Source organism: Antechinus flavipes, chromosome 4, assembly GCF_016432865.1.
Source record: "Antechinus flavipes isolate AdamAnt ecotype Samford, QLD, Australia chromosome 4, AdamAnt_v2, whole genome shotgun sequence".
In the NCBI taxonomy this organism is placed as follows: Eukaryota; Metazoa; Chordata; class Mammalia; order Dasyuromorphia; family Dasyuridae; genus Antechinus; species Antechinus flavipes.
In genome coordinates this window covers 226,365,744-227,519,176 of record NC_067401.1, presented here as the reverse complement: position 1 = coordinate 227,519,176, position 1,153,433 = coordinate 226,365,744, and the positions used below count along the sequence as shown (strand labels likewise).

General features: G+C 33.0%; 1 protein-coding gene across 2 annotated transcripts; it reads left to right on the top strand.

Annotated features, from left to right (window-relative positions):
- The first annotated feature begins 225,561 nt into the window (after positions 1-225,561).
- On the top strand, positions 225,562-1,129,236 carry KHDRBS2 (KH RNA binding domain containing, signal transduction associated 2). 2 transcript variants are annotated; one of them, XR_007953562.1, is made up of 10 exons: positions 225,562-226,020; positions 436,532-436,659; positions 577,509-577,625; positions 780,530-780,676; positions 881,006-881,133; positions 905,426-905,624; positions 1,070,490-1,070,572; positions 1,103,892-1,103,950; positions 1,120,236-1,120,409; positions 1,122,350-1,129,236. XR_007953562.1 is itself a non-coding variant. In XM_051997202.1 (9 exons), exons 1-9 carry the CDS (start codon positions 225,930-225,932, stop codon positions 1,120,331-1,120,333), a joined length of 1,050 nt encoding a protein of 349 aa, XP_051853162.1. In that variant the 5' UTR covers positions 225,562-225,929; the 3' UTR covers positions 1,120,334-1,121,324. The 2 variants fall into 2 exon arrangements, 1 of the variants encoding a protein (XP_051853162.1); XM_051997202.1 differs by lacking the exon at positions 1,122,350-1,129,236 and having other exon boundaries at positions 1,120,236-1,121,324.
- Positions 1,129,237-1,153,433: the final 24,197 nt, after the last annotated feature.

Genomic DNA, 1,153,433 nt, shown 5'->3' with positions numbered 1-1,153,433 from the left:
GAAAAATGTGAAATATCTTCTGGGGAAGACAACAGACCTGGAAAACAGATCCAGGAGAGACAATCTGAGAATCATTGGACTTCCAGAAAAACATGATGAAAAAAAAGAGCCTGGACATTATTTTCCAGGAAATTATCAAAAAGAACTGCCCAGAAGTCATAGGAACAGAGGAAAAAATAAACATTGAAAGGATTCATCGATCACCCACTGAAAGGGATCCTAAAATCAAAACACCAAGGAATATAGTGGCCAAATGCCAGAACCCTCAGATGAAGGAAAAAATATTGCAAGCGGCTAGAAAAACCCAATTCAAGTATCAAGGAGCCACAATAAGGATCACCCAGGATCTGGCAACATCCACATTAAAAGATCGAAGGGCCTGGAATATGATATTCCGAAAGGCTAAGGAACTTGGTATGCAACCAAAAATAACTTACCCAGCAAGAATGAGCATCTTTTTCCAGGGAAGAAGATGGACATTCAACGAAGTAAGCGAATTTCATCTATTTCTGATGAAAAAACCAGAACTCAACAAAAAGTTTGATCTACAAATATAGAACTCAAGAGAAATCTAAAAAGGTAAAGATTAATCTTGGGAACTATATTTTGACTATATAGATGTATAAAGAATACATGTATACCTTGTTCTAGAAATTGATGTGGAAAGGACATTGTATCAGAAAAAGGGTAAAGTGGGGGTAGTACATCTCATGAAGAGGCATAGGAAACCTATTATATCTGAGAGAAAGAATGGAGGGGGATGAATATACTGGGTATCTTACTGCCTTCAGAATTGGCTTTAAGTGAAAAATCTTAAGACATATTCAATCTATGGTGAAACTTCTCCTACCTCATTGAAAAGTGAGAAGGGAAAAGTGAAGAGGGAAGGAATAAGCTAAGCGAAAGGGAATACGGGAACTGGGAGGGAAAGGGGTAAGATAGGGGGAGGAACTCTAAGGCGGGGGGGAGGGTTAATAAAAAGGGAGGGCCGTGAGAAGCAAGTGGTGCTCACAAGCTTAATACTGGGAAGGGGGGGAAAGGGGAAAGAAGGGAGAAAAGCATAAACCGGGGTTAACAAGATGGCAAGTAATACAGAATTGGTCATTCTAACCATAAACGTGAATGGGGTAAACTCCCCCATAAAGAGGAAGCAATTAGCAGAATGGATTAAAAGCCAGAATCCTACAATATGTTGTTTACAGGAAACACACCTGAAGCGGGGAGATACATGCAGGTTAAAGGTAAAAGGTTGGAGCAAAATCTACTATGCTTCAGGTGAAATCAAAAAAGCAGGGGTAGCCATCCTGATCTCAGATCAAGCTAAAGCAAAAATTGATCTAATTAAAAGAGATAAGGAAGGGCACTATATCTTGCTAAAGGGTAGCATGGATAATGAAGCACGATCTATATTAAACATATATGCACCAAGTGGGGTAGCATCTAAATTTTTAAAAGAGAAACTAAGAGAGCTGCAAGAAGAAATAGACAGTAAAACTATAATAGTGGGAGATCTTAACCTTGCACTCTCAGAATTAGATAAATCAAACCACAAAATAAATAAGAAAGAAGTCAAAGAGGTAAATAGAATACTAGAAAAGTTAGATATGATAGATCTCTGGAGAAAATGTAATGGAGACAGAAAGGAATACACTTTCTTTTCAGCAGTTCATGGAACCTATACAAAAATTGACCATATATTAGGACATAAAAACCTCAAACTCAAATGCAGTAAGGCAGAAATAGTAAATGCATCCTTTTCAGACCACGATGCAATGAAAATTACATTCAACAAAAAAGCAGGGGGAAGTAGACCAAAAAATAATTGGAAACTAAATAATCTCATACTAAAGAATGATTGGGTGAAACAGCAAATCATAGACATAATTAATAACTTCACCCAAGAAAACGATAATAATGAGACATCATACCAAAACGTATGGGATGCAGCCAAAGCGGTAATAAGGGGAAATTTCATATCTCTAGAGGCCTATTTGTATAAAATAGAGAAAGAGAAGGTCAATGAATTGGGTTTGTAACTAAAAATGCTAGAAAAGGAACAAATTAAAAACCCCCAGTCAAACACTAAACTTGAAATTCTAAAAATAAAAGGTGAGATCAATAAAATTGAAAGTAAAAAAAAAACTATTGAATTGATTAATAAAACTAAGAGTTGGTTCTATGAAAAAACCAACAAAATAGACAAACCCTTAGTAAATCTGATTAAAAAAAGGAAAGAGGAAAATCAAATTGTTAGTCTTAAAAATGAAAAGGGAGAACTCACCACTAATGAAGAGGAAATTAGAGCAATAATTAGGAGTTACTTTGCCCAACTTTATGCCAATAAATTCGACAACTTAAATGAAATAGAAAAATACCTCCAAAAATATAGCTTGCCCAAACTAACAGAGGAAGAAGTAAATATCCTAAACAGTCCCATCTCAGAAAAAGAAATAGAACAAACTATCAATCAACTCCCTAAGAAAAAAACCCCAGGACCAGATGGATTTACAGGTGAATTCTACCAAACATTTAAAGAACAATTAACTCCAATGTTATATAAACTATTTGAAAAAATAGGGATTGAAGGAGTCCTACCAAACTCCTTTTATGACACAGACATGGTACTGATACCTAAACCAGGTAGGCTGAAAACAGAGAAACAAAATTATAGACCAATCTCCCTAATGAATATTGATGCTAAAATCTTAAATAAAATATTAGCAAAAAGATTACAGAAAATCGTCACCAGGATAATACACTATGACCAAGTAGGATTTATACCAGGAATGCCGGGCTGGTTCAATATTAGGAAAACTATTAGCATAATTGACTATATCAATAACCAAACAAACAAAAACCATATGATCATCTCAATAGATGCAGAAAAAGCATTTGATAAAATCCAACATCCATTCCTAATAAAAACACGAGAGCATAGGAATAAATGGATTTTTCCTTAAAATAGTCAGGAGCATATATTTAAAACCACCAGTAAGCATCATATGCAATGGGGAAAAACTGGAACCTTTCCCAGTAAGATCTGGAGTGAAGCAAGGATGCCCACTATCACCATTATTATTTAATATCGTATTAGAAACACTAGCCTCGGAAATAAGAGTCGAGAAAGATATTAAAGGAATTAGAGTAGGCAATGAGGAAACCAAACTATCACTCTTTGCAGATGATATGATGGTATACCTAGAGAACCCCAGAGATTCTACTAAAAAGCTATTGGAAATAATTCATAATTTTAGCAAAGTAGCTGGCTACAAAATAAATCCCCATAAATCCTCAGCATTTTTATACATCACCAACAAAACCCAACAGCAAGAGATACAAAGAGAAATTCCATTCAGAATAACTGTTGATACCATAAAATATTTGGGAATCTATCTACCAAAGGAAAGTCAGGAATTATATGAGCAAAATTATAAAAATGTCTCCACACAAATAAAGTCAGACTTAAATAATTGGAAAAATATTAAGTGCTCTTGGATCGGCCGAGCGAACATAATAAAGATGACAATACTCCCTAAACTAATCTATTTATTTAGTGCTATACCAATCAGACTTCCAAGAAAATATTTTATTGATCTAGAAAAAATAACAACAAAATTCATATGGAACAATAAAAAGTCGAGAATCTCAAGGGAATTAATGAAAAAAAAATCAAATGAAGGTGGCCTACCTGTACCTGATCTAAAATTATATTATAAAGCAGCAGTCACCAAAACCATTTGGTATTGGCTAAGAAATAGATTAGTGGATCAGTGGAAAAGGCTAGGTTCACAAGACAGAATAGTCAACTATAGCAATCTAGTGTTTGACAAACCCAAAGCCCCTAACTTCTGGGAAAAGAATTCATTATTTGATAAAAACTGCTGGGATAATTGGAAATTAGTATGGCAGAAATTAGGCATGGACCCACACTTAACACCATATACCAAGATAAGATCAAAATGGGTCTATGACCTAGGCATAAAGAACGAGATTATAAATAAATTAGAGGAACATAGAATAGTTTATCTCTCAGACTTGTGGAGGAGAAAGAAATTTGTGACCAAAGATGAACTAGAGACCATTACTGATCACAAAATAGAAAATTTTGATTACATCAAATTAAAAAGCCTTTGTACAAATAAAACTAATGCAAACAAGATTAGAAGGGAAGCAACAAACTGGGAAAACATTTTCACAGTTAAAGGTTCTGATAAAGGCCTCATTTCCAAAATATATAGAGAACTGACTCAAATTTATAAGAAATCAAGCCATTCTCCAATTGATAAATGGTCAAAGGATATGAACAGACAATTTTCAGAGGATGAAATTGAAACTATTACCACTCATATTAAAGAGTGTTCCAAATCATTATTGATCAGAGAAATGCAAATTAAGACAACTCTGAGATACCACGACACACCTGTCAGATTGGCTAAGATGACAGGAAAAAATAATGATGAATGTTGGAGGGGATGCGGGAAAACTGGGACACTAATGCATTGTTGGTGGAGTTGTGAACGAATCCAACCATTCTGGAGAGCAATCTGGAATTATGCCCAAAAAATTACAAATTGTGCATACCCTTTGATCCAGCAGTGTTTCTATTGGGCTTATATCCCAAAGAAATACTAAAGAAGGGAAAGGGACCTGTATGTGCCAAAATGTTTGTAGCAGCCCTGTTTGTAGTGGCTAGAAACTGGAAAATGAATGGGATGCCCATCAATTGGAGAATGGCTGGGTAAATTGTGGTCTATGAATGTTATGGAATATTATTGTTCTGTAAGAAATGACCAGCAGGATGAATACAGAGAGGACTGGCGAGATTTACATGAACTGATGCTAAGTGAAATGAGCAGAACCAGGAGATCATTATACACTTCGACAACGATATTGTATGAGGACATATTTTGATGGAAGTGGATTTCTTTGACAAAGAGACCTGAGTTTCAATTGATAAATGACGGACAAAAGCAGCTACACCCAAAGAAAGAACGCTGGGAAACGAATGTGAACTATCTGCATTTTTGTTTTTCTTCCCAGGTTATTTATACCTTCTGAATCCAATTCTCCCTATGCAACAAGAGAACTGTTCGGTTCTGCAAACATATATTGTATCTAGGATATACTGCAACATATCCAACATATAAAGGACTGCTTGCCATCTAGGGGAGGGGGTGGAGGGAGGGAGGGAAAAAAAAATCAGAACAGAAACGAGTGTCAATATAAAGTAATTATTAAATAAAAATTTAAAAAAAATGCAGCAACCAAAAGTGAGCAAAAAAAAAAAAAAAAAGTATTTAAAAGTGGAGTAACAATGGGGGTTATTAAATACAGTAACCAGGAACACTACCTAGAGGAAGACATCATGAATATCTCGCATCCATACAGTTCAATGCTCAAGTGGCTTAGGTGCAAGCACCATAATGTTTAAGTATTGGATAGAATGGATAACTGGCAGAGTGAAAATGATAATCTTAAGTGCCTCACACCACAGCTTGGGTTATTTGAGAAATCAGTGTCACTGTGTAAAGAGCTGGGCAAGTCAAAATGAGATATCATCTCATTTAGGAAAATCTCTGAGCCTTTTCAGTCTTGCAAAAGAAGGCTTTTTATCCTATTACTAAAAGTGTCAATAGAAAACAACAATAGTTTGAAGTGCCTGCAAGGCGGTATATGTATTTCTCCTAGCTTTCGATAAGTGAAAATAGGTTTCACAAGGGGTTGGAAGGCCTTTTCCCAATTCGAATGCTCTGTTGAGGGCAATGAGTTTGACCCTCTGAGCAAAAGTCCCAGGGAGAGTGGTTTAGTGTCCAAAGTGCTATGAGACTTACCACAGAGTAATCAGACTTTCTGTCCTAATATTCAAGAAAACTGGATTCATCAGTAAACCATCCACTGTCTAGATTGTGAGAACAGGGTGGAAGGGTTGAGAGTGTGGCGTTTGAAGAATAAAATAGGGAGTGTCTTAACAGAACAGCCTGGTACCTGATAAGCTTCCTATTAGCAAACCCCTGAAGATCTTGGCTTTGGAAATGTTTTGAACTAGGTAAGAAGATAAAATCAACCAATCATTAATTGGTTGGCCTAAGGTGAGTTTGGAGGATTCCTCAATTAGAAGAACTTTGATAGCCATTGGTTTAAGGCAGGAGGGTGACCCCAAGGACAATTATTTAAAAAAACCTTGGCCTGATCAGGGTCCCAATGAAAGGAAAGTGTGTCAGGCTCTGGAATAGCTATAATATCCAGCCATGCCCAGGAAACAGTTGTTTCTTTGAGGTAGATTCGGGGAGTAGCAAGATCTAAATCATGGGGGAGGTATTTTAGATTTTGTTTCAATAATCAATAGAATAACAGTTAGATCCCATAGACAGTGTATTAATTTAGGGACCTAATTTCATAGGTATATATCTAGTAATTTACCTCATACATGACAAGATAAAGCATCCTTAGTTCTGTTTAACAACCAGTCATGCAGTGTGATGTTCTATCTAGCTTTCTGGAGGTCTCAGGACTAGCCTGAGTTCTTGGTCTTAGTGGAGAAGTGATAAAGGCAGGAGAACCACCATGAGTCTGGTCAAGTCTTCTCCCCTTTTACTAATCACAGTTTAGGACTAGAAACATTATTTTTAAGTTTGCCAGGACTGACACACATAAGAGATTTTGTTTAACATCTTTTATATGTTTAAACTCATCCCGGTACAAAGGATCAATCGTTAAACAAGCTCATAGATTATTAGTAAACACACTCCTTGTTTGGGAATAATTTATTCCATACAATCTCATTTTTCAGGACTATTGATCTTGCTTGCCCTCCTGATTTCAAGAAAACTGATGAGCTTAGAAAATAAGGGGAGTTCACAGAGATCACAGAGAAGAGATTGACCTTGCTGTTGCCCACCCCCAACTATCAGCTTCTATGGGCTGTGCTATTTGATACCTGCCCCCTTCACTCTGTGAAGGAGAAAAATGGTGCTGCACACCCTCATACATGAAAGGAAACTCATCCCTCTTATTCCATACACAATGATTATCAATTTGGGGTTTAACCTGATGACAGCAACTCCAAATAACTTAGCTAACAATTTTAGAATTTCACAAATAATAACCAAATAGTCTTAGTTGTAATTTCTTAATTTTCTAGCAAAGGTGGAAATACCTAATTAGGTTAGCAAGGCTAAATAAACTTTCCACATTCTTTTAGTTGTTCAGTTTATTCTATCCCCAAGCTATTTCAGTCTTGGAAGTTTTCAGGAAGAGTCCAGCTTTCCCCTTCCCTTAAATAAATTTCCCTTATGTTTTAGGGAGAAAACAAGACAATTCTTAAACTTCAGATAGGATAGAATTTTCAAATTGACAACTTTAGTTTATGAGATTTCCTAAATTCTAATTAAATTTTCCAAACAAATTCAATTGTTATTTGGTTATTTCCAATTCACAAGAAACTTTTCTTTTTTTGTGAGCCAGGAAAGGATTAAGTGCCAGTTTTTGTTGAGAAGGCCAATCTGACTCCAGATTACAAAAAAGCAGGTGGTTTGCTACCAGAGTTTTTGAAGTAACAATGAACTGCTTTTCTGTTTACTTAAAATTCTCAAACTCTTAAATCTTCTGTTAACACTATCAGTGCGAATAGATTACAATTTACATATCCCTTTAGTGACTTTGATTAAATCTTCTTTAAAACTTCTTTTACTGCCATATTGCAAATAACGAATTTTATTGAACTGAGTATATTTCCTTTTTTTTTCTCTCTCTCTCACCCCTCTATCCATGTAATCAAGAAAAGAGGGAAGAGGAAGGAAGAGAAAGAGACTCTCTTTCCTCAATGCACAACCTCCTGGTCCTGGAAATCTAGGCATAGTAACCTTAATTTAATTGAATTTACTTTCAAATTACTTTACACTCTTATTTTATTGAGAAAAAATAATTTATCTCAATATTGGCATTGTAAGTTGGTCACATCTAAATACTCATATAAAGTTATGAAATGTGAAGCAATCCATATCCAATAAAACAATGAATATTAACATAGCATTTGTTTTATGCTAAGCACTTTTGCAATCATGATCTTCAAATCAACAACCATTATTATTTCTCTTTACAAATCACAAAACTGTGCAGAGATAAAATAATTTGCCATAAATTACAGAGTTAATACATTTCTGCAACTGAAACAGAAAATAATGGTCTTACCAAATGCAGAGAGTGACTGGCTTTCCCATCTCACACTGCAATGCTTAGTGCTTCCAGGGACATCTGGATTCTTCCCAGGCAGTTGCTGAACAGAAGCTGTTGAAGGCTGGGGTTCCTGGTCCCAGAATCTCATTTTGATGGTAGTTTCAGATACCATGACTGAGAAAATGCTGACCACATGGCCTTAACCCCACTGCATTCTCCCCAAGCTAGATTGGAGGGGCACTTGCACAAGGTATGTGGGGTCCCCACCGATGTTGCTGCTTCTCCAATTTCTACAGGTGGGGCAGAATTTGAGTTTCCCTACAGTTCTTCAGCATTCTCTTTTCTTAATTTGATCTAGACATGCAAAATGCTAAGAGAGGTCATGGGTTTTATCAATTGTTAACAATCCCCACAACTGAAATATACTCAGATCCCCAGGGAGAAGAGCATGCTGAGTGACCAAGAGTGTGAAGAGAGCTCCTTATTTCTTCTGGGGTGCTACCTTAGCTTCTGGGGTAGCTTAGCTACCATATTTTTCTTTCCCAATGGGGAAGAAAGGGACTCCAGACAAGGTAAGAATAAAGGAAGGGTTAGCAATAAGTTGCTATTTACCTAGGGATTTTTTTCTTTATTTTCTTATTTCAGAATGGGGTAAATTCCTGGAATTTAAAAGCTCAGGGATTTTTTCTTGCAATCTTAAAATGACTACCAAACTCCTCAAAATATTGAGAATCTGCTTAGATATTTTGTTAATGGTTCTATAAATTTAATTAGTTAATTTTATTTCTGTAGCCTCCAGTTTGGCCAGACCTAGGGCCCACAAGAAAGTCAGGCTTTTTTAAGGTGGAACTCAAGGCTATTAAGGAATATTTTCCAAAATTCTAACTACAGTATAGAAATTGTTTTTTTTTTCCCTTGCTGGCTGCATTTTTAATGGATTACATTTAAATGTTACCTGGAAAGCCAGGTAACAAAATCTAGCTCACAGAATATGACATAAACATTCTACACAAAGGCATAGAGATAGACAAAAATAACATGGATGAGCACTTTCCCTTCTTTGCCAAAAGCCATAAAATTTCTATTGCATCTCTTCCAGAATGAAAAAGGTAGCAAGGTTTGTCCTTTTCCAAAAGATATCCTATAGTGCCTTGCCTCCTTCAGGGGCCCAGGGATAATGAAAAGCTGGCAAAAATGCCCTAGGAATATTGTTGAAAATTGCAAGAATTTCCAAATTTGGACATCCCCAGACAAGTAAAGTTTGCTCAGTGTGAAAATCAAGACTGCCCAGACAAACTTTAATCCCAGGGGTTTACAGTGCTTCAGCTATAGTATCAAGTAGGCTTGCCTTAAAAAGGAGGGGACAAGGTATGGAGTACTAGACCTATACAGGACCACTAAATATAGAGGTTCAAAGGAGAACCAAAAAGGTTGGAGTTTCAGACCAGTGTCAAGAGGTATTTCAAAAGAATTTGCAGTTTTGAATCCATCTCCAAAGCAAAGGGCAAAGTTTATTATAATTCCAAGGCCAAATGATGTGGGCTAAGTTTCAAAAGAATTTAACAAAAAACTCAGAAGAAAGGAGATAAATTTATAGGAAAAGGTTACAGAGATCAGGAACTTCAAGTTACTTATTTGCTTATTTTATGGCTTATGTGTAGGTTTGAGGGGTGATCTATTTCATGTAGTCTCAGGAATTTTGTTATTATTGACCAATAGATTGTTTACCTGCAGTCAGAAATGTTTGTAGGACTATAGTACTAAAGCCAAGGGACCTCACAGTAATCACCACTCAAAGGCCAGAAGACTTTAGGGTTATTGATAAACAAATTTTTAGAGCAAGAGCACATCTAAGGTTAGGGTTCTCAGAATTACTGCTATGTTTCTCCTAGAAGCCACACCCTATTAATAATAATTATTATTTTATGCTGTATGCTAGAACCACCAAAAAAGTTGCTATGTGAGTCCATGGCTTTGTTCATAGTTTTTGAAAGAAGATCTATTTTGTGGCTATCATAAAATCTGCTTGTTTTCAAGAACTTACTGAAAATTCAGGATTTACTTATTGTTACTTATTTTTCATGATTCATTAACTACCACTAGTGAAGTAAAACCAGATGGTTTAATGGACCCATTTTTCTTTACTTCATATAACAGTAAACTCAAAATAGAGAATCCAGATATATGTTATAGGACATGTTTCATTCTTTCTAAGGAATCCCTTCCTCACATTTTGTCAACATGATGGCTATGGTAGGAATAATATGAGTATTTTTAACTTATAGATCATCATTTTTTAAAATATTTACTAAAAGGCAAATAGACTATGTCTAAGACTCGATTGCCCTAGGTACTTGAATTTGAGTTTGATAGAGTTTTCTGGTCACCCATAAACAAAAAGAAGTACAGCCCCTAAGAATTTACTATCATTAAGTAGAACTCCAGTTGTAATATGAGCCATTGATCTCTGTTGGCTATAATTTCTGTAAGAAAATAAACGGAAAGGAAGGAAGTGAAGGAAGGGTACATCTACTTAATAAAGAACTGTATCAATTTTGAGTATCTTTCCATGTTATAGTTTAGTGAAGGTCCTTGATCAATATTAGATAGTTAATGAATGTTTCATTTCATTTCAGTTGTTAACTGAACTTCTAGACTGAGCTGAGTCAAGCCTGGTGTATAAACAAATTATTCATATTCCATTGTTATTCACTTAAAAGCAACCATATTACTTGTAATGCTTTCCTGCTTTCTCATATTATTTCCTTCTTGTTTATATATTTCTCAAAATTTTTAGATTTTTCTTTAACTATTGGAGTCCTTGTTTTGTTTCCTTAAATCTCTCTGGGATGTTTGGGCCCTGATTGCCTCAGAGTGAATATAAATAGCAATCGTTTGTTTCTGTTTTGGACAGAAACCTTGAGAGTCTTTCCCTCACAGATTAATGTTTTTATTTTCTCTGACTAGATAGATGAAGCCATTCTCTGTCTCTTTTCTTAACTAATCTAAATTAATGATTGTACTGCATTCAGTCTCCTTAGTTTTTTAGTTTTTTTTTTTGTTGTTGTTGTTTGTTTGTTTGTTTGTTTTTCCTGGATGAAGATGGCATTTTCTGTCCAAAGTCTACTGTGTTGTTTTGGGTCATTGAAGTACTGAGAAAAATGAAACCTTTTATTATCATAGCACATTCTTGCTGTTATTGTATACAATGTATTCCTGGTTTTGCTTGTTTTGTTTTGCTCAGCATCTTCTCATGCAATTCTTTTCATTGCTTTCTTTTTTATTACAGCTTTTTATTTTCAAAACGTATGCACTATAATTTTTTAACATTGATCCTTGTAAAACTTCTTGTTCCAAATGTTTCTCTCACATTTCCCCCCATCCCCTCTCCTAGATGGGAAGTAATCCAATATAAGTTAAACATGTTAAAATATAATTAAATCCAATTTATGTATACATATTTATACAATTATCATTCTGCACAAGAAAAAATAAAGCAGATCAAAAAGTGTAATGATCGTGTATTTAAAATCAGCTGGAGTCAGGAACTCAGATTAAGGGAAAAATCTTCAGTCTTTATTCAAGTGAAGAGGTGAAAAAAGATTGCGATAGCAATATGGGCAAGAAGGATTGCGATAGCAATATGGGCAGCTGCGACAGGAAGCCAGCTAGCAGAGCAAGTGGGGGCCGGAGCTCTCCTCCCCTTCCTTTTTCACTCCCCTGCCTCCACCCACCAGAATCGTCATTTCCTATACAACACATCAGGACTTGCACAAAGAGTGGGCGGGGGCCATTCTTTCTCCAAGCTTATATATTAATAGAGTATAGTCCAATTACTATTTAGCCTCATGTGCTTGGGACCTCAGTGCATCAACTCAAGCCTCAGCCCATTATAAACAAGGAAAAAAAAATGAGAAAGAAAACAAAATGCAAGCAAACTACAAAAAGAGTGAAAATGCTATATTGTTATCCACACTCAGTTCCCACAGTTCTCTCTCTGAGTGTAGATGGCTCTCTTCATCAAAAGATCACTAGAACTGTCCTGAACTATCTCATTATTGGAAAGAATCACATCCATCAGAATTGATCATCATATAATATTGCTGTTGCCATGTATAATGATCTCCTGGTTCTGCTGAATTCACTTAGCATCTATTTATGTAAATCTCTCCAGTCCTTTCTGAAATCATTCTGTTGATCATTTCTTATAGAACAATAATATTACAGAACACTGATATCCCATCTTATTCAGCCATTTTCCAACTGATGAACATCCACTCAGTTTCCAGTTTCTTGCCAGTATGAAAAGGGTTGCTAGAAACATTTTTGCATATGTGGGTCCTTTTCCCTCCCTTACGATTGCCTTGGGATACAGAATCAGTAATGTCTCTGCTGCATCAAAGGGTATGCACAGTTTGATAGACCTTTGGGCATAGTTCCAGATTGCTCTCCATAATGGTTGGATCATTTCCCAACTCCACCAACAATACATTATTGTACAATTTTCCTACATCCCCTCTAACATTTATCATTATCTTTCCCTGTCACCTTAGTCAAATTGTGAGGTGGTACGTCAGAGTTATTTTAATTTGTATTTCTTAAACAAATAGTGATTTAGAGCATTTTTTTCACATTAATATAAATTACTTTAATTTTTTGATATTAAAATTATCTGTTCATATCCTTTTGTAGTGTCCAGAGTAGCTCTCAGGAGGATCTCTGGACAAGCTTTGGTCTTAGGTGGAGGAGTGAAGAAGGTAGGAGAGCCACCAGGAGGATCTTGGTGTCTGTCTCCATCTTCTGTGTCTCCTCTGTGTCTGTATCTGTGCCTGAGTCTGAGTCTGAGAACTGAGTTTGAGATATGAGATATCTTCTCCAGTTCTCTGTGCCTTTAAATACCGCAGTATGATTAAACCATTACATCATACTAAGTATATGCCAATTAGAGTGATTACATCATTATATCACACTAAGTATGTGTGAATTAGAGAATCATTATCTCATCAATCACACTAAGTAAACACCCTGCTGTAAGTAACCTTGCTTCAAGTAGAACACAAGTGGTCAAATTCCATAGGGAAAATGGGGAGCTAAACCAGATATTTTTAGCAGGTTCTCTCTAGGCTGAAAGGTCTTATACTTCATTCAGAGTTCCCCCACTATCTGTGGCCCCATACATTTGTTGACCATTTATCAAATGGGGAATGACTTATATCCTTATTAACTTGATACAGTTCTTTATATATTTTAGAAATGAAATCTTGATAAAAATACTGCTCTTGATTTTATTGTCTTTTGCACCTCTTCATGTGAACTAATGGTTCCATTATACCTCTCATTTCCTTTTTTTTCCAGTACAGAGTTTTTCTACCCCTCAATGTCTTTTTTTTTTAATTCTTATTCCTGTTTTATTCATTAAAGTAGGCTCCTCAAAGTCTACTTGACAATATTTTTTCTGACTTCTTTTTTTTTTATAGCTTTTTATTTACAAATATATACAAATATATACAAAATATATGTAGAGGTAATTTTTCAGCTTTGACAACTTGCAAATCCTTTTGTTCCAACTTTATTCCCTCATTCCCCGCCTTCCCCCAGATGGCAGTTTGACCAATACATGTTAAATATGTAAAAGTATAAGTAAAATACAATATATGTATAGATGTCCAAACAGTTATTTTGCTGGATATAAAGAGTTGGACTTTGAAATAGTGTACAGTTAGCCTGTGAAGGAAATAAAAATGCAAACGAACAAAAATAGAAAGATTGGGAATTCTATGTAGTGGTTCATAGTCAACTTCCAGAGTTCTTTCCCTGGGTGTAACTGGTTCAGTTCATTATTGCTCTATTGGAGCTGATTTGCTTCATCTCATTGTTGAAGAGGGCCATGTACATCAGAAGTGATCATCATATAGTATTGTTGTTGAAGTATATAATGATCTTCTAGTACTACCCATTTCACTCAGCATCAGTTCATGTAAGTATCTCCAATCCTTTCTAAAATCATGCTGCTGGTCATTTCTTACAGAACAATAATATTCCATAATATTCATATACCACAAATTATTCATTCTCCAATTGATGGGCACCCACTGAATTTCCAGTTTCTGGCCAATAGGAAGAGGACTGCCACAAACATTCTTGCACATAAAGTTCTTTTTTCCCTTCTTTAAAAACTCTTTGTGATATAAGCCCAGCAGTAACACTGCTGGGTCAAAGGGTATGCACAGTTTGATAGCTTTTTGAGCATAGTTCCAAAATGCTCTCCAGAATGGCTGGATGTATTCACAATTCCACCAACAGTGTATCAGTGTCCCAGTTTTCCAAAATCCTTTTCAACATTCCACATTATTTTTCCCTATCATTCTAGCCAATCTGACAGGTGTGTAATGGTATCTCAGAGTTGTCTTAATTTGCATTTCTCTGATCAATAATGATTTGGAACACATTTTCATATGGGTAGAAATAGTTTCAATTTCAACATCTGAAAATTGTGTTTATATCCTTTGACCATTTATCCATTGAAGAATGGCTTGATTTCTTATAAATTAGAGTCAATTGTCTATATATTTTGGAACTGAGGCCTTTATCAGAACCTTTAACTATAAAAATCTTTTCCCAGTTTTTTCTTTCCCTTCTAATCTTGTCTAGATTAGTTTTGTTTGTAACAAAGGCTTTTTAATTTGATATGATCAAAATTTTCTCTTTTGTGATTAATAATGATCTCTAGTTCTTCTTTGGTTACAAATTCTTTTCTCCTCCACAAGTCTGTGAGGTAAACTAACCTATGTTCTTCTAATTTATTTATAATCTCATTTTTTATGCCTAGATCATGAATCCATTTTGATCTGATCTTGTGTACTGTGTTAAGTATGGGTCCATGCTTAGTTTCTGCCATACTAATTTCCATTTTTCAGAGCAGTTTTTGTCAAATAGTGCTTTCTTATGCCAAATGTTGGAGTGTTTGGGTTTGTCAAATACTAGATTGCTTATAGTTATTGACTATTTGTCCTTTGAACCTAACACATTGCAATGATCATCTAATCTATTCCTTAGCCAATATCAAATGATTTTGGTGACAGCAGCTTTATAATATAATTTTAGATTAGGTACAGCTAGGCCAGCTTCATTTGTTTTTTGTTGTTGTTTTTATTTTTTTCATTAGTTCCCTTGAAATTCTTGATCTTTTGTTCTTCTATATGAATTTTGTTCTTATTTTGTTATTTTTCTAGGTCATTAAAATAGTTTCTTGGGTGTCCCATTGGTATAGCACTAAATAAATCAATTAGTTTAGGGAGTATTGTTATCTTTATTATATTTGTTCAACCTATCCAAGAAGACTTAATATTTTTCCAATTGTTTAGATTTCACTTTATTTGTGTGGAAAGTGTTTTGTAGTTTTTTTTTTTTTTTTTTCAAATAGTTCCTGACTTTCCTTTGGCATATAGATTCCCCAATATTTTATACTGTCAACAGTTATTTTAAATGGAATTTTTCTTTGTATCTCTTGTTGTTAGATTTTGTTAGTGATGTATAAAAATGTTGATTATTTCTGTGGACTTATTTTGTATCCTGAAACTTTGCTGATGTCATGGATTATTTCTAATAGCTTGTTAGTAGAGTTTCTGGGGTTCCCTAAGTATACCATCTTATCATCTGTAAAGAGTGATAATCTGGTTTCCTCATAACCTATTCTAATTTCTTTAATCTCTTTTTCATCTCTTATTGGGGAATCTAGCATTTCTACCTCTATATTAAATAGTAATGTTGATAGTGGGCAACTTTGTTTCACTCCTGATCTTATTGGGAATGGCTCCAGTTTATTACATATGATGCTTATTCATAGTTTTAAATCGATGCTCCTGACTACTTTACAGAAAAGTCCATTTATTCCTATACTCTAGTTTTTAATAGGAATGGGTGTTGGATTTTACCAAATGCTTTTCTTTTGCATCTCTTGAGATAATCATATGTTGTTTGTCAATTTGCTTATTGATATAGTCAATAGTCAATTGTGTTAATAGTTTTCCTAATATTGAACCAGCCCTGCATTCATGGTATAAATCCTACTTGGCCGAGATTTATTATCCTGGGGATGATTTTGTGTAATTTTTCCTAATATTTTATTTACAATTTTTGCATCAATGCTCATGAGTGTGAATGGCCTATAATTTTCTTTGTTTTTGTCCTACCTGGTTTAGGTATCAGTACCATGTCTATATTACAAAAGGAATTTGGTAGGACTCCTTCATTCTCTATTTTTTCAAATAGTTTATATAGTATTAGAGTTAATTGTTCTTTAGATATTTGGTAGAATTCACATGTAAATCTATCTGGTCCTATAGATTTTTTTCTTACATAATTGATTAATAGGTTGTTCTATTTCTTTTTCTAAAATGGGACTATTTAACCAATTTATTTCTTCCTCTGTTAATCTGGGCAACCTATATATTTGAAGGTATCCATCCATTTCATGTAAGTAATCAAATTTATTGGCATAAAGTTGGCTAAAGTAGCTCCTAATTATTGTTCTAATTTCCTCTTTATTAGTAGAAAATTGTCCCTTTTCATTTTTAAGATTAATAATTTAATTTTCTTCTTTCTTTTTTCTAATCAAATTTACCATGAGTTTAGCTATTTTGTTAGTTTTTTCATAGAACCAACTCTTAGTTTTATTTATTAATTCAATAGTTTTTTTTTAAATTTCATTTTTATTAATACTTTTATTTTTAGAATTTTAAATTTAGTGTTTGAGGGTTTTTAATTTGCTCTTTTTTTTTCTAGTTTTTTTTTTTAGTTGCAACCCTAATTCATTGATTTTCCTCTTTATTTTATGTAAGTAGACCTCTAGAAATATAAAATTTCCCCTTATTACCACTTTTGTCTGCATTCCCACACATTTTGGTATGTCATCTCATTATTTTCATTCTTTTGAGTGAAATTATTAATTATATCTATGATTTGCTGTTTCACTCATTCATTCTTTAGGATGAAATTATTTAGTTTCCAATGACTTCTTAGTCTATTTTCCCCTGATTTTTTATTGTATGTATTTTTTATTGCATCATGAACTGAAAAGATGCATTTACTCTTTCTGGCTTTTGCATTTCAATTTGAGGTCTTTATGTCCTAATTAATATATGTTCAATTTTTTATAGGTTCCTCTCACTCCAGTGAAGAAAGTGTACTTTTTTCAGTCTCTATTCAATTTTCTCCAAAGATCTATCATACTTAACTCTTCTAGTGTTCTATTTTCCTCTTTAACTTATTTTCTATTTATTTTGTGGTTTGATTTATCTAGTTCTGAGAATGCAAGTTTGAGATCTTCCACTATTATAATTTTGCTGTCTCTTTCTTCTTGCAGCTCTCTTAATTTCTTCTTTAGGAATTTGGACGCTATACCACTTGGTGCATATATGTTTAGTACTGATTTGCTTCATTATCTATGCTGCCATTTAGTAAGTTATAGTGCCCTCCCCTATCTCTTTTAATTAGATCAATTTTTGCTTTTGTTTTCTCTGAGATCATCATGGCTACCCCTGCTTTGCTGACTTCACCTGATGCATAGTAGAGTCTGCTCCAGACTTTTATCTTTACTCTGTTTGTATCACTGTTCTTCAAGTGTTTTTCCTGTATACAGCATATTATAGGATTCTGTCTTGTAATCTAATCTGCTAACAGCTTCTGCTTTATGGGGTAGTTTACCCCATTCACATTTATGGTTAAGATAACTAATTCTGTATTACTGGCCATATTGTTAACCTCAGATTATGCTTTTCTCTTTTCTTTTCCCCTTACCCCCCTTTCCAGTATTAAACTTGTGAGCACCACTTGCCTCATGCAGCCCTCTCATTTTATTATCTCTTCCTCCCCCTTAGAGGCCCTCCCCTTTTCTTAAACCTTTCCCTTTCAATTTCTGTATTCCCTTCTATTTATCCTACCCCTTGCCTTTTTGCTTTTTTCCTCCCACTTTTCAGTTAGGTGGGAAAAAATTTCTTTATAAACTGAATATGTCTAATATTTTGTCTTTGAGCCAATTCTGATGAGAGTAAGATTCACACTATGATCATCCCCTTCCCTTCTTTCCCTCAGATATAATAGATTTCCCTTGACTCTTTGTGAGATAGTCCCTCTTTTTACTTCCACTTTTCCCGTTTTCTGTTACAATTATCTTTCCATCTCTAGATCTCTTTTATATTATAACAGTAACAATAACCAAATTTTATATATATATATATATATATATATATGTGTGTGTGTGTGTGTGTGTGTGTGTGTGTGTGTGTGTGTGTGTGTATGCATATGGAGGTCAAACTTTTTGTTTAGCTTGTTTTTTTTTTTTGTTTGTTTTTTTGTTTTTTTGTCAGAAATATATGGAATTCACCTATTTCATTGAATGTCCATCTTCTTCCCTAGATTTCTTTGCCTTTTGGAATATCAGATTCCAGTCCCTTTGATCCTTTAATATGGAAGCTGCTAGATCCTGAGTGATCCTTATTGAGGCTGCTTGATTTTTTTTTTTCTGGATGCTTATTTTCTCCTTGGTCTGATTGTTCTGGAATTTAGCCATAATGTTTCTTGGAATTTTAATTTTGGGATCTTTTTAATGTAGGTTATCAATGAATTCTTTCAGTGTCTCTTTTACCTTCTATCTCTATGACTTCTGGTGAGTTCACTTTGATGATTTCCTAAAAAAAGATAGTGTCTAAGCTCTTTTTTTTTCATCATGTATTTCAGGGAGTCCAATAACATTAGATTGTCTCTCCTAGATCTATTTTCCAGGTTGGTTGTTTTTCCCATTAGGTATTTTTTTCTATTTTTTTTTTTCATTTTTTGATTTTGCTTGACTGATTCTTGTTGCCTTATTTAGTCATTCACTTCCATTCATTCAATACTGAATTTTAGTGTCTTATTTTCTTCATTTACTTTTTTTAAACTTCTTTTTGTATTAGTCCAATTGAATTTTTGAATGTGTTGTTTTGTTCTACGTAATTTTTTTTTCCATTTCACAAATTCTGTTTTTAGGGAGTTATTTTCTTTTTTCTGTTTCACAAATTCAGTTTTTAATGAGTTATATGCTTTTTCCATTTCACTTTGTCTATTCTGTGTTGCCTTTTCCAGACAATCTTGCAAGGCATTCATTTCCTTTCCACATTTTTCCTCTAGTTATCTTTTAATATCCTTTCTAAGTTCTTCTAGGAGAGCCTTTGTGTGATGGGGACCAGATTATAGCTTTTGGAGCTTCTTCTGGAGACAATCTGCCTTTAATCTCCTCATGGTTTGAAATCTGCTCTTCTCTTTCCCCATAAAAGCTGTCAATCATTAGAGTCCTCTATTTTTTTACTCATTTTGAGCTGCACTAGGTCATTGCTGATTCACTTCTGGTGCTGGCTCTGCCATGTGGAGTCATCAGCGATGCCCCAGGGCTCTGTGCTATTTGCCCTGCTTCTTTTGGTCAGAGTGTGCTCAAGCACCCTGAGACTGCACTGCTCCTGGATTCTTATCTGTCTGTGCTGGCATTTGTGATCAGCTGCCCAGGCCTCCCTGTCCCTCTCCCACTTCTGATTGAAACAGACCTTCTCTGGTCTGCTTCTTCCTGCAAACTCTCTGCCCTGTAGAAATCACAGCATCACACTGAGACTGTTCTCCTCTGGTGCCCTACTTTGTCTACATTTTCATTTGTGGTCAGCTGTTTGTGCTTCACTGCCTCTCTCCATTTCTGATTGAAACAGATCTTTTCTGGTCTGGTTCCTCCCTCAAATTTTCTATCCCGGGACACTGAGCTATCTGCACTGGCATTTGTCCTGGTTGCACTGGCTGCTTCCCTCCCATTTCCAAATGAAATAGACCTTTTTTGGTGATCTTTGAAATTATCTTCTGCTGATAATTCATTGCACTTCCAATATTTGTGGGTTCTGTCCATTCAGAGCTAAGTCAGAGGCTAAATTTTGTAATTATTGTGAGGGTTGTAAAGAAGCTCAGAGAAAAATGTGTGTCATCTCTGCCATCTTGGCTCCACCACCTAAATAATTTTTAAATTCCCATCAACAAAAATGCAGGAGTATTCAGATCTACAACTGCAAAACCCTTTTCAAGTGTGAAGCCAAGATGGTAGAGAATAGACAGGTCTTTGTCTGAGTTCTTCCTGGCATCCCTCAGAACAACATTAGATTAAGCCTCTAACCTGATTTTGAAATGACAGAACCCACAGATATTTGGAGTGTAACAAATTTTCAGCAAAAAATATTTTGGGAGAACTTCAGGAAAGGTCTGTTCCAATTGGTAAGGAGGAGATGGTGTCTGCATGCCAGAGAATCTACTGGGAGACTCAGCCAAAATACAGCAGCATTGACTACTTTGTCCTGGTTCACAAGCCAGTGGGTCAGCAAATTAGTTGTGAGACATCTAACACAAATACCAAAAGCAAATAATGAGCCTCTGAACCTTGAAATAATACTGGACTTGACCAACCCCAGCACCAGAAGGAAATCAGCAGTACTCACTCAGGACAGTGTAAAGAGGAATCTTGGGACAATCTCCTCTGTAGCTTAGGAGTAGACCTCAATCTTTTAAAAATGAGTAAAAAGAAAACAGAAATCTGACCATAGTCTTTTATGGAAACAGAGAAGAACAGATCTCAAACCCTGAAGACACTAAAGGCAAATAGTCTCCATATGAAGCCCCAAAAAGTGATATATAAGTTGATCTCCATCTCACAAGACTATTTTGGAAATGACTTTGCAGGAGGATTTAGTAAAGGAAACAGAAACTGTCTGAAGAAAACTCCTTAAAATAGGTTTACTGAAATTGGAAAATCATATAACTCCCTACAGGATAAATTTGACAAAATGGAGGCGGGGGGAAGCATATAATTCCTTACAAAATAGATTTGAAAAGGAAACTTACACATTGAAAACAGAATTTATGAAATGGGGAAAAAATTCAGTAAATAAAAACAACTCATTTAAAAGTTCAAATGGCCAAGTGCAAAAGGAGTTAAGAAAGCTAACTGAAAAAAAAAATTCACTTACATAAGAATTGAACAAATGGAAATGACTCAATGAGAAATCAAGAATAAGTCAAATAAAATTTAAAAAATGAAAAACAGAGAAGAAAATGTAAAATACCTCATTGGACAAATAACTGACCTAGAAAATAAATCCAGGAGAGAGAATCTAAGAATTATTGGATCACCTGAAAACTATGATGATAAAAACAGCCTAGATATCATCTTTCAGGAAATCATCAAGGAAACTGCTCTGATAAACTAGAACCAGAGGGTAAAATAACAATTGAAATAATTCATTAATCATTTCCTGGAAAAAACTCCAAAATAAAAAAGTCCAAGACATATTATAGCTAAATTTCAGAATTATCAGATCAAGGAGAAAATATTTCAAGCAATCAGAAAGAAACAATTTAAATATCTAGGAGCAACTATCTAGGAGGATTATTCAGGACCTATCAGCTTCCACATTAAATAATTCAAGGGTCTGAAGCTGATATTCTGAAAGGCAAAGGAACTTGTATTGAAATGAAAAAAAAATCAACTATCCATGGGGGCAGCTAGTTCTTTTTTTAAAAAAAAGAACTATCCAGCAAAATTAACCATTTTATTTCAGGGGAAAAGCTGGACATTCAATGAAACAGGTGAGTTTCATTTATTTCTGATGAAAAGACCAGAGCTGAACAGAAAATTTGTTCTTCAAATACAGAACTCAAAAGAAGCATAAAAATGTAAAAAGAAAAGAAAAATCATAATTGTTTCTTTTAAAAGTTAAAAAGTTTACACTCCTATATGGGAAAATGATATGTTTAAATTTTGAGAATGGTATCTGTTAGGAATATACTTAGAGGGTGCAGGTATAATTTGATTTTACTGTGATATCAAAAAGTAACTAGGTATGGAAAAAGATTGTAATGGAAAAAAAGAAAAAGGAAGATAAAATGGGGTAAACTAAATCTCATGAAAAAGGCAAAAACAGCTATTACAATTGAGGGAAAGAAAGGAGGTAAGCATTGTGTGTATCTTACTTTCATCAGATTTGGCTCAAAGAGAGACTAATAGATATACTTGACTTCACAGAGAAACTTGTCTCACCCTAAAGGGAAGTGGGGGGAGGGGGAAGGAAAGGAAAGGATAGTCTAATAGAAGGGAGAACAGAAATTGGAGGGAAAAGGTATAAGAAAGGGAGAGGGGCTGTAAAAGGAAAGGAAGGTGGTGGTCAGAAGCAAAATACTGGGAAGGAGGAAAAGGGGGAAAGGAAAGAGAAAAGCATAACTAGGAGCAAATAAGATGGTGGAATTAGTAATTTTAACTGTGAATGTGAATAGGATGAACTCTCCCACAAAATGGAAGTGGATAGTAGTTTAGATTAAAAGCCAGTATGTTTACAAGAAACACATTTATAGTATAGTGATACATACAGACTCAATAAAGATAAAAGGCTGAAAAAAAAATCTATTATGCTTCAGCTGAAGTAAAAAAAAAAAAAAGCAGCAATAGCAATACTGATTTCAGATCAAATAAAAGCAAAAATACATATAATTAAAAGAGTTAAGGAAAAAAATCATATCTTGCTAAAAGGTACCATAGATAATGAAGTAATATCAACACTAAACATATTAGTTTAGCATCCAGATTCCTAGAGAACAACTTAAGAGAGCTGTAATAAGAAATATATAGCAAAACTACACTAGTGGCTGATCTCAACCTTGCTCCCTCAGAACCACAAAATAAATAAGCTGTAGCTAAGAAAGCAAATAGAATTTTAGAAAATTTAGGTCTGATTGACTTTTAGAGAAAATTGAATGGAAACAGAAATAAGTACCCTTTTTTCTCAGTGGTACATGGAACCTATACAAAAATAGACTATGTATTAAGGCAAAAAAAAATCCTTAAAATCATAATGCAATAAAAAAATTACATGCAATAAAAGACCAAGGGAAAATAGATCAAAATTAAGTGGAAATTAAATAATCTAATCCTAAAGAAGAGTGGATGAAACAACAACAAACCATAGATTCTATCAATAATTTCATCCAAGAGAATAACGATAATGAGATAACATACTAAATTTTTTGGAATGCAGCCAAAACAGTTATTAGGATAAGTTGTGTATCTTTAGATGCTTGCATGCATAAAATAGAGAAAGAGAAAATCAAAGAATTGGGCATGCAACTAAAAAAATAGAAAAAAAATTAAAATATGAATTAAATACCAAATTTAAAATTTTGAAATTCAAAGGGTAGATTAATAAAATTGAAAGTAAGAAAATGAACTAATAAATAAAATTAAGAGTTGGTTTTATGAGCAAACCAACAAAATAGACATACTTTTAGTTAATTTGATTAGAAAAAGTAAAGAAGAAACTAATTGTTAGTATCAAAAATGAAAAGAGAAAACCTTCCACCAATGAATAGAACATTAGAACGATAATTAGGAGTCATTTTGCTCAATTATATGTCAATAAATCTGATGAGATGGATGAATAACTTAAAAATATAGTTTGCCCAGATTAATAGAAAAGGAAATAAATTATTTAAATAGTCCCATTTAAAAAAAAATAAAACAAGCTATTAACTGGCTAAGAAAAAAAATCTCCAGGGCCAGATGGATTTATATGTTTATTCTACCAAAATTTAAAGAAAAAAATAATTCCAATTGTGTGCAATATTTTGAAAGTAGGGAAAAATAGGAATCCTACCAAATTCCTTTCATAATACCAATACGATGCTAATCCTGAACTAAGTAGGCTCAAAACAGAAAAAAGAAAATTATAAACCAATTTTCCTAATGAATATTAATACAAAATCTAAAGTAAAATATTAGCAATGAAATTATAGCAAGTTATCCCCAGGATAATACACTATGATCAAATAATACTTATATCAAGGCTGATTCAATGTTAGGAAAACTATTAGCATAATTTACTATCTCATTAACCAAAGTAACAAAAATCATATGATTATCTCAATAGATGCAGAAAAAAACACTGGACAATATCTAACACCCATTTCTATTAAAAACACTAGAGAGCCCAAGAATAAATGCTGTTTTCCTTAACATGATCAGTAGCAACTATTTTAAACCATTAGCAAGCAACATATGTCATGGGGATAAAATAAAACTATTACCAATAAGATCGGGGTGAAAAAAGTTTACCCATTGTCACCATAAATATTCAATATTTTATTAGAAAAATTAGCTTAGGCAAGAATAGAAGAAAAAGAAATTAAAGATATGAGGAAACTAAGTTATCACTCTTTGCAGATGATATGATGGTATACGTAATAAATCCTAGACAATCAATTAAAAAACTACTAGAAACAATTCACATCTTTGGTAAAGTTGCAAGATACAAAATAAATCCACATAAGTTATTAGCATTTTTATGTAACTAACAAAGTCCAGTAGAAAGAGATAAAAATTAAAATTTCCACTTAAAATAACTATTGATAATATAAAATATTTGGGGGCATAACTGCCAAGGAAAAATCAGGAACCATATGAACACACTTACAAAACACTTTCCACACAAATAAAGTCAAATCTAATCAATTGAAAAAAATCAATTGCTCATGGGTAGGTGGAGTTAATATAATAAAAATTACAATACTACCTAAATTAGTCTACTTATTCAGTGTTATACCAATCAAATTCCCAATAAAGTGTCTTACAGAGCTAGAAAAAATAATAACAAAGTCAATGAAGACCAAAAGTTCAAAAACTTCAAGTGAATTAATGAAAAATTCAAATGAAGGTGGCTTTGGTATTCCAGATCTAAAACTATATTAAATAGCAGTGGTCATCAAAACCATTTGGTACTAATTAAGAAATAGAGTACTTGATCAGTAAAATAGGTTAGATTTACAGGACAAAATGGTCAATGACTATAACAATCTAGTGTTTAATAAACCCAAAGATCCCTGCTTCTGGAATAATAACTCATTATTTGATAAGAATTGCTGGGAAAATTGGAAATTAGTGGAAAAACTATACACTGACCCACACCTAAAACCCTACACCAATGTAAGGTAAAAATGACTTCATGATTTAGACATAAAGAATGATAATTTAAGCAAATTAGAAAAACAAAGGATAGTCCACTTCTCAGATCTGTGCAGAAGGAAGGAATTTGTGGCCAAAGAAATTTAGAGTACATTATAGAATGCAAAATGGATAATTTGGATTATATTTAGTTTAAAAGTTTTTGTAAAAAATAATGCCGATTAGAAGGGAAGCAATAAACCGAGGAAAAATTTTATGTTCAAAGGTTCTGATAAAGGTCTCATTTCTAAAATACATAGAGAACTGACTCCAATTTAAAAAGATTCACACCATTTTCCAATTGATAAATGGTCAAAGTGTATCAATAGACAATTTTCAGATGAAGAAATTGAAATCATATCTAGTCATATGAAAAGGTACTCTAAATCACCATTGATCAGAGCAATGCAAATTAAGACAACTCTGAGGTACAACTAAACATCTTTCACATTGGTTGAGTTACTAGGAAAAGATAATGGTGAATGTTGGAGGGGATGTGGGAAAACTGGGACACTAATAGATTGCTGGTGAAGTTGTGAACTGATCTAACCATTCTTAAGAGCAATTTGGAACTATGCCCAAATGTCTATCAAACTGTGCATATTCTTTCATTCAGCAGCATCTCTCCTGGGCCTGTATCCTGAAGAGATCATAAAGGAGGGGAAATGACCATATGTGGAAAAAATATTTGTGGCAACTCTTTTTGTAGTGCAAGATACTGGAAATTGAGTGGATACCCATCAGTTGAAGATGGTTCAATATGTTATTATATGAATATTGTGAGATATTATTCTTCAATTAAAAAAAATCATCAGCAATATGATTTCAGAGATGCTTGGAATGACTTGTATGAACTGATATTAAATGAAGCGCATAGAATTAGGAGTTCATTGTACATGACAACAGTAAGATTATACAATAATCAATTCTGATGGACATGGCTCTTTTCAACAATGAGATTAATTAAGACATTTTCAATGGTCTTGTGATGAAGAAAACCAATTGCACCCACACCTAAGACTGTGGGGACTGAGCATGAATCACAACATAATATTTTCATTCTTTTTGTTGTTGCTCATTTGCTTTATGTTTTCTCTCTCATTTTTTTCCTTTTTTATCTGATTTTTCTTGTGCAATATGTTAATTGTGGAAATATGTTTCAAAAATTGCACTTTTGACATATATTGGATTATTTGTCATTTAGGGGTGGGGGTTGGGGAAGTGAGAGAAAAATTTGGAACACAAGGTTTTGCAGAGGTTAATGTTAAGAATTATCTGTACATGTCTTCTTGAAAATAAAATGCTTTAATAATACAAAAATATGCCCAAAAAACCCTTTTCAGATCACATAAAGTTCCTGGCTGGGGTGCTAATTTATATAGGAGTCAATATAAAATATGTAATTAGTGCCAAATAGGCAAGGGAATGTAGGTAGCAGGAATGAAACATGTTAGCTCTCTTCTTCTACATTCTTACCTTTATTATGTGAAGCTGTTAGCAATAAACTCATTGCCATTTGCTAAGAATTCCAGCTAGGTTTAAAAAGAAAAACAAACCTTGTTGCTATTTCTATACATATCTCAAATATTACAATGTCTTTTTTACTTTAACTAGGCAGATTTAGAGCTACAATACCTTCAACAAATAGAGGAAGGGTTGGGTGGAGAAGTGAGTGATTTTCTAATAAGCTTGTTATAGCTCCTATTTTGAATTTGTCTTATCATATATAACCTAATTATTTATATTGTTATTTTTTCATAAACACTTTATCTCATGTCAAATGAGATCATTTTAGAAAGTGCCTAGATCATTTGACTGCTTAATGAAAGGTCCTTTTCCCCAGTCCCCATTCTAATGGACTATACATTCCCAAATGGCAATAACTTGTTATAATTCTTCTTTTTCACTTATTGAATCTAATGTACCACAGTCCCTAAGGTATCAAGATTATCTAGAATCTTTTCAAGCATTGATTGAAGGATACACGGTGAACTCCTGAGCTCACAAAATTTACTTAACTAATAAAAAGCATATTTAAAAGTTTCTCTTTTTCTATTTTCCTACAAGATCTCTCTGCAAGCAGGTGTTCTATGTTTAAGAACTATTTTGTTTATAACATATAGATGGGCTACAACACAATAAATGAGAAGAACAATAGTCAGAATGCAATAAGTACTGAATGTTGTATAAGTAAAAAGAACATGTTTGACCCTCAAGAAGAGCTATAATAGACACTACTTCCCCCTCCCTTGCATAAGTCAGAATCAATGGATATGGAATGGTGTAGCTTATGATATCAGATCTTTTAAAATAGAATCATTGATTTTATTTTTTTTCCTTTCTACTTTTTTTTTCTTTAAATAAATATCATAAGAAATAGATTTTTGTGGGAGGAAGATGGAGGAAAATCTAGATAATATAATAATTCTAAATGTTATTAAAATTTTCTTATAAAAATAGAAGTGATATTTATTATTACTACTTTTTAAAATACTATGACAGCAACAACTCTGGGTAGTGACATCAATTTAATCAGAAACTTTGCATCATCTTTTGTCAGTAACCTAGGTATAATGGAAACCTCTAGAGCAGTTGCCAATGACCAGTTGTACCTATACTTCACCTTGTTCTATAACCCATTATGCTTCCTCACTTCCAATATAAATATTTTTTCTTTGCATATTTCAAAATGAATTTTATTCAATCTGTTGAATAATTAAATTAAGAAACAGGTTCTTAATAACAATAACTAGAGATGGACAGAGTTGAATGAAATTATTAGTCTGCTTAAAAGATAATCAGTATTTATAGGGCAAAAGGAATAAAGAGATAGTCTATAAATGTCTTCAAATCCAATTTCTGCTTTTCCTTGACTATTTGATGCTGAGCAAGTTACTTAACATTCCAATGTCCCAAGCTAGTCTCTATGACTCTAAGCTGCAAAGAGTGGATGCACGGTTATTTGGTACTTGGATTTTCCCTTCAAGTGTTCTCCATTCCTCCAAAGCCAAGCCCCAGTGTATCATTGTTTGGGCGCATTTTGCTCAGGGTAAATGACAATAGCAATCATTTCCATTTTAAACAAAATCTCTGAGAGTCTTCTCAAAGATTGATATTTTTATGCTCTTTGATTAGGTAAAAAAGGCCATTTTTACCTAATCTTAAGTAATCACTGATCGGGCATTTCTTCAGTCAAAGTTAAAGATCTTAGCTTAAAAAGTCCAAGGTCTCCCACTACATCCAGGGCCATTTCTAATCATCCTATTCTAGATCTTGCCATTGGACACAGAGGGCTCTGGAGCAAATACTGAAGCTGGCAATTTGGAATAGTCCACCCACACTTAAATCCAATTCATTTGTTTATCGTGGCATTCCCTAATGTTATATCACAGTCACTTTGAAAATGCAGAACAAACATCAGCCTTTGTGATTAAGAATAGAAGCTGAGTTGACTGAAACTGGCCACTTGGTCAACACAGTTCCCTTTTTCCTTTCCTCTTCTTTTCTTTTCTTTTTTACTTTCTCTTCCCCTTATTTATATAGGTTGTCACACCCTTATCTGCCTTCTGAAGAAGAAATTGAGGGGAGTGATTTTGCACAGCCCTTCACCACTTAAATCTAACTTATTTGCATGCCATGATATCACATCCTTGCTATCATGTAACTCATAGAATGAAAAACAAAACCAACAATATTTTCTACTACAAAGTTGTGGCTAGCTCCTTCAAAACAAAACTACAACAAAAGAAAACAAACTATGCTATGTAGTAATTTAATTAACTAGCTTTCCATTTTCTGATTTCATTATTGATTTGGGAGGGCACATTGAAAAAGTTTAATAAGTGCCATGAAAATAAACATATTTTGAAATAGAAACTATATACAAAGGTAAGTCAGAATAACTTTTCCCCTTTTGTAGTGAAAGAGCAGCCTATTTCTGGTTATTATTTTTCCATCTATTTAATTTATGGTCTCATGTTCATGCAAGAGATGTTTCCTATAAAGTAACCTGTATTAGAAGAAGATAGTAAGTAGTTGATTCATATACTAATTCATATCAGGCTACTGGCCATATGAAGTTAATCTTCCAAGGTAAAGATTCACCCCAGCATTGTTACCTACACAGGAGAATAATATGACTTCTATCTATATGCATGCTTAGATAGTGAGAGTACATCCATATTGATTTGCAACCATCAAAACCATGGTAACATATGAATGCTCACTCTTTTGTATAAAACAATTACATTTAGAAATAATCTTTTGAGAAAACTGGAAGGCATTCAGTTGAATGCTTCTCTGAGTGTAATGTTCTGTGGTAATGAAAAAAGTAAGTGACCGATGCTTATGAGTTTCCAAAATCTTTTGTGTGGAAAAATTAGAGATTTCTTCAATATGCTGGTATTTGCTTACCGATTGGATGAAAGTGTAGCATATATTATTCAACTCAAAATCAAAAGCAGTTGGAAATGACAGTTTCCACGATGAAAACTCAAGCAGGTTAAGCTCAAGGAGATTTTATCATCCAAAGGCTTCTCACAAATTTAATAGAGGTTGAAGAAAGTAGAGTAACTAAGGAGAATTATCTTTCAAGTTTTGAGAATAAAAAGATAGCAATAACTATGACAATACCAACAAAAATCAATAAGCTAATTTAAAAATTATTGTTTGTTTACAATTAATATGTTGGTTAACATATTAGTTGTTTGCACTGGGCTTGGCATTTGCAATTCAAATTTTCACTAAATGAAGACAGAAAAATGTTTTAGCATGAACTGTTATAAATGGGAAATTATATTTTAAAATCACTGCTATGCCTTATTGATTAAAGGAGAATTGTAAGTATAATAGATAATAAGAGAGAGTAGTCTAAAGTTACTTTTACATATGAGCAGCCAAGTTAATAATCCTTACAACATACTAGCCTCATCATTGTTTAAACTTGATCTCTTCAGCTCAGCAACCTTCTTCATTCTGTTTCCCTTTCTCACAAGTACAATCTAGGTTTCATTATTACTCAGAATGTTTTTGTTATTTGTCCTTTGATTTCAAAGAGGCCATGACATCAGAGAGGTGGTGCCATGATGTGAAAGCAAATTGGATTTAAATATAGTAGGGCTGAGTTTTGGGTCCACGATGGTAGATGAAGCCAGGTAGTTTCTCGAGCTTTCTCAATTCCCCTAGAAAACCACATGAAATCAAGCCTGTGAACAAATCTGATGGGAAAAAAAAAAAGCATCCTCCACTCAAAATAAATTAGAAGGACTTCAAGAAATGTCAGTTTCACTGGGAAGAAAGAAGTGTTCAGCCCTGCTCAGAAAGACAGTGAAATGTTCTTAGTCATAGCAGATCAGCGACAGATGCCTTCTTTCCTGGCTCAATAGCAGAGCTGATTAGTGTGGCAGCCTTCAGTCTCATTACAGAAGACAAATTCCCAGCCTAGGAAATCAGGCTTTTCCCTGGAAAGTACACATAGAGATACTCCATGTTGTGAGCAAACCATCAAATATAAGGGTGCCTTCTATTCAAAGCCAAGGCTCAGAGTTGCACAAAAAGCTTGGAACAATTACTTCTTCCCCAAAAGGGGCAGAGTTCAACCATAACAGTTACAAAATTAAAAAAAAATGAAAGAGAATGAGCAAGAAACAAAAAAGAACCTTAAGCACAGAAAGCTGCTATAATGTCAGAGAAGACCAAGACTTCAAATCAGACAAGGACAAAATGGCCATATCTATAAACTATTGTCTTTCCCATACATCTTTAACATTTCACCAATCCATTTAATAAATTCATTAAGTCTATATTGTCCCCAATTTATTTCTCTAAACTTGTTCACTAAAAATGATGGGAGAAATGTTAAATTTGGAATCAGGAATGTCTTGTCTTGAATTCCACTTCTCATGCTTATTTACTGAATGACCAGGGAACTGTTACTTCATCTCTAAATCTCAGATACTTCATCTGTAAAAGTTAAGTTGATGACATCTATAATATCTCCCTCATTGGTTGTCGAAAGCCTCAAATGAGATTTCACAGACACACACACACACACACACACACACACACACAAAGTATTTTATAAAATTGAGAAGTGTCTCTCGGAGATAGTGTGCTGTAGTGAATAGAAGATGGAATTCAGAACACCAACTCAATCTTGTCTCCGATACTTTCTAGCTGTGTGATCTGGAGCAAGTCACTTAAACTCTTTATCAGGTTTCTAATCTATAATATTAGATGCTTATGCTATATGATGATCTCTGAAGTCTCTACTAGTTCCAAATCTATAATCCCATGACTTGAATTTGAAGGTCAACTCAAATGAACACAACTTCTCAGTGCTTCTCGCAACTAGCTAAGACTATATAAATTGGAGATTAGCTATATCACTAATGGAAGTCCCTCATCAATAGCTTCATACAACAATGAAAGCATTGTCTTATTGCTGAGGTTTGGTTTTTTTTTTCAGTGCTCTATAAATATCAACTATTTACTTCACTTTAATCTGTCTCCCTTTCATTTCTTATTACGTCAACTCATGTACTTTCTAACTCTTCAAAATGAGAATGGGCAGAATGTTTAAAACCCTTTTTTTCCCCCAACCTCAAGCGTTTTGCTTATATTTTTCATTCCATATCAAATTACTTTTCCCTCATTTATACCATTTATCGCATCTACTCTAGGATACTATTTTTCACTAACCTCAGTCACCATGAAGTCTTTTTATTTCCTCATCTATGAGCAATTTCTATTAAAATAGCACTTTGTTGATTTTTTTTCAGGGACATTGATATAATATTTGTCTTGATGTAATACTACAAATCTTTCTCCTATGTCTCTTACTGAAACTGACATGAGTATAAAAAAAAACAAAAAAAAAAAAAACAAAAAAAAAAAAAAAAACAATTTTTGGCAAATTCTTTTGCCACAAGAAAGAAGTTGAGCAAAGAAGTAACTAGAAATTATATCATTAGGCTTAGTATTCAGTTAAGAGGAGTGATGGAGATTCTTTTTTTTTAAATAACTTTTTATTGCCAGAACCCATGCCAGGGTAATTTTTACAGCATTATTCCTTGCACTCACTTCTGTTCCGATTTTTCCCCTCCCTCCCTCCACCCTCTCCCCCAGATGACAAGCAGTCCTTTACATGTTAAATAGATTACAATATATCCTAGATACAATATATGTGTGCAGAACTGAATAGTTCTCTTGTTGCACAGGGAGAATTGGCTTCAGAAGGTACAAATAACCTGGGAAGAAAAAAAAAAATGCAAGCAGTTTATATTCATTTCCAATGTTCTTTCTTTGGGTGTAGCTGTTTCTGTCCATCCTTGATCAATTGAAACTGAATTAGCTCTCTTTATTGAAGAGATCCACTTCCATCAGAATACATCCTCAAACAGTATCGTTGTTGAGGTATATAATGATCTCCTGGTTCTGCTCATTTCACTTAGCATCAGTTCATGTAAGTCTCGCCAGTCTTCTCTGTATTCATCCTGCTGGTCATTTCTTACAGAACAATAATATTCTATAACGTTCATAAACCACAATTTATTCAACCATTCTCCAACTGATGGGCATCCATTCATTTTCCAGCTTCTAGCCACTACAAACAGGGCTGCCACAAACATTTTGGCACATACAGGTCCCTTCCCCTTCTTTAGTATCTCTTTGGGATATAAGCCCAGTAGAAACACTGCTGGATCAAAGGGCATACCTTTTGATAACTTTTTGAGCATAGTTCCAAATTGGTCTCCAGAATGGCTGGATGTCTTCACAATTCCACCAACAACGTATCAGTGTCCCTGTTTTCCCACATCCCCTCCAACATTCCGCACAATCTTTCCCTGCCATTCTAGCCAATCTGACAGGTGTATAGTGGTATTTCAGAGTTGTCTTAATTTGCATTTCTCTGATTAATAATGATTTGGAACATATTTTCATATGTTTATAAATGGTTTTAATTTCTTCATCTGAGAATTGTTTGTTCATATCCATTGACCATTTATCAATGAAAGAATGGCTTGATTTCTTATAAATTAGAGTTAATTCTCTATATATTTTGGAAATGAGGCCTTTATCAGAACCTTTGACTGTAAAAATGTTTTCCCAGTTTATTGTTTCCCTTCAAATCTTGTCTGCATTTGTTTTATTTGCACAAAAACTTTTCAATTTGATATAATCAAAATTTTCTATTTTGTGGTCAATAGTGATCTCTAGTTCTTTTTTGGTCATAAATTCATCCCTCTTCCACAGATCTGAAAGGTAAACTATCCTATGCTCTTCCAATTTATTTATAATCTCATTTTTTATGCCTAGGTCATGAACCCATTTTGACCTTATCTTGGTGTAATGGTGTTAAGTGTGGGTCAATGCCTAGTTTCTGCCATACTAATTTCCAACTTTCTCAGCAATTTTTGTCAAATAATGCATTCTTATCCCCAAAACTGGGGTCTTTGGGTTTGTCAAACACTATATTATTAAAGTTATTGGCTGTTTTGTCCTTTGAACCTAACTTATTCCATTGATCAATTAGTCTATTTCTTAGGCAATACCAGACGGTTTTAGTAACTGCTGCTTTATAATATAATTTTAGAGCTGGTACAGCTAGGCCACCTTCATTTGATTTTTTTTTCATTAATTCCCTTGAAATTCTTGACCTTTTGTTTTTCCATATGAACTTTGTTGTTATTTTTTTCTAGGTCATCAAAATAGTTTTTTTGGGAGTCTGATGGGTATAGCCTTAAATAAATAGATTAGTTTAGGTAGTATTGTCATCTTTATGATATTTGCTCACCTTAACCAAGAAAGAACATTTAATATTTTTCCAATTGGTTAGATCTGACATTATTTGTGTAGAAAGTTTGTTGTTTTGCTTATAAAGTTTCTGATTTTCCCTTGGCAGATAGATTCCTAAGTATTTCATACTATCAGTAGTTACTTTAAATGGAATTTCTCTTTGTAACTCTGACTGTTGGATTTTGTTAGTGATATATAAGAATGCTAATGACTTATGTGGGTTTATTTTGTATCCTGCAACTTTGCTAAAGGTGTGGATTATTTCTAATAACTTTTTAGTAGAGTCTCTGGGGTTCTCTAAGTATACCATCATATCATCAGCAACGAGTGGTAATTTGGTTTCCTCATTACTTGCTCTAATTTTTAAAATCTCTTTCTCAACTCTTATTGCCAAAGCTAGCATTTCTAATACAATACTGAATAGTAATAGTGATAGCGGGCAACCTTGTTTCACTCCTGATCTTATTGGGAATGGTTGCAGTTTTTCCCCATTACATATGATGCTTACTGATGGTTTTACATAGATGCTGCTGATTATTTTAAGGAAAAGTCCATTTATTCCTATACTCTCAAGTGTTTTTAATAAGAATGGATGTTGAATTTTATCAAATACTTTTTCTGCATCTATTGAGATTTTGTCAATTTGGTCATTAATGTGGCCAATTATACTGGTGTTTTTCCTAATATTGAACCAGCCCTGCATTCCTGGTGTAAATCCTACTTGATTGTGGTGTATTATCCTGGGGATCATTTTCTGTAATCTTTTTGCTAATATCTTATTTAAGATTTTAGCATCAATATTCATTAGGGAGATTGTTCTATAATTTTCTTTCTCTGTCTTCAACCTACCTGGTTTAGGTATCAGTACCATGTATGTGTCATAAAAGGAATTTGGTAGGATGACTTCATTCCCTACTTTTTCAAATAGTTTATAAAGCATTGGGGCTAATTGTTCTTTGAATGTTTGGTAGAATTCATATGTAAATCCATCTGGTCCCAGGGATTTTTTTTTAGGGAGTTGATTAATAGCTTGTTCTATTTCTTTTTCTGAAATGGGACTATTTAAGCAATTTACTTCCTCCTCTGATAATCTGGGATGCCTATATTTTTGAAGGTAGTCATCCATTTCACTTAGGTTATCAAACTTATGGGCATAAAGTTGGGCAAAGTAACTCTTTATTATTTCTTTAATTTCCTCTTCATTAGTGGAAAGTTCTCCCTTTTCATTTTTAAGACTACTAATCTGATTTTCCTCTCTCCTTTGTCTAATCAGATTTACAAAAGGTTTATCAATTTTATTGTATTTTTTCATAGAATCAATTCTTAGTTTTATTTATTAGTTCAATAGTTTTTTTTTTTTTTTACTTTCTATATTATTAATTTTTCCTTTTAATTTTAGAATTTCAAGTTTGGTAATAGATTGGGGGGTTTTAATTTGGTCTTTTTCTAGCTTTTTAAGTTGCAGGCCCAATTCATTGATGTTCTCTTTCTCTATTTTATTCAAGTAAGCCTCTAAGGATATAAAATTTCCCCTTATCACCACTTTGGCTGCATCCCACAGATTTTGGTATGATGTCTCACCATTGTCATTATCTTGAGTGAAATTATTGTGTCTCTCTTTTTTGTGTGTCTATTGTGTCTATAATTTGCTGTTTCACCCAATTATTCTTTAAGATGAGATTATTTAATTTCCAATTACTTTTTGGTCTATTTATGCCTAACCTTTTGTTGAATGTAGTTTTTAATTGCATTGTGATGTGAAAAGAGAGCATTTACTATTTCTGCCTTCCTGCATTTAATTTTGAGGTCTTTATGTCCTAATATATGGTCAGTTTTTCTGTAGGTTCCATGAATTGCTGAGAAGAAATTATACTCCTTTCTGTCACCATTCAGTTTTCTCCAGAGATCTATCATATCTAATTTTTCTAGTATTCTATTTACCTCTTTAATTTCTTTCTTATTTGTTTTGTGATTTGATTTATCTAAATCTGAGAGTGCAAGGTTGAGATCTCCCACTATTATAGTTTTCCTGTCTATTTCTTCTCACAACTCTCTTAACTTCTCCTTTAGAAAGTTAGATGCTATACCACTTGGTGCATATATGTTTAATATTGATATTGCTTCATTGTCTATGCTACCTTTTAGCAAGATATAGTTTCCTTCCTTATCTCTTTTGATTAGATCAATTTTTGCTTTTGCTTGATCTGAGATAAGGATGGCTATGCCTGCTTTTTTGACTTCACCTGAAGCATAATAGATTCTGCTCCAGCCTTTTACCTTTATTCTGTATGTATCTCCCTATTTTAAATGTGTTTCCTGTAAAGAACATATTGTAGGGTTCTGACTTTTGATCCAGTCTACTATCTGCCTCCTTTTTATGGGAGAGCTCATCCCATTCACATTTACGGTTAAAATTACTAATCATCCCATTCACATTTATGGTTAAAATTACTAATTCTGTATTTCCTGCCATCCTAATATCCCCAGATTATACTTTTCTTTTTCTTGCCCTCCTTCCCTTCTTCCCTAGTATTAAACTTATTGGTCCCACTTGCATCACGTAGCTCTTTAGTATCCCTCCCTCCTCCCTTTGAATCCTTTCCCCTTTCTTGTATACTTCCCTTATTACTTTTTTTTTTCCTTTTCCCTTTTCTTCTTCCACTTTTTAATGAAGTGAGAGAAGAATCTTTGTAAAACAAATATGTCAATTATTTCCTCTTTGAGCCAACTTTGATAAGATTAGGGTTCACACAATGTTCCTCCCCTTCTCTAAGTTTCCTCAGATATGTTAGGTTTCCTTTGCCTCATTGTCGCATGTAGTTTCCCTCTTTTTATTTCCCCTTTTCTCTTTTTCTGACATTATCCCCTTTCCATTTCTACTTCCCTTTTTTATGTTATATCGGTAAAATCAAATTATACATATGGTTTTTATTTATATCCACAACAGAAATACAGTTCTCAAGACTTCCTTTTACCTTTTTCTATTTCTCTTGAGTCCTGTTGTTGGAGATGAAATTTTTTGTTTAAGTCTGGTTTTTTCCTTAGAAACAAATGGAATTCATCTGTTTCATTAAATGTCCGTCTTTTTCCCTGGGAAAAAATGCTCAGTTTGGCTGGGTAGTTTATTCTTGGCTGCATTCCAAGCTCTTTTGCCTGTTGGAATATCTGATTCCAGGCCCTTTGATCTGTCAATGTTGAGGCAGCCAGATCTTGCATGACCCTTATTGTGGCATCTTGGTATTTGAACTGTTTTGTCCTGGCTGGTTGTATAATTTTTTCTTTAGTCTGAAAATTCTGAAGTTTGGCCACAGTATTGCTTGGAGTCTTTATTTTAGGGTCTTTTTTCAGAAGGTGTTCGGTGAATTCTTTCAATGCCTATTTTACCTTCCAGTTCTATTACTTCGGGGCAGTTTTCTTTGATAATTTCCTGTAAAATAATATCTAGGCTCTTTTTTTTTTCTTCATAATTTTCAGGTAGTCCAATGATCCTCAGGTTATCTCTCCTAAATCTGTTTTCCAGGTCTGTTGTTTTTCCAAGTAAATATTTCACTTTTTTTTTTCCAATCTTTCATTTTTTTTTTTTTTTTGGTTTTGCTTGACTGATTCTTGATGTCTCAATGAATCAGTCATTTCTGTTTGTTCAGTTCTGATTTTTAGTGAGTTATTTCCTTCATTAGCTTTTTTACTTCATTTTGTATAGGTCCAATTGAGTTTTTAAATGAGTTGTTTTGCTCTAAGGAATTTTTTTTCCATTTCACTATTTTTTTTAGTAAGTTATTTTCTTTTTCCAATTCACAAATTCTATGTCCCTGCACTTCTTGGGATTTTTTACCTTTTCCAATTTACGTTTCAGGAAGTTATTTTCTTTTTCTACTTCATCAAATTTTTCTTTTAGTGAGTTATATGCCTTTTCTGTACTCTCTTACATAGCTTCTTTTTCCATTCCCCATTTTTCTTCTAGTTCTCTTTTAAGGTTTTTAATAGTCTCTTTTAGAAGAGCTTTTTGTATTTGGGACCAACAATTGTCTGGAGACTGTCTGCTATTAGTCTCTTCAGGGTTGAAAAGCTGTTCTCTTTCTGTATAGTCATCCTTTTGATTTTTTTAAAGCCTGTAGGGTCTGTCTTCAGGGCCAGGAGGGTACCAGCTTGCTCTGCAGAGCTGTCCTGCTAGCTACTGGAGTGCTCTGCAAAATAGTTCCCCACCGGGAAATAACTCAGGCCTGCAGGGCTGAGCTGGGAAAGTGCCTTGCAAAGAACCCCGGCTGTGTGAGATAACGACTGCCCTGGGGCTAGAAGCTGAGCAGTGAGAGTTTCATTCCCCCCAAGCCAAAGCCTGCCCTGGGCTATGGGTATTAGCAGTTGAGCTGTGAATGGATTTGCAGGGACTGGAAATGTCTCTAAGCACAGTCTCCTGGGGAAGCTCTATTGCCCCATGCTGAGCCCCCCAGTGCCAATTAGAGGCTGCCCAGGCTATGCCCCCCTGCCATGCAGATTTGTAACTGCCCCTGCAAAAGCCCCAAACTGCAGGATGTAGCTGCAGGGCTATGTTAAAGTCAGCCTGAGTCACTTCCGGGTTTGAGTGGTTACAGCCAGATCTCGTTAGGTTCTGGCGTTTTTTAGAGGACCCTCTCTTTTAGGCATTAATTTCTCTGCCGGTTTACTGCTTTGTAGTCAAGGCAGAGCAGTTAGCTTATAGTAGAGTCATCTCCATAACTTCTCTAGCCACAGAGATCACCCCTGGCCCTGGTCTGCTCAGGACGCTAGTCTCCTGCTGCCTATGCTAGTCTGTTCCTGACACCTCAGGACAAACCTTTCCTGGAAATCCTCCAGATTGACTTTGGCTGGTAAATTGTAATGCTTCCAATCTTCATGAATTTAAGCAGTGAAGAGCTATTTTTAAGGCTGAATTAAACAGTTGGTTATGAGGGGAATGAGAGGAGCTTAGAGAGTCATGTGTGCCTTCTCCACCATCTTGGCTCCGCCCCCAGTGATGGAGATTCTTAGAAATAAACCAAAAAAATTGTCTCAGAGGAATCTGATATCTACTATCATCACCATTTATCTTGTATACCACAGATGATATGAATCTCTAAGTCTGGTGACTCAATGTAACCATCTATCTAGTTTTTTTTGCAAATGCATGACCAAAGAGAAGTAAGAGAAGGGGTCAATTGAGTAGTAATAGATTGGGTGAAGTTAAAGAACAAGTATATCATGCTTGTATATTTGTAGGACACATACATGTATACACATATACACACATATATAACATAAATACATATATAGAATACATATAGATGTTTTCCGTATATATGTTCTATTTTATATGAATAATTCCTTCAGTAATTACCTAAATTGATATCTATCTACTATAGTGTTACATTGTTACATATATATATACACACATACACATACATATGCATATGTATTATATATGTGTGTATAACATGTATATATTATATAAATATTTGTGAATGAGGCATTTTATATGCATGTGTGCTCTATATAAATTATGCACTTTGCACATAATAGATGGGCATTAAATGTTTAGTAGGTTAATGATTGAGTGAACTCATCAGCATCTAGCTTAAAGTAAGAGTGGAAGAAAAATGTTCAAAGTAAGCAATGGATTTGAATGGATTAATAAGGAATGTTCATATGTAGGGGTACTCTCCTTGTACACTTTAATATGTAGTTTATATAATTGTTTCATTTATATGTCTTTTTTGGTTAACATTTTGAGTTCCTTCTAAGGGTTGACAGGTGTTAGGAACAAAGCAACAATGAAAACAAATGCACTCCAAAATTAATTTATTAACTTAAACCACATAATATTATATAACATGTAGCTGGGTCACATAGTAAACCAATAAGTAAATAGATATCCATTCATGTCTAATTATTGCTATTTTCTAGTACTAGCTTAGAAATCTTTATCATGATATTGATACTCACAAAATAATCTGATCAGCATTGTATGATTTTACCAAATCTTGTTATAGAATTTTCCTTCTTTTTCTTTGTTTCATTAAAGTTAACATTATGAAACTAATTGTTTTCATCCAATTTCACCATAATTTTCTCTTTCAATGCTATTTTCTGTTTCCTTAGATAATTCAATAATGTCTCTCCAAAAATAATCTCAGAAATTCTACAAAAACGTTTGGTTTCATAATCCTTTCTTTCTCTCTTGCTCTCTTTATAAGTCCTGCCTTCATGATGTATTTACTTGGCTAAAATATGGCTGTTGATTTATGGCAAATTCATGCAGGAAAATGTGTAGTCTGACTTTATAAATATTTAAACCATGGTAATAATAAGAAGAAATATAGGGGATACTTTTCATCTTATTATTGGACAATGGTTCTTTTTATATTATGCCATGGATTAAATACCTCACAGTCAACACAGAGAAGAAGAAAACCATTTTTCTTTCAAGATATATGAAATGGTACCTCACTTTTTTTTTTCATTTCTATAGATTTATACTGGTGCCAAAGCATTTTTCAGTACTTCTTTTAAGTAAATGATTTGTAACTTTGTTGGTAACTAAGTCTGATAGGATTTTTTTTTGAATTTCTAGGTCTCAGAAGCTATGTACTGCATTGTAGTGAGTTACTTACATATGCATAAATTTCTTAATTTATATTATAAAATTGGAAACAAAGGTTACCAACTATCTTAGCTTCTCGATCTTATAACTTTGCTATAACATTATTTTGTATTGTGTATAAAACCATTCTGTCTTGAAGTCTATGCAAAGGCCTTCATTTCTGAGTAACCAAAAAGATCTCACTATTGGATAACACATTGGCATCGATCTTAAATTCTGCCAGAGAATCAATTTTTTTTATATTTTACAGTGATATGAATCAAATTGCAATTTTTCTGGGGGTTAGAGATGGGAGAGATTTTGTACTTCAGAATGGGATGAATTTTGTTTCTATGGGTGGTTCTGTGATTTTATCATTGTAAGAAACTCTGAGTTTCCTCAGTAACACAATTTTAGAGCATTGTTTTGGAGTTAAATGACTTGCCTAATGACTTATATACTGATACAATATATAACAGAAAAGGTATTTGAAATCAGATTCTCCTGACCCTGAGATCAGGTTTCTATCATCTGTGCTAAAGTTATTGATATTGCTTACTGGGATATGGTGGAAAGGACTCATATATGACTTGGCAATCCTTATCTCATTTATATACTGTATTCTGTTTATAGCTTAGTTTCATCTCTTCATGAGAATAAGATAAGTTTAGGTTACTTGCAAGCCAAATTGGATTATAGGAAAGCAACAGAACAAAATCAGAAAGAAGTAAAATTTCATTTTTCTTTCTTTTTCATTTTGTCAGAATAGTTTCTATTGATATTTTCCTGGGATTCCAATGGAAAATGAAGACATCAGCTTGCTCTTGGATTAAGGCAACTATTGTCTTCCCCAGAACAATGGCAGGCATATTCCAAAAATAATTTATTTCCACAAGAAGATTACTAGAAAGACTAATTTATATTGTGCAAGGAAAGGAAGAATGACTAGTCACTACAGTGATGTATATGGGATTCCCATACAGGTTTTATATATATATATATATATATATATATATATATATATATATATATATTATATATATATATATATATTTATATATATATATTTATATATATATATATTTCCACAGGAAGATTACTAGAAAGACTAATTTATATTATAAAAGGAAAGGAAGAATGACTAGTCACTACAGTGATGTATATGGGATTCCTGTACAGGTTTTATATATATATTTCATAGCTTTTTATTTACAAGTTATATGTATGGGCAACTTTACAACGTTGACAATTGCCAAACCTTTTGTTCCAATTTTCCCCTCCTTCCCCACACCCCCTCCCTTAGATGGCAGGACAACCAGTAGATATTAAATATATTAGAGTATACATTAGATACACAATAAGTATACATGATCGAACACTTATTTTACTGCTGTACAAAAAGAATCGGATTCTGAAATATTGTACAATTAGCCTGTGAGGGAAATCCAAAATGCAGGCAGGCAAAAATATAGGGATTGGGAATTCAATGTAATGGTTCTTAGTCATCTCCCAGAGTTCTTTCACTGGGCGTAGCTGGATCAGTTTATTACTGCTCCATTGGAACTGATATGGTTCATCTCATTGCTGAAGATGGCCAGGTCCATCAGAATTGATCATCATATAGTATCGTTGTTGAAGTATATAAGGATCTACTGTCCCTGCTTGTTTCACTCAGCATCAGTTCATGTAAGTCTCCAGGCCTTTCTGAAATCATTCTGCTGCTCATTTCTTATTGAACAATAATATTCCATAATATTCATATACCACAATTTATTCAGCCATTCTCCAATTGATGCACATCTATTCAGTTTCCAGTTTCTGGCCACTACAAAGAGGGCTACCACAAACATTCGTGCACATACAGATCCCTTTCCCTTCTTTATGATCTCTTTGGGATATAAGCACAGTAGTAACACTGCTGGATCAAAGGATATTCACAGTTTGATAACTTTTGGAGCATAGTTCCAAATTGCTCTCCAGAATGGTTTGGATGTATTCACAGTTCGACCAATGATGTATTAGTGTCCCTGTTTTCCCACAACCCCTCAAACATTCCGCATTTTCTTTCACTGTCATTCTAGACAGTCTGGCAGGTGTGTAGTGATATCTCAGAGTTGTCTTAATTTGCATTTCTCTGATTAATAGTGACTTGGAGCATCTTTTCATATGGCTAGAAAAAGTTTCAATTTCTTCATCTGAGAATTGTCTGTTCATATCCTTTGACCATTTATCAATTGGAGAATGGCTTGATTTCTTATAAATTAGAGTCAATTCTCTATATATTTTGGAAATGAGGCCTTCATCAGAAGCTTTGAGTGTAAAAATGTTTTCCCAATTTATTGCTTCCCTTCTAATCTAGTCTCCATTAGTTTTGTTTCTATAAAAACTTTTCAGTTTGATGTAATCAAAATTTTCTATTTTGTGATCAGTAATGATCTCTAGTTCTTCTTTGATGATAAATCCCTTCCTCTTCCACAGGACAGAGAGGTAAACTATCCTGTGTTCCTCTAATTTATTTATAATCTCATTCTTTATGCCTATGCCATGAACCCATTTTGACCTTATCTTGGAATACAGTGTTAAGTGTGGATCAATGTCTAGTTTCTGCCATACTAGTTTCTACTTTTCCCAGAAATTTTTGTCAAATAGTGAGTTCTTATCCCAAAAATGGGGTCTTTGTGTTTGTCAAACACTAGAATATTAAAGTTATTGACTGTTTTTTTTCTTTGAACCTAATCTATTCCACTACTCAACTAATCTATTTTTTTAGCCAATGACAAATGGTTTTGGTAACTGCTGCTTTATAACATAATTTTAGATCTAGTACAGCTAGGCTACGTTCATTTGATTTTTTTTTCATTAATTCCCTTGAAATTCTTGACCTTTTGTTTTTCCTTATGAAATTTGTTGTTATTTTTTTCTATGTCATTAAAATAGTTTTTTGGGAGTCTGATGGGTATAGCACTAAATAAATAGATTAGTTTAGGTAGTATTGTCATCTTTATGATATTTGCTCACCATAACCAAGAAAGAACATTTAATATTTTTCCAATTGGTTAGATCTGACATTATTTGTGTAGAAAGTTTGTTGTTTTGCTTATAAAGTTTCTGATTTTCCCTTGGCAGATAGATTCCTAAGTATTTCATACTATCAGTAGTTACTTTAAATGGAATTTCTCTTTGTAACTCTGACTGTTGGATTTTGTTAGTGATATATAAGAATGCTAATGACTTATGTGGGTTTATTTTGTATCCTGCAACTTTGCTAAAGGTGTGGATTATTTCTAATAACTTTTTAGTAGCGTCTCTGGGGTTCTCTAAGTATACCATCATATCATCAGCAACGAGTGGTAATTTGGTTTCCTCATTACTTGCTCTAATTTTTAAAATCTCTTTCTCAACTCTTATTGCCAAAGCTAGCATTTCTAATACAATACTGAATAGTAATGGTGATAGCGGGCAACCTTGTTTCACTCCTGATCTTATTGGGAATGGTTGCAGTTTTTCCCCATTATATATGATGCTTACTGATGGTTTTATATAGATGCTGCTGATTATTTTAAGGAAAAGTCCATTTATTCCTATACTCTCAAGTGTTTTTAATAGGAATGGATGTTGAATTTTATCAAATACTTTTTCTGCATTGATTGAGATGATCATATGGTTTTTGTCAATTTGGTCATTAATGTGGCCAATTATACTGGTGCTTTTCCTAATATTGAACCAGCCCTGCATTCCTGGTGTAAATCCTACTTGATTGTGGTGTATTATCCTGGGGATCATTTTCTGTAATCTTTTTGCTAATATCTTATTTAAGATTTTAGCATCAATATTCATTAGGGAGATTGTTCTATAATTTTCTTTCTCTGTCTTCAACCTACCTGGTTTAGGTATCAGTACCATGTATGTGTCATAAAAGGAATTTGGTAGGATGACTTCATTCCCTATTTTTTCAAATAGTTTATAAAGCATTGGGGCTAATTGTTCTTTGAATGTTTGGTAGAATTCATATGTAAATCCATCTGGTCCCAGGGATTTTTTTTTAGGGAGTTGATTAATAGCTTGTTCTATTTCTTTTTCTGAAATGGGACTATTTAAGCAATTTACTTCCTTTTCTGTTAATCTGGGAAGCCTATATTTTTGGAGGTAGTCATCCATATCACTTAGGTTATCAAATTTATTGGCATAAAGTTGGCCAATATAACTCCTTATTATTTCTCTAATTTCCTCTTAATTGGTGGAAAGTTCTCCCTTTTCATTTTTAAGACTACTAATTTGATTTTCCTCCCTCCTTTTTCTGATCAGATTTACCAAAATCTTATCGATTTTATTGTTTTTTTCATAGAACTAACTCAGTTTTTTTATTAGTTCATTTTTTTTTTTACTTTCAATATTATTAATTTCTCATTTTAATTTTAGAATTTCAAATTTAGTATTTGATTGGAAGTTTTTAAGTTGGTCTTTTTCTAGCTTTTTTAGTTGCAAGCCCAATTCATTGATCTCTTTCTCTATTTTATTCAAATAATCCTCTAAGGATATAGAATTTCCTCTTATTACCACTTTGGCTGCATCCCACAAATTTTGGCATTAGGTTTCATTGTTGTCATTATCTTGAATGAAATTATTAATTGTGTCTATAATTTGCTGTTTCACCCATTCATTCTTTAAGATGAGATTATTTTGTTTCCAATTTTTTGGTCTATTTACCCCTAACTTTTTGTTGAATGTAGTTTTTATTGCATTGTATTCTGAAAAGAAAGCATTTACTATTTCTGCCTTCCTGCATTTAATTTTGAGCTCTTTGTGTCCTAATATATGGTCAATTTGTGAATAGATTCCATGGACTGCTGAGAAGAAAGTATATTCCTTTCTGTCTCCATTCAGTTTTCTCCAACGATATATCATACCTAATTTTTCTAATATTCTATTTACTTCTTTAATTTCTTTCTTATTTGTTTTGTGGTTTGATTTGTCTAATTCTGAGAATGCAAGGTTGAGATCTCCCATTATTACAGTTTTGTTGTCTATTTCTTCTTGCAACTCTCTTAACTTCTCCTTTAGGAAGTTAGATGCTACACCACTTGGTGCATATATGTTTAGGATTGATATTGCTTCATTGTCTATACTACCTTTTAGCAAGATATAGTTTCCTTCCTTATCTCTTTTGATTAGATCAATTTTTGCTTTTGCTTGATCTGAGATAAGGATGGCTACCCCTGCTTTTTCACTTCACCTGAAGCATAATACATTCTGTTCTAGCCTTTTACCTTTACTCTGTATGTATCTCCCTGCTTTAAAGGTGTTTCCTGTAAACAATATATTGTAGGGTTCTGACTTTTGATCTAGTCTGCTATCTGCCTACTTTTTATGGGAGAGTTCATCCCATTCACATTTACAGTTAAAATGACTAATTCTGTATTTCCTGCCATCCTAATGTCCCCCGATTATGTTTTTCTTTTACTTGCCCCCCCAATCCTCTTTCCCAGTTTTAAACTTATGCACCCCACTTGCACTCACCCTCTTTAGGATCCCTCCCTCTCCCCCTTTGAATCTTCTTCCCTTTTCTTGTACCCTTCCCTTATTACTCTTTTTCTTTTCCCTTTTCCTTCCCCCTTTTTAATGAGGCAAGAGAGGATTTTCTGTAAAACAAGTATGTCAATTATTTTCTCTTTGAGCCAACTCTGATGAGAGTAAGATTCATACAATGTTCCTCCCACTCTCTGAGTTCCCTGAGATATGATAAGTTTCCTTTGCCTCTTCATGGGATGTAGTTTTCCCCTTTTTATCCCCACTTTCCCCCTTTTTTAACATTATCCCTTTTCCATTTCTACTTCCCTTTTTTATGTTATATCAATAAAATCAAATTATACATGTAGTCTTTTTTCATATCCATAACAGAAATACAATTCTCACGAGTTCCTTTTACTTTTTCTGCATCTCTTGAGTCCTATGGTTGGAGATCAATTTTTTTTTGTTTGTTTGTTTAGTTCTGTTTTTTTCCTTAGAAACAAATGGAATTCATCTGTTTGTTTAAATGTCCGTCTTCTTCCCTGGAAGAAAATCCTCACCTTAGCTGGGTAGTTTATTTTTGGCTGCATTACAAATTATTTTGCCTTTCGGAATATCAGATTTCAGGCCCTTCGATCCTTTAGTGTGGAGGCAGCCCGATCTTGGGTGATCCTTATTATGGCACCTCGGTATTTAAATTTTTTTTTTTCTGGCTGATTGTAATATTTTTTCCTTAATCTGATAGTTCTGAAATTTGAGCACAATATTCCTTGGAGTTTTTATTTTAGGGTCTTTTCCAGAAGGTGTTCAATGAATTCTTTCGATGCCTATTTTGCCTTCTGATTCTATTACCTCTGGACAGTTCTCTTTGATAATTTCCAATAAAATAGTATCTAGGCTCTTTTTTTTCATCATAATTTTCAGAAAGTCCAATAATCCTCATATTATCTCTCCTAGATCTATTTTCCAGGTCTTTCATTTTTCCAAGTAGATATTTCATGTTATTTTTTTTCCAATTTATCATTTTTTTGGTTTTGCTTGACTGATTCTTGCTGTCTCAATGAATCATTAGTTTCTATTTGCTCAGTTCTGATTTTTAATGAATTATTTTCATTAGCTTTTTGTACTTCTTTCTGTATATGTCCAATTGAGTTTTTAAATGAATTGTTTTGCTTTATGGAATTTTTTTTCCATTTCACTAACTTTTTTTTTTAGCAAATTATTTTCTTTTTCCAATTCACACATCCTACTTTCTTGCAAGTTCTTTGTCTTTTCCAATCCACAAATGTTACTTTCTTGTTCACAGATCTTACTTTCCAGAGATTTTTTTTTTTACCTTTTCCAATTCATATTTCAAAGCTTCTCTTTCCTTTCCCCATTTTTCTCCTAATTCTCTTTTGAGACTTTTAATGGTCTATTCTATGAGAGTATTATGTAAAAGGGGACAGGTAACATTCCCCTTTGGGGTATTATCTGGTGACTGTTTGCTATTAGTCTCTTTGGGATTGCAGACCTGCTCTTTTTCTGTATAGAAGCTATCAATGGTTCCTTTTCATTTTTTTATTCATTTTTTAAAGCCTTTAGGGTATGCCTTCAGGGCAAGGGGGGTACCAGCTTCCTCTGCAGAGCAGGAAGAGATGTAAACCAGCTTCCAGAGAGTTCTCTGTGAAAGTTTCCCCCTCCCCCAACTGGAGGTGATTTAGCATGGGTGATTTAGCCCAGTGGTGAACTGCTGTGTGCTTTATAGACTACCCTAAAGCTAGAGACTAAGTGGTGAAATTGTCACTGCCTCAGGCCATAGCCCCTTGTGTGGCTGTGGGTATTAGCAACTGACCAGCAAACTGCCTGGCTCCCACTGGAAGTCTCTGCCCAGAAGCAAATCACCCTTCAAAAGGTGATTGCCCCAAGCCAAGCCCCTCACTGTGCAGATTAGAGGTTGCCCTTGGCTGTGCCCCTCTGCCATGCAGGTTCTCAACTGCCCCAAGGAAAAGCTCTGTACTGCAGATTGGAGCTGTGGGCTTGTACTGTGATCTGTGCTCTCACTTCCGGTTTGGGGTTTCACTGCCCATGCTGATCTTTTCCCAAGCCCCTCAGAACAAACTTTTCTGCTGTCATTTCAGATAATCTTTGGCTAGTGAGTTGTTGTACTTCTAATCTTTATGAGTTGTAGCAGTCAAGCCCTATTTTTGAGGCTGGATATAATATTGATAATGAGTATTAATAATTAGAAAGTCATGTGTGCTTTTTCTGCCATCTTGGCTCCTTGTTTGCCACCCTTCCCCCTTACAGGTTATATTTAAATTATTTAAAATAGATGGACCCTAAGGACTCTTCAAAATTTAACAAGAATATTTAAAGAAAAATAAACCCCATTTTTACAGTTATTTATTTGAATTCTTCATTTCCTCAAAATGTAAAAAGGGAAGGATTATATAAATACCCTAAATTCAGTCATGTTGTCTAGTCAAACTGATGAGGGCAAGGATACTGAAGAAGAAGTTAGTAATGGGTAAGGTTTCCTTGTTCTCTAAGGCATAAGATCACAGCAAAGGAATTTCCCTAAAGTCAAAGACTATGGTAAAAAAGCTTTTGTTGTTAAAGAAAACACCAAAAGAGACTTTCTTGGTGGGCATATTATTCTCAAGAGAGAAGTGATCTGCAAAGAAAAATTTTCTAAAGACCCATTTTATGCATGAGTCTAAGAGAATCCTGTCTCCAGAGGATGCAAGACCATTTGGGTTTGTACATGCATTTTGTTGGTGATTTTACATAACTTTACAGGGCTGTCTCAGATCAAGCAGAGTTTTACTCTCATCAAAACCTACTATGTAGACTCAGGCAGGGGTCCTCAAACTATGGCCCTAGGACCAGATGCGGCAGCTGAGGACTTTTATCCCCCTCACCCAGGGCTATGAAGTTTCTTTATTTAAAGGCCCACAAAACAAAGTTTTTGTTTTTACTATAGTCGACTCAGTGCTCCAACAGTCTGAGGGACAGTGAACTGGCCCCCTATTTAAAAATTTTGAAGATCCCTGGTTGGGGATCCCATTGTTACTGTTTCAGTATCTCCTTTAGAACAGTCTGACATGACAACCAGAATAATCAAGTCATTCAGGAATTTTAATATGAAAGCAGTTTCCATATCCACTCAATCACTTTTTGTGTGGTATACTACTCTTATTCAGAGGATATTAAATTGATTTGGAACAATTGGCCTGTTTGGTATCACATCTTATCAGCCAGATACTCTTAGACTGTGTTGGCTTTCTTTATTAGATTCCCACCTATTTGGAAAACAGGCTGCTTAATAATATATATCCAAGATAAAAATTCAGTAGGCTCCTGTTCATTAACTCTAATGAAGATATTCTGGTGTATCTGAGTTATTTCTGGGCTATGGCTTGGTCACTCCCCTCAGAACACATTTAAACAGTAATTGTTGTGAGTTAACCTCCTTAAAATGTATATGAGGAGAATATTGATATGACAGCTTTAAAACGGGAAAGAGCCTTGAGAGGTAATTTAATTTAACCCTCTCATTTACAGAGCAAGAAATAGAGCACTGAGAATTATGTGAATTTCATATATATATTGCATATATACGCACATTTTATAACTAAATAGTGAACTCCATGAGGGAAAAGAAGTGTTCCAGTGTATTGTCTTCATATCCTCAAGGACTAAATGCAGACTCTGGAATACAATAGTGCTTAATAAGTGCTTTTTGATTAATTCATTGTCAATAGTCATATTGCCATCACCAGTAGGAAAATGATATTCAAAACTAAGTCCTCTGACAGGAAACAGTATCATTTTTTTGTTTTAAATAATGTTTCAAAATATGTGCAAAGGTACTTTTAACACTCACACTTGCAAAACTTTATGTTCCACATTTTTTTTCTCTCTCCCTTCTCCACACCTCCTCCCCTAAACTGCAAGTAATCCAATATATGGTAAACATATGAAATTCTTCTTTACATATTTACACAATCATCATGATGCAGAAAAAAAATCAGCTATAAAAAGGAAAAATTGAGAAAGAACAAAAAGCAAGCAAACAACAACAAAAATGTGGAAATACTATGTTCTGATGTACATTCAGTCCCCACAGTCCTCCTGTTGGATTCAGGTTGCTATCTCCATTACAAGTTCATTGGAATTGGCCTGAATCATCTCATTGTTTGAAAGAGAAATGTCCATCAGTATTGATCATCACATAATTTTGTTATTGCTGTGTACAATGTTCTCTTGTTTCTGCTTACTTTAATTTGATCAATTCATGTAAATCTCTCCAGTCCTCTCTGAAGTAAGTCTGCTGATCATTTCTAATAAAAAAATAATATTCCATAACATTCATATACCATAACTTTTTGAGCCATTCTCTAATTGATGGGCATCCACTTAGTTTCCAGTTCCTTGCTGTTACAAACATTTTTGAACATGTGGGTCCTTTTCCCTTTTTTATGATCTCTTTGGGATTCAGATCCAGTAGAGACACTGTTGGATCAAAGGATATACACAGTTTTATAGCCCATTGCACGTAATTACAAATTGCTCTCCAGAATGGTTGAATCAGTTCACAACTACACCAATAATGCATTAGTGTCCCCATGTCTCCACATTCCCTCCAACATCTATTGTCATCTTTTCTTATCATTTTAGCCATTCTGAGAATTGTGTAATGATACCTCAGAGATGTCTTATTTTGCATTTCTCTGGTCAAAGCAATTTAGAATATTTTTTCATATGACTGGAAGTGATTTTAATTTCTTCATCTGAAAATTGTCTGTTCATATCATTTGACCATTTATCAATTGGAGAATGGCTTGTAGTCATAAACTTGAGTCAATTCTCTTTATATTTTTATAAATGAGGCCTTTATTAGAACTTCTGGATAACATTATCATTCTTTGTATCATAATAGGTTACCTGTTCACCCAACACAAATGTATTTAAAGATTTTTACAAATACAGTATCTTAAACACCATTTTTATATGTAATATTTTGCCTTTTTATTTTATTTTAAAAAATGTGTTGAATGTCAGTTGGTAGCAGAACATAAAGAATAGGAAAAAAAACAAAAGGAAATAAACAATGTTGATATCACAAATTAACAGAACCTAAACAAACTAGGGAAAGAAAAAGAGGCTGATCAGTAAACTACTGACTCAATATTAAATTATTTTAACCTTTTATTGAGTGAATATATATTCAAATATGCTTTCACATAAATTTACACACATATTTGTTCAAAAACAACACATTCACAAACTTGCACACATACACACATTTTATAAAACAGTGTTACATGGTGTAAACACCATGATTGTGAAAAGAAAAGATTTTTCTCTATGCTGAAATTTGACAATGGCTTCTAGTCAACTATGTATTCAGTCCCTTAGGATTGCAATTCAATACAGTATATGGACAATGTGACAGGGTTTTGTACCCTGTGCTAGTAAAATGTTTCCTTTAATCTTCTGATGAGCTTTATTTTTATTTTATGTTTAAATTGTAATTTCCATGTTTACTTTTATAATAGTAATTTTTTTTATTTTTCAAAATGCATGTAATGATAATTTTCAACATTCACTCTTGCAAAAGCATGAGTTCCATATTTTTCCCTCCACCCCACCCCCCATTCATCTTACCCTAGACAGCATGTAATCCAAACAAACAACTGCAATTCTTCTAAACATGTTTACATTTATTATGCTGCACAAGAAAAATCAGATCAAAAAGGGAAAAATGAGAAGGAAAAAAGCAATTAAACAACAATGACAACACCACCTGTAATGGGCTGAGGCTTGAATTGATGCACTGAGGTCCCAAGCACATGAGGCTAAATAGTAATTGGACCATACTCTATTAATATATAAGCTTGGAGAAAGAATGGCCCCCACCCACTCTTTGTGCAAGTCCTGATGTGTTGTATAGGAAATGATGATTTTAGTGGGTGGAGGCAGGGGAGTGGAAAAGGAAGGGGAAGGAGAGACTGTTTTGCTTTTGCCATTGGGAGACCTTTCAATGACAAAAGAGCTAGCAGAGAGAGAGGTCTGAGCTCTCCTCCCCTTCCAAAAAAAAAAAAAAAAGGGGGAGGAGATGGCTCAGTGAATAGAGCACCAGCCTTGAAGTCAAGAGGACCTGAGTTCAAATCCAGCCTCGAACACTTAACAATTCCTGCTTGTATGACCATGGGCAAGTCACTTAACCCCAATTGCCTCAGCAAAAAGCAAAAAGAAGAAGAAAAACAAACAGAAAGGTCGTCGCAATGGCAAAAGCAAAACAGTCTCTCCTTCCCCTTCCTTTTCCACTCCCCTGCCTCCACCCACCAAAATCATCATTTCCTATACAACACATCAGGACTTGCACAAAGAGTGGGTGGGGGCCATTCTTTCTCCAAGCTTATATATTAATAGAGTATGGTTTAATTACTATTTAGCCTCATGTGCTTGGGACCTCAGTGCATCAACTCAAGCCTCAGCCCATTACAACCACCAAAGGTGAAAATGCTTTTAAGTTCCCATAGTAGTCTCTTTGGATACAAATGAATCTCTCCATCACAATTCTATTGGAATGAACCTGAATCACCTCATTGTTGAAAAGAGCCAAATCCATCACAGTTGATCATCACATGATATTATTGTTTCTGTTTACAATATTCTCTTAGTCCTCACTTCACTTAGCATCAGTTCCTGTAAGTCTCTCCAGGCCTTTCTGAAATCATTCTGCTTACTGTTTCTTATAGAACTATAATATTGCATAATATTCACATACCATAACTTATTCAGCCATTTCCTATCTGATTTCCAGTTCCTTACCACCACAAAAAAGGCTGCTAATTTTTTTTTTTTTTTTTTGCACATGAGATTCCTTTTACCTTTTTTATGATCTCTTTTGGATACAGACACAGTAGAGATTTTGCTGGATCAAAAGGAATGCAGTTTGATAGCCCTTTAAGCATAATTATTATTATGTTATTATGTTATTAAGCATAACACAATGTATTACTGTTCCAGTTTTTCCACACCCCCTCCAACATTTGTTAAGAAAATACAGTTTGTTATATATTTTAGATATATATTTTACCCATTTGGCTTCATTTTGATATAGGATATGAGCTGTAGGTCTATGTTGAGTTTCTGACATATTATTTTCAAGTTTTCTAAGTAATTTGTCAAATTTACTTTTGTCAAATAGTGAGTTCTTATTCCAGAAGCTGGACTTATATTTAATCTGTTCCAGCAAATTACCACTACATGCTTTTTTTTTTTTTTTTACTGAAGCTTTTTTATTTTGAAAACATATGCAAGGATAATTTTTTTTTATCATTGATCCTTTATCAGAATACTGTCTGGAAAGAGTTTTCCCCAGCTTTGTACTTCCTTTTTAAAGTTGTTTCTGTTGGTTTTGTTTGTGCAAAATCTTTTTAATTTAAGGTAATCAAAATTGTCCATTTTTCATAATGTTCTCTAGTTCTTTGGTCATAATTTCCTTCCTTCTCCAAAGATCTGATAGATAAGTTATCTCTTGCTCTCTTAATTGGTTTATGGCATCATCCTTTATGCCCAAATATATACCCATTTGGCTTCATTTTGATATAGGATATGAGCTGTAGGTCTATGTTGAGTTTCTGACATATTATTTTCAAGTTTTCTAAGTAATTTGTCAAATTTACTTTTGTCAAATAGTGAGTTCTTATTCCAGAAGCTGGACTTATATTTAATCTGTTCCAGCAAACTACCACTACATGCTTTTTTTTTTTTTTTTTTTTTTTTTTTACTGAAGCTTTTTTATTTTGAAAACATATGCAAGGATAATTTTTTTTTATCATTGATCCTTGCAAAACTTTGTGTTTTAGTTTCCCCCCTTTTCCCAATCCCTCTCCTAGATGGCAAGTAATCAAATATATGTTAAATATAATGAAAATATATATAAATCCAATATAGACATACTGTATTTATCCAATTATCTTGCTGCAGAAAAAGAATCAGATCAAAAAGGGAAAAAAAAAAACGAGAAAGAAAATAAAATTCAAGTAAACAACAACAAAAGAAATAAGATACTATGCTGTGACCTACACTCAGTTCCCACACTCCTCTCTCTGGATGTAAATGGTACTCATCATAACAAGATTATTGGAACTAGCTTGAATTGTCTCATTGTAGAGAAGATCCACATTCATCAGAATTGATCATGGTATAATCTTACCATTGCCATGTACAATGAAATCCTAGTTCTGCTCATTTCACTTAGCATCAATTATGTAACTTTGTCCAGGTCTCTTTAAAATCATCTTACTCATTGTTTCTTCTAGACACTATAATATTCAGGACAGCTAGGTGTGCAGTGGATAGAGTACCAGCCCTGAAGTCAGGAGGACCCGAGTTCAAGTGTGGCCTGAGACACTTAACATTTCCTAGCTGTCTGAATCTGGGCAAGTCACTTAACTCAATTGCCTCAGCAAACACACACACACACACACACACACGTATGTGTGTGTATATATATATATATATATATATATATATATATATATATATAGAGAGAGAGAGAGAGAGAGAGAGAGAGATACAGACAAGTATATCAATTTAGACAGAATTATCATTTTTATTATATTATTATATTTTTATTTATTATATTTTATTATATTAGTTTAGCAACTGATATGTTTTCCTCATTGTTTACTTCTGATTTTATTTGTGTGAAGTGCTTTATAATTGTTTCTATACAATTCCTGAGTTTGTCTTAGTAGGTTGATATGCAAGAATTTTTTTTTGCCTATGTTTATTTAAAATGGAATTTCTCTTTCTATTTCTATGCTATTGATTTGTGTAGGTTTATTTTATATGCTAAAACTTTGCTAAAGCTTTTAATAATTTCCAGTAGATTTTTGTATGATTTTCTAGGATTCTTTAAGTACACCATCATATTATCTGCAAAGAGTGATGATTTTGTTTTCTCATTATTTACTCTAATTTCTTCAATTTCTTTTTCTTCTTATTGCTAAAGTTAATATTTCAAATACAATATTGAATAGCAATGGTGATAGTAGGCAACATTTTTGCACCCCTGATATTATTAGGAATTCTTTTAGTTTATCTCCATTCCACATGTTGCTTGCTTTTGGTTTTAGATACATGCTACTTTTTTATTTTAAGGAAAATTCTAATTATACCTATGCTCTCAAGTGTTTTTAATAGGAATGAGTGTTAGATTTTGTCAAATGCTCTTTCTACATCTATTGATATAATAATATTATTTATTTTCATTTGTCTATTAATATAGTCAATTAAGCTAATGGTTTTCCTGTTATTGAACTATCCATACATTCCTGATATAAATTTTACTTGGTCATAATGTATCATCCTAGAAATAAGTTGTTGCAATCTCCTTGCTAATATATTATTCAAGACTTTTTTGCCTCATTAGTCATTTGTGAAATTGGTCTGTAATTTCCTTTCTCTTTTTTGACACACTGATTTAAATATCAGCATCATATTTATGTCATAAAAGAATCTTTATATGACTCATTTTTTTTCAAATAGTTTGTTTAGTATTGAAATTAATTGTTCCTTAAATGTTTGATAGAATTCATCTGTAAACCCATCTGATCCTGAAGATTTTTTCTTAGGGAGTTCATTAATAGCTTGTTCAATTTTTTTTTTTAAAAAAGTAGGAATATTTAAGTAATTTATTTCCTCCTCTATTAATCTGGACAGTGTATTTAGTTTTAAGTATTCATTCATTTCTCTTAAATTGTCAGATTTATTGGCATACAGTTGGTCAAAATAACTCCTAATTATTGCTTTAATTTCCTCTTCATTGGTGATAAGTTCACCCTTTTTATTTTTGATACTAATTATCTCTCACTCCAAAATCCATTCAGAGCCTTAATCTAATATTGCTTCATAAGGATACTAGGCAGAGGTTGGGAAAAGCCCTGTATACTGTGCCATCTTGGCTTTGTCCCACTCTACCCCATCTCATTGATGAGTTTTTTTAACCTCCTACTACTGTGGCTTCTGAAGTTCCTACTGCCATTTATGTAGTTACCTCCATCAAATACTTCTGGCTTGCCATGCTGTAACCTATTCTGCATTGTGTTCCAGCCCTGCTCATGCTAGGGAAACAGAACTTTCTTGCTGACTCTCTAACTTTGATTGGGGAATTGTTTAATATTGATCTTTTGATAGTTCTGTGGCTCTAGATTTTGATTTAAAGTGTAATTTTAAAGTTGTTTGTAGAGAAATTTTGGGTCATTAAGGTGAGTTTATGCCTTTGTTACCATTCCATATTTGATTGTTTTTAAACTATATGCAAAATTGCATCTTTTCTCCAGTTCTTCCTCTTATTATATTGAGATTATTATTCCAGCCAACAAATATCTTTCAATATTATTTATTCTGTTACTCAACATTGAGGTCATCAATTTCCCATAAATTTATATAATAAAACTAGGTCATCAATTCTAGTCATCATTTGTGAATAGAATAGTATCGAGAAATCTCTGTTTGCAAAGAAACAAGGTATTTCACTGTAGTGGCTAGCAAAATATTAAAGCTGTATTTAACAGAGTCAAACAGGATGGATACAAATAAATTCAGTATTAGACAATTGTTTAATAGAATTAGAATGAAGTATAAGAAATACAAATTTTGCATTAAATGATTGGAATACTGGAAAGATAGGAAGTTTTAGATATAGTTGCAAGGCTTAAGGTAAGAGGACACATTCAATCACATCAATGATTTGCTTTAAGAAATAGAAGATATATATGGGACCTTTAGTGGATTGCAGTGTTTAAAATTATTCAACAATATGACATCATAATATAATCCTAAACTGATTTTAAAATATTAGGAGTCCAAAAAAAAAAAAAAAAAGAGAGAGAGAGAGATCATACTATTGTCATTCTTTGTGCTATCAAGATTACCAATAGAATTGTCTTCAGCTTCTACATTCTTATTTTAGGAAAGGATTGTTAAAAAACCTAGTGACCATATTGAACAAGGATAATACAAATCATCATCATTTTTAAAGAAATTTTAATTTTATAGGAGCTTTACACATATATCATTTGATTCTTGAATCAAATCTCTAGGTAAGATGTTATAATTATTGTAGAAACAAATTTAACTATACATAAAAAAAACTTATGGTTTTTAGATGTTAGTCGAAATCTTTAAAAAACAGAAAATTAAAAAAAATTGTTATTTGTGTCTCATAATTATGAGTAGAATTTGATCCTCTAATTTAAAATATAGAACATCACATAATTAATCACAAAATGCTTGCTTACTACATATTGTAAGTATAATTTCTGGCTCTAAATTGTACATTTTGGAAGTCTTATTAATACATCTTTCATGGTATCTCCCCTCCAAACCAATTGGTTATGCCCTAGGCATGAGTAAAAATTTACCCTTCACTTTTCCATGAACAACTTCAGAAAACAACATAAACCAAAATTGCTGATCTAAGAAAAGAAAAACGTGCTAAAAGTCAAGTATACTCACTCTGCTGGCTAGTGATCAGGAACTGTGACCTGAACCTGTAGTGATGAAATTGATTTTACCCCTTTATGCATGTGTCATCAAGATCAGCATATATTTGAAACCATTACTTAAGATTTTGTTATGAAATGTTGAGGCTGCAGTCTGTAAGAATGATTGGTTTTTTGTAAGGCTACTCTGTTCATTTACATGAAGACAAAGGGCACATGCAAGCAGCTCCACAAAGCTATAAAACTGGCACTAGGTGAGTTATACAAGGGAGAAAATGTAAAAATCTATTTAAAACTGTGATTGAAAATATGCATTGAAATAATAAAGATGAGATTGATTCATAGTCCATGAGTTAACAAGATTGCAATTGAGGAGAATATTGTCCCATATGTGAACAAATTTTAACAATCTCAAAAAATAAAGAATTTGCTGCTCGCAATTTGGAAACATTATAACAAGGATCATCAAATTCATGCTTTATATTTTTTCTACAAAGGAAATCCTTTTAAAAATATATATTAAACTTTAGTAAAGTTTCTCAAAGATTTACATATACCTTGGTTTATATTATTTAGCCAGGATACACCTATCTTTAAGGATTCTATTTTATTGTTCCTTTGTTATCTAGCATTGGACTTTCATCTCTATACATGACAAGACTACTTCAGTAGTGTTCCAGCATTCCAATATATTGTTATATTTGGATTAGCCATATATTGGGACTAAGCTCTACCCAAAAATATCTTCTGCTTTTTCTAATAATAGGTATCCTTGCATGGGATGTTGGTGATATTAAAATCTACTAACAGGTGCCTCAGGGTTCCAAAAATATATCAGTGAATCTTTAAAACATTTCACAGATATTACTAGAATTAGGTGATTGCAGGTTTCCCCAAGATGTTGAATTTAAGTGATGTTGAAATAAGAGGTCATTAATAGAATTTGTGAGCTTTCAATCATAGAGAAACAAGTTAATTTAACAACTACCTAGAAAGAATATTTACTTCACACTGGAAACCACTACTGGCATCTATCCTTATACCACATAAATAAAAGTGAGTTTATGCTCACTTATACTTACTTTGAATGTGGTTTGTGGCAAGACTTTTATCACATACTACAATGTATATATCCTTTTACAACACTCTGAAAAAAAGTCTACATGAGATCCTATTTTTGTTTGCTCAATCTATTTAAAGACAAATTTGGAAGAATGAATGGATAAAAGGATTTAGTATGAGTTACTCTGAAAAGTTATTTTGAATACTGCTCATGAAAGGCATTTAGGAGTACAATTGCATTTCATTTTAAATTAACACTTGTCAGGGCCTTTTAAGTAAGTGGCCAGTGGAATACTGAAATGATAGTAGACCAAACTATATTCAGCAACAGAGAATATTTTTCTCAGAAGACAATGGCATCTTTAATGAATTCTTAGCTCAAAAATAATATACAAATGTACCAAAATGGCTTCTACAAATTGAAGATATAATTCTTCACACTAACTATAAAGATAAAGGATACATGCAGAGTAGTATCTTCATTTTTATTGGTTACTTTTTTTATTCTCTTATTTTTCCCCTTTGATCTGATTTTTCTTATGCAGTATGATGAATATATGTTTAAAAGAATTGTACATGTTTAAGTTATATTGGATTACTTGCTGTCTAGGAGAGGGAGGAGGGAAAGGGAAAAAAAACAAACTTGTAAACAAGGTTTTTCAAAGGTAAATGTTGGAAACTGTTTTGCATGTACTTGGAAAAATTAAAAGCTATTATAAAAAGACAGTGAACAAAAGCATTTTTCCAAATAAAAAGGATTCAATATTGCACATGTATTTAATTGTGGTGTCTTTGATATAACAACAGCAATCAAAGACAGAAAACCAGGAGAGAGAGAGAGAGAGAGAGAGAGAGAGAGAGAGAGAGAGAGAGAGAATAAGTGAGGGAAAGTATGCTCTCCTGGGTGCTTCTCTGCCTGTTAGATAAAGACTAGAAAAGAATAAGTCAAGAGACAGTGAAAATTCTGTGTTCCATTAAATCATTTTCTAGTAATCACAATTTCCACTCTTGAAGTCATGACTCATTGCCTCCTTATGCATGTATTCTCCCTAGTCCATTTGAAACTCTCCCTGAGAGTTAGAAACAAAATACCCTCACTGACTTCTAAGTATTATGCCAGATATGAGAGTTGAAGAGCCCCAACCTTTTGTTTTTTTAAAGAAAAGACCACTCTCTTACCTTTCTGACAAGGACTGAAGGGGAGAGAAAAATGTACTATTATAATCTTCCTTCCAGATAGCTAGAATCTATTGAGGAGGTCAATTGATAATGAAGCAAGAACTCTGATATTTTCAAGTATAGTCAAACAGTAAGTTTTGTTTTAAAAATCTAATATGTTAGAATAATTTTGAGATGTTACCAATTATCTAACTCAAGTTTTCTTTAACATTTTTCATGTTATATATAGGATTGCTTGCCATCTTGGGGAGGGGGTGGAGAGAGGGAGGGGAAAAATTGAAACATAAGCGAGTGCAAGGGATAATGTTGTAAAAAAAATTACCCTGGCATGGATTCTGTCAATATAAAGTTATTATTAAATAAAATAAAATTTAAAAAAATAACATTTTTCATGTTAGATCATACACAGTGGTTTTAAAAATGCCTACATGATCTCTTCAAAAAACTTATTCAGATCTAAATCACATAAAGATTCATGCCCCTTTTGTAGCAGCGAGGATTGGTGCTACTACTTCTAAACTCAATGTGTGTATAATTCAAAAATCCCTGAAGTTATCCTTATATATCTGTGTGTACTGTGTTTATGTAAATGTTTGATAGGTGCTAACAATTAAAATCTAAGCTTAAAATACAAGTTGTAAATTAGCATCCCAGATTTTATTGAGCTTTTTACCTAAGCTAAATACTTTTAAAACCTAAAATATTTACTTATGCACAAGTCACAAAAATTCCCCTACACCTCAAAAACAATAATACTAATAATAATGAAAATTAATTTGTTTTAATTTTGGCAAGTGATAAATCAGTTTTAAGAATAGAATTTCCTTCCAATTAATGTTTTTCTTAGGGTAATATTAACACTCACTTCTTATGTTTGAATATACATTGTCTAATGATGTGAAAAAGGAGCCCAAAAGCACAAAGAGTATCAGGAATGAGGTGGCTTTTGATTCCTGTCTCATTATGGATCATTCATTAATGAGATCAATTGCACCCAGATATATTGGTATTTTATATATAATGGTATTTGATTCCATCTTCTCCTTATAGATATCAGTGTGGAAGAATGGAGACATTTCTTATAAAATAGGAATGCCCTACAATAATGGTCACCTTTTGGTTTATTCACTAAATAATATTTTCTTTTTAAAAATTGTATTTTTTTTCTGTTTATATATGTACATTAATGAAAAACACATTACTTTATGAATTATATTGGAACAGTCAGAACAAAAGGGAAAAAATCACAAGAGGAAAAAAAAAAAAACAGAAAAAGAGAAAAATGTAAACATAGCATGTGTTGATTTTCATTCAGTTTACAAATGATGTTTTCTATCCAAAGTTTACTGGTATTCACTGAACTGCTGAGAAGAACCAAGTCTTTCATAGTAAATTATCAGACAGTCTTGGTGTTTCTGTGTATAATATATTCCTGTTCTGCTTGTTTCACTCAGAATCAGTTCATATAAATCTTCCTAGACTTTTAAAAATTCTGTTTATTCATCATTTTTAAAAGAACAACAATATTCCGTTATTTTCATATACCACAACTTACCCCAATTGGTGGACGTTACTCATTTTCTATGTTAGAAAATATGTTGTGTTTTTGACAACACAAAATGAGCTGCTACAAACTTTTTTTTCAGATGTATGTTTTTCCCTCTTTTATGATTTCCTTGGGGGTACAGACTAGTGCCATTCTTTGTATTTTTCTTCATTCTTTCTCTTGAAATTGTTGCCCTTTTGTTTTTTCAGATGAATTTTGTTATTATTTTTCTAGTTAAATAAAATAATATGTTGTCAGTTTTATTGGTATGGCACTGTACAAGTAGACCAATTTAGGTAGAGGTCTCTTTTTTATTATATTAACAGCCTACACACAAGCAATTCATATTTTTCTAATTGTTTAGATTTGGCTTTATTTGTGTGTGAATTGTGTTCATATAGTTCCTGGGTTTGAATATGTAGATACCCAAATATTTTATTTTATTTACAGTTATTTTAAATGAGATTCTTCTTTCTATCTCTTGATGCTGGGCTTTGTAAGTAATAAATAGAAATGCTGATGATTTGTGTGTGTTTATTTTATATCTTGCAACATTGCTAAAACTATTAAGTGTTTTAATGGTTTTTGCATGGTTTCCTAGGTTTCTTCTCATTGCCTATTCTAATTCATTTATTACTTACTTTTCTTATTGCTAAACAATAATACTGAATAATAGTGTGATAATGAGCATCCTTGTTTTAACCCTGACATTTTTGGGAATGTGTCCAATTTCCTCCATTACAAATAGTGTCTGCTAATGGTTTTAGATAGAGGCTGCTTATTATAAAAAACTCCCTTTATTTCTATGCTCTATAATTTTTTAAATAGGAATGAGTGCTTTATTTTATCAAAAGCTTTTCCCTCTATCAATTGAGATTATCAAATCATATTGGTTTTGTTTTTGATATGGTTGACTATAGCAATGGTTTTCCTGATATGAAACAAGCCCTGCATTCCTGGTGATCTCATTTGATCATAGTATATTAACCTGTTGATAAGTTTTTAAATCTTTTTGCTATTATTTTTGCATAAATATTCACTAGGGAGACTGGCCTATAATTTTTATTTTTCTGTTTTGGCTCTTCTTGTTTAAGTATCAGTACCATATTTGTGTAACAGAAGGAATTTGGCAGGACTCCTTGTTTTACCCATTAGCTAAGATGGTACTGAAATTAATTAATGTTTAAATGTTTGGTAGAATTCACTTGTAAATCCATCTAGCCCTGGAGATATTTTCTTAGAGATTTTATTGATGAGTTATTCAATTTTTTTTTTCTAAAATGGGACTAGAAAAGTAATTCATATCCTCTTTTATTAATCTGGGAAATTTATATTTTTTTAAATATTCAGTCATTTCAATTAGATTGTCAGATTTTCTACAATGCAGGGTGGCAAAACTACTCCTAATTATTACTTGATATTTGAAATATTTTTGTCTTGGCACCTTGCAGTGTTTTTTCCTTGATATTAGTTTTGGAGTTTTCCAACAGAATTAATTGTTTTCCTTGTGGGATCTCTTTCCAGAGGTGATCAATGGAGTTTTTTTATATATACATGCAGATATTATTTTATTTTAAAAAATCATATGATTAGTAAAATACAAATCCATTGGACAATGTTACTGAATTCATATTAACTTTTTGTTTTTAATAAGTTTTGCCTTTATCAGGACCTTTAACTGTAAAAATGTTTTCCTTTTTTATTGCTTCCTTTTTAAACTTGCTTGCATTAGTTTTGTTTGTACAAAAAACTTTTTAACTTAATATAATCAAAATTATCTATTTTGTGATCAATAATGATCTCTAGTTCTTCTTTGGTCATAAATTCCTTCCTCCTCCACAGGTCTGAGAGGTAAACTATCCTATGTTCTTCTAATTTATTTATAATCTTATTCTTTGTGTCTAGATCATGAATCCATTTTGACCTTATCTTGTAAAGTGATGATTTAATGCATTAAATGTGGGTCAATGCCTAATTTCTGCCATACTAATTTCCAATATTCCTAGCAGACTTTATCAAATAGTGAATTCTTGTCCCAAAATCTGGGGTCTTTGGGTTTGTCAAACAGTAGATTATTAATGTTATTGACTGTTTTGTCAATATTATGTGAAATTAACCTATTCCACTGATCAACTAGTATATTTCTTAGCCGATACCAAATTTTTGAATTGTCTATTCTGGATCTATTTCCCAGCTGTTTTTCCAATGAAGTATTTCACAATTTCTTCCATTTTTAAAATTATTTTTAGTTTGATTCTTGCTCTATCACAAAGTCGTTAGCTTTCATTGGCTCTGTTTTCCTCATAATGAGTGATTTTCTTCATGAAGCTTTTGTATATCTTTTTGCTTTTGTTTAATTCTACCATTTAAGGTGGTGTTTTCTTCAGACATTTTTTCTTTCATTTTCCAAACTGTTACCTCTCTCATTTCCTTTCTCATTTTTTCCTGTCTGTCTTATTTGTTTTTAAAAACCTTTTATGAGCACTTCCAACTTCACTGGGCTTGAGATCAATTCAAATTACTGTGAGATTTCCGTTGTGAACATTCTGTCCTTGTCTGACTTTTTATTTTGGTCTTCCCTGTCAGCATAGTAGCTTTTTTTGGTTAAGTTTCTTTTCTGTTTCTTGCTCATTTATGTTTCTTTTCTTTTGATATTTCCTCTTTTTTTACTTTTATGGTTGAACTCTGCTCCTGAGGTAAAGGTGGCACTGTCCCAATTTTCTGTGCTTTGAGCACAGAGACCCCTTGAGTTTGCTATATAGGTTTTCCTGAGCTCTTCAGGAAAGCAGCCTGTTTTCGAAGCATTTTCCTTCTGAACTGGGACTGGAAATTACCCTTGTGTTTTGCTCCTCTATTGAACCAGAACAAAGGATCTTAGGTCTTCATTCGCTGTGATTAAGACCCTCTCACTGGCTTTCACATAATGTATCTAAACTGGGCTGAAAACACTTTTCATCCTGGTGAGACAGATACTTCTTGAAGTTTTTTCAATGTCTTGAGCTGGGATTTCATTCTATCAGACTCTGATCAGAGGTTTGGTTTCATGTGGTTTTTGAGGGAAACTGGAAGAACTCTAGCAGTTTCCTGGCCTTACTCTGTCATCTTTACTCCACCTGTCTGAAATGATTAATAAAAATTTTTAACAAATTAGCTTTCTTAATTAATAGAAGCTATTCATTTTTTCATTAAACCTGGAAATTAAAAGGCTTAGAAAATAGAGTGAACATTTCTCTTTCCTTGGAAAGTAGAAGGAATTAGAGGCATTATGGTAGAGTGGAAGAAGTTTCTGATTTGGATTCAGAGCATGTAGATTTAAATTGCTAGGCTCTGTCATTAATTGTATAGTCTTGGGCAAACTAATAAATTTTTTTAGATTTTTATTTACCTTTTCTTATCTTTAGAAATAATGTTTTGTACTAGAAGTGCTTCAAGAAGCCCTTCAACTTTATATCTCTAATTTTGTATCTATATCTACATACAGATGTAATAGGACTCTTTTCATCTTCCTCCTCCAAATCTGAGATCATCCAGGCCCAAGTAACAGAAAAAATATAATATATATATTTTTTTATCATGGAACTTACCAACTTACCTCCCAGCCTTTAGAGTATTTATATTCTCTGTACTATTCTGGTGGATTATGTAGTTCTTGTGAATTGGATTCCATGTATATGTAACTCATTTTTCAGTTGAGTAACCTGTTTGACTATCCAGTTGAAAATGAATGGGACTGCTAAAGATTGATCTGATCCTTAGTACTATTTTCCCTTCCTGTTTCAGAGTGTCTCTGAGCTGTTAAAATAGTCAGGCAAGAGATAAGACTTTTGTTTAATATGCTTCTAAGGCATTAGACCATGTATTGCCTATGTAAATGGATGATTAGAATAAGACTCCATTTTTTTCTTTTCTTTTTTTTTTTCTTTCCTTTATTACAGGGCCATGTGAAAAATTGTAAGGTCTGAAGGCCTGGGGTCATGGCAGTCACATTTACTACCAACAATGTTGGAAATAAAACAGTCATATTGTATATGACATTTGTATAGTGGCAAAAGGTGATATTAGAAGCAAGTATATGCACTGAACAGAGGCCAAGCAGCTGCAGCAGAGGCTTGGTGACAAAGCAGAAGTTAGGATCAGATAGCGATCACTAGAAAGATAAAGCTCACTGTGCTGATGTGACATTTGGGTCTGTCAATGTAACATATCTAATGAGAATCAAATATCAAACATTTATTTAATGCCTACTTTGTTCAGGCATTGTGTTAAGCCTTGGCTTAAATTTTGTTATTTTATCTGACTCGTAGTAATAACATTGTTTCTCCTCTGGAGCCATCTGATAAGATACAGGTCAAGAAAATGAGTCATTTTTACACTACAGTTTTACATTTTTACATTTTTTTAACAGGTCTTGGTTTGACTGAGGGAATGCCTAATCAATAATTAAGACTAAATAAGAAATATGGCAGAGAATGGGCTCTTTTACTTTCTTTCTCTGTCTTCCTCTTTTTTCAAATGAGTATATCTATTTCTAAATTTGGCAAATAGATGTGACCCAGTATAAATCTTTTGGTCATTTGTCTTTTATCCATGTTGTAGTAGATACATCTTCTGGATTTACTTTTGCAATACTAGCATCAAAAGAGGTAGTTCAAGTGGTTACTGAATTTCTTTTACAAGCTTTTGCAATTATAAGTGTGCCCCAATCAATAAAAACAGATAATGGACAAGCATTTACTTCTAAACATTTTGCATACTTTTGTGCACTGTATCTTCAGGAATCATTGCATTCCCTGACATATGAAAAGATTGTTGCAGGACTTTAAAATCTACGGGAATCATTGGATCCCCTGAAGCATGAAGTAAGGGACAATAGATTGGTTTTGGACTTTCTCTTGGCTGCTGAAGGAATGTATGTGTTATTGTTATTTATATACCCTCCTTCTAGGACATGTATGATTCCTCATGTTGATTCATATTGGTTGTTACATCACTACTAGCCTGTGTTATGTTATTATGTGCTTGTGTAATACCTCCCATGTTGATGGAGACAGACTGTTAAGGAGACAATAAAGACTTTGGAATCTATTTCTGTCCATCCTCGTGATGATTGTCCTGCTGAGACCAAGGCCCATACAGAAGACCTCCAAAAGGCTAGCCTGGACATTACATACATGTATACATACATGAATATACATATACACAAATACACACATATGGGAAGGGAAAGACCCTCAGGATTTCTAGCAAAAATAGGGAAAAAATGCTATTTACATTTACTCTGAACCAATCAGGATATAATCATCTCATAGGTCTTGGCCTGGTACCCATTTTTTTCCCCTCTTTGGCAAGAGGTACATTTATTTAGGAAATAGGTTACAGATAAAATGAAGGGATATAATAGACACCACAAAGGGTAAATATGAAAGATAGTGGAAGAACATATGAAAGACAAATTCCTCAGTGGAACTAACAATTACACAGCAGAAAGGAAGCACTCCATGAAGTTGGGGCATGCCCTTATCTGGCAGGCTAAAGCCTGAAAGGCACTTAGCACACTAAAAAGGTTAATTAGCTATAAGAAGGAGAAGTGGGGTTGGGAAGTACAGTAGAGTTAAGGGAGATACCAGGTGACATGGGGGAAGGGAAAAGATACTAGAAAGCAGAGAGTTGTAGTGAGTTGTCCCAAAAAAAAGGCAGCAGAGAAAATGTAACCTCAGGGACATGATTGGAAGTTGTTTGACATAACTTGGATTTCAGACTGGACCACCTCCCCAAAGGGTAGGATGATGGAGCAAAATTGATTTCTATCAGAGCTTTCTGCTTATTTGCCTCAGGGATCAGTTCTCTTGGTGCAAAACAATATTCAAGACTGCATCATTTCTCAGTCTTTTAATTTGTTAAAGAAATCTTTTGAACAGTGAGTTGGGGTCCCAAAAAAGAAAGGGATCTGTCAGGATGGTATTGAAATTTTAGGGGTCAAATCCTGGAACACTCATTAAATAGTGTTCAGAAACTCAAGAAATACAGTGAAATATGGTGGTCTATGGGGTTGGAGTGTTACAGAGATAAACTGAAGCCAAAGTTAGTAATATCACAGGGCTACAAAGTTGGTTACTGAGGCACAATAACAGAGATTAACTCACTTACTGGGGGCTCACTCAGACCCTGGGTGATATGTTGCTGGAATCTATTCACCCCAATAGTCAGTTTCCCTCCAAATAAATAGAGCCTAAAGTACTTTGGAATATGGGTGATGATCTCAACTTCTGAAACTATTTCCTACTGGGAATGGACATAGAACTCATTTAGAGGGATGGGCCAGAAGGTTATTGGAGTGAATTATTTAGTGAATTCTGAGTCAGATCCCTGAAGTTGGTCAATATATCTCTCAAATGTTGGTTATATGAAGGGGACCAAAGCCTAAAAGAAACCTAAGAAACAGAAGTTAGTAGTGTTGTAAAGGAGGCACTTGGGTGGCCAAGGACACATGCCAAAGTGTTCAAAAGGACTTAGGCTTTGGATAGAGAGGATAATGAATTAAGAGCAAGCTGTCCTAGCCTGACTGAAAGTTCTATTATCCTGAATTGACAGACCACAGGGTGGGTCAGGGATAGCTTGAGAGAGCACTAATTGCAGAGCTCTTATCCCTCAGAGATGTGTTTAGAGGAAGAGATTATTCTCCACCTTTTCTGAAGATAGAGTCTGCTAGACAGAGTAAAGATAATAATTAATTTTAAGTGCCTTAGCCACAATTTGGGTGTCCTGAAAGCTAGTTACTCTGGAAAGAGCAGGGCAGAGAAAAACAAAGTATAATCTTTTTCAGTACAGAAGTTGCTGTTCTTTTTGCTGGCCTGGCTGTAACTCCTGAGGAATTTTCTCTGCATTAGGAGTAGAAACAGGCTTAATTGGAGAGATATAGCATCAACAGAGAAATATAATCTTGGGGGGGTTGATATTATAATATGGCTTTCTATTTGGATGCAATAGAGGTGGAGTTTCCAGATCTCCCCTCTTGGAATGCCTTTAATGAAAAGTCCATTGCTTGGAGAACTATGGGAGTAAGAGAATTCAAATCATAGCAACCTCTTTTGTGGTTGTGTAACAAACCATTTTTATATGACTTGGTCTGTGGCATATCATATAATTTGTAAAAATCTATGTTTGTGTCACAGACACAGAATAAACAGATGTTATTCCCCCATTAACTTAAATAGAATTGACTTTTTACATGGATGAAACAAAAACTTTAAGCTACATTAAAAAAAAAAACTGAACTAAAATTCTCTGCTCTGTCTTATTGCATGACTATAGCAGCTGGGTCTTACAAAGGATTGCATCAATAATTAGATGTTCTTATAGTTTGAAAGATTTAAAGAATTTCTAGAAACATTTGTAAGAAGATATATTTCTAGGGGCATCTAGGTGGCACAGTGGATAAAGCACTTGCTTTGAAGTCAGGCACTTGCTTTGAAGTCAGGAGGACCTGAGTTTGAATCTGGTCTTGGGACATTTTTTAGCTGTGTGTGACCCTGGGCAAGTCACTTACCCACAATTGCCTCAGGGAAAAAAGCGATTATTTCTAGTAACAGGACGATGATTAGGTCAAATATTCACCTATCCCATGGTGAAAAATAGTGAATTACCTAATCTCTACTCCTGAATCAGGGTAGAAAACAGGAAGATTTTAAACTTGCATTTTTACTCATGGCTTTTAATGGTCATGATCGGTTTAAAGCTTAAAGTTTTCAAACTTTAAGCTTTAAAGTTCACTTTCTCTGAATAAGTGATTTGCTATAAAAAAGCAGAGACAGGACAAACATATTTAGTTGTTTGATTTCAGGTATGAAAATCACTCATGAGTTCTACTCCCATGCCAGATTCAGACCTAGGTAAAAATCATTCCTATAGAAAGTAACTAGATTTTGGAGATCAAGTTAGAAAGGCCTGACCTCAAGTAGAGCTCAAAAATCCATTCTTCAAACTTATTTTACCCAGATCAACTAACCTTCACCTTCTGAAGTTCTGTGGCATCAATCTGGGATAATAGGTTTTCTGATTTATTGGTTCTTATCCATACCTGGATTCAAACTCAAAAAATAATATTAGTTATAGTTTCCCCAAAATTTTTCTTCTCAAATAGTCAAATCCCATAACAGAGGTTTCAGATGTTTAAAGAAAAAAGCTTGAAAATCATTGTGAATAAAATGATCTCAGGGCTGATGTGGTGAAGACAGTAAACAATAAGATTATGACACATTTAATAAAATATTAGATAATATGATGAATGAATTTTGAAGTAAGCATTTTCAGATAATTTGCACTCAACTAGGTATCTAAAGTTTCTTGCAATCCTAAGCAGTAGAACTTTGACACAACATCTTATTTAAATGAACTTTAGCATTATAGAAATGATTTTGCTCTTAAAACTATCACCACAGACTTGAAAAATAAAAACCCAAATCCCTTATTAACAACTTGTAAACATGCTGAATAGGAGTTTTAAAAATGTGCCAAAGCTCTAATTCATAGATGGGTACCTTGGTGGAAAACTAGTACTAATTTCCACATAATGGATTGAGGGAAATGTTTGGCCATCAGGGTCCAAAGAAGGTTTGAGCAGAGAGATTCTTTCCACATTCCCTAACAATTAGAGGGGAGAGGCTCAGGCCAGGCTAGGAATAACCACACACAGTGAAAGAAGGGTAGACTATGCCTTCATAAATATATAATTGCTAATATATATGTATATATAAATATATACAAATATATATACACACACACACACACACACACACACACACACACACATAACATGCCAATGGATCTAAAATAAAACTACCATACAATTTTCAATCCTAAATTTCAGATTATACCTGTGTTTTCTTTCATGTATGGGAATTTTACATTCCATACCAAAATCATCTCCAATGGCCTATGAACTTGCTACCTGCTAGAATAAGCCATCTATATAAAAGTCTTTACTGTATTTTTTTCTTCTAAACACAATAGGAACCAGTTTTAGGTTTTAAAATCATCAATTTCAAATAATTCAAAAGAATAATTTATCCCAGTACAACAAACTCAGAAAGAACTCATGGACTAGATTAATATCTACTGAGTAGATTCAGCTAAAAGTTTTGTTTTTTCTTTTAATTAAAGAAACAAGAAAATTCTAAAGTTCAGAACATAAGTGATAACTAAATAATTTTGAGTGAAACCTTCATAAAACAAAATAGGCACATGTCCAGTGGGGATAATGGAATTTTAAATCATAACTCATAACTTTGTACAATTGCACAATATGCAATTTAGAAAGAGCAACATGACACCATAAACACATTTCATCCGATTAGGAGAAGCAAACGTGTGACTCAATTTTTGCTTGCAATCAAATCAAATACAAATTTAGATTTCCAATAGTAATACTTCAGTATTTACACACAGGTTTCTAAGATTTTATACCAGAATAAACAAGTTCACAATTTTAGCACATACTAGTTAATAGTAATTATCTCATGCCATTTCAGAATCAGAAATCCAAATTAAACACACATAGCCCCAACATTTAATGTGACAGAAAACAGTCCTTTCAAGTCCATCTATCCAATTCAACCCTTTGCAGTCAGGTTTGAAGGGAAAGAAGGAGCAGGATGGCTGAGCCAATAAGCCATTTCAAGAGCAAGGGCTGCAAGAAGAGCTTTAAGAAAATTTAAGACCTTAGAGAAGAGAATCTGAGAATGTTTGATCCATGTGTTTGGCTTGGTGATTAGCCTACCATACATAATATAAATGCTGGGAAGTTATATCAAAGATGTTGGAGTATGAGAATTAAGTCCAGAAGAATCCAGGTTAGTCAGGACAGATTTCAGAAGCATCTCTAAGGAAGAAGCATGGAAAACCACAGTTTTTAATCTCAGATGATCAGATATTGCATTAGTTCCCTTTGCAATACTGAGGATGCAACATCCCTAAAAAACCCAAAACATAAGCCTACACACTACTGGCTTCTCCCACTCCCACATCATCCTGGTAGTCAATGCCCACAGATCCAGTGATCCAGAAAAGTAGGGTCCTCACCAGAAACAAACCCTTTGATTCAAAGCATCCCTGAATTTTGACCACTAGCCCCCAGTTTTTTGCTAAGTGATCAAAGAGCCTTGCTGAAGAAAAAACAGAGTCTCCCCCCAAAATTCCACTATATAGATAAATGAGATGCAAATTTGGATCAAATTTAAATGAAGGAGAAGACCAGTGAGTTTTAAGCACCACGTGTTTGCTGGGTTGATAGTCACTCCCCACCTTAGCTGTGGAACAGGAATTGAGTGTCAAAAAAAAAAAAAAAACTAACAAGGTACACATTGCTTAACTTTTTGTCAAGAAAAAGCACAAAGATTTTGAGCCTCAAATAATGTAATCTATGGAATGGGGCTTGTCACCAAAGGATGGCAGACACCAAAAGTTGGTGTTTTTTCATGTGAACTAAACTTCATCCAAAAGACTAAGTAGGTGAAACAATGAACCATAGAAACAATTGATAATTTTATCCAAAAGAATGATAATAATGAGACAACATACCAAAATGTATATGATGCTGCCAAAGTAGTTCTTAGGAAAAAAAAAAAAATATATATATATATATATATATATATATATATATATATATATATATATATATATACCTAGAAGCATAATAATATGCAATTGTTGCATCTATTAAAAACTTTCTAGAAAATATTTTATGAAAAACAATGTAAGCTATTCATATATATTTTATTTTTGATCCAGTTATCTCTTCTATGGGAAGGAATTTTGAAAAAGTAAAAGGTTTCTCATAGCAAAATGTATATCCTAATTTATATTATTATAAATATACAGAAACAAATTAAAAACAAGATTGCAAAATAGTCAAAAATTGTGTTGTTTTAATATAATATAAAATCACTACAACATAAAAAATTAAAAGAAATTTAGAGAAACATGACATAATGTATATACTGAAACATGGCAAAGTAAAAAAAAAAAAAACTAGATTACTGTAATAATATAAACAATATCTTTCACAGGCAAATAATCTCTAGTTTATGGTCATAATAAATCTTGGTCAAAGAGAACTTATGATTAAATACATGTTCTTCCTCACAATAAAGAGATAAGGCACCATAGGTATAAAATATGATTTGTACTTTTAGATACAATTTTGCATGAATAGTTTATTTCTTTATTGCTAAGGAACTGTTTCCATATTTATGTTTCCTTTTAAATTATGACGACATTGATTTTGTTTGTGCAACATTTCAATTTAATGTAATCAAAATTATATATTTAAGATTTTATAATGTTCCCTATCTTGTATTTTGTCATAAATCCTTCCTTTCTTCAGGGAACTTCATAGATCTTTGAGTAAATTATTTCTTGTTGATCTAATTCACTTATGACATAACCCTTTATGTCTACATCATATACCAATTTTTGACCCTATCTTGGTATGCCCTAGGGTTTTTCTTTGGCTATCTTCAATCTCTGTTGAAACTACTGGATTCTCTGGCTTCCTTTAAGAGCCAGCTAAAATGCTGTCATTTACAGGAAACATTCCTTAATACCTCTTGATGCCAGTACGTTTCTTCTGTTAATTATCTTTTATTTATCCTGAATGTATCTTGATTTCTATAGATTTGTTTTCACATTTTCTCCTTCACAAGAGAATGTACTGTTATTTGCCTCTATGTGTGTGTATTTGTGTATGTGTGTGGAAAATTGTTAAGATCTAGTTCAGATGGATCTGAATCGGTCCCTGTTCGGGCGCCAAAATGTGGTGAGCTTTTTCTTCTCAAAACACAGCCAGGTGATAAAAGTTCAGATCTTTTATTATCTCCAATATAGCCCGGTTAGCTTAGAGGCCTATCTCTCTGCTTGGTTCCAAGAGCTCTCTCCAAATGTCTTTAAATCCAAAGGTCTGGTCCTTCAGCCTCTGCCTCTGCTTTCTTCAGCCTCCAGCCAGCTCCAGTCTTCATGTCATTCCGGTGAAATCTCAACTTGTAGCGTCTTCCTCTGAAGAACTTCTTCGACTGGCCCATTGGCCTATTTATGCTCCTTCCAGAGAGAGGGATTATGGGTTTTCTCCCATAGTGCTCTCTGGCCCAAAGAGCTTCAAGGGAGGTATGAACTCATTGAACTCCAATGAGTAAAGGTGTGAACACAAGCCTTGTATTAATTAGTTCTACTTAGTACCTTGTTTCAGGTTCTGCCCAAAACATCTTCTTGTAAGATTAGATCAACTCTAATTAGTTAACAGTTAGTAAGGATTCCAACAGAAAATGCTATTAGGTCAATATTTAATATTTTAGATACTGATCAAGACTCCAATTAATGGTGACCTCAATTCTGTAGATAGAATTTACACCTTATAACGTCATCTCAAATATGTGTTAAAAGGGACTTTTAAAGATTTCAAATGCAAATTTTATTCTTTGGCATGCTCAAACACAAAATTTAGCTATTTCCAATATTATAGGAATTCACTATACTTTATTTTATATTGAGGTGATATGATACTGATCTTTTAAGTTTTTTTCTGAGGTTTTAAAAGTGATTTTCTAAGTATAATTACCTATATCCAATTATCCAGTCCCTGATATGTATGGTTTATATTTCTTTCCTATTTTATAAATGATATAAATGAAAATAAATCTATATACTATAATATGATAAGGCATGAATTATTTTAAAATTGATTCTTCAATGACATGTAATTAAGTGAGGCAAAAATCAGATTATTCAAGTTTTCTGGGACTTTCATTGCACAATACTTAAGTCATGGAGTCTTTCTTTTTTTAAATTGATATTTTATTTTATTTTATAATAACTTTATATTGACAGAATCCATGCCAGGGTGATTTTTTTTTTACAACATTATCCCTTGCACTCGCTTCTGTTCCAATTTTTCCCCTCCCTTCCTCCACTCCCTCCCCTAGATGGCAAGCAGTCCTATATATGTTAGATATGTTGCAGTATATCCTAGATACAATATATGTTTGCAGAACCGAACAGTTCTCTTGTTGCACAGGGAGAATTGGATTCAGAAGGTAAAAATAACCCGGGAAGAAAAACAAAGATGCAAATAGTTCACATTTGTTTCCCAGTGTTCTTTCTTTGGGTGTAGCTGCTTCTGTCCATCATTTAACAATTGAAACTGAGTCTTTGTCAAAGAAATCCACTTCCATCAGAATACATCCTCATACAATATCGTTGTCGAAGTGTATAATGATCTCCTGGTTCTGCTCATTTCACTTAGCATCAGTTCATGTAAGTCTCTCCAAGCCTCTCTGTATTCATCCTCCTGGTCATTTCTTACAGAGCGATAATATTCCATAACATTCATATACCACAATTTACCCAACCATTCTCCAATTGATGGGCATCCATTCAAATTCCAGTTTCTAGCCACTACAAACAGGGCTGCCACAAACATTTTGGCACATACAGTCCCTTTCCCTTTTTTAGTATTTCTTTGGGATATAAGCCCAATAGAAACACTGCTGGATCAAAGGATATGCACAATTTGATAACTTTTTGTGCATAATTCCAGATTGCTCCCCAGAATGGTTGGATTCGCTCACAGATCCACCAACAATGCATCAGTGTCCCAGTTTTCCCGCAAAATTCATCATTATTTTTTCCTGTCATCTTAGCCAATCTGACAGGTGTGTAGTGGTATCTCAGAGTTGTCTTAATTTGCATTTCTCTAATCAATAATGATTTGGAACACTCTTTCATATGAGTGGTAATAGTTTCAATTTCATCCTCTGAAAATTGTCTGTTCATATCCTTTGACCATTTATCAATTGGAGAATGGCTTGATTTCTTATAAATTTGAGTCACTTCTCTATATATTTTGGAAATGAAGCCTTTATCAGAACCTTTAACTGTGAAAATGTTTTCCCAGTTTGTTGCTTCCCTTCTAATCTTGTTTGCATTAGTTTTGTTTGTACAAAGGCTTTTAAATTTGATATAATCAAAATTTTCTATTTTGTGATCAGTAATGGTCTCTAGTTCATCTTTGGTCACAAATTTCTTTCTCCTCCACAAGTCTGAGAGATAAACTATCCTATGTTCCTCAAATTTATTTATAATTTCGTTCTTTATGCCTAGGTCATGGACCCATTTTGATCTTATCTTGGTATATGGTGTTAAGTGTGGGTCCATGCCTAATTTCTGCCATACTAATTTCCAGTTATCCCAGCAGTTTTTATCAAATAATGAATTCTTATCCCAAAAGTTAGGATCTTTGGGTTTGTCAAACACTAGATAGCTATAGTTGACTATTCTGTCTTGTGAACCTAAAGTTTTCCACTGATCCACTAATCTATTTCTTGGCCAATACCAAATGGTTTTGGTGACTGCTGCTTTATAATATAATTTTAAATCAGGTACAGCTAGGCCACCTTCATTTGATTTTTTTTTCATTAATTCCCTTGAGATTCTCGACATTTTATTGTTCCATATGAATTTTGTTGTTATTTTTTCTAGATCATTAAAATATTTTCTTGGAAGTCTGATTAGTATAGCACTAAATAAATAGATTAGTTTAGAGAGTATTGTCATCTTTATTATATTCGCTCGGCCTATCCAAGAGCACTTAATGTTTTTCCAATTATTTAAGTCTGACTTTATTTATGTGGAAAGTTTTTTGTAATTTTGCTCATATAATTCCTGACTTTCCTTTGGTAGATAGATTCCCAAATATTTTATGCTATCAACAGTTATTCTGAATGGAATTTCTCTTTGTATCTCTTCTTGTTGGGTTTTGTTGGTGATGTATAAAAATGCTGAGGATTTATGGGGATTTATTTTGTAGCCAGCTACTTTGCTAAGATTGTGAATTATTTCTAATAGCTTTTTAGTAGAATCTCTGGGGTTCTCTAGGTATACCATCATATCATCTGCAAAGAGTGATAGTTTGGTTTCCTCATTGCCTATTCTAATTTCTTTAATATTTTCTCGACTCTTATTGCAGAGGCTAGGGTTTCTAATACGATATTGAATAACAATGGTGATAGTGGGCAACCTTGCTTTACTCTAGATCTTACTGGGAAAGGTTCCAGTTTTTCCCCATTGCATATGATGCTTACTGATGGTTTTAAATATATGCTCCTGACTATTTTAAGGAAAAGTCCATTTATTCCTATGCTCTCAAGTGTTTTTATTAGGAATGGATGTTGAATTTTATCAAATGCTTTTTCTGCATCTATTGAGATGATCATATGGTTTTTGTTTGGTTGGTTATTGATATAGTCAATTATGTTAATATTTTCCTAATATTGAACCAGCCCTGCATTCCTGGTATAAATCCTATGTGGTCATAGTGTATTATCCTGGGGGTGATTTTCTGTAATCTTTTTGCTAATATTTTATTTAAGATTTTAGCATCAACATTCATTAGGGAGATGGGTCTATAATTTTCTTTCTCTGTTTTCAACCTACCTGGTTTAGGTATCATTACCATGTCTGTGTCATAAAAGGAGTTTGGTAGGACTCCTTCAATCAATATTTTTTCAAATAGTTTATTTATCATTGGAGTTAATTATTCTTTAAATGTTTGGTAGAATTCACATGTAAATCCATCTGGTCCTGGGGATTTTTTCTTCGGGAGCTGGTTGATAGTTTGTTCTATTTCTTTTTCTGAGATGGGACTGTTTAGGATATTTACTTCTTCCTCTGTTAGTTTGGGCAGGCTATATTTTTGGAGATATTCTTCTATTTCATTTAAGTTGTCAAATTTATTGGCATAAAGTTGGGCAAAGTAACTCCTAATTATTGCTCTAATTTCCTCTTCATTAGTGGCAAGTTCCCCCTTTTCATTTTTAAGACTAACAATTTGATTTTCCTCTTTCCTTTTTTTAATCAGATCTACTAAGGGTTTGTCTATTTTGTTGATTTTTTCATAGAACCAACTCTTGGTTTTATTAATTAATTCAATAGGTTTTTTACTTTCAGTTTTATTGATCTCTCCTTTTATTTTTAGAATTTCAAGTTTAGTATTTGACTGGGGGTTTTTAATTTGTTCTTTTTCTAGCATTTTTAGTTGCAAGCCCAATTCATTGACCTTCTTTTTCTCTATTTTATGCAAATAGGCCTCTAGAGATATGAAATTTCCCCTTATTACCACTTTGGCTGTATCCCATACATTTTGGTATGATGTCTCATTATTATCGTTTTCTTGAGTGAAATTATTATTTATGTCTATGATTTGCTGTTTCACCCAATCATTCTTTATTTTTTTTTCAATTTACAAGCATTTATTAAATTCCTACTACTTTCTTTTTTTTAAATAATTTTTTATTGATAGAACACATGCCAGGGTAATTTTTTACAGCATTATCCCTTGCATTCATTTCTGTTCCCATTTTTCCCCTCCCTCCCTCCACCCCTTCCCCCAGATGGCAAGAGTCCTTTACATGTTGAATGGGTTGCAGTATATCCTAGATACAATATATGTGTGCAGAACCAAACAGTTTTCTTGTTGCACAGGGAGAATTGAATTCAGAAGGTATAAATAACCCGGGAGGAAAAACATAAATGCAAGCAGTTTATATTCATTTCCAGTGTTCTTTCTCTGTCACCCAATCATTCTTTAGTAGAAGATTGTTTAGTTTCAAATTATTTTTTGGTCTACTTTCCCCTGGCTTTTTGTTGAATGTAATTTTCATTGCATCATGGTCTGAAAAGGATGCATTTACTATTTCTGCCTTACTGCATTTGAATTTGAGGTTTTTATGTCCTAATATATGGTCAATTTTTTTATAGGTTCCATGAACTGATGAAAAGAAAGTGTACTCCTTTCGGTCTCTGTTACATTTTCTCCAGAGATCTATCATATCTAACTTTTCTAGTATTCTATTTACCTCTTTGACTTCTTTCTTATTTATTTTGTGGTTTGATTTATCTAATTCTGAGAGTGCAAGGTTGAGATCTCCCACTATTATAGTTTTGCTGTCTATTTCTTCTTGCAGCTCTCTTAATTTCTCTTTTAAGAATTTAGATGCTACACCACTTGGTGCATATATGTTTAATACAGATACTGCTTCATTATCCATTCTACCCTTTAGCAAGATATAGTGCCCTTCCTTATCGCTTTTAATTAGATCAATTTTTGCTTTAGCTTGATCTGAGATCAGGATGGCTACCCCTGCTTTTTTGACTTCACCTGAAGCACAGTAGATTTTGCTCCAACTTTTTACCTTTAACCTGCACTTATCTCCCTGCTGCAGGTGTGTTTCCTGTAAACAACATATTGTAGGATTCTGGCTTTTAATCCATTCTGCTAACCGCTTCCTCTTTATGGGGGAGTTTACCCCATTCACATTTATGGTTAAAATGACTAATTCTGTTTTACTTGCCATCTTGTTAACCCCTGTTTATGCTTTTCTCCCTTCTTTTCCCTTTACCCCCCTTCCCAGTATTAAGCTTGTGAGCACCACTTGCTTCTCACACCTCTCCCTTTTTAGTATCTCTCCCCCCCGCCTTAGATTTCCTCCCCCTATCTTACTCCTTTCCCTCCCAGTTTCCTTATTCCCTTCTGCTTAGCTTATTCCTTCCCTTTTCACTTTTCCCTTCTCACTTTTCAATGAGGTGGGAGAAGTTTCACCATAAATTGAATATGTCTAAAATTTTTCTCTTAAAGCCAATTCTGAAGGCAGTAAGATACCCACTATATTCATCCCCCTCCATTCTTTCTCTCAGATATAATAGGTTTCCTTTGCCTCTTCATGAGCTGTAGTACCCCCACTTTACCCTTTTTCTGGTACAATGTCCTTTCCACATCTAGTTTCTAGAACAAGGTATACATGTATTCTTTATACATCTTTATATCAGAATTATAGTTTCCAAGATTAATCTTTACCTTTTTAGATTTTTCTTGAATTCTATATTTGTAGATCAAACTCTTTGTTAAGTTCTGGCTTTTTCATCAAAAATAGGTGAAATTCGCTTACTTCGTTGAATGTCCATCTTCTTCCCTGGAAAAAGATGCTCATTCTAGCTGGGTAAGTTATTTTTGGTTGCATACCAAGTTCCTTAGCCTTTCGGAATATCATATCCCAGGCCCTTCGATCCTTTAATGTGGATGCTGCTAGATCCTGGGTGATCCTTATTGTGGCTCCTCAATACTTGAATTGGGTTTTTCTAGCTGCTTGCAATATTTTTTCCTTCATCTGAGGGTTCTGGCATTTGGCCACTATATTCCTTGGTGTTTTGATTTTAGGATCCCTTTCAGTGGGTGATCGATGAATTCTTTCAATGTCTATTTTATCCTCTGTTCCTATGACTTCTGGGCAGTTCTCTTTGATAATTTCCTGGAAAATAGTGTCCAGGCTCTTTTTTTCATCGTGCTTTTCTGGGAGTCTGATGATTCTCAGATTGTCTCTCCTGGATCTGTTTTCCAGGTCTGTTGTCTTCCCCAGAAGATATTTCACATTTTTTTCCATTGTTTGATTTTTTTTGGATTTGCTTGACTGATTTTTCTTGTCTCCTTGGGTCATTCAATTCCATTTGTTCAATTCTGATTTTTAATGAAGTGTTTTCTTCACTCACTCTTTTAAAATCTTTTTCTAATTGTCCCATTGAGTTCTTTTGTTCTGTGGAATTTTTTTCCATTTTGCCAATTTTGTTTTTTAGAGAGCTATTTTCTGTTTCCAGTTCACTAATCCTATTTTTCAAGGATTTTATTTCTTTATCCAGTCTCTCTTTAAATGAGTGGGATGACTTCTCCAGACTCTCTTGCTTAGCCTCTCTCTCCTTTTCCCATTTTTCTTCTAGCTCCCTTGTGAGAGCCTTTTTAACTTCTTCTATGAGATTCATCTGTGCTGAGGGACAGATGATCTCCTCCTTTGGGGATTCACCTGGAGACTGTCTGTTTTTAGTCTCCTCAGGATTTGGAGTCTGCTCTCTATCTGTATAGAAGCTTTCAAAGGTTAAAGTCCTCTTCAATTTCTTGCTCATTCTGTCTAATAATCAAAGACAAACTAGCAAAGAAACAAAAGAAAAAACCCTTGAATGGAGGCTGCTTTTTGGGCAGAGGGGCTGGGTGGTGTTACCGAGCTTCCTCTACAGACTGCGGGGGCAGCAGCGAGGCACTAGCCCTACTGTGCTGCGCCTGCGCTCTGAGACTCTGAGAGCGTGCTGAGTCACTGTGGGGGCGGGGGGGGAGAGGTGAGTGGCCAGGTCCCGAGGGACTCCAGCTGTTTGGGGTTGTATTCTTTGTCCCGGTATTTTTACCTTCTCTGCTGGGCTGCTGGCTTGCTGCCAGGGCAAAGTATCCAAACCTGTTGCAAAGCTTTCTCCGCAGAAACGGCTGTAATCACACCCCACCCCTTCTCCAGTCTGCTCAACTGTGAGCTGCCTGCCATACTCTCAGCTGCCTGCCTGCTGCCTGCGCCCGATCTAAAACCATCCCAGCCCTCCAGTAAAGACAGACCTTTCTTGGCGAATCTCAAGGATGGCTTCTCTTGGTAATTATTTGTGGGTTTTTTTTCAGTCAAGCATCAATTCAGAGGCTGTAATGAAATGGATAGTGAGAGAAAAACGCAGAGCTACACATTTATGTGCCTCCTCACCGCCATCTTGGCCGGAAGTGAGAACCAGTCATGGAGTCTTTTAAAACTAAATATATTACAGAATTCTCTGAAGTTGTGAACTTCCAACAGATCAATGCACAGTACTCCATTTTGGTAGGCTACTTTACTTGGATGTAATTTAAGAATCCTTTGAATAAGAAAATGAAAAATCAAGGAAATTCAAATCTCTAATACATGAACTATTCATCTTGTGTAATTTTATGTTTAGTAATAAAATCTACTGAGTATATTCTTTACTGTCTTTTATCATGTTCTGAAATGCAAAATAATTCCTTTTTAGATCTACTTTTATTACTTTCATTGTCTTGAAGTTTTGCAATTCAATAGGAAACACATCTCTTTCATTAATCCTGAGAGTGAAGATTTTGTAGTAGCAGAGAAACTATTTCACAGATTCATATAATTAGTACCTTCTGTTAATGACCTCAAGCCTCCACTATAGTAACAGCTCTAATGAAAAAGAGATGCTTGATTAAAAAGCATGTCACTCTTGTAGGATGAAGTTGAAACAGTGTCCTTTTCATTTCTAGTTCAAGTACATTTCTTTGGAGCAAAACAAATTAAGTTAAGCATGTGTTAAACATATGATATTCCAGAAACTATAGTAAGCTAATGCTTACTATTATGAATAAAATGTTATGTTATGAAGAAAGAAAATAACAAAAATAAAACATTCCCTTCTTCAAGATACTAATAGTGGAAATACAACCTAAGCAGTTATGTGTATATGTATATGATAAATACAGAGCATATCTGAGGGAATTTTGGAGGTAAAGCACTTACGTAGGAGAGGAGAGGGAGGAGAAGATTCAAAATGTTCTCTTACTGATTTGAACTTAGTCTTGAAAAAATGTCAAAGGATGCAAATTTTTCAGGAATGGGGTCAAAAGTGAAAAAGGTACAATGGAAAGAGTACTAGTCCTGAGTTGACAACAACTCTTCATTGAGAGAGAGAATTTTGTATTCCAGAAAAACCAAGACCAGTTTTTCTGGAAATAGAAGAGAGAGTGAGTTGAAAAAAGACAAGATTTATCAGGGATGAAACAAGGATGTCCTTTATCAACACTATTACTCATGCTTTATTAATGAGAAATGAAAAAGAAATTAGAGAAATTGGAACAGTCAATGAGGAGGTAAAACTATCACTCTTTGCAGATGATATGATGACATACTTAGAAAATCCTAGAAAGTAATCCAAAAACCTACTTGAAAAATTTAACAGCTTTAGCAAAATTTCCAGATATAAAATAAACTAGCACAAATCATCTGCATTACAAAGTCCCACAGCAAGAGATAGATAGAGAAATTCCATTTAAAATAACTGTAGACAAAACAAAATATTAGGGGGTGTATCTGCCAAGACAAACTCAAAGGCAACAATTACAAAACATTTCTCACAGAAATAAAGTTAGATCTAAACACCTGAAAAAAAATATCAGTTGCTTTTGGGTAACCTGAACTAATATAATAAAAAAAATGAAAATTCTACAGAAATTGAGCTATTTGTTCAGTACCATGTCAAACAAGCTGCCAAAAATATTTTATAATAGCTAGAAAAAAATCATCTTGAAGAATAAAACATCAAAGATATCATGGGAAATAATGGGAAAAATACAAACAATGTTGCCCTAGTACTTCCAAACCTAAAACTATATTATAAAGCAGCACTAATAAAAATCAAAAAGTAGTAGCTAAGAAATAGAGTGGTAGATCAATGGAATAGGTTAGATACATATGCACAATAATCAATGACTATAGTAATCTAGAATTTGATAAACCTCCAACTCTAGCTTTTGGGATAACAACTCATTATTTCACAAAAATTGCTGAGATAACTGGAAAATAGTATGTCAGAAACTTAGCAGAGACCTAGATCTCACACCTTATATCAAAATAAGGTCAAAATGGATACATAATTTGGGCATAAAGGAAGGTACTATAAGCAAATAAACAGGAGAGCAAGAGATAAAAATCTTTGGAGAAGGGGAAAATTTATGGCCAAAAATGTTAGAAAACATTGTAAAATGCAAAATGGACAACTATGATTATATTAAAATTTTTGCAGAAAGGACACCAACATATAGAAGATTAAAATAAAAACAAAAAGCTGGGCAAAAATTTTATAACCAGTGTTTATAAAGAATGTCTCATTTATAAAATATATAAACAACTATATCAACTTTATAAGAATACAAGTTATTCCCTAATTGATAAATGGTCAAAGTATATAAACAAACAATTTTCATATGAACAAATTAAAACCATCTATAGTCATGAAAAAAATGCTTTAAATCCCTTTTGATTGGAGAAATGCAAATAAAAAAAAAACAACAACAAACTCTGAGTTATCACTACACATCTCTCAAATTAGATAAAATGACAGAAAAGATATTTATAAATGTTGGATGGGATGTAGGAAAACTGGGACACTAATGTCTTGGTGGAGTTGTGAAATGATCCAACATTCTGGAGAGCAATCTGAAACTATACCCCAAAGAGTATAAAACTGTGCATACACTTTGATTCAGATTGACCTAGCAGAATAATTTTGTTGTTATTTTGGTCTGTATCCTAAAGAAATTATGAAAGAGGGTAAAAGACCTGCAAGTGCAAAGATGTTTGCAGCTTTTCTTTTTGTAGTGGCAAAGAATTGGAAAATATATAGATGTTTATCAATAGGGGAATGGATTAAAAAGGTATGTTATATTACAGTAATGGAATGTGATTGTTCAATAAAAAATAATGAGCAGTTTGATTTTAGAAAGGCCTGGAATGATACACATTAACAAATGCTGAATGAAACAAGCAGGACCAGGAATATATTGTAATAGTAACAGCAAGATTATATGATATCAGTTTTGACAGACTTGATTCTTTTAAGTAGTTCAGTGATCCAAAGCAGGCCCAATAAACTTTGGAGGGAAAACCCCATGGGCATCCAGAGAGAAAACTATGGGGGATTATTGTAAATCAACACATGCTTTGCTCACTTTTTTTTTCATTTATTTCTTTTATTTCCTTTCATGATTTTTCCCTTTGCTTCTAATTTTTCTCTTCCAACATCATTCATAAGGAAATACATAAAAAATGAGTATACATGTATAACAACAAGCAAATGTTTTTACATGCAACTGAAGGAAATTTTAAAAAAATAAAGAATTATGTAAGTGCCTTATAAAGGACCTTGAAGACTAAACCAAAAATGTCATTTTTGACCCTAGAGGTAAAAGGAAGCCACTGCAGTTTATTGAGTAGAGAGTAGTGATGACATGGTCATATCTCCATTCAAAAAGATTATTTTGGCTTCTGAGTAGAGAATGAACTGGATTAGAGACTTGAACAGGGAGATTAATCAGAAGATTATTACAGCATTTGAGATATGAGATTATGATAGACTTTAGCAAAAGTATGCAGTATTTGAGAAAATAAGAAACTGTTTAAAATATTTGAAAGGAACAATTAATACAATTTTAATTGCATAAGTAGGTTGAAGATATATATCAGAAATGAAGAATAACACCTAAATTATAAACCTGCATTTCAGAAAATGGTGGTGCACATGACAGTAATAGGAAAGCTCAGGAAAAAAAAATTGGTGGAGAAAGATAAACTCTGTTTTGGATATATACATTATGTTTAACTTGTCTTTGATAATCCAGTTCAAGATGTTTAAAAGTTAAATAGAATTAGCAGTTGCATATTAAATATTAATCCAAGCCTAGGAGTTATTAAAAAAAGACAAAAAATCCCAATTTTTGATGTAAATTACTTCACAATAGAGGGGTTTCCAAGTTTTTAGATTTAATAGCTTAATTATTACAGTAGTGAATACAATATGCAAATGGCTCTTTATCAAGTTTTATCATAGGATTAATTTGAGAAAAGTCACCAAAACAAGTCCCTAACACAAAGGAAATATTGAGAAAAATTCTTGAAAAAGTTGACTTTTTTTTTCTGGGAATTGAAGGAAGCCAGGTAACACAATGGAAGTAGATAAGGATGAAATTATTCCAGTTATTCCAGAAATATGGTCTGACTAGCGAAACTAATGTCAGTAAATGAAGTTTCACATGAAGAGTAAGAAGGAAGCCAATACCACTTGATCATAGATTATACAGGGGAGATGAACTTGTTAGACAAGCAAGATGGAGAGTAGAGTTGTAAAGACCATTAAAATCAGTGTTTTTATATTTTAACTTAAAAATAATCAGAAGTTATTGAACTTCATCAAATGTTGAGACATATGGTCAGGACTAACTTTAGGAAGACATGATAGATAGATAGATAGATAAATAGATAGATAGATAGATGTAGATATGCATATGTTTTAATTTAAAAATCTTGCTTTCTTCCTTCCTCCATCCATCCTCAATTGAAAGTGTAACAGAACATAAGTTACAAAATTATAAAAGTAAACACTGACCATGTTTTAAAAAATATAAAAATACTTTTGCATTTTGAGACCTTCATCTCTTCTCCATAACTTGGTTGGATATTTGATTGTTATTATTCTAGAGTTGTAATTGGTCATTATGTATTTAGAGCTTCTAGTTAGCTCAAAATTATTTTTCTTTACAACATTGTTTTCATTGTATAAGTTATTCTATAAAACATTCACTTTATTATTTCTTATTCAAAAGTAGTATTTCATCACAATATACTACAACTTATTCAACTATTGTTCACTCCACAAGCCAGCCCTTTTATTTACATATTTGGCAACTCAGAAAAGAGCTTCATATTTTTGATACATCCTTAATGTTTGTTTTTTGAGGACTAACTTTTCTCTTAATCCATCAAATTTTAATCCCTTCCTTTCCCAGTTGCTCTTCTTCCTATTTTTATGTTGAAAGAAATGTTTCTGTCCTCAATTCTATGTATATATGTTTACCTTCTTTGACTAATTCAGAGGTTAAATTGTCACTTATTCTCCCTGAATATTCTCTTCCTTGACTCATCTTATTATGAAATAATATTTCTGAATGGTTCTTTTTTGCCCAGTTTATTCCTTTCTCTCCCTTTTCTTTTTCTCTATTGAGATCATCAAGATTTCATAGAATAACTTCCAAACTTTGCCTGATTGCCTTCATTTTATGAACCCTAATTATGATAGGGTTAAGGAAGAATAAATACATATCTTCATATTTGAATATGTTTATCTTTATTTAGCCAATTATAATCATTTCCACGTGTTTATCTTTTAATGTTTCTCTTAACTATTGTATTTGAATTTCAACATTTTTTGCAGCTTAGTTGTTTTCACCAGGACTGCTTTCAAGTCTTCTATTTCATTAAAAGTTTATTTTTCACTGTGTAATTATACTCACTCTTTTGGGGAAAGCTTTTCTGGAGTGTAAAACTTGTGTGTGTGCTTTCTTTAATATTGTGAATCAATTACTCTACTTCTTCATATTTTTAGCTGCAAATTAATGTGTAATTCTGACTATAAATTCCCATTTCTTGAGTTCTTTCTATCTGGGTTATTTTAGCATTTTCCCTTTGATCCCAAAACTCAGGATTTTGATTTTAATGTTGGAATTTTTTATTTGAAAGTTTTTTTCTTCTTTTTTCCAGATGTGTATGGTTTTCATATTTTCAAGTTACCATCTAGTTCTAAGCAATTTGTTTACATTCTTAAGTCACAATGCTTGAAACCTAATAAATATTATGTGATTGTTAGCTATTATTTCAATAAATTATAAAAGCAGGCTTTTTGCAAACAAGATGGTGGAGTAAGCAGTAAATCACTATAATTATCCCACATTGAACTCCAGACAATCATAAAATAGTGTCACCAAAAAAATCCTAGAATTGCAAAACCAGCAAAATTATGGGGGAAATAATATTTTAGCCCAGCAAATTTGAAAGACCAGCAGGAAATGTCTGTCTCATTTGTATAAAAGGCTAATGAAGTACAGGACAGGAGGCATCCCTGTTAAGAAGTCAGCAACAAGCTCCATTTGTAGCAAAACAGCAGAAGATCTTGAAGTCCAGTGGGGGAAAACAGGCAAGTAGCAACATCACAACTCTCTAGCATAGCCAGGGTTCTGGGCAGATGTTAATGCCAAGTACTTTAGTATAGCTCTAGAAATACAGGCAACCTCCATACCAGTTTACATGCCTCTGTATAGTCCTGGGCAAATGCAAAAACTCTCCATCAGCCTCAGCATATGCTGGACACTATCATTAGGAAACCATTTTAGCATCAGGTAAGCTGTTAGTCCCACATAACATTAAAAAGCAACATCAACCTCCAATCTGTATAGCACCAGGTAAAAAACCAGGACCTACATATGGTGGCACAAGATGCCAGAGTTCATGACCCTGCTATCATACTGGCAAGCTTAAAATTTAAAAGAAAGAAAAAGAGAGACATAGAGACAGATCGGAAACAGAGAGGATAAAAGAGAGAGAGAAAGAAAGAAAGAGTAGAAGAGAGGAAGAGAGAGAGGGAGGTAAAGAAATATAGGAGCAATGTATGAGAGAAGATGAGAAATGAAGGAAATTAATGGAACCTATAGGATAAGGTTGGCCTTATCAAGAAGAGAGAGGGAAGAAAAAAGAAAAAAAAAAAGCCTGACCATTGAAGTTGTTATGTTGAAAAGGCTAACCAAAACATAAATTCAGAAGAGGAAAATAATGTCAAAACACCTATATAGGGAAAATCCTTTCTCTCCACAAAAAAGGAAGTGGTTTCAAGTACAAAAACAAATAAGAGGACTTTGACAGCATCCTTTAAGAAATTATTGAGGAAAATTGTCTAATATCCTTCAATCAGATAACATAATAAGCATTGAATAAATTTGCTAGCCACCCCCACAGAACATTATAGTCAAATATCAGAACTATCAGATCAAGGGAAAAATACTACAAGTGGCCAAAAGAAACAATTGAAATATCAGAGTCACAATTAGTCACGAAACAAACATAGGATTAATCAGCTTCAACATTAAAAAATCAGAGGTCAACAAGCATGTGTTCCAAAAGACACTGGGTTCAAAACTATAATCAAGAATTATGTATGCAGTGAAATTAAGTATAATACTTCAAGGGATACAATTATCTTTCAATTAAGGAGAAGAATTTCAAGCTTTCATAAGGAGAAGATCAGATTTGAACCAAAATATTCATGTCCAATATCAAGCCCTTAGAGAAACTCAAAAAGAGGAAAAGGGAAAAGAAAACATAAGAGATTCAAAGTAGCTTGACTATTTACATCCCTACATAAGAAGATGAAACTTATAATTACAAAAAAAAAAGTGTGCCACTAGTAGTAGAGCTGAAAGGAATACGCACATTATTTTTTCAGATCATAATACAATAAAATTACATTCAACATGGGATAGTTTTTGGGACATTTGGGACATTTCAACTATGTTCCCAAACTTTATGGGATGCAATGAAGGCAGTACTTAGAAAAAAATATTTCTTGGACTACTGGGGCAGAGACAATATGGCAGATATGGCACACTTTCTCTCTGACCTTGTCCTACAACTCTCAGACTAATTAAGCAAATCCAGTTTTAATTTTAAATAGGAGGGAGGCAGCCCAGCACAAGCAGCAGAGCATTTACACTAGTGCAAGCAGTGCAAAGTCTCAGGGCAGTGCAGACTTCAAGTGGCAGTGAATCTACAGGGAGGAATCTGCAGTATCAGTGTTGGCTATTCTGCCCTGGCTTCAAGACAGTAGATCAGCAAAGAAGTTAGAAAATAGCCAACTCAAATAAAGATTAATTGTGAACCCCAAAACACCAGAATTTCATGGGACCTGGCCACACCCACCCTATGTGATTCAGCACTGCCCCAGCACAGCCATGGCTACTCATAGAGAAACCCTCTGCTTTTCGGGCAGCATGAAATACCTCCGCTGCCCTAAAAGCATATCTTAACTTTAAAAAAAAAAGAGTAAAAGAGGGGGCACAACCAAGATGGCAGAAAGGACACACACTTCATTCTGAGCTCCTTCTACCCTCACTTACTGATTATCAAATTCAGCTTCTAAAATAGTGCTTTACTGGTAGAATTCATGAATATTGGGAGTATAATATATTATCAGCAGAAAATAATGGAAAGATTGATAGAAAAGGTCTGTGTTGATTGGGCAAGAGGTGGCTGGCGCAGGCAGGGAGACAGAACACAGAGGCTAGCCCATGCCGGACAGACCATGGGTGGCGTTTGGTCTCCATGGGTGGAGAATTTCCAAGGAGTACTCTGGAATAGGTTGGCTACTCTGTCTTGGTTGCAAAGCAGTAGATCAGCAGAGAAGTAACACAATCGCCAAAGGTAGAGTATACCCCCAAACGCCAGAGGTTCACAGGACCTGGCCACATCCACCTAGCCCTGGGAGTGACTCAGCATGACCACAGCACAGCTGCATTCTGCAGCTCGGGGCTCTGTCCAGGGCAGTCACATTTCCACATCTCAGTTTCTCATCCCCGGGCAGCTGCTGATCTACATCTTGCCTTCCAGGGAAGCCGCTAATCCACATAGCAGGGATCTACCCAGGGCAGTCACACTTCTACACAGTGGAGCCCTGCCCAGGGCAGTTACACTACCAGAATGGGGAGGGGTGGGGAGTGAAGGGCTCTGCCCAGAGTAGTCACACTTCTGGCATAGAGGGTCTATTCCCAGGGCAGTCACACTTCCACAGCTCAGCAGCTCTTTGCACCCCATTCACAGGACAGCTATTGTCCATCTGTCCCTGTTCTGTAGAGAAAGCTGAGAACCTCCTTGCCCTGAAGGGAGACCCCCAAGGGCTTTTTTTTTTTTTAAAATTATTTAATAATTACTTTATATTGACAGAATCCATTCCAGGGTATTTTTTTTTTTTACAACATTATCCCTTGCATTCATTTCTGTTCCAATTTTTTTCCCCTCCCTCCCTCCACCCCCTCCCCTAGAGGGCAAGCAGTCCTTTATATGTTGGATATGTTGCAGTATATCCTAGATACAATATATGTTTGCAGAACCGAATAGTTCTCTTGTTGCACAGGGAGAATTGGATTCAGAAGGTATAAATAACCCGGGAAGAAAAACAAAAATGCAGATAGTTCACATTAGTTTCCCAGTGTTCTTTCTTTGGGTGTAGCTGCTTTTGTCCGTCATTTATCAATTGAAACTCAGGTCTCTTTGTCAAAGAAATACACTTCCATCAAAATATGTCCTCATACAATATCATTGTCGAAGTGTATAATGATCTCCTGGTTCTGCTCATTTCACTTAGCATCAGTTCATGTAAGTCTCGCCAGTCCTCTCTGTATTCATCCTGCTGGTCATTTCTTACAGAACAATAATATTCCATAATATTCATATACCACAATTTACCCAGCCATTCTCCAATTGATGGGCATCCATTCATTTTCCAGTTTCTGGCCACTACAAACAGGGCTGCTACAAACATTTTGGCACATACAGGTCCCTTTCCCTTCTTTAGTATTTCTTTGGGATATAAGCCCAATAGAAACACTGCTGGATCAAAGGGTATGCACAGTTTGATAATTTTTTGGGCATAATTCCAGATTGCTCTCCAGATTCGTTCACAGCTCCACCAACAATGCATTAGTGTCCCAGTTTTCCCGCATCCCCTCCAACATTCATCATTATTTTTTCCTGTCATCTTAGCCAATCTGACAGGTGTGTAGTGGTATCTCAGAGTTGTCTTAATTTGCATTTCTCTGATCAATAATGATTTGGAACACTCTTTCATATGAGTGGTAATAGTTTCAATTTCATCCTCTGAAAATTGTCTGTTCATATCCTTTGACCATTTATCAATTGAAGAATGGCTTGATTTCTTATAAATTTGTGTCAGTTCTCTATATATTTTGGAAATGAGGCCTTTATCAGAACCTTTAACTGTGAAAATGTTTTCCCAGTTTGTTGCTTCCCTTCTAATCTTGTTTGCATTAGTTTTATTTGTACAAAGGCTTTTTAATTTGATGTAATTGAAATTTTCTATTTTGTGATCAGTAATGGTCTCTAGTTCATCTTTTGTCACAAATTTCTTTCTCCTCCACAAGTCTGAGAGATAAACTATTCTATGTTCCTCTAATTTATTTATAATCTCGTTCTTTATGTCTAGGTCATAGACCCATTTTGATCTTATCTTGGTATATGGTGTTAAGTGTGTGTCAATGCCTAATTTCTGCCATACTAATTTCCAATTATCCCAGCAGTATTTATCAAATAATGAATTCTTTTCCCAGAAGTTAGGGGCTTTGGGTTTGTCAAACAGTAGATTGCTATATTTGACTATTCTGTCTTGTGAGCCTAGCCTTTTCCACTGATCCACTAATCTATTTCTTAGCCAATACCAAATGGTTTTGGTGACTGCTGCTTTATAATATAATTTTAGATCAGGTACAGCTAGGCCACCTTCATTTCATTTTTTTTTCATTAATTCCCTTGAGATTCTCGACTTTTTATTGTTCCATATGAATTTTGTTGTTATTTTTTCTAGATCAATAAAATATCTTCTTGGAAGTCTGATTGGTATAGCACTAAATAAATAGATTAGTTTAGGGAGTATTGTCATCTTTATTATGTTCGCTCGGCCGATCCAAGGGCACTTAATATTTTTCCAATTATTTAAGTCTGACTTTATTTGTGTGGAGACTTTTTTATAATTTTGCTCATATAATTCCTGACTTTTCTTTGGTAGATAGATTCCCAAATATTTTATGGTATCAACAGTTATTCTGAATGGAATTTCTCTTTGTATCTCTTGCTGTTGGGTTTTGTTGGTGATGTATAAAAATGCTGAGGATTTATGGGGATTTATTTTGTAGCCAGCTACTTTGCTAAAATTATGAATTATTTCCAATAGCTTTTTGGTAGAATCTCTGGGGTTCTCTAGGTATACCATCATATCATCTGCAAAGAGTGATAGTTTGGTTTCCTCATTGCCTACTCTAATTCCTTTAATATCTTTCTCGACTCTTATTGCCGAGGCTAGTGTTTCTAATACGATATTAAATAATAATGGTGATATTAGGCAACCTTGCTTCACTCCAGATCTTACTGGGAACGGTTCTAGTTTTTCCCCATTGCATATGATGCTTACTGATGGTTTTAAATATATGCTCCTGACTATTTTAAGGAAAAGTCCATTTATTCCTATGCTCTCAAGTGTTTTTATTAGGAATGGATGTTGGATTTTATCAAATGCTTTTTCTGCATCTATTGAGATGATCATATGTTTTTTGTTTGTTTTGTTATTGATATAGTCAATTATGCTAATAGTTTTCCTAATATTGAACCAGCCCTGCATTCCTGGTATAAATCCTACTTGGTCATAGTGTATTATCCTGGTGACGATTTTCTGTAATCTTTTTGCTAATATTTTATTTAAGATTTTAGCATCAATATTCATTAGGGAGATTGCTCTATAATTTTCTTTCTCTGTTTTCAATCTACGTGGTTTAGGTATCAGTACCATGTCTATGTCATAAAAGGAGGACTCCTTCAAGCCCTATTTTTCAAATAGTTTATATAACATTGGAGTTAATTGTTCTTTAAATGTTTGATAGAATTCACATGTAAATCCATCTGGTCCTGGGGATTTTTTCTTAGGGAGTTGATTGATAGTTTGTTCTATTTCTTTTTCTGAGATGGGACTGTTTAGGATATTTACTTCTTCCTCTGTTAGTTTGGGCAAGCTGTGTTTTTGGAGGTATTTTTCTATTTCATTTAAGTTGTCGGATTTATTGGCATAAAGTTGCTCTAATTTCCTCTTCGTTAGTGGTGAGTTCTCCCTTTTCATTTTTAAGACTAACAATTTGATTTTCCTCTTTCCTTTTTTTAATCAGATTTACTAAGGGTTTGTCTATTTTGTTGGTTTTTTCATAGAACCAACTCTTAGTTTTATTAATCAATTCAATAGTTTTTTTACTTTCAATTTTATTGATCTCACCTTTTATTTTTAGAATTTCAAGTTTAGTGTTTGACTGGGGTTTTTTAATTTGTTCTTTTTCTAGCATTTTTAATTGCAAACCCAATTCATTGACCTTCTCTTTCTCTATTTTATACAAATAGGCCTCTAGAGATATGAAATTTCCCCTTATTACCGCTTTGGCTGCATCCCATACATTTTGGTATGATGTCTCATTATTATCGTTTTCTTGGGTGAAATTATTAATTATGTCTATGATTTGCTGTTTCACCCAATCATTCTTTAGTATGAGATTATTTAGTTTCCAATTATTTTTTGGTCTACTTCCCCCTGGTTTTTTGTTGAATGTAATTTTCATTGCATCGTGGTCTGAAAAGGATGCATTTACTATTTCTGCCTTACTACATTTGAGTTTGAGGTTTTTATGTCCTAAGATATGGTCAATTTTTGTATAGGTTCCATGAACTGCTGAAAAGAAAGTGTATTCCTTTCTGTCTCCATTACATTGACTCTTTGACTTCTTTCTTATTTATTTTGTGGTTTGATTTATCTAATTCTGAGAGTGCAAGGTTAAGATCTCCCACTATTATAGTTTTACTGTCTATTTCTTCTTGCAGCTCTCTTAATTTCTCTTTTAAGAATTTAGATGCTACACCACTTGGTGCATATATATTTAATATAGATAGTGCTTCATTATCCATGCTACCCTTTAGCAAGATATAGTGCCCTTCCTTATCTCTTTTAATTAGATCAATTTTTGCTTTAGCTTGATCTGAGATCAGGATGGCTACCCCTGCTTTTTTGACTTCACCTGAAGCATAGTAGATTTTGCTCCAACCTTTTACCTTTAACCTGCATGTATCTCCCTGCTTCAGGTGTGTTTCCTGTAAACAACATATTGTAGGATTCTGGCTTTTAATCCATTCTGCTAACCGCTTCCTCTTTATGGGGGAATTTACCCCGTTCACGTTTATGGTTAGAATGACCAATTCCGTATTACTTGCCATCTTGTTAACCCCGGTTTATGCTTTTCTCCCTTCTTTCCCCTTTCCCCCCCTTCCCAGTATTAAGCTTGTGAGCAGCACTTGCTTCTCACAGCCCTCCCTTTTTAGTATCCCTCCCCCCGCCTTAGAGTTCCTCCCCCTATCTTACCCCTTTCCCTCCCAGTTCCCGTATTCCCTTTTGCTTAGCTTATTCCTTCCCTTTTCACTTTTCCCTTCTCACTTTTCAATGAGATGGGAGAAGTTTCACCATAGATTGTATATGTCTTAAGATTTTTCACTTAAAGCCAATTCTGAAGGCAGTAAGATACCCACTATATTCATCCCCCTCCATTCTTTCTCTCAGATATACTAGGTTTCCTATGCCTCTTCATGAGATGTACTATCCCCACTTTACCCTTTTTCTGGTACAATGTCCTTTCCACATCAATTTCTAGAACAACGTATACATGTATTCTTTATACATCTATATAGTCAAAATATAGTTCCCAAGATTAATCTTTACCTTTTTAGATTTCTCTTGAGTTCTATATTTGTAGATCAAACTTTTTGTTAAGTTCTGGTTTTTTCATCAGAAATAGATGAAATTCGCTTACTTCGTTGAATGTCCATCTTCTTCCCTGGAAAAAGATGCTCATTCTTGCTGGGTAAGTTATTTTTGGTTGCATACCAAGTTCCTTAGCCTTTCGGAATATCATATTCCAGGTCCTTCGATCTTTTAATGTGGATGCTGCCAGATCCTGGGTGATCCTTATTGTGGCTCCTTGATACTTGAATTGGGTTTTTCTAGCCACTTGCAATATTTTTTCCTTCATCTGAGGGTTCTGGCATTTGGCCACTATATTCCTTGGTGTTTTGATTTTAGGATCCCTTTCAGTGGGTGATCGATGAATCCTTTCAATGTTTATTTTTTCCTCTGTTCCTATGACTTCTGGGCAGTTCTCTTTGATAATTTCCTGGAAAATAGTGTCCAGGCTCTTTTTTTCATCATGTTTTTCTGGAAGTCCAATGATTCTCAGATTGTCTCTCCTGGATCTTTTTTCCAGGTCTGTTGTCTTTCCCAGAAGGTATTTCACATTTTTCTCCATTGTTTGATTTTTTTGGATTTGCTTGACTAATTCTTCTTGTCTCCTCGAGTCATTCAATTCCACTTGTTCAATTCTGATTTTCAGTGAAGTATTTTCTTCACTCACTTTTTTAAGATCTTTATCTAATTGTCCCATTGAGTTCTTTTGTTCTGTGGAATTTTTTTCCATTTCCCCAATTTTGTTTTCCAGTTCACCAATCCTATTTTTCAAGGATTTTACTTCTTTATCCACTCTCTCTTTAACTGACTTCTCCAGGCTCTTTTGCCAAGCCTCCCTCTCCTTTTCCCAAGCTTCCCTCTCCTTTTGCCAAGCCTCACTCTGCTTTTCCCATTTTTCTTCTAGCTCCCTTGTGAGAGCCTTTTTAATTACTTCTATGAGGTTCATCTGTGCTGAGGAACAGATGATCTCCTCCTTTGGGGATTCACCTGGAGACTGTCTGTTTTTAGTCTCCTCAGGATTTAGAGTCTGCTCTGTTTCTGTATAGAAGCTGTCAAGGGTTAAAGTCCTCTTCAGTTTCTTGCTCATTCTGTCTAATAATCAAAGACAAACTAGCAAAGAAAAACAGAAAAAACTGGAGTCTTTCTTTGGGGGAGGGGCTGGCTGTGTTACCGAGCTTCCTCTACAGACTGCGGGGGGCAGCAGTGAGGCACTAGCCCTACTGTGCTGCGCCTGAGCTCTGAGATCCCAGAGCGTGCTGAGTCATTGTGGGGGTGGGGGGGAAGGAAGGGGGCGGCCAGGTCCCGAGAGACTCCAGCTGTTTGGGGTTGTATTCTTCACCCCTGGTGTTTTTAGCTTCTCTGCTGGGCTGCTGACTTGCTGCCGGAGCAAAGTATCCAGTCCTGTAGCGAAGCTCTCCCCGCAGAGATGGCTGTGATCACTCCCCACCCCCTCTCCATTCTGCTCCCGTGCTCTCACTGCCGCTGCCCTCAGCCTGTGCCCAATCTGAAACCGTCCCAGCCCTCCAGTAAAGACAGACCTTTCTTGGTGAATCTCAAGGATGGCTTCTCTTGTTAACTATTTGTGGGTTTTTTTCAGTCAAGCATTAATTCAGAGGCTTGTAATGAAATGGATAGTGAGAGAAAGCGTGGAGCTACACAGCTGTGAGCCTTCTCTCCGCCATCTTAACCGGAAGTCCCCCCCAAGGGCTTTAAAAAAAATGAGTAAAAAAGCAAAGCAAGCTCTAAATATAGATAGTTTCTATATAGGAAGAGAGCAAGATTTCCAATCTTGAGAAGATTAATAGCAGGCAGTCTCCAGACAAAACACCAAAGGGGGGATATAATCTGGTCCCCATCATACAATGATCTCCTAGAAGAAATTATAAAAGATCTTAAAAAGGAGCTTAGAAGAAAAATTGTGAAGGGAAAGAGAAGCTCTGCAAGACAGTATGGAAAATGCATATAACTCATTAAAAGAAAGATTTGAAAAAGAAAACAATCCCCTGAAATATGAAATGGAAAAGGTAAAAAACTCTCAAGGAAACAGAATTTGAGAATTGGAATATATAAAGAATGCCCAGGAAAATAGGATTTGTGAATTGGAAAAAGAAAATAACTCATTAAAAAAAATGGTGAAATGGACAAAAATTCCATAGAGTAAAATAACTCATTTAAAAACTCAATTGAACATATACAAAAAAAAAAGTTTTAAAAAGTTAATGAAGAAGATAACTCATTAAAAATCAGAACTGAACAAATAGAAATGAATAATTCGTTGAGTTGTCAAGAATCAGTCAAGCAAAACCAAAATAAAAAAAAAATTAAATATCTACTTGGAAAAACAACAGACATGAAAAATAGATCTAGGAGAGATAATCTGAAGATAATTGGGCTTCCTAAAAATTATGATGAAAAAAGAGCCTAGACACTATTTTACAAGAAATCATCAAAGAGCACTGCCCAGTTGTAATAGAATCAGAAGGTAAAATATGCATTGAAAGAATTCATTGAACATCTTCTGAAAGAGACCCCAAAATAAAAACTCCAAGCAATATTATATGTAAATTTCAGAACTATCAGACTAAGGAAAAAAATATTACAATCAGCCAGAAAAACAAACAAACAAACAATATAATACCAAGGAGCCACAATAAGGATCACTCAGGATCTAGCAACTTCTACATAAAAGGATCAAGGGCCTGGAATCTGGTATTCTGAAAAGCAAAAGAACTTGGCATGTAGTCAAGAATAAACTATCCAGGTAACCTGAGCATTTTCTTCCAGGGAAAAAGATGAACATATAATGAAATAGATGAATTCCATTTATTTCTAATAAAAAAAGCAGAGCTAAACAAAAAATTTTACCCCCAAATATACAACTCAAGAGAAACATAAAAGATAAAAAGAACTCTTGAGAACTGCATTTCTGTTACGGGCATACATAAGGAGTGCATGCATGATTTGATTTTACTGTTATAAAAAAGGAATTAGAAGTGGAAAGAGGATTGTATCAGAAAAAGGGAAAAGGGGACATAAAAAGAGGGAAATTACATCCCACGAAAAAGGCAAAGGAAACCTATCATATCTGAGAGAATTAAGGGAGGGGGAAGAACACTGTGTGATTCTGACTCTCAGCAGATTTGACTCAAAGAGAAAATATTAGATATATTTGGTTTACAAAGAAACTTCTCTTACCTTATTAAAAAAATGAGAGAGGAAAAGGGAAAAGGCAAAGAGTAAGCTAAATAGAAGGGAATGCAGAAAAAATAAAGGAAAAGGATAAGAAAGGGGCAGGGACACAAAGGGGGTGGGAGAGATTCAAAAGAGGGAGAGATGCATGAGGCAAGTGGTGCCCATAAGTTTAATACTGGGAAGGGGATTAAAGGGGGAAAGACAAAGAAAAGTATAAGCTGGGGATAATAAGATAGCAGGAAATACAGAATTAATAGATTTAACTGTAAATGTGAATGGGGTGGACTCTCCCATAAAGTGGAGCCAGATAGCAGACTGGTTCAAAAGCCAGAATCCTACAATATGCTGTTTACAGGACACACATTTAAACCAGGATGATACATACAGAGTAAATGTAAAAGGCTGGAGTAGAATCTATTATATTTCAGGTGAATTAAAAAAAAAATCAGGGTAGCCATCTTTATCTCAGATCAAGCAAAAGCAAAAATTGATCTAATTAAAAGAGATAAGGAAGGAAATTATAGCTTGCTAAAGGGTAGCATAGACAATGAAGCAATGTCACTACGAAGTAGTATAGCATCTAAATTCCTATACCAGAAGTTAAGAGAGTTGCAAGAAGAAATAGACAACAAAACTATAATAGTGGGAGATCTAAAACTTGCACTCTCAGAATTAGATAACTCAAACCACAAAGCAAATAAGAAAGAAGATAGGTAAATAGAATATTAGAAAAGTTAGGTATGATAGATCTTTGGAGAAAACTGAATAGACAAAGAAAGAAGCACACTTTCTTCTCAGCAGTTCATGGAACCTATACAAAAATTGACTGTGTATTAGAACATACAGACCTCAAAATTAAATGCAGAAAGGCAGAAATAATAAATGCATTCTTTTCAGATCACAATGCAATAAAAACTACATTCAACAAAAACCTAGGGATACATAAACCTAAAAGTAACTTGAAACTAAATAATCTCATCCTAAAGAATGAATGGGTGAAACAGCAAGTCATAGATACAATGAATAATTTTACCAAAGAGAATGTCAAAAATAAGACATCATACCAAAATTTGTGGGATGCAGCCAAATTGGTAATAAAGGGAAATTTTATATCTCTAGAGGCTTACTTGAATAAAATAGAGAAAGCAAAGATCAATGAATTGGGCTTGCAACTTAAAAAGCTAGAAAAAGAGTAAATTAACCCCCCCCATTAAATACTAAAGTTGAAATTCTAACATTAAAAGGAGAAATTAGTAAAATTGAAAGTAAAAAAAAAAAAAACTATTGAATTAATAAATAAAACTGAGTTGGTTTTATGGAAAAACCAACAAAATAGATAAACATTTGGTAAATTTGATTACAAAAAGGAAAGAGGAAAATCAAATTGTTAGTCTTAAAAATGAAAAGGGAGAACTTTCCACCAATGAAGAGTAAATTAGAGTAATAATTCATAATTAATTTGCTCAACTTTATGCCAATAAATTTGAAAACCTAAATGCAATAGATGACTATCTTCAAAAATATAGGTTTACCAGATTAACAGAGGAGGAAATCAAAGGTTCTGATAAAGGCCTCATTTTCAACATATATAAAGAATTGACTCTAATTTACAAGAAATCAAGCCATTCTCCAATTCATGAATGGAAATTGAAACTATTTCTAGCCATATGAAAAGATGCTCCAAATCATCAATCAAAGAAATGCAAATTAAGACAACTCTGAGATATCACTACACATCTCTCAGATTGGCTAGGACAACAGGAAAAGATAATGCTGAATGTTTGAGGGTATGTGGGAAAACTGGGACATTGATACTTTATTGGTGGAATTGTGAATGTATCCAACCATTCTGGAGAGCGAATTTGGAATTATGCTCAAAAAGTTATCAAACTGTACATATCCTTTGATCCAACAGTGTTACTACTGCACTTATATCCCAAAGAGATAATAAAGAAGGGAAAGGAACCTATACATGCAAAAATGTTTGTGGCAGCCCTTTTAGTAATTACTAAAAAATGGAAATTTAATGGATGCCCATCAAATGGATAATGGCTGAATAAGTTGTGGTATATGAATGTTATGGAATATTATTGTTCTATAACAAATGATCAGCAGGATGATTTCAGAAAAACCTGAGAGACTTACATGAACTGATGCTGAGTGAAATGCACAGGACCAGGAGATCATTATATACTTCAATAACATACTATATGATGATCAATTTTGAAGGATGTGGCTCTCTTTAACAATAAGATGAACCAAATCAGTTCCAATTGTTCAGTAATGAATAGAACCATCTACACCCAGCAAAATAAGTCTGAGAAGTGAGTGTGAGCCACCACATATCATTTCCAATCCCTCTGTTTTTGATCGCTTTCATTTTTTTGATTTCTTTCTCAGGGTAATTTTACATTATTTCAAAATCTGATTCTTCTTGTGCAGCAAAATAACTGTATGGATATGTATACATATATTGTATTTAACATAAACTTTAATATATTTGACATGTATTGATCTACCTGCTATCTATGGGAGGGGTTAGTGGGAAGGAGGGGAAAAGTTGGAACAGAGGTTTTTCAAGGGGCAATGCTGAAAAATTACCCATGCATATATCTTGTATATAAAAAGCTATAATAAAAAATAAATTTAAAATGAGTAAAAAAAAAAAAAAAGAACTCTAACAATAGACAGCTTCTGTGGTGAAAGAGAAGAACGGATATCAAACCCTGAGGAGACTAAAGGCAGATTGTCTCCAGATGAAACCCCAAAAGGTGATATAACCTGGTCCCCATCATATAAGTCTTTCCTAGAAGAAATTTAAAAGGATATTAAAAGATAGTTAGAGGAAAAATAAGGAAAATAAATGAAAACTTTGAATGAGGGTTTGGAAAAGGCATATAACTCATCAAAAGATAGATCTGATACAATGAAAAAAATAGAAAACTCCTTGAAAAAGAAAATAACTCCTTAAAAAACAGAATTTATGAAAAGGAAAAAAAAGAATCCATAGAACAAAACAATTCATTTAAAAATTCAATTGGACAATTACAAAAAGAACTTTAAAAAGTAAATGCAGAAAATAATTCACTAAACTTCAGAACTGAACAAATGGAAATGAATGACTCAATGAGAGAACAAGAATTTTCATGCAAAACCAAAAAATAGAAAAAAAGTAGAAAAAAAAGTAAAATAGCTAATTGGGAGAATAACTCATCTGAAAAATAGATCCAAGAGAGACAATCTCAGGATTATTGGACTCCCTGAAATTCATGATGAAAAACAGAGCTTAGATACTATTTTTAGGAAATCATTAAAGAGAACTGCCCAGGTGTCATAGAATCAGAAGTTAAAATGACCATTAAAAGAATTCACCAAACACCTCCTGAAAGAGACCCCAAAATTAAAATCCCAAGGAATATCATGGCTAAATTTTATAACTATCGGACCAAGGGGAAAAAATGTTATAAAGAGCCAGAAAGAAACAATTCATACCAAAGAGGCAGTATAAGGATTAATCAGGATCTAGCAACTTCCAAATTAAAGGATCAAAGGCCCTACAATATGATATTCTGAAAGGCAAGGAGGCTTGAAATGCAGCCAAGAATAAATTACCCTACTAAACTAAGCATTTTCTTTCAGAGTTGAAGTTGGACATTCAATGAAACTGGTGAATCCCATTTATTTTTGATGAAAATACCAAAGCTTAATAAAAAAAAAAGAGACCTCCAAATATAGAACTCAAGAGAAGAATAGAAAAGTAAAAAGAAAAAAAAATCTGATAATTATTGCTGCCATGGGTATACATAGAAAATGTATGTATAATCTGATTTTACTGTTCTAATATAAAAAAGAAATTAGAGGTGCAAGAGGAATTATAATAGAAAAAAAGGGCAAATCAACAAAATCTTCATTTATTGTTGAATATTTTAAGCTTTATCCAAAATAATATATATGTGTATATGGAAAATAGATTGAAGAGAGATAATTTAAAATTATTGCTCTACTTGATAGTCATGACCAAATTAAGAACCTGGACCTCATCTTTCTAAATATTATCAAGGAAAACTTTCTTAATATTCTAGAACCAGAAGATAATATAGAAATGAAAGAATCCACCAATTACATCCTGAAAATGATCCCAATATGAAAACTCCCAAGAAGATTATAACCAAATTCCAGAACTTCCAGGTCAAGGAGGAAATATTGCAAGCATTCAGAAAGAAATAATTCAAATGTAGTGAAGCCACAATCACAATAACACAAGTTCTAGCAGCTTCTACATATTATTATTATTATCATTATTATTACTAAAGGTTTTCATTTGCAAAATATATGAATAGATAATTTTCAACACTAGCCCTTGGAAAACTTTGTGTTCCAAAATTTTCCCTCTCTTCTCCTACCTTCTCCCCTTGATGGCAAGTAATCCAATATATGTTAAACGTGTGCATGTATAGAAACATGTTCCATATATATTCACAATTATCATGTTGCACAAGAAAAATCAGATCAAAAAGGGAAAAAAATGAGAAAGAAAACAAAATGCAAGCAAACAACAACCAAAAGAGTGAAAACACTATCTTGTGATTCACACTGAGTCCCCACAGTTCTTTCCCTGGGTGTAGATAACTCTCTTCATCACAAGATCATTGAAACTGGCCTGAATCATCTCATTGTTGAAAAGAGCCATAATTATTATATAATCCTGTTGCCATGTACAATGATCTCCTGGCTCTACTCACTTCACTTAGTATCAGTTCATGTAAGTCTCTTTAGACCTCTCTGAAATCATCTTGCTGATCATTTCTTATAGAGCAATTATATTCCATAACATTCATATACCATAACTTATTCAGCCAATATCCAATTGATGGGCATTCATTCAGTTTCCAATCTCTTGCCTCTACAAAAACAGCTGCTACAAACATTTTTGCACATGTGGATCCCATTCCTTCCTTTATGATCTCTTTGGGCTATAAGCCTATTAGAAACACAGCTGGATCAAAGACTATGTCCAGTTTAGCAGCTTTTTCACTAAAAGACTGGAGGGCTTAGAATATAATGTTCCAGAGAACAAAATATTTAGGCTTGCAACCAAGAATCGCCTATACAGCAAAACTGAAGAAGAGATGGGTCATTCAATGAAATAAAGAATATTTAAGTATTCATTTTGAAAAGACCAGAGTGGAATAGGAAATTTTATTTTCAAATACAGGATTCTGGAGTAGCATAAGGAAAGAATCAGGAAAATGATACAATAAGGGACTTAATAATGTCTATCTGTTTACATTCCTCCATGGGCAGATGATACTGTAACTCATTAGAACATTCTCATTATTATGGCAGTTAGGAGTATATATAGAGGACATGGGTGTGAGTTAAACATGAAGAAAACATATCTTTTTTTTTTTTGAAAATGATGAAATTAATGGGTGAGAGGGGAATGCACTAGGAGATAGGATAAGGGAGAAATGGTGGAAATTATCTGCCATAAAAACAGGCAAGTAAAAGCTTTTATAGTGGAGGGGAAGTAGGGAAGTGAGCGAACTTTACTCTCATCAGAATTGGCTCAAATAGAAAATAATGTACACACACAATATGTTATAGAAATCTATCTTACCCCACAGGAAAATAGGGAAATAGAAAGGGAAATGGATATAGGAAGGGAGAGGGTGATAAAGAAGAGAGAATAATGTGGGAGAGAATGGTCAATACCAAAACACTTTTGAGGAGAAATGTGTAATAGAAGAAAGAGAATAAATGCAGGTAAATATTACCAATGGTAAATGTAAAAAAAAAAAAATTCAAGCACGTTTCTCTGATAAGGCCATATTTCTCAAACATATAGGGAACTGGGTCAAATTTATAAAAACTTAAGAGCCATGCCCCAATTGATAAATGGTCAAAAGATGTGATCTATGCCAAAAGGACTATAAGTTCATGTATATTCTTTGATCAAAGAACACCACTATTTCGAATGAATAACAAAAGAGATTCAGGGGAAAAAAAAAAAAGGAAAACTACTTATATGTACAAAAAATACTCATAGCACCTCTCCTGAGAGCAAAAAAAAAAAAAAAATGAAATTGAGGGGATGCCCATCAATTGGGGAATGGCTCAATAAACTTTTATAATGTCTGGACTAACTCCCTGGAGGGTCTCAAGATCAGCCAGAGTCAAGATAAATCAAAGTCTTTGGTTCTTAGGGGGAGAAGTCAAGGAGGCAGCTAAGCTGCCACGTGTCTTACCAAAGATGTATCCTGGATTCTGGAGTCCAGAGTCGAAAGCCTCTCTCCTCTTTGTCCTGCTGCCAAGTGATTCTGACTTCTCTCCCTCAGTCCCCCAGTCCCTGCCTATGATTATCTCACTACAAAAATATTCAGCAAGCACCAATGGTGAGGAGAGCCATCACATCATCATCTTATCTAAATATGTATATAGAGCCATTATCTCACATTGAATAGGTAATTAGCATTCAGTACTCTCTTGTCTGATTCAAGCACACCTTTTTCAGAGTTTTAGACCTCTACAAACTATGGTATGTGTGATGGAATATTATCATTCTCTGGGGAATGATGAGCAGGTTGTTTTAAGGGGAAAAAAAAGACAAAAATCCTCCATCAATTAAATGAAATGTACTGTATAAAAAGTAATAGCAATATTCTGGGATGACCAGCTATAAATGATTCTATAAATGATTGAGTCAGTAATGCAATCATCTAGGACTATTCTTAATGGTGAAAATACTATTCACATCCAGAGATGGAACTGATTGTGATTGATATAGATTGAAGCAGTCTCTCTCTCTCTCTCTCTCTCTCTCTCTCTCTCTCTCTCTCTCTCTCTCTCTCTCTCTCTCTTTTTAACTTAATTTTTAAGACTTTTTAACTTCATTAGGTTGGGATTTTTTTTTCCTTTCACAACTTGACTTTTATAGAAATGTTTTGTATAACTTCAAATGTGGTTTCTTAATTGTGGGTGGGGATAAAGGAGAGAAACTAGAACACACAATTTTTAAAAATTAATGTTAACACTTTTTCTTTTGAATATAACTGGGGAAAATATTAAATAAATGAAATGAAATAAAAATAAAAAACATATATGGTCTTGTGTCTCTATGCTATTTCAACTCTCAGTCAATTCTCTAAGATTAAGATTTAGGAGACAGAAAATATGTACATATATACATACATACATGCATATATATATATATATATATATATATATATATATATATATATATGTTTGCATTGGTAGAAGAAATTTCCTCAAAACAAAAATTCAGTAAAATCACAACTCCAGTCCTTATTTCTTCAACATGTTTATCATCATCTAATAACAAAATACCTAGATAAATATGTTATATTGGTTAGATGAAGATGGTGATTTTTAATATCTTTTGAATGAACCTAAATGTCATATTTTTCTACCATTAAAAGCATGAATAAGCTGAACACTATGAATGAATTTCTGGATAAAATCAATGAACCATCTTCTATCAGTGTCACTTTCCAAGTGTATTGTAGTTTAATACACATCATTCAAACTTGGATCTATGTCTGTATCTATCTAGTATTTTTATATACAAATAATGCATTATGTCACTATTGTTAACAATTCACTAATATGTGGCTTTTATTTTTCTATTTAAAGATAATGATTTTAACCATCATCATATAACTGGTCTGATAAAATTATTTAATCTTCTTAAACTGCTTTTAATTTAAATATTTAATTTAAACTAAATGGCATATATTGTTGGGACACAAACATTTCTATAATGAATTGCCAGGACTTACTAATTCCTAATTCCAAACTCCTCTCACTAGTTTATTTTTTATTATTTTTTTAATTTTTAATAGCTTTTTATTTACAAGTTATATGCATGGGCAATTTTACAGCATTGACAATTGCCAAACCTTTTGCTCCAATTTTTCCCTTCCTTTCCCCCACCTCTTCCCCTAGATGACAGGATGACCAATATATGTTAAATATGTTAAAGTATAAATTAAATACAAAATTAGTATACATGTCCAAATCATTATTTTGCTGTACAAAAAGGTTCAGACTTTGAAATATTGTACAATTAGCCTGTGAAGGAAATGAAAAATGCAGGTGGGCCAAAATATAGGAATTGGGAATTCAATGTAATGGTTCTTAGTCATTTCCCAGAGTTCTTTCGCTAGGTGTAGCTGGTTCAGTTCATTACTGCTCCATTGGAACTGATCTGGTTCATCTCATTGCTGGAGATGGCCAAGTCCATCAGAATTGATCATCATATAGTATTGTTGTTGAAGTATATAATGATCTCCTGGTCCTGCTCATTTCACTCAGCATCAGTTTGTGTAAGTCTCTACAGGCCTTTCTGAAATCCTCCTGCTGGACATTTCTTACCGAACAATAATATTCCATAATATTCATATACTACAATTTATTCAGCTTTTCTCCAATTGATGGGCATCTACTCAGTTTCCAGTTTCTGGCCACTACAAAGAGACCTGCCACAAACATTTGTGCACATACAGGTCCCTTTCCCTTCCTTAAGATTTCTTTGGGATATAAGCCCAGAAGCAACACTGCTGGATCAAAGGGTATGCACACTTTGATAACTTTTTGAGCATAGTTCCAAATTGCTCTCCAGAATGGCTGGATCTATTCACAATTCCTCCAGCAATGTATTAGTGTCCCTGTTTTCCCACATTCCCTCCAACATTCCGCATTATTTTTCCCTATCATTCTAGCCAATCTGACAGGTGTGTAGTGGTATCTCAGAGTTGTCTTAATTTGCATTTCTCTGATGAATAATTACTTGGAGCATCTTTTCATTTGGCTAGAAATACTTTCAATTTCTTCGTCTGAGAATTGTCTGTTCATATCCTTTGACCATTTATCAATTGAAGAATGGCTTGATTTCTTATGAATTAGAGTCAGTTTTCTATATGTTTTGGAAATGAGGCCTTCATCAGACCCTTGACTGTAAAAATGTTTTCCCAGTTTATTGTTTCCCTTCTAATCTTGTCTGCATTAGTTTTGTTTGTATAAAAACTTTTCAATTTGATATAATCAAAATTTTCTATTTTGTGATCAGTAATGACCTCTAGTTCTTCTTTGGTCACAATTTCCTTCCTCTTCCACAGGTCTGAGAGGTAAACCATCCTGTGTTCCTCTAATTTATTTATAATCTCATTCTTTATGCCTAGGTCATGAATTCATTTTGATCTTGTCTTGGTGTATAGTGTTAAGTGTGGGTCAATGTCTAATTTCTGTCATACTAGTTTCCAATTTTCCCAGAAATTTTTATCAAACAGTGAGTTCTTATCCCAAAGGCTGGGGTCTTTGAGTTTGTCAAACACTAGAGTATTAAAGTTATTGACTGTTTTGTCCTTTGAACCTAACCTATTCCACTGATCAACTAATCTATTTCTTAGCCAATACCAAATGGTAATTAATACATTTTTGACTCTTAACACTGACTATGAACATAATCTTGGGCAAATCACATAATCCTATTAATTTTAGCTTTCTCATATATAAAATAAAAATAATTATATTTGTGTTACTTATCTTTGAGAATTATGAGAAAAAATTATATAATATGTATTCTTGCTTTTCAAACTTTTTTTTAAATGTAGTATATTTTAAAGAATGTTAAGGTTTTCAAATTACAGTTGAAAGTTATGATTTTAGAATACAATTGTTTTCTGAAACATAGAGTACTAATAATAAGAGAAATTCACACTAATATTGAGACATCAAGAGATTTGAAAATCTTTTCAGTTAGTTTATAGATGAATAAGAAAAGGAAAAATGAGAAAGAAATTTTGCTTAAGCATTAAAGAAATGTTGATTTTTTTTTTTTTTTTTTTTTTTGCTGAGGCAAATGGGATTAAGTGACTTGCCCAGGGTCACACAGCTAGGAAGTGTTAAGTGTGTGAAGTCAGATTTGAACTCAGGTCCTTCTGACTTCAGGGCTAGTGCTCTATTCACTGCACCACCTAGCTGCCCCGAATTTTCTTAATAAAATCATTTGATACTTCTATTTTTTCTCCACGAAACTTATCATATTTAATAAAGAAATCTTTTCATAGGATAATTAATGTTTATATTAATTTTTTCTAGCCTATGATAAAAAATTAGACAAGTGCTTAAAGTTACAGAAAATTCAAAAGTTTAGACACAAAAATAGCTAGTGCCATCAAACAAATTTAAGAACTTTCTAAACTAGTTTTTGTTTTCCTTAACTTATTAAAAACTCTATTTGTCCTCAAACACAGTATTAATAAGTAATGTCTTCCATACCACCATATATTTTTGGACGAAAACATGCCAATTATTATTATTATTATTATTATTTTGCTTACCAAATCCTGAAAATAACCACTGATATTCCTTCAAATTTTAACTGAAAAAGGCACTTGACAAGTTTAATAAACTGAAAAAATATAAATTTTGGGAGTAAATATGATAGACTTTCAATAAAATATGGTTTCTTGATTTTCATTAATATTCCCAGTTGGGCAAGAAAGAAGTTACCTGAGCATTTATTTTACCTATATACAATGGACTACATAGAAGAACTTACACTATTTGGAAAAATCTATAAAATTGCATAAGAGCATCTTATTATTCTTTGTTAAATATGAATATGTAGCTAAGACCACTGAATTCTATTAAATCACTTTAAATTAAAGTAACTGGAAAAGTGCCAAATAGGTGAGAAAGGACAAACAAAGCTCCTTTCGTATCAAATCATTTATAAAGACAAAGATGCTGTGCTGTAACTGACAAGACAACTTCACTATGAGCTTTCTTCAGAAAGACAGGCCAAAATACTCTATATTCCATCACATTTTCTGTTTTTAGATTTAGGCTTGTTAAATATGAAGTGGAAGTTGAACTTAGAAGACTTAAGGTCTACTCCTTCTGCCATTACACATCTTGATATATTACTTTGGATAAATCAACTAATTGTTCTAGTCTCAGGTTTCCATATAAAGAATGGATTGAATCAAATGATATCTAAATTTTCTTTAAAACCTAATACTCTCTAAAGTATAGTATACAATCCATGAATTTATTCTTATGTTTCCAAAATCCAGTAACTAAAATTAAATTTTGAAGTTGATTTCTTGAACTAACAATAGTAATAGAAAACAGAACTCAAATAAGTCAAATTCTTCATTAGTATCAGTTAAGGTAATATCAATAATTAAGACTACATCATATACTTTTTCCCAAGACAGACCCACATTTACATTCATCATATAATACTATAATCTTCTGGAAACAATATAGTGCTCTTTACACATTCACTAATTTGAGTGTAAACTACAAAAAGGTGGACTAAAATTGAGTAGCATCAAGTACTTCCTTCTGTTTAGCAAAATACCCAATAAACTAAGATATCAGGAATAGGAATTATATTTATTTTTCTGCAGATCTATAATATTGTCAATATACAGAACTGCTAGAATGGAAACTACCAAAAAAAGAGAAACACATTTCTATATTTCTCTTTAAAGACTAGCACAAAGAACTCCAAAAGGATCATGAAAATTTAAATGACTTGACCATGGTCACACAGCTAGCATATATTAATAGACAGGTATTTCTGTTTCTAAGTTCTCCATACATCATATCACTTTGCTTCTCATTAATTTTATATGCATTCAGTAAGATCAGTCTTTTACTTTGCTATTTCTAGAAATACCATGTATGTATGTATGTATGTACATGTATATACACATATATAGATATACGTTAATAGGGCAATTAGAGGAATTATAGAAAAAACAAATTTATTCTTTTTTTTATTCAAATAGAAGAAAAATGTGTCATTAGAAGTAGTTTCTGCCAACTTTAATAGATTCATTTCATCAGATTTCTTCTCTAATCTAGGACATTATCAATTGAATGTTATCTAATATAATAAATTCTAATATTAATTTTAAAATAATGAGTATCATGGTATAAATCATAACCACAGCCTTTAAGAAGCTGAAGAAGTATTTGGAGAAATGCTGAACTTTAAAAAGTGGGAAGCACAGTGATCCAGTAGATCCAGTAGATAAGTGGTGTCACACATAAGCAACCATATCTAATCTAAATTATTGAAATTCTTAGGTGGCATTTTTCCAGTGTATTAATATAATACTTAAGTGCAATGACATTAAAAGGCTTGCGAAATAGCAACAGCTGAATAAGAAAACAGATCTGGGAATAAATAACTTGATTTAATTCTTCTTTCCTTTCCTATACTATTATACAACAACACATAACAGATAATACTATTACATAAAACATAGCTGTTAAAAATACTTAATAAATAATAAACATGGATTTTAAAAAGGACTTAAATAGAATTTCTTGGTAATGTGACTTTCTATAGAAACATCTTCAAAAAGATATATTGGTTAAGAACTCATCCATTCAGATGTGAAAATAATTTATTATGTATGTTTACACACACACACATACACACATGTACATATATATAATCTTTGTTTATAAGTTTTAATGTAATTTTTACCTGTATTCTTTTACATAGTTGACATCTCTATTAAAAGATTGCTAAATTTATTATGCCTGTGATCACATGACAGAGATGGTGAAAGTGAACTATGAATTAGAATGGAGGCCAGTGGAAATCCATTTTCACATTTCTCACGTCAGCTACATTTTTCTGATAAAAGTCCTGCCACTCCCAACAACAGTAACCAATTTCTCCACTAAGGGCAAATCTTTCTTTAGGTATTTGAAGTTTCTAATTTTTTTTTGTCACTATGGGATTGTGATATGGAGTGAGGTCTGATGTCTCAAAACCAAATCAGGTCTTTCCCTCTTAGGGCAGTAGTTGGGTGCCCATTTCTTCATATAGAGCAATCCAAGAGAAATATATATTTGGGATCATGACCCTTGCTTGCAACACTGACAGCCTCCTTTTTCTTCATACCTTGACTGCCCACTGAGGGTGAAGAAGGTGGCTGATTGTTGCTGGGGGATTCATTTTCGGTGGCCATGGCCCAGAGCTGCCTGGCATGGTTGTGAAGTGAGAAGAGGTGATTGCAGGAGGTGACCTCAGCCCCACCCTTTGTTGATCAGTTTTAAAAATCTTTTTAAAAATTTTCTTTATAAGAAGGGAAAGACACCTGTATGTGCAAAAATGTTTGTGGCAGCCCTCTTTCTAGTGGCCAGAAACTGGAAACTGAGTGGATGCCCATCAATTGGAAAATGGCTGAATAAATTGTGGTATATGAATGTTATGGAATATCATTGTTCTATGAACAGCAGGATGATTTCAGAAAGACCTGGAAAGACTTACACGAACTGATGATGTGTGAAATGAGCAGGACCAGGAGATCATTATATACTTCAACAACAATACTATATGACGAATTTCAATGGACGTGGCTATTTTCAACAATAAGATGAACAAAATCAGTTCCATTTGTTCAATAATGAATAGAATCAGTTATACCCAGTGAAAGAACTCTGGGAAATGAGTATGAACCACTACATAGAATTTCCAATTCCTCTGTTTTTGTCCTCTTGCATTTTTTATTTCCTCCACAGATTAAATGTACATTATTTCAAAGTCTGATTCTTCTTTTGCAGCAAAATAACTCTATGGATATGTATGCATATATTGTGTTTAATATATACTTTAATATATTTAACATGTATTGGTCTATCTGCCATCTGGGGGAGGGAGTGGAGGGAAGGAGGGGAAAAATTGGAACAGGAGGTTTTGCAATTGTCAATGCTGAAAAATTACCCATGCATATAATGCATGTAAATTGTAAATAAAATTTATTGTAAATAAATTTTATAACAATTGTAAATAGCTATTTGTAATTATTATAAATAATTAGTAAATAATTGTAAATATTGTAAATATTTGTATTTTTGTAAATAAAAAGCTATAAAATACTTTCTTTATAAATGTATTTAGTTATGTTTTAAGTATAAAGTTAACATTATAAAATTATTTTCTACTATTTACATAGAAATATAATATTGCCTCCATCCCCTTTTGTAATAAATAATTGTTTTTACTCTCTTGAAGAAGAAAACTTCCTATTCCCCAGATCTGATCAAGAGACACCTAAACTGAAGGCACACATTCTTAATATGTAATTTAAAGCTCTATATACTTTGATTTCAAACTACTATATTTGAATGTTTGACCTTGCTGGCTTTCATTAGTTCTACATTCCAGAAAAGATGGATTAATCATTATTCCCAAGTCCTGTGAACCTATTCATGTCTTTGCATTTTGTCATTTATATTATGTTTAATTCCTAAAATACAATTCATCTATGTAGATGAATTGTATTTTAGAAATTCCTTAAGAGCCTATCTTAATCGCCTGTCCCAAATAACTTTTAATTTTATCATATTACTTCACTTTTTTCATAAGATACTTTGATTATAGATCAAGAGCTAAAAATATCCCCAGAATTCATCCACTCTTTAATTTTATTGATCAGGAAACAGTTACAAAGAGCCTTGTCCAATGTTATAAAAGTAATATGTATCAAAGGATGGATTTCATCCACCCTTTCTGATTTCAGGAATAGTGCTGTTTTTACTCTACTCAGCAGTGAAGGGTCTATTTTAAGCAAAATAATGTGATACTTTGGAGGTATCTAAAGATGAATATATATATATATATATATATGTGTGTGTGTGTGTGTGTGTGTGTGTGTATACCTTTGTTTTCTAGGAGGGTCATATCACAATTTCACATGAAAATCAGCAGGGATAGCCAAATTAGAAAATAATCTGCATAGAGATGATTCATCAAAAATGGATTTGATGAATTCCCTTTTTAATGTCCATTAAGGTTATTCACTCCAATTTATCCTGCAAATATTTTGTTTCTCCCATTAACCTGTGAGTTGGTTCAGCAAGGCAAGGAGAAAAGAACAGAGGGAGGGAGGGAGAGAAATGGAGAGAAAGGAAAGAAAGGAAGGAAAGATAAAAATTATCAATTTCAATATGAACATATTGAAACCTAAAAAGATGAAAAGGAGTGATCAAAATCATAGAAACCATGACCAATACAGTAAAATTTGAAACTAGACCCTCCCATTTTAAATTCAGTCCTCTTTATATAACAAAACATTGCCACTCTCTAACATATATGGATAAATCATAGATAAATAGAAAGAAAAATGAACAAAGCCTAGGTAAAGTGATTTTTTTTCTAAATTTGATTTTCCAATACATAAATGTATAATTTGCCATGTGTCACTAAGTGTTCAAGGGAATATGGAATATTTGGAACTCTTATTAGACATCATTTTACCATGCACTATTACTATTACACTTTTACTATTTTATTTCTGTCTATGCAATACATCAGTGACCAGCTATCATTATTCCAAACTCTTAATTAATAACATTCTTTCCTTATGATCTCTACCCTCCTTCTGTCCATTTCTTGTTCAGTATAGGGTTGTTCTCAATTTCTGAAATCTCCCAGTCATTATGATGAAGTTGCCACTTCATAAACCCTTCTTCCGTTACCAAATCTTGGTGTTTCAAATTCCAGAGTAGCTGGTTTATTTGCTGCGGATGGATGAAAGTGTGAAATGAATGCCTCTTTAGGTTGAATTTAAATTCAATCTTCAGCATGAAATGTGATGGATATAATTATGAGAGAAAAATAACAGATAAATAGAAATTCTGCTTTAAGGAATTCAATAATATTTTGTCATCAGACTATATCAAGCATAATCCTGAATAAAACATTGTGGAAAAAGTAATTTCTGAATACATTTTGAAACTTAAAACAGCCGTTAAGTAGGAAAAAAAATAATCCAATAGTCCTATGAAAAGAAAATTCTGCATGGACAAACTCAACATGTAAAGGTGATAAATATCTTTTTTTTTTTTTTTTTTTACTTTGAAACTCTAATGGATTAGTGGTAGCACTAATGGTAGTTTTTTTTTTTTTTTTTTTTTTTTTTTTTTTTATCTAGGGCATTAAGTAGTGAAAGTTCCTCTGAAGAGATATATCAAAAGAATGTAAAGATTAACAAAATTCAAGAGTGAGAAAGGATATCTTCAAAATTTAACAAAAACCCTTCTTTAATTATCTTTACTATCCTCATCTTTATTTGTAAATTAAAGAAACTGATAAAGCACAGTTTATTTTACAAAGAAAAATTTATTTTTTTATTTTTTGTTTCAATACAGTTAAAAATATTTTCAAATCATTGTATCAAATCAAGACATAAAAACTGCTAATGTGTGCTTTAACTTGAAACAGAAAAGGCATTTGTAAATTTTAACGATTTTGCTTTCATTTTTCCATTTTAGCCCTACTGTTTACCAAATTCTCATTAATTAATCATTTTCCTAGTAGACTTCAAAATATATTTTATTTCTTTTTAAATTTTTACTTTCCTTAGTTACATATAGAAATATTTTTAGGGGGGTAGACCAGTTATACATGCACATTCTTTTTATTTTTTTTTTAATTTTAAAAATATATTCCTTTATGAATCATGATAGGGTAGAAAAACCAAAACAAAAGGGAAAGAGAACAAAAAGAAGAAAAAATTGAATTTAGCATGCACTGATTTACGTTCAATTTTCATAGTTCTCTTTCTCTATTTAGATAGTATTTTTCATCCAAAGTTTTTTGAGGTTTGCCTTGGATCACTGAACTGCCGACAAGAAGCAAGTCCTTTAAGTGGTAATCACACATTCTTGTTGTTGCCATGTACAAGGTTTTCCTAGTTCTGCTTGTTTTGTTCAGCATTAATTCATGTAAATCTTTCCAGGCCTTTCTAAAATCAGGTTGTTTACAATTGTTATAGAATAATATGCCTTTACTTTTGTATATCATAACTTATTCAGCCATTCCCCAATTGATGGGAATCTACTCATTTTCCAATTCTTTGCCACCACAAAAAAGACCCACTACAAACATCTTTAATATGTAGGTCCTTTTCCCTCTATTATGATTTCTTTGCGATATAGACCCTGTAGTGGCATTGCTAAATCAAAAGGAATGAACAGTTTGGGCATAGTCCTCAATTGATCTCCACAAAGACTGGATCATTTCAAAACTCCAGAAACAATGCATTAATGTCCCAGTTTTCCTACATCTTCTTCAATATTTATCAATATCTTTTCCTACATCTTATTCAATTTGAGAGGTGTGAAGTGGCTCAGAGGTCTCTTAATTTGTATTTCTCTAATCAATAGTGATTTAGAGAATTTTTCATGATTACAAATGGCCTTAATTTCTTTGTCTGAAAATTGTTTACATCCTTTGACCATTTATCAATTGGGAAATCAAAACATGTTTTCAAAAATATTTATTCTACTTTTTATTTAAAATCATTTTGGGAACCTCAATAGAAATCAACATATATTTATTGTGTCCACTTTAAGTAGATTGTTATGTTATGTAGTTTAAAAAATAAACAAACATATAGAGTTTGGAAAAGAGTTTGCCTTATTGAAGATTAGTAAGAAAGAATATAATAATTGCATATAATTATATTGCAATGTAATATATGAGAAAGTCATGAAAGAGATTCAAAAGAGTTTTATGTGAAATTCAAGGGAGAAAACATCTTTATTCACTGAGAAAACCAAAAATTTCATGAAATATAGGGTTAAGTGATCTGAGAATTATCAGCAAAAAGATGTGTTTGAATCTTTGAATGCTGATGAAATCATCCATTATAAATGCACATAAATTATATGGGGGTAAGTGAGAAAGCCCAGGATAGGGACATAAAAGTGCACTCAGGATTTCTAGTTGTGACTAGTTAAAGTATTACAAAAAAGACTCAAAAGGGGTAGTCCAATAGGTATGAGAAAATTTAGGAAAGGAAAGTGTCATCAAAATTAGAAACAAGAGAATATCAAGGAAAATATTGTGAGCTTTTCTGCAAAAAGCAGCACAGAGGTCAAGAAAGATATGAATTTTTTTTAAAAAGACCATTAGATTTGACAATTATAAGATTTAAGGAAATTCATAGAATGCAATTTTTTTTGAATGATGAAACTTATAAGAACAAAGAAAAAGGAAAGAAAATGGAAGCATTGACTATAAATAACCTTCTGAAGAGTTTAATCACTAACAGGAGGTGAAATAGAGTGATTGGCAATAAGGATAGCTGGAACAAAGAAAAGATTTTTCATGTTGGTAGAGACATTGCCATATTTGTAGGCAAATAACAGTAAGAGATTGAAGATAAGTGAGAGAGTGGGGGTGATAGCTGGAAATATGAATGAAATCACTTTCCAGCTCAAGATAGATTATAAAAACTTCAGGAAAGATCAGTCTCATGGAGGTGAACTGGGTGTTCAGCCCATTTCAGACAGAGTCTAGGAAAGTCAATGAGAGTGTCTTAATCACAGAAAATCAGCAACTGAGATGATCTGTCCTGGTTTAGTAGCAGAGCACACCAGTGGGGCAGCCTCCAATCACATCTATGAAGGCAAGTTTTTTTGGAAACCAGACTATTTCCTGAAAAGAGCAAGTAAATCTACCCACTGCAAACCCCCTTGTAAACACAAGGGACTGCTCTGTTCAAAGCTAAAGCTAAGAGTTACATGGGAAGCTTGGGATACCACCCCCTTTTCCCTAGGAGAACAGCTCAACCAAAAAAGTCACAAAAGAGGAAATACAAAAAGAAATGGAAAGAAAAATAACATTGATCACAGAAACCTAGTATGGTAATAGGGAAGACTAAAACACCAATTCAGATGAGAACAACATTTCCACAGAGAAAATCTCAAAGAGTGTTATAAATTGGTCTCAAGCCCAAAGAAGCTTCTTGGAAGTGTTCATAAAATACTTTAAAAAGTAAATAAGAGAAGTAGAAGAAAAAATTTTAAAAAGGAAAAGAGAATTTGCAAGAGAGAAATAACAACTTGTAAAAGGAAGGCAATTCCTTAAAAAATAAGATTGGCCAAGTGAAAAAAAAAATCCACTGAAGAAAATACCTTTAGAAGTTGAATTAATCAAATAGGAAAAGAGAGACAAAAGCCAACTAAAGAAAACAACATATTAAAAATGGGACAAATGGAAGCTAATGACACTATGAGACAGCAAGAATCAGTCAAACAAAAAAGAATGAAAAAATAGGGATGAAAAGTAAAATATCTCATTGAAAAAACAGCTGATCTAGAAAAAAGATCAAGGAGAAACAATTTAAAAATCAGTGGTCTATCTACAGGCCATTATCAAAAAAGAGTCTAGATAGTATTCTTCAAGAGATCATCAAGGAAAACTGTCCTGAGATATTAGTAGCAAAGGAGGGAATAGTTATTGAAAGAATCCATCAATTCCCTCCAGAAGGAGATCCCACAACGAAAACTATAATGCCCAGAATAACTTTCTGGAGTATCTCTGGAGGAGCCTTGGTCTTAGGTGGAGAAGTGATGAAGGTAGGAGAGCCACCACTAGAATGGTCAAGGATGGAGTCTGGAATCTGGGTCTGAGATTGAGCTAGAGCACACACACTCTCCTCTCCAGTCCTCTCAGTCCTTAGCAGACTGAGCTTATGCCAATTATAGAACTATTACATCACCATATCACACTAAGTATATAGGAAATAGAGAACCATTATCTCATCAAACACACTGAGTAAATACCCTGCTGTAAGTATCCTCACTTAAAGTAGAACAGAGATGATCATGCAGGAAAAGGTGTGAACACCAAGGGAAATGGGGAGCCAAACCGAATATTGTTAGTGGGTTTCCTCTGAGCTAAATGATTTTATACCTTCCCCAGAGTTCCCCCACTATCTGCCTCTTTCTACAGAAAACCCAAATAATATTGTTACAAAACTTCAGAACTACAATGTCAAGAAAAGAAAGGTTGCAAGTTGCCTTTAAAAAAGCAATTCATGTATCAAGGGGCAACAGTCAGGATTACCCAGGATTTAAAAACATCTATGATCTCTTGAAGAATGAAAAGACCTGGTTTTACACCTAAGAATTAACTGTATAGAGATACTGAGCATCATCTTTCAGGGAAGGAGATGGATCTTCAATGAAGTAAGAGACCTTTAATCATTTCTTTTGACAAAACTAGAAATAGAAAGAAAACTTGATCTTCAAACACAGGACTCAAGAGAAGAATAAAAAAGTAAAGAGGGGGAAATGTATATTATTTAAAGGTTAAATTTTTATATATCTACATATCTTATAACACAAGAAGTGTATCTTTTTAGGGGGCTATTAGAGGGGACATCACAAAGATGGAAGATGTGATTGTGAATGGACTATGATGTGATGATGTCAAAGAAAAAGAGATTAAGGGACTTTACTGGGAGTAGAAGGGACAGATTAGATCACATGAAGAGGCACAGAAGGTGTGTTACAATAGAAGGAAAGAAGGGAAGGGGATGACAGTTGTCTGAAGCTTAATCTCATCATTTTTGTCTCAAAGAGGGAATAGCATTCACTAAGGTGGGTAGAGAAATCTGTCTTACTCTATAAGGAAAGTGGAAAAAAGGGAGAAGAAAAGAGAAGGGCTGCATAGAATGGATGGCAGAAACACTAGTAGAAAGGGCTAAGAAAAAAACAGGAAAGGTGATGGAGTGAGGGCAGGATAGAAAATAGGGAAATGAAACACTAATAAGGAAGAACAGAGCAGAAAAGGAAAACAAAAATATATATGGGGAGAAAATGGGAAGAAGGAAAATACAGAGCTTGTATTCATAACTGTGAATTGAATGGGATGAACTTTCCTTTAAAAGAGAAAGGAATTGCAGAGTGAATTTAACTGAATTCTACAATATGTTGTTTATAAGAAACACATTTGAAAAAGAGACACATGCAGAGTAAAGGCAAACGACTACAGTAAAATATATTAGGTTTGAGCTGAAGCAAAAAAAGAAGAGAAGGTAGTAATTCTGCTCTCAGATAAAGCACAAATAAAATCTAAATAATTAAAAGTGATGAGGAAGAAAACTATGTACAGTAAAAGGGTACCATAAACAATGAAGTAATAAGTATATGAAATGTATATGCACCAAGATGTTGGTAGAGTATCTATATTGCTGGAAAAGATATAAAGCCAGTTACAAGAGGAAATAGACAGCAAAACTATACTAGTGGGGGATGTTTACATTCCATTATCAGAATCAAAATTATCTAATTACAAAATAAATAAGAAAGTTCAGAGTTTACTAAAATCCTAGAAAAAACAAAATTTGATAAATCTGTTGGGAAAACTAAAGGGACATAAAAAATACACATTTTTTCTCAGCACTTCATGGTACTTACACAAAAATTGACCAAAATTGACCTTCAGGCATAAAACCCGGACAAACAAATACATTAAAGCAGAAATAATAAACGCTTCCTTTTCAGACCACAACTTAATAAATTGTGATTATTAAAAGAACAGGAAAAGAGAAACTAAAAAACAACTTGAAATTAAATAACCCAATTCTAGAGAATGAGTGGATCAAACAACAAATCATAGAAAGAATCCATACTTGCATCCAAGAAAATAACAATAATGAGACAACATACCAAAATTTATAAGATGCAGCCTAAACAGTTCTTAAAGGAATTTTATATGTATAAATAGTTTCATGAATAAAATAGAGAAAAAGATCAATGAATTAGAGATGCAACAAAAAAAGCTAGAAAAAGAACAAATTAAAAATCCCCAATTAAATTCCATATTAGAAATTCTGAAACTCAAAGGAGAGATTAACAAAACTGAAACTTAGAAAACTATTATATATTATTCTTCTTTAAAAAAAATGAAAAAGTCAGCCAAGCTGATCTGGACACTGGGGTTCTGCCTGAGGCAATGACACTTTCATTGCTCAGCTGTTCACAGTTGCAGGGCAGCTGGTAACCTGCACAGTAGTGCTCTTCCCAGGACAGTAGTACTGCTAGCACAGCCAGGACTCTGCCCAAAGCAGCAACACTTCCACAGCGGGTGGCTGTTCTTCGCAACTCGTTAGCAGGATAGTTACTGTTATTCTATCCCTGTCTATAGAGGAAACTGAGAACCTCCTTGCTCTGAAGGCAGACTCACTCCAAAGGCTTTTTTAAAAATGAGTAAAAAGGCAAGCAAGCTCTAACTATAGATAGCTTCTATACAGAAAGAGAGCAGATTTCCAACTCTAAGGAGACTGACAGCAGACAGTCTCCAGACAAATCCCCAAAAGGGGATGGAACCTGGTCCTTATCACACAAGGTTCTCTGTAATGACCACGTATTTAAAATCAGCCGGAGTCAGGAATTCAGGTTAAGGGAAAAATCTTCAATCTTTATTGAAGATGAAGAGGTAAATAAGGATTGTGATACCAATATGGGCAAGAAAGAATGTGATAGCAGTATGGGCAGCTATCACAGGAAGCCAGCTAACAGAGGGGGATCTGAGCTGAAGGGGCCGTCGCAATGGCAATGCAAGCAGTCTCTCCTTCCCCTTCCTTTTCCACTCCCCTGCCTCCACCCACCAAAATCACCATTTCCTATACAACACATCAGGACTTGCACAAAGAGTGGGCGGGGGCCATTCTTTCACCAAGCTTATATATTAATAGAGTATGGTCCAATTACTATTTAGCCTCATATGCTTGGGACCTCAGTGCATCAACTCAAGCCTCAGTCCATTACAGTTCTCCTAGAAGAAATTATAAAAGATCTTTTAAAAGAGCTAGAAGAAAAGTGAGGAAAGGAAATAGAAGCTATGCAAGAGAGTACAGAAAAGGTTTATAACTCATTAAAAGAAAGATTTGAAAAAGAAAACACTCCCTGAAATGTGAAATGGAAAAAGTAAAGAACTCTAAGGGAATCAGAATTAGTGAATAGGAAAAGATAAAGAACTCTCAAGAAAGTAGGATTTGTGAATTGGAAAAGATAAAGAACTCCCAGGAAAGCAGGATTTGTGAATTGAAAAAGGAAAATAACTCATTTAAAAAAATTAGTGAAATGGATGAAAATTCCATAGATCAAAACAACTCATTTAAAAAACTCAATTGGACATATTAAAAAAGAAGTAAAAAAAAGTTAATGAAGAAAATAATTCAATAAAAATCAGAACTGAATAGAAATGAATGATTCATTGAGATATCAAGAATCAGTCAAGCAAAACCAAAAAAAAAAAAAAAAAAAAAGAAAAGAAATACAGTTCTCAAGAGTTCTTTTTTATGTTTCTCTCAAGTCCTATATTTGGAGGTCAATTTTTTTTTTTTGTTTAGCTCTGGTTTTTTCATTAGGAATAAATGAAATTCACTTGTTTCCTTGAATGTCTATCTTCGTCACTGGAAGAAATTGCTCAGCTTCACTAGGTAGTTTTTTCTTGGTTGCATTCCAAGTTCTTTTACCTTATGTAATATAAGATTCCAGGCCCTTCAATTTTTTAATGTGGAAGCTGTTAGATCCTGAGAGATCCTTATTGTGGCTGCTTGGTATTTGAATATGTTTTCTGTCTGAGAGAATTAAGGGAGGAGGAGAAACATTGTGTGAATCTTACTCTCATCAGATTTGGCTCAAAGAGAAAATATTAGACTTAATTGGATTACAGAGAAACTTCTCTCACCTCATTAAAAAAAATGGAAGAGGAAAAGGGAAAAGGAAAAGAATAGACTAAATAAAAGTGAATACAGAAAAATAAGGAAAAGGTATAAGAAAGGGGGAGGAACTGAAAGGGGGTGGGAGGGATTCTAAAGAGGGAAAGATATGTGAGGAAAGTGGTACCCATAACTTTATTACTGGGGAGGAGAGTAGGGGGAAAGAAAAAGAAAAGCATAATCTGGGGATAATAAGATGAAAGAAAATACAAAATTAACAGTTTTAACTATAAATGTGAATGGGAGGAGCTCTCCCATAAAAAAGAGGCAGATTGCAGACTGGATCAAAAGCTAGAATCCTACAATCTATCGTTTGCAGAAAACACATTTAAACCAAGGTGACTCATACAAAGTAAATGTAAAAGGCTAGAACAGAATTTTTATGCTTTAGGTGAAGTCAAAAAAGCAGGGATAGGCATCTTTATCTCATATCAAGCAAAAGCAAAAACTGATCTAATTAAAAGAGATAAGGAAGGAAACTATATCTTGCTAAACAATAGCATTGACAATGAAGCAATATCAATACTAAACATATATGTACCAAGTAGTATAGCATCTAAATTTCTATAGGAGAAGTTAAGACAGTTTCAAGAAGAAATAGACATCAAAACTATAATAATGGGGGATCTCAAATTTGCACTCTCAGAATTAGATAAATCAAACCACAAAACAAATAAGAAATAAGATAGGTAAATAGAATATTAGAAAAGTTAGGTATGATAGATCTTTGGAGAAAACTGAATGGAGAAAGAAAGGAGCACACTTTCTTCTCAGCAGTTCATGGAACCTATACAAAAATTGACCATGTATTAGAACATACAGACCTCAAAATTAAATGCAGAAAGGCATAAATAGTAAATGCATTCTTTTCAGATCATGATGCAATAAAAACAACATTCAACAAAAAGCCTAGTAGTAAATAGACCAAAAAGTAATTAGAAACTAAATAACCTCATCCTAAAGAATGAATGGGTGAAATAGGAAGTCATAGACACAATTAATAATTTCACCAAAGAAAATGACAAAAATGAAACAATATACCAAAATTTCTGGGATGCAGCAAAAGTGGTAATAAGGGGAAATTTTATATCTTTAGAGGTTTACTTGAATAAAAGAGAGAAAGAGAAGATCAATGAATTGGGCTTGCAACTTAAAAAGCTAGAAAAAGAGTAAATTAAACTCCCCCCATAAAATACTAAACTTGAAATTCTAAAATTAAAAGAAGAAATTAATAATATTGAAAGGAAAAAAAGTTGAATTAATAAAACTAAGTTGTTTTTATGAAAAAAAAAACAAAATATATAAACCTTTAGTAAATTTGATTACAAAAAGGAAAAAGGAAAATCAAAATTTTAGTCTTAAAAATGAAAAGGGGGAACTTTCCACCAATGAAGGGGAAATAAGAGCAATAATTAGGAGTTACTTTACCCAACTTTGTGCCCATAAATTTGAAAACCAAAGTAAAATGGATGACTACCTTCGAAAATATAGGCTTCCCAGATTAACTGAGGAAGTAAATTGCTTAAATAGTCACATTTCAGAAAAAGAAATAGAACAAGCTATTAATCAACTCCCTAAGAAAAATTCCCCGGAACCAGATGGATTGCCATGTGCATTCTACCAAACATGTAAAGAACAATTAACTCCAAGCTATATAAACTATTTGAAAAAATAGGTAATGAAGGACTCCTAGCAAATCCCTTTTATGACACAGACATGATCCTGATATTTAAAACTGGTTGGTTGAAAACAGAGAAAGAAAATTTTAGACCAATCTCCCTAATGAATATTGATACAAAAATCTTAAATAAAATATTAGCAAAAAGACTACAGAAAATCACCCCCAGGATAATACACCCCGACCCAGTAGGATTTATCCAGGAATACATGGCTGGTTGAATATTAGGAAAACTATTAGCATAATAGACTATATCAATAACCAACTTAACAAAAACCGTATGATGATCTCAATAGATGCAAAAAAGCATTTTATGAAATCCCACACTCATTCCTTTTAAAAACACTAGAGATGAGAGGAATAAATGGGCTTTTGCTTAAAATAGTCAGTGGCATCTATTTAAAACTATCAGTAAGCACCATATGTAATGGGAATAAGCTGGAACCATTTCCAATAAGATCAGGAGTGAAACAGGGTTGCCCATTTTCATCATTACTATTCAATATTATATTAAAAATGCTAGCTTCAGCAATAAGAGTTGACAAAAAGATTAAAGGCATTAGACTAGGTAATGAGGGAATCAAATTATCACTCTTTGCAGATGATATGATGGTATACTTAGAGAACCCCAGAGAATCTACTAAAAATATTCGAAATAATCCACCCCTTCAGCAAAGTTTCAGGATTTCAAATATACCCATAAAAATCATCAGCATTTTTATATATCACTAACAAAATCCAATAGTTAGAGATACAAAGAGATATTCCAAAGAAACTGACAATACTATAAAATATTTAGGAATCTAAATCCCAAGGGAAAGTCAGGAACTATATGAGCAAAACTATAAAACACTTTCACAAAAATAAAGTCAGATCTAACTAATTGGAAAAAATATTAAGTGCTCTTGCATAGGTTGAGTGAATATAATAAAGATGACAATACTACCTAAACTGATCTATTTATTTAGTGCTATACCAATCAGATTCCCAAGGAAATAGTTTAATCATCTAGAAAAAATAACAACAAAATTCATTTGGAAGAACAAAAGGACAAGACTTTCAAGGGAAGTAATGAAAAAAAAAATCAAATGAATGTGGCATAGCTGTACCAGATCTAAAATTATATTATAAAGCAGCAGTTACCAAAACCATCTGGTATCGGCTAAGAAATAGACTAGTTGATCAGTGAATAGGTTAGTTTCACAGGACAAACTAATCAATAACTTTAATAATCTAGTGTTTGACAAACCCAAAGACCCCAGCATTTGGGACAAGAATTTACCATTTGACAAAGACTTCTGGGAATATTGGAAATTAGTATGGCAGAAACTAGGCATTGACCCACATTTAACACTGTACACCAAGATAAAGTCAAAATGTGTTCATAATCTAGACATAAAGAATGAGATTATAAATTAGAAGAAAATAAGATAGTTTACCTCTCAGACCTGTGGAGGAGGAAGGAATTTATGATCAAAGAAGAACTAGAGATCATTATTGATCACAAAATAAAAAGATTGTGTTTATATCAAATTGAAAAGCTTTTTTTTCAAAAACATATATTACACAAAGATATTCAAGAACTGCTGCTTTAGAACATAGATAAACATTATGTAAAAACTATTCAAACGCCAACAGGACTTGGCAGTTATAATCTCTTTCTTTTTTTTTTTTTTTTTTGAAAATTTAATTTTATTTAATAATAACTTTGTATTGACAGAATCCATGCCAGGATAATTTTTACACAGCATTATCCCTTGCAATCACTTATGTTTCATTTTTTCCCCTCCCTCCCTCCCCCCCAAGATGGCAAGCAGTCCTATATATGTTAAATATGTTGCAGCATATCCTAGATACAATACATATTTGCAGAACCGAACAGTTCTCCCGCTGCACAGGGAGAATTGGATTCAGAAGGTAAAAATAACTCAGGAAGAAAATCAAAAATCAAATAGTTCACATTCATTTCCCAGTGTTCCTTCTTTGGGTGTAGCTGTTTCTGTCCATCATTTATCCAATGAAACTCAGTTAAGTCTCTTTGTCAGAGAAATCCACCTCCATCAGAATACATCCTCATACAATATCATTGTCGAAGTGTATAATGATCTCCTGGTTCTGCTCATCTCACTTAGCATCAGTCCGTGTAGGTCTCTCCAGTCCTCTCTGTATTCATCCTGCTGGTCATTCCTTACAGAGCAATAATATTCCATAACATTCATATACCACAATTTACCCAGCCATTCTCCAATTGATGGGCATCCATTCATTTTCCAGTTTCTAGCCACTACAAACAGGGCTGCTACAAACATTTTGGCACATACAGGTCCCTTTCCCTTTTTTAGTATCTCTTTGGGGTATAAGCCCAATAGAAACACTGCTGGATCAAAGGGTATGCACAGTTTGATAACTTTTGGGGCATAATTCCAGATTGCTCTCCAGAATGGCTGAATTCGTTCACAACTCCACCAACAATGCATCAGTGTCCCTGTTTTCCTGCATCCCCTCCAACATTCATCATTATTTTTTCCTGTCATCTTAGCCAATCTGACAGGTGTGTAGTGATATCTCAGAGTTGTCTTAATTTGCATTTCTCTGATCAATAGTGATTTGGAACACTCCTTCATGTGAGTGGTAATAGTTTCAATTTCTTCATCTGAAAATTGTCTGTTCATATCCTTTGACCATTTATCAATTGGAGAATGGCTTGATTTTTTATAAATTTCAGTCAGTTCTCTATATATTTTGGAAATGAGGCCTTTATCAGAACCTTTAATTGTAAAGATGTTTTCCCAGTTTGTTACTTCCCTACTAATCTTGTTTGCATTCGTTCTGTTTGTACAAAGGCTTTTTAATTTGATATAATCAAAATTTTCTATTTTGTGATCGGTAATGGTCTCTAGTTCATCTTTGGTCACAAATTTCTTTCTCCTCCACAAGTCTGAGAGATAAACTATCCTATGTTCCTCTAATTTATTTATAATCTCGTTCTTTATGCCTAGGTCATGGACCCATTTTGATCTTATCTTGGTATGTAGTGTTAAGTGTGGGTCCTTGCCTAATTTCTGCCATACTAATTTCCAGTTATCCCAGCAGTTTTTATCAAATAATGAAATCTTATCCCAAAATTTAGAATCTTTGTGTTTGTCAAACACTAGATTGCTATGGTTGACTATTCTGTCTTGTGAACCTAACCTTTTCCACTGATCAACTAATCTATTTCTTAGCCAATACCAAATGGTTTTGGTGACTGCTGCTTTATAATATAATTTTAGATCAGGTACAGCTTGGCCACCTTCATTTGATTTTTTTTTTCATTAATTCCCTTGAGATTCTCGACTTTTTATTGTTCCATATGAATTTTGTTGCTATTTTTTCTAAATCATTAAAATATTTTCTTGTAAGTCTGATTGGTATAGCACTAAATAAATAGATTAGTTTAGGGAGTATTGTCATCTTTATTATATTCGCTCGGCCTATCCAAGAGCACTTAATATTTTTCCAATTATTTAAGTCTGACTTTATTTGTGTGAAAACTTTTTTGTAATTTTGCTCATATAATTCCTGACTTTCCTTTGGTAGGTAGATTCCCAAATATTTTATGCTATCAACAGTTATTTTGAATGGAATTTCTTTTTGTATCTCTTGCTCTTGGATTTTGTTGGTGGTGTATAAGAATGCTGAGGATTTATGGGGATTTATTTTGTATCCAGTTACTTTGCTAAAATTATGAATTATTTCTAATAGCTTTTTAGTAGAATCTCTGGGGTTTTCTAGGTATACCATCATATCATCTGCAAAGAGTGATAGTTTGGTTTCCTCATTGCCTACTCTAATTCCTTTAATCTCTTTCTCGACTCTTATTGCAGAGGCTAGTGTTTCTAATACAATATTGAATAATACTGGTGATAGTGGGCAGCCTTGTTTCACTCCAGATCTTACTGGGAAAGGTTCTAGTTTTTCCCCATTGCATATGATGCTTACTGAAGGTTTAAAATATATGCCCCTAACTATTTTAAGGAAAAGTCCTTTTATTCCTATGCTCTCAAGTGTTTTTATTAGGAATGGCTGTTGGATTTTATCAAATGCTTTTGATGCATCTATTGAGATGATCATATGGTTTTTGTTTGGTTGGTTATTGATATAGTCAATTATATTAATAGTTTTCCTAATATTGAACCAGCCCTGCATTCCTGGTATAAATCCTACTTGGTCATAGTGTATTATCCTGGGGATGATTTTCTGTAATCTTTTTACTAATATTTTATTTAAGATTTTAGCATCAATATTCATTAGGGAGATTGGTCTATAATTTTCTTTCTCTGTTTTCAGCCTACCTGGTTTAGGTATCAGTACCATATCTGTGTCATAAAAGGAGTTTGGTAGGACTCCTTCAATCCCTACTTCTTCAAATAGTTTATTTAGCATTGGAGTTAATTGATCTTTAAATGTTTGATAGAATTCAGATGTAAATCCATCTGGTCCTGGGGTTTTTTTCTTAGGGAGTTGGTTAGTAGCTTGTTCTATTTCTTTTTCTGAGATAGGAGTGTTTAGGATATTTACTTCTTCCTCTGTTAGTTTAGGCAAGTTATATTTTTGGAGGTATTCTTCTATTTCATTTAAGTTGTCGAATTTATTGGCATAAAGTTGGGCAAAGTAACTCCTAATTATTGCTCTAATTTCCTCTTCGTTGGTGGAGAGTTCTCCCTTTTCATTTTTAAGACTATTTGATTTTCCACTTTCCTTTTTTTAATCAGATTTACTAAGGGTTTGTCTATTTTGTTGGTTTTTTCATAGAACCAACTCTTAGTTTTATTAATTAATTCAATAGTTTTTTTTACTTTCAATTTTATTGATCTCTCCTTTTATTTTTTTGAATTTCAAGTTTAGTGTTTGATTGGGGGTTTTTAATTTGTTCCTTTTCTAGCATTTTTAGTTGCAAGCCCAATTCATTGACCTTCTCTTTCTCTATTTTATACAAATAGGCCTCTAGAGATATGAGATTTCCCCTTATTACCACTTTGGCTGCATCCCATACATTTTGGTATGATGTCTCATTATTATCATTTTCTTGGATGAAGTTATTAATTATGTCTATAATTTGCTGTTTCACCCAATCATTCTTTAGTATGAGATTATTTAGTTTCCAATTTTTTTTGGTCTACTTTCCTGTGGCTTTTTATTGAATATAATTTTCAATGCATCATGGTTTGAAAAGGATGCATTCACTATTTCTGCCTTACTGCATTTGAGTTTGAGGTTTTTATGTCCTAATATATGGTCAATTTTTGTATAAGTTCCATGAACTGCTGAAAAGAAGGTGTACTCCTTTCTGTCCCCATTACATTTTCTCCAGAGATCTATCATATCTAATTTTTCTAGTATTCTATTTATCTCTTTGACTTCTTTCTTATTTATTTTGTGGTTTGATTTATCTAATTCTGAGAGTGCAAGGTTGAGATCTCCCACTATTATAGTTTTACTGTCTATTTCTTCTTGCAGCTCTCTTAATTTCTCTTTTAAGAATTTAGATGCTACACTACTTGGTGCATATATGTTTAATATAGATACTTCTTCATTATTCATTCTACCCTTTAGCAAGATATAGTGCCCTTCCTTATCTCTTTTGATTAGATCAATTTTTGCTTTAGCTTGATCTGAGATCAGGATGGCTACCCCTGCTTTTTTGGCTTCACCTGAAGCATAGTAGGTTTTGCTCCAACCTTTTACCTTTAACCTGCATGTATCACCCCGCTTCAGGTGTGTTTCCTGTATACAACATATTGTAGGATTCTGGCTTTTAATCCATTCTGCTAACCGTTTCCTCTTTATAGAGGAGTTTACCCAGTTCACATTTATGGTTAAAATGACCAATTCTGTATTACTTGCCATCTTGTTAACCCCGGTTTATGCTTTTCTCCCTTCTTACTCCCTTACCCCCCTTCCCAGTATTAAGGTTGTGAGCACCCCTTGCTTCTCACAGCCCTCCCTTTTTTATTATCCCTCCCCCACCTTAGAGTTCCCCCCCCAACTTGCCCCTTTCCCTCCCAGTTACCGTATTCCCTTCCACTTAGCTTATTCCTTCCTTTTTCACTTTTCCCTTCTCACTTTTCAATGAGGTGGGAGATGTTTCACCATAGATTGAATATGTCTAAAATTCTTCTCTTAATGCCAATTCTGAAAGCAGTAAAATACTCACTATATTCATCCCTCTCCATTCTTTCTCTCAGATATACTAGGTTTTCTTTGCCTCTTCATGAAATGTAGTACCCCCACTTTCCCTTTTTTCTGGTACAATGTCCTTTCCACATCTAGTTTCTAGAACGAGGTATACATGTATTCTTTATACATCTTTATAGCCGAAATATAGTTCCCAAGATTAATCTTTACCTTTTTAGATTTCTCTTGAGTTCTGTGCTTGTAGATCAATTTTTTTGTTAAGTTCTGGCTTTTTCATCAGAAATAGATGAAATTCGCTTATTTCGTTGAATGTCCATCTTCTTCCCTGGAAAAAGGTGCTCAATCTTGCTGGGTAAGTTATTTTTGGTTGCATACCAAGTTCCTTAGCCTTTCGGAATATCATATTCCAGGCCCTTCGATCCTTTAATGTGGATGCTGCCAGATCCTGGGTGATCCTTATTGTGGCTCCTTGATACTTGAATTGGGTTTTTCTAGCTGCTTGCAGTATTTTTTCCTTTGCCTGAGGGTTCTGGCATTTGGCCACTATATTCCTTGGTGTTTTGATTTTAGGATCCCTTTCAGTAGGGGATCGATGAATTCTTTCAATGTTTATTTTACCTTCTGTTTCTATGACTTCTGGGCAGTTCTCTTTGATAATTTCCTGGAAAATAGTGTCCAGGCTCTTTTTTTCATCATACTTTTCTGGAAGTCCGATGATTCTCAGGTTGTCTCTCCTGGATCTGTTTTCCAGGTCTGTTGTCTTCCCCAGAAGGTATTTCACATTCTTTTCCATTGTTTGATTTTTTTGGATTTGCTTGACTGATTCTTCTTGTCTCCTCGAGTCATTCAATTCCAATTGTTCGACCCTGATTTTCAGTGAGGTATTTTCTTCACTCACTTTTTAAAGATCTTTTTCTAATTGTCCAATTGAGTTCTTTTGTTCTGTGGAATTTTTTTCCATTTCGCCAATTTTGTTTTCCAGTTCACCAATCCTATTTTTCAAGGATTTGGTTTCTTTATCCACTCTCTCTTTAATTGACTTCTCCAGGCTCTTTTGCCAAGCCTCCCTCTCCTTTTGCAGAGCCTCCCTCTCCTTTTGCCAAGCCTCCCTCTCCTTTTCCCATTTTTCTTCTAGCTCCCTTGTGAGAGCCTTTTTAATTTCCTCCATGAGATTCATCTGTGCTGAGGAACATATGATCTCCTCCTTTGGGGATTTACCTGGGGACTGTTTGTTTTTAGTCTCCTCAGGATTTGGAGTCTGCTCTTTATCTGTATAAAAGCTGTCCAGGGTTAAATTCTTTTTCAGTTTCTTGCTCATTCTGTCTAATTATCAAAGACAAACTATCAAAGAAACAGAAGGAAAAAAACCCCTTGAATGGAGGCTGCTTTCTTTGGGGGAGGGGCAGGGTATTCGTGAGGCACGGGTCCTACTGTGCTATGGCGCCTGCGCGCTGAGATCCGAGCGCTCTGAGATCCGAGCGGGCTGAGACACTGTGGGGGAGGGGTGGCCAGGTCCCGAGAGACTCCAGCTGTTTGGGGCTGTATTCTTCACCCCCGGTGTTTTTAGCTTCTCTGCTGGGCTGCTGACTTGCTGCCGGAGCAAAGTATCTAATCCTGTAGCAAAGCTCTCCCCACAGAGACGGCTGCGATCACGCCCCACCCCCTCTCCACTCTACTCGGTTCTGAGCTGCTATCTGTGCTCTTGCTGCAGTTGCTGCCCGCAGACTGCTTCCGATTTAAATACCGTCCCCGCCCTGGCGCAAAAACAGACCTTTCTTGAGGAGTCTCAAGGATGGTTTCTCTTGGTAAGTAATTGTATGTTTTTTTTCAGTCGAGCATTAATTCAGAGGCATGAAATGAAATGAATAGTGAGAGAAAAACACGGAGGTTACACAGCAGTGTATTTCCTCTCCGCCATCTTGGCCCAATCTCTTTCTTAAGCCAAGAGCAGAGAAATGTTCTTCCCCACTGATTCTGTAGTCAGACTTATTTTTTATTGTATTTTCTTTTTAATATGTTCTACACTTAACAAACATAAAATAATTTTCACAGAGAGGTCTGTACACATAATTGCAAATCTCAATTGTATATAATTTCTAAGATGACTTTTGTTTGGAAGTTAGTATCTCAATTAATATGTTTGTGAAAATTCAAATCCCCACCCACCCACACACACAGTAATATATATAGCAGTATTTATCCTCACCTCATTCAGAAAACAAACTGAAGGATTCAACTGAGTGAAAAAGATTTTAAACATGGCTTTGATGATGAATTATGTCTAAGTACAAATATTGCTACATGTTAAAAGAGATTCCTCATTGGTGCTGGGTAGTATATAATGAGGAATATTGGCAGTAAATCATGAAAACTATTATTTGAAACATTTTATAGAAAGACAGTAGTGAGAATAGAACAAATAAGGTATGAGCTGTGCTGTGACTTGCACCGTGGAGTCTGTAGCCATTCTAGTGACATCATAACTCTTTTGAAGTTCAAGTTTAATCTTGAATTTTAAGTATATTCTTTTTTTTCAAACAATAATTAAAACATGATCTTTTATTCTCCAATCCCTTTTAATTTCAATGCCTTTCCTCCTACTTATCCTATATAAAGCTTATTTTATGACTATTTGCACATTGTCTCCTCCAATATACTTCTTGTTTTTTTTTTTTTTAATAATTATAATTTTTTTATTGACAGAACCTATGCCTAGGTAATTTTTTACAACATTATCCCTTGCATTCATTTCTGTTCTGACTTTTCCCCTCCCTACCTACACCCCCTCCTCCAGTTGGCAAGCAGTCCTATACATGTTAAATATGTCACAGTATATCCTAGATACAACTTATGTGTGCAGAACCAAACAGTTCTCTTGTTGCGCAGGGAAGAATTGGATTCAGAAGATAAAAATAACCTGGGAAGAAAAACAAAAATGCAAAATTTACATTCATTTCCCAGTGTTCTTTCTTTGGGTGTAGCTGCTTCTGTCCATCATTGATCAATTGAAACTGAGTTAGTTCTTTTTTTTTGTCAAAGAAATCCACTTCCATCAGAATATATCCTCATACAATATCGTTGTTGAAGTATATAATGATCTCTTGATTCTGCTCATTTCACTTAGCATCAGTTCATGTAAGTCTCTTCAAGCCTCTCTGTATTCCTCCTGCTGATCATTTCTTACAGAACAATAATATTCCATAACATTCATATACCACAATTTACCCAGCCATTCTCTTTTTTTAAAATAACTTTTTATTGACAGAACCCATATCAGGGTAATTTTTTACAGCATTATCCCTTGCACTCACTTCTGTTCTGATTTTTCCCTTCCCTCACTCCACCCTCTCCCCCAGATGGCAAGCAGTCTTTTACATGTTGAATAGGTTACAGTATATCCTAGACACAATATATGTGTGCAGAACGAAACAGTTCTCTTGTTGCACAGGGAGAATTGGATTCAGAAGGTATAAATAACCTGAGAAGAAAAACAAAAATGCAAGCAGTTTATATTCTGTTCCCAGTGTTATTATTTTGGGTGTAGCTGCTTCTGTCCATCCTTGATCAATTGAAACTGAATTAGCTCTCTTTATCGAAGAGATCCACTTCCATCAGAATATATCCTCAAACAGTATCATTGTTGAGGTATATAATGATCTCCTGGTTCTGCTCATTTCACTTAGCATCAGTTCATGTAAGTCTCTCCAGGCCTCTCTGTATTCATCCTGCTGGTCATTTCTTACAGAACAATAATATTCCATAACATTCATATACCACAATTTACTCAACCATTCTCCAATTGATGGACATCCATTCATTTTCTAGCTTCTAGACACTGCAAACAGGCAAGCCATTCTCCAATTGATGGGCATCCATTCATTTTCCAGTTTCTAGCCACTACAAACAACATACAGGTCCCTTTCCCTTCTTTAGTATCTCTTTGGGGTATAAGCCCAGTAGTAGCACTGCTGGATCAAAGAGTATGCACAGTTTGATAACTTTTAGGGCATAATTCCAGATTGCTCTCCAGAATGGTTGGAGAGCACAACTCCACCAACAATACATCAGTGTCCCAGTTTTCCTGCATCCCCTCGAACATTCATCTTATTTTTTTCCTGTCATCTTAGCCAATCTGACAGATGTGTAGTGCTATCTCAGAGTTGTCTTAATTTGCATTTCTCTGATTAATAATGACTTGGAGCATCTTTTCATATGGCTAGAAATAGTTTCAATTTCATTATCTGAAAATTGTCTGTTTGTATCTTTTAACTATTTAACTGAAAGCTTTTCTGCAAACAAAACTAATGCAGACAAGATTAGAAGGGAAGCAATAAACTGGGAAAACATTTTTACAGTCAAAGGTTCTGATAATGGCCTCATTTCCAAAATATATACAGAATTGACTCTAATATATAAGAAATTAAACCATTCTCCAATTGATAAATGGTTAAAGGATGTGAACAGATAATTTTTGGATGAAGAAATGAAAACTAGCCATATGAAAAGATTCTCCAAATCATTATTAATCAGAGAAATGCAAATTAAGACAACTCTGCAATACCATTACACACCTTTCACATTGGTTAGGATGATAGGGAAAGATAATGCAGAATGTTAGAAGGGATGTGGGAAAACTGGGACACTGATGCATTGTTGGTGAAATTGTGAACAAATCCAACCATTCTGGAGAACAATTTAGATCTATGCTCAAAAAGTTATCAAACTGTACATTCCCTTTGATTCAGTAGTGTTACTACTGGACTTATATCCCAAAGAGATCTTTAAGAAGGGAAAGTGACTTGTATGTGTAAAATGTTTGTGGCAGCCCTTTTTATAGTGGCTAGAACCTGGAAATTCAATGGATGCCAATCAATTGGAGAATGGGTGAATAAGTTATAGTATATGAATATTATGGTATATTATTGTTCTGTAAGAAATGACCAGCAGGACGATTTCAGAAAGACCTAGAGAGACTTACATGAACTGATGCTGAGTGAAATGAGCAGGACCAGGAGATCATTATATACTTCAACAACAATAATATATGATGATCAATTCTGATAGACAATGGCTTTCTTCAACAATGAGATGACCCAAATCAGTTCTATTTTTTCAACAATGAAGAGAACCAGCTACACCCATTGAAGAACTATGGGAAATGCATATGAACCACAACATAGCATTTACTCTTCCTCTGTTTTTGTCTGCTTGCATTTTTTTATTTCCTTCTCTGGTTATTTTACCTTATGTCTAAGTCTGATTTTTCTTGTGCAGCAAAATAACTAAATCTATATGTATAGATATATTGCATTTAACATATACTTTAACATATTTAACATGTATGGGTCTGCCTGCCATCTAGGGGAGGGGTTGGGGGGAAGGATGGGAAAAGTTGAAAAAGAGGGTTTTGCAAAGGTCAGTGCTGAAAAATTACCCATGCGCATATCTTGTAAATAAAAAACTATGATAAATTAAATTTTAAAATGAACAAGCAATGATTATAGAAAGGGCTGTGAAGATTTATATGACCTCATGCTGTGCAAAACAAGCAGAACCAGGAATACATTTTACACAATTACTACAAGAGTGTGCAAAGTTCAACTATGAAAGACTTAGTTCTCAGTGATTCAATAATCCAAGGCAATCCCAATAAACATTGGATAGAAAATGCCAATCTGCTTCCAAAGAGAGGACTATGTAGACTGAACTAAATCAACACATTCATTCTGTGGTTACTTGTTTCCCCCTCATTCTTTTGTTTTTATTTGTTTGTTTCATGTTTTTGTTTTTGTTGTTCTGATTCTAGTTCTGGTTCTGGTTCTGGTTCTGCTTCCCCTTTCTCAACATGATCTATAAAGAAATGTGTATTTAAAAACATTAATGTTCATGTTTAACCAGAATAAAAATTTAAAAAGAAAGAAAAAAGGAGACAGAATATAAGTAGTAAAATAGATGAGCTGTTCCATAAGATATCTTCCACCATTCTTTTTTCAACATGTTAAGTCAAATTCCAGAGGACAATATCTGGAGGGCTAAATTGAGACTGTTTTTCTAGGTCAGGTTATCTTTGGAGTTTGAAAGGACAGCTCTATGATACTGAAGTGCAATTGGCCTAGATGGCAGCATGGCAAGAACATGAGCTTTGGAGAGAACTGAGCATCAATTGTCAACTGTATTCCTTACTAACCAGTTCAAGTTTCCATTGGGAGAGAAGAACTACGTGCCAGTCATAAAAGAATTAGATGGCATTGTGGAAATATTTATAGAAAACTTGCACATATTTAACATACATTTAATTACTTGCTGTCTTGGGGTTGAGAGGTAGGGAGGAAAAATTGTTGGAAATTATTTATGCATACGTTTTGAATACAAAAAATCTTTAATAATAATAAAAAAGAAAAAGCAAAAGAAAAGAAAAGCTTAAAAAAAATGCCTGGAAAATTTTACAAAACCTGATGCTGAGCAAAACAACCAGAATAATGTTGTATATATAAATAACAGCAAAAATGTACAATGATCAATTATGAAAGATTTTAGTTTTTCCCAGTGATTCAGTGATCCAAAACACTCCCCACGGACTTTTTATAGAAAATGCCATCTGTATCCAGAAAAATAACCATAAGATTGAATGTAAATCAACATTGTTCAGTTGTTTTTTTTTTTTTTCCTTTCTTTGTCCCCATGGTTTTTCCCTTTTGTTCTGATTTTTCTCACCCAACAAGATTCATAAAGCCATGTGTATTAAAAATAATTCAATAAATATTTAAAAACAAAGAATAACAAAATTATGAGAGACAGAGACATTCAAAGGCAGAGACAGAAACACAGAAACATGGAAGGGTGGATAGAAATAAACAGAAATCAATTATAGTTGTGAATGGGATGAACTCATTCATAAAATATAATACTTTAGCAGAATGATTTAGAAACCAGAATCAAATAATATATTGTTTACAAGAAAAGAGGTGAAATGGAAAAAAAAATAGAAAGAATTAAATTTAGCAATTGAAAAAAAAATCTGTTATGCTTGAGAAGTAAACAAACAAACAAACAAAAAAACTCAGGTATTAAAATATGATCGCAGAAATAAAAAAATAAAAATAGAACTAATTAATATAAAATTAAAAGAGTCTAACTCCAATTCAGTTTCAGCAATAGGTGTCTCATCCTCAATTACAACTTTTAAGAAAAGGATTTTTTTCAGTGAGCTTTTATATCTACTCTCCTATTTGGCCTACTTTATTTTTTTTAAGAACTTTTCTTCAGTAAATTTTTGTATACTTTTTTTTTCCAATTCTACTTTTCACAGCATTCTTCTCTTCATTAGATTTCTGTGCCTCTTTCATCATTTGGCTTATTTTATTTTAAAATGTTATTTTTCTCTAGTTTTTTTGTTTGTTTGTTTGTTTGTCCTTCACCAATCTGTTTTTTCATGATTTTTTGTATCATTCCCATCCTACCACCACCAATTTATTTTCTCTTTGGCTTGATTTTTAAAATGACTTTTTAGCTCTTACCTGGCCCGAGACCAATTCATATTTTGTTGTGTGCCTTTGGCTTCAAGAATTTTGACTTTCTTTTCTTCTCTGTGTGTGTTCTGATCTTCCTCATCATGAAAGCAACTTTTATTGCCAGAATTGTCTGAATTTCATTGTCAGAATGGAAAAATTCAAAGAAACACCACTAGTATCTGAATATGCCTTTTATTTTTTAAACAGTTCCTTTTATATTTTGGACATTAATATTTTAACTGAAACATTTTTATAGATATTATTTTCTTTTAGCTATTCACTTCTCATCTAATTCTAGCTTCCTTGGTCTTTTGTTCAATACTTTTAAACTTTATGCAATCAAAATTATTCATTTTATTTTCTGTGAATCTATTTATAGTTTTATTTATTTATGAACTCCTCACCATTCATTTATCTGAAAGTCAACTTGCTCCATAGGCCTCTAAATTGTTTATGACATAATCATTTAAAGCATCAATTTAGGACTTATATTGGCAGATGGTAGGATATATTAATTAAGAACTAATTAGTTAATTAATTAAGAAACCAGACTGCTTTTCAGAATGCTAAACAAACTTTTACCAAATACTGAGTTTTTAGCACCATGGAAGCCAGGGTGTTGGAAGTTGTTAAAAATTGGGCAACTATACTCATTTTCTTCCATATATTTTGTGCCTCATATGTTATACTGTTTTTACCTTTTATTATTTCTTTTGAGACTCTAAACATTTATTTTCTCTTTAGTTGATTTTTGACATTTTTCTAGCTATATATTTATCTTTTAGTACCTGCTATACATAAATGATATTGAAAGTATCTTTATTTCCTTTGTAGCCTATGCATTAGGAATTATGCATTATATCTCTATTTATTTGACTAATATTTTAGTATTGCTCTAAAGAATATTTTATAGTGGTGCTCACACAATTTGTGTTTGTATGTGTATACTTACAGATATTTTCCCAAGTATTTTATACTTTATATAAAATTTATTTATTATTTCTATTTCTGCACATAAGTAACAATATGCTTAATATTCACAGCTAAATATAAAATCTATTAAATTTAATTTTAATGCCACAAAATATAATATATAATACTTATTTCTAACATACAATACTCCTTCACATAAAATAGTACTCTTCCCTTTTGCATATAATGTCATTATTTTCAATGAGTGAAGTCATTCTACACTCATGTTGAGGTCATTTACTTTATCACATCAGAATTTTTAATTTTCCCTCTCTGGTCTTAGTTAGTTTCTCTTGCTTGCTGCTAATCAGTTTTAACTGTGGGTGTATAGGAGAAATACATAGTACAAAATATCCAAAAGTCATAATTCAAAAAACATCTTATTGCCTCAAGCAAATTTCTTATCTTGGTCTTTGAAATTGTCCTTTAATTATTAGGACAGAATGGTTTAACTTCCTATTTGTTGTCTGTTATTTCACAGATAGACATTTTCATAATATGTATTCTGAACTCAGTGTATAAGGGCAGACATCACTTTCTTCATTATTGATATGATGTTCTATAATTACAAAGTAATATGATTTTAGCTATCACAATGTTAACTCACTAAATTGAATTTCAATTTAAAGTCCCAGGTCTTTTTACAATGATTATCTTCTAACTACATCTCTTCAACTTTATGTTTATAAAACATTTTTTTTCAATTCAACTGTATAACATACATGTACCATACTAAATTTTATCTTAAAAGATAGCATATAATTTTCCACCCACATCTAATATTGATTCATTTATCACTGATCTCTGTAAATAATTTTACCAGTTCTGAAGTCTAATTGTAATATAATTCAGTCTACTGCTCATTCCTCTGAAGTACAATCTATTGAAAAAATGATGAAATACTTTACTGCCATATGGATGAATTGTGCCTATTTCATTTTAATTTTTTGCAAGATAAAAATAAATCCACATAAATAATCAGAATTTTTATATATTACCAACAAAGTCCAGCCACAAAACATAACAAGAGAAATTCCATTTAAGATAACTGTCAATAACATAAAATATGTGGCAGTCTATCTGCCAAGGCAAAGTCAGGAACCATATGACCATAACTACAAAACACTTTCCACACAAATAAAATCAGATCTAATCAATTGGAAAAATATCAAATGCTTGTGGGTAGGCCAAGCAAATATAATAAAAATGACAATACTATCTATATTAATCTACTTTTTCAGTACCATATCAATCAAAGTCCCAAGAAATTATTTTACAGGTCTAGAAAAAAATAATAAAGTTCATTTGGAAGAACAAAAGATCAAGAATTTAAAGGGAATTAATGAAAAAAAAATTCCAGTGAAGGAGGCCTAGCTGTTTTAGAACTACAACTATATTATAAAGCAGTAGTCATCAAAATCATTTGGTACTGGTTAAGAAAAATAGTAGTTGATCAGTGGAATAAGTTAGGTTCATAGAACAGAATAGTCAATGACTATAGTAATCTCATACTAGATGAACCCAAAGACCCCAGCTTTTGGGATAAGAATTCACTATTTGAATCTAAGAAATTGGAAACTAAGCATTAACCCACACCTAACACCTGATATTGAGATAAGATTGAAATGGGTTCATGATTTATACATAAAGAGTGATACATAAGCACATTAGAAAAAAAAAAAAGTAAGATAGTTTACCTCTCAGATCTGTGAAGAAGGCAGGAATTTTTAACTGAAAAAGAATTGAAGCTCATTACTGAACACAAAATAGATAATTTTGATGATATTAAGTTAAATTTTTTGTACAAACAAAGCTAATGCAGACAAGATCATAAGGGTAGCAATAAATTGGGAAAACATTTTTATATTCAAGGATTCAGAAATATGTAGAAAATTTATGCAAATTTCTAAGATTCCAAGCTATTCTCCAATTGATAAATAACCAAGGATATGAAGAGACAATTTTCAGATAAAGATATTTAAACCATGTCTAGTCATATGAATGGATACTCTAAATCATTATTGATTCAAGAAAAGCAAATTTAGACAACTATGAGGTACCACTGCAAACCTCTCAGATTGGGTAAGAAGAAAAGATAGAAAAAAGATAACGATGAATGTGGAAGGGGATGAGAGAAAACTAAACTTAATATTTTATTTTATTTTATAATACCTTTATATTGACAGAATCCGTACCAGGGTAATTTTTTTACAACATTATCCCTTGCACTCGCTTCTGTTCTGATTTTTCCCCTCCCTCCCTCCACCCCCTCCCCTAGATGGCAAGCAGTCCTATATATGTTAAATATGTTGCAGTATATCCTAGATACAATATATGTGTGCAGAACCAAACAGTTCTCTTGTTGCACAGGGAGAATTGGATTCAGAAGGTAAAAACAACTCAAAAAGAAAAACAATAATGCAAATAGTTCACATTCATTTCCCAGTGTTCTTTCTTTGGATGTAGCTGCTTCTGTCCATCATTTATCAATTGAAACTGAGTCTTTGTCAAAGAAATCCACTTCCATCAGAATACATCCTCATACAATATCGTTGTTGAAGTGTAAAGTGATCTCCTGGTTCGGCTCATTTCACTTAGCATCAGTTCACATAAGTCTCTCCAAGCCTCTCTGTATTCATCCTGCTGGTCATTTCTTACAGAACAATAATATTCCATAACATTCATATACCACAATTTACCCAACCATTCTCCAATTGATGGGCATCCATTCAATTTCCAGTTTCTAGCCACTACAAACAGGGTTGCCACAAACATTTTAGCACATACAAGTCCCTTTCCCTTCTTTAGTATTTCTTTGGGATATAAGCCCAATAGAAACACTGCTGGATCAAAGGGTATGCACAATTTGATAATTTTTTGGGCATAATTCCAGATTGCTCTCCAGAATGATTGGATTCATTCACAGTTCCACCAACAATGCATCAGTGTCCCAGTTTTCCCGCATCCCTTCCAACATTCATCATTATTTTTTCCTGTCATCTTAGCCAATCTGACAGGTGTGTAGTGGTATCTCAGAGTTCTCTTAATTTGCATTTCTCTGATCAATAATGATTTGGAACACTCTTTCATATGAGTGGTAATAGTTTCAATTTCATCATCTGAAAATTGTCTGTTCATATCCTTTGACCATTTATCAATTGGAGAATGGCTTGATTTCTTATACATTTGAGTCAGTTCTCTATATATTTTGGAAATGAGGCCTTTTTCAGAACCTTTAACTGTGAAGATGTTTTCCCAGTTTGTTGCTTCCCTTCTAATCTTGTTTGCATTAGTTTTGTTTGTACAAAGGCTTTTTAATTTGATATAATCAAAATTTTCTATTTTGGGATCGGTAATAGTCTCTAGTTCATCTTTGATCACAAATTTCTTTCTCCCTCCACAAGTCTGAGAGATAAACTATCCTATGTTCCTCATTCTTTATGCATAGGTCATGGACCCATTTTGATCTTATCTTGGTATATGGTGTTAAGTGTGGGTCCATGCCTAATTTCTGCCATACTAATTTCCAGTTATCCCAGCAGTTTTTATCGAATAATGAATTCTTATCCCAAAAGTTAGGATCTTTGGGTTTGTCAAACACTAGATAGCTATAGTTGACTATTCTGTCTTGTGAACCTAATCTTTTCCACTGATCAATTAATCTATTTCTTAGCTAATACCAAATGGTTTTGGTGACTGCTGCTTTATAATATAATTTTAGATCAGTTACAGCTAGGCCACCTTCATTTGATTTTTTTTTCATTAATTCCCTTGAGATTCTCGACTTTTTATTGTTCCATATGAATTTTGTTGTTATTTTTTCTAGATCATTAAAATATTTTCTTGGAAGTCTAATTGGTATAGCACTAAATAAATAGATTAGTTTAGGGAGTATTGTCATCTTTTTTTTATTATTATTTAATAATTACTTTATATTGACACTCATTTCTGTTCCGATTTTTTTTCCCTCCCTCCCTCCACCCCCTCCCCTAGATGGCAAGCAGTCCTTTATATGTTGGATATGTTGCAGTATATCCTAGATATAATATATGTTTGCAGAACCAAACAGTTCTCTTGTTGCATAGGGAGAATTGGATTCAGAAGGTATAAATAACCCGGGAAGAAAAACAAAAATGCAGATAGTTCACATTCGTTTCCCTGTCATCTTTATTATATTCACTCGGCCTATCCAAGAGCACTTAATATTTTTCCAATTATTTAAGTCTGACTTTATTTGTGTGGAAACTTTTTTGTAATTTTGTTCATATAATTCCTGACTTTCCTTTGGTAGCTAGATTCCCAAATATTTTATACTATCAACAGTTATTCTGAATGGAATTTCTCTTTGTATCTCTTGCTGTTGGATTTTGTTGGTGATGTATAAAAATGCTGAGGATTTATGGGGATTTATTTTGTATCCAGCTACTTTGCTAAAATTGTGAATTATTTCTAATAGCTTTTTAGTAGAATCTCTGGGGTTCTCTACGTATACCATCATATCATCTGCAAAGAGTGATAGTTTGGTTTCCTCATTGCCTACTCTAATTCCTTTAATCTCTTTCTCGACTCTTATTGCAGAGGCTAGTGTTTCTAATACGATACTGAATAACAATGGTAATAGTGGGCAACCTTGCTTCACTCCAGATCTTACTGGGAAAGGTTCCAGTTTTTCCCCATTGCATATGATGCTTACTGAAGGTTTTAAATATATGCTCCTAACTATTTTAAGGAAAAGTCCATTTATTCCTATGCTCTCAAGTGCTTTTATTAGGAATGGATGTTGAATTTTACCAAATGCTTTTTCTGCATCTATTGAGATGATCATATGGTTTTTGTTTGTTTGGTTATTGATATAGTCAATTATGCTAATAGTTTTCCTAATAGTGAACCAGCCCTGCATTCCTGGTATAAATCCTACTTGATCATGGTGTATTATCCTGGGGATGATTTTCTGTAATCTTTTTGCTAATATTTTATTTAAGATTTTAGCATCAATATTCATTAGGGAGATTGGTCTATAATTTTCTTTCTCTGTTTTCAGCCTACCTGGTTTAGGTATCAGTACCATGTCTGTGTCATAAAAGGAGTTTGATAGGACTCCTTCAATCTCTATTTTTTCAAATAGTTTATTTAGCATTGGAGTTCATTGTTCTTTAAATGTTTGATAGAATTCACATGTAAATCCATCTGGTCTTGGGGATTTTTTCTTAGGGAGTTGGTTAGTAGCTTGTTCTATTTCTTTTTCTGAGATGGGACTGTTTAGGATATTTACTTTCTCCTCTGTTAGTTTGGGCAAGCTATATTTTTGGAGGTATTCTTCCATTTCATTTAAGTTGGCGAATTTATTGGCAATAAACTATTGGGCAAAGTAAGTCCTAATTATTGCTCTAATTTCCTCTTCATTAGTGGCGAGTTCTCACTTTTCATTTTTAAGACTAACAATTTGATTTTCCTCTTTCCTTTTTTTAATCAGATTTACTAAGGGTTTGTCTATTTTGTTGGTTTTTTCATAGAACCAACTCTTAGTTTTATTAATTAATTCAATAGTTTTTTTTTTTTTTTACTTTCAATTTTATTGATCTCTCCTTTTATTTTTTGAATTTCAAGTTTAGTGTTTGACTGGGGGTTTTTAATTTGTTCCTTTTCTAGCATTTTTAGTTGCAAACCCAATTCTTTGACCTTCTGTTTCTCTATTTTATACAAATAGGCCTCTAGAGATATGAAATTTCCCCTTATTACTGCTTTGGCTGCATCCCATACATTTTGATATGATGTCTCATTATTATCGTTTTCTTGGGTGAAGTTATTATGTCTATGATTTGCTGTTTTGCCCGATCATTCTTTAGTATGAGATTACTTAATTTCCAATTATTTTTTGGTCTACTTCCCCCTGGCTTTTTGTTGAATGTAATTTTCATTGCATCGTGGTCTGAAAAGGATGCATTTACTATTTCTGCCTTACTGCATTTGAGTTTGAGGTTTTTATGTCCTAATATATGGTCAATTTTTGTATAGGTTCCATGAACTGCTGAAAAGAAAGTGTATTCCTTTCTGTCTCCATTACATTTTCTCCAGAGATCTATCATATCTAACTTTTCTAGTATTCTATTTACCTCTTTGACTTCTTTCTTATTTATTTTGTGGTTTGATTTATCTAATTCTGAGAGTGCAAGGTTAAGATCTCCCACTATTATAGTTTTACTGTCTATTTCTTCTTGCAGCTCTCTTAATTTCTCTTTTAAGAATTTAGATGCTACACCACTTGGTGCATATATGTTTAATACAGATACTGCTTCATTATCCATTCTACCCTTTAGCAAGATATAGTGCTGAGTCACTGTGGGGGGGGGGGGTAAGGGGGGGTCGGCCAGGTCCCAAGAGACTCCAGCTGTTTGGGGTTGTATTCTTCACCCCCGGTGTTTTTAGCTTCTCTGCTGGACTGCTGACTTGCTGCCGGAGCAAAGTATCTAATCCTGTAGCGAAGCTCTCCCCTCAGCGATGGCTGCGATCACTCCCCACCCGCTCTCCAGTCTGCTCCCGTGCTCTCACTGCCACTGCCCGCTGCCTGAGCCAGATCTAAAACCGTCCCAGCCCTCCAGTAAAGACAGACCTTTCTTGGCGAATCTCAAGGATGGCTTCTCTTGGTAACTATTTGTGGGTTTTTTTTCAGTCAAGCATTAATTCAGAGGCTTGTAATGATATGGATAGTGAGAGAAAGCGTGGAGCTACACAGCTATGTGCCTCCTCTCCGCCATCTTAACCGGAAGTGATTCTGATTTTTAATGAAGTGTTTTCTTCACTCACTCTTCTAAAATCTTTTTCTAATTGTCCCATTGAGTTCTTTTGTTCTGTGGAATTTTTTTTCCATTTTGCCAATTTTGTTTTTTAGAGAGATGTTTTCTGTTTGCAGTTCACTAATCCTATTTTTCAAGGATTTTATTTCTTTATCCAGTCTCTCTTTAAATGAGTGGGATGATTTCTCCAGGCTCTCTTGCCAAGCCTCCCTCTCCTTTTCCCATTTTTCTTCTAGCTCTCTTGTGAGAGCCTTTTTAATTACTTCTATGAGGTTCATCTGTGCTGAGGAACAGATGATCCTCCTTTGGGGATTCACATGGAGACAGTCTGTTTTTAGTCTCCCCAGGATTTGGAGTCTGCTCTCTTTCTGTATAGAAGCTGTCAAGTGTTAAAGTCCTCTTCAGTTTTTTTGCTCATCATGTCGAAGAATCAAAGACAAACTAGCAAAAAGAAAAAAAGAAATCACCCCTAATTTGGAGTCTGCTTTTTTGGGGGAGGGGCTGGGTGGTGTTACTGAGCTTCCTCTACCGACTGCGGGGGCAGCAGCAGCAAGGCAGTAGCCCTACTATGCTGTGCCTGCGCTCTGAGATCCCAGAGCGTGCTGAGTCACTGTGGGGGGGTGTGGTGTGTGTGAAGTGGCCAGGTCCCGAGAGACTCCAGCTGTTTGGGGTTGTATTCTTTACCCCGGTGATTTTAGCTTCTCTGCTGGGCTGCTGGCTTGCTGCCAGGGCAAAGTATCCAAACCTGTAGCAAAGCTCTCTCCGCAGAAACGGCTGCAATCACACCCTACCCCTTCTCCAGTCTGCTCGGCTGTGAGCTGCCTGCCGTACTCTCAGCTGCCTGCCCGCACCCTGTGCCCAATCCAAAATCGTCCCAGCCCTCGCACAAAAACAGACCTTTCTTGGCGAATCTCAAGGATGGCTTCTCTTGGTAACTATTTGTGGATTTTTTTTTTCAGTCAAGCATCAATTCAGAGGTTTGTAGTGAAATGGATAGTGAGAGAAAACATGGAACTATACAGCTGTGTGCCTCTTCTCCGCCATCTAGGCCGGAAGTCCAGAAAACTAAACTTAAAAAAACAAAACAAAACAAAACAAAAAACCCTAAAACACTGATACATTGTTGGTGGAATTATGAACTGATCCAACCATTCTGGAAAGCAATTTGGAACTATGCCTAAATGTTTCTATCAGGTTTACCTAGAGAGATTTTAAGGAGGGAAAGGAACCCACATGTGCAAAAATGTTTGCAGCAGTCCTTTTTGTAGGGGCAAGAAACTGCGAACTGAGTGGACGCCCATCAGTTGAGAATGTATGAATAAGTTATGGTACATGAATGTTATGGAATTTTACTGTTCTATATGAAATGATCGACAGGATGATTTCAGTGATGCCTGGAAAGACTTATATGAACTAATGCTAAATGAAATGAGCAGAAACAGGAGATCATTCTAGACAGTAACAATCAGATTATACTATGATTGATTCTGATGGATGTGGCTCTTCTCAACAATGAGATGATTCAGACCAATTCCATTGATCTTGTGATGAGAGGCATCTATACCTAGAGAGAGGACTGTGGGAACTGAGTGTGGATCACAACATAGCATTTTTACCTCTTTTGTTGTTTTTTGCTTGAATTTTATTTTCCTTCTCATTTTTCTACCTTTTTGATTAGGTTTCTCTTGTGCAGCAGAATAATTATATAAATATGTATGTCTACATTGGGTTTATGTACATTCTTTACCATTTTAACTTATATTAGATTACTCGTCATCTAGAGGAGAAGGAAAGGGGGAAATTGAAGCACAAGATTTTACAGGGGTCAATGTTGAAAAATTATCCTTGCATATGTTTTGAAAAGAAAAAGAAAAAATGTGTTAGAATATAAAAAAGCATTTCCATTTTTAACAACCTGGTAGCACTGACTAAGAGTGAAAAAATTAGTCTAGTACAATTTGTTATTAACAAATATATGCTGGTTCTTAGTGGTCATCTCATTTTTTGGTACATCTGCACAAATTATCAATTAAATAATTAATTTTACATTTATGTTAGCATCAAACTCATGTTTATTATATTAAGCATGTATTTATTTCATTTTGTTTTTCATAATCCTAAGTATCTTTACATTTCTATATCACTTGTGCATTATTTTATTTTTATGCAAATCATTTTGGCCCCATTTAATATTAATTTATCTTAGCATGATTATAAGACATCATTGAGGGCAGCTTGATACCATAATGCCTTCTCCTAAATTTCAATAAGATTCATAACACTGTTAACTATTTTTATTCTGCCCCAATTATAAGATTATAGGGAAATAGAAATTCTGGAGGATTACAGGAAAATAGGATTTAGAAAAGGAAGAGATGCCTACAAGAAGAACTGGAAGGCTTCAGGTCAAAGGAAAATTTACTGCTTCTCTAAGCAGAGGTTGACAGCTTTAATTCAGTGGATAATTGCAGTAAGAGATGGAAGGATTAGGATCAGAGGAATGTCCCACTCCTTTTTTCAACAACCTTTTATTAATTGTTTGTCATTATTAATTGTTTGGATTATGCACTGGTGATAGATACAAAGACAAAAGTGAAAAAAATTCTGCTTTCATGTGGGAGAAAATATGCACACATTTAAATGTTAGCATTGAAGCAGGAATTTAGAAGCAAGAATATTAAACAAGTGGTGAGGATGTTTTGAGGGAATGCAGAAATATATTATTTTGTTCCCAATTATAAACACAGGAGATAAGGTAGAGATAAAGTCTATGATTCAGGTATAATAAAGTGAACCTCAATGGGAGAAGATGCTAAGTGATAGCCATAAAACAAGGTCCTAAAGTTACAGAAGGGACCAAGGCCTTTTGATTTCAGTTATAGGACTACTCTTTTCTAGAGGAGAGAAAAATACAACCAGTGTTGAAAATGGTGTAAGGGAACATGATAATATCTGAGGATAACCAAGAAGCACAAAAGAGCATTATAGGAAGAAGTCTAAAATGAAATAAGATTGTTAATTATGGAAGAGGATTTTGAGAATATCAAAGATGGTTACTAATAAAAGGGAAAATATGTAAATAAATGACAGTGAGTTACTACATTGTTAAGATTCTTAGAAATATATTTGTTAGACATAGCGTCACTTGTCAGATTCAAATATCAACAAAGGAACATATACATCAAGAAATAAACTCTTAGCCTAAGTCAAGTCAGAACCTTGGAGAGCACAACAAAAATCCTTCCCCCTCCCCCAGCTGATTTTTTCTCTAGCAGTTCCATTGGTCCAAATCATTAATCTAAACCCAAATAATCCCTAATATTTAAAAACATTCCCAAGACTCCATAACAAACAAAATGCTCTCATTTGATGCTATTATCCTTTTAAGATATCATCTCATAATGATCATTCCTTTCTCAGATACATTTCATTAGAAAATTTTCTATTCTCCTTGTCTCCAATTTCCTGGCCTCAGGGAACTTATGTCATTGGATTTCTTGAAATTGGGAGTATTTAATAAGATTCAATTATGACAAAGTATATAAATATTTGGTTCCTTTAATCAATGTATAGCATTTTTATTTATGTGTAAATAAAATGACAGAATCCTAAATTTGAAGATCTTTGACTTGACTTGATGTTCTTAGCCTAGTGCAAATCATTGTCACCCTGATGTCTATTGTCTCCATTTCCTAAAAAAGTGAAAAATATAATGACTAATGATATCTAAAGTCATTTCAGATTTTAAATAGAAGAGACTAATGATATCTAAAGTCATTTTAAATAGAAGATCCTATTTTTTATGTAATGAACTTTGTATTTGTCTGTGAAGCTGGTGCTAGCACACCAAAATGTCCTTTAACTTCGTTCAAAAATCATTAAATTGGAGAAAGATTGATGAATTCCAAATTGATCTAAAGCACTTTTTAAAAAAATAATACAACATATACACAACATATGTTGTATATATAATACATATTGTATATAATGCAATAATAGTTACAAAAGAGAGTAGATTATCTCTCCATTAATACATAGCCATGTATATTGCAAAACAGGTAAACTCTCTTCATAAGTTACTACATGATTTAAAAATATTCTTCAGGTGTTAAGAAAAATCATGTAAAGCACCAAGCATAATGGGTTGAGCCCTGTGATGAGTTTTTAAGAGAACATGGATGATACTTTTACAAGATGAACAAATATACGTGAATTTCTACCAGCATCACTGGAAGAAATCCTTACACTGGAGAGTTCATAAAGCCAATAGAGTACAGGTAAAATTTAGAATTTCCATTCATCTTGAAACTTTAACTTCTGAGAGAGAAGAGGATGTTTATTTGTTGTTTACTTACCAATAGTTATCTACTACATATTATTACAAAAATAAATGAGTATTTTCTGGGTATTTTTAACATGTAAAGGACATTTATATACAGATATAGCTTTTAACTTTTTTTTTCTTTATCTTGACACCATCACATGAATTCAGATGATTCTGTGGAGAAAAAAGGCAAGAAAGATTTAGAACTTAATTCAGTCTTAGGACATTGCCTCTTCAGAAACAACCTCTGAATAGGTTGTTTTTTTTTTAATAGAATTTAGGACCAAAGGCTATTATTAGTCCCCTACAATCTTAAACTGAAAGGTAGGGATTCAGTCTTTGAGTACATTAAAAAAAATATTCTGTCTGTATTTGTAATTGTTTGTAAAAAAAAAAAAAAGAAAAGAAAAGAAAAGAAAAAAATATATCTTTTTTAAGGAAAGGCTTTTGCCAGTATAGGAATATGAATGAAAGTGTTCTGAATACAAAATCATTTATTCTAAAAATCAATCTATTCGGGTAAAGTGTTCTTGAATATCTTATAAAACTTTGTCATTCCTAAACATCCCCTTAAATTTGCCTTGCCTTTTGCTGTCAATAATAATGTCTTGCTTTGCCTTTTCCAGAATGACACTTTTATTTATATTAATGATGGTAAAAAAAAAAAAAAAAGGAATTGAACCTAATAGTCATCTGAAATAGAGTTGGATTTTCCCTGTTCTTATTGTGAGTACTGTTTGCACTTTGATTAGTTTTATTTAAAGATTTTCTGTCATGTAATATTGACTTATCATTTAGATTTTCTGCCCCTCTTTTTCTGATCATTGATGTGGTTTCATTTGTTCTTTTGGTTTGCCTTTTAGTAAAATAACATTTCCATTCGTGTTAGTTTCCACAAGCTGTCACTATGACATTTGCTTCTTTTATTTTTTTTTTCTTTTGCTAAAGTGAGCCTCAGAAACATTTTATGGAAGAACACATTGCCAATAATTTTAGCTGAGACATATTTTATATTTAATGAAAGGATATATTAGCATTCATGAGAGGATGTTGTTAATGTGGAGGTACACGTTTCCAGCTGGCTGCCTCATAGAAACCCATTGTTTTATCAATGAAAAACTTCTCAGAAAATGAAAGGACTGGGAAGGACCATGAGAATCATTGAAATTATTTTGCTGCCTTTAGGTAGGATCCATTGCTATTCAAAGGAGAGCATACTATTTACAAAGTGTTTTTACATGAGTCATTGTGGATTGTCTTCAAGGTCATACTGTTTAGAAATGAACATTTTCTGTTTGAAGCCCCCTTACTTTGAACTACAAGGAACATGATGCCTCAACCAAGATAAACTGATGACCTGAAAGCTCATCACCATGATGCTAAACTACTTTTGTACACTGAACACTTGTATAACTCTCTAAACTTTCTCTTTCCTCTGATTCCTGGTTGAAACAATAAATTCCTCTTAAAACTTTCTTTTATATGGAGCTGGAGTTTGGACTTTCCAGATAACTCTCCACTTTCCATCTATAAGTTTGCCCGTGTAAACTCCAAGAAATTTATTAATCTCTGGTTCCTGACTTGCCTCACACCCGTCTACAGCTTCCTTTTATATATTGTCTTCTTTCACTAGATTATTATGTTCTTGAAGATTCTGAGAATTTTTCTTTTTTCTTATTTATATCCCATCACTTAGCTTATTACCTTACACATAGTAAGTTCCTAATCAATATCTGTTAAATTAAAATGGAAAACATTGCAGAATATTTTTATAAATAATTATTTTGATTATTTCAAGTTAAAAGTGTCAAATGTACAAAATAATCATTTAAAATTCTTTAAGAATTCTGAAAATGTTTAAATGAGCAATAACAGAAATAACATTTTTAATGACACATAATTCATTACCTGGGTAAAATATAAACAGGTGTACTCTATTTATTCATTCATTCAGAATCCTAAAACAAACCTACTATGTACAAATATGCATACAGGGTAACTGGAAATAATAGAAAGAAGGAACTGTTAAGGAAAATCAGGAGAAGCTTCTGTTAAGATTGGAATTTAGATAAAAGTTGAAGGAAGACATGTAAATCAGGAAAGAGAGATAAGAAGGATGAGTATTATTGAAAGGAGTTACATTAAAGAAAAATACCTGTAGTTAATCATGCAATAAACAATATGAAAGATTAGATGTTTTCTATGCTCTCCCTCAATTTTTTAGAACATCCCCAAATGAAAGTATATGACAAAAGTAAAGAAAAAAATTCAATTCCTATAAAGACCCAGAATTCTGGAGAAGTATACTTGAACCAACATGTTAACTCTGTGGAATTGATAGGACAATGATTATGTAATTTAGCATGGTGATTAACAGTTTTCTAGTTCAGTATGATTGATTTAATCCTAAAACAAGGTGTTAACTTAGTGGAATCAAGATAATGATTCTCTAGTTTACATGTACTTAGTACTTAGTATAGTTCTATAAGTTGACACCTATTCTACAAGATTGACATCTATGATGATGTACTTGTAATAGAGTTTATAAGGACCAACAAGGACTGGAAGAGAGACATTCCATCTCCCACCATCCTACTGGCTCTCCTGCCTTCTGCATTTCTCCACTGAGACCAAGGCCCATCTGAAGATCCCACAGAAAGCTAGCTCAGTCCCAGGGGAAGGAGACAGACTATGAAAGAGAATAAAGACTTTGGACTTTATTTCTGACTATTCTTGTGGTAATTATTCTGCTGAAACCAAGGCCTATTCAGAGGACCTCCAGAGAGCTAGCAAGAACATTACAAATTCCCTTCATGATATAGGACATTTAGAATCCAAAAGGAGGCAGAAAACAAGTCCTATTAACTGATAGGAGCACTGAGTTTACTCACAACTCCTTTACTGTCACTAAAGCTTCATTAGATGAAGCATAAGAACTCAACATAAAACACAACTGTAGCTTGGTCTTGTCTCTTCTTTCCAATGCTATGGAAATAATTATTCTAGGCTCTGAAAGTCTACTTTGCCAGGAGAGGAAGGCAATTTTTCTCTATTGCACTACATATTACAAAAGCTCACTGAGGATACTAAATCAGTTCCATGATGTCAGGATTCGATGCTACACAAGATCTTTTCAAGAGAACCACAAATAAAGGGAAATGGGGAAGACCACAAATCTGGTCTTAAAATGTGTATCGATATCATATTCCACACACTGGTGGTTGTGGGAAATGATCTAATAATTCTGGGAGTGCAATTTAGAACTATGCCCAAAGGACCACAAAATTTTGCATACCTTTTGAACTATATTTTCCCCCAAAAGAGATCATAAAGGAGGGACAAGCACCCACATATATAAAAACACATAGCAATTTTTTTTTTAGTGGCAAAGAATTGGAAATTGAATGGATGTCCATCAATGGGGGAATGGCTGGATAAATTGTGCTATATGAATGTTCTAAAAGAACATTTTATGAGAATGTTCTATAAGAAATGATAAAGAAGCTGATTTCAGAAAATCCTAGAAAGATTCACATGAACTGATCCAGAATGACATGAGTAGAACATGAGGAAAACATTGTAGAAAGTAACAGCAAGATTATGTGATGATCAAATATGATAGACTTAGCACTTATCAGCCATGTGATGGTCAAACAATTCCAATAGATTTGGGTTGTAAAATGTCATCTACACCCAGAGAGAGAACTCTGGAGATTGAATGTGGATTGCAGCACAGGATATTCACCTTTTTACTTGCTTGCTTATTTTTCCTTTCTCAAGTTTTTTCTCTCTTTTTTTTCTGATTTTTCTGGCACAACATGACAAATATGGAAATACATTTAAAAGGATTGTACCTGTTTAAACTACGTCAAATTGCTTACTTTCTTGGGAAGGGGTGAGGTGAGAGAAAGTGGGAGAAAAAAACTGGAACAGTAAATCTTACAAAAATGAATATTGAAAACTATATGTGCTGTTGAGTAAAAAAAAAAATAAAAAAGAAAATAAATACTATATCCCACCCACTGCTGCTCCTCCAAATGTTAGAGAGACCCATATCACGAAAACAAATATTGTAGCATCGGTATGATACAGATACAGGAATGCAGTACTATATAAATGTTAGGTGCAATGAAGGCGATGATTAAGATGAAGAAAAAATTGGAAAAATACCAGAATTTCTGGAATATAGCAAAAAACAGTCTGTAAGAGAAAAATTTAATCCCCAAAAGCACACATTAACAAAATAGAAAAAAAGAAATTAACTAAATATACATTTAAAAATTAAAACTCAACAAAACAAAATACTTAAACAGTAAAGACAAAATATTAAAAATTAGAGAAAAATTAAAACAAATTATAGAAAGAATAAATAAAACTAAAAGATGATCTTTTTGATAAAAAGTAATGAAATTTGTAAAAAACATTTTGGCTTATCTGATTTTTTTTAAAAGAAACAAGCACACAGATATAACCAAGATTGTGAAGTAAAGGCAGAAATTCATTTAAGACCCCTTCAAAATACCTTTAAATAAAGGCTAAACAAATTATGAAGTGCCAGAACCTACAAAAAGATAAAGTAAAACAATTTTCCAACTCAAGACAAATTAGAATGTTGGCAAGAAAGATCTATTGCATCAGAGTAATAATGAAGAGCCATTCAGAAAAGGCTCACCAGGAAAGACAAGGATCCTTAAAAAATGAGGAACATGTCTAACTGAATCAGGGTTGGTTGCTTGGTTGTTGTCCTTCATTCTCAAAGAGGACCAAAATGTCATAACTATATTAGAGTTGAGTTACAATGTGTCTGATGTTGGCTAATCAGACCAATATGAGTTCAGAATGCTCTGCCATAAATTGAATACAAATAGTGCTTATGAACATTTGGGGTGGACTCTCAATTTGCATATCACTTTTTTTTTTCTGAACTAATTCAATTCTCCCCATGCTGGGCAGTCCTGTGCAGTGTTTCCCATGTCATACAAACAATTTAAAAGTTCTTGAGACACACCGGGAGTGTCTTTGTTTTACTTTTTCTGAGAACATTATGAGTGTTTGCCCTGTATGAGTTTTCCATAAAATAATCTTTTTGGCAAGGATATATTTGGCATTCCAACAAAGTGCCATCCCAATGGAGTTGTGCTTTCTGCAATAGATCTGTAATGCTTGTCCATTTAGTTTAAGAAAAGACATTAATATTTGGTATCATATCCTGCCAGGTGAACTTCAGAGTCTTACTGAAACAATTAAAATGGAAGGGATTCAGGTTCTTGGCATGTTGTGGGTATATCTTGAAGATTTCACATTCATATAATGATGTGGTAAACTCTGTAATTCAGTTCAGTAGTCAGCCTAATACTGCTCTTCTCCCACATTTTCCTTTGAAGCCTCCCAAACACTGAGCTAATTCGAATAATATGAATGCCAAACTCATTATGAATGTGGACATTCATGGAAAGTATACTCCCAAGGTAAGTGAACTTATCCACAGCATCCAAGACTTCACCATTTGGTATAATTGATGATTCCACATATGGATGGTGTGGTGCTGGTTGATGGACTATTTGTGTTTCCTTGATGTTAATGGTTAGAAAACTCGCATAAGTAAAAGAGAATTGTTCCTTTGTTGCATCTCAGCTTGGGAAGCTGAATTGAATGCATAATCATCTACAAAGAAAAAAAAATCATGCACCAACCCTCCCTTCACTTTAGTTTTAACTTGTACTCTTTTCAAGTTGAGAAATTAACATTCAGTGTGGTAGATGACTTTGATATTATGTTTGTCCTCATTAAAGATATTTGACAACATGGCTGAAAATATCATGCTAAAAAGCATGGAAGCAAGTACACAAATATGTTTTATTCCATCGGGGATTGGGAAAAATCAAGAACATTGTCCATTGTCCAGAACCTGGACAATAATGTCATAATGAAATTGACATAATGTAGTGATGAACATCTCTGGACAAACAAATGTTGACATAATTTTTCATAAGTCCTCATGACAGACAGTATTAAAAGCCTTGATCAGATCTACAGATGTTGTTTACAGATATCTGTTCTGCTCCTGACATTTCTCCTGCAGTTTTGGGGCACGGTTGAATATTCCTAGGCCTTTTGGAAATCACACATCACTTTTAAAATCACACATGTCAGGTATATGACTTTTTTCCTGTTGTACAGTCAGCCTATTAGGACAGAATCTGGCGAGAATATTGCCACCAATAACTCTAAGAGAGAACTCCCTGTGATTGTTACAAAACAATCTATCCCTTTACCTTAATAATGGACAATGAAGGCATCCTTGAACTCCTAGGCATAACCTCTTCTACTTTTGTATTAGCAATGGACCCGCTCCATCCAATCTTATAAAACTCAGATGGCATAAACTATAAACATTAGCTGTGAAAGCTATATGAAAGTACATTGATAGCATTCAAAAACCTCTTCTTTATTTGGATCTCCAGGTAGAAAGTAACTGATTTCAACTTTAGAGAAATGGCCATTAGCATCAGCATTGATTGGTGACAATCTGTTTGGAACTATGTAAGTATTCAGCCCTCTCTCTAGGATCATGTTGTTATCACTAATCAATATGGGATAATTTTTAATATGAATGTAAAACTGAATTTCATCTGCCTTCTTACTAGACCAAGAGTGGTACATTTCTCAAAGTTTTGATTGTAAATTACTTTTGTTGGAAGTGAATGCTACCTTAGATATCGATGGATTATTTTGCTGTTACATCCTGTGAAGTTCCCGTTTTCATTTAACTTTAGAATTTACCCATCATTTTCATCAAACCAGTCTTGATGTTTACAAGTGTTCTGACCTAGATGAGCAAATGCAATGCAGTATAAACTTTGTAAATCTGATACCACTCCTTTCCTGCTTTATTATTACCTACTGTGTGTTGCTTCAACTTATCCACCAAGTTGGAAAAGAAATCTGTTCCCTCTCAGAGAAGCACTCTAATCTGTTGAACATTAATTCTTGTAGTAGTCTTTTTGCTTTGCATCTGATGCTTTCACTAAATGTGAATATTCAGCTTGGAGAGATAAGAATCCTCAATCCAGCACTCTACATCACATTGTCTTTGCCAATCTCACATCCTATCTGTCTCTTTTATTTGCATTCATATAGTCTATTAAATGCCAATGATTTATGCACATCCATGAAATGTTATTGTGTTCAGGTACAATATTGGTCATGAAAAGGTTATAAGATGCACAAGTCTTCAATAGTAGATGACTATGGCTATTGTTGATTCCAAAAACATGTGAGCATGTTTAACAGATTAGTTTTGATTGGAAAATCTATCCCAACTTTCCAGTGTCTTCACTTACTGTGGCTGTTCCAGAAAACATGTATTCAGTTTCTGCTTCAGTGAGCTAGTCTTCATTTCCCAGTCTTGTTTTACTCAGGACAATAAGTTTTTCAGCCATTTTCTACTTATGGGCATCAAATCAATATCCAGTTCCTTACCCCTACAAAAAAAAAAATAGCTGTTACAAAAAATTTTTGCACATGTGAGTCATTTTTCCCTTTTTATGATCTCTTTGGGATACAGGCCCAGTAAAGATACCAGTGGATCAAAGGACAAAGTGATACAAAGTGGATCAAAATTATAACCCTTTGGGCATATTTCCAAATTGCATTCTGGTATACTTGGATCAGTACCAGCTCCACCAACAATGTTTTAGTGTCCCAGTTTTCCCATGTATACTCCAACATTTGTAATGGGCCAGAACTCTGGAGAAATATACTTGAGGCATGGATTATTACAATGAGTTGTTAAGTCGGTGGAATTGATAGTACAATGGTTATCTAGTTTAGCATGGTGAATAATAGTTCTCTAGTTCAATATGATTGATTTAATTTTATAAAAAACAATCGTTCACTAGTGATTATAATGATTGGCTTATATTCACTATGATGAATTGATTTAATTGTAATAGAGTATGTAAACTGGGGACAAACTCAGCCACAAAGAAGACTTGACCAGTCTCATGGTGGCTATCCTGCCTTCATCACTTCTCCACTAAGACCAAGGACTCAGGCTGATCCCAAGATCCTCCAGAGAGCTAATGTGAACACTATATTTTAATTCACCCATCCAATGGGGGCTCTAGAAAGCAGGACATTACATTTGGATTGCAGAATGCTGACAGGCTGATTGGTTGAGATTGCTGACACATTCAAGGAGACTGAAGGAGACAATAAAGACTTTGGACTTTAACCCTGACTATTCTTGTGGTGATTATTTTGCTAAGACCAAGACTGGTCTAAAGGCCCTCCAGAAAGATAGCCAGAACATTACATTCTGGCATCCAAATATGGACTAAGGACATATACTTAAGTGATGTGATTGTAAACCCAGTGGAGAAGTCCTTGTGAAATCCTGTGACCCAGAAATAAGGTAAGTACAAATATAGAGAAGCAGGAAACTTTGATAAGATCAAAAATAGTTACTTTCATTCCTCAGCTGAAATGGGTTAAAAATTCAGAAAAGAAACTTCCCCACCCAAAGGGAAGTGTGTAGAAAGCATAGTTAAGTTAATAAAGAGCCAAGGTTTTATTGTAACATGGGAGTAGATCATTGAAATCTTCAAAACATTAGAATACACATCTTTTAACTATCTAAGGAAGAAAAATTAGAGCCAGATATGTGGGAACTAGTGGGAGAGCAACTAATATAATATTATAATAATAATGTTCTGATTAAATTCCTAAGGATATATATATATATTATATAGAAAAAGGAGAAAGAGCAGGAGGGACATGGTATTGACAAAGTAGCTGAAAAGCATGAAGAATTAGACAAGAAAGGAGTTAAGTACAGTGCTGATGAAATTAAGGAGTGTGGTGCTTCACAGCAGAAGCCATTAGGGGGTTCCTCATTCCCTGATCCACCTCCCTCAATTGACCCTTCATGAGTGGAGGGTGAAGGAGGAGGGTGAGGGGCACTGACACAATCAGCCCCCTCCATGAAGCAGCTTTGTCCACCCCCTATGACAAGATTACAAAAGGCACTAGCTAAAGCTAAAAAAAAGGACAGGATATATTTGATTTTAAAATAAAAGCATACCCTGTGATTGAAGAATTTTATTCTTCAGTTCAAGCCAGGAGAAGATACACTCCCTTTGTTCTAGAAATTATCAAAAATCTGATAAAGGGTTGCACTCTTTATGGGGCTACATCATCTTAAGTTAAAATGTTATTACAGAATTTGGCTTTTGAAATTTTAACCCTTAGTGATTGGAAATCTATAGCAAGGATATGTTTAGAATCTGGACAAAACTTGTTGTAGCTTTGGGAATACAGTGAACTTTGTAGAATACAAGACCAATGAAATAGGCAATCTGGAGTTAATATACCAGTCATTTTTGACCAACTATTAGGTATAAGTCCTTATGCAGACACTTTAGTGCACATCAATAAACTTTTAATAGCATATGAGTGGATTTCTGCTGCTGCTATCAAAGCATGGGACACCCTCCCAGGAAGACAAGGTAGAGGGGAAGCCTTCACAAAAATAGTACAAGGTCCAAATAAACCCATTACTGATTTTGTGGGAAATCTGCAAACAACTGTCATATAAACTATTGGTGAAAGCATAGCATCTTAAATTATGATAAGACAACTTGCTAGAAAAAATGCTAATGAAGTTTGTTGAAGAATTATACTAGAACTATGACTATACAAAAATGCTCCTTTAGAGGAGATCATAAGACACTGTGCCACAGTGTGAACAAATACCTTTTATATCCAGGCTATGATGAATATGGGAAGACAGGCTTCTTTTTGGCAAGAGACTTCCAGAGAGACTCACCAATGCTTTCAATGTGGTAAGGTAGAGCATCTGAAAGCTCAATATTGGAATAGGGATAGAGTAAGAAGACAGGGTGAAAGAACAAGATCCAAAACCCTATGTCCAAAATACAATAGAGGCTTCCATTGGGCATCAGAATGTAGATTGAGACAGGGAAAAGGAAAGTGGGGCCTTAACCTCAGGAAAAAAACAGATGGGACATGATGGCAGCCAAGGTTATACCCAGAGAGTCTTTAGAAGTTCAGTACTCCAATATGATCATTTAGCAGAAAAGCAACTTGATGGGGAAAAGGGATTACAATTGGGGAAAATACAGATTTTATAACCCCATGGAAGGGCAGTGTCCAGTGTAAGCAGCTCCAATACAATTGCCAAGTGATGAGGAGAGATCCCAAAAGTGGTGAATGAAAGGGACTAGATAGATTAACTGCTGAGAGAGAGGGTTTGTTTGTATCTGTACAGATGGAGAAGGAATCATATGGGTGCCAACAAGCCATATTCGCCTTGTACATTAGAGAAAGACAGAAAAAGAGAAGTTCCTTGAAACAAAGATGAAAACTCAAGAAACATTGGGTGGTTCCATCTCTGACTACATGTGCCACTGAAAAAGCATGATTGTTAACCAAATGTATATGGCAGTTAACTCACTAACATCAAAAATTGTTCAAAAGACATAGTTACAGAATTTCAAAAAACACAGGAATCATTGGATTCCCTAAGATGAAAAATTGTTGATAAAACTGTTGCAGAACTTCAAAACCCATAGGAATCATTTGATTCTCTGAGATATGATAAGATCGTTGCAGGATTTGGAAATGATCAGGAATCATTGGATTATCTAACACATACTAAGACTGTTGCAGGACTTCAAAATCTGCAGGAATCATTAGATTCCTAACACATGATGAAATTATTGCAGAATTTCAAAACTTGCAGGAATCATTGGATTTCCTGACATGTGAAGTAATGGACAATAAATTGGTTTTGGACTATCTCTTGGCTGCTGAAGGAGATGTATGTGTGATTATTACTTATATACCCTTCTTCTAGGAGTTATTGAAATCTTTTACAATACCATATGGATTCATATTGTTCGTTATATCAATACTTGCAGGTATAATTCATATTTATTACACCACATTGAGCCTGTGCCAGCTGTGGGGAGAGCCATCACTTCTAGCCTGTGTTATATTACTATGTGCTTGTGTAATACCTCCCATGCTGATGGATTTATATATATATAAATATATATAAATCCATCATATATATATATATATATATATATAATATATATATATATATATATATATATATATATATATATATATATGCCTATTTTAAGTGAGACCCTTCAGAAACCTAACAAATTCTGGTTTGACTCCCCATTTCCCTTTGGTGTTTTTACCTCCCTTCCTAAGATGTCAGGAAGGGTGTGATCACTTCCTTTTTTGGTGTTTTCACCACCCTTTTAAGAAGTAAGGGAGAACATGACCAGCTATGTTCTAAAACAAAAGAGAGCAGGAGATGTAATGGACAAGAACTCTGGAGAAATATACTTACGGTAAGGATTCTTACAACAAGGTGTTAATTGATAAGTGGAATTGATAAAACAACAGTTATCTAGTTTAGCATGCTGATTAATAGTTCTCCAATTCAGTATGACTGATTTAATCTTACAACAAATAATAGTTCCCTAGTGATATAATGATTGACTTATACTCAGTATGATGAATTAATTTAATTGTAATAGAATATTTAAGAGGTCAGAGTCAGACCTAGATTAGGACTTGAAAGACATGAAGACAGAGACCCTCGTGGTGTCTGGCCTGTCCTTCACTTTTCCACTGAGACCAAGGCCTGTTTGAAGGTCCTCCAGAAAGCTAGCCTGGCCCCAGACAGACTGTGAAGGAGATAACTAAGACTTTAGACTTTATTCTGACTATTCTTGCTGTGATTATTCTGCTGAAACCAAGGCTTAACTGGAGGATCTGCAGAGAGCTAGCCAGAACATTACAAACATTCATCATTATCTTTTCCTGCAAACTTGGCCAATCTGGAAGGTATGTAGTGGTACCACAGAGTTGCCTTAATTTGCATTTCTCTGATCAATAGTGATTTATAACTATGACTAGAAATGGTTTTAATTTCTACATCTGAAAATCATTCATATCCTTTGACCATATCAATTGGAGAATGACTTACATTCTTATAAATAAGAGTCTATTCTCTATTTTAAGAATGAAACTGGCTAAAAACACCGGGGGTGAAGAATACAACCCGGAACAGCTGGAATCTCTCCAGACCTGGCCACCCCTCCCCCACAGTGTCTCAGCAAGCTCTCAGAGTCTCAGAGTGCAGGCGCGCACAGTCAGGCTAGTGCCTCGCTGCTGCCCCCACAGTCTGTAGAGGAAGCTCGGTAACACCACCCAGCCCCTCCCCCAAAGAAAGACTCCAGTTAGGGTTTTTTCTTTTGTTTTCTTTGCTAGTTTGTCTTTGATTCTTTGACAAAATGAGCCAAAAATTGAAGAGGACTTTAACCCTTGACAGCTTCTATACAGATAGAGAGCAGACTCCAAATCCTGAGGAGACTAAAAACAGACTGTCTCCAGGTGAATCCCCAAAGGAGGAGATCATCTGTTCCTCAGCACAGATGAAACACATGGAGGAAATTAAAAAGGCTCTCACAAGAGAGCTAGAAGAAAAATGGGAAAAGGAGAGGGAGGCTTGGCAAGAAAGTCTGGAGAAGTCATCCCACTCATTTAAAGAGAGACTGGATAAAGAAATAAAATCCTTGAAAAATAGGATTAGTGAACTGGAAACAGAAAATAGCTCTCTAAAAAACAAAATTGGCAAAATGGAAAAAAATTCCATAGAAGAAAAGAACTCAATGGGACAATTAGAAAAAGATTTTAAAAGAGTGAGTGAAGAAAACACTTCATTAAAAATCAGAATCGAACAATTGGAATTGAATGACTCGAGGAGACAAGAAGAATCAGTCAAGCAAATCCAAAAAAATCAAATAATGGAAAAGAATGTGAAATACCTTCTGGGGAAGACAACAGACCTGGAAAACAGATCCAGGAGAGACAATCTGAGAATCATCGGACTCCCAGAAAAGCATGATGAAAAATAGAGCCTGGAAACTATTTTCCAGGAAATTATGAAAGAGAACTGCCCATAAGTCATAGGAACGGAGGATAAAATAAACATTGAAAGAATTCATCGATCACCCACTGAAAGGGATCCTAAAATCAAAACACCAAGGAATATAGTGGCCAAATGCCAGAACCCTCAGACGAAGGAAAAAATATTGCAAGTGGCTAGAAAAACCCAATTCAAGTATTGAGGAGCCACAATAAGGATCACCCAGGATCTGGCAGCATCCACATTAAAAGATCGAAGGGCCTGGAATATGATATTCCGAAAGGCTAAGGAACTTGGTATGCAACCAAAAATAACTTACCCAGCAAGATTGAGCACCTTTTTCCAGGGAAGAAGATGGACATTCAACGAAATAAGCGAATTTCACCTATTTTTGATGAAAAAGCCAGAACTTAACAAAAAGTTTGATCTACAAATATAGAACTCAAGAGAAATCTAAAAAGGTAAAGATTAATCTTGGGAACTATATTTTGGCTATAAAGATGTATAAAGAATACATGTATACCTTGTTCTAGAAACTAGATGTGGAAAGACATTGTACCAGAAAAAGGGTAAAGTGGGGGTACTACATCTCACGAAGAGGCAAAGGAAACCTATTATATCTGAGAGAAAGAATGGAGGGCGGTGAATATAGTGGGTATCTTACTGCCTTCAGTATTGGCTTTAAGAGAAAAATTTTAGACATATTCAATCTATGGTGAAACTTCTCCCACCTCATTGAAAAGTGAGAAGGGAAAAGTGAAAAGGGAAGGAATGAGCTAAGCGGAAGGGAATACGGAAAATGGGAGGGAAAGGGGTAAGATAGGGGGAGGGGTGTGAGAAGCAAGTGGTGCTCACAAGCTTAATACTGGGAAGGGGGGGAAGGGGGAAAGAAGGGAAAAAAGTATAAACCAGGGTTAACAAGATGGCAAGTAATACAGAATTTGTCATTTTAACCATAAATGTGAACGGGGCAAACTCCGCCATAAAGAGGAAGCAGTTAGCAGAATGGATTAAAAGCCAGAATCCTACAATATGCTGTTTACAGGAAACACACCTGAAGCAGGGAGATACATGCAGGTTAAAGGTAAAAGGTTGGAGCAAAATCTACTATGTTTCAGGTGAAGTCAAAAAAGCAGGGGTAGCCATCCTGATCTCAGATCAAGCTAAAGCAAAAATTGATCTAATTAAAAGAGATAAGGAAGGGCACTATATCTTGCTAAAGGGTAGCATGAATAATGAAGCACTATCTATATTATATATATATGCACCAAGTGATGTAGCATCTAAATTCTTAAAAGAGAAATTAAGAGAGCTGCAAGAAGAAATAGACAACAAAACTATAATAGTGGGAGATCTCAACCTTGCACTCTCAGAATTAGATAAATCAAACCACAAAATAAATAAGAAAGAAGTCAAAGAGGTAAATAGAATACTAGAAAAGTTAGATATGATAGATCTCTGGAGAAAATGTAATGGAGACAGAAAGGAGTACACTTTCTTTTCAGCAATTCATGGAACCTATACAAAAATTGACCATATACTAGGACATAAAAACCTCAAACTCAAATGCAGTAAGGCAGAAATAGTAAATGCATCCTTTTCAGACCACGATGCAATGAAAATTACATTCAACAAAAAGCCAGGGGAAAGTAGACCAAAAAATAATTGGAAACTAAATAATCTCATACTAAAGAATGATAGGGTGAAACAGCAAATCATAGATATAATTAATAACTTCACCCAAGAAAACGATAATAATGAGACATCATACCAAAATGTATGGGATACAGCCAAAGCAGTAATAAGGGGAAATTTCATATCTCTAGAGGCCTATTTGCATAAAATAGAGAAAGAGAAGCTCAATGAATTGGGCTTGCAACTAAAAATGCTAGAAAAGGAATAAATTAAAAACCCTCAGTCAAACACTAAACTTGAAATTCTAAAAATAAAAGGAGAGATCAATAAAATTGAAAGTAAAAAAATTATTGAATTAATTAATAAAACTAAGAGTTGGTTCTATGAAAAAACCAACAAAATAGACAAACCCTTAGTAAATCTGATTAAAAAAAGGAAAGAGGAAAATCAAATTGTTAGTCTTAAAAATGAAAAGGGAGAACTCACCACTAACGAAGAGGAAATTAGAGCAATAATTAGGAGTTACTTTGCCCAACTTTATGCCAATAAATTCGCCAACTTAAATGAAATAGAAAAATACCTCCAAAAATATAGCTTGCCCAAACTAACAGAGGAAGAAGTAAATATCCTAAATAGTCCCATCTCAGAAAAAGAAATAAAACAAACTATCAATCAAATACCTAAGAAAAAATCCCCAGGACCAGATGGATTTACATGTGAATTCTATCAAACATTTAAAGAACAATTAACTCCAATGCTAAATAAACTATTTGAAAAAATAGGGATTGAAGGAGTCCTACCAAACTCCTTTTATGACACAGACATGGTACTGATAACTAAACCAGGTAGGCTGAAAACAGAGAAAGAAAATTATAGACCAATCTCCCTAATGAATATTGATGCTAAAATCTTAAATAAAATATTAGCAAAAAGATTACAGAAAATCATCCCCCGGATAATACACTATGACCAAGTAGGATTTATACCAGGAATGCAGGGCTGGTTCAATATTAGGAAAACTATTAGCATAATTGACTATATCAATAACCAACCAAACAAAAACCATATGATCATCTCAATAGATGCAGAAAAAGCATTAGATAAAATCCAACATCCATTCCTAATAAAAACACTTGAGAGCATAGGAATAAATGGACTTTTCCTTAAAATAGTCAGGAGCATATATTTAAAACCATCAGTAAGCATCATATGCAATGGGGAAAAACTGGAATCTTTCCCAGTAAGATCTGGAGTGAAGCAAGGTTGCCCACTATCACCATTATTATTTAATATCGTATTATGTTGGAATCCTTACTAACTGCTAACTAATTAGAGTTGATCTAATCTTACAAGAAGATGTTTTGGGCAGAACCTGAAACAAGGTACTAAGTAGAACTAATTAATACAAGGCTTGTGTTCACACCTTTACTCATTGGAGTTCAATGAGTTCACACCTCCCTTGAAGCTCTTTGGGCCAGAGAGCACTAACAGGTACAGGTCCTTATGCAGATGTCGCAGCACAAATTGGTTATTCTGTAGCAGCATATCAGCAAATTGCTGATAATGCTATCAAAGCGTGAGCTTCTCTTCACAATAAAGACGATAAGGGGTGGGGGGGGCCTTCACAAAAATAACACAAGGGCCAAATGAACCCTTCGCTGACTTTGTGGGATGCTTGCAGACAGCTATCACAAGAACAAATGGAGAAAATGCAATAACAGACATTTTGATAAGGCAACTTGCTAAGGAAAATGCTAATGAGGTTTGCAGAAGAATTATACTAGGACTGCGCAAGGATGCTCCTTTAGAGGAGTGCATAAGACGCTGTGCCACAGTGGGCCCAGGTGATTGCCGTATGAACTCCACTTTGACTATTTTGTTGGGCTTGTATCCTACAGAGCTCACTATATTAAGAAAGCCACAAGTAGTTCTGTCCAGGTTCTAGGCATATTCTTGCTATCGATTTCCAGTCATCAGGGGTCAAGATTTCAAAAGACAAATTTTGTAATAGCATCTTAACATAGGCTGATGTAGCCCCATAAAGAGTGCAAGCTTTTTTCAGATCTTTAATATTTTCCAAATTAAAAGGAGTTTATCTTCTCCCTTTTTGACCTGAGGAGTTGAGCTCTTCAATCACAGGATATGCATTTATAAAATCAGATATATCTTCTCCTTCATTTTTTTTGCTTTAATTAATGCCTTTTCTAATCTTGTCAAATTCTGCTTTACAGGAGAAGTTGACTGTGTTTCTGTCTCTCTCCCTCCCCCTTGTTCCACCCATGAAGGGTTAATTGCGGGGGGAGGGTCATGAGATGTGGAATCACCTAATTCCTCCTGCTGTGAAGTATCATACTCAGAATTGTAATTAACTCCATTCTCATCTGATTCATCCTCCTTTTCACCTAGCAAAGTTGGCACTTCTTCCTCCTGTACTTTCCTTTTCATCTTTCTATCACTTAAATAACTTCTTATAGCCAATTGTATTACATTATATGTATTAATTATTGAGTTAGCCCTATTTTTATCATAGAATTGACAAAGATCCTCTCCAACCAATTTCCATTCATTTAGATCTAATTCCTTATCAAGAGAGAAACAAGGACATATGTCCTTTACAGTTTGTAAAAGTTCAGTGATTTGCTGTAAACTTATAATTAAACCTTGGCTTTCCATAACTTTGACAATGCTCTCTAAACATTTTCCTTGAACAGAAACAGGCTGTTTTCTAAATATCTGTCCCATCTTAGCTGAAATTCTACTTTAACTCTTCTAACAAAATTTCTTTGTTGCACTCACCCTAATTTCTGGGTTGAAGAGTCTTTTCCACTGGATCAGGATCAGAGGCTTTTCCACTTCAATCAGGATCGGAGCTTTTCCACTGAAATCCACTGAGGGGTCTGTTCGTCCTACGTTCAGGGCACCAAAATGTTGTGATCTAGTTCAGATGGATCTGAATCGGTCCCTTCCATTCACCACTTTCTGGGTCTCTCCACATCACCTGGCGATTATCTAAAGATAGTGGAGCTGCTCGCACTGGGCACTGCTCTTCTGGTGGGTTATAAAACCTGTCTGCTGGAGCCAGTGCATCTTTATCAAAGATTAAAAAATTAATGGTATAGAGAACTAAATTTAGAAGTTCTCTAGGGTTACCCGTGGCTTCTGCCCAAAATATCTTCTTGTAAGATTAGATCAACTCTAATTAGTTAGCAGTTAGTAAGGATTCCAACAGTATTAGAAACACTAGCCTCAGCAATAAGAGTTGAGAAAGAGATTAATTAGAGTAGGCAATGAGGAAACCAAACTATCACTCTTTGCAGATGATATGATGGTATACCTAGAGAACCCCAGAAATTCTACTAAAAAGCTATTAGAAATAATTCATAATTTTAGCAAAGTAGCTGGCTACAAAACAAATCCCCATAAATCCTCAGCATTTTTATACATCACCAACAAAACCCAACAGCAAGAGATACAAAGAGAAATTCCATTCAGAATAACTGTTGATACCATAAAATATTTGGGGATCTATCTACCAAAGGAAAGTCAGGAATTATATGAGCAAAATTATAAAAATGTCTCCACACAAATAAAGTCAGACTTACATAATTGGAAAAATATTAAGTGCTCTTGGATCGGCCGAGCGAACATAATAAAGATGACAATACTCCCTAAACTAATCTATTTATTTAGTGCTATACCAATCAGACTTCCAAGAAAATATTTTAATAATCCAGAAAAAATAACAACAAAATTCATATGGAACAATAAAAAATCGAGAATCTCAAGGGAATTAATGAAAAAAAAAATCAAATGAAGGTGGCCTAGCTGTACCTGATCTAAAATTATATTATAAAGCAGCAGTCACCAAAACCATTTGGTATTGGCTAAGAAATAGATTAGTGGATCACTGGAAAAGGTTAGGTTCATAAGACAGAATAGTCAACTATAGCAATCTAGTGTTTGACAAATTCAAGGACCCTAACTTCTGGGATAAGAATTCATTATTTGATAAAAACTGCTGGGATAATTGGAAATTAGTATGGCAGAAATTAGGCATGGACCCACACTTAACACCATATATCAAGATAAGATCAAAATGGGTCCATGACCTAGGCATAAAGAACGAGATTATAAATAAATTACAGGAACATAGGGTAGTTTATCTCTCAGACTTGTGGAGGAGAAAGAAATTTGTGACCAAAGATGAACTAGAGACCATTACTGATCAGAAAATAAAAAATTTTGATTACATCAAATTAAAAAGCCTTTGTACAAACAAAATTAATGCAAACAAGATTAGAAGGGAAGCAACAAAGTGGTAAAACATCTTCACAGTTAAAGGTTCTGATAAAGGCCTCATTTCCAAAATATATAGAGAAATGACTCAAATTTATAAGAAATTAAGCCATTCTCCAATTGATAAATGATCAAAGGATATGAACAGACAATTTTCAGAGGATGAAATTGAAACTATTACCACTCATATGAAAGAGTGTTCCAAATCATTATTGATCAGAGAAATGCAAATTAAGACAACTCTGAGATACCACTACACACCTGTCAGATTGGCTAAGATGACAGGAAAAAATAATGATAAATGTTGGAGGGGATGTGGGAAAACTGGGACACTAATGCACTGTTGGTGGAGTTGTGAACGAATCCAACCATTCTGGAGAGCAATCTGGAATTATGCCCAAATAGTTATCAAATTGTGCATACCCTTTGTTCCAGCAGTGTTTCTATTGGGCTTATATCCCAAAGAAATACTAAAGAAGGGAAAGGGACCTGTATCTGCCAAAATGTTTGTGACAGCCCTGTTTGTAGTGGCTAGAAACTAGAAAATGAATGGATGCCCCTCAATTGGAGAATGGCTGGGTAAATTGTGGTCTATGAATGTTATGGAATATTATTGTTCTGTAAGAAATGACCAGCAGGATGAATACAGAGAGGACTGGTGAGACTTACATGAACTGATGCTAAGTGAAATGAGCAGAACCACGAGATCATTATACACTTTGACAACAATATTGTATGAGGATGTATTCTGATGGAAGTGGATTTCTTTGACAAAGAGACCTAACTGAGTTTCAATTGATAAATGATGGACAGAAGCAGCTACACCCAAAGAAAGAACACTGGGAAACGAATGTGAACTATTTGCATCTTTGTTTTTCTTCCCGGGTTATTTTTACCTTCTGAATCCAATTCTCCCTGTGCAACAAGAGAACTGTTCAGTTCTGCAAACATATATTGTATCTAGGATATACTGCAACATATCTAACATATATAGGGGAGGGGGTGGAGGGAGGGAGGGGAAAAATCGGAACAGAAATGAGTGCAAGGGATAATGTAAAAAAATTACCCTGGCATGGATTCTGTCAATATAAAGTTATTATTAAATAAAATAAGATAAAATAAAATATAAAAAAATAAAAAAAAGAATGAGACCTTTTTCAGAATCATTTAATGTAAATTTTCTCCTAGTTTACTATTTCCCTTCTAAACTTGTCTGCATCAATTTTGTTTCTATAAAAGCTTTTTAACTTAATATAATCAAAATTATCTATTTCATATTACATCATGTACTTTAGTTCTTCTTTTACCATAAATGTATTTATTTTCAACAGATGTAAGGGGTAGACTATTGCTTCTCCTAATTTGGTTATAATATTCCCCATGTCTAAATCGTATGTCCATTTTGATCTTATCTTGGTATAGTATGTTAAGTGTGCTGAATGCCCAGTTTTTGCCATAATATATATTTTTTTAATTTCCCCAGCAATTTTTGTCAAATACTGACTTCTTATACCAGAAGCTGGAGTCTTTGGATTTATCAGCCACTAGATTACTGTAGTCATTGACTATAGTTTCTTGTAAACTTGTAAACTATTCCACCAATCCACTACTCTACTTTTTAGCCAATACCAAATGATTTTGATGATTGCTGCTTTATAATGTAGATTTTGGTAAGATACAGCTAGGTAGGCCACTATCCTACTTGATTTAATTTATCAGTAAACCTGTCATAAAAGGAATTTGGCAGGATACCTTCTTTCCCTATTTTCCCAATACTTTGCATAATATTGGAATTAATTGTTTAAATGTTTTGTAGAATTTACTTGTAAATCCATCTGGCCCTGGAGATTTTTTCTTGGGAGTTGATTGATATCTTATTCAATTTCTTTTTCTAAAATGTGTCAATTTAAATAATTCATTTCCTTCTCTGCTAATCTGGGCCATCTATATTTTTTTGTAAGTATTCACCCATTTCATTTAGATTATTGGATTTATTGGCATACAGTTGGGCAAAATAGTTCCTAATTATTTCTTTTTTAGGTACTATAATATCTTTTTTATATTTATTTTTTAAAAATTGATTTATTTTTAGTATACATTATGAACTATGTTGAAAGAGAAAAATCACAGCAAAAGTAAAAAAAAAATGAGAAAAATAAAAAAAGAGAAAAAAATAAGTGAATATATACATTCAGTCTTCATAGTTCTTTTTCTGGATGCAGATGACATTTTTGTCCAAAGTTCATTGAGATTGCTCTGCATCACTGAATCACTGAGAAAAACCAAATCTTTCATAGCTAATCATTGCACATTCTTATTCTTATGAGTACAATGTATACCTGGTTCTGCTTGTTTCACTAAGCATCAGTACATGTCTCTTTAATTTCTTTTTCATTGGTAGTAAATTCATCCTTTTCATTTTGATAATAACAATTTGATTTTTTCTTTCCTTTTTGTAATCAAATTAACCAAGGTATGAATATTTTGTTATTTTTCACAAAACTAACTCTTCATTTTGTTTATTAGTTTAATAATTTTCTTACTTTCAATTTTATTAATCTCCCTTTTTATTTTCAGAATTTCTAATTTGGTATTTAATTGGGATGTTTTAATTTATTCTTTCCCTAGCTTTCTAAATTGCACATTCATTGATTTTCTCTTTCTCTTTTATTGAATTAACTATCTAGAGATAGACTATTTCCCCTAAGAGCTGCTTTGGCTGCATCCCATAAATTTTGGAATGTTGTTGCAATAATGTCATTCTCTTGGATGAATTATCAATTATTTCTATGGTTTGTTGTTTCACACACTCATTTTTTAGGATTAGATTATTTAATTTCCAATTAATTTTGATTTATTTTCCCCCACTCTTTTTTACTTATAATTATTGTTACATTTTGATCTGCAAAGGATGTGTTTAATTATTTCTGTCATTCTACATATAATTGTGAGTTTTTTATGCTTTAATGCATGATCAGTTATGCATTTGAAGCTCAATATCATGGAATATGGCTCAAAGAGAAAATGTTAGACATATATAGTTTGATATAGATACTTGGTACATCCTGTAGGGAATCAGTATGGGAAAAAATCATATTTCTTTCTTTCTCCATTCATTTTTTTCTAAAGATATATCGCACCTAAGTTTTCTAGAATTCTATTTACCTCATTAACTTCTTTCTTGTTTATTTTGTGATTCCATTTATCTAGTTTTGATAGAGGAAGATTGAGATCCCCACTAGTATAGTTTTGTTGTCTATTTCTTCATGCAAATGTCTTAACTTCTCCTCTAGTAATGTGGATGCTGTATAAACAGTGCAGTATTGATGTTACTTCATTATCTCTGGTATCCTTTTGCAAAATAGTTTCCTTCCTTATCTCTTTTAGATCTTTGTGATGACCGCATATTTAAAATCAGCTGGAGTCAGGAATTCAGGTTAAGGGAGAAATCTTCAATCTTTATTGAAGTGAAGAGGTGAAAAAGGATTGCGATAGCAATATGGGCAAGAAAGATTGTGATAGCAATATGGACAGCTGTGACAGGAAGCCAGCTAGCAGATCTGAGCTGAAGGGCCGTCACAATGGCAATGTGAGCAGCTGTGTCAAGAAGCCAGCCCACAGTCTCTCCTTCCCCTTTCCTTTCCACTCCCTTGCCTCCACCCACCAAAAACGTCATTTCCTATACAACACGTCAGGACTTGCACAAAGAGTGGGCAGGGGCCATTCTTTCTCCAAGCATATATATTAATAGAATATGGTCCAATTACTATTTAACCTCACGTGCTTGGGACCTCAGTGTATCAACTTGAGCATCAGCCCAATAAAGATCTTTATCTAATTTTAATTAGATATATTTTTGCTTTTCCTTGATCTGTTTTCAGGTTCACTATTCCTACTTTTTTTTTTTTTACTTCAACTGAAGCATAATAGATTCTTATCCAGCCTTTTGCCTTTACTCTGCATATATTTATCTGCTTCAAATGTGTTTTCTGAAAACAACATATTGCACAATTCTGGCTTTTAATTCAGTCTGCAATTTACTTCTGTTATATGGCAGAGTTCATCCCATTCACATTCACAAATAAAATTACTAGCTCTTTATTTCCCACCATCCTATTTTTCCCATCCTGTTCTCTTTCCTTTCTCTCTTTTCCTCCTCACCAGGTTTTTGCTTTTGACTGCCACCTTCTTCAATCTGCTCTCACTTTTTCAACCTCTGCCCCTTTTTTATCCATTTCCCTTCTACTTCTATTCTTACTTCTATTAGCTTCTCTTTTTTCTTTCCCCTTTCCCATACTGATTCCCTACAGGGTGAAACAAGTTTCTATATCAAACTACATATGTCTAACATTTTCTCTTTGAGCCATATCCCATGATATTGAGCTTCAAATCATACTCACCTCCTTCCTTCTTTCCCTCAACTGTAATAGGTAACTTCTTCATGTGATGTAATTGACCCTATTTTACCTTCCTTTTCCCTTTTTCCATTACAATCCCTTTTCCATCCCTAGTCTCTTTTTAACAATATTTTTATTAAAACCAACTTATATCTACATCCTCTAAATATACCTCTGACAAAGATACAGTTCTTAAGAGTTACACATATCATCTTCCCATGTAAAGATGTAAAACTTTAAAAGCAGGTTTTTTCTTCCCTTTTTACCTTTTTATTTTTTTGAGTTCTGTATCTGAAGAACAAATTTCTATTCAGCTCTGATCTTTGTATCAAAAATAATTTAAAATCCCCTATTTTCTTGAATTCCCATCCTTTTCCCTGAAAGATAATACCTAGTTTTGTTGAGTAGTTTATTTTTGGCCGCAGTTCAACCTCTTTTGCCCTCTAGAATATCCTATATCAGGTCTTTCCATCTTTTAAACTGGAAGCTACTAGATCCTGAGTAATCCTGAAAGTACTTTCAAGATATTTTCTGTTGGAAATTTCTTATACTCCACATATGCATGAGTTGTGTCACTCCAAAATCTATCCAGAGGCTTGATCTTGTGTTGATTTTGAGGGAAGCCAGGAACAGCTCAAGCAAAGGCTTGCTTCCTCTCCACTATCTTGGCTCTGGCCCTAGATGTTATATTTCAAGAAATTATCAGGGAAAACTTTTCTGATATTCAAGAACAAATGAGAAAAATAGGAATTGAAAAAAAAATTATATGAATACCTCCCAAAAGAGAACCCAAAATTAAAACTTCCAGGAATATTAAAGATAAATTCCAGACTGCCCATATTAAACAAAGCATACTTCAAGAATCCAAAAAGAATCATTTAAACATCAGAGAGACATACTCAGCATTAAAAAAAAAAGTTTTAGCAGCTTTTATATTAAAAAATCAAGTGGTTTGAAATATGATATTTTGGAAGGCAAAAGTATTAATGTTCAAACCAAGAATCACCATGCCAGAAAAATACCTGATGAAAAAAACAAAGGTGTATAGAAAATTTGATTTTCAAATGTCAAAATGGGCCCATTATTTAAAAATAAAGAGTGCTATTTTAAGCAAATTCGAAGAACATAGGATAATTTGATTCTCAGATCTATGGAGAAGGAAAGGATTTGTGACCAAAGAAGAATTAGAATTCATTATTGAAAGCAAACAGATAATTTTCATTATATAAGTCAAAAAATATTTGTACCAACAAAAATGCAGACAAGATTAGAAGGAAAACAATAAATTGGGAAACATTTTTTTACATTTAAAGGTTCTGATAAAGACCTCATTTTTAAATATATAGAGGATTGACTCAAATTTATAAGAATTCAAACCATACTCCAATTGATAAATAATCAAAAGATATGAATAAACAATTTTCAAACGAAGAGATTAAAACCATCTCTAATCATATGAAAAGGTATTCTAAATCCCTATTGTTTTCTTTTTTGTTTTTTTTGATCCAATTTTTCATGTGTAGCAAGATAACTATATAAATATGTCTACATATATTGAATTTAACATATAGTTTAACATCTAGAAGAGGAGGTAGATAGGGAGAAGGAGAAAATTTGGAACGCAAAGTTTTCCAAAGGTTAATGTTGAAAAATTACCCATAGATGCGGGAAAACTGGGACACTAATGAATTGTTGGTGGAGTTGTGAACGAATCCAACCATTCTGGAGAGCAATCTGGAATTATGCCCAAAAAATTATCAAATTGTGCATACCCTTTGATCCAGCAGTGTTTCTATTGGGCTTATATCCCAAAGAAATACTAAAGAAGGGAAAGGGACCTGTATGTGCCAAAATGTTTGTAGCAGCCCTGTTTGTAGTGGCCAGAAACTGGAAAATGAATAGATGCCCATCAATTGGAGAATGGCTGGGTAAATTGTGGTATATGAATGTTATGGAATATTATTGTTCTGTAAGAAATGACCAGCAGGATGAATACAGAGAGGACTGGCGAGACTTACATGAACTGATGCTAAGTGAAATGAGCAGAACCTGGAGATCATTATACACTTCGACAACGATATTGTATGAGGACATATTTTGATGGAAGTGGATTTCTTTGATAAAGAGACCTGAGTTTCAATTGATAAATGACGGACAAAAGCAGCTACACCTAAAGAAAGAACACTGGGAAACGAATGTGAACTATCTGCATTTTTGTTTTTCTTCCCGGGTTATTTATACCTTCTGAATCCAATTCTCCCTATGCAACAAGAGAACTGTTCGGTTCTGCAAACATATATTGTATCTAGGATATACTGCAACATATCCAACATATAAAGAGGACTGCTTGCCATCTAGGGGAGGGGGTGGAGGGAGGGAGGGGAAAAAAAATCGGAACAGAAACGAGTGTCAATATAAAGTAATTATTAAATAAAAAATTTAAAAAAAAGAAAAATTACCCATATATATGTTTTGTAAATAAAAAGTTTTAATAAAAAGGGGGGGGACAAAATGTCCACAGGAAAAAATATTTTAAAAATGACATGAATTGGGCTCAGTACTCTTGGAAGTTGTCATAAAAAACTTCAAAAGGCAAATAAGAGAGGGAGAAGCAAGGGAAATGGCTGAATAAATATAGTATATTGATGTTATGGAATATTATTGTTATATAAGAAATGATCAGTAGGATGATTTTAGAAAAGTCTGTACAGATTTACATGAACTGAAACTAAGTTCATTCTGTAGAACCAAGAGACTATCATACACAGCAAGATTATGTGATGACCAATTCAGATGAACATGACTCTTAAAAAATGAGCTGATTCAAGCCAATTCCAATAGAATTGTGATGAAGAGAGTCATCTGTATACAGAAAGAGAACTATTGGGACTAAATGTGGATCACAACATAGTTTTGGGGGTTTTTGTTGACTGCTTGCTTTTTTTTCTATTTTTTTTCCTTTTTGATCTGATTTTTCTTGTGAAGAATGATAAATGTGGAAATATGTATAGAAGAACAGCACTCATTTAACATTTATTTGATTTACCTGCTTCTCAAGTGGATGGGGTGTTGGAAGGGAGGGAGAAAAATATGAACTATAAGATTTTGTAAGGGTGAATATTGAAAACTACCTTTGCATGTATTTTGAAAATAAAAGCCAGAGGGCAGAACCAAGATGGCAGAGTAAAGACAGGAATTTGCCTAACCTCTCCCTGGACTGCTCCAAATTCCTTCAAATAAAGACTCTAAACAATTTTAGAGCATCAAAACACCCAGAAAAAAAAAACAAGAATATTTTCCAGCTGAAGCCAACTTAGAAGTTCAGCAGAAAAGTTCTGAGACACGAAGGTGGGATTCCTGGGGCAGGACACACTCATGCAGCCCTGAAACCTGTCCCAATCCAGCCTGACCAGGACCTCTAAATCAGTGGCAGTACTTGTGGCTTACAGATCTCTCAGCCCAGAAACACAAAAAAAGACCTAGAAAGTCAGCAGAAATGGTCTGTGGAACCAGAATGGGACCCCAGAGTATGACTCCAGCATGCAATCCCAGGGAAAGCTCATCCCCACTCCAGTTGAGACACCAGCATCAGCAAGCTGGAGCCTTCTAGACCTCTTAGCCAGGAATACCGGATAGAACTCAGAATTCTGTTCAGTAGAGAGGGGCTGTGGCAGTGGGATAAGTGTCTGTTGTGCAGTCCCAACACAGATCCAATCAGTAAAACCCTAACCCTGACCATCACATTAGATCTTGCAACTATAGTGGGGCGGGGGCACACTTAATAGCACCAGGGTAGAAAAGAGTCCTTGTGGTCAGATTCTTAGCAGGATTTTTGAGAACAACTGAATAAAACTCCTGAAGCTTTCAACAGTACATTTTCCACCCCAGAAATTGAGCCCTACTTTAATAAAGAGTTTAAAGTTGAGTAATGCAAGGGAAATAAGCACAAAACAAAGAAACATTAAAAAAAAAATTCTGACCATTGAAAGTTATTATGGTGACAAGGAGGATCAAAACATGCACTCAGAAAATGATAGCAAATTCAAAGCTCCAATATCCAAAGTCTTCAAGAAAAATAAGAATTGTACTCAGGTCATGAAAAAGATCAAAAAAGGCTTTGAAAATTAAGAAAAATTAGGGAAAGAAAGAATTGACAGAAAATAGAAAAAAAAATAATGAGTACAAGCATACCTTAAAAAGCACAATTGGCCAATTGGGAATGGAAGTACAAAAACTCACTCAGGAAAATAATTCCTTAAAAATATAGTTGAGCAAATGAAAGTTCATGACTTCACGAGAAATCAATATAAAATAAAGGAAAATCAAAAAAAGAAAAAAGAAAAAATGTGAAATATCTCATTGGAAAAAGAGATGAAATAGAAAATAAATCCAGGAGAGATAATTTAAAACTTATTTATCTTATGTTAAAGTCAGGATCAAAAAAAAAAAAGATCCTGGACATCACCTTTTGAATATCATATTCCAAGCCCTCAAATTTTTAATGTAGAAGTTGCCAAATCTTGTGCTATCTTTTTTTTTTATTATTATAGCTTTTTATTTAGAAGATACATGCATGGGTTTTATATAAGGTCTATTTATCCCTAACTTTTTGTTGAATGTAGCTTTTTATTGCTGAAAAGAATCATTTACTATTTCTGCCTTCCTGCATTTAATTTTGAGGTCTTTTATGTCCTAATATATGGTCAATTTTTGTATAGTTTCCATGAACTGCTGAGAAGAAAGTATACTCTTTTCTTCACCATTCAGTTTTCTCCAAAGATCTATCATACCTATATTTTCTAATATTCTATTTACCTCCTTAATTACTTTCTTATTTGTTTTGTGGTTTGATTTATCTAATTCTGAGAGTGCAAGATTGAGGTCTCCCACTATTATAGTTTTGTTATCTATTTCTTCTTGCAACTCTCTTAACTTCTCCTTTAGGAAGTTAGATGCTATACCACTTAGATCACATATGTTTAATATTGATATTGCTTCATTGTCTATGCTACCCGTTAGCAAGATATAGTTTCCTTCCTTATCTCTTTTAATTAGATCAATATTTGCTTTTGCTTCATCTGAGATAAGGATGGTACCCCTGCTTTGTTTTACTTCAACTGAAGTATAATAGATTCTGCTCCAGTTTTTTACCTTTATTCTGTATGCATCTCCCTGATTTAAATGTGTTTCCTGTAAACAACATATTGTAAGGTTCCAACTTTTGATCCAGTCTGCTATTCACCTCCACTTTATGAGAGAGTTCATCTCATTCACATTTATGGTTACAATCACTAATTCTGTATTTCCTGCCATCTTATTAGCCCCAGGCTATGTTTTTCTTTTTCTTGCCCCCTCACCCCCTTTGCTAGTATTAAACTTATGGGCCCCTCTTGTGTCATGCAGCTCTCCCTCTTTAGAATCCCTCCCTTCCCCCTTTGAATCCCTTCCCTTTTCTTGTACCCTTTCCTTATTACTCTTTTCCTTTTCCCTCCCCCCCCCACTTTTTAATGAGGTGAGAGAAGTTTCTCTGTAAAATAATTATGTCAATTATTTTCTCTTTGAGCCAACTCTGATGAGAGTAAGATTCATACAATGTTCCTTCTCCTCTCTAAGTTCTCTTAGATAAGTTTTCTTTGCATCTTCATGGGATGTGATTTCCCTCTTTTTGTCTCCCCTTTTCCATTTTTCTGACACTACCCGCCTTCCATTTCTACTTCCCTTTTTTATGTTATCAGTAAAATCAGATTATACATGTGGTCTTTATATATATATCCACAACAGAAATACAGTTCTCAAGAGTTCCTTTTATCTTTTTCTGCTTCTCCTGAGTCCTATGGTTGGAGATCAATTTTTTTTGTTTAGATCTGTTTTTTTTTTCCTTAGAAACAAATGGAATTCATCTGTTTCATTAACTGTCCATCTTTTTCCCTGGAAGAAAATGCTCAGTTTAGCTGGGTAGTTTATTCTTGGCTGCATTCCAAGTTCTTTTGCCTTTTGGAATAGCAGATTCCAGGCACTTCAATTCTTTAATGTGGAGGCAACCAGATCTTGAGTGATCCTTATTGTGGCACCTCGGTATTTGAATTGTTTTTTCCTGGCTGCTTGTAATATTTTTTTTTCCTTAGTCTGATAGTTCTGAAATTTAGCCACAATATTCCTTGGAGTTTTTATTTTGGGGTCTCTTTCAAAAGGTGTTCAATGAATTCTTTCAATGCCTATTTTATCTTCTGATTCTATTACATCTGGGCAGTTCTCTTTGATGATTTCCTGTAAAATAGTATCTAGGCTCTTTTTTTCATCATAATTTTTGGGAAGTCCAATAATCTTCATTATCTCTCCTAGATTTATTTTCCAGGTCTGTTGTTTTTTCCAAGTAGATATTTAACAGTTTTTTCCTAATTTTTCATTTTTTTGGTTTTGCTTGACTTATTCTTGATATCTCAATTCATTTCTATTTGTTCAGTTGTGATTTTTAATGAGTTATTTTTTTCATTAGCTTTTTTTAAACTTCTTTTTATATATGTCCAATTGAGTTTTTAAATGAGTTGTTTTGCTTTATGGAATTTTTTTCCATTTCACTATTTTTTTAGTGAGTTATTTTCTTTCTCCAACTCACAAATCCTAATTTAACTTCTAATCTTCATGAATTTTACCAGTCAAGCATTATTTTTGAGGCTGAATTTAATAATTGCTCGTGAGGGTATGGGAGAAGCTTAGAAATTTGTGTGTGCCTTCTCCATCATCTTGGCTCTGCCCCAATCTTGTTTTATCTTTGACTTGTTGTTCTAAAATACTTGAAGTATTACTTTTTGATTGTTTGAAATATTTTCTCTTTGAAGTTGGAGGTCTTCAATTTAGCTATAATATTGCTGGTAGTATTTATTTTTTAATGTTTTTGGGAATTGATTAGTGGATTCTTTCTATTTTTATTTTTTTTCTGGTTTTAGAATAACAAGGCAGTTTTCCTTGAATAATTTCTTAGAAAACGATATCAAGGTTATTTTGGATCATGATTTTCAGGAAAATAATAATTTTAAAATTATCTCTACTTGAGTTATTTTCCAGGTCTGTTGTTATTTTCAACAAGCTATTTCAAATTGTCTCCTTCTCCCCCATTTTCAGGGTTTTACTTTATTATTCCCTGATTTCTCTTAAAGTCCCTTAATGTCCACTTCTCCTATTTTCACTTATTTTCCTTTATAGTTTTATTCCTCCAAATACATACAAAGTGTAGAGAGCCAGAAAATGTAATGTTCCCGGTTAGCTTTCTGGAGGTCTGGGGACCAGCCTTGGTTTCAGCAAAATAATCAACAAGGGGATAGTCAGGGACAAAGTCCAAAGGGCACCATGAGATTGATGACCCGGAAGTCCTTTTGCAGTCCATGACCCACAAACTTGACACCAATATCTATAAGAAAGCGAAGTTTCAGGTACATAGACGAGAGTGGTAAGGTGTTTAGAGGAAATCTTAGCATCAAGGTCTCCAGACTTTATCCCTGAGTACTGGGTCAAATAATCCACCACTTGCTCCTGTGTAGAGATGTAGTCATCAATGAAGGGGACACCTTCTTTGGCCCTTGGCCCCGAACACAGGTGATTCTAGCCACTGACATCTGGCTTGGTTTGATGGTGTACTCAGTCTCCCAGTCTGCTGCTTAGCCAATCATCCAGTCAGCAGTCTGCACATCCAAATATAATGTCCTGCTTTCTAGAGCCCCCAAGTTGAGGTGACAAAATGTGCCATTGCTTTCTAGAGCCCCCACACTGGAGTGGGTATAGTGTCCAGACTAGCTTTCTGGAGGATCTCAGGGCCAGCCCAAGTCCTTGGTCTTAGTGGAGAAGTGATGAAGGCAGGAGAGCCATTATGAGGCTGGTCAAGTCTTCTCTGTCTCTGGCTAAGTTTGTGCCCAGTTTATATACTCTATTAGAATTACATCATTACAGTATACTGAGTATGTGTTAATTAGTAGTAATTACATGACTATCCTAAGTGCTAAGTACATGTAAATAGAGAACCATTCATCTAAATTCCCACTGAGTTAACACTTTGTAAGATTACTTGTTTCAAGTACACTTGGCCCTCTACAACAAAGATCATTTTCAACATTGATTTCTCCAACATTCTATGCTCCATTTTTTTCTTCCTCTCCTGCCTTCACTTTCCCATGCCAGCAAACAATTTGAAAACACACACACACACACACACACACACACACACACACACACGACCCTTTTAACCATGTTTCTATATTTGTTATATGATGCAAGAAATGTCAGACCAAAAGGGGAAAAGCCATGAGGAAAAAAAAAAAAAAAAACTAACTAACTAACAAAATGTGCCTCAATCTAAATTCAGTCTCTACAACTCTCTCTGGATGTAGATGGTATTTTCTATCCCAAGTTTATAGGAATTTTATTGAATTAGCAACACCACTGAAAAGAGTCAAGTCTATAACAGTGAATCATCACATAATCTTGTTGTTACTGTGTACCTGTTCTTTTTCTGTACACTTCACTCAGTGTCAGGCCATATAAGTCTTTCCAGGCTTTTATGAAATCAGTTTGCACATAATTTCTTACAGAATAATAATATTTCATTACACTCATGCACCATAAATTATTCAGCCATTTCTTAATTTGTGGCCAGCCATACAATTTCAAAATCCTGGCTACTAATAGAGGTTTTTTAGAGTTGCTCCTTTTTTTTTTTTTCTCATGGATCCTTTCACCTCTTTTATGATCTCTTTGATATATCCACCTGGTAGTAACGCTGGTCTATCAAATTCTTACTTTTGCGGAATTATTTTCTTTAGTGAGGTTTTATACTTCTTTTTCCACTTAAATAATTCTGCCTTTTAAGGAGTTCTTTTCACTGGATTTTAAAAAAATATGTAATACCCAGCTGTTGACTCTTTTTTTCATTTTTTTGCATCATTCTCATTTCTTTTCCCATTTTTCTCTACCTCTTTTGCTTGATTTTTAACATCCTTTTTGAGCTGTTCCATGGCTTATGAAAAATTCATATTTTTTCTTTGAGTCTTTGGATTAAGAGATTTTATTTCCCTTTTTTATTCTGAGTGTGTTTTGATAATTCTTGTCATCATAGTAACTTCTAGCAGTCAAATTCAATATTTTTTTAAATTAAAAAAAATAAATTGCTCATTTTTTAGCCTTTACTTTTAAATATTTGATAAATTAGGGAGCCACTCCTGAGGTAGAGGCTATACTCTCCCAAGTTTTATAGCTTTTGTGAACTGGTTTTAAAGACACTAGGGAGCTGTAAGTTTTCAGTTCTTCCTTAAGTGAGTATTTATGTGTGTCCTCAGCTTTCTGTTCTTTTTCTGTTTTTTTAAAACCTCTTTATTTTTGTAATATATGTGTAGTTTCAATATCAATCCTTGCAAAACTTTGATTTCCAATTTTTCCCTCCCTTCCTCCACCTTCTCCCTTAGATAGCAAGCAATCCAATATTTTCCAAACGTGTAGTTCATATATATATTTCATAATCATCATGCTACATAAGAAAACACATCAAAAAGGAAAAATTAGAAAGAAAAGAAAAAGTAAGCAAACAATAACAAAAAAAAATGAAGATTCTATGTTGTAAATCATAGACATTCCCTACAGTCTATCCTTTGGTTGAAAATAGGTTTCTCCATCACAATCCTCTGGAATCACTTCGCTATTGAAAAGAGCCATGTCCATCAGAACTGATCATCATTTAATCTTACTGTTGCTGTGTACAATATTCTCCTAGTTTTACTCACTTCGTTTAGTATCAGTGCATATAAGTCTCCCCAGGCTTCTCTGAAATCATCCTGTTGGCAGTTTTTTATAGAACAATAATATTCCACAACATTCATATGCCATAACTTATTCAGCCATTTTCTAACTGATGGGCATCCACTCTGTTTCCAGTTCCTTGCCACTATAAAAAGAGCTGGTACAACCAGTTTTGCACATGTGGGTCCCCTTATCTTTTTTATGGTTTTTTTGGAATACAAGACCAGTATAGCCACCACTCCATCAAATGATATGGACTGTTTGTTAGCCATTTGGGCATAGTTCCAAATTGCTGTCCAGAATGGTTGGATCAATTCAGAAGTCCATCAACAATGTATTAGTATCACACTTTTCTCACATACCCTCCAGACCTTATCATTATCTTTTCCTGTCAAATTAGCTAACCTTAGAAATGGGTAGTGGTACCTCAGAGTTGTCTTAATTTGATTTTTTTTAAATCAGTAGTGATTGAGAGCATTTTTTCCTTTGAGTAGAAATGAGTTTAATTTCTTTATCTTAAAATTGTTCATTCCTTTGACCACTTATTAATTGGAGAATGGTTTTTATTCTTATTAATTTGAATCAGTCTTTTATCTATTTTAGAAATAAGGGCTTTATTGAAACCCTTGGATTTAAATTATTTTTTCCCAATTTCATGCTTCCCTTTTAATCTTACCTGCATTGTTTTTGTTTGTACAAAGGCTTTTATATGATTTTATGTAATCAAAATTATCCTTTTATATTACATAATATACTTTAGTTCTTCTTTGACCACAAATTACTTCTTTCTCCACAGATATGAGAAGTAGACTATCCTTTGTTCTTCTAATGCACTTATAATATCACTCTTTATGTCTAAATCATAAGACATTTTGACTTTATATTGATATAGGTTATTATATGTAGGTAAACGTCAAGTTTCTTCCATACTAATTCCAAATTTTCCCTACAATTTTTGTCAAATAGTGAGGTCTTATCCCAGAAGCTGGGCTCTTGCTTTTTATCAAATATTAGATTACTATAATCATTGACTGTTGTTCATGTTAACCTATTCCACAGAATGACTACTCCATTTTTTTAGTCAGTACCAAATGGTTTGTGTTAAGGAACGTGCCTGGTGAAGGGGTTGGTCAATTATCCAAGAGCCTCCACAGCTGTGAATCATAACACTTGAAAGAGTCGCAAAACAGCCTTTGCTGATGCAGATGTTCCTTGTGGATTGGGAATGAAATGGATTGAAGGCAAGAGCGAAGAGGAGAGAGGTCATAGAACAGCAACTGCCTCTCCATCTCCTTGCATCATCATCATCCTCCCACTGAAGAGATACATTCTACAGTCTGAGTTAGACGTTCAACAGCCACTGGCAGGTGGCTTCAGTATCACAACAGATTTTGATGACTGCTGCATTATAATTGGTTTTAGATCTGGTACAGGTAAGTCACCTTCATTTGCATTTTCTCCATTAATTCTCTTCACATCTTTTGTTCTTCCAGATGAACTTAGTTATTATTTTCTCTAGCTCTGTAAAATAATTTCTTGGGAGTCTGTGGCACTGGATTGGTAGATTGGTATGGCACTGGATACATAGATTAATTTAGGCATAATTGTCATTTTTATTGTATTAGTTACATGTACTTAAGGGTAATTGATGTTCTTCCAATTGATTAGATTTGCCTTTATTTGTGTGGAAATTGTTTTGTAATAGCGTTCAATTCTGATGGAATTCTGACTTTTCCTTGGTAGGTAACCAACTTTTTATATTATTTAGAGTAATTTTAGATAGTATTTCTCTTTGTATCTCTAGCTGACAGACTTTGTTAGTAACATAGAAATGCTGGTGATTTCTCTGAATTCATTTTTTATTGTGAAACTTTGGTAAAGTTGTAAATTCTTTCTAACAATTTCTTTTTAAGTATATATATACATATATATATATATATAATAGTATATAATATTAGAAATACAATATCATCTTCAAAGAGTAGTAATTGGGTTTCCTCATTATCTACTCTAATTCCTTTAATTTCCTTTTCTTCTCTTATTGCTAATCCTAGCATTTCTGATACAATATTGAATAGTAAAGGTGATAGTGGTCAACCTCCTTTCATCCATTACTTATGATGCTTCCTGTTGGTTTTAAATGGATGCCACTGATCATTTTAAGGAAAACTCAATTTATTCCTATGCTGTCTAGTGTTTCATAGGAAAGGGTGTTGGATTTTTTTCAATTTTTTTTGCATCTATTTACATAATCATATGATTTTTGTTATTTGGGTAGTTGATGTAGTCAATTATACTAATAGTTTTCTTAACAATGGATCAGCCCTGCAATCCTGGTATAAATCATATTACATCTCATTTTATATTGACATTTGAATAGCTATTTCACCCTCAGGTTCTAGCACATCTAGCACAAATCCTTGATGATTTATTGAAAGATATTGTGCAGGCACTTTTTGCATTTTGGTTTTCAAATAGTCCAATAATTCTTACATTGTCTCTCCTAGATCTATTTTCCAGGTGAGTTGCTTTTTTCATTTCAAGGAGTTTTTTTTTTCCATTTCAGCAAATCTATTTTTAAGGAGTTATTTTTTTTGCCCTTTTATTGATCTATTTTAAGGAATTTTCTTCAGATAATTTCTGTGTTTCCTTTTCCAAACTCTCCTGCAAAACTTGTATTTTAATAAACATTTTTTTCTTCTAATTCATTTAAAATCCTTTTTGAATTCTTCCAAGAGGGCCTTGTGAGAAGAGACCAGTTTATATCACTCTTTGAGGGTTCATCTGGATATATTTTGTCTCCAGTGTCCTTAAGGTTTGAGGTCTGTTCTTCCCTGACTCCATAATGCTATCTATAGTCAGAACTCTTTTTCTTTCTTTGCTCATTTTTTAAGGTTGAGGTTTGCTCTTAGAGCAAAGAATAGATTGTCACAAGGTTGCTTAACAGATGATAGCAGCTTCATGCTGCCCTTGGGCCAATGCTACTGCCTTCCTTCCTGTGCTGGTTGGGAATTTTCATGGCCAAGTCTCACATTAGGTTGATATGCATCACTATTTGCCATCTGTAGTTGTTTTGGATGTCTCAAAGCTAGTCTGCTGATCCACTGCTTTCTGAAGCAGGAAAGAATAACAAACACTGCTATATTTTGCCTAAGAACCTTCTCAGTAGGTTTCCCCCAGTTCAAGGAGACCACTGCACCCTGGGTCCCTGCACTGCACCCATGCTGTATCACCTTGAATTAGACCTTGTTTAAAGTTCTATTTTGAAAGAATCTTCTTCTGCTGAAAGAAAGAATCTTCTGCTGGATCTGTGAAGAAGGAAGGAATTTATGGCCAAAGAAGTAGTAGAGTACATTATAAAATGCAAAATGGATAGTTTTGATTATACAAAGTTAAAAAGTTTTTTGTTTGTTTGTTTGTTTGTTTTTTTACAAACAATACCAATGCAAACAAGATTATAAAGGAAGTAGTAAATTGGGGGGAAATTACATCCAAGGGTTCAGATAAAAACCTCATTTCCAAAATATGTAAAGAATTGCCTCAATTTTATAAGAATAGAAGCTATTCTTTTTTGATTAGATTGATCTTATTTGATTGATAAATGATCAAATGATATGAACAAACTATTTTCAGATGAATAAATTAAAACTATTTCTAGCCATGTGAAAAATACTTTAAATCATTATTGATTAGAGGAATGCAAATTAAGACAACTTTGAGGTACCACCCCACACCTCTAAGACTGGCTAAGATGACAGGAAAAGAAAAAAGAATGAGTTTGTGGGAAAATTGAGTCACTAATACAATTTTGGTGGAGTTGTAAACTGATCCTACAATTCTGGAGAGCAATTTGGAACTATGCCTAAAGGGCTATCAAACTGTGCAAACCCTTAGATCCAGCAGTAGGCTTGATGCAAGCTCTAGGTTTGTATCCTAAAGAGAACTTAAAGGAGGGAAAATGTGCAAAAATTTGGCACATTTGGCAGCCCTTTTTGTAGTAGCAAGAAACTGAAAATTGAGTGGATACTCATCTGTTTGAGAATGGCTAAATAAGTTATGGTATATGAATGTTATGGAATATTATTTTTCTGTAAGAAATGATTAGTAGGTTGCATCTTTGTTTTTCTTCCTGGGTTATTTTTACCTTCTGAATCCAATTCTGCCTTTGCATCAAGAGAACTGTTCAGTTCTGCACAAAGATATTGTATCTAGGATACATTGTGACATATTTAACTTGTATAGGACTGTGTGCCATCTGGGGGAGGGGATGAAGGAAGGGAAGGGGAAATTCGGAACAGAAGTGAGTGCAAGGGATAATGTTGTAAAAAAAAATTACCCAGGCATGGGCTCTGTCAATAAAAAATTATTAAAAAAAAAAAAAAGAAATGATTAGCAGGATGATTTCAGAAATGCCTGGGGCTACTTATAAGAACTAATGCTAAGTAAAATGAGCAGAACCAGGAGATTATTACACACAGCAACAGCAAGATTATATGATGATCAATTCTGATGGACATAACTTTTATCAACGATGAGATGATACAGGCCAGTTCCAACTGTCTTGTGATAGAGAGAGCCATTTGCACCCAGAGGATTGTAGGGCCTGAGTATGGATCACAACATAGTATTTTCTCATAGCATTTTGTTTTCTTTAGCAATTTTTTCCCCATTTGATCTGATTTTTCTTGTGCAGAGTAACAATTGTGGAAATATATATATAGAAAAGTTGCCCATGTTTAACATACATTCAATTACTTATTGTCTAGTGGAGGGAATGGGGAGAAAGAAGGGAGAAGACAATTTGGAACACGAGGTTTCCAAGGATGAATGTTGCAAACTATCTATGCATATGTTTTGAAAATAAAAAGCTGTTTAAAAAAAAACTATCTTTGGTTGTAAATTTGTTTCACACTAAATATGGGGGTTCTGTCAGTTCAAAACCGGTTCAGAGAGATACATACCCTTTTTTGTTTTTTTGTTTTTATTTTTTTAAAGAAACTCATTTTCAGTTTTTTTAGTGAGTGAGCAAAAGCACTCTTTTCTGCTCTGGACCTGTGATGAAGTTTCTTGTACTACTGAACCCACAAGTTTTGGTGTTCCATTATTCCTCTTTGCCCCAGGAGTGCTTCCCAGTACTGTAACCTGTGTCAAAGCATGGGCAAAGTAGGAGAGTCCTATTACTACTGCTAGCAAAGAGGCTCTTGTAATCTCCGTTTGGCCAGTTATTGGCACCACTCTCCTTTCTCTCTCTGGATCAAGAGCTCTGGAAGCAGTCAATGCTGCTGCTGATTTTTCAGTCTTTGCTAGAGCCCTCTGCTGGTTTGCTGGGTCTCTGATCTGGGCTGGGACAACATGCTCTGAACGGTTTTCTCACTCTGGTGAAAGAAACCTTGCCTATTGAGCTTTTAAGTTGTCATTGGCTGAAAATTTATTTACTCCATACTTTTGTGGGTTCTGCCATTCTAAAATTTGTTTTAAAATATTATTTAAAGGTCTTTGAAAAGAGTGGAAGGCAAGCTCAGCTGACTTGTCTTTTCTCCATTATCTTGCTGTTTTTCTTTGTTATTTCTTATTTAACTTGTATGTAACTGGTTTATACAACTTTCTGTTATCTGCCACATTAGGTTGTTATCTCCTTTTAATATTGATTATTTTTTCTTCTTTGTATCCCTATGCTTTTTTTCAACAATTAACACGGCATTTGGTTTTTATTAAATAATTAATAAATGTTGGTTGAGTGTCTGTTTACTATAATTAGTTTTCTCTAGTCAGTTCTCTAGTTAAAACTAGAACTAATAATTTTAGTGCCTGGGGCAGACAAGAACCTTGATATGTTCACTCAAATCAGTTCCTGACATGAAAATAATTTGAGAAATAACTAATTTAAATTCATCTGTGCAGCAGAAGAAATTGGTTATAATATTTTCCATGATGCTGAAGAAAAACATAAGTTTAATTTTTGTCTTATAAAAGTTGGCAGCTCCTCTCTAATTTATAGTCTAAACATTGAGAAGTCCAGCATTTTGTTTATGTTAACATAGTTTGTATCAGTGAATGGACTTGATTACAGTACTTGACTTTGAAGCTTGTCTTCTTTGCATTGTTGAGTCATACTTTTCTGTCTTGGTGACAGAAATAAGATGCTTTTTGATAGAGATAGTAACTTTTCCTATGCTTTTATCCTAGTAGGACTTTTTTGTTATAAAATGATTTAAGCCTAGCTCCATTTCTATATGGGGCCTGGCTTTGTCTCTGCAGCAATGTATGTCTCCTTAGTAAATGAGTGACTCAGGGGTCAGAAAAACCTGCAGTTTTTTTTTCCTTTTTCTTTTCTAAAGTGCTGAACAAACTCCCACACAGTTGCTTATATACTATGAGCATCTGGCTTAATATGTCATATTTGTCATAATATTATTTATAATTTATATGCTCTTTGGCGAATAGAAGTGCTATACAATTGTTATTTTTATACTATCCTATGAAAAAGATAGATAATATTTTGCTGTCTAGCAGATAAGGAATCCATGAACACAGGGAGATTAATTGACTTATCTAACATTGACAGCTAGCAGCAAAAGGTACTGATATAATAGAAGGGGTTGTAATAGTTACAATTCTCCTGAGGATTTGGTTCTCTGTCTGGGTAGAAATTACCAGGCATGAATACCTTTAGATCCTAGATCTGCTCTGCAGAGAAAATTTGCATTTTCTGTAATTATTTATAAATATTTCCATACTCAATTAATCATATATAAAATCAGGGAACACAGACTCATTAAAGGATCAATGCTCAGACTCATGGTGTACTATATGGTCCTACTAGACCTTACACATTCTAAAACATTTCTACAACTTTCTGTGATTTACACTCTTATCTAATTTCATACCAAAGTCCCTGGAACCTGAAGCTGTTTGTATCCATCTGCCTATGCCCTACTGTCTAATATATTTCTGGACATTTGCTTGACTTAACTGCTTGGATCCTATATTTTGACATTTTACCCTATGACTAAAAATTCCAGAGTCAGCAAATACAATATGGAGACAGTTGCTATTCATGGTGCTGATACAGCTAACACAAAAGGCATTTTAGCACCTGGAAGCAACAATCAGACAAATGATTCCCACATTACAGTTACGGCTACTAAATAATATTGAAGTGGGGCAATAATTGCATTTGTCATAGCAGTGATATAAACAGATATCAGACTATATGACACCATAAAAGAGCTCTGCCCAAGTCTAACTGTGATATTTTCATCTATCTTTAGAATGAATATGATTTCTTCAGAATTTTATTGATGTCTGAGGGTTGTCACTGGATTTATTTCTATGAGGTTTCTACATATGTAAACTCTAATGATTTGGATACCGCTTTTAATCACCTAGTACTTTGGGGTTAGTGGTGATAATTGTTGAAAGTTTTGTTTATCATTGAAGAAGTATCCTCAGACATAATCCTCTAATGATCTGTTTGTGTGTGTTACTGGGGAATAGACGAAACTGGGACCTGGTTTTAATTTGGTGAGGTTGAATTAGAAGTTGGTGTGTACCATATTTTATTCTCTCAATAATGCATATATATATATATATATATATATATATATATATATACACACAAATGCATATGTGTATGTAGAAACACACATATATACACCCACCTATATATTATACGTAATATACTATGCAACATTTGTATAACTTATAGAACATATATAATTATAATGTAATAAAATAAATAACATATTTCAAAATAATTTAAAACTGCCTGATATTTCTTAATAAAAAAAAACACATTGACTTAAGATTCAATGATACAAGGACTACAAATATTAATTGAGGAATAACTTGTAACAAAGGGTGGATGATCAAATGAGGTAGGTTATCAAGTAGTTTTCAAAAGAAGAAACTTGAGCTATCAAGAACTATTGTAAATCGCATCAGTTCACTAAGAATAAAGCAAATGGGATTTAAAACTATTCTGTTTGTCTCATACAATCATCAGATCAGCAGTGATCATAAAGGAAAAAGTCTAAATGTTTAATGGGCTATGGGAAGGCAGGCATATAATGTAGGATTGTTAGAGCTGAGTTGTTCCAAATTTAAAAAAAAAAAAAAAACTACTTTGAGCTATATCCCCAAAGTCACTAAAACATGTATAATCTTTGATACAACAATATCTTGTAAGACTTTACCACAAAGTGGATACAGAAAGAAATAATATAAACTATATGTCTGTGTCTCTGTGTGTATATGTGTGTGCATGTATAATGTACAAGTATGGTTTTGAAAGACTGCCAATGAAGCCTGTTTCTTGTAAGTTGGCAATGATGCAGTGGACAAGGGATGCAGAATTAGACATACATTTGAGATATTTCTTTATTCTGAATTTATGATTTAATATTAATAATAATTAATATAACATGCACAAATGATTTAAAATGTCTGATGTATACTATTGTATACTATTTACATATGCTTTAAAGTTACTTTGTTAAAGTTTACTGCTTCATAAAAATGTCATCTCTTCTTTGTATCTGGAAATATTCTTGTTTTTAAGTTATGTAAGCTCATAGTAAAAATAATAATGATGCAAAATGTATGAAGAATTTGCATCATGTCAGTTATGGTAAATAGATAGACAAGCCATTGGATTCATCAATTAGCAAATTTAGGTATTGAAAAAGGACAGCATTCTAGTATGCATCAGATTGAATAGAAAGAGGATAATGGGGAGGATGTGGTTTGACATGTTGCACCATAATTTTTAATAAATGTAAAAACAACAAACAAAAAAAAATCTGATATTAGAAAGACCGTGGCATAGTGTATAGAAAGGTAGCTTCAGAGCCAGGAAGATGAGTTTAAATTTCTTATTTACATATGCTGACTTTGTGAGTTTATGCAAGGCATTTAATCCTTGAATGTTTTAACTGGCTCTCTAAAGATTATAAAGGGAAAAGATGTTGATCTATAATGGTGGTGAGAATTTATTCATTGAAGAGTTAGTAATATAGACTAAATTATAGGTAGAATCCCTATGTCCTATATAAAAATATATTTTTAAAATGAGGTTTGTAAAATGTTTAAATTACTCTTAAATTAATTTTAATAGCTCTATGACATGACTACACTTATGTAACATTGCTTCCCCATAGATCTTATTAAATCAATTTTAAATATCAACAAAATTAAGTTCAATGATGAAAATGCCTTGTATATGATAACTTGGCTGGAAACTTCAAAAGTCATATATGAAGTATGATGTTTCTTGTAGACTCCAGCAATTCTTTGTCCCAAAAAGTTCATTCCAAGTTGTTCTATGCTGAAAGTCTATCTCTCTCAAACAATATTCCTTAAAGTTCTTACTAAAATTCATGAAATTCCATGCTTTTTAAAGAATTCAAATATTGTGTCTCATAGAGAAGTTCTGGAAGATGGAAAATATAACATTAAAAGGTTTTATATATTACATACACACACACACACACACACACACACACACACACACACACACATATATATATATATATCATTAAGACTATTATGTACAAAAATGCCATAGAATATATAGCCAAGGTAACAAATGAACTGCGGGAATGCTGTTAATTGACTAAAATACATAGCAGATGATTAAATATCTAAAGGTTGAGCATATAATAGGGATTGGGGTGGGTAGGACATGGACAAGAGTCTCAAAGAATAATAAAGTATATATGGAATATGTTCCATACTACTAGATAGGATAATCACATCTATGAAATCTTTGATCCAAAATAGCCTCAAAATATATTTCCTCTATAGCAATGAATGGCAAAATTTATTAATAAGTCTAAGAAGGTATATGTTATTTTTAGAGCAAACAATTGGAACAAAGGAGAGCATATTCACCTTCTCTTACAGAAGAAATAGAAGAAATTAAGAGAGATTATGAAATACATTTTGATGGACAGTTCATTGACCTAGCCTATCTTTATACTTATTCATCTGTGGACACTACAGATATATATATATTATGTTACTAGTAGAATAAAACAGAGAGAAAAGGGGGAACTGATTGCATTTTAGAAATTAGACTGCAAATAACACTGAAAATAAGAGGATATAATACTCTGTGATTTGTTAAATTCTTTGCTTACTGTATATCATTTAATCTTCAAAATATATCAGATGTAGGAGAAATTAAGCCAAAATCTTTCCAAAGAACTGAACAGAAACTATTTCAGAGGTATGCTAATTTACATAGGACACATTTTGTAATATGCATTAAGTTAGCCAAAGAGGTGATTGTAATTATATTATTGTTATATTTATAATAATTTTAATTTAAATATGTCATGTCATTAATTTTTCATTTTATATTTATGCAACATATATGTTATGAATTTCTGAATTATTTGCAGAATGAAAGGAGGTAAATGTATATAATTTTGATATGGGACACATTTAAGTTTATTATAAAAGATTAATTTTCAGATATGCCATATTCCAGATAATTCTCAAGAACTTATTTCCATAAATTTAATTTTTTGTTAACTTCAATCAGAATTGATATGATAATCAGAATTAATCCAAATTTAATCAGATTGATCTAATATTCTTATACTTGTGATCTAGGAATGTGATTTTTTTTCCACATTAAGACCTTTCAAGATTTATTAGAGCAATATATTTTAATTGCTAGAGTTTCATTAGTTTCATGGATTCATATGCTTTTGGATCTAAAAGGGACATTACTAGAAATAAAACACAAAATATAACCTGTTCATTTTACAGATGAATAAACTGAGATCCAGAAACATAGTTTACATAAATTTAGTGAGTGACAAATCCAGGACTCAATCCCTGTTTTTCTGACTCTTAAATCCAGCACTGCATTGAAATGGACACTTTAAAAATATTAAAATATATGTTATATTAGGAAAAATTATTTCCATAATTGAGTGAAGAATATTCCAAAGTATGGAGTTCTGGGAAAATTGGGTGCATTATAGAGGACAATGTAGCTTGAATGGCATTGATCATAAAAGTCTGGCAGAGTTTGCCATAATGTAAAAAAGTGTTGAGGGTAAAATAAAAATCAGGAAAAATCCCATGGAAGAGAAACTCGTGTGAAAGACATTGTATTTTGAATTGCTGATTGAGCAACTTCTGAATAAAGGTCACTAAGGACATATCTCTTAGTGAATGTTATGAGATGGAAAAATTTATCTCTCATTCTCAAATGAATGAAAAGAATAGTATAGTCATTAATATTGACCAATAAATATTTTTCGAATACTCTACTATGAGTAATGTAATTATGCCAGCATATGCTGTCACCTTAATTTCTTTTAGGTTATATTAGTTAGGGCATGTCTTTTCAGACAAGAGGGCATGTCTTTTTCAGAAAAGAGCTTTTCAGCTCTTTTCCTCTGATGTAATTAGCTAACATAGCTTGATGACTGAAGTTAAAAAAAAAAAAAAAACTAAGCTACTTATTCCCTATCTGTATGTGTGTGCAAGTATATTTTCTTTTTCAACTAAATAAAGTCCAGAATCAGTAATCTTATTACCAGTTATTAACAAAAAAGGAATCTGAATGAAAGAAGAAGCTGTAACTTAATCAGGATAAATATAAAGAGAAAAAGATCCAAAATTGTGGGTAACTGAAAGGGCAATGGAGATATATAAGATAATTACAAGTAGAATATAAAAAAAATCATCAATTATGACTGGTGCATAAGATATGGTTTAAACATATATTTTTTTAGGAAAAGGAAATGAGTTGCTTATGAATGAGTGAGATATTTAAAATAAAGCATAATAGATCACTCTATACTTGTAGTATTGCAATAAAAAGCTGTCTAGTTTTGCCTCCCTGCCTCAAGTCTCTCTCCATTCAGCTGGCAAAGTGATACTCCTAAAGTATAGGTCTGACTCTTGTCACTCTCTCTTGCATAAATTCCAATGGGTCACTTATTTCTAAGACTAGATATAAATCTTCAATTTGCCTTTTAAATCTCTTTATAATTGGGACCTAGCCTATCTTTTCAGTATTCTAACAATTCACTCACTCTGACCTTCAATTTAGAGACATTATCCTCCTTGCTATTGGTCACCAAAGGGATGGGATTACTAATCTTCATTCATTCATTTTCACTAATTTTTTAATCAGTGAACTGGAATTCTTAATTTCCTCCTCCCTGCTTCCTGGTGTCCATCATATTTTAACTAAAATCCCACCTTTTGAAAACAGACTCCAGTGCCTTTAATCTGTAGATTATCTCTAGTTTGTTCTGTACAATCTTGATTCTACAATTTTATTGCATTAGACTATGATCACCTTCAGAATAGGGACTGTTTTTGTCTTTCTTTTTAACCCCATTACTTAGTATAGTGTCTGGTACCTAAATTCTCCCAGGATTTAGAGTCATCATTTTTAAGGAATTTACATGTATAATGAACATAATAAAAAGATGTGGACTGCTTATTTTATACATTATATTAATTGGTACAATGCCATAAGTTGGATTCCAAGTTTAGATATATTCCCCAGAATAATAACCAAATTCAGAAAAAAAAAACTTGAATTATGTGCTTACATCAGAAATTAGGGAAAGAATAAAGGCAAAAGGTTTATTTCCCCCTGTTGTTAAATATAGGTGACATAGAAACAAGGTTGAGAAAAAAGGTTATGGCAGGAAAAACAAAAAGTATTAGAAGTGATAGAAAAGATATAGAGGAGACAATTCTCAAATATATACATTCTCACACATGAAACTTATCTAAAATAATTTCTTCATTTTAAGGGACATGTTATTTTATCTATGTGGTTACTCTCTTCACTGACACACTAATTCTTTTCATTGTTAATGATGTGTGTCACAACAAAGAAAATAATAAGTAAGCAATCTGGCTCTAATCATCTGATATAGATAAATCTCTAAATTTAGCTCCACTGGTCTTCAGTAGTAATTCTATTACCAGATCTAAATTTCACTTTTTGAAGTTTGGTGAAATTATTGGGGTTTGAATTCTACTTGCATAGCCTTTCTGAATCAAAAATCCCCTCTTTATTAAAATGAGATTAAAATGGACTAGTTTTTTGTAATTAAATCAAAATAGAAATTATTATTATGTGATTATTATTGTTATTGTAACAATAATGATAATAGCATTTGTATAGTGTTATGGGCCAGAACTTTGAACTTTGTTCAAAGGATTCTTACAAGATGCTAATTCAGTGGAATTGATAAAGACAATAGTTGGTTTAGCCTGGTGATTAATAAGTACTCTAAGTTCAGTATGGTTGATTTAATATTACAACAAACAATGGTTTCCTAGAGATATAGTGATTGGTTTATACTCAGTGTGAAGCATATAAGCAGGGGTTGAGAGTCATAGAGGAGAAGCTTTCAGAGGGCAGAGAAGACAGGCGGGAGCTCAAGCTCTCAGAACCAAGGACAGACATTCATTCAATTTTCAGTCAGGCTACTGGTGGCAAGCTCTCCTCCTGCATTTCTCCACTGAGACCAAGGTCAGTCTGAAAGGCTCTTCAGAAAGCTGCCCAGCCCCAGGAAGGAGATAATAAAGAATCTGGACTATAAGAAATCTAACCAGGCCCCAGGAAAGGAGACAAGACTTTGAAAGAAATAATACAGGATTTGGACTTTAACCCCTGGCTACTCTTGTGATTACTGGACTGAAAAGAAGGCTGCTCCCAGAAACCCCAAGAAAACTGAACGAGAGAACATTTAAGTATATCACTTAAATGTTTGCAACGTACCTTACAAATATTTTAGGCTTTTTCATCATATGTCCTTTGGAGTAGTCGTGAATCATACATTATCTTAAATTACATACCACATTTTATTCAGCGATTTCTCAGTTGATGGGCATCCCCTTAGTTTCAAATTATTTTGACCTGAGAAGAAAGCTGCTATAAATATTTTTATATACATAGGTGCTTTTCATTTTTGGGGGGAATTTATGCCTAGTAGTGGCATTGTTAGGTCAAATAATATGCATGATTTTATTAGTTCATATCTTTTGGTCATTTATAAATTGGAACATGGCTTTTTTAAAAATAAATTTGACTCAATTTTCTTTATGTTTGAGAAATGAAGCTTTAAAGAAACTCGATTCCAAATTATTTTTATAGTTATGTTTTTATTTTTAAAATCATTATTGATAACTGCATTTCCTCTATTTATTCTATTCTTTTGCTCCTTTCAATCTATCCCTCCTCAAAGTGTTTTGTTACAGACCACTTTTTTTCCCCATTTACCCTCTCCTCTCTTACCCTCTCCCCATATCCCATCCATCTATTTCTATATTCTCTAGATCCCATTGCTCCATTTTATTGAATTTCCACCATTTTGTCTAAAGGATTATAATCAGTTTTGCAGAGCAGGTAATTCTTCATTGTAATCCTAGCTCCATTCCTTTCTGGAATATCATATTCCAAGACTTATTGTCATTTAATGTAGAAACTGCTAAATCTTGTGTTATTACTTACTGTGGCTCCACTCTACTTGAATAATTTGTATGTGAATGCTTGTATTATTTTCTCCTTGACCTGGTAGTTGTGGAGAAATCAGGTGAGTTCCTGCCTTTACTCAACCATCTTGTCTTTTCCTCTTCTTCAAACTTTTCTATCTTTTTATTTGGTCAATTCTGCTTTTTTTAAAAAAAGTCATTTTTATAAGAGAGATTTTGTACCTCTTTTTACCATTTAACCAATTCTATTTTCATGTTGTTCCTGGAATGAGGTGGTAAGGATTACTGTTGCAAGCTTCAGGATTTTTTACACTGCTGATCAATCTGTAGGTTTTGAAGTTTTTGATGCTTCCACAGTGATGTGATTCTGTTAGAAATATAGTCACTCTCTTGGTCTACCTTCAGTCTTAACTTAGGAAGGAATTGATGCTTTAGGATTGAAATTGTTACTATTCCTTAAGACGTCTCCTCTTTTATTGTAATGTTCTTCTCTAAAGTGTAATGTTCTCTGGGAGCAGGTTTCTTGGGGGGCTTCTGGAGACAACCTTTTTTTCACATCAGTAAATACCCCAAATGCAGCCAGGAGTTAAAAATGCAAATCTTTTATTGTTTCCTTCAAAGTCTTGTCTTTTTTTCCTGGGGCTTGGTTGGCTTTATGTTTCTCCTGGGTTCTGAGAGCTTAAACTGCTTCTCTTGCTTGTGAATCTCCTTGACTGAATCCTGGCTGAGGTTCCGAAAGCTTCTAGTTGGCGTCTGTTCTTTGGACCCTAAGAACTCCTCCTTATATATGCTCTCTTTAAGGTGTGAATCTTGTGGAATTATAGTAAGTACTGAGTACATTACTGAACTAGAGAACTGTTAAGCACCATGCTAAATTAGATAATTATTGTCTCTATCAATTCCACTTAGTACTTTATAAGAATCCTAACACTTTATAACCAAAAATACTCCTCTTTTTCCTTAAATTTTATCCTGAAAGTGAAGATAGGAAATTGACTTTCCAGACAGTAGCCATTTGTACAACTAGTGCTAGCATAGAAGTCCACTATCATTACTTTTTGACTAGTTACCACATTCCTCACATATTGTATATCTATGTCTCTCCAGAATTTGATTTGAGGCATAATTTAAATTTTTTTTGATGATTATTAGGAGAGCTTGGCTCAATGCTGTATTTACTCTACAATCTTTCACATACACTAGATGTCAACATCAATAAAATATAAAGAGTTTTCAACAACTCTTCTCTTTATTTAAATATACTTGCTTTATTAATCATGTTAGGAGAGAAAGATCAGAGCCAAAGGGGGGGGGGGAACAATGGAAGAGATTAAAAAAAAAAAAAGAAGTGAACATAGCATGTGTTGATTCATATTAATTCTCCTTAATTTTTTTTTCTGAATGCAGATGGCATTTTCTGTCCAAAATTTATTGAAACTCTTTTGGGTCACTGAACCACTGAGAAGAACCAAGTCTTTCATAATTGATTATCACACCTTTTTGCTGTACAATATATTTCTCCTTCTGCTTCATTCACTTAGAATAAGTTCCTGAAAATCTTTCCAAGTCTTTCTATTATTTTGATGAAAGTTTTTATTTTCAAAACATATGCATAGGTAATTTTCAATATTCATCTTTGTAAAACCCTGTGTTCTAATTATTCCTTCTCTTTCTCCTACTACCTCCCCTAAACAGCAATTAATTCAGTGTGCTAAACATGTGTATTTCATATATATTTTTTTCACAATTATTATGCTGCAAAAGAAAAATCAGATCAAAAAGAAAAAAATGAGAAAGAAGACAAAATGCAAACAAACAACAATAAAAAGGTGAAAATACTATGTTGTGATCCACATTCGGTCCCCACAGTCTTCTCTCTTGGTGCAGATGGTTCTCTTCATCACAAGACCATTAGAACTGTCCAGACATTTCTAAAATTATCTTCTTCATCATTTTTATACAGCAATAATATTCCATTACTTTCATATACTACAACTTATTCAGTCATTCCCCAATTGCTGGGCATCAACTAATTTTCCATTTCTTTGCTACCACAAAAAGAGGTGCTACAAACTTTTTTCACATGTAGGTCCTTTTTCCTCCTTTATAATTTACTTGGGATACACACTGAGTAATGACACTGCTAGGCCAAAGGGTATGAACTTTGGGCACAGTTCCAGATTGCTCTCCAGAATGGTTGGATAATTTCACAATTCCACCAATAAAACGAGTGTCCAGTTTTCCCATATCCCCTACAACATTTATTATTATCTTTCCTGTCATCTTATCCAATTGGAGAAGTATGAGATGATACCTCAGAGTTATTTTAATTTGCATTTCTTTCATCAACAATGATTTAGGACATTTTTCATATGACTATAGATGGCTTTGATTTCATCTGGAAATTGTTCATATCCTTTGACTATCTATTGGGGAATGACTTGTATTTTTATGCATTTGACACAGTTCTTTACATATTTTAGAAATGAGACCTTTATCAGAAAAAAAAAAAAAAACTGGCTTTAACATTTTCCCTGCTTTGTACTTATCTATCAATCTTGTTTTTGCTGGGTTTGTTTGTGCAAAAACTTTTAAATTTGGTTTTTTTAAAGTTGTCAATTTTTCCTTTCATAATGTTTTCTAGTTTTTGTTTGGTCACAAATTCCCTCTTTCTTCAAAGATCTGATAGGTAAATTATTCCTCATCCTAATTTACTTATGCTATCATCCTTTATGTCCAAATTGTATATTTATTTTGACCTGACTTTGGTATGGGATGTGAGATGGAGATCTATGCTGAGTTTGTGACATGTAATTTCCCAGTTTTCCCAGCAATTTTTATCAAATGATTTTTTATTCTAGAAGCTGGAGTTTGGGAGTTTATAAAAAAAATTAGATTATCATAGGTCTTAGCTATTGTGTTGTGCCTAATCTATTCCAGTGATCCACCACTATATTTCTTAGCCAGTACCAAATAGTTTTGATGATTGATACTTTATAATATAGTTTTAGATTTGTTAATACTAAGTCACTACACTTTGTATTTTTTCTTTACTTCCTTGATATTATTAGCTTTTTTTTCAGATGAATTTTGTTATTTTTTTTCTAGTTCTATGAAATTTTTTTTTTGGCAGTTTGGTTGGAATGGCACTGAACAAGTAGACCGATGTAGGCAGAATTATCATTTTTATTATATTAGCTGGCCTATTTATGAGCATTTATTTATTACCAATTATTTAGTTCTCACTTTATTCATTTGAGAAATGTTTTGTAAGTGTGTTCATATAGGTTCTTCTGTATGTCATGGTAAGTTGACTCCCAAGTATTTTCTTTTGTCAACAGTAATTTAAAATGGAATTTCCCTTTCTATCTCTTGCTGTTTGGCTTTGACAGTAATAAATAGAAATGCTGATGATTTGTGTGGGTTTATTTTATATTCTGCAACTTTGCTGAAGCTTTTAATTGTTTCTGGTAAGTTTACAAATCATTTTCTAGGATTTTCTAAGAATATCATCACATTACTTGCAAAGAGTGATAATTTCTCATTGCCTATTCTAATTTTTTTAATTTTTTATTTTTATTTTTATTTTTTGGTGAATAATAGTGGTGAAAATGGACAAATTTGTTTCACTCCTGGTCTTATTGAAAATGTGTTCAGTTTCTCTTTATTACAAATAATGATTGCTGTTGGTTTTAGATAGAAATTACTTACTATTTTAAGGAAAGCCCCCGTTATCCCTATGCTCCCTAGTGTTTTTCATAAGAATGGGTGTTGTATTTTATCAAATGCTTTTTGAAATAATCATGTAATTTTAGTTAATTTGGTTATCCATATAGTCAATTATGCTAAAAGTTTTTTTCTGATATTAAACCAGCCCAGTATTCCTGGTATAAATCACACTTGGTGATAGTGTATTATCCTACTGATAAATTTCTGTAATCTCTTTGCTAATATTTTATTTAAACTTTTTGCATCAATATTCATTAGGGAGATCAGTCTGTAATTTTCTTTCTCTGTTTTGCCTCTGGTTTAGGTATTTAAACTGGTTTAGCTCATATGATTTGTGTCATAAAAAGTTTGGCAGGACTCTTTTTTTTTTTTTTAACCTATTCTCCAGTAGTATATATAGTATTGGAATTTTTTTGTCCTTTAAATGTTTGACAGAATTCACTTGTGTATCTATCTGGCCCTGGAGATTTATTTATAGGGAATTCATTAATGGCTTGTTTAATTTCTTTTTCTAAAAAGGAACTATTTAAGTAACTTATTTCCTCGTCTGTTAATCTGGGTAATTTATATTTTTTTGTAAATATTCATCCATTTTTATAACATTGTCATACTTACAGGCTTACAGTTGGGCAAAATAGCTCCTAATTGTTATCTTAATTTCTATGTCATTGGTGGCAAATTCTTCTTTTTAACTTTTGTTGCTGGTAATTTTTTTTCTTTCCTTTTTCTAATCAAATTGACCAAAAGTTTATGTATTTTGTTGGTTTTTTCATAAAATCAAATCTTAGTTTTATTTATTAAATAGCTTTCTGAGTTTCAATTTTATTAATCTATATTTTGTTTCAGAATTTCAGATTTGATATTTAAATGGAAGTTTTTAGTCTGTATTTTTTCTAGCTTTTTTAGTAGTATGTACAATTTATGGATCTCCTATTTCTCTAATTTATTCATGTACTAATTATTAGCACATGAATTCTTTCAATGGGTATTTTACCTTCTGATTTTAGAACATCAGGGAAGTTCTCTTGGATGATTTCCTGAAAAATAGAGTTGAGGCTCTTTCTTTCATCATGGTTTTAAGGAAGTTCAGCAATCCTTAGATTGTCTCTCCTAGATCTATTTTCCAGGTCAGTTGTTTTCTCAAATAGGTATTTTGCACTTTCTTCTATTTTTTTTTCTTTTTTTCTTTTTTTTTTTTTGGTTTTGCTTGACTGATTCTTGATGTCTCATTAAGTCATTTATTTCCATTTGTTCAGATCCGATTTGTGGTGAATATTTTTTTTTTCATTTACTTTTTCAATTATTTTGTATTTTCCAGCTGAATTTTTAAATGAATTGCTTTTTTTCTATAGATTTTTTTCTTTGCAATTCACAAATTTTGTTTTTTAAGTTGTTGTTTTCTTTTTCCATTTCACAAATTCTGTTTTTCAGGAAATTGTTTTCTTTTTCCATTTTGTCAAATATGTTTTTTAAGGAGTTATATGCTTTTTCCATTTTACTAAATCTATTTTGCAGTGAATTTTGTTCAGATAATTTCTGTGTTGTCTTTTCCAAACCTTCTTGCAAAGTTTTCATTTCCCTTCCCCATTTTTCTTTTAGCTCTCTTTTTAATTTCTTCAAGAAGAGTCTTATGTGATGGGAAGTGATTTATGTAACTTTTTGGGCCTTCATCTGGAGACAACCTGTCTTTAGTCTTCTCAGTGTTTGATGTGTGTTCTCTTTCACCATAGAAGCTATCATCAGAGTTATCTTTACTTTTTACTCATTTTTTTTAAAATAAGGTCTGCTTTTAGGTTGGGGGAGGTTTTTCAAGTTTCTTCTACAAGCAGTGGCTTCCTCTATAAGCAGCTGGGTTATTGCTGACACACTCACTGTGCTGGGTGGAAGGGACCAAGTCCCATGAAATTCAGGTGTTTAGTAGTTCATTATTTACCTTTTGTGCTTGTGTTGGATGTTTTCTAACTTATTATCTATTGTGTTGCAGCCAGGGCCGAGTAGCCAACATTGCTGCTGTAGATTCCTCTCTGTATATTCTCTCCCATGTGGAGTGTGCACCACCCAAGGCACCTATATCACCCACGGAGTCACTCTGGGACTCTTTGATATCTGGGCTGGTGTTTGTGCTTAGCTGCTTATGTTGACTGCCTCCCACCCATTTCCAATTGAAACAGACCTTTTCTGGTGATCTTCAAAATTATCTTCTGCTGTTAATTTGTTGAACTCCCAATATTTGTGAGTTCTACCAGTCTAGAGCTAATTTAGAGGCTGAATTTGGTAATTAGTCTGAGAGTTGTAGGAGAAGATCAGAAAGAAACGTGTATTGCCTCTGCCATTTTGGTTCTGCCCCCTTTTTGAAATCTTCAAAGAAAGCCTTGTAAAATAGGGACAAGCTCATATATGTTCTTTGGACTTCATTTGGATTTGATTGACTTTTATGCATCTCAGGGTTTGAGAGTTCTCTCTCTCTCTCTCTCTCTCTCCACAAAAGTTTTCTATGGTAAGAAATTATTTTTAATTTTTTTTGTTTATTTATAGGGATTGAGATCTGCTCTTAAGGCAAAGGAGTGATAGCTGTTTTAGTTTGCCCTGGGGCCAATGTTTCTGACTGACTTCTGGTGCTATGTGATACCAGCCAGGTGTTGAGTTCTTTGTGAGTCAGCTGCTTACAATGTGCCTTTTGCAATTACTTTTGGGTGATTTTACAGCAAATGTGCTAACACCTGCTTGCAACCAGGACAAAGTGGCATAAGAACCTCACAAAAGATTTCCTGGTGTGTGAAAGCTGCAGTGCTCTGGCTCCCCACCCCAGCTGCTTGCTCAAGACTCCTTGTGCTGAAGACTGAGCTTGTCAGGCTGTCTCCCTAGCTATTTGAAACAGACCTGTTCTGAAGTTCTTCCAAGAGATCTTCTTCTGGGAATGTGTTGTACTTCAGATATTTGTGGGTTCTGTTACTTCAAAATCAATTTAGAGGCTTAATCTACTATTGGTTTGAAAGATGGTCAGAGGAGGTCACAGTAAGTCATGTCTTGTATACATATATCATATTTCACTCATACTTTAACATATTTAACATGTATTGGTCAACCTGCCATCTGAGGGAAGAGGTGGAGGGAAAAAGGGGGAAAACTGGAAAAAAAGGTTTTGCAATTGTCAATGCTGAAAAATTATCCATGTATATATCTTGTAAATAAAAAGCTATAATAATAATAATAATAAAAGAAAGTCATGTCTGCTTTCAATCAACTTAGCTCTGCTCCCTCCTCCTGTGATTAATTTATATACAAAATAAATTACATATAATCAGAGATGAAAAACAATGAAATTTAGGGAGACTAAAGAAAAATCATCTTGTAGAATGTAGACTTTGATTTGTCACTTAAAATAAAACAAACCTGAGTCTGGTATAAGAATTGATCAAGAGGATGATCTTAGAAAGGGCTGGAAAGACTTACATGAACTGATGCTAAGTGAAATGAGCAGAACAAGGGGATCATTGTACATGACAACATCAATGTTTATAGATTATCAATTCTGATGAACATGATTTTTTCAAACAATGAGATGACTGATATCAGTCCCAATGATCTTGTGATGAAGAGAGCCATCTACACCCAGAGAGAGGACTGTAGCAACTGAATGTGGATCACAATATAACATTCTCACTCTTTTTGTTGTTGTTTGCTTGCATTTTGCTTTCTTACTCATTTACTTTCTTTCTTTTTTTTTTTTTTTGGATCTGATTTCTCTTGTGCAGCAAGAAAATTGCACAAATATGTTTATACATATTGGATTTAACATATTTAACATGTTTAACATATATTGAACTGCTTGCCTTCTGGAGGAGTGAGGAAAGGAGAAAATCTGAAACACAAGGCTATGCAAGGGTCAATGTTGTCAAATTATCTGTGCATATTTTTTGAAAATAAAATGCTTTATTAAAAAAAAAAGCTGGGTCTGGGACTACAGTTGTGAACCTAGCTTTGAACCTAGCCTGAACTCTGACTCAGTAGCACTACTGGTGACTTCCATCAAAGGGGATCTAGAAAGACAGCAGAAAAGATCTGTTGGACCAGGCTGTAAACTCAGCATGCAAACCCCTTGTTGGCCATACCAGTGCAGCCCCAGCCCAGACCCTAACAAGGTAGGACCTCTGAATCTGTAACCTTGATGTAAACTTGTGAATCTCTCGGCCTAGAGATATGGGGAAGACTGGGAAGGTCAGCAAAGAGAGTAAATGGCACCAAGAGGGAGTCCTGTGTGCAATCCCAGTATTGCAGATACTGTGAGGAAGGGACATTACTAGCAGCTCCATGGCAGAAAAGAATGTATGTGATCAGGTTTCTGTAAATAGCTGCTTAAAACCTTTGAAACTTGGGACAATGCACCCTCTGGAAACAGAAACTCTACTTTAACAAAATTTGTAATGGGCTGAGGCTTGAGTTGATGCACTGAGGTCCCAAGCACATGAGGCTAAATAGTAATTGGACCATACTCTATTAATATATAAGCTTGGAGAAAGAATGGCCCCTGCCCACTCTTTGTGCAAGTCCTGATGTGTTGTATAGGAAATGATGATTCTGGTGGGTGGAGGCAGGGGAGTGAAAAAGGAAGGGGAGGAGAGCTCAGGCCCCACTTTCTCTGCTAGCTGGCTTCCTGTTGCAGCTGCCCATATTGCTATCGCAATCCTTCTTGCCCATATTGCTATCACAATCTTTTTTCACCTCTTCACTTCAATAAAGACTGAAGATTTTTTCCCTTAACCTGAGTTCCTGACTCCGGCTGATTTTAAATACGTGATCATTACAAAAATTAAAAGCCAAATAATAGGCAAGGGAAAAAAATCCTGATGATTGAAAGTTATTATACAGACAAGAAAGATCAAAACACACACTCAAAAGATGATGACAAAATCAAAATTCCTACATCCACTGCCTCCAAGAAAAATAAAAATTTGGCACAGGCCATGGAAAAGCTCAAAGAGGATTTTGAAAATCAAATAAGAGAGATAAAGGAAAAAAATAGGAAAAGAATTGACAGTGATATAAAAGGAAATAGAAAAAGCTTTTAAAAAAACAAAATTGGTCAATTGGGAATAAAGGTATAAAAGCTCACTGAGGAAAATAAGTCCTTTAAAATTAGAATTAAGCAAATAGAAGCTAATGACTTTATGATAAATCAAGATACAATAAAGCAAAACTAAAATAAATGAAAAAAAATTAAAAAACATGAAAAATATCATTGAAAAAACAGCTGGAAAGTAGATCTAGAAGAGAATTTGAAAATCATTGTCATGATAAACAAAAGAGCCTAGGCAATCTAAGGATTATTGAATTTCCTGAAAGCCATGATAAAAAAAAAAGAAAAAGAAAAAGAAACCTAGACATTATTTTAATTATAAAGGAAAACTGCCCAGATGTCTTAGAACCAGAAATTAAATATTCATTGAAAGAATTCACCAATCATCTACTGAAAGAGAAATGAAAACCCCAGTGAATATCATGTCTAATTTCAGAAGTATCATTCCAAGGGGGAAAAAATGATTGCAATCAGCCAGAAAGAAATAATTTAAAAATTGAAGAGCCACAATTAGGATTACCCAGGACCTAGCATCTTCTACCATAAAGGATTGAAGCACCTGGAATCTGACATTCCAAATGACAAAGGAACTTGGATTATAGCCAAGAATAATCTCCACAGCTAAAATGAGCATTCCTTCAGGGAAGAAGATGGGCATTCAATAATATAGTAATTTTCACCTATTTCTAATGAAAAGACCAGAGCTGACAAAAAAAAAAAAATTCTTCTCCATATACAGAATTCAAGAGAAGCATAAAAATGCAAAAAGGAAAGAACTCTTGAGAACTATATATCTGTACAAGGATACTTAGAGAATGAAGGTATAATTTGATTTTATTATGATAATATGAAAAAGAAAGTAGATTAAGAAATGTGATTGTTCTGGAAAAAAGAGAAAAAAGAGATTAAAATAAGAGAAATTACATCTCATAAAAAGGCAAAGTAGACCTATTTTAATTGAGGGACAGAAGAGAGGGAGATGAGCATTGTGTGAATCTTATTGTCATCAGATTTGGCTCAAAGAGATCATTTCAGAGATATCTGGTTTCACAAAATAATGTTTCACTTTATAGGGAAGTGGGAAGGGAAAGAAGAAGAGAAAGGGAAAGACTGATAAAAGGGAAAAGAGAAGTAGTAGGGGAAAAGTGTAACAAAGGGGTAGGGGCTCTAAAAGGGAAGGGCTGTTAGAGGGAGATGGTCATCACAAGCAGAAGGAGCGAAGAGGGAAAGGGGGGAAAAAAGCATAATTTGGGATAAATAAGATGGTGGGAAATACAAAATTAGTTATTTTAAGTGTTATTGTTAATGGAATAAACTCTTGATAAAACAGAAGCAGATAGCAGACTGGATTAAAAGCCAGAATACTACAATATATTTTTTTCCAAGAAACACATTTAAAGTACAGTGATATATAAAGAGTGAAGGTAAAGGGCTGGACTAGAATTTATTATGCTTCAGGTGAAGTTAAAAAAAAAAAAAAAGGTGTAGCGATCCTAATCTCAAATTAAGTAAAAGAAAAGAGAAATCTAATTTTAAAAAGATAAGGAAGGAAACTATATTATACTAAAGGGAATCATAGATGATGAAACAATTTCAATACAAATCATATATGTACCAAGTGGTGTAGCACGCAAATTCCTAGAGGAGAAATAAAAAGAGATGCAAGAAGAAATAAACAGCAAAATTATAGTAGTGGGGGATCTTAACCTGGCTCTCTCAAAACTAAATAAATCCAACTAAAAAATAAATAAGAAACATCTTAAGGAGGTAAATAGAATGTTAGAAAATTTAGATATAATAGATCTTTGTAAAACAAAGAATGGAGTCAGAAAGTAGTTTACTTTTTTCTTGTGGGTTTGTGGAATCTATACAAAAAATGACCATCTATTAGAACATAAAGACCTCAAAATCAAATGCACAAAAGCAGAAATAGTCAATGACCATCTATTAGAACATAAAGACCTCAAAATCAAATGCACAAAAGCAGAAATAGTCAATTTTTTTTTCAGATCATGAAGTAATAAAAATCACATGCAGTATGAGGGCAGGAGAAAACAAACCAAAAATTAATTGGAAATTAAATAATCTAATTCTTTAAAAAAATAATTATAACTTTTTATTGACAAAACCCATGTCAGGGTAAATATTTACAACATTATCCCTTGCAAACACTTCTGTTCCGATTTTTCTCCTCCTTTCCCCCACCCCCTCCTCCAGATGGCAAGCAGTCCTATATATGTTAGATATGCCACAGTATATCCTAGATACAATATATGTGTGCAGAACTGAACAGTTCTCTTGTTGCACAGGAAGAACTGGATTCAGAAGGTAAAAATAACCTGGGAAGAAACACAAAAATGCAAACAGTTTACATACATTTCCCAGTGTTCTTTCTTTGGTTGTAGCTGCTTCTGTCCATCATTGATCAATTGAAAGTGAGTTAGATCTCTTTGTCAAAGAAATCCACTTCCATCAGAATACATCCTCATAGAGTATCATTGTTGAAGTATATAATGATCTCTTGGTTCTGCTCATTTCGCTTAGCATCAGTTCATGTAAGTCTCTCCAAGCCTCTCTGTATTCATCCTGCTGGTCATTTCTTACAGAACAAAAATATTCTATAGTATTCATATACCACAATTTACCAACCATTCTCCAATTGATGGGCATCCATTGATTTTCCAGTTTCTAGCCACTACAAACAGGGCTGCCACAAACATTTTGGCACATATAGGTCCCTTTCCCTCCTTTAGTATCTCTTTGGGATATAAGTGCAGTAGTAGCACTGCTGGATCAAAGGGTGGGCAAACTTTGATGACTTTTTGGGCATAATTCCAGATTGCGCTCCAGAATAGTTGGATTCTTTCACAACTCCACCAACAATGCATCAGTGTCCCAGTTTTCCCACATCCCCTCCAACATTCTTTATTTTTTCCTGTCATCTTAGCCAATCTCACAGGTGTGTAGTGGTATCTCAGAGTTGTCTTAATTTGCATTTCTCTATCAATAGTGATTTGGAACACTTTCATATGAGTAGAAATAGTTTCAGTTTCATCATGTGAAAATTGCTGTTCCTATCTTTTGACCATTTATCAATTGGAGAATGGCTTGATTTGTTATAAATTAGAGTCAATTCTCTATATATTTTGGAAACGAGGCCTTTATCAGAAACATTAACTGTGAAGATGTATTCCCAATTTGTTGCTTCCCTTCTAATCTTGTTTGCATTAGTTTTGTTTGTACAAAAGCTTTTTAATTTGATATAATCACAATTTTTTATTTTGTGATCAATAATGATCTCTAGTTCATCTTTGGTCACACATTTCTTTTTCCTCCACAAATCTGAGAGATAAACTATCATATGTTCCTCTGATTTATTTATAATCTCATTCTTTAGGCCTAAATCAAGGACCCATTTTGATCTTATCTTGCCTAATTTCTACCATACTAATTTCCAGTTATCCCAGCAGTTTTTGCAAATGATGAATTCTTATCCCAAAAGTTAGGATCTTTGGGTTTGTGAAACACAAGATTGCTATAGTTGACTATTTTGTCTTGTGAAACTAAACCACTGATCAACTAATCTATTTCTTAGCCAATACCAAATGATTTTGGTGACTGCTGCTTTATAATATAATATATAATTTTAGATCAGGTACAGCCAGGCCACCTTCATTTGATTTTTTTTCTATTAATTCCTTTGAGATTCTCAACCTTTTGTTCTTCCAAATGAATTTTGTTGTTATTTTTTCTAGATCATTAAACTATTTCCTTGGGAATCTGATTGGTATAGCACTAAATAAATAGATTAGTTTAGGGACTATTATTGTCTTTATTATATTCGCTCAGCCTATACAAGAGCACTTAATATTTTTCCAATTATTTAAGTCTGACTTTATTTGTGTGGAAAGTTGTTTTTTTTTTTTTTTTTTTTGTAATTTTGCTCATATAATTCCTGACTTTCCTTTGGTAGATAGATTCCCAAATATTTTATGCTGTGGACAGTTATTCTGAATGGAATTTCTCTTTGTATCTCTTGCTGTTGGATTTTGTTGGTGAATGCTGAGGATTTATGGGGATTTATTTTGTATCCAGCTACTTTGCTAAAATTGTGAATTATTTCTAATAGCTTTTTAGTAGAATCTCTGGGGTTCTCTAGGTATACCATCATATCATCTGCAAAGAGTGATAGTTTGGTTTCCTCATTGCCTACTCTAATTCCTTTAATCTCTTTCTCTACTCTTATTGCAGAGGCCAGTGTTTCTAATACGATATTGAATAACAATGGTGATAGTGGGCAACCTTGCTTCACTCCAGATCTTACTGGGAAAGATTCCAGTTTTTCCCCATTGCATATGATGCTTACTGATGGTTTTAAATATTTGCTCCTGACTATTTTAAGGAAAAGTCCATTTATTCCTATGCTCTCAAGTGTTTTTATTAGGAATGGATGTTGGATTTTATCAAATGATTTTCTGCATCTATTGAAATGATCATATGGTTTTTGTTTGGTTGGTTATTGATATAGTCAATTATGCTAATAGTTTTCCTAATATTGAACCAGCCCTGCATTCCTGGTATAAATCATACTTGATTATAGAGTAATCTTTTCTGTAATCTTTTTGCGAATATTTTATTTAAGATTTTAGCATCAATATTCATTAGGGGGATTGGTCTATAATTTTCTTTCTTTGTTTTCAACCTACCTGGTTTAGGTATCAGTACCATGTCTATATCATAAAAGGAGTTTGGTAGGACTCCTTCAATCCCTATTTTTTCAAATAGTTTATTTAGCATTGGAGTTAATTGTTCTTTAAATGTTTGGTAGAATTCACATGTAAATCCATCTGGTCCTGGGGATTTTTTCTTAGGGATTTGGTTGATAGTTTGTTCTATTTCTTTTTCTGAGATGGGACTGCTTAGGATATTTATTTCTTCCTCTGTTAGTTTGGGCAAGCTATATATTTGGGAGTATTCTTCTATTTCATTTAAGTTGTCAAATTTATTGGCATAAAGTTGGGCAAAGTAACTCCTAATTATTGCTCTAATTTCCTCTTCATTAGTGGCAAGTTTTTCCTTTTCATTTTTAAGACTAACAATTTGATTTTCCTCTTTCCTTTTTTTAATCAGATTTACTAAAGGTTTGTCTATTTTGTTGGTTTTTTCATAGAACCAACTCTTAGTTTTATTAATTAATTTAATAGTTTTTTTTTTTTTTTTACTTTCAATTTTATTGATCTCTCCTTTTATTTTTAGAATTTCAAGTTTAGTATTTGACTGGGGGTTTTTAATTTGTTCCTTTTCTAGCATTTTTAGTTGCAAGCCCAATTCATTGACCTTCTCTTGCTCTATTTTATGGAAATAGGCCTCTAGAGATATGAAATTTCCCCTTAATACCGCTTTGGCTGCATCCCATACATTTTGGTATGATGTCTAATTATTATCATTTTCTTGGGTGATGTTATTAATTATATCTATGATTTGCTGTTTCACCCAATCATTCTTTAGTATGAGATTATTTAGTTTCCAATTATTTTTTGGTCTACTTTCCCCTGGCTTTTTGTTGAATGTACTTTTCATTGCATTGTGGTCTGAAAAGGATGCATTTACTATTTCTGCCATACTGCATTTGAGTTTGAGGTTTTTATGTCCTAATATATAGTCAATTTTTGTATAGGTTCCATGAACTGCTGAAAAGAAAGTGTACTCTTCTCTGTCTCCATGTCGTTTTCTCCAGAGATCTATCATATCTAATTTTTCTAGTATTCTATTTACCTCTTTGACTTCTTTCTTATTTATTTTGTGGTTTGATTTATCTGGTTCTGAGAGTGCAAGGTTGAGATCTCCCACTATTATATTTTGGTTGTCTATTTCTTCTTGCAGCTCTCTTATTTTCTCTTTTAAGAAATTAGATGCAGCGACTTCCGGCCAAGATGGCAGAAAGGAGGCAAACAGCTGTGTAGCTCCACGTTTTCTCTCACTATCCATTTCATTACAAGCCTCTAAATTCAGTCAAGTATGCTTGACTGAAAAAAAACACCACAAATAGTTACCAAGAGAAGCCATCCTTGAGATTCGCCAAGAAAGGTCTGTTTTTACTGGAGGGCTGGGATGGTTTTAGAACGGGCGCAGGTGGTGGGCAGTGGCAGTGAGAGCACAGGAGCAGAGTGGAGAGGGGGTGGGGAGTGATCGCAGCTGTCTCTGCGGGGAGAGCTTTGCTACAGGACTGGATACTTTGCCCTGGCAACAAGTCAGCAGCCCAGCAGAGAAGCTAAAAACACCGGGGGTGAAGAATACAACCCCAAACAGCTGGAGTCTCTCAGGACCTGGCCACCTCCCCCCCCCCCCCCAAACAGTGACTCAGCATGCTCTGGGATCTCAGAGCGCAGGTGCAGCACAGTAGGGCTAGTGCCTCACTGCTGCCCCCCGCAGTCTGTAGAAGAAGCTCGGTAACACTACCCAGCCCTTCCCCCAAAGAAAGACTCCAGTTTTTCTTTTTTTCTTTGCTAGTTTGTCTTTGATTATTAGACAGAATGAGCAAGAAACTGAAGAGGACTTTAACCCTTGACAGCTTTTATACAAATTGAGAGCAGACTCTAAATCCTGAGGAGACTAAAAACAGACAGTCTCCAGGTGAATCCCCAAAGGAGGAGATCATCTGTTCCTCAGCACAGATGAATCTCATGGAGGAAATGAAAAAGGCTCTCACAAGAGAACTAGAAGAAAAATGGGAAAAGGAGAGGGAGGCTAAGCAAGAGAGTCTGGAGAAGTCATCCCACTCATTTAAAGAGAGACTGGATAAAGAAATAAAATCCTTGAAAAATAGGATTGGTGAACTGGAAACAGAAAATAGCTCTCTAAAAAACAAAATTGGTGAAATGGAAAAAATTCCATAGAACAAAAGAACTCAATGGGACAATTAGAAAAAGATTTTAAAAGAGTGAGTGAAGAAAATACTTCACTGAAAATCAGAATTGAACAATTGGAATTGAATGAATCCAGGAGACAACAAGAATCAGTCAAGCAAATCCAAAAAAATCAAACAATAGGAAAGAATGTGAAATGCCTTCTGGGGAAGACAACAGACCTGGAAAACAGATCCAGGAGAGACAATCTGAGAATCATTGGACTCCCAGAAAAGCCCAATGAAAAAAAGAGCCTGGACACTATTTTCCAGGAAATTATCAAAGAGAACTGCCCAGAAGTCATAGGAACAGAGGATAAAATAGACATTCAAAAAATTCATCGATCACCCACTGAAAGGGATCCTAAAATCAAAACACCAAGGAATATAGTGGCCAAATGTCAGAACCCTCAGACGAAGGAAAAAATATTGCAAGTGGCTAGAAAAACCCAATTCAAGTATCAAGGAGGCACATTAAGGATCACCCAGGATCTATCAGCATCCACATTAAAGGATCGAAGGGCCTGGAATATGATATTCCGAAAGGCTAAGGAACTTGGTATGCAACCAAAAATAATTTACCCAGCAAGAATGAGCATCTTTTTCCAGGGAAGAAGATGGACATTCAACGAAGTAAGCGAATTTCACCTATTTTTGATGAAAAAGCCAGAACTTAACAAAAAGTTTGATCTACAAATATAGAACTCAAGAGAAATCTAAAAAGGTAAAGATTAATCTTGGAAACTATATTTTGGCTATAAAGATGTATAAAGAATACATGTCTACCTTGTTCTAGAAGCTGATGTGGAAAGGACATTGTACCAGAAAAAGGGTAAAGTGGGGGTACTACATCTCATAAAGAGGCATAAGAATCCTATTATATCTGAGAGAAAGAATGGAGGGGGATGAATATAGTGGGTATCTTACTGCCTTCAGAATTGGCTTTAAGAGAAAAATTTTAGACATATTCAATCTATGGTGAAACTTCTCCCACCTCATTGAAAAGTGAGAAGGGAAAAATGAAAAGGGAACGAATAAGCTAAGTGGAAAAGAATACAGAAAGTAGGAGGGAAAGGAGTAAGACAGGGGGAGGAAATCTAAGGCCTGGGGGGGGGGTGATACTAAAAAGGGAGGGCTGTGAGAAGCAAGTGGTGCTCACAAGGTTAATACTGGGAAGGGGGGTAAAGGGGAAAGAAGAGAGAAAAGCATAAACCGGGGTTAACAAGATGGCAAGTAATACAGAATTTGTCCTTCTAACCATAAATGTGAACGAGGTAAACTCTCCCATAAAGAGGAAGCGGTTAGCAGAATAGATTAAAAGCCAGAATCCTACAATATGTTGTTTACAGGAAACACACCTGAAGCAGGGAGATACATGCAGGTTAAAGGTAAAAGGTTGGAGCAAAATCTACTATGCTTCAGGTGAAGTCAAAAAAGCAGGGGTAGCCATCCTGATCTCAGATCAAGCTAAAGCAAAAATTGATCTAATTAAAAGAGATAAGGAAGGGCACTATATCTTGCTAAAGGGTAGCATGAATAATGAAGCACTATCTATATTATACATATATGCACCAAGTGATGTAGCATCTAAATTCTTAAAAGAGAAATTAAGAGAGCTGCAAGAAGAAATAGACAACAAAACTATAATAGTGGGAGATCTCAACCTTGCACTCTCAGAATTAGATAAATCAAACCACAAAATAAATAAGAAAGAAGTCAAAGAGGTAAATAGAATACTAGAAAAGTTAGATATGATAGATCTCTGGAGAAAATGTAATGGAGACAGAAAGGAATACACTTTCTTTTCAACAGTTCATGGAACCTATACAAAAATTGACCATATATTAGGACATAAAAACCTCAAACTCAAATGCAGTAAGGCAGAAATAGTAAATGCATCCTTTTCAGACCACAATGTAATGAAAAATACATTCAACAAAAAGCCAGGAGGAGACACAGACATGGTACTGATACCTAAACCAGGTAGGCTGAAAACAGAGAAAGAAAATTTAGACCAATCTCCCTAATGAATATTGATGCTAAAATCTTAAATAAAATATTAGCAAAAAGATTACAGAAAATCATCCCCACAATAATACATTATGACCAAGTAGGATTTATACCAGGAATGCAGGGCTGGTTCAATATTAGGAAAACTATTAGCATAATTGACTATATCAATAACCAACCAAACAAAAACCATATGATCATCTCAATAGATGCAGAAAAAGCATTTGATAAAATCCAACATCCATTCCTAATAAAAACACTTGAGAGCATAGGAATAAATGGACTTTTCCTTAAAATAGTCAGGAGCATATATTTAAAACCATCAGTAAGCATCATATGCAATGGGGAAAAACTGGAACCTTTCGCAGTAAGACCTGGAGTGAAGCAAGGTTGCCCATTATCACCATTACTATTTAATATCGTATTAGAAACACTAGCCTCGGCAATAAGAGTCGAGAAAGATATTAAAGGAAATAGAGCAGGCAATGAGGAAACCAAACTATCACTCTTTGCAGATGATATGATGGTATACCTAGAGAACCCCAGAGATTCTACTAAAAAGCTATTAGAAATAATTCATAATTTTAGCAAAGTAGCTGGCTACAAAATAAATCCCCATAAATCCTCAGCATTTTTATACATCACCAACATAACCCAACAGCAAGAGATACAAAGAGAAATTCCATTCAGAATAACTGTTGATACCATAAAATATTTGGGAATCTATCTACCAAAGGAAAGTCAGGAATTATATGAGTAAAATTATAAAAAAGTCTCCACACAAATAAAGTCAGACTTAAATAATTGGAAAAATATTAAATGCTCTTGGATCGGCCGAGCGAACATAATAAAGATGACAATACTTCCTAAACTAATCTATTTATTTAGTGCTATACCAATCAGACTTCCAAGAAAATATTTTAATGATCTAGAAAAAATAACAACAAAATTCATATGGAACAATAAAAAGTCGAGAATCTCAAGGGAATTAATGAAAAAAAAAATCAAATGAAGGTGGCCTAGCTGTACCTGATCTAAAATTATATTATAAAGCAGCAGTCACCAAAACCATTTGGTATTGGCTAAGAAATAGATTAGTTGATCAGTGGAAAAGGTTAGGTTCATAAGACAGAATAATCAACTATAGCAATCTAGTGTTTGACAAACCCAAAGACCCTAACTTCTAGGATAAGAATTCATTATTTGATAAAAACTGCTGGGATAATTGGAAATTAGTATGGCAGAAATTAGGCATGGACCCACACTTAACACCATATACCAAGATAAGATCAAAATGGGTCCATGACCTAGGCATAAAGAACGAGATTATAAATAAATTAGAGGAACACAGGATAATTTATCTCTCAGACTTGTGGAGGAGAAAGAAATTTGTGACCAAAGATGAACTAGAGACCATTACTGATCACAAAATAGAAAATTTTGATTACTTCAAATTAAAAAGCCTTTGTACAAACAAAACTAATGCAAACAAGATTAGAAGGGAAGCAACAAACTGGGAAAACATCTTCACAGTTAAAGGTTCTGATAAAGGCCTCATTTCCAAAATATATAGAGAACTGACTCAAATTTATAAGAAATCAAGCCATTCTCCAATTGATAAATGATCAAAGGATATGAACAGACAATTTTCAGAGGATGAAATTGAAACTATTACCACCTATATGAAAGAGTGTTCCAAATCATTATTGATCAGAGAAATGCAAATTAAGACAACTCTGAGATACCACTACACACCTGTCAGATTGGCTAAGATGACAGGAAAAAATAATGATGAATGTTGGAGGGGATGCGGGAAAACTGAAACACTGATGCATTGTTGGTGGAGTTGTGAACAAATCCAACCATTCTGGAGAGCAATCTGGAATTATGCCCAAACAGTTATCAAATTGTGCATACCCTTTGATCCAGCAGTGTTTCTATTGGGCTTATATCCCAAAGAAATACTAAAGAAGGGAAAGGGACCTGTATGTGCCAAAATGTTTGTAGCAGCCCTGTTTGTAGTGGCTAGAAACTGGAAAATGAATGGATGCCCATCAATTGGAGAATGGCTGGGTAAATTGTGGTATATGAATGTTATGGAATATTATTGTTCTGTAAGAAATGACCAGCAGGATGAATACAGAGAAGACTGGCGAGACTTACATGAACTGATGCTAAGTGAAATGAGCAGAACTAGGAGATCATTATACACTTCAACAACGATATTGTATGAGGACATATTTTGATGGAAGTGGATTTCTTTGAAAAAGAGACCTGAGTTTCAATTGATACATGACGGACAGAAGCAGCTACACCCAAAGAAAGAACACGGGGAAACGAATGTGAACTATCTACATTTTTGTTTTTCTTCCCGGGTTATTTATACCTTCTGAATCAAATTCTCCCTGTGCAAGAAGAGAACTGTTCGGTTCTGCAAACATATATTGTATCTAGGATATACTGCAACATATCCAACATATATAGGACTGCTTGCCATCTAGGGGAAGGGGTGGAGGGAGGAAGGGGAAAAATCAGAACAGAAATAAGTGCAAGGGATAATGTTGTAAAAAAATTACCCTGGCATGTATTCTGTCAATATAAAGTAATTATTAAATAAAAATTTAAAATAAAAAAAAAAAGCCAGGGGGAAGTAGACCAAAAAATAATTGGAAACTAAATAATCTCATACTAAAGAATGATTGGGTGAAACAGCAAATCATAGACATAATTAATAACTTCACCCAAGAAAACTATACTAATGAGACATCATACCAAAATGTATGGGATGCAGCCAAAGAGGTAATAAGGGGAAATTTCATATCTCTAGAGGCCTATTTGTATAAAATAGAGAAAGAGAAGGTCAATGAATTGGGCTTGCAACTAAAAATGCTAGAAAAGGAACAAATTAAAAACCCCCAGTCAAACACTAAACTTGAAATTCTAAAAATAAAAGGAGAGATCAATAAAATTGAAAGTAAAAAAAACTATTGAATCAATTAATAAAACTAAGAGTTGGTTCTATGAAAAAACCAACAAAATAGACAATCTCTTAGTAAATCTGATTAAAAAAAGGAAAGAGGAAAATCAAATTGTTAGTCTTAAAAAGGAAAAGGGAGAACTCACCACTAACGAAGAGGAAATTAGAGCAATAATTAGGAGTTACTTTGCCCAACTTTATACCAAAAAATTCGCCAACTTAAATGAAATAGAAAAATACCTCCAAAAATATAGCTTGCCCAAACTAACAGAGGAAGAAGTAAATATCCTAAACAGTCCCATCTCAGAAAAAGAAATAGAACGAACTATCAATCAACTCCTTAAGAAAAAATCCCCAGGACCAGATGGATTTACATGTGAATTTTACCAAACATTTAACGAACAATTAACTCCAATGCTAAATAAACTATTTGAAAAAATAGGGATTGAAGGAGTCCTACCAAACTCCTTTTATGACACAGACATGGTACTGATACCTAAACCAGGTAGGCTGAAAACAGAGAAAGAAAATTATAGACCAATCTCCCTAATGAATATTGATGCTAAAATCTTAAATAAAATATTCGCAAAAAGATTACAGAAAAGATTACTCTATAATCAAGTATGATTTATACCAGGAATGCAGGGGTGGTTCAATATTAGGAAAACTATTAGCATAATTGACTATATCAATAACCAACCAAACAAAAACCATATGATCATCTCAATAGATGCAGAAAAAGCATTAGATAAAATCCAACATCCATTCCTAATAAAAACACTTGAGAGCATAGGAATAAATGGACTTTTCCTTTAAATAGTTAGGAGCATATATTTAAAACCATCAGTAAGCATCATATACAATGGGGAAAAACTGGAGCCTTTCCCAGTAAGATCTGGAGTGAAGCAAGGTTGTCCACTATCACCATTATTACTTAATATCGTATTAGAAACACTAGCCTCAGCAATAAGAGTCGAGAAAGAGATTAATTAGAGTAGGCAATGAGGAAACCAAAGTATCACTCTTTGCAGATGATATGATGATATACCTAGAGAATCCCAGAGATCCTACTAAAAAGCTATTAGAAATAATTCATAATTTTAGCAAAGTAGCTGGATACAAAATAAATCCCCATAAATCCTCAGCATTTTTATACATCACCAACAAAACCCAACAGGAGGAGATACAAAGAGAAATTCCATTCAGAATAACTGTTGATACCATAAAATATTTAGGAATCTATCTACCAAAGGAAAGTCAGGAATTATATGAGCAAAATTATAAAAAAGTCTCCACACAAATAAAGTCAGACTTACATAATTGGAAAAATATTAAGTACTCTTGGATCAGCTGAGCGAACATAATAAAGATGACAATACTCCCTAAACTAATCTATTTATTTAGTGCTATACCAATCAGACTTCCAAGAAAATATTTTAATGATCTAGAAAAAATAACAACAAAATTCATATGGAACAATAAAAAGTCGAGAATCTCAAAGGAATTAATGAAAAAAGAATCAAATGAAGGTGGCCTAGCTGTACCTGATCTAAAATTATATTATAAAGCAGCAGTCACCAAAACCATTTGGTATTGGCTAAGAAATAGATTAGTTGATCAGTGGAAAAGGTTAGGTTCACAAGACAGAATAGTCAACTATAGCAATCTAATGTTTGACAAATCCAAGGACCCTAACTTCTGGGATAAGAATTCATTATTTGATAAAATCTGCTGGGATAATTGGAAATTAGTATGGCAGAAATTAGGCATGGACACACACAACACCATATACCAAGATAAGATCAAAATGGGTCCATGATCTAGGCATAAAGAACGAGATTATAAATAAATTAGAAGAACATAGGGTAGTTTATCTCTCAGACTTGTGGAGGAGAAAGAAATTTGTGACCAAAGATGAACTAGAGACCATTACTGATCACAAAATGGAAAATTTTGATTACATCAAATTAAAAAACCTTTGTACAAACAAAACTAATGCAAACAAGATTAGAAGGGAAGCAACAAACTGGGAAAACATCTTCACAGTTAAAGGTTCTGATAAAGGCCTCATTTCCAAAATATATAGAGAACTGACTCAAATTTATAAGAAATCAAGCCATTCTCCAATTGATAAATGGTCAAAGGATATGAACAGACAATTTTCAGAGGATGAAAGTGAAACTATTACCACTCATATGAAAGAGTGTTCCAAATCATTATTGATCAGAGAAATGCAAATTAAGACAACTCTGAGATACCACTACACACCTGTCAGATTGGCTAAGATGACAGGAAAAAATAATGATGAATGTTGGAGGGGATGCGGGAAAACTGAAACACTGATGCATTGTTGGTGGAGTTGTGAACAAATCCAACCATTCTGGAGAGCAATCTGGAATTATGCCCAAACAGTTATCAAATTGTGCATACCCTTTGATCCAGCAGTGTTTCTATTGGGCTTATATCCCAAAGAAATACTAAAGAAGGGAAAGGGACCTGTATGTGCCAAAATGTTTGTAGCAGCCCTGTTTGCAGTGGCTAGAAACTGGAAAATGAATGGATGCCCCTCAATTGGAGAATGGCTGGGTAAATTGTGGTATATGAATGTTATGGAATATTATTGTTCTGTAAGAAATGACCAGCAGGACGAATACAGAGAGGACTGGCGAGCCTTACATGAACTGATGCTAAGTGAAATGAGCAGAACCAGGAGATCATTATACACTTCGACAGCGATATTGTATGAGGACATATTTTGATGGAAGTGGATTTCTTTGACAAAGAGACCTAACTGAGTTTCAATTGATAAATGACGGACAGAAGCAGCTACACCCAAAGAAAGAACACTGGGAAACGAATGTGAACTATCTACATTTTTGTTTTTCTTCCCGGGTTATTTTTACCTTCTGAATCCAATTCTCCCTGTGCAACAAGAGAACTGTTCAGTTCTGCAAATATATATTGTATATAGGATATACTGCAACATATCTAACATATATAAAACTGCTTGCCATCTAGGGGAGGGGGTGGAGGGAGGGAGGGGAAAAATCGGAACAGAAATGAGTTCAAGGGATAATGTTGTTAAAAAATTACCCTGGCATGGATTCTGTCAATATAAAGTAATTATTAAATAAAAATTAAAAAAAAAAAAGAAATTAGATGCTACACCACTTGGCGCATATATGTTTAATATTGATATTGCTTCATTATCCATGCTGCCCTTTAGCAAGATATAGTGCCCTTCCTTATCTCTTTTAATTAGATCAATTTTTGCTTTAGCTTGATCTGAGATCAGGATGGCTACCCCTGCTTTTTTGACTTCACCTGAAGCAAAGTAGATTTTACTCCAATCTTTTACCTTTAACCTGTATGTATCTCCCTGCTTCAGGTGTGTTTCCTGTAAACAACATATTGTAGGATTCTGGCTTTTAATCCATTCTGCTAACCACTTCCTCTTTATGGGGGAGTTTATCCCATTCACATTTATGGTTAAAATGACCAATTCTGTATCACTTGCCATCTTGTTTATGCTTTTCTCCCTTCTTTCTCCCTTCCCCCCTTCCCAGTATTAAGCTTGTGAGCACCACTTGCTTCTCACAGCCCTCCCTTTTTAGTATCTCTTCCCCCCGCCTTAGATTTCCTCCCCCATCTTACCCCTTTCCCTCCTAGTTTCCGTATTCCCTTCCACTTAGCTTATTCCTTCCCTTTTCACTTTTCCCTTCTCACTTTTCAATGAGGTGGGAGAAGTTTCACCATAAATTGAATATGTCTAGAATTTTTTCTCTTAAAGCCAATTCTGAAGGCAATAAGATACCCACTATATCCATCCCCTCCATTCTTTCTCTCAGATATAATAGGTTTCCTTTGCCTCTTCATGAGATGTAGTACCCCCACTTTACTTTTTCTGATACAATGTCCTTTCCACATCTAGTTTCTAGAAAAAGATAAACATGTATTCTCTATACATCTTTATATCAGAAATATAGTTCCCAAGATTAATCTTTACCTTTTTAGATTTCTCTTGAGTTCCATATTTGTAGATCAAACTTTTTGTTAAGTTCTGGCTTTTTCATCAAAAATAGGTGAAATTCACTTACTTCGTTGAATGTCTATCTTCTTCCCTGGAAAAAAAGATGCTCATTCTAGCTGGGTATGTTATTTTTGGTTGCACACCAAGTTCCTTAGCCTTTCGGAATATCATATTCCAGGCCCTTTGATCCTTTAATGAGGATGGTGATAGATCCTGGGTGATCTTTATTGTGGCTCCTCGATACTTGAATTGAGTTTTTCTAGCCACTTGCAGTATTTTTCCCTTTGTCTGAGGGTTCTGGCATTTGGCCACTATATTTCTTGGTGTTTTGATTTTAGGATCCCTTTCGGTAGGTGATCGATGAATTCTTTTAATGTCTATTTTCTCCTCTGTTTCTATCACTTCTGGGCAGTTCTCTTTGATAATTTCCTGGAAAATAGTATCCAGGCTCTTTTTTTCATCATACTTTTCTGGGAGTCCAATGATTCTCAGATTGTCTCTTCTGGATCTGTTTTCCAGGTCTGTTGTTTTCCCCAGAAGGTATTTCACATTCTTTTCCACTGTTTGATTTTTTTGGATTTGCTTGACTGATTCTTCTTGTTTCCTCGAGTTATTCAATTCCAATTGTTCATTTCTGATTTTCAATGAAGTATTTTCTTCACTTACTTTTTAAATATCTTTTTCTAATTGTCCAATTGAGTTCTTTTGTTCTATGGAATTTTTTTTTTCATTTTACCAATTTTATTTTTTAGAGAGCTATTTTCTGTTTCCAGTTCACTAATCCTATTTTTCAAGGATTTTATTTCTTTATCCACTCTGTCTTTAAATGAGTGGGATGACTTTTCCAGACTCTCTTGCCAAGCCTCCCTCTCCTTTTCCCATTTTTCTTCTAGCTCTCTTGTGAGAGCCTTTTTAATTAATTCTATGAGGTTCATCTTGCTGAGGAACAGATGATCTCCTTTGGGGATTCACCTGGAGACTGTCTGTTTTTAGTTTCCTCAGGATTTAGAGTCTGCTCTCAATTTGCAGGAGAGAGAGAATTCCAGGCATGAAGTACCGACAGTGAAGAATCATAGAGTTGGGACTTCGTTTGAGGACAACCAAGGCCATAACACTGTCACAGAGGACATGAAGAGAATTAATGTATAAAATAACTAGAAATATTGGTAGGAAATAAGTAATAAAGGAGAGGCTTTAAAACCCAAAAGAGAAGTTTTTATTCAATCTTAGGAAAAACACAAAACCATTGTAATTTATTCTGTGGGGAAAATATTTAATATGATCAAACTTGTCCTTTATATGAAAATCATAAAGCATAAAATGTGCTGGAGTTGGGAGAAACTTGAGGCAAATACACCAACAAGCAGATTATTGCAATAATCTAGGGCCTGGATGAAGAGTATTAAGAGCATATGTTATCATTAGTAGTAATTTCTTATAGTCTGATAATGTTGCAGTGTACTTATATGCCACAATTTTTTCCTTTACTATGATTTTATGAAGTTATAATTTTATTTATTAATGCCTCATGCAATTTTTAATATTTGGAATGTGTCATAATGTTTTGAAACCTCTATATACTCTTGATAGATCTCAAGAAATGCTAAGTATAATCAATAAATGAGAACCATTCAAGTCCTTTTCAAAATTAAAAGCAAACCATGAGCCTATCCTGATACCTCAGTATGATATGGGCATGATTTAGAATTTCATATTTCCCTTTAATGCAATCTCAGACATATATTGTGGAGTTTCCATTGGAGGATCATCCTAATTAAATTCATGGAAGATCATTAGCAGATGTTTAGTCACAAAGTGAAGCTTTTGTCCACAATTCATGGAGAACATCTACTAATGAGAATAAGGGTCGCAATGTGTATGATTCAAGAAAACATTCACATTATTGAGATGATTTCTGAAATAGTATACATTGACAATACATTGACAACTAAACTGTTTTATGATCTAAATGTACACTTCATCATTGAAAAGAAGGTTGTGTAATTGTGACTATACGTTTGAATAATATAATTAAGATATCTGTATCATTTTAATTCATGAAATTTAGTTTTGCTTATCTCTCTGACAAATATTTCATTAGTCTTTGGGTAAACTATATTGTAAAATGTGAAATCAATCATTCTACAGCAAAATGGCTATGTATTCCCATTTATAATTCCCTAATCCACATTTTTAACAAATGTTAGCTCTGTTTCTTACCTTTAGCTCTCTTCAACCACTGCAGTAATTGCCAGCAACTGTCTATCAAGTAGGAATTGCTTTATTCATAATTTGCTTCAGGGTCAGGACCATGGACAGAAAACAGTGTAAAGGAATTTCTTAGGACTGGTCTTTTCCAGCTGCTGATCATGCAGTACATCTGTGTGTACTTATTCCTAAAATACAATAATATTTAGAAGAAGTTAAAAGTTACAAAGAGATGAACACAGATTCATGAAAAAATGTGATTTAGAAATGAATGAAAGGAAAAATGATATAGAGAGTGGGAAGTCAATTGACTTAGTTTTGTGGATCAGCACTAGAAGAAATACTTGGATTTGAGTCACTTTCTGTCATTTTCTATATATATTTAGTTTATGTTTGTCACTGAAGCTCTCTGAGACTCAGTTTACAAATTCAAATCTGTAAATTGAGGCAGTTGACCCATAAAACTTTTTCTAACTATAAATTTGTAGTCCAGATTTACCCAATTAAGAAACTAATAACACATTCTATGTACCTCACTTTTCTTCTATAAAAAGGTAGCTATTATATCTGCTTCATGTGCTTCATAGGCCTGTAAGGATAAAAGGTGTTCTAGTAGTTTTAACATTATGAAAAAAATAAATTTGTTAGGAAGAGAGAATAGTTATTTAAATAGTATGTATTTTCTAGTTATATAATAGTAATACTTGTTATTATTCATGGAAAAAGGAAGATTGCAATTCCAAAAATGAACAGAATATTACTAGTATAAGGCATTGTTTTTAAATGAGTTAATTCAGTTCTAAATGTATGTATTTTATTGTCAAGATGGCCTGAAAAGTTAAATAATATTACCTGACATGTATTTTATGCTTTACATTTTGCAAAGTAGCTTCATATAAGTATTTCAATTGATCCCCACAGGTACTTTCTATTACTGAGAAGCATTTTCTCTTACTTCCCCATTTTACAGATGAGTAAACAGGTTCAGAAAGATTGTGTGAGTTTTGAAAAGGAAGGAAAGAAGGAAGGAAGGAAGGAAAAGGAAGGAAGGAAGGAAGGAAAGAAGGAAGGAAGGAAGAAAGGAAAATGAAGGAAGGGAGGAAGGAAAAGGAAAAAAGGAAGGAAGGAAAAGGAAGGAAGGAAAGAAAAGGAAGGAAGGAAGAAAGGAAGGAAGGAAGGAAGGAAGGAAGGAAGGAAGGAAGGAGGGAAGGAAGGAAGGAAAAGGAAAAAAGGAAGGAAGGAAGAAAAGGAAAAAAAGGAAGGAAGGAAGGAAGGAAGGAAGGAAGGAATGAAGGAAGGAAGGAAGGAAGGAAGGAAGATAAAAACTGTAGAAAAATATTTCTAGGTGAGAAGTCACCTAAATGACAAAATATATATTACTTAATAATAATCTGAATAAAATAAATTTTTATCAGAATTTACTGTATTGCTTAAGTTGTCTAAATGGAACCCTTGTGCTTTCTGAGCCATTAGTCCAGCAGTACAGATGATATCTGGACTCTAAAGTCACTTTATTCTGGAGTATAAAGAGATAATAAGTGGGCCAGCATTGCTCTATCATAAAAGGCTATGTATCATTAGAAGGCAAAGTCAGACATAAGAACTACGTGGTTTTGTGTTCTTTTCTTGAAATTCTTTTTTTTTTTTTTAATTCCTTCTGTAACTATTTAGCCAAGTCCTTGAATTTAGCTTCTAGAGAACTGAAGCTGGACAGAAAAGGAAAGAAAAATAAAAGAAACCCAAGCTTTGTTCTTTCTATTTATTGTACTCTAGAGGAGTGTCACATTAATACCTTTAAGTTGTTGACTCCCCACCACACACACTTCAGTGAAGTTCCTACAATATCTAAATAATGCTCTTCTCAAGTCAGTGTTTTTATGCCTCTAGCTTGTGTGTTGCTGGAGGAGGCATTTGTATTTTAATTATTTCACAGTTTCGGAAGGCATTTACTATAGAAGACATTTGTGTTCTTATAGACATAGATGAAGTCGAATCAGCCTTTGAGAGACTTTCTATAGACGTTATCTACTTTTCATCACTAAATCTTTTCCCCCTCTCCAGGTTCTGGTCCCTGCATCTTATCTGGGTTGGGCCAGAATCCTTTTCTCTGTCAACATCGGGCCAGGTGGAAGGTATCCAGAGCTCTCCTAGTAGAAATCGTCAGGCTCACTAGGCAGGGTAGGTCCTGGTGGTAAGAAGACTGCTTTTGCTTTTCGTTACTGGACTCCCTCCCCCGCCAGCGGCCGCTCTGGTCTGCCCGTCAGGCGGTCAGACTAAGCTATCAGCCCAATCGCGGGACCAGAACCTTCTTTGGGTTCTCCGCCTCTCCGAGCGTTGTGGCCAATAGGCAGTCCGAAGAGGTGGGGTGGGGGGGGGGACCCCTTCCTCCCGCCTTGCTAGTTAAGGCCGCTGCTATTAGATCGAGCTCAGAAAGAGGACGAGGGGAGAGCTGGAGGGGTCTATGTCTGCGCCGGGCAGAGGCGGCAGAAGAAGGTAGTGCACAGACAGCCAAACAGCTGCATGGACCAGTGAGAGCCCTCGCAACCAGCTCCGCGCCAAAGGCTAGGCGGCGGCAGCGGTGGCAGTAGCAGCGGCAGCTCCGTGGAGGAGGAGGCTCTAGAGCAGGAGGACCGCGAGGAGGAGGAAGGGGAGAAGGAGGAGGGGAGAGGCGTCAGGCGCTACAGACATTTGAGCAGCGCCTTTTTTTAGCTTTTGCGCGCTGACCGCCGCTCCGGAGTGCCAGCTATGGAACAGGAGAAATATCTGCCTGAGCTGATGGCAGAGAAAGATAGCTTGGATCCGTCCTTCGTGCATGCAACGCGCCTCCTGGCCGAAGGTAGGTAAGACTCTAGTCTGGCGCGTGATGGACAGGCATCAACTGGCTGGCCGGCTCGTGCCTGGCTGGTGTGGTGTTAGGGAAGTGAAGTTAGGGAAGGAGACCTGTCTCCTCTTGGCTGCCCAGTACTGGCTTACCTCGAATCATAGGAAGATTAGAGTCATGGCTTGGGAGCATGCAGATGTTTCCCCGCCCTCCTCCTCTTCCTCTGCGTTTATATTTTAAACTGGGACTCAACCCAGGAGAGTAAAGCTACCGAGATTTGACCTGTCAGGATAATGGGTAAGGAGGAAACTGAAAAAGGTTCAAGGATTGTCAGTGGAAGAAGCCTAAAGTGGAAAGGCGGTCTGCAGAAATCAAGGCACTTGGGGAGTGAGAGAAATAGATGGATGATCAGTTGGGAAGTCATTTATGTTCCCAATAGGATTCCACCCCTGATCCTTAACGAACCTCGTCGCTACCGACCAGCATTTCCGCAGCATTTTGGAAATGATCTGCTGCCCTTTAAGCCAATCAGATAGTCTTTATCATAGCCAATCTAAGTCATGTTACTAACTAAGCTAGATGAGACCACCCGTATGTATGTATTTACATGTCGGGAAACATAAGATGGGGTGCTGGTAAATCTTATTTCAAGGGTGATGATTAGGTGCTGGGCAAGATGTACCCAGACACACTTTCGCCAAATGAACAGCTGTTTTACAAAGTATGCGTTTTCTTTTGTGAACCTATATCGTGAAAGACATTACATTCCCAGGGATGCGTGAGGAATGTTCCTTAAGGAAGGCTCTTGTATACTGATAAGATTAAGAAAAATGGATAAATTTAGTTTCACATAAGGCTTTTCAACTACAACTTATACCCCACAGTAATTAGTAAATCTTATTATTTAATGATCCAATATATTTTAAAACAAGTACAATGGGGTAATCAGTTATTAATTTCTTCATTATTAAATTAGCCAAAACGCAGTTAGGTAGTTTGGGCTGCTGGGTACTAGTGTTACTAATAAGTGAAAAGTTGTTTGTGCTTTTTTATGAAACATGAAAATACATTTATTTTGTTTGTATGGATAGTTTACTTTATATAGAAAATATGCATTCTATTGTTTCATGCACAATTAAGCCTATTTTTCAATGCATTTATTTTAAATTATAGATGGATAGAAAGGTAGGTAAAAGTTTGATTAATGCTTGTACTTTCAAAAGTAAAAACAAAACTATTTCTTCATACTTTTACTGTATAAGTATATTACATACATAAAGTATATTATATACATATACATAAGTATATATCATATACCATATTAAAATAAATTTTTGCAATAGTTAGTATGTATAATTTTGTAATTTAATTGTCTGAAGAACTTATCTGTGAGAAGAATTTGGGAAAGGAAAGCTTACATTCATGATTTCCACAATCCTGGTTATTGAATGAAAGGTTTGAACCAATAAAAGTTGCAAAGGTAATTATTTCTGTCCTTCTCTCTCCTGTTTAAAAAAAAAATCAGGAACAAATAAAAGGGAGGACTAGAAATAAGAATATGAAAAAATATCATTAAATTACTTTAGTGCTTTTATAGTAAATACATTAAGTGATGAAAACCCTCATATTCATACTTCTTAAATGGGAGTACACCTTGCAATACAGAACTGGCTTAGTTGTCTGTTTCTTGAACATTTTCTTTAATTTATAAACTCAGTTTTAATCTGATCTATAATTAAGGATCCTCTTTGGGCAATAGGTTTTATCATTAATAATGGATTCAAATATAAAGGATCAATTGTAGTTTGACAGTTTATAAGACACACACTTTGAAAACAGATGATTAATTCGACTGTGCATGGTAAGACAAGCAAAATACTTAGTGTACTTTATTAGGAATCTTGTCTTGTTTTACCATGTAATTTAATCTTCTCCCAGCAGGGGGAAGCATCTACTGCTTCTCCAAAGGAGTTAGGGGAGAAAAAACACTGGGAAAAAAATACCAAAAGAAAGAAACAAAAGAGTGAGGCCCAAACCAAATTCAGATTGTAAAGGAAAGGGCTAGAGTGTATGATTTTTTTTTCCATAGTTTCTCAACCTTTGGGCAATGCATATTATACACATGTATATGTGTATACATTGGGTAGTATACATATACATGTATATGTAAAGTGAATGAATGCCATTGTGATGTATTCTGAGTTTGCTTAGGACCCATAAATATTAAAAACTGGCTAAGGTGAGCTATTTTTGGAGTCACTAGGGAATGTTAACATAGATTTCATTCAATATTCTTCAAATTATTCTACAAATTGCCATCTGTCAAATTTTCTGGAGATGATTTCAGTCCTTCATAGAAGAGTCTTAATTTATGAACGTGACAAAGTTCGTAGTAAAATGTAGTACAGAAAAAAAAAAATTCTTCCTTCTGACTGTAAATATATATATATACTGACAAAGATTTTTGATGAGCAGGAAAGTAAACTTTACTGTTCATTTCAATATTTTGATAGTAAACATATAACAGTGAGATCAATAAAAATGGAACAGAAAACTTGTTTCAAAAAATGTTTTTCCTGGATCCAAGTCCTAGATAAGGAAGGGAAATACTTGTTTAAAGTTTGTAATGGAAATTAACTAACATTCTTTGTTATTTCCATATAATGCATATTGGTAATGATTGCATATTGGTAATCTATTGTCAAAAATGAGTTTTCATATTTACTGGAGTTAGGCTAGTCCATGAAATTGTTATGATTTTTTCCCCTTATATTACTTATGAATGTTGACACCAGAAAGAATTCTGGGGAAACTCTTGGAGGGATCCAAGCAATACATAAATTTACCCAATAAGTAGAAGTGATTTCATATGATTTGTTGTGAAAAGATTGATATTTTGTTATTTATATACTTTAGGGAAATGATGGCTTACAGTACAGTCATTTGACTTAACCATTTTGTTGTTGTGAGCATATTATTTATCCATTGTTTTAGAAGATAATTTAGTGAAGATTTCAAAATGCCAACACAGCATCCTTCCAGTTGAACCTACTAATAAGCTGACTTTGCTTGTTAATTAAGATTTTTTCACTTTCCTTATCTGAAGTTTCATATATTTGTTGAATCCTACCTCTGAAGGAAAAAAAAAAAAACACGAGATGCACAAATTGCTATAAGAGTGTTGAGATATGATACCTGCTTGTACTGGAGAATTAGATTTTGAAGAATGTGTATGATTTTGATAGGTAACGATCTACTTGAGGACACATCATTTTAAACATAAGAAACTTCATAAATAGACACAAATATGATAGCTGGATGGTGGATAAGTTTGCTGAGTATAAGTTAAAACTGGAAGGGTAAATTTCAGTCATATTGCAAGGGCCTTTGAATAGCAGGAATTGAATTTAGTAATGTATTTCATAGGCAAGAAGTAGACATTAATTTTTTTTTAAATAAGAGAGTAATGAGATCAGTATATTACAAAAATTAACCCCCCAAAAATAGCAGGAAGTAGAATGAACAAAATGTATCTTAAATATATAGATATTTAAAATTTTGTATGTATACGTTTGTATGTATGCATATACATACATACATATATTTGAAGTAGTGTAAATATATTATTGAAGCCAGTATTCAAACTTTTGCCTCCCAGTTTAACTGAGTATACATTTCAACAGAATATAAGATTCTTCAATGCAGGGCCTGTTTTGCTTTTGTCTTTGAATCCCAAGATTCGGTATATTATGTATGCTTGTTGAAAGGAGTTGAAATTAATTGTATATGTTATCACCACTGGGCATTATTTATTTCTTTTATGAGCAAAGCACCGCCTTGCCAGGGTACTGAAGAGAGAAGCAAGGTATATTTTAGTTTAGTTTTTTTTTTTTTTTTTGGTTTTTTTCCTCTTAAGATGTTTGCTGTCTAGTTGTGAAGAGTGAAACACGCTCAAAGACTCCAAAGGATCTAAAACCTCATTGATTTGTAATTTCTATACAATGTTGTGAAAAACAAACTTTCCTTATCTTTCTCTACTATGTGACTCTCATCCACAGCCTCCTAAATTTCACTATAAAGGATTTACTCAGTGTTCTATAAGTCTTTGTCACTTTTCCTCAATAGCAAAATGATGTTAATAGAGGCCTCTGACTGTCTGCTTGGCATAACAGCTAGGAATTCCAACAGGAATAGAAAAAGATATAGTATTATTAGGAGTATACCAAAATTTAGTTGATAGAGTACCAGACTTGGAATTAAGAGTACCCATCCTATCTCTGACACTTATAATTATTAAAAGCAAAGATTAGTTTCTTATCCTCTCAAAGTCTCAGAGACTTCTTTAAGACTATAAATTGATAAAAAAAAATTACATAAATATAACTGTAGCTGCATGTATGCATAGACATAAATAAGAACATGATGCCTTAGCACACATGATTCCACATATTTAGAATGCACTTCCTTTTCACCTTCACTTCTTGAAATTTCTGAGTTCCTTCATGATATATATTCTGTTGGCACCTCCTTCATAACATTTTTTTTTCCTGGTGTCCCTGTTGTTAATGTTCTCTCCTTTGGAATTATTTTGTAATTTCTTGTATTTACTTAAATATTTACATAATATATATCTTCATCACACATAAACTCCTTGGTAACAAAAACTATCTTATTTCAGTATTGGTTTTAATGTATAAATGTGTAGTAATTAATTCCACATACTGGGTTGTTGAATTTTGTATGGGATATAAACTTGGCATGTCAAATGAATGGTAAAAAAAGTGATGATATCTAAAGAGACAAAAGATTGCCTTACAACAAAATGAAATAAATTGAATCTTGAATGTGAATATAGGAAACAAGTTTGATAATAACTTATCTGTGTGACAGTGAACAATTATAGTAAATTGGCTCTAGAGTTAGGGGTGGTAAACATTTATAAAATTTCAGACAATTATATTGATAAGAAAATAATTAAGCAGAAAGAAGGAGGAGCTATATTTCAAGTTACCAAATTTTGATTAAGAGTGATTGACCCTGGGCATATAAAGATTTAGGTATTTTAAGTGAAAACAAAAATTAAAAGTTTTAGTCTAGTAACCACAATAAAGACTTAATGATAGTCACATATTTTATTAAGTTCTGGAAGAGATATGAAACTTTAAAAGTTACCAATTATGTTATCATTGGTTATTGATCAATACAGAGGGAAAAAAAAGTCCTCACTTGCCTATTTAAGTGTATCTAAAAATAACACAGATAACATTAAAATATATTATAAATAAAAAAGTGTATTACAGAAGGACAAAGCAAAGTTCCATGTAAAATTCAAGAAAGGTTATTGTTAATGGGGAATAAGAGGGAATTGCTGTTGTTCTTCTTGTTGTTGAGAAGATAGTTGAGTTTTTATGGTAAGATGGAAAAGTTCTTGTATTGGAGCAAAATCACCTGAGTTTTAATCTTGACTAATGTTTCTTAACTACGTGATTTGGGGCAAGCCATTTAATAATATTGAGATTGATTAATCTTATTTATAAAATGAAGAATTGACATAGATGCTAAGTCTTTTCTTAAGCTTTAAAGCTATAGTCCTATGAAAGCATCTGAATCTGAAAGAAAAAGGGAACGAAGAGAAACCATTCAAGGACAAGAAACAATATAAACAAAGGCACAAGCTAAGAAATCATAGGACATATTTGGGAGTAAACAAATTTAATAGGAGCACAGTAAAAACAGAGATATATAAATAGCAAAATGTAGTTGCTGATGAAGAAATGAAGGTAATGGATAATGACTAATACAAAAGAGAAAGAAAGACATGGAGAATTAGAGGAGAAGAGTTGAGGAAGCACACACTGGATGGCTTCAATTTTCTTCCTTGAGATTGTAGTTTTGGAGTTTTGCAAGAATGATCCTTGGGGTTTTCCTTATAAGATTTTCTTCCAAAAGTAATGGATGGATTCTTTCAATCAGTATTCCTTGCTCTGTTTCTAGAATATTGGGACAGTTTTCATTAATGATCTCTTGTAGAGTGCTATCCAGGCTCTTTCTTGGGTCATGGTCTTCAGGCAGGCCAATAATTTTAAATTGTCTCTTCTGGATCCATTTTCCCAATTGGCTGTTTTTTGCAATGAGGTATTTCACATTTTCCTCCATATTTTCATTCTTTTTAGTTTGTTTGACTAATTATTGCTGTCTCATAAAGTCATTAGCTTCCATTTGCCCTGTTCTAGTTTTTAAAGTATGATTTTTTCACTTAGCTTTTGTATCTTTTTTTCCATTTGGTTAATTCTACTGTTTAAAGAGTTGTTTCCTTCAGACTATTCTTTCCTTTTTCAGGTTATTGACTCTCACATCCATATGTCTCATTTTTTTTCAACCTCTCTTATTTGTCTTTTAAAGTCTTTTGTGAGCACTTCCAAGAAGCTTTTTGGTCTTGAGACCAATTCATATCACCATTTCTGATTTCCTTTATAGACATTCTGTCTTTGTCTGTGTTGGTGTTTTGGGCTACCTTGAGACCTTCATAGCTTTCTATGGTCAAGGTGCTTTTCTGCTTCTTGCTATTGTTTTTCCTTTTCCTTTGATATTTACTCTTTTTTTTTTTATGGTTGAGCTCTGCTCTTTCCCAAGCTTCTTGCACAGCTCGAGTCTTGGCTTTCAACACAAAGACCCCTGTATTAGCAATGGGTAGGTTTGCCCATTCTTTTCAAGAAACAGCCTCATTTCCCAGAGTTTGCCTTCTAAGTTGGGACTGAAAGTTGTCCCACTGGCTTGCTCCTCTATTGAAATAGGACTGAAGATCTTCATTGTTGATTTGATGAGATTAAGTGCCTCTCATTGGCTTTCTCAGAATCTGGCCTCAATCTTCTTATTGAAGTAAGTCATATGCTTTTACATTTTAGGAAATGGAGGGGTGGGGGCTTCAAGAATGAATAAAATATTTTAGTAAAGTAACTGTACAGAATGTGAAAACAAGATAGTTTTTCCATATTAGAAGTATAGGTAAAGTAATTGAAGATGAAATAAAGATGAAGAATATTTTTATGTAAATTATCGGGAATAGTCAAATAACCAAAGGTCACAGATCAAAAAATTTCAGCTTTAGAATCAGAAGATAAAAGGTGGACATTAATAAGTTATTAATTTTCATATAGGGAAATTGAAACTAAGAAAAGTTCCCAAGGTCACACAAAAAAAGAAACAGCAGATTCTGAATATGAATCTGGGTAATCAGACTTTAAATTTAATAGTTTTGCTACATTATTCTTCCCTTTATTGGAATGTGAAATTTCATATTTTAGGATTTTGGAACAAATAAAGTTCTGATAGATATTAAGCTATAAGGTATAATATGAGAAATGCCATAATTCCTTCCCTAACAAAATTATAATTTGAGAAGGCTGGTAATAGGGAGTATATTTCTGTTATAAGGTAGGAATTATTGTCAGGCATTCAAGGACACAGTGGATTTGGATATAGTGGTGAATAGCATTCCATTTTGACATGTACCAGTTTTAGTATTAAAAAAAAAAAAAAAACCCGCAGCACAAAAATAAAAGAATTTAACAGAGCAGCAGCCTTGGTGGGTTTGGATGTACAAGATATACTCTTGTGATTATAGAGTTATGTGTTAGGTGAAGTGGTATATATTAAATGGTAGTTCAAGGGCATCAAAAAGTCTAATTGAACCTTTTCAAATTTGGAGGGTTTTGTAGCATAAGGATTTTATTCCAAAGTTAATATTTTTTGGTGGAGTAAAATAAGAGTGGTCAGTAATTACATTTTTTTTTTTTGCAAATTAGGAATAACTAGATTGGAAATAGAATACAATAAAGGCCATATCAAGAATAATCTATTTCTGGTGAAATATTAAATTAGAAGTAAGAGTTGAATTTTATGGTAAATTCACGCTCAATATTAATAGCACATATTCTTCAATACCTATATGGAATTTCTAGACACTGTGTTAGTAGCAGAAACCTCATTGTTTCCAAGGCAGAATTCAATTCAATTCAATAAAAACAAGTCATTTGTGTCTACTATAATCAAAACATTGTCCAAGAGATAGGCATATAAGGAAAAAATTAATCAGTCCCCAACATCAAGGAGTTTTCCTTACATAATATGGGTGCAGAGACAAAATAGAAAACAATATGTGAGGAGGGAGAAAACAGGAACAGAGAGAGCTACACAAAGAGAAAGAGTACTGGAGAAAGACAGAGATAGGTACAAAAATTCTGAAGGACAATTAATCTCTGAAGTGATCATGGAGTGAGTTGAATTGAAGATAGCACCCAATTTATGTTCTAAGGAAATTCGGAATTTAAAGAAATGGTAATAAGATGATAATGCATTCAGACCTATTTGATATCCTATGCAAAAACAGAGAAAGATGAAATTAAGTTTTAGGAGAATATAGTAAGTCAATTTTTTTCTGGAATATAGAATAGAGTGTAATATCATATAAGTAGTAAAAGGAAGACAAGGGCCATAATGTAAAGACTTATAAATACTAGATAAATATTGGTTGGCATTTTACTGAAGGAAAGAAGAAATCATTAAAGTTTATTTGTTTGTTTGTTGAGATAGTGATGTGATTAGACCAGTATCTTAAGTATAGTGAGTTAACAACTAAGAGAAGGTTGGATAAAGGGAGAACTAAGAGAAGAGAGATGATAATATTAGAGTAGATGTGCATTAATGTAGGTAGGGTTGGTGAATTGGAAAAAAAAAAAGATGGAATCAAAAGATGCTGATGGTGGCAACAACAAACTTAACAACTTATTGGATGTAGAGGGTGAAAGACAATAGGTTTAAGGATGATTTTAAAGTTGTATATATCAGTAATGTACAGATACCACCTCAATAGAAATGGAAAGTTTAGAAAATGAGTGTTTCTGCATATTGAGTTCCTTTTTTGAAAGATAACTTGTGATGGTTAGATGGAAGGTGGATTTAGAATGGGAAATAAGTTCCATTTTCAGTATATTGAATTTGAGATTAAATATGAGACATATAGTTGAAGATGACCAGTTGGCAATTGTTGAAGAAAGATTTGAAATTAAGAGGATAATTGGAGTTAGATATATGGATGTTATTTATCTTTATATAAGTGATATTTGACCTCATGGGAGCCATTGAGATTGCTGACTATACATAGAGAGAAAAGAGAACACAAAACAGAATCCTGAAAACAGCCCAATTTTATTAGGTAGGAGTCATATAATGATATATCCAAGTATATTAATGAATAAAAGTAATTGAGCAGAAGGAAACTCTATTATATCACAATAGAAATCAAGAGGAGATAGCATCTTCTGCAGAAGGTGAGTAGGTTTTTACTAATATCAAAAATAAAGGAGAATTAAACAATAATAAGAACCAAGAGAAAGGATATTAAATTTGGCAGGTTAAATAGCACAGATTATTTTTGTAATGTTTTGTATAATGGGCACCGACTTTAAATGTTAACTTTTATTTTTATAGAATCTACCTCCAAATACAACAACCATGCTTACCCCTACCCCCAGGTAATTTCTTTACAGCTAGGTCAATGCTGAAAAGTTCAAAGAGAACAAATTCAGTGTAGTAACAGGATTGGGAGTTTACAAAGGAGCAGAAAAATAAGTTGGGAGGTATGATGTGGAATCAATAATGGGAGGCAACTTCAGAAGTTTTAATGTAACAAAGAAAAGAAATATAGATTTATTGCTTTTAAAATGTCAATATCATATATAGTTACTGCCATAAAGATGAGGAAAACCTATGTCCAAAGGGAACAGAGAAGAAACAATAACCAGTGAACTTGGAAGAAATGAAGACAACAAAAGCAAAAGAGGATGAGTGAAAGGTAAATTCCAATAAAATAAAACAAGAGATGAGTTTAAGAATACTAGTCATAGCTCCAGAGCAGTTGTTATCCCACACAGTGGGGGTTCTTTGCAGGGAACTTTCCCAGCTCAGCCCTGCAGGCCTGAGTTACTTCCTGGTGTGTAACTCTTTTCCAGGGTACTCCAGTATCTCGCTGCTTTTTGTAGCCGGCTGGCAGGACAGCTACCCACCCATATACCTATCATTTCTCTGCAGAGGAAGCTGGTAACCTCCTGGCCCTGAAGGCAGACCCTACAAGCTTTAAAAAATGAGTAAAAAAATCAAAGGGATGATTAATAGTTTCTATACAGAAAGAGAGCAGCTTTTCAACGCTGAAGAGACTAATAGCAGACAGTCTCCAGACAATTGTTGGTCCCCAGTACAAAAGGCTCTCCTAGAAGAGACTATTAAAAACCTTAAAAAAGAACTAGGAAAAAAAATGGGGAAAGGAAAGAGAAGTTATGCAAGAGAGCAACAACTTCCTGAAATGTGACTTGGAAAAGACAAAAAACTTCCAAGAAGTGCAGGGACACAGAATTTGCGAATTGGAAAAAGAAAATAACTTACTAAAAAAAAAAAAAAAATAGTGAAATGGAAAAAAATTCCATAGAGCAAAACAATTCATTTAAAAACTCAATTGAACATATACAAAAAGAAGTAAAAAAAAAAAAAAGCTAATGAAGAAAGAATACTAGTCATAGAAGAGTAAGTCTAGAAAAGGACAAAGACTATTTCTTTTCAAAGATTTCAACAATGTCAGATAAAATTAATGATATAGTGAGTTTTGAAGGGTGAAATAAGGAAAAAGTTAGAATTAATCACAGTTGTCTCCATTTCCTCAGTAAAACAGAAGATGAGACCATCATCTAATAGAAATGTGGAAGCAGATAGTTTAGGGGGTTGAAGAGAAAAAAGAAGGTTTGAAATAGCTACTGTGAGACAGAGATAAAGAATCAATCAGGGAAGAATAAAGAGATTGCCTGCATCAGTAAGGTCCAGTTGATATTAGATACCATCATTTTCTAGTTAACACAGTTGTCATGGTTATGAATTCCCCTAGCAACATCCAAGAGACAAGAATAGAGCAGAGGAGATATAGTTGTTGGGGTAAACCTGCTTTGGAGTTTGGAATAGTGTGGAAGAGGAAAGGCATTTAAGAATAGAGTATAATGTTTAATTTGTTAACCATATGATCAAAAATATAAAATATAAAAAGAGAAGAATGAGGCAAAAATTGAGATTATTGGAAGAAAGGGGAATGTTGGAAGGAAAGAAAGTTATGGTGAGTATAAGTAACATGGCATTAGTACAGTGATGTGTGATTTTAGCACTTAAGCTGTGTCCATGCATTTGGGTGGCTGGGATAGATGTAAGTCAATGGAGTTAACAGATAGTTTTTAAGAGAATAGTGAAGTATAGACAGAAGCATGTCTTGAGGCTAAATAACATAGTTGTAACAAAAACAGTAATGTGGGGTTGTAGGATCTCAGCATTCATGTGAGTAGAATCTGTGGAGTCAAGATGTAAGTCATGGGAGCTGATGAATTAGAAGGTGAGTTTTCTGAAGGCAAATGAAGGGTATGCTAAGTCCCCAAGTTGGAAGGCAGTGCTTGTGAAGAATCAGAAGATTGAAAATTAAGGAATTAACTGGAGGATGGTATATGAATAAAACTATGATAATGGACTTGGTGATATCATCAGATGACATGAAACAAAGCAAGACAAATTGCTGAGTGACAGTAGCACAAGTTTAGCATGGAATTACAAATTAGGAGCAAGGAACACAGTTATTCTTTCTCTTGATTCTATTGGTTTTCAAGCAGTAGAAAGGTCTCTTTAGTTTTGGAGAGGACAAAAGACTTAGTGAGATCTAGAACACTTGTTTTGTTTGTTTTCCTCTTGGGAACATGCATTTACTCAGTTTGCAATCTCAGGCATAATTCTCCTTTCAGAATGGGTGCTGTTGGACAGTCCAAGTGCAAAACAGTCCTTAGAGCAGTATACTTATGATCACAATGCTGTCTGCAAACCAATTCAAACAACTTATCTTAGCACTATCCTTCCTAAAGGGAATGACTTTTGATGAAGCAACAAGTATTATTTTCTATAAGTTAATAACTTTAAATAGTTAATGAAACTCAAGAAATACTTCATTTCATTAGATATAGGCTTTGGGATTTTAAAAAAATATATTTATTTTTATTATTATGTTGGCTGAGGCAATTGAGGTAAAGTGACTTGCCCAGGGTTACACAACTAGGAAATGTCAAGTGTCTGAGACCAGATTTGAACTCAGGTCCTCCTGAATTCAGGGCCACCTAGATATCCTATCCACTGTGCCACCTAGCTGCACCTAAAATTAATTTTTCTTTTCTTTATTTTGATTATATCAATCATCAACAAAATAATGTTAATATATTAAAAAATGATTCTATGAAAACAATTTCTAAGTGTAATTGCTTTCTTTGTTCTTCCTTTCTTTACTCTCTCCCATCCTCTTTCCTTCCTCCCTTAACTCCTTCCTCCCTCCCTTCATTCCTCACCCTTCCACCTCCTTCCCTCCCTTGTTTCCTTTCTTTTACCTCCTTCCTTCACTGCTTCCCTTCCTTCTTTTCTTCCTTGCTTGCTTGCTTCCTTCCTTCCTTCTTTCCTTCTTTTCTCTTTTCCTTCTCTCCCCTCTGTCTTTCTGTTTATCATGTGTAGCTCTGTCTGAATGTCCCAAGAACCTAAAAAGAAACATAGTATTTGCTTCACATGAAAAATAGGAAACAGTAACTTTAACTTTGTTTACTTTATGATCGAGCTGAGCACATAATTACCAACAGTGGACCATGTGATTTCATAATTATTTTTGCATAGCTGTTCAAAAAGAAAAAAAGAGATTTTTTTCAGAGACAGAATTGACATTGCTACACTGAGCTAAAATATATGCATTGTTGATGGCCAGCTCATTGATACTAGCACTACATATGCATCTGAAGAATAAACTACTTGTATTTTCAGATCTATATGCATTGTCAGTACTATTATAAGACAGAACCTTGACATGATGCTTTTGAAGTCATCTGAAGATATAAGTGACTGATGACTTCGCATTTATCCCTAAAGTGTAAGTGTCAAACCACTATTCTACTTGTAAGTGAATATGTACCAATCGTGTCAACACTAATAAAGGAATGGAAGATTCCACATTTAACCTAGAAATGGTTTACTGTATCAGTACTGAAATTTGACAAGAGAACTATCTTGGGAGGTTGTATATATCGATTTTATTCCTCAACTTTACATGAAAAGTATACTTCATATGGAATTAGATGTATAGTTTTCATGGTCTTTTAATTTATTTGTCTCTGTGTGTGTGTGTGTGTGTGTGTGTGTGTGTGTGTGTGCACAAGTGTATGCACATATGCACCCATTTGGGAGAGAGGAAAGTAGAATCTTCAATGACCATATGAGATATTTAAAATATGTAGAATGAAGAATTTCTGAATAAAGATTATAAAATCCTGTAATACTATGAAGAACATCTAGAATTCTTAGAGAAGAGTTGTATTAAGGGTCAAATTCTGAATTAATCTATGATCAAATTGGACTCTGGAAGATTTTAAGTAGATGATCAAGGACAGATTTCTTTATTCTTTAAGACCCCAATAACTTGCTAAAGATATAAACTTGATATGAGTGGTTCATTTTGATCGACAAAAGTTGTTTGTATGCTGAGTTCCTCAAATGAGTAAAATCACATATTTACCCACTGCACCTCCCCTCTTTACAGCCAAAATGGATAACTCTAAAATAATAACCAAAAAAAAAAAATGTGGTAGCTTTTTATCCAGTTTTGCCTCAATGAAGGGAATTGGATCAGAGGATTGTAAGAGGAACCTTTCTTCTTGTGATATTATCAATTCTTCAGTTAGTTATTGGTTGCCAAACTTATTTTTATTACTAGAACTTATGCCTCTGTGTATATTTCAGGAATTTATCCTAAAATGGATCTGTTATTCTGTGCATCCTGTTCCAATTACAAGTAGGATTTAATGCAATTGCCAAAGACAGAATTTATTAGATAAAATTAGCTTTTATATGGTTTCCATGAAAATTATACCATTTGAACAAATATAACCTATATCATATTGCCTGCTGTCTTGGAGATGGGGAAAATGGGGGGGAGGGGCAGGGGAGGGAAGGAACAAATTTGGAACAAAAAATCATAGAAAAATGAATGTTTGAAAACTATTTCTGGTATTTAGAAAAATAAAATAGTATTAAAGATAAAAAAGAAAAGCATAATGCATGAATAAATGCAAAGAAAAAGTTAATATTTCCAGGAAAACAATAACTAAACATTGAGTCAGAATTCCTCAGGGAAGCATATCTGAATCATGAGTCACAGATAAACATAAGTCATGAACTGAAACTAAATTAATATGAAAAAGTTAATTCAATACCACATTTTAAAAGTCCATAACATGCTAAAAATGCTGTTTTAAGTGATAGAAATTCCAAGACAAAAATGAAATAATCCCTGTCCTCAAATAGCTGACACTTTAATAGAAATAACTAGACTTCCAGTTGGAATAGGATAATACAAAGTTCAGGAGGGAAAATGATTAGGGATGTGAAAATGTGAGAACTGCCATATAATTCAACTATCAACTGACACAGATAATTCCCCAGTCTATAAAACTAGACTTTTTTTTATTGCCTGAAGTCTAATTCTATATCCTCAATTAGCCTATTAAAATATTTACCAGGATGTTGTACCAATAGCTCAAATTCAACATATGCAAAATTGATTTTTATTTTTTCCCCCTTCTCTTCCTTTTAAATGTTCTAGTCTCCTAGAATAACGTTGGAATCATCCTTTTGTCTACACATTTATTTCCTCCTCATTTTTAATCAGTTGTCAATCTTGTTAATATAATGTATCTCTTGTCCTTCTTTTTCTCTCAAGTCATACTACAATGCTCTTAGGACATGCTCACTTTTCCTCTCACCTGAATTATTGTAGTGGCCTCTTAATTGTTCTTCATCTGTCTAGTCTCACTAACCTAATTCATTGTTTAGCTTAAAATTCTTATTTCCCAAACACAGATCTCATTATGTCATTATTTTTTTTCAAGAAGCTTCAATGATTATCCAAAGCCTTTCGCAGAGAGTTTATAGTGAGGGTGCATATTATGGTCCATTTTACACAGTAGTTCTTCTAATATGGTTTACATTTTATCTGAACTATTTTTTTTACACAAGGCATTCTTTCTTTTACAATGCTGACTTTCATAGTTTGTCATGACTGAAATTCCTTCCTTTCTAATCTTTGTCTCATGTAACTCCAACTTTCTTCAAATCTCAAGTATCTTGGAGAAGAAGGATGTCCATATTACCATTGCTTCTAGTGCTGCCAATCACTAAAGCCACTCTTCTTAAACTTTGTACATAGCCTATATTTATATATGCAACATTATATCTTCTTGATTATAAACTTCTTGAAAGCAGCCACTGTCTCACTTTGTAGCTTTATCTCTAGGGCACAGGCCAATGTCTGAAACATAGAAGATATTTAATAAACACACACCCACATACACACATATATAAATCAGTAATATAAATTAAAACTCATTAAATTAATTGCATGTATTACTACCTCATGAAAGAAAGCATAAATTGGTATTCTCTTCATTCATGGTGTTTCTACTATGGGATCTTTCAGATTCTCTTTCATACCTCCTTCCATATGAATCATATTCACAATGATATAATAACAACATTGTCAAAAAATTTCATTTGTGATTGCAGGAGAAATTCTGAAGAATAAATCTATGTTGTGAGGCCATTTTATCTTATCATTATGCTATTATTGGGCTTCAGAGAAAAATTGCCAGGTCCAAAATTTGGAAGGTTAGAAATTCCTTTGGAGTAATCATGAATTATCTTCTTCAGTGGAAAGGGTGACAGTAAAAACTGAAAAAACAAAACAAAACAAAACAAAAACTTTCTGCCTGTTATAAATAATTCCTGTTACCATACTATGCCTAATAATAGCATAGAAATCACACTATATTTATTGAACTCTTTGCTGGGGAAGCACACATTTTGTCAGATTCTCTGAAAGTGGAAAGACTCTATTTACTTGTATTACCATTTTTAGGTTACATCCTCAAATCACACTTGCACTTGGAAACTTAGTTGCCATCATCTCAAGATTCAAAAGTGCACACTTCACCAAGAAAGGATAATTCATAAGACTTTACCTTCTCATAGCATTCTTCTAGTAGACAACATATAGTCTTGTACAAAGCTAGAGAAGCCACCCCAAATGTTCATTTGAACTATTTGTGTCTGAGCTGTGCCAGAAAATTCTGAACTTGTATTAATCTAATCAGTCACAGTACATACGCTGTAACCCCATTTTAACATAGTGATGTCATTTTGGTCTTCTTCAAAAATAAAAGACAACAACCAACTAATTGAGCAGACAAAATATCATCTTAACAAAAGTATTTAAATATATATGAAAATGAGTAGCTAGTAAATACCCCCATCTATTAAGCTATTTTGTATATTTTGTATTTGTATACAAACACCATGAGAAGAGTGAGAACAAACTTAGAGTTCAATCATAGTGAAACATTTTCTATTTTCAGAGTCCTCATATACTTTTCCCCAGGTTATGTCTCTCAGAAGTAACTGCTTGTCTGTGGCTCAATTCTTTATTGCAAATGATAGTTTGCTCTGAACAGTCAGGTTATTTTTTGCTGCCATATTTTCCATTCTTTGAAGTTTCTTCTGGCCTTAAGTTCATACTTCTTCATATCTCGATCAATGTGAGTTTTGTGTCTTTATTTTCTGTCAATATGTGTTTTTAGAGCCAGCTTCACTAGATTGGGCTCAGTATGTTTGATTTTTCAACCAGCCAACATAACTTTATTTTTATTTGTTTGTTTGTTTTTAATGAGGCAATTAAGTGAAGTAATTGCCCAAGGAAGTGCAGCCAATGAGTGCTGTGTCTGAGGTCAGTTTTGAATTCAAGTCCTCTTGGTGCCAGGATCAGTACTCTATCTACTGTACCACCTAGGTTGATGAGGTAATCCGTCATCAGGGTTCCCAGTCAGGGAACAAAAAAATATGATAAGGTTTAGGGTTAGGGGTCCCTTTTTGTAGAGAACCAAATGGTAAGGTCTAGATTTAGGGAATCAAAATGAAATTAGGATTTCTGGTGGCCAGAGAGTTAAATAATAAGGTCTATTGACAGGTTCAGGGTTCAGAGAACCAAATGGAGAGTTTTGGCTCCCCTGTAACCTGTTATGGGCCAGAACTCTGAACTTGAAACAAAGGATTCTTACAAGGTGCTAAGTCAGTGGACTGGATAGAGACAATGGTTATTTAGCATGGTACTTAAAACTTCTCTAGTTCAGTATGTGTACTTAATACTTAATGTAGTTCCACAAGATTCACACCTATGATAAGAGAGCATATAAGCTTGGACAAACTCAGGGAGAGACAGAACTGGAAGACAGAGACTGTGGTGGCACTCCTCCTGCCTCCCCCACAGAAACCAAGACACATTCAGGAGGACCTCAAGAAGCTGACAGAGGTAGAGAACACAAAGGACTAGAGGCAAGAGCTCCAGCTCTCAGAACCAAGGAGAGAGAGAGGCCTCTAAGAAAGCTATCCGGGTCCCAGGAAAGGAGACAAGACTTTGAAGGAGAGAATAAAGGATTTGGACTTTAATCCCTGGCTATTCATATGGTGATTACTGAACTAAAATGAAGGCTGCTCCCAGGAAACTGAAACAGAGAACATAACATGTACCCTCTTGGAATTCGGTGCTAGGGTAGGGAGTTTGGGGAACCCCCTTCTGATGGCACAGGGATTCTCTGTAAAGGAATTTATAAACCCGAAAACTCAGATTGATAAAAGAGGTTTATTACAGTGATTGGGAAGTAAGGTTAGAAATTCTGACAAAGAGGCATAAAGTCTCCTTAGGGAAATAGGTGAGGGTAAAGAGAGAGTAGCACTGGAAAAAAATATTCCAGTGAGCAGAGGCCTCTTTGGCATAGCTTGGCATATTTAGAACCTCTGCAAAGAAAAGATTTTAGATTGGTTCTTTTATAATAGGAGCTTTGGCTACAAGCTGAAGGGGGCTAGTGAGTGGAGTTCTAAGTTGGCTTTATCTACACACTGGGTTTCAACTTGAGGTGAAATTTGAGTAGAATTGAATGAGTTTCTTTAATTGAATAGGGTTGGAATTCTTTTAGCTCAGGACTGAACCAACCCCACCTAGATAACAGAATGAAGCTGCTTTATCTTTTTTCCCTGAGGCGAGGTCCCTCTCTGAAGCCTAGTCCAAGGATAATTTCTCTTTCAAGGAGTTTTAAAGTTTCCCGGTCCCTTCTTCAAAGTGACCTTCAACATAACTTTAAACATGTTTTATTTCTATATTTTGGTGTTATATGATCTATGCTTCCAAATCAAATTTTTCTCTCCATTTTTCTGTCACTCAAAAAGTCTTATTTTATAATAAAGAATTTAATGGGCTGAGGCTTGAGTTGATGTACTGAGGTCCCAAGCACATGAGGCTAAATAGTAATTGGACCATACTCTATTAATATATATGCTTGGAGAAAGAATGGCCCCTGCCCACTCATTGTGCAAGTCCTGATGTGTTGTATAGGAAATGACGATTTTGGTGGGTGGAGGCAGGAGAGTGGAAAAGGAAGGGGAAGGAGAGACTGCTTGCATTGCCATTGCAATGGCTTTTCAGCTCAGATCCCTCTCTGTTAGCTGGCTTCCTGTCACAGCTGCCATATTGCTATCGCAATCTTTCTTGCCCATATCACTATCGCAATCCTTAGTCACCTCTTCACTTCAATAAAGATTGAAGATTTTTCCCTTAACCTGAATTCCTGACTCCGGCTGATTTTAAATAGGCGGTCATTACAAAGAATGAAAAAGAAAAGAAAAAAAAAACAGCAAAAAATAACATAATATGCAGCTTAATTTAATATGTTTGGCAAAAAAAAAATGATGGAGAGATAGCCTCTCTTCCCTCCTATTTGGGGCTAATTTTGAAGCATGTGGTTTCAATTGATTTGTTGTTATGCTTTCTATTTGCATTGTACTAGTCACTGTATTTATACATTTATACATTATACATTTATAAATTTGCCACTTTTTAAAGAAATTCTATTGAAGTATTTAAGTAAGGCACTGATTTCCTTTAGTTCTGGATTAAAATTAGCATTAGAAAAGGATATATACTAAGAATTACTCATCAATTTAAATAAAATTCTGGTTAGTGAAATTAAAATAGGGTGGCATATCTAGTTATCCACTTTCCTTTCCTTTTATATAACTTTAGTGAGATCAAGTCTAACATACATAAGCAATGTGGGAGACAGGCAATGACTATCCCAAGATATGAATGTGTGTGTGTGTGTGTGTGTGTGTGTGTGTGTGTGTGTGTGTGTGTGTGTTTTATGTTTGAGGGAAGTGAGAGATGACTTTTTTTCCAGAAGGTAAATAACACTTCATGCCTCATCCTCCTGAGAAAATTGAAAGGGGGAAATGGATAAGTGGACATGAAACTGATCTTAAGAGGCCTTTCCCAATAGGGTTTCTAAATGCATAGACCCTCAGAATAATGTTGTTTTAGATCTAGCTGAGGCAGAATATGTTAGCTGTCTGATAACAGCCTGCCACATTACAAATCTCCACTTGCAAGGTTATACAAGGTGCCTTTAGAAAAAGCTAAATGAATTACCTGAAATACTATGTTTGTATTCAAAAGGAAATAGCTGGTAGTTTGGGAGTGACAGTCTTTTCTTTTGGTTTCAAAAGGCCCATTGCCATGGTTTACCATTTCATTTGCTGCTAGGAACTGAGTGTCTGCACTGAAAAGGTGAATAGAAGATGTATCCTAATTGAGAAAGAAAGTAACAGAAAGGAATCTGTGTGAATTATTCACAAGGTTCCTAGTTTTACTGTTGCAACATTCATAGATTTTCAGGTTGGTTAAGCTAAAAGCATTTGAAAGTGATGATCCTTAGTTAACTCTTTTTCTTTTTTTCCTCTCAGCCCACTTCACTCAATTTCCCTTTGCTGTTTGTAAGATCAATAGAACATATTTTTTTTTTTTTTTTTGCTGGAAGGAACTTTGGATGTCATCTATTTCAGCCCCTTCATTTTATGATTGTGGAAATTGGGATCTAGAAAAATGTGCTGACTTTCTTAAAGAGACATAGCTAGTAAATTTTGGAGCTGGGATTTCAATTTAGATCCTCTGATTTGAAATCTTATGAACTTGTCAATATACTATACTGCCATGTCTTGCAATAACATACCCTCCCAAATCTAGCACTCTCTTCATTATACCATACCATAGTCATTTCCCTTTTTTTCTATAATTTGGGATGATCAAATACTTTATGCCAAGGAAATCCCTTTGAAATAACAAAAAAAAAAGAACAAAAACATACCTTTCCTCTTGAGGATAGGTACTCTATTTGTTTGAAGATGTCACTCAATTAATTTGATAAAATGAATGAAAAAGAGGTGTCCTTCTGACCAACACTCTTCTTTCCTTCAGTTTATATGGTCATTTTTGGATGACCTTTTTAGAGACAATGTTAATGCTACCTTGAATCAAGTTACTACTCACATTTATTAATAAATTTATGGTCAAAAGAAGTACTTAAAAGTAATATTTTTATAAGGTAATTATTGATTGAATAGTGCTCTCTCAACTAAAGTTTTCAAAGTTTCCTGCTACATTTTAAAATTTCTTGTTTAAGAACATTGCCCAATCAAAACTTTATTGGTTCATTTAAGAGTTTTGCATATCCTGTAAATGAATCCTACTTATAAAAATAAAGGGATTATTTGGAAATTAAAAGTTTCCTTTTTATCTGATTTAGTAATTCTAGACTTTCACATTTTTATATGTAACATATATATGTTTGAATTGAGAAAACAATTGTTCAAGTGGTATATGTAACCTGAGGGTATGCTAATGTTAAATAACAAAGGGATTTGATATTTCATTAAAAAAATGAACCTTGAGTTAAATAATTTGGACTATATTTAGAATTTATAGCACATTTTATACTAACAAATGTTTATTTTTAACAAGTTACAATCACCAAATTAAACCTCTTGTTCAGTGAATCTAGGCTTATGTAGTCCAATGTAAATATTAACAAAAAGGGTAACTTTTTTAAAGCTCTTGAAAAAATCAGAATTGAAGAATTTGGTTTATATCATGAGGATCTGTATCAAATTTCAGCTATAGCTTATTCATTTGTGCAACCATAAATAGATACATATTTATATTTGGGGGAATTTGTATTTTTTTACTCCTATCAATACAAATATATCTATTTATATGTATATCTGCCAATAATATAAACATACACATAAATTTGTATAGGTAGGTGTGTACATATATGTGTTCATATAAAGTCTGAATATTTATGCATGTATTGATATATAATAAGAAGGTTCAAATATATATAATAGCATTCTGCATTTGGAAATACACTGAGGAAATATATTTGCTTATATATGTAAACTCATATGTTGCTATATGAGTGCATATATGAATATACATATACACATATGTGTGTATATGTATGTGTTTTGTACATGCATATGTATGTGTGTATATATAGATTTTTTTCTAAGAAAGGCATGTATATTTATGGTCTTAGAAATAGATAACTATGTGGATATGTATGTGCATATATAAATATATTCACATATATATGCATATATGTATACATACATTATTCATATGTGAATTATCTTGTTTATTAAAACTGGTCCATATTTAAATAATGTTATCCATTTAACAAAACTTTTTTTCTGTCAATAATCAGATCAAATATTTTAATCTTTATTTTACAAAAAAGAAAGTGGTAACAGAGTTGACCCTCAAAATCCAGCTCTCTTACTTCACAATTAAATACTCATTGTACTAGGTTTTGTTTTGTATAATGCACTAATATTAACTTTAAACATGTACTGATGCTTTTTTACCTTCCCAGTAGAGGGGCTGGTAACAGAAACTTCCATGGATTATGGGTTGTTTTGTCAAAGCCATTTTTTTTTTCAATAGGATTATTGAGTTGGAGGTCAGTGAACAGGGACTAAGACTGAAGGAAGTGGGGAACAGATAAGAAGTAGAATGTACCAGGATCAACAGAGTTTAAGGAACGTGACAATGTAATACAGGGGAAAATATGATGGATTTCAAGTCAGAAGACTTGAGTTTCACTTGCACATATTCTATGTAATAAGTATGCCATTTTGTGAAATTCATTTAAATTTTCTCAGCCACAGTTCTCCATCTTTAAAATTAATAATTTGGACTAGAAGACTTCTGTGGTTCCTTTTGTTCCTAAACATGACCTTAGCAGTACTGAAAAAAAATATATGGCCACAAGCAGATAGAAGGAAAAAGTTGAAGACAAATGACTATAGGTTCAAGTTCAGCAAAAAAATCTAAAATCACTCATCCCTGTCCACTTTCTTAAAGTCCTTGTGATTTTGACTGTTGAAACTATTCTGTTCTTCCTTCTTCCTGTGAACACATTTCACTTGGAAAATTTCCAACTATCTCTAATAACATTTCACTTGGGAAATGTCTGAGAAAAAGCAGTTATCTTGTAATATTTTAAAGAGAGCATGTCACACCCATCAGTCAAACTTTCAACAGCTTTCACACTAGACACTTTTAATTGTGTTGCTGATTTACTTTATCCTCCTTCCTTTTAAATTATGTACATATACTAAGTGATGCATAGTGTTTTATTAATATTGTTTATTACATTTACTGGGGACATTTTAGTAAAGTGTCTTATCATGTTAAATATTACCCTCTACTAAGCAAATCATAATTCAAGATTGTATTTCTTTACAGTTAAATATCAAGAATGTCTATATTCAAATTTAAGTCAATACTTGCTAAGAATTTAATTTCTTGTGTGAATAACAAATAATGAAATTCTTAGGAAATCTACTACAAATTGATTTAAATACTATATGAATATATGTGTGTATGCATAATATGTATGTATATGTATACACATACACCTAAGTGGTGACTTGCTTATTGCCATGATCATTATGTGTCAGAGGCATGCTTCAAGGCTTATGTTCTATCTGCTGTACTTCATAGTATTACAGTGATATATACCAATTTGAATTTGAGACTTCAGACCTGTTCTAAAGCACAAAAAATTTGTAGATATAGTCTGTATGGGGACATGTGAGAAAAAATGATAACTCTCAAAGTATTTCTGATACTTAGTATCTCTCCTATTTGGAGTAGTATCTCCTATATGTGTGTGTGTATATATATATATATATATTATATATATATATATATATATATATATGTATATATACATATATATATATATTATATGAATATGCTGTGGCATGTTATTATCTCTTATATATTAAATACCTATATACTTACATGCATTTATGCAAATGCATATATACTTATGTGTACACAGTCTATGTACGTATGGATGGATTGTGCAGACGTCAACAAATTTCTGCATTTTTATTTTTAATTTTCTCACTTGCAAAATGTGCGGTTTGGATATAACAATTTCTAAAGTCTTTCTACCTCAACATTTATGATCTTCTTAGTCATTTTTAATATCTTAGTAATAATTTTGTAACTTATTTTAGCGAGAAAAAATATTATCTGAGATTTCAACCTTTAGGTAATAATATGTTTAGAACTCATGTATTTTAGTCTTTCTATGAGAGATATGACTAGGCTCTTTTTCTAAGTCATGTCCCTTTTCTATGCTGGATCTATCAGTGCCTCATTTCACTGGTATAATTTTTGAGAATCCAGGACAAGTTTCACAGCAATATCAAAACAGAACTCGATAGATAGATGCATACATACATACATAAATACATAGATGCATAGATACATAGAGATATCTATCAATTATATTTCATTACATAAAAATAAAAGCTCTTTGTCTTCATTGGTAATTTACTTTTATGTGGCACCACAGTGATGGAGATCAAACCTTAGTAGATGATTTTCAGGAACTGGTGACAATACATTTATCCCCTGTTGGCCAACATTTTAGTGACAATATTTTCTGAGTTCAGAAATATTAGTTCTCAGATGATTTAGGCTATAGCCTAAAATTGAGCTAAGAAGAATTAACTAATTTTTTTATGATCTTTAATTGGTTTATCAGTTTAGTGGCTTATTAATTCTGGTTTAGGAAACTTATCTTCACTCCCCAAAGTTCACTTTTTATAGTACTTCCATATTATCATAACTTTATACTATTCAGCCTCATCACTAGACATCATGGTAAAGCACCAAAGCTCACAAGCGCTTTTGAGGTGTGCTGACTCCCTAATTGCAGTGATTTAAAGTCTTTTGTATCACATAAGCACTAATTACACACCGATTTTTCACTGCCATATCTACTACATATGCCATACTAATCTTAGCACCCATCAGCCTCTCATCTTTCTTTTTCAATCTTTATATACTTCAGGCCAAAGTGGTACATTTTATAGTACATATTTATAAGTTTGAAGATAAATATTTTCAAAAATAATACCATAGAGATGATAAATATTTTCAAAAATAATTTTCAAAAACAGGGCAAAGAGAATAAACAGAAACCCAACTAGTCCAAACCAATCATTAACATAATTATTAAAATATAGATACAAATGTTTGAATTCATATTGCTACTTCTTGGCCCTAGTGAAAAAAGAAAATTTTTATTCACAGAGCCCCTTCTTATAGACTTTGCAATTGAGTTCTGTAGCCTCTCAAAATTTATCTTATTCAGTCTTTTAGTAGGAGATTCATACACAGCAAATCAATAATTGTTCTGATGGAATAATTAATTTGTAGGTAACAATATCTTGTATAATTTAGCTCCAAAGAGTTTTGAGTCTTTGGATCTGATCCATCAGTACTTATATTTTGGAAGGACATGACAGATGGATCATTAGTGGGATCCATAAGTAACAAGAAAGAAGAAAGTGGCATATATGGCATATCAAAAACGGCTCAGCATTGACCCACACAACACCGTACACCAAGATAAGGTCAAAATGGGTTCATGACCTAAGCATAAAGAATGAGATTATAAATAAATTAGAGGAACACAGGATAATTTACCTCTCAGACCTGTGGAAGAGGAAGGAATTTATGACCAAAGAAGAACTAGAGATTATTACTGATCACAAAATTTAAAAAAATGATTATATCAAATTGAAAAGATTTTGTACCAACAAAACTAATGCAGACAAGATTAGAAGGGAAACAATAAACTTGGAAAACATTTTTACAGTCAAAGATTCTGATAAAGGCCTCATCTCCAAAATATATAGAGAATTGACTCTAATTTATAAAAAAATCAAGCCATTCTCCAATTGATAAATGGTCAAAGGATTTGAACAGACAATTCTCAGACAAAGAAATTGAAACTATTTCTAGCCATATGGAAAGATGCTCCAAGTCATTATTAATCGGAGGAATGCAAAGCAAGAAAACTCTGAGATACCGCTACACATTTATCAGATTGGCTAGAATGACAGGGAAACATAATGTGGAATGTTGGAGGGGATGTGGGAAAACAGGGACACTAATATATCATTGATGGAATTGTGAATACATCCAACTATTCTGGAGAGCAATTTGGAACTATGTTCAAAAAGTTATTAAACTGTGCATACCCTTTGATCCAGCAGTGTTTGGGCTTATATCCCAAAGAGATCTTAAAGAAGGGAAAGGAACCTGTATATGCAAGAATGTTTGTGGCAGCCCTCTTGTTAGTGGCCAGAAATTGGAAACTGAATAGATGCCCATCAATTAGAGAATGGCTGAATAAATTGTGGTATATGAATATTATGGAATATTATTGTTCTCTAAGAAATGACCAACAGGATGATTTCAGAAAGGCCTGGAGAGACTTATATGAACTGATGCTGTGTGAAATGAGCAGGACCAGGAAATCATTATATACTTCAACAACAATACTATATGATGATCAGTTCTGATGGACCTGGCCATCTTCAGCAATAAGATGAACCAAATCAATTCCAATGGAGCAGTAATGGACTGAACCAGCTACACCATTACACATAATTCCGAATCCCTTTATTTTTGTCCACCTGCATTTTTTTATTTCCTTCACAGGCTAATTGTATACTATTTTAGAGTCTGATCCTTTTTGTACAGCAAAATAATGGTTTGGACATGTATACTTATTTTATATTTAATTTATACTTTGACATATTTAACATGTATTGGTCATCCTGCCATCTAGAGGAGGGGGTGGGGAGGAGGGGAAAAATTGCAACAAAAGGTTTGGCAATTGTCAATGCTGTAAAATTACCCATGCATATAACTTGTAAATAAAAAGCTATTAATAATAATAATAAAAAAAAAAAACTGTTCAGCATTTTTGTGATGTCAACTGCTACCTATGTTAAGACCAAACCAAACCAAATTGAAACCAAAATCCTGAGAATTTAGCTAAGAATCTCAGAAGAAAAAAAATTATTTCCAATTAGGGCAAAAGAGAATTTTATAATGGAGCCAGAGAAGGTATAACATATTGCTTATAGGCATGATTAGCCATAAAAGAATCTAGATTTGCAAATGAGAAAAAAGAAACATCATCCATATAGTGAGAGCAAGGGGTGATACATATAAATATATAGACATTGTGATACACTATTAGCCATGCAATATCAATAAGTCAAGAGAAAAGTCTCCAGGGTATTGATTCACCATGGATGAAATGTGGACACATATAGACAATAACAATGGCATATCTAACATTCACATACCACTTAGAATGTGCCAAACACTGTGCTAAATACTTTTCAATTGTTAGCTTATTTGATTCTCCTGATAATCCCATGGGAGTTAAAAGCTATTAGTATCTTCATTTTACAGATGAGAAAACTGAAGCAAACACAAATTAAGTGATTTGTCTAAGGTTTCACGCTTGTGAATGTTTAATACCAGATTTGAATTTAGTTGTCCATGATTCTTAACCCAGTTTTCTATCCACTGTACCCCTAATTTGACAAAAGTCACACATATTCAGAAAATATTTCTGGCCTTCTGACCTTCCTTGGTGCAGTGAGGAAGCATTGTTGAGATAACTAATCTATTAATTATGTGTATAAATATCTGTGTATAGACAATTATATAGATATTAAAATATAGAGGCATTGATTTATTTGAATTAAAAATATTTATCTTAATTAAAAATTTCTTGGGGATTTAAAAAAGATAAGCTAGGAGTCATGCATTTCAGGGGAAGATAGCATCAAGAAACCTATTACATTTTTTAGATAGTTTAAATTCCTGTTGGAATATAAATCTATAAAAAAAGTTTGGTAAGGAAAATAGTTTGGATTGTCAAAATTATGAGACTTCTGGCTTATGGATTTTATGGTTTCTTTTACAGACCAGAAATATTCATTAAATACATATTTTCAAAATATTTATTATATGTAGACTACTGCCATAACTATTGAGAATGAGATAAAATTTAGATAGATCACAGCTCCTGTCCCCCTGGATCTTACAACTAGGTGTGGAAAAGACATAAACATAGCTAACTGACACAGAATTTTGCATAAATGTATTAGGGAGGGGCAGAGCAAAATGCTTTCAGAGGCCAAAGAGAATACAATAAGAAAAGGAAATCAGCAAAGTGTTCATTGGTAATTTACTGAGAGATTGTGTGTGCATTGATTTTTATGGGTTTAGCAGGAATTCAGGGGCTAGCAGAGAATGGGGAAGAGTATATTATAGGTAGAAGGAAAGATTGAATAACAGAGGTAAGTCTAAATAACCCAGATTCACTATATTCCTGTAGTAAGAAAGCAATATGAAATAAAGTTGGTCTGATGGGTGGTGTCATGATGACGATGATGCTGCTGATGGATGATAAAGATGGCGATAACAACAACAACGACTGTGGTAGTGATTGTGATGATGATAATGATGAGTATGATTTAGCTTGAAATAGCAACAGAAGAATCTGAACTTTATTTTAATAAAGATAATAGAGATAATAAGAGATAATAATAATAGAGAGCCTCTGGTGGGTTTTGAGTTGATGAATTTGGAAATAGTTTAATCTGTCCCTAAATAATTATGTGACTTTACAGCAATACTTTACCTTTCTTATCATAAGTTTGCTCATCAGAAAAATAAAGGTAATAAAACATCTTTTATAACCTTGAACTTATTCAAATTAAAAGTGAAAATACTAATACAAGGTAAAGTATTCCAAGACACAGAGTCACCCAATGAATAAAGCCATTTTATAGTCAGGAAGATCCGGGTTGTAGTCCTGCCTCAGTTACATAGTAACTGTGTAACCCTGAGAAAATTATTTAATTTCTCAGTACTCCAAATAAGTGCTTAGAATAATAAATTGCAGAGAAGCTACTGTTTTTCTTTCATAGAGGTCACTTTCTTATTAATTGTTTCTCTTGTTCTGAAATCACAGCTTTGGTTTTATCCTATGTTTTCTCAACTGAAATGTCCATTTCTGAAAATAAATTTTGAAATGAAGAAATTTATGCCAGTGCTGTCACTTTTACTAACTCATTAAAACTGACCAAGTCATATCCCTTTCTGGTCCTTAGTTTCCTGATCACTAAAAAGATAGATTAGACTGAATGACCATTTTATGTTGCAGCTATAAACCTATGTTCCTATGATCCTACAGGAATTAGGGTAAGGAGGGAAAAAAAGAATTATTAGCAAAAGCATAAATCTTTCAGATTTGAAGATATGAAGAAAAATGAATTATTCTAAGCCTTCTTTAGGCTTCCATAATATGTTTGGTATGCTTGTATGATTGCCTTTCTATTAGTTTAGAAGAACACACAGACATTTACATGATAACACTAGGATTATCTTTCTTTCTTTCCTTCCTTCCTTGTAAACAAAATTAAGTGCCTCCATAAGTAATGGTTCTAATTTCACATACTATGTGACTCTAGGAGAAGACGATTTCCTATCTAATTTCTCATCCCATGTAATACGATGATAAACTTTCATAAGATAATGTGGGATATTAATCTGACCATGCATTTTCCATCTCTTGACAATATTAAAAAGCACCATTTCTAATATTTGAAGTAAGTGATCATAACAATAAACACATTTGATTTCTTTTCTGTGTCCAGACTAGATTCAAATCTGACAAAAGAAGCTTTATTTTCTGACTACAAAATTACAGCCAGTAAATTTATTGCATAGTGAAAGAATGCATTTTTTTTATGTTGCTCACTGTTCAGTAAAAGGGAAACTCCAAAACAGAGACTGAATCACTTCTTTTCCAAGTTTCCTCTATTTGCAAGAGGTGGTAATGATTTTTTTTTTGTTTCACTTTATGAAGTGATAATATAATTAAATACATCATTACATTTATCTACATAGTTCTCACTTTTGAAAATTGATACAGAATAATTCAGTGCATATGAAAAAGGTTTTTGATATATACATATTTAAATTGTTATCAAATAAAAATATTGTCTCATGTATAGAACATAAGTATAGAAATCGATATCTTCACTTTTCAATGGAATTTTAAAAGTCACTTACTTTTAAATAGTAAAAGTAGTATCATAACAAAAAAGTGAATATTAACTAAATTCTGGTCCCCTTAAAGACTAATAACACAACTTTTCTTTGCTTGATGATACCTTCTGATAGGTGCTTTTCCTGTTTCTTGCAGAAAAATATGAATACATAATTTTTCTTGTGATCATTTAATGATCTTTAGGCATTCATGTATATCAGAGTTGTCTGTCTCAGTCTATAAATTTTCTAGGTTACAGAGTAAAAATTTTGAGAGATATGATACATAATGAATGAACAATGAGAATAATTGAGAAATGTAATGAATATTTCTTGTCACCACATTAAAAAATATTTGGTGAAGTTCACTGTAAACTTTCTTGTAATGGGCAGAGGCTCGAGTTGATGTAGCCCCATAAAGAGTGCAAGCCTTTTTTCAGGTCTTTGAGGATTTCTATATCAAAAGGAGTGTATTTTCTACTTTCTTGACCTGAAGAATTAAACTGCTGAATTACAGGAAAAATGTGATGTTGGAGTGCCGTTACATCTCTCCCTTCCACTTTGGGCTTAATTAGTCCCTTTTGCAATGTACTCATAGGAGGGACTGGATGCTGGGGGGAGGTGGTGCTGTCACTATGTGTCAAATGTATGTTGCTACTGCTCTTGCTCCAGTAAGAAAAGTATTTCCAAAAGTTATGCTATTACATTATATGGATGATATATTGGGATGTGCACCTGAGGAACAAATGTTAGAAGCATGTCTAGAAAAGACCATAGAAACACTAAGGAATTACAAATTGTATATAGCTGCAGAAAAAAATTCAAAGACATGCATCTTTTCAATATTTAGGATATGAAGTATACCCTAAGGTGCTTACAGTACAAAAACTGTCCTTAAGAACAGAGAAACTAAACACCTTAAATGATTTTCAGAAATTGATAGGCAATCTCCAATGGATGCAACCAGTGTTAAGCTTGACTACCTATCAGTTATAACCATTATATGACATTTTAAGGGGAGACAGTGCTTTAAATTCACCACACCAGCTTACAAAAGAAGCTCTTGAAAAAATCCCCATCAATCTGTGGGGAAGAGACATTTTTACAGCAATTAGGGTTAAAAAATGAGTAATTTGGTTTTTTAAGCAGGTCTGCTGTTGAAGGCCTGCCAACACTTTCATCTGTTCCTATCCAATGGAAAACTGATACACCAGTGTGGATAGAAAAGTGGTCTTTAAGTAGCGATAAAATTCAGACCTTATTAGATATAATACAGGAGCAGCTTGACCAAGGGCATTTACAACCTTCTCTAAGTTCTTGGAATTCCCCAGTGTTTGTTGTAAAAAAGAAATCTGGAAAATGGAAGATGTTAACTGATTTAAGAAAAGTGAATGAACAGATGGAAACTATGGGAACTCTTCAACCTGGACTTCTATCTCCTACTCAGTTGCCTAGAGAATGGCCTCTTTGGGTCATAGATATTAAGGATTGTTTCTATTCTATCCCTCTAGATAAGGAAGATATGAAAAGATTTGCCTTTTCAGTGCCCAGCATTAACTTAGCTGAGCCTTATAAAAGATATGAATGGACAGTTTTCCCACAGGGAATGAAAACAGCCCCACATTGGGTGCCAAATGTGGTTTACATACCCTCCTTCTAGGACTTCTGGCAATCTTTTATAACACCATGTTGATTTATATTGTTTGTTATACCGTTACTTGCATGTACAATTCATGTTTGTTACACCACATCAAGCCTGCACTGACTGTGGGGAGGGTCATCACTAATAGACTCTGCATTATTGCTATGTGCTTGTGTAATACTTCCCATACTGATGGGTTTGTGCATAATAAGACCCTTCAGCCCAGAAACCTGCTAGCAACCCTTACTTCCTTTTGGTGCTTTTCATCTCCCTTCCTGAGATATCAGGGAGGGCATGATCACCTCCTTTTCAGTGCTTTCACCTCCTTTTCTGAGAAGTCAGGGAGGGTGTGATCACCTCCCCTTGGGGGCTCTGACCTCCCTGAGGAGTCAGGGATGGCATGACCACCTGTGTCCTAAAACAAAAGAAAGCAGGAGATGTGATGGGCTGAGGCTCGAGTTGATGCACTGAGGTCCCAAGCGCATGAGGCTAAATAGTAATTGGACCATACTCTATTAATATATACGCTTGGACAAAGAATGGCCCCCACCCACTTTTTGTGCAAGTCCTGATGTGTTGCATAGGAAATGACGATTTTGTTGGGTGGAGGCAGGGGGGCAGAAAAGGAAGCTGAAAAAGAGACTGCTGGCTGGCGTCTTGACACAGATGCTCACATTGCTAATCCCCCTTCACTTCTGATCCTCCTTCAACTCCAATTTCCTTTCACCTTTGATCCTTCTTCACCTCCACTAAGAATAAAGATCAACGATTTTCCCCTAATCTGAATTCCTGACTCTGGCTGATTTTAAATACGTGGTCATCACACTTTCCTGTTTCTATTTTTGGAAAAAATAATTTCCATTGTTTAGGAGAGAAACATGAAACAATAAGTGTTCTTTTGCATATGGAAAATATAAGCTTTTTAGGGCAAAAGTTGTTTTATTTTTGTCTTTTAATTAGTAACATATGGGGCATTGCATATACTATTGTAGGAGCTTAATTAATACTTATTTGCTTGACCAAAAACTGTTAATAAATAGGAGATCCTAGGTTATATTAAAGAGTGTCCTATACCTAGAGATAGAAGTCTTAATTTGATTCTAACTTATATCACTTCATAATTGTGTAGTTATGAACAAATTGCATTAATTGTTTTAGGTTTTGGTTAAAATGAATGATCCAGTAAAATTATCTCTGAGAACCTTTCTATTTTCAATATCCTGTAGTTTGTATTCAATAATCAACAAACATTTATTAAGTGTCTGCTATATACTGGAGGCATTCTGCTAAGCACAGAGATTATAAACATGAATAAGAGAAAAATGCTTTTGCCCTAAAGGAGCTTGCAATCTAATAAGGGAAAAAAATATAAAAAAGAAAGCTAAAATGTGAAAAACAGGTGGAGAAGGTACCTGATGTAGTATAATAGAGAAGTGAAAGAAATGCAAAAAGTGGTCAACTGGTGTTAAATGGGTAGATAACTGCTCTGTGCTACTCCTTCAATGAAGGTTGAAGATTTTATGTGTCTGCAATATAATCAGAGAAGTAGAAGGTATGAACAAGTTGCGAATACCAAGAGTTTTTGGATCTTTCAGGATAATGATGAGATATAGACAGATGAACTTAAAGAGTTTTTTATTCTGGAGAGAATCAATATTAGGCAATCTAGGTTCCTTCAGGAACTACACAAATTAACATTTTTACCTAAACATTTTACCTATGTTTGCTAGTATAATAGCTAATCAGTATATCTGAGAAGCTAGAGGCAACTTATTTATTTTTTCATATGTAAATTTCTTTTCAAATCAAATCACAAAACGTGTCATTATTTTATCTATTTAAATAACATAAGCCAATTAGCCTGTGGGAATGGTGTTATTAGAATGACAAGATGCATTTTTCTAATGATGATGAAAAGCAGAGATAAGTCATTTGACCAATTATATGTTGAAATTTGAATTATGCAGTATTATTTAATGGATTTAACATTTACAAATGTGCATGTTAAAAATGAGATAGTCTAAATGACATAGAATTCCAGAATCTTATTAGGGCAAACTTCACTACAGGGAATAGTTTGTCAGGTTTTTTCCCCTTCCTATGCGTATCTCATAAAATCCATACTGTTTTGAATTATACGGGTAATAGCAAATCATTTATAGACAAATTTCTACTTCTAAAAATAAAACATAAAAAATACATTAGCTTTTTTCTGATCTTGAACTCAAGTGTCAGAACAGTGTATAATTGTTAATTAAAAAATAACAATGACAATGTGGAGAATGGCTATTTCATGGATATTTCACACATTGGAGAAACCTGCTTTCAAACATGTATCATTGACTAAATAACTAAATGTTTTGGTAAGGTGAAACAATCTGGACATTTTCCTGAAAATATGCTGTATAGTTTTAATTATAGCTTCAAATTTCCAATATTGACATAAATTTATGTTTATTTTCACTTTAATGGTATTTTGTTTGCTTTTACTTTCCATATTCAGACAAGGGAAATAAGCTATCTCAGGTAACAATGAAAAGGAGACACTATAATCAACTTTCAGTTACCTAATAATCTTCATTCATTCACTAAATATTTATTAGGAGCCTATTATATTTTAGATACTATTCTAGGTAGTGGATATTCAAAAATGCCAAGGTCTTAATTACATAAAAGAAAAGTTGATAAAGTGGGAAAACATTTTTATGAGATGCACATAGGATTGATTAGAAAGGGTAAAAAAAACTGCCAAACTCTTCTATAAGAAATGACCAGCAGGATGATTTCAAAGAGTCCTGAGTTTCTTCTTTAATATAATAAGATAATGGTTCTCTCTGGGAGAGAGAGCAGGTTTCTTGGGGGAGGTTTTCTGGAGGCAGCCTTAATATCAGTTCAGATCAATAATTACCCAAAACATGGCCAGGTGATAAAAGTTCAGATCTTTTATTGTCTCCAATATAGCCCAGTTAGCTTTTCTTAGAGACCTCTCTCTCTACTTGGTTCTAAGAGCACTTGCAGCTTTGCCCTTTGCTTCTGTCTCTGCCTCTAGCCAGCACCAAGGTAAAAGTTGTAATGAATCTTTCTTGCCTCTGAGAGAGGGTTTCTGGCTCTCAATCTCCCAGAGTGCTCCTCTCCCACCCAGTCAATGTTTCGAAGTAAAACTCCTCACTTAGAGAGGGCTTTTGGCTGAACTCACTTGACATTCCCCTCTCAATCTAAATTGAGCTCCACTCTTCATGTAATTCAGCTGAATTCTGTCCTAGAGCCTCTGTCTGTTCCTTATATATGAGCGAGAGGAATTGTGGGATACAAGAGAGAAGGATTATCGGTTTCTTTCCACAGTGTTCTCTGGCCCTAAGAGCTTCAAGGAAGGTATGAATTCACAGAGTTACAAGGTTTACTTTGTGAAACTCCCATACTTGTGAACTCCAATGAGTAAAGGTGTGAACACAAGCATTGTATCAATTACACGGAGTTAACACTAGGATTCTAACATCTCCCTTGAGTTATCACCTTGTTTCAAGTTGAGTTAACACTATGATTCTAACACTTAACTGATGCTAAATGAAATGAGCAGAACCAGGAGATCATTATACACGTCAACAACAATACTATATGATGATCAATTCTGATGGACATGGCTCTCTTCAACAAGATGATTCAAACCTATTCCAATTGTTCAATAATGAAGAGAATCAGCTACACCCAGAAAGAGAACTGTCAGAAATGAGTGTGGACCACAGCATAGAATTTCCACTCTTTCTGTTATTGTTTGCTTGCATTTTTGTTTTCCTTTTCAGATTTTTTTTTAACTTTCTTTCTAGATCTGATTTTTCTTGTATATCAAGATAACTATATAAATATGTATACATATATTGTTTTTGACATATACTTTAACATATTTTCATGTATTGGACTACTTGCCATTTAGGGGAAGGAGTGGGGGGAAGGAGAGGGGGGAAGTTGGAACAGAAGGTTTTGCAAGGGTCAATATTGAAAACCAGTGCATATGTTTTGTAAATAAAATGGTATAATTAAAAAATAGAGAGAAGTTGGAGGTTTAGATCCATTTCTTCTATTGTATTCATAAAGTTGATCCACTTTACAGGGAATATACTTCCAAGTAAAGGAAAGTATATGTATCCTCCAATTGTATGTTTTTAATAATATAATTCATTATCATTTATACTGTTTGCACCCATTTTTTATGGAAGTAGAAATGACATAGAGTTTGAAAGTATGGTTAGATTACAGTTTATCTCAAAATGTTATGAAGATTTTAATGAATGCCAGAGTCAATATAAATCAAGACTATATGACTATTTTTTCTGCATTAAGAAAGACATTACTTTCCCAAAGAATAAGGTAATTATATTTCTTTTTCTATATTTTGATCAGGCTAGATCACATTGGAACTGTCCAGAAGTAGAATGAGATGACTCTGAAAGTATTGTTTTTCTTTCCATTATTTTAAATATCTAATATTGCTTTCCATTGATTTGGAGCCTGGATGACCACTTGTTACTTATGGTTTAATGATCATTCTTTTTTATTTTATGAGTTGCATAAGTGAATACTGAAATTATAAGAGATTAAAAGGGAAAATGTGTAAAATTTTAAAAGTATATCATACTTTTCAAAATCACATATTACAAATGTTATATTTGAAAAATCAAGTTATTTGTTATCCAGCCAATTATTTAAATAATTTATAGTATTAGCTATAACACAGTTAATGTATAAGATACTACAGAGAATAAAAGTATGTTTGTATGGGAGGAGAGACTATAAAAAATATTCATTTTGGCTTAAATGTCAAAATGAATAGCTTTTAGCTAAAACACTTTTTTGACTTTCAAATATTTTCAAATGCACTTTATACTAAAGGACAAAATTGTTATTCATAATCCATTGTATAAGTATAATTAATTTTATGTACCAATTAACATTTTTGTTTTATAATAGTTTGTATTTCTTATTGAAAATATTATTCAATATTATTCACCTCCTAAAATGCATCACTCATATACTAAAATTCATTCAGTCCTTCCAAATAGTTTGAACTGATATGAAAAACAATGATAAATTTTACTAGTATGATCACTTTTATACATTTTTTTTCTTTTTTCTGAGTAGCCTCCTGAGAATACTGTCAATAGTAAAGTCAATGAATTACAATAATAATTTATTTAGGAAGTATTCTTATGTAGTTACAAAATGTTTTGGAGAAGGGCTAAAACATTTTATGAATTTCTTTGGTATAGAATTTGCAAGCTTATATTTTAATGACTTTAGCAAAATTAGTCTTCCTCTGTTTTTGCATGTTTGCTAATATGATTGATGTAGAATGGTATATAGGCATGTTTTAATTTGCATTTCTCACTTTAATGGTTTCAACCTTTTTTTAAAGTTAGAATTACCTGCTGTTAAGTTGTATTTTTTCTTTGAAGAACCATGTTTTTATAGCTTTTAAAAAAAATTTTTTTTTAATTTTTATTTATTTTCTTGATGCTGAGGTAGTTGGGATTAAGTGACTTGTCCAGGGTTACGCTAAAAAGTGTTAAATGTTTGTGGCCAAATTTGAACTCAGGTCCTTCTGACTTCAGGGCTGGTGCTCTATCCACTGAGCCACCTATCTGCCCCTATTTTTATATCTTTTAATCTGTCAAATGAAAAAAAATAATTTTTGTTCACTAAGGTTATTTTCCTCTATTTTTTGTAATCTTGTTAATTTTTTTGCAATTATTTAGATGTGTATATCTATTCAATATTCATATGATTTCATGAAAATTGGTATCTTTCAGTGTTATATTTTATTGCCTATGCAACTTAATTATCTCTTTTTATCATTAATCTTCTCTGTGATTATGATTGTCATGGCTGATAAGTTCTCCCTCATATATTAAATCTGTATGAAACTTTATTTTTTTTTCTTGTATATAGCATTTTGATGAGTTTTCATTTTCATTCATTGTTACTCTCTTTCATACATAACTAATTTAGTTTAGATTTTTTTCTCAAAATGATTTCATTCATTATTTTAATTAACAAAAATAAATAATAACTTCTGCAATGCATAATGGTTGGAACAATATAATTTTAGTCTAGTATCTTTTTTTCCCCTCTTCAGATCAAACCCGAATTTCTGGGTCACTGCACTTTTGATTCTATGAGTTAGGAATAAGGTACAGTGGTAATGAAACTCCTAAAATCTAGAGTGTATTTTATTTGAAACAATCCCTTCCATTCCTTGGACCTCCTACTCACAAACTTTTCCCCTTTATTCTTCTTATTCATTGTCTTCTATTTTTACTACTATAATTTTTTTTTTTTTGGAAAATACCTTCCTTTGCTATGCTGACTTGAGATGATAAATAGGACACCATATATCTGTGTTTAAATAGCTTTCATTTATTTCAGCCCTATTTTAAGAACTAGTGAATTCATCTCTTCACTCCTTCCTTTGTTCTTCTCTAAGCTACTTCTTTGCCTTTATTAGTCTACCCTTAAAGTTTTCATTGCATTCTTAATGATTACTAAACTATTTGCAATGTCCACTAATGTTATTCCTTCATAAATATGAAGTCCAAAAGATAATTAAATTTGAAAACTCTTCACCTTTCTTATGTTTCTCTTGTATGCTGCATGTTTTGTTTTTTTTTTTTTTTTTTAATATATATTGATCAACTCTGGTTTTCTCAAAAAATAATCCCGAGAAGTCAATTCTCATGCTAATTAAGACAACTCTGAGATTCCATAAGATAATGGAAAAGATAATAACTAATATTGGAGGGAATGTGGGAAAACCAGGAGACTAATACACTGTTGGTGCAATTGTAAACAGATCCAGCCATGCTGGAGAGCAATTTGGAATTATGCTCAAAAAATTATCAAACTGTCCATATCCTTTGATCCATTAGTGTTTCTACTGGGCTTGTATCCCAAAGAGATCTTAAAGGAAAGAAAGGGACTCACATGTACAAAAATGTTTGTGGAAGCCCTTTTTGTGGTGGCAAGGAACTGAAAATTGAGTGCATGTCCATAAGAGAATGGTTGAATAAGATATGGAACATGATTTATGGAATATTATTGTTGTATAAGAAATGATCGGTAGGATGATTTTAGAGAGGCCTGGAGTGACTTGTATGAATTGATGGTAAAGGAAATGAGCAGAACCAACAGATCTTTATACATGCAACAAGATTATATGATGATGAATTCTGATAGATGCAGCTCTTTTCAAGAATGAGATGATTTAAGTCAGTTCCAATGCTCTTGTGATGAAGAGAGCCATCTACATCTAGAGAGAGGGGAAACTCTGAGCAAGGTATAAGACCCTTCAGCCCAGAGGAAACTTCCTAAAAATATCTGGTTTGACTCCCCATTTTCCCTTTGGAGTTTCTCACCTCCAAAGTGACCACTTGTGCTCTACTTGAAGTAAGGATATTTACAGCAGGGTGCTTACTCAGTGTGATTGATAAGATAATGGTTCTCTAGTTCACATATACTTAGTATGATATAATGATGTAATCACTGCAGTACAATATAATGATGTAATCACTCTAGTTGTCATATACTTAGTGTGATGTAATGATGTGATCACTCTCGTTGGCATATATTTAGTGTGATATAATGATGTAATCAGTCTGAGGTATTTAAGGGCTGAGAGGACTGGATACCAATGCTTAATCTCAGACTTAGTCTTAGACTCAGACTAAGAAGACTAATACAGACTGAGACTATACAGACGAGACACAGAAGATAGCAATAGAAACAGAAATCCTCCTGGTAATCTCCTGCCTTCATCACTCCTTTACCTAAGAACAAGGCTCATGCAGAAATCCTCCAGAAAGCTAGTCTGGGACTTATGTTGAAGTGCCATCAGAGGAGAGTTCTTTTAGTATTGGTGAGAGAAAGAAGAGACAAATAGCAATAAATAATTCTCTGATGAGTCAACCTGACCTTAATAACTTAAAAGGTTTTCTGTTCTTCCATCCACAATGTAGAATGTGTTGGAAACCTTTAGAAACTTCCTAAAATTCACAATCCAAGATGAGTGAACTATTAGTGGTATAATTATTATAAAGGTTTTACTAAAGATTATGAACTCATTGCAAGGAAAAGAGGGAAAGAACAGATATTTCCTAAGTGCTTATAATTTGTCAGGCACTATACTATTCATTTTACAAATATAATGTCATTTGATTTTCACCACAATTCTGTATGGTAAACTCTATCATTATGCTCATTTTGTACATGAGGAAACTGGCAGATAGTGATTAGGTGAATTGCCTAAGGTCACATAGCTAGTAAGTGTCTGAGGAAGAATTTAAACTCAGGTCTTTCTGACTTGAGACCTAATGCTTTATTCAATCTGTCACCTAGAAATAAAGAAATTGAAAAGCTTAGTAGCATGTCTTCTTGTTATCCCTCTTGAAAAATGGAAGGACTCTAATACCTTAAAATAAAAGCAATAGAAAACAGAATAGATGAGATAATTTTTTGAAATGCTATCTGAGAGCAGGATAATCCAGAGAGGCTTGGAGAAACTTATATGAACTAATGCTAAGTGAAATGAGCAAATTAGAAGATCATTATACATTTCAATAACGATACTGTATGAGGATGTATTCTGATGAAAGTGGATTTCTCTGACAAAGAGAAGATCTAATTCAGTTTCAGTTGATCAATGATGGACAAAAGCAGCTACACCCAAAGAAAGAACACTGGGAAATGAGTGTAAACTGTTTGCATTTTTGTTTTTCTTCCCAGCTTATTTTTACCTTCTGAATCAAATTCTTATTGTGCAACAAGAGAACTGTTTGGTTCTACACACATATATTCTGGGATATATTATAACATATTTAACATGTATAAGACTGCTTGCCATATAGGTGAGGGAGTGGATGGAGGGAAGGGAAAAGTTTGGACAGAAGTGAGTGCAAGGGATAATGTTGTAAAAAAAAATTTACCCAGGCAATTCTGTCAATAAAAAGTTACAATTTTAAAAAATGAGAATACAGTAAACATAACTAATATCTGGGAAGTGGAATTTTCTATGATGGAGCAAAGACTGGTATTACCCTTTGCCTAGGAATCTGTATGGATATTGTTGTTTTTCCTAACACGTTGAAATAAAGGCAATATAATTATAAAAAATGCTGTCTGAGAAATGAGAATTTTTTTAAAATTCTGAACTATATCTCAGGATACATGAGTGATAGGCACATGACCAGGATGATGTGGATTACCCTAAAAGACAAAGCTATATCTGCATCAAGTTTTGCAAATCAGCTCTGGATGACATTAAAATGAAAAGGAGAAAATATATATCTGCCAGTAATTCCCAGGAAACCACATTCAAAAAGTCAGCAAACAATAAATCCCAAGTCAAAATATCTCTACAAAATGTAAAATATGGCTAAAAAAGATAGATGGAGTAGAGGAAGCTAATTGCTCCATAGTTTGTTGGAGTACGACTGTCTGAAGAAGAGCTATGAAAGGACTTACTCATTTCAGAGCATCAGATTAAATAAAAATGATGGTAGATAGCATTTCATTTGGTAAATATAAAAAGGAATTGAGGCAATAAGAATAATCAAGGAAGAAACAAAATAATTATTTTTTTTTGTTTTTATTTAATAATAACTTTGTATTGACAGAATCCATGCCAGGATAATTTTTACACAGCATTATCCCTTGCAATCACTTATGTTTCGTTTTTTCCCCTCTCTCCCTCCCCCCCCCCAAGATGGCAAGCAGTCCTATATATGTTAAATATGTAGCAGTATATCCTAGATACAATACATATTTGCAGAACCGCAAAATAATTATTTTTGAAGCAGATATGAAGTTGTATTTATGGAAATTGAGTCAACTAAAATTAATTGAAATAATTGAAAATCAGCATAGTTGCAAGATAACACCTATCATCAAGGCTTTTGTATATTATCAACAATTACAGCAGAAAAAGATCAAAAGTGAAATTCCATTTGAATTTAGAATACTTATTTTTTTATTTTTACATATATATTTCATAATATCTGAATAAATTCTTGTTGAATATTTTATATCTGATTCTTATGTATGTATTTTTCCTCCTTTGGAAATATATTTATAATTTATTCAATTCATTTTTTATCTGCTACTATTTTAAGCTTCTTCCTTCTTGATCTCTTAACCTGGGTATCATATTTTGATAAATATAATTTTGTTTGTTTTGCTAAAATTAAGTTGGCCAAAGAAATTCCTAATAATATTTTTATGTCTTCTCCAATATGGGAGAATTAGTAGGAAAATACTTTTAATTGCTTCAACCATTGAGGTTAGACATCTAAAATATGCCAAGAAACATCCCTGCTGATTTATACTATGTAAAAGTAAAAGAAAAAAGTCCTACATGTTAAAAAAATAATGCAACAAAATGAAATAAAACAAAAACAATTTATATAAACTCTTCTTAAATGGTAGCGAACTGAAAACTAGGCAGAGCACTTATCAATTGAGGAATGGTTAAAGAATTAAGATTTATGAATGCAATGGAATTCTATTGTTTTATGAGAAGTGCTGAAATGTATAGTGTTTAAGAAATTTAGAAAGACTTTTATGAATTATTTCAGAGTGAAGTGAAAAGTACTATGAGAATAATTTGCCCTATAAAATTAGAAAAATGAACACTTTGAATACATAAGACCTCTCATCATAATGATTATGATCAATCAAAAAACTGATTATAAGAATTTTTTTAACTGATAGACTTCAGAATATAGACACAATTTTGGACATGGTCAATATAGCTTTCTGTTTTGACTATATACTTCTTACAATTTTTTCTATTTTATTTTTAAATGATGAAAGTTGGAAGAAAAATACTTGATAATTGAACAAAATAATTATTTCAAAAATATAAAATAACAGGAAATAATTAAAGAGTCAAAAAATCAGTTATTTCTTGCCATTATCACAGGGTCTATGTCATGATCTCTTTTGTTACCACCACACAATTTTCATATGAAAAACTTTCTATATATTACCAATGGTCAAATCAATTTTTTTTTTCAAAAAAATTACTGTTTAGCTTCCTGACAGAGTCTCCTTTTGATTTTTAACTGCACATTGAAAACTCCTTTTAAGGTCATATTCAACTGAAAGCTTAGTGAAATATGAGAAAGCATATACTTGATTGAAGAGGTAACATAGAATTACTCAAAACTAGAATAGTCAATAAGCATAAATAAAAGTTAATATGATCCTGCAAATAATGCACATTATTGATGTGTTTATTGATTTTGCCAATTGTTTTGTTTCCTCTTTATCTTTGTTACTTCTGATAAGACCTTATATATCCCAGTTATTCTGCACATTGGTAGGTCATCATCCAAACCTCATTTTCCCTCTTTTACTACCTTCTTTTTTATTCTCAAACTCCTCATCAACCCACCTCAAAGTTCCAATCATATGCTACCCACCCCTGCTACTATTCTTTCTGGTGAAATATGAAATTCTTCAATGTAACCTCCTAATTCAAGAGTAATTCACACCAACATTTCATTTGTTGAATCCCTTCTGTATATGCATGCTGCAAAATGTAAATTGTTCACATTTATTGCTTTTGTAACATTCCTTTAAGTATCAGAAGACTACTTTCTGGAAATTGGAGTAGAATCTGTAAAAATGTAAGCTGATATAAGAAAATTTGAAAACAAATAAAGGATCTGTGTTAGCCTTGGACAAATTTCCAAAGTTTCCTTTCAACTTTTGCCAGTAAATGGAAGCTAGTTTATAAAAGAAGCCTTATTCTAAAATTTATGTCAAAATTTAGCTTGTGAAAATAATTTCTGCACTGCAGCTGTTTTACCTGTAAAATGAAGATGACTATATGATTTAGGTCAAGTGCTTTGTATATGACTAGTCAATGGTTAACATTATCCATTCAACAAAATGTTTGAACATGAGTTTGAAAGAAAATGAAATTTTGGAGATAGGGAAAATCATTAAACATGAGTTGAATTGTTTTTAAAATATAGAATTAATAATTCCTTCCCTTTCTTCATTTCTCCCCCAAACCTTCATCCAATTATCTTATCTTAATCAGTTCCTGAGAAAATGGGAGCCTGAATTATAAAGATAATTGACAAAGAGCAGCCTCTTTAAGAATTTCAACTCATATTGTTTAGTTTGCCTCATGTGATTACTTTGTTAATTATTCTTGTTCAAATATTTTCTTTGTTAAAGGCGGGACTCCATGGGAATAGGTAGGAGTATATCACAAAATTATTGAAAAAGTGTATCAATATGTTAAAGAATCTATTCAATATTGTGTGGCTAGTCAAAGGGAGGGAAAAAATGGTTCAGCATGCTTCCATAATAACTAATCCAAAGATCATATTTGCCTAATTCAGAGTTTATATCTTAGATTTTTTCGCATATCTTATTTTTTATGGTCATCACTTATTTTTGAACTAACATTCTTTTTCATATTCTTTCACAGACAGATACAAATATACACACAGCAGTTACAATTGAATAATGCCTAGAAGCAAGCTTGGAGTCTGGAAGACCTAGGTTAAAGTTCTACCACTTACATGTTTGTTTATGATAATGTGAGGAAGGGACAAAGCTAAGTGACAGTTATATCCTTTTAAAATCAGTTATTGATTAATAATTGACATCTATGGTAAAGAATTCCAAACCATGACTACCAATATTGATAAAGTTATATATCTTTCTTTCCCCCCCAAAAAAATACTAATAAATGTTAACTTATTTCTATAGAGGAATTTCAAAACTATGTATGGTTGGGTTGCAGTATATGAAGGCAAAGCTCTATGTAATCGCTTACTTTTTTTAAGTTATAGGCATATTTTTATCATATCAAAATCAGAAAAGCAATATTAGTATGGAAAGGATTTAAGAAAAATCATATGTATTTTTTGTAAAGAATGAGAGATTATAGTGTGTGTAATGTGTGGTTGAAGTGCCATTTATAAAATCAAAAAATGTCTTTTTGTAGTGGTAAATGGAAGAGTTATGTTCATGAACAAAGTTTGAAGTAGAACCTGTTAAAATCATAATTAATTAAATTAATTCACTTAAATTAATTCAACTATATTCTTTAAGCTCAACAGCATTTGAATAGCCTTCAAAAGCCCTTTCTTCCAAAGAGTACAAATAAAAAATGGGTTTTAAATTTTAAATTTTTAAAAAATAATTTTTAAAAAGTTAGTGAAAGTTTCTTTCTAATTTTAGAGGATGTGTGATTAATCACAAATTCTACATTTGTTAGTATTTGGATTTTCATATTAGAAAGAATTATCTTTGAAATATTAAATCAGATAACAATATTTTCCTCTGAAAAAAACCCTTAATATATACAAATCTATTCATTGCTTTTACTTTTCCCACTTCCGGAAAATTTGCAAATGATTTTATGTTTTCCTTTTGAAAATTGTTTTAGGTTAAAACTACCTGGATCCTGTGTCTCTGCCAGACCTACTATTCTCTACTTCTTTAAAGATGAAGATTTAGAGAGTATATGGAGATCAGAGGAAATATCATAAACCTTCCTTTAACATATTCCTGCAGTCTAACTGATAAAGAAGTGTGGGTGCTTATGTTGCTGAAAAAGGAGGTGTTAACAATGTAAAGAAAAAAATTGTTTTAAAATGGTATCCTTAGATCATTTTAGGGGCAAAATTTTATTTCTCTGTACACAAAGTAATATAATTTCAGTTAGCCTTTATATCTTGCTGAATGATTCAATAAGCTCTCTTAACAGCACACAACTCTCCACCCTTGTCCAAATATAATCCTTTACCCTTGCCTGCTTTTTCTCTTGCCCTCCCTCACTTCTCATTTGAAAGCAGCTAGCTGCCAACTGCTACATTATTTAAGCATCTTTTTCTTCTTTGATGCAGATCTTCCCCAGATTTAGCAACACCAATATTAGCCCTATGTGCATAATTTTTTGACACTATAATTTATAAAACTATATTTAGAATTTACTAGCCAAGAATATAACCTTGTTTGGAATGTCCTTTTCATCTATAACATTTATATGTTTTCAAGTTGACATATCAATTGTTTTATTTGGATATGCTTTAGGGTCTATGTGTCTAAAAAGTGATAAGACAGAATGTCCCCTATGGTTTTTTTTTTTTTTATCTTTTTAAGTAAAATGTGTTCCAAGCTTTGGTGAAAGTCATTTATTGGTGTATGTAAAGGATCTTGTGGGGACTTTCTCCATTAAGGTATATTACACCCATTATATGAAATAGTTCATATATCCTTGGGAGATGCTGAGGAAAACTGTGATTTTCTTAGTGTCATAAATCTGATAAAAGACCTCATTTGAACCCAAGTTTTTCTATTTCAAAACTCAGATTTTGCTATACAACAATGCCTCTATAAACTAATGCAAACTTGCTAATGTTTCTCAAATCATTTATGAATTTGTTGATTGTGTTACTGAATCTATGTTAGAAAACAAACAAAACAAAAAACAAATTCAAATATAATTATCTGACAGCAATAAATTGGGGCTCATGGAACTTTAGCTTGTAAATCATTCCACTCTTATTTCAGGATTCCAAAGAGTTGAAATAATTGCATGTAAACCAAGAATTAGAATGTGTTTTCTAGGATGTAAGTACTAAACAGCTACTTTAAGTTGTAACATTAAGTCTTTAGAAAATAAAAAATATTGTGGATTAGACTGAACTTTAGAAAAGCAATTGGAAATTTTACCAATATTACTATGACAGAGAAGTGTTTTCTTTTTTTGGACACATGCACATGATAACAGGTAGTATGAATATTTATTTTCATATCATAACATTCTGGTTGCCATTAGCAAAACTTGAGAATATCTCTGAATCTCATTTTCAATCTTATGTGGCAATTTTATCCAATAGTTAATGAAAATGCTTTTTGTTGTATGGGCAGTTCTTAGTTATATTTTCAGTTTACCAATAGATGTTGGCTTTGGAAATATATTTTGTAAGACAGATCATGATATAGTTCTTTAACATTTCTCCATTGAAGATTCTACCTCCTTGAAAGAACCAATTGATCTTAATTCTATAACACAGGTGTCCTATGGCCGGGAGGCCTACTAGATAAAGATGCATATTTAGAAGACAGAACCTATTATTTTATTTAATATTTGTAAAATATAGTGGATGCTTCTGATGAAATCATGCCAAAAAAGGAAAATCATTCTATCCTGATGAGATTTACAATTCAACAACAAGAGATTCACATCCAACAATAATTTACATTTCAAAAATCTTAGATGAAAAAGTAAATAGATAAAAGTTAGAGAATATAATAGATAATATACATTTAATCCAACTATCAGTGAATAAAGAAAATGAAGAAGATGATAATGGAACTCTTGTTTAAGCAAATGTTTGATAGATACTTCAAGATTAAATAAATTAAAAAGAAACAAGATTATTCTAGAAACAATTTAAGGAAAAGATTAGAGTTATTTTTCACATTTTACTTAATGCATTGTTGAATAAAAGAATTAATGGAGCATAAGTCCTTGTTTTGTGCAAAACATTATACTAAGTGATAGGAATACAAAATTTAAAAAAAATGGGAAAGAGTTTGCTTTCAAGAAACTCACATTCTTATGAGAAGACAATTCATCTATCATAGTGCTTGTTGGAAAATATGGTGCAGTCTGATTCTTTAGCTTCTTCCCATATTAAGTAATTTCATATTCTAATATAAAGTCATTACTTTGTCTCTTTATGCCATATTTTCCAAATCTATAATAAACCTTACTATTCTCTACTACAATTTTTTTGAGTTTTGTTGTTGTTGTTGTTGTTGTTTTTGTTAGCCCATAAGACAGGAATTTTAGAACTGGTGAATGAATGGTCATTATAGAGAGAATAATTTTGATACAATTTGAAGAAAAACATCTCAACAAATAGGGTTGACCGAAAATTGGAATGGGTGCTTGTTAATTATTGAACTCCCAATTATTGGAAGTATTCAAGCAGATTGGATTACAATATGAGTAACAGTTTTGTGATTACCACAATTCCAAGCACAAAACATTTAATAAGTGTTTGTGGACTTTTATGGTGGGAATCAATATGAGATGACCTAGAAAAGTAGGGTACAAAAGTTTATGGGGTTTTACTTAGCAATAAAGACACTGCAGGTTTTGAACAGAAGAGTGATAGCAGATTCATACAATAATGTGATTATGCTAGAAACAATATAAGGGAAAGATTAGAGTCATGGCTTAGAAGATGTAGATTATTAAATTAATATATATATATATATGGTCAGGGAAAACTTACTATGGTAATAGCAGTTGATCTAGATGTTTTGTAATGATTGTGATGAATCTATTAATTGGTTAGGAAATTGGGAGCAATTTCCCAGTACTTCTCTGGGAGGTAGTAGATTTCTTTCATCTATGTTTTTTAGAAAGAGATTGTATGGTCTAGACTAAGATGTCTTGCCAAAGATTCAGTAGTTGCTTTTGAGTTTTTTTTTTTAATTTATACAAAATATAAAACTTCTTTAGTACAGGAGCTGTCACATTTTTATACTTGTATCTTAAACACATAGCAATGTTTTACTCAAAGTAGACAATAAATGTTTATTGATTTATTGACTAAATAGAAGAAAGAATCAAACTCTTTTGGAAAATTAATTTAATATAAAACACCAGGGAGATAAGAGTAGAAAATAACCCCTAAAAAAAACCCCTGAATTCCCAATTATAGTAAAAAATGCTTAATGGTGATCTTTGAAGAAATATTTTTTTTAGAAAAAGAGACTGATCTTGAAATAAAGTTGATAAGTTATTTTTTGGGTGCATTGAGTTTGAGATCCTAGAAGGATGTTTCTCTTATTTACTTATTTGCTTATCAATCTATCTATGTAGTAAGTTATACATTCAGTCTTACACATTTCATATAGGAGAGAAAAATCAGAACAAAATGAAAAATTACAAGAAAAATTGTGGGAAAAAGATGAAAATAGTATGCTTTGATCTACATTTAGTCTCTATAATTGTCTCTCTGGATGAGGATGGCATTTTCTACTTAAATGTCATTGGAATTGCATTGATTAACTGAATTACTAAGAAACAAATCTATCATAGTTGATCATCATACAGTTTTGTTGTTGCTGTGTACAATGTTTTCCTGGTTCTGCTTGCTTTCTATCTTTCCAGACTTTTCTAAAATCATCTAGTTCATCATTTCTTATAGAAAAATAAAATAATATTCCATTACTTTCATATATCATAACATTCATCTAATACTCAATTCATAGGCATCCACTCATTTTCCAATTCTGTGCTATCATAAAAAGAGCTGACAAACTTTTTTTGTGCATGTGCATCCTTTCCTTTCTTTTAAGATCTTTTCCTGAATATAGATTCCACAGGAGCACTGCTGAAGCAAGGGGTATACACAGTTTAACATCCTTTTCTGAATAGTTTCAAATAACTCTCCAAAATTATTGGATCATTTCACAAATCCACCACATCCCCTTCAACATTTATAATTATCTTTTCCTAAAATCTTAGACAATCTGATAGTGTGAGATGGCATCTTAGAGTTGTTTTAATTTGCATTTTTCTAATCAATCATTTTTTCTAATAAATAAAGTGATTTAGAATATTTTATATGACTATAGATGTCTTTAACTTTTTCATCTGAAAACTGTGTTCTCATATGCTTTGATTACCAATTGGGGAATGACTTGTATTTTTATACATTTGACTCAGTTTTCTACATATGTTAAAAATGAAGCTTTTATCAGCAACACTGCCTATAAAAATTGTGTCTCAACTGTTTTCCTTCTTATATTGTTTGCTTTGGTTTTGTTTGTGCAAAATATTTTTAACTTAATATAATCAAAATTATCCTTTTTGCTTTTCATGATGTTCTATATTTCTTGTTTGGTCATGGATTTCTCCCTTCTGCAAAGTTGTGATAGACAAATTGTCCCCTGCTTTCATACTTTGCTTATAGTATCACACTTTGACTTTATTTTAGTATAAGGTATGAAATATAGGTCTATGTCCAGCATCTGGCATACTATTTTCCAGTGTTATAGTGGAAAAATTAGAATTTTTCCAATGGGCATTTGGTAATCAGAGATGGTATGGTAAAGAGAAGGATGTTTAACATTTGGAACTAATGAATATTGACACGATAGTTAAACCTATGGGAGCAGATCATCCAGAAGGTGAGTATATAGAAAAAAGAAAAGAAGGGTAAAATAAGAATCATGAGTTAAGAATAGTGTAATTAATTTTAAGGATGAGGACATGGAATTTGATCCAGAAAAGAAGCCTTAAATTGGAGGAATATCGTGTTTAGGCACAAATTGTGCTGAAGAATTTCTGAGATCATTTCTGATTCTGAGATTTTGGTATTTTATTTTAAGATGGAATTGGCAATAATACTAACTATGGGTGGAATAAGGGATCAAAGGTCATCCCATGCTTATCATTTTGAGAAGCAGAATAATGGTGATTCCACAAAGGCAAACACATAAGTCATTTGAAGCAGATTTAGAGGTAAATATAAGAAACTTAGTCTCAGGTTTTGTTTTGTTTGAAGTAATAGTTGATGGTGTTCAGTAGACCTTTCAAATGGTGGTTCTAGAGATCAGAAGAGTGGTCAGGTTTGAAGGAACATATTTGGAATACACACATACAGATTTTAAAGGTATAGGAATGAGTAACTTTGTTAAGGAAAAGAGAGATGATTGGGGGGAAGAGAAAAGAAAGAAGTCAAAAGAAAGGAGAATGGAAAGGAAAAAGAAGAGGGAAATGGAGAAGAGAGAAAAGAAAAGAGTTGGAGAAGAAGCAATAAGAAGAGAAAAGAGGAAATGGATGAGTAGATAAGGAGAGAGAAAGGACAAAGGGAAAAGACAGAAGAGTATTGAGGAAGACAGAGCAGAACTAAAAAAATGATGCTTGGTAAATAAATGTTTTGGTAACAAGAAAAAAAGAAGAAAATACTTTGAATTTTTTTTAAATTTTTCAAAACATATGCATAGATAATTCTGCAACATTAGCCTTTGCGACACCTTGTGTCTCAGTTTCCCACCCTTCTACCCTACATGGCAAGTAGTCCAATATATGTTAAGCATGGTAAAAATATATGGTAAAGCTAATATATGCTTACAAATTTATACAATTATCTTGCTGTACAAGAAAAATCAAATCAAACTAGAAAAGAAAATGATGAAGACAGTCAAATACAAGCAAACAACAACACAAAGACTGAGAATACGCTGTTGTGAAACACATTCATTTTGCATAGACCTTTCTCTTAGTGTAGATGTCTCTTTTGATCACAAGACCATTAGAACTGGTCTGAATCAATTCATTTTATAATTGATCATCATGCAATATCATGGTAGCTTTGTACAATGATGTTCTGGTCAAAGGGTTTGCACAGTTTGTTAACTCTTTAGCATAGTTCCAAATTGCTCTCCAGAATGAATGGATCCATTCACAATTCCACCAACAATGTATTAATGTCTCAGTTTTCCCACATCTCCTCCAACATTCAGCATTACCTTTTCCTGTCATCTTAGCCCATCTGACAGGTGTGTAATGGTATCTCAGAGTTGTCTTAATTTGCAAGTCCCTGATCAATAATGATTTGGAGCACCTTTTCATATGATTAGAGGTGGTTTCATCTTCTTCATCTGAAAAATGTCCATTTATATTCTTTGAAAATTTATAAATTGGAGAATAGCTTGAATTCTTACAAATTTGGGCCATTTCTCTATATATTTTAGAAATAAAGTCCTTATCAGAAGCCTTGAATGTTAAAAAAAAAGTTTCCTAGTTTATTGCTTCAATTCTAATCTTGTCTGCATTAGTTTTGTTTGTACAAAAAACTTTTTTTTTAACTTTAATAATCAAAATTATCCATTTTGTGATCAATAATAATCTCTAGTTCTTCTTTGGCAACAATTTCCCTCCTCCACAGTACTGAGAGGTAAACTATCCTATATTCTTCTAATTTGCTTATAATATCATTCTTTATGTCTAATCATGAACCCATTTTGACCTTATCTTCATATATGGTGTTGGGTGTAGGTCATGGCTAGTTTCTGCCATACTACTTTCCAATTTTCTCAGCAGTTATTATAAAATAGAGAATTCTTATCCCAAAATCTGGGGTCTTTGGGTTTGTCAAACACTAGATTACTATAGTCATTAACCATTTTGTCCTGTGAGCCTACCTATTCCACTGATTGACTATTCTATTTCTTAGCCAGTACCAAATGATTTTGAAGACCATTGCTTTATAATATAGTTTTAGATTTGGTGCAACTAGGTCATGTTTCTTTGCCTTTTTTCATTAATTCCCTTGAAGTCCTTGACTTTTGTTCTTCCATATGAATTTTGTTATTATTTTTTCTAGGTCTATAAAATAATTCCTAAGGAGTTTGATTGGTATACCACTAAATAAATAGATTAATTTAGGCAGTATTGTAATTTTATTCACTTGACCTATCCAAAAGCATTTGATATTTTTCCAACTGTTTAGATCTGACATTATTTTTGTTGAAAGTGTTTTGTAGTTGTGTTCATATAGCTCCTGACTTTCCCTGGGCAGATAGATTCTTAAATATTTTATACTATCAACAGTTATTTTAAATAAATTTTCTCTTTGTATCTCTTGCTGTTGGATTTTGTTAATGATGCATAAAAATGCTGATGATTTATGTGGATTTATTTTGTATACTGCAACATTGTTAAAGTTGTTGATTATTTCTAATAGTTTTCTAGTTGATTCTCTAAGGTTCTCTACATATACCATCATATCATCTGCAAAATGTGATAATTTGATTTCCTCATTACCTATTCTAATTTCTTTCATCCCTTTACTTCTCTTATTGCCAAAGCTAACATTTCTAAAAAAATAAATTGAATAATAATGGTGATAGTAGAAAACCATGTTTTACCCCGAATCTTACTAGGAATAGTCTTAGTTTATCTCCATTACATATGACGCTTGCTGATGATTTTAAATAGATGTTACTGATTATTTTAAAGAAAAGTCCACTTATTCCTATACTCTGTATTGTTTTTAATAAGAATTGGCATTGGAGTTTATCAAATGATTTTTCTGCATCTATTGAGGTAATCATATGATGTTATTATTTTGGTAATTTATATAGCCAATTATGCTAATAACTTTCCTAATATTGAAGCAACCCTGTATTCTTACAATAAATCCTACTTAGTCATGGTATATTATCCTGGGGATGACTTTCTGTAATATTTTTGTTAATATTTTACTTAAGATTTTTTCATCTATATTCATTAGGGAAACTGGTATATAATTTTCTTTCTCTGTTTCTATCCTACCTGATTTAGCTATCACTGCCATGTCTGTATCAATAAAGGAATTTGGCAGGAGTCCTTTTTTTCCTATTTTTTAAAATACTTTGTATAGTATGGGACTTAATTGTTCTTTAAATGTTTGGTAGAATTCACATGTAAATTTATCTGGCCCTGGTGATTTTTTTAGGAAGTTGATTAATAGCTTGTTCTATTTCTTTTTCTAAAATGGGACTATTTAAGTAATTTGTTTCCTCTTCTGTTAATCAGGGTAATCTATATTTTTGTAGGCATTGCTCCATTTCACTTAAGATATCAAATTTATAGGCATAAAGCTGGGCAAAGTAACTACTAATTATTGTTCTAATCCTTTCTTCATTGGTAGAAAGTTCTCCCTTTTCATTTTTGAGACCAACAATTTGATTTTCCTCTTTTATTTTTCTAATCAAATTAACTAATAGTTTATCTTTTTTTTCATAAACCAACTCTTTTATTTATTCATTTATTAATTATTTTTATTTTCAATTTTATTAATCTACCCTTTTATTTTTAGAATTTCAAGTTTGGTATTTGATTTTGGGTTTTTAATTAGTCATTGATCTTCTTTTTCTCTATTTTATATATGTACTCATCTAGAGATATACAATTTCCTCATTACTTTTTACTATGCAAATTTTGATATGTTGTCCAATTATTGTCATTCTCTTGGATGAAATTATTGATTGTGTCTATGATTTTCTGTTTCACCCATTCATTCTTTAAGATGGGATTATTAAGTATCCAATTGATTTTGGTCTTTTCCCCCTGGCCTTTTATTGAATGTAATTTTTATTGCATCATGAACTGAAAAATGTATTTACTATTTCTGCCTTTCTGTATTTGATTCTGACGTCTTTATGACTTATGACTCATGAACTGCTGATAAAAAAAGGTGTACTCTTTTCTGTCGCCATTCAATTTTCTCTAAATTTCTATCATACCTAACTTTTCTAATATTGTATTTACCTCCTTAACTTCTTTTTTATTTATTTTGTGTTTTGATTTATATAGTTCTGATATTTACAGACGGATATGATAGGAATTTAGGTGCTTTAAAACTTGATGCATATATAATTAGTGTTGCTATTTTTCATTATCTATGGTATTCTTTAGCAAGATGTAATTTCCTTATCTCTTTTAATTAGATTCACTTTTGCTTTTGCTTGATCTGAGATCCATCCAGCTGGCTACCCCTGCTTCTTTTTTACTTCACCTGATGCATATTAGATTCTGCTCCAGCCTTTTACCTTTACTCTATATTTGCTTTGCTCTGCTTTGAATGCATTTCTTGTAAATATTTGTAGTATTCTGGATTTTAATCCTGTCTGCCTCCATTTTATGGGAGAGTTCACCCCATTCACATTTATAGTTAAAACTATTAATTCTGCATTTTCTGCCATCTTATTTACCCTAATTATACTTTTCTCTTTCATTTTCCCCTTTCCCTTCTCCCTGGTGTTATGCTTATGAGTTCCATTTGCCTCAAGGAGCTCTCATATTTTATAACCCTGCCCCTACTATTCCTATATTATTTCTCTTTTCCCTTCTATTAGACTCCCTCTGTCCTTTTACTTTTCCCCTCCCACTTTCCTATAAGGTAAGAGAAGTTTCTCTTTGAAACCAAATATGTCTAATATTCTCTCTTTAAGCCAAATCTGATGAGAGTAAGATTCACACAATATGCATCTCCTTCCCTTTTTTCCCTCAACTACATTAGGTTTTCTTTGCCTCTTTGTGATGTAATTTTCCTCATTGTACCTCTGCTTTCCCCTTTTCCCAGTACAATCCCCTTTCCACCTCTAGTTTTTTTTTTTTAATTATAACATTAAAATCAAATTATACATGCACTCTCTATGTAATTCTCAAGGTTTCTTTTATTTTTACCTTTTTTTTTTTTTTTTGCTTCTATTGGGTTCTATATTTGGATGTCAGATTTTTTTGTTCAGTTCGTGTCTTTTCATTAGAAATTAATGAAATTCACCTATTTCAATTAATGTGCATCTTCTTGCCTGAAAGAAAACACTCAGTTTAGTAGGGTAGTTTATTATTGGCTGCATTCCAAGTTCCTTTACCTTTTGGAACATCAAATTCCAAGCCCTTTGATCCTTTAAGGTGGAAAGTGCTTGTTCCTGGAATCCTCAGTATTTAAATTGTTTCTTTCTGGCTGCATGTAATATTTTTTTACTTGATTTGTTAGTTCAAAAATATAGCCACACTATTTCTTGGAATTTTCATTTTGGGGTCTCTTTCAAGAGGTGATCAGTGAATTCTTTCAATGTTTATTTTACCTTCTGATTCTAAAACATTGGGGCAGTTTTCTTTGATGATTTCCTGTAAGATAATGTCTAGGTTATTTTTTTCATTATGGTTTTCAGGAAGTTAAATAATTTTTAGATTGTCTCTCCTAGATAGATCTATTTTCCAGGTCAGTTGTTTTTCCAATGAGGTATTTTACATTTTCTTTTATTTTTCTTTCTTTCTTTCTTTTTTTTCTTTCTTTCTTTCTTTCTTTCTTTCTTTCTTTCTTTCTTTCTTTCTTTCTTTCTTTCTTTCTTTCTTTTTTTTTTTTTGATTTTCCTGGATGGATTCTTGATCTCATCATTCCTGATGGAATAAATCATGTTTTTTTTCATATACTTTTTTTAGTCTTTTTTATATTTGTCCCATTGACTGTTTAGATGAGTTGTTTTGCTCTGTGATTTTTTTTTTCAATTTCACAAATGCTGTTTTTCAGGGAGTTGTTTTCTTTTCCCTTTTCCATTTTCCAATAGTCAAATCTATTTTTATTTTATTTCTCATTAAAGCTTTTTATTTACAAAACATATGCATGGGTAATTTTTCAACATTGATCCTTGCAAAACTTTCTGTTCCATCCAAATCATCCCCTCCTTTCCCCTAACTCTCCCCCTAGATGTCAGTTGGTCCAATACATGTGAAATATGTTAAAAATATATGTTAAATCTATACAATTATCTTTCTGCACAAAATAACTGAATCAAGAATAATAAAAAAAGCACTGAGAACAAAACCAAAATGCAAGCAAACAACAACAAAGTTAGAATGCTTTGCTGTAGTACACACTCAGTTCATAAAATCAATTTTTAAATGCTTTTTCCATTTCACTAAATCTATTTTGTAAGGAGTTTTCTTCAGATAATTTCTGTGTTTAATTTTCCAAACCCTCTTGAAAAGTTCTTATTTCTTTTCTTCATTTTTCTTCTAGTTCTCTTTTAAGATCCTTTTGAATTTCTTCTAAGAGAGCCTTGTAAGATTGGAATCAATTTATATCACAATTTTGGGCTTCATCTGGAGAAGATCTACTTTTAGGTTTGAAATCTATTCTCTTTCACCATAAAAGCTATGTTCAGAGTTCTTTTTGCTTTTTTGCTCATTTGTTTAAAAAAAATTGAGATCTGCTTTTAAAGCAAGAAAGATTGTCCAAGCTTCCTCTACAAGTGGCAGTAGGTATACTGAGTCAGTGGTGACTTTCTTCTGGTGCTGGGTGGGGATGACCTGATGCAGTGAAAATCTAGCATTTGGGGATTCACTATTTATCTTTTGTGTTTTTGTTGGATGTTTTATAACTTCTGTGCTGATCTACTGGGCTTGCAACAAGGGCAGAGTAGGCAACACTGCTGTACATTCATTTCCATAGATTCTCTGGAGCACTGAGCCCATACCACCCCCAGTCTGTGTGCTACCTGCACTCTGTGGCATATGTGCTTGGCCTTCCTTCACTTGGCCCACCTCCCTCTATGCCAAATTAAAACAGACATTTTCTGGAGATCTTTGAAATTATCTTCTGGTAATTTGTTATACTCCCAATATTCTTGGATTCTGTCTGCCCAGAACTAATTCAGCAGCTGGATTTGCTATCTAGTCGGAGGGTCATTGTAAGAATTCAGAAAAAGATAAGTATTCTCTCTGCCATCTTGACTCTGCCCCTATAGAAGAAAAATACAGTTAAGAAAACTTATAAATATTTCAGAAAAGAAGTAGAGGGCAAGCAGATTATAGTGTTTTAGAAGACAGAAGACAGGGAGGAAACTAGTTTTAGTGGAACGAAATCATTTTATTTTTTTACCAAAGGATACATAGTAAAGATAGTAAGGACTCAAGAAAGTCAAAAGATTTTAAATTTTAAGGGGAGAGTGATCTTTTCACAAGGTTATTGTGGTGAAGTATCTAAGTCACAAAGGTCTCTGTAGAAACTGGATAGTGAGGAAATGAATGCATTGGGTGTTGATGTTTTCAAGGAATTTAGTAGTGAACAGACATTAGCTAAGAAACGCATTGAAACATTAATATTTTTCATAGGAGAAGTAAATAGGGAGAAGTTGAAGACACACAGGAGAGGATGAACTAAGTATTTGAGTAAATAGATAGAATATTATAACATATGTCATCATATACTATTAGAGATCTCATATCAACATTATAAAGGCTGAAAAGATTAAAATGCAGAGTTAAAAGTGATTTGAGATCCATTTCAAATATATCCTGGTGATATGACTAAAAATATAAAAAGGAAAATATTTTTCTATTTCTTCTCTAGTTTTTAATACTCTCATCTATATTAAATTGCACATTCTTTTTTTGGGGGAAGCAATTGGGATTAATGACTTACTTAGTTTGCATAGTTAAAGATCTGGGTCTAAACTTTCACTAAGAAAATTGCGGTATTGGCACTCTATACAATCAGCCATTTAGCTGTCCTACATGGAATATACATATTAGCTTATTTTAGTATGTAGCAAAGCATGAGATCATTAATTTATCTTTCAAAAATTTCCAAACTTCCTCACCATTCCTTTTGAAATATACAATCATTACATGAGGAATTTATATTCTTATTGAATTTATGTACTTCTTGAACATGGAGCTACTTGGTCAGTTGTAGCTTAGTTTTGCAAATGTAATCTTTTCTGCTACCTATTAAAAAGGAATACTAAATTTTATTAACATCTGATAACATTTGTTGCCATCATTAGGGATCTGGCTTTACCAAAATCCTTTCATTCTTTTTCTTAATACTTGTCATTTAAAATGTTTTATTATTTTTATGTTTCAACTAACACACATTTTTTATGAAATCATTGTTAATGAAGCTATTCATCAGCTTTAAAGTTATCCAAATATTGTCTTTAAAATGTAGTGGTTATTGGAAATTTTCCCAGTTCTGTTCCCTTTGCATAATTTGAAAATGTTTTCTTGGAATTTGTCTATTTCATCATTCTAATTTATGATATCTCATTAAAATAATTTGTTTAGCCATTTTCTAAAAGAAAGATAATAATTAGTTTCTCATTTTTGTTTTTCATGAAAATAGCTAATATACAAAATTTTATGAATAGATGCCTTATTCATTTTTTATGATTTCTTTGGGAGTAAAGATCTATTATTAATAAATGTATTCAACTTTACACACCTTAGTAACATTCTTGACAAAGCTAGATATTGCCTTCTAATGTGACTATTTCATAGCTCTTATATCGTACTTTTTTTCTAACAATTTTTAACATTTGTCATTTTTGGGGGGTGGAGCCAAGATGGCAGAGAAGGCACACACGACTTTCTAAGCTTTTCTCATTCCCTCTTAACCAACTATGAAATTCAGCCTCAAAAATAGCTCTTTACTGCTTAAATTCATGAAGATCAGAAGCACACAGTTTACCAGCAGAAGATAATCTGGAAGATTGCCAGGAAAGGTTTGTCCTGAGGGGTCAGGAACAGACTAGTGCAGGCACTGAGAGACTAGCATCCTGAGCAGACCAGGGGTGGGGGTGATCTCTGTGGCTAGAGAAGTTATAGAGACGACTCTGCTATAGGCTAACTACTCTGCATTGATTGCAAAGCAGCAAACTGTCAGATAAATGAAAGCCTAAAACAGAGAGTACTCTTTAAAAAAAAATGCCAGAACCTAACAAGATCTGGCTGCAACCACTTAAACCCGGAAGTGGCCCAGGCAGACTCTTAACACAGCCCTGCAGCCACATCCTGCAGTTCGGAGCTTTTGTGAGGGCAGTCACAAATCTGCATGGCAGGGGGCACAGTCTGGGCAGCCTTTAATCTGCACAGTGGGGGGCTCAGTCTGGGGCAATAGAACTTCACCAACAGAACTATGCTTCCAGGGCAAAGACACATCATGTCCCTGCAGGGCCATTCACTGCTCAATTGATAATACCCACAGCCCCAGGGCAGGCTTTGGCTTGGGGTAGTGAAACACTCACTGCTCAGCATCTAGCCCCAGGGCAGTCATTATCCCACACAGCAGGGGGTTCTTTGCAGGGCACTTTCCCAGCTCAACCCTGCAGACCTGAGTTACTTCCCGGTCTGGAACTCTTTCCCAGAGCACTCCAGTACCTCGCTGCTTTTTGTAGCTGGCTGGCAGGACAGCTACCCGCCCATACACCTATCACTTTGCTGCAGAGGAAGCTGGTAACCTCCTGGCCCTGAAAGCAGACCCTACAGGCTTTTAAAAATGAGTAAAAAAAAAAAAAAAAAAAAGCAAAAGGATGATTGATAGTTTCTATATAGAAAGAGAGCTGCATTTCAACCCTGAAGAGACTAATAGCAGACAGTCTCCAGACAATTGTTGGTCCCCAATACAAAAGGCTCTCCTAGAAGAGACTATTAAAAACCTTAAAAAAGAACTAGAAGAAAAATGGCAAAAGGAAAGAGAAGCTATGCAAGAGAGCAACAACTTCCTGAAATGTGAATTGGAAAAGATAAAAAAACTCCCAAGAAGTGCAGGAAAACAGAATTTATGAATTGGAAAAGGTTAAGAATTCCGAAGAAAGTAGGATTTGTGAATTGAAAAAAAAAATAACTCACTAAAAAAAAAAAAAAAAAATTAGTGAAATGGAAAAAAAATCCATAAAGCAAAACAATTCATTTAAAACTTCAATTGAACATATACAAAAAGAAATTTAAAAAAAACCTAACAAAGAAAATAACCCACTAAAAATCAGAACTGAACAAATAGAAATGACTAATTTATTGAGACATCAAGAATCAATCAAGCAAAACCAAAAAAAAAAAAAAAAAGAAAGAAAGAAAGATTGGGGAAAAATGTCACATATTTACTTAGAAAAACAACAGACTGGGAAAATAGATCTAGGAGAGATAAACTGAAGATCATTGGACTACCCGAAAATTATGGTGAAAAAAAGAGCCTAGGTACTATTTTACAGAAAATCATTGAAGAGAACTGCCCAGAAGTAGTAGAACCGGAAGGTAAAATAGGTGTTGAAAGAATTCATCGAACACCTGAAAAAGACCCTAAAATAAAGACTCAGAGGAATATTGTGGCCAAATTTTACAATTTTCAGACTAAAATAAAAATATTACAAGCAGCCAGGAAAAAACAATTCAAATATTGAAGTGCCACAATAAGGGTGACACAATATCTGGCTGCCTCAACATTAAAGGATTGAAGGGCCTGGAATCTAATATTCTGAAAGGAAAAAGAATTTGGAATGCAGCCAAGAATAAACTACCCAGCTAAGCTGAGAATTTTTTCCCATGAAAAGGATGGACATTTAATGAAATAAAGCAATTCCATTTATTTCTAATGAAAAAAAAAAAAACAAACAAAAAATTTGATCTCCAACAACTGGATTCAAGAGAAGTAGAAAAAGGTAAAAGGAAGTCTTGAGAACTGTATTTCTGTTGAGTATATACATAAAAACCATATAATTTGATTTTACCAATATAACATAAAAAAGGGAAGTAGAAATGGAAAGGGAAGTGTCAGAAAAAAACAGAAAATGGGAGATAAAAAGAGGGAAACTCATGAAATGATGAGGCAAAGGAAAGCTATCATATCTGAGGGAACTTAGAGACGGGGAGGAACATTGTGTGAATCCTACTCTCATCAGAGTTGGCTCAAAGAGGAAATAATTGACATAATTGTTTTACAGAGATTCTTCTCTTACTTCATTAAAAAGTGGGAAAGGAAAAGGGAAAAAGAAAAAGAGTAATAAGGAAAGGATACAAGAAAGGGGAAGGGATTCAAAGAGAGGAGGGAGGGATACTAAAGAGGGAGAGCTGTGTGATACAAGTGGGACCAATAAGTTTAATACTTGGGAAGAGAGGAAGGAGAGCAAAAAAAAGAAAAGTATAATCTGGGGATATTAGGATGGCAGAAAATACAGAATTAGTAACTTTAACTGTAAATGTGAATGGGATAAACTATCCCATAAAGAGGAGGTAGATAGCAGATTGGATCAAAAGTCAGAACCCTACAATATGTTTTTTACAGGAAATACATTTAAAACAAGGGAGATATATACAGAGTAAAGGTAAAAGGCTGGAGCAGAATCTATTATGCTTCAGGTGAAGTAAAAAAACCAGGGGTAGCCATCCTCAGATCAAGCAAAAGCAAAAATTGATCTACTTAAAAGAGATAAGGAAGGAAACTATATCTTGCGAAAGGGTACTGTAGACAATGAAGCAATATCAGTATTAAACATATATGCACCAACTGGTATAGCATCTAACTTCCTAAAGGAGAAGTTAAGAGAATTGTGAGAAGAAATAGACAGCAAAACTATAATAGTGGGAGATCTCAATCTTGCACTCAAATCACAAAACAAATAAAAAAGACATTAAAGAGGTAAATAGAATATTAGAAAAATTAGGTATGATAGATCTCTGGAGAAAACTGAATGGTGACAGAAAGGAGTATACTTTATTTTCACCAGTTCATGGAACCTACAAAAATTCACTGTATATTAGAACATAAAGACCTCAAAATTAAATGCAGGAAGGCAGAAATAGTAAATGCTTTCTTTTCAAATCACAATGCAATAAAAACTACATTCAACAAAAAAGTTGGATGCAAATAGAGCAAAAAGCAATTGAAAACTAAATAATCTCATCTTAAAGAATGATTGGGTGAAACAGCAAATTATAGACACAATTAATAATTTCACTCAAGATAATGACAATGATGAGATAGCATACCAAAATTTGTGGGATGCAGCCAAAGTGGTAATAAAGGGAAATTGTATATCCTTAGAGACTTACTTGAATAAAATAGAGAAAGAAAAGATCAATGAATTGAGCTTGCAACTTAAAAAGCTAGAAAAAGACGAAATTAAAACCCCCAATCAATTACTAAACTTGAAATTCTAAAACTAAAAGGAGAAATTAATAATATTGAAAGTACAAAAAAACTATTGAACTAATAAATAAAACTAAGAATTGGTTTTATGAAAAAAAAACAATAAAATTGATAAACCTTTGGTAAATCTGATTAGAAAAAGGAGAGAGGAAAATCAAATTAGTAGTCTTAAAAATGAAAAGGGAAAACTTTCCATTAATGAAGAGGAAATTAAAGAAAAAAAAGGGGTTACTTTGCCCAACTTTATGCCAATAAATTTGATAACTCAAGTGAAATGGATGACTACCTCCAAAAATATAGGCTTCTCAGATTAACAGAGGAGGAAGTAAATTGCTTAAATAGTCCCATTTCAGAAAAAGAAATAGAACAAGCTATTAATCAACTCCCTAAGAAAAGATCCCCAGTACCAGATGGATTTACATATGAATTCTTCCAAACATTCAAAGAATAATTAGCCCCAACTCTTTATAACCTATTTGAAAAAATAGGGAATGAAGGAGTCCTACCAAATTCTTTTTATGACACAGACATGGTACTGATACATAAACCAGGTATGTTGAAAACAGAGAAAGAAAATTATAGACCAATCTCTCTAATGAATATTGATAGTAAAATCTTAAATAAGATATTAACAAAAAGACTACAGAAAATAATCCCTAGTGTGGGAAAACAGGGAGACTGATACATTGTTGGTGGAATTGTGAACACATCCAGCCATTCTGGAGAGCAATTTGGAACTATGCTCAAAAAGTTATCAAACTGTGCATACCCTTTGATCCAGCAGTGTTTCTACTGGGCTTATATCCCAAAGAGATACTAAAGAAAGGAAAGGGACTTGTATGTGCCAAAATGTTTGTGGCAGCCCGGTTTGTATTGGCTAGAAGCTGGAAAATGAAAGGATGCCCATCAATTGGAGAATGGTTGAGTAAATTGTGGCATATGAATGTTATAGAAGATTATTGTTCTGTAAGAAATGACCAGCAGGATGAATACAGAGAGGACTAGCGAGACTTACATGAACTGATGCTAAGTGAAACAAGCAGAATCAGGAGATCATTATATATAGATAGATAGATAGATAGATAGATAGATAGATAGATAGATATAGATATATAGATATACATATAGATCATATATATATATACATATATATGTGTATATATATATATATATATATATATATATATATATATATATATATACCTCAACAAAGATACTGTTTGAGGATGTATTCTGATGGAAGTAGATCTCTTAGATAAAGAGAGCTTTAATTGATCAAAGATGGACAGAAGCAGCTACACCCAAAGAAAGAACACTGCGAAATGAATATAAACTGCTTGCGTTTTTGTTTTTCTTCCTGGGTTATTTATACCTTCTGAATTCAACTCTCCCTGTGGAACAAGAAAACTGTTCAGTTCTGCACAGATATATTGTATCTAGGATATACTGTAATCTATTCAACATGTAAGGGACCGCTTGCCATCTGGGGGAGGGGGTGGAGGGAGGGAGGGAGGGGAAAAACTGGAACAGAAGTGAATGCAAGGGATAATGCTGTAAAAAATTACCCTGGCATGGGTTCTATCGATAAAAAGTTATAAAAAAAAAAAGAAAAAGAAAAAGAAAAAAAAAAAGAAAAAGAAAATCATCCGCAGGATAATACACCACGATCAATTAGGATTTATACCAGGAATGAAGGGCTGGTTCAATATTAGGAAAATCATCAGTATAATTGGCCATATTAATAACCAAATTAACAAAAACCATCTGATCACTCAAGATATACAGAAAAAGCATTTGATAAAATCCAACATCCATTCCTATTAAAAACACAAGAATTTCAAGGGAATTATTGAAAAAAAAATCAAATGAAGGTAGCCTAGCTGTACCAGATCTAAAATTATATTATAAAGCAGCAACTACTAAAACCATCTGTTATTGGCTAAGAAATAAACTACTTGGTCAATGGAATAGGTTAGGTTCAAAGGACAAAACAGCCAATAACTTTAATAATCTAGTGTTTGACAAACCCAAAGACCCCAGTTTTTGGGATAAGAATGCATCATTTGACAAAAATTGCTGGGAAAATTGGAAATTAGTATGGTAGAAACTAGGCATTGAACCTCACTTAACACCATACAACAAGATAAGGTTAAAATGGGTTCATGACTTAGGCATAAAGAATGAGATTATAAATAAATTGGAAGGGCATAGGATAGTTTACCTCTCAAATCTGTGGAAGGGGAAGGAATTTATGACCAAAGAAGAACTAGAGATCACTATTGACTACAAAATAAAAAAAAAAATTGTTTATATCAAATTGAAAAGTTTTTGTACAAACAAAACTAATGCAGACAAAATTAGAAGGGAAACAATAAACTAGGGAAACATTTTTTTTAAAGTCAAAGGTTCTGATAAAGGCCTCATTTCCAAAATATATAGAGAATTGACTCTGATTTATAAGAAATCAAGCCATTCTCCAATTGACAAATGGTCAAGGATATGAATAGACAATTCTCAGACGAAGAAATTAAAACTATTTCTAGCCATATGAAAATATGCTACAAATTATTATTAATCAGAGAAATGCAAATTAAGACAACTCTGAGATACCAATACATGCCTATCAGATTGGCTAGAATGACAGGGAAAGATAATGTGGAATGTTGGAGGGGATGTGGGAAAACGGACACTGATACATTATTGGTGGAATTGTGATTATATCCAGTCATTCTGGAGAGCAATTTGGAACTATGCTCAAAAAGTTATCAAACTGGGCATACCCTTTGATCCCGCAGTGTTTCTACTGAGCTTATACCCCAAAGAGATACTAAAGAAAGGAAAGGGACCTATATGTGCCAAAATGTTTGTGGCAGCCCTGTTTGTAGTGGCTAGAAGCTGGAAAATGAATGGATGCTTATCAATTGGAGAATGGTTGAGTAAATTGTGGTATATGAATGTTATGGAATATTATTGTTCTGTAAGAAATGACCAGCAGGATGAATATAGAGAGGATTGGTGAGACTTACATGAACTGATGCTAAGTGAAATGAGCAGATCCAGGAGATCATTATATACCTCAACAACAATACTGTATGAGGATGTATTCTGATGGAAGTAGATTTCTTTGACAAAGAGAAGATCTAATTCAATTTCAATTGATCAAGGATGGACAGAAGCAGCTACACCCAAAGAAAGAGCACTGGGAAATGATTGTAAACTGCTTGCATTTTTGTGTTTCTTTCCAGGTTATTTTTACCGTCTGAATCCAATTCTTCCTGTGCAACAAAAGAACTGTTCTGTTCTGACACATATATTGTATCTAGGATACACTGCGACACATTTAACTTGTATAGGACTGCTTACCATCTGGGGGAGAGGGTGAAGGGAGGGAGGAGAAAAGTGGGAACAGAAGTGAGTGCAAGGGATAATGCTGTAAAAAAAAATTACCCAGGCAAGGGCTCTGTCAATAAAAAGTTATTTTAAAAATTTTCATTTTCTTCTTTTATCATCTTTATCAATTTGATAGGTATGAGTTGGAAACTCAAAGATTGTTAACTTTCATGTCCCAAATTATTACAGATGTAGAATTTAAAAAAAAAAGTCTTGTTAAATTGGATTCTTTGAACATGTCTAGTGAGGAATAACTTTAATTGTATAAGTTTTAATCAGTTTATACTTAACTTGTATTTGAAACATTATAGGAGGAACTTGGAAAGTTTTCTGATTTACTGATTGCCTTTCTGATTTTTACTGCATTATATTTGTTGTATAAAACTTTTAGGCAGAGAGACAAAATAGGGGAATGTAAAGTTGTAACTTCCAAATCTTTCCCAAAACATCTTTTATAAAATAATCATATCAAATTCTAAACCCAAAGATCTCCCAGCTTCTGGAATAAGAACTCACTATTTGACAAAATTGCTGGGAAATTTGTGAAATTGTATAGCAGAAACTAGGCATTGACAAATATCTAATATCTTATGCCAAGTTCAGTTCAAAATGGGTTCATGATTTAGAGATAAAGAGTGATAATATAAGCAAATTAGGAGAACAAGGGATAATTCATCTCTCAGATCTTGGAGAAGGAAGGAATTTATAGCAAAAAAAGAACTAGAGAACATTATGGAGAGCAAAATGGATAAAATCTAAAATCTATAGAGCTATATAAAAAAAAAGAGATAGAGATCCACATGTACAAACATTTTTGCACTAACCCTTTTTGTAGTGGCAAGTAACTGGAAACTGAGCAAATGCCTATCAGTTGGGAAATGACTGAATAAGTTATGGTATATGTGTGTTATAGAATCTTATTGTTCTTCAAAGAATGATCAGCAAGATAATTTCAGAAAGGCCTGAAGAGATTTACATGAACTGATGCTAAGTGAAATGAGCATAACCAAGAGAATATTTTATATAGGAACAACAAGAGTCTTGGTAAAGATCAACTCTGATGAACATGGCTCTTTTCAACAATAGGGTGATTCAGGCAGATTCCAATAGACTTGTGATGGAGATAGCCATCTCCATTCAGAAAGAGAGCTGTGAGAGCTGAATGTAGATCACAACATAGTATTTTCATTTTTTGATGTTGTTTCCTTGCTTTTTTTTTCTTTTTCATTTTTTCCCTTTTCGATCAGAATTTTTGTTGTGCAGCATGATAAATGTGGAAATGTGCATTAAAAAAGACCATGCATTATAACTTTGTTGGATATATAAATATATATATGTATATATTTATAAAATATTGCTGGTGAAATATTAGGAAGACTATAATAATAATTGTCCATACTAATACAAAATATATGATTATATAAACAGATGCAGAAAAAGCTTTTGATAAAATGCAAGAGCTATTTCTCTTAAAATAGTAGGAAGCATAAAATTAAAGTATAAGTTTTATTTGCAATGAGGATAAATTCAAAGCTATCCCAGTAAGATTCAAGTGTGAAGAAAGAATGTCCATTATCACCATTGGTATTTCAATATTGTACTATAAATTTTAACAATAGAAATAAATTAATGGAATAAGTGTAAACAACAAGAAAACCAAATTATTGCTTTATTTAATTGATATGGTAGTATGCTTAGAGAATCCTAGAGAATTAACTTAAAAAATAGTCAAAACAATTAACAACTTTATCAAAGTTGAAAGATCTATAATAAGTCCCTACACATTAGCTTTATATATTATGAATAAAGTCTAGAAGGAAGAGATAGAAAATGCAAATAGATTTACATACACTGCAAATTTTATAAAGCACATAGGAGTGTTAAAAAAAATTACAAGAAGAGAACATTATGATAGCTGAGTGGATTGAAAACCAGAATCCTACAAAATTCTGTTACAAGAAACACATTTGAAGAGATGTAGAGAGAAACATGCAGAGTAATGATAAAAGTTTTGAGGACAAAATATTATTCTTCAGCTGAAAGGGGAAAAAAAAGGTAGAAATCCTTGTTTGAGATCAAGAAAAAACAAAAGAAATTAATTAAAATAGAAAAAGGAAGGAAAATGCATCTTGCTAAAGGATTCCATAAATAATGAACTAATATCAGTACAAAACAAATATGCACTAAGAGGAATAATATCTAGATGTGTTGTGGAAAACCTAAGCGAGTTGCAGGAAAAAATAGACAACAAAATTATAAAAGTGGGAAAATCTCACCCTCCCTCTCTCAGAACTAGATAAGTGTAGCCTCAAAAGAAAAAAAAAAGAATTAGTTAAGAAATAAAGTAGCATTTCAGAAAAGTTAACAATGGTAGACCTCTAGAGAAAATTGAATGGGGTTAAAAAGGAATATACTTTTTTCTCAATAGTACATGAAAGCTACACAAAAATTGACCATGAATTAGGATATAAAAATTTCACAATCAAATGTAGAAAGTCAGAAATAATAAATGTATCCTTTTCATATTTTGATGCAATAAAAATCACATATAATAAAGAGGCATGGGAAATAGATTAAAATTAATCAGAAATTATGTGACTGAATATTTAAAAAATAAGAGGGTAAAAAAGCAACGACTTATAGAAACTATCAATGATTTCATCCAAGAGAATGACAATAATGAGACAAGCACCAAAATTTGTTGGATGGATCCAAAGTAGTTCATAGAAGAAATTTTATATCTATAGATGCTTGCATAAATAAAGTAGAGAAAGTAAAGATCAATCAACTGGATATGCAAATAAAAAAGTGAGAAAAAGAATAAATTAAAATCTCCAATTAAGCAACAAATTTGAAGTTCTGAAAACAAAAAAAAAATTAAAAGGAGTAATTAATAAAGGTGAAAGGATTAAGATTATTGAATTAATAAACAAAACTAAGTTGATTTTATGAAAAAAAATAAAATAAATATTTAGCTAATTTGATTAGAAAATGAAAGAAGAAAACTAACTTACCAGTATCAAAAATGAAAAGAATAAACTTGCCACCAATGAAAAGGAAATTAAATCAATAATTAGGAGCTATTTTGCCCAATGGTATTCCAATAAATATGATAATCTAAGTGAAATGGATGAATACTTACAAAAATATAGTTTGCACAGATTAACAGATGTGAAAATAAACTATTTAAATAGTCTCATTTTAGAAAAAGTAATTGAGCAAGTTATTAATGAAAACCCAAATAAATATTCTCCGAAGCCAGATTTACAAATGAATTCTCCCAAAAGATTAAAGAAAAATTCATTCCAATATTGTAATTTGTTTGGGAAAATGGGGAAGAAGGCATCTTATGAAATTCACTTTATGGTAGGAAATTGTGCTGATAACTAAACGATTTGGAGGGCAAAACAAAGAAAGAAAATTATAGACCAATTTTCTGAATGAATACTCATAAAAATATTAAATAAAATATTAGTAAAGAGATTACAACAACTTATCATCAGGATAACACACTTTGACCAACTGGCATTATACCAGGAATGCAGGATTGTTTCAAATTGAAAAAAAAAACTTTTAGCATAATTGACTATATCAAAAACCAAACTAACAGAAAATATATGATCATATCAATAGATACAAAAAAAATTGACAAAATACAACACCCATTCATATTAAAAAAGACTAGGACCATAGAAATAAATGGAATTTTCATTAAAATAACAAGTAGTATATATGTAAAACCATCAGCAATATTTCACATACTAGGAATAATTAAGAAGCATTCCCAGTAAGATCAGGGGTGAAAAAGATTGCTCACTGTCACCACTAGCATTAAATATTGTACTAGAAGTGTTAGTTTTAGCAATAAGACAAGAAAGAAAAATTCAAGCAATTAGAGTAGGTTATTAGAAAATAAAATTATTCCTCATCATATAATACATTGGTATATACTATATGTATACACATACACACAAATAATTGGTACACACACACACACACACACACACACAATAAGTTTTTAGTATCCTAGAGAATCAACTAAAAAGCTACCAAAAACAATTCACAACTTCAGTAAAGTTGAAGGATGTAAAATAAATCCACATAAATCATCAGCATTTTGATATGTTACCAACAGAGTCCAGCAGCAAGATACAAAGAGTAATTCCATTTAAAATAACTGCAGATAATATAAAATATTTTGGAGTCAATCTGCCAAGAAAAAATCAGGAACTACGTGAAAACTATTATAAAGTGCTTTTCACACAAATAAGGTTATATGTAAGCAAGTAAAAAAAAATCAAGTGCTCATTAGCCAAGGTAATATAATCAAAATGACAATTATACCTAAATTTATATACTTATTCAATGCCATACCAATCAAACTAACAAGTAATTACTAACTCATCTTGAAGAACAAAAGGTCAAGAATTTTAAAAGGATTAATGATAAAAGCAAATGAAGGTGGCTTAAGCCAGGCAAAAAACTATATTATAAAACAGTAGTCACCAGAATCATTTGGTAAAGCCCAAGAAACCATGCAGTGGATCAATGGAATTTATTAGGTTCACAAGAAACAGTCATCAATCTAGTATTTTATAAAGCCAAAGATTCTAGCTTCTGAGGGAAAGAACCTATTATTTAACAAAAATTGTTGGGAAAAGTGGACAATGGTATGGCAGAAATTAGCCACTGACCAACACTTATAGCAGGTAAGATTAAAATGAGTTCATATTTTAAAGATAAAGGATGATACTATAAGCAATTTAGAAGAACAAAGTATTGCCTACCTCTCAGATCTGTGGAGAAGGAAGTAATTAATGGCCAAAGAAGAAGTAGGGAATATTATGAAATGCAAAGTGGATAATTTTTATTATATTAAATAAAAAAGTTTTTGCACAAAAAACCAATGCAGTCAAGATTAGAAGAAAAGCAGAAAACTGGAAAAATATCAATGTTTCTGATAAAGGGCCCTTTTCTAAAAGAGATAGAGAAATGACTCAAATTTATAATAATAAAAGCCATTCCACAATTGAGAAATGATCAAAGGAGATGAGCAGACAATTTTCTGATGAAGACATTAATGCCATTTCTAGACATATGAAAAAATGCTCTAAATCACTATTGATTAGAGAAATGCATATTAAGACTGCTTTGAGGTAACACTACACATCTCAGATTGGTTAAGATGACAGGAAAAGATAATGATAAATGTTGGGGAGATTTGGGAAAACTGTGACACTACTGCATTGTTGGTGGAGTTGTGAACTGATTCTACTATTCTGGAGAGGAATTTGGAACTGTGCCCAAAGAGCTATAAAACTGTGCTACCCTTTGCTCCAGTAGTGTTTGTGATGAATCTGTATTCCAAAGAGATAATAAAAAATGGAAAAGAACTCACATTTGCAAAAATGTTTGTAGCAGCCCTTTTTTGGTGTCAAGGAACTGGAAGTTGAGTGGATTCCCATCAGTTGGGGGGAATGGCTGAATAAATTAGGGTATATGAATATAATGCAATATTTTATTGTTCTATACAAAATGATCAGCAGGCTGATTTCAGAAGTCAGGTGATTAGAACTAAGGGAATATTCTACACAGAAATAACAAGATCATATGATGATTAACTGTGATAGATGTGACTCTTTTCAACAATGAGGATATTCAAGTTAATTCTAATAGGCTAGTGATAAAAAGAGCCATCTGTATCCAAAGAGAACACTATGAAGAGTGAAGGTGGATCATAGTATAGTATGTTTTGCCTTTTTGTTGTTTCCTTTATTTATTTTTTGCCTTTTGAGCTTAATTTTCTTGTGCAGTAAGATATATGTGGAAATATGTTTAGAATATGTGCATATGTTTAACTAGTATTGGATTATTTGTTGTCCAGGAGGGGAGAAATTAGGGAGAAAATTCAAAACACCAGGTTTTGAAAGGTAAATTTTGAAAATTATCTTTGCATGCATTTTGAAAAATTAAAAGCTCTTATTATTTAAGAAAAATAAAATTGTAAAGGATGCTCATGGAAACTAAGTATAGACAATTATCTCATACTTTAAAACATGGCTATTTCAGTGTGGCTACTTAATTTAGACATAAAGAGTGACAATTTAATCAAATTCCATGAACTTAGAAATAAATGCTTATTTTATATATATATATATGGAAGAGTTCATCACCAAACAATAGAGAAGTCCACAGAAAGTAATATGAATAATTTTGATTATATCAAATAAAGAAAAATATTCAAGCAAAAGTAATACAGCCAACATTAGGAGTAAAGCTGGAAACTGGGAGTTTTTAACAGAATTTTTTCTGATAAAATTCTCATTTTTCAAATATATTGGTTAAGATGGCAAAAAAGGAAAAGGATAAATGCTAGGAAAGTTGTGTATTGTTGGTAGATCTGTGACTGGTCTAAACTATTAAGAAGAACAATTTGGAACAATACTTAAAGAGCTATAAAAGTTAGTGCATGTCATTTAATCCCTAAATACTGCTATATAGTGATTAAAAACATTAAAATAACCATAAGCCCAAAAAGTATTTATAGAATTCTTTTTCCTGGGTTGGGAAAAATTTCAAACTAAGAAGTTTTCTATCAATTTGAGAATAGCTGAAACGGTTATGAAAGTGTTGTTCATTTTTTTTTTTTTTTGAGGTGGACCAGTCACATTATGGGATATCTTGTGCATGAATTAGATTTAAGTGAGGCACTTTTCTTTTTAAGAGTCATTGAAGTACAGTGGCAAGACAAATGTCAGGATGACTGGTGATGATTCTCAATTTGGTTTAGTATATCTGCTGAGATTATTTAATTGGGTGTAGTCACTGCACATGATAAAGGTTCTTGGAACCATTGATGAGAACCATTGGTGGATGAAGAAGATTGACAATATATGACAGTAATGGAATACCATTGCAACATAATTCATAATGAAATGAATAATTTCACAAAAAATTAAGAAAACTTATTTGAACTGATAGTAAGAGAAGTGAATAGAACCAGAATATACATAGTAATAGAACTATTTTAATGATAAATAAATGTAAAAGACATAGCAATTCTGATCAAAATTTTCTACAATAACAAAATAATTCTAATGAGAAATATGATCTCCATAGAGAGAACTAAAGGATTCTTGAAGTACATTGAATTATATATGTTTTTGTTTTTTCTTCTGATGTGACTAATGTAGACCTATGTTTTGTATGATTTTATATGTATAAAGGGCATCACAAGTATTGCCTTTTTCAGTGAGTGAGCAAAAGGGTGAAAGGAGGGAGAAATTTTAGAATTAAAAAAAAATTAAAATTCTAAAAATTAAAAAAAAAAACACAGAATAGTATAGATATCAGTTTGACTGAAGCAAAGATTATATGAGTATAGTAGTCAGTTAGTAGTCATTAGTAAGGAGAGTTAAATTCAAACTATAAGTTGCAAATAGATAGTCTTAAAATGCTAGATAATATAAAATACAAGAATAGAAATTATTTTATTTTTGAATTTGCATTATTTTTAAAGATTTATGTTCTTGATTTTTTTCTTAATCTTTTAATGAATGCTTAAGAGCATTGCATAGTCATATGAGGAAACAATTGGGAGCAAAGGAAAAATATTAAACAGTGAGATGACATAATAGGAGGAATACCTCTATATTTATTTAACATGCTTATATGAATTATACTGGGCAAAGAAGAGACCAGAGAGAAATTTTTACATATTACTACAGAAGATACAAATTAGGGTACCAGTGGAAATGAAGAGAACTTAGATACTAGAAATAATGAAGAAGGATCATTATAGATTTGTGTAGTGGGTTAGGAAAAATAACTTTAAAATGGGGAAGTTATAAACATTATTTACTTGAGAATGATCTTCGGAAAAAATGTTTTTATATCCTAAAACATACCAAGAAACAAAATTTTGAAGACAATTTCCATGTCATCAGATATGGTCACCTCTATCACTCTTTCAGTTTTTCCTATTTTAAATATCTAGAGTCTATTTTCCTAGAAACTAAAAACTTCCACCTTTTATTTGCATTTTATCTCATGCATGAATCAGATTTCTCTTTCTTATTTTTCTCTTATTTCTATTTTTAAATCATTGTCTATATTTCCCTATATCTACTCTTCCTTAGAGACTTTTCTTTACTTCATTCTCAACCAGTCTTCCTTTGATGTCTTCTTATTGCCACAATACTTAAAATCATTACCCCTAGCAATGACAACAGTATTAAACAATCTTCCTTTGTCCAGACAGGATTGAGATTCATATGATGCCTGTATAATCTTTCTTATGAATACTATGTGTTTGTATTCTTCTGTAGACATGTTTGTTTTTATCCTTTTAGTATATGTCTGTGCTCTTCAGTAAAACATGATCTCCTGTTTCTTTCTCTGTGATGGGACATGTCAAATGGAGAACAGAGTGGAGAGAGAAAAGTGAAATTAAATTGCAAGACCAATTATGTTGAATCTATTAGCTTGAAAATGCTTTGAATGAAGACTTAGAAGCATTTTAGATATAATCCAATGTAATCAAATTAAGTTTCTATGTGAATGTTAACTATTATAATGACTTAATATGTTATTCCTATGCACGTTTGCAATAAACACATATGGTGGATGCCAATAAAAATTATAGAAGCCCACTAGTTTTATGAATTTTCCTTCTGTATCTTATGTACTATCATTGTTCTTTAAAAACAAATGTATGGTTCCTTAACCAGATGTTCATTTTATTGGCACACTTTGAGTTACAGCTATCTACTTTCTGTACTGATTATCTTAAAAACTATATATTCTTTGATCTTTTCCTGAACAGTTATTGACCACCCCAATGTAAAATTCACAGGGGAAAGGAGGGTTTTGAAAAAGAGGTCCATGTTTCATTTATTGTTCCTGCTATCCCTTTTGTTAGTCTTTGAGGGTGATGTCTGCAGGATCGGACCAAATATATAAAAGGAGAGAGACTTGTCCTACATGCACAACCTGCAGGTCAGCTTTTGATTGCATTTTATATTGTGTCAGTGTCATAAGGGCAGATGTCTTTAAGGAAACAACAAAAGGATTGGTTCTGAGAAAGATTATATTGTTCAGCACACTACTTGTGAAGATGTAGTATATAAAAGAAAATCATTTTTCTTTTCCCTTTCTGGTGACTGAGTATTTTTGAAATAGAATTTAGTGGTTTAAGTTCTGGAAAATTGTAAGTGTGTACATGTGTGTGTATTTAACTAGCATTTTTCACAGAATACTGTGTTTTCAAAAGAGAACTATCTTCTTATATATATGAAACTAACCTCCAAAATATGCCTTTTCTTGTTGTGGAATGAAGAAATTAGTTGTTACTATTTTTTCCAGTGGATTTGTTAGTAAGTTTATTATGTGTGTTAGAATTGTGCTATTAAATATAAAAGAAATTTTAGAGGTTAACAAGTTTAATTCCTCAATTTTACAAACGAGAAAACTGAATACAAAGATGTGAAATTACTTTGCCCAAAGTCACACAGTAGTAAGTGGAATCAGGACTTGAACACAGTTATATAACTTATGTAAAATCTATTGCACTTAGTCAATCATCTTCTTTTGGTATTTATAATTGTTGCAACCTGTCTTCTTTTGTTTCAGATGTCTCTACCTAAGCTTTTCAATAAAAATGTGATAGCTATTTTTTTTTGTGAATTTTTCCCAATATTTTGATGATCCCCTAGTCATTAACTTTGAGAAAAAACTTAAATAGTGTTGCAAGAAATAATGTTACAAGATAGCAAAAGATGGTGGTCTTATGGAAAGATAGGCACATTACTGTATTAGTGGTAGAATTACCTATTAAAAAGTGCTGTTATGAAAATAAAGGGGACTAAAATATCCCTAGCATTTGATTCAGAGATTCTACTGCTAAGTTTGTATATCAAAGGTCACATGTAGCAAAATATTTATGACATCACTTTTTTGTAATGTTTAGTAATGAAGTAGGTACTGGGAATGAATAAGCAAAATTAGGCATACAAATGTCCTGAATTACTGTACTGTAAGAAATTATGAGTTATGATGAAGGCTGAGAAACATTTAAAGATATATATGAACTGATGAAGAATCAAACAGATCCAGGAAGACAATATATACAAATACAACAATGTAAATGGAAAGAGCAGTCACAAAACAACAAATAGAAAGTGAATGTCATAAAACTATGAAGAATAAGCATGATTCAGAAGAGTTCCCATGAGGAGACATTCCTATTCCACCCCAGTCTTGAGGGAAGAGTGTCTACAACTATTATATTTTACATATATTTTCGGGAAATTTTAAATCTATATTTTTTCCGATTCCTTTTGTTTTCTTTTAGTAGTATTATTAATAGTATAGTTTGCTGAATGACTCTTTGGTATAGGTATAGGTAAGTAGAGAAATACTGGAAAAATTATGACAAATTGATAAAAAAAAACATATTTTAAGTGATTTCCAGAGCGGAAACGATGTCAAAGTAAAACCAGGAAGTTGCTTAAGCTTTCCCAGTTTCCCTCAAATATCACATAAAACCAAGCCTCTGAATAGACTCAAGTTAGACTTAAAACTTCAAGAAAAGCCAATCTTACTGAAATGAAATGGGTGCTCATCCCAATTTATATAAACATTGATAAAATGAGTAAAGAGCTCAGACTCTCAGTCCTGGTTCAGACGAGGAGCAAATCATTGGAGAAGCTACCAGTCCCAGTTCAAAAAGCAAATTCCGACTTCCGGCCAAGATGGCGGAGAGGAAATACACTTCTGTGTAATCTCCGTGTTTTTCTCTCACTATTCATTTCATTTCATGCCTCTGAATTAATGCTCGACTGAAAAAAAACCATACAATTACTTACCAAGAGAAACCATCCTTGAGACTCGTCAAGAAAGGTCTGTTTTTGCGCGAGGGCGGGGACGGTATTTGGAAGCAGTCTGCGGGCAGCAGCTGCAACCAGAGCACAGATAGCAGCTCAGAACCGGGTAGAGCGGAGAGGGGGTAGGACGCGATCGCAGCCGTCTCTGCGGTGAGAGCTTTGCTATAGGAGCAAGTCAGCAGCCCAGCAGAGAAGCTAAAAACACCGGGGGTGAAGAATACAATCCCAAACAGCTGGAGTCTCTCGGGACCTGGCCACCCCTCCCCCACAGTGTCTTAGCCCGCTCGGATCTCAGAGCGCTCGGATCTCAGCGCGCAGGTGCCATAGCACAGTAGGACCCGTGCCTCACGAATACCCTGCCCCTCCCCCAAAGAAAGCAGCCTCCATTCAAGGGTTTTTTTTCCTTCTGTTTCTTTGATAGTTTGTCTTTGATAAATAGACAGAATGAGCAAGAAACTGAAAAAGAATTTAACCCTGGACAGCTTTTATACAGATAAAGAGCAGACTCCAAACCCTGAGGAGACTAAAAACAAACAGTCCCCAGGTGAATCCCCGAAGGAGGAGACCTTATGTCCCTCAGCACAGATGAATCTCATGGAGGAAATTAAAAAGGCTCTCACAAGGGAGCTAGAAGAAAAATGGGAAAAGGAGAGGGAGGCTCTGCAAAAGGAGAGGGAGGCTTGGCAAAAGAGCCTGGAGAAGTCAGTTAAAGAGAGAGTGGATAAAGAAACCAAATCCTTGAAAAATAGGATTAGTGAACTGGAAACAGAAAACAGCTCTCTAAAAAACAAAATTGGCGAAATGGAAAAAAATTCCACAGAACAAAAGAACTCAATTGGACAATTAGAAAAAGATCTTAAAAAAGTGAGTGAAGAAAATACCTCACTGAAAATCAGGGTCGAACAATTGGAATTGAATGACTCGAGGAGACAAGAAGAATCAGTCAAGCAAATCCAAAAAAATCAAACAATGGAAAAGGATGTGAAATACCTTCTGGGGAAGACAACAGACCTGGAAAACAGATCCAGGAGAGACAACCTGAGAATCATCGGACTTCCAGAAAAGTATGATGAAAAAAAAAGCCTGGACACTATCTTCCAGGAAATTATCAAAGAGAACTGCCCAGAAGTCATAGAAACAGAAGGTAAAATAGACATTGAAAGAATTCATCGATCCCCTACTGAAAGGGATCCTAAAATCAAAACACCAAGGAATATAGTGGCCAAATGCCAGAACCCTCAGGCAAAGGAAAAAATACTGCAAGCGGCTAGAAAAACCCAATTCAAGTATCAAGGAGCCACAATAAGGATCACCCAGGATCTGGCAGCATCCACATTAAAGGATCGAAGGGCCTGGAATATGATATTCCGAAAGGCTAAGGAACTTGGTATGCAACCAAAAATAACTTACCCAGCGAGATTGAGCATCTTTTTCCAGGGAAGAAGATGGACATTCAACGAAATAAGCGAATTTCATCTATTTCTGATGAAAAAGCCAGAACTTAACAAAAAATTTGATCTACAAGCACAGAACTCAAGAGAAATCTAAAAAGGTAAAGATTAATCTTGGGAACTATATTTCGGCTGTAAAGATGTATAAAGAATACATGTATACCTTGTTCTAGAAACTAGTTGTGGAAAGGACATTGTACTAGAAAAAAGGGAAAGTGGGGGTACTACATTTCATGAAGAGGCAAAGAAAACCTAGTATATCTGAGAGAAAGAATGGAGAGGAATGAAAATAGTGAGTATTTTACTGCTTTCAGAATTGGCATTAAGAGAAGAATTTTAGACATATTCAATCTATGGTGAAACTTCTCCCACCTCATTGAAAAGTGAGAAGGGAAAAGTGAAAAAGGAAGGAATAAGCTAAGTGGAAGGGAATACGGTAACTGGGAGGGAAAGGGGCAAGTTGGGGGGGGGAACTCTAAGGGGGGGGGAGGGATACTGAAAAAGGGAGGGCTGTGAGAAGCAAGGGGAGCTCACAAGCTTAATACTGGGAAGGGGGGTAAGGGAGGGGGTAAGGGAGTAAGAAGGGAGAAAAGCATAAACCGGGGTTAACAAGATGGCAAGTAATACAGAATTGGTCATTTTAACCATAAATGTGAACGGGGTAAACTCCTCTATAAAGAGGAAGCGGTTAGCAGAATGGATTAAAAGCCAGAATCCTACAATATGTTGTATACAGGAAACACACCTGAAGCGGGGTGATACATGCAGGTTAAAGGTAAAAGGTTGGAGCAAAATCTACTATGCTTCAGGTGAAGCCAAAAAAGCAGGGGTAGCCATCCTGATCTCAGATCAAGCTAAAGCAAAAATTGATCTAATCAAAAGAGATAAGGAAGGGCACTATATCTTGCTAAAGGGTAGAATGAATAATGAAGAAGTATCTATATTAAATATATATGCACCAAGTAGTGTAGCATCTAAATTCCTAAAAGAGAAATTAAGAGAGCTGCAAGAAGAAATAGACAGTAAAACTATAATAGTGGGAGATCTCAACCTTGCACTCTCAGAATTAGATAAATCAAACCACAAAATAAATAAGAAAGAAGTCAAAGAGATAAATAGAATACTAGAAAAATTAGATATGATAGATCTCTGGAGAAAATGTAATGGGGACAGAAAGGAGTACACCTTCTTTTCAGCAGTTCATGGAACTTATACAAAAATTGACCATATATTAGGACATAAAAACCTCAAACTCAAATGCAGTAAGGCAGAAATAGTGAATGCATCCTTTTCAGACCACGATGCATTGAAAATTACATTCAATAAAAAGCCACGGGAAAGTAGACCAAAAAATAATTGGAAACTAAATAATCTCATACTAAAGAATGATTGGGTGAAACAGCAAATTATAGACATAATTAATAACTTCATCCAAGAAAATGATAATAATGAGACATCAAACCAAAATGTATGGGATGCAGCCAAAGCGGTAATAAGGGGAAATCTCATATCTCTAGAGGCCTATTTGTATAAAATAGAGAAAGAGAAGGTCAATGAATTGGGCTTGCAACTAAAAATGCTAGAAAAGGAACAAATTAAAAACCCCCAGTCAAACACTAAACTTGAAATTCTAAAAATAAAAGGAGAGATCAATAAAATTGAAAGTAAAAAAAACTATTGAATTAATTAATAAAACTAAGAGTTGGTTCTATGAAAAAACAAACAAAATAGACAAACCCTTAGTAAATCTGATTAAAAAAAGGAAAGAGGAAAATCAAATTGTTAGTCTTAAAAATGAAAAGGGAGAACTCACCACTAACGAAGAGGAAATTAGAGCAATAATTAGGAGTTACTTTGCCCAACTTTACGCCAATAAATTCGACAACTTAAATGAAATAGAAGAATACCTCCAAAAATATAGCTTACCTAAACTAACAGAGGAAGAAGTAAATATCCTAAACACTCCTATCTCAGAAAAAGAAATAGAACAAACTATCAATCAACTCCCTAAGAAAAAAACCCCAGGACCAGATGGATTTACATCTGAATTCTATCAAACATTTAAAGATCAATTAACTCCAATGCTAAATAAACTATTTGAAGAAGTAGGGATTGAAGGAGTCCTACCAAACTCCTTTTATGACACAGATATGGTACTGATACCTAAACCAGGTAGGCTGAAAACAGAGAAAGAAAATTATAGACCAATCTCCCTAATGAATATTGATGCTAAAATCTTAAATAAAATATTAGCAAAAAGATTACAGAAAATCATCCCCAGGATAATACACTATGACCAAGTAGGATTTATACCAGGAATGCAGGGCTGGTTCAATATTAGGAAAACTATTAACATAATTGACTATATCAACAATCAACCAAACAAAAACCATATGATCATTTCAATAGATGCAGAAAAAGCATTTGATAAAATCCAACAGCCATTCCTAATAAAAACACTTGAGAGCATAGGAATAAAAGGACTTTTCCTTAAAATAGTTAGGAGCATATATTTTAAACCTTCAGTAAGCATCATATGCAATGGGGAAAAACTGGAACCTTTCCCGGTAAGATCTGGAGTGAAGCAAGGTTGCCCACTATCACCATTATTATTCAATATTGTATTAGAAACACTGGCCTCTGCAATAAGAGTCGAGAAAGAGATTAAAGGAATTAGAGTAGGCAATGAGGAAACCAAACTATCACTCTTTGCAGATGATATGATGGTATACCTAGAAAACCCCAGAGATTCTACTAAAAAGCTATTAGAAATAATTCATAATTTTAGCAAAGTAGCAGGATACAAAATAAATCCCCATAAATCCTCAGCATTCTTATACACCACCAACAAAATCCAAGAGCAAGAGATACAAAGAGAAATTCCATTCAAAATAACTGTTGATAGCATAAAATATTTGGGAATCTACCTACCAAAGGAAAGTCAGGAATTATATGAGCAAAATTACAAAAAAGTTTTCACACAAATAAAGTCAGACTTAAATAATTGGAAAAATATTAAGTGCTCTTGGATAGGCCGAGCAAATATAATAAAGATGACAATACTCCCTAAACTAATCTATTTATTTAGTGCTATACCAATCAGACTTCCAAAAAAATATTTTAATGATTTAGAAAAAATAACAACAAAATTCATATGGAACAATAAAAAGTCGAGAATCTCAAGGGAATTAATGAAAAAAAAAATCAAATGAAGGTGGTCTAGCTGTACCTGATCTAAAATTATATTATAAAGCAGCAGTCACCAAAACCATCTGGTATTGGCTTAGAAATAGATTAGTTGATCAGTGGAAAAGGTTAGGTTCACAAGACAGAATAGTCAACTATAGCAATCTAGTGTTTGACAAACCCAAAGATTCTAAATTTTGGGATAAGATTTCATTATTTGATAAAAACTGCTGGGATAACTGGAAATTAGTATGGCAGAAATTAGGCAAGGACCCACACTTAACACCACATACCAAGATAAGATCAAAATGGGTCCATGACCTAGGCATAAAGAACGAGATTATAAATAAATTAGAGGAACATAGGATAGTTTATCTCTCAGACTTGTGGAGGAGAAAGAAATTTGTGACCAAAGATGAACTAGAGACCATTACCAATCACAAAATAGAAAATTTTGATTATATCAAATTAAAAAGCCTTTGTACAAACAGAACGAATGCAAACAAGATTAGTAGGGAAGTAACAAACTGGGAAAACATCTTTACAATTAAAGGTTCTGATAAAGGCCTCATTTCCAAAATATATAGAGAACTGACTCAAATTTATAAAAAATCAAGCCATTCTCCAATTGATAAATGGTCAAAGGATATGAACAGACAATTTTCAGATGAAGAAATTGAAACTATTGCCACTCACATGAAAGAGTGTTCCAAATCACTATTGATCAGAGAAATGCAAATTAAGACAACTCTGAGATATCACTACACTCCTGTCAGATTGGCTAAGATGACAGGAAAAAACAATGATGAATGTTGGAGGGGATGCGGGAAAACGGGGACATTGATGCATTGTTGGTGGAGTTGTGAACGAATCCAGCCATTCTGGAGAGCGATCTGGAATTATGCCCAAAAAGTTATCAAACTGTGCATACCCTTTGATCCAGCAGTGTTTCTATTGGGCTTATACCCCAAAGAGATACTAAAAAAGGGAAGGGGACCTGTATGTGCCAAAATGTTTGTAGCAGCCCTGTTTGTAGTGGTTAGAAACTGGAAAATGAATGGATGCCCATCAATTGGAGAATGGCTGGATAAATTGTGGTATATGAATGTTATGGAATATTATTGCTCTGTAAGGAATGACCAGCAGGATGAATACAGAGAGGCTTGGAGAGACCTACATGGACTGATGCTAAGTGAGATGAGCAGAACCAGGAGATCATTATATACTTCGACAACGATATTGTATGAGGATGTATTCTGATGGAAGTGGATTTCTCTGACAAAGAGACTTAACTGAGTTTCATTGGAGAAATGATGGACAGAAACAGCTACACCCAAAGAAGGAATACTGGGAAATGAATGTGAACTATTTGCATTTTTGATTTTCTTCCCGAGTTATTTTTACCTTCTGAATCCAATTCTCCCTGTGCAACAAGAGAACTGTTTGGTTCTGCAAATATGTATTGTATCTAGGATATACTGCAACATGTTTAGCATATATAGGACTGCTTGCCATCCTGGGGGGGGGGAGGAGGGAGGGAGGGGAAAAAACGAAACATAAGTGATTGCAAGGGATAATGTCGTGTAGAAATTATCCTGGCATGGATTCTGTCAATGCGAAGTTATTATTAAATAAAATAAAATTTATTATTAAAAAAAAAACAAAAACAAAAACAAAAAGCAAATTCCGTTAAACCAGGCTTTTTCCCGAAAAACCCAAGAAAAGCTATCCCACTTTTGAGGGCCTCTATGCTCAAAGCAAGGCTCCGAGACTCAGAGATGCACAGGAAGCTTGGAACAGTGCCACCTTTACCTCAGCAGCAGAGCTCAGACAAAAAAGTTAAAAAAAAAAAAAAAAGGAAACACAAAAAGAAAAGGAAAGGAAAGTAAGTAAGAAACAGGAAAGAATCATAAAAAGTTATTATGTTGACCTGGAAGATGAAAACAACAACTCAGATGAGTTCAAAACATCCACAGAAGAAATTTCAGAGTGATATAAATTGGTCTCAAGGCCAAAGAGGATTCTTGGTACTGCTCATAAAAGACTTTATGGCAAATAAAGTCAAATAAGGCTAATAGAAGTAGAAGAGAAGTAGAAGTAGAAGAAAGAGAAGTAGAAGTAGAAGAAAAAATGAGAAAGAAAATGACCGATTTTAATGAGAGGGTCAACAGTTTATAAAAAGAAGAAATAAATTACCTGAATAAAACAACTCATTAAAAAAGTAAAATTAACCAATTGGAAAAAGAAATAAAAAAGCCAACTGAAGAAAATCACATATTAAAAACTATTAAAAACAGGACAAATGGAAGCTAACTGTGAGACAACTAGAACAGTCAAACAAACTAAAAATATTGAAAAAAAATGGAGGATAATGTGATATATGTCATTGGAAAAAGACCCTACCTGGCCTAACAGTTTTAGAAGACAAAATTTAAAACTTATTGGCCTACCTGAAAGCTAGGACCAAAAAAAAAAAAAAAAAAAAAAGGAGCTTGCATGGCATTCTTCAAGAGATCATTAAGGAATACTCCTCAGCATTCTAGAAACAGGGTGGGGAAACACTCATTAAAAGAATCCACCATTCACCTTTGGAAAGAGATCCCACAAGGAAAACCCCAAAGGATATTGTTGCAAAACTCCAGAACTATTATCTCAAGGAAAAAGTACTGCAAGCTGCCAGATAAAAATAATTCAGCTATCAAGGAGCAAAGGCCAGGGTGACAAAAGATCTGACAGCTTTTAGAATAAATTATCAGAGGGCCTGGAATACTATATTCCCTGAGGCAAAGGGCCTAAAATTACAATCAAGAATTAATTGCCCAGTGAGACTCAGCATCATATTTCTTTCTTTTTTTTTTAAAATAACCTTTTATTGACAGAGCCCATGCCTGGATAATTTTTTACAACATTATCCCTTGCACTCACTTCTGTTTCAACTTTGTCCCTCCCTCTCTTCACCCCCTCCCTCAGATGGCAAGCAGTCCTATACAAGTTAAATATGTCGCAGTGTATCCTAGATATAATATATGTGTACAGAACTGAACAGTTACTATTTAATATTGTATTAGAAATGCTAGCTTTGGCAATAAGATTTGAGAAAGAGATTAAAGGAATTAGAATAAGCAATGAGGAAACCAAATTATCACTCTTTGCTGATGATATGATGGTATACTTAGAGAACCCCAGAGATTCTTCTAAAAAGTTATTAGAAACAATCCACAACTTCAGCAAAGTTGCAGGATACAAAATAAACCCACATAAGTCATCACCATTCTTATATCACTAACAAAACCTAACAGTTAGAGTTACAAAGAGAAATTCCATTTAAAGTAACTACTGATTGTATAAAATATTTAGGAATCTATCTACCAAGGGAAAATCAGAAACTTTATGAGCAAAACTACAAAATACTTTCCTCACAAATTAAGTCTGATCTAACTAACTGGAAAAATATTAAATGCTCTTGGATTGGGTCAGCAAATATAATAAAGATGACAATACCACCTAAACTAATCTATTTATTTAGTGCTATACCAATCAGACTCCCAAAAAAACTATTTTGATGACCTAGAAAAAATAACAAAGTTCATATGGAAAAACAAAAAGTCAAAAATTTCAAGGTAATTAATGAAAAAAAAAAATAAAACGAAGGTGACCTAGCTGTACCAGATCTAAAATTATATTATATAACAATGGTTACTAAAACCATCTTGTATTGGCTAAGAAATAGACTAGTTTATCAATGGAATAGGTTAGGTTCAAAGGACAAAACAACCAATAACTTTAATAATCTAGTGTTTGACAAACCCAAAGACCCCAGTTTTGGGGATAAGAATGCATTATTTGACAAAAATTGCTGGGAAAATTGGAAATTAGTATGGCAGAAACTAGGCATTGACCCACACTTAACACCATACAACAAGATAAGGTTAAAATGGGTTGATGACCTAGGCATAAAGAATGAGATTATAAGTAAATTGGAAGAGCATAAGATAATTTATCTCTCAGACCTGTGGAAGAGGAAGGAGTTTATGACCAAAGAAGAACTAGAGATCACTATTGAATACAAAGTAAAAAAGTTTGATTATATCAAATTGAAAAGTTTTTGTACAAACAAAACTAATGCAGACATGATTAGAGGGGAAATAAAAAACTGGGAAAACATTTTTACAGTCAAATGTTCTGATAAAGACCTCATTTCCAAAATATGGAGAGAATTGACTCTCATTTATAAAAAATCAAGCCATTCTCCACTTGATAAATGGTCAAAGGATATGAACAGACAATTTTCAGATGAAGAAATTGAAACCATTTCTAGCCATGTGAAAAGATGCTCCAAGTCATTATTAATCAGAGAAATCTAAATTAAGACAACTTTGAGATACCACTACACACCTGTCAGATTGGCTAGAATGACAGGGAAAGATAATGTGTAATGTTGGAGGGGATGTGGGAAAACAGGGACACTGATACATTATTGGTGGAATTGTGAACACATCCAGCCATTCTGGAGAGCAATTTCAACTACTATCAAAAAAGTTATCAAACTGCATACCCTTTGATCTAGCAGTGTTTATACTGGGCTTATACCCCAAAGAGATATAAAGAAGGGAAAGGGACCTGTATGTGCCAAAATGTTTGTGGGCAGCCCTGTTTGTAGTGGGTAGAAGCTGGAAAATGAATGGCTGCCCATCAATTGGAGAATGGTTGAGTGAATTGTGGTATATGAATGTTATGGAATATTATTGTTCTGTAAGAAATGACTAGCAGGATAAATACAGAGAGGATTGGTGAGACTTACATGAACTGATGCTAAGTGAAATGAGCAGAACCAGGAGATCATTATATACCTCAACAATGATACTGTATGAGGATGTATTCTGATGGAAGTGGCTTTCTTTGACAAAGAGATCTAACTCAGTTTCAATTGATCAAGGATGCACAGAAGCAGCTACACCCAAAGAAAGAACCCTGGGAAATGAATGTATTGTATTTTTGTTTTTCTTCCCAGGTTATTTATACCTTCTGAATCCAATTCTCCCTGTGCAACAAGAGAACTGTTCTGTTCTGCACACATATATTGTATCTAGGATATACTGTAACCTTTTTAACATGTATAGGACTGCTTGCCATCTGGGGTTGGGTGTGGAGAGAGGGAGGAGAAAAATCGCAACAGAAGTGAGTGCAAGGGATAATGTTGTAAAAAATTATTCTGGCATGGGTTCTGTCAATAAAAAGTTATTTAAAAATAAAGAAAAGAAAAGAAAAGAAAAGAAAAGAAAAGAAAAGAAAAGAAAAGAAAAGAAAAGAAATGAGTACAAAAATCAAAGAGAATTCTAAACACAGATAGTTTTTATGGTGAAAGTAAAGAACAGATTTCAAACCCTCAAGGGACTAAAAGCAGATTGTCTCCAGAAAAAGACCCCAAAGGTGGTATAACCTGCCCCGCATTACTCCAGGCTCTCCTAGAAGAAATTAAAAAGGATCCTAAAAGAGAGGTAGAAGAAAAGTAGGGAAAGGAATGAAAAACTTTGCAAGAGGGTTTGCAAAAGGTATAGAACTCTTTAAAAGATATATTTGACAAAATAGAAAAAGAAAAATCCCTGAAAAGCAGAATTTGTGAAATAGAAAAAATTCCATAAAACAAAACAACTCATTTAAAATTTCAATTGGATAAATATAAAAAGAAATAAAAAAAAATGAAGACAATAATTCACTAAAAATCAGACCTGAACAAATGAAATGAATGACTCACTGAGACACCAAGAGTCAGTCAAGCAAAAGAGAAAAAAATTAAAAATGTAAAATACCTACTTGGGAAAACAATTGACTTGGAAAATAAATCTAGGAGGGACAATCTAAGGATTATTGGACTCCCTGAAAACCATGATGAACAATAGAACCTAAACATTATTTTTCAGGAAATCATCAAAGAGAACTGCCCTGATGTTATAGAATCAGAAGGAAAAATAGTCTCCAAAATTAAAACTCCAAAGAATATCATGGCTAAATTTCAGAACTATCAAATAAAGGGGAACACATTATTAAAAGCAGCAAGAAAAAATATTCAAATACCCTGGAGCCACAATACATATTACCCAGAATCAAGCAGCTTCCACCTTAAAGAATCTAAGGAACTGAAATCTGATATTCTGAAAGGCAAGGAAATTGAAATGCAGGCAAAAATAAATTACTCTGCTAACCTGAGGATTTTCTTCCAGGGAAGAAGATGGGTATTCAATAAAATAGATGAATTCCATTTATTTCTGATGAAAAGACCAGAGCTAAACAAAAAAATTGACGTCCAAACATAGGACTCAAGAGCAGCATAAAAAGGACTGTATTTCTATTGTGGTTATACATAGAGTACATACATAATTTGATTTTACTGTTATAAAAAAGCAAGTAGAAATGGAAAGGGGATTGTACCAGAAAAAGGGAAAAGTGGAGGTAAAATGAGAGAAATTACCTCTCATAAAGAGGCAAAAGAAACCTATTATATTTGAAGGAAAGAAGGTGGAATGGAGAAGATTGTATGAATCTTACTTTAATCAGATTTGGCACAAAGAGAAAATATTAGATATATTTGATTTAGAGAGAAACTTATCTCACCTTATTGAAAAAGGGGAATGGAAAGGTGAAAAAAGAAGGGCTAGGATAAATAGAAGGAAAAACAGAAAGAGTAGGGGGAAAATATAAGAATGGGGGAGGGACTTTAAAGGGAGAGGGATTCTAAAAGGGAAGACTGCTTGAAACATGTGGTGCTCATAAGTTAAATACTAGGGAAGAGGGAAAGGGGAAAAGGAAAAGGGAAATTATAATGTGGGGATAATAAGATGGCAGGAAATATAGAATTAGTAGTTTTAACCATAAATGTGAATGGGGTGAACTCTCCCATAAAGCAGAAGCAGATAACAGATTGGATTAAAAGGCAGAATCCTACAATATGTGGTTTACAAGAAACATATTTAAAGCAGAATGATACATAAAGAATAAAGGTAAAAGGATGCAGCAGAATCTATTATGCTTCAGGTGAAGTAAAAAAAAAAAAAAACAACAATAACAACAACAAAAAATAACAATAGTAGCCATCCTGATCTCAAATCAAGCAAAAGCAATAATTGATCTATTTAAAAGAGATAAGGAAGGAAATTGTATCTTGCTAAAGGGTACCATAGATATGAAGCAATATTAATACTAAATACATATGCATCAAGTGGTATAGTATGGAAATTCCTAAAAGAGAAATTAAGAGACCTGCAAGAAGAAATAGACAGCAAAACTATAATAGTGGGAGACCTTGCTTTCTCAGAACTTTATAAATCAAACCACCAAATAAATAAAAAAGAAATTAAAGTGGTAAAATAGAATACTAGAAAAGTTAGGTATGATAGATCTTAGGAGAAAATTGAATGAAGATTGAAAAGGAGTAAACTTTCTTTTTGACAGTTCATGGAATCTATGCAAAAATCAATCATATATTAGAAAATAAAGACTTCAAAATCAAATGCAGAAAGTCAGAAATAGTAAATGCATTTTTTTTCAGATGAAAATTATATTCAATAAACATCCAGGGGAAAAATAGACCAAAAAGTAAGTAGAAACTAAATAGTCTCCTCCTAAAGAATGAATGGGTGAAACAGCAAATCAGAGACACAATTAATAATTTCATCCAAGAGAATGATAATAATGAGACACCATACCAAAATTTCTGGATACATCTAAAGTGGTAATAAGGGGAAATTTTATATCAATAGATGCTTACTTGTATAAAATAGAGAAAGAGTTGTAGAGAAAATAGAGAAAATAGTTGTAGAAGCCTGACTTTCTGAAAAGGTGTGCTTGAATCAGATAACTGAGCACTTCAGGCTAATTTTCTATTGGATGTGAGAAAATGACTCTATATACATATATTTACATGAGATGATGATGTGATGGCTCTCCTCACTCTTGGTGCTTGCTGAGTATTTGGTGGTGAGGAAATCATAAGCAAGGATTGGAGGGCTGAGGGAGAGAAGTCAGAGTCATTTGGCTGCAGGACAAGGAGGATAGAGGCTGGAGACTTCAGATTCCAGAATCCAGGATACATATTTGGCAAGCTACATGGCAGCTTGCCTGCCTCCTTCACTTCTTCCCCTACAGACCAAGGACTTTGATTGATCCTGACTCTGATTGAGCATGAGGCCCCCCAGGGAGCTAGCTCAGACATTATAATCAATGAATTAGGCTTGCAACTAAAAAAGCTTTTAAAAAAAGAGCAAATTAAACCCCCCAGTCAAATACCAATCTTTAAATTCTAAAAATAAAAGTAGTGATTAATAAAAGGTAAAGTAAAAAAAAAAAAAACTATTGAATCAATAAGTAAAAGTAATAGCTGGTTTTATGACAAAACCAACAAATTAAACATTTAGTAAATTTGATTAGAAAAAGTAAAGAGGAAAATCAAATTGTTAGTCTTAAAAATGAAGAGGGAGAACTTTCCACCAATGAAGATGAAATTAGAGTAATAATTAGGAGTTACTTTGTTCTACTTTATGCCTATAAATTTGATAACCTAAGTGAAATGGAGAGATACCTACAAATGTATAGATTGCCCAGATTAAGAGGATGAAGTTATTGCTTAAACAGTCCCATTTTCCAAAAAGAAATAGAACAAGCTCTTAATCAACTCCCTAAGAAAAAATTCCAAGACCAGATGGATTTACATGTGAATTCTACCAAACATTTAACAATTAACTCCAATACTATGTAAATTATTTGAAAAAAATAGAGAAAGAAGGACTCCTACAAAATTTATTTTATGACACTGATATGGTATTGATGCTTAGACAGGTAGAATGAAAACAGAGTGAGAAAATTATAGACCCATCTCCCAAATGAATACTGATGCAACAGTCTTAGATAAAATATTAGCAAAGAGATTACAGAAAATCATCCTCAGGATAATACACCATGACTAAGTAGGATTTATACCAGGAATGCAAGGCTGGTTCAATATTAGGAAAACCACTAGCAAAATTGACTATATCAATAACTAAGTTATCAAAAAAAAGAATATCTCAATAGAAGCAAAAAAAATAACATTTGATAAAATCCAACATCCATGCCTATTAAAAACATTAGAGAATATAGGAATAAATGGACTTTTCCTTAAAATAGTCAGTATCATCTATTTGAAATCATCTGTAAGCATCATATGTAATGGGGATAAACTGGAACCATTTCCAGTAAGATCAGGGGTGAAGGAAGGTTGCCCACTCTCAATATTACCATTCAATATTGTATTAAAAATGCTAGCTTTGGCAATAAGAGATGAAAAAGAGATTAAAGAAATTAGAATAGTTAATGAGGAAACCAAATTATCACTCTTTGTAGATGATAGGATGGTATACTTAGAGAACCACAGAGAATCAACTAAAAAGCTATTACAAATAATCCACAACTTCAGCAAAGTTATAGGATGCAAAATAAATGCATCTATCTTCAGCATTTGTATACATTACTAACAAAATCCAACAGCAAGAGATACTAAGTGAAATTCCATTTAAAGTATCTGTTGATAGTATAAAATATTTGGGAATCTATCTGCCAAGGGAAAGTCTCAGGAACTATAGGAGCAAAATTACAAAGCACTTTCCACACAAAGTCAGATCTAAACAATTGGAAAAATATCAAGTGTTCTTGGATAGTTCGAGGGAATATAATAAAGATGACAATACTACCTAAACTAATCAATTTATTTAGTATTATAAAAATCAAACTTCCAAGAAACTATTTTACTGACCTAAAAAAAATAACAACAAAATTCATCTGGAAGAACAAAAGGTCAAGAATGTCAAAGGAGCCAATGGGGAAAAAAAAAAAAAAAAAACAGCAAATGAAAGTGGCCTAGCTATGGCAGATCTAAAATCACATTATGAAGTAGTGGTCATCAAAATCATTTGGTACTGGCTAAGAAATAGGCTAGTTGATCAGTGGAATAGGTTAATTTCACAAGACAAAATAGACAATAACTATAGAAATCTAGTGTTTGACAAACCCCCAAACCCCAGATTTTGTGATAAGAATTCACTATTTAACAAAAACTGCTGAGACAATTGGAAACTAATATGGCAGAAACTAGGCATTGACCCACATTTAACTCTGCATACCGAGATAAGGTCATGATCTAGACATAAAGAATGAGATTATAAATAAATTAGAACATAGGTTAGTTTACCTCTCAGACCTGTTGAGGAAAAAGGAATTTTTGACCAAAGTAGAACCAGATATAAGTCTTGATTACAAAATAGATAATTTTCATTATATTAAGTTAAAAAGGCTTTATACAAACAAAACTAATTCAGATAAGATTAGAAGGGAAGCAATAAACTGGGAAAACATTTTTACATTCAAAGGTTCTGATAAAGGCCTCATTTCCAAAATATGTAGAGAATTGATTCAAATTTATAAGAAATCAAGCCATTCTCCAATTAATAAATGGATAAAGGATATGAACAGAAAATTTTTCAGATGAAGAAATTGAAACTTTTTAGTCATTTGAAAAGGTGCTCCAAATCATTATTGATCAGAGAATTGCAAAGGGGATGGGAGTTAGGAGGAGAAATTTTGGAACTGAAGGTTTTACAAGTGTCAACGTTGAAAAAATTAATATGTGTTGTAAATAAAAAGATATAATAAAAATTAAAAGAGAGAGAGAAATGCAAATAATAACAACTCTGAAGTATCACTTCCCACTTTTCTGATTGACCAAGATGATAGGAAAAGATAATGATGAATGTTGGATGATATGTCAGAAAAGTGGGATACTTGTTCATTGTTGGTGGATTTGTGAGTTGTGGAGTTTTTGGAAAGTAATTTAGAACTATGCCAAAAAGGCTATAAAATTGTGCATACTCTTTGACTTATCAGTACCATGGTCAGGAATGTAACCCAAGGAAATCATAAAGGAAGGATAAGGACCCACATGTGCAAAAATGTTTGTAGCAATTCTTTTTATGTTGGATGGCAAATAATTGAAAAGTAAGTAGATGCCTATCAATTGGAGAATGACTGAACAAGTTGTGATATATGAATGTAATGAAATAATATTTTTCCATAAAATTGAACAAGCTGATTTTAGAAAAGTGTGGAATGATTTAAACAAACTGATGCTGAGGGGAAAAAAAAGAAGAACCAGGATTATATTGTACACAATAACAGCAAGTCTGTATGATTATCTACTTTGAAAGTCTTGGTTTTTCTCAAAAGTTCAGGGTTCCAAAGCAATTTCAGTAGATTTTAGACAGAAAATGGCATCTGGATCCAGAAAAAGAACTAATGACACTTGATGTCAATCAACACATGTTATGTTCACTTCTTGTTTTTTTATCTCTCCCATTGTTTGTCCCTTTTGTTCAGATTTTTCTCTGCCAAAATTATTAACAAAGGAATGTTTATTTTTTAAAAATTACTTTAAAATGTAACATTATTTACTGATTAGATAGTGATCATTATACTATGTCCTCCTGTAAATTCTAAAAGGAGCTGTCCACCCAATGAAACAGAGTGATGGTTGATTTGTATATATGTATTGTACATTGTTTGGATACTAATGTATTTTGCTTGCTCCCCATAGTGTGACAAAAAGGGGAAAATTGTGATGTTAGTAATATTATAATGATGCCTGAGTTTTCTTTAACTTTGAATTTCATTTTGTCAAGTATTTCATCCTTTGAAGTAGTAGTGAAGGACTAGACTTTTTTGGTTTGGGTTTCTTTTTTTTTAACTGAGAAAATGAGTATAGTTAGACTTGTGACAGGGCAATCACATGGCATTTTAATGGAGGCTATATTAAGATGGGAAAACACTTCAGGTAAAGTGATCAGTGTGGAGTCTTTTGCAATGTTAAAAACCAAGGTTGATGATAGTCTGAAATAGAATACTGGACATGTGAATGGAACAAAAGTGATAGATGAGAAATATAATCTTTAGCTAGAAACAACAATATTTGGCAACTAATTTTATATGTGGGATGAGTAATAGTAAAAAGTTAAGGACAACACTAAGGTTCTTAATTTTGATTCGGTGATTCTACCTTTGATAGATTTTGAAAAGTTAATAAAGTGGTGAATTTCAAGGGAAATATTGATCATTGTGTTTTAGAGAGTTTGGGGAGAATACTGAATATACATCCAGACATATTCAATAGACAATGTTTAATGTTAGTCTATTGATTTTGATCTTTACTCTATAACCTGGTATATCTTACTAGGCACAGATAGTTGATTTAGAAAAGGTATTACTACAAAAATCACATTTTAAAAATACTTTTTTTGTAATTTTATTATAGGCTTATAATGTTCATTCACTTCCAATGCTCTTCTCAAAGAAAATATTGTCATATCTAGTCATGAAGCTTCTATGCATTCCTTTTAATAGACAATCTGACAGCTGTGTTTTTAGTGCTATTTTACCCCTTTCTGTTAATCTTCCCTCATGATCTGCATAAGTAGAAGGGGCCTACACAAGATTGTGGGCTTTTTTGCAATGTTCTCACTTTCAAGACTTGAAATGATGGATTCATACTAGGTATTGCATCTCGTGTGAGGAGCTACTTCATACTTAGAACTATTGCTACTCTGAAAGCAGAGTCTTCTATGAGGACCACAACTAACTCCATTATACCATGTTAATCAGAATTTGGACTTATTTAGAATTGCCTTTGAAAATACAGAGTATTTGCTATGTCATGTTGAAACTTTTGAATGCAAATTTGTATGAAAGAAGAAAATTGTATTTTTTTTTTTTCTAATAAGAAAAATAAATAAATAAATCTGAATTCTTTAAAGAATGTTTTACTTTTGGAGAATTTTAAGGCCATCAGATTTCTATCTAAATGGAAAATGGGGATTCACCCTAATAATTGCCTGTACTTATAAAATGATGAATTTTACCTTGCTAAAATCAAATCCATGCTTTATTACACACACACAATATGCATAAACATGCATATATATGCATGTGTATATGTACACATGCATATATATATACTAGCATACACAGATATGTATGTGTATTTATAAATAAATATGTATACATATGTAAATCATTCTATACATATTTCTGTTTGTTGGTTTTTATGGATGCACATAATATCTTCTTTCATATGCCTTTTGTGCTTAATTTTATTGTTTTTAGTAACTAAAATAACATCTCAATGTTGTTTTTAGAATAAAATATATCTGATTAAATTGTTCTTATTTTTTCTTTATATTTTTCCAACAAATTAAAATAATACATATAGATCATCACTCAGAGAATACTGTGATTTTTTTTAAATTCACCTATTTTTCAGAACTTTCTGTATTTATACAAAAGAATCCTGTATCCGTGATTCTTGAATCAGTGAAGCACTGGATTACTCTTAGTTTACAAAACATTAACCAATCTTCAGTGAGCCATCATTAGCCATTTCAGAAGATATGGAATTATATGCAGCTTATGGTTTGTGTTGAATGGAAAGGTTTATTTTTATCTATTTTGTTCCCTAAAATGTTATTGGGGTTTTGGGTGGTTGTTAAGGACCATGCCTAGGTGAAGGGGCAAGTTAATTCTCCGAGAGCCTCCACAGCTGTGAATCACTTGAAGGAGTTGCAAACCAGCCTTTGCAGATGTTCCTTGTGGATTGGGAATGTAATAATCTGGAGGCAAGTGGGAAGCGGAAAGAGATCAGACATCACAACTGCCTCTCAGTGGAGAGGTCAGAGAACAGCAGCTGCCTCTCAGCCTTCTAGTATCATCATCATCATCCTCTCACATGAAGAGATCCATTCTACAAGTCTGTGTTAGACCTCCAGCAGCCACTAGCAGGTGGCTCTCGGATCACAACAGGCAGTGATGCAGCTCTCCACAATTCACTTTTTTAAAGCAATCAGGACTTTTTCTTTATAAAAAATGTAAGCACTTAAGCAGATAATCACTTTGAGCTGATCAACATCTTACAGGGACACAGAAATCAAACATAAGCATCTATAGGATTGAAATAATTACTATCTGAATATTCTTATATATTATGCAATTATCCTTAACACCTAGGATGTTCAAGAATATTGCACTTTTACCCCCAGAAATTAAAATGTCTCTTAAGTAACTTTTAAACTCCAGTATGGGATTATATATTGCTGATATTAACGATGTTGTAACTGGTTTTTATAAATTCAACCAAGACTTCTGTACCCCTTTTATGGAAAGAGTACTTTCTCATCATTCTGAAAGAATAGATTAATCTTACTTTCAGTTGGCAATGGGACTTTGTATTTCCAGGGGTCTAAAAAAGTGTAATTTATCATTTAAAAATACTCCAGGATATATTCAGAAAGGTACATCGGAGAATCTATTACATAAAGTTATTCTTTCAAAAACCGTAGCCAAAAAAAGTGCTACATTTGTTATCTACAATATATTTTAATTCCTTCATAAAATACTTAACACTGATAACACATTCTAGTTTGGAGATGTTTCCAGTCTTTGACAGACTATATGACTGTAGACAACAGGCTTCTGGTAGGCTTGATCAATATGGGAATCATTCAAATAGTTGTGAAGTAATAGATTAAGTTTCCATTGCCTGAGAAAATGTCCAGGTAATTACAGAGAGTTTGGCTTTTTAGGGTTTTTAATATTTTTGACTACAGCAAGTCATGAAAATTGTCTTCTAGGTTGTAAAGAGCTTCTGATCAGTCCAGGAAGAGAGAGTCCAGGATGATGAAATCATTGGCTTTTCTGGTGTGTTTTAGTTAGGTAGTTTTCTGAACCATGTTTTTACCTTGTACTAAAAATATATCTACATTGCAATATTTGCAATTTTGAATACAAAATCCAATAATTTACTCAATGAGTGGCAGGGATTGGTAATTGATTTTTAAGATTTTCATGAAATTAAAATTTATTTTCAATATACAAAAAGACTGCATTCCTTTTAAAGCAGTAAAAGAACTATCTACAGAAAAAGCATTGTAAAGATATATGTTGGGTAGAAGTTAGTACATTGTCTGTTATAGTTTAATTATGATATTTTTTTCTTCTTTTAGAAAGATTACAGTTTGTCTGAGGCCATTATCTTATTTATTCTTCAAAGTACTTAATGTGGTGAAGCAACTAACTTTTATAAGATGGATAAGATATCTTTTATTTTATATACATACACATATAATCAGAACTCCAAAGGAATTTGCATTGAGTTCCCTGAATCCAACTCCCTCTTTTTACAGTTCAGGAAATTGAAGTCAGAAGAGAGTAATTCAGTTCTCATAGATCATGAAGCTAAAAAGTATGTATAGAAAGATTTCAATTCAGATCTTCTTAAATTAATATTTAGGGACATTTCCTCATATCCTTCTTTTCATGCTGTACTTAGTTCCTGAAACAATCATTCACTTATGGGTTATGCTATTGTCCCATGAGAGTAAAATTAGACTGTACATTTATTTCTAAAACTCTCTTTTGATGTGTAATGCTGTCAAATAGTCATTAATCTTACACTAGAAACCTACTCAGAATTGTAACATTTGCCCTATTTTTCTTCATTTGTTATTTTTTATCTTGTGATTTGCGGAATAAAAAAAACATCTTTTATAGACAAACTTTAGAAAAATGTACCTGACTTTGCTAGAGTTGAAAGTGAAGTCCTTGGCTGCCTGTGGTAACACTTGCAATTGAATTTAACTCAAATGGCAATTAATGATTGATATGTGCCAGAAATGTGAAATAAGCATTTCCTTAATATTTGTTTATAAGCTCTGATATTCTAATGAAAATAAAATCCTCCTGCTTACCAGGTTGTAAAGCAGTTATGTGGAAATTAGTTTCTAGACTAAGGAAATGTTAACATGACTACATCAAATTAAAAAATAGCCTTCCATACTACCTGATAACAAATAGAGCTTGCTAAATGATTATTGAATGAATGAAACAATAAGTTAATGAATTAATCAATTATATGAATCAATTACAGGAAAATAATAAGAAATTATGGGAAATTTGTTTTCCCCTGTCTACACAGAATGCATTAATGAATCAACTAATTTACTACTTACTTTTGGTCAGGCACTGTGCTAGGCAATGAAGATATTTATTTTATTCATATAAATTCTCTTTGGTAGCAAATATAGTTAAGCTATTGAACCACTTTAATAATTGTTTTGAAATATAGTAGAATTATCTTTTTAGGAATCAGGAAATCTTTTGATAATATATTAAATAATCATTGAATTTGTTACTCATAAGGCTATTTAATTTTTAGTTATTTTATTTAATCCAAACTCTGACAATAGTATTTGAACTGTATGTCTTTTTATTTTGAAAGATGGTATGGGTACTCCCTGCACTGATATTTAGTCTTTCATCTCTCTGCATCTCATTTGGTATTTCAAATCAATTCAATAAAAATTTATTAAATACTAATTGTATGCCAAGCACTTCTCTAGACTATTAAAATACAAACACAAATATGGAAAAGTCCATGGTTAGAGGAATCATATATTCTATTGGTGGACTACACATACTGTGTGACTATTATAAATGCATGCTGTCTTTTCAGTTCTCCACAAAGAATCTCTCTCTCATGTGTTTAATATCTTAAGTGTTCCATTGAACTTACTACTTAGACTTCTTAGATCTGTCACTTGATTATAATTCACAATACATGATCAGGTCACCTCTTTTTTAATCATAGATATACTCAACTATGACTTTCCCACAATGTATCACAATCAAGTCATAAAAGGTATGTACTAACTTCTACCCAGCATATATCTTTACAATGCTCTTCTGGTGATGCAGGAAAGATTGCTTTCTAGATTCCCATACCCTCCTAGTTAATAATGTAAATTGCCCTTTAACTCACAAATCCTGGTCCCTTTGAATTCCAATAGAAGATCTGACCTGTTCCCAGCCCCACCTGGATCTGAGCCAACTTTGGGGCTACACCCGAAAGCCCCTCGAGCTAAGTCTCCTATTATAAAAAGGCCATTCTGTGAACCCCTCTTTGCAGAGATTCCAAACATGGCTACCATGTGAGGACCCTCTGTCCACTGGACCCTCTGTCCAGTGCCCTCCTTATCTCTACCTTCGCCTATACTTTAACTTTGCTTATCCAATAATAAACCTCTTTTATCAATCTAGCTCTCCGGGTCAATAAATGCTTTTATTGGGAACTCACGCTGCTACTAGACCCCCTTGCGCCGAATCTGTATTCCAACCCTGCCACTAGACCTTAATCCTAATCGCATTTAGATACCCCAAATCTAGACCTCCACACTGGTAGATTGTTCTTTTAATTCTTTTGAGATTTTGTTGTAGTGTGACTTCTAGTCAATCATAGAACTATCATCCCTGTATTCATCTTAAAGGGATAAGTTTTCATAGAAGGAAAGTTTGGACATTATTGAAAAAAAACACACGATTTCTTTCATACATCACAGATTTATCATTTTTTTTCCCTCTTGTTTCATTCTTGGCCCAGTAGCATTTGACCAAGGTATAAATATTGATGGACTAATAATGTGCTGCCCATAAAGCTCATTTTTTAAATCTGGATAATGTGCTTGTTTCATTTACTTAGCTTTTCCAATAAGACTGGATGCATTGAAATCTTTGAACTAATGTGGAATTTCATTGAAGAGTTTTGTAATCTTCCAAGACTTCATTAAATTGATATAATGTCACCTGCCATTAGCAGTGTTTAGAAAACTTCATTTTGAGTAGAAAATAATTCTTTACTACTTGGCAGGACATTTTTCATAATGCTGTCAAACACTATGAGCAAACAAATATCCCTTACTTTAACACCTTAGTTGACATCAATACTCAGTGGACTATTAAACACATTCTTTCATAGTTGTTTTTTATTATGTAATTTCATATAGTTTTGACATATATGTGAGATGTAAGTTGCCTGAAAAGAGCCTTCAAGGCTAAATTTTGCTCTAGTCAAATATTTTCTTAAATCAATAAACAGAATAATCTTATTTTTTTATATACTTCTCAGGCATGCATATGGCTGCAAAGACGGGATTTATCATAGAAAGTTGTCTACAAAATCCTTCCTTTTCCTTTCTTTTTTTTCACTTTGAATACCTTGGATGCATGCATAGACCATTGCATGAACATTTTATAGGAAAGAGAAAGTTATTGTATTAATTGGTTGTTGCTAATACCTTTTTGGTTACTTTAAAATGGTTTATTCTTTTGAATTCTTCTTATCTTTGAAATATTTAGAGCATCAATGACTGATTCCATTTAAATTGGTTACTTCTAGCAGGATTATAGGATTTTTATTTTTATTTTGGTCCATTTAGTCAGTATTCCAGACAATTTACTGAAATGCCATTAACAATAAAACAGTAACCACAACAATAACAACAACAGCAACAAACAGCTTTATATGTCACTTATGTCTCAGAAAATACAATGTGTTAAGTAAACCAGTGGTTTACAAAGAAAGATAAGAAACAGGACTTTTCTGAAGCTTACATTTTAGTATAATTTCTTCACATAGTATATTGGTTTAAAAGCTGATTGTGTATTATTGTTGCAGTTTCATAGCTACTAATAGGAAAATCAAAACTTTCTGTTTTTCTGTTGTTGTTGTTGTTGCTGTTGTTATTGTTTGTTTGTTTGTTTCTGTGTTACCCATGAATATCCTTGAGGTAATATGTTTAACTATATTTTTCTAGGCTTATATTTACCTTTCAAACATTTTAGTCTTTTTAAGACACTATTGCCCATAATTTTTTATCCTTTCTTGTAGTATTTAATATTAGTTTGTTCTCCAAACAAAAGCTAGCCATCCTTTACTCTGCTTAATGAGTATTTAATTATTTTTAATATAGAATAGTTTTATATTAGCTAACAACGATTTTGTAAACAGAGTCAACATATTCCTGTTTATCCATTTCCTATTTGTCTTTATTTACATAATTGTGTGTATTTACACACAATGCTGTCTCATTTAATTTTCTTTAACCATGAGATGGTCTGAATCCATTCCCATAACTTTTGGAATTATCTGGCCTTTAGCGCATTACCTTGAAGAACAGTACCACCATTCTTATGGAAAACTACTACTACTTGTGTTATATTAACTCTCAAAACCTGATTTACTGAGAAAAATCAAAATGTCTTGACGGAGTATGAGAGTTTTGTATTTTGTTTTTAAAGGGAAATGAAGTTGCATTGTATTTCTTTTTTATATTTTATTTTATTTTATAATAACTTTATATTGACAGAATCCATGCCAGGGTAATTTTTTTTACAACATTATCCCTTGCAGTCGCTTCTGTTCCGATTTTTCCCCTCCCTCCCTCCACCCCCTCCCCTAGATGGCAAGCAGTCCTATATATGTTAGATATGTAGTTGCATTATATTTCAAGTTAAACTAAATTTTGGTATTAAAATGGGATTATATACTGTCCTATTTTCTCTTTAAACTAGATATATATCTTCATTGCTGTAGGGAGAAATTAGTAAAATCTATTTTCTCCTCTAAGAATCCAAATTTGAATTTGTTTTTTAAGTTACAATTTTGAAGAGCTGTCTGAAGCACTTAGAAATTAATTGACCATGCACAATGTCACATAGCCACCATATGGGCAGATAAGTTTGAACTTATGTCTTTTTTAATCTTAAAACAAGATTTATGTCTAATATGCAATATTGCCTTTCTTTCCAAACTGCATTCCAAATCTTTTTTTACTACATTCTTCATAATAGCTTTTCTTAAAAAAATATTCATTCGAGTCACTTAGTTGCTACTTTTAAAAAACACTTATTGCAGAAATACAACTAAGAATTTATGTACCTTGGGCAAGGAAGATTATGGAAGTTCAGTTGGGTTGTAGTCAGTTGATTAGCTGATGCCTTTTACAAACAAATTTTCCACACAGCTGAATTCTGACTCCTGCTGGGAGGATGAGTACCAGAGGTATGCTGTGTGTAAATAAATTTACACTGGAAGGACACTAACTGTGAAGTTGGGGATTAGTGAGAATTCCACTTGTGATATAGCTGCTGAGTATACAACATATGACAGGCTCCATCTAAGTTTTAGTAAAATAGAGAAAAACTTTGGTTTTTCCACTTTTGTTGTGATGCTGCTCATGTATCATTTCTAAACCTCATTTCTATAGATTGCTTTTCAATCAAAGGCTATAGCACAATTTGAACTAATGCATTTGCTAAACTGAATCAATGTTTATGTTTTCCTTAGGCTAGTCCTTTGAAACTTCAATTCTGCATTTGTTTTAGTTCTTTTCACTACATTATTTTATTGCAGTTGTTTAGCTATTTTTTTCAGAACCTGAAAAATTAATCTGAATAAATAAAGAAACTAAAGACTTTGTAAATGATGTGACTATCTACATTCAACTTTATGTCCTTAGGGCTTGCTAGCTTTTTCTGGGCTACCTCAATGACTGATTCTTTAGAAAGACAATTTAAAAAACATTTTTCCATACAATTTTCTAGGACCAAGATGCCCATCCTTTGACAGAAGAATAACTACTCTCAATTCCCTTTTCTAATTTAAAGATCCTCAGGAGTTAATAGGTGGGCCACATTGTGACAAAAATATGAAAAGGGAACTGAGGCAGGTTCTGGGTTCTTTGATCTAAAAGTCAGACTTGGGTGTCAATCAGTCACTTGGATGAACACATTGAGGTACTTTATTCTGCTGTCTTAAAAATTGGAGAACTGGTTTCTTCTACCTTTCTTTTAAAGCTTTGAAGATGCACCCATTTCTTTTGTCTTTTAAATTACTTTTTTTTTCAAAAGATAAGTTGCTCGTCCAAATTTTGAGACAGTAATTCATGAGATATTTCTTCAGATTTTTAGTTAAAATAACAAAAAAAAGTCATTATTGACTTTGGAATAAATTGATATTTAACATTTAGTACTTCAGGGAAGAAATTATTAGTAGCTAATTATTTAAATATGACGTTCATATTAGAAACAATATATTTTACTCAGTCTTCCCTGGCTTCCTCAAGAATCAGATAAAATCCTATGTTCTATAGAAAACCTTTACTAAATCATTCTTAATCTGATGTTTTTCCTTTATTGATCATTTTCTCTTTATCTTATGTATAACCTAATTGTAAATCATTTTATGTTATCTTTCTCATTATATTGTGAACTCCTCAAAGGCAGGGACTGTCTTTTACTTTTCTTTGCAATGTCATTATGAGAGTAAGATGGACAACTAATTAATACTATTCCTAGTACATAGTAAACACTTACTAAATATTTATTTCTTCTTATTATCCAGAGGCCACTTGAAGTATTATAGTATTATTAGAAGAACTTACAGAATTTAAGGAATATAATCATAATTCACATTTCTATGTCACTTTAAAGTTAATAAATATGTTGCTATTGTTTAATCATTTATTGTGTCTGAGTCTTTGTGACCTCATGGACTATGGACGTACTAATAAAGTTTTTTGGCATACTTCAGTGATTTCACTTAATGTTGATGTAAAATGTCTTGCCTAGGGCCTTTAAACTCTATGTTCTAATTACTGAGCAACCTAGATGTTTCTTATGTTTATAAATATATTGTTTGTTACCTCCCATGGAATTGCATAGAACTTTTGTCTCCATTTCACAAGTGAATAAATGAAACCTCAGAGTTTTGAATGACTTGCAGGAACAAAATCATAGTTTCTTATCATCAAACACTTAGAAGTTGTTTGTAAAACAATGCCCCATTTATCATATAATACTACTTCTGGACACATGATTAGCTTATGTCATTGTTCTTTCTTGTTTTATTTTCCCTGTCTAACACAACATTTTCCTTGTCTTGTTTTATACATTTTTTATTTTAAAATATTTTAATATTACATTTTAGAGTCATTGTCATTTATAATTTTTCCTTTGCCTTACTTCCCTTAATTTGTATCTTCATTGTTTCTCTAGGTCACATTTACTAGAAGTCATTAAGTTTCTATTTTAGTAACATAATCATTTGTGTTTCAGATATTTATAAAGCTCTAATTTAACTCTTTACTCATGATCAAGATATTAGGCCAACTGTTCTTGATCAAAGGCAGAGCAATGATGAAACAATGTTGACTTGCAGAAGTGCTGAGCATTTTTAACCTTTAATTTCTCATTGCCCCATAGCCACAACTGATAGTTTTACTAAGGATTCTGAAATTTCTGTGCAGATTTTTCAGGGAAATCTTCATTATGATTTAGGGCTTCTTCTCAAACTGATGACCTGACATCAATTCAAATTTAAAAAGGAATCCTTCAGACTACCAAAGAAAGAAATCTCTCTCGCCCTTTCTTACTGCCTCTGCTCCATCTCCTTTTCTTCTCAAATGAGATAGTTTTATTAGTCTTCAGTTAAAAAAATGCAAGTTTTTAGTGATTCATTTGGGAAAGGAACTATAGTTATATTTCCTTACTATTAATCCAAAATATATATGTACTAGTTAAAAATAGTTTATTACAAAAGATTATTCAAAAATAACAACAAAAACAAGAAGACATCTGTATATTTTGGAGTATATTAGAATTTTTTTAATCTAGTGCTTCATTTTTTCAATCCAATAAAATACCCTTTTTTCTTCCAATCTTAAAGGTTTGCAGTGCTGAAAATACAAAAGGTAAAGTGTATCAAGGTCAATATTTTAAATATTTCAACATCACAATATACTGAGATTGGAAAAGTAAAGTTTTAATACCTTTAGTCACTTAATGATTTTTACTTAGTGTATTTGTGTATGTGTGTGGAAAATTGTTGTGATCTAGTTCAGATGGATCTGAATCGGTCCCTGTTCGGGCGCCAAAATGTGGTGAGCTTTTTCTTCTCAAAACTCAGCCAGGTGATAAAAGTTCAGATCTTTTATTATCTCCAATATAGCCCGGTTAGCTTAGAGGCCTATCTCTCTGCTTGGTTCCAAGAGCTCTCTCCAAATGTCTTTAAATCCAAAGGTCTGGTTCTTCAGCCTCTGCCTCTGCTTTCTTCAGCCTCCAGCCAGCTCCAGTCTTCATGTCATTCCGGTGAAATCTCGACTTGTAGTGTCTTCCTCTGAAGAACTCCTTCGACTGGCCCATTGGCCTATTTATGCTCCTTCCAGAGAGAGGGATTATGGGTTTTCTCCCATAGTGCTCTCTGGCCCAAAGAGCTTCAAGGGAGGTATGAACTCATTGAACTCCAATGAGTAAAGGTGTGAACACAAGCCTTGTATTGATTAGTTCTACTTAGTACCTAGTTTCAGATTCTGGCCAAAACATCTTCTTGTAAGATTAGATCAACTCTAATTAGTTAGCAGTTAGTAAGGATTCCAACAATTAGTGATAAATTTTGTTCATGCAACCAAACACTTGGGAAAAGTCTCATATCTTAGAAAGTGTGCTATGTATGTTAGAACATTCATTTCTGAAAGAATTAGAAAAAATAGAGTGTTAGATGAGAGAATTAGTAAAATGTTATAAGTACCATCTTCAGTGGTATTTCAGGAAGAGAGAGGAGAGATGTGTTAGCACTTGGGCAGATTGAGAGGAGCTGGCAGGGAAGTCAGTTGCTGGCTGGGCAGATACTAAGTTTTAGGAAGCTAAGGGAAAATGCAAAAGAACAGGAACAGAAGCCAAGGTTAATATGAAACTATGTAAGAGGGAAAAATCAGCATTTCTTACACCATTTATCACTGAAAATATGTCAGAAATATGAGGTCATCTTTCACTTGCAAACATAAAACAGAAATGGATCATAAGGGAGGCAGCATTATTAGTCCCACATAACTATTGATGAATATTTGGTTCTAGGGCTATGTCAGGTCTAAAATGAATGAAATTTTTCTAATTGGCAAGCTAGTGCACATCTCACAAATACAGAGATTAGTTTAAAAAAACTTAAGAAAAATTCTTAATGTTCCTAATTTAATCAGTTAAACTTATTAATTTTTATATTATTGCCTAATTCAATAGTTAGAAGAGAAGTATTTTCCATAAAGTAGAATGACCTTTCTTGCTTTTAGAGTGCAATTTTTGGCAGTTTCCCATACAGCTGTGCTCTAATTTGCATTGCTTTAATTTTCATTATATCCATTTACCTTTTGAACCATATGGTGTACTAGAAGCTGGACTGAGCTTTCTAGCAGCCCATAAGCTCCTTGAAGGCAGGGATTAAATCATTTATATTTTTGCATCCCTTGCACTCTCCAAGCTCTTGACCTATTAACTTATGAATCATTCTCTGAGTCAACTTTAATTTTCTTCTTTCCCAATTCCTTTTTCTTGTCTCTTTAACTTTCAAATAGAAAGCGTGCATGATGTGATTGAGACAGTATTGCACTGGGAATCAGAATACTTGGCTCTAATTCTACCTTTGACACAATAGATCATTGGATTACCTGAATTGGAATCCTACCTCTTCAACATAGATTTATAATCTAGAGTAAGTGATTTGAATTTTTTTTATTTCAATTTGTAAAAAATCTGAAGAATTTGAGCACATTAATCTTAAAATTAATTTTTAACTTGAAATCCACTGAGTCTACAGATATTACTTTGGATAAGTCAATTAATTTGCTGTGGCCTTGATTCCCTCATGTATTTATGCCATGAGGATTCTTTCTACTCTGAACATTTTGCATTTCAAATAGAAAAAAAAATCCTCTCTTATTGGTCTGTTCCCACACAATTTTGAAATTAGCTTATATCAAAAGATATTTCCCCCTGTATGTAGTGTCTTCCTGCATTAGAATATAAGTTGCTTGAGAGCAGAAACTGCATTTATTTTTGCTTGTATTTGTATTTTCAACATTTAGCAGGGTTTCTGGAACATAATAACTCCTTAATACAATCTTGACTGATTGATAAATGAACCAGTTATTCAGTCAATAATCTGTCAACAAGTGCCAGGGAAGGAATAGCACTGGGTTATTTAATCATATTTGTATGATTAAAAAAAAAAAACAGAACATGTCTCAACCTTCTTCTTGAATAAGTATAATTTAATTTCCTTTCAACCCTATACTAATTTAAGTAGTTCTTTCAAAGAATACTTGTGATGACATTATAGCAAGATTTTGGTGTAGTGTTTCTGCAGCTAAGATGAATGGGAAGAAATTTTCCTATAAAACATTGCATCTCTTTTGGAATCATCAGATTGCTCTCTGACTGGAATAAAAGGCATGAAAACTTAACATTGTAAATCAAAGAGGCTCAGCTTGAAATACTCCCTGGTATCTATTTTTATGCTTAATATTGTCGATCTTTCGTGTGACTTCATTACTTCATCTACTTGGTGAGAAAAAAAAAAAACAGGAAAAAGATGGGATAAAGTCAGTGATTTGGAGAGAAAATGTCTTCCCTCTTCATGTGGGCTTCTGTACCTCCCATTGAAAAGATTAGAAGAAATTCTACACAGGTTTCAAATACACACTCTGTGAAGCTGACAGCTACTCTGAAAAAGAAAGATTAGCAATAGAGAATCTTTTTCACTTCTAAAGATTTTAAAATTTGTTGACTCAACAATTCTTGTTTCTTTTCTTCTGCACTTATATAAATTTAAAGTTGTGTTTTGACCTATTATGCTAATATTATCTGGTCAACTCATGCATCTTATTGCTTCCCAGAATCATAGGTACATTGGAGGAATGGGTCCTTACTACCACTGTCTTTTTTTCCTACCGAGAACAATTTTTATCATATGATGGATTGGCTTTTTCTTAATGCTCTATTAAGGCATGAAACTGTCACTGTGAAATCCAAAATCATATCAGTTCTGATATTCTATAATTTTTATAATCTTACATCCCAATAGTCTATAAGAAGAATATAGTGAAGGCTGGGCAGCTAGGTGGTGCAACAGATAGAGCACCAGCCCTGAAGTCAGGAAAATCTGAGTTCAAATCTAGCCTCAGATACTTAACACTTCCTAGCTGTGTAACCCTGGGTAAGTCACTTAACTCCAATTGCCTCAACAAATTACACGCACACACACACACACACACACACACATATATATACAGAGAGAGAAAAAGAGAGAGAGAGAGAGAGAGAGAGAGAGAGAGAGAGAGAGAGAAATACAGTGTGAAGGTGAAAAAAAAAAATTAAAAAGTAGACAGAGTAAATGTAATGAGAAGAGAGGAGAGCATGGATCATGTTGTAAGGAGATGATTATAAAATTAACTCAGTTTTTGTAAAGGAATAATTAAATATAAAATTGCTAGTTTGGAGAGAGAGATGATCCAAGGTGGAGGAAGTACTACCATTGACTATCTATCCTTGTCTTTCATCTACCCATTCTATCCATTTGTATTTTAAAACCCATGATTATTGGAATAATGCTAAAAATCTCAAAATGAATGTGTGAGGGAAAGCAAATCATCTCTTCCTTTACAGAACCATTTATTTCAACAAATCTTTTGTTTCAATACTAAAAATACCAATGTAACCATGATTTAATACTTTTCTTATTGAACATAGCAACTGGACGCATGAGAAAGGAAAACAATTTTAAACTTTTTAATCTAGTCAATTATGAATCTATTCATTATTATAAAATGATAAACTAATGTTTAAATGAAATACTTTTAATGCTGCATCATAAGGCATTCATCAGAATGCAAGCAATCAAGACAGATTAGTGACTTTTAAGGTATATTAACACTAGTAATGCTCTTTATTTTACTTCATCACAAGTAAACACATAAAATAAATGCTTTCTGCAAAAGCATCCTTCAGTGAGCAAGTGCATAAGGAGGAATAAGAAGATAAAGATGTGCATTAGAATTTAAGAGACAAAATGAGTGTAGTTTCATGGTTTTGGTAATTTGGTTAAAATGAACAACATAATTCATAGATTTTAATGAAATGTTTTACTTAAGAATTGTGCCTTTTTTTAGTTTAGAAATTCTGATTGGTACTTTTTGTTTTTATCTTATTTTATTTTAATATTTTATTATTTTTTCATTTATAAAGAAGGTTTTCAACATTCATTTTTATAAGGTTTTGAGTGTTCAATCTCCTCTCCCTAATCTTCTCTTCTCCAAGACAATAAGGGATCTAATATAGATTATATGTGTACAAGCAAAATAGCTGTATGGACATGTATACTAATATTGTATTTAATTTATACTTTAACATATTTAACATGTATTGGTCAACCTGCCATCTCAGGGAGAGTATGGGGGAAGGACAAAAATTGTAAGAAAAGGTTTTGCAATTGTCAATGCCGAAAAATTACTCATGCATATATCTTGTAAATAAAAAGCTATTAAAAAAAAAAAAAACTTTCATCAGGTACAGGTTAAACTAAATGGGGTCTGAGGCCTCTTTCAACTGTGAGATTCTGTGATTCTTCAATGCAATATTATGTCACAAAATTTAGAATAATAAAATTTTATTATTTCAAGGGAAAATAGATTATATGTGTACACTTATTTTAAAAATATTTCTGTATGATTCACATTATGGAAGAAAAATCAGAACAAATTGGAATGAGTACCAGAAAGAAAAATAAATAAATAAAACAAAACAAAATAGGTGAAAATAATATGCTTTGATCTACATTTAGTTTCCATATCTCTTTCTCTGGATGTGGATGTCATTTTTCCATAGAAATTTTATTGGAATTTTCTTGGATCACTGTGTTGCTGAGAGGAGCTAAGTCTATTATAATTATCATATAATCTTACTATTTCTGTGTGCAATGTTTTCCTGATTCTGCTTATTTCACTAAGCATTTGTTCATGTTTTCTGAAGTCATACTGTTCTTCATTTCTTATAAAATAGTATTCCGTTTTATTCATTTACCATAACTTAACTAAGCCATTCTACTCAATTTTCAACTCCTTGTCACCACAAAAAGAGTTACTACAAATATGTTTACTCCTGTGGGTCCTTTTTCCTTTTTTTATGATCTTATGATACAGACCCAGTAATAGTAACACTGGAGCAGAATATCCACAGTTTCATAATGCATTTCAGGTGATACTTTTAAAATAGTTTGCTCTTTTTTTATATGAAACATTGAGATATTTGGAAAGCATTGGCTCGAATTTTTTTTCATAAATCAATTACATCTTTAAAATATCAATAGGGATCTTAAGGAGGAAATTTAAGAATATATCAATATTGGTTGATTAAAATGTTTAGTTAAAAGCTTTCTTTAGCTTCCAAAATAAAACTAAAACCTAGAAACAACTAAAACAAAACTGAGATAAAATGTAGTGTTCTGGCTAGGCTAAGAATGTTCAACTTAGGATCAATGTACCCATAAACAACAACTTTCAGGGAGTCCATAGATATGGATTGATTATTTTTACTTGCCTGAAAACTAGCATTTTCTTTAATTTTTTTAATTATTTAAAAACCTGTACTTATATATTCCTAGGATTCAATAGACTACTAAAGGGGCCTCTTATATATATAGAAAATGTTAAGAAGCTTTGTTATAGCCTCTTTTAAGAGTAGAAAAATAATAAATCCAGGCACATTAATTTTGAAAATGTTGTGTAGTCCATGAGCAGACTGGCAACTGATAGCACAATCTCTGCTGAAATACTTAGGACTTACTTATGTCAATATAGTACTTAGCCAAGGAATGAATAGCATTCTGCATTGATAATGATACACCTGCAAAGCTGCTCCAACCACATAATTTGTGCAGGTGTTCTGCTTTCAAATAAATCATTAAGAATTATGAGATCATTTCCCCATCCCAAATTGGAACTACCAGCCATCTCTAGTGATATATTCTGGAGTTTTAATTCCAGAGTAATTTTCTTAAGTTTTAAACCCAATACCTTACCACCAATTTAGAGATTTCAGTGATTTAATTAACTTAAAAGTAAAAGAACACCTGGAGAGTCAATGTTCTTGAACTTCTAGTTACCATGCTATATTTATCATCCAGATTCCTACTGAAACTCAAGGGATATAGACATTCACAAAAAATAAGGCTAATAAAGTTATTGTGTATACATGATTATATATAATAAAACATATATAAATATAAAGTTACAATTGTAAGACATTATTTTTCTTCAAATGCCTTCCCCACACAAGAAAGCAAATATTTAAAAACTTCTGAATGTACCTTTGTGAAAAAAAAAGATAATGTATATTTGCTTCAAGAACATTTTTCTTCATTTCAATGACACACTGTACATAGTTGGTATTTTGTAATTTACAATAATAAAATTGAAAATTGCATGCTGGTTTCTAAAGAAGCAATTAATTGAAATCTAGAACCCCACTATATATTTGTCAATAGTTTGGCATCTTGTAGGTGACAATAGTTCAGAATTTTGCTAATAAAAGTTTCTTAAAGCAATTAGCTTAGTAGTACAGGCTAATGAATGTTGACTCTGAGGTTAAAGGAACTATGTCCAAATATTGTCTCTGAAATATGGTACCTTTGTGATGCACTTGACACTACTCTTGGCTTCAGTTTCCTCAAATGCATCATGGGGTATGTTGTCTCACTGACATTGTAAACAACTTCTATAATCTAGTAAGCTTATATTTAGACTATATGAGTTCCATTTGTCCTTCATAATATCTTTGGAAATTTTTTTGGTCTACAATATTTAATTCCTTCTTTCAACATCAAATTTTGTGCTCTTATCATTTTACTCAGAGTCTGCTGTATTTGTCCCATAAGAAGTTTCCATTCCAGTCTTTTCCCCTTGAGGACCATTACTAGATAAAATCATCATATGATTTTATTATATTCTCCTCTTAAACAACCTTCAATAGCTCCTCATTGCTTACAGATTTCTTTGGTGATCAAGGCTTCTATAAATTGTCACTAACATATTACTCTCACATGATAACTTTATTGTTCACTATAGTTCTCATAATATTTTCTACCAATTTTCCTGTAATATACTTATTCCCCTTTTGCCCATATTTAAACTTTGTACATGCTTGGTTGAAGTTTATATCTTTATTTTTTTTTCTTTTGAAATCTTCATTAACTACTCTAGGCTTAAGTAAAAACATGTCGCTCTAAACCTGATTCTTTGCGTTATTTATTTGATGTCTTATATAATACTATGCATTGCTAACTATCTTTTAAAAGAGTTTTAAATGGATTCATTAAAATTTTATTGATGACTTTTTGTGGTGTTATTCTTCTTTAATATAATGGTTCTCTCTGGGAGCAGGTTTCTTGGGGAGGTTTTCTGGAGGAAGCCTTAGTTTTGGTTAAAAATAATAATCACTTCAAAATGCAGCCAGGTGTTAAAAGTTCAGATATTTTATAGCTTCCTCCAAAATAGTCCGGTTAGTTTTCTTGGTGGCCTATCTCTCTGCTTAGTTCCAAGAGCTCCCTCTGAATGTCTCCAAATCCAAAGGTTTGTCCTTCAGCCTCCAGCCAGCACAAAGGTGGAAAATGGAATGAATCTGACTCCACCTCCAAGAGTGGGCTTATGGGCTTCCTCCCAGTGTGCTCTGTGTCTGTCCCAGAATGCCCCTGTGTCTGTTCCAGAGTGCTCCTCTTCATCTCCTGGCAGTGTTCCGAAGTGACTTTGACTTACTCACTGAAGCTCTTTTATGCTCAGTGTAAAAGGTTGACTTTTCCTCCAAGAATGGGATTATGTGTTTCTGACTTGTGAATCTCATACTGAATACTGACTTGTGAATATACCAAAAGTGTGAACTCCAATGAGTACTTAAAAACATTAGTGAGCTAGAGGATTTGCAAAGTACCATGCTAAATTAGGCAACTGACATTACTTTTTAAGGATTCCCTCTAAGGTGTGAACCAATATGCATTGTATCAATTCCATTGAGTTAACACTAGGATTCTAACATCTCTCTTGAGTTATCACCTTGTTTCAAGTTAACACTAGAATACTAACAACTTTTGGTTTTACATTGTTGTAGTTTCTAAGTCCAACAACTCCATGGATGTACCCCATTATGGAGAAAAATTGTTTATTGAAACTATAAGATAGAAAGACATTAATACAGAAAATCATTGATCAAGTTGAAAACATATATTGGTAGGTAGTTAGATATAGGTATAGTTTGAAATCTATAGATAAGTGATTGCAACTGTTAAGGGATAAAATAATTCACTTCACTTGTTTCCTTGGAAAAATGGTTGCCTGCTTCAGAAATGACATATATGTCTAGCTAAGTAGATATAGGTATAGTTTCAGAAATAGTTATAGATAGATATCCACAGATTTCTATCTGCAATTGTGACAGTTGCAGATAATTCATATTGTTGTTTTTTGTTGAATTATTTCACTTGTGCCCAACTCTTGATAAACTCACTTGGAGTTTTCTTGGCAAAGATATTGGAATGGTTTGCCATTCTTTTCCCAGCTCATTATACAGATGAAGAACTAAGGCAAACAGGGTAAAGTTCCTTGTCCCAAGTCACATAGCAAATAAGTGTCCAAGGACAGATACAGACACACAAATATAAATATTATTGATTCCAGACTCATCACTCTATCTCCTGTAACATCTATTTTGTCCTATTATTACTTTTTCACACATCTTAATATGCATTTTATACTTAATCATATATTTTAGTATTTACTTTATCATAATTTTTTAAAATTTTATTTTTTTGTTTTTTCATAATTATTACTTTTTATTCTCAGAACCCATGCCAGGGTAATTTTTTTACAACATTATCCCTTGCACTCATTTCTGTTCCAATTTTTCCCTTCCCTTCCTCTACCCCCGCCCCCAGAAGGCAACAGTCCTTTACATGTTAAATATATCACAGTATATCCTAGATACAATATATGTGTGCAGAACGGAACAGTTCTCTTGTTGCACAGGGAGAATTGGATTCAGAAGGTAAAAATAACCCAAGAAGAAAGACAAAAATGCAAACAGTTTACATTCATTTCCCATACACCCTTTCTTTGGGTGTAGCTGCTTCTGTCCATCATTGATCAATTAAAACTGAGTTAGATCTCTTTGTTGAAGAAATACACTTCCATCAGAATACATCCTCATACAGTATTGTTGTTGAAGTGTATAATGATCTCCTGGTTCTGTTCATTTCACTTAGCTTCAGTTCATGTAAGTCTCTCCAAGCCTCTCTGTATTCATCCTACTGGTCATTTCTTACAGAACAATAATATTCCATAGCATTCATATACCACAGTTTACCCAGCCATTCTCCAATTGATGGGCATCCATCCATTTTCCAGTTTCTAGCCATTACAAACAGGGCTGCCACAAACGTTTTGGCACATACAGGTCCCTTTCCCTTCTTTATTATCTCTTTAGGTATAAGCCCAATAGTACCACTGCTGGATCAAAGGGTATGCAGAGTTTGATAACTTTTTGAGCATAAGTTCAAATTGCTCTCCAGAATGGCTGAATGTATTCACAATTCCACCAACAGTGTATCAGTGTTCCTGTTTTCCCACATCCTCTCCAACATTCGGCATTACCTTTCCCTGTCATTCTAGCCAATCTGACAGGTGTGTAGTGGTATCTCAGAGTTGTCTTAATTTGCATTCCTCTGATTAATAATGACCTGGAGCATCTTTCCATATGGCTAGAAATAGTTTCTGGGAATTGTATGTTCTTATCCTTTGATCATTTATCAATTGGAGAATGGCTTGATTTCTTTTTTTTTTAAGTCTATAATCCTTTTTTTAATATATATTTTTTAATTTTATAATAACTTTTTATTGACAGAACCCATGCCAGGGTAATTTTTTTTTTTTACAACATTATCCCTTGCACTCGCTTCTGTTCTGATTTTTCCCCTCCCTTCCTCCACCCCCTCCCCTAGATGGCAAGCAGTCCTATATATGTTAAATATGTTGCAGTATATCCTAGATACAATATATGTGTGCAGAACCGAACAGTTCTCTTGTTGCACAGGGAGAATTGGATTCAGAAAGTAAAAATAACCCGGGAAGAAAGACAAAAATGCAAATAGTTTACATTCATTTCCCAGTGTTCTTTCTTTGGGTGTAGCTGCTTCTGCCCATCATTTATCAACTGAACTGGAATTAGGTCTCTTTGTCAAAGAAATCCACTTCCATCAGAATACATCCTCATATGGTATCGTTGTTGAAGTGTATAATGATCTCCTTGTTCTGCTCATTTCACTTAGCATCAGTTCATGTAAGTCTCTCTAAGCCTCTCTGTATTCATCCTGCTGGTCATTTCTTACAGAGCAATAATATTCCATAACATTCATATACCACAATTAACCCAGCCATTCTCCAATTGATGGGCATGAGAATGGCTTGATTTCTTATAAATTGACTGATGAGTCAATTCCCTATATATTTTGGAAATGGGACCTTAATAGGAACCTTTGACTGTTAAAAAATGTTTTCCCAGTTTATTGTTTGCCTTCTAATCTTGTCTGCATTAGTTTTGTTTTTACAAAAACTTTTAAATTTAATATAATCAAAATTTTCTATTTTATAATCAATAATGATCTCTAGTTCTTCTTTGGTCATAAATTCCTTCCTCTTCCACAGGTATGAGAGGTAACCTGTCCTATGCTCTTGCAATTTATTTATAATCTAATTCTTTATGCCTAGGTCATCAACCCATTTTGACCTTTTCTTGGTATATGGTATTAAGTGTGGGTTAATGTCTACTTTCTGCCATACTAATTTCCAATTTTCCCAGCATTTTTTGTCAAATACTGAGTTCTTATCCCCAAAACTGGAGTCTTTGAGTTTATCAAACAATACATGATTAAAGTTATTGGCTGTTTTGTCCTTTGAACCTAACCTATTCCATTGATCAACTAGTCTGTTTCTTTAGCCAATACCAAATAGTTTTGGCAACTGCTATTTTATAATATAATTTTAGATCTGGTACAGCTAGGCCATCTTCATTTGATTTTTTTTTCATTAATTCCCTTGAAATTCTTGACCTTTTATTTTTCCATATGAAATTTATTGTTATTTTATCTAGGTCATTAAAATAGTTTTTGTGGAGTCTGATTGGTATAGTGCTAAATAAATAGATTAGTTTAAGTAGTATTGTCATCTTTATTATATTTGCTCACCCAATACAAGAGCATTTAATATTTTTCCAGTTGGTTAGATCAGACTTAATTTGTGTGGAAAGTGTTTTGCAGTTTTGCTCATAAAGTTTCAGATTCTTCCTTGGCAGATAGATTCCTAAATATTTTATACTATCAGTAGTTACTTTAAATGGAATTTCTCTTTGTAACACTAGCTGTTAGATTTTGTTAGTGATATATAAGAATGTTGATGACTAATGTGGGTTTATTTTGTATACTGCAACTTTGCTAAAGGTGTGGATTATTTCTAATAACTTTTTAGTAGAATATCTAGGGTTCTCTAAGTATACTATCATATCATGAGCAAAGAGTGATAATTTGGTTTACTCATTGCCTACTCTAATTCCTTTAATCTCTTTCTCAACTCTTATTGCCAAAGCTAGCATTTCTAATACAATATTGAAGAGTAATGGTGATAGTGGGCAACCTTGTTTCACTCCTGACCTTATTGGGACTGGTTGCAGTTTGTCCCCATTGTATATGATGCTTACTGATGGTTTTAAATAGATGCTACTGATTATTTTAAGGAAAAGTCAATTTATTCTTATACTCTCAAATGTTTTTAATAGGAATGGATGTTGGATTTTGTCAAATGTTTTTTCTGCATCTATTGAGATGATCATAAAGCTTTTGTTAATTTGGTTATTAATATGGCCAATTATACTGATAGTTTTCCCAATATTGAACCAGCCCTGCATTCCTGGTATAAATCCTACTTGATCATAGTGTATTATCCTGGGGATGATTTTCTGTAGTCTTTTTGCTTATATCTTATTTAAGATTTTAGCATCAATATTCATTAGGGAGATTGGTCTATAATTTTCTTTCTCTGTATTCAACATACCTGGTTTAGGTATCAGTACCATGTCTGTGTCATAATAGGAGTTTGGTAAGATGCTTTCATTCCCTATTTTTTCAAATACTTTATATAACATTGAGGTAAATTGTTCTTTGAATGTTTGGTAGAATTCATATGTAAATCCATCTGGTCCTGGGGATTTTTTTTTTAGGGAGTTTATTAGTAGCTTGATCTATTTCGTTTTATGAAATGGGACTATTTAAGCAATTTACTTCCTCCTCTGTTAATCTGGGAAGCCTATTTTGTTGGAAATAGTCATCCATTTCACTTAGGTTATCAACTTTTTGGCACAAAGTTGGGCAAAGTAACCCCTTATTATTTCTTTAATTTCCTCTTCATTGGTGGAAAGTCCTCCCTTTTCATTTTTAAGATTACTAATTTGATTTTCCTGTCTCCTTTTTCTAATCAAATTTACCAGAGGTTTATCGATTTCATTGTTTTTTTCATAAAACTAACTCTTAGTTTTATTTATTAGTTCAATAGTTTTTATATTTACTTTCAGTATTATTAATTTCTCCTTTTAATTTTAGAATTTCAAGTTTAGTAATTGATTGTAGGTTTTTAATTTGGTCTTTTTCTAGCTTTTTAAGTTGCAAGCCCAATTCATTGATCTTCTCTTTCTGTGTTTTATTTAAGGAAACCACTTAGCATATAAAATTTCCCCTTATCACCACTTTGGCTGCATCCCACAAATTTTGGTATGATGTCTCATCATTGTCATTATCTTGAGTGAAATTACTAATTGTGTCTATAATTTGCTGTTTCACCCAATCATTCTTTAAGATGAGATTATTTAGTTTCCAATTGCTTTTTGTTCTATTTACCCCTAACTTTTTGTTGAATGTGGTTTTTATTTCATTGTTATCTGAAAAGAAACTATTTACTACTTCTGCCTTCCTGCATTTAATTTTGAGGTCTTTATGTCCTAATATATGGTCAATTTTTGTGTAGGTTCCATGAACTGCTGAGAAGAAAGTATACTCCTTTCTGTCACCATTCAGTTTTCTCCAAAGATCTATCATACCTAATTTTTCTAATACTCTATTTACCTCTTTGATTTCTTTCTTCTTTGTTTTGTGGTTTGATTTATCTAATTCTGAGAGTGCAATATTGAGATCTCCCACTATTATAGTTTTCTTGTCTATTTCTTCTTCCAATTCTATTATCTTCTTTAGGAAGTTAGATGCTATACCACTTGGTGCATATATGTTTAATACTGATATTGCTTCATTGTCTATAGTACCCTTAAGCAAGATATAGTTTCCTTCCTTATCTCTTTTAATTAGATCAATCTTTGCTTTTGCTTGATCTGAGATAAGGATGGCTACTCCTGCTTTTTTGACTTCACCTGAAGCATAATAGATTCTACTCCAGCCTTTTACCTTTACTCAGTATATATCACCCTGTTTTAAATGTGTTTCCTGTAAACAACATATTGTAGGGTTCTGACTTTTGATCCAGTCTGCTATTCACCTCCACTTTATGGGAGAGTTCATCCCATTCACATTTATGGTTAAAATTACTAATACTGTATTTCTTTCCATCCTAATATCCCCAGATTAAGCTTTTCTTTTTCTTGCCCCACTTACTCCCTTCCCTAGTATTAAACCTATGGGTCCCACTTGCGTCATGCAGCTCTCTCTCTTTAGGATCCCTCACTCCTCCCTTTGAATCCCTTCCCCTTTATTGTACCCTTCTCTTATTACTCTATTTCATTTTCCCTTTTCCTCTCCCCTTTTTAATAAGGTGAGAAATTTTTCTGTAAAACAAATATGTCAATTATTTCCTCTTTGAGCCAACTCTGATGAGAGTAAGTTTCACACAGTGTTCCTCCCCCTCTCTAAGTTCCCTCAGATATGATAGGTTTCCTTTACCTCATCGTGGGATGTAGTTTCCCTCTTTTTATCTCCCTTTTCCCTTTTTCTGCTACTTTCCCCTTTCCATTTCAACTTCCTTTTTTGTGTTGTATCAGTAAAATAAAATTATACATGTGGTTTTTATATATATCCACAATAGAAATAAAGTTCTCAAGAGCTCCTTTTACCTTTTTCTACTTCTCTTGAGTCCTATGGTTGGAGATCAAATTTTTTTGTTTAAATCTGGTTTTTTCCTTAGAAACAAATGGAATCCCTCTGTTTCATTAAGTGTCCATCTACTTCCATGAAAAAAAAAATGTTCAACTTAGCTAGATAGCTAAAAGAAGCTCAATAGCTTCCTAGCAGTTCTCTTTGATGATTTCCTGTAAAATAGTATCTAGACTCTTTTTTTCATGAAAATTTTTGGGTAGTCCAATGATTCTCAGGTTATCTCTCCTAGATGTATTTTCCAAGTCTGTTGTTTTTCCAAGTAAATATTTGACCTTTTTTCCCAATCTTTCTTTCTTTTTTTTCTTTTTTTCTTTTTTTTTGGTTTTGCTTTACTGATTCTTGATTCTCAATGAATCAGTCATTTCTATTTGTTTAGTTCTGATTTTTAGTGAGTTATTTTCTTCATTAGCTTTTTTAAACTTCTTTTTGTATATGTCCAATTGAGTTTTTAAATGAGTTGTTTGCTCTATGAAATTTTTTTCCATTTCACTAATTTTGTTTTTTCTAGTGAGTTATTTTCTTTTTCCAATTCACAAATTCTGTTTCCCTGCACTTCTTGGAAGTTTTTTATCTTTTCCAATTCACATTTCAGGAAGTTGTTGCTCTCTTGCATAACTTCTCTTTCCTTTCCCAATTTTTCTTCTATTCTCTTTAAAGGTTTTTAATAGTCTCTTCTAGGAGAGCCTTTTGTATTGGGGACCAACAATTATCTGGAGACTGTCTGCTATTAGTCTCTTCAGGGTTGAAAAGCTTCTCTCTTTCTGTATAAAAACTATCAACTGTCCTTTTGATTTTTTTTTTTACTCATATTTTAAAGCCTGTAAGGTCTGCCTTCAGGGCCAGGATGTTACCAGCTTCCTCTGCAGAGCATTGATAAGTGTATGGACAGGTAGCTGTCCTGCCAGCCAGCTAAAAAAAAGCAGTGATGAACTGGAGTGCTCTGGGAAAGAGTTCCCCACCTGGAAGTAACCCAGTCCTGCAGGGCTAAGCTGGGAAAGTACCCTGCAAAGAACCCTGCTGTGTAGGTTAATGACTGACCTGGGGCTAATCGCTGAGCAATGAAAGTTTCACTACCCCAAGCCAAATCCTGCCCTGAGTTATGGGTATTAGGGGCTGAGCAGTGAATAGCCCTACAGGGACCAGAAGTATCTCTGCCCTAGGAAGCACAGTCTGCTGGGGAAGTTCTATTGCCCCAGGCTGAGCCCCACCACTGTGTAGATTAGAGGCTGCCCTGGGCTGTGCCCCCCTAGTGTGCAGATTTGTATCTGCTTCCACAAAAGCCCTATACTGCCCGATGTGGCTGCAGGGTTGTGTTAAGGGTCTGCCTGAGTCACTTCCGGGTTTGGGTGGTTAAAGTAAGATCTTGTTAGGTTCTGACATTTTTTAGAGTGCTCTTTGTTTTAGGCTTTAATTTCTCTGCAGGTGTACTGTTTTGTACTCAAGGCAAAGCAGTCAGCCTATAGCAGAGGTGTCCCTATAACTTCTGTATCCACAGAGATCACCCCTGCCCCTGGTCTGCTCAAGATGCTAGTTTCTCCCTATCTGAGCTGGTCTGTTCCTTGCCCCTCAGGACAAACCTTTCCTGGTAATCTTCTAGATATCTTTAGCTGGTAAGTTGTGTGTTTCTAATCTTCACGAATTTTAGCAGTCAAGTACTATTTTTGAGGCTGAATTTTATAGTTGGTTGTGAGGGGATGAGAGGAGCTTAGAAAGTCACATGTGCCTTCTCCACTACCTTGGTTCAGCCCCCTATCATAATTTTCAAGGCAGTGACTACACTCCTCCATATTCATGAAACAAGCCATCCCAAATGTTGGTTCCTGAAATTTTCACAGGCTTTTTCTCATGCATGTCTTCTCATTGATGCTGTTCTGGTTTCCCTAACTTCTCTCACATTTCAGTAAAACCCTTGCTTCTTCAAGAAGTGTTTTTCAATATCTCTTAATTCTAGTGCTTTCTGTGTCATGATCATACATGTTTATATGTAGTTGTTTGTCTATTGTCATCCCCAATCCATTGAGAAATGCTAGGAGGCAAATGTCTTAGCAAATTGCTTATAATAGAGTGGATGTTTAATACATATTTATTGAAATGATCATTATTTTATAAATAATGAATAAATGCTTTTTTCAAATGTTAATTATTTTCATGCATATTGTTTTCTTTAACTCTACTCACTTCATTTTGCAGCAATTAATATAGGTCTTACTATGTTCCCTTGAGTTTATTGTATTTGTTATTTTTATTAGGTAATAATGTCTTATAGCCGATTCCTGTGCCACTTTTATTTAAAAATTCCTTAATCAATGGATATCAACTTTGTTTCCAAATTGTTGTTCACATGAAGAAATGTTTCTACAGAATTAATATTTTGATAAATATTCAAACTCTTTTTCTGGCTTTGAATGATTTGGAAGATAAGACTGCTAGTTATATGTATGCGTTAAATGGTGTAAATAGTTTAATTACTTTTCTTGAATCAATCTGAATTGTTTTCCAGAGAAATTTTTGAATAGTCAAGATTTTAATCAATGCTGCCTTCGGGTTCCTATCTTCCTATTCTGTTCCAACAATAATTTTCTCTCAATTCAAGGAGTTTTAAATGAAAGCTCAGGGATTTTCAGTTGAATTTTATTACTGAATATTAACAGAAGTGATTTTTTAAAAAATCAAGCTTGCACTAAATATTTTAACTGCTCACCTCCATTGATGACATCTCTTGGGGAATGATCTCAGTTTCCACATTTATATTACTTCCTTATATTTTGATAGTAGATTTTATCATAGATATTTCAGTGATACATCATCCCAAATGGAAGGTTTTCTTTCTGTTAAATATTATTCAGGGTTTTTTTTTTTCAATTTTATGTAGCCTAAATTGACTATTTCTTCTCAATGATATATTCTATTCCTTGCATAATAATTCTCTTTATAGTCTTAGTTGTGAATCATCCTTCTTTCTATAATTTAATATTTAGATACTTTAGTCTTTTATATTTACTTTACATGTGCTTTTGAAAATGATTTGGGGATATTATAAAAAAGTTACTTTGTCTCTTTACAATCCAATGCTTTAAAGTTTCTTATCAAACTATTCCCCCTCCCAGTATTTTATATTGTAGGGTTTCTTGAACACTACATTATTGAGTTCTATTGATTCTGATTCTTACTTATATGATCTAAGCCACTGATCTTGTTAATCATCTTTATCTCTTTAATTAGACTCTAAGATCCATGAAGAAAAGCAAAGTCTTACTCATTTCTCTATCTTCTGCAATACCTAGCCATTTTAATTATATATTATAAATATTTAGTAATTTTTATTTAGTGCAATTAAGCAAACATTAATCATTTTCAGTTCATGAGAATATACTATTGTGTTCTGAAAGACAACAAAATTCAGACATAATTCATTTCCTGCTACATGGATTTCATGGTGAAAGAAAGGACACAAACACTTACTTGTAATTTATGGACTGACAGAAAAATGAAAAAATACTGTGAAAATTCAAGGAAAATATTGTTATGGAATGAATACTACAATATGTCTCATGAAGAAAGCAGTATTTGAGTGTGTGTGTGTGTAAGTTTGTGTTTAATGAGAGACAAGAATTTATATTAAAAAAAAAAGATAGAAATGTGTGATATTGCAAAAAAAGCATAGAGGGAATGGCAGAGATAACTGAGGAAAATGATAGTCCATCATGTTTAAAGTATTAATTGCATTAAAGAAAAGAATATAAGAATGGGATGGAAATATGGGATAACCTCATGTTATAGATGGACTTAAATACCAGGAATTCTTATCAAGAAAAATTGAGTCCCATCCTTAGTCAGGACAAAAGTTTTAGGCCTCCCTGAAATTTATTCTGTACATAATGTCATGATGTGATATCAAAAAACATCTTATTTATGATTTGATATTGAAAACAATTCCTAAGTTTTAAATAGTAGGCTACTTAGTTATCATTGTGAAATTGAAAAATTATTTAATTCAAGTCTCAATTGATTCAGCGTCTGAAAACTTAATGTTTTGCAGAATTATACTTAAGATATTATCTTGAGAATATAAAATACAATTCTTATTAGGCATGGACTCACATTTAACACCATACACCAAGATAAGATCAAAAGGGTTCCATGATTTAGGCATAAAGAATGAGATTATAAATAAATTAGAGGAACATAGGATAGTTTACCTCTCATTCTTGTGGAGGAGGAAGCAATTGGTGACCAAAGATGAACTAGAGATCATTATTGATCACAAAATAGAAAATTTTGATTATATCAAATTAAAAAGCCTTTGTACAAAAACAACTAATGCAAAAAACATTAGAAGGAAAGCAATAAACTAGGAAAACATTTTTCACAGTTAAAGGTTCTGATAAAGGCCTCATTTCCAAAATGTATAGAGAATTGACTCTAATTTATAAGAAATCAAGCCATTCTCCAAATGATAAATGGTCAAAGGAGATAAATAGACAATTTTCAGATGATGAAATTGAAACTATTTCCACTCATATGAAAGAATGTTCCAAATTACTATTGATCAGAGAAATGCAAATAAAGACAACTCTGAGAAAGCACTACACACCTGTAAGATTGGCTAAGATGACAGGAAAAAATAATGATGAATGTTAGAGGGATTTGAGAAAACTGGGACATTGATGCATTGTGTGTGGAATTGTGAATGAATCCAACCATTCTGGAGAGCAATCTGGAATTATTCCCAAAATGTTATCAAACTGGGCATACTCTTTGATCGAGCAGTGCTACTACTGGGCTTATATCCCAAAGAGATAATAAAGAAGGGAAAAGGACCTGTATGTGCCAAAATGTTTGTGGCAGCCCTGTTTGTAGTAGCTAGAAACTGGAAAATGAGTGGATGCCCATCAATTGGAGAATGGTTGGGTAAATTGTGTTATATAGATGTTATGGAATATTATTGTTCTGTAAGAAATGGCCAGCAGGAGGAATACAGACAGGCTTGGAGAGACATATATGAACTGATACTAAGTGAAATGAGCAGAACCAGGAGATCATTATATACCTCAACAATGATACTGTATGAGGGTTTATTCTGATGGAAGTGGATTTCTTTGACAAAGAGAACATCTAACTCATTTTCAACTGATCAATGATGGACAGAAGATGGATACCTTTTGAGAAAGTCATAGTGGTTATGGGGTTGACTTAAAATCAACTTTTTGGGGATTCAATTCCTTCCTTTCTTGTCTTAAAATTTGATGAACACTGGTTGTTCAAACTCAAAGAAAGAACACTAGAAAATGCATGTAAACTGTTTGCATTTTTGTATTTCTTCCCGGGTTATTTTTACCTTCTGAATCCAATTCTTCCTTGTGCAACAAGAGAACTGTTCAGTTCTGCACATATATATTGTATCTAGGATATACTATGACATATTTAACATGTATAGGACTGCTTGTCATCTGGTGGAGGGGGTGGAGGGAGGAAGGGGAAAAGTCAGAACAGAATTGAGTGCAAGGGATAATGTAAAAAAAAAAATTACCCAGGCATGGGTTCTGTCAATAAAAAGTTATAATTAAAAAATAAATAAAATACAATTCTTAACTAAACTACAGTTTAAGCAAATATTAAAAACAAATTAAAATTGAGATTAAATATAGATTTTAAAGAGGAAAAGAAATGAGCTTTATTAATAAATATTTTATGTTATTTGTATGTTTTTCTTACTGCTTTATTCCCCTGTGACTTCCGACCTTGTGTTTTATAAACTCAGATTCTTTACCTCTTAAGTTTTCTGGGTTGACAAGTCTTCATAATAGTATGACAGTTGAATTTTATACCACAACTAAAATACTAAAATAAACAAGCTTCCTGAAGAGATTGATTAGGTAGATAGTCATATATATATATATATAATTTGCACTTTGCAGGATCTATTAATCTAGTTTAACCACCAATTACCTAATTTGTAATACTCCCAATTGATTATTTATTTTTATTTTTTTTTCTATTCTACATAAGACTCAAAGCAGGTTGTTACTGAGATTTGTTTCTTTTCCAAACCAGTATGTTATTGATAATTATCAGTAACCTTGAATGAGAAGTTGTTACTTCATTTGATGGAAATAATCACTCCAAACATGCCTTTTAATATTCTATCTTGTGGCAGTCCTCATTTAGGATAAGCTTCTATGACTTGCAGGGGAAAAGGTTAACAAACATTGTAGCTCCTAGAAGAATATGACCTTGGGTCCCTTCCATAACTTACAGGGATATTTCTTCAAAATATTCTCTTTAGTTGTGTAGATGTGACCTTTAAAATGCTACAAATTTGACCATGGAGCAGTGATTCATAGCTTTAGTTTTTCAACAAATCAATGTACACAAAAGCATGTTAAAGGAAATTTTTGAAATTTTCAAAATAAAATAATTTGGGTCATTTTAATATGAGAAAATTAGAGAAAAACACTATGATTTTTTAATTATTTGTTCATTGTGGTAGGGTTCTTATTGTCTTCTAATTGTCAACCTTGAGCACAATGCCTATCTAGCATATAGTTAGAAGTTCAATAAACACTACTTTTTTAATGACTGATTAGCTCAATCGAATTTTGCCCTTTGGGAAAGGTAAATAGTCTCAGAAATATGATCAGATACATAGAATTTGCTAAATCTGAGTTGAAATCATCATGGGATGAAATTGATGGTCTTAAATAAGCTTCCTTGAAATAGTTTGTCATATAGGGGGGCAAATCTGTGAGAGAATCTTTCCTAACTAATATTTGAAAGCAGGAAGTAAAGTAACAAGACTCATTGATAAATCAATAATAATAATAACAATAATAACAATAACAATAATAAAACTACATAGGGACATTAGGCTATTGCAGCCATGCTTATCAAATATAGAGAAAAAAATAAAAGAAGAAAATCTTTCCCAATATACATTCTCTTTATTTTCATATGAATCATGAAGAATAATCAATTTTGCCCACTACACAAATATGATAGCTAATTCCATCTGTCCATCCATTGTAGGAATTGCTGTACAGTCTCTTGACAGTAAGACTATATTCAATGCATTTCCATTTTTGAATTTCAGTTCTATTATATTCCCTACTAGAATAACATTGTAAAACTCCTTCGTAGATGAAAAAAAAAAGATAGGTGTTCAGCAGGTGCTTAATATATTTGCAAATCAATTATTTTCAAGTAGCTTTAAAGAAAAGAATATATCTAATTGTTTTTAATTACTTTAAATTGTAATGTTTATTACAACATTTTTCAGGGATTTTAGTTTTAGAGCTAGAAAGAATATTATATTTTTTCTAATTTCTTAATTTTCCACATGAATAAATTAAAGTTCAGAGATATTAACCTTAAATGGTGATCTGCATCATTCAACCCTCTCTGACATTACTAATGGTAGTTGTTTCTACCAAAGGGACTATATCAATTTATATGGAAATTTTGGCCTCAAAAGTAAGAAGTAAGTAGTAAGAAGTACATTACCTATGACTCAGGATATACAACCATGCCAAAAGGATTAAAAAAGCTGTATTAGTATAGCTGTCAGACTATAGAGTAGCAGAATCTTAAAAAGACTTTAGCTAAATAAGGTTCAATATACAAATTAATAAACAAGTTAATGATTTGGAGCTAGGCAATAAAGCATCAGAACATGAAGTTCATTGAGTTTAGTGAATCTGACAGTTGAATGCTCCATATAAATCAATGTCTGTAGAAATCTCTTTTAGATGTCTACTGGTTAATTATAATAGGTAGATCACAATAATTGATAAGACAGGGGTGCTGAGCAACCAACTAGTCTAAAGTCTTTATACTGTTCTGAATTTCACAAAACTGTTTTTCTTCAAAATATTATAACTTTCAATTTTTTTTACCAATTTATATCATCATTTTCTTCTAGCAGACATTCATATTTATCATATGAAACATAACCCCATGTAATGTCATGTTAATGGAAAGGGAGATACATTGAGATAATGATCATTTTTCATTTCTTTAAACTTAGAATGGTTTTGCCATTGTAATTTTTAAAAGACTACATTAGTGTCTTTTTCTTACTCATCTTTTCAATAGGTGTTCTGGTAGATAAAGATGATTAGCTTATCTAAAGTTCTGTATTTTTAAGCTAAAATGAATGTCTGTCTGATACTTTTCCCAACCTTCAAGCTAGTCTAAATCAGAAAACAAACGGCTTCTGAAAACAGCCAAGTTGGGGGGAAAGCTAACTTTTAAATTGCACGTAAAAATAATTTATAAACTATAAATGTCCAGTGGGAAGAGGTAATCAATCTACCAAATGGCATATAGGGAAAAATAATGTACCTAAAATCTTTTTAAAAATGCTAACATGACAGATTTGTTTTGGCTCACTTTGTCCATATTTTGATTCATCCTTATGTTTCAAGGTTGAATGATTGGCAATAAGTTTTGTTTCACAAATATTTGATGTTAGATAGGTTAAAGAAGTCTTACAAATCATCTTCCCCATGAGAAAGAAATACTAGGTCTTTCTTCTCTTACATTAATTATCTATTTGTATTAATCTTAGGGAATTGATTCTATGTCTAGTGTCATTCAGAGTAGGAGGAGCATTGTGGTTTCTGTCACCTGGGCTTTGTGGTGAGGACAATGTCAGTTAAAATATCTGAAATTAATTGTTTAATTTTTCAATTAAGACTTTCTTCTTTCAAATATCTGTTATCATTTGACCTAAAATCATATTGGACTTAATCCTGTTAAGAAAATAACTACTACTAATTTCTCCATATAAAATTATTCTTAAATTCTAATATTTACTCTTCTTCTCTTTCAAACATTGATCAATACAACAAATTTTCTATTTTAACAAAATAATTTGAATTTGTCCTTCATGTAGTGATCTATATAAAAATATTATTTGGAGAGAAAAGTTGCTAAAATGGTTTTCCATTGTTACATACCAAGAGTGGGGGTGAAATGGGAACAGTTGAATTTTTAAAAAGAGAGAATATATAGTTGTATATTTCATTTCAAATAATTTTAATGACAAAATAAATTCTGTACTGAAAAAAACAACAAAAACTTATGACAAAATTTTTTTCTCACTCTAGACATCTTAGGAAATAAGGACTTCTTGGTTCTGCTGCCATTGCAGTAGCATCTGGCATGGAACAAAGAGCAGTACCCACAGTAGATTTTAGAGAATAGCCACTACAAAAGCACATTCTGGAGCTTTCAGCTAACAATCATAAGGGATTTGAATGACTTGTCATTCAAAGCTAGTTGGCACTAGCTACAACACCGAGAACTGCTTGGTCTATTGCTTAAACACAGTTCAAAGTCCTAGTTACAGGGTGAAGAGGAACACTACCAAAAGCCTGTATTGCAGAGAAGCAGGGACCTCATCATACTTCCAGGGTCAGTACTTCTCTAGTAAGAAATCAGGAGAATTTCCAAGATATAGAAGAGAAGGCAAACCAGGAAAACAATAACCACACATTTCCCCTGTTCACACCCCCATTAAAACACTAAAATGTTTAGTCCCTCCGAATAAACTCCAAAAATAACAGCAAACAAACAAATAAACAAATCCAAAAAAACAACCAAAGAAAACAATGACTTCACAGCACAAAGCTCAAAAAACTAAACTTTAATATAAAGTTTGAAATGAAAAAAAAAAAAAAGGAATGGAAAAGTGAACAAACTGTGGCACAAAAAGAACTTAAACATAAAAGCTACTATTGTGGCAGGAAAAAAACCAAGAAGCAAATAAAGAGGAAAATAATGAAAAAAAAGCTACAAAAAAGATTCAAGTAAAAACAAATTGGACACAAGTCCAATATAAATTCCTCAAAAAAGCTAAAGAAAGAGATAAGGCTAGGAAGAAAAATGGGGTAAAATGAGTGCTACAAGAAAATTATATAAAAAGAGAATTAAGAACTTAGTAAAAGAGACACTAAAAAATCAAAAGAAAAGGTTCAATAAAGTCATTACATAGCAGAATTGGCCAAATGGGGGGAAAGAGGTGCAAAGAGTCACTGAAGAAAATAATTGCATAAAAATTACAATTGAACAAGTGTACAAAATGAAAAAAAAAGAATGATTGAATTATCATTTGAAAAAATAATTGGTATGGAAAATAGTTTGAGGAGAAATTATTTCATAATGATTGGACTACCCAAAATATCCTTTGTTGAGCAGAGATTAACTACAAAAGACATAAAATGGGCTACAATGAGTAAAAAACATAAAAAGTCCTGTCCATAGAAAGCTATTACGGAGACAGGGAAGATCAAAACACAATCTCAGAAAAGGACAATGCAAAAATGCCTACATGTGAAGCCTCAAAGGGAAAGATGAATTGGTCTCAAGACAAAAAAGAAAAAGAAAAAAGAAAAAAAAAACCTTTTTGGAAGATATGAGAAAGGATTTGAAAAATCAAGTAAGAAGAGATAGAAAAAAAAATGGGGAAATAAATGAGAGCTATGCAAAAGAAAAAGAAGAGCTTGGCAAAAAGACAGAAACTGACCAAAGAAAACAATGCTTAAAAAAATACAATTGGACACATGGAAAAGGAAGTATAAAAACTAACTGAAGAAAATAATTTCTTAGGCATAAGATTTGGGAAAGTGGAAACCAATGACTCTATGAGACATCAAGGATCAAGTAAATAAAATCAAAAGAATGAATAAAACAGAAAAAAATGAAAATGCCTAATTGGAAAAAAATAACTGACTTGTAAAATGCATGCACAAGAGATAACATAAGAAATATTAGACTAAAAAATCATGACCAAAAGCAGAGTATGGACAGCTTCTTTCAAGGCTCTGTCAAAAGAAGAGTGCCCTGATATCATAAACCAGAGGCAAAAAAAAGCAGTTGAAAGCATCCATGGATCATCTCCTGAAAGAAATACTAAAATCAAAATTCTAAGGAATATGGAAGCCAAATTCCAGAATTGTCAAGTAAAGGAGAAAATACTACAAGCAAGTAGGAAGAAACAATTAAGATATCAAGGAGTCACAGTAAGGTTATAGGGAACTTGGCAGCTTCTACGTTAAAGAGTCAGAGATGTTGGAACAGAATATTCTGGAAAACAAAAGCACTTCAATTACAAAAAAAAGCAAGTGCCCAAAAAATTGACCACAATCTTTCAAGAGAAAACATGTGTATAGATTAAAATACGGAATTTCCAAACTTTTCTTATGAAGAGTCCAGAGCTGAACTGAAAATTCAGTCTTCAAAAACAAGACTCAAGAAAAGCATAGAAAAGTAAAGTAAGAAAAAAGAAAACACAGAGCCAACTTATTTACATTTTTCTTCTAGACAATAATACATATAACTCTTAATAATAGTTTTTTATTTTCAAAATATGCGAAAGTAATTTTCAACATTCACCATTGCAAAACCTTGTGTTCCAAATTTTTCTCCTTCTCTTCCCTTCCTAGGCAGTAAGCAATCCAATATATGTTAAACATGTGCAATTCATTTGTTAATTAAAGCTTTTTAGAAAAAAAAAAACATATGCACAGATCATTTTTCAACATTGATCTTTGCATTGTCTTGTGTTCCAAATTTTCCCCTTTCCCACTCCCTCCCCAAGATGGAAAGCTTCCAATATATGTTATACATATTAAAATATATGTAAATCTAAAATATATAAACATATTTGTACAATCATCTTGCTGCACAAGAAAAATCAAATTAAAAAGGAAAAAATTAATAAGAAAACAAAATGCAAGTGAATAACAAGAAAAAAGAGTGAGAATATTATGTTATAGTCTACATTCAGTTCCTATAGGTCTGTCTCTGAATATAGATGAGTTTCTTCATCCCTGAAGAATTGGGACTGGTTTGAATCATCTCACTGTTGGAAAGAGTCATGTTCATCAAAATTATCATTGTATAATCTTGCTGTTGCTGTGTTCAATGATCTCCTGGTTCTGCTCATTTCACTTAGCATCAGTTCATGTAAGTCTCTCCAGGCGTCTCTGAAATCATCCTGCTGATTGTTTTGTATAGAACAATAATATTCCATAATATTCATATACCATAACTTATTCATCCAATTCCCCAACTAATGAGCATCCACTTAGTTTCCATTTTTTTGCTACTACAAATAGAACTAACATAAACATTTTTGATGTGCAATTCTTCTATACATATCCCCACATTTAAATGCTTGTAATGCTTCAGAACTGCACCTTTCAGAAGAAATACATAAACAGAAAGGGTTGGTATAAATTAACTTTGTCGTGATGATATGAAAAAAATAAAGAGTGGGGAAAAATAGGATTATATTGGGAGAAAAGGAAGGCTAGAGGCAGAATGTGCTAAATTCAATGACATGAAGAGGCATAAAAGAGCTATTACTATAGAGCAAAAGAAGGGACCCAGAAAGCATTGTTTTAACCTTAGTCTCTTTGAATTTTGCACAATATGCACTGCTAGAATTTTATCTTTCTCTATAGGGAAGTATGAGGGAAAGGGGGATTGAAAGGAGGGGGTGGCTGATAGGAAGGCATATTGATGGAGGTGTTGGTGAGAAGCAAAACACTGATGAGGAGGGACTGGATGAAGGCAGAAAGAGAGAGAAAGAGAGACAGATTTACACACACACACACACACACACACACACACACACACAAGTATCAACAGGGGGAAATAGGATAGAGGTAAATAGAGGTTAATAGTCATAATTCTGAATATGAATATAGTTGACCTCTCCTCTAAAATGGAAGCAAATAATAGAGTGTATTATATATATACATATATATATGTATATATATATAAAATCCTACAATATCTTGCTTAACAGAAGTGTCAGAGAAATGCTCATGGAGTAAAGGTAAAAAGCTGGAGCAGAATCTATTATGCTTTAGCAGAAGTTCAAAAAAACAGGTGTAGTAATCTGATCTCAGACAAAGCATATCTAACTCAATTTTATTATGAAATGTAAGTCATTTTCCAATTTACATATAGTCAAAGGATATTAATAGGTAAGGTTCAAAGGAGGGAATTAAAACTATACATAGTCTTTTTAAAAATCCTCCAAATCACTATTCATTAGAGAAATGCAAATCAAAATACCTCTGACATATCACTTCACACATCAGATTAATTAATATGACAGAAAAGAAAAATAAACATTGGAAAAGATGTGGGGAAATAACTAATGTGTTGTTGCTAGAGTTGTGAACTGATACATCCATTCTGGAGGGCAAATTAGAGTTATGCTCCAAGTAACTAAACTTTGTACACCCTTTAATCTACTATAATACTATTTCAATACTATAGTTAGTACTAATACAATATTACTAGAAGACCAGTGTCCACAAAAATGTTATGTACAAAAATATTTATAGCAACTCTTTTGTGAAAACAAAGAATTGGAAATTGAGGGGATACCAATTAATTGGGGAGTGACATAACACATTGTGGAATATAAATATAACGGGGTACTATTTTGCTAAAATGAGTTATGGGCAAGCAAACTTCAAAAAATCCTATAAAGATTTCCATGAAGTTATGTTGAGTGAAATGAAATGAACTAGGAGTCCATTAACAACATCATTGTGCAGTGATCAAATATGATAGACTTAGTTCTCATTAGCAATAAAATGATCTAAGATAATTTCTAAAGAGTCACGATGGAAAATGCTATCCACATCCAGAGAAAGAAATATGGAATCTTAATGTAGATCAGAGCATACTATTTTCATTTTTTTTATTTCTTGTTTTTCTCTTTTGAACTGACTTCTTACACAACACAATTAATGTGAGAAAGTGTTTAGCATATTTATAAATATACATCCTATGTCAAATTATTTGCTTTCTTAGAAAGGGGGAAATAGAGTGTGGATGAAAATTTTTGAATACAAAATCTTATAAGAATAAATGTTGAAAATTATCTTTAAATGTAATTTAAAAAAATAAAATATTATTAAGTTGGATAAAAAAATAAACGTATCCACATCTGCAAAAAATGGTTATAGCAGCTATTTTTTCATTGGCAAAGAATTGGAAATTGAGGGAATGCTCATCAATTGGGGAATAGCTGAACAACTTGTGAAATATAAATCTATTGGAATACTACTGTGCTCTAAGAAATTATGAACATATTTTAGGAAAACCTGGAAGTACTTACATGAAATTTTGCAAAGTTAATTTTTAGTGGTAGCAAGAAAGTGCAATAATAACCATGAATGACTCAGCTTTTCTCAGTAATACTATGATCTAAGATAATTCTAAAGTATTGGTGATGGAATACATTATCTACATTTAGAAAACAAATTGATGAAGTATTAATGCAAGTAGAAACATAGTATTATCACTTTTTATGCATTTTTCCCTTTTGGTTTGTTTCTTCTTTCACAAGATATACATAATTGCACTAATTAAGATTCATCAGATTGTTACTGTTTTAAGGAGGGATAGAGAGAGAAAAAATTAGAAATCAATTTTAAATGTTTAAAACTTTCTTTATATGTAATTGGAAAGGATAAAATATTATTTTAAAAAATAAGTCCCTAAAAATGTTATCACATTATAATTGTGTCTATACACTGGTATTTTATCCTATGATTGTTTAAGTCTTAACTCCAAGTTTCCTGTTTTGATATAGTTTAAGTGAAGCTATCAAAAAGATATGAACACTATTTTTAAATTTTTAGTTTTAAATGTCAAACATATTTCTTAAGTTTGATTTTTGGGGGATCTTAAATATCCATTAAAATAAAAATTTAAATCTTGTACATAAAGTATTAAATGACATTTCAGACTCATTTGCAACTAGCAGTTCAACAAACAAAATAAAATAAAAACCTTGAATAATACTTCTCAGTAGAATTCATGACACAGTGATTTATTTGTAGGCCTTGAAAGACTCATGGCAAGACCTATAAAGTCTCTCTGTTTGAAACATGGAATGTAAAAGTCCTTATGAAGTGCATAAAAATTTTACTATCTTATAAAAGATAATAGACTTTCCAAGAGATAGAGTAATATGAAAATAGCAGTAATGAATGACTATAGAGTGTTATAAATATTGAAAACTAAAATGTTTTGGCACATACAGGTCCCTTTCCCTTCTTTAGTATTTCTTTGGGATATAAGCCCAATAGAAACACTGCTGGATCAAAGGATATGCACATTTTGATAATTTTTTGGGCATAATTCCAGATTGCTCTCCAGAATGGTTGGATTCGTTCACAACTCCACCAACAATGCATTAGTGTCCCAGTTTTCCCGCATCCCCTCCAACATTCATCATTATTTTTTCCTGTCATCTTAGCCAATCTATACCTTCTGAATCCAATTCTCCCTACGCAATAAGAGAACTGTTCGGTTCTGCAAACATATATTGTATCTAGGATATACTGCAACATATCCAACATATAAAGGACTGCTTGCCATCTAGGGGAGGGGGTGGAGGGAGGGAGGGGAAAAAAAAATCGGAACAGAAATGAGTGTCAATATAATGTAATTATTAAATAAAAAATTTAAAAAAAAAAGAAAACTAAAAATGTATATTTTTATTTTCAAATGTATTTATGTAATTTTTACATTTAACAATATTGAGTTCAAAACTCGGTCCCTCTTTTCCTCTTCTTTCTTATCTATGGAAAAGACAATTCTATAGTAATTATAAATATTAAATCATGTAAAATATTAGCATATTTCCCTATTAGCAATTGTGATGTAAATGATAAAATCTATAAAGAGAAAAAATAACTATACTTTAATCTACTCTCAATGTTTATCATTTGTCTCTCTGGAGATGGATAATATTTTTCATGATAAATCCAGAGTTATTTTGGATCATTTTATTGAGTAAAGTAACAAAAGGCCTATCATGGGGACTTCATCAATTCAACATTTCTGATGTTGTGTGTAATATTCTCTTGATACTGCTTGCTTTAGTCTGCATAAATTCTTATATATGTTCCCAGATTTTTTGGAAACCATCCTGCTTGTCATGTTTTATAACACAGTAGCATTCCACCACAATCATACTATAGAATCGGTTCAGTCATTCCCAATTGATGGATATTTCTTCAATATCCATTTTTTTTGCCAAAACAAAAATAGCTGCTATAAATATATTTATATGTATGTATGTATACACACACACACACACACACACATATATATATATATATATATATATATATATATATATATATATATATATATAGAGAGAGAGAGAGAGAGAGAGAGAGAGAGAGAGAGAGAGAGTTTCTTGAGCTATTGAGCTATTTTCTTTGATATCTTTGGGATTATAGGCTGGGTAGTTTTATTGCTTGTTTAAATGGTATAAACCATTTGGCAGAATTCCAAATTATTTTACAGAAAGGTTGGAACAATTTGGTACTCCACTAATGGTGAATTATTGTCCCTATTTTCCTTTATTCTTTCCAGGATTCATCGTTTTAATATTCTGTCATGTTAACTAATCTGAAAATTGTGAAATGATGATTCATAGTGCTTTGATTTGCATTTCTCTAATCAATAATTATTTTTACATTTTTTCATATTACTTTTATAGCTTTGAGTTATCTTTTAGGGAAGTGTTATTTTAATAAATTTGAGTCTCGTCCCTCCATATTTGAATAATGATTATTCAGGAGTTTTTGTGTAAATATATACACACACACACACACATATATGCATATATATATATATATATACATATATACATATAAACTCATTTTAAAGATATCTTTAAGAAAAATTTAAAGTCCTCCAATTATTTTTAATTTAGTCAAATTTTACCATTGCTTGACTGACATTATGATTGCAACTGCTACATTTTTTTATATCAGTACAATATTACATATCCCCAAGCTTTTTCTATTAACTCTGTGCATGTTTTGTTCTGTTTTGTGGCTGCCTCTTAAAAATAACAAATTTTCGTATTCTGGATTATGCTCCATTTTGCAATCCACTAGAATTTTATGAATCAATAAATCCAATTCAAATTTACAGTTATGATTACTAATTGTATATTTTCCTTTTCCTGATTAATTCTGTGTATCATTCTCCCTTTCTCTTTTTCAAATGAAAAAAAAACTTTATTTATTTTCCCCTCAATAATATAATATTTTTTCCAAATACACATAAAGATAGTTTCCCACATTCATTTTGTACGATTTTGAGTTCCAATTTTTGCCCTCCCTCTCTTATCTCCCCTAAGACAGCAACATGATATAGGTTTAACATGTATTCTACTTTTAAACATATTTCCATATTTTTTTCTTGTTGTACAAAAATAAAACAGACAATAAAAGAAAAAAAAATAAAACACGAGAAAATAAAGACAAACAAAAAAGTGTTGAAAATACTAAGCTTTAATCCACACTCAGTCTCAATTGTTCTTTTTCAGGATTTAGATGATATTTTTCCATCTCAAATCTATTTAGAATCACTGCAAGTCTATCACAGTTGGCCATCATATAATCTTGCAGTTACTATCTATACACAATGATGTCTTGAGATCAAAAGATAAGCCCAGGGCATAGTTCTAAATTTTTTTCAGAATGAATGGATGATTGCACAACTACACTAACAATTCATTGGTGTCCCAGTTTTCTCAAACCTCTCCATGTTTATCATCATCTTTCTTTGTCATTTTAGCCAATCTTAGAGATATGAGGTAATGCTTCAGTTGTCTTATTTTGTATTACTCTAATCAATATTTATTTAGAGCATTTTATATGATTACAAATGGAATTGATTTCTTCATCTGAAAATTTTCTTTTCATGTCTTTTATCCACTGATCAATTATAACTTGTATTATTTTTTGCTTCATCATATTTATTTAATAATAGTTTTTTCTTATTTTGAAAAGTGCATGCAAATATAATATTCATCACTGATTCACATGTCCCAATTTTTCCCCCTTCCTTCCCCTCACCATCCTCCCCTAGACAAGTAATCCAATATAGTTTAAACATGTGTAGTTATTTTAAGTATATTTCTACATTTATCAACTGTACAACAAATAAATATCAAATCAAAAAGGGAAAAAATGCAAAAGAAAAAAAAAAGCAAGCAAATGAACACCAAAAGGTGAAAATATTATGTCGTGATCCACATTCAGTCCCCATGGTCATCTTTCTGGATGCAAATTGCTCTGTCCATCATAAGTCTGCTGGGATTGTCCTGAATAACCTAAGTATTGAAAAGAACCAAGTCCTTTACCAATGATTGACATAATCTTGTTGGTGTGAACAATGTTCTTTGGTTTCACTCATTTCACTTAGTATCACTTCATATAAATCTCTCCAGGCATTTTTGAAATCATCATGATGATCATTCCTTATAGAGCAATAATGTGCCATTACATTCATATGCCATAATTTATTCAGCCAGTCCCCAATGATTAGTATCCACTCAGTTTCTAGTTTCTTGCTATTACAAAAAGGGCTGCTACAAATATTTTTTCCATTTTTCCACATGGGTTCTTTTCCCCTTTTTATGATTTCATTGGCATACAGACCCAACACAGACACTTTGGGATCAAAGGGTATAAACAGTTTAATAGCCCCTTTGGGCACAATTTCAAATTGCTCTCTGGAATGATTGAATCAGTTCACAACTCCACCAACAATACATTGTTGGTTCACTTTTCCCAATCCCCTCCAACATTGATCATTATCTTTTCCTGCCACCTTAGCCAATCTGAAAAATGTGTAGCGGTACCTTTGAGTTATCTTCATTTGAACTTTTCTAATCAACAGTAATTTAGAAGATTTTTTCATATAACTAGAGATGGATATAATTTCTTCATCTAAAAATTGTTCATATCCTTTGTAGTCTTATAAATGTAAGTCAATCCTCTGTATATTTTAAAAATAAGGTCTTTATCAGAGCCCTTGAATGTAAAAATTTCCCTAGTTTTCTGTTTCTCTTCTGATCTTGTCTGTTTTGCTTTTGTTTGTATAAAAACTTTTTAATTTAATGTAATTAAGGGAGCAGAGCCAAGATAGAGAAAAATAGATAGGTCTTCATCTGAGCTCTTCTTGGCTTTGCTCTCATTAGTACCAGATCTGAACAGGTTTTCAAGTGACAGAACCTACAAAAACTTGGAGTGCAACAAATTTCCGGAAGAAGAAATTTTGGAAGAACTTCGGGAAAGGTTTGTCAACCTGGTAGGGAGAGAAATGGCTCAATGCAGGTATAGCACAGGTATTCAAGACAGAAAAACCTCCATTTCATGCAAATCCAGTGGAAGATTCTTACCCAAAAGACAAGAGCATTGACTACTCTGTCTTCATTCAGAAGCCAGTGGATCAGCAGACTTATCTGTTAGATCTCCAATGCAATGATAGTAGGCAAATAGTGAACCCCTGAAATTCAGCAAGATGTGGGACATGTCCCTGCATAAGAAGGAAGCCTCCAATCCTGGACCCAGGGCAGTGTGAAGCTACTGTTACCTGGAGAGGAAGCTTGGGAAACTCTTCCTTTTGCACTATGAACAAATCTCAACCTTTAAAAATGAACAAAAAACCAAAAAAGGCCTCTGGCCATAGATAGCTTTTATGGAGAAAGAGACAAATGGACACCAAAAACAAAATGTGTTCAGATGAAACCTCAAAGGGTGATATGATTTTGTCTCCAATGCAAAAAAAAAGGTTTCTTGGAATAATTCAAAAAAGATCCTAAAGGAGAGTTAGAAGAAAAGGGGAGAAGGAAATGAGAGCTTTGCAGAAAAGTATGGAAAAGAGGCACAGAAATTATCTAAAGAACCCTCTTAAAATATATTTAAGGGGTAGGGGAATTAAAATCAAGATAGTGAAGTGAAGCCAGGAAGCTTTTCAAGTTGTCCCAATTTCCTTGAAAACTAAGCCTCTGATCAGCATCTGATGAAATGAAAGCACTTTACAATTCAAGATAGATGGGAAAAAGTCCAAGAAATGTCTCTCACATTGGGCTGAAAAGGATGTCTGAGCTCAGCTCAGACAAACTCTAGAAACAAAAGTAGATGAGGAAAGAGATAAGAAAGGGAGAGGGGCTATAAAAGTGGAGGGTTGTTTGAGGGAGGTGGTGTTCAGAAGCAGAACACTGAGGGTAACAAAAAGAAGGAAAGGACAGAGAGAAATATAACTTGGGGGTAAATAAGATCACAGACAATATAGAATTAATAATTTTAACTCTAAATGTGAATGGGATCAATTCCCTCATGAAATGGAGGCAGATAACAGACTGGATTAAAAGCCAGAATCATAAAATATGTTGTTTACGAGAAACATATTTAAAGCAGAATGATTCATACAGAGTAAAGATAAAGGGCTGGAGCAGAATCCATTACACTTCATCTGATGCAAATAAATAAATAAATAAATGAAAGCAGGAATAGCAATCCAGCAATCCTGATCTCAGGTCAAGCAAAAGCAAAAAAAAAAAAAAAAAAAGGAGATCTAATTCAAAGAGACAAGGAAGGAAACCGCATTTTGCTAAAAGGTACCATAGATAAAGAAGCAATATCAATATTAAACATATATGCATCAAATGGTATGTATTCTAAATACCTAGAGGACAAGTGAAGAGAAATGAAACAAAAATTAAACAGAAAACCTATACTAGTGGGAGACTTCAAACTTGCTGTATCTGAACTAGATAGACCAAGTCACAAAATAAGAAAGAAGTTAAGAAGATAACTAGAATTTCAGAAAAGTTAGGTTTTATAGATCTTTGGAGAAAATGAAATGGAGGCAGAAAAATATATACTTTTTTTTTCTCACTGGTACTTGGAGCCTACACAAAACTAGATCATTTAGTAGGGCACAAAAACCTCAAATTCAAATGCAAAAAGATAGAAATAATAAATGTATCATTTTCAGATCACAATGCAATAAAACTAAATGTAATAAAGGGCCAGAGAAAAATAGACAAAAAAAATAAAAATTAAATAATCTAATACTAAATAATGAGTGGGTGAAACAACAAATCCATAATTTCATCAAAAAGAATGACAATAATTGAAAAAACATACAAAAATTCGTGGGAAGCAGCTAAAGCAGTTCTTAGGGAAAGATTTATATATCTAGATGCTTTGTTGCATAAAATAGAAAAAGAGAAGATTAATTCATTGGGCATAAAATTTTAAAAGTTAGAAAAAGAACAAATTAAAAACTCCCAATTAAATGCCAAATTTGAAATTCTGAAAATGAAAGGGGATTTTAATGAAATTGAAAGTGAGAAAAATATTGAATTAATAAATAAAACTAAGAGTTGGTTCTATGAAAAAAATGAACAAAATAGATAAACCTTTAGTTAATTTGATTAAAAAAAGAAAGAAAATCAAATTGAACTTTTGACGAAGGAAATGGAAATTAGAACAATAATAAGGAGCTATTTTACCAAACTATACCAACAAACTTGAAAATCTTTTTTATAAAAACTTTTTTATTTATAAAGCATATGCATAGATAATTTTTCAACATTGACGCTTTCAAAACCTTCTGTTCCAAATTTTCCTCTCCTTCCCCCTACCCCATCCCCTAGCTGGCAGATAATCCAATAGATGTTAAATATAGTAAAATGCATGCTAAATCCAATATATTTATGGATATTTATACAGTTATCTTGCTACACAAGAAAAATCAGATCAAGAAGGAAAAAAAAAAACAGAGAAAGAAAACAAAATGCAAGCAAACAACAACAGAAAGAGTGAAAATGCTATGTTGTGGTCCACATTCAGTTACCACAGTCCTCTCTCTGTGTTTAGATGTTTCTCTTCATCATTGAACAATTGGGACTGGTTTGAATCATGTCATTGTTGAAGAGAGCCATGTCCATCAGAATTGATCATTGTATAACATTGTCTTGTTATTGCCATGTATAAAGATCTCCTGGTTTCATTTCACTTAGCATCAGTTCATGTAAATCTCTCCAGGCTTCTCTGAAATCATCCTGTTTGTCATTTCTTACAGAACAATAATATTCCATAACATTCATGTACCATTTCAGCCTTTCTCCAATTGATGGGCATCCATTCACTTTCCAGTTTCTTGACACTATAAAAAGGGCTGCCACAACCATCCTTGCACATGTGGGTCCCTTTCCCTCCTTTAAAATCTATTTTGGATAAAAACCCAGCAAAAACACTGCTGGATCCAAGGGTATGCACAGTTTGATAACTCTTTGGGCATAGTTCTAAATTGCTCTCCAGAATGGTTGGATCTGTTCACAGTTCTACCAACAATGTATCAATGTTCCAGTTTTCCCACTTCACCTCTTACATTCATCATTATCTTTTCCTATCATCTTAGCCAATCTGACAGATAAATCGTGGTGTCTCAGAATTGTCTTAATTTGCATTTCTCTGATTAATAAGGATTTGGAGCACCTCTTTATATGACTAGAAATATTTTCAATTTTTTCATCTGAAAAGTGTCTGTTCATATCCTTTAACCATTTATCAATTGGAGAATGTCTTGATGTTTTATAAATTTTAGTCAATTCCTATATATTTTAGAAATGAGGGCTTTATCAGAACTTTTGAATTTAAAAATATTTTCCCTTCTATTCTATTCCCTTTCATTCTTTCAATGACTAGTTTACCATCTGATTCTATGACATCTGGGCAGTTCTCTTTCATGATTTGCTGGAAAATAGTGTCTAGGCTCATTTTTTTTCATCATGGTTGTCCCAGAAGCCCAATAATCCTTAGTTTGTCTCTTCTAGATCTATTTTCCAGGTCAGCTGTTTTCCCAAATAGGTATTTTATATTTTGCTCTATTTATCATCATTTTTTTTAGTTTTGCCTCATTGATTCTTGATTTCTCATTGAGTCATTCATTTCTATTTGTTCAATTCTTATTTTAGTGATTTTTTTTCTTTATTGACTTCATTTTGTATTTGTCCAATTGAATTTTTTAATGAGTTGTTTTGTTCTATGGATTTTTTTTCAATTTCAATTTCAAATTATGTTTTTTTAAAGAAGTTTATTTCTTTTCTTTTTCCATTTCATGGATTATGTTTTTCAGGAGGTTGTTCTGTTTTTGTCTTTTCACAAATTCATTTTTTCAGGGAATTGTTTTCTTTTTCCATTTTGTCAAATCTGTTGTTAAGGAATTATATGCTTTTTCCATTGCACCATTTTGTAGTGAATTTTCTTCAGATAATTTCTTTGTTGCCTTTTCCAAACCCTCTTGTAAAGTTCTCAGTTGTTTTGCTCATTTTCTTTCAGTTCTCTTTTAAGATTTTTTTATAGTTTATTCTAGGAGATACTTGTGTGATGGGGACCAATTTATATCACCCTTTGGAGCTTCATCTGGAGATGATCTACTTTTAGTTTCTTCAGGTGAAAGAGAAGTCTATTCTCTTTCACCATAAAAACTATCTATGGTCAAAGTTAATTGTGCTTTTTACTCATTTTTTAAACAAGTTAAAGTCTAGTTTTAGGGCACAGGAGATTGTCCTAGCTTCCTTTATAAGAGGCAGCAGCTTACTATACAAGTTGCAGCGGCTGTGCTGGGTCTATGCTCACTCATTCCTGGTGCTGAATGGGTATGGCCAGGTCCTGGGAGATTCTGGTGTTTTAGGGTTCACTATTTACCTTTTGTGTTTGTTTAGGGTGTTTTATAATTCCTCTGCTAATCTACTGGCTAGCAGTCAGAGCAAAGTAGCCCAAACTGCTGTAAATTCCTCCCTATAAATTCTCTGCTGTGTGGAGCTCTTACCACATTGGGACTCTTCATTGGCTGCACTAGGCTCTGTGCTCAACCTGCTTGTGCTTGGCCTGCCTCTCTCCATGCCTGATTGAAACAGATCTTTTCTGGCAATTCTTGAAAATGTCTTCTGTTGGTAATTTGTTACATTCTCAATATTCATGGATTCTGTATGTTCAGAGCTAATTCAGAGGTTGGATTTTGTAATTAGTGTGATGGTAATAGGAGAAAATCAAAAAGAAATGTGTATCCTCTCTACTTTCTTGGCTCTGTCCCCAATTCCCAAATGTGAGAAGTTAAGTAGAATATGGATGAATACTTACAAAAATATAGATTGCCCAGATTAGTAGAGGAACAAATAAATTTCTTAAATAGTCCCATTTTAGAAAAAGAAATTGAACAAGTTAATAATGAATTCCTGTTGGAATCCTTACTAACTGTTAACTAATTAGAGTTGATCTAATCTTACAAGAAGATGTTTTGGGCAGAACCTGAAACAAGGTACTAAGTAGAACTAATTAATACAAGGCTTGTGTTCACACCTTTACTCATTGGAGTTCAATGAGTTCATACCTCCCTTGAAGCTCTTTGGGCCAGAGAGCACTATGGGAGAAAACCCATAATCCCTCTCTCTGGAAGGAGCATAAATAGGCCAATGGGCCAGTCGAAGAAGTTCTTCAGAGGAAGACGCTACAAGTCGAGATTTCACCGGAATGACATGAAGACTGGAGCTGGCTGGAGGCTGAAGAAAGCAGAGGCAGAGGCTGAAGGACCAGACCTTTGGATTTAAAGACATTTGGAGAGAACTCTTGGAACCAAGCAGAGAGATAGGCCTCTAAGCTAACCGGGCTATATTGGAGATAATAAAAGATCTGAACTTTTATCACCTGGCTGTGTTTTGAGAAGAAAAAGCTCACCACATTTTGACGCCCAACATGGGGCCGATTCAGATCCATCTGAACTAGATCACAACAAATTCCCTTTAAAAAATCTCCAGGACCAGATGAATTTATATGTAAATTCTACCAAACATCTTTAAAAATTGATTCCAATACTATGCAAACTTTTTGAAAAAATAGGTAAAGGAATCCTACCAAATTCCTTTTATGACACAGATATGGTGGCTGATAGCTAAACCAGGTAGGATCAAAACAGAAAAATAAATTTATATGCAAATTTCTCTGATGAATATTGATGTAAAAATCTTACATAAAGTATTAACAAAGAAATTACAGCAAGTAACATGTAGGAACATATCCCACGACCAAAAGTTTGATTTATACCAGGAATGCAGTGCTGGTTCAATATTAAGAAAACTATTAGCATAATTGACTGTATCAATAACCAAACTGCCAAAAATCATTATTATCTTAAAAGATGCAGAAAAGCATTTGACAAAATCCAACACCCATTCCTATTATGAATACTACAGAGTGTAAGAATAAATGGAGTTTTCCTTAAAATGATCAGTAGCAGGTATTAAAAATCATTAGCAAGCATCATATGTAATAGGGATAGAATAGAACCATAATAATAAAATCAGGGATGAAACAAGTTTGTCCACTATCACCATTACTATTAATATTGTATTAGAAATGTTAGCATTGGCAATAAGAGAAGAAAAGGAGATTAAAGGAATTTGTATAGGTAATGAGGTAACCAAAGAATCATTTTTTGCAGGTGTGATGATTTACTTACAGAATCAACTAAAAAAACTACTAGAAACAATTCATAACGTTAGCAAAGTTGTAGGATAAAAAGTAAATCCATGGAAATCATCACCACTTTTATATGTTGCCAACAAAGTGTAGCAGCCAGAGATACAAAGAGAACTTCCATGTAAAATAACTATAGAGAATATAAAATGTTTGGGTGTTTACCTACCAAGGCAAAGTCAGGAATATATGAACAGTTTATAATTCCAAAACATTTTCCACACAAATCAAATCAGATCTAATCAATTGGAAAAATAGTAAGTGCTAATGAGGAGGCTGAGCTAATATAATAAAAATGACAATACTTCTTAAATTAGTCTACTTATTCAGTGCCATACAAATCAAACTCCCAAGAAATTAGTTTACAGAGCTAGAAAAAATCATAACAAAGTTCACCTGAAAGAAGAAAAAGTCAAGAATTTCAAGGGAATTAATGAAAAAAAAAATACAAATAAAGGTGGCCTAACTAAACTGGGCCTAAAATTATATTATAAGCAGAGGTCATCAAAACCAATTGATATTGGTAAGAAATAGAATAGTTGATCAGTGGGATAGGATAGTTTCAAATTAAGACAACCCTAAGGTATCACTACACACCTCTCAGATTGGCTAAGATGATAGGAAAAGATAATGATGAATTTTGGAGGGAATGTGGGAAAACTGGGGCACTAATACATTGTTAATTAACCAATCATTCTGGAAAGCAATATGGTATTATGCCCGCAGAGCTATCAAACTGGACATAGACTTTAATCCAACATTGGCTCTGTATCTCAAAAAGATTAGAAAAAAGAGAAAAGGATCCACACAACAAAAAATGTTTTTAGCAGCTCTTTTTATAGTGGCAAGAAACTAGAAACTAAGTGGATTCCCATCCATTGGAACATGGCTGAATAATTTTTGGTATATTAATGTTATGAAATATTATTGTTCCATAAGAAATGATCAGCAGGATGATTTCAGAGAGGCCTAGAAAGATTTATATGAACTGATGTTAAGTGAAATGACTGGAACCAAGAGAACATTGTATACAGCAACAGCAAGATTCTATTATGATCAATTCTGATGGACGTGGCAGTTTTGACAGCTAGGTGATTTAATTACATTCAGTTCCAAATGGTCTTGTGATCAAGAGAGCCATCTACATCCAGAGAAATAACTGTGGGGATTGAGTGTGAAACACAAATTGTATTTTTGCTTTTTGGTTGTTATTTCCTTGCATTGTGTTTTCTTTATCATTTTTCCTTTTGATTTATTTTTTTTCCTCCTGCAGATTGATAATTATAGAAATAAGTATAGAAGAACTATACATGTTTAACATATTTTGGTAAATTTCTTTCTAGGATAGGAAGTGAAGGAAAGGGAGGGGTAATATTTAGAACACAAGGTTCTGCAAGGGTGAATGTTGAAAGTTATCTAAGCATATGTTTTGAAAATAAAAATCTTTAATTGTAAATTAAATTTTTCATATTCTCCATAATCCATGGAAAGTGTTTTGATATTCTAGAATCAGAGGGGGAAATAGTTATTGAAAGAATCCATCAATCATATCTAGAAAGAGATTGCACAAGGAAAATCCCAAGGGCTGTTTTTATAAAGCTCTAGAACTAAAATCTCAGGGAAAACTACTGCAAGCTGTCAGACAAAAGGAATCCAAATATCAAGAAGGTAGTCAGCATTACCCAGGATCTGCAAGCTTCTATAATAAAAAATCAAAGGACCTGAAATATCATATTCAGGAAGGCAAAAGATTTGAGGTTATAACCAAGAATTAACTACCAGAAAGACTGAGCATCATCTTTCAGGGGAAGGCATGGATTTTCAATGAAGTAAGACTTTCAGTCATTTCTGCTGGAAAAAAACAAAACAACAAAAAAAAAAAACAGATCTAAATAGAAAACTTGATCTTCAAACACAAGATTCAAGAAAAACGTAAAAAGATCAAGGAGGGGGAGTGTATATAGATATAGATAGATAGATAGATATAGACATACATAATTACATAGAGAGATAGATATAATTTAAAGGTCAAAAAATTTACATACTTAGATGGGAAAATAATATCTGTAATGTTTGAGAACTGTATCTGTCATTGGGGTAGTTAGAAAACACATCAAATGCACAGATAAGGTGATTGTGAGTGTGATGTCAAAGATAGAGATATTAAGGGTGCTGTGCTGGTATAAGAAAAAAACGGGGAGGTATAATGGGAGAAATTGGATCACATGGAGTGGCATACTATAATAGAGGGAAAGAAGGAAGGGGAGAACATTGTCTGAAGCTTAATCTCATCCATTTTGGCTCAAAGAAGGAATGACTTAATTATTAATTTGGATCTACAAATTTATCTTTTCCTAAAAAGAAATAGGTGGGGGAAGGGGAAAGAAAAGGGAGAGGCTGGATAGGAAAGATTGCAGAAACTCTAGGAGAAAGGGTAAGAAATGGGAGGAGGGGTGACAAAAGATAGAGCAGATAAAGGGCAGGGTAAATTTAAAAGAAAACACTAATAAAAAGATAATTGATACTATCTATTGAATATCTAGTTCAATAAAAAGGGTGGAAAGAAAGAACAAAAATATATGCAAGAGAAAAAATAGGATGGAGGGAAATACAGAGTAGATGATCGTAACTGTGATTGCAAATGAGATGAACTCTGAAAAAAATGGAAGGAAATAGCTTAGCAGATTAAAAAAAAATCCTACAATAAGTTGTTTATGAGATACATTTTTGAAACAGTGTGATACATACAGAATATGGAAAAATTGGCTAAATCAGATTTAATTATGCTTTAGCTGAACCAAAAACAAACAAACAAACAAACAACAACAACAACAAAAAAAAAAAAAAAAAAAAAAAAAAAAAAAAAAAAAAAAAAAAAACAGAGGTAACAATTCTGATCTCAGATAAAACAATGTAAAGGAGAAATATACTTTGGAAACTCTGGAGAAATATACTTGAAACAAGGATACTTAGAACAAGGTGTTAACTTAGTGGAATTGATGAGATGATGATTCTCTAGTTTACATATACTTGGTACTTAGCATAGTGATGTAATGATTCTCTAGTTCAAGCATATTCAGTACACTGTAATGATATAATTGTAATAAGGTATTTAATGGATGAGAAGACTAGAAATGGGACATTCCATCTTTGACTTCCTCCTGGTGGCTCTCCTGTCTCCTGCACTCCTCCACTAAGATCAAGACTGGGTCAGTTTATATCCATATGCACTACAATTGACATATTTTAAGTGTTTAATACATGCTTATTGATTGAACTAAGGGGAACAATAGGAAAACTATAGAAGACTTTCAGGGGTAAAAAGACTGATAATGGTCCTATGGTCTTTTGGAAAAAAAATTCAATTAAATCATGTTTGCCTCAATGACAGAGAATTCTTCTGCCATGTTTGTACATGATTGTAATTCTCTATATACCTGTAATATTCTAATATAAGTTTAATCATCAATGATAATGTCAAAAATTAAGAAGGCTATTCATGGAAGAAATATATTTCCATTCAGAGAAAGTTTATTTTCCATTATATTAGATATAACTTATCAACTAATGACTAAAATTCACTTTATCATAAATGCAACTATGACTATAATAAATTAAACTATACCTATCATTTGCATTATAAAAATATCATTGCAAGCCACATTATTTTAAATGTCAAGAGCTTATGAAAGGATAATGTATAGCCTATGCTTAGACATTACGACTTAATGGAGTTGTCTCTAAATTTGCTTACCTCAAAAATATAGGAATTATGAAAAGTTTCATATAAAAAAAGAGTGAGATCAACAACAACAACAACAAAAAAGACTGGGTCAGCCTGTAACACAGCCTGTAAGACAGACTGTGAAGGAGATAGACTGAGAACAAAGACTTTAGACTCTATTCCTGACTATCCTTATAATGACTATCCTGCTGAGACCAAGGACATCAAGAGGACCTCCAGAAAACTAGCCTGGACATTACAAAAAAAAATAATAATAATAACAATAATAAAAATCTAATTAAAAGAAATAAGGAAGGAAACTATGTCTTCTTAAAGTCTACCATGAACAATGAAGTATTAGTGTTACTAAATGTGGACACACAAAGTGGTAGAGCATGCAACTTCTTACAGAAGACCTTAAACTAGTTATGAGAAGAAACAGACAGCAAAACTATATTACTGGGGAACTTTAAACTTTCCTTCTCAGAATTGGACAAGTCTAACCACAAACTAAAAAAGAAAGAAACTGTGGAGGTTAATAGAATCCTAGAAAAATTAGACATGCTAGAAAATTGAATCTGGAGAAAATTGAATAGAGACAGAAAGGAATATAAATTTTTTTCTCAGCAGTAGATAACATCTACACAAAAACTGATCATATGTTAGGGCATAAAAAACACCTCCCAATCAAGTGGAGAAAGGCAGAAGTAACAAATGCTTCCTTTTCAGAGCATGACACAATAAACATTATATTCAATGAGAGGGTCAGGGAAAAAAAGACTAAAAAATAATTGGAAATCAAATCTAATTCTAAAAAATGTGTGGGTTAAACAACACATAACATAAATAATCCATAATTTCATCCAAGATAACATACTCAATCCTAAGTGATGCAGCCAAAGCAGTTCTTGGGGGAAATTTTATATCCCTAAATTGTAATGTCCAGGCTAGCTTAGTGGAGCACCTTAGGACCAGCCTTGATCTCAGCAAAATAATCACCACAAAAAAATAGTCAAGAATCAAGTCCAAAGGCTTTACTGTCTCTTCCAGTTTCCCAGTCTGAGCTAGTCTCCCCTATAGTGCAGGGAGCAGGAGAGCCACCAAGAGGATATTCAAATAGAATATCTCTCTTCCAGTCCTTGTTGGCTCTTATAAACTTATTATAATTACATTACAGATACCGTTTATGTATGAACTTAGAGAACTAGTACATCACCATGCTAAGTATTAAGTATATATGTGAATTAGAGCCATAATTTTATCAATTCCACTGAGTTAACACCTTCTTTCAAGTGTAACTTGTTTCACATATGCTTCTCCAAAGTTCTACCCTCTGCCCTCATACACTACATGAACAAAATAGAAAAGGAAGAGATCATTGGACATGCATTTTCAAAAAGCTGGAAAAAGGATAAATTAAAAATCTCCAATTAAATACCAAATTAGAAATTACAAAACTCAAAGGAGATTTTACTAAAATTGAAACTAAGGCCCTGTTTGTAGTGGCTAGAAGCTGGAAAATGAATGGATGCCCATCAATTGGAGAATGGTTGAGTAAATTGTGGTATATGAATGTTATGGAATATTATTATTCTGTAAGGAATGACCAGCAGGATGAATACAGAGAGGATTGGCGAGACTTACATGAACTGATGCTAAGTGAAATGAGCAGAACCAGGAGATCATTATATACCTCAACAACGATACTGTTTGAGGATGTATTCTGATGGAAGTGGATCTCTTCGATAAAGAGAGCTAATTCAGTTTCAATTGATCAAGGATGGACAGAAGCAGCTACACCCAAAGAAAGAACACTGGGAAATGAATATAAACTGCTTGCATTTTTGTTTTTCTTCCCGGGTTATTTATACCTTCTGAATCCAATTCTCCCTGTGCAACAAGAAAACTGTTTGGTTCTGCACACATATGTTGTATCTAGGATATACTGTAACCTATTCAACATGTAAAGGGCTGCTTGCCATCTGGGGAAGGGAGTGGAGGGAGGGAGGGGAAAAATCAGAAAAGAAGTGAGTGCAAGGCATAATGCTGTAAAAAATTAACCTGGTATAGGTTCTGTCAATAAAAAAAATTATTAAAAAAAATAAATAAAATTGAAACTAAGAAAACTATTGAACTATCAAATAAAATTAAAAGTTGGTTTTATGAAAAAAGCAACAAAACATATAAATATTTAGTTAATTTGATAGAAAATAGAAAGAAAAAAAAATCACCACTATCAAAAATGAAAAAGATGAACTTGACATCAGTGGAAAAGAAATTAAAGCAATAAGTGGGAGTTATTTTGCTCTACTATTGCCAACAAGTGTGACAATATAATCAAAATGTGTGAATATTTACAAAAATATAAATTGCCCAGTTTAACAGAAGAGGAAATAAATTACTCAGATAATCCCATTTTAGAAAAAGAAATTGAACAAGCCATCAATGACCTCCCTGAGAAAAAATCTACAGAATCAAAAGAATTTACATGTGAATGCTACTAAACATTTAAAGAACAATTAGTTTCAATACTATGCAAATTATTTAGAAAATAGGCAAATCAAGAGTCCTACCAAATTTGTTTTATGATGCAGATATCATACTTATACTTAAAACTAGCTAGGGTCAAAACAGAGAAAAAATTATAGATCAATTTTCCTAATGAATATTAATGCAATAATTTTAAATAAAATATTAGTAAAAGTGTACGCATGGTGAGTAATAGTTCTTTAGTTCAGTATGATTGATTTAATCTTACAACAAATAATGGTTCCCTAGTTATATAATGATTGGCTTATACTCAGTATGATGAATAGATTTAATTGTAATAGAGTATTTAAGAGGTCAGAATCAGAGGTAGAGGAGGACTTGAAGAGAACTGAAGGAAGAGACCCTTATGGTGGCTGGCCTATGCTCCTTCCTATGTAGTAGTATCTCAGAATTGTCTTAATTTGCATTTCTCTGATCAATAGTGATTTAGAACATCTTTTCATATGACTAGAAGTACTTTCAATTTCTTCAAACTGAAAATTCTGTTCATATGTTTTAACCATTGATCAATTGGAGAATAGCTTGAATTCTTATAAATTTGAGTCAATTCTTTATATATTTTAAAAATGATGCCTTTATCAGAACCCTTAAATGTTAAAATGTTTTCCCAAATTATTGTTTCCCTTTTAATCTTGTCTGAATTAATTTTATTGGTACAAAAAACTTTTCATCTTAATATGATCAAATTTAATATGATCAACATATCTAACATAATCAACATAATCAATATAATATAATATAAGGTAATCAAAATGATATTTTTGGTATTCAGTAATGAGTTCCAGTTCTTCTTTGGTCACAAATTCCTTCTTTCTCCTTAGAGCTAAGAGGTAAACTATACCTATGTTCTTCTATTTTGCTTATAATATTACTCTTTATGTCTAAATCACCAATCCATTTCTACCTTATCTTGGTATATGGTGTTGGGGATGGGACAGTGACTTGTTTATGCCATATTATTTTCCAATTTGCCCAGCACTTTTTGTCAAATAATGAGTTCTTATCCCAAAATCTGGGGTCTTTGGGTTTGTCAAATACTAGATTGCTTTGATTATTGACAGTTTTGTCCCATGAACCTAATCTGTTCCACTGATTGACTACTTTATTTCTTAGCCAGTATCAAATGGTTTTTGATGACCACTGCTTTATAATATAATTTTAGATCTGACACAGCTAGGGCGACTTCATTGGCATTTTTTTTTTTTGGTCATTAATTTCCTTGAAATTCTTGATCTTTTGTTCTTCTAGACAAATTTTGTTATTATTTTTTTCCAAATCTGTAAAATTATTTCTTGGGAGTTTGATTGGTATAGCACTAAAGTAGATTAATTTAGGTAGAATTGCCATTTTTATTATATTCATTTGGCTTATCCATGAGTACTTGATATTTTCCCAATTGTTTAGATCTGAATTTATTTGTGTAGATAGTGTTTTGTAGTTGGTTTCATTTAGCTGCTAACTTTCCTTTGGCAGTTTTTAAAAAAATATTTTATATCATCAAAAGTTATTTTAAATGGAATGTTTCTTTGTAACTCTTGCTGCAATTTTTGGTAATATATGAAAATGCTGATGATTTCTGTGGATGTATCTTGTATCCTACAACTTTGCTATAGTTGTGGATTGTTTCTAGGAGCTTTTTAGTTGATTCTCTAGGGTTCTCTAAAAATACCACGATCTCATCTACAAATAGTGATAATTTGATTTTCTCAGTACTTTCTTTATTTCCTTTAATTCTTCTTTTTCTTATTGCCAAAGCTAACATTTCTAATAAATATTGAATAGTAATGGTGATAGTTTGGAGTTATTTTGCTCAACTCTATGTCAACAAATTTGATAATCTAAATGAAATGGAGGAATATTTACAAAAATATAGATTGCCCAGGTTAATAGAAGAGGAAATAAACTATTTAAATAGTTCCATTTTAGGGAGAAAAAAAGAATTAGAACAAGCTATTATTAAACTCCCTAAGAAAAAGTCTCCATGACCAAATGGATTTATATGTGAATTCTACCAAACATTTAAAGAACAATTAAATCCAATATTATATAAACTATTTGCAAAAATTGGGAAAGAAGGACTCCTACCAAATTCCTTTTATGACACAGAAATGGTGCTGATACCTATACTAGTCAAGGTGAAAACAGAAAAAGAAAATCATAGAGCAATTTCCCTAATGAATATGATGCAAAAATCTTAAATAAAATGTTAGCAATGAGATGACAAAAAGTCATCCCAGGATAATACACCATGATCTAGTAAGATTTACACCAGGAATGCCAGAAAAGTTCAATATTAGGAAAACTATTAGCATAATTGGCTGTATCCATAACCAAACAAATAAAAATTATATAATTATTTCAATAGATGTAGAAAAAGCATTTGATAAAATCCAATACCCATTCCTATTTAAAAAAAAAAAAAAACTAGAGAGTATAAGAATTGGAATTTTCCTTAAAATGATCAGCAGTATTTATTTAGAACCATCAGCAACTATCATATGTAATAGAGACAAAGTAGAAATATTCCCAATAACAACAGGGGTGAAATGAGGTTGCAATTCTAAACATATTTCCATATTCATGATGCTGTGCCAAAAAAAATTTTAAATCATATCAAAAGGGGAAAAAACACAAGAAAAAACCACAAGAATAAACAACCCACATTAACAACAAAAGATGAAAGTACTATGCTTTGATCCACATTCAGTCTCCATAGTGCTCTCTGGATGCAGTTAGGTCTTGCCATCACAACTCTACTGGAATTGCCTTTAATCACCACAGTTGATCATCACATAATCTTCTTGTTTCTGTGTGTAATGGTCTATTGGTTTGCTCACTTCTTTTAACAACAATTCATATATTTCTTGCCAGTCTCTTTTGAAATCCGCCTGCTCATAATTTCTAATAGAACAATAATATTTCATTAAATTTATGTATCCTAACTTATTCAGCCATTTCCCAAATGATGGGATCCAATCAGTTTTCAGTTCCTTGCCACTACAAAAAGGCCTACTACAACTATATTTGCACATCTGGATTCATTTCTCTTTTTATGATCTCTTTGGGATACAAACCCAATAAAGATACAACTGATTCAAAGGATATACATAATTTGAAAGCCCTTTGGGCATTTTTTCCAATTCTTCATCAGAATAGTTGGATCAATTCACAACTTCAAGTAAATTAATTAGTGTCCCAGTTTCCCATATCCTCTTCAATATTTATCATCTTTTCCTATTATCTTAAGCTATCTTAGAGAGGGGAAGTAATGCTACAGAATTGTTTTCATTTGGATTTCATTCATCAAAAATTATTTTGAATTTTTTTTTCATATGACTAGATATGATTTTAATTTCCTCAACTGAAAATTTCTCTTCATATCAAGTGATCTTTTATCACTTGACAAATGACTTGTATTCATATAAATTTTAGTCAGTTTTTTTACATATTTTAGAAATAAAGTCTTTATCGGATGTAAAAATTATCTCCTAGTTTTCTGCTTTCCCTCTAATTTTGGCTACACTGGTTTTGTTTGTGCACAAAAGTTAATTTAATGAAATCAAAATTATTTATTTTGTATTTAATTAATATTCTCTACATAATCTTTGATTATAAATTTCTCCCTTCTCCCCATATCTGAAAGGAAGACTATCTCCCACTTTTTAAACTTGCTTATAGTATCAACTTTTTGTATAAATCTTAAAACGATTCTACCTTATTTTGTTATACAGTGTTACATGTTGCCCAGTGCTTAGTTTCTGTCATACTATTTTCCAATTTTCCCAATAATTTTTGTCAAATAATGAGTTCTTATTCCAGAAGCTTTTGGATTTATCAAATACTAGATCACTACAGTAATTGACTGTTGTGTCTTGTGAACCTAACTATTCCACTGATCTACTAATCTATTTCTTCATGCCAAATGGATTTGATGACCTCAGGTTTATAATATAGTTTTGGGTCTAGTACAGATAAAACACTTCCCTTTGGATTTTTTTCATTAGTTCCGTTCATATTCTTTATCTTTTCTTTTTCCAGATGAATAGCTCTATAAAGTAATTTCTTGGTTTTTTGATTGGTATGCTACTGAACATGTAGATTAATTTAGGTAGAGTTTCATTTTTGTTATGTAAGCTTAGCATACAAATGAGCAATTGATATTTTTCCAATTGTTTAGATCTGACTTTATATTTATGAGAAGTGTTTTTTAATTATATTCATATAATTCTTGAGTTTGTCATACAGTGAGTTTAGATTTTCTCTTTCTATCTGTTGCTGATAGGCTTTGTCAGTAAAATATGGAAATGCTATTGATTTGTGTGGGTTTATTTTATATTCTGCAATTTTGCTAAAAAAAAATAACTACATTCTTGGAGTTTTCATTTTGGAATCTCAGGAGATGATTGGCAAATACTTTCAATGAGTGTTTTACTCTCTGGTTCTAGGATATCAGGGCAGTTTTTCTTGATTTCTTGAAAGATATTATCCAGGCTCTTTTCTTCATTATGGATTTCCATAATTCCTCTTTGTATGTTTTGCTGTGGGATGTTGTTGGTGATGTATAAAAATGCTAAGGATTAATTTGGATTTGTTTTATATCTTGCAACTTTGCAAAAGTTGTGCATTATTTCTATTAATTTTTTGTTTGATTTTCTAGGGTTCTCTAAGTATAAAATCATATCATCTGCAAAGAGTGATAATTCGGTTTCTTAATACCTACTCTAATTCCTTTAATCCCCTTTTCTTCTCTTATGCCAAAGCCAGCATTTCTAATACAATACTGAATTGTAATGATGATAGTGGGCAACCTTGTTTCATGCCTGATCTTATTAAGAATGTTTCTAGTTGAAAAAGAGAGCCGGACTTCCGGGGCTGGAGCCAAGATGGTGGAGCAGGCACACACAACTCTCTAAGCTCCTCTCATTCCCCTCATAACCAACTATTTAATGTAGCCTCAAAAATAACTCTTCACTACTTAAATTCATGAAGATTAGAAGCACTACAACTTACCAGCCGAAATCAATCCAGAAGATCGCCAGGAAAGGTTTGTCCTGAGGGGCCAGGAACAGACTAGCACAGGCAGCGAGAGGCTAGCATCCAGAGCAGACGAGAGACGGGGGTGATCTCTGTGGCTAGAGAAGTTATAGAGATGACTCTGCTATAGGCTCACTGCTCTGCCTTGATTACAAAGCAGTAAACTGGCAGAGAAATTAAAGCCTAAAACAGAGGGTCCTCTAAAAAATGCCAGAACCTAACAAGATCTGGCTGTAACCCCTCAAACCCAGAAGTGACTCAGGCAGACTTTACCGCAGTCCTGCGGCCACATCCTGCAGTTCGGGGCTTTTGCTGGTGCAGTTACTAATCTGCATGGCAGGGGGGCACAGCCTGGGCAGCCTCTAATCGGCAGAGTGGGGGGCTTGACCTGGGTCAATAGAACCTCCCCAGCTGACTGCGTTTCCGGGCAGACAATTCTGGTCCCTGCAAATCCATTCATGCTCAACTGCTAACACCCACAGCCCCAGGGCAGGATTTGGCTTGGGAAGTGAAACTCTCACTGCTCAGTGTCTAGCCCCAGGGCAGTCGTTATCTCACACAGCCAGGGTTCTTTGAAGGGCACTTTCCCAGCCCGACCCTGCAGGCCTGAGTTACTTTCGGGTGGGGAACTCTTTCCCAGAGCACTCTAGTACCTTGCTGCTTTTTGTAGCCAGTTGGCAGGACAGATACCCATCCATATACCTTTCACTGCTCTGCAGAGGAAGCTGGTAACCTCCTGGCTCTGAAGGCAGACCTTACAGGCTTTAACAAAATGAGTACAAAAATCAAAAGAACGATTGATAGTTTCTACACAGAAAGAGAATAGCTTTTCAACCCTGAAGAGACTAATAGCAGACAGTCTCCAGACGATTGTTGGTCTCCAATACAAAAGGCTCTCATAGAAGAGACTATTAAAAACCTTAAAAGAGAGCTAGAAGAGAAATGGGGAAAGGCACATAACTCACTAAAAGAAAAATTTGATAAAGTGGAAAAAGAAAACAACTTCCTGAAATGTGAATTGGAAAAGGTAAAAAACTCCCAAGAAATGCAGGGAAACAGAGTTTGCGAATTGGAAAAAGAAAATAACTCACTAAAAAAAAAAAAAAAAAAAAAAAAAAAAGTTAGTGAAATGGAAAAAAATTCCATAGAGCAAAACAACTCAATTGGACATATACAAAAAGAAGTAAAAAAAGCTAATGAAGAAAATAACTCACTAAAAATCAGAACTGAACAAATAGAAATGACTGATTCATTGAGACATCAAGAATCAGTCAAGCAAAACCCAAAAAATGAAAGATTGGAACAAAAGTCAAATATTTACTTGGAAAAACAACAGACCTGGAAAATAGGAGAGATAACCTGAGGATCATTGGACTACCAGAAAATTATGATGAAACAAAGAGCCTAGAAACTATTTTACAGGAAATCATCAAAGAGAATTGCCCAGAAGTAATAGAACTGGAAGGAAAATAGGCATTGAAAGAATTCATCGAACACCTTCTGAAAAAGACCCTAAAATAAAGACTCCGAGGAATATTGTGGCCAAACTTCAGAATTTTCAGACTAAAGAAAAAATTTTACAAGCAGCCAGGAAAAAACAGTTCAAAACCGAGATGCCACAATAAGGGTCACGCAAGATCTGGCTGCCTCAACATTAAAGGATCGAAGGGTCTGGAATCCGATATTCTGAAAGGCAAAAGAACTTAGAATGCAGCCAAGAATAAACTACCCAGCTAAGCTGAGTATTTTTTCCACGGAAGAAGATGGACATTTAATGAAATAGAGGAATTCCATCTGTTTCTAAGGAAAAAAAACCAGACTTAAACAAAAAATTTGATCTCCAACAAGAGGAATCAAGAGAAGTAGAAAAAGGTAATAGGAACTATTGAGAACTGTATTTCTGTTGTGGATATATATAAAAACCATATGTATAATTTGATTTTACCAATACAACATAAAAAAGGGAAGTAGGAATGGAAAGGGGATAGTGTCAGAAAAAGGAAACAGGAGAGATAAAAAGAGGGAAACTACATGTGACAGTGAGGCAAAGGAAACCTATCATATATGAGGGAACTTAGAGAGGGAGAGGAACATTGTGTGAATCCTAATCTCATCAGAGTTGGCTCAAAGAGGAAACAATTTACATTTTGTTTTACAGAGATTCTTCTCTCACTTCATTAAAAAGTGGAGAGAAAAAGGGAGAAGGAAAAAGAATAATAAGGGTACTAGATCTAAAATTATATTATAAAGCAGCAGTTACTAAAACCATCTGGTATTGGCTAAGAAACAGACTAGTTGATCAATGGAATAGGTTAGGTTCAAAGGACAAAACAGCCAATAACTTTAATAATATAGTGTTTGACAAACCCAAAGAACCCAGTTTCTGGGATAAGAATGCACTATTTGACAAAAATTGCTGGGAAAATTTGAAATTAGTATGGCAGAAACTAGGCATTGACCCACACTTAACACCGTACACCAAGATAAGGTCAAAATGGGTTCATGATCTAGGCATAAAAAATGAGATTATAAATAAATTGGAAGAACATAGTATAGTTTACCTCTCAGACCTGTGGAAAAGGGAGAAATTTATGACCAAAGAAGAACTAGAGATCACTATTGACCACAAAATAGAAAATTTTCATTATATCAAATTGAAAAGTTTTTGTACCAACAAAACTAATGCAGACAAGATTAGTAGGGAAACAATAAACTGGGAAAACATTTTTACAATCAAAGGTTCTGATAAAGGCCTCATTTCCAAAATATATAGAGAACTGACTCTAATTTATAAGAAATCAAACCATTCTCCAATTGATAAATGGTCAAAGGATATGAACAGACAATTCTCAGAGGAAGAAATTGAAACTATTTATAGACATATGAAAATATGCTCCAAATCATTATTAATCAGAAAAATGCAAATTAAGACAACTCTGAGATACCACTACACCCCTGTCAGATTGGCTAGAGTGACAGGGAAAGATAATGTGGAATGCTGGAGGAGATGTGGGAAAACAGGGACACTGATACATTGTTGGTGGAATTGTGAACACATCCAGCCATTCTGGAGAGCAATTTGGAACTATGCTCAAAAAGTTATCAAACTGTGCATACCCTTTGACCCAGCAGTGTTTCTACTGAGCTTATAACCCAAAGAGATACTAAAGAAGGGAAAGGGACCTGTATGTGCCAAAATGTTTATGGTAGCCCTGTTTGTAGTGTCTAGAAGCTGGAAAATGAATGGATGCCCATCAATTGGAGAACGGTTGAATAAATTGTGGTATGTAAATATTATGGAATATTATTGTTCTGTAAGGAATGACCAGCGGGATGAATACAGAGAGGACTGGTGAGACTTACATGAACTGATGCTAAGTGAAATGAGCAGAAGCAGGAGATCATTATATACCTCAACAATGATACTGTTTGAGGATGTATTCTGATGGAAGTGGATCTTTTCAATAAAGAGAGCTAATTTAGTTTCAATTGATCAAAGATGGACAGAAGCAGCTACACTCAAAGAAAGAACACTGGGAAGCGAATATAAACTGCTTGCATTTTTGTTTTTCTTCCCGGGTTATTTATACCTTCTGAATCCAATTCTCCCTGTGCTACAAGAAAACTGTTTGGTTCTGCACACATATATTATATCTAGGATATACTGTAACCTCTTCAACATGTAAAGGACTGCTTGCCATCTTGGGGAAGGGGTGGAGGGAGGGAGGGGAAAAATCAGAACAGAAGTGAAAGCAAGGGATAATGCTGTAAAAAATTACCCTGTCATGGGTTCTATCAATAACAAGTTATTTAAAAAAATAAAATAAAAGTAAGAGTTGGTTCTATGAAAAAACCAGCAAAATAGATAAACCCTTAGTAATTCTGATTAAAAAAGGAAAAGAGGAAAATCAATTTTTTTGCATAAAAATTCTAGCATTAAAAATGAAAAGGGAGAACTTGTGACTAATGAAGAGGATATTAGAGCAATAATTAGGAATTACTTTGCCCAACTTTATGCCAATAAATTCGATAACTTAAATGAAATGGAAGAATACCTTTAAAAATATAACTTGCCCAGATTAACAGAGGAAAAAGTAAATTGGTTAAATAGTCCCATCTTAGAAAAATAATAGAACAAGATATTAATCAACTCCCTAAGAAAAAAATCCCCAGGAACAGATGGACTTACATGTGAATTCTATCAAACATTTAAAGAACATTTAACTATAATACTATATAACTATTTGCAAAAAATAGGTGTTGAAAGAGTCCTACTAAATTCCTTTTAAGACACAGACATGGTACTGATACCTAAACCAGGTAGGTTGAAAACAGAGAAAGAAAATTATAGACCAATCTCCCTAATGAATATTCATGCAGAAATCTTAAATAAAATATTAACAAAAATATTACAGAAAATCATGCCCAGGATAATACACCATGACCAAGTAGGATTTATACCAGGATTGCAGGACTGGTTCATTATTAGGAAAACTATTAGCATAATTGACTATATCAATAACCAAATTAACAAAAATAAAAGGATTCTCTCTATAGTTGCAGAGGTATTTGATAAAGCCCAATACCCCATTCCTATTAAAAAGATTCAAGAGGATAGGAATAAATGGACTTTTCCTTAAAATAGTCAGTAGCTTCTATTTAAGACCATCAATAAGCATCATATGTAATGGGGATATACTGGAACCATTCCCAATAAGATCAGGGGTGAAACAAGGTTGCCTAATATCATCATTACTATTCAATATTTTATTAGAAATGCTAGCTTTGCAGCAGTCACCAAAACCATTTGGTATTGGCTAAGAAATAGATTAGTTGATCAATGGAAAAGCTTAGGTTCACAAGACAGAATAGTCAACTATAACAATCTAGTGTTTGACAAACACAAAAATCCTAACTTTTGGGATAAGAATTCATTATTTGATAAAAACTGCTGGGATAACTGGAAATTAGTATGGCAGAAATTAGGCATGGACCCACACTTAACACCATATACCAAGATAAGATCAAAATGGGTCCATGGCCTAGACATAAAGAATGGGATTATAAATAAATTAGAGGAACATAGGATAGTTTATCTCTCAGACTTATGGAGGAGAAAGAAATTTGTGACCAAAGATGAACTAGAGACCATGACTGATCACAAAATAGAAAATTTTGATTATATCAAATTTAAAAGCCTTTGTACAAACAAAACTAATGTAAACAAGATTAGAAGGGAAGCAACAAACTGGGAAAATATCTTCACAGTTAAATGTTCTGATAAAGGCCTCATTTCCAAAATATATAGAGAACTGACTCAAATTTATAAGAAATCAAGCCATTCTCCAATTGATAAATGGTCAAAGGATATGAATAGACAATTTTCAGAGGATGACATTGAAACTATTACCACTCATATGAAAGAGTGTTCCAAATCACTATTGATCAGAGAAATGCAAATCAAGACAATTCTGAAATACCACTACACACCTGTCAGATTGACTAAGATGACAGGAAAAAATAATGATGAATGTTGGAGGGGATGCGGGAAAACTGGGACACTAATGCATTGTTGGTGGAGTTGTGAATGAATCCAACCATTCTGGAGAGCAATCTGGAATTATGCCCAAAAAGTTATCAAATTGTGCATATCCTTTGATCCAGCAGTGTTTCTATTGGGCTTATATCCCAAAGAAATACTAAAGAAGGGAAAGGGACCTGTATGTGCCAAAATGTTTGTAGCAGCGCTGTTTGTGGCAGCTAGAAACTGGAAATTGAATGGATGCCCATCAATTGGAGAATGACTGGGTAAATTGCGGTATATGAATGTTATGGAATATTATTGTTCTGTAAGAAATGACCAGCAGGATGAATACAGAGAGGATTGGAGAGACTTACATGAACTGATGCTGAGTGAAATGAGCAGAACCAGGAGATCATTATACACTTCGACAACGATATTGTATGAGGATGTATTCTGATGGAAGTGGATTTCTTTGACAAAGAGACCTAACTGAGTTTCAATTGATAAATGATAGACAGAAGCAACTACACCCAAAGAAAGAACACTGGGAAACGAATGTGAACTATTTGCATTTTTGTTTTTCTTCCTGGGTTATTTTTACCTTCTGAATCCAATTCTCCCTGTGCAACAAGAGAACTGTTGGTTCTGCAAACATATATTTTATCTAGGATATACTGCAACATATCTAACATATATAGGACTGCTTGCCATTTAGGGGAGGGGGTGGAGGGTGGGAGGGGAAAAATCAGAACAAAAGCTAGTGCAAGGGATAATGTTGTAAAAAAAAATTACCCTGCCATGGATTCTGTCAATATAAAGTTATTATAAAATAAAATAAAATATTACAAATTAAAAAAAAAAAAAGAAATGCTAGCTTTGGCAATAAGAGTTGAGAAAGAGATTAAATGAATTAGAGCAGTTCTTTAGGAAACCAAATTATGATTCTTTGCAGATGATATGATGGCATACTTAGAGAACCCTAGAGATTCTACTAAAGACCTATTAGAAATAATCCACAACTTTAGCAAAGTTGCAAGGTACAAACTAAATCCACAAAAATCATCAGCATTCTTATATATCACTAAGAAAATCCAACAGCAAATATACCAAGAGAAATTCCATTTAAAGTAACTGCCAATAGTATAAAATTTATACTACTACTACTATACTACTATACTACTATTGAGAATGTGTCTGCCAAGGAAAACTTAGGAAGTATATGAGCAAAACTACAAAACACTTTCCACACAAATAAAGTTAGATCTAAGCAATTGGAAAATCATTAAGTGCTCTTGGATAGATCAAACAAATATAATCAAGATGACAATACTACCTATTCTAGTTATTTAGTGATATACCAATTAGACTCCCAAAAATACTGTTTTAATGACCTAGAAAAAATAACAACAAAATTCATTTGGAAGAACAAATGGTCAAGACTTTCTAGGGAACTAATGAAAAAAAAATCAAAAGGTGGCCTAACTGTACCAGATCTAAAACTATATCATAAAGCAGTGGTCAGCAAAACCATTTGGTATTGGCTAAGAAATAGACTAGGTGATCAGTGGAATAGATTAGGTTCATAGGACAAAATAGTCAATAATTATAATAATCTAGTGTTTGACAAACTCAAAGACCTCGGCTTTTGGGATAAAAATTCCCTATTTGACAATGACTGCTGGGAAAATTGGAAATTAGTATAGCAGAAAGTAGGCATTGACCCACACTTAACACTATGCACATAAACAAGGTCAAAGTGGGTTCATGATCTAGGCATAAAGAATGAGATTATAAATAAATTAGAAGAATATAGGATGGTTTACCTCTCAGACCTGTGGAGGAGGAAGGAATTTGTGACCAAAGAAGAAATAGAGATCATAATTGATCACAAAATAAAAAAAAATTATTATATCAAGTTAAAAAGTTTTTGTACAAACAAAACTAATGCAGAAAAATTAAAATGAAGCAATCAACTGGGAAAACATTTTTACAGTCAAAGGTTCTGATAAAGGCCTCATTTCCAAAATATGTAAAGAATTGACTCTAATTTATAAGAAATCAAGCCATTCTCCAATTGATAAATGGTCAAAGGATATAAACAGACCATTTTCAATAAAGAAATAGAAACAATTTCTAACCATATAAAAAGATGCTCCAAATCATTATTGATCAGAGAAATGCAAATTAATTCAACTCTGTGATTCCACTACACACCTGTCAGATTGGCTAAGATGACAGGAAAATATAATGATGAATGTTGGAGGGGATGTGGGAAAACTGGGACACTGATACATTGTTGGTGGAATTGTGAATACATCCAACCATTCTGCAGAGCGATTTGGATCTGTGCTTAAAAAGTTACCAAACTGCATACCCTTTGATCCAGCAGTGCTACTCTTGAACTTATATCCCAAAGAGATCTTAAGGAAGGGAAAGGAACTCTGTGCAAAAATGTTTTTGGCAGCCTTTTTTGTACTGGCTAGAAACTGGAAATTGAATGGATATCAATAAATTGGAGAATGGCTGAATAAGCTGTGGTATGTGAATATTATTGTTCTCTAAGAAATGACCAGCATGATGATTTCAGAAAGGCCTGGAGAGACTTACATGAAGTGATGCTGAGTTAAATGAGCAGAACCTAGAGATCATTATACACTTCAGCAACAATTCTATATGATGATCCATTCTGATGTAATGTGGCTCTCTTCAACAATGAGATGAACCAAATAAGTTCCAATTGTTTGATAATTGTAGAGGGCTGAAATTCCAAAAAGGTATGCTTGAATCAGACAACCAAACACTTAAGGCTAATTACCTATTCGAAGTGAGACAATGACTGTATTAGCATATATTTGTATCAATAGCTCTTCTCACCCTTGGTCCTTGCTGAATATTTGGCTTGCTCTTCTCACCCTTGGTCCTTGCTGAATGTTTGGCTTTAAGATAATCATAGGCAAGGATTAGAGGATGGAGGGAGAGAGGCCTTGGCATTTTGCCTGCCTCCTTCACTTCTTCCCCTAAAGACCAAGAACTTGAATTTATCCTGACTCTGGCTGATCCTGAGGCCCTCCAGGGAGCTAGCCCATACTCGACATATAATGAAGAGAACCAGCTATACTCAGTGAAAGAATTATGGGAAGTGATTATGGACCACAACATAGCATTTCCACTCCCTTATTTTTTCTGCTTGCATTTTTGTTTTCCTTCTCATGTTATTTTTACCCTATTTATGTCTGATTTTTTTTTTTTGGTACAGCAAAATAACTGTATAGATATGTATACATATATTGTATTTAACATATTCTTTAACATATTTAATATGTATTGTTTTACCTGCCATCTAGTGGTTGAGATGGGGGAAAGGAGGGAAAAAGTTGGAACAAAAGGTTTTGTAAGGATCAATGCTGAAAAATTACCCATGCATATGTCTTGTAAATAAAAAGCTATAATAAAAAAGACTAAATTATTGATTTCCATGCAAAAAGATAATAATTAGTGTTTGGTAGAATTCACATATAAATTCATCTTGTCCTTGGGATTTTTTCTTGGGGAGTAGATTAATAACTTTTTTTATTCCTTTTTCTAAAATGGGACTATTTAGGTAATTTTTTTTTCCTCTTTAAATAATCTGGGCAGTCTATATTTTTGTAGATATTCCCAGGAAATAACATTGTAAACAATTCTGTAATCATAATCAAATGTAAGACTTGACTTCTCTTATCAATAATTTTCCAAAGAGGATCAAATATTCTGTGATGAAAAATAATGTTATTCATTTCCAAAGAGATAATTAATGAACTTTGCATGCAAACTGAAATATAATTTTCTTCCTTCCTTCCTTCCTTCCTTCCTTTTTTCTTTTTTTTTTGTTCTTTCTTTTTTCTTTCTTTGTTTCCTTCTTATTTACCCTTTTTTCTTTCTTCATTCCTTCCTTTCTTCCTTCCTTTTTTCTCCCTCCTGCCCTTCCTTCTTCCCTTTTTTCTCTCCCTCTGTCCTTTCCTCCCCCTTTTCCCCTTCCCTCTCTCTTTCTTTCTTCCTTTCTCTTTTTCTTTTTCCTTTCCTTTGTTCAATTGTTCTTTCTTCCTCTTTCTTTCTTCTTTCTTTCTTTACTAATATGGCTAATATGGACATAGGTTTTTCATTATTTTGTGTATATACTTGATACCATTTGTGTTCTCAAAGGGTTGGAGAGGGATGGAAGAGAGAAACAATCTGGAATTCAAAATTTAGAAAGAAAAAATAACAAATAAATATCTAATAAAATAGAAAATCAATTAAAAATAAATAGGGCTAAGGTATCAAGTGAACTCTGAAAAAGAGACAGAGATAGAGACAGAGACAGACAGATAGAGATACAGAGACTCACCACAAATTTGATGTTATAAAGTTATGTAAATCAAGCTAAAACAGGTAGAAAAGTCAAAGTGAACATGCTATGTAAGTAAAAATAAAATAAGTCAAGGGTAAATTAAAATAACATGTGTGCCCTTAGTAAAAATTTACATCTAAAAGACAATTTCAAGATCTCATTTCATATTATTTAACCAAAATTTCAGAACAGCATTGAGATCCTATATGAGGAGGGAACAATTTTATGTGCAAATGTTTCAGAAATATCATAAATCATAATTAAAGATGTATAATTTAATAAGATTCCCCTTCAGTTAAAGATAGATTATCTTTTCCTATTTTCTATTTACATAAAATACCAATACTCTACAAGATGCTTATGTCAAAGCAAGAACATTGAAGGAGGAAAACATATTCCTCTCTATGAAAGTGTATCCTACTTTGTGTGTTGAGTTAAATAGTTAGGAAGACCTTGATTCAGACTTTCACACTGACTGACAATATTACCAAATCTCTCTGAGTTTTAATTCCCTGAACATCTCTCTCTAAAATGGGGATATTATCACTTACTGGTGGGATGGTGAGTCTCAGATAATTCATGAAAAGTAATTTGTAAAACTTAAGTCTTTAAAAACAACAGAACACTGGAGTTATAAAGAAACTTAAGATTCCTTATTCTAATTTTACAGATGAATAAATTGAAGCCCAGAATGTTTTATGATTTGCACAGTCACAAAGATAATAAGTGTCAAAACAGGGAACTGAAAATAAGTCATCTAATACCAGACTAAAGATTATTTTGACTATACTGCACTTATTTTTGCCTTAAGACTTTTGGTTCTGAACTACTTTTCTGACAATACCTTAATTTCTTTTGAGGACTACTATGCACATTAAGTTTGCTCATTATTAATTTCTCATTGACTTTTTACTCTGCTCACTTCTCTTTCCTCTCTTCACTGTTTCTCTATGCAAATGACTTCTGAATCTATATAACATTCCTAATCTTTCTCCTAAACTCTAATGTGACATCACTAGCTGCCTACTGGCCATTTTAAAATTGTGGTCCAATAGATGTTTCAAATTTCCACAAGTTCTGAGAGTATCATCATTCTTCTGGTCACTCACATTCATAAATGTTGTCAGCCTCTTAATCTCTCTAACCATACATATCCAATCCAGTGCCAAAATCTTGTTATTTCAATGAGTACAAAATCTCTTATCTATATCTCCTTTATTTCCCCACCCTCATCACTTACTTCAAGTCCATGTATTTTTCCCTCCCAAACTAGTGCAATAGCTTCCTAATTGGTAACTTTTCTCTCAGCTCCAGTCAATTATTAACATAGCTGCCAAAGGAATTTCCCTAAGCTTCAGATTTGACCTTGCTACTCTCTGCTCAATAAGATTCATTTAATTCCTGGTACTTTAGGATCTAAAAGAAGCTCATGTCTTTGGGTTTTAAATTCTTTACAATCTGGTCTGTGCTTAAGTTTTTAGTCATATTGTATTTAATTTCCTTCTACACTCTCATCAATCTATTTATGCTGGTCTTTTTCCTGTTTCTTAAACATTCTACAATATTTCCTATCTTCCTGCTTTTTTTAATGGGCTATTCCAAATCTCTATAGGAAAAAGAAACAAGTCAGATCGTTTGGGATGGTAAGTCTTTTTGTTTCATTGATGTATTCCATTGCTATAAAAAACAAAATAATAATTGGGCTTTATGTGTGTGTGTGTGTGTGTGTTTTTCTACTACACAAGGAGTAAAAACTCTTGTTTCACCTTCAAAAATTCATCTCAAAGGGATAGTACTAACTTCACAGGTTACTGATCCTCCTATGCCAGACATTTAGGTGTCTGCTCTAATCTTTGGCACTCACTGGCAGTGAGAGGGCCAGCTAGCACCTTTAACGACTGTATGATCTGCTCTTGTGTCTATCAATCTAGACAATGGTATGCCATTTATATAGATAGTAACCATAGGAGGGTCGGCTGTAACAGCTGCAGTCCAGAATATTCCTGGATTCTGTTGCTGAGAGTTAAAAACTGGTTAAATATGACCAAATTGCCTATTAGGAGTCTGTATGAGAAAACCTGATGCTACTATTTCTCCTGGGTGATGTCACATAATGTCTACTTGTATTAGTGACTGGGATATTAGCGACACATTCCCACATTACCCAAGTCAGTATGGGATGGACACTGTTTTATAAATACTCTCAGGTGGTGAAATGTCAAGCCTACTATGCCTGGAGGCAAGGGATCCACAGGCTGGAGAGGAACAGATTTCACCTCTCCAGGGGATATCTCAGTAGTCCCAGCTGCATACAACTCTATTTTCCCCAAGTATTATCCCTTTCTCCCATCAGGTTGCTTCTTGGGTGATTTGTCATGTTTGAGTACTGAACTTCTAGAGATTCTTAGGTGTAAGATCAGCTACCATCATACCTCAAGTGTTTTTTTTTGCCTGTGGCCCTGGAGCCAAGCCAGGCTTCCCATTTCCCTGAGTCAATCTACATGCTGATGGCCAATGGAAGCCTTTGTTGCATTTTGGATATGAAGTTTGGGATCTTGTTCTCCCACTCAGTTTTTTCCCTCTATCTTTGTGCCAACATCGAGCTTTCAGATGCCCTATTTTACCACACTGAAAGCATTTACGAGTTTCTCTGGAAATCCCTTGCCAAAAGGGACCCCGTCTTCCCATGTTCAGATTTTGAAAAGTCTGCATCATACCCTGGGTATAAAAGGTATTTGTGCCCATTGTGGCACAGCATCCTATGATCTCATCTAAAGGAGCATTCTTGTGTAGTCCTAGTATAATTCTTCTACAAATTTCATTAGCATGTTCCTTAGCATTTTGTCTTATATAATTTCTGTGGCTGCATTTTCACCAATAGTTTGCATGACAACTGTCTGAAAATGTCCCACAAAATAAGCAAAGGGATCATTTGGACCTTGTGCTATTTTTGTAAAGGCTTCCCCTTCATCTTGCCTTCCTGGTAGGGTGCCCCATGCTTTGATAGCAGCAGAAGCAATTTGCTCATACACTGTCAAAGGGTTATTAATCTGTTAAAGTGTGTGCATAAGGACGTACACCCTTTTTGTTGGTCACTGGTGGCTGGTATATTACCTCCAGGTTGCCTATTTGATTGGACTTGTATTCTGCAGAGTTCACTATACTCAGAAAGCCACAACAGGTTTTGTCAAGTTCCAAACATGTCCTTGCTATAGATTTCCAATCATTAAGGGTTAAATCATCAAAAGTCAACTTCTGTAATAGTATCTTAACATAAGATGATGTAGACTCTTTTTTTTTTTTTAACAGCAAGATGATGTAGACTCATAAAGAATGCAAGCCTTTTTCAGATCTTTGATAATTTCCAGATTAAATGGAGTGTATTTTCTTTTTTCTTGACTTCATGAGTCAAACTCTTCAATCACAGGATATGCTATTCTCAAATTAGATATATTCTCCCTTTCCTCTTTAGCTTTAATTAATGCCCTTTGTAAAGTTGTCATGGAGGTGGACAAAGCTCCTGCTTGGATGATACTGATGGTGTCACTGACCTTCCCCCTCCTTCTCCTTCCTCTATCCACAAAGGGGAAATTGAGGGAGGATGGTCAGGAGATGAAGAATGCCCTAATGGCATCTGCTCTGGTAAAACTGAGCTGTGAAAGTGAGAAACACCCCACTCTTTTAGCTTATCAGCATGGTACTTAAGATCCAACGCTCCATGCCTTTCAACTGCTTTGTCACTACCATCCTCCTCCTCCTCTTTCTCCTCGCACTTCCTTGTCTGGCTGTTCTCCTTAAAACTTTTTTTTTTTTTTTTTTTTTTTTTAGAATTTGTGGGATTTTTTAAAGCTAATTGTATTATATAAGGAAAGTGTCTTCAGGAATTAAATCAGGATCCATAGCTTCATAATATTCAATTAATTTCTCTTCCACTAGTTCCCACATATCTGGCTCTACTTTTTTTTTCTTTTTTAGATAGCCAAGGAGGCATGCATTCTAATATATTTATGAGCCCAGTAATCTGCCTCTGAGTTATCAACAAACCTTTCTTTTTTTATTAACCTAACTATACATTCCGCATATTTCCCTTGGGGTGGAGGAGGCTCTTTTTTTTTTTTTTTTTTTTTTTAGTATTTGTCCCATTTCATCTGAAAAACAAAAGTGACTAATTTACCCCTTATCAAAATTTCCTGCTGGTTTATTTTTAAACTCATCCTGTTTCAGAGTCATAGGGACTTCTTCAATGAACTCGGCCGATCATGTCAGTCGAGATGATTTGTGCCCTGCTTTCCAATGACCTGAGTTTCTAGGGCCCCATGTTTGGCCACCAAAATGTCATGTCTGGACTAGCTTTCTGGATGACCTAGAATCAACCCCAATCCTTGATCTTAGTGGAGGAGTGAAGAAGGGCAGGAAGGTCACCACAAGCCTAGCTAAAGATAGATCCTCGAATCTTCTCTGTGTCTGTGTCTGAGAGAGCCTTCTGTGTCTGAGACTCCCTTAAATACCTCAGTAAGATTACATCACTACAGCACACTGAGCACTGGCCAACTATTGCCAATACATCACCATATTACACTAAATATGTGCTTAACTATAGAATCAATTACACTGAGTAGGTGCTGAACTATAAGTAATCTGCAGTCCTTGATTCAAGTATACCTTTTCAGAGTTATGGCCCTACACATCACCACACTCTCCATCCATGTGATGCCTGTTTTTGCCTGCTTCACAGTTCTCAAAAATTGCAGATATTGTTTTCCCATCTTGGGATATAAACCATTTAACCTTTAAATATGTGTATGTCTGTGTGTGTGTGTGTGTGTGTGTGTGTGTGTGTGTGTGTGTTCCTTCTGTTTATCTTTCTATATTTCTCTTGAGTACTGGGTTTGTTGGATAAATTTTCTGTCTGTTTTTTTTTTTCAATAGAAATGATTGAAAGTCTCTTATTTCTTTTAACATCCATTTTCTCCCCTGACATATGATGCTGAGTCTTAGTTAATGCTTAGTAATTCCAGATCATCTGTCTCCTGGATAATGGTATTCCAGGCTCTTCAATCCTTTATTGTAAAAGCTGCCCAATTCTGGGTAATTCTAACCATTGCTCCTTGATATTTGGATTGTTTTTATCTGGCAGCTTGCATTTTTTACCTTGAGATTATAGTTTTGTAGTTTTGCTAAACTATTCCTTGGGATTTTCCTTGTGGGATCTCTTTCCAGAGGTGACTCCATGGATTCTTTCAATGAGTTCTTCCCCTCTGTTTGTGGAATACTGGACCAGTTTTCCTTAATGTCTTATTGTAGAAGACTATTCATTCTCTCTTTTTTTAGTCATAGCCTTCATGTAAATCAATAATTATTCAACTTTCTCTTCTAAATATATTTTTCAGGTAAGGCTATTTTGCCAATGAGATATTTCAAATTTTCTTGCTTTTTTGTTGTTGTTGTTCTTTTCAGTTTGGTTGATTCTTGCTGTCTTATAGAGTCATTAACTTCCATTTGGCCTATTCTATATTTTAATATGTGATTTTCTTCAATTAGCTTTTATATCACTTTTTTCTGTTTTGTTCATTCTACTGTTTAAGGAGTTGTTTTCCTTAGACAATTTTTCCTTCCTTTTCCAAACTGTTGATTTTGTCATGAATATCTCTCATTTCTTTTCTGATTCTTTTCTTCTACCTCTCTTATTTGCATTTTGAAGTCTTTTGTTAGCACTTCCAAGAAGCCTCTTCGGGCTTCAGACCAATTCCTTTCACCCTTTGAGATTTCTTCTCTAGACATTTTGTCCTCATTAGAGTTGTGGTTTTGGTCTGCCCTGTCACTATGTACTTTTTTATGGTCAAAGTTATTTTTTGTTTCTTATTCATTTTCTTTTCTTTTGATATTTCAAGATTCTTTTTAAAATTTATTTTGTTTTGTTTTGTTTTTACTTTTAAGGTGCAGCTCTGCTCCTGGAGTAAAGGTGACATTGTCCCAAGCTTACTGTGCTGCTCTGAGCCTTAGCTTTGAACATAGGGGCCACTTGTGTTTTTAGGTGGAAGCTTTGCCTGCTCTGTTCATGAAAATTGCCTGCTTTCTTAGTGTTTGACTGATGATCTGGGATTTAAAGCTGCCCCACTAATTTGTTCCTCTACTGAGCCCAGATTGAGCCTAAATTGAGCCTTAGTTGCTGATTTGCTGTGATTAAGACTCTCTCACTGACTTCCCAAAGTCTATCTGAGCTGATCTCACTCCAGTGAGATTGGCCTTTTTTGAAGTTTTTTTTTTTTTTTTAATTCTATTTTAAGATGGAATGTGGATTCATTCCTTCAGATTCTGTTGAGGCTTGATTTCATGTAGTTTTCTAGGGAAACCGGGAGCAACTTTCTTACTTTACTCAGCCTTCTTGGCTCCCCACCAGAAACTCTCCAAAAGTTTCACTAACAGCTGAATTCTTTCAATGGCTATTTTACACTCTAGTTCTAGACATCAGTGCAGTTTTCCTTGGTGACTATGTGAAAGATTATTTATGGGCTTTTTTTTTTTTTTCATCATGGATTTCAAGTAATCCAATAATTCTTAGATTGAATCTACTGCATCTACTTTGCAGGTCAGTTGTTTTTCCAATGAGATATTTTACATTTCCTTTTATTTTTTTTAATTTTTATTTTTCATTTTGTTTGCCTAATTCTTAATGTCTCATTACTCCCATTTGTTCATTCACTTCCATTTGTTAAATTTTAATTTTTGGTGAATTATTTTCTTCAGTTAGTTTTTTAATCTCCTTTTTCATCTGGCCAATTGAACTTTAAATGAGTTATTTTGTTTATTGGACTTTTTTTCCATTTCACAGATTTTGTTTTTTAATGAGTGGTTTCTTTTTCTAGTTTGTCAAATCTATTTTGTAAGGACTATGTTTTTTTTTCCATTTCACTAAATCTACTTTTAAGGAATTTTCTTCAGATAATTTCTGTGTTTCCTTTTCTAAACTCTTCTGCAATGTTCTACTTTTTTCTCCATTTTTCTTCTAACTCTCTTTTAAGATCCTTTTAAAATTCTTCCAAGAGAGCATTGTGAGATGGGGCCCAACTCATATAATCCTTTATGGCTTCATCCACAGATATTTTGCCTTTACTTTCCTTAGGATTTGAGGTTTGTTTTTCTTTGTCTCCATAAACCTATTTATGGTAAGAATTTTTTTTTCCATTTTCACTAATTTTTAAAGTTTGAAGCTGCTCTTAGGGAAAAGAAAAGCTTATTCTGAGATTTCTCTGCAAGTATAGTGCCTTCACCTGGAACCGCTGGAGTTGACTTCCTTCCCTTGCTGGGTGTTTATGGTCGAGTCTCATGTTATTCTGGACTTCGGGGACTCACTATTTGCCTTGGATGTCTCACAGATAGTCAGTTAATGCACTGACTTCTGAGCAAGGACAACATAGCCAATACTGCTGGATTTTGGCTAACAGCCTCCTGGTAGATTCATCTTATATGAAGATGACACACCCTGAGTTTCTGCTCTGTGTCTGTGATTCTACCACATTTCCCTGTGTCCAATTGAAATAGATCATTTTTGAAGTTCTTCCAAACTATCTTCTCTCAAAACACTCCAAATATTGGATGGTACTGTCACTCCAAAACCTTATGAGGTCTGATCTGATGTTGATCTGAGGGAAGTCAGGAAGATCTCAAACAAAGACCCTGTCTACTCTCTGCCATCTTGACTTCAATCAACATTATACTTTATGTTCAGAAGGCCTTGGGTTTCTAAAATTATTTTCTTTATTTCTCCTTATATTTAAACATGGCCTTACTCATTGCATTTGATGGCCTCCTATCATTCTTTGTCTACATAAGACTTGTCTTCTGGATAATCTGATCTAGTGTTCTTGGCATTACTGCAAAATAGGTCATACATTGAAAAATGATGATATCAGTAGTTATTATTTCAATTTTTGTGTGTATTTATTTTTTTTTATCTTTAACCTTATTCTGCATCTCCTATTCTTTTTGGTAGTTCTGACTCCTTTCTCTCACTCCATGGAACAAGGCAATATGCAAACAGGGATTCCACAATGCAAATTGTCAAAAAATTCAAGGGCATTGATAAAAATGCCATAAAGGGTTATATGAGTTGGGCCCCATCTCACAAGGCTCTCTTAAAAGAATTTTAAAAGGATCTTAAAAGAGAGTTAGAAGAAAAATGGAGAAAAAAAGTAGATAAAATGAAAATCATAATTTTTATGAAGCCATATTGAAAAAGAACATTAAGTGTGATATGACCTCTCACAAAATAGTGAATGTGAATCAGCATATTGAGGTGGCTAGAATAATAGTATTTGCAACAGGGAAACCTGAGTTCATACACAAAAAGCTACCTTTTACATTAAGCAAGTGTGTACATTTTTTGATCTACCCTCCATATCTTTCTTTTAAAAAGAAAATTATTTCCCTCTTATTATAGGGAAAATACATTTTTTTTTAAATTTTGATATTAAAATTAACTCACACGCTTCCTTTTTCTCTTCCCCCAAATTGAGAAGACAATTTGATATAAATATGCAATTATGTTAAACATTTTCATATTAGTTATGTAGTGAAAGAAAATAGATTAAAAATAAAAATAAACAAAACAAAGAAAAATTATCTTTTGATCTGGATTCAGATTATAATATTTCTTTTTCTAGAGATGGATATAATTTTTATCTAAAGTCCTTCACAATTTTATTGGATTATTCTATTGCTGACAATAGCTAAGATATTCTCTGTTCATTATTACACAAGATTGTTGTTCTGTGAACAAAATTCTTCTATTTTTTCTTATTTCATTTTACATTACTTCATGTAAGTTCTTTAGGGTTCTTTCTTTATTTGTTATTTATTAATTGTTATTTAATAAAACACAACAGTATTTCATTATCACTTGTTCAATCATTACTAACTTGATGGACATTCTTGTAATTTCTAAACCTATAATATGATTATATAAGTTGCCATACATATATTTGGTAGACATTTCTTTTCATGTTTGTTTTTTATTTCTTTCTGATACAGACTTACTAGTGGCATTGCTAGTCAAAAGATATGCATGGTTTTATAGCCTTGGTGGCATAATTCCAAATTGTTCTACCCAATGGCTTAATCAGCATACAGTCTATGCTGCCAACAGTGCACCAATGTCTCAGTTTTTCCTGATCTACTCCACCATTTGTCAATTTTTTTTTTATTCAGTAGTGATTTATAAGATTTTCCCACAATTATAGACAGCTTTGATTGCTTCATTTAAGACTGCCTCTTTATATCCTTTGACCATTTGAGGAATGGTTCTTTTTTAAAAAATATGATCTATATCTCTATGTATTAAAGAAGTGAGGTCTTTAGCAAAAAACAAAAACAAAAACTTTACTACAAGTTGGTGTTCATATTTATGATTACTGTGTATTTCCCTCCACTTGATTTTTCTCTCTTTATTCTACTCTCTCTATCTTTTAACCCTTTCCAATCTCAATAATGTATTATGTCTTTTTCCTACCTCAATCCACCCTCCCTTCTATAAACCCACTTTCTCATCCATTTTCTCTTCTCCTTTCTGTTACGGTAAGACTGGTTTCTGTACCTAACTAAGAGTTTTTATTATTTGTCCTTTGATCTAATTCTGTTGAGAATAAGTTTCATATACTCTGTCCCCACCACTGCCCCCATTTTCTCCTCCACTCTAAAGACTTTTTTATGCCTCTTTAATGCTTGATATTTTATTTCATTTTCCCCCTTTCCTACTATTTCTCAGCCTTTAATTTTATTTTTATGTAATCATCACATAATATCCAAATCACCCTTTGTCTTTGTGTATTTCTTCTAAATGCCCTATTATTGAGAAATGTTTTTCCCCCTTTTGGAAGTTCAGGTATCACTTAGGAGCAGAAAGAGTTAAAGTTCATTAAAACCTTATGATTTTTCCTTACTGTTTTCTTTTTAAAAGGGGATGCCAAAAAGTTGTTAGTATTTTTTAAATTTATTTAGTATTTTATTTCTCCCCCAGAAACAAGCAAAAATAATGTTAAAACTCTCTTCCCATCCTCCTTATTGAGAAGGCAAGACATTCCATATAAGGTATACATGGGTAGTCATGCACCAAAAAGCAAGCAAACTAAAAAAGAAAAAAAAAAGAAAAAGAAAAAGAAAGAAAATAAACATGTGTGTTTTGATCTATATTTTCAGATACCATCAATTTTGGAATAGATAGCAAATTATGTCATAAGTCCTTAAGAGTTGTCTTAGATCATTAGTTGCTGAGAATAGCTAAATTACACATAGCTGATTATCTCACATTATTATTTTTACTTTGCACACATTACGATTAGTTTCATATTAGCTCATTCAAGTCTTTCCAAGTTTTTCTGAGAACATCCTGCCAATCATTTCTTTTTGCACAATAATCACATGTCACTATTTGTTTACCCATTCCCAAAATGATGGGCATACCCTCAATTTTTAATTATTTGCCTCTTCTTTGTTACTAAATTCACTTTTTTTCATTTTTTGATACTAGATTTTTTTTACCTCTTCTTTAATGTAGCTTATTCTGCTTTTTAAATGAGTTCTTCTCTTTAATGAATTTTTTCTATTTCCTCATTTGTCCAGTTCTGCTTTTAAGTCATTCTTATCCTCATTGGATATGTGTACTTATTTTGCCATTTTTTCTTTATTTTTAAATATTGTTTTCTTTTGAATTCTTGTGAATACTTTACTAATCTGCTATCTCTCCCCCTACATTTTTCTTCCCATTTTTTCCTCTAGTTATTTTACTTGATTTTTAAAAATTCTTTTAAAGCAGTTCCATGGTCTGAAACAAAATCATATATTTAAGGATATCTTTGGATATCAGGATTTAAATTTGTCATCTTCTTTTTCTATAATAAGAGATTTTTATTTTTCAAAATTCCTAGATTGTTTTCAACATTCACCCTTTAAAAACCGTATTTCAATTTTTCTCCCTCCCTCTCCAACATCTCCTTCCCCTAGACAACAAATTATTCAAAATATGTTAAATGTGCAATTATTTTAAACATATTTCCATATTTATCATGTTGCACAAGAAAAGTTATGTCAAAAGAGAAAAAATAATAACAAACAAAGCAAGCAAAGTACAACAAAAAAGGTGAAAATACTATTTTGTTCTCTACATTTAGTCCTCATTGTCTTCTCTCTGGATGCACAAGACTATTAAAATTGCCTTAAAACATCTCATTCTTGGAAAGAACCACATCCACTCCAGTGTATCATCACAAAATTTTCTTTTGGTTTTACTTACTTTAATTAGCATCAATTCATCCAAGTCTCTCCAGGCCTTTCTGAAATCAGCCTGCTAATCATTTCTTATAGAAAAATAATCCATCAAGTTTATATATGATAATTTATTCAGCCATTCCCCAACTGATGGGCATCCACTCAATTTCCAATTCTTTGCCACTACAAACATTTTTCTCTTATTTCTTTGGGATATAGACCCAGTAGAAATAATGCTGGATCAAAGGGTATTTACAGTTTGAAGACCCTTTGAGGTCCAAAGTACTCTCCAGAATGGTTGAATCAGTTCACAGTTTGGCCCACAATGTATCAGTGTCTCAGTTTTCCCACACCCCCTCCAATATTTATTATTATCTTTTCCTGTCCTCTTAGCCAATCTTAGAAGTGTGAAGTGGTACCTCAAAATTGTCTTAATTTACATTTCTCTAATCAATATTTATTTAAAGCTTTTTTATATATATAAGACTAGAAATAGCTTTATTTTCTTCATCTGAAAATTATCTGTTCATATCTTTTGACCATTTATCAGTTAAGAACATATTGTATTATTATAAATTTGAGTCAATTCTCTATATATTTTATGAGATCTTTATCAGAATCCATGGATGTAAATTTTCCCCAGTTTTGTTCTTCCCTTCAAATCTTGGCTGCATTGGTTTTGTTTGTACAAAATTATTAATTAGCATAAGCAAAATTATCCCTTTTGCATTCTGTAATGTCCTCTAGTTCTTCTTTGACCATAAAATCCTTTCTTTTTTACAGATCTGAGAAGTAGGCTATCCTTGTTCTCCTAATTTGCTTATAGTATCACTCTTTATGTCTAAATCATAACCCCATTTTGACATTATGTTGGTATATAATGTTAGGTCAAATAGTGAGTTCTTATCCCAGATGCTAATCTTTGGATTTATCAAACATTAGATTATTGTAGTCATTATAAACCATTTTTGTGAATCCAATGTATACCCTTGCTCCACTACACTATTTCTTAGTTAGTACCACATGGTCTTGATGACCACTGCTTTATAATATAAATTTAGGTCTGGTACAAATTTTGTTGTCTTCTAAGGATACATATTTATTTTACCTCTAATCCATAGTAACTTTATATATTCAGGACTGTTTTCTCCTAATTTTTCTAGCCTACTTTTTGAATTCTAATTCTCCATTAAAGTGTGACTGTGCTTCCAGAGGGCAGGATGCACTACAATTCAGGGGGTTTGTGGAGTTATTTTCAGAACTTGTTCTGGTAGTCTATAACATATCACTTCTTGTAATAGAGTTTGTTTTAAGGAGAGCCATTTTAATAGCTCTTTTAGTGTTATATAACTCATTTGATCTATGATCTCATCTGTGAATGACATACACACATGTATATACATGTATGCATAGGAGCACAATTAAAGCTGAGTTTGGGTTTGACATAGACAGCATACTCTCTAGTAATTTTTCATAAGTCTCTATCTACTGTATTTCTCCCAGTATCTTTATCAGCTAACACTTGTTTAAAATCTTCAAAACAGTGATTAATGCACTACATTGATTTATTTTATGATTAATAAATTAATTTAAATTATTCTTTAGAAATGGATATTGAGTGAGGAAATATATCAAGACATGAAATAAAAAAGATACCACATCTCTAAACATTAGCTCACTGTTCCCTCTATACCTTGATCCCTGAAGAGAATGAGTTTGATCTTAAACCATTATTCACATCAGCTTTACTTCTACATGCAGCATACCCAAAAAACAAGTTATTCCTTTGTTGCATAGCATATAGTTTCTGCTATCCAGTTTTATCTGCTGCTGTCATAGTTCCCACAGATATACTTCATGGCTAGGTTGGCTTATTAAGCTTAGCTCTTAGGATAAAGAATATTCTATGATGGAATTTAGTTGTTGGATTTTTGGTCATTCATCTGATATTTCAAAGATTACAAGTTCTTTCCACCTTTGATACTCTTTCTTCTTCGCTCAAAATTAATGAGGAAGATCAAAGTACATCAATTTATTATGTTAGAGCTTTACCATGCACTCACAATTCCTGCTTAGCAGTGAACAGAAGACTAATCATCACCATAAAGTTAACAGAAAGAAAAAAAAATCACACAGCACCTAACATACTCTGAAGAGGACAGTTCTTTGAGGAAATGGATGCAACCCCAGCCCTGGAATCAGGAGTATCTGAGTTCAAATGTTTCCTCAGATACTTACTAGCACTGTCATCTTGGACAAATCATTTAATCCTATTTGCCTCAGTTTCATATGTGTGTGTGTGTGTGTGTGTGTGTGTGTGTGTATAATGAGCTAGAGGAGGAAATGGCAGAACAATCTAATATTTTTTGCCAAGAAACAAACATCCAATATAGGGTCACAAAGAGTAAGACAAAACTGAAACAACAAGGCACTAAAGTGGAGGTCAGAGGTCTCTATTTTAGTAGAAAGCTGACAAAATCATAATTTGGCACAGATTAGTAGTGAGAATATCTTCTACAAAAAAACAGGTAAGATGGAATATATAGTACAGTGGAAGGAGGAACAATGTGAAAGTATACCTAGAAATTTTAAATAAAGTATTTTCTATTTTTCTCCTTTCAGGTTACTTCTGTTTAGGGAAATTGACAGAGGACAGAATAAGCCAAAGTGACCAGGATTTTTAAGTTATAAGGATAGGCTAGACTCATGCATCCTTTTGTGACATGAAAGAAAGACATGAGCCTGAGATTTGTTTGTTTTCTTTTATTTAAGGGAGGTATTTTTTCTTTGTTTTAATATCTTCCTCTTTTGCATGAAAAACACACACACACACAAAACAGATGAAGAAAAAGTTATATAGTCTTTTTTTGTACAATGAACATATTCATATTTTACCTTTGATTTGGTAAAATGTGAAAATATTTGCCATTGGTGGATTCTTAAAAGATATCTGAAAGTCAATGACTGAAAGTGAACTGATATAATATTCTATTCAGCTTTTACCAAAAGACTTTAATCTTTTCATGTATCTGACATCTAATTTACTATCTATGACATTCTCACCTGGCAGGCCTTTATTTTGGCTTCTTGCCTTTTGCAAATTACTGCTATTCAGCAACTACCTTTGACAATTTAATCAAAAAGTTATTCACAAGTGGCTTTAGTCACTTGCTTTTCTAATGCTACCCCCAAACCACTCACTTTCTGCATTCTTCAATGTTAATTAATTTATGCACCATATACCCACCTATCCACTCCTCTATCCACCTATCCATTCATATATTTATCCATTCAACAATTAACCATTGATCTTTTTCTGAATACATAGAACTGTGTTGTAAATGAGAGATACCATTCAATTATTGACATATTTTCTGTACACCAGAATTTCTTTTTTTACTATAGCTTTTTATTTACAAGATATATACATGGGTAATTTTTCAGCATTGACAATTGCAAAACCTTCTTGTACACCAAAATTTCATAGTTTGATTATAATCTTATGAAAATTTAAATAAGACAAAAATATTCATGAGATGACCTAATAATGGAATCAAATGTTGATGGTACATTAGAATGGCCCTCAAGGGAGAGAGTTCTGCCTTCAGAGAGATAGACTTAGATTAGGTATTATTATTTTTGTTTCATAAATGAAGCAATAGAGGCCCCAAAATGCTATATAGGATTTATTTCCAAATATAATATGATATATATATGTTTAGAGAATGCAGGATATTAAAGATTATTTATCTTGGGAAGCCTTCTTAGGCTGAACTTTGAATGGTGTATAGAAATATGTGCAATAAAAGAAAGAATTGAATTTTCTCAGTTATTCTATTTCCTTTTTGTTATTCACTCAGGGCATATAAAGTATTTATTATAAGTTGGATATTTTGTTATGCATATATTATGGCAAAGATCATAAAATCAGGCCCCTATCACCTAGACAATTAACTTAACCTCTCTGTACCTCAGTTTCCTCATTTGAAAACTTACAGCTAATATTAATAGCCTCTAAGATTCCTTTCATTTATAATTCTGTGACCTTATATTATGAATTCTCACTTAAATTGTTACAAACCTTCTTAATTGTCTTCCCACTTTCAAGTCTCTGCTTAATCCAATCCAATGTCCTTACTATCAAAAGTTATTTCCCCCCAAAAAAGATAGGTGTGACCATGTTCAAGAAATTTGATTGTCTTGCTATCACCTTATGATCAAAGTTCAAATTCTTCTGTTTGGAATTTAACTTCATATATCAATCTCAACATAGCTTTCCAAATTTATTGCACATTACTCCCATATATGAATTCTATTGTCTTGCCCAATGGGCCTATTTGCTTTTCCTCACATACAACATTTCAAGCCCCTAATTTGTGCTTTTGCACAAGCTGTCTCTAGCATTTGAAATTAGATTGCTAAACTATCCTTCATAGGTTCTGGACGTTCAGTTTAAATACTGTCTCTACATGACACCATCATAGGCATAGCTTTAACTGCTAGTCTTCCTAAACTCTATGAAAATTATTCTGTATTTACTGTGTGCACTAAACATACACACTCACATACATACAATATATAGTATTAAATACATGTAATATGGGCACAAGACAGTACTGAATCTAGAACCAAGAAAACTCAATTTTCCTGAGTTTGTACCTTGCCTCAGACACTTGTTATTTGTGTAATCCTGAGCAATTCGGTTAACCCCCTCTTTTCCTCAGTTTTCTCACCTGTAAAATAAGCTAGAGAAGGAAATGATTAACCATTCCAATATTTGCCAAGAAAACCCCAAGTGGGATCACAAAGAATTAGAAACAACTGAAAAACAATGGAACTGAACACATATACAATGGGTATATGTGTATATGTTTTAAAATGTATATTTTATTTTACACACAAAATTATATATTATCCTGCTTTCATTTTTAACAGATGAGGAGCCTAAAATTCATAAAGATACCGCAATGTGAACAAAGTCACAGGTCATAAGTAGCAAATGAACCTTTATCTTATGACTCCAAATCCTAGCTCCTTTTGTCATACATCATTGGCAATTATTAGTAGTATTTCCAGTCATTAGTTAATTAAGAAGTTATTACTGTATTTCACAATCACATATCATAAAAGTGTCCATATGGTGATTATATTTGAAGCATAATTTCTACTTCAGAAAATATAATTTAATGAAATTCAATTTCAGTGCAGACTAGTATTTCAAAAAATTAAGAATTAGTGTGAATATCTTAGTTCAGTCATACTTCTTGAAACAAAAGTATGTCTAATAAAAGTGCTTTTAAAAACATTATTTATATAAGAAAAATTAATTTAATGCTTTATTTTTCTCTTTTTTAAACTAAAAATTTATTCCTTCTTTGAAGATATTGAAATTGTCATTCTTCCAAATTACTTTTAAATATCACACATTTGTTATCATAATCTTTAAAATATTTTTTTCACTGTAAGAATTTTTAAAAGTATACTTGAGATACACAATTCATTCATCTTTACAGACTGAGCTTTATTAAGGACAATTGAAAATCTATTGTAATCAAAGAGTTGTCATATGAGGAAACTATTGAGGGAAAAACACTTGGAATTCATAGATATGGGTTCAGATTGTAGGTCTGCATTTATATGAGCTTGAGCCAAATGTATGGCAGCATATTCACAAGGACTCCTGAGACCTGCATTTTATTTTGGGTGATCTGGGAGTTTAATTCTTGGTATTCAGTGTTTTCTTATGAAATGCAACATAAAATACTTTTGGTAGTTGTAAGCTAATAGGGTTTAATTTGAGAAAGGAATTTTCTTTTCTACGAATATAACCTTTTCTCTAGTATATATTGTCTCTATATTATCTAGTTTTACACCATCTGTAATAAGAATTTCTAGTAAAAATGCATTGTTTGTAGTTAGCTAAAGATGGCCTTTTATGAAGTTTAGTAATAAAATTTAGGGTTTTCCACAGATTTTATTGGATTTTCATTTTCAATGAGGACAAGTTTGCAAAGAGCTGAATAGTGGGCATCCTTCCGTGTTGTAAACTTTAAAGGTCATTTACATTTCATTGACAAATAAGTCTTTTCCTTCCAAGACTAATACCAATGTTCATCCTTTTAATGTATTCTAAAATTATAGCTTGCACAAAAACATGAATTTTTCTTATATTGCATTTTAGGAAATTTATTTTCAAAGGCAGCTTGGTAATTAAATGAATCATTTTGACTACTTGGAGTCCCTTCTTGAACTGGAAATTAAGAATGTATGTATTTTAAAAAGTTTCTCCTTGCATATTTTATAAAGGCTTTATAGATTTTTCTTACTTGTAGATTCCTTTCAAGATCATCTAGTTCAAGATTCTCATTTTAGTGATTAGTAGAGTAAGATCCTTTAATTATGAATTGCTTGAAGTTTGTCTGACACAGTACGTGTCAGTCACTCCATTAACATGCATACAATTGCTAAGACTTAAAATAACAAAAACATGTATTAACATCTAAAGGAAATTTTACATAAGTAACAGTACCATTCATGGCAAATGGCAACATCTGCTCATTAATAACTTCTACCAAAAACCTGTATAGATTCAACCTTTTATAGTCATGCCTCAGATAGGATTCTCTTAATTATGAGGCATAAATATGGAAGTGGCAGCTAAGCTATATTGTATGTTTACTGCCTCTAATACATAGTTAAGACCTAAGAAATTATCAAGTAGGTCTTAATGAAACCAAAATAAAATTTAAATGTGATTTTGTGGAAAATGTGGAAAGAAAACAAGCAACTATACTTTTAATAAAGAAACATTAGTGAAGGGATGATCATGGAATCAGTAACTGGTTGGAAGTATTGCTACTGACAAATATTAGATATTTGTTCCTGGCTAAGTCAGATCACCTGACAGTGTCCCAAGCTACTCTCCTAGAATTTAAGATGCAGAAATTTTATCATTCTATTTTGTTAGCAGAATTTTCCCCCTTATGGAATTTTCTCCCCAGAATAAACTGGAAATCTGCGCAAAAATAAATGGATTTTAAGTATAGTTGAGTATCTAAGAATTTTTTCAAGAACTTTGTTTTATACCTATTTTTATAATATTTCCAACAAGGATAGTTATGACAGTAATGATTCATAATTTCATGTATTTACAAATTGTCCTCTTCTCAATAAACTTGAAAAGTATGTCATATGCTATTTTCACTTAACAATTAAGGAAACTGTTATTCAGGCTGATTAAGCAACTTGCCCAGAATCTCTCAACTAGGGAATGTCTAAGTTGTGAATCAAATCTAAGACTCTGCCTAAGATTAATGTTCTTAAAGTACAACTCATTACCTGTTGATTTCCAAGTCTCCATGGGGTTAGATGTGTTAGAAAGGACAATGATATATACTGACAATAAAGAAAAAGACTGATATAGTCAGATTCAGAAGACTTATGGTCTAGTTTTGAGTTTTCCATTAATTGTTTATGTGACCATTTTGTATAAATCTTGATACATCCATATATACATACATATTTGTACATTTGTATTATGTGCATAGATACACATGTATATATATTTATAAATCTGCATTTCTAAATAAATGTTTTCTTTTCCATCTTTGTTCCTTATGACAGCCCTTCATATACTGAAAGTTATCATTTCTTCTCAAAGTCTTCTGTTCTTCATGCCAAATGTTCCTGGTCCATTTAATCCATTGTCATGTTATATGGTCTTGAGTTTCTAACCATTGTTGTTGACAGCATATCATATTCACCATGAATGTTGTTCCTAAATTGTGGTGCTCAGGTGTTAATAGTACAATAGCTGATGGTCATATGTAGTTAAACTATCACAACTTTCCTATGTAATGCAGTGGACAGAGTGCTGGTTAGAGGATCATAAAGACTTGAATTCAATTCTGACTTCAAAACAGTATGTGAGTTATTCTGTGAAGTCACTTAACCTCTTCCTTCTGCTTGCCTTAATTTCCTTATGTGTAAAATGGTACCAGTAGTAACACCACTCTCTTAGAATTGCTATGGGGATAAAATGATATGTGTAAAACTCTGCCAATCTTAAATTGCTATGTAAAAACAGAAGACCTAGCTGATTGTTTTGGATACCATATTCCGCAGTGTGTGTGTGTGTGTGTGTGTGTGTGTGTGTGTGTGTACACATGGTGTGAGAGAGACAGAGACAGAAAGAGATAGACAGACAGAGACAGTGAGTAAATGATGTTGTTGTTGTTGTTGTTGTTGTTTTTTCATATGTGGAACCACAGTCTCACAGGTAGAATCTTGTTGGAATCCTTACTAACTGCTAACTAATTAGAGTTGATCTAATCTTACAAGAAGATGTTTTGGCCAGAACCTGAAACTAGGTACTAAGTAGAACTAATCAATACAAGGCTTGTGTTCACACCTTTACTCATTGGAGTTCAATGAGTTCATACCTCCCTTGAAGCTCTTTGGGCCAGAGAGCACTATGGGAGAAAACCCATAATCCCTCTCTCTGGAAGGAGCATAAATAGGCCAATGGGCCAGTCGAAGTTCTTGAGAGTGAAGACGCTACAAGTCGAGATTTCAGCGGAATGACATGAAGATTGGAGCTGGCTGGAGGCTGAAGAAAGCAGAGGCAGAGGCTGAAGGACCAGACCTTTGGATTTAAAGACATTTGGAGAGAGCTCTTGGAACCAAGCAGAGAGATAGGTCTCTAAGCTAACCGGGCTATATTGGAGATAATAAAAGATCTGAACTTTTATCACCTGGCTGCGTCTTTGAGAAGAAAAAGATCACCACATTTTGGCGCCCTGAACGTGGGACAAACAGACCCCTCAGTGGATTTCAGTGGAAAAGCTCCGATCCTGATTCAAGTGGAAAAGCCTCTGATCCTGATCCAGTGGAAAAGACTTCAACCCAGAAATTAGGGTGAGTGCAACAAAGAAATTTTGTTAGAAGAGTTAAAGTAGAATTTCATCTAAGATGGGACAGATATTTAGAAAACAGCCTGTTTCTGTTCAAGGAAAATGTTTAGAGAGCATTGTCAAAGTTATGGAAAGCCAAGGTTTAATTATAAGTTTACAGCAAATCACTGAACTTTTACAAACTGTAAAGGACATATGTCCTTGTTTCTCTCTTGATAAGGAATTAGATTTAAATGAATGGAAATTGGTTGGAGAGGATCTTTGTCAATTCTATGATAAAAATGGCCTAACTCAATAATTAATACATATAATGTAATACAATTGGCTATAAGAAGTTATTTAAGTGATAGAATGATGAAAAGGAAAGTACAGGAGGAAGAAATGCCAACTTTACTAGGTGAAAAGGAGGACGAATCAGATGAGAATGGAGTTAATTACAATTCTGAGTATGATACTTCACAGCAGGAGGAATTAGGTGATTCCACATCTCATGACCCTCCCCCCACAATTAACCCTTCATGGGTGGAACAAGGGGGAGGGAGAGAGACAGAAACACAGTCAGCTTCTCCTGTAAAGCAGAATTTGACAAGATTAGAAAAAGCATTAATTAAGGCAAAAAATGAAGGAGAAGATATATCTGATTTTATAAATGCATATCCTGTGATTGAAGAGCTCAACTCCTCAGGTCAAAAAGAGAGAAAATACACTCCTTTTAATTTGGGAAAAATTAAAGATTTGAAAAAGGCTTGCACTCTTTCTGGGGCTACATCATCTTATGTGAAGATGTTACTGGATAATTTGTCTTATGAAATCCTAACCCCGAATGACTGGAAATCCATAACAAAAACTTGTCTAGAACGGGACAAAATTTATTGTGGCTTTCGGAGTTTCATGAATTATGTAGGATTCAAGCCCAACGCAATAGGCAAAAAGGAGCTATTGTACAAGTTGCTTTTGACCAACTAACTGGAGAAGGTCAGTATGCAGAGAGTTCAGAACAGATTTATTATCCCATAACAGTGTATGAGCAAATTTCTAAGGCTGCAATAAAAGCTTGGAATTCTCTCCCTGGACAGAAAGATGGAAATAATGCTTTCACAAAAATAGAGCAAGGTCCCAATGAACCTTTTGCAGATTTTGTGGGACGTCTGCAAACAGCTGTAATAAGAACCATTGGAGATAATGCTGCCACAGAAATAATGACTAGACATTTGGCTAAGGAAAATGCCAATGAGGTTTGCAAGAGAATTATATGGGGGCTAGACAAAAATGCTTCTTTAGAGGAAATCATAAGACGCTCTGCCACAGTGGGCACAAATGCTTATTATGCCCAGACTATGGTGAACTTGGAAAGACAAGGTCCTTCTTGGCAGAGGAATTCTAGAGAAACTCGTCGATGTTTTCAGTGCGGAAAAATTGGACATTTGAGAGCTCATTGTAGATATGGAGATAGAGTGAGAAGACAGGGTGAGAGAAAACCCAAAACCCCATGTCCAAAATGTAACCGAGGCTTTCATTGGGCCTCTAAATGTATATTGACCCAGAGGAATGAGAGGCAGGGCCCAGCTCTAAAGTATCAATCAAAGGACAGGTGGGGCATGATAGCAGCTGAGGTTACACCCAGAGAGACTTTAGAAATTCAGAACTCTGATGTCATCAACCAACAGAAAAGCAATCAGGATTACAGTTGGGAAGAATACAGGCCTTTTAAGACAACAAGACAATATCCAATGCAAACAGCTCCAATGTAATTACCAGATGATGAGGAGAAATCCCAAATTTGGTAAATAGAAGGGAATTAGATTAACTGCTTGGGGAAGAGGATCTGCTTATATTTCCACTGATGAAGAAAGAATCAGATGGCTGACAATGAGACTGTCAAAAGGACTCTTAAAATCTTCAGAAATCTTTGAATTTCCTAACACAAGATGAAACTATTTCAGTTCCTGAAAAACCAGCAAGAATCATTGGGTTCCTTAAGATGAAAAATTGTTGATGAGACTTTTTGCAGTACTTCAGAGCTTACAGGAACTATTGGATTCCTGGCACATGAACTAATGGACAATGGAATCCTATTGGACTGTTTCTAGGACTTATGGACATGTGTAAATTTTCAGGATGATTCATGTTATTTGTTACATTACTACTAGCCTGTGTTATATTGCTATGTGCTTATGTAAATTATGTATAATGCCTCCCATATTGATGGATTTATGTATACCATGTATATCTGTTACAAAGTTCTGGCCTATATTGATGGATTTATGTGTACCCCCTCAGAAACCCCCTATGTTTTAAAACAAAAGAAAGGGGGAGATGTTGGAATCCTTACTAACTGCTAACTAATTAGAGTTGATCTAATCTTACAAGAAGATGTTTTGGCCAGAACCTGAAACTAGGTACTAAGTAGAACTAATCAATACAAGGCTTGTGTTCACACCTTTACTCATTGGAGTTCAATGAGTTCATACCTCCCTTGAAGCTCTTTGGGCCAGAGAGCACTATGGGAGAAAACCCATAATCCCTCTCTCTGGAAGGAGCATAAATAGGCCAATGGGCCAGTCGAAGTTCTTGAGAGTGAAGACGCTACAAGTCGAGATTTCAGCGGAATGACATGAAGAGTTGGAGCTGGCTGGAGGCTGAAGAAAGCAGAGGCAGAGGCTGAAGGACCAGACCTTTGGATTTGGTGACTTCGGAGAGAGCTCTTGGAACCAAGCAGAGAGATAGGCCTCTAAGCTAACTGGGCTATATTGGGATAATAAAAGATCTGAACTTTTATCACCTGGCTGCGTTTTGAGAAGAAAAAGCTCACCACATTTTGGCGCCCGAACAGGGACCGATTCAGATCCATCTGAACTAGATCACTACAGAATCTGTTGCATAGATATTCAGCCTAAACACAAGCATTTCAAATCTACTCTTTGTGTAAATCCTCTTGATACTGAAACTCACACCATCCCATGATTTTCTTCATATATTAAAGGATCTTTGGCAGCAAGTATAATGTTGTACATTTTCTAGCATTATTATTGTTGTTAGAACACTAGCCATTTGTAGCTAGCCCGAGGCTAAGCTCAGATGCTTAGGATAATCAATCAGCAAGTATTTATTTTTTCTGGTAAATTTATTTATTTTTCCTACTCATTACTTTATGAATGATGTTGTCGGAGAAAAATCAGAACAAAAGACAAAAAATCATGGGGAAGATAAAAAATTACAGAAAAAAGAAGTAAACATAGCATGTGGTGATTTACATTCCTTAGTTTTTTTGTTTTTGTTTTTGTTTTTTGGGTTTTTTGTTGTTGTTGTTTTTCTGGAGGCAGATGGCATTTTCTGTCTAAAGTCTATTAGGATTGCTTTGGATCATTGAACCACTGATAAGAAGCAAGTCTTTCATAATTGATTAGCACACATTCTTGCTGTTATTGTGTACAATATATTTCTAGTTCTGCTTGTTTTACTCCTCATCAATTCATATAAATCTTTTCAGATCTTTCTAAAATCAGCTTGTTCATCATCTTTATTGAATAATAGTGTTCCATTACCTTTATATACCACAACTTGGTCAGTCATTCTCCAAATGATGGGCATCTACTCATTTTCTAATTCTTTACTACCTCAAACAAAGCTGATAAAACATTTTTGCTAATGTGGGTCTTTTTTAATTTTTATAATTTCCTTGGCATACAGACGCAGGCACTGCTGGGTCAAAGGGTATGCATAGTTTTATGGTCCTTTGGACATGGTTAAAATCACTCTCCAGAATGGTTGCATCATTTCATAACCCCACCAAAAATGCATTAGTGAACAGTTTTTCTACATCCCCTCCAACATTTATCATTATCTTTTTCTGTCATCTTAGCTAATCTAAGAGTTGTGAGGTGGATCCTCAGAGTTTTTACATTTCTCTAATCAATAACGATTTAGAGCATTTGTTCATACAACTATAGATGGCTTTTCAACATGTTAAAATTATGTGTTCATATTTTTTGACCAATTATCAATTGGAGAATGACTTGTATTCTTATAAATTTGACACAATTCTTTAAATATTTTAGAAATAAGACCTTTTTTAATTGTCCATTTCGTCTTTTTGTAATGTTCTCTTGTACTTTTTTTCTGATATAATTTTTCTGATATAAATTTCTTCCTTTTCCCAAAAATATGATAGGTAAATCATCTCTTGCTCTCCTAATTTGCCCAAATAACATACCATTTATACATTATTTTGATATGGTGTGTAAGACATAATTCTTTGCCAAGATTCTGACATGTTATTTTCCTGTTTCTACAGCATTTTTTGTCAAATAGTGAGTTTTTGCTGTAGAAGTTGGACTTTGGGGATTTATCATATATTAGATTGCTATAGGTCCTAATTATTGTGTTGTTGGTATGTAATCCATTCCACAGATCCACCAGTCTATTTCTAATTAGTGGTTTTGATGACTGCTGCTTTGCAATATAGTTTTAGACTTGCTACTGCTAATCTACCATCCTTTCATTATTAATTCCCCCAATATTCTTGATCTTTGCTTCTTACAAATGAATTTTGTTATTATTTTGTTCTAGTTCTATAAAATAATTTTTGCAATTTGATTGGTATGGCTTTGAGTAAAATAGAACAATGTAGGCAGAAATGTCATTTTTATTATGTTAACTCAGCCTACCCATGAGCAATTGATATTTTTCCAATTGTTTAGATTTGACTTTCATTGTGTGAAAAGTGTTTTGTAGTTATATTCATAGAGTTTTTGGGTTTTTTTGGTAGGTAGAGCCCCAAGTATTTTATTTGGCAAAAGTGATTTTAAATGGAATTTCTCTTTCTATCTCTTGCTGATGAATTTTGTCAGTAATGTGTAGAAATAATTATGATTTGTGTGAGATTATTTTATATCCTATAACTTTGCTGGAAAAAATCCAGTAGGTTTTTGGATGATTTTCTAGGATTTTCTAATTATAACATAATATCATCTGCAAAGAGTAAACATTTTAATCCTCATTGCCTATTCTAATTTCTTTAATTTCTTTTTTTTTTTCCTTATTGCTAAAAGCCAACATTTCTAGTGCAGTGTTGAAAAATACTGGTAATAATGTACACTATTGTTTAATCCCTAATTTTATTGGGAATGCATCCAACTTCTCTCCAGTACAAATAATGCTTGCTATTGGTTTTAGATAGATAATTGCTTTTTACTATGCTCTCTGGTTTTTGTTTTTGTTTTTGTTTTAAGGAATGGGTGCTGCATTTTGTCAAAAGCTTTTCCTGTATCTATTGACATCTTTTTTCTGTTGGTTTTATTATTGATATAGTTGATTATGGTAATAGTTTTCCTGATATTGAACCAATCATGCATTCCTTGTATAAATCCCACTTGGTCATAGTGTATTATCTGGCTGATAAGATCCTGTAATCTCTTTGTCAATATTTCATTTACAATTCTTGCATCGATATTCATTAGAGCAACTGAGTGTAATATTTTTTTTTTCTGTTTTAGATCTTGCTGCCTTATGTATCAGTGTCATATTTTTGTCATGGAAGGAATTTGGCAGAACTTCTTTGACAATTTTTTTAAAGTGTTTACATAATTTTGGAATTAATTATTTTTTAAATGTTTGGTAGAATTCATTTGTGGATCCATCTGGCACTGGAAATTTTTTCTTAGGGAGTTAATTAATGACTTATTCAATTTATTTTTTCTAAAATGGGTCTATTTAAGTAATTTATTTCCTCTTCTGTTAATTGAGCAATTTATATTTTTGGAAATAATACCATACAAATGGGCAAAATAGCTCCAAATTTTTACTTTAATATCTTTTTTATTGGTGGTAAGTTCACTCTTTTCATTTTTGATGCTGTTGATTTGTTTTTTGTTTTTTGTTTTAAGGAATGGGTGCTGCATTTTGTCAAAAGCTTTTCCTGTATCTATTGACATCTTTTTTCTGTTGGTTTTATTATTGATATAGTTGATTATGGTAATAGTTTTCCTGATATTGAACCAATCATGCATTCCTTGTATAAATCCCACTTGGTCATAGTGTATTATCTGGCTGATAAGATCCTGTAATCTCTTTGTCAATATTTCATTTACAATTCTTGCATCGATATTCATTAGAGCAACTGAGTGTAATATTTTTTTTTCTGTTTTAGATCTTGCTGCCTTATGTATCAGTGTCATATTTTTGTCATGGAAGGAATTTGGCAGAACTTCTTTGACAATTTTTTTAAAGTGTTTACATAATTTTGGAATTAATTATTTTTTAAATGTTTGGTAGAATTCATTTGTGGATCCATCTGACACTGGAAATTTTTTCTTAGGGAGTTAATTAATGACGTATTCAATTTATTTTTTCTAAAATGGGTCTATTTAAGTAATTTATTTCCTCTACTGTTAATTGAGCAATATATAGTTTTGGAAATAATACCATACAAATGGGCAAAATAGCTCCAAATTTTTACTTTAATGTCTTTTTTATTGGTGGTAAGTTCACTCTTTTCATTTTTGATGCTGTTGATTTGTTTTTTGTTTTTTTTTTTTCCTTTCCTGATCAAATTAGCCAAAGATTTATCTTTTTTTTTTCATAAACTCAATTCATGGTTTCATATATTAGTTCAATAGTCTTATTAGTTTCAATTTTATTAATCTCTTTTGAGTTTCAGAATTTTTAATTTGCTATTTAATTGGGAACTTTTTTTTTTTTTTCTTTTTTGCTTGCATGCACAATTCATTGATCTCTTCTTTATTTTATTCATGTAGCTATTTATAGATACAAAATTTCCCCTAAGCACTGTAATGGCTGCATCCCATATTTTGGTTTTGGTTTTGTTTTTTTCATTATTGTCATTCTCATAGATGAAATAGTAGATTATTTTTGTGATATTTTGTTTGATTCACTATTTTTTAAGAATTAGATCATGTAAATTCCAATTGGTTTTTAGTCTATGTTTCCATGGACTTCTATTGAATATAATTTTTATTGCCATGTAGTCTGAAAAGGAAAAATTTACTATCTTTGCCTTTCTGCATATGATTGTGCTCTAATGCATGATCAGTTTTTATGTAGATGTCATGTACTGCCAAGAAAAAGATGTATTCCTTTCTGTCCCTATTCAAATTTCTCCAGAGATCTATTTAACACATTGAGGTTTTCTAGGATTCTATTAACCTCCCTAGTTTCTTTCCTGTTTATTTTGTGATTAGATTTATCTGATTCTAAGTTGAGGTTTTGCTATCTATTTCTTCCTGAAGCTGGCTAAAAACCTTCTCTGGTAATTTGGTTCCTTTACCATTTGGTGCATACACATTTAGTAGTGTTACTACTACATTGTTTATGGCACTGTTTATCAACATGTACTTTTCTTCCTTATCTCCTTTAATAAGTTCTGTTTTTACTTTTGCTTTTGCTTTAAGTTCAGAATTGCTACTCCTGACTTTTTTTTACATCAGCTGAAGCATAATTATTTCTGTTCCAGCCTTTTACCTTTACTCTGTGTATGTCTCTCTGTCAAATGTGTTTCTTATAAACAACATATTGTAAGATTTTATTTTTTAATTTACTCTGCTATTGCAGAATGAGAGTTCATTCCATTCAGCATTCATAGTTATGATTCTCAGTTCTGTATTTCCCATCATTCTATTTTCTGCTGCCTTGTATTTACTTTTTTCTCTCATTCTATCCTCCCCTTAATCAAGTTATTTTTTAACCCACCCCATCCACTACCTTACTTCTATCACCTTTTTTCCCCTTATCTTACCCTAATGTTTCTGTCCTCCCTTCTATCCTTCCCCTCAGTTTTCTTTCCTCTTTCTCCTCTTACTTCTTTAAAAGTTAGATAAATTTCTATACCCAACTGAATGATTAAGTTATTCCCTCTTTGAACCAAAACTGATGAGAAGAAGCTTTAGACAATACACATCCCCTTCCCTTGTTTTCCTAGATTATGATAGGTCCTTTTCACCTCTTCATGTGAACTAATTGTTCCATTATACCTTCCCTTTCCTCTTTTTTCTCCATACAAATCTTTTTTCCACCACTTCATGTATTTTTCTTTGATGTTATCACATCAGTGTCCATCCATACACATCCTCAACCAATGTGATGCACCTCTTTCTGCCCCATTGACAGATACAGTTCTCAAGAGTTACAGATATCATTTTCCCGTCTAGGGATATAAAAAGTTTAACCTTTATATAATATGCATTTTTCTCAGAAATTATTTATCAAATTCCTAATATATATCTGATACTGTATAATGACACTGTATTATGTCTATTTCTTTGTCTCTCTTTCTGCCTTTGCATCTCTGTCTCTGTTTATCTCTCTGTGTGTCTCTGTGTCTGTCTCTCTCTCTCCCCCTGTCTCTATTTCTTTCTCTGTCTCTTTGGCTCTCTGTATCTCTCACTGTCTGCTCATATATTTCTCTCTCTCTCTCTCTCTCTCTCTCATATATACACACAAACACACACACACACACACACACACATGCACACATGCACATCCCATACAAATCTATTTTGTATTACAACCATGCAAAATCTCTCCTTTGTTTCTAATCATGAACAAAACTTTCTTAAAATATTTAATGATGTCTTTACTCCCTAAAGACTGCCCTGATTCATAAATACTTAAGCATTAAAGCCTGAAAAAAATCTGACTTCAATGTACATATTCAATATTTATCAACCATTTTTCCTTTACTGCCTACTTTAATCCTTCCAATCAAGGCTCACTAGACGCCCTTTTCTACCATGATCATCCAAATTAAAGTCTTTTACTTCTCTAAACTTTTACAAAGCATGGACAGAATCCAGAATTCTGAGTAGCATATAGCTGAGTTCCATTTATAAAACTCTTGACATCTATGATAACTCTCGTGAGAAAATGCAGAAAAAGTCAAAGTATCTAACTGAGGATTTCAAAGGAAGGCAGGTACTTTTGTGGTACACTGGATAGTGGTACAGAACAGAACTTGGGTGATACAGTGCACCAAAGCAAAAAGAGGTGTCAGACCCATACCATACCAGGGCATTCCTAGATCCATTCTAGAATAATAAAGGAGCAAATTGTCAACATTGTCATGTACTACCCACATCTAGGTCACAAATCCAGGGTAGATTCAAAAGGAGTTATGACCATAGAGTTGATAGACTAAGTAGGGTGATCCTAAGGTTTATATAGAGAAAAAAATACATGTTAAAAAGGCAGCAAAAGTAGTAGTGTCACTCATACTCATACTCACAATAGTGGAATATCATTTCTAGTATTTCGCACTACCTGCAGATAATGAGGGCTGTAACCGTGAATCAAAAGAAACACCACAGTTTTGTTAATCTATATCAGCAGAGCTTCCTGACTAACTGGTAGAAAGTGAATCCATCAGTATTTTACTATTATTCTAACCAAAATTTAGGTCAGGATGTTATAGAGTACTGACTGGAGTGGGGGAGGGGGGGAGAGAGACTTTACCATGAGTCTGATCACTTTGTGTTTGTAAACACTGAAAACCTACATACAGGACTATTCATAAAATCCTGGAGTAACATAGTACTCAATATACCAAAAAATAGCAAAAGAACTCAACAAAATATTCCCTCCAGTAGTATCACAGAACCTACTTTCAGAATATAACCTGGAAGAATGGGAAAATAAACATCAAAAAGAGACCCACCATAAAGAGCTAATATTGTGGCCAAAATACATAACACAAAACCAGAAGAGAATAATTCCAAAATATCTATAAGCAATAACTCAGAAAAATGTAGTCTGAGGGAAAAAAAAGCAAATTAAATTCGTGGAAAAGATGAAATAAAAGTTTAAGGGAGAGTTGAAACAAATTTTAAATAAAAAGGGTACTTTAGGAAAGTAATCACAGAAGAAAAGAGCGCTATAGAAGAAATATTTGGAAAAGCAATTAAAATGTTGATATAAGAAGTTAAAAAAAAGAAATGAATATGTAACTATTTTAAAATGAGAAAGGATCAAATAGAAACCAATTAATAAACAGAAAACAGAATGTTAAAGCCAAGTCAAAAGATTAAAAAATTAGAAAAAATAATCTATCTCACAGCAAAAATAAAAATAAAGAAAAAAAGATTTTGGAGAAAAAAATTAAGAATCATTGGAAAATTTGAAGACCATGATCATAAAATGAACTACAGCATCCTATTTGAAGAAACCTTAATATAACCTTCCCTAGATATCTTAGAAGCAGAGGAAAAAGTGAAAATAAGAATCCACCACTTACCTCATCAAAGAAACATCAAATGAAAAACTCCTATAAACATAAGAGCCAAGATACAGATATTCAAGACAAAATAAAATAAAATACTCCAAGTATTTATAAAGAATTCAAATCTCGAGGCTTCACAATCAAGATGATAAATGATTTGGTATTCTCCATTAAATAAAAGATCTTGGAAGATGATAATATAATAAGCAAAAGAAGTGGACTTAGAATATCTTACATAGGAAAACAAAAACAAAAACAAAATTGATGTTTCTAGAAAAAAGCTCCTTTTAAGAATTTCTACTGCCAAATCCAGAACAGAACTGCATAGAAACTTTGATATTCAAAATTAGAATTGAGAAACAAACAAAAAAAATAATTAATAACAAAATGATAATTAAGTAAACAAAGATAAATTGCTCATATTCAGTGTTCTCTTACATATATGTACATATGTGAATGTGTACATCCCTATAGGTATATATGACACATATACATCTACAAATACATATGAAAATATATGCAAATATAATATTTGCATGATGTGGTCAATATAGAAATATGTTTAGATTAATTATCCAAGTTTGTGACAGTTTCTTGTTCTTTTGCTCTCAAATTGGTCCAAGGTTAAATTTTGCTAATTACAAAAAGTATATTTTAAAAATAATCTTTTAGTCTTTAATACTGTTTTTCATCATTTAATTCTACTTATTCATGATACTTTCTTCTGTATAGATAATTTATTTCTTTATAAGCCTATCTGGATTTGACAAGTAGAATAGAACCTGAATCCCATTTGGTCAGGGATTTGTTTTAAAATTTCTTTGTATCTTTCATTGAATCTATTGTAGCCATGAGAATTTAATAGGTACTTATTAAATACATGGAAAAGCTATAAAAAGCAGATAGAAAAGGAAAGATGAATTGTCTGCTTTCCCCTTTTTTGATCAAAGCCTTGACTGATTAAAAGAACAGAACACATTCTAATAATCTTGGGGAAAGAAAAATGTTGGATTAGAACATGAAGAAAAATTTGACTAAGATTTCCAAAATCAGACATTCAAATTAGATAGTTCTTGGAATCTGTCCCAGCATGCTTATGCAATTGGCAAATGTAGTTACAGAGTCATTTCTCATGTGAAAGATTTATTGGAGGTGAACAATTTTATGAAAGTAGGGGGAAAATAATGTATATATTTTAAGCAAAATAAAAGAGGAATGGAAACCTTTGGAAAGGATATTTTGCTCAGCTTAAAAAAATGTCTGCAGAGTTACTGAAATCTATCATTAAACAATGAAATTTCAAATACCAAATACCAAAGGAGAAATGTTTGTGAAGAAAACATTCTGTTATAATCCTAAGGTGGCAGAGTGATAATGAAGAAGCAATGTATACAGCAGATCTGGAAAGTAATGGGCTTTCCTAACTGTTCCATGTTACAATCTCTTCCAAAAGCAAGAAAATGATTCTATGGATACAAAGATCTAAGAAATTTAGGCACATTTCAGTGTCAATGAATTCAAGGAAGAATAAGGCCTTAGTAACCCTGAGTTATCTATTTAAAGATTTTTTTATAGGTGATATAGATGATAGTATAGTAGATGTTAACATAGATTACTGTCAAAAATAGAGTTATGAGGCAAAATTCTTAGTATCTTGTTGAAAAGTAAGAATCCCATTTCATCTTAACAGGGAGACTTTGTTTTATTTTCTGGGGGGAAATTAAGAAAATTACAAAACTTACTGCTCTGCAAGATTATCTAAAATTACACAGAAGGTAGAACTGTTCATCAAAACAATTTATTTAAAAAAAATGAGAGATTGGATCAGAAGGTACCTTCTAGCTAAAAATCTTGGAATTAGAAATACTTTAGATTTAGAGCTAGAAAGATCCTTAGACATTTAAAAGTTTATTTATTTATTTATTTAATGCCACAAAAATAGGGAACTGGATAAATCAGGATTTGAGGTCAAATCACCAAATTTCAAATCCAGGACTCATTCCAATGTAACCCACTGCTTTACCATCATAGTATCATACTAAAGTGTCAAAAAAATTTGGAAGGTTAAGTAACTGATGGGTAAAAATAACTATAATTCCTTTGTACGTATAATTGTAGAATTGCCCTCTTGTCCTAACTTAGGTCATCTTGATCTAGCCAAATTAGACCATGATGTGACTGCTACCATGCATCTCTTATGCTGCTGTTCACAGGCAATTGAATCAAGCTTTTGTCTGAAAACAAAACAAAACACTGATTTCATTTCAAATTTATGTTTTCCAAATTCATCTGTTTTTTTTAATTGCATCCATACCTTACTCCCTCAGAACCTTTTTCAAAATTTCTGTTTTTCCTTTCCGAGGTTACTGTACTTTTCCCATATATCATTTCATTTGAAAAAATTTGACTCTTTATTGAGAAAAAAGTGAAACTATTCAACATTTTCATCTTTTTCAAATCTGTTGATTAAAAAGAATTTTGACATTACTTCCCACTTTTTTCTTTTTTAATCCACTCTCACAACAATGAGGTAGACCTTTTTCCCAAGACATTGAAAAGACATTTTCTTTCTGCATCTACATTCCATTAGATGCCCTCATATCTTCTCCAGATCTTCAAAGTAACTTCTTTTATAAAATGTTCTCCTTTTCTCTATCAACTACCTTCATAGATGCCTGAGTCTCCCATTCCTTACAAAAATCAAAAACAACAGCAACAACTCTTTCCCTGGGCTCTACTATCCCCTCTAGCTTTAATCTTACATTCTTACTCTTTTTGTCAGGCAGATTGCTTAGGAAAGTTTTCTATACTCACTGCCTCCACTTTTTTTCATTTCCTGTTCTGATTGGTTCTCAGACTTCCAAAATAATCACAACATATATGAAATTATTTACAGAATTAGACACGAGTGTCCACTTCCTTCATCTACTTCATAACCTTTTTGTCTGACAGCTCATTTTCAATCTTTTTTTTTTAATTTTCTGGTTCATCACCCTTATCATGATTTTTAACTGTAGATGCTCTCCAAAGTTCTTTCCCTGATACTTCTCATACTCTGTCTTTTTTTTTTTTAATAATTATAACTTTTTATTGACAGAAGCCATGCCTGGGTAATTTTTTACAACATTATCCCTTACATTCAATTCTGTTCCGACTTTTCCCCTCCCTCTCTCTACCCCCTCCCCCAGATGGCAAGTAGTCCTATACATGTTAAATATGGCATAGTATATCCTAGACACAATATATGTGTGCAGAACCAAACAGTTCTCTTGTTGCACAGGAAGAGTTGGATTCAGAAGGTAAAAATAACCCAGGGGAAAAAAATGCAAACAGTTTACATTCATTTCCCAGTTTTCTTTCTTTGGGTGTAGCTGCTTCTGTCCATCATTGATCAATCGAAACTGAGTTAGATCTTCTCTTTGTCGAAGAAATCAACTTCCCTCAGAATGCATCCTCACACAGTATCATTGTTGAGGTATAGAATGATCTCCTGGTTCTGCTCATTTCACTTAGCATCAGTTCATGTAAGTTTCTCCAAGCCTCTCTGTATTCCTCCTGCTGGTCATTTCTTACAGAACAATAATATTCCATAACATTCATATACCACCATTTACCCAACCATTCTCCAATTGATGGGCATCTATTCATTTTCCAGTTTCTGGCTACTACAAACAGGGCTTCTACAAACATTTTGGCACATACAGGTCCCTTTCTCTTCTTTAGTATCTTTTTGGGATATAGGCCCAGTAGTAGCACTGCTGGATCAAAGGGTATGCACAATTTGATAACTTTTGGGGCATAATTCCAGATTGCTCTCCAGAATGATTGGATTCATTCACAACTCCACCAAAAATGCATCAGTGTCCCAGTTTTCCCACGTCCCCTCCAACCTTCATCATTATTTTTTCCTGTCATCTTAGCCAATTTGACATATGTGCACATACTCTGTCTTTTTATCTGTATCTCTCTGCATCTCTCTATTTTTTCTCTCTGTGTCTCTTTGTGTCTTTCCCTCACTCTGTCTGTCTTCCACAAATTTATCAATGTCTGTCAGTTTTATTATCATTTCTATGCATATAACCTTCGAATTGATGTAATCAACTCTTTTTTCTCTTCTGAGATTGAGTACAATTTTCTATTGTTTGTGTCAATCTAGATGTATTGGATATAGCTTAAACTTATCATGTTCAAAACTGAACTCACAAGTTATCTCCCTAAACTTCCAATTTTCCAAAATTCTCTATTTCTATAGAAAGAACTTCCAGACTTCTATCTTCCAAGTTCAAAACATTCTCATTGTCAATTACCCAATCAGTTGCCACATCCTGTTTTTTCCAAGTCAACAGTATTTTTTCTCATCTGATTTCTGCCCTCTTCTCTTTGTCTACTACCTTGTTATTAAAACTTATCATTTCTAATATGGATTTATCACAATAGTCTGCTAATTGGTCATCTTGATTCAAGTTTTTCTCTTCTTTGGGCCATCTACATAATGCTGCTATATGTATTTTTTCCCTAAACTTGTACCTAAATCTATGACTTTTCTCCTCAACTAATTCTAATCATTTTATATTTCCTGTAGGATAAAATAAAACAAACAAACAAACAAAACAAAACAACATCCATCTCTAGTCAGCTTTTAAAATATTTAATTAAATTAACTTATTTATATATAAGTTTAACTTATTTTATTTTTTTAATTTTTAAATTTTATTTTATATATAATTATTGTTATAATTATATGTTATATACAATTATAATAATATAATTATAAAATATGATTATTTAAATTAAATTAAAATTTAAAATATTTGTAACCTGCTGCCAGTTTGGATTTTTAAGCATCATTGAACTTTATTCCTCATCCCAGACTGTGTGGTTCAACCAAACTGGCTTTCTCACCATTCTTCACACAGAAAACTCCACCTATCATTTCCATTCATGATTTGTACTTGTATTTCCCATTCCTGTAATGTAGTCTCTCCTTATCTCTGTCTTACACAGGTCTTTCCTTCCAGATACAGGTTAAGTACCATCTTCTGCCTGATGAATTTCCTAATCCCTACCTGCTCATGCTTTTGTACTCCCACCAAAAGTCCCTCTACTGTATATTTAATTTCACTATGTACATTTTACCATATTATTTTTATATTTACGCTTGCTCTGTATAATAAATGTATACATGCATATATATACATATTGTTTTTCAATTCTCCCTCATTGTAAAATTCATGATTAGTGCTTGTTTCATTCTTTGTACTTGAATCTCGAGGTCATGTATCAGTTCCTGACAAATTTGAGGTTCTTAATAAATATAGATTTAAAAATTTTATCAATACATTTCCATAATTAACATTTTTAAAATGTGTTGTTACATAAGAAATGCCATATAAGAAAGCACTTGGTCTCACAGTTAGCAACACCAAATTTAAATCTTGTCTTTGATACTTATTATCTGGGTTATAATAGTAATGTCAATTCATCTAAGACTCAGACTCCTTACCTATGATGTAAATCCTTGTAATTACCTAATTTATGAGTTTGCTTTGATAAAAGTACTTTGTTCCCTTTACAATTATATTTTAAAGTGTTCTGCATAGACAGGTTCTGTTTCCAGAGCTTATACTAGTTACCAGAATATTATCAAAATATCCCTGGAAAGCACAAATCCCATTATATGCCAGTAGACAGCTAAATGGTGAAATATATACCTTTGTCATATCACCCATAAAAGGCCTTTAACGTAAAAACTGCTGATTATGTCTCTAGTAATCACTATAGGGAAACTTCTTAACATATGCCCTCCTTTAGGATTTGATCTCAGCATTTCTAATGAGTAACAGATATTCCTGCAAATGTTTTGGGAGAAAGGCAAAAATGAGGACTTTTGTTTCCATTTATACTAATTTACACAAAGGAGCATTTTGAGCAAACCCATGCCTTGTCCCTATTTTATATGGAGACAGAAATAAAGTTAAACATGAAAGTAAGATGTAATATAATTCTACTGCTAGTTCCAGATCACTTTTTTCTGTTTTTTTTTTCCATTGAAACAAACAAAAAATAATTTATAGTTGTAATGCATTATGTTGAGGGAAATCATTTGAATTATGCGAGAAGTAATCAGGTGCTAACAACAATCATAATAAGAACCTTAATCTCTCGTTTTGTTACTGACATAGGAGGTACAGCCCAGGTATGATATGGTTTTCCTAAACTTTCCTTTGCTGTGCATAGAAATGATTGAAAAGGAAGGAATAGGGCACAGAAGCCATGTGAGACCTATTCATAGTTGAGCAATGTGTTTCTAACTAATTTGTTTACATTCAAAACTTAGTCTGTGTTTTCTTCACATTCTGTAGTCCTTTATTAGCTATTTCAAGCTACCAGGTTCCCGGGACCTTAAACTCTACTCTAATAGGTTTAGACAATAGTGACCAATAGTGATTCTAGCATCAATGCATGACTAGTGATATCTTTGGAAACTATATTCCAATATTAGAAGTTAATTTAGAACTGTGCCCAAAGTTCTATAAGACCGTGTGTGTGTGTGTGTGTGTGTGTGTATAATATCTCTCTCCCACAACATACACACACACACACATACATATGCATATATAATGTCCTTTTTTGGTGGCAAAGAACTGGAAATTATGGGTATGTCCATCAATTGAGGAATAACAGAAAAAGCTGGTATATGTGATTATGTCAAATTGTGATTTTGTTATAAGAAGTGACAAGCAGGGTGGTTTTAGAAAAACATGAGAATATAAATTCATGCAAAATAAAGTGAGCAGAACCAGGAGAACATTGTACACAGTGACACTGTAAAGATAATGAACTATGAAAGATTAAGCTATTCTGCTCAAGACAATGATCCAAGATAATTCCAAAGGATCCATGATGAAAAATACTTGCCTTCTCAAGAGAGAGATATAGAGAATGTATGTGAATTAAATCATATTTTAAAACTTTTTTTTCTTTATTTTCAACATAGCTAATTTGGAACTATATTTTACATGACATGCATAGTTATATCAGATTACTTGCTTTCTCAAGGACGAATGGAAGGGAGAACACTTGGAACAACTTTTTAAAAAGCAAATGTAAAAAGTTATATATCACCTATCTGTCTGCCTATTTATCTAAATATATTTCAAATAGATGGGAAAAAATGTACATTTTATCTTCCCCCAGAAATTTGAATAAACACCACCTCAAATTGGTCAAAAAAAAAGAAAAAAAAATCTGAACTTTTTTTCCTATTGGGATAAAGGGAATAGAGAATAAGCCTTTGTTCCATAAATTGTAAGATGATTGCAGTCAGTGATCACAGTACCTTAATTGAAATATACACCTATCCATCTATAAATATATATACATAAATATTCATATAGGTTTGTATATGTATGTGTATGTGTATATGTTGTATGTATGGATATATATGGAAATATGTTTATTACTCAACCTAAAATTATATGCAAATAATGCATTTTTTTCAGATAACACCATAGTTATGAAATTGTAGCTCACACTTAAATACCTTTAAAATGTAGAAGGCTAGGAACATGATGGATTTGGTATCCTCTTTCCACCAAACTTTCTACTCTCCCAAATAGATAACTAAACCTTTCAGGAATGGAAATGTTTGATTTGTATAGGAAAAGAAATGCCCATAATATGAAATAGAAAACTTGGCAGAAAAAAAGATCCAAAATTTTTATAAACCAATTTTATGCTCAATATCTATTTGATCCCATTATAGCTATTTCACTCATTTTTTTTTCCTTAGCAGTGCATCAATATGGGGAATTATATTAAATGTATACCTAAAGCTGATTGTTAATTTGAATTTAATCAGAATTTAATTCTTTTGTGGGCTTCAGTTTCTTTTGCCTCAAATAAAGAGATTTGAAAATATTGATGCTATAGAATATTATGTTCATCTTTTTTTAATTGGTCAGCCTTATGAATTTTTTATTCAAAATCTTATCTAAATTCATAGGAATCATCAATATTACTTAATGTAACTATTGAATTCTCCAATAAAGACTACAATCTGTATATTAGAAAAAGCCCAGAGAAAAAGAGTCTAGCTTCTATTTTTCAGAAGCTGTTATAATATCTCAAGCATTTGGGTTAATGAAATTATTCTTTCCAAAAGATATTTAATCTTCAACCACATCACTGGAGTTTTGATTCAGGGATGACAATGCTATATCAATCACCTACTCTGAGATATGCATAACAGTCATTTAAATTTTATGACAGGATACAAAGTAAGAATGTTTAACTCCTTCTAGAGGAGAACCACCACCTAGAGCCATGAAAGAACCATCATTTAAAGGGAATTTATTCGTAATTATAGTTGTCAAGTTGGAGTTGGGATTTCTGAGTTCAAAACAAGGCCATTGAGGGTAGCGGTGGGGGTTAAGGAGGGAAAAAAATGGAACACAAGGTTTTGCAAGGATAAATGTTGTAAATCATCCATGCATATGTTTTGAAAGTAGAGATTTAATAAAAATGAAAACTGATATATAATTAGATCCAAAAATAAAAGGCTCATATATTTAATGACTGTGTGACTCTAGGAAAATCACTTTAAAGTCTCTCTATAATAATTTCCTCATTTGTAAAATGAGGACAATAATAATAAATATCTCCTGGGCTTTGGGAGTGGATAAAGTAAGGTAATATTTAGAAAGTACCATGAAATACTCATTTACAACGTTTGATTGACAAGAGAAAAATCTCACCATTCCAAGACAAAGGAAAAGGAAAAAAAAGACAAGAGTTAAAAAAAATTGTTTATTTAAAATTAAGATTTGTCTAAATATACAATTGTTGTAGGGGAGGGTAAAATCACCATATTTTGAAACCTCTGAGTAATCTTCAACTTCAAGTCGTAATACATTTTCAATCAGTTGCCAAATCTTCTTTAGTCTTTCTCTTTGTTATCATCTTCAGAGGGTGTGTTTTGATCTTATTTGTACCACTTTCAGTGGTAAGAAAATATTTTTTTCTGTTGTCTGCTCATTTTCCTAGCCTATTACCTGGCTTTTTAACTCTTTATTAGAGTAGGGCTCTGTTTCCAGGTGGAGAGAGGTCTGTTCCAAGCCTCAGAGGTTTAGTGCAGCTGTTTTCAGAGATCCTTCAAAGATGTGAACACAAGCCCTGTTTTCTGTCCTGGAACTATTGGGAGAGTGTCCATCCCACTGTAGCTGTAAGATCTAGTTTGCTAAAAAAAATGGCATCCTGCTCTGCTGACGCAAGGGCCAGTCTGGGGCTGTTGCCTGTACAGAGACTGTACACTATCTTCCAGCTTTCAGCTGGAAAATGTTTTACTCTGTTCTTTTTTGGGTATTGTGTTGCTCTGAAGAAAAATTTAGAGGCATTATTTAAGGGAATTTGAAACAGTTTGGGGGTGAGATCCTGCCTTTACTCCATCTTGGCTCTGCCTTATTGGTTGTATCTTAATAATATATCTTGCATTTATCTTCTCTTCAACCAACCAACGTAAGTCAAGAAAGCATCACTTCTCATGTGTACAATTACTGTATTATAAAGTCCTAATGACCTTCATCTAGGTTCTCCACCACCTTTTTTTTCCCCTTCTCCAAAGCCATCCTAGACATAGTTACCAAAGTGATATGCCTAAAAAAGAGATTTGAATAGGTTGAACTCCTACTCCAGAACTTCATTCCCTCCCTAGTAACTCTATAATGAAAAACTCTGTCAGTTAAAACTCTTAATAACCTGTTACAAACCCATTTTTAAAATTAGTATATATTATGGCCAGGCCCCAATATGTATACAGATACACACACACACACACACACACACACACACAACACACACATTCTGTGACCTATTTTGCTGATCCCCTACAGAGAATTCTATTCCTCATCTCATTATCATGCTGTAAACTATCACCTGTGTTTTGTACTATTTGTTTTCTCACTGTTATCACTCAGTTATCTCATTATGTCTTGTTGTGAGCTTTTCTCAAAACGCAGCCAGGTGATAAAAGTTCAGATCTTTTATTATTTCCAATATAGCCCGGTTAGCTTAGAGGCCTATCTCTCTGCTTGGTTCCAAGAGCTCTCTCCAAATGTCTTTAAATCCAAAGGTCTGGTCCTTCAGCCTCTGCCTCTGCTGTCTTCAGCCTCCAGCCAGCTCCAACTCTTCATGTCATTCCGGTGAAATCTCGACTTGTAGCGTCTTCCTCTCTCCAGAGCTCTCCGACTGGCCCATTGGCCTATTTATGCTCCTTCCAGAGAGAGGGATTATGGGTAGTTCTACTTAGTACCTTGTTTCAGGTTCTGCCCAAAACATCTTCTTGTAAGATTAGATCAACTCTAATTACTTAGCAGTTAGTAAGGATTCCAACATCTCCCCCTTTCTTTTGTTTTAAAACATAGGGGGTTTCTGAGGGGGTACACATAAATCCATCAATATGGGCCAGAATTTTGTAACAGATATACATGGTATACATAAATCCATCAATATGGGAGGCATTATACATAATTTACAAAAGCACACAGCAATATAACACAGGCTAGTGGTAATGTAACAAATAACATGAATCAACATGAAAATTTAACTACTGCAAAAAGTCTCATCAACAATCTTTCATCTCAAGAAATCCAATGATTCTTGCAATTGCTTAAAATACATAAGCACATAGTAATATAACACAGGCAAGTAGTAATGTAACAACATAAATCGACCTGAAAATTTACAAATGTCCATAAGTCCTAGAAATAGTCCATAAGGAATCCATTGTCCATTAGTTCATGCGCCAGGAATCTAATAATTCCTGTAAGCTCTGAAGTACTGCAAAAAGTCTCATCAACAATTTTTCATCTCAGGGAATCCAGTGATTCTTGCTGGTTTTTCAGGAACTGAAAGCTGAAGATTTTAAAGTTCTTTTGACAGTCTCATTGTTAGCCATCTGATTCCTTTTCCACCTGTGGAAATATAAGCAGATCCTCTTCCCCAAGCAGTTAACCTATCTAATTCTCTTCTATTTACCACTTTTGGGATTTCTCCTCATCATCTGGTAATTACATTGGAGCTGTTTGCATTGGATATTGTCTTGTTGTCTTAAAAGGCCTGTATTCTTCCCAACTGTAATCCTGATTGCTTTTCTGTTGGTTGATGACATCAGAGTTCTGAATTTCTAAAGTCTCTCTGGGTGTGACCTCAGCTGCTATCATGCCCCACCTGTCCTTTGATTGATACTTTGGAGCTGGGCCCTGCCTCTCATTCCTCTGGGTTTCTCTCACCCTGTCTTCTCACTCTATCTTGTGCCCACTGTGGCACAGCGTCTTATGATTTCCTCTAAAGAAGCATTTTTGTCTAGCCCCCATATAATTCTCTTGCAAATCTCATTGGCATTTTCCTTAGCCAAATGTCTAGTCATTATTTCTGTTGCTGCATTGTCTCCAATGGTTCTTATTACAGCTGTTTGTAAACGTCCCACAAAATCTGCAAAAGGTTCATTGGGACCTTGCTCTATTTTTGTGAAAACATTATTTCCATCTTTCTGTCCAGGGAGAGAATTCCAAGCTTTTATTGCAGCCTTAGAAATTTGCTCATACACTGTTATGGGATAATAAATCTGTTCTGAGCTCTCTGCATACTGACCTTCACCAGCTAGTTGGTCAAAAGCAACTTGTACAATAGCTCCTGTTTGCCTATTGTGTTGGGCTTGAATCCTACATAATTCATGAAACTCCGAAAGCCACAATAAATTTTGTCCCGGTTCTAGACAAATTTCCACTATGGATTTCCAGTCATTCGGGGTTAGGATTTCATAAGACAAATTATCCAGTAACATCTTCACATAAGATGATGTAGCCCCATAAAGAGTGCAACCCTTTTTCAAATCTTTAATTTTTCCCAAATTAAAAGGAGTGTATTTTCTCTCTTTTTGACCTGAGGAGTTGAGCTCTTCAATCACAGGATCTCCTTCATTTTTTGCTTTAATTAATGCTTTTTCTAATCTTGTTAAATTCTGCTTTACAGGAGAAGCTGACTGTGTTTCTGTCTCACTCCCTTCCCCTTGTTCTACCCATGAAGGGTTAATTGCGGGGGGAGGGTCATGAGATGTGGAATCACCTAATTCCTCCTTCTGTGAAGTATCATACTCAGAATTGTAATTAACTCCATTCTCATCTGATTTGTCCTCCTTTTCACCTAGTAAAGTTGGCACTTCCTCCTGTACTTTCCTTTTCATCATTCTATCACTTAAATAACTTCTTATAGCCAATTGTATTACATTATATGTATTAATTATTGAGTTAGGCCCATTTTTATCATAGAATTGACAAAGATCCTCTCCAACCAATTTCCATTCATTTAGATCTAATTCCTTATCAAGAGAGAAACAAGGACATATATCCTTTACAGTTTGTAAAAATTCAGTGATTTGCTGTAAACTTATAATTAAACCTTGGCTTTCCATAATTTTGACAATGCTCTCTAAACATTTTCCTTGAACAGAAACAGACTGTTTTCTAAATATCTGTCCCATCTTAGCTGAAATTCTACTTTAACTCTTCTAACAAAATTTCTTTGTTGCACTCACCCTAATTTCTGGGTTGAAGTTTTTTTCCACTGGATCAGGATCAGAGGCTTTTCCACTTGAATCAGGATCGGAGCTTTTCCACTGAAATCCACTGAGGGGTCTGTTTGTCCCACGTTCAGGGCGCCAAAATGTTGTGAGTTTTTCTCAAAACGCAGCCAGGTGATAAAAGTTCAGATCTTTTATTATTTCCAATATAGCCCGGTTAGCTTAGAGGCCTATCTCTCTGCTTGGTTCCAAGAGCTCTCTCCAAATGTCTTTAAATCCAAAGGTCTGGTCCTTCAGCCTCTGCCTCTGCTGTCTTCAGCCTCCAGCCAGCTCCAACTCTTCATGTCATTCCGGTGAAATCTCGACTTGTAGCGTCTTCCTCTCTCCAGAGCTCTCCGACTGGCCCATTGGCCTATTTATGCTCCTTCCAGAGAGAGGGATTATGGGTAGTTCTACTTAGTACCTTGTTTCAGGTTCTGCCCAAAACATCTTCTTGTAAGATTAGATCAACTCTAATTACTTAGCAGTTAGTAAGGATTCCAACAATGTCTTATCTCAAGTTGTTGTTCAGTTATTCATTTATGCCCTACTTTTTTTGACTCCATGGATCTTATTGGCCAAGGGATTTTCTTAGCAAAGTACTAGAATGGTTTGTCATGTTGTTCTCCAGTGCATTAAGCTAAATAGAGATTATGTTACTTCAGGATCATATAGCTAGGAAGTGTTTAAGGCTGAATTTGAACTCAGGCCTTCCTTATTCCAGTCCAGTGCTCTATCACCTGAGGCACTAAACTGCCTCTATATCAGCTATAAAATGTATTTTTCCCATCTGCTAGAATTGTTTCTCTTTCCCTAATATTATTTTGTATTTATTTTTTATACTTTAAATTTCTGTTTTATTTTTGTTTAATTGTCCCCAATATCTGGCACACTGTTTACCACATAATAAGAATGTGATAAATATTTGTTGAATTTAATTTAATTGAACAAGATTAACTTGATGACCTATAAGATCCCTTCCATGTTTAAATTTATGCTTCAATAGGTCATTATTACTTTCTCTCATCATTTACAATATTCAAGATAATATTCATCTATAGAAGGCAATATTGCAAGTGTTTCAAATGAATACTCAAACCAATGTATTGTCGTTGTAGTTATAAACATTGTATGATCTAAATCTATTCCCTTTATGGCAGTTCTTGGTTAATGAGAAAATAGCTATTAGTGAGGAAGACTTAGTGCTTTAAAATTTGCAGATCACTTTATAGTTCTTCTATTTGAGACCCTTAACCACTCTATGAGATAATGTAGGTAATATTATCCACATATTCAAGATGACAAAATGGACATACAGGGAGGTTAAATCACTTTTACAGTAATTACAGAATTACTCAGACAATACCAAAAACAAATTTTGAGTCCAATTTTCTTAAATATTGGTTTAGTATTCTAAATATCACCCACCCAACACTGTAAATACTGTAACTTTTCAAAGCAATGCCTTGGTCATGTGTTTATAGCATCTTGTTTTCTTATAGTCACATTATGTAAAAATTGGAAACAGATATGAAATGAATACTTATTTCCATACAAAAAAACTAAAATATATAATGTCATGGCAATTTTTTTAATACAAGCAAATAAGGTACTGAATAAAACAAATTTCCTAACAGACTCAGAAAGGATTTTTAGATGTACTTGATATTATGAAATTGAGTTTGTCAAGTTAAATAGTTAAATGGCATGCAGTACATTTGACCAATGCTACTTAATTTTGAAACTGTGTGTGACACACATATGTATGTGTATATATGTATATATGCATGTGTGTGTGTGTGTGTGTGTGTATATATATATATATAATATAATTGTAATACATACAGAATATAAAGTTAATTGCTTATTGTTGATTTTGCCAGCATATTTCAATATGTTTCCTAACTAATACTAATACTAATAATATCTAAAAATTTAATTATCTTCTTTGTTATTTCTAACTATGCATTGGCACCTCCTTAGAATAGAGATGTCATTATTACTCACATTTAAAAGTTCATAAAATACCTTGTAATATCACTCCACAATATTGGTTTTGTTATATCTAAACAAATTCCATATATCATTCAGCAATTCTTTAAAACTATTGAACGAACTTTATTTCAGTGTGAATCATTCAATTTATGTCTCTTTGGATTTCTGTCTTTCTAGACTGTAATCCCTTATTGGTGAGAGAGAATAAAATATTAATCTTTGTTTTCCCTTTAATGATAAGCACAACACATAAAATTTTCCAATGAAATTTTTCAATGAATGAATGAAACAATTTCCTTTTATTTTCTCAGTAAAATTTTTAAAAGAAAATGCAATTTCCTTTAAAATTCCTTGATTTTATGTTGTGATCTAGTTCAGATGGATCTGAATCGGTCCCTGTTCGGGCGCCAAAATGTTGTGAGCTTTTTCTTCTCAAAATGCAGCCAGGTGATGAAAGTTCAGATCTTTTATTATCTCCAATATAGCCTGGTTATCTTAGAGGCCTATCTCTCTGCTTGGTTCCAAGAGCTCTTGCCTCTTTGTCCTTTGCTTCTGCCTCTGCTTTCTTCAGCCTCCAGAGCCAGCACCACTCTTCATGTCATTCCGGTGAAATCTCGACTTGTAGCTTCTTCACTCTGTAAACTCTTCGTCTGCCACCAGCCAGCCAAGAGGAAAAAATGTATTCTGCCATAGACCCCTCATCGCTGGTCTTTTATCTGACTCTTCTGAGAGAATGGGATTATGGGTTTTCTCCCATAGTGCTCTCTGGCCCAATGAGCTTTAAGGGAGGTGTGGACTCCCTTGAAGTTAGAAAGTGTACTTTGTGAAGCTTGCATACTTGTAGACTCCAATGAGTAAAGGTGTGAACACAAGCCTTGTATTAATTAGTTCTACTTAGTACCTTGTTTCAGGTTCTGCCCAAAACATCTTCTTGTAAGATTAGATCAACTCCAATTACTTAGCAGTTAGTAAGGATTCCAACAATTTTATCTGTCATGCTTAGAATAGTAGAATATGCTGGGATGTTTTTAGTACTCTTAAGAATTTTTTCTTTCTTTTGTAATATATTGATGCTTATTGGACTTCTTGTTTGATAGAAACTACTCTGCCAGGTTTCTTGTTATTATTGTTTAGTCCTTGGAGACTGAAATCTCTTTAGAAACAGTGTGAGTCTCTACTGAAATCATTCACTACCATTTTTAGAAACAGATAAGCCAATAGTATCTCTGTATGTATGTCACATTTTCTGCTAGCCCTCATCTCAGTTGAGTATATTAGGCATTTTAATAAATGTTTATCAAAATTAAATTAGAAAGATAAACTTAACCAGTATATCTATTTTAATAATACTATTTTTTTCTTTTTTTTCTTTTTGTTCCATTTTCAGAAATTGAAAAGTTTCAGGGTTCTGATGGGAAAAAAGAAGATGAAGAAAAGAAATACCTTGATGTCATCAGCAACAAAAATATAAAACTGTCAGAACGAGTACTGATTCCTGTCAAACAGTATCCAAAGGTAATTTAACTAAATTTTACTCCGATTGCTCAAAAAAAATTGATTTGATGATAAAATGACATTTCACTTATGCCATATATTAGATTTATCATCATTCATATATGTATGAAAATCTATTTTAATACAAAAAGAAGAGAAAAAGTGGAAATGCTTTTTTTGTGGGAAATAGAAAGTAGCTACATTTTCACTTCAGCATTAAGGAACTCATGCTATATGATATGGGAAACCATAGACACCTGAGGACCAATGCTTAAAATTAATAACATTTCTTTTTATCAATTTGTATAATTTCTTTTATTTAATTTCTTATGTCTTAGACTGTCTTAAAATGAATATGCATGTGAAATTAAAGTGCATAATTCATATTAGACAAAGAATAAAGAATAATCATCCCTAATGGAAATATCAACATAATATTCACAGGGTCATGTAAAATAGTAGGCCATTTTTGGTTGGCAGGTTTAATTTTCCATCAACAATTCTGACAACATTTTCTGGATGATGGCAGACTTCTCCATTTAATTTTTTGTATTTTTTTTTGTTATAAAATATGTTATCATCTATCATTTGCTTCACCATGAGCCTTGCTTTTGCCTTTCACATTTCACTGTGTGCTTTTAGTAGGAGTAGGAAAAATAGTCCAGGAAATGAAAAGTTTATAATAAATGATAATTCGATGATTCAAATCAATATTTTTCCTAATAAACCTATAGAACGAAGAACTTAAAATCACATACTATATATCACATACTATATATAATATATATACACATATATATTAATATACTATGTTTGCTTATTATATATTATTGGTTTGTGATTATATGTTATAAAGTATGTGGTAATGTTTATTATATGAATGTATTTTACATATACTACAATATTTCTATGTGTACATGTATATCTGCATATATGTATTTTACATAAAGTCTTACATATCATAGGTACTATCATAAATGGTAGTTAGTGATACTTGCATATATGTATATATTATCATTAATTTATATGTTATATAGTATTAATGTGTATCTAAAACATCAAATCTCTTGTTTTGGTTAAATAAAAAATCAAATTATATCCATAAGATATTTATTCAGTTTCAGATAAATTTTGTGATTACCATAACCCTAACAGAAGAGTGCTTCCTGTAAAAAATACCTTTCATAGGTTAGATATTGGGAATGTTATTGTGAAGAATTTAGAATAATTTTATTATATATAACATATACATACATACATGCATGCATATATGAATACATATAAACACACAGAGAGATTGAGAGAGAGAGAGAAAGAGAAAAAGATAGAGAGACAAAGAGGGAAAGTTGAATGTCCCTATTTAAATTAAGTGTGATTTTTTTCCCCCTTGGCACCGTAAACTTATAATATTTTGATACATTATCTAAGTATAATATGTTGGAAAATTTACTGGTACACTAGTAACATTAATTAACAAGACTGTACCTCTTGTCTATAGAACTTAGCCTGATGACCAATATGCAGCATTAAAATCAGAGGTCTAGAGTCAGATATATCCAACTATATTGCAATGATGTGATTTCTCAGAATACCTTTTTGTAATACCCTGAAAGACTTAGTGTAGCTGCAAAATAAAAATTAAATCTATTATCTCTGATAAAATTAGCTTGACAAGGTTAAACATGTTTCTAAAGTCTTGACCATTCTTCAAGTTGTAGTATAAGTGTTTTATATTGATTGTAGATAAATGTCTATATTTGATTCCTCAAATTGTGAGTTGAAATAAGACTTAATAATATCTTTTTGAAGCCAAAGTTAAAAAAAACCCTTTCTTGCATTTACTTTACAAATGGAAGGAAAGGTGACCAAAGTATTAAGCAGAATTTTGATAAATTTATCAAGCTCACTAAATTTCTTACCACTAGAAAATTTGTTATTTCTAGCACCTGTTTATTGAATGTTATTTGTAGAATTTACCTTAGAGATAAATTTGTCAAAATCATTCATTTTCTAGAAGAGAATTTTGTTGCCCAGAATTATGAGGAACAGATTTGCAGGTGATTTCTACAAAACATTTAAAGAACAATTAATTTTAATACTGTTTGGAAAAAAACAGGTTAAAAAAGGAGCCCTACTAAATTTCTTCTGTAATACCATTATGCTCTTATTACTTAAATTAAGAAGAATCAAAATAGAGAAAAGCATTACAAAAAAAAATTTCTGTAATATAAAATATACATAGATGCAAAAATTTAAATAAAATACTAAATAATTGATTACAACATATATGACAAAGATAACATACTATAACTAGACAAAATTTAGACTAAAAATTCAGAACTGGTTCAATATCATTACAACTGTACACATAATTGCCCACATTAATGTTAAACAATAGAAATTGTTTGATTATTTTAAAGGATGCAGAAAAATATTTTTCCTTATTAAAATGTATTTATTTTTCAATACACATTGCATTATGAATTATGTTGAGAGAGAAAAATCAGAGCAAAAAAGAAAAACCATGGGAGAGAAAAAATACAGAAAAATGAAGTGAATTTAGCATATGTTGATTTATATTCAATCTCCATGGTTCTTTTTCTGAAAGCAGATGGCATTTTCTGTTCAAAGCCTATTCAGAATGGATCAATGAATCATTGAGAAGAATTGAGTCTTTCATCATAGTTGATCATTGCAGATTCTTGCTGTTATTGTGTACAATGTGTTCCTGGTTCTGCTTTTTTCACTTAATATCAGTTCATATAAATCTTTTCAAGCAATTCTAAAATCAGCTTTTTCATCATTTTTTATAGAACAATAATATTCAATGGTCTTTATGCACTACAAGTTGTTCAGCTATTCACTAAATTGATGGGCATCTAACTTATTTTCCAATTGTTTGTTATCACAAAAAAGAGCTGTTACAAACATTTTTGCACATGTACATCATTTTCCCTCTTTTACGATTTTCTTAGAATACAGAACTGATAGTGGGATTTGGTATCAAACTAGTGGACAGTTTGATAGTTCTTTGGGCATAACTTTAGATTGCTTTACAAAATGGTTGGATCATTTCACAACTCCACCAACAATGCATTAGTGTTCCAGTTTTCTCACATCCCCTCCAATATTTATAATTACCTTTTTCTGTCATTTTAGTCAATCTGAGAGTTGAGAAGTGGTACTTTAGAGTTCTTTTAATTTGTATTTCTCAAATCAATAGTGAATTAAAACATTTTTCATATGACCATAGTTGACTTTAGTTTTGTTTAGCCTTTAAAAAAAATGAGCAAAAAAAAGTGAAAAAGAACTCTGACCATAGATAGTTTTTATGGAGAAAGAGAATAACAGAATTCAAATCCTGAAAAATCCTAAATACAAATCATCCTCAGAATAAACCCCAAAGTTGTTATGAGTTGGTCCCCATTTCACAAATCTCTCTTGGAAGAATTAAAAAAGGATCTTAAAAGAAAGGAAAAATGGGAAAAGAAATGAGAACTTTGTAAGAGAGTTTGGAAAGAGAAAAACATAAATTATCTGAGGAAAACTCCTTAAAAATAGATTTGATGAAATGGAAAAGGAATATAAGTCCTTACAAAATAGATGTGAAAAAGAAACTAATTTGTTAAAAAAAAAAAAAACAGAATTTGTGAAATGAGAATTAAATAAATGGAAATGAATGACTCAATAAGATTTTAAGAATAAGTCAAACAAAATTTTAAAAAAATAGAAGAAAATATAAAATACCTCATTGGAAAAACAACTGACCTGGAAATAGATCTATGAGAGACAATCTAAGAATTATTGAAATTTCTGAAATCCATGATAAAAAAAAAAAAGCCTACATCATCTTTCAGGAAATCATCAAGGAAAACCATTCTGATGTTCTAAAACCAGAGGGTAAAATACACATTGAAAGAATTCACAGATCACCTCCTGAAAGAGACCCCAAAATAAAAACCCCAAGAAACATCATGGCTAAATTTTAGAATTAGCAAATCAGGGGAAAATATTGCAAGAAGCCAGAAGGAAACAATACAAATATTGAGGAGACACAGTCAGTATTACCCAGGACCTAGCAGCTTCCACTTTAAAGGATCAAAAGGCATGGAATATGATATTCTGAAAGGCCAAAGATCTTGGATTGCAGGCACGAATCAATGATCCAGCAAAAATAGAGAATTATCTTTCAGGGAAAATCATGGTCCTTGAATGAAACAGGTGAATTTCATTCATTTCTGATGAAAAAAGAATAGGAAATTTAATATTTAAATACAGAATTCAACAGTAGTAGAAAAAGTTATAAAGGAAAGAAAAAAAGAACTTTCTTTTAAAAGTTAAAAAGCTTATATCCTTATATGAGAATATGATATGTTTAATTTTTGAAATCTGTATCTCTGTTATGGATATACTTAGAGGGTGTAGGCATAATTTAATTTTATTGTGATGATATAAAAAAGAAACTGGAGGAGGAATGGTGATTCTACTGAAAGAAGAAGAAAATGGAGTTAAAATGGGATAAATTACATCTCATAAAGAGACAAAAAAGACCACTTGAAATTGAGGGAAAGAAGGGAAAGGGTTGAGCATTGTGCAAATCTTATTCTTATCAGATTTGGCACAAAGAGAGAATATCAGACACATTTAGCTTTACAGAGAAGTTAGTCTCACCCTATAGTGAAATAGGGGGAGAGAAAGAATAGGAAGGGGAAGGAATTGTAAAAGAAGGAGTCTGGCTGAGGAAGAAAGTGGTCAAATAAAACTGGGGAAGACAAAATGGCAGGAAATACAGTTAGTAATTTTAACTGTGAATGTAAATGGAATGAACCATCCAAAAAAACCAGAAACATCTAGCAGTCTGGATTAAAAGACAGAATCCTACTTTTTTTTTTTTTTATAAGAAATACATTTAAAACAGAGTGATATATTGAGAGTAAAAGTAAAAGACTGGATTTCACTTGAAGTAAAAAAAAAAAAAAAATCAGAGGTAGCAAGCCTGATTTCAAATCAAGCAAAAGCAAAAATAGACCTAATTAAAAGAGGTAATGAAGGAAACTACACCCAATTAAAAGGTACCATAGATAATGAAGTAATATCAATATGAAACATATATTCACCAAGTAGAATAACATCCAGATTCCTACAGGGGAAATTAAGAGAGCTGCAAGAAGAATTAGATAGCAAAACTATACTAGTGAGAAATCTGAACCTTGCTCATTCATAACTAGATAAAGTGGATCACAAAAAAAAATAATAAGAAGAAGTTAAAAAGTTAAATAGAATTCTAGAAAAGTTAGCTATGATAGATCTTTGGAAAAAATTGAATGGTGAGAAAAGGGAATGTGGTTTTTTTTTTTCTTGGAATTACATGGAACCTATAAAAAAATTGACCATGGATTAGGACATAAAATCCTCAAAATCAAATCCTGAAAAAGTGGAAATAGTAAATTCACTTTTTCAGATCATGATGCAATAAAAATTACATGAAACAAAAGACCAGGGAAAAGTAGACCAAAATTTAATAGGAAACTAAATAATCTATTCCTAAAGAGTAAGTGGGTGAAGGAACAAATCATAATTGATAATTTCATGTAAGATAATGACAATAATGAGACAACATACCAAAATTTATGGAGTGCAGCCAAAGCAGTTTTTAGAGGAAATTTTATATCTCTAGAGGCTTATTTACATAAAATGGAGAAAGAGAAGATCAATGAATTGGGCTTGAAACTAAAAAAGCTAGAAAAAGAACAAATTAAAAACCCTCAGTTAAATACCAAATTTGAAATTCTGAAAATAAAAGGGGAGATTGTTAAAATGAAAGTAAGAAAACTAGTGGGTTAATAAAGAAAACTGAATTGGGTTTTCTGAAAAAATGAACAAAATAGATAATTAATCATTTAATTAGATGAGAAAAAGGAAAAAAAAGAAAATCAAATGGTTAGTATCAAAAATGAAAAGGGAGAATGCCATCAATCAAGAGGAAATTAGATCAATAATTAGGATTTATTTTGCCCAAGTATGCCAGCCAATATGATAATATAAGTGAAAGGGAGGAATACCTACAAAAATATAGATTGTCCAGAATAACAGAAGAGGAAATAAATTACTAAATATTCCCATTTTTGAAAAAAAGAAATAGATCAAGCTATTAATCACTTCCCTAAGAAAAAAATCAGCAGGGCTAAATGGATTTACATGTGAATTCTACCAAAAATTCAAAAATATTTAATTCCAATACTATGTAAAGAATTTGAAATAATAGGGAAAGGACAAGTCCTACCAAATTTCTTATATGACACAGACATGGTGCTGATACCAAAACCAGGTAGGGTCAAAACAGAGAAAGAAAATTATGCACCAATTTCCCTCTTGAATGTTGATGGAAAAATCTTAAATAAAATTTTAGGAAAGAGATTACAACAAGTCATACCCAGGATTATGCACCATGATCAAGTATGATTTATTCTAGGAATGCAGGGCTGGTTCAATATTAGGAAAACTAATAACATAATTGATTATATCCACAATCAAACTAACAAAAATCATATGATTATCTCAATAGATGCAGAAAATGCATTTTATAAAATTCAACATCCAATCCTACTAAAAACATTAGAGATATAGGAATGGAATAGGAATGGAATAATCTTTAAAATTAACTTTAAAAAACCATCAGCATGTATCATATGTAATGGGAACAAACTAGAATCATCCCCAATAAGATACAGGATGAAACAAGGCTGCCCATTATCACCATTAGTATTCAACATTGTATTAGAAATATTAGCATTGCCAATAAGAAAAGAAAAAGAGATCAAATGAATTAGAGTAGGTAATGAGGAAACCAAATTATCACTCTTCGTTGATGTTATGAAGCTATACTTAGAGAACTCTAAGGATTCAACTAAAAAAACTACCGAAAAAAATTCACAGCATTGCAAAGTTGCAGGATACAAATAAATCCACATAAATCATCAGGATTTTTATATATTACCAACAAAGTGCAACAGCAAAATAAAAAAAAAAATTTAAAATTATATATAAAATACCTGTAGATATTTGGCAGTCTACCTGCAGCAAATTCAGGAACTATATGAAAACAATTACAAAACACTTTTCACACAAATAAAGTTAGATCTGATCAGTTGGGAAAATACGAAATGCTCTTAGGTAGGGTGAGCAAATATAATAAAATCACCATATATCCCTATTTCCTGTAGTATTTTTAATAGAAATGAGTGCTGTATTTTGTGAAAAGCTTTTTCTGCATCTATTAAGATTATCATATGATTTCAGGTATAGCTTGTGTATGTAGCACACACCAAGATCTGAGATTGCAAGGAGCCATTGCACATTGAAAAGCAAATGAAATTTTGTGCCTTTCAGGTTTCGGATTCCAGGCCCTTTTATCCTTTAAGGTAGAAGCTGTTAGGTCCTGGGTAATCCTTATTGCAACTTCTTGGTATTTTAATTGTTTCTTTCTGGCTGCTTATAATATTTTCCTTTGGTCTGTTAGTTCTGAAATTTAGCCATGATATTCCTTGGAGTTATAGTAATGTAGTGTTTGACAAACCCAAAGACTCCAGCTTTTGGATATGAATTCATATGTGATAAAAACTACTGGGAAAATTGGAAACTAGTATGGCAGAAAATAGGCATTGACCCGCACCTAACACTTACATACCAAGATAAGGTTGAAATGGGTTCATGATCTAGACATAAAGATTGATTTCATAAACCAATTAAAGCAGGATAGTTTACCTCTGAGATCTATGGAGCAGGAAGGAAGTTGTGAAAGAACACGAGATCATTATTGATCACAAAATGGATATTTTTGATTGCATTAAGTTTTTGTGCAAACACAACTAATGCAGACAAGATTAGAAGGGAAGCAATAAACTTGAAAAACATCTTTACATTCCAAGGTTATGATAAAGACTCATTTATAAAATTATAGAGAATTAACTCAAATTTATCAGAATTTTTCCAATTGATAGTCAAATGACATGAACAGGTAATTTTCAGATGAAATTGAAACTATTTCTAGTGTCACATGACTAAAAGTCCTCTAAATCACTATTGATCACAGAAATGCAAATTAAGACAACTCTGAGATACCACTACACCCCTCTCAGAGCAGCTAAGATGGCAAAAGAGATTATGGCAAATGTTGGTGGGGATGTAAGAAAACTGGGACACTGATACATTGTTGGTGGAACTGTAAATGGATCCAACCATTCTGGAGAGCAATTTGGAACTATGCCCAAAGAGTTATCAAACTGTGCATACTGTTGGATCCAGCAGTATTTTTGCTGGACTTTTATCCCAAACAGATCTTAAAGGAGGGAAAGGGATCCAAATGTGCTGAAATATTTGTGGCAGTCCTTCTTGTAGCGGCAAGAAACTGGAAACTGAATGGATGATCATCAGTTGGAGAATGGCTAAATAAGTTATGGTATATGGATGCTATGAAATATTATTATTCTATAAGAAATGACCAGCAGGATGATTTCAGAAAGACTCAGAGACTTACATCAACTGATGCTGGGTGAAATAAGCAGAACCAGGAGATCATTGTACACAGCAATAGCAAGATTATATAATGATCAATTCTGATGGATGTGGCTCTCTTCAACAATGAGATCATTGGGACCATTTCCAAGGATGTTATGAAGAAGAGATTCATCTACATCCTGAAAGAAGAAATTGAGTGTGGTTCACAGCATAGCATTTACACTTTTTTTGTTTTTATTTGCTTGCATTTTGTTTTCTTTCTCATTTTTTTCTGGTTTGATTTGATTTTTCTTGCACAGCAAGATAATTGTATAAATCTGTATGCATATATTGGATGTAATATATATTTACCATGTTTAACATATATTGGACCATTTGTCTTCTAAGGGAGGGACAGGAGGAATGGAGAGGAAATTGGTACACAAGGTTTTGCAAGAATTAATGTTGAATCCCAAAGGGATCTTAAAGAAGAGAAAGGGACCTGTATGTGCAAGAATGTTTGTGGCAGCCCTCTTTGTAGTGGCCAGAAACTGGAAACTGAGTAGATGCCCATCAATTGGAGAATGGCTAAATTGTGGTATATGAATATTATGGAATATTATTGTTCTCTAAGAAATGACCAACAAGATGATTTCAGAAAGGCCTGGAGAGACTTACATGAACTGATGCTGATACATACTTCAACAATAATACTATATGATGATCAATTCTGTTGGACCTGGTCATTTTCAGCAATGAGATGAACCAAATCAGTTCCAATGGAGCAGTAATGAACTGAACCAGCTACATCCAGAAGCCAACACATGAATTTTCTCATTCTGGACATTGGGAAATCAGGGGTCTGAGTACATCAAGACCAAAGGATATTTTGTTGATTGGAATGGAAGAAAAAAAGAAGAAAATATTGAGAGGAAAAGTAACTCTAAAAAGAGATATAGGGTCTTTAAGTAAAAATTTATCTTGGGCAAGTAGAAGTATGAGACAAAAAAAATAGAAATGTTGAAAAAAGTAGAACAGAATTTCAAACTTCTTACAAGAAAAAACACAACAGATCTGAAGAATAGATCAAGAAGAAAAAAGTTAAGAATAATTGGATGAGTTACCCCCCCCAAAAAAAAAAAAAACTTTCATACAAAAATGAATCTTTTTTTTTAAAGTCCTGAAGTGTTGTACATGAGGGGAAAGTAGAAATAAAAAAAAAATGAAACAATTACCAATTCAAAGAAATCCTTTGTGGAAAACATAAGAATATTATTTCTAAATTTTGAAACCTCCAGATCAAAAAGAAAATTCTCTGAAAAAAAAAAACAAAGAAACAATTCAAATATGCTGAAGGTACAATTAAAATTCTAAAGACTATCAGTTGGATGGGTCTCTCTTCAATAATGAGATGATTCAGACCAGTTCCAATAGTCTTGTGATGAAGAGAGCCATCTACACCCAGAGAGGACTGTGGAAATTGAGTGTGGTTCACAACAAATCATTTTTCACTTTTTTTATTGTTATTTACTTGCATTTTATCTTTTCTCATTTTTTTCTGTTTAATTTGATTATTCTTGTGCAGCACAATTAATATGATAGAATATAACATATATTGTATTTAACATCTATTTCTACCATATTTAACATATACTGGACTATTTGCCATCAAAAGAGGGAATTGAAACAAAAGGTTTTGCAAGGGTTAATGTTGAAAAATTGTCCGTGCATGTTTTGAAAATAAAAAAATAAAAAAACTTTAATAAAAAAAATTTTATCAGTAGCAATAATATACCACATGTCCTGAAATAAAACATATCAGCCATCCAAAAACTAGACCAGCAGCCAGATATATAATATCCAGCAAAACTAATTATAATATTAAAATGGGGACAATGGACATTCAGGGAACTAGCAGATTTTCAGGACTTTCAGGATTAAACTTTACAGAAAATTGAACATATAACCACCAACATCAAGAATTAATTTCAAGGGACTCAACAAGGACAAATTACTTATGTTTATTACATGGAAACATATACCATATGTTTAAAATTGTTGTCAGCAATTCAGATACTCAAAAGAAAGAGTAGGGCAGAGTTGAGTATAATCTAAATGTAAAAAGGAAAACTCATCTAGAAAAAAGCTAAAAAATACAAGATGGCAAATAATACAGAATTGGTCATTTTAACCATAAATGTGAATGGGGTAAACTCCCCCATAAAGAGGAAGTGGTTAGCAGAATGGATTGTTTATAGGAAACACACCTGAAGCAGGGAGATACATACAGAGTAAAGGTAAAAGGTTGGAGCAGAATCTATAATTCTTCAGGTGAAGTAAAAAAAGGAGGGGTAGCCATCCTGATCTCAGAGTGAGCAAAAGCAAAAATTGATTTAATTAAAAGAGAAGGGCACACTATATCTTGCTAAAGGGTAGCATAGATAATGAAGCAATATCAGTATTAAACATATATGCACCAACTGGTGTAACATCTAAATTCTTAAAAGAGAAAATAAGAGAGCTGAAAGAAGAAATAGACAGCAAAACTACAAGAGTGGGAGATCTCAACCTTGCACTTTCAGAATTAGATAAATTAAACAACTAAATAAATAAGAAAGAAGTCAAAAAGGTAAATAGAAAACTAGAAAAGTTAGATATGATAGATCTTTGGAGAAAACTAAATGGAGACAAAAAGGAATACACTTTCTTCTCAGCAGTTCATGCAACCTATACAAAAATTGACTGTAGATTAGGACATAAAAACCTCCAACTTAAATGCAGAAAGGCAGAAGAAGTAAATGCATCCTTTTCAGACTACGATGCAATGAAAATTACATTCAATAAAAAGCCAGGGGAAAATAGACAAAAAACGAATTGGAAATTAAATAATCTTATACTAAAGAATGATTGGGTGAAACAGCAAATCATAGGCATAATTAATAACTTCACCCAAGAAAATGACAATAATGAGATGTCATACCAAAATGTGTGGGATGCAGCCAAAGTGGTAATAAGGGGAAATGTCATATCTCTAGAGGCCTACTTACATAAAATAGAGAAAGAGAAGGTCAATGAATTGGGCTTGAAACTAAAAATGTAGAAAAGGAACTAATAGTTTTCCTAATATTGAACCAGCCCTGCATTCCTGGTTTAAATCCTACTTGATCATAATGTATTATCCTGGGGATCATTTTCTGTAGTCTTTTTGCTAATATTTTATTTAAGATTTTAGCATCAATATTCATTAGGGAGATTGGTCTATAATTTTCTTTCTCTGTTTTCAGCCTACTACCATGGTACCTGGTACCATGTCTGTGTCATAAAAGCATTTTGGTAGTACTCCTTCATTCTCTATTTTATCAAATAATTTATATAGCACTGGGGCCAATTGTTCTTTATATGTTTGGTAGAATTCACAATTAAATCCATCTGGGGGGATTTTTTTCTTAGGGAGTTGATTAATAGGTTGTTCTATTTCTTTTTCTGAAATGGGACTATTCAAGCAATTTACTTACTCCTCTGTTAATCTAGGAAGTCTATATTTTTGGAGGTAGTCATCCATTTCTCTAAGGTTATCAAATTTATTGGCATAAAGTTGGGCAAAGTAACTCCTTATTATTTCTCTAATTTGCTCTTCATTAGTGGAAAGTTCTCTCTTTTCATTTTTAAGACTATTACTAATTTGATTTTCCTCCCTCCTTTTTCTAATCAGATTTACCAAAGGCTTACCAATTTTATTGTTTTTTTTCATAGAACCAACTCTTAGTTTTATTAATTAGTTCAATAGTTTTTTTTTTTTTACTTTCAATATTATTCATCTATCCTTTTACTTTTGGAATTTCAAATTTAGTATTTGATTGGGGGGATTCATTTGATCTTTTTCTAGTTTTTTTTTAGTTGCAAGCCTAATTCATTGATCTTTTCTTTCTCTATTTTATTCAAGTAAGCCTCTAAGGATATAAAATTTCTTCTTATTACCACTTTGGCTGCATTCCACAAATGTTGGTATGATGTCTCATCGTTGTCATTATCTTGAGTGAAATTATTAATTGTGTCTATAATTTGCTGTTTCACTCAATCATTCTTTAAGATGAGATTGTTTAGTTTCCAATTACTTTTTGGTCTATTTACCCCTAACTTTTTGTTTAATGTAGTTTCTATTGCATTGTGATCTGAAAAGAAAGCATTTACTATTTCTGCCTTCTTGCATTTAATTTTAATTCTTTATGTCCCAATATATGGTCAATTTTTGAATAGGTTCCATGAATTGCTGAGAAGAAAATATATTCCTTTCTATCTCCATTTAGTTTAAACTCCAAAGATCTATCATACCTAATTTTTCTAATATTCTATTTACCTCTTTAATTCCTTTCTTATTTGTTTTGTGTTTTGATTTGTCTAATTCTGAGACTGCAAAGTTGAGATCTCCCACTATTACAGTTTTGCTGTCTATTTCTTCTTGCAACTCTCTTACCTTCTCCTATAGGAAGTTAGATGCTATACCACTTGGTGCATATATGTTTAGTATTGATATTGCTTCGTTGTCTATGCAACAATATAGCAAGATATCTTTATCTTTAGCAAGATATAGTTTCCTTCCTTATCTCTTTTGATTAGATCAAACTTTGCTTTTGCTTGATCTGAGATAAGGATAGCTACTCCTGCTTTTTTGACTTCACCTGAAGCATAATAGATTATGCTCCAACCTTTTACCTTTACTCTTTATGTATCTCCCTGCTTTAAAGGTGTTTCCTGTAAACAACATATTGTAGGGTTCTGACTTTTGATCCAGTCTGCCATCCACCTCTGCTTTATGGGAGAGTTCATCCCATTCACATTTATGGTTAAAATGACTAATTCTGTGTTTCCTGCCATCCTAATATCCCCAGATTATGCTTTTCTTTTTCTTGCCCTCCCCCCTAATCCTCTTTCCCAGTTTTTAAACTTATGCACCTTGTATCACAATGCTCATCCTCTTTAGGATCCTTCCCTCCCCTCCTTTGAATCTCTTCCCCTTCTTTGTATCCTTCCCTTATTACTCTTTTTCTTTTCCCTTTTCCTCTCCCCCTTTTTAATGAGGCAAGAGAGGATTTTCTGTAAAACAAGTCTGTCAATTATTTTCTCTTTTACCCAACTCTGATGAGAGTAAGATTCACACAATGTTCCTCCCCCTCTCTGAGTTCCCTCAGTTATGATAAGTTTCCTTTGCCTCTTCGTGGGATGTAGTTTCCCTTTTTTTATCTCCCCTTTCCCCCTTTTCTGACATTATACCTTTTCCATTTTGACTTCCCTTTTTTTATATCAGTAAAATCAAATTATACATGGAGCCTTTTTGTATATCCACAACAGAAATACAATTCTCAAGAGTTCCTTTTACTTTTTCTGCATCTCTTGAGTCCTATGGTTGGAGATCAATTTTTTTGTTTAGTTCTGTTTTTTTTTTTTTTTTTCCTTAGAAACAAATGGAATTCATTTGTTTCATTAAATGGCCATCTTCTTCCTGGAAGAAAATGCTCAGCTTATCTGGGTAATTTGTTCTTGGCTGCATTCCAAGTTCTTTTGCCTTTCGGAATATCAGATTCCAGGCCCTTCGATCCTGTAATGTGGAGGCAGCCAAATCTTGTGTGATCCTTATTGTGGCACCTCTGTATTTAAATTTTTTTTTTCTTTCTGCTTGTACATTTTTTTCCTTAATCTGATAGTTCTGAAATTTGGCCACAATATTTCTTGGAGTTGTTATTTTAGAGTATTTTTCAGAAGGTGTTCAATGAATTCTTTCAATGCCTATTTTACCTTCTGATTCTAATACCTCTGGACAGTTCTCTTTGATTATTTCTTCTAAAATTGTATCTAGGCTATTTTTTTCATCATAATTTTTGGAAAGTCCAATAATCCCCAGATTATCTCTCCTAGATCTATTTTCCAGGTCTGTCATTTTTCCAAGTAGATATTTCATGGTTTTTTCCAATTTATCCTTTTTTTTTTTATTTTGCTTGACTGATTCAAAATGAATCATTAGTTTCTATTTGTTCAGTTCTGATTTTTAATGAATTATTTTCTTCATTAGCTTTTTTTAATTTCTCTCTGTATATGTCCAATTGAGGTTTTAAATGAATTGTTTTGCTCTATGAATTTTTTTTTTCATTTCATTATTTTTTTTTAGTGAGTTATTTTCTTTTTCCAATTCGCAGATTCTACTTTCTTGCGAATTCTTTGTCTTTTCCAATTCACAAATCTTACTTTCCAGAGATTTTTTTTTTACTTTTTCCAATTCACAAATTTTGTTTCCCTGCACTTCCTGGGAATTTTTTACCTTTTCCAATTCATATTTCAGCAAGTTGTTACTTTCTTGCATAGCTTCTCTTTTCTTTCCCCATTTTTCTTCTAACTCTCTTTTGAGACTTTTAATAGTCTCTTCTATGAGAACTATGTAAGAGGGGACAGGTAACATTCCCCTTTGGGGTATTGTCTGGTGGCTCTTTGCTATTAGTCTCTTCGGAATTGCAGATCTGCTCTTTTTCTGTATAGAAGCTATCAATCTTCCTTTTCATTTTTTTATTCATTTTTTTAAAGCCTTTAGGGTATGCCTTCAGGGCAAGGAGGTTATCAGCTTCCTCTGCAGAGCAGGGAGAGATATAAACCGGTTTCCTGCTCTGAGGTATGGGAGTGCTCTGAGTGAAAATTTCCCCTTCCCCCAACCAGAGGTAATTTAGCACAGGCTGCGCTACTGAAGTGCCCAGTGGAGAACCCCACTGTGTGGTTTAGCGACTGCCCTAAGGCTAGAGACTAAGCGGTGAAAGTGTTACTGCACCAGGCCAGAGCCCCTTGTGGGGCAGTGGATATTATCTGTTGACCAGCGAATAGCCCAGTTCTCACTGAAAGTCTCTGACCTCTGCCTGGAAGTCTCTGCCCAGAAGCAAATTGCCCTGTGAAAGTTCTATTGCCCCAAGCCGAGCCCCCGCACTGTGTAGATTAGAGGCTGCCCTGGGCTGTGCCCCCCTGCTGTGCGGGTTCGCAACTGCCCCAAGGAAAAGCCCCATATTGCGGGTTGGCGCTAAGAGTTTATGCTATGATCTGTGCTCTCACTTACGGTTTGGGACTCCACTGGGAGCTTCTAATTCTCTCCCTCCCTGCACTGATCATCCCGGCCCCGAGGATAAACGTTTTTTTTCTGGAGAGATTCCAGATAATCTTGGGCTGATGAGTTGATGTACTTCTAATCTTTGTGAGTTGTAGCAGTCAAGCCTATTTTTGAGGCTGGATATAATATTGATAGTGAGGGTAAGAGAGGAATTTAGAAAGTCACCTGTGTCTTCTCCGCCATCTTGGCCCTTTATATATTTTAACAATTACTCTTTTAAAAAATTAATAGGATTTAATTTTTCCAAATACATGTAAGATAGTTTGGGACATTCATTTTTATAAGACTCTGTGTTCCCAATGTTTTCTCCCTCCTTCTCACCCCTAAAGACTGCAATTAATTTGATATAGGTTAAATATGGACAATTATTTTAAATATATTCCCAAATTTTTCATGGTGTACAAGAAAATCAGACCAAATGGGGAAAAACACAAGAAAGCAAGTAAACAAACAAACAAAATGTGAAAACGACATACTACAAACAACATTCAGTCTTCATAATACTCTCTCTCGATGCATATGGCACTTTCCATCCCAAGTATATTGGAATTACCTGGAATCACTATGTTATGGAAAAGAGTTCAAAACATTACAGTTGATAATCAAATAATCTTGTTACTATGTACAATGTTCTCTGGGTTCTTCTCACTTCACTCAATATCAGTTTATGTAAGTCTTTCCACATTTTTCTGAAATAAGTCTCCTCATCATTTCTTATTTTTAAATGGTATTTCATTTTTCCAAAAACATGCAAAGATTATTTCCAACATTGACTCCTGCAAAATCTTGTGTTCCAGATTTTTCTCCTTATCTTCTCACCTCTTCCTTCCCTTAGGCAGCAAGCAATCTGATATAGATTAAGCATGTTTTCATAACCAATTTCCATATTCAGAATGCTGACCACATACCACACCCACACACACACAAAACAGATCAAAAGAAAAACAAACAGCAACAACATCAAAAGTCAATTATTGTGATAACTTACTGCATTCTACCTTCATTCTACCTTCTTCATTCTACAATTTAATTTTAAAAAAAAAAGGGGAAGATTTTTCCTGGACATAATAGCCTACTTTAGTTTAATAAGTATGAGAGTTGCAAGTTCATATTTGTTTTTGAGGAATATCACTTTGGCAGTGTTATGGATAATGGATTGGAGAGAAGAAAGACTTTATTCTGATATTATTGCAATAATTCAGGTAAGAGATGATGAGAGTTTCATCCAGTTTGTATAAGTCACAAAAAGGAAAGAGATATGAAAGATGTTATGTAGTAAAATAGAAAAGACTTGACAACTGACTTAATATGTGGGATAAATGAAAAGACGTCATCAAAAACTGCTCCAAGTTTGCAAACTCTGGAGATCTAAAAGTGTCCTAGACCAGAGGTGTTAAATAAAACTGACAGCATGTGGCCTAAATATTCCCAAGTCATTTAAACACAATTAAAATGTTATTGTGAAATGTTGTTGTATATATTATATATATATACATAATGTTAACAAGGAGTTTCCTATATGAATATGCAGAATGAATAGAACCTTACATAAAGTTTAATGGCCCCCTTTTTATTCATATTTGATATCTCTAACCTGGAAAGTAATAGAGGAATTTAGGAGAATGATAAGATTGTGTGGAAAGAGAATGAACTTTTATCATTTTAAGATTGAGATTTCTGTTAATAGGTAATTCATGATAAGGAACTGAAGTTTCAGAGATATGGCTGTATATATTTCTTTTATTATTAAAGCTTTTTATTTTTAAAACATAGGAATATATAATTTTCAACATTCACCCTTGCTAACCCTTATCTTCCAAATGTTTCCCCTCCCTTTTCCCCCATATTGATGCCCTTTGGACATAGTTCCAAATTGCTCTCCAGAATGGTTGAATCAGTTCACTGCTCCATCAACAATGTATTAGTGTCCCAGTTTTCCCACATCCCCTCCAACATTCATCATTATTTTTCCTATCATCTTAGCCAGTTTGAGAGTTGTGCAGTGGTGTTAAGGAACAGGTCAATTATCCAAGAACCTCCACAGCTGTGGATCATAACATGTAAAGGAATTGCAAGGCAGCCTTTGCTGATACAGGTGTTGCAGACTGAGAATGAAATAAATTGGAGGCAGAGGGAAGAGGAGAGAGGTCAGACAATGCAACGGCCTCTCAGTCATAGAGGTCAAAGAACAGCAACTGCCTCTAAGTCTCCTTGTATCATCCTCTTACAAAAAAAGAGCCATTCTGGGTTGGACCTCCAGTGGCCACTTTCAGGTAGCTCCCATGTATTCCAATAGTTCTCTCATATTCCAACACAGTGGTTCCTCAGAGTTGCTTTAATTAGCATTTATCTGATCATTAGTAATTTATTGTACCTTTTCATATGACTAGAAATGTTTTCAACTTCTTCATCTGAAAATTGTCTGTTCATATCCTTTGACCATTTGTCAATTAGAGAATGGCTTGAATTCTTATAAATTTGAATCAATCCTCTAATATTTAAAAATGAGGCCTTTATCAGAACCTTTAAATATAAAACATTTCCCACTTTATTGTTTCTCTTCTAATCGTGTCTGTATTGGTTTTGTTTGCACACAATCTTTTTAAATTAACCCATTTTGCATTCCAAAATGTACTCCACAAATTCCTTCCTTCTCCACATGTCTGAGAGGTAGACTATCTTTGTTCTTTTAATATGCTTATAATGCCACTCTCTGTGTCTAAATCATGAACTCATTTTGACCTTATCTTCTTATAGGGTGTTTGGTCTGAGTCAATGGATGTTACTGTGTTTTTAGATATAGATATCTTTATAGATATTATAGAAACTGCTAAAGTAAGCAAGAGAAAAGATGATAGAGGTGAAAAAATGTACTGATACTTGGATTTATCCCTCTAAAGTTAGGAGGCATAATATTAATGATGGCCAAGGAAAGCATTGAGAAGTAGCAGTTAGATATCTAGAAGAACAAATAAAGAATATTGTCACAGAAATTCAGAAAGAATATTCAAGAACAGTATTCAGTATTCAAAGGCTGTAGAAAAGTTAAGAAGTAAGAACTGAGTACAGATCCCTGGATTTGGCAGTTAGGAAATAAATGATAACTTTGGAAGAAACAGTTTTATAAGTGATGAGTCAGTCTTAGTTTCAACTTCTGTTGGAAACAATGTTAAATTTCATTACTCTACTTTTCTGTTATAGCAATCATGATACATTTAATATTTATAAAAATTCAGTTGATTAACAATTTTTCACTTTCTTAGGATTATCATTCTAAATATTAATTCTTTTGTACATCATTTTATAAAAAGTTTTTCATCATGCCCCAAAACCATAAAGTGCCAAGACAGTGGTCATTGTTGTTCTTGTTTTAAATATAGCCTATTATTCATTAGCATTCTTGTCATTTTTTTCTTTCTTCTCCCAATATATAGTACAAGACCTTTTGTTACTTAGTGGGTCTGCAAGACCAGCAAGTATAGAAATATTTCCCTGTTTGCTCTGTTGATAAGGAAATAACCATTTAAATTTCACTTTTTTTTGTTTCTTGATAATATTAAATTTACAGAATCATCAGTATAAAGAGGAAGTGACTTTAGAGATTATCAAGTCAAGCTCCTTCATTTCACATTGCCTAGAGGAACAAAGATTCATTTGAAGCAAATTTAAATCTCTATCTCTTTACCTTAAAATCCAAAATAGTCCACATCAAATACTTTCTAAGTTCATTACATCAGCCCTGTTATGACAGGGGTGGCAGGAAGGGAGTAAACATTTATTAAATGCCTAAATTTGTCTAGCACAGTTTTAGTACCTGATTTAATCTCACAAAACTTTATGATATAGAAGTTATTATTAACCTCACTTTAGACAGCAAGGTGTAGATGTTGAATGACTTGCTCAAATTCACACAGATAATGTGTACATGTAGTCAGATTTAAATTAAGGTCTTCCTGACTTCAGAGCCAATGATCCATTCACTGTTTTATCCAGCTGCTCCTATATTTTTTTTCCTGATTCTAAAGAAGCAGGGACTGAGGAGTTGTATTTAGAGTTGAGGATGGATTTAGATGAAGCAGAACTAGGCTTTATCTTGAAGTGTGGAAAATAGAAGAATGATTAAATTTGGAATCCAAAGACCTGAAATTCAAATCCATCTTTGGCTGTGTAACATTGGTTAAGTCAGTAAAACCTTTCTTGAGGAAAATTTCTTTGTTTCAAAATAAAAAATTGCATTGATGATCTCTAAAGGCCATTTCGGATTTAAATGAGAGATGCCAATCTATTGGTTCACAAAAACATATAGATAAAAATTGATAAGAGGGAAAATGAAATAAATGCTTATTTTATTGGGTATTTGTTAAGTTTGTGGTGAAAAATAAAATTGAAAAGAAAGAAAAAACAAATGAAAAACAAGGGGATTGGCTTGAAAAATGATAAAGACTGGAAGAATGAAATCAGTACATTAATCTGGGAGGAAAGGAATGAAAAAAACCAAAACAGAACGATTGCAATGAAATTTGAGAAGAGAGAATAAATGTGAGAGGACTGAGAAAGTAGAATCAATAGCAACTAAGTGACTATTGGACATGAGGGAAAGAACAAGAGGCAAAGATTATTTCAAAGTTATGGCCTATCTGACTAAGAGGATGCTGGCGAAAACAAAACAAGAAGAGAAATTAACAGGGAAGAAGATTATAAAAATGATGAAAAAATATATATATATGATATAATGAGTGAAATGACAGTGGGATGGGCATCAGGTACAAATAATACAACAGGATTTGGGGGGTGCGAAACAAGAAAAAACAAACAAAAATTTAGCACCACTAATGTGGTGTGAGAAAAATAGAAGTCAGAGTTAAGAACTGAGTATTATCTACAGAACTCATCATAAAACGCATAAGAATTTATAAGGTCATCACAAAGGGACAGTGTGTAGAAAGGGACAACGAGTAGTAGTTTAGAGGACCCATGTTGAAGAAATAAAAGAAAAGCAAAGACATCATTCCTAAGACAGAATTGCAAAATCTTTATTTTTTGGCATAACCTAAATATATGTCATTCCAAAATTAATGCATTTTTAAAATTTAATCATTGGGGGAAAGGCTGTATATTAGTATAATTGTAGCAGGAATGATCAGAATAGGAGGGTGGAGCCAAAAAGTTTGGCAAGAATAATGGCAGGAACTTGTCCAAATTCTCCCCCAAACTGCTTCCAATTCTTTTAAATAACAACTAAAATTTTTTGGAGTGTCAGAACACCAAAAAAGACATAGTAGAACATTTTGCAGCCAATGACCACTTAGAAGATCACCAGAAAAAATCTCTGGAACCAGGGTAGGAACCCAGCATGCAATCCCAGAGCAGTTCACCACAGCACAGCCCTGACCCCAATCCTGGGCCCAGTCCTGACCCCAACTTCAGCAAAATAGAATGTCTGAATCACTGACAGTACTGGTGACTTCCAGACCTCTTAGTCATCTTCTGAAAGAAATAACAAAATGGAAACCTCCAGGAATATTGTAATCAAATTCTGAAATTCACAAGTCAAGGGAAAAAAATAAAATGGTGAAATTAAGGGATGAGAGAGGAATGTAATGGGAGAAAGGGAAAGGGAGAAGTACAATAGTGTAAATTATCTGCCATAGAAAGGAGCAAGGAAAAAACTTGTACTGTGGAGGGAAAGGGGGAGAGCAGATGGGAAGGAGTGATCCTTGCTCTCATCAGAATTGATTCAAAGAGAAACTGAAATGCACATTCAAAAGGAGTATACAAATCTATCTTTTTCTACAGGAAAGCAAAAGGTATGGAAAAAGAGGAAGGTAATAAAAGAGAAGGCTTAATGAGGGAGGGAGTAGTCAGTAGCAAAACACTTTTCAGGAAGGACAGAATGTAAGGGAAAATAGAATAAATAGGGGAAATAGTAATAGTAATTGTAATAATAATTTTAAAGCAAGATTTTCTGATAAGGCCTTATTTTTCCAACATAGAGGGAACTGTTTCAAATTTATAAAAAGAAGAGCCAATTGATACATATCAAAAGATAGGATCAATATCCAAAGGGCTTTTGACCTTTGCATATCTTTTGACCAAGCAACAATAACTAGTCATGAATATCAAAAAATATTTACAAAAAAGGAAAGTGACCTACATATGCAAAAATTATTCATAGCAGGTTTCTTCTTAGGGCAAAAACAATGGAAATTAATGGTAGGCTCATCAGTTGGAGAATGGCTGAACAAAGTGTGCTATGTGTTTGGGATAGAATATTATTTTTCCAAAGGAAATTATGCCCAGGATGCTCTCAGGAAAAAAAAAAATTCTAGAAAGTCCTCAAAAGTGAAATGTACAGCATATAACGTAATAGCAATGTTCTGGCATAACCAGCTTTAAAAATCTGCTGTTCTCAAGCAGTACAATGGTCTACAACTACTCTGAAGGACTTATGATGAAAAATCATATCCATACTCAGAGAAGGAACTGATTATGTTTCACTATAGAGTGAAGAATTCTCTGTCTTTGTCTCTCTCTCTCTCTCTCTCTCTCTCTCTCTCTCTCTCTCTCTCTCTCTCTCTCTTTCTCTCTTTCTCTTTCTCTCACGCTCTGGCTCTTGATCTCTCTCACTCTCGCTCTCTGTGTCTCTTTCTGTCTCTCTTTGGTTTATTTTAAGTAGGTGGGATATCTATGTTTTCTTTCACAACATAACTTTTATAGAAGTGTTTTGCAGCATTTGAACATGGTTTCTTAACTGGGGTGGGAATAACGATGAGAAATGAACTTAAACATTTTAAAAATGAATTAAAAATAGTTTTAAATGTAATAGGGGTAATTTTTTTTTAAATTATCAGAATCACCAATTTGCTGCTTTGGGGCACCTTCCAAGAAGGTGGATAATGCTCACTAGGTCCTCACGGAGATATCTGTGCATTCCTGGGACAATAAAAGGAGGTTCTGATTGGTGCCAAATAAATATGACTGTGATTTAAATCATTGGCAAAAAAGAAAGAGTGAAAGGAAAGAATTGTTTTGGGGAAAAACCTATTCATCACATAAAAAGATGGAAAAGAAATAAATCCATTCTTTTTGGGAATTCTTTTCTTACACTTGCTTTTTTGCACTTGGGGAAAGGGGGGAAATTTGGCAAAAATTGGGTCTGATATAAAAAATATTTGGAATGTGCATATGCAAATAAGTGGTTACTTTACTGAACTAGGAAGGATATCATTTTTAAAAAGTGGTGTAAAGGTAAGTGGTTATTATTTCTTCCTCTGTGTGTTCATGTTTCCATATTAAAAACTGCTTAGTGACCACAAATATGAATCTTAGGCAATTTACCTGAGGGAATTTCCTTTTTGGTTGAACTAATTGCATCATGTTTCCATTTTCCTTGTTTTAAAATTCTGCCTTTGCCATATCCCAGATCACTGTAAAGATGATTTTTTTTTCTTTCTCTCTTTCCTCTAAGTGACAATTGGAGAGTGGAAAAGAAGAACATGGAAGTGTATCACTGGATGTCATGTTCTTACCTCCCCTCTTAACTTTTGTCCCTTTTTTTCTGCGCACAAGTCAGAAAGCAGTGAATCTGATAATTGACCATTTTTTGCTTTGAGGTTAACTTTTCATTGGAATCTTAGTTTTAATATTCCTAAGATTCTGAGTTATATCAAGGATCATATCATGTGAAATTTACTTGCTAAATCATTTTGTGCAGGAGAAGAGCACTGCCATCAGAACCATTCTATAACTGAAGGACTAAAGAATGCCTTTCGAAGGCTGTTTAGTTGTTCTGTACCATAAAGTTTCTTGGAAAGTGCAGATCTAAAATTAATGTACTATCCATCAGTTCCACAAAATTTTCCTTATTTCCCACAGTGAATATAATGTGCATAATGTGATATTTGTGGTGTTATTTTTTTCTTTAATTGTTCATACAAGCATTTTAATGTTATAAAAGATATAAAAATATTAAGCATTTTCTTCAGAATGAAGAATATACCTAATACCTAAATTATATATTATATTTTGTGTATCCTTTCAGTATTTAAACCTCTTGGTAATGTTTGGGGGACTTTTAGACATAAACCATACCTAAGTTTTATTTTAGAAATTTTCCTGAAGTTTTATTCTCTGAGGACAGAGCTAGAGGGAGAACTTTATCCACCTTATAGTCAGTGATCCCAGAATGACCAGGTCCAAGTGATACTTAAAGCAAGTGTTTATAACTGGGCTACAAATAATATAATTCCTTGAGAATTGGGAGGCAGTGGCATGTTTATTTAATCTTGTATGATTCAGAATAAGTAAATCCAATTCTTCTTCTACTTTACTTCTGTGTGTTACTTTGGCTTTTGATTATTTAACTTACCCCAATTCAAAGGATCCTTCTCTTCTCCCCATCTCACGCTTTCCCCATTCTGATTAATCTACATCTTATCTATGTCCTCTTAATCTACACACCCTACAATTCTTCCATACCATTCCCTCTTCCTCTAATTTTTTATATATCTCAGACTTTTATGCCAATACATAAAATTTTTGTACACACATATAGATAGATATAGACATAGAGATATTTGTCCATTTGCATGTATACATACTTAGGTCTTTAACCCATTCTCTGTGTAAGTAGGATTTCAGAAGTACCGACCCTTCTCCCCATCTAATAATTCCTGTTACAGTTCTCATTTGTAACATAATTACTCATTTTACCATTGCCTGTATGGTTTTTATTTTTAGAATCATATTATAAACAACTCTACCCCAATCTTTCTGTTGAACTAGCTAATTATCAATAAGTTTATACATATGTTTTACATATTCACATATAAATGTTGGTCCTTATTGAGTCCCTTGAAATTAAATTTGATATTTCATTTGACATTTCTTTTTTGATAATCCCTTTTTTATTTTCAAAATGCTTTCAAAGATGGCAACATTCACCCTTGGAAAAATATTTTCATTTTTGGAAATAAAAAATGTTTTCAAATTTTTCCCCACCCTTCTCCCCTAGACAGTATCATTTTATATTTCTCTTGGATCTTACATGTCACATTTTCTATTAAGTTCAGGTCTTTTTGAAACAAATCTTAAACATCTGGTTATTCACTGAATTAGTTTTTTTTTTTTTTTTCATCCCTTTCAGCATTACATTTGACTTTGGTGGGTATAATATTTTTTTAAATTTTTAATAGCTTTTTATTTACAAGTTATATGCATGGGTAATTTTACAGCATTGACAATTGTCAAACCTTTTGTTCCAATTTTTCCCCTCCTTCCCCCCACCCCTCCCCTGAGATGGCAGGATGACCAACGCATGTTAAATATATTAAAGTATAAATCAAATACAAAATAAGTATACATGTCCAAACCATTATTTTGCTGTACAAAAAGAATCGGACTGTGAAATATTGTACAATTAGCCTGTGAAGGAAATCAAAAATGCAGATGGGCAAAAATATAGGGATAGGGAATTCAATGTATTGGTTCTTAGTCATCATCTCCCAGAGTTCTTTTCCTGGGTGTAGCTGGTTCAGTTCATTACTGCTCCATTGGAATTGATTTGGTTCCATCTCATTGCTAAAGATGGCCAGGTCCATCAAAACTGATCATCATATAGTATTGTTATTGAAGTATATATAATGATTTCCTGGCCCTGCTCATTCCACTCAGCATCAGTTTGTGTAAATCTCTTCAGGCCTTTCTGAAATCATCCTATTGGTCAGTTCTCACTGAAAAATAATATGCCACAATATTCATATACCACAATTTATTCAGCCATTCTCCAATTGATGGTCATCTACTCAGTTTCCAGTTTCTAGCCACTACAAAAGAGGGCTGCCACAAACATTCTTGCATATACAGGTCCCTTTCCTTTCTTTAAGATCTCTTTGGGATATGAGTATAATATTTTTAACCACAACCACAGTTTGGTGCTTTTCTATATATAAGGAACACATATATTCTAATCTATGTTTTAAAGATAGATAATTGAAGCCTAGAGAGGCAACAATACATATCTAAGATCACAAAGTAAGTGATAAAGCTATATTTAAAGCCAGAATCTCTTAATTGAAACCTATCACACTTCCCACTCTTCTATACTATCTCTTTTCATGTTGCTTCTTTTATTTATCCTTTTATTAATTTTGAAAAACATATTGAATTTTGTTCTTATAATCTCACCTAATTTTGTGTCAATTATAAGAAGTTCATTATAGGACTTGTCTGTTATAATGTGAATAATTGATTACAAATAAAATTTCTTGCTAGTGAGCCACAAATTTTTATCATAGGGTTCCTAGAAACTGGTCAATTTATTTCATAAGTTGAAGTTGCAATGTTTATCCAAGGTTCAATATAAATATCTTTAAATACGATTAAACATTATGTCATTAAAAGCAACAGCAAAGCAACTTCAAGCCTATATAATCATTTATGGTGAAATGAGTCTCTAAGACTAATAGCAATAAGCAGGCATTATACATTGATTAAACAAAAAAAGCCCCATTGTCCTCTACAGTATACATGTAACATATAAAAAACAACTCTATTGTATCATAAATTTCAATTAAAAGTAATATGCTATCTATTTAAAACCATCAGTAAGCCTCATATGTAATGAGGACAAATTGCAACCATTACCAATAAGATTAGGAGTGAAACAAGTTTGCCCATTATCAGCATTACTATTCAATATTAAATTAGAAATGATAGCTTTGTCAATAAGAATTGAGAAAGAGATTAAAGGAATTAGAGTAGATAATGAGGAAACAAAATTATCACTCTTTGCTGATGATATGATGGTATACTTAGAGAACCCTAGAGAGTCTATTAAAAAGTTATTAAAAATAATCCATACCTTTAGCAAAGTTGTAGGATACAAAATAAACCCACATAAGTTATCAGCATTCTTATATATCATTAACAAAACCCAACAGTTAGAGTTACAAAGAGAAATTCCATTTAAAGTAACTACTGATAGTATAAAATACTTAGGAATCTATCTGCCAAGGGAAACAGAAACTTTATGAGCAAAACTACAAAACACTTTCCACACAAATTAAGTCTGATCTAACTAATTGGAAAAATATTAAATGCTCTTGGATAGGGCAAGCAATTCTAATAAAGATGACAATACTACCTAAACTAATCTATTTCTTTAGCACTATAGCAATCAGACTCCCAAAAAAACACTATTTTAATGACCTAGAAAAAATAACAACAAAGTTCAAATGAAAAAACAAAAGGTCAAGAATTTCAAGGGAATTAATGAAAAAAATCAAATGAAGGTGGCTTAGCTGTACCAGATCTAAAATTATATTATAAAGCAGCAATTACCAAAACCATTTGATATTGACTAAGAAATAGACTAGTTAGTCAGTGGAATAGGTTAAATACGAAGGACAAAACAGTCAATAACTTTAATGCTCTAGTGTTTGACAAATATTATTGTTCTGTAAAAAAATGACCAATAGGATGATTTCAGAAAGGCTTGGAGAGACTTACATGAACTGATGCTGAGTGAAATGAGCAGGACCAGGAGATCATTATATAGTTCGACAATAACACTATATGATGATCAATTCTGATGGACCTGGCCATCTTCAGCAATGAGATGAACCAAATCAGTTCCAATGGAGCAGTAATGAATTGAACCAGCTACACCCAGCAAAAGAACTCTGGGAGATAGCTAAGAACCATTACATAGAATTCCCAATCCCTATATTTTTGCCTGTCTGCATTTTTTATTTCCTTCACAGGCTAATTCTACACTATTTCAAAGTCCAATTCTTTTTGTTTGGACATGTGTACTTATTTTGTATTTAATTTATACTTTAACATATTTAACATGTATTGGTCAACCTGCCATCTTGGGGAGAGGGTGGGGAAAGGAGGAGGAAAATTGGAACAAAAGGTTTGGCAATTGTCAATGCTGTAAAATTACCCATGCATATAACTTGTAAATAAAAAGCTATAATAAAAAAGTAATGTGCTAACTATAATAAGTAACACACATTAATAACAACAATTTTAACTGCTGCATTACAATTTAAAAGAACTTTGGGGAGATGATGTAGATAGCCTGACCTTTACAAAAGAAAAGCTATTCAAAAAGCAACTACACCCAAACAAAGAACACTGGGAAATGAATATAGACTGCTTGCATTTTTGTTTTCCTTCCAGGGTTATTTATACCTTCTGAATTCAATTCTCCCTGTGCAATAAGAAAACTGTTCGGTTCTGCACACATATATTGTATCTAGGATATACTGTAACCTATTCAACATGTAAAGGACTGCTTGCCACCTGGGGGATGGGGTGGAGGAAGGGAGGGGAAAAATTGGAACAGAAGTGAATGCAAGGGATAATGCTGTAAAAAATTACCTTGGTATGGGTTCTATCAATAAAAATTTATTTAAAAAAAAAGAAAAGAAAAGCTGTCCAGAGAAGTTTGAACTGATTCCTTATTTTCTGCACAGTTAATTTCCTTGTACAAGGCACAGACAAAAACAAAACAAAATAAAACAAACAAAAATAATTAACCTGACAGCTATGCCTAATTAAAGATTATTCTTTTAAAAGATTCTTTAAAATACTTAAATATTGGGATTTTCACCAAAAAATGTGTTTTGATTGTTGGGAGAGAAGAGTCCCTTTAATTTTTCTTTGCTCTTTTCACTTCCCATATTCACTAGCAAAAGAAAGAAAGTTGGTCTGAAAGCAGGAATAAATCATAAAATGGTAGCCTGATGAGCACACTTAAAAAGTAGTGATATTATTGCAATTTTTTCTTGCTGAGAGTTGTTTGATTTGTGGAGATTTTTTTGTTGTAATTTTGGTTCTTGATCTCTTGGAATATCATATCCCAAACCCTTCGCTCCTTTAACCTGAAAGCTATTATCTTATATGATCTCGACTATGGTTCCATGATATTTCACATGTTTCTTTGTGAATGCTTTAAACAACATTTCTTTGACCTAGGAGCTCTAGAATTTGGCTATGAATTTTGTGGGGAGCTTTGATATTGAGATTTCATTCAGGAAATGATTGCTGGATTCTTTCACTTTCTATTTTCTATTCTAGATATTAATGTTACGGTAGTTTTATTTAATAATTTATTAATTAGTCTAGGCTCTTTTGTTATCATGAATTTCACGAAGATGACTAATTTTTAAGTGATCTATCTTTAATTTATTTTCCAGGTAACTTATTTTTTACCAGGATATTTCCCAATTTTATCTTTTTGCTTCATTGTTTTGACTTTGTTTTGGGGCTTCTTGAAGTTTCATCTAATGATTGGTTTTCACTTATCAAATACCAATTTTCAAGTACTACTTGAAAATTGGTATTTGATAAGTGAAAACCAATCATTATTTCTTTTTTTCTAGTAAATTTATTTATTCTTAATAAACATTCCTTTATGATGAGAAAAAAAATCAGAGCAAAAGGAAAAAAAAAAATGGGAGAGATAAAAAATAGAAAAAAGTGAACATAGCAGGTATTCAGTCTCCTTAAGTCTTTTTTTCTGAATCCAGATGACATTTTCTGTCTAAAATCTATTGAGATTGCTTTGGATCACTAAGATGAACCAAGTCTTTCATATTTGACCATCACATATTCTTGCGGCTATTTGTGTACAATGTATTCCTGATTCTGCTTCTTTTGCTCAGCATCAGTTTATGTGAATCTTTCCAGGCCTTTCTAAAATCAGCTTGCTCATCACTTTTTGTAATACAATAATATTCCATTACCTTCATATACAACAAGTTGTTCAGCCATTCCCCAATTGATGGACATCTAATTATTTTCCAATTCTTTGCTATGACAAAAAGAGCTGCTAGAAACATATTTGCACATGTGGGTCATTTTGCTCTTTTATGATATCCTTGGAATACAGAGCCAGTAGTGATACTTCTGGGTCAAAGGATATGCACAGTTTGATAATGCTTTAGGCATAGTTCCAAATTGCTCTCCAAAATGTTTGGATCATTTCACAACTCTACCAGTAATGCATTAATGTCTCATTTTTCCCACATCTTCCTGCTACATTTATCATTATCTTTTCCTGTCATTATGGCCAATCTGAGAGGTGTGAGGTGGAAATCACAATTGTTTTAATTTGCATTTCTCTAATCAGTAGTGATTTAGAGCATTTTTTTCACATAAATATAGATGTCTTTAATTTTATCTTCTGAAAATTGCCTGTTATTAAATTGAGGAAAGACTTACAATCTCATAAATTTGACGTAGTAGTGTGTGTGTGTGTGTGTGTGTGTGTGTGTGTGTGTATGTGTGTAATGTAAATTCAGATGTTTATCAGAAACACTGTATGTAAACATTTTTCCAGGTTTGTACTTCACTTTTATTCTTGTTTCTATTGGTTTTATTTGCACAAAATATTTTTATTTAATGTAATCAAAATTGTCCATTTTCCCTTTCTTAATGTTCTCTAATTCTTCTTTCCTCATAAATTTGCCCCATCTCCAAAAATCTGATAGAGAACAAGATATTCCTTGTTCTCCTAATTTGCTTATTTTTATTATCCTTTATGTCCAAATCATGTACTCATTTTGACGTTATTTTGGTATGAGTTGTAAGATGTAGCTCTATGCTGTTTCTGACATATTATTTTCAAGTTTTTCCAGCAATTTTTGTTAAATAGTGAATCTTTATTGCAGAAGCTGGAGTTTGGGGATTTATCACACACTAGATTGCTAAAGGTCTTGATTATTATGTTGTGTGTGTCTATTTATTCCACTGATTTACCATTCTGTTTCTTAGATAAGTGCTAAAATGCAAAATGATTTTGATGACTGCTGCTTTTTATTATAGTTTTAGGTTTGGTACTGCTAAGTGGTATTTTTGTTTCACTGATTCCTTTGATATTCTTGAGCTTTTTATTTTTGCAGATGAATTTTGTTATTATTTTTCCTAGTATTATAAAATAATTTTTGATAATTTGATAAGTATGGCTTTGAACAAGTAGGCCATTTTAAGCAGGTCATTTTTATTACATTAGATCAGCTTACTCAATTGTTTAGATCTGACTTTATGTGAGAATTGTTTTATCATTATGCTGATATAGTTCTTGAGTTTGTCTTGACAGGTAGACCCCCAAGCATTTTATTTCATCTACAATAATTTTAAGTGGAACTTATTTTTCTATCACTTTCTAATGGGCTTTGTCAGTAATATCTAGAAATGATGATGATTTGTGTGAGTTTATTTTATATCCTGCAACTTTGCTAAAACTGTGAATTGTTTCCAGTAGTTTTGGGGTGATTTTCTAGGATTTTCTATACCATCTGCAAAGAGTGAGAATTTTATTTCTTCATTGTTTACTTTTAATTATTTTAATGGCTATTTATTTTCTTATTGCCTAAAGCCAACTTTTCCAGTAGAATCTTGAATAATAGTGGTGGTAACAGGCATCCTTGTTTCACCTCTGATCTAATTGGGAATGCATCCCTGTTCTCTCTGTTACAAAAAAAAAAAATCTGCTGTTCATTTTATATAGATAAAATTTATTATTTAAAAGAAAGTTCCCTTTATCCTTCTACACTCTAATGTTTTTAATAGGAATAGGTGCTATATTTTGTCAAAAGCTTTTTTTTTTTGCACCTAAGGAGATTATCATATGGTTTCTGTTGGTTTTTGTTATTGTTATGGACAATTATGGTAATAGTTTTCCTGATATTTAACCAGCCCTGGATTCCTAGTATAAATTACACATAGCCATAGTGTATTATCCTGTTGATATGTTGGTGTTATCTTTTTTCTAATATTATATTTAAAATTTCTGCATCATTATTCATCAGGGAAATTGGTCTGTAACTTCTTTTCTCTGTTTTGATTCTTCCTATGTTAGGTAACATTACCATATTTATGTCATAGAAGAATTTTGGCAGGATTACTTCTTTATCTATTTTTCCAAATTGTTTACATAGCATTGGAATTAGGAGCTCTTTAAATGTTTGGTCGAATTCACTTGTGAGTCCATTTTACCCTGTAGTTTTTTTAGTGAATTCATTAATGACTTTTTCTATTTGTTTTTCTAAAATGGGACTATTTAAATAATTTATTTCCTCTTCTGCTAACTTAGGGAATTTATATTTTTGCAAATATTCAATGTTACATTAGATTGCCAAACTTTCTTCCACACAATTGAGTAAAATATATCCTAATTATTGCTTTAATTTCTTTCTTATTATTGATAAATTCACTCTTTTCATTTTTGATGATGGTGTTTTTTTTCCTTTATCTTTTGTGAACAAATTAACAAGGGTTTATTTTGCTGGGGGTTTTTCCATAAAACTAACTTAATTTTATTTATAACTTCAATAGTTTTTTTTTTTAATTTCAATTTTGTTAATCTCTCCTTTGAATGTCAGAATTTCTAATTGGTATTTAATCGGGCAGTTTTCATTTTTTTTTCCCTAGCTTTTTCAGTTGCATGCTTTATTCACTGATCTTCTACTTCTCTATTTTTTTCATGTATCTAATTAGAGATCTAAAATTTCCCCTGAGAACTGCTTTGGCTGCTTCCCCTAGGTTTTGGTATGTTATGTCATTATTGTCATTCTCTTGGATGCAATTATGGGTTGTTTCTGTGATTTGTTGTTTGACCCACTTATTTTTTAGAATTAGATAATTTAATTTCAATTTGTTTTAGTCTAGTTTTCCATGCCCCTTTATTGAATATATATTTTTTATTGAATTGTGGCCTAAAAAGAATGCATTTACAATTTCTGCTTCTCTGAAGTTGATTGTAATGTTTTTATGCCCTAATAAAGTCACTTTTTTGGGTAGGCTCCATATATTGAAGAGAGAAAGGTGTATTTGTGATGACCACGTTAGCACCCTGGATACCTTAGAATCAGGATAAGCAAAAGTCCTTGGTCTTTATTTTTGGTCTTTAAAGGTAGAAGTGAATTGGATGGACGCAGAACCTCCACAACCTCCTTCTTCCTCATCTACTGCCAAAGTTACCCTGGCTAGTCTTACTCCATCCTCTAGTCCCTCCTACAATTCTCTGTATACACCAATTATCAAGCCAGCACAGCATAATGGGAAGGGCCATTTTCCAAGGATATGCTTGTCCAATTGGTAATTAGCCTTACGTGCTTGGTTGTCCAACCTTGTTGCATTGCCTCAAGAGTTTCAGCCCTTTACATGAAATTAATTTCTGTTTCTGTTCAAATGTCTCTAGAGATCTGTCATATCTAGGTTTTTTTGCAATCCTATTAACCTTTCTACTTTCATTCTTGTTTATTTTGTGGTTAGATATGTCTGATTCTGAGAGGGAATGATTGAAGTTCCCAAAAGTATAGTTTTGCTGTCTATTTCTTCCTGTACCTGGCTTAATATATTCTCTAGGAATTTGGCTGCTCTACTACTTGGTGCATACATGTGTATTATCCTTACTACTTCATTGTTTATATTATCCTTTATCAATAAGTTCTTTATCTTCTTATCTCTTTTAATAAGATCTATTTAAAAAAAATAAGGGCTATTTTTACTTTTGCTTTCTCTGAGATCAGAATTGCTACCACTGTCAGCTGAAGAATAATCAATTCTATTCCAAATTTTGACTTTTACTTTGTATATGTCTCTCTGTGTCAAATGTATTTGTTGTAAATATATTGTAGAATTCTGATTTTTAATTCACTCTGATATTTGCTTCATTTTATGAGAGTTTATCCCATTCACATTCACAGTTATGTATAGCAGCTCTGTATTTCCCTCTACCCTATTTTCTCCTCTGTATGTAGTTTTGTTCTCTCTTTTCACACTGTCCTTAGTAGTGATTTTTACCCATCCCATCCACTACTTTATCTCCTATCACCCATTGCCCTTCTCTTAGAAGTATTTATAACCCACTCCATCCACTAATTTATCTTTTATCTGCCCTTCTCCCTTCTCTTATTTTTTTTTCCCATAGTGTTTCTATTCTCCTTTCTATCTTGACCTGCTTTCTTTCTCCTCCTACTTCTTTATAGGGTTAGATAAATTTCTATACCATAATGAATGCTTTCCCTCTTAAAGCCAAAACTGATGATATCAAACTTCAGACAATGCTCATCCCTTTCTGTGGTGTTCTCTTCTTTTCTAAAATATGATCATTCTCTGGGAGCAGATTTCTTGGGGAGGTTTTCTGGAGGCAGCCTTAGTTTTAATTTCAAGTAATAATCACCTCAAACACAGCCAGAGATTTAAGTACAGTCTTTTATTGTCTCTTCCAAAATAGCCTGGTTAGTTTCCTTAGAGACCTATCTCTCTGCTTGGTTCCAAGAACTCTTGCAGCTTGTCCCTTGTTGCCTCCAGCTCCCTCTGAATCTTGGTTCAACTCCTCCAAATCCTTCATTCTGCCGACTGAAGTCTCTAGCTTGTCAATCTCCCAAATTGACTGACTTCTGGCTTTCAATCTTTCTCAACTGACTTCTCCTGACTGAACTCAGCTCTTTTTGTGCTCTTTTAGAGGTGTAAGCTCAAGGATTGACTCCTCCTCCTAGAGTGGGATTATGGGAGGTGTGAATTCACAAAGTTACAAAGTTAACTTTGTGTATCTCCCATACTTGTAAACTCCAATGTGTGAGCTCTAATGTGTAAACTCTCTTAAAGGTGTGAGCACCAATGTGTGACCTTTTATGTGTAAACTATTAAAGGTGTAAACACAAGTATTGTTTCTAACACCTCTAATGACTTAATAATTTGTAAGGACTCTAACACCTTTCCATTTTTCCCTATACAATGGAGGGAAATTAGTTCACCTCTTCATGTGAACTCATTGTCACATTATATCCCCCCTTTCCTCTTTCACCAGTACAGACCCTTTCCCACCTCTTAATGTCTTTTTTGTTTTTGTCATCACAACACAGTACATTCACAACCACACTCTCAGTCCATGTGAATTCTCTCTCTGTCTGCCACAGTGACAACTATGGTTCTCAAGAATTATAGATATAAATTACCCATCTAGGGATGTAAAAAGTTTAACCCTAAAATAATATTTCTGTGTATTTCCTCCTATTTAGCTTTTTTTTCAGTTCTCTATTTGTGGATTAAATTTTCTGTTTAGTTCTTCTTTTTCAATAAAAATAAATGTAAGTCTCTTATTTCACTGAAATTCCACCATTCCTCCTGAAAGATGATGCTGAGTCCCATTGATAATGCTTCTTGTTTTTAACCCACATTCCTTTGCCTCCTATAATATCTTGGCCCTCTGTTTCTTTATTGTAGAAGTTAACAGATCATGTCTGATCCTGACTATGGCTCCGTGATATTTTAATTGTTTTTGTCTGGCAGTTTGCATTATTTTTACCTTGAGATTGTAGTTCTGAAGTTTCCTAGCAATGTCCCTTGCTGTTTTTCTTGTAGGATCTCTTTCCAAAGATGAACTATGGATTTTTTTCAATGACTATTTTCCTCTCTACTTGTACATTATTAGGGAAGTTTTCCTTAATTAACTCTTTAATAATGCTATCTAGGCTCTTTTTTTTGGTCATGGCCTTCAGGTAGGGCAATTATTTTTAAATTGTCTCTTTTGGATTTATTTTAGAGGTTGGCTGTTTTTACAATGACATATTTCACATTTTCTTCTATTTTTTCATTCTTTTGAGTTTGTTTGATTGATAGTTAGTGTCTCACAGAATCATTAGCTCATTTTGACTTGTTCTAATTTTTAATGTGTGATTTTCTTCAGTTAGCTTTTGCAAATCTTTTTCCATTTGGTTAATTCTACTTTTTAATGAGTTGTTTTCTTCAGACAATTTTTCCTTCATTTTTCCAAGCTGTTGATTCTCTATTTCCTTTTTTGATTTTTTTCTTTTACCTCTTTTATTTGCCTTTTAAAGTCTTGTATGAGCACTTCCAAGAAGCCTGTTTGGACTTGAGACAAATTCATATCACTCCTTGAGATTTCTTCTGTGGACATTTTGTCCTCATCTGAGTTGGTGTTTTGGTTTTCCCTGTCTCCACACCTTCATATGGTCAAAATTCTTTTCTGTTTCTTGCTCACTTTCTTTCCTGTTCTTTTTGTATTTCCTCTTTTTTTTACTTTTATGGTTGAGGTCTGCTCCTGGGGTAAAGGAGGCACTCTCCCAAAGTTTTTGTACAGCTCTGAATCTTGGCTTTGATCATAGGGCTCCCTTGTGTTTGCAGAGGGTAAGTTTGCCTGTTCTTTTCAGGAAACAGCCAGGTCTCCCAGAGTTTGCATTCTCAGCTGGGACTGCAAGCTGTTCCTTCTACTGAGCCAGGACTGAGAATCTTAGTTGCTGATTTGCTGTGATTAAGATCTTCCCATTGGTTTTCTTAGAGTCTACTTGAGCTGGGCAAAAGATCCTTCCACCCTGCAGGGAGACTGATGTTTCTTGAAGTTTTTCTAGTCTATCTTGAACTGGAGAATGGTTTCTTTCCTTCAGCTTTTTAAAGAGTTTATTTTTTCTCTTAATTTATTTTATTTATAAAAAAAATAAGAAAAAAGAAAAATAGAAAAGATGTACACAAGAAAACAAAACAACAAAAAAAAATAAAAGTGAACATTTTCATGTGCCCATCAGAACATCAAAGAGGATTCATAATATATAACATTACCAGTTCAAGACATTATGTGTCTCTGTCTATATATACACACACACATATATATGTAAAAGAAATATAATTTCTGTGTCTGTCTTTTCTTCATTTCCTTGTAAATTGTTCTTTTGTTCTCTGTTGTACACCTTTATTAGCTTCCTCCCTTTTATCCCCACCACCACCCCCCAAGTAGGCTATAGTTTATATTTTTTGTATAAAAAATTATACAAATTATATATTTTTGTATACCTGTGTTGATATGTACATCCACTTACATATACACACATACATACACACATCCTCTGCCCACCATATACACATACAAATATGCCTTTCCTATGCCTGCTAACTCTTTGCTTTAATTCTGCTACTTAACTTACTTTGCCATTACTCAACCTCTCTCTACCCATGGATTCCTCCCTTGTTTTTTCCTCCCACCCTTTGCTTCCCCATTAGCCCATCACTCTCTCTTTATTTCCTTATAGATTTTGGAGGGTGATATATATATACCTTCATGATATATATGTAATGTTGCCTATTTAACCCATTCCCATTGTATGTAGGTTTTCAGAATTGCAAGTCCTCTTTCCCCCTCCAATGCTTCCATGAATATTCTTTCTCTGCACTTAATTTGCATAACATAATTACAATGTTAATGTAAAAACACTGTCCCAGTCTTTCTTTTGTACAGCCTCATTGTTGATGTCAATATTAAGCACATGGTACACATATCCCATGTTTAAAAAAAAATGTCTATATTGAGTTCCTTCAGTTTGATCTTTGATATTAGCTCTTAAATGTTGAATTTTGTATTATATTCAGATTTGATTGATAGAAAATCCTGGGGGGGAAATGTAAGTTTGTTGAATGTACATTTCTTCTCATTCAATATAAGAAAATTTTTTTTGGATATGATATATTTGGCCAAGGGCCTATTTTTTTTTTTTTGATTGTAGGTAGATATGATTCCTGGACCTGCTGGTTTTTTTGGCTACTGAAAAGTCCTGTAGAACTCTAATTGTATACCCAGAATATTTGAATATTTTTTCTTGTTTCTTGAAAAATTTTCTCTTGGATCTGGAAGTTTCTAAATTTAGCAATAATATTCCTTTGTGTTTTTATGAAGGATATTGCTGAAGTAATGTTTGGTGGATTTTTTCTTTTTCTTATTTCCCCTCATGTTCTCTTATTCCAAAGTAATTTCCTCAATTATTTCTTGCATTACTATGTCAAGGTTCCTTTTTTTTTTTTTGTTCACAATATTCAGGCAGTCCCATTATTCTTATATTTTCTCTTCTTGATCTTTTCTACAGATCTGCCATTTTTCTTATAAAATGTTTCACATTCTGTTTTTTTTTTTTATTCTTTGGAATCTGTTTTGTTACTTTGTGGTTTCTCATAGCTTCACTGGCTTCCCCTTGAATAACTCTAATTTTCAAATACTTATTTTCATCTTTAAGACTCTGTATCTCCTTTTCTAGTTCATTAATTTTCCTCATAATTTTCTTGTTTTTCTTGGATAGTTTTTCCTTAATATCTTCCATTTGATTTTTTAATTCGTTTTTTGAATTCTGCTACAAATTATCTCTGGGCAGAAAGCTTTTTCATGTTACTCTTTGGGGCTGTAGAAGTTCTTTTTATTTCACTGCCCTTTGAAGATAAAGAGTCTTCCCTGTTCGCATAGTAAGTTTTATGAATATCTTTCTTTTTTACAATTCATTTTTTCCAATAAAATATATTAATGTAATTGCATCTAATTATGAAGTGGAAGGATGGTGCCTCTAGCCTCACTTGAGCTCTCCCCTCTGACCTGGAACTCCAACCAAACAGCTCCAACCTCCAGCAAGTGCCAGAAACCAACATTGTCCCTGTCCCACTGCCTCTGCACTCATGGGTGTGCTGGTTCCCTTTCACCAGGGCTGTGTTCCTACAACACAGCTGGGCCTGGGATTCCTAATCAGCCAAGGTTCACTTATTATTCCTAAACTCAGACCCAAGTCCACAAACAGTCTAGGAGTTGAAGGTTTCTTTGGTTCTTGCTAAGGCTCCAGCAAAACCCAACTCACACCAGGGGTTCCCACTTGATATTTCTTCAAAGCGAGGCTGGAAGTCTTTGCATTTTATGTGGATTAGTTCCACTGTCTGGTGTATTTCTTCAGATCTCTCCCTTGTTCTACCCCAGGTCGTCTTGATTTTTTACCAGTCTGTGTTTACAATGAAGTGCATTTTTTTTCAATTTGTGGGAGAAATCTGGAGAGCTTGAAATTTACCTTACCAATCTACTCCACTATCTTCCCAGAATCCTCCTAAGAGTCCTTTTCTTCAGTGAATTTTTGTGACTCTTTTGCCACTTAGCCAATTTTGTTTTTAAAGTGCCATTTTCTCAATATATTCCCTCTTTTACTAAGCTGTTCTCTTTTTCATATTTTTCTTGTATCACTCTTTTCTAAATTTTCCTCTAGCACTCATCTCTTTCTTTAAGTTGTCTAGGAATTATTGTTTTTCTTCTAGGCTTTTAAGGGATAATTCATTTCACATTGTTATATTTTTCTTAATTTATGTCTTCATATTTCCTGATATCATAGTTGTGTTTTGTGATCAACTTATTTTTGTTGTTTGCTCATTTTTACAGTTTATTTCTTAACTTTTTAAATTTACATTAAAATTTGACTCTACTCACCTAGGAGAAAAGAAGCATTATTCAAAACTCAAGCTTTTTTTTGATGATTTTTTTTTCTGAACTAGTTCTTGGCTTCTGCAAGTTTTCAGTGTTTCCAATATGATATGATCAGGAGAGAATTATAGTCACTGTTTTCCTATTCTTTTCCTAGGGATGATTTCTATTTTCTTATAGCTACAAGCACTAGTGATTTCTTTGCCTTGCAACTTTAAACAAGGCCCCTGTTCTCTCTTGACTAACCTCTAGAACTTCATTTCATTCTAGTACTATGAAATAGAACTGCATGGTAGCATATGCTGTATCCAGTGCAAGCAACTAATGTAAATGCTGTAATAATGAGGAAGTTTTCATGAGTTACAAATATCATCCTCCCATGTAGTAACATAAACAAATAAACTTTATGAAGACCCTTATGATATCACTTTCCTGAATATCATCTTTTGCTTCTCCTGAGTCCAGTATTTGAAAATCATATTTTCTATTCAGCTCTGCTCTTTTCATCAAAAATGCTTGAAAATTGAGTTCTGAGGACGGAGCTAACATGACAGAGTAAAACCAGGAAGCTGCTCAAGCTCAACCAGTTTCCCTCAAAAACCACATGAAGCCAAGAATCAGAGTCTGATGAAAAGAAACCACTCTCTAGCTAAAGATAAATTGGAAGGACTTCAAGAAAGGTCAGTCTCACTGGGGTGAAATGGTTGGTTAGCCCAGTTCACACAGTGCCTGGGAAACCCCATGAGAGGGTGTTAAACACAGCATATTAGTAACTGATGCCTTCGGTCCTGGCTCAATAGCAAAGCAGACCAGTGGAGTAACCTTCAATCCCAGATCAGAAGGCAAATTGCCAGTCTGGAAAATGACATTGTTTCCTGGAGAGAACAGGTATCCCCTGCTGTGAGCAAGATACCAAACACAAAGGGTGCCTATGCTCAAAACTGCAAGGAAGCTTGGGACAGCATTCACTTTAACCCAGAAGCAGAGCTCAATCATAAAAGGCACAAAAGAGGAATTTTTTAAAAAGAGAGAAGGAAAGAAAATTTGCAAGAAACAGAAAAGAACCTGAACCATAGAACACTACCATGGGTATAGGGAAGACCAAAACATCAAGTAAGACAAGTACAAAATGTTCATGAAAATCAAAAAGGGTGAAAGGAATTGGTCTCAAGTCCAAAGAGCCTTTTTAGAAGTGCTCATAAAAGATTTTAAAAGGCAAATAAGAGAGGTAGATGAAAATATGAGAACAGAAACTAAAGGTATGCAAAAGAGAGTCAACAGCCTGGAAAAGAAAGGAAAAAAAATTGACTGAGGAAAACAATTGTTTAAAAATACAATTAACTAAATGGGAAAAAATCCACTGAAGAAATCAAATCCTTCTAAACATAATAAGCCAATTTTTTTTTTAAAAAAGAAATGTAGAAAACAGAACATTGAAAAGTAGAATTAATCAAAATGAAAAAAGAGATGAAAGATAACAAGAAAAATACACATTAAAAAGTAGAATAGGGGCTTGTGGGAGCTAATGATTTTATGAGACATCAAAAATAATTCAAATAACCTGAAAAGAATGAAAAAATGGAAGAAAATATAAAATACCTCATTGGAAAAGCAGCCAAACTGGAAAACAGATCCAAGAGAGATAATATAAAAGTTATTGGTCTACCTGAATGCCATGACCAAAAAAGAGCCTGGGTAGAATTCTCCAAGAGATCATTAAGGAAAACTGCCTTGATATATTAGTATAAGAGAGTATAATCTTCAATAAGATTATTGAAAAAATCCATGATCACCTTCTGAAAGATATCCCACAAGGAAAACCCCAAGGAATTTTGTTGCAAAATACCAGAATTATAATCTCAAGGAAAATGTACTGCAAGCTGCCCCACAAAAACAATTCAAGTACTGAAGTGCAACAGTCATAATTCCCCAGAATCTGGCAACTTCTACAATAAAGTATTAGAGAGCCTGGAATATCATATTTGGAAAGTCAAAGAACACAGGGTTAAAACCAAGAATTAAATATCCAATGAGCCTGAGTATCATCTTTCAGAGCAGAATATTGATCTTCAATGAAATAAGAGAATTTTAATCATTTCCATTGAATAAAACCAGAACTAAAAAAAAATCTTCAAACATAGGAGTGAAGAATAGGAAAAGGAAAACGGGAAAAAAAATATATATATATATATATGTATGTATGTATAATTTAAAGGTTAATTATTCACATCCCTAGATAGAAAAAAATATGTATGTAATTCTTGAGAACTGTATTTGTTATTGGTGTAGTTAGAGGGGGCATACATGCATGGAGGATGTGGTTTTGAATAGACTCTTATATGATGATTTGAAATCAAATCAAATATCAAATTAATTAAAGGATGGGAAAAGGATTGTACTGTGAGAGGAGGAAAGGGAAGGTATAATTGGACAAAATATATTACAAGAAGCAAAAAAATACCTGTTAGAAGAGAGAGAAAGAAGGGAGAGGAATGAACATTGTCTGAATTTTAATCTTATCAGTTTTGGTTCAAAGTGGGAAAAACATAATAAATTACTTGGATATAGAATTGTTTCTTGCCCTATAAAGAAGTGGGAGGAGAAATAGAAAAAAAGAAGGGGCTAGGTAGAAGAGAGGGCAGAAGCACTAGGCAAAAGGGGTAAGAGAAGGAAGCAGGGATGATAGAAGGAAGAGCAGGTAGAGGGCAAAGTGGATTAAAAAGAAAACATTACTAAAGAAGGAAAGGGTGTAAAAGAGAAAAAAATAAATACAGAGGAGAAAATAGGATGGAGGGAAATACAAATGGTAGATATTTGTCCAGTATTATATGGTTAGTGTATCTGACAGTAAATTTGAACTTGTGTCTCTTGACTATAGGTGCAGTGCATCGCTCTCTCTCTCTCTCTTTCTCTTTCTCTCTCTCTCTCTGTCTGTCTCTCTCTGTCTCTCTCTTTATTTTCCAGAAAGAAATATATCCAAGAGATATAGATACATATATTCATAGTGTGTTCTGTATTTATATATGTATATATAATATACATGTGTGTGTGTGTGTGTAAAAAAAATTCGCTTTATAGTTACATAGTGTGGTGATTAGAATACTGTGCCTGCAGTCAGAAAATCCAGAATTTCTATTTTGTAACACACACTAACACACACTTACTATAAGAATCTAGATTGTCATTTAATCTCTATCAGTTTCCTTCTTACTAAAGTGGGAGTAGTCTATTTGCTACGCTGTTTCTGAGAATAAAATTAAATAACCTTAATGTTCTATGTAAATGCTAGAAATGATGATGATGATGATAGTCTATGTCAGTGTAGGGAGTAACCATGCCAAAAAGTCATGGATTCTTTTAATATTATTCTACCTCATAATCTTAGACAGTTGCTTAATATAAAATTAGGAATCATTTCTTTATTGGGAGTGTCTGAAAATTCATCCTCTTCAATATTTTCTCATTTGTTACACTTAAAGGTTTGTCTTAGATATTATGATGTAATTGAAATGATTTATTATTTCAACACACTCTTGTCACAAAAAAAGCTGATTAATCAGTCTGTAATATGAAACTTCCATACCTGCACAGTAGTTATGATTTTTGTCAGTGTAGTCACTCCCTCCCAGGATGCATGATACAATCTGAAATTCAGTAGGTGATTTCCTTAGTTATTTACTCTGAAGATAAGCACCAAAAAAAAAGTGAGAAAAAACTGTCCATTCAAAAAGAAAAAGAATCTACTCCTGGACCTTTTTTTTGAAGGTTTTTCTTTTTTATAGGACATAGTATAATTTATAGACTTTAAAAAGAATTTTAAAAATAAAATGCATGTTTTTCCACTTAATAGTATTATTTATTTCAATTATGTGTAAAGATAGTTTTCAACATTCACTTTTGTAAGATTTTGAGTTCCAAATGTTTACTTCCTCCTTTCCTTTCCTCCCCTCTCCCCAAGAAAGTAAACAATTTGATTCAGGTTATAAATGGACAATCATTTTCAACATAATTTCATATTAGTCATATTGTGGAAAAAAACTCAAAACAAAAAAGAAAAAAAACAAAAGAATGAAATACATACACACACACACACACACAAAAATATATGAAAATAGTATTCTTCAATCTACAGTTGCCATAATTCTTTCTCTGGATATAGATGGCATTTTCCATTTCAAGCCTGTTGCAATTTGTCTTAGATCATTGTATCGCTGAGAAGAGCTAAGTTTATCATAAATGATCCCTGCACAATCTTGTTTTTCTAAGTATAAAATATTTTTGTGTTTCTGCTCACTTTGGAAAGAAACTTTGGGAGACAGGCTAAGGGGGAAAGGCCCGGTTACCACAGTTTTTGAAAAATTGCAAATATAATATTTGTGAACTATTGGATTTGAAGACTGAGCTTGAACAAGTGGCCTCACAAATATCTGAACTAATGAGGACCTCTGCTAGGACTGGGGTGCCACTAGATGGACTAAGGAAGTGTTACTTATGCCAAGTCATAAACAGAACAAGTCCAAGTTCTCATGCCTATCAATACTGGGATTGGCTCATGAGTAGCTGCTGTTAGCTTAGGTATACAGAGAGAATATATAATCAGAAAGGAAGAAAGAAAGGGTGGGAAAAGGAAGGAAGGAAAGAGGGAGGGAAAGAAGGAAGGAAAAAAGGAAAGGAGGAAGGAAGGACGGAAGGAAGGAAGATGGAGAAACTTTAAGACTGTGTCCATGCCTCAAAGATTCAAAAGGAAGCACAAATTCAGATTCTCTCTATTAAAAACAAAATTCATATTAAACAAAATCAACCTCCTCATCCAATTTTAAAGTTTGTATTTTATTTTTCTTGAAAATTCCTTTTTCAGGGAAGCTAGGTGGTGCAGTGGATAGAACACCAGCTCTGAATTCAAGAGAACCTGAATACAAATCTGATCTCAGACACTTAACACTTCCTTGCTGTGGGAGCCCGGGCAAGTTGCTTTAGCCCAATTGCCTCAGAAAAAAAGGAAAAGGAAATTCCTTTTTCTCTCAATAAGGAACTTTATCTACCAGTGAAGATCAGAACTTATTTCTCCAGTCAAATAGTTATATGTGTAGGACAGAATATTATCCAAGTTATTGTTAATGCAGAGAATACCTCTTTTATTACTATGCCACACTGAATATCATCTTTAAATACTATCTTATCCTTTTTGGGGGATGATTGCAACATCTATTCAAGTGTTTTGCAAATCTCATTGCTCTTTTACAGTGTGGTTTCTTTTCTTCATATTCAACTCCAGTCAAGAACAAACCTATGATTGTTAAGGTGGCAGGTTTGGATAGGGCTAATTTTATGCATATCAATGAATGAGATTAGATTTGTTTCCTGAGCTTTCCTCTTTGTTAAAGAAAAAGAGAAGATATATAAATAGGTATGAGTCTATATACATATGTATGTATGTATGTATATTCACATATACATATATACAAATATCTATAAAGTGTTAACTATGTGAAGAATTATAGTAAGTGCTTTACAAAATTTATTCAATACTCACAACAATCTTGTAAAATAGATGCTATTATTATATTAAGTTTAAAATTTGGGAAACTGAGGCAAACAAGGTCATATAGCTAATAAATTTCTGAAGCCTAGTTGAAGTCAAGTGCTGGATATTAAACATAGATATTAATACATTGTTGGTAGAGTTGTGAACCAATCCAACCATTCTAGAGAACAATTTAAAACATCAAACTGTGTATATCCTTTGACCTAGCAGTGCCAGTAGTGGTCTGTATTCCAAAGAAATTATAAAAATGCAAAAAGGACACACTTGTGCAAAAATATTTGTAGCAGCTCTTTTTGTAGTGGCAAGGAACTGGAAACTGAATGGATGTCCTTCACAAGTAGAATGCTGATATGTTCTATAAGAGCAGCAGTATAATGAGCAGCAGTATAATTTCAAAGAGGCCTGGAGAAACTTATATGAACTCATGCTAAGTGAAGTGAGTAACAACCAAAAGAACATTGTACTCAACAAGATTATGTTATGATCAATTCTGATGGATGTGGATCTTTTAAACAAAGAAGAGATTCAGGCAATTCCAATAAACATGTGATGGAGAGTGATAAGTATCCAGAAAGAGGACTGTGGGAATTGAATGACTATCATAATATAGTAATTTCATTTTTTGTTGTTGTTTGCTTGCTTTTTTTCTTACAAAATTTTCCTTGTGATCTGATTTTTCTTGTGCAGTATGATAAATATGGAAATATGTATAGAAGAATTACACATTTTTCAAATATATTGGATTATTGGTTATCTAAGATAGAAGGAAGGAGGGAGAGGAAAAGAAACACTTGGAACACATGATTACCACAGTTTTTGCATGTATTTTGAAAATAGAAAGCTATTCTTTTAAAAAATTTTTTTTTATTTTCCCATCCTATAGTGCTTTATTCTCTAAAATATAGAAGAAATGATATTATGCAATCAAAGAATTTCCTATTTATATGCCCTCCTGGATCTCAGTTTCCACACCTATAAAATGAAAGAATTGTCAATGACGACCTTCTAGCACCAAATCTATGATTCTATGAATCTGTGATCGTAGATAATTAGCCTTGTGGAGGGGGGTAGGAAATCACTTTTAGTATTTTTATTTTTCAGCCTTTATGGAATGCCAATGTTTGAAAAACAGTGAACTTTTCTATTCTGCTCATCTATTAAAGAGTTAATGTTAAAAATCTTATCTAGAAGATAATTATCACCTGTTCACAATTGGAAATTGAATGAAATTCTGTATATTTTATGTAATGAGATAAGTGATTTCTTTGGATTTATTTTTAAAATAGTTCTCTCCTTTATTATTTCCACCAATTCCTCAATCATTTACTTGCTTAACTTTGCTGTTATCCCATTCAGGACAAAGAATACATGAGCAGAAAGAGAGGTAGGAATAGGATAATTAAAGGTAAAATAAAGAAGTTACAGGGAGAAAATTCCAGGTTCATACTGTGGTCAGTTGGTTTTTAACATTTTTTTCCTGATATTCAGCCATATCATATTCCATAAGCAGACCTAATTTCCTACCTTCATACATTCGTTTCCAACAGGGACAAAATAGAAAGAGACATTTTTGGGGTAGTTTTAACTTATAGTTCTCCTCATTTCACACTATGTAACTGTTGAAATATGCCTTTGGCTAGCTTTGTCAAAATTATGTGATGGCAAATTCAGTTCTAATCTCTTTCATAAACCTTTCCCTATTCTAGTCCACATTAAATTCTTGCTATATGAAAAACATTTTATTTTTCCTCTGTGTTATTCTTTTTATTACTTTTTAAAGTTTTGAACTTCAAATTTTATCTTCCCTTGCTTCCTTCCTTCCCATCCTGAGATGGTAGGCAATCAGATATAAATTATATATGTACATTCCCCTATTAGTCCTTTTTTTTTTTTTACAAAAAGTCTAATAAAAGAAAAAGAATGAAAAAAGAAAGTGAAAAGTAGCATGCTTCAGTCTATGTTGAAACAATATCAATTTTTCCTCTGAAGGTAGATAATATGCAATGGCATTAGTTCTTTGGAATTGTCTCAGATCATTGTATTTCTGAGAATGGCTAAGTCATTCATACTTCTTCATCATATTTTATTGTTGTTATTGTGTTTAATGTATCCTGGTCAGCTCACTTTACTTTAGTTTATGTAAGATTTTCAAATTTGTTTGTTTGTTTTTAAATAACTATGTTTGTCATTTTTTTTATAGCACAATAATGTTCCATCACAATAGTATACCACAGCAGTTTAGCCATCTCCAAGTTGATGGCTATCCCTTTGATTTTCAATTTTTAGTCACTACAAAAAGGCTGCTTTCCCCTTTTTTGGATGCCTTTGAGATATACACCTAGTAGTGCTATTTCTAGATCAATGTGCATGCATAGTTTTATAGTCTTTTGGGGCATAGTTCCAAATTGCTTTCCAAAAATGATTTGATTGGAAATGTTGCTATTTTTTAAAAATTGGTTTACCCGATGATGAAATCAACTTGTGTGAAATCTTTCTTCCTCCAAAGGAAATTAGTAATTCATCTGTAATTTATAATTTTAAAGAGCTGTTTAAGGCATATAGAGATGTGCATCATGAATATACAACTAGAGCTAAGGCAGCATATGTCCATGGACATTTCCATAATGCTTGAAAAACTCCTCATGGAATTTTATTATGAACAGTCAATAAATCAATTAGAAATCATTAGATTCTTACTATGTGCCAGATACTGTGCCATAAGCTATAAAAGCTCTGTCCTCAAAGACTTTTCAGTCTTAAAAGAGAATCAACATTTACATACAAAAAGAAATATAAAATATAAGTAAGGTAATTTGAGAGGGTGAGTAATAGTAGCTCTAGGCATCAGATAGGGCATATCGTGTGAATCTGTGTTTTAAGGGAAGCTCAGGCTTTTATGAGCTGAAGGTAAAAAAGAAAATAATTGTAGACATAAGAATTTTATTCTCAAAACCACAGAAATAGCAAATATAATGTGTTACATAGAGCACAGCAATTAGGCCAGTTTGACCAGAACAGAGACCATGAAGGGAAGTGGTGCATAATAAGGCTAGTAAGAAAGGCTGGAGTCAGATTGTGAAAGAATATCAATGACAGACAGAAGAGTTAGCATTTCTTCCTAGAGGGAACTGGAGTTATTTGAGCTGAAAAGTGACTTGGCCAGACCAGCATTTTTCACAGAATATTGTGTTGGCATTATGAGATAATGTATATAAAGCATTATGTAAATGTAAGCTATCATTAGAACCCCCCAACATCTAGTATAGTGCTGAGCCCATAGAAGTGTTCAATAAATCCTGTTGGTTGCTTGATAGCAGCAGTGGGAGAGCAACGTCTTCTCACTGTGCCGGGTCAGTTCATGAACCTGCAGTGACTGCCATCTTCTTCTTCAGTAGATCCTAGGCTTGGTCCAACTGAAAAACATTGGCATGATTTCATTATTGTTTTTCATTTTCAAAGCACGTCCACAAGTGTAATAAAAAAATAAGTATTAAGATCTATTATCATTTGGCTTGGAATGAATACATAACATTTTAATAAAGCAGGGACTCTTGTTAATTTAGTTAAGAAGAACAGTTTATAATTCTGCACATTTTAATGAAGAGAGAATGTTTTAAATAGAAACATAAAGTCAAATACTCATTGCTGCAAATATTCTAATGATAAGATCTTTTTTTTTCTTTTTCATTTTCTACACTGACAATATGAAGATTAAGAGACCTATTATCCTCTAAGGGTTGATACATTATCTTTCTCTACTTTATGGTACTTAGGATGGTGCTATTAACATAGAAGATACTCAAATATTTGTTGAGGGAATGGAAGGGAGTCATGCAAAATTCCAATAAATGGTCTTTTCTGAATCAGGGATTTAAATATATAGCATAAAGTCACAGTGAAAAAGAATTTTTCCTTCAATTTTATTTGGTGTTAAATTTTTTTGTCAGTTTTGGTTTATTAGTAGAGATGAGATCTAACATGCATTAATAACAATTGATTATGTGTTATGTGGAGATGATTTTTTCTCTTCTATGCATAAAATAGAAGTAACTGTTTTTGATATCTGGATACAATGATGGGTTACAAGTATTCAGAAAGTTATAAATCACTAACAATCCATCTATTGAACATTTATGATGATGATTTATCTTAGAAAACATTGAAACAAACCTTTGAAGTATGGTCTTAAAATGTGTAGTTGAGTGTTTATTCTATCAAGAAAATTATAAAATGTGAAATATTTCAAAATTTTTAAAAAGTATGCCAAAAATCCTTTCGACCTTTGCAGCTACCATGTGTTTCTCCTACTCTAAATGACAATGGAATGTCATAGGTGAGCATCATTATTTCCCTAACCCAGAACATTAAGTGAAAGTGAAATATTTAACTTTAAAAAAAAGTCAGATCTCCAATGATATTTTTATCTCGTGACCTGATTGATGTTCTCATGGATTGTTTATCATGCCTAAGTTGCTTCTTAGTTATTCCTAAAAATTAAGACTGTTGGTGAAAAGCACACATAAAGAAAGAACATTTTTGTTAGCCTTCTCCACAAAGCAATCAAGTAACAAAGATACAAATGAACCATAGAGCAGTATAAAAGATATTAAATCCTTGATTATTGATTTTCATGTTCTTGAGAAACTTATTAATTATTCTGTAGAATATGGATGATTTATCTCTTCTGCCTATTATAACCCATTGAGGTTATATGTCAATCCTTTCATTTGTGGATGTGAATACTCCAACATCTAGAGAGCATAGTGGAGTTTAATATAAATTAAAACCCCATTAAGCAGTGTCTTCCCAATCAAAGTTGATGCATTTCAATCTGCCTTTTTTTCTATAATTCTGATCCAGCACTGCATTCAATGGATGCTTGGTATGGAGTAGATGGCACACTGTATATGGTCTCTCAGTTATCTGCAGATTTGCTATTTTGCTTTTTGAACCATATGTAACTGCTGTTTCAACTGAACTACATGTTATAAAAGAAACACTAGTTCTGATATCATAAATCAAGTGGCTCTATTTCCAAGCATTTTAATTTTTTACTTTTTTATTCATTTTAGTCAGATTTACTATCTTTATCATTAAATGATATTAAAGAAGGGTTTTTCTCTTCCATGAATATCAGCAGTTTCTCTTAAATATACTTGCCTAGGACACCAAGACTTTAAATAAGTTGTCCCGGGAAACAGAGACATCATGAATGGGTGCCATTTTATGCTCTGTAGCTATGGTGTTTTAACTAAATTATACTTAGCTGTATCTTCAAACCTTCATTTTATTTCATTAAGTGGATGCCCATCAGTTGGAGAATGCCAGAATAAGTTGTGGTGTATGAAGGTTATGGGATATTATTGTTTAATAAGAAATAATCAACAGGATGATTTCAGAAAAGCCTGGAGAGATTTACATGAACTGACGCTAAGTTAAGAGAACATTGTACACAGCAACAACAAGATCATGCAATGATCAATTCTGATGGATTTGGGTCTTTTCAATAATGAGGTGATACAGGACAACTCTAATAGATTTAGATAGAGCTGTCTACAGCCAGAAAGAGGGCTGTGGGGACTGACTATGTATCACAACATAGTTTTTCACTTTTTGTTGTTGTTTGGTTGTTTTTTTTTTGTTGTTGTTTGTTTTCTTTATTATTTTTTGTTCTTTTTTATCTGATTTTTCTTATGTAGCATGATTAATGATAATATACATAGAGGAATTGCACATGTTTAACATATATTGAATTACTTGCTGTCTAGAATTGGGGGAAAGGGGAAGGGAGAGAGAAAAATTGGGAACACAAGATTTTGCTAGGGAAAATGTTGAAAAATAATTTTTGTATATATTTTAAAAATAAAAAATACTATTATTAAAAAAAAAAACTGTTGCACATGTTTAACATATATTGGATCACTTGCCAATTTGGAGAACAGATGGAGGAAGGGAGGGAAAAATTAGAACACAGTTTTTTGTAGGGGTGGATGTCAAAAATTATCCATGTACATATTTTGAAAATAAAAAGCTTTAACTAAAAAATCAATCCTTCACATATAAAAATAAATAAATAAATGGATGAATGAAGGAATAAGTGATTTAAAAGAATCTGGTTGAATCAGGTCTCCACTAACAAATGCCTCACTTTTACCACATTGCTTTCACCATTTGGCATTGTCCTTTTTGTCCTATTAAACAATACAACAGAGATGAAGTAGTACCTCGGAATTGTTTTAATTTGTATTCCTCCAATCAATTTTTTAAATTTTTATTTAATAATTACTTTATATTGACAGAATCCATGCCAGGGTAATTTTTTTTTTACAACATTATCCTTTGCACTCGTTTCTGTTCCAATTTTTTTCCCCTCCCTCCCTCCACCCCCTCCCCTAGATGGCAAGCAGTCCTTTATATGTTGGATATGTTGCAGTATATCCTAGATACAATATATGTTTGCAGAACAGAACAGTTCTCTTGTTGCATAGGGAGAATTGGATTCAGAAGGTATAAATAACCCTGGAAGAAAAACAAAAATGCAGATAGTTCATATTTGTTTCCCAGTGTTCTTTCTTTGGGTGTAGCTGCTTTTGTCCGTCATTTATCACTTGAAACTCAGTTAGGTCTCTTTGTCAAAGAAATCCACTTCCATCAAAATATGTCCTCATACAATATCGTTGTCGAAGTGTATAATGATCTCCTGGTTCTGCTCATTTCACTTAGCATCAGTTCATGTAAGTCTCGCCAGTCCTCTCTGTATTCATCCTGCTGGTCATTTCTTACAAAACAATAATATTCCATAACATTCATATACCACAATTTACCCAGCCATTCTCCAATTGATGGGCATCCATTCATTTTCCAGTTTCTAGCCACTACAAATAGGGCTGCTACAAACATTTTGGCACATACAGGTCCCTTTCCCTTCTTTAGTATCTCTTTGGGATATAAGCCCAATAGAAACACTGCTGGATCAAAGGGTATGCACAATTTGATAATTTGTTGGGCATAATTCCAGATTGCTCTCCAGAATGGTTGGATTCGTTCACAACTCCACCAACAATGCATCAGTGTCCCAGTTTTCCCGCATCCCTCCAACATTCATCATTATTTTTTTCTGTCATCTTAGCCAATCTGACAGGTGTGTAGTGGTATCTCAGAGTTGTCTTAATTTGCATTTCTCTGATCAATAATGATTTGGAACATTCTTTCATATGAGTGGTAATAGTTTCAATTTCATCCTCTGAAAATTGTCTGTTCATATCCTTTGACCATTTATCAATTGGAGAATGGCTTGATTTCTTATACATTTGAGTCAGTTCTCTATATATTTTGGAAATGAGGCCTTTATCAGAATCTTTAACTGTGAAGATGTTTTCCCAGTTTGTTGCTTCCCTTCTAATCTTGTTTGCATTAGTTTTGTTTGTACAAAGGCTTTTTAATTTGATGTAATCAAAATTTTCTATTTTGCGATCAGTAATGGTCTCTAGTTCATCTTTGGTCACAAATTTCTTTCTCCTCCACAAGTCTGAGAGATAAACTATTCTATGTTCCTCTAATTTATTTATAATCTCGTTCTTTATGCCTAGGTCATGGACCCATTTTGATCTTATCTTGGTATATGGTGTTAAGTGTGGGTCCATGCCTAATTTCTGCCATACTAATTTCCAATTATCCCAGCAGTTTTTATCAAATAATGAATTCTTTTCCCAGAAGTTACCTCCAATCAACTTTTACAGCACTTTCCCGTACAACTACAAATAGCTTTTATTACTTCATTTGAAAACTTTACCCATCTCTTAATCATTCAATAATTGGAAAATAGCTCTTGTTTTTTTTATATAAATATGTCTCAGTTCTTATATCTGAGAAGTGAGGACATTATCAGGGAAGTATGCTTCAATTTTTTTTTTCAAACTTATAAACCAATTCTGATGGGTTTGAATTGTTCATTTCTATACATATGCCCCATTTCCCCCTCTACTGCAAAAGCAGTAAGATAATTTTTTTTGTAAGATAATTTACCCTATTCTACCCTTCCCTTTCTATTTCTCCCAATGCATTTTTATTTTTCACCCCTTGATTTTATTTATTTTAGATACCATCCCTTTATATTAAACTGACACCCTATCTATATATACTCCTAAGTGTCCAAATAATTAGAAAATGTTATGAGTTATAGGTAACATCTTCCCAAGTAGGAATGTAGAAAGTTTAACTTTATTAGGTCCCTTATGATTTCCATTTCCTTTTTCCCTTCATGCTTTTTTTGATTCTTGAATTTGAAAATTAAATGTTCTATTTAGCTCTGGTCTTTTCATCAAGCATGCTTGAAAATCTTTTATTTCATTGAATATCCTTTTTTTTTTTTTCCATTGAAGAAATATGCTTAGTTTTACTGGCTAGGTGATTCTTAATTGTAATCCTAATTTATTTGGCCTCCAAAGTATCATATTTTAAGACCTCCAGTCCTTTAATGTATGAGGTGCTAAATCTTGTGTTATCCTGACTTTGGCCTCAGAATACTTAAATTGCTTGGTCCTCGTTCTTGTTTTTGTTTCATATTTGGCTGCAATATTCCTGAGATTTTTTTCTTTGGGTATTTATCAGGACATGATTGGTTGATTTTTTCCATTATTTTTTTTCCTCTAGTTCTAGAATATCAGGTCACTTTTTCTGATAGTTTCTTAAAAGATTACTTTTAGACTTCTTTTTTTATTATGATTTTAGGTAATCCAGTTATTTAAATTTTTTTCTACTGAATTTAATTTCCAGATCAATGACCTTTCCAGTGAGATATTTCACAATGTGTTCTATTTTTTCCAATCCTTTAGTTTTTTTTTTTTTTTTTGACTTGTTTGTTTCTTGATTTCTCATAAAGAAATTAGCTTCAATTTGCTCTATTCTAATTTTAAAAATACTTCAGTGAACTTTTGTATCTCCTTTCCATTTGGCCAATTCTACTTTTTAAGAAGTTTTTTTTTCTTTTTAGTTTTGTGTCTCTCTTTCAATTTGACCAATTTAGTTTTTCAAGGTATTCTTTTTTTTATTTTTTGTACTTCCTTTACCATTTATCCTGTATTAATTTTTTTTCAATATTTTATTTTCTTCAGTATTTTTAATGTCTCCTTTATTAAGTTTATTTGTTTTTCACAATATTCTTGCATCAATAACATTTGCTTATCAATTTTCTTCTGCCTCTCACAGTTGATCTTCAAAATCTTTTTTGAACTTTTCCATTGTTTGAGACCAATTTATATTTCTCTTGCATTCTTTGGATTTTGGAATTTTTAGTTTTGTACATTCTTCTGAGTGTATGATTTCATCTTGTTTGTTGATTGCTCATTTTCCAGACTAATTTTTTTATTATTATTTTTACTTTTAACTCTTTTTTAAGGTGTGGTTTTGCTTCCAGGTTGAAGAGTGCACTTTTCCAAGCTTCAGGGGTTTTATGCATCTGCTTTCTGAAATACTTCTATGGATCTATAAGTTTACAGATTGTATGAGCTAAGGAATGATGTATTTACAACTTCCTGACTTCTGCCCTGTTCTTTGAGTGACCAAAAGCACTCTTTTGTGCCCTGAACTCCAAAGAAGGTCCCTGTTTCATTAGCTGCAAGTTTCTGAGTGCTTGTGTTCCTTTTCTCACCAGATTGCCTCCCAGGTCTGTGACCTCCATTTAGTATGGACAAAGCAACAAAGTGCCGAGGAAAGACACTTGTAATCTCTTTCTGATCAGCTGTTCAAGCTCCTTATCATCTGTGGGCTGAGGGCCCTGGAAGCAGTTGCTACTGCTGATGATTCATTGGCTCCAAGGCCTGCTACTGGTTTTTTTGGGACCGTGTCTGTGTTGGCATGTCTTAAGTTGGACTATGTGCTACTCTCACTCATACATTTCTTGCCAACCATCAAACTTGTCTTTGGCTAGAAAATTATTTAGCCCTGGCTTTTGTGGGTTCTGCCAATCCAGAAATTGTTTTTATGGCATTATTTAAAGTTATTTGAGGAGTCTGAGGGAGATCTCAAGCAATTCTCTTACTTCTCTGCCATCTTAATTCTACTCTGCCAAAGCATTTTTAAAGAACTTATTAATATAAAAAATACTAGGTCAAATTGTAGGGATACAGATAAAGGTTTAAGACAGCCCAAGTTGTTTAGGACTTTACATTTTATTATGGAAAACAAAACATTTGGAGGACTTCAGCTTAAAGGTCATTGGAAAAAAAATTCATGATCCCTAGAAGATCATAGATATTCCTTAATGTAATTTCCACTTATTAAATTTTATCAGTTTCTGATGTCAAACCACTTGACATTATCAAGGGCTTTATTAGTAATAACATTCTTTTCTGAGTCATCACAGGCTATGGATGTTTTACAAGCAGGAACAAATGCTATGCTGCATTTCTACAGTGGTTACTTCCAAGGATGATAACAACTAAGATTATGCTCTCAGAAGATTACTTTGGAAGCTTGCTCTCACATGTTTTTTTTTAAAATATGAGAGATATTTGACCAGGTAGATAAATATTTTTTAAAAGGAGAATCAATTTAAAAAGAGATGAAGAATATAATCTATATAGATGACATTGTAGGCATTTATTAAATGTTTATTGACTGAGTGGAATTGTCATCAGAAGAATTAGGACAAGAAAAACTTCAGTTTATAGAGAAGCTTATGGAGGAAATGGAATTAGGGGCACAATTTCAAAAACTTTTATCACTTAAAAAAGAATAGGAACATAATAATAATGGTAATGCAGCTTCATATATCATAAATTGTTAAGACATGCATAAATATTATAATAAACGATGGCTACATCCATAGCCTGGTGCTGCTGAGCTTCTGATTCATGTTACAAGAGTAATTTGGACAGGTAAGAACTCCAGGATCTCATTCATGAGACAATGAAAGAAGGCTTTGGGTTGAAAAAAAAAATGTGAGGAAGCCCTTCTTTGTCTACATCCTCTACTAGGTTTACATATATTACAAATGTAGTGTATTTGTATTTATGCATGCATATATCTGAGTCTATGTATTATATATGTCTATATATGCACATGTTTGCATAAATTCATGTATATATGTATGTTTATATTTGTGTATGTATAAAACTTCACCTTGACAATCACCTGAATTTGGTTGGTGAAAGTGAGTGACATAAGGGTTATAGTGTAAATGTTATTGTGAATTGGTTCAGTTTTCTACATTTTCACTGTTTCAGGACAGCAGCAGAAGTAAAACAAAATTATCAATTTGCTCAAAATGTTCACTAATATGTTAGTAACACTGACTTTAACCATCATAGGCAGGCTTCTGTCTTCTGTCTTCTGACTTTATATAATCATAAGGTTATATGTATATTTAGTCATCTAATTTTACAGATGTGGAAAGTGAGGTCCAGTGGAATTAAGTAACAGGGTCAAATGGTTAGTAAGTGGCATAACTAAAATTCTCTATATTTTCTATGCTTTCTCTATGCTGTGTTTTCTAACTCCAATTCCAGCTAACTTCTACATAAAGAGTTTCATTGATTTCTATGCCAACCTAGTAATGGAAAAGTGAAATTATACTCTTGTTATATTTCTAAGCATACATATTAAGCAATTTATAGCACTATATGAGGAAATATTAAAAAGACACCAAATTAAACCAATAATAGAGACATGAGTGAAAATTAAGTATAGTTTCCTCTGAACCTCATAACCAAGTATTTTGTCAAATCACAAATATTGAATCAAAATGAATCAAAATATGAGTAATCATAGCCAATTTTTTTTAAAAAAAATTTATATATCTTCTACCTTCTTGGCTTACAGTATCTCATTATTTTTCTTTTGAAATTTTTGAAGTGTTTATAAAGAAAATAAATTTGAGACATATCTTAAGAGATTATTTACTTCTATTGTACAAATTAAAAATCTGTCTCTAGAGTCTTAGAGTTATCTGAGGATAGTGAGGAATTTTCAATCAATTATTAAACATTGATATGTGCCAGGACATATACTAATTACAGAATTTTTTTAAAAGAAGAAATAAAAATATAGATAGCCTGTGCTCTCAAGAAGTTTACATTCTAAAGGAGGAAGACAACACATAAAAGTATCTGCAAAGTTGGTGGGATATATGAAGAAAGCACCATGTGAAGGGATATTTAAGAGAAAATCCTATGCAAAGAAGTCAATGGCAAAGCCTAAAAAGGGATGAAGAAATCTTTGAGCTGGATCTTAATTTTAATTTCTGGAAAGAACTATCCAATTAAAAAATAAAAGCAGATGGGGTAAAGAATACTTAAGAGGTGAAAGGCATTTCAACTGTACAGTGAAATTCCAGGGTGAAGAATTTTCTTCAGCATAGCAAATAAAGTTCAGTGAGTATTTCATAGTTACAGAGCTAAAATGTGCCAGACCTGTAACTTGAACCTAGGATATAGGTAAGATAGCATATATAGAACTTCAAAGTATTTTTGAGTGCTTCTTGACCAATAATTTTGTGCTACAGGGGATAAAACAAGCTTAGAGGAATTAAATGTAATATCCAAGAAAATAAGTGTTAAGTTGTTAGAGGCAGAATTTGAACCCAGGTTTTTCAGGCTTTACTGCTATTCTTTCTATTGCAACATGATATTTTCATTCAAATTGATCACAGCTTACATTTTTTCAAAGTATTATTTTTTAATCAGATCAAGAAATGTATTTCTTCACAATTTTCCATTCATTACATGGACACATTGTGATGTTGCACTATCACTCTAGCAACGTAAAGAAAAGAAACATTAAAAATTCAAGTTCAATTAACTGTATTTAAATGTATAACATATATTGCGTTGGGTAAACAATACCCACACTCTCAATGATTTCATTCCTTTTTTTCTTTAAATTTTATTCAATGTTGAACTCAATGGCCAATGTCTCTAGAGTTTAATGGGTTTCTAAATTTCAGTTTACAAGCAATTCCATACTGAAACATTTCTAAGTTTAATCAACCTCCTCAATGATCTCAACAAGTTTCAGTTATTCCCATTGTCTTTCAACAGATGTGCTATTTTAAGATTATGTGAAAAAAATACAAACCTTCACTGTAGAAACATAGCTTTTGTAAGTTAAGTTATAAAAACCTGAAATGAATCACAGTGATAACAATACACTGGTCTGTGTGGTACTTATTAGAATGTTAGACTTGGAGAGGAATGCTTGATTTATAAATGTCAAAGATGTGAAAGATCTGTACATTTGTGGTTAGAATGGTCTATAATTTTTTTTTCTGTGTATTTGCGGCAGGAGGTGGGGCATATTGTGGAGATACCTCTGTTTTAACTCACCTATTAGAGAGTTGCCTTAAGGACACATAAGTCAAATAACTTTTTTCACAATTTCATAGCTATTGTCAGAGGCAAATTTGTTCCCAGAACTTTCAGACTTCAAGTCTAATACTTCAAGAGATCCCCTAGTCCACACTCACTCTCTTTACAGATAATTAAAATAAATACACATAATCATATTTAACAGTCTTTACCCAGAAATCAAAGTAATTTGCAAAAATAAAGCTGTACTTTAAAATTAAAAAGTTTTATCTGGAATATGCTTTATAAGTTATAAAGTCTAACCTTTTAATTTTAGAAATGATGAAACAGATTCAAAGAGATAAGATTATTTGTCCAGGATTAACCAGGTAGTCAGTGGCAGAAGCAAGCTTTCAACTGATACTATTTGACTTCAAATCTCATAAGCACTTTTTTGCATGTTGAAGTTATTTCTTTAGCAAGGTTAAAAGAGTCAAAATGTGTGTGAGTGGAAAAAATATATAAGAAAAATAAGACTAAATATATCCAAGATCTTTTAAGAAACAGAACTGAAATCTGGTTCATCACAGATTTCAAATATATCACAGTAAAATAAAAGAAAAGAAATTGGGAGTCATCATTTTCTGCTCTTAGTGTGACTCCAAGTTATGTGTAGAACATAGTGATCAATCATGATAGGAAATGGTAGACTAAAGAGTCTACCAGCATGCCAGTTATTAAAATGTTATCTGTGAATAAGGGTAATGAATAAGTAGAGGTAGTGAACAAAGGAACTGTATTGTCAGCTTCAGGCAACCACTAGACAGACATAGATAGAAAACACATTCATTTTCTTTTGATGACTAATCCCAGAATCACAGCTCTGTTTGTAGGAGATATACAATTTGAGGACTGTATGACGAAATTTATATTCATCCAATGTTGGAACCATCAAAGTGCAAGCTGGTTGACTCTATTTTTGAAATTTTCTGAGTGGTTCATCTTTAACTCAAATGATTTATGATCTCATCAGTTTGAGTTGCTTCTCATATACAGATCCCACCCCAGACTCTTGTTCTAATCAATGTTTATGAGAGTGTCCACCCAAGATACAGGAAAACTCCTTAATTTCTCTGGATATCAAGAAGATACTTGGGAAGCACTCTGGCCATCAATCTATAATCATTCTTCCTCAAAAAGTGATACTTCCATTTTCCGTTTTTTTCAAGTATAGTAATAATGATAACAATAAAATGTTTCAGTCTGCCCAATAATATATACCCTCATTTGTTATGGAACAGTAATTTCATATGAAGTATACCAATATTGAAATTAAATTTTGTTTTAAAAAATTAAAAATTGTGTAATTCTTAACACTTTCTTTTTAGGAATGCTGCTTCAAAGGTGCAAGAGAATTATTATTATTATTATTACTATTAATTATGTTAAGTATGTCTGAATGTTTAAAGCCAAAATTTTGGAGAAATCTTTGATCTTGTGCGATTTGTACCATCTCAAAATTAACCTTGAAAATACATTGGTTTTCAATGCTCTGGTTTTGCTTTACACAACTCAAGTATTTTTTTTTGTTTGTTTGTTTCTTCTTCCTTGTCATTAGTATATAAAAAGACTGAAGAATCATAAATATCCATATGAGTAGGGGTAATCCAGATTGCAAGCATAAAAGCCTATTTTCTATGCATTCTGTGGTCAGGATGTTGCATGTACTTCTTTAATAAGGGAATTAGATATAATATTGAAGATATCTTCTCATTTCCAATGATGATACTTGAAAAATGAGGAGAATAGATTAGCTTAAATTTTGAGTTCAGAGTCTGTTTTTTTTTCTTTCATGCCAGGAAATAGCACATAGGAGACCAATAATTGAAAATAATTCAAAGTTAAGTGATTCAGACAAAGCAAATAATATTAAATAGATAAAAGAAAAGTATCATTGATTTAGATCTGGAAGTACAAAGAGCAAGTTTTAAATTGCAAGACCTTTGAAGGACTAACCCAGATGTTCTTCTATGAAGTTATGACCACTTCTAATCATCATCATCATCACCATTTGATAATATATTTTAATTTGGAAGTGACCAAAAAGTCAAACATTTAATTTTATTGTATTTTTTCTAGTTATACATATATAATATACATGAACTTTTCTTTATGTCAGCAGAGTAAAATCAGAACAAAAAGTAAAAACCATAAGAGAAAAACAAACAAACAAAAAAATAAATGAAATGGCATGTGTTGATTTACATTCAATAATCATAGTTCTTTTTTTTTCTGGGTACACATGATATTTTCTATCCAAAGTTTATTAAGATTGCCTTGGACAACTGAAGCACTGAGAAGAAACAAATCTTCCATAATTGAACACTGCACAATCTTCTTGTTATTGTGCACAATGTATTGCTGATTCTTCTTGTTTCACTCAGCATCAGTTCATATGAATCTTCCCAAGCCTTTATAAAATCAACTTATTCATCATATTTTTATAGAACAATAATATTCCATTACCTTCACATACCACAACTTATTAGCCATTCCTCAAGTGATGGGCATTGATTTATTTTCCAAATATTTGGTAGCACAAAAAAATCTGCTACAAACATTTTGCCTGTGGGTCTTTTTTTCCTCCTTTATGATTATCTTGTAATATAAACCCAGTAATAATATTGCTGTATTAAATGACATATATACACAGTTTTATATTCCTTTGAGCATAGTTCCAAATTTTTCTCCAGAATGGTTGGATCATTTCACAACTCCACCACAATACAATAGTGTCCTAGTTTTCACACATCCCCTCCAAAATTTAGCATTATTTTTTACTATCATTTTAGCTGATCTGAGAGATGTGAGAGGGTACCTCAAAGTTGTTTTAATTTTCATTTTCTAATAAATAGTGTTGTAGAGCATGTTTTCATATGACTATAGATGGTTTTAATTTCATCTTCAGAAATAGTCTATTCCTATTCTTCCATCACATTTCAATTGGGGAATGACATATTCTTTATATTTGATACAGTTTTTTTTTAATATATTTTAAAAATGAAAATTTTTTTCAGAAACACCGACTATAAATTTTCACCCAGCTTTGTGGATCCCTTTTAATCTTGTATGTGTTACTTTTTGTTTGTACAAAAATGTTCTAATTTAACGTAATCAAAGTGGACCATTTTGCTCTCTATTACTTCTTTTGTCACAAATTCCTCTCTTTTCCAAACATCTGATAGGTAAACTATCCTTTGCTCTTCCAATTTACTTATGGTATCAGCCTTTACACCAAAATCATGTATTCATTTTGATCTTATTTTGGGATGAGATATGAGATGTAGGTGTAGGCTGAGTTTCTAATATTTTATTTGTCAAATAGAAAATTTGAATCCCAGAAACTGAAGTTTGGGAATTTATCAAACAGTAGGTGACTATTGTAATTGTTTACTGTGGCATATATTCCATTAATTCACTAATCTATTTTTCAGCCAATACCAAATATTTTTGATGTCTGCTGCTTTATGATATAATTTTAAGTCTGGCACTGTCACAAATCATCCTTTGCTCTTTTTTTCATCAATTCTCTTGATATTCTTTTTTTTTAATTTTTATTTAATAATTACTTTATATTGACACTCGTTTCTGTTCCGATTTTTTTTCCCTCCCTCCCTCCACCCCCTCCCCTAGATGGCAAGCAGTCCTTTATATGTTGGATATGTTGCAGTATATCCTAGATACAATATATGTTTGCAGAACCGAACAGTCAAGAGTGATAATTTTATCTCGTTGCCTATTCTAGTTGCTTTAATTTCCTTTTCTTATTGCTAAGGTTAATATTTCTCATGCAATATTGAATAATAGTGGTGACAATGGGCATCGTTGTTTCACCCCCAATTTTATTAGAAATGCATCCAGCTTCTCTCCATTACAAATAATGCTTTCTGTGGTTTTAGATACATAGTGCTTATTATTTTAAACAAATCTCCCTTTATCCTACGCTTGCTAGTGTTTTTAATAGGACTGGGTGCTATATTTTGTCAAATGCTTTTCCTGCATCTATTGAGATTACCATATACTTTGTGTTGATTTTGTTATTGCTATGGTTGATTATGGCAATATTTTGCTGATATTGAGCCTGCCCTACATTTTTTATATAAATCCTACTTAGTCATAGTGTAATATCCTGCTGATGAGTTGTGCTCTCTGTGTTAATATTTTATTGACAAATTTTTGCACCAAATTTATTGGAGAGATTGGTTGGTAATTTTCTTTCTCTGTTTTGGTTCTTTCTGATTTAGGTATCAGTACCATATTTGTGTCATAGCAGGAATTTTTAGGGCTTTTTAATCTATTTTTCTAAATACTTTACCTAGCATGGGAATTAATTGTTCCTTAAATGTTTGGTAGAAAGAATTCACTTGGTTCTGGAAATATTTCTTAGGCAGTTCTTTGATGGCTTGTTCAATTTCTTTTTTTCTAAAATGGAATAATATGAGTATGAGTAATTTATTTCCTTTTTTTGTTAATTTGGGCAATTTATGTTTCTGTAAATATTCATCATTTCTGTTAGATTGTCAATTTTGCTGACATACAGGTGGGCAAAATAACTCCTAATTATTGATTTACTTTCCTTTTTATCAGTGGTAAGTTCAACTTTTTCATTTTTGATGCTGATGATTTGGGTTTTTTCTTTCCTTTTTCTTATTAAATTAAACAAATGGTTATCTATTTTGATTTCATGTTCTCCTTGTGAGAGCTCTTTTCAGAGATGATGGATGGATTCTTTCTGTTATGGGCCAGAACTTGAAACAAGGTGCACTGGAATTGATAGAAACAATGCTTATGTACTTAAGTTCACACCTTTAAGAGTTCATACATTAGTTCACATATTAGCATTCGAGATTCACAAGTCAGGAACCCACAGTCCCAGTCTCTTGGAGGAGGAGTAAACCTTTGAGTTCACACCTTTAAGAGATCATATATAAGAAGCTCAGTGAGGAGTCAGTGGAGGAGAATGAGAAGCCAGAGACTGCAGTTGGGCAGAACTGGGGCTGAAGCTGGCAGAGGCAAAGGCAAAGGACTAGCAACAAGAGTTCTCAGAACCAAGGAAAGCTTACCAGGCTATTTTGGAAGAGACAATAAAGGATTGTATTTTAACAGCTGGCTGCATTTGAGATGACTATTGATCTGAACTGAAACTAAGGCTGCCTCCAGAAGCCCGCAAGAAATCTGCTTCCAGAGAATGATTATATTTTAGAAAAGAAGAAAACTACTAACTATCTAGTAACATCTTAATATAAGATGATGTAGTCCCATAAAGAGTGCAACCGTTTTTCAAAACCTTAATTTTTTTCCAAATTAGAAGGAGTGTATCTTCTCCTTTTTTGACCTGAAAAGTCAATCTCTTCAATCACAGGGTATGCATTTATAAAATCAGATACATCCTGTCCTTCATTTTTTTGCCTTAACTAATGCCTTTTCTAATCTTGTCATAGGCTGCTTCATAGGTGGAGCTGATTGCATTACTGCCTCTCCCCTTCCTCCTTCTCCTTCCACCCATGAAGGGTTAATTGAAAGTATTTCCCCCTCTGTTTCTACAATATCAGGAAAGTTTTCCTTGATGATCTCTTGAAAATGCTACCCAGCTTATTTTGTTGTTGTTCTTGTTGTTCATAGTCTTCATGTAGACTAATAATTTTTACATTGTCTTTTCTAGATCTATTTCCAGGTTGGTTGTTTTACCAGTGAGATAATTTACATTTTCTTACATTTTTTTCATTATTTTCAGTTTGACTGATTTTTTGGTGAATCATATAGTCATTAACTTCCATTTGCCTCATTCTAGTTTTTAATTTGTGATTTTCTTCTGTTAGCTTTTGTATCTCTTTTTCAATTTGATTAATTCCACTTTTATGGATGTGGTGTTTTCTTTGAAGGATTTTTTTTTTTACTTTTGTATTTGGCCAATTGTAGTTTTTAAACAATTGCCTTGCTTTTCCATGCTGTTGATTCTCTCTTCCATACCTCTCATTTCCTTTCTTATTTTTTCTTCTACCTCTCTAATTTGACTTTTAAAATATTTTATGAGCACTTTTTATTAAAGCTTTTTAATTCTCAAGAGATATGCTTGGACAAGTTTTCAACATTCACCCTTCCAAACCCTGTGTTCCAATTTCCCTTCCTCTGACCACATCCTCAAATAGCAAGCAATCCAATATATCCCAAACATGATAAAAATATAAGTCCAATACATGCATACATATCTATAGAATTATCTTACTATACAAGAAAAATCAAATAAAAAATGAGAAAGAAAAATAAAATGAAACCAAACAAAAACAACAAAAAGAGTGAGAATGTCATGTTGTGATCTACATTCAATTCCCACAGTCCTCTTTCTGGCCAGAGATGGCTCTCTTCATCACAAGATCATTGGAATTGGTCTGAATCATCTCATTGTTGAGAAGTGCCATATCATCAGAATTGATCATTGTATAATCTTGCTGTTGCCATGTACAATGATGTCCTGATTCTGCACATTTCACTTAGCATCAGTTCATGCAAATCTCTCCAGGTTTTTCTGAAACCATCCTGCTGTGGTTTCTCATAAAACAATATTCCATAACATTTATATACTATAACTTATTCAGCCATTCTCCAACTGTTGTGCATCCACTCAGTTTCCAGTTTGTTGCCACTATAAAAAGGGCTGCCACAAACATTTTTTGCACATGTAGGTTCCTTTGCCTCCTTTAAGATCTTTTGGGATGTAAACCCAGTAGAACCACTGCTGGATCACAAGTTATGCACAGTTTGATAGTCCTTAGGGCATAGTTCCAAATTGCTCTCCAGAGTGGTTGGATCTGTTCATAATTCCACCAGCATGTCCCAGTTTTCCCACATCGCTTCCAACATTTGTGTTGTCATTTCCTGTCATCTTAACCAATCTGACAGGTATGTAGTGGTATCTCAAAGGTGTCTTAATTTTCATCTCTTTGATCAATAATCATTTAGAGCACCTTTTCACTAGAAATAGTTTTATTTTCTTCATTTGAAAATTGTCTGTTTATATCCTTTGTCTATTAATTAATTGGAGAGTGTCTTGAATTCTGGTAAATTGGAGTCAATTCTCTATTTTGGAAGTGAGGCATTTATCAGAACTTCTTAATGTAAAAAAGTTTTCCCAATTTATTGTTTCCCTTCTAATCTTGTCTGCATCAGTTTTGTTTGTACAAAAACTGTTTAACTTAATATAATTCAAATTGTCTATTTTGTGTTCAATAACGATTTCCACTTCTTCTTTGGCCACAAATTCATTACTTCTCCACAAATCTGAAATGTTCTTTTAATTTCTTTATAATATCACTCTTTATGTCTAAATCACAAACTATTTCAATTTTATCTTAGTCTAGGATATTAGGTGTGGATCAATGCATAGTTTCTCCCATATTAGTTTCCAATTTACCCAGAAGTTTTTTATCAAATATTGAATTTTTATCCTCAAAACTGTGATTTTGTGGTTTGGCAAACACTGCATTACTATAGTCAATGACTTTTTTTGTTCTGTGGACCTAAGCTATTCCACTGATCAATTACTCAATTTCTTAGCCAACTACTGTATTTCTTAGCCAGTACCGAATGGTTTTGATGACTGCTGCTTTTAATATAGTTTTAGATCTGGCATAGATCTGGCATTTAGAAATGGCATATTCATTTGCATATTTTTTATTAATTCCCTTGAAATTCTTGACCATTTGTTCTTTTAGAAGAATGTTGTTATTTTTTTTTTAAATCTGTAAAATAATTTCTTGGGAGTTTGATTGCTATGGCACTGAATAAGTAGATTAATTTAGGTATTATTGTCATTTTTATTATATTAGCTCAGCCTATCCATGAGTACTTGATATTTTTTCCATTTAAATAGATCTTACTTTATTTGTGTGGAAAGTGCTTTGTAGTTGTGTTCATATAGTTCTTAACTTTGCCTTGGCAGGTAGACTCCCAAATAGTTTATATTATCATTAGTTATTTTAAATGTAATTTCTCTTTGTATTTCTTGCTGTTGACTTTGTTGGCAATATATTAAATGCTGATGATTTATGTGGATTTATTCTGTATCCTGCAACTTTGCTAAAATTGCATATTGTTTCTATTATTTTAATTGATTCTTTAGAGTTCTTTAAGAATACCATCAAATCATATGCAAAGAGTGATAATTGATTTCCTTATTACTCATTATTCATTATTAATGATTATTGATTATTGGTATCAATGATTAATGATAATTAATGATCAATCATTAAAAATAATTCACTATTACTAATGAAATAATGATTTCCTTACTTTAATTTCTTTTTTTCTCTTATTGCCAAAGCTAATGTTTCTAATTCAATACTGAATAGTAATGGTGATAATGGGCAACCTTGTTTCACCCTTGACCTTATCAAGAATGGTTCTAGTATGTCCCCATTATTTATAATGCTTTCTGATGGTTTTTAAAAGATGCTACTGATCATTTTAAGTAAAACTCCATTTATTCCTATACTCTCTCGTATATTAAATAGCAATAAGTGTTGGATTTTGTCAAATGCTTTTTCTGCATCTTGATATAATCATATGATTTTTGTTAGTTTTGTTATTGATATAGTTGTTATTGATAATAGTTTTCCTAATATCAAACCACCGCTGCATTCCTGGTATAAATCCTACTTAGTCATGGTGTATTATCCTGGGATGACTTGCTGTAATTTCTTTGCTAATATTTTCTTTAAGATTTTTGCATCAATATGCATTAGCAAGATTAGTTTATCATTTTTTTTTCCTCTGTTTTCATCCTACCTGGTTTAGGTATCAGCACCATGTCTGTGTCATAAAAGGAATTCAGTAGAATTCTTTCATTCCCTATTTTTTCAAATAGTTTGCATGGTTTTGGAATTAATTATTCTTTAAGTATTTGATAGAATTCACATGTAAGTACAACAGGCACTGGAGTTTTTTTCTTAGGCAGTTGATTTATACCTTGTTCTATTTCTTTTTGCAAAATAGAACTATTTAGTAATTTATTTCCTCTTCCATTAATCTGGGCAATCTATATTTTTGTGGATATTTCTCCATTTCACTTAGATCATCATATTTATTGACATACAGTTGGGCAAAATAATTTCTAATTATTGCTCTAATTTCCTCTTTATTGGTGGTAACTTCTTCCTTTTCATTTTTGAGAACAACAATTTGATTTTTTTTCTTTCCTTTTTCTATTTGAATTTAGTAGAGATTTATCTATTTTCTTGTTTTTTTTTTCCCATAAACCAACTTTTTCTTTTATTTATTAATTCAATAGTTTTCTTGCTTTCAATTTTGTTCATCTCCCCCCTTTATTTTCAGAATTTCAAATTAGGCATTTAATTGGGAGTTTTCAATTTGTTCTTTTTCTTGCTTTTTTTAGTTGCAATTCCAATTCATTGATCTTTTTTCTCTATTTCATGCAAGTAAGCATCTAGAGATAGAAAATTTCCTCTACTAACCACTTTGGCTGCATCCCACAAATTTTGGTTTGTCATCTCATTGTTATCGTTCTTTTGTATGAAATTATTGATTGTGTCTATGCTTTGTTGTTTCACTCACTCATTATTAAGGATTAGATTATGTAGTTTCCAATTAATTTTTGGTCTATTTTCCCTTGGCCTTTTATTGAATGTGATTTTTATTGTGTTATGATCTGAGAAAAATGCATCTAATATTTCTGCCTTTTTGCATTTGATTTTGAAGTGTGGGGTCTTAACACATAGTCAATTTTTGTATAGGTTCCATGTCCTGATGAGAAAAAGGTATATTCCTTTCTGTCTCCATTAAATTTTCTTCCAAGATTTATCAAAGCTAACTTTTCTGGGATTATTTACCTCCTTAACTTCTTTCTTACTTATTTTTTTGGTTTTATTTTCTAGTTCTGAGAGAGAAAGATTAAGATCCCTTACTATTATAGTTCTGTTGTCTAATTCTTCTTGCACTTCTCTTAACTTCTCTAGGAATTTGGAGGCTGTGCCACTTGGTGCATATATATTTAGTATTAATAATGAATAATACTTCATTATTTATGGTACTTTTAAGCAGGATGTAGTTTCCTTTCTTATCTCTTTTAATTATATGTATCTTTGCTTTTATTTGATCTTAGATCAGGATTGCTACTACTTTCTTTTTGTTTTACCTCAGCTGAAGTATAATAGATTTTTGCTCAGCCTTTTACCTTTACTCTAAATGTATCATTCTGTTTTAAATGAGTTTCTTGTAAACAACAAATTGTAGAATTCTGGATTTTAATCTAGTCTGCTATGTACTTCTGTTTTATGGAAGAGTTCACCCCATTCATGTTCACAGATAAAATTACAATCTCTGTATCTATTGCCATCTTGTTTACCCCCAGTTATATTTTTCTCTTCCATTTCTTCCTTTCTCTCTTCCCCAGTATTTTGCCATTGATCACCACCTCCCTCAAATAGCCCTCCCTTTTTGCAGCCCCCCTTTTTATAATTTTTCCCTTTTATTTCACTTCTTTCTATTAGCCTCTCCCTTCCTCCCCTTCCCATCATACTTCCCTATAGGATGAAGCATACTTCTCGGTGAAGCTAAATCTGTCTGATTATCTCTCTTTGAGCCAAATAGGATGAGAGTAAGATTTGAACAGTGCTCTCTCTCATGAGATTTAATTTATCCCATTTTAACTTCATTTTCCTCTTCTTCCAGTAGAACTTATAATAGAGATTCAGATCTCAAGAATTAAACATATCATCTTCCTATATAGGCATATAAGCTTTTTAATTTAAAAGAAAGTATTTTTTTTCCTTTCTACCTGGCTCCCCACTTGGGCTTCCTGCCCCAGAGTCTGTGCTGCAGTCTGGGCTTGGCAGCTTCTCTCCCTGCCAGATTTTAACAAACCTTTTCTGAAATTCTTCCACAGTATCTTCTTCTGGAAATTTGTTGTGCTCCAAGTATTTGTGGGTTCTATCTGTCACTTCAAAACCAGCTTAGGGACTTAATCTGCTTTTAATTTGAGGGATGCTTGGAAAAGGTCACAGAAAGCTGTGTCTGCTCTTCACCATATTGTCTCTGCTTTCTTTATGAACACTTTCAAGAATCTTCTGTGGCGTTGAGTCCAATTCATATCACTCTTTGAGATTTCCTCTGTGAACATTTCATCCTTATCTGAGTTGGTGTTTTGGTCTTCTCTGTCACCATAGTAGCTATTTAGAGTCATTTCTTTTCTGTTTCTTACTGATTATCTTTCCTTTTCTTTTTGTATTTCTTCTTTTGTGACTTTTATGGTCCAATTCTTCTGCTGGGCTAAAGGTTGTGCTGTCCTAAGGTTTTTGTGCAGTTCTGAGGCTTGGCTTTGAGCACAGAGGCCCCTTGTGTTTTTAGGAGGTAGCTTTGACTGCTCTTTTTCAGGAAACAGCGTAGTTTCCAAGAGTTTGCCTTCTGAACTGAAACTAGCAGCTGTCCCACTGATCTATTTCTCACCTGAGCCAGGACTGAGGGTCTTAGTTGCTGATTTGCTGTGATTAAGAACCTCTCACCTGATTTCTCAGAGTCTGTGTGAACTGGACTGCATATCTTTTTCACCCCAGCAAGACTGACCATTCCTAAAGTTTTTTCAGTTTACCTTGAGTTGGAGAGTGGTTTTATTCCATCAGACTTTCCTTAGAGGCTTGGTTTCATGTGGTTTTTGAAGGAAACTGGGAGAGCCCAAGCAGCTTCCTGGCTTCACTCCACCATCTTGCCTCCACCCGCAGAAGTGCTCAAACTTAATTCACACATAGATGTGTTTTAGAGTATATTTCAGAACCTACTGTCACACATTGTAAACCAAATCCAATTACTCCGAATCCTACACTCCTTCTGTTATGCCAAAACTTTGGAATTTGCAAAGTGTTAAAGGCTACTTGTAGCTGCCAAAGGAAATATACAGTTTAAGATAGGACAATGTTTGGTCATTGTCATTAAGGAGAGAGACCAACAATATTTTGTCCTGATTTTATGTGCCTTGAGTGTAGTCAGACAAAGGTTATTGGCAAGTGTTTGTTCTCAGCTGGAGAAAGACAAGGTTCCCCAAATGACCATAACTGTTATTGTAACTGAGAGGATAAACTGACCTCACAATGAATGTGTGCCCACACATTTTCATGTGTCTGCCATATGCACAGCTAGTATTTCTTGTTATTGTCAAACTTCTTACAAACCTTTTATTCCTAGAGGAAAAGAGGAGAATGAATCATTTCACAACCTCATTTAAAAAAAAAAAAGCCAAACAAAACAAACAAACAACAGTTTAAGTGGGACAATTAGATGGCATAGTTGGTAGAAAACCAGCTCTGAAATCATGACTATAAGAGGTGAAATCTGGTCATAGATACTTAATACTTATTAGCTGGGTGTCTCTGGGCAAGTCACTTAACCCTAACTGCCTTGAAAAAAGAAAAGGAGCTAAACTAATCTTACTCTATGGCAATGTATTTATTATAGGATTAAGCAGGGGATTAACTCAATAACGAGTAACAGGAAAAGATATATATATATGTATATATATATATATAGATAGATAGATAGATAGATAGATATCTAAATATATATTTTACATATATATATATATATATTTGTAAAATTACAAAGAATAAGCATGTTTCTTTTTTTTAGCTTTTTATTTTTAAAATACATGCATAGATAGCTCTCAACATTCAACCCTGCAAAACTGTGTTTCAAACTTTAAAACTTCTTTTTTGCTTGAAAAACACATTTCTTTTATTCTTTTTTTTAAATTTTATAATAACTTTTTATTGACAGAACCCATGCCAGGGTAATTTTTTTTTTAACAACATTATCCCTTGCACTCGATTCTGCTCTGATTTTTCCCCTCCCTCCCTCCAACCCCTCCCCTAGATGGCAAGCAGTCCTATATATCTTAAATATGTTGCAGTATATCCTAGACACAATATATGTTTGCAGAACTAAACAGTTCTCTTGTTGCACTGGGAGAATTGGATTCAGAAGGTAAAAATAACCTGGGAAGAAAAACAAAAATGCAAATAGTTTACATTCATTTCCCAATGTTCTTTCTTTGGGTGTAGCTGCTTCTGTTCATCATTTATCAATTGAAACGGAGTTAGGTCTCTTTGTCAAAGAAATCCACTTCCATCAGAATACATCCTCATACAGGATCATTGTTGAAGTATATAATGATCTCCTGGTTCTACTCATTTCACTTAGCATCAGTTCATGTAAGTCTCTCCAAGCCTCTCTGTATTCATCCTGCTGGTCATTTCTTACAAAACAAGAATATTCCATAACATTCATATACCACAATTTACCCAGCCATTCTTCAATTGATGGGCATTCATTCAATTTCCAATTTCTAGCCATTACAAACAGGACTGCCTCAAATATTTTGGCACATACAGGTCCCTTTCCCTTCTTTAATATTTCTTTGGGATATAAGCTCAGAAGTAACACTGCTGGATCAAAGCGTATGCACAGTTTGATAACTTTTTGGGTAAAATTCCAGATTGCTCTCCAGAATGGTTGGATTCGTTCACAACTCCACCAACAATACATCAGAGTCCCAGTTTTCCCGCATCCCCTCCAACATTCATCATTATTTTTTCCTGTCATCTTAGCCAATCTGACAGGTGTGTAGTGGTATCTCAGAGTTGTCTTAATTTGCATTTCTCTGATCAATAGTGATTTGGAACACTCTTTCATATGAGTAGTAAGAGTTTCAATTTCATCATCTGAAAATTGTCTGTCCATATTCTTTGACCATTTATCAATTGGAGAATGGCTTGATTTCTTATAAATTTGAGTCAATTCTTTATATATTTTGGAAATGAGGCCTTTATCAGAACCTTTAACGGTGAAGATGTTTTCCCAGTTTGTTGCTTCCCTTCTAATCTTGTTTGCTTTAGTTTTGTTTGTACAAAGGCTTTTTAATTTGATATAAACAAAATTTTCTATTTTGTGATCAGTAATGGTCTCTAGTTCTTTGGTCACAAATTTCTTTCTCCTCCACAAGTCTGAGAGATAAACTATCCTATGTTCCTCTAATTTATTTATAATCTCGTTCTTTATGCTTAGATCATGGACCCATTTTGGTCTTATCTTGGTATATGGTATTAAGTATGGGTCCATGCCTAATTTCTGCCATACTAATTTCCAGTTATGCCAGCAGTTTTTATCAAATAATGAATTCTTATCCCAAAAGTTAGGATCTTTGGGTTTGTCAAACACTAGATTGCTATAGTTGACTATTCTATCTTGTGAACCTAACCTATTCCACTGATCAACTAATCTATTTCTTAGCCAATACCAAATGGTTTTGGTGACTGCTGCTTTATAATATAATTTTAGATCAGGTACAGCTAGATCACCTTCATTTGATTTTTTTTTCATTAATTCCCTTGAGATTCTCGACTTTTTATTGTTCCATATGAATTTAGTTGTTATTTTTTCTAGATCATTAAAATATTTTCTTGGAAGTCTGATTAGTATAGCACTAAATAAATAGATTAGTTTAGGGAGTATTGTCATCTTTATTATATTTGCTCGGCCTATCAAAGAACACTTAATATTTTTTCCCAATTATTTGTCTGAGTATTTGTGTGGAAAGTTTTTTTTTTTGTAATTTTGCTCATATGATTCCTGATTTTCCTTTGGCAGATAGATTCCCAAATATTTTATGCTGTCAAGAGTTATTTTGAATGGAATTTCTCTTTGTATCTCTTGCTGTTGGATTTTATTGGTGATGTATAAAAATGCTGAGGATTTATGGGGATTTATTGTGTATCCTGCTACTTTGCTAAAGTTATGAATTATTTCTAATAGCTTTTTAGTAGAATCTCTGAGTTCTCTAGGTATACCATCATATCATCTGCAAAGAGTGATAGTTTGGTTTCCTCATTGCCTACTCTAATTCCTTTGATCTCTTTCTCGACTCTTATTGCAGAGGCTAGTGTTTCTAATATGATATTGAATAATAATGGTGATAGTGGGCAATCTTGCTTCACTCCAGATCTTACTGGGAAAGGTTCCAGTTTTTCCCCATGTCATATGATGCTTACTGTCGGTTTTAAACATATGCTCCTGACTATTTTAAGGAAAAGTCCATTTATTCCTATGCTCTCAAGTGTTTTTATTAGGAATGGATGTGGGATTTTATCAAATGCTTTTTCTGCATCTGTTGAGATGATCATATGATTTTTGTTTGGTTGGTTATTGATATAGTCGATTATGCTAATAGTTTTCCTAATATTGAACCAGCCCTGCATTCCTGGTATAAATCCCACTTGGTCATAGTGTATTATCCTGGGGATGATTTTCTGTAATCTTTTTGCTAATATTTTATTTAAGATTTTAGCATCAATATTCATTAGGGAGATTGCTCTATAATTTTCTTTCTCTGTTTTCAATCTACCTGGTTTAGGTATCAGTACCATGTCTGTGTTGTAAAAGGAGTTTGGTAGGACTCCTTCAATCCCTATTTTTTCAAATAGTTTATGTAGCATTGGAGTTAATTGTACTTTAAATGTTTGGTAGAATTCACATGTAAATCCATCAGGTCCTGGGGATTTTTTCTTAGGGAGTTGATTGATAGTTTGCTCTATTTCTTTTTCTGAGATGGGACTGTTTAGGATATTTACTTCTTCCTCTATTAGTTTGGGCAAGCTATATTTTTGGAGGTAATCTTCTATTTCATTTAAGTTGTCAAATTTATTGGCATAAAGTTGGGCAAAGTAACTCATAATTATTGCTCTAATTTCCTCTTCATTAGTGGCAAGTTCTCCCTTTTCATTTTTAAGACTAACAATTTGATTTTCCTCTTTCCTTTTTTAAATCAGATTTACTAAGGGTTTGTCTATTTTGTTGGTTTTTTCATAGAACCCACTCTTACTTTTATTAATTAATTCAATAGTTTTTTTTTTTTTTTACTTTCAATTTTATTGATCTCTCCTTTTATTTTTAGAATTTCAAGTTTAGTGTTTGACTGGGGGTTTTTAATTTGTTCCTTCTAGCATTTTTAGTTGCAAGCCCAATTCATTGACTTTCTCTTTCTCTATTTTATGCAAATAGGCCTCTAGATATATGAAATTTCCCCTAATTACCTCTTTGGCTGCATCCCATACATTTTGGTATGATGTCTCATTATTATTGTTTTCTTGGGTGAAGTTATTAATTATGTCTATGATTTGCCATTTCACCTATTCATTCTTTATTATGAGATTATTTAGTTTCCAATTATTTTTTGGTCTACTTTCCCCTGGCTTCTTGTTGAATATAATTTTCATTGCATCGTAGTCTGAAAAGGATGCATTTACTATTTCTGACTTACTGCCTTTGAGTTTGAGGTTTTTATGTCCTGATATATGGTCAGTTTTTGTATAGGTTCCATGAACTGCTGAAAAGAAAGTGTATTCCTTTCTGTCTCCATTACGTTCTCTCCAGAGATCTATCATATCTAATTTTTCTAGTATTTTATTTACCTCTTTGACTTCTTTCTTATTTATTTTGTGGTTTTTCTAGTCCTGAGAATGCAAGGTTGAGATCTCCGTTATTATAGTTTTGCTGTCTATTTCTTCTTGCAGCTCTCTTAATTTCTCTTTTAAGAATTTAGATGCTACACCACTTGGTGCATATATGTTTAATATTGATATTGCTTTATTATCTATGCTACCCTTTAGCAAGATATAGTGCCCTTCCTTATCACTTTTAATTAGATCAATTTTTGCTTTAGCTTGATCTGAAATCAGGATGGCTACCCCTGCTTTTTTGACTTCACCTGAAGCATAGTAGATTTTACTCCAACCTTTTACCTTTACTTTGCATGTATCTCCCTGCTTCAGGTGTGTTTCCTGTAAACAACATATTGTAGGATTCTGGCTTTTAATCCATTCTGCTAACCACTTCCTCTTTATGGGGGAGTTTATCCCATTCACATTTATGGTTAAAATGACCAATTCTGTATCACTTGCCATCTTGTTTATGCTTTTCTCCCTTCTTTCCCCCTTCCCCCCTTCCCAGTATTAAGCTTGTGAGCACCACTTGCTTCTCTCAGCCCTCCCTTTTTAGTATCTCTCCCTCTACCTTAGAGTTCCTCCCCCTATCTTACCCCTTTCCCTCACAGTTTCCATATTCCCTTCCACTGAGCTTATTCCTTCCATTTTCACTTTTCCCTTCTCACTTTTCAATGAGGTGGGAGAAGTTTCACTATAAATTGAATATGTCTAAATTTTTTTCTCTTAAAGCCAATTCTGAAGGCAGTATGATACCCACTGTATTCATCCCCCTCCATTCTTTCTCTCAGATATAATAGGTTTCCTTTGCCTCTTCATGAGATGTAGTACCCCCACTTTACCCTTTATCTGGTACAATGTCCTTTCCACATCTAGTTTCTAGAACAAGGTATACATGTATTCTTTATATATCTTTATAGCAGAAATATAGTTCCCAAGATTTATTTTTACCTTTTTAGGTTTCTCTTGAGTTCTATATTTGTAGATCAAACTTTTTGTTAAGTTCTGTTTTTTTCATCAAAAATAGGTGAAATTCGCTTATTTCGTTGAATGTCCATCTTCTTCCCTGGAAAAAGATGCTTATTCTGGCTGGGTAAGTTATTTTTGGTTGCATACCAAGTTCCTTAGCCTTTTGGAATACCATATTCCAGGCCCTTCGATCTAAAAGATCAATGCTCCTAAAAAATGTGGATGCTGCTAGATCCTGGGTGATCCTTAGTGTGGCTCGTCTATATTTGAATTGAATTTTTCTAGCCACTTGCAGTATTTTTTCCTTCGTCTGAGGGTTCTGGCATTTGGCCACTATATTTCTTGGTGTTTTGATTTTAGGATCCCTTTCGGTAGGTGATCGATGAATTCTTTCAATGTCTATTTTGTCCTCTGTTTCTATGACTTCTGGGCAGTTCTCTTTGATAATTTCCTGGAAAATAGTCTCCAGGCTCTTTGTTTCATCATACTTTTCTGGGAGTCCAATGATTCTCAGATTGTCTCTCCTGGATCTATTTTCCAGGTCTGTTGTTTTCCTAAGAAGGTATTTCACATTCTTTTCCATTGTTTGATTTTTTTGGTTTTGCTTGACTGGTTCTTCTTGTCTCCTTGAGTCATTCAATTCCATTTGTTTAATTCTGATTTTCAATGAAGTATTTTCTTCACTCACTTTTTAAAAATCTTTTTCTAATTGTCCAATTGAGTTCTTTTGTTTTATGGAAATTTTTTCCATTTCACCAATTTTATTTTTTAGAGAGCTATTTTCTGTTTCCAGTTTACTAATCCTATTTTTCAATGATTCGATTTCTTTATCCACTCTGTTTTGAAATGAGTGGGATGACTCTCCAGACTCTCTTGCCAAGTCTCCCTTTCCTTTTCCCATTTTTCTTCTAGCTCCTTGTGAGAGCCTTTTTAATTTCTTCTATGAGATTCATCTGTGCTGAGGAACAGATGATCTCCTCCTTTGGGGATTCACCTGGAGACAGTCTGTTTCTAGTCTCCTCAGGGTTTAGAGTATGCTCTCTATCCATATAGAAGCTGTCAAGGGTTAAGGCCTTTTTCAATTTTTTGCTCATTTTGTCAGAGAAGAATCAAAGACAAACTAGCAAAGAAAAAAAAAAAAGAAAAAAACCTAAATGGAGTCTGCTTTTGGGGGGAGGGGCTGGGTGGTGTTACCGAGCTTTTTCTACAGACTTGGGGGGCAGCAGCGAGGCCCTAGCAGGACTGTGCTGCACCTGCACTCTGAGACTCCTAGAGCATGCTGAGACACTGTGGAGGAGGGGTGGCGAGGTCCCAAGAGACTCCAGCTGTTTGGGGTTGTATTCTTCACCCCCAGTGTTTTTAGCTTCTCTGCTTGGCTATTGACTTGCTGCTAGAGCAAAGTATACAATCCTGCAGTAAAGCTCCACCCACAGAGACAGCTGAGATCACACCCCACCCCAATCCAGTCTGCTCAGTTGTGAGCTGCCTGCCAGGCTCTCGCTGCTGCTGCTGCCTGCCCTCAGCCTATGCCTGATCTAAAACCTTCCCCACCCTTGAGCAAAAAGAGACCTTTCCTGGCAAATTTCAAGGATGTCTTCTCTTGGTAACTATTTGTGGGGGGTTCTTTCAGTCAATCATTAATTCAGGGGCTTGTAATGAAATGGATTCTGATTGAAAATGTGGAGCTTACACAGCTGTGTGCCTCCTTTATGCCATCTTCAGATATATATATATTTAAAGGCATTAAAAGAAGAATTAGTACTTTTTGGAATTCTTTATATTGAAAGGATAATAATATTAATATAATATAATAAATAATATTAATCCTTTAAAATCAATTGATCACAAAGTACTTTGTTGATTATTATGTGTTTATGTTTGAAATGATAGTTTTTGTTTTGCTTTATTTTGTTTTACTAAATTGTCAGCTTCATTGGTGTAGAACATTCATCATAAGGGACACCTTCTACCTAAGTAGGTAACTACCTGTTTTACTATTTATGGCCTTGAAAAATTCTGTGGCCCCCCAATGACTGTATGTCACAGCTGGGACTTGATGTCTTCTTCACGTTAATAGCAATTTTGTACTCCTTATGCTACACTCATTCTCTGTCTGAAATACTATATAGTAATTATTGTTTATAAAACTCACAAAATACCAAATCAACAAATTCCTGAATATTATATACTAGATATCACAAAACCATAAGAGCAACTACAACCATATGAATAACAATAATTGTTGTCATTTATGCAGCACATGTTAAATAGTCCATTACATAAATTATCATTAGAAAAGGTGGTTTTCAAAATAAACAATATTGTTTTATTTTGTATTTATGTCTCCAACATTAGACAAGTGCTATATCCATAGGTGGCACTGAAGAAGTGTTTACTGGATTTTGAAGAACATACTGCTCATTTGGAGAGAAGACATAAGGAAGTTAAAAGAAAGATTTATGGGCAAGCTCTGCAGTTTTAATACCTATGTGACCTCAACAATTGACTTCTCCTTATAATCCCCTTTTTCTAATTTGCAAAATCTGGGAGTGGTATTAGACTTTTATAGTCACTTCTCATTCTATAATTTTATGATTTTTTTAAAAAGGTGATCACAGTGTTAGTTATGATGGCTTTGTCAGATAAGTTGTTCAAATAATAATTACTGAGAATTTCAGAGTAACACCAGATCATTATGGATTAGAGTGATCAGAGAAAGATTTTGTGGAAGAAGTGAGTAGAGAAGCAGAAAGAAAAATTCTTCAGAGACAATTAAAATTTTGATATCTATATGACTGTTTTTATATGTCCCATTTATAGTTTAAGTGACTAATCAAATGGGTATTTTAATTATTTTGCTTATCTTTTATGTAAATACTTAAGCTCTATTAAAGTTGAATATTCATGGTATTTTCAAATTATTGTGTATATTTTTTCGCTGTTTTCAACAATGAAACTAGTTGTGTAGCTCAAAAATGTTTTCTCCTTTCTGAATCCCTGTGATAATATTTCCAGTTGTTTCAGTAATGATTGTTTCTTCTATCCAGTTTTTACCTCCTCTAGGGAAAGGTCTGTGTCTGTTTTTGTACCTTAGATAGAGTTAGGTTCACCACCCATGCTTAGCAAATACATTTTTATCTGACAAGTAACTTCAATAAATTTCATTTAACAAATATTGAGAGGATGTAATACTTATAGCTCCTGATAATTTGTGTAAGCTCTTTCATATCTATATTTAATCTATATTTATATTTAATATTTAATGTATATTATTTATACATCTATATTTAATGTATTGAATTCCTATAATTAGAATGCTTATTTAATTTGAGATCTGACTATAGTAATGTAAAAAAGAAAACAAACAAACAAGCAAACAAAAAAAAAAAAACAACCAACAACACAAACTAGACTGTGAGTCAAGAGAACTGGGTTCCAGTATGAGCTTTAGTACTAGTTCATCTTTGTAAGTTCAAAATCTTTGGGTCTCGATTTTCTTATCTATAAAAAAAAAAAATGAGTCAGCTAAGATTACAAAAGATTATCATAATTTGACTACAATAAGTAACATTAAAAATCCACTGAAAATAATTCCATTTAAAACAAGATCAATATTTCAAAAAGAAGAGAGAATAAGAGAGGACAAGAAAAAAGGAAGGAAAAGTGGAGAAAATGAGAAAAAGAGAGGGGTGGCAGGGGAAAGAGATTCTTAGAACAAGTTCTTAGAATATTCAAAAATGAATCAAATATTGGTACATTTTTTAAAAATAATTGCAAATGTGTGATAATAAAGCCATTCCTTTAAATGTATTTTTTTATAGCACAATGATGATGATGATGATTGTTAAAATATTCAAGTATTTCATTAATTTCACCCATGATATCTCAATGCTTTGACTTCAAATAATTTTTTTAAAACCTATTAACAATAACAAGAGTCTAATAAAAATAGACAGGAATAAAAACTAATAATAATAACAAAGCAAATGGATGTTTAAATGGAGACTGATTTTATTACTGGGCAGTTCTTTAGTAAATATAGTTTACTTTTGTTTAACTTTGATACTTGACAGCTTTTCATAGTAGAGAGAGAGCTTGCCACAGAGTCAAGAGAATCTTGACTACAATCCTACTCTCATTGGTAATGGTATTGTATTTTTCAAATAGTGAGAACTTTTCAATGTCTCAGGTAACTTGCTAGGATTAGGTGTTCTAGGACTGATACAAATCAAGTGTCAGAGTAGGAAGTGAAATTATTTGGGGTTTGAATTTCCTGCATTCCATCCAAACTTCATAACCAAATCAGACAAAAGTGAGCCACAGGTATCTGAGTCAAAACCTGTTCCTCTATGTCCACATGCACAATTAATTGGTATTATGTACTACTTTTGCCATTTACTATCATGGTGAATTTGAACAAATCACATAAACTTCCTGAGTCTTACTTTGCTTATTTGTAAAGTAAGTATAATAACTGTAGTACCATAGGATTGCTATATGGTTCAAAAGAGATAATTTGTCATAGAATACCTTATAAATTTCAAATATTATATCAATACTTATGATCTAGAGGTGAAGGCTGAAAAAGATATATTCATATTTGAGTGAAGAGACTCAGGTCCAGAAAAATTAAAGCAATGACTTAAAGTTACACAGTTAATGTAGAATTATTGATAGTTCTTAATCTGTTTTGTTTTTCCCCCATTAAATTTTATCAAACTTATGCTCACGAATTTAATTTGCACCTTAATACTTCTACTGCTACTTGTTCTTTTCTCTTTCTTACCACACCAGACTGTTGTTACAATTTGGATTTTATTTTTCTTTATCAGCTATGAGATATTGCCATTGTACCCTGATACTTGAACAATCACATGACACATTCCTATTAAAACACAGACTAGCATGTCTTCAATAAATCCTTAATCTACTAAAGAATTTGTTGGAGGGCCTTAATAAAGTTGTAAACACAGAGAATGTAAAGTCACCATTTGGCATGCACGATTTTCATCTGTAAAACAGCAAAAAGTGGTTGTTATCATATCCATCTGCAGCAATAGAGAGTAATTCTAACAAGCTTTGGAATAAATACATTGAATATGATGCACATTTTTCATTTGAGTCTGACATCTAGCTTCATGAATAAAAAAGGTGCCATTTATCATACTGTGATAGTGACACACATCGTATTCATCATGCTTCTAAAGGAATGAGTTGTTTCCTGATACCATTTTGACGTATTGCTTAGTAATTATGCCATACAAATATGTCAAGATAATGTTGCTTTGTAAGGTGTAGAACACAACCACTTGCAAATTATCTTTTATTTTATATTAACTTTTATGCTGGCTGGAATGTGATAAAGAATGTTGATATGTTGTATGCATATTTAAAGTGGATTTTATACTGGCTGTAGAAAGAGTCCAAGTTATTATTGATTTTGCAGTTGGTAGGTATGTCTTTTAAATTTGACATCTGGGACATCTCATAATTGTATTTTTAATAAAACCCAACTTTGGGTATATATTAGAAATGTTTTTTATACTGTTTATACAAAAACTAAAGAAGTCATAAATAGGCTAATGAAATTAAATTATTCAGTAAAAATCTAATGGCTTTCCTTTTCCTATGTAATACAGTAGACTTGAATGGGGAATTATTAATTTAATAATAAGTTTTGCTGCCATCTCCTCCATCACTTACATCTAATACAGGATGGGGGATACCTGAGATTACAGTTATTGTGTTTTTGTTTGTTGTTGTGTTTTATTTTTATTTAGTAGTGCAAATTTGCATTTCTCCCCACTTAATAGTATTTTATTTTTTGAATTAAATGTAAAAATATTTTTAATTTCATTTTATAAGATTTTAAATTCCAGCTACACCCAGAGAAGGAACATTGGGAAATGAGTGTGAATTGTTTGCATTTTTATTTTTCTTCCCATGTTATTTTAACCTTCTGAGTCCAATTTTTCTTGTACAACAAGAGCACTGTATGGTTCTGCACACATATATTGTGTCTAGGATATACTGTGACATATTTAACATGTATAGGACTGCTTGCCATCTGGGGGAAGGGGTAGAGGGAGGGAAGGGAAATTGGAACAGAAGTGAGTGCAAGGGATAATGTTGTAAAAAGTTACCCATACATATGTTCTGTCAATAAAAGTTATAATAATAATAATAATAACAATAATAATAATAATAAGGAAACAACCAGCAGGATGATTTCAGAGAAACCGGGGACGTGGTGATCTTGTTTTCTAAAATATATGATGGTTCTCTGTGGGAGCAGGTTTCTTGTGGAGGTTTTCTGGAGGCAGCTTTAGTTTCAGCTCAAACTAATAATCACCTCAAAATGCAGCCAGCTGATAAAATCCAAACGTTTATTTTCTCCTTCCAAGTATTTCTTTCCTTGGGCCCAGTTAGCTTTCTTAGAGGCCTATCTCTCTGCTTGGTTCCAAGAGCTCTTGCAGCTTGTCCTTTGCCTCTGCTTTCTTCAGCCTCCAGCCAGCACAAAGGTGGAAGATGGAATGAATCTGACTCCACCTCCAAAAGTGGGTTTGTGGGCTTCTGTATCTCCCAGTGTGCTCTTTGGCCCGGAGAGCTTCTTGCTTATATGCTGTTTGCTGTGTACACACCAATCATTATATCACTGGGAAACCATTATTTGTTGTATGATTAAATCAATGCTAAACTAGATTTAAACATTATCTCCTCAATTCCACTTAGTATCTTGTTTTAAGTTCTGGCCCATAACATTTCCTCGTAGGATCAGATCAATCATACTGAACCATGCTAAATTAGATAATTATTGTCTCTATCAACTCTAATGAGTTAGCATTTTGTAAGGATTCCCTCAGGAGAGACTTACAGGAACCGATGCTGAGTGAAATGAACAGAACCAGGAGATCATTATATACAGCAACAACAATACTATATGACAATCAATTCTGATGGATGTGGATATCTTCAACAATAAGAATAAGATGATTCAGGCCAATCCTAGTAGGTTTGTGATGGAGAGAGCCATCTACACGCAGAGAGAGGGCTGTGGGGACTGAGTGTGGATCACAACATAGCATTCGCACTCTTTTTGTTGTTCATTTCCATTTTGTTTTCTTACTCATTTAATTTCCTTTTTTGATTGGATTTTTCTTGTGCAGCAAGAGAATTGTATAAATATGTATATACATATTGGATTTAACATATATTTTAACATGTTTAACATATATTGGATTGCTTGCCATCTAGGGGAGGAGGTGGGGGGAAGGAAGAGAAAACCTGAAACACAAAGCTGTGAAAGGGTCAATGTTGTCAAATTATCCATGCATATGTTTTGAAAATAAAAAAGCTTTATTAAAAAAAAAAGATTTTGAATTCCAAATTTTCTCTCCTTTTCTTCCTTCCCCTTTCCCTAAGAGAGCAAATAACATTAGAAGTTATACATATATAACCATGTTAATCATATTTCTGCATTAGTCGTGTTTGAAAGAACAATAAATACAAAAGAAAAAAAAAACACTAGAAAGAAAAAACAAAAAAACAAAAAAAATGAAAATATAAGCTTTGATCTGTATTCAGATTCCATGGTTCTTTCTCTGGACTTGGATAGCACGTTTTATCCTTTTGGAATTGTCTTAGATTATTGCATTGATGAGAAGAGTTAAGTCTAGCATAGTTAATGAACACAACGTTGTGACTATGTGCAATGTGCTCCTGGTTCTTCTCCCTGCAACCATAATTTTAAGTAAACATTTCCAGTTTTTTTTTTCAGAAATCTGCATGCTCATCATTTCTTAGAACACAACAGTATTGCATTATCTTCATATACGACAAATTTTTCAGCCATTCCCCAATTGATGGAAATTCCCTCAACTTTTAATTTTTTGCCACTATGAAAATAGCTGCTATAAATACTTTTGTGCATGAGTCCTTTGACCTTTGTTATAATCCCTTTTGGATAAAAACTTAGTGGTGGTGTTGCTGAATTAAAGTTTGTGGACAATTTAGTTGCTCTCTGAGAATAGTTCCAAATTGATCTCCAGAATCATTTATCAGTTTACAAATGTATCAACAATGCATTAGTCTTCCAGTTTCCGCATATTTTCTCTAAAATTTATCATTTTTTGTTTCTGTCATATTAGCCAGTTTGATTATTGTGGTGATGGAATGTGGTACTTCAGAAATGTTTAAATTTACATTTCTTTAATCAATAGTGGTTTAGAGCACTTTTTCATATGACTATAGTGTTTTAATTCCTTCAACTTCAAATTACCTGTTCATATTCTTTAAGCACTTATCAATGAGGGAATGATTTGTATTTTTATAAATTTGACTCAGTTCTCTACATATTGAGAAATGAGGCCAGTATCAGAAACACTGACTATAAAAATTTTCCTCAACTTTCTGCTTTCCTTCTAATCTTGTTTATAGTGGCTTTGTTTGTTAAAAAAAAAAAAAAAAACAAAAAAACAAAAAACTTTTTGATTTACTATAATCTAAATTTTGCATTTTGCATTTCATAATGTTCTCTAATTCTAGTTTTAATTTGTTTTTCCTTTTTCATAGATCTGACAGGTAAAGTCTTCATTACTCCCTTAATTTGCTCATGCTATTATCCTTTATGTCCAAAGAATATACCAGAGAATATTTTGGAAAGATGATGAAGTATATCAGAAAATTCCAGGCACTCCAAATTTTCCCCAAAAACAAGAAAAAAATACATATCAATGAGAATATAGAATATTTAAAAACAATTAAGAGTTGGGGCAGAAGAGTGCTACTCCTGGGACAATTGTAGGAGATTTGTAGAAAGATACTTGACATAGGTTATACATGTACAACTACATTAATCATATTTCCACATTAATCATGTTTGAAAGAAGAATCAGATCCTACAATATGTTGTTTACAGGAAACACACCTGAAGCGGGGTGATACATGCAGGTTAAAGGTAAAAGGTTAGAGCAAAATTTACTATGCTTCAGGTGAAGTCAAAAAAGCAGGGGTAGCCATCCTGGTCTCAGATCAAGCTAAAGCAAAAATTGATCTAATCAAAAGAGATAAGGAAGGGCACTATATCTTGCTAAAGGGTAGAATGAATAATGAAGTAGTATCTATATTAAACATATATGCACCAAGTAGTGTAGCATCTAAATTCTTAAAAGAGAAATTAAGAGAGCTTCAAGAAGAAATAGACAGTAAAACTATAATGGTGGGAGATCTCAACCTTGCACTCTCAGAATTAGATAAATCAAACCACAAAATAAATAAGAAAGAAGTCAAAGAGATAAATAGAATACTAGAAAAATTAGATATGATAGATCTCTGGAGAAAATGTAATGGGGACAGAAAGGAGTACACCTTCTTTTCAGCAGTTCATGGAACTTATACAAAAATTGACCATATATTAGGACATAAAAACCTCAAACTCAAATGCAGTAAGGCAGAAATAGTGAATACATCCTTTTCAGACCATGATGCATTGAAAATTACATTCAATAAAAAGCCACGGGAAAGTAGACCAAAAAATAATTGGAAACCAAATAATCTCATACTAAAGAATGATTGGGTGAAACAGCAAATTATAGACATAATTAATAACTTCATCCAAGAAAACGATAATAATGAGACATCATACCAAAATGTATGGGATGCAGCCAAAGCAGTAATAAGGGGAAATCTCATATCTCTAGAGGCCTATTTGTATAAAATAGAGGAGAAGGTCAATGAATTGGGTTTGCAACTAAAAATGCTAGAAAAGGAACAAATTAAAAACCCCCAATCAAACACTAAACTTGAAATTCAAAAAATAAAAGGAGAGATCAATAAAATTGAAAGTAAAAAAAAAAACTATTGAATTAATTAATAAAACTAAGAGTTGGTTCTATGAAAAAACCAACAAAATAGACAAACCCTTAGTAAATCTGATTAAAAAAAGGAAAGAGGAAAATCAAATTGTTAGTCTTAAAAATGAAAAGGGAGAACTCACCACTAATGAAGAGGAAATTAGAGCAATAATTAGGAGTTGCTTTGCCCAACTTTACGCCAATAAATTCGACAACTTAAATGAAATAGAAGAATACCTCCAAAAATATAGCTTGCCTAAACTAACAGAGGAAGAAGTAAATATCCTAAACACTTCTATCTCAGAAAAAGAAATAGAACAAACTATCAATCAACTCCCTAAGAAAAAATCCCCAGGACCAGATGGATTTACATCTGAATTCTATCAAACATTTAAAGATCAATTAACTCCAATGCTAAATAAACTATTTGAAAAAGTAGGGATTGAAGGAATCCTACCAAACTCCTTTTATGACACAGATATGGCACTGATACCTAAACCAGGTAGGCTGAAAACAGAGAAAAAAAAATTATAGACCAATCTCCCTAATGAATATTGATGCTAAAATTTTAAATAAAATATTAGCAAAAAGATTACAGAAAATCATCCCCAGGATAATACACTATGACCAAGTAGGATTTATACCAGGAATGCAGGGCTGGTTCAATATTAGGAAAACTATTAACATAATTGACTATATCAACAACCAACCAAACAAAAACCATATGATCATCTCAATAGATGCAGAAAAAGCATTTGATAAAATCCAACAGCCATTCCTAATAAAAACACTTGAGAGCATAGGAATAAAAGGACTTTTCCTTAAAATAGTTAGGAGCATATATTTTAAACCTTCAGTAAGCATCATATGCAATGGGGAAAAACTGGAACCTTTCCCAGTAAGATCTGGAGTGAAGCAAGGTTGCCCACTATCACCATTATTATTCAATATTGTATTAGAAACACTAGCCTCTGCAATAAGAGTCGAGAAAGAGATTAAAGGAATTAGAGTAGGCAATGAGGAAACCAAACTATCACTCTTTGCAGATGATATGATGGTATACCTAGAAAACCCCAGAGATTCTACCAAAAAGCTATTAGAAATAATTCATAATTTTATCAAAGTAACAGGATACAAAATAAATCCTCATAAATCCTCAGCATTCTTATACACCACCAACAAAATCCAAGAGCAAGAAATACAAAGAGAAATTCCATTCAAAATAACTGTTGATAGCATAAAATATTCGGGAATCTACCTACCAAAGGAAAGTCAGGAATTATTTGAGCAAAATTACAAAAAAGTTTTCACACAAATAAAGTCAGACTTAAATAATTGGAAAAATAAAAGTGCTCTTGGATAGGCCGAGCGAATATAATAAAGATGACAATACTCCCTAAACTAATCTATTTATTTAGTGCTATACCAATCAAACTTCCAAGAAAATATTTTAATGATTTAGAAAAAATAACAACAAAATTCATATGGAACAATAAAAAGTCGAGAATCTCAAGGGAATTAATGAAAAAAAAATCAAATGAAGGTGGTCTAGCTGTACCTGATCTAAAATTATATTATAAAGCAGCAGTCACCAAAACCATTTGGTATTGGCTAAGAAATAGATTAGTTGATCAGTGGAAAAGGTTAGGTTCACAAGACAGAATAGTCAACTATAGCAATCTAGTGTTTGACAAACCCAAAGATTCTAAATTTTGGGATAAGATTTCATTATTTGATAAAAACTGATGGGATAATTGGAAATTAGTATGGCAGAAATTAGGCAAGGACCCACACTTAACACCACATACCAAGATAAGATCAAAATGGGTCCATGACCTAGGCATAAAGAACGAGATTATAAATAAATTAGAGGAACATAGGATAGTTTATCTCTCAGACTTGTGGAGGAGAAAGAAATTTGTGACCAAAGATGAACTAGAGACCATTACCGATCACAAAATAGAAAATTTTGATTATATCAAATTAAAAAGCCTTTGTACAAACAGAACGAATGCAAACAAGATTAGTAGGGAAGCAACAAACTGGGAAAACATCTTTACAATTAAAGGTTCTGATAAAGGCCTCATTTCCAAAATATATAGAGAACTGACTCAAATTTATAAAAAATCAAGCCATTCTCCAAATGATAAATGGTCAAAGGATATGAACAGACAATTTTCAGATGAAGAAATTGAAACTATTACCACTCACATGAAAGAGTGTTCCAAATCACTATTGATCAGAGAAATGCAAATTAAGACAACTCTGAGATATCACTACACACCTGTCAGATTGGCTAAGATGACAGGAAAAAATAATGATGAATGTTGGAGGGGATGCAGGAAAACGGGGACACTGATGCATTGTTGGTGGAGTTGTGAACAAATCCAGGCATTCTGGAGAACAATCTGGAATTATGCCCAAAAAGTTATCAAACTGTGCATACCCTTTGATCCAGCAGTGTTTCTATTGGGCTTATACCCCAAAGAGATACTAAAAAAGGGAAAGGGACCTGTATGTGCCAAAATGTTTGTAGCAGCCCTGTTTGTAGTGGCTAGAAACTGGAAAATGAATGGATGCCCATCAATTGGAGAATGGCTGGGTAAATTGTGGTATATGAATGTTATGGAATATTATTGCTCTGTAAGGAATGACCAGCAGGATGAATACAGAGAGGCTTGGAGAGACCTACATGGACTGATGCTAAGTGAGATGAGCAGAACCAGGAGATCATTATACACTTAGACAACAATATTGTATGAAGATGTATTCTGATGGAAGTGGATTTCTATGACAAAGAGACTTAACTGAGTTTCAATGGATAAATGATGGACAGAAACACCTACACCCAAAGAAGGAACACTGGGAAATGAATGTGAACTATTTGCATTTTTGGTTTTCTTCCCGAGTTATTTTTACCTTCTGAATCCAATTCTCCTTGTGCAGCGGGAGAACTGTTCAGTTCTGCAAATATGTATTGTATCTAGGATATACTGCAACATATTTAACATATATAAGACTGCTTGCCATCTTGGGGGGGGGGGGTGGGGAGGGAAGGGAGGAAAAAGGAAACATAAGCGAGTGCAAGGGATAATGTTGTAAAAAAATTATCCTGGCATGGATTCTGTCAATACAAAGTTATTATTAAATAAAATAAAATTTAAAAAAAAAAAAGAAAAGAAAAGAAAGAAGAATCAGGATAAAAGAAAAAACCACTAGAAAGAAAAAAAAACAAAAAAAGTGAAAATATAAGCTTTGATCTGTATTCAGATTCCATAGTTCTTTCTCTGGACTTCTTTGGACAGAATGGTTCAGTCTTTCTGAAGTATAAACACCTCCAGCCTAGTTTTTTCTGAAATAGCAAGAAGCAAACCATAAATAGCTTAGTTGAGAGATAGTTTAAGTCCTAACCACAAGTATCTCCAGCTCCCAAACAGAGTGAAAAGTTAGGGAATATGAGTTAGAGAAGATTGAGGAAACATTTACTAATAAATAATGTCAATCACAGCTCTGCTGCTGCGATGTGGCCCAAAACAAGAAAGAATCTCCCTTGAGTTATGGAATATCACAAAAATGTTCCTTGGGGTTTTCCTTCTTGGATCTCTTTCTAAAAATGATCATTGGATTCTTCCAATCAGTATTTCCCACTCTGTTTCTAGAATACCAGGACACTTTTCCCTGATGGTCTCTTGGAGAGTGATATCCATGCTGTTTTTGGTCATGGCCTTCAAGTAGACCAATCATTTTGAAATTTTCTCTTCTGAATCTATTTTCAAGGTTGTCTGTTTTTCTAATGAGATATTTCATATTTTCTTCCACTTTTTTCATTCTTTTTAGTTTGCTTAACTGAGTCTTGCTGTATCACAAAGTAATCAGCTCCTATTTCCCTGTTCAAGTTTGTGATTTCCTTCAGTTAGCTTTTGTATATATTTTTCTTATTTGATTAATCCCACTGTTTAAGGAGTTGTTTTCTTCAGAGAATTTGTTTTTTTTTTCCTTTCCTTTTACAAGCTGTTGACTCTCTCATGCATACTTCTCATTTCCTTTCTCATTTTTTCTTCTACCTCTGTTATTTCTTTTTTAAAATCTTTTATAAGTACTTCCAAGAAGCCTCTCTGGGCTTGAGACAAATTCATTTCACTCTTTGAGATTTTCTTTGTAAATATTTTGTCACCATAATAGCTTTCTATGGTCAAGATACTTTTCTGTTTCTTGCTCATTGCCTTTCTTTTTCTTTTTCTTTTCTTTTCTTTCTTTTTTATTTCTTTCTTCTTTTTTTTCTTTTTTGCTTTTAAGGTGGAACTCTGCTTCTGGAGTAAAGGAGACTCTGTTCCATACTTCCTGTGCAGCTCTGAGTCTTGGCTTTGAGCACAGCACCTCCTTGTGGTTTCAGGGGGTAGCTTTGCCTGCTCTGTACAGGAAACAGCTTGGTTTCCCAGAGTTGTACCCCTCACTGTGCTCCTCTACTGAAAAAGGATTGAAGGTCTTAGTTGCTGATTTGCTGTAATTAAGACCCTCTCACAAGTTTTCGAAGAGTCTGTCTGAACAGGGCTGAACACCCTCTTTACCCCAATGAGACTAACCTTTCTTGAAGTTTTTCCAGTCTATCTTGTGCTGGAGAGAGGTTTCATTCTTTCATACTCAATTCAGAGGCTCAGTTTCATGTGGTTTTCAAGGAAAACTGGGAGAGCCCAAGTAACTTTCTGGCTTTACTCTGTCATCTTGTCTCTACTCCCCAGAAGTTCTAATTCTATTTTCTGTATATACAATCTATGTGTAATAATGTTCCTGAAGTGCCCAAGTATGAGCAGTCATTATTTCTTTGTAATTTTTTTTTCTGAGGCAATTGGGGTTAAGTAACTTGTCCAGAGTCACACAGCTAGGGAGTGTAAAGTGTCTGAGACCAGATTTGAACTCAGGTCCTCCTGACTTGAGGGCTGGCATTCTATTCACTGTACTATATAGCTGCCCTATAATGTTGTTTTTGTTTTTTTTAATGTGGAAAATTAAATTATAATTTATGATTGGTAGTTTTGAGACTTTTTAAATTTGATTTGCTGGTCTGTGCTCTCAGCTTTCCCCCAAATTAGTTTTTACATGTTTTATCTTCCTATTTATACACATTATGCCCTTTTCTAAATTAATAGAATATAAACTCCTTTAAGGCAAAGACTTGTATCTCTAATGTCCAACACAATCATGACTTATGAGAGATATTTAACAAATAAGTGTTCATTTGAAATTGCTATGAATTGAATTTTCCCTTTATATACATGATGCTCTTAAGATTGAAAAAAGGTCACTAAAATAATTTCTTTCTTAATAATTTTCATTCAAAAGTTCATTCCATTCTTTTTGCTACAGGAAACACTACAACATCTTTTCTATATCCTCAAAATCCCCACTTCCCACCAGGGTTCGTATTTTTTCCCTCATAAATACCAAATGTATTTACCAAAAAGTAGGGTTTTCTAGAATTAGAAGTATTCATAGTTAGCCTTTCAAAATTCTCAAATATAATACCTATATTTTCAGAATATTATTGACTCTATTCCTATAGTTCTTATATATTTCTTTGTATTCAAATCTGTACCATTAATTGCTTATATTCATATTTATGTTTTATTCTTTACAAAGAAGATTCTTTAACACCACTATTTAAAAAAAAACATATCACTTCGAAATTAGTATGGCAGAAACTAGGTATTGAACCACACTTAACGCAGTACACCAAGATAAGATCAAAATGAGTTCTCATAAACTAGGCATAAAGAATGAGATTATAAATAAATTAGAAGAAGATAGGATAGTTTGTTTACCTCTCAGACCTGTGAAGGAGGAAAGAATTTGTGACCAAAGAAAACTGGAGATCATTATTTATCACAAAATAGAAAATGTTGATTATGTCAAGTTAAAAAATTTTCATACAAACAAAATTAATGCAGAGAAGATAAGGGAAACAATAAATTGGGAAAACATTTTTACAGCTAAAGTTCTGATAAAGGCCTCATTTCTAAAATATATAGAGAATTGACTTTAATTTATAAGAAATCAATCCATTCTCCAATGGATAAATGGTCAAAGGATATAAACAGACAATTTTCAGGTGATGAAATTGAAATTATTTCTACCGATATGAAAAGGTATTCCAAATCATTATTGGTCAAAGAAATGCAAATTAAGACAACTCTGAGATGCTACTACACACCTGTCAAATTAGCTAAGATGACAGGAAAAGATAATGCCGAATGTTGGAGGGGATGTGGGAAAACTGGGACATTGATGCATTGTTGGTGGAGTTGTGAATGGATCCAACTATTCTGGAGAGCAATAGTCTTCAAACTATATTCAAAAAGTTATCAAATTCTGCATACCCTTTGATCCAGCAGTGTTACTACTGGACTCATATCCCAAAAAAGATATTAAAGAAGGGAAAAGGACCTGTATATGCAAAACTGTTTGTGGCAGCCCTTTTCATAGTGGCTAGAAACTGGAAATTGAATGGATGCTCATCAATTGGAAAATGGCTGAATAAATTGTGGTATATGAATGTTATAGAATATTATTGTTCTGTAAGAAATAACCAGCAGGATGAATACAGAGTGGCTTGGAGAGTTACATAAACTGATTCTAAGTGAAATGAGCAGAACCAGGAGATCATTATACACTTCAACAACAGTACTGTATAAGGATCAATTCTGATGGAAGTGGCTATCTTCAAAAATAAGAGGATCCAAATGAGTTCCAATTGATCAGTAATGAATAGAACCAGCTATACCCAACAAAAGAACACTGGGAAATGAGTGTGGACCACAACATAGTATTTACACTCTTTCTGTTATTATCTGCTTGCATTTTTGTTTTTCTTCCCAGGTTATTTTTACCTTCTTTCTAAATCTGATTTTTCTTGTGCAGCAAGATAACTATAGAAATATGTATACATATATTGTATTTAACATATATTTTAACATATTTAACATGTATTGGACTACTTGCCATCTTGGGGAAAAGGTGGAGAGAAAGAAGGGAAAAGTTGGAACAGAAGTTTTTGCAAGGATCAATGTTGAAAAATTACCCATGCATATGTTTTGTCAATAAAAAGCTATAAAATTAAAAATTAAAAAAGCATATCACATATCATACTTTACTTATCCCATATATATATATTTTTTTTTTTACTTAAAGATCTCCAAATTAAAGAGCCTAGTTTTCAATTCAATAAGCCATCATATTTTCCTCACCTGTGCATTTAGAAGGCAGAAGCATGTTTTGAAAAATGTCCTGTATTTGAAATCAGAAGAAATAGGTTCAAGTATGTGATATTCCCTGGAATTCAGTTTTATGATAAATACTTTCAAAGGCTTAGATTACATAATTTCTAAGGTCACATTCAACTGTAACAATTTGTGATTATTTCAATTTGTATCCTGGATCCACCACTTTAGATCATAATATTATATATAGAAAACTAAAAATGAACTATGAGGTAATCTAGTTTAATTCCTCATTTTACAATAAAATATATAAGTTCAAGGTGAGGTAACATTATTTGCCCAAGGGCAAATAGATAATAAGAATCAGAGAACTCGAGAAACAATGTTTCCCCCCAGTAACACAGGTATGTGATCTTTAGGCAAGTTACTTACTGTCTCTGAGTCTCTGTTTCCACACTAATAAAGTTCCAGGTGACAGATCTTTCTACCTCAAGGAATTAATATGAAATTAAAATGGTTATTATATTTTGTAATGTCTAAGGTTACTAAGTAAATGTCAGTACTCAAATAATGCATCATATTTTTCTCATAAAAGCAATGTATTTAGTGCAAGAATGATGTCATTTTTGTGGAAACTGAGGATGAAAGACCTTTAACAATTGAATTATAGAAAGAGCTGAATTTTAAGATCAAACCTTATGGCTATCAAACCAATGGTCCTTTCCTTTACTATGTTGCTTTTAAATCGATAGTTAAGATTAAATTTACTTCCTCTTCCCAAGAATATTGCATGTCTTGCTTACTTCATGAAAACCAAGTGTGCTAAGAAAAACTATGAAAAACTTATTCAGAATTTCTACAGGTGAGATGTAAAATGATAAGCAAGTATTCCTGAGTTGCAATAAGGAAGCACATGTGCATGTCTTCTTGATTTATTTGGCATGCTTCTAAAAATGTAGGTCCTCAATTTTTATCTGCTCTGATTCCCAGTTATTTGCCAATAATCAATCTCTATTAGATTCCATAAAAAAAATTCATTGAGAAATATCAATAAAAAACAAATTCCTTCTAATTTAGTCAGAATTTCTCTTTGCCCACATAAGTTTCCCAGGAAGAGAGTGGTTAACTATAAAATGCAAAATGGTAATGAAGCACATATATAGAGAAAAATCAATTAATGCTTGGTGGAAAATCATTCTTAAAACAGAAGTCTTACCAATGCAGTTATTTATATTATGTTAATTGCCTCATCATGCAAGCTGGTTTATCTCAGTGCCAACCAAGGCATAAATTTTAGTCATAGTATTATTCAGGAATATTAATCTTCAGCTGAAGAGCATGTTCTTCTCATCTTTTATGTAGATTCTAATAATTTTAGATAGCTGCCACTCCTTCAGGACACAGTTATATTTATGTGAAATATTAAAAATTGGTCACATTGGACCAATCTTTTTCTACATCTAATATGTACTATCATCAGGTCCAGAAGCTGCATTGTTGCAGTACTTCAAGAACCCCTATTTCAGTAGGAGTGAATGATTTCTGGAATGGGATTCATATAACAGCTGGGGTAAATAACTTTGAACCAACCATGCAAAAGTGTGGGAAATTGATATTCTAATCAAATACTTCTTTAGAATATATAGATATAGATATAGAGATAGAGATAGAGATATATAATCACACACACATAAATATATGCATGTGTTTAATAATTATGATTGATCTGACATGCTCTTTAGACCTCAGGGGTTATTTCTAACAAACCATAAGGCCAGTCAGTGTTATATAAAGAACTAGGCTTTTTCTTCTCGAGGAAATGATATTTATGCTTGAAATTTATCAAGGCATCATTACTGTTAAAGCCCCTATACTCATTCTTGATAAAATCTGATAAAATATTTTGAAATTCTGGTTATTTTTATAATTCTTATAATCTACAATACATCATTTAAATTAATATGTATATGTACATATATATGCATATATACCTACACATATTGCACACAGATGGAAGCACATTTATGTGCATATGTGATATATATGTGTGTATGTGTCATATCACATATGCATATATGAATGCTTTCTTGAATGGGTATTGAATGGTTATATATATATATATATATATATATATATATATATAGTCCATTTATACATCCTTTTCAAGATCAATGACACTGATGATTCAAGTATAGTTACCTACTCAGATAAGATATGAAATAGTTAAGAGAAGTATGTGAGATCACAAGCTATATCCAGCACAGCTATTTACATTCTCCAAAATATGGTATCTAATAGATTTAATTTGAGGGTGGAATAGCAGTAGCAGCGCAAGTGACTTTATTGTCACTCAATACTAGGATGAAACCATTATCTTCGCAAAAATTCTAATTCCTATCTTGAATTACACTCATTATTAGTCTCATCTTACCACAAGCTCCTATCTTTATTATTCCTTTCTTCCAAGCACCTTTAGATTGCCTTCTGTGTCTGCTTTATTCCGTTCTGGGTCACAGTCTTGTCTTACCATCTTTGATTTTCTTCTCTGCTACCATCACTAAGGATAAGGCTCAATTCCCAAATGATACAATATTTTTTGTTAATGGTCCTATTTAATGTAGTATTCTTATGGAATTAGAAGTGTCCAAAAATATACTAGACAATTCTTTTCATTTAATTGATAATATTAATCTTACTTCACTTGAACAAATAGGCATCTGTTATTACTTAGGGTTTCAGTGATAAAAAAAAAAACAAAGCAGACTTTGCTTTCAAGAAATTTAGTTTTACTTAAACTCATATCATCAATTTTTTTGGTTTTGAATCAGACAATATGTCTTAATTAACAGTTAATTTCTGTAACCATGATGCTCAGGAAGAGGAAAAAAGAACAACAAAACCAATGAAGAGCAGTAGCAAAAGAAGGAGGAAGAGAAAGAGTTGTTCTTTATCTCTTCTCAGATTTTGACTAATTGTAATTTTGTGGGGTTTTTTGTGTTTTTTTTTCTTTCACTTTTATTTCCACAATGTTATTTCCAGAAAAAAAGAGGGCAATTAAATGAGTTCTACAGTATGTCACTTTCCTCCCAGGATATCAAACATCTTAATCCTAAATCTTTTCTCCTGAATTTTGGAGTACAATCATGATACAAATATCCAGTGTTCTTCAATTTGGGTAGTCTATTTAAGGAAAATAGTCCTCTAGGACATCTGGCAGCGAGGACCGTGGTACCTTATGTAAGACTATACTGAGCTGGTACAACTCAAAAGCAGCCAGAAAGAAAATCAGATTCCAAAAGGTTTTTTATTTTCTTTCTTTAGCAATCTAGAATTTGTTTTTAAATTATAACATTTTATTGACAGAACCCATTCCAGGGTAATTTTTTTTACAACATTATCCTTTGCACTCACTTCTGTTCCGATTTTTCCCCTCCCTCCTTCCACCCCCTCCCCCAAATGGCAAGCAGTCCTGTACATGTTAAATATGTCACAGTATATCTTAGATACAATATATGTGTGCAGAACCAAACAGTTCTCTTGGTGCATAGGAAAAATTGGATTCAGAAGGTAAAAATTACCAGGGAAGAAAAACAAAAATGAAAATAGTTCACATTCATTTCCCAGTGTTCTTTCTTTGGGTGTAGCTGCTTCTGTCCATCATTGATCAATTGAAACTGAGTTAGATGCAGTCTAGAATTTTGAACAATATTTTTAATTCCTCTGACTTCAGGGAAATAATTATAATTTAGTTCAGGCAAATAAATGTCTTAAAGAATTCTGAAGTTTTTGTGTTTGCTTGAAGAATTTTCTTTTCATTAGAGACTGAAGAGGTCAGGTTATAATGACTGGTTAGATCATATCTACCTGGATGGAATATAAAAATAGAATATAGTTCATCGACCCTGAAAGAATGACTTATTGCAATCATCTCTGCTCCTGAATTTACATTGGAATCAATGCCAGAAACATTTTGTATAATTGAAAAAAAAATCTCTATTCTGGGATTTGTAGGATGATCCACAGTATTGTTCTGGATGATTGCAAAAGTGACTAGAGAAACTCTTCTGACAATCCAGGTCAAAAACTTAGGTAGATTTTTCAATATTTTCACTAGCAGATTTTGCTGACTTTAGAAACCCCAGCTTTGACAACCTGTATAACAAGTGCTTTTCTTTCTTCAGTTGAAGACTCACCCGTTTTTCCTTTTTTTACTGACTTTAGATATTTTTGATAAAGAAAGTTTTCTTGTATATTTTTGAATCTTTAGTTTTGGCTTCTGAAAAAAAAAAACCCTCAGCAAATCAATTCTCATTAAAGAAGTCATGGAGCAGGAACACATCAAAGAAGGCCCTTTTGTCAGGAACAAAAATCTGTAAATATTTCTTTGCCATATTGATCACCATTAATAGGAATGTAGGACAACAGCTTTCAAGAGACTCACCTTTGACTTCAGCCAATTTCACACTAAGACTGGGTTCTCATAGAACAATTTCTGATGCCTTAGAATTAAGTTACCCAAACATTTCATGATGCAAAACACTGATCAATACCACAATTCCCAAGAAAATTAGCTCACTCTATGACCATTTCATTCAACAAACAATCAATTATCCATGCACACAGCCATGCCACACATATCTCCAACTAAAAGCTCTAATGCAGAGGTCCTCAAACTACGGCCCATAGACCAGATGTGGCAGCTGAGGATGATTATCCCACTCACCCAAGGCTATAAAGTTTCTTTATTTAAAAACCCACAAAAACAAGGTTTTTTACTATAGTCCGGCCCTCCAACAGTATGAGGGACAGTGAAGTGGCCCCCTATTTTAAAAGTTTGAGGACCCCTGCAAGCTTTGAACCACTTGGTGCCACATAATCAACATATATTTCCCAGATACTCCTAACAGTTAAGGAAATCCAAAGCCACTCAGTTTTACCAATTATGACTGGGACATCAGTTTTTCTCTGACTTTGAGTATAATGCTGCTATTGTGACAAATTCTAAAACATATAATTTTGAACTACTAAGTTTCCCAGTCCATTTAGAAATTTGTCTAAGTTACTGAGAAAAATATGGTTCATAATATGGTTCTTATATGCAATATACCTTTGTTCCTTTTTCTTATCCACTTCCAGAAGATTCATCAAATTATTTTGCCTCAATTGCTTTATTTTTTTTTTAATTTAATTTTTTTTCTTTGGCAGATTTATACATTTTTATCATATTGACTCTTCAAAAAGTTCTTGATAGCCACTATTTTTCCATTGTCTTCATTCCCGTACTTCATTACCATGACATAGTTCCCTTTATAAACCAGTTCTAATTTCTCAAACCTCTCAGCTTGAAAATAACAAAATCAAGAAAAAAGTTTTCTTGCTTATCATCAAATTGAATGTACATAAAGCTTTGCTTGAAGACCAGGTCTTAATTAACTCCAGAATTTTTGATCAGCACATCAGACAGAAGTTATTTTTGTCTTCTTGTTTTTTAGAATTGCTTCAAAGGGTATTTACATTTGTTAAACCAGAGGCTGCCTTTAGGCAGGCAGATTGGACAGGCTAGTTTGCCAGATTCTATACCTCTTAAATTTTAGGATGAGACACCATTAAGATAAAGTGATTTGCTAAAAGCCACATAGATATAAGAAGTTTAGTTAGGCTTCCAACCTAAGAACTCTTCTTCTAGAGTCAATTCACTATTACATTACTAGATCTTAGTGCACCCACTTATTTCCTTTGAAACTAGAACCAATCTCAAAGAATTAATTTAATATCAGAATCTCCAAAGTTCTGAAGTGGAATTGGCTTTTTTCGCTTTCAGCTATATCATTTGTTGTTATATTTAGAAGTATTGATTTTCACCAGAATCTCTCTTCACCATTTTCCTTTTTAGCTACTTCTAGATCTGTAGCTGCTTCAACACCAGGCTTTATAAAGAAGCTTGATTTGCGAAGTCCAAAGATTCACTGTAACTAATTAAAACCTTCTGAACAGGAGTAATGAGACACACCTAGATTGTAAGTTTACCCCCTCAAATATTATGCAATGCTAAGAATTATAGTGCACCCAATTAATGATATCTTTGAATTGAAAAAATAGGAAGGAGGGAAATAGGTAGTAATCATAATGTGAATGAGAATGAGATGAACTCTTCCCTAAAATGGAAGTAACAAGAAGATTGGATTAAAAAACAATCCAACAATACATTGATTATAACATATTTGAAACAGAGAAACATACGCAGAGTAAGAGTAAAAGGCTGGAGCAAAATATGTCATGCATTAGCTGAGGCAAAAAAAGCATGTTATCAATACTGATCTCAAACAAAGCAAAAGCAAAAAAAAAAAAAATCTAATTTAAAGAGATAAGGAAGCTGCATCTTCTAAAAGATACCATAGATAATGAAGTGATTTCAACAATAAACAATAAAAACAATAAATAAACATGCACCAAGTGGTACAGCATCCAAATTCTTATAGAAGAAGTAAAGTCTCTCCAGGCCTCTCTGAAATAATCCTGTTAATTGTTTCTTATAGAATAATAATATTCCATAATATTCATATACCATAATTTATTTGGCCATTCTCCAATTGATGGACACCCTTTCAGTTCCCAGTTTTTTGACACTGCAAAAGGGTTGCCGCAAACATTTTTGTACATGTGGGTCCCTTTCCCTCTTTTAAGATCTTTTTGGAATATAAGCCCACTAGAAACACTGCTGGGTCAAAGGATATGCAGAGGTTGATAACTTCTTCAGCATAGTTCTAAATTGTTCTCCAAAATGTTTGGATCTGTTTGCAGTTCCACTAACAATGTATCAGTGTCCCAGTTTTCACACATCACCTCCAATATTCAGCATTATCATTTCCTGTCATCTTAGCCAATCTGAGAGGTGTATGGTTGTGTGTGTATGGTGTATTTAAAATCAGCCAGAGTCAGGAATTCAAGTTAAGGGGAAAATCTTCAATCTTTATTCTCAGTAGAGGTGAAGAAGGATCGCCATAGCAATATGGGCAGCTGCAACAGGAAGCCAGCTAGAAGAGGTGAAGGGGGATTGCAGGTGAAAAGGAGATCGGAGGTGAAGGGCGGTCATGACAGCAATGTGAGCAGCTGTGTCAAGATGCCAGCCAGCAGTCTCTCTTTCCACTTCTCTTTCCACTCCTCTGCTTCCATCCATCAAAATTGTCATTTCCTATATAACACATCAGGATTTGCACAAAGAGTGGGCGGGGGCCATTCTTTCTCCAAGCATATATATTAATAGAGTATGGTCCAATTACTATTTAGCCTCATGTGCTTGGGACCTCAGTGCATCAACTCAAGCCTAAGCCCATTACATGTAGTGATATCTCAGAGTTGTCTTAATTTGCATTTCTCAGATAAATACTGATTTGAAGCATCTTTTCATCTGGCTAGAAACAGTTTCAATTTCTTCATCTGAAAATTGTCTGTTTATATCCTTTGACCATTTATCAGTTGAAGAATGGATTGAGTTCTTATAAATTTGAGTCAATTCTCTATATATTTTAGAAATGAGGCTTTTATCAGAACCTTTGAATGTAAAAATGTTTTCCCAATTTATTGCTTCCCTTCTAATCTTGCCTGCATTAGTTTTGTTTGTACAAAACTTTTTTTTTAACTTAATATAATCAAAATTATCTATTTTGTGATCAATAATGATCTCTAATTCTTCTTTGATCACAAATTCCTTCCTCCTCCACAGGTCTGAGAGGTAAACTATCCTATGTTCTTCTAATTTGTTTATAATAAATTCTTTATATCTAGATCAAGAACCCATTTCAATAAAAATAGAAATAGAAATGGTAAGCTATTTGTCTCTTCAGATTTCTATAGGTAAACTTAATTGGCTATAGTTTCTCTAATACTATTATTCATGAATTTGATTGGTATATAGTATTAGGTGTGGGTTAATGTTGGAATCCTTACTAACTGCTAAGTAATTAGAGTTGATCTAATCTTACAAGAAGTTGTTTTGGCCAGAACCTGAAACAAGGTACTAAGTAGAACTAATCAAGACAAGGCTTGTGTTCCCACCTTTACTCATTGGACTCCACAAGTATGCTAGCTTCACAAAGTACACTTTCTAACTTCAAGAGAGTTCACACCTCCCTTAAAGTCATTGGGCCAGAGAGCACTATGGGAGAAAACCCATAATCCCATTCTCTCAGAAGAGGCAGATAAAAAGCCAGCGATGAAGGATCTATGGCAGAATACATATTTTCCTCTTGGCTGGCTGATCGCACTAGACTCGAGAGAAACGACTCTGCTGCAGAGAACACTTTTGGGATTTCAGTGGAGCTACGCCAGAAGCCCTCTCTCCGCGGCAAGTTGGTGCTGGGCTCCCCAGAAGGAGATAAGAGAGATCTTCCATCTCTGTTGGAGGCAGAAGAAGGCAGAGGCAGAGGCTGAAGGACAGAACCTTTGGATTTGGAGACATCCGAAGGGCTCTAAGCCTCTAAACCGGCTGTCCTCTGAGAACAAACTCCAACATTTTGAACTCTTAACATTTGGCGCCCAAGCGTGGGAACCAAGGACCCTACTTTCACTGAAGAAGTCTCCAGTGACCAGGAACTGAGTGAGTACAACCTTTTTTGGCTGAAATGGGACAGATCCTAGGTAAAGATTCTCCATCCCCCACCCCAACCCCAGACCCACCCAAGAGTGGTGCTATAGAAAGCCTGCTTAAGCTGATAGAAGATCAAGGGCTACTTGTAACTTGGGGACAGACAGCTAGACTTCTGGCTACATTAAAACGCACCTCCCCTTGGTTCTTAGAGGAAAAGCAAATCTCTCTAAAAAACTGGGCATTGGTTGGTCAACAGATGTCTGCATATAACAATGAAAACGGTCCTCGTTCAGTTTCCATTGCAGTGTTCTATTTATACAATACAATACAGATGGCCTTAAAATACCAGGATATCCAAAGGGGGAAGCCTGAGATAAAGGAGGAAGACAAAGAACAGATTAATGGCCATATCCCCACAGGGCAGGGAGACTTAAGTGAGGCTCAAGGGTGGGGTGAATCTGAGGCAGCCTCAGCCCCACCTGAGGAGCAGGTAATTGACTCTCCTCTATCAACTCCACCCTCCGGGATGGAGGGAGGAGGGGTAGTGGGGGGGGCAGTGACAGCACCAGCACCTCCCCCCCAGCATCCAGCACCTCCTCCCCGGCATCCAGCACCTCCCCCCCAGCATCCAGCTGCTCCTTTGAGTAGATTGCAAAAGGGACTAATTAAGGCCAGAGAAGAAGGGAAAAATGTATTAGAATTTCAACACCACATTTTTCCTGTAATTCAACAGTTTAATTCTTCAGGTCAAGAAAGTAGAAGATACTCACCTTTTGATATAGAAATCCTCAAAGACCTGAAAAAAGCTTGCACTCTTTATGGGGCTACATCAGCTTATGTTAATATGCTATTGCAAAATTTGTCTTTTGAAATCTTGACCCCTAATGACTGGAAATCGATAGCAAAAATATGCCTAGAACCTGGACAGAACTACTTGTGGCTTTCTGAATATAGTGAGCTCTGTAGGATACAAGCCCAACAAAATATTCAAAGTGGAGTTCATACTGCAATCACCTGTGACCTACTAACAGGTACAGGTCCTTATGCAGATGTCGCAGCACAAATTGGTTATTCTGTAGCAGCATATCAGCAAATTGCTGATAATGCTATCAAAGCGTGGGCTTCTCTTCACAATAAAGACGACAAAGGGGGGGCCTTCACAAAAATAACACAAGGGCCAAATGAACCCTTCGCTGACTTTGTGGGACGCTTGCAGACAGCTATCATAAGAACAAATGGAGAAAATGCAATAACAGACATCTTGATAAGGCAACTTGCTAAGGAAAATGCTAATGAGGTTTGCAGAAGAATTATACTAGGACTGCGCAAGGATGCTCCTTTAGAGGAACTCATAAGACGCTGTGCCACAGTGGACACAGGTGCCTTTTATAGCCAGGCTATGATGCAGACTTCCCAAAATCCAAACATGAGAAGACAGAATCCCTCTTGGCAAGGGACTTCCAGAGAGACTCGTAGATGCTTTCAGTGTGGAAAAGTAGGACATCTGAAAGCTCAATGTTGGTATAGAGATAGAATGGGAAGACAAGGTGGGAGAACAAGACCCCAAACCCCATGTCCAAAATGCAACAGAGGCTTCCATTGGGCCTCAGAATGCAGACAGATTCAGGGAAACGGATGAGGGGCCCAGCCCCAGGGCCCAAGGCAAAAAACACTTGGGGCATGATGGCAGCCAATGGTGTACCCAGAGAGTGCCTAGAAGTCCAGTACCCAGACATGACCAATCAACCAGAAAGCCATATGATGGGAGAAGGGGATTACACAGTCAACCAGCCAGGAAGCAACCTGATGGCAGAAGGGAATTACAATTGGGGAGAATAGAGCTGTATGCAGCTGGGACAACTGAGATACCCCCTGGAGAGGTGAAATCTGTTCCTCTCCAGCCTATGGATCCCCTACCTCCAGGCACAGTAGGCTTGACCATTTCACCTTCTTGTATGTACAAAACAGTGTCCATCCACACACTGATGTGGGAAACTGGGGAATGTGTAGATAATATCCCAGTCACTAATACAGGTAGTCAATGTGTGACTTATCACCCAGGAGACGTAGTAGCATCAGGTTTACTCATACAGGATCCTAATAAGCAGCCTCGTGATAGTCACCCAGGTTCTGACTCCAGACCACAAAAACCAGAAATATATTGGACAGCAGCAGTAACGGCTGACCGACCTATGCTCACTATCTATATAAATGGCCTACCATTGGAAGGATTGGTAGACACAGGTGCGGATCGTACAGTTATTAGAGGTGCCAGTTGGCCCAGTCACTGGCCAAAGATTAAAGCAGATACCTATATGTCTGGAGTAGGAGGATCAATAGCAGCTGAAGTTAGTGCTGCCCCTATGAGATGGACTTTTGAAGGCAAAACAGGAGTTTTTACTCCTTTTATAGTTGAAAAAATCCCCATCAATCTGTGGGGAAGAGACGTTTTACAACAATTGGGGTTAAAAATGAGTACTTCGGTTTTTTAAGCAGGGCTGCTGTTGAAGGCCTGCCAACACTTTCACCTATTCCTATCCAATGGAAAACTGATACACCAGTGTGGATAGAACAGTGGCCCTTAAGTAGCGATAAAATTCAGGCCTTATTAGATATAGTACAGGAGCAGCTTGAACAAGGGCATTTACAACCTTCTCTAAGTCCTTGGAATTCCCCAGTGTTCGTTGTAAAAAAGAAATCGGGAAAATGGAGGATGCTCACTGATTTAAGAAAAGTGAACGAACAGATGGAAACTATGGGAACTCTTCAGCCTGGACTTCCATCTCCTACTCAGCTTCCTAGAGAATGGCCTCTTTGGGTTATAGACATCAAGGATTGTTTCTATTCCATTCCTCTGGATAAGGAGGATATGAAGAGATTTGCCTTTTCGGTGCCCAGTGTCAATTTAGCTGAGCCTTATAAAAGATATGAATGGACGGTTTTGCCACAGGGTATGAAGAACAGCCCCACTATGTGTCAAATGTATGTTGCTGCTGCTCTTGCTCCAATAAGAAAAGCATTTCCAAAAGTTATGCTATTACATTATATGGATGATATATTGGGTTGTGCACCTGAGGAACAAATTCTAGAAGCATGTCTACAAAAAACCATAGAAACACTAAGATACTACAAACTTCATATCGCTACAGAAAAAATTCAAAGGCATGCTCCTTTTCAATATTTAGGATATGAAATATATCCTAAGGCACTTACACTACAAAAACTGTCTTTAAGAACAGAGAGGTTGAACACCTTAAATGATTTCCAAAAATTAATAGGAGATATCCAATGGATGCGACCAGTATTAGGTTTAACTACCAATCAATTGCAACCCCTATATGACATTTTAAGGGGAGACACGAGCAGTGTCCAGTGCGAGCAGCTCCACTATCTTTAGATAATCGCCAGGTGATGTGGAGAGACCCAGAAAGTGGTGAATGGAAGGGACCAGATAGACTAACTGCTTGGGGGAGAGGATTTGCTTGCATCTCTACAGGTGGAGAAGGAATCAGATGGGTGCCTACGAGCCGCATTCGCCTTGTCCATCGCAGAAAGATGGAGCAGACCCTTGAAACAAAGGAGAAGACCCAAGAAATATCGGGTGGTTCTGTTGCTGATTGTGCTCATAAGAATTATTAGATTCCTGGCACATGAACTAATGGACAATGGAATCCTATTGGACTGTTTCTAGGACTCATGGACATGTGTAAATTTTCAGATTGATTCTTGTTATTTGTTACATTACTACTAGCCTGTGTTATATTGCTATGTGCTCATGTAAATTATGTATAATGCCTCCCATATTGATGGATTTATGTATACCATGTATATCTGTTACAAAGTTCTGGCCCATATTGATGGATTTATGTGTACCCCCTCAGAAACCCCCTATGTTTTAAAACAAAAGAAAGGGGGAGATGTTGGAATCCTTACTAACTGCTAAGTAATTAGAGTTGATCTAATCTTACAAGAAGTTGTTTTGGCCAGAACCTGAAACAAGGTACTAAGTAGAACTAATCAAGACAAGGCTTGTGTTCCCACCTTTACTCATTGGACTCCACAAGTATGCTAGCTTCACAAAGTACACTTTCTAACTTCAAGAGAGTTCACACCTCCCTTAAAGTCATTGGGCCAGAGAGCACTATGGGAGAAAACCCATAATCCCATTCTCTCAGAAGAGGCAGATAAAAAGCCAGCGATGAAGGATCTATGGCAGAATACATATTTTCCTCTTGGCTGGCTGATCGCGCTAGACTCGAGAGAAACGACTCTGCTGCAGAGAACACTTTTGGGATTTCAGTGGAGCTACGCCAGAAGCCCTCTCTCCGCGGCAAGTTGGTGCTGGGCTCCCCAGAAGGAGATAAGAGAGATCTTCCATCTCTGTTGGAGGCAGAAGAAGGCAGAGGCAGAGGCTGGACAGAACCTTTGGATTTGGAGACATCCGAAGGGCTCTAAGCCTCTAAACCGGCTGTCCTCTGAGAACAAACTCCAACATTTTGAACTCTTAACAGGTTAAAGCCTAGTTTCTGTCATACTAGTTTCCAATTTTCCCAGAAGTTTTTGTTAAATAATGAATTTTTATCCCCAAAACTGGGGTCTTTGGATTTGTCAAACACTAGATTGCTATAGTTGTTGAGTGTTTTGTCTTGTAAACCTAACTTATTCCACTGATCAACTACTCTATTTCTTAGCCAGTATCAAATGGTTTTGGCCACTATTGTTTAAAAAAAAAGTGCTTTAGATCTGGTACAGCTAAGCCACTTTCATTTCCTTTTTTTTTTTTTTCCTTTTATTAATTCCCTTGAAATTCTTGACATTTTGTTCTTCCAGATGAATTTTGTTGTTATTTTTTCTAGGTCAGTAAAATAGTTTCTCAGGAGATTGATTGGCATAGTACTAAATAAATAAATTAATTAAAGTAGTAATGTCATATTTATTATTTTCACTCAACCTATCCAAGAGCACTTGATATTTTTCCAATTGTTTATATCTGATTTTATTTGTGTGGAAAGTGTTTTGTAGTTTGGCTTATATAATTCCTGACTTTCTTTTGGCAAATAAATTTCCAATGTTTTATATTATTAATTGTTATGTTAAATGCAATTTCTCTTCATATCTCTTGCATTTTGTTACTGATGTATGAAAATGCTGATGATTTCTGAGGATTTATTTTGTATCCTGCAACTTTGCTTAAGATGTGATTTGTTTCTAGTAGTATTTTAGTTGATTCTTTAGGAGTTTCTAAGTATACCATCATGTCATCTGTAAAGAGTGATAATTTGGTTTCCTCATTGCCTGCTCTAATTCCTTTAATCTCTTTTTCTTATCTTATTGGCAAAACTAGCATCTCTAACACCATATTGAACAGTAATGGTGATAGTGGGAAAACTTGTTTCACCCCTGATTTTATTGTGAATGGTTCTAATTTATGCCCATTACATATGATGCTTATTGACAGTTTTAAATAGATGCTACTGACTATTTTAAGGAAATCAATGTGTTCCTATACTTTAAAGTGTTTTTAATGGGAATGGATGTTGGATTTTGTCAAATAAGAGTATTAAATTTCCAATTACTTTTTGGTCTATTTCCCCCTGGCCTTTTCTTGAATGTAATTTTTTATTGCATCATGATCTGAAAAAAATGCATTTACTATTTCTGCCTTTCTGTATTTGATTTTGAGGTTTTTATGTCCTACTATATGGTCAGTTTTTGTATAGATTCCATCAACTGTCAAGAAGAAAGTGTACTCCTTTCTGTCTCCATTCAATTTTCTCCAAAGGCCTATCATACCTAACTTATCTAGTACTTTATTTACCTCTTTAACTTCTTATTTATTTTGTGGTTTGATTTATCTACTTCAGAGAAAATAAGATTGGGATCTCCCACTATTATAATTTTGCTTTCTATTTCTTTTTTCGGGTATCTTAACTTCTCTTTTAGGAATTCTCATGCTATATCTCTTGTTGCATATGTGTTTAGTACTGATATTGCTTCATTATCTATGGTACCCTTTAGCAAGATATAATTTTCTGTCTTATCTGTTTTAATTAGATCAATTTTTGTTTTTGATTGATCTGAGATTAGGATGGCTACCCCTGCTTTTTTTTTTTATTTTACCTGAAACATAATAGAGATTCTGCTTCAGCCTTTTACTTTTCCTCTGTACATATTGCTCTACTTTAAATGTGTTTCTTCTAAAAACATATTGTAGGATTTTGACTTTTAAGCCAGTCTACTATCTGCTTTTTTTTATGGGAGAGTTCACCCCATTCACATTTACAGTTACTACTACTAATTCTGTATTTCTTAACATCTTATTAACCCCAAATTATATTTTTCTCTTTCCTTTTCCACTTTCTCTCCTCCCCAGTCTTTTACTTATGAGCACCACTTGCCTCAAGTAGCCTTCCCTCTTATATCCTCCTCCTTTCTTATATCTTTCCCCTACTATTTCTCTTTTCTCTTTTATTTGGCTTACTCCTTCCCTTTTCTCCTTTCCCCTCTCACTTTTCTATAAGGTGAGAGAAGTTTTTCTGTGAAACTAAATATATCTAATATTTTCTCTTTGAGTCCAATCTGATGAGAATAAGATTCACACAATGTTCATCCCCCTCCCTTCTTTCCCTCAATTATAATAGGTTTCCTTTGCCTCTTCATAAGATGTAATTTCCCTCATTTTACTTCCACTTTCCCCCTTTTCTGGCACAATCCCCTTTCCACCTCTAGTTTCTTTTTTATATTATAACAGTAAAATCAGATTATACATGCAATCTCTATGTATATCCTTAACAGAAATACAGTTCTCAAGAGTTCTTTTCTTTTTACTTATTTATTCTTCTCTTGAGTTCTATGTTTGGAAGTCAAATTTTTTTATTCAGCTCTGTTTTTTTTTTTCATCAGGAATAATTTTTACCTGTTTCATTGATTGTCCATCTTCTTCCCTGGAAGAAAATTCTCATTGTACTGAAGTGGTTTATTCTTGGCTGAATTCCAAATTCCTTTGCTTTTTAGAATATCAGATTCCAGGCCTTTCGATTCTTTTTAAGGTGGAAGCTGATAGGTCCTGGGTAATCTTATTTTGTGGCTCCTCAGTACTTGAATTGTTTGTTTGTTGGTTTTTTGTTTTTTTTTTGTTTTTTGTTTGTTTTTTGTTTTTTGTTTTTTTTCTGGCTGCTTGTCATATTTTTTTTTTCTTTTGTAGATAGCTCTGAAATTTAGCCACAATAGCCTTGGGCTTTTAATTTTGGGGTCTCTTTCAGGAGGTGTCTGGTGAATTCTTTCAATGGCTATTTTACCTTCTGATTCTATGACATCTGGGCAGTTCTTTTTGATGATTTCCTGAAAGATAGTTTCTAAGTTCCTTTTTTCATCATGTTTTTCTAGGAAGTCCAATAGTCATTAGATTGTCTCTTCTAGATCTATTTTCCAGGTCAGTTGTTTTCCCAAGTAGATATTTTATGTTTTTTCTATTGTTTATTTATTCATTTTTTTTTATTTTGCTTGATTGATTCTTGATGTCTTATTGAGTCTTTCATTTATATTAATTCAGTTCAGATTTTTAGTGAATTATTTTATGCATTTACTTTTTTTTTTTTTACTTCTTTTTTGCATTTGTCCAATTGGATTTTTAAATGAATTGTTTTGTTCTATGCTTTTTTTTTCTATTTCACAAATTCTGTTTTTCAGGAAGTTGTTTTCTTTTTCAATTTTGTCAACTCTATTTTTTAAGGTATTATATACTTCCATTTCACTAAGTCTATTTTGTAGTGAATTTTCTTCTGATAATTTCTGTGCTTTCTTTTCCAAATTTTCTTATAAAGTTTTTGTTTCCTTTCCTTATTTTTCTTCCAACTCACTTTTAATATCTTTCATAATTTCTTCTAGGAGAGTCTTGTGTGATGGGGACCAATTTATATTTACCTTTGGGACTTCATCTGGAGATAATGTGCTTTAAATCTCCTCAGGGTTTGAAATCTGTTTTTCTTTTTCACCACAAAAACTATTTATAGTCAGAGTTTTCGCTTTTTTACTCATTAAAAAAATTGAGATCTGCTTTGAGGGCAAGGTAGGTTGCCCAAGCTTCCTTTACAAGTGTCAATGGCTGTGCTGAGTTCGTGCTGACTCACTTCCCTTGCAGCTAGGCATAGCCAGGTTCTGAGAGATTCTGGCATTTTGGGGACATAATTTACTTTTTGTGTTTGTGTTGGATGTTTTATCACTTCTCTGCTGATCTACAGGATTGCATCCAGGGTAGAGTAGCCAACATTGTTGTAGATTTCTCCCTGTAAGATCCTCCGTCCTGTGGAGTCCATACCACCCCAGGTCTGTGCTATCTGCACTGGCATCTGTGCTCACTTGCACATGTCCCACTTCCCTCTGTGCCTGATTGAAACAGACCTTTTTTGGCAATTTTAAAAATAGTCTTCTACTGGTAATGTGTTGCACTCCCAATATTCAGGGATTCTGCCCATCCAGAGCTGATTCAAAGGCTGGATTTGCTAGTTAGTCTGAGGGTAATAGGAGAAGGTCAGAAAGAAGTATATGTCCTTTCTGCCATTTTGGATTCACTTCTCCCATTGCTTTTTTTTAATAATGTTTTATCTTCCCCTCATATTACCAAATTCTAAATTGCATAGAGTGTTGCATGCAGGTTAAAAGAATTCATTTTGTAGTTCAAGGTATCTGAGTAATCCCTACTGTGCTAATTTTGCTCTTAAAAATTTGACTAGGGACACTGAGAAGTTAAGTGGCTGACCTAAGATTGTATTTCCCCAGTTTGTGTGTCATACAACCCAGATTTTGCTCTGAGGCTAGATCTGTTTCTTTTAGATTTAGGGACTATTTTTTATGCAAATCCTACAAATATACACTCATGATAAGCTGTGGTTTCTAAAAACTGAAGAAGTTGAATGAGATGACTTCCAAAGACAGTTCAAAATTCTATCATACTTGTATCCTTTGGAACAAGGTTTTTATTTCAATTTTCAATGTGTAATTTCTGTAATTGTTTAAAAATAATTAGTCCTATTCAATTTGTAAGATTCAAGATGAAAAATTCATATTCAGTAAATATAATTTAATGCAGCATTACATGGATTTACAGTCAGTATCTTGAGTTTCTCAAATAATTCCTCAGCTGAAATACAGTACTCTAATTAAGTAGTTCATTAAATTTATTTCCTCCATTAAGGAAAAATGACTTTCATGAAAAATTAGATTACAACTGTTTGTCTATTCTTTCAAGAAAGATAAGTGGTCCAATGAATTCCAGAATCTCACAGCCCATTCAGATGATATTGAGGGCCTATAAAAATAATTACATAAAAAGAATTTTGTATAGGGAATGGAAAAACATTTCTAGCAGTGCAATAGTGCTAGAAGACAATTGGCTTCAACCTTAAATTCCTTGAAAAAAATGCTTTATCCTTTAACTTCCTACAAGTGTACTGAACTGTTAAGTAATATAAATACACCCTTTGTTTAAAGGCTAGCAGTAGTAAATAGTCTGGCAAAAGCAATACATTACTCAAAAATGTTGTCCCTGAAAGGTTAGGAGTAATTTTGTATGAGGCCACATCATATTTTTTTTTCTGACAATGACTATTACTGGCACATCAGAAGTGGTTGCAACCAAAGATAGATATTGCTCAGTGATCTCACAGGTAAGCAGAAAATATGTGGGCAGAAATGGCTCATGATCATCAGCAAATAATATTTATTGAACAATCACTATGAGCTTGGCAACATTCTCTGAATTACATGGGCTCATTATTCCATTGCAAAGCTAAATCCCTAGTGACATAGTAATTGTATCATAGAGCAGATGCAAAGTATTTGCCAATAATTCACTGTGATTTTAGGGTTATTGGTGATTCATGTTTATTGAGCACCAGCCATGTACAAAGTGCCAAAGGGAACAAAATGTTCTTATGTGTCAGACAGAACATAGCTCTCCTTTTTACTTTCCAGGATCATCAGAGTTTGACAGAATTGCAAGTGTCTAAAATAAAAAGTGGGGCAAAATAATTATTTTTGTATGGAATCTTTTGCCAGACTGAAAACCTGAGGTCCAGAGAGATGAAATAATAGGCTCAATTTCACACAGCTAGAACAAAAATTGGGATCTATCATTCTGCTTCCTAAGCCAATGCTTATAATCATTTCATTCATGAGTGACTTTTCAGGATACCATTTAAGATTTTCTTGGCAAAGATGCTGATTTGCCATTTTCTTTTCCCACCTTATTTACAAATAAAAAAACTGAGGCAAACAAATTTAAATGATTTTGTCCTGGTTCACACAGTTAGTAAGTATCTGAAGCTAGTTTTTCATTGTACCAATTAATTGCTCTAAATAAATGAAGATATTTACAACAGAAAGAAATCTCAGAAATTAAATAGATGAAGCATTTATTGAGCATTTACTATGAATTAGGCAATATGCTAAACATTAAGTAGACAATGACATAATCAGTGCTTTAAAGGAGTTTACATTCTAATAAAATAATAAAAATAATAAATTAATACATAAATGAGAGGTAGAAAGAAGAGAGGTATAATCTTATTTACTCCCTAGATGAATTTATGTCACTTCTTGGATACATGAGCACATAAATATGTTCATCCACATACAGTGATGACCTTAAAAGTTGTGTCCCAGTACTATATAGGTCACCATATTCTGTCCAACTAGCTAGATTCTTTAATATTCAAAGACAAGAGAGGCCATGTCATCCAAAATTAATTTTGCCAGTACCTTTGTTAATATTCTTTTTATGCTATATGTAAGTAAGCCTTTTTTAGCTGTTGATTGACCTCTAAATGTACATTTCAGTACAATATTGAATCTAAATAAGCAGAAGACTGACAAACCAAACTTGCCCATTATACAAGTCCTATAGTTTTCCCTTTCTCCCCTTATTTTTCAGATGAGGAAACTGAGTCACAGAAAAGTTCAGGGACTTATTTGCAGGCATCCAGAGTAAATAGTAGAACAGGTGTTTGAATCTAGGTCTTCTAACTTCAAACCCAATATTCTTTCTATGAGGGAGTATGACTACATGATTGGTGGATTAAGTTAAAATTCCTTTAAAGTGCAAATTCTGAATATAATTAAAATTTCACATTTTCTAATACACTGTTCTATTAAGTAAGTCATATTGCCTTTTTAAATTAATATTATTATTATTCAGTTCAATAGACACTTATTAAATTCATTTGTTATGCTTGAAGTCTATGACAGCTCAGGATCCAAAATTTATGAGTTCAGGTTTGATATACAACATCTGCAATGGAACCAAATTTTATAATAAAAATAATATAATACAGAGTATCATAATGTACCTCATAAAATCATCACAAATCTTATAAATACAGTTAATATCTCATTGGGAAGCATCATTTTTCAACATTTCTTTATTAAATGAATAATTTTATATTGTACACAAATAAAACTAATTCCATATTAATAACATGTTAAATAATTTGAATAAGAAAAAATTCCTTACTTCAGTAAAATCATTCCTATTGTTAAATACATAAATGGGTGGTTTTTTTGTTTATTTTTTTCCTTAATTTTTGAAATTGTTGACTTCCCCCAACTTTTATTTAAGGAGTAGTAGTACAAAAGCAATCAATAATTTACAATATTATAAATCCATTTGTATCTAGAACACTGAAGTAAACAATGATCATAGCTACTGAATCATGAAGTTCAGGCAATATTTTCATTTGTAAAGGAATATCAAAAGAATGTTTAATTGGATTGGCAATGAACTATAAATATGATGACTTATTTAAGTCCCAAAACTTGAGAAGAATAACTAAGGTCATTGTGAGTTTCAAGTCTGAAGCTCCATTGTTAGAAAGATGAAAGAAAGAACATAGTGTAGATGACTGAAGGGTGTTTTTTTTTTTTAATGGACACGATGGAAAACTTCAGTTAAATATATAGCAAACACAAATCTCTACTATCTTAATTAATTAATTCTATATACAGTCTTCTCTGGACTAAAAAACAAACAAGCAAAAAAAAAAAAAAAAAGTAGTACTCCTGACATAACTTCAGCTGTTCTGTTTCAACTCCTAGTAATACAAAGTCCATCACAGTGTTGCTGACTGACAAGCAAAGCAGTAAATTTGCCATACTTGCAGAAATATCTTGCATAATCCTCATAGCATTTCTAGCATCCATCCTTTCTCTTTACTTATGCAGATACCATTCTAGTTCAAAGCATTACTACCTCTCATATGGACTTTTGCAATAGTTTCCAAAATAGATAAACTGCCTCAAGTTTTTTTCCTCTCCAATCTATATTCTAAATAACTGCTGAAGTGATATTCCAAAAATCCACTGATCAACAAATTCCAGTGCTTTCCTTTAGAATATGATCCAGCTAAATCGGTATGCTTGCTGTAATATGATGTTCCATTTTAGGCCTCTCAGAATATGTAATTTCCTTCAAAGCTCAGCCAAAGTACCACCATCTATGTAAAACTTTTTTTTTCTGGTCCTTCAGCTATGATCTCACACTCATAATTATCATGTCTATATTTTGTATGTATTTTTTTGCTTCCTGATCTGTGGACATATTGTTTTTCTGGTAGAATGTGAGATCTTTGAGAGCAGGAAAGATTGCGTTGTTATCTATGTACTCGCAAGAACTAGAACAGTGACTAAATCATACTAAGCATATAATTAATACATATTCATTGACTAATTGGGCAATTGCTTCTCTTCTGTTTTTTTTTCCATTTTTTTCAATCAATAAAACAATAAACATTTATCAAGTACTTATAAATAATCATAACAAGACTTTGCCCAAGTCATAAAACAAAGCAGTTCAAGCAAATTACTGTTGATTATATATCTCATTTTTCAATTCAGTTGCTTCCATCAACACTGAATCTTTTCCATACTCCTACCTCCTCCACTTCCCTCTTTATGACTCTATACTTCAGATTCTAAAGGAAAAATTAACATCCCTAACATCAATTTCACTCTTTTTCTGACTCCCATTTTTTTATCCTTACTCTTTATATTAGTATAGTCCTTCTACTGAACTTATTTGGAAATAAAGTGTTCCTGCTTTGAGGATGTGGGGTATTAAGATATAAACCACATACTGATTTTACTCCATGTCTGCTTGGAACTTCTCTGCCCTCTGAAAACCCTTTTTCATAATTAACAAACTGATTTGCCTTTGAAACTTCATATTTTCTAATTCTTTGCATATCCTGGTATTCATTGAAATCTTAATCCTGTTTGATCACATTACATCTCTGGCCATGTTATGTTTATTATTATCAATAAGCATTTATTAAGCACCTACTATGTTCCAGGTATCAAGGTAGTACAATGGATATTGGGCCTAGAGTCAAGAAGATGCTTCTTCCTGAATTCAAATTTGGCTTTAGATATTTACAATTGTGTAATCGGAGCAAGTCACTTAATCCTGCCTGCCTCAGTTTCCTCAGCTGTGAAATGAACTGGAGAAGGAAACAGTAAACTACTCCATTTTTTGTTTGTTTGTTTGTTTTGACCAGGAAAACCCCAAGTGGAGTCATGAGAGTTTTGATTTGATTGAAGATGATTTAACAACAAATTGCAGGAGTTGTGCTTAGACTAGGGATATAAAAACATGCAAAAGACAAGATGAGAAGAGAGAAATTTTAGGCATGGGGAATCAGCCAGAGATGATATAAAAATTATGGTTTATACTAGAAATAGGTATGTCTTAGTTGTGGAACAATAAGGATGATCACTTGATCAGAAAGTTTTGAGCATGGAATAAGGCATAAGAAGATTTGAAAAGGTACTATGGTAGTATCATGTTTACTAATGCTAAATCCCTTGTTCTTGTGGTGTAAGAAATACTTCTTACCTCCCAGTACCATTTCCAGCATTTCCTTCTACTGTCCTTAATTTAGAAAATGTCCCTCCTTTGAGATTCACCAAAACTACATTGTCTCCCCTAACTATTTTTGTAAGCAAATAATTACTAACCCAAAACACATTCTACTTCCTTTCCAATGAGTTCAGTGATTGAATAAATCTTCCTCTTCACATTTTCTTCCTCTATCATTCTAAAGAATTTCAACATTCTTACATATTATATCTAAAATTCTTAAAATTACTTCTTTTAATATCAATTTATTTTCAACTTCAAATGTGCAACCTTCTTCAACACATTGAGAAGGCAAAAAAAATGTACAAATTGTAATAAATTATTGTTAATAAAAAGTAATTTCTTCATTAATCAAAATATGAATCAGTTTGCACTCTGGGTTTATGGAGGAGAGTACTTTTCTCCATGACTGTTTTAGGAATTATAGTAGGTTATTATGTTGATCACAGTTAATAAGTTTCACACAGTTGATGACACAATATTGCTGCTAGTAAGTTGTACTATTCTACTCTCTTTACATTGCATTAGTTAATGTAAATCTTTCTCAGTATTTTTTTAATCCCCTTTATAATTTCTTAGAGCATAGTAGTATTTTATCACATTCATATAGCATAACTGGTATAAATATTTATGTATTTGTTCATCAGTTTGAGAATGGTTTTTAGTCTTTTACATTTGGCTCACTTCCCCACACATTTTATAAATGAGCTCTTTGCAAAACAAAACAAAATAAATAAGTTGCTGCAAGGAGCTTTTTTTTTTTCATTCCCTGCTTTCTTCTACTTTTAGCTGCATTGGTATTGTTTCTGCAAAAACTTCTCCCCTATGGAAAATACTTCATTTGCTAAATAGGTTGTTCTTGGTTGTAATGCTAGGTACTTTGTTTTCTAGAATATCATATTCCAAACTCTCAACTTTTTTAAAGGAATGATTATTAATTTCATGATGCTACATTTCATTCCATGTTACAGAAGGCTTTCTTGCTATTTGCTTACAGTATTTTCTCCAAACTGAAAGTTTAGGATTTTGGTTATAGTGTTACTGGGAGTTTGGGGGATTTTTTTAAGGTGGTAACTGATGGATTCTTTTCATTTCTACTTTGATCTCTGGATACAATATATCTGGTTATAAAATATTAAAGTTTTCTTTATATTTATTTAAATATAGTCTCGACTCTCTTTGTGATGGCTTTTTTTTGGTGATTTAAGATAATTCAGTGAAACAATTTCTCTCTCTTCTGTCTATTTTTCAGGTCAGTTGTTTTTCCTGTGAGATATTTTAATTTAATTTTAATTTTAGTTATGTGGCTTTGTCTTACTTTTTCTTGTTGTTTCATGGAATTATTAGGTTTCACTTATTCAATTCTAAATGCAAAATTTTATTTTTTTTCTTTTTTTTATTGTAGCAGGTTTATTTTTAATACACAAAAGTTTATTTTTTATTGGGGTTTTATATCTGTTTCCTCATTTGGAAAATTCTAATTTGAAGCCATTATTTTTATTTTCATTGGTTTTTATCTCTTTTTTACCAAGTGATTACTCCTATTTTCAAAATCCTGTATAGCTTTGATCTTTTTCTTACATTTTCTACCACTTTTATTTCATTCTAAGATTTTTTTATTCTTTTTATCTATTTAACTCTTCTAAGAATTCTTTGATTAAATAGTATTTTATTTTTTTCCCTAGTTACATGTCAAGAAAAAAATTTTAGCATTAATTTTTACAAGATTTTGCATATTGAATGTTTCTTCCTTTCTCACTTCCAAAGATGGTAGGCAGTTTGATATAGTATATAAATATGCTATCCTGTATAGTATTTACTTTTTAGTCATAATTGTGATAGAAGAAACAGATAAAAGGGAAAAACACAAGAAAGAATAAATTAAGTGAAATAAATCAAGTTTTCATCTACACTCAGAGTTCATCAGTTGTTTGTTTTATTTTGTTTTGGTTTTGGTTGTTCTTGTTTTAATCTGATTATGGAGAGGAGTTTTCTTCATGACTTCTTCATATTTGTCTTGGATCATTGTATTGCTAAGGAGAGCTGAGTCAAAAATAGTTGATAATCACATAATACTGCTGATACTAAGTACAATGGTTTCCTGAATCTGCTCATTTCTCTGATGTTCATTTGCATCTTACAAGTTTTTCCTCTGTTTTCTTCTTAAATCTGCCTGTTTGGAAGAAAAGGGCAAGATGATGGAGAGAAGCCAGAAAATTATTTGAGCTCTTCACATTTTTCTTTACAAGCAACTTTTACTCAAACCTCTGAACAAATTCTGAATACAGAACTTGAGATACTTTCAAAGGAAAGATCTATCTCATTTGGGTGAAAGGGAAGCAAAACCCAGCAGAGATATTGTTCAGGAAAACCAGGCAATGTTTAAAAGTTCTGAGCCACAGCAGAGATCAGCAACTGAAATCCTTTAATCATTGCTCAACAGAATATGGGTCCATATTATATATGATTATATTAAGTTTAAAAAAAAAACTTTTGTACAAACAAGACCAATGCATAAAAGATTAAAATGGGAAAAAAATACATTCAAAGGGTCTGATAAAGACCTTATTTCAAAAATATATAATTAACTTAAATTTATAATCATTAAAGCCATTCTCCAATTGATAAATGGTCAAAGGATATAAACAGGCAGTTTTTAGATAAAGAAATAGAAATATGTCTAGTCATATGAATAAGGATTCTAAATCACAATTCATCAACAAAATGCAAATTAAAACACCTCTGAGGTACCACTACATACCTCTCAGATTGGCTAAGATGACAGGAAATGATAATGATGAATATTGGAGATAATGTGGGAAAACTGGGACACGGATGGATACTATTGTGACTATTGTGGAAATATGTTTAATGTAGTTGTAAATGTATTACCTTTATCAAATTTCTTTCTCTCTTTCCATTTTGGTGGGGAGAATGGGGAAAGTGGGAAGGGAAAATGCAAATCAAAATCTTATAAAAACAAATGATGAAAAATCTCTTTGAAAATAATTGAGAAAAATGCCACTAAGTTGAAAAAGTGAAATTAACTAATAAAATATCTGTCTGCTCATCATCTCTTATTGCACAAGTATTTCATTATATTTGGATAGCACAGTTTATTCAACCATTCTCTAATTGATGGGAATACTGTCAATTTCCATTATATTGCCATTAGAAAAAAGGGCTTCTATAAATATCTTTGTACATCTTGGTTTTTTAAACTTGCTTGTGATCTCGTTTAGATATAGGCTTTGTACTGCTGTCGCTGGCTCAAAGGGTATGAACAGGATTGTTGCCCTTAGTGCATATTTTTAAATTGCTCTCCAGAATGATTGAATTAGTTCATAGTTTTACCATAGTTTTAATTTGTATTTATCTGATCAAAATTGATTTAGACCTCTTCTCCATATGCCTATAGATAGAATTCATTTTTTTTCATCTGAAAACTGTCTACTTAGATCCTTTGGCAATTTATCAATTCAGAAATCGCTTGTACATTATTTGATTCAGTTCTAAATATATTTGAAAATAAGACCTCTATGAGAGACACTAAAGATTGCTTCCCCACTTTCTGCTTTCCTTCTAATCTTGACTGCATTGATTTCATTTCTTCAAAAATCTTTAAATTTAATATAATCAAAATTATCTATTTTGCATTTGAGATGTTCTCTATCTCTTGTTTGGCCATGGATATTTCCCTTTCCCAAAGATCTAACAGATTATTCCTTGCTCTTGTAATTTACTTATTGTGTCTAATATTATATTTCCTTCTTTACTTTTTTTCTTGTTTATTTTATTTTATTGATTCATCAAGTTTGTTTGGATTCATTAAGTTCTGAGAGGGGATAGTTGAAGTGCCCTACTAGTTTAGTTTTGCTGTCTGTTTTTTTCCTATAACTCATTTATCTTTTCCTTTAACAATTTGATTACAAATGGTCAGAGCATATGAACAATTTTCAAATCAAGAAATTGAAACTATTTCTAATCATATGAAAAGGTGCTCTATAATGTTGTCTGTTTCAATTTCCTTGGGGTCTCTGGAGGCAGCCTTCATTTCAGTTCAGCAATCACCACAAGAGTAGCCAGGGATTAAAGTCCATATCCTTTATTACCTTTTTCAAAGTCTTATCTCCTTTCCTGGGGCTCTGTTAGCTTTCTTATAGTCCACATCCTTTATTATCTCCTTCCTGGGGCTGCGCAGCTTTCTGGAGAGCCTTTCAGACCAGTGTTGGTCTCAGTAGAGAAATGCAGGAGGAAAGTCTGCCACCAGTATGCTGTGAGATAAGTCCAAGGGCTTGTGCTCCATCCTCCAGCCTTCTGTCCACTTGACTTCTTTGGCTCTGTCTCTGAGGGCTTTCTGAGTCCCAGTTTATATTACACTGAGTATTACACTGAGTATAAACTAATCATTATATCACTAGGAAACCATTATTTGTTGTAAGATTAAATCAATCATACTGAACCATGCTAAACTAGATAACCATTGTCTCATAAATTCCACTGACTTAGCTCCTTGTTTCAAATTCAGAGTTCTGGCCCATAACATCTCCCACTTTCTTTTGATGTAGAACATAAGGTGTTCATTCTCCCTGACTTCTCAAGGTGGTGAAACCCCCCCCCAAAAAAAAGAGATGATCACACCTTCCCTGACTGCTCCAAAAGGGGGTGAAATAAAAGGAGGTAATCATGCTCTCCCTGACGTCCCAGGAAGGGAGATGAAAACACCAAAGGAAATGGGGAATCAAATGAGATTAGTGGGTTTCTGAAGGATCTCACTTGAACAGGTATAATCCTGATTATTTTTATCATAATTATGAACAGTAATAATCTCTTCAATATGGGAGTTATTACACATAATTACATAAATTATATAAGCACATAGCAATATAACACAGGCTAGTAGTGATGTGACAAATGACATGAATCAACATTAAGAATTATACCTGTCCATAAGTTCTAGAAATAGTCCAAAACCCACTGATACATTGTTGGTGGAATTGTGAACACATTCAGCCATTCTGGAGAGCAATTTGGAACTATGCTCAAAAAGTTATCAAACTGAGCATACTCTTTGATCCAGCAATGTTTCTACTGGGCTTATACCCCAAAGAGATACTAAAGAAGGGAAAGGGACCTGTATGTGCCAAAATGTTTGTGGCAGCCCTGCTTGTAGTGGCTAGAAGCTGGAAAATGAATAGATGCCCATCAATTGGAGAATGGTTGAGTAAGTTGTGGTATATGAATGTTATGGAATATTATTGTTCTGTAAGGATTGACCAGCAGGATGAATACAGAGAGGACTGGTGAGACTTACAGGAACTGATGCTAAGTGAAATGAGCAGAACCAGGAGATCATTATACACTTTGACAATGATATTGTATGAGGAAGTATTCTGATGGAAGTGGATCTTTTTGATAAAGAGAGCTAATTCAGCTTCAATTGATCAAGGATGGACAGAAGCAGCTACACCGAAAGAAATAACACTGGGAAATGAATATAAACTGCTTGCATTTTTGTTTTTCTTCCAGGGTTATTTATTCCTTCTGAATCCAATTCTCCCTGTGCAACAAGAAAACTATTCGGTTCTGCACATATATATTGTATCTAGGATATGCTGTAACCTATTTAACATGTAAAGGACTGCTTGCCATCTGGGAGAGGGAGTGAAAGGAGGGAGGGGAAAAATCAGAACAGAAGTAAGTGCAAGGGATAATGCTGTAAAAAATTACCCTGGCATGAGTTCTGTCAATAAAAAGTTATTTTTTAAAAAACAGAAATAGTCCAAAACCAATCTATTGTCCATTACTTCATGTGTATAGGGAATCCAATGATTCCTGCAAGTTTTGAAATCCTGCAATAGTCTCATCAACAATTTTTCATCTCAGTGAATTCAATGATTCCTGCTGGTTTTAAAGTTCTTTGACAGTCTCATTATCAGCCATGTTTTTTCAGTGTCAGATGTTTCTTAGGTCTTCTCCTTTGTTTTGAGGTTTGTCACTGTTTTCTATCTCTCTGATGGACAAGACGAATACAGCTTGTTGTCACCCATCGGATTCCTTCTCCATCTGTAGAGATACAAGCAAACCCTTTCTCCTAAGCAGTTAACCTATCTAGTCCCTTCTATTTTACCACTTTCTAGATCTCTCATCATCATCTGGTAATTACTTTGGGTCTGCTTGCACTGGAAATTGCCCTTCTGTTGGTTTAAAAAGTCTGTATTCTCCCAAATTGTAACTCCTATTCCCCATCTGATTGCTTTTTGGCTGATTGATCATGTGATCCCTTTTTTCCCATCTGATTGCTTTTTGGCTGATTGATGACATGAGAATATTAAACTTCTAAAGACTCTCTGGGTGTAAACTCAGCTGCCATCATACCCCACCTGTTTTTTTTTTTTTGTTTGTTTGTTTGTTTTTGGGGTGAGAGGGAATCTTGGAGCTGGACCCTATCTTTCATTTGCCTGTATCAATCTACATTCTGAGATCCAGTGGAGACCTACAGGAGGATAGCCTGCCACCAGGATGTTGTGAGATGAGTCCAAGGGCTTGTGCTCCAGCCTCCAGCCTTCTGTCCACTTGTCTTCTTTGACTCTGTCTCTGAGGGTTTTCTGAGTTCCAGCTTATATTACATTGAGTATAAACCAATCATTATATCACTTGGAAACCATTATTTGTTGTAAGATTAAATCAATCATACTGAACCATGCTAAACTAGATAACCATTGTCTCATAGATTCCACTGACTTAGCGCCTTGTTTTAAGTTCAGAGTTCTGGCCCATAACAGTGCTCTAAATCACTATTGATCTGAGAAATGCAAATTAAGATAACTTTGAAGTACCATTAAACACCAACAATTCTGGGCAGCAATTTGGAACTATGGCCAAAGGGCTATCATACTGTGCATACCTTTTGATCCAGCAGTGTTTCTACTGGGATTTTACCCCAAGAGATCATAAAGGAGGGGAAGGGACCCGCATGTGCAAAATTGTTTGTGGCAGCCCTTCTTATAGTGACAAGAAACTGGAAACTGCTCCTCCCATCTACAAATTTTCTGAATTTCCTCCCTTCCTCCTTCCCTCTTGAGTAAGATAAATTTCTATATTCAATTAATTTTATATGTTGTTCTCTCCTTGAGCAAATACAGATGACAAGAAGGTTCAAGTGATTCTCATCATTCACCCTCTTATCTACTCCTCCAGTATAATAGGTCTTTCACACATCTTCATGTAAAATAATTTGCAACTATCTACCTCTTCTTTCCTTTTGCACTTATTGTACTTCTCTTTCTCTTCCTTTAAATTTTTATCCTCCCATCAAATTCACTTTATCACCATTTCCTCTGTCTATGTATACTCATCTAATGTTAATGTTAAGTTTACTCATCTATTAAATGGGTAATAATAGTTGTAACACCCATTTTAGAAGAGTTGTGTTTGATCAAGTTGGATAATATATATACAATGCTGTGTATATATCACACACACACACACACATAAACACACACACTGAAAGCACTATTTTTTAAATGGCATTAAGATGCTTTGATATATTGTGATCTCTTTTTAATAAATGAGGAAACAATATCTGAGAAAATAATTGCCTATGTTAACACAATTAAAACATGACTTGTTGGGGAACTGGAAATTAATTCTATTTTCTCTGATTCCAAATTGCCTTTCCTAAATGATCAATCCATACTACACCAACTGGGGAAACTGGACTTAAATATTTAAGTCACTACTTTAGTTATTCCATTATTTCAGGTATTCAAAAGAATTTGTTAGGCAGAAAAAACAAAGTCTACATGTCTTTGTTCAGACAATGTAACTTGCAAGAGACAGTGACTTATATTGTCAGAAGATATTCCATTTCTTTTAAATATGAAAAGCAACAGTCATAAATTAATAGGAAACAAATGTTGAGTTACATCAAAGAGTTTCTTAACTACCTCTTTTTAGCAGATTTAACACAATCATTATTTGTTTACTAGCATTTTATGACTGTATGGAATTTAATTATACATTATAACTCCTTAATGGTAGAAATAATTTCAATTTCAACTTTGTAGCAAAAACAGTGCCTTACACAGAAAGTTATTAATAAATTCTTGTTCTTTGATTATTTATAGTGGGCACCCTTAATTGGTAGAAATTGAAACCAAAGAGTTACTGATAATAAAGCAATAATGGTGATGATAATAGCTGGCATTTATATAGCATTTTAAGACTTGCAAAGTGCTATAATAAATTATCTTATTTAATCTTTATCATATTCGTGGGAAGTAAGTGTTTTTATTAGTCCCACTTTGGAGATGAATAATAAAGAAGGGTGTAAATGATTTTCCCAGGATGCTATAGCTAAGAAATGTCTAAAGTAGGATTTGAAATTGGGTCTTCCAAATTCCAGCTTCAAAAAATCTAACATTTCACCAAAGCTATCTAGATGTTTAAATATATATGTGTCTCTCTGTGGGTGTCTCTTTGTGAAGCACCCTGAAGTGATTTTTATTTTTATAGTATACAAAATTAAAAATAGTTATCACTGATAGTATAGTATTCCCAAGGTAATAATCAACAATATTTAGTTGAGAACTGAAAGATTTATTATCATTTTCTAAATTTTATAGGAAGCCCCTCTATAACATCCAAAATATTCATTTATTCTCTGATTCAAAATTTCAATCAAGAAAGAATTCACAATAAATCTCATCCCATTTTCTTTTTAAACAATTCAATACATTCATATTATAACTTAGAAAAAAGCTGCCCCCCATACCCATTTGGTCTTAGTGATGTGGCTGATGTAGCAAATGATATGGCACCAGATGATGTCTCTTAGAAGCAGTACCAAATGTTGGGATTTGATTGTGAAGAATTCATAATGTCCATTCTCTTTGCCACAAGGTAAGTTTATTTAGGAGAAGAGATTATAGAAAAATGAAGAGATACAATAAACACTAGGATTGATAAATATGAAATACAGTGGGAGAGCATATAGCTAACAAGAAATGAATTTTAATAATTAATGATGGAAAGGGAAGTTCCCTAATGGAACCCACAATAAGCCAGGGAAAGAAAACACCCCATGAAATTGGGACATGCACTTAATTGGTAGGCTAAATCAAATAGGGAATTAGCACCCTAAAATTGTTAGCTATAAGGAGAAAGACACCATAAGATATAGTTTAATTTGAGAGGAGAGATACTACATGAAATGAGGAGGGGATGAAGGGAAAAACACTGTGGGGCAGAATGTCATGGTGGACAGACCCAACAGGTTCAGCATAAATGATATGAGCCATGGAAAGATTGCATAGGGAAAATTTAACTCAAGTACATAATTGGGATTTCTTTCTGGACCTAATTGGACAGCTCACAACCTCCACAGAGGGTGTGCCTCAGGAATTTGACATAATTTGCATATATTGGCTGAATACAGTAAAGTGAGGTTATAAAAAATTACCCCCATCAGTGCTCTTCCCTGTTTGCCGCAATACTTCTGTTTTTCTCTGCCAATCTCACTCAGACATCTGGGACCTCATTACTAATTCTGAATTAATGTGTTTTATAACATTAAATTAATCTATATTACATATGAAGGGCCTTTCAATGTTAAAAGTCAGGCATTGTGGCCAATTAATTTCTCTGTTTTTAAGCTAAACATAACTAGTTCTTATACTCCTTTTTTTTATGTTCATGAGATCAAGAATTTAGAACCAAAAAAAAAAAAAAAATATATATATATATATATATATATATATATATATATAATATATATATATATATGTGTGTGTGTATATATATATATATATATATATATATATATCAAAAGCATCAAGATTTACATTTTACCTTTGAGGAAAGAGATTTGAAAAAAGTTAAATAATTAGCTCAAGTCACACAACTGGGGGTTATGAAAGGCAGTATTTGAACTCAGGCACTCTCCACTCCAACCCTTTTTATATTAATGTCTCCGCTAACTTTGATCAATCTTATCTACCCATTATTGTCATACCTTAAATTGCCTTCTATGTAATCTTAGAGCCGCTGGCTCTGGTTTCTTTGCTATAACTTGTACAACACATTCTAACACCTGACATTGTTTTACTGGCCATCCCCATACCTGGAATTCTCTCCTTCTATATCACTGACTCTTGGGTTTCTTGTTTCCTCAGCTTCTTGAAACTTTATCTAAAATTTCACCTTATGCAAGTCTTTTTTTTTTGTTCCCCTTAATAATAATCCTTTACTTCTCAAATTATTTACAATTCATCATGTATATTTGTAAGTAGTTTTTTCCAAGTTCTCCTCACTCAATTAGATCATGATCTCTTTGAGATTGGGGACTTTTAAAATACTATTCTTTGTAGCCCTAGTGCTTATCTAGTGTCTAGCACAAAGTAATGCTTAACAAATACTTGTTAAATTTATATTAAATGCAACACTTTTCCCTGTATCCCTTGTTACCTCTGAATCTTTGTCAATCTCTATATAATTTTTCAATATTAATCCTAAAGTGGGATGCCCAGAAATGAATTGATTTGACCAAGACAGAATAAAATATTAATGCAATCCTTGACTATGAAACAAAAGACTATTGACATTTGGGGAATATTTTCACATACTGATTTTAATGATCATTGAAAGTCCTTTGTATTTCTTTTTTTTTTAGATAAGCAAACATTCCTCCATTCTCCATCCTTTTGAACAATATATCTATACATTTTTATCCACATCTATGTATCCATATCCAAATAATTTAAATTGGTTTGAGATTTTACACTAATACCAACTATGTTACATTTTGCTAGATTAGGTCCATTGTTTTATCCTATGAACAACTATTGGGATCCTAATTTTACTACTTAAAGTATCAACAATTTATCTCTGTTTTATGTTGTCCACATATTTGATGAACATATTATTTAGATAATAAAATTCAATGACAAAAATGTATAACAGATAAGGGACAAAGACAAAACTATCATCCTCAAACAACATCTTGCCAGTATAACACTGGCTCATTTATCAAATTTTTTGAATATCAACATTAAATGAAATATAAATCTACTTAATTAAACTACAAAGTTATTATAAAAGAATTAGCTACATAAATTGCTGAAGTTCAGAAAACAATAATGATCCTAGTTCCTTGTCATCCCCTATAACTAATATGTAATCTCCCTCATTTTTCCCTCTTTGACTTCCTCTTTTCCCTCAAATTTCATCTCTTACAAAAGAATTTCCCTTACCTTTCAAGTTTCTATTGCTTAATCACCAAAATTGCTTTACATATACTTTGTATACATTGATATAGATATGTGATCCTTTCCCTGATCAAAAGTAAGCCTTTTGAGATCCAGGACTATTTCATTTTCCTCTATAACTGCAGTATTTGATATATTGTAGGACTTAAATACTTTTTTAGATGTTTACTTAATGATATGGTACTCTTATCAAAATGTTAATTGAGATTCATTTAAATTATAGGTTTGGTATCTGGAAAGGACCTTTAAGATTACATGATGCTACCCCACAATTTTAAAAATTAGGAAATTGATATCCTATACTTAAGTAACTTAATATTAAATAATATAAACATCATTTGAATTTTAGTCCTTTGATTCAAAGTCTAGTGCTTTTTCCAATCCACAAGGACATTTGAAACCGGCTAATGATCAATTCTTCCCTTTATAAGTGCTTATATTTTAAAAAAATAACATCATCAATATGGTATAGAAATAAAGCATAGAAAAATAACTTCATCCATTTTGGAAAAGAAAATAAATATGATAATTGCATTTGGATTACTCTCTGCTTTTTTAAAGCAATCAGGGGAATCAAAAATAGAAAGAAACATTTTATACACGGTGGACAAACAGTTATGGATAATTATGTGATAGTTTCTGCTTATCCCATGATTTATTGTTGCTGCTTTCAGACATGCTACACTAGTTTTTTTTCCAGGAAGTTTTTTTTTTTTTTTTTTCAGATTGCTTACTTTAATTTTCAAGGCAAAAAGGACTATGATTTGCTTTTGGAAAACTAAAGCATTACAGTAAAGTTTCAGGGATGGAGATCACTTTAAACTAGAGAACACTTCTTTTCAAACAAATCTTCCAACAATGACACATGATCACATTTCCTTTTAGTAGCAAATGTAAAAAATATTGATTGTCTCCAAAGCATGTCATTTGGCATTTTGTATCAAAGCACTTTAGAACCTTTTAACACCACAGAAGTAGAAAGCAGAGTAAATGTTTTCTATCTCATCCTTTTTTTAGAATATTAAAGGGTCTTTTATGCAGAATCAAAATAATTGTTGCATTTAACTCAGATTCGTACAATTTAAGAACCATATTTCTAAAACCTTGTCGTGTTCTATGGTATAATTAGCCTTTTCTACTCTGAGATGTGGAAAAGTCAGTTATTTATCACCTTATTCTCCTCCTATAAAAAAGTTACATAAGAATTTTGGTAACATGGGATTGAAATCTTATTTGAGTTAAATAAACAAATGAATTTTAGACTAAAAATTTAAATGTATATTTTTTCCTGTCAAAAGAGGATTGTTAAAAATGCAGATGATACTTTAAGGAAATAGTATAGCTAAATAAAAGAGATGTTAATGTTGCTTGTTAAGATAAATATGGGTACTTTTAACACACATCACTGATTTCATTTTTATATTTATATATAAATTTTAAGTCATAATCATAAGGTTCATTCAGAATTTTCTCAATACTGCAAATAGGTATTGCAACTGTTGAAAATAGCTATATAGAGGTTTAGGATAAAGAGATGAAGTAAACATTAAATATCTAGTCATTGTAGTCAAATGTTGGGTCAGTAAATATAATTATTTGAATCTGTATATAAGTCTAAAAAGAGAAACTACATGGGTTTAAATTGATAATTGTGCTTGCATCTGTCATCACCCAACACAAGCATGCATATTGTCTAGGTATCTAAGAATGAGAAGAAAAATACACAGAGAAAGATTAAACTTCTAATCTGAGGTAAACATCTGTGGATTTCCCTGTTTTCAAATGCAAGCTCATAAGAGATTTATATCATGACAAATTTAAGCAAAAAGGAATTTCTTTTAGCTAGGCAATGTTTCATTTGATGACGATGGTGTAAGCAAGATGTTCAAAGACTGAATTTACTAATTAAAAAATACCCATGCCTAGAATACAATGAACAGGATATTATTTTGGTGGGCTTTCACAGGTAATTTCACTTCAAATTTGACACTTCAAATGCAAAATAATTCCACCATATTGTTGCAGATTATCATTAACTCTGAAGTCTCACTTTAATCTTCAGATATTCCTGGAAGACTTTGTCTAAATCTCTTCTTTCCCTATATTCTATCTTATCTCCTCAAATAATTTTACAAAAAAAAAAAAAAAAAAAAAAAAAAAAAAAAAAAAAAAAAAAACAGAAGCAGTAGTATTCATTTTTCTGATGAAAGATAATGTTGCATTTCACATTTAATTATGAAAATATTGTCAAAGATGTTTAAAACATCAAGAATTTTGAACTAATGAAAAAATTATCAGAATTCAGAATTTTGCATTTGGAATGGATTTTGGCAGTCATGTAGTCTAATGGATACCATAAAAGTAATCTGCTTAATATCAAGTAAGGGTTCATCTAGGATCTATATGAATATCACTAATGAGAGAAAACCCACTACTTCTTGAAAAAACTCCAAGCTGATTTTAGAAATGTCTGGAAAGATTTACACAAATGGATGCTGAATGAAACAAGCAGAACCAGGAATACATTGCACACAGTGACAGGAAAATTGTGTTATGATCAACTACAAAACACTTGGTTCTCAGTGGTTAGTGATCCAAGGTAATCCCAGTAAACTTTTAATAGGAAACCCCATCTCCATCCTGAAAAATAATTATGGAGATTGAATATAAATCAACACATGCCATGTTCACTTTTTTTTTCTTTTTCTTCTGTTTTTTTTTCCTATCTTGTGTTTTTTCCCTTTTTTTCTGATTTTTCTCTCCCAACATGATTCATAAAGAAATGTGTATTTAAAAAAATAATGTACATGCATAATCAGAAAAAAATAAAACAATAAAAAGAGGAAACTCCATTTCATTTCTGAATGATACTGGTTATTAGGGAAATTATCCTAAAATCAAGGCTAAATTCACCTTTTTTGAAACTTACACTCATTCCTCTCGATATGCTTCCAGGGAAAAAAGAGAATAAGTATAATTCCTTTTCTTCATGCTGGCTCTTCCAATATTTAAAAAAAAAATCTGTATCATTTCCTCATCATTTATTCTTCTATTCTTTAGATTTGAACACACTCATTTCCTTCAACTGATCTTCATTTAGCACCAAAGTAAGATTCTCCACTGTATAAATTTTCTCCTTCACATCTTAGCTTCTCAGTATCTTTCTTTGATGAATAAATTGATATGCTCAGATTTAAAAGCAATGTTTAAATTAGGACATTTCAGAGGCTTATAATAAGAATAGAAAAAAATTTAGACCTTGTAGCCTTTTGTCTTCTTGTTCTTCTTGTTTTTCTTTTGCTTTTGTTTCTGTTTCTGGTTTTTTTTTTTTTTTTTTTTTTTTTTTTTTGTTGTTGTTGTTGTTGTTGTTTGTTTGTTTCTTTTTGTATCAGAAAAAAATTACATTGTGAATGAAGAGGAAGAATTGGAAATTTCCTTCTTTGTACTTTCCATAACCATATATCACTGGCTTCATCTTTGGACTTTTTTTTATCATGGTTAACTTTATTGTAGTGAGGGATTTCTGGAATATATACTTTTCTGCAACTTATTAATCTTAGAAGCTTGCTTGGAATGCTAAGAGATCGAGTGATTTGATTGTGCTTACATAGAAAGTATATGGCAATCAGATGAAGACCTGAATAGAGGTTTTCATCATGTCTTTCCTTTCTATCTACCACATCCACAAATATCTAACCTGTTTTAAATAAATGAGGAAAAGTTAAGATGAGAAAACTTCAGAAGTTTTTTTTTTCTTTTTTCCTCTCAGTTCTTTATCTTATGTGATTTAGAATCATTTGAATTATTTTCATTTCAAAATACATAGTAGGTCATTCTTTGGTTGTAATGTTGAATTTGAAATGTGAAATTAATGTTGAAATGTGAAAATGTAACGTAGTGATTGAAGGTAGGGACTCACCTAAACTTTTCCCCAAACCCCTCCAAATACCTTTACAAATGACTATAAACAAATTCTAAAGCACAAAACTACATAAAAAGAAGTGAAACATTTTTTCCAGACCAAGACAACTTAGAAGGTCAGATAAAAAGGTCTGAGAATGAAGCTTAATCTATTACAGGCCTTGCCAGCATAGCCATAGCCCCAGCAAACTAGGATCAAGCCTATGGAATGTCCATAAATCAATGGAAGCAGTGGTAGTTTCCAGACCACTCAGTCAACAGACACAAACAAATACTAACAAAGTCAGCAGGAGAGCTTTATTACACATAGGTAAAAGCAAAATTCAGTCCAATGCAAGTCTCACCAACATAGACCCAGCCTGAGAAAAAAGATCAGACTTTGGGAGCCACTAAATCAGCAGTAGCAGCAGCTGCTTCTGAAGCTAACAGCTCACAGACAACTGGTCCCAAGGAAATTATAGGGGGGTCTCTTTTCTAGTACTGAGGCAGACTCTGTTGCTTTGCTCATATGTGAATCCAACTCACAATCTTGGGTGGTATTCCAGGGTAAGGAGGAATACTACCACAGCAGATCTCACAGCCATAGTGCGAAGAAACTCCTCCTAGTTCCATGGCAGAAAAGAAGGCTTGTGGTCACTCACAGAACAATGTATAGGCAAGGAGAGCAGTAAATAAACCTCTTCTTAGATCATACCATCTTGGAACAACTTACAACTTATAAGTGTTCTAAAAGTGTCTTTGAAAACAGCAGCACAAAGCTCCAGGAGACTTCACCCTAGAAGCAAAGTCTTATATTATCAAAAAGTTAAAGTCAAATAATATGCTAGGGAAATAAGCAAATAACAGAAAAACATTCTGACTATAGAAAGTTACTATGGTGATAACAAAGATCAAAATACATACTCAGAAGCTTGCAAAATTAATTATCCTATATCTAATTTTTCAGGAAATTGTCAAGGAAAATTGCCTTGGTCTACAATCAGAGTGTAAAATGGAAAGAATTCACCAATTATCCCTTGAAAGAGATCCCAGAATGAAAACTCCCAGGAATGTTGTAGCCAAATTCTAGAGCTCCCAGGTCAAGAGGAAAATATTGCAAGCAGCCAGAAAGAAACAATTCAAGTATCATAGAGTTATGGTCAGTATAACAAAAGTTTAGCAGCTTCCATATTTAAGAATCAGAGGGCTTGGAATATGATATTCTAGATATAAGGGAGCTGGAATTCCAACCTATTATCACCTATCTAGTAAAATTGAGTATTTTTAATATTCTTAAAAATCAAAAAAAATTCTTCATGGGGAAAAAGAAAATTCAAATTCATGAAATAAAAATTTTTCAAGCATTCTGGATGAAAAGACAAGAGATGAATGGAAGATGTGACTCTAGGGAAACCAGAAATAAATAAATAAATAAATAAACAAGAAAAGGATATCATGGGAATGCAATAAGGCCTTGTTATGTTTACATTCTTACATGGGAAGATGATACTTGTAACTCAAAAGAACTTTCTCATTATAGGGGCAATTAGACGGAATGTGTATAAACAGAGGGTACATGTGCTAGTTAAATGTGAAAATGATATCTTAAAAATAAAACTAAGGGGTAAGAGAAGAATGTTCTAGGAGGAAGGGAAAGTAAGAGGTAGAATGAGTAAAATATCACAGATGAAAGAGACAAAAAAGGCTTTTATAGTGAGGAAAGATAAGGAAAAGTGTGTGAACATTATTCTAATCAAAATTGACTCAGAGAGGGGACAACATATACATTCAATAGGAAATAAAAATCTATCTTATCCTATAGGATGGTAAAAGAGGAAGAAGATGAGGGGCTGCTAATGGAAGTGAGGGCAGATTGTGAGAGGGTGGTGGTCAGAAGTATAATGTTATTGAGGGAGGCAAGATGAAAGAAAAGAGAAAATATAACAAACAAGAAGAAATATAGTTAGTAAAAATGAATATGGGAAAAACGTTGAAACAATTTCCTCTGATAAAGTCCTCTTTTCTCAAACATATAGGGAACTGAATGAAATTTACTAAAAATAAGAGCCAATCCCCAAGTAATAAATCATCAAAAGATAGGAACGATTTTCAGATGAAGTAATCATAGTTATCTATAGCAACATGAAAAAGTGCTTTAACTCACAAATGATTGGAAATATGCAAATTAAAACAATTCTGAAGTTTCTATATGCCCAAAAGATGACTTAGTAGGATAGAAAATGAAAATGACAAATGTTGGAGATGTATGGAAAAAATAAGAGAATGCACTATTGGTAGAGTTGTGAACTGATTTAGCAATTCTGTAAAGCAATTTGGAACTATATCCAAAAGACTATAAAACCATGCATACTCTTTGACTTAGCAATACCTCTACTAAACCTATATCACAAAAGAGATTTGAAAACGGAGAAAGATCTTTTTTGTACCAAAAATAAATACTTATAGTAACTCTTTCCAGAGGGAATGACTTAGAAACTGAGGGGATAAGCATCAATTGGAGAATGGCTGAATAAATTATGTTGTGTTTTTATGATAGGATGTTACACTATAAGAAATTATGAACAGGATCCCTTCAGAAAAACCTGGAAAGATTTCCATGAGCTGGTGAAAAGTCAAATAAACTGTGTACAAAGTAACAGCATTATAAAATAATCAGATATGAATGATTTGGCTATCCTCAACAATACAATAATCCAAGGTAACTCTGAAGGACCTATGATTAAAATTCTATCTATATCCAAAAAAAGAATTAATTGTATGTGAAAATAAATTGAAGTATGCTTTTTTTCTTTTTTATTTTATTTTTCTTGAGGAAGTTTTTGACGGAGTTTGTATTTTCTACCATGAATACATTTATATAACAGATGGTGAATTGCCTGCATTCTCAATGTGGATAGGGTTGGGGAAGGAAAAGGGAAAGAAATTGGAATTCCAAGTTTTAAAAAGAAATGTTAAAAGTTGTTTTTACATATAATTGTGGAATATAAAATGGAGAGGGCTATTGCTTTAAAATGACACTCTACTGTTATTTTTGCTTCACCATTTTAATTTGTTATAAGAGAGATGTCATGGGGTATGGGTCATCTAGTAATGTTTGTAATATAACAACAAAACAAGTCAATAAAACCTATCATTTCACCATTCTATTTTTCCTGCTCTTCTTATTCTTTACCCTAGCAATAGCATTCTCAAAGTGGGTTACTCAGAAATGAATTTTAAAAAATAGGGGCAGCTAGTTGTTGTAGTGGATAGAGAGCAACATCCCTGAAATCAGGAGGACCTGAGTTCAAATCTAACCTCAAATACCTAACATTTCCTGTCTGTGTGACCCTGAGCAAGTCACTTAACCCCAATTGTCCAAGCAAAAAAGGAAAAAAAAAAGAATAAAATAATTCAAATGTTCTCTCTGACCAGAGTATAATATAGAAGGATTACCATTTCCCTGTTCTTAGAAACTATAACCTTCTTAAGGTAATGCAACATTAAAATGACTTTTTGACTGCCATATCACATTAATGGCATCCCAAGTTTGCATTAAAATAAAAATTTATTTTTAGACACATTTCTGCCTAACCAATGCTTCACTAAAGTACACTTGGGAAGTTAATTTTTTAACTGTGAACTTTACATTTATACATTTAATTTCATCTTATGATATCCATCAGTATTTTTTAGTCTATAAAGATCTATTGGCAAAGGTTCTGATAAAGGCCTCATTTCCAAAATATTTAAAGAATTGGCTCTAATTTGTAAGAAATGAAGCCATTCTCCAATTGATAAATGGTCAAAGGATATGAACAGACGATTCTCAGACAAAGAAATTGACTTTACTGACTTAGAAAAAATTATTTATTGTTTATTTGAACATGTTAAGAGTCCTCATGGATTTTTCTTATAGCACAGAAGACATCTTAGCTCTCTAATGAATATGCAAAATTTTGCATAACTTCATAAATGCAGGAAACAGATGCTCAGGACTTTAGACAAATATCTTATTTAAGTTGAAGTCTTTGAGGAGATTGAAATTATTCTCCGTGTTTCATAAAGTCAATTATGTTAGAATGGTAAAAGTTTTTGTCATTTAGATAAGATAATTTAAATAAGTTTCATATTATGAAAATAAATTGTCAGATAAATTCAAATAATTGTTCTTAGTCTCCAATGCACTTTAACTTAACTTAATTAAATATGATTTTTCTAAACAATGTACCTATATTTGCAGTATTATTGAACACAATAAATATTTAAAACTCAGTTGTTTCTTTTACTTCATATTGCCAGTTACCAAATCCCTTCTTTTCCCCCACTCCCTCCCCTAGATGGCAGGATGACCAGTAGATGTTAAATATATTAAAGTATAAATTAGATACACAGAAAGTATACATGACCAATAAGAAATTATGAAATTTGAGGTTTAAAATCAAATTAGGAAAACCTAAATTAAAGAAGGCAGAGTGAAGTAAATAGCCTTAAAAAACTTGACCTCTCCTCAATGCACTGACAATGCAAAATCAAAAGGATTAATGAGATAATATAACTAACCCATATGATGACAGAGATATGATGGACTTCAAGTGAAGAATGAATCAGGCATTACATGATTGATGCAGGAATATGCTATTGGCCATGAATATTTGTTATGAATTGTTTTCTTTTTTTTTTTTTCTTTTTAAATTTATGAAGGATAAAATAGAAAGATACCTATGTGTTGTTTCCTCAAAAATGAAATAAAAATACTAAAAGGAGATTATGATTGAACTATATTTTAATGTTCAGAACAAAGTAGCAGAAAAGTCATAAAAATACAGAGAAACAGGAAAATTTTATAAATCCCACATTGAAATTATTATATGTGTAAAGGCTGACTTCTTTTTACACCACAATTAATTAATCAAGCAACCAAGGGATGAGATAGTTTTAAGCATCAAAACCAACTGATTTTCATTGCATTATATATTCAGAGTATGAAGTTCTTTCATTTGGTCAAGGAAATTTGATTGGCTGAAACAATAAACCATGATAATTGAGGCTATATAAAGGTAATAATAATCTCAAACTATTCAAGTCAAATGTGTGTGGGGGGAAAGAATTTAAAATTCTAGTTTGAGCAAAATCCTTGAGAAGTCCCTGCTATTGAACATTTCCTTATGATTTTTATGTGAAACTTCTCGTTCATCTTTCTTTCTCTTTAAGATGTGAGCTTCTTGAGAGTAAGAACTGTTTTATTCTTCTATTTAATTTCCCAGAACTGAGCACACAGCTTTGTACATTAATAAACTTGATAGTTTGTAAATTTACATTTATTTCCTTTTCCCCATCTACCTTTTCTTCTTTTTTGTATATCTACCCTATCTCTTCAAGCTAATATTCAGTGATACAACCCCAAAGTGCTTAACCTAATGATTTGCATTGTTTAATAAATGCTTAAAAAGTCATTTTAGTCAATGAAAAGATGAACAAATGAATGTGTGTGTGTGTGTGTGTGTGTGTGTGTGTGTGTATGTAGTATCAGGCTTTAGATAGGATTTGCAGTTGAGTCCAAAATGAGTTTGTATCTGTGTCAGTTTTCATTCTGAATCCAACAGAATTTTATTTATCCATTTATGATTCAGACAAGCAGGATTTTTTTTTCCTAAACCTGAATTCAGAAAAATGAAAATAGACTACAATGAGAACTAGTCATATTTACATGAGTGATTATATTTTCACCTAAGCAACAAGTTATACTATTGTGGGAACAAATAATAAAGTTTTTTGACTTTTAATGTAGGAGAATAAACAAAAAAAAGAAAATATTCTAGGACATAAAATTCTCAGTTACTAACAAAAAATGTAATCCTATTGTCATAATCTTAGAGAGTCTTCTAAAACTCAAGAAAAGTAGCATGACATACAATTATAGAGCTAATAAATGCTAGAAATGGGTTAAGTAACTGACACAGTTGAGGATTTAATATTTTTTTAAATTATTAATTGATTCTAAGGCTATTTCTAAAAAATGAGAGTTTTCCAATAGTAAACACTATATAAACATTATGGGAATTTTCATTAGATTTTTATTATCACCAGTAAAAGAATATGGATATGATCAATCCCTTGTCTCTTTCTTGGTATGAAGAAACATTCTATTTACATTTATGTGGAAAGAAATATAATTTCATTTTATTTTACATGATCATCAACTTAATTTTATGTTAAGTAACATGTAGTGAGTGCCCACAATATGTTAGTCATTATCCTAGGTTTTGAGGATAAAGAGAAAATCAAAAATAGTTCAGGCTAGCATAATTTAAGGAAAGAGAGATAACTAGCAGAAGAACCAGGAAAGACTTCTCCAATGAAGGGAATCATGAGTAAAGCCTTAAAGAAAATTTAGGTTTCTGAGAGATAAATGTTAAGAGTGAATTTGTATCAGCCATGGAAAACAGTTTGTACAAAAGATTAGAGACAAGGGATATAAATGAAAATGGCCTACAGAATTGATTATAAGTCTTAGAGATTACATCCTTAATGTTCAATTACTCTTGCATAATTTTCTATTGAGGATTATGCTACAGCTTGTTCACACCCACAATGAAGTCATCAATTTCATTTTGAGTGACCTGAAGCCTTAAATCTTTGATTCATAGTCTTATGGTTCATAGGTCTTAGTTCATAGCCATTAAATAATTCACAGGCATGTCATTTGGCATCACTGGTAGACTACTGATCTTTTGTATAGTCCACCCTACCTCGCTTTATATACATACATCCTATTTGAATATAGACTCCTTATGTGCAAGGATAATATTTATTAATCATATAACTTTAGCACAATGTTTAACACATATTAGGCACACATTAGCACAATGTTTAGCACATGTTAGGCACTTAATATATATTTACTAGGTTGGATGGAGTATTTAAAAAATGTACTTTTTTGAAAGGATAAATTAAGTGCACTATAAACCTTATATAATTCTTCCATTCTTTTACTATCCCCGAATAAGGAGAGATCCAAACTATATAACCTATCCTCTTTTATTCTGAACCCAGTTCATTGTTTATCTATAGTTTCTGTCCAGTATAAATATACTACTGTATGAGTTCTATGGATTGACTATCCAAGTTCATATCAAAATCTGAATAATAGGCATTTATTCTCTATTTTTCTGTATAGAGAGATCTAACAATTTTATGTGTAAAAAATAACTCTAGTGAGATGTCATTAAGTAATTTGATATAAATAATATAAAAAAGTGATATAGAGCATTGCAATTAAGTACTCCATAATAAAAATAAATGCTTTGCAATACATTGGGCTTAATTTGTGGGATTTGATTTCCAATTACAGTCGTCTTCAGGTCAGTAATACAATGAGTTTGAGTCCTTTGAGCATATACTCAATATAGCTCAATAAACTTAACTTTATAAAACTGAAAGAATAAATTGTCTATTAGTGAGAAAGTGTTTTGAAATGTGCTAGGTATCAAAGGAAAGTTAACAAAATTAAGACTGACTTAAGATCATAGTTAAAGCTCCTATATGAATAGCAAATTTAAAAAATAGAAAGATTAACTTGTCCTTAACTACCTGTTTATTGATTTTGTTTTCTCACTAGAGACTTCAGATACATCAAGGGAAAAAAAAATAACCAAGAGTTAGTTTTTGTTTGTTTGTTTTGTTTTGTTTTCACAATTAAAATTCCTTTCCTCCCCCACAATTTTCTACTGCATTTCTCCCCACATTTCATTCCAGAAGATTCTCCCTTATATGAAAGAATACAAAAAGATGGAGAAAAAAACTTTGGCAAAATCATTCAACATATTGATAAAGAATGATGTTCATTATAAGCAGTGTTTCAAATCCATGATTCCTCACTTCCATAAAGAAACAAATAGAAATGTATTCCAAAAGTTAGTTTTTGGATTAAAAACTAAATTACAAGTACAATTTATCCCTGACTTATATTTCAACAAAAGTCATTTAGATATACTATAAAGCCTGTAATATAGGCAGTCATCACACAGATTTTGGGAGACTGTCAAGCACATATTAATATCTTATATCAAGAATTGGGGGAGGGTAGAAGTTAATTATCAAATGAGTAGATGCTAGAGCCATGATTAGTGATAAAAATCAGGGCTTCTTAAACGTTTTTTCTATTTATGGCAGCAACACAACACATATCTGATTCTCCTTCACTATTGTATCACAATTATTTATATTGTCTTTTTAAGTAATCAATATACAAGGTCTTGCTAAATACTTAAAAGGAAGACATTTATCTGCTCATATAAGGAATTTAATTAGACATAGGGTGAATAATAACTCAAAAAGTTTCATCTAAAATCCAAAATTTTGGCAGTTGAAAAAAACAAATAATTTACCAATCATGCATTAAAACAGTTGAGGAGAAATCATGAACAATATATATTTTAATTGAAGAATGAAAAGAAAGATGTTTGCCTAATAGGTGGGAGTATGAAGATAAACACATTTTAAAAAAATATATTAGAATAATTATGGTGAAAAAATCCTGCAATCAGCAATATATTTGCATAGTTTAGGGCTATTGACTGCCCAAAATGCAAATGGTGGGAAAACAAATTAATCTCATTGATGATGTGATTTTTAGGTTGTTAATGTAACAACAGAAAATGTATTTCTAAGTGCTAGTAAAGAAAAACTGAGTTAGTCTGAAGTATTTTAAATTGTAGAATGTAAAACATATGAGGAATTATTAATGACTAGAAATTTATTCAAAACACAAAATATTGATTTTAATGTTATAACGTATCTAAGAAAGACTCTCATTAAGGGAGTATGATACAACTATGATCAGTTAGACTTGTCCAGAAAATTCCAAGAGAAGTTACGTCTTGAAACAAAAGAAGAAAAAAAAAAAAAAAAAGGAAGGGATATCTCTCTTTAAAACAAAGAAACCTGTCCTGCTATGTAGGGTTTCATGCTTGATAAGGTTGCTTAGATTCTAAAATGTAGATCTGTGCAAAAATACTGATAAGATTGAATTATAAATTGTAAGTAAATATTATTCTTTGTATGTCTTGGGTCCAGGCAATTCAAAACGTGTAGGGTGTGTTCCTGAAAGGGAATTGTAAGTCAAGCTATGACAAATCAGATTTTAAGACAAACAAAAAAGAATGAAAATAGAAAATGATATTTCCAACCAGATAACTGACAACAAACTTTCTTTTTCCCACAGAAGTGATGACAAAAACTGTATTTAACCGATTATACATGATATTCCTCTGCATTCCACAACATCACACTTTCTAAGTTGCATAAAAATAATCAGAATAACATGATATAAAAGCACATTTAATTGCATTTTATACTAACTTTAAAGAATTTTGGTTTCAAGAGTATAGCCTACCCTACCAACAAATGTCCCTGTATGATTTATTAAGACATCTTTGTGGTTTGCTATAATGGAAAACTTCATCACTCTATGACCAAACTGTTGATGATACTCACAGATGCAAAAAAAAAAAAAAAAAAAAATCTACTTCTCATAAATTTAACTGCACTTACCATTGGATGGCAGAAACAAAATTCATTACTAGATGCATATCTGAAACACTTCCATCTCTTTATGAATAAGAATTTTAAAGTCTTCTTACTCTTTCATATAAAGTTGCCGTCTAGCCATGCTTCCAATATATTTTATTTTTGCAGTTCATTAAACCAAATGTAGGACTTTAGAACTGATAGGTCAGTTATATAGAGGAGACTACAAGACTTGGAATTAAAAGAAATTAATTCCAATTCTGATATTGATATTAACTAATTTTGTAACATGGGAAATATCAATGAGTTTCTCTTGTCTTCAGTTTTCTTATCTCTATGATTAGGACAAGGAAATATTATTGCTACATATATAACAGAAAAATTGCTTTGTAATTTTTATGACTGACTATCCTATATGAAATGACTATATTTATATATAAATACATATATATGTACTTATACAAATATGTATTTATATACGAATATAAATAAATACACACACATACACAAATACAAACAAATTTGGTTATTCATTTAAATTCTGTGCAATCTACAAATCTGAGAAGATTTTGATTTGCTTTCTAGTTAGTGAGGAAACTGTTTGCCAACATAGAGTCAAAGACAGTTCCCTGGATCATTCCACTAGAAAACTTCTTCCAAGTTGAAAGATTCATTTTTTGCTCTTCTTTCAGTCCGGTTATTGAAGTAACTCCAGAATGTACCTGGCTGTATTAGCTTGCTGTCCACAGCTCTATATTTTATCCATAACGATTTCATGATAGATATTCTTGATAGCTATCTGGTATGGATTTTGTCAACAGCTTTGATAAAATGCAGGTATGCCATGACCACAGCATTATGCTAATCTTCACATTCTGTGAAAATATTACTACAAAATGCACTATCATGGAAATGTATTAATATTAAATTAGTCTAGAAGAACTTATTTTATTTTATTTTCTGCATGCTCTATAATTTGATACATTTTTGTTTTAGGTTTTGTTATATTATTAGCATAATAAATCTATTTTGATGAAAAGTTTAACCAAATTTTAAATATGCTCCATATTTTCTAATAATTTCATTTTGCCTTAAAAAGATTTGTAAATGTCCATTTCTCCCTTTGAGAAAGAAATTGATCTTTTTTTTTTTAATTTGCTCCATCATATTACAAGGATACCATTTAATGCACAGGAAGTTGTGTTTTACTGAATAGACCTCAGAGACCTAAAAAGATCAAATAACCTCCCTAACAAAATAAGTATCTTCACAGTGATGTAAAGCTTTTTTTTTTTTTTTTAATTCTTACTGCACATTGTCTCTTTACTCCATCTTAAAACAGGCTTTTTATTGATTTTGTTTCCTAGTTCAATTTTGTGGGGAAATTGCTTGGACCAAGAGGAAACTCCTTGAAGAGACTACAGGAAGAGACAGGTGCTAAAATGTCTATCCTGGGGAAAGGATCAATGAGAGATAAAGCAAAGGTACTGAACTTTTGGTTTTGTTATTTAACACCTACAGAAGATTAAATGTCATGTGGATTGCCAAATTTACATTGCTGCTGTGAGCTTTTCACTTTCAGTCTCTCATTCTTCCTTCTGAGCCTAGTCTTTGTGCTCTCTAATATCTCCTTTGCCCACAACTCAATCATTCATCTTACTTCCCCAGATATCTTTCCCTCCATTTTTTCTTGTTCTATGTATAGATTACAACTGGACCTTTTTGTCTTTTTTTTCTGTTTTCTGCAGTGTTTCTCCTAGTATTCATTTTCTCTAATGACCTAAATAGAAATTATATATCACATAATCATTTCCAGTGTAGCCTTCTCCCATTTTCATGTCTTTGTTTTATTTCCACTTTGATCCTCTCATCTAAAATATTTTTCCTACCTATGTACAAATCCACAAGAAACTGACTTCTTTCTTGAAATATTTGAGCCAACGTGACATCTCCTTGACCCCCAAAAAAATTAATCCAGGAAATATGACAACTTTTATAGATTTCTCTATATAGTATCTATATTTTTCCTTATTATATTGATTCACAAAGTAGTAGGATCTTTCTATTGTTTCTATTTAATTCAAACCCTTCAATAAATAGCTTATCTTGAGAAAAATTCCTCTTATTAACATTTTAAGAAATTGATTATAATCCATTTAAAAAAGTGATCTTTAATTATAGTATTGAAGTATTTATTTTTTATTATAGAGCAAATTAAAAGAAATTTAATGATTTTTTTTTTACCTTGAATCATTAGTAAATAAAATAGAATTGAAGTAAAGTTGTTTTTTTGTTTGTTTTTCCCTATTCAGTTGTAATTAAAGAGATGAACATCCCCTACATTTTAAACATTTTATTTATATTACCCAAAAAAATATGGATTTGAAATTATACCAAGGAAATGCACAGGGACAAATCAATTTAAAATTTAGTCATCAGTCATCCATATGTAATTTGGGAAGAAGGATGTTTGTTGAGTAAAGTTTCAATTTATATGGTTTCTTGATTATTCTATTCTTATACCTATTTTAGTTATTGATTACTTCTTTGCCAGTTTTTTCCACCTTCTCCCTTCTACTAATGCCTCTTCAAATGGTGATAGTATCTTTGCCCATCCCATTGGACACCCTTTGTTTAATAATTAATGAAAAATTATTACATAGCAATACCTTGTATTCATTCCTTAATATTCTGTTGTATAACACTTTATGCTTCATTTTCTACTCATGGAAAGAGAATGTACCAATTTCTTTCATGTATCAAAAGTAGAATTGGGAATATTCCTGTGTTCCTTTATATAAATAGAAATGTGACAACTCTGGGATTTATACAAATTAATTTGGGAGTTTTATTAAGTTTGTAATACATGAATTGTAGTTCTTGCCTCTCTAAGAATGCATTAAGTGTATGAATAAATATTTGCTTATCTAGAATGTTAAAAAAGCTGTTTTATTGAAATTATATTATTTGTAATTTACTATTATCTTTTATTTCTTCTAACCCTACCATAACTAATTATCTTGTACTTGGGTTACATTCCAATTGGCTATGATTTTAATGACTGGATTTTCACTTTCTACAACATAAAGGAACACCAAATAGCTGTTAAAAACTATAATTCATTATGATATCATATGTTTCTTAGAAAGCAGACAAAAATATCAACATACTATCCTATAAAGAATTATGAAGAGATGGAGTGGTAAAAGAAATCACTTGTGTTGGCTAAAGTTTGCTCAATCCATTCTAGTGACATGTGTTCTAGCCTCATCTGTCTTTTTATACCACTATAATTCTGATATCTATATTCAAAAACTATCACCTCTCTTGCATTTAGGTCATGCTGAAATAAAATATTCTGTTGAGCTAAAGCATAAAATAAGAAGTTGCTGAACCTCCTTGAGAGAGAGTGCTAGGGGAATGTCTTGATTTTACAAAAAAAAAAAAAAAAAAAGTCTAAAATTGTACCATTTCCTAAGGGGGAAGAATGAATCCTTGAGAAATTGTCAGAATATTTCATGCTAAAATAAATCAGTTAGCATCTATTCTGCATATACTTATATTGTGCCAAAAACAGTGTTAAGCAGTATGAGGAAATTAAAAAAAAAAAAAAAACCAAGCCCTAAAAGTGATTTATAGTCTCAAAATAATTATACTTTATTTCAGCTATCCTTTTTTTTCCTCACTTGTCTGGATAATCAAAGAAAGTATGATTGCAAGGTAAAGCATTAGTAGGAAAAACCCAATATCTGGTCAATTCTGACTTGTGGAGGCAGCTATAAAATTCTGAATATCATTGTTTTAGCAAGAAAAATGACAATTAAGGAAAGAAAAGTTTTAGGTAGTTGACAGCATAATGCAATCTTAGGCCCTAAAATCCAAGAGTTTAACAAGTTGTTTTTTTTTCCCTTTAATTATTTTGATTGTATGTTTCCCTTCTATTTCTTAGCAGTAAAACCATTCAAGTAGTCTATAAGCAGAGATAAAAATACAAAAACAAAAACATGATATAATTAATAGTAGTAGTTCCTTCATCAGAATCCTTATATTCTTTGTTTCATTTACTACTCATCCACAGTCTTGACAAAGTTAATATCCAACTCTGGTTATTTTCCATTTATGTGATGATGTGTCTCTCATCATCTTATCAATGATCAGATCTTTTAAGTTTGTTTTATGGAGAGAAGGAGTCAGTCCTGGAGAATAGTAAGGAGGAAAATGTAAAGGAAAATATAAAAATACAAAGCAAAATATTAGACCATTTTTAATTAAAATAAACTATTTAGGCACATCAGGAAGTGAAATGGCAGCAGAAAGATAGCTTCAAAATTCAAGTTCATTGTGTACCATATGGTCAGCTCCTTTGAAAGAACCACGCAGCTTGCATATTTCACTGGCAATTTGCTCCTCAGAAGTCTTTGGGGTAGCTTACAGTAGTTTCAGATATAGTGTTGCTATTTTTAGTGGTGCTGATGGCAAAATTTGGTGAGGGAGAACAGGGAAGATGCTGATTCTATGGGCTTTTTCCTTTTTTTTGAAGGAAAAAATATATAAGACTTGCATCATGCTATCATTGCATAGAGATATAGAGGGAAATGATGAGTGTCTCTGGCATGATGAATTAAGATAATACCTATCAAATAAACTACTAATATGGAATATATTAAGAAATGGCATGACATAGAGGAAAGTGTGCTGGATTTAGACTCTGAGGACCTGGTATGATCTGATGGCCTTGCCCCAAACACAATCTCTCTGTACCTAAGTTTCCTCATGGATTTGGACTGCATGATATTAGAAGTGACTTCTAGTCCTTAATTTGTGTTTTTCTTAACTCAGTTCAGTTAAAGACTTAATGCTTTAATATATCTGTGATTTTCGGTGAATCAATCAACTACCTTAGGATTCAATTTCTTCATCTATAAAATGAGACTATTAAACCAGAAGACACCTAAGATTCTTCATATTAAATCTGTCATCCTATGAAAGTAAAACTAACTAATCTTATTACTATCATTATAGGCAAAAAGTAATATTCACACTTTGATTATTGATCCTGATTCATCAAATAAGAGGATGTTGCCTTGAACTATGAAAATATTTTTAAATTTTTGGTTGTGCTAATAGAGAATTTTGTTTTAAAAGTCAAATGAAGAGTTCTCCCATCATTTATATGTTATTATATGTATAATTCTGTTTGTAATAATAATTGTCATATTTCTCCAGCATTTAAGTTTTGCAAAGATCTTTATTCACAAAAGCCCTATAAAATAGATGATAATTCAACCTCATTTCTCATATTAGAAAATTGAGATACTGCAAGACTGAGACTCTATTATGATAGAGGTAATGTGTCTCCAAAATGTTGTAATGCTTCTCAATTTATATTTATTCCTACGTCAGATGTGTATATATAATTCACATGCATATATAAATATATCTGTGCATGTGTTTCTACATTAATGCATATACACATATATCCTGCTCCAGTCTCTCCCGTGATCTTCAGTCTTAAATCAGCAGTTAGTATCTTTTGGGTATTTCAAAACATGTTCTGGAGGCAATTTGAACTCCATATATTCATAATTGAATTTATTATCTTTGCGCAAAAATTCATTCTTCTTCCAATTTTTCCTTTTTTTGTAAGAGACATCAGTTTTTTTTCTTAATTCCCAGATTTGTAACTTCAAAAGTAGTATCATAGAGTCCTCACTTTTTTCTGGTAGCGCACATCTAAGAAGTTGTCAAATATTGACATTTAAGTTTTCATAATATCATTTCCATTGCTTCCTTTTCTTCATACAGATGCCACCTTCATTCAGGCCTTCATCCCTTCTTTCTTATAAATTTGCCTCTTGCACTTTTTTACCCTACACATGCTATTTCTAAAGCAATTTTCCTTAAGTTGAAATTTGATCATGTGACCCTCCTACTCAATTAATTATAGTAACTTCCCCTTGCCTCTAAGATAAAACTTAAATATATCTATTTAAATTTAAAATACTATATAACTTATCCTCATCCCCTTCTTTATAGTCTTACTGGACATTTTTTCCTAGCTTCCCTCTTCTTTAAGATGCAGTCCAAGGACCATCTTCTCTCTTAAATCTTTCATGATTCCTCTACTTCATAGACTCTTCCTTGCCAAAATATTTTGAATTTAATTATGTTGTAATTTATATTTATGCTATACTTACTTAATACTTGTCTCTCCTATTGAACAGGGTGAGGAAACTTTTTTTTTTTTTTTTTTTTTTTTTTTTGCCAAGAGTCTTTTGAATATTTGTAACATCATTCACAGGTCATACAAAGTTATGAACTCAAAAATTAGTCTGCTATAGTTAGTCAAAACATTCAATTAACTCATGCATAATTTGATGGGATGGCTGCAACTGCTTCCTTTTTTGTAAGGCATGTGATGGTATTGATGCTCTTGCTATTAACAATTGACTGTCCAGGTTTGGGTATTAGACTGCAGAACAGTTAACATTTGCAATGTTAAGTTTTGGGGAAAAAAAACTGCTTGCAGCAGTTAGTTGTTCCAAATACAGGTGCATATTTCAATGCACATTTCCCGAAGTGGCAAATTATGTAACATTTATAGAACTCAAGAGGTTGTTTTACCGAGCTTTTAACTCATTGTTGCTTTATAGCTGAATGATTTCATATTGTAGGTTATCAAGCTATCAGGTGGTTCTACATTGAATGGTGCAGCAAAGATGTTCAGTTCCATTTGTTTAATTTTCATTCTTAAATCTTTCATTAAATGCTTCAGCTAGTTTCATACATTCAACAGAATATTCAAGTATCATAGAGGATTTTGTCTTTTCAGAATGTACTTTCTACAGTCGTAATTTAGCTTCAAATGATTCACATTTAAAAGGCTCTTTGGGGATGGACTTCCGGCCAAGATGGCGGAGAGGAGGCACACTGCTGTGTAACCTCCATGTTTTTCTCTCACTATCCATTTCATTTCATGCCTCTGAATTAATGCTTGACTGAAAAAAACCATACAATTAGTTACCAAGAGAAACTATCCTTGAGACTCGTCAGGAAAGGTCTGTTTTTGCACGAGGGCGGGGACGGTTATTAGATCGGAAGCAAGCTGCAAGCAGCGAGAGCACGGAAGGCGGCTCAGAGCCGAGCAGAGCGGAGAGGGGGTGGGGCGTGATCGCAGCCGTCTCTGCGGGGAGAGCTTTGCTACAGGATTGGATACTTTGCTCCGGCGGCAAGTCAGTAGCCCAGCAGAGAAGCTAAAAACACCAAGGGTGAAGAATACAACCCCAAACAGCTGGAGTCTCTCGGGACCTGGCCACCCCGCCCCCACAGCATCTCAGCATGCTCTCGGATCTCAGAACGCAGGCACAGCACAGTAGGACCTGTGCCTCACTGCTACCCTGCCCCTCCCCGAAAGAAAGCAGCCTCCATTCAAGGGTTTTTTTTCTTCTGTTTCTTTGATAGTTTGTCTTTGATTATTAGAAAGAATGAGCAAGAAATTGAAAAAGACTTTAACCCTTGACAGCTTCTATACAGATAAAGAGCAAACTCCAAATCCTGAGGAGACTAAAAACAAACAGTCCCCAGGTGAATCCCCAAAGGAGATCATATGTTCCTCACCACAGATGAATCTCATGGAGGAAATTAAAAAGGTTCTCACAAGGGAGCTAGAAGAAAAATGGGAAAAGGAGAGGGAGGCTTGGCAAAAGGAGAGGGAGGCTTGGCAAAAGAGCCTGGAAAAGTCAGTTAAAGAGAGAGTGGATAAAGAAACCAAATCCTTGAAAAATAGGATTGGTGAACTGGAAAACAAAATTGGTGAAATGGAAAAAATTCCACAGAACAAAAGAACTCAATTGGACAATTAGAAAAAGATCTTAAAAAAGTCAGTGAAGAAAATACTTCACTGAAAATCAGGGTCAAACAATTGGAATTGAATGACTCGAGGAGACAAGAAGAATCAGTCAAGCAAATCCAAAAACATCAAACAATGGAAAAGAATGTGAAATACCTTCTGGGGAAGACAACAGACCTGGAAAACAGATCCAGGAGAGACAACCTGAGAATCATCGGACTCCCAGAAAAGTATGATGAAAAAAAGAGCCTGGACACTATTTTCCAGGAAATTATCAAAGAGAGCTGCCCAGAAGTCTTAGAAACAGAGGGTAAAATAGACATTGAAAGAATTCATCGATCCCCTACTGAAAGGGATCCTAAAATCAAAACACCAAGAAATATAGTGGCCAAATGCCAGAACCCTCAGACGAAGGAAAAAATACTGCAAGCAGCTAGAAAAACCCAATTCAAGTATCGAGGAGCCACAATAAGGATCACCCAGGATCTGGCAGCATCCACATTAAAGGAACAAAGGGCCTGGAATATGATATTCTGAAAGGCTAAGGAACTTGGGATGCAACCAAAAATAACTTACCCAGCGAGATTGAGCGTCTTTTTCCAGGGAAGAAGATGGACATTCAACGAAGTAAGTGAATTTCACCTATTTTTGAAGAAAAAGCCAGAACTTAACAAAAAATTTGATCTACAAGTACAGAACTCAAGAGAAATCTAAAAAGGTAAAGATTAATCTTGAGAACTATATTTCGGCTATAAAGATGTATAAAGAATACAGATATACCTTGTTCTAGAAACTAGATGTGGAAAGGACATTGTACCAGAAAGAGGGGAAAGTGGGAGTACTACATTTCATGAAGAGGCAAAGAAAACCTATTATATCTAAGAGAAAGAATGGAGAGGGATGAATATAGAAACACACCTGAAGCGGGGAGATACATGCAGGTTAAAGGTAAAAGGTTGGAGCAAAATCTACTATGCTTCAGGTGAAGTCAAAAAAGCAGGGGTAGCCATCCTGATCTCAGATCAAGCTAAAGCAAAAATTGATCTAATCAAAAGAGATAAGGAAGGGCACTATATCTTGCTAAAGGGTAGAATGAATAATGAAGCACTATCTATATTAAACATATATGCACCAAGTGGTGCAGCATCTAAATTCTTAAAAGAGAAATTAAGAGAGCTGCAAGAAGAAATAGACAGTAAAACTATAATAGTAGGAGATCTCAACCTTGCACTCTCAGAATTAGATAAATCAAACCACAAAATAAATAAGAAAGAAGTCAAAGAGATAAATAGAATACTAGAAAAATTAGATATGATAGATCTCTGGAGAAAATGTAATGGGGACAGAAAGGAGTACACCTTCTTTTCAGCAGTTCATGGAACTTATACAAAAATTGACCATATATTAGGACATAAAAATCTCAAACTCAAATGCAGTAAGGCAGAAATAGTGAATGCATCCTTTTCAGACCACGATGCATTGAAAATTACATTCAATAAAAAGCCACGGGAAAGTAGACCAAAAAATAATTGGAAACTAAATAATCTCATACTAAAGAATGATTGGGTGAAACAGCAAATTATAGACATAATTAATAACTTCATCCAAGAAAATGATAATAATGAGACATCAAACCAAAATGTATGGGATGCAGCCAAAGCTGTAATAAGGGGAAATCTCATATCTCTAGAGGCCTATTTGTATAAAATAGAGAAAGAGAAGGTCAATGAATTGGGCTTGCAACTAAAAATGCTAGAAAAGGAACAAATTAAAAACCCCCAGTCAAACACTAAACTTGAAATTCTAAAAATAAAAGGAGAGATCAATAAAACTGAAAGTAAAAAAAACTATTGAATTAATTAATAAAACTAAGAGTTGGTTCTATGAAAAAACAAACAAAATAGACAAACCCTTAGTAAATCTGATTAAAAAAAGGAAAGAGGAAAATCAAATTGTTAGTCTTAAAAATGAAAAGGGAGAACTCACCACTAACGAAGAGGAAATTAGAGCAATAATTAGGAGTTACTTTGCCCAACTTTACGCCAATAAATTCAACAACTTAAGTGAAATAGAAGAATACCTCCAAAAATATAGCTTGCCTAAACTAACAGAGGAAGAAGTAAATATCCTAAACACTCCCATCTCAGAAAAAGAAATAGAACAAACTATCAATCAACTCCCTAAGAAAAAAATCCCCAGGACCAGATGGATTTACATCTGAATTCTATCAAACATTTAAAGATCAATTAACACCAATGCTAAATAAACTATTTGAAAAAGTAGGGATTGAAGGAGTCTTACCAAACTCCTTTTATGACACAGACATGGTACTGATACCTAAACCAGGTAGGCTGAAAACAGAGAAAGAAAATTATAGACCAATCTCCCTAATGAATATTGATGCTAAAATCTTAAATAAAATATTAGCAAAAAGATTACAGAAAATTGTCACCAGGATAATACACTATGACCAAGTAGGATTTATACCAGGAATGCAGGGCTGGTTCAATATTAGGAAAACTATTAACATAATTGACTATATCAATAACCAACCAAACAAAAAACATATGATCATCTCAATAGATGCAGAAAAAGCATTTGATAAAATCCAACAGCCATTCCTAATAAAAACACTTGAGAGCATAGGAATAAAAGGACTTTTCCTTAAAATAGTCAGGAGCATATATTTAAAACCTTCAGTAAGCATCATATGCAATGGAGAAAAACTGGAACCTTTCCCAGTAAGATCTGGAGTGAAGCAAGGTTGCCCACTATCACCATTATTATTCAATATTGTATTAGAAACACTATCCTCTGCAGTAAGAGTCGAGAAAGAGATTAAAGGAATTAGAGTAGGCAATGAGGAAACCAAACTATCACTCTTTGCAGATGATATGATGGTATACCTAGAGAACCCCAGAGATTCTACTAAAAAGCTATTAGAAATAATTCATAATTTTAGCAAAGTAGCAGGATACAAAATAAATCCCCATAAATCCTCAGCATTTTTATACACCACCAACAAAATCCAAGAGCAAGAGATACAAAGAGAAATTCCATTCAAAATAACTGTTGATAGCATAAAATATTTGGGAATCTATCTACCAAAGGAAAGTCAGGAATTATATGAGCAAAATTACAAAAAAGTTTCCACATAAATAAAGTCAGACTTAAATAATTGGAAAAATATTAAGTGTTCTTGGATAGGCCGAGCAAATATAATAAAGATGACGATACTCCCTAAACTAATCTATTTATTTAGTGCTATACCAATCAGACTTCCAAGAAAATATTTTAATGAGTTAGAAAAAAATAACAACAAAATTCATATGGAACAATAAAAAGTCGAGAATCTCAAGGGAATTAATGAAAAAAAAATCAAATGAAGGTGGGAAGGTGGCCTAGCTGTACCTGATCTAAAATTATATTATAAAGCAGCAGTCACCAAAACCATTTGGTATTGGCTAAGAAATAGATTAGTTGGTCAGTGGAAAAGGTTAGGTTCACAAGACAGAATAGTCAACTATAGCAATCTAGTGTTTGACAAACCCAAAGATTTTAACTTTTGGGATAAGATTTCATTATTTGATAAAAACTGCTGGGATAACTGGAAATTAGTATGGCAGAAATTAGGCAAGGACCCACACTTAATACCATATACCAAGATAAGATCAAAATGGGTCCATGATCTAGCCATAAAGAACGAGATTATAAATAAATTAGAGGAACATAGGATAGTTTATCTCTCAGACTTGTGGAAGAGAAAGAAATTTGTGACCAAAGATGAACTAGAGACCATTACTGATCACAAAATAGAAAATTTTGATTATATCAAATTAAAAGACCTTTGTACAAACAGAACAAATGCAAACAAGATTAGTAGGGAAGCAACAAACTGGGAACACATCTTTACAATTAAAGGTTCTGATAAAGGCCTCATTTCCAAAATATATAGAGAACTGGCTCAAATTTATAAAAAATCAAGCCATTCTCCAATTGATAAATGGTCAAAGGATATGAACAGACAATTTTCAGATGATGAAATTGAAACTATTACCACTCACATGAAAGAGTGTTCCAAATCACTATTGATCAGAGAAATGCAAACTAAGACAACTCTGAGATATCACTACACACCTGTGAGATTGGCTAAGATGACAGGAAAAAATAATGATGAATGTTGGAGGGGATGCGGGAAAACAGGGACGCTGATGCATTGTTGGTGGAGTTGTGAACGAATCCAACCATTCTGGAGAGCAATCTGGAATTATGCCCAAAAAGTTATCAAACTGTGCATACCCTTTGATCCAGCAGTGTTTCTATTGGGCTTATACCCCAAAGAGATACTAAAAAAAGGAAAGGGACCTGTATATGCCAAAATGTTTGTAGCAGCCCTGTTTGTAGTGGCTAGAAACTGGAAAATGAATGGATGCCCATCCATTGGAGAATGGCTGGGTAAATTATGGTATATGAATGTTATGGAATATTATTGTTCTGTAAGAAATGACCAACAGGATGAATACAGAGAGGCTTGGAGAGACCTACATGGACTGATGCTAAGTGAGATGAGCAGAACCAGGAGATCATTATACACTTCGACAACGATATTGTATGAGGATGTATTCTGATGGAAGTGGATTTCTATGACAAAGAGACCTAATTGAGTTTCAATGGATAAATGATGGACAGAAACAGCTACACCCAAATAAGGAACACTGGGAAACGAATGTGAACTATTTGCATTTTTGATTTTTTTCCCGAGTTATTTTTACCTTCTGAATCCAATTCTCCCTGTGCAACAGGAGAACTGTTTGGTTCTGCAAATATGTATTATATCTAGGATATACTGCAACATATTTAACATATATAGGACTGCTTGCCATCTTGGGGGGGGTGGTGAAGGGAGGGAGGGGAAAAAAACAAAACATAAGCAAGTGCAAGGGATAATGTTGTAAAAAATTACCCTGGAATGGATTCTGTCAATACAAAGTTATTATTATATAAAATAAAATTAAAAAAAAATAAAAGGCTCCTTGGGGTCTTGCAGCTTGAAATTCAACTCTGAGAGGTACTTGGTAATGTCCATCATGAATGCTAGATCACACACAGCAACTTTCTATCATTGAATTTCCTGGCAGGTTTTCCCTTCATCTCCATGAACTGCTTGGCTTCATCCTGCAGTTTGCAAAACCTCATGAGCATGTTCTCATCACTCACCATCACACTTCACAATGATAAACAAGATCGCTGTACTCCAAATCAAGATCAATCAGTAATTCCTTAAACCCTCTTAAACTCTCTTAAAGCTCTTAATTCCTCTGACAAAATTTATCAATTGCACTACTGCTTACATCACATTGTTGAGCTGCAAAGACAGTGCACAGAAACTTCCTTGGTATATGATGCAATTGCATATTATTAAATCTCTTGAATCAAGAATAAGATGATTCAGTTCTTTCTTGTTTCATCATCTCATCTCCATAGTTTCTCAAAGTGTTATACTCCCACTTTAGTTGTCACTGACTGCCCTCTCAATCACTGATATACAATGATTGGCAGCCAACAAGGAGTATATGTGTTTGTCCCATCATGTACTCATAAACTCTTGTCTATCCTGTAATGTACATTCCTTTCTTGTTCCTCAAAATTTATGACATTATTATGAATAGCTTAATATACTTTTATGTTGCTATGGAAAAAGCTCATAGTTATTAAATTTCAAGTTCCTCTTTCAGTGGCTTTTGACATTTGACACAAAATATTTTCACAGGCCTTATATAGACCTTGGGCACAGAAAAGAATCAAATTTCTATTTACTATTTCATGAGGTATAATAGATATAAACATTTATACACATGCACATATATACACATATGTAGTCACACACACAAAGATATATATATGCTTAATACTTGTATGGATGTGTTTCATGTCCATTAATAGCTATGTATTTTGTATCTCTCTGATTTTGTGACAGGACTGATTTTTCATTATAATGAAAGCCAAAGCAAAATCTCCAAAGTAAAGTGTCCAGTGGCCATTATGGGTAAAAAAATCTAGACCAGTCATCTATATTTTATTTGGCTTCAGGCCCATATGTAATAGCAATTAAAATATTATCTTTAATCCTGAAGAATACAAAGCATACTAATTGCACATCACTATGGTTCACATTACTGATTTTAGAAAATTCTCCAAAAGTCTAATATTCTGACTACCAAAGTAATTTGTACTCCAACAAAAATAAAAGCCAATGCACCTGGGATAGTATTCTGACAACAGTCCTGAGGAAGTTCGTGATTCCTTTTCTTGCAGCTATATGTAGCTTTCACTTCTCTTTCAAAAAATTACTGCCTATTTCTCTTTCCTCTTTATTTCTTAATAGTAGTGATACAAAAAATGAAATAATTTTCCTAAGTACATTTTGAGACTTTGAAGAAAAACAGATGACAAATTGAAAATAACTAGTAATTTATTTTCATTATATTGATTGGGTGTAAGTCTGTTTAATTATTCTAAGTGTTTAGTAAGGTTCCCAGGAGGTAGAACAAAGAAAGAAGAACAAAGAAAGGTTCCTAGGAGGTAGAACAAAGAAAGAAGAGAACATAATAAGTGAGTTAAATTTAAGAATGGTAGGTCTACATGGGGGCTACAGAGGACTTTTTAAAAAAAATTTCTTTTTTTTTAATTTTCAGAACATATGCATGAATAATTTTTCAACAATGACCCTTGCAAAACGTGGTGTTCCACTTTTTTGCCTCTTTTCTCCATCCCCTCTTCTATGTGGCAAATTATCCAATATATGTTAAGTATGGTAAAATATATTAAATCCAATATATGCATACATATTTATGCAATTATTTTGCTACACAAGAAAAATAAGACCCAAAAGAATAAAAAATGAGACAGAAAATAAAATGTGAGCAGACAACAACAAAAAGAGTTAAAATGCTATATTGTAATACACATTCAGTTCCCCCAGTCCTCTCTCTGGGTGTAAATGGCTTTTTTCATCACAAGATCCTTGGAACTGGCCTGATTCATCTCATTGTTGAAAAGAGCCATATCCAACAGAACTGATAATCATATGATCTAATTGTTGCCATGAGCAATTACCTCCTGGTTCTGCTCATTTCTCTTGATATCAATTTGTGTGACTCTCTTTGGACATTTCTGAAATCATCCTTTGATTATCTTATAGAACAATAATATTCCATAACTTATTAATCCATTCTCCAACCTGATGGGCATCCAATCAGTTTCCAGTTTCTTGCCACTATGAAAAGGGCAAACATTTTTGTACATGTGGATCCCTTTCTCTCCTTTAAGATCTCCTTGGGATATAAGCCCAATAGAACCACTGCTAGATCAAAGGGTATGCAGTTTGATGGGCCTTTGAGCTTAGTTCCAAACTGCTCTCCAGAATGGTTGGATCAGTTCACAACTCCACCAGCAATGTATTAGTGTCCCAGTTTTCCCACATCTCCTCCCACATTCGTCATTATGTTTTCCTATCATCTTAGCCAGTCTGAGAGGTGTGTCGTGGTACCTCAGAGTTGTCTTAATTTGCATTTCTCTAATCAATAGTGATTTAGAGCACCTTTTCATATGAGTAGAAATGGTTTCAATTTCTTCATCTGAAAATTGTCTGTTCATATCCTTTGACCATTTATCAATTAGAAAATGGTATGAATTCTTATAAATGTGAATCAATTCTCTATTTTAGAAATGAGATCTTATTAGAATCCTTGAATAGAAAAAATGTTTTTATAGTTTATTGCTTCCCTTCTAATCTTGTTTTCATTTATCTTCTTTGTATAAAATCTTTTTAACTTAATATAATCAAAATTATTTATTTTGTGTTCTGTAATGAACTTCAATTCCTCTTTGGTCACAAATTCATCTCTTTTCCACAGATCTGAGAGGTAAACTATCCTTTGTTCTTCTGCCTTACTTACAATATCATTCTTTGTGTTTAAATCACAAACACATTTTGGCCTTATCTTGGTATATGATGTTAGGTATGAATCAATGCCTAGTTCCTGTCATACTACTTTCCAATTCTCTCATCAGTTTTTGTTAAATAGTGAGTTCATATATCAAAAACTGGGATCTAAGGGGTTAGCCAAACACTTCATTACTATAGTTACTGACTATTTTGTCCTGTGAAGCCAACCTATTCCACTGATAGACTACTCTATTTCTTGGTCAGTACCAAATAGTTTTGGTGAACACTGCTTTGTAATAGTTTTCAGTCTGGCAGAGCTAGGCCACCTTCATTTGCAATGGTTTTTTTTTTTTTTTTCATTTCATTCAAGACTTGAAATTCTTGACCTTTTGTTTTTCCACATGAATTTTGTTATTTTTTTTCTATATTTGTATAATAATTTCTTGGGAGTTTGATTGGTATGACATTGAATAAGTAGATTCATTTAGGTAGTATTCTCATTTTTATTATATTTGTTCAGCCTACCTATGACCACTTGACATTTTTTCCAATTGGTTAAATCAGATTTCATTTGTATGAAAAGTGTTTTGTAGTTGTGTTCATATAATTCCTGATTATACCTTGGCAGGTAAGACACCCAAATATTTTATATTATTGACAGTTATTTTAAATGGAATTTCTCTTTGTATCTTTTGCTGTTGGACTTTGTTAGTAATATGTAAAAATGCTGATGATTTCTGTGGATTTATTTTGTATCCTGCAACATTGCTAAAGTTATGAATTGTTTCTAGTGGTTTTTTACATGATTCTCTAGATTTCTCTAGGTATGCCATCATATCACCTACAAAGAGTGATAATTTGGTATCCTCATTACCTACTCAAATTCCTTTAATCTCTTTTTCTTCTCTTATTGCCAAAGCCAATATTTCAAATAAAATATTGAATAGAAATGGTGATAGTGGACAATATCGTTTCACCCCTGACCTTATTGGGAATGATTCTAGTTCATCCCCATTATATATGGTGCTTGCTGATGGTTTTAAATAGATGCTACTGATCATTTTAAGAAAAACTCCATTTAGTGTACGCTCTAGTGTTTGTAATAGAAATGAGTGCTAGGTTTCTTCAAATGCTTTTTCTATATGTACTGAGATAAGCATATGATTTTTTTTTAATTTGGTTATTGATATAGTCAATTATACTAATAATTTTCCTAATATTGAACCCACCTTGCATTCCTGATATAAATCCTATTTGGTCGTGATGTATTATCCTGACTTTCAGTAATCTCTTTGCTAATATTTTCTTTAGGATTTTTACATCAATATTCATTAGGGAAATTGGTCTATAATTTTCTTTCTCTGTTTTCATCTAGAGAGAACTTAAAAAAAAAAAAAACAAAGGAACTCACTTACTTGAAAAAGAAAATAAGTTTGTGCATCAGCACTTAATTGTTGGAAAGTGAAGAAAAAATGATTTTGGTGGTTGTGATATGATCAAATAGTAGAGGCGGGTGCTTCAGTTTCAGTAAAATTCCTTTGGTAATTCTGAATTTAGCTAGTAAAAATCATCATCTGTGTAAAACCATATAGGAAATGCCTATAAAAAGACTGAAAAATTATAATGTATTATGTGCATGGAAAATAATCATCTTTGTCAAGAAAAGGATACTTTATGGAGATGAATAACTGGCCATTCAATGCAGCCAACCATACAGACAAGATAGAAACCTCATGAAAGCCACAACACTACAAGAAATTTTCTTAGCACTTCTTTTATCAAATCATTCTCTAGTGGTAATTCATCTGATGACCATAAAACATACATTTGAAAACTCATGTGAGGAATTATGGGTCAAATTAAAATTTCATTAATATATAAATTCAGTAAAAAAGAGTATTTTGGTTTTATGTCTTTCTGTAACTAGTGATTAGCAAAATGCTTTTCTCATAGTAGATTCTCCATAAATGCTTGAGGAATTAACTTATTAAATCCTTACCCTTTTCATTACATTCAGGCTAATTTCTTTTATACATTGGGTCTGAAGGTCCAAAATTATGCCTTTCAGGTTCAATTTGTGTTGTAATATTGTGTTTATAGAGTACTGCATTTGAAGACTTAGGAACAAGTTTTAAATCAAGCCTTTGTTATTTATTACCTATCTGATTTTGGGCAAACCATCCAACTTCACTTATCTCAACTTCAATTTCTACTTTGTAAAATGTGATGGGAGAAAGTTTATGTTCAATATTCTTTATAATTCACTATACTATGATTTACTCCTCTTCATTTGGTAGCAGCCAAAATTGATACAGAAAGGAAAAAGATGATAATGACTGCCAGAATGGCAAGTGGAATAAGCCTTCCTTTGACCTGTTTATACTGCCCATACCATTTAACTATTTTTACATACATATGAAAGAGGAGATTCTTTGCTTCAATTTCTACATTACTTTAAAATGCAAAACTCTTCCATTTAAACCAGGGATATCTACAAGTGTCTTAGTCTATATCTCGCCATTGAATTTTGAATTGCCCTAGGAAGATTCTGAAGATCACCTTGCAAAATAAATTGCAAGTGGAGGCAAAGCAAAAATGGTGGAGAGTAGACATGCCTCTAGTTGACCTATTCCTAGCTTCCCTCAAATCAGCAGCAGATTAAGATTCTGAACATGTTTTGGAGTGACAGAATCCACAAATATTTGGAGTACAACACATTTCCAGAACAAGATACTTTGTAAGAACTTTATAAAATGTCTATTTCAATTGAACAGGGGGCAAATCTGACAAGCCCAGAACACAGTGTAGGTACTCCCCAGGGAGGAGCAGGGAAAGGAAGTAGAGAAAAGGAGTCAGGACATTGCTGCTTACCTGCAGTGGGGAATCTACTGCGAAGCTCAGGCGACTTTATTCTGATTACAAGCCAGTAGATCATCAAATTAGGTATAAAACACACAAAGCAAATGCAAAAGGCAAAGTGGGGACCCCTAAACTCCAGAATGTGGGACCTAATGACATCTACCTAATACCACAAGTCAGTCAGCAACACAGGTGTCAGGGCAAACTAAAACTGCTGTCACCCCTTTGCCTTAAGAGCAGACTTCAAACTTTTAAAAAAAATAAACAAAAAAGCAAAAAGAACACTGACCAAAAACAGTTTTGTGGAGAAAGAGTAGAATAGATCTCATACTGAGGATCCTAAAAGCAAATCATCTGCAGATGAAGCCTCAAAGGGTGATATGAATTGGTCCCCATTTCATAAGGCTCTATTGGAAGAATTCAAAAAAGATCTTAAAAGACAGTTAGAAGAACAATGGTGAAAGAAAATGAGATCTTTGCAAGAGGATGAAGAAAAGGAAAAACAGAAATTATCTGAAGAAAACTCCTTTAAAAATTGATTTGATGAAATGGAAAAAGAAAATAACTCGTTACAAAATAGATTTGATGAAACTGAAAAGAGTATATAACTACTTAGAAAATAGATATGAAAAACAAATCAATTCATTGAAAAAGAGAATTTGTGAAATGGAAAAAAGTGCAATAAAAATATTTTAATTGGCCAAATGCAAAAGGAGGTTAAAAAGCTAATTGAAGAAAATAATTTACTAAAAATTAGACTTGAACAAAGGAAAATCAATGACTCAATGAGACTTCAAGAATCAAACAATTCAAAAAAAAATGAAAAAATAGAAGACAATGTAAAATATCTCATTGGAAAAACAATTGACCTGGAAAATAGACCTAGGAGATACAATTTAAGAATTATTAGACGTACTGAAAACTATGATAAAAAAAGAGACTAGACATCATCTTTCAGGAAATCATAAAGGAAAATTCCCTATATGTCCTGGAACCAGAGAGTAAAATAGCCATTGAAAGAATTCACCGACTACCTCTTGAAAGAGCCTCCAGGGGACTTCCGGTTAAGATGGCGGAGAGGAGGCTCACAGTTGCATAAGCTCCGCGCTTTCTCTCACTATCCACTTCATTACAAGCCTCTGAATCAATGCTTGACTGAAAAAAACCCACAAATAGTTACCAAGAGAAGCCATCCTTGAGATCCGCCAAGAAAGGTCTGTCTTTACTGGAGGGCTGGGGCGGTTTTAGATCGGGCGCAGGCTGAGGGCAGCGGCAGTGAGAGCACGGGAGCAGACTGGAGAGGGGGTGGGGAGCGATCGTAGCCGTCTCTGCGGGGAGACCTTCGCTACAGGTTTGGAACCTGCAGCAAGTCAACAGCCCAGCAGAGAAGCTAAAAACACCGGGGCTGAAGAACACAACCGCAAACAGCTGGAGTCTCTCAGGACCTGGCCGCCCCCCCCTTCCCCCCCCCTCAGTGACTCAGCACGCTCTGGGATCTCAGAGCGCAGGCGCAGCACAGTCCTGCTAGTGCCTCACTGCTGCCCCCTGCAGTCTGTAGAGGAAGCTCGATAACACACCCAGCCCCCCCCCCAAAGAAAGACTCCAGTTTTTTCTGTTTTTCTTTGGTAGTTTGTCTCTGATTAATAGACAGAATGAGCAAGAAGCTGAAGAGGACTTTAACCCTTGACAGCTTCTACACAGATAGAGAGCAGACTCTAAATCCTGAGGAGACTAAAAACAGGCAGTCCCCAGGTGATTCCCCAAAGGAGGAGATCGTCTGTTCCTCAGCACAGATGAACCTCATAGAAGTGATTAAAAAGGCTCTCACAAGGGAGCTAGAAGAAAAATGGGGAAAGCAGAGTGAGGCTTGGCAAAAGGAGAAGGAAGCTTGGGAAAAGGAGAGGGAGGCTTGGCAAAAGAGCCTGGAGAAGTCAGTTAAAGAGAGAGTGGATAAAGAAGTAAAATCCTTGAAAAATAGGATTAGTGAACTGGAAACAGAAAACAGCTCTTTAAAAAACAAAATTGGCGAAATGGAAAAAAATTCCACAGAACAAAAGAACTCAATTGGACAATTAGAGAAAGATTTTAAAAAAGTGAGTGAAGAGAATACTTCACTGAAAATCAGAATTGAACAAGTGGAATTGAATGACTCGAGGAGACAAGAAGAATCAGTCAAGCAAATCCAAAAAAATCAAACAATGAAGAAAAATGTGAAATACCTTCTGGGGAAGACAACAGACCTGGAAAACAGATCCAGGAGAGACAATCTGAGAATCATTGGACTCCCAGAAAAACATGATGAAAAAAAGAGCCTGGACACTGTCTTCCAGGAAATTATCAAAGAGAACTGCCCAGAAGTCATAGGAACAGAGGAAAAAATAAACATTGAAAGGATTCATCGATCACCCACTGAAAGGGATCCTAAAATCAAAACACCAAGGAATATAGTGGCCAAATGCCAGAACCCTCAGATGAAAGAAAAAATATTGCAAGCGGCTAGAAAAACCCAATTCAAGTATCAAGGAGCCACAATAAGGATCACCCAGGATCTGGCAGCATCCACATTAAAAGATCGAAGGGCCTGGAATATGATATTCCGAAAGGCTAAGGAACTTGGTATGCAACCAAAAATAACTTACCCAGCGAGAATGAGCATCTTTTTCCAGGGAAGAAGATGGACATTCAACGAAGTAAGCGAATTTCATCTATTTCTGATGAAAAAACCAGAACTTAACAAAAAGTTTGATCTACAAATATAGAACTCAAGAGAAATCTAAAAAGGTAAAGATTAATCTTGGGAACTATATTTTGACTATATAGATGTATAAAGAATACATGTATACCTTGTTCTAGAAATTGATGTGGAAAGGACATTGTACCAGAAAAAGGGTAAAGTGGGGGTAGTACATCTCATGAAGAGGCATAGGAAACCTATTATATCTGAGAGAAAGAATGGAGGGGGATGAATATAGTGGGTATCTTACTGCCTTCAGAATTGGCTTTAAGTGAAAAATCTTAAGACATATTCAATCTATGGTGAAACTTCTCCCATCTCATTGAAAAGTGAGAAGGGAAAAGTGGAAAGGGAAGGAATAAGCTAAGCGGAAGGGAATACGGGAACTGGGAGGGAAAGGGGTAAGATAGGGGGAGGAACTCTAAGGCGGGGGGAGGGACACTAAAAAGGGAGGGCTGTGAGAAGCAAGGGTGCTCACAAGCTTAATACTTGGAAGGGGGGGAAAGGGGAAAGAAGGGAGGAAAGCATAAACCGGGGTTAACAAGATGGCAAGTAATACAGAATTGGTCATTCTAACCATAAAAGTGAACGGGGTAAACTCCCCCATAAAGAGGAAGCGGTTAGCAGAATGGATTAAAAGCCAGAATCCTACAATATGTTGTTTACAGGAAACACACCTGAAGCGGGAGATACATGCAGGTTAAAGGTAAAAGGTTGGAGCAAAATCTACTATGCTTCAGGTGAAGTCAAAAAAGCAGGGGTAGCCATCCTGAGCTCAGATCAAGCTAAAGCAAAAATTGACCTAATTAAAAGAGATAAGGAAGGACACTATATCTTGCTAAAGGGTAGCATGGATAATGAAGCACTATCTATATTAAACATATATGCACCAAGTGGGTAGCATCTAAATTCTTAAAAGAGAAACTAAGAGAGCTGCAAGAAGAAATAGACAGTAAAACTATAATAGTGGGAGATCTTAACCTTGCACTCTCAGAATTAGATAAATCAAACCAGAAAATAAATAAGAAAGAAGTCAAAGAGGTAAACAGAATACTAGAAAAGCTAGATATGATAGATCTTGGAGAAAATGTAATGGAGACAGAAAGGAATACACTTTCTTTTCAGCAGTTCATGGAACCTATACAAAAATTGACCATATATTAGGACATAAAAACCTCAAACTCAAATGTAGTAAGGCAGAAATAGTAAATGCATCCTTTTCAGACCACGATGCAATGAAAATTACATTCAACAAAAAAGCAGGGGAAGTAGACCAAAAAATAATTGGAAACTAAATAATCTCATACTAAAGAATGATTGGGTGAAACAGCAAATCATAGACATAATTAATAACTTCACCCAAGAAAACGATAATAATGAGACATCATACCAAAATGTATGGATGCAGCCAAAGCGGTAATAAGGGGAAATTTCATATCTCTAGAGGCCTATTTGTATAAAATAGAGAAAGAGAAGGTCAATGAATTGGGTTTGCAATTAAAAATGCTAGAAAAGGAACAAATTAAAAACCCCCAGTCAAACACTAAACTTGAAATTCTAAAAGTAAAAGGTGAGATCAATAAAATTGAAAGTAAAAAAACTATTGAATTGATTAATAAAACTAAGAGTTGGTTCTATGAAAAAACCAACAAAATAGACAAACCCTTAGTAAATCTGATTAAAAAAAGGAAAGAGGAAAATCAAATTGTTAGTCTTAAAAATGAAAAGGGAGAACTCACCACTAACGAAGAGGAAATTAGAGCAATAATTAGGAGTTACTTTGCCCAACTTTATGCCAATAAATTCGACAACTTAAATGAAATAGAAAAATACCTCCAAAAATACAGCTTGCCCAAACTAACAGAGGAAGAAGTAAATATCCTAAACTGTCCCATCTCAGAAAAAGAAATAGAACAAACTATCAATCAACTCCCTAAGAAAAAATCCCCAGGACCAGATGGATTTACATGTGAATTCTACCAAACATTTAAAGAACAATTAACTCCAATGTTATATAAACTATTTGAAAAAATAGGGATTGAAGGAGTCCTACCAAACTCCTTTTATGACACAGATATGGTACTGATACTTAAACCAGGTAGGCTGAAAACAGAGAAAGAAAATTATAGACCAATCTCCCTAATGAATATTGATGCTAAAATCTTAAATAAAATATTAGCAAAAAGATTACAGAAAATTGTCACCAGGATAATACACTATGACCAAGTAGGATTTATACCAGGAATGCAGGGCTGGTTCAATATTAGGAAAACTATTAGCATAATTGACTATATCAATAACCAAACAAACAAAAACCACATGATCATCTCAATAGATGCAGAAAAAGCATTTGATAAAATCCAACATCCATTCCTAATAAAAACACTTGAGAGCATAGGAATAAATGGACTTTTCCTTAAAATAGTCAGGAGCATATATTTAAAACCATCAGTAAGCATCATATGCAATGGGAAAAACTGGAACCTTTCCCAGTAAGATCTGGAGTGAAGCAAGGTTGCCCACTATCACCATTATTATTTAATATCGTATTAGAAACACTAGCCTCGGCAATAAGAGTCGAGAAAGATATAAAAGGAATTAGAGTAGGCAATGAGGAAACCAAACTATCACTCTTTGCAGATGATATGATGGTATACCTAGAGAACCCCAGAGATTCTACCAAAAAGCTATTGGAAATAATTCATAATTTTAGCAAAGTAGCTGGCTACAAAATAAATCCCCATAAATCCTCAGCATTTTTATACATCACCAACAAAACCCAACAGCAAGAGATACAAAGAGAAATTCCATTCAGAATAACTGTTGATACCATAAAATATTTGGGAATCTATCTACCAAAGGAAAGTCAGGAATTATATGAGCAAAATTATAAAAAAGTCTCCACACAAATAAAGTCAGACTTAAATAATTGGAAAAATATTAAGTGCTCTTGGATTGGCCGAGCGAACATAATAAAGATGACAATACTCCCTAAACTAATCTATTTATTTAGTGCTATACCAATCAGACTTCCAAGAAAATATTTTATTGATCTAGAAAAAATAACAACAAAATTCATATGGAACAATAAAAAGTCGAGAATCTCAAGGGAACTAATGAAAAAAAAATCAAATGAAGGTGGCCTAGCTGTACCTGATCTAAAATTATATTATAAAGCAGCAGTCACCAAAACCATTTGGTATTGGCTAAGAAATAGATTAGTGGATCAGTGGAAAAGGCTAGGCTCACAAGACAGAATAGTCAATTATAGCAATCTAGTGTTTGACAAACCCAAAGCCCCTAACTTCTGGAAAAGAATTCATTATTTGATAAAAACTGCTGGGATAATTGGAAATTAGTATGGCAGAAATTAGGCATGGACCCACACTTAACACCATATACCAAGATAAGATCAAAATGGGTCTATGACCTAGGCATAAAGAACGAGACTATAAATAAATTAGAGGAACATAGAATAGTTTATCTCTCAGACTTGTGGAGGAGAAAGAAATTTGTGACCAAAGATGAACTAGAGACCATTACTGATCACAGAATAGAAAATTTCGATTACATCAAATTAAAAAGCCTTTGTACAAATAAAACTAATGCAAACAAGATTAGAAGGGAAGCAACAAACTGGGAAAACATTTTCACAGTTAAAGGTTCTGATAAAGGCCTCATTTCCAAAATATATAGAGAACTGACTCAAATTTATAAGAAATCAAGCCATTCTCCAATTGATAAATGGTCAAAGGATATGAACAGACAATTTTCAGAGGATGAAATTGAAACTATTACCACTCATATGAAAGAGTGTTCCAAATCATTATTGATCAGAGAAATGCAAATTAAGACAACTCTGAGATACCACTACACACCTGTCAGATTGGCTAAGATGACAGGAAAAAATAATGATGAATGTTGGAGGGGATGCGGGAAAACTGGGACACTAATGCATTGTTGGTGGAGTTGTGAACGAATCCAACCATTCTGGAGAGCAATCTGGAATTATGCCCAAAAAATTATCAAAATGTGCATATCCTTTGATCCAGCAGTGTTTCTATTGGGCTTATATCCCAAAGAAATACTAAAGAAGGGAAAGGGACCTGTATGTGCCAAAATGTTTGTAGCAGCCCTGTTTGTAGTGGCTAGAAACTGGAAAATGAATGGATGCCCATCAATTGGAGAATGGCTGGGTAAATTGTGGTATATGAATGTTATGGAATATTATTGTTTTGTAAGAAATGACCAGCAGGATGAATACAGAGAGGCTTGGAGAGACCTACATGAACTGATGCTAAGTGAAATGAGCAGAACCAGGAGATCATTATACACTTCGACAACGATATTGTATGAGGACATATTTTGATGGAAGTGGATTTCTTTGACAAAGAGACCTGAGTTTCAATTGATAAATGACGGACAAAAGCAGCTACACCCAAAGAAAGAACACTGGGAAACGAATGTGAACTATCTGCATTTTTGTTTTTCTTCCCGGATTATTTATACCTTCTGAATCCAATTCTCCCTACGCAACAAGAGAACTGTTCGGTTCTGCAAACATATATTGTATCTAGGATATACTGCAACATATCCAACATATAAAGGACTGCTTGCCATCTAGGGGAGGGGGTGGAGGGATGGAGGGGAAAAAAAATCGGAACAGAAATGAGTGTCAATATAATGTAATTATTAAATAAAAAATTAAAAAAAAAAAAAAAAAAAGAAAGAGCCTCCAAAATGAAAACTCCAAGGAACATCAGAGCTTAATTTCAGAATTATCAAATCAAGGAAAAATATTGCAAGCAGTCAGAAGGAAACAATTCAAATATCAATGAGCCACAATCAGGACTAACCAGGACGTAGCATTTTCTACTTTGAAAGATTGAAGGACATGGAATCTGATATTCCAAAAGACAAAGGAACTATCCAGCAAAATTAAGCATTATCTTACATGGGGAAAGATAAAAATTCAGTTCAACAGGTGAATTTCATCTATTTCTGATGAAAATACCAGAGCTGAATAGAAAATTTGATCTTTAAGTGCAAAAGTCAAAAGAAGCATAAAAAGGTGTAAAAGAAGAAGAAGAAGAAGAAGAAGAAGAAGAAGAAGAAGAAGAAGAAGAAGAAGAAGAAGAAGAAGAAGAAGAAGAAGAAGAAGAAGAAGAAGAAGAAAGAAAAAAAGAAAAAGAAGAAAGAAAAAGGAAAGAAAAGAAAAGAAAAAATCACTTTCTTTTAAAAATTAAAATGCTCATAACTCTATGTGGGAAGATGATATGTTTAATGCATGAGATAATTATCTCTGTTATGGGTATACTCAGAGGGTGTAGGCATAATTTGATTTTATTGTGATGATTTAAAAAAAGAAACTAGTGGAGAAATGGTTATTTACTGGAAGAAGAAGAAAATGGAGTTAAAATGGGGTGAATAACTCCTCATGAGGAGACAAAAAAGACCTATTTCAATTGAAGGGAAAGAGGAGGGTGTAATGATCAGACTAGCTGTCTGGAGGATCTCTGCATGATCCTTGGTCTTAGGTGGACGAGTGATGAAGGCAGGAGAGTCACCAGGAGAATCTCTCTTTCTGTCTGCATCTTCTGTGTCTCCTCTTTGTCTGAGACTGAGTCTGAGTCTTTCGTCTGAGTCTCCAGTCCTCTAGGCCCTTAAATACCTCAGTATGATTACATCATTATATCACACTAAGTATATGCCAACTAGAGTGATTACATCATTGCATCGTACTAAGTCTATGCTAACTAGAGAACCATTATCTCATCAGTCACACTGAGTAAGTGCTCACTATAAACACCCTGCTATAAGTATCCTTGCTTCAAGTAGAACACAGATGATCATGCCCTCCCAGACTTCTCAGGGAGTGAGGTGAGAAATTCCAAAAGGAAAATGAAAAGCCAAAACAAAGCAGGTTTCCTCTGGGCTGAAGTGCACTCAGAGTTCCCCCACTACCTTCGGCCCTGTACAAAGGGGGATAAACATTGTCCAAAGCTCATTCTCTTCAGATTTGGCTCAGAGAATATCAGACACATTTAGCTTCACAGAGAAGCTTGTTTCACTCTATAGGGAAATAGGAGGGGCAGGGACAAAGGAAAGAGGAAGGTTAATAGAAGGGAAAACAAAAGTAGCACTGGAAAGCTATATGAAAGGAGGAGGGACTATAAAAGAGGAGGACTGTTTGAGAAAGGGAGTAATCAGAGAGAAAATCCTGAGAAGTAGAAAAAGGGGGAAAGAGAAGAGAAAAATATAACTGGGGGTAAACAGGATGGCAGGAAAAACAGAGTTAGTAATTTTATCTGTCAATGTAAATGGGATGATCTCTCCCCTAAAAAAAGAAAAGATTAACAGACTGGTTAAAAAACTGGAATCCTACAATTTCTTGTTTACAAAAAAAAAAAAAAACCTCATTTAAAGCACAGTGATACTCTTTGCAGATTATATATACACATACATACATACATACACTATTTGCAGGATATACCTAGAGAACCCCAGAGATTCTACTAAAAAGCTATTAGAAATAATACACAACTTTAGCAAAGTTGCAGGATACAAAATAAATCCACACAAATCATCAGCATTTTTATACATCACTAACAAAATCCAGAAGCATGAATACAAAGAGAAATTCTATTTAAAATAACTGTCAATAATATAAAGTATTTGGGAATCTATCTGCCAAGGGAAAGTCAGGAACTATATGAGCAAAACTACAAAACACTTTCCACACAAATAAAGTCAGATCTCAACAATTGGAAAAATATTAAGTGCTCTTGGATAGGTCGAGTGAATGTAATAAAGATGACAATACTACCTAAACTAGTCTTTTTATTTAGTGCTATACCAATCAGACTCCCAAGAAGCTATTTTAATGATCTTGAAAAAATAACAAAAAAAATTCATCTGGAAGAACAAAATATCAAGAATTTCAAGGGAACTAATGAAAAAAAAATCAAATGAATGTAGCCTACCTGCACCTGATCTAAAACTAAAGCACAATGATATATTGAGACTAAAAGTAAAAGGCTGGCACAGAATTTATTATGTTTCAGCTTAGGTATTAAAAAAAAAAAAAGAAAGAAAGAAAGAAAAGCAGGAGTGACAGGCAGAGCCAAGATGGTGAAGAGTAGACATGAATTTCTGTGACCTTCTCTTTCTCTCAATCCAAAAACAAGCCTCAAAACTGGTTTTGGAGTCATAAAACCCACAAATATTTGGAACACAACACATTTCCAGAAGAAGATACCTTGAAAAAACTTCAGAACAGGTCTGTTTCAAACAGGCAGGGGGACAGTCTGCTGAGCAAAGATCACAGCACAGGGAGCCTGGGACAAAGAGATGGGGAAGGGAGTCAAAGTATTGAAACTTCCACACACCTGATAATCTTCTGTGAGCCTTTTAGGCTACTCTGTCTTGGTTGCAAGTGGGTGATTTAGCAGATTTGCTATAAAAAGCACTGAGCCTCTGAAAAATGTGGAACGTAGATGTGATTACCCAGTACCAGAAGTCAATCAGCAGAACTGCCTCTAGGGCAAACTAAAATAGCTGTTGGTCCTTTACATTAAGAGCAGACCTCAAGACTTTAAAAAATGATCAAAAAAAAATTCTCACCATATACTCCTTTTATGGAGACATAAAAAATCTTGAGGTTCTTAAAGGAAAATCGACTACAGATGAAGCCCCAAAGGGATACATAAGCTGGTCCCCATTCTACAAGGCTTTAGTGGAAGATTACATAAACAATCCTAAAAGAGAGTTAGAAGAAAAAATGGGGAAAAGAAATGAGATCTTTTCAAAAGGGATAGAAAACATTATATAACTCCCAACAAAATAGATTTGATAAAAAGGACAATTCCTTATAAAATAAATATGAAAAAGATACCAATTCATTGAAAAGTAGAATTTGTGAAATAAAAAAAAAATGCAATGCACGAAACAATTCAATTGGCCAAATACAAAAGGAGCTAAAAAAGGTAACTGAAGAAAATAATACACTCAAATTAGAATTGAACAAATGGAAGTAAATGACAATAAGACTTCAAGGATAAGTCAAATAGAAGAAAATATGAAATACCTCATTGAAAAAACAATTGACCTGGAAAATAGATGTAGAAGAGATAATCTAAGGATTATTGGACTTCCTGAAAGCCTTTATTTAAAAAAAAAAAAAAAAAAAAAAAGAACCTAGACATTATCTTACAGGAAATCATTTAAAAAAAAAAAAAATAACTCTCCTGATGTCTTACAATCAGAAGGTAAAATAGCCATCGAAAAAAATTCACCATTTACCTTCTGAAAGAGACCCCAACATGAAAACTCCAAGGAAAATTGTGGCTAAATTCAGCACTATTAGTCCAAGGAAAAAATATTACAAGGAACCAGGAAAAAAAATCAAATACTGAGGAGCTACAGTAAAGATTACACAGGACCTAATAGCTTCCACCTGGAATTTGATATTCAAAAGGTAAAGGAATTTGGAATGTAGCCAAGAATAAACTACTCTGCTAAAAATGAGCATTATCTTTCAGGGAAGAAGATGGACATTAAATGATATAGATGAATTTCATTTCTGATTGAAAGACCAGGACTGAACAACAACAACAACAACAACAACAAAATTGATCTCCTAACACAGAACTCAAGAAAAGCATAAAAAGGTAAAAAGGAAAAAAAAACTCCTGAGACCTATATCTCCATTATGGGTATACTTAAAGAATGTGGGTATAATTTTATTTTATTATGATAATATGAAAAAGAAATTAGAAGTGGAAAGGGGATTGTACTGGAAAGGGGGGGGGAGGTAAAATAAGGGAAATTGCATCTCACAAAGAGCCAAGGAATATCTATTATAATTGAAAAGAAGAAAGGGGGTGAGCATTGTGTGAATCTTACTTTCATCAGATTTGGCTCAAGGAGAGAATATCAGACATATTCGGTTTCAAACAGAAACTTCTCTTACCTTATAGGGACATGGGAGGGGAAAGGACAAAAGAAAGCAGAAGGCTATAGAAAGGAAAACACAAGTAGTAGGGGAAAGGTGTAAAGGGGCCCTAAAGGGAGAGGGCTGTTGAGGGAGGTGGTGATGAAAAGCATAATACTGAGGAGGAGTGAAGGGGAAAAGGAAAGAGAAAAAATAACTTCCAGTAGGTAAGATGTTATTTTAACTGTGAATGTGAATGGGATGAACAATTCCATCAAACGGAAGCAGATAACAGATTAGATTAAAAACCAGAATCCTACAATATGTTATTTACAAGAACCACATTCAAAGTACAGTGATACATACAGAGTAAAGGTAAAGGGCTGGAGCAGAATCTACCATGCTTCAGGTGAAGTAAAAAACAAAACATGACAAAACCAGGTATAACAATCCTGATCTTAGATCAAGTAAAATGAAATATAGATCTAATTAAAAGAGATAAGGAAGGAAGGAAACTATCTTAGTAAAGGATAGATAATGAAGAAGTATAAACACTAAACATATATGCACCAGGTGGTATAGTATGCAAATTCCTAAAGGAGAAGTTGAGAGATGTAAGAAGAAACAGAAAGCAAAAATAGACTAGTGGAGGATATCAACATTGCTGTCTCATAACTAGATAAATCAAACTACAAAATAACTAAAAAAGAAATTGTTTAGGTAAACAAAATGCTAGAAAAGTTAGTTTGGAGAAAATTGAATGGAGACAGAAAGAAGTTTACTTTTTTCTCTGGAGTTCAAGGAAACTATTCAAAAATTGACCGTGTATTAGGACATAACCTCAAAATCAAAAGCAGAAAGGCAGAAATAGTAAATGCATTTTTCCAGATTATGATGCAATAAAAATCACATGCAATAAAAGGCCAGAAGAAAATAGACCAAAAATTCATTGAAATTTAATTATCTAATCTTAAAGAAAGAATGTGTCTGCTAAAAGAAAGTCTGGAACTGTGAGTAAAACTACAAAACACTTTCCACACAAAGTCAGATCTAAACAATTGGAAAAATACCAAATGCTTTTGGATAGATCAAGCATATATAATAAAGATGATAATACTACTTAAACTAATCTATTTTTTAAAGAGCTATACCAATCAAACTCCCAAGAAACTATTTTACTGAGCTAGAAAAAATAACAACAAAATTCATCTGGATGAACAAAAAGTCAAAAATTTCAAGAAAATTAATGAAAAAAAAAAAAGCAAATGAATGTGGCCTAGCTGTAGCAGATTTAAAATTATATTATGAAGCAACAGTTCACAAATCAGAATACACAATGACTATAGTAATCTGGTGTTTGACAAACCCAAAGACCCCAGATTTTGGGATAAAAAGTCACTATTTGATAAAAAAAAAACTGCTGGGAAAATTGGAAATTAATATGGTAAAAACTAGGCATTGACCCATACCTACACATTATATCAAGATAAGGTAAAAATAGGTTCATGATCTAGACATAAAACAATATTATAAACAAATTAGTTTACCCCTCAGATCTATGGAAGAAGAAGAAATGTGTAACCAAAGAGAAACTGGTGATCATTATTGATCACAAAATAGATATTTTTGATTAAATTAAGTTAAAAAGTTTTTGTACAAACAAAACTAATGCAGACAAGATTAGAAGGGAAGCAATAAACTGGGAAAACATCTTTACATTGAAAAGTTCGGATAAAGGCATCATTTCTAAAATATATACATAATTAACTCAATTTTATAAGAATTCAAGCCATTCTCTATTGATAAATGGTGAAAGGAGATGAACAGACAATTTTCAGAAGAAGAAATTGAAACTATTTCTAGTTATATGAAGAGGTGCTCCAAATCACTGTTGTTCAAAGAAATGCAAATTAATACAACTTTGAGATACCACTACATACTTCTCAGATTGACTAAGATGACAGGAAAAAATAATGATGAATGTTGGAGGCAATGTGAGAAAACTGGACACTGATACATTGTTGGTGGTACTATGAATGGACCCAACCATTCTGGAGAACAATTTGGAATTATGCTCAATAAGTTATCAAACTATCCATACCCTTTGACCCAGCAGTGTTTCTGCTGGGCTTATATCCCAAAGAGATCTTAAAGAAGGGAGAGGGACCCACATGTGCAAAAACGTTTGTGACAGCCCTTTTTGTAATGGAAAGAAACTGGAAACTGAATGGATACCCATCAATTGAATAATGGCTAAATAAATTATGGTATATGAATATTATGAAGTATTATTGTTTTGAAAGAAACAACCAACATCATTATTTCAGAGAGGCTTGGAGAGACTAAACACAATGTGATGATAAGTGAAATAAGCAGAACCAGGAGATCATTATACATGGCAACAGCAAGACTACACGATGATCAATTCTGATGGACATGGCTCTCTTCAACAATGAAATGATTCAAACCAGTTCCAATTATTCAGTGATGGAGAGCCATCTACACCCAGAAAGAGGACTATGGGAACTGAGGGTGGATTACAACATAGCATTTTCACTCTTTCCATTGTTGTTTGCTTGCATTTTGTTTTCTTTCTCAGGTATTTTTTTTTCTTCTTGATCCAATTTTTCTGTATGTATACATGCATATATAGGTATACATCTATTGGATCTAATATGTATTTCAACATATTTAACATGTATTGGACTACCTGCCATCTAGGGAGGAGGTGGGAATAAGGAGTGAAAAGATTGGAACAAAAGATTGTGCAATGGTCAATGTTGAAAAATTACCCATGCATATGTTTTGTAAATAAAAAGTTTTAATAATATTTTTAAAAAACAAAGAATGAGTAAAATAACAAATCATAGGAACAATCAATAACTCGCATCCAAGAGAATGACAACAGTGAGACAACATACAAAAATTTTATGTCTAGATGCTTAGTTGTATAAAATAGAGAACAAGAAGATTAATGAAGGAGGCTTGCAAATAATAAAAAAAAAAACTAAAAAAAGAACAAATTAAAACCAAATTAAATACCAAATTTGAAATTCTGAAAATAAAAGGAAGACTAATAAAACTGAAAGTTAAAAAAAATAAAACTATTGAATTAATATTAAACAAAACTAAGAGCTGGTTTTGTGAGAAAAAAACAAAAAAAGATAGATAATCCTTTAGTTAATTTCATTAAAAAATGGAAAGAAGAAAATCAAATTATTAGTCTCAAAAGTGAAAAGGACAAACTTTCCATCAATGAAGAGGAAATTAGAGCAATAATCAGGAGTCATTTTGTCTAACTATATGTCAATAAATATGATAATCTAAATGAAATGGAGGAATATCTACCAAAAAAAATTGTCCAGATTAAAAGAAGAGTCCTATTTTAAAAAAGAAAATAGAACAAGATATTAATCAACTCCCTAAGAAAAAATCTCCAGAGCCAGTACATTTACATGAGAATTTTACCAAACATTTAAAGAACAATTACTCTCAATACTATGCAAACTATTTGAAAAAAAAGGTGGGGGGGAGGGGAGAAAAAGTCCTACCAAACTCTTTTTATGACACAGATATGTTGTTGATAGCTAAACCAAGTAAGATAAAAACAGAGAAAGAAAATTACAGACCAATTTCCCTAATGAATATTGATGCAAAAATCTTAAATAAAATATTAGCAAAGAAAATACAGAAAGTCATCCCCAGGATAACACTCTAGGACCACGTAGGATGTATACCAGGAATGTAGGACTAGTTCAATATTAAGAAAACTATTAGCATATTAATAATAATATCAATAACAAAATTAACAAAAATCAAATGATTATCCCAATAGATGTAGAGAAAGCATTTGATAAAATCCAAAATCCATTCCTATTAAAAAGACTAGAAAATATAGGAACAAATGGAATGTTAGTTAAAATGATCAGTAGCATCTATTTAAAACCATCAGTAGGCATCATATTAATGGGTACAAGCTAGAACCATTCTCAATATAATCAGTGGTTGCCCAGTATCACCACTACTATTCAATAGTGTATTAGAAATGGTAGCTGTGTCAATAAGAGACGAAAAAGAGATTAAAAGAATTAGATAGGTAATGAGGAAACCAAATTATCACTCTTTGTAGATCATAGGATGGTGATACTTAGAGAAACCTAGACAATCAAGTTTTTAAAAATTGCTAGAAACAATTCACAACTTTAGCAAAGTTGCAGAATACAAAATAAATCCTCAGAAATCATCAGCATTTTTACATATTATCAACAAAGTCAGCAAGAAATACAAGGAGAAATTCCATTTAAAATAATTGTCAATAATATAAACTATTTGGGAGACTACTGCCAAAGCAAAGTCAGGAACTACATGAACACAGCTACAAAACACTTTCCACACAAAGTCAGATCTAACCAATTGGAAAAATATTGAGTGGTCATGGGTAGACCAAGTGAATATAATAAAAATGAGGATACTACCTAAATTAATCTACATATTCAGTGTCATACCAATCAAACTCCCAAGAAATTAATTTACAGATATAGAAAAAAGTAATAATAAAGTTCATCTGGAAAAACAAAATTTTTGTCAAGAATCCAGGGAATTAATGAAAAAAATGCAAATGAAAGTGGTATAGCTGTGCCAGACCAAAAACTGTTTTAGAAATCAGCAGTCACCAAAATCATTTGATAATGGACAAGTAAATCAATCAATAAAACATGGTAGGTTCACAAGGCAAAATAGATCCCAGCTTTTGGGATAAAATCTCACTATTTGACAAAAACTCCTGGGAAAATTGAAAACTAATATGGCAGAAACTAGGCATTGACCCACATCTAACACCATATGCCAAGATAAGATCAAAATGTGTTTGTGATTTAAGCATAGTGATATTTTAAGTAAATTAGAAGAATAAAGGATAATTTACCTCTCAAATCAGTGGAGAAGAAAGGAATTTATGACCAAAGAAGATCTGAAGTTCATTATTGAACACAAAATAGATACTTTTGATTATATTAAGTTAAAAAGTTATATGGAAAAGTTATATAAACAAAACTCATACAGACAAGATTAGAAGGGAAGCAATAAACTGTGAAAACATTTTTCTATTCAAGGGTTCTGGAAAAGGCCTCATTTCTAAAATATATAGAGAATTGCCTCAAATTTATAAAAATTTAAACCATTCTCCAATTGATAAATGTTCAAGGGATATGAATAAATAATTTTCAGATGAAGAAATTGAGTCCATTTCTAGTCATATGAAGAGGTGCTCCAAATCACTAGTCATCAGAAAAATAAAAATTAAAACAATTCTTAAGATACCATCTCAGGACCTCCTCAGATTGACTAAGATGACAGGAAAAGAAAATGATGAATGATGGAGGGGATGTGGGAAAACTGGGACAGTAGTACATTGTGAGTGGTATTATGAACTGATTCCACCATTCTGGAGAGCAATTTGGAACTATGCCCAAAGACCTATCAAACTGCATACCCTTGGTTCCAGCAGTCTTTATATTGGGTTTACATCCCAAAAAGATCTTAAAGGAGGGAAACGGACCCACATGTGCAAAAATGTTTGTGGTAATCTTTTTTGTAGTGGCAAGAAACTGGAAACTGAGTGGATGCCCATCATTTGGAGAATGAGTGAATAAGTTATGGCATATGAATGTTATGGGATATTATTGGTATATAAGAAACAATCAGCAGTTTGATTTCAGAGAGGTACGGAGGGACTTTCATGAACTAATTATAAATGAAATGAGCAGAACCAGGAGATCATTTATATAATGATCAATTCTGATAAATGTGGCACTTTTCAACAATGAGTTGATTCAGGCCAGATACAATGGTGAAGAAAGACATCTACACCCAGAGAGAGGACTATTGAAACTGAATATGCATCAAGATATAGAATTTTCTCTTTTTGTTGTTATTTGTTTGCATTTTTTTCTTTCCCATTTTTTCCTTTTTGATTTGATTTTTCTTATGCAGGAAGATAACTGTATAAATATGTATACATATATTGAATCTAACATGTATTTTTACCATATTAATATATATTGGATAATTTGCCATCTAGAGGAATGGGTGAGGGGAGAGGCAGAAAAAGTGGAATGCAAATTTCTGCAAGGGTTAATGTTGAAAATTTATCTATGCATATGTTTTTTTGGAAAAAAACTTTAATAATAAAAAAGAAATTTTCTTGAAATAACTTTGTCATAGTGAAGATTATATAAGCCTGTTATAATAAAGCACTTGTTCTAAGTTTCAAAAAAATAAATAAATAAATGAAATGAAAGTCATTTAGGTTTTTCTTTGAACTAAACTACTAAACACTCAGACTCTGCTCCAGAAAGCATAACTTCGATGGGTGGCCACATTGTTTGAATCCTGAAAGTACATTTATCTAACAGAGAACTCACAATAAAAGTGTTCACATTGAGGTCAAGAAAAATGATGCAAGGACATTCAAGTTCTCTGAAGAACTTTAATGTCTGTTTTGAACTATGACACTGGAACAGTACCATCAAGCATGGTATGTTTGCTTCAAGGAAAGTTCTGTACTCTATGAGCAAAGTATAATTTCAGTAGCTCCAATGAACATGAGATTCATAAACTTAGAGCTATCTCCACTGCTAGTGTCTCACTACTAGTGGACTATTTGTGTTGTACCTCTGATAGAACCTGCAGAACTTGTATTGTTATGTTCAGCTACAGTTAGATGCATTGTGCTTTGACAGCAACATAGTGATACTTACTATTTGGTCTTCAAGATTAAAAGAGTGAACAACAAACCATTCAACTTCTATCCAACCTGCAACCATATTTCACTTAGGAAAAGTAATCATTATTCACTCACCTTGATTCAGTGAAGTGCCATCCATTTCTTTTTTAAAAGGGAAAAAGGATGTCACTGAATCTACTGATCATCAAGTACTATGTGTGAGTACTTTCACATGTCATGTATAATGTACTGTTAGGCATCAAACAGAACACAAATATGAGATGTCAACACATTCTTTTATAGAGATAAGATGCATGTAGATAATACATACATGCAAAACGTGTACAATGTGAAAGTGACATGAGCGGTTCAAAGTCTTATCAGCTCAGAAAAGTCAATAACTTCTGACTCTGTGAGTGTGTGTGTGTGTGTGTGTGTGTGTGTGTGTGTGTGTTGTAATACAAAAGAGATGGTATTTGGCCAGGGCTTTGAGGCAACTGGATAGGTACTTTTAGAAAATGGGCTGATCAACATTAATTGAGATAAAGACTTCATGCTTTAGTCATTATCCAACTTCTTCAACTATTACTGAATATAAATGAGCTAGCTTTATCCATTAGCTTAACTCAACACTATAATGCAAATCAAAGTAATTTTTAAAGCTTCTCAAGGAATTAGACATCTTATAAAACTGTAAAAAGAGAGAGAAAAAGAGAGAAATCTGATCCTAAAATCATATGCCAAATTGAAGAATCTTTTCCTTGCCTAAGTGTACAATCATCATTGAATTAGATCCCAGATTTTGTCAGTAATAGGAAGATATGTTCTCAAAGTGTTTGCAAGTAATTCAAAAGTTGAAGGCATATAGCTTTTTCTCTCACAAGAAACTTGTAGAAATCTTTCTCTCATACAAAAGTGCTCATGCATAACAAAATTATACTGGAATCTTGACAATTTCAAAGGATGTAGAAGACATATTAGCAAAAGAGATAAGTGAAACATATATGCAAGTGTAATCTCCAGGACAGGATTAGAGTTTTCTTCACGAATTGTTTTAAATGTTAAAGGTCTACTGAAGAAGACAGTCCAAAATGGCTGAAGAAACTGTTAAGTATCCATTAGCATACTCTATATGTCCTTGATGACATGCATATTTAGTAATGCATTAGTAATGCATAGTAACTTAATTGAATCATGATAATCTCCATTTACTTTTAAATTTTTATTAATATCTCTTTATAAAAACATCATGGTTACTTTCTACATTCCTTAACCCAGTTTTTAGCACAGTTCTCATCACACAGTAAGCCCTTAATAAATGTTTATTCACTGATTGAAATTTCCTCAAATCCTTCCTCATGAGAAGTTAAAAGTCAAATAAAATCCAGTCAATATATCAGTTGTATTGGACATTGGGAAAAATTCTGTATAGATTTTCTATGTCTTTACTGAGAGGAGATAAATGTGCTTAATTATATGTTTTCTAAAAGAGAATAAGTTATAGGGTGGAGCCAAGATGACAGAGAGGACACACACATCTTAAGCTCTTCTTTATACTCAGATTACTTCTTTTATGAAACAGCCTCAGAATTAGTGCTTGACTCTCAAAACTCACAAATATTACTCTCAAAATTCACCAGAAAAGGTCAGTTTTTGCTCATGGGTGGGGATGGTTAGGCCAGGCACAGCATCAGGCAAGTTGGCATTGAGAGCATGAAAAGCAGCTCACGCTGAGCAGACCAGAGGGAGGGCAGGGTGTTGTCTCAGCCAGTGGAAAATTTGCCACAGTGTCAAGTACTTAGCTCTGGCAGCAAGCCAGTAGATCAGCAGAGAAGCTATAAATAACCCCAAAACACTAGGGTCTCTCGGGACCTGGCCACCCAGCAGCAGGAAGAACTCAGCAACCGCTGAGCACAGATGCTAATCCCAGAGCAGATGCTGCAGCGCAGCCATTGCTGTTCCATGATAGGTTCATTGCTACTTCCCGTTGTCTATAGAGGAAGACTGGTAACACCACACTGTCCTAAAAGCAGACTGCAGTTGTTAGGGTTTTTTTTTGTTTGTTTGTTTGTTTGTTTTTGTTAAAATGAGTAAAAAGGCAAAGCAGGCTCTAACTATAGATAGCTTCTATACTGATAAAGAGGAGACTTCAAACCCTGAAAAGACTAAAAATAGATTGTGTCTAGATGAAACTCCAAAGGGGGATATAATCTGGTCCCCACTACTCACGGCTCTCATAGAATAAGTTTAAAAGACTCTTACAAGAGAGCTAAAAGAAAAATGGGAAAAGGAAAGGGAAGCTTTGCAAGAGGGTCAGGATAAGTCATGCTATGCATTAAAAGTTAGAGTGGATAAAGAAATGAACTCCTTGAAAAACAGAATTAGTGAATTGGATAAAGAAAATAGCTCTCTAAAAAATAACATTGGTGAAATGGAAAAAATTCCATAGAACAGAACAACTCATTTAAAAACTCAATTGGACAATTACAAAAAGAAATTTAAAAAGTAAATGAAGAAAATGGTTTGTTAAAAATCAGAATTGAACAAATGGAAATGAATGACTTGGGGAGACACCAAAAATCAGTCAAGCAAAACAAAACAAAACAAACAAACAAACAAACAAAAAATAGAAAAAAATGTTAAACACTTACTTGGGAAAACAACAGACCTGAAAAATAGATCTAGGAGAAATAATCCAAGGATTATTGCACTTCCTGAAAAATCATGAGGAGAAAAAGAGCCTAGACTCTACTTTGCAGGAAATCATCAAAGAAAACTGCCCAGATGTTATAAAAACAGAGGGTAAAATAGACAGTGAAAGAATTCATCAATCACCTACTGAAAGAGATCCCAAAATCAAAACTCCAAGAAATATCGTAGCTAAATTCCAGAACTATCAGACCAAGCCAAAAATACTACAAACAGCAAGAAAAAAAAATAAAACAATTCAAATACAGAGAAGCCACAATAAGGCTTATTCAGGATTTAGCAGCATCCACATTAAATGATCGAAGGGCCTGGAATCTGATATTCTGAGAGGCTAAGGAACTTGGTATGCAGCCAAGAACAACCAACTCAGTCAAAATGAGCATTTTTTTCCCAGGGAAGATCAATATTCATTGAAAAAAGGTGAATTCTATTTATTTCTGAAAAAAAAAAATTAAACAAAAATGTTGACCTCCAAATATAGGACTCAAGAGAAACATAAAAAGGTAAAAACAAACCTTGGGAACTATATTTCTGCTATGAGTATACATAAAGAATATATGTATAATTTGGTTTTACTATTATAACATAAAAAAGAAGCTAGAGGTGGTATAATGTTCTCAGTGGGTTTCTGGAGGTCTCTGAGCAGCCTTCTTTTAAGTAGAGTAATCACCACAAGAATAGCAAGGAATTAAAGTCCAAAAAACTTTATTGTCTCCTTCACTTAGTGTTCAGCTAGCTTTCTCATGGCCTTCAGAAGGAATTTGGTTTCAGTGGAGAGAATGCAGGAGGATAGGCTATCATGGTGGTGTGAGATGACATGAGTCTGAGTCCAAGGGTTTGTGCTTCAAACTCCAGACACCACAAAGGTAGACGATGGAATGAATCTTGTCTCTGCCTCTTTTGGCTGAGTTGGTCTCAGTCTATATGCTCTACACTGAGTATAAACCAATCATTATATCACTAGGAAACCATTATTTGTTGTAAGATTAAATCAATCATACTGAAATTACAGAACTATTCATCACCATGCTAAACTAGATAACCATTTTCTCATCAATTCCACTGACTTAACACCTTGTAAGAATCCTTTTTTTTCAAGTTCAGTGTTCGGGCCCATAACAAGGTGGAAAGAAAATTATACCAGAAAAAGGGAAAAGTGGCGTTATTACATTTCATGAAGAGGAAAAGAAAACATACTATATCTGAGGGAAAGAAGGAGGGGGGTGAACATAGTGTGTATCTTACTTTCATCAAAATTGACTCGAAGAGAAAAATATTAGACATATTTGATTTACAGAGAAACTTCCCCCACCTCATTGAAAAGTGGGAGGGGAATAGTGAAAAGGGAAGGAGTCAGCTAAATAGAAGGGAATACAGAAATAGTAAATAAAAAGGTTTAAGAAAAGGGGAGGGATTCTAAGGTGGGGAAGGAATCCTAAAGAGGGAGAGTTGCATGAGGCAAGTGGTGCTCACAAGTTTAGTACTAGGGAGGGGTATAAGAGGGAAAGAAAAGAGAAAAGCATAATCTGGGGTTAACAAGAAGGCAGGAAATATAGAATTATATTGGTAACCATATGTGTGAATGAAGTAAACTGCCCCATAAAGCAGAGGTGGATAGCAGACTGGATTAAAAGTCAGAATCCTACAATATGTTTTTTTTTTTTAATTTTTATTTAATAATTTCTTTATATTGACAGAATCGATGCCAGGGTAATATTATTTTTTTTACATCATTATCCCTTGCACTCGTTTCTGATCCGATTTTTTCCCCTCCCTCCCTCCCTCCATCCCCTCCCCTAGATGGCAAGCAGTCCTTTATATGTTGGATATGTTGCAGTATATCCTAGATACAATATATGCTTGCAGAACCGAACAGTTCTCTTGTTGCATAGGGAGAATTGGATTCAGAAGGTATAAATAACCTGGAAGAAAAACAAAAATGCAGATAGTTCACATTCGTTTCCCAGTGTTCTTTATAAATGTGTAGCTGCTTTTTGTCCGTGATTTATCAATTGAAACTCAGTTAGGTCTCTTTGTCAAAGAAATCCACTTCCATCAAAATATGTCCTCATACAATATCGTTGTCGAAGTGTATAATGATCTCCTGGTTCTGCTCATTTCACTTAGCATCAGTTCATGTAAGTCTTGCCAGTCCTCTCTGTATTCATCCTGCTGGTCATTTCTTACAAAACAAGAATATTCCATAACATTCATATACCACAATTTACCCAGCCATTCTCCAATTGATGGGCATCCATTCATTTTCCAGTTTCTAGCCACTACAAAAAGGGCTGCTACAAACATTTTGGCACATACAGGTCCCATTCCCTTCTTTAGTATTTCTTTGGGATATAAGCCCAATAGAAACACTGGTGGATCAAAGGGTATGCACAATTTGATAATTTTTTGGGCATAATTCCAGATTGCTCTCCAGAATGGTTGGATTCGTTCACAACTCCACCAACAATGCATTAGTGTCCCAGTTTTCCCGCATCCCCTCCAACACTCATCATTATTTTTTCCTGTCATCTTAGCCAATCTGGCAGGTGTGTAGTGGTATCTCAGAGTTGTCTTAATTTGCATTTCTCTGATCAATAATGATTTGGAACACCCTTTCATATGAGTGGTAATAGTTTCAATTTCATCCTCTGAAAATTGTCTGTTCATATCCTTTGACCATTTATCAATTAGAGAATGGCTTGATTTTAAGTGCTCTTGGATAGGCCGAGCGAATATAATAAAGATGACAATACTCCCTAAACTAATCTATTTATTTAGTGCTATACCAATCAGACTTCCAAGAAAATATTTTAATGATTTAGAAAAAATAACAACAAAATTCATATGGGACAATAAAAAGTGGAGAATCTCAAGGGAATTAATGAAAAAAAAATCAAATGAAGGTGGTCTAGCTGTACCTGATCTAAAATTATATTATAAAGCAGCAGTCACCAAAACCATTTGGTATTGGCTTAGAAATAGATTAGTTGATCAGTGGAAAAGGTTAGGTTCACAAGACAGAATAGTCAACTATAGCAATCTAGTGTTTGACAAACACAAAGATTCTAAATTTTGGGATAAGATTTCATTATTTGATAAAAACTGCTGGGATAACCGGAAATTAGTATGGCAGAAATTAGGCAAGGACCCACACTTAACACCACATACCAAGATAAGATCAAAATGGGTCCATGACCTAGGCATAAAGAACGAGATTATAAATAAATTAGAGGAACATAGGATAGTTTATCTCTCAGACTTGTGGAGGAGAAAGAAATTTGTGACCAAAGATGAACTAGAGACCATTACCGATCACAAAATAGAAAATTTTGATTATATCAAATTAAAAAGCCTTTGTACAAACAGAACGAATGCAAACAAGATTAGTAGGGAAGCAACAAACTGGGAAAACATCTTTACAATTAAAGGTTCTGATAAAGGCCTCATTTCCAAAATATATAGAGAACTGACTCAAATTTATAAAAAATCAAGCCATTCTCCAATTGATAAATGGTCAAAGGATATGAACAGACAATTTTCAGATGAAGAAATTGAAACTATTACCACTCACATGAAAGATGTTCCAAATCACTATTGATCAGAGAAATGCAAATTAAGACAACTCTGAGATATCACTACACACCTGTCAGATTGGCTAAGATGACAGAAAAAAATAATGATGAATGTTGGAGGGGATGCGGGAAAACGGGGACACTGATGCATTGTTGGTGGAGTTGTGAACAAATCCAGCCATTCTGGAGAGCAATCTGGAATTATGCCCAAAAAGTTATCAAACTGTGCATAGCCTTTGATCCAGCAGTGTTTCTATTGGGCTTATACCCCAAAGAGATACTAAAAAAGGGAAAGGGACCTGTATGTGCCAAAATGTTAGTAGCAGCCCTGTTTGTAGTGGCTAGAAACTGGAAAATGAATGGATGCCCATCCATTGGAGAATGGCTGGGTAAATTGTGGTATATGAATGTTATGGAATATTATTGCTCTGTAAGGAATGACCAGCAGGATGAATACAGAGAGGCTTGGAGAGACCTACATGCACTGATGCTAAGTGAGATGAGCAGAACCAGGAGATCATTATACACTTCGACAACGATATTGTATGAGGATGTATTCTGATGGAAGTGGATTTCTCTGACAAAGAGACTTAACTGAGTTTCATTGGATAAATGATGGACAGAAACAGCTACACCCAAAGAAGGAATACTGGGAAATGAATGTGAACTATTTGATTTTTGATTTTCTTCCTGAGTTATTTTTACCTTCTGAATCCAATTCTCCCTGTGCAGCGGGAGAACTGTTCGGTTCTGCAAATGTGTATTGTATCTAGGATATACTGCAACATATTTAACATATAAAGGACTGCTTGCCATCTTGGGGGGGGGAGGAGGAAGGGAGGGGAAAAAACAAAACATAAGTGATTGCAAGGGATAATGCTGTGTAAAAATTATCCTGGCATGGATTCTGTCAATACAAAGTTATTATTAAATAAAATTAAATTTAAAAAAAAAGAGAGAGAATGGCTTGATTTCTTATAAATTTGAGTCAGTTCTCTATATATTTTGGAAATGAGGCCTTTATCAGAACCTTTAACTGTGAAGATGTTTTCCCAGTTTGTTGCTTCCCTTCTAATTTTGTTTGCATTAGTTTTGTTTGTACAAAGGCTTTTTTAATTTGATGTAATCAAAATTTTCTATTTTGTGATCAGTAATGGTCTCTAGTTCATCTTTGGTCACAAATTTCTTTCTCCTCCACAAGTCTGAGAGATAAACTATCCTATGTTCCTCTAATTTATTTATAATCTCGTTCTTTATGCCTAGGTCATGGACCCATTTTGATCTTATCTTGGTATATGGTGTTAAGTGTGGGTCCATGCCTAATTTCTGCCATACCAATTTCCAGTTATCCCAGCAGTTTTTATCAAATAATGAATTCTTTTCCCAGAATTTAGGGGCTTTGGATTTGTCAAACACTAGATTGCTATATTTGACTATTCTGTCTTGTGAGCCTAGCCTTTTCGACTGATCCACTAATCTATTTCTTAGCCAATACCAAATGGTTTTGGTGACTACTGCTTTATAATATAATTTTAGATCAGGTACAGCTAGGCCACCTTCATTTGATTTTTTTTTTCATTAATTCCCTTGAGATTCTCGACTTTTTATTGTTCCATATGAATTTTGTTGTTATTTTTTCTAGATCATTAAAATATTTTCTTGGAAGTCTGATTGGTATAGCACTAAATAAATAGATTAGTTTAGGGAGTATTGTCATCTTTATTATGTTCACTCGGCCGATCCAAGAGCACTTAATATTTTTCCAATTATTTAAGTCTGACTTTATTTGTGTGGAGACTTTTTTATAATTTTGCTCATATAATTCCTGACTTTCCCTTAGTAGATAGATTCCCAAATATTTTATGCTATCAACAGATATTCTGAACGGAATTTTCTTTGTATCTCTTGCTGTTGGGTTTTGTTGGTGATGTATAAAAATGCTGAGGATTTATGGGGATTTATTTTGTAGCCAGCTACTTTGCTAAAATTATGAATTATTTCCAATAGCTTTTTGGTAGAATCTCTGGGGTTCTCTAGGTATACCATCATATCATCTGCAAAGAGTGATAGTTTGGTTTCCTCATTGCCTACTCTAATTCCTTTAGTATCTTTCCCGACTCTTATTGCCGAGGCTAGTGTTTCTAATACGATATTAAATAATAATGGTGATAGTGGGCAACCTTGCTTCACTCCAGATCTTACTGGGAAAGGTTCCAGTTTTTCCCCATTGCATATGATGCTTGCTGATGGTTTTAAATATATGCTCCTGACTATTTTAAGGAAAAGTCCATTTATTCCTATGCTCTCAAGTGTTTTTATTATGAATGGATGTTGGATTTTATCAAATGCTTTTTCTGCATCTATTGAGATGATCATATGGTTTTTGTTTGTTTGGTTATTGATATAGTCAATTATGCTAATAGTTTTCCTAATATTGAACCAGCCCTGCATTCCTGGTATAAATCCTACTTGGTCATAGTGTATTATCCTGGTGACAATTTTCTGTAATCTTTTTGCTAATATTTTATTTAAGATTTTAGCATCAATATTCATTAGGGAGATTGGTCTATAATTTTCTTTCTCTGTTTTCAGCCTACCTGGTTTAGGTATCAGTACCATGTCTGTGTCATAAAAGGAGTTTGGTAGGACTCCTTCAATCCCTATTTATTCAAATAGTTTATTTAGCATTGGAGTTAATTGTTCTTTAAATGTTTGGTAGAATTCACATGTAAATCCATCTGGTCCTGGGGATTTTTTCTTAGGGAGTTGATTGATAGTTTGTTCTATTTCTTTTTCTGAGATGGGACTGTTTAGGATATTTACTTCTTCCTCTGCTAGTTTGGGCAAGCTATATTTTTGGAGGTATTTTTCTATTTCATTTAAGTTGTCGAATTTATTGGCATAAAGTTGGGCAAAGTATCTCCTAATTATTGCTCTAATTTCCTCTTCGTTAGTGGCGAGTTCTCCCTTTTCATTTTTAAGACTAACAATTTGATTTTCCTCTTTCCTTTTTTTAATCAGATTTACTAAGGGATTGTCTATTTTGTTGTTTTTTTCATAGAACCAACTCTTAGTTTTATTACTTAATTCAATATTTTTTTTACTTTCAATTTTAATGATCTCTCCTTTTATTTTTAGAATTTCAAGTTTAGTGTTTGACTGGGGGTTTTTAATTTGTTCCTTTTCTAGCATTTTTAGTTGCAAACCCAATTCATTGACCTTCTCTTTCTCTATTTTATACAAATAGGCCTCTAGAGATATGAAATTGCCCCTTATTACTGCTTTGGCTGCATCCCATACATTTTGGTATGATGTCTCATTATTATCGTTTTCTTGGGTGAAGTAATTAATTATGTCTATGATTTGTTGTTTCACCCAATCATTCTTTAGTATGAGATTATTTAGTTTCCAGTTATTTTTTGGTCTACTTCCCCTGGTTTTTTGTTGAATGTAATTTTCATTGCATCGTGGTCTGAAAAGGATGCATTTACTATTTCTGTCTTACTGCATTTGAGTTTGAGGTTTTTATGTCCTAATATATGGTCAATTTTTGTATGGGTTCCATGAACTGCTGAAAAGAAAGTGTATTCCTTTCTGTTTCCATTACATTTTCTCCAGAGATCTATCATATCTAACTTTTCTAGTATTCTATTTACCTCTTTGACTTCTTTCTTATTTATTTTGTGGTTTGATTTATCTAATTCTGAGAGTGCAAGGTTAAGATCTCCCACTATTATAGTTTTACTGTCTATTTCTTCTTGCAGCTCTCTTAATTTCTCTTTTAAGAATTTAGATGCTACCCCACTTGGTGCATATATGTTTAATATAGATAGTGCTTCATTATCCATGCTACCCTTTAGCAAGATATAGTGCCCTTCCTTATCTCTTTTAATTAGATCAATTTTTGCTTTAGCTTAATCTGAGATCAGGATGGCTACCCCTGCTTTTTTGACTTCACCTGAAGCATAGTAGATTTTGCTCCAACCTTTTACCTTTAACCTGCATGTATCTCCCCGCTTCAGGTGTGTTTCCTGTAAACAACATATTGTAGGATTCTGGCTTTTAATCCATTCTGCTAACTGCTTCCTCTTTATGGGGGAGTTTACCCCGTTTACATTTATGGTTAGAATGACCAATTCTGTATTACTTACCATCTTGTTAACCCCGGTTTATGCTTTTCTCCCTTCTTTCCCCTTTCCCCCCTTCCCAGTATTAAGCTTGTGAGCACCACTTGCTTCTCACAGCTCTCCCTTTTTAGTATCCCTCCCCCCACTTTAGAGTTCCTCCCCCTATCTTACCCCTTTCCCTCCCAGTTTCCGGATTCCCTTCCACTTAGCTTATTCCTTCCCTTTTCACTTTTCCCTTCTCACTTTTCAATGAGGTGGGAGAAGTTTCACCATAGATTGAATATGTCTTAAGATTTTTCAGTTAAAGCCAATTCTGAAGGCAGTAAGATACCCACTATATTCATCCCCCTCCATTCTTTCTCTCAGATATAATAGGTTTCCTATGCCTCTTCCTGAGATGTACTACCCCCACTTTACCCTTTTTCTGGTACAATGTCCTTTCCACATCAATTTCTAGAACAAGGTATACATGTATTCTTTATACATCTATATAGTCGAAATATAGTTCCCAAGATTAATCTTTACCTTTTTAGATTTCTCTTGAGTTCTATATTTGTAGATCAAACTTTTTGTTAAGTTCTGTCTTTTTCATCAGAAATAGATGAAATTCGCTTACTCCATTGAATGTCCATCTTCTTCCACGGAAAAAGATGCTCATTCTCACTGGGTAATTTATTTTTGGCTGCATACCAAGTTCCTTAGCCTTTCGGAATATCATATTCCAGGCCCTTCGATCTTTTAATGTGGATGCTGCTAGATCCTGGGTGATCCTTATCGTGGCTCCTTGATACTTAAATTGGGTTTTTCTAGCCGCTTGCAATATTTTTTCCTTCATCTGAGAGTTCTGGCATTTGGCCATTATATTCCTTGGTGTTTTGATTTTAGGATCCCTTTCAGTGGGTGATCGATAAATCCTTTCAATGTTTATTTTTTCCTCTGTTCCTATGACTTCTGGGCAGTTCTCTTTGATAATTTCCTGGTAAATAGTGTCCAGGCTCTTTTTTTCATCATGCTTTTCTGGAAGTCCAATGATTCTCAGATTGTCTCTCCTGGATCTGTTTTCCAGGTCTGTTGTCTTCCCCAGAAGGTATTTCACATTCTTTTCCATTGTTTGATTTTTTTTGGATTTGCTTGACTGATTCTTCTTGTCTCCTTGAGTCATTCAATTCCAGTTGTTCAATTCTGATTTCCAGTGAAGTATTTTCTTCACTCACTTTTAAAAAATCTTTTTCTAATTGTCCCATTGAGTTCCTTTGTTCTGTGGAATTTTTTTCCATTTCGCCAATTTTGTTTTCCAGTTCACCAATCCTATTTTTCAAGGATTTTACTTCTTTATCCACTGTCTCTTTAACTGATTTCTCCAGGCTCTTTTGCCAAGCCGCCCTCTCCTTTTCCCAAGCTTCCCTCTCCTTTTGCCAAGCCTCACTCTGCTTTTCCCATTTTTCTTCTAGCTCCCTTGTGAGAGCCTTTTAAATTACTTCTATGAGGTTCATCTGTGCTGAGGAACAGATGATCTCCTCCTTTGGGGATTCACCTGGAGACAGTCTGTTTTTAGTCTCCTCAGGATTTAGAGTCTGCTCTCTATCTGTATAGAAGCTGTCAAGGGTTAAAGTCCTCTTCAGTTTCTTGCTCATTCTGTCTAATAATCAAAGACAAACTATCAAAGAAAAACAGAAAAAACTGGAGTCTTTCTTTGGGGGAGGGGCTGGGTGGTGTTACCAAGCTTCCTCTCCAGACTGCGGGGGGCAGCAGTGAGGCACTGGCCCTACTGTGCTGCGCCTGAGCTCTGAGATCCCAGAGTGTGCTGAGTCACTGAGAGTAGTGGGGGGGGGGGGGAAGAGGGGTTGGCCAGGTCCCGAGAGACTTCAGCTGTTTGGGGTTGTATTCTTCACCCCCGGTGTTTTTAGCTTCTCTGCTGGGCTGCTGACTTGCTGCTGGAGCAAAGTATCTAATCCTGTAGCGAAGTTCTCCCCGCAGAGACGGCTGCGATCATGCTCCACCCCCTCTCCAGTCTGCTCCCGTGCTCTCACTGCCGCTGCCCGCTGCCTGCGCCCGATCTAAAACCGTCCCAGCCCTCCAGTAAAGACAGACCTTTCTTGGCAAATCTCAAGGATGGCTTCTCTTGGTAACTATTTGTGGGTTTTTTTTTCAGTCAAGCATTAATTCAGAGGCTTGTAATGAAATAGATAGTGAAAGAAAGCGTGGAGCTACACAGCTATGTGCCTCCTCTCCGCCATCTTAACTGGAAGTCATAATATATTTTTTTACAGGAAAGTTATGATACATACCAAAGAGTATGTAGCATAGAAGGGTGCTACATACAGAATAAAGGTAAAAGGCTGGAGTAGAATCAACTAGCTTAAGGTGAAGTCAAAAAAAAATCAGGGGTAACCATCCTGATCTCAGATCAAACAAAAGCAAAAACTGATCTAATTAAAAGAGATAAGGAAGAACACTATATCTTGCTAAAGGGTAATATAGATAATGAATCAATATTAATATTAAACATATATGCACCAAGTGGTGTAGCATCTAAATTCTTACAAGAGAAATTAAGAGAGCTGAAAAAAGAAATAAAGAGCAAAACTATAATAGTGGGAGATCTCAAACCTTAACTCTCAGAACTAGATAAATTTAACCAAAAAATAAATAAGAAAGAAGTTAAAGAGGTAAATAGAATACTAGAAAAGTTAGATATGATAGATCTTTGGAGAAAACTAAATGGAGACAGAAAGGAGTATACTTTCTTTTCAGCAGTTCATGGAACCTATACAAAAATTGACCATTTATTAGGACATAAAGACCTCAAAATTAAATGCAGGAAGGCAGAAGTAGTAAATGCTTTCTTTTCAGATCACGATGCAATAAAAATTACATTCAATAAAAAGCCAGGGGAAAATAAACCAAAAAATCAAATAAAATAAAATAATTGGAAACTAAATAATCTCATCCTAAAGAATGATTGTGTAAAACAACAAATTAAGACGCAATTAATAATTTCACCCAAGAGAATGACAATAATGAGACATCATACCAAAATATGTGGGATGCAGCCCAAGTGGCAATAAGAGGGAATTTTATATCTCTAGAGGCCTACTTGCATAAAATAGAGAAAGAGAAAATCATTGAATTAGGCTTTCAACTAAAAAAAGCTAGAAAAAGAACAAATTAATCCCCCAAGTCAGATACTAAATTTGAAATTCTAAAAATAAAAGGAGAGATTAATAAAATTGAAAGTAAACAAAAAAAAAAAAACCCTATTAAATTAATAAATAAATCTAAGAGTTCATTCTATGAAAAAAACAACACAATAGATAAAACCTTGGTAAATTTGATTAGAAAAAGGAAAGAGGAAAATAAAATTGTTAGTCTTGAAAATGAAAAGGGAGAACTTGCCACTAATGAAAAGGAAATTTGAACAATAATTGGAAGTTACTTTGCTCAACTTTATGCCAATAAATTTTATAACTTAAATGAAATGGATGAATACCTTCAAAAATATAGCTTGCCCAGATTAACAGAGGAAGAAGTAAATTGGTTAAACAGTCCCATTTTAGAAAAAGAAATAGAACAAGCTATCAATCAACTCTCTAAGAAAAAATTGCCAGGACCAAATGGATTTACATGTGAATTCTACCAAACATTTAAAGAACAATTAATTCCAATGCTATATAAACTATTTGAAAAAGCAGGGATTGAAGGAGTTCTACCAAATTCCTTTTATGATACAGACATGATACTGATAACCTAAACCAGGTAGAATGAAAACAGAGAAAGAAAATTATAGAAAAATCTCCCTAATGAACATTGATGCAAAAATTTTAATAAAATACTAGAAAAAGATTACAGAAAATCATCTCCAGAATAATACACCATGACCAAGTAGGATTTATACCAGGAATGCAAGGCTGGTTCAATATTAGGAAAACTTTAAACATAATTGACTATATCAATAACCAAATTAATAAAAATCGTATGATCATCTCACTAGATACTGAATAAGCATTTAATAAAATCCAACACCCTTTCCTATTAAAAACACCAGAGTTTATAGGAATATATGGATTTTTCCTTCAAATAATCAGTAGCATCTATTTAAAATCATCAGTAAGTATCATGTGTAATGGTGATAAACTGGAACCATTCCCAATAAATCAGGAGTGAAACAAGATTGCTCACTATCACCATTACTATTCAATATTGTATTAGAAATGCTAGCTTCAGCAATAAGAGATGAAAAAGAGATTAATGGAATTAGAGTAGGTAATGAGGAAACCAAATTATCACTCTTTGAAGATGACATGATGGTATACTTAGAGAACCCTAGAGATTCTACTAAAAAGTTATTAGAAATAATCCACAACTTTAGCAAAGTTGCAGGATACAAAATAAATGCACATAAATCCTTGGCATTTTTATACATCACCAACAAAATCCAACAGCAAGAGATACAAAGAGAAATTCCATTTAAAATAACTATTGATAGCATAAAATATTAGGGAATCTATCTGCCAAAGAAAAATCAGGAACCATATGAGCAAAACTACAAAACACTTAAATAAAGTTAGATCTAAACAACTGGGAAAATATTAAGTGCTCTTGGATAGACTGAGTGAATATAATAAAGATAACAATACTACCTAAACTAGTCTTTATATTTAGTGCTATACCAATCAGACTCCCAAGAAACTATCTAAAGGACCTAGAAAAAATAACAACAAAATTCATATGGGAAGAACAAAAGATTAAGAATTTCAAGATAACTAATGAAAAAAAAAATCAAATGAAGGTGGCCTAGTTGTACCTAATCTAAAACTATATTATAAAGCAGAGCTCACCAAAACCATTTGGTATTATCTAAGAAATAGACTAGTTGATCAGTGGAATAGTTTATGTTCACACAACAAAATAGTCAATAACTATGGCAATCTAGTGTTTGACAAATCCAAAGAGCCCACATTTTGTGATAAGAATTCACTATTTGACAAAAACTGCTGGGAAAACTAAAAATTTGTATGGTAGAAACTAGGCATAGACCCAAACTTAACACAGTACACAAAGATAAGATCAAAATGGGTTCATGATTTAGGCATAAGGAATGAGATTATAAACTAATTAGAAGAACTTTGAATAGCTTACTTCTCAGACTTGTGGAGGAGGAAGGAATTTATGACCAAAGAAGAACTAGAGATCATTATTGATCATAAAATAGAAAATTTTTGTTATATCAAGTTAAAAAGTTTTTGTACAAATAAAACTAATGCAGACAAGATTAGAAGGGAAGCAATAAACTGGGAAAACATTTTTACAGTTAAAGATTCTGATAAAGACCTCATTTCCAAAATATAGAAAATTGTCTTTAATTTATAAGAAATCAAACCATTCTTCAATTGATAAATGGTCAAAGGATATGAACAGACAATTTTCAGATGATTAAATTGAAACTATTTCTACTCATATGAAATGGTGTTTCAAATCACTATTGATTAGAGAAATGCCAATTAAGACAACTCTGAGATACGGCTACACACCTGTTAGATTGGCTAAAATCAGAGGAAAAGATAATGATGACTATTGCAGGGGATGTGGGAAAACTGGAACACTTATGTAATGTTGGTGGAAGTGAATACATCCCACAATTCTGGAGAGCAATTTGGAACTATGCTCAAAAAGTTATCAATCTGTGAATACTCTTTGATCCAGCAGTGTTACTACTGGTCTTATATCCCAACGAGATATTAAAGAATGGAAAGGGACCCATATGTGAAAAAATGTTTTTGGCAGTCCTTTTTCTACTGGCTAGAAACTGAAAATTGAATGGATGCCATTAATTGAAGAATGGCTGAATAAATTATGATATGTGAATGTTATGGAATATTATTCTTCTATTAGAAATGACCAGCAGGATGAATAACAAGAGGCTTGGAGAGACATACATGAACTGATGCTAAGTAAAATGAGCAGAACCAAGAGATCATTATACACTTCAACTACAATACTATATGATGATCAATTCTGATGGAAGTGGCTATCTGCGGCAATGAACGGATTCATTTCAGTTCCAATTGATCAGTGATGAACAGAACCAGCTACACACAGAGAAAGAACACTGGAAGATGAATGTGGACTGATTCCATTTTTGTTTTTCTTCACAGGTTATTTTTACCTTTCTAAATTGGACTTTTCTTGTGCAACAAGAGAATTGTGTAATATATACACATATATTGTATTTAAGATATACTTTAACATGTTTTAACATGTATGAGACTTCCTGCCATCTAGGGGAGGAGGTAGAGGGAAAGAAGGGAAAAGTTGGAACAGAAGTGATTGCAAGGGTCATTGTTGAAAAATTACCCTTGCATGTGTTCTGTCAATAAAAAGCTATAATTTAAAAGAGAGAGAATAAGTTATTTCATTTAAAAAGAATTGAATTGCATTTTAGTGTTGTTTTCATATACATTATTACAGTCCTTACATATAATCATTTCCCAGAATTTACTTTCTTTATTCTGTATCAATTCATATTTTGTTCCCCTATTTCTATGAATTTATCATATTTGTTTTATAACAGTATTATAAAATCAAAATCTGTTTATAATAATGTGTTCAGCCAGTTCTCAAGCAATATGTACCCACTTTCATTTTAGCTTGTTTTTTTTTCTCCTTTAAAAATAATACTATGGACATTTTAATATATTTGGAACTTTTCTTTTAGTCTTTGTCTTGCGGGAAATTTTGTTCTTAGTAGTAGACATGTAAGATATTAATTTTAAATAACTTTTCTTAAATAAATTGAGATTGTTTTAAATAGAAACAGAATAATTAACAGTTCTTTTGTTACTCAATATGAGCAGAACCAGGATATCTGGTTCTTTTTTCAGACAATATCAACGATTTCATTTTATGGAATCTTCTTAAAGGTAGGAATTGCTTTATTGTAGTTGACATTAATATGATGATTACTATTAGTGTTAATATTTTATCCCCAATTAATAGTCCAGTGCCTGGCACATAGTAAATAGTTCATAAATGTATTTTTTAATTGAATAGCATTCAACCTTTGATAATTTGATGAGTCTTAACTTCTGTTGAGTCAATGGACTATGATGCAGATATCCAAATTGGAAATTTCTTGACTATTTGCAAAGAAGGAGAAATAAAAATGATTGCCCCAATAACAAATTAAGTAGATCCAAGATCTGGGCCATTTTATCCATTCACAATTATTTTTTTAACCTATATATCTTTGCCAAAAATATATTGAGATCTAAGTAAGCCAGCCAAATCAGATGTCTTCATTGAAAAGAGAATTGCAATGTTATTTGTAGAAATATGTATAGAAAAATTACACATGATTAGCATATATTGGACTTTTTGCCATCTAATGGAAGGGGTGGAAGAAAGGGGGTGGAGGGGAATTTTAGATCACAAGATTTTGTAAGGGTAAATGCTGAAAATTACCCAAGTATATATTTTAAAAGTAAAAAAAAAAACTTTTAAAAAATCAAATTGTGTTAATGAAAAAGAGAGAGAGCTGCAATGGTGATGTTTATGGGGAGTTTGATGGATTTGCTAGTTCCCCCATGAAGTATGAGTAGCTACTGACATTAGCAAGCATTTTAAAGGAAGATAGAAAAGTCTTCCATGAAAAAGTTCATGACACTGTGTACTATAACAATTCTCATTTAGTTAATGGGCACAGCAAAATGTTGTTGATCAACAAATCAATTATTCTAAAGTAAATGATTATTTTTTAATCTTTTGGGGGGAAAAAAGGATTTCTTATAGAAATCTTGGTCTTCATTTGCCAATATTCTGTGATTCAAAAATCTAAGTTTTGCTACCCAAATTCAAAATTCTTTCATTGTAGTTATTTTTGTTTCTTTATTCCTTTCTCTTTATATTCAAAGAATTCAGTGGACATTTAAGTAGTACCTATTATTTGTATTGCATAGTGTAGTCCTCTGAATATCTATATGTTAGTACTCAGTTAAACTCATTTGGGATATATTAATTTCAAACAATAAAAACTGTGATGCTATTTATAGCTTTGTATGTTTTATGCACCTCTTTAGGAGTTTTTAATAATGGAAATAATACCACATAATCCTCTTTGACTTTCCAGGCTCAGTGTTTTGAGCTGGACTTTAAATTGTAATGCCAGTCTTTATGCAATTCTGCAAGTGTGTTACTCAGATAAGCCATCCCTGGGCTATTGAAATATAATCACCATCATCTCTTATTCTATTGCTACCATGAATAAAAGCCAGCAACACGTGGCACTTGATTTACATAACTGGAAAGCTTCCAGATGGTTTAATATAAGGATTCAAAGTGTTTATTGCCTTGTATCTCTTTATTCTCAGTGTGGATTTTCCTAAAGCTCTGATTTTTCATATGTATATAAAGGTAAGAGTGATTTTTACTTGCCTTTCCTTACTGTCTTTGCCTTATCTGGAGGTACTGCTCTCTCATTTAAGAACTACATCACTAAAAACTTTACTTATCTATCATCCTTTTCTTTATTTCACATCTTTCCCCCACATACCAAGAATCATAAAAGAAGACATGATGATATCATTTGGTCCATTAATTATTTTTAAAATTATTCTTACAATTGGAAGGAACTTTAAAGTAGTCATTAGATCTTAGTCTAAAAAGCTCTCTGAACTCCAAATGTAGACCAATCCACTTTTGGATAACTCTAATTGTTATGGTTTTTTTTCTTACATCTTAAAGCTTCCTTTCCCCCCAAATTCCTCCCATTACAAATAATTCTATTCCATTGGAGCCAGTCAGAATACCCAGTCTTCCATAAAAGTCATTCAGATATTTAAGAAAACCATACTTTTCAGAATATTCTCAGAAAAACCTAGAAAGTTTTCCATCAACTCAAGCAGAATGAAATGTACTGTGTACAAAGTGAGAGCATTGTTGTGGGATGACAGTTGTGAATGACATTGCTATAATCAGTGATTCAATGATCCATGAGTACTCTGAGGGACTTATGAAGAGAAATATTATTCATACTCAGAGAAAGAAATGATAGTATCTGAATAAAGATTTAAGCATACTCTTTTCCCCTTTTATTTCTTGAGGGTTTTTTTTTGGGGGGGGATCTGTTTTCCCCCCTCAATATGACTGGTATGAAAATGTTTTGCCTAACTTTACATGTATCCTTTAATGGGGGAAAGGAGTGAAGAGAAAAGTAGAGAATTTGGAACTCAAAGTTTTAAAAACAAGTGTAAAAAAAGGGAAAATAAATATATTAAACAAATAAGTAAGTAAATCATGCTTTTAATTGTTCTCTTCTCTTGGCTAAATGTCACTAGGTCCTTAAGAAAAAAAGAAAACAAATTTCAAAGCAAAGTCACTGTTATATTCTTCCCACCTCTGCAAGATTGCTTTGAAGTGCTACCACAATAATGTGTGCTCCTTTATACCCTTTCTTTAACCTACCTGCCAATATTCTGTCCCTACTCTACCACTTCATATAATGCTGGATGTCCATTTTGCCTTTCATAATGTTCTCTAGTTCTTCTTTGGTCATAAATTCCTCCCATCTCCAAAGATCTTATCAGTAAATTATTTCTTGTTCTCCTAATTTGTTCATGGTATCATCTTTTATGCCCAAATCATATATCCATTTTAATCTTATTTTGCTATGGGGTATGAGATATACATCTATTCCAGTTTTCTGACATATTATTTTCCAGTTTTCTCAGAAATTTTTGTAAAAGAGCTAGTTATTTTTCCAAAAGCTGGAGTTTGGAGATCTATCAATTACTATATTGCTAAAGGTCTTAATTATTGTGCTGTGTCTGGTTTTATAAAATAATGTTTTGGCAGTTTTATTGGTATGGCAGTGAACAAGTAGACCAATTTATGTAGAATTGTCATTTTTTTATATTAGCTTAGCTTATTCATGAACAATTGATATTTTTCCAATTGTTTAAATCTGATTTTATTTGAATGAGAAGTGTTTTGTAATTGTGTTCATAGAGTTCTTGGGTTTCTCTTAACTGGTAGATCCCAAATTATTTTATTTTATCTACAGTAATATTAAATGGAAAATCTTTTTCCATCTCTAGCTGATAGGTTAATATATAGTAATGTGTAATGTTCTTCTCTAAAATATAATGTTCTCTGTGAGCAGGTTTCTTGGGGGTCTTCTGGAGGCAGCTTTAATTTCAGTTCAGTGTAATCACCCCAAATGCAGCCAGGTATTAAAGTTCAAATCCTTTATTGTCTCCTTCAAAATCTTATCTCTTGTCCTGGGGCCCAGTTAGCTTTTTTAGAGGCTTTTTGTAGTCTTAGTTCTGAGAGCTCCTGCTGTTAGTCCTTTGCTTCTACTAGCTTCAGTCTCCAGCCAGCACAAAGGTGAAAGATGGAATGAATCTGTTTCCACCTCTAAGAGTGGGCTTGTCCTTTAGTGGGCTTGTCCTGTAGTGGGCTCCTCCTTATATATGCTCTCTTAAAAGTGTGAATCCTGTGGAACTCTAATAAGTACTAAGTACATTAGTGAACTAGAGAACTGTTAAGTACCATGCTAAATTAGATAATTATTGTTTCTATCAGTTCCAATGACTTAGCACTTTGTATGAATTGTAACAGTAATGCTGATAATTTGTTTTGGTTTATTTTATATGACAGAGTTCCAGTAGGTTTTTGGATGATTTTCTAAATTTCTCTAAGTATATCATCATATCATCAGCAAAGAGTGGCAGTTTTATTTCCATATTGCCTCTTCTAATACATTTAATTTCTTTTTCTTTTCTTACTGACAAAGCCAACATTTCTAGTGTCAAGATGAATAGTGGTAATATTGAACATCCTTGTTTCACCCCTGATCTTATTGGAAATATGGCTAGATTCTCTCCATTAAAAATAATACTTGCTGTAGGTTTTAGACAGATACTGCTTATTATTTAAACGAAAGCTCTTTTTATCCCTATACTCTCTAGTGTTTTTTAATAGGAATGGGTGCTATATTTTGCCAAAAAGATTTTTCTGCATCCACTGAGATTATCATATGAATTCTGTTGGATTTGTTATTAATGGTCTTGATACAGAATCAGCCCTACATTCCTGGTATAAATCCTACTTGATCATAGTGTATTATCCTGCTTATAAGTTGCCATATAATCTCTTTGCTAATATTTTATTTAAAATTTTTGTATCAATATTCATTGCAAAGATTAGTCCATAATTTTCTTTCTCTGTTTTGGCCCTTCCTGGTTTAAGTATCAGTACCATATTTGTGTCATAAAAGAAATTTTGCATTACTCCTTCTTAACCTATTTTTCCAAATAATTTGCATGGTATTGAAATTAATTTTTTAAATGCTTGATAGAATTCATTTGTGAGTGCATCTGGCTCAGGATATTTTTTCTTAGGGAGTCCATTACTTGTTTAATTTCTTTTTTCTAAAATGTAATTATTTAAGTATTTTATTTCCTCATCTGTTAACATAGACAATTTATATTTTTGTAAATATTCATCGCATTATTACAATGCGACTGTCAGACTTGCTGCTATAGCATTGGGCAAAATATCTCCTAACTATTGCGTATTTCCTTTTTCTTTGGTGGTGGATTCACCCCTTTCATTTTTTATACTGGTGATTTTTTTTTCTTTCCTTTTTATAATCAAATTAATGAAAAATTTATCTATTTTATTAGTTTTCTTCATAAAGCCAATTCTTACTTTTGTTTATTAATTCAATAGTGTTCTTATTCTCTATTTTATTAATCTCTTCTTTGAGTTTCAAAATTCTTAATGTGCTCTTTCATTGGGGGGATTTAATTTATTGCTTTTCTAGCTTTTTTAGTTTTTTTAACCTAATTCATTGATTCTTTTTCACTATTTTATTTATCTATTAATTTAAAGATATAAAATTTACCTTAAGAATTACTTTGGTTGTACCCCATAGGTTTTATTATGTTGTCTCATTTCTATCATTTTGGGAATGAAATTATGTATTGTTTATGTGATTTGTTTGAGTCATTAATTCTTTACAATTAAATTATTTAATTTCCAATACTTTATTGAATATAATTTTATTGTATTGTGGTCATAAAAGGAAGCATTTACTATCTCTGCCTTTTTGCATTTAATTATGAGGTTTTTATGCCCTTAATACATGCTTAATTTTTGTGTTAGTGCCATGTGCTGCCAAGAAAAAACTGTATTCCTTTCTGTTTCTATTCAGTTTTCTCCAGAGGTCTATCATAGCTAGGCTTTTTAGGATCTTTTTAACCTCCCTAATTTCTTTCTTGTATATTCTGTGGTTAGATTTATCTGATTCTGAGAAGGGAAGTTTGAGATTTCCCATTAGAATAGTTTTGCTATACATTTCTTCATATAACTAGCTCAAAATCATCTCTATGAATTTGCGCTTGGTGTATACACATTTCATATCATTGCTATTTTCATTATTTATTATACTCTGGAGATGTACTACCTTATCTTTTTTACTAAGACTAATTTTTACTTTGCTAAATCTGACATCAAAATTGTTACCCTGCTTTTTTTTACATCACCTGAAGCATAACAAATTATTTTCCAGCCTTTTAACTTTACTGTATATATATTTCTCTGTGTTATATGTGTTTCTTGCAAACAACATATTGCAGGGTTGTTTTTAATCCTTTCTGCTATTTGCTTCCATTTTATGGGAGAATACATCCTATTCACATTGTTGTTATGATTACCACCTCTGTGTTTCTCTCCATCCTATTTTCCCCCACCCCCCTAAATATGTTTCTTCTTTCTTTCCTCTCTTTCCACTCTGTCCTTATTATTATTTTTTTTTATTTACCCACCCCATCCATTACCTTATATCATATCATCCTTCCTGCTTCTATTAGTGTTTTTTTTTTTCCTACACCAACTACTACCTTATTTCCTATCACTCTTTTTCACTTCTATCAGTAGTGATTTTGGTAACCCACTCCACCCATTACCTTATTACTATCAACTCTTTCCCCCTTCTCTTAGTTTTTTCTTACTGTTTCTGCCATTCCTTCTATCCTGTCTCTCCCTTTTCTTTTTTTTTTCTTTTTCTTTCTACTTCTTTATAGGATTAAATAAAAACATATATCCAACTGAATGATTACATTATTCCCTCTTGTAGTGAAAATTGATGAGATCAAGTTTTAGACAATGTTAATTCTCCTGCCTTTCCTCCCTCCATTGTAATAGGTAATAGGAAGTTTGAGCCTCTCTTATAATTGTCCCATTATAATTTACCTTTCTTCTTTTCCAATATAGACTTTTCCCCATCCATTAATGTTTTTTTTTTTTCTTTTATGTTATCACATCATGTAATGACCGCATATTTAAAATCAGCTAGAGTCAGGAATTCAGGTTAAGGGAAAATTCTTCAATCTTTATTGAAGTGAAGAGGTGAAAAAAGATTGCAATAGCAATATAGGCAAGAAGGATTGCAATAGCAATATCAGCAGGTGCGACAGGACGCCAGCTAGCAGAGAGAGAGAGATCTGAGCTGAAAGGCCATCACAATGGCAATGTGAGCAGTCTCTCCTTCCCCTTCCTTGTCCACTCCCCTGCCTCCACCCAAATCATCATTTCCTATACAACACATAAGGACTTGCACAAAGAGTGGGCGGGGGCCATTCTTTCTCCAAGCGTATATATTAATAGAGTAATTACTATTTAGCCTCATGTGCTTGGGACCTCAGTGCATCAATCTGAGCCTCAGCCCATTATATCTCCCACTTTCTTTTGTTTTAGAACACAGGTGGTCATGCCATCCCTGACTCCTCAGTGAGGTCAGAGGCCCCAAGGGGAGGTGATCACCCCCTCCCTGACTTCTCAGAAAAGGAGGTGAAAGCACTGAAAAGGAGGTGATCATGACCCCCCTGACTTCTCAGGAAGGGAGGTGAAAGCACTAAAAAGGAGATAATCACGCCCTCCATGACATCTCAGGAAGGGAGATGAAAAACACCAAAGGAAAGTGGGGGGTTGCTAGAGGGTTTCTGGGCTGAAGGGTCTTATTGTGCACAAACCCATCAGCATGAGAGGTATTACATAAGCACATAGCAATAACGCAGAGGCTATTAGTGATGACTCTCCCCACAGTCAGTGCAGGCTTGATGTGGTGTAACAAACATGAATTGTACACCCAAGTAACAGTATAATAAACAATATAAATCAACATTGTATTGTAAAAGATTGCCAGAAGTCCTAGAAGGAAACAGCAGTCACACATACACCTTCTTCAGCAGCCAAGAGATAGTCCAAAACCAATCTATTGTCCATTGCTTCACATATCAGGGAATCCAATGATCCCCCCAAGTTTTTGAAGTCCAGCAAAAGTCTTTTTATGTGTTAGGGAATCCAATGATTCCAGCAGATTTTGAAGTCCTGTAACAGTCTTATCATTTCTCAGAAAATCCAATGATTCCTGAGGGCTCTCAAGTCTTATGTCTCAAAGAATCCAATGATTCCTGAGGGATTTAAAGTCCTACAACAATCTAATGTCTCAGAGAATCCAATGATTTCTGAGGGTTTTGAAGTCCAACGATTTTCTATGTCCATGAGTCAATGCCATAACTGCCACGCTTTTTCAATGGTGAGCACAATCAGCAACAGAACCACCCGATGTTTCTTGGGTCTTCTCCTTCGTTTCAAGGGTTTGCTTCATCTCTCTGAGATGGACAAGATGAATACAGCTCATTGGCACCCATCTGATTCCTTCTCCACCTGTAGAGATACAAGCAAATCCTCTCCCTCAAGCAGTTAGCCTCTCTAGTCCCTTCCATTCACCATTTTCTGGGTATCTCCACATCAACTGGTGATTATCTAAAGATAGTGGAGCTGCTTGCACAAGACACTGCCCTTTTGGTGGGTTATAAAACCTGTCTGCTGGAGCCAGTGCATCTTTATCAAAAATCAAGAAGTTAATAGTATAAAGAGCTAGATTAGAAGCTCTCTAGGTTACCTGTGGCTCCCCCTTTCTTTTGTTTTTGGAGCAGCGTCTTAATGTCTCTGTTTCTCCTCTCTACTATTGCCTGTCCTTGAGGATTAAAGGGTATGCCAGTGGTGTGTAAAATCTTATACTGTGCACAAAAGTGTACAAAATGTTTGGAGGTGTATGCAGGACCATTGTCTGTTTTTATTGCTTGTGGCACACCCATAATGGCAAATGCTTGTGTGAGGAATTCAGTGACCACTCGGGCTGTCTCTTTTGCTGCTGGTATGGCAAAAGTGAATCCTGAAAAGGTGTCTACCACAACATGGATAAAAGACAGACGACCGAAAGATTTATAATGGGTCACATCCATTTGCCAGATTTCATTGGGTCTCAAACCACGAGGGTTCTTCCCTGGAGGCAGTGTAGGAGCATGGAAAGGAAGGCAAGCTGTACAGCTTTTTACTATGCTCCTAGCTTCCTCTTCTGTAATCCCAAATTGTAAACTCAAAGCTCAAGCAGCCTGATGGTATTTAGAATGGGATTCCTGGGCCTCCTGAAATAAAGGCGTACTGGCTAACATAGTTAAAAGGCTATCTGCCTTTGAATTCCCATCAAAAATAGGTCCTGGGAGTCCACTATGTGAGTGGACATGCAAGATATAAATCTTACCTGGATGTTTTCTCACTTGCTCCTGAAGTTCCTTAAAGAGCTGATATATATTAGAAGCTGCAAATTTTATTTGGGCTGTGGCAATTCTTTGTACCACACCTACTAAATAGGCTGAATCAGATATTATATTTATGTCTCCTGGGTAATAAGTGAGAGCTAACATGATTGCATATAATTCGTTCTGCTGAGTGGACTGAAAAGGAGTTCTGACTACTCTCTTTATAGTTAAGTCATGAAAGTATACAGCACAAATATTGTGTTTGGATGCATCTGTAAAGATAGTTGGTCCTTTAAGAGGAACTTTAGAAACTTTTTCTTCAAGAATCCATCGCCAATTATGTAAAAGTCTGGTTATCTTTAATGGAGACCCATGCATAAAATTAGGAGCCATGGCTAATAAAATTTGCCACTCTGGGATGGTCTCACAACACACATTAATTTGTGTATTGGTGTAAAAGGTGTATATCTTATCAGGTCTTGCCCCAGATAATTGTACTGCTCGCTTAATGGCCTTTAACAAAATTCTAGCCACAAGCACTGGGTAAGGAGTAAGGCTTTGTTCTGGTTGTGCCGGGAGGTTCACCCACTCTATCACACTGTCTCCTTGATGAAGGACTGCTGTGGGTGCCTCTTGTGTGGCAAAAACTGTTATTTCCAAGGGTTTTTGAGTGACTCTCTCAACCACATTGGATAAAGCCAGTTCAACTTCTCTCAAAGCCTCTTGAGCTTCTTTTGTAAGCTGGCGTGGTGAATTTAAAGCACTGTCTCCCCTTAAAATATCATATAATGGTTGTAACTGATAGGTAGTCAAGCCTAACACTGGTCGCATCCATTGGATATCTCCTATCAATTTCTGAAAATCATTTAAGGTGTTTAGCTTCTCTGTTCTTAAGGACAGTTTTTGTACTGTAAGCACCTTAGGGTATACTTCATATCCTAAATATTGAAAAGGAGCATGTCTTTGAATTTTCTCTTCAGCTATGTACAATTTGTAGTATCTTAGTGTTTCTATGGTCTTTTGTAGACATGCTTCTAACATTTGTTCCTCAGGTGCAATATATCATCCATATAATGTAATAGCATAACTTTTGGAAATGGTTTTCTTACTGGAGCAAGAACAGCAGCAACACACATTTGACACATAGTGGGGCTGTTTTTCATTCCCTGTGGCAAAACTGTCCATTTATATCTTTTATAAGGCTCAGCTAAGTTAACGCTGGGTCCTGAAAAGGCAAATCATTTCATATCCTCCTTATCCAAAGGGATAGAATAGAAACAATCCTTAATATCTGTGACCCAAAGAGGCCATTCTCTAGGCAACTGAGATGGAAATCCAGGCTGAAGAGTTCCCATAGTTTCCATCTGTTCATTCATTTTTCTTAAATCAGTGAGCATCCTCCATTTTCCAGATTTCTTTTTTACAATGAACACTGGGGAATTCCAAGGACTTAGAGAAGGTTGTAAATGCCCTTGTTCAAGCTGCTCCTGTACTATATCTAATAAGGCCTGAATTTTATTTCTATCTAAGGGCCACTGTTCTGTCCACACTGGTGTATCAGTTTTCCATTGAACAGGAACAGGTGAAAGTGTTGGCAGGCCTTCAACAGCAACCCTGCTTAAAAAACCAAAGTACTCATTTTTAACCCTAATTGCTGTAAAATGTCTCTTCCCCACAGATTGATGGGTATTTTTTCAACTATAAAAGGAGTAAAAACTCCTGTTTTGCCTTCAAAAGTCCATCTCATAGGGGCAGCTGCTATTGATCCTCCTACTCCAGACATATAGGTGTCTGCTTTAATCTTTGGCCAGTGACTGGGTCAATTGGCACCTCTAATAACTGTATGATCTGCACCTGTGTCTACCAATCCTTCCAATGGTAGGCCATTTATATAGATCGTGAGCATAGCTGTTACAGCTGCTGTCCAGTATATTCCTGGATTTTGTGATCTGGAGTCAGAATCTGGGTGACTATCACCAGGTTGCTTATTAGGATTCTGTATGAGTAAACCTGATGCTACTACTTCTCCTGGGTGATAGATTTGACACATTATCTACCTGTATTAGTGACTGGGATATTATCTACACATTCCCCAGTTTCCCACATCAGTGTGTGGATGGACACTGTTCTGTACATACATAAAGGAGGTGAAATGGTCAAGCCTACTGTGCCTGGAAGTAAGGGATCCATAGGCTGGAGAGGAACAGATTTCACCTCTCCAAGGGATATCTCAGTTGTTCCAGCTGCATACAGCTCTATTCTCCCCAATTGTAATTCCTTTCTGCCATCAGGTTGCTTCCTGGCTGGTTGACTGTGTGATCCCCTTCTCCCATCATATGGCTTTCTGGCTGATTGGTCATGTCTGGGTACTGGACTTCTAGGCATTCTCTGGGTGCACCATTGGCTGCGATCATGCCCCAAGTGTTTTTTGCCTTGGGCCCTGGGGCTGGGCCCTTCATCCCGTTTCCCTGAATCTGTCTACATTCTGAGGCCCAATGGAAGCCTCTGTTGCATTTTGGACATGGGGTATTGGGTCTTGTTCTCCCACCCTGTTTTCCCATTCTATCTCTATACCAACATTGAGCTTTTAGATGTCCTACTTTTCCACACTGAAAGCATCTACGAATTTCTCTGGAAGTCCCTTGCCAGGAGGGACTCTGTCTTCCCATGTTTGGATTTTGGGAAGTCTGCATCATAGCCTGGCTATAAAAGGCATCTGTGCCCACTGTGGCACAGCGTCTTATGAGCTCCTCTAAAGGAGCATCCTTGCACAGTCCTAGTATAATTCTTCTGCAAACCTCATTAGCATTTTCCTTAGTAAGTTGCCTTATCAAAATGTCTGTTATTGCATTTTCTCCATTTGTTCTTGTGATAGCTGTCTGCAAACGTCCCACAAAGTCAGCATAGGGTTCATTTGGCCCTTGTGTTATTTTTGTGAAGACCCCACCCTTTTCATCTTTATTGTGAAGAGAAGCCCATGCTTTGATAGCATTAGCAGCAATTTGCTCATATGCTGCTATAGAATAATTAATTTGTACTGCAACATCTGCATAAGGACCTACACCTGTTAGTAGGTCACAGGTGATGGCAGCATGAACTCCACTTTGACTATTTTGTTGGGCTTTTATCCTACAGAGCTCACTCTATTCAGAAAGCCACAAGTATTTTTGTCCAGGTTCTAGGCATATCCTTGTTATAGATTTCCAGTCATTAGGGGTCAAGATTTCAAAAGCCAAATTCTGTAATAACATCTTAACATAAGCTGATGTAGCCCCATAAAGAGTGCAAGCTTTTTTCAAGTCTTTGAGTATTTCTATATCAAAAGGAGAGTATCTTCTATTTTCTTGAAATGAAGAATTAAACTGTTGAATTACCGGGAAAATGTGGTGTTGAAATTCTGATACATTTTTCCCTTCCTCTTTGGCCTTAATTAGTTCCTTTTGGAATCTACTCATAGGAATAGCTGGATGCTGGGGGGAGGTGCTGGATGCTGGGGAGGAGGTGCTGGTGCTGTTACTGTCCTCCCCCCTCCCACTACCCCTTCTCCCTCCATCCCGGAGGGTGGAGTTGATGGAGGAGAGTCAATTACCTGCTACTTAGGTGAGGCTGAAGCTGCCTCAGATTCACCCCACCCTTGAGCCTTGCTTAAGTCTCCATTCCCTGTGGGGATATGGTCATTAATCTGTTCTTTGTCTTACTCCTTTATCTCAGGCTTCCCCATTTGGCTATTCCTAGAGTTTTTTTTTTTCCTTTTCTCCTAGAACTTATATGGTATCTTAAGGCCAACTGTATCATATTGTATAAACAGAATGCCTCAATGGAAATTGAATGGGGACTGTTTTCACTGTAATATGCGGAGAGCTGTTGACCAATCAATGCCCAATTATCTGGAGAGATTTGCTCTTCCTCTAAGAACCAAGGGGAGGTGCATTTTAATGTACCCAGAAGTCTAGCTGTCTGTTCCCAAGTTATAAGTAGTCCTTGATCTTCTATCAGCTTAAGCAGGCTTTCTAAAGCGCCACTCCTGGGTGGGGCTGGGGGTGGGGAGGTAGGGGTGGGGGATGGAAAATCTTTAGCTAGGATCTGTCCCATTTCAGCCAAAAAAGGTTACTAGTTTAGTCTTTAAGAAAATAAGTTCTCTGTCTTATACTCACCTAAGTTCCTGGTCACTGGAGACTTCTTCAGTGAAAGTAGGATCCTTGGTTCCCACGCTTGGGCACCAATTGTAATGACTGCTTATTTAAAATCAGCTAGAGTCAGGAATTCAGGTTAAGGGAAAATTCTTCAATCTTTATTGAAGTGAAGAGGTGAAAAAAAGATTGCAATAGCAATATGGGCAAGAAGGATTGCGATAGCAATATCAGCAGGTGCGACAGGACGCCAGCTAGCAGAGAGAGAGAGACCTGAGCTGAAAGGCCATCACAATGGCAATGTGAGCAGTCTCCCCTTCCCCTTCCTTGTCCACTCCCCTGCCTCCACCCACCAAAATCATCATTTCCTATACAACATATCAGGACTTGCACAAAGAGTGGGCAGGGGCCATTCTTTCTCCAAGCTTATATATTAATAGAGTATGGTCCAATTACTATTTAGCCTCATGTGCTTGGGACCTCAGTGCATCAACCCGAACCTCAGCCCATTACAACATTATAAGCCATTCACAAGTACACCCTCATTCTATGTAATGACCCTCTTTGTCTGACTCATTGTCAGACACAGTTCTCAAGATTTATGGATATTGTTTCCCTTCTAGGGATGTAAACATTTTAACATTTAAATATGTGTGTGTGTGTATGTGTGTGTGTATTTACTTTTCCAATTTACCTTTCTATGGTTCTCTTGACTCCTATGTTTATTGATTAAATTTTCTGTTTAGTGGTTTTTTCAAAGGAAATGATTGAAAGTCTTATTTCATTGAAACTCCATCTCATACTCTGGAAGATAATGCTGTATCTTGCTTGGTAAATAATTCTTGGCTGTAACCCCAGGTCCTTTTCCTTCAGAATGCAGTATTCCAAATCTTTATGGTAGAAGCTGCCAAATGCTGGGCAATCCTAACTGTTCTTTCTTGATATTTAAATTGTTTTTGTCTGGCAGCTTGCAGTGTTTTTTACTTGAGATTATAAATTTGTAGTTTCACAACAATGTTTCTTGGGGTTTTCTTTGCAGGATCCCTTGACAGAAGTGATCAATGGATTCTCTCAATGAGTATTTCCCCCTCTATTTCTAGAATATTGGAACAGTTTTCCATAATGACCTCTTATAGATTGCTATCCAGACTCTATTTCTGATTGTGGCTTGCAAGTAGGCCAATCTTTTTAATTGTATCTCCTGGATCTATTTTCCTAATTGGCTGTTTTACCAATGTGGAATTTCACATTTCCTCCATTTTTTTCATTGTTTAAAATTCTTTCATTCTTTCATTCATTCATTTGTCTGGCTGATTCTTATTGTCTCATAAAATTATTATCTTCTATTTACCCTGTTTTGGTTGTTAATGTGTGATTTTATTCAATTATCTTTTGCATCTCTTTTTCCATTTGTTTACATAAATTACTGTTTAGTTGTTTTCTTCAGACATTTTCCCCCTTCTTGTCCCAAACTGTTGACTCTCATGCATACCTGTTGTTTCTTTTCTCATTTTTTTCTTCTACCTATTATATTTGCCTTTTGAAATATTTTATGTGCATTTCCAAGAAGCCTCTTTGGGCTTGAGACCAGTTCATATCACTCTGAGATTTCTGGGCATTCTGTCCTACTCTGAGTTTTTGTTTTGGTCTGCCTCACACTATAGTAGCTTTCTACGGTTAAGATTATTTTCTGTTTCTTGCTCATTTTTTTCTGTTTCTTTTGGTGTTTCCTCTATTTTTACTTTTAAGGTCGACCTCTTCTCCTTGAGTAGAGGGGGTGCTGTTCCAAGATTCCTGTGCAACTCTGAGCCTTGGTTTGAGCACAGGAACCCCTTGTCTTTGTAGGGGATAGTTTTGATTATTCTATTCAGGAATTCCCAAAATTTGCTTTCTGATCTAGTATTGGAAGTTGCCCCACTGATTTACTCCTCTACTGAGCACAGACTGAAGGTCTTACTTGCAGATTTGCTGTGATTCAGACCTTCTCACTGCCTTTCCCTGAGTCCTTTCTGAGCTTGGCTGAACACTCTTTTCAGCCCAGTGAGACTAACCTTTCTTTTAGTTTTTTCACTCTATCTTGAGTAGTTTCATTCTTTCAGACTTTGTTCAGAGGCTTGATTTCATGTGGTTTTTGAAGGAAATGGGAGAGTTTACACAGCTTCCGGACTTTATTCTATTATCTATTTATTTTTCTAAAATGGGACTATTTAAGTAACTTAATTCCTTTTCTGTTAATCTGGGCAATCTATATTTTTGTAGATATTTCTCCATTTCACTCAGGTTGTCAAATTTATTAGCATAAAATTGGGCAAAAATAACTCCTAATTATTGCTCTAATTTCCTCTTCATTGGTGGAAAGTTTGCCCTTTTCTGTTTAGAGAATAATAATTTGAGTTTCCTCTTCCCTTTTTCTAATCAAATTAACTAGAGGTTTATCTATTTTGTTGTTGTTGTTGTTGTTTTATATAAAACCAGCTCTTAGTTTTAATATCAATTCAATAGTTGATTTTTTTTTTTTTTTTTTTTTTACTTTCAATGGCTATTTTACCTTCTGATTTTAGGAAATCAGAGCAGGTTTTTTTTTTTTTTTTTTTTAATGATTTCCTGAAAGAAAATGTGTAGGCTCTTTTTTTTTTTTTTCATTATGCTTTTCAGGAAGTCCAATAGTCCTTATTCTGTCTTTTTTAGATCTATTTTCTAGGTTTGTGTCTTACATTTTCTTCTATTTTTTCACTTTTTTGATTTTGCTTGACTGATTCTTGATGTCTCAAGTCATTAATTTCCATTTCTTCAGTTCTAAATGTTAGTGAATTATTTTACTTCATTTACCTTTCTTAATTATCTTTTCTATTTGACCAAATAAATTTTTAAATGAGTTGTTTTGTCCATGGATAATGTTTTCCATTTCACAAAATCTATTTTGTAAGTTTCTTCAGATTTTTTCTGTTTCCTTTTCTAAACATGCTTACAAAGTTCTCATTTCCTTTTTCCCATTTTTCTTCAAGTTCTCTTTTCAGATCCTTTTAATTTCTTCCAAGAGACCCATGTGAGATGGGGACCAATTTATTTCACTTTTTGGGGTTTCATTTAAAGATGATCTGCTTTTAGTGACCTAAGGGTTTGAAATCTGTTTTCTTTCATTATAAAAACTATTTATGGTCAGAGTTATTTTTTTTCCCTTTTTTGCTCATTTTTTAAAAAGTTGAGGTCTGTTTTTAGGACAAGGGGGAGATTTTCCAAGCTTCCTCTACAAGCTGCAATGGCTGCACTGGGTCCGTGCTAGTATTGGGTGAGTGTGGCCAGGTCCAGTGAAATTCTGGAGTTTGGGGGCTTCACTAATTTTTTTTTATTTGTGTTTTATTTCTTATAACTAGTTTGCTGATCTATTGGCTTTCAGCCAGGGCAGAGTAACCAACAATGATGTAGATTCCTCTGGGAAGATTCTTTGCTGTGCAAAATGCCCACCACCCAAAAATGTGTGCTGCCTGCACATGGCATCTGTGCTTGGCCTGCTTGTGCTTAGTCCTCCTTTCTTTGTACTTCATTTAAACAGAACTTTTCTGGAGATCTTTGAAATTATCTTCTGCTAGTAATTTGTTATACTCCCAGTATTTGTGGGTTCTGTCATTCCAAAACTAATTCAGAGACTGGATTTACTATTAGTGGGATGTTTGTGGGAAAAGCTCAGAAAAAGCCTTTGTTCTCTCCACCATCTTGGTTCTGCACCCCAAATCTCATATTTAAAAACTAACAAATTTTCTGTTAGTTTTGTTCCTTTTTTCATCAAAAATGATTGAAAATCCATCACTTCCTTTGACTAATTATGCTCAATTTTGCTGGGTAGTTGATTCTTGGTTGTAATGCAAGGTCCTTTAACCTTCAGAAGATAAATGTTCCGTGACCTCCAATTCTTTAATATAGAAGCTGCTCAATCCTGGATAATCCTGACTGTTCCTCCTCAATATATGAATTATATGTCTCCTCAATACTCGAATTGTTTCTTTCTGGCAACTTGCAGCATTTGCTCCTTGTCTTCATTATTCTAGATTTCAACTATAATATTTCTTGGAATTTTCCTTGGGGGATCTCTTTCAGGAGGTGATCAGTGGATTCTTTTAATGTACATTTTGCCCACTGATTCTAGGATATCAGGAAAGTTTTCTTTTATGATTGCTTGGATACTATCCAGGTTCATTGATCATGGCTTTCAGAAAGTTCATTTTTTAAAATTGTATCTCTTGAATCTATTTTGCAGGTCTTTTGTTTATCCAATAACATTTTCCAATTCATAGCACCAATTCATGTAAGTCTTTCCAGACTTTTCTGAAATCAATCTATTCATCTTTTGTCATAGAACAATAATATCCCATTACATCCATATACCTTAACTTATTCAACCATTCCCCGATTTATGGGCATCCACTCAATTTCCTGTTCTAAAGCTGCTTACTTCAGTTACATTTTGTTCTTCCTTTTCCAAACTATTGACTATCTCTTGCATATCTCTCATTTCTCTTCCCAATTATTTTTCTACCTCTCTTATTTAATCCTTTTTGATCTCTTCCAATGAGGTTCTTTGGGCTTGAGATCAATTCATATTCTCTTTTAACATTTTGCATATAGGCATTTTATTCTCTTTTGAATTGGTGTTTTGATCTTTTCTGTCACCATAGTAGTTGTCTCTGTCAAGGTCCTTTTTTTGTTTCTTGTTCATATTTTTCTATTTATCATTTTTGCCCATTTCATGGCTTTTAAAGTTAGGTTCAGCTTGGGGCAGACTGATTTAAAATTTCTCAAACTTTTTGCTTTGAGATTTGGTTTTGAGTGCTTGAGTCTCAAGCAAGTGACTTGCTCCCAGAACTGGGATAGCCAGATCTAATCCTTCCAGTTGTTTTCTGCTTTCCAGGGCAGGCAATTTGCCTGCTTTTCTGGGAATGGAGTCTGCTCCACTGCTTTGTTAGGGTAATTTCTTGTTGAGTCAGGACAAAGTAGGCTCAGATAATGATATGTGCTGTGATTAAAACCATCCTTCTGTCTTGCCCAGACACCATCTGCAGTTGGCTACATTTTCTCTTTCACTCAAGTGTGTGACTCTGAAGTCAGTCCATGCTATCTTGAACTGCACAACTGTTTCATTCTGTCTCAACTGGTGTTCAGAGGCTTGATTTCAAGCTGTTTCTAAGGAAAATTAAGATCTCAGGCAACTTACTAACTTTTCTTCACAATATTGGCTCCAACCCCGTTGGGTGATTTCTTCTTTATTTTAGGAGATAAGAGGTCACTTAAGTCCAGTTAACATCATCATTTCTAGTTCCTTATGAATAGTCCTCATAGGCAACTCTGAGATATTACTTCATAGCCTTCAGATGGTTTAAAATGATAGGAAAAGATAATGATAAATGTTGGAGGAGATATGGAAAATTTGAGGCACTAATGCATTGTTTGTAGAGTACTGAACTCATCTTATCTTTTTGTAGAGAAATTTGGAACTATGCCCAAAATCTGCATAGCTTTTGATGCAGCAGTGTCATTACTAGATCTGTATCTCAAAGAGATCATAAAAGAATGAAAAGAACTCGCATGTGCAAAAATATTTGTAGCTGTCCTTTTATATTGGCAAAGAACTAGAAACTGAGTGGATGTTCATTAGTTGGGATATGACTGAATAAGTTATAATATATGAATATAATGGAACATTATTGTTCAGTAAGAAATGAGCTCATTGATTTCAGAAAAGCCTGAAAGATTTATATAAAGTGATTTTGAGTGGTGAGCAGAACTTGAAAAAACACTGTATACAGTAATAATAAGATTATAAGATGTTCAACTGTGATGGACTTAGCTCTTCTCAGCAATGCAGTGATTTCAAAAACTTCCAATAGACTTGAGATGGAAAATGCCATCCACAACCAGAGAGAGAACTATGAAGACTGAATGTGGATTGAAGCATAGTATTTTTACCTTTCTTGTTTGTTTGTTTTCTTTTTCTTTCTCACGTTTTTGCTCCCTTTTTTGGTCTGATTTTTCTTGCACAACATGGCAAATATGGAAATATGGTTTAAAAGGTTGCATATATTTAACTTATAACAGATTGCTTACTGTCTTGGTGAGTAAGGGAAGGAGGGAGAAAAAAATTGAAACACAAATTCTTACAAAAATGAATATTGAAAACAATATTGCCATGTATTTATTAAAAATACTATTGAGAAAAAGGCCAGTAAAAAAATTCTCATATTTCATAAAAGACCTTCCCTTCACCCTCCTTTGAAATTCTGACCCACAATTGAATGTAATGTGAATAATCTAGAATATAGTAGAACTGTTGTAAGAGTCCTTTTATGAGTCAAGCCCAGTGCAACAGGAGGTTTAAGTGGCCCGAAAGTAATTTCTGTGGCTAGGGACTGCCCCATGGGCAAAATCCTGGCCATATTGAGGTAGTTTCATAACAGGAGACAGCTCCCTCTGTGATTGGCTGTGTGTGACCTCACAGACCCCTTTTAAGCCCACTGGTGCAGGAGATTGCTCTCTTTATCCTGGGGTAGCTGAGCCAGATGGATGTATAGCTGAGAGAAGTAAGGAGCTTGATAGTGGACACATGGGTCTCTCACAGACCAGGTGTTCACTTGGGAGTTAACAAGTCAGGGCATTATGTGAGCAAGTATAATAAAGACTTTAAGTTTGCACATGGCTTTTCTTGAGCATGCTATTGATTATTAAACTATGATTCAAGAAATTGTAGCCAGAGACATCTGAAGGCCTCAGAAGAGGTGAGTTGGGTAAAATTAGTTGACTCTGCAAAGGTTAGTGGCCAGACAATTCTCTGATCTCCTGGGAAGTAGGAGAGATTGGCAATGTAAAATACAAGTAATGCTAGGTCATTGGCAAATGAAGTGACTGCCCAGGGTTAAGTAATAAATGGTATTTTACAAACTATTACTTTTTTCTTCTGAAAATGACTACTTTCTCAATGTAACCTCTTATAATAGTTATTTTTAACTGTTATATCACACATTTGTTTTATATTGAGCTTTCAGTCCACTAAAACATTCAGTTTTTTTTTTTTTAATTTTCAAACTAAGTAGGAAATCTACAGAAGATATGGTTCAGACAAATAGCTAAGAAGTGGATTGAAATATTTTAATATAGTGGAACTATGTATAACTTAACTATTGATTCCTTTGTCATTGTCACTGAATTTCAAATTTGAAAGATTAATTGAAACAAATAGATGACAATTAATAGATCCTGTGCTATTCCACTAGAGACTCCATTCTCTATTGACATCCAGTCCTTTTGGTTTATGTCAAAAAAGACGTCTGAATTAATCTAAATTGCACCATCATCTAATCCATATTCTCAGTCTTATTCACAAAAATAACATGAAAACCTTTGTGTATATTTTGAGAAATTATAGTTAAACTGTTTTTATATCTACAATTCTATTTTTCCTATCAGAATGATAAATTCAATTAGCTTGACATGTCTTGTCTTATGAAGTTTTGCTGATCTTTGTGATCACTGTCTTGTTTTTACTAAATGATCATTTAGTCTTTCTTTTATTTGGAAGACAAAAAGCAAGAGAAAAATAGAGTTGATTTCTTTAATCAATTTTCATTATTCCCTTCACATCAATTGTGGTCGTATTCCTTCTCTGAACTATTCATCATCTAGTCAACTGCTTTTCTCTACTCTGACTTTTAAGAAAAATACAGATTCTTGTCGATGTTGCACTTCATATCTCTCAATAGAAACAGTTTAGCTTTTTTACTACTATTTTTACAGATATTGCAAGCTTTTATATTCATCCTGTGTTGCTTGTTATTACTTCTATGTTTTAGGCATATATTTTAAAAACCAGGTTGACTGATAAATTCCCAATTAGCCCCATTAGTCTCACTATAGATCTACCCTTTTCTGCCTTATTAAAGTCTTTTCTTACATACTCAAAAATTCATTCATGAGACAGGCTTGTCTTTTCTGGTTTGACTTCTATATCAATGGTACATTACCTGCCATTTATCTGATGCCTTTGAAATCTCCCACATAATCTAGGATGCATGTTATTCACTGCTCAGTTTTCCTCTCCTTTGTCACCAATATTAAGATGAAGCATTCACTTGCCCCAAATGTCTTCCACTACTTATACTACAGTAGTTAATTCATTTCTCTTTAAGTAGAATCAAAACTAGAAGGCCAGTTCTATCATGATTTCCATTACCTTTGGAGGATAAAATTATCATTAAAACCAGTAAAACACCCTTGTCAAAGACAGATATTTCCTTACATTTTTGTCTTGATAAAGCAGAACTTACATTTGGTATGTATTTTTCCTGCATTGATAATACAATCATATTTCAGTAGTTTTTTTTCTCCCTTTAATTCAATTTTTTCTCACTTACCTATAAGCCAAGAATAGAATGGAAGGATTGTATGCCACTGGTATAATTTTTTTTTTGTTTTAAATGTGCATAGTCTGCAATGGAAAAAAAAAATTATTCATATGTGTACATTTAATTACTTTATACCATACATATTTACTATGGTAATAATAATATTTATACCAAAAGTTATTTAGATATTAAAGTTTTAATGGATAAGATAAAGGTGAAAAAATCTTAAAGTAAATGGGGAGTTATTAGAGTTTATTGAGTAAAGAAATTATGTGGTCAGACCTTTGTTTTAGGGGAAAAAAAGCATTTTGGTAGTTCTTTGATGAATAAAATGGGTAAAGAAAAAGATAAAAGAGATTTGGAATATTATAGTTTAAGTGAGGTGATAACTGTCTGAACTAGGTGATATGTTTCATTGTGGAGAAGAAGACTGATGCAAAAGACATAAGAAGAAATTATTTTGTTTGGCTATAGACTAGTTACGGGGTGAAAGAAAGTGAGAAGTTTAGGAAGGCACCTAGGTTAGGAAACTAGTGCCCTAGACAGTAATAAGGAGTTTTGTTTTTTTTTTAAAGGGGGGGGGGAGTAAACATATGACAAAGGTACTGTAAAGATATTTTTTTTAATGTAGAATGCTATTCATCTGTGCATGTTCATCCTATGAAACTTATTGTGTTCTACCCAACACTTTAAAAGTGTCTTTGTACAATGAGACAACTCTTAATTATTAGTCATTTCCTTAGAATATAAGTTCTACCTTTTGAACGTTGTAATCCTAAGGTAATGTCAGGAATTGAAGGTGAATATGCTATGTGGAATGGGGTGGGAAAAGATGAAATATATACATATATATTCATGAAATATACATATATGTGTGTAAATTAAAAATATAAAAATGTAAACTAAAATTAAAGCATATAAATTTTATATTTGTATATAGATAGATATAAATTTAAAAGGATGAGATATATATTAATAGTAACTTTTTGTTTCCTGATTAGAATTTGAGAAATGCAATCATTTAATTCAAATATCTGAGTGGATTTTCTGATATTTAGAAAATTAATGAAACATGAAGATTTTCTTGATTTCCATCTCTTAAATTACCATTCCTATCAAAATTAGCTATAATAGATTTTGTAAATATTTGTACAGAAATGAAGACATGCATGTTATATATTCATGTAAAGAATAAACTACTTAAGAAGAGGAATTATTTTAGGCTTATAATCATATCCCCTAAGCTTAATATCATGTTTGACAGATGATAAATGCTCCATTAATCATTATTTATTAATATGGAAAACATTTTAATAATTCATCCATATTAGCAATAATTGATGTGAATAGTATTTTACTTTAATAGTGGTGTATGTATGTGTATATGTATATATATATACATATATGAGTATGTTTGTGTAGACAAATACACACACATAATTTAATTTGATCTCTATATTAATTCTGTGAAGTAAAAGCCACATCCTCATTTTACAGAAGAACAAACAGAGTCAGAGAGGTGACCTGATTTATCATTGGTTATATAACTACTAGATGTCAGAATCAAGATTTCAACTCACAATTCTTTCATTCATCAATCCATCCATTTATTCATCCCTTCATTCATTCTTACAATTCAAGATATCATCTAAGAAAATTAAGAATATTTTTTGGTGTGGTGAACATAAGAGCATAAAGTTCAGAAGGAAAGTAGTAGTTTTTATTCCCTAGTTAGAGATAGTAAATTTGTTATGAAAATGAATCTGTCTGCACAACTCTAAATATTTCCTACCAAATGGATTCCTGAAGTAGTCTAATATTTCCATGTAATTAACAGTGTCATTTTCAAAATGGAATAACCAAAAGGCTAATTTAACCTTCTCTGAAGAATTGCATTCTCTGGGGCAGCTACTTTAGACAATTACATTGTTCTGTGGGAGCACTCACCAAAGAATTACATCAGGCTTTGAACAGATGCTGCAACAACCCTGTTTTATTGCTGGTGCACCACAGTGGTGACATTAAAAGTCTTCATCTCCTCCCTCGCATCTGATGTTAAAACAGACTTTCACATTTCTCAGCTCTGACAATTTAGTGGTAAGCCTCATGTTACTGTTCAAATAAACTTTTAAAAACACATCAAGACAACTGTTTTCTTTCTTTTTTTTTTTCTTACTGTAAAAATTAAAGTAACTCATTAAGTTAATTTTTTATAAGCACTATAAGGAGTATTTACCACTAATGGTTGGTAAAGGACTAATTCCAGTGGATGTATTTTTCTTTTTATTTCTCCTAACATGAAAAAAATAAAAAACTTAGTTGTTTTAAATTTTTCAGCAGCCAAAATCTAACACTTGTTTACAAGTCTAATTCATTTTTATTTGTGCTATTAGTAATCTATTAGTATCATGCCTCATATGCTCATTGTTTTATTTGGGATTTATTCAGAAAGTTCACAATACTTTTAATAAGCCATATTCTCTTTTTATTTAACTTCTCTTCACTTATCTCTGATTTTTTTTTTTATTTTGTGCAGTATTGATAGTATTGAATGCTGAGGAGACCCTAAAGAATATAAGGGAAGCCAGACATGTTCACATAAATAGATAGTATTTGTCTCCCATTGTTGATTAAATATTTCACAATCCCATTTTTTCCTATATAATCATTAAGACAGATGATATGTTTGCTTAAAAATAAAATACTTTGATCTTTTGGGTAAAGCACTATTCTTATGAACCACAACACATAAGCCATGAACTTGTTGAAATGTTCACAAGATGTAGAATGCTAATATTTAGGCAAGAGCACAGGATACCTATGAGAACAGATTTGAATTTCTAGGAACAGAATGTTATTTGTTGTAATATGACAATAATTTTTAATTTTGTGTGTTTGTGTTAAATGTTTACTTCAGTATTTGTTATTTAGAAGAAAGTATTTGGTTTATTATTCTATATGAGAAAAAGGAAAATAACCAATGAGTATGGCTTGTGGTCTGAGAAAAACATTGCAAATGTGAGAAAGAAAATTTTATTTTGTGCAACAATTGCTTGGAGAGGATTCTGGGAAGATGATAAACTAGGTCAAAAAATTCTAAACTCCCCAAATTTCCTCCTAACAAAATGAAATTGTACCTCATTGTGAACACAGAGCACTAAAAATATAAACAAATAAAACAAGCAGAATAGGGGTATTCCTGGGACCTGAAGAAAGTCTCTAGGACCTAGGTATAATCAAGGTGAAGCATAATTATTTCCAGGCAAACCCTGTGGAAACAGCAGGTGGGGGCCCTAGGAATAGCTGGGTTTAAAGGTAGGTTCAGCCCCATCTCCCAATACTGGAGGGACTTGGAAGTCTGAATATGAGAAGACTGAGACTACACTAACAAAATAAGATACTTGACGAGGATTAAGATACCGGATAAAGAACCCCATGAACAGTTTGCTGCAGAGATAGGACTTGGGCAAAAAGAAAGAAGCAATTCAAGTAAGTTCCCAAGCAGTGGGGTGGGGAAACTGCTGGTTATGGCAACTTATAGGAAGGTAGAATTATTCATTGAGGTTCCAGGCCAGAAGTGAAAAATAAAGTAAAGCCAGACACACTGTATTCCTTACCCCAGAACTAGAGATGATTGCACTAATAAGTTATCATTTTTAAAAATGAGCAGGGAAAGGAGAAAGATCTCAATCACAGAAAGTTATTTTGGGAATTGGGAAGATCAGGATTCATCTTCAGAGTGAGATGTTGAAGTAAAAATAGCTTCTCCTACCCCAAAGAAAATGTTAGAGGGTTACCTGCTCAGAAAGAATTTATTAGAAGAAATTTTGCATTTGCTTTGGATGTCTCACAGCTAATATGATGATCCACTGGCTTATAATCAGGATAGAATACCCTAAGAGCCTCCCAGTAGATTCCCTAGTGCTGAACTTCAAAATGTCCTAGCTTCCTTCCCTGGCTCTCTGAGCTGCATCTATGCTCACCTACCTCCCACCCTGCCAACTGAAACAGACCTTTTCTGAAGTTCTTCCAAAATACCTTCTTCTGTAAATGTATTATACTCCAAATATTTGTGGATTCCATCACTCCAAAACTAGTTCTGCTGTTGATCTGAGGGACACTAGGAGGAACTCAGATAAAGACATGTCTATTATCTGCCATTTTGACTCCATCACCTCAATCCAGAGTCTTAAAGAAGAAAATGATACTTTGAAAATTAGGATTGGGAAAGGGGAAAGCAGTGAAGCTTAAGAAACCCAGAAATTACAAAACAAAATATAAAGACAGAAAAACAGAAGAGAATATGAAACATAAGAAAAACAAAAATCTGGAGAACAGATCAAAAAGAAAAAATATAAGAACAATTGGATTACCCTGAATGCTATGACTGAAAAAAAAAAAGAACCTTGACATAATAATGCAAAAATAATCAAAGAAAAGTGTTCTGAAGTGATAGAACAAAAAGGGAAAGAAGAAATAGAAAAGAGACTACTAATTACTACCTCCAAGAGATCATTATATATATACATATATGAACATTATTGATAAATCTCAAAACCCCCAAATCAAAGGTTAATCAAAGAGAAACAAAGAAATAAAAAACCAACCACATAATTCAAATATACTAGAGCAATAATTAGAATTGTACAGGATTTATGATCAGCTACAATAAAAGACCATAGATCCTGCAATATTATATATTGACAATCAAAAGAAATTGGTCTGCAGTTGATATTATATGTAGCATAATTAAGTAAAATATTGAATGAAAAAAATAAACATTCGGTGAACTGTCAAATTTTTAGGATTTTGTCTCAAACACACCTGAACTCAAATAAAAATTTGACATATAAAATCCAACATCAAAGATTAATTTCAAGAGACTCAACAAGGACAAAATGTTTGTGTTTTATATATAGAAATGTAAACCATATTTCTGATATTGACCCTAGTAATTGAGTAGTCTAAAAGAAAGATTGGAACAGAACTGAGTATGAGTTGACTCTCAAAAGCAAAATCTTTAAAAAAAATTAATGAATTTTATTAATAATCAATAGTAATTATACTATATAAATGAGAGGCAGAGGAAGAGTGGGCACACAGTAATTGGATGAGAGAGAAAGTAGTTGTTTTAAAAAGCAAGGAAAGAAGGAAGAAAAAGTAGAAGAAAAAAATAAGGGAGAGATCAATGGTGTGGGAGAAGGGTAAGTAATAAAGTAAGTTAAGAAATAGAATTAAAATAGAAGTGTTATCTGTGTTAAAAAAATAAAAGACATATACAACTACAATAACAATGATCAGAAGTAGAATTTATTAGGAAAAAAGTTTGAATATAACTATTGATCTCAGACAAAGTCAAAGTTATTCAAGAGAGAAATATACATTTTATGTTAGTCATATTAATATTATCTTGCATGCATGTCTGTGTATGTACATACCCATTGGTGTATAGTATACTGTGTGTATGTATGTTTGTTTATGTATGTATGTATATTGATATATGTGTTCATGGATGGGGTGTACAGGGGTATATGTCTGTGTGCCTTGTGTATAAGTGCTTCATTTTAGCATGCTTGGGAGAATTGGAAGGGATGAAAGAGGAAACAAAAGAATAAAGTAAAAAATGCACAGCATAGCACAAAAGAAAAGCTATAAGGAAACAAGGAAAAGATAGTCATGAATATCCACTATTATTATATATGCTTCCTTGAAATGGAAACCTCTCATTACATGTTTTGAATCCTCCCTGATGTTTTGGTATCTTTACATGGAAATTTTATCGTTGTTGTTTTTCCCTTTTTATGTCTTTCTTTTTCTATTTTTTCTCATTTTGTATTTTTTAAGTTAAAAAATGCATACAAAGACATAAAATTCTGTATTGATTACATATTTATGGAAGTATACATGAATGTACTACTATATTATACAGAGATAAATGATAAAAAATAGATTATGTACAGATACATAGATACATTTAAGAGAGATTTTAAGTTATTTTACAACCAAATCCCCTTATTTTGCAAGTGAGGAAACTGAGAACTTTAAGAAATTAAGTGACTTATCCAAGATCTTACATGTAGGAAATGAAAGAACTAGAATTTAAGACTGACTAATTCTAAATTCAGGGTTTTTTTTCCAATCTATCTGTGAATATTGTAGAAAAATGTGGGTCATGTAAATATAGCCCCTTCTGCACTTCCATCAAGGAATTTTAAAAAGGAAATTAAAAGATCTATCGACTCCTAGGTCAAAAGCAGAATGGAAGACACATTTTTTAAAATATTTATATTTATGCTATATTGTCCAGGAGTCCCAAAGTATTGAGATTTAGAAAGGGCATGTGTCACATAATATTGTATCACTGCACTTCCAGAACTTTGTGCAATGATCAGAATATAATATATTATCAATAAATGATTGTTGAAATCAGACTGAAATGAAGAAAGTCTATTTATTAAAATTAAGGTTTTAACATATTAACACTATTATTATTATTATTTGATGCTTGCCATAGCACCCGCCACAGTTATAGACACTCAGGATGATTTGTTAAATTGAAATAAATACAATTCAGAATGTGAGAATCTCTTTAATTAATGAAAATAATAAAGTTTGGCATTGAGATCAAAAGTAAAAGTCATACTTAGAAAACATCAAAGTTAACATCTGAAGGATCCTTAAAAATATATGTATTAGGCCAGATAAGTGGTACAGTGGAAAGAGCACCAGTCCTGAAGCCAGGAAGACCTGAGTTCAAATCTGAATTCAGACACTTAACACTTCCTAACTGTGTGACCCCAGGCAAGTCACTAAACCCCAATTGCCTCCACAAAAAAAAAAAAAAAAAAAAAATTAAAAATGTATCATAAGTAACTGAACATCTGAATAGTTAGTTATATATTCAAGATAATAAAGAATCAGAGTAGTTAGTGAATGTTTGCAAAAGAGATATTATTAAAAATCTCAAAGGCAGAGAAATGTAACTATGAAAAGCTCTTCTATGCCTGCCAATCTCTTTATCAATCTATGTCTTAGTTGCACAGTCCTTTGAATAATATTCTGTTTAGTTTTATAAAACTTCATATATATATATATATATGTGTGTGTGTGTGTGTGTGTGTGTGTGTGTGTGTGTGTAGAGAGAGAGAGGAGAGAAAAAGAGAGAGGAGAAAAGGAGAGATGGTAAAAGGGGGGGAAGGGGAAGGGAAAAGAATGAAGGGGAAGAAAAGAGAGAAACATCGAAAAAGGGGAAGGAAGGAAGGAAGGAAGGAAGGAAGGAAGGAAGGAAGGAAGGAAGGAAGGAAGGAAGGAAGGAAGGAAGAAGGGAAAGAGGGAGGAAGGAAGGAGGGAAGGAAAAAGGAAGGAAAGAAGGGGGGGAGGGAGGGAGGAAAGACACAGGAAGGGAGAAAGGGAGAGAAGGAGGAATTCTAATCACACAAATGCTGATTCAGTTCTAAGATCATGTATTAGGCAAACAAGATTAGTTTGTGAGAATTAGTCTATATTATTCTCTGGTGTGATTTTTCGATTGATTCTTCAACTTCAGAAATGGAAGTTTTTATTTTTGTTTCTTTTTTCCTCCAAGAATTTTATTGACTTATTTTGAATTATGTAAAAATGAGTAGTTATTTTTCTCTTTGAGTGTAGCTATTGTTCTTGCTATTTTACATATAGATAAATGCAGAAAGCTTGTTTGAATTATTTGTACCAATTATGTTAAATCCCAGTTTTTCATTTGTTGTGGTGCTCTTCCTCCAGAGGATCATGATAAATACTTTTAATATATTTTAATGGGCCACTGTTATAGAAAATTTTGCATAGCCACAATAGTATTAGATGCCATTTACATTAAATTAAATTACAATGCAAACAATTAAATTGAATGCTGAAAAAAAATCAGACTTAAAACAACAGCATTTTGGAGCCTGGCAAAATTGGATTCTTTGATAAACTGTACGAGAAGACAGTGAAGAAAATGTAGATAGCTAAACTAGATATTATTTTGCTTGCAATATCTCTATCAGGAATTAATATTCTTTCACTGAGACATTGATTAGTTTTTATGTTATTTTTCTTCTGACTAATTACAATTCTATTGGAATGTCCCTTTTTTCATATATCAAATGAGAATCAATATGACTTGATAGCTATAACTTCATCTTGGCACAATTATGGTGCAATCTACAGTAATTTGTGCCTTCTCAGTTACATTTTTAAAAGATAAATTTTATAGTCTGTTACTCCATTTTGTCACCATAGGTTCATGAAAAAGTATTCTCTCCACTTCACTCTCTTCGGATGAGAACAAAATCTTTATGTAGACTAATAATGTCAATCTTTTCAACAGAAAAAAATGAAAAAACTTAAAATTTAATAGAATATTAAACAACTTTGATTTTTCTATTATGCTGAGAAAACTGCTTAAAATTTAATTTCTTTGTGTATTGTTATGATGAATGTCATTCATTTTATTTAAACTAAGATGGGAAAATTCAGGATATCATTTATCTTTCCAATTCTTTCCTAGAATTCTTTTTTTTAACACAAATGATTATTGCATTTTGTCAAAAAAATTTTCTACATATACATGTACTATCTGTGTGTGTGTTTGTAAGTATGTATAAAGTGACTTTTATTAGCATATACTTATATTCTGAATATGGATTTTCAGTCAGGATGATGGTACATACTGAAAGGTGAGGGCCTTTGAAGTCTTACCATCATTTCCTGTAATTATTTAAAGCTGTATTCTTCAAACATATTAGGGGCAAATAGTTGTAAATTTTTAGGGCCTTAAGTGATCTGATCTAATGAGAAATCTAATTATTCCTTTTCCAATATTAACTTTTCAGGCTCTCCACCTTAATCTGGCATTATGAAATACATGTAAAAACTTGTCCCTCATTGACATTCCAATTGACAGTGACTGATTCCCAAGCTTTTCACCATACTAAAAGGCTTCAAGGATGAGAACAAGAGAATTTCAAACTCTCTATTTGTTCCTACCAAGGTACATTGTTACAGATTGCAAAATACCTTCACTGGAAAGATCTGTAAATCCTATCTAGGTTAAGAAAAACTTTATTTCCTGTGAACAGAGTTCCATATCACTGTTATATGGTTATAGATGATAACCCCAGTCTTCATGCTAGAAGACAAGAAAGCACTTGCAGGATGTTTTTTCACATACCCAGGAGTCTGTCTAGCTGTTGTGACCTGACCTGTTGGAATCTTAAAAAGTGTTAAGTCATTAGAATTGATAGAGACAATAATTATCTAATTTAGCATAGTTTAATATGATTGATCTGATCCTACAAGTAGATGCCATGGGCCTATAACGTGAGTCAGCAAAGGGAGAGGGTGGAGGTGAAATTTTTCTTCTCTCTGCCTATATCAATAATGTCCTTGGGATTGCCAGAGCAGAAGGAGACAATGTTTCCCATCAGGAGAAACTTATCTGACTATAGACACAGATGTGGAAATAAAATGATCTGAGGGAAGAAAAATACAAATTAGCACTCAAACTATCAAACATTCAAGAAAGCTTCACTATGAAAAGTGGAGATCAGCACAAGAAACCAGGGAACCAGATCAAAACCAAGGAGACTTACATAACTCATCCAGAAGTACAACAAAGTACAAAATCTCCAGTTGAAGAAAGCTCCAGTTGAAGCTGGAGAGATGAGTAATACCAAGAAAATACTATTCAATATAAAAATCAGTATAAATGTAGAGATTCTGCCAAAAGAAGATAATTCCATAACTACAAAGACACAAATTAAAATGGATATTCAACAGTATCCACATGAAAAAATAAAATAAAATATAGTAGAAACACTAGCAGAAAGAATTAGGAGAATAAGTATTTTCAGAAATAAAGTAATAAAATTTATCAAGAAATAAATTCCCTGAAAATCAGAATAAATCAAATAAAAAATAAGTGTTCCTTGACACAGCTAGCAATATTAGTCAAATGATTAAAAAGGATAAAAGAAAAAAATGTCATTATCAGATTTTTAAAGGACCTATAAAATGAATTGAGAATCATTAAAGAATTAATGGGCTACAATAAGATCAGGAGTGAAACAAGGTTGCCCACTATCATTGTTACTATTCAATATTGTATTAGAAATGCGAGCTTTGGCAATAAGAGTTAGGAAAGAGATTGAAAGAATTAGAGAAAGCAATGAGGAAACCAAATTATCACTCTTTGCTAATGATGGGATGGTATACTTAGAGAATCCCAGAGATTTTACTGAAAAGTTATTAGAAGTAATCCACACCTTTAGCAAAGTTGCAGGATACAAAATAAAGCCACATAAGTCATCAGCATTCTTATATATTGTAATGGGCTGAGGCTTGAGTTGATGCACTGAGGTCCCAAGCACATGAGGCTAAATAGTAATTGGACCATACTCTATTAATATGTAAGCTTGGAGAAAGAATGGCCCCCGCCCACTCTTTGTGCAAGTCCTGATGTGTTGTATAGGAAATGACGATTTTGGTGGGTGGAGGCAGGGGAGTGGAAAAGGAAGGGGAGGAGAGACTTTTGGGGACGGCCATTCCACTCCCCTGCCTCCACCCACCAAAATCGTCATTTCCTATACAACACATCAGGACTTGCACAAAGAGTGGGTGGGGGCCATTCTTTCTCCAAGCTTACATATTAATAGAGTATGGTCCAATTACTATTTAGCCTCATGTGCTTGGGACCTCAGTGCATCAACTCAAGCCTCAGCCCATTACATCTCCCGCTTTCTTTTGTTTTAGAACACAGGTGATCATGCCATCCCTGACTCTTCAGGGAGGTCAGAGCCCCCAAGGAAAGGTGATCACACCCTCCCTGATTTCTCAGGAAAGGAGGTGAAAGCACTAAAAAGGAGATAATCACGCCCTCCCTGACATCTCAGGAAGGGAGATGAAAAGCACCAAAGGGAAGTGGGGGTTGCTAGCAGGTTTCTAGGCTCAAGGGTCTTATTATGCACAAACCCATCAGCATGGGAACACATAGCACATAGCAACAACGCAGAGACTATTAGTGATGACTCTCCCCACAGTCAGTGCAGGCTTGATGTGTTATAACAAACATGAATTATGCACCCAAGTAACGGTATAACAAACAATATAAATCAACAGTATGATGTAAAAGATTGCCAGAAGTCCTAGAAGGAGAGTATGTAAACAACAGTCACACATACACCTCTTCAACAGCCAAGAGATAGTCCAAAACCAGTCTATTGTCCATTGCTTCATATATCAGGGAATCCAATGATCCCCCCAAGTTTTTGAAGTCCAGCAAAAGTCTTTTTATGTCTTAGGGAATCCAATGATTCCAGCAGATTTTGAAGTCCTGTAACAGTCATCATTTCTCAGAAAATCCAATGATTTCTGAGGGTTTTGAAGTCCAATGATTTTCTATGTCCATGAGTCAAACGCCATAACTGCCACACTCTTTCAATGGTGAGCACAATCAGCAACAGAATCACCCGATGTTTCTTGGGTCTTCTCCTTCGTTTCAAGGATCTGCTCCGTCTCTCTGCGATGGACAAGGCGAATACGGCTCGTTGGCACCCATCTGATTCCTTCTCTACCTGTAGAGATACAAGCAAACCCTCTCCCCCAAGCAGTTAGCCTATCTGGTCCCTTCCATTCACCACTTTCTGGGTCTCTCCACATCACCTGGCGATTATCTAAAGATAGTGGAGCTGCTCGCACTGGACATTGCCCTTCCGGTGGGTTATAAAACCTGTCTGCCGGAGCCAGTGCATCTTTGTCAAAAATCAAGAAGTTAATAGTATAAAGTGCTAGATTTAGAAGCTCTCTAGGGTTACCTGTGGCTCCCCCTTTCTTTTGTTTTTGGAGCAGCGTCTTAATGTCTCTGTTTCTCCTCTCTACTATTGCCTGTCCTTGAGGATTAAAGAGTATGCCAGTGGTGTGTAAAATCTTATACTGTGCACAAAAGTGTGCAAAATGTTTGGAGGTGTATGCAGGACCATTGTCTGTTTTTATTGCTTGTGGCACACCCATAATGGCAAATGCTTGCATGAGGAATTCAGTGACCACTCGGGCTGTCTCTTTTGCTGCTGGTATGGCAAAAGTGAATCCTGAAAAGGTGTCTACCACAACATGGATAAAAGACAGACAACCGAAAGATTTATAATGGGTCACATGCATTTGCCAGATTTCATTGGGTCTCAAACCATGAGGGTTCTTCCCTGGAGGCAGTGTAGCAGCATGGAAAGGAAGGCAAGCTGTACAGCTTTTTACTATGCTCCTAGCTTCCTCTTTTATTATCCCAAATTGTAAATGTAAAGCTCAAGCAGCCTGATGGTATTTAGAATGGGATTCCTGGGCCTCCTGAAATAAAGGTGTACTGGCTAACATAGTTAAAAGGCTATCTGCCTTTGAATTCCCATCAAAAATAGGGCCTGGGAGTCCACTATGTGAGTGGACATGCAAGATATAAATCTTACCTGGATGTTTTCTCACTTGCTCCTGAAGTTCCTTAAAGAGCTGATATATATTAGAAGCTGCAAATTTTATTTGGGCTGTGGAAATTCTTTGTACCACACCTACTGAATAGGCTGAATCAGATATTATATTTATGTCTCCTGGGTAATAAGTGAGAGCTAACATGATTGCATATAATTCATTCTGCTGAGTGGACTGAAAAGGAGTTCTGACTACTCTCTTTATAGTTAAATCATGAGAGTATACAGCACAAATATTGTCTTTGGATGCATCTGTAAAGATAGCTGGTCCTTTAAGAGGAACTTTAGAAACTTTTTCTTCAAGAATCCATCGCCAATTATGTAAAAGTCTGGTTATCTTTAATGGAGACCCATGTATAAAATTAGGAGCCATGGCTAATAAAATTTGCCACTCTGGGATGGTCTCACAACACACATTAATATGTGTATTGGTGTAAAAGGTGTATATCTTATCAGGTTTTGCCCCAGATAATTGTACTGCTCGCTTAATGGCCTTTAACAAAATTCTAGCCACAAGCACTGGGTAAGGAGTAAGGCTTTGTTCTGGTTGTGCCGGGAGGTTCACCCACTCTATCACACTGTCTCCTTGATGAAGGACTGCTGTGGGTGCCTCTTGTGTGGCAAAAACTGTTATTTCCAAGGGTTTTTGAGTGACTCTCTCAACCACATTGGATAAAGCGAGTTCAACTTCTCTCAAAGCCTCTTGAGCTTCTTTTGTAAGCTGGCGTGGTGAATTTAAAGCACTGTCTCCCCTTAAAATATCATATAATGGTTGTAACTGATAGGTAGTCAAGCCTAACACTGGTCGCATCCATTGGATATCTCCTATCAATTTCTGAAAATCATTTAAAGTGTTTAGCTTCTCTGTTCTTAAGGACAGTTTTTGTACTGTAAGCACCTTAGGGTATACTTCATATCCTAAATATTGAAAAGGAGCATGTCTTTGAATTTTCTCTTCAGCTATGTATAATTTGTAGTATCTTAGTGTTTCTATGGTCTTTTGTAGACATGCTTCTAACATTTGTTCCTCAGGTGCACATCCCAATATATCATCCATATAATGTAATAGTATAACTTTTGGAAATTCTTTTCTTATTGGAGCAAGAGCAGCAGCAACATACATTTGACACATAGTGGGGCTGTTTTTCATTCCCTGTGGCAAAACTGTCCATTTATATCTTTTATAAGGCTCAGCTAAGTTAACGCTGGGTCCTGAAAAGGCAAATCATTTCATATCCTCCTTATCCAAAGGGATAGAATAGAAACAATCCTTAATATCTGTGACCCAAAGAGGCCATTCTCTAGGCAACTGAGATGGAAATCCAGGCTGAAGAGTTCCCATAGTTTCCATCTGTTCATTCATTTTTCTTAAATCAGTGAGCATCCTCCATTTTCCAGATTTCTTTTTTACAATGAACACTGGGGAATTCCAAGGACTTAGAGAAGGTTGTAAATGTCCTTGTTCAAGCTGTTCCTGTACTATATCTAATAAGGCCTGAATTTTATCGCTACCTAAGGGCCACTGTTCTATCCACACTGGTGTATCAGTTTTCCATTGGATAGGAACAGGTGAAAGTGTTGGCAGGCCTTCAACAGCAGCCCTGCTTAAAAAACCGAAGTACTCATTTTTAACCCTAATTGTTGTAAAACATCTCTTCCCCACAGATTGATGGGGAGTTTTTCAACTATAAAAGGAGTAAAAACTCCTGTCCACTCTCTCTTAGCTGATTTGTTTCTCTTCTTCTTTTTGCTTTTGCTGCTTTTGACAACTTTTTCTGTTTGTTAAGTGTCTGAGGCTGGATTTGAACTCAAGTCCTCTTGACTTCAAGGGTGGTGCTCTACCCACTGAGCCATCTCCTCCCCTCTGCTCTCTCTTAGCTGATTTGTATATATCACTAACAAAATCCAACAGTTAGACTTACAAAGAGAAATTCCATTTACAGTAACTATTGATAGTATAAAATACTTAGGAATCTATTTGCCAAAGGAAAATCAGAAACTTTATGAACAAAACTACAAAACACTTTCCACACAAATTAAATCTGATCTAACCAACTGGAAAAATGTTAAATGCTCTTGGATAGGGTGAGCAAATATAATAAAGATGACAATACTACCTAAACTAATCTATTTATTTAGCGCTATACCAATCAGACTCCCAAAAAACTATTTTAATGACCTAGAAAAAAAATAACAACAAAGTTCATATGGAAAAACAAAAGGTCAAGAATTTCAAGGGAATTAATGAACAAAATCAAATGAAGGTGGTCTAGCTGTACCAGATCTAAAATTATATTATAAAGCAGTGGTTACCAAAACCATGTGTTATTGGCTAAGAAATAGACTAGTTGATCAGTGGAATAGGTTAGGTTCAAAGGACAAAACAGCCAATAACTTTAATAATCTAGTGTTTGACAAACCCAAAGACCCCAGCTCTTAGGATAAGAACTCACTGTTTGACAAAAATTGCTGGGAAAATTGGAAATTTGTATGGCAGAAACTAGGCATTGACCCACACTTAACACCATACACCAAGATAAGTTCAAAATGGGTTCATGACCTAGGCATAAAGAATGAGATTATAAATAAATTGGAAGAACATAGGATAGTTTACCTGTGGAAGAGGAAGGAATTTATGATGAAAGAAGAACTAGAGATCATTATTGATCACAAAATAGAAAAATTTGATTATATCAAGTTGAAAAGTTTTTGTACAAACAAAACTAATGCAGACAAGATTAGAAGGGAAGCAATAAACTGGGAAAACATTTTTACAGTCAAAGGTTCTGATAAAGGCCTCATCTACAAAATATATAGAGAATTGACTCTAATTTATAAGAAATCAAACCATTCTCCAATTGATAAAAGGTCAAATAATATGAACAGACAATTCTCAGAGGAAGAAATTGAGACTATTTCTAGCCGTATGAAAAGATGCACCAAGTCATTATTAATCAGAGAAATGCAAATTAAGACAACTCTGAGATACCACTACATACCTGTCAGATTGGCTAGAGTGAGAGGGAAAGATAATGCTGAATGTTGGAGGGGATGCGGGAAAACTGGGACACTAATGCATTGTTGGTGGAATTGTGGATACATCCAGCCATTCTGGAGAGCAATTTGGAACTATGCTCAAAATGTTATCAAACTGTGCATACCCTTTGATCCAGCAGTGTTACTAATGGGATTATATCCCAAAGAAATTTTTAAGAATGGAAAGGGACCTGTATGTGCAAGAATGTTTATGGCAGGTCTCTTTGTAGTGGCCAGAAACTGGAAACTGAGTGGATGCCCATCAATTGGAGAATGGCTGAATAAATTGCAGTGTATGAATATTATGGCATATTATTGTTTGGTAAGAAATGATCAGCAGGTCATTTCAGAAAGGCCTGGAGAGACTTACATGAATTGATGCTGAGTGAAATGAGCAGGACCAAGAGGTCATTATATACCTCACCATCAATTCTGATGGATTTGGCCATCTCCAGCAATGAGATGAATCAAATCAGCTCCAATAGAGCAGTAATGATTTGAACCAGCTACAGCCAGGGAAAGAACTCTGGGAGATGACTATGAACCATTACATAGAATTCCCAATCCCTCTATTTTTGTCCACCTGCATTTTTGATTTCCTTCACAGGCTAATTGTACACTATTTCAAAGTCCGATTCTTTTTGTACAGCAAAATAACTGTTTGGACATGTATACTTATATTGTATTTAATTTGTACTTTAACATATTTAACATGTATTGATCAACCTGCCATCTGGGGAAGGGGATGGGGAGGAAGGAGGGGAAAAATTGGAACAAAAAGTTTGGCAGTTGTCAATGCTGTAAAATTACCCATGCATATAACTTGTAAATAAAAAGCTATTAAAAAAAAAAAAAGAATTAATGGCTACATGAAAACCATGTTGAAAAAATAAAACCTAAAATATTCAATTTCAAGAAGTTATATATGAATGCTGGCTAGCTCTATTGGAACTATAGGGCAAAGCAAAAATAGAAAGAATACTTTAATCCTTTCTTGAAAAGAACCTCAAAAGCACAATCCAAGTCCAGCCAGCATGTCAAAAAAAATAATGTTGTGGAAAGAAGTGTTTCAAGTCCCAAGGATCTATCTTCAGCAGGACATGAAGGAAGAGATATACCATGAGGGATGGTAATAACAGTAAAATAATATTCATCACTAAAGTTAAAAGAGATGAAATAAGAAAAATAAAGATCTTTAATAGTAAAAGTATGTTTCAATATCCAATATGAGGTCTCAACGGGGCAGAGCCAAGATGGTATAGAGTAGACAGGTCTTTATCTGAGCTCTTTCTTGTGTCCCCTAGATCTGTTAACACCAAATTAAGTCTCTGTACTGGTTTTGGAGTAACAGAACCCCCAAATATTGGAGTGTAACAAATTTCCAGCAGAAGATATTTTAGAAAAACTTCATAAAAGGTCTGTTTTATTCCAGCAGGAAGAGGTTTTATTCCAGCATAGGCAGAACACAGGGATGTAGGGCAATGTGGTGTCCACATATCAGGGAATTTACTGGGAGACCCACAGCCAAAATATCGAAGCATTGTTTATATCCCTGATTCAAAAGATAGTAAATCAGCAGATTATCTGTGAGACATCAAACACAAATACAAAACGAAAATAGTGAGTTTCTCAACTCTGGATACATAGGACTTGGCCACACCCACCCAGCAAAAGAAAGAAGTCAGCAGCACCAGCCCAGGGCAGCCACTGTTGCCTGTATATGAAGCTTGGGATAATCTTCCCTTGCTCTAAGAACGGACCTCAACATTTAAAAATGAACAAAAAAAGCAAAAAGAACTCTGATCATAAATAGCTTAAATAGAATGGATAGAAAAAGAATAAACCTGAGACCCTGAGGACACTAAAGGCAAATCATTTCCAGATGAAGATCCAACTGGTAATATGAATTAGTTCCCATCTCACAAGAATCTCTTGGAAGAAGTCAAAAAGAATCTTAAAAGAGAAGTAGAAGAAAAATGGGGAAAGGAAATGAGAGCATTACAGGAGAGTTTGGAAAAGAAAACATAAATTATATGAAGAAAACTCCTTACAAAATAGATTTAGCAATAACACATAACCCCTTACAAAATTGATTTGACAAAATGGAAAAAATAAACAACTACTGAAACACAGATTATGTGAAATGGAAAAAAATTCCATTGAACAAAACAACTCATTTGCAAATTAAATTGGCCAATGTAAAAGTAACTAAAAAAAAAAAAAAACTGAGGGAAATAATTTATTAAAAATTAGAATTGAATAAATGGAAGTGAATGACTCAAAGAGATTTCAAGAATCAATCAAACAACCCCCCAAAAAATTAAAAAGAAGAAGAAAATGTAAAATACCTCATTGAAGAAACAACTGACCTGGAAAATAGATCTAGGAGAGACAATCTAAGAATTATTGGACATCCTAACAACCATGATGAAAAAAAGAACCTAGACATCATCTTTCAGGAAATCATCAAGGAAAAATGCCCTGATGTCCTAGAACTAGAAGGTAAAAGAGCCATTGAAAGAATTCACCAATAACTTGCTGAAAGAGACCCCAAAATGAAAACCCTAAGGAATATCATAGCTAAATTTCAGAATTATCAAATCAAGGAGAAAATATTGCAAGTAAAAAAAAAAAAAAAGACAGTTCAAATATCAAGGAGTCACAATCAGGATTACACAGGACCTAGCAGCTTCCACTTTAAAGGATCAAAGCACCTGGAAACTTATATTGTGAAAGGTAAAGGAACTTGGATTGCAGGGAAGAATCAGCTACCCAGCAAAATTAAGCATTATTTCTCAGGGGAAAAGATGGACATTCAATGATACAGGGAATTTTCATATATTTCTTATGAAGAGATCAGAGGTGAACTGAAAAGTTGATTTTCAGGTACAGAATTTAGGAAAGAACACACTTCAGAGAAACCCAAGCAATATAAGCTACTAAGCTAGGTCTTAGTATTATTCATTTGAAAAAATAGGGGGTAGAAGTCGCTGGTTATTTTTTTTTCTCCTTATTCTACACACAGTTCAATAATCTCAGTGTGATATGGACCTTTTTAGTGTAAGGATTGAAAAATGATTTCAAATAAAAATATCACTTCTACTATAGTGAAGATTAAATTCCTATCACAAATGAAGTTATTAGGTTTCTTTTCTCTTTTGAGTGAGATGGAAACTCTCAACTCATGTAGAATCAACTCCTTGCCTATAAATAGTCTGTAATGATGTAAATGGTATCACTAAGGGTCCACCAAAATATCACTCTTACCTCCCCAATGAAAAAAAGTAATTGTATTTTGATTTCTCTAATGGACAAGGCCAAAGCCAAGAATGATAATCTTTCAGTTTTAACCAAAAGAAGGGTGTTTCTTCAAAGATTTCAATTCTATTTCTGTTAGAATTTTAATTAGAAAAAAAGAACCCACTGATTAATTAGAAATCAACAAAAGAGCATTAAGAGAATAAAATGAAAAGAATAAAAAAGAAAGAGAAAAAACAAAATGAATGATAGCGTAGAGGTGAAAATTCTGAGAAATAATTACCCCCAAAAAATGTAATAAATAAATACTGTGAGTACTTTAATAATGAAGAAAGACAGCTTAAACAAGAAATATTCTGCTTCTGGCATTTATTTATTATAATTATCTATTTTAACACACATTACTTTATGTATCATGTTGAGAGAGAAAAATCAGAGCAAAACAGACAAACCATGGGGGAGATATTTTTTTTAATTAAAAAAAAAAAAACAGAAAAAAAGAAGTGAACACAGCATGTGCTGATTTACATTCAGTCCCCTTAGTTCCTTTTTTGGATGCAAATGGCATTTTCTGTCCAAAGTCTATTGGATCCAAAGTCTTTGGATCACTGAACCGTTGAGAAGAACTAAGTCTTTAATAATTGATCATCACATATTCTTGCAATTATTGTATACAATATATTCTTGGTTCTGCTTGTTTCTCTCAGAATTGGTTCATATAAATATTTCCAAGCTTTTTGAAAGTCAGCTTGTTCACATTTTTTATGCAACAATAATATTTCATTACCTTTATGTATCACAACTTGTTCAGATATTCCCCCAATACATTTTTCTTTTCTTTGCTATCACAACAGAGCTGTTATAAACATTTTTGAACAGATGGGTCCTTTTCCTTCCCTTATGATTTCTTTGGGATGCAGACCCAGTAAAGGCACTGCTAGGTCAAAGGTATGCATAGTTTTACAGCCCTTTGGGTATAGTTCCAGATTGCTTTCCAGAATGGTTGGATCATTTCATAACTTTACCAACAATGCATTAGTGTTCCACTTTTCTCACATCCCCTCCAACATTTATCATTATCCTTTCCTGTCATCTTAACGAATCTCAGAGGTATGAGGTGGTGCCTCAGAGTTCTTTTAATTTCCACTTCTTTAATCAATAATTTTAGCATATTTTTTTTCATATAACTATAGATGACTTTAATTTCATCATCTGAAAATTGTCTGTTCATATCCATGCTTCTGGTATTTCAATTCAACAAGTGTTGAAGTGTCTGTTATTTGAAGGAATAGACACAAGGGATAAAAGGGGAGAAAAAAGAAACATTTGCTGCCCTTATGGAATTTATATTCTACTAAAGTAATCTAATATTTATATGGATAGATATAATAGTAGACCCCAACTTTTCGAGGAGGGTAGGTATGGCCTTTTCCATTGAGGATCCTCTCAGTTCTAGGCTAATTGTAATTTTCTAATTTGCTAAGAGAATAGTTTGGTCTCTAAAGAAATGGGTTAATATTTTTTGGTTATCTCTACTAATACTCCATTCTGTAGTCACATAGAGAATTGTTTAAAGGTAAGAACAGTTGTTATTTTTTTTTGCCTTTTCTTTGTATGATCATCACTAAACAGTTATTGGTACCTGATAAGTTTTTAAATGCACTTGTTGATAAAAGATAAGAATAGTCTATGTTTAATGGGTTGTGGGCAGATAGGTTCAGACATGCAACAGTCCAAAAGGGCTAACAACACTCCTGAATGGTTTTCTAAGTCAATATGCTCTTCCCAGAAACTTCACATACACTTTAGTGGCCAATATTTCTCTCTGAGCTTGACACCACTGCTACATTGTATCATCAGTACAGGTGTGAATTAGTACAATTATGAGAGAAAAAAATTTAAGGTTATAAAAATAAAATAGACAGTTGAAGAGAATTAAAGTGTCTATATGCTTGTATTTACATGTTCCACAAATGATATATTTTCCAAAGAAATCCTTAATAAAAAGAAAGTCCACACATACACTATAATTTTTTCTAGTAAATCCAAAAGCTAGCAACCAATTTGCTGCTTATTTATTTGGGAAATGACTAAAAAATAATTAAAATATGAATGTAATGGAATATTATAATACTATAAGCAACCATAAATATGATGAAATATATAAAGTAACATACAGAAATAGGCAGAGCCAAGAATATACAAAATAATTATTACAATTTAAATGCAAAGAAAAAGTCACCATAAAAACAATCTAAATTGAATTTTGTAGAAATATGAAGAATAGGTTATTCAGTTTAGGGTTTTCCTGGCAAAGACACAAAGTGTTATTTCCTTCTGCATTTTGTTTTATACTTGTGTAAAATGAGGCAAAAAGTGATTTCACAAGAGTCACAAAGTTAGTAACTGTCTTGGACCAGATTTAAACTTGCAGAGATGAGTTATCCTGACTTTAGACTCAATTACCTAGGTGACATTATATAGACATATGAGAACACATCTCCATCAATTTCTTTTCTAGAGAGTTGTCCATGGATATGGAGTATTGCATACATTATTAGACTTTTTTGATGTGCAGTTTTATTACTTTTTCCTTGTTGTCCTTTTTTATCTTTAAAAGTAATCTGTGGTAGAAGATATGTCTTTGGGAGGAAAAAAGGGAAAAAATACTGAAAGATGTTAGGTGATGTAAAAGCATCTTTTTTGAATGATCAATGAGATCAGCCTAGGGTTTCTTTGAACAATATTAGAAAGGTACTAATTTAAATAAGGATAAATTTAAATAAAGATAGGATGGTTACATATTTGTTAATGCTTTTCATCCTTCATATTTTCAGAGGACTGTGGTGTTTTTCTTCTTTAAAATATAATGGTTCTCTCTGGAAGCAGGTTTCTCGGGGAGGTTTTCTGGAGGCAGTTTTAGTTTCAGTTAAAAGTAATAATTACCCAAATGCAGCCAGGTGTTAAAAGTTCAGATCTTTTATTGCTTCCTCCTAAATAGCCCGGTTAATTTTCTTAGAGGCCTCCCTCTCTCCTTGGTTCTAAGAGCTCTTGCAGTGTTGTCCTTTGCTTCTGCCTCTGCTTTCTTCAGCCTCCAGCCAGCCAGGTGGAAAATGGAATGAATCTCTCTTGCCTCCTAGAGAGGGCTTGTGGGCTTCCAATCTCCCAGAGTGCTCTGTGTCTGTCCCAGAGTGCTCCTCTCCCATCCCTGGGAATGTTCCAAAGTAAAAACTCCCTAACCCAAAGCTAAGAACTTCTTTATATAAGATCTCCCAAAAGTTGGCTCCTCCTTCTGCAGGCAAGGATTAAGGGAGGTGTGAATTCGGATATCTCATACTAAACCCTGAAATCTCCCAAACGTGTGAACTCCAATGAGTAAAAGTGTGAACACAAGCATTGTTTCTCAGTTCCACTTAGTACCTTGTTTCTTCTGGCTCATAACATCTCCTTGTAGGATCAGATCAATCATACTGAACCATTCTAAATTAAATAATTATTGTCTCTATCAATTCTAATGACTTAACAGTTTGTAAAGATTCTAACAGAGGACTAAATGTTGGCCTCAAGATACATTGTCTTTGACTGTGGCAAGTCAGTCGAATTTGATCTCAGAAGACTTTACCACAGATTGAATCAAGTAATACATTAGAGCATTTAGGATGAAGATGCCTCTAGCCTTGCACATCTCATGTTTCCTTTGTGGTACTGCAATTTTGCTTTGCTAATGGAGCAAATGACTCCATGCACAATGATGTGAGTATGCCATGCTGGGTGGTCCTGTTCCAGGAATTTTACATCTCACATTTGATAATAAAATTCTTCAGAAAGATGTTGAAAATATTCTCATATAGCTTTTTCTGACTTCCATATGACCATATTCCTCATGCTAGTTCTCATCAAATAGATTTTTAGCTAAATAATTGTTTGGCATTTTAGTTATCTAGTCAGCCCATTGGAGTTAAATTGTATAGAGAAAAGTTTGAATGCTAGGCATTAAAGAGAGGACCTCAGTGTCTGCTACCTTATTTTTCAAGATCTTCAAAATCTTCCTAAGATAATTCAAATGGAAGAAGTTTGATTTTCTGGCATGGTGCTGGGAGACTTCCTACATAAAGAAAAATTGACTGAAAAAATAGCTTAATACATAAAAGAGCCCTAAGTTCATTTTGACAAAAACTTAAAATATGAAACAGTACCTATGACTCTGATTAAACTCTCTTAAGTTATTAATAGTTAAAATATTGAAAGGAAGCATTTTATGTCACTACTGGAAAAAATAATTTCATCTTCATCTTGGAGCTATGCTTGCTAAACAATTCCCTGAATTTTTCAAATGGGAAGTAAGACTAAAGCTTGGACTCATCCTTGTGATAGTATTTTTATTCTATGAAAAAGGAGTGGGAAAAGCCTCTTACTAATAGTCATCTCCAAATAAGGAATGTAGAAAGTCTTATTTTCTTAAAGTCACAAATTAATCTCCAAGACTGGAAGTTACCCTTTCAGAATTGTTGTTACATCATATAAGTTCATGGAAAGAAAGAAAAAGCAGAATAAGCAACAAGGATCCTGAGTTTTAGCATTAAGTTGTCTAGACAGCACAAGTGTCTATTATCATGTATGAGTAGCCACTATACCTGAGAGGAGAAATGGGACTTCATTTCAATTTACATCAGGGGAAGACCAAAAGGAAGCCTCTCAAGTATATCCACATTTGGAAGATGGTAAGAGAAGGATCACCAGCGGGATTTTATTTCTACAAGTCAGCCATTCTTCCTGAATCAACAGTCTTTAATTTGCACACAAAAACCCATCATAAGATAGGAAAAGGTCAATAAGATAGAAAGACTAATGACCCCTAATAGGGTGATTATTTCATCATCCCAAAGCACAGATCTATTATTGATCACATATACCTCCTATGTGTCACAAGTGCCCAGGAGGACTCAATGTGTATTCCTAAGGATGACAAATTCAGGCCATCCCTTCAAATGTTCTCATGGTTCTGCTCTTTCTGTTATATATAAAGAATGACATGTATAATGTCTGAAATGAAAAAAGATGCAAACTCCTCCAGAATTACATTACAGGGAAAAGAACATAAAAACTTCATGGGAAATTAAAAAAAAAATTCATGACTCATAACACCTGAACTGATCCTTAAAGGAAGGTAGCCATCTAGAAAGTGAAAATGAAGAACAACTTCATTTGTACTTGAGTTGTACTTTTTAAACTTACTGAGACATAAAATAGCATTTTGAGACAGTGGTTGGGATTGGAGTGGGGAGGGGAGTGTGTGTGGAGGGGGTAGGGAAGGTATTGATCCATTTTAGCTGAAATATAAAGAAGAATGTGATAAAAGTATAAAAATTGTAGCTTGAAGAAAATCAGAAAGGACCTCAAATGATAAGCTGAGTAATTTAGGTTTTCTGCTAGAAAAAATAAAGAGCAAATAAAAAGGTTTAAAAAATAGAATGAAATGTTCATATCTGTGCCATACAAAGATCATTTGGCAACTGTCGGAAAGAAGGTTTGGAAGGTTAAGAGATATAGGAAGTAAAATTAGGATGGTATGAAACTAGTCTAGATGAGATGAGTAATGAAAGACTTTGTAGTAGGATAATGATAAGATGAGTTGGGAAAGGACAAAATGTAATAGATTCACAAAAAAAGTGAATTTGAGGTACAAGTTAGACTTCCAGGAGCAAACCAATAACCAATTGGAAATGAGGACCTAGAATTCAGTAAACAGACTAATCTGGGTATATAAATTTGAGAGTTACTTATAAAAAAATGACCAATGAACAGAGGAATGGTAATTTCAATGATAGGTTTAACCAAATTATGAATTTGGATAAAAATTGTAAAAGATATTTAACATTAAAAGTCATATTTAAATAGACATGATATGATTTGGTAAAATACTCTTGGTTGATTCTATAGCACTAAGTTCTTAGCTTGAAAGGATAAATCGAATGATGTCATTTCTTGTCAGTCATACAATAGGCACAATGAGAAAAGACATTAGAAAATGAAATGTCCTTCTGACCCAGTTGATTAACTTTGTTTAGCATACTGCCTTTGGCAAACCATGGAATGCTTTAGAAGAAGTAGAAACCATGCTGTTATTGCCTAATTATGCTTTTTTTTTCATTTCATAGAAGTAAAATTCTTTCCAAACTCTGTGGGCAATTATCCATTTCATGAAACATAACAATTGATCTCATTTTTCAAATTTATTGATCTAAGTTTGGAGCAAATATTAATCTTTGTAGTGCATGTATCTAATTTTTTTTCTAAATATAACTCAACTGTTTGTCTCAAGGATTTCTTTTACAAATAGATATTGTAGTTTGAATTCTTGTTATTTTCTCTTTACCCAGTTTTAAAACATTGCCTTTCATTTCACAGAATTTGATCTTGTTTTTGTTCTAATGACAGTAGCCTCTTATCAATCTTGAAAGGCTTGTTTTCTGTCATATTGTAATCTACTACATTTTATTCTTTCTCTTGTTCACACAGTGCATTTTTAATTTCAATTCAAAAACCTAGCAGAGATGTTAAGTATATTTGCCTAAGATCAGAGTTTGATGATATTAATAGTATAAATGTTTCTTCCATTTAACAGAACAGATAACAAGTATTGGTCATGATCATCCTGTCAAAAGATATGGCATAGCAATTGATTGAAGATCAAATGTCTTTTATGTACGGGGATAATGTTATACACACATACATAGAACCACATATATTCACAATTCTATTTTACTTGCTTTATTCAAGGTGTTATCATGAATTTAGAGGAATGATAGGGTAAAGAGAATTTGAATATGACTGTATTTCTTTTTACATGGCATATTTTTAGATTTCTCCTAGTCAGGAATTATTTTGATAGATCTTACACATTATTAAAATATTTACATTTATTATTGTTGGGATGCTTTAGAATCACTCACTTATTTCTTCCTTCTTTTTCCCCCTCCCAACATAACCATCTTTACATTAATGAAAAGTGAAAGAAATATTTTAAAAAGCATATAAAAATCATATTTTACTTTTTTCTTAAAGAATTAAGCTAAGAATACAGTAGAAGACATACACAATTTTTTTTTTCTAACTAGGAAAAAGTGTAAAGAAGAAGAGATAACTTTGTTCTATTAAGAGGCAACAAGGTATAATAAATAGAAATCTTTCTCATTCTATACAATTCAGTCATCCCCTAAGTGCTTCTGGGCAAATTCCTAAGGTTATGTGTTGGAATCCTTACTAACTGTTAACTAATTAGAGTTGATCTAATCTTACAAGAAGATGTTTTGGGCAGAATCTGAAACAAGGTACTAAGTAGAACTAATTAATACAAGGCTTGTGTTCACACCTTTACTCATTGGAGTTCAATGAGTTCACACCTCCCTTGAAGCTCTTTGGGCCAAGAGCACTATGGGAGAAAACCCATAATCCTCTCTCTGAAGAGCATAAATAGGAGCATAAATAGCCATATGGAGTCGAGAGGTTCTTCAGAGTAAGAAGCTACAAGTCGAGATTTCACCGGAATGACATGAAGAGTTGGAGCTGGCTGGAGGCTGAAGAAAGTAGAGGCAGAGGCTGAAGGACCAGACCTTTGGATTTGGCAACATTCGGAGAGAGCTCTTGGAACCAAGCAGAGAGATTGGCCTCTAAGCTAACTGGGCTATATTGGAGATAATAAAAGATCTGAACTTTTATCACCTGGCTGCTTTTTGAGAAGAAAAAGCTCACCACATTTTGGCGCCCAATGTGGGGCTAACAGACCCCCCCCCCCTCCCCAGTGGATTTCAGTGGAAAAGCTCCGATCCTGATTCAAGTGGAAAAGCCTCTGATCCTGATCCAGTGGAAAAGACTCTTCAACCCAGAAATTAGGGTGAGTGCAACAAAGAAATTTTGTTAGAAGAGTTAAAGTAGAATTTCAGCTAAGATGGGACAGATATTTAGAAAACAGCCTGTTTCTGTTCAAGGAAAATGTTTAGAGAGCATTGTCAAAGTTATGGAAAGCCAAGGTTTAATTATAAGTTTACAGCAAATCACTGAACTTTTACAAACTGTAAAGGACATATGTCCTTGTTTCTCTCTTGATAAGGAATTAGATCTAAATGAATGGAAATTGGTTGGAGAGGATCTTTGTCAATTCTATGATAAAAATGGGCCTAACTCAATAATTAATACATATAATGTAATACAATTGGCTATAAGAAGTTATTTAAGTGATAGAATAATGAAAAGGAAAGTACAGGAGGAAGAAGTGCCAACTTTACTAGGTGAAAAGGAGGACGGATCAGATGAGAATGGAGTTAATTACAATTCTGAGTGTGATACTTCACAGCAGGAGGAATTAGGTGATTCCACATCTCATGACCCTCCCCCCGCAATTAACCCTTCATGGGTGGAACAAGAGGGAGGGAGAGAGACAGAAACACAGTCAGCTTCTCCTGTAAAGCAGAATTTGACAAGATTAGAAAAAGCATTAATTAAAGCAAAAAATGAAGGAGAAGATATATCTGATTTTATAAATGCATATCCTGTGATTGAAGAGCTCAACTCCTCAGGTCAAAAAGAGAGAAAATACACTGCTTTTAATTTGGGAAAAATTAAAGATTTGAAAAAGGGTTGCACTCTTTATGGGGCTACATCATCTTAAGTGAAGATGTTACTAGATAATTTGTCTTATGAAATCCTAACCCCGAATAACTGGAAATCCATCGCTAAAACTTGTCTAGAACCGGACAAAATTTATTGTGGCTTTCGGAGTTTCATGAATTATGTAGGATTCAAGCCCAATGCAATAGGCAAACAGGAGCTATTGTACAAGTTGCTTTTGACCAACTAGCTGGTGAAGGTCAGTATGCAGAGAGTTCAGAACAAATTTATTATCCCATAACAGTGTATGAGCAAATTTGTAAGGCTGCAATAAAAGCTTGGAATTCTCTCCCTGGACAGAAAGATGGAAATAATGCTTTCACAAAAATAGAGCAAGGTCCCAACGAACCTTTTGCAGATTTTGTGGGACGTTTACAAACAGCTGTAATAAGAACCATTGGAGACAATGCAGCAACAGAAATAATGACTAAACATTTGGCTAAGGAAAATGCCAATGAGGTTTGCAAAAGAATTATATGGAGGCTAGACAAAGATGCTCCTTTAGAGGAAATCATAAGACGCTGTGCCACAGTGGGCACAAATGCTTATTATGCCCAGACTATGATGAACATGGAAAGACAAGGTCCTTCTTGGCAGAGGAATTCTAGAGAAACTCGTCGATGTTTTCAGTGTGGAAAAATTGGACATCTAAGAGCCCAATGTAGATACAGAGATAGAATGAGAAGACAGGGTGAGAGAAAACCCAAAACCTCATGTACAAAATTTAACCGAGGCTTTCATTGGGCCTCTAAATGTATATTGACCCAGAGGAATGAGAGGCAGGACCCAGCTCCAAAGTATCAATCAAAGGACAGGTGGGGCATGATAGCAGCTGAAGTTACACTTCCAGGAGCAAACCAATAACCAATTGGAAATGAGGACCTAGAATTCAGTAAACAGACTAATCTGGGTATATAAATTTGAGAGTTACTTATAAAAAAATGACCAATGAACAGAGGAATGGTAATTTCAATGATAGGTTTAACCAAATTATGAATTTGGATAAAAATTGTAAAAGATATTTAACATTAAAAGTCATATTTAAATAGACATGATATGATTTGGTAAAATACTCTTGGTTGATTCTATAGCACTAAGTTCTTAGCTTGAAAGGATAAATCGAATGATGTCATTTCTTGTCAGTCATACAATAGGCACAATGAGAAAAGACATTAGAAAATGAAATGTCCTTCTGACCCAGTTGATTAACTTTGTTTAGCATACTGCCTTTGGCAAACCATGGAATGCTTTAGAAGAAGTAGAAACCATGCTGTTATTGCCTAATTATGCTTTTTTTTTCATTTCATAGAAGTAAAATTCTTTCCAAACTCTGTGGGCAATTATCCATTTCATGAAACATAACAATTGATCTCATTTTTCAAATTTATTGATCTAAGTTTGGAGCAAATATTAATCTTTGTAGTGCATGTATCTAATTTTTTTTCTAAATATAACTCAACTGTTTGTCTCAAGGATTTCTTTTACAAATAGATATTGTAGTTTGAATTCTTGTTATTTTCTCTTTACCCAGTTTTAAAACATTGCCTTTCATTTCACAGAATTTGATCTTGTTTTTGTTCTAATGACAGTAGCCTCTTATCAATCTTGAAAGGCTTGTTTTCTGTCATATTGTAATCTACTACATTTTATTCTTTCTCTTGTTCACACAGTGCATTTTTAATTTCAATTCAAAAACCTAGCAGAGATGTTAAGTATATTTGCCTAAGATCAGAGTTTGATGATATTAATAGTATAAATGTTTCTTCCATTTAACAGAACAGATAACAAGTATTGGTCATGATCATCCTGTCAAAAGATATGGCATAGCAATTGATTGAAGATCAAATGTCTTTTATGTACGGGGATAATGTTATACACACATACATAGAACCACATATATTCACAATTCTATTTTACTTGCTTTATTCAAGGTGTTATCATGAATTTAGAGGAATTATAGGGTAAAGAGAATTTGAATATGACTGTATTTCTTTTTACATGGCATATTTTTAGATTTCTCCTAGTCAGGAATTATTTTGATAGATCTTACACATTATTAAAATATTTACATTTATTATTGTTGGGATGCTTTAGAATCACTCACTTATTTCTTCCTTCTTTTTCCCCCTCCCAACATAACCATCTTTACATTAATGAAAAGTGAAAGAAATATTTTAAAAAGCATATAAAAATCATATTTTACTTTTTTCTTAAAGAATTAAGCTAAGAATACAGTAGAAGACATACACAATTTTTTTTTTTTCTGACTAGGAAAAAGTGTAAAGAAGAAGAGATAACTTTGTTCTATTAAGAGGCAACAAGGTATAATAAATAGAAATCTTTCTCATTCTATACAATTCAGTCATCCCCTAAGTGCTTCTGGGCAAATTCCTAAGGTTATGTGTCAGAATTTTTGTTAATCTACACTGAAAAAGGGAAGTCCTAACTTAAAATCTCTCAATCGAAATTAAAGTTCTAGTCCAAAATAAATAAATAAATAAATGAAACAAAAAGGGATGGGGAGAGAGAAATCTAACATTATTTTCTTAAAGCTTTAATCCACAATTTATTAACAAATATGTTTTGCCTATTCTAATGATAAATTGTTTGAGAAATTAATATCTAAAAATATGATTCAGTGCTATTAGAAAAAGGTAAGATAAACCAATAATTACCCTGATAGGCATAAAATTGTGCTGTAATTCAACTAGCAAACATATGAATTTCATTATACTTCAATATATAATTTGTTCCATGATCTGCATGGAAGCTACTTTTTGTGCTAATTGGAGTCCATTTAGGCTTCATCAACCTATGTGATTCTCTTCTGTATATCTGCCATAAAATCTCCACAGGAAATCTTTTTGTTGTTCAGTCATTTCAATCATGTCAAACTCTTTTTGACTCCATTTGGGGTTTTATTGGTAGTTAGTGGAATGATTTGCTATTGCCTTCTTCAGTTCATTTTACAAATGAAAATTAAATGACTTGTCCAGGGTCACAGAGCTAGTAAGTATGTGAGGCCACATTTTAACTAAGGTCTTCCTGACTCCAAGACCAGCACTCTATCCATTGTACCATCTAGATGTCCCCATAAGAGATCTTACTGACATAATACAGATCTTGTCTATTTCTATTAACTTTTCATGCACAGCAGCATATCATATTACAAGACAACCTAGCTTCTTTTATTAATTTATTTTTTCTTATGATCCAAATTTATTTCTTCCCACTCCCCCCTCCTCAAAGTAAAACAGCTGCCTTCAAGAAATGTACACGTTAATGAGGGGAACAATATGTAAACAAACACACACACACACACACACACACACACACACACACACACATATATATATATATATATATATATATAATATTCAAAGTAGATATAAAATAACCTTAGAAGGAAAGGTAGAAGCAACTGTGGAACTTGAAAGGCAAGGAGGCACAAATAGAGGGTAACAAGGATAGCATTTCAGGCCTAGGGGACAGCCAATGAATAAACAAGAAGATAGAAGATGGATTGTAATGTGTAAAGAACAACAATTCTAGAAATAGCTTAATAATATCATTAAGTTGGAACAGTAAAGTAGAATGCAATGACATAGAACCTAAGCCATTCATCACTTAGTATAATTTGTGCTATTTTAATATTTTGGAATCACCATCTTATTTGCCCCTTATACCACAGTTTCTTCCGGCTTCTACCTCTTACCACCTTTCTAAAAAAAGATATTAAACTACATTTTGTCTTCATATCCACTTCCCATTGGCAGCTCTGCTGGATTTGTACTCCAGAAAACAAGATGCCCCTTTAAGGATAAGCTAATTACTTCAGATATGATCACTGGGTTGCTAATTCTGGAGAGCTCAACACCTTCCCACCTGCTATACCATCCCTTACTTTTAGATAGGAGGACTCCTAAGGTGGAGTACTAAGCACCACCCAAAGTTGTTCTTAACAGAAGGCTTTGATGAATGTGACTAACTCTTGAATTAACATTCCCTTCAGGGCTGGGGTTGTCTTTCTTTCTTACTTTTTTCTTTCTTTTTTTTTAATACCCAGCATTTACTACCTGACATATAGTAGGCATGCAATAAGTAAAACAGTCCTTGCTTTATCATAAATACTGCAAATCTGTTTCCACTTCAATGGGGAAGCATGTTTCCTTTTTTATTTTCCTGTGTGTGTGTGAGAGAGAGATACAGACAGACAGACAGACACAAAGACAGAGAAAAAAAAAGAGAGAGAAAATAAAGAATAATCCTATTAGTGTATGAAATAAAATACATAGGCTTACAAAGAAAATCAATATTTACATTGAAAACAGGTCCTTGTTTTAGTTATTTATATATTTGTTTTTGTTTTGGATGGTTTTTTTGCGGGTTCACAAAACCTAGCTATAAAATATTCTGGATTAAGAACATTGTAAATAGATGTCAATTCATCTCTTTTAGTGGTACTTAATTAAATCTAAAGCATATAGCCAGTATTTACCTGTGTTGAGTTAGCACCAGTCATTTAAATTGTACATTATAAGCATTTTCCTGAGAGTCAAGGTTGGAGAGTTTAAGCTAAAATTAATAAAAGCTAGATAACAAAAAAATCCAAAAATAATCTGGGTTCTTTTTATTACTGATATCCAAGAACAAATATAATGTTAGAGTGAAACAATGGAAATTGTGTAAAACTTTTCATGTCATATCAGCATATTTTTATGAGAGATTTTTAAACTTTTTATGAAACAAAAATTGAGAAATATACACATTTCAGAGCATTTCCCCACTTTTTTGTCTACTATAAATGTTTTCAATCCATTCTAAAGAATGAACAAGTCAAAGAACTTATCAATTATTTCATTAAAATGCAAAAGAACAATGAAACTATATTCCAAAAATTTGGGGATGTACACAATTCATTTCTTTTAAAGACACAAATGTGGTTTAGATATCTAAACCAGAGGAGGAAAAAACAGAAAGAAAATTATGTGCCAATTTCCTTAACAAATTTATATTTTTTAATTAAATAAAATACTGTCAAGGATTACAGAAATATATCACAAAGGTCATATAATATGACCAGGTGGGAGTTACATTAGGACAGGAGGACTAGTTCAATATTAGGAAAACCATTGGCATATTTGACTACATCATTAATAAAACAGCAAAAATTATATTATTTTGCTGAAATGCAGAAAAAGCCTTTGACATAAGGAAACATGTATTCCTACTCAAAACACTATAAAGTATAGGAATCAATAGAATCTTTCTTAAAATGAGAAGTAGTATTTATCTAAAATCTAAAATCTAAAATCAAGAGCAAGCTTTGAAGCTTTCCCATGAAGAACAGAAGTGAAGCAAATGTGTTAATTATATCTATTATCCAATATTGTACTATAAATGCATCTACAGCACTGACCAGAAAAAGTAATTGAAGAAAAATAGGAAATTGGGAAATAAAATCATCACACTCTTTGAAGATGATCTGATGTTATACAAAGAGAACCCTACAGAGTCAACAGAAAAAAAAAATAGTTGAAATAATGAGCAACTTAAGCAAATTTATAGGATACATAGTAAACTCATATATATCATCAATATTTCTATATATTATCAGCAAAGTCCAGCAAAAAGCCACATAAAGAGAAATTCCATTTAAAATAACAGGAGACAATGTAACATACTTGGAACTCTACTTGACAAAATAAACCCAGAGAATGTGGATCAATTTATAAAATATTTTTCACAATAATAAAAATAAATCTAAATAATTAGAGAAATGTGAATTGATCATGATTAAGCTGAGTCAATATAATAAAAATGACCATTGTACCTAAGTTAATCTGCTTATTTAGTGCTGCACCAATCAAGCTACCAAATAATTATTTTGTACAATTAAAAAGAAAAGAAATAAAATTTATCTTTAACACAAGATCAAAAAATATAAAGAGAATTAATGAAAAAAATGTTATAGAATGTTTACAGTTTGAAATCTAGAACTTCTAAGTCTTCAAATAAAGATGAAATGAACTTTTGTTGAGATTATTACAGTAGAGATTTTAAAGTGATTTTGAATCTAGTCTCTTCAGGTACTTTAACATTTCTTGGTTCTGTGATTCTATATAATTCCTCACAACAAGCCTGTAATTTAGGTACTATGAACAAAAATAACTTCATTTTGCAGAAAGAAAAACTGGTGAGAAATTTAAATATTGTACATATGGATATAGCTTTTCATAATTAAACAAACATTTAACTGCCATCTCCATCCCCATAACCTTTAACTCAAAAAAATTAATCAGCTTGTAACCCAGGTATCCTGATTTCAAATTTGGGACCCTTTATACCAGTCCAGTTTTTAAGTAGTCTTTTCTCTTAAAAGCTAGTATACGGTGGAGAATGTTGAGGTTAATATATTAATTTATGAAGAACCAAGCAATAAAATACTCAAAAGAAACCTAATTTGTCTTGATTAATATTATATTGTATGTGTGACAACAAAAACAGAAATGGCCAAAGTATCATTTCCTCCAGAGGAAATATAAATAACCAGGCTGTATCAGAGATGTTCAGGCCAAACTATTCTGAAAAATATTTGAGTTTATTTCAAAGTGACATAGTGAAAGATTATGTACAAGGCTGAAATATTGATTGGTCTTTTCTTTAAAGTTCTGGATAAAAATGTCAACTTATATGATATTAAACCAAAGTGGTCTAAATCTCATGATTTAGCTTAACTTGACTTAGTATGTAGATTTGTAGACCAGCTCTTATGTGTATGGTGAAGACACTTATTTAGTAATCATCAATCTAATTTATAGATGTTCCTATTCAAAGTCAATAATTATGAATTCCTTCCTCCTTGTAATGACTGTATAAGGAAATAAGTTATGAATCAAAGATAGTTTTATCTGAGACAGTATTAATTTAATCAGAAGTTTATAACTATCATATAGCACCTCTTTTGTCAAGAAAGAGAAAAAAATACATTTATTTGAAACTAACTTTAATTAATTTCAGCTTCAGAATATATTTTTAAATGATAACTATTATAAAAGATTAATTTGTGGAAATGTGTCTACTACAAACCTTCATCAAACTGTATACATGACTGTACTAATCTCTGACTATATACATTTCTTCAGACCATCTTCCCATGTATTAATTGAAGAAGAATGATAGTAGGAAAGAATCTCTAACCTCCAGGTACCCTAAAAGAATATATGTTACTATGGGATACTTTTTTCCCTCAGCTTTCTTTATTTTTTTTTACTTTTTTTTTGTTTCAACTAATCCAAGAATTTCTTCCTAATACCTGATATCTAATACCTAATAACTTTTGTTAAAATGTTTTTAAAAAGTAGTTTTCAAATCTTGGTCGAAATGTTCCACTAGGGACAAAAAGGGGGGGAAAATGTCATAGAGAAAAAAAGAAAGAAAAAACTGTAGTTAGAATTAATTGAAAATTAATAAGCAAGTCTTAGTTGCAATTTAAGCTCTAAAGATGATTCAAGGCATGCATATTTATGAATGTTAATGCAAGTCTAAGCTCAGTATCCATCCATACAGCCTTATATAACAAATTATATAAAATGGCTTGGAACTCCAGTTAAAAGTATTATTTCTCTGATTATCAATATTGATGTCACAGAAAATCATTAACATTCATGTTTAATTATGCTAGAATTTTTTTTCCTTTCCTTTTCAAAATTATAAAAGTATAATCCCCAAATAGAGTATGTTTCTTTGTGCATCATGGACAGAGAAGTTAGATTTGGCAAAAAAACAAAATTTGTTCTCAACAAGTTCTACTAAGAGATATATGCTAATTAGGCAAGTATTCCAATAAATTAAAATTTATAGTGTTTAGTACATTATTCTGTGTTGATTAAATCTTTATCCAAGAAAATGCTTCACATCCTACATTACTTTCTTCTAGTAATTTGGAACTATCTACATATCTTGTCGTATTTGCCACTTCTGCCCTCACCCCTTCTTTACCCCTCTTTTTTCTAGGAATATCACTCAAATCAATATTCCCTTTTATTTTTTAGTGGAAAGATCATGGTCATCAATGGCCATATGACTTCTGAAACTAGGTAGAAGCTAAGATTCTTTATCTGCAAGTAGGAATATTTGCACCAGCAATCCTTTTTTATAGTTGTGAACAAAACTCATTGATCACTTAGATCACTAAGAAAATGTGATGTTATCATCATTTTTATATCTTTTTGTTGAGCTTCCCATGGAAATGATCAAATGCTTGAGTACTATTCTGCTGTTATACTTTATATTCAATTGTCTGTGGACTGCTATTCAATCAGAGAAGCTAGGAAGGAGATAAACATTTGTGTGATATCTATTATGTTCCAGGTACTTGTACTAAGCAAAAATTTTGTGCTATCATTACCTCCATTTTACAGTTGTAGAAATTGAACCAAATAGACGTTAAATGACTTGCTTTGAAAATACATAGCTAGTAAGTATCTGAGGCCTGATTTAAACTCATGTTTTCCAGACTTTGTGCCCAGTGTCCTAGCCACTTCACCACCAATATTTCAAATGAATGTTTTTTTTTAAAAAGAAAACACCCAAAGGGCTACAAAATTGTGCATATCCTTCAACCCAGCAGTGCCATTAATGAGTCTGTATCCCAAGGAAATCATAAAGGAGGAAAAAAGGACTCACATGTGCAAAAATATTTGTAGTAGTTCTTTAAGAGTTAGCAAAGAATTTCAGGAGTGGATGCCCATCAACAGGTTAAATCCTGAAAAAGCTTAGTACATGAAGATAATGGAATATTATTGTTCTATAAAAAATGATGAAGAAGCTGAAAGCTTTATGTGAACTGATGGTGCGTGAATAAAGCAGAACCATGAATACATTGTATACAATAACAGCAAGAATATATGATAATCAACTAAAAAAAAGTTTGGTTTTTCTTAGTAGTTCAGTGATCCAAAGCAATCCCAATAGACTTGGGACAGAAAATGCCATCTGCATCCAGAAAAAAAAATAGTTGAAATAATGAGCAACTTAAGCAAATTTATAGGATACATAGTAAACTCATATATATCATCAATATTTCTATATATTATCAGCAAAGTCCAGCAAAAAGCCACATAAAGAGAAATTCCATTTAAAATAACAGGAGACAATGTAACATACTTGGAACTCTACTTGACAAAATAAACCCAGAGAATGTGGATCAATTTATAAAATATTTTTCACAATAATAAAAATAAATCTAAATAATTAGAGAAATGTGAATTGATCATGATTAAGCTGAGTCAATATAATAAAAATGACCATTGTACCTAAGTTAATCTGCTTATTTAGTGCTGCACCAATCAAGCTACCAAATAATTATTTTGTACAATTAAAAAGAAAAGAAATAAAATTTATCTTTAACACAAGATCAAAAAATATAAAGAGAATTAATGAAAAAATGTTATAGAAAGCACCTTATGTTTACAGTTTGAAATCTAGAACTTCTAAGTCTTCAAATAAAGATGAAATGAACTTTTGTTGAGATTATTACAGTAGAGATTTTAAAATGATTTTGAATCTAGTCTCTTCAGGTACTTTAACATTTCTTGGTTCTGTGATTCTATATAATTCCTCACAACAAGCCTGTAATTTAGGTACTATGAACAAAAATAACTTCATTTTGCAGAAAGAAAAACTGGTGAGAAATTTAAATATTGTACATATGGATATAGCTTTTCATAATTAAACAAACATTTAACTGCCATCTCCATCCCCATAACCTTTAACTCAAAAAAATTAATCAGCTTGTAACCCAGGTATCCTGATTTCCAATTTGGGACCCTTTATACCAGTCCAGTTTTTAAGTAGTCTTTTCTCTTAAAAGCAAGTATACGGTGGAGAATGTTGAGGTTAATATGTGAATTTATGAAGAACCAAGCAATAAAATACTCAAAAGAAACCTAATTTGTCTTGATTAATATTATATTGTATGTGTGACAACAAAAACAGAAATGGCCAAAGTATCATTTCCTCCAGAGGAAATATAAATAACCAGGCTGTATCAGAGATGTTCAGGCCAAACTATTCTGAAAAATATTTGAGTTTATTTCAAAGTGACATAGTGAAAGATTATGTACAAGGCTGAAATATTGATTGGTCTTTTCTTTAAAGTTCTGGATAAAAATGTCAACTTATATGATATTAAACCAAAGTGGTCTAAATCTCATGATTTAGCTTAACTTGACTTAGTATGTAGATTTGTAGACCAGCTCTTATGTGTATGGTGAAGACACTTATTTAGTAATCATCAATCTAATTTATAGATGTTCCTATTCAAAGTCAATAATTATGAATTCCTTCCTCCTTGTAATGACTGTATAAGGAAATAAGTTATGAATCAAAGATAGTTTTATCTGAGACAGCATTAATTTAATCAGAAGTTTATAACTATCATATAGCACCTCTTTTGTCAAGAAAGAGAAAAAAATACATTTATTTGAAACTAACTTTAATTAATTTCAGCTTCAGAATATATTTTTAAATGATGACTATTATAAAAGATTAATTTGTGGAAATGTGTCTACTACAAACCTTCATCAAACTGTATACATGACTGTACTAATCTCTGACTATATACATTTCTTCAGACCATCTTCCCATGCATTAATTGAAGAAGAATGATAGTAGGAAAGAATCTCTAACCTCCAGGTACCCTAAAAGAATATATGTTACTATGGGATACTTTTTTCCCTCAGCTTTCTTTATTTTTTTTAACTTTTTTTTTGTTTCAACTAATCCAAGAATTTCTCCCTAATACCTGATATCTAATACCTAATAAATTTTGTTAAAATGTTTTTAAAAAGTAGTTTTCAAATCTTGGTCGAAATGTTCCACTAGGGACAAAAAGGGGGGGAAAATGTCATAGAGAAAAAAAGAAAGAAAAAACTGTAGTTAGAATTAATTGAAAATTAATAAGCAAGTCTTAGTTGCAATTTAAGCTTTAAAGATGATTCAAGGCATGCATATTTATGAATGTTAATGCAAGTCTAAGCTCAGTATCCATCCATACAGCCTTATATAACAAATTATATAAAATGGCTTGGAACTCCAGTTAAAAGTATTATTTCTCTGATTATCAATATTGATGTCACAGAAAATCATTAACATTCATGTTTAATTATGTTAGAATTTTTTTTCCTTTCCTTTTCAAAATTATAAAAGTATAATCCCCAAATAGAGTATGTTTCTTTGTGCATCATGGACAGAGAAGTTAGATTTGGCAAAAAAACAAAATTTGTTCTCAACAAGTTCTACTAAGAGATATATGCTAATTAGGCAAGTATTCCAATAAATTAAAATTTATAGTGTTTAGTACATTATTCTGTGTTGATTAAATCTTTATCCAAGAAAATGCTTCACATCCTACATTACTTTCTTCTAGTAATTTGGAACTATCTACATATCTTGTCGTATTTGCCACTTCTGCCCTCACCCCTTCTTTACCCCTCTTTTTTCTAGGAATATCACTCAAATCAATATTCCCTTTTATTTTTTAGTGGAAAGATCATGGTCATCAATGGCCATATGACTTCTGAAACTAGGTAGAAGCTAAGATTCTTTATCTGCAAGTAGGAATATTTGCACCAGCAATCCTTTTTTATAGTTGTGAACAAAACTCATTGATCACTTAGATCACTAAGAAAATGTGATGTTATCATCATTTTTATATCTTTTTGTTGAGCTTCCCATGGAAATGATCAAATGCTTGAGTACTATTCTGCTGTTATACTTTATATTCAATAATCTGTGGGCTGCTATTCAATCAGAGAAGCTAGGAAGGGGATAAACATTTGTGTGATATCTATTATGTTCCAGGTACTTGTACTAAGCAAAAATTTTGTGCTATCATTACCTCCATTTTACAGTTGTAGAAATTGAACCAAATAGACGTTAAATGACTTGCTTTGAAAATACATAGCTAGTAAGTATCTGAGGCCTGATTTAAACTCATGTTTTCCAGACTTTGTGCCCAGTGTCCTAGCCACTTCACCACCAATATTTCAAATGAATGTTTTTTTTTAAAAAAGAAAACACCCAAAGGGCTACAAAATTGTGTCAACCCAGCAGTGCCATTAATGAGTCTGTATCCCAAGGAAATCATAAAGGAGGAAAAAAGGACTCACATGTGCAAAAATATTTGTAGTAGCTCTTTAAGAGTTAGCAAAGAATTTCAGGAGTGGATGCCCATCAACAGGTTAAATCCTGAAAAAGCTTAGTACATGAAGATAATGGAATATTATTGTTCTATAAAAAATGATGAAGAAGCTGAAAGCTTTATGTGAACTGATGGTGCGTGAATAAAGCAGAACCATGAATACATTGTATACAATAACAGCAAGAATATATGATAATCAACTAAAAAAAAGTTTGGTTTTTCTTAGTAGTTCAGTGATCCAAAGCAATCCCAATAGACTTGGGACAGAAAATGCCATCTGCATCCAGAAAAAAAAAAAAACTGAGACTGGATGTGAATCAGCACATGCTATTTTATCTTTCCTATCATTTTTCCATTTTGCTTTGATTTTTATATCCCAACATGATTCATAAAGCAATGTATATTAAAAATAAACTTCCTACAATAAAAATAAAGGAAATAAAACAAGTAAGTTCAACTTCTTCCCAAGCAGATTTATAAAATACTTGCAGTAAATAAAATGTCAGGAATTAGATGTTTCTACTATGTTTTTTCCCTTTCTGCCAGGTCTCTATATTTTAAAAACCTCCCATGCTTTGGAATTTGGAAATTAAGAATGTTCATCATGACAATATATCAAAAGTTTTGGGGACATTTTTCTTTTAATATATTAGTGATTATAGGTAGTAATACTGTCTGTTCTGTCTCTATTAAAACTAATTTTTTAATTCTTCAGGATTTAGGAAAGAGAGTACATAATGTCTTTGTTTATAAATAGTAGAAAGAATTTAGTGTATAATTGTAGTCACATATTCTTTCCAGGTATACACTACATAATATATATTTTTAAAATAATTTCTCTGATTTCATTGTATAATCTATATTGATAAATTTTAGCTCAGTAGACTATGAAGGAGGCTCCCAGAAGACAACTTTCTCAATAGAGGTTCCGATGGCAGGCATGGATACTCACAAGAACTTCTATTATCAGTATCTACTCATAACTGCATTCTACATATTGGAATTCTAGGAGAGGACTGTCTTCAATTCCGTGTTGATTTCCCTTTGTTGGAATGACATTTTACACTGGATACATCTTTATGCTTCAACTTGGTAATATTATAGTATTTTAAAGTTGTACAGTCAACACAACTTACTCAAGAAGCAACTGACCAAAGATCCATTAAAGGGAAGAAGCAACTTTTCTTGATGAAATGAAACTTCAGCAGATTCTAGACATATGTTATTAACATAAAATTCCATATTAGTAGGACAAGGAAACAATCCTGATTCATGTGTTCTATTCATTATTCAAATATTCTCTTCTATGACAGATCCCTTCTAGAGTTAAAATAAAGGAATACCTAACCTTTTAATAGTTGGTCCTATTTCATGGATTTCTCATTGACAAAAACTTTGGGAAAGTAATTAACTTAACATCATTATTTATGGAATGTTAACCTAAAATAATAGTTTCATTAAAGTACTAAAAGATTTCCCTAAAGGGAATTGCTTTAAAAAAAAAAAAAACTAAGCAAACAAACAAATAAATAAATCTTAGCTCACCAAGAATCACTTTTCCACAATTAATCTTAGTAGTTACCTGCTCCCCACTGTATTGAATGCTTCAATTTCTATAAACAAAAATTCATGATCAGACATTTGTTAGAAACCTCTTTTTCACCATAGTATTAGTTGACATCTTGAAGTTATAGAACATGGAGCTCTGTCTTTTGAGTCTTTCTTCACATCTTCATGGGATCTATCCAGAGAGAAAGGATTTTCATTTATATTCAATAAATCCAGTGATGTACTTTGGCTAGAAATCTTTACCCCATACTTTGTGAAAACTGTGTATCTATTCTAAGAGTATTTCAAACATTTGTTTTCTATTATTGGGTCCTCTTCGTATATCTAGCAACTCTCTTCTTTTTGGTAAGGAAATATTATTATTATTACTTTACATTTCCTATTGGAGTAGTGAGTGCTGTTTTACATTAAAAATGTGAGACTTTTTATTTTGACAGATTCTAAATCTGTTGCTTTCTTTTACTAAGTAAAAAATATGTAATGACATAAATATTATATGCATGCAAAATGTTTTAAATGAATTTTTCCCTATAAGTTTTGATATAGGGATGCCAGTTAGTCTTAATAAACATGTATAGATTCATATGATTTTCTTTCACCTTATCTTTCTGTTTCCTGATTGGATGAAGAACAAGATTTTTGTAATTATTTATTTGATTCATCCAATCAATTTGACACCTAGATTTAACCTAAAACTTTAAATTTCATATTTAAGATTTTGAGAAAACCTTAAAATTTCATATTTAACTAAACATAGCATTTTGATGTCAAAATGTACTAGAGACTTGATTTTTTTTTACAAATTTATTTTATATAAGCAAAAATAAAAAGAGAAAAGCAATACAAAGCAAAATGAAACAAAACAAAAAAGAATATCATATATGCCCAGCAGAACATGAGGGAAAATTCAAAATATATGACAACAAATATCAATATTGAAATATCTTAAAAGAAAAAACAAGATCTCCAGATCTGTTGTTTTTCTTATAAATATTTCATATTCTGTTCTATTTTCCCATTCTTTATAATCACTTTTATAATTGGTTGGGTTTATTTAATAAACTTCGTATTTTTCTTGGATGGTTTTAATTTTTTCTTTGGTTTTTCCTCAATATCTCTCATTTGATTTTGGAATTCTTTTTTGAGGTTTTTTAAATAAATTATCTCTGGGCAGAGAGCCATTTCTCATTACTCTTTGGGGTAGTTTTTGTTTGTTTGTTTGTTTTGTTTTGTTTTGTTTTTAAACTAAAGTGTCCTTCTCTGAAGATGAATCCCAGTCTTCTGTATTCTCATAATATATTTCAATAGTGGGGTTCTTTGTTCTTTGCCGGTTCATTGTTTTAATAAGAAATATTAGTTTAAGCATTTCTAATTATGTGGTGGGGATGATGTCTCAAACTTCTCTGCAGTTCTCCACTCTGATCAGGAACCCCAAATCAAAGGCTCCATCCCCTGCAAGTGTCCACAGCCAGGAATGCCCCTGTCCCACTGCTTTTGCACTGACTACATGCTTATTAATTCTCACCCAGGGTTGCATCTCAGCAGCACGATTGGGTCTAGTGTTCCCAATCAGCTGTGGTTTATTCTGTCTTCCCAGACGCAAACTCCACTTCACAAGCAGTTCTAGAAGTGAAAGTGCCTAGTTCTTGGTGAAGCTCCAGCCACACACAGCTAGTTTCAGGGACCTTCACTTGATGTTTCTGAGGATCTAGCCTAGAGGCATTTGCACTTCAGACAGGTAATTCCTGCCAGGGATCTATCTTCATTTCTGGTTGAATTGCATTTGGAGGTCCCTTGTTCTGCCCCAAGTCTTCCTGGTTTTTCACCAGTTTATGTTCATCATGGGGAGCAAATTTGTTCTATTTGCGGGGGAAATTGAGAGAGCTTGTAATTTACTAATCTATTCCACCATTTCCCCAGAATTCTCTCCTTAATTTAGAGACTTGATTCTGTTCACTATGGCTACAAAAAAAAAAAAAAAAAAAAAAAAAAAAGAATTAGTGATGGGAATTTCAAATATTGCAGTTCCTGGAGTTTCCTGGTTAAAAAGGTGTCAAATACATGTAAACTTATTTTGAATTTAATTTATACTTTAATATATTTAACATGTACTTGTCATCCTGCCATCTAAGGGAGGGGTGGGGGGAAGAAGGGGAAAAATTGGAACAAAAGGTTTGGCAATTGTCAATGCTGTAAAATTACCCATGCATATAACTTATAAATAAAAAGCTATAATAAAAATAATAAAAAATAAAAAATACCACGATTATAAGTAATAAATAAATAAGTAAAATAAAAAGGTGTCTAATAGCAACACACTGAAAATATGGATGTACTGTTTCTTTTTATTTTATTGGCCAACAATAAATTCAAACAAATAATAATTGTCCATAAACTTTTACAGAATGGATTATAGAAGTACACGTTCAATCTCTTTGTTTTATTCCATTGTTTTTCAGTAAATCAGTCTTTCACACACCATTCAAACATCTAGCCAAGAAATATTACCAGTTAAAAAACATGCATTTGAAAAAATATATATAATTTCTGTTTTGATGACCATGTCATGGTTTATGCACATACTTTTTCAAGTGTCTAGGCTATGATGTTTAAATACATTTTACATTGCATTTTCATTGTTACCAATCGAATACATACACACCCATCCACACACAGATACAGTTACAGATAGATACATAAATATATATAGATGATATAAAGATACAGATAGACAAAGATAGATCTGTATCTACTCTCTCTCTCTTTCTCTCTCACACACACACACCCACACACACATATATATATATATTTGACACCACTCATTATCTCTGACACCACTGCAGTAACTCGAAATACAAGCACAATTAGCTAATTTCTTTAAAAAAATTAAGTTTAACAAATTAACCGTTTAAAGTTACTAATCTGTTGTTTTTGTTTTTGTTTTGTTTTTTGTTTTTTTGTTTTGTTTTTACATTCAGTAGCTATAACTTTGATGTTGCCAGCAGAAACTGATTAATGGAATTTTTGATAGATTCATTTTTATGATTAGTAAGTAATGAAATGGAATTGTGCTTTTTCATTAAATTTCAATGAAGGGATTAGGTTTTTGATAATAGTTCTCAAAGGCAAATTTGTTTTTCAAACAAAATCAGCCACAACTTCTCTCTCTCCTACCTCATTACTAAGGAAATAAAATTGCTTTTTTGAGAACTCACATAATGATAAAATTATTTGACATATTTTCTTTCTTTACTAATTTATCTTTTACTAGAAAAACTGTAACCTAATATATTTTTAACAATTTATTGTAACCACGGAATCAAGTTTTAAGCCATGTGATAAGAAATATGAACCCAAAGCCATTTGACTTTAAATAAGATGAAGTTTATGTTGGCTTAGATAAAAAGTTAACATGCATTACTTTGAAAGTCCTTTCCAGTTAGAAATATATCATGCCATTTTCTGAAGTCCAGCTATATCTTTAATATCAAATATGCAAATTTATCTGTTATCTCTTCAGTTTTGATATTCCCTCCAATAATATAGTCCCCCATCCATGTCTACAAATCCTGTAGTACTTTTGTCCATGTCCTTTCATACATTTATTATAGAGGGTTCATCTAAGTTTGTTATTTAAAGAAATAGAGAAAAGAAAAATAGAAAAGGAATAGGAATACAAAATAAAATGAAACAAAATAAGGGAACATGGTCATGATGCTGTTCTAGTGGCATGAGAATCCCCTTTAGATCGGAGACGCAGGTCCTTCATGAAAGAATTCATGAACCCAAAATCTTAATGGCAAAAAAGAAGTTTTATTGGCACTGCAGAAGTCAGCTTTGCTAGTAGACTGACTTCCTCAGTGGCAGAGAAATAAAAGGTTTTTCACTGAGAAGAGGGTCTTTTCATAGTGGGCAGGAGTCCTGACAAGCAACCATGCCAAGAAGTTCCTTGAAAAGGCACAGTCCTGCTTTGGACAATCTAGAAAAATATGGAGTTTAGAATCATGCTTTATAGGAGTCTGAGGCTCAGGTTTCAAGTTGAAAAGAAAGCCAATGCCCCCAATCCTAGATACATATCAATATCAGGCCCAGATCTCCCAATTGAATAAAGATCACTTTGAAGGCTTAAGAGAATTTGCAATTTCCTGAAAAGAGTTGGCATCCCCAAAAGATCAATTGGGGTGAGGTGGGGGGAGGGGTGATTTACTTTAGAAAAGCCCAGTTGAATGATGCCACTTAACTTGTTTTGGGGAGATATGCTTTCCCAGGAGGGCCTGAGACTGGAATCTCCCTCCTTTACAGATCAAAGGGTACACAATTTAGAGGACACAGTTTCATCCCTGTCAGTTATATGCCCAACATAACATTAGGGAGAATTCAAAATATATAACAACAAATACTAGTTCAAGAAAGTGTATGTGTGCGTGTGTGTGTGTGTGTGTGTGTGTGTGTGTAGAAGAAATTTTATTCATGAGTGTCTATCTTTACTTACTTGTAAATTATTCTTTTATTCTTTCCTGTGTACCTTTTTACTTTATTCTTTTTCCCCCCTTTTCATCCCCCTGACCTATAGTTAAGCAGGCTATAGTTAAGAAAGGATATATTTAGATATACATATGTAGATATATACATACACATACATACAGAATCCTGTACAATTCTAATTGTAGCTCCAGCATATTTTTAATTTTTTTTCTTGTTTCTTGCAAAATTTTCTCAATGATCTGGGAGTTTTGCAATTTGGCAAAAATGCTCCTATGTGTTTTCCACAAAGGATCTTGTTGAAATGGTTATTGGTTATTTTTTTTCTATTTCTACTTTCCTTTCATGTTCTATCAGTATATAACAAGTTTCTAGGATCATTTCTTGCATTCAAGCTTCTTTATTTGGTCACAACTTTCAGGCAATCCAATTATTTTTATATTTTCTCCTCTTGATCTATTCTCAAAATCACTCATTTTTCTTATGTTTCACATTCTGTTCTATTTTTTTTTCATTCTTTATAATCTGTTTTGTTATTTCTTGGTCTCTCATAGCTTCACTGGCTTCCCCTTGCCCAATTCTAATTTTCCAGAGATGTTTTTGTCTTTAATATTCTGTATTTCCTTTTTTAGTTGGTCAAGTTTTTCTTCCCATAAGCTTCTTTTTTTTTTGGATATTTTTACTTTTTCCTCAATCTCTCTCATTTGATTTTTAAATATTTTTGAGTTCTTTGATAAATTCTCTCAGGATAGGGAACCATTTCACATTATTCTTTGGGGTAGAAGCTTTTTTTTTAATTTTAGTGTCCTCTTCTGAAAATGAACCCCACTTCCCTGTTCCCATAATGTTTCTAGGGTAGGTTCTTTCTTCTTTGCCAATTCATTTTTTTTAAATAAGAAATATTAGTGTAAACACTTCTAATCCTGGGGTGAGGAGATGGTGTCTGGCTTCACTTCAGCTCTTCCCTCTGACTAGGAGTTCCAAACCAAAAGCTTCATCCTCCAACAAGTGCCCCAAACCAGCAGTGTATCTGCCCAGCTGCCTCTGCACTCATCCAGTGCTAGTTCCTTCTCACCCAGGGTGGGTCCCTCAGAATAGCTGAGCCTGGTGTTCCTAATCAGCTGAGGGAAATCAGGCTTTCCAGATACAGACTAGGATCCCACAAACAATATGGGAAGTGAAAATTTCTGTGTTTCTTGCTGAGGCTCCAGCCACACCCAGATTGCCCCATGGCTTGCTATTATATGTTTCTGACAATCTAGGGCAGAGGTATTTGCAGTTCATTCAGGTTAATCTGAGCCATTGGTCTTTCTTCAGATTTTGTTGAGTTGTTTCAAGAATACTCCTGTTCTACCCCAAGTCTTCTTGATTTTTCACAAGTCTATGGTCACCCTGAGGCACAAATTTGTTCTGTTTGTGAGGGAAATAGAGAGAGTTTGATATTTACTAACCTAATCTACCCTCTTCCCAGAATCCTCTACCTAGAAGGTCCATCTAACATATTTCATGACTTTATTTTCTCTTAATATGCAGAGGAGTATAGTGGCATTGTTCTACTGTCCATCTGCCATACCTTGCTCTCTCCACCTGACTAGCTCATCTTATCATTTTCATCCATTATGTAACATTAAAAGATCATTATTCTACAAACAATGATTTCTGGAGACAAATTGGTTGGGTAAAATTGCTGTTTTATGCTTTTATAGATGATTGTGTGAAACAATGCCATTATTGTGCATGCTTTAGAGCTGATATCAAATAATAGAAAGTTCTTGAGTCTTTTAATGTATCTAGTCTTGAATATCTTATCTTTCCACTTGTCATTTTTAGGCCCCCTCCACCAAAAAAGCTGTTTGGTCTTTACCGTGTTTTGTTCATCAACATGGCATTTAATAAATATCACTATTTGTTGTGCCTAGAGGAAAAATGATTGAAATCCATGTTTCTTAGTTGTCCATGGTGATTTTCCATTTGGGAATAAAATTTAGCTTTTTAGGAAGTTCTTGCATTTCTCTTTTTTCCCTTACTTTCCTCCTCATTAAGACAGCAAGCAATGTGATATAAGTTATATGTGTGTAATCATGTAAAACATTTCCATGTTAGTCATTTTGTGAGAGAATAAATGCAAAATTAAAAATATATATATCTTTTACTTGAGATACTCTATGACTGGAAAATTTGTAATATGAAATGAAATTTTCTTCAATTGATACTTTATATCTCTTCAATATCATGGAAGTTAGAGGCATGTTACCATTGAGAAGCAATCAAGAATAAATAGGAAAATAGGTTCAAGCAAATATCAGAGGAAAAAGGGACAATCAAAGGACAGTCTGGTTTTTTCATTGTTACTCGTGCAATAATCTAGAAGAACATCTATGACACATTGAAGAATTTAGGAAATAAAGCGGTCTTTTGTATTGCTTTAGTTTTTTAGTTTTGCGTTGCTCTGTTTCATAGAAGATGAATTCACACATACAACAAAATACCAAGACAAACTATCAGCCTGAACTAAAAACCACATGTTAGTTATTCCCTTTTAAACATTTGTTGGGATGTGGTGTTTTCTCTAACCCCAAATCAGAAATTGGTATTCTATCAATGTCTTGTCTTTTTATGCTGATTCTTAACTTTGGAGATTTTTATTACCACTTCTAGAATTCAGTCCAAGTTAATTAAAACATTTTTAAGCACATACTAATATGTAAGTTGTAATGCTGAGACATTTTATTAAAAAATTCTTGACTTCATACTCAAATCTCTTTGTCCTGCTCCATCCTAATTCCTATCCAGGGATGATTGAATCAATAGAGTCGCTGTTTAGTTATAGTTTTGACAGATTTGACAGTTTTAATAGATCGGAAAAGTCCAACATGAAAATAAATAATTACGAAATGTAATTTTTAATTTAGAGATGTTAAGATTATCAGATTCAAGGAAAAAATATGTTTTTTGATAATTACATGAAATACTTACAAAGTATATAGCTGTACCTTGTATTGTTTTATTGAAGAAATTATCTATGAAAGAGGAATTTTAGTGCCAGAATTGGACCAAAGATAATCTCTGTGTGTGCTTACTACATATATAAACTCTGTGGCTACATGAGGATCTCTCATTATTTCTCTAATACATATTAACATTTAATCCTCACAAAAATTGTTTCAAAAGGCTATTTCTTTGCTGAATTTATTTGGTTGAACAAATTTGCATTGAAGAATCTATAACTAATAATAATAACTAATCTATAACTTCATTTTATTTGCTTAATGCCTGATCTAAAAGTCTGTAACCAAGTCTAAAAAATAAAAGGTTTCCCCAGTAATAAAAATGTATATTCTAATAAAAATAAACAATCAAAAAAAAGTAAGGAAAACGTTTTTGATGTTTCTGAGGCACACACTTTAATTTAATTTATGGAAAATGGGGAAAAAATTGCTCTCCTCTCTTTTTCACATTTCAAAAAAATATGTAACTAAGTTCTGTTTTTTTTTCCTTAGTGGTCAGCAAGCATAAACAAATAAGCACTTATTAAGTACTTAATATGTGTCACACAATGGACAAGTCTCAGGATGCAAAAATTAAGGAAAACTGTCTCTGCCCTCAAGAAACTTATATTCTAAAAAATTATGCATGCACACACACATGCCATAGCATCATAAGAATTTGCTAAACCTTCCTTAAGTCTGATAAACAATAGTTTTTCCTTGAAGCAAGAAAAAGAAGAAAGATTGAACTTCATGGGTCTATGCTTTTGGCAGTTTAAAGACCTTTTCAAGGCTTATTCTATAATATCAAAATAAAACCAAATTATTACTGTTTCCCTTTGTAGTATGATTTAGACAATACATCCAGCAAATGCTAGTTGTATGACCACCTGTTAAAAATAATTTCATTCAAAACTAAGTAAATGATAATATTTCTCAAATTGTTTGAATATTGATTGATCTATACAAACTAGTTTCTTATTTGGGAGGGAAAATAAATAAAAATATTAAGATCCCAATAAAGCTTTTACTATTACTTAAGAATGAGATATTATTCAACTAAATTTTATTTTGGAAAGAAAAAATAGCTAACTTTTATTTTGTTTAAATGATAGTGTTACTATGCCTCTCCAGTGCCAGTCAGTCTGAATTATCTTTCTTATTCTTTTTTTGACTCACAGTTTGTCTAGTCAATAATGTTATAAAAACATACAAAGTAAATGAGGTACAGTAATTTGTTATGTCTAGACTTCTAGGTAACTTAAATGTCATTTAGTTATTTATAGACCAATTTGAATTTTGCAATTTGACAACTCAGAATAGCCACTTGATAAAGCTAAAATCTCAATTAAAAGGAAAAGTGATAAGGATAGAAAGAAAACCCCTTTTAAATTGACTCTAGAGAAGGCAGATTTCTACCATATTTATTTTTTGTGAATAACCTTTAAAAAAGAATGAGCCTTTGCAAATACAAATGATCTTTTAAATTTTTTTTAATCAGAAACAAGTGTTACCAAGGTATTAGATATAGATAGATAGATAGATAGATAGATAGATAGATATTTTCTATAGATAGATATAAATTTATGTAAAGATTTCACTTTAGGAGACCAAATTTAGATGGAAAAATTCCATTTTCATCTACAAACATATATTATGGAATAGTACTGATTAAGCAACTATTCCTAGATTTTAAAAGCTTCCTTTAAAAAGGACAAAACTGACTGCTAATGGCACATAATCTGACTGTGGCTTGCCTTTTTAAGATCTAGTATCTTTTGAGATCATGAAAAATGGACAGAGAATTGACCTTAAAGTACAGAAGACCTATGTTCAAATCATTACTTTGGTCCACTGTGACTATACGCAAGTAATTCAATCTCTCTCTTATCCAGGCTATTCTCAGACTATAAATTGCAAGTGAATTTTAAATTGATTTTTGAGGAATGGAATACTTAAGAATAGAAATATTTTTTCATGGCAACTCAGCTAATGTCTATCCTGATTCTTTATTTAAAGCAACTTAAAGGATTTTAATGTTTTTTTTTATTTTAAGACCAGATATTTTTGTGACATTTTCATGTCTTTCAGTGACTCCCTCCACAATTCTTCACCAAACACATCTTATCTGATGCCACAAATGATAAAATGACTTGCCAACCTCAATTTCCCCTCTTATTAAATGAGTGATTGACAGAATGTTCAATTTATAAATGTTTAACACAATGAGTTCCCAAACTAAAAATTTGCACACACTCAAGGGGAAAAAAAACTACCTCTTTCTAAAAACTCTCTTACATTTGTCACCCATATCACCTTTATGCCATTGTTTGCAACTAGTAGGTTAAGAGTTGAAAATAAAGTTAGGTGGCATGGTGAATAATAGAGCTTTGGGTCTTTGATTATCACAGGTCTTCCTCAATCTCTCCAAATGCACCTCTCAAAAAAATAAAACTAATTAGCCTTACCTATGTGACCTGAGCAAACCACTTATTTTTTTGTTTGTTTTTTAATTCATCATTTATAAAATAATAAGGTTGTGCTGAGCTCTCTCTAATTATCCCTTGGCTTGATGTGGATTTAAAAGTGAAAAAAGGAGTCTTAATCTTTTTTTGTGAATCGTGGTTCTCTTTGACAATGTGGTAAATTCCTCAAAATAATAATATTTAAATAATACAAAATAATAAATAATTATATAATAATGTATTTGGTTTATAATAGAATATACAAATATATACAATTTATATAATAAATAATTAATGGATACTCAAAATAATAAGTACTTAATATAAAGTTCATGTGATTATAATGGATATCAATTATATTAAAATAGAAAGATATTTTTAGAAGATCATGGATCCACAGCTCTTTATAAACCCCTGCTTTGAGAAATAGCAAAGACATGTGCACTCACCTCGATTATTGTATATTTCGAAATCTTAAAATTCTCTACCAGGCTTTTAATGATGGTTATTTTAGGTGCAAAAAAGTGCAAACATTTTAGGTTCTGAAACATATTATGAACATGTTCATGTTTTATGGTGTTAAGAATTCGTGGATAGTCATATTGTAGCTGAAAAGTGATTTTTGAAATTTCAAGGTATGTAATTATATCTTGTGCCATAATTTTATCTCTGAATATATAATATATTAGTCTATATAATATAATGTAATTTATATAATAATAATTCATGATTTGATTTAGAGCCAAATAAGTTTCAAATGCTGAGTTCCAAAGTATGCACATTTCTAAAACTCATTGTATACTTAAAACATATGTACTCTGTTAAAACAGCAGTAGCAGGGGTCTGTGATGGCTAATTCAAATTAATTCAGGAAATGCTCAAAGCTTTTAATTTGCATTAAAGTTCAATATGAATAGTAATGAGGCAGACTAATCCTTCCCAGTTGATACTTTTGTAAACATTAGCACAAAGGTCAAATAATTGAAGTAGAGATTACTTCTAGAAATTTGAAAACTGTGTCTCTTGACAGGAAGGAAGGAAAGAAAGAAAAAAAGGGAAAATAAAATGTTTTAAGGTGTTAGATTTTATGATGATGTTGATGACAATGACAACAATATCATGTATATAGAACTTTAACATTGGTAAAATCTTACATGAACTGGCACTAAGTAAAGTGAGTAGAACCAAGAAAACATTGTACACAGCAACAACAAGATTATAAAATGATCACCTTTGATGGACATGGCTCTTTTCAACAATAAGGTGATTCAGGCCAAATCTAATAGACTTGTGATAGAGAGAGCTATCTGCATCTAGGGGGAGGACTGTGATGACTGAATATGGATAATAGAACAATATTTTCACTTTTTCTCTTCTTTGATTTTTTTTTCCATTTCTCTTTTTTTTTCTTTTGATATGATTTTTCTTATGCAGCATGATATATGTGGTAATATGTATAGAAAAATTTCATCTGTTCAAAATATATTGGATTGTGTGTTGTCTAGAAGAGGAGGTAAAGGAAAGGGTCATAGAAAATTTTGAAATACAGGGTTTTGCAAGGGTGAATATTGAAAACTATTTTTGCATATATTTCAAAAATAAAAAAGCTATTATTAAAAAAATAATTTGTCATCATCACTAGCTTTAGTATCATTGCACGGTTCTCCCAGTTTTTGGGATAAAAATGCATTATTTGACAAAAATTGCTGGGAAAATTAGAAATTAGTATGGCAGAAACTAGGCATTGACCCACACTTAACACCGTACACCAAGATAAGGTCAAAATGGGTTCATGACCTAGGCATAAAGAATGAGATTATAAATAAATTAGAAGAGCATAGGATAGTTTACCTTTCAGACCTGTGGAAGAGGAAGGAATTTTTGACCAAAGAAGAACTAGAGATCACTATTGACCACAAAATAGAAAATTTTGATTATATCAAATTGAAAAGTTTTTGTACAAACAAAACAAATGCAGACAAGATTAGAAGGGAAACAATAAACTGGGAAAACATTTTTGTAGTAAAAGGTTCTGATAAAGGCCTCATTTCCAAAATATGTAGAGAATTGATTCTAATTTATAAGAAATCAAGCCATTCTCCAATTGATAAATGGTCAAAGGATATGAACAGACAATTCTCAGATGAAGAAATTAAAACTATTTATAGCCATATGAAAATATGCTCCAAATCATTATTAATCAGAGAAATGCAAATTAAGACAATTCTGATATACCACTACATACCTGTCAGATTGGCTAGAATGACAGGAAAAGATAATGCAGAAAGTTGGAGGGGATGTGGGAAAACAGGGACACTGATATATTGTTGGTGGAATTGTGAACACATCCAGCCATTCTGGAGAGCAATTTGGAACTATGCTCAAACTGTGCATACCCTTTGATCCAGGTGTTTCTACTGGGCTTATACCCCAAAGAGATACTAAAGAAGGGAAAGGGACCTGTATGTGCCAAAATGTTTGTGGCAGCCCTGTTTGTAGTGGCTAGAAGCTGGAAAATGAATGGATGCCCATCAATTGGAGAATGGTTGAGTAAATTGTGGTATATGAATGTTATGGAATATTATTGTTCTGTAAGAAATGACCAGCAGGATGAATACAGAGAGGACTGGCGAGACTTACATGAACTGATGCTAAGTGAAATGAGCAAAACCAGGAGATCATTATATATCTCAACAACAATACTGTTTGAGGATGTATTCTGATGGAAATGGATCCTTCGATAAAGAGAGCTAATTCAGTTTCAATTGATCGAGGATGGACAGAAGCAGCTACACCCAAAGAAAGAACACTGGGAAATGAATATAAACTGCTTGCATTTTTGTTTTTCTTCCTGGGTTATTTATACTTTCTGAATCCAATTCTCCTTGTGCAACAAGAGAACTATTCAGTTCTGCACACATATATTGTATCTAGGATATAGTGTAACCTATTTAACATGTAAAGGACTGCTTGCCATCTGGGGAAAAGGGTGAAGGGAGGGAGGGGAAAAATTGGAACAGAAGTGAGTGCAAGGGATAATGCTGTAAAAAATTACCCTGGCATGGGTTCTGTCAATAAAAAGTTATTAAAAAAAAAAAGATCAACAGAATACAATGGCAATGAATCATTAAATACAGTAAGTAAAAGAAATTCATAAGCTCACTAAAATATGTTGTAAACAATACAGAGGGAGTGCCATTAGCTCAGATGCAATAAGGAATCCCTGACCATTCACCGCAACCAAGAAACTGCACTACTCAAATTAGAATATTATTTACTTTAAATGTCAGTATTATTTATTTTTGGTTTTTAGTTTGCAGGTTTTAGTTGCAGAAATAAAGACATATTAGTCAACAATCTAAAAAAATAATCATTGCATGGTTCTGTTTGCACTCAATGTTTAGGTAATAGGTTAATGTTGCACCTAAGTATCATAATTAATAACAGAACTTTGTGTCTAAAGTGTAGGAGATAAGTAATCAAATCGTGGGAAAAAATTTATTTTCTGTGTGATGCTGAAAAAGTCATTTAACTCATGTTTGCTTCAATTTCCTCAACTGTGAAATGGGAATCATAATAATATCTACTTCCTAGGGTGGCTGTGAATATCAAATGAGATATATTTAATCATTAAACATAGTGGTACTTTAAAATACTTAATTCCTTCTTTTTCATGCTTCCATTTGTGAAGAGGGTGGCTTTCAAAAGCCAATTTCACTGTTGACATTTTATCACATTTAAAGATAATGGGGCAAATAGAGGGAAACATCCTAATCTTCACAAAACTGAAGAGATAAAAGTGAAGAAGTATGAGAGTGCTGGATTTAGAGCTTGAAGGAACCCTGGATAGACCGTGGTCTACCCCTTGTGTTTTATAGATGAGGAAACATACCTGGAGAAATGACAATTATTGCCATCATTAAAATGTAGACAACAAATATGATTTTTTTTTCATTTCTTTCTTTCGTTAATACACATTGCTTTATGAATCATGTTGGGAGAAAAAAAATCAGAACAAAAGAGAAAAATCATAGGAAAGGGGAAAAAAAACAGAAAAAAGAAGTGAATATAGAATATGCTGGTTTACATTCAGTCTCCATAGTTCTTTTTCTAGATGCAGATGGTATTTTTTTTTGCCCAAAACCTATTGAACCACTGAGAAGAACCAAGTCTTTCATAATTGATCATCACACATTCTTGCTGTTTGTGTATACAATGTATTCCTGGTTCTCCTAACGCTCATCAGCAATTAAGGTAAATCTTTCTAGGCCTTTCTAAAATCAGCTTGCTCATCATTTTTTAATAGAACAATAATATTCCATTACTTTTATATACTATAACTTGTTCAACCATTCACCAATTGATGGGCATATACACATTTTCCAATTCTTTGCTCCCACAAAAAGAGTGGCTATAAACATATTTTGCACATGTCGGTCCTTTTCCCTTTTTTATGATTTATTTAGGATACAAACCCAGTAATGGCACTGCTGTGTCAAAGGGTATGCTCAGCTTTAGGAAATCTGAGAGTTGTGAAGTGGTACCTTAGAGTTGTCTTAATTTGCATGTCTCTAATCAAAAGAGATTTAGAGCATTTTTTCATGTGAGTATAGATGGCTTTAATCTCATTATGTGAAAATTGTCTGTTCTTAGACTTTTAGTATTTCTCAATTGTGGAATGACTTATTTTCTTATAAACTCAACACAGTTCTTTATATATTTTAAAAGTGAAACTTATCAGAAACACTGGAAAATTTTTCCCCAGCTTTGTACTTTCCTTTTAATCTTGTTTCTCTTGATTTTCTTTGTAAGAAAGGCAAAATCTTTTTTTTTAATTTAATGTAATCAAACTTATCCATTTCATATTTTGTAATATGCTCTAGTTCCTTTTTAGTCATAAATTCTTCCCTTCTCCAAAGATCTGAGAGTAAGTATCCCTTGCTCTCCAAATTTGCTTATGGTCTCACTCTTTATGCCCAAATCTTGTTTTCACTTTGACCTTATTTTGGTACAGGAAGTTAAGGACTATGCTTAAGTGAAGGAGCAGGTCAATTTTCTGAGAGAAGAAGCTGCAAAGCAGTCTTTACTGACACAGGTGTTGCTTGTGGACTGGGAATAACATAAATTGGAGGCAGAGAGAATAGGAGAGAGGTCAGATAATGCAACTACCCCTCAGTGGGGACGTCAGAGACCAGCCACTGTCTGTCAGTCTCCTTGTATCATCTCATCCTCTCACATGAAGAGATCTGAGTTAGATCTCCATCAGCCACTGGCAGGTGGCTCCCACATCACAACAATGGGATTTAAGATGTAGGTCTATGCCAAATTACTGATATATTATTTTCCAGCTTTCCCAGCAATTTTTATGAAATAGTGAGTTCTTATTACAGAAGCTGGAGTTCTGGGTTTCATCAAATAGTAGATTACTGTAGGCCTTCATCATTAGGTCACGTGTATCTAATCTATTTCACTGATGCATCACTCTTAGCCAGCACCAAATAGTTTTGATGATCGCCAATTTATACCATAATGTTTAGGTTTGGCATTGCTAAATCACCGTCCTTTGTATTTTTTCTTTAATTCCCTTGATATTCACCTTTTGCTCTTCCAGATTAATTTTATTATTTTTTCTAGCTATATAAAATATTTTTATAGCAATTTGATTGGCATGTCATTTTTAATAGAGCTTTTTATTTACATGATATATGCATGGGTAATGTTTCAGCATTGATAATTGCAGAACCTTTTGCTCCAATTTTTCCCCTCCTTCCCTCCACCCTCTCCCCCAGATGGCAGGTATACCAAAACATGTTAAATATGTTAAAGTATATGTTAAATACAATATATGTATACATGTCCATACAGTTATTTTGCTACACAAAAAGAATCGGATTTTCAAATAGTGTATAATTACTCTGTGAAAGAAATCAAAAATGCAGGCAGACAAAAATAGAGGGATTGGGAATTCTATGTAGTGTATAATTATTTATCTATGTAGTGGTTCATATTCATTTCCCAGAGTTCTTTCACCGGGTATAGCTGGTTCAATTCATTACTGCTCTATTGGAACTGATTTGGTTCATCTCATTATTGAAAAGGGCCACGTCCATCAAAATTGATCATCATATACTATTGTTCTCTGTGTTCTCTAGTGTTTTAGTAGGAATAGATGCTATATTTTGTCAAAAACTATTCTGCATCCATTGAGCTTATCATATAATTTATTATTGATATGGTCAATGATGGTAATAGTTTTCCTGTTATTGAATCAGCCCTGTATACCTGATATAAATCCTACTTGGTCATACTGTGTTATTCTGCTGAGGAAGTTGCTACATTTTCTTTGCTAATATTTTGATTAAAATTGTTTGCATCAATTTTTTGCATTCATTAGAGAGATTGGTCTGTAAATTTTGTTCTCTGTTTTGGTTTGTCCTGGTTTAGATATCAGTACAATCTTTGTCACAAAAGGAAATTGGCAGTGCTCCTTATTTACTTATTTTTTTAAATAATTTACATAATATTAGAATTAATTGCTCGTTAAATATTGAATAGAATTCACTTGTGTATTCATCTGTACTAGAAGTTTTTTCTTAGGGAGTTCATTAATGGCTTTTTCAGTCTCTTTTTTCTCAAATAGGACTATTTTAGTCACTTATTTCCTCTTTTGTTAATCTGGGCAATTCATATTTTTTGTAAATATTCATACAAACCAGTTAGATTGCCAGACTCACTGCCATCAGTTGGGCAAAATAGCTCCTAATCATTGCTTTAATTTCTTAGTCACCGGTGGTAAGTTCACCCTTTTCATGTTTGATCCTGGTGATTTGGTTTTTTCTTTCCCTTTTCTAATCAAAATAACCAAAAGTGTATGTATTTTGTTAGTTTTTTCATAAACCAATTTTTAGTTTTATTTATTGGTTTAATAGCTTTCTTGGTTTGTTTTATTAATCTCTCACTTTATTTTCAGAACTTCTAATATGGCATTTAATTGGGATTTTTAATTTGCTATTTTTCTAGCTTTTTTAGTTGCATACTCAATTTATTGATCTTTTCTTTCTCTATTTTATTTTTGGGTATGTTTGAGTTCAGACTCCAGGCTTGCAGACTGCAGACTCCAGACTCCATTCTTGACTATCCCTGTGATGGCTAGTCCAGACATTACATTTTGGCATCCAAAATGTGGTGCACTGAAAGAAGCACACACACTCTCACTTATTCTCTCTCCTCTCACTCTCCCTGTCTCCAGTTCTCTCAGCCCTTAAATACCTTAGTACAATTTCATCACTACAGCACACTGAGCATATGCCAATTGTAGAATCATTACATCACCATACTAAGTACTAAGTATATGTGAAATAGACAACCATTATCTCATCAATCACACTGAGTAAACACCCTGCTGTAAGTACTCTTGCTTCAAGTAGAACATAGGTAGTCAAACCCTTCTTGACTTCTCAGGAAAAGGTGTGAACACCAAGGAAAATGGGGAGCCAAACCAGATACTGTCAGCAGTTTTCCTCTGGGCTAAAGCATCTTATATCTTACCCAGAGTTCCCCCACTATCTGCAGCCCTCTACACTTAACCAAAAGCATTTTGATAAGGATTTAAAAACAAAAATTGATAGATCTTAGCAATGTTGCTGTACAAGTTTTATGATAGAAATGACAGAGTGATAAAATAAACTTTTATTTTATCTGTGGTAAAAAATTAGAAAATCTCATGATGAGATATTGTCCTAAATTGTTTTCTTTTTTATGGTCTGTACAATTCTTTTTTATTATTCATGTATTTTTATTAAAGCTTTTTATTTTCAAAACATATGCATGGATAATTTTTCAATATTAATCTTTGTAAAATCTTGTTTTACAAATTTCCTTCCCTTGAGCGCATCCCCTCCTTTAGATGGTAAGTAATCCAGTATCTGTTAAACATGTTTAAAATATGTCAAATGCAACATATATATGTGTGTGTGTGTGTGTGTGTGTATACACATAATTATACAATTATCATGCTGCACAAGAAAAATCAGATCAAAAAGAAAAAATAAGAAAACAAAATACAAACAACAACAAAAACAGTAAAAATGCTATAGTGTGATCCACACTTAAGTTCTCACAGGCTTTTTTCTATGAGTAAACGACTCTCCTCATCAAAAGATCATTGGAACTGGCCTCAATCATCTCCTTGTTAAAAAGAGTCACATCCATCAGAATTCTTTATCATACAATCTTGTTGTTGCCATGTACAATGATCTCCTCATTCTGCTTATTTCACTTAGCATCAGTTCATGTAAATCTTTCTAGGCCTCTCTACAATCATCCAGTTGATCATTTCTTATAGAACAATAATATTCCATAACATTCATATACCATAATTTATTCAGCCATTTTCCAACTGATTGGCATCCACTCAGTTTTCAGTTTCTTGCCACTATAAAAAGAGCTGCCCCAAACATTTTTTGCACATGTATGTCTCTTTCTCTCCTTTATGATGTCTTTGGGATATAAGCCCAGTAGAAAAACTGCTGGATCACAGGATATACACAGTTTGATAGTCCTTTGGATATAGTACCAAATTGCTAGATCAGTCCAAATGGTTGGATCAATTCACAATTCTAACAACAATGTATTAGTGTGCCAGTTTTCTCACATCACATCCAACATTTATCATTATCTTTTTCTGATCTTAACCAATCTGACTGACTTGTAGTGGTACTTCAGAGTTGTCTATATTTGAATTTTTTGCTCAATAGTGATTTAGAACACCTTTTCATATGACTAGAAATGATTTCAATTTCTTCATCTGAAAATTTTTCATTCATATGCTTTGACCATTTATCAATTGTAAAATGGCTTGAATTCATATAAATTTGAGTCAATTCTCTATATATTTTAGAAATGAGGCCTTTATCAGAACCCTTGAATGTAATTTTTTTTCCAATTTACTATTTCCCTTCAAATCTTGTTTGCATTAGTTTTGTTTTTACAAAAATTTTTAACTTAATATAATCAAAATTATATATTTTGTGTTCAATAGTTACTCTAGTTCTTCTTTGATCACAAATTCCTTCCTTCTCCACAGATCTGAGAAATGAACTATTCTTTGCTCTTCTAATTTGCTTGTAGTATTACTCTTTATGTTTAAAGCATGGACACATTTCAACCTTGTCTTGGTGTTCAATGTCATGTGTAGATCAAGGCTTAGTTTTTGTCATAATGTTTTCCAATTTTCCCAGCAGTTTTTATAGTGAATTTTTATCCCAAAAACTGGAGTCTTTGGGTATCTCAAACACTAGATTATTATAGTCATTGACTATTTTCTCCTGTGAATCTAATCTATTCCACTGATCAACTATTCTATTTCTTAGCCAGTACCAAATGCTTTATAATATATTTATAGATATGGTATAACTAGACCACCTTTATTTGGATTTTTTTCATTAATTTTAATTTTTTATTAATTCTCTTGAAATTCTTGACCTTTTGTTGTTCCAGGTGAACTTTGTTATTATTTTTTTCTAGCTCTGTAAAATAATTTCTTGTGAATTTGGTTTGGCACTGAATAAGTAGAATAATTTAGATAGTATTGTATTGGCTTGGCCTACACATAAGCACTTAATATTTTTCCAGTTGATTAAATATGATATTATTTCTGTTTACATTATGTTCATATAGTTCCTGACATTGTTCCAGGTAGACTACCAAATATTTCATATTATCTACAGTTATTTTAAATGGAATTTCTTTGTATTTCTTACTGTTGGACTTTGTTGGTAATATGTAAAAATGATGATTTATGTGGATTTATTTTGTATCTTGCAACTTATCTAAAGTTGTGAATTGTTTCTAGTAGTTTTTTAATTGATTCTCTAGTATTCTCAAAGTATACCATCATAGCATCTGCAAAGAGTGATAAGTTTTCTCATTACCTACTCTGATTCCTTTAATCTCTTTTTCTTTTCTTATTTCTGAAGCTAACACTTCTAATACAATATTGAATGATAATGGTGATAGTGGGCAACTTTGTTTTATCCATGATCTTATTGGGTATGTTTCTAATTTGTCCCCATTACATATGATTCTTGCTGATAGTTTTAAACAGATGTTACTAATCACTTTAAGGAAAACTCCACTTATTCCTATATTCTTAAGTATTTTAGATAGGAATGGATGTGGGATTTTTGTCAAATGCTTTTTCAGCATCTATTGAGATAATCGTATGATTTTTGTTAGTTTGCTTATTGGCATAGCTAATTATGTTAATAATTTTCCTAATATTGAACCAGACCTGCATTCCTCATTTAAATCCTACTTGGTCATAGTGTATTATCCTGGGGATGACTTGCTGTAATCTCTTTGCCAATATTTTATTTAAGATTTTTGCCTCAATATTCTTTAGGAAAAATAGTCTATAAGTGTCTTTTTCTCTTTTGACCCTACCTGTCATAAAAAGAATTTTATAAGTCTTCTTCTTTTCCTATTTTGCCCAAGAGTTTGCATAATATTGGAATTAACTGTTCTTTAAATGTTTGTTAGAATTCACATGTAAATCCATCCAGCCCTGGAGATTTTTTCTAAGGGAGTTGATTAATAGCTTCTGTTTCTTTTATTAAAATGGGACTATTTAAATAATTTATTTCTTCTTCTGTTAATCTGCATAATCTATATTTTTATAAGTATTCCTCCATTTCACTAAGATTATCAGATTGCTTGACATAGAGTTAGGCAAAATAGCTCCTAATTATTTCGATAATTTCCTTTTCATTGGTGGAAAGGTCTCCTTCATTTTTGATACTAAAATTTGATTTTCTTTTTTCCTTTTTCTAAAAATATTAATCAAAGGTTTGTCTATTTTGTTATTTTTTCATAAAACCAATTCTTAGTTTTGTTTATAAATTCAATAGTTTTGTTATTTTCTATATTGGTAGTCTCCCCTTTTATTTTCAGAATTTCAAATTGGGTTTTTTATTGGAGGGTTTTAATTTATTTTTTCCTTAGCTTTTTTACTTGCAAACTCAAGTAAGCATCTAGGGATATAGAACTTCCTCTAAGAACTGCTTTGGCTTCATTATATAAATTTTGGTAGGTTTTATCATTATTGTCATTGTCTTGGATGAAATTATCAATTGTGCTTAGTTGGTGTTTCAGCCATTTATCTTTAGGATTAGATTATTCGGTTTCCTATTAATTTTTGTTTTATTTTCCCCTGGCCTTTTATTAAATGTATTTTTTATTGCATCATGATTTGAAAAAAAACTGCATTTATTATTTCTGCCTTTCTGCATTTGATTTTGGTGTTTTTTATGCCCTATTACATCGTCAATTTTTGTATAGCTTTCATGTACTACCAAGAAAAAAGTATATTCCTTTCTGTCTCCATCCAATTTTCTCCAAAGGTTTATCACATCTAACTTTTCTAGAATTCTATTTACCTCTTTAACTTCTTTTTTATGTATTTTGTGGTTCTATTTATCCAGTTCTGAGAAAGCAAGTTTGGGATCCCTCACTAGTATAGTTTTGCTGTCTATTTCTTCTTTCATCTCTCTTAACTTCTCCTCTAGGAATCCCCATGTTATACCATTTAGTACATATATGTTTAGTACCAATATTACTTCATTATCCATGGTATTCTCTAACAAAACATAATTTCCTTCTTTATTTCTTTCAATTAGATCTATTTTTGCTTTTGCTTGTTGTGAGATCAGGATTGCTACTCCGTCTTTTTATTACTTCAGCTGAAGTATAGTAGATTCTGCTCCAGCCTTTTACCTTTACTCTGAATGTATCACTCCACTTTAAATCTTTCTTGCAAACAATAAATTGTAGGATTCTGGCTTTTAAACCAATCTTCTTTCTGCCTCCATTTTATGGGAGAGTTCATCCCAATCACATTCACAGTTAAAATTACTAATTTGCATTTCCTGCTATCTTGTTTCCCCACATTATATTTTTGTTTTTTCTTTCCTCCTTTATCTCCTCCCCAGTATTTTTTTTCTGACCAGCACATCCCTCAAACAGCCTTCCTACTTTACAGCCTCTACCCCTTTTTTATACCCTTCCCCTACTCCTTATGTTCTTCCTTCTTTTTGCCTCTGCCTTTCCTTTCCTCTTTCTCCTACTTCCCCATAAGGGAGACAAGTTTCTCTGTGAAGCTAAATGAAGCTAGGTCCTGGATAATCCTGTCTGTGGCTTTTTTGATATTTAAATTAGTTCCTTCTCACTACTTGCAATTTTTTTTTTCCTTTTATTTGATAATTCTGAAATTTAACTATGATGTTCCCTGGAGTTTTAATTTTGGAGTTCTTTTAGGAGGTGGTTGGTGAATTCGTTCAATGGCTATTTTAACCTCTGGTTCTAGGATATCAAGGCAGTATTCCTTGATGATTTCCTGAAAAATGATGACTAGGCTCTATTTTCATCATGGTTTTCAGGAAGTCCAATAATTCTTAGATTGTCTCTCCTAGATTTACTTTACAGATCAGTTATTTTTCCAATGAGGTATATTAAATTTTCTTCTTTTTTTCATTTTTTTTTTTTTTTGGTTCTATTTGACGGATTCTTGAAGTCTCTTTGAACCATTCACTTCCATTTGGTCAATTTTAATTTTTAGTGAATTATTTTTCTAATTAGCTTTTTAATCTCCTTTTTGCATTTGACCAATTGAACTTTTAAATGAGGTGTTTTATTCATTGCATTTTTTCCCATTTCACAAATTCCATTTTTTCAGAGAATTGGTTTCTTTTTTATATCTAGTTTGTAAATATTTAGATGCTTTTTTTTTTATTTCTTCAAATCTTTTTTTAAGGAGTTTTCTTTAAATAATTTGTTTTTCCTTTTCCAAATTTTCCTTCAATGTTTTGATTTCCTTTCCCCATTTTTCTTTTAACTCTCTTTTAAAGTCCTTTTAAGAAAGCCTTGTGAAATGGAGACCAACTATTATCACTTCATCTGGAGATGATTTTCCTTTAGGATCCTTAGGGTTTCAGGTCTGTTCTTATCTTTCTGCATAAAAGCTCTTATGGTCAGAGTTATTTTTTCTCTTTTGCTCATTTTTTCAAAGGTTGACTGTTTTTAGGACAAAGGGGTGATAGCCGCTTTAGGATGCTGTAGGCCAGTGCTACTGACTGACTTCTGGTACTAGGTTTTTCTGAGTTTAAGAGGCTCAATACTTGTCTTTTGTATTTCCTTTGTATGTGTCACAACTCATTCTCTGATACACTGACTTGTAACTAGGATAGAGTAGCCTAAGGGCCTCCTAGTAGATTTCCACTACATAGAAGCTACAACATTCTCTGCCACATCTCCCTGCTCTGTGTCTATCCTTAGAGATCTCCCCCCATGCCTAATTGAAGTAGATGTTTTCTGAAATTCTTCCAGATTATCTGCTTGAAATTTCTTACTCTCCAAATATTTGTGGGTTCCCAAAACCACTTCAGAGGCTTGATTGTGTGTTGATCTGAGGATCATTAGAGGAAGATCACATAAAGACTTATCTACTCTCTACCCTCTTGGCTTGGCTCTCTGCTGTATTATTTTCAATAACATTTAAGTTTTAAAAATTCACAGATAAATAAAGTGATAGCATATGGTTATAATACATAGAAAATTCTGTATAGCAGTACTCACACCTCATTGGATAATATATAAATGAGTCATTCTGATGAATGAAGCTTAACCTTTTTAGCAATGATTTTTATAGCATAATTTTACCCATTTTATTTCATCCATTCATTTGTAAGCTACAAATCTTTTTCAAACATAGTTTCCTTTGTCTTGCCTTACAAAAATAAAGTGTAGTGAATATAATGTAACATTTTCTTTAAGACTTGGGGTCAAGAAAATATTAAATGGTCAGTTTTCCTTCCTGCTCTAGGAATTAGAACCTAAGATCTGAATCCTTTATGAGCTGTTTATGATCAGTGTGACATCAGATAAATAATTTGTTCCCTAATGAGCCTCAATTTCTTGATTAATGTAATGAAAGATTTTTAATAGAAGACCTCTATTTACTTCCAGCTCTAAATGTTATAACCCTAAATGGCCTCCAAATTCAATAATATAACATGTATTTATTTTTTAATTTCTTTTTCCCCCTCTCTGAATGATTTTTACAATCAATATTCTATCATTTATAAACTTCTTTCCCTACTCTCACTTTTAAACACTGAGTACTTATTTAAAATAGACTGGGGAAATATATAGCTGAGATTATAAAAGAATAATGTCAAATTAAGTCCTCTTCTGCACAAAATGTAATTCAGATTCTTCTAGAATTTCAGTTTTTTTCTGGAAAGGTAAGTCTGCTAGTATGGGAGAAACAATTTGCTTTGTTTTCTTTTTCTTTCTTTTCACTTCCTTTTTTCCCCTTCCTTTCCTTTCCTTTCCCTTCCTTTCCATTCCCTTCTTTTCCTATCCCTTCCCTTTCTTTCTCTTCCTTTTTTTTCTTTCTTCATTTCTTCTTTTCCTTTTTTCTTGCCCACTTATCTTCCTTTCTTTCTTTGTGCTTTCCTTTCTTTCTGCCCACAATCCTCAATTTTTCTTGCATCCCTTCCTTCCTGTTTTCTTTCTAGTATGTGATAGGTTCCAGAGCTATAAAGGCAAAAGGCAAAATAATATCTGCTTCCAAGGAGCTTATAGTCTATTAAGAGAAAAATTTTGAGGGGGAGTTTTGGGTATTAGTGTAATAATATAAATAAATATATTTAAATTCATAAATGTAATAAAGTGCTTGACCTAATCTAGCAATTGTCAAATTCATAGCACAATATTATTCTTTGCTCTGAAGAAGCGTGGAATACCAAATATGATCATAAGTATGGCAAATCTGTTGGAAGTATAATATGGTATTGCAAGTGTAAGTTCCAACCACTTTTAACACACCTAGTAAAACTTATAACTTAAAGAATATCTGGCATATAGTAGGTGCTTAATAATGTTTATCGACTGATTCATTTGGGAGAAATTGTAATTTTGTAGGGTGGAGCATACCATTTGTGCAAATATACCTACTTTACAAATTGCAATTTTAGAAGTTTTCTTGAAACAGAGGGGGGTAAAATGACTTAACCAAGATCACCCAACCAGTATGTATTAGAGACTGGATATGAACTTGACAGGCCTTACTGATTATTTTCTTAGTCACTAGATGATATTTTATTTCAAAATAAAATAAGCAAGTTTACAAGTGAGCTAAACTGAGGTTCAGGGAGGCTAATATATATAACCAATATCATATAATCCTCAAGGGGTAGAGTTAAGATTAACCTATGCTTTTTCAGAACTACAACATGCTGCTTCAAATAACAGCAATGCATTTGCTTTCTTTTGTTCAGTCTTGTTCAGTCATGTTCAGCCATGTTCAGTCATTTCCTCTTGACAAAAATACTGAAGTAGTTTGCTATTTCTTTCTGCAACTCATTTTACAGATGAGAAAATTGAAACAGAGGGTTAAGTGACTTCTCAAGGATCATACAGCTATTAAATGTCTGAGGCAAGATTTGAACTCAGTAAAATGGGTCTTCCTGACACCAGGCCCAGGACTTGGTCCCCTGAACCATCTAGATGCTCTATTTATTTTTTTTTTCCCTTCAGCATGCATTTAGCTTGTGTGCATTCAGCATCATTTACTTTTATTTCCTCAACAGGTCTATCTCAATTTAAGTAAGACAATTATTAGATAATCACAAATCTCAGCAATGTGAATTTTTATTCCAGGGGAGCAAATTACTGGCCATCCACATCTTCTTATCCTTTGTGGCTCTATTCATTATTTCCCATAAATTCTTCATAAAAGGCTAACTCAACATTGTAGAAACTATCTAATAGGTCTTTACCATGATAGTGTCTTTTATGTCACTTCCTTTGTGCAATTTATCAATGTGAATTTTCAGCTACCTATTTATTCCTGCCATGTAGACCTTTGTTCTTTGGGTCACTCATATTCTAATTCATCAAAGACTCTAATATTCCATGATCCATATCCATATGGCATCCCTGGGAGAATATTGATGTTAGAAAGATGGGTTTTTATTTTATGGAGCAGCTTGGGACCATTAAAATTACTTTGCAATTAGGCAAGTGTGATCCAGCCTGCTCCTTTTCTTCTCTACAATTCTGGGCCAACTCATTCCCATCTGTGCTATTTATCCAAAATATACATACTGGTGGGGAAAAAAAATCCACTAATACTCTTTCTATTAGATTGTTTACCATCCTACTTGGTACACTCCTATTTGATCATTTCTAATATGATACTCAAATTATTTTTTTTTAATAAATAGGGAATTTCTTTGAAAAAGAACACTCATCATAGGATATTTCAAGTGTTTCCTTATTACCATTTTTTGTATTTTGTTTATATGTAAATAATCAAATCACACACTGGCATTTATGTGTGTGTCTATATGTGTGTGTATGTGTGTGTGTGTGTATACACAAATATACATACACATATCATATGAAAGAAATAAACCACTAAAGTCTTCATATTTTTTAATTGTTAAGTTTATAGTTAAATATCTGCCATTATGTCTTAAGGTATGAGTGATATCAGTTGGATTGTAAACCTTCAATATTTAGAGATGCTACATAGATCACTATCAATCCTCTGATTTAGATAAGCCTGCAGGAAATCTGAAAGAATATAAATGGAACAACATAGTTTAGGCAAAAAGGAATGGATTCTAGTTCCAGTTGATGTGACTTCAGATAAGTAAGATCTCTTAAGTCATTTTCCTCCTCTCCAAAATAAGGAACTCATTTGATATCACTAACCATTTTCATCTCTATTATTATATTATTTTTCAAATTCAAGACTTTTCTAAAAAATACAAATATGGACTAAAATGCTTCTCCCGAGTGCTCTAAGAAATGTGATTATGCCTCATCTAATTTATTCCATGTCTACTTGCTATCTGTATAAATAAGAATGGTAGGCACAATTCACTATCAAAATTTTAAAAAAATATTTATAAGATAATTTCTATTTAATGTGCAACATGAATGCAAATAGAAATATAATATAAACTCTATTCTGTTATTAAGTGTTTTTCTATGGCTGAATGTCACTGTTTGGATAATTGTTTACTTTGGGATATTCATTTTCGTGGTACATAATGTTTTATTGCTTTGAAATGTTGATTCTTAGAATAGTATTCATGTTTGTAAATAATGACATTTGGTTTTAATTTTATGACAGGTTTGGTGAGCATTATATGGAAGAATTATATAATATATTTCTACCTGGTTCATTCTGCATTCCAAGGTCCTGTTGAGTTCAGGATTTGTGATTCAGAACAGATGGCATAATCCTGTTAAGACCAATTCTAATAATTTCCTTCACACTAGCCTATTAAGAATCTAAAAGGAAAGGAAATTTTAGATTGCAGATTTTTAGTAGAAAATGAAAATTATCCAAATGGCACTCTTGTTATATGCCTCGTTATTATTTAATTTTTTTTTTAAAAATCTGCTGCTTAAGGCATATAAACTTGAGCCTTATATGGGAAATTTGAAAGACAGAGTTTGCTACAATCAGAATTGGAGAAAAAGGGCAACAATGTGAACTTTCTTTTCAATGTATCATATTGTCTTTTTTTTTAATATAAATTTTTACAAAATTAGATTTCCAAAAAACACACAGTTAAAATGACAAATCTAGAATTGGGTTGGATAATCAAAATATTATGAGAAAATTTTAATTTAATATTTTATTATTAATTATTATATATAGCATGTATGTTATATATTTTGTATATAATATTATATATAATTATCAATATTAATATTTAAGCCTTTTTGAGGCCCCTGTTATATTTCTCAATAATGATTGATAGTTTTAATAACATTTTATAAGGCTAATCTCTTGTCAATGACATATACATACATAGAGACTGAAAAACATTTTTTATTTAATTGGTGTAGTTGGGCTCAAAAAACTTTTTGCCTCTCACATAGCAGCTGCATGATCTTGTGCCAATTCATATTTAACCTCTAGTTCCTTCCACCATCCAGACAACTTTATAAAATTAAAAAGAAGTTCTTGACTTCTTTTGGTATATAGAATTTCTAAACAAGAATTACCACCCTATCCTCTACCCAAAAAACAAACAACAAACAACAATAGCAACAACAAATAAATAACCCCTACCTTATAGAAATGAGTAGGGAGTCTAATCTTATGATATTTGAAGTTTACTAGTTATTTTTGTTTTATGAGATCATATGGATTAGTTTCATAGAGAATTAATGGACAGCTATGTAGCACAATGGCTAGAGTGCAGAACCAAGAGTCAGGAAAAATCATTTCAATGAGTTCAAATCTGACCTCAGACACTTACTAGCTATGTGACCCTGGGTAATTCAATTAACCCTGTTTGCTTCAGTTCCTCATCTGTAAAATGAGCTAGAAAAGGAAATGAAAAATTACTCAAGTATCTTTGTCAAGAAAACCCCCAAAATGGTTACAAAGAGTTGGACATGACCAAAAGATAATTAAATAAGGAGAAAATGAATGTAGAAATAGCATTATAAAGTGAACTGCTGCTATGAAAAAAATCCATTTTATTGTTTTGTGAAACCATATATTTTCATTATAAAAAATGATTGACAAAACTGATTGAGCATTTGTTTTGGAAAATATGTGACCAGCAGTACTTCAAAATAATGTTGGCAAGTTTGAAATATAGTTAGCAATTTCTATATTTTAGCTTTCCTCATCTCATTCCTATTGCTTAAAAAGTCATTATTTGGTCATGAAAAAGTCATTTTCTCAAAAACTCTCTACCTGAGACCTACAGGGACTCACTCATATCATAAGTCCTCCATGTAGTCTTCTCTGAACATTCCATTGATTTTTCTTTCTTTGATTTTCATTAGTATGTCAGTAGTATATTGTGTATTATATTGTATTTTTAAAGTATTATTTAACACACTTGCTTCTATCATTATTTAATTATCTTATTATTGCTTTGCTGTGGTTATCTCTAATCAGGGTTTGGACTTTGTTTTTTAAATGTGGGTACTCTATTTTGTTAATTTCTTCCATAAATGTTCAAACCCAGGGAAATAAATTCATAATAATCAAACATATGAAAGTCTGAATGATAAAATTTAGTATCAGGATATATTACCTTGAAATATAAGACTACCAAGTAGATATTAAGGACTTGTCTCTTCCTTGAACTTTAGTAGGGAAATAAGTGTTTGTCTTTATTTAAACTTCCTTCAGGCTACTAATCTGATTTTAGGTTTGTTAGACTGGATATATTTCCAAGATCACAGTTTATTCATTAATCATTAAGACCAGTATTTCTGTTTCTATTTCTTTTTCATAAGTTTTCCAGGTTACAAATTCCTTTTTTTATATGTACTTTGATTTTTTTCTCTGAAAGGATTTGTGAGACATCACAGACTTATCTACAAAATATTTTCTAGTCTTTACATTTGCTTATGAATTATCTTTTTATGTTGAGCCTTATTAGTTTTAATTATAGAGGATACTGCTTAACCTTGTCCCAAATTCTAAACACATGTTATTTTGGACTGGCATCCTTCTGTCTCAATAAAAATCCTATGTGACTACCTTGTCATATCACAAGATGGAAATAACATTGCTTTCTAGAGGAATGTGCATGCATTGCCTAAACTGTGGCACATACTGTCATCAGCTTGAAGTAGAGGAAAGTGATCAATTATATTCTATTTTACACCGACTGTATCTATAATCTACTCCTCTAGCTCTCATAGTACTGATCCGGAAGAAATGTTCCCTTATGGGTTTTTGTTGTGTGTTTTTTAACCTTTCAATTTCATTATCTATATCTACCATTCTCTGTTTAGAGATATTATTGTCATGAAATGTTAAGTCCAAACTAGCTCCCTGGAGGTCTCAAGATCAGCCAGAGTCAGGATAAGTAAAAGTCCTTGTAGGGAGAGAAGTTAAAGAAGCAGGCAAACTGCCAGGAGTTTTGCCAAAGATCTCTTTTTGATTCTGGAGTCCAGAATCTCCATCTTTCTCCTCCTTGTCCTACTGCCAAGTGAGTCTGGCTTGTTTTACCCCACCCTTGCCTATGATTACCTTAACCCCAAACATTGAGCCAGCACCAATGGTGAGAAGGGCCATTTTTCCAAACATATGCTAATAGAGTCATTGTCTTATGTAGAATAGGTAATTGGCCTTAGGTGCTTGGTTGTTTGATTCAAGCATACCTTTTAAGAGTTTCAGCCCTTTACAATGAAGACTTACTAAATAAGCTATATTGCATTGTCATGGAGACTTGCAACAAGGAGACAAGGCCATGGAGACAATGCATCTATATCTACTTAACTCTTTCTAATTCCTATGTAGAGAAATATAGCTACAGATGTATAGCTATAGATGAAGATAATAGATAGATAAATAGATATAGATACAGATATAGATATATAGATTAAATACAGGTATAGATAGATGTTTATACTACATATATATAATTTTAAAGAAATTTGATAAATTTGTGATATATATAAAAACATGTGTATATACATGTATAAGTACATATTCACATATGCATATATGTATGTATGCATACTATGAAAACATATATATATATATAAATTCTCAAAGAATAGATACTATTTGATTTTGATCTTGCTTTCTCCTCAGTGACTAGTATAGTTTTATAGATAGTAGATACTAAATAAAAACATATTAAATCAAATTGAAAGGGACATGTATATATAAAAGTATGTCTTTTTCAAAATGTAATTTTGCTTATTTTAATAAACTTACTGAATGAATTTTTATTTCAAATTCTTAGTAATTTCAATCATTTAAATCAAGAACCATTTGGATTATATTAATAAAACAAAAACATTTTTACATCTATAATTTTATTATTGTCAGGAACTTTTAGTAAGGAAATTCTCTGTACCATAACAAATTGGCAACTGACATCTAGAAAATAAAAATAAAGTTACAAAACTAAATGAAAACCTTTTCTTAATCTTTTTTTCCAATTTTTTTGTATTCATTTTTTTTCTTTGTTGACTTTTTGTTTTCTTTAGGGGTTGTAAGCAAGAAAATTAGATTACATTTTGTTACAGTAATATGTATAAGGATATTTTTGGGATAACCATTAATCTATCATTTTCTCACTATTAAAGTAGTTTTGATTTAAGAGTGATGAGTATAGTTTTCCCAATTCTCACATATATTTTTGTCTACAAAAAATTATTAGTATATTGGAAAAAAATAGAATGAACTAAAATGGACAAAGCTCAATAACATGTTCTGTGTTCTTCTCTAACTTGAGTTGATTTAAAAAAAAAAAAAAAACTATGTTTACAACTTTACCTAATGAAAATAAAGGAGAATATCCTATGGCAAATATCTAAGGGTTTCAATATATTTCACTTTCTGATTGTTTAAAGAAGCTGCCTGAGAACTCTTAAGCAAAGAGCTTTTTTTATGGTTTAACAAGAACGGGATAAAAACTTACTTTGGATGTTTCATTTGAAGTAAATGTGGTGTCATAATATATTGAAATTTAATTTCCTCTTCGATGTCCTTTTTCAAATGTATTCTCTAATACCTCTCCAGCATCAGTACCTCTGTTAGGTAATCCACATCTGTACAACAAAAGGATGATTTGAATATGTCAGAAGAAAGAACAGGGGAAAAAAAAGAAAATAAAATCCAGTAATCTAACATCTCTTATATCTTTCCACTTTTGTAGGTTGTTTTGTTTTATTTTTGTGATTCACCATCTGAGTGTGTTATAGATATTTTCAAGATTTATGTTTTTTCCATCAGGGTATGCATTCACTAATGCAAAAACCTAATTATGCAAGTGACTCAATAAATCCAATAAAGTCAACACAACTTTGAAAGAATGTACTCTCTCGACTGATATTCAATAGCTTGGAAGGACTTAGGATCTGATTGGAACTTTATTTTTAGCCAACTTCGAATTAGTATTTTTGAAAAGTCACTCCTTAGTTTATTCATAATACTGTTATTTTCCAGAATCTACATATCTTTCCTAATTTCTCAAAAATAATAAAGGATTATTTAAGTACTTGTTTGATGATCTACTGGTGTTTCTTGTTTCTGTTATTGCTTTAAAATAAGTTCTTTTGTCATCTTTACAAAAACATTCATCAACATTCTCATAATATTGGCTGGACCTCCCATAGACAATTTGTGAGCAAGCATGTCAAAAGTTTTGGATGATAGATAAGTATAATATAGTTACTTTCTGAATAACTGGAAATACTATATCACTGAAATCATAAATAAATTTTGAATAATTAAATTAAGCCATAGTGAACATTTAATGATGAATTTATTGTAGTACATGATAGAAGATTGCACAAAATGAGAAGATATGGACAGGTTGTAATTCTAATTGTTGGATGAAATAATCACACTAATGAAATTATGGATGATATTAATTACTGGTCTATTGATATTAAACTTCTACTCACTTCAATGTAATTTGATTCATTACTACCAACATAATAAGATAGTCTATAATGATAATTTGGTCACTGAGGTTATTGACAAAACTTTGCAATTCCATTCAATTAGCCATTTAGATGTCTATTAATCCTATCCTAAATCATACAAATGAATAGATGGGGCAGAGGTAAACATAGTCTATTACTCCAGAAATGTAAAGCCTAGGAGAAGATTAAAATAAAAACATAAATTACTTAGAGAAAATTCTTAGAGAAATTTCAACATAATGGCATGACATTAATGAGGGAATATCTAAATTGTATTAAATAGATACATTACAATATTACTGTGTTCTAAGAAAGAATAAATATGATAGATACAAACAAATCTAGGAAAGACATGTGAACTGATGTTCAGTAAGGAGAATCAGGAGTAAAATAAACAAAAGCTATCAAATGTCATGGGAAAGAAAAACAATGAAAATGGAGAAAATAATAACACCTATCTCCCAGAGTTGTTGAGAGGATCCAACATAGAAAGTACTAATAAACACTTGTTTATTTGTATCCTATTGAGATATTTTAAAGTAAAATATAAAATATTACATGCCATGTGATAATAAAGATAAATCTGAAAAAAAATGCATGATCATGTCACACTGATAAATACAACCTTAAAAACAGAGATTATGTAACTAGAGAAGATATACAAATAGAGAAGAAACAAAGAAAGCCATAATTTTGTAAAGAACAGCCTAATTACTGAGAGGTTTATTTAAAATTGAGAAAAACTCTGTCACTAATTGTATCAGTATCTTATAATCTTTTTGACTCTCACCAGGTAATAGTGTATTATCCTAGTGATAGATTTCTGCAATTTTTTTTGTTATTTAATTTATTGAAAAATTTTAACACCAATAGGGGAGAAATTGTTGTATAACTTTTTTTTTTTTGCTTTAATTCTTCCTGGCTCAGGTATCAGCACCATTTTTATGTCATACCAGGAATTTTATTGGACTCCAACTATTTTCACAAATAATTTATGTAGTATTGGGATTAATTATTCTTTAAATGTTTTGTAGAACTCACCTGTAAATCCATTTGGCCCTGGAAACTTTTTCTTAGGAGTTCATTGATGGCTTGTATAATTTCTTTTTCTAAAATGGGCTCAAGTATTTTAATACCTTTTCTGTTAATCTGAGTGATTTATATGTGTTTAAATATTTATCCATTTCAATGAGATTGTCGAATTTATTGACACAGTTGGGTAAAATAATTCCTAATTATTCCTTTTGTTTCCTCTTCATTGGTGGTTAATTCACTCTTTTCATGTTTTATGAAAGTAGCATTATTTTTAAATGAAATAAGCCAAAAGTTTATTTTGTTATTTTTAATAAAATCAGCTCTCATATTTATTAGTTCAATGTTTTGTTTTTTTGTTTGTTTTTGTTTGTTTTTATAATTTTATTAATCTCTCCTTTGGCTTTCATAATTTCTAATTTGGCATTTAATTGGGAATTTTTAATTTGTTCACTTTTTAGGTTTTTTTAGTTGATTGTCCAATTCATTGATCTTCTCTTTCTCTATTTTTCATATAAGTATTTAGAAATATAAAGTTTCCTTTTAGAACTACTGTGAGAGTGTACCATACGCTTTAGTATATTGTCTCTTTATTATCATTCTCTTTGATGAAATTATTGATTGTTTCTATGATTTGTTGTTTGGTCAACTCATTCTTTAAAATTAGATTATTTAGTTTCCAATTAATGTTAATCTCTTTCCATGGCCCTTAATTATTATTATTGTTCATAATTTTATTGCATCATCATCTGAAAAGGATACAATTAGTATTTATGCCTTTCTTCATTTGATTATGACATTAATATACCCTAATACACGGTCATTCTTTCTGGAGATGCCATTTATTGCTTTCTATTTCATCTATCATATCAAAATTTTCTAAAATTCTATTCCCCTCCTTAACTTATTCTTTACAAAAGTTTTTTTTTTAATTTCTTACTTATTTTGTGGTTAGATTTACCTAGTTTTGAGAGGAAGAACTTGAGGTTTCCCAACTCACATAATTTTATTGTCTATTTCCTCTTGTAACACACTTAACTTCTCTCAGAATTTGAAGTTATACCACTTGTTGAATGTATTTTTAGTATCATCTATGGTACCTTTTAGCAAGATTGAATTTCCTTATTTCTTTTATTAATATCTATTTATGGTTTTTTCTTTGTCTGAGAACAGAATTGTTACCACTGTTGTTTTTTTTTTAATTTCACCTGAAGCATAAGATATAGAGCTGTATTATTTTATCTTTACTATGTGTATATCTCTGCTTCAAATGGGTTCTTGTAAGTAACATACTGTAAGATATATATATATAATCTATTCTGCTATTTGCTTCCATTTTATGGGAGATTTCATCCCATTCACCTTTACAGTTTTGATTATTAACTATCTTTTCCTCCTTTCTATCCTCCCCATCCCCCATTTATACCTTACTCTCTCCTTTCACCCTATGCCTCCTCACCAGTGTTTTGCTTCTCACTACTTTCCTTAAACTGATGTTCTTTCCATCAGCGCCACCTTTTTTTTTTCTTTTCTTGTCCCACTTTGGCTCTCTTTCTATTAGCCTTCTCCCAGTCTTTTTTTTCTCCTTTTTTTTTTCTTTTTCTATGGGGTAAGATATATTTCTATATGCAACTGAGTATATATGTTATTCCTTCTTTGAAACCTAGCCTGGCCCCATTATAGCTGTTATACCAGGGTTTTGGAACTGGAAGTTTGCCTTTTGTGCTGAGACTGGAGGCATCTCAGATTGCCTCTTGTGACTCTGGTGTATTGAGCCAGGCAGAAGAGGCCTCATTTGCCTATCTGTGCTTTGGCTAAAAGCTTCCTGTTAACTTATCCTGACAATATCTGCATTGGGCTGCACTCCCCTTTTATCCAAGTGAAACAGACACTAAATAATCCTAAAATAGAAAATTTCTAAATGGATTCTTGCTATTTGCCAGAACTTGAAACAAGGTGTTAACTCACTGGAATTGATAGAAACAATGCTTAAATTTACACCTTTGAGACTTTACACATTAGCTTACACATTAGAGTTCACAAGTCCAGGAGATTCACAAAATTACACCTCCCACAATCCCACTTTCGGAGGAGGAGTCAACCTTTGAGTTTACACCAGATTCTAGAGCAGCATAACCCACAAACTAAGTAGGGAAGCAACAAGCATCTGAGGTCACAGAACAGAAAGTTGGGAGAAATAGTAAAATGATCACTGTCCTCTTGTTCCCCTATCATTGTCAATGTCATTTTTGTGATAGTAGACCAATATCATACATTTGTGATTTCCAGGGCATGATTAGTGTCTCTGTACATGTTGAAATTTCAGAGATCAATAGGTATATTAATCAGGTCCTACATTAAGATCCTCAGGTCAGTGGAGCCATTAATTTTTAATTTTTGAATCCTGTTCAGCTACTCAGTTTCATCTATGTTAATTATCAATTGATTAAATAGTACTCTCCAATTCCATTTGATTTCCACTTATGCATTGGAAACTGAGAGGTTTGTTATAAAACATTGTATTTCCAAGTGGTCTCTTGGAACTCAGTAGCCTAAAACTCATGGAAACAGACTTCAGTTTGAAAGGAGTGAGAGTGATTTGGGGAATTGGGACTGAGAAGTGTTTGAAATGTGACACACTGTATGATGATTTTATATTGCCTTTTATATTTAATCAAATTTTTACTCATTTAATTAAACTATTGCTTGACCATTAAAGTATAAATGACTGAAATAAACACTGGATTTATGAAAAGGCAAGAGAATATGGTAAGGGATTATTGAATCAATCATGTCTTTTTGTGACTCATAGATAGTTTTTGATTTAGAGGTCTGTATATAATAAGTGTCAAAGTGCTGGGTAACAGAAAGCCAACTGCCCTGTGAAAAATAACTGCTAAATGGAAAAATTAATTAATCTTCCTCCTCCAAACTTTGATTATTGAAATACTATTTTGCCTGTAGGGTAAGCTAGGTGGTACAGCAGATAGAGTGCTGGCTCTGAAGACAGGAAAATCTGACTTCAAAATCTGGCTTCAGACACTTACTATCTGTACAACCCTAGGCAAGTCACTAAACCCTCAGTTTTCTCATCATCAAAATGACCTTGGGAAGGCAATGGCATCATGAAGAATTAGATGACTGAAATTACAAAAAAAAATTCCTTCTTTAATGTGGAGTTAAATCTTTCAAATTTAGGCTACCTCTCTTACAATATCTGTAAATTTAGTTAAGTAAATTATCCAGTTACAAAGACAGTATGTATCAGAGGCAAAACTTGAACCTATATCCTCCTAGCTTAGACTATCTCTGGATCCACAAAATTTCAGTCCTATATGACATGCTGCACAATCATAGATATCTTTGCAATGCATAGAAAATAGATGTAAGATATTTGGTAGAGAGGAGATTTTATAAGTTTTACAAAAACAGAGTCAGCAATTACTTCTTCACATATACACTCACACTGTGGGTAAGTAAATCATTCCAGGCTTCATTTTCCTCTTTTGTTAAACAAAGGTAAAAGACTAGGTCACTCTGAGATCTCATCTGATTCTAGACCCCTGATTCAAGGATCCTTGAAATTTGTAAGTAAATATTTTTCACTATAACAAATAGCTCAATATACTGTTTCCTGGTTTCATGTACTTTCTGTCCATAAGCCAGACATTTTAGAAAAAAAAATTTACTATTCTCCTTCTTTACCCCAGGAAAAGAGCCTTTATTTTGAGTGAACCCCTTCATCACAGATCCTGTAATTGTGTACTATATTGATCTTTCTGTTACTTTTGTTTCTTAGTAGGCAATAGCTATAATATACTGTTTGACTATTTCCAGCAAGCTTTATGGCATGTTTTCCTTGTGATGCCTCTCATTTCCTCTTTCTTCTATCTATTCTCTTATCCATCTTTTTACTTTCATGCACAAAATAAGAACTATTTGAGTTGCTCCTTTTTATCATTTCCAAATATTCAGTCCATTAAACCTTGCCCTCCACAATTAAACCTCCAGCTCAATGTCCTTCTCTTGATCTTTGTCCACTGGAATATATATGTGTTTACTTTCCTCTTATTAGCAAGCAATGACAACTTGATCTTCCATTGCCATGGGCTTTAGTGGCTAGACTAGAAGTTTGCTGGACTAAAGATGATCATTCTGAACTTCTTTCATTTACCTTTACTCTCTAATTGGCTTTTCAGTTTCTCTATATTTTCCCCTTTCCCCTTGTCTTACTCTAGTCACAAAATGAATTTGTCAGATTTCACTAATGCTTCCTTTCCTCAGGAGTAGCTCTTGAATAGGAAAATTGAAAGTATATGTTCCTAAGAGAAATACATTATGGTAAGTGTTTATGAAACTATTTCATCTTCCATTTTTTCTTTGTGTCTATTTTGTATTTACTTTTATTCTCCCTTTATTGTATAAGAATATTGGAGGCATGAACTACTTCATTTATGTCTTTCTATTCTCAATGCCTAGAATAGTGCATGGCATACAATAGGATATTAATTAAAGCTTTGTGATTGATTGACTTCTTTGAGCAAAAACTTTAATTTAATTTATTGGGGTTTTTTTGCTTAAAAACACTGATGTGCAATGATGATCCATTCAAAAACAGAAACACTTCTTAAAAGATTGACTTATTCTTCCATGTGAATTAAAATAGTCTTCCTCCTAAAAGATAGCTTACAAAAATATCCCCAATAATCTAAAATTTGATTTATTGAAGAAATATAATTGGCTTAACAATTTGAATGTTGAATATCTATATTCATATATATAGATAAATTATGCAATATCCTTTGTTCCAAAATACAATGTATCAGTCTTTCTAAATCCTACTGACCACATGATAGCAAATAACAATTTATATTCTTGAAATAAAGGAATTAAATTAGCTCTCCCTTAGAAGTTAACTATCCTTAAGAAGGAAACTAAATCTCACTAAAGGGTGACATAGATACTGATGTAATGTCAATATTAATGTATATGTGCACCAAGTGGTAGAACATCCAAAGTCTTAAATGAGAAGTAAAGTGAGTTGAAGGGAGAAATAGAAAACAAAACTATACTAGTGGGGAACCTCAACCTTCCTCTCTCAGAACCAAATTAATCTAACCACAAAATAAACAAGAAAGAAGTTAAGGAAGTGAACAGAATTTTAGAAAAGTTAGGTATGGATAGACACCTAGAGAAAACTGAATAAGTATAGAAAGGAATATACCTTTTTATCATCAGTATATTACACTTTTATAAAAACAGAACATATCCAATTGATAAATGGTCAAAGGATATGAACAGACATTTCTCAGATGAAGAAATTAAAACTATTTGTAGCCATATGAAAATATGCTCCAAATCATCAGAGAAATGCAAATTAAGACAATTCTGAGATACCACTACATACCTGTCAGATTGGCTAGAATAACAGGGAAAGACAATGCGGAATGTTGGAGGGGATGTGGGAAAACAGGGACACTGATACATTGTTGGTGGAATTGTAAACACATCCAGCCATTCTGGAGAGCAATTTGAAACTATGCTCAAAAAGTTATCAAACTGTGCATACCCTTTGATTCAGGTGTTTCTACTGGGCTTATACCCCAAAGAGATACTAAAGAAGGGAAAGGGACCTGTATGTGCCAAAATCTTTGTGGCAGCCCTGTTTGTAGTGGCTAGAAGCTGGAAAATGAATGGATGCCCATCAATTGGAGAATGGTTGAGTAAATCGTGGTATATGAATGTTATGGAATATTAATGTTCTGCAAGAAATGACCAGCAGGATGAATACAGAGAGGACTGGTGAGAATTACATGAACTGATGCTAAGTGAAATGAGCAGAACTAGGAGATCATTATATACCTCAACAATGACACTGTTTGAGGATGTATTCTGATGGAAGTGAATCTCTTCGATAAAGAGAGCTAATTCAGTTTCAATTGATCAAGGATGGACAGAAGCAGCTACATTCAAAGAAAGAACACTGGAAAATGAATATAAATTGCTTGCATTTCTGTTTTTCTTCTCGGGTTATTTATACCTTCTGAATACAATTCTCCCTGTGCAATAAGAGAACTGTTTGGTTCTGCACACATATATTGTATCTAGGATATATTGTAACCTATTTAACATGTAAAGGACTGCTTGCCATCTGGGGGACGGGGTACAGGGAGGGAGGAGAAAAATTGGAACAGAAGTGAGTGCAAGGGATAATGCTGTAAAAAATTACCCTGGCATGGGTTCTGTCAACAAAAAGTTAAAAAAAAAAAAAACTAGAACATATATTAGCACATAAAATGCTCATGATAAAAAATAGAAAGGCAGACATATTAAATGTATGTTTACATTTTCAGGTCATTATTCAATAAAAATTCCCTGTAATTAAGGATCACAGAAATTAGACCATAATTCATTAGAAACTAAATAATTTAATACTAAAGAATGAGTGGGTCAATCAGCAAATCAATAACAATCCATAATTTCATCAAAAAGAATGACAATAATGAGACTACATATAAAAAATTATGGGATAATGCCACAGTAGCTCTTAGAGGAAATTTTATATCTCTAAATGCTTATAGGAAGAAAATAAAGAGAAGATCAATGAACTGGCCATGCAACTAAAAAAGATGTGAAATAACAAATAAAAAACCCCAATTAAGTACCAAATTTAAAATTCTGAAACCAGAAGAAAGATTAAAAAAACTAAAAGTAAGAAAATTGAACAAATAAAATTAAAAGTTGATTTTATGGAAAAAAACAACAAAAATCTATCAAACTTTGATTAATTTGATTACAAAAAAGAAAGATGAAAAACAAATTATCAATATCAAAAATGACAAGGGTGAACTGACCATCAATGAAAATAAAATTAAAGCAAAAATTAGGAACTATTTTCCTTAACTGTATGCCAATAAATCTGACAAGTTAATTGTAAAGATTGAATATTGACAACAGTGTAAATTGCCCAGATTAACAGAAGAGAACATTAAATATTTAATCCCATTTTAGAAAAGGAAATTGAACAACTTGTTAACAAACTCCCTAAAAAACTCAAAACTAACAAATAAACAAAAACAAACAAGTAAAAATCCATCTCACGGATGGATTTAGCAGTGAATTTTACCAAATATTTAAAAAACAATTAGTTTCAATATCATGTGAATGATTTTGAAAAATAGGCAAAGGAGTCATATAAATTCCTTTTATGACACAGATTTGGCACTGATACCTAAACCGGGAAAAGCCAAAACAGAAAAAAATTTATATACCAATTTATTAAATTAATAATGATGCAAAATTTTAAAATAAAGTATTAGCAACTAGAATACAGCAACTTATCACCAAGAAAATACAGTATGAGTAAGTGGAATTTATTCCAGGAATGCAAGGCTGGTCCAATATAAAGAAAACTATTATCATAATTGAGCATATTAACAAAGATTAACAGAAATCATATCATCTCAATAGATGCAAAAAATTAACAAAATGTAATACTTATTCATAATAAAATACTAGAGCATAAGAGTAAGTGCAGTTTTCCATAAAATGAAAAGTAGCATCTATCAAAAACTATCAGCAAATATTATGTGTAATGTAGATAAGTAGAAGCATTCCCAATAAGATCATTATGACCACTATTATTCAATACTGTACTACAAATGTTAGCTTTAGCAATAAGAGAAGAAAAAGAAATTGAAAGAATCAAAACTGTCACTCTTTGCAGGTGATATTATGCTATATTTAGAGAATCCTAGAAAATCAACTAAAAACAATTAGAAACAATTAACAATTTTAGTAATGTTATAGGATATAAAATAAACCCACATAAATCATCTGCATTTCTATTTATTACCAACAAAGCTCAGAAGCAGAAGAAGAGATAGAAAGAGAAATCTGTTCTAAAATAACTGTAGACAATATAAAGTCTTTGGGAATCTACTTGTCATGACAGACATAGAAACTACATAAACAAAATTATAAAACAATTTTTGCACAAATAAAGTTAGATATAAAAATTGAAAAAAAGATATTAAATGTTCTTGGGTAGAGTGAAATAATAAAAATGACAATTCAACCTAAATTAATCTATATATTCAGTGCTTTGTCTATGAAAAAAATTCTTTATAGAGCTAGAAAACTATAATAACAAAATTTGTCTCAAAAAAATGGTCAGGATGTTAAGGAAATTATTTTTATAAGTGCAAAAGGAAGATTTTCTAACCACAACTGACTGAAAATTGTATTATAAAGTTGCAGTCATCAAAATCACTTGGTATTGGCTAAGAAATAGAATGCTAGATCAGTGAAACATGTTAGGTACATAAAACACAAAATCAAAGACTATGATAATCTAATGCTTGATAAACCCAAAGACTTGTGGAATAAGAGGTCACTATTTGACAAAAACCTCTAGGAAAACTGGAAAATCATATTGCAGAAACAATGTACAGAACAACACTTCACATCCTTTACAAAGATAAGGTTGAAATGGGTTCATGATTTAGACATAAAGGTTGATAGTGTAAGCAAGTTATGAGACTAAGGGATAGGTTATCTGTCAAATCTTTGGAGAAGGGAGGAATCTATGACAAAAGAAGAATTACAAAATATTATGAAGTTCAAAGTGAATTATAATGATTACATTGAATTAAAAACAAAGCATTAGAAGGAATTCAGATTAGAAAGAAATCAGAAAACTAGGAAACAATCTTTAAAGTCAATGTTTCTGATAAAGCCCTTATTTCTAAATTATGTAAAGACCTTTATATGTAAAGAAATTTATAAGAATATGCATCATTTTTCAACTGGTAAATGGTCAAAGGATATGAACAGAAAATTTTTAAATGGAGAAAATAAATCTATTTAGAATCATAGGGAAAAAATTCTCTATATTTCTATTGATTAAAAAATGCAAATTAAAACAACTCTGAGGTACCATCTCACATCTATCAGATTGCCTAAGCTGATAGGGAAAATTAATAATAAATATTGGAAGGAATGTGGGGAAATGATGACAATAATGTATTGTTCTTGGAGTTTTGAACTGATCCAGCATTCTAGAGAGCAATTTGGAGCTATGCCCAAAAGGGTATCAAACTGTTCATACTCTTTGATCCAGGAGTGTCACTACTAGCTCCATATCTCAAAGAGACTATAAGACAGAAGGACCTACATGTGCAAAAATATTTGTAGCAGCTCTTTTTGTGATGGTGGCTAGAAATCAGAAAATGAGTGATACCCATCAACTAGAATATGACCGAACAAATTATGGTATATGAATATAATGGAATATTATTATTCTATAACAAATGATGAGCAGGTTGATTTCTGAAAAGTTTAGATGGACTTACATAAAATGATTCTAAGTGAAGTGAATAGAACCTGGAGAATATTGTGCATAGTAACACCAAAATACATAGCAGTTCTCAGCAATGCAGTGGTCCAATACAAATTTGTTATAAAAAATGTCATCCACATCCAGAGGAAGAACTATGGAGACTGAATGAAGATGAAATCATAATATTTTCAACCTTTTTTTGTTGTTCTTGGTTTTGCTTTTTCTTTCTTATATTTTTCCCTTTCTTCTTATTATTCTTTCACAATATGAAAAATATGAAAATAAATTTAAAATTATTGTACATATACAATCTAAATCAGATTGCCTTCTTTCCTAGGGAAGGAGAAAGTAAGAAGTAAGAAGAAAAAAAAAAGATCAAAATTTTATGAAAATGAATGTTGAAAACTAAAAAATAAAACAGTCTATATAGATGGCTCTTTGTTCATTTTGTTTTGTTGAAGTTATCTGGAAGCATTTTCTTTTTTAAAATATTTCCCTAATATCTGGAACAATCATTAGTAGTTCATATTTCTATAGTGTCTTGAGGTTTTCAACTTGATTCTCTCATGTTCACCTCATGGTACAGGAAATTAAGTGTTTTGTCCATTTTTTTAAATGAGGAAACTAAGATTCAGGGAAGCCTGGTTGAAATAAGGTAACATAATTAAAGAGTTTCATGAACTTAAAAAAAATAAAAAAGTTAAATATGTGAGCATTAAAATGTAAATAAATAATTTTTAAAATTATTCTTTGTAAGAATACAGCAATTTATACTCAGGACAGTACACCATTATCAATTACCATGAATGCAGAGCTGGTTCAATATTAGGAAAATTATTGGCATAATTGACTATATCAATAACTAAAGTAACAAAAACATATGATTATCTCAAAAGATGCAGAAAAAAATTTAATAAAATCCAATATCCAGAGAATATAGGAATAAATTAAACACTAGAGAGTACAGGAATAAATGGAGTTTTCCATAAAATGACCAGTAGCATCTATTTAAAATTATCAAAAAGCATCATATGTAATGGGGATAAACTAGAACCCTTTCCAATAAGATCATGGATGAAACAAAGTTGCCCACTATTGCTATTACTATTCAATATTGTATTAGAAATGTTAACTTTGGAATTAAAAGAAGAAAAAGTTAAAGAAATTAAAATAAGTAATAATAAACCAAATTATCAGTCTTTGCAGATGATATAATGATGTAGTTAAAAATCCTAGAGAATCGGCTAAAAAACTACTAAAAATAATTCACAACTTTAGGAAAGTTTCAAGATATAAAATAAATCTACATAAATTGTCAGCATTTTTATATGTTACTAACAAAGTCTAGCAGCAAGAGATACAAAGAGAAATTCCATTTAAAATAACTGTACACAATATAAAATATTTAGAAGTCTGCCTGCCAAGACAAAGTCAGGAACTATATGACCATCATTACAAAACACTTTCCACATAAATAAAATCAAATCTAGTTAACTGAAAAAATATCAAGTGCTCTTGAGTAGGCCAAGTTAATATAATAAAAATGACAATATTATTTAAATTAATCTATTTATTCAGTGTCATACCAATCAAACTTCCAAGTAGTTATTTTACAGAGCTTGAAAAGAATAATGACAATATTCATATCAAAGAACAAAAGATAAAAAATTTCAAGATAATTAATGAAAAAATGTAAAATCCTAGATCTAAAACTATAGTATAAAGCAGCAACCATCAAAGCCATTTGGTAATAGAAATAGAATAGTCAATCAGTGGAATAGGTTAGGTTCACAGGACAAAATAGTCATTGATTATAGTAATCTAGTGTTTGAGAATCCCAAAGATTTAGGAATAAGAACTCACTGTTTGACAAAAATTACTGAGAAGAGGAAATTAATATGGCAAAAATTAAGCATGGATTCACACCTAATACCCTATACTAAGATAATATGAAATGGCTTCATGATTTAGATGTAAAGAGTGATAATACAACCAAATTAGAAGAACAAAGGAAATTTTTCCTCTTAGATTGTGAAGAAGAAAGGAATTTGTGGCCAAAGAACTGGAGTGCATTATTGAATATAAAATGAATCATTTTGATTACATTAAGTTAAAAACTTTTTGAACAAACAAAACCAAAGCAGACAAGATGAGAAAGGAAGCAGTAAACTGCAAAAAAAAAAAAAAAAAAAAAAAATTACATTCAAGGGATCTGATAAAGATCTCATTTCTAAAATATATAGAGCAAATTGACTCTAATGTATAAGAAATCAAGCCATTCTCCAATTGATAAATGGTCAAAGGATATGAACAGATAGTTTTCAGGTGAAGAAATTGAAAGTATTTCTAGCCATATGAAAAGATACTCCAAGTCATTATTAATCAGAGAAATGCAAATTAAGACAGCTCTGAGATACCACTACATACCTCTCAGATTGGCTAGGATGACAGAAAAGGATAATGCTGGATATTGGAGGGGATATGGGAAAACCGGGACACTGATACATTGTTGGTGGAATTGTGAATATATCCAGCCATTCTGGTCAGAGACCGTATTATTTCAGTGATGAGGAAACTGAAATCCAGGGAGGAGAGAGGTGATTTGCCCAAAGTTAAATAAGATACAAATATCCAAGATGAGGTTTGAGACCAGGTTCTCTAATTCTGGAGTGAGTGAAATTGGCACTGACCAATTATACTGAAGTCCTAATAACATGTTTTTGTTTTTTTTTTTTTTTTCGTTTTTTTTTTTTAACTCCCCCTAGCTTAAGTATTAATATTGTTAACAAAAATTAGACAATAAAGGAGGGAAGTAAGAAGCATCTTACTTAATGGAAATTAAAAAAAAAAAAACAATACAAACTGATCTAAAACAGAAGCAGCCCTTCCCTGGGAAATACAAAGAAATTTTAGAATTTTCCTCTTTGCAGTTTTTAGGGAACAGATTAAAGAAGGGAAATGTCTGTCTCTTCTTTTGTAGAGGGAGTTAGGTGTGAAGAAGACAAAGGTTTAGGAAAGAGAGGTGACTTATCTAGAACCAGAAGGAGAAACTAGTGACCTGAACTCTGGAGAATAAAGAAAAAAAAAAAAAAAAAAGAAAGAAAGAGGTGTTCCAGATTATCACCCATTGCTTACATGGGTTGTCACAAAGTTGGTAGTTTCTGTGTTATTGGTTTTATTCATCTGTTAAAAATTATTCCTTGATGTCTAAATATAACAGGAAGTCTTTCAAGTCCCTAACAGTATAGCTTCTCAAAGGTAAAAAAAAAAAAAAAATGATAGGGCTTTTCATAAGTCCACACTAGATTTAGAACTATGGATTTCTATTCCTTTCACCTAAAAAAATGAATTTTTTTAAAAGAATTAATCTTAAGCAACTTTATACAATATTGCACTTTAAAGTCTTTAAATATATATATATATATATATATTATTTTTACATGAAACCTTTAAAATAAAGTCTTTAAAAATAAAATTACATATGCATTTTTTTCTTCCCACTTTACTTCTAAATCATTTTTATTCTTAATTCTTTACCTTTTAAATCTGACTTAAACCTTACAGACAGAAGCTTAGGTTTTTCATTCAACTACTCAACTCTTATAGACTCTTGTTTTTGTTTCCACTCCCTCCTCTTCTTCACACCCAAGTAATTGTCCCCAGCTTTAGATATCCCTCTCTATACCCAAAGGCATCATTCTGCTCTTCTATTCCTTAATGTTTCTTCAAAAAATAAAAAATATAAAGACAAAGATGCAAGTAATGTTTCTAAGCCATTTGAAGGAGGCATTCAACTATTCAATTTTTAAGTACAATCCAGTGTAAGTTTTGTCTTTGTTATATGCAAAAATATACACGTGTATTTTTAAAATTCCTAATTGAAAAGATCCTCCTAAAATCTTCCACCATCAAAAATTTCAAGGGTCTGCTCCATCTCTCTGATGAATACGGCATGTTGGCACCCATCTGATTCCTTCTCCATCTGTGGAAATACAAGCAAATCCTCTCCTCCAAGCAGTTAACCTCTCTAGTCCCCTCCATTCACCACTTTCTGGGTATCTCCACATCATCTGGTGATTATCTAAAGATAGTGGAGCTGCTTGCACTGGACATTGCCCTTCCAGTGGGTTATAAAACCTGTCTGCCAGACCCAGTGCATCTTTGTCAAAAATAAAGAAGTTAATTGTATAAAGAGCTAAATTTAGAAGTTCTCTAGGGTTACTTGTGGCTCCCCCTTTCTTTTGTTTTTGGAGAAGTGTCTTAATGTCTGTTTCTCCTCTCTACTATTGCCTGTCCTTGAGGATTAAAGGGTATGCCAGTGGTGTGTAAAATCTTATACTGTGCACAAAATTGTGCAAAATGTTTAGAAGTATATGCGGGTCCATTATCAGTTTTATTGCTTATGGCATACCCATAATTGCAAATGCTTGTATAAGGAATTCAGTGACCACTCATGCTGTCTCTTTTGCTGCTGGTATTGCAAAAGTGAATCCTGAAAAGGTGCCTACCACAACATGGATAAAAGACAGATGACCGAAAGATTTATAATAAGTCACATTCATTTGACAAATTTCACTGGGTCTCAAACCATGAGAATTCTTCCCTGGAGGGAGCATAGGAGCGTGGATAGGAAAGCAAGCTGTACAGGCTTTTACTATGCTTGTAGCTTCTTCTCTTGTTATTCCAAATTGTAAACGTAAAGCTTGAGCAGCCTGATGATATTTAGAATGAGATTCTTGGGCTTCTTGGAATAAAGGAGTATTGACCAACATAGTTAGAAGGCTATCTGCCTTTGAATTACCATCAAAAATGGGACCTGGAAGTCCACTATGAGAGTGGACATGCAAAATATAAATCTTACCTGGATACTTTCTCACTTGCTCTTGAAGTTCCTTAAAGAGCTGATAAATATTGGAAGCTACAAATTTTATTTGGGCTGTGGCAATTATTGTATCACACCTACTGAATAGGCCAAATCAGATATTATATTTATATCTCCTGGATAATAAAAGCTAAAATGATTGCATACAATTCATTTTGTTGAGTGGCCTGAAAAGGAGTTCTGACTACTCTCTTTATAGTTAAGTCACGAGAGTATGCAGCACAAATATTATGTTTGGATGCATCTGTAAAGATAGTTTGTCCTTTAAGAGGAACTATTAAAACCTTTTCTTTAAGAATCCATGGCCAATTATGTAATAGTTTGGTTATTTTTAATGGAGACCTGTGTGTAAAATTTGGAGCTGTGGCTAATAAAATTTGCCACTCTGGGTTTCACAGCATACATTAATTTGTGCATTCATATAAAAGGTGTATATCTTGTCAGGTCTTATCCCAGATAATTGTACTACACACTTTATAGCCTTTAGTAAAATTCTAACCAGAAGCACTGGGTAAGGAGTAAGCCTTTGTTCTGGTGGTACTGGGAGGTTCACCCACTCTATCATACTGTCTCCTTGATGAAGGATTGCTGTGGGTGCTTCTTTTGTAGCAAAACCTGATATTTCCAAGGGTTTTGGAGTCACTCTTTCAACCACATTGGATAAAGCCAGTTCAACTTCTCTCAAAGCCTCTTGAGCTTCTTTTGTAAGCTGGCATGGTGAGTTTAAAGCACTGTCTCCCCTTAAAATGTGATATAATGATTGCAATTGATAGGTAATCAAGCCTAACACTGGATGCATCCATTGGATCTCTCCTATCAATTTCTGAAAGTTATTTAAGGTGTTTAGCTTCTCTGTTCTTAAGGAAAGTTTTTGTACTGTAAGCACCTTAGGGTATATTTCATGTCCTAAATATTGAAAAGGAGAATGTCTTTGAATTTTTTCTGGAGCTATATGCAATTTGTAGTTCCTTAGTGTTTCTATGGTGTTTTATAAACATGCTTCTAACATTTGTTCCTCAGGTGCACATCCCAATATATCATCCATGTAATGTAATAACATTACTTTTGGAAATGCTTTTCTTACTATAGTAAGAGCAGCAGCAACATACAATTGACACATATTAGGGCTGTTTTTCATTTACTGTGGCAAAACTGTCCATTCATATCTTATATAAGGCTCAGCTAAATTAACTCTGGGCACTGAAAAGGCAAATCTTTTCATATCCTCCTTATCTGGAGGGATCAAATAGAAACAATCCTTAATGTCTATAACCCAAAAAGGCCATCCTCTAGGCAATGGAGTAGGAGTTGAAAGTCCAGGCTGAAGAGTTCCCATAGTTTCTATCTGTTCATTCACCTTTCTTAAATCAGTCAACATCCTTCATTTTCCAGATTTCTTTCTTACAACAAATACAGGGGAATTCCCAGGACGCAGAGAAGGTTGTAAGTATCCTTGGTCACGTTGCTCCTGTACTATATCTAATAAGGCCTGAATTTTATCTTTGGTTAAAGGCCACTGTTCTATCCACACTGGTATATCAGTTTTTCATTGGATAGGAACAGGTGAAAGTGTTGGGAGGCCTTCAACAGCAGCCCAACCTAAAAAACCAAAGTACTCATTTTTAACCCTAATTGTTGTAAAATATCTCTTCCCCACAGATTGATGGGGATTTTTTTAACTATAAAAGGAGTAAAAACTCCTGTTTTGCCTTCAAAAGTCCATCTCATAGGGGCAGCACTAACTGAAGTCAGCAATATTGCTGCTATTGATCCTCCTACGCCAGACATGTAGGTGTCTGCTTTAATCTTTGGCCAGTGATGGGCCAGTTGGCATCTCTAGTGACTATATGATCTGCATCTGTGTCTACCAGTCCTTCTAATGGTATGCCATTTATATAGATCGTGAGCACAGATTGGTCAGCTATAATTGATACAGTCCAGAATATTCCTGGATTCTGTTACTTGGAGTCAGAATTTGGGCAACTATCACTAGATTGCCTATTAGGAGTCTGTATCAGTAAACCTGATGCTACTACTTCCCCTGGTTGATAAGTCAGACATTGTCTACCTTGTATTAGTGACTGGGATATTAGCTACACATTGCCCACTTTCCCACATCAGTGTATGGATGAACACTGTTTTGTAAGTACTCTCAAGAGGCAAAATGGTCAAGCCTACTGTGCCTGGAGGCAAAGGATCCATAGGCTGGAAAGGAACAGATTTCACTTCTCCAGGGGTTATCTCAGTTGTCCCAGCTGCATACAACTTTCTTCTCCCCAACTGTAATCCCTTTCTCCCATCATGTTGCTTCCTGGCTGATCGGTCATGTCTGGGTATTGAATTTCTAAAGCTCTCTGGGTACAGCATTGGCTGCCATCATGATCTGAGTATTTTTTTTTTATTTTGGGCCTTGGGACTGGGTCCCTCATCCCATTTCCCTGAATCAGTCTACATTCTGATGCCCAATGGAAGCCTCTGTTGCTTTTGGTCATGGGATTTTGGGTCTTGTTCTCCCACTTTGTTTTCTTATTCTGTCTCTATGCCAACATTATGCTTTCAGATGCCCTACTTTACTACATTGAAAGCATTGACGAGTCTCTCTGGAAATCCCTTGCCAAAAGGGACCCTGTCTTCCCATGTTTGAGTCTTGGGAAGTCTATATCATAGCCTAGCTATAAAAGGTATTTGTGCCCACTGTGGCATAGTGTCTTATGATCTCCTCTAAAGGGGCATCCTTGTGTAGTTCTAGTATAATTCTTCTGCAAACCTCATTAGCATTTTCTTTAGCAAGTTGCCTTATCATAATTTCTGTTGCTGCATTTTCACCAATAGTTTGTATGACAGCTGTCTGCAAACGTCCCACAAAATCAACAAAGAGTTCATTTGGCCTTTCTGCTATTTTTGTCTTGTTTACCTGGGATAAAACCCCTTGCTTTGATAGCAGCAGAAGCAATTTGCTCATATGCTGCTATGGGACAATTAATCTGTATTGAAGTGTCTGCATAAGAACCTACACTTGTTAGTTGATCATCAGTGCTTAGAGTACTAACTCCACTCTGACTATTTCATTGAGTTTGTATCCTACAGAGCTCACTATATTCAGAGAGCCACAACAAGTTTTGTCCAGGTTCTAAGCATGTCCTTGGTGTAGATTTCCAGTCAGTAGGGGTTAAAATTTAATAAACCAAATTCTGTAATAACATCTTAACATAAGATGATGTAGCCCCATAAAGAATGCAAGTCTTTTTCAAGTCTTTGATGACTTCTAAATCAAAAGGAGTGTATCTTCTTCTTTCTTCATCTGGATAGTTAAATGAATTACAGGATACATTTCTATTCTCAAATCAGCTATATTCTGTCTTTCCTCTGTGGCTTTAAGTAGTGCCTTTTGCAATCAAGTCATAAGAAGGGGTGATTTTTGGGGGGAGGGGTGCTGGTGATATCACTGCCCCTTCCACTCTTCCTCCTCTCTCCATCCAGGAAGATGAAGTTGATGGGGGTGGGGAGGAGGTCAAGAGTCTGCTCTACTGTAGGTGGAGTTGAAGCTGGGCTGTGAGAGTGAGAATCACCATGCCCTTCAAGTTCACTTAATTACTCATGCCCTCTGGCGAGATTGCCATTAATCTGCCCTTTGTCTTCCTCTTTTCCCTCACATTCCTCATCTGGCTGTTCTTAAAACTTTTCTTTTTTCTATAACTTGCAGGACTCTTTAAGGCCAATTGTATTGTTATACATATAGAATATCTCCTTGGAAATTGAATCAGGACCATTATCATTGTAATATTCACATAGTTGATGTCCTATTAGTTTCTAATTATCTGCCTCTATTTCTTCTTCCTTGGAGAACCAAGGAGACATGCATTCTAATGTATCCATGAGTCCATCAATCTGCTCCCAAGTTACAATCAAATCAAACCCTGTCTCTTTATCAGTCTTAATCAGTCTGAGTATGCTTTCCATAGATCTCCTTCGGGGTGGGGTTGGGATTGGGGATGTGGGTAGGGGAGAATCTTTTTCTAATATCTGCCCCATTTCAGCTAGAAAATGAGAGTTACTAGTTTAGCTTTTAACAAAGTAAGTTCCCTGTTTGTCTATTAAGATACTCATCCTATTTCCTGGTCACCTGGAACTTCTTCAGTGAAATTAGGGTCCTTGGTTCACATGTTGGGCACCAAAATGTTAAGTTGGAATTAGCTCCCTGGAGTCCTCAGGAACAGCTCGAGTCAGGATAAGTAAAAGTCCTTGGTATTCAGGGGGAGAAGTGAAGGAGATAGACAAAGCACCATGAGGTTCACCACCAACTTCTCTTCTTGTCGTCCTGCCTAAAAGTGAAGTCTGCCTTGTTTCACTTCACCCTCTAATCCTTGCCTATGATTATCTGTTTACATCAAACATCAAGCCAGCACAGAACAATGAGAAGGGCCATTTTTCCAAACATATGCTAATAGAATCATTCATTGTCCAATAAGTAATTAGCCTTAAATGCTCAGTTGTCTGATCTGAGCACACCTTTTAAGAGTTTCAGACCTTTACAATGTGTATGTCCTTTAGGCATATAGTTACAAATTGTTTTCCAGAATCATTGGACCAATTCACAATCTTACCAAAAGTTTATTAATGTACCTATTTTTTAGCATACTTTCCAGCATTTGTCATTTCTGATTGGTGAAGTGGCATCTCATAATTGGTTTAAATGACATTCCTCTAATCAAATCAGGTTCTTGCCCTAACTTCCCCATTTCTATTAATGACTACAGCATATTCCCAATCACCTAGTTGTAATGGGCTGAGGCTTGAGTTGATGCACTGAGGTCCCAAGCATGTGAGGCTAAATAGTAATTGGCCCATACTCTATTAATATATATACTTGGAGAAAGAATGGCCCCTGCCCACTCTTTGTGCAAGTCCTGGTGTGTTGTATAGGAAATGACGATTTTGGTGGGTGGAGGTAGGGGGGCAGAAAGGGAAGCAGAAAGAGAGACTGCTGACTGGCATCTTGTTGCAATGGCACACATTGCTATCGCAACCCCCCTTCACCTCCAATCCCCCTTCATCTCCGATTCCCCTTCACCTTTGATCCTTCTTCACCTTCACTAAGAATAAAGATCGATGATTTTCCCCTAACTTGAATTCCTGACTCCAGCTGATTTTAAAATATGCAGTCATCACATCTAGTCATGTAAACTTGATGTTATATTTGACTTCAAGAAACATTTATTAAATATTCACTATATGTGTTCAATTTATACCATATAATTATTTACTAAATTCTCAGTATGTATATTGTGCAGAGTGTTGAAAATACAACTACCACAACAAATAATAGTCCTTGTCATCAAGGAGCTTATATTTGAATTAAATAATAATATGTACATAAATAGGTGTTAAATATTTGCAAAGAAAATTGAGGAATCAGGTATGTGCTGAAGTCAGTTCTAGTAGGACAACTCATTAATAAATGTTTGGTATGAGAATTTCCACTTTGAAAATCTGCAAGTGCTAAAAGTCAGGACTTGATTTATTTTTAATTTGTTTTCTAGGCCTAAGAAATTAATAGAAAAAATTAACAATAAAAATTAAACAAATGGATTTCATGGAATTTTTTTTTCTTTCTCTTCCTTTATTTCTCCCTTTGTTCTTTCTATGGCTAAGTATTTAAAAACAATGTTTCATTTTTTTCCCTTTTTATTCTCCTCTTTTTTCTAGGTTTCATTGATTTACTTATCAATTTCAGGTACCTCCCTCTCTTCTTTCCTTTCTTCCTTTCTTTCTCTTCCCTTTTTCCTTTTTTTCTTCCTTTTTTATTTCTTTCTCTTCTTTCCTTCTTCCTTCCTTCCTTTCTAGATGTGGTCATGCTATTCTTCTATTCAAAAGTTTCCATCACCTTTGAATTAGCTGGTGAGTAAAGAACAAAATATTTTATCTATCACTAAAGATCATACCTGGCACATAACTTTTCAGGAAATTTCATATTGTTGCCATCCATATACTTTATATTCCAGTCAAACCAAATCGTTCTATATCTGAAATACACATTGGACTCTCATTCATATCTGTGCCTTTTTTTGAAGGGGAGTTGGCTATACTTGTCCTCTATCATCTTGTTCACCTGTTAAAACTCTATTCATTCTTTAAAGTCCAACTGGAATGCTTCCTTCAACAAATCCTCCCTGATCCCTCCACTTTGAAAGGGAAACTTATCTACCATTTTTGTAAGTCTCCAATACACTGATAGTGGATTATTTTGCCTTATCATGTACTCTTTGTTGGTATCTTATTCTAGGTTGTAAGCACCTTGAAAGCAGGGACTATTTCATATCTAAACTTCATGTCTCTTTTAGTACTTTGCACAATTCCTTGTATACCATAAACATTTGATATTTATTTGCTGTGTTAAAAATGAAAATAAATAAATACTACCTACTTCCGCCAAAAGAAAGTTATTTTCTACTTTGATGCTACTGTTGAGTTGCCTTGATATATAAAGAGAGGAGTAACTCAGTTCTCTAATATTAACATATTCAAGTGTAAATGATTTATTTTTCTGGAGTTCATCTTTAACAACAAACATGCAGCATGTCTACTTTGTAAAAATCACTATGCCAGGTCAAGGGATACAGAAAAATAAAAAGCAAGATGCTCAATTTCAAGGGATTTAAAGTCTAAATGTGGAGTTAATAAATAATTGCTGAACTGAATTAGACTGAGTTAAAATGAGAGAGTAAGGGACTTAACAGGATGAAGACTTACATACCTTTGTTATCTCAACGATGCAGGTCCATCCTCCACAGTAGAGATTTGAACTCATTATACTTCTCAGCTTTTTTTTTCATCACCTAACTTGTAGGTGAGGGGGGAAACAGAATCTTCTAGATCTCTTGACATTTTATGAGTGTCAGCAATTCACAATAGTTATCCTTCAGTTGTTCCCTTTCTTACTACATGACTAGCTCATCTCTTTCCCTTGTACTTTTCATTTTATTTCATGTCAGAATTCTTCATTGGTGTTATGCTGTCCTATATATATATATACACACATATATGTATATATATATATCTATTCCTGCTATTCATTTCTCCATTGCCCTTTATATAACCTACAACTGTAATTCACTAGAGATTTTGATATATATGATAAATGCAGCCATTTAACATCAATGGAAAAATATTGGAGAACTCTGTACATTTTCCATAATGCAATATATTGTTTTTTTTCTCATCCTGCTCCCTGCCCTGATTCCATTCATAATGTAGTTCATCTTCAGTTTTCAGTGTATAGATACACACACACACAATCATATGTATATGTAAATATATAAACACATATGTTCATAGATAAATATAAATTCACACACATATATATTTATATATGCACGTGTTTTATTGTGTATAAATATAGAAATATAGAAACACAAGCATAATTGTAAATGTATAAGTTATCCAAAAATTCTTTGTGTGATTTTAATAACTAAAATATTTTTAATAATTGAAGACAATACTAAGATTTTTGGAAAACTTTGTGTGTGTATATATATGTATTGCATAGATAAAATATACACAGATAAACTGATCACTAGATATAAAGGGAGAGAGAGGGAGAGATTCTGTCTATTCCACTACATATAGTAATCCAGGCAATAGAAATTTATCATCCTCTTTGTCTTTCCAATGTGCATAGTTAAGCCAAAATAAACTATATCTCTCAAGGCTTGATATAATCCATGCAATGTAATATATAAATCAGAACATCAAGAAGAACATGTAGTATATACAAAGAGCACTGGGAAATGTAGTTGGGGAATTATGCATATGTCCTTATTAACTGTGTAACCTTGGACAAATCAATGAACTTTTCTATGCCTCAATTACCTCATCTTTGAAATGAGGGATTTGGAGTACATAACTTCCAAAGTCTCTTGGCTTTAAATCTTAAAAAAATATGAAGTTATAATCTGTAAGTAATATATTCTTATATAATACACTTATGTAAGCTGTTATACTGGCTGATATGTATAGAAAGCACTTTATGGGGATGATTTTGGACAACTAACTTGTAGTGGCTAAAAAGATTTTCTCTTATGCCTTTTAAACAGAATTCAGACAAATTCCACTCAAACCTAAGTATAAATAATATATGTGTGTTTATTTGAATTTCTTCATGCTGAAAGCTATGCAGACAATAGATATTTATTTCTGAAGAGGATTTATGTTAAAATGAGGGTTCCCTGGGGCATTAAGAAGAAAAAAGCTCACAAAAAGCACTCTACTAAATTATAACTCTGAGCATAAAATATGACAATTATAATTGCTAAAGTGTACCCAATGTGTGAAAGTTGAATATATTTCATGTCATGGTTTTGTAGCTTTCTCATCACTTATTTAACCTGTTCTTATCTGAGAAAGATCCTGTTCAAATGGAAACCAGTCATTTCAATCTCACTCCTTTTTTCCCTTGCCATGAATTATTTAGGATAATGAGTTACTATCATCTAGTGGATGGTCAGGTAGACCTGAGTCCAAGGCTGGAATCTTACAAGTACTGTTTGGTTTACCAAAGCTCTCTAGTTTCCAAATAAATCTCCAAAATTATAACAGCAAATCTGCTCTAGTATAGAGAGTTAGATTCCTAGGGAAATTCATACACCAAAGAAATTATAGATGAAATAAGGATGAAAAAGACTGTGAAATTTATAGTAACTGCAAATTTAATAAACTACTATCATGCCTATTTTTTATTATAGATTTTTTATTGACAGAACATATGCATGGGTAATTTTTCAACATTGTCCCTTGCAATCACTTCTGTTCCAACTTTTCCCTTCCTTCCCTCCACCCCCTCCCCTATATGGCAGGCAGTCTCATACATGTTAAACATGTTAAAGTATATCTTAAATACAATGTGTGTGTACACATCCATATAGTTCTCTTGTTGCACAAGAAAAATTGGATTCAGAAAGCTAAAATTAACCTGGGAAGAAAAACAAAAATGCATTCATTCCCCATTGTTCTTTCTCTGGGTGTAGCTGGTTCTCCCCATCATTGATCAATTGGAACTAAATTGGATCTCCTCATTGTCGAAGATATCCACCTCCATCAGATTATGTCCTCATATAGTATTGTTGTTGAAGTGTATAATGAGCTCCTGCTTCTTCTCATTTTTTAGCATCAGTTCATGTAAGTCTCTCCATGCTTTCTACATTCATTCTGCTGATCATTTCTTACAGAACAGAACAGAACAATAATATTCCATAATTCCATAATATTCATAAACCACAATTTACCCAATCATCCTCCAATTTGATGGACATCCATTCAATTTCCAATTTCTAGCCACTACAAAAAGGGCTGTCGCAAACATCTTTTGCACATAAAGGTCTCTTTCATTCTTTAATATCTCTTTGGGTTATAAGCCCAGTAGTAACATTTCTGGATTAAAGGGTATGCACAGTTTGATAACTTTTTGAGCTTAGTTCCAAATTGTTTTCCAGAATGGTTGGATTCGTTCACAACTCCACCAACAATGCATCAGCATCCTAGTTTTCCCGCATCCCCTGCAATATTTGTCATTAATTTTTCCTGTCATCTTAGTCTTTCTGACAAGTATGTAGTGGTATCACAGAGTTGTTGTAATTTGCATTTCTCTGATCAATAGTGATTTGGAACACCCTTTCATATAAGTAGAAACAGTCTCAATTTCATCATCTGAAAATTGTCTGTTCATATCCTTTGACCATTTATCAATTGCAGAATGCAAGCCTATTTTTAAAGGAAAAAATAAACTTGATAATTTAACCCCATAATCATTCTTGACTTTTCTCACAGTGTCTCAGCTCAAGTACCATCTCTTCTTTGAAATTATCCTTTGTGTACCAAATGCAAGGTTTTTTCTGCAGTTTTATATATTATTGCTCTCTGTATGATTCTTTTGATTTTGTCACAGTCTATCTTTCATAACAATTTGTGTAGTGATTGCTGTCCCCCATTAGATTGTAATTTTCTACAGATAGGAACATTTTCCATGTATTTTTGTTTCCAATCTAAAATCTAAGAAGGCATTTAATAAGCTAGTTTATTTTACTATTGCAAAGGCTTCACTTTTTCATTATATTTAAAGAAAAACCTTCTATGTTAACTTAATAACAACTGAATTGCCTGATAATATTGTCATTCAGTGCCTTATTAAATTAGGAGTATATTGAAGCATTTTGGATGCATTTTCTTTTAACTTTTACTTAGAAGAAAATATTTACTTTCAATATGCTTCCATATTTTGCAGAGATATTGCTTTTTAAAATTTAATTAACTTTTAGTTGCTTTAAAATAAAGTACAGTATGTGATTTCTTCTGGAAAAGAAAATGTCAGAAAATTTTCTTTATCAATGCAGAAATTCTAATATAATATATAGCTTTGTAGTATAAAGAAATTACTCCAATTTCCATATTGAATGTTTTGTCAAACTTTACATGTATTTTCTAATACGTGGACTAGATTTGAATATTATTATTATCTAAATTAGCAGTGATCAATAAGATATGAATTCAGTCACTCCATATTTGTGTAGTAAAGGGAAATTGGAAGATGCAATATAATTAATTGTAGATGAATTCTGAAAAACCTCACTGCCTAAGTCATTATTGTGGAACTTTTGAACTAGAGGGGACTTTGGAGAACAGTTAGTCTAGTACCTTTTTTTGTTGATCAGGAAACTGAGCTTAAAATCATACACTTCATAGGATCAGAGGCTGAATTATGACTTTACAATTCTACTTAGGAGAACTTTCTGTTATGCCAAACTTTCTGTAGGAGTTTAAAGGAAGCCACTAGTTTAAATATTTCCCTCAGTGTTTTGTTAAGGTTTATTAATGCCAGCGTAATTGATAGCTTTAGGAAACAAATTTCCAATTAGGATAAAATGATACTAAAAGTTCTGACTTTGGAGTTAAAGGACTTGGGTACAAATCCTGAGGGAAGACAACAGTAATAAAAAAAAAAATTTCCTTGATTACTCTCAGTTTCTTTTGTGTAAAATGTCAGCTATGTAAGTATGAGAACTGCTTTTAATTATTTCTTTTCATATTAGATATATTCCTATCACCTAGTAGTATATTTCTCTCATTGTAACAATTTAATAAGTAGTTCTTAAATCTAATTAAAATGTCTGATGTTTTAGAATTAGAGTTTGGAATTCTTAGGTTAGGTTACAGTCACTTTAGGTCTAATATTGTTGTTACATAACCATTAATAAATTAAGAAAGGGGCAATAGAGCCAAGATGGTAGAATAAAGGCAGGGATTCACCTGAGCTCCAATCCAAACAGCTTTGAATATTTTAAAATAATGTTTCTAAAAATATTAGAAGAATATAATGGGAAAAAAAAAGATGGAGTGAAGGAATTTTCCAGACCAAGACAACTTCAGCTGGCAGGACATATCTGTCTACCCAAGTGAAAAAAGAGTATAGTCTGGGCTTCAATAAATCAGAAATAGGCATCTAGGTGACTGTTGCAGCAGTTGTAGTTTCCATACCTCTTAGTCCACAGAATGTAAGGTGGATAGCACAATGCACCAGGGGATTTTCAGTGTTGGAGTCCTGGATCTTAATCCAAGTAAGAGGAGCGAGTTCCAGCGTTGAAACTAGTGTTTTTGATTGCTCATAAACCAGTGTACAGTCCAGGAAAGGGCCTTTCCCTAGATCATACAACCAAGAGAGTAAAAATCTTATAGGTCCTCAAAATTACTTCTGAAAAAACTTGCACAAAAATCATGAAGCTTGGGACGTGCCCCCATCTTGGGAAGCAGAAACCAATTTTACCATAAAGTTAAAAATCAAGAAAAACAGACTCTAAAATGAGCAAGCAACAGAAAAAAAATTCTGTTCAGAGAAAGTGACTACAATGACAAGGAAGATCAAAAGAAACTCAGAAGATAACAAAGTCAAAATTCCTGCATTCAAAGCTTCAAATAAAAATATTAATTAGTCTCAGGCAATGAAAGAACTCAAAATCACTTTTAAAAATCAACTAAGACAAGTAGAGAAAAACTGAGAACAAAAATTAGAGTGATGCAAGAAAATCATGAAAAAAGTCAAAAACTTAATAAAGGTTCCTCATCTATAAAATGAGGATGATAATAACATGTATCTCCCAGGGGCAGATAGATGGCACAATAGATAAAATCCTGCCTCAAAATTTTACTAACTCTATGATACAAGGAAAGTCATTTAATCCAGTTTGCCTGAGTTTCCTCATCTGTAAAATGAGCTGAAAAAGAAACTGGCAAGCACTCCAAATCTTTGCCAAGAAAACTCTAAATTGGGTCATGAAAGAGTTGGATACAACTGAAATTATGTAACAACAATAAAAGCAACAACAAAATCTTCCAGAAGTGCATATTTTATGTTATATGATTCTCCCAACACCTATTTGGCAAAAGTATTCATTTATTATTTCTATTTTGAATTAAGAAAATTCATGTCAAGTAAACTTGGTAAAAGTCATATTGCTAGGAAATGACAAAGTCAAGATTCAAATTAAAGTCGCCTCTAGTGGAAATAACTACTAAAAAATAAATATATGATAAATTAATGTAATTGGGAACTGCAGACATGATAAAAACTTCAAAGATCCTATATTGGAGCAGCTAGATAGTGCAAAGGATAAAACACCAGTCTTGAAGTGAAACAAATCTGAATTCAAATCAGCTTTAGACACTTAAAATTTACAAGCTGTGTGACCCTGGGCAAGTCATTTAACCCCAAATGCCTCAACAACTACAGCAACAAACAATAACAAAAGTTCCCAAAAAGCATCTTGTCTAGAGAAAAGATATCTAACTTTCAAAGTTGATATGTAATTGTCAAACTGAACTATCTTATGAAGTTTTCTCTGTGTGTGTATATTAGTAGAAGAAATTATATTCATGAATGTTCATCTTTTTTTTGTTCTCTTCTGCATACCTGTTTTTACTTTATTCTTTAAAAGATATATTTATGTGTACGTATATAGATATATGCATACATATATACACAAACATACCCCACATACATGCACAAATCTTTCCTATCCCTACTGACCTTTGCTTAATTTTGCCCCTTTTTTTGCTGTTACTTTACCTCCTCCAACTCATGGATCCCTCCCTTGTCTTTTTCCCTCACCCTTTGCTTCCCCATCCCCCCCATTCTTCCCTCTTATTTCTTTACAGATTTTGGAGGGTGCTTTTCCCTTCATGATATATATGTAGTATTTCCTATTTAACCATTCCAGATGTAAATAGGTTTTCAGAACTATGATCCCTCCTACCCTCTCTAATACCTCTGTATCTATTCTTCCTTTACACCTCATTTGTCCAACATAATTACTATTTTTATCTTAACTCTACCTCAGTCTTTCTTTTGAGCTATCCTATTGTTTATGTCAATCTTAAACACATTGTACATATTTCCCATATATTAAAAAAACTAACAATTTGTCTATGCTGAGTTCCTTGAAATTGAGCTTTGATATTGGCTTATATGGTAAAAATTTTATTAAGTTCTGGTTGATAGAAAGCCCTAAAAATCTTCAAGTTCATTGAATGTCCATTTTTTTCTCGTTCAATATTATAGATAATTTAGCTGGATATGATGTTTTGGCCATAGGCCTAGTTCTTTTGATTGTCAGTAGATATGATTACAAGAACTATGGTCTTGTATTGTGGCTGCTAATAAATCTTGAATAATTTTAATTGTAGCTCTAGCATATTTGAATTTTCTGTTGCTGTTGTTTCTCGCAAAATTTCCTCTTTGATTAGGGGATTGAAATTCGGCCTACATATTTCTATGTATTTTCCACAAAGAATACACTACCAAATACACTACCAGTTTTACTACCAAAATTCAGTCCAAAATTTTAGGATTCAAATGTTATGGTGCTGGGCATTATAATATAATGTTTTATTATATGTGAATATATTATTGCCAAAAGGACTACATGCACAGATATGCTGGTAAATATTTGACAATTGGCTCTCGGGGAGTGGGGTGAGGGGGATAAATGTGTGAGTATGTGGGTAACATGAAGCATATTTTAAATTTAATCTGTATTAACATTTTTCCTTCATCACTTGATTAAATTTAAACAATCAACTAAATAATAAATCAGGTTCTTTGTGAATTTCTGAAGCATAAAGACTCAAACTGAAAATCTAATTATTGGTTCTTTCGATCAGCACAGCTGGAATTTTTTGTTTTATTCTCTGAGTGTTTAAATATAAGATAACTTTGTGATGAATTATTCTTTTAATTCAGTTTTCAAATAAAGCAATAGCTTACTATCTTATGCTGAGGTGGGAAGTAAGGAAAAATGTGTGTGTGTGTGTGTGTGTGTGTGTGTGTGTGTGTGTGTGTGTAAAATCTGTCACAAAATACATGGACTAAATAAAACTACACTACTGTTCCAAAGACATTCATTAAATAAAGATTTAAAGCAGGGAAGTCTATAATACTTTTTTTTTAAATGCTTCCCTTATTCACACATAAAAATAAACAAAAATAGCTTTTGAATTGGAAATTAGATTTAGTTCAGTAAATATTTATTAAGTATCCACCGTAAAAACTTCAATATGTTAATTTCCAAAGATACAAAATAAAATGGGATTTGGATCCAAGATGGTAGAGATTCGATTTATTTTTGATTTTGCTTGGTCTGAAATAAGGATGGCTAGCCCTGTTTATTTTTTTTTTACTTTAGTTGAAACATAATATATTCTTCTCCAGCCTTTTACCTCTACTTTGTGTATCTCTTCTTCTGATGTGTTTCTTGTAAACACATATTATAGGATTCTAGTTTTTAATGCACTCTACTTTGTACTTCAGTTTTATGAGACATTTCATCCCATTAATATTCACAGTAATGATAACAAATTATCTATTTCCCTCTCTCCTATTTCCCTATTTACTTTTTTCTCTATCTTTTTACCCTTTCCTTCCTCGCCGGTGTTTTGCTTTTGATCCCCACTTCCCACAATCTGAATAGAGTAGTGGGAGATCTTAACCTCCCTTACTCAACACCCGACAAAAATCTAGCCATAAGACAAAAAAGAAAGAGGGTAAGGAAGTGAATAGAATTTTTAAAAATTAGCTATGATAGAACTTTGATGAAAATTGAATGAGAATAATAATGTGTCATTTTCCTCAGAGGAACATGGCACCTACAAAAAAAATTGACTATATATTAGGATATAAAAACTCATAATCAAATGTAGAAATGCAGAAATATTAAAAGATCATGATACAATTATATGTAATAAAGAACCATGAAAAAATAGATTAAAAGTTGATTTGACAAAAAATTATCAAATTGTGCATACCCTTTGATCCAGCAGCATTACTACTGGGCTTATACCCCAAAGAGATCATAAAGAAGGGAAAGGAATCTGTATGTGCATGAATGTTTGTGGCAGCCTTCTTTTTAGTGGCCAGAAACTGGCCCATCAATTGGAGAATGGCTGAATAAAGTGGGGTATATGAATATTATGGAATATTATTGTTCTGAAAGAAATGACCAACAGGATGATTTCAGAAAGGCCTGGAGAGACTTACATGAATTGATGCTGAGTGAAATGAGCAGGGCCAGGAGATCATTATATACTTCAACAACAATACTATATGATGACCAATTCTGATAGACTTGGCTGTCTTCAGCAATGAGATGAACCAAATCAGTTCCAATGGAGCAATAATGAACTGAACCAGTTACATCCAGTGAAAAAACTGTGGGAGATGACTAAGAACCATTACATTGAATTCCCAGTCCCTGTATTTTTGCCTGCTAGCATTTTGGATTTCCTTCACAGGCTAATTGTACAATATTTCAGAGTCTGATTCTTTTTGTACAGCAAAATAACAGTTTGGTCATGTATACTTATTGTGTATCTAATTTATACTCTAATATATTTAACATCTACTGGTCATCCTGTCATCTAGGGGAAGGGATGGGGGGAAGGAGAGGAAAATTTGGAACAAAAGGTTTGGCAATTGTCAATGTTTTAAAATTACCCATACATATAACTTATAAATAAAAAGCTATGAAATATAAATAAATAAATAAATAAATAAAAGTTGATTTGAAACTAAATAATCTAATCCTAAAAATGAATGAGTCAAACAGCAAGTCCCAGAAATGATCAAAGATTTCAATCTAGAGAATGTCAATAATAAGAAAACATACCAAAACATATGGGATATAGTCAAAGCAGTGTTTAGGGAAAATTTTATAAATTGGGCATCCAATTAAAAAAGCTAGAAAAAGAAAAAGATTGAAACCCAATTAAATACCATATTAGAAGTTCTGAAAATCAAGAGATAAACAAAATTGAAAGTTATAAAAATACTGAAATATTAAATATAATTAAGAGTATGGAAAATACTCTTTTATGAAATAAATTTTTGATTCATTTAGTTAGAAAAAGGAAAGAAGAAAACCAAAATTAACAATGCCAAAAATTAAAAAGTGAATTTGTCATCAATGAAAAGAAGATTAAACGAGTAATTAGAATTAGTAGTAGTAATTAGGAGCTATTTTGCCTGACTATTTACAAATAAATCTGACAATCTAATTGAAATGTGAGAATATTTACAAAAATGAAATTGCCCTGATTAACAAAGAGGAAGTAAAAAGCTTACGTAGAAAAAAAAATTTGAACAAGTCATCAATGAACTCCCTAAGAAAAATTCTCCAAGGTCTGATGAATTTACAAGTTAATTCTACCAAATACTTAAAGAACAATTATTCCCAATACTCTATAAACTACTTGGGAAAATAGTCGAAGAAGAAGTCTTGCCAAATTCCTTTTATGACATAGATATGATGCTGATGCCTAAATCAAGAAGAGCTAAAACAAAGAAAAAATGTATAGACCAATTTTCCTAATGAATGTTGATGGAAAAATCTCAAATAAAATATTTGCAAAGAGATTGTAGTAATTTATCACTAGGATAATGCACTATATCCAGTAGAAATTTATAGTAGGAATGTGGAGCTGGTTCTATGTCAGAAAAAAACTATAACTGGCCATGTCAATTACAAAATGATAGAAATCATATCATTATCTCAATGGATTCAGAGGAAAAGTTTCTGCATTCAAGGATTATTTATTTTGATAAAAATTATAAACAGTCCTCTGCTTACAATGTGTCTGAGGTATTAAAACAAAGTCTCTTCTGCGTTATTGTTGTTGAGTCATTTAATTATGTTGTGCTTTGTTAAATGTGTTAAATGCTTTTCACACATTTATTGAGATGATTATATGATTTCTTTTAGTTTTGTTATTGATATGGTCAATTATGCTGATAATTTTCTTAATATTATACCAGCTCTGCATTCCTGTTATAAATACCATTTGGTCATAGTGTATTATTCTGCTTTAAGTTGTCTTAATTTTTGCAAATATTTAGAATGTTTGCAACAATATAATATTTAAGATTTTTGCATCAATATTCATTGGAAGATTATTCTTAATTTTCTTCCTCTACTCAGGTTCTTCTTGTTCTGGGTATCAGCATTATATCTGTGTCATAAAAGGAATTTAATAGGACTTCTTTGCCTATTTTCCCAAATAGTTTATATAGTATTGGGTTTAATTGTTCTTTAAATGCTTCATGGAATTCATTTGTAAATCCATCTGATCCTGGAGATTTTTTCCTCAGGAAGTTCATTTATGACTTGTTCAATTTATTTTTCTAAACTGGGCCTATATCTGTATTTCATTTTCTCTTCTGTTAATTTGGGCATTCTATTTTTTTTTGCAAAAATTTGTCCATTGTACTTTGATTGTTAGATTTGGCAAAAATAGCTATTAATTATTAATTTAATTTCATCTTCATTGTTGGTATATTTTTGATATGGGTAATTTAAATTTCTTCTTTCCTTTAAATGAATTAACCACAAATTTATATATTTTTCATAAAACCAGTACTTAGTTTTATTTATTAGTTCAATAGTTTTCTTACTTTCAATTTTATTAATCAATCTCTCCTTTGATTTTTGGAGTTTCCAATTTGGTATTTCATTTAATTTAAGTTTTGGTATGTTGCCTTTTTTAAAAATTTTTGGTATGCTTTTCCATGACCCTTTATTACATGTATTTTCATTGTATCATGATTTGAAAAGGATGTTTTGGTTTTTTTTTTTTTTATTATTACTTCCTTTCTGCATTTGATTATACGGTTTTTATGCTCGATTATACCTATAGTCAATTTTTGTGAAAGTGCCAAGTACCACTGAGAAAATGACATATTCCTTTTTGCCTCCATTCCATTTTCTCCAAATTTCTATCATAGCTAACTTTTTAAAAATTCTATTCACCTCCTTAACTTCTTTCTTCTTTGCTTTGTGAATAGGTTTTTTCTGGTTCTTAGAGAGGGAAATGAAAACCACCACTATCATAGTTTTGCTCTCTATTTCTTCCTGCAACCCACAACTCCTCGTCTAAGGATTTGGAAACTATACCACTTGGTGCATATATGTTTAGTGTTAAAGACCATGTCTAAGTGAAGGGGCAGGTCAATTTTCTGAGAGCCTCCACAGTTGTGAATCCTAACACTTGAAGGAGTTTTAAAACAACCTTTACTAACACTGATGTTCCTTGTGGATTGGGAATGAAATAAATTGGAAGCAAGAGGGAAGAGAAAAGAGGTCAGACAGTGCAACTGCCTCTCACACAACTCCCTCTCATTCTCCTTGTTTCATCATCATCCTCTCACATGAAGAGATTCATTCTCCAGACTCCAGCAGCCATTGGCAGGAGGCTCCCATATCACAACAGTTTACTGTTGAAATCACTTCATTACATATGGTATCTTTTAGCAAAATGAAGTTTATACTCTTGTCTCTTTATTTAGATTCATTTTTACTTTTGCTTAGTTTGATATCAGGATTTAACCCTGCCTTTTTCTATTATTATTATTTCAGCTAATAGCCTTTTACCGTTATTCTGTGTGTATCTCTATTTCAGATATGTTTCTTGTTAACAACTTATTGTAGAATTCTGGCTTTTAAACTACTCTGCTGGGGCAGCTTGGTAGTACAATGGATAGAGCACTAGACCTGAAGTCAGGAGGATCTGAGTTCAAATCTGGTCTCAAACATTTAAAACTTCCTAGCTGTGTGACCCTGGGCATGCCATTTAACCCCAATTGCCTCAGCAAAATAATAATAATAATAATAATAATAATAATAATAATAATAATAATAAACTACTCTGTTATCTGCCTCCATTTTATGGGAGAGTTCATCCCATTCACATATACCATTTTGGTTACTAACTTTGTATGTCCTTCTATCCTACTTTTCCCTGTTTATACTTTTCTTTCTCCTTTCACCCTTCTCTTCCTTAGCAGTGTTTTGCTTCTGACCTTTACTGCTCTACCTTTTGTCAACTTCCCCTTTTTCTTTCTCCTTTTTCTTTTTACTTCCCTATGAAACAAATTTCTAAAACAAATCAAGTATGTATATTGTTCCCTCTTTGAGCCAAATCCAATGAGATTAATGTTTAAATAATGCTTACTCTTTCCCCTCCCATTTTCCCTATACTCTAAAAGATCTTTTGTGCTTCTTCATTAACTGTTTCCTCTTCTCCCAATATAATCTTTTAACTGCTCCTTTTTTTTTTTTGACCATCACATTACACTCAACTTATATTCACATCCTCTTTCTATGTATGTCCTAACTGCCCTGACAAAGATATAATTCTCATGGCTTACAGGTATTAGCTTCCCATTTAAGGATATATATAGTTCAAACTTTAAATAACATGATTTCTTTCCTGTTTGCTTTTTAAACCTTCCCTTGACTCTTGAATTTAAAGATAAAACTTTGTGTTCAGCTTTGGCCTTTTCATCAAAAATAAATGAAAATCCTTTATTTCACTCAATATCTATCTTTTCCCTGGAAAAAAAATATGCAATTTTTCTGGGTACTTGCTTCTTGAATGTAGCCCAAGTTCCTTTGTCTTCTGAAATATCACATTTCAGATCTTCTGATCCTTTAATGTAGAATTGCTAAGTCCTGGGTAATCCTGATTGAACTCCTTGATATTTGAATATCTTTCTTTTTGGCTATTTGCAGTACTTTCTCCTTGATCTAATAATTCTGGAATTTATCTAAAATATTCCTTGGAGTTTTCATTTTAGGGTTTCTTTCAGGAGGTGATCAATGGATTCTTTCACTGACCATTCTGTCTTCTGCTTCTAGGTAGCTCTTCCTTAATGATTTCTTAAAGTGTTGTCCAGGATTCTTATTTGATCATGGTATTCATGTAGTCTAATAATTCCTAGATTATTCCTTCTGTGTCTATTTTTCAGATGGGTTGTTTTTTCCACTGACATATTTTATATATTGTACTATTTTTTTTTTCATTTTTTAATATTTCCTTTGACTGATTCTTTTTTTTAATTTATTTATTTTTTTAAATAATTTTTTATTGATAGAACGCATGCCAGGGTAATTTTTACAGCATTATCCCTTGCATTCATTTCTGTTCCGATTTTTCCCCTCCCTCCCTCCACCCCTTCCCCCCAGATGGCAAGAGTCCTTTACATGTTCAATGGGTTGCAGTATATCCTAGATACAATATATGTGTGCAGAACCAAACAGTTTTCTTGTTGCACAGGGAGAATTGAATTCAGAAGGTATAAATAACCCGGGAGGAAAAACATAAATGCAAGCAGTTTATATTCATTTCCAGTGTTCTTTCTCTGGGTGTAACTGCTTCTGTCCATCTTTGATCAATTAAGGCTCTCTTTATCAAAGAGGTCCACTTGCATCAGAATACATCCTCAAACAGTATCATTGTTGAGGTATATAATGATCTCCTGGTTCTGCTCATTTCACTCAGCATCAGTTCATGTAAGTCTCGCCAGTCCTCTCTGTATTCATCCTGCTGGTCGTTCCTTACAGAACAATAATATTCCATAACGTTCATATACCACAATTTACTCAACCATTCTCCAATTGATGGACATCCTTTCATTTTCCAGCTTCTAGCCATTACAAACAGGGCTGCCCAAACATTTTGGCACATACAGGTCCCTTTCCTTTCTTTAGTATCTCTTTGGGGTATAAGCCCAGTAGAAACACTGCTGGATCAAAGGGTATGCACAGCTTGATAACTTTTTGAGCATAGTTCCAAATTGCTCTCCAGAATGGCTGGATGTGTTCACAATTCCACCAACAATGTATCAGTGTCCCTGTTTTCCCACATCCCCTCCAACATTCCCCATTATCTTTCCCTGTCCTTTGACTGATTCTTGATGTTTCATTGAGTAATCCCCTTCTACTTGTCCAATTCTAATTTTTATGAATTATTTTCTTTGGTTACCTTTTTTACCTCCTTTTTCATTTGGCCAATTGAATTTTTAAAATTTGTTTGTTTATTTGTTTTTGTTTGTTTTTTAACTGAGGCAATTGGGATTAAGTGACTTGCTAAGAGTCACACAGCTAGGAAGTATTAAATATCTGAGGCTGGATTTGAACTCAGGTCCTCTAGCCTTCAGGGCCAGTGCCCTATCCACTGTGCCATCTAGCTGCCCCTGCCAATTGTATTTTTAAAGGGTCTATGTTCAATGGATTTTTCCCATTTCTTTAAATTTATTTTTAATGAATTGTTTCTTTCAATTAATTTCTATATTTCTTTTTCCAAGCTGTTGGATCACCACTTTCAAGCTTTTATAATTCTCAAAATTTTTTCTCCCATTTTCTCTTTACCTCTTTAAAGATATTTAAGCTCTTCTGAGAACCTTTTGAGCTTGAGAGAGTAGTTTATATTCTCTTTGGAGTCTTCACATGAAGGCATTTTTTCTACTGCTGTCCTCTTCTGGGTTTGTGTTCTGATGATCTCTGTCTCCATGGTAGCTTTTTATGATCAGGGATGTTTTTGAGTTTTTGCTCACTTTTAAAAGTTAAGGTCTGTTCCAAAATCACAAGAAAGATTTCTCCAAGCTATTTTGTTGCAGGGAAACAAGGGAACAGCAGCCTCTTACTAACTTTCTGCTTGGGTTCTTATGAGTGTTGACAGCTTTCCCAGTGTGTTGGGTTGGCCTATCCTGGTCCTGCCTGTTATGCCAGAATTCAAGGATTCCCAATTTGAATTCTAGGGTGGGGTTGGAGATTGCACAGCTAACCCACTGAGCCCTGGAGCTCTGCCCAAGTGGGACAACACTCTCCTGACATCCTTCCATGCTATCTTAAAATGGAAAATTGTTTCAGTCAAAATGTTTATGGTTCTATTGCTTCAGAATCCATTCATTGTTTTGATCTAGCATTGATTCTGAGAGAAACTGAAGAAATTTCAGGCAATATCTGGTTTATCTTATCCATCTTGGTCCTGCTTCAGTCCATTTATCTTTTTATGCTTTTTATGAGGAGTGTTGGAATGTCAACTTTTCTAATCAGTTCTGGTCTTTTTTATTTAATAAGTTTATTTACTTTTAATACACATTGCTTTATGAATCATGTTGAGAGAGAAAAATCAGTGCAAAAGGAAAAAAAATGGGAGAGATTAAAAAAAAAAAAAAAAGAAGTGAACATAGTGTGTGTTGATTTACATTCAGGTTCCTTAGTTCCTTTTATGAATACAGATGGTATTTTCTATCAAAAGTCTATTGGGATTGCTTTGGATCATTGAACTACTAAGAAGAACCAAACCTTTCATAGTTGATCATTGCACATTTTCCCTGTTACTGTGTATAGTGTATTCTTGCCTCTGCTTATTTCACTCAGCATCAGTTCATGTAAATTTTGCCAGGCTTTTCTATAATCAGTTTGTTTATAGCTTTTCATAGAACAATAATATTCCATTATCTTCACCACAACCAGTCATACACCAATTGATGGGCATCCACTCCTTTTCCAAATCTTTGCTACCACAGAAAGAGACATTACCAAACATTTTTGCACATGTGGGTCCTTTTCCTTTCTTTATGATTTCCTTGGGATATAGACCCAATAGCAGCATTGAAAAGGGGTATGCACAGATTAGTAGCCCCTTGGATAGTTCCAAATTGCTCTCTAAAATGGTTGGCATTTCACAACTTCACAAACAATGCATTAGTGTCCCAGTTTTTCCACACTTCCTCCAACATTTTATCATTATCTTCTCCTGTCATTTTAGCCAATATCAATGTTGTGAGGTGATACCTCAGAGTTGTTTTAATTTATATTTCTCTTATTAATAATAATTTAGAGCATTTTTCCATATGTCTTATTGATGACTTTAATTTCATCATCTGAAAATTGTCTGTTCTTATCCTTTGACATTTATCAATTGAAGAATGACTTGTATTTATAAAAATTTGACACAATTCTTTATATATTTTAGAGCTCTTTGTCAGAAAGACTGGCTGCAAAAAATTTTCCTAGTTGTCTAGTTCCCATTTAATCTTGTTTCTGTTGGTTTTGTTTATGCACAAAAAAAAATTGTTTAATATAAACAAAGTTATCCATTTTGCCTTTCACAATGTACTCTAATTTTCCTTTGGTCATAAATTCCTCCCTTTTCCAAAGATGTCCATAAATCTCTTCTCTTTTAATGTTATTGCTCTTAATGCCCAAATCAGGGTATGGGGTATGAGATACAGGTCTATGCCAAATTTCTGTCTTATTGTTTTCCAGTTTTACCAGCAATTTTCATCAAATTGTGAGTTCTTATCCCAGAACTGGAATTTGAGGAATTATCAAATACTAGCTTATTATAAGCCTTGATTATTTTGCCATATCTACCATTGTATTTTGTAGTCAGTACCAAATGGTTTTGATTATTGCTGTTTTATAATATAGTTTTAGGTTGGTACTGCTAAGCCTTTGTATTTTTTTTGTTGTTGTTGTTCTTAATTCCCTTGATATTTTTGACTTTGTTTTCTTCCAGATTAATTTTGTTATTATTTTTTCTAAAAACATTATAAAATGTTTTTAAGTCCTTTGATTTGTATGATACTGAACAAGTAGACCAATTTAGGCAGAATTGTCCTTTTTATGGTATTAACTCAGTCTACCCATGAGCAATTGATATTTTTCCAATTATTTAGATCAGACTTTATTTGTGGGAAGTGTTTTTTTTTTTTAATTTTGTTCATAGAGTTCTTGGGTTTGTCTTGGCAGATAGATCCCTAAGTATTTTATTTTGTCTACAGTTATTTTAAATGGAATCTCTCTTTCAATCTCTTGGTGATGGGCTTTGTCAGTCTTATATGCTGATGATTTGTGTGATTTTATTTTATATTCTGCAACATTGCTAAAGTTATTAACTGTTTTGAATAGGTTTTTGGATGATTATCTGGAGTTCTCTAAATATATCATTATATCATCTGCAAAGAATGATAATTTTATTTCCTTATTGCCTATTCTAATTCCTTAAAATTTATTTTCTTATTGCTAAAGCAAGCATTTCTTGAATAATAATGGTGATAATAGTCAACCTTGTTTCACCACTGATATTATTGGGAATATATCCAGCTTCTCTCCATTACAAATAATGATTGTTATTGATATTAGATAAATACTGCTTGTTATTTTAAGGAAAACTCCCTTTATCCCTTCACACGCTAATGTTTTTAATAGGAATTATCAAAAGCTTTTTCTACATATATTGAGATTATCACATAATTTCTGTTGGTTTTGTTGTTGACATGGTCAGTTATGGTAATAGTTTTCCTGATATTGAACTAACCCTGCATTCCTAGTATAAATCCCATTTGGTTATAATATAATGTCATGCTGAGAAGTTGCTTTAATCTCTTTGCTAAAGTTTTCTTTAAAATTTTTCCATCAATACTCATTAGGTAGATTAGTCTGTATTTTCTTTCTCTGTTTTTTTTTTCTTTCCTGGTTTAGATATCAGTACTATATTTGTATCACAGAGAGAATTTGATAGAACTCCTTCTTTACCTATTTTTCCAAATAGATTCCTTAGTATTGGAAATAATTGTTCTTTAAATGTTTGGCAAAATTCACTTTTGCCATTTGGCACTGGAAATTTTTTTCTTAGATAGTTAATTAATGGCTTCTTCAATTTCTTTTTCTAAAATGGTACTATGTAAGTAGTTTATTTCCTCTTCTGCCAGTCTCAGCATTTTATATTTTTGTAAATATTCATCTATTTCAATTAACTTGTTAAATTTGCTGCCACAAAGTTGGGCAAGATAGTTCGTAATTATTGCTTTAATTTCTTTGTCATTGGTAGTAAGTTCATCCTTTTCATATTTGATGGTGGTGATTTGTTATTTTTCTTTTTTTTCTAATCAAATTAGCCAAAAGTTTATCTCATTTGTTTTTTGTTTTTTTTTCATAAAATCAACTCTTGGTTTTTTTTTTTAATAATTCAAAAGTTTTCTTGTTTCAATTTTATTAATCTCTCTTTTGAGTTTCAGAATTTTTAATTTGGCATTTAATTGGAGGTTTTTAATTTGTTCTTCTGTTAGTCTTTTTAGATGTATTTCCAAATCATTGATCTCCTCTTCCTCTATTTTATTCATTAGCTAATTAAAAATATAAAATTTCCACTAAGAACTGTTTTGCCTGTGTCCCATAGGTTTTGGTATATTGTCTCGTTATTGTTGTTCTCTCGAATTAAATTCTGGATTGTTTCCATGATTTGTTACTTGATCAAATAATTCTTTAGAAATTAGATTATTTAATTTCCAATTGGTTTTTAGTCTACTTTCCCTGGCCTATTACTGAATGCAATTTTTATTGTGTTATGGTCTGAAAAAGAAGCATTTACAATGATTGACTTCCTGCATTTGATAATGAGGGTTTTAAGGCCCTATTACATTGTCGATTTTTCTGTAAACTGCCAAAAAAAAGAAATACTTTCTGTCCCTATTCAATTTTCTACAGATGTCTGTCATATCTATGTTTTGTTGGATTCTTTTATCTCCCTAGTTTCTTTCTTGTATATTTTATCATTAACTTTATCTGATTCTGAGAAAGGAAGGTTGTGGTCCCCCACTATTATAGTTTTGCTGCCTTTCTTCCTGTAAATGGTTCAATATCTTCTCTAGGTATTTGTATGCTTTACCACTTCATGCATATACATTTAACATCATTATTACTTAATTGTTTCTCCTACCCTTTATCAAGATGTATTTTCCTCCCTTATCTCTTTTAATTAGATCTATTTTTACTTTTGCTTTATCTGAGATCAGATTTGCTACTTCTGTTTTTTCTTTTTTAACTTCAGCTGAAACATAATAAATTCTGTTCCAGCCTTTTACCTTTACTCCGTCAGTGTCTTTCTGTGTCAAATGTGTTTCTTTTAAACAAGATATTGATTCTTTTTTTAATCTACTCTGTTACTTGATTCCATATTATGGAAGAGTTCACCCCATTCACGTTCAATTATGATAACCAGCTCTGTATTTCCCTCCATCCTATTTTCTCCCATTAGATACTTTGGTTCTCCCTTTCTTTCCTGTCATTCCTTCTGTCATTTTTTTTCTTAATTTTTCTATCATTCTTTCTATCCAGCCCCTCTCTTTTCTTTCCTCTTTCTTCTCCTACTTCTTTATAGGGTTAGATAAGTTTCTGTAGACAAGTGAATGATGAAATTATTCCCTCTTTGAGCCAAAACTGATAACATCAAACTTCAGACAATGCTCATCCCCTTCCCTTCTTTCCCTTGATTATAATGGGTATTTTTTGTCTCTTCATGTGATCTAATTTCTCATACCTCCCCTTTCCTCTTCTTCTAGTACAATTCTTTTTTCCACCCCTTGATATCTTTTTCTTTGATATCACATCAGAGTCCATTCATAAGTACATCCTCTGTCCATGTGATTCCCCCTTCTTTGTGTCCTAGTAACTGATACTTTTCTCAAAAGTTACAGAAATCATTTTGTCATCTAGGAATGTAAACAATTTATCCTTTCAATTCTTTATATATATATATATGTGTGTGTGTGTGTGTGTGTGTGTGTGTGTGTGTGTGTGTATATGTGTGTGTGTGTGTATATATATATATATATATATATATATATATATATATCCTATGTTTATTTTTCTATGCTTCTCTTTAGTCCTGTGCTTGAAGATTAGATTTTTCTGTTGTTGTTGTTGTTTTTTTTTTCAATAGAAATGATTGAAACTTTCTTCCTTTATTGAAGATCCATTGCTTTCCCTGAAAGCTGATACTAAGTCTTGTTAGGTAGTTCATTCTTCACTATAATCCCAAGTCCTTTGCTGTCTGGAATATGATATTCCAGATCCTCTGATCCTTTATTGTAGAAGCAGCAATATCCTGGGTAATCCTGACTCTTGCTCCTTGATATTTGAATTGCCGTTGTCCAGCAGCTTGCAGTATTTTTTTTTTCCTTCAGATTGTAGTTCTGGAGTTTTGCAATAATATTTCTTTGGGGTTTTCCTTATTGGATCTCTTTCTGAAGATGATTGATGGATTTTTTCAATGATTATTTCTCCCTCTGTTTCTAGAATATTCAAGCAGTTTTCCTTACTATCTCTTAATAGTAAGTAGACCTAACATTTTTAAATTGGCTCTTCTGGATCTATTTTCCAGGTTGCATGTTTTTAATGAGGTATTTTTTTCATATTTTTTTTAACCTGTTGGAATCCTAGTATTAACTCAACTTGAAACAAGGTGATAACTCAAGGGAGATGCTAGAATCCTAGTGTTAATTCAATGTAATTGATACAATGTTTACACCTTACTCATTGGAATTCACAAGTATGGGACATTCACAAAGTTAATTGTGTAACTTTGTGAATTCACACCTCCCTTGAAGCTCTTAGGGCCAGAGAGTACTCTGGGAAGAAACCCATAATCCCTCTCTCTCATATCCCACCATTCCTCTCTCTCATATATAAGAAACATACAGAGGCTTTCAGACAGAATTCAGCTGAATTACATGGAAAGTGGAGCTGAATTTAGATTGAGAAGGGAGCGTCAAGTGAATTCAGCCAAAAGCTCTCTCTGAGTGAGGAGTTTTAATTCGGAACATTGACTGGGGTCAGAGAGGAGCACTCTGGGTGATTGAGAGCCAGAAGCCCTCTCTTCGAGGCAAGAGAGATCCATTCCATTTTCCACTTGGCTGGCTGGAGAATGTCTACAAAAGACCATAGAAACACTAAGAAACTATGAACTTCATATCACTACAGAAAAAAATTCAAAGGCATGCTCCTTTTCAATATTTAGGATATAAAATATATCCTAAGGCACTTAACAGAACAAAAACTGTCTTTAAGAACAGAGAGGTTGAACATCTTAAATGATTTCCAAAAATTAATAGGAGATATCCAATGGATGTATCCAGTGTTAGGTTTAACTACCAATCAATTGCAACCCCTATATGACATTTTAAGGGGAGACACTGCTTTAAATTCACCACGCCAGCTTACAAAAGAAGCTCAAGAGGCTTTGAGAGAAGTTGAACTGGCTTTATCCAATGTGGTTGAAAGAGTAACTCAAAAACCCTTGGAAATATCAGTTTTTGCTACGAAAGAGGCACCCATAGCAGTCCTTCATCAAGGAGATAGTGTGATAGAGTGGGTGAACCTCCTGGAAAAACCAGAACAAAGCCTTTCTCCTTATGCAGTGCTTGTGGCTAGAATTAAGCGAGCAGTACAATTATCTGGGACAAGATCTGACAAGATATAAACCTTTTATACAAATGCACAGATTAATGTATGCTGTGAGACCATTCCAGAGTGACAAATTTTATTGGCCACGGCTCCAAATTTTGCACCTGGGTCTCCATTAAAGATAACCAGACTACTGCATAATTGGCAATGGATTTTTGAGAAGGTTTCTAAGGTTTCTCTTAAAGGACCAACTATTTTTACAGATGCAGCCAAATCAAATATTTGTGCTGTATACTCTCATGATTTAACCATTAAAAAGAGTAATCAGAACTCCTTTTCAGTCCACTCAGCAGAACGAATTATATGTGATCATGCTAGCTCTCATTTATTACCCAGGAGACATAAATATAATATCTGATTCAACCTATTTAGTTGGTGTGGTATAAAGAATTACCACAGCCCAAATAAAATTTGCAGCTTCTAATATATATCAGCTCTTTAAGGAACTTCAAGTGAGAAAGCATCCAGGAAAGATTTATATATTGCATGTCCATTCACGTAGTGGACTTCCAAGTCCTATTTTTGATGGAAATTCAAAGGCAGATAGCCTTCTAACTATGTTAGCCAGTACACCTTTATTTCAGGAGGCCCAGGAATCCCATTCTAAATACCATCAGGCTGCTTGAGCTTTGCGTTGTTGTGGGATAACAAAAGAGGAAGCTAGGAGCATAGTAAAAAGCTGTATAGCTTGCCTTCCTTTCCACCCTCCTACACTGCCTCCAGGGAAGAACCCTCGTGGTTTGAGACCCAATGAAATCTGGCAAATGGATGTGACCCATTATAAATCTTTTCTTTTATCTACATTGTAGTAGACACCTTTTCTGGATTCACTTTTGCAATACCAGCAGCAAAAGAGACAGCCCGAGTGCACTGAATTCCTCATTCAAGCATTCGCAATTATGGGTGTGCCACAAGAAATAAAAACAAATAATGGACCTGCATATACCTCCAAACATTTTGAATACTTTTGTGCACAATATAAGATTTTATACACTATTGGCATACCCTTTAATCCTCAAGGTCAGGCAATCATAGAAAGAAGAAACAGGGACATTAAGTCACTCCTCCAAAAACAAAAGAAAGGGGGAGCCATGGGTAACCCTAGAGAACTTCTAAATTTAGTTCTCTATACCATTAATTTTTTAATCTTTGATAAAGATGCACTGGCTCCAGCAGAAAAGTTTTATAACCCATCAGAAGAGCAGTGTCCAGTGAGAGCAGCTCCACTATCTTTAGATAATCGCCAAATGATGTGGAGAGGTCCAGAAAGTGGTGAATGGAAGGGACCAGATAAGCTAACTGCTTGGGGGAGAGAGTTTCTGGCTCTCTATCTCCCAGAGTGCTCCTCTCTGACCCCAGTCAATGTTCCGAATTAAAACTCTTCACTCAGAGAGGGCTTCTGGCTGAATTCACTTGATGCTCTCTTCTCAATCTAAATTCAGCTCCACTCTTCATGTAATTCAGCTGAATTCTGTCCAAGAGCCTCTCTCTGTTTCTTATATATGAGAGAGAGGAATTGTGGATTACAAGAGAGAGGGATTATGGGTTTCTCCCAGAGTGTTCTCTGGCCCTAAGAGCTTCAAGGGAGGTGTGAATTCATAAAATTACATAGTTTACTTTGTGAATCTCCCATACTTGTGAATTTCAATGAGCAAAGGTGTAAACACAAGCATTGTATCAATTAGTTCTACTTAGTACCTTGTTTCAGGTTCTGGTCCAAAATATCAACTCTAATGAGTTAGCAGTTAGTAAAGATTCCAACATTTACCTTTTCTTCATTTTTTTCTTTTGTTCCATTGCCCTATTAGTTTTTAATATGTAATTTTCTTCACTTAGCTTTTGTATCTCTTTTTCCATTTATTTAATTCTACTTTTGAAGATATTGTTTTCTTCAGTGTTTTTTTTTTTTCAATTTGGCCAATGCTTTTTTTTAAGGAATTGCTTTCCTTTTCTAAGCTGTAGACTCTCTCTTACATATCCCTAATTTCTTTCCTCATTTTTCTTTTGCCACTTTTATGTGGCTTTTAACATTTGTATAGCACTTATAGCTTCTTTGGGCTTATAACCAATTCATATCACTCTTTGAGATTTCCTCTGTGGACATTATGTCCTTCTCTGAGTTTTTGCTTTTGTATTCTGAAATTAAAACTTGGTATGGTCAAGTTTTTTTTTTTTTTTTTACCTTGCTCATTTTCTTTTCTTTCTTTCTTTCTTTTTTCTTTTTTCTTTTTTTTTTTTGTATTTCCTCTTTTTTTTTACTTTTATGTTTAATCTCTGTTCCAGAGACAAAGGGGATGCTGTCTCAAGTTTCCTATACAGCTTTGAGCATAGCTCCTTGTTTTTGCATGGGGTAGCTTAATCTATTCCTTCTAGGAAACAGCCTTGTTTCCCAGAATTTGTCTACTAAGCTGGAACTGAAGGCTGCCCCCTGATCTCCTCTACTGAGCCAGAACCGAGGGTTTCAGTTACTGATCTTCTGTGGTTAAGATGCTCTCGCTGGCTTTCCCAGCCTCTGTCTGAGGTGGGATGAACTTACTTTTCATCATAAAGAGACTAACATTTCTTGAAGTTTTTTTTTTTTCCAATCTGACTTGAGCAGAAGAATGGTTTCATTCCATCAGACTTTGTTCAAAATCTTGGTTTCATGTGATTTTCAAGAAAAACAGAGAGCTCAAATAGCTTCCTAACTTCCCTCTACCATCTTAGCTAAATTATTTCTTTAAAAAAAAAAAGCAATAGTAGCTTTTTAAAAATTTATTTCAAAACCTATGCAAAGATAGCTTGCAACATTTTTGCAAAACCTTGTGTTCCAAATTTTTCTCTTTCCCTCCATACTTTTTCTCTCCCCTAAACAGCACATAATTGAGTATAGGTTGAACATGTACAATTCTAAACATATTTCCACATTTTTCATAAACAGGAAAAATCAGATCAAAAGGGGAGAAGAAAGAAAAATTAAGCAAGCAAACAATAGTGACAAAAAAGGTGAAAATACTTTGTTGTGATTCACATTCAGTCCCCATGGTCCATTCTGGATGGAGATGGCTCTCTTGATCACAAATCTATTGAAATTGCCCTGAATCATCTAAATTTTTGAAAAGAGCCAAATCCATCACAATTAATCATCACATGATTTTCTTCTTGCTGTGTAAAATGTTCTCTTGGTTCTACTTACTTCACTTAATATGAGTTAATATAAGTCTCTCCAGGCCTTTCTGAAATCAACTCCCTGATCTTTTCTTAGAACAATAATATTCCATTACATTTATATACCATAACTTTTTCAGCCATTCTCCAACTGATGGGCATCCACTCAGTTTCCAGTTTCTTACCACTACAAAAAGTACTGCTACAAATAACCTAGCTCACTGATTCATCACTCTATTTTTTAGCCAGTACCAAATGGTTTTGATGCCACCTGCTTTATAATAGTTTTAGGTCTAGTACTGCTGTGCTACTATCATTTGTATTTTTTCATTAATTCCCCTAATATTTTTGCACATTTGTTCTTCCAGATGAATTTTATTATTTTTTTCTAGTGCTACAAAATAATTTTATGGCTTTTTTATTGGTATAGAACTGAACAGGTGCCATTTCCAACACAATATTGAATAGTAATAGTGATAGTGGGTAACTTCTTTTGCCTCTCATCTTATTGGGCGTGCTTCTACTTTATCCCTGTTACATTTAATGCTTGGTGATGGTTTTAGATAGTTGCTATTTATCATTTTAATGAAAATTCCATTGATTTCTATGTTGTCTAGTGTTTTTAATAGGAATGGGTGTTGTATTTAGTCATATGTGGAAAAAACATCTATTGATATAACTGTATGATTTCTGTTAGTTTTGGTTATTGATACAGTCAATTATGCTGCTAGTTTTCCTGATGTTGAACCGATTCTCCATTTCTAGTATAAATCTACTTGGTTATAATATGTTATCCTGGTGATAAATTGATGTAATCTCTTTCTATTAATATTTTATTTAAGACTTTTGCATCAATATTTCTTAGAGAAATTGGCCTATAATTTTCTTTCTCTGTTTTGGCCTTTCCTGGTTTAGGTATCTGCATCATCTTTGTCACAATAGGAATTTGGTAGGACACTTCTTCCCCTATTTTTCTAAATAGTTTGTGTAGTATTGGAATTAATTGTTCACTAAATGTTTCATAAATTCACTTATAAATCCATATGGCTCTGGAGATTTTTTTTCTTATAGAGTTCATTAATAGCTTATTGAATTTCTTTTTCTAAATTGGGACTATTTAAGTAATTCATTTTTTCATCTTTTAATCTGGGTAACCTATATTTTGAAAGTGTTTTTCCATTTCACTTAGATTATAAAATTTATTGACAATCAATTTGGTAAAATAGCTCATAATTATTGTTTTAATTTCCTCTTCATTGGTGGTAAATTCACCTTTTCATTTTTGATACTTGTAATTTGGTTTTCTTCTTTTTTTAATCATATTAACAAAAGATTTATCAATTGTATTGCTTCCCCCCAAATAAATAAAAGCAATTCCTAGTTTTGTTATTAGTTCAAAAGTGGTGTTTTTTTTTTTTTTTACTTCAGTTTCCCATTTTGTTAATCTTTACTTTTATTTTCAGAATTTTTAAATCTAGTATTTAGTTTGGGATTTTTGATTTGTTCTTTTAGTTGCATGCCCAATTCATTGGTCTTCTTTTTCTCTATTTTATTTATGTAAGCATCAAGAGATATAAAAATTTCCCCAAGAATTTCCCTTAAGAACTGCTTTAGCTGCATCCCATAAATTTTGATATCGTGTCTCATTGTTGTCATTCTCTTGGATGAAATTATCAATTGTTTTTATGGTCTCATTCTTTAGAATTAGCTTATTTAGTTTCTAATAAACTTTTGGTCTATTTTTCCCTGGACCTTTATTACATGCAATTTTATTGCATCATGATCTGAAAAAGAAGCATTTACAAATTCTGCCTTTCTGCTTTTGATTTTGAGGTTTTTATGACCTAATATATAGTCAGCTTTAGTGTAGGTTCCATGTACCACAGAGAAAAAAAGTAAATTCTTTAGTATTCCCATTTAATTTTCTCCAAATAGAATTTTTAAAAGGTTAGATATGATGAACTAAGGTCTATTTTTTTGTGTCAATTTATCCAATTCTGATAGAACAAGGTTGAGATCCCCCACTAGTATAGTGTTTCTGTCTATTTCTTCTTGCACTTCTCTCAACTTCTCCTCCAGCAACTTGATACATATAAATTTAGTATTCATATTACTTCATTATTTATGGTACCCTTTATCAAGATGTAGTTTCCTTCCTTATTTCTTTTAATTAGATCTGTTTTTGATTTTGCTTGATCAGAGCTCACTATTGCTAACCTTGCTTTTTTTTTTTTTTAACTTTAGCTGAAGCATAATAGATTCTGCTCCAGACTTTTACCTTTACTCTGTATGTATCTGTCAGTTTCAAATCTATTTCTTGTAAACAACATATTATAATATTCTGGCTGTTAATCCACTCTGTTGTAAACTTCCATTTTATGGGAGAATTTATCCCATTCACATTCAAATTCAAAATTCTAATTTAGTATTTTCTTCCATCCATTTTCCCCTAGTTATACTCTTCTCTTTCCTTTCCCCTTTTCCTTTGATGTTTTCCTTATATCATCACATTAAAATCAGCTTATATCTATTCTCTCTTAATATACCCCTGACAAAGATAACAGTTCTCAAGAGTTATATGTATCATCTTCCCTAAATTTTTACTTTCTAGAAATTTGCAACATTCCTTGATGTGGGAATTCGGGATTTTGATGGTAATATTCTTGATTTTTTTTTATCTGAAGGTTTCTTTCAGAAAATGATCACTGGATTTTTTTCCAATTTCTATTTTTCTTTCTAGTTCTAAGATATTGGGGCTACTTTTCCTTTATAATTTCTTGGGAGTAAATGATATGTAGAATCTTTTTTTAAAAAAATCATGGCTTTCAGATGATCCAATAACTCTTAAGTTGTTTCACTTTGATCTATTTTTTTCTGATCAGAGTTTTTATTTTTATTTCCCCTTTTTACTTTCTTTTAATTTTTCAGTTTTTTTTTTATTTTGTTTTATTGAAACAATTTATATCTTATGGAACCAATCATCTTCACCTGATTAATTCTTACTTTTAAAGAATTATTTTCTTCAATGAAATTTTTATTTCTTAACAAGTTGTCATTTCCAAAGAAATTGAAACTATTTCTAGCCATATGAAAATATGCTCCAAGTCATTATTAATCAGAGAAATGCAAATTAAGACAACTCTGAGATACCACTACACACTGTCAGATTGGCTAGAATGACAGGGCAAGATAATGCAGAATGTTGGAGGGAATGTGGGAAAACAGGAACACTGATACATTGTTGGTGGAATTGTGAATACATCCAGCCATTCTGGAGAGCAATTTAGAACTATGCTCAAAAAGTTATCAAACTGTGCATACCCTTTGATCCAGCAGTGTTTCTATTAGGCTTATACCCCAAAGAAATACTAAAGAAGGGAAAGGGACCTGTATGTGGCAAAATGTTTCTGGCAGCCCTGTTTGTAGTGGCTAGAAGCTGGAAAATGAATGGATGCCCATTAATTGGAGAATGATTGAGTAAATTGTGGTATATGAATATGAATGTTGTGGAATATTATTGTTCTGTAAGAAAAGATCATAAAGGTGAATACAGAGAGGAGTGGTGAGATTTACATGAACTGATGCTAAGTGAAATGAGCAGAACCAGGAGATCATTATATACCTCAACAACGATACTGTATGAGGATGTATTCTGATGGAAGTGGATTTCTTTGACAAAGAGAAGATCTAACTCAGTTTCAATTGATCAAGGATGGACAGAAGCAGCTATACTCAAAGAAAGAACACTGGGAAATGAATTTAAACTGCTTGTATTTTTGTCTTTCTTCCCAGGTTATTTTTACCTTCTGAATTCAATTCTTCCTGTGCAACAAGAGAACTGTTTGGCTCTGCAAACATATATTGTATCTAGGATACATTGCAACATATTTAACTTGTATAGGATGGCTTGCCATCTGGGGGAGGGGGTGAAGGGAGAAAGGGGAAAAGTCAGAACAGAAGTGAGTATAAGGGATAATATAAAAAAAAATTTTTAAGTTATTTTAAAAAGTTGTCATTTCTTCTATCACAATTTTATTGCAATGTCCTCATTTCTTTTCCCATTTTTTCCACTGATTATATTATTTGATTTTTTAAATCATTTGTTTAATGCCATATGAAAATATACTCCAAGTCATTATTATTCTCTGCCACTCTGCCATCAACATTAATGAAAAAGAAATAGAGAAGAAATCTTAGGACCCACTTTTTAAAAATTCATCTGGGAATTCTTGTTGGACTTGTTTCTACTCTTCATTTTTTATTGTAATAATTTCATTACAAACATTTAAAAAATAATAGTCATCTGAATTCTTATCTTGAGCTTACCTGTCACCATTATAAATTTTTTTAACATTAGCTTCTTTGTTTGTTTGTTTGTTTGTTTGTTTTCTGCTTATTTCTTCATTTAAAATTGTAATGTTAGAGTTGGTGTCTCTTCCATAAGTAGTGTTGAGAATATCTGGTCTGAAGTTCTGTCTTTTATGAACTTTTCCTTCTTTATCAACTCGGTGGGTGTCATTAAATTGTTGATGCTTCCAAAATGATACAATCTGGAGAAAGGTGTCATCTCTGCCCTTCAGGTCTTCTGTATACTGCTTACACAGATAGAACTCCTGTTTCCTCATGTCTTCAATCATTACTTTCTACCCTGAAACTATGACCTGAAATTGGATAATTGGTTATAGAGCTTCCAAAAGGCAATTTATCCTGCATTTAGTGCTAGTACAGAGGTTCTCTGTGGCCTCTTTCTTATGAGGTATTCAACTAACTCACTATCCTTGGGAATTTGATGCTTCTACTGCTGCCAGCTTATAGCTGGCATGAGAAGTCTCCCTCTCATATATTGCTCCTGGACAACATCCCCCACTCCAGAATGAACAAACCTCTCTTTCTGTTTTCCTTAAGTTGCTTTGTGCTTTTAAAAAAAAAACTCATGCTGAATTTTTCTTCATTTTTCCTGGAAGAATTTGGTTCTAGACATTTTAAGCTCTTGTATGTGGGTGTATTGTATTGAGAAAGATCAAAAGATATTTATTTCATTCTGCCCTCCAAGCTCTCTCTCCAGTTCCCCAATTACCTAAAAAAATATTTTGGTGATTTTTTTTGTAAATAGACAGCTGACTCTGGAATAATTCTAATTTGTAACAAGTCAGTACTGGTCTGTTGAAGTATAATCAACTTCTGCATGTTTATTTCTGTATGTATGAATGCACATATGTGTGTTTGTGTGTGTTTTTCATGCCAAGTACCTTCTGATTCCATCATGGGAGAAAATATTAATGATGAGTGGACATGAAACATTGCTTTTTTCTTTCCTTACACCTATACTGCATTTTCATATTAATCTTCACTCATGTTCCCCTTTATGTAGATGTCATCAAGAATGGAATGATTTATATAAAGTACTTTGTCACCCTGGAAATATTATATAAATGCAACTGCTAAGTCAAAACAATTTGAAAAATGTTTAAGTTTTTTTTTTCATTTTCTTTCTAAAGGAAAATTTAGGGATAGTTATAATTGCATATGTTACAATTCTTTTCATATTTTTAAATGAGTCATCTGTACTGCAATATCAAATGTTCCATGGATCAGTGTTTCTCATTATCATTAGATGCAGAATAAAGACATGTTTATTATTTTATCCAATGTGAACCTGTGTGTTCTGTTTCTATTTTGTTGCAATTTCCTCCTCATTTTATTTATAATGATAGCAATGTAAAATGATATGATTTTGGTTCTTTAAATAGTATGTATACTGATTAATCATTAGGCATGGATTTTAATGTAGAGTTATAATAGCAAAATTAAAAGTTTATAGTTTTTTTAATAGGTGTTAGTACCCTTCATTCCAGTACCCTTCATTCCATTTTCCATCACTAGCATCATTAAAGAAAAAGAAAGGGAGAAGAAAAGAGATAGTGGAAGCTACTCTTAGAGAAAACTTGAGAAAAATTGTCAAAACCAGAAAAGTCAAGAAGGATTAGGATTCAGTAAACATTATTACATTTGGCAATTAAGAGATAATTAGCAAAAATAAAAAATAAAAAAGAGAGATAATTGGCAACATGGGAAAGAATAGGTTCAGTTAAATTATGTAGTAGAAAGCCAGACAACAGATGATTTAGAAGGAAAGGAAATGGAACCTCAGTATGTAAACTATTCTCAAAGAGTTGAAAGTTCCAGAATGATATTTAGCATGGACAGACAAATCAAATGAAGACATTTTTTAGGTATGCAGAAAGACATGGGTGTGTCTATAGACAGCAGAAAAAGTAACAAGAAAATAGTGAGAGATTTCAGCTTACTGTGGGAATGTAGATAATAGGGGGCAATATTTGAAGAAGATTGTATGGAATTAGATCAATGATGCAAATAGAAGTGTTTTCCATGGCAAGAAGTGGGGCTATTTAATAATGATAATAATAGTAATAATAATTTTTAAAAATAGACTACTGGTGATATAATAGATAGATTACTGGGACTAGAGACAAAAAAAAAAAATCTGAGTTTAATTCAGATTTCAGATACCTACCTTTGTGTTTTGTTTTGTTTTGTTTTGTGCTTTTTTTCTGTGGCAAATGGTGTTAAATGACTTGCCCAGGGTCACATAGCTAAGAATTCAGGCCTGGCGCTCTATCCACTGTGTTCCTAGTTGCCCTCTAACTGTATGATCTTGAAAAAGTCATTTAACATCTGTTTTCCTCAGTTTCCTATATTGTAAAAGGGATAATAATATTTCTTATTTTTTATTATGATCAAGAAATGAGATAATATTTATTTTTTTAAAAATTACATTTAACATGGTTCCTGGCACAAGAAAGGGCTTTATAAATGCAATAAAAACAGTAATGGGTAATAACATTTAAATAGCACTTTAAAATTTACAAAACATTATATATATCATTTCTTTTGAAATTTAAATAACCCTGTTAAGTAGGTAATATTGTTACTTATATTTTAAAGATGAGGAATCTCAACTGAGCTATATTGCTTTTACAAGGACCACACAAGACATAATTGTCTGTGGAAGGATTGGAGCGCAGATCTTCCTGTCTCTAATTCATTAAGCCAAACTATCCTGTTTGGTCTAATGAGTCTTAATGTTAGCAACAAATCCTAATTCTTCTAAAAGGAAGACAAAAGGAACAGATCATAATTCTTCTACTTTTGAAAATAAAATTGTAAATGAATGTTCTTTTTCTATGTGGGTATCTGAAAGAAGTAGGTCAAACTGTTGATTATTCTTTCAGAAAAAGATTGGAGTTCTACTCCAATACTTAAGATATATTGATAGCTAAGGAAGTAACAGTGATGTCAAATAGGCATGTGGCTGGAACCAGGAATTCCAGCTTTTAGGTGGGAGGAGGGGCTTGCAAAAAGGCAAAAAAACCAAAACCAAAAACAAAAACAAACAAACAAACAAAAACAGATATGGCACAGAAGGTGGGGAATGGATAGTCCCTACTAAAAGAAAATAATTTGAAATAAAGAAGTTGAGCTTTTCCTATGACCAAATACATGCTCTTTTTTCCTATAATATTCAATCCTGTCATACTTTTGTAAATATACAGACACATCTTTAATATGGCTGCACACTCAAATTTCCTTATAGTTCTTTCTAAGGATTGTTTCTTCTTTATAACATAATGAACTGGTTTATAATTACTTAATGGACATTGTCATGTTGCTGAGATTTTTTAAGCTTATTATATGCCTATTTTCTTTAAGGTGGGAGGCTCTTAAAATGTATAGATAAACACATAGACATACTGATACTCATATTGTCACTTTTTCATGAGTATATAAACTTAGCTTGTTTCCCTCCCCAAATAGAAATTGCATAATAAAGATACAATGATATCTCTGTAATCATTTTGAGATATTTTGAATTTATAGAGTGCTGATTAAAATCTGTTGCAGATGATAATTGTGCCAGATTTATCAGTCAAACACTCAAAAAATGATTTAAAAAGATTGTTAAGAGGCTTATACCAGATTTTATTTCTCAAAGAGCTTCCATTTATGGAACATTTGATTTAATTATTTCCTTTTGTCACATTCTCTGTAAATGATAAATCACTGGGGGGAAAAAAGTAGATTTTTAGTTCTAAAAATAATCTCTTTCACAGGAAGAAGAGCTAAGGAAGAGTGGGGAAGCCAAATATGCCCACCTGAGTGATGAACTTCATGTGTTAATCGAAGTCTTTGCTCCACCTGGGGAAGCTTATTCACGTATGAGTCATGCATTGGAAGAGATCAAAAAGTTCCTTGTTCCAGTAAGTGCTTGACATAATTTTATATACAAGTTGTTGTTCTTTCCTTACAATTGAATGTTATTTTGATATTACCTTACATTTACAAAGCAACTGCCATTCATCAACATTAGAGTAAGTCTGATTAAAAGGAATAAAAACTAAAATTGAAGTGAGAGAACTTGGATTTGTATCCCAATTCAGACATTATTATGTGTGACCTTGGTCAAACATAAAAATTTTTATAGGCTTCAGTTTCTTAATCTGCACATTTGAAGGGCTTGCATTTAACTCTCTGAAGATCTTCCAGCTCTAAGTCAATTATCCTTTGATTTATATTTAATTTTAATTTCCATGTATCCCAAAAGGTTCAGGCATTTAGTAAATTATTTTAAACAAATGTTTGTTGAATAAAATGGAATTGAATTCCTAGGATCATAGATTTTAAGCCGGAAAAGGAAGTCTAGAGAGAGGAAACTAATGCTCATAAAAATAAAATGTTTTACTCAGAATTACAACTAATAAATGTCTGAAGTTGGGTTTCAAACCAGTGGAGTTCCACACTAGGCTGATTTAAATGAATTGATTTTATTTGATTATATCAAGTATGGAAACACATGCCTATGTAAGAAACTGGGAAGAGGGAAAGTGAGAAGATTATCAAGGTTTGGTACTCATTCTTTTTTGTAATGGACTCAACAATATATTGTTTTTTTAGCCTTCGAGCACCCAAGAAGGAATGTGAACCTGAAATAAATTTCATTGATGATTTTATCCATGGAAGTCTATTGATTGCTGTGTTGGAATTCTGCTTGTTTGTTTGTTTTACATTAAACATTGTCAGCACTTGAATTCAGTCTCAGCTTGATGGAAAATTTCAATCTTTCTTCAAGATTTTCTTAGAAAGTTGTGCTAGAGCATCATGGGAAATTGACACATTTTCTTTTCAGAGGTATCCATCTGTTTTACCATCAATCCCTCATATTCTGGGGCATAATCAATGCTTTAAGTTCCTTTTAAGACTTTTATGAAAGATGCCATCAATAAATCCCAACAATATACTCAAAATATATATTAAGACAGTATTTTTATTAAATAAGAGTGTTAAGCAATAAGGATTTATAAACATATTCATTAGCATTGTATTGGATATTCCTGAGGATATAGCCATAATTTCTGGTCTCTAATTCTGTTTTCTTATATGAAAGATAAGGCTTTATAATGTGTTATTTGATTATTTTCATTGGCTCCATTTCATATGTCTTGACATCTATTATAGTTTAGATTTAGGTATTAAGTAGAAAATTGAAACAATCCTTTAGATAATTAAAACACAAATTTCACAAAGTCTTTAGTTATTCCCTATATTTACTAATGTAATTCCAATAAAAATATCTATAATAAGTAATTTGGGTTAATACGTCATAAAGTACTTTTTTCATTCATAGTCTACAACTGCCCTATACAACTGCCCTAATTTCTTTTCACAATGTTATTGAAGAACTAGTCATGTAGAATGCTATTATACTGCAGAAAAAATATCTTGTTATTTGAGTCACAAATAGGCTTATATTTCATAAATGTCATCTTATAATATTTCAAATTCAATAAAATTTATTATATGATATGCTATATACTAACCCATACACATTAGAGGGGTTAATGCTATCATAGGTTAGCTCTACTATAAAAGTATATTACAGAAGCCATTTATTCATTCATTCTATTAGCTATCAAGCAATCCAAAAATATTGGCTGGGTTTGTTTTATCATAATCGAGAAAATATTTGTTAGTCTAGATAGAAATGGAAAAGCTAGATCTGGAAGAAAAGAAGAAGATAATAAATGCATTATTATTTATTGAAAGTTATTATGAAGGGTATATCAAACTATTTGTCCTTCATTACTAGAGTTTATGGTTTCCAATGGATACTGTTAGTATACAGAAAAAACAAATTAAAAAGGAAACTTTAATTAAGTGTATGTTATCTCTAAACAACCAGTTAAACAGATTTAATTTGGTAATAGACAGATTAGAAATTATATGTTAAGGCAACTTTCTAATCATTTTCCAATATAGGGGTCACATTTCAAAGGGTTTTTGAATAACAAAGGAAAATAATTTGACAATCTAGAAATTGATTATACCAATTAAGGGCATGATGACACAAATTTTCTAGAAAGAGATAAGTTATGTGTATGAAATCATGGAGAATTACATTGAATAGGGTCATTTCTTAAACTATGGTTCATGAATTGCTATAAGTTCCTGTAATTCAATGTGGAAATTGAGAAATTATTATATATTATCAGTAAATGTTTAGAATCCCTGATCTAGGGTACCTAGATAGAAAACTTGAATGTAAATAATTCAGTTATGATCCATATGATCGAAAATCATTTAAGGAATGTAAATAAAGGAACAAAAGTATAAGAATAGAAATGGCAGTTCTAATACTTGAGCAAAAGCATAGAAAAGTGATTGGAAGAAGAACAATAAAATGATGGCTTGGCGAAGAGATAGTCTGAGAGGACTCCAATTCAGAGTGATACTTTCATTTTCACAGTATTTCCTTAAATATTTTTTTCTTTCACATTCTTATAAATCGCTCTGATAGGAAAAGTATCACATTTAATTTGTAAAATGGGATCAAATCTTGCATCTTTTAATATTTCCTCTCAGAATAATCATATCCAACTCTATTCCATTACTCCAACTCCTCTCATCTATTGAAATATAATAATAATGAAGATGCCTTACAATATATATCATTTATAACATATAGTATTTTATAGTTTACCAAATCCATTGTTTCATTTGAACCTCACAGGAATCACTTAACTTTCCAAAATTTCCAAATTTGCTAACCAAAATGTTTCTTATGGTTAAATATAGAATAAATGTTCAGTCATTGTTAACTGAAAGACTAAATGAAAGGATTAATTTTCTCCTATGGAAAGCAAGTGCTATGAAGATACTGTCTATAATCATGTAGAGCTTTGAGATGTTAACTAATATAAAAGCTCAAAAAAAAAAAATGTATTGTAATGGATAGCCTAGATGTTATCCTCTACCCCATCTCTTTCATCCTCATATTCAATCATTTTTAAAGATCTTTCCATTTTAACTTGGTAACATCACTATCTTCTCTTTTCTGGCACTTCTATAGCCATTGTGTAGGTTTTTATTACCTCATGTCTGAACTATTGTAATAGCCTGCTGGATGGTCTGCCAGGTTTATAAGTCTCTCTCCATTTCAGTACATTATTCAGTCAACTGTCTAAGTGATCTTTCAAAAGGGCACATTTGACTACATTAGTGCTTATTCAAACTCTGGAGGCCCCCTGTGACTTTAAGAGTTATTTATAAAAATTTCTATTTGAAGTTTAAAGTATTTTATAACCTCTTCCCTAACCTTTCCAAGTTATTCATACTATCCATAGTGCTGACTTCCCCATTCTAACACACTCAAGCAATGTGATCCAATGACATTGCACTTTTTTTTCCCACTCAAACACTGTACTCCATCTTCCCACTCTAGGTATTTCCCCATGCCTGGAATTTTTGATCCCCCAGCTAAAATTCCACCATTTATAGGAAGTCTGTCCTGATTACTCTTAATTCCGACAACCTGATTATTTTCAGTTTACCATATATGTAACTTATTTGATATAATTATTTGCATTTTTCCTCTCCATTAGGTAGTAAGCTCCTTGAGAGTATAGGTGGTATTGGGGCAAAGCCAAGATGGCAGAGAGGACATACCTGTCACTCTAAGCTCCCCTTCTACCTTCATACTAATTACCAAATTCAGCCTCAGAAATAATGCTTGACTGGTAAAATCCATGAATATTCAGAGTATAACAAATTACCAGCTGAAGATAATCTGGAAGATTGCCAGCAAAGACTTGTCCTGATAGAGCAGGAGGAGGCCAGCACAGGCAGAACATGGAGGCTAGCACCCCTGGAACAGGGGTGGGGGTGGTCTCCACATGGAGAATTTGCAGGGAGGACTCTGCCACAGGTTGGCTGCTCTGCTTTGTTTGCATAGTAGTAGATCAGCAGAGAAGTTACACAAACACCAAAGGTAAAGTGTACTCCAAAAAAATGCCAGAATTTAACAGGACCTGGATACATCTATCCAGCACCCGAAGTGACTCAGCACAGACCAGCACAGCTCTGCAGCCGCATTCTGCAGCTGCATGGATTTTGCCCAGAGCAGCCACACTTCTGCAGGGGAGGGGAGGAGGGCTCTGCCCAGGCAGTGGAACTTCTGCAGCATGGCAGCACTGCAGGGCTCTTCCCAGGGTCCTGCCACAGCTTGGCCACTCTTTGCAGCCCATTTGCAGGACAGCTACTGTCCACCTATCTATCCATATCCTGTAGAGGAAGCTGGTAACCTCCTTGCCCTGAAGGCAGACCCTAAGGGTTTTTTTTTTTTTTTTTTTTTTTTTTAATGAGTAAAAAAGCCAAGCAAACTCTAACTATAGATAGCTTCTACATAGAAAGAAATCAGGTTTTCAACCCTGAGGAGACAAATAGCACAGTCTTCAGACAAAACCCCAAAGGGAGATATAACCAGGTTCCTATCACACAAGGCTCTCCTAGCAGAAATTATAAAATATCTTTAAAAAGAGCTAGAAGAAAAATGGGGAAAGACAAGAAAAGCGCTGCAAGAGAGCACAGAAAAGGCATATAATTCACTAAAAGAAGAATTTGATAAAGTGGAAAAAGAAAACAACTCCCTGAAATGTGAATTGGAAAAGGTAAAGAACTCCCAGGGAAACAGAATCTGTGAGTTGGAAAAGATAAAGAACTCCCAGGAAAGTAGGATTTGTGCATTGGAAAAGATAAAGCACTCCCAGGAAAGTAGGATTTGTGAATTAGAAAAAGAAAATAACTCAGTAAAAAAAAATAGTGAAATGGAAAAAAATTTCATAGAGAAACTCATATAAAAACTCAATTGGACATATATAAAAAGAAGTAAAAAAGCTAATGAAGAAAATAATTCATTGAAAAACAGAACTGAACAAATATAAATGAATGATGTGTTGAGATATCAAGAATCAGTCAAGCAAAACCAAAAAAAAAAAAAGAAAGAAAGAAAGAAAGAAAGAAAGAAAGAAAGAAAGAAAGAAAGAAAGAAAGAAATAAAAGAAAAAGAAAGAAAGAAAGAAAGAAAAATAGGAAAAATATCTACTTGAAAAACAACAGACCTGGAAAATAGATCTAAGAATGATAATATGAGAATTATTAGACATCCTGAAAATTATGTTGAAAAAAAGAGCTTAGACACTATTTTACAGGAAATCATCAAAGAGAACTGCCCAGATGTAATAGAATCAGAAGGTAAAATAGGCGTTGAAAGAATTCACCGAACAGCTTCTGAAAGGGACCCTAAAATAAAAACTCCAAGAAATATTGTAGCTAAGTTTCAGAACTATCAGATCAAGGAAAAAGCATTACAAGCAGGCAGGAAAAAAAAAATGAGGAGCCACAATAAGAATCACTCAGGATCTAGCTGCTCAGGATCTAGCTGCTTCCACATTAAAGGATCAAAGAGACTGGAATCTGATATTCCAAAAGTCAAAAGAACTTGGAATGCAGCCAAGAATAAACTACCCAGCTAAGCTGAGTATTTTCTTCCAGGGAAGAAGATGAACATTTAATGAAACAGATGAATTCCATTTGTTTCTAATGAAAAAAAAAAAAAAAAAACAGAGCTAAACAAAAAAATTTGATCTCCAACTATAGAACTCAAGAGAAGTAGAAAAAGATAAAACGAACTCTTGAGAACTGCATTTCTGTTATGGATATACATAAAGAGTGCATGTATAATTTGATTTTACTGATATAATATAAAAAAGGGAAGTAGAAGTGGAAAGGGGATAGTATCAGAATAAAGGAAAAGGGGAGATAAAAAGAGGGAAACTACACCCCACAAAGAGGCAAAGGAAACTTATCATATCTGAGGGAATTTAGGGAGGGGGAGGAACATTGTGTGAATCTTACTCTCATCAGATTTGGCTCAAAAAGAAAATAATAGACCTATTTGGTTTACGGAGAAACTTTTCTCACCTCATAAAAATGTGGGAAAGGAAAAGGGAAAAGGAAAAGAGTAATAAGGAAAAGGTATAAGAAAGGGGAAGGGACTCAAAGAGGATAGGAAGGATTCTAATGAGAGAGAGTGTTTAATATTGGGGAGTGGGGTAAGGGGGGGAAAGGAAAAGAAAAGCATAATCTGGGGATAATAAGAGGGCAGAAAATACAGAATTAGTAGTTTTAACCACAAATGTCAATGGGATGAACTCTCCCATAGAACAGAGGCACATAGCAGACTGGATCAAAAGCCAGAATTCTACAATATGTTGTTTATAGGAAACACATTTAAAGCAGGATGATACATACAGAATAAAGGTATAAGGCTGGAGCAAAATCTAGTATGCTTCAAGCGAAATCAAAAAAGCAGGGGTAGCCATCCTTCTCTCAGATTAAGCAAAAGCAAAAATTGATCTAATTAAAAGAGATAAGGAAGGGCACTATATCTCGCTAAAGGGTAGCATAGATAATGAAGCAATATCAGTATTAAATATATATGCATCAAATGGTGTAGCATCTAAATTCTTAAAACAGAAATTAAGAGAGCTGCAAGAAGAAATAGACAGCAAAACTATAATAGTGAGAGATCTCAACCTTGCACTCTCAGAATTAGATAAATCAAACCACAGAACAAATAAGAAAGAAATTAAAGAGGTAAATAGAAGATTAGAAAAATTAGATATGATAGATCTTTGGAGAAAACTAAATGGAGGCAGAAAGGGGTACACTTTCTTCTCAGAAGTTCATGGAACCTATACAAAAATTGACCATATATTAGGACATAAGGACTTCAAAATTAAATGCAAAAAGGCAGAAATAGTAAATGCATTCTTTTCAGCTCACAATGCAATAAAAGTTACATTCAACAAAAAGCTACGGGTAGATAGACCAAAAAGTAATTGGAAACTAAATAATCTCATCCTAAAGAATGAATGGGTGTGCAATTTGGAACTATGCTCAAAAAGTTGTCAAACTGAGCATACCCATTGATCCAGCAGTGTTACTACTGGGCTTATATCCCAAAGAGACCTTAAAGAAGAGAACGGGACCCCTATGTGCAAAAATGTGTGTGGCAGTCCTTTTTGTAGTTACTAGAAACTGGAAATTGAATGGATATCCATAAATTGGAGAATGGCTGAATAAATTGTGGTATATAAATGTAATGGAAAATTATTGTTCTGTGAGAAATGACCAGCAGGATGATTTCAGAGAGGCCCAGGGATACTTATAAGAACTGATGCTAAGTGAAATGAGCAAAACCAGGAGATCATTATACACTTCAACAACAATACTATATGGTGATCAATTCTGATGGACGTGGCTCTCTTCAACAATGAGATGATCCAAACCAGTTCTAATTGTTCAGTCATGAAGAGAATCAGCTACACTCAGAGGGAACTACGGGAAATGAGTATGGACTACACCATAGAATTTCTACTCTTTGTATTATTATTTGCTTGCATTTTTTTCCTTATCAAATATTTTTTTACCTTCTTTCTAGATCCGCTCTTTCTTGAGCAGCAAGATAACTGTATAAATATACATATATTGTATTTAACATGTTCTTTAACATATTTAATATGTATTGGACTACCTGCCATCTAGAGTAGGGGGTGGAGGGAAGGAGGGGAAAAGCCAGAATAGAAAGTTTTGCAAGAGTCAATGTTGAGAGAAAGAGATTAAAGGAATAAGAATAGGCAATGAGGAAACCAAATTATCACTCTTTGCTGATGATATGATGGTATACTTAGAGAACCCCAGAGACTCTACTAAAAAGTTATTAGAAACAATCCACACCTTTAGCAAAGTTGCAGGATACAAAATAAACCCACATAAGTCATCAGCATTCTTATATATCACTAACAAAACCCAACAGAGTTACAAAGAGAAATTCCATTTAAGGTAACTACTGATTGTATAAAATATTTAGAAATCTATCTGCCAAGGGAAAATCAGAAACTTTATGAGCTAAACTACAAAACACTTTCCACACAAATTACGTCTGATCTAACCAACTGGAAAAATATTAAATGCCCTTGGATTGGGGAAGCAAATATAATGAAGATGACAATACTACCTAAACTAATCTATTTATTTAGTGTTATACCAATCAGACTCCCAAAAAAACTATTTTAATGACCTAGAAAAAATAACAACAAAGTTCATATGGAAAAACAAAAGATCAAGAATTTCAAGGGAATTAATGAAAAAAAAATCAAATGAAGGTGGCCTAGCTGTACCAGATCTAAAATTATATTATAAAGCAACGGTTACTAAAACCATCTGGTATTGGCTAAGAAATAGACTAGTTGATCAATGGAATAGGTTAGGTTCAAAGAACAAAACAGCCAATAACTTTAATAATCTAGTGTTTGACAAACCCAAAGACCCCAGTTTTGGGGATAAGAATGCATTATTTGACAAAAATTGCTGGGAAAATTGGAAATTTGTATGGCAGAAGCTAGGCATTGACCCACACTTAACACCGTACACCAAGATAAGATCAAAATGGGTTCATGACCTAGGCATAAACAATGAGATTATAAATAAATTGGAAGAGCATAGGATAGTTTACCTCTTGGACCTGTGGAAGAAGAAGGAATTTTTGACCAAAGAAGAACTAGACATCACTCTTGACTACAAAATAGAAAATTTTGATTAAATCAAATTGAAAAGTTTTTGTACAAACCAAACTAATGCAGACAAGATTAAAAGGGAAACAATAAACTGGGAAAACCTTTTTACAGTCACAGGTTCTGATAAAGGCCTCATTTCCAAAATATACAGAGAATTGACACCAATTTATAAGAAATCAAGCCATTCTCCAATTGATAAATGGTCAAAGGATATGAACAGACAATTCTCAGATGAAGAAATTGAAACTATTTCTAACCATATGAAAATATGCTCCAAATCATTATTAATTAGAGAAATGCAAATTAAGACAACTTTGAGGTACCACTACATACCTATCAGATTGGCTAGAATGACAGGGAAAGATAATGCAGAATGTTGGAGGGGATGTAGGAAAGCTGGGACACTGACACATTGTTGATGGAATTGTGAACGCATCCAGCCATTCTGGAGAGCAATTTGGAACTATACTCAAAGAGTTATCAAACTGTGCATACCCATTGATCCAGCAGTGATTCTACTGGGCTTCAACCCCAAAGAGATGCAAAAGAAGGGAAAGGGACCTGTATATGGCAAGATGTTTGTAGTGGCTAGAAGCTGGAAATTGAATGGATGCCCATCAATTGGAGAATGGCTGAATAAATTGTGGTATATGAGTGTTATGGAATATTATTGTTCTGTAATAAATAACCAACAAGATGAATACAGAGAGGATTGGCGAGACTTACATGATGCTAAGTGAAATGAGCAGAACCAGGAGATCATTATACACCTCAACAGTGATACTGTATGAGGATATATTCTGATGGAAGTGGATTTCTTTGACAAAGAGATCAAACTCAGTTTCAATTGATCAAGTATGTACAGAAGCAGCTACACCCAAAGAAAGAACACTGGGAAATGAATGTAAACTACTTTCATTTTTGTTTTTCTTTTGAGGTTATTTATTCCTTCTGAATCCAATTCTCCCTGTGCAACAAAAGAACTGTTTGGTTCTGCACACATGTATTGTATCTAGGATTTACTATAACCTATTTAACATGTATAGGACTGCTTTCCATCTGGGGAAGGGGGTGGAGGGAGAGAGGGGGAAAATCGGAACAGAAGTGAGTTCAAGGGTTAATGTTGTAAAAAATTACCCTGGCATGGGTTCTGTCAATAAAAAGTTATTTAAAAGTAATAATAATAATAATAATAATAATAATAAAATTCTGCCAATTCAAAAAAAAAGTTCCAATATTTAAAACACTTATATGCATACACAATTCCATATAGAAAATTTCAATAAAATAAGATGCTAACCAAAAAAAAAAAAGTCAATGTTGAAAAACTGTCCATGCATATGTTTTGTAAAAAAAAAAAAAAAAGCTATAATAATAAAAAAAAAATCATCATTATAGGACAATACCATTCCCTTACCATCACATACCACAACTTGTTCAGTCATTCCCCAGTTCATGGGCATCCCTATAATGTCTAGTTCTTTGCCACCACAAAGAAAAATTCTATAAACATTTTAGAATATATGGGTTCCTTTCTTTTTTCCCAATTATTTTTAGAAATTAACCAAATAGTGATATTATTGCATCAACTGGTATATGTAGTTTAATAACTCTTTAGGGATAATTCCAGATCATTCTCTAAAGTAATTAGATCATTTTACAATTCCACCAATAATAAATCAGTGTCCCAATATTTGCACATTTCCTCCAATATGTGTCACTTTGGAATCTTTATTCCGACATTCTTGGGATTTTCCTCTAGATCCCTTGACCCTATATGTAAACCAATGATGTGTAATGGATAGTTACACAATTTGTAAACCAATTTATAGAATATTCATAGGTTATCTTATAGCATCTCTAGATTTATTTTTCCAGGTGAAATATTTGTCATAAAGGGCAATTTAATGGGTAGTAGAGGTGGGAAGGATACATGCAAGAATTAGAATCTGGAAGACATAATTTCAGACTGGTTTAGGAATATTTTTTCCTCTGTGATGACTGAGAGCAGCTAGGTGACGCAATGGATTGAACACCAGACCTAAAGTCAGGAGGACCTGAATTCAAATATGGTCTTAGACACTTAATGCGTCCTAGCTGTGTGACCCTGGGCAAATCACTTAACCCCAAGTCCCTCAGCAAAAAATAATAATAATAATAATTACTTGCACCAGTAATTTGAATATCTCTATAGCTGTCATGATGCCACATTGATATTATTGACAAAATTTTACTAACAAGTCTTGCATACTTTGTAGAGAGAGTTCATGTTATTTAGAATATTGTTCTAGAAAACTATCTAGAAATAGATATTTAGAATATCCATTAGAAAACTATAGGTATTACCTTTGCTTTATGTGTCTACTCTATAGCTAATGCCAACCAAGTTCTTCTTTAGTCCTACATGTTGAGCTTCTGCTGTTAGCTTCCTATATCCACTTTGGTAGCAATGCTATCTGCTGGTGCAGATTTGGTTATTTTATTATTGGGTTTTTTTTTCTCTCAATTGCATCTACAATGATGAGAAACAATATAAAGAACTGTGACCAAAATATTTTCCCCACCTACTGAGAAGTTTAGTGAGGAATTTTCATTTTTCATCTTTAGCTAGCCTTCTCTGGGAATGAGTATCAGTGACTGAATTCACATAATGCTTGGACCTTTCTGAGAAGGAAGAGGGAAAAAGACACTGATCCCACCCTGCCCTTTTTCTCCCTTTCATTGCTTACTTTTTATCTTATTTGCAGTCCTAATTCTCTCTTTTCAGATATTCAGGGACTAACATCATACCCACTGAAAGTTGGAAGGGAGGCAAGGAGTCCATCTGTCACTATCACAAGGTGAAGGATTCTCTTTCATTGATAGACATTCAGTAGCTTTTTCTTTATTGCTTTCCAGCATCCCAAATTTAATACAATGAGGATTGGCAAAGAGGGGTGATCTGATTATACTTAACATAATATACTTAAGTGTATTATTGTTAATTTAAAAGTCCCTCAAATAAGAGGATAATATGTATCAAAATCAAAGATTATATCTAGATTCATCCATCCTAGAATTCTTTATTATTGCTGAAATCCATATACCCTAGAGCTCCCTATTATGGTTGAAAAACAATAGAATATGCTGTGAAAGGTTTCTTTAGTAATATTTTTGGAGGAATAGAAACAGAACAAGAAAATATGGGTGAAAGGCAATTAGTCATAAGTTAAGAGAGCAGGGTTCAAGTATCAGCTCTGTCATGTGAACATTGTGTTACAGAAGCTTTTCTCTAGTAACTTTAATTTTTCAAAAGTACCTTCTGTTATCAGTCCTTCTTACAAGATGGTTTTTTTTTTTGATATTGACAAATTATATGGTCAGATTGAATTTATTCTTCCCCTAAAAGGGAAGGAAAATCTAGGTTTGACTGTCCCAGAGAACTGAGATTTGAGGATGCTTTCTTAACTTTGATGAAAAGAATTAGCCTAGCCGACACAGCCAATTTGTACTTTAGTAGCTATTGTCATTCAAATGATGGCAAAAGTACCTGAGTGTGATGTTAGAGGATAGAGAGAAAAGAAATACCTTGAGCATGAACTGCGTCATTAAAAAAAGTCTGTACAATTGTTTGGATAGAACTGATAGAAGAGCAAACAAGGATGGGAAAGAGATTGCATGGGCTTTAAATTAGTTCAGAATTTAGGGATAATACTATCTACATGGCCTGGAAGGACAGTGATAAGCAAGATACATGTCTATCCATCTTCCTACTCCTGAAAGTCAGTAAGGAGGGAGAAAGGAACAGGTTGTAAGGAATATGGTAAGGAAGTGCGTGTTCTCTGAAAACAAGATGGAAGGAAAGTTTTTTGAATTGTAAAAGCTGTAAGGAAGTTTGATGGGTATAAAGCAGGTGTTCCAAAAGGAACAGTGGACAGTGAAAACAAATTATAAAGGTAGAAATAGAAAGGGGCAAACCAATTAGAAGTGAGCTTATGACAAGAGGAAGTAGTATAGGACATCTTGCTGGAATGTAAGAGAGGAATGCTGATTGAATAAGATTAAATAGCCAGTAAAAAGGAAGTAAGATGTGTATGGTGTACTCAGCAGCTGAAAGATGTATATAGTTAATCCATCTTTGAACTGCAAATAAAATGAGGAGTGAATGGTAATATTTGAGCATGTGCCCCCATGAGGTTTCTTTCTCAGCTGTGCCTGGATACTTGATAGAGAGAACTGAGCTGGGCAGGGAAACAGGAAGTAGGGAAGTATTGCCTAAATGGTTTTAGTTCTGTTTTCCCTGACTATGTGTAATATGGGCAGAGACTGCTTGTGGCTTTAATTTAAGTATTCGAGCCAGCTTCAGTTGCTCTTTAGAGAAAGCTCCAGGACATGAGATTCCCAGAGTGTTTTGCACCTGGACATGGGTTTGCATCAGGCAGATATGAAGAGAAAAATGAAAGCAGCTGTGTGGAGGAAAGCCAAGAGGATGTGAATAGGAAAGAAGAGAACAGTCATGTGGAAGAAGAGCAGCAGGGATATACTGAGAAGAATAGATGGCAGCTGCCTGGAGAGAGATAACAGTCGCTGGAGACAAAGCAGACAAGCACAGATCTGGAAGAAGTAGATACCAGCCACATTGGGCAGTGATTATAGGAGATAATAAGAGCTGATCCGCAAAAGAACTTGTGGGTGCAAGCAACTACACTGAAATATCCACTGGGAAAACAGGAGACTATTTGCCTGGCAGTATTGTAATGTTTCAGATGCTTCAGTGAATGTCAACTGGCTATAAGGTACTGGTACTTTCAACTCCAGAAGCATCAAACATGTGGCCCATACAACCTTTATGAAATGAAAATATAATAGTGAAATATTAGTCAAAATAAATAACAATAAAACAAAGCATAGATAATGTTAATGTGTATGCGTGTTTTTTTTACATCAGGGATTTTTTTTTTTTTTTTTTTTTTTTTTTTTGCTGAGGCATTTGGGGTTAAATGATTTGCCCAGGGTCACACAGCCAGGAAGTGCTAAATGTCTAAGACCAGACTTGAATTCAGGTCCTCCTGACTTCAGGGCTGGTGCTCTATCCACTGTGCCATCTATCTGCCCCAGGACATAAGCATTTTAAAAAAGCATTGCAAAAAATAATGCATAATTACATACAGAACCTGGAAAGTCACAAAATTTCTGAGATCACTGGGAAATAGATTTAATGTTGGAAAAGCTAGAATGGATGCTATAAATTATCTACTTTAATCCTCATTCTATAAAAGAGGTCCAGAAAGGTTAATATAATTATGCCCAAGGCAGAAGAGCCCAGGTAATCTGACTTCAAACCTAGTGTTTTTCTTCCTGTGTCATGTGGAAACTTGTGGAAATCCAAGTCTATATATTATAGTCCTTCTCACTCTTAATCCTACCCATCTTTTTATTTATATCCCAGAAATAATACAAATAATGTAGTCAAATATCTCCTTATTGCTAAATATATATCTTATATGTTTCTGCAACTAAACTTTTAATATCATTCTGGCTTCCCCGAATAACCTCTAGGGAATCTATGCCTAATTAAGTCATTTCCATCCTTTAAAACACAGCTTAAATACCATCTTTCCCATGCGGACTTCACTTATACATTTTTGCAACTGTCATACCACTTGTGTAATATCATACCATCTAGTGATATTTTCAAAATAACAAGGACTCCAGAAATATTTGTGAATAAAAATGAATAAATGAAATAATCAAAATTAGTAGTACTTTTTTTCTCTACTGTTAGAATCCTTACAAAGTGTTAACTCAATGGAATTGATACAAACAATGCTTATGTTTACACCTTTGAGAGTTCACACATTAGCTCACACATTAGTTCACAAGTTTGGGAGATTTCAGGATTCAGCATGAGATTCACAAGTTTATACCTCCCACAATCCCACTCTCTCAGAGGAGGAGTCAACCTTTGGGTTCACACCTTTAAGAGATTATAAATTAGGAGCTCCTGGAGTCAGTTGAGGAGTAAAACCAAGATCAGAGAGAGCTGGAGGCTGAAGCTGGCAAACAAGTTGCAAGAGCTCTTGGAACCAAGGAGGGAGATAACGCTCTAAGAAAACTAACCAGGCTATTTTGAAGGAGACAATAAAGGATTTAAACTTTTAACACCTGGCTGCATTTGAGGTGATTATTACTCTGAACTGAAACTAAGGCTGCCTCCAGAAGCCCCCCGAGAAACCTCCTCCCAGAGATCCACAATAATTTAGAAAAAGAAGAGAATACCACACTATACCACCTATTTTCTTTTGTCAGGATAATTTGTAAATTCATCTTATTAAACATCTTGGGACAGTAAAGTCTTCATCCTAATTGCAAGTTGTAAATGGCAAGTGTTCACAATTAATTTGTTGTTAACAAAACCTATTTTAAATTATTATTGGATTTATATTTACTCAAGATTCTTAAATATTAAATATGTGTTTTCTTCTGGTTTCATATAATTTTCACATTCCTCTGGAGTGAGAGATCAGTAAGAAATAGAGGCATAATTTTGGGTTATAAGTATCATTACTTTAAAAGGTGGCTGACAGGAAAATCAGTGATTATTACTGATAGTGATCCTTAGCTCTATACAGTAATATAGACGATAAAAAAGATTATCAATAAAATGGACCTGAAATTCAGAATACCCAATTTAAATCTGGCCTCATATACTTACTAGTAGAGTGAAACTGGACAAGTGACTTTACCTCTGTCTTTTCTCATCTGTATAGTGGGAAACTGTTTTGCAATCCTTAAAATGCTATATATACAGTAGCTATTACTATTAAAATTTTTAAAAATAGGGCAGCAAAAATGACTCATGATTTGCAAAATTTTCCACTGCCCCTTTTTATACACCATAATTTAATAGAAAGGAAGTCTCTGAGACAAATGGGAATCAATTATTTAAAGTCACAAAATACAAAAAAAAAAAAAAAAAAAAAAAAAAAAGATTGTATTACTGTTTATTTGTCAGAATTATTTCTTCTAGTCTTTTAGGCTCATTGTCTCAAAGAAAAGAAAAGAGAGGAGAGGAGAGAATAGGAGAGGAGAGGAAAAGAAAGCAAGAAAATCCAGACATAATCAAGAAAAGCTACTGAACCTATTTTTTTCTGAAATCAAACTATTAATTAGGGAAAACTTAACAAAGGTAACACTAGGTGTCACTGTGCAGTTCTTGTAGTCTGGATGACATTTTTCCTTAAATGAAGGAAAATTCGATATAATCAAAATTTTCTATTTTGTGATCAGTAATGCTCTCTAGTTCATCTTTGGTCACAAATTTCTTTCTCCTCCACAAGTCTGAGAGATAAACTATCCTATGTTCCTCTAATTTATTTATAATCTTGTTCTTTATGCCTACGTCATGGACCCATTTTGATCTTATCTTGCTATATGGAGTTAAGTGTGGAATTATGATCCAAAAGTTATCAAATTGTGCATACCCTTTGATCCAGCAGTGTTTCTATTGGGCTTATATCCCAAAGAGATACTAAAGAAGGGAAAGGGACCTATATGTGCCAAAATGTTTGTGGCAGCCCTGTTTGTAGTGGCTAGAAATTGGAAATTGAATGGATGCCCATCAATTGGAGAATGGCTGGGTAAATTGTGGTACATGAATGTTATGGAATATTATTGTTCTGTAAGAAATGACCAGCAGGATGAATACAGAGAGGCTTGGAGAGACTTACATGAACTGATGCTAAGTGAAATGAGCAGAACCAGGAGATCATTATACACTTTGACAATGATATTGTATGAGGAAGTATTCTGATGGAAGTGAATTTCTTTGACAAAGAGACCTAACTCAGTTTCAATTGATAAATGATGGACAGAAGCAGCTACACCCAAAGAAAGAACACTGGGAAACGAATGTGAACTATCTGCATCTTTGTTTTTCTTCCTGGGTTATTTTTACCTTCTGAATCCAATTCTCCCTGTGCAACAAGAGAACTGTTCGGTTCTGCAAATATGTATTGTATCTAGGATATACTGCAACATATCTAACATATACAGGACTGCTTGCCATCTAGGGGAAGGGATGGAGGGAGGGAGGGGAAAAATCGGAACAGAAGCGAGTGCAAGGGATAATGCTGTAAAAAAATTACCCTGGCATGGATTCTGTCAATATAAAGTTATAAAATAAAATAAAATATTAAAAAAAAAAAAGAAGGAAAATTCAGGATTGAAGTTTTCATTGACCCAGAGTACTGAGCTTCTCAGAGGGGAGACTCTTTTGGTCCCTCTTCCTCCTTCTTTCTTTGCATTATTTTTCTTCAGGATCAAGGGCAAGAGCAAGGAAAGTATTTAGCTCAAGGACCCTTCTTCTTGTAAACTTCTCCTTAGTGAATCACCAATGAAAGTGAGGCTGTTTAATCTTAAGGAATGAAAGTTTCCAAATTCTTCAAACATTTCTAATTTTGAAAGTTTGTAAGAAAAAAAAGAATACATAATTGGTAAAATCTGATCTGATTTAGAGTGTTATTCTCTAACATGAGTCAGGATTTAGAGTCCTGGTCCTGAACTAAGTTATGTTTTTTTTTTTTTTTTTTTTTAATAAAACTTTTGTATCATTAGAACTATCCAATCATGCACATATTTCTGATGGAAAAAAAAATTGGGGGGTCAACTACTGTTGTTTATGAGAAACAAAAATAAGTCAGTTAAACATATATAACTCATAGACACAGCAAAGTAAAGGAACATGTTTTAAAATGGATTCTGATGCAAGGTAATCCCTATAAACTTTGCATAGAAAACTCCATCTGCATTTAGAAAGAGAGCTATGGAAATTGAATGTAAATCAACACATTGCTATGTTTGCTTCTTTTTTCTGTTTTTTTTCCTCTATCACTTTTTTTTCCTTTTGTTCTGATTTTTCTTTCCCAACATGATTCATATAGAAATATATATTTAAAAGTTAATATACATGTATAATTAGAAAAAAATAAAACAATTTTAAAAATTGATTAAGTGGAATGATTTTAGAAAAATCTGAAGACTTGTATTAACTGATACAAAATGAAGTGAGAAGCACTAAGAACACAGTATACAGGAACAACAATCTTGCAGCACTACCCTGTTTTGTGATTTTTAATCTTAGAATATGCTTTGAGTATATTGATAAGTTAAAGGTGATTTGCCTAATAATGCAGAAATTTTATTTCAAAAGCATGATATAAATTCTTTCTAATCCAAGGCCACTTTGCTGTGCACAAAACCTTGTTGCCAAATAAATCTGAAAAGACATAAAAATAAATAAATAAAATGGGTTCTGGCTGCATTTAGATGAAAGAAATGGAGTAGTTTAATAATCATTCAGGCATTTGCTTCTAAGCATCAGCCAAATGTGAACGTTGCTAAGATAGATCAGAGCACATTATGCATTTCTTGTAACTTTTTCTGTCTTCCCTGTTATTCCTCATGGGCCTGGGAAAGTAAACTGTATTTTAACTTTTGCATTTTATGCAGAAATTATTAAACTGCTTTTAATCACTTTCCTTCCATCTTTATTGCTTCCACCTTCTGAAAGAGTGGTCTCACCTTCTTATTTGCTCCCTAAGAGATGAAAGTGTGCAACTGGAGTTGTACAAGGGATAAGAGCAGTACATTTCCCCAGTGTACTCTTATAACCACTTAAAGACAGAGGGTTCCCCCCTTATTGAGAAAATAATTGATTATTATCAATCAGTCAATCAACATTGATTACAATGTCATTGTGGTTAAGTTTTCCACCATGTAATTTATTTTAATATACCTATAATTTCTTAGGTTTGGATTGTCTCTCTACAAATGCAGAGTGCAATCCTCTATATCTTCTTATTTATCAGATTTTTAACTATATATATATATATATATATATATATATATATATATATTAAATTTTGTTTGTGTTTTGACATAAATCCTTTATAGAACATGTTAAATTTCTGGAATACGTTTGCTAATAATTCAAGAGTAGCATTCAATCTCTTTATAGATTACCTCATAGTTTTGCTATAATATCCTCTTCCCTGACACCCCCTAATTCTTGTCCTAAAAAAGAAAAAGTTCTTTATGACAGATCATGCATCACTAGTAAAATGATATATTTTAAGTTATTTGTAATTGTAACTTCTTTTAAATTTCATTTTTTGATGATTCTGAGACATGCAGTATATAATCAAGAAGACAGCTGGGTGGTGCAGTGGATAGAACATTGGACTTAGAATCAGAAAGTCATTTTCATTAGTTCAAATCTGGCTAGAAATTTGCTAGTTGTATGACCCTGGGCAAGTCACTTTATTCCTCAGTTTCTCATATGTAAAATGACCTAAGGAAGAAAATTATATCTTTGCCTGGAAAACTCTAAAAAATGGGATCACAAAAAGTCAGACAGCTGAACAACAACATAATCAGGAGAGTAGTGATATTAATGAGGTAACTTTGTCTGATGTGGATAATTCACAATCACTGAAAATATTGAACATTTTTCCAAAAGCCATCAGGTTGCTTGGCTATCGCTCAATTCCAGATGCAGTTTATTGTCCATTTGGAATATCTATCTAAAATAGTATCTCTTGATATGAATTGGGAACATTATCAAATATTTTTACTTTTTTTGTTGGTTTTTTTTTTAACACAGACATATTGAGCAATCTCTTTCATAAACCAATAATGTTCTATTTAATAGTAATCATTTATTTAATAGTAAATGAAAAAGAAATGAAAAACTATGTCATCAACAAGAATTCTTTATTTTATTTTAAAAGGTATCCTTAATTCTAGTTCTCGATTCATTTGATGTCAATAATTGGTTCACCATTTAACAACATTCTGTTTATATTCACATCTGTCATAAACATGCCTTTGATGTATATGAAGCAATGATCTTATTTAAAGGGGATTTTTAAGATTCAATCTTGCTCTTTCTTTTTTAATCAATGAATAGGAAACAGAGTAGAAACTTACATTCCCCTACATTTGTCATTCAAATGTAGAAAATCACTTAAAAAAAAAAAAAAAAAAACTTGTTTCTTTTTCATTTTTGCATAAAGTGAGTCTGGATGCAGAATTAGAAGATTCCCAATTTTTATAGGAATGAAAGCATAAACATATTGTTCCATTTTTAACTTTCTACATACTTAGAAAAAAGTTTAAACTGCAATTTATATTTATATTTTTAATTCTTTAGAAATGTCTCCTTTCTTTAAAGATTTTGAAATTATTCAGTAACTTTACCATTAAATATTTCAAGCAAAACTTTTGTGCATATTTCACAACAATTTTTGATGTCAACATTTTAACTATTTTTTTAGTTATTTTGTTAATACCATAGCAAATATAACCTTAACGTAGCTCCCCTACTCTTCCTATCAAGAAGACATTATTACTGAAACTGAAATTAAGTTGATTCAAATTGAATCTATTTGTTACCTTTCTTCTGACTTAAACTGTAAATATTTTGGAGATGATTCCATATTGCTGAATCTCACACTAAAATCTCTAAGCACTCTTCTCTCTCTCTCTCTCTCTTCTCTCTCTCTCTCTCTCTCTCTCTCTCTCTTTCTTTCTCTTTCTCTCTCTGGCATGTTCCATAATGCTTTTAAAATCAGTTTATAGTCTAAATAAGCTACCAATAGCTGAATTTTATCTCTGAGTGTTATATAAATTATATATTTGTGAGTTCATCTGATTTCTGTTCAGATTTTCTATTCATTTTGACAACTATTTTTACATTGCAGTAAACTTCTCTTAAACTGTCAGTGCCCTAGGCAGCTTTCTCAGACTGCAAGGTATTTAGAAGATGCAGATATGTATTGAGAAAATCCAAAGGAGGAGTCCTAAACCAGTAAAATTTCAGACCTAATTAACAGAGACAAATGAAAATCTCTTTAGGAAATGGTAATATCTTGAATTGATGTGTAATGGGCTGAGGCTTGAGTTGATGCACTGAGGTCCCAAGCACGTGAGGTTAAATAATAATTGGACCATACTCTATTAATATATATGCTTGGAGAAAGAATGGCCCCCTCCCACTCTTTGTGCAAGTCCTGATGTGTTGTATAGGAAATGACGCTTTTGGTGGGTGGAGGAAAGGGAAACGGAAGGAGAAACTGCTGGCTGGTGTCTTGACATAGCTGCTTGCATTACTGTAGCAACAGCCCTTCACCTCCAATCCCCCTCTGCTAGCTGGCTTCCTGTCGCAGCTGCTCCTTCTTGCACATATTACTATTGCAATCCCCCTCACCTCTACTGAGAATAAAGATTGAAGAGTTTTCCCTTAACCTGAATTCCTGACTCCGGCTGATTTTACATGCACGTTCATCACAGATGTTGCTGCCTTTATCTATACCTCACTTTTTGTAGTTAACGCCTTCAAAAATTTTGCCTCCACAAGATCTGTTATAAATTTATATAGCTATACAAACACACATATACATGAAGCCTTTTCCTTTCTTTGATCTTTTTGGGGTATGAAATTAGTGGTGATATTGGTTAATCAAAGGCCACGCATAGTACTTTTTTAAAAAGTGTTATTTCCTACATTAATGCAATTATTTTCCCACATCTCTTTAACATTTGCATTTTCATTTTCCATCATTTTAGCTAATATGATGGGCACAAAATAGTACCTCTGAGTTTTAGTTTATATTTTGCTGTTATTGTTATAAGAATGTTTTAATATGATTATCTGTATCTTTAATTTCTTCCTCTGAAAACTATCTACCCATATATTTCAATTATTTATCATTTGGGGAATGATTTTTATTCTTGTAAAATTGACTCAGTGACATATTTAAAAGTGAGACTATTATAAGAAAAAAATAGACAATTTTTTCAGTTTCCTTTAAAAAAAATAATATTAGTTCAACTGGTTTGTGCAAAATCATTTAACTTGGCATAATCAGCATTATATACATCACCTCATGTGAACCTCACTATCTCTCATTTGGTTATGAATTCTACCCTTAACTATGAAATAGCAAATATTTCTTATGTCCTCCCCTATTTTTGTCTATGGAGTTAGACCATTTAAGTCCAAATCATTTAGAATATTTTGGTACATAATATGAGATGTTGATTTGTATCAAAATTTTGCCAGATTGCTATCCAATTTTCCTAGTAATTATTGTCAAATAGTAAGTTCTTACCATAATAGTTGGGACCTTTGGACTTAATAGTTTTCTTTGTTCATTGGCTTTTGTATAATGTGTACCTAACTTGCTCTTTTGAGAAATTATTCTATTTTTTTATCCAATTATCTTGATGATTGTTATTTCATAATATAAGATTCATTACTGCTAAGCTCCCTTCCCATATCCTTTCCCTTATTTTCTTTGAGTCTTGATCTTTTCCTCCCTCTAATTTGTGGGGGATTTTGTTTGTTTATTTCATTGGTTGTTTTTTAGTTCTATAAAGTATTTAGCAGTTTGAGTAGTTTAGTACTGGATAAATTAAGTAGAGTTGTCCTTTTTATTATATTGTCTTGACCTATTGATGAGCAATACATATTTCTTCAGCATGTAGTTATGTATTTTTAGAAAAAGACTCATATTGAATAAAAAATGGCAATGATGATTATAAGAACATTCATTCTTTATCTTACTGAAAGGTTACCTACCTGCCTTTCCCCGTTAAAAATAGTGTTTGTTGCTTGTTTGCTTTTGCTTTATCTGAGATAATGTTGTTCTTCCTCTCTTTTTCACTTCAACTGATGCTAGTAGATTCTATTCTCCTTATTTTTAACTCTTTTTATATCTTTCTGTTTCAAGTGTATTTTTTGTAAACAATCGTATTATCTTATCTATATTCATCTCATTCTTATCCATTGTCCTTGTCAATGATATGTTTTTCTTCTAACCATTTTCTTTCTTAATCTATTCTCCCTCTTTTCTACCTCAAACTCCCCCTTCCCTTAATTCCTTTCTGTCCACTTTCCCTATTGGAAAAGATGAGTTTCTCTAACTGTGTGAACTGTATTCTTCACTTCTTGAATCCGTTCATATGAGTGGTTCAAGCATTGCTGCCCTCCCCCCCTCATTTTCCTCTTCACTGGAAATTCTTTACATGTTTCATTTATATGAGATTATTTCCCTCCTTCTTCACTCTTTACTCCCTTCCAGTTGATTTCCATTTCTCATCCTTCCATTCTTCTTTTGAGATATTTTCAATAATAGGATCATACCCAAATCCTTTATCTAATTAAACTCTTTCTATGATCCTTGATGACATAGTTCTGAGAGATTGCTGGTATCACCGTCCTATTTATAAACAATTTAACCTTGATTTTTATTTACATTTTTATATTTTTCTTGATCCTTAAGTTTAAAGTCAAGAGTTCTGCTTAATTGCTTATTTTATTAGGAATGTTGGAAAATCCTATATTTTATTAAATGTCCACCCATCCCACCTCCTTGGATTGTATTCAGATTGTATTCAGTATTGTAAGTGAGTAGATTATTCTCAGTTGTTGTCCTATGTCCTTTGCTTTCTGGAACATCATATTCTGAGCTCCCTACATCTCTATAGGGTAAGTGCTATATCTTGTGTGATCCTGACTATGCCCCTATGGTCTCTTAATTCTTTTTTTTTTTTTTTTTGGCTGTTTGTAGTATTTATTGCTTGACCTTAGAGTTTTCAATTTTTATTATACTATTCCTCAAGGTTACTTGGAGTGTTTTTTAGGAGCTAACATGCATTCTTTCAATTTTTATACTTCCCTCTAATTCAAAGATATTTAGACAGTTTTCCTTTCTAATTTCTTGAAACGATGTCTAGGCTCTTTTTTTGTTTCTTTGTTCATGACTAGAAATTAGTTCCACCAAGTTCAGATCCACATAGCTGTCTCTGGAACTTGCATCTTGTTCTTTTTATGGGGGGGAGGGGTTGCTCCCTCATGACCCCTTCTCTATACTCTGGAACTCTGATCTGGGACTCAAAAATGTGCAAAAGAAATGAAAGATAGTACCCATTTCTGCTCCTCTGGATCTCTTTCTGTCCAGATGCCTTTAGATCTCATATTCAGTCCCCTTTTTGTTCCTGAGCATTGAATAGGTTTTCTCTCCATCTCTGTCTCTTTCTCCTTCCCTCTCTCCCTCCCTTCTCCCCTTCCTCTCCCCTCCACTCTCTGTCTCTCTCTGTCTCTGTCTGTGTCTCTCTTTTGCTGGTTCTGATACCTCCACCGTGCTGTATTCCTCAATAACCCATATCTCTGTATCTTCAGATTTGACTCTGTTTCTAAGAAACCTTGAACAGGAAAAATGACTTTTTTCTTGGCTTTCCTAATCAGAATTCAATCTAGTACAATGTTCATGTTGTTGTAAAGGACATTGAGGGGGAACTAAGGCAAAAATGGGACGTCTCACTCTCCCAATTTTAACCTGCTCTAGGACAGAGTGCCATAAAACTCAAAGCTATGAACTTCAAGTGTCTCCATCTGAATACTGTTTTGCTGTTTCCAGATTGTTACCATTTTTGGATCTCTTCTGAAATCTATGCTATATTTTTTATTTGTTTGTTTTATCATCTCAGAAGTTTATCATCTTGAATCTTCCTTCCCGTTACAGATTCTTGAAAGCTAAAACTTTCACTGCTCAATTTCTGCATTTACTGCTGGTAGCCTTTGTGATCAGCCTCCTTTCCTGTTGTCCATGGCATTCTTGCTATCTTTGTGTATTTGGGAGCTGAATAAAATCATGTATCATCATTTTTCATTGAATCTTCTTTTGGTCTATATTTCAGTTTTTACTGTCCAAGGTATGTGGGAACTGGATTGCCTGCCTCCTTGCAAATGTGGCTCCATTTTCCCCCTCCATAGTGGTTAGTTTCCCTCTAATTGAATTTTACAAATATATCTAGAATGGATATAGATCTCAGAATCCACAGAAGATATAGAATTGAAATTGAACTTAGAAGCTAAATATCCCAAACCTTTCATTTAAAATAAGCTGAGTAATAAAGATATTAAATGATCTACTTATGCTGAGAATGAAGTGAAATAAGAGAACTAGGATTCGGATTCTGCTTCTTTGCTTACAAATCTACTCCAAACACACTCCTCATACTTGCATTTTACATCCCTGGCTTCCTTTAAGACACAACTGAGCTGCTATCTTGACAGGTGAATTTCCACAGTCCCAACTTAGCTTTTATTACTTTCCTTTATAAAATTGCCTTCTACTTTTCTCTATATTTATGTGCATGTAGTCTCTATCTTTAGAATATAAGCTTCTTGAGGGCAATGATTGCTTTGACTTTTTTTTTTAATTTCTAGCATGTAACACAGTGTTTGTACATTATAATTACTTAATAAATATTGCTGATTAATTGACACTCTTTCACCCCACCAACTGCCTTTGAATGTCTGCCACAAAGACACTGTTCTCAAAAGTGGCCTTCAGATCACTTATCTAAATCTAGCATAATACATCTTTTTAGTATAAGGAGAGCTCTTATTTTTTTTTTTTAATGACTTGTCTATCTCCCTTTAAGACCCTATCTCATTATTGTCAATTTATATATTTATGGATGGATTCCAGAGGACTCCTTGTTCCAAAAAGCAATGCTAGCAGTTTTGAAATACTTGAACTTCCATATCTAGATAATGGATCATGATTATTTAGTATCTCTATTTTGTTATCTTACTGAAAGGTTGAATTTTTCCACAGATTTAATTCCATAGCATTTGCAACCATAAAGTCAAAGTATATATGTAAAATCTAGGTAGTACAACTACCGTTTTTAATATTTAATGGATAGGAAAACTGAGACTAAAAGATAAACTAAGTTAAATTTCCAATGCTATTAAATAGAAGTGGCAATATTTAAACTAATTTCTTTCTTTTCTAAGTCAAATATCCAATGGCTACTTCTTAGCCACCTAAAGATCTATCTTCATCTGACTATACATTTTTGTTCTTAATTATCTTTGACTTAGTATTTATTCATGTTTTATTTTACATAGTCCATTAATTCCCTCACTTTTCTTAAGTTTCTGTTTACAATCATCAATTGTATTAATGATTTTTTGGGGGGAGAGGGCTGGACCTACCTGAGATTTCTTTGATATAAGGCAATTTTTGTTGAGGTGTGAGAAATGAGGGTTGAGAGATACCCTGCCAGTGTCACAGGGTTTTTTTCAAAAGAATTTGCAATTCCGGTTTATCAAGGTTTGTGGGTTTATTAAACTGAGATAAGTCCCTCCTCTACTCCCAGGATTTAAATGTGCAATAAATGCACAATAAAGATGTGAGTTGAAATCATACATGAAATCTTTATGATTAATATTCAAAGTAAAGAAGATAGCATTTTACCTCTGATAGTTATTGTATGAGTGGCAGAGAACAAGTCAGTAAACAGGGTTAGATTCTGTTCAATGAGGTTTCTTCCAAATCTCAACAAATGATTCTATGGTTTAAAAATCAAATATGGATTATAATTCAATCATTGACATGGATGAACAAGATCTTGGGCATGATTTTTGTAATTAGTTTATTCCTGTAAACTGAAAATTTGTGTGTGTGTCTGTATTTATATGTATATATTCTTTATCATTCGTTAATGGTTTAAAGAGTATTTTTGGTGTTGGGGCAGTTAGATGGCACAATGGATTGAGCACTGGTCTTGGAGTCAGAAGGTCCTAAATTTAAATCTGGCCTTAGACATTTAACATTTGCTAGCTGTGTGACTCTGGGCAAGTCATCTAATCCCAAATTGTCTCACAAAAACAAACAATGAAGAGTAATGGTGTAGTTTTTATGTCTTCAAAAATTTAAGGAATAAAATCACTGGTTAATAATAGTGGAAAAACTCATTATTTTCCCCATGTCATCTTGAGAAACTATAATAATTTACATATTCAACTAAATTTTGAAAAATCTATTCTTTTCCATAGTATCTTAATTTAAAATCCAGTGATTGATCATATATTCAGTAGGATCAGACTAGCTATAAAAGGGAAACTACAAGTGGAAACTGTGCTAATGGTACAAATTTCACAATTTGGAGAAGTCAATAGTCAATAAACATTTTTTAAGCAACTACTTTGTACCAGGCCATTTGGTATTGGAATATTGGAAACAATAAGAAAAACAAGAGATAATCCCTGCCCTTAAAGAGCTCACATTGCAATAGAGAAGTTAATACTGTCTTCCTATCCCAAGAGTAAAACAGTTAATTAATCCCTAATTAATTAAGGAATAGAAAAGCCAGGTAAGCAGTCAGGAAGTTGAGTTAAATCCAGCTTCATACATCTACTAGTTAGGTGATCCTGGGTAAGTCACTTAACCTTTTTGTTTCATTTTCCTAATCTCTAAAATGATATGAAGAATGAAATGGCAAACCACTTTAGTATCTTTAGCAAGAAAAGCCTAAATGAGGTCACAAAGATATGACTGAAAAATCACTGAAATCAGAATCATCCTAAGAGAGTTTATTTAAATTAAGGTAACTAGATGTTTGACAAGACACTCAACCACAATGAATGAGGTCTGCCCCTCCCCCCTCATTTACTTGGAGTTACTTTAGTCTTTTCATTTTGATTAGAAAAGAATTTACTCTCTCATCACTCTAAAACAATTTACTTTCCAGAGAAAGACTAAACACTTTGATAAATCCTATAGATCTTATTATATTCCTTCCAGGGCTAAAATTTTCAATTCATGAGATTGTATAGCTATGTGGTTTGTTTCTCTTCCAGGGAGTCCAAACCACAGAGGAATTTTATAAATCTAGAGAAGTATTTAAATATGGAGGTTAGGAAATGAAACTCACCAAGGAAAGGAAGAATTGTATTGATGATTTTTTTTTTTTTTTGGCCTGGTCCTACCTGAGATTTCTTTGACATAGGGAACTTTTGTTGAGGTATGAGAAATGAGGATTGAGTGATCCCCTGGCCCTTGTCTAAGGGTTTGGGGGAAAGAATTCGCAATTTTAATTCAGTGAGATTTATTACATTGAAAAATAATTTCTTCAGTGGGCTAAATCCTGTTAGGATTTTTAGCAAAGGTAGATTTTTTAGCAAAGATGGGTTTACACTGAGAAATAACTTCCTCAGTGAGCTTTCCTGATTAGGAATCAGCAAAGGTTTGGGATTCAGCCTTTAATTATATCAGGGGTTTTTGTAGCCCAAAGCTAGGGAGTGATCTCCAGATGAGTCCAAGGGACTAATTTTCAATTCAATAAAGGGTCGTTATTATGCCTCAGGCCAAGATCTCCAATTAAATTGCAGTGGAAATCATAATCTGGATGTTTCCCCTAAAAACAGGAATGTAGGGCCCCTCCCAGAGGCCAGAAGGGGTTGAGATTTTAGGGTTTCTATAACCCAGGTCCACCCTGCTCAAACATCACATTCAGAGAGGAAATTGACTTTGCTAGTGAAGATCTGTGAATGTTATGCATCTTTTTGTCTTTGGAAATCTGAATAGGTGTAAAGTTTATGAAAGAAAGTGGAGGAATTGGGGTTAAATAATCCATTAATTCCCTCACTTTTGTTAAATTTAAATTGTTTTTGTTAAGATAGTAGGGACTGAGGACAAATTATGTAAAAATGAGGAAATAAAAAGTGAAAAACAAGATAGTTGTATTCAAAGAAAGAATTAGGATGGTCTGCAATTGTAGACAGTCTGTATAAAAGAGGATCTGGTTTTATTGGTCTAATTCTTTATCCTGTTTTTTATTTTGTTTTGTTTTGATTTTCTGTCATTCTTTGGCAGATTTCCCATCCTTCTGTAGTATGATGGCAGGAGATATTATAGCCTGCCTTTCCCTGCCCTTGGCCCTTTAAAACTCTTTCCCAAACAAATTGTAATACCATTCATGGTATTTATGATTTTTACATTCAAGTTATTGCACCTTATGTTCCTTACATATTGGCATTTGCTTTCTCATTTTGTTTCTGCAAATCAAGATCAAGTATGGCAGTCAAATGAATAACAGATCCTCATTCTCTTTGTAAAAATCAGACCTAACTATCTGCATTTTTGTTTTTCTTCCCGGGTTATTTATACCTTCTGAATCCAATTCTCCCTATGCAACAAGAGAACTGTTCTGTTCTGCAAACATATATTGTATCTAGGATATACTGCAACATATCCAACATATAAAGGACTGCTTGCCATCTAGGGGAGGAGGTGGAGGGAGGGAGGGGAAAAAAAAAAATTGGAACAGAAACGAGGGTCAATATAAAGTAATTATTAAATAAAAAAATTTAAAAAAAGTAAAAATCAGACCTAAGAATGAAGAAAAAAATAGATAAATTCAATTTATTTCTTTATTATCTGTTTCTCTATATCTTTGTCTCTATCTCTATTTCGTCTCTATTTCACTATCTCTGTCTTTTTGTGTCTTTGACTCCATTTCTGTCTGTCTATTCCTTTCTGTGTCTTTCTGTCTCTATGTACATATGAGTATCTCTATTTCTTTCTCTCTCTGTCTCTCATTTGCTAAAAGCAATGAACTCTAATACTTTCAGGGCAAGTAGTCTTCTATTGATTTCACCTCCTTATTGTTAGAGATGAAAAGATTGAAGCTTAAGAAGATGAAGGCATTTGTTCCCATTATTTTGTTGCCTTCAGAAATCAGATTTCTCCTGCCTAAGAAGTGATCCTCTGCTACATTGGTGTCAAACTTAAATAGAAATGGCATACATGCCCTAAACCATATATAAGGTTTTCTTGGAGTAGCTAATTGACTTAGAAAACTCCATATTTTTATGTATTTCTTTTTTATTGTTTATTTATTTTGTTAATTTCCCAATTATATTTTAATCTTGTTTGGACTTCACTTAGGAGTTTTGTCCACTAGTTCTTTGTTTGATCTCTCTAATTACTCATTCCTTGCTTCTTATTCTGACTGTTTAGAAGTAGATAAGCTATGACTTTTTTTTTAAGAATGTTCAATTAACATTAATAACATAATCACAAAACACAATAGTTTGGTATTATAAGGTTTACAATGTATTGCCTTCAACATAATTTTATGAGTCAAGTTATATTTTTACACCTACTTTGCAGATAACGGAACTGAGGCTCATATGCCACTCTAATAAAAGTGTATAAAACACAACTTGAGCCATCTCCTGTTTCTAAGTTCACCCCTTTATCCTCTATAAACATGCTATATTTTCACACTTGATACTGTTAATATATCAAATAATCCAGGAATGAAAAATCACAGTCAGAAACAAGTATTAAATAAATAAAAAACAACAACAAAAACAACAACAACAAAAAAAAAAAAAAAAAACTAAAAAATAAAGGAGTGACTATGGTTAACTTTGTATAGCGACAAAATTATTTGCTTTCATTTTTGACCTATCACAAAACTAAATGCCAAAAATATGTTTTAATTTTGGCTGCTGAAATTAAGCATGACAGGCAGCAATGATGGACTGAGTTTCATAAAGACCAGTATTCAAGTCCCATCTCTCATAATTACTAAATGGGTGACCTAGGCAAGTTACTGTGACTCCAGTGACTCCTCAGTTCTTACCTTAAGGCAACAAGTTATTTTCCAGGCAACAACTTTGTTCCAGATATCTTCCCTTTCTTCAAGGAGCTCACACTTTATCAAAGGTAATGACATACAATCATTTCTTTTTGTCTATTAAAATCTATCATAATCTGACTCTGCTCTATCTTTCTTCACTTATTAGTCTTTTTCATGAATTTGATCTCAGAGCTCATGTAACTGGTCCCTCAACATAGCATTTTATCTGACTTTTCATTGTTTTGTTTTTATTTGTTTTCATTATTGTTAATTTATTTTTTCTTGTTGCAGACATTCAGCCACAATGGATGAAACCTGGCCCTTCCCTATTACTTTGATTATTCTAGTCATTCTATTTTCATCGGAAGGAAATTTGTTCCATCCTTCCTACATTGCATGTATGTGGGACACATATAGACATATGTATATATTTATACATACATATATATATATACACAACACCTACAGATATAGATGTATGCTTGTATCTCTGTGGATATTGAGAAGTCATATTGATGAGGTCTAGATTTGGGTACCTAAATGAAATTAGGGTTTAATTGAGGTCTAGTGGCAGGTTTGAGGTACAGAGAGTCAAATAGAGCTCCCCTGCAACCCCACTGGATTTGGCGCAAGGATGGAGAGTTAAATGAGGTCTAGTAGCAGCACAAGAGTCCCTTGTAAAGGAATTTACAGACCCAAAAACCTAGAGAAAACCTAGACAAAAGAGGTTTATTATGGGGTTTGGAAGTAAAGTCTAGTTAAGGAAATAGGTGAGGATAAAGAGAGGAGGGCACTGGAAACAGGGTTCCAATGAACAGAGGCTCCTTGGCATGCCAGATGTAAGGCTGCCATGTTTGGAACCTCTGCAAACAGAGGATTCCAGCTTGGCTCTTAATGAGAGATTCAGCTAAAGGGGCCCGTGGATGGAGTCTCAAGTTGGCTCAGATTCAATGGGGGCTGGGGCAGGCCCGGATCTCCTATTGGAATTCAAAGGAATGCTTTTGACCAGGATTTGTGAATCAAAGGTCCTAGCTTCCTGAATGGATAATGCATCAGCTAGGACAGGTTGGGAATCAGAAAGGAATAAATCAATCTGAAAGGACTAGTTTCTTAAAGGGACTTATATAAACACACACACACACACACACACACACACACACACACACACACACACACACACACCATGTTTCCCCGATAATAAGACACTGTCTTCTTATTTTTTTTGGAAAGAAAAACATCAGAGGGCTTATTTTCAGGGGAACATTGACAGCAATTTTAATAAATGGGTAAATGTGAACAAAAAAAGTACCTTTATTCAATAATGATCATGTCATCTTCTTCAACAACATTGTCATAAGTGTCCATACCCTGAATTCCATCCTGGATGTCTTGTGCCTCTATTTCCTTCAGAAGAAGTGGACCCAATCTGTCATATCCAGCAATATAGCTCTCTTTAAATGAACATGTCTTGTCCAAGTAACCTGCTCGTAGTGCCTTGGTGACACAGCTGTCAGTAATTTTATCCCATGACTTCTTCACCCAAGTCATGACTTCTTGCAGACAGGGCTTCACAAAGTTTCCACACTGGTTTCTTTCCATTCTATTTTCAATGTAGTCATTGACTTCCATGCGTAAATGGTCCTTGAATGGCTTGTTTATTGCAATATCAAGGGTCTGGAGATAGGCAGTCATTCTTGATCTATTCTTCTCTCTGCAAGGAAGTTCTTCATTTCTTTAGCGCGGTGAGTGCTGGCTGAGTTCTTCTTTTATCCTCCATCATGCCCCCTGAGTTCTTCTTTTATCCTCCATCATGCCCCTTTTATCCTCCATCATGCCCCCTCACTCCCGCTTACATACCGGGTTTTTATGTTGTCCTGCCTCAGCTTTCCTCCACGGCACTGCTCTCAATGGCGCCAGCAAGCAAATCACTGGGGAAGAACAGGATGACGCGCTCACTGCTGCAGCTCTGATTGGATGCAGCTTGGAGCGCAGCATGCATTTCACCTGGGGGAGAGGGGAGGAGACAGTGCATACAGAGGGTACCGTAATGTAGCGTGTAGCGCAAGGGATCACCTTTGCTATAGTAACAATCTCAATAGGGCTTATTTTCGGGGGAGGGCTTATTTTAGAGGAATCTTACACAGTAAGGGGAGGGCTTATTTTGGGGATAGGTCTTATTATCGGGGAAAGATGGTATATGCAAATTACCTATCTAGATATCTATTACTTGTTTCTTGATACTTAAGCCTTGCATCTCTCAAAAAATGGATAACATTTTTCATCATTAGTCATGTGAAAATGTGGTTTTTCATAACACTAATCAAAGTTGATGTTTTTCAATTTTTTTTAACTTACTAACACCGTTCTCTTCATATAAATTCTATTTCTGTCTTTTTTTCCCCCATTTTATTCTGCTTCAGTTCCTAGGGATCTTCCAAAGTTTCTCTAAAACCATTTCCTTAATGATTTCTAATAGCTCAGTAGCTTTCTATTACACTTATATGTCCCATCATGGTCCTGTTGTTGAGGTGTGAGAGTTGAGGGTTGAGAAATTTCCTAACAATAGTGGGATTCCTCCTTGGCAGGCAGCAGGTTTTGGGAAAGAATTCGCAAACCCAATGAATTTAGGCTTGGAGGTTTGTGGCAAGAATGAGTTTATTTAAGCTAAGAAAACAGTATGACAAGAAGACAGCTTTCTTAGTGGCCAAGATCCTGTTAGGACTATTGCAAAGATGGATTTACACTGAGAAAGACCCAGTAAACTAAATCCATAAGGGCATTAGCAAAGATTCAGGGTTCAGAGTTGTTTTATTAGCTTTCTGAGGTTTGAGATTTAGGAGATTAAGGACTAAATTTTTTTTTTTTTTTGATTCAATGGATGGCTGTGATTATGCCCCAGGCAAAGATATCCAATTAAAGGAGATTACTTATCTGGGAGTTTCCCTTATGGATGGTAGGCCCCTCCCTCTCCCAGAGGAGGAAGGATTTGAGAGATCCTACATAGCACCCTTCCTCCCTCCCTTCTTTCCTTCCTCCCTTCCTTCCTTCCTTCCTTCTTTCCTTCCTAGAATGGATGGGCATTTTTGCTTGTTTCTACAGTTGTGAAGGTGGAATTGAAGAAAGGGACTGGAATTGGAAGGTTGAAACCCACAAGGACATCAAAGGATGATGGGGGTTGGAGACTATTCCCCAAAAAGAATGTAAGCTCCTTAGGGCCAGGACTGGGTTTTATAATCAGAATTGGTCTGAGATTTGAAAAGAATCTTTTGTTCTTTGTCCCTCAGCTTTCCACTATTATCTTCCCTTATTAGAATGAAAGTTCCTTCGGGGAAGGGACTGGATTGAATGGAAAGTACCCTGCCTTATTAGGTATTTGATAGACCCTGGCTTTTTTATCTCACATTTTTAGAAACTTTGCTTTAGAAATCCCAGCAAATGGAGAAAGGGATTTGAGGGAGGGGAACTCACCTTAGGGAAAAAAGAGACTGCCCTTTGCTTTTGCATATATGTCTGTTTTTCTCTCAAACTATGCTTTGCCTATCCGAGACTGCACACAGTTTCTCATGAAAAAGAAATAAATATTTTCCTGCACTCAGATTCCTGATTATATTAGTGGTAGCTAATCCATACCCTCCCTTCCCTCCTTCCTTTCTTCTTTCCCTTCTTTCTCTCCTTCCCTTTCACCATTTTTTCCTCCTTTGTTCCCTGCTTTTCTCCCTCTTTCCTTCTGCCCAGATACGAAATTAGACTGTGTGGGTCAGAAACCATTTAATAAAAAGACTGGAGAGATCTCTAGAAGCAAAGCAAAGTTTATTATACTTTCTCTGGAGAATCTGGCGTCCCACCCATTGAGCAGAGAATCGAAGGGAGGAAGCATCGTAGTGGGCAGGGTCAAAGCTTTTAATCCCTAATACAAATGCCCCCTCCCAACACTGACCCTCATCCTTATTGGCTGAGGATCTTACATTCTAAACTCGGGAACTATCCAAGAAATTGAACTTGATCAATAAATACATAGTTGCCCATATTTGGTTGAAATAGGGAGGATAACAAGAAGGGGATTTAAGTATGTCCTTAGGGGGATAATAGGGAGAAGATTTTAAGCATGCCCTTAGGAGGATGGCAGGAAGGGGGCAACTTAAGTATGCCCTTAAGATAATAGCAGGGAGCAGACACTTTAAGGATGCCTTGACTTAATGCTTGAAGTCCTTCAGGCCTACTCAAACCTTGAAATAGATGAAGCCTTACTCTATTTTCACAACTGTCTTGAAAGATCTCACCTTATCTCGTTCAATACCCTTATCCACAGATGCTCTTAAAAGCACTGTTTTTCTCTTATACCTCTGAGCCCTTCCAAGGTATCTTGGGGTTTAGTAACTAGATTTCTTTTTAAGGACTATGCCTTAAACCAAAACCATTCAGATTTCTAATTGGCCACCTAGGTCCTAGGCCAAGTAATTATTTGGGCTCTGATTGAATCAAATTGAATATAAATAGTAGTCATTTCTGATTTGACCAGAAACCTTGAGGATCTTCTCCTCCCAGATTTATTTATTTATTCATTTTATTTTTATTTTTTAATTTTTTTTTGACTAGGTGAAAGAGGAAACTCCTTGCCTCAATTGCTACCTTATCTAAATAACTGAACTGGTACAATTTCAGTCAAACTGAGCCTGTTGATTTCATCCAGGGCTATCTCTGGTCATTCTGATCTACATCTGGCCACTGCAGCCAGATGGTTCTTGTGAGGCAAGTGAGGCAGGTGACCTTGCACAGACCTCCTTCACTTAAATCCAATGCGCTTGCATATTATGGCATCTCCTCCTTGAGGTGATGGTTCTCTTCGAGAATGAAGGATAGCAATTACCCAATTTCTGGGCATCCTCTCAATTTCTATTAGAGTTTGTTTTGTTTAGGACTATTCTCTCCCTTAATCCATCCTCATTTTAATTCCCTCTTTTCTTTTCTCCCTTTTCTTTCCTCTTTCCCTATTCAGTGAAGTGAATTTTTTGGATCCAATTTTGTATATGCATTTTCCTTTCCTTTTGTCAGTTTAGAGAAGAATAATGTTTCATTGCCAGCTGTTTCCCCATCCTTTCCTCCTTATTTGTATAGACTTTTATTTTTGCACCTTGACTATATGAAATAAATTTGCCTAATCCATCCCCACACTCAAGTATATTCCATTTCTCCTCCCATTCTGTTTTTTCAAGATTATTAACAGAATTATTTGTCGGCCTTTTAAAAATAATTTCCTCTTTAACGCCTGATAATGATAGAGGCCAGAAGACACATCTTTCATCTTTCCATATTAAAATATAAGTACTTTATCTTCATCTAGTTTCTCATATGATCATAATTAATGTTTATCTTTAAATATTTCTATTGTCTCCTGCTTTTGCATTTGAAAATTTCTATATAGCTTTGGTCTTTTCATCAAGACTGTTTGGAAATTCCCTATTTTTTTGGAGATACATTTACAGCCCTGTAGGATTATACTTAGTTTTGGAGGATAAGTTTTTCTTATTTATAATCCTACATTCTTTTCCTTCTAGAATATCACATGCCAAGATCTCCATGTCTTTGTAATGCTATCTGCTTTCTCATGTGTGATCCTGACTACTTAATACTTGAATTATTTTTTTTCTCTTAATGAATGTTTATGATATTTTCTTCTTTCACTGAAAGTTCTGGATTTAAGTTATAATATTCTGGAGATCTTTTATTTTGGAGTTCACCAATAGATTCTTTCTATTTCCATTCTGGTTCTAAGAAACCTAGAAAATTTTCTAGTAAGTTTCCTCAGATATTATGTCTATGTCTCTGTTTTTTTATCATAAGATCCAAATAGTTCAGTGATCTTCAAATTTTCTTTCTTCACTCTGTTTTACAAGTTAATTACTTTTACTATAAACTGCTTCATTCTTTCTTCTATTTTTCATTGCTTTGAGATTTTTTTTAATATTTTTTTTCTAGCATAGTTATTAGTTTTAATTGGTTTTTAAATTTGCAAGAATTTTGTTGAACAAAGTACAAAATGTTGGAACAAGCAGTTAATTCCCTCTCCAATTCATTCTTTCATTTTTTCTCATTTCTTTTCCATTTTTCCTCTAACCCTCTCATTTAATCATTAAATTATTTTGTTAACTATTGGGGTCTTTGATTTGGGCAAATAAAAGTCCATTTGTTTTTGAGTTTGTTTTGTTGTTTGTTTGTTTTTGTTTTGTTATACAGATTGTTCTTATAGATATTCTGAAGTCATTCTATTCTTGGTCTTGAGCATCCTTGTCATAATAGATTTTATGATGATGAAAATGATCATAATAATGATGGTGACAATAATTTGCTTATTCCTGGTGTAGAGATTTGTATAAAGCCAGACTCTTGTAGGCAGTTCAACTGGGGATTTTAAAGCTTTCCATGTTTCCAAGAACCTCGGATTCAGGACAAGTCTGATGAGTGCTCCATTGGATTAAACTCTGTGAGTTACTAACCAGGGTTTGGACTTGAACAAAAGTTTATGGGCTTGCCTCCTTTGGAGTTTCACTTGGCTGATTCAACCACTATAAACCATCTGCAATGTTGTATTGCTTCAGAGCAACAGTCTCCAGTTGAAGTCTTCACTTTGCTTTGAGATTCTTTCTTTAGACAGTCCTCTATGGAATGCAGATTGAAATAGTTTAACTGAGTTATGTCCCATATTTGAGGTCACAGTCATATAATAAATCTTTTCTTCTAAACTTTCTTGTTCACTGCACAACTAGTCATACACTTAGGTACAGATCACCTCTATTAACCATGCACTTGTGACCTGGAACTGAGAAGTAAACAACAAAGTTACTAGTGGAACCTGTTCCTACAACTGGAAGGAGGTTGTGGTATTTAGGTATGGATTTAGGGCCTCATCTTGTTCCAGTACACAGTCTCCACTCTTTTTTAGTCCTTATGTACTGAAATGCTAAATACAATCCTGTCCAGGTATCACCCCCATTATCCAAAAAGTATTTCTTTTTATCTTCTAATCAACTAGAAAATCACTTATTACTTCTTTTTCTTGTATTTTTCTATTGAATTCAGTCTGATGTATTTTATAGATCTTTCCCAAGCACTATTCTTTCTTTTTTTCTTCTTTCTCTTCTCTTCTTTCTTCTTTGCTTCATTTCTTTCCTTTTTTCCTTCCTTTTTTCTTTCTCTTTTTATCTTCTGATTTATTCTCACAGTTGTTTGTACTTTCCCTCCCATGGAAATAACTGTTGATATTTGAATCTAATTTTCTATTTAGATATCTTTTTCCCCCCAATATATATATAAAGTTCTTGAAAGTAGGGCCTTTTATTTTTGTATCCAGAACTCCTAGAATAACAATTCACCTTTAGAAGGCTTTTGAATGAGTACATATTGAATTGAAGTGAAGTCACAGATTTATTTCAAACTCTGTTGGTAAAAAGAATTTTTACATCAAAAATTCACCACAAAGCCAGAGTCACAGTCTTCTTAAGGTCCTTCAAGGAAGACTGTAAATTCTGAAATCAAAAGATTTCATTGTGGTTTAATTACTAGACTATCTTGATCCCATTTTCTTTAAAAGCATTTTGAATCACCACAAGGGATCACAGCCTATATAATTTCATCCTTAAGGATATCATATTCAAAGACTCTAAAGACCTGTGGCTCATAGTGACCAGGTCCCGACTCTAGAAATTTCAGATTTAAGGATCCTCAGATACATTTCTGACATCCACACAGAGTTCCTATGACTCTCAGGGCCCAAGATTAATTGTCAATGAAATATATCACTCACTGTTATGTGTTTCATTTCTTCTTTAATTATTGATAAAAAATAATTTGAAAAGTCTCACATTCTCTATTTTTGTGGATTTTCTAGTCATAAAGATCATGTTTACATTCAGCATTTGTATTCACAAACAAAAACCAATTTGCAGAGATTAACAGTATTCAGTGTCACAGAGAAAATGAAGGGAAATATTTCCAATGGCCATTTGCAACTGAGTTTTTAGTTCCTTTAAGGACATGTATAGCCTTTCATTGAGGGGCTACAAATACAATCTTATGCATTTGTTAGATATAGCCCATCAATATAAAGGAGAAATGTTGCCATTGTTCTGAGATTGCATACATCTGTTGCTTCTGAAATAGATAATTATATTTTCAAATATGGCATTGTAAAAATTTTAATGCCTTAATGTTATTGTTTACATTAATATCTGTTAATATATTTGTAATATAAAAATCATTTTATTTTTATCTTTTGATCTACATTTCCTACTATGCTCCATCACAAGAAATATGAGTGGAAAAAAATGCTTTCATTGATTAGTAGTTTAAATTGATATGCTAATAAAGTGACAAAATTTGATGATATATTTAATATATTTTTTCCATAATGGATATATATGTGTATGGATTCTGTTTATTTTATTATTATTTATAACAATCCCACTTTCAAATTCATAAAATCATGATTTATTTATTTATTGTAATAATGTCGATTCAACATAGCACATGTGAGAATAGACCTATGGCATATGCATTACAGATTTAATAAAAAAAATTATATATAATCTTTTAATTGAATGACAGTTAAAAATCACAATAAATGATAGATGCTGTTTCTTGAAATCAATCATTGAAGAGACAGCATATAGCCAGGGGTCCTCAAACTAAGGCCTGCGGACCAGATGAGGCAGCTGAGGATGATTATCCCCTTCACCCAAGGCTATGAAGTTTCTTTATTTAAAGGCTCACAAAACAAAGTTTTTGTTTTTACTATAGTCCAGTCCTCCAACAGTCTGAGGGACAGTTACCTGGCCCCCTATTTAAAAAGTTTGAGGACTTCTGAGAGAGTTACCCTCAAAGCTAAGAAAATTTAGGTTTAACTTCTGCTTATGACACATACTCATTATGTGATCCTATGCAAGTCACTTAACTTCCCATGGCACTATTCTACTATACAAAACTGTTGTAGAAAAATTGCAGTAATATTGCAAAACAGTTACTGATTGACAATGATAAAGGATTTTTCTCATAGCAGAGTTCTTACTGAAACAAAATCAAGATTCAGAACAAAAGACAGAGAGGTTAGTCATATATATTAGCTTTTTCAACATTAACATAATTTACATATATATGAGATAGATATCTATGTAATAGAGATATTGTTAGTTATTGTTTATAGTGTTTAAAAATATTTAGAGAATTCATTGAGAAAGACTTTTAAAAATTATTATTAGAGAGACTAATCACCAGTTTCTCTAATTAGTTAACTGATAGTTACAATTGTTAGCAATCAAAATTGTTGACTAAGACTGGGTCCAGATGTGAAATTCTCAAATATAGATTTAGTAAATTCAATCACATTTTCATTCATTTTAGGCATTGATGACTATTATTAACAATTCCTCTTAAATTAAATTAGTCTTTTCATTAGATTTATCAACAAATCCTAAATGACAAACTTTGTAATTGTGTTCTCCTACAGTAGATTTTAGATAGCATTCTAAGACAAGCTGCCATTGTGCTGGGGTTTAGTCAGCAACAAGATGATTGGCCAGATGATTAGACCAAAGAGGTACTTTGATGGGCAAAGATCATGACTAACAGATCAAATAAGAGAGAAAGGACATGTAAATATCAAAAGTTGAGGAAATCAAGTAGGTCCCATATTCCAGCGTATAGCATGGGTAAGGAAGAAACAGGTTCAGGAAGGTAGACAAAAATGACCTTGACACATTTTCACTGTCTCTTATGGTCTTTTTTTAGCCTTAGAAAAAAGGATGAGTTTAAGCTCTTAAGTACTCACAAATAGGTACAACTGATTGCAGAAGCAAAGTGTAAGAGTGAGGTACTGTCAGTAGAATATTAACTTGAAATATTTTGCATCAGGGCTAAGAGGAAATTATTATGACAAAAACATAGGAAAATATCTTGAACCACTTTGTAAGTTTATGTTTAAAGTGTATAATACAACTCCATCAGAATTTAAGGATTTGGGGGGTGCTGTATTTATTAGTATGCTTCTTACTATGGCCTACAATTAATTGAATATAGAGGCACTGAATTCTGTGATGCATCTCATGCCTTTATTTTTCCCTTACTGTAACTATAAAACTACACTTTATTTTTTTTTTTGTGCTAAAAATAAAAGAAGGGAGGGAACTAGTTTTCTATTATTTTTATATCCTCTTTTTTGACTGATCTTATAATTAAGAATAGTAGAAGTACCTAGGAACCTCATGGCAGAAACTCATGAAACCCTTAATGGACTTTCCTATTAACTTTTCCAATTTCACTACAGAAATTGTTTCTATCGATATTTTAATTTCATGTGAGCTGAATGGCAGGAAGTAAAGAGATTTCAGCAGATGGCTGCCACAAACTACAGACTGCATTTCAGAATTAGTCTACAAAACTCGGAAGCTTGGCACAGTGTGGCAGAACATTTTACTGCCTGTTAATGCCAAAAGAAATCTGGCTGAAATGTGTGTGTTTTCCCAGTTTAATTTATTTCCAGACTTTATTAAGGACCAACAGACTTGATTTACTTATGTTTTGTTTTTCCATAAATTCATATTTATAAAGTTTATCGATCACTAAGTCAATGTTTCCATTCAACATTAAATGAAGTTTCATAACCTAAAATATAAAGTACATAAAAAAATGATCAAAATTTTAAAAAGACATGTTTATTTTAAAGAATTTTTTTCAGTAGGTAGTACATGAATATAAGAGATAACAAATAGTAAAATACAAATTGCAATAATATATCATAATGTTCGGGCTAGATTTCTGGAGGTCCTTCAGATGGGTCTTGGTCTCAGCAGGATAGACACCAATGAGAATGGTCAAGAATAGAGTCTAGAGTCTTTGTTCTGGCCCAGTCTTAATCTTAGTGGAGGAGTGCAGGAGGCAGGAGAGCCACCAGGAGGATGGTCAAAAATGGAATGTCTCATTTCCAGTCCTTCTCAGCCCTTAAATACCTTAGTATGATTATATCATTACAGAATACTGAATATGTGTAAACTAGAGAATCATTATATCACCATGCTAAGTACTAAGGATATGTATACTAGAAAACCATCATCTCATTAATTCCACCTCATTGTAAGTATCCATGTTTCAAGTATACTTTTCCAGAGTTTGGCCCTCTACAATATATCATATTATATATCATTTCTTTTTTTTTTTTAATTGAAATAGCATTTATCTTCTAAAGTGATTTTTGGTATACTACCTGCACTATTAGCTCACAGATATTGGGATTCCTCTGAGTAATTTGTCTTCCACAGCTTTAGAATAAGCAAAAAAGAGACTCCTTATATTATTTATCATTACTCCTTACTCAAATTGATATCAAGTACTGATATAATAGGAATCTACTATTATTATCAATGAGATTAGAATGCTGCAGAAATGTTGTCCGATCTGATCTATATGATATCAATTTGTTGCCTTTCAGTTCAGTCAATAAAGGTTAAAGATATATTTTAGGAAATATTGATTTATTCTTTACTGGAAGATTTTTAAGCAGTTAAAGAACACTTCTCTGGTGGTAGGGAATATTATTATAGAGGGAAGTCTATATGATACAGAAGAAAAAATGGATTTGTGGATTTGCATTTCTGGCTAGACTACTTATCTGTATCATTTCAATTTATTTAGTCTCTCTAAGCTTCAGTTAGTTCAACTATAAAATAAGGGAATAGGATTAGATAATCTCTGAGAAATATTATATTTCCGATCTATAATCTGACATACAGATTAGATTATATGATCTGAGACACTAAGATTCTTTGTGTCCAGAAAATTTGACATTTTACTAATGAGGTTTCTTAAACATGATTTTAAGTATGTATTCATTAATTATGATCCAATAATAATTATTATTATAGTCCAAGTCCAAATGATGGTAATGACTAAATTGATATAGAGATGATGTTTATCTTTCTGCTGTGAAAGATAATCACATTAGCATGCATAAGTTTTTGTTCTCTAAGAACTTATAAATAAAAGTAAAATTTGAGACAGAAAATATTGTTAACTTTAGATAGCTTCATGAAGTATCTATGTGATGCAGTAGAGAGAACGCTAGCCCTAGAGTCATGAGGACCTCAGTTCAAATAGGGCACTTAACTTAATACTTAACACTTACTAGCTCTGTGATTCTGGGTAAGTCACTTAATCCTGATTGACTTACAAAAAAATATTCAAATGGAATATTTTTTATATGGAAATTCAATGTTATAATTTATGTATCTGCTTTAACATCATCAATTGGGGAAAGCATCTTATTTTTTAAAAATCAATAGTCTCTTACATGAACTGATGCTAAGTGAAATGAGCAGAACCAGGAGATCATTATGTACTTCAACAACAATACCATATGAGGATCACTTCTGATGGAAGTGGCTATCCTCAACAATGAGAGGATCCAAATTAGTCCCAATTTATCAGTAATGAATAGAACCAGCTACACCCAGTGAAAGAACATTGGAAAATGAATGTGGATCATAACATAGCATTTACTCTTTCTGTTATTGTTTGCTTGCATTTTTGTTTTTCTTACCAGATTATTTTTACCTTCTTTCTAAATCTGATTTTTCTTGTGCAGAAGATAACTGTATTAATATGTATACATATATTGTATTTAATATATACTTTAACATATTTAACATGTTTGGGACTACCTGCCATCTAGGGGAGGGAATGGAGGGAAGGAGGGGAAAAGTTGGAACAGAAGTTTTTGCAAGGGTCAGTGTTGAAAAATTACCCATGCATATATTTTTTTCAATAAAAAGCTATAATAAAAAATAATAGATGATAAAACTAAAAAAATCAATTAGTCTCTTTACAACTCAAGACTTTTTTTGGGAAAAGTAAAAATTATAAAGTAATAAAAAATGTTTACTCTCAGGTCACTTTCAGTCTGCAGGAAGAGAAATATGCATTCATTTTCTGAATAGTAGTAAGATATAATTGAGAATCAACATAATTGACACTGAAAATCAGTATTATTAAAGTTCAGGGAATAATATCAATGTACCTTGGGTTCATAGAAGAATTGGATTTTGAACTTGACATTTAAAAATGAAAAGAAATTTGGTAGGTGGGAAGAATAGTAGAAGTTTTCAAGGAAAAATATGCTATTTTGTATTACTGTAACATTTGCTTAGGAATATTTTTGGAAACTCTTTTATTAGAATTTGGGGGTTTTCTCATATGGGATTTCCTATACCAATGAAACCACAGATTCAATCCCTATTTATCTATCTATCTATTTATCTATTCCCACATATAAACATAATACATATCCTAAAACACAGAAATTTTATAATGAACAGCATAGGCCCTGAAGATAATGAGAGCACTTGGCAGGGGATTGGTAATAAGAAAAGAACCATTTAAATAAAATAGAATTATTAAAAGATAATGATTAACTTGTTAGAATTTTTTTTTGATAGGAAGAATCAACATTGAAATGTTTGCAAGTGATTGGGCACACATTTATACTTATTCATTTACTACATGTAGATATAATATTTACTATACCACACTATTTTAATTCCAGATGTGAAATTATTATTAATTTTAATAAAGGTGATAAAAGAGCTTAGTAAAGCACAGAAATACATAGAAATGAGACAAACTATTATATCGTAATCTTCTGTGTTTTATAGTAAATTTCAAATAAATTGCTATTTCTTTGTATGATATCTTCATAGAGGAAACATGATGATGAATAAATCAGTACTTAACCAAATGAGGGAAGACTGTCATATAATGCCAATATAATGGCTTTGGAGTTAGGACTAGCATTCATGTCTTTCCTATGATATAATAACTATGAACAAAACTGTAAGATCATGAATTAAGACCAGTTATTTTTCTGCTTCAATGGAAGAAGTTGCTTAATTCATTCATTCATTCAATAAACATTTATTAAATGATTATTGCATGCCATTCTAGGTAAACCAGTTGATACATTGGATAGAGTTACAGATTTGGAGTCAGGAAGACCTGAGATCATATCTGACCTCAGATATTCATTAGCTGTGTGATCCTTGACAAATTACTTAACCCCATTTGCCTTGGTTTGCTCATCTCTAAAATGAGATAGAGAAGGAAATGGTGAACCACTATACTATCTTTGTCAAGAAAGTCAAAAAAGGAGTCATAGAGAGTCAAAAGACAGCTAGAAACAACTAAATAATAGCAATGTGTCAAGAACTATAATATATACTTGAGATACAGAAACAAAAACTAAATAGCCCTTACATTCATTGAGCTTAGCTGTTATTGGGGGTTGGTGAGTACCAAGTTCTATCTCTAGATAAAATCACAGATCCAAGGCATCCTGCATATTATATTTATTTTTGTTTATTTTTTTCATGTATTTGGAATATTCTATGTACCACTTAATTTATCTATGATTTATATCCTAGTATGGCACAAAAAGTTGAACTCAAAGGTAGGAAAACTTGATCTGAAGTCCTCTCTCTTGTTCCAACCCGCGGAATAGAGTGTGTATATAGGCCCTGAAAAGAGAGAAGAGAAAGGGCAGGACAAGAGACGTGCAGAATGGAGACAAGACAGGCTTTCTGATCAAGTCTCGTTTATTGTGGACAAAAGTACAAGTATTTATGGTGGTTTGTAAGGGAGTGAGAGTCGTGCAAACTCAGTACAGAGGGGACCCTAGACAAAGGATTTGTTTCCCTCTGAAAGAGGAGTTGATCAGGGGCCTTTGATGATGTAGGAAGCTCCAGGAGGCATCTAGATGTCTGTTCAAGGTTCTTAGGAATGTGGCTTTATCACCTGTAGATTAGTGCTGGCTCCCCACACTCTCTGAGTTAAAATAGCTATGTAACTCTGAGCCTGTCCTTCAACCACTCAGAGCCCATGGCAATTCTCTTAAGACTATAAATTGCAATTTAGATAAATATTAACACTAATAAGAACAGTTTTTCAGCAGTTTTCTATATCGATGGGGGAAAATAGTTCCATACTTACTGCCCCCCCCCAAAAAAAATCTACTATTTTTACTATAAGCCCCATGAACTAATCTTGATTGATATCTTTCCTATTCCCTTGCTTAGTTCTGTGCTTGATGTAAATGTTTAATAATTATTCACAAAAATGTAATTAATTATGTATTTATGTGAGAGCATGTGGCAGAATGTACAGAGAGTTGTTCTTGTACTAGATGAACTAAGCTTATACACTATGACACAGAGACTGTATGATCCTGGGCAAATCACTCAGCCCTTTTATGGTCTAGTCAGCTCTCTTAGATCACAAGTTGCAGGGAAAGTGTTAACCTACATTGGTAATGGGAGTTTTCTCATGAGATTTCCTATACCAATGAAACCACACATTCAGTCCCTATATAACTACCTATCTACCTATCTATCTATTCCCACATGTAAACATAATACATATTCTAACACACAGAAATTCCATAATGAAAGGCAAAGGCCCTAAAGATAGTGAGAGAACTTGGCAGGTGTTCGGTGGAACAGTGACATACCACAAAAGCATATTCCTCAGCATTATGCCTGATGGCATTTGAAGAAGCCTGTAGAGTCTCACTCTGCCAGAATATTTCTCTGTTCTTATTTGACAGAGCTTAATTTTGTGGCAACTTTATACCTTATGTCTTGTTTATTCACTTGTAGTATTGTGAATGCCATCTGTTTGCCTTCTCAGTTCTATCTCCGCCTTTACCCCTTTCTCAATCCATAAACTTATCTTGTCTTCTTTAACTTAAATGTGCTTACTGGTTTCTTTTTGCGCTTTCCTGGCTGTAAAGTTAACTATGCTATCTGGCTTTGGTTTCCCTTCTTTCTGACATATGCCCTTACTGGAGCTTTTTGTGAGTCATTATCTAAATTTGTTCTCTCTCAGGCAACACTTATATCCTTAAGTAGACAGAAGGACAACAGCATCCACATCATTTCAAACAGCATCAGTAAACTGTTTGTGCTACTGGAGCATGTCTGGGTCATATGTTTTAGGGTTTTTTTTTCCTTTCTTATCTTTTTTCCTGTAGAAGACATGGATTCTACAGAAAATAAAAGAGAAAAATGCATATTTTTACAATAATATTCTTAAAAGTAGTACTTAATAGTTCTAATAACCAGCTCTTTAAATAAGATGCTGAAGAACATCATTGTGCTGTTGGACATAGAAAGTAGTAGCCAAGAACAGAAGTTAAGCAATCTGGGTGCATTTTTTCCCAGCAGAGTTGGCATAATTACTAGCAATATTGTTGCATTGGAATTCTTGTTTTCTTGGGCTAATTCAGTTAAGATGGGAATTAGAATGTTAGAATGCTGATCAAGTCCATTTCCTAACAAAAGCTATCACAATAACTAATTTCATAATAAAAGTAGTCTAAAATTAATGCCTAGTGAGCTTTCAGTTAATGATTCAGTAAGAAACCTATGGACCAACATCAGAAAAAGATCTTTTAAAAATTATGCTGATCATGCTTGTGTATATTTTCTTCCCAACCACTATGGCCAAGTGTCAAAAAGTGATCTTTAGTAATGAGAAAAGAGAGGTATTACAGTGATCAAAACAACAAATTGGAGTCCTAGAGCCAGGAGAAGAAGTAGGGATGCAATGAATAATGGCATAAACTGACTGAGGTGACTATAATACTATGATTTTGAAGGAAGAGTGATCCAGAGGATGGCTCTTTGGAGAAAATATGTCCTCATCCCACTAGATTGGTAGAATGCATCAAAAATGATTCCATCTGTCGTAGTTATGACTATATTTTCCTTAAACAGGTAAGACTAAGAAAAGTAATTACTTTAGTGACTTATACTTTCTCTTTATATTTGATTGTATTCTGTTTTCCTAAGTGCATGGCAATGGTGGAAGCATCAGGCCATAAACAGAATGGTGTCAAAATGATGCAAATTAACACAATTTCTTTGACGTTTTAGTTTATTAGATGAAAATTTTGAAGGGAATGTTTGTTTTATAACAATCTTGAACACCTCAAAATTTTAAAAAATGGTGTTTCAAATTTGTATTGGAAAGTCAGTGGCATGAGAAAATTCAAATAATATCCTATCTATATAAATGTCTTATTTCTTTTGAAAATAATATATGCCAAAGACTTTTTTCACTCCTGTCTTCTACAAGATCTCCATTTCTTCATTTGCCAAGTGGGGTTATAATAGTTAAATAACCCAAAGCAGAGATTTATTTGTGTGTGTATATGTATGTATATGTATGTGTGTATAAAGATATATACCCATATACTATACACATAAGCACTCAAATATGCATGTATATGTGTACAAATGTGTATGTCTGTACATCTATACAAACATCTGTGTGTGTGTGTGTGTGTGTGTGTGTGTGTGTGTATGATGTAATTCATACTCATGATTTTATTGGGGTGAGCAATACTCATTTTTAAAATACTCTCCACCATTACAATTATCTGGGGCAATGAGAAATTAAGTAATTTGACCATTCCATAAACTAGCATATGTCCAAGGAAGAACTTGAAATTATGTCTTCTTAATTTCAAGCTCAGCCTTCTATTTATTAATTCACACTATCTTTAAAATGTTGTATAAAAATTACTGGGTTATTTTTAGGTAACTGATCTTTGTGCTCAATCATCTTTCTAGGAAAGTCTTCTACACATTGAGTGCTTAACATATTTACTGGAAAAAGGACTGACTTTAATGTATTCAAGAGTGTAGGCCAGCCCAACTTTTGAAGATTTTCCATACTGAATTCTGCCTAATACTTTTAACACACTCTTGGACACCACATTGCATATCTTTGTAGCAGAAGTTCTACACAATGACATTATAATATACTAGGCATACAGATAAACATATATCTGTATGTATATTTGTAATATCCAGACCTTTAATTTCAGTGGTATAAGGAAATCCCAATGAGTACATGTTTTTTTCCAATGAAGATCAGTAACCTTTTTACAATTTAACATCTTAAAGATTTACCTAAAAAAATGAGAGGTAAAGTGGCTTGGCCAATGTCACAGACAATATAGACAAATGATCCTGCTTCAGGGAAAGGGAGGAAAAAAAAAAAAACATAAACAAAAATCCCTAGAAACACTTCAGATCAGAAACAAATAAAATAATCCAGAAAGAAAAAGACTGAGACATTTTTTTTCCATATTCAGTTGAAGTATGTGTACACAAGATAATCCAGATGATCATATGAAGACTTCAGACTGCTCTGGGAAACAGAAGGCGGCTTACAGATAATTCTATCTATATCCGAAAGAAGCAAGAAGGCCTAGGATTAAAAGAATATTGAACATCTGGAATGTTAACTTTTAATGAGGGCTTCAATACTCCACTATCTTAATTCAGGAAATTCATTTCCCAACATCTGTTTCAGAAAGAAGCTGGTGATAGCAGTAGTGATTACTATACAATTGTTTGCACCAGAGTAATATATTGAAATTTCCACATCAGCACTTACTGTTAAATAGCAAACCATTCAAATCTTGGAGCTGTACAGTACCCAGGGAGGGAGAATTAAAATGTAACAAAATAGCAGTTTCACACATAGAGTACTTCTGCTAGTGTATCAGCTGTCATCTGAAAAGCTTGCCAAAGACATCTATTCCCTGCCATGGAAAAAGAGCTACCACCACCCAGGTATCCACCCCCTGCCATACAATGTTCCTGGCTTTCTATGAAAACAAGAGAATATTTGATGTCTAGACATGTTATCACTTTTCTTCTGATTTAATGAGTCTAATAGAATACTGCATTATAGTATTGAACTTCATACAAATGGACTTTCTGCTGTCACATGGAGTACATTTAATTTTTAAAAAGTGAATTGATATTAACTATACTTATTTCCATTTACAAGTCTGTAAAAGTAGGTAAGAAACTAGTGAAGAAAAGACAGGAATGACAATGATTTTTCTATGAAAAAATAGTCTATTGGATCTTGCAGAAAATGTATATTCGAGGATCTAATGAAAGGTGTGTTTGCTAGATTGGCCAGCCATTTAGTAAAACTGTGTTGATAAAATAGGATAGAAGAGTTTGGTAACTAGAATGATTATTTCATTAGCATAGGGAAATTATGGATGAATAAATTTATTCTATCAATGCAGGTTGACATCTTCTTTTCAATTTATATTCTTAGAGAGTTGGCTAAAATACTGAGACACTAGGTAACCTAGGGTCACATACTCACAACGTGCCTTTTAGCATTAAGACTTGAACTACAATCTTGATGCATTGAAGGCCAATTTCCTTCACTATGACCAGTTAGTTATTCTATAGACAATTATAGATTAAAAACACCTCTCTTTATCACTGTATCTTAAAACCATGAATTAAAAATAAATTAGTAAGATTAATAGTCCTCATATGTTTTCACTAGAAATTTTCTTTTATAAGAAACTATCAAGATAGATTATGTTTATAGACACAGAGACACAGTGGATATGTGCTGACTTTGATTCAGGAAGATCTGAGTTTAAATCCCTATCTTGAGTGCATATGAGCTCCATGGCCTTCAGCAAGTCACAAAACTGCCCTTAACCTCTTTCTTCCTCTTTGAAATGGGATTAATAAATAGTACCTGTTTCCCAGAGTTATTTTGAGTCTTTCACAACACTATACTTCTAAAGTGTTTGCCAACCTGAAAATTCTATATAAATGATAGCTGCATTATTTTTACTAGCTTAAGAGTATTCCAGAAACCCAAATAGCATGGTAGAGTAGTAAGGATGTTATATTTGGAGTCAGAAGACCTTGTTTCAAATGCTACATCTTTTCCTTAATATATGTGTGACATTAAGTTATGCCCTTAGTATCTCCCAGCTACAGATTTCTCATCCATAATTCTTATGACTCAGGCCAAAGTAGTTATTGTTCAAAGTATATGGTCAAACATTGGTATTCATTCCTAAATTGACCTTATTTCATGTGTAAAGTTAACCTAGAATTAAATAATTTGGTCAAACCACATACAGTGGTACACTGATTATTTCTCCTTTAGTCATCTTTATTCTCAACTCATATTTGGAACTTGAGTTTCGATTACATGAAGGCTGTACAAGTCAGCCACATCTATAGGAACAACTTGTGTAATGATCTTAGCAAAAGACAAATCAGAAGAAGTGGTTTGACATACATATCCTGTAAGTGTGTATGGGTTGAATCCAGTGTGTAAGAGTGCCTGACACATAACAATGGATGCTTCATTGATGTTTTATGATAGTTCAATTCATCCATACAGATCTTGCTAAGTTGTTGAGATCTTGCTTGTTTAGCTTGTGGGAGGTATCACTAGATGGCACACTTGGATTTTTGATAGCACATACCAAAATTCTGTTTCTCTTTGTGTTGGTGGATATAGCCAAACCAGTATTTTAAGTTAGATTTTAATGTAATTAATCATTACGCAAATATAACTCAAAGAACTATTTTTCTAGGACAATTTATGTAGTAGCAAAGAAATTAAACTAAAATAAATGTCTAGGGAAGCCTTAAACACATTAAAGTATAGAAATGTAATGAAATCTTAAGGTACTATGAGAAATAATGAAAATTAAGAATACAGAGAAGCAAAGAAAGATATATAAACGAATGCAAAATAAATTAAGTGCAATCAAAAACCAATACTCATAATGATTACAAAAATGTAAATAGAATGACTAATAATAACAAAATAATCAAAATTAGATGTTATGAGGAAAAAAGACATATTAGTACATTCTTAGTGAATTTGTCCAATTTTGTAAGGAAAAAAAAAACAATTTGGTATTAGGTCCAGGAAGTTACTAAACTGGGTAAAATATCCTTTGACTCAGCAATATTACTACTATTACATTCAAAGAAAGAGGAAAATTATCTTTAAGTGTGAAAATATTTGCATCAGCTCTTTTTTTGCAGTGTCAAAGAATTGGAAAATAAGAAGAACAATTTATACAATAACAATATTTTAAATGTATAAAAATTTTGCTCAATGAAATAACCAACTAATGATAATGAATAACTAATGATAAGGCATATTATTGCCCTCCTAACAGCAAGATAATATGCTTAAAAAGCAAGATTATGCCCACACAAAAATACAAATTTGCAAACATACACACACACACATACGTGTGTGTGTGTGTGTGTGTGTGTGTGAATATAGTAAGTGTGGGAATTTACTTTGCTAAAGTATACATGCAATTGGTTTTGGTGAAAATTCAAACAGAATTTTTTAAGACACAGAGTAATATTTCATTGCAGTATTTTTACAAAAATAATTTGCCTTTGCATTTATATTATTCTTAAACATATATCCTTTAATCCTCTTTTCATGTCTTTAAGATAGGACAAAGCTATCCTGTCTAAAGGCAACAAATTTTGTGGTACAAATTTTTTTGAAAGGTACTGAAGTATTTAAAAATAATTAATGCTGTATTTTTAAGTGGGTCCAAGGAAATGAAATTCATTATGAAATTAAAAAGTCCAATATGAAAGAGCATGTAATAGTGAAAAGAATGACTCTGGAGTCAAAGGATATGGATTTTGCTAATTATACATTGTGTGGCCTTGGCCAAATCACTTAAATCAGCCTAGAGCTCAATTTCCTAATCTGTAAATTGGAAAGATTCGGATGCATGAGCTGAGTTCCCTTTCAGTTCTCAAGCTCTAAGTCTATATTTAATACCCATTTGTTAAATTGCTAAACAAAAACAGCTGGATAACCATTTTACCTGTAATGCTCTCTCTTCTCCACTCCACCTACTGATGCTACTAGCTTTCTATAAATCCTGTTTAAGATACCTTCTACTACTTCTAATACCTGGCTACTATATCTACCTATTTCTATTTATCTCTCTATGTCTCTATATCTCTATCTATCTATCTATTTACACACATACAGAAATATATCCAAGATATATTTGTGCATGTATATCTACAGAAAATCTAATTTGTGGTTCACTCATGTCAGACTCTTCATGACTCCATTGTCCATGGCATGTCAGGTTCTTTTATTCTCCACTATCTCTCAAAATCTGCCCATGTTCATGTTTGTGATTTCCGTATCACTATCTCATTCTCTGTAATTCACTTTTCCCTTTTCCTTCAATCTTTTCCAACATCAAAGGCCTTTCTAATGAGTTCTGTCTTATTATGTACCTGGCCAAAGCATTTAAGCTTCAACTTCAGTAGTTGACCTTTTACTGAATGTCTAAACTAATTAATTTAATGATTAATGATGTACAGAATTTACCTATTCTGGATAGAACAATAAATGAGGTCATTGAATCAGTAATGCATAGACAAATTTGATGATTTAATCAATAAACATTCATTTGGCATCCACTGTATGTCAGATTCTATAAGATCTGTAAATACAAAAACAGATAGAAAGTCCTTGATTTCAACAAACACCACATTAAAGGGGGAAAACATCAAACAAACAAATATAACTTTTTTTCTTATTCCTCTGGCTTGGAATTTGACCTCCCTAAATTATTTCCTATTAACTAAGCAAAAAGATTTTCCCATAATGCATTTTAGGGGAATTACATGTAGTGAAAACCTTATTTAATTGTCAATTTTTAGGAAGATTTGTCAACTTTCATTTTTATTTGAACTGTGGCAGTTTGCGTGTTCTCTCCTTCCCACCTCCCAAGATTATCATTTTACATGAATAATTCCCTTTGGTGAATTGATGAAATTATTCTACAAATTCTTACACATCATTTCATGTGTTATACTTGATTTTCCTTAGTCTCTTTAATTATATCTAACACATCCTGATTACTTTTAATAGGATTTGATTTTTTTAATGTAGAAATAATAGCAAAAAATGAAAATCAAGAAAAGATTTATAAAATTAAATCCATTGAAATATGACTTCTAGGAAACAAGGAGGAATACATTGCAAAGATAATAATTTTAAATAAATCAAAATTACTTATGCATGCAAATATTTCTACTGTGTAATTATGTATTTAATTCTGTTAAAATGCAGATGTGTTTGAATTTTGCTTTCTTTTTATTGACAGAACCCATGCCTGGGTAATTTTTTACAACACTATCCCTTGCACTCACTTCTGTTCTGACTTTTCCCCTCCCTCCCTCCACCCGTTCCCCCAGATGGCAAGCAGTCCTATACATGTTAAATATGTCACAGTATATCCTAGATACAATATATGTGTGCAGAACCAAACAGTTCTCTTGTTGCACAGGAAGAATTGGATTCAGAAGGTATAAATAACCTGGGAAGAAAAACAAAAATGCAAGCAGTTTATATTCATTTCCCAGTGTTATTTCTTTGGGTATAGCTGCTTCTGTCCCTCCTTGATCAATTGAAACTGAATTAGCTCTTTTTATCGAAGAGATCCTCTTCCATCAGAATACATCCTCAAATAGTATCGTTGTTGAGGTATATAATGATCTCCTGTTTCTGCTCATTTCACTTAGCATCAGTTCATGTAAGTTTCTCCAGTCCTCTCTGTATTCATCCTGCTGGTCATTCCTTACAGAACAATAATATTCCATAACATTCATATACCACAATTTACCCAGCCATTCTCCAATTGATGGGCATCCATTCATTTTCCAGTTTCTAGCCACTACAAACAGGGCCGCCACAAATATTTTGGCACATACAGGTCCCTTTCCCTTCTTTAGTATCTCGTTGGGATATAAGCCCAATAGTAGCACTGCTGGATCAAAGGGTATGCACAGTTTGATAACTTTTTGAGCATAGTTCCAAATTGCTCTCCAGAATGGCTGGATGTATTCACGTGAATTTTGCATTCTTGACTGATACTTTAAAAAAAAAAAAAATTGTTCTCAATTCTAAATGCAAGTAAGGAAACCAACTTCTGGTTTCCTAATCTGACTATCACATTCTGTGCTGCATTTTAAGTGCAATTAGAATTTTTATAGGGGTATAAGATGATGGAAATAGGAAAGTTCTTTAAATCTAAATATGCATTTTCCAAATAATCCTCCTGCCAATACCAGGTGCACCACATTAAGTGCACTCAATTTTATATAATTTCCTAGGTGCTTTTTGAGCATTTACTCTGCAGAAAGCTTGGTCAAGGCACTAGAGGAGATAGAGAGAAGAGTAAGATGCAGAGACATAGGTCTATATGTGTTTGTAACTGTGAAAATATGACATTAAGCTAATGCAAGAGTTATTAACCTGAGGGTCTAGTTACTTAAAAAGAAATATTTGAAAACCAAGTAATAATATTCTTTTGCAATTCTATATATTCTATTTCATGCATTTAAAAATATCATGATGAGAAAGGTTCTATAGCCTTTACCAAATGGCTATAGGATCTCTCTCTCTCTCTCTCTCTCTCTCTCTCTCTCTCTCTCTCTCTCTCTCTGTGTGTGTATGTGTGTGTGTGTGTCTGTTTTTCACACACACACACACACACACACACACACATTGATAAGAACCTCTGACTAGTGAGACATGTTCTATCAAAATCATTTTTGTTTATGATTGAGAAGTCTAAGAAGAGAGGTAGAAAGTAGAAGAGGAAATAACATGATAGGCTTGCACTAGATTGCTTTATTAAACTGGATTTGTTTTGGGTTTTTTTTTTTATATAGATAATTGAACTTGTGAAATCACCTACATTCTAATGCCAATTTTTGAGGCAATTCAGTGTTCCTTAGTACCTTTAAGGTCATTAGATTTCTTCTTATCATTGAATAAATTGCCTTTCTAAAGTGCAATATCTTAATTGCACCACGAAAGTCATTTTCATGTGATTTAGCAAAACAACAAAGTTTTAACCCCATTCTTCAAAGTTATAAGGACAGTTATCAGTCACACCACTTTACTTTGTCCATATAATTTTTATCTTCTAGAGAGTGGCGTCATTCCAGAGAATGACTAGCTGATGGGAGAGAGAGATTGATTGACTTAATTCCCACCCTTACACCTGTTAAAAAAATCTAGAAGTTTTGCAAGCAGACTTAAGGAGCCTGGTGGAAATGTGGTAAGAGGTAGAGATGAGCAATTTCACATACACAGACAAAGAAAGGTTAATGTAGATTTGCATTATTTCTGAATATACAAATACTAAATTTTAATAGTTCACTGTAATATCTCTTTAAAAAAGGTCACCTTGTTAGGACTATTTTTTTTTCTTTCAATTTTAAACAGCAAGATTAAATAGAAGGGAAATTTTGCATAGTAGCTTTTGATTAATATTTTTTTATAGACAAAAGTGACTGCTTGAGGCCACATCACTGTGGAGGAGAAGTTAGATATTCTGAGATGGAGGAAAATTCTTTCCATAAGAATTGATTTGCATAGAAGACACACACACACATAGACCTAGATATTAGAAAATCTTGATAGTTTCTAATGATTCCTTCCCTATAACTTCTTACAATGAACCTCTAATTTCCATCTAGTTAACTTTAAAATAAATGGAGTATTCAAATCCTCCCACCTTCCATAGGAAAAAAACTAAAACAGTGGTGTCAAACCACCTACTGATTGATTATGATCCACAACAATCCCAAATGAGGCCTATAACAGATTAAAATATAATTGGAAAAAAAATAACAAAATAATCACATTAACATGTGAATCTCAGAAATCCTTATGTACAGTTTAGTGCCTCCTATTTCTATTTGTGTTTGACACCACTGGTATAATGGATGGAAAGGCCTCAACAACTCTGTAACATACACATTGTGTGACATGGGTCAGATAACTTAAACTCTCCAATTCTCCAACAAACAGATTGACCTGCATTGATAGAAGCATTTCTCATAGCAGTAATATCAAAGGTTAAGTCCCTATTTCTACTCTCAGGAAATTTTTCCTATAGTGTATTTAATTTTTATTTTTCCTACACATAACAAACAGGCAGATATTGTAAATAACTGGTCTTTTACCACTTTATTTTTAAGTAATAAACATCTCCTTTGTGGTTTAATAGTTGTTAAGTACCTTATTAACTACATCTTAATTTTTGTTTGTTTGTTTGAAGTATCAAAATAAAGAAATATATGCTGCCAATCCCTTCCATTTCATATTGGATCATAGATTTAGAATTGGAAAAATGTTAGAGAATATTTTACCTATTTTTTAGGTAAATTTATGGTTAAGGAAATAAAGACTGCCCCAGCCCAGAATTAGAATGACTTGCACAAGATCAGCCAGCTACTCATTAGGCAAGCAAGGATTTGAATTCAAGTTCACTGACTCCAAACCTAGGTTTCCCATGCTGCTGCTTTATTTGTAATTGATTCTTTAGTCTTAGTGTGTCTATCTTTACTGTACTAAAATGGCAAAAATAGAATCATGAGAGAAATTATCATCACCCCCTTGAACATTCTCTTTCCTTCATTCATGTCATATGCTGTATTTTTTTCTGTCTCTAAATAGTATTAGAGTCAGTGCTGCCACATTTGAGTGAAGTCTCAATCTAATTTTAATTCTCACTTTCACCCCTGGGTCATCCCTTTTAAAAGATGACAGATGCTCAGACCCTCTTGAATTTGAATAGTGACTTGTTTCCTTCCTGCAAATGTTTCAATTCATGACAAACATATATTTAAGAATAGAACTATATCTGAATAATTTTTGATTTCCCAGTTGTTTGCCACTGAATTTTAAATCTCATAAACTATCAACAGAAATGCTAAACAGAATAATTGTTATTTCTACTTCAAATTAGGTCTTAATATAAAAGTTTTTTCTTCTACTTGAATCTGCAGAGTTTAGCCCAGGACTTGATACATAGTAGGTACATAATAAATACTTTACCCATTTTTTTTCCAATGTGAAATGAATGAATTAGCAATTGACTTAAAATTACTCCCATTTAACAAACATTTACTGTAGGTAAGACACTATGCCAGACACTGGGTGATATTTCTGAAATGAAATTTTATAATTTCATTGTTGTAGATTTAAAATCCATGTTCCTAAGGTATTCATAATTCATCTCATTGACTATATCTCCTCTTGTTGGATACTGATTCATCTTTGAAATTCAGTACTACTTTAACATTCTGACTTGTCATTTATGAGCATCGTACTTACTCCAACATATACACTTTTTAGTTTCTCTTTGTGACTTCTCCCCATTGGATTATAAAAATATAGTAATGATGATAACTTTTAAGTGTTAGTTTTAGAAAGTGTTTTACAAATATTTACAAATATTCTTGCAACAAAGCCAGAAGATAAGTTATCATCATTTTATAGATGAAGGATCTGAGGCAGATATATAACAAATATCTAAGACTGGATTTGAACATGGGTCTTCCTAATTATAGATTCAGTGGTTGTCTTTCTTTTTTCTTATTTGTATTCTAAGAATTTACCATAGTGCCTAGCACTCGATAGATACTTAATATATGGTTATTGACCATTTGCTATTAAGAGATAATATAAGACATATAAAAAGCAATAGGCAACATGGAGAAGTGAAAAGATTAAGAGAGAGAATGATGTGGCACCGTGGATAAAATGCTAAGTCTGGAATCAAAATGACCTGAGTTCAAATCTGATCTCAGACATTTACTAGCTGTGTGATTTGGGGAGCTTAACATCTATCTGCCTCATTTTACCATCTGGAAAACATGAATAATAATAACATTTACCACTTGCCCTGGTACAGTATTTGGCATACAATAGGTGTTATATAAATATTAGCTATTATTAATACTTGTTAATTATGTGTATTCTGAAAACCATTTAACTTCTGTATACCTTGTTGTAAATATTACTGATTCTTAAAACTGGGCATTGTTGTTAATTTTTATTATCAATTTATGATCCTGTGATCCTAGGTTTGTGATATTGTGTAGAATTTGATAAGTGCAAAGAAAATACATAGAGTTGCATGAGAAATTAGGGATGATAATTTTTTTTTTTTAGTTTGGAATACAATGGAAGCCTTTATGAAAAGATAACAATTTCCAGATAGGGACCTTAAAAAAAGAAGACAGATTTCAATAGAAGAATAAGTGGATTGTTACATATTACAGACTTAAAGAATAGCTTGCTTTAATGAACAAAGGCAGGAAAATGCAAGAGAAAATAGCTATTAGTACAGGTTGGTTAGCATTCAGTATACATGGGAAAAGTGTATGAAGTATGGCTGGGAAAAGGTAGTTGGGTTGCTTGAAATGTCAGTCGAACTAAATAATGCAAAAATCATTAGTGAATATTCATTATATGCAACATAAAAGTACAGTTTATTAATTTAGTCAAATCTTTTTTAAAAAATTTAGGCATCAATTTTCACATAGGCAGTATTGGAAGAGAGACATTTCTGTTTAGTAGAGAGCAGTACTTAACACAGTGTCTAGCACATAAGAGTACTTTATAGATGCTAGCTGACTGACAAATGGAATTGGAAAGTCATGGATATAGATTCCAACTCTTACATACACTGGCTGTGTGATCCCTGCAGCACAGGCAACTATTTAAGATTGTAAGTTGCAGAGTTGGTGCTGATCTACAAAGATAGGGACTTTTCTCTTTTGGAGTTCCTTACTCTGGTGATATCAGAATTCTATACCAAAACAATAGCAATCGAAAAATCTTAGAAAGGCTAGCCACATTTTGATTCTTTGAGAGACAACTTAAAAAATTGAAGGGAATAGATTCAGTGACAGCATTTTTTCCTTCATAAAATTCATCATTTTGGGCAATTTGCAAATATTAGGCAAAGTAAAGAATCAAAAGAAGTGAAGAATGAACCTATTTCTTTCATAGAGGAGCTGACTATCCTATTTTTGTTAACTTCCTCATCATTCTCCCAGCTGGAAGTGTTGAGAAGTTTGTTTTTCTCTAGACCTTATATCCAATGGATCAGTAGGTCCTGTTAATTCTTCCTACCTATTTTCTCTTTCTTTACATATTTTTTAATTACCACTATTCTAGGCCAGACTTTAATTAACATAAATCTTCTTTTCTACAGTATACGCCTTTCTTGAAATATTCCCTTTCCTAAAACACAGTTTTATTTAGTTACTGCCAGTACTCAAAATATCTTGCATGGCAGACAATAAGAATTATATAGAGGAAAAAATCCAAATTCCTTATCATAGCATTAAACACCAATCATAATCCAGATAAAGTACATTTTTACAAATCTACTTCACTAGCCCTCCTCACCTTTGCCAATAGAAACACTCTAATTGATAGAACTTATCCATATTTACCTAATTTGGGATGCTTCTTTACTCATTTCTACTTGACAAGGCAGCTAGGCAATACAGAGGAATAAAGCATAAACTGAGAAACAGGAATATAATTTTGAATACATTCTTCATCACTATTCATATAACACTGAGTAAATCATTTAATCTATGTCTGCCTTGGTTTCCTTAACTGTAAGATAGTGATAATAATAGCACCCACCTCCCAGGGCTATGAGGATTAAATAAGATATTTGTAAAACACAGCACAGTGTCTGTTACAAAGTTACTATCTTAGTAATACTTATTCCCTTGCCTCCATTATCTATGATATTTATACATAAATATCAACATACAGATATGGTCACATACTTAAGCTAAATACTTCATAATGATTTGGGTTACACTTCTAAAGCTAACTAACACAGGAATTTCCTTGGGACTACATCATCCTTTGGTTACACATTTTTTTTCTCTTGGAACTGTCTTTGTACTATAAATCAAACAGCTATTTTTTATCCAAATGATTGTAGCTAATAAAAGATTAGCAAGACAATACAGAGTAAAACATTCAGTGCATTGATTATCAACTTTTTCCCTTTCAGTTGATCAAAATGACTAATAACTGAACATTTATAAAGTGTTTACTATGCACCAAACACTTTGTCAAACATTTTACTAATATTATCTCATTTGATCCTTAAAACTACCCTTGGAGATAGGTATTATTATTACTCTCAATTTATTGTTGAGGAAACTGAAGCAAAGAATTTAAAAGACTTGCTCTACACAGCTAGTAAGATACAAGGTTGGATTTAAACTCAGAGCTGACTCCAGGCATATCCACTGTACCACCAAAGCTACATCACATCTTCACAGTCACATATGGGATTTTTTTTTTTTTTGCTTTTTTGCTGAGCAATTGGAGTTAATTGACTTGCCCAGGGTCAGGGTCACACATTTAGGAAATGTTAAGTGTCTAAGATCAGATGAACTCAAGTCCTCCTGACTTCAGGGCTGTGCTCTGTGGATACACTGTGCCACCTAGTTGCCCCCATACTGGATTTTAAAAGATAAAAGAAACATAAGATTCTACTCTCTTGATTATTTGGCATATAATACATTGAAATACATTTACTGAACTGAAACACCATATGGTTTTGATGGCCCTTCTCTAACAGAATGAGTCATAGTTAAATATATTTGAGATTGGATTTTGAATCAGCAAGATGTGAAATAAAATCCTATGGCAGACACTAACTATCTGTGAGAGCTTGAACAAGTCCCTTCACTTTTCTCAATTAAGTTTCCTCATCTGTAAAACAGGGATAATAATATTCACTTCATTTTTTTTTTGTGAAGATCAATTGAGATAGTTTAGTTTACAAACCTTAAAGAATAATATAACTATCAACTGTTATTTTTATTACTACTATATTGCATAAAATTTTTTATTTATTGGATTGCTTTTATTCAGTATCCTACAATTGAAGAGATATTCCACTAGTAATTTTATTTGAGAACATATACTTAATGTGATAAGAAATTGCATATTTAATTTTATTAAATTAAGTGAGCATTTCAATGTGTACGTACTATGTGTAATAAAATGGCAGTGCCTTTGAACAGGAACTTTATCATGTTTTATTTTTATATCTTAATGACTAGATATATAAAAGGTGATTAATAAATACCAAATGAATGAATTGCTAGATGGATAGTTGAATACATGACTCTGTGATTATGCTTCCACCTATTAAGGAGCTTGATGTCTAATATTAGGCAAAAACAAATATACAAATAGGTATTTGGTAGCATGGGATAAGTGAAAACTGCTCTAGACAAAATTCTATTAGATATTTAAAGAGGTGGAAATATGATTCAGCTAGCAGGCTTTGTGGACTAAATCACTATCTTACCTAGCTCTTAAAGGAAGAAAAGGATTGCAATAGATGTAAAGCTCAAAAAATACATGTAGGCATAAAAGATGCATGACCTCTCCCTGTAATGCTGGAGAAACTGAGGCAGGAGAGAGATTAGAGAGTTTTTAATATTTTATTAATTGGAGAGTATAATTGACTGGACAGGACTCTCGTCTCAAGTTATCCAGTTAGACAGAGATAAAGATATATTGGGACCAAGGGATCCACGTTGGTCCCAGGGCTGGAGGAGACTGTCATCTCAAAGAATCCAGCATCTAGCATCCAGCATCCAGCATCCAGCATCCAGCATCTAACAATGAATGGGGAAACCCCAACTTCTTAAATACCTTTTCTCTAAACAAAGGAAGGGGTAAGAAACATAAGAAAACTTCTGTCAGGATTGGGGAGGCCATAGATCCTAAAAACCCAGAGACAGGATGTCTGAATACACAGAAATAAAGATGTCAGTGAGGTATCTTGGAATATTTTAGAAGGATATTGTAAATTCTTGAGGACAGAAAAGAATCTTGTTTATCTTGTTTGTGCTAACAATTTATAACTTTAGAGCAAATAGTCCCCAGTCTTAATGGACCAGAGGGGAAGTTTTACATCTTAGGGGATTAAGTCAGTTAAGAAAACTGAGACAAGAGAAACTAGTACAGGGAAACTAAGTCAGGATAGTTAAAGAGAACTGTGGCATAACATCCCAAAGCTTGGAGTCCTAAGAAGATAAATTAGGTAAAAATCCTCCTTGTGGTGAATAGCTGCATACTATGTATGTAGCCAGGTGATACAGTGGATAGAATATAAAGCCTAGAGTCAGGAAAACTACCTTAGATATTCTTTTAGCTCAGAGACCTTGGGAAAATCACTTAGTCTTAATATGTCCCAGTTTCCTCAACTGTAAAGTAGACATGATAATAGTACTTAATTCCCAGGAATATGGTGAGGGTCAAGTGAATTAATATTTTAATTAATATTGGCTTTCAGCACAGTGAATGACATATAGTAGATAATAAAGGGGGGAAAATGCTAGGTATTATAATTAATACAGAGGTTAAAACCTGGGGTCCATGACTTTTAACAGAGAATACGCATACAAATACACATATGTGTGTGTTTGCATATAGTATATGCATGTATATAGTATTTATAGATATATACTATGTTTATAGCATATATATAAAGAGTATATACATATATACGTATATGTGTGTATATGTATATGTATCTTCTGTGTATATTTATATATGTGTATCTATGTATGTGTATATATATGTATAAACCTACACACATACAAATATAATATATACACACATACACACATATATGTATTAGCTATATTTCCATATAATTTGTTACTTTCATAATCCATTATATACTCTGGCATACATTTAAAAACATAACTGAGAAAGGGTTGATAGGTTTCATTAGACTGCTGAAGGGGCTGGTGTAATTTCTTGTTTGGTTTTCTGGAGATCTTGGCAGCAGCCTTCTTTTCAGCAGATTAATCACCACGAGAATAGCCAGATGTTAAAGTCCAAATTCTTTATTGTCTTCTTTTCTGGGGCTTCAGTTAGCTTTCTGGAGGTCCTTCAGACAGGCCTTGGTCTGGGTGGAGGAAATGCAGGAGGATAGTCCAGCCACCACAGTGGTGTGAGATGAAGTGAATGAATCACCTATTTTATGGTCATTCTTTAGTGTAACATGAGGACCCACTCTAACTTCTTATAAGATTATCAACAGGTTGTACTATTGTTATCCAATTAACTTCTGTTTCTTAGTTCAGAAAAAGAAAAACAAATACTTGTTTGGTATCATTTTCTCTGAGTCTAAGGGCTTGTGCTTCAGCCTCCAGCCACCACAAAGGTGGAGGGTAGAATGAATTTGTCCCTCAGTCCCTTGGTCCCCAGGAGAACCACCAGGAGCCTGACTAAAGATGGAATGGCTGTAATATACTCTATTATAATTACATTATCATAGGTGTGAGTGGAACTATATTAAGTACTAAGTACATGTACTGAACTAGAGAACTATTAGTCACCATGCTAAACTAGATAACCATTGTAATTCTGCTGACTTAACACCTTGTAAGAATCCTTGTTTCAAGTTACAGAATTCTGGCCCATAACAGGCTGGACCATTACACCAAGCAAATTAAGAAGCTCTAATGAATCTACTTCTGAGAATATAAACAATTAAATTATTTGGCTCACCTATTTTATGGTCATTCTTTAGTGTAACATGAGGACCCACTCTAACTCCTTATAGGATTATCAACAGGTTGTACCATTGTTATCCAATTAACATCTGTTTCTTAGTTCAGAAAAAGAAAAACAAATCCTTGTTTGGTATCATTTTCTCATAAGTCTTGCTGATTCATTGAACTTTAGTAATTTTCCAGCACTATAAACTTATAACAATCAAGCATTTATTATGCTCCTACTATGTTCCAGATACTGTCTTAGATGATATGAAAATAGAGAAATCAGATGTAAAAATCATATAAAATATGAAAAAATTATTAATACATTACAGTTGTAGATACACTACAATGTAATTCTGTTGGGGAGAAAATACAGGCATTTGAAGGGCATCAGGACTATAAATATTATGGATAATCAACATAGTATAATCAACTCTATTAGAAGTAAGTTCACGCTAAAAAAGAACAAAATCCTATTAGCTTGATGACCTTTTACTTTGAGTTCTACTTCTGATATAAACTATGGTGTCCATTAAATATCTTTTGAGCAAGATTTAGAATTGTTGGTGGCACAAGGGAATTCTTTCTCTGCATAACATTGGAATTTCTTAATAAATGTTAGGCATTAATGTCTTTTCACTAAGCAATTTTCTGTCTCCCCATGATACTTCTCCAAACTGCTAATATTATTCTGTATGTGAGGAAATTTTTTCTCTTCTTTGTAAGATGAACATGAACGAATGAGGTGGTCTTAAAAATCCTTAGCTATCCAGATGGCATAGAAAGCAAGTAAGCAGCATTTGATTATAATGTTATTAAGATGGCTAAGTGATGGAATTTACATCAGAAAATATCGTTAGGCCAAAATCATCACTGTTAGAGGAGCTGATATAGTTTCCTTTTGATCTGTTTCCTTATTTATCTAAGGATAATTATAATTGACAAATCTGAAGATTTGCACCATTATAGCATCAAAAATAGTTACACTAATATGGTTTTATTTGATATCATTTATTTTACATCCAGGTCATTTCTAATTTGGAAGGGTGTCCAAGAGGTCTAATACTCTATTTTGAAGAAGAAAAATATATTTCATTTTATAACCTAGATTAACATTTTAACATAGAGCAATCAAGTAATGCTCTCACTATTTCCTGGACCATTCCCCTCATTCATTAAAGGGATCAAATCCCTTCCATTGATATTTTAATCCTTCCTTAATGGAGAAGGGTGGCTTCTATTTCCAATTACTTCTACTGAGTGGATAAAAATATTACTAGTAATGGAAACAATAATAAAATCAGTTTTTAGACTCCAGATCCAGCAGTATTCCCGCTACACCACATTGATGCCTCATATTCAGAGATTAATGGTGGCAATCACTGCTGAGTTAAATATCTTAATAGGACTATTTAAGCAACCACAACTTGAAAACAAGATATATTCACCAAGGTACATTTTGATGGCAGATAGAAAAGTAATCCATGTTCTCTACCAAGAAGCTAGCCCTTGTTCCCATAAAATGAAAAACTTATGAGTTCCAATTTCTAATTCCAGGTAACTGATAATTTTTTTAGTTTAGCACATTTACACTTCTTCACATTCTTTCTTCCCCCTCCCACCCCACCCCGAATTATTGGGAATGAAAAAGACAAATGTGTAACATATTCAAAGTTGTTGAGAATTTTTTGTTATTTTTAATAAAATGGGATTCTTTCTTGTGTGCATTATTTGGAACTCTTGTCAGCCTGCTTTAAGAGCAAGAGTATTGTTTCTAAAAGAGATTTTGTAATGAAAAAAAATGTTTCTATTAGATGGCATTTGGTATAAGGGCAACATTTGGTTTCCTGTTTTAGTATCAGAAAACTGCCAAGAGAATTTAAAAATAATAGCAAACAATATAACCAAAAAAGAATGAGAAAGAGAAGCAGCTAATTTTGCCATAGGATCGATGTACACAATAACAGTGAAAAATTCAGATCCCACCTCCATCCACAAAATGAATCCCCAATAGCCTTCCTGTACTTCAGTAGTAGGAGACTTATTCTAACTGCCTCATCTTTCCTCTTCATTTAACTTGTTTCCACACAGCTATTCTATCACTTTATCCATGAAAACAATGTTTTTCTCCTCTGGGGGCAGGAGGAGTGTAAATTAGAGAGTAGAATAAGGGATGTTTTCCTCTTGAGTTGGTTTACATTCCACATATTTTACACAAAGTAATCTTAAATGACTGTAATTTCTAAGAAAGAATAAGCATATATAGGAAAGAAAAGGAACTTGTTGAGTTGCTAAACAATGAATAAACTCAAACAAACATAAAATGGATTCATAGGATAAATTTACAACTACAAAAGACTTAAGGAGTTAGATAATCTAAATTCTATATTTTATAGATGGGGCAACCAACATCAAGTAGGCAATTAACTTAGCTAAGGAACCAGTTAGTAAGAGGAATTATGAGCTAATATTTATGTAACACCTTAAGATTTATAAAACGGGTTTCCCATGTCATCCTCACAATAATCCTAGGAGATAAGTGTTATTGTTTTCCCAATTTTATGCATGTGGAAACTGAGGCAGATAGAAATTAAGTGATTTGTCCACAGTTTCAGAGGTGGTAAATGACTGAGGCAAGATTTCAAGTCTTTATTTGTCTATTAAGACCTTTGTCCCCTGGGTCCACCCATCTTTTGTAGTTATGCTGCTTCATTTACTTTTTATTTTGTATCATTTTTGTCATTTTTTTTCCTTATGAAAACTGGGCAAGTGACTTAACCCATTTTGTTCTTTTCTAAAATGAATTGAAAAAGAAATTATCAAACCACTTCAATACCTTTGAAAAGAAAACCACAAATGGGGTCACAAAGAGTCATACATAACTGAAAAATAACAAACAATAACATAATATAGTGTAACTGATTTTACTTAAATATGTGTCAAAAGTTCTTATCCTTCTAAATAGACATCCATTGTACAATACAGATATAAAGCAATCTTTATTTCATTATATAGAAAATCCCTAAGATTCAAAAAAGTAACAGGAACCATTGAACAAATATATAAACATAAAACATTTACAATTCCAGTTATACTCTCTTTCGATGGTAAAGGCACTTTGGGATTCTGCTGAACACTATGTATTCCCTATTCACCATAGACATGTAACTTCTGGAGAAAGTCATAAACAGAACATGGTTGTAAAGGTCCATATCTCTTTCCTATATCAAATTTAATCATTCAGTTGCAAGACTTGAAGGCAGTTGAAGAAATTTAACTGAACTTCTTGGAATATTTGGTTCCTTGGGAATTCTAGAATTTGCAGGTAAAGATTATCCTTAGAGTTTAATTTCTACCTGTGCACAAAAGAGGAAAGAGAAAGCATAAGAAGGAAGCCAGGAAGCAGATGACCAAGAGGTTCACTTCTTGAGGGAAGAACTCTCTTTTTCCCCTTTCTTTCACTTCAATTTGGAAGCTGGAGGGACAGAAATCATGAGTAAAGGAAAAAAGGTGGAGAAATATCACAGCTTATTTTATAAACCACAGAGAAAGGGGACCACTTTAGAAAGGAGATCTATTTTCTCTGATTCTCTGTTACTAGTTAGCTCGGTAACAATCCTACTTACCGAAGAATAACATGTAGGAGTTCTATGAGTCTTCAGATCAAAATAGTAGGATACTAAGGTGTCTTTACTATCAAAGTCCATGTTTTATAATCTTATCAAGATTAGTGGGGAGATTCATCAAGTTAGTCAGCTATCTCTTAATCACTCTTTAACACTAAGATCTCTTCTATTTACCAATTATAAATCTATTAATGACTAAAATTCAAAAATGAAAATATTACACCTATATTTTTTCTAATGCAATCTAAGGAAAGCATATTTTGTTGCATGCATTACAGTTAACTTCCTGGAAAATCATAATAAAATAAATTCATACATGTCTTCAAAGAGCTGAGTTCAGAATCTAATGATTTAGAAGAAACCCTGGAATTAAATCTCTGTTCTACTACTTGCTTTATATGTCTCCTTTGATATGTCACTTAATTTTGTTGGATTTTAGTATCTATTTGATCTATTTGATCCCAAATTTGTAATTGAAAAGGAAATTAGAAGTTAAATAATCCAAACCATGCCTTTTCAACATGAGGAATCTGAGGCTTGGAATGTTGCAGGGACATGCCTAATCTCTCACAGATTATAATAGCAGCATCAATATTAGAATTGTCTTTTCATGGTACCATTCTACCTTCTTAGAATGGGATAAAATGAGGAATTTGCCCTAGATGATTACTAAGGTCCCTTAGAACTCTAAAGTCTACGTAGGATTCTACTTCCTTATACCCACAGGCTGATTTGAGAGGTTAATCTGTTTCAAGACAGGTGCTTGGTTGAGGACATTGGGCAAAAATGATCTTTGTCAAAAATTTTAGGTATAAGGAATCTCCCTAGTAAGCCTAAGGGATTTGGAAATCAGTTGGGTTTTCCTGATTTGGATAACATTCTAATTAACTGGCTTCTGAATCATTTGGTGTTTAAGGAACATGCCATAATAGATCAGTGCTTGATTTGAGAATCAATGACTATAAATTTTAACCTAGTATTTTATTTTGTGTTCCAAAAGAAATTAGTTTACATTAATCTAGTAGATATTCCCAGGAAGAAGAAATTGAGAAGGTTTTGGATCAGAAGTACTGGAACATTTATTGTTAAATAAATGTCAAATTTTCACTAGTATTTTTTATATCATCTCTCTGGGTACCCCTTCAAAGCAAATCCTCAACCACAACTTCCCATCCTGTGCGACTTTTTACATGTCCCCCAATATGTTCAACCCTGGAGTTTTGTCCAGAATGCTTTTCCCCTAATGTCTTGAAATCTGAAGGCTCCAAAAAGAGCAGAACAATTATTTATAGGCCAGGCCTTAATCTTTCTAATATAATCAGGCTTTTTTCTTTATTCTCATACATTTCTTTAGTTGTATCTTTTGCTGCATCTCTTCTTCAAAATTTTTATTTGTAATATAATACATTATAGTCTAACCTTCCACCCACTACAAATATTTTTGTTACTTTCTTAGTATATCTATTTTCATTGTTTCAGAGGCTATAGTGTTCCATCTGCTACAGTTATATAGAAATACTGGAAGAATATTGTTATTAAAAAGATGAGATCTACTTCAGGAAGAAGTTCAGAATAATTAATAAAACTATAATTTCCCAAAGCCAGAGAGTTCTTAAGTGAAAGCAGAGTCAAATATTTCTGTATCTAGACTAATCTTCAATGAGAAAAGTCACCATCTTATTGCCTTAATCTTTATATCTTGCAAAGTACTTCCAATAGTTCATCTGAGATCAAAACACCTCTCATTTTACAGATTCCCTTATATGTATTTTCTTCCTCATTAAAAGTAAGCTGTTTGAAGTGAAGCTTGTTTTGTATTTTTATCCCCAATACTTAGCATGATGACTTGCAAACAGTAAGATGTTGATAGATAAATAGATAGATAGATAGATAGATAGATCACACATATACTGCTTTTTCTTACAAATCTCATGCTCTTATAAGAAGTTATTCTTTCATTTATTATTATTAGTCACTGATCTTTTAAACATACTCTTTTTCATTTAAGGTAATTATGATTGTTTTCAGACAATTGGGAAAAATATTGAATAGCTCATCACTGAGAATAAAATGTTCAAACCTAAACCAGTGAACATGATTTTTGATATTTTATCTGAAAAATGATTGAACAGAAATCACATTCATTGCCAGCTGTCAAATCAGAATGTGAAATTTATAATTTTCAATAGAAATAACTGATCATGGAATAAGTTTTAAATTATTTCAATTTTATTCTTAGGGGGAGAAGGGTGTTTTATATCTCTGGTTCCTTGGGTATTTGTTTAATAAGATCCAAAAAATTAAAATATATTCTGGGTGAAGAAAAGAAAATAGGTCTTAATAAATGCTAACCTAATTACAAAATACTTGGTTTGCTTGGAAAGGTTATAGTAACTGTGATTAAATTTTGTTAACAATACTTGAAGATCAGCTTAGACATGGTTAAAGTAAATTTTTGAATTTCACATAAATCTTGTGATTTATAAAAAATAGTAAAAAAGTCTAATTAAACAAAAGAGGATGAAGAATTTTTTATGACCTTTTCTATATCAAGATATTCATGAAAGCATGTTACAGTAGCAAATATTGGAAACAACGTAGATGTACATTGCTTAGGGAAAGCCTAAGAAGTTATAACATCAACTAATAGAATATTGTAAATGAATTGAAATGGAGAAATGAGAAATTATGATGACCAAGTTAACTCCCCCCAAAAAGACATATTTATCGCTACCTTCCTAGCTTTTTTGTAGAGGTCAGTAGATTATATCAGCCTTTTTCAAAGTGTTTATTAGTTTCACTGAATGACTTATTTTTTTTTCTTTTGTGTTGGTTTGTTATAAATAATGTTTTTGGGAGTCAAGAGAAAGACATTTTAAATGTGATAGCAGAGGACAAAAATTATTTTAAACAGAATTCCTATGCTCTGTTTGCACTATTATCATAGAGATTCATATAAAAGCACTAATCTGAAAAATCTAAAGATTCTTAGGAAAAGGACTTGTACAATGGAATGGGACTAGATTTGGAATCCCAAAAACTTGAATGTATGACCATTTCCAAGTCCTTCAACTTTTCTCTTCCTCAGATGATCACCAAGCATCTGTTAAGTGCCTTTCATGAGCTATACATATAGATATAAAAACTTGGTCATTTCTGTTTCTAAGGAGCTTGTAGTTTGCTGTTTTTATTTCTTCCTCCTTAAAATGATGTGCAATGATTAAAACTACATGCCTAGAATCAGGCAGAACTGAGTTCAAATATGACTTCAGACATTTACCAACTGTTGACCCTGAAAAAATAATTTAATCTCCATTTATCTCAATTTCCTCAATTTTATAGTAAGGATGATAGTAGTACCTATTTTTAAGAAAGATGTAAGGAACAAATGAAATAATACCTTTTAAAAGTGCTTAACAGAAAGCCTAAAACATGGTAGGTACTATATGAATGTATGTTCCCTTCTCTTTTTTATTACCTGCTTTTTGAATATATTGTGTGGAGTGCTATGTAAATGTAAACTAACATTAAAGAATTCTATGAAGAAGCCAACTATTCCATTAAATTCATGAATTTTTCATGAGAACTAGATAAAACTGGAAAGGGTTTGTGATATGTGTATGTATATACACATAAACATATATGCATGCATAATATATATACATGATACACACACACATACATACACACATGCATATACACAAGCAATATACCTATTGTGCTCTTCACCCTACGATCTTGTCTTGAAATTTAAAGTTACCAGGAGCTCAAGAAGACAAAAGTGATAAATTTTATGGACTAATGAGCTTTTTTTTTTTATTCTTGCCATTAGTTTTACATCTTTCATGAATTAAATGACCTTTATATTATATTCTTTTTTATTTTTTCAATTTTTGTATTTTTTTTTTACTTTTCAAATTTTCTTTGAATTTCTTATCCTTGGAAAATAATTATGGTTTATATTCCATATTAACTCCCTTGACTTATGGTGCTTTTTTCCAGTTTTTATTTTTTAGGAATACATTTCCAGAGCAGGCTCTTCTTTGTCACAAGCTTTCCATTTTGCTTTTTTTGAAACTGCTAATCTACAAATTCTCCTCCTTAAAAGTTCAATATATATATATATATATATTTACTGTCCATTCTTTGAACCTTCATCAACATTTTATACACTAGAATATTATGATCCCTAAATCTAAAATATTCTCTGGCATCAAATATCCTCAAGATTGGATCTTTTCCAGTTTCCCAGCCCAGAATAGTTTCAGACTTGGCTAAATGTAAAATAGATGGGTTTAAGAAGCAAACCTAGACTAATATATGGACATGACTGTTTGTTTCTTTTTCTCTGAATTTTTAAAGTCACTTTGACCGAAATATAACCTCAATGATGTTCTTAGCCCATCTGTGAAGAATAATAGCTAAAGATATTTTTTAATACTTCATAATCTCTTTTAATCCAAAAAAGCATGTCTGAAAACTAAACTTCAATTAAATATAAAACAAAGTTTTTTTGTTGTTGTTGTTGTTGTTGTTTTTTTTAATCTTTACAGTGGAACTATATTGAAACATGCATTTGTAGCACATCATCCAACCTTCTCAGACTAGAAATTCAGGTCCCCCAAAAAGGATAGTTATATTTCTCTTCAGGGTTCTAGGCATTTCACTCAAAAGCTTTCATTAAATGTAAGCAACAGAATTAATCACCAAAAATTACTATCCCAATATCATCTTGATCTAGTGAAATCTTTTGAATGCCAATCAATAAGTTAACATGTACTGCAAAGACATAAGATAAACCAAGGTATAAAGCTTCTCAAACCAGGAGTTCACTCTTCTTTCTTACCTCAGCCCCTGAGATAAGCTCCAAGTTACATTGATGATTACCCAAACACTCTCTACATGAAGCTTTATTAAAAAATTTTCTTCTCAGTATGGCATAGCTAACAGATGAGTAGCTCCCTTATTCTCAGAGCATGATTAATTTCTGTTCACAATAATTAAAGCCTATGTAATATTTCCTAAATCTCCAAACTCTAACCACTGGTATAAGGACTCACTATTTGAAAAAAGTTTACTTAGAAAAATGGAAAATAGTATGTCAGAAACTCGGCATAGATCTACATCTCACACCCCATTGCAGAAAATAAGGCCAAAATGAGTACATGATTTGAACATAAAGTATGATACCATAAACAAATTAGGAGAACAAGGGGTAATTTACCTATTAGATCATTAGAGAAGGGCGGAATTTATCACCAAAGAAGAACTAGAGAACATTATGAAAGGCAAAATGGACAACTTTGATTACATGAAATTAAAAAGCTTTTGCACAAACAGAAACAAAACAAACAAGATTAAAAGGAAAGTACAAAGCTGGGGGGGAAATGCTTAACCAGTATTTCTGGTAAAGATCTCATTTCTAAAACATCTAAAGAACTCCGTCAAATATATAAAAATACAAATTATTCTCTAATTGATGAATGGTCATAGGATATGAACAGACAATTTTCAGATGACAAAATTAAATCCATTTATAATCATATGAAAAAAATGTTTTAAATCACTGTTGATTAGAGAAATGCAAGTTAAAACAATTCTGAGATAGCACCTCATGCCTCTCAGATTGGCTAAGATGACAGGAAAAAATAATGATAAATGTTGGAGAGGATGTGGGAAAACTGGGACAATAATACATTGTTGATGAAGTTGTGAAATGATCCAATTATTTTGGAGAGAAATCTGGAACTATCCCCAATGGGTTATAAAATTGTACATACCCTTTGACTTAGCAGTGCCACTATTGGGTCTATATCCCAAGGAAATCATGAAGGAAGGAAAAGGACAGACATGTAAAAATGTTTGCAGTGGCTCTTTTTGTGGTAACAAAGAATTGGAAAATGAGTAGATTCCCATAAATTGGGGAATGAATGGAAATGCTGTGGTATTTGAAGGTAATGGAATATTATTGTGGTATAAAAAATGATGAACAACTTGATTTAAGAAAGGCTTGGTAAGATTTAAACTATCTGACGCTGAGTGAAACAAGCCCAACCAAGAATACACTGTACACAATAGTAGCAAGAATGTGCAGTGATCTACTAAGAAAGAGTTGTTTTTTCTCAGTGATTCAGTGATCCAAAGCAATCCCAACAGACTTTGGACAGCATCCAAAAAAAGAACTATGGAGATTGAATGTAAAGCAACACATGTTATGTTTACTTCCTTTTTCTGTTTGTTTGTTTGTTTGTTTGTTTGTTTTTTTGTCTTTCCCATGGTTTTTTCTCTTTTGTTCTGGTTTTTCTCTCCCAACGTGATTCATGAAGCAATGTATATTAAAATAAATTAATTAAATTTTTTTTTAACTTTTTATTTAATAATTACATTATATTGACACTCATTTCTGTTCCGATTTTTTTTCCCCTCCCTCCCTCCACCCCCTCCCCTAGATGGCAAGCAGTCCTTTATATGTTGGATATGTTGCAGTATATCCTAGATACAATATATGTTTGCAGAACCGAACAGTTCTCTTGTTGCGTAGGGAGAATTGGATTCAGAAGGTATAAATAATCCGGGAAGAAAAACAAAAATGCAGATAGTTCACATTCATTTCCCAGTGTTCTTTCTTTGGGTGTAGCTGCTTTTGTCCGTCATTTATCAATTGAAACTCAGGTCTCTTTGTCAAAGAAATCTACTTCCATCAAAATATGTCCTCATACAATATCGTTGTCGAAGTGTATAATGATCTCCTGGTTCTGCTCATTTCACTTAGCATCAGTTCATGTAGGTCTCTCCAAGCCTCTCTGTATTCATCCTGCTGGTCATTTCTTACAGAACAATAATATTCCATAACATTCATATACCACAATTTACCCAGCCATTCTCCAATTGATGGGCATCCATTCATTTTCCAGTTTCTAGCCACTACAAACAGGGCTGCTACAAACATTTTGGCACATACAGGTCCCTTTCCCTTCTTTAGTATTTCTTTGGGATATAAGCCCAATAGAAACACTGCTGGATCAAAGGATATGCACATTTTGATAATTTTTTGGGCATAATTCCAGATCGCTCTCCAGAATGGTTGGATTCGTTCACAACTCCACCAACAATGCATTAGTGTCCCAGTTTTCCCGCATCCCCTCCAACATTCATCATTATTTTTTCCTGTCATCTTAGCCAATCTGACAGGTGTGTAGTGGTATCTCAGAGTTGTCTTAATTTGCATTTCTCTGATCAATAATGATTTGGAACACTCTTTCATATGAGTGGTAATAGTTTCAATCTCGTCCTCTGAAAATTGTCTGTTCATATCCTTTGACCATTTATCAATTGGAGAATGGCTTGATTTCTTATAAATTTGAGTCAGTTCTCTATATATTTTGGAAATGAGGCCTTTATCAGAACCTTTAACTGTGAAAATGTTTTCCCAGTTTGTTGCTTCCCTTCTAATCTTGTTTGCATTAGTTTTATTTGTACAAAGGCTTTTTAATTTGATGTAATCGAAATTTTCTATTCTGTGATCAGTAATGGTCTCTAGTTCATCTTTGGTCACAAATTTCTTTCTCCTCCACAAGTCTGAGAGATAAACTATTCTATGTTCCTCTAATTTATTTATAATCTCGTTCTTTATGCCTAGGTCATAGACCCATTTTGATCTTATCTTGGTATATGGTGTTAAGTGTGGGTCCATGCCTAATTTCTGCCATACTAATTTCCAATTATCCCAGCAGTTTTTATCAAATAATGAATTCTTTTCCCAGAAGTTAGGGGCTTTGGGTTTGTCAAACACTAGATTGCTATAATTGACTATTCTGTCTTGTGAGCCTAGCCTTTTCCACTGATCCACTAATCTATTTCTTAGCCAATACCAAATGGTTTTGGTGACTGCTGCTTTATAATATAATTTTAGATCAGGTACAGCTAGGCCACCTTCATTTGATTTTTTTTTCATTAGTTCCCTTGAGATTCTCGACTTTTTATTGTTCCATATGAATTTTGTTGTTATTTTTTCTAGATCAATAAAATATTTTCTTGGAAGTCTGATTGGTATAGCACTAAATAAATAGATTAGTTTAGGGAGTATTGTCATCTTTATTATGTTCGCTCGGCCAATCCAAGAGCACTTAATATTTTTCCAATTATTTAAGTCTGACTTTATTTGTGTGGAGACTTTTTTATAATTTTGCTCATATAATTCCTGACTTTCCTTTGGTAGATAGATTCCCAAATATTTTATGGTATCAACAAAAATAAATTAATTAAATTTTAAAAATATATGTCTTTGATATGTCAACTAAGTTGGTCCTCAATGCTGACTCACCAGACTCAGTTCCTGTATCTAAAGGCATATTCTACTATAAGCTCCAATTGTAGAAAATTTTCTGATATTTTGAAGCTGCCATGTACACCAGGAAGAGTTTTGGGGGGATGTCCACAGTTAGTGTGCATGGCAATAATTAAGAACTAGCAAAAGAGATTTCAAAACACCAGTGCAACAAGTGAAAAAAAACAAGGGAAAAGAGTGCCATGAAAGCATAGAGAGGTATATAGGAATATGTGAGTAGCAATGTCAAATGCTACAGAGATATCAAGAAGAATGATCAGTCTACAATAATATTTTAAAGTCAGGTTAGGTCAAATCAAGTCAACAAGTATTTATTCAATGCCTGCTAGCCAGTTACTGTGCTAATCATTGGTCACAGCAAAAAAGGTAAAAATTGGAGGAGGGGGACTGATCTCAGAATTGAGAATAATGGAGAAAACAATATAAAATCACTATGACTTTTTCTTGTTTTTTGTTTTTGTTTTGTTTTTGTATTTTGCTCAGAATTCAGTTTACACAACTTTTACGATGTTGAGTGAGGGGGATCAGTTAGAAAAGCTTGACAAAAATGCCAACTTTACTCCATAATCTTGTCGCTAAAATAACTTTCTTACACTACATAAAACTAGCTCCTATAGATCCCAACCCTAAGATTCTCAGGAAACTTCATTAATTTCTTGAGCTGTTTTCCATGTAGTTTTATTTTGTTTTGTTTATTTGTTTGCCTTTAATGCCAGCATTAGTTAGAGAAAAATCTACAAATTTCATTATGTTTAATATCAAATACCTCGATACATACTCTTACTAGTTAAGTCAAGAATTCTAGGATAATACAAGTACTTTAGGACTGGAGAAATAAGCAATTGTCACAAAAGACTGATCGAACCAGGTATATTATAACTTATTCTTCATGCACTCATCTTTTGCTGTGATACAGTTTTAATCTTATAGTCAAAATCCCTATTCTAGAAGCTGGATTTCTGACTTTTTCCCTTGATCTAGCCATTAGAATTATACATGAGCAAATACTTGTTGATATCCCTCATTTCTCTGCAAGGAGGGCTTGCTTTTCCTTTAGCCCAGAAATTGTCTAATAACCAATAAATACCCAGAATTTCCCCTGCTGAACACAATGCTGGAAAAAAATGTGCTCTGTTATAATAGTTCTGCTAAGAAAGCAGCAGTAATTCAAAAATATATCGCTCCTTTCAGTAATCATATTTCTTGTCTAATATGTGTAAGGTAGAACTCTGAGGATAACAGACTTTACCAGTATCACTGCTTTCTAGACAAGGTTGGAATTAACTGCAGTCAAAGAACACTGAGGAAACAAATATCTTTAACTGAATTAGAGATATCCAAGGCAGTTTCAAAATGTATTTTTACCACTCAATTCCTGCTTACAATTTGTCTCACATATATCACTTAACCTCTAATAATGTAAATGGGTTTAATAATCCTTGTTCCCTTCATCATTCACAGAGGTGCCAGCAACATGAAGTTTGGTAATGTTTGTAATGCACATAAGACTCTTTGGAGATCCTGTGTTTCTTTTATATCAGGTTTTAGGATTTTGATAATTTTGACAAAAAAGAAAGGCTCCCCCTTGTTCAACATTATGGATATATGTATTTGGGGAAGAAAAAAAACTTATTTGATATTTCATTTTAAATACAAATTTAATCTAGCATAAGTGTTCTTTAAACATTATCGGTATGTGAGAAGTTAATAGATATAACCCATAATTTCATAGGTATTGGAAACTCCTAAATAACAAAGCTTCCTGAACCAATGAAGGTTGGCAGACTCTCTAGAACCCACAGTTTTAGAGTCGCTTGGAGTACTGAGATATTACAGGTTGGAAAACAGTTTTTATAAAGTGTTTTAAGCTTCTCCTTTCCTCCTCCTCCTCCTCCTCCTCCTCCTCCTCCTCCTCCTCCTCCTCCTCCTCCTCCTCCTCCTCCTCCTTCTCCTTCTCCTTTCTTCTCCTTCTTCCTCTTCTTCTTCCTCTTCTTATTTTCAGCTTTCTTCTTCTTCCTCCTTTGTGCCTTGAAGGGAGAAAAAATAGATATTTCTTGCATCTTCTTCCTTCCATCCTTCTCTAAGGAAGACTTTTATTCCTGCCAGGAAAAAAAGCAAGAGGTTAATTCCTGCTTTTTGTTGCCTCAATTTTGCGCACACACGCACACACACATACACACACACACACACACACACACACACACACACACACTCTCTCTCTCTCTCTCTCTCTCTCTCTCTCTCTCTCTCTCTCTCTCTCTCTCTCTCTCATACTTAAACACACAGAGTCCCTTTAACATAATTCATCTAGGGGATTAATCAAATTGTATTTAATTTTGGATTATTTTGTCATTTGGAGGAAAGGAGAACCCCAAGCAATTTGTATCTAAATTTAGAACCTTTTTTCCCACCTGACATAATTTACACAATTAATGCACTAACTAAATACCAAAGAAACTTATTTATACAAATCATAGCAAAAACTGAAATCAAAAAAGTTTAACAAAGGATTATGTATACCAGATAATCTAGAGTGAAAGAGCTCTTACATTGGGAGAGAGGGTCCATGTAGTTTAGGATTTAAAGTCTATCACATTTGACTCCAGACAAAAGTAAATCCTTATTTCTCATTATCTTCTCTTCCCCTGATATCTGCTTGTGAGTTCATGCACGGGCACACATGTGTGCACACACACCCACACACACACACACACACACACACACACACACACACATACACACACACGATTCTAGCCAAAATTATCTTTTTAACTATTGCTCATATGTCTTTTCTGGACTAAGACCAAGAATTATCTCCTTCAAATTCTTCCCCAATTATATTAGTTTTCTTCCTGCCAAAATTGTTTTATATTTACTGTGTATCTGTGTGTGTGTGTGTGTGTGTGTGTGTGTGTATGTGTGTCTATCACTTTTCATCTTTGCCCTCATATCCTCATCATATTCACAGTGCCTTGAACTTAGACAATTAATAAATGCTTGTGGATATTAATAACATTTAATTGAATGAGCAAGAATGTTAGATTTTAATATTTTAATATGCATATTATTCTTAATAGAAAACTTTATTTTCTATATTATCCCCCAAAATATCTCCTATATATAAATTTCTAACCTATAAATTACCTTGAAGATGAGAGAGGAGAAAGAACCATAGATCTATGCTATACTTAAAGACATTGTGAAAGTAATGCTTACAGTAGTGGAGAAGATAGTCAATTAAAGGTTTTTGAGGTTCACTAAATGCCTGAATAAAGTTGAGATATTTAATAACCACAAACACCATTTACTACAAGTAGTCTACTAATACCCTGATCATGATTTCTATTATATGTGTGGGTTAAAACAGGTACAACAAAATATTACATGAATTTCTTTTTAACAGATTTGTTTTCTTCTAGATAATTTGTTTTCAGAATTATTTGTCTATAATATTTCCTCCTTTCTCCCAGTAACTCTGCATCTAAATAATAACAAGAAGGGGTGGAATGACAAAGTAAATCTATCTTTTACAATATTATTATCTTAGAAAAAAGAGAATCAAAGAAAGCAAACTTTGCTTCCTATTTTTGTAGTCAAATCAGGCTGAAGAGAAAAAGAAAGGAATAGAACAAGAGAAATTGAATCCCTGGATTTTGGATTTTATCCTAACAATTTACAATCTCTCTCTCTCTCTCTCTCTCTCTCTCTCTCTCTCTCTCTCTCTCTCTCTCTCTCTTCTCTCTCTCTCTCTCTCTCTCTCTCTCTCTCTCTCTCTCTCTCTCTCTCCCTCTCTCTATCTCTCTCTCTCCCTATCTTTCTCAACACCTTACTATGTAATAAGTTTTGTGCTAGGCTTTGGGATACAAATTGATAATGCAATAATCCTTATTCACAGAAGTTGAGGAAACAAAAAGCATATATCAGTTGTTTTAAACAAAACTAGTAAAATAAAAATAAACTGTACAAAAACTAGATTATTATGACAGACATAGCTATTGTTCACTGTTCACTGATCACTCAAAGGAGTGATCTACTCTTTTTTGTCTTGTAAACTTATTTATTTTTAATACACATTACTTTAGGAATCATATTAGGAAAGAAAAAGGAAAAAGCATGGAGAGATTAAAAAAAAGAGAAAAAAGAAGCAAACATAACATATATTGATTTGCATTTAGTCTCCTTGGTTCTTTTTCTGGATGCAGATGACATTTTCTTTCTAAAGTCTATTGGAATTGCTATAGATCACTGAACCACTGAGAAGAACCAAGCCTTTCATAGTTGATCATCAAGTGTTCTTGCTGTTGTTGTATACAATATATTCCTGGTTCTATTTGTTTCATTCAGTATCAGATCATGTAAATCTTCCTAGGCCTTTCTAAAATCAGCTTGTTTGTGTTTAAAGGACAATAATATTTCATTACTTTCATATACCACAACTTGTTCAGCCATTCCTTAACTGGTGAGTTATCTATTCATTTTCCAATTATTTTACCACAAAAAGAGTTGCAATAAACATTTATGCACATGTGGCTCCTTTTCTCTCCTTTATAATCTCCTTGGGATGCAGATTCAGTAGTGTCACTGATGGGCCAAAGGGTATGGATAGTCATATAGTCCCTTGGGCATAGTTCCAAATTGCTTTCCCGAATGATTGGATCATTTCACAACTCCACCAATAATGCATTAGTATCTCATTTTTCCTACATCCCTTCAAACATTTATCATCTTTTCTTGTCATCTTAGCCAATGTAAGAGGTGTAAGGTGGTAATACAGAGCTGTTTTAATTTGCATTTATTTAATAAAGTGTTTAGAACATTTTTTTCATATGATTATAGATGGCTTTAATTTTGTCATCTGAAAATTGTCTGTTCACATCCTTTGACCAGTTGATCAGTTGGGGAATGACTTGTATCTTAGACATTTCTTTATATATTTTGGAAATGAGTTTTATCAGAAACAGTAGCTATAAAGATTTCCCCCCAGTTTTGTATTTCCTTTTTAATAGTGTTTCTTTTGGTTTTGTTTGTGCAAAAACTTTTTAACTTAATGTAATCAAAGTTGTCCATCTTATTTTATATAATGCTCTATAGTTTTTCTTTGGTCATAGATCCCTCCCTTCTCCAAACATCTGGATAAATTATCCCTTTTTCTTCTAATTTGTTTATAGTATCATTCTTTATGCCCAAATCATATACCCATTTTTACCTTATTTTGGTATGAGGTAAGTCTAAGCCGAGCTTCTGACATATTATTTTTCAGTTTTCCTAGCATTTTTTTTTTCTAATAGTGACTTCTTATTCCAGAAGATGGAGTTTGAGGGCTTATCAAATCCTTGATTGCTATAGGCCTTGATTATTGTATCATGTTTATCTAATCTATTTCACTGATCCACTACTCTATTTCTTAGCCAATAACAAATGGTTTTGATAACTGCTGCTTTAAGATATAGTTTTAGGTTTGATATTGCTAAGCCACCATCTTTTGTATTTTTTTTCACTAATTCCTTTGATATTCTTGACCTTTTGTTTTTCCAGATGAGTGGTCTCTTCTTTATAGATTATAATCATATTAAATGTGCATAATCTCCAAGCTGTGTAAAATGAAAAGTTTTCAGAATATAAAGATTTAGTAAAAGAAATCAAGTAATGTGGGAATAATAGCCCACATAGTAGCCTGTCTGTTACCATAATAGTCTCAAATATGTTTTTAGTATGACTACAGAAAATGAGCTTGCATCTCAATATTTTAATTATGAAAAGCAATATTTTGTTGTCCAACATAATAATCAATTTAATATCAATTTTGAATAAATTCTAGAAGGATATAAACTCATCCTAGAGTGATTTTTATTGAAATTGCTGAAGATGAAATGAATAATTATAACAACAGAAGCAGCAACAACTCCCTCAAAAAGTTCAATCTATCGTCCATGGGAATTGAGGGGATTTCAATGGTAGCTAACAAATGATCTGAAACCAATAACGTCATGTGCCCCAAAATTATTGTAATAAATTTAATGTCTTGGTAGGAACCCCATTAATGAGAAAGTCAAATGTGATAATGAACTGATTCAATTGATGCTACAATTAGTACAATATATATTCTTCTGAGAATCCAATGGAAAAGACATAGTAATGCTGTATGCTGGCCCTAATTGCAGCATTCAGGCTGATATGGAGATCAACACAACAAGTAGTGTTCCTTTTTCTATTACCAAAAGAAGCCAAACTATATATATATATATATATATATATATATATATATATATATATATATATATATATATATATATATATATATATATACATATATTTATATAATGCTAATACCCCATGTACTAGAAGTGCTTCAACAAAAATTGTCCTGATCACTAAGATAGGCAAAAAAGAACTTGGGGGGAAAAATCTTGAAAAGGGAAAAAAATAATAAAATTTAGAAATTAGAAATCTTCATTTGATATAAATTCTATAAATGTCACATGATAACAAAGAAATGACATAAATAATCCCAATGTCACACATGATTTTCAAGAGAAGACAGCCATACAGAAATATTAAAAAGTCATTTTTTCAGGTTAGTATAAATCCATCTAGCAGATCAGTTATACTAAAACAGCATTCAAATGAGATAACATTTGCTAGAACACCATGCCCAAATGTATTTCTCATAATATTTGAAACTAGAACAATCAAGTGTGTTATTTGATGTACGATTTAATTTTTTAATAATCTACAATCATTTTTCTGTCATAATACACTTTAAATACAAAAAATTTCAAGCAAACACTATAATTTTACTTTGAAATAAATATTTCCCTCATACTATGTCTATTTCCTTTGTCTTTTGGATAGAATATTGGATGACATGAATTTATGACACTTGATCCTTTGAGTATTCTCAAGATTTTTGTCTTTATATTGACAGAATATGTAAAATTGTCCAGACCTTACATGCATCAATATATCCATGATGTTTCTTCTGTCTATTTTTCTTGTCATGATGTAACTTTTCCTTTGGTGTCAGGAACTATAGTCACTTCATTAAATATGTGTAGATCCAGTAAGTATTTCAGCCACAGAGGAAGGCATTCTCACAGAAAGAAAAGGGAAAAAAATGGTCACTCACGGTATTGAATAGACCATCTATCTAAACCTGTCCTTATCTGGCACCTATGCCCAAGTGAAATAAGCTTCCCAATTTGTACGTGGGCATAATGCCATTGTAACAGATGGACATGAGTGTAGGTAACTGGGAAATTATGCATATACATTAAATATGGGTGCTAAGAGCATGAATTCTATCTAAGAACATGAAAACATCTGTTGGTTCTGAGACACTGTGTATACCGTTAGTACCATATGCCATCTCAGTGGGAGGCTCATGTAAGATTGGCAAAAATGAGTCCTCATGAATTTCATGTAAATTGTTTCACTGGGTGCATTTTCCTCACCACAGGCAAAAGGAGTATGGAACAAGTATTATGAATAAATTACATACGATTGAAAAGTAATACAAACAAAGGAATAATTTTAGAAATTACAAATTAAGTACCTTGTGATATCCTGGAATACATAAAGGAATTTTAGATGTTATGTGTATTTGATTATTTCTGTATGTAATCCATAATATTATGTATAATACATACCCATATTCATTAACATTAAATTCTATACATTTGAATATTTTTTACAGATGCATATACATTTTAATATTTTATTCCATGTCATATACTAGATTAATGTTATTTTATGTTTATAGTTTTATTGTCACAATTTTAAACAAAATTTGAAGACATAAACTATTTCAGGGACTTCTTAATGATTTGTTTTTACTGGGTGATTTTTTTACACTAGAAGCAACTTCTCTATTATTTGAAGGCTTTTCTTCCAGTGTGGTGATATTCATTTTATTTTATTTTTTATTATAACTTTTTATTGATAAGAACATATGCATGGATAATTTTTCAATATTGACCCTTGCAAACACTTCTGTTCCAACTTTTTTTACCTTCCTTCTTTCCACCCCCTACCCTAGATGGCAGGCAGTCTCATACCTGTTAAACATGTTAAAGTATAACTTAAATATGATATATGTGTATATATTTATACAGTTCTCTTGTTGCACAAGAAAAATCAGATTTAGAAAGGTAAAAATAACCTGGGAAGTGAAACAAAAATGCAAGCAAACAATAGGAGTCTAAATGCTATGTTGTGGTCCAATTCATTTCCCAGTGTTCTTTCCTTGGGTGTAGCTGGTTCTGTTCATCACTAATCAATTGGAATTGAATTGGATCCTCTCATTGTCAAAAATATCCACTTCCATCAGAATTGATCCTCATAGTATTGTTGTTGAAGTGTATAATGATCTCCTGGTTCTGCTCATTTCACTTAGCCTCAGTTCATGTAAGTCTCTCTAAGCCTCTCTCTCATTTCTTATAGAATAATAATATTCCATAACATTCATATACTAAAATTTACTCAGCCATTCTTCAGGTGGTGGACATTCATTCAGTTTCCAGTTTCTAGCCACTACAAAAAGGGTTACCAACAACATTTTTGCACATACGGGTCCCTTTCCCTTCTTTAATATCTCTTTGGGATATAAGCCCAGTAGTAACACTTCTGATCAAAGGGTATGCACAGATTGATAATTTTTTGAGCACAGTTCCAAATTGCTCTCCAGAATGGTTGGGTCCATTTACAACTCCACCAACAATGCACCAGTGTCCCAGTTTTCTCACATCCCCTCCAACATTCATCCGTAACTTTTCCTGTCATCTTAGCCAATCTGACAAGTGTATAGTAGTAGGTGATATTCATTTTAAAGAAATAATAAGTTAATCTATTAACATGTTTCATCTTAACATTTTATGATTCTTATTACGATTTTATTAGAAGTATGTCACCTTCACAAACATGTTTTATTTTTAACAAAGCTTAGAAATAATGCAATTTTGGGAGAAATGTATAAAAATTATATGGATAAGAGTTATTTCCCTTTGGTATATACATATAATGCTAATATATGCATATATGCATATACATTTATTTATTTATTTATCTTTAGCAGTCTGGTGGAATCAATAAATTTTTCAAAATAATATTTTAAAAAATAAAATAAAATGCATAGATTTACAAATAAAATGAATTACATGTAATTCTAACAAGAAATCTTTATTAAAAGTTCATGCCTCTCAATTTGAGAATTTCTGGTATAGAAGCAATATAACAAAATAGAGCTTGGGACTTAGGCTCAATCCCAACCTTATATACTTATTAATTGGCTGTGTGACCCTGGAAAAGTTTGTTAATTTCTCTTGACTTATTTCTTCAGATATAATAGGTGAGGTTTAGACTTGATGACCTTTAAAGTTCCCTTTGCTCTAAATCTATAATTTGTAAATACTTACAAATCAAAGTACATTTTCCCTTAAATTTGCCAGATAATAGCAAGCACAACATGACTTCATTTCTAACAGATTTTTAAACAGACTTAAAATGTTAGCATTCATTTTTTTTTCCCCAATAACCAATTGACCACTTAGATTATTGGATATACATGCCTAAACTTAGGGATGTAACTATAGGGAGTGACCATTTCTCCAAGTTTAGATTTGGTGTGTATGTGCACACATACATTCAATAGAAACACACAGATACATCTATACATGTACATATATAGACACACAAAAGGTCTGCATCAGGACAAATAATTACTTTATATAATTTATTTAAATACATATGTATTTGTATCTATCTATATACATATACACACATGTATATGTGTATACACACATACACACACACATATATGCAAGTAAACATATATAGTAGATTATTACCAAATTTTCTGTTTAAGGTATAGTTTTTAATTATATATCACATTTGCATAGATGTATTTTTTCTAATTAGTTTACATCTACATTAGTAAGTTTGATTCATGAAAATAACTAAGTGATGAAACCATAATTAAATACTACAGGCATAATTAATGAATGACAGAATTATTGGAAAAACCAGGCTATTCAACAATCATTTAAATATGGGGAATCTAGTTTCATAAGATGTTCTATCCAATGAAGAATACTGCTTTCATAGTTATGTCTTACATTTATTTTCAGATATACTGCAGGATTTGGTATATCTGAATTATCAGCAACCTCTTTTTAAATATTAAATATGATGCCTAAAACTTTGCCAGAATTAAATATTCAACAGGATATTCTGTCTTCAACTAAGCAATGTAGTAGTTATAAAAAATTAATTCATTGCTGGCTTAATGAAAAAAATTAAGTAAGCACTGCAGTTTAAAATTACAAAATTGTTTTAGATTATATTTTTGGTATCTGAGAGAATTTATTTAAGAATATATACACAGAAAACTTTATATATGTGTGTGTTTGTATGTGCAATGAGCATAATTTATATCTCTATGCCATCTATTTATGTAATCTATGATCTGGTCATAGATTTAATCAGCCCAGAAGTTTTAAGTCAGTATTTTGTGTGTGTAAATATATATATGAATATATATAATATAATAATATACCTATAATGCCTACATATATACATATATAAGAACATATGCATTGTTGTTATTGTTGTTAAAATAATTTGTTGAAATCTTGAATCTTCTCATTGAAGATCCATAATCATGTAAAAAAGCATTATGTAGCATTCCATAGTAAAGAAAAAAAAAAAAGATGAAGGAACCATATAGCCAATAGTATGACATGCACTTTAGTGAGCAGCCTAGTCCCTTATTGTGTACATCATAAGCATGCATTACAGAATGACAAGGAAAAAGGTTCAGAATTGAATAATGAGAGGATTGGGCTGAGTTTCATTTGAGTAATTGGTCAGCATTTCCAGTGATCTCATGCTGTTCTTTCTGTTTCTTTCTGTATATTTGAGGAGACATATAATCTTGTAATTATCTCTACTAATGCAGGTTTTAGCTTTTTTATGTATATTTGAGTTGGCATATAATTTTGTCACTATCATCACTAATGTAGACTAGAGCACATTCATTTCTTATAAACCTGAAGGATTCTTTCTGTAAGTTTACCATTGATGATACTCAATAATATGTAGGTCTTCCTTAAATTCATTAAGCATTTTCTGTCACAACCTTTAAATTATTTAATTGTTAGACATTTTCAGGATCCTGATAGTACCTTTTTACTTCTTTTTTTTTTCCATTCCTACATATTTTCTTTCATTTTTCATATTCTGGTTGTTGGCAATATACTGCAACTTTCCTAGCCCAAATATGTGTATTGTGGCTGTTTCTTATGCTACATATGGTTCATATTTTTTTCTTAATTGTGATATCTCATAATTTGTAGCCATGTCACCATAAGCAGATGATTAATGTTAAAAAGATGAACTTTTGTGTTAAGGTGCAACATAGAATCAGTGAAAATGCTGCCCATTTTCTCAAATGAAATCCAGCCTCATCTGTCTTGTTATTCAATTCTGAACCTTTTTCCTTGTCCATCTGCAGTACATGCTTGTGATATGCATAATAATAGACTAGGCTACCCATCAAAATGTATGTCATAAAGTTGGCAATATGTTTTACTCATCTATTTTTAATATGCATTGCTATATGGAGCTGTTTTGCATGACCATGAATCTTCAATGAGGAGATTCTATTTTGATCAGGTTTCTAACCAAAATGACAATAATAACAATATCAATGATATAATATTACATATTAGTAAATTAGTATGTCATGTTTTAAAATTTTCAAAATGTTTTACATAGATTATCTTACTTGATCATATAGCAATCCTAGAAGGAATTATTTTTAGGGCCCTTATTTTATAGATGAGGAAACTGAGTCTGACAAATATTCATTGACTTCTCCAGAGTTACAAAGTAAATTTCTGAGTCAAATCCAGTATACTAGTCAATCTAGGCAATGTCTCATATTTGATATAATTAAAATAATAGTAAGACAGAAAGAAACTCACCATTCATAATCAATCTGTAATTTGTTTGTGCTACACAGGACATCCTTCCTGATACTAGCAGATAGTTTTTTGGTAAATATTATTAGTATGATTAATATTAACATTTTCTATAGACATTATTTCTTTTCTATTTCTTCCTTTCCTTATTTGTTCTTCAAATTTAATATTAATTTAGACCTATACTTTGACATGTGTGTGTATGTATGTGGGCAAAGTAATATATTTACATACTTATCTGAGTCTGACCTATCCTGATAGTAGCTTGTCATTTCCTATCTATTAAGATGTAGCTAATTTTCTTTTTTGGTGATAGAGTCCTATACTTTCCATGTCAAGCAGCTTTTGATTTATGACTATTAGTCTATGATACTCTCTGTAATCTCAAAACTTTGTTTTTCTTCACTTTTTTCTTAATTACATTTTAATGTGTTTTTGCCTTCTTCTTGGTATGGTTGAACTAGTTTGAACCAGTTTAGAAGAGCCAACTGTTAAATTTTCAGTCTTAGCATTTATTTATACCTTGAAACTAAACACAAGATACAAATCAGTGTTTGATGTATTTTATGGTCCATGTGTTCATCTTTCATTCTTGAGGAGGATCAATTACATCATGAGTATGAATTCTTGACTTGTAAATGAATTGAGTTTGAGTGAGACAGTACTACAGTTCTTCCTCTACTCTTCCTCCAGAGTCATTAAGGTCCACTAAAGAGACAAAAGTCAAGAAGTCTGGTGATGGTCCAGAATGCAGTAGGAGTAAGAAAACTGTGGAGAAAATGAGAGTACTGCAGTTTTGTATTTTTTCCTGAAAATCAGTTATTAAACATTTACCAGAACATCATTGTGTGCACTCCTATATCTGTCCTAACCTTAAATATTGAAGATGTTAACTGACTTGGTTTGGAGGATTTTGTCAGGTTCTTTCGAGAATTTCTATCTTTCTTCATTCCCTGCAACAAATCTGGGTACATAAGCGATCATTATCTTCTTGGGAGGCTTTTTTCTTAGATCTTTTATGGGAATTACAAGGCATTATGACTGAATATCCCGTAGATTGGTTTATAATTGCCCTATGAAATATAAGAAGCTAATTCATTTCTGAAAGAAAAACAGAAAACTGTGATAATTTATTTCCCTCCTCACTTACTTTATAAGAATGTCAACATGATTGTTGCCATTCTGTGAGTAGTGCTCCAGCTTTGACTGGAGGAACAAAAATTTAACATTAACAACAAAAAAAGTTAAATCAGTAGCTATAGATGATAGGAAAGGTTATTCTGTCCCATTTTACTCCATTATACTAGTATCCCTGTAAAAGTGAACTATATATTCTTGAGAGCCATTTTGTGTGTTTATTTCATGTCTTTCCATGGTCAAATAATTCATCACACAGAGACCAATCTTCTGGTGATGAACATCTGTGTTCTTAGACTAGTTCCTAAACATCAAATATATTCTACTCTAACCTTTCCAGTTTGGCAGAAATCACCAAGCATTTTGTTTTTTTGGCATAACCTTGAAAAGCCTAGAGTAGAATTTGGCAAATTACATCTTGAGGGTTAAATCCAACCTGATGCCTGTTTTTGTACGATTCAGAAGCTAAGATATGTATTTTTTGACATTTATTTATAAAAATGTACAAAAACAGGTAGGAAGCTGTATTTGGTTTGTGGGCTGTCATTTACTGAATTCTGCTCTTTACCATGCCTCTGAGAAGAATGTAAATAAGGACTTTTGTGATAGAATGCAACTTAATAAATATGCAGAGTATATATATTTTATGATAGCTATTTTTGGACAACCTCATTGTTGACAAATCGATTTTATTAACTTTTAGGTATTGAATTTGGTATATCAGTTTTTTTCTGATTGAATTGAAGGCCATAAAATTGAAGTTCTAAAAGTATTTAGAGCTTTGTCACCTGTAAATATTATATTTCTGTTCAAAGAAACTCAAACAAATGAAAGAATTTCAGTTTACTTATAGAGATATTGAGATTGCAATGCCTCTAGGGGAAATATATAAACAAATGATCAATAAATATTGCTTAATAACCATTCTTAATCAGAGGTTAAGTTGGTTTCCCTATTTTTTTCTCATCCTGCACTTATTAGATAAAACAAATATATAAACTGAATTTTTCTGCTTTTTATGAATCTCCAGGGAGAAGACACCATTTGTCCTTTTATTGGTCCTCTACAGTCTTATTTCTTTTACCTTTTTAGCTTTGCTTCTGTATATTCTCCTACATTTAGTTGTTCCAGATGAATTATGCTACTTAGTATCATTTAAAATACTTTATTCTCTCCCATATCCATGATTTTGTTCATGATCTTCCTTATAACACATAGTTTATAGAAGCTCTGAATTGGAAGTGACCACAGTGGCCATCTTTTCTAAACTAAATTCAAACCAAAAATGCCATCTATAATACTTTCAAAAATGTTAGTGATGACTTTGCTTAATAATTTCCAACAAAAGGAAATCTAATACCTCTAAATTACTCTATTTAACTTTTAGATAAATTGAATTAGTATATATTTGTACTAAAACCTAATGCAAATTTATCTCTTTACATCTTTTACCCTTTGCTTCTATTTATCCTCTTGAATCCAGCAAAACAAGCCTAATACAGATTCCACATGACAGTTCATCAAATGGCAGCTATCATTTGCCCATTCTAAGATTTAATCTCTTCAGATGAAATCTTTTCCATTCATTTATATGAAATATGTGTGATATGATCTTAAGGTGCTTTTCCATTCTCTTGTCCCATATGTAGTTATCCCTCAGCTTGCCTATATCTTCCTAAAGTTTAGTGCCCAGAACTGAACTCAATACTTCAAATATAGTGTGACCAAAGCAAAGTAAAACAGCACCATTATTGACTTGGTCCTAGACATGAAGGTTTTCTTAATGTAGTTTAATGCAATTAGATATTTATTAAATCTATCATATGCTAGGCACTGTATTCAGTGTTGCAGAAGCAATGACAAAACAAAAGAATGCTTGCTCACAAGGTGACTGAATTTCTTCCAAGGAATACATTGACAGTAAAACAAACATGTGTAAAGTAAACACAAAGTGATTTGCTGGAAGGGAACATAACTGGAAGGATATCCAGGGTCTGATATAGTTGAGGTCATTTGCTTGAGCCTAATATCTCATTACCTTAAATGGCTAATATATCGCATTATTGACTTATTAGTCTCACAATCTACTAGACATACCCAGGTTTTTCAGACAAGAAAACTGCTACCCAACCATGCATCACCCATCATGTTTTTATGTAGTTATTACAATCTGCTAGTTCTGACTTTGTGTATTATTACCACTTTGGATAACCATTTTATCCATGCATTTGTTTGAACTACTAGTAAAAATGTTATAAAACCTAGAGTCAAATGCAGATTCCTTTGCATCTATACTAAATACTATTCTCCATTAGTAAGTGCTCATTAAATCTGGTTTTTCAGTTAGGTTGAAATGGATCTAATTGAACTGTGCTCTAGGAATGATAATTCATTATATTGTCTATAAGGCTAACATGACAGTCTGTGGAAATTGTTTTATAAAAGTGTATTCATGGCAATCCTCAAATGTAGTTTTGTAAGCCTGTCCAGAAAGAATACAGGAAAAAACAGAAGTCAGTGAGGCACAATTCTTTTTTTTTTTTTTTGGAAAAAAAATTTCTTTACAACATTATCCCTTGTACTCACTTCTGTTCTGACTTTTCCCCACCCTCCTTCCACCCCCTCCTCCAGATAGCAAGCAGTCCTATATATGTTAAATATGTCACAGTATATCCTAGATACAATATATGTGTGCAGAACCGAACAATTCTCTTGTTGCACAGGAAGAATTGGATTCAGAAGGTAAAAATAACCCGGGAAGAAAAATAAAAATGCAAATAGTTACATTCATTTCCCAGTGTTCTTTCTTTGGGTGTAGCTGCTTCTGTCCATCATTGATCAGTTGAAACTGAGTTAGATCTTTTCTTTGTCAAAGAAATCCACTTCCATCAGAAGACATCCTCATACAGTATTGTTGTTGAAGTACATGATCTTCTGGTTCTGCTCATTTCACTTAGCATCAGTTCATGTAAGTCTCTCCAAGCCTCTCTGTATTCATCCTGCTGGTCATTTCTTACAGAACAATAATATTCCATAACATTCATATACCACAATTTACCCAACCATTCTCCAATTGATGGGCATCCATTCATTTTCCAATTTCTAGCCACTACAAAAAGGGCTGCCACAAACATTTTGGCACATACAGGTCCCTTTCTCTTCTTTAGTATCTCTTTGGGGTACAAGCCCAGTAGTAGCACTGCTGGATCAAAGGGTATGCACAGTTTGATAACTTTTGGGGCATAATTCCAGATTGTTCTCCAGAATGGTTGGATTCATTCACAACTCCATCATCAGTGTCCCAGTTTTCCTGCATCCCCTCCAATATTCATCATTATTTTTTCCTGTCATCTTAGACAATCTGACAGGTGTGTAGTGGTATCTCAGAGTTGTCTTAATTTGCATTCCTCTGATCAATAGTAATTTGGAACACTTTCATATGAGTAGAAATAGTTTCAATTTCATCATCTGAAAATGTCTGTTCATATCCTTTGACCATTTATCAATTGGAGAATGGCTTGATTTCTTATAAATTAGAGTCAATTCTCTCTATATTTTGGAAATGAGGCCTTTATCAGAACCTTTAACTGTGAAAATGCAGTTTGTTGCTTCCCTTCTAATTTTGTTTGCATTAGTTTTGTTTGTACAAAAGCTTTTTAATTTCATATAATAAAAATTTTCTATTTTGTGATCAATAATGATCTCTAGTTCATCTTTGGTCACAAATTTCTTCCTCCTCCACAAGTCTGAGAGGTAAACTATCCTATGTTCCTCTAATTTATTTATAATCTTGTTCTTTATGAGGCACAATTTTTTGAAAAAGAAAGTATTCTGAGACTGAAATCTTCAGTGACTGCTTCTGACAAAATATGAAATATTTTGCTGTAATAGTCCCATGTATCTTAGCCATAAAGTGAGAGATGGCTTGTTATCTTTAAGGCAAGGTCATCATGATTTTTAGGCACTACTTTTTTGTAATGTTCTGGTTTGCTTTCTGGAGGTCTGGACCAGCCTTCATTTCAGCTAAGTAATCACCACGAGAATAGCCAGAGATAAAGTCCAAAAGCCTTTATTATCTCCTTAGTCTGTCTCCTTACCTGGGGCTTGGCCAGCTTTTGAGAGGCCCTTCAGACAGGCCTTGGTTTCAGTGAAGGAATAAAAGAAGGACAGGCCAGCCACCACATGTGGTAGGAGATGAAGTGTCTCTCCTTGGCTTAGAGCTTGAGCTCCAGTCTCCAGTCCTCTGTCTTTTCCAAGTCTGTCTCTAGGTCTGACTCTGACTTCTTGAATACTCTATTACAATTAAATCCATCCATAATAGTGAATATAAACCAATCATTACATCACTAGAGAACCATTATTCCTTGTAAGATTAATTCAATCATACTGAACTAAAGAACTATTAATCACCATGCTAAACTAAATAATCATTGTCTCATCAATGCCACTGAGTTAACAACTTATTGTAAGAATCCTTGTTTCAAGTAGACTTCTCCAGAGTTCTGGCCCATTACACTTTTTAATGATATTTTCAAGCACATTCTGTATTATACTATTTTCATTCTTTGCTTTATTCTCCCTATATTAGTCATAAAGATTATTTCTCAAAATTCCTCATCATCCTCAATTTTTGCCAACCAATAATATTCCATTATATTCACCAAAAATATTTTTGAAGGCATTCCCCAGTCATTGAACATTCACATTTTTTTCCTAGCTTTTTGGTAACAGAGTACTGCTATGGATATTTTGTTGAATATTGTTGAATATTGGACTCATCAAGGATACTCATCAATACTCATCAAGGATAAGCACCTGATAAAGATATACCTGGATGAAGTAGTATAAACAGTTTTATCACTCTCCTTTCATAATTCCAAATTCACAATCAAAATATCCAGAACAAATTAATAGTTTTGTCAAAAGTGCATTATTGTATATTTCTTCCCACCATTCAACTAACTTTCTTTTTTTTTAACTATCACTTTTATTTATTCTTTTTAATAAAGTTTTTTTTTTTCATTTGTTTTTCAAAACATATGCATGGACAATTCTTCAACATTTACCTTGCAAAACTTTGTGTTCCAATTTTCTCTCCCTTCCCTAAACTAACTTTCAATGTTCCTATTTTTTTATTATTGTTTAAATTTTAAGTATTTAATAAAACTAAATTTTAGCATGAGGCAAAGCTTCAAAAATATATTAAATTGTATTTTTCTTATTGCTAGATATTCTGAATAGGTTTCAAGTAAGCAGTTATAATATGTAGTTATTCTTTTGAAAATTATTCAAATTCTTTAAATATATTGCTACTAGAAACAGGCTCTTGATCACATATTTCTGTTAATTCTCTATGTATCCTGGATATCAGATTTTTAAAGGAAAAAGATAATAAATATTTCCTCATTTGAAGATTTCTTGCCTTACAGTTTTCATTTAACTTATTAGTAAAAGTTATTTTTTTTTATTTCCTTAAAGTTGGTTGTTATATGCTTTCATTAATGCTCCTCTCAACAGAATGGCTCTTTTAATCATCTTTGTTTTTCCTCATTCTCCATTTTTTTTCAAATTCAGTGAACTTTTATATTTAGACTACATATCTAATTTAAGTTGACTGTGATAGATGGTGTAAAATGTTAATCTCAACTTGATTTCTATTAAAATACTTCCTTTTTTTTTCCTCCCAGGCAGTTATTATTTTAAAAGGAATGTATGTACTTGGCTAAGTATGACTACTGGTTTTAATTGATTTTATTTTTTTCTAATAAATATAGTCTGATCCATTTTCCATTTTTAAGCCAATGCAACGTATTGTAATACCTACAGCTTCATGATATATTTTGATCTCTATAAACACTGCCCATTTCATTCATATGTTTATGTTTTTAATTCTTGTGAAGTTTTACTTGGGCTTTTATTGCACCAATTGAATTGTTCTTCTTTTTTACTATTTCTATTAAATATCCATTACGTAATTTCTTTGACATATGCCAAAGCTATAAATTATCTGATATATATCAGATAATATAATAATTTTCTTTATATTAGAGCAATACTCAACCATACCTCTATTAAATCTTCCTTGGGCATGGGAACGGAGGAGAAATAGTGTTTTCTACAAACATTTATAAAAATCTTTCATTGTTGTTTGAATAAAACCTAACTTATCTGAAAATATAGTGTTTTGGTGGATAAACAAAAGAAATACTTTATTTATACTGTGGTCATTTCTAATGTAATATTATTATTATTATCTCCCTTTTTGCATGTTTTTGTTCTTGCTAATTATATAAATAAACATTAATTATTATTGTAGATTTATTTTGGTATCCTGCTAGTATGATGAACCTATTAATTCATTGAGATTTTCTAAGTATGTAGTAATGTCCTACAAAATTCAATCATTTTGTCCTATCTTTGCCAATGTTTCACTATTCCAATTTTGGTCACTTGTCCTGTAATGGATTTCCTAGCATATTCGGGATGTTCCAGAACTCTCTCTCTCTCTTACATATATTTATGTAAGTATGTAGATATGTATGTATAAAACAAACTCTGGGGAGTTTTATTTAATCCATTTTTATATTGAAAAAAATTAAATCTAATATTTCTCTCTTGCATAGAATGGTAGTGTTAATATTAGATATTGTGTAGGATTTTGATTATAGTACAGAAGGAATACTCCATCCCTATTTTTTAGAGTTTTAATGTGAGTATTTTATTGTTTTAAAATATATTTTTATAACTATGGCACTATGCTAAATACTTTACAAATATCATTATAAGTGATTCTAATATCTTCATTCATTCCCCTCAGCTCACAAGTTGAAGTTGGGTAGTCTCCATACTTCTTGCTTCCCATTGTTACTTTAAAGTTCTTACCTCACTTCCATTTCTCATTAACCCTTCTTATTTTAAGGTTTATGCAGTTAATATCTACCACCCAGTCCAATCTTAGTAGCTATCATCTACAGATCTCCATTATCATTCTCCTTCTTCATTGAGTTTGCTACCTGGACTTGGGGACTTCAAGATGCAAACTATCTCTTTCAAACATGCTAACAATTAACTTAGCCTACTAACCTCCCATGAATTGCTATTCCATCCAATTTCAGTCACACACAAAGGTAGTCAAAGCCTTGATTTTGACATGACCCATAAATGCATCCATTTCCATGTTTAAGAATTCCACAATTCACTCATCAGATCATAATCTACTAGATTTCAAGTCTCCCCCAATTTCTCTTACTATAACATGTTGTTTATTTTCACCATGACCTTTAATCTCTCAATTGCTAACCTTGAACTAGTCATTCTCTCTTCTTTTCCCTATCTTGAGTTATTGATGAACCAGTTCAACTTTACATCATCTTCCTTTGATTCACTACTCTATTATCAAATAGTACTTTGCCAGGCCTCATTTTGGATCACTTAAATCATCCACTACTTTCATGATCACACACATACTCTTGAATAAAAGCAGAAAAAATCATATAACTGTTCTGATAGGTCCAGTAAAAATGGGTGTTACATGATCTGAGGTAGACCCTCACTGCTGCTAGGAAATCTTATTATTCTTTCTTTATCAACTCACTTTACAGGAAAAAAGGAAATCATCTTTCAAGAGCTCTTTCTTCTACCCTCTTCTTAATCTCATATCATTTATATATATGCCTTCTTCACCATTGCCTTCTTCATCTGCATCCCACATGAAGAAGTTGTCTTACACATTACAAAGGCTAACTCTCCTACCTGCAGAAGTGGATCCTGCTTGATTCTCTTTCTACTAATTGCCTCTTCTGTTACCCCATTTTATCACTTATTTTTAACTTCTTCCTTTCCACTGATTGCTTTCCTACTGCCTACAAACATACTCATACCTCCTCATAATCAAAAAAATTATTTGATCTTTTATTACTCACTTATTATTTCTCTATATCTCTTCTGACCTTGTGGCCAAACTCATTGAAAAAGCTATTTAAGGGACTCCATTTTCCTTTTTTTTTTTTTTAATACTCTCTTTTAACCTTTTAACAATGTTGTTTCTGACCCTATCTTTCCACTTAAACTTTCTCCAAAGTTAACAGTGATGTCTTAATTGCTAAATACAAGGGCCATTTCTAAATCCTTATTTTCCTTGATTCTCTCAGTCTTTGACACCATAGGTCATTCTCCTCTTCTTGATACCTTTTATTCTCTAGTTTTCCGGATACCATTCTCTCTTTTTTCTTTTTTCTATCAGATTATTGCTTCTGAGGATTCTTTGGTTGATCCTTGCCAATATCATGCCCTCTAAATAAAGATATCCCACAAGATCCCATGCTAGGTTCTCTTCCCAACTCTGCATTGTTTCAATTGGTGATTTCATTAGTTCCCATCATTTTAATTACTGTCTTTTTGCTGATGATCCGCAAATCTGTCTATCCTGCCATAACCTTTGTATTCACCTCCAAACTTGCATATCCAACTACCTTTTCAGATATATCAAACTATATTCCAGTAGACATATTTAATTCAACATGTCCAAAACTCAATTCATTATCTTTCCTCCTATATCCTCCCCCATTTACTTCTCTATTTATGTTCACAGCAACATCCTCCTCCTAAGCCTTCAGACTCTTAACTGAAATGTTATGCTCTATTCTTCAATATCTTTCATACCCATATGCAATTCATTTCACCTGTCAATTTCACCTTTGCAAGATTTCTTGAATCTTCCCCTTTTTCTCCTTTGACATTAATACCATTCTGGTACAATCTTTCATCATCTCATGCCTAGACTTATTTTAAGTTCTAATAAATAGATAATAATAAGTTCTAATAAAAAAACAAATTTCTACGGGAAGCCTTTTACAACTCCTCTTGATTCCAGTTCCTTCTCTTTTGAATCACACACACACACACACACACACACATTTATAACACATAAATATTACATATATACCCAGAGTTAATTTACTTATATTTGTTTGTTTATGGTCTTCTCCATTAGATTGTAAATTTCTTGAGAACAAGAATTTTCTTTTGCCTCTTTTTGTATCCCCAGGTCTTGCCAAAATGCCTAGTATACAGTAGATTTTTAATAAATATCTATTGACTGGCACTATCCTCACAACAACCTTGGAAATTTGATGCTATTATTAGCTCCTTTACACAGTTGGGGAAATTGAGGCAGGTAAAGCTTAAATGACTTATTCAGGGTCACACAGCTAATACATATCTAGCACTATTTGAACTCAGGAAATCCTTATTCCATGAGCAGCAATCTATCCACTGCTATCATCTAATTGTCTATATATATATATATATATATATATATATATATATATATATATATATATATATATATATGAGATTAATTGTTATAGGATGTTGGTTATAAGCCATTGATAGACCTGTTCTTGATTTGAATTCCTCTTATTATATCCTGATATGATCCTCAGTTCCCTCAATAAAGAGGCTTTAATAATGTCTTTGCAAAAATCTTTCTAATACATCTTCTTTAATTAATCATTGTAAGTGGTTTGTGGGCTTAAAATTCCTTTTTTGTGTTCAATCATTCCATTGTGATAATTCTACCTACTTCCTACTCCTAACAGATTAATATAAATGCTTCCCTTTTAAAACAAATTCAATTGCTATTTAAGTGTAAAAAACGACATAAAAAGTGAATAATATTTGACTTGATTAGAAATACTAATTATCTAGTGTATGGGCTTACTGTCAGCCAATTGTGTAAAAGTCTATTTTTTTTATCATCAGATACTACAGAAAGTAAATAAAAAACCAATGTTGTGATTCAGAATAAATAAGTAAAACATGTGAAACAAGATTTATTTTGAAGAAAAAAACTATTTCTGGAAGACAGGTTTAAGAAATATGGTGACAAAACTCTATTTTGAACCCCTTGAAGCAGAAGAAAGACAAATATTAATATTTATATATGTGTACCTATCTGTTCATAGTACCTTTCATCACACTTTAGAGGCAATGAGTATAAACTTATAAGATGCCTCAGCATTCATATACACACTCACACACACACACACACACACACACACACACACACACACACAATACACACTATGTTCTTCAAAATATAAAATTCATGGCTTTAGATCCAGAGGGAGCTTTGAAGTTCATATAAAGGCCCTCATTCTACAGATGAGGAAATTGAGGCAAAGTGACTCTAGCATCATACAACTAGTAAATATCTGAGACAAGTTTTGAAATCAGGACTTTGACTTTTCAAATATAACATTGTACTATCTCAATTTATCTCTAATACATTCCATGCTAATATTTAAATCCTATATTTTGTGAAATTGAGAAAACCATCATAGTTGTGAAAAATAATGGTGATATATATGCAGCATTTTGATACTTATTACTTCTTTTCTTTAATGAAAAAAGTAACTCGAACACTATGAATGCATTGATTTATTATGCTTTACATATTTTCTTTACAAATTTCTTAAAAAATAAGATACCAAGCATATTAAACATATATTTAATAAGCCTATTTCTATTATATAGCATTAAATTTCCTCTGTTTCTTAAACTTCTTTAACTAATGATGATAAGAGCTATAATAAGGTGGGACAAGCAGTGTCTTGCATAAATAAAATCATAAATCTAATCTAAACCTTACATCCATCCATACAAAGATGTTCTAATCTGTGTCAGGTTGAAATTTGCCAATAAGAGATAGAAAAAAGGATCCAAAAGCCATAGACTAAGGATCTTCCTTGCACTTTACAAAGCATTTTTTATCTTCAGGAATTCCATATCATAATGAGGAGTGAAGGAGTATGACATGTTTTTTAAAAGGTGATACATTGGATAACGCCCTGAACTTGGAATTAGGAAGATGTATCTTCAAGATTCCAATCTGACCAAAATTAAAAGCATGCAAAAGCAAAGAAAAACCAAAAAATGAAGTCAGAATTTGAAATTTTGTATAATTTTAGCATATAACACTGTTTCTGACACATTGTCAATGCTTTGAAAGAGCTTATTTACTTGAAATGCTTGTAAGTTTATATATATATATAGAATTTCTTTGTTTTCCCTTTGCTATCATGTTTCTTGCTTTGACAGCAAAGGAAAAATTTAGCAAGAAAAAATATCTTTACCATTTGCTTATAAATGCTGTGCTATGGCAAGTGTCAATGTTTCAAAAAAATATTCCCAGATTTTTCAATTTTTAAAAAAATTTTGTACTTTTAAGTAAAATTTATTTGTTAATTAAAATAGTCTTATTATTTAATAACTGTTTTCATTTTAAAAAATAAAGTAAAATTCTGTCAGTGCATTTCTTAATCTGAGTGTTTATCTTTGCTTGCTAGCTACATGACAAATGATAAATGACCTCCCTGGATCACAGTTTCTTCATCTATAAAATGAAGATCTCTATGATTTCAATAGCCTAGAAGAGCACTTATAGGTCAGCTAGTCCAAATCAGATTCAGAAACTGAAAGCCTGAGAACTTTAATTGCCTTGATCCATGTGTAGTATGTGCTAGAGCACAAATATTAACCCAAATTTAATGCTCTGTCCACTGTACCACTACACAGTCACAAAACTGTTATTCTCATTGCAAGGCACTGTAGAACAAAAAAATTTAGGAAATGTACAAATTATTTCTATTATGGTTTGTGTTTTAAAACTCTAAGACTTTCACATCAAAATTTTTAATTTTGTTGTCTTTTTTTTTTTTTTTTTTTTTTAGGATTACAATGATGAAATTCGCCAGGAACAATTGCGTGAGTTATCTTATTTGAATGGCTCAGAGGACTCAAGTCGTGGAAGAGGTATTAGAGGAAGAGGAATCCGAATACCTCCTACAGCTCCTTCAAGGTACCTTTGCTCAGTTTGCAATCAAAAGTGAATTTAAAGATTGACATATACAATTTGACTCTGGACAAATCCCTAAGATTATAAATTGCAGTCTGTGGTATCAATTGCAGAGAAGGTAGCAACCTGTATAAGGAGGAGTTATCTGATTCAAGATTTTCCTGTATAAATGAAATTTTACTCTTATAACCTTGAATGCAAAGATTTCCAATCTGTCAGGTTGAGGTTTGTAGATGAAAGCTAGAAACAAGATTCAAAATCCATAATCTAAGGATTCTCCTTGCACTTCACAAACCATTTTCTATCTTTGGGATTTCCACAAAACATTGAGGAGTAAAAAAATATTTATTAAGTGATAACCAAATGTTAGGAAAAGATCAGCCAGATGATACAGTGGATAAAGCCATGAACAGATTCAGGAAGACTTATTTTCAAATCTGACCTTAGACACTGACTAGTTGTGTGACCCTGGATCAGTCCTTTAAAACTTGTTTGCCTAAAATTCCTTATGTGTAAAATGACCTGGAAAATGAAATGACAAAGCATTTCAGTGTCTTTGCTAAGAAAACCTCCTAAGGGATCACGAAGATTCAGACATGATTGAAAGATTACTCAACATTCTCCATATATCAAGATGCTAAGAACCTGGTAGATATCTCATATAATTTTCAAACAATTCTATGTTATAGATACTACTATTATCCCCATTTTACAATTGAGGAAATTGAGATAGAAAAAAGTTAAGTGAGTTGAGCAACCTGGCCAGGTCACATAGTTTAAAAGTGTATAAGGCCAGATTTATATTTTAGTTCTTCTTTAGTCAAGGCTCATTATTCTACCCCACTGCCCAGTATATCCAGTTAACATCATCATTGGAAACATGAGAAAGACAATTATTGCTATGACATGATATCTAACAATAAAAATGTGTTAGTGGAAAGAACACTGAATATGCTTGTATCTGATAATGTTACTGAATCCGTATAGATTAAATAAATATATTGACAGAAACAAGGTCAAAAAGTCAGAAGAAATGCTCTTTTCATATATTGTTGCTAAAATTCATTGGAAATTCAGATATATTTCATCTTGTAAAATTATCAACAATCAAGCAGATACTATGAATATTATAATATTGATATTATACTACTGTGTTTGGGTGTTTAGGGAAAGCTAGTAACTCTAGTGTAAGGATTGCCAAGCCCAAGAATGCTAAGCAGACACACTTCAATAAACTATTTCAACAGATGAGCTAAAGCCATTCTCCAATTGATAAATGGTCAAAGGATATGAACAGACAATTTTCAGATGAAGAAATTGAAACTATTACCACTCACATGAAAGAGTGTTCCAAATCACTATTGATCAGAGAAATGCAAATTAAGACAACTCTGAGATATCACTACACACCTGTCAGATTGGCTAAGATGACAGGAAAAAATAATGATGAATGTTGGAGGGGATGCGGGAAAATGGGGACACTGATGCATTGTTGGTGGAGTTGTGAACAAATCCAGCCATTCTGGAGAGCAATCTGGAATTATGCCCAAAAAGTTATCAAACTGTGCATACCCTTTGATCCAGTAGTGTTTCTATTGGGCTTATACCCCAAAGAGATACTAAAAAAGGGAAAGGGACCGGTATGTGCCAAAATGTTTGTAGCAGCCCTGTTTGTAGTGGCTAGAAACTGGAAAATGAATGGATGCCCATCAATTGGAGAATGGCTGGGTAAATTGTGGTATATGAATGTTATGGAATATTATTGCTCTGTAAGGAATGACCAGCAGGATGAATACAGAGAGGCTTGGAGAAACCTACATGGACTGATGCTAAGTGAGATGAGCAGAACCAGGAGATCATTATACACTTCGACAACGATATTGTATGAGGATGTATTCTGATGGAAGTGGATTTCTATGACAAAGAGACTTAACTGAGTTTCAATGGATAAATGATGGGCAGAAACAGCTACACCCAAAGAAGGAATACTGGGAAATGAATGTGAACTATTTGCATTTTTGATTTTCTTCCTGAGTTATTTTTACCTTCTGAATCCAATTCTCCCTGTGCAGCGGGAGAACTGTTCGGTTCTGCAAATATGTATTGTATCTAGGATATACTGCAACATATTTAACATATATAGGACTGCTTGCCATCTTGGGGAGGGGGGTGGAGGGAGGGAGGGGAAAAAATGAAACATAAGCGATTGCAAGGGATAATGTTGTATAAAAATTATCCTGGCATGGATTCTGTCAATACAAAGTTATTATTAAATAAAATTAAATTAAAAAAAAAAACAGATGAGCTAAACCAGCTTGCTGAAACCAAGGGGCATGTTAAACCTATTGGTGAGCATTATTTCTAATGGAGAGAAACTGAATACATTCCCAGTAAGATCAGGGGTGAAACAAGGATGCCTGTTATAACCACTATTATTCAACATTGTACTAGAAAGTTGGCTTTAGCAATAAGAAAAGAAAAAGAAATTAAAGGAACTAAAATAGGCAGTGGGGAAATAAAACTATCACTCTTTGCAGGTGGTATGATGATATACTTAGAGAATCCTGGAAAATCATCCATAAACCTTCTTGAAACAATTCAAAACTTTAGCAAAGTTTCAAGATATAAAATAAACCTACACAAATCATCAACATTTCTATATATTACTGACATAGCCCATCAGCAAGAGATAGAAAGAGAAATTTCATTTGAAATTATTGTAGACAAAATAAAATACTTGGGTGGTCTACCTGCCAAGACAAAACCTATAGGAACATAATTACAAAACACTTCTCACACAAATAAAGTCAGTCTAAACGGCTGAAAAATATCAATTACTCATGGGTAAGCCAAGCTAATATAATAAAAATGACAATTCTGCCAAAATCAGTCTACTTGTTCAGTGCATACCAATCGACTACAAAAATTATTTTATAGAACTAGAAAAAATAATAATAAAATTCATTTGGAAAAAGAAAAAAGTCAAGAATATCAATTGAATTAATAGGAAAAAAATACAAAAGATGGTGGCTTAGCAGTACCAAACTCTTTTATATAGCAGTGGTCACCAAAGCTATTTGGTACTGACTAAAACATAATATGGTGGATCAGTGTTTGATTAGACAATAAAGAGACCAAGGGCATCCACTGTATTCTTAGTAATGGCAGTAGTCTTGACTTTCCACTGTCTCATTGACTCTGATCTCCAATAATTCAGAAAAAGGGAGTGAGGCCAACAATTCATGCAGTTTTATGACATTTAAATCCAATATATAGACAAGTAAGAAGACATTCCCTTAGCATTTTATAATTTTTACTTACTGCAAAGATCTAAGGTGGTGGACAAGTTAAAAAGTAGAGGGATATATGTGTTATGAAGACATGAAATCATCATCAAAATGCCAAAAGAAAACAATCTTGTAATTCTGGGTAACAAACATCAGAGTAGACATAGATTATCAGACATGGCAGGGAGTCCTTGCAAGAAATGAAGTTAAAAACCACAATAACATTGATTATTTATTGGTGAAGATTTGTGTCTCATGAACTTTCATCATCAACATTATTTTTCCTTTACCTAAATGCAATACAACTTGAATGCACTCTCACAGCAAAAATTGACATTTACTAGACTATATCATTATAAGAAGAAACATACAGCACGTGAACAAAGGTGATTACGTGATGCAAGTGAATCAATCATAGGTTTAGATTCCATAAGCTAAATATTCACATTCAAGAAAAGGAGTAGGACCAAAGTAAGATGACTACCAAAAGATATAATGTCAATTGATTAGAGTGCTTCTCCCTGGGGGAAAAATGTTGCTTACTTGGAAGAAAAAGGAAGTGAACATATGGTTGGCAACAGTGGAGCAGAAAAGGAGTAGGCAGATTTTAGATATTTGGTATATAGAATTGCATTTATTTACCTGGGCAAGGACACACAAATATCAAGATTTGTTTGACCAAAAAAAAAAAATAAATAAAAGGGAGAAATTCAGAAACTACTAAATGAAACTGGACAATGAATTTGGAATAAGCAAAAAACAGAAATTAACCTTGACCATAGAAAGGTACTGTGATGGCAGGGAAGACCAAAAATACCTACTAGGACAAAGAAAAAATGTCCACACAGGAAAATTCTTTTTTTTTAAAGCTTTTTATTTATAAAATAAATGCATGGGTGAATTTTCAACATTGACCCTTGCAAAATCTTATTTTCCAAATTTTCCCCTCCTTCTCCCAACCTCCTCCCCTAGATGGCGGGTAATCCAATACATATTAAATATGTTAAAATATATGTTAAATCCAATATATGTATACATATTTATACAGTTATCGTGCTGCACAAGAAAAATTGGATCAAGAAAATAAAAAAAAAAAAAAAACTGAGAAAGAAAACCAAAAATGCAAGCATTATCTTTAGGGGACAATAGTGGATGTTAAATAAAGTAAAAGACTTTCAATCATTTCTATTAAAAAAAAAAAAGCAGAACTAAACAGAAAATTTAATCTTTAAACATAAAAATTAAGAGAAAATAAAATAAAGAAGGGAAAATATAAATTACTTAAAGGTTAAACTGTTTACATCCCTAGATGGGAAAATGATATCTGTAACTCTTGAGTATTATATCTGTTATTGGGGCAAGTAGAGGTGGGGAGCCATGTGAATGGTCTCTGGTGTGATGATATCAAAGAAAAAGACATTGAGGAATGAAAAAGAACTGTACTGAGAGAAGAGGAAAAAGAGGTATAATGGGACAAATTAAATCACATGAAGAGGCACAAAAGACCTATTACAATACAGGGAAAGAAGGGAAGGGCATGAATATTGTATGAAACTTGATCTCATCAGTTTTGGTTCAAAAAGGGAATAGCATAATTATTTAATTGGGTAAAGAAATTTATCTTAATCTGTGAAGAAATAGAAGGAACAAAAAGGAAAAAAAAAGGAAATGCTGGCTAGAAAGGAGGGCAGAAACATTGGAAATAGGAGTAAAAGAAAGGGGAAAGAGAGATAGAAATAGGGCAGGCAGTGGGCAAGGTGTGTTAAAACACTACTAAGGAAGGATGGTGGAAAGAAAGAACAAAGATATATAAAGGGGAAAAAAAAGGATGGAGGGAAAGACAAAGCTGATAATCATAACTGTGAAAGTGAGTGGGATGAAGTCTTCCATAAAACAAGTGAATAGAAGAGTGGATTTAAAGACAGAATTCTACAATATGTTGTTTACAAGAAACACATTTGAAAAAGAGAGAAACAGAGTGAAGTTAAAAAGGTGGAGCAGAATATATTATGCTTCAGCTGAAGGCAGAAAAGTAGGGGTAGCCATTCTGATCACAGATAAAGCAAAAGTAATAACCAATTTAATTAAAGGAAATAAGGTAGGAAAGTGTGTGGGTAATGAGATCAAGCTTTATACAATGCTCATCCCAATTGCTTCTTTCCCTGGATTGTAATAGGTCTTTTGCACTTCTTCATGTGAACTAATTGTCCCATTATACCTCCCTTTTCCTCTTTTTTTCCAGTACAAACCTTCTTTAACCCTTTAATGTCTTTTTCTTTGATGTTATCACATCAGAGTCCATTCACAACCACACTCTCCATCCATATGATGCTCCTCACTGTGTGTCCCATTAGCAAATACAATTTTCAATAATTACAGATATTGTTTTCCCATCTAGGGATGTAAATAGTTTAACCTTTAAATAAATATATATTTCCCCCCTGTTTACCTTTCTATGTTTCTCTTGGATCCTGTGTTTAAAGATTAAATTTTCTGTTTAGTTCTGGTTTTTTCAATCGAAATGATTAAAAGTTTGTTACTTCATTGAAGATCCATCACCTCCTCTGAAAGATGAATGCTGAGTCTTGCTGGGTGGTTAATTCTTGGTTGTAACTATAGATCTTTTATCTACCAAAATATGGTATTCTAGGCCCATCTATCCTTTATTGAAAAAGCTGCCAAATCCTGGGTAATCCTGACTGTTGCTCCTTGGTATTTCAATTCTCTTTGTCTGGCAGCTTGCATTATTTTTTCCTTGAGATTGTACTTCTAAGTTTTGCCACAATGTTTCTTGGGGTTTTCCTTGTGGAATCTCTTTTCAAAGCTGATTGATAGATTCTTTCAATAACTTTGCCTGCCTCCATTTCTAGAATATTGGAAAAGTTTTCCTTAATGATCTTTTGAAGAGTACTACCTAGGTTTTTTGTTTTTTTGGGTTTTTTTGGTCATAGCCTTCAGGTAGGCCAATATTTTTTAAACTGTCTCATCTGTATCTGTTTTCCATATTGGCTGTCTTTCCAATGATAGATTTCACATTTTCTTCCATTTTTTCATTCTTTTTAGTTTGACTGATTCTTGTTATCTCATAGTGTCATTAGCTTCCATTTGCCCTGTTGTAGTTTTTAATGTGTGATTTTTTCAGTTAGTTTTTGTATATTATTTTTCATTTGATAAATTCTACTTTTTTAGGAATTTTCTTCATACAATTTTTTTCCTTCCTTTTCCAAGCTGTGGACAATTGTTGACATACATATCATTTCATTTCTTATTTTTTTCTATCTCTTATTTGTCTTTTAAAGTCTTTTATGAGCATTTCCAAGAAGCTTCTTTGTACTTGAGACCAATACACATCATTCTTTGAGATTTCTTCTATGTACATTTTGTCCCTGTCTGTTTGTTTTAATCTTCCCTATCATCGTAGTAGCTTTCTATGGTCATGGTTCTTTTCTGTTTATTTCTCTTTTTTCCCTTTTCTTTTGGCATTTTCTCTTTTATTATTTTTATGGTTGAGTTCTGCACTTGGGATAAAAGGGGTACTGTCCTAAGCTTCCTGGCCATCTCTCAGTCTTGGTTTTGAGTACAGGGATCTCTTATTTTACAGGATCTTCCCGAGCTTTTTGGGAAACAGCCTGGTTTCACAGTTTGCCAGCAGAGCAGGGACTAGAAGTTACTCACTGATTTTCTCCTCTACTGAACCAGGATTGAGCATCTTGCTGATTTGCTATGATTAAGATCCTTTCACCAGCTTTCCCAGAATCTACATGATCTACATGGAGAGTAGTTTCATTCCCCCAGACTCTGTTCAGAGGCTTGGTTTCATGTGGTTTTTGAAGAAAACTGTGAGAGCTTGAGCAGCTTTCAACTTTATTCTTCTATCTTGGCCCTAACCTCAAAAGTCAGGAAAGTATATTTTATTAAAGGGTATCAAAAACAATGAAGTAGTAATGCCACTAAATGTATATATAAGTAGAGCAGCAAAATATCAAAAGAAGTCCTCTCTCTGGATGAAGATGAATTGTGAATACATCCAGTCATTCTGGAGAGCAATTTGGAACCATGCTCAAAAAGTTATCAAACTGTGCATACCCTTTGATTCAGCAGTATTTCTACTGGGCTTATACCCCAAAGAGGTATTATTATACAGACATATTTTTTATTTATACAGTTACATATTTATACAGTTACTTTGTTGCACAAGAAAAATAAAGTGAAGAAGGAAAAACTGAGAAAGAAAACAAAATGGAAACAACTAACAACAAAAAGAGTGAAAATGCTATGTTGTGTTCCACACTCAGTTCCCACAGTCCTCTCTCTGGATGAAGATGTCTCTCTTTGTCACTGAACAAGTGGAACTGGTTTGAATCAACTCATTGTTGAAGAGAACCATGTCCATCAGAATTGATCATTGAATAGTCTTGTTGCTATGTATTTTCACTTAGTTCATTTCACTTAGCATCAGTTCATATAGGTCTCTCTAAGCTTCTCTGAAATCATCCTGTTGATAATTTCTTACAGAAAAATAGTATTCCATAGTATTCATATAGCATAATTTATTCAGTGATTCTCCAATTGATGGACAACCACTCAGTTTCCAGTTTCATGCCACTTCAAAGAGGGCTGCCACAAACATTTTTTGCACATGTGGGTCCCTTTCCCTCCTTTAATATCTCTTTGGGATATAATCCCAATAGAAACAATGCTGGATCAAAGGGTATTCACAGTTTGATAACTTTTGAGCATGGTTCCAAATTGCTCTCCAGAATAGTTAGATTCTTTCATAGTTCCACTAAAAATGTATCAGTGTCCCAGTTTTCCCATATCCCCTCCAACATTCATCATCTTTTCCTGTCATTTTAGACAACCTGACAGGTGTGTAGTGGTATCTCAGAGTTGTCTTAATTTGCATTTCTCTGATCAATAGTGATTTGGAACACCTTTTCATGTGGCTACAAAGTTTCAATTTCTTTATCTGAAAATTGTTGGTTCATATCCTTTGACCATTTATCAATTGGAGAATGGCTTGAACTATTATAAATTTGAGTCAGTTCTCTATATATTTTAGAAATGAGGCCTTTACCAGATGCTTTGGATATAAAAATGTTTTCCCAGTTTATTGCTTCCCTTCTAATCTTCTGTGCATTAGTTTTGTTTGTACAAAACCTTTTTAATTTAATATAATCAAAATTTTCTATTTTATGATCAATAATGATCTCTAGTTCTTCTCTGGTCACAGATTCCTTCCTCCTTTACAAATCTGAGAGGTAAACTATCCTATGTTTTTCTAATTTGTTTATAATATCATTCTTTATGTCTAAATCGTAAACCCATTTCAATCTTATCTTGATAGATGTCAGTCTATGCCTACTTTCTGCCATACTAGTTTCCAATTTTCCCAGAAGTTTTTGTCAAATAGTGAATTCTTATCCCAAAAACTGGGTTCTTTGGGTTTGTCAAATACTAGATTGTTATAGTCATTGGATATTTTGTTCTGTGAACCTAACCTATTCCACTGATCAGTTTCACTATTTCTTAGCTAGTACCAAATGGTTTTGATGACAACTGCTTTATAATATCTGGTACAGCTAGGCCACCTTCATTTACTTTTTCCCTTCATTAATAAGGAATATATCTTTTTTCTCAGCAGTACATGGAACCTACACAAAAACTGACCTTGTATTAGGGCAGAAAAAACTCACAGTCAAATTCAAAAACATAGAAATTGTAAATGCTTTCTTTTCAGACCAAGATGCAACAAAAATTATATTCAATAAAGGACCAGGGAAAGATCAACTAAAAAACAAAAATTAAATAATCTAATTCTAAAAAATGAATTCGTTAACAAACAAATAAAAGAAACAATCCATAATTTCATCCAAGAGAATGGCAATAATGAGACAACATACCAAAATGCATGAGATGCAGTTCTTAAGGGAAATTTCATATCTCTAAAGAACTATATGAATAAAATAGAAAAAGAAGATGAATTGGGTATGCAACTGAAAAAAGCTTTAAAAAGAACAAATTAAATAGTGATTCATACCAAGAATATAGGACTAGTTCAATATCAGGAAAACTATTGTCATAATCAACCATATCAATAACACCAACAGAATTCATCTTACAATTTCAATAGATGTAGACAAATTACAGCACCCATTCCTATTATTTGGAGAGTATAGGAATAAAGGGAGTTTTCCTTTAAATAATAAGCAATTTGTAAGTAAAACAATAATAAGCATTATTTGTAATGAAAAGAAACTGGATGCATTCCCAATAAGATTGAGGTGAAACAAGGATGACCATTTATCACCATTATTATTCAAGAAATGTTGGTGTTAACAATAAGAAAAGAAAAATAAATTAAAGGAATTAGAATAGGAAATGAGGAAATAAAATTATTGCTCTTTGCAGATGATATGATTGTTTACTTAGAGAATGCCAAAAAATTATTCCAAAACCTACTTGAACCAATTACAGTTTTAACAAAGTTATAGAATATAAAATAAAACCACACAAATCATCAGAATTTCTACATATTACTGACAAAGCCTAGCAGCAAGACATAGAAAGAGAAATTCCTTTTAAAATAACTGTAGACAAAATAAAATATCTGTGTATCTAATTGTAAAAGCAAACCTAGAAACTATATAAATACAATTACAAAACAATTCTCATGCAAATAAAGTCTCATCCAAACAAATGGAAAAATATCAACTGCTTGTGGGGTGGCCAAATTAAAGTAATAAAAATGACAATTCTTCCTAAATTACTCTACTTGGTTAGTACCATACCAATTAAACTGCCAAAAAGAGTATTTCATAGAGATGGAAAAAGTAATAACAAAATTCACTTGGAACAACAAAAGGTCAACAATATAAAGGGAAATGATAAAAAAATAAATAAAAAGAATGGTAACCTAGCAATACCAGACTAAAAGTCAGCAGTCAACAAAACCACTTGATACTAACTAAAAATATAGTTGTGGATCTGTGGAATAGGTTAGATATACATGACACAATACAGTGCCTATAGTAAAGTAGTATTTGATAAAGCTCCAAACTCAGCTTCTAGTTTAAGAACCCACTATTTGATTTAAAAAAAAAATACCTGGGAAAACTGAAAAATAGTATGTCAGAAACTTGGCATAGACCTACATCTCAGACACCATACCAAAATAAAATCTAAATAGGTACATGATTTGGGCATAAAGATGTCCATCTCTATAATGAAAAAGGAAATAGCTTGTTCATTGAAAATCATAGGCAAAGGAGGGTGAGAGTAGAGGTTCTTTCTCTTAGTAATTGCTGACAAGATTCTTGGCGTAGACTTTCTTAAAGGCTAATTCTTCATCTGGATGATGATCATTTACCAAAGAGCCAGTGGAGCTTCAGTAAGGACCTAGGAACAGTCAATATAATATTTGCTGCCTGACAACTACAGGAAAAAATTTCAAGAGTAGAAGAGAGTTCTATAAAAAAAGTTTTTTGTTTTTTGTTTTATTTTCGATCTTATCAAGGCCTTTGATACTTTTGATAATGGTGGTTTGCAGAAAAATCATAGCAAAATATAGTTGCCCAGAGTTCATCAATATCGTTCACCAATTTTAACAAGTGGATAATGCATAATACTATTGCATTTTCCCAGTCTTCAGTGGAGTGAATTTTAGTATGCTTTTTAGTATGATATTTTCAGTGGAGTTGTCCGAAAGCTTCAATGAAGAGGGGAAAAAATGTCATCAAGGTCAGCTACCACATGGATGGTAATTTCTTTAACTTTAAAAGGTTGCAAGCCAAGACAAAAATAGAGGGAGAGTTGGTGAATGACTTTTTGTTAGCAAACAACTGTGCACTCAGTGCAGTCTCTGAATATGGATCAATTCTCTGAATCTTGTGCTAATTTTGAACTAACACAGCCAGAAATACACTGTCCATATGTAGAACCTTCAATTACATCAAAGAAATTTTGAATGCCATGGATAAGTTCATTTTCTTTGGCAGTACACTTTCCAAAATTGCATGCACAGATGATAAGATTGATGTATGTTTTGTTTGGTGAAGTACTAAGTGGAAGGCAAGTATAGGAGAGAACACATACTGGGCTGCCTATCAAACTGAAAATCTTACAATGCCATTGTGCTGACCTCATTGCAGTAGGTTTGTGAAACCTGAACAATACCCTAGTGTAATGCTAGGAAACTGAATTGCTTCCATTTGAACTGTTTAGAGATTCTGAAGATGACCTGATAAGATAAGATACTGACCTTTGAGGTCCTTTCTGCGCCAAATTGCCTAGCATTCAAACTCTATTGCAGGGAATGTAGTTCTGATAATCTGACCACATAAACTGAGTGCCAAATATATGCTTGCCTAAAAGATTATTTTACAGGGAACTCCCACAAGGAAAACATTCACATGGAGGTCAGAAGCAGAGATACAAGGACCTAGTCAAGGTTCTCTGAAGAGCTTTGGAATCAATTGTGAAACATGGGAGACATTGGCACAGGATGACCCATCATGACATATCTGCATCAAAGAAGGCTGAGAATTCTATGAGTAATACAAAATTACAATAACCCAAAACAAACACAAGATACACAAATTTTTAAAAATCTCCACTCTTAATGTTCATATAGTCTATTTGTGCCTGATCTGTGGTAGACTCTTCAGAGCTCATATGAATTGGTGTGATCAGTCACAGTAAATGCTGCATATAGTGATATCATTTTGGCCCTTGAAAAAAGGATAACCAATTGTTCTTGGATAGTGAAATCTCTTGTGGTTTGTAGGATTATGTTTTTAAAAGATTTTTTATAAATTACTTTTTTAGAGAATCAGAAGATCAAGTATATCTCTTCACAGACAACATTCTCAAAAAATATATATATATTATTACATGTATTCTTCCAACAAATGGCTTTGAAATCCATAAAGGTGGAGATATAACAAATTATTTTGTATATTATGTAGAAACACCCCTCAAAATATATTAACATAAGATGCAGGTTTAATCCAATATTCAAAGTTTCTCCAAGAATATTTTTACTTAACTCTTAACAGCTTGTATAATTTCCTTGTAATAGTGTGAGTTTCTAATTTAAACATCATTAAAGTTTAAGAAATACAAAGGAAAAATTTGACATTTGGGCAACTTAGAGCTGACCAACATGAAGTTTTCCTGAAATATTCTGGATTTCAATTTTGTATTTCATCTGAATAAAGAAAAATGCAAAAAATAAAATAAAATGAAAGACAACCGCCATTTGTTCTCCCTGTACAGACTGATACATTAATAACTCAGTGGCAACTGTAATCTGAGGAAGAACACGTTAGATATAACTTCAGAAAATCTGGGTTAAATTTCATGCTGTGCTATTTATTCATTTTATAGCCTTTCACATGGCATTTCACCTGACTGAGCCTTTTCTTCATTTGCAATTTTTTTTTTTTACTTAATGCAATCTATTTCAAAGATTTATGTGCTATGAGAAAAATTTCTTAAGCCTTAAAACACTACGTGAATGTGAATAATTCTGGCACAAAGTAAGGGTCAGGAATTATTTCTGTTTTATTTGAAAAAATAACAAACAAATTGTAATATATAGATTTAATGGAAAAATCATTGAACTACAAGAAATGATGAATATGAAAAATACAGAGATATGAGAAGTCAAATGAATTGATAGTATATACAAGATTTACAATAAGAAATAGACATTTCTCTATAGAGAATGGAAATAGAAAAGAATGAAAATAATAACAAAACTGGTACTGAATACTGTGCCATCATTTTAATGACTAAGCTTGGCCTTAAAGAAGAGATGCAAAAATTTAACTCCCTATTTTTTGCAGAGATAGTGAACTGTAGGTGTGGAACAATGGATAAACCTGTCAGACCTAACTGATATGTTAGTTGTGCTTAATTTGTTTTGTTAAATGGAATGGATTCTGACTGAGAGATAATATGAAAAAATGGAAAATGAAGGTGAGATAACAACAAAAGTTATCAGTCCTCTCTTGCTTTCCAAAGAGTAAAAGCAATTAACAGAAAGAACTTACTGAGGAGCATCTAAACATAGTTATACTATAGATTCATTCATAGCAATATTTATTAAGTGCTTCTTGTATGAACTCTCTGAGCTAAAGGACTTTATAATTTGATGAAGGAAAACAAAGTGCAAGAGGAAGTTGAACTTGGAAAGGTATGTGGGAAAGAGAGAAGAATGTAGAAGTTGGTTAGAAAAGTCCCAAAATAGTACATCCCAGTAAAAAATGAGCTGCTTTATTTTGGCTTTCACAAGTTAGAGGTTTGTAATTCATGACCCCACTCTGTAATTAGAGAACCAGAGGGTAATCATGAGAAAAAGTTCCAAGGCCAACGTGATCTTACTAGATGATGGGGTTATGAGCTTTCTGAGGAATAGTGGAGAAATCTTAAAGTAGTATAATTAAATGAAAAATGAGGAAATCATATGCACTCAAGTGAATAACTTCTAAATTCAACATAACCCTAGCAATTTAGGAAGAGAATACACTCAGATATGGTGTTTTCTTTTTGAAATGGATGGCTTTGTATTGGGAGTAATTGAAGAAAAGACCTTTGTCCATGAATTTCTGCTTCTACAATTTAATGCTTAGAAACAGAATTACAATTTTTCAATACTATATTTTTCTAGCTCATTGAAAATGTTGTCAACATATAAATGCATATTGCTACCTTAATGGTGCTCTTTAATGTAAATATCAACTACAGATTGAAGTGAATTACATAATTGCTTTAAAATGAGTAAGTTAATTTTCTCTCTAAATCTGATAAATTCCAAATTTGGTAAGCAATATCTCTTTGAATTTTCATTTTTAAATATTTTCCTAAACAACAATTTTCTTGCAAGTGTTTTTGTTTCTTATTTGTCAAATAATTGTATAACACACCTGTCAGATTGGCTAGAATAACAGGGAAAGATAATGCGGAATGTTGGAGGGGATGTGGGAAAACAGGGACACTGATACATTGTTGGTGGAATTGTGAATACATCCAGTCATTCTGGAGAGCAATTTGGAACCATGCTCAAAAAGTTATCAAACTGTGCATACCCTTTGATTCAGCAGTATTTCTACTGGGCTTATACCCCAAAGAGATATTAAAGAAGGGAAAGGGGCCTGTATGTGCCAAAATGTTCCTGGCAGCCTTGTTTGTAGTGGCTAGAAGCTGGAAAATGAATGGATGCCTATCAATTGGAGAATGGTTGAGTAAATTGTGGTATATGAATGTTATGGAATATTATTGTTCTGTAACAACAGGATGAATACAGAGAGGATTGGCGAGACTTACATGAACTGATGCTAAGTGAAATGAGCAGAAGCAGGAGATCATTATATACCTCAACAACAATACTGTATGAGGATATATTCTGATTGAAGTGGATTTTTTCAACAAAGAGAAGATCTAACTCAGTTTCAATTGATCAAGGATGAGCAGAAGCAACTACACCCAAAGAAAAAACACTGGGAAATGAATGTAAACTGCTTGCATTTTTGTCTTTCTTCCCAGGTTATTTTTACCTTCTGAATCCAATTCTTCCTGTGCAACAAGAGAATTGTCCGGTTCTGCGCACATATATTGTATCTAAGATACACTGTGACATATTTAACTTGTATAGGACTGCTTGCCATCTTGAGGAGAGGGTGAAGGGAGGAAGGGGAAAAGTCGGAACAGAAGTGAGTGCAAGGGATAATGTTGTTAGAAAAAAAAAATTACCCAGGCATGGTTCTGTCAATAAAAAGTTATAATAAAAATAATAATAATAATAATTGTATAACATCTACTTACCTGCCAATAAGAAAAGGGAGTCCAAATTAAATATTTTGAAGAAAGTTTATTAAAAAAAGAGAAGCAACATATTATTTTACAACAATTATCTTAGAGTGATCCAGGGTCTCCTAAAGGTTTTCAGTGTCTATTTTTTCAAGTTCATTTTCAGTCTTCATATGAGGAGCAATTTTATAGAGGGCCACTCCACTTCTCACATAAACAGAAATGTGTATATGTGCCACGTGTATTTTTCTTCTTTTTCAATGTTGTTGCAACATTGTCCTCTTTATCAGCTGATGTTTTCTTCTAGTAAATATGTTGGGAATGAATATCAAAACTTCCCTTTTGAGATTTCCAAGATGGTACAGTCAAGAATGAATCCTCTGAGGCTTTTAAAAATCCCCCTCCAAACAAATAGAAAATTACATTAGAATTGATTAGAAGCAAAGAAGCAACATGCCAGCCCAGCAGGAAAAATCCATCTCACCGAAATTAGTGGGGGGGAAAGATCTAAGAGCAGCAGCAGCAGTAGCCAGCCAGCCTCAAAGCAGAAGGCCTTCAGCAAAGCTCCAAGTCTGGGACAATCCACCAAGGAAGGCTTATCCTGCTGAAAACTAACAGCCCCCAAGCAAATGAGTAGTCTGTGCAACAGCAACTAGTTCCTACACCAGTAACCCCACACCCAGTATGACCACCAACAAAGCCTTAATTTAAATGGTGACCAGTAGTAAAACCTTTCTCCAAAAGTAGACAACAGTAATATCCTGCCTTTGGAGTGTACAAACAGAGAGACCCTGTTTCTAGCTGCATCATCTCAGCTCTAGGATTAACAAACAATACAATTTCAACTAAAAGAAGCCCTACTATCCTTTAGTACAATCCAGGAGCATGATCTACCCTCCAGTAAAAGCAAACAACTAAATTCGAAAGCTTAGCAAAAGCCAGAATTAAGACTCTGAGTTCCAGCAAAAAACAAAAACAAAACACCTTGGGATAATGCAGGGCCAGAATCCAATTCTCACATAAAAACAATGTCACAAAATAGCAGGGAAAAAATGAAGGGAAAAAAAAAGAAAGAAAAGGAAAGAAAAGAAAAGAAATTAACTATAAAAAGGTATTATGGTAACAAGGAGAATCAAGGCACATACTTAGAAGAGAACAATAATATCAAACTACATGTGAAACTTCTAAGAAAAATGTCATTTGATCTCAGGGTCAAGAAGATTTCCTGGAAGAGATTAAAAAGAAAATTTAAAAGCAAATTAGAGAATTAGAAGAAAAAATGGGGAAAGACATGAGAGTAATGCAAGAAAGTCATGAGAAAAGAGTCAGCAGTATGGGAAAAGATTAAAAAATTTATTGAAGAAAATAACTCTCTAAAAAAAATTAAATTCCCCAAATAAAAAAGGAAGCGTAAAAGTTCACTAATGAAAAGAATTCCTCAAAAATTAGATTGGAGCAAATGGAAGCTGATTACTCTATGAGGCATCAAAATACTACACAAGTCATAAATGTTTTTTTAAAAAATAAAATAAAATTTGAAATATTTCATTGGAAAAACAACCAACCTCAAAAAATAGATCCAGGAAAGACAATATAAGCCTTATTGGACTATATGAAAGTCATGATTAACAAAAAATTAAAAAACAAAACAAAACAAAGCAAAAATCTTGGACACCTTTTAAGAAATCATCAAAGACCAACCTAATGCATATGAACCACATGACAAAACAGAAATTAAATGAAACCACTGATGACCATTTAAAAGAGATTCTAAAATAAAGCTCCCAGGAACATCAGCACCAAGTTCTGAAGCATATATTAAGGAAAAAGAAATAACCATGCCAAAAAATAAAAAAAAAATCAATTCATGCTGCTTAAATCAGGATTGCATAATATTTGGAAATTTAAAGATCAAAGAATTGGTGAGCTTGCAATATGTTATACCAGAAAGCAAAGAATTAGGATTACAACCAAGAATCACCTACCCAGAAAAACTGAATATAATTTTCAGAAGAAAACTATTATTTAACAAGTTAGAGAACTTTCAAGCATTCTTAATTAAAAGACCAGAGATGTATAAAATTGTTTTTGATCACCAAACATAAGACTAAAAATAATCATGAAAAGATAAAACAAGGAAACAGTAAAGAGAAAATATAAGAAATCCAATATGCTTAAAGTGTTTCTATTTCTACATGGCAAGATAATATGTCTAAGCCTTAAGAACTTTATTACTACAACAATTAGAAGGAATATATATAGAAAAAGGTTATGGATGTAAAGTGATTTTGATGGGGTAATAAAAATTATATTGAGAGGAGTGGAAGAGATTGAATGGGGCAAATTTTCTGAGAAAAAAAGAGGCATGAAAGACCTATCATAATAAAGAAGATGATAGGAGATGGGCAAAATTTAAATCTTAATTTCATAAAAATGGGCTCAAAGAGGGAATAACATATACTCTCAGTTGGATATAGAAATTAATCTTCTTCTTTAAAGAGTAAGATCCCTTACTCCAAAAGCAGAGATCAACCATAAAAGTTACAAAAGAGAAAATACCAAAAGAAAAGAAAAGAAAATGAGCAAGAAACAGAAAAGAATCTTGACCATAGAAAGAAACTAGGAAAGAATAAAACAATTCAGATGAGGACAAAATGTTTACAGAGGAAATCTCAAAGACCAGTATGTATTGGACTTAAGCCCCAAAAGCCTTCTTGGAGATGCTCATAAAAGACTTTAAAAGGCAAATAAAAGAAGTAGGAAAAGAATTGAGAAATATGCAAGAGGGAATAAACAGCGTGGAAAAGGAAGGCAATTCTTTAAAAAATACAATTGGCCAAATGCAAAAAAAAAAAAAATTGAAAAAACAACACCTTCAAAAGTAGAATTATCAAATAGAAAAAAGATACAAAAGCTAAATGAAGAAAAATACACCATAAAAACTAGAATGGAGAAATGGAAGCTAATGAGTCTATGAGACATCAAGAAGCAAACTAACTAAAAAGAATTAGGAAAAAATATAAGAAAATGGAAAATAGCTCACCAGAAAAACAACTGATCTCGAAAATATATCCAGAAGAGACAATTTAAAAATTGGTCTACCTGAAAATCATGACCAAAAAAAAAAAAAAAAAAAAAAGAGCCTGGGTAGCACTCTTCAAGAGATCATGAAGAAAATCTATCCCGATATTCTTGAAATAGAGGGAAATATAGTCATTGAAAGATAGACTGATAACCTTCAGAAAGAGATCCTACAAGAAATATTGCTGCAAAATTCCAGAGCTACAATTTCAAGTTAAAAATACTGCAAGCTGCCAGATAAAAATAATTCAAATATCAAGGAGTAAAAGTCAGGATTATCCAGTATCTGACAGCTTCTACAATAAAGGATCAGTGAGTCTGGAATACCATATTTTGGAAGGCAAAGGACCTGGGGTTACAACCAAATATTCACTACCCAAAGAGAATAAGTCTGACCTTTCAGGGGAGGCAATGGATCCTCAATGAAGTAAGAGACTTTCAATCATTTCTATTGGGAAAAAAAAGGAACTAAACAAGAAAAAAAGCCAAAACAGAAAAAGAAAATTAGAATCAACTAAGATGCTACGTGAAATTATTAACATTAGGACATACTATAATCCCTTATAATTTACAGCGTATCTGTTACCAAAAGTACAGCAATAGAACATAAAAAAGGAAATTCTATTTAAAATAAATGTAAATAATGTAAAATACTTGGGAGTCTGTCTTATAAGACAAAATTGAGAACTATATGAACAGAAATATAAAACACTTTTCACACAGATAAAGTTTGACCTAAAGAATTAAAAAATATTAATTTTTGGTGGATATTCCACACCAATATAATAAAAATGATGATTCTACCTTAATTGATCCATTTAATTAGTGGCACACATATCAAATTGTCAAAATTCAAAATAGAAGTAGAAAAAAATAAAATGCATCTGGGAAAGCAAAACTTCAAGGATATCAAGAAAACCAAGAAAAAATGCAAAAAATCTCAAACTGTATTTCAAAGAAATAATCATCAAAACAATCTGGTAGTGGCTAAGAAATAAAGTGGTGGAGCTGTGGAATAGATTAAGTACAAATTATAATATAGACCATAGTAATTCAAAGAAATAATAAACTTTCAAACTTTTGGAACAGAAATTCATTATTTGACAAAATCTTCTAGTATAACTGGAAAACAGTATTAGAAAAATTAGGTATAGTCTAATATTACACACCATACACCAAGATAAGCATCACATAAAGGATGATGACATACTCAAACTAAGAAAGCATGGATTAGTTTATCTGTTAGATTTATGGACAAGGGATGAATTTAGCATCATAGAAAATATAAATAGCATTACAAAATGTAATCATTTAAAATGATCATATAAAATTTTAAGTTTTGCTCTAACAAAACAACTGCAACCAAAATTCTAAGGAAAGAAGGGCATTTGCAACAAATATCTAAGATAAAGTACTCATTTCTCAAATATATAAAGAACAGCGTCAAATTTATTAAAAATATCAATCATTCCCTGTAATGTCCAGACTAGCTCTCTGGAAGACCTTGGGATCAGCCCGAGTCCTTAGTCTTAGTGGAGAAGTGAAGGAGACAGGAGGGCTACAGCTAGTCAAAGATGGAGTCTGGAATCTAACATCTTCTCTTGTGTCTATGGCTGAGAGCTGTGATGTGATGACCGCATATTTCAAAATCAGCCAGAGTCAGGAATTCAGGTTAAGGGAAAAATCTTCAATCTTTATTCTTTTTGAGGTGAAGGGGGATTGCAATAGCAATATGGGCAGCTGTGACAGGAAGCCAGCCAGCAGAAGTGAAGGGGGATTGCAGGTAAAGGGGGATCAGTGGTGAAGAGGGGACGGGGGGGGGGGGTCACAATAGCAATGCCAGCAGCTGTGTCAAGAAACCAGCCAGCAGTCTCTTTTTCCACTTCCCTTTTCACCCCCCTGCCTCTACCCACCAAAATCGTCATTTCCTATACAACACGTCAGGACTTGCACAAAGAGGGGGTGGGGGCCATTCTTTCTCCAAGCATATATATTAATAGAGTATAGTCCAATTACTATTTAGTCTCACGTGCTTGGGACCTCAGTGCATCAACTCGTGCCTCAGCCCATTACACTGTGGTTGAGAGCTGTGACTGAGAGAGCTCTGTATCCTCACTCAGCCCTTAAATACTTCAGTATGATTATGTCACTATACCATACAGAACATGCGCCAGCTGTAGAGCATTACATCATTACATCACATTAAATATCACACTAAGTATGTATTTAGCTAGAGAATCATTTATCTCATCAATCATACTGAGTCTTAAGTATACCTTTTCAGAGTTCCAGCACTCTACAATTCACCAATTGTTAAATGGTCAATTTGTGGTTTGAGGTCTTCCCTGTCTCCAAAAAATCTATATAAGGTCAGAGGTTATTTTTTGTTGTTGTTTTTGCTTTTTTGCTCATTTTTAAAGATTGAGGTCCACTCTTAGGGCAAAGAGGAGATTGTCCCAAACTTCCTCTGTAGGTGACAGTGGCTTCACACTACCCTGGGGCCTTGCTGATGGAATTCCTTCTTGTGCTGGGTGGATGTGGCCAAGTCCCATTTTTTATGCTAGGATTCAAGGGTTCTCTATTTGCCTTCTGTAATTTCATTGTAGTTGTCACAGCGAGCCTGCTCATGCACTGGCTTCTTATCAAAATAGTTTGCAAACACCATTCTGATTTGGCTATGAGACTCCCACTAGATTCTCCCAGGGTATTAAAGCTTCTCAGTTCTGAGTCTTTTGGCACTGCACTGTGCTGCTCTTCACCTGGGCTGGGCTGCAGATTGCTCCTTCTACCCCCTTAACTATTCTCCCCTTCCCCCATCTGATTGAGCAGACCTTTCCTGAAGCTCTTCCAAAATATCTTCTGCTGGAATACTTTTTTCTGGACAGAATTCCAAATATTTTTGAGTTCTGTCATTCTAAAACCCATTCAGAGATTGATCTGGTATTGATCTGAGGTTAGCCAGGAAGAGTTCAGACAAAGACTTGTCTGCTTTCCACCATTTTGGCTCCATCCCATGGTCAAAGTTTATGTATAGGCAGATTACAAAAGAAATAAAAGCTATCTATGATTTTATGAAAATGCTCTACATAAGTATCAAATAAAAAATGCAAATTAAAAAGCTGAAATGCCATCGCACACCTATCAGAATAGCTAATATAACAAAAAAAGGAAGAAAAATATTGGATTTGGGAGGGTATGTGGGAAAACTGGTTCATTAATGTATTTCTGATGAAGTTGTAAACTGATCCAACCATTCTAGACAGCAGTTTTGAATTATGCTAAAAGAGATATTAAACTGTACAAATCATTTTATATCCTTAGTAGGTCTATACTTTATGAGCATCCCATAAAAGGGAAAAGAACTTATTTCTATGAAAAAAATACTTAGCAGCTCTTTTAATGGTGGTTAAGAATTGGAAATTGAAGACATACCCATCAATTGAGGAATGACTAAACAAGTTGTAGTATATGATTGCAATGAAATATTATTGTATTATAAGAAATGGCAAGCAGGATTATTTCAGGAAAAACAGAGCCAGGAAAACATTGTACATAATAACAGCAATATTTTTTGATGAAGTATTATAAATGACTTAACTATTCTTGGTTGTACAATGATCCAAGACAATTTTAAAGGACTAATGCTAAAGCACATTATATATCTCCAGAGGAAGAACTAATATTATTTGTATACAGATTGAAGCACACTATTTTTCTTTTTCTTTCATTTTTTTTCTTATTTTCAAATCTTTTGTACAAAATGCTATATTTAATTGCACATTTATGACCTTTATCTGTTTGCTGACCACCTCAACTAGGAGTGATTTGGGAAAAATAAAAAGAGGAATAGAATTTAGAACTCAAAACTTTAAATAACAATGTCCAAAAAAAAATGACAATAAGTATGGGATGTTTCAAAAGTGTCAGCTCACAGTAGGTCTTTTGGTACCAACACAGCTTTTAGGAACACTCTTTATAAATGACTAAATTGCATTGTTGCATTTGAAAGAAGAAACATCATAGAAAATACTTATATTGTTTCAATAATGTATCTCTTATTTTACAAGTGGAAATGTAAAGAGAATAGATGTAAATTTTTATTGAAATATCTTGTTATTTTTGATTTGTTTTATTGGTTATGTTATTAAGTTTATGATAATGCAATAAAAAAGAATTTTTAAAAATTCACTTTCAATATAGACTTCACATCACCAATGCTATTTACATATCAACAAGGAAGCAAATGGAGTAGAACCATGTTCTTTTGCAAATCAAAACAAAATAAAAGATTTCTGATTATTGAAAATGAGAAATAGAAAAATATCATCTTCATGCTTCTAGCCTAATATTAGAAAAAATAGATATTACAGAATACCTTACATCATTCAAAATGCAAAATAATATTTTAAAATATTAATTTAAACATTTACTGAATCATTTCTGGAATATCATTTATCTTACAGTATTTTTTTATAGTATCCTATATTAAAAGTCTTATATTTTATTGATGCTGCCCAAGAGACAACTAAGTGTGAATTACTTATGTTAAAGTGATATGTACTATATAATTGATGAAACCATAATTTGACAACTCTTCAAATAACTTGTAAACACATTTCTCAAAGTATTTTTCATCAAATAAAAAAATGCACTATTGCTAGGTGAAGAGGTTTGTAACTTTACTCAGTATATAGTACTTCAAAAGTGTATTTATATTTTGAAATTAGAAAGATAAAGCATGATGGATAAGGTAAGACAAGTGAATCAAACACATGGAATTTTAGCATGAAGTATTCTGACATTTTCTAAGTCACTGAACTTTCCACAGCTTGAAAGAATCATTACATCAGCTCGTTAAACTCCCTTTTTTTTTTTTTTTACATATAATGAATTTCCCTATGAATGAAAAGAAAAAATTATCCAAGTCCTTCCCATGTATTTCAGAGGAATGCTGAACCTTTCCAGAGGCATCTGAATGTCACAGAATTTTGCTGATTTCATTTGATCATCTGCTTTTAGAGAAAGTAGCTTTTGTGTTAATTCCCATGGCAAAAAAAAAAAAAAAAGCATTTAGTCATTTTCTTAACATCTTATGTTGATGAATTTCTTCAATACTACGATTGTAAGAGGAGCTGTGGTTCAGGTTATATCTTTAGATGGCAACTGACAACAGAGAAAGCCCCTAGGAGAGAGTTATATTAAATAGAATTTCAGATAATTAGAAATATATTGCAAAACAATGTAAGTAATTTTTACTGATTGATCATTAGAAACTTTTATAATTAAAAAAATTATTAAATTAAAGCTAGTAAAAAATTTTAAATTTTTAAGTTTTATAAAATTAAAGCTAGTAAAATGTGAAAGGCACTGTGATAGAGTAGATAGCCTCAGAGTCTAGAATACAACTTGAATCCATGTTATATATGAATTATCTATTTATTCCTGAATAATCTGATTAACCTTTCTAGATTCCAGGAAATTTCCTTAAATTATAAATTGCATGTATATCGTACTGCTTACTGAGGAAGGGTAATAAATGGAGGAAGGAAAGGAGAAAAAATAGATGTCAAAATCATTTAAATGTTAAAAGTTAAAAAAAAAAAAAAGCGGGGATGGGGAATTGGATCATTCAATCTGTCCACATTATAAAAGGAACAGATTAAAAATCCCATGTTGATCAACATTTAGATTGGGATCATGAGTGGCCTCTACTTCCAGCCTTGGGAAGATATTGCAGATTCTGAAGAATAAAAGGTGGAGGAAAAACATGAAGAGGGGAAAGAAAAAGAACAGGATAAGAGGAAAATGGAAATGAGGATGAGTAGAGAAAGGAGGGAAATAAGAGAAAGAGGGGTGAAAAGGAGGAGGATAAAAAAAAGAAAAATATTGAAATAAGAAGTACAGGGCCTGAGTTCTTATCTCAACTCTACTATTTAGTACTTGAATGACTTAGAGCAAGTCACTTCATCTGTGATGCTGTTGATTACATTTTTATCTGAAATGGACTAGATTGATGGGTATCTCCCTGCTCCAGACCTATCCTAGACATGTCATTTAATAGCCTTTATCGTGTATAGTCTTTGCTTACTCTATATATAATGAATTTTATCTCCTAGGGGCCGTGGGGGTGCAATTCCTCCTCCCCTACCACCTGGAAGAGGTGTTCCAGCACCCAGGGGGACAACTGTGACACGTGGTGCTCTTCCAGTACCCCCAGTAGCAAGAGGGGTTCCAACTCCTAGAGCAAGGGGGGCTCCAGCTGTTCCAGGATATCGGCCACCCCCTCCCCCAGCTCATGAAGCTTATGAAGAATATGTAAGTACCATTAAGGCCCTGACCATTATTATCAGCTAAATTTATTGAATAGTAATGAAATAACTTGGATATTCGAGTTAAGAATAGATTATTTAGTGTCTATATTTAAACCTGATTTGCATTGCTTAGGGTTTTTATGGTATTTAAAGCAATATAATCTAAAAGATTGTGATTTAAATGATTAGAGTATTTTAAAATAAGCTTTATTTTTCCAAGTATTCATGTGCTTCACATCTATCTAAACAAGATATCTATCTATCTTCGCATCTATCTATCTAAACAAATAGTTTAATAGTAAGTATTAGATGGCAATATTAAGCACTAGGTAGCAAAATTCTCATGATGTGTAGCAGAAAGTCTGATGTTTCAAAGTAGTAAGAATGAAGCAAGGTATAACTGTGAAGCATTCTTTTCTTTTCTCATGTCTTCTCTTATTTTCTTTCTCTTCTTTCTGTGTTTGTCTTGTCTCTATTTCTGTCTGTCTCTCTGTATCTCTGTGTAGACACTTTGTTTCTATGACTCTGTCTGTCTCTGTCTCTGTCTGGTCTGTGTCTGTTTGTCTGTTTCTCTCTGGCTCTCTATCTTTCTCTGTCACATATTAATATGTTAATTTATACAACTTCTTTTTTATTTAAATACTTTTGACATCTTTACCTTTATTTATGCACAGAGCAGAAAGAGCTTTAACATTTCTAATGGTGAAAGTTTATATGTAAATAATGCCACAGGTAAGATTTTACAGTGAAAAAAAGTCTTGAATTTCTATTGCTTTCTGGAAAGCAAAAATTTCCCAACGACTGAAATGATAGGAAATCCACATTCATTAACTCTAAGCCATTTGTAGAAGGTGTTTGTATTAGAGTCTGTGTGAGAGATTTTGAAAGAAATACAAAAGATATTTTGTGTCTATCTTTGAGAAGATTTCTTGGATAACAGTGGTCTTCCCAACACCTCTTATACTGCTTCAACACTGTGTAATAGCCTTTATTTTCCATCAATTCTTCCATGGGCTCTTCATTTCAGCTGCATAAAGTATCTGATCATTCTCTAAAACAAAGAATATCTTTGAGAACTTCATCTAATAGCTTAAAAAATAAGAAACAGAACTTTTTTCTTCACCGATCCTCCCTCAAAACATTACCAACAAAGTTTATTTTGTCCATGCAGTTGTCCTGAATAAAAATGATACAGATGATTTTTTTTTTTGCTACTTCTTTTAACCTCTGTGCTCTTTTATTTCCCCCAACACCAAGTATACATTTTGACCCAATAAAAATAGCTGACATTTATATTAGTACTTTAAAAATTTCAAAGCACTTTTATTATGGCATTTACTTTGATCTACCAACAACTAACTGGCATAAAGGTTAGAGGTATCATCATGGTCATTTTACATAGGAATCTTAGAGAGACAGCTGGTGGTTCAGTGGACACACTGGATCTGAAAGGAAGATTTGAGTTCAAATCTGGCTTCATATCCTTCTTAGTTTCTTACCCTGGAGAAGTTACTTATGTTTGCTCAGTTTTCTCAACCATAAAATGATACTAATAATACCTATCTTGTAGAGTTTTTGTTAGTATCAAATAAGATATTTGTAAAAAAAAAAAAAAAAAAAAAGGATTTGCATAGTATATAGTAGATACTATATAAATATTTATCCCCTTTCCTTTGTCTAACTTGCCCAAGGTCACATAACCTGTAATTTTGTCATATGGACCAAGTTCTTCCTGACACCAAGTCTCAAAAGACTATTCAAAAAAATCATACTTATATCACTGATAACACATTATCTGTATTATCCACTTTTTGTGAATGTTCTCAATATATTTGTTATAAATATTTATAATAATAACAGTTTCATATATCCAAAGCACTTTCCTTACAATAGCCTTCTGAGGGTAGTAGTACGTATATTCAAATGAAAAAACAGATGTTTAGATTGGCAAATAGCCACATTTGGACATCATCTTCTAGTGAATAATAGAGCTATAATTAAAATTTATCTAGTTGATCACCAAGTCCCAAATTCTTTCAACTATATTTATATTTATTAACATTAAAACACAATGTTAATTTTACAAAGGAGTTGGCAAACTACCACTAATAGACCAAATCAGTTCCATTTCTTGTGCTGGTATGACTTAAAAATTAGAATGAATTTATGTGACAGGTCCTACAAAAACAGACCATTGCCCAGATTTGACCTTCAAGCTCTGAGTTTGTTGACCTTTGAATTAATTTGTAAAAATAAAAAATTCACTAATATTAGTACATATATCTATATATGTATGTATGTATATAGTGTGGATGTCTATACATATATATACATCTATCTATATAGGTAAATATTCATGCATATATTTAGGAATTCAGATATATTAAATAAATATGAAGTTAAATTTATAATTGATATATAAACAGAAAATTGTACTGGAAAGGATTTTTACATTGTTTAACCCTTTTATTGGTTTAAGGGTAATTTTTATGTTACATTTATAATAAATATTTATCTTGTTTTTAACATCCTGTCATGATATGCTTCACTGAATAGTGGATTCATTAAAATAATGGATCTTATCATCTTATATTTTAATAACTCCTGCAGAATTGTCAGTGTCATATATGTAGTAGGTGATTAGTTGGTACTAGAGAATCATTAATAAATAAAAACAACTAACATTTTTGCTATAAGAGACCAGAGTGTGCAGATATTAATAAATCATATTTGCCCTCCAAAAAAACAAAATGATAGAGGGGAAAAAAGCCTGATCAAAAATTCCTAAATGTTTAGCATTTAGGAAAGATCCTGAAGATCATGTAGCAATTAAGAATAAAATGCAATAATTCCTGATTACTAGAACTATTCTTACACTATTATCTCTGTAAGAATTAAGAAAAGCAAAATAATATGAAACATACTGAATTAAGAAGAAAGTCTCACAAATATTCTTTATTTTACAATAAAGTCACTAGGAAAGTTCCCTTTATTTTAACTGACATCACCAACCAATTTCCATCTTAGGTTTTTTCATTCTCCTCTGTTGGACCTTAGAATTAAGTTTCTGACCACATTGCAGGTATACAGACAATCAAATCTACACTTTCCTGGACAAGAAAACATCTTGCTGTAATTGTGGCTCTTCGGAAAAAAAAAGAAGTTTAGTGTTTGCAATTCAAAAACTGTGAAATTGAGTTTGAATCAGTTAAATTTAACAAGCATTTTAAAATAGCTATTAAATATAGGGCAATATATTAAGTGCCAGGTAATATAAAGGTGAATAATTACATAGTAGATATTTGTTGTGTCAAAGAGATTACAATTTAGAACACAAATATGATACACAATGATAAAGGTGGAAATGAGATGCCAGTAAACATGAGGGTTTTGGAGAGGGAGGATCTTTTCTAAGTAGGCAGATCCTAGGAGGCCTCATGAAGAAGCAGTGAATTCCCAAACTATGCTTTCAAATGGGAAAGGAATTTTTAAAAGTGGATGTATATATCTTAGAACATGAGCAGGGAAAAAGAAAAAAAAAAAAAAAAAAAAACATGAGGAGAGAAACTATTCTGGAGATGAATGATGACATACAAACCACAAAGTAGGATAAGGCACTATGAGGTCCAGAATAACTTCCCAGTCTATATTGCCTGGAATGTAGACTCCAGAAAATTGATTATATAAAATAAATCCAGAGTTTAATTAAAGCAGAGCCTTAGCAATGATCTATGGTAGGACAAATAATATACTAAAAAACACAGGCCACATTAGTATGCTTGATACATTTGGAAAACAATAGATATTACACTTTTTGGGGGGTAGAGAGTTTGGATATTGACTTGAAAAGTGGCATATATAGCATATTTATCAAATTTACAGATAAAATAAAGTTTATATAGAAAATTAACACATTAAACTATAAAATCAAGATCTTAAAAGATCTGTATATTTTTTAGGGTTTTCTAACTTTGAGTTTCTGTAATATTCTTGAATAAAACAAAAAAAGTTAAGATGAAATTTAATTGAGATAAATATAAACTCTTCCTTGGATTAAAAAAATAAATCTGAAAGTAAACAATGAGATAGGAATCACTCGACAATATTTAGTTTTATAACTTTTTTTTAGGTATTTTAGTGGATTGTAAAAACCAATCCAAATAAAAATTTGCTATGGCAAATAGAAAAGGAATATAATTTTGAATTGCATGGGGAGACTAAGCAGATCATAGTCTTGCTATATCCTCTCTTGATCAAATTTTTTTCTAGAATACTGTGTTTTTTAACATTGTTTTACCATGTTTTAGGAAAGGAGAGAATTCATGGAAGAATAAACCATAGCAATGGATCTTAAAATAAGATCCCATGAAGACTGGTTGAAAGAAATGTATAGCCTAGAAAAAAAGAAAACAGAGGTAAACTGAGAGATATTATAAAATATTTAAAGGCTATCTTGAGGGTAAGGGATTATTTAGATCTGCCTTTATTTAAGGTCCAAAAGATTTCTAATTCAATAATGGATATATGAAGTTGAGCAAAAAATTTGATCCTGATGAAAGGACAAAACTAAAATAATTAGATTTATTAAAAAATGGAATTAGCAGATTATGTGTTTTCTTACTGGGAAGGGCCAGACTGTCTACTTCCCAGGATATGAAGAAATCTTAATTGCACAATGAAGTACAATCTTAGATAACTGGGGTCCCTTAACACTTAGGTTCCATGATTCTGTTTTTAAAGGAGAAAGAGACTGAATTGTGGAAAACTTTGAGTGCTATGTTAAGAAATTTTCTTTCATCCTTTACATTAATCAGTCACTCATGAAGCAAAGCAGGTTTTGTGCAGCAAGAATCATTTTAGGAAAATTATGCATTGTCACTACTAACACAAATGAACAAGAAAGACCAGAACAAGAATATCAAAATGGAGACTATCAAAAAAGACAGCTTCTGGGAGATGAGTGTCTGAATTAGTGTAATTACAGTGGAAATGGACAAAAAACATAGTTATTAGAAATGTGATTTAAAATATTTTTTGAAAATTAATAATACATGCTGTTTGAATATGTGAGAGATAATAGGAAGAAGCTGAAGATAACTCAAAGATTTTGAGATCAGGAAACTATTTGGTACCATTGAATGAAATAAATTCATCAAGCTGGATTAAGATAAGATTAGGAGAATAGATCATGATTGGCTTAGGACATATTGATACATTTAATGAATGCTCAATGTACCTGTGGATATGTGACTCTTTAAATTAACTTTATGACTGAATGGGAGGATTAAATGTATTATTATAAGTAGAATATGTTTTAATGTAGAGGTTTACAATTTGATTTCATTCCTTACAAAATGGTTTTTTTGGGAAAAATTATCTATACAATGACAATTTCCTTTGACTAACATGCCAGTATGTCACAAAACAAAACAAATAAATAATAATAAATATAATGGAAGAATTTGAGCTTCTAACTTTTCTAAATAATGTGCCTGTGATTTTTTTTTTTTTTTTTGTATTTTCACCTTCAGGTAATATAAAGATATCAATAAAATATACTGATATACAACCATACATTCAGAAAAGGAAATGATTAAAGTTTATTTCATCCCAACATAAGAAACTCTGGCTTAGGATAATCAATCATGCTAACCTAAAATTCATTCTGACAAATTTGTAAGGAGCTTTTCTTTTCATTAGTCATAACAGCCTGTTGGTATTCCAGCCCATCCTATCATCTAATTTAGGCTCAGCAGCCTCCTTCCCAGAACAATATAAGAACTCTGCAATTCACTGATAAATCAATAGCCTTTAAAAGTTTTGTACATGAGTACAGGCATGCCAAATTTCAGTTTCATGTATACAGTATGATTTTTAGATAGGAGAAGGAACTACATATTAAATGATAGTTGAAATAAATTCTTCTGTCATTTTTTATGAAAGGAAATATTATGATTTTAAACTATATATTTTGTTGGGTGCCATAATTTGTGGCTTTTTTGTGAAATAGCCACTTAGCCCCAAAGGACAGAGTTTTAATTGAGATTTCTGGATTACATCTGTTGACTATGTATATTATTTCCTTTGAGAGTTTTACACATTTATTTTTCTTCATGTATACTTTTATGTTCATGAAAACTTATATTACCATTAAAATATATCTATATTACTCAATAGCTATATGGCAACCTCATTGTAAGCTAAATCATGATGATAGTGGATATACGTAAGCCTGTGAATTTAAGGCTATTTGAGTTATTTTGAGGAGTATGAAGATGTATTGTGATATAATGGAAAAAATGTTGCCCTCAGATCCAGGAAGATTTGGGTAATTTAACTGCATCTATAATATGGCAAATAGATCACATGACCTTCAACAAGCCACTTAAATTCTCAATGTTCTATACAACTCACTAAAACTATAAGCTGCAGAGATGGTGAATATATTGATAGAGGGAATTTCTTTATGCTAGAAATCTGAATACCAATGAAATAAAAAAAAAAAACAAACTATTACTATTACTAAGGATCATTTCTCCAAAATAATATGTCTTGTCGTCTTTTGAGGCAGCAAGGTGGTACAGTGAATAGAATACTTGGTCTAGAGTCAGAAAGACCAAAGCTCAAACTTAATCTAGAGATTAATCTCTCTTATTAGAGGTGTGATCTCGAGAAAGTCATTTAAGATCTATTTGCCTCAGTTTATTCAACTTTAAAATGAGGAGAATAGCAGTACCTACCTTGCACAGTTATTGTAAGAATCAAATAAAATAATGAATAAAATGTTTAACACAATGCCTGACTCATAATAGTGTAGTAAAACTGTTTACCTGCTTCCCCTTGAAAATATGTTCATTCTTCTTGTTTCTTTTTAATTTGAAGACACTGTTAAAGAAAATTCTCTTCATCAGACATCATTTATCTCAGAGCTAATATTTCATTAGCACAGAGGCATTTGATTCTTTTACATAGCACTCATAATTGAAAGTAAAACTGGTGCCTTTGCCAACCTTAACTCTTAACCTCTTTGATGTTTGCATTTTTTCATTACAGAAGTAATATAGGTTTATTGTCTCTGGCTCAAGGAATTAATACAAAGATTACTAACAAAGTATAGTTTGATTTATTTTTTATAGTAAATTTTTCTAAAATATTTTGTGTAAAATAATTTGTTGTGTCAAATTATTTTTCCATGTGAATTTTTATTCTTAATTTCAGACATTCCCAGCAAAAGAATCTGTCCTTCTATAGACATAATTTGGCCTGACATTTTTTTTTTCACTTGAGAAAATATAGCTTAACTTGTCTTATCATCTCCTTATAATTTTTACTAGTATGAGTCAATTTTGGGGAGGGAATAGAGTACATCTTTACCTTATCAAAAGCTTTTGTTTTAATACAATTGAAAGTTAGAGACTAAATTAAAGCCCTTTAGTCACACTCTCACAACTTCCTATCCAAAATAGGATTATGAAACCTTATTGCTCAAAAGAACTTTCTCTAGTCCAATCCTCACATTAAATAATTCCTTCCTTCTGTTTTTATGCTACTTTCATTTCTGAGTGTGCATGTTTACATACTTACATGAATCCATATGTATATACATGTGTACACATAAGTGCATGTGTGTGAATGTTTGTATATGTGTATGTACACATATATACTTCTCCCTTTCCAGTGAACTGTATCTTTGACAAAAATTTATAAGATACTTCAGTAAATATAATCAATATAACAACTATTACTGATATTATTTGCAATGTTTCCATAGTGATTCATTACTTTTTACCCCTACCAAAAAAGGAAAGGAGGTACATTTTCTCAACTATTGTCTTAGGCTAAATTTAAAATTGCAAAGATTCTAGTTTTATCCATTTAGAAAAAATTTGCACCATTGTATTTAAATATTTTTTTCCTGCTTCTACTAGCTTCCTACTGCTTGTTTTCCCATCTTTCCATACCTCTCTAAATTTTTCCATGTTAATTGTTTTTTATAAATTAATATTTTACTTCATTCATATATCACAAGTGGTTTCTCTCTACCCTATATAATTAGTATCCACTTTCCTTCAATTCTTTGGTATCTCAAAAAAGTGTTATGAATATTTGATATATATTGAACCCTTTGACCCCACGAGTTATCCATGGCAAGGACACCTTAGGGTGAAAAATGATTGACATTTTAGTAGTTTTCTTTGCATAATTTCAAATTGCTTTGTCAAATGGTTGCACTAATATAGTGTTCTCTTCTTTTTTTATATAATATATGATGGTTCTCTGGGAACAGGTTTCTTGGGGAGGTTTTCTGGAGGCAGCCTTAGTTACAGCCAGCTGATAAAATCCAAACGTTTGTTTTCTCCTTCCTTGATTCCAAGAGTTCTTGCAGCTTGTCCTTTGCTTCTGCCTCTGCCTCAACTCTGACTTGTGGCTTTCAATCTTCCAAAGTGACTTCTGGCTCTAGCTCAACTCCCACTTGTGTCTTCTTCAGTGGAGAAGCAAAGGAGGAGAGCCTGCCACCACGGTGATGTGAGATGGGATGAATGAATCTGGTTCCACTTCCGAGAGTGAGCTTCTTCTGAACTGACTCACTTCACTAACTCAGCTCCTTTTTATGCTCTTTTAGAGGTGTGAACTCAAAGGTTGACTCCTCTGAGAGAGTGGGATTGTGGGTTTCTGACTTGTGAATCTTATACTGAATACTGACTTGTGAATCTCCCAAAAGTGTGAACTCCAATGAGTATTTAAATACATTAGTGAGCTAGAGAATTTGCTAAGTACCATGCTAAATTAGGCAACAGATTGATCACTTTGTAAGGATTCTAACACATTAATTCACAGATCCCTTAGGAGTGTATTGGTGAAAATCTTTCTACAATACTTCCAATGCTGATAATTCTTATCTATACATTTTCTAGGTGTGACATGAAGTCAAAAAGATATAAAATCATGCATACCCTTTGACTTAATTATATCACTACTAGACAGGTATCCCAAATGAAATTTTCTTTAAAAAAAAAGACAAAACGGATCTATATGTACAAAAATACTTTTAGCAGTTCTTTTCTCAGAGCAAAGAATTGAAAATTTAGGGAATACTCATCAAATGGGGAATGACTGAAAAAATTATGGTTTGTGATTATGATGAAATATTATTGTTCTATAAAAATGATAAACAAAATGGCTTCAGAGAAATATGGAAAGTTCTCCATAAGCTCATGCAAAATAAAATGTACTGTGTACAAAATAATGGCAATGTTGTGGGATGAACTATGAATGACTTTGCTTTTCTCAGCAATACAATGATCCAAGACTACTCTGAAGGGTCTATGATGAAACATGCTATCTTATATCCAGACAAAGAACTGATTGTTTCTGAATACAGAATGAAGCATAATGTTTTTGATATTTTGTTTTACTTGATGTGTTTTTTCTCTTTTTTGGATGGAAGTCTATATTTTCTTTTGCAACATGACATTTATGGAAATATTTTGTATAATTTCACATGTGCCTTCTCAACAAAGGCAGGGTGTGATGATGGAGAAAGAAAGAAAATCTAGAACTCAATTTTAAAAACAAATGTAAGAAATTACTTTACATATAATTGGGGAAAATAAAATATTAAGTCAAAAATAAAACAAAATATGAATGCCTTGGATGTATAGTTTGAAAGTAGATGGACCAACCTAAAGGTCAGTATATTTTTTAAATGCTATTTTTTGGCCCAGAACTGTATAAATATGGTTTTTGAAATTTTTTTCTTCTTTTTAGAGTAGGCAGTGGCAAAAGGAAAAAATATGCCATATTAAGATTGTAATGCTTTTCATTCACTATCAGAGATATAGATTGCTCTACTGTAACAGAGAAAGGTCTTTAGAATCAGTATTAAAGTCCTGTTTCTGACATACAATTCAAAAATGACCTTGGTCAAGTAATTTAAACTCTCATTGTACCTAGTTAACTCTCTAAGATAATGGTTTTCGATCTTATGATCAAAAAAAATTTTTTTTAGTTTTTTGGAGAACACTCCAAAGAACTTTTGTTTATTTATCAGAAATACAAACTAAATCTTAGTATTGTGAAAATAATTCTGTACTCCCTGAAAGAATCTCAAGCTAAGTTAAGGCTCCCCGAACCGCATTTTGAGAACAATAATTTCCACATTGATAGGCATTTTCTACATTAGATAATCTGCATAAATAGGAGTTTTCTTTACAAACTTCCCTATATTGTTGAAATCATTGCTCTATAACAAATTTACTTCTCACTCATGACAACATAGCTTGTGTTTATCTGTATTTCCAGTAGTTTCTGTGTTAAATAAAACATTTAGATAATCTTTGTAGAAAAATCACTACTCAAAAACCAGGGCTGTTTCACTTTTGTACTGGTAAAAACATAGTTCAAATACTTAGGAAAAGAAATTTCTGTCAATTAGACAAATTAAATTCAGTTCCCCCATGGAAAATACTTTCTCACTAAAGCAGATGTTTGAGTCAGAGGGTGGCATCATATCCCAACTTCAGTTTGCCACAGTTTTATTTGCAAACACTGCCACTCCAGCATTTCCAGTTCTCATGCTGCTAATTCTACTGTGTTTACAATCTCTCTAACTTTCTACCCACCTCTATGAAGATGGTGAGAAATAATATGGCTGCCATTATTTTATCCTCTTTTTTTTCTTTAGTATGAAACAACAAATAACAAAAATCAATCATAAAACTTTCTGTTCAAAAGATCATATGAGCAGTGATGGAAGGAACTTCAGAAGTTATCTAGGTCAAGATGTCTTCAAACTTTTTGATCATGAAACTTTAGCATTAAAAATGTACACACATCTTTAATAATTGTATTTTACTTTTACCACATTATGTACTGTAGTATTATACTAAGCATAGCATGAAACTTAGGAAACATAGAATTATTTTTTCCTGATGCATTTGGGGTTAAGTGACTTGCCCAGGGTTACACAGCTAGGACATGTTAAGTGCCTGAAGTTAAATTTGAACTCAGGTCCTCCTGACTTCAGGGCTGTCCTGAATCTCTATCCACTATACCACCTAGCTGCCCCATCAAAGACATTTTTTAAAAGAGTAATTTACATTTGATCCTCCAGTCAGTAGTGAGCTTCAGAAGCTTATCTAATGGGGAGGGGGGGGTGACATGGTTAGACATATGCCTTAGGAAAATTATTTTAGATGCTATGTGGGAAATGGTTTGGAGAGGGTGGGGGAGATATAAAGCAGAGAGCTTTTGTAATACTCTTTGACAAGAATTCTCAAATGTTTTTATCTCAGGCAGGACCTTATATTCTTAAGACTTATTGAGCACAATCTAAACAGATTTTATTTAGGTGACTTGTAGCTATCTATATCTGGACCCTTCGAAATTAAAATATCTTAGTATTATTGTGAAAACAGTTTTAACTTCATGCACCACCTGAAAAGGTCTTAAAGACCACAAGTTCCCTGTACCACATTTAAGATTTGTTGACCTAGGCAAGAATTTTTGAGGGAACTAGCAAGTGGCTATGTAAGAAAGAGCCAAATGTAAAAGATATCTTGTAAAAAAAAATGACAAAATTTAGTAACCAATTTTACATGTTGGAGTAAGAGAGCAAGAAGTCTGAGATAACAATGAGATTGCAAATTGGGATAACTAGAAAGATACAGTGTTTTCAACAGTAATAAGGAATAAGAGGTATTTGAAGGAAATGATGATGTAATGAGATCTGCAATCTATACTTGCTCATCTAGGATGACTCACTTTATCATATATACATATATAATGTGTAGAAGAATAGAACAATCTTTAATATGCAGGTCTTCCATACTGGGACACTTACAACAGACAAAATTTATGTGGGGTCAGGGAGGATGGGTCTTAATTAGGTGATAACCACCTAGAACAGTCAATATATAGATTATTAATGTGAAGTGGAAAGATGTAGAATAAGAGAATGTTGTGTGGTAATGAGTAAAGGAATGACATAATCATGTTGTATACAAGGTGTCACTGAACTATTGAAGGGATAGTAGTTTGCAGTTTTTGTTTATTTCTTCTGATTGGTTGATCATAACCCCTAAATTTGGACTCATTTTATGGCATCTTTTGGGTTCAACTGGACTAGATGACCAAAGGTCACTTTCCACTCTAAATAATTCAATAAAACAAAGATAAGTTTCCTGTCAATAAAACTTAAAATGTAGGCAATAGGGCAAAATTAGTTAGACATGATATATAGACTATTTAGTTCCCTGAACTTCAGTTCAGTACCTGGCATCTAGTAAATGTTTAACAAATTGTCATTAATTGAGTAATTGAAAAAATCCACCAAATCTTCTTTCAAAGGAATCTGCCCTGAGGTCACCATCCTTAAAGAATTTATATTCTAATCGACAGATAAGACATGTAACCCAAAATATGATATAATATAGATTATATTGAGTAAAAGATAGTTTAACATATTCTAAGAAAATTTGAAGAGGGAAGGATCATTACAGTACCATGAATTAGGGAAGTCTTGAAGAAGTGGCTTGTAAATAAACTGAACTCTGAGATCTCAATTAGTATAGATGTAGAGGAAAAAATGTTCTACATTTAAACAAATGCATGTAAGTGGGATAAGTTGGGACAAGATTTAAAACAGAGAGACAGAGAGACAGATATGGAGAAAGAGAGAGAGAGAGAAAACATCAACAATTATTAATTGTCTAAATATTCCAGGTGCTGGAGAAACAAAGAAAAGAGAAAAAAACAATATTGTCTTGTAGAATTCATGATCTAATGAAATAAATGATAAACAAACAAATATATACAAACCAGCTATATAAAGGATAAATAAGAAATAATTAACAGAAGGATGACACTAGAATTAAGAATGATTGGAATAGGCTTTCCATAGAAGGTAAAATTTTAGCTTGGATTCGAAGGAAGCCAATTAATCTAGAAGGAAGAGAACAAAGAAAAAATTAAAGGCATGAGGGACAATGCTAGTTATAAAACAGCAAAAGGGACAGTGTCATTGTAACACAGAGAACAATTAATTCAGTTGAGCTGTAAAATATAATATGAGAATAGGATTAGAGGGAAACAAAGCAAGAAAGATAAATTAGAGTGAGCAAATTAGAAATTTTTACTATATCTTCTAAGCAATTAGAAAGCATTGTGTTTGGACAAATATTTTGATATCTCACTTTAAAAGTTTAGAAAGCAGCATGGTCTAGATAGAAGGCTTGGGTTCTGATCCCACTCTAGCACCTACTAATGATGTGAACCTCTCATAGTTTAGTTACCTTATCAGTTTTCAGGCCAACTCTTTGAAACCTTTAAGGGTGGTAGTATGAGTAAAAAGAAAGGATTGGATATAGGAAATATTTTGGAGATAAAATTCAATGATACTTGGCAACTTATTGGATAGAGAAGGGTAGAATGATGAAGGAGTCAAAGTTTACTGCCAGTGAAACTGGAAGTAGGATAGTTTTTAATCATGAAAAATAGGAATCTTGAAAGTTAAAAAGGGAGATAGTGAGTTTAATTGTGGACATATTTAATTATAAATTCTTGAGGAACATCCAGATGGAGATAATCAGCAGGTACTTGGAGTTGGAGGAATAGAGATCAGGGGAGGGATTGTAGCTATATAAAAAAAATTGGAAATCATCTGTACAGAGGTGATAACTGAAGCTATAGTTGCTGATGAGAATCAGCAGGGGATAGAGTTTACAAAGAGAGTAAAAGATCTCAGAGAACAGAGTGATGAGAAATATTCTCAAGGCATAACAACATAAGAATAAATGGAAGAGATTTAAAGGAATAGATGGTTTTCTTTTAAAAATGTATCACACATATATGACAAATGTATATAACTATATATCTATCTATACATATAGATAGATAGATAGATAGATAGATAGATAGATAGATAGATAGATAGATAGATATTATCTGTGGATGTATGGATGTATATACATATGGGTATATTCCTATGTATATAATAAAGAGTTTGGGAAATTGGCTTATCTAATTTTTGACCGGGTATCAAACATACATTATTGGCCATGTTAGGCAAACATCAAATCCTTGGATCTATCTATAGATTGACCTAGGTTGTTGCTGGGCAAAAAGAATACTTAAAACATTGCTAATTTTCAGTTACAGAAATCAGAATTTATTGTTTTTTTTTTAGCCAGGGCATTTTCTCAGTAATAAATTTTGCTTCAAAATTAACTATGCTTAATAACCTAGAAACAACTTAGTAGAGCAAAAAGAAAACTGAATTTTGCATGAGATCCTGGGTTTAAATTTCCTTTCTGTCACTATCTACTTATAGTAACTGAGAGATCATTTTAACCATCCTGTTCTTTGTTTCCTCATTTATAAAATTATGAGTTTGGCCTGGATAACTTCTAAGTGCCCTTCTAACTCTAAAACTATAATAATGTGTAGATTCATTTTCCTAGTTTGGCTATGGTTGAAAAAAATCTCAGTTCTTTTTGGAATGGGCAATTAGATGGCAAATTAGGTTTTTCATCAGGCTTTCCTTAATCATTTTTTTCCCTTTGATGATTGATTTTATAGGACATTGGAGAGAAAAGAGAAAATGTATCCACTTATCTTCTTAGATAGTGTTCACAGATGTTTCTGACTATCAAATTCAATGATTTTACATGGGGTAAAGAGAGGTATTTTGTCTTTGGAACATTAGTTATTATCACTCTGACCTCTAGCTTCCATATTTTTGGAGCAGAATTAAAAAAAAAAAAAAACATGTCTTCTCAGGTTTGTTGTAAAGATCAAATGAAATAGTATATGTATGGGCTTTGCAAACTATTAAGGACTACAGAAATATAATCTATAACAAATTACAGCAAGACAGGTCTAGAGTCAGGAAGATATGAGTTCAATATGGCTTCAAACATTTACTAGCTATATGATCATGGGCAAGTTACTTAAGCTAAGCTCCATTTGCCTCAGTCTTCTCTTCTGTAAAATGGGGATAATATCTACTTCCCAAAGTTATTGTGAGGATTAAATGAGATAATAATTGTAAAGTGTCTGTATCATAATAAATGCTCTATAAATATACAGTAATAAGAAGAATAAGAATATGTTAAGGAAAGTAATCTACATTTATGAGTGGTACATTTATCCATTTTGAATAAGAAGATACTTAAGAGGTGGCATTCCATTCTGTTGCCTACTTGTGTGACATGAGGTATGTCATTTAACATCTCTAGGTGTTAGTTTTCTCATCTCATGGAGAAGGAGGATAGCCTCTAAGGTGACTTTCAGCCCCAAATATGTGGTCCAATAATGCTAGTCCAACCCTAATTTTTTTTAATTTGGGAATTGACATGCAAGGATGTGACAATCAGCATTAAAACCTAAGTTCTCTGACTTAAAATCCACCATACTTTCTAATATATCTATTTTTTCATTGTATATGCTTATAAATATATATAGCATATATGTAAATAAAATATATGCATGTGTTTATATGTGTAGATCTAAATATATAAATTCATTGATACATATACATGTATATATCTTTTTTTGCATCTGCTTGTATTATGTAAATATATGTAGATATATGCATGTATGTACATATATTATGTATGTTCCTCTGTCTAGTAAATAGACAATCATTTTTGAGGTATGTATGCACACATATACATATATAGATATATATTATTTGTGTCTATTAATATAGATTACACACCTCAGAAGTCATTTTACTTTATGCAAATCTAAGAACATACATAGTTTATGTATTTCAAATGAAAATAAATGGTATATATCAAACTTAAAAGCTACTTTGTGCCATTGAAAGATGAAATGTAAATCCTCATTTTCATCACAATATTAGTAGCCCTTTTGCAATTTTGGAAATTATAGTATCATTGTATAGTTACATTTTCAATTAAATGCATGTAGTGTAGAATTTAAAGTGAAATGTCAAATAGTCCAAGGTGACTCATTATCATGTCCATTGTGATTTTATGGATAGAGTACTAGAATGAGAGTCAGAAAGATCTGGATTCACATCTTGCCTCTCATTCTTACTAATGAAGTAAGCACAGTCAAATCACTGAACTTCTCAGAATCTCAGGTTTCTTATCTGAAACATGGAGATAATAATGCCAATAATGATATCTCCCTCACAAGAGACCCAGAAGGGTTAGTCTATGCCTTGGCAAGAGTAGATTTAAAAGTCTCTATAACTGTCAACTATAAATTTTTCCCTTACCCTTGTAGGGAGAATTATAAAATAATGAGTCATTTTAAAAAGTATCAGAATCATCTTCCTTTTGAAATAAGTACTGCCTTTCAAAGCTGTATTGGGACAATGAGAATGTTTCTATAATTATTCTAGGAATGTTCCTGCTATTCAAAGTATTTTTGACATTCGAGGAGCCAGTAAAGTTAGGTATAGAATGAATAATTTGGGGGCAGCTAGGTGGTACAGTGGATAGAGCACCAGCCCTGGAGTCAGAAGGAGCTGAGTTCAAATCTCGCCTCAGACACTAACACTTCCTAGCTGGGTGACCCTAGGCACGTCATTTAACTCCAATTGCCTTAGCAAAAAAAAAAAAAAAAAAAAAAAAAGGATAACTTTTTTTTTTCATTAAATTAAAAGGATTGTGTACAAATACAACCAAGATTACAGGAGAAACAGAAGGTTTGGGTGAGAGGAGGATTTTATAGACTTCATCAGTTAAAGACCATATATCTAAAATAAATTTTAAAAACTGTCAAATCTCTAAGAACATGAGTCATTATCCAGCTAAAAGTGGTCAAAGGATATGAGCAGGCAGTTTTCCAATCGAAGAAAAAATCAAAACAATTTATAATCATATATGAAAGTCTCTAAATCATTGATTAGAGAAATGCAGATTAAAACAACCTTGGGATTCTCATTTTACACCTGGCAGATGGGCTAAAATGATAGTACGGTAAAGTGGCAAATGTTGGACATAATGTGGGAAAGTGAAACACTAATTCATTGTTAGTGGAATTGTGAATTGGGCAACCTGGAATTATGCCAAAGAATAATTAAACAACCTATACTTTTTGATGCACCAATATCACGACTTGCTCTATTTCAAAAAAAAAAAAAATGTTTATAGGAAAAGGAAAAGGACCTATATTGTCTGAAATGTTTATAGCAGCTCTCTTGGTAGTGGTAGAGAACTGGAAATTACAGGAATGGCCATTAATTAGAGAATAGCTGAACAAATTGTGGTACATAATTACAATGTGATGAGAATGATGAATTCAGGGACAGAGCCAAGATAGTTGAGAGGAGATAGGAAGTTGCTTGAATTCTACTCAGTTTCCTCAGAAACAACATTAAACTAAGCTTCTAAATAGATTTTGTAATGACAGAATTTATAAAAAGACAGAGTGAAACAACTTTTCAGCTTAAGACAACCTAGAATGAATTCAGGAAAAGTCTGTCTCACATGTAAAAGTGAAACACAACCCAGTGCAGGTACAATGTGAACAAGCCAGGGAAAGGCTCTTAGGCACAGCATAGATCAGCAACTGAGACCCCATGTCTTGGTTTAACAAAGCAGTGGCATAGCAGGGTAGTGATGGAGCCTCCAGCCCAAATGCAAAAGGTAAATTGCAGCTGCAGAAACCATTCAACAACAGACACAAATAAGTGGGCTATCCCAATGCAGTCAGAGAATCTCCAGTTCCTGATGCCCTAGAATTTAAAGTCAATGAACCTACCTGTGGCTCTCAATATAAAAATCTTGGAAAAGAGCCCCTCCAAACTAGGAGCAGACCTCAGATTTAAAAAGCCACAAAATTCTCCAAAAAAAAAAAAAAAGAAAAGAAAAAAAAAAAAAAAAAGGAAAAAAGAAAAGAAAAGAAAGAAAAGAAAAGAAACAAACAAACAAAAAAGAACTTTGACCATAGAAAGCTACTATGGTGACAGGGAAGATGAAAACGTCAACTCAGAGAAGGAAATATACCTACATGTGAAACCTCAAATGATGGATAAAAATTGGTCTCAAGCCCAAAAAGCTTTTTGAAAATAGCTCAAAAAATTTTAAAGTCAAATAAGAGAGGTAGAAAAACAATTGGAAAAAAAATTGAAAGTATGCAAGAGAGAGTCAAAGTTTGGAAAAGGAAGGACAAAAATCCACTAAAGAAAATGACTCCTTAAAAAGTAGAATTGACTAAATAAATGGAAAATGAGGGTACAAAAGCTGGCTGAATAAAATCATTCCTTAACAATTAGAATTGGGCAAATAGAAATCAATACTCTGTGAGACACCAAAAATTAGTCAAACAAAATCAGATAAAGGAAAAAATAGAAGAAAATATGAAACATCTTATAGGAAAAATAACTGACCTTGAAGACACACCCAGCAGAGATAATTTAAGAATTAGATTTCAAAGAATGGTCAAGGAAAACTGCCCTGATATCCTAGAATCAGAAAGTAAAATAGTCATTTATAGAAACCACTGAAAACCTTTTGAAAGAGATCTCAAAAGAAAAACTCCAGGGAATATTGTAGTCAAATTCAAGAATTATCAGATCAAAGAGAAAATATTACAAGCAATCAAAAAGAAACGATTAATATACAGTTATGATTACCCAGAACTTAGCAGCTTTTACATTGAAGAACTGGAGGGCCTAATAATGATATTTCAGAAGACAAAAAAGATTGGACTACAACCACTAATCAATTTCCCAGCAAAACTGAGGCTAAACTTTTAAGAGGATAAGATGGATCTTTAATGAAATAGGAGACTTTTAATAATTTCTAAAAGTCAAGAACTAAACAAAATTTTAGTCTCTCAATGCAAAACTCGAGAAGAATTAAAGGGCAAACAATAAAGGGAAATGAACAAAAACAAAAACAAAACAAAACAAAACAAACAAAAACCATGTTATTCAGAAATTGAACAGTTAATATCCCTACACAGGAAAATGATACTTGCAATTCCTGGGAACTATACCTTGGTTCGGGAAGTTAGAAATTAGCTTTGAAGAAATTAAGGAGTATAAAAAAGATTGCATTGGGAGAAGAGAAAAGAGAAGACAAAATAGGTAAATTTTATCACATGTAAAGGTATAATCTATTACAATAAAAGGAAATAAGACAGAGACAGGGGGAATGAATGTTGTTTGAACCTTAATTTCACTGGATTTGGTTCAAAGAGGAATGCTCTTTGAATTCTGAACTAAACAACATGCTCAGTTGAGCATAGAAATTTTTTTTCTTATCAGTAGGGAAGTAGAAGAGAATGTGATAAGAAAGGGGAGAGGTTGGATAGAGGGGAAGGCAGAAGTAGTAGAGGAACAAGAAAAGAAAAAAAAAAGAGAGGGGGGAGCTCAAGAGGACAGAGCCAAGATGGTTAAGTGAAGCCAGGAACATGCTCAAGCTCTCCCAGTTTCCCTAAAAAACCACATGAAACCAAGCCTCTGAGCAGAATCTGATGGAATGAAACCACTTTCCAACTCAAGATAGATTAGAAGAATTTCAAGAAAAGTCAGTCTTACTGGGGTGAAAGTTGTTCAGCTGAGCTCAGAAGTAATATGAGAAAGGCAGTGAGATCTTAAATTAGCAACTAAGCCCCACAGTCTTGGCGCAGTATAATAAGATTCTTTATCAAAAACACTGGCTATAATACCCCCCCCCAACTTTTTGCTTCCCTTCTAATTTGGGCTACATTCATTTTGTTTTGGGAAAAAACTGTTTAATTTAATGTAATTGAAATGATTAATTTTGCATTTCATAATGTTCTCTAGTTCTTCTTTAGCCATAAATTCCTTCTTTTTCTACAGATCCAAGAGGCAAACTTTCCCTTGTTCTCCTATTTTGTGCGCAGAATAACCCTTTATGCCTAAATAATGAACTTTTTTTGAGTTGATCTTGGTATAGGGTCTTAGGTGTTAGTTAATGCCTAGTTTCTGCCATACTATTTTACAGTTTTTCCAGCAATTTTTATCAAATAATGAATCCTTATCCTAGAAGCTGGAGGCTTTGGGCTTCTCAAACATTAAATTGCTGTAGTCATTGACTATTGTGTCCTGTGAACCTAACCTATTCAATTTATCAACTATTTTATTTTTTAGCCAGTACCAAATAGTTTTAATGACCACTGCTTAATAATATAGTTTTACTTCTGAAACAGCTAAGTAATCTTCATTTGCAGTTTTTTTTTTTTTATTACTTCCCCTGAAATTCCTGATCTTTTGTTCTTCTAGGTGAATTTTGTTATTTTTCCTAGCTCTATAAAGTAATTTTTTTGCAGTCTGATTGGTATGGCACTGAATAACTAGATTTGTAATGGGCTGAGGCTTGAGTTGATGCACTGAGGTCCCAAGCACATGAGGCTAAATAGCAATTGGACCACACTCTATTAATATATAAGCTTGGAGAAAGAATGGCCCACGCCCACTCTTTGTGCAAGTCCTGATGTGTTGTATAGGAAATGACGATTTTGGTGGGTGCAGGCAGGGGAGTGTAAAAGGAAGGGGAAGGAGAGACTGCTTGCATTGAGATTGCGATGGCTTTTCAGCTCAGATTCCCCTCTGTTAGCTGGCTTCCTGTCGCAGCTGCCCATATTGCTATTGCAATCTTTCTTGACCATATTGCTATCGCAATCCTTATTCACCTCTTCACTTCAATATAAAGATTGAAGATTTTTCCCTTAAACTGAATTCCTGACTCCGGCTGATTTTAAATACGCAGTCATTACATAGATTAATTTAATAGAATTGTCATTTCTGTTGTATTAGCTCACCCTAACCATGAGGACTTCATATTTTTCCAGTTCTTTAAATATAACTTTATGTGAAAAGTCTTTGTAATTGTGTTCATGTAGTTCCTGGCTTTGTCTTGGTAGTAGACTCCCAAGATATTTTATATTATCTATTGTTATTTAAAATGGGATTTCTCTACAAATTAAGACAACTTTGAGATACCACTACATACCTGTCAGACAAGAAAAAATAATGATGAATGTTGAAGGGGATGTGGGAAAACTGGACACTGATGCATTGTTGGTGGAGTAGTGAACGAATCCAACCATTCTGGAGAGGATTCTGGAATTATGCCCAAAAAGTTATCAAACATTCATATCCTTTGATCCAGCAGTGTTTCTACTGGGCTTATACCCCAAAGAGATACTAAAGAAGGGAAAGGGACCTGTATGTGACAAAATGTTTGTGGCAGCCTTGTTTGTAGTGGCTAGAAACTGGAAAATGAATGGATGCCCATCAATTGGAGAATGGTTGGGTAAATTGTGATAAATGATTGTTATGGAACATTATTGTTCTGTAAGAAATGACCAGCAGGATGAAAACAGAGAGGCTTGGAGAGACTTACATGAACTGATGCTAAGTGAAATGAGCAGAACCAGAGATCATTATATACTTCAACAACAATATTGTATGAGAATGTATTCTGATGGAAGTGGATTTCTTTGACTAAAAGATCTAATTCAGTTTCAATTGATCAATGATGGACAGAAGCAGCTACACCCAAAGAAAGAACACTGAGAAATGAATGTAAACTGCTTGCATTTTTATTTTTCTTTCTGGGTTATTTTTATTTTCTGAATCCAATTCTTCCTGTGCAAGAAGAGAACTGTTCAATTCTGCACACATATATTGTATCTAGGATATACTACAACATATTTAACATGTATAAGACTGCTTGCCATCTGGGGGGCAATGGAGGGAGGGAGGGAGGGGAAAAGTTGGAAAATTATTTTTTAAAAAAGTAGTTTCTTTCCATCTTTCAATTAGTTTAACATTATAAAAATTTTGGCCATTGTTAAATATCATTTTTTAAAATCTGCTTGCTCTGTATTAACATACCCTCATCAGATGTGTCCTTAATTTGCATATGAATGATGGTTTTAAATATTTTATCTAAATGGCAAAGTTGTCATAAAAAAATAAAATAAAATGGGATTTCTCTTTCTATCTTTTGTTGCTGATCTTTGCTGAAAACATATAGAAATGCTGAAGATTTATATGGATTTATTTTATATTCTGCAACTTTGCTAGAGTTATTCATTGTATCTAGTAGTTTTTTGTTAATTCTCTAGGATTCTTTAAATATACCATCATATCATCTGCAAAGATCTGTTTCACCCTTGATCTTACTGGGAATATTTCTAGCTTATCCCCATTACATATGAAGCTTGCTGATAGTTTTAGATAGATGCTACTTATCATTTTAAGGAAAACTCCATATATTCTTATGCTTTCTAATGTTTTTAATAGGAATGGATATTCTATTTTGTCAAGTGCTTTTTGTCATATTCACCCTTATTTACTAATTATATGCCCACTTAATTTCTCTTTGCCTCAATTTTTATGACTGTAAAACAACATAATATTTATCACCTACTGCCCATGTTGCTATGAGGATCAAATGAGAATATTTGTTAGGCAATGTCAGGAAATAAGAGGTTCTTAATAGATGTTTATTCCTCTTTCCATTTTCTCTGAGATAATTTTTTCTTTATATATTGATAATTACTTCCTAATAAATGGCCCTGACTCTACCTCTTCTCAAGGAGGCAGAGAGGGCAAGCCTTTACACATCTCAGTTATGATTTTAAAGCCATATAAGAAAATCAGTCAACTTAATTTACACTTACAGCTTTTTCATTCCCAAATAGTGTATTATTCACTTTTATCAGTTCCCCTCCTTCACAATTCATAATACTTTGCTTCAAAAGTCTTTTTTTTTTGCTCTTTTAAATGTTTATTTCATCCCCTCTGAAAAAGATTCTACATCAGTAGCAATACATCTAGATCCACATCTATCATATCTAATCTACATTTATATCTATCTGCATCTATTTACATCCATATCTATATATTTGTTTGCATATGTGTGTGCATGTGCATGTATAATTATACTTTGGCCATTAAGACAGTTATTTTGAGTTCTGAAGATGCTTTAAGCAGTATTGAACTGAATATCTAGCTCTAAAAGGTGCCTCATTTATAAAGTGGCATTCCTGATGAGTTTTTGTAGAAAATTAATTTCACTAATTTTTAATTGAGGCTCCTATAGTATTTCTACATCTTCCTTTAATCAGTGACCTCAAATAAGTTCTGTCCTTGCAGAATGTACCTTAGTATCTCAGCATGGTTTCTGTCCTTCTATTAGACCTTCTTCTCAAAGGAAAGCAGAATCTGTTATTGCCCTGTGGTGTGGTATGGTGACATTGTTTTTATATGTATGTTAATTGAAAGACTCTAAATGCCAAAAACTTTAATGATTCTTCCTTTCTCACTTGAAATGGAGGTCTTGATTCTTATTATGTTTTCTTCTATGCTGTTCTTATGTCAACTAATGCAGCTTTCACTCCATTGAAGTTAAGGCTTTAGATGGCTTGCATTCATTATCTTGAAAAGCCAGCTGAGAGATGAATAATGACTTTGTGCTACAAAATTAAACCTTCAGTTCAGTTCAATTCAGTAAACATTATATGGAAGTGTCTTGATATCATGGAAAGTGAACTGACTATAAAAATCTAAGAATCTGGGTTCTAACTCTCCCTCTAATACTTATTATCTATGTACACCATGGTAAGTTGCTTCCCTTCTCTAGACCTCAGTTTCTTAATATATGAAATGGGAATGATAATTATAAGAACACTCATTTGACATGGCTTTTTTTGTTTGAGATTCCCTCTGGTTGTCTATCTCTAGGTAATTATGCACATAGATTAGCAATGCAATGTGTAAACATGTTTACATATACACATAATTATATTCATCATACATGTACATGTATTTGAACAAATAAATAGAAAGGCGATAAACTTTCATAAAAGAAAAAGTATGGAGGAGTCAGCTATTATTATAAAAAATTCACTGATACTCTATAAAACCCAAAATATTTTTGACCCATATAAGAAAGTGGGGATGAAGTGTATTGAAAACATGTTTTTGGATGTTAGAGGATTAAAGAGAAGATTGATAATATGGCCATTTTCTTTGGGAACAAATTCAGATTTTATTTGCTTAGCCCCACAACATAGAACTGCAAGAGATAGATGGAAGGTCTGAAGAGGCAAATTTCTCTTTCATGTTATTATATTTAGCTAATAGTCTCACCAAAAAGTAAAATGAGCTCTCTTGAAATATCTATGCTCTCAAACAATGTAGACCTCAAAGCAAAACTAAATAACCATGATATCTTGGTGTGCTACAAATGAGGTTTGCATTCAGGAATATATAGGCTAGACAAGACAACCTCTCAAGTTCTTTTCATTCTGGCTTCTGAGATTATAAATGGTATCAAGAATAATGGCATTTCCCCATACCAGTTTTATTTTGGTTCCTTATAACTTTCTATTAAAAGTTACATATAATAAGAAAAGTGGTTATGAATTCTAAAAAAATCCATGATGAAACCAGATTTAGTTCTCAGACTTAGTCATTTCAAATAGATTATTTTCCTATCAAACTATATTTGCTTCATTTTTAATTAGAATGAACACATTATAGAATGCATTGTTCAAGTGGAAATAGAAGCATGTTATTTTCAAACAGGACCAATGAATGGTGATTGACATATATATTGTACAGGGTGAATATTTGACTAAATGACAAATGATCTTTCTTTCTAATATTTTTCAGCAGATTTCAGGTATAAGAATAATGAAATTCTACAAAAGTTACCTACTGTTGATGACAAATTCTCTGGTGTCACTACTCTAGAATCCCTCAATCTATGACATTTTCAGTAATATGGTATTTTCAGTTCACAGATAAATACTTATAGAAGTACATGACTTGTTTCCTTCTGAAACACTCTGTGAGCCATCATGTGTTATAAAACCACAAAATTTAATGTACTTTTTTCAAAAATGTGTTTTTCATTATAACAAAATGTTGTGGAAATTGCTTATGATATAAACTTTTGCACATTAGATTCAACATTAAGGCCATTTAGAGAATTTAGTAATCAGTAAATAAGAAGGAGAATAACTGAATTTCAAGGTAGAGGTCATACAATGAAAAATCCAAACATGTTTCAGAAGCTGATAATTCCCTCTGTCAAATTGTCTTGTTCTAGGATGGTAGACAACAATAAAGTAAAAGAAAATATCAGAACTTTCCTTTCTAAAGTTTGAATTTGGGAGAATCAGCTAGCACTATGAATCTTGTTGCCTAAGTATCCAAGTTTCTCTGAGAGAAAAATCAAACCAAAAGAAATAAATGACAAAAAGAAACAAACACATTAAAAACCAAAGTAAGCCACCTGGCATTACTCCTCTTCTCATACTGAGCATTTCACTCAAACTAACTTAGTTTTTGTTCCTCCAATCTCCAGTTTTCTCTTTCACTTCTATACCTTAGCTGAGGCTATCTTCCCATGTTTAGAATCCCTCTAGATTCAGTGGAGAGGTACCACTTTCTAAAGGAACTTTTAACTAGTTCCACATTTTGGTAGTATTTCCTAATACTTTGTGTTTATTTATTTATGAATATATAGTATTCTTTCCCCAGCACACACACACACACACACACACACACACACACACACACACACACACACACAAACATATAAATGTAGGTTCCTTGAGGACAGGGATTTTTAAAATTTGTTTTATTATTGATTTTTTTGAATGTAATTGAGGCTTCAATAGATGGCTGCTGAATCTTAGAGGTCCATACAGGACAATCTGCACTAAATCGTGATAAATGCCTATACTTCAAAGAGATGGTTTCTTTTGACTTGAGGAATGAAAAAGCTCAGAAATGCAAGCTAGAGAATTTGGGATTAAAAGAATGTATATGAAGAGCTGAATTAACTACCATATTGACAAGAGGGGAAGAAGTTAAAAAATTAACTTTGTAATTTCTATTTTTGAAAGTGAGACTATAATGAGCATGGTTAAAGTAAAAACATCATTTATTTTTCTATTTTCTATCTATATATATGTATTTTATCTTGGAATAGGATTATAGTTTCATTGGCATAGAGAATTCCCATTCGAGAAACTGCATCTCCCATTGCAGATTGACACTCTCTTTAATAACTGATAGTCTGAAAGAAGGGGCTTTCAATGTGAGTCTATGATGTCATATATGCTTATATACACATACGCATAGACACACACATGTATAATGTATATGATAGTATTTAAATTAATTTCCTTTATGATCATGTATTTTATTATATATTTTCTGAGAGGGGTTCATAGGCTTTATTTTACTGTCAAAAGGTCCAAGATAAAGAAAAACTTAAGAAACTATGTTTTAAAAAGTTACCTAGGTCCTGAAAGGTTAAGTGGTATATATAATATATGTATGTATATGTAAATATATAAATGTGTGTACATATACACATATTGCATATATACATATACAATATATGTATATATAAACACAAACACAGTCAGTACATATCAAAAGCAGATTTCAATCCAGCTTTTCCTCACTCCAAGGTCAATTTTCTATCTATCACATCCTGTTACCTTTCAGTATATTACAAAGCTATAAAAACCTGAGTAATTCCTCATTAGCCCTTGATTAATAACAGATAGCACAATAAAAAATAGTGATTTAAAAGTCCAATAAAACAATATATTCTTCAGAGTAAAGTAAAAATTATTCTTGACAAAGCAATAAATATAGTTTCAGAATCAGACTATGATCAGATGATATTCAGTTCAGTTCAAGAAGGATTTATTAAGTTCCCACTCTGGGCCATGTACTGTACTAAGTACAAAAATAAAGTATAAAAACAAAAAAAAAATCACTTGCCTTCAAGAATCTATAATCAATAACATTTTCCTGAATCTAAACTTCAGACTTAAGTAAAGCAGTTTTCATTGACTGGTCAGTTATACTAGCTTCTTAGGAAATTTGAAGACTCATCCAATGTGGATAAAAACAATTCCTTGTCCTCTGAGACCATTTTGAGCCACTCTCAGATGAAAAGTTGCTCTCTCAGTACATATTATTCAACTTAAGATATTCTCCCAACATTCTTAACCATGATATATTGCCTTGAAAGAGAGTAAGATCAAATAAAAAGAACTATCAGTCAGACTGGAGCTAAGTAGCTAGAAATGTCCTGCATCCTTTCCTCTGGATCTCTCTTCACTTTTTCCTTGTTCTCTGCTTTCTTCTCTACTATAAATTGCCAAGTCTCTACTATAAACTTCCAAATAGAAACTCAAGATGAGAAGGCAAAGACAAGATGGCACACAAAAGGCACCCTCCAAAGTTCTCCCTCAGATTCTTCCAAATACTTTTAAACAAATTCTGCAGTGACAGAAATTTAAAAGATTCAATGAAACAGTTTTCCACTCAATGACAATTTGGAAGATCTGCAGGAACCTGAGTGAGAATAGAGTATGATCCACCACAGACAACACTAGCAAAACTCTGACCCTAGAAAATCAGGAACAGGCCTTGAGAACTATTGAATCAGAATGGCAATGGCTGCTTCCAGATCTCTTAGACCACAGACAGTAAGAAAGTCAATTGGAAAAAGATTACTGAAGGTTTTTTTTGCTAGCACTGTGCATGCTTTGCCCATACTCAGAATCAAATTTATTAAAATAAGAGCCATTACCAAATAGATAAATGATAAAAATATACAAATCATTTTAAATGAAGTAATCAAAATTATCCATAGCTATATTTTTTTAAAGTTCAAATTCATTATTGAATGGAGAAATGCAAATAAAAGATAATAGTTTATATCTATTATATTAGCTAAAAACACAGAAAAGGAAAATGACAGAGGTGGAGAGAATATGTGAAAAATAAGACATCTATACAACTATCACTGATATAATTGTGAACTGATTCAACCATTCTGTAGAATGATTTGGAACTATGCCCAAAGGGTCATAAAACCATGCATATTCTTTGGCCTAATAATACTAGAACTATATCTATATCCCCCAAAAAAATTTTTTTAAAAGAAAAGGACCTGTATGTGCAAAAATATTTATAGCAAACTTTTATTAGCGAAAGATAATTAAAAATTTAGGCTGAATAAATTGTGCTATGTGATTATGATGGAATACTATTGTGCTATAAAAAAGATGAGCAAGATACTCTTAGAAAAACCTGGAAATACTTCCATGAGCTGATGCACATCAAAATGTACTAAGTATAAAGTAGTAGAAATATGATGTTGATCAGTGTATATGACTTGGATCATCAATAGAATGATCCAAGATAACTCTGAAGAACTTGTTATGAAAAATTTTATCCATACTAAGAGAAACAACTGAGGGTATCTGAATACAAATGGATACATACTTTTTTTCCTTGAATTTTTCTTTCCTTTAAATTTTTTCTTGAAGTTCTATTTCACAACATGAATATTATAGCAATGTTTTGCATCACTACACATGCATAACCTATATTGAATTACCTTCTCAAAAAAGGTAAATGGAAAAGGAAGAAGGGAGAGAATTTGGAACTTAAAATTATATATATATAATTATATATATATGTTTACATATATATGTGTGTGTGTATGTGTGTGTGTGTATGCATAGATAGCTTTCAACTTTCACCCTTGCAAAAGCTTGTTTTTCAAATTTTTTTCTCTCCCTTCCCTCCACCTCCTTCCCTAACTAGCAAGTAATCCAATATATGTTAAACATCTGCAATTCTTCTATATATATTTCCACAATTATCATGATGCACAAGAAAAATCTGATCAAAAAGGGAAAAAAATGAGAAAGAAAATAAAATACAAGCAAACAACAACAAAAAGAGTTAAAATACTATGTTGTGATTCATACTCAGTCCCCACAGTCCTTTTTCTGGTTGCAGATGGCTCTCTTCATCACAAGACCATTGGAACTGGCCTGAATCATCTCACTGTTGAAAAGAGCCATGTCCATCAGAATTGATCATCATATAATATTATTGTTTCTGTGTTCTTTTGGTTCTACTCACTTCACTTAGCATTATGTAAGTCTTTCCAGGCCTCTCTGAAATTATCCTGCTGATCATTTCTTACAGAACAATAATATTCCATAACATTCATATACCATAATTTATTTTGCCACTCTTCAACTGATGGGCAACTGTAAAGTCCAGGCTAGCTCCCTGGAGGCCTCAGAAACAGCTGGAGGCAGGATAAATAAAAGTCCTTGGTCTTTAGGGGGAGAAGTGAAAAAGACAAACCTCCACGAGGCTTGCCACAAACTTCTCTTCCCCTCATCCAGCAGCAAAGTGAAGTCTGGCTTGTTTCACCCTACCTTTTAATACTTGCCTACAGTTATCTGTATACGACTAACACTGAGTAAGCACCAATGGTGAGAAGGGGCCATTTTTCCAAACATATGCTAATAGAGTCATTGTCAAATGGGTAATTAGTCTTAAGTGCTAGGTTGTCTGATTCAAGCATACCTTTTAAGCCCTTTACAGGCAACCACTCAGTTTCCGGTTTCTTGCCACTACAAAAAGGGGAGCTACAAACATTTTTGCACATGGGAATCCTTTTCCCTCCTTTATGATCTCTTTGGGATACAGGCTCAGTAGAGACACTTGCTGGATCAAAGGGTATGCACAGTTTAATAGTCCTTTGAGCATATGGAACTTAATTTTTTTTAAGTTTCCAAAGCATTTACAAACATAATAGGTTTTATTTTCAAAGAAAGTTTTCAACATTCACCCTTGCAAAACCTTGTATTATAAATTATTTTCCCTTTCTTCCCCTCAATCCATCCCTTACACAGCAAGTAGTCCAATATATGTTAAACATGTACAATTTTTCTATACTTGTTTCTACATTTATCATGCTAAGATCTAAAGGAAAAATCAGATCAAAAAGGAAATAAATGAGAAAGAAAACAAAATGCAAGCAAACAACAACAAAAAAAAAAAAAAAGGTGAAAATACTATGCTATGATCCATAATTCCTATAGTCCTCTTTTTGGATGCAGATGACTTTCTCCATCATGTCTTTTAGCATTGGTCTGAATCATCTTGTTGAAAAGAGACACATCCATTAGAATTGATACTCACATTATCTTGTTGCTTCTGTGTATAATGTTCTCTTAGTATAAGTTCATATAATTCTCTCCAGACCTTTCTGACATCATCCTGCTGATTATTTCTTATAAAACAATAATATTCCATAGCATTCATATACCATAAATTATTCAGCCATTCGTTAACTGCAGGGCATCCACTCAGTTTCCAGTTCCTTGTCACTACAAAAGGGCAACTATAAACATGTGTGCACATATAGATCCTTTTCCTTTTCGTATTATTTCATTGGTATAGAAATCCATTAGAAACATTGATTCAAATTTATAATAATACAAGTCATTCTGCAACTGATACATGGTAAAATTTATATGAACAGACAATTTTCATATTAAGAAATTAAAATCTTTTCTAAACATATGAAAAAATGCTCTAATTACTATAAATTAGAGAAATTCAAGTCAAGAAACTCTGAGTTACCAATGTATACCTCTCATATAGACTAAGATGACAGGAAAAGAAAATGATATTTATGGGAAAACTTGGACATGAATACATTGTTGGTGGAGCTGTGAACTGATGCAAACATTCTGGAGAGGAATTTGGAAATATGCCCAAATAGCTGTCAAAATGTGCATAGCTGTTGATTTAGCAGTGCTTCATATTCCAGGTTCTTTTGATGCTTTAAAGTGAAAAGTACTAGACCCTGGGTAATCCTGAATGTGGCTCCTCAATATTTGAATTGTTTCTTTCTAGCTGCTTGCAGTATTTTCTCCCTGGCCTGATAATTCTGGAATTTTGCCAAAATATTCCTTGGAGATTTGATTTTGGGGTCTCTTACAGGAGGTGTTTGGTGGATTCTTTCAATGGCTATTTTGGTTCTAGGACATCAGGACAGTTATCCTTGATGACTTCTTAAAAGATCTTGTCTATGCTCTCTTTTTCATCTTGGTTTTCAAGTATTCCAGTAATTCTTAGATTGTCTCTCCTAGATCTATTTTTCAGGTCAATTCTTTTTCCTATAAGATATTTTACATTTTCTTCCATTTTTTTTTCCATTTTTTGGTTTTGTTTGACTGGTTTTTGATATCATGTTGAGTGATTCACTTACATTTGTTCAATTCTAATTTTTAGTGATTTTTTTTCAGTTATCTTTTTTATTTCCCTTTGCAATTAGCCAATTGAACTTTTAGATAAGTTGTTTTGTTCATTGGATTTTTTTCCATTTCATTAATCTACTTTTTAGGAAGTTGTTCTCTTTTTCAATTTAACCAATTCTGTTTTTCAAGTTGTTTTCTTTTTCCATTTCATTGAATCTATTTTTAAGCAGTAGTTTTCTTCAGATAATTTTTAGGTTTCCTTTTCCAAAGATCTCATTCCTTTCCCCATTTTTCTTCTAACTACTTAAAAATCCTCTTTTAATTCTCCCAAGAGCTTTTTCATTTGGAGATCAATTCATAGCAATCTTTCAGGCTTTATCTAGAGATGTTTAGCATCCTCCAGGTTTGAGTTCTATTGTTCCCTGTCAGTATAATAGTTATCTATGGGCAGAGTTCTTTTTGCTTTTTTGCTCATTTGAAAAAGATTGAGGTCTACTCTTAGGGCAAAGAGAAGATTGCCCCAAGCTTCTCCTACAGAAAGAGAAAAAGGGCCTCATACTGCCCTGGGGCCAGCACTGCTACTATCCTACCTATAGTGGGTAGATGTGAGCAAGTCCCATTCATTATGCTGGGACTCATTATTTGCCTTCTGTAGTTGCACTGGAGATCTCACAGCTAGTCTGGTGATCCACTGGCTTCTGAACCAGGACAGAATAGCCAATAGTGCTGTATTTTTTCTAAGAGCCTACCACTAGATTGCCCTAGCAAAGAGGTCTACTCTGGGCCTCTCTACACTGTGTCTGTGCTTAGCCAAGTTCTCCACTGCCTAATTGAGACAAACATTCCCTGAAGTTCTTTCCAAATATCTTCTGCCTGAAAGTTGTTACATTCCAAATATTTGTGGATTCTGTCACTCCAAAACCCATTCAGAAGCTTGATCTTGTATTGATTCTGAGGGGAGCTAGGAAGAGCTCAGGAAAAGATCTGCCTATTTTCTGCCATATTGGCTCTGCCCACACCAAAATATGTTGTAAAATATGTAGTTATTTAAAACTACAAAATAAGAAAAAAATCAAAAAAGAAAGAAAGAAAGAGGACAAAGCAGAACATCAGGGAAGATTCAAAATATGTAACAATAATTTTCCATTTTAAAAAAGTATATAATATAATAGAAGACATTATATTCATGACTATCCATCTTTCCTTTCTTCTGGTTATTCTTTTGTTCTTTTCTGTGCACTTTTTACTTTATCTTTTTTTTACCTTTTTACCCCTCCCATTTTTCAAGCAAGCTACAGTTAAGCAAGGATATATTTATATATGCATATACTTTTAGATTTTTACACTCACACATGGAAATATATATATACAATACACTTACATGCATACATATATATAAACATATATGCATACATATTTAGATATGCATAGACATCCATCTAAAACAATATTAATAATTCTGACATATTATAGAGTTCTCTCCTGATTGAATATTCAAGTTTAACTTAGATATCAATGATTAGTAGCCCTACTTTTTTTCCCTAAAAATTTCAACTCCTGATCCTTGTTATTGTGTTTGTGTATAGCACTTATTTCCTGTCACGGCTAAGTAGAGAGGCCTGGAAAGACTTGCATGAACTGATGTTGAGTGAAATGAGCAGAACCAAGAGATCATTATACATTTCAACAACAATACTATATGATGATCAATTCTGATGAACATGGCTCTCTTCAACAATGAGATGAATCAAATCAGTTCTAACTGTTCAATAATGAAGAGAAACAGCTACACCCAGCGAAAGAACACTGGGAAATAAGTGTGGACCACAACATAGCATTTTCACTCTTTCTGTTTTTGTCCGCTTGCATTTTTGTTTTCCTTTTTAGGTTATTTTTACCTTATTTCTAAATCTGACTTTTCTTGTGCAGCAAGATAACTGTATAAATATGTATACATATATCATATTTAACATATACTTTAACATATTTAACATGTATTGGACTACCTGCCATCTAGGGAAGGGAGGTAAGGGGAAGGAAGGGAAAAATTGGAAGGCAGCTATGCTCACCACTATACCACCAACGTGAAGGGAAAAATTGGAACAGAAGTTTTTGCAAGGGTCAATGATGAAAAATTACCCATGCAATTGTCTTGTAAATAAAAATCTATAATAATAATAATAATAAAAATAAATAATGTAAACTTCTAGTGAGCAGAGCTTGCTTGATTTATATGCCCAGCCCTTAGCAGAATGTCTGGCACGTAGGAAGTGCTTAATAAATACTTTTCCATTAAATAATTTATGTGTACATGGAAGGGGAGGAGTCTATGCATAAAATTACATGGAGTCTCCTTAAAATAATAATAAAAAAGATTAATCATAGTTCCAAAGAGAAATTCAAACATAGGAATTCAGAGAATAATGACGATAAAGAATTACTGCTAGACTACTAATCTTGGTTGTAAAAAAGATAAGGAATCAGGCAATGTTGATTCATTTGACAGCAGACTTAGTTTAACAAAAGAAAGATACAAGACTGTTGCCCTTAGATTTGTTCATTTATCCTTTCATCCCCCAGGTCTATTCATGTGTGTAGATTTCCATGGCAATGGCTGGTGTACTATAGGAACATAATTTAAATGTATAATTTTAATAGGGTAGTCAATTAAATAAAATGTGCATACACACCCCACATACACATTCACACAAAAAGAAAAAAATGTCATTTATCTTTGCTTAAAACTTCATGTTGTACTCGATCTTTTAGGGAAGTGGTGTATTGGACATCTGAGCTTCCAGAGGTTTTTGAGAGCAGACAATTTAGAGTGGTGTCAGAATCACCTTATTTGAGGTTTATGCAATGATATTTTCCCATCAGTGCTGAGACTTTCTAAGTTGTGGCTCTCAATGTTGCTTAAAGACATAATGATCACCCAACAGTATTTCTAATGGGCTTGTATACCAAAGAGATCTTCAAGGAGAGAAAAGGACTGTTTGTGGCAGCCCTTTTTGTAGTGGCAAGAAACTGGAAACTGAGTGGATGCTCATCAGTTGGAGAATGGCTGAATGAGTTTATATATATATATATATAAATGTTATAGAATATTATTATTCTGTAAGAAATGATCAGCAGAATGATTTCAGAGAAGCTTAGAGAGACAAGAACTAATTCTAAGTGAAATGAGCAGAACCAGGAGATCATTGTACACAGCAACAAGTTCATTGTATACAATGATCAATTCTGATGAACATGGCTCTCTTTAACAATTAGATGATGCAAACCATTTCCAGTTGTTCATTGATAAAGAGAGCGATTTACACCCATAGAGAGAACGGTGGGAACAGAGTGTGGAACACAACATAGCATTCTTACTCTTTCTCTTGTTGTTTGCTTGCATTTTGTTTTCCTTCTCAGATATTTTTTTCTTTTAAGAACCAATTTTTCTTGTGCAGCAAGATAACTGTATAAATATGTATAAATATATTGGATTTAACATATATTTTAACATATGTAACATGTATTGGACTACCTGCCATCTAGGAAAGAGGTAGGACAAAGGAAGGAAAAATTTGAAACAGAAAGGGTCAATGTTGAAAAATCACCCATGCATATGTTTTGTAAATAAAAGGCTTTAATAATAATAATAATAAAGACGGAGGAACCAAAAAAGTGAAAAAAAAAGTCATAATGATCCCATTTCAAATGGTACCCACTAAATAGTGAATGAATAATACTATTGTCTAGCAGCCCTGAAAAGACTGAATTTTTAAGTTCCTACTAAGTTTCAGATACTTTGTCTAACACATTGTAGGCACTGAAATTACAAAGAAAAACAACATACAGCTCTTGTTTTCAAGAAGCTTTTTGTCAGAACTTGGAATCGGGATAACTCCTCATTCTCTAGCTATTTCCAAACCACGTGACTGCCCTGACATCTGTCAATCAAGACTCAGGGAAAATATTTCTGAAAAGAAATTTTAAAAGGTATTTAATGCTATTGAACAAACATTTATTGTGTATTTTACTTTTTATACATGTAAGGCTGGAGATATCCTAGAATAATGAATAAGGAAAAAACCGAAAGTAAAGTCTGAAAAATATGCATTATAATTCTATCTCAGATTTTTGCTAATTGTCTGATCCTGATTCCATTTAACCTCAGTGTTCAATTTCCTCAGTTATAAAATAGGATAATAATAATATCTGTATCACAGGGTTATTATAAGGATAATATTAGTATATATGTATGTATAATAGTATATGTAGTGTATATATAGTAGTGTATGTGAACACATAAAACACTGTACTATCAATATATTGTATGATTTAGAGAGTTAGACTTGAAGCCAACAAAACCTGGCTTTAAGTTTGGAATCATACTGGCTCTGTTACCCTGGGCAAATTACTTAACCATGCAGTATTCTGTATGGTTAACCATTCAGTATAATTGTCTGATCCTTTGTTTCAGAGCTAAAAAAACAAAAACAAAAACAAAAAAAACTTGCTTTATTAAAATAGTATTTCCTCACCTGGGAGTTCCTGATCTCTGAAATCACAATTTTAGTCCCTATCCCTAAAGCACTACAAAAATGTGAACTGTTTCAATTATTATAGTCCACCAGATTTTTAGAGATCAGAAGATGTGGGTTCATTTTCTGCCTTTGATAAATCCTGGTTGTGTGAAGAAGTTATTTAACTTTTCTGTGTTCTCATGTAGCACTTTACAAGAATAAATTACCAAATAGATTTTCTGTTCTATATAATTGGAGGAGTTTCCAAACCAATTGATTAAATCAGTTTGGATGCAAGTACTAAGTATTGATTTGTTCTACCCTACACAAATCTGCAAAGCAATGTGCTAGACCCTAGGTATATATAATTTCTAGGTAAATATCATTTGCCATTTGTATATTTGCCATGTTTATTTGGTCTTGTTTTACATATGATACTTTATAATTGATCATGAATGCATGTAGATGACTCATATTTTCAAAGATAAGGATGTAATTTTCTATATTGCATAAAATTACCTTAAAAAGCTAAGGAGTTGTTAATATAGTTTCCCCCTAGACTGCAAGACACATCTTAATGGACTACATGGAAAAGTCATAGCATACTAAAGTTATTGAAAAGTTCTGCTAGGAATATATTTGGGTATGCTGCTCAATCTTTCAGTCAACTTGTTATGCCCTGGGAAATCAGTGACCCATTTTGGTGTTCTGTATGGTACAAATAGTACAATTTGATTAATATAAATAATTAGATACCTACATAGAACAATACTAAAATTTACTTTGCCTGTTCCCTTTGGGATGTAACTAATAACCATATTTTATATAAGTATAAATTTGAAGAGTATAGATTTAAATTCATGTGCCACTTCAAGAGAATTTATTATTTGTACTAATCAGAACCTAGGTATAAAGAAATACAATCAGAACATAACATTCTAAAAAGCAAAAAGTCATTAAACCCTCTCATTCTTAGACTGAAACTATAGACAGGCAAAGAAGGACTAAAAAACTTCATACATTATATATCTAGCTATAGGATATTACTAGTGCCAACCCCTCCCTCCCACAAAATAGAATTTGACCCTTTTCAGAGCCTGAAAGTTTCACTTGTTTTTTGCCTTTGAAGTCTTAGAAAGGTCAACACACCAGAACAAGAAAGCATACCATAAAAAAATAATAAAAAAAAGAATGGGGGGAAGGAGTGAGAGGACAGAGCAAGTTTAAAAAGAGAGAGAGAGAGAAAGCTGATTCCTCCCCACCATGTGACAAAGAGATATAGATATAGTGGCCTTAGAAAGTAGGATAACTTTTCAATATTCTGAATCTACCTTCTTCCAAAACTTAGTGAGGAAAAAAAAATCTTTAAAAAATTAAAACAAAGAAGTCGTGTTTTGTACTGAATAGAAGGAATAGGTTATAATCATAACAATGTTAGCATATTTGGAGACTGATTATCAGCAACCTATTAAATCTTTAAATATCAGTCTTAAAAGAACTTTAACATTCTTCAAGGCAGCCATTTCCTTAGTCTAAAATTAAATTGACAAATGACTACTGTCAAGAAATACAGATGTATTCAAGTTGTTTAATCAGCTTGGCAGAGTATCCAGCTATGATTCAGATAAAAATTATGAAATTTTTACTTTCCCAAATCCCCTTTCTTATAGTAGATCTTGAAAAGTATAATGGAACAAGTGATGTAATTCCATGTAGATAATGATCTCTACTGCTGAGTATAGAAAGAAGTCATGGAGTAGCAATAGAGAAGAACCAAGTGAAGAAAGCTGAAAGTAGGAAGCTGACATTGAGATTCAGAAAGCTACAAGACATGTGAATAAGAATATTTTGATATAGATTTATACATAGTTTTTAAAAGATGTGAAACAAGAAATGTGAAGTTCATGTTACAAGGTGAACATACACAGAGGGTGAGGACATATGCCATTGTGCTACATAAAGAATGAAGAAAGCTTGTGAACCAGGAAAATCTCTGTATTTGACATGTGAATCTCTTGTATGCATTGAGAGTGCATATAGTGAAAAATGTATTGGACCAGCAGTCAAGAGACATGGACTCTAACACTACATCTTACACTGACAAATTGTGTCATTATGAGGAAGCATATATTTTCTCTGAGGCTCATTTTATCCATCTCTAATATTTTAAATATTGGGGAATTGGTTACTATTTAATCTGGAAAAGAAAAAAAAATTGGAAAATGCTTTTTAAATAGTTAAAAACAAAATAACTAAATAAACATAACTTCTTATGAGTGTAGTAGTAGTAGTAATATATATCTGTGTATATGCATACATGCACAAAAAATACATACTTTTTAAAAAATCAGTCTTTAGTAGAAAATAGAGGGAGATTGGTGAAAAGAAAAGGAGAAAAAGGATTTTTTTCCCAAAGGAAATAGGTAAATAACATAGTACTCTCAAAATATATCTGTGTATACAAAGCTGTTTTGATTGTTAATGATATTTACAGTTTTTTTTCAAGGAATCTGGATGAAATTTTTTTAATGACTTTGCAAGACTACATGATGGGTAGCTAACTGGTGTAGTGGATAAAGTTAGGAAGACATTAGTTCAAATCCAATTTTAGACTCTTAGTTATGTGACCCTAGGCAAGCATTTAATTCTTTTTGCCTCAGTTTCCTTAACTGTAAAATGAGCTAGAGAAAAAATGGCAAATTGCTCTGGTATCTTTGCATACATACACAATATAGGGGGTGTGGTTGTGGGTGGTATATGGATGTGGGGGTATATTTACCTTAATTTTGCAGAAGAGGGTGATATGAGTTAAATGATTTATCTGGGGTCACACGTCTAATAAGTGTCTGATAGAGGATTCAGATTCAATTATTTCTGACTCCATATTCTATATTCAGTACTACTTTTCCTCCTATGAACTTAATGTTTTATAAATAAGGAGGCTAAGACCTAGAGAGTTTAAATGACTTATTCAAATTTACCAAAAATCAGGATTCAAACTTGAGTTCTCTCACTCCAATCCAGTATTCTTTCTGCTGTGCTATACTAGTTTCTGGCAACTACAGCTTTGAACTATAATGTAGACTACACCAATATGTTGTGCTTGAACATTTTGGAATTGAAAAAAAAATGTGTACCCATTGCTAAAATATTCAATTTTAAACTCGTATTAGCTTTCATTTGGGAAAAAATCCAAATGGGAGACTAAATGGAAGACTAAGAGAAGAATGTCATCATTATCTAAGTATAGGATGTATTGATAAGTCATGTAGTTTTAATGGAACTTTGAACATTCATTTTTCACCAGCATCAACCTTCTGTCTCCAAAGCTATGCATTATGATTGAAAACATCATTCATCTTGTCATTACATGAGATTGATTCTTGACTGTAGATGTAACTCCTAGAAATACAATTGATGATATGGCAATTATCTCTAAAAGATGGACACATCAATATCATCCAGGCAGATGCAGTCAGAGTGAAGTGTTGTTGGGGAATTGCTTTCTATCATATACTCAAACACAATGTCATTACAAGAAGTCTAAAGGGAAAGAAAAAATGCTGATTTGGTAAATATTTGAAAGACATTCAAACAAAATTTAAGAAATTTGATCAATGAAAATATTGAATTTTGTGCTTGATTTGATAAAACATAATTTTTCAGAAGAAAAAAAATCCCAAGTACATATATATATATGACCTTATCACAAATTGAGTCAATGCTACTCCACTGAATTCAATCTTTGTTTTTAGAATCATCTTCTCAAGGATTGTGCACCCAGGTACTAACTTTAACCATATCTTTTCATTTGCCTACCACATGAAAAATATCAATATTTTTTCCCAATTATTATACTCACAAATCTTATCTTTAAAGCTTTTTGTCTGTGCACAGACTTTAGCAAAGTATGTCTTTGGTCCAGGTAACACATATGAGGTAAAGGAGCCTTAGTTTACTTCAGCCAATCTATTCAATTTATATTTCAGGACTAAAGGTAAATATATTGTTATAATGACAAATACTGAAGTATTTGTATAGTATTGTATAGAAGATAGAGGACCCAATCATGGAGTCAAGAAGATGTGCATGGACAAATAATATCTCAGTGTCCCACTCAAAAGTTATAGACAAGTTGTCATTATTCATCAGTGGAGGAAATTTTTAAATAGAGATATAAAGATGGAGATTTCATTGACTTTTTTCCTATGTATAGTTACTTTTAACTAATTACAATAGACTACCTAAATGATAATTAGTTGAAATTCTGTTTTCTTCCCCAAACCTTCCGACTTGATTTTGATTTATTTACCCAAAGAAACAATGGAAATTTAGCATTAGGCTGCAGTACTCTAAGGTGAATAATGTGATTCTTTAGCAATGCAAACTCTTTGTATGGTAGAGAGGTTCCTGTTCTAACCATAAGGTTAATATTAGTTCTGTTAAACCTTTTAGCACAAGGGACCCTTTAAGAATTCTTTATCCTCTATAAAAATTCTGAAGAGGTTTAATCATGGCCTATGATTCATATTTATAATACTTTAGAGCCTTCATTGAAATCTCCTTCTGTGTCTTTGGAAAGGATTTAGTTTTTTTTTTTTTTTTTCCCTTTCTTTTTTAAAAAATGTCATTTTTGTGAGGGCATTTCTTGTCAGCACATTTATAATCCAAAGTCAATGTTAAGGACAATTATAATCTCTTAGTGGCTATAAGTTTACAGGAAAAAAAAGAATTTTTTCTCATTGATAATTAGTAGAAAAGTACTAGGTGGTAGTGTTTTCTGTTTTAAGGTTTGTTTCTTATACCTTGTATATATAAAGTACATAAGCACTTGGTTATGTTGCCTTCTTCTTTATAATATAATCATCTTAAAGACTGGGACTGTATTTCTTTTTCTTTATAATCCAAATGCTTAGCACATTGTCTTACACACTATAGAATCTTAATAAATTCTTTTAATTGAATGATCCCTAATTTTTATTTGTGCCTAAGAGTATTTTCATCTACCACATCCACTCAAAAAAGATACCCAGTCTAGAAGTAATTGTGGAAGGGCAAAGTCAAGATGGCAGAGAGTACATAGGTCTTTATCTGAGCTTCTCCTGATGTCTTTTAGATCAACAACAGATCAAGCCTCTGAACTGGTTTTGGAGTGACAGAATCCACAAATATTTGGAGTATAACAAATTTATAGCAGAAGATATTTTGGAAGAATTTCAGAAAAGGTCTATTTCAATCAAGAAGGCAGGGGGAAGACCACTGAGTGCAGACACAGAACAAGGAGCCAAGGTGGTTTGATGTCTGCATGCTAAGGACACTCCTTCAAGGCTCTTAGTCAAAACACAGCAGTGTTGGCTATTCTGTCCTGGTTACAAGCCAATGGATCGGCAGATTAGCTGAGAGACATCCAACACAAATACAAAAAGCAAATAATGAGCTTCTGAACCCCAGAATAATGTGGGACCTGACCATACCCACCCCACACTAGAAGTCAGTTAGCCCCAGCTCAGGACAGCCTAAAATCACTATCTCCTATAGAAATAGCTTAGGACAATCTCCCCTTTGCCCTAAGAGAAGACCTTAACTTTTTTTAAAAAAACATGAGCAAAAATGCAAAAAGAATTCTGACCATAGGTAACTTTTATGGAAAAAAGAGAAAAAAGACCACAAATCCTGAAGATCCTAAAGGCAAATCATACCCAGATGAAGCCCCAAACTGTAATATGAGTTGATCCCCATCTCACAAGGCTCTCTTTGAAGAATTAAAAAAGGATCTTAAAAGAGATGGGGGAAAGGGAAAGGAAATGAGAACTTTGCAAGAGGGTTTGGAAAAGAAAAAATAGAAATTATGAACTCCTTAAAAATAGATTTAGAGAAAATGAAAAAGCATATAACTCCTTAGTAGATTTGATGAAATTGAAAAAAAAAAAAAGTAATGAGGGATAGGGTATGTATATGAAACAAAAATATAAGTTCAAGATTGAACAAAGTTCAATTTAAAATAAGCAAATTTGTTTAAATGTGGGAATAAAAATAAAACTCATTTCAAAAGTCACCAAATTTTTTTGCATTATTTTTTTTAAAACAGAATGGCAGAAATTGTCATTGCATTTTAGGACCATTAATTCATTAGTTCATTCAACAAGTGACCTATATGAAAGACATGATACCAGTTAGTATGCCACGTGCTGCTTCCAGTCAAAAATAGTTTAGTATGAAAGAAAGATGTACTTTTAAAAATCTACAAATATCAGGCAGAATGTAAAAGACAGAAAAGAACAAAAATAAAAGAAAACAACAACAAAAAATAATAAGGAAAGCCCAGAGGAGGGAGAAAAGAATGATGACAGGGATCATGATGGAAAAACTCAGAGAAAAGTTTAACTGAAAGATTTGACAGGATTTCAAAGAATGAAAATTGTTGGAATGCTTTTCAGGTGGAAATAGTGTAAGCAAAAGTGGGGAATGGAAAGTATAAGCAATCTCAAGGGATAGTAGGGAGCTATGGAAGGTTATTGAGAGGAGGAAATGGCATGATCCAAATATCTCCATGAAAAATTAATCATAATCTTAAAGCTATTAATAGCATCAGGGGCTACATAGTTGGACCCATATCTGAACAAAAATTCACTCTTTAGCACACTTAACAAGTGAGATCATCCAGTATTTATTTGAAGACCTCTTAGTGAAGGGAAGTCACTACCTCCTGAGGTAGTCCATTCCATTTTGTGAATTGTAACATAAAGACAAAATGTGCTTCTTCACAACTTATTGCCATTCACCTACCCCTGCTCTTTTAGACCAAACAGAACAATGTTGATCTTGCTTACATAGGACAGTACTTCATGTGTGGGAAATTGCTATCATTTCTCTTCTCAAGTCTGAACACCTTTATTTCCTCCAAGAAATCCTGATATAATCTCATAGTTTCTCCTCATAATCAAGTCTCTCTGGTTTATCAATGTCATTCTTAAGTTTTGGGACTTGATTTGGAAAAAAAATATGCTCCAGATGTGATCTGAAAGTACAGAACCAATATCATCTCCTTGCTCTTGGATGCTATTCTCACAAAGTTATGAAATATCTTAGTTTCTTTGCTGTTATATTATGTCGATTACTCATAAACTTTTTAGGCAAATTATTAACTAATAAAAAGCTCCATCTTATGCTGATGAAGTTGACTTTTTGAAGTTCATAAAGGCATAAAGTATCATATTATATTGCATTTTCTAAAATTGAGTACAGTGTTCCTGTCTGTCAAGATATTTGGATGCCGAATATGAAATCCATCATGTTAGTCATTCCTTTTCAATTCACATCATCTGCAAAAGATAAGTATTCTATCTATGCCTTTGAGTCACTAATAGATAGAAAAGTTAAACAGCACAGTGCAAGCATCAATCCCTGAGGCTTTCCATTTGAGTGATAGTACAAAAGAGCTGTCACATCCCTAGCTCTGGACATTATGATTCCCTTAATTCAGAATTAAGTTAGATTTTCTAACATGAGTATTCAGTTTGAATTGGACAGGAGAATGATGAGTCAAGAAGGTCAATTAAGAGACTACTGCAGTAATCCAGGCATGATACCTTGAGCCTGGACTTAACTGACAGCATTTGGAACAAAAAGAAAAGAACAATTACAAACATATCTATTAAATATTAATTTTGCCTCTGTAAGTGATGGAGGAAAGTATTCTCACATGTCCAATGAAATTAGCTTACAATAGCAAAAAAATAAGTTCATACAGAATACATAGAGGGAATAAGAAAGAATAGGCAACAGTTTCCATATGCACAAACTTTGCAACTGATTGTGTAAATAGGCTAGAGAATTGATCGGAGAGAGTACCACTTACAAAATCAAGCTTCAATTAAAAAAACCGAATATAGAAAAAGGAAATTTGCCTACATTCACCTCTCAGCAAGAAAAAGGAACTATTTGAAAATAGCAACTGTCAACAAATAATCATAATCTTTTGAATAATGATCCTAAATATAATCACAAATTTATGATACTCAAAATCTTGCTCTCTTACCAAAAGGTAAACTGACAGAAATTGAAATTATCCCCTTTTTTTTCTAATTCTACATTATGTATGACTTAGTCATAATCTATTTAGTGATAATTGGCATTATTCCCTAAATTACTTTATTCTCCTTACTAGAAAAATTGCTATTTCCATTTTTATTAGTTAATTGAGGTTACCTGCTTATCAAGAGTATTATCAAATAATGTTTTCCTAGAAGAATATACATATGAGATAATGAATCTGATTTGGTTTTTAAAAGGAACCAAATCCAATGTCTGTATAACAGTATGAATTTAATAGACTTTTTCAAGAACTCTTGTAGTCTTTGGAGTTTAATATGTTTATTAGAATCCAGAACTTTTTTCTGCTGTTTAGGGGCTGGTGTTGCCAGTATCTAAGGTCATAGAGAATAGCTCACAGATTGTAAAAACATTGAATCACAAATCAAATCAAATCACATTGCTTAAGGCCAATGTGATAATTACAGAATTTCTTAGCAAAGGTTGTAAATTACATTTGTAATCAATTTATTTTGTTTCTTAATTTCTCAACTTTAGTTTTCAAGTATAAAGTACCCTTTTCAGATAGAACTAATTTAATGACTGAAACTCAGTATAGCTCAATTCTTTAAGTTTGTTCCCTGGGTCTTGACCTAAGCATGCTGTGAAATAACTATGAAGTGAATGACCACAATCATAAATTCCCACTAATGAATGCAGTAGAACACATTTACATCTTAGTAGATGCTTAATAAATGTTAAGTTGAACTGGATTGTTCCATCTGCAAGCATTTTTCCCTGGCTAAGAACAACATGTGATTGAGGGCTGGTAGAGATACATGTGCAGATAAGAGGCATTGTTCTTTGTAGTATATGTATTGACCATGTGCTATATGTATCTCTTTATGGTTTATGTAGGGTTTACAAAGTCTTTGAAAAAGATCAGTGGAATATTGCTTACTCTACCCTATTCCATTCAGGAGAAGAATAAAAGGGGTCATAAAGCTCTCCCTTTCCCCTCTCTTTCTCTCTCTCTCTCTCTCTCTCTCTCTCTCTCTCTCTCTTCTCTCTCTCTCTCTTTCTTTCTTTCTCTCTCTCTCTCTCTCTCTCTCTCTCTCTCTCTCTCTCTTTCTCTTTCTCTCTCTCTCTCTCTCTCTCTCTCACTGAGTGCACACTCACACTGATGCACACCTGCATACTATTTGTATGTCAGAGTCTTTCTCTGTCTCTGTCTCCATTAGTTCTTGAAAAGGGCCTGGAACCACACATATCCTATCTCAAAGCTAAACTTAGGAAGTGTATACTAGGTTCTCAGAGAACTTCATAAAAACATGCAGTTATCTTTTTTGTAACTTAGAGGCTTGGGAAGCTTCCTACAATTCCAATAGACTTGTGATGGAGAAAGTCAACTGCATTCATAGAGAGGACCATGGGAACTGAATGTGAATCACAACATTGACTTCATTCCCTACCTGGAATCTCTCAAAACACCATCAACAAGGAATAATAAAACATCTGAAAGTCAGCAGCCTATAATTTGGAATGTATATTTGGAATATACATACTATTTGTGTTTTTTGTGTGTGTTCTAATTCCCCAATCTTACTCAAGATTATCACCCTTCACTTCTTTACTTCTTTATTATATTTGCTAGGCCTATCCAAGAGCACTTAATATTTTTTCCAGTTGTTTAGATCTGATTTTATTTGTGTGGAAAGTGTTTTGTAGTTTTGCTCATATAGTTCCTGACTTTGGTAGATAGATTCCCAAATATTTTATACTATCGACAGTTATTTTAAATTGAATTTCTCTTTGTATTCCTTGCTGTTGGATTTTGTTGATGATGTAAAAAAATGCTGGGGATTTATGTGGATTTATTTTAAGTTGTGGATTATTTCTAATAGCTTTTTAGTAGATTCTCTGGGTTCTCTAAGCATACCATCATATCATGTGCAAAGAGTGATAATTTGGTTTCCTCATTACCTACTCTAAGTCCTTTAATCTTTATCTCAATTCTTATTGCTGAAGCTAGTATTTCTAATACAATATTGAATAGTAATGGTGATAGTGAACAGCCTTGTTTCACTCCTGATCTTATTGGGAATGGTTCCAATTTATCCCCATTACATATGATGCTTCCTGACAGCTTTAAATAAATGCTACTGACTATTTTAAGGAAAAGCCCATTTATTCCTATACTCTCCAGTGTTTTTAATAGGAATGGATGTTAAATTTTATCAAATGCTTTTTCTGCATCTATTGAGGTGATCATATGGTTTTATTAATTTGGTTATTGATATAGACGATTATGCTAATAGTTTTCCTAATATTGAACCAGCCCTACATTACTGGTATAAATCCTACTTGGCCATGGTGTATTATCCTGGGGATGATTTTCTGTAATCTTTTTGCTAATATTTTATTTAAGATTTTTGCATCAATATTCATTAAGAAGATTGGTCTATAATTTTCCTTCTCTGTTTTCAACCTAACTGGCTTAGGTATCAGTACCATGTCTGTGTCATAAAAGGAATTTGGTAGGACTCCTTCAACCATTTTTTTCCCAAATAATTGAAATAACAAGCCTAATTCATTGATTTTCTCTTTCTCTATTTTATGCAAATAGGCCTCTAGAGATATAAAATTTCCCATTATTACAGCTTTGGCTGCATTCCACACATTTTGGTAAGTTGTCTTATTATTGTCATTCTCTTGGGTGAAATTATTAATTGTGTCTATGATTCACTGTTTCACCCAATCATTCTTTAAAATGAGATTACTTAGTTTCCAATTATTTTTTGGTCTATTTTCCCCTGGCTTTTTATTGAATGCAATTTGTATTGCATTGTCATCTGAAAAGGATGCATTTACTATTTCTGCCTTTCTGCATTTGAATTTGAGGTCTTTATGTCTTAATATATGGTCAATTTTTGTATAGTTCCATGAACTGCCAAAAAGAAAGTATACTCCTTTCTGTCTCCATTTAGTTTTCTCCAAAGATCTATCATACCTAACTTTTCTAGTATTCTATTTACCCTTTTAACTTCTTTCTTATTTATTATTATTATTTATTTTATTTCTTTCTTATTTATTTTATTTTATTTATCTAGTTCTGAGAGTGCAAGGTTGAGATCTCCCACTATTATAGTTTCGTTGTCTATTTCTTGCTTCCTTTAAGAATTTAGATGCTACAGGACTTGGTGCATATATGTTTAATATTAATATTGCTTCATTATCTATGTTATTTACCCTTTAGCAGGATATAATGCTCTTCCTTATCTCTTTTAATTAGATCAATTTTTGCTTTTGCTTGATCTGAGATCAGGATGGTACACCTGCTTTTTTGACTTCACTTGAAGCATAGCAGATTCTGCTCCAGCCTTTTATCTTTACTCTGTATGCATTGTCCTTCTTCAAATGTGTTTCCTGTAAACAACTTATTGTAGGATTCTGACTTTTAATCCAGTCTGCTATCAACCTCCATTTTATGGGGGAGTTTATCCCATTTATATTTATGGTTAAAATTATTAATTCTATATTTCCTGCAATCTTGTTAACCCCAGATTATGTTTTTCCTCTTTTCTTTCCCCCTTACTCCTCTCCCTAGTATTATGCAGCCCTCCCTCTTTAGGATCCCTCCCCCCATCTTAGAGTCCCTCCCTTTTTCTTAAACCTTTCCCTTATGATTTCTGTATTCCCTTCTGTTTAGCTTACTCCTTCCCTTTTCCCTTTTCCCCTCCCACTTTTCAATGAGGTAGGAGAGGTTTCTCTATAAATCAAATATGTCTAATTTTTTTTTCAAGCCAGTTCTGATGAGAGTAAGATATACACTATATTCATTCCCTTCCCCTCTTTCACTCAGATATAATAGGTTTCCTTTGCCTCTTCATGAGATGTAATACCTCCACTTTTTCCTTTTTCTAATTCTATTTCCCTTCTACCTCTAGCTTCTTTTTTATATTATAAAAGTAAAACCAAATTATATGTGTATTCTTTGTGTATACTCATAACAGAAATATACTTCCCAACATCTCTTTTTACCTTTTTATGTTTCTCTTCAGTTGTACATTTGGAGATCACACTTTCTGTTTAGTTCTGGGTTTTTTTGTCAGAAATAGATGAAATTCACCTATTTCATTGAATGTCCATCTTCTTACCTGGGGAAAAAAATGCTCATTTTTGGCAGAGTAAGTTATTCTTGGCTGCATACCAAGTTCCTTAGCCTTTCAGAATATCAGATTCCAGGCCCTTTCATCCTTTAATGTGGACATTGCTAGATCCTTATTGTGGCTCCTCTGTATTTGAATTTTATTTTTTCCTAGCTACTTGTAGTATTTTTTCTTTGGTCTGATAGTTCTGGAATTTAACCACACTATTTCTTGGAGTTTTGATTTTGGGATCTTTCAGTAGGTGATCGATGAATTCTTTCAATGTCTACTTTATCCTCTGTTTCTATAACATCTGGGCAGTTCTCTTTGATGATTTCCTCAGAAAAAAAATAGTGTCTAGGCTCTTTTTTTCATCATAATTTTCAGGAAGGCCAATAATCCTCAGATTATCTCTCCTAGATCTATTTTCCAGGTCTGTTGTTTTCCCAGGTAGTTATTTAACATATTTTTTTCTATTATTTGGTTTTGTTTGACTAATTCTTGGTGTATTCTTGAGTCATTCATTTCCATTTGTTAAATTCTGATTGTTAATAAATTATTTTCTCCATTTGCTTTTTTAATTTCTTTTTGTAATTGTCCAATTGAGTTTTGAAATGAGTTGTTTTGTTCTATGGAATTTTTTCCCATTTCACCAGTTTTAATTTTTAGAGAGTTATTTTCTTTTTCCAGTTAACTAATTCTGTTTTTCAGGGAATTGATTTCTTTATCCACTCTATCTTTAAATGAGTGGGACGACTTATCCAGATCCTCTTGCCAAGCTTCCTTTTCCTTTCCCCATTTTTCTTATAGCTCTCTTGTAAGAGCCTTTTTAATTTCTTCTATGAGAGCCTTGTGGGTGAGAACCACATCATATCCCCCTTTGGGTTTTCATCTAGAGACAATCTGTTTTTAGTCGCCTGATAGTTTGAAATCTACTCTCTATCAATTTAGAAGCTATCTATAGTTAGAGCCCGCTTTAAGTTTTTACTCATTTTAACAACGACAACAAAGGAAAAAAAAAAAAACTGCAGTCTGCTTTGGGACAGTGCAGTATTACCAAGCTTCTTCTATAGACAACAGGAAGTAGCAGTGAAGCAGCAGTGGGACAGCAATGGCTGCGCTGGGATCCAGGTCTACATGGTATCAGCAGTTGTGCTCTGAGATAGTGCTGAGTCACTTTGGATATTGGTTGATTGTAGCCAGGTCCTGAGAGACTCCAGCATTTTGTGGTCACAGTCTTTACCCTTTGAGTTTATAGCTTCTCTGCTGATCTACTGGCTTACTGCTAGAGCAAAATAGCTCACACTGTGGTAAAATTCTCCCTGTAATGACCGCGTATTTAAAATCAGCCGGAGTCAGGAATTCAGGTTAAGGGGAAAATCTTCAATATTTATTGAAGTGAAGAGGTGAATAAAGATGGTGATAGCAAATATGGGCAGTTGCGACAGGAAGCCAGCTAACAGAGAGAGATGTGAGCTGAGCAAACCGTGGTAATGGCCATCCCAAAAGTCTCTCCTCCCCTTCCTTTTCCACTCCCCTGCCTCCACCCACCAAAATCGTCATTTCCTATACAACACATCAGGACTTGCACAAAGAGTGGGCGGGGGCCATTCTTTCTCCAAGCTTATATATTAATAGAGTATGGTCCAATTACTATTTAGCCTCATGTGCTTGGGACCTCAGTGCATCAACTCAAGCCTCAGCCCATTACATCTCCCTGCAAATTTTCTGCTGGATGAGATCACACCTCTCCCTCCCCTCCATTTTGCTCAGCATGAGCTGCCCTTTCTTGCTCTCACTGCCAACTTTCCTGACACTATGTCTGTCCTAACCATCCCCACCTGTGAGCAAAAACAGACCTTTTCTGCTGAATTTCGAGAATATCTTCTGTTGGTAATCTGTTGCACTTCCAATATTTGTGGGTTTTGACAGTCAAGCACCAATTCTGAGGCTTTTCATAGAAGAAGTAGTCTGAGGGCAAGGAAGAGCTTAGATAGATGCATATGTTTTCTATGCTATCTTGGCTCTGCCCCCATATCTGTATTATTGAAGAAAGTATTACAGAATGTGGTAATTATACCACAATCACTGAAATATTAAAACATATTTGATAGATTTATATTTTGCTAATTTTCTAAATCACTTCCTAAATATTAATTTGATCGTGCTGTTCCTGTTTTCAAGAAGCTTTAGAATAAAATGCATGCTTCTCTGTTTGAGATTTAAAATCCTTTGTGATCTGGTTCCAGCTAATATTTCCAGGCTTTTTGAAGATTATTCTTTATTCAACAATCTAGACTCCAGCCAAAATGACCTCCTTGATTTTATCAGTTCAAGAGATCCCATATTTCTTTGTTTTTGCAATCTGTCCTTATTTCCTAGAAAGCTCTCCTTCCTTACTTTTGTCTCTTGCAATTCTTAATTCCTTCCCTTCAAAATTCCCAGTTACTTCAAGAAGCTTTTTCTGATTTCCTTTAATTCTTAGTACTCTTTGCTTTAATTGGCATAACCTATATTTATTTATCAAGTAAAACACTGTATATCTCTAATGAATTAGAATTTTCTTGAAGAAAGGGATTAGTTCACTTTTTTATTTGTATTTCTAGAGCTTAGTAGAAAGCATAGCACATAGTGAATAAGCGAAGTTTGTTGACTATTTGATTCCTATCTTGAATTATTTTCATGTAGTTATCATGTAGTTCTCATAGAAGTCAATTTAACTTAACAGAAATAGTTTAAGAATAAGAAAGAGATAGTGACATGTAAAAATGGTTTCATAAACAATGAACATTTGGGCTTGACTTCATTTTTATCTAGATATGATTTATTTGCATTGAGCATTTTTTTCTGAGAAAATGTCAAAGCAAAGCATCTTAAAATATGAATCATGTAATCTAATTTACATCCCCCCAAAAAAATTCTAATGTTGTCTTAGGCTGTATTAAGGGAGACATAATTCCTAGAGATAAGATGATGGTCTCATCCTCTGCCATGGACACACCACAGCTTTCACATTGTACTAATATCTGGGTATTGTACTTTTACATGGATGCTGATCAGCTGGAGAGAATTTAAAGGAAGACAGGACATTAAAATAAAGGATTTGGGTTGTATGTGATGTAAAAGAGATGTATGTTTCATATGATTACTGTCAATGTATTTGCAATGCTGTCACCTGGTTGAAGAGTAGACTTCTTCTATTTTATCTCAGAAGACATAACCAGAAATAATTGTAGAAGTTAAACTGGAGCAAATTTAGGGCTGAAATCAAGAAAAATTTCAAAATAGTTATGGTTATACCTAAATGAAATGGACTATGGTGGAAGCCCGTGAGTTTTCTTTCAAAGAAAATGTTAGCCATATTTATTTTTTTTTTGTATGGGAGTGAAATAGGTAACAGTTGAGGCATTTACGTCAGTTTTTTAAAACCTTGTAATATAGGAAAATCCTGGCAAATTTTCATTTTACTCATTGCATGATTTTAAAAATCTCTTTCCAACTAGGTAACACTTATTACTCTTCCATGGCTTGGATTTGACAGATCTATTATGGAAAATGGAGCAGTTAGAGTTTTAAAAGTGAAAAAAAGTTTTATTAATAACTTGTTTTTGTTCTGAAGAGTGGTTACTTGAACTACATTTTTTTTTTCATTAATTTGTAATCTTTTGAGATTCTGCAGTTTTGTGATTTGGAGCTTTCGATCATCAATAAGAGAAATATTGCTAACAAAGGAATGAGTTGTCAAAGGAATACTTTAGGTCAATGGAAGTGTTACAGTTCCCCACATAGTTACTCAATTTAAAAATAATATATGTGCATATATATATGTATGCATACAAGTGTACAAATGCATGTGACTATGCACAGATCAGATCATGCTAATGAATTCAAGACAATTGGATTATATTATGAATTTTTAAAATATCTGCATGAGCATTAAAAATCATAAGCATTAAATACAGTCCAGTGGGTCTACTATTTTATCATCTTTACAGTGCTGCAAGTAACAGTCCATTCTTGCCTGTTCATTCTATGCAAATCTCATCCATATGGTCCCATAAATTCAACAAAAAGGTCCACCAAATTCTTGAGGGTCCTTTTTGATTTTTTTCCTATTGTATAGTTAACTTTATAACAGGAATAATGTTGATCACTTTCCTTCAATTTGACTACTTGAACCAAAGCAGTTTATTTTCTAATCACATTGATTCTAAAGGTATCCTTTATAAATGTTTCTACTGAATAAGTCATTTGTGATATCTTTTAGTCTAACCATGCTTGTAATATATCTCTCCATTCCTTGTTGAGTTATTCTTTATTTCATTTCTCTGCAAATAATAAGTATTTCTTGAAATAGATATGTACAATATCAACAGAAACATAGTCACCATTAATTAAATAAAATTTTGTTTCAAAGGAAGGATGGGAGAAATATACAAGGTCATCCAGTCAGCTCAACTTTTACTGAATTTAATTTCAACCCATTGCAAATTTTTATGTCTATTTTAGATGCATCTGTCAACAGAAAAACTCTATATGTTATCCACTAAACTGTATATAATAATCTAGACACAATAGAAATTTTTCATCTATTTGATTTTTCCTGACTGGATAGTTAAAGTGTGTATGAACACAAAAATTTAAATGATACTGAAAATATTTCATGTTCTACATATAGCATAACCATACTATTTTGTTACTGGAAATGACTTTAAAATAATTTAACTAAGCCATTTTATTTTGTGGATGTGAGAAAGAAAACATAAAGTTAAATAATTTGTGCAAGATTGCATAAATTCTTAGTAAAAATATCAGAAAAATCACATGATAGAATCATAGATCTAGAGTTGAAAACAGAGACCATGTATTTTATTTTTTTAATTACAGTTGAGGAAAGTAAGTTTCCAAAAGTGTCAAAAGGAGACTTTGAATCTACTTCCTTTTACCAGAGTCAGAATACTTTACTCTGCATACTATAATATCCAATCTCATGAATTGGAATCTGCATTTTTCCCTAATATATTACATAAAGGGGAGGTAGATATCATATAGAGTTATCATAAATAAAATTTAAGTTGGCTAATTTTACTTAGTGTACAAATCCAAAGGCATGCTACTATTGTTTCATACTATGACTAGTATCAGCAAAGTTAAAAGTCTTGAAAAACACAGGTATGTGAAATCCTTAGACATTATCTGAAACTGCTCCCTTTTTTATGGGCCAAATATGCAAAGTTAAAATCCTGAGTTATTGTTCAGAATAAGTTTGGAATGTAGTTTATATTTTATTCAATCCAGAAAGCATGAATCACACAGCTCTGATCCCAGAGCCTGTAAGCAAACACAGCAGTAACCAATTTCCTTTTCCACACATGTCACTGGGATAGTGCATAAGTAATAGTCATCCTGCTCTTTGCACTGAATGGGTGTTCCGACCTTGTTTTGTCATTAGTGGAAGCATAAAAAACCTGAGCAGCTTTCTGAAAGGGAAGCTGGGTAAACACTGCCTCCCATTAGAATCCAGGAGGAAAATAATAAGGAAGCAATTTCAGATGTCATAAGAGCCAAGAGCACATAGAATGAGGTACATTTTCTTATCCTGGCAAGAACATAAAAAATAGACAGTTTTTGCCTATAGGATCCCTGAGAAAGATGCTCATATAGCTTATCATTGTTTAAGGTTCATAAACAGCAACAATAAATCAATAAATTAGCTAATGATTGCCTCCAGGTGGTATTACATGATGAAAAACAAATGCGGAAGAGTACTCAAGCATTGCACTTAGAAGAAACTTAAAAAATTAAAATACCATCTCAAAAAAAAAAAAAATCAAATACCAAATCTGTTTACAGGGACTTGAATCTTGGTAGCAGAACAATTACTGCTCCAAATGAGCATGTTTTGTAATAAATATTTCTATGTCAGATGGACTTTTCCTTAGTAACTATTATCAATGATTCATAAATTTCCCACAAAAACATAAAAATATTGTATAGCATAGAACTAGTAACAATAGAAATTACAGTTGAAAAAAAACATCTACAGGGAGCAGATTTTTGCAAAATACTCACTGAGGGGACAATAAGTATTTCATAATGATGAAGCTGAAAACATCAATAAGAACATTAATGTTATCTCTAACTTTCTTGATATTGACTATTTCTCTGATTCTTTGCTTATGCCTTTTTATGAAACTTTATTTCAAAACTTTAAGTGTAATTACAGTTATTCAATCATATAGCAACACGGTATAGGAGAAATAGCATTGTGTTTGGAGTTACATAAGATACATTCAAATTCAAACTCTTATTTTCTACTCTCTGTATGATCTTGAGATAAATATTTATTCATGTGTCCTTAAATTTTTTCATCTTCTTCCCTTAAAATATGGGGATTGAATGAGATTGACTTTGAGACAGAGTTGAAGTTTGAAAAAAGATTACTCTTTGAAACCATAAAACTTGGTCTCACATGCCACCCAAATACTATATATATGGCCATGGGCACATCATGGTCACTGTATCTCAGTTATCTCATGTCTAAAACGAGGGGATTGAGGACAGAGAGTGAGAACTGTACTCTATCTTATCTATGGATCTATAATCCTGTGATCACTAAGATTCTTTCCAAAATAAAATAATTTCATTTCACAGAATTATTATTTCTCAAGAAACATTTTATATAACATAATTACATTACCATATATGTATATCCATATATATAAATATGGAGGTATATGTGTGGATATACCTTCTAAGGTTATAAGTTATTTTATATACATTATCTAATTTGATTTTGACAGCAATTCTATAAAATCCATACTATTAACATTTTACAAATCAAAAAACCTGAGACTGAGAGGTCAAATGATTTGGTCAGTGTCATGGCAAATTATGTATCTAAAATCAGATCTTTCTGAGTTTCTGCCACCTCTTACCTCTTAGTGGCTTATTCACCTCATACTGAATTATTTTCTTCTATGTAGATTGATGTATAGATATATACTTCCATGTTTAATTAATTATATTCTTATAAATTATATATGCATATAGATAAAATGATAAAATATCACAACTGGACATATTTACACATATGTGTTTATTATATATGTATTATTTGTAGAGACAATCACTTAAATCATAAAAATATTCTAAATATTACTTGAATAGCAAATATTAAATCTAATAATAGTAAGAGTATTTTTAGTGGTTAATACTAATAGACATCAAATTCTTTTGTTTTGTAGAATTACTATGAAGGGGATTTTATGTCTTGTCATACAATCTAGAAGTCTTTTCATAAAATACAAACTTCTCTTGTACACTGTAATATCTATCTATAGTTATTTATCTAGATATATTTAATGAAATATACACTTATATGTGTATCTACATCACATATTTTATATAATGCATACGCACAAAATATATATGTATATATTTGTACATATAGTAATGTATATGTATATATGTGTGTGTATGTATATGTGTGTGTGTATGTGTGTATATATATATATATACACACACATAGCTAATTATGGTTTCCCTTATGATCCACATACACATACAAACATAATGCATATATACTTACATATATATTAAAGGAAACCATGATTTATCATAGGACAAAATGAAACAGCATCACTGTGGCTACTCTTCATTCTTGGACTTTAATGTCTACATTTGAGGAATATTATTTTTCATGATGATATGGGAAAATCACTAAAGAGATAGCTATAAATTCCACACCATAATTTCAACATAGCCATGAAATTACAGAAATGGACAAAAAAAAGGGAAAATCATTTTTTCCTCACTATAGACACAGGGTTTAAATATCCCTTGTATAAAATATCTGTACTACAAGCCTGGATGTTATCCTGAAGATTCACAATGGTCCACAGCTGTAGAATAAGCCAACAATTATATCTCAGTCATTACCATATGCCACTGCACGTGGCACTTTGGCTGAAAAAGGTCTCTACTCCCTCTGTTTGAGTGGGCACATTAGTTGTTTTATGTCACTATTGAGGTATTACCTTATAGCTTTAGACACTGAAAAGAAAGTCAGCTCTTTGTAAGCTTTTCATGTCTGAATATTTTTGTTCTAAAGCACCTTGCTGAAACAGAATGGAAAGTCTTATTTTTTCAGATATCTGATGCAAGACCATATCTTTGAGATTATCATGAGGATAACTAACAAGTGGAGTTATTTCTCAGAGAGAAGATATTTTCTATCAAGTCTAGGTTTTGACCATGTATACAAAATGTATTTTATTGTAAAGAGAGGGACTGCTGGTACTTTAATGTTTTAATAAAACACAACCTGAAAGCTGTCACCAGAGGTAATATGTAGTGTGATATAGTGGAGTCTTGGGAAATATGAACTGGGATGTACAAGTAATGAAACTAAATCAGTTTTATATTAGTCTGTTTTATAAGATCAAAAGCCATGGTATTTAACTATGTCAAAAAAGAAAAAAATAGGAGCCCATGTACAACTTCTCCATTGCTGACAAATCAGATAGTAAGTATTGATACAAACCAAAAGGTTTTTTTTTCCCCTATAGACATAGCTAATATCTTTTAAAAGGCACACATAATAGCATTATTTTGTGCCAAATCCATTTGTTGTTTAAAAATAAAGTTTTTTTGCTGTAAAAATTCCCCCAAAATATCTTGGAATTTGAGTTTTTCATGGATTGTCTTGAATTGGATATGTATTTGTTTGTTTCTTATTGTGTAAGAAATTCTGTATGTATGCTGTTGAGTAAGGCTGTCTGTAAGCTTGACTGCTTGTTTTGCTACTAGTGCAATGTTATGAGATTGATTCCTTTTTTCTAATAGAAAGAAAACAAATTGCATTTTAGCCATTGATGAAGGAACAATGAATAGATTATTTTCTTGAGATGAATTTGCTTGCCAATATAGAGAAAATGGAGAAAATATCTACTTGCATAAAAGTCTGTCCCTCTTCACTCCATGAAATTATGCTTCTCATTGAACATTTCTCAGGACTCTAGACTGGGAAAATAAGTTGAAATTGACTAACTTGGAATTTGTGATGATTCAGTTAGAGGTTATGCTGGAATTTACCTTTGCATTCTCAGTGAGTAATATGTTTGTTTAAAATTATGATACAGAGCCATAAACAAAATGACAAAGGAGAATATTTTAACAACTGAAGAAAATGTGGAACTTTTAAAGAACCTTATTAGCATATACAGAATGACCATAAAAATGATCAACATATAAGGTACAACCATAAAATTGCCTTCACAAATAGTAGTTCTCTATTGTAAAAGCATGCTGCTGAAACTAAAAAGGATTTTTAAAAATTACTTATTTTTCCCCAGTTTCATTTAAAACAATTTTATTCTTAAAACCTTGGAGTTCCAGAGTCTTTTATTCCCACTCCCATCCCCCATTAAGAAATTCCATGTAAAGTTATGCAAAACATTTCAATAAAAATTATATTGTGAAAGAAAACAGATGTCCCATCCTAATAAAAGAAAAAACTCAAAAAATAAAGTAAGAGAGAGAGAAAGAGAGAGAGGAGTGGGGGGAACAGAGGGAGGGAGAAGGAGAAAAAGAAGAGGAGGGAGAGAGAGAGGGACAGAATGTTGCAATCTTTTTCAGTCACAATCAGTTCCTTCTCTGTGCATGTATAAGATTATTCATTATATGTCCTTCAGAGTAGTCATACTGCTGAGAATAGCAAAGTCATTTACAGTTGGTCATCCCAGAATATAGCTATTACTTTACATATAGTACATTTCACTTTCCTTGAGTTCATGGAGGACTTTTCAGGTTGTTGCTGTTGTTGTTGTTTCTCAGAGACTCCTGCTCATCATTTGCCAAATAACAATAACATTCCATTGCAATTATATATCACAATTTATTTAGACATGCCCCAATTGAAAGCCATTTTATTTCCATTTTATTTTGCACTGACAAGAGAGCTGCTACAAATATTTTTGTGCATATGGATTTTTTTCCTTTTAAAAAAAAAAAAACCTCTTTTGGCTTTTATGCTTAGGAGTAATATTTTTAGGTCAAAGGATATGTATGAATTTATATCCCTTTGAGAATAGATCATATCTTTTGATCATTTCTCAATTGGGGCATGGCTCTTATATTTTATAAATTTGACTCGGGTCCCTCTGTGTTTGAGAAATAAGGCCTTATCATTGAAACTTGGTTCAAAATTCTTTTTATGCTTACTATTATTAACTGTATTTCTCCCCATTTATTTTATTCTTTTTCCTTTCACCCTGTCCATCCTCTAAGTGTTTTGCTACTGAACACTTCCCCTCTCTTTTATCATCCTCTCCCCTTTCTGTATCCCATTTCCCTCCTAGTTTCTTACAGGGTAAGATAAATTTCTATACCCATATTGAGTGTGTATAATATTTCCTCTTTGAGCCAATTCTGATGACTGTACAGTTTACTCACTCCCCCTCTTCTCTTCCTCTTCCCTTCCACTAGAAAATTTTTCTTGCCTCTTTTAAAAAGGGATTTTAAGAAGAATAAGATAAGCAATGTTTAAAATAATTTACTGCGTTTGTGAAAAAGTCTAAAAGGAAAATCACATTTCTAAACTTAAGATACTTAAAGGAGCAAGAGGCAAGGGAAAATAAGGGAAGAGTACCAAGGCAACACATTGAAGCCCTCAAACTGGGGATAGGATGGACAGCTCCAGATTAAGGTTTTCCCTGAATCCTTTTACAAAGAAGCTAATCAACATGCTACAAACCAGGAGAGCCCTTTAAAACTGTAATGTAGTCTTAATAATACTAATAATGTAATTGTAACTGACATTTAAATAACAAGTACACATTCCCATTTGATCCTCATTAGAATTGTATCTTGTAAAAACCAGTTTTAATTCAATTAAACAAATTTAATTCAATAAATATTTAGTAAATGTCTACCAAATGCATGAAAGTGTACTAAGTTATAGGGATACAAAGAAAAACAAATAAACATTTCTCCCCCCCCCTTTTTTTTGTCTTTTTGAGAAGTAGATGCTATTATTAACCCCTTATTACAGAGTTGAGAAAACTGAAACTAAAAAAGTTTGAGTGACTTACCCTTATCACACAGCTAATGACATCTGAAATAAGACTGAAATTCATCATAACTCCAAATCCAGCACCATACTCACTGTTCTTCAATTTCCAAATAGGACTAGGCAAGACAATCAATTCTGTTGACAGAGAGCTTCGGACATGATGGAATTAAGGCCATGACAGAAAAAAATGCAGGTATGACTGAATTTCCACTACTGAAGTTATATGCAAAGAAACTTCTGATCATTTAGAAAATTGTTTATCCTGAAAAGCTTCCAAATATATCAGATCCAAATATGGGGACTTTACTATAAAAGAATGGAGCCTAAGGGAGGGGCTATCAAATAAAATAAAGTGAAACTTAAGAGATAGATAACTGATTGTACAGATAAGGACTGAGGCAAGGAAAATAGTTTGTTTTGTTTTATTTTGTTTTCTCTGAATTACAACACCCATATCTGGAATGAATTCCTTCCTCCCTGACTATATGTATCAACTAAAATACAAGCTACATATATAGGCTATATGTGTTTGTTTGTTTTATTTTTATTTGTTTGTCTTTATATCCCCATAATCTAGCACACTTTGATGCATTTAGTAGACATTCACTAAATATTAATTGAATTAAATTTGTTTAATTGAAAAAAATAAAACTGATTTTACAAGATACAATTGGAAACCAGTCTCATAACTTTCATCACCAGTTGTATACACTTAACATGTTAATCATATCATTCTTAAAAAAAAAAAAAAAAAGTCCAATGTGGGGGCAGGTAGGCAGCGCAGTGGATAGAGCACCCACCCTGAAGTCAGGAAGAACTGAATTCAAATTCAGCTTCAACCACTTAATATTTCTTAGCTGTGTGATCTTGGGCTAGTCACTCAACCCCAATTGCCTCAGGAAAAAAAAAGTCCAATGAATCACAGAGTCCATCTAGCTCATCCTCCAAGTGAACAGGAATGCCCTCTCCAACAAAATTGATAAGTGATCATCTTCCTGGGTTTCATGATTTATGTCTGTAATTCCAACTATCATGGAGGCTGAGGTTGACATGGTTCTTGAGTTCAAGAGTCTGAGCTTCAGTGGTCTATTCTGATTGCATGGCCTCAATAAGTTCTGTATCAGAATAATGAACCCTTTGGAACACTCTATTACCTAAGGAGTGAGCTATCAGACCAAATGGGAAACAGAAGAGGTCAAATGTGTTATTTTGCTCATAAGTGAGATCAATCCAATGAGTATAACTCTTAAACTGTTTCTGGATCAGCTTCGTGGAGCCAAGGAGAACAAGTTTCATTCTCTTTCCTGCTTTCCTATTATATCTCCTGAGTGCCAGTCTCACATGACTAATTGTCTTATGGAGCTCTCACACTGGATATTCAATAGATATCTCCGATTTACAACATTCAAAATAGAACTCATTATTTTTAACTTCAAAGCCTTAGATCTTCTGAATTTCCCTCATATTTAAATCATTCTTCCAAGTCATCCAGGCTTACAATCTTGGTGTTATATTTACCTTATACCTGCTTAACACACATGTAAGCAAGCAGGTGCTAATATTTTTTTTGCTTTCTCCGTTTCTGTCTCTGTCTCTCTCTCGCTTTCTTTTTTCTCACATAAATGCACATTCATAAACACACATATACACACACATGATGTATAATACATTTACTTAGTTACTTTTGTCCTCTTTTAGAACATGAGCTCCTTAAGGTTAGAGGATGTTTACCTTCATCTATGAATTTCTATTGCTTAACACAATGCCTTGAACATAATAAGCACTTAATAAATGCTACCTTACAGATTGAGTTAAGCTATATATTGCTTTATCAGGACATTTTAAAATATATGCATATTATTTTAGGTAGTTGTAAGCAATGAAACTGAATTTCACTTTTAGTCTTTTTTGCAAATTCATACATCTCAGTTAGTTGGAATCAATGAAATTCCCTGGTATGTGTAATGCCTATCCATTGCTTGGTTTTTAAAAATGACATTTTATATATAAAACTTACCAACACAAAAAAGCACAAAGAATCTAAGGAAAAGTTTTTAAATTATCAAATGAACCAAAGGGTTAATATATGAAGTTAAATTAAAATGGCTATGATTCAGTCATGGAAAGAGCAAGTCTTCATCATCAAAATAATGATAAACACATATCTAGCAAGCCTGCATTTCCTCAGATGCTGGAACATTAGGTGTAAGGGGAACTCTTGGAGGTTGAAAAAAGAAAACTCAGAGTGAGGAAGTGTTATATGTATTTCTTTGTATAAGCTCCCCTTCCCACTTTTTTTCCTCACATCTGGAGGAAAAACGGGCACAGAGAAGTGATTTTTTTGTATACTAAGGATTAAAGCACTTAAAAAGATTCTTATATTAAAACTAAGTTGGGTGATTTCAGAGAGGAAAATTTCCAAAAGAGTCAATGGTAAAACTAGAAAGCCAGTGGCAAAAAAAGACACTATGCTTGGGAGAAATACTCAAAGTTTTTTTTTTTTCCTTTCCTTCCTCTCTCTCCTTTTCTCTTCTGTATCACTAGAGATGGCTTTTCTTGTGTAAGTATTTCCCAGATATTAGAGTGCTACATCAATGATAGCTATCATCATCTTCTTTTTCCTATTATTATTATTATATTATTAATTATTACTATTATTATTCACCACAAAATGTGCTAGTTCAGCCACAGAATTTCCCAGATTTAGGACAAGGAGATAAGGAGAAGAAAGTTGAAAGGCAATCTATTAATAAGATTTAGTACATTTCAGATTTGATTCTGTTACTAACACTATTGCTGATAATCCAATCAAATTTAGTCAGTTCAAAAACTGAAGATAGAGATATTCAGTGTGTAGAAGAAAAGATGTGATAGATCTCTTCAAGTATTAAAAGAGTGGAAATTTGTAAGAGGAATTAGATTCCTTTTCCTTGACCTCAGAGAGTGACATCAGGGACAATGGATGGAAGTTAAAGAAAGTCTGTTTTAAACTCTAATCAGAAAAAAAAAAAAATGTAGTAACAAGTAGAGAAAGACTCAGATTGAGGGGTGGGTTCCCTTCTTTGGAGATATACAAACTTATTGATAAAGTTCTAGAAAAGGATTCTGGTTGACATATGTATCTGATTTTATGAACTTCAAACTCTTTCACTTCTGAGATTCCATGATTCTATAAATAGTCTACATTAACTTCTACTATTTCTCTTCACAAAATCCTTGTGTTTTCACATTCTTCTTAAAGTCACACTGTACTTGGGCCTGGTTCTAACATTCTGTGAGAATTCAGTGAATTCTCACATTCATAGTTAGGTTCTTAACTTCTGGTCCATGGATCTCTAAGCTGTGCTAGAAAAACTTGCAATAGAAAGAGGGACCAAAAACATTTATTATGTACCCATTATGTACTAGGTACAAATAAAAAAAAATCCTAACTCTCTTCAAATATCTTAAATTATAAGTGGGGAAATATATATATATATATATATATATGTATACATATATATACACATATATGCACACATACTCATGTATTAGGAAAAATCATATTCCATATTGATAATCTACATATAATTTATAAATACATTAATATGTTATATACACACACACCCCAAAAGTAGCTCTAAAACTGTTTATTTTTATATTCACTGATTGGCAGTCATTCCATTTTGTATGATGTTCACAGTGAAAAGATTGGACTAAAATACTCCCAAGGCTTCTTTCAATTTTAAAATCTATGTCATATGACCTTAGTTTAACACCTTTCTCTGCCCTTCTAAATTCCTATTCTAAAAGGAAATAATTCTGACAATGTAAAAGACTTGAATTTCATATTTGATAAAACCTTAAAATAGCAAAAAATTCATTTTCTTGTATTAGATTTTTTTGGGGGGAAAGCGTTAGTAATTTGATTTACTTTTTGGATTAATAGTAGGTACATGACAATTTTGCAATCTCTTATACCTTTAAATCTGTGATCCTCTCATTTGTTACTTCCTGATGCTAATGTAGGTATACATAGGCAGACTTCCTAAAAACAAATCCATATTTTGGACTGTGAGATTCTCAACATGGTAGCTTTTGTTGGCAATTCTTTCTGTGTTGAAGTTGAAGGCACTTTTGGAATTCCACCTAATTAGAGAAAAACTAAGTAAAGTAATGCTATCATCAGTTTCAGTCAATTGACACTTACTTCAGCCTTACTTAATAATTGAAGGGAGGTCATAGAAACTCATCTTATTCCTCCTGTTAGTTACAGCATTGATGTGTGAATACAAATTAGATTCATTTCTTACTAGTCACTGCAAGGCAGTCACGGATTTTTCATGATATAGTCACATTTTTCTTATTTATGGGAAACATTACAGGTATGTTCCAACTAATTTTAAATGAACAGATAAATAATAAAACATGAAAAATATAATGAAGGGGAAAAATTACCAGGATGCCTGACTCTCTTGTAACTTAGCCACAGTCTCTTTCTCTGTCCATTACTCACATATGTTTTTCATGTAAATGATCAGATTTTCTTTACTTGGATTTCTGGATAACAGAATGTGTCTAAGGAGGTAAAAAGACACCTTCTCATAGACAGCAACCATTGTACACATGTGTTATTCAGATGTTTCTTTTACTGTAAATGATTTCTCTGCCTATTTTTTCCTCTACCTTTTGATCTGACTAAATACATACATATATACATACATATATATAAAATATCTTCCCTTTTATATAATATGATCACTACATGTCCAATAAAGAATTCCAAAATTGTGAACAATCTTCTATTTCGTGGATAGACTACCTGTTAATTTTAACCATAAAGCTCAATTAAATTATGTTTAGGTTTTATTAATGTTTTTCAATTTTTATTTCACAAAGATTTCCTGATATACCTTCCCAGCTAGATACAAAACTGTCTTACCATATGTGCAACATTCCAAACCTCTTTTTTATATTATCACAAGAAGTGTTTATTGCATCACATCACTAAAGTTATTGTGAATATTGTATTTTATGTTTCTATTTATTTAACTTTTCATCAGTTCATAAAACTCTTCCTATGATTTTCTTAATTCCTGACATTTGCTGTTTCTCAAGTGACATCTCATATTCAACATGTATAAAACAGAATTCATTATCTTTCTCCCAACTCTCTTCTGAAGTTTTCTATTTCTATTAAGTTGACCAGGTCACAATTTTGTCTTCACTCTCATAAACTTCAATATCTAATCAATTAATTATATTATTTCTATCTTCCCAACATGTTTTAAAAGGGTCTTTTCTACTCACATAACAGCCACCCTGGTTCAGAAATTTATTACCTCTCATAAAAAAAAAATTAGTGTTCCCTTTATTGGATTGCTTTCCTCAGTCCTCCTCCACTTATAATCTAGCCTACATGTAACTTCCAAAAAGATTTTCATATAATGCACTAACCAATATATTTTAGGGGTTCCTTTCTGTCTCTAGGCTCAAATATAAACTCATCTCTATAGTATCTCTGTACAATCTAGGCTAATTCTTTCCATCTAATCTAAATGCATACTATCAATCACATCCACATAAGTTCTCATATCTTGCACACTGCACTCATACTAGTAATTAACTTTCTATGAAAGGGTATAGGAGAACATATAAAGAATTAATGGGGGAAGGGTGGAATCAAGATGATGGAGTGTATGCATTACTTTGCCAGAGCTCTTCCTGGCTTCCCTCAGATTTAACACCAAATCAAGCCTTTACATGGGATTTGGAGTGACAGAATGTGCAAGTATTTGGAATGTAACAAATTTCTAGCAGAAGAAAGAAGGACATCAGGAAAGATCTGTGTCAATCAGATGGTGGGAGTGGGAGTGAGGGGACACGATGCAGTGTAGGCATAGGACAAGGAGAACCAGTATGGTGAAGCTAATGGGAGGCTCTTAGCCAAAATACAACAGCATTGGCTATTGTGTCCTGGTTCAGAAGCCAGTGGAGTAACAGTTTAGCTATGAGAGGTCCAATAAAAGTCTAGAAGGCAAATAGTGAATCCTGAATGCTAGTGGTTGTTCATAACCATCCAGCATGGAAGGAAACCATCAACCTTAGGACAATGTGAAATCCCTGTCTTTCATCCTATAGAGGAAGTTCAGGACAATCTTCCCCTTGCCATAAAATTAGACCTCAACCTTTAAAAAAGAGCAAAAAAAGCAACAAGAGCTCTGACCATAGCTTAATATGGAGACAAGAAAGAACAAACCTAAAACCCTGAGGAAACTATAGGCAAAAAGGAAACTTTTTTCTGCATGTGAAGCTACAAAGTTGGTCTCCAACTCAAAAGGCTTAAAAAATTCAAAAAGGATCCTAAAAGAGAGTTAGAAGAAAAATGGGGAAAGGAAATGAGAGCTTTGAAAACAGAAACAGAAATTGTCTGAAGAAAACCACTCATTAAAAAATAGACTTTGTAAAATGGGAAGAAAAAAAAAAAACAGTTCCTTAAAAACAGAATTGGTGAAATGGAAAAAAAAAATTCCAATGAACAAAACAACTCATTTAAAAGTTCAATTGATCAAATTCAAAAAGAGATAAAAAAGCTAACAAGAAAATAATTCATTAAAAATTAGAATTGAATAAAATGAAGCAAATGACTCAATGAGACATCAAGAATCATCAAACAAAACAAAAAAGAAAAAAAGAAAGAGGAAAGAATAGAACAAAATGTAAAATATTTCATCAGAAAAACAACTGACCTGGAAAGTTGATCCAGGAAAGGCAATCTAAGAATGATTGGACTATCTGAGGACCACAGTAAAAAAAAAAGAAGAGACAACATCTTTCAAGATATCATCAAGGAAAACTGCCCTGAAGTCCTGATAATTTACAAGTTAATTCTACCAAACATTTAAAGCACAATTAATTCCAATACTATGAAAAATATGTAGAAAAATAGGGAAAGGAGGAAACATACCTAATTCCTTTTATGACAGAGATAAGGTGCTAATACCTAAACTAGATAGGGTCAAAACAGAGAAAGAAAATTAGACAAGTTTCCCTAATTAATATTGATGCAAGAATCTTAAATAAAACATTAGCAAAGAGATGACAGTAAATTATCACCAGGATAATACACTATTACCAAGTAGAATTCACACTAGGAATTTAGGGCTGCTTCAAAATAAAGAAAAATAACAACATAATTGACTATATCAATAACTCAAACTAAGAGAAATCATGTGATTATCTCAATAGATGCAGAAAAAGCATTTGACAAAATCCAACACCCATTCCCATTAAAAGCATCAGAGAACATAGGAATAAATGGAGTTTTACTTAAAATGATCAACACCATTTATCTAAAACCATTAGCAAGCATCATATGTTTGGGGATATAAAAGCCTTCGCAATAAGGCCAGGGATGAAACATGTTTGCCCACTATCTCCATTATTGTTCAATATTATGTTAGGAATATTAGCTTTAGCAATGAGAAAAAAAAAAGAAATGAAAGGAATTAGAATAGGTAATGACCAAAAAAAAAATTATCACTCTTTGCACATTATATGATAGTATATTTAGCAAATTTTAGAGAATCAATTAAAAATCTCATAGAAACAAGTCACAACTTTAGCAAAGTTGCAGTATACAAAACAAATCCACATAAGTCATCAGAATTTCTATATGTTAGCAACAAAGCCAAGCTGCAGGAGATACAAAGAGAAATTTCCTTTAAAATAACTGTAGATAATAAACAATTTGGGGGGGGGTGTTTACTTGTCAAGAGAAAGCTAAGAACTGTATGAACACAGTTTCATTAAACTTTTCACATAAATATAGTTACATATAAAAAATTGGAAGATTACCAAGTGCTCATAGATAAGCCATGCTACAATTCTACCAAACCTACTGATTCAGTGCCATACCAATCCAACTATCAAGAAAATTCTTCACAGAGCTGGGAAAATAATAACAAAATTCATCTGGAACAACAAAAGCTCAAAAATTTCAAGGCAATTAATATAAAAAAAATGCCCACCAGTTGGAAAATGTCCAAATGAGTTATGGTATGTCAATGTTATAGAATAATATTGTTTTACAAGAAATGATCAGCAGGATAATTGAAGAAAGGCCTAGAAAGACTTACATGAACTGATGCTAAGTGAATTAAGTAGAACCAAGAGAACAACAAGATTACATGATAATCAACTCTAATGGACCTGGATCTTTTCAACAATGAGATGATTCAAGCCAATTCCAATAGATTTTTAATGGAGAGAGCCATTTGCATTCAGAAAAGGGACTGTGGAGATTGAAGGTGAATTACAAAATTCTTTTTTCAAATTTTTTGTTATTGTTTGTTTGCTTTTTTTTTCTTTTTCACTTTTTTTTTTGGTCTGATTTTTCTTGAGTACCATGATAAAAATTGTACATATTTAATATATATTGGATTACCTGCTGTTTAGGGGAGGGGGTAGAGAAAGGGAGGAAGAAAAAAATAAAATGCAAGGTTTTGCAGGGATGAATATTGAAAACTATGTTAACATATTTTAAAAAAATAAAAATATTATTTAAAAAGCATATAAAAAGAATGAATGGGCAAGTCTACAACAAAGATAAAATGAGAAGAGACCATGAAAAAGCATTAATGGAAAGCATTATTTCTGGTGTCATAGGACTTGTGTTCAAATTTGTCCTTTACCATTAACTACCTGTATGAATTGAGCAACTCCATTTAGGCATCCTGAACTTTAATGCAAACATCTGTTACATGAGTAGATTTGATTATATGGTTTTTCAGGTTCTTTCTAAGTTTGATTTTTTATGATCTCATTACTCCAATCAGACTGAGGAAAAAAGCAAAAAGAAAACATTAACTTATGCTATGTAATAATCAGAATTTTGTTTATTCCTAAAGATTCAACTATGTTGGTAGTTTTAGAAATGGAGAGCAAGAGTTTGATCCAACTATTAAAGGAAGAACCAATAGGAGTTGATAGTCCACTAAACATGGGTGGTCATAAAGATAATAATGAATTTTAGTGACTATGAGCTAACTTTCAAGTTTGACAGAGAGATAATCTTTTAGAGTACAGTTTTGAAAATGTAAATGAAAATGATGAAAATAATCATGGATGTCAGGAGGCAGAAAACAAATCGAGAAATTGAGATAGGAAATAATAAAGAGCTAGGCGTATGTAGAAAAAATTCTGGCACTGTTTTATCATAGCTTCTTAAGGTATATATCACATCTCTTACATAACCAATAAGACCTTCCACTCTACTTTTGTCTTCCCTCAAAATAATTTTCATATGCTTTGGGTCATGATTTTCTCAAACTTGTTCTACATGGTTTTATTAACTACAAGAACTTTTTTTTTTTTATTTTATTTTATTTTATTTTATTTTTATTTAATAATTACTTTATATTGACACTCGTTTCTGTTCCGATTTTTTTTCCCTCCCTCCCTCCACCCCCTCCCCTAGATGGCAAGCAGTCTTTTATATGTTGGATATGTTGCAGTATATCCTAGATACAATATATGTTTGCAGAACTGAACAGTTCTCTTGTTGCATAGGGAGAATTGGATTCAGAAGGTATAAATAACCCGGGAAGAAAAACAAAAATGCAGATAGTTCACATTCGTTTCCCAGTGTTCTTTCTTTGAGTGTAGCTGCTTTTGTCTATCATTTATCAATTGAAACTCAGGTCTCTTTGTCAAAGAAATCCACTTCCATCAAAATATGTCCTCATACAGTATCGTTGTCGAAGTATATAATGATCTCCTGGTTCTGCTCATTTCACTTAGCATCAGTTCATGTAAGTCTCGCCAGTCCTCTCTGTATTCATCCTGCTGGTCATTTCTTACAGAACAATAATATTCCATAACATTCATATACCACAATTTACCCAGCCATTCTCCAATTGATTGGCATCCATTCATTTTCCAGTTTCTAGCCACTACAAACAGGGCTGCTACAAACATTTTGGCACATACAGATTCCTTTCCCTTCTTTAGTATTTCTTTGGGATATAAGCCCAATAGAAACACTGCTGGATCAAAGGGTATGCACAATTTGATAATTTTTTGGGCATAATTCCAGATTGCTCTCCAGAATGGTTGGATTCGTTCACAACTCCACCAACAATGCAATAGTGTCCCAGTTTTCCCGCATCCCCTCCAACATTCATCATTATTTTTTCCTGTCATCTTAGCCAATCTGACAGGTGTGTAGTGGTATCTCAGAGTTGTCTTAATTTGCATTTCTCTGATCAATAATGATTTGGAACACTCTTTCATATGAGAGGTAATAGTTTCAATTTCATCCTCTGAAAATTGTCTGTTCATATCCTTTGACCATTTATCAATTGGAGAATGGCTTGATTTCTTATAAATTTGAGTCAGTTCTCTATATATTTTGGAAATGAGGCCTTTATCAGAACCTTTAACTGTGAAAATGTTTTCCCAGTTTGTTGCTTCCCTTCTAATCTTGTTTGCATTAGTTTTATTTGTACAAAGGCTTTTTAATTTGATGTAATCAAAATTTTCTATTTTGTGATCAGTAATGGTCTCTAGTTCATCTTTGGTCACAAATTTCTTTCTCCTCCACAAGTCTGAGAGATAAACTATTCTATGTTCCTCTAATTTATTTATAATCTCGTTCTTTATGCCTAGGTCATAGACCCATTTTGATCTTATCTTGGTATATGGTGTTAAGTGTGGGTCCATGCCTAATTTCTGCCATACTAATTTCCAATTATCCCAGCTAACTACAAGAACTTTGGCAGATCCACCTATACTCATCTATTTTAAATGTAATCATTTTTAAGGACATTGTCTTGAAGTTGGATTATATATAAAAAATAATTACCATTGAGCAAGAATTGAAAAATTAATAGAGTGTACAATTGCATTTATTTACATACATATATGAACACACACACACACATATATACATATATGTGGAATAGGAATATTTATATAGGAATATAAAATCCTTATCCACTCCTCTTTCCCTCCCTTCCCCACAGACAATTTATCTTGGGGGCAAAAATACAACATAGATATAATTCATCAATATTAATAGGGTCAATAAACATAATATCAACATAACCATTTTCTAATGAATATTGTAAACTTGTAAAGTCAATACTCTGAGCACAGAAATGTTAATGTAATGTATGCTAATGCCAGAATCACATAATTATAGACTTATAAGAAATCTTAGTGTCCCTCTAGTTCAACCCCACAATTCCCCATAAGAATTTCCTCTACAACATGTGAAATTTGAATGTAATGGTAGAAAACCCGGGAGTTTCTTTGGAGTTGGGTTTAGCTCTAATTGTTAAAAAAAATATATATATTTTAGTTACATCAAATTTAAATCTTTTTTTTTTCAACTTTTACTCATTTTTCCTAGTTCTTATTTCTGGGACCAAAAGCAACAAATGATAGCTCTTCCATATAATATCCCTGAAAATAATTGATGACATTTGCTATGTCATTGTTTATCACTGTAGGCTAAACTTTACTAGTTCAAAGGTTTAGAGATCATAGAATTTTTGTCTTAGATTTGTAATGTACTCCAGAGACCATCTTGTCTAATCCTTCATTTAATAGATGGAGAAGTCAAGCACTAAAGAGATTTAGTAATTTATTCAAGGTCATTCAAGTGATAAGAGGAAGAATCCAGATTTGAACCTAAAACCTATGACTCAATTCATTGCTTTTTCCATAGCCAAGTCTATTAATGCGTGATTTCAAGGACTTTCACCATCCCGATTATCTTTTCATACATGCTTATTAGATTATCAATATCTCTCTTAAAGTAAGGATAAAAAGACTCTGTATCTCTACCCCTTTTTGCTTAATAATTGAAACTAAACCCAATGTGGGTAGGATGTCTTGACATGATATGAAAAGGTCCCCAATTATTTTGTACCTCTGGACCATCCTCTCTTGCCAACATGAGGAGGCAGTCATAGTATGACCTTTCAGTAGAGATGACCCTTCTCTTGCCTCATTGAATACATTTATTGCACACAATAATTTCAGCAAGTGTGTTCTCACCAAGGAATAGTTAGCAGCACTATAATCTCCTATTTCCTGTATGCTATTCTTCCACTAAAATGACAGCATGAAATGTTTTATCTTCCATTGGCTCTTTCATTTCCCTAATAGCTATTATCACAGCTATTATCCTAATAGTATTTATCATCTGATGATTATAGTGGTTTTCTTGGCTACCATATCTCACTGCTGACTCATGATGATGTGCTGAAGTCTACTAAAATTCCAGAATCTTTTTTTCTAGATAAATTGTCTTTTAGCAATGATTGCCATACCATTTATGTTTGAAGTTGGATTTTTTTTTAAAAATTCAAATTCAAAACTTTACATTGATTTGTATTGAAGTTACTTTATCAGATTTTCTAATATCCTACTCTGTTCTTAATAATCATTCTGTCTTCTAATGTCTCAGCTACCTTTCTAAACTTTGTATCATTTACAAATCTGATGAGGATGAAATCTGTGGCTTTTTCTAAGTCATTTATAAAATTTAATAGCACAGGTCCTTAAAGTACTTCATTGAAGTTGTTGTTCCAAATTGACACTGAAATATTAAAGATTATATTTTGGGTTTCTATATGATATATATACTTGTTTCTATCCAGTCTATGGTCTAATCATTCTGATTTTCTTGCTTTGCTTCCTTAATGATGAACTAAATTTCCCTCTCTATACCTTTGCACAATGGTACTTAGAATGTTATTCCTCCTTACTCCTGTCTCTTAGAACCCCTAGTCATCTTCAAGACAATTAAAATGCCCAGTTCTGCATGAGATATTTAAATTTATCTCCCTGCCCTCCAGGATAAGGGCTTATGAGGTCCAAAATGTTCAGTCAGCAATTAAAAAAAAAAAACTGAGCTAATAGCATTTTGTTAAAGGAACCTGCATCCCTCTAATGAAATTTACCTCAGATTTTCCTGATAATGTGAGGGGTTCTACGTCCCCAGAACCTTACTTTTATAGTACTTGATACTCAGATAACAACAAAGGCACAAAAAATCTCATTGGTTAATAGATTTTGCTCTTGACCCTCCAGGAGGGCCAGAAATGATGCAACTGCATGGGTGGTCCACATACAAGATGGGCAAGAGATCCCACTGAAAAGTGATGAAACATCACCTCATGTTGAGCAAGAAAGGGTGGTCCAAAAGTACAAAATAAATTGGAGAACTTTTCATATCATGTCATGTCATATCACATCATATCAATCTACCCACACTGGGCTTAGTCACAGTTACTAAGCAAAAGAGAGTAGAGTCCAGAGTTCTTTCATCCTCTTACCGACATTAGTATTGATCCCATAGGCCAAAAGGGTAGAATTCTCCTAGTCAGCATTCTTGTGGTTAGGCAAGTGAATATTATAACAGGTTATTGAACAATGAACTTACAATTTTAGTTTAAAGCTTGGGACTTATTATAAGAAAAAATTTATTTTACCTAATTAGTCCTTAATATAACATATGTAGTATATATATATATAATTCTTATGCTAATATTAGTTGATTGGATTAGCCAAATATATAGTATTATATAATTAATAATCATCTACCCCTATGGAATCACACTAAACTGATTAATACTATTGAAATAAAATAGGAGTCTAATTAAAATCATCTCAAGCTAAAGTAAAAACTCCATGGTGACTGATGGGAAACATACTTTCTCATTGTCAGAAATGAACTTCTCTCTCTCTCTCTAGTCCAGGAAAGGGAAGAAAGAGCTTCAAAATATGACAAGGAACCACTGAACATGTAAATGATAATAATAATAAATTTTTGCCTTCATGATAATAGCTCTTATTGAAGACATTTCACAAATATTATCTCATTAGAAGCTTACTAGAACTCTGAAATGCAGATAGTGTGAATACATTTATACCAATTTTGTAAATTTAAAATGAAGTGAATAAAATTATTTCTCCAAATTAGTACAAGTAATTGATAACTAGGTCACCTGACTTTTGCCCAAAGCCTTTTCTTAACACTGCAGTAAGAAAATAAACCAATAAAAACATCTGTACACTCCTCACTAAACAGGCTTACCTGTCTTAACAGGTCTACAGCAAATTCAGGGTTCTCTACAAATAAACTTTCTCTCATAACTTTAAAGCCTTTATGCAATTTTACTGCAATTTTACTCCTCAGTCAGAAGATGTAAGTAATTCAAAATAAAAGTATTTAATGAAATATCAAAATAAGAAAACTATTCTTGATATTCCTTCTTTCTACTAGTCTCATATAGCATATAGTTTATATCAAGTGTGCAGCAATTACCAGGTACATATACATGGCACATCTATTCCCAGCTATTTTTTTAGGGTCACTGTCAAATGGATTGTTATTGGTCCTGTGGTCACTGCTCATTTCTACTGACATAACATAAACATATTATTCAAGTTTACTGAGCTTCTCTCTGTTTCAGGTTCGGGCTTCATGTGAAATAAAAAATTGAAAAGAAAAAATGAATGGGGGGGGAACTCTTCTTCTGAAAAGGAAAGGTAGACTTTTCTTTTTTTTTTCCAGTTTATGTCCCAGAATTATAATTTATACTAATTTTAAAAAATAAAAATAAAATAGGATATATACACACACAGGAATAAAACAAGGGAAAAAACCACAGCAACTTTTTTTTTTCTTTTGTAAGAACTCTTTCAGTCCACAAAGCCTTGACTATAATAGACATTACTCTTCAAAAGGTGAGGTCTCACCTTCAGGGGCCATGCTCTTACAATTCAGAGCACTCGGGCATCCTAGCTTTAAAAAAATAAAATAAAAATAAAAAAGGAAGGAAAGGAAAGAAGACAGACAGCACTAACAACTACTTAATAGATAGTGATTGCTTACTTGCTTTCCTTTTTGTTTTTAAATGCCCACTTTGTGTTTACTAAGAAGAGGAAAAAATGTCTTAGATCTTTAGCTGATCTAGTCTTTGAAAATCTTTGTAACTGCTTGCTTAAGTTGATCTGATTTATAAGAAAATAGGATTATAGATAAGTCTAGAACTGAAAGATGAAACAGACCTCAAAGGCCGCTGAGTCAAGCCACCTTTTTTCAGACTGGAGACTCTTTGTGGTCACATATGTATTAAATGAATGGTAGGAATTAAAGGATCATAGGATAATATATTGACTTAAAGCTGAATAGGATCTTAGAAGTCATAGAATTCTGCCTCTTCATTTTATAGATAAGGAAAGTGAGACCCCAAAAAGTGGAGTGCCTTATCCAGGATTACCTAGCCAATAAGTATGTGGGGTAAGATTTTAATCCAAGTCCTGGGCCCTATCTATTGTGCCTAGAAAAGCAAAAGGTCTCTTAAATGGACATTTTTCAAGCAGCTAAATCTGCCTCATTTACCTCAATCTTTTGTTCAATATTCCTGATTTTATTGTTCCTATATAACTGGCATCAAACATTTTCAGGCTCAAAGGGACATCTTACACAGGGAATATTAACATAAGTACAGTGGGGCTGCTTTTACCTTCTTTGTTATTACAGAATGAAGTTGCAGCCTCCACATACATTAGTCAAAATGCCAGGAGTGCATTTTGGCAGCACCTCTGCAGATTTCAAAATTCCAGAAGTGCAAATAATCAAGTAAAGTGCTTTTTCTACTTTGTTCATCTAATATTCAGCCATAAACACTTGACAAGAGCCCAGGCTGAGATAAATGCAATTGGCAGAAACTCAGAGAGGTATCCCAATTAAGAGAATCAATGGAAGAAAATGGAATCTTTCTTTCAACATCTCATTTATTATTTCTGTTTTTAAATTTTTAAAAGTTGTTTCAATGAGTCAAATTTTTAGCAGACCTTATGCCTAGAAACTATTGATTTGTGTTATCAGTAAATGTAAAAGCAATTGTTTTCTCTCTTCTACTTATTTTCTTTTAAAGGTACTTCATGTATCTTATCAAAGAACTAAAGATTTGTAACTAATTTAATTAACATTGATAGAGATTGATTAAAGAACACATTATTTTTGGTGGTAATTTCTTGTATCTATGCATTGATAATTTTATTTGTATGTCTTTTTTTAAGTAAAGGGATAACAATTTCAAAAGTTATTCTTTGTTTCCCCATTTGCTCATAATTTATTTTATTTAGTTTCTAGTTTTAACTTTTATTTATTTTTAATGTTCTTTTATATTTTGATCTCCAAATTCTCTTCCTCCTTTCAGCCTGCCCCAAACCCATTGAGAAGGCAAACAATATGATAGCAATTATACATGTGAAGTCATGTAAAACGAATCTTGTGAGCAACATTACCAAAACCCCTGAAAAAATGAGGAAAATTTAAAAAGGTATGCTTCAATCTGCATTCAAAGTCCATCATTTCTCTCTCTGAAGGAGGATAGTATTTTTCATCATGGGTCTTTTAGAACTATCTCAGATTATTCTGTTGAATAAAATTAAAATACCTTTAGTTCAATCACTTGTTTAAAAACAATATATTATTGTTAGCCACTCAGTACAATGTGTGTGTGTGTGCATGTGCAAGCACACATGTCTATGTGTGATGGTGCATACTTATGTGTGTATAATTCATTGCTTTGCATAAACATAATATGCAAAAAGAGGAAAGAGGAAAGCAGTAATATTATTCCATGGGACTGCAATGACTATATATTAATGTCTATGTGAAAAGAATGAAATGGTTAGGGCTATTCGTTAAAATCAATCTGTTATCTAAGTGTGTGATAGAAATCAGTTTACCAGCATTGATTGTGTTAATGATTGAAACAAATGGATCAACTTTTGTTATACATCTGTACATGAGAACAAGCCAGTGCTTGGTGACATAGAAAAAAAAAAAAAAAAAAAACAAAGAATAATTTTGGAAAGAATAAATTCAAGGAAAAAGAAAACAAACTTTTTTTTTTTTAATGTGGAAAAAATCAACATTCTTGAGACTACTCTAAGGAAACATGCTGCACTGATAACATCTCAAAAAAGCAAATTTATTTTTCTACTGGGATTTCTGGCATGAATTTGCTGTAACCATAGTATATTTCACACCAAACTGTCTGAAACTAGGCTTGCCCTTGGACCAACTTTATTGAGATCTTAATAGCTGTCTTGTCCAATACCTTGAATGATAATCAGGGAGTGTTTGCTTGGATCTCATTTAATTTGTATTTGGATAGTATGTTACATGTTCCAAGTAACTGTCTTCCAAATAAACACTTTGATTATTGATGGCAAATGCTATGAGATAGAAGATTTTTTGAATTGGGGATATATGATAGAAACTAAACATATGGTATTGTAAAAGAAAGGAAAGTCTTTCAAAATGTGTGAATGAAGTAGAGTTTTCAAAGCTATTTCAAAAATATTACATTTTGAGATTGTAGCAATCCTCTGTCCTAGAATCAGCAACAGAAATCTTGAAAAGATTCCAGAACAAAGAAGGTGGATAATGTGAAAAATATCACTCAAGCCAGAAAGCATTACTAACAAATTGTCAAGTCTGGGAAACAGGTATCATTCGCACTGGTGTCAAGTAATGGCTACATAAATGGCAATTTCATAGATGTTACAAGATGTCAAATGTAAACAACTTTATCTATTCAGTTACATTCATAGCAAGTGCAATGCAGTATTGAAAAGGAGATGATATTTCATAACAAAATCATAGCAGTCAGTCTTTGGGTCACAGAGAGTAAGATCATTTTGAACATGTGAATTACCATTAATTATATGCATCTTTCCAGAGACTACCTGGAAAAGGATCTAATTCTTGTAAAAGAGATTTAATTTCATTGCTTTTTAATTTAAAAAATAATAATAAAATGAAATCTAATTTTTATTCTGCCAAGCACTTAATACTTACACCCTTCAGCAGCTCCAGTGCCCCATTAAAAGGTAGATGTATCATTAGGATTAGCACTTGTATTCCACAACAAAGGGCATGGCTTCTAACCATGAGCCTCTAATTAGGTCACAGTCAGGGTCATTCATGCAAATACAATGGATTATCTGCTATATTACCTGATTTACATCCCTCTATTTCAGACATTCCTGAGTGGCCTAGGTTTCAACTGTCCCTAATCTATGATAAAATAAATAGTCACAAGATTTTTACTATTCTACACCACCCCAGAGTTTGGGTGAGGAGATCTCTCATATGAAATTATGACTTTTATTTCATAAAATTTATCTATGTTAAATTTAATGTAAAATTAATAAAACCAACTTGCTTGTTTGGCTTATGGTAAAGGGAAGTTACCCTTTCTCTTCATGAAAATGAAGAGAAAAGCTTTCAAAATCCAATAAAAATCTCTTTAAACAATATAGAAAGCCTTTTGTGTGCATCATGTAAGCTTTTTCCAACATATGAACAGCATAATATTTTAAATGTGTAAATAAAATTAAATAAGAGAATTAGAAATGAATTATTTTTAATTTACAAATTTAATTTAAAGAAAGTCAATTCTTGAAAAATATACCCTTTAACAGTTGTCAGGGAACATAATCTCAACAAAATGTTCTCAATCATTAAGTCCCTCAGATCATACCATGTAGATGGTTACCCACATTTTGCCTAAACTTAGGAAATAATGAATTTTTGGCTTAGAGATGAAAGAAGTCATGAAATTCAATTTTGTAATCTTAAATATGAGGAAATCAAGAGTCAGAGAGTATAAGATACTTGTCCAAGATCACGTAGGCAATAAGTAACAAAGATAGCATTTGAATTCAGATTTTCTGACTGTAGCTCGTACTTTTTTCACTGTAATTCCATATTGTCTTTTCCATGTGCATGAAATATATACTTCAAAAGAACCAGAATTTAATGAGAATAGATTATCCTTGCACTAATTCAAATTAGAGTTCATGACATTTTGTGTTTGGAAATTTGTTATTTGGTGGTGAACTTCCCATATTTTTTAAATTAAATTATTTACTTATTTTTATTACACATTACTTTAGGAATCATGTTGGGAGAAAAAAATCAGAACAAAAGGAAAAACCATGAGAGAGAGGGGAAAAAAGAAGTGAACATAGCAAGTGTTGATTTATATTCAGTCTCCTTAGTTCTTTTTTCTAGATGCAAATAACACTTTCTATCCAAAGTCTGTTGAGATTGCCTTGGATCACTGAATCACTGAGAATAAACAAGTCTTTCATAGTTGATCATTGCATATTTTGGCTGTTATTATGTACAATGTATTATTGGTTCTGCTTGTTTCTTTTAGTATCAGTTTGTGTGAATCTTTCCAGAATTTTATAAAATCAGCTTGTTCATAATTTTTATAGAACGATAATATTCCATTATCTTCATGTACCACAACTTTTTTAGCCATTCCCCAATTGATGAGCATCTATTCATTTTCCAATTCTTTAATACTACAAAAAGGCAGCTACAAACATTTTTTGCACATGTAGGCCCTTTTCCCTCCATTATGATTTCTTTGGGATATAGACCCGGTGGTGTCACTGTCGAGTCAAAGAGTATGCACAGTTTTTTGAACCTTTGGGCATGGTTTCAAATTGCTCTCCAGAATGGTTGGATCATTTCACAATTTAGTGTCCCAGTTTTCCCGCATCCCCTCCTACATTTATGATTATCTTTTCCTATCATCTTAGCTAAACTGAGAAGTATGAGGTGTTTCCTCAGAGCTGTTTTAACTTGTATTTCTCTAATCAAGTGTGATTTAGAGCATTTTTTTCTATGACTATAGATGCTTTAATTTTGTCTTCTTATATATACTGTTCATATACTTAGACCATTTATTTATGGTTTTTTTTATTGTTGCTTTAATTTCTTTTCATTGTTGGTAAATTCATGCTTTTCATTTTTGATGTATGTAATTTTTTTCTTTCCTTTCCTTTTTCTAATTAAATTAATTCAAAAATTTATCTATTTTGTTTTTATTCATAAAGCCAACTCTTACTTTTATTAATTAATTCAATAGTTTTTGTTTTGTTTTTTTTTTAGTTTTGAATTTTATTAATCTTTCCTCTGAGTTGCAGAATCACTAATTTGGTATTTAAATAGAGGATTTTATTTATTCCTTTTCTAGATTTTTAATTGTATCCTCAATTCATTGATTTCCTCTTTCTCTGTTTTATTGATGTAGCTATTTAAAAATAAAAAATATTCTCTAAAAACTGCTTTGGCTGCATCCATAGGATTTAATATAATGTCTCATTATTGTCATTCTCTTGCATGAAGTTATGGATTGTTTCTGTGATTTGCTGTTTAACCACATTCATTCTTTATAATTAGGTTATTTAATTTCCAATTGGTTTTTAGTTTTTCTTTCCCTGCTCCTATATTGAGTATAATTTTTATTGCACTGTGGTCTGTAAAGGAAGTATTTACTATGTCTGCCTTTCTGCATTTGATTGTGAGATTTTTATGCTGTAATACATGATCAATTGTTGTGTAGGTACCATGTACTGCTAAAAAAAAGTGTATTCTTTTCTGAGCCCATTCAGTTTTCTCCAGAGGTCTGTCATATTCAGGTTTTCTTGTTATGGGCCAGAACTTGAAACAAGGTGCTAAGTCACTGGAATTGATAGAGACAATGCTTATGTACTTAGTTCACACCTTTAAAATTCACACTTTAAGAGAGTTCACACATTAGAGTTCACACCTTTAGAGAGCATATGTAAGCTAGGAGCCTCAACGAGGATTGACTTTGGGAGATTTACCAGTCAGGATTCAGTCCAGGAGATTCAAAAGTCAGAAGCCCACAAGCCCACTCTCTCAGAGGCGGAGTCAATTCATTCCATATTCCACCTTTGTGCTGACTGGAGGCTTTGGATTCAGAGGGAGCTAGAGACAGAAGCTGGAAGAGGAAAAAAAAAAAAAAAACTAGTGGCAAGAGCTCTTGGAACCAAGGAGAGAGATAGGCCTCTAAGAAAGCTAACTGGGCCCAAGGAAGGAGACAAGACTTGAAAGAGAAAATAAAGGATCTGGACTTTAACTCCTGCCTGAATTTTAGGTGATTATTACATTGAACTGAAAAGAAAGCTGCCTCCAGAAGCCCCCAAGAAACCTGCTCTCACAGAACATTATATTTTAGAGAAGGGAACATTACATTTTCTAGGATTCTATTAACCTCCTTAGTTTCTTTGTTGTTTATTTTGTCTGATTCTGAAAGGGGAAAGTTGAGGTCCCCCATCAATATATTTTTGCTGTCTACTTCTTCCTGTAAATGGCTTAATATCTTCTCTAGGAATTTGCATCCGCTACCACTTGGTAAATATACATTTAGTATTGTCACCATTTCATTGTTTATGATACCCTTTAACATGATGTATTTTCCTTTCTTATTTCCTTTAATTACTTCTATATTTACTTTTGATTTATCTGAGGTCAAAAGTGCTACCCCTGTTCTTTCTTACTTCAACTGAAGCATAATAAATTCTGCTCCAGCCTTTTACCTTTATATTGTATGTGTCTCTCTGTGTCATATGTGTTTCTTGTAAACAGCATATTGTAGGATTCTGTTATTTAATCGACTCTGTTATTCACTTCCATTTCACAGGGGAGTTCATCCCATTCACATTGAGAGTTATTCAATGTGATTTTATGGTTATGATTACCAGCTGTGTACTTCTCTCCATCCTATTGTCTTCAAAGTATATACTTTTATTCTATTTTTCCATCCTGTCCTAAGTTGTGTTTTTTTTTAATCCACCTCATCCAATACCTTCTTCTATCTTCCCTTCTCTTATCTTTTTTTTCTGAGTTTTTCTGCTCTCCCTTCTATCCAGCCCCTCCCTTTTCTTTCCTATTTCTCCTCCTACTTCTTCTCCCTCCTCCCTGAGATAGTAAGCAATCTAGTGTAAATTATACATGTTCAATTATATAACAATATTTCTATATTAGTCATTTTATGAATGAAAATTCAAACCAAACAAATGCATAAATATAAAAATAAATGAATAAGTAAATGAAATGAAATATAGTATGTTTTGAACCAAATTCAGACACTATTTGTTATTTCTCTGGTAATGCATAACATTTGTCATATGTCCTTTGGGATTGTCTTAGATCATTGTATTTCTGAGAATAATTAAGTCAGTCACAGTTGTTCATTGTACAATACTGTTGTACCCAATATTATTCCCTTTTTGAGCCAAAAACTGATGAGATCAAGCTTCAGACAATATTCATCCCCCTCTCTTCTTTCCCTCAATTGTTATAGGTCTTTTGTGCCTCTTCATATGATCTAATTTGTCCCATTATATCTTCTGTTTCCCCTTCTCCCAGTACAATCCTTTTTCTATCCTTTAATGTCTTTTTCTCTGGTATCATCACATCAAAGTCCTTTTATAACCACATCATCCATCCATGTGATGCCTCCTCTCTCTTCCTCAGTAACAGATACAGTGGTTAACAGTTGCAGATTTTTTTTTCTTCTAGGGATGTAAACAGTTTAACCTTTAAATAATATGCATTTTTCTACTATTTACCTTTCTATGCTTCTCTTGAATCCTGTGTTTGAAGATTAATTTTTGTTTAGCCCTGTTTTTTTTTTTCCAATAGAAGTGATTGAAAATCTCTTACTTCATTGACAATCCATCTCTTCTCATGAAAGATGATGTTCATTCTAGCAGGGTAGTTAATTCTTGATTGTAAGCCCAGTTCCTTTGTCCTTTTGAATATGATATTCTAGGCCCTCTGATTTTTACTGTAGAATCTTCTGGATCCTATGTAATCCTGACTATTACTCCTTGATACATGAATATCTTTTATCTGTCAGCTTGCCATAATTTTTCCTTGAGATTGTATTTCTGGAGTTTTATAACAATGCTCCTTGGGGTTTTCCTTGTAGGATCTCTTTCCTAAAAGGTGATCATTGGATTCTTCAGATCACGATTTCCCCCTCTTTGGTCTTTTGATGAGTGCTATCTAAGCTCTGTTTTTGATCATGGCTTTCAGCTAGACCAATAATTTGTAAATTGTCTCTTCTGGATCTATTTTCCAAGTTGGCTGTTTTTCTATTAGGGTACTTTAGTTTTTCTTTCATTTGTCTTATTCTTTTTAGTTTGTTTGACTAATTCTAAATGTCTTGTAACTTCTTGTATTTTCATTTACCCTATTCTAGTTTTTAAATGTTTGATTTTCTTCAGTTAACTTTTGTATCTCTTTTTCATTTGATTAATCCTACTTTTGAAGGTGTTATTTTTTCAGTGGATTTTTTGTTGCATTTGATCAATTGTATTTTTTAAGGAATTGCCTTCCTTTTCCAAAGTATTGATTCTCTCTTGCATATATCTCATTTCTTTTTTCCCCTGTCTCTCTTATTTACCTTTTAAAGTCTTTTATGAGCACTTCCAAGAAACCTCTTTGGGCTTGAATCCAATTTATAGCACTCTTTGAGATTTCCTCTGTGAACATTTTCTCCTTATCTGAGTGGTTGTTTTGGTCTTCCCTATCACTATAGTTGGTTTCTATAGTCAAAGTTCTTTTCTGTTTTTTGCTCATTTTCTTGCCTTTTCTTTTGGTATTCTTTTCTTTCATGACTTTTATGGTTGAACTCTGTTTCCAGGGTGTAGGAGGCATTGTCTCATGCCTCCAGTACACCTCTGAATCTTGCCTTTGAGCACAGGGGCCCCTTTTGTTTGCAAGGGGTAGCTTTATCTGCTGTTTCCAGGAAACTGCCTTGTTAGCCACAATTTGCCTTCTGAGCTGGGACTGGAAGCTGCCCCATTGGTCTGATTATCTACTGAACCTGGACAGAGGTTCTCAGTTGCTCATCTGCTATGACTAACACCTTCTCACTGGCTTTCTCAGACTCTATCTGAGCTGGGTTGAACACTCTTTTCATCCTACTGAGACTGACCTTCCTTGAAATTTTTCTAATCTATCTTGAGCTAGCAAGTGTTTTCATTTCATTAGACTCTCTTTAGATGCTTGGTTTCATGTGGTTTTCTAGCAAAACTGTGAGACCTCAAGAAGCTTCCCCATTTCACTTTGCTATCTTGGCTCCTTCCCGGCAATAAATATTTTAAATAATACTTTCTCCCAATTACACACCATTTTTTAAAAAAATTTAAATTTCAAATCCTCTCTTTCTTTCCCTCCTCTCCCTCCTCCCTGAGACGGTAAGCAACCTGATGTAAATTATGCATGTTCAATTATATAAAAATAGTTTTATATTAGTAATTTTGTGGATAAAAATTCAAACCAAACAAATACATGAATATAAAAATAGATGAATAAGAAAAGAAAATTAAATAGAGTATGTTTTGAGCCAAATTCAGACATTATTAGTTATTTCTCTGGTAATATATAACATTTGCCATAAGTCTTTTGGGATTGTCTTAGATCATTGTATTCCTGAGAATGATTAAGTCATTCACAGTTGTTCATTGTACAATATTGCTGTATCCAATGTTGTCCTACTTATTCTTATTTTACTTTGCATTAGTTCATGGAAGGCCTTCCAAGTTTTTCTAAATTATGCTGCTGAGCATTTCTTAGAACACTATACTATTCTGTAACAAACATATACTACAATTTGTTATTGTCATTCCTCAATAAATGAACATCCCCTCGATTTCTAGTTCTTTGTCACCACAAAAATGTCTTTTGTATTAATAGACTATTTTTATTTTTTTATTTTATTTTTATGAGATACAAACCTAGTAATTATATTTTTGGATTAAAGAGCAATTTTTAGTCATTTGGATGCTGCTCCAAATTGTTCTTCAAAATGGTTAGATCAGTTCACAACAATCTGATGATGAATTTTACTATATCTCTCTTGACTTGATCCTTGATGTAATCCTGTAGCCCATCACCATGACATTAGTCTTTGTCATTTGATAGGCCATCATAAGATTTTTGAATTTAGAACTACAAAGTAATCTAAAGATCAGAAAATTTCCAATATAAAATATTTAACAGATATATATATATATATATATGTATATATATATATGTGTGTGTGTGTGTGTGTGTGTGTGTATTATTTCAGAGACAATAATTTGTATTTTCATTTTTTATTTATAAAATACATAAATTTTTCTTTCATTCAACAATTCCCATAGCACTCTTAAGGGATTAGAAATGGCAGATTTTGTTTTATCTATATTACAGATGAGAAAACTGAGGGTCAGAGGGTTGAATGACTTCATAGTCACACAGGCAACATGTCAAAGTTTTCTTGACTTCAGATCCAAAACACAATGTATCATACTACACTCTATTGTCAGTGAGTCTCTAAAAGGTGTGTGGTGTGGTGTGTGTGTGTGTGTGTGTGTGTGTGATTACCTACAGAAGTAAATAGCATCCAATGCAATCCTAATAAACTTTGGATAGAAAACACTATCTACATCCAGAAAAATAATTATGAAGCATAAGTGTAAATCAACATATGCTATATTCACTTCATTTTTGTTTTGATTTATCTTTTTTTTTTTTTTTTTTTGCTGAGACAGTTGGGATTAAGTGACTTGCCCAAGGTCACACAGCTAGGAAGTATTAAGTGTCTGAATCCAGATTTGAACACAGATCCTTCTGACTTCAGGGCTGGTTCTCTATTCACTGTGCCACCTAGCTATCCCCTGATTTACCTTTCCCAATTTGATTCCTAAATAAATGTGTATTTAAAAAGTTAATATATATGTATAACAACAACAACAAAAGTTAATAAAGGAAAAAAAGAAGCAAATTGCAGAGTTAGGATTCGAGTCCATATCTCTTAATAATCAATACAGTGTGTGTGTGTGTGTGTGTGTGTGTGTGTGTGTATGTGTATGTGTGTGTGTTTAATTATTTGATTAATTTATGTTTGGTATATATTTTCACTATGCTATACTGAATCATGTTGGTTTTTGTTGTATTTTCTTGTAAAACCACTTAAAATCTTGAGGCACTTCTATGCTACAATAAAACATAAGATTAGGGGAAAGTGTGATATGATTCAATGGACTTGGATTAAGAAGACCTTCATTCAAATCCTTTTTTTTCCTCCTTAACTATCTATGTGACCTTGGATAAGTCACTTCACAGTCCAAGAACTTGGTTTCTTCATCAATAAAATGAAGGAATTGGACTAAATGTTATCTAAAGTGTTTTCTGTCAATAATAATCTATTACTTCAATGATTTGTTTATTTGTTTATTTAAATATGAATAAATATAATTTTGACTTAATAGTATGACTTGTTATTCAAATTTATATTTATAGTTTGGCCACATTTTATAAAGATTAGAATTCTTCTTAGAAATGTTTTAGAACTTAATTTAGACAATTAAGTTATCCTTGAATTTATTGCATATTTGCATATATTGAATAGATAATTTCATTTTCATCTATAAAAATGGCCTTCTGAACTATATGATTAAATTATACTGACTACAGAATCAGACAAAAATATTTTTAATTTTTTATCATTATGGTTACATTTTATATAAATTGTATATGAAATTATATATTGTACAAACAAATCTAGAAAGGCAAAGGACAAATAGAGAATGATCATTGACATTAGTGTCAGGAAATAGGAGTTAAATAATGACACTGACTTATTAGTCATGTAATAGTAAACAAATCCTTTAACCTCTTTATCTCAGTTTCTTTCTTCACAAAATTTAAGTGATATTTGTACTGCCTTTATCACCTATGATTGCAGGAAGATATTTTATAAATTTTAAAGTATGATGTGATTCATTGAGGGAGTAGTAGTAGTAAGTTGTAGTAGATATAGTTGACTAATAGTTTATAACCAACAATACTTTAAGTAAAAGTGCTAAAATACAAGTGATTCATTTTTTAACTACTTAAATTTATTTAGGTTACAAATAAAAAATTTGTTAGACTATATATATCCTGCAAAGTGATTTGTAAATATTATCTTACTGTTTTATCAAAATAATTACAGTACATGTGTATTATTATTGTGCTATATTTTACAGATGAGTAGACTGAAAGAAGTTAAGTGACTTGCTCAGGAAAACACAGTTAACAACTATCTTGAAAAGGATTTGAAATTCCAAAGTCCTACACTGGGTTACTATCTACCTCTAATATTTAGGAGATTATTCATAAGAAAAAAGGTAGATAAGCTATTTGGTAATGTCATAAAAGTCAGAAGAAAAAACATGTGTTTTCACAATAACTTATTTTGAAATTTTTAGAAAAATCATCTTTAACATTAAAAAGTTAATTTTTTGTTTAAAATATTGAATGTACTCTGCCAATTTTTAAAAAGTCTGAACTATTAATGGCAACAAAACAGTTCTATTAACTTTCACAGGGACAACTTTGAATTCTTATAATTTGACTATAGTTTTCATATAACTGTGAGTTTATGGGGGGGAAAAATAAAATCTATCTGATCTAACTATTCTCAAGTATGTGGATTATTCAAATCCCTTGCTGCTTTTTCTCCCTCTGACTAACCAGCTTTAGGCCATTTTACTGCACATTGAGTCAGAAAAGGAGAATGAAATTTAAATTAATCAATGTAGCTACTAGTTAGCAATTTTTATCAAGTTTTAAGAATTCGTTTCAGTGATCTGATCGTGTACACATATTATTCCTAGTTCTGATTTGTGAATAATCAAAAGTTTAAGGTGTATAGTTGCTGATAAAATTTAATCAATTCTGGTCACTTTTTCTAGCAAAAAGAGAAATAAGAGACTGGATTAGATTATTTCTAATTTACAGTTGAGAACTGAGTTTTAAGTAAGAGTCAGGCTACAAATAAAAAAAAGACAAATATAGAATTAAGCCCTTTAATGGGGAAGGGGTGACAGAAAAGAATATGTATAATTAAGGTTAATCAAGTATATTGGAGAGAGATTAGAAGATAATTGGAATAATTTGGTGTAGTAATATATACATCAGATTCATCAGTAGATTTGAACAGAAGACACAAATTCAAATAATCTCTTTTAATAAACCATTTCTATGACTTTCAATGAGATGCTTAACCTTTTATGGGTCTTAGAGCTTCCTTATCTATGAAATAAAGAGATTCAGTTTGATGATTTCTAAGGGTCCTTTTGGTTTTAAAACCATGAGTCATTTTCACAATTCATTGTCTATTTCCCTTAATATATTTCTGCTTTTTAACTTCTGGGAACATTAAAAAAAAAAAAAGAGGAAAAAGGCAACCATTGACTTTTGTATATCCCAGGACCCTAAGTTTAGAACTGAAATTAACCTCAAAAAGCACAAAATTCCTCAGAGAATTGAACTGGCATACCCAGATTCATACAGCTAGCAGTTTATACAAGTCAGCAGGCAAAATTCAAACTCAGATCATTTGATTCACAATTCCATAACTTTTCCATAGTGGTATCTCTCAAAGAAATTATAGGTAATAGAGATGCAACACCCTTCCTCTCTATTTTTTGAAGTGCTAATGGGAAAGAATTAAAAGATGAAATTTCATTTTTTTACCTCTCATAGAAAGTCAAATATGACTGAAGAAGGTTCCACTTTTAAATTATACAAACTTGGATCAGTCTCTTATTAATTCTGTATTTTTTTTCAACTTCACAATAAAGAGAAAGGTGGATTAGTTGATGTCTAAGGTATTTTCTAGCTTTAAATTCCTATGATGCTACTATCATCTTAGATGACCCTTCTCTTTTTCTGAGGTCTCCTCAATCCAAGGGATGCTGTGCTCTTTCATTCTACTCCTTTTGATTCAGATTATAATATAGATGTTATATCTCAGCTATTGTGAATAGACTGTTTTTTTGACGCAACAGTCTTGTGACCTTGCTTGTGCAACTGCACAATAGAAATACATATATAACTATGATTGAGGGAAAAAAACAAAATATGACATTATCTGCATAAGGGGACAACAGGCTTATTCAGAGATGTTTACAAGACCATCTCTTGGTCTTGCTTTTCTTTTCCTATTATCTCTTCTGAAATGCTCCAACAATCTCTTCATACATTCCTTTCACAAGGTAATCAATACCACAGTATTTGGTTTGGTTTCTCTCTGTGTCAATTAGAACAACTTACCACCATCCTTCAGGTAACATCTTTGACTGCACTTACAGGGCTACTAGTCAAGATAATGTCCCACTCAAGCCAGGTGGGTAGAGATATTACATAGACACAAACCAGATTGCACTCCAATGTTGGTTCTCTCCAGTTCTATCAAAATAAAGAAATAAATGTTATTCTATTCTAATAAACAGTGTTTAACACATTTTGACACATTTGCATGTGTCTTTTTTTTTATAAATCACATCTATAACTTAATTGGTGTAAAGGATTTCTGCTAAGGAGATTACTTTTACAAATACAGGTCAACATCTGCTCTGCAATCTGTAGTCTTAGAAGATTGCCCAGGCCTCTGAGAAGTTGAGTGTATTGCCCAATATTACACAGTCAGTATTTGTCATAGACTCCCAGAAATATATAATTTATGCAAATAGGTTTTTATATTGAGGTGGAAGTGACAATTAATTTTCCTGTAATTTTGAAAAAAAAATCCACTACTTCTCAGCATTTAGATCACAGAGGGACCTTGGAAATGACCTATTCCAATCCCCTCTCTTTTCAGAGCAAGAAACTGAGACTTAAAGGTTATAAGATTTGCCAGAAGCATTTCAAAAGACCACGAGGGAAAATTTTGTAGGTAATTTATTACTACCACTTTTTAAAACTTCAGCCTTCTTCTGAAAAAAAATATAAATTATATGGGTACGAATTACAGAGATAAATAGAAGTATTTTCAATGAAAGTGAAAGTTAAGAAATGCATTTTAAAGCCCTATTTTTTGCATTATTTTACATTCTAAAAACTTTTAGTTTAGTCTAAAAAGTCAGGAAGATCATGTTTTATTTTTAGCAAGGAAGGTAATATTTCACAAAGTAAATTTCAGCAGGCTGCAAAACAGATTTTTTAGCATGAATGATGTTTAAATTGCCACTAAAACATGCTCAGTATTACCTAAGACAATTTATTGTACATTGTAAGCAATTAAAATTTTGTGGAATGAATGAATGATGACATTTTAAATTAATTTATTCTCACCCTCATATTAATTTCCTGGTATATTAGACCATAACTGAAGCATAAACTTATAATTCCATTTTTTCATCTTTTCCTCTCTTATGTAGCACATTTTACTTATGAACAAAGCCAGAATGAAGATTATTTCAATTTAAGTAAACATAGTATTTATTAAATGTAATGTTTGGTATCAGAAACAGAAATTAACAGATCAGGTTTGGTTGTTTTAAGGTTGTTTTCAACAAATGAGAAATAGGCAATTTTTACTGAGATATTGGGAATTTAGCTTAATGTATCTATTATCAGTCCCAGAGATTTAAAATTTTAGGCTTTTTTTTTCCATTTTAGTAATACTATCTCAAATGATTTTTGCACATTTCCAAGATCCCTCTGTGATCTAAATGCTGATATCTCCTGTATTTTCATAGAAGAAAAAATGTGCCTACTGTAGAATGTGATTGATTTGATAAATAGCATTTAAAGATTAAATTGTCAATTTATTAAAAATAATTCCTAGTTTAAAATAAATTAAATTCCATACTACAAACATGAATTATCCCCTTTTCAACATGCTTTAGCTTAATGAAACAATTTATGCATTGATTTCACTTGAAATATAATAAGTATTGAATTGAAATTACAAAAAAGAAGAAGAAGAAGAAGAAGAAGAAGAAGAAGAAGAAGAAGAAGAAGAAGAAGAAGAAGAAGAAGAAGAAGAAGAAGAAGAAGAAGAAGAAGAAGAAGAAGAAGAAGAAGAAGAAGAAGAAGAAGAGAAGAAGAAAGAGAGCTGGATCTTTATAAAAACTTTGAAGATAAGAATAGTGCAGCTTCTTTTTTTCCTGACATATGTGATCCAGTATAAAAATATCAGGAACTGAATATTACAAACAACCATCTTTTCTAATAGCATTGCTTTACTTAAAGCATTCCTGTCATTTTTTTTTTTAGCAATACATTTGTAATGATAATTTTAGTTAAGTTTAGCATAGCCAAAAAATTCTTTACAATGCAGGCCAGATTCACAGTCTATGGTTGAACCATATCATTGTATTATCTGATTTTAATTAACTTCATTTGTTGTATTTTTTTCAGCTGCTAATTTTGAAATTTTTAATGTTGAAATGTTGAAAAGAACTTCTGTGGATTAGATCAACATTCTCGACCCTGGAATATTTGAAGTTATATATATACGTATATATAGTCTAGTGTACAGTCCCTTATATAAGCAAATATGTCCTTAACATTTCAATTGGTCCCTTCCTACAGGCTGCTACTCATTTTTATTTAATATATTTGTTTATTATCATATTTAATTCTCAGTTTTGTATTTCTAAAATTTCATCAGGTAAGGCTACCTGGTATACAAAGGAGCTCCTTCAACTTGTATTACTGACCATAGAATCTGTTCACTGATTCTTTAATTAATCGTTCTTCACTACAAATATATGACTGATTCATTTTTTTCTGATCATAAATTTTCCTACTGATATCTTTTCTGTTATTTTTCTTAGTAGATATTCAGAAATGCCAGCTTACTGATTAATAAGACAACATAATTCAGCATATTCAGAACTTTATATACTAAAACTCACATGTTGGACACCTTTAAATTATTTTGAATGTTCAAAGAGAAATTAATTGATGTGTCTGACAAATTAAAAAACAATTTACCAAAAATTTCTACACAATTTAAGTTGGGCTTCAGGTCTGATAGATTAACTGCTATATAGAAAGCTCTATTTCTTCTTTAGCAAAATAATACACATGTTTTACTGGTCCCCAGTTCCAGTATTAATTTTCTCAAACTTATAAAAATTATTTTTAAAAACTTTAAGTTGGAAGAAACATTATCCTAATCACACTGAAAATAAAAACTAGTCTGCCTAGAGAAAATATAAGTTGTTGGCATGGTACTTGCCATCAATGACAAGAAAAAAGATGCACAGGAGGCTATGTGTAATAAGTCATTAGCTTATTTGACACCTTCTTAATATTATTAGCCCTGATGGTTGTCCTTCTTTAATTGAATCTTCTCTGCTTTGGAGAATTCCCTGCTTTATTCCAATCTAACATCAAATTATATCTCCTATGGAAACTTTTTCTTGTCTGCCCAGGTACTAGTGAATTTCCTCAAAAAATTACTTTCTTTTATATTTTTTTATATATTTGGTGTTTGTTTTTCTGTGTGCCTGTATAGGTTAAGTTTTTCAGTGTGATAAAGTGGGTAGAGCAGGGACTAGTTACTTTTAAATCTTTGTATATCACATGTACCAGGCATCTAATGAATGGAATAATGTTTTTCACTCATATACTATATGCAAAGCACTATGCTAAAACTAGAAATACACATAGAAAAATAAAACTGCTCCTGTTCTCAAAGAAGTCATAGTCCAATGGGGGAGGCCACACATTTAGGAGATTTCAGGTATAAGATAAAAAGAAACTTCCCTTGTTCTTTAGGGAACAAAGACAAAATAATAATAAAACATCTTTTTAAATGTAATTCCCATTGATTAAATATTAGTTTATGATATTGAACCATTTAATAATGCCTAGGATTATGGAGGTGAGAACGTTCTCTTCTGGATGTTCAGTAGCTATGGTTGCAGTACCTGCAGAAATAATTATCAGACCATATTGCATGGGAATCACTTTCTGGGGTGATCATAGGAAGTTGGATTGGTGTTGTTCAAGGTGATTGATAAATAAGTGTTGATGATAATAACTTTAAGTAACTGCAAGTCCCTAACATTCTCTCAGAATGATGAAATAATAAAAAAAACTTTCTATTAATTTGAACATTCAATTAATATGATTATACCTTTTCTAAATCAAATCTGGAACTATTGAATAAATTCTATTTGTCTGTCATATTTCCTTAAATACAGGTATATTGTGACCCTAGAATTCATTGTATGTTCTCCTTTTTATTCTAAAGTATTTTTTGAACTTTGTACATCATATCTCCTAGTTTAACTTATCTTTATTTCTTCCTTAAAATGAAACTATAGTTTAGAATTTAGAATTTTCATTATAAACTATAAGCACATTAGCAAATAACAGTCCAGAAATGGAAAATTGTTTTCAAATTGTTTAAACTATAGGTCATGTTAATGATCACATTTGATTGTCCTCTTGATTTCCAATAGACTGAAAATCTTGCCCAGGATAAATGATTCAGAGGTGTGCTCAGATTCAGCTGAATTTTCTTTGCCCTGGCTTTTGTGCTTGCTGCTTGGAGTGGTTCCAACTTGGAGTTGATTTGAAAGGTCTAACTCATAGTACTGAATGAAAATGAGCTCTTCTCCCATGGACTTCTGGAAGCTCTCTTACAATTTATGGATGCATTTGGGGGATGCAGAGATGACCATAGAAAATCAAGGCTGTCTTGCTAGAGTCATTGGCCGCTGTTGGGTACCTTGGGGAACATCTCAGTTTGTGCTAAGCTGTTTGCAGATACTAAAGCATATATAGCAAGGCTACATCAGAGCAGCAGAAACTTCCAGCCCTACCAAAAATGTGCTATTATCATAGCCTAGAGATAATTTAGTGAGTGAATTAACCAATCAAATAAATCAGCTTCTCATACAATTCTATTTTTCTTACCCAATCTGATCAATTTCAATAATATCAAAGTGATGACATACCTGATTATAATTGCACAGTCTAAAATCCTAGCCAACACAGAAGTAGTGGTTAGATAAGGATTTAGGGTATAAAAGCTAAAAAATAGTTTATTTGTAATATTGGAGAAGATTGAATTATATGGTGAAAGTGGTTCCTATGGAAAACTATTTAAAAAAACTAAATTATATCAGTTAAAACACTCTCAGTGAGCCAGGTGTTCTTTACATGACTTGTGTATGATTACCCTGGCTCTTTTAAAACTAGTTGCTAGGATAAGCAGTATCAGATAGACATAAACAAACATATTATAAGATTTCAGTAGATTTTTTTTTTATTTCACTGATGTGGCTATTGCCTTCAATGGAATGTGATAATCCCTCCAATAGAATGTATACTATCTCTCCTATATATTCATGCTCATTTTAGTCTTTATTCTTGCTTCTTGTGGGTCCAGATTATACTCCATTCTCAGTTTTACTTATGGGAATGCCTGGTTTCCAAGATGTAACTCAAATGTCATCTTCTACATGGAATCTTTGCTAATTCCGCTAAATTTCTATTGCCTTTCCTATCCTAACACCTTCTGTTCTTGCATTTCTCATTTATAGATGTGTATAATCTGGGCCTCCATCTATGAGATAAATTTATGCAATATGGCCCACATTGAAGATGTTTATGATATGGCTTATGTTTTTTTTCCAGTTAGAAAGCAGACTTTATTAACAATGGATTAGGGCTTAAGTTTCCTTCCAGTCTTGTACTAAAAAAATGTCCCTCACTCTTGAGGATTTCCCATTGCTCTTCCATATCCTTATGTAGCAAATACAGAATACTAGATAATTTTAAGACACAGTTGCTTATAAAATTAGTTTTTAAAATATAGGAAATGTAGTTTTCAAACAAAATTTATGAAAAAAATACAAATAAGTAGAAATAATTTGAGATATGACAGGACCTTCTTTTCCTCTTATCAGATTTTTTTTTCTGAATATTTGCTACTATAGGTTAACTTCTCCCCTTCATCACATACTACTTTTTATATATGTCATTTCTCAGGGCTCTAAAAAAGAAAATGCATATGTTCTGATTACTGACCTCACATTTTTGCTGCTATCATTATACTCCCCTCTCTCTTCTTTGCTCATGCTCCTCTACCTTCATATGTAAAGTCAATCCCTAATTCCTCAGTTCAAGACCTGATCTGATGATAGTTGGAAGACTTTATGGTCAATCTAACCTTTCCATATGTGTGCGGTGTGTGTGTGTGTGTGTGTGTGTGTGTGTGTGTGTGTTTATATACATGTATATATTATGTATATGTGTACTTATATATGTATGCATATTTGGATGTATGTTAGTATAAATATATTATGTTTGTATGTGTACATGTTTGCATATATGTTTGTGTGTATGTATATGCATGTATATATGTGGGGAGAGAGGAAGTTTAATCCCAATTAGTGTAATTAATTAAGCCCATAAAGTGTTCAGATATATTTAAATCCATATTATTTCAAATTATAATCATGTAAAATATGATAATTCATTTCATTGCATTGAAAATATACAGTGTGATTTCAAACATGATTTCTTCTTTGAATTAGAATGGAATTTTGTAAATATTGGCTCCTCCATTAAAATGGCTATTTAAGGCAGTCTTGTTTTTGTCTTTGTTTCTCTAGTACTTGGCTTAGTTTATAACCCAGACCAAAATCTTAATCTGTTAATCTACTATCAAATTTCCATAAATTGAACACAAAAGAGTCTGTCAGGGCATTGGGCCCTTCCCTTATCTTTTTATTTTGTCTATAGTATTGGAGTATTTGAGGACATACTAATAATTTAACCTTAGTAAAGGAAAGAAAAAAGGAAAGAAGGAAGGAAAAAAGGAAGGAAGGAAGGAAGGAAGGAAGGAAGGAAGGAAGGAAGGAAGGAAGGAAGGAAGGAAGGAAGGAAGGAAGGAAAGAAGGAAAAGGAGGAAGGAAGGAAAAGGAGGAAGGAAGGAAAAGGAGGAAAGGGAGGGAGGGAGGGAAGGAGACAGGAAGGGAAAAAGGAAGGGAGGGAAGGTGGAAGGGACGAAAGAAAGAAGAAATGAACTAAAAAGGGATCTCTTTCTAATGTAACAGATTAACAAATTTGTAAAACAGTAACTGTAGTGCATGCTGGAAAGTTTTTTTTTTGTTTGTTTGTTTGTTTGGGTTTATTTGGAGACTCAACTGTTTCAGCCTATTGGAAAAAAAAAAAAAAAAAAACAAGTTCAGACTATAGAAATTGTTAGTCTTTGAAACAAGATGCCATATTGATAGCCTTGAGCACATCAGTACCCTAATTATACAAAATCTGCCTCTTCACCAATGTTTTAACACTTGATTCATTTCCTATGCAATTTGTTCAATAGAGTCAGAATTAATTGTTTTTCCAAATGAGTGTTAAAAATATGAAGACCTTGCTTCATTAAGGGGTAGCTATACTGATTATGAATGAGTAAGTAATAAGTCCATGTAAAGGCTAGTGCGGTAAAATTTCAAGCCTTTGGGCATAAAATCATATATGTAGATTCCTAATATGGCTAATAATTGATGAATGTCCATCTGGAGTTGATGTCACAAGTTTAAAAAAAATTGAGAGAATTTATGTGAATCCAAAATACCTCCAAACCAAATATATTTAAATAGGCCATCTAAAAGCATTACATTGCCTCTTTTGAATCAAATTTATTTTATTTTGTTTAGGAAGCATCATTAGATCATTTATGCAGCAGGAAAAAATAAAAACAGCAAAAATTTTGCTTGTATCCTATTTTTTAGTTTCTAATAGAGTACTTAGAATCTCTATAATCTGCTTTCTTCTGCACTGCAGCAGTAATTATAATAATTAAGCAAAAACTTAATGCAGTACTTTGCACCATAAGTGACACATGGGGACATAAAACAAAAAATTACTGTTCATTTGGTATATTTCTGGCTACCTATATGGGCACACATATACATATACTTAAATACAGGAATGATTTCTATCCTGCCACTTTTGGAAATATTATTTATTTGCTAATCCAAAAGTCATCCTCTGTGTTTCTGGTTTCATTACTGCCCAATATATTTCTCAAAAATGTCATCGGCTTATTGCCATAGAACTAACAAGCTGGGCTGCTATTCACTTTGCTTCAAAGAATCAAGAAGATTTATTCTATGCATAGTTTAGGAAAAAAATTTTGAGGAAAAAAAAAAGATGTCATCAATGAGTTTAAGTACTCATTCTCATACACCAAATTATAATTTTTAATTTACAATGTCAAATTGGAGCAAGGACTTCATTGGAGTGCTTCAGATACTTACTACCTGTATGACCTTGTTAACCTCATTTCCCTCAGTTTTCTCATGTGTAAAATGAGCTAAGAAGAAATGGCAAACCTCTCCATTATCTCTGTCCAGAAAACTTCAAATAAAGTCAATAAAAAGTTGGAAACATATAAGAACAACTGAATAATACATATCTTTAGAAAGGTGGTCAGGATGGTAAAAATCCACAATCAACATATATACAACTGGCTGTAGAAAAAGCAATAAATTGAGATTCCCTGTGTTTTGATTCAAATCTTTGTTCCTCCACTTGCCACACAAATGATTTTGAATAAGGCACAACTTGATTTTTTTTCTTCTAAAGTGAATCATTGGACAAGATGGCCCCTGAGATCCATTACATATCTAAACTGAGGATCCTATAATCTTTAATCCTTTGAACTGGAGAAGTTTAGCCTACAAAGTTAGGCAATGGCATAGTAAATGTCATCAATTATTTATAAGCTTGTTATCACATGGAAGAGAGATTATATTTTTTCTCTTTAGTTCCAGAGAGCAAAAATAGGAAATATGAATAAAAATTGCAAAAAAAAAAACACAGATTTAATTGTGAGTAAAACCTTTCTTAATAACTAGAGTTATAAAACAGCAGAGCACAGTTCCTTAAAAAGTCATGGATTTTCCCTCATTAGAGGTCTTCAAGTGCCATGCGTTAATGGGATTCTCGTGGGGAGTACATACTGAACTAGAAAGCTAACTGTCTTCCTTTTAGGTCTGTAATCTGTGATTCTGTATATTGGAAAATCACGCAGGTGAACATTTCTATGCTCAAAGTAATTATCTATTCAAGTAGTGGTTTCTATCTTCATTAGGAGATTATTAGCATGTTATTATTGTGCTTATTGATCCTACCAATGTTGATGAATTATATTTGTGCTGAATTTTTGACCCCATGCTAATTGTCTTATGTATTTGGTAAAGAGGAAAGGGGAAAGAATAAGGGTAATAAGAAAGGTTTTTACATTATTTACAAATATTTTAATCCCTAAAGAATTTTTTTTGAGGAAATTGTTGTCCACAGTGTCACACTGTACTGCTTTTCCAATTCTTGTGAAACATTATTTCTTGGATATTATGTAATTGATAGATATTATTTTTATAAAGCATTACATTTACATCATTACATATAAGAGTAAGGAGATTGCTAAAGTGCTTAAGGCAAATAAAACTAGATAGAACAACATTAAAAAAAAAACCCATATGGCACAAGCAAACGAAAATCATCTTGAGGATGGACATAAGGGTAAGGGAATGTTCTTATTGATTATTTAGGTGGCATAGCTCCTATCTAAACAGCTAGAATTGAGAGAGTTGACAATGCAATAGCTTTTACCATATATATCTTGTTCTTTGGATGTAATGCAGTGGATAGGATGCCAGACTCAGAATCAAAAAAAAAAAAAAAAAAAAAAAAAAAAAAAAAAAAAACCTCTTCCTGAGTTCAAATATGGCCTTAGATATTTACTATCTCTGTAACTTTAAACAAGTAATTTAGCACTGTTTGACCCTCTTTTCCTGATTTATAAATTAGCTGGAAAAGGAAATGGCGATCCATTCCAATATCTTTGCAAAGAAAACCCCAAATGAAGTCATGAAAAATTGAACACGACTGAAAATAACTTATCAATAACTAGTCATTTGTCTTTTCCTATCATTTCTTCATTTCTCACATACCAGCTGATACTTATGATTGAATGAACTTCAAACTGACCTTGCTTTTTTTCAGTACTTCACCTTAAAAGATAAATTCCTAGCCAAATGCAAAGTAACTCATTATCACTAAAAATTTATCATTAATTCAATGGCCACCCATTTTTAGTCCACTACCAAATCCTACTGATTTTTCCTGTACTAGTTGACTGAAATTCTTGCTTTCCATTTCCAAAGTCAATGCCTTGGTCAAATTCTAGATACAAACAAAATTCTAATATGATATAAATGCATCTTTTCTATGCTTTTTATCCCAGGCTGATTTGAGTTATATGATCATGAAACTAAATCAGGAAAAGAATTGCAAAACTATCTTGTCCAATCCACTCATGTTACAGATGTTCAAATTAAGCCTCAGTGTGTTTGAGGAATTTGTCTAAGATCACACAAATAGCTACTATCAGAGCCTGAACTTGAACTTCAAGTCCTTTGACACCAGAGTGAAAGATCTTTGGATTCATTCCTTTTCATCCACTTACTTTTATATATCCTTATATGTCTTACATGCATAACCCATGATGCTTAACTGTAAGTATGAATGAGTACCACATGTAGAATATGAGAACTTCTGTGAAAACTTGAATGTAAGTGTACATCAGATTGAAAATTAATACTGGGTATGGAAATCTATATTAACAATCTCCAAAGTTATACTTTAAAGCCCAATATCTTTCCTAAGGATAATCTCTGTTTTCTTCTGTGTATCACAAAATCTAGTGAATTGGTACAGAGCTGTGTCATAATTATCTAAAACTATTTATGTGTGTGTGTGCATAAAATCTCTATATAGTGCTAGTGCTCTATCTTATCACTCTCTCTGTATATATGTGCAGACACACACACACATATATATGTTACACACACTTTAGTAATGTTATATAAATTAAGTAGCTTTTAATGTTTAATAATTCACTTTTTTAGGATTTAAAGGATTTAAAATATGTTACGGCATTTTTTTTTTTTACAATATTCCTGAACAAATATCATCCCCATTTTACAAACATAGAAACTTAAGCTCATAGAGGTTAAATTATTTTATCAAAGTCACCCCACAAGAATGTGATTGTTATGGGCTAGAACTCTGAACTTGAAACAAAGGATTCTAAACCAGTGGAATTGATAGAGACAATGTTTATCTAGTTTAGCATGGTTCAGTATGATAGATTTAATTTTACAACAAATAATGGTTTCCTAATGATATAATGATTGGTTTATACTCAGTGCAGAGCATATAAGCTAGAAGCCTTAACCAAGTAGATTCAGAGAGATTCAGAGGGCAGAGAAAACAAAGGACTGGCTGCAGGAGCTTAAGCTCTCAGAACCAAGAGGAGAAATTCAATTCGATCTTCTATCTTCCTGGTGGCTGGCCTGGCCTCCTGCACTTCCCCCACTAAGATCAAGGCCAGACTAAAAGGCTCTCCAGACAGCTGTCCAGTATGAGGCAAAGAAATAATAAAGGATTTGGATTTTAACATCTGGCTACACTTGTGGTGATTACTGAACTGAAATGAAGGCTGCTCTCAGAGACCCCAAGGAAACCCACCAAAGAACATTACATGTGAGCATATTTTTTCTTTTATTTCCTCTTTTAAGTTTTTAGTATTCTGTTAAACACTAATCATGTATAACTTTATAAGCTAAACACACACACATATACATACACACATATGTATATATTTATATACATACATAATAATATTTACATCAAAACCCTTTTTATTCCTAACACAAGATCTCCCATAAGCCTGGAAGCTTCTTATATGATGATGAAATTCAAAATATTTAGTAATTAATCATTCAGAGCACTTTTCTATTACTTAGCTTTTTAAAATAAGTTATTACATAGAAAGTGTTTGCTACATTTGGTCATATCCTTATCCCTCAAAGTATCTTATAAATTACTCCTTTTTTGTACTCTTTTTTTGCCTAGCCTATGTCCCCTACTTTTTGTTCTCCATGCTTGGCATTGTCTTAGTAGTGTCCACCTCTTAAAATCAGCTCATCTTTCAAGCTCACCACATACATAATGTCTTTTTTAACCTCCCCAACGCTAGTGTTTCCTCCATTCTCTCATAATTGCATCTTATTTATATATGTATTTTCCCATAAATAGAATGTAAGCTTCATAAAGGCAAGAGCAAACTGGTTTTGGTTTGATATTATATTTTCAATGCCCAGAAAAGTGCCTGCCATATAGTAGGTTCTTAATATATAGATATGAATTGATGGGAAATAAGGTGAGAGAAAATAAAGAACACCTTAATGATAGTATCTTCAAAAAGCTCTCATCAAAAGTTATTAGGCAAGTTTTTGAAACTGAAATTTCTGAGGCATAACATTTGAAGTCAACATTGGTTTGCAAAGTATAATTTAAAAAAAAAGATTTTGCTAGTTACATTAAGCAAGGAGGTATCAATAAAACATTGATTTGTGACACCATTAGTGATTTGCTGTCAACAGATTCCAAACAAAGCAATTGAAGGTCACTCTTTTCTTAGGATAAACTTATAAGGCCTATTTTTACTCGTCTCCTTTATATTTTGAGCAGTTAAATTCCCTTGCATGACAAACTTGCCCAAGTTTCTAGCTAACTAAATGTCAAAGTACATACTTGGGCAGTAAACTAATTGGTAGCAAATCTCATTAAGAATTCTGGATGCTGTAATAGCTTTTCTTCAATTGCTTCTACACTTAATGAGAAGCAGCACAACACAAGTCACATTACTGGTCTGACAATTTGTTCTATTGATTTATTATGCCTGCTTTACTGCTGCCTACATGAAAGGACTACAGAGCACTCTTCTGATATTAGTGCATTTTTGACTTCTATGAATTTAGCAAAAGTAGAATAGCCTTTAAGTAGGAGAAAATTGCTGGGTATTTATGCTTGGCATACAAAGTAATACTATTAACAGGACCACAAAATTATGGGATCATAAAGTCAGAGTTGGAAAGCAAATAGAGTTCATGTATTCCAATCCCCTCATTTTACAGATGAAGAAACTGAGGCTAGAAAGGTTAAGGGATTTCCCCAAGATCATACAAATATTTATCTCTGGCAGAATTTAAAATCAGGACTTTCCAGGTAAGCAAAGTATTGATAGGAATGAAATTCAGATTGAGGAAGTTTGAATTTGGATCATACTCACTTGATTCCCCTTTTAAATTCTTATTCAGTGGTCTGTTAAACATTAATCCCATATAATGTTATAAACTGAATATACATACACATATGTATGCATATATATAATGCTTTTATATCAAAACCCTTTTTATTTCTAAGACAAGATCTCCTATAAGTCTGTTTTCATATCTGAAAAAAATAGGGATAATATCATCTACCTTGCAGAATTATTGTGAAAATCAAAGGAAATATGATTTGTAAACTTTTTGCAAATCTTAAAATTTTCTATAAATGCTAGTTATTTTTATTATTATTCCTAAATGTAAGTATAACGATCTTATCAACTATATTGTTTTTTTTTTTAAGGAGCTAATAAGATGCATATATCAAATCAAGGTTTACAAAATATTTAACAACCTGAAGAGAGTTTAAGGATTTCATAAGAGCTTCATAACAATTCTGTAAAGCTCATTTTACTGTGACCTTCATTCTATGGATGAGGTAAATGTAGTTCAGAATAATTATGTGGTATGCCTAGAGTCACATGACAAGTAAGTTATCAAGCAAGATAAGATTTGAATTCATATCTTCCTGAATCAAAATCCCATATCATATCACTTATGCCATAAGTCATCAGGTTCTAGGATCCCAGGAAATGCTTTACAAACTATAAAAATGTGTGTAGAAATACATTTTATTGATAATTGTGATATTTTATTATCTTTTCAGAATTATTACTATAATATTACAAAGTAAGTTAATGGTATTGATCTAAAATATTAAAAAAAAAAAACCTTTTGCTAGAAATGTTAAAAATAGACCAATATAATTACATTTTTGTATAAATTAGTTTAAAGTATTTACTAAAATTATTTCCATTTTTTTCTAAATAGTTTTTTTTCTTGAGCTTATTATGAATAAAGTGTCCATATAGCCTAGATTTTTCAGCACTATCCCAATTTCAAAAAGAAAAACTTTAATTTTAATTCCTGCCAAATGAATATTTTTTGGCCCACCATAAGTATTTACTAAATATTTGGAAAACCAACTGTACTTAAAAGGGCCCAGAGAAAACCACAAAAGAAGCCTTTCATCTTGAAACTGGACACAGGTATTTGAAATGAAGTACTGAGTAAATCTGTGTAATTTCCCACAATCAAATATCCTATCTTCAATCTTAAAATATCTGATTTTCCCCTTTAATTATAATTATCCTGACTAGATTACAGAATGGTAGACTGTAATCAAAATCAACAGCTAAGAGAGAGAGAGAGATCTCAAAGAATGTACTTCTGACATCCATTTTCATCTTTAATAAATACACATTGTAGATAAGTGCCTCCTAAAATGATCCCTTAGGTCATATTTAGTAGGAAATGGATCATGGGATTGAGAGAAATCACATTTGCCCTTTGGTCAACACAGTTTTTTTTTTTTTCCTTCAAAAATCAAATGGTAAGTTTCAGTTTCATTTTAATTATACTGGTTTCAAATAAACTCAAATTTAAAATGGTCCTAAGATATTTTTGATATAGATTCAATTTTTCCATACATCATTTTTTTTGAATTATAAGGTTATTGTTTTTTTCATTATTTGTTTTTTGATGGTATCTTTGAATTCTCCAAAAAGATGCTGAGGTAGCTTTTCTGTTGGATGGGAGTATATATGTATTCTCTTCCATGTGTATATCTATGAATGTAATCAAAGGAAGATAGCATAATTATGATCTGAACTTTTTTTTTTTAAGTGTTCTCCCAAGACTATTTAAGAAGTGGCAAAAACAATCCTATAAATAGAAACCTTAATGATAAGCCAACTTAAGTTTCTTCTTTTGGTTTTGTTTATTCTTTTAGTTCAATTTTATGTAGAATGATGTATTACTGAAATCATGAAGTAAATACATTTGCTGGAAATAAAATTCTTTCTTGAATAAGACACCTACTGAGTTGATGAAATAGAACCTATTGAGCCAGCATTCAAACACAAGCTTTATTTGAGTGACTGGGTGGGAATTTAATTTGTTCTTCAAATCTCTCCTATAAGACAGTTGATTTAATATTGTTATCAACAAGAGATCTTCAGTCTGTATTGTTTATAGTTCTCTATAAATTTCTTATTTTTAAGTGGCTATGTTGAGCTTGAGCAAAATTAGTATTTTATAGGAAAAAAATATGTATTTCATCTTAAAGAAATGATGGACCACAGTTAATACATTACCTAAATCCCATTAATCACAAAGACATTTTTACAAAGATGTTTGTAAGTCTTTGCTCTTGATCAATGTAGAATATAAGCCATACATCTGATATTCAAAAAGCAAACAAACAAAAAAATGAGTACTAGAAAGGATTTAACTTTCTGTTAGTTCAAAACTCCAAAAGAGTGGTCATACTGAGAATATATTTTCCATTTGAAAAATGATGTCAATTATAGTTAAATATTCACATAGGATATGTTTGAACTATTGGGAAATCAGCAATGTATACATATTTTATGTGTATAAATAAACAAGTTGACATTTATATAGCACATATGCCCAGCATTGTATATAGTTAATAGTCACATTTTTTTTCTTATGAAAGCTATAGTCATGTTAAAAACAATCTTAGACTTGGGGAACCACATAACATTTAAACATAGGAATTTCTTATTATATGAAACCAGTGGTCCATTTAGTCTAGCAACTTATTTCTAATAGTGAAACTTATGGGCATGTTTATTTGATTATACTATAAAAGTTTTAGAGACCAAGAATGTGCCATTTTTTTTATTTTGTAGGGACTTGACACAATGCAGTTAACATATTATTAATTTAATAAATATCTGTGTGAGTTGATTTTAATTTAGAAGTATTTACATAAATGCCAAATAAAGTCATAGATTCCATTTGATATAGAATCATATAATTCTACAGGACCTTTGAAGTCATTGAGTACAGCTACTTCATTTACAAGGGAGGATACCTCAATAGAGAGATGTGACTTTGTCATACAACAGTAAGTTTGATATATAGTTTGGACCCAGATCTTATTTGATTACAAAGCTCTAACCATTTCACCAAGGTATTTTATTAATTCCATAGAATTTGTATTGGTTAATATTTTATCTACATTTCCACACAAAAAAAAATTATGATGATGAAGAATTAGGTTAAGAGAAAGAGAGAGTGAGCTATGCAAGACCATGTAGATATTATGTACTAAAGATTGCTTTCAAACCCTCATTAAACTCCAAACTAAACAATTAGACTAAAATACATCTAAGATCAAAGTTATGTAGCTCTAACATTTCATGTTCAATTGAACGATGAGAAAGAATTGGGCCCAAGATGACAGAAGAAAAACAAATTTTTATTTACCAAAAAAAAGGTAAATCATATTTTGTCATCATAGAAAGTCAATCTAAAACATGATTTTAGAAATATTACGTTTTATTTATTATAATATCATTCCTTATGCCCCCCTCTCTCTCACATATTTAATTATCTACATAGTTACTCTTTATTTACTGAAGATAATATGTTTTATTGGTTAAGGATATATAAAATAAGGTAAATCATTTGATCTCTATATTCATGAATTGGAATTTTCTTCTTCTCCTCCTCCTCACTGGATTAGAGTTAAATGTTCTGAATTGAAATTCCAACACTATTATTTTATATGTGAATGACCTTGGCAAGTTACTTATATTTCTGAGCTTTAGTTTCCTCATCTACAAAGTGGGCAAGTTACCTAGGTGAACATTAAATTATTAAAACTTAGCCATACTTTACTTGTATATATAAACAAATAAAGAAAGTCATCAAAGGATATTTAATAAATTTTTCATCCTGTCTACCTTAAATTTCTTTTTAATTTAAAATTTAAATTTTCTTCTTCCTCCATAAAGTATCTCTGATCCAAAGCAAAAAAACTAGAAAACTGATTCTCCTCTCCCCCTCCCCCCCTCACCAACAATATCATCTTTCTTATCCAAAAAAACAAGAAACTGGTGGAAGAGAGGCACCATGAGAATCATAAAGGCAAGCATGATTCTCCTCAAAATATGCTCATGAATTATAATTAGAGGGGAAAAACACATTTCATTCTTTTTTGGAAGTGGTAGGGGATTGGGGGGATAGTATTTTGAACCTGTTATAATCTCCATTCAAAATGATTTCAGGGAATAGAACTAGTTTGTAAATAAACCCATATTACTACGTAGCATCACCATTTTGTGAATTCAATATTCTTCATACTTCATTCAGGAGTCTAAGATTTTCCAATACAGTCAACTATCAAGAAAGAAAAGTGGTTTTTTGCAATGTTTTTCAAAGAGAATTTCCTTTTTATTTCATCAAAAATGAATATCACAGTTAAACATATCTACAATTGGAATTTTTTGAAATAAAAAACAAATTGTAATTTTTTTATACCCAAGGCTCAGGGGGAGGTTCAAAAATCATGAATTTACATGCAAAAATATAGCATGAAATATAATATTTTATACAACTCTGATAGCATTCTAGCATTATAATTGCAAAAAATAACAGAGACAAAACAAGTAACAATTTTTTTCATGTGAAATAGAACTAAATTAAATAAAAGTAAAGGTATATTTTGGATATGTTTGTTGTAGGAAATAATTGGAAATGGAGAGGATGTCCATTAATTGGGTAATGGCTGAACAAATTGTGATACTAAATGCAATGTAATACTAAATGCAATGTACGTGCTATAAGAAATGAAGAGAGGATGATGTCAGAAAAACCTGTAAAGACTTGTATTAACTCATGAAAGGTGAAGTGAGCAGAAGCAGAAAAACATTGTACATAGTAATAGCCACATTATACAATAATCAGCTGTAAATAACTTAGCTATTCCTTTTTAAATTGTTTTTATTTTTCTGATCATACATGTACATTAATTTTTTAAATATACATTTCTTTATGAATCATGTTGGGAGAGAAAAATCAAGACAAAAGGGAAAAACTGCAAGAAAAAATAACAGAAGAAAAAGAAAAAAATGAACATAGCATGTGTTGATTTACATTCATTCTTCCTAGTTCTCTTTCTGGAGAAACACGGATAAGTGGTTTTTAATGCAAAGTTTATTGGGATTGTCTTGAATCAGTGAACCACTAAGAAGAATCAAATCTTCCACAGCTGATCATTTCACAATTTTGCTGTTACTATGTACAATGTATTCTTGGTTTTACTTGTTTTGCTTATTATCAGTTTGTGAAGATCTTTCAAGATCTTTCTAAAATCAGCTTATTTATCATTTTTTATAGACCAATAATATTCCATTACTTTTATATACCATAACTTATTCAGCCATTCCCTAATTGATGGGCATCTACTCACTTTCCAATTCTTTGCCACCATAAAAAGAGCCCCTAAAAACATTTTTGTACATTTGGGTCCTTTTTCTTTCTTTATGATTTTCTTGGAATTCAGACCCAGTAATAGCACTGCTGGCTCAAAGGATACATATCGTTTTATAGCTCTTTGGGCATAGTTCCTAATTGTTCTCCAGAATGGCTGGATCATGACTTAGCTACTCTTAACAGTACAATGATCCCAGACAATTCCAAAACAGTTTCATGAGGAAAAATGTGATTTATATCCAAAGAACTGATGACATCTGAATGCAGATTGAAACATACCATCTTCACATTAGTTTTTCATGGTTTAATTATTTTTTCTGATTTTTTTTCCATAGCATGATTAATATGGAAATATTTTACATTATTTTGCAAAAATAGCCTATATCAAATTGCTTATTGTTTTAGGAAGGGGAAAGGTAAAGGTGGGAGACAGAAAATTTGGAACTCAAAATTTTGTAATGAATGTTGAAATTTGTCTTTACATGTAATTAGAAAAAGTTTAAAAATATATAATTAAATATAAATTCAAAAAGGATATGTCTGCTGCTATTTTCCAACATTGCATATTTCAGAATATAAATGTATAAAAAAGAAATAAAAAATTTATATCAATATGCAATGAAAATTGTTTAACATGCTCTAAATTCTTAATGAACATTTTTAAAAGAATATTTAATTTTTAAATGCAAAACACATTATGCAACCAATCAAAGCCATAACAATTACATAAATATTCAAATTTCTATAATTATTATAATATGTTACATAAATACTCTCAATGGATTTGTGCTTTTGTTGGTGGGAAAGTTCCTTCCAGTGATACAGAGTGCAATTCATGCCTTCTCAATATTCCTTCTTAATATCTACTCCATGTACTATGTACTCTCTTACTTTCTCACATCACAAAGATATCAGTGTAAATACTCAGTTCTGAAACTGTTCACTCTTAACATGTGACCATGCCCTCCTCCTTCTCTTCCTTCTCTTCCTCCTTCCCCTCCTCCTCCTCCTTTCTCTCCTCCTCTTCCTTCTTCTGCTCCTCCTCATCATCCTCATCTTCTTCCTATCCCTCCTTCTCTTCCTCCTCCTTCTTTTTATTATTCTCCTGCTGCTTCTGCTTCCTCTTCTACCATTCATTCCTTGTTGATATTCTTTACTCTGGTCCTTCTTTGGAGTTTTTATTTATAATGTATTAATATCTTCTCTAACCCACCATGCTCTTGCTTCATTATATCTTGAATTATATTCATTTTGAAATCTTTCAGATATTACAGTAGTATGTGATCATTTATAATCAGAGAACAAGGCTAGAAGAATAGATATTAAAAAAAAAAAAAAAAGAAGGGTTTCTGTTTCTAGAACAAATTTGATGTCTATTAGGATTATTGCTTTCAAAAGCCTGACTGTTCTTTACTACTGCCTTCATCTAGGCTGTCCTTTAGTCTTATATACATGATTTTTAAAATATAGAGGGAAATGGAAATTACAGGTTCATAAATATTTGCTGAGTTGACTTTTTAGAGGTGTAAGCTTTATATGACTTGTGATTCGCCCATACACATATAGTTGATATCCTTCACTCTTTTGAATAGTTTGATAATGTTAGTAAACATGCAGATGATACTTTAATGGTTAGAGATAATTTTTCATATATTAACTCATTTATGCCTCACAACAACCTAAGGTGGTAGGTGTTGTTAATATTCCCATTTTATACCTGAGGAGGCTAAAATAGAGAGGCATTAAATGACTTGTCTAGTATCATAAAGCGAGTGTTTGAGGCAGAATTGCATTTAGGTGTTCCTGACTCTAGTCCTCCATTCAATTTACCTCCATGGGCACTTGATTAAATGAGAATCAGAAAACCTGGTTTTGAAACATATTTGCTCACATCTGTAATCCTCAATTGTATTATGTAATATTACTGATATATTTATTATAGCTTTAGAAGTCTATGAATCTAACTCTGAGTCTACATAAGATGTACATATACCTATATTCATGAGATTACATTTGGAGAAAATGAGCAATGAAATGGACTGGATATGAGTCAGATATCATATAACTTCATTTAAGGAAAGTCCGATGCTGCCTGGTATAATATATTTTGGAATAAACCATTGCATCATTGAATCTCTGTTGGAACAATCTGTCCAATTCTTTGGTCCTTAAACTTTTTAACTAGGGGGCCAGTTCACTGTCCCTCAGACTGTTGGAGAGCTGGACTATAGTAAAAACAAAAACTTTATTTTGTGGTCCTTTAAATAAAGAAACTTCATAGCCCTGGGTGAGGGGGATAAAGGTCCTTAGCTGCTGCATCTGGCCTGCGGGCCATAATTTGAGGACCCCTACAACTGTATTTTTGACTCTGGCTTTGTCTGGCTTTCTGTCTGATTGTTAGTCTCTATCTACATGTTCTGTGCCTTCTTGTCTCTGTGTCTATCAGTCTCTCTTTCTTTTTTTTCTTTTCCTTCCTTATTTCTTCCTCTGCCTGATTGCTAGTCTCTATTTATCTATGTTCTGTGCCTTCCTGTCTCTATCAGTCTCTCTTTTTTCTTCCTTTTGTCATTTCTCACTCCCTCCCTTCTTCCATCCCTCTCTATTTCTCTCTCTCTTCTCTTTCTCTATCCCTCCTTCCCTCTTTCCTACCCTCCCTTCCTCCATCTCTGTTTCTCTGTTTCTATCTGTCTTTGTTTCTCTCTGTCTCAATCTCTTTCTGTCTCCGTCTCTCTCTGTCTATGTCTCTCTCTCTCTCTCTCTCTCTCTCTCTCTCTCTCCTCCCTTATATTAGAACATTCTTTTGCCATAAGGTTAGGATCAGGTTATTAGAATTTAAAGAAGCATAAGAGGTCTGTAAAAAAGAAGCATAGAAGGTCTTTAAAAAATCTTTTTCACAGACCTCCTATGCTCCTTTAAATTCTACTAACTTTATTATATTACATAAATTCTAATAACTTGATCCATATATGTGTGTATGCCAATCAGAGTTAGCTCATAAAATACGAAGTATGACAAAAAATAAGTTATTAATGATATGTCCAAAAAATATCATACATATGATGGTTGGTTTTTTTAATTTCATTTAAAAAGCCTACATATGTCTTTACATTTTTTAGTGTTTTGAGATCATTGTTTCTTTTATATAAAATGATGGTAATAATGTTTGACAACCTTATGAAAGCAAATTTTATTCATCAAAATTATTAATTTTGGAAGAAATATGATAATCTTAGGAATGAGGTGAATTTTCTTAGTTAGAATCATTAACAATCCACAATGAAAAACAGTACATATATTCTAAATGATGGAGACATTTTTTTTAAGGGACATTTGGGTAGCATATCTTTGTCAGCTTATTTCTAATGTTATCTGTATAAATTTTTTTAAAAGATGTCTCTAGACAGATATCTTATGGATAAAAAAAGCTGCAGAGTTTGAAAGTACTGTACTATGATCCATGATTGATTCTGTGAGGCATAGTAGGAACAGAAAGTTTGTAAGTTTATGTTCAGAGTTCAGAGTTCAGGCTTTTTCACTTGTTCTCATGACTTTTTTTGTTCATTCACTCAAATACTCCAGGTATTAAAATCAGATGTTTTCACCTTCTTCCCTCTCTATTTTGTATACTTCCACTAATTTTCCTCTAAATATTCCTTTTTTTCAAGATGCTCTTAGCTTATAGTCAAACAGTCTTTTTTTATATTGATCAATTTATTTCAATATAATTGCTCCCTTTATAATCAAATATATTTTGTGAATTTTATATTTATGATGAAATCCAAAGGTTTCCTCTTACTACCAAAAATGTCTGGAGAACAGAACAAAAGATTAGAAACCTTTTCTCTGTTTGAATCGGCCATTTTAAATTATTATTTTAGTCTTTAGTTAATCTATACATGAAATTGGAATTATTTTCCTTTTTTAGCAATCTGTTTATTCAATGTTTTTCACATCAAAAGCTTACCATTTTCTATTTTCTGTTTGTCTCTGTTAAATATTAAATAAACTAAAATGCCTCATTAGCCAAGACATGAATATAAGCATAGAAAAAAGATAATTATTTGTTTTTATAGGGCATTTGTGGTAGTTAAATCAAATAAGTAACATTTACAATTTAGAGCTCAACTCTGAATAGCATAAAATTGTGTTGGGTGTTTTTTTTTCAGACTAAATAAGTTAAAACACATTAACTCTAAATAAAATTTGTTTATTCTTCTTCTTAAATGTTCCCTCTAAAACTCCCTAACTACTCAACAAATCCTAAATGATTTCTTTAACGAACTCATATGGCTGTAGACTTATTCTATCATTATAGAGCATAGTAGAATAATATGAATATAACTTTTTTGGTCAAAAACATTGTTAAAACTTTTTCATGAGAAAATCCTACATTTTCAAGGAAAAAAGTTTTCATAATATGTTCCTACCTTTCCTGAAGACTGGTCCTATATAAAGCCAAAACATGATGTAATTTCAAGGATTCCTCCCCAAATATTTTCCACTTTTATTACTAATAAATATATTCTCTTTGAATAATTCATTGAAAATACTTCTTAAATGTATATATATTCTTTGGGAAATGTTCTTGGAGCAACCTTCTAGTGGCTATTGGGGATCTAATTCTGACCAGCAGAATAGATCCCTTCATGTGAGAGGATGATACCAATAAAAGGAGACTGAGAGGCAGTTGCATTCTCTGACTTCTCTCTTCTTCCCTCTTGCCTCCAATTTATTTCATTCCCAATTCACAAGCAATATCTGCAGTAATAAAGGCTGAGTTGCAATTCTGTCAAATTCCCATAGCTTTCAGAGAACTGACCTGCCCCTTCACACTTAGGCATGATTCTTAACAAGGAAGGAGAGAATATCTATAAACACCATCTTCCCATCACTACCACCACCACCATTTTTTCAAATTGTAATAAATTATTTATAGCATTTTTATAATTATGGAATGGATCACAGAACAGTTCAATTATCTTTTGAATGAAGATTCAACATGTACCACAACTTGGTACATGAACTTTGGGGGAAAGGTCAGTTGGTGGGGGAAGGTAATAAGCTGGGATCCTAACAGAATTATGAAAAGGAAGCAAAAAAGAGCATTCAAATTATAGCTGACTTTGCTCTATTCATGCCACCTTCTCTTTGGAAACAGTCCTCCCTTTCCCCAAAATAAGCTAAACAGTTGCAAGCTCAGTATTCATTTTGATATCAAAATTATTATCATGCTTCAACTTTAACATATGATATCACTCTAGATAAATTCATGTTCTCAGTGTTAATATTGCTAAATTCCTATTTCCCATTATTCTGTCCATTTCCAGAAGTTGGTAGAAAATTTCTATAAAGCTTTGTGTCAATTTAGTCTCCTCCTTTAAGTCTCCCTATATTCTCATTTTTCAATTTCAGTTCAATTTACATGTATATGCAAGCCAGTCTACTCAAAGGATTGGATCAGTGAAATCATAGCATTCTGAAAATCCAACAATTGCACCAGATTGCCTACTATCAACTAAATTGTTTTCACAGTCATCCTTGTATCATGAAAGCAACATGAAAATTTGTATAATAAAGAGCCTTAAATGGAAGCCTGAAATATACTTTGAATTGCTTTGGAAAGAACAGCAGTTTCTTCTTGCAAATCTTGATGAATAGAAAAAAAGCAAAACAAATAGCTTGCAGAGTGATTCAAAGGTCAGAAATTTATTATCATAAAGAATGAGGCTACAAGATTTATTGACTATTATATCTCTACCAGATTAATTAATCTGAAGAGATGCTAATATTATTATCCATGCTTTTCATATAAAAATAAAATACAGGTAGCTTGGGAACCCAAGTTCATTATCAATATTTGTATAAAGCAATAAAGAACTAACATTAAATAATGGCAAGCCCTCTTTGCTTACTTTAAAATGTTACCATCTGGTGATTATAAGCCAATGTATTAATACACAAAAAATAAAACCAAATCATGATCCTTTGAAACTATGAAAAATGTATTACAGAGCTTTATAAAAACACCCCACGTACATTTCAAAGGTTAGATTAAGAAGTCAGTTGTTTTCTTCTTGTATTGAGCAATCTTGCACATGTACACAAAAATGGAGGGCATCTAGTTTAAAAGTATATTTCCCATTTCCACAGGCACCTATCATGGTTCCCCCCTCATAATCTACTATATTTTAGAATTATTGTATTTTCTTATCTTTATGTTTAGTAGCTTATTTAAATTATTTCAAACTAAAGTAAACCAAAAGGGCAAACCCTAAAGTTATCTAAAAAACATGCATACCAATTGTTTAAATCAGTCAGAAAGAATTATATTATGTCTTGAATATCGTCAATAAATTAGTTTTTCATTAGATTAGAAAATAAGCAAATTCACATGTTTCTAGAAATTTGTTTAATTTATTCAAACAAAGTAATTGTCATTTCCATTAAGGAAGAGACAAGAATCATGTTTTGAGATTATATTTTGAACTCCTATTTAAGCATTGCTATGTCTGACTATGCCTATGTTTTAAGAATTTACATCAGTTTAAGTCATAATAATATACTAAATCTGAATCAAACAGAGTAGAAAAGATATCTACCTTTCCCTTTGTACTTTATAGCATAAACTTCCAAACTATTCTATATTGGTAGCTGAAACACTAATTCATTCTCCAAAAAGTAAATAGTGTCATTCAAAGATGTCAACAAAGCAAATAGAGTTGCAGCTCCTGGATAATAGGATTGAAAGTGATATTTCCATTTGCTCTGGATGGAAATACAAATATGTACAATATAAACACTGATAAAAGAGAATAGTTGAAACTTAGCAAGGAGGAATAAATATCTTAGAACTTGTCATCACTAAGTTGTAGTTGATGGTACAAGGCATCTTTTTTTTGTCCAGAATTGTGATTTTTAGTAGTGTAAGCAAACCATAAGAGATGCTTAAAAGATAAATAAACAGCTAACCCAGGAGGCAGGAAGGCTTCTATTCAATGCCTGCCTCTCACACAAATTGTCTGAGTAACTCTGATGAAGTCACTTCCTCTTTTAATACTAAGACAACTGTTGCAGAATTGGTACACATCTGATTTGGGAAAAGAAGTTTTCTTACTGTAAACTCACTCTACTAATGAAATCATAGTAACATTCAAAAATGGGGGAAGTACTTAAAATTAAAAACTTCTCTCATAAGTCATTATAAAATAAAAGGGCAGTAAAACCAGATTAAAGAAAATGAGAATAGCCTTTTCCCCAAAATAAATAATGATGGATTTTATCAAAGTGTCAAACTTGTTATGATGATTATAAATATGAGGTAAATTAACTTGGAAGAGTAACCAAAAAGATAATTCTACCATGATACTGTTGGGAAAAAATAGAGAAAAATATTGGATCCATGTTATTGATTCTTCTTTAATAACAATTATCATTTTTTTTACTAGACTTGCACCACTCTTCAAATTAAATGAAAAATGAAAAGTAGGCATGGTTTGGTATTTGAGAGCAGAAAAGGGAGATACAGCCAATATGTTGGCTATATTTAGCAAATAGATTCGTGAAAGCAAATAACCCTAGAACTGTTCTTTGAAAGAGAGACTAATTCAGGCGATGATGACAATACAAGTTTCCTGTTTCTTTTTTTGAGTTTCCTTTATATTTCATTTGAGAGAATGTCATTAAGTGACAGTATTCCTAAGTAGAGTCTTTACAGTGGAAAAATTGTTGGATTAGTAATGAAATTACTTTGGTTCAAATCCAATCTCTGCCACTGGCTGATTGACCTGAAGCATACCTCTTAACCTTTCTGGGCCTCAATTTCCTCACATTTAAACTAAGATATTTGTCAGCACTTCTTAACATTAAATGTGCAATGCCTAATTCAACTTTTCTACTTTTTTCTATTTTTTATTAGTAAAAGAATTGTCTTCACTTTAAAAAAAAATTAAATAACATAAATTACAACTAGTTTGAATGTATATATTTGTTTATTCCACTTAGCATGCTATAAGGCCAGAATTTGATATTACTTAGTGCCAGTGTAGCATTTTTTTTCCACTGTTAAAGCACTCTAGAATTTGAGAGTTCGTATTTTCTTAAGACTGTTTTAACATATTTTGTACATAAAGTAAATTCATGTTCACTTCTCATGCAGAATTCAAAGACTGAATTTGAATTATTCAACCAGGATTGAACCCATCCATCTTGTATAGGTGAATTATTATTGTCATGTGGTTTCTTTTGGTTGCAATTCATAGCATTACCATCCTTCTTATTCAAAGATTATATCCCAGATAACCATTTATCTATGTGTCCCTGAAAAGACAAATGTAGATTCACTAATTACAGGTCTTTTGTACATTTGTTTATATTTAAAAGAATTCCCAAGTTTTGATTTTGATTCTCTCTAAATATATGCAAAGCTTCGTGGAGTTTTTTTTTTTTTGGGGGGGGGGAGGGGAGGAGGGACTATAGCTTGTGAATTATTTGTTGAAAGAAGTTTCTGTTACAAAAGACTAACCCCTCTTTAAATCTGAATGTTCTCAAGCTGGGTTGAGTCTCATTTATGCTAGTGAAATTCATAAATTCAATGATATAAAAACAGAACAGAGGAAAGAAAGGAGAGATAGAGACAAATACTGGAAGACAGAGACAGAAAGACAGAGAGGGGGAGAGGAGGAAGGAGAAAGGAAGAAAAGAGAAGAGGAAACAAGGAAAGAAGGAAGGAAGGAAAAAAAGAAGGAAGGAAAGAAAGAAAGAAGAAAAGAAAGAAGGAAGGAAGGAAGAAGGAAGGAAGGAAAGAAGGAAGGAAGGAAGGAAGGAAGGAAGGAAGGAAGGAAGGAAGGAAGGAAGGAAGGAAGGAAGGAAGGAAGGAAGGAAGGAAGGAAGGAAGGAAGGAAGGAAAAGAGTTAGAAGGGGCAGAGGGATTCAAGGAAGAAGGAAAGCAAATTAAATACCATATATAGAGATCTTGGGATCAAAAGATCACAAATATGGATCAAGTGGGACTTTAGCGATCAGCCTCAATCTCCTACCTTTATAAATACTTCTTTTTAATAATACTGGTACCATGGGGCAGCTAGGTGGCACAGTGGATAGAGCTCCAGCTTTGAAGTCTGGGGGACCTGAGTTCAAATCTGGCATCAGACACTTAACACATCCTAGCTGTGTGACCCTGGGCAAGTCACTTAACCCCAATTGCCTCAGCAAAAAAAAAAAAAAAATAATAATAATAATAATAATAATACTGGTACCACATCTTTTTCTCCTATCAGCTTCTTTATGCTTATTTATTTATTCTGTGTTTTTATTTAATCTAAGGACATCTTCATACAATCTTTGGAATGCTTTTTTTCTCTATTTCTAATTAATTCTTATGCTCTCCTATCTATAGCTACAGTTTTCCCTATTGATTATCGCATTTCTTCTATACCTGTAGGTTATTTCTATCCTTTTCAACTTCAATTTTTATTCACTCTCTTCCCTTTTCCTGCCTCCTTTCCTTTTTCTATTGTGTTTTTAAGCATCTCTAGATGTTTTACTATTGTGAGTTCTAATAATATTCCTTTCAATTAATTTGTTGTTTTGCCAAAGTAAGTATTCAATGTATTTGTTGCAATTGTATATCTTTGTCATGTACAAAGAATAGATTGTACTATGATTGATATATTTTAGCGGTCCATTTCCTCTATACATTTATATTTACTATGTTAATAAATTCATTAGAACTGTGTAATATGATAGAAAGAATATTTTAGAGGATTTGGGTTCTAATCCCATCTCTGTCACTATCTATTTGACTTTATATAAATTACTTGATGTCTCTGAGCTTTATGCTCTTCATCTGTAAAATAAAGGGACTGCACTAGATGGCCTGCAAAATTGTCTTCTTGTGCTAAATCCATGATCCTGTAAATACAAACACACAAATGACCCAAAATTCATATTTTGCATCAAACACAGTATTTTAATTGGAACAGAATGGACATGATTTGAAAATAAGTCCTCTAGAATCAATATAATTTTAAAAAATGAAAGAAAAACTAGTTAGAATTTTACATCCAAATAAAATGATTTCCTATGAATTTACTCTATAATAGAGTTTTACTTCATTAGATATCAAGCTGTCTATCATTGAGAACAAGGGAATATTAAATTTGCATAAGATATTCAAGCCTGTATAGCAGAAACAAAAGAGCAATAATTTTGGAACACCACATAAATATCTCCCAATTAGATGTCAAGCAAATACTGACAAACATGCAGATATATACACAGTGTTTTGCATGATGATATAAGGCTACATTTGAGCTCCAGCTGTGGGGGTGAGAATTATTTTCTTAAACTCATTAAATTACAAAGATGTTGAGCAATTGCTCTGCCTTCAAAAGACAGTAATCTAGGAAATAAACACTGCAAAAATCAACTATAACAAATGAAATTTTCAATAAATTTGATTTCAAAGTTCTTCCTTTATAAACACTCATTAAAATTTCAAGCCATAGATAGCAAATATTATACAGGAAAATACTGCATGGATAAAACTCAAGGGAACTTTTTTGTTTGATCCATTTTATAAAGATTTCAATTTTGTCTCAGACCTAAAATGGGTTTTACATTTCTTTACATCTTCTGAGAGTGACCTAGAATTAATTTAGAGATAGCTTTTTCTTATACAAAGGTACACATTTTCCTTTTTATATCACTGATGTAATCAGTGTTATTCTCTCTAATGATAACACTACACAAATGAAAATGTGGATATTCAGAACTAGATAATGAAGAAAACTATTGTAAAAAACAACAACAACAACAACAACAACAACAACAACAACAACAGGAAATTTACACTTCAACATTTCCCTAAATTCAGAATAATCTTCAAACACTTTTCAGTTTACCTAAGATTAAATGGCATTGTAGGATAATATCTCTAGAAAATTCTACATGCTTTCCAATCCAAAGCCTTATTTTATATTTGAGGAAGGGAGGATGTGACTTGTTCAAGGTTCACACAAGAAATAAGACTAACCTTATGTCCTAGGACTCAAAAGCCAGTTATTTTTCCACTATATCTACCACTTTACTATCAAAATGAGAAATAACCCAAGAAGTCCCTTTATTCAAAAAATAAAACCATAACATTGTTCTTTCCAAGCCAAAGAAAAAAAGAAAGAAAAGAAAAGAAAAGAAGAAGAGGAAATAAATCTCTGGTCAAAAAGAATGTGATTATTAAAATTGGAATAAAGCCAGAACAAAAATTAAGAACTTGACAATAAAGCAGAATGCTAGGTGATCTTTTATGATAGTAAGTGGTCAGATATGCTTTTAAAAAGAAAAAGACTTTCTTCAATAAAAGGAATCTAGGAACCCTTCATTTGGAGCCTTTGAAACTTGTCATGAGCTGCAGAGATGACATAGAGCAATTGTTTCCTTATACACGCAGTTCAAATCAAAGAATCTGTAGCAATCCTTTCCAGTTTCTCAATCTCATAGTGCTTTTTCTTCTCATATGACTTTCCATCTATTCTGGATATATTTTGTATATAACTAGCATTTTTAAACATTGTCTCCCCCAATAGATTATATGCTACTCTAAAGGTAAGAGTATATATGTATCTTTGGTACTTATCATGGAAAATAAAACACATAGCAATCACAGCAAGCACTTAATAATTGTTTTTGACTGACTGACTCCATCACTTATGGATTCATTCATTCATTTATTCAATCAAATTATCAGGATTTGTTTATTGAGGAGTTATTTTTTACTTGTTTTGTTAAATATGTTTGTTTTAATTTTTAAATCTGGAGCCAGTTCAGGACAAATGCATATTGTGAAATAGTAATAATCAATGTATAATATACTAGTTTGTTCACATACATGGGCTCAACTTAATAAAATGGAATTTTAATGAAAGATTAAGGGAAGGCAGGTTTACGTGATTTTCATTTGACTTCCATGTCTATTGCATATTGATCTCAATTTCCTTTTCATTCTTCTTCTATGTTAAATCCTTACTCTTAATTCCTCTCTTGTGTCCCATCCCCAACTTGTCACAAATTTAAAAATACATACACAACACACAACTTATTGCTACCTTTCCTTCCATACTTTGCTGTATCCCTTTCATATATCATAATGACTTGTTGATGATGTATTTTATTATAAGATATGATTATTATATGATTCATTGTTCAATTATGAATAATAATAATAAATGATTAGGCTGGATTTGGCTCTGGATTTGCAACTGTTCTATATTGTATCACAAACATATGTAAATGTACTATATATACAAATATTACATATATGCAAATAATATGTTTGTATATATGCATATATGGAAAATGCATTGTAAAATGCATACATTTTGCCTCTTATATGATATTTTGCAAATGAATCTATTGTGATCAAACATCTCTTTACACCTTAATGGTTACCCTGGATTCTCGAATATGTTCTGCTGGCAGAACATAAACTCTAACAGGTTTTTCTATTCTGGAAAGATGGTCCAGTAACAGACTGAATGTGATATAGTCAAAAATAGAAAGAATCATCAAGTCATTGGTCTTTAGGTGATGAATTCCTCAGCTATAGAAACCCATGAAAGGAAGAAAAAAATTAAAGAAATTTTACGGTTTTTTTAGCCCCTTCTGATTCTACAGTAATGGTAGTATGTAGAGTAGTGAAAGATGGAAGAAAAGTACTTCAAACAGTTTTTAGACTCTCTTTGACCATTAATTTAACTGAAAGTGCTCTGAATTAAAAGGTGAATATGAAAGTTATGTAATATTAATATACAATAAATATTATAAATATGAAGAAGCAATTATAAACAATTCATGATAGTGTGGGAGGACATATGAATTGATGTATGAAATAAGCAGAAACCAAAAATCAATATAGTTATGTTAACAATATAAATGAAAAAGAAAAAGACTGAATGCTGTGTAATTACAATAACTAAGCATAACTCCAAGAGAGTGATGAAAATGTGTCTTCTCTTCTTTGCAAAAGTTTTATTTTGTTTTGTTTTGTTATGTTATGTTATGTTTTGTTTTGTTTTGTTTTGTTTTGATGGAGAGAGAAGAAGAGTGCCATAAATGAGGAATATTGTATTTTCTGTCAAATTGGGTTGGTATGTTGGTTTATCCCTTTCCTTCCTCTTTCTTTCTATATTCTTTGCTATAATTAGTGCTTTTCTAGGGTGGAGGTAGGTTAATAAGAAAATGATGACATAAAACCAAAAGATCAATTTTTAAAAGAATATTCCTTCAGAAAGCAACAAAAAGCAAGGAAGAGAAATAAGACTACAAAATAGGATGCCAGTAGAGGCACAGCATAAACGAAAGCAATTAATTATCCTAAGCAGTGCTGGTGCTTACTCTTGCTGAAGTAGGTGAGGATGTGGATATCATCAGGAATTTTGGCTGCTATTTAGACATTTTTCTTTATTTTTTTTCAGCCTCACTGAAAACATTTTTTGTAATCAAGTTATAGGCATCAAAAAACTTTAGCTGATTATTTGGTGGGCATTTGGGACTAGTTGACCCACTGTTGTTTCAGCACCTAATGGGAATATAGGGTACAGATTTTCATACACAAAACAGTTTATAGTTATGTCTGAAAAAAGTTTAAAGTTGTCCTAACCAATACATTCTTTCAGTTTCAATACCATTTGCAATGCCTGTTCTGAAATTACAATCCCAATTTTGCCACTGAAACAGTTATCTTCAGGAATCTAAAGATATTTACAAAGTTGCTACAGTAAAAAAATATATAGGGGACAAAATAACACCTCAACTCAGAGATATTCTTTCACAAGTACATAGAGATTACAAAATTGACTTAAATTGTAGACATGTGGCAAAAAAGTAATTCACAGATATTAGTTACTGGAAAATCCCTCCTCCTCTTTATTAGTGCTCAATAAATTTCCCATAAAAATGGTGTAGCTTCTTTTTTGTGCTTTTTGTACCACTATGAAACTATGTCCTTGGCTATCAATGTAGACAACTGACATCATGTGACCCAGGGTTGAAATCTATGGGAATGTGAGAAATCCAAAATTCTCCAGATCTTTTGAAGCTCAAAAGTTCCTGCTCATGTCCAAAGCACAAAGATGGGAGATATAAAAAGTATATCCATTCTGGAATTCAATATGAAGCGTTTCTTTCTTCTTCCACTCTCATCAAGTAGTTTTGATATGCAGGGGAAGGTTATTAGAAAACAAGACCAGTTCCAATATCTAGAATAATTTTGCAGGCCTCACTTTGAATTTGAATTTGAAACCATAAATTAGACATCTATTTCTTATTATATTCTTATTTTTTTCATTAAATATTTTTCAATTGCATTTCACTCTAGTTGGGAGGGGAAGCAAAACAGCTTTGCTTTGTGTCATGTGTTTAAATAAATCAACTAGCTGATCAAAATCATTCCTAAACAAAGTCATTCCAATTTCTAGGACTTCTTTGCACTTAATCTAAAGCATATGATTAAGACTGATTGATTAGACTTGTTCTTATGTTTTTAAAATATGAGGACATCTTGTGATTTATTCTAAGTGGAGGTAGAGTTATTTGAGTGATTTACTCAATTTGATGAACTTATCTTAAAATATATCATAATCAAACTTTACAACAATGTTAGAGAAACTTCCCTCTAACAGCATTTACCTGAGATAATCAATTCTAATAAATTCTAACATTTTTCCCATAGAATTGACTTTCCATTACAATATTTCCTTTAATATGTTCAATAACAATATTAAGCAAAATATGCCTGAATTTGAAACCTATTGCAGGTTCCTATTTAAACTTGTAACTCAATATTACTAGCAACTCTATAAAATGCTTGTTTCCTCATACTTAAAAGATATTTGATTTCACTGGCATTTGCATAGTTTTCTTCCAAAACCAAATGAAAACTTAGTGTATAGAGCATGGTACAGTTGGAATTAAGAAGATTCTATGTCCTCTGGTATTTGTTGGCTGTTTAACATTTGAAAATTTGCTTAAAAGCAAACTTTTGGGTATAGAGAATAGGTGTAGATCCTGTCTCTGAAGAATAATTCTATGTTGGACAATGAATTAATAAAACTATATTAAGTTCTTACAATGTACAGAGCCTTGGCAATACAAATAGAAAAGAAATGTATTTTTAAGAAGCTTGTTTTACAAATGGGGAATAATCCATAAAAGATACATAAGCTTCAAACTAGAGAAGATACTCAAACTTTAAATTTATGGTCCTCAGGGTACAGCAAGGAAAGTGAAAATGATGCATTTTCTTTAATATCATTTTTACTAATAAAACCATATCTGTTTTTGATGTTAAACCCTTTTACAAAATTAAAGATTATAGTGGCAAGAATTTTCTTTTTCTGGGTATTCCACAGTTGATACTGTTGAGGAGATAGCAATTGTAGCACCTGCAGAAGCAACAGGCAGGATGTGACTTTAGATAATGTCTAAGAGTGCTGCCTAGGCAGATTCTTACAAATAATTTTCTACTGCACACCATGTCTTTATCATCATAATATTGACTGAAAGTTCCAGAGAATAGGAGATCCCACTGTGTTCATTGTTTTTTGATTACAAAAAGAAACAAGCAAGACATTTGTTTTTTTTTTTTTTATCCAGGAGAGGAAAATGAAGCCTTTAAGACTTTCATTCAGCAAGAGTCTTCCCTAAGCCTACAAGATTTTTTTAGTAAATGCAAACAAAAAGACAATTCATTTCACTAATCTTCTAATTGTTACTCTCAAGCAAGCATAGAATAGGAAGACTAAGATGTACACCATTATCAGGAAATATATCCCATGCTTGATTCAAATAAAATGAGGGCTTAATTCATTTTTGTTGGTGTGGGACCACAATTAATCATCTTTATTTTCCTCACTGTATTACAGAGCCTTCCCATTGAGCTCCAGAATTACTCAAAAGATATCTCTGAACAGTTTAGAAAGGAAAAATCTAAATGATTGAAAAATAACTATTTTGCAGACGTGTGATAAGCAGTTGAATGATTAATCCATTTGTATATATATGGTAGAGGCACTGCCAATGAACTGGCACCATAAGCATTGAACTAATATCCAAAAATGTAAACATGTTGAGGAAAGTGAGCATTTTTATTTGTATGGATAAAATAGGCAAGTATACCACTTTGACCTTAGATATATCTATTCAGTCTTGTGGATTGTCATCTTAGAGAGTTTCCTGGTGCACTACAAGAATAAATTACTTGCTTAGGGTCACACTTCCAATATGCTTCAGGGGTAAGACTTGAATTCAGGTCTTTCTTACTTCTTATTCCAAGTTCTACCTAATATCCATTTTATCAAGTTGGCACAGTGTCCCCAAGCAACCTTTTAATTCTCTCTATCACAGATGAATTGTTTATTTTCATCAGTGGAGAGAGTGGCAATACTTGATATTCTATTCCACTAATATTAAACTCATATAGAAATGAGAGTCATTAGAACATACATATAGATCCTTGAGGACTTTTTAGGGCACATTTTGAGTTAGAAGACCACATGTTAATATTATCTATGTTTTATTGTATGTTTATTTATTTTGCTTAATATTTTCCGACTACATTTTAATCTGGTTTGGTTTATACTCAGGAGGAATATGAGCCATATATTACAGGTGGCTACCTATTTGACACCGCTGTTCAATACTATAATTAAAGTACCTACCTCCTAGGATTGATGAGATAATATTTGAAACTTATTTAGCAAAGTGCCTCACATAAAGTGCTTGTAGATATTTATTTTCTTCCTATATATTGATGAAATTACTCATCTGGACATGTGTGTGTGTGATCAACTATATAAGAAATTTGTTTTAGTCACACAGTTCATCAGTAATTAGAAATTCTCTGGTTTGTTAATAAATAAATATAAAAATGCATAAAATGTACATATATGTATGTACATAGGCATAAACATACAATAAAACATTGTAGTACAGACACATTTATAATAAACTTCAAAGCTGAAAATATAATCTATTCTCTTATTTAAATTTGTGTCAGTCGGGGCAGCTAGGTGGGGCAGTGGATAGAGCACTAGTCCTGAAGTCAGGAGGACCAGAGTTCAAATCCAGCCTCAGACACTTAACACTTCCTAGCTGTGTGACCCTGGGCAAGTCACTTAACCCCAACTGCCTCAGCAAAAAAATTAAATAAATAAATAAATAAATAAATAAATTTGTGTCAGTCGCTCACAAAGAATTTTAAAAATACTGATATCCTTTCTTCATCTCTCCACATAATGGCTTAAAAAGCTTAAAATGTGCTTTCACAGGAGGCCAACTATAAAATATAGGATGAGAAAGACTACACTTTTGTGAATGAATTTGAATGAGGTACATATCTCATTTTTAAGCAGGATTTTCAAATACAGCAATAATTAATATAATAAATGCTTTCCTAATTCCTAATAGAGAAGTTTTCATCCAAAACATGAAGTTCATAAGAGTCTTAAAACTCACTGTTAGAAGTCTAAAACCTTTGGGGATAAACCGACTTTTATTAATACATCAATATTTTAAAAATAAATCCTAGGGTCTAAATCTTCAAATAACTGCTCATAGAAGCTATTTTCTAATAGCTTCTCCTATTCAAGGACTTTTTTAATTCTTAAAAATTTTATTGGAGATATAAAATAATTATAGCATTTAAGTGTTAGGTTTTTTTTTAATTCTGTAAAAGCAAAACTATACCTGATATAGTTTTTTCTTTCTTGTACCTCCCATTGAAGTGGAGTATTGAGGCTTAATTATCTCAAGAATGAATTAATTTAGTAATTTTGAAGTGCAATGCTCACCTGGTATTAGCAACTATAACTCTTGACAGCCACAGATTTGATAGTTTATCATTCCCACTTATGTAGTTTTTCAGTACTTTGTATATGATTAAAAGCAGAGACTATGTTTCTGTAGGTAATGCCTACTTTTCGGAATTGTCTCATGTTCTAGAATATTTTGAATAGGTAATAAGTTTTGAGTCTTAATGTGTACATATACTTAAGCCATCACTTTTTTTTAGGAGAAGAGAGCATATTAAAATTAAAATATAGCATAACTGGAAAAATCTGAAGAAATATGAAAATAATTCTTCTTGGAATGAAACCAAGTAATAGGCTATGATTGATTTTATAATTCTTATTTGTCACTGGTCCTTAAGAGAGATTACATTAGAAGATATTAATACAGAATTATTAGTGTTAAGCAAACTAGGATTCTAGTTCTGGATCTGGTACCTATTCATCATAACCTTTTTGGGACCAAGTTTCATTATCTATTCAGTGAAAGAATTGAATTATCCTATTTATACTGAGAGTACTATCATCTGTCCACTACTCTACTCTACCCAGCTTTAACCTCTCAATTCTCCACTCTCCCTAATCTTCAATATTCAATCACTTTTCATGTGAACTCATTATGTTACTTCAATTCTTTTAAAGTGTCTATTATGGGCAACTCATATGGCCCGTTGGATTCTGTGGTAATTTTATTCATTGCAGATTTTCAAGATGTTCTCTCAAATAATTCATATTTTCCTACAGACAAATTAATTTATTCTAAATCTTTCCCCAAAATGGTTGGTATTTAATGAATTGGATTTATAAATTATTCCTTAGGCATAACTCACATCCTACTTGTGCATTGAGAACATATTTGTCCTCTTGCTAAAAAATGCTCCTTCTACTTCGCTGGTTCTAAGATGTCCCCCCAAATCAAATTTCTTTAAATCTATCTTAGAATTAGAAAAGCTTGGTCTCTATTACAACTGTTCACTGTAACAACTTGACTCCATCATTCTTATGACTCTGTGTGAACTGCATAGATGGTTACAATGTGCAAATATTGACTTGCACATCCCTGTGTCCTAAGTAAATTGAACTAGGTTCTAATCAGAGCTGACACCCCATTTACACAGGCTGTGTCTGAGCACACCAGCACCAAAAAGTTCATTGCCTTATTGACACCAGCAATATCTTTGGAGAATTCAAAAGATACTTTAGTGCATCCTATACATTGATAGCTTTTAGCACCCATTCTTCCAAGACCAAAACTTTCAAGAGACTGTATTGTTATTTTCTTCAATATTTTTTTCATAAAATGACTGAAACACTTGTCACTTGTGTTCCATTATTTAGAGTAGAAGTATAATCTATATTCTCAGTTTTCATAGTCACCACCTCAATTTTCATGAGGGCCTATAAGTCTTAATGGGAGGAAAAACAAACACAAATAAAAACGATGGGAATAGCTGACAATTCTAAAGGTAGTGTTTACAGTAATGGAGGCAATACCTTTCTCATACCTCATCTACTTTTTACAAAACCAATCCCAGAGCTCTCAATTTCTATATCACAAAAGTCATATTTTCTTTTTACTGTGTGTATGGTTATCTTCTCCAGAATTTTAATGGAAGGAATATATGCATTTATGTATTTCTTTTGATGGTGATGTTCATGTAATAGGTGAGTTTGTTCTCCAACCCTTTTTCTTAACACTTTTCCAAGTGGAATGATTTGTTTTTAGATCCATCTTTCCCTGTAGGGAGTTCTTTCATTTGAGTTAATATCAATAAGGCAGTCCCTATTCTAAGTACCACCAGTAGAATAAAATGGATTTGATATGGTTAGAAGACAAGTATTTTTCATATGCAGCATTTCTTTTTTTTTTAATTTAATTTTATTTTATAATAACTTTATATTGACAGAATCCATGCCAGGGTAATTTTTTTTACAACATTATCCCTTGCACTCAGTTCTATTCTGATTTTTCCCCTCCCTCCCTCCACCCCCTCCCCTAGATGGCAAGCAGTCCTATATATGTTAGATATGTTGCAGTATATCTTAGATACAATATATGTTTGCAGAACCGAACAGTTCTTTTGTTGCACAGGGAGAATTGGATTCAGAAGGTTAAAAATAACCCGTGAAGAAAAACAAAAATGCAAATAGTTCACAATCGTTTCCCAGTGTTCTTTCTTTGGGTGTAGCTGCTTCTGTCCATCATTGATCAATTGAAACTCAGTTAGGTCTCTTTGTCAAAGAAATCCACTTCCATCAGAATACATCCTCATACAATATCGTTGTCAAAGTGTATAATGATCTGCTCATTTCACTTAGCATCAGTTCATGTAAGTCTCTCCAAGCCTCTCTGTATTCATCCTGCTGGTCATTTCTTACAGAACAATAATATTCCATAACATTCATATATCACAATTTACCCAGCCATTCTCCAACTGATAGGCATCCATTCAATTTCCAGTTTCTAGCCACTACAAACAGGGCTGCCACAAACATTTTGGCACATACAGGTCCCTTTCCCTTCTTTAGTATTTCTTTGGGATATAAGCCCAATAGAAACACTGCTGGATCAAAGGGTATGCACAGTTTGATAACTTTTTGGGCATAATTCCAGATTGCTCTCCAGAATGGTTGGATTCGTTCACAACTCCACTAACAATGCATCAGTGTCCCAGTTTTCCCGCATCTCCTCCAACATTCATCATTATTTTTCCTGTCATCTTAGCCAATCTGACAGGTGTGTAGTGGTATCTCAGAGTTGTCTTAATTTGCATTTCTCTGATCAATAATGATTTGGAACACTCATATGAGTGGTAAGAGTTTCAATTTCATCATCTGAGAATTGTCTGTTCATATCCTTTGACCATTTATCAATTGGAGAATGGCTTGATTTCTTATAAATTAGAGTCAATTCTCTATATATTTTGGAAATGAGGCCTTTATCAGAACCTTTGTCTGTGAAGATGTTTTCCCAATTTGTTGCTTCCCTTCTAATGTTGTTGGCCTTAGTTTTGTTTGTACAAAAGCTTTTTAATTTGATATAATCAAAATTTTCTATTTTGTGATCAGTAATGGTCTCTAGTTCATCTTTGGTCACAAATTTCTTTCTCCTCCACAAGTCTGAGAGATAAACTATCCTATGTTCTTCTAATTTATTTATAATCTCGTTCTTTATGCCTAGGTCATGGACCCATTTTGATCTTGTCTTGGTATATGGTGTTAAGTGTGGGTCCATGCCTAATTTCTGCCATACTAATTTCCAGTTATCCCAGCAGTTTTTATCAAATAATGAATTGTTAGAATCTTTGCGTTTGTCAAACACTAGATTGCTATAGATGACTATTTTGTCTTGTGAACCTAACCTTTTCCACTGATCAACTAATCTATTCCTTAGCCAATACCAAATGGTTTTGGTGACTGCTGCTTTATAATATAATTTTAGATCAGGTACAGCTAGGCCACCTTCATTTGATTTTTTTTTCATTAATTCCCTTGAGATTCCCCACTTTTTATTGTTCCATATGAATTTTGTTGTTATTTTTTTCTAGATCATTAAAATATTTTCTTGGAAGTCTGATTGGTATAGCACATAAATAGATTAGTTTAGGGAGTATTGTCATCTTTATTCTATTCACTCAGCCTATCCAAGAGCACTTAATATTTTTCCAATTATTTAAGTATGACTTTATTTGTGTGGAAACTTTTTTGTAATTTTGCTCATATAATTCCTGACTTTCCTTTGGTAGATAGATTCCCAAATATTTTATGCTATCAACAGTTATTTTGAATGGAATTTCTCTTTGTATCTCTTGCTGTTGGATTTTGTTGGTGATGCATAAAAATGCTGAGGATTTATGGGGATTTATTTTGTATCCTCATATGCAGCATTTCTTAACTTAGCATCTATGTACACAAATAATCATAGGCCAATATTCATTTTAGTACTATGAAAGCATTTATAGATCCTTTTAGTCTGACTCCAAAAGCTTGTGGTTACTTGGCTCTTTTGAGGCAAAATCCTTGTTCTCATGGATTATAACTCTTCTTGCCAAAAGTTGGGTTAAGTGATTATCCATCCATAATAAAAATTCTAATGGCAGCTTTCTTCTTCATTGATGTTCTTTTTTTCAAACTCAGTATGAAACATTATTTCCATTTGTTTATGGTCATAGAATAATTTGAGTTTGTGTATGGATCTCAAAAATGTGAGTATACTGTTTCATTTCCTTACCTTCTCCAAGTGTCCAAATGTAGGGTTTTCCTTTAAGCAATACATTTTGCCATTTTCAGAGGCCCAGTTCTAATGGGCAATTAAGTTGTCTATAGCAATGGTTCTCAGTGTGTATTTTATAGTCTCTAGAAGACTCCCAAGACCTTTTTAGGTGGTCTCTGAAATCTAAACTATTTTCCCAATAATATTAAAATAGTATTTGTCTATTAAAATGATCCTTCTTTCTCCAACTACATGTAAGCTTTGCAAGGCCAAATTTTCTTCAGGTAACTTGAACCAAAATCACAGATCATCACATAATAAAGAAGCACATAAGAGAATCTAACTGACTTCTATCAAGCCAAACATTAGAGATTTCCCAAAATATATCCAACAGTGGCACTTTTCTCACATTAAAAATACAATTTATATTAGAATGTGGGGGGTTATTCTATTATTTTAAGTGAATTAAATATTTTGAATTATCAGTTTTAAATTTCAATATGGTTAATATCAATCTAACTCACACAGACAAAATGTTCTTTGAGGTCCTCAATAGTTTTTAAACCTGGAGACCAAAAGAGTCTTTGGAATCTTTTTAAAGTGATCAAAGCAACTTCCATGAAAATGACCCTAGATTTTATCTTTACTGACTGTAATTATGTGTATATATCTCCAGGTAAATCTTTTTTGAATCTTTCAAAACCTCAAGCCATAGATTGATGGAGATGTCTATCTACCATGGTGGAACTATCTTTGAGTATTCTCCCTGAAGCCTCACTGCTATTTGAGTTAAGGGAGTTTGAGAGTAATGAACATCTGATGGTAGTAGGGGAAATATCTTTAGTTTACAGAGCATAGAATCAGCATCAATCAAACATGTTTCTTCCAAGTGTAATACTTCTATAACCTTCTTTAGAGGTGAAATCTTAAATCTGTTTTCAAAACCAATCCTTAATTGTTGGGTTATTATTATTTCCATTCATTTATTCTACAACTTTATTAAAACTAACAGAGACCTCTGACAAAGAGAAATATTATAATTTAGATATTATATGATAGGAGAAGATGGGTTGACCATATGCTAAGAAGGAGAAATGACTGGTGAACAACCAGACTGGTATATTAGTAATACTCTTGTGATGTTGGAAGAAATCAAGGAAGGCCCATAGTATGTTGAGTAGATCCTTTATGGAAAATTTGAAAAGATATCAACAAAAGTCTCATAAGACAAACAGGTATGAGTAGGTTATCATCTACATCTTTGGAGGGAACACCAAATTGATGACATCAAAGATCACTTTTGATCAATGACCAATGATTTTGTTTGACCTTATTTGATTTTGCTCTATAACAAATATTTTTAGTAGTTAGGAATTAATTTTATCATAATGATATTTTATGATTTTTATTTTTTAAACCATAAAAATCCTGATACTGCTTTCTTTAGAGTGTATGATATACAGAAATTTGGGGCAGATGTCAATACTATAATTAATTTTAAGCAGATATATTACTTCCCATCAGAAATTGTATTGAGAAACTGAAATAGATATTGGAAAATATGCAAAACAAAAGAAAAACTGCCCATATAGTTGAATTTTTATTGAATTTTTTCAAGCTATTTGTTCTCAGGAAATGATTGATACCTATAGAAATCTTTATTTGTGTCACGATGTGAATGGTGTTAGGATGGATCATGTTAATATTTAAACATATAAACTAATGGTTGTTCATAATATATCTTCAACTAAAATGTTGCTCTGATATCTCATCATGACATGGAGGTGACACTAACCCAGTAATCCTTCTTTCAAAGGCTATTCTAACAAAGCATAAGCTCTGTGATGAACTCCCTCAGACCACCATTTCAGGAAAAGCCTTTATTTGATACTTTATTTATTTGATGCTAAATCCACTATTGTTAGTGACTTCCTTAAGATTGACTCCAAATGATTTTTCTTTGTACATAACTGTTTGCTTGTGAGTTCCTGGAAGGAAGGAAGGAAGAAAAGAAGGAAGGAAGAAAGGGAGGAAGGAATATTATTTTTCCATTAAATGTTTGATATCCTCAGGACTTACAACAATGCCTGGAACATAGTAAGTTCTTACTGACTTAGCTTCTCTCTGTTCTATTATCAATCTTGTCTTTCTTCCCTTAACCCTTTCCTTTGACATTATGAACCATGATTTTTTAACAAATACAAAGCTCTGGAATAAGCTTTGGAAAACCTAGTCCAAACTCAATGCAAAAGAGTCTGAACTTTATCCAGTAAGCAATCTATCTTTTTGGATATCTCTCTCTTTAGCAATTCTATCTGGAAATTTGCCTTCTTTTTCTATTTCTCTGCCTCTATGTTTCTTTCTGTCTTTCTCTGTATGTATTTCTCTCTATCTATCTCTGTTTCTCTGTGTATTATTCTTTCTCTGTCTTTCTCTCTTTCTGTGTCTTTGACTCTTCTGTCTCCCTGTCTCTTTCTTTGTCCTTCTGACTTTGTCTCTATGTGTATCTCTGTATTTTCTGTGTGTTTCTCTCTCTCTCTCTCTCTCTCTCTCTCTCTCTCTCTCTTTCTCTCTCTTCCTCCCCCTATACATGTGTATCTATAAATATACATACAAACATATGTACACAGAGATATGAAGATAGTAATAGATACACGAATGGATGGATAGATAGATATAGGTACCTATTATATCTATATTATATATTGGTACATATGGACATGTGTGTATATATTGCATATTCATATATATACACAGCCATGTGTCACATTTATAGAATCCTTCAAATTTCACAAAATGTTTTTTATTTAAATAACTATGTAAAGCAACTAGTGATTGTATCAATATATTCATTTTATTGAGGAATCAAGCTCAGATCTATGAAATGACATCTCAGTTCATACAGTTAGTAAGTTTCAGATTTGGAATATGAACATAAATTCCCTAACACTAATTCCTTCTACTATATTCACTAGCTCCCTCATTATTTCTTGAGAAGATGTCACTTTTCTTTGAAGGAAGCAGGAAGAATCATTTATGTTTACATCTACATTAAAAGATTATTCCATAATAAGCTTTCTAACACATCATTGCTATTTTCTCTTATAATCTTTCCAATTGTAATTCCAGCTACTTTATTTTTTTTCAAAATAAAATGGTTATTCTAACTCTTTTACATTCCTTTTAATCTACCTTCTATGATTAAATCTTATTCTGCCTCAGAGTCAACAGTAACTTCAATCTTGGATAGACTAACCATTGACTTTTGTTTATATGTATCCTCATTTGTTCTCTGATCACAGAGACATATTTTAGTAAGTAACTTTTCTCAGAGAGTAGGAAAATAGATATAAAATTCAAATAAGTTTTTCCATGACAGCTTTGAAATATCTGTTTCTTGCCTTTCAGAGAACAGCCTAAGAATACTGGAAAGATATCAAACATATGGTTTTATTATATTCCTTCCCAAATTACAGAAAGATTTTCTTTTCTTTCAGGGTCTTATCATAAGAAAACATAGATGTGTTGAGTAATTTTGTCTCTTCATGGGTCTCTGAGGAAATTTTTATTGTTATGTCACTATAGTTTTAATGAGTTCTTATAAAATTAATACAGAGTGGTTAGTGGGATCTGTTGCTGCCCCCAGCTCAAAATTGCTTGGCAATGTATATAGTCAAATTTATTTGCTAATGAGAAGCAAAATGGCGTTTTTCTCCTTGCAGTTCATAGCCTCAAGTATTGCTACTTCTAATATGCTGCCTTCATATTAACAGACATCATAGTAAAATACTAGAAATATTGCTTACTTGGGGCTTCTAATTAAAATGGTCAAGATTAGTCAGTTTAGAAATTCATAGAAGATTGATTAGGGTCATCATAGTTAAGAAAACCTATTTGAAGAAGGTAAAATTTGAAAGTGCTTAAAAAATCCTTCAATACAATTTATATAGGCAAAGAGAAGCATAAAGTTTAGTAAAGGAAAATAACAAAAGGAAAAGTCATGAAGTTTGGCACAATTATAGCATGTTAATTCGAGGTACAGTAATAATGTTAGTCTGGTTCAAGTGAAAGGTATTTGTTGAGAATTAGTATTGGAGAATACTAAGAATAATAAAAATTAGATTGGAAATGCAAACCAGGCAGTCACTAGTTAATTTAAATTTTCACTTGATAATATTATGTTGTGGCAAAGAATTAAAAATCAACTAGATGACTCATTTAGGGGACAATCAAAGTATAGAACATGAATATAATGGCCTATTGATATACTGTAATAAATGAATACAGAAAACAGGAAACATGAGGAGCCTAGTATTAACTGATGCAGAAATATGTAGAACCAGGGAAACAATATACATAATCACTACATCAATGTAAATGGAAAGAACAACACAATAATTGAAGATGAATTCAACAAAATTATGATGATTAAATCTGTTCCTAAAGAACTGCTAGAAGATATCTCTCCCCATTTTTTTTTTTTTTTGTATATCTAAGAGTCTCTGGGAATGGAACTTAGTATATTACATCAGATTTTTTAAATATTTTTTTAATTTAAAACAAATACAGAATAGAAAAAGAAAAAATAACAATTATCATATGCACAGCAGAACATAGGGAGGATTTAAAATATGTGACAATAAATTTACATTTCAAGAAATCATATATAATAATAGAGGACTTTGTATTCAGAATTGTTCATCTTTACTTCGTAGATTTACTTTTGTTCTTTGCTGTGCCCCTTTTACTTTATTCTTTTTCTCCCTTTTCCTCTGCCCCCATCTTCCCCAAACAGGCTACAGTTAAGTACAGTTATATTTATGTATACATACTTACATACACACATACCCATCTATAAGCATAAGGTCACACAAGTATAGAGACACAAATACACACATACACACATATTTATAAAACAATATTAATATGGCTGACATAATATAGATTTCTCTCTTGATTGAACCTTTTTTAACTTTGACTTTGTCTGAGATCAATGGTTACTACCCCTTTTTTTCCCCTAGTAAACTCTACTTCTGATCATTGTTATTGTGTGTGTGTGTCTACCTTATTTTCTATCTCTGTTAAATCATCTTATTTGCTTCTACTCATTAATTTGCTTTGCTATTACCTAGCCTCCCCAAGCCTAAGAATGCCTCCCTTATCTTCTTCCCCTATCTTTTCCTTCCCTCTTTATCTCGCCGTTAATCTAAAAACCTTTCAAATATCCTTAATGTACACATCCTTCTGTAATCTCACTTATCCTAGTCTCTCCTCCTCCTATTTCTTTATAGATATTAGAGATTATATATACTTTATAGATATATGTGTGTGAACATATAGAGTTCCCTCTTTAATCCATTCCTTATACAAGTGGGATTTTAGAACTACCTACCCTCTTCCCCATCTAATTCTTCTGTGTTGGTTCATGCTCCCACGCCTCATTCTTTTACCATAATTAATGTTTTTTTTTTTTTACTTTTTCCTACAATATTTTGCTTTTTAGAGTCACATCATACTCAGTTCTACCCCAATCTTTCTTTTGGACTACCCAATTATTAATAACAATTTGGAAAGTTAGATTTACTGAAATTATTTCTTTTCCCTTTTTTCTCCCTTTGTATAAGGATTGGCTTCCTGGGAAGAAATAGGAAGGTATAACTAAATGCTGTATAGCAAATATAATAATTTTTTAATTATATAGATGTGTGTAGATATATATGTATATAGTGTATGTGTATATATGCGTATGTATATAAAATGTTGTGCCAAACACTGTCCTAGGTCTTCTGGAATATATAAAGGAAATCTATAACATAGACCCCAATATAAAATTGCTTAAAGTCTTGTTGAATCAACAACAAATTAATCAACAAGTATTTAATTGATATATGCTGTAGCCAGGTATTGTGCTAAGCACAGGGAATACAAAGAAAGATAAAAATGGTCCCTAACCTCAAAGAATTCACATTTAAATGAGGGAGATGGCATACACACAAAATGAAAACAATGTACATAAATGATATAGATAGATGATCCCAGGAGAAAGAATTGGTAGTAGAATTGGAGAAGGAAACTGGGAAAGGTTTCTTTTATATGATGGGAAGTGACCTTAGTCTTAAAGGAATACAAGGACGCCATGAATTGAGGTAAGAAGACAGAACATTCTAGACATAGGGAAAATATAAATCTTTATTATGAATTATTCAAATGGGTAAATATAGCCTGAATCAATCATAATGCAGCATACATATATAAGGAAATTTATAAACTTCAGGGAAAAGGTTTACCAGAAAGCTGAGGTATATCATTCAAGGTTGACACAAAAATATTAATACTCAGGATAAGGATAACAAATAGGATGCCAGTGAATTTGCTTACTAGAAAGAGTACATTCTCACTTTTATTTTGAATTTCACTGGCCCATGACTTCTGGTACTGTGATAATACTTCTTGTAAAAAGATTTTTTTTTCATTGCCTCTTTTAATACTTCATCCAAGACTGTTCTGTTCCATTAGAGAAACTGATAAGCAGGAGAAAATAGCAAATATTTAAACACACCTGGGAAAATAAAAATGTTCATTCATGGATTGGAACAAGACAAAGAAATATGATCTCAAAGGATTTCTTTTTTCTTTTCTTTTCTTCTTAACTCTCCCTTCACCCCTACTCCCATATCCCCCAAAATGCATTATATAAAAGTGGAACATTTTTAGTCTTCTATTACTTCACACCAGAATTTGGTGTCTTCCTATTCTTTTAGACTGCACTTTTTTGTGTGTTCTTTTTTCATGCTCTGAATGACATGCACTATGTTTCATAGGTCCCTTTCATAATCTAAATAATCTTTATTGGCATCTATAGCTAACTTCTCCTGCTTTAGTAAATGCAAAGTATATCAGCTCCTCTCCTATGGTATTATATCTTAGATAAGTGAAAAAAATGATAATAATTCAGTGGCATAATGTTGCAATACTTTGAGGATAATATCTGGTATTCTGATATTCTAATCAGTATTGTCAGATGGTTTGTGAAAACCAAACCATATGAAAGTATAATGTTTATGATGTGTGCTGGTAGAGAATGGATGAATGTTTTACATGCTCATGGTTTTAATGCCTACTAATCCAAAAAAGAATCCTAAACTCCAATTATGTATTTAAGGAAAATATTATTTGGTCTCTATTTGTTTTGGTGGATTACAATGGACATTAAATTATCACCTGACTCACAAGATTGTTGTGAGAGTCTATGGAGATAAAGTTTTAAAATATGTTGAATAGGCTTTAACATGCTAAACATGTATCAACTATTTCTCTTTACAAAAATTATGACCTTTATAGAGATAAACAAACCTGAACATTTGCTCAAAGAAAGAATAGAAAAGGATTGTACATGACATTTTGAATCTTTATCACATGCAATTTAATTTTTATTTTTATCAATATATTAAAATTGTCATGTATTTGTCTGAGTTCTCTTCTGAACTCCCTTCTGTTCTCTTCTGTCTTTGTTTAAGTTTAATTAATACTATTTAGAGGAAAAGAATAATTACTATCCCTACAACTCTATCTCCCTCCCAAAAAGAAAAAAAAAACTATAACAAATGGGTCTACTTGAAATCTAAATAAATCCACACATTGGGTATTTGTGAAAAAAAAAAGTTATTTTTCATTTCTATCACCTCTATACCAAGAGATGGGCAGTATTTTTTATTATCAGTTTTCTTGACTGTTTTATTTTTTTCTTTATAGTTATATAACTTAGGGTTGAATTTGTACATTTTTTTCTTATTATTAAGTTTAGTTAACTCCTAGGTTTCTTTAAGTATGCTCATTATTATTAAAGCTGATTTGCCAGGACCTTTACTTTCCATTTGTCATTTATTAAATAATTTAAAATAGCTTTACATACATGTGAATTAATATGTCCAAAATACCTTATATCCAAACTACCTAATCATTAGGGAATCTTACTGAATTTTATCATGAACATTTTATTTATTTATATTATCATAGTTATATCATATTATATTTGTCATATATTAATCATATTGGTTAGTTAGCTCAATAGATAAACTCAGTGGAATCTGGCGAAAGGAAAAAAAAAAAAAGCTACCTGAATCCAAATCCTGCCTCAAATACTTAATGATTGTGTAACTGTGAACAACTTGCTTAATTTGCCTGCCTCCTTCACTTGCCTCAACTGTAAAATGGGAACAATAATAATTCCTTCCTCCAAAGATTATTGAGAGGATAAAATGAAATTATATTTGTAAAACATTTTATAAATGTTAATTATTATTATTTGTTTATTCTTATGGATCAGAGAATGTTCTTGTTCTGTGATTTTATTAGTGTAGGGAACTCTCAGTATGGAAACTTTCTCCACCAGTTCAGATCTGCAATTCTTTTATCTTACAGAACTATTCAGAGGTTAAATGACTTTCCTAATGTCACACAACTTTGTATTTCAAAAGTGATACTCAAACTCAGGTTTTGTTGAATTATCTAAAGCTTACTCTCTCACACAATTAACACTGTACTATCCTTCTCATGTGATTTAGAAAAAAAATTCCCCAAATTCAATTTATTCACTAAGGAACATATAAACACCTATCAAATACACATTATTATTTTTTTTATTAATAGCTTTTATGTACAAGTTATATGCATGGGTAATTTAACAGCATTGACAATTGCCAAACCTTTTGTTGCAATTTTTCCCCTCCTTCCCCCTCTCCCCTCCCCTAGATGGCAGGATGACCAATAGATGTTAAATATGTTTAAGTATAAATTAAATACAAAATAAGTATACATGTCCAAACCATTGTTTTGCTGAAATACACATTACTATTGAATGGAAGGAGAAGGGGAGGAATAGACAGAGAAAGACAGAGAGACAGAAACAGAGAGAGAGAGACAGAGAGAGAGAGATGACAACAGCACAAAAATCAAAATCAAATATATGTTTAAGCACATAACTAAATTTTTAAAAAATTCTTGGTTTCTCAAATATACAATCTCACTACCTTGTGTCAATCAAACTTTTTGGTCAAATTCAGAGGCAAGAAACCTGGATGGATTCCAAAGAGGTCAATCACAGTGACTGACAGCACCACTTCCATCATTGCATTCTCATTTAAATTATACGTCACATGCCATTCTTTTGATGACTGGATATTTTCAGATTTAGGAAACAGTTTTACCAGTTGTAAAACACTATGCTTTCCCTAAAAGATATCTGAATCAGCTACCTATTCTGGCATGTCTAAAATCATTGCTGACCAAGTAGACATTGTGAAATTTAAGCTGCTACAAATTTCATTTCTAATATAATTCAACTCTGTTCTTTGCATAAATAGCCACCACTAAAAATACCTTTGATATGAATAATGAATAATATGTGAAGCAGGATTCTTAAGGGAGATAACTTCCAAACCCACTAAAGTAAGCTTTTCTTCTTGACATTTTGGACCATAGGATCTTCATGCATCAATGTTATAAGGCAGTATATCTTATGACTATTAGTACCTTTGGATTTTGCACTTAATAGCAAAAGTTTTGCTGATCTGTAGAATTTGAAAAATAATAATAATAATAAAAAAACACCATTTAGTAGTCAACAAGCATTATTATTATGAGGCCAAATTTCCCATCTTGATTCTGACACTTGCTGGCTGTGTGACCGTGGTAAAATAACAAAACCTCTCAAGCAAGCCTCAAAAACTCTAACTTACAAAGTTATAATTACAAACAAACAACAAAGGAATTTCCATATGGGGAAGTCCCAATACTGATGAAATCAAATGTTAGGAAAAGATATAATAAATATTTGACCATATTCAGAGAGTGTATTCATTTGCTTTTAAATAATAAAAGTGATGAAAGGGAATTATTTAACATCTATATGTATATTTTTATCAAGCTGATTAGTTTGCTCTTAGAAACATTTCTCTATCATCTGTCTGCATACTAATTTTTGTTCTTGTATTTGCTTTTATTTCCACAACCATTTGCAGTACTTCTTTAAAGAAAACCTTGTTTGAGGTTTATTTGTTGTTGTTGTTGTTTGTTTGTTTGTTTGTTTGTTTTGGGGGGATTCAATTTCTCTCTATTATCTACTATTTATCCAAAGGCTTTCCACAAGATTTTTTAAGCATAACCTCCCCAACTAAATAGCCTAGTTATACAATGATGTAGATTGAATTTTAAATAACTGTTCATTTTATAAAAAGTTCAATAGTACATCATGAAGAAAGGGAAGAGGTGAGAATTGTTTTCTAAGGCACTGTGTTTTTGTTAGTACACTATATTGTACACTTCATGTGTATTCCTCTATATCTATAGACAAGATAAATTTCTTTCAGATCTGTCATAAATGTTATTTAGCATCAGCTGGCTCAAAGGTCCAGAGTCTAAATTTTTTTTTTGAAAATTAGTTATTTGAAGTTAAACCAAATATACTATATGCCATATAATTTTAATTGATACTATTTAAAAAAAAAAAAAGCCCTGATACAATATAAACTCCTTGAGAGAATGATTTCATTTTTTAAAATTATTTAAAATTATTTGTATTTCCAGTTTCTTGGAAACACTATGAAAATAAAAAGTACTTAATAAATATTTATTTTGTTGTTGTTGTTGTGATTTATTCAGATTCTATCCATATTTAAGGTATATTCTTTGGGATGATTATAACTAGATATTTTGATGTCATTCATTGAAAGAAAAAGCTGATACTTATTATCTGTGTTATCTTGAATAAGTCACTTTGATCTACCTGGAATCTACAGTTTCCTGATCTCTTAATTATGGGATCTAAACTAGATGACTTCTGAGGTGCTTTACAATTCTTAATCTGTAATCTTATGATCTTATGCATTTTAAAAAACATGACACTGTTTTCAAAATCAAGGCTGTGATGACTTCTGGAGTCTTTGTGAAAAAATTTACCAAATCCAACCAGACAGAAATTATCAATCTCAATAAAATTTAGAAAGATGATTAAGTATAATAAGTGAAATACTAGAATATTTCTGGGATGTTTTTATGAAATGTTGAAAATTTGATGCCCATTTACTTGGATATTACAAGGAACTGAAGAACAAGTAGTTTGTCACAAATTAGCTAAAAAATAACTTATTTCAAAGAAAACCAATTATGGTTAAATGGAAAAGAAAGCAATAAAGTAATGAGGGAATATAAATGTGTTTAATGTGTCATTGTTAGTTAAATTATTAGAAAGCTACTTACACAGCAGATATAGTTTGATATTCTATTCTTTCTTTAAACACATGGCATTAGATGAATATACATTTATATTTCTGTCGTACTTTAAAAAAAAAATTAGGGTCTTTCGACAGCAAATCCTCTATTTTTCAAAACTTATAGTTTCTATTAGTATTCTAGTCATAGGACCTACCTAATAATAATAATAATAATAATAATAATAATTCTGCATCCTCCTAATAACGCTACCCCATTATCAAGAGAAAAGCAGAGTCTGTGAAATATCAGTCTTACAAATGTGGAAAGTGAGATCAATTACATTGCTTATTTCTAATCACATAGTCCCAGAGATAGATTCTCTTCACTTTAATGTTCTTTTTCTTTTTCTTTCTCTCAAAGGTATTAAAGTCTGGTTAATCATCTCAAAGAAAGTACAATTCTGCCTAAGTAGATATAGATATTGACCTATCATGTTTATTGCATGCTTTTTAAATAATAATCTTTTATTATTCCTTTTTTCTTTACTCTTTCCAACACTAACCCTGAACTTCAGCTTTTCCATGGCCTCTAATCCTTTCAACCCTCAATCTTTTCATAGCTTATCACACTGGCCCCTATTAGCTCCCTTTCCTTTCTCTATCTTGATTCCTTGGTAAATCAATTCAACTCTAAAGAACCCTTCATTTTTTGCCCCTTTATCTTATTGCATATCCATATTTTAATTAAGACCATCATGCCCTCCTTATCTCCTATTCACATTCTGTGGAATGGAGTTGAGGAAAAGCATAAAATCATGCTGAACCAAAAGTGCTATATAATTATTTCTATCTCAATTATGTCCCAAAATCATGATTGATTGCAGTAAGGCAAACAGTTTGTACCTTCTTAATTGCTTTATCTTTTCCACTCAAGCCAGTGGCTATTCCAATTTTTTAAACTTTTTCCTCATGCCTCTGATGATGACCCCCACTCCAAACACTGAGACCTTTGCATATTTTATTCAAAATATTGAAGTCATTTGTCAAGATCTTCCTCTTTTCTCCACTTCCTTATTTTGTGTCTCTCAGATGTCTTCCCCCCCACAATTTCCTTATTCATATCTGTCTTACACAAAGGAATAATTCTCTTTTCTGCCATATCAAACTATTGCCATTCAAATTTGATCCCTTGACCTCATTATATTATCTAGCAGATTGACTTCATTGTCATCCCTATTTTCTGTAATCTTTTTTTCCTAATTTCATTTTCTCTGATGTCCACAGACAATCTCATGTCATCCCCATCCAAAAAACAAACCAATAAAAACTTGATCCAACCATCCCCTATAGCTATTTTCCTTTATCTTCCCTTTTTCAGGTAAATTCTTTGAAAATGTCATAAATATTGGTTGGCTCTATTTTCTCCCTTATCACTTCTTTAAACCCTCTTACCTCATTATTTAAATGAAACTGTTTTCTCCAAAAATATTAATGATCTTTTAATTTTGGATTCCATTCCCCTTTCTTCAGTCTTTATCCTTCTTGGTCTCTTTTTATCCTTTGAGACATTATCAATCATCATGACTTTCTGGATGTTTTGTCCTATCCAGAATTTTATGACATAATTCTCTCCTGGATTTCCTCCTATAGAACCACTTTTCTGCATCCTTTACTGGATCTTGACCCAGGTGATAACCATTAATTTAGGCTATCTGTCAAGATTGTGTCATCTTCCCTTTTCCCTCTATATTTTCTTGCCTGATAGCCTCATCAATAACAAGTCAAACTGGGAGACCATCTGGAAGAATTTTATTTTTAAAATTTATATACTTGCCAATATTATAAGGTAAAGAAATGACTATTAGGAGAGCTAGGTGACAATGCATAACACATTAAACTTAAAGAGAGGAACATCCAAGCTCAACTATTTCCTTGAACATTTAATAGCTGTATGACCTCAGATAAGTTAGTTTGCTTCCCCTAAACTCAGTTTTCTCATCAATAAAAAGGGGATAAGAATAGTACCTACATCAAGAGTCATTGAAATGGTATAGTTTTCTAATCCTAAAGAACTATGTAAATGTGAACTCATAATTATTAGCATTTAAATTGTTGAACTTCTTTATAAAAGTAGATTCCATGCAAGACTAATATTGAAAAGTATCCCATTATTTCCATTCTAGCAACCTGTTCCTTCCGATCAAGGAGAATCAGATCCAAAAAGTAATTTTCTATTTTTCAATTCCTTCACTTTCTCAAGGATAAAATAATCATTAAGAATATTCAAGAAAGCATCAATTCCTTTTATTCTGGCTTAGAAAATTCCAGTAAATATGCTTAGCTAATTAAAGAAATGTATCATGATAATATGATGCCTCTTTGGCCAGCTTCTGATTTGCTTACAAGGTGATTGACAATACTACTTCTACTTTTGTTTCAATACTCTGCCTCAATATTCACCTATACATTCTCTATCACGCTCCACAGTCTAGTTCTTTAAGTACTTCACATAATTGTACCTTCTTATTAACCAATCAACCTGCATTTACTGTTTACACACTGGCTAGATTTTGAGGATTTAAATAAATAAATTTTTAAAAAAAGAAATATGTTTCCCCACAAGGAGCTTACATGAAAATGGAAAACAAGTTACTATAAATTTAAAGAAAATACATAAAAAGTAATTTAAAACACTATAATTTGAGAGGTGACACTAGCAGTTTCATATTAGGAAAGCTATCATGTTGAAGTTGGTGCTTTAGCCACATCTTGAAGGAAGAAAGGAATTCTATTGGGTAAAGGTGTTGTATGCATATGTAAGGGATAGTTAGTGCAAAAATATAAAGATCCTAAATAGATTACCACCTATGAGGAACACAAAAAGAAGGTAAATTTAGATAGGAAAATGTAGGAAGGAGAACAGTGCCCAGTAAATTTAGATAGGAAAATGTGGGAGGGTGAATAATGTCCAGTAAGACTGGAAAAATAGTTTGGGATGAGGCTATTAAGGGTATTATAAGCTAAACCAAGTATATATTTTATCCCACAGGCAAGGGAGTCACTGAATTGATTAAGGAGGAAAGTAGCATGATCAGATCACTTTTGGAAACTTGGAGAATGTATTGGAATGGGGAGAGATGAGGCAAAGAAAACAATTAAACTTGAAATAATCTAGGTGAAAGTTGAAACCGTGAAGTTAATTAAAATTAATTAAATTGATGTTGGATTTAGGTGATAGCAGGGTCACAAAATGCTTCTCTTCCTCTACCCCAAGTTTAAGTATTGTTTTCTGTTGAGATAAACCTCCTATTCATGGGTCTTAACTGACCAAGTCCCAGTGATACCTGTAATGTCAGATTTGGCTTCTTGTGTTGGGAACTATACTTTGCATTATCTGCATATTTACATTTGTAGATAAGCATGTGAAGGTTTGGGTTTGGGGTTCCTTCTTGGATTTTGTGTCTTCAGAATTTGGGGGCATTTCTACTGTTAATACTCTTCCTACATCAATTCTCTGATGTTTGTGTCAATTTTGGTCTGATAAGAAACACCAGCCAGCACTGCACCATTCACATGTGAAACCATTGGTCAAAATAAATGGAGAAATTTTGAGTGCCATGGATAAGTTCACTTACTTAAGCTGTATACTGTAATGTTCTGGTTAGCTTTCTGGAGGGCCTTCAGATCAGCCTTGGTCTCAGCAGAATAATCACCATGAGAATAGTCAGGAATAAAGTCCAAAATCTTTATTATCTCCTTCACAGTCTGCCTCCTCCACTTGGGGCCCGGCTAGCTTTCTGGAGGATCCCTGCAATGAGTCTTCGTTTCAAGATGGTGGTCAAGTCTTCTCTCACTGTGGTTGAGTTTGTCCCCAGTTTATATACTCTATTACAATTACATCATTGCAGTATACTGAGTATAAACCAATCATTATATCACTAGGTAACCATTATTTGTTGTAAGACTAAATCAATTATACTGAACTAGAAAACTATTAATCACCATGCTAAACTAGATAACCATTGTCTTTTAAATTCCACTGAGTTAACACCTTTTTCCAGAGTTCTGGCCCATTGCAGTATACTTTCCATAGATGCCCAAAGAGTTGTTGACATTTGTGGCACACATTGTCAAAGCTAGCCAAAGCATTTAGGAGGCTTTGAAAAAAAGTGTGAGAAAGAAAAGGTATACCAAATTGAAGTTCCACAAAATGTTGTGCTGACTTCACTGTTATAGGCCAGTAAAACTTAGAAGGTCTAGTAGCATCATGCCAGAGAACTTAACCAATTCCATTTGAATTGTCTTAGGGATACCTTCTAAGATGAGATACTGGACATTGAGTCTTCTTTTCAGCTGAATTGCCAAGCATTTAAACACAACTCAAAAAGGCTAGCCATTTAGTCTGAATGCCAAACACATGATTATTTAAAAGACTCTCTCTCTCTCTCTCTCTCTCTCTCTCTCTCTCTCTCTCTCTCTCTCTCTCTCTCTCTCTCTATATATATATATATATATATATATACATATATATATATACATATATATATATAATTTTATTGTTTTATTATAGCTTTTTTATTTTTCAAAACATATATATGGATAATTTTTCAATATTGATTCTTGCAAAACCATGTGTCCCAAATTTTTCCCTCCCTTCCCTTCCTCCCTCCCCTAGATGTCAAGTAATGCAATATATGTTAAACATGTTAAAAATATGTTAACTCCAATATATGTATACATATTTATAAAATTATCATGTTGAACAAGAAAAATCAGATCAAATGGGAAAGAAAATGAGAGAGAAAAAAAATGCAAGCACATAACAAAAAAAAAAAAAAAAATGAAAATGCTATGTTGTGATCCACCCTCAGTTCCTACAGTCCCCTCTTTGGGTGTAGATGGCTTTCTTCATCACAAGATCATTGGGACTGGCCTCAATCATCTCATTATTGAAAAGAACCATGTCCATCAGAACTGATCTTTGCATAATCTTGTTGTTGCTGTGTACAAGGATCTCATGGTTCTGCTCATTTCACTTAGCATCAATTCATGTAATCTCTCCAGGCCTCTCTGAAATCATCCTGCTGATTGTTTCTTACAGAACAATAATGTTCCATAACTTTCATAAATCATAACTAACTCAGCTATTCATTCTCCTATTGATGGGCATCCACTCAGTTTCCAGTTCCTTTACACTACAAAAAGGGTTGCCACAAACATTTCTGCACATGTACATTGTAGAATGAAAGAAGAAAGGAAGGAAAGAATTCTATACTTTCTGCCTTCAAGAAGTTCTTACTTGGAGATGGGAGAAGACAATATATAAAAGCAAACTGGAAATGTAAGGGAGAAGTGACTTCTTGTATGGGACAGGACATAACCCCCTGCATGGGGTAGGCGTTGAAACAAGGTAGAACTACAAGAACGAATTGGATTGAACTTTAAGTCCAAATTCTGCCCTCTGTAAAGGAAGGCTTATGGAAGTTTAATACTCCAGTCTTCAACCCTTCAATCAATGGGGAAGAAAAGATTGACTTAGAAGCATGGTGATGAACTAGAAGTGACAAGTGAAGTGAATCTTGGGAAGTGAATCTTACACTTGAGATTTTAAGGCATATACTCCATCTATGGTCGGGACAATTCAAACTCTAAATTTTAAGTTTCAATATCAAATCTAAATAAACCTCTCTCAATAAACAAGCTTTTTAACTACCTTTTCATCTCTCAAATTATTTTTCCCTTTTCTCTCTCCATTGTCTTCCATAGACAAAAGTGAGAAAAATAAAACCTGTATTTTTATAATCTTCAGTTTCTTTTCGGATAATTTAAAAATTTGGAATACTTAATAGATTTTTTCTGCTGTTTTTTTAGCTTGTAATCCATAAATCAATTGATGAGATAATTATATCAATAATTATCACATAGGAAACACCTTAAGGTTTTCAAAATGCTTTATATAGTTTTCAATTCCAGACAAAGGGACATTAATGTTAGTCAAAAAGAGGAGAGAATGTGAGAGGTGTAGAATACATGTAACATAGCTTACTTTAGATGGTATGTCTAATATATTTTGGTGAATAGTACAAGATGAAATTGGAAAGGTATGATAGTGCCAAATTTGGTATAGTCTGAATGTCAGAAAGATTAATAAAGATGATGAAGATGATGATCATTAAAAAAAAAATTTATATAGCACTTTAAGTTTTTTAAAGCATTTTATATAGGTTATTTAATCTTTGCAATGCTGTGAAAAAGATGCTATGATTATCTTCATTTTATAAATTAGAAAACTAAGACTAGGAGAGGTTCAATAACTTATCAAGAGTCACATATCCAGGCTAGTAAGTATCTTAGATTAAAATGGACTTTAGGCTTTCCTAAAACAAAATCCTTTAATCTATTCACTATATTGCTTATTTGTGTATTTGACATAGCTAGATGCATTATTTGAAACTATTAACCACCATTTCCATCATAGAACTCTATACAATATTTGCTTCTTTGACAATCAACTTCTTACATGGTTTCCTCCATATCTCTTTTAAAATAATTTTAATCTAATTCAGTTTCAATTGATCAAAGATGGACAGAAGCAGTTACACCCAGAGAAAGAACATTGGGAAATGAATATAAACTGCTTGCATTTTTGTTTTTCTTCCCGGGTTATTTATACCTTCTGAATCCAATTCTCCCTGTGGAACAAGAAAACTGTTCGGTTCTGCATACGTATATTGTATCTAGGATATACTATAACCTATTCAACATGTAAAGGACTGCTTGCTATCTGGGGGAGGGGGTGGAGGGAAGGAAAAAATTGGAACAGAAGTGAGTGTAAGGGATAATGCTGTAAAAAAATTACCCTGGCATGGGTTCTATCAATAAAAAGTTATTTAAAAAAATAATAAAAATAATTTTAGTCTTTCTTCCTATCTATTCTCCTATAAATAACTAATCCTAAATGTCATGCTATCTTCTTTCTTTTCTTCTTCATGCATCTTAATTTCATTATACTTATTCATCTTCAAAGCTGCAACTCTGTGGTTAAATCTCAAACCTATCTCTAATTAAACCCTCCTAAGATTCAAGTGATTATTTTCAAATGATGTCTCTACCTGAATGTCCCATTACTATCCCTTCAAGATCAAAATGACTGAAACCCAACTTACTGAAATCCAACTTATTACCTTTCTCTCAAAACCTATTTTCCCCCTGATTTCAGTATTGCTATCACAACTCTTAAATTAGTCAGGCTTAAAACTTAGATGTCATATTTGACTTCTTCCTTGTTTTCCCACAGCTAATGAGTTGCCAAGTCCTGCTGCTTGAACTTCCCCAGTATATCTCAAATCTTTTTCCTCCTTTATATGCCTTCTGCTACCCCCTAACTCAGACCCTATTACTTCTCACTTAAACTGTGCAATTGCTTTCTGACCAATCTTTATCACCATATTTTCATCTAATTCTCATATAAACCCACCTCAATTGATCTTTCTAATGTGCAAATTGGAACATATCAACCCACTGCTTTAATGTCAATAAATCCTCATTTCCTATGAAATTAAGTTCATTCTCATTAATCTTGCATTCAGAGTCTTATGCAGTATGATATCAATCAACTGCTGAAACCACTTTCCTGACTACATTCTAGGTCCTAGGTAATCTGTACTTTTCCATTCCAGAAACAGTTTCTGTATATTCTCACCCATTTTGACATGCTTTTGACATGACACCTATTGAGATTCAACTGATTTCTTCAAAGCTCACCTCCAATGCTACCTAATGCCCTGGTTATGTTACCTCACTCATTTATCATACACATTTATAATACTGTTTTTGTTTGTGAAGGAGAGAGACAGATTATTTTAAAGTCATTTGTGTATGTTTTATCTCTCCTGCCAGATTATAATCTTTAAAAAATATGTAATGTATAATTTATCTTTGTATTTTTGTACATATTTTGCCTTTAACAAATGTCACATAATTATTTCCTAAATCCCCATGACTATTGTCTTCTTTTCATTTTAAAATACTTCCCTCATCTCCTAAAATAAAAAAAAATTGTCTTTTTAAATGAATATCATATAGAATATCAGAATTAAAATATTCCATATGTAATCTCTTGAAAGTCTTATAGATGATAATCATGCAATGTGTAGCTGAATTGGGAGTCAGGACATTTGCTACTACCTGACTATGTAATTGGGAAAGTCACAGTTCTCTGGGACTCAATGAAAATGAAAAAATCAGAATAAATAATTTTTAAGATTCTTGCTATTTTTAAAATTATTGATATTATATCTAGATTTTTAAAAAAATACTGATTTTATCAATTGTACATCATTTGAAAGTCACTTTCAGGATAGAACATAGATATATAGCAAAGATGTCATCCTATTAATTAAAAAAAAAAAAACAATGAAGGCTACAGGAGCACTGCTAACCAAATGATGCTCTTTGAATAGAAACCCTATCATCAAAGATAATTAAGACATATGGGTTTAATCTTTTTTCTCTTCATTTTTATTATTTCTTTAAAATGATTATCCCAAGGACAAATGTCATTTCCAGATCAAAAGCAATAAACATATTCCATTTTACTAAATCTCTGGTTGCTTCTTCCTGCTGTTATTATTTGTTTGCATAGTGAAATCAATTTTTTTTTCAAAAAGACAACTGTCACTAATGGTATTTTCAGTTCGCTCTGTGAATGAGGCATAAGTGAATCATGAGGGAAAATACTCTCTCAAAGCCCTGAGCTTCTAGTTTCTTGGATATAAAGAAGAAGAAAAAAAGGAACTACACTCAAAATCACAAAGGGAAAAAAAATCAACAGTAATTTCTGCAATAAGAAAGATAAAGACTTGGGGGAAAACATTTCAAAGGACAACTCCATTATTGCTATCAAAATTGACATCTTTTGCTGTATAAATCCCAGTTCTATAGCAAAGGACCATCTTGAACTAAAGAAGAAAAAGGCTTCTTAGAGAACAAAAATAGCAATAATAAGCAGGTGGGCCACTATTATTATTTTTTTGCTATCTATTAAGCTACAAATAAATGTGTAAATGTGTGAAACACAAAATGAATTTGAACTTTGTGCTTGCAATTGTTGTTGTTGTTCAGTCATGTGTTATCCTTCATGACCCCATCTGGAGCTTTCTTGACAAAGCTGCTAGAATAGTTTGTCATTTCTTTCTGCAGCTCATTCTTTCCCAGAAAACTGAGGCAAATGGGGCTAAATAACTTGTCCAAGGTCACAAAGCTGGTAGTTGTCTGAGGCCATATTTGCACTCATGAAGATAAGTCTTCCTGGTTCCAAGAATAGTGCTTTATCCACTGAGTCACCTAGCTGACGGTACTTAACAATGACATATGCCTATTTGAAAGAGTAGGGAATGAAGAGGAAAGGGCATAGGGGTTAGAGAATAGAAACTTCATCTACCCTTCTTTGAGAACCCAGTGGGTACTTGAGTTCCATAGTGCAGGAGGAAAGTTTCCAATATGAAAGGATCATTCTTGGTAATGAGTGGACCAAATTGTTCACCAGTAAAACAGAGGTATAAAAGTCAGCTTAAAGACTGGCCCTTAGCCAGAACATTCAAACTTGAGGATATCAAAAATAAATTTATTATTTTTCTTTTAAAAATAGGACCTTTTGCTCATAATATTAGAATAAACTGCCTTTCTTATCTTTATTAACATATTTCTCTTTAGATCTCTGTTGGAAGCCACAGAAATCAGCATCACTAAAGGAGAAAAGAACACTTTGGGCAAACAATACTGAATGGCTATAAATACCCAAATTAAATAGTCATGACCTAAATTTCAGAGTGAGAGAGAGAGAGAAAGAGAAGATTTTTGTATAGTTTGTGTGTCAAAAAGGGGAAAGATAAATGAAAAAATAAGTTATTTTTCAAGTATGGAAATTGAGTTATGTCATTTTAATAAGAGGGAAAAATCATTTTTATAGGAAAGAAGTAATTCTATAGCCAAACAATATTTAAAATCACTTTATGAATTTTTGTAAATGCCATGACCTTTGATTTTACTTTTCCATGACTATATGACAAAATATTTGCCAATGTGCATCAATGGAAGGAGTTTCCACACTGATCATTTCCTATCTGCTGAAGTCACAGATTCTGATCAAAAAACAAAAGATAATCAAGATTAGAAAGTATTTAGAATTTTGGGCAAATGAAATATAAGTAGTAAATATTTATATGAAATTATCATAATCTTGGTACCATTGCAACAAGTTCCCTTCTTAACCAACATTTTTTTTTAATTAGCAGCAATGTTTGATAAGAAGAATATCAAAACTTTGTTTATAGTTTCTAAATTTTATGTGAGAAGATATATCTTTCATTTCACACAGATCACAAGGCCATCCCAAAAGCAAAAGCTTTTTAGGATTTATTTCCTTATAAGCTAAAAGAGCATTTTAACACAGTAGAACCAACAGTTGTAGTAGCAAGCATCTGTTTGAGCTCAAATGTCTGTTGAAAAATATCTCACTTTTAAGTGCTTTACTACTAGGTAAATCATTAGAGAATCATTAAGAAATGGGAGTCTCCTTATGTTTATGAACAACCCTTGATTCTGAATTTTATAGATCAGGAGCTATCTTTTGTTCTGAAACTTGCTCCTATCCTTTGTTAGTAACAGCAGCAGCATTTTTGTCTCATTTCTTTGTGGTGAGTTCAAAAAGAAAGCCTTGGAGATTCTTACAACCTGCTGATTTAAAAAAACTTTTAATTCTAGTGCTGTTTCAAAATAATACAGATGCCTAGTTTGGAAAACTTACAGAAATCAGTAAAACATTTGAAAGAAATATATTGGCAAATTAGCACTGAGAATAGTGCTCTAAATTGACACTTTAATTAGTGTTATATAGGCCTTTCCAAATGGATTTAATATATAACTGTCTCATATGTTAAGTTAGATGTCATATATGTGTATTTTAAAATCCTTATAAAATAAGCTATTAATGATTAAATTAGGTCAAAATAAGTTAAAGTTTTAAAAAATAATCTTATACAAAAAGGGAGAAGGATGGAGGGAGAGAAAGGTCAAGAACTTAAAAAAATATGTATGTGTGTGATGGAGAGAAGGGTGACAGTTACCCTTACCCAAATCAAAATCAAAGACTCTCAAGGTAAAAAGCAAAAAAGAGAAAAATGCAAAGCACAAACTGCAAAACACAAGATTATATAGATCCTAAGCAAAAAAACCATCTCCCTTTTGATCTTTTCTGCCATTGGCTGAAGAATCCAGACTTACATTCTAATTTAAATATCTACCCCAGAAACAAAGAATACTTACTAATCAGTAACACCCTCTTTACTGTATTAGGTACTTAATTGCTAATAAAAAGCTGGGGAAGGGGACAGAAGGGAATGTAAGTTTACCTAAGATAATCGAACACCTGCAGCTTTTAACCATAAATCAACTTGTTATGGCAAAATCTCAAGTCATAATTAGGACAAAGATGGAATCCACATTCTTAGGAGAAGTCTCCATTCAGTTTATGCCATTCAATCCTTCTCAAATGGAAGACCTCTCACACTGTTCTTGATACTTTTCCTCAACCATCTCATTCTTAGTCTCCAATCCCTCTGAACATGGTTTTTCTTTTTTCTGTACTGGGGAACATCCTTGTCCTTTTAATACTCCATGTCTAACTGGAGTTGTTCAATCTTTACCACCTTGACTGTTTGCCTACCCTTGGGATAAACTGTATCACACAGGGAATGCAGACAGTGAATAGTATGACTACTTAAAGCTATCAGCAAGAACCAAAGAACCTGTTTTCACCAGTTGCCTCTAGACCAAGACCTCCAAGAAGTATTAAATGGTGAGAAGCAAGTCTGAAATGAGACATAGACGAATTTTATGATTTATTTTCTGATGTCTTGGACAATTTCCTTTACTACCCATTCACTATCACCAATTTTCACACAACAAGTGGATAGATTTAATTTCCCACAAACTCCTTCTTCTTCAGCCAACAAGTAGTCTTAATACCAATCTGTGCTGGAGTACTACATCTCTAGTCTGAGTGGGCTGGTCTACTAACAAATCCAATGCTTTTGTTGTCTGGTTAGTAATTATTTTGACTATGGCCTAGAACCTAATGAACCTATTCAGAATACAAATTGGGGTTCTGTACCTCCAGCTCCTATCTGGGGCCTTCTATTAACCCAACCATTTCAGTCCTCAGTAATGAGAGTAGGTAACCATTCATAAAGATACCCATCAAGAAAGTCAGCAACAACAGTAATACTAAAAAAAAAAAAAAAAAACAGATAAATGCATGCATCTAACAACAGAGAGATGACTAGATCAAATACTTACTTACCTACTTATTTAGGATATAATGTCCACATATTTTTAATTAGGAAACTGCAAGATCTTACATACTTGAATTGTGCTCATGCCTTCTACTGAACAAATGTCCTGATTATAGAAATTTGCTATAAGAAGAAAAATCAAGCACATGATTATAATAAAAAATTGGCCCTTTAGGCCTCAGCCAGGAAACACATACATGACAAGATAAAGTATCCTTAGGTCAGTTTGACTTTAGATAATTGTATGCAATAATGGTTCCACCTTATAACCAGACTCAGGAATAATCGGGGGGGGGGTTATTCAAAGGAAAACCACTGGGAAACTGAGTCAGAAGGATCCCACCTTAAGCAGAGGCCAAGTTTGTCCTCCCAACTCTTTCCCAGATACTAACTTCTATCTGTAACAATTCAGGATCACATTCCTTTGTAGTAGCTTGTGGCATATTTCTTTCAGATGGTGGATTACTGACTTGATAAGCCATCAGACAATTGTATCTGAATTTAAAACTCCAAATAATATCAGCTATAGTTCCAAGAGATTTTATCTCAAATAGCAAGTCTCATGAATCGAGGCTTCCGGTGAATTTAGCTTCAGGTGAATATAATCAATAAATATTGACTATAATTTTATGTTGATAACAGTAATAGCTTCATCCTAGAAAGTTCACAGCTTATCTTCATATCTAAGTATATGGTTTAAAATTCAATATTACACAAATAATTTTACTTTAAGATGCTCACTAACTAATCTATATCAAAACATATTCAGGTATTAATTATGTTCAAAGGGACAAAGACATACAGCACTGTCCTCAGAATCTCCCTAAAAAAATGGGAATAACTGAAATGACTCAGTTCAACCAATTAAAACTCACATAGAATAAAGAACATACTATTTTAATTTTGCATTAAAGAACTTTATCAGAATTAACATTAATAATTTCTTCAACCTAAAAAATGTTAATTCAACTTCTTCCAGTCAAAGAGTTCCTATAACTTTTCTGGAGATATAAATAACAGGTACAACACTAATTTTGGTAAAAATTCTTCTAAGTACAATTAATCTCCCCTCTCACCAAAACATTTTCTAATTATGCTGATGAAAATCAATTTTACATGTTATTAATTATCCTTAATAGTCCATTCTTGAAGTTCCACCACAGGTTCTTTACTTGGAGTTCAGCTTTGACTCAGACTGTTGAGTCACTTATCTATTATATCTGGTATAATATCTGCTCTTACCAGGACTTAGTAAGCCCCCACTCTCCTGGAATTGCAAATTCCAATTCCTGAAACTGTCTGGGCAAGCAATCCTTACTTCCTAAGGGCTGAAAGGTATGAGGACACTGGCAGCATATGCTTCTGTAAAAACTCATCTTTTGTTTCAAAAGACAGTATTTCTCTTTCTTTCCCCCCTCCCAAATAAAGTAAACCAAACAGCATCTCAAAGTGCCAGATCACTTCTGGGGACAGTTCTAATTCTTTAATAAAGCAATAGGCAAACATTTGGTCCAAAATAATTTGTTATTTAACATCCTTTTAGTACCTCATTTCTTAGGAATCTGATTCATTCTTTTCACTTTCCCTGATGAGGGCAGATGCCCTGCTTTATGGAATTGTCAATTATTTCTTATTCTGTAGCCAGGGTCCCTCAATCTGAAGGATCACCTCCTTTTTATTTATCTTTAGACATATTACCACCTTTTAGAAACAATTTGTTTTGCAATTACACATATCCCTATGCACCAGATTTTCTTGATTTTGTCTCTTACTTAAAGGGAGAAAGTAAGACAAACCTTAAATTCATATTCTAAATAACTTTGTATCAAATTTTGCAAAATTTATACCACATATCCAGCAGGACTGACAAAATGTTAAACTACAGCTTACACAGTTTTTACAAATTGCCCAATATATAATTTTGATAGCAACATGGTAGCTTAAATATATTTCATCTAATTAGAAGTTACAAATGTGATTTCTTTAAGTAAGTTACCAGAGAACTTTGTTTTAATACCCAATTTTTTAAGCTTAAAATCAAATCAAATACAGATTTAAATCTCTAATAGCAATACTTCAGTATTAATACATAGATATTTCTAAAATCTTAAACCAGAATAAACAAATTTACAATTTTAGCATACACTAATTAATAGTGATTATCTAGAGGAATATCCAGAGCTCCCACTTCCTGGGCAAGGGCTGTAAGAAATTGGCAGACTTTAGAACTCTGAAAGTCTAGAACTCTGAGTAAAGAATCAGAGAAATTTGGACCCAGGTGTTCAGTTGCAAGTCTGTAGCCCAGTGACTAGCCCACTCTCCATGCCAAGGAACCAAATAGAAGTTGCTACACCAGCACAAACTCCAGAAGAATCCAGGCCAGCCAGAGACACCAGGCTAGCCAGAACAGATTCCACAAGCCCCTCTAAGGGAGAAAAGTATGAAAAATCCAAGGACTATTAAAGAACTCTCCTGAGGATGTCTGCCCAAGGATTTGGGATGAGAGAGACCCCTCACAAACAGGAAATATCCTAGATAAGCCTCCAAAGTTGTAAGGGACTGCAACCCTTACCCAAAATAAAATCAAAGACTCTCAAGGTAAAAAACAAAAACAAAAGAAAAATGTATTTTGAGCTTGTGAAAAAGGACAACCCCTAACAGAGAGGAGTTCAAAGGACAAACTGCAAAACATAGGATTATATAGACCCTAGCAGAAGCCCTCATCTCCCTTCTGACCTTTTCTTCCATTGCCTGGGGAGTCTAGGGCTGCATTCTATTGTGGCAATCTACCCCAGAAATAAAGAATACTAATCAATATTATTAGGTACTTAAATGCTAATGAAAAAGTGGGGAGGAGGACAGGAGGGGAATGTATGTTTATCTAAGATAATGGAATACCTGCAGCTTTTAGTTATACCAGCTTGTTATTTCAAAGTCTCAATTAACAATTAGAACATAGGTTGAGGCCACATTCTTAAGGATGGTCTTTACTCAGTTTATTCCATTCATGTGTTTGTATTTGTGTGTATGTGTGTGTGTGTGTGTGTGTGTGTGTGTGTGTGCACGTGTGTGTGTTTGTGTAGTAAAGTATATAGCTTAAAAGATTAGATAATAGAATCAAAATTTCCTGGAAAACATGTGTTGTACATAACCCTTCCCCTTCTCAGTTCCCTTGTCTAGGAAATACAGGCAATGTTTTTATTTCTTTATTTATGTAGGAATTTATGTTTTAAGTTTCTTATCAGTTTTCCCCCCACGTGTTTAATAGCTATCGATTTACTCTGCATGGCTAAGAATTAAACTACTTGAAGACCCAAATCTCATAAAATGATTTTGATTGCCAGAGAGAGAGGTTTAAATGGGCTTGGGGATTAGTAAAAATTTCTAAGGAAAGTCTGAAAAACGCATTCCACTAAAAGACAGGCAATTTCAGATACAATGATGGAAAAGATAAGTCTTCTACATCCCTTGGTGAGTCCATTTTAAAACATGATTATCTTTTAGGAGATGGTCTGTCCCAGTTGACATTGTTTATAGCTGCTATTAGTAAGGATTATTGGCTGGCACACCCCTTAGGTAAACAGTGAAAGAAGTTGTATTTGTAGCCCAAGGTAAAAACAAAGAACTGGCAAGACAATCCTCTGTTGTCCAGAACCAAAATTAATGACACCCATTGTTACCTGGTGAGACAGATACAGAATATTAAATAAAGAAAGGAGATTCCTGATTAGTCTGACTTTTCTTACTAGCCTTCCTTAAAATCCAATCTAATGATAGCAGTAATAGCAAGGAATTATGTAGACCTTTAAGTTTTGCAAAGCACCTTGCAAATACTATCTCATTTGATTCTCACAATAATTCTGGGTTCAAGGTTATGAATTAACCTGTGAAGTTATACTTTCTTCATCCTCCAACACAAATAATATAAGTTTAGGAAGATGGGGGAGAATGAATGAGAACACCTAAGAAATTTATATGGATTAATTTTGGTCACTTTCCAAAAAGCAAGCTGAAGATGAAATAGTCAGAAAAATCAGGACAAGATTATTCAACTCCACAGTCTTTCTGGGCATTACACATGCCCATTATGGTTACTCTATAAATATTTGGGCTGAATTTTATTTGAAGTAGACATTAACATTAACTTTCCTTCACTAAGTAAGTTTCACCCTTCTCAATTCATTCAAATCAACACATATTTACAAAGTTCCTACTATGTACAAACCATATAGAAGATATTAGACATATATGTTTGTAAGGCATAGAATATAACAAAATTAAAATATGTATTCCCAGTTTTCAAAGAGTTTACATTTTTTTTTTCTGCCTAAGTACCTAATTTTTAGTCAGTGTAGGGACATTGGACACAACAGATCATGGAACTTGGAATCAAGAAGATTGATCTTTTTTAAGTTCAAATCTTGCCTCAGACACTTAGTAGCTATATGATCCTGGGTAAGTCATTTAACCCTGCCTTAGCTACCTCATTTCTACAATGAATTGGAGAAGGAAAAGGCAAACCATTCTAATAGCTTTGTTAAGAAAAATTTGCGGGATCATGAAAAATTGGAAATGAAAGCAAATACAGTAGGGGAAAAACTAGTGCAATGGTAAATATTTAATAATTGGCTGTGTGAGAAAAGAATGTATTCAGTACAAAATGTTAAGTTTAAGCTCTATTATTAACATTTTGTCCATCATTTCCTTTAGAGAACATCAAAGAAATCAAGCCCTGTTGTGTAACATATCCCAGGTTTTGAAGTATTTATGCACCTGTTGAGAATTTAACAATTGGTTCTGGCAAGTCAGTTTAAGCTTGTTGAAACAATCTATAGGCAATAGAATTTTTGTCTTTTAAATATCTTTTGTGTATTGTATGGCAATACCATATACTAGAGTTTTAGTAAGGAAGATGGGTACAAATCTCACTTCAGTCACTTACTAGATGTCTCTGTGATCATCTAAATTATTAAATAGTCTAAATAAAGCATTTTAAAATTTCATAATTATTAAAACACAAATTTCTAAAGCCATCATATCAGAGAGGTTTCCAATAGGGCATACATGGAACTGATAACTTATTACAGTCTGTGGTAGGCTTAGGAAGTTCAGAATCCAATTCAATTAAACAAATATTAATTAAGCTCATGAAATGAATGCACAAAGTTTTACAGTGTTATTGGTGTGTGTTTGTGTGTGTGTGTGTGTGTGTGTGTGTGTGTGTGTATTTGTGTGTGCACTTGTTCCAGATTTGTAATTTCATCTAGGAAACTTATGGTGATGAAACTTATTTTTTTTATTTTTACTAATGAAGATTAAGAATTGTTCTGCAATTTGTAATCTTAGGAAACTGTCTGAGAACCATAAGGAGTTGTGATTTTCTCAGGGTCCCAAACTACTGTGTATCTGAATAGACTTAGAAGACATAAAAAAAAAAAAAAAAAAAAAGATTTTTATCAGTGAGATAAATTCTAAGATCATGAAGAGCATAGTTATGAGCGATGAGGGGGTCAAGAGTATGATCATCTCTGTGATTATTACAGCCAAGTTTTATAAATTTCACCAAAAACAAAATGGCAACAAAAGAAGGAACAAATAAGCACAGGTTTCAATATTCATTTAAAGTGGAGGCACTAAAAGTTTGTCCTATGTGTTATACATTATTTGAATAGACTTTTTTTTCCTTTGGAGCTATGATTTTACATTATTTTGTCACATAATTCTATTTATAGTTACAATTACGGTGTTGACAGACATAATTATGATAAGAATCTTTAATCCACTTTGACTTTGAACAAATAATTTAATTCCTGAGATGATGAAAGAGGCTAAATGAAAAACTGACTCTCCCACAAATTCAGTATATAAAGGAAGTTGTGAGATAGATTTTTAAAAAAGGAAAAAAAATTGATTTAACAATTATTGTTTTGAAAGAAAACAATGAGCCTCAGAAACAAAGAAATTTTACATAAAACTAGCATTCTTAATCATTTTGCTGCCAAAATAATTAACTGAAAATAAGGCAAGCATATGCTTTAATATTAGCCACACTTCATAAAGCAAATAAAATTTCAGGTTTCAATCTGATCAATTAATTTTCTTCAATATTGTTAAAGGTCAATGTATGCAAATCACATTTGATTTTGGGGGGGGGGGCGAGTGGGGAATGAGTAGGAGGAGGAGTTATTGTCTTTATTCAAGTATCTAAATTGCCTCTGATTCTATCTGAAAATAGCTTTCCTCATTCTTAATTCTGTTTGCATGTTTACATTCTGTTCCTATTACAAAAGAAGAAAATCCACATAATTTGTTTCATATATTTTTTCTTATAAATAGAGCTGACCAACTATGTAAAAATAAAATACAAAATAAGAACATTTTTCTATTGTTAATTTGTCATGGAGACCTGTCAAAACCATGTGTTAGAATGAAGTCTGTATTATCAGTAGCAATGTTAAATAAAATCCTTGCACTAGAACTTTAGCCTATTGAGTACAGAGGACTACTTTTTTTTTCCACTTGTAATCCCTGTGTCTAACAGTATCTGGCGCATAATAGGTACTTTAAAATTTTTTAATTTAATTAATTTGAACTTCAATTCCAAGTGATTTATTTATCTCATGGCTATTTAGGAACGTCGAGGCCATAAGGACTTATAATTTATAATAAAATGCAATAAATATTTATTAAGCAAGTACTATGTACCAGGCACTGTATCAAGCACTGGAGAAAAAAAAATAAGAAAAAGGAAAAAAATTAGTTCTTGCTCTCAAAAAGTTCACAATCTCATGAGAAAACAAGCAAAAGGAAGCTGAAAATCATGAATGAGCCTAGTATACCAGAGATACCCAAATTCAGAGTATGTTTAGTAGAGTCCAAATCAGAGTTGTTGATAGAAAGTAGAGTTAGCTGAAAAGTTCCTATCCCAGCCCTCTTTTAAAGGAAAGCTTTAGAAAAGAATTTAGTGCTGTATCCAACATCTCTCCAATTGAAAGGGAGAGGGTATCCAAAACTGAGCCAATCAGCATGATGAAATTGATGAGTAATATAAACTGGGAATATAGATATATGTGTATGTATGTATATATATATATAGTTTTGTATATGTATGTATACATATACATTTATGTTTGTGGGGGGAGTCAGTGTTTGTATGTATTTTAATTTTTTTTCATCAGTAAGAGTAATGAATGTACCTTATAGGATACAAATTTTGGAGTTTGCCTAGATGCTGCATTTGATTTTCTATTGAATCTCTCACAGAGGTTGTTTCTAGAATCCTCCACAATACCCTTTCTACCAATCTCTCAAATGAGGAGTAATTAATTTTTTTTTTTTTTTGGCAAGGCAATTGTGGTTAAATGACTTGTCTATGATAACATAGCTAGTAAGTGTTAAGTGTCTGAGACTGAATTTGAACTCTTGTCCTCCTCACTTCAGGACTGATATTGTACACACGGTAGCTGCCCCTCCTTATTTCTTACTGACACTGAACTTTGCTTCTCCCTTTACCAGAAGCAAGTTGTAAAGTACGGAATAAAGTGCTGGACCTATAGGCAGGAAGACCAAAATTCATTAGATCAGATGCAATATTCAATTTATTTGTAAAAACATTTAACACGGCACCTGGCATACAATAGGTGCTATATAAACATATATTCTTGTTCCTTCCACTCTTCCCTTCCTCCCTCAAATAGACTATGTCTGCTTAATAAATATTTATTGATTGAATTTTATTGTGAATCATAAGTCCTTATGGTCTCAAAAATTCCTAAATAGCCATGAGATAAATGAGCCACTTGGAGTTATAGTTCAACTTAATTTAGTTTAAAATTTTCAAAGTGTCTACTTTGTGCCAAATACTGTGTTAGATAGACATTCTATCTTTTCCTCTTCTCTGCATCTGAAAATCTCTTATCACTAACCACCCTATTTTCCTTTCCCCTAGTCTCTTAAAATGAAATGTTCCTTCTTGTCAAGATCAACTCTCTGTAGGTACCCTTGATCTCATTCTCTCCCCATCTTATCCTTCAGATTTCCCTTTCAGTCATTCACCATCTTTGTTTAATCATTTTAGTCTAACTCTACACAACTCCATTTAGGGATTTCTGGGAAGAGATTGTGGTATGGTTTTCCATTTCTTTCTCCAGCTCATTTTTTCAGATAAGGAAAAAGAAGTAAACATGGTTAAATGACTTATCTAGGATCACATAACTAGGGAGTGTCAAGCTGCATTTGAACTCAGAGAATCCTCTGTCCAGACCTGGCAATCTATTCCTTGTGCTACTTAGCTCTGTCTTTAATTCCTCCCTTTCTAATAGTTCCTTTTCCACTACCTTCAAAGACAGCCCATACCCTGATCCATTAAAAAAAAAAAAAAAAAAAACAACCTTCACTAGATTCCCTATTTCCTCAAACTATTTTCCTATATCTCTCCTGATCTTTTCTCAGCCAGACTTTTAGAAAAAGCTGACTCTATTTGTAGTCTATTTTTTTTCTCCTCTCACTTACTTCTCAACTCTTTAAAATATGACTTCCAGGCTAGTCACTTATCTAAAACTTTGAGTCATATACCTTTATATCCAATGGATCAAGAAATCACAAGATAATTACCATACTATTCTAGAATTGTTGAGATGACTACTGGTTCCTACCTCTTCAATAAAATAATGGGAAACTTAGAATCCAGAGAAAAACCAAAAACTGTATAAATCTAAGATACAAATCTTCTGGGGAAGGAAAAGATTCAAAGGAACCATGGTTATTTGTCCTAAGGAAGAGAAGTTAGGAAGAAACTTTGTAATGATCTTTAAATGTGTGAATAAACTTTACATTAATGGAGTTGCTGTTTTTATTCTGCTTTTATATAAATGCATGATTTTTCTAATCTGGAATTTTTTATTTAAAAAACATTTTTTAATTTTATATAGAGATAGATTTGAATTGAAATTAGAACTCATGAAAGTCAGAAAAGGATAAAAAATGGTGCTATAGTCTCTGAATGTAGTATTAACTTTAAATATACAAATATGTAAACTTATGTACAAATGTATATATGCATGTATCTATCTCTATACACACACACATATACATATACACATATGCATCTATATTACTGGATCAATATTGAGTTGACAATATTTATGCATCCCCATATTTTAAAATAGCTAAAAATACTTTTTTAAGAGTAAATATATAGAGTTCCTTTTGATATCATAAATGATATTAATAGTGCTTACCAATTTTAGCAATGTTAATGTTCTTTTTCTTTTAAAAAGCATTTATTTTTTATTATTTATGAACCAGCTAGATTGAGAAAGATAAGTACTAATCTATTTTCTAGGCACTGGAGCATGGTATAATAGAATTTACTTTTGCATAAAACAGATCTCACTGGCATAGTAGAGATAACAGAGAATAATTATTCAGAATATTTGAGAAGCTATGTGATGGAGCCAAACTTCACAGTAAGAGCATGTGTATGTGTACATATAAGCTTACATATATAAACATATTCTCTATATAGCACATATATAGACATATAAATACATAATAATCTCATATATATGTTAGGAACTTCTGGCAGATTGGTTTGCTCATCAAATATAATATATAAGAAGTAATTACTAGAAGTGTACTAATAGACTGGAATCATCTGTAGTCATAAGACAAAATTTCACTAAAGGAAAAAAAGTAGTATGGAATGTTTTAGGGGAAATAAATTTTATGTCACAAAATAGAGTTGGCAAGAGTTTACAGGTGGATCAGAAATGAGCCCTCACGGTAGCTGGAAAAAATAAATGATCTACAATGCTTGACCTGAAGATGGCAAAGTGGAAGAGCCATCTTTGTATGCAAGAGACAACATAGTTATCATAATATTCAAGTAATATATATTTTACATTATAACAATTGATTTTTTTTTAATTCAGTTTAAATTCTGATCTTTGGGGAAGCAGTAGAAAGTATGCTGAATCTAGAATCAGAGAATTAAGATTTTACATGTGACAAAACCACTTACTATTTGGATAAACTTTGAGAGAATAATTCATTTCCCTGAGCTACAATTTTCTCCTCTGTAAGATGGAAGTGTTGGACAGCTTGGCCTCTCAGGCCTAATATGATCTTTTCATAAATGATTATCCTTAAAGGCTTAGAAAAAATAGTTAGCAATTTTTTTTTTGCTCATTTCTTGCTGTGAGGAACCTCAGCATGATGAATTGTTTGATCTGGAGACAAAGAAAGGTTCTCAGGCAATTGTGACTCTAGACTCATTACCTAGACTTTGAGATTTCTCACCTCTTCTTCCCTCTCTGACAGTCTTACTTTGTTTTTTTCTTTATTTCTCCAGGTTTCAAATTTTAGGCTTATATATGATCTTCCAGCCAGAAAAATGTAAGACAATAAACTGCAATTGAGGCTGGGAGCTAAGGAATGTAGAAATCTCAGGGTTTGAAGGAATAATGTTGGGGGAGACACAAGGATTAAAGATTACAATTTGAAATTGATAAAATTTTCAGAGGCATCAAAAAGACATATATAGTGGATAGAGAATCTGAACTGGACTCAGATTTAACTGAAGTTAAATCCCACCTCCCACCTCTGTATCGTTCCAGTGTTGCTGTGATGCTGGGCAAGTCTTTGTTTTTCATTTTCCTCAAATGTTACATGAGACAGTTGGATGTAGGATCTAAGGTCCTTTTCAGATCAAATTCTATGAACCTATGAGCCTCTTGTATTTGAGAAAGGCTTTTTTTTTGGGGGGGGGAGGGAGGGAGAGGAATTCTGATACTTCATAGCAGCAATTATAATATCATTAGGAACCAAATTTATGGAGGAGATTAATGTACGTATCATGTAATTTGTGATGTTTGAAATAGATATATAGAGAGCAAATTTTCATGAAACCAAGCAAAAAATATAATATACTAGGGCTTCAGTGCATGCTTTGAGAACCAAAATCCTAAAAAACAAAAAACAGTAAAAACTGTTCATTTATTTCAGTGATTATTTACAGAAATGACTTTCTCTGTCTCTTTCCTAAGTCTTGAACATATGTTAAAGTAATTGATCATCATGGCTTCATACTTAATCACAATATTCTTAATGGAATTGTGAGATGATTATTGTTACCTCCATTTGGTAAATTCAGAATATTCATTGGAATGACAAATACTTAAATCAAAACTTAAATACTTTGGCAACATACTAAAAATACTTATTGGAAAACTCTGGTGTTGGGAAAGATTGAGGACCAAAAAAAAGAAGGGCATGGCAGAAGGTAAGATGAATGGATAGTGTCATGGAAACAATGAACATGATTTTGGACAGAGTTGGAGGCATAGTAGGGGATAGAAGGACCTGATTTTCTATAGTCCATGGCATGATGAAGAATTAGATAACAACCATTTATTAATCTTACTGACTTGTAGTTTATTGTTGTTATTATCATTGTTTGTCCTTCATATTTGAAGATAACCATTACATCAGGGAAATGATGCCATGACATGCTAGTGAATTAGATTTATGTGAGAAAAGACTGTGCAAAGTCACCTGCTTCAGCAAAAGAAAACATACCTTACATTCCCAAAATTGCCATTAAGTTGACATAGGTATTTCAGATTGCTGCAGCTACTTTGGAAAGTCTTAGAGATTTCTAGAAGCAGAATGACCAATATGGCTATATTTTACATTACACAGGGAAAGAAACTTAACTTTAGATACCTGGGAAGAAGTGAAAGAAAAAAATATGGAGATAGAGCATCAATCCTGAAGTCAGAAAGACCAGGTCTCAGACACTTAACACTTCCTAGCTGTGTGCAAGTCACTTTACCCCAATTGCAGAAGAAGAAAAAGAAGAAGAAGAAGAAGAAGAAGAAGAAGAAGAAGAAGAAGAAGAAGAAGAAGAAGAAGAAGAAGAAGAAGAAGAGAAGAAGAAGAAAGAAGAAGAAGAAGAAGAAGAAGAAGAAGAAGAAGAAGAGAAGAAGAAGAAAAGAAGAAGAAGAAGAAGAAGAAGAAGAAGAGGAGGAGGAGGAGGAGGAGGAAGAGGAGGAGGAGAAGAAGAATGGAGGAAGGAAACATTAAGATCATTGTCACCTGAAAGATAAATTGGGGGGGGGGGAGCATTATAAACAGTATTCTGACTTTGGGTGTGATTATCTTCAAGAAAAAGAAGAATATCCCAGGTTCCACTCTGGGACCCTGTCTAGACCAGGGTCTTCAGATTTGGAAATTTACCTATTCCAATCTATGTCTGGGGAAACAAAACTTAATACTAAGACACTAATGATAAGTTGTCATCTTGCCTTTGCTTAAAGATCCTTAAAGAGGAGAAATTTATCTTCTTAGGTAATTAATTCTACTTTTGGAAATCTCTAATGTATCCAAAAACTTTTTTTTCTGCTTTCTAATTCAATTTGTTTCTTGCATCTTCAAGTCATTGCATCTAGCTGTCCTCTAGAGAAATAAAGCAAACAAAAACAAAATAAAACAATAATAAATTTTAAAAAGCACAAAAAATAAAAAAAAAGGAAAAATTGAATTACTCTTCTCCTTGAATTTCACTTTTTTAATGTGGCCTATCTGGGCTGTCCTAAAGTAAAGGCTAATAATTACCAATGTGATGAATTAAGACCCCAAAATTCATAAGGATGGGTGGAGTCATACTTAGAATGATAATAGGATCAAAGATTTAGAGCTAGAATGGAATTCAAAGAACATCTAGTCTAATCCCTAGAAGAACTTCATATATTATGACATGTTATTACCAATACTTTAGGAGCAAGAGATGTTACATGTATAGAAGATACAGGTTTCTAAAAACTAGATAAAGCAGTGGTAAGCAGGAAGGAGTAAAATTCTCTCCAAGGCACAAAAAGTATTTGCACAAAGTAGCTTGAGACAAAAGTAGACTACATTCCCAAACAAAAGTTTTTTTTTTTTTTTAGACTATCCCAATGGCTCAAAATTCTAGATAAACCACAGGAGTATTTCTATTATGTGAGGCATAATTGGATTTTATTAATCAATAGATAACTTCCAAATGTATAATATTTAATCCATAAAGTTCTACAGTTGGGTTGCATGTACTTAGTATTCTACTATAATATGTGCCATGATCATTGGGAAAGAGGGAAAATATCTACCCTCAGGTGGCATTTTATGTTACCTCATTAATGTTGAATTAGAAATTCCTGCAAATGAATTTTGAAGAACTCTTTCTTTCTTTCCCTTTCTTTAGGGATATGATGATGGTTATGGGGGTGAATATGATGACCAGAGCTATGACACTTATGATAGCAGTTATGCGACCCAAACACAAAGGTAAGATTTGAATTGCATGACTAATGGATTTCAAAATTCAGTGCAATTTAAAAAAAAAAACCTTCTTCAACTGATTGTCAGATATATGACCTGGAATTATTTGATAATGTATTATGAATCAGGTAGTCTTTTTACTGCCTTGCATAAGGGAGCAAAGTTGCTAATCTTTCACAGTCAAATTAAGAAATAGCAGGACTTTTTTAAGCATGAAAAGCATCTTAACAAAATTACTGTCCTGCTGGTGCTTAAAAAAAAAAAAGTGCTTTAGAGAAGAATATGTAAATGAAAATAAATTATATTTTCATGATGGACAATTCTGACTTTAAAACAATGCCTTAGTTATTTTTGGTAGGCAGGAGGTTACATTTGACATGAACAATTTAGATTTTCAAGAAAATAAAATATTGATTATATTTTTCCTACCCTGTTAGTTTTTTTTTTTCTTCTGTTTGTTAAAGGCAAGATGGCAACAGATATATACACTATATTGCTGCCAAAAAAAGAGGCTCTTGAGACATCTTAGAGAATGAACTCTGTTTTTTCTTCCCTTTTGTGACTCTTTGAAACTATTGGGTATACCATTCTTTTGATTTCATCCAGAACATGTAATCCTACAATAATGATTTTGTTGTTGTTGCAATTTGTTTTGCCTTTTTAGCAGGTGGGAAATTCATTTACATTTTTCCAGAAAAGCACCAACAAATTTCCATGCAAAAAAAAAAAAAATTGTAATGGGAGCATAAATACTGTTCCACATAGCAATAAATATTTTTTTGAGAAAAATGAAAACTAAATTTAGGGTGTTTCTTCACAGTAAGACATGAAATAGTGAACAATGAGAACTAATTAATATAAATAGATAATAGGATATTCAATGTTTATAGTATTAATTATTCATAAACATATTTTATTGGCATTTTAGTAGATTAGGCTGGATTAAAGCCATGAAGATAAGAATCATTTTATCACAACTGATAAGATAGATAGAAATGTGATTCACATAGAGCCTCATGCATAATAAGGTTATCTGAAGCATGGAGAAAAAAAGCGGTGACTTTTATAGAAAAAAATGTATTCTTCCATAACTGAGGGAGAGGATAGGGACTGGACCTGTGATTTCATTGGGGTGGAGTGCTCTTAGATTACTGAAGTCTCTCAATTAACATATATCTGGGTTAATTTATAGCTTTAGACAGTTGCCTAGAGTAATGAAAGACTGTAAAACTTGGCCAAGGCCATACCAGCAGTTGTCAGAGGCAGGCCTTGAATTCAAATCTTCCTGGCTCCAGGGCTGGCTTTCTAGTCACAATGCTTTGTCTTATCTAGTGAAGCACCTGAGGACTAGCAGAGGAAAATATTCAGAAGTAGACATGAAGAAAGCAATGGCAAAGTGTATTTGAGAAGAATGAAGAATAAAGCTAATATTGAGTGTAAAAGATAATTTAAATCAAAGTGTACTGGCCCCTTTAAATTGGAGTTCAATGAGTATTGAAGTTTCAGATAAAATGGACATGTTGAAAAAGTTTACAGACAAAAGAAATGTGCTCAATGTTCCTTTGGTTGTGGATAAAATTCAGTTGTTTCTAATTATACGATTAACAGTCAATCTTATTATTTAGGTTAATTGGAAAAGTTTTGCCTCATAGGTAATGAGTAGATTAATGTATGTATGTATGTATATAATGTAAGTAATATAATAATCTATTTAAATTTCTATTTAATAGCTAGTTCATCTCAAACATCAGTAGGAACAATATAAAGTCACCCCTTCCACAAGATAGCTTTCTCCATCATGGTTTCACTAGTATCAAGGGTTGGCATAAAAAATTAAATGAGAATTTTAGGGGAATTTTATGGAATTGCAGATGTAAGGGCCAACAGATGACCAGAAAACTTTTACAAACTCAGAAATGCATAAAATACATGTATAACATAGTATATTATCAACATATTTTATGTTTTAATACTATAGCAATTCAGATTTGGTACAAAGGGAGAGCCAAAATTTTTATGTGGATTTTTCAGATCACAGGGGAGCCACGTCCCTAATACCTGAAATGTGAAAGGTTTAACAGAACACACACATACACACACACACAAACAATATACATGTTTTTATGTACATATTCTTTTATATACAGAACTTTAAATATCATGTTAAAATAATGAAAATGCTCTAGAAATAAGGAAAATATTTAGGCAGTCTAAAGGAATATGCAAACCATTTAGAGTACTACTGTAATTTTGGAATGAGATTCAAAGGGTAATGAAATTGAGTTTTCTCTTTCTCCAATCTGTTGTCAGATAAGAAACCTAATGAGCAATACACTGTGAAAAGGGCAGAGGTAGTCTGAAAAAAAGGGAATGAGGAAAAATAAGGGACCTTGGAAACTCATTCTTGCTAATTATTAGTTAGCTTTTGGGTTAGAGAATAAACAGAATCTATGCCGAAAAATAAATGAATTCTTTATATAAGGATATGAAAATGAAATGTTTTTTTTTTTTTTTTTACTTTCATAATGACAATTTAAATTGCAAGGGATCATTTCTAGTCTACTCTTCATCCTTAATCATTCATTCATTCAGTGGGTGTAATGCTGGAGAAATTGAGAGAGAGAGGGAGATTAGAGAGTATTTAATAATTTATTAAATGGAGAGCTTTACTGGAACCAAATGGATCCATGTTTGATCCCAGGGCTGAATGAGACTCTCATCTCAAAGAATCCAGCCTGAACTGTGGGATACAAGATTCTTTCATAGGGTAACAAGAACAATAATATAATGGGGGGGGGTACCTAGATGGGGATGACTTAATGGGGGGAGACAGCTAGGATAACATAATGGGAGGTACTGGAGAGGCTCCTGATATTCTAATGACATCTAAAATGGATAAAGACTTTTATCCCATTAAACATTAAGAGGGAATAAGTATAGCCTAAAGTCTAAGATATAAGATCTTTATCCTATCAAACAATAAGAGGGAATGGTTATAATCTGAAGCACAGTAACTAAATAGGACAATTAGGGAAATTGGGTCAGGACATTAAAAGACAACTGTGGCAGAACGTTGGTACTTACTAAGTCTCAAGAAATTTCATGATTCCAAAGAAATAGAAAACAATGAGAACTAATTAATATAAATAGATAATAGGATATTCAATGTTTATAGTATTAATTATTCATAAACATATTTTATTGGCATTTTAGTAGACTAGGCTGGATTAAAGCCATGAAGATAAGAATCATTTTATCACAACTGATAAGATAGATAGAAATGTGATTCACATAGAGCCTCATGCATAATAAGATTATCTGAAGCATGGAGAAAAAAAGAGGTGACTTTTATAGAAAAAAATGTATTCTTCCATAACTGAGGGAGAGGATAGGGACTGGACCTGTGATTTCATTGGGGTGGGGTGCTCTTAGATTACTGAAGTCTCTCAATTAACATATATCTGGGTTAATTTATAGCTTTAGATAGTTGCCTAGAGTAATGAAAGACTATAAAACTTGGCCAAGGCCATACCAGCAGTTGTCAGAGGCAGGCCTTGAATTCAAATCTTCCTGGCTCCAGGGCTGGCTTTCTAGTCACAATGCTTTGTCTTATCTAGTGAAGCACCTGAGGACTAGCAGAGGAAAATATTCAGAAGTAGACATGAAGAAAGCAATGGCAAAGTGTATTTGAGAAGAATGAAGAATAAAGCTAATATTGAGTGTAAAAGATAATTTAGATCAAAGTGTACTGGCCCCTTTAAATTGGAGTTCAATGAGTATTGAAGTTTCAGATAAAATGGACATGTTGAAAAAGTTTACAGACAAAAGAAATGTGCTCAATGTTCCTTTGGTTGTGGATAAAATTCAGCTGTTTCTAATTATACGATTAATAGTCAATTTTATTATTTAGGTTAATTGGAAAAGTTTTGCCTCATAGGTAATGAATAGATTAATGTATGTATGTATGTATGTAATGTAAGTAATATAATAATCTATTTAAATTTCCATTTAATAGCTAGTTCATCTCAAACATCAGTAGGAACAATATAAAGTCACCCCTTCCACAAGATAGTTTTCTCCATCTTGGTTTCACTAGTATCAAGGGTTGGCATAAAAAATTAAATGAGAATTTTAGGGGAATTTTATGGAATTGCAGATGTAAAGGCCAACAGATGACCAGAAAACTTTTACAAACTCAGAAATGCATAAAATACATGTATAACATAGTATATTATCAACATATTTTATGTTTTAATACTATAGCAATTCAGATTTGGTACAAAGGGAGAGCCAAAATTTTTATGTGGATTTTTCAGATCACAGGGGAGCCACGTCCCTAATACCTGAAATGTGAAAGGTTTAACAGAACACACACATACACACACACACAAACAATATACATGTTTTTATGTACATATGCTTTTATATACAGAACTTTAAATATCATGTTAAAATAATGAAAATGCTCTAGAAATAAGGAAAATATTTAGGCAGTCTAAAGGAATATGCAAACCATTTAGAGTACTACTGTAATTTTGGAATGAGATTCAAAGGGTAATGAAATTGAGTTTTCTCTTTCTCCAATCTGTTGTCAGATAAGAAACCTAATGAGCAATACACCGTGAAAAGGGCAGAGGTAGTCTGAAAAAAAGGGAATGAGGAAAAATAAGGGACCTTGGAAACTCATTCTTGCTAATTATTAGTTAGCTTTTGGGTTAGAGAATAAACAGAATCTATGCCGAAAAAAAAATGAATTCTTTATATAAGGATATGAAAATGAAATGTTTTTTGTTTTTTTTTTTAACTTTCATAATGACAATTTAAATTGCAAGGGATCATTTCTAGTCTACTCTTCATCCTTGATTATTCATTCATTCAGTGGGTGTAATGCTGGAGAAACTGAGAGAGAGAGAGAGAGAGAGAGAAGTGTATTTTAATTGGTTTTATTTGCAATTCTGAGAAAATTTACTTTATGCATTTAGATATTTTTCTGAGGAATCAAAATTGTAGTTTTCTTGAGTACTCATTTTATCAACTCATTGACTAAATTTTACATCTGACTGAAGGGTCTGTCTTCAATAAAACTAAATTCTTAGAAATCTTCAGTACAGTAAAAATAGTCCTGAATGTGGAGTCATAAAAACAGCATACAAATTTCATTTAGTCTGCTATTTATCACCCATCTAACCTTGAAAAATCCCCTTATTTCCTTAAAATAGCACCAAATGGCCAAAGACATTCATGACTAAAAGTAAATAAATAAAACAAGAACCATTAAATTACTATAATATATAGAGTGGAGAAACTTTCAAAGAAGTAGTATTTGTACAAAAACTTGTACAATACAAGGGAATATAACCTCCATGGAAAATAAGTAGACAAGGGTGAATCTTCTTATTCATGCAGTGAGAGATGATTTGGACCCTAAAGAAAGAATTTGAAAGAGAGTAAAAGACAAAGGAAAAAGTAGCCATAGCATGAGCTAGATGGCACAGTGAATAGAGTGTCAAGCCTGCAGTGAGGAAGACTCTTTTCAAGAGTTCAAATATAGCCTCAGATATTGACTAGTTGTATGACTAGAAAGTCACTTAGCTTGTATGCTTCAATTTCCTCATCTGAAATATGATCTAGAGAAAGAAATTGAAAATTCTCTAATGTCTTTGTCAAAAATAAAATGAAACAACAACAATAAAAACATAAGTGAAGTAATAATGTAATTAATGGTCAGATGTGACTGAAATACCTCAACCTCAGAATGAGGAAAGGTTTATTTTTTTCTCTAACTTTTATTAGAATATGTGGATTTTTCTCTTGAGATTTCTGGAATATGCTACGTCTAAAGTCACAGGTACAAACTGTCCATAATATATCTTTAACTAATCGTTTATTTATAATTTAGTAGAATAAAAAGAAACATGACAATTTTATCTTTAGAGAATGTTACTTCCCAATCCAATTCTCTAATCAGGTGAACATATATTTGTAGAGTTTATAAAGTAGGATTTGGCAGGTGCCTAAATTGAATAATTAGACCATCCCCAAATAATGATTTTAAAGGAAGTTCATGAGATAACATCCCTACAAAAAGTTCACCTGAAGTTCAGAAAGTATAACAGCTTTAATTAATTCCCAGTTGCCCTATAAGATATCATTATCTCTAAAAATTTTCAAATACATGAAAAAAGAGCCTCCATTAAAAGCTTTCTCAAGAGGCAGCTCAAATGAATGACATTTTAATGAAACCTAAAGTTGACAATGAATGCAAGATACTGATATTCATCTTTTTTTTTTTTTTAAGTTCCTGCGTCATATACAGCCTGGAGTAAGACAAGAAAAGAAAGTTTATTATAAAAGCTTTCTTTTGCAGGTTAGGATTAATTTTTTCTTAGAAGCTCAATTTCTTAAGACCATTGACTAAAACTAGGCTTCCATTTTATTCTGACACAAGAACATGTCTTCAATAAAGCTAAGTATTTAAAATCCTTGTTTTGGCAGAAATAGCCTTAAATTTAGAGTTATAGGAATTGGGTTCAGATTCCACTTATTCTGACACTTTCTATCCATGCGACCTTATAAAAGTTTTTTTTTTTTTTTTTTTTTTTTTTTCTCCAGGCCTTCTTTGTAAAATTAGATCAGACTAGATGACCTTTAGGGGGCCTCCCAACTCTAAATAAATAATCTTATCTTGTGCTGAATTCTTTCCAAAAGAAATAATTTTCCAAGGAGAAACTAATCTTTTCTCATCTCAGCATGAAGATGTGATCTGAGCCAAAAAAACACATAGTCAGGAAATCACATTCAAATCATATGCTATCTTTATGTTGTCATTAAAAAAAATATTTTTAAAAAAATGTGAGTCCTATTTTAGGCTATCATTCTGCAAAAAAAAATAAAAAGAAAAAAAAAAAAACTCTTGATGTGGAAACTAAGGTGTGAGGCATTGCAGTAACCAGATAATATAATAAAACATATTTCATTAAGTATATAATAGCTTGCTCTATTCATTCACGTGGCATTATTCCCTGCAAACTAACTCACCCTCATTTTGTAATCCAATTCTGTTATGTCTCAAGATTATATTCAAGCATTAGATTGAATTTACAATAGATTATTGAATTTGGAATATTTTTCTTCAATTATTCTACATCTTACTAGTATTTTTATGCCATCTACAGACTCTTACATGCATAAACAGCATAATGACTATGCTTAGATTTATTTAAATAGAAAAGAATTCTAGTTCACAGCCATCAGTATTTTTTCCTTTGTTTTACTGATTATTTGAAAAACTTAAAATGTAATATAAATACTGTGGCTATGGCTACTGAGGAGTACCTAGAGAGTTGAGTGGGGAATTCTGTAGCTTTTAGTATGTTGTTGCTTACTTTGTTAATAGAAGTGATTTGGTATATGATGTCAGGTGAGGTTGAGGTCTATGAACATTCATAGACATAAGAGAATGTAAGATCTGAAAGTGGCTTTAAATAACAATATGAACAAGCATCATCATAGTTGATATTTATATTACATTTTAAGTTTTACAAAGTTCCTTAAATACATTAACCCTTCCAGGACAGTGTTTTAGATATTATTGTCCTGATTTTAGAGATGAGAAGATTGATGCCTCAAGAGCTTACTTGTCCAAAGTCATATAGCTACTAAATAGAATAGGCAGAATTCAACCTGGATCTCTTCTAACTCTGAATCCAGCACTCTAGATCATTTAATTTAAATCTTAATTTTTAGAGATGACAAAATTGAGACCCCCAAAAGTTAAAGATGTTGCCTAGTAGTATGCAATGAGTCAAATTCAGGCTAAAAATCAATGTCTTCTTAGTTTTAAGGCCTGCATTATTAATTAATATTGTTATCTATAGAGTACAAACTTCTATACTGATTCTTTTTGACATTAACCCAATTCATGCTGGATTCAGAGTCACGGGACATTCAGCTTTGAATTCATCTTTTTCGATTTAGTAGCTGTGTGATTCTGGGCAAATCATTTTTTAGGATCTCACTATCCTCATCTCTAAAATGAGACATTACCTAACGGTACAAGGACCCTTTCATTTTGTGTTTTGATCCTTAATGTTACACAAATGGTAAGTGCTTAATAAGTGCTCAGTGATTGATATCTTTGCTATATTTGTTCAAATTTTCATGGAACTTTAAGGACTTACATATATATATACCTCTAGAGGCACCTGAGTCATCAGATAGCCTAGGGAAATTTTTAGAGTTAGTAAGCTACTCCATAGCAGTCATTCCTATTATAAAAGATATGTTAGTCATCCTTTCTTTTACATAAGCAGTTAGCTGGAGTCATCCTTCAAATTACAAATAGAAACTTATTGGTGTCTGAAGAGAAAGTATAAACCTCGAAACAGGCAGGGCCAGGGAATTAACTCTAGCTGTTGAAGACAGCAATAATAATGCAGATGAACTTCTTTTCTTCTACCCTTCCTTCCAATCAGCTGTCTGATCCTGTAGGTTTTTAACCTTAGAGATGTTTGTCAGATCTATATATTCCTTTCCATTCTTACTCATATGAAAAGTACTGAGACAGAATGAATATGGCATTGCATTTGGAGTTTAAAAGATTTAGGTTAAAACCCTGTTTTTAGAGACTCAGTGACTATATTATCCTGAGTAATTTATTTAACTTCTGTAAGTATTAGTTTTTCTCATGGATAAAAAGGAGTGGAAAGTAGAGTTTTAACTTGTTGGTCTCTAAAGTCTCTCCCAACTTTAAATTTATAACCCTATATCTGCCCTAACCTAGATAGGACACCTCTATCTACCAATCAATAAACAATTATTAAGTGCTTACTAAGTGCCAAATACTGTGCTAAACATTGAATATATAAAAAGAAGCAAAAGATAATCCATGCTCTTAAGAAGTTTATAATGTAATGGAAGAGAGAACATGCAAACAATTGAAAAATATATTTGTCCAATATAAAACAAACTATATACACATAGGATAAGTAAGAAAAAACAGAGAAGATATTAGAATTAAGAGGATTTGGAAAAGGCTTCTTGTGAAAAGTGGGATTTTAGTAGGGACTTAAAGGAATCAGGGAAGTCAGTAAGTGGTTGATGAAAAGAGTGATCATTCTAGACCTGGAAACACCTCTCACTGATGGGAATCTGACAATACTTTTAGCTAATTTCCCTGATTCAAGTAATAAAAGTGAGCCCATAATTTTCTAAAAGTCTTTACCAACATGTTCTACTATAACTGTTAAGGCCTCTACTTCTTTCAAGAAGTAATATGGAGATAAATATATCTCCAGATAAATATATATATAAAACGCCAGATATAAATCTGACTCTCAGATTTAACAATTTGCAATTCATAATCATTTCACCAGCATATAATAGGATGTTTTGTTATCTATAATACAATAAGATTATAAATTCTTACAAGTCCTTTAAAAGCCAAATGGTCTAATCCTCTATGAATGATGTACAAGGAAACGTTAAGTTGTTGATCACTGTAACTATTTACAGAGTACTGAGGAGTAGAATGACTAAGATTCAAATCAAGGTGTTCTCTTTCCAAATCTAGAACTTTTCCACTGAACCAAAAGAGAGAATATATATAACCCAGACATCTTTTCAGTACTAAGGGGTAGTGGAGAAAGAGAAAGAAAGGAAGAAGAAAGGTGAAAAAAAGAAAAGAATAAAATGATGTTTTATTTTTAATTTATGGAATTAAACAATTTCATAAGAATGTAATAAAAAAGATGATTGCTTATGGAATTAAAAATCTACTATATAATACTTGCTACTTCTTTTAAATATATTATAAAGTTATCCTGTAAATGTCTTTTTTTTTCTTTTTGTTTCTTCCCTCCCTTCTTCCTCTACCCTTACCAGCTGTGTATTAGTAGACACAATTACATAACTATACATATGCAAATATTTACATACATGTACATATATATGAAAATTATTCTATACATACTTCTAGTTATCCATTCTTTCTCTGGATATAGATAGCATCTTTCTTCATTTGTCCTTTGTAGTTAATTTGAGTACTTATAATAGTTCAAATAATAGTTAAAAATAGTTAAAATAAAAATGAAATAATTTATAATTGTTAAAATATTTAAAATTCTCAGTTATTCTTTAAAAAATATTGCTATCATTGCATTCAATGTTTCTTGATTCTCCTTATTTCACTCTTCATTGTTTCATGGAAGCCTTTCCATGTTTTTCTAAAATAATTGAGCTCATCATTTCTTCTAATACAATAGCATTCCATTACAATCATATGCCCTAACGTGTTCAATCATTCACCAATTGATGGGTATCACTGCAGCGTTCAGTTCTTTGGCACCATGAAGAGAACTACTATAAGTATTTTAGAACACATAGGTTTTTTTCCTTTTTTGGGAAAGTCAATGGGAGCCAATGTCTCCCATTACATCCAGGACCATCTCCAGCTGTCCTAATGTATATCTTGCCACTGGACCCAATGGCTCACTTTCATCTCCAGAGCACCTTTTCATCTTAAAGTCTGCTTCTTAGTAGGATGGTGTGGTGTACAGAGAACTAAACTTAAAGATGGGGAGACCTAGGTTAAGAATCATACCTTAACACTTGCCCAACCTAATGTCATACCCTAAACCAGGGATTATTAAACTATTATATGAAAATAGAAAAGTTAGTCAGTGAAATAATCCAGATAAGTGAGACTGAGTTGGATACTCAGTGTAGTCTCTTCTTCAATAAACTAAATAACACATATTATTTGAGAAAAGGATCATTTGCTGAGTAACAACAAAAATAGTCAAAACTGATAGGAAACCTGAAATGCACTTAGAAAATTGTTTGAGCTTAACAACATAAAGCATATACTATCAAAAATACCAAAGGAATACATGAGATGAATCTTAAAAATCACATAATTATAATTTACTAGGTAACAAAGCATTACATTGTATATCATTTAAAATAACATTTTATTCATTTTTGTTTTGTTTTTATATTACATTACATTTCCTCCTGTATCCCTATCCTTAACACTTATTAGAGAGCTGCCCCTAATAACATCTTCAATGAAACATTTTTTTTTTTTTTAAAAAGAATAAAAAGAGGAAGAAATGCCAAAATTGATACCTACATAGGAAAAATCTGGAAGTATATGCAAAATGCCATATATATAATATTCTCACCTCCCTAAAGAAGTTGAGGGATGGAGTAGATGACTTCTCATATCTCTTCTTGGTAAAATTTGTTATATCAACTTTTACAATATTCATCTTTGATTGTTGTATGATTGCTGATCTTTCTATTTACATCCTTGTAGTTATTGTGCATATTGGTTTTTCTTTATTATATTTATATCACTTTGAATGAGTTCAAGTAAGTTTTTCTATGAATTTCTGTATTCATCATATATATTTCTTAAAACAGTAATATTCCATTTTGTTCCTGTACCACAATTTGTTATTGCCATTCCTCAATTGTTTTCATTTTTTTTTTTTGCTATTACCAAAAGAACTGCCACCAATATGTTACAGTATATATCTTTTTTAAAATTGCTATTAGATTTTCTATGACAGCAAATAAGGATATTTTAACCCTTTTATATTCATAATCCATGTGTATAGCTTTATACAGTTGAGTTGATAAATTTGTAACCAGCCAAAATTCAGAGAATATAAAAACAAAGTACTTTGACTATTAAAAAATTTGAAAAGTTATGCACAATAAAATCAGGAAAGAATAAGGAAAAAACTGTACAGATGAAACATTTGCTATAAAATATCTAAAAAATAGTTTAACATTTCAGAAAGTATGAATAATTGACACAAATCTTTAAGATAAAGAATGAGTCCCTGTAGAATATATAATCAAAAGATATAAAGAGATTTCTTAAAAAAGAAATAGAAACTAACAACCATTTTTAAAAAATTCTCAAAACTGAAGTTATAGAAGTTCATGTTAAAGCCACTCTAGGAAATTATTTTATTTAACAAAGTATAAAAGATAGTGAAAGATGGAAAAATATACTTTTGCATGAACTCCGCACAAGATATCATACTATACTGATTTGCTACAAGAAAACATGTGAATTAGTCCCGCATTTTGAGGAAAATAATAATGCAACTATGCCAAAAAAGGGATAAAGTTGTTCAGATGCTTTAACTACATATCACCTACATGGAGATTATAGAAACTATATGGTTAAAAATACCTATACTAATATACTAAGAATATTCAAAGCATTATTTTTGAAAGTAGTAGCTCTAAATTATGAATCCAGTGGTTGGAAAATGACTAAAAATATGATATACATGAAGATAATGAAATATTCCATTGCTTTATTTTGCATAATAAGGAATGACAAATATTTAGAATTAAAAGAATACTCCTTATAAATAACTGAGACAAAAAGAAATATGGGAAGTCACATGCCTGAGTTGATAAGGAATAACATTCCAGGTGTAGGATAAATATAATGATAATAAATATAGAGTCTTTTTAAAAATTAGTATTACATTTTCTATGACTGCAAGTAAGGATATTTTAATGCTTTTATGTTCATAATCCACTTGTATATCTTTCTACTGTAGTGAGGTAACAAATTTGCAACCAGCTGCAACTCAGAGAATATATAAAGACAAAATACTTTGACTATCAAAAAAAAAAAAAAAAAAGAAATGAAATGCCAATAAAAATGCTCAGAGTTAGGAAATGGATTATATTTGAGGAATATGAAGGAAGTCATCAAAATAATTTTGAAAAAATAATTTAATAAAAATAATTTTAAAGGGGAAAAATATGTTCCTCTTTTCTGATTTCCTTACTGTGGAGGTAGATTAAAAAAAGCATGCTTTTTTGTTCCTTCAATATTCAATTCATCCCTCCACTCATTAAGAGAATTATACCTAATGATGTTGTCCAATGTAATGGAGATTTTCTATCTATCCTTGCTTATGTACCTCCTTTTCAATTTTTGATGTATATATTCCTAAAACTTTCTGTGGGCACACTTAAAAAAAAAATCCTTATTCTCCATTAGGTTTATTTATGATGATCATATTTTCAGAATTTCTTTTTTTTTCCAATTTCTAATTCTTCTTTACTTGTAAAGTCCAAAGCTATAATCTGTTCTTGAAACATTTTTCAATCTCTTTTCCTTAAATTTAGGATAGTAAGTCTCATTGGCCAATATTCCCTCGCTTCACTGTTGTGTACTCACTCTAAGGTAATATGGTGACTTTCTTACAAAAGTTCTGTCATTTCCACATCACTAAGAAGGTTCTTCTTGTTGGTCAGAAGTTTTCTCTTCTTTGTGAGGAATGAAACTGTCAGCAAGTCAGGAATTTACCAGATATTTTGCTGTTTGTAGAATGAGTCTGCCAATTTTTCAATAGTAAGAAAGACCCAAGCACTACTTGATTCATTGCTGTTGTTTGCTAGAAATTATAGCTTTAAATGTCCAGATCACATTCTGCAAACATCAAAATGAATTAAAAAGAAACATCAATATAAATATTGAGGTGAGAGAGTGGTTTATGCTGAATTTGGACTCAGAAGACTTCTTGTTTGAATCTTAGTTCTACTATTTCCTATGTATATGAGATCTTGGACATATATTTGAGCCCTCTGGGCCTACTTCCATCTATAATATAAGGATTTGGACTAGATTATTCTATATTGTTTTCTAACTCTAAATCCCATTAATTCATATTAGTCAAACATAATGTGACTTTTATGCCTTTTCTTGAACTTAACAAGTTCCAACTTCTGTTGGTATTCATTTCAATAAACATTTATTAAATTTTGTGGTCTGGTCATTCTTTCAGTCATATCTGATATTTCATAATCCCATTCGGGGTAAAGATAATGGAATGGTTTGTCATTTTTTTCTCCAGCTCATTTTACTGATGAGGAAACTGAGGCAAAGAGAGTTAAGTGAATTACTAGGAAGTATCTGAGGCCAGATATCAACTCAGGAAGATGGGTTTTCCTGACTCCAGGCCCAACACTCTATCCACTGTACCATATAGCTGTCTTATTTATTTTGAAAATATTGTTATTTACTAAATACTGTCATATTTAAGGTACTAAGTTAAGTGGTAGTGATATAAAGATAAAAACAGACAAGAGAAATAGCCTTTCTCTCAAGGAGTCCACTTTTTTTGAAGAGGAATACATATATATATATATATATATATATATATATACTCAATAAAAGCAAAAGATTTCTAAAATAATTATACAAAGTAAATTCATGAAAGGAGGGATATATGTGTGTGTGTATATTACTGAGAGGAAGGGAAGAAAAGTTTTCTCCCATGATATTACCACTTCTGTGACTAAGAACAAATGATTTAATTTCTTATACCTCAATTTCTTTATCCATAAAACTAAGTGGGTGAGACAAAGAAGGAAAGGTTAAAAAGTAGCAGAGAAAAGAAGGAATGAAACAAGGGAGGGACGGGTGAAGGAAGGGACAAGACAAGGGAAAGATAGGATTAAAGGGCAGGAAGACACAGATAGAGTTGAGGATTAAGGGTGGGAAGGATAAGATTTATAAAAATAGGAGTGGCAGAGGACCAGAGACAAAAGAGAGACAAGCTTTGGAGGGGAAAAAAGAATAAAAGAATATAAGGAAGAAAAAGGACTGGGGAAGAGAGGGAATAGGGTGGACAGAGGAAACTGAGAAGAAAAAAAAGAGTGTCCATGGGGAAGATAGGAATGAGAGACAAAGGATATGGAGAGGAGCTGGACAAAGACTTAGGGGAATGGAAAAGATCAATGACAGGTCAGTGCAGACATTATTTAGCACTTAGCAGGAAATCTCATTGTTAACTAGTTGAACAGCCTTCCTAATTAACTCACCCACTGACAGAATCTGAATCAAACTGTCTGCATTTCTCCGGATTAGCAAAAAAATCTTGGCAGGCCTGAATCATATGCTTGTAATGCCTTTATAAAGCAATATTAGCTTTATTTTAATTTACAAAACCTATTGCATGATTATGACCTTGTAATAAACCAGCTCATACAAATCAGACTTGGAACATTCTCCAAATGGGAGAGATTTATTTCTCTGGTGCTTTAAATGAGAAAAAAGATAAATCAGTGTCAGCATACAACTGTAATGTAGTTTGAAGCAGTTAATTCAGGCATCACATCTACTAATCTCTCAGTATTAGAATAATTAGAAATTATACTGATATTTATAATACTAGAAATATTATTGTGATAAATTATGACATGGCCAAAGAAACATGAACATACAGTTAAAATTATATCTGTGCTGTGTAAGGGTTCAACAGCTCTTCTGTTTATGTACGAAAGGCATGTAACAGATCATTTAGTAATGGCATGTCCCCCTGGGCCTAATTAATCAGTCAGCTAAAGGTCCTATTTATGGGAAATAATTGCAATGTTGTAATGATAATTCCACACAGTAAAAGAAGATTAATGTTTTGTGGTAAAATTGCTCACCTCTCATTTAGGTACTAAGGGTCAGAATAAGTTAAACAAAAAACACACATTCACTCTCACACATACACACGCAATCAAAGTTGCAAATACATAATTCAAGAGAATTCAGAAAGTGAAATGGATAAACATTTACAGTGGAAGGAAGAGGAAGAAAAATGTGGGGAGAAGAAAGAAAAGAGAAACAGATAGACAGACAGAGACACAGACACAGTGAGAAACAGAGATAGAGAATGAAAGGAAGGAAGAAAGGAAGCAAGGAAGCAAGCAAGGAAGGAAGGAAGGGAGGAGGATGGGAAAAAGGAAGGAAGGAAGAAAAACAAAGAAAAAGAGGAAGACAGGGAAAGAGGGAGGGAGGGAGGAAAGATAGCACAGGAAGGAAAGAAGGAAGAAACAGTGAAAAGTGAAGGAAAAGAAAGAAAGGAGAAGGAAAAGAGGGGAAAGAGAGAGACTATCTCAAGAATATAATCATATCATTTTTAGGCATTTCATTCTTATCAAAAATAACATCCACTAAGTATACTTCATACCAAATTTAGTGATGAGGTGGTAAATTTTCATTTACTGTGAGGGGAGTAGCAGCAGAGTTGATCATAATTCTACATTAAAAATTCATGTACTGGGCAAATATGTCACTGTCCTTACCTTTAATCAGCATATATTTTATCCTCCAATAATTAAATACTGTTAGCTAAAACTTAAGGTAACTTGCAGAGTTGATGAATATTTAAAAAAAGAAAATTTATTTGAATCATATAGTATTTATGAATATGAGCAGTTATAACACCTTTCAGTGATATTGTATTTAAGGAGATATATGTTTGTACTTCATCATACTGGACATAGCACAAAAAGGACCAATGTCATCTTTAGGAATTTGGTTTTAGACTTTTCAATTGAATATTTCTTGGCTTAAGGATATCAACAGACAGTTTTCAGATGAATTAAAACCATTTGTAGTCATATGAATAAATATTCTGAATCTCTATTGATTAGAGAAATGAAAATTAAGACAACTCTGGGGTACCACTTCACATCTCTCAGATTGGTTAAAATGATAGGAAAAGATAAAGATAAACGTTGGAGAAGATGTAGGAAAACTGGGACACTGATACATTGTTGATGGACTTGTGAACTGATCCAGCCATTCTGGAGAGCAATTTGGAACTGTGCCCAAAGCACTATCAAACGATTACATACCTTTGATCCAGCAGTGTCTCTACTGGATCTATGTCACAAAGAGATCATAAAAAAGGGAAAAGGACACACGTGTGCAAAAATATTTGTAACAGCCTTTTTGTAGTGGCAAGGAAATGGAAATTGAGTGGATGCCCATCAGCTGAGGAATGGCTGAATAAGTTATGGTATATAAATGTAATGGGATATTATTGTTCTATAAGAAATGGTGAGTGGGCTGATTTCAGAAAAATCTAGAAAGATTTACATGAATTTATGTTAAGTGAAATGAGTAAAACCAAGAGAATTTTCTATGCAGCAACAAGATTATGTGATAATCAACTGTGATAGATTTGATTCTTTTCCACAATGAAGTGTTTCAAGGCAATTCCAATAGACTTGTAACAAATAGAGCCATCTGTATCCACAGAAAGAACTGTTGGAGACTGAATGTGGATCAAATCATAGTATTTTCACCTTGTTGTTGTTGTTGTTGTTGGGTTGACATTTTTCTTTTTCATTTTTTCCCTTTGATCTGATTTTTTTTTTTTTGGCACAACATGATGAATATAGAAATATGCTTAGAAGAAATTCACATGCTTAACCTATATTGGGTTGCTTGTACTCTAGGGGAAGTAGCAGAAGAAAGGGAGGGAGAAAACTGTGGAACATGAGATTTTGTAAAGATAAATGCTGAAAACTATCTTTGTATGTAATTGCAGATGAAACTACAAATTTATAATAAAGTTATTTTTTTCTTTTTTTTTTTCCCTATCCCACCTTAGATATGACCACCATTAGACACAAATAGGGGTGTGTGTGTGTGTGTGTGTGTGTGTGCATGTGAAATTATTCTATACATATTTCTATTTATCAGTTCTTTCTCTGGATACAGATAACATCTTTCTTCATATGTCTTTTATACTTAACTTGAATATTTATACAAGTCAAAATGACTTATTTATTCAAAGTCATTCTTAAAATATTATTACTGTTACTATGCAGTATTCTCTTGGGTTCAGTTCATTTCACTCTTCGTTATTTCATGCAATTCTTTCCATGTTTTCCTAAGATCATTGAGCTCATCATTTCTCTTATAGCACAGTAGTATTTCATCACAACCATATATTATAATATGTTTAGCCATTACCCAGTTGATAGGAAAGCCTGCAATGTCCAGTTTTTGCAACCACAAAAAACGTTCTCAACATTATAAAACACATAAGCTCCTTTCTTTTTTCCCTATTCATCTTTGGAAATAGACATGATAGTGGAATTGCTGGGTCTAAGGTACTGAATACTAAGTTTCATAATGTCAATGATTATAAAAGGAATAAAAAATATTTAAATAAAATCCATTTAAAGTGACAATATTTGGTGTTTTTCCCCTTTTATACACTTCCCTAAGATGTCTGGAATACATCATAATTGTATTTTTACAGCTACCTGTTTATGATGATTCAAAGTATTTCATTTCTAAACCACTGAAATTAATCAAATCACCAAGCTCTAGAGATATGATTTTATGAGTCTTCCCTGCAATCTCCTTAAGGTATTAATCATCAGAGAGCAAATTCAGAAGTTACTGCTCATTTACTCAATTCAATAACCAAAATTCAAACAAATTCAGCTCCTCAGAAGAATACTGGTTCCTTTAAATCACTATGTTGCCTTTCTTTTGTATAAGTCTGTTTCTCCCCTTAGAATAATAAAATTTCACTATTTAGATAAAAACATGTAAATTCTTTTGCTTTGACAATGTTAAAAATCAGTTTAATAGTTATTCTTCCTGGAGCCATTTTGCATATTGAAAATCGTGCATGACTTTTTAGTGGAAGTTTTTATTTTTTAATGATATCAATTGTAGAATCGATACCTATCAATAGAATGTCAATTGCAAATAGCATTACTGCTCTTGTGTATATCTATCTTTGTGTGTGTGTGTGGGGGGGGGGGGTGTTTGTGTGCTTATGTGCAGTGTTTATATCTGTAATGTGTTTTCTCTGGCCCTTTACCCAAGAATTTGTGCTATCTCTCTCCATTATGATTAGTGTATACTTTGAGAGGGTTTTTGGGTGTTTCTTCTGTACCACAATAGACTTAAATGTTAAGGTGTGAAGACCAAGTTGGCACCCTGCATACCTTAGAATCAGCCAGAGTAAGGATAAGCAAAAGTCTTTGGTCTTTATTCTTGGTCTTTAGGAGTAGAAGTGAATTGGATGGATGCAGGATCTCCAAGACCTCTCCTCTTTGTCTCCCACCCAAAAGTGCCTCTGGCTAGTCTTACTCCACCCCCTAGTCCCTCCTACAATTCTCTGTATACACCAATTATCGAGCCAGCACAGAATAGTGGGAAGGGCCATTTTCCAAGCATATGCTATTAGAGTGTTGTCCAATTGGTAATTAGCCTTAAGTGCTCAGTTGTCTGACCTCAGTGCATCAACTCAAGATTTTCAGCCCTTTACATCTCCCACTTTCTTTTGTTTTAGAACACAGGTGGTCATGCCATCCCTGACTTCTCAGGAAGGGAGATGAAAGCACTAAAAAGGAGATGATCATGCCCTCCCTGACATCTCAGGATGGGAGATGAAAAGCACCAAAGGGAAGTAGGGGTTGCTAGCGGGTTTCTGGGCTGAAGGGTCTTATTAGAAACAGGTATGCACAAACCCATCAGCATGGGAGGTATTACACAAGCACATAGCAATAACACACAGGCTATTAGTGATGATTCTCCCCACAGCCGGTGCAGGCTCAATGTGGTATAACAAACATGAATTGTACATGCAAGTAGTGATATAACAAACAATATGAATCATCATGGTGTTGTAAAGATTTCCAGAAGTCCTAGAAGGAGGGCATGTAAATAACAGTCACACACATGCCTCCTTTAGCAGCCAAGAAATAGTCCAGAACCAATCTATTGTCCATTGCTTCACATGTGAGAGAATCTAATGATCCCTGCAAGTTTTTGAAGTCCTGCAACAGTCTTTTTATGTGTTAGGGAATCCAATGGTTACAGCAGATTTTGAAGTCCTGCAGTAGTCTTATCATTTCTCAGAAAATCCAGTGATTCCTGAGGGTTTTCAAGTCCTACACCAGTCTTATCATATCTCAGAGAATCCAATGATTCCTGAAGGTTTTGAAGTCCTACAACAATCTTTTCATGTCTCAGGGATTCCAATGATTCCTGAAGGTTTTGAAGTACTACAATTTTTGATGTCCATGAGTCAAAGACCAAAGCTGCCATGCCCTTTCAGTGGTGGGCACAGTCAGCAACAGAACCACCCAATGTTTCTTGGTCTTCTCCTTCGTTTCAAGAATCTGCTCCATCGACACTGATACATTGTTGGTGGAATTGTGAACACATCCAGCCATTCTGGAGAGCAATTTGGAACTATGCTCAAAAAGTTATCAAACTGTGCATACCCTTTGATCCAGCAGTGTTTCTACTGGGCTTATACCCCAAAGAGATACTAAAAAAGGGAAAGGGATCTGTATGTGCCAAAATGTTTGTGGCAGCCCTGTTTGTAGTGGCTAGAAGCTGGAAAATGAATGGATGCCCATCAATTGGGGAATGGTTGAATAAATTGTGGTATATAAATGTTATGGAATATTATTGTTCTGTAAGAAATGACCAGCGAGATGAATACAGAGAGGACTGGCGAGACTTACATGAACTGATGCTAAGTGAAATGAGCAGAACCAGGAGATCATTATATACCTCAACAATGATACTGTTTGAGGATGTGTTCTGATAGAAGTGGATCTCTTCGATAAAGAGAGCTAATTCAGTTTTAACTGATCAAGGATAGACAGAAGCAGCTACACCCAAAGAAAGAACACTGGGAAATGAATATAAACTGCTTGCATTTCTGTTTTTCTTCCCGGGTTATTTATACCTTCTGAATCCAATTCTCCCTGTGCAACAAGAAAACTGTTCGGTTCTGCACACATATATTTTATCTAGGATATACTGTAACCTATTCAACATGTAAAGGACTGCTTGCCATCTGGGGGAGGGAATGGAGGGAGGGAGGCAAAAAATCGGAACAGAAGTGAGTGCAAGGGATAATGCTGTAAAAAATTACCCTGGCATGGGTACTATCTATAAAAAGTTATTTAAAAAAAAAAAAAGAAAAGAAAAAAAATCTGCTCCATCTCTCTCTGATGAACAAGGTGAATATGGCTCATTGGCACCCATCTGATTCATTCTCCATCTGTGAAGATACAAGCAAACCCTCTTCCTGAAGCAGTTAACCTATCTGGTCCCTTACATTCACCACTTTCTGGGTCTCTCCACGTCACCTGGCAATTTATCTAAAGATAGTGGAGCTGCTCACACTGGACATTGCCCTTCCGGTGGGTTATAAAATCTATCTGCCGGAGCCAGTGCATCTTTATCAAAAATCAAGAAGTTAATAGTATAAAGGGCTAGACTTAGAAGTTCTCTAGGGTTACCTGTGGCTCCCCCTTTCTTTTGTTTTTGGAGCAGTGTCTTATTGTCTCTGTTTCTCCTCTCTACTATTGCCTGTCCTTGAGGATTAAAAGGTATGCCAGTAATATATAAAATTTTAATACTATGCACAAAAGTGTGCAAAATATTTAGAAGTATATGCAGGTCCATTGTCTGTTTTTATGATTTGTGGCACACCCATAATTGCAAATGTTTGTATAAGGAATTCAGTGACCACTCGGGCTGTCTCTTTTGCTGCTGGTATTGCAAAAGTGAATCCTGAAAAGGTGCCTACCACAACATGGATAAAAGACAGACAACCAAAAGATTTATAATGGGTCACATCATTTGCCAAATTTCATTGGGTCTCAAACCACGAGGGTTCTTCCCTGGAGAGAGTATAAGAGCATGAAAAGGAATTCAAGCCATACAGGCTTTTACTATGTTCCTAGCTTCCTCTCTTGTTATTCCAAATTGTAAGTGTAAAGCTCAAGCAGCCTGATGATATTTAGAGTGAGATTCCTGGGCTTCCTGAAATAAAAGAGTATTGGCCAACGTAGTTAGAAGGCTATCTGCCTTTGAATTACCATCAAAAATGGGACCTGAAAGTCCACTACAAGAGTGAACATGCAAGATATAAATCTTACCTGGATGCTTTCTCACTTGCTCTTGAAGTTCCTTAAAGAGCTGATATATATTAGAGGCTACAAATTTTATTTGGGCTGTGGCAATTCTTTGTACCACACCTACTAAATAGGCTGAATCAGATATTATATTTATATCTCCTGGATAATAAGTAAGAGCTAGAATGATTGCATATAATTCATTCTGCTGAGTGGACTGAAACAGAGTTCTGACTACTCTCTTTATAGTTAAGTCACGAGAGAATACAGAGCAAATATTATGTTTGGATGTATCTGTAAAGATAGTTGATCCTTTAAGAGGAACTTTAGAAACTTTTTCTTCAAGAATCCATTGCCAATTATGTAATAGTCTGGTTATCTTTAATGGAGACCCATGTGTAATATTTGGAGCCATGGCTAATAAAATTTGCCCCTCTGGGATGGTTTCACAGCATATGTTAATTTGTGCATTAGTATAAAAGATATATATCTGCTCAGGTCTTATCCCAGATAATTGTACTGCTCACTTAATGGTCTTTAATAAAGTCCTAGCCACAAGCACTAGATAAGTAGTAAGGCTTGTTCTGGTTGTGTTGGGAAGTTCATGGATTCTATCACACTGTCTTCTTGATGAAGGACTGCTGTGGGTGCCTCTTTTGTAGCAAAAATTGATATTTCTAAGGGTTTTTGAGTGATTCTTTCAACCACATTGGATAAAGCCAGTTCAACTTCTCTCAAAGCCTCTTGAGCTTCCTTTGTAAGCTGGCATGGGAGTTTAAAGCACTGTCTCCCCTTAAAATGTCATATAATGGTTGCAATTGATAAGTAGTCAAGCCTAACATTGGACACATCCACTGGATATCTCCTATCAATTTCTGAAAGTCATTTAAGGTGTTTAGCTTCTCTGTTCTTAAGGAAAGTTTTTGTACGATAAGCACCTTAGGGTATACTTCATATCCTAAATATTGAAAAAGGGCATGTCTTTGAATTTTTTCTGGAGCTATATGCAATTTGTAGTTCCTTAGTGTTTCCATGGTCTTTTGTAGACATGCTCCTAACATTTGTTCCTCAGGTGCACATCCCAATATATTATTGATGTAATGTAATAACAATACTTTTGGAAATGTTTTTCTTACTGGAGTAAGAGCAGCAGCCATATACATTTGACATATGGTAGGGGCTATTTTTCATTCCCTGTGGCAAAACTGTCCATTCATATCTTTTATAAGGCTCAGCTAAGTTAACAATGGGCACTGAAAAGGCAAATCTTTTCATATCTTCTTATCCAGAGGGATAGAATAGAAACAATCCTTAATGTCTATAACCCAAAGAGGCCATTCTCTAGGCAATGGAGTAAGAGTTGGAAGTCCAGGCTGAAGAGTTCCCACAGTTTCCATCTGTTCATTTACTTTTCTTAAATCAATCAACTTCTTCCATTTTCCAGATTTCTTTCTTACAATAAATACAGGGGAATTCCAAGAACTTAGGGAAAGTTATAAGTATCCTTGGTCAAGTCGCTTCTATACTATATCTAATAAGACCTGAATTTTATTGCTAGCTAAGGGCAACTGTTCTATCCACACTGGTGTATCAGTTTTATATTAGGAACATGTGAGAGTGTTGGCAGGCCTTCAACAGGAGCCCTGCCTAAAAAACTGAAGTAGTACTCATTTTAATCCTAATTGTTGTAAAATGTCTCTTCCCAACAGATTGATGGGGATTTTTTTCAAATATAAAAGGGATAAAAACTCCTTCAAATATCCATCTCAAAGGGGCAGCATTAACTTCAGTTGCTATTGAACCCCCTACGTCAGACATGTAGGTGTCTGCCTTAATCTTTGGCCAGTGACTGGGCCAGTTGGCTCCTCTAATGACTGTACGATCTGCACCAGTGTCTAGCAATCCTTCTAATTGTATGCCATTTATATAGATAGTGAGCATAGATCTATCAGCTGTCACAGCGGCTGTCTAGTATATTCCTGGATTTTGTTGCTTGGAGTCAGAATCTGGATGACTATGGCCAGATTGCCACACTATATAGTAAACCTGGTGCTATTACTTCTGCTGGTTGATAAGTCACACATTGTCTACCTGTATTAGTGACTGGGATATTATCTACACATTCCCCAGTTTCCCACATCCGTGTATGGATAGACACTGTTTTGTAAGTACTCTCAGGAGGTGAAATGGTCAAGCCTACTATACCTGGAGGCAAGGGATCCCTAGGCTGAAGAGGAACAGATGTCACCTCTCCAGAGGATATCTCAATTGTCCCAGCTGCATACAATGTTATTCTCCACAATTGTAATCTCTTTCTCCCATCAGATTGCTTCCTGGCTGATTTGTCATGCCTGGGTACTGAATTTCTAGGTACTCTCTGGATGCAGCATCGGCTGCCATCATGCCCCAAGTATTTTTTGTTTTGGGCCCTAGGGCTGGGCCCCTCATCCCATTTCCCTGAATCAGTCTACATTCTGATGCCCAATGGAAGCCTCTGTTGCATTTTGGACATGGGGTTTTGAGTCTTGTTCTCCCACTTTTTCTCACTCTGTATGCCAACATTGAGCTTTCAGATGCCCTACTTTACCACATTGGAAGCATTGATGAGCTCTCTGGAAGACCCCTGCCAAAATGGACTCTGTCTTCCCATGTTCAGATCTTGGGAAGTCTTCATCATAACCTGGCTATAAAAGGTATTTGTGCCCACTGTGGCACAGCGTCTTATGATCTCCTCTAAAGGAGCATCTTTGTGTAGTCCTAGTATAATCCTTCTACAAACTTCATTAGCATTTTCTTTAGCAAGTTGCCTTATCATAATGTCAGTTACTGCATTTTTACTATTAATTCGTATGACAGCTGTCTGCAAACATCCCAAAAAATCAACAAAGGGTTTATTTGTCCCTTGTGCAATTTTTGTGAAGACCTCACCCTTGTCGTTTTGACCTGGGAGAAAAGCCCATGCTTTGAAAGCAGCAACAGCAATTTGCTCATATGCTGCTATGGGGTAATTAATCTGTACTGGAATTTCTGCATAAGAACCTAAACCTGTTAGTTGATTATAGGTGGCTGGAAGATTAACTCCACTATGACTATTTTGTTGGGCTTGTATCCTACAGAGCTCACTATATTCAGAAAGCCACAATAAATTTTGTCCAGGTTCTAAGCATGTCCTTGCTATAGATTTATAGTCCCTAGGGGTTAAGACTTCATAAGCCAAATTCTGTAATAACATCTTAAGATAAGCTTATGTAGCCCCATAAAGAGTGCAAGCCTTTTTCAGATCTTTGAGGATTTCTATATCAAAAGGAGTATATCTTCTACTTTCTTGACCTGAGGAGTTAAACTGTTGAATCACAGGATACAGTCCTATTTTCAAATCAGCTAAATCCTGCCCTTCTTCTGTGGCTTTAAGTAGTGCCTTTTGCAATCTACTCATAGAAGGGGGTGATTGCTGGGGGAAAGGTGCTGGTGATATCACTGTCCTTCTCACTACTCTTCCTTCCTCCATCCTGGAAGGTGAAGTTGATGGGGGCATGTCAAGAACCAGTTCCGGTTTAGGTGGAGTTGAGGCTGCCTTGTGAGAGCGAGAATCACCACACCCTTCACCATGCCCTTCATCCTCACTTAACTCCTCATGTCCTCTGGTGATATCACTATTAATCTGTTTTTTGTCTTCCTCTTTTTCCTCACATTTCCTTATCTGGCTGTTCTGAAATTTTTTCTTTTTTCTATAACTTGCAGGATTCTTTAAGGCCAATTGTATTATGTTGTATATATAGAATGTTTCCTTGGAAATTGAATGAGGACCTTTATCATTGTAGTATTCACATAGTTGATCTCCTTCTAGTTTCCAATTATCTGGCCCTATATCTTCTTCCTTTAAGAACCAAGGGGACGTGCATTCTAATGTACCCAAGAGTCTAGCAATCTGCGACCAAGTTATAATTAAGCTTTGTCTCTGGATTAACTTAAATATGCTTTTATAGCACCCCCTCAGGGTGGGGAGCTGGGGCTGGAAGAGAATCTTTTCCTAATATCTGCCCCATTTCAGATAGAAAAGGTTACTAGGTTAGCCCCTAACAAAGTAAGTTCCCTGTTTGTCTATTAAAATGCTCACCATATTTCCTGGTCACCAGGGACTTCTTCAGTGAAATTAGGGTCCTTGGTGCACACATTGGGCACCAAATGTGAAGACTGAGTTAGCACCCTGGATACCTTAGAATCAGCCAGAGTCAGGATAAGCAAAAGTCCTTGGTCTTTATTCTTAGTCTTTAGAGGTAGAAGTGAATTGGATGGATGCAGGATCTCCACGAACTCTATTCTTTGTCTCCCGCCCAAAAGTGACTCTGGCTAGTCTTACTCCACTCCCTATTCCTTCCTACAATTCTCTGTATACACCAATTATCAAGCCAGCAATGAATGGTGGGAAGGGACATTTTCCAAGCATATACTAATAGAGTATTGTCCAATTGGTAAGTAGCCTTAAGTTCTCGGTGGTCCAACCTCAGTGCATCAACTCAAGAGTTTTAGCCCTTTACATCAAGGGTTTCTGATTAGTACACTAGGTCCATTTGACTCCTAAACATCAGTCAGCTTTTGTAAAAGGATATTTTATTCAAAGATATAGCAAGATCAAAGTACAAACATGTTTATCCTTACCATATTGGTCTCTGTGGGAATACGTTCTACTTAGCCAGGCTTCCCCACAGTTTTGATCCCACCAAGTTTATATCTAGATTATAGAGCTCTGCCAAATGTTACTATTTGTTTTTCAGGGCACCAACACTGAACTTGCTTCAATATCTAACATAATTCTGATTAAAGAATTTCTATGATTTGCTCTTCTGATTTTTCAAAAATTCCCAGTGATGAAGACTTTGCTCTTTTCACTATGTACCAGGAGCAAAAGAAATACTGAGAGTCCCCCTATAGCAAATGAGGTAACCCCCTTCCCTCCACCCACACACACACACATAGAGTGACTGAAGTTAACAAGCTTTTTGGAATATATACATAGGCAATCAAAAAATCTTTCTACCATATGGTTGAGTCCAGAACTAAATTAAAAAAGAAAAACACAGTTATATGTGTTACTCTTTCCAAGACCCTTGTCTTTCCCATCATTGCAGTCCCCATCCACCCTCCCAAAATAGACAAAAGACAGTCCTTACTCTTGAGGACCTCATAATCTATTAAGGAAGATAGCAGACTAATAAATATATACAAAACAAGCTATGTACAAAGTAAATAGGAAATAATTAATACAGATAGCAAATTCAACCTCCAAAAATAGTTCTATAACTATTGCTAACAAGATTTTTGGGGGGGAGGAAAGTGTAATTTAAGAAAAAGTTAGATTTCTTTTGAGAGCTAAGAAGATGAGTTTAAGATTTGCCTCTGGCACCTACTGATTAAGTAATCCTAACTATGTCATCTAACTTTTTAGTGTTTTAAGTTCCTCTCTTAGATGAAAGTTCTTAACCCTTTTTTATCATGTACTCCTCAGGTAATCTGGTGAAGTTTATAGATGCCTTCTGAGAAAAATTATTTACAATCTTTATTGAAGAAAATGTGAGATTTCACCTTGAAGCATAAAGATGTATTTTTTTTTATCTATTCAGATTCACAAACTTGATGATACTTATTGATAGATCCCTTGGGGAGGTCTATTAATCCAAATTGTGATTTTTCTTCTCTAGAACTATAATTTGAAACAAAGGTGTTAATGTGTACCAAGGGAATTTCCTCAGTTTCTTATGCCAAGGCAATCACAGGTCTAATATAGAGATAGATATATAAATGATGGATAGATAGATAGATAGATAGATAGATAGATGATAGATAAGTATAGAGATCCATACACATATACATATACATATATATAAATATACACACTATATATATTCATGTATATAGATGTTTATGCATGTTTAAAAATCATTAATGATTTCTATCTGTAATATGTATATATATGCATTGCATATGTGTGTACATATTTATATATATATATTCATATGAATCAGAAAACATTGAAAGTGCCCTTCTACCCCCAAATCATTGATATACTAATCATAAAGCATTCTTATCTGCACTTTATAACTTTATGAAATGCTTCAAAGTTTACACTATGCTTTTTTCAAATTTTTTTTATGTAAGATCATACAAATATGATTATGCCCCATATTTTTTAGAAGTATGATTTCATTGCTATATAGAACTCCCAGTGAGAGAACTTACTTTATTAGTGTAAATCTGGAATTGTTTCACAACCTAAAGCTTATTTTATTTGCTAAGAGTACTGAAGGATTAAGCAACTAGCCCGGAATCACATAGCTCTTATGTATGAGGTAATTCAAATGGACTAATATCTTCCTGATTCTAAAACTACTTTTCTCATTACTATAGGTCTTTTTATACCTGAGGAAGCTGAGTTCAAGACCTCAGCTCTGTGACTTGTTCATAGTCACATCAGAATCCAATACAAGTTTTCTAACTTAGGTCCAGGATTCTTTCATTCTACCTTACACTTGCTACCATATTTTTTTTGTATTTCAGATTTACTAATTCAGAAGGAAATCAATGAGGCATGGACACAGAATGTGCTCACAGAATGAATCATCCCATTTCTTTCATTGATACTACCTTCTGTCAGCTCACCATGCTAAAAATATTGTAATAACATTTTATTAATTGAATTTTCCTTCAAAATATTCCTATTCATAGCTCACTACTGTTATCTTAGTAAAAAATACTCAACACTTCTAACTGTATTTATGCAATTCACATAATTCCAGGGAGAAGAACATATGGTAAGACATTGAATAAAAAGCAACAAAAACAACACATTAAATATCTCTTTCCTTACGAAAATTTTGCAGTATCTCCTTCCAATTTGTTGCTAGATAAATCCTAAAAGAGGCAGCTGATGATGCCATTGTAGAGTTGATTTGTGATTCAGTATATTAAACCTTAATCCTGTAATCAGGAATACCTAAATTCAAATCCAGCCTCAGATACTTAATAGCCTTGTGACCCTAGGTAAGACACAACCTTTGCTTGCCTCAGTTTCCTCAAATGTCAAAAAATAGCACATGCCTCAGGTTTGTTAAGAGGATAAAATTGAGTTATTATTTATGAAAGGGGCTTACAATAGTAAGTGTTGTATCAATGTTTATTCCCTTTTCCGTCCTTCCACTTGAAAAATGGGATAGTGAATAGAAAACCAAGTTCACTGAGGAAATAGAACTATTTATTATTCATTATCATATATTCAAAATATATGAACAAAATTGTTCCCCTGTATTATCATTGTATAATCATTGTTATAATCATATAACAAATATGTTTGTTTTTATCATTTTATCATTTCATATCATATCAGCTTGATCATTTCCTTATTTTCTGTATCAGATAAAAGCCACCATAAATGACACCTTAAGCATTCAAAAGGGATGATTTGCATTGAAATTTGGGAATCTTTATTGCCATTTTTAATGTGGGATTTGGGACAAGTCTTCTGGGTTTTAGCTGTTTTTGTACCATGTGAAATTGTAAAAGATGTTTGTTTGTTTTATGTCTCACTGGGGAATCTATCACAGGGAAACAGAATGTGTAAAATGAAACTAGAAGAATGAATACTGCTGCCACCTATTTGTGTGATCTTGGTACAATCACTGGATTTCTCTGGGACTCAATTTATTCACCTATAAAATGAAGGACTTGAATTAAATGATCTGTAAGATTTCTTCTCACTACATGATCCAGTCATTATGTAGATAAAATAAGTAATTATTTTAAGTTATTCAGTCATTTACTTAAGCATTCCCCATAAGTTCAATGAAACTGATTTGTATCTCTAGTCTATATCTTAACAATGACTTTTATAATACTGCCAATCTTCACTGAGATATAATGATGATTTAGCACATGGTAATAAAATACTTTGCTAAATTGATTAGTCATTTTGAATTTTGGGTAGGTATGCTATCTATGTGATTTCTCTGAACAGCAAGTGGTAGATTGTGTGAATCATTATAGAAATGTAAGCACTGTTACAATGCTGAAGTTAGAATCACTGGAAATTAGTTTAAAAAAATAGACCTTGATTACGATGAACATAATATTTTGGGCTTCCTAGACTAACAATTTTATTCTAATTCCTCTCTCCTGAATTTATTCTTAGTAGTTCTTCATCACCCTGATAACTTAAAAAGGTAAATGCCAAGTTAAAACGTCCAACTGAGGAAATTAATTTTATATTCAACTTTAATTTTTATTTTCTAATGTCTCCACTCCTAACCCCAGCAAGATATAAGTTGAATAGATCTGCTATTGACTATATACTATCCAAGAACCTTGTTTCTTTCATGGATTTTGTAGCTAATGTTTAAGACATAACATTGCATCTCAAAAATATCTTGTAGGGGCAGATAGGTGGTACAGTGCACCAGCCCTGAAGTCAAGACAACCTTAGTTCAAATCTTGTCTCAGGCATTTAACAATTTCTAGCTATCAGACCCAGGATAAGTCACTTAATGCCAATTGTCTCAGCAAAATAATAATAATAATAATAATAATAATAAAACTATTTAAACTTTCTTAATCTGTAAAATTAAGGGCTTTAGATTGATTTATGTGATCTTTTTTATTTAAAGCTATAATCCTATAGTATACTCTGTATATAACTTTTTTACATTATAATGAAACATGGATTGTTGAAAATTATGAATTTGGGATGCACCAAGAGGTTGTGAATAAACACTGGATTAAATCTAAATTATAGAGTTTTAAATAAAGATTCACCTATCAATGGCTATAGATGAATCCATTACAACACAAAAAATTCTACAAGAAGTCAGACTTAAATCTATTGCTCTTTCATATAAACTAATATCTCTCAGGTTTTTCCTATATTTTCCTTGTTCTCTTCATGAACATAAAACACATCACTCACATAAAAGACCATCAAATAGTGTTCTGGATTTCACTGATATCCATAAAAATTAGGTACAGAGCTTGGTTCATTGGATAGAGATCTCTACTCAAAACCAGAAAGTTTAGGGTAGACTCTTTTTTTACTTCTACATGCCAGTTATGTGACCCCTAGGCAAGTCATTTAACCCATAAGTACTCTAGGTAAATCAAGTTGGAAAAAAAGCAATGACAAGCATTAGTATAGAGATTATTCACTCAGGGATTCTTTATGTCACTGAAATCACAGATCTAATCCTTATCCTTTTTTTTCACTGACCCCCTATTACTAAGGTCCTTCCTCCCTAACAATTTTCTATTCAGTTGCCTGGTATTTATTCTCTTTATGTGTATTTATAGATACTTAATGTACTTAGCTGCTGTTTCTTTGCATCTGGATAGCACAGTGACTAAAGCTCCAACCTGAGATCAAATTTGTTTTCAGACACTTATACTAGCTGTGGTACTCGAGCAAGTCATTTAACCTTGTTTGCTTCAGTTCCATTATCTGTAAAATGAGCTGAAGAAGGAAATGCAAACCACTCCAGGGTCTTTATCACGAAAAATCCCAAATGGGCGCCAGAGAGTTGTGCACAACTGAAACAACTCAACAGCAGTAGCAACAGCAACTACAATAGTGTTTCCCCTGATAAAATATTAAGTCTCTTAGGAATGGGGATTATTCAAGTCTTTGTCTTTGTACCTCTATTGTCTAGTATAGTGCCTGACATGTTAGGTATTTAATAAATGTTTGTTGATTATTGATTGATAGATTGCCTACCCTGTCTCAGATAGTTTTAGTATTTCTGCTTGAAGGAAGAGAGCTAACCCATCTATTTTAAAGCACTTGCCTTTGCTGTTATTTTCTAATGTTGGATTTTAGATGAAGTAAAAATTCTTGAACCTGGTATTTAATCTGCCCCAATCTGAATTCCATCTGCCTTTCCCATCCTATTTTATTGACTTTGCATCCCAGTTAAACTAGACTATTATCTGCATCCAAAATCAAAACATTTCTACTACAGTCTTTCTGTATCTGTACAATCCATCCCCTTTGTCTAGAATGTTTTCCTTTTTCATCTCCATCTCTTACAATCCTTGTCTTCAAAGCTCAATTCAGGTGTCATCTCCTTCCTTAAGCTTTCCCTTTTTCTTTCCTTCATTGCTGCCCTTTCCAATCTAATTGATTTCCATTATACTATACCCATTTGTGTCTTTGTTGTCCTCCCCCAAATCCCCAGAAGTTTCTAAACTTTTTAAGGTCAAGGACTGTATTATGTACACATTTCCATTGTTTATCAGGGTCATCTCCTGTTGTAGGTGCTTAATGAATGTTTATTGGTTTTAACTGGAATAACATTTTCCATCATTTAAAAAAAAAAAAAAAACTTTAACTTGATCATCTGAATTCTCTTCTTCCAGAGAGTCTGTGGTTTCTGATATGTATATCTGTATTTATTTGTTTCTTTATTTCCTCATTTTTTACAATCTTTATCCAGCCCCATCTCTTATTTTCTTTTGTCTTCTCTTTTCTTGTAAATACCTCTAAAACCTGAATTATAAAGCATTAAAGGGACCGTTTGAGTGGGGGTGGTAATGTCAACCATGAATGAGATGGATAAGTTTGATGCCAAGTCCTTCTATTTTCCTCTTGTTTTTTTTTTTATTCTTTGGCACTTCCATTCCCTTTCCCAGCCCTGCTAAAGAATTTGATATTTACCATTAAGTAATTTTCCATATTAGGAACACTTATATATGGAAATTTCTTTCAATGTGTCAATGTTTATAGAGAAAATAATTTAACTTATAAACTAAATTCATAAAAAGTAGCATATCTGAGCATTTTCTTGAGACAATAGTTTTATTGGACCTAAATAAAAGCAGTGTGTGCATGGTTCAATGCATGGATAATTTCTTATTTCACATATAATTCAGAGATGGGTTTAATAATGAAACATTATGCCAAGCTGAAAGAGGTATCCTTCTTTTGAACCATTATCCATAAGGGTGTACCTTTGATATGATGCTTCTGTAAGCAGTGAAGGGAATGTTTTTTAAAGAAAGACATTTATGGCAAAGTTATTGAAATATGGAAGTCTCTGAAAAAATTCTGAATGAAAGGAAATCACTTTTATGATTGGAAAGTAGATAGATATCATCTAGAAAATCAGAGAGAAGTATAAATATTACCTCAGTGTTTGAAGGTAAGGATAAGATGGATGCATATTTCTTAAGGAAACAGTATTAACAATCATGCATGATTGACCACATTGTCACCTCTTAGCTCTTTTTTCTTGGAAATGGATCTTTTATAACCATCTCCCTGACATACTTTTAAAGAATTGTGCTTGGGTTGTAGGAGAAGTTTGATTTATAAAATTGGAGGATGAAGGTAAAGATATAGGGAGAGATGAAAGGAGGAATGAAATAGAATGAAAAAATCATGGCCCTTCTTGTCAATACCCTCTGCTTTTATTAGTTTTTTTTTTCTCTCTCAAGAATCATGTTTCATGTCTAGAATATACTGAGATATTATCCTACCACACATTTTACCTTTATTTTCTATATGAACTGTTTTGGGATGAAACCTTCTGATCCCAGTTACATTGATTGTTCTCTGAATCTATTGTAGTGTGCCTGAATATTATGACTATGGTCATGGAACAAGCGAAGACGCCTATGACAGCTACGGTAAGACCTTTTCTATCTCAACAAAAATTGTGAAATCAGAAAAACAATCAGTCAATACAATGCAAAAATTATCCCTGTCTGTCCTTTTCTTTCATTTTTATGGAAGCCCAAACTAAATTGATTTGTATAATTCCAGGGTGATATTTGACTTATGGAACTAAGACTAGAAAATTGGACAGATCAATTTTGATCAAAATTTCAAAGACAATTAATCACAGTCAGAGATCAATTTCAATAGCAACAGAGAGCATTCTGATTAGTGTCTTGTGTATATCCCTAGGCCAATTGTCAGTCTTATTGATTTGGTAACAGTGATGCGTCCTTCTGCTGTCATATACATCAAAAAGAGTAATAAGTTTAACTATTCAAAAGATTTCACAGCAGTAATTATAGTTATTGGGATATTTATTTATTTAGATAGCACATTTCTAAATACCTCTACCAGACCTATATTGCGTTCCATAGGTAACAGAAGTTTTATCAGGTAATATATTGGGAAAGTTTCCAGTGCAGATCTACCAGTGCATTTTATGTAAGTGTATTGTCTGAGGACCATCAATGTAGCTATGATTGGAGAAATTCCTCACCAGAAAGTCAGATGCTAGGTGATATTTTCCAGGAATAGCAAGTAATCTTCCTAGACATGGAATATTTGTGATTTCTCCCTATGGATCGTATACTAATGGTGCCCTAAGAGTAAAATAACAAAAATTTTAAGGCTTGATAGATATAGATACTGCACATCTGTAGTCAACTTCCAGGTGAAGAAATGCCCTCCTCTAATGTAGGTTGACACCTTTTCTGTGACACATATCTTACAATGTTGCCTAGAGCATTGTGAATTAAAATGACATCTAGGATCAAAAAAAAAAAAAAAATAGATTTTTAAAGTAAGATTTGAACTCAGTTACTCCTAATTTTGAGACCAGGTCCCTATCCACCATCTTGTAATATTCAATTATGTAACTTACATAGGCTTGTGTGTACTATGTATGTGTATGTGTATGTGTATATGTAAACATATACTGTCCATACCTATGAGTTCATCTGTATAGAGAACTTACAGTTTGAAAATTCCATCTCCAGAAGCAGATCAGCAAATCAACTGCAATTTATACACCATGAAAATTATTTGGGACACTGAAAAGTTAAGTAACTTGCCCATGGTCATATGGCTAGTACAGCTCAATAGAAAAATTCAAGCCCTAGTCCTCCTGACTTAGAGTAGACCTTAGGATCTAGTCTCTATTTACTACATTATGTTGCATCTTATTAAATTCAAAACTTTTAATTTAAAAAATGTTTTAAGTATACTACATAACTAAACCTAAATGGGAAGCATAATTTAAACTAGAAGTTAATGTTTTAACCTCAACAAATATTCCTGGAAATTCCAATTTTCATCTTTTTTATCTTTAAAAAGAACAGATCATTGTTATGCTAAACATTAGCTTATTCATCTACAATTTTTTCTTAACATTTTATTCTTTCAAAATCATTGACCTTGTTCAAATAAGCAAGATTACAGATTCTAAACGTGTATGTATTTAAATATAAAGTTATTAGCCCTCTGCTATGTATGTACACATTATGTAAAAGAAATATATTAGGGATAAATTGATCACTTCTTAAGGTGGCTTTTAAGAGTTTGAATGCCATATATGTATGTGTATGTCTGTATATTACTTTTATTCACCAAAACATATGAGTAAAAAGTTCTGATATTTATTTTACTTTTTAAAATCAATATGTGTATCATGTGTATACATATGTACAATATGTGAATAAAGAAAAGAAGAATTTAATGTTTAAGTGGAATTTTCAGACTTCAAATCAGCTGAGATAGATGAACTGCCCTCCTTATATAGGGAAGGTGGGAAAGAAGGGAAAATGAGAATGTGTATGTTCATCAAACTGACTATGCTTCTTGCCAAGATATCAGACTGCTGAACCAAACTCATTTCTAAGTATTCACTAAGACAGGATTCCCATCCTGTGAAACACATATCCCTAATGAGTACCAAAAAATCATATCAGTAAGGTACAAGGAATTTGGAAGCCAATGTTATCCTATTGAAATTGTAGAAGCTCCAAATTGGTTTCTAATTCATGAAGCTACAAAAATTTTGATATGTTTTTGGAGAACAATTAATGAATCTGTTTACTTTATATGGGCATATTCCTGGTAAATGAGTTTATTTCCATTGTCTTGAGTAGGAAGTATGGAGAGATTTATCAAAAAAGCAAGAGATATAATGACTGAAAATTATTGGGAACCCTTGGGCTAAGAGATGTTGTGGGAATATACTTCTCCTTTTCCTTATTTTAGAAAGTAGCCAATATACATTGAATATTCTGAAGAAAATTCCCCTGAAAACCATCAGCAGACAATATATATGATAAAATGCCAACTTTATTGGGGTGTATTATGATACTTATTTGTTATTATAGTAATGATATGGTATATGCACAAAAACCCAAAATAGTGAGTCATGAGATGAGTTCAAACTTGAGAAAACCACTTAATCTTACCTTTGCAAATTACAAGTGGCCTATCATCCATTTTAAATAATATGTGCCATCTTAGTTCAGAGAAGGAACCTCATAATGTGTTATCTAGTGATAACTTTTTTTAAATGACTTTTTCAAATTTATAATATATAAATGCTCAAATGCTTACCACAAATATGTGAAGGAAATAAGATCTAATATCTTTATAATGTGTCAGAGGAGATTGAATTCTTAGAATTATATACATAAAAATTAATGGAAAAAGTGAATTGGATATCAAAGCTTCTGATGGGGTGTGGTATGTCATAATGGATAAGATTTATGCTCTTTTCTTTGAAAATTATTTGGGTTTGAAAGCCATAAACGCTGAATTAACATTGCAACAGGGAAACTTATAAAAACAGATAATTGTTTCTAAGCATTCTTTTGAGCTACTCCAACTCTAATTCTGAGAATAAGAGGTGAAATCTAAGGCGACAGAGAGAGACCTTACTTTTAGTTGTTTTTTGAGGCTCACTAGATTATATAGACTCGGTACTAATTCCCCACTGTGAGGATTTTTCACCAAAAAAAAAATCCACCCTACTTTAAAAGTCTTTTCTGCTAATTAGCCCCAGATTGCACACTGGGAAAATAAGCAAAATAAATGCTTGTTAACTAAGTAATAAGGGAAATGAGAAAAAAGAGACTGTGTAGCCAGCATAAGTAATGTGAGTTAAAATGTAAATTGCAAAGGCAGAATAGAATTTTGGCTGACCCAATCATTTTTACACCCAATTCTTTTCAAAGACAGTTTAAATAATGCCTAGAACTGGGGCAGCTAGATGGCGCAATAAATAGGGAAGCTACCCTGGAGTCAAGAGGAATGCCTAGAACTATACTTTTTTATTTTGGGGTGGGGAGGGGGGAGAGGGAGGAGAGACCTTATTTCATTATCTGATTCTACCCTTCTACCAGGCTCTGAATGCCATTTTTCAAGGATTTTGTTACTAAGATATAGCTAACAATTGGGCTTTTTCACAGTAGTCTATGAGCTTTGCTCTCCAATAAAAAAACCTATTTTTCTTTACCTAGCTACCTCCCTCTTCTAAGGACCATCTATTAAAGTTTTACTTTGTGATAATATGGAAGCTACAGATATTTCACTTCTCATCCTATTTATTTTTCCAATATGCTATCTTCTTAGAACCTCAATGAATTTTCATACATGTGATCACCATTAAATACAAGCTTTTTTTTTTTTCAAATAGTAAAGGTGAGGTTATTCTATATAACTGTAAAGCCAGTGTGGGTCTAATGTAATGATTGAATTTTGGATATTCTTCTTGCATCTATTTCTTATAAAACAAGAGACAAATAGAATCACTTTTTTAAAAATTCTAGGATAATGAGCATAAAAAGACAAACATGAAACAACCTATGCCTCTGTTCTTAAGTAGCTTATATTCTACTTGGAGAGGAATAGGTTACCACAGATAAGTACATGAGATATATTCAACATATAAAATAACTGGAAAAATCAAGAAAGTTTTTAAATGGAGTTAACATCAAGGATACAAAACTATTTCAAGCTTGAAAAGATGTTTCTTTTAATTCAACAGATGGACAGCAGAAGGATGATGAGGAATAAAGGAGCAAAAAAAAAAATTGTGATAGATGATTAATTAAAGCCCTATTTCATTGAACCTCTATTTCATTGAACCTCTATGTTATGCTAATCAGTATTAATCAGTATAACACGATTCCATAAAGGTGGTAATTATCAGTATTTATAGTAGAGCTCAGAGCCATGTACCACAGATTATAATTTCACTTGCATAATCATAGGAAGCTAACTAAAGAACCTCTACCCTTGTTTTTTTTCCTGTTATGATGACCAAATATAGCAAGGAGAAGGTGACTCAATTACATGAAAAACCACCAAATTACCTTTTTTGCTCCTTTATCTCTCATCATCCTTCTGTTGTCCATCAAGGAGATGCAAATATAAGTACCTAGGACAATAGCTGACCTTAGCTGCTTGCCTGTAGTCTACTTTTTTTATAGGGCCTTCAGTCAATATAGATGTTTTCACATCTGTTTATCAACCCAGCCCATGGGTGTGCTCATGGGTTTGATAGGAATTCCTGAAAGGTCAAAATAGGTCTGTCAAAGTCTATTCATAGTCCATTTGTAACCAATGCTATGTAACCACACAATTTTAAAACCCCATGGAATTATTCTGCCTATATTTTATGTGAACATACTTTTTTATACATCTCCCTATTAGATTGTAAGGTCCTTGAGAGGAAGAACTTTTGTTTGTTTTTGAGTTTCTTTGCCTTTCTTCCATTTCGGCACTTTTGGCACATATCTGTTACAAAGAAGTTGTTTAAGAATACTCATTGAATGAATGAAAAAAATATATATATGTGTATATTTTAAATTTGTAATAATTATTATATGTAGGGGTGACAAAACTGCAAAAGATTCCTTATGATGAGGTACAAGTTACAAAGACGGGGAGTTGTCTAGAATGAATTCACAGAATCAAACCATCTCCAGGTCAAGCTTTATTATGATGAATTACTAATAAGCTTGCAATTAAAAAGGAGGAAGGTGAAACCTTTTATGTGAAAGGATCCAGAGCAAATTTCATGTCTTCTTTTTTATGGAAGAGTAACTGAGATCCAAGGTTATTCAAGAAGTAAGAATTTGAGTGATATTTAAACAGGTGTGTTAAATCCAAAACTAGTCATCTTTTCACTGTTTCTCTTTGGCTTTCAGATTTATATTACACAAGATATTTTCTTCTGAAATATATGGCTTAAAAAGACATTCTATCAGATTTATCTTATTACTATACATGAATATTCATTCCTGATGAAATAAAAAATAAATTTATATTCAAAGTATATACACGAAAATATTTGACTGAAAGGTTTTTTTTTTTTCTTTTTCTGGAGTTCCACAACAGGTGCTGTACATTTATAGAAGGCACAGTAATTGATCTCGAAAAATCTGGAAAAGATATAATCTTCCAATAGTGAATTCCAAATGTGGCACATAAATCATAATTGTGACCTATACAAAGTGTCAGATATGAATTTTCCTTAAGATGGGCAACTTATAATGGATCATGATGTTAAAGTCTCAAATATATTGTTTATTATAAACAGATATTGAGTGGATGAGCTGAATAAATAATTACATACCCACTCTTAAGTGATCTTTTAGATGACAACTCCATAGAAGAACTTGAATCTCCTGAAATAAAGGAAGGAAAAGGGAAATTTTAACCTTTATTCCTAGACATTTAAATGTTTCACTGCAAATCAATTGCAGTAAATGCTTGTTATCCTCCCAATTTGAAAGAGCGAGAGAGACAGAAAGAAAGAGTATAATGTTGATGAAATTTGTGATAGCAACAGAGCTATGAATGAATGAAGCCAATATGAATAATCATGCTAACTTTAGTGGCTGAAAGTTCACACATTAATTGACTACTTTAAATGGGAAAGAGAAATGTACATTGGAGAAATTTTCATTTGTTTATAAAGATGGCAGAGTTTCACTGAATAAGGACAAATTCACCCATGATTTCTACCAGAATATAGGTACAGACACAATTGTTTCTGGGAAATCAGGTAGTATATGTTGTACGTTTTAAAAAAAAAAAAAAAAAAAAAAAGATGAAGAGGGAGAAAGTTATTGGATTGTTGTTGTTGTTTTTTTTTTTCTCCAATTTGTGTTTTTTTCCTTTTAAAAAGCAAGATATGAGCCAGTATAGATTTCTAATACTTTGTAAACTATTTGAAAAAAAAATGTAACAAAGGAGTCCTGTCAAATTCCTTCTAGAACACAAATATGGTATTGACATCTAAACCAGGCAGAGCCAAAACACAGAAAGAAACTTATAGACTCATCTCCCAAATGAATATGGAAGAAAAATTTTAAACAAAATATTAACAAAGAGATTACAGCAACTTATCAGCAGGATAATACACTATGAACAAATAGGAGTTATAGTAGGAATGCAGGACTGGTTCAGTGTCAGGAAAACTATTACCATAATTAACCATATTAATAACAAAACCAACAGAAATGATATGATAATATCAATAGGTGGAGAAAAAACTTTTGACAAAATACAGTACCCATTTCTAATAGATAAAAAAAAAAAAAATACTAGCGATCATAGGGATAAAGGTAACTGTTCTTGAAATAATAAGTAGTATCTATCTAAAACCAACAGCAAATATTATTTGTAATTGAGAGAAGCTAGATACATTTACAATAAGATTAGAGGTGAAATAAGGATTCTTATTATCACCACTATTATTCTACATTGTACTAGAAATGTTGGCTTAAAAAAATTTAATGGAATTAGAATAAGCAATGAGTAAATAAAACTATCACTCTTTGCAGATGATATGATGATATAATTAGAAAATACTAGAAAATCATCCAAAAACCTACTCAAAAAAATTAACAATTTTAGCAAAGTTGCAGGATATAAAATAAATCCATACAAATAATATTCATTTCTGTATATTACTGACAAAATCCAGGAACAAGAAATAAAAAGAGAAATTCCATTTAAAATAAGTGTAGACAAAATAAAATATTTGAATGTCTACCTGCCAAGATAAACTCAGGAACTATATGGATACAATTACAAAACACTTCTCATACACAGTCTGATCTAAACAATTGAAAAAAATATCAATTGCTCATATAGTAAGTCATGAAGACTGTCTTTTGAAACATGGAAGCATCGTAATTTCTTTCCCTGGAGCAACTATGCACAGAGTTGCCTTTTCTCTTTTCTGACTTATTGAAGTTTTTTTAAAAATATATTTATATTTTTATTTATTATAATATATTTATATTGTTTTGTTTATTTTTTAAAATGTACTAATTATTATGTACATTATTAACACACGTGTCCATTAAGACACAGCATGGCCATGTACAGAGATCTGGTCTCTGAATCACTAAGTTCTGGATTCAAATCTAGTATTTAAAATATTAATAAATTAATAAATATTTGGAAAGTGCTGGGTATATCTTTGCTACATACCTTTGGAAAATTTCTGAATGTTTCATTGTGTCAAGCAAATTTAAGATTTCTACTGTTGCATCTGGTTGTTTAGCTATTTTAGAAGAGGGAGTCATTAGGAACTTCCAATGAGGAAATGTTATCTACCTTTATAGCTAGGCAACTGTTCTGCAACATGAAGAGAATATTGCACTTACTTTTTAAAAAATAGTTAATATCTGCCTTTCTATTGTTTGAAACAAATACTATCTAAGTGATATGTAGCATTTTAGTAATAACTATATCTTCTTTTCAAAAAGCCCTTTTGTGTGACTGAATAAGTAAAAGAAGACTGCAAAAGGGCTCCCATAAAATTCTGAATTAGCATTAGTAAATTTATTTATAAAAAGAATAGTAATTGTTACCTGAGAAAGCAGGAAGAATTTATGCCTGAGGATATAAGAGAAAGAAGAAGAAAGCATCTTATTAGAAAGTCCTATGGAGGACAAAAGAAAGTTTTGAATGAGGAAGGACAGGGAACTAAAGTACCAGTAGCCAAAGGAAGACCTAGGCTTGAATAATTGGACTACCAAAATAACAAGAATCATGTTATTGTAGCAAAAGGAACTTTTACTGAATGAACCAAAGCTCACATTTCCAAAAGAGAGAGAATAATAGTTATAGATCCTGAAAATGGCAGCATGTAAGGTAATCTGCCAGCATCAATGGGTTGTTCTTGATAAAGATTTCCATTAAACTAATTTGAGTGATTCTTTTTTTTTTCTTTCTTCCAGACAAATATTGAGTATGCAATTTAGAAAATCTTATAGGTCTATAAGAAGTGATCACAAGTTGTGAGGGCAATACAGGTGCAGTGTAGTGAGGCCTTCCTCTGTTTACCAGGGATTCACACACAAGTTACAATCTAGTTGATCAAGGTTCTTACATAATTCCAGACCTGGGGTCAATACTTATGGCTTAAAAGCTAGAGAGACCTTTTGTTTACCTTATATTTTCTCTTAAAGTTTTGTGTAAATTCCTTTTCTTCTCCAACCCAGGAGAAATTATATTCTTGGCCAGCATGTTGGCAGGAATATTAGAGATCTGTTCATATTCAAATTTAGCAATTCATTTATTACATAAACTACATACATGTACAGACATAATCACCCTTTATATAGTCTAAAAGAGAAATCATTTATTAATAATGTCCATAAACAATGAAGTTTGCATAGAGTAAAATTTAAGGTTCAGAGAGATTAAGTATACAAATAGGACATGATCAGGTAAGTTCCCATGGCAAGAGATGAGATAAAATAAGGGAGGGACCCTTTAGTTCATAAAGATATAAAATTTCACATACTGTTAATAATATAAAGTTAATTATACTTGATTCTAACTCTGACAATATCAAAGATTATTTTTTTTTTTTTAACAATAAGGTTCTCTAATTTTAATCTAGGTGGCAGAGTGGGATATAGCAATGGAGCCGGAGTCAGGAAGATGAGTTTAAATCCTGTTTCATGTATTTAAAAGCTGGGAAAGTTATTTAACTTCTTTTAGCCTCTGCCTCATTAACTATCCTTACAGCTCACAAAAACATTGTAAGAATCAAAGGAATATACATATATATATATATATATATATATATATATATATAATATTAACATTCTTATATAAAGCACATTGGGAAGCATAAAAAGTGTTATAATTATATAAGTATTGATTGCTGTTCTCATTATTATTATTTAATTTCAAGCAATTAGAGAACTTTACAGGTTGTGGATCATCAACTATCTAAATTTAGCTAAGTACTTATTGAATGTGTTCACATGGCTTAGCTTCTTCTTCCTCAAAAAGAAACAGATGATTACTGCCTTCTAGAGCTTAGAAAATATTTCCATGTTTTTTACCAACAGCTAAATTTTCTGACTTTTTTGGGACAGTGCTAGACATTTGGAAGAGTTATTTCTTTGCGGTTTTGTACCAAGAGAAAGTTCCTTATTTGGTTTTTATAGCCCAATTCTAGTATATTATATTTCTCTGCACCTCTCCAAACATTCCCAACTAAATAGTTACTCAGCAGCTTACTAATACAAGGATCTTTTCACATCCCTTGCCATCTTAACTTTATTGGAATAAAGTACATGTGTATATATATGTGTGTATATATACATAAACACTTAATACTCATATACTCTTGTTAAGCATTCAAATGTTCATTAATTAAAGGTAAAAAAGAACCAGATAGGTTTAGACATGAAAACATATTTGATCTATGATTCTAGAAGGATCTGAAGCAGTGAGGAGAAAAACTGAGAGCCATCTGACCCTAGCTAATATAAGTCACAGGAAAAGAAAAATTTTCATGGTATGCAACTAAAATACTGACAAGAGGCTAGACTCATTTCTTCTTAGATAATCATTAGCTATAGAACAAAAAGAGAACTTTGAGATTAATAACAAGTCCTGTCATTTTAGAAATAAAGAAATGAAGTACAGAAAAGCAAATTGATTTGTTCATATATTGACCTAAACTATGAAAATGAGTCAGTTTGGGGCTCAAAATTGCTAAATTTGTTTACTACAATTTGTATACTATCAAGAAATTGGCATCTTAGAATGATTTCTTTGCAATAACTTTCACCTAGCACAATTTTCATTAATAGATGCTCCCTGATCATAGTATTCTGTGACTGTTTTGAACAAGGCCTTATGTACTTTTTCTATATCTTATATCATTTGCAAAGGTTTTAAATGTATATCTCTCAAATTTTGTTTCCCTAAATAGGATGATGGTGGTGGTAACATAGTGTACTTCTTCTCTAGCCATTCTCAGAAATTTCTAATACAATTTCTACCATTACCTAAAATTGGCCTTTATTCTCTTTTGCCTTGTCCTTAAGCTCTCTAGTTCTTAGTTTCATCAGCATATGAAAATTCTAAAGGCATATAAACTTATTTGAAAATTTACTAAAGAAATTAAATGTAAAAAATACCTAGATCAATTAGTCAGCAAAATTATTTACCTTATGTCAGGTCATATGGGAGATACTGAAAACATATAAGAAAATTGGAGCAACAAGACTAAAACACATATAAGAATAATTTATAGTAAAGGTATCATTAAGTACTAAATCATGTGACATAGTTCTAAGTGATATAAAAATTCAAAGCTAAGAAATCAATGAATTCTGGAAAAAGTGAGGAAATCTTATGGGAGAAGGCAGAATGAATTCTGGAAAAAAGGGAGGAAATCTTAAGGGAGAAGGAGGAAATCTTATGGGAGAAGGCAGGACTTCCATGTTGCTTCTTTTTTTTTTTTTTTTTTTTTTTTTTTTTTACTGAGGCAATTGGGTTAAGTGACTTGTCCAGGATCACACAGCTAGGAAGTGTTAAGTGTCTGAGGACAGATTGAACTCAGGTCCTCCTGACTTCAGGGCTGATGCACTATACAATACACCACCTAGTTGCACCATTACATGTTGCTTCATGAAGGAAGTATAATACTGGAATAAGTAAAGACAAAATGGAATAACATTCTGGATAAGTAGCATACACACCATAAATGAGGGAAAGATTTTCAAAGTGAAAACTGAGCTGAACAACTTCAGTATTGAATATAATATGAGAAGATATAGATACCATCCTAGAATATTAGACAACAACATTTTGAACTTATAGCCCCTGACATTTATATAATGCTTTAAAAGTGACATATCTCTGTATTATCTCAAATGATCCTCACAACAACCTTGTGAAGCAGTTGGTATTATTTTTCTCATTTTATAAATGAAACAACAGAGAATGTGAAAGCTAAAAAGTATTTCTCTTCCAGGAAAAATCAAATTGTCATTTGAAAACATGTTCAAAATATTAGCCACTATCAAGAACCAAAATAAAGTCCCAAGAACATAATTGATTTTAATGAATTTATAACTGGCAATCTTTGTGGAGATATAAAATACTGTCTTTATCTATTTGAAGAAATTGAAGCTAGCAGTTTCCCAGGAGTTTACTTTTTAAGTCTCTCATTATTGAGAGAGCAATCAGCTATCTAAAGTGTGTTTTATGAGGTAGGGATTTTTTCTCTCTTTAAGGTGAATTTTTTAAAATTAAATTTTAAAATAAATTTCTTCCTTTTCTGTACAATTTTGGTGTACAAACTTAAAGCAAACCACTTTGAAATAACAAAATAATGGATAATAATTATGTTGATAGCTGAATGGATCTTTGATCTCATCAGTATGATTACCTCCTTTCCCGACAGAGATTACAATTTATCTGTTTCCTATCATTGTAAACAGTTCTGGTTCATGCTCTCTAACAAATCTCCTACAAGGTTTATATCCAACACTCCTCTAGATACCTTTGCATGTATATCAATGTATAAAGTATATGTGGGCTGTCAATTGATCATTCTTCCCTTTTACACCTACCCTTTTTTTTTGCTGGGCTTCATCAAAATAGGAAGCTCCTTGTGAAGAAGTAGATTGTTTCCTGCTTCAAAATTACTAGTGTTAAAGAATTTTTAAAATGCAGAGGAATTTAGGAATTTACAGTCATATAGCTCGTATTTGTAAGAGGTAGGATTTAAACACAATTTTCCCTGACTTTAAAGCTGACTATTCACTATGCCAAGTTGTCTCTCTATCACATAATAACCAATATATAATAAACATGGATATAATTTATGAGACATAAAATATTTGTCTTTCTGTCATTCCATTCCATGAATGTTTTTAAAATTTTAGTGACATACAAAAATTCTATTTTCTCTTTGTACCAACAAATCACTCATTAACACCTTAAATTGAATCAGCTCAAATTCACTGACAGAATAAAAATAGTTAATTAGTTAATTAAATGCTGTTGAAATGGTTATTTATTATGGAAAACTAGGATTTTGGCCCAAGGTATAAAAGAAATTAAACACTTTTTGGAAGAAGGACAAATAAATAGATTGAATGTTCGTTCTCCTTTCAGATAAATGTGTACAGAAAATAAAGCAATAGATGAGGGTTATACATTTCAACATTCTTTGCCGATAAATAGCTACAAAAGAATCTCCAACCATACTTTTGAATAGCTACATTTACATAAAGTGATACCCTTAATAGATACAGGAAACTTATCCTGGAGAAAATAAACTTAATGGTATAGAGCCAATGTAAATTTTAAGTAACAGTGCTAAAATAGCACTATGTAATTGACAGACCTAGATGTTTGTGGTTTGAGATAAATAACAATCACCCTGAGTTTTCCTTGCTAGTTGTGGTTTTTGTGCATCGATTCAGAGTTTGCAAATCATAAATTGAACAAATTATCTATCACACAAGTAGAAAAAGTGCTAGATTTAGAATCAGAGGATGAGTTCAAATCTGATTCCCTACTTCTGTGACTACAGACAAATCAATTTACCTCTCTGGACCTCATTATCCTCTAAATAATGAGAAGTTTGTACTACATGAATTCCAAGATCCCTGCCAGCTCTAAATCATTGATTGTACAATCTTCTTCTCCTAACTAGCTCAGGGGATAGTATACTGAGCCTGAAAGCCAAGAAGAGCTGAAATCAAATATGGCCTCAGACATTTTTTAGCTGTGTAACCCAGAGGAAATACCTTTAATTTCTGTCTCAGTTTCATCTTCCGTAAGAAATGAGGATAATAATAACACACACTTTCCATGATTGTGAAAATCAGTGAGAGAATACTTGTAAAGTCCTTAGCATAGTGCCAGAATATAGGCACTTAATGGTTCCTTTCCTTCCTTTATCTTAAAAAGATTATAATCAAGAATACATAAATGCAAATAACTAGTTTGATATTTCTAATAAAATGTAAACACAATACATTTCTAGAATTTAGTGCTCCCTCTGAAAACGTCTCTGAAATTTATCTTTCCTAAAGATAATGATTTAAGAACTAATCCAGTAAGAATCAATTTAAAGATTCCTTTATCTTATATTTAAATTGGCCTCTAGTCCTTGTCTCTACTGAATTTTCTCAACAACCTCTATCTTTAAAGTACGTCAGCAACAACCTAAGAATGGCATTTTGCAGCCTCAAGAAGACATTCAGATTTTTCATATAAATTCTCAACACTCCCAAAATGCATGGTCACAGAGAACAAATAAGGACAAGTTGAGAAATGCCTGCAACTTAATAGGCCTGATTCTGCTGAGAGAGAAGAATTTAGAGATGCAAAAGCTTTTGTGAACACCAGAGTAAAAAAAACACACTATAAAAGTTATCTGGGTAATTTAATCCTCTATCAAAAAAAGAATGATTCTCAATGTTTAGAGTAGTGCCATTCAGGGAAATTACAGGAGTCTATAAAACTTGACAGACTCAGGAGAAGGGTCAATCTAAATTAATGATAAATACAAATTATAGAATTTTAGAAACAGGAGAATTCATCATCATCTATGTAAACCCTCATATTTCTAAGAAGGAAACTGAGCTGCAAGGAGTGAAAATTAGTTTGCCCGAGGTCACACAGGTAGAAAATTGCCTATCCAGACTAGAGTTTGGGTCTTCTCCCAGGAACATTTCTATCACACCATTTTGCTTCCCTTTTTGAAAATAGGATCTTATTAATCTAAATAAACTCAGGAAACCTTACAAAGTGTTTTCAACTTAAAAGACAAAGCATTTAAAAACAACAATGCTATTTGCTTATAATCATATAATCATGTGACAAAGCATATATCTATAATTTATTTCCTTTACTTGGTTAACAATGTGTCCTCAAATTAATACTATTCAAACGGCTTATTTATTCAAAGTAAGGGTACAAATAAAATTCTGAGACTTTGGGAGGAAGAAGAAAACATTTTTGATGTGAACACTTTCAAGTATGTGTTTAAATCTAATTCCAATGAATCATAAATTCTAAATTAATGAAGTAAAAATTAATGATTATTTATTGCATACACAAATTAGCTATGATGTTACAATTTTCACATTTAAAATAATCATTTTGACTTACTAACTGATTACAAAAAATATCTAATTCCAATTTATTTTAATGAAACCATGAAAAAGGAGCATCAGACCATAGTGTGATAACTAAAATAAATTTTAGTTCAATTCAGCAAAAAATTGTTAAACACTTACTTTGAACAAGCTACTCTGTAGCATACAAGATACACCAAGATAAAATAAGCAATAGCCTTTAAAAAACTTAACAATTTAATAAAATGCACATTTGTTTTGACTTTTATTACTTTTAATGCTTTCCTTTTACACATTTCAGACCTCAAATCAGCTTCCAAATTTTTCTTTCCAATATCTCTTGCATTTTTGATGCATTTCTGAAGTTTATTCCAGATCTGAAACTGTGATCCAAAAGATCTGTTTCCACTGACTTCTACCCTAAAATGGGTTTTATTGCCATCTGTCTGAATCCTTGCAATAGTCTTAAAAGGGTGATTTCCTTGAATTAAATTGGATTTCTTACTCATCTATAATTTTTAGAGAATTTTTACAAAATGGCTTTGAATATATTTACAGTGTAATCTAATGACAAGAAAGCAGAAGAAATAAGAAAGGATTGTATGATGAAATGTGCATAAAAATAATTTAAGCTTTACCAGTTAATTAATAAATTAGATGGATAGATACATACATACATAAATAAATAGAGTAAGTAATCTAAGTATATTAAAGGTAACATGGCTGAAAACATCCTTGTTTCACTCCATTGGTGATTGGGAAAGTTTGAGAGCATTGCTCACTATCCAGGACCTGGGTGAACATGGCATCATGAAATTTACATACTATCCTGATGAACTTCTCTGAGCAACTGATTTTGACACAAATTTCAATAAGCCCTTAGGCTTGATAGTATCAAAGGCCTTGGTCAGATCTAACAAATGTTATATAGGATCTCAGTTCTGCTCCTGGAACTTTTCCTGGAATTGTCAGGCAGTAAACACCACATCAACTATTGCTTGGCCCCTTCGAAAGCCACACTGGCTCTGAGATAGATGACCTTAAATTACAATAATGTCATAGACTTTGATAAAAATAACCTATTTATAGAACTATGTTCTCTGCTACTTGATGAAAATAATTTCTTTCTGGACCATATTTGCACAGTAAGGTAGGGCTTGAACCTAATATTTCCTTATTGGAAAGCAAGTTCTCTATTTATTACAATTCAGGGTGACCTTCTGAATAGACATACTATATGTGTGTGTGTGTGTGTGTGTGTGTGTGTGTGTGTGTGTGTGTGTGTCTGTGTGTGTCTGTGTCTGTGTGTCTGTGAGATATCACTCAACTTTTTAATTACTTGAAATTAGTTAAGGCTCCAGACTCTGATACTCTTTTAATTCTAGCATTCTTCAGCTCTTGGTCCACATAAAACCCTTTATTAAAATCCAAATATGAAGTAATCTGTCCCATTCCCAATATACACACAGATACAGTTAGTTTATAGTGTAGCAAATTCTCATGCTAATAATAACAGTATAATCTTCCAGAAACTAACTTCTTCCTCCTTCAAAATATTTTCCTTCTAAGTAGTTCCTTCTGTTCTTGTATTTGAAAAAGAAATACATTTTGAACAAGAAAAACATTTTCTCTGGAAAATGTTCTATAGTCCTACTGCTCACTGGTGAAGATCAGTAGTTTAAGCCTTTCAAAATGTTAATTTAATTTTTCCCCTTCTTCACCAGGAATTATTCTACTATTCCATTTGAAAGTGAAAAATATTACATGTATTTTACTGTCTTTCTTTTATCTATAGCACAAGAAGAATGGGCCCCAACCCGTTCCAGCCTAAAGGCACCACCTCCAAGGGCAGCCAGAGGGGGATACAGGGAACACCCCTATGGTAGATATTGAAGGTCTTCCTCATCTGTGACCTCACCTCAAAGACAATTAATAGCCTGTGGTCTCCACATAAACAGCAACAAGACAAGTAATAGTCCATTTCTTTTCTATCCTAGGGATTACTGCTCATGATTACCCCCTGTACTTCTTGTGTATTTCTTCCTATACTGTTGGTGTGACATTGACATTAGTATTCTTTTATAACACGGACTTAAAAGACTTTGACAAGCATTGTCTATAAACCATTCAGTAGGATGATATACTCTTGGTTGTTTTTCATTGTTGTGTGTATTTTATTTCATTTTATTTTTTATTAAAAGAAAAAGCATGAAGCTGTTACCAGATATTGAGTTTCTACCAACTAGCTGAGGTTGAGCTTTGTTTAGGGTTGCTAAAAGATTGTAATATGATTTTTGAACTAGATGATAATCAAGATGTAGATAAGCTGTTTTAACCTGTCTTTTAATATATGTTAGTTAGATGAAGATGTTCGATATTCAGTTTGTAAATTTAATTTTAAATGCTGTTTTAATGGGGTTGAAAACAAGCAGCTACTGTATGTATGTAGCTAACTGAATTTGTTCAGTGTTTTAACCTGTATTTGTTAAAAAAGAAAAAACCACATAAAGTTCCATGTGTAAGCTTCTCTAAATAGGAAACCACAATTTTGTCAAATATGTTTGCCATAATTTGTCAATAAAGCTGAAACCTTTTGTAACAAACTAAATTTGGAATTACTTGTTTTCTAGCTTTAAATGCCTGCTTTATTTCTTCTTCAAGAGATGCCTAAAATGTTTTCTATTTAAAATTACAAAAATGAACCCAAGTCTGTTTTAAGAATTTTGTGTAAGCCTTTAAAAAATTGTATTAATAACTTCTGGTTGTTAAATAATTTAAAAGTTAACAAACTAAACTGTTACATGAATCATGGTTAGTAAACACTAATGTATAACATGTTAATGGAAAAACTGGATTTAGAATAATAAATGGATTTTAAACTATCCTCTAAGCTTTATCTTGCTAAACACAAACTCTGATTGACTTGTTTGTATTAGCATGTCTCACGTGAGAATGTAATGGAGTATAAAGAGGTAAGATTACCACTTACCACTGTCTAAATGCCTAGTTCTTCAACCTTTGAGTTTCCCCGCACATTAAATATCCCATTCAACATGTAAGCATCGCATAGATTCACGTTCTTGTTTTCACTCTGAGGAGTGTGTTGATGGCATTTGCGTAGTTTCTAATAATTTGTTTTGACAAACAAATCATCAGTGTCACTGGCCAGTTGTTGCTATTCAACCTCAAAAACTTTATTTGTAATTTTCAGTGCTAAATATCACCGCCCTTGAAGGCAGTTTAGAGGGCTGATATTTCTTTTGAGACTATCAGACTTGATGGCTGATGATTATTAAGGAAATATGTCGCAGGACTCAAAGGATGACTAAACGTTAAACAGGTAACACTAATAGTAACTCTGTAATTTTGAGTATGCAACAGTAATGTTAAATATTCTCAGTTATTAAGTTACTGATAGTTAAAAAAGTAAACCTACAAAAATATAACAAATAGGTTTATAGGCTATTAAAACAACTAATTAACATTAACTAGAGGCATCAAAATTATTTTACAATATATAACCCTCAAGGTAATAAACAGAACTAAAATTAGCAATAATAGTAATGCAACTCTTGCTAACATCAAATATATAACCTAAATTTTGATGGAGAAAAAAAAAAATGTGAAAGACTTGATGGTAGGGATAAATGCCAAAACTGTTAATCTTTTAAAATACAGTTTTTTTGTTTACAGTGGCTTTTTGTCAATGTGATTGGTTTACTTTTTTGATGCGAATAAAGCATAGACATATTGCTGTTCAGTTTGTGAACGAAAATCTCTTGCAGCTGGAGTTGCATGCTAATAGCTTTATGAAGCGTGTCCTGTCATCTGAAAGTGAATTTTGGTAGCATTGGCTTTGGTCAAATACTGTTGGGTTACATTTACTTTTATTCTGTCTTACTATTCCAGGTTTCTACAAGCAAAGGGCACATAAATGGGCAGCAGATGTGATGTGTTAGGAAGTGTTCAGGTAAGCTTCCCCCCTTCCCTTCTACTTAAAACATGCCTTCCTCAGCAACAGAAAGTCACAGCTGGACATGGCAAGAAATGTGTACATTATAGCCTGCCTGCTACAATTCTGATAAAGTTGAGATTGCTGCCAAATAAACAGCTGTTTCACATATCCTTTAAAGTCAGTGATCTTTTCTAAATATTTGGTGCAAATTAAGTTTAATATTTATTGAGACCAGTGTTCTGCACATACAAATTTCATTGTCTTAAAGCCAATGGTTTTTAATATCTGATTCATGTTGTTCTATGAGTTACACTAATTTTCATCTTGCTGATAAAAGGCCAATGATTGATGTGCAAGATTACCAAAAAAAAAAAAAAAAAAAAAAAACCCTCTGGTATGATTCAGTATAAGGAGAATTGGCTCTGGAATCAGAGGCCCTGAGTTCAAATTCTAACTCCAAGGTTTATCTACTATGTGACATTGGGTAAGTCACTTAACTTTTCTGGACTTTAGTTTCTTCTTCCATAAAATCAGAGAGATGAACAAATTGAGTCTCTTAGATCCCTTCCAGTTCAAGATCTGGGATTCTATGATAAAGAAATGGTAATAGTTGTTTAAAATAGAGTGATGAGGTTGATGCTTTCATCTTTTTCTCTTAGCTCCAAGCTTAGTATAGATAGATCTTCAATTAAAAGCCATCTCCATTCAACAATAATTTAAACCACTTGAGTAGTTATACTTTTACTGAAGATAACCCCAAGATTTTTTTTTTATTTGTTTTTTTTACTAAGGAAGCTGCTAACAAAACTAAAAAAAAAAAAAAAAAATCAATTTCCCCCTTGAAATATATTTATTCCTGAAAAACCTCAGAAAAACATTTTATACCCTCTTTTCCTCTCTCAAATTGTTTATAGGCTGAAAAAAAAAAAAGAAAATATCATTTGCTGTTTCACATGATACTTTTTTTTCACTTTTCTAGCTTGTTAAAATACCATTTTATACATATGAGTTCCCAAAAAGTCACCTCTGCCTTAGTACAGAAGTAAAAAAAAAAAAAAAAAAAAAAAAAAAAAAGAACTCCAAAGTCAAAGAAGGTATTCATCATGCATTAGAAAAAAAAATTTTAAGTACTTCCCTAAGTGAAGCATGAAAGCTAAAAATGTGGTTTCTACCCAATCCTTAAACATTAATGGACTCATTTTCACAAATCTATTTTGGGGGAGAGGGTAAAACTTTAGAAACAATATCATATCAGAAAACATTGATTTACTTGATTCAGTAGAGGACTTGCCCCATCTTTCAAATGCTAGTCTTCTGATCATTCCTTAGGGGTGGAACTAGACTTCATGAAAGAGAGTAATTTAGAGAAAAGAAGAAGAATCATGCTTTTGATTCCTGCCTATCCCCAAGGCAACAGAAACGGAAAATAGGCCTCAGGATACTTGGGCAACAAAAGACAAAGATGACTGTAGGATCTTCTGGGAAAGGGCAAAAAATTCAGACTAAAGATGATTATATTTTTTTCTTTTCAAGCAAGAAATTCCATTCTGACTTAGGGTTTTTTAGTACTTGGTCTGATCCAGATCAATCCCCCAAGGTGGGCACAGATAAGCCTAAATTCTCATAGACTATGACTTCTTATAACTTATCTAAAAACATTATCAAAGATAGAATGGAAAGACCAATTATCTGTGGTACCTTTGGTGGATCAATGAAGTCCTCCTAAGATTTCTTTTCTCTATACATTAATCCCAAGATTGAACCCCTAATGAAATAATGATGTCATTGAACATAATACTAATAATACTAGTCATATACATATATGGACACTCACAAACACATATGCATATGTATGCACGCATATGAGAGGCATTTTGGCATAGTTGAGAAATAACCATCTTCAAAATCTAAAATATACCTCTGTCCAAGGAGTGCTTTTGACACATGTTGGCTGTGTGATCCTAGGCAATTCATTTAACTAACTTCTCAGCCCCCCCCCAAAAAAAAGGGGGGGGGGAAGTGGAGGGGAGAAGGAATATATATTCAACTGTAGTATTTGTGATCTCTCTAATTTGGGGAATCTGCCCCATAATAAAAACTCCCTCTGCCTATGTACATCCACAATTTAGTACTCCTAAAAAATTGTCTGGGGTATTGAGAGGTTAAGTGATTTGCCCAGGATTGCAAATTTATCAGAGGTGGTCTTTAAACACAGATGTCTTTCTGACACTGAAGCCTTTCTGCCTATCTGTCTCTCAGTCCTCCTTTTCGTTCTTTGTCTCTTCTCCTTCCTTCTTTCACTTCATCCTTGCTTCTCTCTTTCCCTTTTTTCTCTTTCCTCTTCCCTCTTCCACACCATAACTTCAAATCTTTTTGAGAGGGCTCTTTATTGTCATATAAATTATTTTAAAAAAAAAAGAAAAAAAGAAACCATATTTAAAGGGGTTTGTAGCAGTCGTTACTAAACACAGGAAATTGAACATCTATTTCTGACAACGTTGTTCATCATTCTAAACCTAAGGTTCAGACTGCATAATTAAAAACAAACAAACATATAACCAAATAAGATTCTGTAAGAATTCTGCCTTTGTTTTGGGTTTTTTTTTTTCGTCCAGTTATGGATAGGCAGTGAAACTAGTGGTAAATGCTCTAAACCTTCAATCAAAAACCTGGATTGAATTCTGACTTAGACAAGTAATTTTAGCTCTCTGATTCCTTGTTTTTTCATCTGTAAAATAGGAACAAAAATTATTTTGGAGCCTACATCAGAGTATAGTTTGAAGGGAATCTAAATTATACATGTGATACATATGTTATTGTTATGAAACTATTTGTAGATGAAAAATTATTTCTGTAGTTGAATTTATGTGGTATGTCTGTAGATACTATGTGATCCCTTTTAAGCAAAAACGTTATTATTCAAAATAGTGACAGTTACTAAATTCCCCTAAGAGAAAGTGATTAAATGATTAAATAATATTTTAAAACTCAAAGTATTATTCATTGTAAAATGTAACCAATTAAAATGTTATTATTTGTTATAATTTACTCACCTAGACATGAAGGGACATTTTTAAGTCCTCAAAGTATTACTTAGAATACAATCCAATTCAATCCAACACATATTTATAAAATAAAAAAATAAAAAAGAGTTCCCATGTACAGAGCATAAAGCAAGGGATTTTGGAATCAAAGGCAAAATGCAAAAAAAAAAAAAAAAAAAAAAAGTTCTCTGCTTTCAAGAATCTTACATTCTACTAGGAAAATATATGAAAACAGAGAAGTTGATATATCATTCTATCTAATAGTAGATATATCATTTTATGTTATTTTAAGAGGATAGAGTTTATTCTGATGTATATTATTATAGTATCTTGCATATCTTCAGTTTAAACTCATTAAATTGGAAATATGATTTTCTTCCTTAGAGAGTCTATATACATTTTTTAATATTATCATTACTCCACATTATGTTATTTTATATTTTTCATTTATTCTAGGCTAGCATTTTTTGCTGAGGCAATTGGGACTAAGTGACTTGCCCAGGTCACACAACAAGGAAGTGTTAAGTGACTGAGGTAAGATTTGAACTCAGGTTCTCCTGACTTCAGGGCTGTTACTCTATCCACTACACCAACTAGCTGCCCTGGCCAGCATATTTTTATATCACTATACCCACTGTAATCTGGTCAAGATTCATGCACCTTGAGGACAACAACTGTGCCCTTATTATCTTGTATCTAGGCTAGCATCTGGCATGGTGCTATGCATATAGCAAGGCCTTAATAAATGAGGAATAAGTAGCTGAATATATAAATGAAGGAGACAAACGTGTGTTGAAAAGAAACAATATATGTGAGACTCTATACTTTAAAAGTGCTTTAGGTCCTTTTTTTCTTTTACTTGCAATATAAAACCTGTAGTTGATAACCTCAAATATTCTATATACTCTGTGATTTTGTCAAACCACCAAGTAATTACAAGTTTGTTGCATTTTAAGAGCACTGAATGTCACATTCTCTTCATTTTACAAAGGCAATGTGAGTCTAAAGTGCTGTCTAAAATAGCTGCATATTTATCAAATTGTATGCATTCTATCTTGTTAAAGTACTACAAGCTAAATTGGCTAGAAATATGTAAATTTAGATAGTGTCATATAGAGTAATATTTTATAGTACTTCAATATATGACTAAATTACTTCCCACAACTCAAAAAAATAAAGAGAAAATCTCTTTAATGGACATATTTTGGAAGGAATGTTTGGGGGTTGAGCAATTAAGGAAAAGAAAATGATGTTTTAGAAAAATTGCACATACAAGATATTAAAATGGTACATTGTTATTAGAAAGGCCATTCTTTCTCAAAATACAATAAATTTTCATTGCATGATATAAATCATCTATTAAAAGAACTATCTTATCATTTGTTTATGACAGCTCATCAAGGGGATCTGTTTACTTTATTACTTTCCATTTCTAAACACTGTAAGACTGGTCTCTATCATTCTCATTAGATATTCAGTTTTTCTCATAAGAAGCTAAAATGCATAGTCTTGAAATATTGGCCATATTAGAAAGTATATGGACACTATTGTGCTAAGATAAAAGTTCTTTGAGAATAAATATTATTTCATCCTTTATGCTCATATCCCCACTGCCTAACACAGTGTCTGTCACATAGTAGCTGCTTAAAAAATATCTGTTAGAGTAAATAAATGACTAATATGCTATTTTGAAAGTTTAAATATTTTAAAATATCTTATTGCTTTATAGTTAATTAATGTGGTTATATAGATCAAAATTAAGTATCATACAATAAATCTACAAGGGTTGCAGACTTGAAAAGTATTACTTCCTTAACATGCTTGTGAGAAAGTTTCTCATCTCTAACTTAAGGACTGGAATATTTTATTTGAAAAGGAAAAAAAAAATACTTAGTGGGCTATCCATTATTATATCACCTCAACTTTAGGATCTTTTTAAAATTCCTGTGGTATTCTTGTTCTTTAAAATATAATATAAGAATGATTCTCTCTGAGAGTGAGCAGGTTTCTTGGGGAGGTTTTCTGGAGGCAGCCTTAGTTGCAGTTGAAAGTAATAATCACCTCAAAACGCAGCCAGGTGATAAAATGCAAATGTTTATTTTCTCCTTCCAAAATAGCCCGGTTAGTTGAGGCCTATCTCTCTGCTTGGTTCCAAGAGCTCTTTCAGATTGTCCTTTGCTTCTGCCTCTGCTTTCTTCAGCCTCCAGCCAGCCAAGTGGAAAATGGAATGAATCTCTCTTGCCTCAGAGAAACGGCTTGTGAGCTTCCTCCCAGAGTGCTCCTCTAGGACCCGTCAATGTTCCTAAGTAACTCTCTCTAACCTGAAGTAACTCTCTTCTGAGAGAGGGCTTCTGGCTGAACTCACTTGACACTCCCCTCTCAATCTAATTCAGCTGAACTCCCTCTGAGAGCCTCTGTCTGTTTCTTATATATGAGAGAGTGGGATTGTGGGATATCTCCCAGCATGCTCTCTGGCCCTAAGAGCTGCAAGGGAGGTGTGAATTCGAATATCTCATACTAAACCCTGAAATCTCCCAAACGTGTGAACTCCAATGAGTAAAGGTTTGCACACAAGCATTGAGTCAATTAGTTCTACTTAGTACCTTGTTTCAGGTTCTAGCCCAAAACATCTTGTAAGATCAGATCAATGACACTGAACCATGCTAAATTAGATAATTATTGTCTCTATCAACTCTAATGACTTAAAAATTTGTAAAGATTCCAACAAATTCCTTAATCTTTTTCTTTGGAATATAACCATGCAAAACTTCACTTATAATTTAACTTTAATATAAAAGACAAATATCTTTAAAAAAAAAAAAAAAAGCTTTTGAGTGGAAATCACTTATATAGCACATGAATTAACAGCATTCTATTTAACAACTAATCAATGTTTTATAAAAAATCCTCAATCTTTTACTTCTTTCTCCCTCCTTAACTCTACCTCTTGGCTTGCCTGGCTTTCTTAAAATCTTGGCTAAAATCTCACTTCTGCAAAAAATCTTCCCAGTCCTTCACAATTCAAATGCTTTCTTCATTTAAATTATCTCCAAATTATTTTTAATATCTTGTTTGTAACAAGCTATTTGCATATGGTATCACCTGTTAGACTTCACATTTTTAGAAAAAAAGAATGGTTTTTGTTTTGTTTTGTTTTGTTTGTATCCTTAGCACAGTACAGGTCACTTTAATAGTTGCTTAATGCATGCTTGTTAATTTTACCATCTGAACTAGCATCATAGTATCTGTTGTAAACTAGGTATAAATATAGATACCCCCTCCACTAAAGAACTCCTACATTTCTTCATTATGGAATGAAGATGATCTGTGGTTCTCAAGGGCTAGTCCAGAAGTCCAGGAGATCACAAAGTCTGACAGATACTACCAAATAAGCAAGTCCAACAGTAGAGGTACAGCAATATTTAATAACTGTAGTTGAAGAATAATACCAACCAAGTTGAGAAAGATATTGGCATATTGACCATGGAGCAATATTTGTTTTGGAAAGATTTTTTTGCCAGATTTATTTAAGATAGTCAACTAGTTTATCTAGGGGGGAATGAAGATGATCTGTGGTTCTCAAGGGCTAGTCCAGAAGTCCAGGAGATCACAAAGTCTGACAGATACTACCAAATAAGCAAGTCCAACAAGTAGAGGTACAGCAATATTTAATAACTGTAGTTGAAGAATAATACCAACCAAGTTGAGAAAGATATTGTCATATTGACCATGGAGCAATATTTGTTTTGGAAAGATTTTTTTGCCAGATTTATTTAAGATAGTCAACTAGTTTATCTAGGGGTTTTGATTTATATTGATTGAAGAAATAACCACACTGATGAAAACATAGATTTAAGAAAGTGGAGAAATATAGTAACATTTCATTATGGTCAGGTAGTATGGTCTCAAAGATTTTTATGAAAATGATAAATTTCTGACATATTACAATCATGTAGAAAATATAGATAAACCATAAGCATTGGTTATAATTTGTTAGAATATTCATTTTATGGCTCCTCAGAGTTGACAAATCTTACCAATGCCCGAATAAGAATACCTTCTACAATGACATAGTCATTAATAATATTTACATAGTATTTTAATGTTTACAATGCACTTTACTTACATTATCAAATTTGATCCTCACAGCAATCCTTTGAGGTAAATAGAAAATTGAGGCTCAGAGAGGTTAAGCAACTTGTCCAGAGAGATATAGCTCATCATTTTATGAAACAACATTTGAACTTAGGTCTTCCTGATTTGGGATTCAGCACTCTATCTAGTGTGCCATTGTGTGCTCAATAGTGAACCCACCTTTGCTTGAAGACATCCAATAAGAGGGACTACACTCTCTCCTGAAGCAGATTGTGTGTGTGTGTGTGTGTGTGTGTGTGTGTGTGTGTGTGTGTGTGTGTAATTCTTCATAAAATGTTCTCACATTTAATCTTATCACAGTAACACTGTTAGAGCAGTAGTGAAAGTCTTGTTTCCTTCATCTTATAAGAAGGAAAACGATGATTTGGAGAGGTGATGACTCAGTGGAGATTATATAGGAAATCATTGAGTGGTAGAATTGAATTTGAACCCAATTCTTTTGATTTAAGTGGTATAGGACATAAAGTACTAGTACTCCTAGTCAAGAAGACTTGAATATCAATTCTGCCTTACCAGCTATGTAACTCTGGGAAACTCACCCAACTTCTGCTTGCCTCAATTTCCTCATTTATAAAATAAGAATAATAATAGCCCATCCTTTCCAATATTGCTGAGAGGATTAAACAAGATAATGTGTGTAAAGCACATTGCAAAACTTCAAAGCTTAATATGTATGCAAGTTATGTCAAATTTAGTGATATTAGACAGTTGTGATATCATAATTTTGGAGCTGGAATACCCCTTAGCTGAAAGAAGAGATTTTGAATTCTAAAATCTTGTAGACACTACTTCTAGAGCATCTCTCAAGTCTATCTCTAATATTCTGTAAATTCTACTCTATATATCTTAGCACTTCATGAATGGATATGGGATAGATCTGAATCAGAGAATTTTTTTTTTCCTTCTGCCTTCTATCTAGCTTAAAATGATATCATTTCAAAACTAAAGATCACATCTAGAAATGTTTTCTGGAGTAAAGCAGACTAAAAAAAAAATCAAATCTTTATTGCATGTGATATCTTTTCTATGTACTTGTTAGACAGTTATTCTATCCCACTCCATTTTTTTCTTTATCCAGTCCAAATATCGCTATTTTCTCCAACAATCTTTTTATGGTTATTCAACAGCTTGGTAACTTTTCTTTGGATCTTTTCCAATTTATGATTGTCATTCCTAAAAGTCTCAGTCCCATAATAGAAAACAAGAATATAAATGCAATATAACCAATGAAAGGTACAGCAGGATTTCTCTATATATTTATATATGTATATATTGTACTCCCCAATAGATTATGAGCTTCTCAATACAGTTCTTGGCATATAGTATATGTTTAATAAATAGTTCTTGATTAATACTCTAGACATGGAAACTATGCCTCTTTTAATAAAATGTGATTGTTTTATTTTTGCTGTTTTTTTTTTTTTTATTTCAGAAAAGTACCAGTTTAAGTGTAGAAATGGCCCCTAAGAACTGACCAAAAATCCTTAAAAAATGAAAACTTTTTTTTAAAGTATCCTATGGTGAGTTTGGTTCCATATTTTCAAAGCTGTGAAATGATATCTGAACAACTCTCTTCTCATATCACAGTCCATTCCCTCCTCATCTCCAAAAAGTTGTGGTTCACAATTATTTCATTTAGTTCTTCCAATGACAATTTAATTTAGTTATAAAACACTATTCAGAGAGTTAGATTAAATATTAGAATTTTTTATGCTTAGGGATATTTTTTTTAAATCCATTTGTAAAAATATTCTATTAAATTAATTTTTTTTAGGATTTGTGTACAACTCATGTTTTAGTGAGTATTAAAGAGCAATAAAGCATTCAAATTTTGGCAAAACAAGATACTGAGTCATTTACCACCAGTAACTAAATGAGTCCCAGAATGATACAACCCTTTATTGACTTTTTTTGAAACATGGCTTGTGCTAGGTAACTTTGCCTGCTACTTTATAATCCATTGGTATCTCAGATACAGATCATTCTATTTCAGATTTGGGATTCTACTAGGCAACCTAATTATTTAATTAAGGACATCTTTAACCTAGGTTTCTTAAAATTGAATTTGTGTTTCAGTACATTGAATCACAACTCATGTTGCTAATTCATTACAGTAACAATTCACACCACCTATCACTACATTCCTCCCATATTCTATCTGTAACCAGGGAAGAATCTCCACATCTTAGAATTCAGTGCATACCTAAGTTAACAGAGAGGCATTCAATTTATCTGGGCACAAAAGCTTGTTTTTTTTTGTTTTTTGTTTTTTGTTTTGTTGTTACTGTTGTTTGTTTCTTTGGTTTTAATATAAACTTGAAGATGTAAGTTTTCAAAATATATTTCATCTTTTTTGCATGTAAACCACAGTTACAATTTTTTCTGGCTTTTTAAATAAAATTTTCCTACGTTAATGAGAAAAACAAATGACAGATTTATTAATTATGGCTATTAGAATACTTAGTAATAGAAATCAGGAAAACTACATAATGTGAAATGCAAATTAAGTGGTGAGAGGGGTGTAGAGGAAGGGGAAAGACAATTAATTTTTATATGATTCATTTTTTTAAGAATAGCATGGAATTTAATATGTTGTGAGGGAGATGACCGTTTCAATTGATTGAGGGTCCTTTTTATCCCTCCACAACTGAAGTATTAGAATGAAAGATCTAGTTAGTTCCTGACAAAAAGTTCCAGTAAATTTTGTGGACTGAAAAATTCAGTATACTGAAGTGGACCAAGGGAGTGAGTGAATGAGTGAGTATGTGTGTGTATGTGTGTGTGTGTGTGTGTGCTTGTGTGTGTGTGCGTTAGCACCCATGCACAGTGACAGGCAGAGACACAGAGACAGAGACAGAGATATAGAGGCAAAGAAGTTGAAACAGAGACAGAGAAAGGGGGGGGGAGAGAGAGAAGAAGGGTGGTAGAGACAGAAAGAGGGTACTTGTCCTTTTGTCAAGTGCTTTTTATATTTATTACATTTGATTCTCACAAGAACTGTAAGAGAAAGATGCTATTTCTATCTTATCTTTGAAGAAACTGAGACAAAGATTAAGGGATTTACCCATATTACATAGCTTGTAAGTGCTCGAGGTTAAATTTGAATTTATGCCTTCTCAATTCACTGCTCTATCAGCTGCCTCTAATTAAAAATTAAATGTATGTGTGCATATGGGTAGGGGGATGTTGGGGTGGAAAGGAATAGGGAGATCCACACCTCTGATTCTTGAAGAGTGAGAACTCCGTGTGTAGAAATTCCCTCCAAATCACTAACTCATCTGTAATATGGTTTTTGAAACTTGGTCAAAGGGAACTAAGAAATTAAACAATTTGTTTTTGGTAACACAGCTAGTGCTGGTACATGATAACCAATCAACAAACATCTATTAAGTGCTTCATATATTCCTGGCACTGTGGTGTGTGCTAAGAATATATCATCATCATTATGTGTGTGTGTGTGTGTGTGTGTGTGTGTGTGTGTGTATATATATATATATATGATGTATTAAGCAATTCCCTCTTGACTTTTTTTTTTTTAACCAAGTGATCCTCTATTGCCTTGGCTTGAATTGCAATGACTACTCAGGAAGCCCATTTCCACAACTGACTGACTCCAATTCTGAACTGAACTGATTTGCCTCTCACTGAATAACCTGGTGGTCACTTCCTTTTCCCAGGATTTCACTACATTGATACAGAGTCTATTTCAGAAAGTGTTCCAGCTTTAGTCCTAATACATTTCAGAATCCAGAGCTCCAGAGCTCTACCAGCTTCAGCTTCCTTAATTAACTGGGAACAAATCCCTAGTTGCAAAACTCTTGCCTTCAGTGAGCGAATTGATACAAAATAAGTTATATGTAAAGAGAACATGATAGAGACTAAATCTATGACTTCATTGGTATGGGAAATTCTGGATGAACTAATTTCCTCTACCAATACAATTTGGCACTTTCTTGGTATTTATATTCTCAGACAATTGCATGATTTGCTCAGTCACATAGACATATGTGTCAGACACAGATCTGGAATGTAGATCTTTCTGGATTCACAGTCAGCTAACTATATAGTGCACTGTGCTATAAATATAGGCAAATACTAGGTGATTAAATGCAAAGTATTTGGAGGGGCAAAGAAAAAGGCACTAGCATTTGAAAGGATCAGAAAAGGATTCATGTAGAAGTTGTGAAGCTTGAGCTGTCTTGAGGGAAGAGAGGAATTTCCTGAGAGAGAGAGATTACCAGAAAGTGCATTCCAAGCATGAGGGTTAGCCAGTCCAAAAGGTCAGAAATAAGAGATGGAGTGATGAGTGTGCAAAACTCAAAAAGGAATCCTTTGGTTCCCTAAAACACAGAGTGCAGTGGGTGGAGAAATGTAGATAAAACTGAAAAGATAGATTTGGTCAAAGTTTTGAAGGACTTTAAAAGCTAAAGAGTATTTTATTTTCATTTTAAAGCCAATAGAGAGATAATAAAGTTTGTTGATTAAGGTAATGACAAACCTTAAGGAAAAGCTAATTAGCTGGATGGACTAGAGTGAAGAAAGATTGGAGGCAAGAAGGTCAGTTAGGTAGATCCCAAGGGCACTATTCCACCCACTACTTCATATTTCCTCTTTCATCATCTTAAAGGGCAATAAAGTAAAGAAAATATTCAGGATAAGAGAGTGTTGACAGTAAGAAGCAGTTGGGTAAGTCAGTAGGTGACATCATTGAACTTGACATTTGGGAGAATTGAGCTCAAAACCTACCTCAGATGCTTACTAGCTGTGTAACTCTGGCCAAGTGTTTTAACCTTTCTCAGCCTCAGTTTTTCATCTGTAAAATGGCGATAATAAAAACATCTAATTTAGAGTTGTTTCAGGCATCAAATGAGATTATATATGTAGAGGACTTTGTAAATTTTAAGGAATTATACAAATAAATAGTAATATTAGTAGCATCGGCTATAGCAGCAACAGTAGTAATAGTAGTAGTAGTACTAGTGGAAATGGATGTGAGAGGGTAATAGTAGTGTCCACTGTACATTGATCTGGTCATAGCATATCTGATATATTGAACTCAATAACATTTTGCAAAGGGCAATGACAAAGTGAAACACCTCTAAAAGAAGATGACTGGGATACTGAGAGCTCAGGACATTAATCATATGTGGATTAGTTGAAGAAAATGATTTTATTTAAGTTGGAGAAGACATATGACAAGAGCAACACATTAACTGTCTTCTGTTTTCAAGAAGGTAGCTTAGAATAGAATCTTCTCTAGATTCACAGGCCAAGGATTCAAATCCAATCTCTGATTCTTCCAACCTTTATGATATTGGACAAGTCATTTTACTTTCCTGGGCTTTAATTTCTGCATCTGATAAATGAATGAGTTGGGCCGGATGGCTTCTGAAGTCCAATCCACATTTAGATCTGTGAATTTGTGATCCTAAATATTTAATTTGTTTGTTTAACAGAATTTTTGTTTAATAAAACTTGATTTGTTATTTTTATTGGTGAGTAAGATAATTTAAGCCCCATAGCAGAAAAACATTAGAAGAATAATCCAAAAATGAAATAGGCTATCTCATCAGCTCATGACTTTCTAAGAGATTTTCAAGTCTAGATATTCAATGCTGGGATTCTTCTCCAAATATAGATTGGACTCGGTGACCTCTGTAGACCCTTCTACTTCTAGGATTCTATAAAACACACAAAAATACACACAAAGATTTAACTACAGTAAATTGTTTTCATTCATTTTTTTTTAATATTCTCCATTAAATACATGATTTCTGATCTTCACAGCATAATTATTATGGAATCTTACTGTGAAATGTAGACTGTTAACTTAGATTAGAAAACTAAACACAGTAAATCTAAGTGTTTAGTGACATATTGTTGTTATTTTTTAAAAATCATTGGAAACAAGAGAACTGTTTACGTTCAAATTCTTTAACATATCTCTGAAATCACTCTTTCCATTGTGGACTTTGAGATCAAAAACTTAAAAGCAACAGCATTATTTCCTAATCTTTAGTGAAAAAAAATAAATATCCCAATAAAGGAAAAACAAGTAAATCTAGTGTGTTCTATTTTATAGCTTAAAATTGAAAATGATTTGGATTTGTCTTAGATTACAGTAAGGAGATGCTGAAAGAGGACAAACAGAATTAATCTTAGTTTAGCTGATCCTATTCTCTAGTATCTAACCTAAATCTATATTACAAAAATCTTTAGTTACTAAATATAATGAAACATTTAAAAGAAGTTGAGATGATAAACTAAGGAAAGTGAAACAGAACTATAAGTTATGTTTTTTGACCTTCCAGCTCTTTCCCTACAATGCCAATAAACACTAATGTTACTTTTATTCCTCTCTTTCCACCTCTAGGACCCCTGTTGTTGTCATTGTTCAGATGTGTCTGACTTTCTGTGATCCCTTTTGGGGATTCTTTTGGCAGAGATATTGGAATATTTTGTCATTTCCTTCTTCACATCATTTTATAGATGAGGACTTGATACAAACAGGGTTAAGTGACTTGCCTATGATCAAAACAGCTAGTAAGTATCTGAGACCAGATTTTAACTTATGAAGATGAATCTTTCTGATTTCAAGTCCAGTGCTCTATTCTCTGTATCATGTAACTGTCCAGCTCCCCTTTTCACTCACTTTTAATTGTTATCTTGCTTATTAGAATGGAAGTTCCTTGAAGGCAGGGACTATCTTTCTTTTTGCTTATTCTCAGGTTTGTCATACTGCCTGGTGACTAATAAGTGCTCAAAAAATGGTAGCTTTTTGATTTGAAATTCAAGTTCTATATTTGGTTAAGTGGTGATTTTGTTGCTTATTGTTATCCTCAGCTCTGGAAAGATAAAAACCTCTTATGTTTTAAAGAAAAGTAGGTGGTACAGTGGATAGTGTGCTGGGCCTAGATATTTAGTAGCTCTGTGACCTTAGAGAAATCAATTAATCTCTGCTTGCCTTAATTTCCTCAATTGCAAAATGCATATAAAAGCACCTACCTCCCAGAGTTGCAATGTTGATTAGTTGATGTCTTTCTTTCTCGAAGAGAACCAAAATGACATCACTATGTTGGGGTTAAGGTACAATGTGTCTGACTGTGGCTGATTAGACCAATGAGAGCTCAGAAGGCTATATCACACATTGGACACAAAAGGTCCATATTTGGAGTGGAGATGTCTCTAAGTTTTGCACATCTCACATTTCTTAAGAATAACTGAAATTCTGCTTCACCCATAGAGCACAGAGCCTTCTTTGATGCTGAAACATCATGGTGGGTGGTCCTTTTCCAGTGTCTCCTATGTCTCAAATAGATTCCAAAGTTCTTAGAGAGTTCTTGAGAGTGTCCTGGTATTGTCTCTTTTGACTACAATATGAGTGTCTAATTGCATGAGTTTTCTGTAAAACAGTTTTAGACAAACAGACATTTGGCATTATAAAAATGTGCCCAGCCCATCAGAGTTCTACTGTCTAGTAGAGTTGGAATGCTTGGCTGTTTAGCTTGAGAAAGGATCTCAGTGTCCAGTAATTTATCTTACCAGGTGATCTTAAAAATCTTTCTAAGACAATTCAAATGAAAGCAATTCAGTTTCCTAGTGTGGTGCTAGTATACTACCCAATAATGAGGTCAGCATAACTACTCTGTAGATCTTCAATTTGGAAGGCAGCCTAATTCCTCTTCTCTCCCACACTTTCCTTTGGAGCATCCCAAATATCAAGTTAGCTGTGGAAATGTTTGTATCAATCTTATCATCTATGTGGACTTTCCTGGAAAGTATACTGCCAAGGTAAGTGAATTTTGTAAAGTATTTTGCACAGTACCTTGCACATAGTAGTCATTGTATTAAATTATACAATGTTATGATAATGATAATGATGATATGATTTACAGGCTAGTAAAAGGATGACATTTATGTAAATAGCTATAACAAAGCTCAATATATGTTAAGTATAAAAGAGTGTTATATAAGATCAAGGAATTTATTTAGAGGAAGGAGAAAATGAGTTAAGCTTCAAAATTTTATAAAAACTCATCACATATGTTGAGTTGAGGAGAAAAACAATTCAGAATATAGATAGTAAGTAGCATGAGCAAAGGCATAGGAAATCTGGGTATAAATGGAAGAAAAAAATAATCTAAATGGGTTTAAGGATGATTAATATGGACAATAATTATATATAAAAATGTAGAATTATCCAGTTAAACTATAGACGTAGTCTTCAACAAGCATTCATTAAGTGCCTACCATATGTCTGAAACTTTGTCAGAGACTAAGGATACATGAAAAAGGGGAACAAAATCAATTCTTGTTCTCAAGTAGTCCACAATATAATGTGTAAAATGTAATGTTGAAAATGCCAGACCAAGAAATTTTGAACTTTACTTTGTCAACATTAATAAACCACTGAAGAATTCTTAGTCCAGCAGGTTCATAATTAGCTTTATGCAAATGAATGATGGCAATATTGGGGTTGGATCAGAGGGGGAGAGCATGAAGTAGGAATGCTCTTAATTCAGGTAAGTGATAACAAATGCTCCTTCTATTGTGGTAAGGAGAGGAAACATTAGCAGGATTTCATAACTGACTGGATATTAAAAATGAGGAGATAAAAGAGTTTAAGATGGCACCAAGATTTCAACTATGAGCTACAGGATGATGATTGATTTTACTGAGACAAATAACTAAATAATAATAACTCATCCTTATATCAATTTTAAGGATTTGCAATATGCTTTGTCTTCATTATCTCTGAGCCACCTAACAGTCTTTAGAGGAAATAACTAATTTTAGCTTCATTTTGCAGATGAAGAAATTGAGATTGAGAGAATTTATAATGATAAAATAATCATTTTTTTCTGATTTTTCATCTGAATTAAAATTTGAACCCTTTTTTTTAAAGATTTCAAATCTAGTACCTTATCCACCATAAAATACTGTCGTTCAAATCAGAAGAATTTTAATGGAAAGGTAATCAATTCATTTTTGAAACCATAGAACATAAGATTACAAAGGAAATGTATATGGAGATAAAGTCTCAGATAATCTGAGTTGTAGTTTTAGGGTTCAGGAAAATAGTCATGACTTATTTGATAGAGATTTTTGATATTTGCACAAACTAAATTCAAATTCATTAATTTAGAAGTTAATTAATTTATAATTTAATGATTTACTGCTAATAAAGTATTGTATTTTTTTAATGATTAATTTTAATTTTAAAAGGGTCTAAAGATATCACAGAAGTTACTGAATGTGGTAATACATGACATTAATCACAGCTATTTGGGATACTACTGCTAGTAGATCATTTGAGTTTGGGAGTTTTAAGCTGTGGAAGACTAAGTAATTACATGTTCATGGTAAATCTAATACCAAATAAGGTATTATACCCTAAGGTGTATGTATGTGAAAAGAGGAGGTATACCAAGTTGTCTAAGGAAAGGAAAACCAGCCCAGGTTAGAAATAAAATAAATCTATTGTCCTGGCCAGTCAATAGTGAAACTAGACAAATGACTGGTAACTGCATCACCAGCCTGGGCAAGAGAAAGCCAATCTCACCCTTATCTCCTTCCCCCAACATCCCCATAAAAAATATTTACAGATGTTTCAGATTCGTTGAAACAATCCAAATTTTAAAACAAGTGATGCCTGTGGCAAATTCTACTCCAAAGATGACATTTTTATACTAAAATTTATATTGTGAATTACTATATTAAAGGAAATTAGTCACGGAGTAATTAATAAAGGATTAAAGTACTTAATAGTATGGTAGCAAAAGTGCTTGTAGGGTCTCTGAATGGTTTAGCAAATTGTGTTTTCATGAGGTTATGATTAGAATACTATTTTCTATTTATGTCCCATGTTCCTCATTTGGCAATATTACCAATTTAAGTCAAAAGTGATGCAAGTCAACATTTAAATCTAGGTTTCCTTAACCAATCCTTAACCAATAGAGGGACTTGAGGAAATTTTTCTCCAAAATATTTAAGAGAAAATACGTACACTTGAATACCTTTACTTTTTGTATTATGACATCCATAATTCTTTCTAAAGATTTTATTTCAATGATAGTAGCCTGCACATTTTTTAAAGCATAAAAGCATCCTTTTGTGGAAAACTTGAATACATTTTAAATCTAAATTTTATTTTAATGTTAATCAACTAACCATCACTTCTCAACATTTAATAGTTTAAATGAGCACAAGCAAATTTTAGCCTTTCATTTTTCAGTCTGTAAATAAGAACATAGGTTTGTAGAACAAAGGTCAAATTCAAAGCAGTGCTACCTTTGTATCAAGCAAGCAATCGTGTGTTAAAAGCAGAAAATGGAGGCAAAATTCTATTTAACATGATCAAAAACAAAAATCTGCTTTTTCACTGATAGCAAGACATTGTAGATCACTTGTCAGCATTTTTCCTATTAAAATATCTGAGTGAGCAATGAGGTAGGTGTACTTATTGACACTGCTTCTTTTAGTATCTATGAAGTTTAAATAGTCTGACTTCTTGCTATTCAAAATGTATTGTTTTATGGCAAGTAGTTTGTTTCTGCCAAAAAGGGTATTCCATTTGAAATTCATCTTCCACTATAGTATTCATCCTGAATTCTGATAAAATTTGGGAGAATTAGAGAAGAGAATTACTGAGTCACACTTTTGCTTTAAATATGGCGTGTTTTATTTTCCCTCATTTTTTTCACCAAATGAAAAGATTTAAATGTTTAATGATAAGCCATGTATCTTTTATGGTTTTTGCTGTAATCACTTAATGTTTTGATTCACTTTCTATGGATCATTTTCCTCTAATTTACTTGCTAAAGATTCATTTTCTTAGTGATCCCTAGATACCTATAATGAGCAAAGAATGAAATCACGCTGTTCAGTTGTTAAAGCAGAAGCTGGGCATAAAATTGTGGATGACATTTTTCTTGTTTATTATTAGCCCGTCTTCTCTGCTTATCTCTGAGCCTCTTCCTAAAATGGAGGAAATCTGACAAAATACTATTAATCCAGAAGCATATTCCAAGAATCAATTGTGTACAAGGTGAATACTATTAATAAGAGTGTAGAAAAGGTCTATTCTACTGCTTTTTTCATCCTTAAGCATTAGAATCAATAATCTAAATATTTACCTCGTTACCTTTCCAAAGAAAGCAGTATTTTGTTTTGAAACCTTTCACCTTGCCCTGAAATATCCCATCTCTTGTCTTCATACAAAAAGGATCAGGGACATTTTATTACTAGTTTAGAAGACGGTAGCCTAATATTCAAGTAGGTATGTAACTGAACATGGACAAGTCATTTATCTTTCTAAAACTCAGTAATCTCTTATGTCAAAAATGAATAATAGTATGTATAATACTAATGATGCTAAGCTGTTGTGAGATTTAATAAAATAATGTATTTTCCACATTTGCTCACATGACAAGTAACATAAGTCTAATAAATATTTATTCATTCATCATAAATGGCAATACTTATTATTACTACATAATCTTTATCAAGGTAGTTATTTTTGCCTATGTTAAATATTTTTTTCTCTTTTGTTTACTCTTCCTCTTGCCATTCTCATAATAAATTGATTTTCATGAGTCTAAAATATTGAGTCTCTGTCAAGATTTTGTGAAGCTGTATGCTTTTCTGCAACTATTAAATTGGTTATTGAGAGGGAGAATACAAGGAGAGTGATAACTAAGAACAAGGTGACCCAAGCTTTCGCCATAGAACTGATGGTCCTTATAGTCCTTTAACAGAATAGAAACAACTGAGCTTAACATTAAATTGACAAAAATAACTTTAAAAATACTAATTAATGAACTTCTTCCCTTTCCCCACTACTTTAATCAAGCTAGCTAAATTAGCCCTATTCATGGACCACTTTACTATTCACCCATTATTTGTTGAACACTTCTTCTCTTCTTCTCCTGGTCTCCTTTCTCTCTCTCTCTCTTCTCTTCCATACTGAAACTGTCTTTTAAGAGTTTATTTGAGAGCAAACTCTACACATTTTGGGGAGCTGCCTGTGAATGCTAAAATTGTGAGGGAGTTACATCTTGGGGAAATGAAGGACTGACAAAATCTATAAAATAGGACATAAAATCATAATGAAAGAAGAAAATACTCAATATATTGAGATTCCTTATTTTTTTTTAATTACTGGACAAAACTCCATCAAACTTAAAACACAATTCAGGTTAATAAATTTTGTTATGCACATTACCAAGACCACATATTTCTTAAGAAAGCTTCCTTTCAAACACTGAAAATAAATGACTTAGGAGTAACAGAGGTCACGTAGCAAGTGTTAACTCTGAAAATACCAAAGAATTCACAGAGGTTATACATCAACTATTGACTCTAGCAATAAATAAATAAATAAATAAACCAGAGAGTTACAGAAGTTAAACACCAATTGTTAACTCTGAAAAAATAAAACTAAACTAAAAAGCTCACAGAGGTTATAGGCCAAAAGTCTCATTGAGAGAGGGAAACTAAGCCACACTTGCCAGATCTCCCCTAAAACTAATGAGACCCAAGATAATGAAGCTAAGCAAGTCTTCATGACTAAAATGTGATTCCTGTAGGTGCATGTTTGAACTTAGGGATCACCTTGGGCTGATTTGAGCCAATTCTGCAGCAGAGTTCATCCAGAGGGTCTGTGCCAAGTTCAGGGCACCGTTTGCTTGCTAGACTTTAGTTCTGTAAAACAAGATGTCTCCTAATAGTAAGAAAAGAGAGGCATGAAAAAAAAAATAGAGTGGTCTTGGGGTGCGGGTCCTGACATTCCTAAAAGGAATTGAGTTTTTCACTTCCATAAGAATGTCAACATAGTTTTAATAAGTCTTTTAAAATTAGCTATTCATTGAATATCCTATAACATACAGAAATTTCCTCATGATGATTAAATACATATATATCAAAATCAACATGTGCTATAATAAAATGCAGTTTGAAATGCTTTCATTTTGTAATTCATATATATATATATATGTAGGCTTTTTTTTAAGGAATATACCATAAGGAAAAGGAGATTCTTGTTAAGTAGATTCATGGAAACATTTTCTTTCCTTAATTAAGAATAATGAGACTCCTTTAAAATACTATTGGACAAACAACCTGTAGATAGTTTCTAACTTAGAGAAATTGGATTTATTAATTACTAAAAGTCCTATTTTCAATCATAATTAGAAATCTGTTACTATAAAATATTTGAGAAATTTACTGTCAAATTATGGATGATTGTGTGGACGCATGCTCATCAAAGTACATTTATTTTTAAGTGGCTAGTTAAAAAATTTCTGGAAAATGAACTGATAATGGAAAATTAACATAGGATCTTATGATTTAGTATTGTAAAGGATCATAAAAATTATCTAGTTTAATCTTTTCTCAAATAAACCAATGATTCTCTCAAATAAACCAATGATTCCCAGAAAGTATAATCAATTTATTCAAGGTCATACAAACAACAGGTGAGCAAGCTAAGGGCTCTGGCTTCAAATCAATATTTTTTCCACTACCCAGGCTACCTCTTAGATACACTTTTATATCTGTACCTATATTTATATCTGTGTCTGTGACTATATTAAAGGCATATAGATATACTTTATATATGTTACTTATATAAATGCATGGATTTTTATAAAATTTCATCTTAAACTTCTTTAATACATACATATAGATAGAGGGAGTATATATAGATAGAATAATGATAATGATGATAGATAATTTGCAAACAACTATCAGTAAAATTATAATTGAAATAGAAGACAAGGGGAAAAAAAGGAGTATATTATCTATTATGTGCTAAGACCTTTATAAATATTATCTCATTTGTTCTCACAATAACCCTGCAAGGTAGGTACATTATTATCCTCACCTTACAAATGGGGAAACTGAGGTCACATAATTGGTAATATCTGAAATCAGATGTAAACTAAAAATCTTCCTGATTCCAGATCCAGCATTATTTCTATTATATCACCTATCTGTCAAATAAATTTTCCTAAGTACCCTCATGAATTTTAAGATATCACTTTACATTAATTCAGAGAGTGTTAGTGTTCTAAAAGCTATTGTTTACAAATTTCACAAAGTAATTCACCTGCTTTCATTTCAGTAAACATTCATTAAATTATCACTATCTTCATAGCATCGTGCCAAACTGGGGATATATATGGATCCTTGTAATGTCCTGACTAACTTTTTGAAGGTCTTCCAAATGGGCCTTGGTTAGCAGAATAATTACCAAGTTAATAGTTAAGAATAAAGTACAAAGTCTTTATTATCTCCTTCACAGTATGTCTCCTTCACCTGAAGCAGAGCTAGCTTTCTAGGGGATCTTCAGATGAGCCTTGATCTCAGTGTAGGAATGCAGAAGGCAGGAGAGCCACCAGGATGGTGGGAGATGGAATGCCTCTTTTCCAGTCCTAGTTGATCCTTATATACTCCGTTACAATTATATCATTACGGCATACTATGTATGTGTGAACATAGAGAACCATTACATCACCATGCTAAGTACTAAGTATATGTAAACTAGATAACCATTGTCTCATCAAATCCTCTAAGTTGACACCTTGTTTCAAGTATACTTCTCTAGAGTTCTGGCTCTCTGTAAATCCTAAAAGACATCTTCCTTTCTATACTACCAAATTATAAAGAAAGTCACAAAATCATAAAAAGAAGAAAATTCTATAGATAAGAAAATTTAAAAACAAAATAAAACTTTGCTTCTTAAAACTTAAATCATTAATAATGGCATTTGTGTCTTGTTTTAGTTATAATAAGAGATTATTGTATCCAAAACACTCTGTACTTTAAAACTGAATTTCTTGGTCATAGATTTCAGCTGATATAAACTGTAAAACATAGATGCAAGCTATAACCTTAATGATAAGCCTCATAGTATCAATATGATCATTTATTGATTTCCTACTTATGTGAACGACTGTTTGCCTAGCTGTTGGTGATAAATGTGAAAGATAAAACATAGTCTCTGTCCTCAAAAATCCTTTAGAGAAGTTTATATTAATACATGACCAGGGTTAAAAATTATGTTAATTAGATGTTTACTTTTTGTTCAATTATTTTTCAGTCATATAAACTTTTCTTGACTCCATCTGTGGTTTTCTTGGCAAAAGTGCTGGAGTGATTTGCCATTTCCTTCTCTAGTTCATTTTATAGAAGACAAATTGAGGTAAACAGGGTCAAGTGATTTATCCAGGGTCACACAGCTAGTAAGTGACTGAGACCAGATTTGAATTTAGAGGGACAAGTCTTCGTGACTCCAGGTCCAGTGTTCTATACATTGTACTACCCAGTTGTTTTTAATAATTTCCTAAGACCTCCATTAGAATTTAAAAGCTTAAAGTGTATTTTGTACATTTGTGTTTTCTTAATCTAGAAATAAGAGAATCCAAAGGATGAAATTGTTTTTGAACATGGTGGACAAAGTCAATGCTGATATGAAAAGTCAATAAAAACTATCTCTAAGCATATTTATAAATACATGTTAAAAATGTCAGCATGTATCTTCTCCAGATTGTACAGGAAATAAGGCTGTAGTACAATAGCTCATAACCTTCCAAACTTCTTGATAGTCTGTTTTCATATACCTATCTACTCCTGAATGAATAGAGACAGCTTATGTCTTTCTAAGGGTAGATTGGCACTCACTGAGGTTTTTGGAAATACTCCTAAAAAGTATTTATTATCAATAAATGCCCAAGAAAATGTATAATAAATAGTAATAATCCTTCATTTTCTCTGTAAGAAATTGTAATATCTACTTATTCGTTTATTCAAGATAGGATGTAATTTGCTGAACTGTCCCACTTTGTATGATTGCTGCAGTAAAATGGATTTTCCATTTCCTTTCTTTCAATCCATGTAATTGATGCCTACTACTGGTGTGGTATTCATTTTAAATCAAATAGTCAGATATTGCCATATAGATCGACTGAGGAAGAGATTAACATGAGGGGCAAAAAGGAGGAGGAGAATGAAGACAAAATGTTTGCAAACATAGAAGAGTACAAGGAGGACTAAAGCAGTTGACAACATGAAGGAAATAAGAGAAAATAGTGGTTTTCTCATCTTACTGATATTATCTAGTTGTTATTTCTCTGTTTCTCTTTTTGTAGCTGAATTTTAAAAGCCAGCAGGGCTTCCTGATGGGTTAGCCCACTCAGTATTCAAGTATAAAAAAGATACTTTTAAAAAACGCTACAAGGATGTCATGTAGACTCTTAGGCAATCTTTTTTTAAATATATTTTTCAACCCTAAGAGTATTATTAAAGATTAATCAATAATAATGAAAAGTTGGCAGTGTGGGGTGAAACATCATGTGCTATAGAAAAAGTTAAACTTAGTCTTAGTTTTTTTTTTTTTTTTTTTTTTTTTTTAATTCTGGCTTTCCTAATTACTACTTGCCTGACCTTAAATAAGCCACTTCTTCTTTTCTTTTTTTTTTATTTAATGATTACTTTATAATGACAACATTATTCCTTGCACTCGTTTCTTTTCCAATTTTTTTTCCCCCTCCCTCCCTCCACCCCCTCCCCTAGATGGCAAGCAGTCCTTTATATGTTGGATATGTTGCAGTATATCCTAGATACAATATATGTTTGCAGAACCGAACAGTTCTCTTGTTGCATAGGGAGAATTGGATTCAGAAGGTATAAATAACCCAGGAAGAAAAACTAAAATGCAGATAGTTCACATTTGTTTCCCAGTGTTCGTTCTTTGGGTGTAGCTGCTTATGTCCATCATTTATCAATTGAAACTTAGTTAGGTCTCTTTGTCAAAGAAATCCACTTCCATCAAAATATGTCCTCATACAATATCGTTGTCGAAGTGTATAATGATCTCCTGGTTCTGCTCATTTCACTTAGCATCAGTTCATGTAAGTCTTGCCAGTCCTCTCTGTATTCATCCTGCTGGTCATTTCTTACAGAACAATAATATTCCATAACATTCATATACCACAATTTACCCAGCCAGTCTCCAATTGATGGGCATCCATTCATTTTCCAGTTTCTAGCCACTACAAATAGAAGCCACTTCTTCTTTCTGGGTCTCGGTCACCACATTTATAAAATGGAGGTAGATGTACTAGGTGATCACTAATGTCCCTTACAACTTTAGATTTATAGTCTTGTGAGTTAAAGTGACAGAGATTTGTCAGAAAAAGCCACAATTTTCCCTACTAACATATCATTCAGTCAATATATAAATTCAACTATTATGAATATTTAAAATAAAATTCAAATAGATATCCAAATTCTCTGCCATTTTCTCTTTCTGAATTCTACTGGTTCACCATCGTTAAAAAAAAAAAAAAAAATTGTCTACCTTAATGTGGAAATAAGATTGGAAATGGTGCCAACTACTCAGTCACATAAATGTCTCACATAAAAAAAAAATTTGTCTGACATCAGTCACAAAGATGTCTCATGTAGGGAAAATGCTTACCTGGTGACAAATGAAACAATAATTACCCAATTTAGATTTCATATAAGGAAAAAAAAGAAGACATCTGAAAGAAAAAAACACGCCAGAATAGAAGACAGAAGAAAGATATAGCTCCAAGTCTACATACGGTCAGAAAACATTTTGAAAAGGTCAGTTAGATTATAGTTTCCTAGCAGTCAAACTTGGCCTACCTCAGAAATCTTTCAACAAAATATTTATTCCAAAAGAATTCATTTTTCTGCTTGGATAGGGGAGTTCTTAGTGGGAAAAAAATTTAGTTAAAGAATATCCAGCTCTGAGCCGATTTTATTCTTATTTATATATTGGGGACTTCTAGGTGGCACAGTGAATAAAATGCCAGCTTAGAAGTCAAGAAGACATGTCTTCCTGAGTTCAAATGTGACCCAGACCAAAATGACTGAACAACAAAAATGTATTGAGGGAGGATAAGCAGAATAGAAATTTCTAGCTGCCCACTTCTCCCTGACTTCCTTCTTTAAGAGAGATTTTAATTCAGGACAAGAGGATAAGAAGATTAAGGTCAGAAGCTTGGCTACCCTGTTCTCAGATGGAGGCTTTGGAATTCTGGGGATACCCAAGTGTTTTATGCAAATGATGAATAATCATTAAGTGAAAATAAGGTGTGTAAGATAACACATCTACCATTTATCATGTTTCTATAGGTTCAGGAAAAATGCCATATGTTTTATTATATTATATTAATTTATTTATAACCTTTTTATCTCACAGTTAATTATGAGACCTAATGCAATTAGTGCAGCATTCTATATAAAGTTAAATATTATTTTATAACACTATTTAAATTGCAATTTTCACTACTTTTGCAGTAGTTATCACTACTTTTTTTTTTTTAATATAGGCTCTTAGAATCATATGTTTATTACTAAGCTTAAATTCAGAAGTCATTTAATCCAATTGCCTCATTTTCCAGTAGGGAAATTGAGATCCAAATAAGTTAAGTGACTTATCACATGTCATACAGTAGTTATTGATATAAAGGCAGAATTTTAATTCTGATCCTTGGCCCCTAAAATCTACTACTCTTTGAACTATGTAAACAATTCCTTTGCAAAAAAGTTATTTGCATTTTTTACATGCCAAGCTGCTATATTGTATCATTAAATATTCAAAACAACTACCTGGGATAAATAGTATAAAAATGTCATTTTCTTTCTTTTATAGATGAGGAAAGGAAGACTCAATCTTAAGTGATTTGCTATACGTTATATAATTAGTAAATGGTAGCGTTCATTCCAAATTTAATAATAATACAGACTGAAACATACATTTTTACAAATTAAGATTTGTGAAATCTTCATCATGAGTAACTATTGAAGGCATTATTAAGTACATAAAACTTTTAAAAAGTATATTAGATCTTAGAATTTAAATCTTAGAGACTTTTAATTCCTCTAGTCTTGGTATAATATGATTTTGGAACCCCCTTTTCCCAACCTCAACAGTCCAACATCCTCATTTTACAAGAATATAGATTTAAAGCTAAAAAGGGAACTTAGTCATAAAGTCATTTATTCCAATTTCCATATCTTATAGATGAAGAAACTGAGGCTCAGAAGTTTAAGGACTTGCTGCAAACAACCCAGATCCCAAATGTCAGAGCCAAGTTTCAAACCTCTTACCCTGATTTACTATAAACAATCTAAAAACCTAGTTGCTACCTAAGGCAAAGAGGTAGAAGAATTGATAGGATTATAAGTGCACCTATTTTGATTTTGATTAGACATTTTTTTTTCTTTACCTTTATTACAGCCCCTCCCCGCAAATAAAGGCCTTAGGAAGAATTCTAAGCTGAATTCTTTGCACTGATAAAACCCCTTAACTCCATAATTACTGTATCCAATCAGAAAATCAAATTATATGTCAAAATCCCAGGTTTTCTCCTATAAAAGACCTGTTTGTATTGTAGACAACCCCAATCCCACTCCATTGCAAAGCATCACAGTAGCTAACTTCTTTTGGGTTTAGCCTGCTCTAAACAAACAATAAAATCTTTGCCATTTGGGGAAAAAATAAAATCAACACTCTTTTTGATATAACACTTCATAACATGATGAAGAGGAAGAGAGAGAATGAAGGCCTTAACTAAGGTGATAGCTATGGAAAATGGAGAAAAGAGATTGGATGAGAGTGATTTTGTGAAAGTAGAGAAAGCAGTATTGAGGAATTGATTGGATAAGTGGGTTGAGGAGAATGAAGATTTCAAGATAATGTCAATATTATTAATTTGAGGCATTGTCTTGGAAGGCAAAAATAAGGAAGTTTGGGAGAGATGAGAGTTTAGAAATTCTGTCTCAATGCTATTCACCTCCAGACAGAGAACTGATGAATTCTGCGTTCAGATTGAAACATACTTTTTCACTTTCTTTTTCTTGCTTTTTCCCCCTTGCAACATATCTAAAATGGAAATATATATCACATGACTTCATATGTATAATTGATGTCATATTCCTTGTCTTCTCAGTGGGTGGGTACTCTGGAGTATTTGAAACTCAAAAAAAAATAATAATTGAATGTCAAAAATAAATAAATACAAATTAAAAATAGATTCTGGTTTTTTGGCATTTTGAGTTTAAGATGTCTCTTGGAGATAAAGGCTCAGTAGGTAATTAAGGATCTGAGAACGAAGCTAGGAGCAGAGAATTACATATGTAGATATGAGCGTCATTGTGTAGAAACAATAGTTAAAAACAAGGAGATTAACAAGATAAAGTTCCATGATGGAATCCTAGGAAACACCCACAGTTAAGGAATATAATGTATACAGTGAGCTAGCAAAGGACACTGAGGACTGGTTAAATAAGATGGAGGCAAACTCAGAGAGAACACTGTTACAAAAGCCCAGAAAAAAAGAGTCCAGGAGGAAACAGTAGTCAATATTGTCAAATGAAAGAATAAACGGATTAGGATTAGCATTAAAAGCAACAAAACAAACATAAAAAAATCAAAAGATTGTTATTAAGAAATTATTATAGAGAGCAGTGGTTAAGTGAAGAAATTGAAAGCCAGACTACAAATGGATGAAGAATGAGTAATGGGCAAAAAACTAGAAATACTGACAATGAACACCTTTTACAAGTTTAGCTGAGAAATGGAGAGAAATGTAGGATAATACCTTGAGGAAATGGTAGTATCCAATTGTAAAGGGCTAAAACTCCGAGTTGATGCACTGAGGTTAGACAACTGAGCACTTAAGGCTAATTACCAATTGGACGATACTCTATTAGCATATGCTTGGAAAATGGTCCTTCCCATTATTCGGTGCTGGTTCAATCTTTTGGTATAAACAGAAAATTGTGGGAAGGATTAGGGGGTGCAGTAAAACAAGCCAGAGTCACTTTGGCAGTAGATGAGGAAAAAGGAGGTCATGAAGATCCTGTGTCCATCCAATTCACTTCTACCCTTAAAGACCAAGAATAAGGACCAAGTACTTTTGCTTATCTTGATTCTGGCTGAATCTAAGGTATCCAGAGTGCTAACTCAGCCTTCACATCCAATAAAAACCTTTTTTCCCTTGAATATGGGGAAATGAATATATTTAAGGAAGTTGATAAGAAGAGATTGAAAATTTAAGAGAGAGGGGGATAATTGAGGATGTAATCTGCTAGAAAAGCAGGAAGGAATGAGGTCAAGTGTAATTCTATAGGTTTGGTCTTAGCAAGGAGAAGGACCACTTCTTCATAAGAGATTAAGAGAAAGGATGAGAGGGTGGGGTGACATGTTGAGAAATTTCAAAAAGAAAAAAAAAAAGAAGAAATTGTCAAAATTCTACAATTAAACATGAAGCAACAAAACTTTATATTAGGACCATAACAGTCCATAACAGTACCATAACAGTAGAATCATAATCAACCTCATTTTATAGATGAGGAAAATAATGTCCAGGGTATTTAAATGAATTGATCAAAGTCCCATAAATGAAGGAGTTTGCCAAATGAGGATTTGAATTTTACCTCACTCATATTAATTCACTATTGTGAATCGTATATAAAGTTATTTGAAATATTTTCATGGAATCAAATGAAAAGTTACAGCAATTTTGGGGAAAATTTTGGGGAAAAAATATATATATATACTCTACTCTTCAAAACAAAATAAGGCTTGGGTCTGAGTTAAATCAGCTGTTGACTTTAATTGAATTTATCGAGCAGTTATTCAACCCTCCATGTCACTTAGCAGAAGACATAGACAGAGTAAATTTATGGCTGCAGATGAATCGGACAGATTCACAACATTTGTTCTGATTCATTGCAGATCACCTTTATGGCTGCATGACCCAGCAGGGTCTGTGAAAGAACCATTTTGTGGAATTAAGCCAGCTTCCAGTGAATCAAGCTGAAGATATTTTACTGTCCCCCAGCAAATTCACCCAAATTATGCTGCCACGTATTCATCTTTATTTTGAAGATAAAGGCAATCAGTCTGAAAAACCTGAACCGACCCTAAGGTATCTCAAAAAATACCAATCAGAACAGCTTTCAAACTCTATTTTTGGCTCAGAGTCATGTGCTGAAATAACTAGGCAGGCATCATATACTATCAGTTCTCATGTGTAGAGAACCATATGAATGCCTGATTAATTTATGAGATAAAAAAATGGATTTCTTTCCTAGACTAGCATAGGTAACTAATTAAAATATGAAGACTTAGTCTGTGTAAACAAGATACAACACCTAAGTTGTTATTGACAAAATAGTCTCTATGCTCTTGGGGATGTAAGGCAATCTTGTACAAACCAAGACAGAAGGGGCAGCTAGATGGAGCAGTGGATAGAGTACCAGCCCTGAAGTCAGGAGGATCTGAGTTCAAATGTGGTCTCCGACTTAACATTTCCTAGCTCAGTGACCCAGGGCAAGTCACTTAACCCCAGTTGCCTCAAGGGAAAAACAAAAAAAGAATACAAAATCACTTCCCTTTGCTCTGCAGCCTTCTCTATAATAAAGTACGATAATGACATCATGCAGGTATTGTCTAAATACCTTCTCTTATTTCTATTATCCATATTTCTTTAACAAATGCTTCCCCTTCCTGGCTAGATCTGTTGATAGAAAAATATATTATCAGAAGCATTTTATTATTTTTTTGTTTAGAGTTCATTTATAAAATTATAATAAAAGCATGTTATCTCTTAGATGAAAATAACTTTTAGAAATGTAAGTAGAATTAGTGTGATAGCTAAAATCAATTAATAATGTCAAACAATAATTAACAAATTAGAATAGCATTCCTTTGATTCTCCAGTGAGCTTAATTAAATTACAAAAATAGTTTGCATTTACATAGTTTTTTTTTTTTTTAAAGATTATGGAATTCTATTCCTTCCATGTCTAACTTTCCATGAATTGTGTGTGTGTGTGTGTGTATGTGTGTGTGTGTGTGTGTGTGTTTAAGGAAGATGATCAATCTGTGACAAAAATTATAAGCACTAATTGAATTCTTAAATATTCAACACTCGAATAAATCTGTGATCTGATTCTAGAGTTCCTTCAGTGCTTCCAGTCATGTCATTCATATTTGTCCAATTTGCTTAACTCTTATCCATATTTTCAAAGCTTTACATAAGGTTCACCCAATATGTTGGAAATCTTCCCTGATTTCTCCTGACATCATGAGAGAGTTAATGGAGTCATCTGGCTGTGTACCTGCCATCTCTTATCTTTGCCACATAATGAACTGATTTTCTTTTCCTATCTTTTCTTCATGATATTTTCACTCTTTCTCCTTAGAACTCCTTATTGGTTTTGCTTATACCCTCTATTTTTATTTTGTTAAAAAGTAGTTCATTGGGGGTTTTTGTTGTTGCTTTGTTCTATTTTTTTCCATAATCATTGCTTTCAAAAAATGGGCTTTACCAGATATATCAAATATACACTCTATAGGCTAAATATGGCTTGCAACACTCTCAACTATAGCCAGACTAGATTAAAATGTAATTAGGGATATTTAACAAAATAAATTAAAATGCAACAAAACAAATAATATTAAATAAAAAATAAAAAATAAATCGATATTTGTTCTGCACTGATCTTTATACAATGCTATTATTTCACTTTAACACTGGTCTAAACAGATCAAAATCTTATTGTCCTGCAATTGTATCTGATTCTTTATGAATTCATGGACCATATCATCCATGGATTTTTCTTGGCAAAACTATTGGAATAGTCTGCATTTCCTTCTCCAGAGGAATAAGGCAAACAGATTGAGCAACATGCTCAGGATCATGCAGCTAGTCTGAGTCAGTATTTGAACTCAGATCTTCCTGACTCCAGGTCCAGCACTCTTTCCATTGCACCACCTAGTTGCTTCTTATCAAAGATTT

Excerpts from the sequence above, each read along its gene's own strand:
- KHDRBS2 (XM_051997202.1), top strand. The coding sequence starts at position 225,930 with ATGGAACAGGAGAAATATCTGCCTGAGCTGATGGCAGAGAAAGATAGC. Across the intron at positions 905,625-1,070,489 it reads ATGAAGCTTATGAAGAATAT|GGATATGATGATGGTTATGG; the intron begins GTAAGTACCATT and ends CCCTTTCTTTAG. Across the intron at positions 1,103,951-1,120,235 it reads AGACGCCTATGACAGCTACG|CACAAGAAGAATGGGCCCCA; the intron begins GTAAGACCTTTT and ends TTTTATCTATAG.